The sequence below is a fragment of the Pleurodeles waltl genome, chromosome 4_2 (assembly GCF_031143425.1).
Source record: "Pleurodeles waltl isolate 20211129_DDA chromosome 4_2, aPleWal1.hap1.20221129, whole genome shotgun sequence".
Taxonomy (NCBI): Eukaryota; Metazoa; Chordata; class Amphibia; order Caudata; family Salamandridae; genus Pleurodeles; species Pleurodeles waltl.
Window position 1 is genome coordinate 822,291,223 of NC_090443.1, and position 1,030,453 is coordinate 823,321,675.

Here is a 1,030,453-nt window from a genome sequence, read left to right on the forward strand (position 1 = left end):
GGTAGGGTGTATTGAATTGGATTGTGGTTGATTGGATTGGGGGGGGATTAGACTGGGTTGGATTGCATGGAGGTAGGGTGTATTGGAGTGCAGTGGGGTGGATTGGATTTGAGTGGGGTGGATTAGGGTGGGTGGACTGGGCTGGGGTGGGTTGTAGTGGGGTAAATTGGATGCAGTGAATTGTACTTGAGTGGGGTGGATTGAGTGGGGTAGGCTGGATGGATTGGATTGAGTGTGGTGGGCTAAACTGGGATGGGGTGGATTGGGGTGGGTGGATTGAGGTGGAGTGGATGGAAATGGGGTGGGGTGGACTGAAGGAGGTGGATTAGAATGTGGAGGGTGGATTGGATTGGAGTGGTTTGGATTGGGGTGGGGTGGATTAGACTGGAGTGGGGTTGAGTAGAGGGGAGTAGGTTTCAGTGGCAGAGAGTGTCACAGAGTGGAACGGGTTGAAATAGGGTGGAGTGGGCTGGAGTGGATTGAGGTAGTGGGGTGCATTGGACTGGAGTAGAATGGTGTGGATTGGACTAGGGTAGAGTGGGGTGGATTGAAATGGCGTGAGGTGGATAGGTTTAGGGTAGATTCAAGTGGGGTGGATTAGATTGGATTAGGTGGGTTGGATTGGATTGGGATGGGGTGAATTGGGGTGTGGTGGGGTAGATTAGATTGGACTGGAGAGAGGTGATTTAGATTGGACTGAACTGGAATGGGGTGGATTAGATTGGAGTAGGGTGGATTGGATTGGAATGGGTGGACTGGATTGAAGTGGGTGGATTGGACTAGGGTGGGCTGGATGGACTGGGGTGGGCTGAACAAGGATGGGGATGGGTGGATTGGATTGGATTGGGATAGACTGGGTGGACAGGAGTAGAGTGTGGTGGATTGGAGTGAGTGGGTGGCTTGGAGTGGGATGGACTGGATTAGGTTAGGGTGTGTTGGATTGGATTGCAGTGCAGTGGATTGGATTGTGGTGGATTGGAGTGGGTTGGATTGCATGTAGGTGGGGTGTATTGGAGTGCAGTGAGGTGGATTGGATTGGAGTAGGGTGGGGTCGACTGAACTGGGATGAGGTGGATTGGATTGGGCTGGGAGTGGAGTGGTTTGGAGTGGACTAGATTGTACTGGAGTCAGGTGGATTGGAGTGGGGTACACTGGATGGATTGGATTGCAGCATGATGGACTGAAGTGGAATGAGGTGGAGTGGAGTGGAGTGGATTGAAATGAGGTGAGGTGGGGTGGGGTGGACTGAAGTAGGAGGACTGGATTGTGGTAGGTAGATTGGATGGGGTGGGGTGGTTTGGATTGGGGTGGGCTGGATTGACTGTAGTGGGGTGTATTGCATTGGGGTGGAGTGGAGCAGGTGAGGTTGATTGGACTGAGTGGGGTGGATTGGATTGAGTGGGGTGGATTTGGGTATGGTGGGGGATTGGATTGAATATTGTGGACTGGATTAGGGTGGATTGGGGTGGACAGGAGTGGGTTGGGGTGGATTTGATTAAAGTGGGGTGGACTGGATTGGTGTGGGGTGGATTGATTGGAGAGAAATGTACTGGATTAAAGTGGGGTAGATTAAGGTCTTTTGGAATGGGGTGGATTTGAAGTGAGTAGGGTGGATTAATGTGGACTGGATTGGATTGAGTGGGGTGGATTGACGTGGTTTGTATTGGTGTGGGGTGGATTGAATCGGAGTGAGGTGAATTGGGTAGCGGTGGACTTGACTTGAGTAGGGTGGATTGGATTTGGGTGGGTTGGATTGGAGTGGGGTGGGTTGGATTGGAAAAGGGTGGGTTGGATTGAAGTGGGGTGGGATGACTGGAGTGGGTGGGATGACTGAAGTAGGGTGGATAGGATTGGAGTAGGGTGGGTTGGATTGGAATAGTGTGGTTTGGACTGATGTGGGATTAATTGGACTGGAGTGAGGTGGACTAGGTTGTATTGGGGTGGATTGTGGTGATTAGAGTGGGGTGAATTGGGATGGAGTGGGTTGGATTGGTATGAGGTGAGGTGGATTGGATTGAAGTGAAGTCATTACTATACATTACTCCAACAACCGCTGTGCAAAGCCCTTGGCCGTGTGTGGCGGCCGTTAGCCACAGGGCCGAGGCCAACTCCCCATAATCACCCAACCTTGCACCATGCACGGCCTTTGCCCACGGACAGCAGGGGTTGCCAGCAAGGCCTGGCCTGCAGCCAGGTCCTGCAGCCAACCCCCCTAACCACGAAAACCCTACTCTGCACACTGCCCTTTGGCTGTGCACTGTGGGAGTTGGCTGCATCCTATCTCTTTGGTTGTGAGATTAAGTGTAAGAGGGTGTATCTCGGGGTGAGAGTGGCTGTGAGAGTCTCTGGGTGTGACAGTTCTTGCATCAGGGTCTTAGTGGGTGCATTAGTGTCTGTGCAGGTCTGTGAGTGGGTGCATGAAGGTGTCAGTGGGGGTCTGCGAGTGGGTGTGTGAGAGTGAGTGAGTCTGTAAGTGGATGTGTGAGGTTTCTGAGTGGGTCTGTGAATGGGTGTGTACGGGTCTGAGTCGGTGTGTGAGTGGGAGAAAGATTGAAAGAGGGAGATGCATAGACAGAATGTGAGGGAGAGAGAGGGAGTTTTTTAGGCTTTGATGGATGATATACTTAGAATTAAATATTTCTGGACAAATTGAAAAGAAAATGTTTGTCAATTAAAAAGAGTGAGATCACCTTTCTGTATGATGCTTAAACATATGAAGTTTAAAAAAAATAAAAGGAGGGAAATGATCATGGACACACCTAGAGTAGAACCCTCAATTTACACTGTGAGGGTCTGAGACCTTGACCATTAGGCCATAGGTTTTATTTTATAAATCTTTTCATTTAGTGCCCATTACCGGCTATCTGGGACTGCGGGTGCAGCCTCAAGGCCTCCTCCATGGTCCCAGCCAGATCCCACTCAAGCCAAGTCCCAAGATGGCTGCCAACACTTCCTGGTTCGAAGTGTTGGCAGTCAATCAGAGCCTTGCATTTCCCTGCACAAGCATGTCATTGTTCGCGAAGGCTTCGCAATCACAGATATACAAATTTGGATTTCCTTTCATATTTAATATCTGAAAAACTACGGAACAGATTTACACCAAAAGTGTATTCTGCATACCGAAAAATAGCTTTCTGCCAAATTTGGTGTAATTCCGTCCAGTTGTTCAGGCTGTAGTCGTGTCTAAATGTCCTATGGGAATTATCATGGGAAAAGCAACTTTTTTGACCCCCCCTTTTTCTCGGCCACCGCTTGATGAATCACCCCGTAACTTTCTGTGCACAACAAGAATCACCGAGCACATTTTTTCGAACATTTCGTGAAGATTCGTCAACCAGTGCCAAAGATATAGCCAAGTCAAAAAATGTTTTTTTTATGGAAACATGGTCCTAACTATAACAACCTAGTGGCGACCGCTGCTTGGCAATATATATATATTGTAAATATTTGTCATCAACCATACTAACAATAAAACTAAGTGTAATAAAACGAGTACCTTAGTTAAAAAGGTGACGTAAGACTGCCTGTCCAACAGCTGCATCAGCCTTCCACGCTAATTACAAACAATAATGCTTGGTGAAAGTGTGCGCATTGGAGCAAGCTGCTGCCCTGCAAATATCTGTGAGCGACACTCCCATGAATAAGACAGTGGATGTCACCATCTTTCTAGTCGAGTGTGCAGGCACGTATTTGGATAGTGGTCTTCCCACTTTGTTATGACAAAAAGCAATAGCTGACGATATCCAAAGTGCATACCCTTTTCTGGGAGGTGGGAAAGAGATGAACAGTTGATCAGATTTCCTGACAGGTTTATTCCGGTGGATGTAGAATTTTAAGCAGCGCTCAACATCTAAAGAGTGGAGAGCATTCTATGTCTCCCAAGAAGGGTCTTTGAAGTATGTTGCCAAAATTATTGGTTCATTTAGATGGAAGGAGGAAGGAATCTTAGGAATGAATTTTGGATTTGTTCTCAAAAGTACCTTATTCTTGAGCTGCAGAAAAGGCTTGGAGACTGAAAGAACATGAATGTTGCTAACCATCCTGGCTGACATGAGCGCTACTAGAAGGGCCGTCTTCCATGAGACATACTTCATATCCACCTTATGAATGGGTTCAAAGGGTGGCTTCATCAGCTGGAATAGAACCGTATTCAATTGCCGGGGTGTAGCCGGTGGCTTTCTCAGTGAGAAGGGCCTAAAAAGGCCTTTCATTCATTCTTTGATTAGTCTGCAGGACCAGAGAGAGACTTCACCATTTTTTCTACAGAATTTGGAGATCGCTGCAAAATGCACCTTGATAGAAGAGTGCACTAGGCCTGACTTAGCCAAGTGCAGAAGATACAGTAACATCTTCTTAGGAGAAGAATAAAAAAGATGAATGTCATTTCTGATACACCAATAACAAAATCTCTTCTACTTTGCAGAGTGAAATGTATTTGTGGAAAAAAGCTCTTGTCTCTCCCAGTATAAATCTGCATTCGTTGGTATCACTAGGGATCCATGCTCATGAGGTGCCATGCTGATAAATTGAGAGACTGTATCTGAGGTTGCAAGCTATGTTTGTTGTTCATTGAAATTACATTGCTCTTTGGCTGGAAATGTATGGGCGAAGATATCGACAGCAGGTGAAGCTCCATGTACCAGTATTATTTCGGCAAAGCCAGGCTATAAGAATGAGACAACAAGGCTCCTTCATCTTGGACAGCATCCTGGGGATGAGAGGGAAGGGTGGAAACGCATAGGCGAATGTTCCCGTCCATTGAATCTAGAGTGCATTTCCCCAAGACCCTCTCTGTGGGAATCTACCCCACATTTTTGGCACTTCTTGTTGGATATAGTTGCAAAGAGTTCCATATTTGGAGTGCCCCATTTTCTGAAGGCTTGAAGCAGCTGTTTTTGATCTATTTCCCACTTGTGGCATTGAGTAGTTGCCCTGTTGAGACAATCCCCCTGTACAAATTGTATGCCTGGAACATGCCTGGAACATGCTCTACCTTTAGTGATTAGTGAGTGTTGTGGTTTAGTAACCAATCCCAAATCCTTTGGGCCTGAGATGAAAGGGTCTGCGACCTTGTGCCACATTGCTTGGCTATGTAAAACATTGTGATGGTGTTTGACTAGGACAGAGGAGCCGCAGATTCTGGGAAGAAATGACTGGAGGCCCAGGAAGACAGCTCAGTGCTCTAAGAGATTAATGTGCATCTGAGCCTCCTTGGAGGACCATTTTCCGTAGTTTTGCTGCTACTGAAGATGCACTCCCCAGGCTTCTGATGAAGCATCCATTGTAATTATGAAACTGGTTTGTATTGCTTTGAAGGTGAGAGCTGGCGATATGTTGCTTTCCTTTCTCCACCATGACAGAGCTTTCATCATGGTAGGGATGATGTTGATTATGTCCTCGAACGATCTGTGGCTCTGAACCCACTAAGCATCCAGCTGTTCTTGTAGAGGTCTCATCCTAGAATGGGTTTGGAATTAATGGGACACACGAGGATAGCATCCCCAACATTGATTTGTACACTCTCACTGAAACTGACCTTCTTTTCAGCAGGGAAGAGGCCACTCTTATTATCTTTTGTATCCTTTCCATGTTTGGATAAGTTTTGGCTACCGTAGTGTCTAAGATGCCCCTAGAAAAGTCAATGACTGGGTTGGAGTGAAAGATGACTTTTCTGCATTTAGCTGAAGCCCCAGAGACTTGAATAGCTGCTGACAAGCTAAGGTAGAGTCTCTTGCAGCACGGAATGTTGGACATTTGATTAACCAGTCCTCCAGGTAAGGGAATACCTGGTGACCCTTTCTTCTGCAGAAGGCCGCTACTGGTGCCATACACTTCATGAAAACCCTTGGGGCCAACCATAGCCCGAAAGGGAGAACTTTGAATTAATATTGGCACCCCGCCACCTTGAACCATAAGAATTGACAATGAGGTCTGTGTATGGGTATGTGGAAATTTGTGTCTAAAAGATCCAAAGACTTCATGAAATCCCTTTTGTCGATCATGAGAAGGATCTCTTGTAATGAGAGCATGCAAAAGGGTTGCTTTTTTATTTATTTGTTTAGGCGTCTGAGATCCAAGATCTGCCTCCATTTCCATGACTTTTTTGTATTAGGAAGAAGTTTGAATAAAATCCTCTGCCCTGTTGTCTGTAAGGGACTTCTTCTAAAGCTCCCTTTGAAAGAAGATCAGAAATCTCCTTTTTTAGGAGAGAAAGATGCTGATGTGCCCTTTTGCATGAATGTTAAGGGGGCTTTTGCAGGAATTCCAGAATGTGACCTTGATGCATGATATCCAAAACTCTTTTGTTGATGGTTATACTCTCCCACTGATTTCGAAAGACTGAGAGATGATGGTTCGGATGATGCCTGAGGTGGTGTGAGGGACTTGTTTCATAGAACTGTCACTGTCTTCTTGTAGAGTCTTGTCCTTTTCCTCCCATTGACGGTCTTTTTCTAGCTGGCTGTTTAGTACATGCAGCCCCAGAGCCTCTGTACTGGTGATGTTGCCTGGCATATTGTTGTCTATGACCTGGTGCGTACGACTGGCATCAGTACGACTGGAAGGAGGACCTCTGTGCGTATTGCCCTCTTCCTCTTCCACCACGAAAGGGCTGAAAAAGTTTTTGTTGGAACATGCCTCGGTCACCCGCCATGTCAGTATCCACTTTGATTGCCTGAAGGGTATCATCCACATGCTTCTCGAACAAATCCTCCCCATCAAAGGGCATCAAAGGGCATCAAAGGGCATGTCCAATATTTTAGCCTGTACCTCAGGGTGAAATGAGGTGTCCTTCAGCCATCCTTGTCTGTGCAGGACTGCTGCACCTGCCATTTGTCTAAAGACGATCAAAGATAAGTCCACTGCTGCATCAATGATCACAGTGGAAGCCCTGGCACCTTCCTGCAGGATCTTTTTTGCTTCCTTCTTTTTGTCCTCCTATAAATGATCAAGAAGCGGAGCCAGATCTGACCACACTTGCCTGTCATATCAAGCTAGAATGGCCAATGCTTTTGATGCTCTGATAGAGGTGGTTGACATTGCTGCAAAACGTTTAGCTATGTTGTCTAATCTACGCCCTTCCTTGTCCGGTGGCACTGAACAAGGGGCAGATGGGTTCCTTGAACATCTTTGAGCTTCTTGCATCACCTCTGAATCCACACTAGGATTACTTATTAAGCAGACTGGTGAGGAATCTGGAGCCTTATATTTCTTGTCGGCCCTGGGACCACAGCCGCAACCGATGCTGGATTTTTCATAAATTTTAGACCTTCCTCCCAAATATGATCTACAATTGGGATGGAACAAACAGATTTTCTCAAGGAATGTTTAAAGTCATATAGAAAACACTCTGCTTACTTAACTGGAATAGACAAATCAAAACTCTTTGAAGCGCGTTCTATTATTTTATGGCATCCCCCAATATCCTCGGGCAGGGATCGAGCTGGAGATTGTGTTGGTGAAGGAGATGAAGGCTCAATTGTGTCATCCCATTCGTCACCAGGTGTACCTGGGTCATTAAGCAATTCCCCTTCCTCAGGTTGGTCATCCTGATCACTGTCTATGTAGTCATCCCTTATGATTATAGTGGGAGTTTCTACCACGTTTTCTCTAAACTTTTCTGATACAGGGGTTGCAGGTTAATGGTTTACAACAGGTGGGACCATATTTTCCGGAGTGAGAGGGATTGGCGCATGTGAATCTGGGTATCGATTATGGTAACCATTAAGCATATGCCTCAAATCAAATGCCAGTGAAACAGGTGTTGCTATGGTATCTTTTTGGACAGGGGGTTGGTACTCCTCTTCTTGCTCATTGTAAGGGTAGTGCTCTTGAAAAGAGTGATATCTGTGTGAGATGGGCTGCTTGAGGGTTGTAAAAGAGTCGTCATCTTCCAAGTAACTGGAAGTGTCTTTGCCATGATTGCCACCATTATCCTCAGAGTCCTGATATTTCACACACAGCTGCAAAGGGGTTTATGCAGGCCCTGAAATACCCTCATCTTCTGATTTCTCAGTAGGTAGAAGATGGGCAGGAGGCAGTGGGGATTTACTGCTGGGAGATGTCAAAGCTGGTTTTAGTTGTCCAGAGACGACGGTTGTTTTTTTTTATTCTCGTCAACAGGTTCGTCGATGGTGCCTTCGACGATGCAATGCTCTTTGACACTGGTCTTGTCGACAGTCATTTGAAAACTGTTGTCAACATAGCAGATGAAACAGTGGCCATCGATGGGTGGTCATCGACGGAGCAGTCATCGAAGAGATGGTCGTCAATGGGGTGGCCGACGATGCTGTCAATGATGGGGTGGTAGTTGTTTTCAGAGCTGCCTTCAACAAAGCAGTAGTTGTTGTACTAGTTGTCGTTGACGTGACCATCTTTACAGAAGAGATAGCCATCAACGGAGTCTTCGCTGGTGCTGCTTTTCTCCTCAACGGTCCATCAACGGTCTCAGCGTCCTCAATGAGGATGTTTTTTGAGGAGTGACAGGTATAGAAGGGGATGATGTAAGAGATTTCCTCTGTTCGGTTTTCTTAGACAGGGCCATATCTCCAGTTTTCAACCTTTTAGAGTCTTTCAGAGATGAGGCTGAGCCCTCATTTTTACATTTGCACTCCTGAGAGGAGCGACTAGGGCCTTCAGCCTCCTCAGATCCCGAATGAGATCTGGATTTTTTCTTTTGCAACCATAATAGCAACCTGGCTCCCTGTCTTTAAGAGTTGTGCAGAAAAGCTATGCAGTGTTTCTAGTCCTAGGGCACATACGTAGGATGGAGGCAATAGAGGCACTCCTTGTGACGGGCCTTCAGAAAACAGCCTTGCTTTTCCACAGGATCTACATGTCCTGAAAAGCCTCTTTTAGATCCCTCAGACATGGCAAAAATTAAGCACAATACCTCAAAAATGAATCCAAAATATCCTGAATAGTAAAAGAGAGGTTAAATGTTCACAAACTATCGCAACTGAGCATAGCTCAGTGAGGCTCCCTCACACACAACGTGCAGTTACAAATCTGAGATATGGTGGCTCTGCAGGGGTGAAGTGGTCATGGGTGCAGCCTCTGATTAGCTGATGTTTGGTTCTATTAGAACAATGTGAATTGGTTAACAATGTCAATTGGTTTTCTACGGCCTGTTAATGTACTTTTGGTACTGCTTATTTTAAAATACCATTGGGCTTCAACTATGATGACGGGGAAGATTCAAGCATGGGAATCTATGAAAAATTCAATACTGGAGAACTTTATTTCATGTGTGCTACTAGTTATAAATGCTTGGAAGCAAACACAGCGGATTGAGAATATAAACATAATTGGAGACTAACATGTCAGTGGAAATAATAATTATATACTTTTGAGAACCCAGTTGTGTGCTTGTCAGCAGGAGTGTATTTAGATTTTTGGTCAATGTAATCGATATACGCAAAACAAACCTAATAAAACAGATGAAAATCAGGAGACTGCGTGGGACAGGGAGGAAGAGAAAACCTGCTCCACTCTGGCTCAGCGAAGGCATCTCAATCACGTTTGGATAAACAGGTAAGTCTCACTGGGAATGAATCACACACTTTCAATACAATGCAAAAGTCCTAGAAAAGAACAGACAAGAATTATTTATGACTGATTAGCTTCAAAGCACCATACATATATCAGACTCCAGTCCAAGTCTTACCAGGTCTCTCAAATGGAATACTGGTAACGAGTCAAAGGAGAACTTAAAATCACTCAAATTGTTCTGAGGACCTAGAGACCTTGAGGTGGAAAGCACGTTGAGTCAGACACACAAAGATGAAAGGACGGTGGGCCAGAAGAAGAACTGGAAGGGGTAAAGGGATATAATAAGCTAAGTAGGTGCAACTCTGTACCAGAGAGTAAGTGCAAAAAGGGTGAAAAGGAGAGTAAGGAAAGTGAACACAACACAAGTGCTGGACAAGAAAACATGGGAATTAATGATATGGAAAACACACAGCTAGGCGCTTGAGAAGCAAACAGACACTTCTCTGTACTTTGCTCTGGTTGGTGCTGATGCATTTATAACCCTGATGTCCAGACTAATCCCTCTCGCCCCAGGCACCACTGTCCCACACACCATCTTCTCCAGTTCCTGTGCATGCCGCACCCTTTCCTTTACTGTGTAGTGTCCTTAAGTAGGTAGAAGTCAGTCTTTGACCTGACCTTTGCAAGGATCTCTCCTGAAGGATACTGACAACTATTTGAAAGTATTTACCATCAAATTTGATTTGTCAATCAACCCCCCCATCAAACAATACATTCATTCATTACCTTAATGGAATAGAACACTAAAATGTAACCTTGTAAAAATGACGTAAAAAAGTTCGAAATTACAACCACTTGTAAGCTAGAACATGCATCATCGATAAGAGCAAAATCAATTAATTTATAAATGAACAATAAATCATTAAGTGGGCCTGTAAAACACTGATGTCAAGTATGAGCCATACTACAAAAATATTAATGAAGTGTAAAGAAGTTGCCATTGAGGTATACTTTGTATCTTGTGGAAACTTACTTGGAGGAAGGCCAGACCTGCCATTGGTTCTGGCAAACTCAAAGGACACTTTCCATACTCAGAGGTAGAGCTCTACGGCTGGCTTTTTCAGGCTAAGGATCATGAACCTAAAAAGAACCTAACTGACAGATATTGAGCACTAATGGACATTAAACCAGTTACATTACTCTCAGAGCTGACAGCAAAAAGATAGAAACAGGCAGAGTCATCTTTAGAGCCCGTTTAGTAACAGCAACTCTAGGACCCAAAAAAGGTATTGCCCAACCCACAAAGGCCCAACTACAGGAGGCAGACCAGCAGCCAATGCTACTCTGTTTCCATACATGCACCATTTGATAAAAAATACCAGTTCGATGTCCCCTATTTTACAATACAATTATGAAGGGGCTGAGATCGGATTATGTAGACCCTTCATATTTGTATTGTAAAATGGGCCAGAAAACCTTTCAAAAGGTGACATTCTTGCCCAGCCACAGCCTCCTGCTTACACTGACCTTCCCCACCCATGGCCTGGCCTTTCTTTGGCCCTGGGCTATGCAGAAAGTCCTGTGAAAAACGATTGTTCTGAAAACTGTTCTTTTCTACATTGAGATATATTGGCCCCAATAATGCTTTAAATCACCTTTTCTCTTCTGAAGTCGGCTTTTCATTTTCATCCTATTTTTACAAAACCTTGGATTGGACCTTAAAGTTCTACCTCTTATCTCTGTTTTGCAATTGGAGATGCTGTTGCAGTTTCCCTCTACAGCACAGAAAGAGAATCTTTTGAACTAAGATAAGCTGCCGAACCTCGAGGGAATGGATACCTTCAGAGAGACATTTTAGTAGCTTTGCACGATCTAACAGATCAACCGATTAGGTTGTGATGGGAACTTCACTTACAGTAGATTCTGCACAGATGCGTGCTTAGTGAGGTTTATTTAACACGTTCCCTTGAAAAAAGTGCAGCAAGGCCCTTTCTCTTGGTGGATAGTGTACTGGATGTGGACGTCTTGTGTGACCTGGATGTACACTTGATGCTGCATCAAATCTGGTTTTATTTAACAATTATGACCTCTAGAATTTGGTATCACATTCTTTTGAGATCTCTGTTTTCGAATGTTCTTTGTTGAAGCAGAAGACACGATGGGTCATGCCACTTAAATACCATTGAACCGTATCCTATTACCCTCCTATAATTTTGGGGGGTTACATAAATCTTGCTTATTTTAATCATCTTCTTGCAAGTGATCAGCTGACGAAGCTGTACCCCAATGATCACCCTCCTCATTGGAGTCTTGGCCACTGAACCACAGCATTCAGCTCTACAACAGAGAGAGCTTTCAGGTGGGAGCGCACTGAACATGCCCTCAGAGTGCAGACAAGCACAGCACAAACTGCAGCAGATGCTGTAAAAGGTGAGCAGAGCAGTGGCGAATGGCAGTCTCTCTGGAATGTCCACCGACGCGAGCGCATGTAAAGGGGAATATAGCTGCTGCTGTGTGCATGACGTTTAAGCTTCCGTGATTGTAGTGTGAGCGTGCAGCTGGGTGTACGTGAGCACGCGCGGAGGCGCGTGGTCTCTCCAAGTAACCTCATTGCCGACATTTGCTTTTATTTACCCCCACACCTCACTATGCACTGTTACAGTCTCTGGCACCACATATCAGCTGTTAATTTCCTTAAAACGCATAAAACGTTCAAAAGCAAAAAAGGCTTTAACAGATTATTATTATGTGACTGCGTGTCCTTAGAGTAAGGATAATACATTCAAATAAAGAAATAAATAGCTACAGTTCAATTAAAAATGTGTTATTATGTGTTACAAGTTAGAATTAACGAATTACGGTTATCAGAAAAGTTATCAGACTATTGGAAACTGATCCTCTGATGCCCCTGCTCTCGTGTCATAGATGACATTTGCATTCTCAGTGTAGTATTACAGCAGAATATGTCAGAAAGTGCAGGGGTCGAGGACTGGTAAATATAGCCCTCTAGCCTGCCGGCAGCGTTCAGGCATAAGGTCAAATGCATCTGATAACTCGTCTACATACACTGACTGGTGCGGTGTGAAGCGCCATGTGGCTGCACAGCCTCAAACCCATGTTTACGTTTCCCCTGAAAACGGCTACTATTTTGAAAAGGAGAAAAAAACTACCATTATGGTCCCCACACATTTGGAAAATCGTATTGCACTGTCCTCTTCTTCGATCCAGATGGCTACAAAGTATTCTAAAGTGTTGTGTGACGGTTATTCAAAGACCTAACCATGAATCTCCGAAAACTCAAATTTCTGAAAATATTGAAATCCAGACTGGCATGAGGAGTATGCGTACTTTTGAATATAAGTTTTGATCACAAAAACGTGTGTGTAACTAAGTTCAACTCTTTTTCTCTAATTATTACATACTAAAAGTTGTACTTTGCAAAAATCTTTTTAAAAGCGTAGGGTTGCAGCGGTAAGTTGCCCCAGAATAGCATGTGCCCATCCATTGCTTTATTTTTATCAGAAACAGTGCCAGTGCCCAGACTCTGCTCAGAAGAGCGTGGCCCGTGCACTTAAATATCGTGCGAAGCCATCCACTCCCAGAGCTCCCTGCCCCTCCACCTTAGTATTGTAAGTTCCTGCTTTCTCCCTTTGTGCCGCTATTTCTGTCATTCTCTTGCAACCTTTTCCTGCTTTGTGTGTTTTTCCTCTCTTTTTCTCTCAGTAAAGGTATTTTTTTTTTAGTCTGAAAGATAGTTTATTAGCATTTGATATATATTAATAAATAGACAGCAAGTAAAACATTGCAATAAGACATTAAGATTTACAGCAAACAAGAATAGACAAGCATTTGCAATGCACTGGGTCTCACATTTGCTTGACTTTGAGCTATTGGTGTTGGAAATTCATAACTGGACTTTTCATGCCACATAAATTGGTCAAACAGAGCAAGAGTGTTCAAACAGTCAGAGTAGTAGAGATGTTAAGTTGGCCTGAATCATGGTCATAATTGCAATAAGGAGAGATTAATAAAACATATACAATTATCACATAAATCCAATAAAAACCTGTATCAGAAATAAACTTTTGGTATTAGACTCTAATGCTCAGAAAAGACCATAGGGGACTTCACAATGAAAATAGCATTTATAAGAAAGATGATCATGTAACTATATAGTTAGCCCCTAGAGAGCATAACCACCTGAAAAGAAAATGACCAAAAGTAATGTGTTTCACATTTTCACATTTCCAGGGCCAGCAGGCCTATTCCAATGGTATTACAAACAAGACCCTTAAAACACAAACTACTCTCAGCTGTAAAAGAAAAGTTTCAGCCACAAGAAAATGGTTCACAAGAAAGGTTAAAAAAAGACACTGAATGGTGGGAGGGGTTATTATTTTAGGGTCCCCACCAACCTAGTGTGGGGACCAGGAGATAATCTAGCCAGAAAGAGTGTGCCGTGCTGAAGGTTTTGAAGGTGGTCCCATTGTCCTAGGACCTCTACAGTCTGATCTATGAGCAAAAATGTTTTGTAAAAAGAATGCCTGCAAAGCATTATGGGGCGAGTTTCTAGAGTACAATAAATATTGTAGTATGGGCTCTCCTGCTGTTTTGGAAGAGGCTTTGCAGATTTCTGTGTTTTTTAGTAAAGCATTTATAAATTACAAGTGTTTTTGGGAAAGCTATGCAGCGCAATGGGGAGCAGTAGTCCAGTACCGCTAATCGATTTTGCGCTGTGAGTGCCATGGCGACCACGGAGCTCAGACAAAAGAAGAAAGTAGCTTGCCCATACTGAAGTATATTGGCAATCGTGCAATTATACCTGTAATAGAGTTGGTGTCCAAGGTGGTGACCAAAAAGACCAAAGGCAGGACAAACATAAAGCATTTACCAATTACATCAAGTGATTTGTGAAAGGCAAGCCCACGAATGAATGAAAGCGATGGGCATGAGATGGGCGTTGTTAAAAGCCCACAGTACTTACAACAGGACAAAGCGCTTGAGCGCTCGCCCTAAAAATGAGCTGTCGCCACCTTTGTTGCCAATATGTAGTGGGTAACTTATTTCCACACAAATGAGTAGACCACTCCTTGATGTATGTTTGTAAGTTTAATATGCAATTCAATCAGGAATGCGTAGCCCATCCACCAGCGTTCCTCCAGCTCTGAAGGCCTGCCAACGACTGACCAACTACCTGTCTTTATTTCAGTAAGGAACACATGACGACACTCAGAAGATGCATGTCCATAAAGGTTACAGAATATATTGAATAACGTCAACTTTAAATGATGCCATTGACATAACAATTAGTACATCACATTAACAATACAACACTATCAATTGCTTTTTTATGTAAATTTTTGAATGAAAAAAAGATGCTGGTCCAGCATGAACAGTAATTTGAAAGTGAATAAACTGCTTAATAGTCAACCTTCTGTAAAAATGAGTCAGAAAAGCCCAAAGAGGGTCGTTTGCGTCTTCAGAAGCTGTCCTCAATGATTACCCCTTTCTATCTGCCTTAACTTAGAGATACTGACTTCTGCTAACTTGCACCAAGTTATGTTAACTGATGCTGGAAGTCTTCCTTTAAGCTCTCCTATTAAGAATGCGTGCGGCGCACAAGCAAGCGTGGCAAAGCATAGAGAATGAATAGGATGAGAATAAGCAGGCACGGAGAGCGGTAGGGAAGAATAGCTGGCTGTGGTGAAGCAGCGACCTAAGCTATTACTTTGCGAAAAATAGAAAAACATTGGCTACCGGTATAAACGTCAAATGCAACGAAATGTACGCTGTGACAAGGTGGAGGAAGTCGTCAAACCTCTGCAACTGGAATGGCATGGCAAGCAAAAAAACTGATGGATTAAATCCAGATCTGTGACTGGGGGGGTGAATGTTTGATTTGCTCTGCATTCCGTCCATCATCTGTTGTTTTTGCTTTTGTCGCCCCCAAGTGGGAAGGGTATGCCCAGATGTGGGTCCTATACTTGCTATGCCACCAGATTCAAACTAGCATGGCTGATGAAGGGTGATACCCTGAAACCTGTCCTAGGATGTTTTTTTCCGGTCCAGGGAGGACCTGGCTTGGCAGTTCGGGCCGGACTGTTCCCATGGAGAACAGGGTTAAGACTGATTTGCATATGGCTGGGTCCAAACTGGGGGGGCATGGTGAGCAAAAAAAAAACGATGGATTAAACCCAGATCTTTGTAACTGAGGGTGAATGTTTGCATTGTTCAGCATTCCGACCATCATCTGTTCTTTTAGCATGATTATAGATTAAGCCCAGCGGTTGAGAATTGGACGCCGCACTGATGTGAACAAAAAAGTAATGTGTGAACAAATTAATTAATACCAATTAAATAAAAATGTCAGCAGTGTGGAAGGAGGTGGGAGGGACCAAACATTACCAATATAGCCTGATTTATAGCCTTGGTTACAGCTAAGCGAAACTCAGAGCAAGAATGCTCTGCAAGTGAAAAGGGCAGCTTCCCTGGACAGAAGCAGGGTAAGAAGTAAAAAAAAAAAAGTCCCCTTCAGACCAAATAAATAGGACAAAGCGTAATTATACTGTAGTTGGTCCCTGCTCCCATACAGAAGGTGGAAGGACAGCGAGGCATGACTGACCACTAGCAAGCAAGATTTTTTGATTGACACTTAAACTAACAAATTAAATAGCTACAAGCCCCCAGAAGTACACTTAAGTATACAGGAGGTCGAACACTTACGCTTGACCTAAAAAAATGAGAAGAATAAGTCAATAAATGTCACTTAAGTAATCGTTTGAACACATAATAAAAATAATATAATTGATAGCAATATAAACTTTAAAATGCAGAAAAAAACAACACACATAACCAATGAAAAAACAAGTGAATATAAGTTTGTGGAGGTTTGGGCATCTCTTCTATATGAGGATGATGTGTAGTAGCTGATTGTGCAGATGAGTATAGAAAAGTTGTCACAGGTAACCAAAGAATGTCTCTCTTAATATCAATAGATATTGGATTCACACATGCTCTGTCAAGTCTGTGATTATAGCAGACACTATACCATCATTCTCAAAGTAATAACCTAGAGGAATCTTTCATGATTTTGTAATTTGTTGAAATGCAGCGGCAAGAAGTAAATCCAATATACCAATTTTATCCTGTTGAGAAAACCAGTCTTCTGAGAGGGAATCCAAAATATATTCTTGTTAGTAAAAGGAACTTGTGTGTTAAAAATAGTATTTATTTATTTCCAGACTCTTAACCACAATTGATGTGTATAAGCACATTAAAAAAGCATGTGCTTGAGGTCAGATGGGGAGATGTTGCAGGACCAACAGGATGGACAAAATGTGTGATTCATTTTTTGCAAAGTAATGGGGGTAATCATTAGCCTATTATAATTATGAAAAAAGGTTTGAATAGTATTAGCTGCTCTTGATGATTTCCATATTTAAGCCAGATCTTATTCCATAAGAGAATTGAGAAACATGTACCCAAGTCATGCTCCCATTGTATGTTTACATCTGTCTTGTTTTATTCTCTGGGTAAGCATTACGTTTATTGTAAAATTGTGATGCTGAAGTAAAGGACAGCAAGAAAGTTGCTATTTGGAGAAAAGGAGTAATAGAAACAGTATCATCTGTTAACTGATTGAAGGCTGAAAGAATGGCAGAGATCAATGAAGAGTATTTATACGGCTACAAGGAGGGTAGGGGGAAACGTTGCGCTTGAGTGAAGGAAAAGCAAGAGTCTTTTTCAAAAGGTTGATTTATCCATTTTAAACATTTCATATGCCAAGCTTTCCAAAAAATAATATTATGGTTGATTTTAACAAAGCTATAATGCCAAACCAAGGAGTGAAGAAATTGGTCTTTAGTATTATCATGGAGGAGAGTAGAACCTAGAAGCCTACATGTATTTTTAAAAATAGGAAGAGACATAGAAAGGCGTTTCTGAGAGAAATATAAAAATTCACAAAGAGAAAAAGGATAAATATAAAATTGTTCAATGTCAACCCAAAGGGGAGAAGCAATCAACTTATCTTTGTTTAATGAAAAAGAGGCATGTCTCAAAAAGAAACCAGTACCGGCCATTAAAATCCTGCTCGTGTGTTAAAGGCCCGAGCCAAAGGTGAGGGCCTTTAACAAGGGAAAGGGCCTTTAATGGCCGGTAGAGCCCACTACGGCGGGTTCTAAGGCTATTAGAACATTCTGCCACTAGAGGACAGAATGTTCTATCAAATAAAACACATTCCTCAGGATCCCCTCAGGCTACGTGAGGCTTCTTTCACAGCATATGCTGTGAACAAAGAGAACATTGGAATGTTGACGCTCCAGGCCTTTACCAGCGAGTTAAAGCCCAGAGCAATCCATTGTCTGCAATGGAGCCTCCAACATTCCAATGTTGAAGAATGTTAAGAAGCTAGATAATATTGAATATTAAAAAAAAAAAAAAACAGGGAATATTTATAGGAATATTGATAAGTAAAATAATAGAATGGAAATTATAATTAGCTCTAGGGAATCTAATCTACCCCACCAAGATAAAAATAGGGGATTTCATTTGGATGTAAGAGAAATAACAATGGAAAAAAGCTGTTTCATGTTAATGGTAACTGTACCTTTGATAGATGTATTTACGTTTATCCTGATTCCAGTGAAAATAGGAAGTAATGAAATCAACATGAAAGCACAATCTATAAAAAGGAAGTATTTCACATTTATCCTGATTTAGTATATATCGCGAGACAGAGGCAAAACACTCAACTTCTGTTAGAAAAGCTAGTAAAGAAATTTGTGGATTTGATATGAAACGGAGAATATCGTCAGCGAAAGCAGAACATTTCAACTGTTTATCTCCATATTGAAAGCAATGAATGTCTGGGTGTAAATTAAGTTTCATTAAAAAGGATTCGAAGGCGAGGACAAATAAAAGTGGGGACAGACGGAAGCCTTATCAAACACCCCGATGAAGAGAAAATGATGAAGATATAAGAACATTTACAGTGATAGAAGCCAAGGGGGAGGAATTTAATAAAGAAAGGAAATTAACAAATTTAGGACCAAATCCAAACCAGGAAAGCATGGAAAAAATAAAGGTCCAACCAACTAGATCAAACGCTTTCACCTCTAGTGCATTAGCGGCTAACGATTGCTTATATGAGTTGTATTTGCTCAATACACTGAAAAACAGCTGAGTGATATCTGAGGGGTATCTATCCTAAATAAATCTTGATTGCTCTCTACCTATTTATTGAGGAAATAATGGATCCAGATGGAGGGCTAGAATTTTAGCAATGATCTTCTAATCTACATTGACTAAGGAAATGGGTCTGTAATTTTTTACTCATTTTTAGATCTTTATTTTCTTTGGGAATACGACGTATTAAAGCCTCTTGGAATGAACCTCCAGCAGATTGAGAAGAAATAAAATGAGTAAAAAGACGATGTAATTTGGGAATAAAAAATTTGGAAAAATGTAAATAAAACTCTATAGTGAAACCAACTGGTCCTTGAGCTTTTCCCATTTGTATCGAATGCATTTCTGAATGTACATCTTCAATAAGAATGTCTTTATCCAGTGAGGAAAAGCTGTGGCAGAAGATTGAGGTGGCTTAATGGAAGCAAAATATTTGAGAATATTCTCTTTAGAAACTTGGGTTTCGGGGGAGGGTGAAAACTAATAACGTATTTAGAAAATTCAGATAATTTGTAATTTTTATGAACACGAGGGTTAGAAGAAGCTAATACAGATTCTATTTTAACATCTGGGTAAAAGTCTGATATAGAAAAACAAGTGCCTGTCCCCAAAAATGAGTTTGGTTGGGCCCCACCGGCAACCACCAGCTCATATTAAGCATGGTGCCTACCATAATGCAGTGCAAACAGGGTTCTAAGTATCATACCCACATAATTTAGCACAGTGAAAATTAGTGTCACAAGTGGCAATGTTTGTAATCATGTAAATTGAGAAGTCAAATTTGAATACAATGTTTTTTGATTTAAGGTTTGGTGTGCATAATCACTTTGCTCTTTAGAGAGCGTCACTATCTTTCATTAGGTCTGTAAAACAGATTTCCTAAATCAAACTCTATTAGTGATGCTGAGGCCAATGATTTTAGACCCCAGTCAACCTCCACACTGAGGGACCATTCACGAAACAGAATTCTGTACCTCAAGTTTCTCTGTCTTGTTTGTTTTTTTTTGTTTTTTTTTAATTCTGAGATTTCCGAAGCTGAAGAATTCTCAAAAGTTTCTTTGAGTTGTACTGGAAATCCTTTATGAACTCCTACCTATGATCATGCAAAGGGCCGTCAGAGTGAGTAATTGAACATAGTGCACAATTACACATGTAAAAATGCCTTCCACTGGAAAAATATTTTCCCAGTGGAGAATACTCTTGTCCTAAATGTCTTTAAATTTTGTGGGTGTTCTTTTCCTATTGCCACTACGAGAAGGGATTTAATCTTACCCCTCACAGGGTGGGAATGGTCTTAAAAAAGGGTTGTGAATAAACAAACTCTTGAGTTTGTGGTGTTTCCTAAACATTACAGGACATCCTCCACCCAAACCACCACTCCCCACCATGGGGTAGGGTTTACAAGTGTGTGTAATATTGTGCGCATATAAATCCCTTTAATAAGAGTGCAAATTCAGGTTTTGCTTATAATAAACCTTCATTTGCAGCTGTAAAACATGCCACCTTCCTAATAGGTCCAAACAACATGCAAAGACATATCTTGGTCAGAGGAAATGGGCGATGCGGTCTGAGATTTCCTGAATCATGATGTCTAACCAAATACATAAAATGCTCTGATGCGCAGGGATAGGTGGTTTAAAAAGTACTGCAACAGTAGGAGATTGGGAAAGTGCTGTGGATGTCAGTGGAAGGAAAAGTTATGTTTTGAGAAAAAAGCTGCTTTCTTAAGGGTCTTCATATCTATTTAATCTATTTAGGCATTGAGGATCTGTATGCTGTACAAAGCAATATTGTGAAGTTAAGTCTGTCACAGAACAGCTGGCCTAGACTCTAACCCTGGAGGAGTGTGACAGTGGTAGTTCCAGCAACCCATCAAACCTCATCATGTAAGGTTTGGATAGCAGTTTTTAGCATATTATTTTTATACGACCAGGTGTAAGTATGGTGGTGGGCATCTGCTATCTAAGGGTTGTAGGTAGTCTTCTCATCTCCTCCACTTCAAAGCTCAATGAGTCTCTAGAGTTTTTTACCTTAGCCTGCGTAGTGAGCTAGAAAAAATCCATAGGGATTTTATAAAACAGAGGATGAGGTAAACTGTCACCAGCACACAGACAGGCAGCTTTTTTAAGTACCATGGTAGTCCTTCTAAAACTCTTCCCTGGAGTACAAAAGCCACCTGCAAAATAATCACATTCCTTTGCCAATTTAGAAATAAACTTCCTTGTCAACACCCCAAAACTTGGTAGGGGGTTAAGGGTAATGGTTTCTCCAAAGGAAAATATTTTTTGCATGGAAGAAACAAGACAAAGGTTTGCATTTGTGATTGGCATGAAAAATAGACATAAGTGACATTTACAAATGTTTCCTAGAATAATGCCTGGAAACCTGTGACATGCAAAGGTTTCCAAGTGTTTCAATATGTGGGAGCACACTGCTCGCATGTTGTCATGACCACACAAACTTGCCAAGTCAAATCAAAGAAGTGCATGAGAAAAGCAAAGAGATATCCTCAGTGGAGACAGCAAAGCCCAAACTGGAAGAAGGTTTGCAGAGTAATCTTGCGCTTATTTCAAAGGAAGAATCAAGAAGAGAAGATCCAAGATGGCCGCTGTGAGTCCTGAAGGTTAGTTACAGTTCTAGTCTTGCAATCGGTTGGTTGCTAGGTTACGAGCTCTCCAGCTGGAAGCCCTGCACTTCAACTGAGGTCTGACAGGAATCAGCTGTGTGGAGAGAGAGCGCGCTTCAGAACAGAAACTCCTGTGAGGTAAAATTACATTTGAAGATTATATTACAGAAAACGGATAAATATTGTCAAGGTTTATTCGAAGAGTTTGATAGTAGACCGTTCCCATGGAAGTCGGCAAGGCTACAGAGTTAATGTATGAATTAACCTTATGTTTACAAGGTTCTTGTTTAAGATATTAAAGTCAAAGAAAAAACTAACTTTAAAAGAGCAAGTATCTACAAATGTCAAGGTTATAAACAAAGGCCAAGTTTAAAGGAGAAACGAACTGTTAACAAATAAGCATTTACAAATTCAATGGTAATAAACCAAAATAGAGTTTAAAAGAGAAACAAACTTAAATAAACAAGCATTTACAACTACAAGTTATCGACAGATGTCGAAGTAGGGACTGAGAAACTAACTGTAATAAACAAGCATTTACAAATACAAGTTATCAACAAATGTCGAAGTAAGAAAGGAGAAACGAACTTTAATAAACAAGCATTTACAAATACAAGTATTGACAGAAGTCACAATAAGACAGGAGAAATTAAATAACATCAGCTGATTTGAAGAACGCATTATCACCAACTATATATATATATATAGCAACATAAAACCAATCTCTAACAAAGGTTGAGAAGTTCTTCCAGAATCAGTAATAAGCATTTTTTTAAGAAGAGCTATCATTTATAGAGAGAAGCAAGGCTACAGAGAACTCAGGGTGAGTGAAGAAATAATAGAATTAAAGAGAATTAAGTGTTGAGAGTAGAAAGTGAAAAACTGATGTTGTATGTCCCTAGTAATTGCGACTGTGACTCTTGCAGGTGCTGTATCCAATCTTAGATGTGAAGAGGCAGACTGAGTACTGGCGTTCATCATCTCTGTGGCAGTCTCTCTACCATCCCATTCCCCTTTCCCCCTCCGGGGTACTCAGCACGAAGGATTAATATTCGTTGTGAGTAGCTCGGGTCGGGACTGAGGAGTTATCTTCTGCTTCTGAGGAAATCGAATTGAAGTATCCTGACAGATTGAAGTGTCATCACCCTAATTTTAGGGAAAAAATAGATTTCCTCCTGAGCAGAATGGCAGAAGGAAATGATATAAAAGCATTAGCCACCGTTTTGGAAGGGTTACAGAAACAATTAAATAACACCATAGAAGAAACAGTCCAAATAAAACAGCGGATAAATGAGTTAGGGAACACCGCTAAATCAAATGAATCTGTGTTTTCACAAATCCCTAGCCCTTCACAGTCTGCAGGTATATCCAACTCAAGTAATTCATGCGGTTTCCCCTATTATTCCTTTGGCTCAACTCGAGCGCTTCGGTGGGGATCCAAATAAGGCGCAGATTTTTCTGACCCAATGCTCATTGCATTTTTTATGTAGACCAGTCATTTTTTCCAAAGACCAGTCCAAAGTGGCATTTATATTGTCTTATCTGACAGGAGATGCGGCCGCCTGGTCCATGCCAATAATTTCCAGAAATTATCCTGTTTTATATAATTTCCAAAATTTCAAGGAAGAGTTCTTAAGAATATTTGATCGGCGAACTGCAGCTCAAGCCACTGACAATGAACTACTGGAAATCAGGCAAGGTAATAAAGATCTAGTAGCCTATCTGGCTCATTTCAATAAACTCATTGTAGAGACTGCCTGGCCGGAGTCAAAAAGAGCCGCCATATTTTATCGTGGACTGAGAGATGAATTGAAAGATGCCTTAGCACAAGTTCCAAATAGACCCACCGAAATTTCGGAGTTAATTGATCTTGTGTTACAGATTGACCACTGGTTAACTGAACGAAGAGCAGAAAAGGGAAGAGAGTATCGACCATTTCCCCTGAGAATTGATCGTGTAAGAAATGATCATACGAGAGCCGGAGAAGGGATAACGATAGAAGAACCAATGCAAATTGGTTCCATCCGAGGTCCTTTATCTAAGGAAGAAAAAGAGAAAAGAAGAGTGAATCAACTATGTTTATATTGCAGTGCATCTGGGCATTTTGTTAAAAACTGTCCCAAGAAACCCAAAGCTCTTCAGTCGGGAAAAGGCCAGCTTCATCAGTAGAGGGAGTTGCCCTGATGAAAGCAGAACCCAAGACAACTCCTTTAGATCAACAAGTGGCGAATACCTTACAAACCGCAGCGCCACATTTGGTACAAACAGTATCAGTTAAGACCCTTGAGAAGGAAATTCAAGGGATCTTAGTTATGATAGACTCTGGAGCTACGGGCAACTTCTGTGATATCAAATACGCTCGTAAAATGGGTATTCGATTTATCAAGAAATCTACTTTGGAAGTAGTAAGAGCTGTGGATGGAACCAATCTTTCTTCAGGACCCATTTCCCATGAGACCGAACCAATTCAGATGCAAGGTTTTGGTGGACATCAGGAGCAGATAATCTTTAATTTGATAGATGCTCCACAATTTCAACTCATTTTGGGTCTGCCCTGGCTTACAGAACATAATCCACAAATTGATTGGAGCAAAAGAGCGATCAAGATGAATTCCTCTTACTGCAAAGAGAATTGCTTTCATGATGGAGTGGAAGTGTCCACCAAGTCCCAAGCGGCCTGTTTATCATCACACTCTTCAATGATCTGTGCACTAAAGACAGCAGAAATCCCAAAAGAATATGAGGATTTAGTCGCCGTTTTTGATGAAAAGGAGGCTGAGAAATTGCCACCACATCGACCCTACGACTGCAAAATTGAACTGGAGCCAGGTGCGATATTGCCATGTAGCAGAATATACGCATTGACCGAAGCAGGGAATCAACATTTAAAGGAGTATTTGGATCAATATCTTGCTAATGGTTTTATTCGTCCTTCTGAATCTCCAGTGTCATCCCCACTATTTTTCATACCAAAGAAGGATGGGAGTCTTCGAACTTGCATTGATTATCGAGCCCTCAATCAGGTTACCATCAAGAATCGATACCCACTGCCTTTAGTGTCAGTTTTATTAGATCAAGTAAAGAATGCTAGAATCTACACCAAATTGGACCTGCGAGGAGCATATCATTTGATTCGAGTGGCTTCAGGGGATGAATGGAAAACCGCTTTTCGGACTCGATACGGATTATTTGAATATCAAGTGATGCCTTATGGGTTATGCAATGCTCCCGCTGCCTTCCAGCATTTCGTTAATGATATATTACAAGAATTCCTCGACCGGATTGCCGTGGTTTATATAGATGACATTTTAATCTTTTCCGACAATCTACAGGAGCACATTTCCCATGTTCGATCCATCCTCACAAGGTTGCAAGAAAACCAGCTCTATGTAAAATTGGAGAAGTGTGCATTTCATGTGGAACGAGTTGAGTTCTTAGGATTCATTTTGTCACCAGAAGGAGTTAGTATGGATCCTGCCAAGATAAAGACAGTGCAACATTGGCCTTCTCCTTGCAATGTCAAAGAGATCCAGAGTTTCTTGGGGTTCGCTAATTTTTATCGAAGATTCATATCCAATTTTTCTCAAACAGTTACACCCATTACTCGATTGTTGAAGAAAGGAGTGAAGTTTGAGTGGACAAAAGAAGCTGAAAATGCTTTTAATTTTTTGAAGAATTCCTTCGTCTCAGCTCCAATCTTGCTCCACCCCAATCCAGATGAGCCATATTATATGGAGGCAGGTGCTTCAGATGTTGCCATAGGAGGTATCCTTTCCCAGCGTCATAAAGATACAGGTCAATTACATCCAGTGGCCTATTTCTCTCGAAAATTAACACCACCAGAGATAAATTATTCAATTGCGGATAAGGAGCTATTGGCAGTCAAAGAAACTTTTCGTGAGTGGAGGCATTACATTTTGGGAGCTAAGCATAAAGTGACCGTTTACACGGACCACCGAAATTTACAGTTTTTAAAATCAGCTCGAACTCTAACAGCTAGACAACTGCGTTGGTCCCTATATTTTGCAGACTTTGATTTTGTTATCACTTTTAGACCAGGAAAAGTAAATGGGAAGGCAGATGCTCTATCTCGAATTGATACCGGTGCAGTTAAAGAGCCTCCAGAAAAAGAATTGATTATTCCACAAGAGAAGTTCATATCTGCCATATAGTATGAAAATGTAACTAAAGAAATTCAAGAAAACTTAACATTCGAAGGAATGCTGAAGTGGTCCAAAGAAGGCCAAGGAAGAGAAATCAAAAAAGGTTTGCCATACTTTAAAGGTGCACTGTATGTTCCGACTGTGGAGCTGCAAGAAAAAATTCTTCAGGCTTATCATGACGATCAATTGGCTGGACACAAAGGAATTCAAAAGACTCAAAATCTAATACAACGAGAATTTTGGTGGCCAAAAATGAAAACTCAGATAAGACAATATGTGTCAACTTGTGACAAATGTCAAAGAGGGAAATCAAATAGAACAGCTTCACAAGGTCTGTTAAGACCTTTGCCCACTGCACCCCATGCCTGGCATACTGTTACTATGGATCTTATAGTGGACCTCCCTAGTAGCCAAGGTTTTAACACTATCCTAGTTTTTGTAGACACTTTCACTAAAATGGCGCATTTCATTCCTTTGAAAGAAATCCCTCGAGCCCCACAGGTTGCACAGTTGTTTACACAACACATAGTACGCGCCCATGGTATCCCAAAAATTCTAGTTTCAGACAGGGGGTCCCAATTTGTTTCTCGCTCTTGGAAGGCCTTTAGTAAAAGATTAGGAATTGATTCTCGTTACTCTACCAGTTACCATCCTGAAACCGATGGGCAAACAGAGAGAGTGAATCAAGAGTTAGAACAGTATTTAAGACTCAATTTATTCGATAAAGAGAAGGAATGGCCCGAGTTGATGTGGGCAGCTGAATTTGCTTACAATAATGCTGTTCATTCCACCACTGGGTTCACCCCCTTTTATCTGAACCATGGTAGACATCCTAATGTAATGTTGGGTAAAGAAGATGATTCAGTGCCTGCAGTAGAAGAGATGGTGAGGGATTTGCAGACCACGTTAGTTAGGGCTAGAAAAAACATCATTCAAGCAAAAGACTCATATAAGACTCAGGCTGATAGAAAAAGAAGAGAGAGCCCCATTTATTCGAAAGGAGACAAAGTTTGGTTATCCACTCGTCATTTACGTCTCAAAGGAAATCGCAAATTTCAGCCACGATTTATAGGCCCTTTCAAAGTTGACAAGATAATCAATCCAGTGGCAGTTAAATTGCAGTTGCCAGCTCATCTAAAGATACATCCTATTTTCCAGGTCTCCTTGTTAAAGAACAGTCCTCCAAATTTACGTCAAAACTCCCCTCCAATTCCTATCCAGATTAGCTCTGCAGAAGAGTATGAGGTCAATCAAATCTTAGATTCCAAAATCCGTAATGGCCAGCTTTATTATCTAATTGATTGGAAAGGTTATGGTCCAGAGGAACGATCCTGGGAGCCGCACGAGTATGTACATGCTTCAAGATTAGTGGGAAACTTTCATAGAACCTACCCAAGCAAACCTAAATTGGAGAACTGTTCCTTGAGGGGGAGTACTGTCATGACCACACAAACTTGCCAAGTCAAATCAAAGAAGTGCATGAGAAAAGCAAAGAGATATCCTCAGTGGCGACAGCAAAGCCCAAACTGGAAGAAGGTTTGCAGAGTAATCTTGCGCTTATTTCAAAGGAAGAATCAAGAAGAGAAGATCCAAGATGGCCGCTGTGAGTCCTGAAGGTTAGTTACAGTTCTAGTCTTGCAATCGGTTGGTTGCTAGGTTACGAGCTCTCCAGCTGGAAGCCTTGCACTTCAACTGAGGTCTGACAGGAATCAGCTGTGTGGAGAGAGAGCGCGCTTCAGAACAGAAACTCCTGTGAGGTAAAATTACATTTGAAGATTATATTACAGAAAACGGATAAATATTGTCAAGGTTTATTCGAAGAGTTTGATAGTAGACCGTTCCCATGGAAGTCGGCAAGGCTACAGAGTTAATGTATGAATTAACCTTATGTTTACAAGGTTCTTGTTTAAGATATTAAAGTCAATGAAAAAACGAACTTTAAAAGAGCAAGTATCTACAAATGTCAAGGTTATAAACAAAGGCCAAGTTTAAAGGAGAAACGAACTGTTAACAAATAAGCATTTACAAATTCAATGGTAATAAACCAAAATAGAGTTTAAAAGAGAAACAAACTTAAATAAACAAGCATTTACAACTACAAGTTATCGACAGATGTCGAAGTAAGGAAGGAGAAACTAACTGTAATAAACAAGCATTTACAAATACAAGTTATCAACAAATGTCGAAGTAAGAAAGGAGAAACGAACTTTAATAAACAAGCATTTACAAATACAAGTATTGACAGAAGTCACAATAAGACAGGAGAAATTAAATAACATCAGCTGATTTGAAGAACGCATTATCACCAACTATATATATATATATATATAGCAACATAAAACCAATCTCTAACAAAGGTTGAGAAATTCTTCCAGAATCAGTAATAAGCATTTTTTTAAGAAGAGCTATCATTTATAGAGAGAAGCAAGGCTACAGAGAACTCAGGGTGAGTGAAGAAATAATAGAATTAAAGAGAATTAAGTGTTGAGAGTAGAAAGTGAAAAACTGATGTTGTATGTCCCTAGTAATTGCGACTGTGACTCTTGCAGGTGCTGTATCCAATCTTAGATGTGAAGAGGCAGACTGAGTACTGGCGTTCATCATCTCTGTGGCAGTCTCTCTACCATCCCATTCCCCTTTCCCCCTCCGGGGTACTCAGCACGAAGGATTAATATTCGTTGTGAGTAGCTCGGGTCGGGACTGAGGAGTTATCTTCTGCTTCTGAGGAAATCGAATTGAAGTATCCTGACACATGTACGCACCAGTCCAAAAGTATTGGTACTAACAGTTCCTAAGTTTTCCCCATTACATACAAGTGCTACCTGTGTAGGACATCTCTTGACGTGTTTCATGCTAGTTGGAAGTCATCACAAAACAGCAGCTCATTCCTTGGGATGCTGAACAATTTCAGTGGGTGACAGCACACAGCTGGCATGTTAGTACTAGTCCTCATAGTATATTACAGGATATTCACTTCACAAAAGTATTTCTACTAACAGCTCTTAAGTTTTTGGCACCAAGTATAAGCACTACCTCTGTTTGGAGGTGCTTCATGCCAGCTGGCATTTACAAAAATAAACAGCTGTCTGTTTTTGTACGTGCCAAACGAACGAGTTACTTACCTTCGGTAACGACTTTTCTGGTGGATACATTAGCTACCTGTGGATTCCTCACCTAATGAATTCCTCACCTAATGAATACTCCCATGGCGCCAGCATTCGACGGAAATCTTCTTCCAAGTCTCTGCACGTCGACGAGGACGTCACTCTAGCCCACGCGACGCCGTCTGACGTCATACAGGCAATAAGAGGTCCTCGACGACGTGCCGACGTCAGTACCAAATTTTTTTACGTGCATGAGAACAACAACCCAATGCAATGAAAGAGCAAGGCAACATCCCATAACCTTGTAAAATACACAATATTGCAATGAATAGCTGTAAATTTAATATAACGAACAAATATATGCAAATCATGTATATACACAAAAATATATACATATATATATATATATATATATATATATATACAGATAAATATATACAAGTATCCATATATACAACATCTATTGCAACCTTGAAGACCAAGAGGAGCGCACTCAAGGATTACTTGGTAAGACCAGAAAGGCAACGGGGAGGCGGGTGGGACTGTGAGGAATCCACAGGTAGCTAATGTATCCACCAGAAAAGTCGTTACCGAAGGTAAGTAACTCGTTCTTCTGATGGATACAACTACCTGTGGATTCCTCACCTAATGAATAGAGTCCCAAAGCAGTACCACGCCCGGTGGCGGGTGCCTAAATGGTCAAACCAAGAAATCCTGCAGCACTGACCGTGCAAAATGGCCGTCCCTTCTGACCTCAGAGTCCAAACAGTAATGTTTCGCAAAAGTGTGAAGGGACGACCAAGTTGCGGCCTTGCAGATGTCAACCACAGGAACACCTCTGGCCAAGGCCGAAGTGGCCGACTTAGCTCTGGTGGAATGAGCTCTAATGCCCTCAGGAGGGTCCTTCTTTGCCAAAGAGTAACAGATTTTAATGCAAAGAACCACCCACCTGGAGAGTGTTCTCTTGTGGACTGCCTTTCCTCTCCTCTTGCCCACGTACCCGATGAACAGCTGTTCCTCCAGCCTGAAATCCTTTGTTCTATCAATAAAGAAGCTCAACGCCCTCTTTGGGTCCAGACGGTGCAGTCTTTCTTCCTCTTTAGAAGGATGAGGCGGAGGATAGAACGTGGACAAAGTAATTGTCTGAGCCAAATGGAAGGGTGAAACAACCTTTGGGAGGAAAGCAGCCTTGGTCCTCAACACCACCTTATCCCCATAAAAAGTTGTATAAGGGGGCTTTACCGATAAGGCCTGCAACTCACTCACTCTCCTTGCAGATGTTATAGCTACCAGAAAAACTGTTTTTATAACCAAATACCTTAAGGGGCAAGAATGCATAGGCTCGAAAGGGGACCCCATAAGGAAAGTCAGGACCAAGGACAAATCCCATTGCGGCATAACAAATGGTTTTGGAGGATATTTATTTAGAAGACCTTTCAAGAATCTGATAACAATAGGGGATTTAAATAACGATGGTTGGTCTGGGAGACAAATGAAGGCTGACAAGGCCGACAAATAACCCTTAATAGTAGCCACTGCACAACCTTTCTGCGCTAGAGACAGAGCAAAAGACAAAACGTCCGATAGATGAGCATGTAAGGGATCAATCTGCCTCTCTCCACACCACGCAACAAATTTAGACCACCTATTAGCGTAGATAGATTTAGTGGAGTGTCGCCTGGCCGCTAATATAACATCCACTACATCAGGCGGGAGAGAGAAGGAACTCAGGTTGCCCCGTTCAATCTCCAGGCATGTAGGTGCAGACTCTGGGGGTTGGGGTGTAAAACCTGCCCTTGCGACTGCGAGAGGAGGTCTGCCCTGAAAGGGAGACGGAGCGGAGGGCACATTGAGAGTTGGAGAAGGTCGGAATACCACACCCTCCTTGGCCAATCCGGAGCTATTAAGATGACTAGCGCCCGGTCTTGGCGAATTTTCCTCAATACTCGAGGAATCAAGGGTATGGGAGGAAACGCGTAAAGCAACTGGCCGCACCAGGTTATTTGAAACGCGTCCCCCAACGCTCTCTGCATCGGATACTGGAGGCTGCAGAATAACGGACAATGCGCGTTCTCCAGAGTGGCAAACAGATCTACCCGAGGAAACCCCCACCTTTGGAAGATCAAACGAGCTTGATCTGGATGGAGACGCCACTCGTGGTCTGCCGAGAATTGGCGACTGAGACCGTCCGCACGTACATTCAAGACCCCGGCCAGATGATTTGCTACCAAGCAAATCTTATGGTCCTTTGCCCAGGACCATAGTCGAAGAGCTTCTCTGCAGAGAAGGTACGACCCTACTCCTCCCTGTTTGTTTATGTACCACATCGTGGTAGTATTGTCCGTCAGGACCTGTACCGACTGACCACGAAGGGAAGGGAGGAAGGCCTTGAGAGCCAGACGTACAGCCCGTAACTCCAACAGATTGATATGAAACATCTGCTCCTCTGGAGACCAAAGTCCTTTGATCTCCAGATCCCCCAGATGAGCTCCCCACCCTAGAGTGGAAGCATCCGTTATGACCGTGGCCACTGGTGGCGACTGCGCGAACGGCTTTCCTTGTGAAAGATTGTTGCTTGCAATCCACCACTTCAAGTCCACAGCAGCATCTCTGGAGATCTTGACAGCACCTTCTAGATCTCCTTTGTGTTGAGACCACTGCCTTCGGAGGCACCACTGAAGAGCCCTCATGTGCCAGCGAGCATGCGTGACCAACAGAATGCAGGAGGCAAACAGACCGAGCAGACGAAGGACCTTGAGGACTGGAACTACCGCTCCATTTCGAAACATTGGAACCAATTCCTGAATATCTTGAATCCGCTGAGGCGGAGGAAAGGCTCGACTCAATGTTGCATCCAGTACTGCCCCTATGAACAGGAGGCGCTGAGAGGGCTCCAGGTGAGATTTGGGCTCGTTCACCGAAAAACCCAGGTCGAACAACAACTGAGTCGTTGACTGCAGATGATGCGACACAAGCTCCGGCGACTTGGCTTTGATCAACCAGTCGTCCAAGTAAGGGAATACTGCTATCCCCTTCCTTCTGAGCTCTGCCGCAACCACCGACATCACCTTCGTGAAGACTCGAGGTGCTGAAGTAAGACCAAACGGAAGGACCGCAAACTGATAGTGCTGCGATCCCACCATAAACCGGAGATACTTCCTGTGTGACTTGAGTATCGGGATATGAAAGTAAGCATCCTGCAAGTCGACAGACACCATCCAATCTTCCTTGTTCAACGCCAAAAGCACCTGAGCTAGGGTCAGCATCTTGAACTTTTCCTGTTTGAGGAACCAATTCAAGATCCTCAGGTCCAGGATTGGTCTCAACCGACCATCCTTCTTGGGAATCAGGAAATACCTTGAGTAACAACCTCGACCCCTTTCCTGCTCTGGGACCAACTCTACCGCGCCCTTTGAAAGGAGGACTTGTACCTCCTGTTCTAGCAACAGGAGGTGTTCTTCTGAACAATAAGATGGGCAGGGCGGGATGAGGGGCAGGAACTCCCGAAAGGGAAGGGTGTAGCCTTTTCCCACAATACTGAGAACCCAAGTGTCCGTTGTAATAGTCTTCCACTGGTGGAGAAAATGCTGTAATCTTCCCCCTACAGGAGAGGAGTGAGTGGGAAATGGTGGAAGCCTAAGGCTGCTTTCCCTGCTGCACCCCTCCAGAGGACGAGGAAGAGGCAGAGTGCTGCTGAGAGGCTCCTCTGGTGCGGGCCCTCCCTCTCCCTCTAAAAGATCTATAGGGATGGGAAGAGGCAGGTTGCTGGAATCTCCCCCGAAAGGAAGAGGAGGAAGAGCCACGCCCAAATCCCCGAAACCTCCTGAAAATCCTGGAAGAGGCAGAGGAAGAAGGAGCTTGGAGTCCTAACGATTTGGCTGTGGCCCTGCTCTCCTTAAAACGTTCCAAGGCCGAATCTGCCTTGGCGCCAAACAGCTTGTCCCCATCAAAGGGGAGATCCAATAGGGTTGACTGCACATCCGCAGAAAACCCCGAATTACGGAGCCAGGCCTGTCTCCTTGCCACCACAGTCGTGCCCATTGCTCTGGCCACCGAGTCGGTGGTGTCCAGTCCAGACTGAATAATCTGGGTCGCGGCAGCCTGGGCATCTGAAACAACATCCAAAAGACCCTGGGGAAGCTCCGTAAATGATGAGGAAATGTCATCCATAAGAGCATGAATATATCTCCCCAGGATACAAGTTGCGTTGGTGGCCTTCAACGCCAGACTGCAGGACGAAAAGATTTTCTTGGACTGCGCATCCAGTTTCTTCGAGTCCCTGTCCCCAGGCACCGTCGGGAAAGAACCAGGCGCTGATTTGGATGAACAGGAGGCCTGCACCACCAAGCTCTCCGGTGTAGGGTGTCTAGAAAGAAAGCCAGGGTCAGTTGGTGCAGCTCGATACCTCCTGGCTACGGCTCTATGAACCACTGGGGAAGATACTGGTCTCTTCCACACCTCTAGCACCGGATCCAGCAAAGCGTCATTAAAGGGCAATAGAGGCTCTGCCGCAGCTGAGGCCGGATGAAGCACCTCTGTCAGAAGGTTCTGTTTTGTCTCTGCCACCGGCAAAGGCAGGTCCAGAAAACTAGCTGCCTTCCGTACCAGTGCGTGAAAGGAAGCAGCCTCCTCCGTGTATTCCCCTGGAGATGAAAGATCCCACTCAGGGGAAGTGTCCAGCCCACTGGCTGTATCTAGACCATGCAGTCCATCACCCGAGTCCTCTAGTTCTCCTTCTTCCAGGACTCGTTGGTACTCCTGCTCCTCTAATAAACGGAGAGCACGTCTCCTCGAATGAAGCCTCTGCTCGATACGCGGAGTCGACAATGCCTCCGCCGAAGCCGAAGATCGGCGCCGATCTTCAGAAGCCACCGACGCCGCGTCCGGCGCCACAGGTAACTTCGGCGCCGATGAAAGAGCACTCGGAGCAGATGGACCCACCGGAGTCACAGGACGAAATCCCGACGTCGACGGGATGGAAATCTCCGGGGCCAATCCCTCCGAAGCCACCGGAGCGGCAACCGGCGCCGACACCGGCGCCGAGCCTACGTTCCCAAAAGGGAGAAAGGGCATAAAGGGTGCCGGCCGTAGAGGCGCAGGATCACCCAATGAAAAGGCCAAAGGGCCAGCCGGAGCACCCCCTGGAGCCATCTGTTGGAAGATGGTATACATCGCATTTAGGAATGCGGTACTATCGGCTCCAGGGGTGGGAAAAGCCGGATACTGGGGTGCCTGTATCGAAGGCGACCCCGACGCCGGCCTCGACGTCTGCGACGCCGGGGACAACACCAGAGGCTGCACCACTTCAATCACCGACGCCTGTCCAGGTGAAGTCGGTGACGTCGGAGAGGGCAACGGCGTCGATGGATGCGGCGTGACCGTGGGACTGACCTCCCAAGTCCTCCGGCGCCGATCCGAAGACCTGGAACGAGTCTCCTTGCTTGAATGGCGCCGTGATTCTCTACGGCGCCGGGAGTCTCGATGACGCCGATGCCTTGGCGAAGAAGACTTCTTATGATGTTTTTCTTTCTTCGACTTCGCCATAAACAACTTCGCCTCACGTTCCTTGAGGGCCTTCGGATTCATGTGCTGGCATGAATCGCAAGTCGAGACGTCGTGGTCGGAGCTTAAACACCAAAGGCAGTCGGAGTGAGGATCCGTAACTGACATCTTGCCCCCACACTCACGACAAGGCTTAAAACCCAACTTTCTCTGCGACATTATTACTGCAGCGAAGGACTACGCAGCAAAAAAATACACTGTAACCACGAAAGTAACAGTTGCTCCCTCGAAGATAACCGTTTCGAATGCACGGAAAAAAGGCAACTGACGTTGGCACGTCGTCGAGGACCTCTTATTGCCTGTATGACGTCAGACGGCGTCGCGTGGGCTAGAGTGACGTCCTCGTCGACGTGCAGAGACTAGGAAGAAGATTTCCGTCGAATGCTGGCGCCATGGGAGTATTCATTAGGTGAGGAATTCATTAGGTGAGGAATCCACAGGTAGTTGTATCCATCAGAAATGCTGCTTTCAGGTTTATCAGGCAAAACACCTCCCTGAGCTCATATGCCCTAATGCATTGGGAGGACTAGTATTAGCATGCCAGCTGTGTGCAGTAAGACACGGAATCCTCTGCAAGTTCCATCAAAAGGGAGCTATTATTGGTTGACGAGCCATCGGGATGCATGTTAGGTGGTGTTGATGTAGGTTGCCTGTTCTGGATTGGCATAAAGGTGTTCTTTATAAAACAGATTTATGTCACCTTTCAATATTGTAATCTGAGGTCTCCCTGATATCATGCTGAGCATGGCAAGGTTGAGTTAATGACATTATTTAGGGTTTTCCTTGTGAACTCACAAACTATTGATACTGTGAATCACTGAATAAAAATATGAAGCCTACCTGTATTTACCCTCCCCCTAAATTTTGGACACTTCACAAATGATCTTTATTCAAATTTTTCATAATTACCAGAATGCCTTATTGTTACACTGCGCTGTCGGCAACTCAGACACAAATGGGCCTAGACTCAACAGCACATCCTCCTCAGAACTCATCTTCTGATCAAAGGCTTCCATGTAGACAGATATGTTCAAGAGATCTAGTGTCCTTTGTTCCTGTATACTGTGTGGCGGCACATCTCACCCGCTTACCCATGTAGGAGGAAAGCTCCAGCTTTTGTTCTAGGACACACAGATCAGCATGGTGGCATGCAAGTTTGGTTTCTTTCATGTCTAAATCATCGGCCTTTACGACGTTTCCGCTGGGGGCTACTTGATAATAAATATGTTCTCTTACTATATAGACTATATTCATCTGTGGCTCTCTTATCTCAAGTAATAACAACACAATTTAAGTATAAATATTTTTATTTTCACAAAGACTCCTCCAAGGAAGAAGGGGGCAGAACTCCACTCTGTGCTGGGCAAACAGTGTTTATCATCACCAAGTTTGAGACCACTAATGTGTTCAACCCTATTGTGGGTCTTTCTTGAAGTATTAGTAACAATAATACTTATAGAAGTTATTTTTTCCTAGGAGGAGTACATTTCTGGATGGTGCCTGACCGCCGATGAGCACCTGACTGGATAGACATTGTCCCACAACATAAATCTCCCCATATATATGTTGATCCAGAGAGCATGCTTTTTGTGCTTCTGTGTAAATCCCTTCAGTAGTTTGTGAGAACTGAAGGCTAAAAATGTATGTACATTTCATGCCACAGAGGATTCACAGTCCAAACAGATATAAAGGTAAAATCTTATTGGATGCCACCACATCAACAAAGATGCGACCACAGCTTGTCCTGCAAGAAGAGTAAAAAAAAAAAATTAAAAAAAACATAGGGTGGCAGGGTTGGGATACCCTGCCTGTCTGGGGCCAAAAACAGTTTTTGCTTTTAACCTGAGGACCCACGTTAAAAAAATTAAAATTGGCAGGCTCCTGCCCTTTTCAAATAAACACCCTTGCGGTGGTCCATGAACTTACTAAATTTGGGAGGTGATCTGCAGTCCCCTTCCATGAGCATTTGGAAGGTCCAGTGGACACCATCCCATGGCACTGAAGTAATTCTGAAGGGGAGGCTCCATGGACCACAACCCTGGGGCTGTTTTTATATTTAGGGAGGGAGGTAGTGCAGCCCCCCCTTCCAGAGCCCTTAGGAAGTCCTAGGGACTCTAAATTGGGGCTCGAAGTGAGGCACTGTCCCAGGAATCCCGCCCCCCCACAACACTGTCTTGTTTTCTACATGCAAATGCACAGGCAGGGAGACTTTCAACTCCCTTAACGTGATCTTGTGGGAAGGAAGCACAGCTTTGCTTCCACCCAGTGGGAACAGTGACAAAAGCTGCTCCCTCCCAGGCGGGAGCAAAGCACCAGAGCCAGCTCCCACTGCATCAAGGATAGGCATTGTCTGGGAAGCTGGCCGGGCCCATGGGTCTCTCCGTGTCTCCCAACAACTGGCATGTTGTTCCTGCCCAGGTGGGCACTGGGGCACCATGGTAAAATAATGGCCAGCTACTGTTGGAACATGGTGCTGGCTGGAGAGGCTGCAGGACTCCACAAGAAGCCCCAAACATTAAAAAATGGTGTGGGTGTTTTGGGTGGCACCGGAACATTTAAAGACATTAAAATAATAATAAATGAGTGGCACAAGCTGTTAATTTATTATGCAAGGAGCGCTCCATAATACACTTTGAGAGCTTTTAGGTGTTTTTTGCTGGGGCAGTGGCATTACCAAGAATGTTTTTTTTATTTTTTATGTTGCGGTTGGATGCAGAGATTGCAGTGGCTCCCAGGCAACATCTAAAACAAAAAACACATTATGTCACCTGGGTCATTAAATTCACGGCCCCAGGAGGACTTCTCATAATTTTTAAAGCATTCCGACCTGGAAGTGTATTCTCTTCAGCTGCAATGCAGAGACCCTTAGTAGATTCTGTGGCTGCATTTTGTGGCTTGAAAAAGGTGAAAGGTAGATTCAAGGACAAGTTAATGGTTGTTATGAAAATGCTTTATTTAAAATATATTGTGACAATAAGTGTGGTGGTTGGACTCTCACTCCCAGAAGAGACTGCTGGTTTAAGGACAACAGCACTTTTGTTTGTAGGTGACTAGGCCAATCCTACAACAAGTCGCAAATGTCGGCCCAACCCTTCTGGCTCACAAGCAGTACCTCACCAAAAACCCAAACATTAAAATGTGATTTCTGGCAGCCTTTACGCATGGACTCCAGAGGGCAACATCTCAGTGGAGTCTTGGTTGAATGGAAGTTACCCTTTTCTCATGTTACTAAAAAGTCTCAGTCACATACAGGCAACAAAGGAGATGCAGGAACGTTTCTAACAGGTTTATCAAAAATACTGCAATCTACTGTAAAATGCATGAGCTGCAATGATTAGGATAATGAATAATGCAAGAAGCAGAATTGTAAAGATGAGTCGCGAGTACAAAGACCCCCACCATCTTGCAATAAACATGAAATATAAAATGTCTCTAAAACCCTTGCATGGAGAACCTAATCTCTAACCTAAAGTGAGCTAGGTATGTTAAACCTAATCTGCCAGTACCCGTCCATGAGAAGAACCCTCAACCCTTATTACCTTGAAATTAGGTCTCTAGATCAGACTCCATGGTGACACGAAGGCTGGGTCTGCATCAAAGAGACGTGCAGGATAGATGGCGTCAATAGCATCTGGTAGGAATCCCTCTCATAATCTTGTCTGCACGAGATGTATTTATACAGATCTTGTGGGACCCCTGATGCAGGGGTTCCAAACAATAGATAAGGAGGCATGCTTGGAACGGCAATTATATATACACAATTCTCTCCAAAAGTACATTATGTTCCTGTCACGTGTAAGTGGGAAAGGGACTTGATGTGAATACCTACATGTTCTGTCTTGACTTTGACACTAATAGTAACACCTTCACAGAGTGAAACTGATAATGCAAAATCAAAACATTTTGCTAACTGTAAACATAAAAGCCATTCTGAAAGACATACCTAAATAAATAGGCTAAGACAGAGCAAGCTAAGTAGATTAAAAGTCATTAGTTGACGGGGGCACAGGCCTGAAAGCCAGAAGGCTAAGCTTAACTCCTGATTCACATTAAAACTAAATAGGATCCAATACAAGTTATAAAACTTTTTTTATAAAGGTGTGCATTTATAAAATGAACATTTGATTACTATTATCAATGACTTTGGTCTGGGGCTGGGTGTCAATGGAAGGAGGGCCTCCGCTAAACCCCAAGCTGCACACAACCGAAGGCCTTGTCAGGCAGTGCGACAAACTCCACACCAAACCTGCAAGGTGTTGGGAGGCCAGGCCCTGTGCCAACCCCATGCCACACACTATAATGGACGCCTTACTTTACGTTAAAAAAAACAGAAATTCACTGAAAAAAACAAAGGTTAAAGGGACGTTACAGTTAGGTAAAAATGTCAGCTAAAAAATATAGGGCCTGATTTAGATTTCAGCAGACGAGTTACTCCGTCACAATGGTGATGGATATCCCATCCACAGAACTATAAATCCCACAGCAAATGGGATTTATATTTTGGCAGATGGGATATTGGTCATTGGTGGGATGGAGTAACCTGTCTCCCAAAATCTAAATCAGGCCCACAGTCTTAAATGACTAAATCCACAGAAATTCACCAGCTATAGTTATCTCAAGGAACTATAACCCATGCCCTTGTCACAACTACATCTTGTGCCCTATGTGTGGTGGGTTTTACTCACCAGACTCATATTAACCTTCCCTTGTGCCATTTCCCTAACCTGAGTACTCCAAGTCATGCTTGATTCCCTAGTGGCGCATCTCAGCCCTGAGCTCTCTCTATGGTTTTCCTCCCTCCTAAGAAGTCTGAACAAAGGACCCTCCTGTTTAGTTGCTAGGCAAGTTTCAGCTAGTTTGCACCTGCAGATATCACTTGTCTATTTAGAATAGTTGTGTTTCCTCTGTGAACCACTGAGTTGTACCATCATGCAGTTGGGTTCTGTTGTAATTGTTATAGTTTAATTACAATTTGCACCTGCTGAGTCCTGCGTCAGTCTCTTCCCTGTGATCGTCTCCTGATTCGCCAAGAGCTTCCAGCGCTTTAGCCTTTCAAGCCTTCCTGATGATTCCGTGATTCCAGCATCTTCAATGCTTCCAGTGTCATCCTTTAAGTTACGATTGCACCTTTTCTTGAGCTTCTTGCATCGAGTTTTCTGTCGCCTTTGGATTACTGTTCCAGTATTGTTAAGGCTAACTACTTAACTCTCAGGTTAGTGAACACTAATCCATAGACAAGCATATTGCAAGAACTAACTTCCTGAAGGCGCGAGCCCCTTTTGGATCCTGAAAATTGTTGGAGTATTGAACCCTACCTTTGAGGCCCAGCGCTTTAGACTCTTATAGCACTTTGAACTCTTCATCCATAAACCGAAATGTTGTCATTGTCAGTGTTGACAAGTTGTATCAAGTACCTTGGAGTAAGTTCCTAGAAACTAAAGTTGTATTTGTTAGAATCGGAAACCTGCATTTTCCGGAAGATCCCCATTTGTTCTTGAATTGATTGCAGCTTTCTTTTATGCAAAGTTTATGATGATGAACGTAAGTGTACCAGAAGTGCAAACTATTGCTTGAGAGTTTAAGCTGGGAATCTATAGGTAACACTGACCTTTGTCATTTATAGCGTATCGCATCTGCAAGACGATATCCAGGCCCTGAGAGATCCTGCCTCGAGGCAGTCGAGCAGTTCCTGCAGAGACAGGGGTTCATCTTTTTGTTGTTTTATCCCATCCCCTTTTCCCCCAGGGACTGTCGGTGGAACTAGCCAGTCGTTACTTGATAAACTATGCAGACCCAGCTGGGATTGGAGGTCCAGTATCGCACCCCTGGTTGGAACCAGGTGAGTGTTGACAGAAGGTCAAGCCTCTCACTTTTCACCACTTGGACGATATGGATGACCCATTAGAAGTTGACAATTTAGCTCGGGCATTATCCGAGGTACAGGTTGAGATTCGATACTTGCAACAGGAAAATCTGCCACTTATAGATGAGTTAGTCAGAGATCGCTCCTGCCAGTCACCCTGGCTAGCTGATGTGGGAGCTGGGCCGATTCCTAAAGACACAGGGCCTATTTTACAACCAACACATTTTGGTGAAATAGAAAAACCCACTAGTACGTCTTCCCTGGGTAATGCTACTCCTGTTCATGTCACTGTAACGACTCCCACTCCGGTGTCCCTGGCCACGCTGGAAAGGTGTTTTGGAGATGTAACAAATTTGATACCCTTTGGAGCCAGTGTCAGTTACAAATTCTTGGTTAAACCTGGAACCTTTCCTTCTGACACATCTAAAATAGCCTTTATATTCTACTATCTTGGGGACACGTTTATAACTGGGAGATCCCCGTCATTGAAAATAATGATCCTGTATTGCATGATTTTGGAAAATTCGAAGAGATGATGTGACGTTTCTTTGCTAAACACACCTTTGTTCAGGCTAGTGATAATGAATTGTTGAAATTACGTCGTAGTAGTAAGGATTTGCTGACTTATATTATGACTTTATGTGGACGGTTACAGAAACCCAATGGCCAGAAGAGAAGCAAACTTCCCTCTTTTAAATAGGTTTGAGAGATGTCTTGAAAGACTCTTTGGCACACATTGTGAATCACCCAAAGGACTGTTCTGAGTTTAGTGATTCAGTTGTTCGGTTAGATCATAGGTTGACAGAACGTAAGGGAGAATGCTATCGAGGGGAACCTTGGCTGTTAGTGGTACGTCCAGAGCGTAGAGATAGAGACTAAGAATTAGGATAACATTGAACCTATGCAAACAGGGGGTTTACACAGCCCCTTAACTACAGAAGAAAAAGATTGAAGAAGAAAGTTAAATCTGTGTTTGTATTGTGGTAATGCAGGGCATTTCACCTGTAAGTGTACTGTCAAATCTAAAGGGATTAGAAAGAATGTTGGTGTCATGTCTAGTTCGATGCAGAAAAACTAGAAAGCCAAGCTGACACAGGGGTCAACCATTTCAGTAAGGTCTTAGTGCAGACCCCCCCACTTTTCAGCAAACACTTTGAATAAAGTTCTACGACATTTCACTGTTATTTTCACCTTAATACTTTCAAATCAACAGCGGAAGGTATTACCTATACTTTTAAATTCTGGAGCTATAGAACACTTTTTTGATCTAGCATTAGCCAGGTCCTTACATATTCCTTGTACTAAGTAGAAAGAACCAGAACTAGTTAGGGCTGTGAATGGTATTGAGCTCTCTTCTGGAATGATTACATATGAAACTGTTCCTATTACTCTTGTGTGCGAGTTTGGGCATACAAAGTCCTTCGCCTTTGACCTCATAGACACACACCCAACCTTGGCATTATTTTAGGGGTCTCTAAGCTTCAGCTTCACAATCCATTAATTTTTGGCCTTGTCTCCCTGGATTCTCATTCTTGCTGAAACCATTGTTATAAGACACTGCAGGAAGTCATGTCTCCTTTCACTGCCATGAGGGCCATTCATGGACTCACTATAGTTATGCCTCATTTCTTGGGACTCTAGTAATTATGATGTTTCTGCTCTGCACTCATACATTGCACGTTTTTCTTTTGTCATTGTTTCGAAACACACTGTAATGTCATTTGTACAGCCACTCTCCTGGGATTCTGTATGTACATTCTCCAACTGCTCAGCAGGCACTACAAGTGCCAGGTATTGTTTTCTGTCCGTCAAGCAGTCGTAAGACATAACACAGTAGCTTTTCACTATGTCAAGCTAATGATACAAATCTGGTCCCGTAGTGTTTAGCTTCTGAGAGGAGGATTCTAGGAGAGCTGACCCGTCTGTGAAACAGATGCCCTCCTGGACGTGCAGCCTGTGTAAACTGGGTTTACACTTCCCTATGTGGAACAATTGACTACGCAAACAGAGGTATGGGGTTCGCTGCTCCCAGAGATCACTAATAATAATAATAATAATAATAATAGTCTTTCTGAGCATACCATAACAGGATAGGCTTAGGCCACTGGATTTGCATTATCGTGGCACTATTTGGGTCACACAGTTTTCTAACTGCTATTTTGATTTTTATAAGAATTGCCAGCATTGCAATCACATCTAATTTGCTTCGTAATAGACTATGTTAGTTGCAATATATATATTGGGTACTTGTACCTTTTTTACTGTTGCAATGGATATTTATGACTGAGATAACGTACAAAAGGGACTGACCTGTTTCACCAAGGTTCCCTGAAAGGGGGCTAGAGTTTCATGCTTTTTGGGTTGCCACAAGTGCTTGCCACTCTGAGTTTAGGAGTGCAAGTAAGGCACTATGAGTTAGCTAGGTATTTTGGTATGACAGTACTGATTTGGCAGAAGTGACAGAGCCCCTGCATTCTGACATTCTGTTGTCCCATGGCACAGTTCTGCAAAAGCAGAATCCCTGCGACATGACATGCACAGCATCAACTCAAAACACACAGCTTAGATTCCTGTAGAGTATGATTTTCATGATGTTTTGATGGACAAAATGCAATGCAATTACCTCCCCACAGAGAATATGATTGCTGCATAAATTTAATTCGGGAAGTGATGCTTCCTTGAAGTTGCGTCGATGTTCTCCTTGAGCTAGAGACTTAGGGCCTGATTTAGATTTCGACGAACGGGTTACTCCATCACAACTGTGATGGATATTCCGTCTGCTGAAACATAAATCTCATAGGAAATAACGGGAGTTATATGTCGGGAGATAGGTTATCTATTACCATTGTGACAGAGAAACCTGGCCGCCAAAATCTACATCAGGCCCTAAATACCTAAAAAAAAAAAAACTGGATGAATTACTAGCCTTGGACTTCACCCATCATTCCTCTTCTCCAGCTTCTTCAACACTCTTTTTTGTACCAAAGAAGAATGGTGAGTTAAGGGTGTGCACAGACTACAGGTCCCAGAGTAAGGTCACCGTTAAGAACAGATATCCATTGCCCCTCATACCAGTCTTGCGTGACCAGGTTCGAAAGTCTACGGTGTACACTAAATTAGACCTACAAGGCCCATACCACCTCATCTGCATTAAAAAACCTTTCATACCAAATCCGGGTAGCTCAAATAAACAGTCATGCCTTTTTTGTTATGTAATGCTCCCGCTGCATTCCAGTATTTTATAAACGAGGTGTTGCAAGACCTATTGGACATTTGTGTAGTTGTTTACAATAATGACATTCTCATTTACTCTCAAAACATGACAGAGCACATAGAACATGTCAGAAAGATACTGCAACGACTCTGAGAAAATGACCTTTTTGTAAAACAAACTAATGTACCTTCCACACACAATCTGTTGAGTTTATGGGATATTTCCTATCTCCAGAAAGAGTTACCATGAATCAGAAAAAGGTGCAGAGATCCTGGATTGGCCAGCACCAACTTCAGTCAAAGAAGAGCAAAGTTTCATGGGGTTTGCAAACTTTTAGAGGCATTTTATCACCCATTTTCAGACTTAGTATTCCCCATTACTACGCTTTTACAAAAAAAGGTACCTTTTGTCTGGTCCCAGGAGGCTAAAAATGCACTTCCACTACTCAAAGAGCAATTCACTACAACTCTGGTGCACAGAAAGCTGTATCCCAACTTACCATACTTTGTAGAGGTGTATGCGTCTCAGGTTGCAGTAGGAGGTATTCTGTCACAACACGACTGCACCACTGGTCAAAAGCATCCCGTAGCACTCTTTTAAAAAATTGTTGCCAGCTGAACAGAAAGTTACAGTAGCAGAACAAGAACTATTGGCAATTAAGTTGTGCTTCCAAGAATGGAGAAAGTTCTTATTAGGGGTACAACATACCATTACAATATATACTGATCATAACAATCTGCAAATCTTGCGATTGGTTTGACCGCTAGACAAGTTAGATGGTTGTTGTTTTGCAGTGAATAAAATTTCATCATTGCCTATTGTACAGGCACACAACAGACTAAGGCTGACCTGTTATCCAGGGGAGGTTATTTGAACCAGATACAGGAACAGACACCACACAACATCATAGCGCACAAACAAATAATAGGCCTTTGTGAACAAAAATCATTTTTGAACAGAATTAGTCAAAGCATGAGCCAGGAAGACAGAGATTTGAGGGTAACCGATAAAGACAATCATGTCCATAACAATCTCCCATAACATGGTACTACCTTATTTGTTCCCACTAAAGAATTAAGATAAGAGGCATTAACTTGGTGCCATGATACCCCGTTAGCTGGGCATCCTGGATTTCACAAGACCCTAGCCATTTGTCAAGGATGGTTATGGTGACCTACACTGTCCGAGGATGTGCATAATTATGTACAGACCAGTCCCATTTGTTCTCAGAACAAGGCTTCCCACACCGCCCCGGCGGGTCTGTCAAGATCCTTACCTGTACCCAACATCCCTCTCATACGATAAGTATGGATTTTATTACAGAATTGCCCAACTGCAATGGTTACAATGCTATTTGGGTAGTGGTTGACCTGTTTTCTAAAACGGCCCACTTCATTGCCTTGTAACAAATACCCAACGCCAAGACTCTTTCCATTCTACTTGTGCAACATATCCTGCGGTTACATGGTCTGCCTTAAGTCATTATTTGTGAAACAGGCCCACTTTTGGTGCAGTCTTTGCACATCTTTGGACATTGACTCTCATCTGCCTATCACCCACAAACTGATGGGCAGACAGAACGAGTAAATTAAACACTGCAATGTCTTTTAACCTCGACTACCAAAGAATGGGAGTCCCTGTTACCTTTTGTAGACTTTGCATACAATACTTCACAGCATTTGGCCACTGTGCTCTCTCCCTTCTATTGTGCAACAGGCATCAATCCATGAATGCTACCTGAAAATATTGTTAAAACATCTGAAAATATACCTGCAAAAGAAAGCTTTTCATAGCAACTCGCTGATTCTCAACAAAAAGTGTCACAACACTTACAACAAGCTAAGCTTAACATGGAAAGACATGCTAATAAACATCACCGACCTCCACTTGAGTACAAAAGCGGAAATAAGGTCTGGCTAACCACAAAAAAATTATAACTACATGGTCCTCACACGTTGCAACCTTGGTTTATTCGTCCCTTTCCAACTGAAACGGTTATTAATCCTGTGGCGGTCCAGCTTCAGTTGTCTGATGATTTGTCTGTTCATCCTGTGTTTCATGTTTCCCTCCTCAAACCATATCATGCCTAGACTCCTCCACCGATAACACCAGATGGCCACCTAGAATTTGAAGTTCAAAGGGCATTAGAGTCACGATGCACTGAGGGTAATTTATTTGACCTAATTGCATGGAAGGGGTATGGTCCTGAGGAGAACTCTTGGGAACCAGCTAGTAATGTTCATGCCCCATGCCTGATTAGGTCATTTTATGCCCTCCACTCTGACAAACCACACCTGGTTGGTCGTCCTTAGCGGAAGCAAGGGGTAGCTGTCAGAAATCCATTGTTGTGCCCTATGTGAGGTGGGTTTTACTAACAGGGCTCATGTCAACTTTGCCTTGTGGAGGTTCCCTAACCTGAGTACTCCCAGTCATGCTTGCTTCCTTATCCGCGCCTCTCAGCCCCGAGCTCTCTCTATAGTTTCCCCCTCCCAAGAAGTCTGAACCATTGGCCCTCCTGTTTAATCGCTATGCAAGTTTTGCCTAGTTTGCACCTGAAGACATCGCACGTCTATTTAGGATAGTCACGTTTCCACTGTGAACCATTGGGTTGTACCAACATGAACTGGGGTTCCGTTGCAATTGTTATAGTGTCAATTATTGTTTGCACCTGCTACGCCCAATTCCGCTGTTGTGTAACATGTGATTTCCCCCCAGGTTCATTGGAATATTCCATACTTCTATGTGAGATACGTGCCCTTCTGGAACACACTTGGCTTCTTGTATAAATAGCCCCTCTGAACTTGCACTGGGGCTTGGCATTGAACTTGTTCCCAACATGTGCAAGCATTGTTCCTGCACTCACTTTCCTACGTGACAGTCCTCCACAAGTCTCTTCCCTGTGATCATACCTGATTCGCCCAGAGCTTCCAGCGCCCCAGTCTTCCAAGCGTTCCTGATGATTCTGTAATACTGGTGTCAGCAATGCTTCCAGTGTCTTCCTTTATGAGTTATGATTCCGCCTCTTCTTGAGCTTCTTGCATCCAGTATCGTCTCCTTCGGATTACTGTTCCAGTATTGTTAAGGCTAAGTGCTTAACTCTTAGGTTAGTGCACGCTAATCAATAGACTAGCATATTTCAAGAATTAACTTCCTAAAGATGCAAAGCAGTTTTGGATTTTGAACATTGTTTGAGTATTGTTTGAGGGCTAGTGCTCTGGACTCTTTTGTTGTAGCGCTCTGAAGTCTTCATTCATAAACTGAAAGTATGTCATGTGTTTCTTGACAAGTTGTATCTAAAACCTTGGGATAAATTCCTAGAGACTATAGCTGTATTTGTTAGAATTGGAAATCCTGCATGTTCCGTAGTTCGGTAAGATCAACATTTGTTCTTGAATTAACTGCTGCTTTTTTCATGCAAAGTTTAGGATGATGCCTGCAAGTGTACCAGAAGTGCAAATTATTGTGTGAGATTCTAAACTGGGAATCTCTAGGTAACATGGTCTTTTGTCATTTATAGTGTATCGCATCTGCATAGAAGATATTGCGGTCCTGAGAGTTCCTACCTTCTAGGCAGTGCTGTTGGCAGTCGGGCAGTTCCTGCAGAGACGTGGGTTAATCTTTTTCTTGTTTTATCCCACCCCCCTTTCCCCTCTTGGGGCTGTCGGGGCAACTAGGCTGTTGTTACCGGTTACACCGTGCAGCCCCAGCTGGGATTGGAGGTCCAACATTGACTCCACAGTTGGAACCAAGTAAGAGCGTGACAGCCCTAAAGTGATTATAACTCATGCCTTCACACTGCTAATTATCCTACATCCTACAATCACTCATAACGTTTTATGACATCATTAATAACATCACTGCAACATCTGAAATGGCATAATCGGGGACAACACTTTGCAAGGAGGGGGTCACTTATTCCATATACATGGAATCATCAAACAAATTAACAATACACTACAAATAAATTGTTTAAAAAAGAGTTTTATTTATCAGAAAATAAACACTATTTTGTTTTATAATGAAAGAAATGAGCAGCAACCTTTTAATACTATCCTCAATAATATCTCTATAAAAACACTTCAGAATAATGATCCTCTAACCCTGAAATGTCTTTCTTCATCTGCTGAATTTGAAACACCCTTTACATATATAGTTCCCTGTACATTAATTTTACGGCACCTTCATTGTATATGTCAAAATGAGATCAAAGTTACAATAAGTTATGATTATATGAACAATTTCTTTATTTTAAAGCAGCTCTGCCTTTTATTCCTTATAATTCCTGCATTAACAGAAATGTTACTTCTCTGCTGCTGTTGTTCTTCCTCTCTTTCTTTTGATTGGTTTATTACACTGGTATTTTGGTTGTTTAAAAAGAACAGTGCAGGCTCAAGTTATGGTAAATGAATTATGTGTATCATTTGAACCATTTCAGCTACAAAGACATTGTTTTTTTTGCTAGAATTTACAATTTAATTGGCAAATTATGGGTTTTCCACTAAGCATGGGTGTTTAAGGCAATTGCTGCAGCTTTGGTATGGGTGGAATATAAGGGTCTGGTTTGAGTGTTTATAATATGAAGTGCCTGAAGGTCAATTTCACTCCAACCAGTGGAAATAACACTGATAATAAAGAGCATTATCATCTACCTTTTTACAATTTCTTTAGGAAAAGCATACAATTATTGGCCATTTTACACCTATCTCTGTTGTGTTTGATGTTAAGTCTAAAAATACCATTAGTTGGCCTCGTGCAATGGATAAATGGATCTTAACAGAAGGTAGGAGAATATGACCACTTGCTTGTCATATGTAAAATATCATCCCTTTTAGAAGCCAAAAATGGAATTCAAATCTGGAGCAAAACGTTTGTTGTAGAAAACATCCATGAGTATTTTCTTATAAAACATTTAAGACATGATGCTTTGCACACAGTGATATATCCATTCCTGGCGTTCATTCAAAGGCATCACATGTTGACAAACCTGGAAGTAACAAATAAATTAATTAATATGAGCTGACCATCTACTGTTCAATTGCATTACAACCAAAACTGTGAGTGATTCCATAAATACTACTATTAGTAACAGTCTGGGCCTGGACCAGATATCTTGTATAATACTCCCTTACTAAATAAACATAATAATATGAGTCTCAAAACCATGTCAAATGTTAACTTTTAATAGTCAGGACATTGGTAAACACATGAAAAGCTATATTAACTGAATACAGTGTGCAATGCATGTGCTTCCTCCAGCCCATATAGTGGCACTCCAGTATGGCATACAAAGAGGGTTGCAATGTCTCCACAGATCTTGTGAAACCAAATGCTTTGTGGCTACCTGCTGGATACATTAAGTTCATAACCAAAGCAAGTGTGATTCTAACATGGCTTAGAATGGCAGCTGCTTCCTTAAACTGAGGTTCTAACTGTTATGTTTAAAGAATTTGAACTGAGTCATTTATATAAAATATAATCCACTCATTGTGTGCAATTCAAACATAAGGAAATAAACAGTTTTAGAGTGTAATACGATTGTACTTATTCTTGTATTACATCTTCAGTAGGAGTAAAGCATTACAATATTATAAATGATAGCATAGAGCACTATAAAAGTGATTGTGCTGGCAGATTGCCATTTCATTTAGCAGAGAGGATGTATCTAGGCAGGCCTGAAATATTAAGGGCCTGATTGAGATCTTGGTGGAGGGGTTACTCCGTTGCAACAGTGACGGATGTCCCATCTGCCTAAATCTAAATACCATTGTTTTCTATAGTATTTAGATGACAGCGGACGGGATATCCATCACCGTTGCGATGGAGTACGAGATCTAAATCAATTTCTTATAGACAGTTTATATAAAGCTGCCTTCAAGGCTAAATGCCTGGACTCCTTTAGATCTCAAACAGATAATTGTACAATTGACAGCAGCCATGTTGGTTTAAGATATGTCATTTTTAATTTAAGGTTGATCCAAGGAAGGTGCCTTGAAAAGGAAGAAGTGAAAATGCAAATTAGCAGCTCTGTTTTTCAAGCATGAAATAGGATAATCAACATCCCTTGAATTTTCATGCCAGGGTTATCATAAACTATTTGATGGAATAATCGGTTTGGAGGTCTTCTTGGAAAAGCAGGATACTGGAAATTAGCATTAGACATCCATTTAAGTTGCATATGTGCTTTCTTTTTGTATGAAAACACACCCCAATAAAACATAAAGAGCACACATTTGTAACTTGACAAAATACCACCCTGTAATGTTATCTATATTTAACCATCAACTCAATCTTGACCACTGACTCGATTTTGTGCTTAGCTTCATGTGCTCTCCCATCAGTGGCGCAGGGTTTTTTCACACCAAGTTTGTTTTCCACATAGAACATGTTTGACCTTTTTCTCACTAGCACCAGGTTAAATTGTGTAGGAACATAACATGGGGGATGTGGATGGCAAACGTGATAAAGTCTCAGCCTGGGAATGTTTTCATTAAAGAAACTTACTGCTACTCTGCCTCTGGAATGCGCATTGGGGCAGGGCACATTCCTTTGTGTGTTTTCGACGCAGACCGAGTACAGCCAACATATGAAGTCAATAAACGAAAAGAGGGGTTGATTGCTATAATCTCCCTCCTTGAGTTTGTTTAAGGTATCTAAGGTGGGGAACCTTGGCACTGAAGCAGAAGGAACCCATTTTGGGGGTGGGTGCACTGTCCAAATCATATCCCATCGGGGAAGTTTCTACTGTCTCGGCTGTCCAGGGTTCCTCAGCTTTCTGTTGGCAAGGATGATGCTGGATTCCATCCCCATGGTGGTGCATATTTATTCTTAATTATCTAGCTTGGCTGTGACACATATATATATATATATATATATATATATATATATATATATTCACTGCATATATTCATTGTAGATGTATTGCACTTTTTATGCCTGTCATTGTTTAACTGCTGTGAGTATTTTGGCATCTACATGTGTTTTACTGCATTCATGTTAAATGCTCATGTTCATATTTTTGTGTACTTTTATTTGATATCTGTGAAGTGCCTTAATAAATTAATTACTTAAACTAGGAGTGCTGCATTCCTTGGCATCGTTTTACTCTTAGTTTGAAGCAAAGCAGAACACACCCTTACCTTAACACCTGCCTCTGAAAAAAATAAGTGTTATAAATTCCTAAATCCATACAGTCATTGTACCATACTTGGGGGCAACGTCTTGATAGTGGCGTTTGGCACATCTCTGCTTTTCTGCATGGAGATACTGTACTTGTGATATTATTAAAAAATGTCTTTATTGTGAGGTTGTCTGTCTATGGGCTTGATTCAGAGTTTGGCGGAGAGGTACTCAATCACAAATGTGTTGGATATGCCTTGTTACAAGTACATTATGATATAATGAACTACTAGGATATAAAGTACTTGTAATTCAGCAGATGCAATATCTGTCATGTTTGCTATGGCTTACTTGTCTGCCAAAATTTAAATCAGGCCCTAAGTTTTCACATTCCACCATATATGAAGAGTTGTCATGCTTGAAGGGATAATCTTCCACACTGTGGGGAAGACATATTAATATACACTCATTTAATTATAACAAAGTGTTTGGCTTGTTAGAAGTAGACTATGCCCATGAAAAATACCCTAGGGTTTGGTGATGATAGCCCTTCAAATATATGACTCAAAGAGATTAAGAAGTGAAAAAGAGAACTGCGGCTAATAATTTGTCCATCATTTTCATGAGAAATACTGTCCTTAACATTATGGTAAATAGTTTATATAAAGAGTTTATTAAGGTTGTGGTAAATAGTTAAATAAACAACAATAGAACATTAAGAAATCAATCCTTTAATATAATCAGTGAAATTTTACAAAATCAATCCTAAAATATTTATAGCAGTGAGTTAAATAAACAATCCAGGCTTAAGCAATTATCAGTTCTTGAATTCATACTGTTAATTAGTCCGCACCAAATATAATTGAGCTAAGGTTTTCATCCTAGACTTAAATGAAATGCCACATATAATCATACTTCCATGAACCTACACTTCTGGTAGGATAAATAAAGGATTACAAGAAAATGCAATACGTCTGAAACTACATATCCTGTTTCCCTAAGAAATGTTCTTCTATGCACCCCTTCATCTCAGTACATTAACAACTTTGGAGGCAGCTTCTGATCCAGCCACTAAGTCAAAGGGTACTGCTAGACTGGGAGTAGCTGAAAGCCAGGATGTAACAGTGAAACAGAGCTTTGATTTTCTAGCTTTTGTAATTTTAACATTTTTCCACAAAGTTGTTAAATAGATTATTAGCTTATTGTAAGATATGCAACGTAATATATTATAATTATGATGATGCCACTCTGGAAAGAGTGATACCATCTGACTACCTTTTGTCATACAATTTATTTTTACATGCAGAATTCAAAAAGTGGCTTACTTATGTTTAAAGAATGAAACAAGAAAAAAATATTACCATCTTTGTTTTGGGGGGCACTTCTACAGCAAACACATCAAGTGTCCGATTGTTTGTACAATTTTTGCTTTGCTCATTGTTGACTTCTACAACCACTTGATTTCCAGACTGCAAGGAGAAAGCAAACACAGATATATATTATTAGTAAATGTTGCATCGCTTCAACGCTTTACTTTCAAATATGTAAGTTCAGATTCACCTCTAAGAAAGAGGCAAGTTAACATTCATTCAAGAACAAGATTTCCAAATTGTTCTCTTCTAGTAGGCTCAGGCATAGGTAGATGCACAGTACAAATGGTTCAGCAGACAAAAACTAATCAGCACTTAAGACGTATTTAAAATGGTAACGACTGGGTGGAACTCCGCTTCCATGAACCAATGCATGCACAATATCAGACACTGTTCAATCTACAAACCATTGACCACTCCTTATTGCACAAAACATGCATATTTTAAATACAGGATTTACCCATAGCATCACTTTTGCTATGCATTTCTATGAAAAAATGGGAAGTCTAATTTGGCCCGTTTACCACCATTCAAACCAGCAAAGTTCATACCAAAAGTTGCATGCGGATGGAGAGGCCATGAGGACAATCTCACCTCTTCCCTCTGGGACTCATGCATTTTTGTGAAAACAGGACAAACGAGCACTGGCAAAGCTCTTGATCTATCTTTCTGTATAAAATTCACATAGGAGAAAAATAACTGGACTTTGCTAACAGTGAAATAAATAAGTTTACTTTCCAGATGTAAAACAGACTTTTATTTTAGGTGTCAGAAGGATATATCAAACAGCCAATACTTGGAGGTGAGTGAGATATACTCCTCTGTGCGTAGTCTAAGCTCACTATGTATATTTTTAATGCACTTGCAACAATAGGTCGGCAGACAGCTGCACTGCTATGTCAAGGTTAAAACATCTTAGCCTGAACAGCAAGCTGTTGAGAGGTGGAGGGGCAGGTCATTCCAATCCTTGGCACCGATATAGGAGAAGGAGAGGTCACTGCTGCTGTGGATTTGGGAGAGCGGGGGAGCCGTGCGAGGGCCAATGAGGAGGAACAAAGGTGTCTGGATGCTTGGTGGAAGCTTAAATCGGTAGTTGATGTAGACCGGTCCTTGATCGTGTAAGGCCTTGTTGGCATGCGTGAGGATCTTAAACTGGCCTCTCCTCTTGATGGGAGCCAATGAAGGTTTCTGAAGTGGGGGGTGATGTGGGCCCTTTATGGGAGGTCCAGGATGAGTCTGGCTGCTGCGTTCTGTATGGTCTGCAGTCTTTTGAGATGTTAGGTGGAGAAGCCGAAGTAGAGTATGTTGCCGTAGTGGAGGTGGCTGGTGACTAGGACGTGGGTGACGGTCTTCCTGGTGCTTACAGGTATTCATCTGAAGCTTCTACGGAGCATGCGGAGGGTGTGGAAGCCGGAGGAGGTGACTTCATTGATTTGTTGCTTCATTGTCAGTTCGCTTTCGGGGATGAGGTTGGGTTTGCATGAGTGGTCTGTAGGCGTAGGTGTGGGTGCGAGTTTGGCTGGCCACGAGCTGTGGTCCCGTATGGATGTGTTTCTCCCAAAGATCAGTACTTCCGTTTTGTCAGAGTTGAGCTTGAGGCAGTTTGCTGTCATCCAGCAAGCTACGTTGGTCATGGCATTGCTGAAGTTTGTTCTGGTGGAGGAGGGGTCTTCGGTGAGCAAGAGGATGAGCTGTGTATCATCTGCGTAGGAGATGATGTTGAGATCATGGGATCTGACGATGTCGGCAAGGGGGGGGGTCATATAGTTGTTTAACAATGTGGCGCTATGGGAAGATCCTTGGGGCATGCCACGTTTGATGGTCTTGGGTTCGGAGATGAAGGTGGGTAGCTGGATGCTCCATCCTGCTAGGAAGGAGGCGATCCACTTGAGGGCATTTCCTTGTATGCCAATGTTGTAGAGTCTGTTGATGAGGGTGTGGTAGGATACAATGTTAAATTCAGCTGAAAAGTCGCAGAGGATGAGGGCAGCGGTCTCCCTGGGAATTGAGGAGTGTTCTGATGTCATCTGTGGCTGTGATGAGTGTGGGCTCAGTGCTGTGGTTCGCAAGGAATCCTGATTAGGAAATGTCAAGCAGGTTGTTTTGTTCCAGGTATTTGGTGAGCTGTTGATTGATGACCTTCACGGGTACTTTGGCAGGGTAGCAGAGCAGAGAGATCGGTCAATAGTTTTTGAGTTTGCTGGGTCGGCGGATGGTTGCTTTAGGAGGGGTTTTTCCATCTGTCCACGAAGACTGCTGTGGTGAATGAGGTGTTGAGGATGGTGGTGAGTTCCGCTCTGATGTACTTCGTTCCAAGGTTGAAAATATGGTGGGGGGGAAAGGGTTGGTGGAGTGGATGGATGACATGATGGCCAAGGTGGATTGTGTGGTGAGCGGTGTCCATGTGATGATTGTCCGGCTGGTGTGCACTGGTTGGTCAAGACTGCTGAGGTTGAGGACTGAGGGTTAGGGGTCGAAGTTGTTGTGGATGATGGCAATCTTGCTGTGAAAGTAGTCCTAGAGGGTGTCGCAGAGCTCTTGGGAAGGGTGGATCCTGTTCTCTGTGGCTATAGGGTTGGAATATCATTTGACTATTCTGAATAACTCTTTTGTGCAGTTGGCTGCTGTGTCGATATTGGTTGTGATGGCTGCTCTCTTGGCTTCCTTGATTTGCCGGTGATAGTAGCTAAGGGCTACTTTGTGGCAGCTCTGTTGGAAGGGTTCCTGGTGGAGATGGGGGTGTGGTAGGATACAATGTTAAATTCAGCTGAAAAGTCGCAGAGGATGAGGGCAGCGGTCTCCCTGGGAATTGAGGAGTGTTCTGATGTCATCTGTGGCTGTGATGAGTGTGGGCTCAGTGCTGTGGTTCGCAAGGAATCCTGATTAGGAAATGTCAAGCAGGTTGTTTTGTTCCAGGTATTTGGTGAGCTGTTGATTGATGACCTTCACGGGTACTTTGGCAGGGTAGCAGAGCAGAGAGATCGGTCAATAGTTTTTGAGTTTGCTGGGTCGGCGGATGGTAGGTTTAGGAGGGGTTTTTCCATCTGTCCACGAAGACTGCTGTGGTGAATGAGGTGTTGAGGATGGTGGTGAGTTCCGCTCTGATGTACTTCGTTCCAAGGTTGAAAATATGGTGGGGGGGAAAGGGTTGGTGGAGTGGATGGATGACATGATGGCCAAGGTGGATTGTGTGGTGAGCGGTGTCCATGTGATGATTGTCCGGCTGGTGTGCACTGGTTGGTCAAGACTGCTGAGGTTGAGGACTGAGGGTTAGGGGTCGAAGTTGTTGTGGATGATGGCAATCTTGCTGTGAAAGTAGTCCTAGAGGGTGTCGCAGAGCTCTTGGGAAGGGTGGATCCTGTTCTCTGTGGCTATAGGGTTGGAATATAATTTGACTATTCTGAATAACTCTTTTGTGCAGTTGGCTGCTGTGTCGATATTGGTTGTGATGGCTGCTCTCTTGGCTTCCTTGATTTGCCGGTGATAGTAGCTAAGGGCTACTTTGTGGCAGCTCTGTTGGAAGGGTTCCTGGTGGATCACCATTGTTTCTCGAGTTGGTAGCAGCTGCGCTTGGTGGTTATGATCTCTCAGGTGCACCAGCTGGCTTGTCCTGAGGTTGTGTTGGCTCTTTCTGGCTTCAGCGGGGTGACTCTTTCGGCACATTTGATGATCCAGGTGGAGAAGTTCTAGACGGCCTGTTCTAGGTCTGATGAGGCCTTGGGTTGGAGGTGCTGAGGGCCTGCTTCCACTGTTTCTGTTACCTTGCCCCAGCTGCGGTAGGTGGTGCTGTGGTACTTGGTGATGGTATGTTGTGCTCCGGAGATGGTGAAGTGGACGCGTTCTGTGACGTGACTGAGTCTGACTAGGTTGGTGACCAGTTGGGTGAGGCCGATATTGCTCATGTGCTGCAGGAGAGTGGTGAAGTTGGCGTCGTCGGGGTCATTGATGTGGAAATTGAGGTCGCCGAGTAGGATGTAGTGGTTGGAGTTGAAGCTAGAGGTATTTGAGGTGAAGAGTCTAGGAGGTGAAGAAGGTAAAGGCTAGAAGTTTATGAAGTGAACACAATAACATGTATTGGCAATGCCAATAGGTCTGGCTTTAAAGGCATGTTCTACGGTAATGTGAAGCATTACATGTCGAAAACTTGGGAATGGATATGTATTTGCGTGGAAGAAAAGAAATGCAAAATAATATTGGTGTAGGTTAAACAGTTAGACATAAAAATGCACGAAGGTTAATGAGTGCTCTCCTCTTATCTGTGCTGCTGCCAGAGAAAACACCAGCAATTATCTAGTTTTCCAAGACACTTTAATACCATTACAATGTCATGTACATGCCCCTGAAAGTTCAAGCTCAGGCAGCTGGATAAATAAACAAAATAATCACAGCTATGTGGAGGGCAAGCACTATTTTGTGGAAGCACACAACTTCTGCTCAATTAAAACATATACTTCTGGCTCCCAGCGTGTGGGAAAAGCCAAAGTCCCTTCTCTTGTGATTCTCATACAATTGTCTGGCGACAGCTGCACTGTCAAGCAGACCATAACAAGCAACAGCAGTGCAGTGAAATTTCCAAAACCATGGCAGCCCAACTCATGAACATTTCTCCCACAATTTGATGGAAGCAGTTCATCAGAGTAATAAGCCAGTTACTGCTTGATGCAGTTCCCAAGAGAGAAAGGACAGAGACTGCACAACAGATTTTCCCTCTAGTTGCAACTGCTTTATATATCATATGATGATCTAATCCTGCTTTTAATCCACAATACAAACCTTTCAAAGGACATATACAACCTCCTGCTCCTATATTGCTCCCAAAGGCATGACAACCCATGGTATTAAAAATATGTAAAAATGCACCTTTAGGTTTATTCCTTGCTTTATGTAGACATGTAGGTATTTTTGAAATTCATTCAGGTCTCCAACAATACTCCTGAAACCCTGCATTACTAGTCCAGGAAAACAACTGTGGATTCTCAATTACAGTTGTGCAAAGGCATTTCTGAATGCGTAAGAGTACATAACACACAAATGTGCATTTAAAAATGTTTTTGATTAGTACAATAACCCTTGCCATATAGCCTACTAAGTGGATGTTCCGTTTCCATCACAATCCAAGGTAAAATAGTGACTGCAGAAAAAGTATCTTGTTGCAAGAACCCTGGCAAAAACATTCCATAGTTATTCTTTTGATGTAAAATGCCTGTTCTACCTTGTTTTATGGCTCTCACCTTTGCCTTTTCAAATTACTTCTTTCTCAAGCCACTTCTACCTTTACTTCACATTAAGTCTACCACATCTCTCTACTTCTACTCTCTCAAACTCACTAAGCTAAGTCCACTTCTTTCGCTTCTCTCCATCAGTTCCTTTCTATACCACTATTTGTTTCTACATCATCCCTCTCTTTACCGCACCTCTTTTTATCCATGTCTCATCCACACCTACTAGTCTAGCTCATCTCTCACTAAATATCTACTTTGCCGCTCTCAACCTCTCATCAATCTCACCTCTCTACCTCAGTTTCCCTACTGACCCCTTCTTTCTCTACCTATATATTCCTCTAAATCTCATCTCTCTAGCTTGCCCTTCTTTTACCTGAATCTTCCAACCGCATCTCGCTCTCTCACCACCTCACCTCACCTGACTCGATTTACCTCTGTCTAGATTGCTAAAGTGTCTTTTCTTTCTCTTTGTCTCAAGTCAAGTCAAAATGTACTGTATTCGGTTTGTGCAAACCATTAAAGTGCATAACAAACTTAAAAATAAATCTGAAAAATCAGTCCAGTAAAATCAATAACATAATAATGTGCAACATCCGCAATTCAGTGTTATAATCACAGCAGATAAAAAAAAATGTAAAAAACATTCAATAAATAAAGGAAAGGGTCAAAAGCGAATCAGGCAAGGAACACGATTTCAACAGAGTTCACAAGGACCTTATATGAACTAGTTTTTGATCCCCAGCTATTCGTAAGGCTGACAGTGCTCTGGCTATTCTACTCCAGCAATACATACTTTAGTGTCGACCCGCAGGACCCTAAGTGCAGTTGAAGAAGCCAGCCCTTTGTCAGTCTAACCCTAGACAGAAAAAAAAGAAATGTGATAAGGTCTCCTCAGCCCAGCAGCACACTGGACAGGTAGTGCTCTCAACAGTTTTTGACTTTTATCTTGAGCAAAAAGTCAGGAGCAGTAAAGTGTGTGGCAAATCTTAATATATGGGAGTCTAGCATAAAAAAGGGGATAAACTCTAAGAAGCATTCAATCTGGCAAAATGGTTTGAAGTCTAAGAATTTAATAGTGAGTGACTCATGAGACCTATTGCTCACTTCACTACCCCACAAAGATCCCAGATGGCATCCTTTAAAGTCTGTTTAGAAAGGAAAGGGCAACCCTCACAGTCACGTCAATAGGCTTTTAAGCCCAGCTAGGTCAACATGCCCTTGACATAACATACCCACTTTATTACATGGCTTTTATCTGTTTTAACTATGTCCCTAAATGCGTTATAGTATGTGGCAAGAGCTGGAGTGTACTTAGGCCTACACAAAACAATAGAGGACGTAGCGGAGGCCTAGAAGAAATGGTATGAATACTCTTATCCCACCTTAGAGGAAGCAGGGGTGTACATTTCGGAAGGCACAACAAGGAACTTAAGAAATTATTCTCCGCTACTCCTAGCAATGCCAAGCCCGACGTACCTGATAGTTCTGCCCCATATAGGGCACTACCCTCATCCTTGGCCTTATAAACCTTAAGGGTTGGTGAAATAGGTCTACTTTTTGAGGCATGATACAGTCTCAAAATACCAGATGCATGGTGGCAAAGGTTCAAACTGCTTTTCTTGATGTGAGGGAGCCACTGCATGGACTGGGTTAGCATTATTCCAAGATAATCAAAGGAGGTAACCCTGTCAAGACTGCTTAATGGCCTATGTGGATTAATGGTCATAAATTTTGTTTTTGCATGCTTGATTATCAACTCACAGTCAATACAAAAAAGCTGAAAAACAGTGAACCAAGGCCTGCAGGCTAGCATCTGCTAACAAAAGCAGAGCAACCTTTGTGCCCGCCACCCTTGGTGCATCGTTGCCGAAAACATCAAGATAAGCTATCACATCACTGAGGTATAAGGAGAACAAGGTAGGGGCCGGACATCACTGCCTGACACCTTTGTGGGCCCCAATACATTCTGTCAACTCGCCATAGGGCCCCCAATGAACCTGGGCAGAAGTATCCTGGTGCAAACACAAAATGATACTCAGCAAAAATAGTGCAGCGGTACCAGGTCAAATGCAGACTTCAAGTCCACAAACATCAGATAGAGATGTGACTTCTGCAGGATGATAGGCTTCCAGTAATGGTGAGAAATCTAAAGACTTGGTCGATGGTACTCACATCTGTCCTGAAACCAGCTTGAAAATTAGATAGGACTTAGTATTCTTCCATCTAGAGGTCAGATCTGTCCAGGAGCTGCCTGTAGAAAACCTTTTTGGTCACATCAATAAGGCTTTTTGGTCTATAATTAAAGGGGGAGTCCCTAGAGCCCTTCTTGTTAACAGAGATTATCTCTGCTGCTTTCCAGCTTGCAGAAATTTCAACACCATCCGGAATTGCTCTGGACAGCTTCTTAATATAACTGGCCCACATTCAAGGACAGCGCAAATTAAGTACCCTGGGATCTTCTCGGGTCCAGCAACTTTACCAAGGGCAATGATGCTAACTGTTTCTTTAGTTTCTTTTATATCAAATAAGGGAGAAAAAGAATCACAGCCCTCAACAGAAAATGAGATGCTTGGTGCTTCCTCTGGTCCCAGCGAAGGACCATGAAGGTTAGAAAAGTGCTTAAACGAGGTGTCCAAAATGATGGTACTTGCTAAATGGCAGCTCCCACTCTCTCCCCTGTACTACAATCTCCTAAAACCTCTTAACATGTCTGGTCCTGTTTGCATTAAATAGGTCTTCCCAGATTTCAGTTTCCCACCCCCTCTGCACTGTTACCTGGGCCTGCTTATAGGTTTTCCTTTTTTATCTGATGTAATTTATGTTACCACTTTCAATAGCATAAGATGGTGCATTTTTGGCCTGCCTGCAGCCCATATTATACCATGAACTGCCAACTTTAGATAGCCTTGATCCCCTACATATAGGGGGTCATTCCGACCCTGGCGGTCAAAGACCGCCAGGGCCGCGGATGACGGAAGCACCGCCAACAGGCTGGCGGTGCTTCTCTGCCCATTCTGACCGCGGCGGTAGAGCTGCGGTCAGAAAACCGGGTCTGGCGGTTTCCCGCCGGATTTCCCCCGGCTGGGCGAATCCGCCATGGCGGCGCTGCTTTTTACCGCCAGGAACAGGATGGTGGAAACGGGTGTCCTGGGGCCCCTGGGGGCCCCTGCACTGCCGCCGGGGTCGGAATGACCCCCATAGTATTGTAGAGATTCATATTAAAAGATGGGTTCACAGAGTTTCTATCCTGCTCTGACACCAGGGTATCTAAGTTCTCTAGAGCAATTATTAGGGCTTTGTCCACAGTGGCCCTACGCTCTGGATCCATTTCGATCTTGGGTCATTTAAGTCTATGCCTATTTGTCAATGGGGACAGTCTGATGGAAAGCAAAAGGGGGGCATCCTTCAGATGGTAAAGAGGTTGGATAATGTGCAGTGCATTGCTTTGTCTCAAGTGCTTCTGTTGCAAGTTCTGAAAACAGCTATAAGTTACTGAATGGCTAACCAAGCACCACAACACCCCTACCAATACCTGCAGTCAACCTTCCAGTTCAGCCGATGGCATATTTATAACATGTAAACAGTTACTGGCATTGTGAAGAAGACCAAGAAGCCACCTAGCTAAGAAGCTAGATCTTCAACCTCTTACTAAGGTAGAAGAGTGGAAAATAATGCAGAAACAAGCATTTTGAATGAATGTTTTGATAAAAGATTTACAAATGGTCACGCTGACCTGCCAGGTTGCTTCATCATGCTCCATTACTACCTAATCTGGCATGACAGGTAAAGTGCCAAGGGGCTTACTGGAGAAGCCAGCATTCTGTTCCTCCTAAAAATAAATCGGAAACCCTGGCCTGCAGAACTCTACTTGTATCCCACAAAACCTAAGAAGCCCCACAGAATAAAAAATTACCTTGCCTTACAAATACGTATCCAAGACAAGGGTGTCCTCTAAAGTATACACTTTAGATGAAACAACATGGGAGATGCAAGACACGAACAACAGAAGCACTATTAGGTGTTCTTTGGGGATCACACCCTAACACATGGTAAATTGTCACAAACACTGTAAGCACACCCTAGTTTAAATGAAACAGACATGCATAGTTATTTTACATTTAGGTTAGGCTGGCGGTGTGGGGGGTCTGTCCCCATAGAACAGAGACTTAGATAAGCACACATGCCTTAAATGGGCCATTAGGTCACATAGCTAAGATCATGCCCCAGAGACACACAACTTGCAGGCTTAAGCCCTTAAAGAGTGAGGCACACGTCCTTGCAATGTTGATCAAAAGAGTACTATTAAGAACAGCAACAGTGACAATGACACTTCTTATTCAGTTATGTACATCACAATGTATTATTATTATTATTATTGTTATTATGATCCAAATTCAAAGTGGAAATGCAACATTACAAATCTTCAAAGTAAGAGCAAGCACTTTGTTCTATTTAGCTCCTATGGTATCTCAAATTTAACCTGAAATTTGTACATATGACCAATTTCTTTCTTTCAAAGGATGTTGAGGACTCTGAAGTATATGTGTTCTGGCTTTCTATAAGCACGTGGCTTGGGTCATGCCCTTCATAGCATCTTTTGGGGGAGAAATGACTTCTGCATCATAAACTGGCATGTACCCCTGCCTTGAGTATTCACGTGCATGTGAAACTGGCATTCTGAACTTTGTCCGGCCATTCAATCACACTAATTTAGCATGTGCACAGAAGACTATCCATGGTAACAAGTTCTGTGACCTGGAGGGGCACACTAAGGGCCCGAATTCGAGTTTGCCGGATGGAAAGCTCCATCTGCCAAACTCCTGACAGGGTGGCTGCCGCCTACCTTCCAGCTGGAGTTAATAAGAGTTTCCTGCTAGGTCAGCGGGCATGGCCTAGTGGGAAACAGGCTACAGCACCCTCACAATGTTCACTGTCTGTCTGCAAGACAGACAGTGAACAATGCAATGGTGCTGGTCAGGGGGCCCCTGCACTGCCCATGCCAAGTGCCGCCTGCACCCTTTTCTCTGCCAGCATTTCTGCCAGCATGGCAGTAGTGCCACCATGAAACAGCTGACGGAGAAGGGGGTCGTAATCCCCAGTGCAGGGCTGCCCTGGTGCATTAGGACCCCCACTACCTCCAGAATGCTGAGGTTTCTGATCCTGGCGGGGCTGGCGGCCCTGACCGCCAGGGTTGAAATGCGGCACTCGGACCACCACATTGGCCGTGGTCCAACTGCCACCCGTGAACCTGGTGGTCTAGTGACAGCCACGTTCGTAATGAGGCCCTAAGTGTACCCTTGTGTATGAAATTAACTACCATCCATGTCTTACAATAGTGAAATAAATTAACAGTGTCCTGATGTTTTGTGACCCCTTAGTATGACTAGACTTTCAACTATCATATCTTGTGTAAAAATCCACTTTTATGTGAATCCCAGATCCCTGCACTGATTGTGCGCATGTAGAGTGCCTGTATGTGCAGTGAATGTGTAGCACATGTGTGACAGTAAGACTGTGTGTGGTCAGTCAGAATTCTGCGATCAGTAGGATCCATTTTGGAAGGCCCCTGGTTTAGCCTGGCACAAGTTGGAGGGTGGATGCATTTTCCCTGGGACAGTGGAAGTATATTGACTGCATTTGTGTCGCTGTAATGAGGTAGGATCAAGATAGTGATAACCGCATAAATTCTGTGGACTTGTTGTTAGGAGAAGAATGCTGATTAGGTCTTCCTGAGAAGTAATTTGGTGGATGACATATATGGGGTATGGGACTGCACTGTTATGTTCACTGTAAGGAGGTTTCTGACCTGGATTACTGCTACAGAAACATTGTTGACAGCCAGGTGCAGAGACCTCACGCTTCACTGTGCCCTTACTTTGGATACTCTTGCTTGGAGCCAGCATCATTGCAACCAGCTGTGAGAGTCATTGCACTGCACAAAGGCTGTTTTCTGAGGAACAGCCTGAAAATGGCATTTGAAAGAGAACCACCCCACACAAAGTCTAGAACCTTAGACAGTAAATCCACATTTCCTGGCTGGATAATATATTTAGTATAAAGTTGGCCCACAAACTACTACATTTTGCTCCAGTTCCAAGTTCCTCTCGACCAATATAGGAGAGTGTGCCACAGAGTACTCAAAGAGCTGAAGTAGAACTTGTGCAGATGTCTGCATGACGGCCATTCTCCCAGAGGTGAGGGAACATCACCTAAAGTCTTCTGGCAAAGAGGGAAATAGAGTGCCTGGACCTGCAGGAGGACAGCCTGTCCATCAGGAACATCCAAGAAGAAGCAGATGTGTGTGGGCATGCACCCCCTGCCGACCAAAGGTGAGAGAGGGTCCTCTCAGCCTCCCTCTATGTTTTTTTAATAAATCTATGTGACACAACATTGCCTTTTGTCATCAGTGTGCCATCCAGAGTCTCTCCCGGGACCCTGTATGCTGTTGCCAAGCTGTGTGTTCAGACCTTATTGCTGCTGCAGTGGAGGACTTCACCAACAGACTGAAGGCCACAACTGCCAAGGAGGGACAACCACTGATCCCGATTTGCAGAGTGACTTGCTATGTAACTGCAAAGAGAGTGGAATGACCACCACAACACTGATGTGGGCTTTTACCAGGCAGTGTCTGAAAGACTGCATCTTGCTTTAGAACTGTGTCGTTCCAACCAGTCAGTGTGACGTCTGAACTTGCGAGATGCGAGAATGAGCGAACCTACAGGTCCCATACATTGGCCCATTGATCATACAGCCATAGTACAGTACTTGCACCTGAGACAATTATTTCCTGAGAGCCCCCATAAATAAATGTCTTACATAGGTGGGTGACAGCCACAACTGTAACAGAACAGCAGTGTACCTAGCACCTCTATACATATCTAGAACCTGTCTAGACCCAAGTATCCACATCGCTGGCCCCAGTACATCTACTCCTATCCTAATATTTGTATTCTTGTCTACACCATACATACGCCCAAGTACACCTACTATATGCTAGTAGTTCTTCCCCTCCCCCTCTCTATTACAGCTGCCCCTTCTCTCCTTGCCCGATTTTCTGTGTGAATTCCTTAGCTCTATGTCTCATTGCACTAATATATTTTTTGAACAAAATAGCGCCCTGCAGCCAGGCTGGTAGTCTTATTTTAGTTTTTCCCCCAAAACGAGGTAGAGCCACAGGCATAGATGTGCTGCCACCACTACCAAGCATGTTGTAAACACTGGAGTAACAGATGCAAGTCTGAAACCGCAGTATTAGGAACTGGTAGTAATTGGAACCTACCATGAAGCAAAGGTATTTCCTGTGCTAGAGATACAAAAGAATTTAGAAAGAAGTGTCGATCAGTTTGATTGTTACCAGGACATGCCCATCTTGAATCTGGGGATTGCGCCCTTTGAAGCTGTCATCTAAATTTGGAAGTGCTAAAGACAGAAATGCTCTTAAGAGACGTTAATTATCAGCCACATCACACCAAGGCAAAGGTGTTACTCCAGAACTTAAGCGGGCATCAGGGAGACTCACTAAACTGCTACTGTCAAAGGCAGTACACATCACACTTGGGCCCAACTGTACACGTTTTACCTACCGAAGCTGTACACAGCTGAAAGCCATGCGGAAGGAGGGCTTGGCCTTCAATGGGGGACTCAGTGCAGAGCCTTGAAAGGAGGCCATGCATAGAAGTCAAGGAATAGCATCATAGAAGGTATAAGTAGTATATGATAAAAAGAACCTCATATATTCACTGAAAAAACAAGGTTAAACTGAATTTAAGGTTAATGTATGTTAAAAAAAAAATTGAAATTCTCATTCATGACTAAAGTTCAGTTATTGTTATAAACTAAAACACGAAGAACTAAAATTTGAAAATAAAGATTAGCTCTACAATCCCCGAGTTCCACAACAGCTATGTAAACCATATCTTGCACACCAAATACAATAGATATACTATCACAATATTTTACCACTAAGTAGAAACACCTAAAGGTACCTTGTAATAAACATCAAAACATACTCAAACCACTAAATATTCATAGCTGTTTCTGTCATAGTGGTAAAAGTAATATGATAAAAATGCAATGTCATCCGGAAGATTATTTACCTGTGTAATTGCATCTATCACATCAAGCGAGAGGTCATCAGCATAGCAGACAGTGTACGAGTAGTGGGTTGCATGGCTGTCTTACAAGTTAGGGTTTGCGGCGCTAGACATAACTTGCGAACTTCAGTGTTTTTTTCAGATGGAGAGCCATTTTACGTTTGTACAAACGTTTATTGTACAATCTGCAGTGGTACAGAAAATATGTATTTCACAGGGAACCGTGAAATACAGAAAATATTTCAAAGATCCCTATGAAATAAATGTATCATGACAATGACAGCACAGTCCACTCTGCAAAGCTTTACCATTGTTTAATCTATATTCTGTTTATGAAATGTACATAAACCTGAACATTCAAATTTTAATAACAGCCAAATGTTAGCAGCTCCATGCAGAGAAGTCTCAACAATGTTCTGAAGACAGAATGTGCTTTTAATATATCAAATGGCGTTTTACCTAACATTCTACACTTTTAACTACATAATTAGGTATTTCTCTCCTTTTTCTGCAGATAAATAACCAGTATAGTCTAACATTTTACTTTTTTTTTTTCTATAAGCACTTCAATTAAAAAAAAAAAAAAAAAAACTGACCGCCCTTTAATAGAAATGCAACATACATAACACTAAACGTGTGACGTGAAACCTGCGATGCAAATTACAAACTACTCAGCCTCCAGCAGGGTAGTTGGATGTCACCAGAAACATATTAAAGTCTGGCCACTGGCTCACAATTTCCTAAAGTTATGAGAAACATAAAGAGCCCGACAACAGAATGGATATGGTATTTTATTTAACATAGCATCACACTGCCATCTAGTGACCGAATATCACTAAGACATATTTACCATATCTGAGAATGCCAGTTACATTCACATTACTGTAACGGTACATTCAATGTAAAATGTCAAAATACATTATCTGAGAGACATTTTTCGGATAATAAGTAAACAACTATTTTAATTCAGCGTCTGCGTTCACATGTACACAAAAACAGTAGCGCTTGGTGCTCTTCTGATCACACTGTAAACAGTGACATTTTTACCATAATGTAGCCAGATATTATTGGAGTCATAAGTGGCTGTTTTTTTGTGTTTTTTTTAACAAAAAAGGGACCGTCATTTTGACGGCGGTTGTGGGCACTGCCGGCTGGGATGCCCCCGTACTCACAAATATTCTCACATTCTTACGTTCATAGCTTAACTCAAATGCCTGTTTCACTTGTTGAACGAGAGCTTAGATGACTTCAGTACTATTTTCTACACCAATGAAACATAAGGGTCTCTGTTCTTGAGAACATGTATGGGATTAGTCCTCATAGTACAACTTTAAATTCCCGCTTGGATATGCTCCAAAACACCTTTGTACTGATAATTGTAGAGAGCCACCCGGGCTCTCCTTTTCTTTGCGGACCCGAGGTTATGTAATAAATCTGGGGCTGCGCTGACGCAGTTCCCCATGAGACCCTACTACTGTGTACACATGTTACCTTGCTCTCCGCCGTTGGGTGTGGCGTTGCCCTAAACCACATTGGCGACGAGTGGGATTCTGGCACTCCCGCGTCGCGGATGAGCTCGCCCCCTAGAGAAAAAAATAAATAAATAAAGAAGACACAGGAACGACGCGTGACCACGATGGCGCCGGCCGTGTAGAGAGGAGGCGCGCCCTGCTGAGAGAAGGCGTGCCCCGTCTCCCCCTCCGGTGAGTGCCCGGCCGTGTGAAAAAAAGGAGGAGAAAAACCCTTGCCGCGGCGCGCGCAAGGAGAAGCTTGAAATTGGCCTCTCCTTCTCTGGTGAGTGCCCGGCCGTGTGATAAAAAGGGGAGAAACCCTTGCCGAGGTGCGCGCGCAAGGAGAAGCTTGAAATTGGCCTCACCTCCGGCGCTGGGAAAATGCAGCCGTCTTTCTCGGGAGGCCCGGCAGCACTACGCGGGGCTGCGCGCGGTTCAGTAAATACACGCGCACGCCCCAGGATCCAGCAAAGTGACGCTCGGGCTGCTTTCCCCAGGGAGGGGAACGCAGCACAGGAGCCGGAGGGGCAGGATCCCTGTGTAACAGACGAGGAAGGGCTGTAAGAAAGAAAAAAGCCCTGGAAAAAAAAAATTATAATAATAAACAAATAAAACACACAGCATAACAAAGAGGCACAGAAAAACAAAAAAAGAAAGAGTATGATACAAGGCACATTAAAGACTCTGAAATAACGAGGCATAAGGAGAATAAAGACACAAGGAAAGGAAAGAGGAGAGATTTTTTTTTTTTCTCTTTTCCTCTACTCCTTTTCTCTTCTTTTGGTGATATGAGCCACAACGAAGAGTGGCCCTGGAAGAAAAGAAGTGGGGGAAGTGCACTGAAAAAAAAAAAACAGACACCACGAACTTTAAAGAGAAACTGTGAGAAAAGACCGCAAGAAAACCCTCAGCTGACTGTGCAAGCGGGCGCCAGGGCTCACTCCTCAGTCACTGCGCTGCCCCCATTCAGTCAACTGATTGATCCGGCCACAGCTTCGCCAAGATGGCGCCTATGGCTAAACCGATTAGAGAACTACTTCTGCGCCACAAGAGAGACAGATGGGGCGGTACGCAGATCTCTTATGCTGCTCATGGGGGGTGATGAACTGCAGAAACTGTTCGACGCACTCCCAAACACAGGTGATAAGTCAGATTTCAACGCGGCAGTGGAAGCCCTGAACAATAATTTCGACCCACAGCTGAACTCAGACTTTGAACGCTTCAAACTACGGCAGGCTCAGCAGACGGATGTTGAGTCGATGGACATGTTCTATGCTCGACTAAGGAAGCTAGCAAGCTCGTGTGTAGGCCTAAATCAGCAAGAGGAGATCAGAGCACAGATTATTCAAGGATGCCGATCGAACGCACTGAGAAAGCTTATACTACGACAGCAAGGCATGCCCCTCGATGACATCTTGGTTTTGCACGTTCACACGAACTATCAGCGGTAAGAGCGGACGCCATGGCAGCAGTAAGAGGAAAATCACTGGCCGCCGCATCAACCACATGTCCAGTCCAGGTAAAGGAGGAGCAGGTAGATGCCATCCAGACACATCAACCGCCGGGACGAAGGACGAGTTTGGTCAAAAAGGGCACGCGCACCTGCAGGAGTTGTGGGTATGAACACAAACCACCAATGGTGTGCCCGGCAAAAGGAAAAACGTGTGATAGGTGTGGCAAAGAATCATTTTGCGAAGGTGTGCAGGTCAGGAAGAGGCTGGCAAGGAAACCAAAAAGGAAGGGACACCAAGGTCAGAAGTGTAACTAAAGAGACTGATGAATTGGCTGAAGCCATGGCTCAGAGGAACCCGGTTTTCGAGGAAGATGAAGAAGAAGACATCTTTGTGATCTCGTTCACGGGGGGAGGCAGCAGAGAAAGCGACCACCACCCATGAGCAACATCCGGATCAATGGCAAGCCGGCAACGGTGCTCATAGATACAGGAGCATCGGTGAATGCGATGGACGAGTCTCTATTTGAGCAATTGACCCCAACACCCTCGCTTGCCCCAACTACCACGAGAATATACAATTATGGGGGCCGGGGGCTGCTTCCTCTAAAGGGCAGGGTGGAGGTGGCAGTGTCCAGTGGGCAGGCGTCAACAAAGGCAAGGTTCTATGTGGTGACCGGAGACCGAGGCACTCTGTTGGGGTGCCATACTGCAGAAGAGCTAGAACTAGTATTCTTCGCTCTACAAGTGTATGACTCCCAGGCTGAACACCTAGTCAACGATTTTCTGCAGCTTTTTGAAGGGTTTGGGCGACTCAAAGGTAAACGTGCCAAGTTACACATAGATCAACGAGTTACACCTGTTGCCCTCCGACACCGACGAGTTCCGTTCCATTTGCGGCCAGCGGTGGAGAAGGAGCTACAGCTACATGAAGACCAAGGAGTGATTGAGAAGGTCGAAGGGCCTACACCATGGGTGTCGCCATTGGTGATTGCGCCAAAGCCTAAGCAACCTGGCGCCATCCGTCTCTGTGTCGACATGCGCCTTCCTAACAAGGCCATTAAAAGAGAGAGACACAACACCTACGATGGATGACATCATAGCTGATTTGAATGGAGCACAATGGGTCTCGAAGTTAGACCTTAATGCTGGATATCATCAGCTGGAGCTGGAACCTGATAGTAGGAACATCACCACTTTTTCAACACACGTGGGGCTTCGACGGTACGAGTTTTTTGGCTATGTTTTTTCGAAAGATGGCCTACAGGTGGATCCTCGTAAAGCTGATGCCATCCGTCAGGCACCAATTCCGAAAAACCCCACCGAAGTGAGAAGTTTCCTTGGGATGGCAACATATTGTGGAAGGTTCATTCCGCAGCTGGCGACCATGGCGGAGCCTCTTAGACAGCTCACCAAAGCTGGTCACCGATGGGAGTGGAGCCCAATGGCGGACAGAGCTTTTGTTGACATTAAGACTGCGTTACTGGACAAGTCGACAATGGCGTATTTCAACCCGCACAGGCGTACCGAAGTGGTGGTGGATGCTAGTCCAGTAGGTCTTGGCGCTGTTCTTCTACAAGAGCAGAACCCGCAGGAGTGGGTTCCGGTTGCATATGCTAGCAGAGCATTGTCTTCCGTGGAGACCCGATATGCCCAGATAGAACGAGAAGCTCTGGCGATTCGGTGGGCGTGCAAACATTTTCACCTGTATCTGTATGGCCCAGAATTCCAGGTGGTGACGGATCATAAGCCTCTAGTTGCACTGTTTGCCGGGTGCCCTCGCTTGGCACCTCCGCGAATAGAGCGGTGGGCTGTTCTGCTACAACCTTATCGGTTTACCGTTATTTATCGACGAGGAGCGAATAACCCGGCGGACTATTTATCTCGCCACCCATCCCCAATCACGATCGATGACTCTCACGAGAACGACGAGGAGAACACAGAGGTGTTCGTCAACATGGCGGTACAATCAGAATGCCCCAATGCTCTAGGGGTAGGAAACATTGTTGATGCCACCAAGGGGGACATGGTGCTCAATCAGGTCAAAGAAGCTCTAAGTCACAGGAAGTGGAAGCTTTTCTTGGAAAAGACCAAAGTGGCCAACAACGAATGCAAATTGGCAATGCAAGGGATGTGGAGGGTGAGAGATGAGCTGTCCACAGATAGTCTAGGCCTGGTTCTTCGAGGAAGAAGAATTGTATTGCCTCAGAGTTTGTGGTCCAGAGTGGTGGAACTGGCACATCAGGGTCATCAGGGCACCGCGAAAACCAAGGCAAGGTTGCGGGCCAAAGTGTGGTTCCCTGGCATGGATAGTCAGGTTGACAAATTGGTGGGAAAATGCCATTCATGCGTTATCACAACAGGGGAACCACCCTGCTGCCCTGTGGTCACCGAACCGGCTAGCACCAAGCCGTGGACAAAAGTGAGTATGGATTTTGGGAGTTTCCCAGATGGGCAGCTGACTGTCGTCCTCATTGACTGTTGCACCAAGTTTCCTGTTGTTGATGTGGTGTCGTCCACGGCATTTGAGAATGTGAGGCCAGTACTTCAAAAAGCATTTGCCATGTTTGGGCTCCCGGACGAAGTCAGGACGGACAATGGTCCACCGTTCAATGGACAGGAGTTCAGGGCTTACCTGGAAGGTTTGTCCATACGTCATCGCAAGATCATGCCCTACTGGCCGCAGGCTAACGGGGATGTTGAGAGGTTCATGCGAACTCTAAACAGAGCCCTCAGAATAGGTGTTGAACAGAGAGCAGACAGTGAACAATGTCTACACCAATTTCTGGGTGCTTTCCGCCAGACACCTCATAGTACTACGGGGTGTGCCCTGGCTGCACTTATGTTCAAAGTTCCGCCTCAAGTTTGCATCCCGGCTGGTCCTCAGTGGAGACCCCCAGAACTGGATGTCGAAGCCACTCAGCAGCGCAGAGAACGTACTAATAGAAAAGCTACTGAACGACGGCGAGGTCGGTACCGGGGTTTTCAGGAGGGAGATATGGTTGTAGTGAAGAATCGCCGGCAAGGGGGGAAATTCCAAACTCCATTTGAGCCTGAACCCTGGCAGGTCGTCAGTGTGAGGGGTGCCATGATAACAGCCGCCCGAGGCAGGCCGAGAGTAACCCGGAACGTGTCACACTTCAGATGAGCAGGGGTGTCAGTCACATCCAAGGAGAAAGGAGAAATCGATGATTCGATCGTTGAGCCCCCAGCTGTGGAGATACAGACTGAGGGTGCTTTGGTAGCCGTGCCCAGCGCAAAACACCCTTTGAGAGAAGATGCCGACAGGGGAGGATCACTTCCCAGGGGTGGACGATATCATCTACGCTCCAACCCGGTGCCGAGTCGCCAGCTAAGAGACTTTATCTGTACCTTGGATCCGTAGGAAGCAAAGATGGGATCCTCGCCGCCTGCCCACCAGAGGGGCGGTGTCCCCAGAGACTTTGTATCCTTTGGGCTCTATTCTGTGGTTATTGTGTTTTCCATCTCATTGTGGGTTGTTAGTTTTCCTGTATATTTTCTCTTCTCTTCTGTGTGAAGTAAAACATGGGAGGGATGTAGAGAGCCACCCGGGCTCTCCTTTTCTTTGCGGAACCGAGGTTATGTAATAAATCTGGGACTGCGCTGACGCAGTTCCCCATGAGACCCTACTACTGTGTACACGTGTGTTACCTTGCTCTCCGCCGTTGGGTGTGGTGTTGCCCTAAACCACAATAATGATAAAAAAAAGTGAAATAGGGTTGAAACTGCTTTGGAGGCACAGCCATTTAGACCAGGACATCATATGTATAAACTAGGTCTACAGCATGTAAAAACATACTTTTGGCACAAAAATAACATCTGATTGTATTATGGTGTTTTGCCTCCTTTGCTGACACTTTTTAAAAACAGTTTTCATCACTTTTCTCCGCTTGAGCCCACAACACAAAGCACTTCTGGCTTTATATCAGTGGGAAAGCAGTAAATGAATTAAAAATAGTTATGTATTTTTTTAATTCGCAAGAAAGTCTCTATAAGATGACATATTTTGTAATATTTTATATTGAATGTGTAGTTTTAATGTGAGCATAACCTGAGTCCTTTTCGAAACATTAAGTGATTTTTTTTAAAGAAAAAGAGTCCCAGTGGGCGATTGTTGCTCGTCACGCATAATAAAGAAGGAACAAACATTGGCAAAGCCAATGGGTCTCGCCTATGCAAGAGCTATTGGCTTTGTCAATGTGTTTTAGCCATGTTGTTCACCAGCCTGGCTAAAAGTTAGTGGCACAGAGGAGAGTGGCGTGAAGTGTCATTGAGTGGTATTGCTAAGAGTGGAGGAGAGCATACATTGGAGTGGCATACAGTATAGTGGACTCTTTCAGAGTGCATAGGTGTAGAGTGTTGCAGAGTATAGTGACGTAGAGTGCAGTGGCACTGAATTCAGTGGTGTACAAGGCAGCGTCGTTAAATGAAGTGGCATACATTAAAGTGGCGTAGAGTAGAGTGGGTATAGTGGTGCAAAATGGAGTGACATAGGGTTGAGTGATGTAGTGGCAGCAGCACAGAGTAGAGTCCAGTGGTATAGAGAACAGTGGTGTAGAGTACAGAATAGAGTTGGCAGCACAGAGTGCACTGGTGTACAGTGGAGTGGAGTGGCGTAGAGTACTGTGATGTGGAGTGGCATAGAGTACAGTGATGCAGAGTAGAGTGCAGTGGTGCAGAGTGCAGTTGTGTAGGGTGCATTGGCGTAGAGTGGAGTGGCACACAGTGGATTAGAGTGGCATACAGTGCAGCTGCGTAGAGTAGATTATGTCAGAGTAGAGTGCAGGAGAAAATGCAGTTGCGTAGAGTGGCATAGATTGGAATGACGAAGAGTAAAGTGGTGCAGGGTGCAGTTGCATAGAAAGCAGTGATGCAGTGTAGTTTAGAGTGGCGTAGAGTGTACTGGTGTAGAGTGCAGGGGCATAGAGCTAAGTGCTACAGAGTAAAGTGCATTGTCACAGAGTGTATTGGCATAAAGTGCAGTGACACAGAGTACAGAGTAGCATAGAGTGCAGTGGTATAGAATGTAGCTGTGCAGAGTAGGCTGGTGTGGTCTAGACTGGAGTGGTATAGAGTGGTGTAGAGTGCAGTGGCAAAGAGTGCAGTGGTGCAGAATTGAGGGATGAAGAGTGCATTGGCATAGAGTAGAGTGGTACAGGGTAGAGTAGAAAGGCGTAGCGTGAAGTGGCATAGAGTGCAGTGGGGTAGAGTGCAATGGTGTGGAATGGTGCACTGTAGAGTGGAGTAGCATACACTGGAGTATTCATGGTTTGGGAGCACACTGCCATTATAGGCACATTTTCAAATGAAATGACCATTACATTTGCACAGACATACAGTTTTACTAATAAAACTATACAGTGCACAGACAAAAGTGTGTGGAAATTGCATCACTTAGTTTAATGGTTTTGATCATATTAAAGTAATTGTTTCCAACACAATTCATAATTAACGAAAAATATGGTTCATTTCTTTGTTCATAATTCTGATATATTCTGAAATATTTAAACAATGTTGTGTGCTAGAAAAAAACTCTTTCCTACCCTCCATTATCCAGCAAGAATATCACATAAATCCTCTCACTTTAAAGTCTGAGAAAGAAAAGTAAACAAGCACACTTGGAAGACAGTGCCTGACCCCTGTCTTTGAATGGACAACAAATGTGATGAGATAAGAACAAGATTGTTTTGCAACCCAAACAAGCACCTGCAATGCAATGGGTCTCGTGTTTGCCCGAGTTAGAGCTATTAGGGTTGTAAATTGCTAACTGGACTTTTCTTGCCGCACAAACTAAAAATAAAAAGTAAAATATTTGACATAAGCAAGGCGATTCAAAGTGCCAGCGCCGCCGCCCCCGTGAGCGCCAAGGAGAGACACAAAAGGAAAAAGAAGTTTGCTTGCGGTCAAAGTTATCAGCAAAACTGCAATTATCCATGTAACAGGGTCGATGGCCAAGGCGGTAACCAAACCGCCCCAAGGAGAGACAAACGTAAAGCATTTACCAACGAAAAGAAAGGATTTTTTAAAGGCAAGCCTATCAACGAATGATAGTGATGGGCGTGCAGTGAGTGTGGTTAAAAGCTCAGATACATACCAACATGTCGTAAAAGCAGCGCTTGCGCACTGCTATGCTCAACCTAAAAGGGGTGAAGGCAAAAATGTCAAGTAAACATTTGTCAAATAAATATAAGTCCTAACCTGCTTTAACATATGTGAATTATCCTAATGTAAAGGTAGAAAACATGATTCTAGTCAATGTTTTAACTCTGGTGTAGAAGACTGTATTTCCTTCACTTACTGAATAATTAATTAAAAGAAAACCAGAGCAAAAGGGGTTAAACCTGTGAAGGTTATTTATTAGAAAAAGATGTACTATTGTGCTGGCCCTATGCCCCACAGGTATCAGATTCCGTTGGATACATAAAAAAATGAAAACCATTTCTATGATGATTTAAAAAAAATAAGGAAGGTGGTACATCTACTCAACAAGAAAAACAGCATAGTTAATCATTTACACAAAGAGCTGGATGAAAGTGTAAATGTCGTCCTTTGTTCCTTACACAATCTAGTAAGGGATGAGTTTAGCCTTGGGACAGGAATAACATCCCATTGCCTAGGTGCCAACTCCTGAATAGATTGGATAGTTTCCAACAGCAAAAACCTTGGAATAGCCCAAATCCTCAATGCCTAAGTCAATACATGATCCCTAAAAAACCTACAGCTTTCACACCACACTTGAAAGTAGTGCAGGCATGTAAAAACAACCAGTGCAAGTGAGGGACTATTGGTATGGTATGGTCACAGTTTTGAGTCAATGGCAGGTGTACAGTTACAACAGACTGGATATGTTTTCTTGTACATTAAGCAGATTATACAATGATGAATGGTGAGTATCTAAGCCCCCCCACACCTATGTGGACTCGTTACACGTGGTAAAAAGGATTTGAAACCTAGACTGTGTTAATGGTTTAGAGAAACAGGTCAAAATGAAGGAACATTTCCTCTCCTTCTACCTAGCTAGCCCCTCCAGTGCTATCTAAGTGTTAGCACTAAACTGCCCTGACAATGAACATGTGGTAGTCCTATAATTAAGCAACATGGCTCAACAAGGGGAAATTAAGGGCAGGGGAGGATTTTTACTTCTTTTCTTCAATTTGTTGGTTGAGGTCGGTCACAAGAGGCTAACCCCTTATGGGGTTTGGGTTGCATCACAAATACAAGCATGGTACCATCCGCCTTATGTCATAAATGTAAAACAATTTTAGTTTTCTTTCAGACCATCATTCTGAGTATCACATAATCCTTCCAGTAAATATTGACACCTAGTTACCTACGCAAAGTGTAACATTAACACCAGAGGACCGGACAAGTGGAACTATGTGAGTCTCTTTACAAATGAGGAATTACTGGTAGAATCAGTAATTACGGGACTGCTTCCCCTGGTCATTTCTCATTTCTCCCCCGATTTCCCAACTTTCACATAGAGATTAAAATCTCTGTGTCAAAATAAGCATGTACACTGTGTTACTGCAGATATCATAAACCAATGGAGTTGTTAACTGCTGCTATTCCTTGCCCATCAGGGTTAAGCGGTTTCTTTTAATGAAGGCCGTAGAGGAAAGCCCAAAGAAGCATAGGACCTTACTTAAATTTTCATCAGTAAGGAGGAATTTCATCAACAATGTGAAGCAGAGGCATACACAACAGTGTGAAGAACAGTATGAGCAGTGGCTGAAATAAATGTATTTGGTCGATTAAAGCCTCAAATCAGTTGCAATCGGAATGTGCTGGTTTTCCTGACTGCACTCATCTTGTAATATTCCTGTAACTAATGGCCTCCATGCCAATTAATTTCTATGTACTTTGACTCACTCAATGAGACTTTTACTGCATTTATATTTCCTCATTTTTTCCTGTATTGCAATTACATTTTAACAGGCCTTCATGGTTTTCCTAAGTTCTGACCTGAAACTCCGAGGCAGTCTTTTCTTCCTGACTGTATTTTGAAAGGCTGTTTGAATCTTGTCTCCAGGGACACATTACCTCTTAGTCCTTGTGGGCGCAACTGATGCATATTATCTAAGAGATAGCACTCCCACAAGTTTTGGTGTAAGGCTTCCTAATGTACTTGTTATGGATGGTCAAAGGGATCCCCATGAAGGTTCTCCTGAATTTGAAATTATGAAGGACATCAGGTTTCCTAACTGTTTGTGGTTAAAAGACGGGCATGTGTTTACTTCTGGCGACAAGGGCATGCAATATCATTTAGAGGGCACTTTTAATACTAGAAAGCATGATTTGCTAAGACATGCAATATGTGAGAGAAAACCACAACTTATACCTGACTAATAAGAAGCGTTAAGTGATTGCAATCAATTGGCCATAGAAAAGGAAGGAAAGAATGAAAAGCAAGTTAGAAATGCAATGAGCCTGTGGTTATAATTCAAGTGGGATATGTAGGAAAGGTCTGGAGAGAAAATAAAATGCAAGGTATTCTGCGATAGTTAGTGAATTAGACAAGGGAAAAACTAGAAATAAAACTAATGATTTTAAAAACTGAAAATCGAAAAAGAAATGGAAAAATTGATTCAGATGAGGATCATAATTGACTAGATGTCCAGATGGATTTTAGATCTCCTTCTCACACAGATGATGCACAGAGACAGAGACCACTAGTGCCCGACATGGGTGCAGGCAAGCCAGGGATGAGTATGCAAGAAATAACAGCACTCTGTATTTTAAGTGCATCAACTAAGAATACATTGTCAGCTTTACCTGGTCCTAGTGGAATTACAACTGTTGTAATTATAGAAGTGCCTGTTACTGAAGATGTTGCTATTACACCACCTGAGAAGAGGAGAATTAAAATTGCTAATGGGTAAACTGAATTTGGTTAAATTTTGAAGGGTACTATTGATACAAAACTACTGCTTGTATACAATTCAGGTGAATGAAGGAGGCAGTAAGATGTGCACACGATACATATGATACGCTTGAAGATTTAGCAGGGGAATTTGACACTGATTTATAGAAAACTAAGATTTTGCATAAAAAATATGAATGTAATTGAGTGAGGCAGAAATAGAAAACATGGACCTATTGGCTTTGCGGTCTCATACAAAGAAATTGATTTATTCCATAAAATACTGGAGAGATTTGAGGAAATACAAGGAAAAGTAGAAGAAGAAAGCTAGAACTAAACAGAAAAAAGTTGGACACAAAAAAGAAAGTGTCTGGTCGTGAGTGAACATAAAATGCAACTGGGTTCAACTGAATTTCTTTTACAAGGAGTGCATGGAGGGAATTATGTGCATATTCCTTGGTCCCAGGGCGATCTCGATACTTTTTGGACAAATTTTCCACAATTATTCAGCCTAATAATACTGCTTCTGTTCTAGTTATGGAGAAATACAAAGAAATACAAAGAGGTGGTAAATCACTTGAAACTGAAGGTGCAGGAGAAAGAGGTGAAATGGACAAAATAACAAGAGTCACACAAAAGTCGAAAGAATCAGTGGATGCATGCTATGAAAGGCATATGCAAAATTACAGTACGTACAGTGGAGTTAAAGAACCAGCAACAGAGGGTGTTAGTGGATTCATATTGGCTTTTGTTTCAGGTTAGCATCCGGAAATTAGCTCACATATTCACCAGAGCATGATATGCTGGCAGACCTAGAAGCATCAATGAGATACTCAAGTATGTCAAATACTGTAATGACTGTTTTAACGCCAAACAGAATAAGATTAAAGAGAAGCTGATGATTGTGCACATGAAACGGATTTATAGAAGAAGTAAAAATCAGATGATGAATTCAGACATGGATTTTGTACCATCTGAAATTTCTGGAAGCGTGATGTGTTGGTTCTAGGAATGATAGGGTGCAGAAATTAATGTGAATGTTAAATAATCATGCTTGTCATTTCTGTGGGAAGGTTGGAAACTGGAAACGCAAATGCAGACAGAACCCAGATAAAACTTAAAATGATTTGGTTTCCCAAATATATCATAATGCAAATCACATGCCACAGTTTGGGGCAGCCCAACAGAGGTCTATGTAGAGTGTGCAAAATGAGCGGCATATCCATATGGATATGCATGTAGCTCAAGTGCTGCCGCGAAACATGAGATATAAAATGCATACATCACAGACTTAAACAGTATTCACTGATTCTGAGCAGTGGTTTCCCCAGTTTTCACTAAATGCTACATATTCATGATGAAAGTGCCTTGCGGGGAAGCAGGGTGTTGGGGAGAGGAGTGCATGCTCGGTACAGTCCTAGAGGTAAACCAGAGGGGCTAGTTCCATACGTAGATGGTATGGTCAATGGCCCCCATATCATTTTCAATCGATACTGGAGCTACATGATCCACAATTTGTTCCATGGAGGTTCCAAACCTACATCTCTCAGGAAAACAAGTCAAAGAGTTGCAGGAATAAGTAATGCGCATGTTTCAGCCAATGCCCCAGTTAAAATGAAGTACATGGATAATGATCAAAAATTCATATAATGTTATTCAAGTCTCTTTAGTTTACTTGACAGAGACTTGATTTGAAAGATGAATTCTGTAATATATTGTATAGCTTCTAACAGATTTTAAATGCATATCCCTTTAAGTAATATAGTACCAGAAGATGTCATGAAAACCATTTGTGACCATAACTGCCCATAGTGGTACACTACTCTAAATCCATAATTGTTGTCTGTATAAATGGTTACACTTAATTTGTTAGCTAGACAGCATGCTCTTGTCAGGGCAATTATTTCTACTTCTTCTTCTGAAATTATGTTAGGCAAGTAAGGTGCTTTAACAATTTTAGAAATAGAACAGACTGCATAAGCTGCTCTCAGTATTATTTAATGACCCTTTAGACAAGACCCACCCACAAACAAAGTCAGATCGCCCATTTCAAGAGGAGCATCTTTAATGGCTGGCCTTGGTTTGGTACACAACTCTGTTACAGTGATACAATCATGATCAGGCTCTTGATCATCTTCATCATTCTTTGGAATCAGCAGCAGTGCTGCAGGAATAAAGGTTTTGCACATTTTGATTGAAATATTCTGAGCTGTCAGTATTATTTGTTCATATTTTTTAAAGGCAACTGTCTGTCAGATGCTGAATTTGTGTACAAATCAGCAACATCTTAGCAGAAGGGGAGGACTAGCACAACAAGTGTACGGCCCATAACAATTCCCTCCCTGCTCAACTGCAAGGTAAACTGGTGCTACGGGCTTTAGACCACCAGGAAGAGTCGTGGCTTATGGACATAATGTAGCAGAGACATAAGCGACAGACTGCCATATCTCATCATGCTTTTGGGTAAGGACAGACAGCACTCCCTTCTTTAATGTGGCAATCCAACAAAAATGCTTCATCATATTTTGGCATTCTTAGGGCAGGTGTAAAGTTGTAATGATATTTGTGTTTGACCACTGACTCCACTTTGCACTTATCCTAGCAGCACACCATCACATAGGTGACCACCAGATTAATTTTGATTGACTTAATTTTATGCTTAACTTAGCTTTAGCCACTGCCATGTTAGAGGAGCAGACGTTAGAAGTGCAGAAGCTGCAGGTATTTTTTTTGTGCCCATGTTATGCAATGTGTTTTTTGCTCATGTTTTCACTCTACGTGTCTGCGTGTTCTTTCTCATCAAGAGCTAGGCCTAATTGTATATTTATCCCACTCCCAGTGGTTAGGGCATTTATATTATAATTTTATCCCACACCCAGTGGTTAGGGCAGCTTTATTGACTTGCCACCAGATGACTACGAATTTGATGTTGTATTCTGTTACCTCACTCCTGGTAGACTCGGCTGTCTACCTGATGTAAATTTTCCTTTAGCTGGTTACTGGGACTTTGTTTGCACTCTCGTGTTACTTTTGTCCACACTCCCGCTTTGGGCATCCCCTTTCCAATTCATGTCATCACATTAAAAAACTTTTGCACATTCTTTCTGGTTTTCTTTCACTCCGTTTTCACAAAGGATTTAGATGACTGATTAATCCCTGTACAATGCCTACGTTACCAATTTGTACATATTGTTAATCTATTTTTCCACAGCCTTGAAAAAGTCTTGTAGATGAAACACGTGTTGGCTGTTTTGCTGTATGGACTATTGTTGCAATTGGTCATTCTGTTTTTAACTTTGACCATTTAATATCATCTGGCTGTTTGGATACATGGACTCACTGTACATGTAGTCTTTGGGATTCAGACTCTGACTACCCATCTGCATCTATAATAAATCTCAAAAACGTCATCTTTTCTGACCAGATATCTACTTTATTCCTGAACATTATCTGGATCTACGATACGGGTGTGCCCTGGCCACTTCTCTTTTATTGTATAGGCAACCACCCACTTCTTAGTGTGTGGCCCTCTGACACCTGTGGTGGCAGTTGTCTCGGCTAGCCTGGCACCCAGCACTATGTTTTTGCACATATATGACTATTTTCTGATCTAAGATCTGATACACTTGTTGCTGATGTGCGAGCACCTGTTGGCATTCTCCACCTCCCCCGCTCGATTCTTCATTGATGCCGTCTCAGCACTCAGCATTCTGACTGAATTTCTGCTTTGTACTTGTATATTACGATTATATTATTGTGTTTGTTGTCTTTGCATATTGTCTCATCACACAACATGGACACATTCGATGATAATAGGGATGCGCTCATTGAAGAAATTTTCTTACCTGGCACTAGCCTTCCAACCACTCACAAACCATCCACTAAACAAGAGGGTTTGAGAATGAAATTTGTGAAACTTGAACGTCTAAAAAAACAAGAGCTGTCTAGGTGGTGGGACTATACCATCTTACAAAAATATATCGATAACAAACAAATTCCAAGGGGTCTATGTGTCATTCTATTCCCCTCATTTGAAGATTTAAGTCCTGAACTCCTAAAAGAGTGGGAGCACCTTCTGGTTACCTCCTCCTTTGGCATGATGGACATACTAATCAGAGATGCGCGTGCCAAAAGAGAGAAACTCGTTGAGGAAATTCTTAGTTTGGAAAAAGAAATCAAAGATATTAACTTACCCGAGGCCAAAGATAAGAATTATAAAATACTTAAAGAAGTACTAATCAAACACCAAGAATACATCAAAGACAAAAAAAACATGCAAACTGAAAAGAGATGATGGGGATTAGAAGAATGGGAGAGTCTTTACCTACTCCCGCAAATTTGATAACATTAAACTTGACAGACAAGACACCTTCTCCCACCCACCTAACAATGGTGCTACCTCCACCTACTCTACGAGTGAGACAGACCTCTCTAGTACCTCTAGCATTAGTGGAAGTGACACCAATTTTCCAACACGACAATCCACGATTCCAACTAACCAGAAATCGCGTTTTTTATTGGAATTAGAACGATACAGAAAGGGCCAAACGGTCAACCGAAGGAGGGATGAACCCCACACCAACCTATTAGAAGGGGCAAGAGAAAAGCATACAGACATAACAAGAGAAAGGGAAGGGGTTACGACGAGGTTCACCACCCGCAATCAGAAATAACTCACCCAAGCTTGAATACGAATGAGGAGATTTCTATTGTTAACTTAACTAACATTGATTTGAACTTGCAACAAATAAGTATCTTGAGCAAAGGTTTGGGTTTTGTGCCATCGTCTTTACCTAATTTTACTGAACTCCATGTCAATCTCTTCAAATTCATTCGCAAGTGTAAACTTTGCAAATTCTTTGAAGGCAGACCTGCGCGTACTGACTTAACAACCCTTGTTCCTTGTCCTATCAGTAAGATCACCATTAAGGACGTTAAGGACATTCAGACCCTGCTTTCCCTAGAGTCTATCTCTGACTCATCTCCCTCAATCTCAGAAATTGTTTTCGACTTAAACATTGATCCCAACGCACACCTTGACAGCAGTCTTAAAACCTCCTCCAAATTCACTCCCAATCTAGGAAGCGACAACGTCATTGACATCTTCTATAAGCGAGTCACAACTGACCTTTATCAACTCGAAGATGCATATCGCTCAGGACGTAAAAACATCACACATAATATCACCATCTCTGGAAAAAAAAGCCTTACACTCCCTTGCTAAGAATAAGGATATAATCATCAAGGAAGCTGATAAAGGGGGAAATATTGTAATCATGAACAGATCAGATTACATCAATGAGATTGATCAGCAATTGAATGATGCTACTGCATACTCTGCCCTGTCATTTAACCCATTGACCAAAGCCAATGAACACATTTTCCATAAACTATCTATGTGGAAAGATAGATGTCTCATCACTGATTTGGAATTTAAATACATGTACAATCCCACCCCTAACTCCCCATGCATTTACATTTTACCCAAAATACACAAAACATGTCCCTTTCCGCCAGGAAGGCCCATTATCTCAGGAATTGGCTCACCGACAGAAAGAATATCAGAATACATTGATCTGTACTTACAACCTCTGGTCAACAACCTTCCCTCCTTCATCAGAGATACGAAAGATCTCCTTAGTAAACTTAGTGACTTTGATTGGACGGATGGACATATTCTAACGACTTTAGACGTAACTTCACTTTACACATGTATTCCAAGAGGCAAAGGCCTTCTTGCTGTCCAGCACTTTTTAGACACACGTGAAGTTTCATTCCTAGAACACTCCAACATGCTCTTAGATTTAATTGAACTGGTTTTGGATAACAATTTTTTTGTCCATGAGGGTACGTGGTTTAAACAGATACAAGGTGTGGCAATGGGGGCAAAATTTTCCCCCTCTTTTGCTAATCTCTACATGGGCTTTTTCGAATGGCTACACATATGGAGGGTGCCCACCGGACCTGACGCAACACATACTGTACTGGGGCAGATACATTGATGACGTCCTTCTCTTTTGGTCAGGGAACCTGGAGACTTTTAACCTTTTTTTGCATCACCTCAATACCAACTCCTTCAATATTACCTTCTCTAGGGAATACAGCAAGTCACATGTCAACTTTTTAGATCTTACACTTTACATCAAAGACGATAAAATCTGCTCCAAACTGTACAGAAAACCCACAGTATGCAATGCCATCTTACATGCAAACAGTGCACACCCGGCCTCTCAAATTAAGGCCATACCATATGGAGAGCTCACCAGGATCAGGAGAAACTGCAGTGAAGATACTGTCTTCCATGATGAATCCAAATTATTGAATACAAGATTCTTACGAAGGGGTATTCACCCAACACATTATTACGAGCCAATAACAGAATCAATCATGTTAAAAGATCAGATCTTTTGGTCTCCTCCATTAAAAAGAAGGACTCTCCTAGACCCCCATCCTTTATCACTCCCTTCAATGCACTCAGTTCTAATATATATAAGATTTTTCACAAACATTGGCCTTTTCTCTTAGCGGATGGGTCCCTTAAAAAAAGTCTCCCGCCTAAACCTAACATCACCTACAGCAGGGGACCTGCCCTTCGTAATCACCTATGCCACAGTTTCCTTCCACCTGAGCAAAAGGAGACTTGGCTACCAACAGCACCACATGGGTCCTACAAGTGTGGACATTGCAATATGTGCTGCTTCATCAAAGATAAGCTTACCGAGTTCCAATACAACACACCAGTGACATATAAGATCAATAGGTTTATCAATTGCAACACCAAATTTGTGGTTTACTGCATAATTTGCACTTGTAGTCTCATTTATGTGGGTAGTACCATCCGACCACTTAAAGAGAGACTACAAGAACACATCAGGGCCATCCGCAATAACAATGTCAATTATCCCTTTGCGGTCCACTACAATGCCAAGCATGGCCAGAGATACTAGGCATCAGCATACATGGCATTGACTCTGTCAATACCCCACCCAGAGGTGGAAACAAAACATTGATGCTTAGACAATTAGAAAGCAGCTGGATCATTAAACTTAGAGCTGTGGAGGAGGGCATCAATATTGACAAAGATCTACACACCTTCCTGTAGCATTATAACACTCACCCTGGAACACTCTAAGCACCCAGGTATATTTATTTGTGTTTTCTGGCCAATACCAACTGCTGCATTTGATGTTTAGAATGGTTTACTAAGGTGTATTTTCTCCTTGTCTAATTTTGCCATATTATTATTATTATTTTATTTTTGTCATGTTCGTATGCTTTGTTTTACAATCTCATACATACACTTACTTTGATCTCCATTGTGATCATTGCATTGTTATATGGAAACATTTTTGTTGTTTCTAAACATATTACTTGTGATCTTTAGAACTTATTGACATTATTTCTCATCCGACCTCTGTATCCCTCGTGGCACTTACACTACGATCACATAACACAATTCTTTGTTAGGGTGCACTCCGCTTTAAAATGGCCCCCACGTTTTAGTTTCACATCTCCTCTATTCCTACATTGCGTCCTTTCTCTATCTCCACTGAGTTTCTTTAACCCCTCTCAGCCTTTAAAATGGTGGTGGCACGCACACGAGTTAACACACTTCGGCATCCCGACGCGTCTTGCACGGATTACTCCTTCTGATTCTATTAGGTAAGATACTATCAGCTACGCTGGTTTTATATACACTTGCTTCCTCATACGGACTGGAAACTTGATATTCAATGACACGCTCTTCCGTGTTCGGCGCTCGCGCCGTCACCCAATCGTGTTATTCTCAGTTTTTGAAGCTTCGCGGCGTGTGCACAGACTGCAACCGCCCGTTTGATAATTGTAGCATTCTTTCCCCTTGCTCAAAGGTTATTTTACTACGGATGCCTTTTAACTGATACTCCGTATTGCATACTTTGCCCTTTTTCCTTTGTTGAATTAGCCTTGGACGGTACAAGAGCGGTTTTTACTTGCATACTGCCACCACCAGCTGCATACTGTTCATACAATCCATAGCCAAAGCGCAACGGTGACTCCTCAACCGTGATGCAGTTTTATACTGTCCTCGCCTTCACACCCAGCGCCTTTGGGATCAGGCTCTGGCTTTTTAACACACTTATGGCGAGCTCGGATTAGTAGCGATTTTTCTGCAAATTGTATATTTATCCCACTCCCAGTGGTTAGGGCATTTATATTATAATTTTATCCCACTCCCAGTGGTTAGGGCAGCTTTATTGACTTGTCACCGGATGTTAGAAATGGGGTCTTTGGTTGACAGTCAGGTTACCCCCAGTTCAAGCAAGGACCCTCACTCTAGTCAGGGTAAAAGAGAATCACCCTCAGCTAACCCCTGCTTACCCCCTTGGTAGCTTGGCAGAGCAGTAGGCTTAACTTCAGAGCGCTAGGTGTAAAGTATTTGTACCAACACACACAGTAACTTAATGAAAACACTACAAAATGACACAACACTGGTTTAAAAAATAGGAAATATTTATCTAAACAAAACAAGACCAAAACGACAAAATTCTGACATACACAAGTCAAGTTATGAATTTTTAGAGATTAAACTTAAAAATAGCGCTTAGAAACAAAAATGCTTCAATGAGATGTTAACACGGCGTCGTGACGGAGTCGTTCCCAACAAGCCGACACCAGCGGCGCCGGACACGGAGTCGTGTAGACCCCCAAGTACAGTACCTTTGGTGAAGAGTGAAAACAAGCCGATGAGCGAAGTCGGGAATCGCGGCGTCTGTGCGAAACGTTGAATCCGTGCACTTCGACCGGCGTCGGTCACAACGTGGTGTGGCGACTTCCACGGAGTCGCGGACTTCAGCGGGGCTGCAGCGGCGTCGGGCCTGCGAAGAGCGTCGCGTTCCAGCAAAGGTTACGCCGTCGGGTGCAGGCGGCGTCACCGGATTCAGCAGCGGCGTCGGTCCGGAGTCGTCCGAAGTCGATTTCCTTGGATTTCCTTGGATTTCCACCAGCTTTCCTTTCAAGGGCCCAGGGACTGGATGGGGCACCACTTGTCAGAGCAGGAGTCTCTCCAGAGACTCCAGGTGCTGGCAGAGAGAAGTCTTTGCTGTCCCTGAGACTTCAAACAACAGGAGGCAAGCTCTAACTCAAGCCCTTGGAGATTTCTCCACAAGATGGAAGGCACACAAAGTCCAGTCTTTGCCCTCTTACTCTGGCAGAAGCAGCGCTGCAGGAAAGCTCCACAAAGCACAGTCACAGGCAGGGCAGCACTTCTTCCTCAGCTATCAGCTCTTCTCCAGGCAGGGGTTCCTCTTGGTTCCAGGAGTGTTTCTGAAGTCTGTAGATTTGGGTGCCCTTCTTATACCCATTTTAGTCTTTGAAGTCACCTTTCTTCAAAGGGGACTCACACCTACTTGTGAAATCCTGCCTTGCCCAGGCAAGACATCAGACACACAGCAGGGGGTTGGAGCCGGCATTGTCAGAGGCAGGCACAGTCCTTTCAGATGAGAGTGACCACTCCACCTCTCCCTCCTAGCAGAGATGGCTAATCAGGAAATGCAGGTTACACCCCAGCCCCCTTTGTGTCCCTGTCTAGTGTGAGGTGAAAAACAACCCAACTGTCAAACTGACCCAGACAGGGAATCCACAAACAAGGCAGAGTCACAAAATTGTTTAAGCAAGAAAATGCTCACTTTCTAAAAGTGGCATTTTCAAACGCACAATCTCAAAATCAACTTTACTAAAAGATGTATTTTTAAATTGTGAGTTCAGGGACCCCAAACTCCACATGTCCATCTACTCTTTAGGGGAATCTACGCTTTAATCATATTTAAAGGTAGCCCCCATATTATCCTATGAGAGAGACAGGCCTTGCAACAGTGAAAAACGAAATTGGCAGTATTTCACTGTCAGGACATATAAACCACATTACTATATGTCCTACCTTATCCATACACTGCACCCTGCCCTTGGGGCTACCTAGGGCCTACCTTAGGGGTGCCTTACATGTAAGAAAAGGGAAGGTTTAGGCCTGGCAAGTGGATACACTTGCCAAGTCGAATTTACAGTGTAAAAATACACTTACAGACACTGCAGTGGCAGGTCTGAGACATGATTACAGGGTTACTTGTGTGGGTGGTACAACCAGTGCTGCAGGCCCACTAGTAACATTTGATTTACAGGCCCTGGGCACCTCTAGTGCACTTTACTAGGGACTTACTAGTAAATCAAATATGCCAATCATGGATAAACCAATTACATACAATTTACACGGAGAGCATATGCAATTTAGCACTGGTTAGCAGTGGTAAAGTGCTCAGAGTTGAAAAGCCAACAGCAACAGGTCAGAAAAAAATAGGAGGCAGGAGGCAAAAAGACCGGGGATGACCCTGCATAAGGAAAAGTCCAACACCGGACGACTACGAATTTGAAGCACCGTGACTTAGGTATACTTTCTCTGGTCACTTACTACCCACCAGACATTAATTTCTGTACGCTCTTTATTTCTCCAGGCTTATCATGGCCACCATCGATCACTTCGGTGCTATTTGAGTGCTCCTAGTGATCCAAGACCACTACGAGTTCATTACATTTATCAACCGAATCTCTGTTCGCATATCCTAAGGTACCCTATACTTACCTTGTATTTTATATATTTTTATCATTATCTTTTACTCACTTAACAAGCACACCATGCATTAATACCTTTACCTTTGGAATTACCGTTTCTCTCCACTGAGAAGCACTTGCCCTTTCTCAATTCTTTAATTTTTTCGCTATGGCTTCAGTCGTTGCTACACCACGCATGATGTTGTATTCTGTTACCTCATTTCTGGTAGACTCGGCTGTCTACCTGATGTAAATTTTCCTTTAGCTGGTTACGGGACTTTGTTTGCACTCTCGTGTTACTTTTGTCCACACTCCCGCTTTGCGCATCCCCTTTCCAATTCACGTCATCACATTAAAAAACTTTTGCACATTCTTTCTGGTTTTCTTTCACTCCGTTTTCACAAAGGATTAAGATGTCTGATTAATCCCTGTACAATGCCTACGTTACCGATTTGTACATATTGTTCATCTATTTTTTCACATCCTTGAAAAAGTCTTGTAGACGAAACACGTGTAGGCGGTTTTGCTGTATGGACTATTGTTGCAATTGGTCATTCTATTTTTAACTTTGACCATTTAATATCATCTGGCTGTTTGGATACATGGACTCACTGTACATGTAGTCTTTGGGATTGAGACTCTGACTACTCATCTGCATCTATAATAAATCTCGAAAACGTCATCTTTTCTGACCGGACATCTACTTTATTCCTGAATATTATCTGGATCTACGATACGGGTGTGCCCTGGCCACTTCTCTTTCACTGTATAGGCAACCACCCACTCCTTAGTGTGTGGCCCTCTGACACCTGTGGTGGCAGGTGTTTCAGATAGCCTGGCACCCAGGACTATGTTTTTGCACATACATGACTATTTTCTGATCTAACATCTGATACACTTGTTGCTGATGTGCGAGCACCTGTTGGCATTCTCCACCTCCCCCGCTCATCCTTATAACATGTTAGCTAATGAATTTTCTTATCTATCTGGATTGTCAGAATGTTGGGATGAATGTTTAGGTGAAGCAGAACTACATAATGTTTCATCTTGTTTGAAAAAAGTATCTGTTAAAGGGAAGGATGATCTTTCAGTTCTCTGCAGAATGGGGTGGATACTTTTGTCTGCTTACAGGAAAATGCATGGAAAGTGCAAACCATTAGTATAGGAAAATCAACAGTTAATAAGTTATTGCAGGACAAGGCAGATAGATACCAAACCATAGCAGAACGTGCCGCAATTAAAGTTGCCCAGAATAAATACCGTAAACACAAAGGAAGGATAAATTAGAAAAAAGGTTAATTTAGCCATTGCTAGAGCTGGTTTGGACAGGAGCCCAGATTCTTGGGTCACTGACATTTGGAACAGTGATTTTTCAAACTCTAGTGATGAAGAGGTTAAAAAAGATAGGAGCCAATGTGAATCAAGTGAACAGAGTAAGAACACGGTTTGCGCACAACCAATATATATATGGAAACAACAGAGCATCCCCCAGAATCCAGCAGGAATTGCCTTACATGCTTCAGAAGATTATACCCAGCAAGAAATAAATGACATAATAAATAGATTTAAATAGCAAAGTGGGGAGTCATTACTTGATTGGGTTGTGAGATTGTTTGAAACTTGAGCTTCTACTGTAGAGTAATGGTGGATATAGGAAATTCTCCTAAATGTTGTACTTTAAGTTCTGATCCAGTAGTTCAGGAACAGTTTAGGGGTTTTCTACTTTATTGCAACTAGTTGTTGATGGATGTAATAATAAGTATCCTACAGATTCAGATTGAGAAACCCTGGTATACCTTGTGAGATGCAATGCAGAGAAATAAAGAGGAGGCAATAAAACCTGCCACTTTCCTGGGTACGGCACACCAATTTTAGACGGACCGCTTACCATACCCATAAGAAACAAAATAATTTGCCTTGCTCCACCTGCCTATAAGCAAGTAATAATTACTTGCTTGATTAATCAGGCTGGGCAGGCTTTGAAAGATGTGCTAGAAGCGGTCAGAGAGTTAGGTGAATTAGATGTCTGGGAAAAACCTGAGAGATCTTCAAGATCTGAGGGTCGCACAGATAACAGAGTATCCAGGAGAGACATGTTAATGGCATTACTAAAAGACAGTGTCAGCAAAGAGCAGATTGATGGGATAGATACCAAAAGGTTGTAGGAGATGTATCGTAAAAGAGGTGTGGATCAGAAGGAAGGAAGCAGAAAGGTAAACATGCAAGATAATAAACGTGGAACTCAGAGCCATTCACAGTTACCACAGGAAGGAAAAGAAAGTGAGAAAAATGTTTCCTCACGAGAGAAAGAGGAAAATCTGGACAGTGACTGGTTAACGTTTGAGAACAGGGACAGAGGCAAGCCTGCTCGCAAATATGAAAGCATATATCCAGACCTCACATAGGCAAAAGTCGACAGCTTTAAATCAGACTAGGAAAATGGCCAAGCTCTAGTACAAAGTTGGGCTCGTAAAGATAACAGACCCCATGTTGATTTAGAAATACATTGGAACCACAAAAATGTGCAAAAAGTTCGAGCATTAATGGATACTGGAGCGGATGCCTCTTTAATTTATGGAAACCCTAAGAAATTTAATTGGCAGCGTTACACCATCACAGGGTTGGTGGGGGGAACAGACCCCTACTGTGCAAACTACTGTGCAAATGAAAATAGGGAGAACACAAAAAAGAAAATATACTGTTTTGATTGTGCATCTTTTAGACTACATACTAGGAATTTACATTTTAAAAGGAATGACTTTGTATCTGGAATATGGTTGTTACCAGTTTGGGTCAAAAAATACATTTCAGTGGCAGCCATGAGAGTAGGCTATCTGAAGATACCCCCAGTGAAGGTGTCCCCAGCCACTAAGGTAATTTGTTTAAAACAGTACCGCATTCCAGGAGGGCACAAAGAAATAAGTGAAACTATAAAAGATATGACTGAAGCGGGTGTAATAGCCCCAACTATCACTGAATGGAACAATCCCCTACGGCCTATGCGTAAACCTGAAGGGCACTACAGAATGATGATTGATTACTGCGAGCTGAATAAACAGACGCCCCCCTTTGACTGCCGCAGTCCCAGACACCATCACTTTGATTGAACGAATACAGAAACATAAAGGAACATGGTATGCCACCACTGATATTGCCAATGCGTTCTTCTCTATATCCTTGGCCCCAGAATATCACGAACAATTCTTCTTTTCACATGCTAGAAGACAATAACGGATGCTATCTTTGCCAGTGGGGTTCATGCATAGCCCCACCATCTGTCACAGGCTGGTGGCAGGACTTCTGGATGAAGAATCTATCATCACAGGCATGCAAGTGGCCCATCGCATTGATGATGTGATGATTTGGGGAGAGACAGAAGAAACAGATGCAGGCTCAGTTGGAGCGGGTGGTGGAACTATGAATTATATAGACAAGACACAAGAACCCTCTAAAAATGTGTAGTTTCTAGGGATTCAGTGGAATCAGAGACACAGAGCGAGGTTGCCGCAAGCGAAACAAACCTCAAGTTTGCCACTCCCCACACTAAGCAAGAGACACAGCGATTCATTGGATTGTTTGGTTTTTGGAGCCAGCATATCCCTCATTTGAGTCAGATCTTGGCTCCTTTGTACAAAATGACAAGAAAGAAACATGAGTTTGGATGGGGCGAACAGCAGCAATGTGCTTTCGATCTGGCAAAACAAACAATTCAACAGGCTTTACACTTGTGGCCAGTGCAGAAAGGAGACACTGAGTTGCATGTAACTGACCAGGGACAAAATGCAAATTGCAGTATGTGGCAAAAACAGGGAAGGACAAAGGTGCCCCTAGGGTTCTGGACTAGGAAACTACCTGACTACAAGGAGCGTTATACTCCCTTTGAAAAACAGCTTTGGCTTGTTATTGGGTTCTAGTGGATACTGAGCAAATAACATTAGGTCATAAGAGACTCCAATAATGCAGTGGGTACCACAGGTAAAAGAGTCACTAGTGAGATGGGGTACACCATCTCCAGGTGCTGAAACAGGAGCTGCCTGGAACTTGTCATATTTACACAGATTCTTGGTCTGCTGCCAATGGGTTAGCCACCTGGCTTCCCACATGGCAAACCCATAACTGGTACATTCATTCAAAAGAGGTGTGGGGCAAAGAGTTGTGGCAAGATATTTGGGAAACGTTAGAGCAAAGTACCATTACTGTGTATCATGTAGATGCTCACTGTCCCATTGACTCACTGGGACGCTGGTTCAATTCCCTTGCAGAAGACAAAGCCAAAATCTCAGAGGCAGAAGTGGCAACACAGGATTCTGACTTGGCGGGGATGGCTAAATGGGTGCACCAATAAAGTGGACATCTTGGAGAAGAAGCCACTTAAAGGTGGGCAGAGATTAGAGTAGAGCTTAGATTTGATAAAAACTGTGATTTTGCAATGTCCGATTTGTCAGCACACACAACAAAGATCTGTCCCGCAAACTGTCTAAGGTCAATTGGGGAAAGGAAAGTTACCAGGACAGATATGGCAAATTGATTACATCGGGCCACTACCGATTAGTCGCGGTTGCCAATACGCTTGCATAGTAGTGGACACTTACTCTGGTTATCTGATTGCTGTCCCTTGTAAACGTGCCACTTAGCACAACATCATCAAAACTCTGGACTTGTTAATGTTATACTATTGAGTACCACTCCAGGTCCAGAGTGACAATAGGTCACACTTTAAAGGGAAACTGGTGCAACACTACTGTTCACAGCACAATATTGGGTGGATATACCACATCCCTTATTATTCACAAGCCTCAGGACTGATTGAGAGAGCTAATGGTTTGCTGAAAGCTCAGTTGCGAAAATTATCTGATGGAACTCTGAAAAACTGGAGAGAGCATTTAAATAAAGCCCTCCAGATTCTTCTGAATAACAGACCCTTAACAAATGCTGAAACCCTACTGATGTGAATGCTAACCCCAGCTTTGCAGATACAACCACATCTGGCCACCAACACCATCATGTACTCGGAAATAAAGCTAGGAGCTTTAGCTCCTTACAGAGCCACACCCGAATCTGCAGGTGTTGACTTCCATGCTTTAAAAGCTTACATATTGAAACCAAGAGACATGGCACTGTGTGAGGCAGGCGTTGGAATACAGATAGATCCCCCCTGAGCATTTCAGATGAATTGCTCCCAGATCTGGGTTGGCACTCAAAGGTATTCAGGTCATGGGAACAATGCAGAGTACCCTGGATGTTCTATCAACCTGTTTAACTGCCATACCCACGCCAGCAAGTATCTTGTTAGAAATTTTCAATGCCACTAACCAGGATGATGATGTGCAAGAACATGATGTGAAAACTAATTTCAGCCCATACGAATACTGTAGGGACTGTCAAGAAGCAACTGATGAGAAGTGGACAATCTCACCACCGGCGACGTTTGTTATTGGATGTTGTGTAATCTTCGTGATGTTGGAAAACGCCTTCAACTGGGTTTAGAAAGAAAAACATCGACTTCTCAAGAAATACCTTGGGAACACAGAACACTGTGTTCTTATCGATCGGATCAACACTGCAAAAATGTGACCAACCACATGGCTTGTCATCACCTGGGGACTGCTGCCAGTCACATTAAGCATGTTAAATTGCCAGGTGGTTGGTTGTTTTTGTGCGGAAACACTACATACACCTATATTCCTACTAAAATAACAAATGGACCATGTACCTTTACACAATTAGGACTCATGATGTTTCCATCTAACTTTGTAGATACTCGTTATCCTAGGGAGGCAGTTCAATTAAGTGAGGACTGTGATTCAGACATTGCAGTATTATCCCAATCAGAATATATAAGCTTAAGTCTTTCTATTGTAGGCGTGCCTGGTTTAGCTGTTCATAATACCCGAATGATCAATACGTTAGCATGTCTAATAGTTAAAGATATTAACCACACTTCTATTGCTTTATCTGATTTTTTGCTAGAGATACGTGGTACTAGAAAGCTGCTTTGCAAAATAGGGCTGCTATTGACTATTTTTTATTAAAACATGATCACTGGTGCTTGGAGTTTGAAGGCATGTGCTGCTTCAATCTCTCAGACCACTCTAAATCTGTCCAGTCCCATATTGATACTCTGCATGAACTAGTAAAACAGGATGTAAATCAAGGGTGGTGGGATTGGTTATTTCAGTGATTACAAGATTTTGGGCAACTGCGCAAAGTTTTAGGTGGAATTTTTGCACTGATTGCTCTTGTTATCTCATTATGTTGCTGTGTACAATGCATACCCAATTTGCTTGCAATGTTTAAACCAAAAAAAGTTGATTTTAGACCTGTATGTTATTCGAGTCATTGGTCAAAGGGTGGAGTGTAATGATATTTGTGCTTGACCACTGACCCCACTTTGCACTTAGCCCAGTAGCACACTGTCACATCGGTGACCACCAGCTTCATTCTTAATATTGATTTCATTTTTTGTTTAACTTAGCTTTAGCCACCACCATGTTAGAGGTGCAGATGTTAGACGTACAGAATCTGCAGGTATTTTTCAGTGCCCATGTTATGCAATGTGTTTTTCGCTCATGTTTTCACTCTATGTGTCTGAGTGTTTTTTCTTATCAAGGGCTAGGACATAACATGGGAGAGTCAAAGCAATAAGGATATACTAGGATGATGTTTATGGTACGCCAGGGAATGGTTTGTGTTTGGAGAAGCACCTTGGGATCTTGGCCAGTTCCAAAGTGTTCCTTTCAAAACTGACTTGAAGTAGCCAGCATTTTTTAACAACAACTTACGGAGCTTGAGGGGTTTTCTAAAATTCTCCTCTCTGGCTTGTTTAAGGTATATAAGACACTGAGACCAAATTGACCGGGAAGTAGATTGAACTCTGGTGGAACAGAGATGCCTGTGTCCGTGGGTAGTTTTTTCTCTCTTTCATCACGGTCGACCGGGTTCAAAGGGCTGTAGAAGGGATGAAGTGAATTTAACTGTGCACCATGGTGATACATTTTTAATTCTTGTTATTTGCTTTGCATTGTGCATGAATATATACCTATGTGGAAAATGTCACTTACCCAGTGTACATCTGTTCGTGGCATGTTTCGCTGCAGATTCACATGCTGTGCATTAGTAGTCCACCAGCTAGTGTTGGGCTCGGAGTGTTACAAGTTGTTTTTCTTCGAAGAAGTGTTTTCGAGTCACGGGATCGAGTGACTCCTCCTCTTCGGTTCCATTGCGCATGGGCATCAACTCCATTGTTAGACTGTTTTCCAGCAGAGGGTAAAGGAAGGAGTGATAGAGTATATAGGTACAAAGTAAGAGATGTCCATGCTAATGTATTGATATACATATGTACAAATGTTTGTAACTTAAACGACTACAGGCTTCCGGGGAGGAGGGAGGGTGCATGTGAATCTGCAGCAGAACATGCCACGAATAGATGTACACTGGGTAAGTGACATTTTCCGTTCAATGGCATGTGTAGCTGCAGATACACATGCTGTGCATAGACTACAAAGCAGTTTGTCCTCCCATAAATTAGCGGTGGTTAGCCTGTAGGAGTTGAAGTTGTCTGAAATAATGTTCTTAGAACAGCTTGACCTACTGTGGCTTGTTTTCGTGATAATACGTCTACACAATAGTGTTTAGCGAATGTATGTGGTGTTGACCATGTGGCTACCCTACATATTTCAGCCATTGTTATATTCCTTAAAAAGGACATTGTTGCACCTTTTTTCCTTGTAGAATGTGCTTTAGGTGTAACTAAAAGCTGTCTTTTTGCCTTAATATAGTATGTTTGGATGCATTTTACAATCCATCGTGCTAAACCTTGTTTTGATATGGGATTGCCTGTATGAAGTTTCTGGAAAGCAACAAAAGGTTGTTTAGTTTTTCTAAACGGTTTAGTTCTATCTATATAGTACATTAAAGCTCTTTTGATGTCTAATGTATCTAGAGCTCTTTCTGCCACAGAATCTGGCTGTGGGAAGAAGACTGTCAGTTCCACTGTTTGATTTATATGAAATGGTGATACAACATTTGGGAGAAATTTTGGGTTTGTTCTTAGTACAACTTTATGCTTGTGTACTTGGAAGAAAGGTTCGTCAAGAGTAAAGGCTTGGATTTCACTTACTCTTCTTAAAGAAGTAATTGCCACTAGGAAGGCAACTTTCCATGTTAGAAATTGAATTTGGCACGAGTGCATAGGCTCAAATGGTGGTCCCATAAGTCACGTAAGCACTATATTGAGATTCCAAGAAAGAACTGGTGGTGTTCTGGGTGGAATGATGCGTTTTAAACCTTCCATGAAAGCTTTAATGACAGGAACTCTAAATAAAGAGCTATGTTGTATATTTTGTAAATATGCTGAAATTGCAGTAAGATTAATTTTTATTGAAGAGAATGCCAAGTTTGATTTTTGTAACTGAAGTAAATAACATACAATATCTTGTATTGATGCTGTAAGAGGGTCTATATTTTTGGATTGACAGTAATATACAAACCTTTTCCGTTTGTTTGCATAGTACTGTCTAGTAGTGGGTTTTCTTGCTTGCTTAATAACTTCCATACATTCTGATGGGAGTTGTAAATATCCAAACTCTATGACCTCAGGAGCCAAATTGCTAGATTGAGTGGCTTGGGATTTGGATGCCTGATTTGGCCTTTGTTTTGTGTCAACAGATCTGGTCTGGATGGGAGTTTGGAGTGTGGTACTACTGACAGATCTAATAATGTTGTGTACCACAGTTGACGTGCCCATGTTGGTGCTATGAGTATCATTGTGAGTGAAGTTTGACGCAACTTGTTGACTAGAAATGGAAGGAGTGGGAGAGGGGGAAAAGTGTATGCAAATATCCCTGACCAATTGATCCACAGAGCATTCCCCTTGGATAGGGGATGTGGGTGTCTGGATGCAAAGTTTGGCATTTTGTGTTTTCGCTTGTTGCGAACAGGACTATATTCGGAGTTCCCTACTTTTGAAAGTATTTTTGAAGTACTTGAGGATGAAGTTCCCATTCGTGAGTTTGTTGGTGATTTCTGCTGAGGATATCTGCCAACTGACTGTCTATTCCTGGAATGTATTGAGCCAATAGATGAATTTGATTGTGGATTGCCCATTTCCAAATTTTCTGGGCTAGGAGGGACAGTTGGAATAAATGTGTCCCTCCTTGTTTGTTGAGATAATACATGGTTGTCATGTTGTCTGTTTTGATAAGAACATTCTTTTGTGTGAGAAGAGGTTGAAAAGCTTTGAGTGCTAGAAAGACAGCTAATAACTACAAGTGGTTTATGTGTAGCTGTTTGTGTTTGACATCCCATTGCCCTTGAATGTTGTGATTGTTTAGGTGAGTTCCCCAACCAATCATTGATGCATCTGTTGTAATTATGGTCTGAGGCACAGGATCTTGAAATGGCCGCCCTTTGGTTAGATTTGTGGAATTCCACCAATGAAGGGACATGTATGTTTGGCGGTCTATCAACACTAGATCTTGGAGTTGACCGTGTGCCTGTGACCATTGTTGTGCAAGGCACTGTTGTAAGGGCCGCATGTTTAGTCTTGCGTGTGGTACAATTGCAATACATGATGCCATCATTCCTAAAATCTTCATGACAAATCTGACAGTGTATTGTTGATTTGTTTGCATTGGTGTGATTATATTTTGGAAAGCTTGTATCCTTTGTGTATTTGGATATGCTAGAGCTTGTTGAGTGTTTAGTATTGCGCCCAAATACTGCAGTATTTGTGCTGGTTGAAGGTGTGATTTTTGGTAGTTTATTGAGAAGCCCAGTGTGTGTGTAAGGTTTGTATTACATAATGCGTATGATTTTGGCATTGTTTGACTGCTTGATTTTATTAGGCAATCGATATGGAAAGACATGTATATGTTGTCTTCTTAGGTGGGCTGCCACTATTGCCAAGCACTTTGTGAAAACTCTTGGCGCTGTTGTTATTCCAAAGGGCAACACTTTGAATTGGTAGTGTTTTCCCGGAATGACAAATCTGAGATATTTTCTGTGTGCAGGATGGATGGGTATATGAAAATACGCATCTTTGAGGTCTAAGGCTGTCATGAAATCTTGTTTTTGTAGTAGTGGGATGACATCCGATAAAGTTACCATGTGAAAATGTTCTGACAGGATGTAAAGATTGAAGGGTATGAGGTCTAATATTGGCCTGAGTGTGCCATCTTTTTTTGGAATTAGAAAATATAGTGAGTAAACTCCTGTTCCTATTTGAGACTGTGGAACCAATTCTATTGCTTGTTTGAGTAGTAGGGATTGGACCTCTTCTTGTAACACAATTGTGTGTTCTATGGATAGTTTGTGTGACCTTGGTGGGATATTTGGAGGAGTGTTTATCAATTCTAGGCAACAGCCATTGCAGATAATTGACAGCACCCAGTTGTCTGTGGTAATATTTTGCCAATTTGTGTGGAACTGTTGTAGTCTTCCCCCCACAGGAGAGGTGTGGAGTGGAAGGGAATGAGGGAAGTCACTGTTTTGGGTGCTGTGGAGGCTGCTTAGAGGCTTTAAATTTCCCTTTATTTCTGGCGTACTATCCTCTATATGTGCCCCTAAAACTACCATGTTGGTATTGCGGTTGGTAGGTTGGCTTTGTCTGTGAGGTGGATGCCTCTGAGGGTTGTGTTCTGAAACCACCTCGAAACTGAGGTTTACGAAAGGACCCCCTATATGGTGCTGAGTAGAGTGTACCTATTGCCTTTGCTGTGTCAGAGTCCTTGCACAATTATTCTATGGCAGTGTCTGCTTCTGGCCTACAAATATGTTTTTTAATCGAACGGCATGTTCAACACAACCTGCTGTATTTCTGGCTTGAATCCAGAAGATCTGAGCCATGCATGTCTGCGTATAGTGACTGCAGTGTTGACACTCCTAGCAGCAGTATCTGCTGCATTTAGGGCAGATCGTATTTGATTGTTAGAAATAGCTTACCCTTCCTCCACTACTTGTTGTGCCCTTTTCTGGTGTTCTTTGGGGAGATGCTGTATTATGTCTTGCATCTTGTCCCAATGGGTTCTGTCATAGCGATGTAATAGTGCTTGCGAGTTGGCAATTCTCCACTGATTTGCTGCCTGGGACGCAACTCTTTTCCCTGCAGCATCGAATTTCCTGCTCTCTTTATCAGGAGCGGGTGCATCTCCTGATGACTGACTATTTGCTCTTTTCCTGGCAGTGCTAACTACCACAGAATCAGGAGGTACCTGATGGGTGATATAATCAGGATCAGAGGGTGCAGGTTTATATTTTTTCTCTATCCTAGGTGTTATGATACATGCTTTAACAGGTTCACTAAAGAGCTTATCTACATGTTTTACCATGCCTGGGAGCATCAGGAGGCACTGATACCTAGAATGTGTTGAGGATAGAGTGTTAAATAAGAAATCCTCTTCTAGGGCTCTGTATGCATGGTGACACCATGATATGCTGCAGCCCTAGCTATAGACAGTACTATCCTCAAGTGGTGATGGTTTAGAGGGATAGCTGTCTGGATCGTTACTTGGAATGGGATCTGGGTCATAAAGATCCCATGGATCCACATTGTCCTGTTGTGAATCATAAAAATGAGTGGGTGACTGCACTGGTGTAGAGCTAGTAGGAGGAAGTAGGTAGGTTGGGAGAATGAGGAGGAGAGTGAGGAGGCGAAGACTGAGGTGGTGGTTTCTCCTTCTGCTTTGGCACTTTAGCTGGAGGCTGCATAGTGTCCAATTCCTCCTGAAAAGCTAGCTTCCTCTTTGTTTTTAAAGGAGGGGCTGTCCCTGTTTCCTTATGGATGTGGATCCTGGATTGCCTTTCATCCATAATTTCTAGTATTGGTTGTACTTCTAACTCCTCTTCAGAGGTTTTGTGGCTTTCTTTAAGTCTCTTTGAAAGTCCATGTTCCTCTGTGTAAGTTGGCCTTTTCGGCTCCGTAGCGTGCTTTTTCGGGATCAACAAAGATGATGAGGACGATGGTTTCGGTTCCGAAACTAGCTTTCTAATTTTTGACTCTGAAAAGTGATGTCTAGTTGAGTCGGAAACAGAGCTCTTTGTTGTCTCTGATTTTTTCGGAGGAGTGGCCTTTTTCGAGGCCGAACTGGGAAGTTGGTCAACAACAGTCTTTTTTCGGGCCGAGCCATGGCCTTCCGGCCGTGGCGTACCCAAGGCCTTGTGCTTTTTCTTTTGTGAGGGTGCAGGGGCAGACGTACTCGCATGTTGTCCTGCTGTGACTGGTCTGTCTTCTTCCGATTCCTGCTCGGACTCGGAATCTCGAACTGATTTTGCGGTCTGCATCAATTCTTCCTCTTCTACGTCGAGATATTCACTGGTCCTGGACGCCATTTTCGAGTCTTCTTGCCATTTAACATATATATATATATATACATATATATATATATATGTATATATATATATATATATATGTGTGCTGTTTATAGATTGAAGCAGAGTATTCTTTGTACATGTTTTTATTTCATTGCTGTGACCATTTTTAAAAGGGCACTTACAGTTGTACACTTTTCACCTTTCTTTGCGAGCCTCATAGAGTAGTTTAATAACTGTATTTCCTAGACTAAGAGCTGCATACCAGAAATTCCTTTCTGTGTGTGTGTGTGTGTGTGTGTGTGTGTGTGTGTGCGTGTGTTTCATTTCGGTCTGCAGTGAAGCCAAACAAAAGTGTAAAACGAAACCCTGGCTCTCCCCTCTACAGTGTTTGTTCCACCCAGTTTACAGGAATGCAGCAAAACGAAAATCTGTCTGGGTGTGATTTCTCTACCTCCTCACCATGTTTCACCAGGCAAGCCTCTGTCTTCCACAATGGAACCCATGTACTGTACCATACGCAGGAACACATACACCCAGTGCATTGTCACAGTGCATGTACACAGGATACCACACTGTACAGTACTGTGTCCTCTATGTACTGTACTACTCATAAGCACACATACATCCAGCACATGTATTCACTCCTATTGATCACTACACAGCATGCTTCCACCAAGATGCTTGTGCTGCTTAACTCCTGGTGAAGGCTGTAGCTTCTCACCACTATGAGGGTAGCATTTTGCGTGCCCTTCTGTCCCTACAACACCGCAATCCGTGAGACACGCCTATATCCTGGCGCACACCCATGATCCGTGTTTGTCTCTGACAACATAATCAGCAATAGTGATCCAGACATCAATACAGTTGGGCACCCAGGGCAGGGGTGCACGTCCATTTCCATGCAGAGAACTTTTCTGTCCCAACAATGATATAAATAATTCTAGTTGGATTAATGGTATGCTTAATTTCTCTGGTTTGATAGGGTTTTCCTCCACAAAGTCAATTAACTATGGTACATCCTGAAGTTGGAAAACAGGAGCTTAACATATATGGATAGGTCAGTCGGTAGCTACAAGCACAACACACACTTAAATCTGTTAGAGGATTGTGTTAATATAATGAATGGTAGCGACTGTTATGTACATACATAACTTTCATCCTCAGCTGAAGAAAGGGTGACATTTCCAAATGTCTCTTTCGTATAGTGTATCTTGCAATGTTTTTGTTAGTATTTTTCATACATAGGGGGTTATTCTAACTTTGGAGGAGGTGTTAATCCGTCCCAAAAGTGACGGAAAAGTGACGGATTTAACACCAGCCGTATTACGAGTCCATTATATCCTATGGAACTCGTAATACGGCTGGTGGTATATCCGTCACTTTACCGTCACTTTTGGGACGGATTAACACTCCTCCAAAGTTAGAATAACCCCCATAATGTTTTGCTGGAGGAACTTTGTATAACTGATGATTCAAGGAATTGTATGACTTATTCTAAACATGTGAAGGTGATCACAGAACCTAACCTGAATGCTAACATTACCAAAATTAAGCATGTATCTAGCGTCAGTAAAGAGGAGTGTGATTTTGTTAAGGAATTTAATGGAAGGAGAGTGAGATGCTTGAGAAATTGTAAAGATGTGAGTGAAATTGGAGAACAAATTGAAGCTGAAGAGAACTTTACAATCAATCATTCAAACCATTCAATCAATCAGCTATTTGTATAGCCCAACTTATCACCTGGGGGCCTCAAGGCACTGATTGGGGACGCAGGTCAGTCGAAGAGCCAGTTCTTGAAGGTTCTTTCTGAACTGAGCCAGCTAGAGTTAGGATGTTAAATATGCATCCGAGCCTGAGAATGGAGCATGAAAAGAGAAGGGAGTGGAGTATGGTGCATCAGAGACCTCAGGTTATTAGGCCAACAGAGCTGGTTAGAGAAAGTGAGTGTGAAGGGAGTTATGTAGTTAGTGATGAGAGTTTGTTTAGTAGAGAGTCGATATTTAGAATAATTTATTATGTGAGTGGTAAGGCTGCTTATTTTAACCATCCTCATAATTGAGAGGGAAATTGTTACCTTGCTTTGGGATACCCTCATGTTTACCATTTCAATTTAATTAATGATGATGTTCACTTGAAAAGAGTGAAGCGTGGATTTGGACATATTGGCCCTCATTTTGACATTGGCAGTAAAAACCGCCTACCGCCGCAGCGACGGCTGCCAAAAGACTGTCACCGCGGCTGCCAGCCGTCTGCGGTATTATGACCACAGCTGGATTTCCACTAGAAGAAGGGTGGAAATCCGGCTGTGGCCATGCTGGCAGATGGCGGTAAGGTGGCGCTGCTGCCACCAGAACCGCCACACCAGTAGACCACCGCCAGCCGTATTATGACCAATAATATGGCCTGGCGGTGTTCTGCTGGCAGGCGCTGCTGGTGGCTGCAGCGCCCCCTCCCGCCTCCTGCTGGAGGACCCCCTGAACACAGTTAAGTTGGCTCTCCAACAGGTGGAGAGGAGTGGGGGGTGTTTTGTGTGTGTAGGGGTGTGTGAATGTTTGTGTGTGTGTGGATGCGGGTGTGTTGGGTGTTGAATGCGCACGTGCATGTATGGAGGTGTGAGTGAGTTTATGTTGTGTTATGTGAATGCATGTCTGCGTTTATGTTTGAAAGTGTGTGCGGATGTGTGTGTGAATGGATGTATGCATGCATGCATGTAAGCATGTGGGAATGGGTGTGTGTATGCGTGTGTGTGTGAAGAGGGGGTGTGAATGTTTGGGGGGGCTTTGGAGAGGTTGGGGGGTACCTGGAGAAGAAGGTGGGGGAGACCCCTATCAGTGACAGAGAAGGAATTCCCTGTCACTGATATGGCCTACAGCCATGGTTTTCGTAGCATTACGGATGCCACTGAAATCAGGGCAGTAGGTGGGGTCATAATCCCGGAACAGTGACAGCCGCCGGGCTGGAGATCGACATCTCCAGCCCGGCAGCTGTTACCGCCGAGGGGGTCGGAGTGGTACATTGGCGGGTTGGCTTAATATGGCAGTACGTAACACCAGCCTGTTGGCGGTACTTACTGCCATATTAACGCCAACCGCCGGGGTCGTAATGACCCCAATTGTGTTGGATGTGTTAGGTGCTATGATTCTGTCTATTGGTGTGGTTATAAATGGTGTGAACATTAGAAGATTATCTATGCTTGTAGGTCACCTTGCTTCTAATACCTCCGAAGCATTAACTAAAATGAATCAAGAGCTAATGGATATACATGCTATGATTATGCAGACTTGCCTTGAGTTAGATATCCTTCTTGCGAATGAGGCGAGTTGGTCGAGTTTTGAGGGTACATGAGTATTGTAGTCTTTTTACTACTTTACAAAGCTCTTCCTGCTAGCAGACTCTATCACATGAATTAATGAGTCTTTTCATTGTTTATTGTAACATATTCGTTCTGCCGCTTCCTAAGACATCAGGTTAGAAAAAGTGAATCAATAATTGCGTAGACGGTTACAGTTAAAATGGTGGGGTTATAGGACTTTTTGAAAATTGTATTGTGATTTGATGAAATATTGATAATTTAGCTCACATCAATCATTTTCTATGGTGATATTGGCTACATAAATCCTCAAATCTGGGGGTGAGCCAAAGAGACTTTTTGAGACTTTGAGCTTTTACTAGAGGTGCTGTCCGGTTATCTGTTGATTTGCTGCACATTTGGGACAAGCTATGTTTCCTGGTTTTGCTCATTATTGCATTATTCCTGTAACTACTATCCTTCATTGCAATTGATTTCTGTGTTCTTTGACTGATTCAATGAGACTGCTACTGCATTTATATTTCTTCAAATTTCCTTGGTTACGCATACATTTTAATAAAACTTAATGGTTTTCCATATTTCTGATCTCGAACCCCCTTTGTGAGTTAGTCTTTTCTTATTGACTGTATTTTGAAATTCTGTTTGAATCTTGTCTCCAGGGACACCTTATCCCATAGTATTTGAAGCCAAAACCATCCCAACTCTGTAGATCAAGCACAGTGGACATGCAGATTATCTAAGAAATAGTGTGCCCACATAGGTCAGACTGCATGTTCAATATGACAAGAGAAGGATTTAAGAATTTAGCAATTACTTGTTATAATTTGAAAAAATATTTGGATGTCTTTTAAAGCACCACTGAGATCTGTCTTGTGATGACCCCTGAGAATACAATACACCTGAGGAAACATGTGCTAGCATTACTAGAAGGCGTTCAATCTTGGAACAATATAACTGCTATGTCAATAAATTATTAGAAATGATTCGGAATAGGTACGGTTATTGTTACAATAATATTCCATGTTATGCAACTTTAGTTGCAGATAGAAAGCTATACTTTTTTTTTTTTTTTTTTTAAACACAAAATAAAAATAGGAGATCATTCCAAAAAAGGGATTTCGGTTATTTAGGGGTCAGCGGAATATATTCCATCAATTACAAGTCTTCATCATGAAACAGAAGTACTAGATTAAAACAACATTGTTTGGTACCTGAAGATATGATTTACAGGGATAGGATTGTATGCCTGATGGAAAAACATAACATGCTCAGTTCAATGCTAAAATGAGTAAAAATATTCAATAGACTCAATAATGTAATCTTAAACAAAACAAAATTGTTGTTTTAAAAATGAAAGCGAGCTCTCCATCCCTTTTGTGAAGATGACCAGCACAAAGTGTTAAAGTATACTCAAGTGGAACTAGCACATCAACCAAATAGGTCAGAAAAAAAGTTGAGTTGACTTCAGTAATAAAGCATCAAACTCATGATCTAAAATAAAGTGAGGGAGGACACGAGCCAAATCAGACCGACACTGCCTATATTTCTAACTGTTCTACAACAGCATGTGATGGAGACTTAATGCACAATTCTTTAAAAGGAACATGGCCCTAAGTCACCAATAACAGACATGCCACTTCAACTCACCACCCTTAACACAGACACCTTCACACAGAATGCATATTGAAAACTTGGTAAAAAGCAGACACTAAGATGTAATTCCCCCCACACCACGCCCTAGCATAAAAATCCCACCAGCAGAACCACCAATCAACCCAGTCCAGCACTTACCTTCTGTGTCCCGGGTGTGTTTGGAAATTGAAACGGTACCTGCAGCCATGTACAAGGCCTGGAAGGTAGAATGTGACTGCAAGCACAAATACCCGCTTGTTAAGTAAGAAGGGGAGGGCTCAAGCAATACTGTTCCAAGTAGTCACTTCAGACCACAACTCTCTGCATTTATCAGTTCTATGTATATTTTTTCAATAATGCAATAAAATGTAATACCTTATTTTCTAGCACAGATGTGATCCGTGAATCACTCTTGTAAGTGTGGACAACCATAGTTTGATAACCATCAATAACTTTGGCTTCGCCTTTCGAAATGACAGACGTGCAGATGGCCTTGTCAAGCTGCCTATTGCTCGACTCCAGACAGACAACTTTGATTCGTGGCTTGCATTTTTCCGCATAGACATCAATAATGAAGGGACAAGCCTGTTAAAATAAAAAAAGTATCAAGTAGACAAAGTCAACATTGTTGTTACAGTATGTACTACAATTTTACAGACATCGCTGGGATCTAGTGACAACTTTCAATTAATATATGCAATAATGGATTAATGCAAACCCTTTATTGCCCATTCTATGTTTTATAAAAGACCGTTATTTCTATGAAACCAGGTGGAATTCTAGCTGGGAGGGATTTTATAGGCTACAAATGGAGATCACACCTGCCAAAGGAAAATGTGGTATGAAATGAACAAGTTCAGCACACTTTGGATTTAAAGGCGATGGAGAAGAAATCTGACACATACAGAATTTGATACTGTGCAAAATAAGTGCTTCATTTCTGTACAGACCTGCACTGCCTTAGCATTCTCTGACACTGGGTAGGTATGTTCAGTGTGCGAGGTAATTTTGCCTATGTCCAGCAGTGGCCCGTCCTTAGGGGTTGAGGGGCCAAACCCCCTACCTATTTCCATATGTGAAGAGTATGAAAATAAGTTACTTACCTGTAACTGAAGTTATCCAGCATTGGAATTTTAATGGATTCACATGCTTGAATCATTCCCTGTTGTAGACATGGGAGTCCCATGGTATCATAACACAGCAGTATGTATCATTACCATAGGCCTTAATGGCAATGAACAGTCTCTTTAATAACATATCTATGTCCTTTTGTAGAAGGAACAAAACTTGAACTATGACCAATCAGGTTTGACAGCACGCTCTAGAATACTTCCCAGAGAGGCAGTTTCCCCTCAGATTTTCGAGCACAAGTGAAGTATTTGTATACAAGTTGTAAGGGGAGCCTCTTAGGGGGAGAAGAATGGATTTGCATGTGAATCTGTGAAAGATACTCATACAGTATAACTGCAGTTACAGATAAGTAACTCTTTTTCTTATCTAGTACCAGATCTTTCATAGATTCACATGCTTGAATCAAAATAGCAAGAAGTTTCCAGCATTGTGGTATGAAAAATACAAATAATATTTGCAGGTGGAGGGTAATAAAACAATGCAATATGATGACCTTTTGTAATCATAATATATTATAAATAGAATAGCAGTTATACTACTAAGAGCATGTAATAATCAAACATAGTTAATTTTGTCTATTACGGGGATGGTCCTAACAGACTTCCTTGCCTGTTACTTGAAGTTGTAAAGGAAACAGTCGGCTTGTTTGAACGAAGTTGGGAGGTGGAATATGAAGGATGCTCTATCCATCAAGTTATGGAACCCTCCTATGTCTTCAGGCGGTGAATCAAATGGAGGTGGGGTGTAGGTGTGAAAATGAGATAGTCATCCCACTCATTCTGCGGCTGAAGATTTTCTTGGATTTCTCCTTCTTCTCTCTCCTCATCAGAGGAAGAAGGGTCCTCTCTTCGTCGTACTGCCATTGTTGAACATGGCGTAAGTCTTGGGGTTACTGAGGGAGGAATAGGAGGTGCCTCTGGTGCCATGTCAGGAAATCTTCTCTCACAGTCTTGCAGCATTGTTTGTGAGTCCTGTACTAAAGAGATGTGCATTTGTATGTTCTCTTGCCTTTTCGGATAAAGATAATGTTCATAATCTGACCTGTGTTGAGGAGTGTAATAATGTTGGTCCTCTTCCACATAAACGTCATCATCCTGGCATTGACCCAGGAGCTCAAATGGCTATGGGCAGTCCCGAATGGTCCTTCTTTATGATATTCCTCCAAATCCAAAAGATGTCATGGAGAATAGGGAAAGACTTTACTTGGTGAAGTAACAGACTGCGTAATTGCATTCTTTGTGACTTTCAATATCACATTGGGCGGGCCCGTCGACGGTTTGGTCGAAGATGTGGTCATCAAAAGTTTGTCAAGCAGCGTGGGTCTTGTCGCCGTCGATAGCTTTGGTGTTGCCGTCATCGTCAGTGGTGCCATTGACGGTGGTGTCTTTTTAGGTGGAGTCGTGGACGGTGTTGTCTTTGTCGGTGGTATCGACATCTACGGTAGTGCAGACTGTGGATAAATCCTTGAGGCCGTCATCGTTATAGTTCCTGCCGACGACGGCTTTGTTGATGATACATTAACAACCATTGTCGTAGTCGTTAATGAGAGTGCGGTTGACAGTGATCTCATCAGCAATGGTTTTTTAACACATATGGCGATGAAAGTTTCTCCAATTTTTTGTGATGGAATAGCAGGCTGAGAGGAGGCTTTCTCTGAGGAGATATAGGGGGTCATTACAACCTCGGCGGTAAAAGCCGCTTACCGCCGTGCAGAAGACCGCCAATACACCGCTGCGGAAATCTGCCACAGCTATTATGACCCACATCTCGGAATCCGCCGAAATTCAGACACCCACACAAGTCCATCACACCAAAGGTCAGTGATAAACTGGCGAAAACAAAAACTCCACCATCACGCCAACAGAAACACGCCCATGCTATTACGACCCACGAAACCACGCAGCGGTCTTTCAACCGCGGTATTCCATTGGCGGTACACACCGCCGCGCTCAAAATACACACACATCTCCAAAACACCGCCACATTGGACAATTCCAAATACACACACCTGATACACATACACACACCACTCCCACACACCCAACACAATATAAAACACACACCCACATCACCCACAAACCCCTACGACCAAAAATCAGAGACAAAGGCGACAGAGAGAGAGCACAGCAACAGAGAACCCCACCACACAGAGGCACAAAACACCATCACCCACACAACATCCACGCACAAAACACCACACACCACTACACATCACCACACTCATCACCACATACACCACCCCACACATCACCTACACCACCCCATGGCACGCCAAAGACACCCCAGGTTTTCCGAGGAGGAGCTCAGGGTCATGGTGGAGGAAATCGTACGGGTAGAGCCACAGCTATTTGGATCACAGGTGAAGCACACCTCCATAGCCAGGAAGATGGAGCTATGGCGAAGAATTGTCGACAGGGTAAACGCAGTGGGACAGCACCCAAGAAATCGGGAGGACATCAGGAAGAGGTGGAACGACCTACGGGGGAAGGTGCGTTCAGTGGTCTCCAGGCACAACATCGTGATTCAGCGGACTGGCGGCGGACCCCCACTTCCTCCCCCACAACTAACAACATGGGAGGAGCAGGTCTTGACCATTATGCATCCTGAGGGCCTCGGAGGAGTCGGTGGAGGAATGGACACTGGTAAGTCAAATCTTAACTATCATATCCCCCACCCTACCTGCATGCTATCACACACCCCCACCCTCACCGCTCCCCTATCACTCCAACTCTTCACTAATGTACTTATAACACAAACCACCCATCCCAACACCAAGCCCTGCATGACACAACTAAGCATGGACACCCATCACTAAAGCATGCCCACTGCACATACCCATAACACCCCCCAACCATCATCACACAAGCCCCCACACAGGAATGCTTGCACTGGGGTACATGCACACCCACCCATTGCACACTATGACACACACACATGCAATAATCATGCTTTTATACCCTGCAGGAGCACTACGTAACGTCACCACACAGGAGGGTCCAGACATGTCCACTCCACCCCCAGAAGAGGCCCACAGTGATGACAGCAGCTCTGTCCAACTGGATCCAGATGACCAGCCCGGACCATCGTGGGCCTTGGGACAGTCGGTTCCCCTCGCACAGGCACAGCCCAACACTGACCTTCCACCCTCTGGTAACACCAGCACAGCACCCACCCAGGGGGCCCATACCTCCGTACCCAGGACACGTCAGTCAGCTGTGTGTCCACCACTACAGGGAACCTAGGATAACCCACCACCCCAACAACAACAGGGACCTGGGGGCAGTGGTAGTGGGCACACGGTCCAGGGGACGGAGGCACAGGAACACAGGGGAACTGGGAGGGCTGCCGTACGACAGGGGGCGGACAGGCCAAGGGAACCCACTCTCCACGAGGCCCTCTACTCCATCATGGGAGCATACCACCACTCCCAGGAGCCGATGGCTACGGTCCTGGCCAAATTTCAGGAGACCCAGCGCATGCAGGACGAACAGTATTTGGGGTTCAGGGAGGAGCTCAGAACCATCAGCACCGCCCTGGCCACCATCGTAGGGGTGCTGAAGGACATACAAAAGACCATGAGGGACACCGTGGCACTCCAAGGGGCCCCTGACACTAGCATGGATGATGAACTGCCCACCACCTCCGCCGGCGCTAGTGGACAGGACGTCCCGCCACAGGACCACCACACCAGCACCCCACCCCCTGCAGACGGAGAACCACCCCGCAAGCAGTCCCTGACATCCAGGAACAGGACAGAGCAAGATGGCAAGACCCCCGCCAGGAAATGAGACCACCCTGATTGTCATCCCACTGTCCCACTTTGTTACCCTGTCCAGATTGGAACTGCCCCAGCTCCACTTCCTATGTCCATATGGGCAATGCACCTGTGAGACTTATAGACTGGACTCTGCCATGGACATTCCTCCACCATCACCCATCACCATTTTGCCACCCCCTCCAATAATTAGCACTTCAATAAACACCCTTGAACCACAAAACAATCTGGAGTCAGTCTGTGATTTAGAAAATGTGTATTAGCTATGACAGTGACAAAATCCGTTCTCAATAGTAATGTCAACATACCTATGTCACACATCACAAGTCCATGAAGGTTGCAAGCAGATGACACGTTGGTAACCACACCTGTGAAACCGTAATGGAAATGTATCACTCAGTTAGCAGATACTACTTCAAATTGACAGACAGGATAGAGGTAGAAGTGTGAAAGTGAATGTATTAGTAAAATAATTGTTCTCACCTGTGTGTCACTGGAAATATTGCTGTATGACAGAGTCCCTGTTATCAATGTCTTCTTCCTCTGCTTCCTCCTCATCACTGTCCACAGGCTCCACAGCTGCCACAACACCGTCATCTGGACCATCCTCCTGCAGAAAAGGCACCTGGCGTTGCAAAGCAAGATTGTGAAGCATCGAGCAGGCGATGATGATCTGGCACACCTTCCTTGGTGAGTAGAATAGGGAACCACCTGTCATATGGAGGCACCTGAACCTGGCCTTCAGGAGGCCGAAGGTGCGTTCGATCACCCTCCTAGTCCGCCCATGGGCCTCATTGTAGCGTTCCTCTGCCCTGGTCCTAGGATTCCTCACTGGGGTCAGTAGCCATGACAGGTTGGGGTAACCAGAGTCCCCTAATAGCCACACACGGTGCCTCTGGAGTTGACCCATCACATACGGGATGCTGCTATTCCGCAGGATGTAGGCGTCATGCACTGAGCCAGGGAACATAGCATTTACCTGCGAGATGTACTGGTCTGCCAAACATACCATCTGTACATTCATCGAATGATAACTCTTCCGGTTCCTGTACACCTGTTCACTCCTGTGGGGGGTGACCAGAGCCACATGGGTCCCATCAATGGCACCTATGATGTTAGGGATATGTCCCAGGGCATAGAAGTCACCTTTAACTGTCGCCAAATCCTCCACCTGAGGAAAAACGATGTAGCTCCTCACGTGTTTCAGCAGGGCAGACAACACTCTGGACAACACGTTGGAAAACATAGGCTGGGACATCCCTGATGCCATGGCCACTGTTGTCTGAAATGACCCACTTGCTAGGAAATGGAGCACTGATAGCACCTGCACTTGAGGGGGGATTCCTGTGGGATGGCGGATTGGTGACATCTGGTCTGGCTCCAACTGGGTACACAGTTCTGGATTGTGGCACGGTCAAACCTGTAGGTGATGATTAAATGTCGCTCCTCCATTGTTAACAGGTCCACCAGCGGTCGGTACACCGGAGGATTCCGCCATCTCCTCACATGTCCCAGCTGACGGTGCCTAGGAAGGACAACAGCGTCAACAAATCCTGAGGTATGTACCCACAGCTACACAGGACACGACACTAAATACAATATCCTTCCTGTATGTGTGTTGAGTGTAGGCCTAGGTATGTGTGACGCAGTTGTAAATGAAGCCATGTGGGCCCCTGAAATGGCGGCTGCCTGACCTCTAAACTGGGACAATGGGATGTGAGGTAACTGCGCTGGCGTTGTACACCGTCGCGGTAGGCGGTCAAAGACCGTGGCGCAATGCTGCATTGGTTAACATTGGACCCTATGGGTCCCAGGAGCCAATGATGAAGTGCGCCGGCGGTGATGATACGCACCGCCGCGGACGTGACCGCCATTTTCTATCTGTTCAATCACTCTATACCTGATCTTCGACAGGAGAGGACCTACACTGCAAGTGCTGCTGTGACCTTGGTCTGGAAGAGACAGTGGCTCGTGCGTCTGGGGAAAGGGCCCCTGCCTTCACTGCACAGGAGTTGGAGAAGCTCGTGGACGGTGTCCTCCCCCAGTACACGCTACTCTACGGTCCTCCAGACCAACAGGTAAGTACACAGGGAGCACGTTGTATGGGCTATGCCTAGGTGGAGAGGGCTGGATGTCAGTAGGAAGGGGGAGGAGTCCTGCGAGCATGTAGAAGTGTGATTGCATGTCCCACTGCCGTAAAAGATGGGAGAACATTCGCCGCTGGAGCAAGAAGACAGCGGAGGCTCAGCTGGGGATGGCCTCCCAACGTGGGAGGGGTGCCCGTCGCACCATGACCCCCCTGATGTTCCGGATCCTGGCAGTGGCCTACCCTGAGTTGGATGGGCGCATGAGGGCATCACAGCAGACACAAGGGGGTGAGTACACTCACATTCTCATGACTTTGCGCGCAGTGGAGGTGTCTGGGTGGGGTAGGAGGGCTGTGGGTTTCCCTAGGCCAGGGCGAGTTCCGTAGGCTAGGCCCCTCCGGAATCCAGGTCATGTGCCACTCCACCCCCACCTCTGTAGAGTGCCAAGTACAGGTATACATGCCCCTGTGTCATCTATATGGGTAGATGACACTCATAGCCATGTAGGCCATATCCCAGGAATTGCATCTGTAGAGGCCAAGAGCACGGCGTAGTGCAGTGGGCTGCTGTGTCTGGTAGCGGTAAGCCATGCACTCAACCTGTCTTTCTTCTGTTTCCCCACCCCTTTTTTGTGGTCTCCCTGTTCTGTTGTGCATCAGCATCATCAGGCGGAGGTACAGTGGCTCCGGAGCACAAGGAGTCTGCGTCCCACATGGCCATGGAGGGCCACACCACGGACACAGAATACACCAGTGGGACGGAGGGTGAGGGGAGCTTCACGTCGGTGACCGGATCAGCAAACAGCGGCACAGACTCGTCCTCCGATGGGAGCTCCCTTGTGGTGGCGGCACCATCTGTGCCCCCAACTTCTACAGGTACAGCCGCCACCCCCCCCTACCAGCACCCTCCCTCCCAGCAGCCCCTCAGCCTTCGCTCCGTGCCCGCTCACCCAGGAGGGTGGGCATCACCTTCGCCCCAGGCACCTCAGCCCCTGCCCCTGTCACCCCTGCTGCCCTGAGTGAGGAGGCCATTGACCTCCTCAGGTCACTCACTGTTGGGCAGTCTACCATTGTGAATGCCATCCAGGGTGTAGAAAGGGAGTTGCAACAAACAAATGCATTCCTGGAGGGCATTCATACTGGTCAGGCTGCCCATCATCGAACCCTGCAATCTCTGGCCTCAGCACTGATGGCAGCCATTGTCCCTGTGTCTAGCCTCCCCCCTCCAACTTCCTCCACCCAGACCCAATCCCCTGTACCCCAGCCTATCCCAAGCACACCATCAGACCAGCATGCACACACGTCAACACACAAGGGCAGCTCAGGCAAACATAGGCACCACACATCCCACAGGCACTCACACAAGCATCACCCACATACAGACACAGCAACATCCACTGCCTCCACTGTGTCCCCCTCCTCGTTGTCTCCCTCCCAGTGTTGTCTACACTCTCACCTGCATGCACTACCTCAACAGCCACTAGGACTCGCACCAGAACACCCAGCACCACACGCCGCTTACCTGCACTCACCACCCCCACTACCATTTACACGTCCCCTGTGTCCTCTGCCAGTGTGTCTGTGATGCCCCCTCCCAAAGTACACAAACGCGGACACCCACACACCCAACATCCATCCACCTCACGACAGCCTCCAGAACCTGCACCCAAATCACCTAAAGAACGAGTTACTTACCTTCGGTAACGATTTTTCTGGTGGATACATTAGCTACCTGTGGATTCCTCACCTAATGAATACTCCCATGGCGCCAGCATTCGACGGAAATCTTCTTACTAGTCTCTGCACGTCGACGAGGACGTCATTCTAGCCCACGCGACGCCGTCTGACGTCATACAGGCAATAAGAGGTCCTCGCCGACGTGCCGATGACAGTACCAACATTTTTTACGTGCATGAGAATAATAATAACCCAATGTAATGAAAGAGCAAAGCAACATCTCTTAATATTGTAAATCACACAACATTGCAATAAAATAGCTGTAGATTTAATATAACCTTTTTTTTTTTTTTTTTTTTTTTTTTAACAAATAAATATATTTATACATACGAATCATGTATATACACAATATATATAGATTTATATATAAATATACACATATATACAAATATCATATATGCAAAATGTATTGCAACTTTGAAGACCAAAAGGAGCACACTCAAGGATTGCTTGGAGAGACCAAAAAGGCAACGGGGAGGCGGGTGGGACCGTGAGGAATCCACAGGTAGCTAATGTATCCACCAGAAAAATCGTTACCGAAGGTAAGTAACTCGTTCTTCTGATGGATACAACTACCTGTGGATTCCTCACCTAATGAATAGAGTCCCAAAGCAGTACCACGCCCGGCGGTGGGTGCCTAAATGGTCAAACCAAGAAATCCTGCAGCACTGACCGTGCAAAATGACCGTCCCTTCTGACCTCAGAGTCCAAACAGTAATGTTTCACAAAAGTGTGAAGGGACGACCAAGTTGCGGCCTTGCAGATGTCGACCACAGGAACACCCCTGGCCAAGGCCGAAGAGGCCGACTTAGCTCTGGTGGAGTGAGCTCTAATGCCCTCAGGCGGATCCTTCTTTGCCAAAGAGTAACAGATTTTAATGCAAAGAACAACCCACCTGGAGAGTGTTCTCTTGTGGACTGCCTTTCCTCTCCTCTTGCGCACGTATCCGACAAACAGCTGATCCTCCAGCCTGATATCCTTCATTCTGTCGATATAGAAGCTCAACGCCCTTTTTGGGTCCAGGCGATGTAGTCTTTCTTCCTCCTTTGAAGGATGAGGCGGAGGATAAAACGTGGACAAAGTGATTGTCTGAGCCAAATGGAAGGGTGAAACAACCTTCGGAAGGAAAGCAGCCTTGGTCCTCAACACCACCTTATCCCCATAAAACGTTATATAAGGGGGTTTAACCGATAAGGCCTGCAACTCACTCACTCTCCTTGCAGATGTTATAGCTACCAGGAATACTGTTTTAATAACCAAATACCTTAAGGGGCAAGAATGCATAGGCTCAAAAGGGGACCCCATAAGGAAAGTCAGGACCAAGGACAAATCCCATTGAGGCATAACAAATGGTTTTGGAGGATATTGATTCAGAAGACCTTTCAAGAATCTGAGAACAATAGGGGATTTAAATAACGATGGTTGGTCTGGAAGACAAATGAAGGCTGACAAGGCCGACAAATAACCCTTAATGGTAGCCACTGCACAACCGTTCTGCGCTAGAGACAGTGCAAAAGACAAAACATGTGACAGATGAGCATGTAAGGGATCAATCTGTCTCTCTCCACACCACATAACAAATTTAGACCACCTATTAGCGTAGATAGATTTAGTGGAGTGTCGCCTGGCCGCTAAGATAACATCCACTACATCAGGCGGGAGAGAGAAGGAACTCAGGTTGCCCCGTTCAATCTCCAAGCATGTAGGTGCAGACTCTGGAGGTTGGGGTGTAAAACCTGCCCCTGCGACTGCGAGAGGAGGTCTGCCCTGAGAGGGAGACGGAGCGGAGGGCACAGTGAGAGTTGGAGAAGGTCGGAGTACCATACCCTCCTTGGCCAATCCGGAGCTATTAAGATGACTTGGGCCCGGTCTTGGCGAATTTTCCTCAACACTCGAGGAATCAAGGGTATGGGGGGAAACGCGTAAAGCAACTGGTCGCACCAGGTTATCTGAAACGCGTCCCCCAACGCTCCCTGCATCGGATACTGGAGGCTGCAGAATAACGGGCAATGCACGTTCTCTAGAGTGGCAAACAGATCTATCCGAGGAAACCCCCATATCTGGAAGATTAGACAGACCTGATCTGGATGGAGACGCCACTCGTGGTCTGCCGAGAATTGGCGACTGAGACTGTCCGCACGTACATTCAAGACCCCGGCCAGATGATTTGCCACCAAGCAAATCTGATGGTCCTTTGCCCAGGACCATAGCCGAAGAGCTTCTCTGCAGAGAAGGTACGACCCTACTCCTCCCTGTTTGTTTATGTACCACATCGTGGTAGTATTGTCCGTCAGGACCTGTACTGACTGACCACGAAGGGATGGGAGGAAGGCCTTGAGAGCCAGACGTACAGCCCGTAACTCCAACAGATTGATATGAAACACCTGTTCCTCTGGAGACCAAAGCCCTTTGATCTCCAGATCCCCCAGATGAGCTCCCCATCCTAGGGTGGAAGCATCCGTTATGACCGTGGCCACTGGTGGCGACTGCGCGAACGGCTTTCCCTGTGAAAGATTGTTGCCCGCAATCCACCACTTCAATTCCACAGCAGCATCTCTGGAGATCTTGACAGTACCTTCTAAATCTCCCTTGTGTTGAGACCACTGCCTTCGGAGGCACCACTGAAGAGCCCTCATGTGCCAGCGAGCATGCGTGACCAACAGAATGCAGGAGGCGAACAGACCGAGCAGACGAAGGACCTTGAGGACTGGAACTACCGCTCCATTTCGAAACATTGGAACCAATTCCTGAATATCTTGAATCCGCTGAGGCGGAGGAAAGGCTCGACTCAATGTTGTATCCAGTACTGCCCCTATGAACAGGAGGTGCTGAGAGGGCTCCAGGTGAGATTTGGGCACGTTCACCGAAAAGCCCAGGTCGAACAACAACTGGGTTGTTGACTGCAGATGATGCGACACAAGCTCCGGGGACTTGGCTTTGATCAACCAGTCGTCCAAGTAAGGGAATACTGCTATCCCCTTCCTTCTGAGCTCCGCCGCAACCACTGACATCACCTTTGTGAAGACTCGAGGTGCTGAAGTAAGACCAAACGGGAGGACCGCAAACTGATAGTGCTGCGACCCTACCACAAACCGGAGATACTTCCTGTGCGACTTGAGTATCGGGATATGAAAGTAAGCATCCTGCAAGTCGACAGACACCATCCAATCTTCCTTGTTCAACGCCAAAAGCACCTGTGCTAGGGTCAGCATCTTGAACTTTTCCTGTTTGAGGAACCAATTCAAGATCCTCAGATCCAGGATTGGTCTCAACTGACCATCCTTTTTGGGAATCAGGAAGTATCTTGAGTAACAACCTCGACCCTTTTCCTGCTCTGGGACCAACTCTACCGCGCCCTTTGAAAGGAGGACTTGAACCTCCTGTTCTAGCAACAGGAGGTGTTCTTCTGAACAATAAGATGGGCGGGGCGGGATGAGGGGCGGGAACTCCCGAAAGGGAAGGGCGTAGCCTTTCCCCACAATGCCGAGAACCCAAGTGTCCGTTGTGATAGACTTCCACTTGTGGAGAAAATGCTGTAATCTTCCCCCTACAGGAGAGGAGTGAGTGGGAAACGGTGGAAGCCTAAGGCTGCTTCCCCTGCTGCACCCCTCCAGAGGACGAGGAAGAGGCAGAGTGCTGTTGAGAGGCTCCTCTGGTACGGGCCCCACCCCTCCCCCTCCCTCTAAATGACCTATAGGGGAGGGAAGAGGTGGGTTGCTGGAACCTCCCCCGAAAGGAAGAGGAAGAAGAGCCACGCCCAAATCCCCGAAACCTCCTGAAAAATCTAGAAGAGGCAGAGGAAGAAGGAGCTTGCAGTCCTAACGATTTGGCTGTGGCTCTGCTCTCCTTAAATCGTTCCAAGGCCGAATCTGCCTTGGCTCCAAACAGTCTGTCCCCATCAAACGGGAGGTCCAGCAGGGTCGACTGCACATCCGCAGAAAACCCTGAGTTTCGGAGCCAGGCCTGTCTTCTTGCCACCACAGCCGTGCCCATCGCCCTGGCCACCGGGTCGGTCGTGTCCAGCCCAGACTGGATAATCTGGGTCGCGGCAGCCTGGGCGTCCGAGACCACACCCAAGAGACCCTGGGGGAGCTCCGTAAATGAAGACGAAATATCATCCATCAGAGCATGGATGTACCTCCCCAGAATGCACGTTGCGTTGGTGGCCTTCAACGCCAAACTGCATGACGAAAATATTTTCTTGGACTGCGCATCCAGTTTCTTGGAGTCTCTGTCTCCAGGCACCGTCGGGAAGGAACCAGGCGCTGACTTTGAGGAACAGGAGGCTTGCACCACCAAGCTCTCCGGCGTAGGGTGTCTAGAGAGAAAGCCAGGGTCAGATGGTGCAGCTCGATACCTCCTGGCCACAGCCCTATGAACGGCCGAGGAAGACACCGGCTTCTTCCACACCTCCAACACCGGATCCAGCAAAGCCTCATTAAATGGCAAGAGAGGCTCAGCTGCAGCAGAGGCCGGATGCAATACCTCTGTCAGCAAATTCTGCTTCGCCTCTGCCACCGGCAAAGGCAGGTCCAAAAAGCTTGCTGCCTTCCTCACCACAGCATGAAAGGAAGCAGCCTCCTCCGTATATTCCCCTGGAGATGAAAGGTCCCACTCAGGGGAAGTGTCCAGCCCACTGGCTGTATCCAGACCATGTAGTCCGTCTCCAGAGTCCTCAATCTCTCCCTCCTCTAAGACTCGCTGGTACTCCTGCTCTTCTAAACGACGGAGAGCACGCCTCCTCGAATGAAGTCTCTCCTCGATACGCGGAGTCGACATGGCCTCCGCCGACGTCGAAGAACGGCGCCGATCTCCAGAAGCATCTGACGCCGCGTCCGGCGCCACAGGCAGCTTCGGCGCCGAGGTAGGAGCCGGAGGACGAGGTCTTGGAGCCGATGGACCAACCGGAGACACAGGGCAAAATCCTGACTTCGAGGGAAGGGCAACCTCTGGGGCCGAAACATCCGAAGCCACCGGAGCGGCCACCGACGCCGGCACCGGCGCCGAGCCCACATTTCCAAAAGGGAGAAAGGGCATAAAGGGTGCCGGCCGAAGAGGCGCAGGATCACCCAACGAAAAGGCCAAGGGCCCCGAAGGACCAGCCGGAGCAGCTCCTGGAGCCATCTGCTGAAAGATGGTATACATCGCATTAAGAAACGCGGTACTATCGGCTCCAGGAGTGGGAAAAGCCGGATACTGGGGTGCCTGGATCGAGGGCGACCCCGACGCCGGCCTCGACGTCTGCGACCCCGGAGAAAACACAAGAGGCTGCACCACCTCAATCACCGACGCCTGACCAGGCGAAGTCGGTGACGCCGGAGAGGGCAACGGCGTCGATGGATGCGGCGTGACCGTGGGGCTGACCTCCCAAGTCCTCCGACGCCGAGCCGAAGGTGACCTCGAACGAGACTCCTTGCTGGAATGACGTCGTGAGTCTCTACGGCGCCGGGAGTCTCGATGACGCCGGTGAGACCTTGGCGAAGAAGACTTCTTATGATGTTTCTCCTTCTTCTTTGACTTTGCCATGAATAACTTGGCCTCACGCTCTTTGAGGGCCTTCGGATTCATGTGTTGACATGAATCGCAAGTCGAGACGTCGTGGTCGGAGCTCAAACACCATAGACAGTCGGAGTGAGGATCTGTAACTGACATCTTGCCCCCACACTCTCGACAGGGCTTGAAACCCGACTTCCTCTGAGACATTATTACCGCAGAGAAGACTACGCAGCAGACAATACACTGTAACCACGAAGGTAACAGTAGCTCCCTCGAAGATAACCGTTTCGAATGCACGGAAAAAAGGGAACTGTCATCGGCACGTCGGCGAGGACCTCTCATTGCCTGTATGACGTCAGACGGCGTCGCGTGGGCTAGAATGACGTCCTCGTCGACGTGCAGAGACTAGTAAGAAGATTTCCGTCGAATGCTGGCGCCATGGGAGTATTCATTAGGTGAGGAATCCACAGGTAGTTGTATCCATCAGAAGTTACACCTCCTACAACCACCTCCTCTTCCTCCACTCCCAGACCCCCTCCAGCTACCCATCCCAGTGTTCGTCAGAAACTTTTCCTGAGCAACCTTGACCTCTGTCCCACCACCCCCACCCCTCCAATTCATAGGTCCCGTACTAGCACCTCAGCCAAAAAAAGTCTGGTACCAGTGGTGCGTGTTAGAGGTATGTGGAGTGCATCGGCCACCAGGGCAGCCAGTTTTCACACGGAGCCAAAGCACTGCCAGTCCACCCCCTGTAAAGCACCAGAAGTTGGATAGTGCCCGACGGGAGAGGGTGAAGACTCCTGCCGGCAAAGCCGCCGACAAGGGTTCCGGGGGGAGTGTCGAGTCAGCTGTGACCCCTCCCAAGGTGGTGAAGGGGCAGAAGAAGTCTCCAAAGTCTGGGAGGAATAGCACGGCGGAGAAGGCCACCATCCTCCCCGCTGGCCAGGACGCCACCGCCAGCCCCATCGTCACTGGTCCGGAGACCACCGCCAGAGTCAGTGCCCTGGAGGGCAGCATCGTCGTCACTGGTCCGGAGACCACCGCCAGAGTCAGTGCCCTGGAGGGCAGCACCGTCATCACTGGTCCGGAGACCACCGCCAGAGTCAGTGCCCTGGAGGGCAGCACTGTCGTCACTGGTCCGGAGACCAGCGCCAGAGCCCTGGAGGGCCCCGGCACCCACAGCCCCGCTGGACACTGAGGGACCGTCATGCCACACACCGCTGCACAGGTCACAGACAGCAAAGTCAAGCACCGCTGAACAGGGCAAGCACCACTGAACAGGGCAAAGACCGCCATGGCAAGCACCGCTGAACAGGGCAAGCACCGCTGAACAGGTCACAGACAGCAAAGTGAAGCACCGCTGAACAGGGCAAAGACCGCCATGGCAAGCACCGCTGAACAGGGCAAGCACCGCTGAACAGGTCAGAAACGGCTAAGTCAAGCACCGCTGAACAGGGCAAAGACCGCCATGGCAAGCACCGCTGAACAGGGCAAGCACCGCTGAACAGGTCAGAAACGGCTAAGTCAAGCACCGCTGAACAGGGCAAAGACCGCCATGGCAAGCATCGTTAGCCCATGTGCGGCTGGGACAGTGACAGAACTGGGACCATCACGAGGAGCGTGATGCACTCTGGGCACCAGTCCCCCTCCGGAACCAGTGGAGAACTGCATCCACTACCTGAATCCTTCACAGGATGAAGCACTCTGGGCACCAGTCCCCCTCCAGAACCAGTAGAGAGATGCATCCACTACCTCTGTCCTTCACAGGATGAAGCACTCTGGGCACCAGTCCCCCTCCAGAACCAGTGGAGAACTGCACCCACTACCTGAATCCTTCACAGGATGAAGCACTCTGGGCACCAGTCCCCCTCCAGAACCAGTGAAGAGATGCATCCACTACCTCTGTCCTTCACAGGATGAAGCACTCTGGGCACCAGTCCCCCTCCAGAACCAGTGGAGAGATGCATCCACTACCTCTGTCCCTCACAGGATGAAGCACTCTGGGCACCAGTCCCCCTCCAGAACCAGTGGAGAGATCCATCCACTCCCTCTGTCCTTAGCAGGATGAAGCACTCTGGGCACCATGCCCCCTCCAGAACTAGTGGAGAAGGCATCCACTTGAGAGACTGTGGCTTTGCACTCCCCAGGATGGAACAGTGGGCAAACCACCCACTTGTGAGACTTGAGAGACTGTGGCTTTGCACTACCCAGGATGGAACAGTGGGCAAACCACCCACTGTAGAGACTTGAGAGACTGTGGCTTTGCACTCCCAGGATATGGCAGTGGGCAACCCACCCACTGTAGAGACTTGAGAGACAGTGGCTTTGCACTCCCCAGGATGTAACAGTGGGCAAACCAACCACTGTAGAGACTTGAGACTGTGGCTTTGCACTCCCCAGAATGTAACGGTGGGCAAACCACCCACTGTAGAGACTTGAGAGACTGTGGCTTTGCACTACCCAGGATGTAACAGTGGGCAAACCACCCAGTGTAGAGACTTGAGAGACTGTGGCTTTGCACTCCCCAGGATACATCAATGGGCATGGAGCCCCGTCGTGGATCTGGCTTTGCACTCATCTGGCTGAGGTGCCCCCCCTTCCCTTCCCCCTGAGGTGCCTGTTGTATTACTATCTGATGACCCTGCAGTGGTCTCTCCGTTTGTGGACAGGTATCTAGTGTGGGCCTCGCCCATGCATTTTGGGCCCAGTGGTCCACAGACATTGAATTGTGCATACCTGCACTAGTAATCGTGATGTATATATTTGGAATGTGTATATATTTCTGTATATATGAGCTTACTGTATTTTTATTCATTACAATAGTTCTACTGATTCCCTTTTGTCTTTGCATTCTTCCGGGGGGGTTGTGGGTTGTTACTGTGATGTCTGGATATGCATTAATGTGTGTGTTGTAGTGGGTGAGGTTCGGGGTGGGGGTGTTGCGTTTGTGTCCCCCTGACTTTTGCCTCCCCCTTCCCTATGTCGTAGGTGCAGTACTCACCGTTGATGTTCGTAGAAGAGCAGGTAGACAAGCGCAGGGAGTATTTGGAGTTCGGGCTCCATGGTGCCCTCCTTCCTCGTGGCGTGTGTTAAGGTGAGCGTTTTCCCATTGCAAAAGCTGTTTCCACCGTGTTTTTATCCACGGTGAATCCGCCCCGGAAAAGGTGGCGGATTGGCCTGTTGTAATAGTGTGGGCGGTACATTGTCTCCCGCCTGTCTGGTGTCTGTACTGCCGTGGCGGTCGGAGTGTTAAAGTGGCTGTCTATGTTGGCGGTTTCCGCCACGGTCATAATTCCCTTTTTTTCTCCGCCGGCCTGTTTGCGGTATTACCGCATCTTTAACACCGTCCGCCAGCCCCATAATGTTTCTTCTCTTTTTTTAAAAGGTCTTTATGATATGATTTGAAGGTCTTCTTACCTTCCTCAGATGGCCTTTCGGAGGACCTTGTTCTTTTCTTTGACCTCTCTGGAGCGTCGCTGTCGTCATCAGAGGTGGTCGCCTTTTGAACTTTACACTGCTGCAGCCAGAAAAGCAGCAGTTTTTGTAGGAAAAGTTCTATACATTTTGCAGCCCTTCAACTGGTGATTTGGGTAGAGAAAGTGAAGACATTCTTTATGTGGGTCATCCACGTGTAGACGTTTTCTGCCACAGGACTTGCAGGCTCTGAACAAACCTATTTTAGAGGTCTCAGACATGTTAGAGATATATTAAGCACAAGAAGTGGAAAAAGCTGAGCAGAGCTCAGGGAGACTCCCTTCACATGACATACAGTAGATAATCTGAGGGAAACTGCCTCTCTGATGAGTGTTCTAGAGGGTGCTGTCACCTGACTGGTCACAGTTCAAGTTTGGTTCCTTTTACAAAAGGACATGGATAGGTTGTTAAAGAGACTGCTCGTTGTCATTAACGCCTATGGTAATGATACATACTTTAATGTTATGGTACTGTGGGACTCCCATGTCGACGACTGGGAATGCGAAAGATCCAATACTGGATAACTGTCTGGCTGAACAAAAGTCAGCCTGACAGATACTCTTCTGGTTCACGTCAGGCAGTCAGGAGCTGGACATGTGCTAAATGTGCAGGCTCCTGGCTGCCTTAGCTGAAATTTGCTGGGCCGAAGCAGTCATAGCCCTGTGGGTGTGATCTTTTCAGTCTAGCAAAGATGATTCGAGCCCCTCTCCCCCTCATGAAGAGGAGGAGCGTCACCGATTGCTTCTGACCTGGGTGATTCAATTTTAAGCCCTGAAGTGCCCAGGGCCGATCAGTGACACCTCGTCACAGAGTAGGGTGGGGTCAGCAGTCTCAATGACCCCATCCCACTCTGTGATGAGTTGGGACTGCTGCCTTCCCTCATTGGCTTACCTTAGGTCAGGCACTGAGGAAAGGCAGCAGCCTCACCCTCCTGGGACATCCAAGGCTTCCCTGTTAAAGCTGCTGAGGTACGTTTTATTTTTTTGTTTTATGTTTGGTGCGTGCGTGTATGAATGTATGTGTATTTGTTAGTGAGTATTGTAAATGGGTGTGTGAGCGCTTGTGTGAATGAATGGGTGTGAGTAAGGTTTCTGTGTGCGTATGTAACCTACCCCTCCCTTGTAAAATTATCGGCCGCCATTGCCTATGTCTAATGTCGATTTGGCCCCAAATGCAGGAAGTGTGGCGCAAAACTTTTTATTAACATGGCCAAGTCGACATAAGCATCTGATCAGAATGACATCCAACAGAACAGGACATAGAAAAGCCACAACAGTTTGCATACAACAAGGTTTACTGGCATAGAGAGAAGAGACTCCACATTCAATGCAGTATTTTCACATATAAGTATCTACCAGGACTGAAAAGGAGCCTGCAGGTGCCTGCCGCATTGGTTGAGACAATCATACATAGCAAGGATATCCCTTGTGATGTGCAGGATTTGAAGCATTCTCACTCTAAGTTAAAAACAGCTTGAACCAAAATGTCCTTCGTCACATAAAAATATTGTTGAAGCATTTGTATGGAAAATAGATGAGACCGACGCTCTCTCAATGAAAGTCTGTACTGGGAAAATGGTTATTACTAGTCACACTTTCCCAGATCTAGAAAACCCGAAGAATGCAATATTCCAAATCAACATGCTAAAAGTCACTAGATGCCAAAGGCCAAAGGGGAGTGCCAGTGAAAATCTACTGAAGCCATGTTGAAATCCCAAACAGGACAGGCTCTTAGAATGAAAGTGTATGAAGGTGCTGGTTAAGAACCCCCTCTTGTTTGCTATAGGCGTGAATTGCTGCCTTATAAAAACTGCCTATCACTAGGATGTCTGATCTGGACAGCTCTCTTACAAAGAATAACAAATATTTCAGAAGACATGAAAATTTAGTAATATTCTGCATTAGTCAGTGACAAACCTGACACAGCCAGAGGCCCAGGACATGCATTGGTGCTTGGTAGATAATGTGGGTACCTGAAGCATTGCACTGATATCATATTCAATTCATGAGGATTGATGTGAATGTGCCTGTTTAAAGAAGACAAAAGATTCCATATGTGCAAGAGCCCAAGGTTTCTCCCCATTATTGTCAGAAGAATTAGGTACTATGTAGACATCCAGCCCTAAGGAACTGAAAGAACCCAGAAGAGAATTGTCTATGGATGATTAGAACCCCAAGTCTAATTTTCTTAAGGACCACAAGTAACTAGTGACCCCATTCTTGATTTCCAGGCAGACATAACTACTAGTGAGCCTGGTGTATCCTGCTCCATGGCATAGGAGCGACTAGGACATGGGGAACCAGAAATGTGAGTCAATTGAAACCTTGTGCTGAAGGAATGAAGTTAAAGCTTTAAGCCCTAAACTGCAGAGACAAAAGTTATCTTTGTTTCAAATGCCATTCACTGCAGCTGTGTCCACAGACTCTCCAATGAAAAACAAAAGCATAGCCAGGGCACCAAGAAGATGGCCTTGTTCAAAGAGGCCTAAGAACAGGAACATTACATGATGTAGAGACCATATGGCATATTTTGGGTTAGGCGGTCTGTCGTCCAGGTGTCAGGAGATGAGGCTAGCCCACCATTTGAAGGGCCTTCTCCAGCATCGTAGTGAAGACTGACAGAGACAATTTAAATCACATTTTTATATATATATAGCAAAATACTCCTGGCTATCAACCAAAGAAAAGTAAATCCTGCGTCACACGTGAAGCTGTGGAAATATGTATCCTTCTCCTTTATAGCATAGGGCAATGGCATACCAAGTGAGATGATAATATGTACTACATCCAAATGATTCCTTGAGAGAAGGAACCAATTTAAAAGATGTATGTGACTCAGATAGCACAAACACAGCTACAAAGCAAGTGAGCGCTGTAGAAAGGTAAAGGTTACAATGATGCGCAGGCCAAGCAGAGTAATGACACGGAAGGAGAAGGGAAGGAGAAGGTAGGAGATAAACAGCAAAGTAGAAAAGAGCAGGTTTAATTAAGGAATGGGTCTGCATGTGGGTGGGGAGGAGTAGAAGGAGGTTTCTCTTCAACAGGAGTAAGGTAACTGTGTACGTACACTACAACTTGGTGCTGCAAAGAAGTGACTAGTCTTCAGCTCTTTATTGTGGAGGAGAATAAAGAGCTGTTTGATTTTAATGTCTATCCTGGCGCAATATTCTGCTGCTGTGCAAAGAATAGGCAATTTAATTCTAGGATAAAATACATTTGCAGCATCAGAACTCACAGCTTCAGAAATGCCTGGACCTTCAGCAATATCTCTAGAGAGATTGGTTTGGAGTAAAGAAAGGAGAAGGGAGACATGACGTAATAGGAGTCAGAACCTCTGTACAACTCTGGAAAGAGGCCAATGGACCAGCATAATTTCCCTCCAAAATGAAGAAACAAGGAAACCTCCTCCCCCAAATTCCTCACGTCTCTACTTGCCTTGAGTGATCTTAAATCAATGGAATAGGATTGGTAAATCTGGTTGTTTACTTCATTGGAGGAAACAGTAGGAAGTAATTGTTTGGCAGATGAAAGAACTTCTTCCTTTCACCAGTGCCTGGCTGAAAGACTGGTTGGCAAATCCATGAAATAGTCACCAATCTGGCCACTGGCCAAATCCTAGGCCAGGGAAGCCTTAGATTGAAACTTGGTCAAAACAATAAAAATGGATTTCCTCATCAAGGTCCGTGTCTTACACTGAAAATGGCTTTTTTTTGCAGTAGATGAGAATTGGTCACTAGCACAGAAAAGAAAGCCTAACACAATCTCCTATGACTTAATAACTACAACCATCCTTGTCTGCAATGTCCTGTATCAAGGGGCATGCATATTTGACATCCATTAACTTTCCTGCATGATTCCTTGACATGTATGGCAAGAGAGCATCTAAGATTTTTCTTATATCCTTAAATATGTGCAGATCACAGTCTGATAACCAGCATTTGCAACGGCATGGCACAAATAGAATAGGGCTTGTTGGTGGAAATATTTGACTCCTGCAATGTTGAACTTTATTTTCTTGATCTAAGCAGCAGAGCATAATGCAGCACGGCCATTGTTAAATGGAGGAAAGGGAATAAGAGGAGGCTCGTACCTTTTTGTCTTCAAGTCCAGTGAATTTATCAATTTCCACACACATGCTTGGAGTCTGTCACCAATTAAAAAATTACCTTTAATAGATCACTTTGCAGGTACAAAAATCTTCAAGATACTCTTAGATGACAACAGCAATGCCAGGCATAATCATACAAAAATAGTATGTTAAAGAAAAAGAAGAAAGATAACCCTCCTCAACCTTCTTCTCTTGAGTTGCCAGTCATTCCCATGTCTATATCTGAATCAAGTGGGGAAAATGATGACTCCCTAGGTCCAGAAATTGCAGTCTCAAGTGCCTGCAGTGATTCAGGCAAATTCACCAGAGGGGAATATGGGAGCAGGCATAGAAGGGAATGGGTCTGCAGAATCAAATGGTAGGTATGAAAAAAATAATAATAATAATCGACCCTGAAAAGAATGTGCCATGAAAGTGGCAAAACTAACCTAAACAGTGGAAAAGATGAGCAAATGAGGTCGAGAGAGTAGCTATGATGGCAGCTAAACTCAACAACAGCTTGTGGCTTAACCGTCAATGGAGAATGTGGATGTAATTGTAACAAACTTACTTAAATGGACTAACTCTTGCCACACACCGGCCGAAGTCCGAGAGGTGTCATGGCAATCTTCATAGATAACCCAAATGGTGAAACTAGAAGGAAATGTCAGGAAACACGCCTATACCTGTAATCCTACCTATTACAACTCTTAAAGAAAGATCCTAAGTGCAAGGATGAGCCTTAATGTGTGCTACACATCATCATAGGTGGGAAGAAGTAAGACGGCCGTCATGTAGCAGAAGCCGATGCTCAACCCAAATATGGTTAAAATGCTCCACGACATGAGCTCAGGGGTTTGTGTGAAGGAATCTGTTCTGGCCTTGATAGGATAATAAAGCTCCTATGGTTTTCCCAGCTAAAAAATGAAAACTGACTCCAGTCTGCTCTTGCCATCAAGAGTAATCAGTGTTGGAATCAGATTCACTCTTTCTTATATGACACGACGATACTGCTACGCTACATAAATTACCACTATGTGAAACAAAGTAAGTATGCATCTACGGTACCAAGTACTAAGAACATTTTCTCTGACTGTGGTACAAAAAAACACACATTGGCCAAAGTGGTGTTTTCAGGGTGCCCACTCTCAGGATCAAGAAATGAGCAATGGGCACCTCAGGTTGTAGCCAATATCAGCACCTCAGAGCAAGCTCCAGTGTTACAGCCTTTATGTCATCTTTGGTAGAGTTGCCAACAATGCAGTCTGCTCTCCAACTATATGACTCTTTTTTTGTTATTTCTAACTATCTGAAACAATATATTTTTTGGACTGAAGACCTCTTTGAATGGTGGTGTGCTCACCTTCTACTGACGTTAAACAAATCTGCTGTACTCCTGTGGAGTGTGTGGATCTAAGATATCCGACTGAGTCTTAAAAGTGCAAATAGAGAAATAATCCCATTTTGGACATCTGAGGCCCCAGATACTACAACTGATCTAAGTTTATGAGAAATGGAATGTGCCAGATTGAATTTTCTTTTTACAAATCTGGTGAGTGAAGGCAAATGCAGAAACACTGCAACAACTGCAATGTTGGCTGTGACCAGGAGACACCTTTTGACTGTTAAAAGCACAGAGGTGCCTGGAAAAGTGGGTGGGGTGTATACTGAACCTGCCTTTGAAATTAAATAAACAGTTTCTTGTCCCCTCAAGTAAAGTAAAACACCTTGCCGAAAGCAAAGCCGGCAGAGGTACGGAAGGTCGTATACCATGCATGTAAGGACTTTGTTGGTTGTATTCATTCTGCCACCAAACCACAGACACTACTGCAAAAAAACAGCTATGCTGTCACCCACACAGCCTATTCATAGGCATGAAATTGACATCAGGAGACTGCAGCAGTGGAGAAGATCACTATGGAAACTGTGGCCACTGAGTGGGACGGCAGTCCATACAGAAGGATCTCCAGGCTACACCAAAATAATGCAAGTCGCTGACAAGCAAGCTCTGGCTTTATGGTTGGACACTGGCAGGGCTCCATTCTCCCTCTCTCACACTTTGCTAGAGCACCTGACACTAATTAGTAATCAGGAAATGACATATAAATGTCACAACCACAGAAGGGCAGTGTCTCATGCACTACTTTAGTGAGATATTCAACTTGATGTTCACCTGACATGCTCCTCCATTTCTGCCTTGACTGCTTAGGAATTCAGACTTTGCAATGACTGTTTCAGTCCCTGCTTCACTCTCCATCCTGTATTAGGAGATAATCTTTATTTATTTTGCCTTTGTTTTTGCCTCTCCTATTTTGACTCATTCCATTTCTGATGCACTTAAGCAATCTTTGGCAGAGTTCTCTCTGACTGACTTCACTCACTTGTACTTGTGTAAGCTTCCTATCATTCCCTGAGGGCTTTATCACCATTTCGCTGAAACTGCTGCTGAGATTTTAGGTTATCAGCGGCAGCGCATTGCGATAAAACAGGTAACATGCGAACAACATAGACTCACACTGTACCATGACTACATCTTACAGATGATTACCTTTTTTTTGTTTCAGCTGACCTAGAATCCCTGCTACTAGTTTGACTAAACCTGGAGGAGAAAGCTGTCCTTTCTGATATTCTGGCATCACTAAATGGAGTAGAGATGAGCCTCTCTGGATCTACTCATGAGGGTACATCTGTCTTCAGCACCTAGAATGGGGCAGCATGTGTCCAGCACCAAATTACTCTGGCCCCCTTTTATGAATGGGAAGCATGCTTCATTCGAATAAAAGAAGGAGAGGTGTTATTTAGAACTGCCAAATGGATAGGCATTAGATCACACAGTGAAACATGGATCTGCAAAAGTGTGACACATTATCAATTAAAATGCCCTCCCCAACATCACAACTGCTAGGGACTGTCTGACTCGTAATTCATAGATTAAGGATTCCTACAACAACAAAAAATAGTCAGTATTCAAAACTTTGAAGGCGATTTAATTTCCTGATGCTTTGTAGCAGAAGACGAAATAAACAGTATCTTAAATATTTACAATATGCCCTTTAAAAGCACATAATGAAACTTTTACTAAGCGGCTATGCACAGTTCATGTAAATTCATGGACAGTTAACTTGCAAGATCTAACATTACAAGGAATAATAATAATATGTGTATACATTAAATAAATTAAGATTGAACGTTTCAGTTGGTGAGTGCAGACCAATGCCATAGTCAAAATAAAGGAAGTACTATGAAAGCATGCATTTTATTAGCATATGTGGTGGACAGTACCTCAGCCAGTTCCAGTGCTCTGTTGTAACCCACTGATTGCAAAGCCACCCACAGGTCCTCTGGATTCCCATCATGGTCATTAGCTTCCATAAGATTAAGATCCATAAATCCTTGTCTAGTTAGTTCATTCTTCTGTGTTTCAAAATTTTCTATTAAAAGAGGAATATTTATTAGTATTCGGACAAACACATAAAGGCTATGCCACATAAAAACAACTTATAGACTATACACTAGCATTCTGATACTCAATGTCTTTTCACCCTGCTCCCAAGATTTGTTTAATTATATCCCCTACTCAGAGGTATCACCAGGTAAGTAATTGCTTATGTGATGTGCATGATGAGATGATCACCTGAAGGCCTGTAGAGGACAGCAGGGAAAATGAATGTAGCAAAGACTTCTTCGGCCTGGAGCAGCTGAATTCTCTGCAGACAGTAGCAGCTATTGTTAACAATTAGTACCTGCCAAAACAAAGGTTACAGCTGAACCTCATGCTTGGGAATAGTATTTGGAGATGGAGTGCTCTAGTATGAGAAGACTGAACATGTACTGTTCAAAGCCCAGGTACAGTATTAGTATGGTCCAGGCTGCTGTTCACTGATACCATGTATATAATTTTAATAGAGAGGCAATCACATTTCTAATGACACATTATTTAAGTTGTCGTGTATTTTCTGTTCTGTGACACAATTTGCACCAGAGCATCTTATATAGTACAAGCAGAATTTTACTGCTTTGTTTTTCTTGGGCCATTTTCATAGGCAGTATGGTCACCACACTTTATTGATGGCTAGAGTGAAGATTGTTTGCTTCACTTTGTAGAGCTGCAAGTCTTCAAGTATTAGTTGTTTGCATAAGACAGCTATTGATGCTCACTTGACATCATGAATCTCATGAGTCCCTCCCTCCTCCAGGAAGCAGTGCTGATCCCTTGAAACATACAAATATCACCTATTGTGGTTGCCCTGAAATCTCTATAACCCATCAAATGATGCTAGCAAACTCCTGGAAACAAAAAAAGCATGTAACTTCATTAGTAAGCATTAGTAAGCTCAACAGTATAACTCTGGATTTGGTTTTGTCAGAGGAATATAAAGTCCACTAATAACCATGAGAAATGACCACTGTATCTTCACTAAAATAAGGTGACTGAGCAGGGCTGATTCTCAAAGGACTACTAGCAACTTATGACAATGTAGGCCTTGATATACTGCTGAAATGTGGAACAGATGTGGATCTCAGGCACTGCTTTTTTTGCTTTTTTTTTTTACTTTTTCTTTTTTTTGACATTCATATAGCACACCTGGACTGAAAGGTGCTAAGCACTTTTGTAAAGAATGCATAGATAACATTAGTTTACAATGCATAAGTAAGGAAGTTTACAGAAACAAGAACGCACAAACGTAAGAAACCAGTACAGTATGAGATCACCTTATAGTGTGATCATAGCAGTAACACTCAGTGGAGTTTAAGCTCATATCTGGATGGAAGAGATATTCACAAGGAGGTGGATGCTTCCGAATTTATTGTTTTGGGGCAGCTGACGTTTTGAATCAATGCATTTCCAACAGAAGTGAATTTCAGCTTCTTGATCCTTCAGCATTGGTGAATAGTTCAGTGATAGATGGAGAACTGCAATTCTGAATGGCCTTGTGAGCAAGGCAGCAGACTTTGAGTTCTATTCTTGCAGGAATTGAAAGTCAGTTGAGGTCTCAAAGAATGGGAGTAACACAGCCGTATTGAGTTGGTCGGATGAGATGAGGTGGCAATTTCTCTTGAAATGGTGTAATTGCAAATTAGCTGCTTGGCCATTTCACACACACGTGGAATGAGTGACAAGTTTGCAGCCAAAATGAAATTTGAAGAGTCACAATAGGGGGAAGCGTTGGAGAGTTGCAGCCTAAGATTAGCAAATTTCAGATGGATGAGCCAATTTTGTTTTTCTGGGAGTTGGATAGAACTAGGTCCTCAAAGACATGAGAAGTTGGAAATGGTCTTTCATCCAGGTCTTCAGTTGTGTGAAGTGGTTTAGCAGGGTGGCTTTGTCTGTAGTAGTAGAAGTCCTCAGATACAGCTGTTAATTATCAGCATATTGATGCATGGTGACAAAAGTGTCTTTTAGAATCAGGCCTAGGAGCTCCATGTACAGGCTGAATTCAGCTGGCACGAGGATAGAGAATGCATGTCCTAAGTGGTTTAAATGTTCTCTCTGATCTTTAACAGAATGTGTGCTTGGTTAAGAAAAATGAGAGCTAGTTTATGACCTTTCCATACAATCTCATGCAGTGTTTAAGAATCAAAAAGTGCCTCTTTGGTCAATTGTACCTGAGGCAGCTGAACATTCATGTGACCAGAATGTGTTGGACATCATTCAAAATGTTCACAGTTGCAGCTTCAGTGGTAATCCAGTTATGAAACCAGATTTGTGCTTGTCTAACAGACCCTCATTTGCCTTAGTGTTAATTATTCAGCTGGTTGTCCACCATTTTTTCAACACCCTTCCTCAGTCATGGGAGGTTACAAAGTAGGTGGTAATTAGAATGGATGCATTGAGACCTGCTTTATGAGAGGAGTGATTTGGTTGGCCTTTGGAGAGTTTGGGTATTTACCCTGATTTAAAGATACATTTGTTAGGTTGTGCCACGAATCAAAGAAGGAAGAGTGGGAGGAATCATGCAAAATGGGCAACTTGTTTTTGATTGTTTTTGTTGGAAGAGACTCCCAGAAGTAGTAAGTGAGTTTAAGTTATTTAATGTTTTTTGTTAGATCACACTTTCAAACTGGGGAAAGGTGTCCTAAATGTTGGAGTTTTAAGGAGGAAAGAATGGCATGGTTAGGTTTGTGGCATATTGTCTCTAATGGGTTGTATCTTTGAAGTGTTCGCACAGGAAGATAAATAACAGATGATGTTAGTGATGTGCCAAAATAAAGCATTTCTCATATTAGCGGGTGGTTACTTGCACTTGAATGCAAGAAGATGTAGCTGTGGAGATAGAGAGCATGTAGATTTTCCTCAGATTCTTTAGCTTGGAAGCTGCCTAAGGTAATTTGGATTTCTTCCATAATTTCGCTTGTTTCCCAAGGGTGCTCTTGGTTTACATGATAGCTTGTGAGAACCAGTTGTTTGAGATTTAATCAGATATTTCTGAGCTGGAGAGGAGCAATACTGTCCACTGCATTGGTAATAATACACTTGTCATTTTTTTGTGGCCAGGTTGACATACTTTGAAAAGTCTAACCATTTGGTTTTGGGGTGGATACCAAACAGATGTTGTGATCTTATTCAGAGCTCATTCTATGTATTTCACTCTGTTTTGGACTAATGGTGAAAGGGTATGCTTTAGTGAGTATGTTAAAAGGGATCGGAAAGAAGTCAAACTAGTTAATGAAGGTGGGAGGAAGACAGTTGACTCGCTCTGAATCGTTGAATATCAAGTTGAGTGTTCTGTCCTTATTCTGGGCTACAAGGGAAGATAATTGTTTTAGTTTGTGTAGCTTAGCTAATTTCCCGACTGAGATAGAGTACAGAATTTTAAAGATACCTCAATCTCGATTGAGATTCCAGAGAAAAATTTTAATTAGTGTAAGCAGTATTCAACATTTTTTCATGGAAGCAATACTTAAGATAAAGTGTCATTAATTCAAATTACCTAAAGAGGTGTACTAAATAATCCTCAAATAAAAAATAAAAAAATTACTCCTGGCCGTTTCTCCAACAAGATGATCTTGTATGGGGCCATATTGTTATTTCAGCCAAGTTTCCCCGATATATAAAGCATCAATCTCGTATTCACTGTAATCAGGTTGAATATTTCATAGCAATTCCATTTGGCAACTTGGCAATTAGAATGATGCATGATAGACATTGGTGAAGTGGAGTTGGATTAAGAGCGTGTTGTCATTTCTTACTGATTTACATGATGGGTACAGGCTGATAAAGATACATTTTACATCGAGTTTCCAGGCAGAATAACCAAGAAGCTGTGCTGTTAGAGAGAAACATGTTAAGGCCTTGGAGAGAGGGTTCTTAACTATATTATTTCAGTAGTGATTTTCTGTTGAGGAAACCAGAGATATAGGTCATAGCAAGCTGGTCTACACTCGATTAAGATCAGTGAGGACTGCTTGCCTTCTCAAGATGACAGCTGCGTTTTAACTTGGCGGCGGCTGTGTTTTAACGTGGCTCCGGCAGCCTGCACCATCCTCCCTCTACCCGAAAAGACCGGGCCCAGCAGAGGACTGTGGAGAGTGAAGGGACTGCCTGGGCAGGGATTCGTGTTAAAAGCCTTGGGGTTGACTGTCCGCTGTGACGAAGATACCTGCCAGCCGCAGCGGGGCGTGCCGAGAAAGGTGGAGCAGGGAGCTGCCACGAGTGGGGAAGACAGCCCACCACTGACAGCCTGATCTGTGGGGGAGCCCAAGAGCAATGGCCCGAGAGGCCTGATGTGTGGCAGAAAAACCAGCACAGGCGGAGATGCAGATCCCCTGTCTTCTGCAGCCCAGCAACCTGAGCCCCTCTCTCCTCCCTGTTTGGAAGTACCAGCGGATCATTGCACAGCCTATGATGAGGTGGGAACGCTGGAGAAGGGGGCTTGCTTGGAGAGGCCCAACAGTGGAGGAGAGAGGATCAAGGAGCTCAAAGTACCCCATAAAGAGCTCAAAGAGGCTCTGGAGGCCGGAATGAAGTGACCAAGACAGGGAAGGGATGAGGAAGAGGTGATTCTCCCACAGCACTAAAGAAGGGGATCTATACACGGCACCAGAGGAACAGGGGCCCCCAGTCCAAGCAAGGAAGAGCTGGTCCTATCCTCGGTACTAAAAAAAAAAAAAAAAAAGGAGGGAACTACATACACTAGAGGCATAGGAGCTTCGACCTGGAGCCCGACTGATGGACTGCTCGTGCCGCACAGAGAGATGATTGCGGGAGCTGGGAGGATCCTTGAGGCGCCCTGGCAGATACTCCACATGTTTGTGCCACTGTTATCAACATGACCAAAGTACCCTGTGAGAACAAACAGGACATGCTTGATAAGTTCACACACCCAGGTGGAGTAGCGTTACCTCAGGGCCTGGGTACAATAGGAGGAGATGCATATGGGCCCGAGGCAGCCCCTTAAGGCCACAGATTTTACCCTCACAGACATCAATCAATACAGAGTTATGCTGGAGGCGAAAGTAGGTGTGGTTAGCAGCAACGTAATGCTCCTGCGCCAAGACCTCTGCAAGGCAGTCGAAAGAATCACTGAGGTGGAAATCCGAATCTCTGGAACAGAGAACTCAGTGTGTGTTCTGCAACAAACAGTAGACAAACTTAAATCAGCTAGACAACTTGCCGCCAGGGTAGATGATGCAGAAAGACGGACACAGAGGAACAATCTGAGTTTCCTGGGGATGGCTGACGAGGCCTCCTCTACTGGAACTTTCCTAGACCGATGGCTCAAATCCTTTATGCCACAGAATGACCTGTCCCCGGAGTTTTCCACTGAAAGAGCACACAGGGCCATGATGCTTGAGCATCCTCCCGAAGTCCAGCCCCATCTGATCATTGCCTGAATCCTCAACTATTTAGACACAGAAGCTATCCTTATGCATGCTCAGACACAGGCCCAATACACTACAAATCCTGTTCTATAATGATCTTCCCAGACTATATAAAAATGATGCTGCAGCACAGGAAAACCTTCTGGCCAAGAAATGGCTGTGGGACCTCAAAATAAGGTACATGCTCCTATGTCCGGCTAAGCTCAAAGTCATCTACCAATCTCAGAACCTCTTCTTCGAAGTGCTGGAGGAAGTCTTCCAATGGACAGAAGAGAGGGCACACAACAGATTCAACAATCCACTGTGGCCGAATGGTGCCATCCTAGACGTGGCACGGTCGCTGCGCTCCCCTGGCCAAACCAAGAGGCGTATAAGTGGTGAAGACCAGAGGCATCCTAGCGCGTGGCAGACTCTATGCGACCAATGGGTGGACACAATGGAATTGAGTGCAGTTAACCCCTCAGTTGCCAATCGGGCATCAATCAGTTCAGTCATAGAGCATACATGGATTAGTTCCCTCAGGAGCAGGCCAGTTTATGGCACTGTTGAAGAATAAATGGTTCAATTCCAATTGAAAAAGAACACTATATATGCTTCAAATATGAACAGAAAAGAGACTTGTGAGAAAAGGCAACTTTGCTACTGGTCATTAGCTTAACGGAGCCTAAAGAATCCAAGGTGGCAAGTTTCAATAGTGGATGGAACCAAGCCTACACCACTTTTGTCAATGAACCACAGCTTCAACAAATAATCTACTGATAACATCAATAAAAAGTGGGGCATATACATCCACATTTTTCTTTTAGCAGCTTGAATGGTTCTGGGTCCTGCTGGCATCTTGCAGGTTTAAACCTGTTACCTGTTATGATATGATATGAGCTGGATGCCTGCCTTCTGATCCCTATCTTAATTGAGGCGACAAGTACTTTTGAATAGACTGGAAATTGAAGGTGGGCAATTTGTGAGACATTATGCATTTGTTCTCACCACTTTCAAATTTTCAAATGGCCTGACGGCGACTGCCAGTCTTTGGAAACCTTAAAAAAATGATAAAAACAAAACTACAAGAAATGCGAAAACTCACCTTTGCAAACAGCCCAAGCATCGTCATCACACTTTTCACCACTAGTCCTCAGCTCATAGAAATTGTACTCTTCAAGACTCAGAAGACCATTTCCATCCAAATCAATCATGTCAAATATGTCAGATAAAGTTGCCCTGCAATTTTGTAAAACAAAATAAAGTGCAAGCTTTCGAGTGGCAATGGTTAATCTACTTGAGTTCACTCAACATTACACAACTGCCTCAACACAACAGAGAATCTTGCAACACAGTTTACCATTTTTGTGATGTATTACTTTACTTACAAAGCCTCAAAATAGGGATGAAAGGATGAATATATGGGGTTATATTAAGAGTAAAGTCATAACATTTCTATTAATATAAAATTGACTAATTGATTGTCCCTTTTCAGCAATGCATTGAAATCTGTTGTATATGTGGTTTCTCAATATCAATGGAAAGATACAAGACACAAAGAAGAGTATTTTGATAAGCGCCAGCAGCTTCAAGGAAGTGTGAGGCTGTAAACTCAATAAAACTACAAGTCATGAGTGACCCACTTATGTATTCTGTTTTCTAACACAACAAGCTTCAAGAAGAGTAAGAAAAAAATTACTTACATGTAACTGCAGTTCTTGAGCATTGATATTTTTCATAGATTATAAAGGCTCTAATAATTTCCTGCGGAAAGGCTGTGAACCCTTTATAGATAAATTAAAATCATACTAACATTGCTAGTTATTTAGGCTTTTTCGCGTTTCCACCTCATTGTACTTCAGTCAACTTTTTACCCAAAAGGGTGGTTATGCCTAAACCTCATTGTAGGAAGTTGGCTCTGTATATACCATTTCAAAGTAAGAAATAGTGTGCACAGAGTCCAAGGGTTCCCCTTAGAGGTAAGATAGTGGCAAAAGTAGATAATTCTAATGCTCTATTTTGTGGTAGTGTGGTCGAGCAGTAGGCTTATCAGAGGGTAGTGTTAAGCATTTGTTGTACACACACAGGCAATAAATGAGGAACGCACACTCAAAGACTTACTCCAGGCCAATAGGTTTTTATATTGCAAAATATATTTTCTTCGTTTATTTTAAGAACCACAGGTTCAAGATTTGCAGTAAACACATTAAATGCAAGGTACTTCACTTACATACTTTAGGAACTTTGAATAAAAGCAATATCATATCAGTCTTTGTGAAAATGGCAAGAAGCTATTTTCAAAGTGGACACAGTGCAAAAATCAACAGTTCCTGGGGGAGGTAAGTAAAGGTTAGATTAGGAGGTAAGTAAAACACTTACAAGTCTCAGTTCTGGGGCATAGGCAGCCCACCGTTGGGGGTTCAAGGCAACCCCAAAGTTACCACACCAGAAGCTCAGGGCCGGTCAGGTGCAGAGGTCAAAGAGGTGCCCAAATCACATAGGCGCCTATGGAGAACAGGTGTGCTCCAGTTCCAGTCTGCCAGCAGGTAAGTGCCTGCGTCCTCAGGGGGCAGACCGGGGGGTTTTGTAGAGCACTGGTGGGGGGGGACACAAGTAGGCACACAAAACACACCCTCTGCGGCACAGGGGCGGCCGGGTGCAGTGTGCAAAGAAGGCGTCGGGTTTCAGGTAGAAAACAATGGAGGGACCCGTGGGTCACTCTAGTGGTGCAGGCAGACACAAGGGGGGGGGGGGAGGCTTCTAGGGACATTCACCACCTGGGCTAAGCAGAGGGTCGCCTCGGGGTCACTCCTGTGCTGAAGTTCGGTTCCTTCAGGTCCTGGGGGCTGCGGGTGCAGTGTTGGTTCCAGGCATCGGGTCCCTTGTTACAGGCAGTCACGGTCAGGGGGAGCCTCTGGATTCTCTCTGCAGGCGTCGCTGTGGGGGCCCAGGGGGGCTCGTCTCTAGTTACTCACGGGCTCGCAGTCGCCGTGGAGTCCTCGCTGAGGTGTTGGTTCTCTGAATCTCGAGCCGGGGGCGTCGGGTGCAGAGTGAGAATTCTCACGCTTCCGGCGGGAAACGTGCAGTCTTTGGAAGTTGCTTCTTTGTTGCAAAGAAGTAGCTGGTTTTGAACAGGGCCGCAGTTCACAGGAGTTTCTTGGCCCTTTAGTCCAGGGCAGTCCTCTGAGGCTTCAGATGTCGCTGGTCCCTGTCGGATGCGTCGCTGGTTGTAGGTTTTCGAAGTTGGAGACAGGCCGGTAGGGCTGGGGCCAAAGCAGTTGTCGTCTTCCTCCTTCTCTGCAGGCTTGTAGGTCAGCAGTCCTTCTTGTTTCTTCAGGTAGCAGGAATCTAGTTTCCTAGGTTCTGTGGAGCCCCTAAATACTGAATTTAGGGGTGTGTTTAGGTCTGGGAGAGAGCAGTAGCCAATGGCTACTGTCCTTGAGGGTGGCTACACCCTCTATGTGCCTCCTCCCTGTGGGGAGGAGGGCACATCCCTAATCCTATTGGGGGAATCCTCCAAACTTAAGATGGAGTATTTCTAAAAGCAGGGGTCACCTCAGCTCAGGACACCTTAGGGGCTGTCCTGACTGGTGGGTGACTCCTCCTTGTTTTTCTCATTATCTCCTCCAGTCTTTCTGCCAAAAGTGGGGGCAGTGGCCAGAGGGGCGGGCATCTCCACTAGCTGGGATGCCCTGGGGCGCTGTAACAAATGGGGTGAGCCTTTGAGGCTCACGGCCAGGTGTTACAGTTCCTGCAGGGGGAGGTGAGAAGCACCTCCACCCAGTACAGGCTTTGTTCCTCGCCACAGAGGGAGAAAGGCACTCTCCCCATGTGGCCAGCAACATGTCTGGTGTGTGGCAGGCTGGCAGAAACTGGTCAGCCTACACTAGAAGATGGATTACTATTCAGGGGGCATCTCTAAGATGCCCTCTGCGTGTATGTTACAATAAATTGCACACTGACATCAGTGTGCATTTATTGTGCTGAGAAGTTTGATACTAAACAGTTTTCAGTGTAGCCATTATGGAACTGTGGAGTTCGTGTATGACAAACTCCCAGACCATATACTCTTATGGCTACCCTGCACTTACAATGTCTAAGGTTTTGCTTAGACACTGTAGGGGCATAGTGCTCATGCACATATGCCCTCACCTGTGGTATAGTGCACCCTGCCTTAGGGCTGTAAGGCCTGCTAGAGGGGTGACTTACCTATGCCACAGGCAGTGTGAGGTTGGCATGGCACTCTGAGGGGAGTGCCATGTCGACTTAGTCATTTTCTCCCCACCAGCACACACAAGTTGTGAGGCAGTGTGCATGTGCTGAGTAAGGGGTCCCCATGGTGGCATAAGCGATGCTGCAGCCCTTAGAGACCTTCTCTGGCATCAGGGCCCTTGGTACCAGGGGTACCAGTTACAAGGGACTTATCTGAGTGCCAGGGTAGTGCCAATTGTGGAGACAAAGGTACAGTTTAGGGAAAGAACTCTGGTGCTGGGGCCTGGGTAGCAGGGTCCCAGCACACTTTCAATCAAAACTTAGCATCAGCAAAGGCAAAAAGTTAGGGGGTAACCATGCCAAGGAGGCATTTCTTTACACTCATAGATCACCTTCTCATTCCCATATACTAGTCTGAACCACAAATAAAAATTACAGCTCCTCAAGAAGGAGGTCAAGGAATGTGAATCTATGACCAGTGTAATTCTGGAGAACTGTATATACAGATAAGCATCTTTTTGGTCTCCTGGTTTGGACTGTTGATAGATTTGCACACTTTTAATTAGAATCACTAGTAGTTTGCAAAAAATGTAGGTGGCATGATACATTTGCTGATAAAAACAGGTTCTGAAGCACAGCTATTATTTTGCTGTACATGGCCAGACACTAGTGTTCAGAGAAACTGTGCACCATTCTCCATGTCGCTGAATTGAAATGCCCTCAGGATTTACTCGTACATGAAGAGCTATAGTCATGTTGACTCCTCTCGTAGAAATGCACACTTGCCCTACTTCTAATGTTTATATTAGTCTTGCAGCTTTACAGACGAAGACGGTATGCACCATGCAGCCCTTTCCTTAGATAATGTTTATCTCTTACTGGTTGTAAAAAAACAGTCTGGTAAAAATGTCTTTAGTACCCGCGTGTCCTTTTGAATGTGCAAACTTCTTTCTACTCTTGAAGCAAATATGTCAAAATCTGTCACTAGAGACCACAGATGTTTCAGTTGAGAATCCTGATGGCACACAAGTCATAACGGATGGATTTGTAAAAAAAAAAACAAATAAAAAAAAAAAACATGCATGGCCGTTTGATGGACAAAGCTTTAAGCTCACAGGTGAGTTTGACAGATGTTATAACAAGTAAAATACTCTCTAATAAAGGACCCATTTTACGTTGTGATCAGACATAAGTGTGCTAAATAGGACAGTGTTCATCTCCAATGGATGAAAGTTATAACAATTGGAGGAAATGTTCTAAATCTAAAGCAAACTTTCAGAAGAAAGAATTTCCTTAATAACTAGCCTGCTATAGAAGCTTGAATGGAATTTGAAGCAATAAAGGTGAAACCTACTCTTTTCCCGCAAAGTATGCACAGGTTTTTCTATACAGTATTTTTTCACATTTTAGTCTATGACTTGCATGTGAAACTAGTTTCCGCGGTAGTCACAATATATCTACATTTCTCAATGATATTTAGTTGTCTAAGCTTCAAAGTGAATTGGAAATGTGTCACTGTTTAAGATTTCTCCCCTTTTTCAGTAGACAGTGGTGGGGTTCCTGAGTTTGTAAGGCTGCTAATCTGGCAGTGCATGTTTTTGGAGGTCGGATATTGCAATATGCATTCTTCACAACTATGCAGAAGGAGTGATATAATCTTCGGAAATGTCAATATACAAAAATATACATTTCTTGGGAGCTTGTTGAGGGATTCCAGGTCTATATCATGCCTCCATCTTCCCACCTTCTTACTTTCCAGAAAGAAAATCATTTGCTTTCTTTCATGCTTGTTTATCTTGCCTATCCTGTTCTTTAACACTTTAGCACTGAGACTGAACTCTAGAAACTTTCCTCAGCAATATCCTTCAAACTACTCTGCATAAAAGAGGAAGGTAGCTTAGCTTGTGAACAAACAAGCAGACGTACAACTACAAAAGATACATCAGCATAAAATGGAAAGGTTCCTAACCATTCAATAACCTGCAGAGCTCTAAGAATATATGAAACAATATATGATCTTAACTGCAACCAAGACTGGTTCTAAAGGAACGATATCAGAATTTGCTTTAGACACGCAGCACACAAACCTGAACCTCCAGATTGAGAGATCTATGAACTGGACAACTGTGCCATGCCGGTTGCCAAGATCACTATTAGAAGTCTTCAGTGATTTGCCCATTACTGATATAACTATGTCTTCAGGAGTACTCCACAGCAAACTATACAACAATTAAGGCTACAAAAGGACTGTTTTCAGACTATGTCATTCACCCTGCTAAACAACTGAACAGTTCATTTTAGATGTCATGCAGACCTTGCATGGCGTAGTACTCCGCACGGGAAGAGGCCAAATGGTCATTATAATGGAATGCGTTTTGTTGTCAGATGCAATAAAAAAGTCAGAGGTTATCAAAAGGAAGTAGCAGGAGTTAAACTCCCTATAGGTCATTTATAAATCGAGCGGCTTGCAAAAGCTCTCAAAAAGATTCAAAGCCTAAGGACCTAAACCTCCACCATGTAAACTAATCAGGTTGAATGCAGTCTCTTATACACTAAGCAGATATTCTATGACAAAATAAATAAAGAAAGAGAAAAATAAAGAAGGAAGGCTACTAGCACAATTAACAAAGTCACAAAAGACACCAAATTAGAACGATTAGAGATGGTCATGCTAATCTGCACCAAACAGTAGCAGGAGGCGGTGGGGGAAAGCATTTACAAAACTCTATGAAGATCTAATGACAAGCGAGACCCTTGACCCAGGACAACAGTAAGAATATCGGCCTAGGATCAATTTAATGTCAGACTTTACAGCCACATTAATAACACTAATAGTTCCTATAGTTTAAGGCCTTTCTAGCAAAAGCCTTCTACAAAACATTCTAGAATGTCCCTGACTCAGTCCCTTTCAATACTGTGTTATGTAGCATGGACACTCTCTCCCACATTAACTGATCAACCCTCAGACTCACAGTCGAAACTGGAGAATAAAACAGACTAATATGCTCCCAACTGGCCTATACTCTTGCTAAATGATGATGCAAAGACTTATTCTAAAAGCTTGATGACCTCATTGGAATACTAGAGACAATGGGCCTTATTACGAGTCTGGCAGTCAACAGACAGCCAGGCTCGCAGTGGCAGATGGACCACTGTGGTTGTGGCAGTCCGACCGCCACCTCACGAGGTTAGTGGGCAGACCCGCCAACCTACAGCTGTCCCCGCCAGGGTCTCTGATCCCGATGGGATGACGGCGGTTCAGGTTCTAATCAGCCAGGGCAGCACTGAAGTCACCAACGCTCTGCTGATTACAACCTTGCTTTCCACCAGCCTTTTCTCTGCCAACCTCCATAAAAAGGCTGGCAGAGAACAGGTGCAGGGGGTCACAGGGGGGGGCCCTGTACTGCCTATACCATGAGAAGTTTAGGCCTCCCCCCCCACTCAGCAACCTCAAAATGCGGAGTCTGCTCTGCAGACAGTGAGCATTTTGAAGGTGCTGGTGTCCCCTGCGTGCAATAACATTGCCACCAGCTCTATTATGAGCCAGCGACAATGCTGCTGCACCTTTCCCACTGGGCTGATGGGTGGGAACCTTGTTGATATTGTGAGAGTAGATAATGATGACTAAAGGGATCATCTTGGTTCCAACCTGTCAGCCCCGTGTGAAAGTCGTAATAGGGCCAGTGAGGAGATAGTCACCTCGATGGTGGTCTCCTCACCACAGGTCTGGCGGTCGACTCGTAATCAGGTCCAAAAAGGTTATTCCCATATAGGTGCCAAAAAGAAATTTGTGCTGACTGGCATTCCACTGATACTTCAAGTGTTCAAGTTCATTCTATATTTTATCATTTAATAACCAATGAACTCTGTCTTCGACTTCAACAAGCATCCCTCGACAAATGTATCCCTGGCAAGATGGACAGTGCATGGATGCCTGGATCTTGCTGTTGATATTCACCTTTTCCTTCAAACCCTGCCCTAGACAATCAGGGAAATTCACAATATCGATGGTGTACCCCTAGCTAGGAAATAATTGAAACAATACTATTCAAAAAGGACATCATATTCCTAAGAAAAGACACTGTCTGTACACATAGTAAAAAAAAACACAGAAGGTATGAAATAGTGTTGGCTTTTAAGAACAACATGAAACGGTCATGTGCACTATTTGCCACAGGTAAACCCAAAAACACAGATGACCTGCAAATCTGGTGCAACACAGGCAAAGTAAAGATCAGATTTAGGAATGAATGTAACTAGGAGAATGGTGCCCTGTATATACACAGTATCCCATAGTTTCTGGACAAGTTATAACAAATTATTTTGGTAAAGTAAGCTGGGATTCTCGATAGGAAGGAAAACATGGTGAAAATGAACATCCTCCTCAGGTTTCAAATTTTCGAGTGATCTCTGTGATTAATCAGCTGCCATTAAACATACTTGTAGACAAATCTGAAAACCTGTTTGGGACAATAAACTCCAGAATATAGTTCACAAGGTGATCTGTAAATCGCTGACCACTGACAGGTTGGCAGTAATGAACCTATGCAACTACATATTGGCAATGGTTGCTACAACACAAGACACATTCAGCCTTACTTGAATAAGCACATGATTATTGTCTTGAGCACCTTTATGTGTCATCCAAACAACAGAAGACTGTCATAGAAGACCAAGCATCACTCTTTAAAAATTACAGTGAAATACTGGGATACCACAGTTGGAATATAAGGGTTGACATGCTTTGTGTCACCAGTCACCTTCATTTTTGTCAAACCTAGTCTAAACAACTCATGCCTAAACAACATAACTTTCAATCTCTGTGTAGCTGACATGGATTAACTGTACAAAGAATGAATGCCACTCGACTTTGGGCAACACAAATTCACTTTCACTCCACTGAAGACAAATGTTTCTAATATAACCAACTGAAAAAGCAGGCATTACAGAAATTGGTAGTACCACAGGCATCCAGATTCTAAAATGCCCGAGTCTAAACAGATGCCCACTGACCTCAAACAGTAACTGTCCAACACTGATTGTCCATAACCTACATGGAGAAGTTCTGCCCTAAATTCGCCAGTCGGAGCTACATGTGTGTAAAGAAATCTCTGCTGATACATGGTTGTCAATATGTCCCAGTGTTGCTTCACCGTTAAAGTGCACAGAACACAGAGCATGCCAATAAAGGCCTTAACAGATGATACTTGTCTGTAATTGGAATGAGGTGGATATTCTCTGGCACTGGGAAGTTCTGCTGGGGAGGGGAGGGAAATAAGCACCACACACTATGTTCCTTCACAGTTACCAAGGTTGTCCGGAAGGAAAATGTATACCTGATTAAGGTCATATTCGAGGTACAAACTATATTACGAGGTGACTTAACATGAACCCATCATTGGAGCACATCAATCTTCAACAATTTTCTCTGTCTTCTGCAACCCCCCGGCCGCAGCATTCCCACTCTCGTTCAAGGCAATGTACTGCACCCCACGATAGCTCTGCTTCTAGCCAGTTATTACATAGTTGTGTTCTTCATTGTGCATCATAGGCATGAAGCAGTTTTGCCACATGCTGCACTGTTACGTTATGCAGATGTGCAAAGCACATTATCACCCAGTGAGCTATCATGGTCCTGAGCAGGTTTGAGAATAGGCATACCTAAGGCCAAGTGGGGCTACCTGAAAAGCCAGGTCTTTAGTTTCCTGCAGAACACAAGAAATGAGGATGAGGCTCTTGCATTGAGCTGCAGGTTGTTACATGCTTTTGGAGCGATATAGGAGAAGGCTCGACAGCTAGAACTGTTTTTCTGTATGCGTGGAATTTAGGCAAGAAGGAGTCCGAACGAGCGGAAGTGTCTGGAATGTTTGTAAAAGCAGATGCAATTGTTGAGGTATGCCTTGCCAGTGTTATGTAGTGCTTTTAAAGTGTGGGTGAGGAGTATGAATTGTGCTCATATGTGAATGCAGTGTCAGTGGAGCTCCTTAAGGTGTGATGTAAAGTGAGTGTGGCGTGGGAGGCCGAGAGTAATTCTGGCCGCCGAGTTCAGAATGGTCTGCAGTCTTCTAGTGAGCTTTTTTGTTGATCTCGGCATAGAGGGTGTTCCTGCCCTCCATCTTGCTTGTGACCACAGCGTGTGTGAGAGTTTTTCAGGTGCTGACTGGGAGGCATTTGAAAATCTTCCTCAGCATCTTCATGGTACGGAAACATGAGGAGGTGTCAGCATTGACTTGGGTTGTCACGTCGAATTTGGTGCCGATTATGATCCCAAGGTTCTTAGCGTATGTGGTTGGAGTGGGTGTCGGTCCCAGCTCTGTTGGCCATTAGGTTGAGCCCCACGGTGATGTTCTCTTCCCAAAGATCACAATTTCTGTTTTGTTTGTGTTCAGCTTTAGACAGATGCTCTTCACCCAGTCAGCAATTTCAGTCATGCTTGCACTGAGCTTGATCTAGCTAATGGGCAGCTCGTCTATGAGTGAGAATATGAGTTGCATGTCATCTGCAAAGAGGATGTTGATATTGTGAGAGCGGATAATGCTGGCTAAATGGATCATCTATGCGTTGAAGATGGTCGGGCTCAGGGAGGATCCTTGCAGAACTCTGCAGATAAGGTCATGGACATCTGAGGTCTACAGTGCCAGGCTGACTGACAGGGTCCTTCCAGTCAGGAAGGATAAAATCTGGACTACGTGTCCTTGGATTCCGATATTGTGAAGGTGTTGGATGAGGATGGGGTGGGAGACTGTGCCAAATGTTGCTGAGTGGTCCAAAAGGATGAGGGCTGCCATGTCTCCTCTGTCCAGAGTCATGGGGATGTCATCTGTGGCAGCGATGAGGGCAGTTTCTGAGTTTGGTTGGATCTGATACCAGACTGAGCACTGTAGAGGAATTGGTGGTCATTAAGGTATTCGGTGAAGAGTCTGTTGATGTTTTCTAAGATCTTGGCTGAGAATCGTAGCAGGGAGATAAGTCTGTAGGTGGAGACCATTGAAGGGTCAACAGTGGGTTTCTTCAGCAACAGGAGGGCAGTTGTGTGTTCCCAAGCATCTAGGAAGGTCGTGGAGGAAGTGGAGGCATTCAGAATGGGTGTGAGCATGGTGCTGCTAGGTTGCAGTCCTCTGGAGTATGTGTGTTGGGGGCAGTGGTCTAATGGAGCCCCTGAGTGGATGGAGTTTATGGTGGCTGCAGTATCTTCTGGTGTGATGACATGCCATGGGGTTAGCATTGGTTCTTAAGATAAAAGCAGGAAGCATTTGTTGAGGTCCAGAGGGTCCAGTTGTGGGCTAAAGTTACTGTAAGTGAAGATGATTTTGTTGCTGAAGAATTAGGTCAGATTATTGCCTGTGAGGGAATGAACAAGTTGGAGGCGGCTGAAGGAGAGGTGAAATCAATGACAGTGATGAAAATGTCTTTGCTTCTGTTGAAGCTAGCATTGATTCAGTCTTCCAGAGCAGCAGGTTTGGTGGGCCAGTTCATTTGGTGGTAGCGTCTCAGGGTGGTTTTGAAAGTGCTCCTGCCTGCATTGTCCTGACTTGTTCCCCATATGTGCTCCAGTTGTTGGCAGTGGCATTTCATCAGTCTGAGTTCCTACTTCAAACCACACCTCACATATCTGGACCAGCTGAGAAGCTTCCATTTTGGCAGCCTCACTTCCCATGGCACTCAGGCATACAGCTATACATGTCAGCCACTACATCACTAACATTCTCTCCTACTGTCCTCTCTTCAGGAACTTATGAGTCCCATAGAATAACATGATATTTGGTGCCTTACCATGATTGTAATCTCGCTACCAACCTTGTTTTTTTTGTTGTTTTTTTAATTAAACCAGCCACTGGCTGATCTTCTGGTTTATTAAAGACAGGGCACTCATAAAAGAGGCTCTGAGTTAGGTGTTGGTGTTTTGCAACTTTGGTCTGAAGATGCTTTAGCTCCATTTTGAGTACTTCGAATCCCTACCTTTCTAGTACTTTTCTTCAGTAGTCTGCCTGACATCTACACTTTGAACCTGGAGTTCTTGGATTCTACCACTTCTTGCTGAATTCCTCCAGACGAAATTTCTGAAAGGTTCACCAATTTTTTGTGGTTTTAACCAGTCTTTTTTTTCTTAACTCGGGAGATACCGGATCAGCTCAACTGTTGTTTCTGCTTGTCTTCATGCAGTGTTTCTCCTTTAGCTCTCTTTTAAAGGGAAGAGGGCACAGGGTAGGAAGCAATTGCCCCCTTCTTCACAAAAAGAAAGAGCTCACATCCACTTCTCCTGTTATCGTGCCATCTTTCTTTTATGAACGTAGTGCTTCTCTGCTTTATACTGCATTTTGTTTTTATTTTTCTGAAGGGAAATCAAAATGGGGTTACACAGTTCAATGTCTTTTTGTCTCAAAAACCTGATTTTAATGTGATCCTACTGGCTCTAGGCAAGTATGTCACAGCCTCTAGATAGGCATGCTAACAGAAAACAGGTACTCTAGTGTATATGAATATGAAAGAACAATTGGAACAGAGAATAAAGGTTTAAAGGCAGAAATCAAGAGCCCATGCCTGGTTACCAGCAGGCTTGAATATGGCAACACCCTCTACGCCGGTACCTCCCAGAAGAACCTCAAGAAGTTACAGCACATCCAAAACTCCCCCACGAGACCCATCCTGGACATTCCCCAATGCAGACATATCTCCAATCACCTAAGAGAACTCTACTAGCTCCCTGTCGAGAAGAGGATTAACTTCAAGCTCCTTGTCCACGCCTACAAGGCCCTCCATGACCTAGGACCCGTCTGCCTCAACCAACCATCACCTTATACTCCCCCACAGACCTCTCTACCCACTCAACAATCACTAGCCAGCGTACCCCACATACAGAAGACCTCAGCTAGTGGGAGATCCTTCACCTACCTTGCGGCAGAGAGCTGGAACACCTTGCACCTCCACCTCAGGCAGTCACCATCGCTACCCCAATTCAGGAGTGACCTTAAAACCTGGCTCTTCAACTGAAGCTCAAAGGACAAACCCCCTTAGTGCCTTGAGACCCTTGCGGGTGAGTAGTTGTAATTTATAAACCCAGATTGTATTTGATTTGAGCCACGGTGTTTTAGAACTTAATTAATATGATACAAATGTGAACGAAGACCAATATAATTAACTGTAAAGAGCACTCACCTAAATTCCTTTGTAAGGACCAAATCTTTATTTTTGTCTCGATTAACCAACTTAGCTTCTCCTCTGATTTGCTTTTTTTTCTTTCGTAATCGACAGCCAGTTGTGAATGGAATTAACCAGTAGACCCCAGAGGCAAGTTCCCCTTTCCATCCAAATGTCTATTCACCACATAAAGAAATGAAAAAAACAAGGTTAATGAGCCAACTTATATTCTTAGTAGGATTTCTACAAAAATGTCTCTTTGTTTCTATTTCATTTAAGTAAGTGTACATTTTTTTTCTACCACAAGTTTCTGAAATGTGCCTTTATTTAAAAACATTCTTAAAACTAAAGCACAGAGTAGGAATCCCCTCAAATAAGATAAAAATTAATCAGAATAAGTAACCAATAAACAGTCTGGAAACTCAGGATTTATTTCAAGACCAGGAAACCAGTTAGAACTACAATCACCTATTCATTCAAACCTATTTCGGACCTACATAATCCAACCAACACAGGATTTGTAATGACTTCACAGAAGCAACAAAGGAATAAGCAGGTCCCAAAGACATCAATACCATAAAAAATGATTTCAAGAGTTGCCTAAAAGAACAAAGTTTACAATACTACAGAAGATGTGAAAATAGAATTACATGAAAGGCGTTTCTAAGGTAGCATGAGGCAAAGAACCGTTGGCACCAATAAATTGCTTTGGGAATGGTGCACTATGGAATCAGTAAGTTGTTAAACGTGTTTTCAGTTGCTTCAGTATATATATATATATATATATGTATAGAACAATGTTGCACTTTGAAACTTACTCGCAGCATCCAAACATTACTCTGCTCTATCATAACTGTTCAACTGTATACTATAGAAAGTCTATTGTAAATCAATATTTTGAATGTATTCCATTATTTTTCCTTAGAAAGAACTAAATGTTGTTTACTATGTCATATTATTATGACTTAGTTCAGCACAACTATAGGTAATTATTTATGTGCAGAGCACAGAATCACCATGATTGTTTTCTGCCTCTCTAAATCCTTATACAGATCACCAATCTTCTAGATTACACAAAGACATTTTGATCACATTCACCCAGACTAATCTTTCAACATGTGTCACAGGAGGGGATCATTACTAAAGAAATTGTCAACATTATTCTGCACACATTATAAGGTGAATCTAAAGTCTAAAACGTAGCCCATAAAATGTCTGAGTTATTTACTGATACCACAGTCCACACTAGGAAAATGCCTCAGCTTTGTAAAACAAAACAAAAAAAAAGTTACTCAATGTCAAAGAAGGTATGCAGTTTCCTCTTGCCTCCTTCAACTCAGTTCTTACTCAATCAGCCATATGAAAGAATGGGTATATTGTTTGAGCAAGAGAAAGTGGTGGAGTGCTCTGATTGGAAAAAAAAAACAATTAGTGTGTCTAATTCCAATCATATTGGAACACAAGTCCAATTGGGAGAGGTTTATATCACCGGACATAGGGCAATGTCATCACTGGACTGCATGTCCAGAGTGCACATACACTCTTGGTGGGGCACTCAGGGTTTGGCTTTTTAGAAGTAATGGGAAGTTGCTCAGTTTGAAAATATTTTAAGTATGGCAATGGTTTGAGGTTCTGCTTTACGGAATACACATTAATACTTTCAGGGAATGGCACTACCAAAAATCATACCTATAAGCAATGCACAATACAATCCAGATAATTGGAGAAGTCTTAAGAAGGTATTTAGCGATTTATGGATATGTTTATCCGGCAAAAAGTGGCAATCAGAGTTCTGTTGACATCAATGCACTCGTAATATGGCAGACAGGACATCTGCTATTTTTTGGTGTATGTCCCGCATTAGTCCAACTCTTAAGGCCCATAATGCCACGAAAAGAACTACAGTACAGTGCATGCACTTGAAAAGAACCAGCCTGAGAAAAGGTCCATGTGGCACCCCAAATACACACGTTTCACAGGATAAACTCTTTGATTTCCAGCATAATGTCATTTTTCCAAGCCATTTCCAGTATTCCACACGCTTTCATCATCTCCAAGTTAATATGGAAAACATGATGGAGAAAACAGTTGTAAAATCCATTAATCAATCATATCACCACATAGGTATTTTCCTTGTTTGGCTGTTGTTATGCCTTTTAATAGATAAAACAACCTAAAGAAGGCTCAAGGATTAGTGTGTTGCCAAGTACCAACCACATGAAGACACAAAACTGTGAAATTAAGTTTCAAGTTATTAAAAGTTAATGGTGTATGCCTTTGATAAAATATATCAGTATAGCAGCACAGACATGTATATTGGCAATAATAGTTTCTAGAGAGAGAGATGGATAAATATTAAGGGAAATGTTGGCTTACTTTTTGGAACAAGACATTATCAAGTTGAAATATAACATGCTTTATTTGGATAAATACTTATACAAATTGCAATGTTAGGTATCATTGTCATCCTCAATGTGTCTGATAAGAATGATTTGATTTTCAAGGAATTTGTTTGACTACAAATAGTCAAAAAGCCTTGATTCAGCTTGAGAGTTTTGCTGCCAATTAAAAGTTTTAACACTACCATTTGTACTGCTCTCGGCTATGGTTGTAGAAGATCTCAAAGTCAAGTAGTTATCATCAAGACTTTATTCACGTCCAAAAGATTAGATGGTTATTTTATTTCAGTTGTACTCTATCACCAGGCCATTGGCAATGCTTACCAGCAAATGTAGATTATAATATTAGAAGATTATATTTTAAATATCAAACCAGTAGACTTCCAATTCAGGATTTTCCATCGCAGAAAGAAAAAAGATACAAAGTAGGCAGCTTGTGTGGCTGCCCACTTTAGAATGTGGGTCAAGTATTTTTTTACATGTCCTGAATTAGAAACCTCTAGAACAAGATTTTTCTGTCACCGATTTTACAAAGGAAAAAACAATACTTTTTATAGAGTGGATTCAAATAATGTTTTTTAATTTTTTAATTTAATTTACTTATATTGAGCTACTACTTGATCAGTTTGGCTCGATGCACTGAATGGGTTTTGTAAAAATTAAAAAAAATGTAAACATATTTGTGATTGTATTTTGGATTTCTCACTTTCTCCTACCAAAGCAGCCGTGTATAAACAATCAAAAATACCCTGTGCTAATGGCTCGGACAAATCGAGTTGCTGTTGATCAATTTTTCTTTGTTTTCAGAACCAGGAAAGGGTAAAACTTTGCCCATCTTTCTAGATAACTCAGAGACCAAACATTAACCAAGAAGTTTGGAAGTGACTAAGCTTGCTGAAAGTGTTTACCCTATTTATTATATTGCAAAGTGTATGAGTGAACATTAAAAACAGAAGGTGCTGACGAAGAGTGTTGGTAAAATAATCCCGAACACTATCAATTGAAGACAATGTCAAATATGAGAGTTTCAACACTGAAAGGGCTTTTGTGTAAGTAAATCCATCTATGAATCAAAATTCATAAAATTATGCTTATGTAAACTTCGAGCTGACTGTTGGCATTCCTACTTCATTTCATGCCTCTGAAAGATTATATGAACAGCTTAACTTTCTTTAAAAAAAAAAAAAATACTTTAAATTCTGTACAGCAAATATTGCTTCTTACATTCCCAAAGTCAAATCCCAACATTTTGTTTTCGGATACACGCATGCATGTGTTACTTGTTAACTATTCCATAAATAAATAGGTATCATGGTTGTCACGATAAGCAATACATAGACATGAACTAGCCTCTTTGTTTCTTAATTCTGTGAAGAACACAAGCTCCATATCTTCCTGCTTTTCATTTTCCTTAAGGACAAATAAAGCAGTGTCCACTGAAATCCACGGTGAAGGCTTTCCTAAAATGATAGAAAATACAAAGCGTAAATGCTGTGTAATATGATGTAAAATTTAATACAGTAAAAGAGTTAAAGTTCACAACATCTTTTATAAGAACAGTATTTCCTAAAGTCACAGTGTTACAACAACTACAATGTGAGAGTGAAGGGCCCAATACATTTTGAATAAAGTTGGGGTGTCATTTTAAGTTCGCAGGAGTGGAAGTCCCAACAAAAGTTGCTGAATCTTCTGACCAAGCAAACCTTGTCACTTCACTTTCCGGTGAGGAAAACACTGGGTTTCTGATATCAGAGTCTCAGGGGCCTCCATCGCCAGAAATGCATGACTTGCTCACCCATCAGTAAGGTTTGCCAGGTCAATGTGTCAGAAGATCCAACCTATTTAGGAGGTGGAGTGAGGCTTACTGACACATTTTCTTTCCTGTAACCACCCTGCAAAAAATAATCAATAGCTCCAGGTTACAGAAAAATATCCCTGCATTTAAGGCCACTGATTATTTGATTTTCATACACAATTGCCTTGGGCAAGTTTCTTCAAAACAAAAATAATGCTGAATAGATAGACATGAAACTGAGACCCATCAGGCATTACTTTTCTGATATGTTACCTGGTGGGGTACTTCTGATGAAGGTTCTTCCACTGGGTGGAAAAATATTTTCTACTCAGAGGAAGAACCTTTTTCAGAAATACCACATCAGGACACATAATATATCGTAGGCAGACTGCTCTTGGGCAGGTGGAGGTAGTATTCAAATTGATTAGGACTTCTAGCACATCAAAAGGTCCATAAATATTCACAGCCACAAGTTAATCTTATGGCAGGACAGTATGGTAACTAGTTCCAAAACAGTAGGTTGGGTGATTGCATGTGAATCATGAATAAGTGTGCTTCAGAAAAAGCTCAAGCTCCACCCTCCACTCTTAACCCTTCCTTCTAAGATCCCTAAGGTTCACAACATTAGAATCACCATTGTATAGATTCCACTTGCAGTACAGTATGCTACAGTAGCTTATTGACTCTTCACTTTTGAGAAAACCCACATTTGCATTTAAATAACGTTTTGTTCTCTATGTTAGGACCTTCTACAGATGTATAAGCTTAGAACAGTACACGAAGAAGGACACATCCAATAAAAGCACAAAGGTGACAATAGAGCGTACAATTTATCTGAGGACGTACTGGCTAATTTAATCATTTCACCGAGATTTAATAACCAAGATGAGTGCATACAGTGAGCAAAGTCAGATCCACATGAAGTTAATTTGCAGGGCCTAGAAAGTACATTAACTAAGACTTCCAACTTTAACCCTTTCATAGTAAACCAATGAATTGGTAGGCCTCTTTGACCCTTTGTTTTAGTAATTTTCTAACAATGATGCAATGAAAAAAAATAATTAGCCTTATAAACATCTGTTTAACAATATGATAATGTATGTCTTTGGTGATTTACATTATTTGTTTTTCTTGCCAAAAACCCAACAGAAATGTATTGACACGTACGAGGCATTTCAGGCTTCCATTATGAGACATGCATTCCATGTGAGACTCTAAGTTGTTGTTTGTGTGGCATGTAGTTCTGAAACGACACAGGAGGTGGTGGTGGTGGTGAGCCTTTTGGCTCAGAAACATGCTTCCTCAACAACATCTAAGTAAAGTACAAAATGTTGTTTTATTTTTGAATATTCAGACATTTTTGCATCAAATGTATTTTCAACTGTTCCCTGGGATCTGTAGTACAGCATTAGGAATCAACAATCAATTTGAAATTGTCTGGTAGGACACCAAACATTAATAGAGACAGTGATTGTCTCACCATCCTTTGTAGAAATGTAAGTCAAACTATGAACACTTTGATGTATGGGTTCAATAAGGATCATATAATCGCAAAAGGTGTGGGGTAGTAGGAACAGGGGGTAAGACTGGGTTAGTCTTTAACCAGTGCCCGGTTACATTAGGTTGCTTTATAGGGGTGCTGTGTTGACCTACAGGAGTAGCGGGGGATTTTCCTTTACGGACTAGGTGGTCTCACACACATAATAGTGCCTTGCTTCATCATATGACCACCTAGCCCCACCTAAGTAAGATGATACTACTCAGGCGGACTCGACCTCTGGTTAAAAGAACCAGAGGGAGTGCTGAAATTAAATTGACTGGATAGTTACAGTGATCCAGAGGGGGTGAATAATAAAATTACCTAACATGTCACCGGTGGCTCTTGTTAGTTTTAATGGTGGTGCATGTTGGTAAGACTAAAACTAAGGGGGAAGGCTCGTTAGAGAATGATGTCTCTTGGAGTCTAAAAAGGGATGGACAAGACCAACATGTTTCTGCCCTCACTAAGTGCTGGTAGGTCAGGGGCATTTGTCAGGGTCGGAGCACGTGTAATAAGTACGGTGCTCAAAGTGAAAAGTGTGTGGCCTACCTGAACAGGTAGTTCACGGTGAGGTAGGCCTATAGTAGATGATAAATAAATCACAATAAATTCAGAGTGACAGAGAGGTGGCAAACCACAGCACACGACACAGCAATCAGTGAAAAAATGCACTCACACATGCATGCAATTGTGACTTACCCCGGAGCTGGGGGCGTATTGCCTCTGGTCTGGCTAGAACAGGGGGGGGGGTTTTCCCTTGTAGTCACACTCTGAGGAGATTAAGGGTTTAGCAAGGGGGGACAAGGAGAAGGAAGGGGACTAAGGACGCATAGTGCGCTTACAGAAAGGAGGAAGCTGCGCAGGGTGCGCTACAGACAGGGGGAGGCCAATAGGGCAGGTTAGTGAGGAAAGGAAGGGGCAAGAGGTGAAAAGGTAAAAATAAAGAAAGAGAGAGAAGGAATGCCACAGTGGAAAAAAAAGGGGAAGAAAGAAGAAAAATAAAAAAAAGAAAGCAGAAGAACTAAAGATAGAAAAGGCCAGGCTGAAAGAAAATTAAAGGTTACCAGAAGAATGACCGGTAGCAATGAAAGAAAAAGGAGATTTCTAGGGCCAGAAAAGCCCACACTTACCACGCCAAAGGGAATACCATGGGGGGTACCTACGTGCCGGAGCCAGGCCGCTCTGGTACTGTCTGAACGGCTTGCCAGGTCTTTATGAGGAGCTACAGCCAATCGATGTGGAGCTGCAGAGGCCAGGGGCGGTGCCCGGTAATTACACTCAGGTGTGCTGCGCGTCAAGAAAAAGGAACACCCAGTACGTCGGGAAAAGCCGCGCCCCCTCGGGGCTGTGCTAGGTTCGGAGCCTCCAGGGCCCCGATTGGTCTAGATAGAGCGCAACGCCCCGCGGGGGCACCCGGGTCCGGGGCCCCGCGGGGAGCGTCGCGTTTGGTGACGGTGCGGAGAGGCAGGACGCCTCGTCCGAGGCGCGGCTAGCGCGCACGGGCGGGCGTCCTGCAGTGACGCGTCGCGTATTACGCGGCGCGTCACTGAACCCGTGGGACTCTGGGGATGTGAGTCCCATGGGGAAGGCCTGGTCGTCCGGAAAGGGCGACCAGGGAAAAGGAAAAAGGACGGGAGGGGGGAAGGGGGGGGGGGGGAGGGAAGAAAAGAAGGGGGGGCAAAACAAGAAAAGAGAGGAAGAGAGACTGGCAAGAAGGGACTCTGGGCGGGGAACAGCGCTGGGGCTCAATAGAAAGACGGGGTGAGGGAGTGGACGAAGTAGGGGACAAAGGGAAAAGAAGATGGAGGGACGAGCAGGAAACAGAAGAGAAAGAAAAAAAGAGAAAAAAACAGGAAAGGCTAATGTAAGAGCCAATTAGAAAAAAGAACTGAGAAAAGGAGAAGGAAGACACAAGTAGAGAGCAAAAGGTGGGGGGGGGGTAAGAGCATATGGGGGGGGGGGGAAGCCTGGGAAGAAAAAGACCAAAGGAGATGAGGTGAATGGAAAAAGGAAAATAGAAAGGAGGGGGGGTTTGTTAAGCAGAGAAGGGGAGAAGAGGTTACAAATAGAAAAGGCAAGAAGGATAAAACGAGGGGGGAGGAAAGAAAAAAAGGGGGGGGGAAAGGAAAAGAAAGGAGGGCAGAAACAGGGGCGGGGAGTAGGGGGAATCCAGCAGATGTTAAGAAAATAGAGAAGAAAGAAAAAGAGGGGGGGGGGAGAAAAAAGAAGAGGGAGGGTATGAGAGGGAAGGAGCGACAATGGCTTGTCTACTAGGGGTCGGGGGAACTATTCTAGTAGGTCAGGTAAGGTTATGATACACAAATATGAAAATAGTACGTCCCGCAATGGGGATTGTTAGGGCTCGTGGAATGTCAGTAAAGTTATCTAATACCGGTTATGATCATAGGTGGGTTGTCATAGAAAAGAGATCTCATGTTGGTATTTTTAGTCATCAGCCTAGAGCTGACCATTGAATATTGTCATTCAGTCCTAAGGTGTCCGTTCGCAGCCTCCAAATCCATCTCTGTTCATACAGTAGGAGCTTGTGTTTGGCACTGATTGCTGTGGATTTAAGTTGATCCAGTACCACCCACTGCATATCATCAGGATGGTGATTGCTGGAGATATAGTGCTCTGTGAGTCTTGTGGCATCTCTTTTGCACCGGATGGTGCTCCTATGCTCGCAGATGCGTGTGCCCACTCTTTGTGTCGTCATCCCAATGTATTTCTTGTCACAAGGGCATGTGATCATATACACCACATTTTTACTGTTGCAGTTCGTTAGTTGCCTCAGCTCCCAGGGTGTTTGTAATCCCAAGTCAAGTGTGAGTTTTTTTTTAGTAAAGGCGCAAACACTGCAATTGCCGCAAGGGTAATGTCCTTTGGGAGGGGGAAGGTCCCAGAGGGTCTTCTGTCTGCTTGTGGTGGGGTTTATCCGAGGGCGGGTATGCACGATCATATCCCGGATGCTTTTTGCCTTTCTGTAGGCATTCATTGGGATCTCGAAAGGGAGACCACCAGAGGTGAGGATTTTCCAGTCTTCATTTATTATCTTTTTGATCATGTTGGACACTGGGTTGAATGTGGTCACACAGATCAAGGGGTTCCCCTTACTGCTTCGACTGCTTGGATGCAGTAGAGTCTCTCTGGGGCTCACACGGGCCCGTTTATCTGCTCTCCTCAATAGGTGATCCGGGTATCCTCTTGCTCGAAGTTTGCCACTAAGTAGCTGAGCATGCTTTTTGTAGTCCGTTAGTTCGGTACAATTCCGTCTGAGGCGGAGGTATTGCCCCACTGGGAGGTTTTCCCTGAGGGAACTTGGGTGAAAGCTCTGAAACTGGAGGAGAGTGTTCCTATCAGTGGGCTTATAATACACTTCTGTTATAAGGGAGCCATTTCTTTCAGTTATTAGTAGGTCGAGAAAGGAGACTGCCGGATTGCCTACTGTGGCTGTGAATCTTAGAAAGGGATTTAGGGTGTTTAGCCACGTGATGAAGATGGTTGCTTCTTCCCTTGTACCTCTCCAGATAATCAGGATGTCATCAATATATCTTTTCCATAACCTGATATGGTTGATGTATGGGTTTTCTTCAGTAAGTACCATTGCTTTCTCGAAGTGATCCACGTATAGGCATGCCAGGCTGGGTGCAAAGGTGCTCCCCATTGAGGTGCCCTGAATCTGTAAAAAGAAGTTCTTATCGAACTCAAAGAAATTTCTGGTAAGAGCCAAATGGGCTAGATCCAGGATGAATTCTGGAGGGGTGATGTAATTCCAGGTGCCCTTATTTAGTAGATCGCTGACCACTTCTAGAGTTGCTTCTTGTGGAATATTAGTGTATAGCGACTCCACATCCAATGTCATGAGATGTTCGCTATCTTTGTCAAATTCTAAGGTGTTTAAAAGGGAGAGCACGTCTGTTGTGTCTTTCAGGTACGTGGGAATTTGTTTCACGAATGGTTGAAGAAACCAGTCGCAGAATTGCGACAGAGGTTCCAGCAAAGAACCAATCCCGGAAACAATTGGTCTCCCCGGGGGTGGATGCTTGTCCTTGTGGATTTTGGGCAGAATATAGAAGTACGGAGTTTTTGGATCAGGTTGAGTGAGGAAGGAGGCCTCATGTTTGGTGATCCAACCGTTACTCATGCCCTTGTCTACAAGGAAAGTGATCTCTTCCCTGACCTCTTCTGTTGGGTCCCTTGATAGTCTCTTGTAGTGATGGTCATTGTTTAGTAGGCGTAGGCATTCAGAATTGTACATCACTGTGGGCATTATTACTATAGCCCCGCCCTTGTCGGCTGGTTTGATAGTGATGGAAGAGTCGTTACTAAGGTCGTGGAGGGCTGAGAGTTCTTCGGTGCTGATGTTATGGAAAGACTCCCTCTGAGTCTTCTGTAGATCGTCAATCCTCCTGCTCACCGATTTTTCAAAAGCCAAGACTTCGGGTGGCATGAGGTGGGAGTAAATTTGGATTTGGGACGTAGCCCAGTGTTTTTTTCACGTTCCGGGTTTGGTTCGGGGTTTTGGAGAAAGAAGGTTCTAAGCCTGATCTTCCGAAAAACTCTGCTAGTTCTATCCTTAGTTTAAAAACGTCAAGTTTTGGGGTGGGGACGAAACCCAGACCTTTCTCTAAGGCTTGGAGCTCGTTAATATTTAGCACTCGTGAGCTTAAGTTAACAACTGTAGTGGACCCCTTAGTTACGTTCTGCTGGTGCTGGGGGATTCGTCGTCTGTTGGTCCCTCCTTTAGGTTCCAACTGACTCCCTTTTTCCTGCCCCTTCCCCGTCCGGGGCCTCTCCCAAAAAAAGGAACATTGGGATAAGACCACGTCGTTTGTGCCTGGGGATACAGTGGGGCTTGGAATTGGTTGGGTGGCCCATACGGGGAGGGCCACTCCCAGGGAGGTATGTTGATCAACGGGGGTGGTGGGCCTGTGAATGGCGTAGGCCAGTTATTCCGAGTATTCCCCCTCCTACCCCGCCTTGGCCGTGTTGGTTGTGTCCGGTTAGAGTCGGAGTCTGAACTGGAGTAACCCCCAGAGGAGGTATCGGAAGGCAAAGAGGGTTGGGCTACAAAATCTTCCCTGGAGTAGGGATGTACTCTCTCTAGGGAGAACCTGTCCAGATCTTTCTGGAATTTGGCAATTTTACGGTGAGTCAAGTAGTCTTTGAACTCACCGATTGTCTTATTAGTTTCTTCTAGTTTCTTTTTAAATGCCGCGGCTGTAAGTCCAGTTTTTATGTTACTTTCTGCCACTTTGATTTGAATCACTAGGGCGTCTGATAGTCTGGTGGCTGTCTTAATGATTAGGATTAACCAATCACGTGTGCACTTCCAGGCTATTAGTGACCAGTCTTTTCTAAATTCTTTATCTTCTAGGAAGATACGCGGTTCAGTAGTGATGATCAGCCCATTTGGTGCTGCGTTTTTCCTCAGATATTCAGTGAGGACAGCCCCATGTAGTATGGTTTTAACTTGTGTCCTTTTTAATTCAATCAAAGTGTCCCAGTCCCCTAATTGGGCTATTGTCTTGGAAAGTGAAGAATCTCCTAAAAGTGAGGGTGCTGCGAGGATGGCCTGGAGCTCCTCCTCGCTGAAGGCAAGCCCTTCAGCCATACCCGGAAGAGTATGGCAGAGGTTCCTAATTAACCTGTGCGTCTGTCACAGGGTTTAAAAAACAAGACTCTCACAGCTGGCTGCTGCGCTAACTACAAATACACAGAAAGAGAGCAAGGGAAGCAAGGCTAACCCACACCGCCTCCCAAGAGAAACTATATAATCACAAAAGGTGTGGGGTAGTAGGAACAGGGGGTAAGACTGGGTTAGTCTTTAACCAGTGCCCGGTTACATTAGGTTGCTTTATAGGGGGTGCTGTGTTGACCTACAGGAGTAGCGGGGGATTTTCCTTTACGGACTAGGTGGTCTCACACACATAATAGTGTCTTGCTTCATCATATGACCACCTAGCCCCACCTAAGTAAGATGATACTACTCAGGCGGACTCGACCTCTGGTTAAAAGAACCAGAGGGAGTGCTGAAATTAAATTGACTGGATAGTTACAGTGATCCAGAGGGGGTGAATAATAAAATTACCTAACATGTCACCGGTGGCTCTTGTTAGTTTTAACAACAATAAGGATCAACCAGCAGACAAAATCCATAATGAACAGTTTTTTTTTTTTTTTTAAAGTAAATGATGGATTACTATAACATTGCAAATGGTTGAAGGCCATTATGTGGGCAGTACATGAGGTCAAACATATGCTGAGACCCAAAACAGAACCTTTCACCATCAAAGTCAACCTTTCTAGAGCTGATGCCAGGAAAATAAGTGAAAAAGACACACACAATGAACAGACACTAGATTCTGTGAAAGATTAAACTAAAGCACTGCAAGGGGTAGTCTACCGACTCCAGAAGTATATGAAATAGTACAGATGATACTTGAGGACTACGAGGAAAGATCCAGAAGGAACAATGTAATGTTTGTGGTAGTGCAAGGATGAGCCAAAGGCCCCAGTGTTGAGCTACCCCATTCTGCAAACTCTGAAAATAAAAGGCCTCTCAAAATTCTTTTTGACTGAAAGGGCCCACAGAACCCCAGGTGCCGCCTCAAAGACAGGAGGTCCTGCCACGCACAATAATTACCTACATATTCAACCACAGGGACCAAGAGGTCATTCCGCAGACAGTCAGGTGGCAGGGACAGTTGCAATATGAGAATGCTGAAATAAGGATCCTCTTGGATTTTACTTTTGATTGATGTGAAATTTTGGAGATGTTAAGTGTGCTGTGAGAAAAAAACATTAAATACATGGTGCTCTTTCCTCCAAGACTGCATATTATCTTAGAGGGCACAATGTGAAATTTTGAGATGCTAGGAAAAGGCTAGGAAAATATAGAGGAAAGGAGACCAGCTGGAAGGAGACAAGCAATGAAAAGAGAGAACAAGAGAAGTGCCACCCTTAGGGACACGGCGCAGGCGAACACAGAGATCATGAAAAGAACTGGCACGCACCTACCTCGGATAACTTCAAATTAGGGCAACAAGTAGAAGGAGCATTGCAGAGAACAGGACAGGCTACAATCAGACTGAGAGGGAAGGAAAGCCAATGTGTGCTGGAAGACCTCTCCCATACCTCCCTTGTTGACTTCTAGGATGGGAGACCCTAGCAACAAGCATCTGATGTGAGTATGGGATAGAGGGAAAGAAACGGAGACAAATTATGATGATCAGATGAACAAGACGAAACAAGAAAGCACGGCGCTGTATAAAGGGCAAACAGTGAATGACTAGAAAGTGGGATAGGATGATGAGATGGGACATGCACTCAGGAGGGAGGGAGGCAAGCATTTCTACGTGTTCAGAGAAACATGGGGAAGGGAGGTCTGTGGGAGATCGAAGAAAATGTTTTAGACAAACGAAGTCACAGTAGAAATCTAAAAGAAGACACTATGACTTATGAGGCCAAATGAATCAAGAGGCAGAGAGAGTGAGAGAGAGAGAGATAGGCTAAAATGGGGCTATTTCAATGGAGGTCATCCACAAGACATCAGATGTGCCTACCTAAATATGGAAGAAGTTACTTACCTGTAACTGTAGTTCTCCAGTATTGGACACTTTCATAGATTCACATGCTTGAATCCTTCCCCGTCGTCAAGATTGGAGTCCCTGGTGTAATATAGAAGCTATGCTCAAGGGCATAGACAGATTAAGTGCATTAGGCCTTAAAATTAGAAACATATCACAGTCATTTTGTAAAAAAGGACCAAACTCCAATGTCAACCAATCAGATCACACACCCCTCTAGAACCCTCCTGTGAGGAGCTGACTTCCCTCAGATTGTCCAAGCACTAGTGCTGCAATATAGATACTAATGAGAGAATGAAGGTGAGCTCCCCAGGGGAGGTGGGTTGGTCGCATGTGAATCTATGAAATCCCATTTGCTTCCCGATGTTATCCAGGCGTCTCCCCTCTTTATCTGGCGGTGTGGTTAGCGGTGAAGAAGGATTCCTGTAACGCCGTTGCGCTGCCTGTGAGATTACAGGGTCCAGTTTCGGGTGGCCTGTGAGGCAAGCAGGAGCATCATCTGTGGACTTATATTTTTTGTCTAACCTAGGCAGCACTGCAGGTACCGTTGCAGGGTTCTGCATTATCTTCAAACCCTGGCTCCAAACATGGTCTAATATTGGGATAGCCCTATCCATTTTTCTGAGAAGGTTCTTTGAAATCGTACAGGAAACAATCCTGCTGAGTCGCAGGCATTGGTAGATCAAATCACATGGCTGCTCTTTCTAGCAGGTTATGAAAGCCACCGATATCCTCCGTAGGAGACTCCGCAACAGGTATCGCAGGGGAGGCAGGTGTTGGAATGATATAGTCATCCCATTTATCATTCATTGTATGGCTCTCTCCTTCTTCACCATCTTCATCCGAAGAGGCTTGCCCCTGCGCAGGTATAGACTGAGGAGAAGCTTGAGGCCTAGGAAGAGTTTTAAGTTGCAGTTGTTAAAACTGCTGAGGGGTTGATGGTACAGCAGGAATCGTCGGCTGATGCACCGATGTAGGAATTGGCGGAAAACGCTCCCAATAATCCGCTAACATTGCTTGCAAATCCAACACCAAGCCTGGAGGAAAACCTACCAGACCCAGTTGTTGCTGTTCATAATAGTGCTGGTCATAGTAAGAGTCATCATCAACCGAATACTCCTGACATTTGACCCGTAATTGAGAGGAACTGCTGGCCACCCCTTACAGGCCATCCTCCTCCGAGCCGTCTTCATCCAACAGATGCGCAGGTTGAGACTTTACTAGGAGAGGTAATTGAAGGGGTCAAGTGATGCTTTTTGACTTTTCTTTGACTAGCCTGGTCCGTCGACGAGAACAGAGCAAAGGTAGATGGTCTCTGTGTCTTTGCTGTTACCTTGATCGTCGACGAGAGGTGAGATGTCATCGACGGTGGCGGTGTTGACAAAGTGATCGTCGACGGAGGCATCGTTGATGAGAGCGTCATCGACGGTGGGAGCGTGGATGGTTGAAACGTTGTCGACGAGGCCGTCATCGGTTCAAGCGTCGTCGACGAGGCCGTTGTCGGTAAGGTTGCCGCCAAGTGTTCTGTCGAAGGAAGCGTTGACTGAAGGATCGTCAACGAAACGAGCCGCGTCGACGAAGACTGCTGTGACGGCAAAGAGATGGGGCGTGCCGATGACAAGGATGACCAGACTGTTGACGAGGATTCCATAGTTGCCGTTGACATAGAGATTGTGACAACGGTAGATGTCGTCATTAAGGCATGGCCGTCGATGGAGTTACCACCGATGATGGTCCCATCGACGGTGCAGAGGCTGGCTTTTTGAAGGTATGTTTTATCCTGAAAGGTAGTGTTGGGGGCTGAGAGATAGTTTTCTTTCCAGATTTCAAGTAATCTGAAGCCTCAGATTTCCCCTCTTTTAATGGCCTACATATTTTTGGGGATGCCTCAGATGACTTCTTTGAAGATTTTTTAGGTGGTTCCTGAGTGACTGACATTTCCTCAGCCTGTCTCTTTACAGGTGTCTTGACGACCGACACAGAAAAGGAGGCACTGTCCTCATCAGAAACCAGATTGTCTCTGGATTTTTATTTTTTTTAGCCAAATGAGAAGACAACCCTCTCTGTCCTTTAGGGCTTTAGTAGAAAATGTCCTACATACCTTGCAGTCTCTAGTTTTATGGTTAGGATAGAGACAGTATATGCAGTCCTTAAGATGGTCATCCACATGTAGCCTCTTCTTCATGTAGGTAGCAAAGGCCCTAAAAAGCCCTTTCATAGGTGTCTCTGACTTGGTTGTCAGGTTGAAGCACCCACTTGGAAGAACTTCTGAAGAGAAAAATAATTCAAATCTCCTCAGAAAAGAATATCTGAGACAAAAACTGAGCAGAGCTCAGAGGAGACTCCTAAGCACAATGTACGGTGGAATATCAGAGGGAAGTCAGCTCCTCGCAGGAGGGTTCTAGAGGGTGGTGTTATCTGATTGGTTGACATTGGAGTTTGGTCCTTTTTTACGAAACAACAATGATATATTTCTAATTTTAAGGCCTAATGCACTTAATCTGTATATGCCCCTGAGAATAGTTTCTACACCGGGGACTCCTATCTCGACGACGGAGAAGGATTGAAGCATGTGGATCTATGAAAGTTCTAATACTGGGGTAACTTGTACTGAGACATTGATGGACTCAACAGCAAAATAAAAAAAGATGGGAGTTCTCCCAATACATCAAGCTGTAGATTGCCACAGATCTCTAGTTCAAACAGAATACAGAGAAAATACTATGGATTTCAAAGCAAGTCTAATGCTCTTTATCGTACCTTCAAATGGGAAAGGGCCCACCTATTACTCCGCTTTCTGTATCAGGCCTCTTCTACCCCACTTGCCACTAAAATACTTTCCATTCTTTATCTGTCCATTTTTGCACTCTCCCTGCTCTTTTCATGACACACAGCCCTTGTTTCCACTTTCTGTGCAGCTCACCAGCCCGCCCAGGCACCAGTCACACATCTCCTGTGCTGCCTCTGCACCCCCACAAACTTCACCTTCAAACATGGTCTTCGGCATGTTCACCTTCTGGACAGCTCCCCTTTTATGCCCTTCATTCTTGAATTGTGATTTCACTTCCCTTTTTATCCACATCCATTCAAAGTCCTTTTCCTCCCTTCCCCTGGCTTTCCCTGCCGTTCTCCATCTCTCTCCTGATTCTCTTTTGCACAGTTCTGCTTCCTCTTCAGTCCTAATTTGCCCAATCTTGTTCTGGGCCCTTTTGGGTCTGGCTGAGTGTAGTTTTCTCACATTTTCTCAAAGCACCTGGAGCTCTGTCCTCATTCCTCTGGCAACAGAGATACTAAACAACCTCCTGGGTGCAGCCCCTACAGCGAATAATTTTCTTTCTACCTCTAATGTATTTTTATAACACATCCAAAGTCTTCTGAGACAGTTTTAATGTCACTCCTAGTTATTGTGACTTGCATTTGAGTTAAATGCACCTATGACTGTGGTTATGCTACTAACTCAATGTGAAAAAGATTCAATGTAAGTATGTGTATTTGCATAATGTAAACGTATTAGAAAGTTTCACCACTGTACCGAGCCCCAGCCCCTTACAGGCACCATGAGTCTTGCAAATCACCTGTCACTCTGTTATATTTATATTCAGAGGGAGGCCAAATGGTTGTTCATTTCATATGGGAGGACAATAGAAATTCCTTTAACAGAGTGGCAAGTGCCAGGTTACCAAGGGAATGGCTAAAGAACTAAGGTTACCAACTTAAGAGAAACTATGTCACAAAGTTTGGTTTAAAGGAACATTAAATTCTCTGCTCTCATGAGAAAATTATAATGTATCAACACCTGATTAGGAGGTGACAACAGCAGTACTTAGCATAAGCAACACCGTACATGCACAGCAGTTTGGGAGGAAATGTCCCAGCCCCAAGTGGACAGTAGAGACAGCAATTAAGATTTCTCTGAAACTTAGGGAATGAGCTGCCACCAAGAGTGGAATTATAAATGGGAAGATAAATCCTGCCCTCTAAACCAGGAATGAAGCTGGGTTGAACAAGGGAAGAAAAGAAAAGGACAGTGTTTTAACCAAAATAAGTGGCAAAGCCTTGGGACACATATAAGGTGGGCCTTAATGGAACCAATAGGTTCCAGTCTATATCAAAGCTATTTCCATCAGGAATGAGCCATTAAAAGAGGAGGTTACATCCATTAATGACTGAATGAATATGCAGAATTGAGAGCATGGCCCATGACAGGAAGGCATGAGATCATCCACAATGCTGATACAAACACCACCTGTCATTGAGAGGGAAGGCAGTGGCTAGACTAGCTTCAGTCTATGAACCACAAGGAGAGAAACTCTGCAACTGAACAAAATGCTATCCACTTGCCTGAGAATAATTTCTTGTCCATATATTTTCCACAAAAGAGAAGATTCCAAAATCTCCAGAAATGCAAGACGAGAAAGGCTCAAAAACACAACACGAAGAACAGAAATCAGTGAATGAGGAACATCTAGTCTACTAGTTGCACATAAGCAAATGGCAGAAAAGACAGCAATAAAATGCTTCCCCAGGGTTGCATCATCTGGAACTGTTTCAGACTAAACAGGATACATGTATTAGAAGAACATTTGTAAGGTTTTGACTAACTTGATTATCGGAGAAGCTACAAAAGTCTATACTGAATAAGGTCTCAACATGCCTGACATTACCTTGCATCCTACAGGGGGTGGGGGCAGGACCCTCAAATCCTTTTACTTGATGGCTGCAACTCAGAAGCTGAACAGAATGAGGTCAGACAAGGGATCAAATGAAACCTGAACATCGAAAGGAATGTTCAGAAAGTTCCAATAAGTCTTTAATAATAAAACAGAGGAACTCAGCTATGGTTTCAGCACGACACCTAGAACTACAAATCTAACTTCTGACCCAACACAAACCAGAGTGGCACTAAGCCTGAAAAGTTGGAAGATGGTTAATCGTGCGAAGTCAAGCATTTCACACAAAAAAGCTACACTGGCTTCATCACAAAGGACCTGCCCACAGTCCATAACTATTGTTAAGTGTTTAATGCTTGTCATCGCTGATAGACACACTGCAGGAGCTCCCAAATCTACTTCAAACCGTTTAACTCCCCAGACCTTTTATTCATCACTTTTTTTTTGTAAAATAGTGAAAACCTTTTTACTATTGCTTTTATAAAAAGATAGAAAACATATTTATTACTTTGGGTGAACATGGTCATGAGTGGTACTCAAAAGATAATTTAAAATTCTAGGAGTAAAAAAATTAAGTAAAACGTTTTATTTAGGAATGTATTCATTTGTTTAAACAAGTGCAATATGATGGTTTTGGGGTTGAATTTTCTTAAATGACGCATGCACACAAATTTACTTTTAGTATCAGAATTAGCTCTTCCAAAAAGGAGCTGAATCTCTGTTTTCTCAATTAGGGAGTATGACTTTTACCAGGGCATAAGATGCACCCTTGTTCGAACTGTTCTCCAAAACTCGTGCATCATCAAAGACTTACCCGCCCAGAATTTTAAAGAAAGAGCTGATTAAGTGTGTACATCACTTACACTGGTTGTTCAAAGTCACTTGCACCAGTCCTTTTGTTCTCTGATGCAGTGAGTATTCCTCTGACCCACTAGAAGGAGAAAGGGGCTGACGAAGGTGCAGGAAGTGCACCCCAATATAAATGTCCATTTCTTTGAAACCTGAATAGCACAGTTTTAAAACGAAGATTGAGATAGCATATGCATTACATTACTGATGCTAAGTATGTGTCACTCTCTGTCTCCTTTTGAGTCAATTAGGCTTACTCTTAACCCAAGGTGACCCAACTTAGCCAGAGCAGTGGGGCAGACAACTGCTGATCTTCCCACATCTGTCTATTCAGAGCTCAGCAGAACGCGAGCGATGGGAGTCAAACGGGGGTAAGGTGGTGTCCTCTGATCGCTGTTCATGGTCTGGGGTAGGCAGTCGGAGCCCAGAGGCAGAGCTGACACAGAAGCAAGGTGGTGGCAGCAGCAGTGAACAAGACTGTGACTGTATCTGTACCTCATGCTCTATCTCGCAACTGTTATGGATTATAAATTACCTTGCAATTTCACCCTACTTCCCGTCTAGGCACTGACCGTTCCTCAGTCTCATGTTTCGACAGTGTGCAGTATCTTTGGAGACACGAAAGGTAATGTTACTCAGCCATAATTGTTTCACAAGCAGCAGCAACGCATACCACTTCTGAGACCAAGCTGCGATCAATGAGCTTTACTTTGAAGGATTACATGGGTGGGAAAGGAGGAATGCAGCGCCAGTAGTGAGCATAAACAATCGCAAATTGACTTATTCTTTGTCATGCAATGGCAACAGAAGGATTTTTTGGCATGCATGATAATGGTTCCTTGTTTTCCATTTCCAAAAGCATAGAGTACCTGTTCATCTTTTTATGAAACTCCTCACCATTAAAGCCAAACGTTAAAAGAAAATATTTATTTTAATTTAGCATGTATTACTACAGTATATTTCAAGGTTTTCCCATTGGCTCGGTGGGTTTATTGACAACCTATGAGCAATAATGTTCATACCAAGATATAGAATTCATAAAGTTTTTTTTAAAAAGGTCATAAAGTTCCAAAACCAAAAATGAGAGAGGTCCGCAAGACCCTGTAGCTCCTGAAGATGTGCTATATAAATGCTTGAGTTTCCTTTCCTACTTGTCAATTCTAATCAAAGTGAAAAATATACTGGTGCATCTATTCCTTAATTTGTACCGGTTATTATCTTTCTATGGGTGTGATGTGGATGAAGGCACTGCATAAAGTGATTGTCATAACCTGGTACTTTGTGCCTCCAGAAAACGCGACAGAAATTGATTTAAAAAAATGTTGTGGAGGACAGAGCTTTAGAATTCATCTATATGTCACACATGTACATTCAAAATAGAGGACCTGTGATAATATAGAAGGACTACAGAAAAGTCTTTCAAACTATTTTACAGACCCAAGCTGATGACACAATTTGTGACCCTATAGAGCATTTATACTCAGAGTATGGCCCCAAAGGCAAAAGCCACAGTGGGCTGAATCAGCGCTAACAATGAGCAAGAAATTAAATAAACAAGCAAGCATTTATGTAAAGGTTAACTGAAATTAAAGAAAGGAAGTAACTAGCTTATCCTGCACTGTTTATCTTTAGAAACACCTTTATTTTTAAAGAAAAATTGTAAAAATATAATTAATTCCATTCAAAATTCAGAAAGCGTATTTCATTAACATATAAAACCGTTCCACCTTCGTACATCACATTTTATCAGTGCATTGAGAACTATTTGTTTTAAAAGTAATAGTTTTTAAACATGAATTTACAGTTGTTTTTCCCCCACCCTGACAACAGTGTCAATAGTGAGCTAAGATGCATGTCAGCTGTTAATAGCACCTAGTGGGTTCGGTTCCTGTTATACACAAACAACATTATAGTTTATAAAATCAAACACAGGGGAAGGTTTTACACATTCCACATCTTGAAGTCATGTATTTCGACATGCCTTTGTATGTGATATTGAAGAAAAAAAGGGAAAGTGGAACAAAACAATTGCCTAGGATCCACAATATGATAAAGTGGGGAAGCTGGGATTAATTCTAGGTTTCAGCTGTTATGTATTTTGCTTCCAGTACACCCACTTTACTGGCACCACTCCCTGGAACTTTCTCCTTCTGAGTGACACATTGCTGGCATCAATGCGGCTCTCGTCACATCATAGACCAAAAATATTGGCCCCTGGCAAAATGTTTGGGAGTACCCATGCTATAGGAGGTAGTAGGGAGGAAACACACAGATTTGAACAGCTGGCATGTTCACCCACTGAATTGGTTTTAGAGTTTATTTGCTTGCTTTGCACATTATTTTGGCTGCATTATCTTGTACTGGGCACAGTTCCGCTGCCCACACTGATTGATGTACACTGCACTTTGTTCTTAATCTTAAGGTTCCCCGGTCCGCCCCGGCTTACGACTGCTTATTTTTGGACCACAGTCGGCAGTCTACTCTCCCGACCCAGAGGGCTACTTAAGACGCATACTGGCGTGGGCCTGCCAAGGGTAAGCAAGCCCGTCTGAATGCCGCCAGCAGTCAGGAACCCTGTTCTTTTTTCTAGCAAGGTTAATGAAATGCCCCCCTAATGCTATAGCAATGCTGAACTAATAGATTCTAAGGATAAGGGAGCCCCCCCAGAGAACTCCTAGTTTGCTTTGTACCTCCCCATGCTTGTAGATGCTACGACTTTATGTCTGACTCGGCACGCACTAGTTAGATACACCACACTCCTTTAAAAAATCTTTTCTCACAATGCCTTAAACAATAACATTCCTAGACATACCTACATAACATATTTATATATATTTATACACACGCTATCTAAAATATACTATACAATGGATGGTGCAAAATTAAATCTATTTTGCCAATACAAAATATTGATATTTTGTTTTGGTTGCACACTAAATCTACCGCTGCGGGTAGATATATCGAAGGCTCAGATTGTTCTTTAGAGTCATTTTCTCCCTTTCTCAACACAAAGGTGTCTTCTATTTCTTCTCCGTGTATTCCTCCATGCACATTTTCCACCATACAACCATCCATTCCTTGTATACCCTCTTTATTGCGCTCAACCTCCGGCCACAACCAATCATAGCTAGTTGTTGACCCACTATGCAATTTCTCATTCGATTTCCACATTAAAATCTCGCTAGCCTTCCCATGTGCCACACTTTCCCATCACTCACAAAAGCTGAACATGTAAAGACCTTTTTCATTTGAAGAGGGTCGGAAAACTTGCTGTTTCCCTTTTTTGTTTTCCAACTCAACTGTACCTTCATCCAATCTCCAGGTGACAACTTAACATCTCTCACACTTCGGCTTTGATCATAGTGTTCCCTGTAAACCTTTTGCACGTTTAAAATACTGCACTTGAACATGGCATAGGACCACTTGCTCTGAATCTTTAAATTCATTAAAGCTCTATTGTCTTTGGTAAAAGGTTCTCATCCTCTGAGTATTTTGAAAGGACTGTAAACAGTAAGAGTAGGAGTTATTCTGTAAGCCCAAACCATACTTGTAGTTCTTTTTCCCAATCTATACCTGCATTTCTAGCTGCCTGTCTAGACCCCATAATAATTTGGTTGAATCGTTCAACAGCACCATTACCTGCTAGATGGTATACAGGGGTGTGTTTCCTTGATACCATTTCTTAACAGAAAGTTCTTCCACTTATCCGATACGAACTGAGGACCATTATCAATCAGCATTGATCTAGGAATCCCTTAGAAATATTCCAGACACAAATGAAATTGCCTCTGACGTGTCGATATTGCCACACACTTTAAATTCAGGCCACTTCGAATAAAGATCCAGTAAAACTATTACATACCTGGGTTCACCCAATGAATTCAGAACAGGCATCAGAATGTCAACAGCTAACTCTTCCCAAGGACTCTCAGGGCAAACATTTTCACCTAAAGCAGGTCCAAAAACCTACAAGGACTAGTCCGCAATGGGATACATCACACAAGCACGTACCATTCTTTCAATGCCACCATCTACTCCAGGCCACCAGTATGACATTTTCCCCCTTTTCATGCGTGATACTAAGAGTTTTTCCTCTAAGATCCCTGGGAAAAACCATCTTTTCACCTCTGATGAGGAATTCATTATCATTTACAGTCAATTCATGTTTAACTTCCCACCATTTAAGATATTCTTTGGGCAACTTAATTTTGCTCGGCCAGCCTCGGGTAACGTAGTCCATTACTGCATGCAAAACTTCATAATTACTATAGGCTGTTAACCAATCCTCCCTTCTGATAACATTGTTCTCCATGTCAGTAGAACAAGCGTCAGCATAATCAGTTAGAGCTACACTGTATTCATCCCATTCGCTTGCACTAACATTACACATGGGTAATGGAGAACGACTTAGGAAATCACCTACCCTATTTTTATGACCTGGTAGATACACTACATCATAGATGAAGTCTAATAATCTTAACGTCCTTCTTGCAATGCAACATTAATATCTTAATTAAGGGCTTATGATTTGGCCTTTAACGTAAACTTAGATCCCCACAAATATTTACTAAATGTTTCCATTCCCCAAACGGCTGCCAGCATCTCCTTTTCTATAACAGAAAACTTCCCTTCCAAGGCACGTGCAGCAAAAGCTATTGTGCATTCTATGCCGTCAACTGATTTTTATGTCAGAACTGCGCCCAGTCGTTTACTGATAGCGTGAGAAGTTAGAATGCTATGCTCTAGATTGTCAAATCCTTGTAAAGGAATAGCTGTGCAAATTTCTTGTTTAATATGTTCAAACTCTTCGTTCAGTTCTACATCCCACTTAAACTCTTGTTTGTTTTTAAGTAATTGCCTCAATTCACAGGTTTTAGTGGAAAAATGTTTAACACATTTTGCATAAAACCCCTACTGGTCCTAAGAAGGACCTCACGTCATCCTTAGATACTGGAGCTTGAGCCTCCCTGATAGCAGTCAAAATACATTTTTTTGGAAGAATATAATTCCTTCCAGCCTTGTGCCCTATACGTGACAGATTCCATAGAAAATTTACATTTTGTGAGTTGAGCAGTCAAACCATTAGCAGCAAGCCTTTCCATTACTAGCATCAATCTAGCATCATGTTCTTCCTTGTCCTTCCCCATAATGGGTATATCATCCTGGAAGTACTTGACACTTTCCATGTTACTAAATATCTTGTGCATTAACCGCTGGAAAACAGAAGCTGCGGAGGAGAGTCCAAACGGCATGTGATCAAATCTATAACACCCAAAAGGTGTAATAAAGGATGTTAATTTCTTACTTGAATGGTGTAGGGGAACTTTATGGTAGGGCGACATTAACTCTATGGTGGAAAACTACTGAATACCTTTAGATTTTGTTAATAATTCATTTATCTTGGGAAGTGGAAATGTATCTATTACTATGTTTTTGTTCAGTTCTCTTAAGTCAACACAGAGCCTGATTTATCCATTAGATTTAAGGGCTACTACCAAAGGTGCTAACCACTCTGCACCTTTTAGAGACTCTATTACCCCACTACTTTCCAAGCTATCTAGTCCTTGCATTATAGCTTCTTTCACTTTCATGGGGATGTTCCTCACTGTGTGGCACACTGGCTCAGCTCTTTCCTTCACCACTATTTTATGTTTAAATTTCAATAGTTTCCCAACATTATCTGAAAATACTTGAGGAAATGTCCTTAATAATTCTTCCCCTATATATTTCCCTGATTCCTCTAGTGACAATACCTGTGTTTTACTATTGGGGTTTAGTCTGATGCCTATTGCTCCCTGGTCTATCCACCCTAAGACAGATGGTCTCTTTCTGCTACAGTATCCCTTGTGCCTTCCTCCCTTAAACTCAAAAGTTAAAATTTTACATCCCAACACAGAGTTCTTCTCTCCTCTAAACATAACTGGGTATACACTGGAAGTTGATAATTAATTCCCTGGAATTTCGCAAATGTTTCCTTCCTAACAAATAATAATACATGGGGACCCTGAATCAGCTACAATTTGTATCTGTACACCTCCAATTTTCATGTCACACATTGGTTTCTTTTCAATTCAATTTTTTATTTATTTTATTATCATGTTATGGAACTCCTAAGAGGTCCACATGAATTCAGATACAAAATCATTTAAAAAGAAACAAACTTCCACATAAAATAATACGTATTTCTTAAAAAAGGGATAAATAGATAAATACATAAAACAGTGATTCGTTATTAATATACATATTTCAAAATATCAGCAAAAATGATTGGAAGAACTTAAAAATCCTGTAACAAAATCTTTCATTATGGGGGTATAACATAAATCCAGCGCTTCTCTGTGAGATCTAATATTAAGCTGTAAGAAAAGGGGTTTCAACCAAAGTTTCCTTGGAACGGCGGGAGCCGGACAGACAAATAAGACATGAGTAAGAGATTGTACCCCTTCTTGACACAGATCACAAACACTAGTAGAGGCACCCCACCGTGAGGTGAGATCTTTCAGTGGCAATCTATTTAGTCTAAGCAGGATACACAATTGCCTCACCCAGGATTTAAATTCCAGGTCAGATAGGGTTACACCCTTTTCATAGTTACCGAGGTAGTTAACTTCTCTAGGCCTCTTCTTTTACGACACACCTCCATATCCATCAAAATGGAGTCTAGCTCTAGCAGTTGAATAGCTTTGATGTAGTTTCTAAAGAATACAGAATTTTCCCTCAGATTGTTGAAGATCTCACCATAGGCCAGGTTTCTCAGTGTACAATCCTCACTATGCATAAGGTTATGTGCCCTTCTTATCACTGCCACAAGGCCTTGCACAAAGATGTTCTTAATGCCAAATTCGAGGCGTAATGCAGCCCCATAGATTGCATGGCTACCAGAGACCATGGATTCTTTTTCTTCCTGTCAAATCCTAACACAGTGTCCTCAATACTTAAAATACAAGCCTCACCTTCTGATTCATTGACATCTTTAGGACATTCATTCACTACACACTTAACCATTGAATTATTTACTTTTTTCCTACAAACTTTTGCAAATAACCTGAGATACTGCAAAAGGAACATTTCGATTTTATCGCCAGGCAATTTTGATCTCTAGCAAGGTGTCCTTTGTTCCCACATGTGAAACATTACAGTACGCTTGTCCTGCCAATATTTTCTTGGTCCTGTTTTATGCACAGAATTCTTTGTGTTATCTATTTTCTTCTCCTCATTTGTTACTCTAAATACCTATTCAACTTCTTTCCCATTGCTTAAAGCTGCCTTAGCAGAACTCTTAGATAGCTCCGCTTTCTTTACTATAGCAATTATTTCATTCATAGGAGCGTCTCCACATACCCATAACTTTTCAGGTACACTGGCATTTTTGGGGTGCATTATAAATTGATCTTGAATAAGTTTGTCGTATAGTTGCCCAAACTTGCAAGTAATCGCTAACTTTTTTAGGGCAGACATACTCTTCAACCGTTTCATCATTACTTTGTTTTGAATTTTTTTTTATCTGTCTATGGCTGCACAGACAATAGGTTGGTAATGTCTATCTAAATCTTTCAATGCATGTTTGAACACATCAGGATCATCACTTGCTCTTGTTTTGTTTTCCATTTGCCTAAACACTCTTTGTCCTTCAGGTCCTAGGCTATGTAGTATTATTTGTTTTCTTCTGATACTAGAACATTCTACACCGCTTTCATCCTCAATGGCAGCAATATAATTTAGTAAATAATCCTTCCAATCAGACCATTACCTGCTCTAGGAAGAAAAGGTACTGGAGGTGTAATCGAAAGTGATTGTGCACATATGCTTCCTTCATATCTGCGGAAATCCCAATAAAGATGTCTAAACACCCAACTGCACAGTACACTGGTATGCCTTAATTACACACTTTTTAATCCATTGCAGTTTACTTACACAGTAATAATTATATGTCTCAATTTCTGATTAGTGAAGCATATGGTGTGTGCATCACCGATGTAAGTATCTTGTTGTTGCTAACTGAATTGTGATGTCAGAGGCAAGCCCGTCAGCGCCCGTCCCCCTGGACCTCGCTACCCCGACCCCCCGAGGCAGCATTACTCCTCCACCAAACTTCACGCCCTCAACCCAGGAGAGCACCCCGCCTGCGCCCAAGCCAACCCCAAGCACACACACGGACCTTTCACATGTCATGCATGCCGCTTCTCCTGCACCCCCACAAACACCAACAAGACTTACACGCTCCTCACAAACACTAACACGCTCCACACCAACGCTAACATGCTCCACACCAACGCTAACACGCTCCACACCAACAACAACACGCTCCACACCAACAACAACACACTCCACACCAACACTAACACACTCCACAACAACACTAACACACTCCACAACAACACTAACACACTCCACAACAACACCAACACACTCCACAACAACACCAACACACTCCACAACAACACCAACACACTCCACAACAACACCAACACACTCCACAACACCAACACACTCCACAACAACACCAACACACTCCACAACAACACCAACATGAACAACAACAACAGCCCCCGCAACCACCTTAACTGCATACTCCTAAACACCCGCTCCTTCCACAAGCACGCCATCGAGCTCTGGGACCTGATCACAATACACTCCCCTGACACCGCTTTCCTCACGGAAACTTGGATGAACCCCTCATCAGAACCCGACATAGCCATAGCCACCCCAGAAGGCTACTAAATCGCTCGTAGAGACCGTATAAACAAAGCAGGAGGAGGCATTGCCATCATACATAAAAGCACCATCAAGATCACCACCAATACCCATGACACCCTACACAGCGCAGAACACCTACACTTCTTAATTCACATAAACGCCAACACCACCCTCAGAGAAACCCTCATTTACAGACCACCAGGACCCCACCCCCCTTTCTGTGACGCCATTGCTGATACCATCAGCCCCCACGCCCTCACCCCCACAAACTACATCCTCCTTGGCGACATCAACTTTCACCTGGAAAACACCCACGACCACAACTCCACAACCCTGCTAGACAACCTCACAAACCTAGGACTCAAACAACTGGTCACCTCACCCACTCACTCAGCAGGACACACGCTGGACGCAATTTTCACCTCCAGCAACCACATAACATTCACACACACCACCCAATTCCACTGGACCGACCACCACTGCGTCCACTTCTCCTTCATGAAACCCCCCCACCCACTACCGACAACTCACCACACCCTACTGCATGTGAGAAAAGATCCCAGAACACCTGAACGCCAAGCTCACACAAGCTCCACCCCCCAAAACCGCTGCTCACAATGTCACACAATGGCTTACAACCTGCGCAGACTCCCTCGCCCCTCTGAAAAGTAACACCACCACCCGTAACATCAAGACCGCCCCCTGGTTCACCACTAAACTCCAAGCCTCCAAGCATGAATGCTGCAAAACCGAGAAAGCTTGGCGCTAAGAACCCTCCATGATCAACTTCTCCACCCTCAAAACCACCATTCGCAAACACCACCAACTCATCCGGACCACCATAAGGGCTTACTACAAAGAACGCATAGATATTAACTCACATAACAGCAAGGAACTCTTTACCATCATCAACGAGCTCACCAAACCCAAATCCTGCACCATCGACCCCCCTCACACACAAAACCTTTGCAACTCCTTCTCCAACTACTTTCACCTCAAAATTTTAGACATACACAACAGCTTCACACCATCTGCACCCACCATCACCACCAACGACACGACCAACAACACCACACCCCCCCCCCACTCCAACCAACTGCACACCTGTACCCCTACCGACGACGAAGAAACCGAAAAAAACATGAACTCCATCCACTCAGGCTGCCCCACAGACCCCTGCCCCCACCACATCTTCAACAAGGCCAGCCCAATCATCGCTCCCCAGCTCCGCACCGTAATCAACAGCTCCTTCGACAACGCCACCTTCCCAGACACCTGCAAGCATGCCGAAGTAACCACACTTCTCAAAAAACCCAAAGCAGACCCGGAAGACCTCACAAACTACCGCCCCATTTCTCTTCTCCCCTTCCCCACCAAGGTCGCTGAGAAGATAGTGAACGCCCGTCTCTCTCACTTCCTAGAGGAAAACAACGCACTCAACGCCTCCCAGTCTGGATTTCGCAAGAACCACAGCACTGAGACCGCCCTCATCGCCTGCAAGAATGACATCAGAACCAGAGTTGACAAGGCCGAGACCGTCGCACTCATCCTCCTGGACCTCTACGCAGCCTTCGAAATGTTTGCCACCAAATCCTCTGTGCATGCCTTTTCGACGCAGGAATCTGACACAAGGCCCTGGACTGGCTCACCTCCTTCCTCGCCAAAAGAACACAGAAAGTTTGCCTCCCTCCTTTCCAGTCCCCAGCAACCAAGATCATCTGCAGGGTCCTCCAAGGGTCCTCCCTCAGCCCCACCCTCTTCAACATTTACATGGCCCCGCTCACCAACATCCTCCGCCCCCACGTAATCACCATCATCTCATATGCAGAAGACACCCAGCTCGTATTCTCCCTCACTAGGAACCCCACCACCGCCAAGACAAACCTCCACGCCGGACTCCTCGACACCGCCAAATGGATGACAGCAAGCCACCTCAAACTCAACTCCAACAAAACAGAAATCATCATCTTCGTCCCCAACAAGACAGTATGGGACGACTCCTGGTGTCCCACCGCCCTAGGACCACCCCCAACACCCTCCACCCATTCACCCAATCTGGCCATCATCTTAGATTCATCTCTCTCCATGGCCCAGCAAATCAACACCATAACTTCCTCCTGTTTCAACACCCTTTGCATGCTAAGGAAGACCTTCAAATGGATCCCCATAGAAACCAGGAAAACCGTCACCCATGCACTCATCAGAAGCAGACTAGACTATGGAAACGCCCTCTACGCTGGTACCACAGCAAAGCAGTAAATCAGCATCTCCCTCCTTCTGCCCTCCCCCCACAGTGCCTTGAGACCCTACGGGTGAGTAGCGCACTTAATAATTTTTTTGATTGATTGATGCACTGGTGTGCGCGTCACCAATCAAAATTCCTGCGTGAGATTGGCACTCGTGTAGGTGCCTGACTTCAAAATGGCACTTTGCACATGCGCAGATAAACTATACATGCCTAGGTGCCTGACCCCAAAATGGCACTACGCACGTTGAGTACGTTCCAGTGACGTGCGAGCATGTGCATGAAGCTTAGAGCGGTAGCGCTCCTGAAGTAGTACAGCGGAAGTTTAACATGTCACATGAAGAATGTTTCCTCAGGCTACTTTTTCAAATTTACATCTCACCGACAGTCACAACACCGCATGTCAGACAAGTAGTTAACCAGTAGCCAGCCTCCATAACATGATCTCCAATAGCTGCGGGAAGACGGAGGAACCAAGAAGGGTGCAAAGAATTTTGTCACTCCAAAGGTAGTTAAGTTATGACTTTATTGGAGAGCAGGTACATCTCTCACCTCATCTCACTTCAGCCTCCATCTGCTGTGTCGCAACAGTCACCATTCAATTCTCGAACGGAAGCTGTCAGACTCGGCACGTGCTAGCCAGATACACCACATCTGGAACCTAATCCTGAATCTACCAAAAACAGACTTTGCAATTGCATGTAGAAGGTAGCCTCCGGGATGATTTTGAATTGCCTACAACTAAATGGTGATAAGACAGTGATTCTGCTACTCAGTAAAGCTAATGCATACTGGCCAGACAGCTGGTGGCCTCCGGAACTGGGCATGCCCCTTTCCCTCTCCAAAAAGGTAGCGAAAAATCTTGGGATTCTGATAGATGGGAATCTCTCCCTGAGAGAGCAGATAAGTTCCACCGATTTTGCCTGCTTTTGGGATCATGTGCCTGCTCAAGAGGGCTGTCTGTGCAAACTAGAAAAACCCTCATTCAGGCACTAATTGTGAGCAACCTAAATTACGGCAACGCCCTGCTGGTTGCAGCGTATGAAGCACTTTTATCTAAACTTCAGGTGATTCATAACACAGCTGTCCACCTGGTCTGTAAACTCCTTCCTCGCAGTCCTTCTGAGCCCACTTTAAAATCTCTGCACTGGCTTCTGGTGAGAAAACATTCTCTGTTTAAGCTCCTTTGCCTGGTTAACAAATCTTTCTCTGGCAAGAGCCCCCTCTACCTACAAAAGAAACTGCAAAAGAAACTGCATAAGATAGGCCTTATCTGCCTACTTTCAACCTGAGGTCCAGAGGGCAACTCTTGCTACACCCATGCCAGATAAGCACGGTTAGATATAGTGGGCAGTCTTTCTCCTATTTTGCTCCCCACCATTGGAACACACTGCCACTACATATTCAGTCCTGCTCTGACTGCCAGTTTTAAAAAACTGCTTAAGACTTCGCTCTTCTGACTCATTCTCTAACTCCGTCTTCTTGTTGTGCACTTTACAAATCCCAATACCATAACATAACTATGTTAATGAGACATCAATTTCCACTGCCAAAATAGCACTGAATTAACTAGCCCTAACTGGGGTGGAGGAAAAGTCGATTTGGGCCAGCAATGCTACAGAACCCACTGACAAGGCATACAGCGTAATGTGCTTTTCTTGCAATAAATGGTTTTATTAGTAGCTTCTCAGAAAACATAGCACTTCTAACTGTCAGTATATTAAGAAGCTGGACTTCAAAGTAACATACTACGGTCCCTATTACAAGATGCCTGTGGAATACCAGTATGTCGGTAACTCCTGTTACCACACATATAGGAATTCCAATTTTTGTGGCTAACACCTCATTCCTGCTATTTTTCTCGGGATACTTTTGGCATTAAGCACCAAAATCCCCATGATATGCCTCATTTCCATGGGTGAACTCGTAACACAAACATCACTGTGACAACAGATCGAATATGTAAACAACAATGGAGAAAGTCTGATTAGTGTCAAAAGCCAAGGACACAAGGCAGAAACACCACTGCCATATTTTTGGGGAAGTAGAGGAAATTACTGCTTCTGGGATCACCCTCTACTACAGGGAGTCCTCCTGCAGCCTTCATACTCAGTAAAACCACTGTTTACGCTCTTGGTTTCAGAGCTCACAAACATGCTGTTTCAAAGATAAGTAATCATACCTTCTATTTGGCTCAGGTTTAAAGGCTGGATAGTGATATACATGCTGGACTTCTGTGGTATCTGTAGTTTGTAACGATGAGTGACTATTTCGCCATCCTCCTCTAAAAAGAAGCATCCCTTTGAATGTGTGTACTGCCACTCCTGTAAAACAGAAAAGAAGAAAATGACATGAATGTTAAAGTGAAAGGAGGTTATGAAAATATGGCTTCTCAAGAACAGCATGGGGTTCAAACCACAAACATGTGGCAAGAATAAGAAATCAAAAATGGACATCACCAAGTGAGTGAGTGGACTGATTTCTATATCATCCATTGCAGAACGAACCAACGTAAGGCCCTTGTGGCTATTGGGCTGAGATAGGGTTGGTGAGTGGGAACAGACAACGCTTAGGTAAGAAATGTCTTCAAAACCTTTTAGACAGTTGTGGACTGTAGTTGTGCTAAGGCCTAGAAAATGTGAGGTCCACAAACAACTTGGATACAAAATAGAAGACCTATGCGTCTAACACACTTGGTTCTGTGAAAAAAGAAATCACTGGCATTGAGGAATGATGTCTTGAGTTCTCACTGTGAACGGTCCTCCAGGACTACCTATACTCACATGTTGGTTACACCTCCCCTTTCTACGCATAAGGTAATGTGGCTCTCTCGGGCTAATTTTGCACATTATGAATACCCCATATAATAAAATAAAAAATGATTAGCTGCCAAGAGTAAGTAATTTTTGCTTTAGCAGCAAAAGGATATAGGAGGGAAATTTATATAGGAAGGAGTGTGTTTGCATTTAGGTACTTGTAGATCCCTGATACTTCAGGTTTTAAAATGGAGCACAGGTCCTTCCGTATACAACAAAATGAGGTCTTGTGATACGCCATATGAAGAAAGGAGAACACCATCAAAACCTTTTTTTTAGTATCTTCATACTTTTTGTCTATCCTAGTACATATTATTTATAAATAATATGCTGTGCTAGTGTATTACTGAGAGCTGTATCATGCATGACTAGCACAGGGTGGCCTTACCACTCTTGGGCTTTCCGTGTGTTACCACACTCTTCTTGGCAGTCCAGTGAATAATCATAGTCTGATTCATGGTGCACATGCTCCTAAAAGATGCTAAGAAACAAACTTCATCAGCACCTGGAAGAGATCCAATCAAGGCTAGAACTAGACACTGCACTCTGGCCCCTGACATTCTGATAAGTGTGTGGCTGTGGAGAATGGTCTACACCCTGGGGAATATTTTGTTTGAATCAATTTGATATTTGTAGGATTTGACTCGCCCTCCCATGACACTTCATTAGACTGCTGTTTACACTCAAGACTGATAAGGAGAAGATGCGCTAGAGACAGACCCAAAGACCGTGCTTACTACTACAGCTTCCACAATCCACCCATATCCATACATTTGCTAGGCCTGGGCACAATTTGATTATGCCGTAGTAATCTGAGTAATTTCGGTAATTTGTCGTTACACTATTGATGTAGAATTACCCCAAAAATGCACTTATGCCAGATCTCATAGATATGCATAATATGACACAAAACTCTTACCGCAGGAGGATAGGAACACAAACTCCTTCTGTAATTCCAGATAATCTCAAGTAATTTTGTGTAATTTCAAGTAATTACACTGTCGAAAAATTACACGAGATGCGCCCACCCCTAATTTTCACCTGAAAGCTTTATTTGAACTTACTTTCCAGAGCAAAACCACAAGTGGGTCAGGTCTTTCACTTTGGGGAAGGTATTCCTTTGAGATCTGATTACCTCTTGTCTTTATTAGTTTCTTTGATCTCCTGATTTACTCAGTTGATTCAATGGGTGTTTGGCTAACTATTCTATTGTAATCTACATGAATATTAATGAATACCTATTGATTGAGATAGCTATGTTATTTACTTCTAATGTTGATCTCTATCAAGGGCATCCTCATTTGATTTATGTACAATCTACTGTTATCCATGGTATAGTCAGGAGAATCCAGGCATAGGTAGTGATTAGAGTTGTATCCTTCTTTAACTGTCAAAGCAGGCTCAATCTGAATGGCGCTGCTTTGCACTGTTGGATTTAGGAACAACCTTGCAGTCAGTGAGAGTCCTGTTCTGTTCCGGTGGGATTTCCTTCAAATAGGAATGGCAAAAGATTTTTTAAGCACGTTGTTTCTATTTGTGTTGGGTCTTCTGAGGTATGTGCAGATGCTGTGATGTTCTAGTGTTTGGGATCTAAATACGATGGTGATACCAGTGAAAGGTGAGGGTTATAAATACACATTCCTTGCCTGGAGGGAAATGAACGATGCTGCTTGGCCTGTACCTGTGCTTAACACAACTGATGCTATTCACTTATCAGTCCTCATTGGTCATCCTGGAAGAAGTCACTTTCACTTAACTAATAAAAGAGACATATTTGACCACACCTGGATTGAAAAGCACCAAAAGTATGACTATACTGGACACAGGCAAATTGCTGTCTACATTTATGCTGATAAAATTCCTATTATTAGTCTTCCACCTTTGCTCTTGTTCCCCTTCCTTTGGTCTCTTATTTTGTCTGTTTAGCAGTGGCTGTCTCAGTGTTGTTATTCAGCATTCAACAGGTAGACATGCGACTATAACATTTTTTTTTATTTTGCATTTATCGTTGCTTTGTGCTTGTAACCATCATATTCCACAAAACTGTAGAGTTACATTTAAGAAAACATACTTTTGGAAAGTGAAAAAGTACAGTCAGTTAAAATGAGCAAGCATTTCAATAAAATACAAACCTGACAGTTAACTTTGCAACCAAATGTGACCACTAATTTAAGGCGACAAAAAACAGAGGGAATGCAATATCTTGAACCATAGCTTACGGGCAATGTAGATCGAGAGCCAGTAAGAAAACAGTACATAAATGCCAATTGGCAGGCAGGAAAAAATGCAAATGACTAGTGAATTTTTAACAACAGGATGGAGTAACCTTGTCTGCTAAAATAAGCTACAGTGAAATAAGTGGGCAGGGTAGACGAGGGTTACAAAGTTACTTGTCTTTTTACCAGAAAGACTCAACTTAAAGAGGAAAAGGAATCTGTATAAACAGTATTTGAAGAGTTTATTTGCTTTTTTTTTTTTTACTGTATTCAAATCACTAACGTTGTTCTAAAGTGACGTCCTAAAGGTGATACCATGTTTGGTGTTTGCAATCCTTCTTCTACTCAATGCACAACTAAAGGCACATTAAGGAGCTGGATAATGAAATAATAATCCATCATCTTGGGCTTTAGCCACTTGTCACACAATGATACCTTATGCCACGGGATAGCCCCAACATTATCTGAAGTAGAATTTTAAAGTAAAATAGGCTCAGGAATTGGGGAGTGGAGCTTGCCCGGCAGCAAGATGGCCGCATACTAACTGAGCTCTGCCAGCCACCATCAATCCGTAAATAATCTTGCAGCCACAGCAATGTTAGACCCTCCCGTTGTGCACCCCCGGTCACCGCAGTATTTCAGTGACCTATAAATAAGAGAAGAGGTGCACATATGGCGATCCTAAGACCGCGGTGGCTTTGAAGGCGAGGTGCCACTGCACAGTCCTGGAAAGGGGCCCCAGCAGCTCTGTGCCTACTGGGGCTGCTAAGTTACCAGAAAACGCTCCGGGCGGGCTGCTTTGGAGTTGGCGGCCCGATGCGATTTGTCAGGAGTGCCTACTGACGGGGAGGAGCCCGTGGGGCCCCGGCAGAGGAGGTATTGCCAGGTCAGTGCCAGTGCGTGACTGACAAGAACAAGCAGCAGAAAGGAGATCTGCGCAGGAAGGTGTAATATGCTGTGCATTCAAATGTCTTTTGTGATTAATGCATTCACTATTTTCTTTGTTGTTATCGTGTGTACTCTTTTCTTTTGATTCTGTGTTCTCGAATTCATGTGGCTTAGCCTAACAGTCCGTGTCGAGTGTTCCAGTCGGGTTATCAGTTCGTGACAGACTCTCGACACGGATGGTTGTGCTCTCGCTGTCATGGGTCCCATTTCGACCAATAAACCAACTTCAACTGAAAAGCATATTTAAGTGTCCTGGAGCGTTATTTCTTTGTTGACAGATGTTCACCCCCTCAACCCTACATCTTTTAGTACCAGGAGTGGGGTGTTTTCGATCTCAAGGAACGTTGCCGTGTCTGGGACCCACCGACCCAACCAACCGTCAGCCCAGAGGTTAGATGCGAGAAGCCTATTTTAGCGCAGGACGAATGAGAACGTGGAAGCGGTCATACGTGAGGCAAATTGTGGAGTTTTTGATATTTTTGAGTGTTTATGAGCCTGTTCAAGACTGTTCCGTGCGGACCGTTGGGTGAATGTCTGCGTGTTCTAACTCCTACCTGCTGCACGAGCCAGAGTCGAGAGGTGATCCTCGGAATTTTGTTCGTCACTTCATCTTCGGCAAGCCTGTAACCCGGGTTGGGGTACGTCACCTCAGTACGTTACGGCTCCCATTTAAGAGGACACACGTCATAGCAACGAGGAAGCCAGGAAGAGCGCGTGACTGTGCGTCATAGCAACGACGCATAGCAACAACAGGACGGCAGCAACAGGACGTATTGTGGCAACGACGCACAGCAACAACAGGACGGCAGCAACAGGACGCATCGTAACAACAACGCATGATTCCAATGTCAGGGGCACGCGTCACATCCAGCACGCAAAGAGACAACACGTGTTGCTGCTTACGTGTTGTGTAAAGAAAAGAGTTTCTTCCACATCTGTCAAACTATTGAATGTTGATGTCGCTTGTTTACAAATTTACGAGTCAAGGCACAACGATTACTACGATGGGTGCTTTAACTGCCGGCATAAAGTAGGCTATTTATTATTCAACTTCAGGACTAGACAGTAATTTTGTTGCTTGAACCCTCATCTTTACCTTTGATGGACTCATAAAGGAAGGGTCTTCTGGCATCAGCAGTTAATTCTTAAGTTTGACTTTTTGACTTTGGGGCAAATTCACACAATTATCTGTTTACTGTCTGTTGACTGCTCGCGTAACTGCTGTTATATGTGGATTTTGCTCTTCCAGTATTTTGGGTTAAGCACTGTCATATCATGGCCTCCTATCAAAATGTTATTCAACCTCCATTTTTCTTACAAAAAAATGGGAAGCCTGATTTAAAATGGTCTGAGTGGTTGAGGATATTTTAAAACTATCTTGTAGCCATTGATGCCCATGCGTTTTCGCCTGCAAGGAAAATGGCTTTGCTGTTTAATCACTTGGGTGTAGCAGGGCAACGTGTCTTTGACAATTTGCCACCAGTGCCTGCACCCCTTTCTGAAAATATATTGTGGAATGAGCACGAAGAAGGGAAAGCTAGAATGATGAGACAGTATGCGGATGAATCCAGTGTTTTATTGGAAAGATTCAATTTTGCCATGTGTAAACAGGCTGCTGATGAGTCAGTACAGGAGTATGGGGCCACACTGCGTGTGCTTGCAGCCAAATGTGATTTTGGTGCCAATGTTGATCTACATATTAGAGATCAATTTGTCTTTTACTGTTTTTCTAAAAAAATTCAGAAGCGTCTTTTAGCCTGTTGCAACCCGACCTTAGCGGAGACCACTGACATTGCTAAAAGTATTGAAAGGTCCATTGTATCTTCCAAAGCTTTATCCAGTCTTAATCATCACATGGGAGTTAGCTCTGTGGTAGAGGAAGAATCTGTTTGTACTGTCATCGACAAATCCCAGAAAAGTAAGAGGAATCTCAGTCAGAATGTCAGCATGCCTGTCTGTTTTAGGTGTGGCTCTTATAGTCACTTAGGGAATTGCCCATCTTGTCCTGCTTTAAACAAGAAATGTCGTAAAATTGGTCATTTCCAGAAAGTATGCAGGATGGGTAAACTTAAGCCAGGTTCAGGTACCAATGTATCCAAAAGGCGTATTAGTAATGTATACACCGCAGAGCCTGAGAATGACGTTTCTGAATGCATGAGTAGACTTTCTAATATTGTACTGACTGTGGGCACGCACAAAGATTTGAGTTTTGATGAGGTAAAAGTCAAAGGACCCCTATGTGAAGCGAGCATAGGTGGAAAGCATTTGATGGTCATAGCAGATTCTGGAGCCCCAGTGACCATAATTGCCGATAGGACATATTTTGCGTTATGGCCAGATTCGTCTAAGTTGCAGTGTCCTGACATCAATCCAAAAGCTTTTGGTGATCAGGATATAGATTTGTTAGGGTATTTTCCGTCAGATTTATCTATATTAGGAAGAATAGTACATACCAAAGTCTATCTAGCTGTCAATGGGAGAGACATTGTGGGTTGGAGGGATTTGGCCAAACTCTGTATTATTCTACGTCCTGGCCATTGCACACCGATTATGTTAGCTGATTTGCCGGTGAGTGGTACTCCTAGTTTATCGGTGTTGTCATCTGAGTCAGTCTTCTGTGATCTCAAACTTAAATTTCCCAAAGTATTTCAGGACAGAGTTGGAAACTTAAGGGGTTTTGAACACAATATCAAATTAAAGCAGGGAGCATCGCCCGTAATTCACAAGGTTAGACCAGTACCCTTAAGTATCAGGGACAATTTTAAAGAACTACTGGACAGATTGATTCAAGAAGGTATAATTACCCCTACAGACTCCTCTGAGTGGGTTTCACCCATTGTTCTTACAAAAAAAAGATCTGGGGACTTGAGATTATGCGTGGACTTGAGGTCACTCAATAAAAACATAGTAGTTGATTGCCATCCCCTGCCCCACATACAGGAGCTAATTACTAGCATTAGGAACTCGAAGTATTTCTCCACCATTGATCTACACTCAGCATATCATCAGATACCCTTGAGCAAAGAATCTCAATCCCTCACCACTTTTGTAACCCCTTTTGGGGCGTACAAATATCGTAGGTTTCCATTCGGCTTGGCGTCCGCATCCTCTGTTTTTCAAAAAATGATGGATTCCTTGTTCAAATAGATAAACAATGTGGTAGCTTACCAAGATTACATTTTGGTTCACAGTGTTACTACTGGGGAGCATATTGTTCTTTTGAGCAAAGTTTTTGACATACTACAATCACATGGCATGACTATTAAAGCAAATAAGTGTAAAATTCTAACTGAACAAGTAGAGTATCTTGGTCATACTATTTCAGCGGAAGGAATAAAACCAAAACTCTGTAATTTAGAAGCCATAAAAAATGCTCCTGCTCCTTCTGACAAGGATGCTTTGCGTTCTTTCTTGGGTTTGTGTGAATACTATGCCCGTTTCGTGCCTGGGTATGCTCTGATTGTCCAACCATTGAGGTCTTTTCTCAAGAAAGGCCAGAAGTTCATCTGGGACACCATTATGAATACCACTTTACAAAAGATTAGGGAACTGGTGTTATCTGCACCCTCTCTTAAATCTTTCATATCTGGGGGTGAATCTTTTATAGCGATAGATGCTAGTTTAAAAGGTTTAGGAGCTGTTTTGGGGCAAATTGTTAATGGAAGAGAGAATACAGTAGCGTTCGCTTCTCGGTCTCTTTCGGAAGCAGAGAAAAACCATAGTACAATAGAAAGGGAGGCACTTGCTTGTGCCTGGTCAGTAGAAAAGTTGAAAACGTACATATGGGGCAGGAAATGTGACGTATTTACTGATCATAAACCTTTAGTTTATCTCCTTAGTGGCAATGGTTTAGGAAAGGCTTCCGCTCGCTTAGTACGTATTCTATCCAAATTGCAAGAATATAACTTAAATGTCAAATATATTCAAGGAGGCATGAATGTTCGTGCTGACTGTCTGTCTCACATGCCACTGAAAGTTTCTGGAGATGAGACGGATTTTCAGGAAGATGAATGTGTGGTTGGCTTGGTGGAAGCTGTCTCAGCTTGTGATGGCAATATTACAATAGATGAGTGGAAAACAGCCATGTCCACAGACAAAGTATTGTCTTGCTTGGCTCATTTCATCAAATGTGGTTGGCCTACAGAGAAATCCCTTGATAGAGTCATGAGAACATTCAAGCAGGTATCGGGGGAATTGTCGTATAACAATGAAGTTTGCATGAGAGGAAACCTCTTCATTCCGCCAAATGATCTCCGCCATAAGATTATTAAAATTGCCCATCTAGGTCACTTAGGAATCTCTGCTACAGAAAAAAAAATTAAAACATCATATTGGTGGCCTGGCTTACATGAATAAGTTACACACTTTATTGATAATTGTGAACATTGCGTTGTATCAGACAAACACTGGAAGAGTTATACTAAACCCTTGCATCCTGTTCCTTTTCCAACGAAAGCATGGGATAGCTTAGCCATTGACTTTTCCGGTCCTTTCCATATTTTACCAAGAGAAATTAAGTTTCTTATTGTACTTGTTGACTATTACTCAAAATGGATATATTATTCCTTTGTTGAAACTGCTGACTCTGAGTCTGTTACAAAATTTCTGGAGAGACTTTTTTATTTAGAGGGTTCTCCTACTACTATAGTTTCTGACAATGGGGTGCATTTTTCATCTCACAAAATGGAATCCTTTTTCAAGAGGTTTGGTGTTAAGCACTCACAAGTAGCACTCTATAGTCCCTCTTCGAATGGCTTGGTAGAGAGGGCCAACCGCATTTTGAAAGAGGGTATTCAGACAGCTATTGCCATAAAAAATGATGTTGCTCATTTTCTACAAGAAAAGATTTGGGCATACCATACCATACTACGTCTCATTCTACCACAGAATTAACTCCTTTCTTACTTCTTAGAGGAAGGGAAGCCACCACCAACTTGACTCCCACATGGCTTCTACAGAACAGGAAATTTAAGAAAGAAGGTGAAGGTTTGATAGACTTGGATAAATTAAGATGTACAGTAGAAAAGAAACAATTAGCACAGAAAGAAAACTATGACTTCAGGAACAAAGTCAATGATATCAACATAGACACAAAAAAACTAATAAAATAATGAAGGGGGAGTCCAAGTTCTCTTTACCTGTTAAAGTCATTAAAGCTAATAAAAACTCTCTTTTATAAGAAGGGAAGGGATGGTGGAATAGGAACGGCGTTGTTCCGGATTCTAAGCAACAAACCAAGATATTTAGTAAAGTTTACTCAGAGCCTGAGTCAGGTATTTCTGCATTTCCAAATAGTTCAGATTCCTCAGATTTTTATTTCAGTGAAAGTGATGTACATGATTCATTTCGTGCTTTCTTGACAACGTCAGACCCTACACCATCTACATCGGCACAGTTTTCTTTAGAGACTACGTCAAATACTTCAACGCATACCGAAACCATTCCAACCAAACAAACCGAGTCGTTTTTTTACAAAGGAGAATGTGAGGAAAAAGAACATAATACAAGATTCAAACGTACTATCAAAATGCCTTCTAGATTTAGTGATTACTTGTTAAATTAACTATTGTTCTCTTTATTTGTTTTTTTGTTCTGAAAAGGAGGTAATGTAATATGCTGTGCATTCAAATGTCTTTTGTGATTAATGCATTCACTATTTTCTTTGTTGTTGACACATAGTCCAGTGCCATGGTTGCCGAAGGTGAGAGCGGCCAATTAATATATAGGGAGGGCCTCCCCCATTAAGAGAGTGGGCGGCAGCAGAAGTGAGCAGGGGACAGCAATCGGCGTGTGCAGGCGCGGATGTCTCGCCAGGTTTGCCGCCGTGCACGACGCACCCGGATTGGAGTAGGAGCTCATATACAAGACGTCTGGACTTGGATGCTGCCACCCGAGCAACTGCAGGCATGATGAAATGGGTGCTAATATAACTATACCCGAAGACAGGAAAATTGCCATTAGCGTGAAGGGGAGCTAAGAGGTGACATCGCACTTGCAGTCTGCAAAGTATACCTAAATGACCAAACAACGGCGGTTGCTCACATTCGCTGTCACTGCTGCTAAGACAATTTGCTCACTGGCCTCACTGACCACCATGGGCAAAAGCGATAAAAATCAGCCCAAGCTGCCTTTTGACCAGTGCAAAATGCATAAAACACAGGCAGAGCAGATGGCAACGCCAGACCCTGGTGCAGGGGTCTCAACACCAGAGAAAGAGCCTGATTTGAAGCAGATACTAGCCACCATGCAGCAGAGTTTGGCCAAAACTGACAGTAAAATTGATTCACTATCCTTCAGGATGGATAGAATGACCGAAAAACTTGACAAACACACGGGGTGCCTTGATCAGACAGAGAGACGCATTTCAGATATGGAGGATGACCATACAACACTGAACTCCACCCAATCCGCCATGGGCAAGACGCTTGCGGCCCTGCAGATGAAAATCGAGGATTTGGAGGCCTGTTCACGAAGGAACAACTTACGCATAGTGGGCATTGTGGAATCAACCTCCATCGGCAACATGGAGAGATATATTGAACTCCTACTGGTGCAGTTACTGAGTCACGAAGCATTTGCAGATATGTTTGTGGTGGATAGAGCCTCCCTCTGGGGGTGCCACCTAGGCCGATGATAGCCAAACTATTGAATTACAGGCTTTACGGCCCCAACTATAATTATCCCCAGTTTTATTTTTACTTAGCTACGAGAGTGGCAGCGTGGAAGAGCCTGCCACGAGTTTAGGGTAGAGACTTTAATTGCACACTAGATCCAGCAATAGATCGATCTGGGGGCACACACAGGGGCCCAGCCTCCGCAGCCAAGGCAATAATCACGATCGCAGCAGACACTGGTTTAGTAGACATTTGGAGACACAGACAATCTGCTGGGTGGAGGTACACCCACTACTCGACAGCACATGACCTGCACACACACAGTGACCTCTGGTTGGTGTCCAGGAGTCTTGTCCCTCGAACACTTGCACAGGACCCCAGCCCAGAACGTACTTGGATCACACGCCAGTCCTGCTTGAGATTGGAGGGGGGTCCCGGCGACTCACCCCGTTCATGTGGAAGTTCTCACCATACTCACTATTGGATGTGGTATGACCTAGTCACAGCTATCAAAGAATTCTTTCAGGTGAACATTGGCTCTGTAACTAGCATTAGCACGGTGAGGGGAACATTCTAAGTCTATATCCGCGGGATCACAATAGATAAGCAGGCTGGGGTCCTGAAATCACTGCGTGGCCACTTAGCCCTTTTAGAGCGGGAAATTGCTCAGCTGGAGAGAGAACACTCAATAACAGCAAACAAACAACTACTGGGCAGCACAAAACGAGGTCCAACACATGGGGAAGTACGCAACAGCCCCCGTATAAGAGGAGAGGGAACATCCTGGTACGACATTGGCAGCTTGGCGCATCCTATTAGAGAGAGGGACACAATCCTAGCGATACAGGATGAGAATGGCCACCGAATTAATGATCCAGCACAGATTGCAAAATCGGTTTTGTGATTACTACGCAGCACTTTATACAACTAAGATCACCCTTGATTTAGACGCATTATCTGACTACCTGACGCATAGTTCAGTGCCATGGTTGCCGAATACTGACAGAGAGTATCTAACGGCACCTCTGCAACCTGCGGAGATATGTAGAGTATGCAAAAACATGGCTGAAGGGAAGGCCCCGTTCCCAGACGGGTTAACAGTGTCTTTGTATATAACTTATCAAGATTTGCTACTTCCACATCTGATGGCATTGTATGAGGAAATGGTGGGAGCCAAGGAGATGCCACCCTCTATGAGAGAAGCATTAATTATTACGTTGCTGAAGCCAGGCAAATCCCCTCTACAGTGCTCATCTTATAGGCCACTATCCTTAATCAACGTAGACACCAAGATTTATGTTAAAATCTTAGCAGATGGATTGGCAGCACTACTGCCCAAGGTGATAAAACCGGAGCAATTGGGATTCATCCTGGGACGCAGCCTAACGGTGAACCTCTGCATGGTATTTGGTGCCATGCAACAACTGGATCCAGGGGTGAGTGCCGTTGCAGTCTTTCTCGACGCCGAGAAGGCCTTCGATTCTGTTGAATGGCACTCCATGCTGGCAGTGTCACGTCACATGGGGGCAGGTGAAGTCTTTCTGCAATTAGTGCAAACTCTTTATACAGAGCCCTTAGCAAAGGATAGGATTAATGGATCTGTCTCTGAAGCGATATCTATCACCAGGAGCATTAGACAGGGGTGTCCACTGTCACCCTTGCTATATGCGATTGTTGCATAATCGCTTGCGTGTGCAATGCAAGAATACCACGGACACCGAGGCCTCCGATTCCCAGGATATAACTTAGTAGTCTCCACATATGCGGATGATACTTTATTATATATTCATGACCCCAGGCACAACCTCGCGCCGGCGCTCCGAGAGGTCACAAGATTTGGCGCTCTCTCTGGTTTGCGGATTAACTGGGACAAATCTATAGTGTTTCCCCCATAACACCGACCACGACTCCCATAAATATGGACTTCCCCCTTAAGTGGGAGACGGGCTCGGTTCGCTATCTAAGAATCCAAATTCACACAGATCCCAAGGTAGTCATGTCAGACAATTACAGTAATGCAATATAAAAACTGGCAGAAAATATAACGCAGTGAATCAGGCTGCCGCTCTCTCTAGTGGGACGCTTAGCTCTCATGAAAATGGTAGTACTTCCACAGTTCCTACTTCTCTTCCAGAATATCCCTATGATGCTGCCAAAATCACTCTTTTCTACTTTGAGGACTCTCCACATTAGACTTGCATGGTCGGGAAAGCAACCTAGAGTCCAGTGGCGGTACTAATGCTGCCATACGAAATGGGTGGACTCAATGCACCTGACTTAGAGACATATTACAGAGTGACACACTCCATGCTCGCACATTCTTGGATACATGGCTCCCCCGAGTTGCCTCACCTGAAGTTGGAACGGGATATGTCAGCTCCACACCCTCTGCCATATTGGTTATTTCAGCTTCCCATTCTTCGACATAGGGCACTTAATTCCCTAAACACGACTACCCATGTATGGTAGAGTCTTGTGGCTGGACAGACGCTTTCTTACTGTCTCCCTATACCATTGGATGTGTGCCTGGTTCTCATTGGGACGAGACAAGAACACAGTTGCCACATTACGAAAACTAGGCATTAGGACGATGGGAGACCTCTTTCACAGGACCACAATGCACACCGGGGCATCAATCACTGAGCAGGTGCGAACAACAATCTCACACATGCAATATCAGTATTATAGGGCCCGTCATGCCATGCGCGCACTATGGGGATGATCTGCTAGAACCACCTAATATGCAGGCTCTTTCCATGATCATTGAAGATACTCTGCCTAGTAAGCTAGTGTCCAGACTTCATGCCCATGCTTAGGAAGCTTGTGGGAAAAGATTTATGAAAGCTAGGGTGGAATAGCAAAGGGATTTAGGGATACACTTAATGGATACACAGTGGGGATACTGCTGCTCCATGACTCATCAGATATCACTCAAAGGCAGACACTGCCTGATTCACTTTAAATACATCAATAGGACATACTACACACATCTGAGGCTATTCAAGTATGGAGTGCGCAGTGCGGAAGATTGTCCTAGATGCGGAGAGGCGGGCTTTCTCCACATGGCGTGGACCTGCCCGAGCATACAGCGTTTCAGGGAAAACATGTTTGTCGAACTGGAGGGCACTGTGGGGAACCAGCAGTACGAAAGCCCTTCTTGGCCCTCCTGGGTTATGACAGAGATGTGAAGGGGGAGGATCGACGCTTGGTGTCCATGGGTGTGGTGCTGGCAAAATGCAGGGTGGCTGTGAGATTGGAATGTGGCCCTTTGCCGACTTTAAAAGAATGGTACTCAGATATGTTATGTTGTAATACTCAGACAGATATATATAATGAGTTAATCCCCCCAAAAAATAGACCCAAACAGTACTTGGGACCCTATCAGAGATATTTAACTGGAAAGGAGGCGGCAGAGCCAGAGGGTGAATAAGTGAGTGATATTTGGGGTGTGTGTATTGAGCAGATCAACTGTTAGCTCTTTGGTATGCTACAGGCACTCTATTGCTATGAGTTTAAAATACCCATTATTGTATTTGAGAGACTTGGCATCATCATCATCATCATCATAATGTACTGCCATATTTGACCTCGCCGCCAGTATACAGTCTACATCTGTTGGACTGCTCTAAAGTCGTGTTTGTACTTCAAGGCTGTACTGCCTGGAGACGTAACTGTCATTTATTTGAATTGTTACAAATGTAAAAGCATAAATAAAAAAAATAAAAAATAGGTCCAGGAATTATGAGTCAATGTCTCGGAAGTAAGGAAATAGCATTCTCATGTATCACCAGGCACTTACACAAAGTCAATCCGCCTGCTCAATTTCTCCTAGTTATTTTACATCAAGCATTAAATACACATTATCTCATACCTTTTAAGGTCTGGGCTCCTCCCGCACGCCGCAAGCTCCTCCAGTTTGTGCCCGTGCCTCCCACCCGCCCTCGCTGCTGCGTAAGTTCGAGGCCCTCCACCACCCGCAGGCACCCGCCTGCGCCTCATCCCTGGTGTCTAGGGGGATCCATATGTAATGTGAGTGTGTTCTTGTTACCGTTCGTATTCTTTTTGTTTTATTGCCATTTTGTGTGTTCTTGTTACCGCTTGTATTCTTTTGTTTTATTGCCATTTCTGTGCTTCTTCCAACTTTGGTGTGCTTTTTGCCCTCTCTCCGCCGCACTGCTTTGCGCTCCCCCTCCCGCCCGTTTTTGGCTCCTCTGAGCCGTCCATTTCCCGCAGCTGAGTCCCTACGGCCCCGCCCCCCTTGTGCCCCCATTCGCCCTCACCTCCCACCTCCCCTTCTTAATGGCGGCCACTGCAATAGTGCAAAGAGTGACCTCTGACCAGCTTTTAAGGTCTGGGCTCGCCCCTCACGCCGCCCAGCTCCTCCAGTTTGTGCCTGTGCCTCCCACCCCGCCCTTGTTGCTGCCATAAGTTTGAGGCCCTCCACCACCCGCAGGCACCCGCCTGCGCCTCATCTCTGGTGCCTAGTGGGGTCCGTATGTAATGTGAATGTGTTCTTGTTACCATTCATATTCTTTTTGTTTTATTGCCATTTTGTGTGTTCTTGGTACCGTTTGTATTCTTTTGTTTTATTGCCATTTCTGTGCTTGTTCCAAATTTTGTGTGCTTTTTGCCTTCTCTCTGCCGCGCTGCTTTGCGCTCCCCCTCCCGCCCGTTTTTTGGCTCCTCTGAGCCGTCCGTTTCCTGCTGCTGCATCCCAGCCCCCCTCAAGCCCCCATTCGCCCTCACCTCCCGCCTCCCAGCTGCTCCTCCCTCCCACCTCCCCTTCTTAATGGCGGCCGCGCCACTGGCGCGCCAGAGGCAAGCTCATCTGCACCAGTCCGCACCTGGACCGCGCCCAGCACCAGTCCCCCTGCCCTCACTTCCCCCGCATCACCAGTCACTGCTACATGGCCCACGAACTCCACGCCCTCAACCCTGGCCGCTCCACTGCCTGCGTCCTAGCCACCCCGAAGCACACCCAGGGACCCTTCTCCTGCCGGATGTGCAACTTCACCTCTACTCAAGCCACCAAGCATCGCAAAGGCTCCACCCACAACAACCACCTCAGCTGCATCCTCCTCAACACCCACTCCGTCCACAAACACGCCATCGAACTTTGGGACCTTCTCACCTCAACCTCCCCAAACATCACCTTCCTCACCGAAACATGGATGACCCCCTCCTCTGATACCGACATCGCCATCCCGGCAGGCTATAAGATTACCCGCAGAGACCGCACCAACAAACCGGGAGGAGGAATCGCCATAGTCCACAGGAGCACCATCAGGATCTCAACCAACACCATCGACACCATTGATGCCACCGAACACCTGCACTTCCAGATTCACGTCAACGCCAACACCACCCTCAGAGGAACCCTTGTCTACAGACCCCTAGGCCCCTGACCTCAGTTCTGTGACACCATCGCCAACACAATCAGCACCCACGCTCTCGCCTCTACGGACTACATGCTCCTCGGCGACCTGAATTTTCACCTAGAGAACAGCAACCCCTCAGCCTTGATCAACAACCTTGCCAACCTCGGTCTCAAACAACTCGTCACAACGCCCACCCACTCAGCCGGGCCACACACTCGACCCCATCTTCTCCACCAGCAGCCACATCACCTTCACCCATACAACCGAACTCCACTGGACCAACCACCGCTGTGTCCACTTCTCCTTCCAGAAACCCACCGTTCACCAGCAACGGACCCCTCACTGCAGCTGGAACAAGATCTCAAAGGACCAACTGATCTCCACCCTCACCCACACCCCGCCACCCAACACCAGCGACCCCAACACCGCTGCCCTCACCCTTACACAATGGCTAGACGACTGCGCCAACACCCTAGCTCCACTTAGGAAACCAACCAACACCCGTACCAGCAAGAAAGCACCCTGGGTCACCACCGACCTTCAGGCCTCCAAGTGGGAGTGCCGGAAAACTGAGAAGATGTGGCGCCAAGAACAAATAGAGGGCAACCACGCCGCCCTCAAGACTGCCATCCGCAAGCAACACCAGCTCATCCGGACCACCTAAAGATCATTCTACAAACCGCAAATCGACAACAACGCACACAACAGCAAAGAGCTCTTCAGCATCATCAAAGAACTCGTCAACCCCAAGTCCTGCTCTGTTGACCCCCCTCCCCGCTCGCAAGACCTCTGCGACTCCCTCACCACCTTTTTTACCGCAAGATCACGGACATACACAGCAGTTTTGCCTCCCCGATCCCCACGACCAGCGCTGCCAACCCCAACGCACTCAACCACACCAACCTCCTGAGCGCCTGGACCCACACCAACGACGAGGACACCACCAAGACCATGAGCACCATCCACTCCGGATCACCGGCCGACCCATGCCCTCATCATGTCTTCAATAAAACCAGCCAAATCATCGCCCCCCAACTCCGGACCATCATCACCAGCTCCTTGGCAACCGCCACCTTCCTGGAGAGCTGGAAACACGCCGAAGTCCACGGCCTGCTCAAAAAAACCAAGGCAGACCCCGAAGACCTCAAGAATTACCGGCCCATCTCCCTCCTCCGCCTTCCCAGCGCAGGTCACTGAGAAGATAGGAGGACAACAGCCTGCTCGACATCTCCCAATCCGGCTTCCGCAAGAACCACAGCACCGAGACTGCTCTCATCGCCGCTACCGACGACTTCAGGATCATGCTCGACAAAGGTGAAACCATGGCCCTCATCCTCCTTGACCTCTCGGCAGTCTTCGATACCATCTGTCACCACACACTTCGCACATTCCTCCACGACGCCGAAATCCGCCACAAGGCCCTGGATTGGATCACATCCTTCCTCTCCAGCAGAACTTAGAGAGTCTGCCTCCCTCCGTTCCTGTCGAAAGCCACCAAGACCATCTGCGTAGTACCCCAAGGATCTTCTCTCAGCCCCGCCCTTTTCAACATCTAAACGGCGCCGCTCGCCAACATCGTCCGATCCCACAGCCTTAGCATTGTCTCTTACATGGACGAAACACAACTGATACTCTCACTCACGAAGGACCCCACCACCGCCAAGACCAATCTCCACAACTGACTTCACGCTATCACCAACTGGATGGAGGTAAGCCGCCTCAAACTAAACTGGGATAAGACTGAGATCCTCATCCTCGGCTCCAACAGATCAGCATGGGACGACTCCTGGTGGCCTACCACACTAGAAGCCGCTCCAACTCCCACCACCCACGCACTCAATCTTGGCTTCATACTGGACTCATCGCTCACCATGACCCAGAAAGTCAACGCCATCTCATCCTCATATTTCAACACCCTCAGACCTTCAGATGGATCCCCATCAAAACCAGAAGAACGGTCACCCACGCTCTCGTTAGCAGTAGACTGGACTACGGCAACGCACTGTACGCGGGAACAACGGCCAAGCTCGAGGAAACTTCAGCGCATTCAGAACGGCTCCGCACGCCTCATCCTTAACTTCCCTCACCACGAACACATCTCAGCCCACCTCAGAGACCTTCACTGGCTTCCCGTCAACAAGAGGATCATCTTCAAACTCCTGATCCACGCTCACAAGGCTCTCCACGACGCAGGCCCTGCCTAACTCAACGAGCATCTCATCTTCCACGTTCCCACCCGCCAGCTCCACTCCGCCAACCTTTCCCTCGCCACCGTCCCCCGCATCCACCATACCACAAGCGGCGGCAGATCCTTCTGCCACCTCGACGCCAAAACCTGGAACTCCCTCCCCGTCAACCTACGTCTGACCCAGGACCTCCTGAACTTCAGGAAACGTCTCAAGACCTGGCTAATCGAGCAGCAGCACCCTCCCCCGGCCCCCTCCCCTTGTGACCCTATCAGGTCAGTAGCGGCCTTAACAAATAATTGTTTGATTGATTATATTGTATTTTCATACGAGAAACTCGATCATTGCGTGGTATACACAAGGAGAGCACAAGATGGCGCTCAAGCCATTCTAACGAGCCATTTCAAACGGCAACAAGAGGCCCATGGCTCAGAAATGAAGACGGTGCGAACCCAAGACTGTATTAACCGATAAAAAATATTCTAGGTAGTGCTTGTATAGAAAAAAAAAAAAACACGGTTGTAGATCACTGTTTGTTGTACTTTAATGTAAGGTTGGTTTATGATTATAAAGTATAAAAATATAACATTAAGTGACTGACTTCCAATAAAATATCCCCCCCTGGGTACCTACCCCAGGGATAATAGGAGTTTGCCCAGCGATCCGGAATTTTCTGACAGATTTGTAAAAAAAACACCTTAAGAAAGGAATACGTGTGAAGAAGGCTGAGGTCTTCACATTCAATAAAGAACATAGTGTAACATAACATTGAGAAAAAACAGTAAAACGTAGAGAAGAGATGTGCACCTAAAAAAATAATTACTCACCACGTTGGAATATATTAACTGAGAAGAAGTTTTTTTTACGAATTAGTCAAAATACAAGCCGTTGCAGAGTTTCGGGCTGAAAACGCCACTCTAAAACTTGTGCACTTCGAAACAAAAGTAACAGAGGAAATAGTATCCCAATACAAAGCACATTCGCACACTACAAATGAAACTCTGCTACTTCAGGAATCTTGGAAGATTGCACATACATCAACATGCCCCGCAGTGAGACACTTAGATTTCTGGAGCAAAGGGAAGATATAGCACCTATTTTTAAATGTGTGAGCCCAAAAGTGGTGGTAGTGGGCGGAAGAGAATACTTATATTGAAGAACCTGGTTTCCAAGTAATTAGATTTTCCTTCTTCGCCATGGGACACTATGATATTCCCAAAAGGTACAACAGAGTGGCAAAAAAATCTCAAATGCAATGTATAGTCAGGGCCATAAAACTGAACTCTCATGCAAATCACTTTCAACGAGAAGTTTAACTCACTAAATTAGCTGTCTTAGAGTCTGTAACAATACTTAGCGAAAGTATAAACTGTTCTCCAAGGAGGGTCCTTACAGATATAAAGAATCGTGACATTTATCAGACCAGCAATGACCTGCCTGCCATTTGATTAATGGGCCCTAGTCCTAGCAGGTGCTGACCTATTCATATCGTGTAACAACATTAGAACCAATCCACTGGCTATGGTCTGTTTAGAGGAATCTAGATCTGTGCCTAAAGCATCATAATTGACAAATCACTATTTGACTTGTATGAATCTCTTTAGTCTTATCCAAATAACAAAGCCCTCTTCATATCAAGAGTAAGCAGCGACCTCTTTGCCAGTGACGTTGGACATGGGAAAACGCAAACAGCCTAAGTACTGTGAATATTAGATATAGCTCCTGGGAGAAAAGAAGGGAGACTTCCTAATGGCACTTTGTTATGAAGGGAAAGGGTGTATAGTTCATCGGTACACAGAGCCTGAAGTTCATTCACTCTCTTGGCAAATGTAATAGTCACTAAAAACAGGACATTCAACAAAAGGCGCTGTAAATCAGCCTTGTGCAATTGCTCATAAGGAGGACTCAACTATTCAGAGGGTACCACATTCAGTTCCTAGGGAGGAGTAATGCCTGAGGAATAGACTTGGGGCAGGCAACGATGGAGGCCAAGTGCATTCAAATATAAGAGACTGTAAACCAGACTTTTCTAAATAAACAAGGTAAGGTGCTCATGTCTCCTCTTGACTTGTTCTCAGATCTGAATGCATGCTAATACACTATTAGAAAAACAATTTGCACCTGAATGCATAGAGAGAGCTTGTGAAAGGATGATTTGCCTCTCTTACGATGGACATATAGTCATCATGAAACTTCAACTGTCCGTACAGCAAGACCTCAAGATTCACGGTGCCACAATAGATGGACGAGAAGAAAGATTCTGCCTGGCAGCAGACTCCTATAGGTATGTCTTTATATATATTTGCATGTAGTATTTACATTTCATTGTCTAGGAGAAATGGTTCACCTTTTTCAGTACAGACATATGGTACCAGGCCGTCTTAGTTTTACTGGCGATGTGTTCTTTGAGGGTGGAATTGGTATCCTGTGAAAACCAGAATCACTTTGCAATGGGTGAAAGTTGGAGTTCAAATCTGTCCAGATTCATGTCATTTAGCTGGGTGTAGGTTTCTTGTATGGCAAAATGGACATCTGAAGAAGGTCAAGGTACCACTTTTGGCTTGGGCCAATCTAGAGCGAAGAGAATCATCTTTGCATTTCTAAGTCTCAAATAGGTGATCACCTTAGGAAGAAGTGGGATTGGAGGAGAAGTATAAAGAAAGTCTCTCAACAACTGAAAGGGCATTCCCAAGGGACTGAGGTGCTGGAAACCTGACAGCGCAAGCAGGGTGTTTTGTCATTTCTTCACATGCAAACAAGTCTATTTCTGAATGCCCCCAACAGGAGAAGATGTCTGTCAGTCTGTAAAAAATAATTTGTGCTGCATCACCAAAAGGGACTAGGTTTGCCTTCTTTTGTGTTTTGCAGTTCTGGGGGGTGCATCACTATCAGTCAATTGCCTCTTGCTGACTACCAGTGCCCAATTGCTTTGAGCTTCTTGAGAGAACACCTTTTACATTGAACCCACTTGCATGTTCAAACAGTATATATTTGAATACTGTCTGTCTGAAGCAAAGGGGAGCCTGACATAATAACCTGTTGTTTTAGTGCCAGGTTCAGCCCTGTCAGCTTCACTATGTTGATGTGATACCCCTTCTCTGTGTAACCCATGATTTCAAGATGAGTCCCTCCCCAACTCTTCCTCCCAAGATAGCATCTGTTATAACTGTGAGGGCAGTTGAGAATGGAGGGCCCAACTAAAAGAACTTTCTTCTTGCACCACCATCACAGGAACTGTGGGGATATGTTATAGCAAGATGTACCTTGCCGTACCAATTCCCTGACCTCACAAACTTCCTGACTTCTGGCACCATTGTACATTCTGAATAAACCCATCAGAAGATGACACTTTTTTTCTTTTCCTTGTCCAGGAAATGTGGAATAGTTTGAGCAGGAACGAACGAGGATGTCTTATATTCTGTTGAAGACCACATTTTAAGAGTAGGTCTACTGTCACCTGCAAGTCCTGAAGAGGACTGGACGAAGGAAGCCTTTATCAAACAACTGCCCAGATGTATGTAAATAAACACTTATTTTCTGCACAGGTATGCTGAAACCACTGCCTCAAACTTGGGCAAAGATTTAAAAGCTGACATCAGACCAAAAGGATGTACTATGGATTGACAGTATTTCTTGCCAACTTTGAATGTGCCTATGGGTACATGAAAACAGATGTTCTGCTAATCCACAGTCTAATCAACCTGTTAAAAATGTATGTAAATCTGATGAAGAGACATTATCATACATTTGTTCATATTTTTCATTAGATTTAATATAGGACAGAAATCTTGCATAAAATACTTCTGAATCCGGAAAAAAGTGGAACGTCTCAGTACAGAATTCTATTGTGATTTTGTTTTAGAAGCGTTTGGGTCTCCTGAACCAACCAGTCCATCAATGTGGGATTTGAACCCCTCAGGTGAATCAGAGGTGGATGGAGCTTGAAACCATGATTTTGTAATCCACCTGCGCAGTATCTATCACCTACTTGTCTTTCGAAATTCCGAGGAAATGGTTGGAAACACTCCTTCCCTGCAGTGGGCGTGTCAGTGTTTGGGCAGAGCCTTCCCTGAGGCGGTGTGAGGCGGTGCGAGGCAGCTGGCCACTGCTTCGCCCATGGGAAGAAGTGTGATTGCGGATAGACTGATGCTGCTATTTCTTCACCTGTACCTGTAATTTCCAAAAGGGAAGTGCAAGTACAAGAGCTGTTTTAATTTACTTTAAAATGTAAGATTTTTAAACTACACACATGAAACTCCTTCCTCTATTTCAGACCAACGGGCTCTAGAGTCTCTGATTCTATTTTCAATTGTCTGGATTTCTTAAATGACATGAGGATCAAGAGGTAACCTCAAAATCTTTCCTTGTGCATGAGGGAACAAAGATGCAAGCATAAGCAAGGATGAACATCTTACTGAAATTCAGTGGCAAATGTCTGCAGTAGCCAGATCAACTTTAAATATTGCTATCCCAGTAAGGTTATCTGAAAGTGGCATGCCTTCCTTCTCTATTTCCAGAAAATAATCTCTTTGTGTTCTCTTGAAGAGACTTTATGAATTGACACACTGAATCCTGCAGACAACGAACGTAGCAACTCAAACGAGAAGAGAACTGGCAGCTTCCACTGTATCAGGTGTACTTTTCTTCATACCAACGCACATTTTCTATTTTCTTTTCTATGTCAGGATAGAGAAATTAGAGCCAGTCACATTATATTTCTTCTTTGCTGTGGTCTAGACTAAGTAAGCTACAGGGACCACCCTCCTTCAATAAGTAGGATTAGAGTCAATTTACAGAACTTGTTTTCTATGCTGCATTTAACAGTTGTAATAGAGAAGGGATTTACAAAAGTATCCATGATAGACTCCAGGACCCAGGGAACATGTGGAACTAAAGGTCGACCTTGAGTTTTCACTTCAATTGTTTGAAAAATAATTTGACCTAATAAGTGCTCACCTGAGATGTTTTGCATAGCAGAATAAACTTTCTCACAGCTCTATAAGAGAGCTTGTGGAAAGCCACCAGATATTTAATAGCAGAGATCATAGATTTAATTTGTTCCACAGAAAATGGCAACAGATCACAGCAAACAGAAGCTGGCCCAAGCAAGCCTGAGTCCTGAGGCGAAGACATGTGCCATCTCGATCTTCTATCACTAGGTTCTGTCCTTACATAAGCCTGTTGCGGGAACGTCAAAATGTAGTCATCTCTGATTTAGCATCGTCATCCACTCAAGGTACTCATACACTGTTGATGAGGTTGGATGACAGGGTATTCAGTAACAGATGAAGTGGTATTTCCTAAGACTGCTCAGGAGGCTATTCCATAAGATTTCTCTGTGGAAAACTTGGTGCAGGAGGACGAGACTGTCCATTAGCTGGAGAAATAAGGACTGCTGCATCCTCGGTATCCAATGAAAACTGAGAAGAATGGACGATCCTTTTCCAGGTCTTATGGGAGGAATCCGACCAAGGTTTTGCCACAAAGGAAGATTCTCTGGTCAAAAATATCCCTCAACAGGAGCACTGATGTTGACTCACATTTCCGAACTTCTCAATGTCTATGCATGAGTATATCAGAATATGAACTCCTCCCTCCCAAAGTTGAGTGCCCCGATGTTGAATGTGATCAGTAGCACCAGTGACAAGGAGGTGCTGTCCACTCCCACAAGTGGGAGAAACGCAGTATTTAAGGAAGAGAGGTTGAATTTGTGACCTCTCCTCTCCAACACAGAAGTGGATGCTGCTGATGACAACCAGTATGCAATTTCCCAGTTCTTTGACCTGACACAAATACTTTCCCTGCTCTTTGGCTTCCTATTTGTTATTTCCTGACAAATCCTACTGTACTGGAAGGAGCGAGTGACAGGAAGACAAACCACGAAGACATTATACTCTTCAATCACCAACATCTTTCCTCCACAAGCTGGTCATTTATCACAAAGTGCTGGTATAGTGGCTAAAAGTAATTAGGAGGTTACCCAAGGCCAGGAAAAGACAGGGAAAATAAACACTTTTTCCTCAGATAACAGCCAACAACCACCAACATTTGGTGTTAAACGCTAAAAACTGCTTCAAATAAAAGAGAATTGCGGATAGCAAAATCTCAAAATAGTCACAGCTAATTAAAATCGGGTGGGGCACGAGGCAAGCATGAAAGTGCGCTGACAATGTATGGTACAAACTAAGCTTTTTAAAAATGGGAAATGTGTGTCCAAAGGTCGATCAGATCCTAGCGGTACAGATATCCAAGTGTGGAGTAACAACTTAATATTTGCTAACATAGTCAAAAGTACTGAATAGGTTTACATTAATTCACAAAAGCAAACAATTTTGCGAAATTATCTTCCCTCATACAGGTTTGGTGCACGTCTCCACTAGCTTGGATTGCAGCAGAGAGCAAAAACGAACATGACAATTGTGTATGCACATCCCCAAAAGAGTTTTTTTTAAATAACTTTTTACCTCCTTGAAGTAGATAAGGTAAACCTTTTTCAGGCAGTCTGACTGAGGACCCCCTCACCAGCCGAGCACTAACCCATCTGAAGTGACCACTGGGCAGACAGTACCAGCAAAAATCCAACAAAATAATAACAGCTTTTCCTTTCTATTCCTCTCCTAAGAGAATGTATTAGAGTGGCGGGTCAATGGCCCGACATTTTCGAATGAAAACACATGCTTTAAATCAAATTTCATTTATTTTCTACTTGCTCTAATAGTTTTTTTTGCCCCAGTAAAAAACTTTGTTTAAAAGCACTGAACTGAAATAAACATGTTTAACTTAAAAACAATTCAGCTGCTTACTTTGTGCATTATAATCAGAGGAATTAACGTAAGCAAATCAACACATAGTCAGGAAGTTATTACAAATATCAACTTTGCACGTTGTACTAACAGTCAAGATTCATCTCCAAACAGTCTTGTGTGGCAAATTCTCTGCTTTAAATGACTTCCATATTAAGACAAGTGTACTATACTCAACCAGTTCTTTCTTTTGCCCCGACTGTTTACAATCTAGCTCACTGGGAAATGAAAAATGGCGCCACTACAAGAAACAATAGCCTTGTCCACGCTTAATATCGTGTTTGAAAAATATTGGAAAGAGCAATGTAATTGCACGAGGCGCACATATTCCACAAGAGGAAAAAAATGTATTTCTAAAGGCTAGAGTTCTGAACTTTCAGCACAGGAAAATGTCAGATTCTCGCAATTTACGATTCGAAGGACTTCGAAGTTCAACAACAATGCTGGGGCTGTTATTTGAAACACAAATGCATCCCGTGAGAGCAGAGGCTGTAGTTTTTCCAGCGGTACCTGCGCCGTATAGTTGTAATCATTTCTTCCTACACACAGGTCCCAGGGAGCACATTTTTAATGTGTCTTAGCAGGTTCCAGTTTGTGTTTTATATGTTTACGGCCATTACTTTCTGTTGATCGAATACTACTAAAGGTTGAGTCAAGAAAGAGAAAGCAAAAGGAAACAGATCAATATTAACACTTTACAAATATTGACTCTGAAAAGGGACTTTATCATTTTGAACTCCACAAGAGAGTTTATTGAATTAGTGATTTATCTAAAGGTAAACACAGCCCAGCACGTTTCTTTCCAAATTAAGAAAAACTCAGATCCAAGCATTTGTGCATGAGAAGTGAAAATATGTTGCATTTATTTGTATAAATTATTTGCCAATCATACACACACACTCAATCTTTTCAGCTTGTGATTTATATCTTTTTACTCCAATTAAAAAAATACAAAACATTAAAACATTCCTTTTAGGGCCAAAAAGGGCCAAATAGGCAGAAGTTCCATTAACAAACACTGAAGGCGTAATCACTATTTTGTAGGGTACACTGATAGGAAAACAGCGCAACCAAGAAATTCCAAAGGAAACCTCAACACACAAATCAGTTCTCAAACTTAAACATCTTTTACAAAAAAATTCAAAGACAGGATGAGGAGATGAACTGGGCACCAGTGCTTTATTTGTAAAAAAAAAAAAAAAAAAAAAAAAAAAATTTTAGTGCCAGGGCTCAAGGTATTTCATGTGGGTCCACAGCAATTAGCACAATCCTCACATCAATTGCTTCAAGGTGCAAGGTTTTATCATTTTTCAGATATATTAAATAATTAAAAGCATGACTAATGATCTTTGCTTAAAAATAAACACAGAGCAGCATCAAGTGGTGGTTTCTCATAAATACCTGCAGGTGTTTGCAAATAAGTGATAGAAGCAAACACTGGCAATCACTGCCACAAATTAAGTACTGGTGGGCACACCAGAAGGAAACAGCCTTTACCACACAGTGCCCTTATCATGCAGGATTTTACCACACATATGCCTTCACCACGCATGCCTTTACCATACATTGAAGTTAAGTATACATATTTGTTTGTGTGTATATGTGCACGCGTGGTTTTAAATATATATATATATATATATTCATACACACACATTTTAGGTTTAGGGTTGGTAGAGGTTGTAGGTTTAGGGTTGGGTAGGGGTTTAGAGATGGGTATAGGTGGGTAAAGGCATTTTTGGGATTAGAAATAGGTAGGGGATAGGTTGGAAAGGGTATTTTTAGGGTTTCGGAGTGGGTAAGGAAATTAGGTGGCAAGGGTATTTTTAGGTATTGGGGTGGGTAAAGGTGTTGAGTGATGAGGGTACTTTTAGAGTTTGGGGTGGGTAAAGGTATTGGGTGGTAAGGCTGTTTTTAGGGTTTAAAGATGGGTAGAAGTATTGGGCTGTAAGGTTATAAAAAAAGGGGGGTTTGGGGTCTCCACCAAAAATATACATTTCTATTTTCATATAAATACATAAATATATATAAATATATATATATATATATATATATATATATATATAAATAAATATAAACTTCACTGTGCTCCAACAGGAAACCCACGCTGTGGAGGCCAGAGCATACAGGACGGCAGAGCATGCCGCCTGGTAAACATCCTATTCCACTATTGACCTCAAAGAAACGCTCACACGGTCATAAATTTCAATATTCTTTAAAGGCAAAAACTTTTTTAACATTAAAGAATATTAAGAATATTTCAAATAATGAGTGTTAGGATCTTAAGGACCTCATTGGAATTGTATTACCTAGTGCCGGTCACCACTAGTTAGTTATAGTTAGGATCTAGTTTCTACATAAAAAGCATTTTTTACTTGCCTATATCTTTGGCGGCGCTTGACGAATCTTCATGAAACTTTCCCCCAAAAATTGCTCAAAAGATCCGTCTGGCTGGGGGTGGTGGGGTGCTTGGGGGTTGGAGAGTGGGCGAGAAAAAAAAAAGAGGGGTGGGGTCTCCTAAACACGTTTTCCCCATTCATTTTTCCATGGGGATTTTGAACAGCGATAGCACCGAAACTACTGGACAGAATTACACCAAACTTGGCAGAAAGGTAGGTCCTGGTCCAGAAAGAGTGCTTTTTTTTGTTTTGATGTAATTCCGTTCAGTAGTTTTCGAGAAATTAAGGGGAAAACAAAATATATAGGGACACAAAGGATTTGCAACCACTCCCGATTTCGTGCTGAGATGTAATTGGCTGACAACACTTCAACAACAGAAGTCGTTGGAGTATTGGCAGCCATTTTGGGACTCGGCTAAAAAAAAAAGGAACAAATAAAGAAAAGGGGCCTGGGTCCGAAACCCTGACCCCTTAGATCTTTCGGTGCGGTCCCAAAAGGGATTAACACCCCCCACCCCCCAGCCAGAAAGCTTTTATATTTTTTTATTTTATGGAACGATCTGCGGTGGATCAGCGGATCTGCCGTAAACCCCCACCAAAAAAAAAACAAAGCACGGACTCCCGCGCTTCGCTATCATAAAGCCCCCGGGTGGGCCAAGTACCGGGGGCATTTGTTAAAAAATGTGTGGGGGGGGCGGGCTCCTGGCCCCCTTCCACTGCCCAGGGGACCACCACCTCCCCAGGGCTTATAAGTCATATGCTGGGGCCCGCATGCCCCCCTCTGCCCTTGGGACCACCACTTCCCCAGGGCGATCAATGTGATTTATGCAGGGGGCCTCTGTCTCCCCTGCGCCCCGGGGCCCAACACCATCTGGAGCAAAATATAATTGATTTGTGGGGGGCACACAAACCTTCCAGGGGCAATTATTTTAAAAAGAAAGGGGGTCCCTTTGGGAGCCCCAAACACAGGGACCACCATCTCCCTAGGGCTGTGTGCATGTTGGGAGGAGCCACTGATGGCCCTGGGGACCGCCAACCCCCAGGGCCAGCTCCTGCTATGTCCCGGGGTGCCCATCCCCGGGGGACATAGCTGTCTGCCGTGGTTTGGCTGCAGCTCTCCACTGCTAATTACAGCACTCAAGCCATCTTTGATAACATAATTGAAAATATCAATGTAATATCTGCAGTAACATTTTTGATGAAAAAACTGTGCATGGCGGGGGCACGAGTTATAGTTATCTTAGGAAACGAGTTATGGTTACTTGAGGTAACTCTAACTCTAACTGGTGAATATATATATATATATATATATATATATATATATATATATATATATATATATATTTTTCCTACTGGCCGTCGACAGTATGTAGTTATAGTTAGGGCCTAGTTTCCATAGGAAAAGTGTTTTTGTTTTGCCAATAACTTTGGGGCCGTTTGACAAACCTTCAAGAAGTTTTCAAAACTAGCTTGACACTCACATTAGTTTGTGTCTAGAAAGTTTCAGGGTGCAAGGGCTGAGAAAAAGTGGGGTCCAAAAACACCTTTACCCCCATGCAACTTCCAAGGGGATTTTAAGTCATGACTACAGCCCGAACAGCGGTACGGAATTACACCAAATTCTGCAGAAAGGTAGCTCTTGGTCCAGACTGCACCATTTTGTTATTTGGTGTGAATCTGTACAGTAGTTTCGGAGAAATATAAAGGTAAAACAAATATAGATATCTAGGAATGTATATCCGCAGATCCCACAGTCCCTACGTTGATATCTGATTGCCTGCTAACACTTGAACGAGAAGGTATTAGCAGCCATTTTGGGACTCAGACGAGTCTCAAAATAAAGTTTTTTAAAAAAGGGGGGGGGAGGGTAGGGATACCCTGAACCCCTAGATCTGGTGTATGGGTCCCCCATGGGCCCTGTCAGGGCAAAAAAAGCATATTTCTTTAATTTTTCATGCAAATCCATTTGGAGCCGCAGATCCGCCGAAAAATGGAGAGAAAAAAAGCTCGGATTACCACGCTTATTTTTTTTTTTTTTAAGCCCTCGGGTGGGCTGAGTCCCGGGGCCATTCGAAACTGTGCCCATCTCCCTAAGAGCATTTTAAAAGAAAAAAAGGAGAGGGGCCACACAGCTCCCTTCTGTAGGCCTTCAAAGACCCCGGGGACCACCACCTCCCCGGGGCTATATAATAGAGGGGGCTGTGCAGACACCCCTCTGTGATGAGAAATTGCTCTGGGGACTGCCACCTTCCTGGAGCACAAGGGATGGCAAAAGGGGGAGAGGGCCACACAGTCCCCCTCCCGGGCCATATCTGACCCCAGGAACCACCACCTCTGCACGACATAGCCAATATACAAAGAGAGAAGGGCCCTGTGCAGCCCCACCTCCCGGGCCGACCCTATGGAAGAAAAAGCCCTCCTGGAGCCACTAATGGCCCTGGGGACCACCATCCTCCTAGGGCCAGCTCCCTATCTCCTGAGGTGCCCACCCTTGGAAGATAGCAGTTTGCTGACGGGAGCTTTGACAGCTCCTGCCAAGTGAGAGCATACTGTAAGTCTTCTCCCAGCGCACGGGAGCAGGAAAACTGCTCCTGCTCGCCGGCAGCGGACTGTTCATCTGTTTAGGAAAACAGATGAAAGGGTTGCTCTTGCATGTAAGGAGAAGCATTTTTAGCTGCTCCTTGCATACGGGAGCAATGCCGGCTCCTGCTGGGGTTGGGGAGTCTGCAGGGAACGCAGGAGTCTTGAGGCGTGGTGCTGCATGGCAAGGGGTAGGATGCCTATGGGGTGTTGGCGCCAGGTCGTGGCCACAGGCCACGCCCTGTGACCAACCCCCTCTGCACAAAGCTGAAGGCCATGTGAAGCGCCAGGCCCTGTGGCAACCCCCACCACTGCATTACAAAAAAAACATAGAAATTTACTGAAAAAAAACAAAGGTTACAAGGATGTTATAGTAAGGTTCTGAACTTACACGCACAAAACCACAGAAATTCAGGTGTTATAGTTACTGTTATTCAGAGTTAACTATAAGTCGCGCCCTAAGGTAATTATAACTCGCTCCCTCGCCAGGCACAGCTATTTACCCCACATATCACATCATTAATGATATCTTCTATGGCATCACTGATATTATCACTACAACATTTACAATAACATTGTTGATGAGAAAGCTGTGCATGGTGGGGGAGCGAGTTATACTTCCCTTAGGGCATGAGTTATAGGTATTTGAAATAACTATAACTATAACAGCTGCATTTCAAAAGTTTTATGGATGTAAATTCAGAACCTATCATGTCCCTGTAACCTTTTTTTTCAATGAATAAATACATATTAGTTACCTTATAATATATATGTATATAGACACACACACAAACACATATATATTCATTGGAAAAAAAAACAAGGTTACAGGGACGTTATAATTATGTTGACGTTTTACCCACACAAAACCACAGTAATTCAGCAGTTATAGTTATATTTCTGTCAAGAAACTATAACTTGTGGCCTGAAGTTACTTCATGGAATGAGTTATAGTTTCTTCAGATAAGTATAACTATAAGTATAACTATAACTGCTGTGTCTTCAGCTGTGCGCAGCAGGGGTTTGGTTTGTGAATGGGTGTAATTTCTTGCCCATGACCTCGCCATGTGTTCTTTGGGGCCAGGATACATGTACCCTGACTTATGTGTTTTCACACTTTATTGTTCACTCACTCGGGCCAAGCGACAAACAAAATGGTGGACGCAACTTTCCTTTCAGGTCACAGCCAGCCAATCGGGGAGTTGTTTTTCACTTGGATTTGGGGATCCCCCACAGGTCAACCCACGACTGATCTGCGTGCCTAGATATCTATATTTTTTTTATACCTCCAATAACTCTGAAACAACTGAACTGATTTACAACAAACTGCAAAAAGGGCTATTTCTGGTGCAAGATCTAGCTTTCTGCCAAGTTTGGTGTACTTCCATTCAGCGGTTCGAGCTGGAGCCATATCTAAAAATTGCAAAATCCCCATAGACACTGCATGGGGAAAAAGTGATTTTGACCACTTTTTCTCAGCCCTCGCTTGACGATTCACCCCAAAACTTTCCACCGAGCAGCTAAAGTTAGAGGCAAAGTACTTTTAAAATTTTTGTGAAGATTTGTCAAACGGCACCAAAGTTATTAGTACCAAAAAAATAATAATAATAAAAAAAAAAACACTTTGTGTATGGGGAAAAGTTACACCTAACTGTAACTACCTACTGGCTATTGCCAGTAGGTAATAAATATATATATATTTATTACATATTATATATATATATATATATGGTGAGAAAAGAAGCTGTTCATGCAATGTATATACATATTTACATAAATAAAGTACCACAACGGCTACAGGCTTCCAGGGAGGAGGGAGGGTGCATGTAAATCTGCAGCACTACATGCCACAAACAAATGTAAGTAACATTTTCGTCGATGGCATGTATAGCTGCAGATATACATGCTTTGCATAGATTGAAAAGCAGTCCCCTCCTAAAATAAGCGGTGGCTAGTCTGTAGGAGTTGTAGTAGTTTGAAATAGTGTTTTAAGCACTGCTTGTCCAACGTTTGCTTGTTGGTGAGATAAGACATCCACACAGTAGTGTTTAGTAAATGTGTGTGTTGTGGACCATGTGGCTGCTTTACATATACCTGCCACTAGTATATTTCCTAAGAATGCTACTGAAGCTCTTTTCTTTTTAGTAGAGTGTGCTTTAGATAGCAAGTTTGAAAACACTTTACTACCCATTTGGCTAATCCTTGTTTTGAAATAGGAATACCCTTATGAGGTTGTTGAAAAGTCACAAAAACTTGTTTAGATTTCCTAAGTGTTTTGTTCTAGCTACATAATACATGAGAGCTCTTTTAACATCAAGGGTGTGAAGAGCTCTTTCAGCAAATAAATCTGGCTGTGAAAAGAAGACTTGCAATTTCCCTGACTGATTGATGTGAAATGGTGAAACTACTTTAGATAGAAATTTTGGGTTTGTCCTAAGTACTATTTTATTTCTATGAATTTGGAAGAAAGGTTCTTCTAAAGTGAATGCCTGAATTTCACTAACTCTTCTTAAGGAAGTAATTGCTACTAGGGAAGCAACCTTCCATGACAGAACTTGGAGGGTACAAGTATCAAATGATGGACCCATAAGCCTTGTGAACATGATGTTAAGATTCTAGGCAGGAGCTGGTGGAGCTCTAGGTGGAAGAATCCTTTTAAGGCCTTCCTAAAAAGCTTTAATAACAGGAATCCTAAAGAGAAGTATGCTGTCTGTTTTGGAGGTAAGCAGCTATTGCTGTTAAATGGATTTTAATAGATGAGTATGAAAGATTTGCATTTAGTAAATGAAGCAAATAACATACAATATCTTGTACTGATGCTTTAAGTGGATTAATGTTTTTGGGTTGACAGTAATATACAAAACGTTTCCATTTAGCTGCATAACACTGTCTAGTTTTGGGTTTGCGGGCTTCCTTTAGAATATCCATACATTCTGTTGGAAGCTGTAGATATCCAAATTCTATGATCTCAGGAGCCAAATCGCCAGGTTAAGCATACGGGGATTAGGATGCCTGATTTGACCTTTATTTGGAGTCAATAGGTCTGGTCTGTTTGGAAGCTTGTGATGTGGTACTACAGACAGATCCAACAGTGCTGTGTACGAGTGTTGACGTGCCCATGTGGGAGCTATGAGTATCATAGTGAGGGAGGTGTGACAGATCTTGTTGAACAGAAATGGAATTAGTGGGAGAGGGGGAAAAGCATAAGCAAATATCCCTGACCAATTGATCCATAGAGCAATGCCTTTGGATTGAGGGTGTGGGTACCTGGATGCGAAGTTTGAGCATTTTGCGTTTCACTTGTGGGGAAGAGGTCTGTGTCTGGGGTTTCCCACATTTGGAAGTATTGTTGAATCACTTGTGGGTGAATCTCCCATTCGTGTATTTGTTGCTGTGTCCTGCTTAAGAGGTCGGCAAGTTGGTTGTGCATCCCTGGGATATACTCTACTAGTAATTAAATGTGATTGTGAATTGCCCATTTCCAAATTGTCTGTGCTAGAAGGGACAATGGAGATAAGTGCCCTCCCTCCCATCTCTCCCCCCCTGTTTTTGCAGATATTATATTGTGGTCATGTTGTCTGTCCTTATTAACACTGTTTTGTGTGTGATCTGCGGTTGAAAAGCTTTGAGTGCTAGGAACACTGCTAGCAATTCTAATTGGTTTATGTGATAAGTTTGTTGAATTAAGTCCCAGTCCCCTTGCATAGTAAGGTTGTTGAGATGGGCTCCTCAAACTATCATTGAGGCATCGGTTGTGATTATGGTTTGTGGCACAGGGTCCTTAAATGGCTGCCATTTTAATAAGTTGGTGTGATTCCACCATTGCAGAGAGTGATAAGTTTGGCGGTCCAACAGCACTAGTTCCTGAAGTTGACCCTGTGCTTGAGACCATTGTTGTGAGAGACACTGCTGTAGCATTCTTATGTTTAGACGTGCATTGGGTACTATTACTGTGCATGATGCCATCATTCCCAAGAGTTTCATGACCAACCTCACTGTGTAAGTGTGGTTGTATTGTAGTTGAGATATGAGATTGTGGAAAGCTTGAATTCTTAGTGGATTTGGGTATGCTAATGCTGACTGAGTGTTCAGAATTGCTCCCAGAAATGGTTGTATTTGTGCTGGCTGCAGATGAAATTTTTAATAATTGATTGTGAACCCTAGATTGTGTAGGATGTCCACTGTGTACTGTGTGTGCTGTTGACAGGTTTGAATTGTTCTGGCTTTTATGAGCCAGTCGTCCAGATAGTGAAAGACATGTACATGTTGCCTTCTGAGGTATGCTTCGACCACTGCACGGCCATTGGTGGATATACTTGATGCTGTTGTTACTCCAAAGAGTAGTACCAGGAACTGGCAGTGCTTGCCTGCTATCACAAATCTTAGAAATTTGCGAAGTGCTGGATGTATGGGAATGTGGAAATAAGCATCTTTTAAATCTAATGCTGTCATGTAGTCTTGTTTCTGTAGCAGGGGAATGATGTTCTGTAGAGTGACCATGTGAAAATGCTCTGACAGAATGTACTGATTGAGGGGCTGAGATCCAAGATTGGTCTGAGAGTACCATCCTTCTTTGGTCTGAGGAAGGACAGAGAATATACTCCTGACCCTTGTTGGGATATAGGTACCATCTCTATGGCACCTTTGAGTAGAAGTGATTGTACCTCTTGTTTTAATACATTTAGATGTTCCAGAGAAAAGTCTGTGCGAGATAAGTTCTAGGCAATAATCATGTTGGATAATTGATGGAACCCATCGTTCTGTAGTAATGTTGTGCCATTGTTGGTAAAAATGTTCCAGTCTTCTCCCAATGGAGATGTATGCAGTGTGGGAATGTGTAAAAAGTCACTGTTTGGTTGAGGTGGAGGAACCTCTTGGGGCGGTTGATTTACTTTTCCCTCTATAGTTATTTCATCTGTAAGAGCCTCTGACAGAACTTCTGTTCTAGAAATGTGGCCCTTGTTTCTGTTGGGACGTGGATGGCTCTGAGGTTGATGGTTTAAAGCCACCTCTAAACTGGGGCCTGCAAAAAGTTCTCTAAGTGGGGTTAGTTTAAAGGGCACCCAGAGCTTTAGCTGTACGAGATTCTTTTTTCAGCTTTTCTATGGAGGTATCGACTTCTGGGCCAAATAAGTGTTGCCTATCAAAGGGCAATTTTAACACTGTCTGTTGGATTTCTGGTTTAAACCCTGAGGTTCTTAATCAAGCGTGCCTAGTAATAATTACACTGATATTGATACCTCTTGCTGCTTTATCTGCTGCATCTATTACAGATCTAATTTGATTATTAGTGATAGCCTGCCCCTCTGTTACTATCTGCTGTGCCTTTTTCTGGTGTTCTGGTGTAAGGTACTGCAACAAATCCTCCATCTCATCCCAATGAGCTCTGTCATATCTTGCTAACAGTGCCTAAGAATTTACAATCCTCCAATGATTAGCATCTTGAGTTGCTACTCCTTTCCCAGCTGCGTCAAATTTTATGACTTTCCTTGTTTGGGGGAGAAGCATCCCCTGTAGATTGGCTATTTGCCCTTTTCCTTGCCACACTAACTATATAGTCAGGTGGCAATTGGGCTCTAATAAAAAGTGGATTTGAAGGTGCAGGTTTATACTTCTTGTCTACCCTTGGTGTGATAATTCTAGATTTTACTGGCTCTTTGAAAATGTCCTCTGCATGTTTAAGCATGCCTGGGAACATAGGAAGACATTAATACTTCTTATGAGTAGACGTTAGAGTATCAAATAAGAGGTCATCCTCAATGAGATCTGTATGTAATTGCACCTTGTGATATGCAGCTGCCCTAGCTATCACCTGATTGTAGGCAGTGATATCTTCAGGTGGAGATGGTCTTGCAGGGTATAAATCAGGATCATTAGAAGGTATGGGATCTGAATCATAGTCCCATGGATCTATATCTTAATGAGTATCACCTAAATCATCCCCACGTGTTGAGATAGGGGATTTTGGAGAAAATTGTGTAGGTGAAGGTGGTGGTGGTGGAGTATCTGGTGGTGGAGAAGCAGAGAGTAAAGAAGAGGGTGGTGGTAAAGGCTGTTGTAGCGCCTTTGGTTTCTTCTTTTACTTAAATATTTAACAGGTGGAGGCCCAGCTTCTACAGTCTCTTGGATAGTCAATTTTCTCTTTGTTTAAGAAGGAGGAGAAGCAATAATATTTTCCTGTGTCCTTAAGTATATGGAATTCTCGCTGTTTAGTGTCCATTACTTCCAATATGAGCCTTATTTCAGAAGACTCCTCAGTAGTTGGAGCATATTTTCCACCCACAGGTTTCAGCTCTGAAAATTTGGAAACCAAATGTTTAGTTGTGCTGAAAATGTCAGCTCTGAAATCAATGGCAGTTTTTTTGGCTCTGGTTTAGAAATCTCAGATTTTTAGCTCGACTCCGAAATAGGTGTGGCATGCTGGTTGGTCGGCGCCAAATGCACTTTGGTCTTCAGTTTCGGTGCTGAACCCTAGGGTTGGTCATCCGACTGTATTTTTCAGGTCCAAACATGGCCAGCAAGCAGTGGGGGACCCAAGACCAGTGCTTCAGTCTTTTTTGTTGTCTTTTGTGGATGGGAAGGGGCTAATGTACTCACGTACTGCGCCACTGGAATAGATTGACTGTCCCCATCGAAATCTTGATCTGAATCGGAGTCTGCGATGGAAACTGCAGTTTGATGAGCCATCTCTTCTTGATCGTGTTCTTCTCCGAAGATGTTGGGCGTTTGTTCCGACGACTTGGACACCATCTCCAACGGATGTGCTCTTCAATCCCTAAGAGTCTTCTTCAAATTGAAGGATCGACATGCTTCACAGATTTCTTCTCTGTAATCTGGAGAAAGACAGAGATTGCACACCGAGTGTATGGAAACAGCGTGACACCGAGGGCAAAAGCAAAAGGTAGTCCGTTCCATCAGCCTGACATTGTTTGACAATCATGAGTCGAAGTAGGCCCAAGACAGGCGTGGTCGCCGGAAAAGGGCGTTTATTCGACCCCGACGATTACAATCGGATCGAATGTAAGTTAGAAAAACGGGATTGAGAACTATACCGACATGTAAAGAAAAGAAGAGAGAAGTTCAGATAGTACCGAACCGAGATCCACCGGAGAGAGAAGAAACACGTCCGAACCTGATGGCGGAAAAAAACAATCTAACAAAGGACTCGATGCCCATGCGCACTACCACCGTGAGGAGCAGTCACTCGATCTCGTGACTCAAAAAACAAAGAAAGACAACTTTTAGCACTCCAAGCACAACACTAGATGGCAGACTTATGTAAAGCATGTGTATCTGCAGCTACAAATGCCATCGAACGCACACACACACACACACACACACACACACACACACATATATATATATATATATATATATATATATATATATATATATATATATATAAAAAAAGAGGAGAAATGTCCTGACAAGCGTGTTGTGGCGCACTTATTTCACCGGTGGTGCTGATTGAAGGCAGGACGTCCGTATTTAAAAAAAAGGGGATTTCTCTTTCACTTTGTCAAGAGAAAAGAACCGCACTCCGTCGTTGTGCAATTAATAATTAAACTTTAATTCCATTTGTGGGATTACAAACAAACAAGACAGGAATCCCCTGACGCGTTTCGGTCACACCGGACCTTGTTCATAGGTGTTTCCTGTGTACTCATTTAGCGCTTTAAATAAACTACCTAGACTCAACAGAAAAAATACTACTAAAATTGCACCCACACATCAAAAAATCAAAAAATGCTCCTTAACATCACAAAATATATACACTTTAGCAAGAAAAAACAAAAACTTTTTTTACTAATGTTCTTCAACCAACAATAATATTGTTACAAAAATCTGAGATGTTTGTCTCCTCAATTTCCCATTTGCTATGTCTTCTGGTAGATGTAGTTTATAACATCTCGTCAAATAAATTAAATTATTTTAACATGCATTATTTTAAATTTTGTTTCTTAAATTGATTGAAAAATATAGATATATATGGAAAATGTCACTTACCCAGTGTACATCTGTTCGTGGCATTAGTCGCTGCAGATTCACATGCTGTGCACATCCCGCCATCTGGTGTTGGGCTCGGAGTGTTACAAGTTGTTTTTCTTCGCAGAAGTCTTTTTTCGAGTCACGAGACCGAGGGACTCCTCCCATTTTGACTCCATTGCGCATGGGCGTCGACTCCATTTTAGATTGTTTTCCCCGCAGAGGGTGAGGTAGGAGTTGTGTATGCTAGTAATAGTGCCCATGCAATGGAGTGAATACGTATGTACATAATGAATTTTAAAGTAATATATTTACAAATGTACAAATGTTCAAGATCAACTTCTAAACGGCTACAGGCTCCCGGGGAGGCGGGTGGGCGCATGTGAATCTGCAGCGACTAATGCCACGAACAGATGTACACTGGGTAAGTGACATTTTCCGTTCGATGGCATGTGTAGCTGCAGATACACATGCTGTGCATAGACTAGTAAGCAGTTATCTCCCCAAAAGCGGTGGTTCAGCCTGTAGGAGTTGAAGTTGTTTGAAATAATGTTCGTAGTACAGCTTTACCTACTGTGGCTTGTTGTGCCGTTAACACATCTACACAGTAGTGTTTGGTAAATGTATGAGGCGTAGACCATGTTGCTGCCTTACATATTTCGTTCATTGGAATATTTCCTAGAAAGGCCATGGTAGGACCTTTTTTTCTGGTTGAGTGTGCCTTTGGTGTAATAGGCAGCTCTCTCTTTGCTTTAAGATAGCAGGTTTGAATACACTTACCTATCCATCTAGCAATGCCTTGTTTAGAAATTGGATTCCCTGTATGAGGTTTTTGGAAAGCAATAAATAGTTGTTTTGTTTTTCGAATTAGTTTTGTTCTGTCAATGTAGTACATTAGTGCTCTTTTGATGTCTAATGTATGTAGTGCTCTTTCAGCTACAGAATCTGGCTGTGGGAAGAACACGGGTAATTCTACCGTTTGATTCAAGTGGAACGGTGAGATCACTTTTGGTAAAAAATTTGGATTTGTTCGTATAACTACTTTATGCTTGTGTATTTGAATAAATGGTTCTTGTATGGTAAATGCTTGAATTTCACTCTTCTTAGAGATGTGATGGCAATCAAAAATGCAACTTTCCACGTTAAGTATTGCATTTCACAAGAGTGCATGGGCTCAAAAGGTGGACCCATGAGTCGTGTTAAGACAATGTTGAGGTTCCATGAAGGAACTGGTGGTGCTCGTGGTGGTATAATTCTTTTTAGGCCTTCCATAAATGCATTTATGACTGGTATCCTAAATAATGAAGTTGAGTGCGTAATTTGCAGGTAGGCTGAAATTGCGGTCAGATGTATCTTTATTGAAGAGAAATCTAGCTTTGACTTTTGCAATTGTAGTAAGTATCCTACTATATCTTTGGCAGATGCGTGTAAGGGTTGAATTTGATTATTATGGCAGTAATAAACAAATCTTTTCCACTTATTTGCATAGCAGTGTCTAGTGGTAGGTTTCCTAGCTTGTCTTATGACCTCCATACATTCTTGTGTGAGGTCTAAGTGTCCGAATTCTAGGATTTCAGGAGCCAAAATGCTAGATTCAGAGATGCTGGATTTGGATGTCTGATCTGTTGTTTGTTGTGTTAACAGATCTGGTCTGTTTGGTAGTTTGACATGAGGTACTACTGAGAGGTCTAGTAGTGTTGTGTACCAAGGTTGTCATGCCCATGTTGGTGCTATGAGTTTGAGTTTGTTTTGACTCAATTTGTTTACTAGATATGGAAGGAGTGGGAGAGGGGGAAAAGCGTAAGAAATATCCCTGACCAGCTCATCCATAACGCATTGCCCTGAGACTGATCTTGTGGGTACCTGGATGCGAAGTTTTGGCATTTTGAGTTTTCCTTTGTTGCAAATAGATCTATTTGTGGTGTTCCCCACATTTGGAAGTAAGTGTTTAGTATTTGGGGGTGAATCTCCCATTCGTGGATCTGTTGGTGATCCCGAGAGAGATTGTCTGGTAACTGGTTCTAAATTCCTGGAATAAATTGTGCTATTAGGCGAATGTGGTTGTGAATCGCCCAATGCCATATTTTCTGTGTTAGGAGACACAACTGTGTCGAGTGTGTGCCTCCCTGTTTGTTTAGGTAATACATTGTTGTCATGTTGTCTGTTTTGACAAGAATGTGTTTGTGTCTTATTATGGGTTGAAATGCTTTGAGCGCTAGATATACCGCTAACAGTTCTAAGTGATTTATGTGAAACTGTTTTTGCTGTATGTCCCATTGTCCTTGGATGCTCTGTTGATTGAGGTGTGCTCCCCACCCTATCATGGAAGCATCTGTTGTTATTACGTATTGTGGCACTGGGTCTTGGAAAGGCCGCCCTTGGTTTAAATTTATACTGTTCCACCATTGAAGCGAGATGTATGTTTGGCGGTCTATCAACACCAGATCTAGAAGCTGACCCTGTGCTTGTGACCATTGTGATGCTAGGCACTGTTGTAAGGGCCGCATGTGCAACCTTGCGTTTGGGACAATGGCTATGCATGAAGACATCATGCCTAGTAGTTTCATCACCAGTTTGACTTGTATCTTTTGATTTGGATACATGGTCTGTATCACATTGTGAAATGTGTGAACTCTTTGTGGACTTGGAGTGGCAATCCCTTTTGCTGTGTTGATTGTTGCTCCTAAGTATTGCTGTGTTTGACACGGCAGAAGGTGTGACTTTGTGTAGTTGATTGAGAAACCTAGTTTGTGGAGGATTTCTATGACATATTTTGTGTGTTGTGAACACCGTCTTAGCGTGTTGGTTTTGATTAACCAATCGTCTAGGTACGGGAACACATGTATTTGCTGCCTTCTGATATGTGCAGCTACTACTGCTAGGCATTTTGTGAAAACTCTTGGTGCAGTTGTTATTCCGAATGGCAACACTTTGAATTGGTAATGTATCCCTTGGAATACAAACCTTAGGTACTTTCTGTGTGAAGGATGTATTGGTATATGGAAATATGCATCCTTTAGGTCTAGTGTTGTCATGTAGTCTTGTTGTTTGAGCAGTGGGATTACGTCTTGTAATGTAACCATGTGAAAGTGATCTGATTTGATGTAGGTATTTAATGTTCTGAGATCTAGTATAGGTCTCAGACTCTTGTCTTTTTTGGGTATCAGAAAGTACAGGGAGTAAACTCCTGTGTTTATTTCTTGTTTTGGTACTAACTCTATTGCTTCTTTTTGTAGCAATGCCTGAACTTCTAGCACTAGAAGATCTATATGTTGTTTTGACATATTGTGTGTTTTCGGTGGGATGTTTGGAGGGAATTTGAGAAATTCTATGCAATAACCATGCTGGATAATTGCTAAGACCCAAGTGTCTGTTGTTATTTCCTCCCAATGTTTGTAAAACTTGGTTAGTCTCCCCCCCACAGGTGTTATGTGTTGGGGATTTGTGACCTTGAAGTCACTGCTTGTTTGGAGGAGTTTTGGGACTTTGGAACTTTCCTCTATTCCTTTGAAATTGTCCCCCTCTATATTGTCCCCGAAAACCTCCCCGATGATACTGGCTCTGGTAAGTGGGCTTTGTTTGTGAGGTTGTGGCTTCTGTGGTTTGCCCTCGAAACCCCCCTCGAAATTGTGTCTTTCGAAATGTGCCTCTGCTCTGTGGGGAGTAGAGTGCGCCCATGGCTTTGGCCGTGTCAGTGTCTTTCTTAAGTTTTTCGATCGCAGTGTCCACCTCCGGCCCAAACAACTGCTGTCCGTTGAATGGCATATTCAGCACAGCTTGCTGTATCTCTGGTTTAAATCCTGATGTACGCAGCCATGCATGTCTCCTTATTGTTACTGCTGTGTTGACAGTTCTAGCAGCTGTGTCTGCAGCATCCATTGCTGACCGTATCTGATTATTGGAGATACCCTGTCCTTCTTCTACTACTTGCTGAGCTCTTTTTTGGAACTCCTTGGGTAAATGTTCAATAAGGTGTTGCATCTGATCCCAATGGGCCCTATCATATCTGGCTAGCAAAGCTTGCGAATTTGCAATACGCCACTGGTTTGCTGCCTGTGCCGCCACCCTTTTGCCTGCAGCATAGAATTTTCGACTTTCTTTATCTGGAGGAGGTGCATCTCCTGAAGTATGAGAGTTGCCTCTTTTAGGCGCTGCTCCCACTACAACAGAGTCTGGTGTTAACTGTTGTGTAATGTACACTGGGTCTGTTGGTGGCGGTTTATATTTTTTATCTACTCTTGGAGTAATGGCTCTCCCTTTAACAGGCTCCTCAAACACTTGTTTGGAGTGTTTTAGCATTCCGGGTAGCATAGGAAGACTCTGATATTGGCTGTGTGTGGACGACAGTGTATTAAAAAGAAAGTCGTCTTCAATGGGCTCTGAATGAAGGCTGACATTATGAAATGCCGCTGCTCTTGACACCACCTTTGCGTAGTCTGTACTATCCTCTGGTGGCGATAGTTTAGCTGGATAGCATTCTGGACTATTATCTGACACTGGTGCGTCATAAAGGTCCCATGCGTCAGGGTCATCTTGACTCATTCCTGTATGAGTTGGGGATTGCATCATTGGTGGAGTGGCTACCGGTGATGGTTGCGGAGAGTGATGTGGGGATGGTGGCGGTGTTACTTGTTTAGCCACCTTCGCATGTGGCTGTTTGTCCTTGTCTTGGAAGGCAAGCTTGCGTTTCATTTTGACTGGAGGAAGAGTGCTGATCTTCCCTGTATCTTTCTGAATAAAGAGCCGTCTTTGTGTGTGATCTGGCTCTATTGCCTGTAATTCCTGTCCAAATCTATGTGTCTTCATTTGTGTGGACAGTCCTTGTTCCTCAGTGTAGGAACTTGTTTTCGGTTCCGAGGCCGGATATTTCGGTACCGAAACCTTTTCGGCTGCTTTTTTCGGCTCTGACGAAACCTTTTTTACTTTCGGCGTCGTGCTCTCTCAGTGCCGACCCGTTTAGGTGCCGCTGTCTCGGTGCCGAATCTTCTCTGAGCCACTATCTCAGGCCCGAGATTGCTGTGTGCCGGTATCTCGACCGGAGTCGGATGACTTCGACACCAGCTCGCCCTTTTTCGGTGCCGATGAACGGTCACCTACTTTTCGGGTTAAGCCATGGCCTGTTGGCGGTGGCGTCCCCTGGGCTTTAGCGCTTTTCTCGTGAGTTCTTGGTTTCGACGTCTTACTCACGGTTTTAGGCGTTTCCTCTGGATCGATCTCCTCAGAGTCCGACTCCTGGGTGGAGAATGTTTCTTCCTCCTCCTCGAAACGCTCTTGTCCTGTCGGCGCCGACGCCATTTGCAGTCTTCTTGCTCTTCGGTCCCTGAGTGTCTTCCTGGACCGAAACGCTCGACAGGCCTCACAAGTATCCTCCTTGTGTTCTGGTGACAAACACAAGTTACAGACCAGATGTTGATCTGTATATGGATACTTGTTATGGCATTTTGGACAGAAGCGGAATGGGGTCCGTTCCATCAGCCTTGAAGAGACACGTGGCCGGGCCGACCAGGCCCTGACGGGGATGGAAAAAAAACCCGAAGGCCCACCGGAGCTCTTCTTAATTCGGTGTCGATCTGTTGTAACTAACCCGATACCGAACGCAAACAATACTGATGATTTTTCTGAGATTCTAACTAACTTTCCGACCCGAAACACGGAGCGAAAAGGAACACGTCCGAACCCGATGGGGGAAAAAAAACAATCTAAGATGGAGTCGACGCCCATGCGCAATGGAGTCGAAATGGGAGGAGTCCCACGGTCTAGTGACTTGAAAAAAGACTTCTTAGAAGAAAAACAACTTGTAACACTCTGAGCCCAACACCAGATTGCGGGATGTGCACAGCATGTGTATCTGCAGCTACACATGCCATCGAACATATATATATATATATATATATATATATATATATATATATATATGTATAAAAAATCTTTCCATAATAATACTTACCTTACTTTCAATGCGTGGTAAAGGCATATGCATGGTAAAAAAAAAAAAAAAAGAGTGATAAAGACATGCATGTTTTTTTCCGCATTGTGATGTCATACAACCCACACCAGCTTGTTCTACTTGCAAGTAACATATAAATCCTGTGTTCAGAATGTTTCAATTAACTCCATTTCATCACTGCTCTAAGGACTCTGTCACTGTCTCCCATCATATTCAGGCCAAGCATCACTGTTTTCTCCACCTGTGAAATTGCCAGTTGGTAGTCTAATGGCTTTGTCAATGAGCACTACCCCGGATATGTACTCTAAAGGATCTGGCAATAAGCACTACCCTGGATATGCACTCTAAAGACTTTGGGCCTGATTTAGAGTTTGGAGGACGGTTACTCCGTCACAAACGTGATGGGTATCCCATCTGCAGTATTACGAATGGCAATTTCAATAGAGCCCAAATCTTACTTTTGAATTGTGTGTCTGTGAGGCACCAGCGAGGGTAGAGAGAGGCTGCAATATGCTACAATTAAGTCTTGGCTCAGGTCTAGGTCTGGGCTTAGTCTAAGCCATAACGTGGTTAAAGTCATAATCCAGATCCACCTCCTCATTCCATTGGCTAAGAGGATGCAGCACCTGAGAAACACAAAGCACAAAAAAGCAACTGCTTCCTGTGTGCGTCTCTACCATCTTTCTCCTCTGAGCCCCCGGCAGTTCTTGGTCTCCGGAACCCATCTAAGTCCTAGAATCACCTTGTTGCGGTCACTGGGGCCTGCAGCTCTGCCTTAGACCACCTTCTGATGCTGAACAGATATGAACATGAGCAGCCATGGGGGGTGACTGGTACCAATAGTAGGGGGGGGAGAAGAGAGAGAGAGAGAGTGTGTGTGTGTGTGTGTATGCCCTTCAGTGCCTTCAATACAACTTCAATGCTCCCTGTCTTCATATTTAATTCAGCATGTGGGGAAATGATTGGATGGACAATCATTTTTTGCTGCTGGTCATCAGATCCTTTTTTTTTTAAGTGACTATTTGTGGCAGAATGAAGGTACCTTAAACAAAACATCAGCTTTCTCACATTCCTTCTTTTGTTTCTGTGAAAACTCAAATGTTCATTGCACTGTTACAGTTCAAAATGCCAATCAAACCCAGTATATCTGCAATGATTTTTCAGCTCCATGTTATGGGACACAGTGGTATGGTTAAGAAACTCATCTTAATCACTTCAATGTCACGAGGGGCCTAGGTGTCATCTGGGTCAGGGACGGGATCAGTCTGTGACCAGTCCACTTCCTTTTTCCTTGGTTCCAACCGTGAATCACTGCTGGTACCCAGAGATTTATTTTTTCCCCACACACAGTTTGTGTTATACTGCCCTGTCAATGTATTCAGCACTACATGCCTTCCCTTGTCTCCAACACCTCCATGGTACAATTATAAATAGCAATAAATAGTCTCAACATGCATGCAATTTAACACAGCAGTGTACATTTACCAACATTTCACTGTACCAAAAAGCAGCCAAACTTCTTCCACTAAGGTGAATGTGTTTCTATTCCAGTCATCCCTGTAGAATCTACCACAGTTTAGATTTTGATGCACAAGTATGTAAGGAATGTGCAGTTGAGCTTCATTATTTCCGTAGGAGGGTGGATTCCATGAACTTTTTACAGATGCCAATGTATTACAGGTACAAATAAGTGTGTGCATTGTCTGCACTCTGTAGAACCTGTTGACAGCCGCCGCAGGTCTCTTTCTCCCTGGTCCCTCCTTGGACCAGCAACACCAAGGGATAGGCACCACCACCGCAAGGGGAAGCAACAAGTGGACTCAGGCGAGGTGGCAGGCTACTTAAGTGCTCACCAAGCACTTCCTCTTGTGGTACAGCAGTCACCTTGCACTATCTGTGGGACCCACTGCAAGAGATTCTAGCGCTCACCTTGCACTCACAAGTAGAAAACAGGGGGACAGTGGGCACACCACCCAGCCCCCGGAGACAGCAGCTGAACACCAGATACATGCAAAGCAGTAAGAGGCCAGCACATAAGGCAGTCAGGCAGAATGGTAGTACCCTCTGCAGACCAACAAGTATCTCCAGCAGTCCAGATGGCGGTTCCTTCCTATTACCAACGTCCTCAGGTGCAGCATCTGGTTCCAGTGCCATGCAGTGTCTAAGAATGTGGGGGACTACACCCTGTACTTATACTCATTCTGCTCAGCTTTCACAAAGGTGGGTAGGGGGGTTCCAACTAGCAGTAACCGGTTCCAGGAATGTCCCCTTCTCCTCCAACACTGGCTACAGACATCAGTAGGGGGTAAACGAGCCCTTTGTGTGAGGCCAGGGCACAGCCTTTACAGGTGCATGTGTGCCCTACCTCTACCTTTCCCAGCCCAGGGAAACCACTTAGTATGAAGATGTACTCCTCTTACACCTCAACCCTCCCTGCGTGATGGCTCTATGAAAAGCGTGCATGAAGCCCAGCTGTCACTCTAACCCAGACGTGGATTGGAGTCATGCTTCAAAAGTACCAGAGATATAAGTACAGAGAAATGCCCACTTTCTAGAAGTGGCATTTCTACAATGGTAATAACAAATTCACCTACAACAGTAAGCAGCATTTCTCACTACCCTTCCAACCATACCAAACATGCCTACGCCACCCCTCATAGATCAGACAACCCTATGAGACAAGCAGCACTCACAACAGTGAAAGACCAAATAGGCAGTTTGTCACTACTAGAACAGGCCACACAACAAGGCGCATGTCCTACCTCTTACCTACACAGCACCCTGACCATAGGGCTACCTATGGCCTACCTTAGGGGTGACATATGTAGTAAAAGTGGAGTACCAGGCCTGGCAAGTAAATTTAGATGCCAGGTCCATATGGCAGTAAACTTTGCACGCAGGCTCTGCAGTGGCAGGCCTGGGAAAGGTTTGAAAGACTACTTCTGTGGGGGACGTAAGCTGCGCTGCAGGCCCAATAATAGCATTTAATTTACAGGCCCTGGGTATAGGGGATACCACTGTTCAAGTGACGTACAGGTAAATTAAATGTGCCAATCAGGTGTAAGCCAATCATACCTAGTTTTGAAGGGAGAGCACATGCACTTTAACACTGATCAGCAGTGATAAAGTGCTCAGAGTCCTACAGCCAACAAAAAGAGTGTCAGAAAAATAGGAGAAGGAAGGCAAAAAGTTTGTGAACGACCCTGCAAAACGGGCCAGGTCCAACACAACCCCCCACCAGCCTAAAACGAGGGGAGACCAATCAATACCTTGATGGGCTTCCATGCTTGGGGTAACATAACATGGACCCTGGCCCCTAACAGCAGGGGCACGTTACAGTTCTACGCTAGTCTGAACTCTGTCTATGCTTCCCAGACAATTTAAGCTAACTCAAGGGGGCTCCCGAGCTGTCTATGGCCAGAGCCAGGCCCTAGGCCATTTAGGGGCCTCTGGTCTCTGAAATCTCTCGGAGTGGGGGGCGATAGCCCCAGGTGCAATGCATCCTACCCCCACTCCACTTCCCACCAGTTCAGGGGTTCTACCCTGCCACTGGTCTTCCAGCCTAGGGTCTGTACCTGCAGGCTGGACAGGGGCCAGAGGCGAGACCTTCCTCCCCCTTCCCCTCTTTCTAGGGTTCCGTACCCTCCTTTGGGGAGTGATACCCCCAGATTCCATAACTGTCAGGACATTGGTGTCAGTCGTCCTGCTCAGCTTTCCTACCAGCTCAGGGGAGCTACCCTGCAACTGGTCTCCCAACCCAGGGTCTGCACCTTTGGGCTGACTTGGGGTTAGGGGAGAGTCCTTTCTTCCATCTGCTCTCCTCCTAGAGTTCCGCACCCTCCAACCAGAAGTGGTACCCCTAGAAGACAAAATTGTAGGGGCGCTGGTGGCAGCTGTCCCTACCCCCAGGTCAAGGGGGATGCCCTGGTCCTGGTTCCCCCAACCTGGGACCTGTACACTTAAGCTGGACAAGAGTTAGGGGAGAGTCCTCCCTCCCGCTCAAATCCCTCCATCTGGGCTTCTGCGCCCCACCCTCTTTCTACGGAGTGGTACCTCTAGACACCAGAACTGGTTGGACAATGGTTTCAGTCACCCCCTATGTTCTCCTGACACTATGGGGTCCCCCTCAGTGGATGGCCTCCCAGTACAGACTAAGTTCCCTTCCTAGAGGCCCCCCTGGGGTGCTCCCCAGGCTCTGGGGCTCTGCATAGGACAATCTAGGACCTGCATTCCCCACTATAAGGGGACCTGTCTGGGCTACTCTGAACCTCCCAAGCCTTTGGTTGGGGGACAACCTGAGCCACTTCCTTCAGGATCACTCCCAAATGTCTTTCTAGACCCTCTGGCACTCACCCAGAGGACTGTCTCCTTTGCAAGCTCCAAGGGGTTAGAGAACTTACACTCCAACAGATGTTGGCATAGCCCTGGAAAACAACAAAGGAACACGTGCTCTCTGATAATCAGATTGAACAGCCCTCCAAAATTGCTTGCTGTGCTACCCTTCACCCATCCCACCAGTGCCATGCAACAATTCTCCACAAACTCGCCCCAAGATTGGTGAGACAGTTTCCTACTGCCCCTGAACCTCAACCTGTAGTCCACAGGGGTGAAGCCATAATTCCTTATCAGTGCTTCCTTCATAAGGGGATACTCTTGCCTGTGTCTACTCTCCAGGGGCAGTAGGGCACCGCCTCCCCTCCTCAGGAATATAGCTCCTAAGGCCAATCCCCCAATCCTTCTCAGGGATACTGTGCACTACCAGAGACTCCTCATATACACTCAACCACTGATGCATGTCCTCCCCTTTCTTGAACCCAGACACCAAGTCTGTGGGCATGCGGGGATTGTCCCTGACACTGCACTCAAAATTGCTGCCACCACTTGACTCCACTGCAGTGCAGGTGAGTCCAGTTCTTACAGGCTGCACTCAAGGGTGAGTCTTTCCCTGGCAAAGACCCTTTCAGCCTCTGCCATCCTTTTCTGGACTAAGGCCTTCTCTACCTTAGCCATTCTCTCCTCCACAGCCAGCCATGCTAACTGCAACCTCAGGTCTCTCTCATCCCGTCTATCTCCTCAGGCGACAGGGAAAGGGAGGTGACACTGGCGCGTAGGTTCTCATTATCCTAACAAGACTACTGGATTCGGGCGGCAGTATCACTTGTACTGTGGGGTACTGAGTCTGAACCCACTACAGGTGACACCTGTCGGCCTAATCTGGGTTTTGTTCCGGCTAGCTAGCAGTGCCTCATCTCCACCCAAGAGCAGGGATGATTGGGCAACCGAGCGCATGACACAAATGACTGCTCAAGGAAATCGTGGTCACTCAGATCTCATCCGTTTCTCTCAGTTACATTAGTCTCACATATGCAAGGACAATCAGAGGCAGAGTATAGTTCAATAAGGTTTTATTGAAGTAACTGCATCTTAGATAATAAAGCATGTATTGCAATAACTAGGACGATGAAGCATGACAGGATTAAAATTGTGACAAGGAGAGTAAAACATAAAATAACACGATCATATTGTCACTAAGATCGTTAAGAATGGGTCCTACCTAGGCTCTGTTAGAGCACAGCATGTTAAGCTCTAATTCTGCCCTTCAGGTTCCCCTGGGAAGACATCATCCCTCATACCGGAGCAAGAGGCCTGTGGTCTACATAAGCAGCTGCAGTCAAGCACTCAGCAATCAGCATACAGTCGTGGTCATCTGGCTGGAATCTCCCTCTAACGTACATGGGTCAAAGTAGTGTTTTTATAGTAAAACAGCTGATATTCCAAGAAAGAATCCCCACGTAAGAGTGTGTATGCTCCTGTGAACATTAGAGACAAAGCGTACCACTTTTGCCGGCAATCTATCTTACGGCAACTTTGAGAAAAGCACAGTGAGAAAGAAATGTTTTGTTTAAGAACGCCGAGCTGGCCTAGGCAAAGAACAGCTAGATAGAGAAAATAAAACAAGACTGCAAATGTGGCTATTGTTAAAATAATAAAAACAAAGCTTAGTAAAATATTTCTAGGTTAAAGTGCACAGCGGCAGGCCTAGTTTGCTAAAATAACGTGTATAAAACTATAGCTAAAATGGCTACACAACAACACTGCTCCTAGAATTGGACTCCCTATCTATGGGGTCCTCCATCCCTACCTCCTGTCGTCCCTGCCCCGTCATCTTCTCCCTCTGCTTCAAACTCTTTGGGGTCACTGTCTTCCTGAGGTGTGGACTAGGAACCCTCCCACTCAGGCTTCACTAATCTCTGGGTCTTCCTCAGGATCACCTTCAGAACCACCACCCCCATGGTCCTCTTTTATGATTGTTATCCGGTGTGCCTCTTCAAAATTAAAAAGAGCTCTCCAAAGGTCCCCCAAAGTGGATTCTCTACTCATAGGTACGCCCCTCGCCCTGTAGAACCCCTTTACCTCTCACAAATTGTAGCACAACAGGTTGCCAGGGTCAAAAGTAGATCCTATTTGGCAAGGTAAAACAACAAGAGTCCCAAGTGCAAGAATATGAAAGAGTGGTGATAAATAAAAATGACTCGTGAGAGAATAGGAGAATCAAAAAAATAGAGCATGTAATTGTCTAAGGGCAGAGATGTAGTGCAGAATGAGTCGCTGTGGTACTACGCAAAAGCAAGTCCTACTCTCACTGCTGGCACGAGGAATAAGGCTTATCCCAGAGGCAAAGCGTTTGCACAACACACCCAACACCAGTGAAACAATAAATACACCACAAAGAAAACTCCACAACAGGTTATATAAAAATTAACTGTATTGCACAAAGCACCATTAAACCACAAACAACATGTATCGGTAATACCCTGCTACACAAGCAGTTGTCAGAAAATTACAGAGATTACTTGTAGTCTGCAAAAGCAAGCAGTAGTCAGATCAGCATTATTACGAAAATAAATGCACAGGTCGCTCTGAATACTCTACATGAGATGCTTTTCCTCGGCAGAACGGAGCCTATGTCAAGGTCTCCGCCCCCAACCTTTGAGAGGAATCAACACCAAGGCCCCCGCATCCCCGTAGGACTCTGCTGAATGGGGGGAGAACTCACATGCAGCTCCGCTGGTGGTACGGCCGCTCCTCTTTTAGGGGAAATGTGGCACATGTGTCTAGGTCACCCAAGCCTCCTGGGCCCGCTGCAGAAGACACAGCACTTCTCTTAGGGCCTCAGAGGTGAAGAAGCTCCACACAGAGGATCAGGCGCAGCCTCAATTCAGGAATCCACAGCAGAAGTGAGTGTCAGCTTTTGCCCAAGGGGCACCGGACAGTGTGAGCCTCGTCTGCGCTCCGTAAAACCTGTTGGCAGCCGCAGCCGCGGGTCTCTTTTTCCCCGGCCTAACATGGGACAATCAACATGCATGGGGAAGCAACACCTTTCCTGGGTGCAGTCAGTCCGAACCTGAAGATTACACTTTTAGATTTTGAGTGCTGGCATTTGTTGCCAATTGTGTGCGAGAATTACTTCATTCTTTATAGGATGGGATAAGTAGATGAACAGGAACGATGTAGTGTCTGGAATGAGCTCTACTGTAGAGTGTGATGTCCTGTTGATGCTGAATTTTGTTCCATGCAAGGACCTCGGACTATAACTGCCACAAGTTAGACTCATTGAGCTGGAGAAATATTATTCACAAGTAAAGGAGTGTATGGCCTGGCTTTGCAAGTTGAGGTGACTGGAGAATAACATCTCACCAATGGTACAGGTCTGAATTCTTCAAACCCCCATAAAAAGGATCCTGTTCTTCAGATTCATAACCACAATGGAACCTGGAAATCACACAGATTCATCATTCAGAATCTTGATCAGTTTTACTTGGCTGCTGCATAAGGAAGGATCTGAGATCTTAGGAGCCGACCAGGTTAAAGATCCTGCGTCTCCTTTAGGGCTTATTTTCTTATTTTCGCCTACTCTCATTTTCTCCTACTGAGAGTTCTGGAGAAAGCCTAAGTGAAACGTCATGTAGCTGTTCATCAATTGCAAGGCTGAGGTAAAGATTTGAAATTGCTTGACACTCATTTTAATCTTTTCTACAAATTGAACCAGCGTGAAGCTGATCATCTGCCTCTGCAACTGATTAGTTTTGATGTCTTGCATCAAAATACTACATTCTGCAACAACAGAAAGTTGAATTCGTTATCTGACTAATTCGAACACACACTAACTGTTGCTTTTTATTCAGTTACCCTTCCCTAATTTAATACAATTTTCACAGATTTAAAGTACTTCAAATACATATGACTAACCTATGGAAGAATAAACAAAGTTCTTTACCACTGTCTGTTTCTAGGACTAATTCTAAAACATTTATTAGCACAGTTGGGAACTGTTTTTATTGACACATCCAGCTACAAAAGGGAAAGATTCTCAAAATGTTTTGTTCCCCAGTATGCCGCACAGTACCATCATGGTTATTTGAGCTAGGTTAAAGTATCAATGCTTACTGGAAAAAGTGTGATAATCAAAGGCATGTGTAGAGTAAAAAAATAAAGAATGTTACTTACCTGTAACTCCCATTCTCCAGAATTGGTATCTTTCATACATTCACATGCTTGAATCATTCCCTGCCGTCAAAGTGGGAGTTCCACTGCACCATAGTAAGCAGTATAGTAGGCTGCGAAGCAAATGCAAAGGTCAGCTTAATAGCCCATCTATGTTCTTTTTCAAAAGGGACCAAAGTTGACCAATGACTAATCAGGCGACAGCACCCTTAGAACACTCCCAACAGAGGCATCTTCCCTCAGATTTAGTAAGCGCTAGTGGGATAGACCTCACGGGCCAAGGAGGACAGCCTCTAAGGGAGAGGAGAGTGGGTCGCATGCAAATCTATGAAAGATATCAACACTGCAGAGAAGGAGTTAGGTTAGTAACAAATTATTTTGCCAATATTGGGGTATCTTTCATAAATTCTCATGCTTGAATCAGAATAGTTAGCAGTGCAACACACAGCACGAAATAGACATGATTAGGACAGCAGATGGTGGGTATAACATTATATAACATATGGTAACAGGCTCACCTTATTGAAAAAGATGCCGAAGTAACCCTTGACCCATGGCTGGTCAGAAGTCTGTGCTGCATCCAGGCAGTAGTGCTGGGTGAAAGTGTCCCTACTCTTCCAGGTTGCAGCATGGAGTATATTTTCAATGGATACTCCATAAGGCTGCTGTTGTGGTGATTGCTCTGATAGAGTGTGCGCTAGTCGTTTGTCTTAAGTTCTGCCTGCCTTAGAGTGGCAGAACTGAACGGCCGATGAAATCCAGCTTGCTATGGTACATTTGGAGACTGGTCCACCTTTATTGTTGTTACCATAGGCTACATAGAGTTGATCAGTAGTGCGAATATAATTTGTTCGTGTTCGTTGTAAGTAAAATTTCAAATGTTCCTTGACATCAAGAGAATAAAGTGTGTTCCGCTGGTGTTTGCGGATTAGGGAAGAAAGTCTTAAGCATAACCGGATGATTTAGATGAAAATCAGTGGTAACCTTTGGTATGAACTTGGGATTCGTTTGGAGGATCGCCATGCTATCTTTGAATTGTAGGAAAGGTTTCCTAATAGTGAACGCATGAAGTTCGCTTACCGTCCTAGCAGAGGTCAGGGCTAGTAACAGCCCCATCTTCCAAGTAAGAAATTTTAGGTCAGCTCTGTGACTTGATTCAAATGGAGTTTAATATTTGGGATAGCACAGTGTTAAACTGCCATGCAGGTGGTTGTGATTTTATTGGGGATATGCCCTGAAAAGTCCTTTAAGAAATTGGACAGTTAATCTGTGTGACCATAAGGAAGGAGATCCCAAAGTCCGTCTATACCTGGAAATAGCAATAAAATGCACTTTGACAGAGGAGTGTGATAGACCAGATTTGGCTAGAGACAATGAATATGGTAACACTTGTTTGGGAGGAGATGCAATAGATTTGTCGCACCAAAGACAAAAACATTTCCATTTGAAGCGATTTGTTTTGTTGATAGAATCAGCTCTCACCTGGGCAAAGAAATTCCGACAATCCTCTGGAAGGTCTAGGTGCTGTAGTTAATGGGGCTTAGGAGCCAAGCCGATAAATGCAGAGAAGTCGGGTCTGGCTGAAGGACCTGTTGACTGTTCATCGACAACAAGTCTACTTGGGGCTTGAGTTGAATGTGTTTGTCCACTGACAGCATAAGGAGCTCCGTAAACGAGTGTTGTCTGGGCCATCGTGGAGCTGTGAGTATCAACTGGCATGGTTCCTGTTTGATTTTTCAGAGAAACCTGTGAATAAATGGGATCGGGGAAAAAGCATAGGCATAAATCCCGGACCATTGTATCAAAAGGGCAGTCCCCCAGGATCTCTTTTGAAGGTACATGCTAGTGTAAAACCAGCACTTCTTGTTCTTTTATGATGCAAAAAGTTCCAGATTGGGCTTGCCCCATCGTTGATATGTGGCATCCAAGACCAGATGGTTCAATTCCCATTTGTGACAAGTTTGGGACGTTCTGCTCAAGGTATCTCCTAGAGAGTTGTGTACTCCTGGGAGATGTTCTGCCCTTAAGGACACCTGATGTTTTAGTGCTCAGCACCAGATAATTTGAGCTTCTTGAAACAGAATTCTGGATCATCTACCCCCTATTTGTTGAGGTAATGCATACTTGTTGTGTTGTCTGTTCTTATCAACAAAGCGGAACACTGAACTCTCAGCAAGAAAGCTTGAAGAGCCAGTGAGATTGTTCTGAGCTCGAGGAACTTGATATGTAGTTTCAACTGTTCTGGAGTACACTTGCCTTGACTCTGTAGATCTTGTAAATGAGCTCCCCATCCTTCCAGAGAAGCGTCTGTTGTAATGACAAATTCCGAAATGGGGAGAGGGAAAGTCAATTCTGCAGAGAGATTGCTGGAGCTTGTCCACCAGGGAAGAAATGCTTTCATGACAGGTGTGATCTGTATGATGTCGTCAAATTGTCCTTCTGATTGGAGCCACTGTGCTCCAGGAACGTTCGCATTTTGTGACGAGCATGAGGTATTAAGAAAATGGCTAAAGACATCATGCCTTGTAGAGATTTGATCAGGCGAACTGAAGCACCCCTTCTTAAAAGGGAGCAAGCCACAATGGAAAGTTTCTGTTGTCAGTCTACTGACAAGAATGCCTTGCCGAGTAATGAGTTGAGAGTTGCTCCCAGAATCTTTATCCATGTGGAAGGTCCAAGGAGAGACTTCTGGAAATTGACTGTAAGGCCCAGGGTTTGGAAGAGATGAAGACACTTGGCAGTATCCCTCGTCGCCTGTTGGAAAGATGGAGCCTTTATCCACCAGTCACCGAGGTAAGGGAAAACTTGAATGCCTTGTTGTCGTAGGTGGTCTGCTCCTGGAGCAAGACATTCTGTAAATATCCTAGAAGCGGATGGGAGACCAAGGGGAAGGACTTTGAACTGGTAGTGATTGCCGGCTACTGTAACCCAGAGGAGTTTGCGATGGCTGGGGTGGAAGGTAATGTGGAAATAGGCACCCAGGAGATCAAGGTTTGAAAGGAAATCTCTGTGGTTGAGAAGCTGGAGAATTTCCAGGAGGGAAACCATAGGGAAAGATTGTTTCTTCAAGTACTTGTTGAGTTTCCTGAAGTTGAGAATGGGACGCCACTTCCTCACAAGGAAACAACTGGAGTAAAATCCCTTTTCTTTTTGGGAATGCGGGACCTGCTCTATGGCCCCTTTTGACAACATGGCCATAACCTCATTGCTAAGAAGATGAAGGAGACCTGGGAGGAATTTTATTGTGGAGTCTGTGCTAGAAATTGACTGCACTCGAGAGTATAGCCATGCTTGATGAGATCCAGGACCCATTTGCCTGTAGTAATTTAGCTCCACTGATGTAAGTAATGAGAAATTGTGGCACCCACTGAAGGGTGATAAGGGGTTATAGCCGGTACTTCGAAGTTGTCTCTGCTTCCTAGCTGTATCTCTGGCGGAAGCAACCTGTCTCGGCCTTGGATGTTTAGAATAAGCTGCAGATGGTAGTGCTCGATAGGGTTGATGTTGTTGGTAGGCCAGTCGAAAGGGCTGCTGATAAGATTGAGGATGGAAATTCTTGTATCTTCCACAATATGAGTAAGATCCACAGCCACGTGCACAGCAATAATTAGCAACAATATTTAGAGAGTTCTGAGAGATCGAGCTGTTTCTGTGTCCACCTTTATGGTCTGTAAAATGTAATTGACGAGCTTCCCAAATGAAGAATCGTCGTGTAGGAAAGTAGCCTCTTTTTCACATGGCTACCCCCACTTTTTGCCTGTTTGTCAGTGTGTTTGACTGTGTATACTGGTATTAGAAATGGGGTCTCTAGTTGCAGAGGTATACACCCTTGTCCAAGTAGGGACCACAATCTTCCACGATTCGATTCCTCCTGCAGGAAGTCGGGCTATGTCGTTCTGGGTCTGCGATGCGTCGATCCAGTGGGCTGTGCGTCGAAGTTCTAGTCGCAATGCTGGCGCTGCGTCGATCTCTCAGGGAGCCGGGCTCCGTTGTTCCATGTCGGCGATGCGGTGATTCTTTCACTGCTAGGCAGTCTGTGCGTCGATTCTGACAGGCTGTACATTGATTTTTGCCGCACAAGGAGTTCCTTTGCAGAGGTGAAGTCTTTTTGACCCTGAGATTTCAGGAAACAGGGGGGCAAGCTCAATCCAAGCCCTTGGAAAGCACTTCTCAGCACAGCCAGAGGCCAGCAAGGCAGCAGGGCAACAGCAAGGCAGCAGTCCTTCACAGCAAAGCAGTCCAGGTGAGTCCTTTGTGCAGTCAGGCAGTTCCTCTTAGCAGGTTGCTGGATCTTGTTCAGAGTATCTGTCCCAGGAAGTGACTAAGTTGGTAGGGTCGGGGACCCAGTTTATATACCCAACAGTGCCTTTGAAGTGGGAGAGACTTCAAAGGTGGGTTTTGAAGTGCACAAGGTCCACTTTCAGTACAACCCTGTCTGCAGGGTCCCAGTAGGGAGTCCCTTGTGTGAGGGCAGGCCACCGTCCTCTGAAATGTAAGTGTCAGGCCCTCCACCCTTCCAGCCCAGGAAGACCCATTCAGTATGCAGATGTGTGCAGGTGTGACTGAGCATTCTGTGTTTGTGGTTGTCTGGGTGAAATGCACAAGGGAGTTTTCAACCGGCCCAGCCCAGACGTGGATTGGAGGCAGGCTGTAAGGCACAGATGGATTTTAAGTACAGAGAAATGCTCACTGTCTAAAAGTGGCATTTCTAAAATAGTAAGATAAAGTCCAGCCTCACCAGTCAGAAGGATTGTGTATCACCATTCTGACCATACTTTCTGATCAGAACCTACCACTCAAACAGTATATGGGGGTCGCCCCAATGTTAGCCTATGAAAGGAGCAGGCCTAACAGCAGTGGAAAACGAATTTAGGAGTTTTCCACTACCCGGACATATAAAAATACAGGTAGATGTCCGGCGTTGTACCTACAAAACGCTATGCCCTATGGGTTATCCAGGGCCTACCTTAAGGGCGACATATGTAGAAAAAGGGGAGTTTCAGGCTTGGTAAGTACTTTTAAATCCCAAGTCAAAGTGGCAGTGAAACTGCACACACAGGACTTGCAATGGCAGGCCTGAGACATGGTTAAGGGGCTACTTATGTGGGTGGCACAATCAGTGCTGAAGGCCCATTAGTAGCATTTAATTTACAGGCCCTGGGCACATGCAGTGCACTTTACTAGGGACCTACAAGTATATTAAATATGCCACTTGGGTATGAGCCAATGTCACCTTGTTTTAAGGGAGAGAGGATGTGCAATTTAGCACTGTAAGGCAGTGGTAAAGTGCGCAGAGTCCTATAACCAGCCAAACAGTGTCAAAAAGTGGAAGGAGGCAGGCATAAAGTTGGGGGTGACTACCCTAAGACTGTCAGGTCTAACAACTGGGATCCTGCTACCCAGGACCCCAGTGACTATGCTTTCTCCCTTCAAACTTGGCTACTTGGACCACTTACACCCCACATTTGGCATACTGGTGCCCCCATGTAAGTCCATAGTATATGGTATATGGTACCCAGGTACCCAGGGCATTGGGGTACCAGGGAATCCCCATGGGCTGCAGCATGAATTATGCCACCCATGGGAGCCCATGCAAAGTATTCTGCAGTCCTGCCATTGTAGCCTGCGTGAAAGGGTGCATGCACCCTTTTTCACTACAGGTCATTGCACCAGATCACTGACAGTCACCCTTATGGTGAGCCCTCGTAACCCAGGGGGCAGGGTGCAAGTACAGTGTGAGGGCACCTCTGCACTAGCAGAGGTGCCCCCACGAACTCCATTTCCATTTTTCTGGACCTCATGAGTGCAGGGACACCATTTTATGCATGTACTGGACATAGGTCACTACTTATGTCCAGCTACATTATGGTAACTCTAAACCTATGCATGTTTGGTATCAAACATGTCGAAATCATACCCAAACACTGTTGGCAGTATTGTAAATATGATTCCATGCACTCTAGGGGCTCCTTAGAGGACCCTCAGCATTGCTCCAACCAGCCTTCTGGGGGGTTCTGGGCAGCCCAAGCTGCTGCCACCCCTCAGACAGGTTTCTGCCCTCCTGCTGCTTGAATAGATCAAGCCCAGGAAGTCAGAACAAAGGATTTCCTTTGAGAGAGGGGGGTAACACCCTCTCACCCTTTGGAAATAGGTGTTACATGGCTTGGGAGGGGTAGCCTCTCCAAGCCACTGGTATGCTTTGAAGGGCACATTTGGTGCCCTCCATGCATAAACTAGTCTACACAGGTTAAGGGACCTAAAGTCACTGCTATAGCGTGAAACTGGACAATGGAAAGGGGAGTGACCACTCCCCTGTCCATCACAACCACAGTGGTGGTGCTCAGAGCTCCTCCAGAGAGTCCCTGGGCTCTGCCACCTTGAATCCAAGGTTGGAAGGGACTTCTGGGAGCATCTGAGTGGCAAGGTCAGGCATGTGACGTCAGAGCCCACTCCTTATAGGTGGTCGCCTGGCTAGGTGATCAATTCCCTTTCAGAGCTATTTAGGGCCTGTCTCTTGGGTGGATCCTCAGATTCGGCTTGCAAGATTCCAGCAGGACTCCTCTGCAACCTCTACTTCAACTTCTAGCCACTGGAACTGCGACTGTAACCTCCAGGAACCGACACTCTGCATCCATGACGAAGACTCTGGCTGCAACATTGTTTCCAAGGCTCCTTCCAACTTCTGCAACATTGCCCCGGCTGTGCACTCTCTGAGGGTGGAAAGGCTTCAGTCTGCACAAGAAGGAAGAATGAATCTCCCTTGGAGTGAAGGAGTCACTCCCGTGTATCCGGAGGCACCAACTGCAACGCCAACCTGAGCTTCGTGGATCCTGCATCACGGTTGGTGGTCCGGAGTAGTCCTCTTGGTCCTTTGTGCCAGCAGTCCAACTTTGGTGGAGGTAAGCCCTTGCTTTCCCATGCAGGACAGTACTCCCGTGCACTGCGTCTTTTGCAGCTGCCAAGGCTTGTTTGCATCTCCTCCAAGGGATCTTCAGGCTCCATGTAGCCCCAGCTCCCAGCAATCCTTCTTGCGACGCACAGAACTGCGTGCTTCTTCTGCAGCGTGGGACCCTTCTCCAGTTGTGCTGCGTGGGCTCCTCTGCGACTCCGGGCTCCCCGTCCAGGCGGTCTCCTGTCGGGGCTGCCTCTTCTTCTGTGGACTCTCTGCCTTGTTGAGGTTCCCCCTAGAACTCACCCGTGGGTTGAGTCCTCCTGGACCTTGCTGGTCCCCGGCAGCTCCACTTTTGCTTCACCGCGACTTCTGCCTTTGCCAAGGCTTGTTGTTGGCTTTTCCTCGCCACTGATCGACTGCAAACTTCCATCCGGCGTGGGATGTCGACTGCATCCTCAAGGAACTCTTCAACGGCTCCAGGGCTGCATTCCTGACCGTCTTCGTCTCACCATCAACCAACTCCTGCATCCACAGTTGGGTGGGTAGTAGCTCCTACTCCACCTGGGCTCTTCTGTGATTTCTGGACTTGGTCCCCCTCTTCAGGAATCCATTGCTGGTTTGTAGTCTTGTCTGGGTGTTGCATTTTCTTATTTTCCGTCCCTTTGAGTGGTTTAGGGAAAAAGCAGTAACTTACTCCTTTCTTCCTGGTCGCTGGGGGGTATTGTGGTATGAACTATGGGGTTTCCTAGTTCACCAAGCTCCCCTGTACACTTTCCACTTACCTAGGTGGGGGTCCTGTGTTCACATTCCATTTTTTTAGTGTATGGTTTGGGCTCCCCCTAGGGTCACTATTGTCTATTTGCATTTGCACTGTTTTCTATCACTTTCTATGCCTATTTCTGATAACTGGTGTACATATATAGTGTCTTTACTTACCTCCTATTGGAGGATTGCCTAGCTAGTGTTTCATTATTGTGCTACTGTAATAAAGACCCTTTATTTTCATAACACTGAGTGTTTTCTTTCATGTGTGTAAGTGTTGTGTGACTACAGTGGTATTGCATGAGCTTTGCATGTCTCCTAGATAAGCCTTGGTTGCTCATCCACAGCTACCTTTAGAGAGCCTGGCTTCTAGACACTGCCTATATTTCACTGATAGAGGAACCCTGGAGCTAGTGTAAGTACCATAGGTACTCACCACAAACTATGCCAGCTTTCTACAAACCATCAAAGGGCATATCCAGGATTTTTGTTTGCTCTTCTGGGCGGAACGACGTGGCCTTACGCCAACTTTGGCGTCGAAGTACAGCCGATCCTGCCAATTGCCAGATCCCTATGGATGCAATAACCATTGCACAATCGATAATTTTAGATGCTGCTCTTTCACCCTCATGTAAAATGTGAGTGGGCTTTGGTCTTCTTATCCTCTGGCAGGAAATCCAGTTACGTGGCGACATCCGACCACATTTGGCGATCATAACGTCCCAGGATGGTCAGGGAGTTAGTGGCCTGGACAGTCGTACCTGACATGTCTATGAATCTTTTGCCGATGTTGTCGAGCTGCATGCCCTCCTTGTCAGGTGAAGAAGGTATTGGGATAGAAGGAGTTTCAGACCTGGGTTGTGTGGCCGGAGAAATGACCGAATCAGGCCATGGATGTCCGACAGAACAAGCAGGTGAGTACTCTGACACTTTGTGTTTATTCTAGGAAGAACAGCAGTGATGGTCGCTGGTGTCCTCATGACCTTAACTCCTCCCTCCCATATATTATCTATAATTAGTATTGACTTTCTAGACTGATCCTAGAAATCGTAAAGAAAACAGTCCATTTCTTTACCAGTGATGGGCAGTTGGAATCGATTTGCTGCACTCTCCATTAACATGTGAAAACCACCAATATCTCCCAGTGGAGAATCCACTGGTTGTGGTGCTGGAGGGGAAGTTGTAGGAATTAGATAATCATCCCATTCACTTGTGATGGTGCGACTGTCGGTTATATCGCCTTCTTCCCTGTCTCCATCATCATCAACATCATCATTATCAGATGAGGAAGGACCTTCTCAAGGAGGCATGGCAATTTAGGACTGCGGAGTCATTCTCAAAGTAGGTGGTGGAGGTAGGTGTTCTGGAGATCTAGGTGCCGGAGAAGCTGATTGTTGAGCTTCAGCTGACGTTGGGAGCATAGTGCAAGCATACTCTGTAGGCCTTGCACTAAAGCAACTGGAGCCTGGACCATGCCTTTTGAGGTGGAAGACGAGGAGTATATTGATGATATTGCTTTGTACAACGATGGCTTTGGTAAACAGGCTCATAATACTCTTGTTCTTCTTCCTCCTGATATATAACGTGTAGTTCAGAGGGACTGTGTGCTGTATCAAACATCTCCTGATCGTCGTCGGAGGCCTGAATATCTAATAACTTACTGTGGATAAGAGGAGAGACTCCAGCAGGTGACGTGAACTCAGGATGGAAACCTTGAGGTGAGAAAACAGTCATCGACGAAGTCGATGACGGTAGTGACCATGATGAGGGCAACAGTAATGTGGGTGGTCTCTTTGTAGGTTTCGCCGACAAACAGGATTTTTCCAACGTCAGTGTTGTCGATGGTGTTGACGACGAGGTGGTCATTAGCCCTTTTTTATGATGAGGTGATCCCTGACAGCGGCACTGACGATGATGCGATAGTCAACGGTGTTGGTATTGTTTTAGTCAACGCCACTGTCGCCGTCGACACGATGGATCTCGTCGACGGTGTGGTGGTTGTCGGCAACGAGGTAGTCTCCGTCGATGCAGATACCATCATTGATGTTGTCCACAGGGTAGACATTGAAATTGTTGTCGGGCTTCTGATTACTGCCATGGTTTTGAAGTCTTTGGCGTCATCGATAATAATTTAGTAGTGATTTTTGGCCTCTCTGTGAGAGGTTCAGGTAATGATTTAAGGGTTGAAGATAGAGTTGAGGGCTCAGATTTAGAGTATGAAGGAGCCCTTTTTTGTTTTTCCTTATGAGAGGAGCCTTCTGCAGATCCATGGTGGGTCTTTTTTAAGATTTGTTTTTACTGTGATGAGGGGAACCATGGCAAGCCCTTTCCCTCTTTCTGGAAGTCTGTAAGGAGATGGAACACTCACTACTTTCTTCCTTGGAAACTACGACACTCTTGCTTTTAAGTTTCTGTAACCATAGTAAAGGCTTCCCCGCACTGTCTTTTAGGGGGTTTTGTAGAAAAAGTTCTGCATACCTTGCAGTCTCTCACCTTGTGGGATAGATGAAAACAATATATAGATTCTCTATGAGGATCTTCCAAATGTAGCCTCTTCTTAGCACAGGTGGCACAAGGTCTGAAGAGGCCTTTCTTACCTGGTTCTGACATGCTGGAACAGAGAAATTCCAATTTGGAGATCACCAAATCAGGAAAAAAACTGAGCAGAGCTCAGGGAGACTCCTTCACACGACGTGCAGTGAAATTCTGAGGGACGATGCCTCTGTTGGCAGTGTTCTACGGATGCTGCGGTCTGATTGGTCATTGGTCAACTTTGGTCTCTTTAAAAAAAGGACATAGGCTATTAAGCTGAACATTGCATTCCCTTTACAGACTAGTATACTGATATATACTGCTTAATCCACTTTGATGATGGGGAATGATTTAAGCATGTGAATCTATGAAAGATACCCCAATACTGCAGAAAGGACATTAGCTCACAAATAACAAAAGGTATTCAATGAGATTGTACCGGCGCTCTTACAATCATTGCACAAAAAAACTATCGGAACAAAATTAGTCCTACATCATGGGGTAGAGCAAATTTGTCATAAAAGAAATATAAAGCCTTAATGTAATGCACATCTTGCTAAATAAAATGTACCTTCTGAATGTGGATAATGAGATCTATGTTAAAATCCTGGCAGATAGATTGGTTTAAGTACTCAGTATGTAGTATGGGCCTTCTTTACAGTTTTGCAGATGGGATACGCCATCAAAATCTGTATTACAAGTGTCATGTGGTATAATGCACTTGTAATACAGCAGACCAGATATCCTCCACACTTGAGATGGAGTATCAAGTCTACCAACCGCTAAATAGGGCAAGGTTGTGCAAATGCACACTCAGTGATGTGGCCTGTGGGATTGTTCCTGGGGGTTTAAGGGTTGGGAGTTCATTGGAAAGCTACCTGGTATGCTGTAGCTCTTCTATAGTCTTCTTTTAAATGGGTCCTTTGCAAGCCATTTTCAGCCTCTGAGTGGAATAACACAAATATCTTAGTAGGAGGCACGTCTGTCTGTTCAGTGGGATGGTCTGATTAAGGGTTCCTACAATGGGACCAGGTAATCCAACAAACAACAAACTTAAAGACTTTCTGAAACTACAATCAGACTTTGATCTTGAGTTATAAACCAGTGACAGTTATTACAACTTTGATGCTGAGAATCCTGGGTCTACCCCAGTTAGACCTCCCGTCTTCTCCCATCCTACAGGTACTCCATTCCGGGGATTTCTTTTTTCAAATGGGAGCAATAATCAACAAACTGTCATCTTAAAATGTTTTGCCTACCACCAGATGTCATTGGCAGGTCTTGAGGAGGGAATACAGTTCTGAAGATTGGATGACACTCCTGACTGATCATGACCACATGGTAGCAAAGCTTAAATTCCTGTATTTCAAAGCTGTACGTGATTGGTACTGGACTCCCCAGAAGTTGCATAGGGCTTCGCCACCATTCAATGTGTTAGAGATGTATTTAGACTGAATGTGATCTTGTACACATCCTCTTGAGGTGTCCATGTGTCCATGGTGTCTGCTGAAGAAGCTGGTTTGTTATTACTATTTCTTTATCAGTGGAACTAGCTTTAATGCCCCATATGTCCTATTAGGGAGACTTACCAACCATAGCCACAAGTGGCTAGCAACGTCTGTGACAGCAGCCAAACTATGCCTTCTATGACAATAGAGACAGACTCATGTACCCACTTTGTGATGAGTGGTTGACTGATTATTGAGGATTGTCTATAGGGTAAGCCTCATATACAAGATCAAATTCCACCCAGATGTACTTAATTATATATGAAGCAACTTTATTGATAATTAAGAACACTTGGGACAGGATTCCTTGTACAAACCCCTAGAACACTGCTCAGTTCAAGACACTTCGGTCTGCTCACCAATGCATGGATACCCCTCACTGAGTGTTAACAATCCATATAACCTTTAACTTGACACATCAGTCAATGTGGCTTTAATAAATGATCACAGACTTTCTTGCTATCCCCTGTCCCGATCCCTTTTGACATCAATCTCAATTTGATTTTCTCTGAAATCTTTCTATTATATTTGCAAACAAATATTTTTGTATTTTCCATACTTCTTACTGATGCCTGGTTACTAGGTCCTTATTCAGTATAACAGAAATGATATGTTCTAATCGCCACAAGATTCTGCACTAGCATTTTTTCTCAATTGTTGATTGTTACGACTGTGTCATGTTTCTTATCTGCTTCAATACCATTGATTTAATTTACTGAAATGGTTTGCTCTTGTAACTCCCAATAAAAATGAAAAGTTGCCATAAAAAATAATACTGGCATAATGTAAAGTGAAACCAAAGGAATATCACATCTAACAACCTCTGAATAAGGCCCTTAGTAGAAAACATATTTTGAGGATAGGAATGATTACCTTTAAGATCTGTGGCTCAATTAGCTTTGAATTTTTGGTACTGTTGGCTCCCATGCTGATGATTGAAGAAACGGATGCTTTCAAGCTTCGAGCAGATGAAGGGCGGGATGATTTGCTGTCAACTAAAACATTATTATCTTTGATTATTTAATAAAATAGAGTTATATATTTATCATTGAAATAATATTTTCTATGGGTTTCTGATATTTATAATCATCAAATCAAAACGCTGTAAATATAATATGCTCAGCCTCAAAATGTGGGATGTCAGTTTGAGTCAAGTCTCGTAGGTGTGCTATGTGATGTCATGGATTCTTAAGGTATCACATGTATCCACGCATAAGAACAAATGCAGGTAGTTTATCCCATATAATACCAGAAACAAAAAGACCTGCACAACCTCTGTACAGATTGTTGTAAAAAAATACTGGCCTGATATTCACAAAATTAAACAGATATCAAACCTCCAACTCACACAAATAAGCAACTCACAAAGCGTACAAGTGCGAGCACATCTTCAGAGACACCCTAACATATGTAAGTACTTACTCCTGCAGAACATTTCTTGTAAGTTAGCCCTGCCTTATGCATTCTGTTTTAATGTTTCCCATACGGTATGTTCATAATTTTTAATGTTATGATTTAAATTCTTCTCAAATGTGATTCTATGTTCTTTTAGTAATATTTGCCTTGTTGGCCTGCCATGGTTACAGTTAGTGGGCTCCTTATAATACAGCTAGTTATCACTCACCTTTGCCTCTTCCACCTATTTTGGAAGGCCATTAGCTATGACTAAACCTAAATCAGGATAATTATTAAATCTGACCATAAAGCAGCATTTTCGACTAATTGATAAGGTCTGGCCAACCAGGGTGAACTGATTCAGGAGGTGCCCCTTGTGTAAAAGTTTGTATTACTACCTAGGCAGAGACACTCACAGAAAACTGAAGGACTTGAAAAGAGAGTGTCAAAACTAACCAATCCTGCTCATGCAACCACAGAAAAAAACAGAAAAAGAAAATAAGTTACTTACCTGTAAATGTAGTTCTCCGGTATTGGAATCTTTCATAGATTCACATGCTTGAATCATTCCTTGTCGTCGAGATGGGTGTCCTGGCTGCCTTATAATAGCGATCTAATGTAAAACATAATGCATTATGACTAGGGGTGGGCGAGCAATTTCTGATCCGCCAGCGGAGTTCGCTGGGTTTTCCCCACTCCGCTTATAGTTTTTTCTTGCGCTTGCCAATGTTAAGTTGGCGAGCGAGAGAAATTGCTAATTTGGTGAGCCCACATGAGTTTTCTGAACGAGAGCAGTCACGGTAGGCTGCGACTGCTCATGATGAAAAAGCTGCTGCTCGCGTTGAGGAAGCTGCCCCTCGAGTAGAAAATCTTCGCGAGTGGCAGAAAGAGGTTGTGCCCGCTGGTGCTCAGCATGCAGCAGGTTGTGCTGATTTTACAGCACAGGAGAAACTCTTGCACTGAAAATCAGTGCGAACAGCACAACTTACCCAGACTCCACCGCTCGCGGAACTCTGCAAACTCCACCCAAGCCTAATTAAGGCCCTTGGGCCTTTACTTTTGTAGGCTATCTAAGTCTGCTTAGAAAAGAGACCAAAGATAGACCTCAGCCAATACCTCCCTCTAGAACACTCCTGTGAGATGCTCTAGTCCCTCAGATTTTCCTAGGCACAACTGCTGGAGGATCATTGAGAAAGAAAGGAAAAAAATATATAGGGATAACGGTGAGCTTCTCAGGGAAGGAGGGAGGGTTGCATGTGAATCTATGAAAGATTCCAATACTGGAGAACTACAGTTACAGGTAACCATGTATTTTCTTAGTCCAGTATTGGAAATTTAATAGATTCACATGCTTAAATCAGAGTAGCAAGCAGTAGTGAAGCACACTGTATTTTGAACATATATGTGATAATTGATCAAATCTATCAATAACGTTTGCATAACAAGACTTTAGAGGTTACATATTACTTAATAACTGTATACTAACATGACATTATAAAAGAGCACAATTAAAGGAAACAGTATGCAACGTGCGGAACACAAACTGGGATGGAGGGAAAAGAGAGAACATGATATCTCACCGTTACTAGAACAGATGTCTTAGCACTGCCTGCCCCACTGCCATATCACCTTGAGGCGTTGCCTACAAGCAGTAATGCTTCGTAAAAGTGTGAATGTTCTGACAGGTGGCCGCTCTGCAAATGTCCTGGATGGGCACTCCAGCAAACAGAGCAGTAGACGCCGCTATGGCTCTTGTTGAATGGGCATGCGTCGATCTCTGCATAGGTTTCCCTGCAGCTCTGTGGCAGAAATGTATTTCGCTTGATATCCACCCAGCAATCCCTTGCTTGGAGAGTGGTCGGCCTTCCTAGGGGCACTGAACACCACAAATAGTTGATTGGCCCTTCTAAAGTCTTTGGTTTTTTCCAGATAAAGTTTGAGACATCTTTTGATGTCCAAAGAATGAAGAGCCTGTTCCGCCGGTATGGTGGGGTTCAGAAAGTACGACTTTAGGACCACTGGATGATTAATGTGGAAAGCCGAAAGGACTTTGCGTACGTTCTTTGGATTTGGTCGTAGTATTACCCGGTCTTCCTTAAACTGCAAGAAGGGATCCTGTATGGTGAAGGCTTGGATTTTGTTAATCCTTCTCACTTATGTAAGGGCAAGAAGAAGTGCGACCTTCCAGTCGGCCCTGTGTATAGGTTCAAATGGATGTTTCTGGCTGGCGGGAAAGTTCGGAAGGGTCCTTCGATGAACTGTTTGACAATCCTAGTAGACTGCAAAGACGGTAAGTTTTCTGATCATCTGTAACAGGATACTGCAGCCAAGTGAACCATAATTGAAGCATGAGCCAAACCAGTTCTTGTCAAATGGAGTAGCTATGGACGAACTTGCTCCGGTGATAATGAAAATTGATGTACTTGAGCTTATTTGCACCATATGCAAAATCTTTTCGATTTAAGATGGTAAGTCCTGTTTGTACTGTCAGCTCTGACAAGATTGTCTCTACAGTCAGGAGAGATGTCTAAAGTATGCAAACTCATTGTGCTTACGGCCCAGGCTGTCAAATGAAGTGATGCTGGATCCGAGTGCAGTACTTGACCCTCGCTCATTGTTAGTAGGCACAGTGTTATCGGCAGAGGGATGCTGGGACTCCCTAATAGAAGAAGTAGTTCTGTATACCAGCGATGGCGAGGCCATGCAGGGGCTATCAGGAGTATTTTGCATTGTTCGGCCTTGGTCTTGGCTAAGACTCTCGGAATTAGGGGAATGGGAGGAAAGGCATAGGCATATATTCCTGACTATGCCATTAAAAATGCATTTCACCATGAGCCGGGATGGTGATCTCGACTTGCAAAGAATTGGCATTTTGCATTCTGGGGAGTGGCAAATATGTCCAGGTTCGGCTTGCCTCATTGAGAGAAGACGTGGTTGAGCACCTACTGCTTTAACTCCCATTTGTGGTTGGATGTTGTCAAGCTGCTGAGAAAGACCGCTAACACATTTTGCTTCTGTGGCACGTGTTCTGCCCACAGATGCACTCCGTGGAGGATGGACCAATTCCAGAGATGTTTCAATTCTTGAGATAAGAGCAGAGATAAGAGCAGAGATCTGGTCCCTCCCTGTTTGTTGATATAGTGCATCGTTTTAGTGTTTTCTGTACACGTACGGACTGGCAAATTTTCGATTTTTGGCAGAAAAGCTTGAAGGGCTAAGCAAACCGTTTTGAGCTTGAGAAGATTTATGTGGCAGGTCTTGTGATGTGTTTTCCATTTGCCACTGACCTGCAAGTCCTGGAGGTAGGCTCTCCACTTTTCCAGGGAACTGTTGGTTATGATTACCTACGGGGATGGCGGATTGAGGAATGAGAGACTGACTGGCATATGGGAACTCTGGGTCCACCAAGACAACGTTGTTATCATAGTCTTCTTATTCCTGATTGTATCTTCGAAGGACCCCGTGGACTGCATCCAATGACTGTCCAGTTATTCTTGAAGGGGGTCGCATTTTGAGACAGCAGAATGGAATGAGAGAGATACAGGAAGGCATCATCCCTACAAGGGACTTGAAGAGGCGAACACAAAGAGATTTTCTTCTTTAAACCGATTTGGCCAGGGTGATCAGTTTTTGCTGTCTTTCCTTTGTAGGAGCAGCTTTGTTGAGTGGCGTAATATACAACAAGGCACACGTCTTGTGTTAGTCCACACTTGTGTGTGATCTTTGTTGTTTATTCCTTCATTTTCAGTATTCAAATACGAGAGTGTGCAGCGTACTCGCGGCGTTTGATACAGACAGAAGCATTACTGGAACAATTACCCAAACTCGAAGGGAAATGAGATTCAAAGGAGTGGGTTATATGGACAGTAGTGGTCGCTAATAGCATGAACAAGTGATCTGGGTGAGATGAAAAATAATGATAAGGAGATCTTCTAAACTAAATATATATCAGGACTCCATATCACAGCCCTGATGAAGTCATTGGGTTACATCCCAGATGAAACACATGTTGGCTGGAGTTGGAGCTGAAGGAATAAACAACGAAGATCACACCACGATTGTGGACTAACACAAGACGTGTGCCTTGTTTTATAATATTGTTCTTCACAGTCATTGATTGTTAATGCACAGGGTTTGAGGTGTGTTCCCTGTAAGAGCACTGCCTTGCAAATAACATAACAAGGATTGTATAAAAGAGCATAGAAGTTTTGCACGGTTGTGAGCACCAATTTTCCCCGCAAAACCACCTATTGTATCAGAGGTTTGTTGAGTGATGTGTCTAGGACTGCACCCAGAAAGGTAATACTTTTGAGGACTAAAAGGTTGGCTTTTTGTTGTTGATAATGAGACAGAATTCTCTGAATAGAGACCTCTGCGTCTGTGCCTTAGACAAGGCTCTGATCAGCCAGTCCTCCAAATATGGGAACATCTGATGCTTTTGGTTTCTCACGAATGCTGTGACCGGAGCTAAACATTTGGTGAAAATCCTGGGGGCTGATTTCAGGCTGAATGGGAGAACTTTGAATTGGAAGTGATTTCCGTCTACCGTAAATCGGAGGAACTTTCTGTGGGACGGATGGATCAGGATGTGAACGTATGCGTCCTGTAGATCGACAGTGGACATATAATCTCCTGGATTTAGAAGCGAGAGAATATCGGGTAGAGTAACCATATGGAATGACTGCCTCTTGAGATATTTGTTCAGCTCCCTGAGGTCCAAGATTGGACGCAACTTTTTTGGACGAGAAAGTGACAAGAGTAGAAGCCTTTCTTTTTGTCTGAAACAGGAACTTTTTCTATTGCTCCCTTCCTCAGCATTGTCAAAACTTCCTTTTTGAGGAGGTGCAGGTGCTTTTGAGTGTGTAGAAGAGGAGGTTTTGCTGGTGGAATTTGCAGGAACTCCAGGGTATGGCCAAACTGGATAGCGTTCAGCACCCAGTGATCCAGAGTGATGTCTTGCAATCAGTGATAATAATGGGAAATCCTTCCTTGTATTTTTGGAATGGAGGAAAGATTGGCAGCCGGCGTCCGTATAAAGTAATTGTCTACGGCCTGTGTCCTTTCCCTGCTGTCCTGCTCTACTTTTTTGTGGGGGTCTGCTATAGGCGGCCTGCAGAGGCTGTCTCTGCAGATATTGAGGGCGAAAGGACTAGTAAGAGGAGGAGTAAGCTGGGTACCTGGACTGCTGGAAACCTCTGTGGGATGGAAACCTAAGCCCTCTGGCACTCAGAAGGGTTCCGAAAGTTTTGGCCGTGTCTGTCTTGATAGCCTGCAGGGCATCGTCAACATGCTTACCAAAGAGGGCTTCCCCAATCGAAAGAAAGATCAAAAATCTTGTTTTGTACCTCAGGCCTGAATGAAGTTGCATGAAGCCAACCCTGCCTTCTACGAACAGCGGCTCCTGCCAATTGTCGAAAGACAGTAGTAGTGATGTCCATCGCACACTCAATAACCTCTGTTGAGGCTCTCCCCCCCCTGCAGTATTTTCTATGTTTCTGCCTAGGCATCTTCTGGCAACTGGTCCAAGTAAGGAGCGATGTCAGTCCCTTAGTGCTTGTCAAACTTGCCTATCATAGCCAAGGTATTTCCCACCCTGACCGTAAAAGAAGACACTGAAGATTTTTTTTCTGACGTTATTAAGTCTCCTCCCTTCTTTGTCAGGGAATGCAGAGATTTTAGCAGAAGTGTTCTTGAATCTGCGTTGGGTCACCTGAGTAATTACGGAGTCTGGCTTGGGATGACCCATCAGACACGCTGGGGGGTCCTCTGGCATTTTGAATTTTTTCTCTAGGCAGAGTAAGATTCTGGCAGGATTCCTCATCACCTTGAGGCCCTCATCCCATATATAGTTGACTATGGGCATGGATCTTACGCTTCTTTGGAAGGGCTCCCAGGCCTCGAAAAATGCTAAAACATTTACTAGACCTGCAGGTTGAGTAACATGAATAATCTATTTGACCCAACTCTAACGTACTTGACCCGTAAATGGGTCTCAAATTGTGTGATCCTAAGCAAATATTTTAGTTTACAGAGTCGCCTTTTTCTTCATTCGTGCATATGAGTGTACCATCAAATATGAGCTTAGCATTTCTGCTGTACAAAAAAACTTGTTTGTTTGATGAAATAGACTAAGGCCCTCATTATGAACTCAGCGGGATTTCCTGCCGAGTTCAGGCTGGCGGTCTAAACGCAGACCGCGAGCCTGTTGAGAACCCCGCCGGCCCAATAAAGCACATTCTGCAGGGCCGGCTGGCGGAAACAGTGTTTCCGCCAGCCGGCCCAGCAGAATGTTGGGCCTGGACATTGCGGGTGCAGCAGCATCCGTTGCGCGTATTACTGCCTGGAAATCGGGCAGTGATATGCACGACGGGGCTGTGCACGGGGCCCCTGCACTACCCATGCCAAGTGCATGAGTAGTGCAGGGGCTCCCAGGGCACCCATTCCACCAGCCTTTCCCTAGCGGGGGAAACCGCCATGGAAAGGCTGGTGGAATACAGGTTGCCATCAGTAAGGCATTACACTAAAATACATTTAGAACAGCACAAACATGAAAGGCACTAGCCAATAAAAGGAGACATGTACAGCAAAGAGACATAGTTCAAGGGGAGCAATCAGTTATTTGCTTTGAGAATAAAGAAGAGGACAAGAGGGGCCATGCAGTGACTGTAGTCAAACTAAAGAAAACTGCAAATTATTTCAAATTATCTCGTCATCAGGGTCAAACCAGATCAGTATCGAAATCAACGAGTCATTCAGACTTAACATTAAACTACAAAGAATCCAAAGAAAAAAAAGGCCTTGAAGAATAAGTTACTTACCTTTGGTAACACCTTTTCTGGTGGATACACTAGCAACCTGTGGATTCCTCACCTAAAGAATTTTCCCCCACACGCCAGCATTCAACCTAAATTTTCTTCTAGCTCTGCACGTCGATGATGACGTCACAATTGCCCGACTCCCACGCGACGCCGTATGACGTAATCTAGGCAATAAGAGGTCCTCGTCGACGTCCAGGCGTCAGTTATCACCATTTTTCACGTGCCTTTGAGGTGAACAGGAGAACATTGACAGTACAGATGTGATATGAACACATCAATCAAACTTATATACCAACATTTATTTCCACTAATCTGAACCATAACCAAAAGAAATAAACAATACGAAATATATGCATAAATATATACATATATACACATGTTCTCTCTCTTTTTTTTTTTTTAAATATATACAGGAACAACTATATACACATATATAAATCATTGCATCAGTATATACATATGTACAACAAATGGGTACTCACCCAAGGAATTAGTGGTAAGACCAGACAGGCAACGGGGAGGCGGGTGGGACCGTGAGGAATCCACAGGTAGCTAGTGTATCCACCATAAAAGGCATTACCGAAGGTAAGTAACTTGTTCTTCTGATGGATACAACTACCTATGGATTCCTCACCTAAAGAATAGAGTCCTAAAGCAGTACCGCCCCCGGTAGTGGGTGCCTGAATAGTCAAACCAAGAAATCCTGCAGCACTGAGCGTACAAAATGGCCATCCCTCCTAACTTCAGAGTCCAAACAATAATGCTTGGCAAAAGTGTGGAGGGATGCCCAAGTTGCCGCCTTGCAGGTGTCAACCACAGGAACACCTCTAGCTAAGGCAGATGAAGCCGCCTTAGCCCTGGTGGAATGGGCACGTAGCCTCACAGGAGGTTCCTTCTTTGCTTAAGAATAACATAATTTGATGCAAAGAACGACCCACCTGGAAAGCGTTCCCTTGTGGACAGCTTTGCCTCTCCTCTTCCGTATGTAACCGACGAAGAGCTGATCGTCTTGTCTGAACTCCCTCGTCCTGTCAGCGAAGAAGCTCAACGCTCTTCTTGGATCAAGTCGGTGAAGCCTCTCTTCCTCCTTGGATGGATGAGGTGGAGGATAGAAGGAAGAAAAAGTGATGGACTGTCCTAAATGAAGGGGTGTAACAACCTTCGGTAGGAAAGCCCCCTTGGTCCTTAACACCACTTTGTCCCTGTAAAAGGAAGTATATGGGGGTTCTACACTAAGAGCCTGGAGCTCACTCACCCTTCTAGCAGATGTTATGGCAACCAGAAAAACAGTTTTTAAAACTAAAAGTCTCAATGGACAAGAATGCATTGGTTCAAACGGTCAACCCATAAGAAAGGTCAATACTAAGTTAAGATCCCACTGTGGCATAACGAATGGAGTGGGCGGAAACTTATTAGTGAGACCCTTAATGAACCTCAAAACAATAGGCGACTTAAACAAGGAGGGTTGGTCTGGAAGGCACAGAAAAGCCAACAGCGCGGATAAATAACCCTTAACAGTGGCAACTGCACAACCCCTCTGTGCCAAGGATAATACAAACAACAGTATATCAGATAAGTGGGCCCTCAAGGGATCAATTTGATTCTCTCCACACCAATTCACAAATTAAGCCCACCTGCTTGCATAGATGGATTTGGTGGAGTGTCGCCTGGCCGATAATATAACCTCCACCACCTCAGGCGGGAGAGAAAAGGAACTCAGATTGCCCGGTTCAATCTCCAGGCATGAAGGTGAAGGCTCTGGAGGTGGGGGTGTAGAACCTGCCTCTGTGACTGCGAGAGGAGGTCTGCCCTGTAAGGGAGACGGTGCGGAGGGCCCAGAGAGAGTTGGAGGAGGTCTGAATACCAAACCCTTCTTGGCCAATCTGGAGCTATTAAGATGACTTGGGCCCGGTCTTGGCGGATCTTCCTCAGAACCCGAGGAATTAAAGGTATGGGGGGAAACGCGTAAAACAACTGACCCTTCCAGGACATCTGAAACGCGTCCCCCAAAGCTCCTTGCATCGGATACTGGAGGCTGCAGAAGGACGGGCAGTGCGCGCTCTCCCGAGTGGCAAACAGATCTATCTGTGGATACCCCCACCTCTGAAAGATGTAAAGGACTAGATCTGGATGAAGACGCCACTCGTGATCGGTTGAGATGCGCCGACTGAGATCGTCCGCACGCACGTTCAGAACTCCGGCCAAATGGTTTGCTACCAAGCAAATCCGATGGTCCTGAACCCAGGACCAGAGCCGTAGAGCTTCTCTGCAGAGAAGGTGCGACCCCACTCCTCCCTGCTTGTTTATATACCACATCGCGGTAGTGTTGTCTGTCAGGACTTCAACCGACTGACCACGAAGGGAAGGGAGGAAGGCCTTGAGAGCCAGACGTATCGCCCGCAATACCAACAGATTGATGTGAAACCTCTGTTCCACTGGAGACCAACGACCTTTGACCTCCAGGTCCCCCAGATGAGCTCCCCACCCAAGGGTGGAAGCATCCGTTATCACTGTGGCCACTGGAGGTGGCAGGGAGAACGGCTTCCTTGAGAAAGGTTGCCGACTGCAGCCCACCATCGAAGATCCGCTGTAGCGTCTCTGGAGATCCTTATCGATTCCTCAAGATCTCCTTTGTGTTGAAACCACTGCCTGCGGACGCACCACTGAAGAGCCCTCATGTGCCAGCGTGCATGAGTGACCAGCAGAATGCAAGAAGCGAACAGACTGAGCAGACGAAGGACCTTGAGGACTGGAACGACCGCTCCATTCTGGAACATTGGAACCAGCGCAGGGATGTGGAATTCCTATCACCCGACGCCCGGGACATCTTGTTTGGGGTCAAGGGCTACAAGTTTTTATGTTTACTTTGTCCTTGGGACAAGTAGGCCCAACCCTCTGCAGCACAAACCCTTTGGCTGCCTGTTTACAGAGAGTGGAACTCTCTGCAGTTGAGGTAATGTGTTTCCAAAAGATAATGCTGTTCGAACTTGTATTTATGGTTCATTATTTGAAATCCTTCATTATTAGGGTGAGTGCTGTAAATACATTTTTTAAGGTCACACTTCACTACTGACGTTGGTTCCAGTTAAAAAAAAAAAACGTGTACACATGTTTGAAAAGTTTAGGCTATGAGGCTATGTATAATGCTCCCAGAATGCTTTCTGATTAGATGCAAATGAAGTGTCATTTAGTAAAATATGTTGGTGCATGCTAGTATTTCCCAAAAATATTTCTAATGGAAAATCAGTGTAACGATTTTCAACACGATTATGGGAAGCATGAAAATAAACAAACACTGACAAAGCCAACTGATCTGACATATTTTTATAAGTCTTTTAGTTTCATCAATGCATGCCTGTTTTGACATGGCTTTTGTAACACTTTATTGTTGTGGGAGCTATCAGGCCCTCAACACTGTAACAAACACTGGCAAAAAAAAAAATAACATTTTTGAACTCTAAAAACACACGTTGCCACCATTGGCATAACAAAGGCCCCGCAGCCGCCCTCCTGGGGGCCCCTTCAGCACAGCACCTGGCCTGAGTGAGTCTGGAGAGGGGGCTCCTCCATGTTCTTTGCAAAGGGGCACCCTCCAGTTTCGTTACGTCACTGATTGCCACTGTAGTTCCTGACACTGAACAAAACTACTTTGTGTGCCAATATGCTCCTTGTGGAAGAGCAGAATGCGATCGCTCACAGTAAAGCCAGCCGAAAGAGAGAGAAATAGAAGATCAATAAAAAAAAAATGTTTTGTTAACACCAGACCTAATTAGGGACCAACACCCACATGTAGGTAGCTTTTTGCATGTCGCAAACAGCGACTTTCGCTGTTTGTGGCGTGCAAAAAGCACATTGCGATGCACAAACCCAGTTTTGCGATTCGGTAACCTGGTTACCGAATCGCAAAACAGGTTTGCGACTCGCAATTAGGAAGGGGTGTTCCCTTCCTAATTGTGACTCGCAGTGCAATGTAGGATTGTTTTGTGACCGCGGGCGCAAACCAATCGCAGTTTGCACCCATTTCAAATGGGTGCTAACACTTTCGCTAAAGGGAAGGGGTCCCCATAGGACCCCTTCCCCATTGTGAATGTCACTGTAAAAAAAAATTCAGAGCAGGCATTGGTCCTGCGGAACACTGCCTGCTCTGAAAAAATGAAACGAAAACGTTTCATTTTTCGTTTTTGTAATGCATCTCGTTTTCCTTTAAGGAATACGGACTGCATTACAAAAAAAAACAAAAAAACAGCTTTATTAAAAAGCAGTCACAGACATGGTGGTCTGCTGTCTCCAGCAGGCCACCATCCCTGTGAGGGCCGCCATTCGCAAGGGGGTCGCAAATTGCAACCCACCTCATGATTATTCATGAGGTGGGCATTTGCGAAGCCCTTGCGAATCACAGATGGTGTCAGGGACACCATCCTACATTCGGATTTGCGACTCGCAATTGCGAGTCTCTCTGACTCGCAATTTGCGGGTCGCAAATCTGAACCTACTGACATGTGGCCCCAAATTCTTAAAGAAAGTCACAAAAGTGCACCCATGGTATATGTCGTAACCCTATAAAATATTTGTGAACTGTATTTTAGCATGGGTAAATACGATGTGTAGATTTGCTCATGTGAAAATCTATTGAGCCATTTGCAAGTTCATTTTCCCTCCAGCCACTTTCTTCCCAACCCTGGAAGAAGTTCTAATTCTGCCATTGTCAGGAGTAAATGTCCAACCTTTCTTATTATGGGAAAATATTAGAGAGAAGCTGGTGAAAATCTTTAAAACATACAGGTTAGTAGGTTTGCAGACTCAAAGGCATTCCAGCCCTGGAACTATTGCTTACTGCTTCCTCCAGCCCCAGTATGCAGATCTGCAGAAAGGTGGAAAAATAAGGAAATTGCTACAGTAGGGATTGAAACTGCAAGTATTCAAGCCATACTAAGGTAGTAGCCCTGGCATAATCAGAGACGCTATTATCAGAGCTCTTACATAATGAGATTGCTGCCATAATTTGTAGCCACACTACATGGCACCAAAGGGACAAGTAGATCTTTTTACAGGACAAGTAGATATGAGAAGCAACCTGTCCCCTGGACAAGTAGATATTTTAATAAATTCCACACCCCTGCAGCGACTGAATGTCCTGAATCCGCTGCGGCTGAGGAAAGGCCAGATTCAATGTTGTGTCCAGTACTGCCTCTATGAACAGGAGGCGCTGAGAGGGCTCTAGGTGAGATTTGGGCACGTTCATCAAAAAGCCCAGATCGAACAACAACTGAATTGTCGACTGCAGGTGACGCTGCAGGAGCTCCGGAGACTTGGCTTTGATCAACCAATCGTCCAGATAAGGAAATACTGCTATCCCCCTTCTTCTGAGCTCTGCAGCAACCACCGCCATCAACCTTTGTGAAGACTTGAGGTGCCGAAGTAAGACCAAACGGAAGGACTGCAAACTGATAGTGTTGCGACCCTACCACAAACCGGAGATACTTCCTGTGCGACTTGAGGATCGGGATATGGAAGTAAGCATCCTGCAAGTCGACAGACACCATCCAATCTCGTTCGTTCAATGCCAAAAGAACCTGTGACAGGGTCAGCATCTTGAACTTTTCCTGCTTGAGGAACCAATTCAAAATCCTTAGGTCCAGGATTGGCCTCAACCGACCATCCTTTTTGGGGATCAGGAAGTATCTTGAATAGCAGCCCTGACCCCTCTCCTGCTCTGAAACTAACTCCACTGCGCCTTTCGACAAAAGGATTAGCACTTCCTGTGTTAGTAAAAGAAGATGGTCTTCCGAACAGAAGGATGGGCGGGGATGGATGGGAGGGGGAAACTCCCGAAAGGGAAGAGTATAACCTTTCCCCACAATGTCGGTGACCCAGGAGTCCGATGTAATGGACTCCCACATGTGAAGAAATTGAGATAGTCTCCCCCCTACAGGAGATGCGTGTAAAGGGAGTGATGGAGGACTAAGGCTGCTTTCCTTGCTGCACCCCTCCGGAGGAAGAGGAAGAGGCAGAGTGCTGCTGGGCTGCCCCTCTAGTACGAACTCTACCCCTGCCCCTAAAAGATCTATGAGGGTGAGCTCCTGAAGATTGCTGTCCTACTGCCTGGAGCCTCCCTCAAAAGGAAGAGCCACGCCCAAACCCCCTAAACCTCCTAAAAGATCTTAAGGAAGAGGAGGTGGCTGCTTGCAGTCCCAAAGATCTTGCCGTGGCCCTACTCTCCTTGAACCGCTCCAAGGCAGAGTCAGCTTTTGCTCCAAATAGTTTGTCCCCATCAAAGGGCAGGTCGAGCAGGGTTGTTTGTACATCAGGAGAAAATCCTGAAGACCGTAGCTAGGCATGTCGTCTTGTCGCTATGGACGTGCCCATAGCCCTGGCCACAGAGTCTGAGGTGTCTAGCCCAGATTGAATAACCTGGGTCTCCGCCGCCTGAGCGTCTGCCAAAAGGTTAGTCACTTCTTGAGGCAATCCAGAGTGCCCCTTGGCCTCGTCCATAAGAGCATAAATATACTGCCCTAGAATGCAAGTAGCATTCGTAGATTTGAGGGCCATGCTACACGAAGAGAACGCCTTCTTAGCCGACTGGTCCATTCTCTTAGACTCCCTGCCCGCGGGAACGCCTGGAAAAGATCCCGGAGCTGAGCGAGAGGAACATGAAGCCTGCACAACCAAACTCTCCGGAATCAGATGTCTGGGTAAGAACGCTGGTTCACCTGGAGCCACTCAATACCTTCTTGGCACCGACCTATTCACGGCAGTCGAAGTCACAGGCTTCTTCCACACCACTATAATAGGATCCATAAGCGCCTCATTAAACGGAAGAAGCGGCTCTGCCACAGCTGAAGATGGATGCAAAACCTCAGTGAGAATGTTGGTCTTGACATCCGCAGCTGGAAGAGGAAGATCCAAAATGTCCGCTGCCTTCCGGACCACCGCATGAAAAGAGGCAGCCTCCTCAGTGTACTCCCCCGGAGAATCCAAGTCTCACTCCGGGGGAGTGTCTAAACCACTCGCCGTGTCCAAGCCTTGCAGGTCCCCTAGTGGCTCCACAATCTCTCCCTCCTCCAAGAGCTGCTTCTCATACTCCTGCTCCTCAGAGCGAACCTTCTGGAGCGGAGCCTGGATCCAATCCCCGGCGTCGATAAGGCGTCAGCCGGCATCGATAAGGCATCAGCCGACGCCGAAGACCTCGGACAGCGTCGACCATCGGAGTCATCCGACGCCAGATCCACCGGCGCCATAGGCTTCTTCAAGGTTGATTGAAGCTGTGGCAAACTCATCGGCGCCGGGGTGGTGGACGTCGTCGGCGTCACTGGTCTTCTAGGCGACGCCATTGGTACAGGCGCCGATCCAGCACTTCCCGAAGGAAGAAAAGGCATGAAGGGCGTCGGTCTATATGAAGACGGAACACCCATGTCGAAGGCCAATGGACCTAAAGGCCCCGCATGCACACCTCCCGGCGCCATGGTGGCGAAGATGTTGAACATTGCATTGAGGAATGCAGCCCGGTCCGTGCCCGGCGCCAGGAACGCCAGATAACCTTGTGAATCGGGTGCATGAGGTGAAGCCGGTGTCGGCTCAGGCATCTCCATCTGCGCTGGAGAGGCCCTTGGCTCCTGATGCGGATCAACCTCAAAGACAGACAGTGGAGACGTCGGGGAAGCAGGAGTCGTCAGAGGTGGACTGACCTCCAAAGTCGGTCGATGCCGAGCCGATGGCGACCTCGAGCGGGAGCAGTCCTTACTTGACTGGCGCCGCAATCCATGCCGGCACCGGGAGTCTCGATGACGCTGGTGAGATCTCGAGGACTTAGAAGAAGACTCACAGCGATGATGCTTCTCCTTCTTCTTGGAACTTGCCAGGAACAACTTGGCCTCCCGCTCTTTAAGGGCCTTCGGATTCATGCGCTGACATGAACCACACGCCTCGACTTCATGGTCAGAACTGAGATACCACAAACAATTTTCGTGTGGGTCTGTGACCGACATTCGACCTCCGCACTCCCTACAGGGTTTAAAACCAGACTTTCTTGGCTGCGACATTGTTACACACGAAGTGAAACAGTAGCTCCCTGGTAGCCTCGAAGAAAAAAACGTTACTCGAAGGCACGGAAAAAAAGGGAACTGACGTCTGCACGTCGACGAGGGCATCTTATTGCCTGAATTACGTCATACGGCGTCGCGTGGGAGTCGGGCAATTGTGACGTCATCGTCGACGTGCAGAGCTAAGAAACTTCTTTAGGTGAGGAATCCACAGGTAGTTGTATCCATCAGAAGAAAACTTTCCTCAAGCCAGAGAGAAACAGCTCCCTCCCACAGGAGAGGAAAATGTCAGATTAGGGGTCAGATTAATCAAGGGAGGCTAGCAAGTTCTTCCTTAACAGGTGTCAGAGATCTTGTATCTGTTTTGGATTCACACAGCTCAGCCTTGAAGGCTCTTTTCCGCTGGAGCTGTCCACTGGATCAAATGTTACAGGCTGATTGACTCTGCCGCTGTCTGAGTCCATCAGGCTCCAACTCCTCACCTATACAATGACTGTCAACAAACCAGTTATAATCAACTAAGGTCCGGAAGCTGACGCAGATAGTTATCCTCCTTCACCAGTATCAAGAGCTCAGCTCTTGCATGCTCCAGTGAGCACAGTCCTTGGAGTCGCAGCAGCAGCATCTCCTCACCAAAAGTGTGAAAGCAGCCCAAGTCACACTGCAGACAACCTCCTTCAAAATGGTCAGTCTACCACCCTGAGGGAGGCTGTATTGAATCGTCTCACTCTCAGACATGTATAGCTATAAAGAAAAGCGCAGTTTGAAGCTTCAGTTACCTGGAGTTCCTCTCGCCTCATCAAATGGTCATTCTGGCTAGAAATATACATACCTTTTTTAGATGCAAAGTCAATATTATTTCTTGTTGGGGTTCTTGGAGACTGTTTAGCAGCTGGTGATGATGTACGTTCAGGGGACCTTTCCATGTGACTTCCGAACTGCTGTTGCTTTGATTTGTTGTTAGTTGACAGATATTCTATTGCACTCTTCAGACAATTTTCGTTGGTTGTGATAAACGATTTACAGAACTACAAAAAAAAGAAGTAGAATTACAAAGAGAGTTCATTATGTAATTTAGTAACAGAAAATAACTACACTGTTTAACAGAACATTTAATGAATAGCCATGCTTTCCAGAATTTGCAAAGTATATAAAAAGTCATATTTACCAGGCTAGAATACAAATACCTTTTAATTGACTATTGGATTCACATTTTCGCCTGGACTGATTCGTTTTTTGGATTTCCATACGCTTGTGATACATAATATAGCACCATCTAAGGTTTAAAGAAGTTATCTATCTGAAAATCAATTTTTGGCTCATTTGGTCTCCCTTTAGGTTCATCGACTCTTCAACCTAGCTCTTAATCTATTCCTCTTCCTACCAACCACTTTCCTTACAACTACAACACATTGTTTTGTTTTTTCTTTCTTAAATATAATGAATTAATTTTTTTGTCAAAGTGTGCCACTTCAAGCTTAATATTGATATACTGCATACAATTATGAAACCTTCAAAAGTAAAAGCAGAATTGATTTTACACTTTTCAGGTATAACTGTAATCACACACTTTAAAAATTCTGCAAAAAGTTTTAACATAATCATTTACCCTCAAATGTACATGCCTTGTCTGATGTTTAGTTACTCTCTTTTTCTTTCATTCCCTCTAGCTCTCAACTGCAACCATCCCTCATAGGGCGTCCTCACACACGCCCTTTCTTGATAATGGTTAACCAGTTCTACCTACCACTCCAAGTCAATGGGATGTGAACTCCACACAAGCTCAAAGCATTTTGTTTGAAATGGTAAGCCCCAAAAGAATACATTTCCTGCTGTCTTCAGTGTCAGAAATTTTGCAGAATCATTTTTGTGCATTCAAATATATTTCTCTTTAATTTACTTTAATGAGACACTTCAGGTGGAAAGGTAAGAGCCAGCATCACAGTACACAAAACAAATCTGGTGAGGTTACTGGAGTAAGTAACCAACCAAAGGGAGCAAGGAAAAGGTTAAAATATTTCAGCAAACCACCATGCATGTGGGATGACATTCTAATACAACACGAGAGGCGTCGCCTATGTCATCACAACAACCTAAAATCCAAGAGCAGCTGCATAGGCAAGCCCAGGACAGCCCAAAGAAACAGCAACAAAGGCAGTCGAGAGAGAGAGAAAGACAAAATGATGGAGACACAGAAGTTGGCAACAAGTTCTCCTCAGGTGCATCTGCTATTCTCGTGTCGAGTGTCCCACAAAAATGTTGTTTTAGAAAGGATGGCGCATGATTAATGCAGTCTGCTTCACTAATAACAAATGCTGTTGGCAGGTGACTATCTGATTGCATAAGATATCCATTGTCTACTCCCTCATGTTTTGCTGGGAATGAGTATCAAGGACAGCCTGTCAACATCCTTTTGTTTCCCACGTCAAGTATAACTGAATTGTTTGTGTAGCATCATAAGGGACAGTTGTGAATAAGTCATGGAGAACCCTTTTAGTAAGGAACATTTGTATACCCAAAAGCCCAGCCCCCTAAACATTCCCCAGCGCATCACGTAGCTGTTAAACAATGGCTTCAGACATTATTGTTACTTGACAAATGGCAAAAGTTGATGGCCAGGAGACCGGACTTGCAATTTCCTAAGACTGACACATATGACATGAATAAGTTGTCATACTTGCGACAGATGCTGATTCTCAAAGGGAGAAAGATAAGAAGCTTAGAGTGGGATGCCTTCTGGGGGTGGGATGCCGTATTGCGTGAATTGCGTGCGTCTAGTGATGTGAGAGAGAAAGCGCATAAAGAGTTGTTGGAATTGAAAAAAGGGTTTAATTCTGAGAAAAAAGGGAAAGAAAATTTGGAGGGATGGAGATACAAAACGCTTGAAGTAGTGGTGAGATTCCCATCTCTACTGGTGGTAAGTGCACAATCGCAGGAACAAGATGTACAGGGGATGAAAGAGGAGGAGAGGGAAGACCCACTCATGGAAGACATACTGATGGGGAGGCTATGGAATAGCAACAAGAAAGAAGGTTCTGCTAAAAAAGAACAGCTTGAGTACTCAGCGGCAGGGACACAACCTCCTCAGCTGTCTTCAGCTCAGATGGTGGCAGCCTGTGCCTTGGCACAGCGCCTGGTAAAAGAGGATGTACAAAAGACAGAACTCGAGGCTGTGACAGACCATCTGTTGCTGCAGGAAATAAAAAAGGAAGAAGCCCATGCTGCAAGAAAACTGAGCAAGATTAGTGAACAATTATTAAAAGAAAGTGAGACAAAGGGAGGCAAACAACAATCCCTTTTAAAAACAAATTGGAGGCAGAGGCTCCAAGATGCCTCTGGGGATAATGACATCGGAATAGAGGAAATGAAGAAGGTCATATGGGACATATGCAGCTATGCACACCATACACAACATAACATTCACCTCCTGACAGACTTTTTACAACAAGTTTCAGTAGCATCAGGGGGCAGGAGGAACAGCATATCAAATAACCAGTCAAAGGGGAATTCACTGTGCGGTTCTCCTGGGTTACAGAAGAAAAAGTTTCTCAAATCAGGCAGCGCAAAATGTCATGCAATACTAACTGATCTCAATGATGAAAGATTACATTTGCAGAGATAGAAAGAGATCATATCAGGGCGTACAGAGACTAAATGACTTTAGTACATGCAGAACTAATGGCTCAGGCTACTAAAGTACATCATAAATATATACAGTACACCAAGAGCACAGGCTCCCTACCACAGGAGTACAGCTGGGACCCCTCCCATTTAATCTTTATAGATACAGAGTTACAATGCTGGGACAATGCTAAACTGGCAGAGAAATTGAACTATGCAGTATTAAAGTTACAAAAGTGGAAAGAGTTGACAGAGGGCATCAACACGGCACATGATCTCAAGGACCTAAAAACAGCAACAGATACAGAGACAGTAAAATGTTACACCTAAGAGAAGTACTAATGTTATCTACAAGGGCATGGGATCCCACACTGTCCTATGTCCATATACCTTGGAATGGAAGTGACTTATTTCCATTTACCAAAGATTTCCCCAACTTAAGGGAGGAACCCTACAAGTGGTACACATAATTAAATAGGATAGTGGCAATGGGAGGGTTACTTTGGAAAGACCTGGATACATTGTTAAATATAATAGTACCATGAGACCTATGGGAGGATTGCAAGAAAGTGGTGTGGTGGCCAACACAGGAGCCACAGAGTGGAAAAGGGGGAGTACCAGGAGAAGAAGTAGGCAAGGCAAGGAAAAAGGTACTGGAATACAAAAAGGGAAAGGTGCCAGAAGAAAAGGTAGATTGGTCAAAAATAATACATACAAAGCAGGATTAAAATGAAAGCATAAACAGCTACTATGAATGTCTCATTCAGGTATACCAGCAAAGCAGTGGGATGAAAAATCCACTAGGGGAGGCGATGCCAGCGTTTGTCACTACATTTGTATATGGCTTACAACAGCCCATTCAGACGCACTTACAAACATCTTTTGTATGCTGGCAACAGGAACCCATAGGCAAGGAATTAGCAGCAGCCAGGTACTGTGCGGATTATCAAACACATCTGCAGAAAGCAGATGAATAAAAGACAAAAAGAGACAAGATCAAGTTAATGGTTGCACAGGAGCGGTTATACAGCAATAGCCAGGGCAGGGGGAAAGGTAGAGGACGGGGCTGGGGGCAAAGTGATTGAGCATCCTCTCAACCCACTCCGGGCTCTGCATGTTTCCACTGCAACCCACAGGGACACTGCAAAGCAGAATGCCCCCTCTTAGGAAGGGGGCAGAGAGGTAGGAGTCAGCTGAGACAACAAAACGGGACACCACCCCCTCCTTACCTTGATAATATATTTGATACCCCTGCAAATAACACACACCAAGACAGGCCACAGACACCTCAACTCCCACTGCCACCTCTGACGGGGGTGGACAATGGAACAGGGAGGAGAATGGGTTCCCATACCCGCCTCCTCCAGACACATACTTCATGGGCACGGTAATATCAGTGGATCAAGAGGGCCCATATGTAGATGGGACAGTGTTGAGCAAAACAGTACCATTCTTAGTGGACATAGGAGCAACAAGGTCAATGCTGAAAGCATCCAACATACCAGACGCACCGCTATCAGGAACACAGAAAACAGCTGTAGGAATGACAGGACAACCTTTGAATGAATATTTAACACAACCACTGAAATTTAAAAGAGGCCCAATCATTATAAAGCATCAGTTCATCTTTGGTAGACACTGCCTATTCAGTTTTCTGGGAAGGGACCTCCTATGTAAGTTACAGTGTACCATCAGTTGCTCACCTGAAGGGATATTTCTAGAAAGTAAGAAGAACAGGATAATGTTACACGCATTTATGGATGTGATCACCAAGAAAGAGTGCAAGTGCAGGGCCTCCCACGAGAGCTACAAGACTCGATCCCTAGCGAGGTTTGGGCACGGGGACCAAATGATGTGAGGAGGATATTGGATTACCCTCCAGTGCGAGTGACACTGCGCCCGGAGAATCATTGTCACAAGTACCTCAATACAAAATAGCCAAAGAGGGGGAGGAGTGCATAGCCCCGGTAATAGAGGACCTTCTGAGGAAAGGGATATTGCAGGAGATACAAAGTAGCCCCTGCAATACTCCAATTCTCCCAGTGAAGAAGGCCGCCAAGGGGCCTGATGGGGCCCCGGTGTACCGCTTTGTACATGACTTGCGAGAACTCAATAAGGCTGTCATACCATCATTCCCAGTGGTTCCAAATCCAGCCACTATCCTATCCAACATTCCAAGCACAGCCACCCATTTCACTGTCCTAGACCTCAGCAATGCCTTCTTTTCCGTGCCTCTCCATAGGGAATCCCAGGATTGTTTACTTTTAGACAGAAAAGACTCACATGGGAAAGGCTACCTCAAGGGTTTTGTGAAAGCCCCCCAATATTTTCCAACACGTTATGAACAGATTTGGCACTATTGCACTTACCGGGAGGGTCTACGTTGGTGCAATACATTGATGAAGATTTATTATTAGCCTCACCATTACGGACGACATGTGTTCAAGATACAGTGGCCCTATTATGTCACCTGGCAAGGAAGGGCCATAAGGTTCCCCCAAGAAATTACAGTTCTATCAATCAAAAGTGCAATACTTGGGACATGAGCTGTCTCTAGGATCAAGGAGATTGCTGCCAGACAGGATAGCAACCATAACACAATACCCAAGGGCACAAACGCAGAGGGAAGTAAGGACTTTTCTCGGGGTGCAGATTACTGCAAACACTGAATACCAAATTTCTCCCCGATTGCACGCACACTCCAAAACCTCATACACAAGGATGTGCCAGACAAGGTACAATGGCCGAGGATTTGGAAGAGGCTTTCCAAAAGTTAAAAAGGGAACTGTGCGCAGCACCAGCACTTGGCCTCCCACATTTCACCAAGGAATTCCACCTATTTTGTCATGAGAAGGGAGGCTTCTCTTTGGGGGTACTGGCACAGAAGCATGGTTCCTTCTACCGCCCGGTGGCTTATTATTCAGCCACCTTAGACCCAGTGGCAGTGCGCCTTCTGCCATGCCTGTGAGCGGTAGCAGCAGCTGCTCTAGCAGTAGAGCAATCAGAGAATACTGTACTGGCTCACACACTGGTGTTGCATGTCACGCATGCAGTCGATACATTGTTAACTACCACCAAGACTCAACACCTAACAAATGCTCGCCCTCACGATATGAGCTAACATTGCTGGCACCACATATAATGATTAAGAGGTGTACCACATTGAACCCCTCTTGCCTTCTGCCTGCGGAGCATGATCATGATGAACCTTCCATAGACAACTCCTTTCACGACTGCATTGTAACAATTGATAGGCACACAAAGGTTAGACCAGACATCAGAGACACCCCGTTCCCAGATGCAGAGGGTGATCTGTTTGTCAGTGGGTCATGCACTAGGGACCACACTGGGATGCTGCAGGCCGCTTATGCTGTGGGGACGGCCAAAAGATTATTGGAAGGAGGAAGGTTACCCACGATAAAAAGTGCCCAGGAAGCAGAATTAATAGCACTTACAAGAGCATGCAAGTTGGCAGAGGGAAGGTTGGCAAACATCTACACAGACAGCCAATATGCTTTCGGGGTCACACAGGACTTTGGCCAGTTGTGGGTGATGAGGGGATTCTTCACCTCGGCTGGCCAACACATGCAACATGCATCATTGATTGCTGATTTGTTGCAATCTCTACTCCTGCTCAAGAGGATTGTGTAGGAAGGTAGCCTCTTTCTAGCCTTGTTACCCCCACTTTTGGCCTGTTTGTGAGTATATGTCAGGGTGTTTTCACTGTCTCACTGGGATCCTGCTAGCAAGGGCCCAGTGCTCATAGTGAAAACCCTATGCTGCCAGTGTGTTTGTTATGTGTCACTGGGATCCTGCTAGCCAGGACCCCAGTGCTCATACGTTTGTGGCCTATATGTGTTCCCTGTGTGGTTCCTAACTGTATCACCGAGGGTCTGCTAACCAGAACGTCAGTGTTTATGCTCTCTCTGCTTTCTAAATTTGTCACTGCAGGCTAGTGACTAAATTTACCAATTCACATTGGCATACTGGTACACCCATATAATTCCCTTGTATATGGTACTGAGGTACCCAGGGTATTGGGGTTCCAGGAGATCCCTATGGGCTGCAGCATTTCTTTTGCCACCCATAGGGAGCTCAGACAATTCTTACACAGGCCTGCCACTGCAGCCTGAGTGAAATAACATCCACGTTATTTCACAGCCATTTACCACTGCACATAAGTAACTTATAAGTCACCTATATGTCTAACCTTCACCTGGTGAAGGTTGGGTGCAAAGTTACTTAGTGTGAGGGCACATTATTCCCCGGACTTTGTGAGTGCGGGGACACCATTACACATGTGCACTATACATAGGTCACTACCTATGTCTAGCGTCACAATGGTAACTCCGAACATGGCCATGTAACATGTCTAAGATCATGGAATTGTCACCCAATACCGTTCTGGTATTGGGGGGACAATTCCATGATCCCCCGGGTCTCTAGCACAGAACCCGGGTACTGCCAAACTGCCTTTCCGGGGTCTCCACTGCAGCTGCTGCTGCTGCCAACCCCTCAGACAGGTTTCTGCCCTCCTGGGGTCCAGGCAGCCCTGGCCCAGGAAGGCAGAACAAAGGATTTCCTCTGAGAGAGGGTGTTACACCCTCTCCCTTTGGAAATAGGTGTGAAGGGCTGGGGAGGAGTAGCCTCCCCCAGCCTCTGGAAATGCTTTGATGGGCACAGATGGTGCCCATCTCTGCATAAGCCAGTCTACACCGGTTAAGGGATCCCCCAGCCCTGCTCTGGCACGAAACTGGACAAAGGAAAGGGGAGTGACCACTCCCCTGACCAGTACCTCCCAGGGGAGGTGCCCAGAGCTCCTCCAGTGTGTCCCAGACCTCTGCCATCTTGGAAACAGAGGTGTTGGGGGCACACTGGACTGCTCTGAGTGGCCAGTGCCAGCAGGTGATGTCAGAGGCTCCTTCTGATAGGCTCTTACCTCTCTTGGTAGCCAATCCTCCTAACTTGGTAGCCAAACCTACTTTTCTGGCTATTTAGGGTCTCTGCTTTGGGGAATTCTTCAGATAAAGAATGCAAGAGCTCAACAGAGTTCCTCTGCATCTCCCTCTTCACCTTCTACCAAAGGATCGACCGCTGACTGCTCCAGGACGCCTGCAAAACCGCAACAAAGTAGCAAGACGACTACCAGCAACATTGTAACGCCTAATCCTGCCGGCTTTATCAACTGTTTCCAGGTGGTGCTTCCTCTGGGGGTAGCCTGCCTTCACCCTGCACCAGAAGCTCTGAAGAAATCTCCTGTGGGTCGACGGAATCTTCCCCCTGCTAACGCAGGGACCAAATGACTGCATCACTGGTCCTCTGGGTCCCCTCTCATCCTGACGAGCATGGTCCCTGGAACTCAGCAACTCTGCCCAAGTGACTTCCACAGTCCAGTGACTCTTCAGTCCAAGTGTGGTGGAGGTAAGTCCTTGCCTCCCCACGCTAGACTGCAAAGCTGTGTACCGCGTGATTTGCAGCTGCCCTGGCTCCTGTGCACTCTTCCAGGATTTCCGTCGTGCGCAGCCTAGCCTGGGTCCCCAGCACTCCGTCCTGCAGTGCACAACCTTCTGGGTTGTCCTCCAATGTCGTGGGACCCCCCCTTTCGTAACTTCGCGCGGACTCCGGTTCACTCTTCTTCCAAGTGCCTGTTGGGGTACTTCTGCAGGTGCTGCCTGCTTCTGTGAGGGCTCTCTGAGTTGCTGAGCACCCCCTCTGTCTCCTCCTCCAAAAGGCAACATCCTGGTCCTTCCTGGTCCTCAGCAGCACCCAGAAACCTCTACTGCGACCCTTGCAGCTAGCAAGGCTTGTTTGCGGTATTTCTGCGTGGGAACACCTCTTCAAGCTTCAGCGTGACGTGGGACATCTGTCTTCCAAAGGAGAAGTCCCTAGTCCTCTTCTTTCTTGCAGAACTCCAAGCTTCTTCCATCCGGAGGCAGCTTCCTTGCACCTTCATCCGGGGTTTCCTGGGCTCCTGCCTCCCCTGGACACTGTCGCGACCATACGACTTGGTCCCCTTGCCTTGCAGGTCCTCAGGTCTGGAAATCCGTTGTCAGTGCACTGCTGGTGTTTGTTCTTCCTGCAGAATCCCCCTATCACGACTATTGTGCTCTCTGGGGTAGTAGGTGCACTTTACTCCTACTTTTCAGGGTCTTGGGGTGGGGTATTTTGGTAACCTTCACTGTTTTCTTACAGTCCAGCGACCCTCTACAAGCTCACATGGTCTGGGGTCCACAAAGCCCTCTACGACAAGGGACCGGAATACCTCAACAGACGCCTCAGCTTCTACGTCCCCACCCGCCTCCTCTGCTCCTCTGGCCTCGCACTCGCTGCGGTCCCTCGCATCCGCCGCTCCACGGCGGGTGGGAGATCTTTCTCCTTCCTGGCGGCCAAGACCTGGAACTCCCTCCCCACCAGCCTCAGGACCACCCAGGACCACTCCGCTTTCCGGAGACTCCTAAAGACCTGGCTGTTCGAACAGCGATAACCCCCCCCTTTTCCCCTAGCGCCTTGAGACCCGCACGGGTGAGTAGCGCGCTTTATAAATGTTAATGATTTGATTTGATCATTCCACTTTTGGAGTATATGGTTTGTGTTGCCCCTATACCTATGTGCTCCTATTGCAATCTATTGTAATTCTACACTGTTTGCATTACTTTTCTTGCTATTACTTACCTAATTTCGGTTTGTGTACATATATCTTGTGTATATATCTTATCCTCATACTGAGGGTACTCACTGAGATACTTTTGGCATATTGTCATAAAAATAAAGTACCTTCATTTTTAGTAACTCTGTGTATTGTGTTTTCTTATGATATTGTGCATATGATATAAGTGGTATAGTAGGAGCTTTGCATGTCTCCTAGTTCAGCCTAAGCTGCTTTGCCATAGCTACCTTCTATCAGCCTAGCTGCTAGAACACCTCTATTCTACTAATAAGGGATAACTGGACCTGGCACAAGGTGTAAGTACCTTTGGTACCCACTACAAGCCAGGCCAGCCTCCTACAGATTGCAATTGTAAAATGTACAGCTCACACCTCAGCTAGGGATTACATTTCCATGGGAAATGCACCTGTTGACAGGGAAGCAAGAAGGATAGCCCTAAGTGGGTGTGACTATGAAATGGTACAGGTCATGCCTGGCTGATTGACTAAGGAAGAAAGTGCATACTTTGATCCCAAAAGTGTTCAACAGCAGGCTGGGGACAAAGAATTAGAAGAATGGAGGAGGGGCGGCTGCAGAAAGAATAAAGAGGGAATTTGGGTAGCACCAAATGGTAAGATAAGTTTGCCATCCTCATTGCTCCCCTCCATGGCCCGCCTTTTTCATGGCCTCTCGCAGGTAGGGTGCGATGGGATGATCCGTTTGTTTTCCCAATGTTAGTTCAACACCAAGGTTCGGCAATTTGCAGAAAATTTGTGTAAGAAGTGCACTATTTGTGCACAACATAACACAGGCAAGGGTACACCCACTGCTCCAGGCCACTTCCCACCACCACACGGACCTTTAGTGGATTTCATTGAAATGCCCCTCACGCATAAATTCATATATGTCCTAGTAATAGTCTGCATGTTCAGCAAATGGACAAAAGCGTATGCCACCAAGAACCGTGATGCACAAACAGTTGCTAAATGCCTTCTGAAAGAGCTAAATCCCACGCCTTGGGGTACCGACCCTTTTTAGCTCTGACAATGGACCAGGATTCATTTCACATATGATTCAGGACCTTTGTAAAGATGTTAGGAATAACACAGAAGTTGCACTGTGCGTACCACCCACTGACAGAAGGAGCTGTTGAAAGAAAGAACGAGGTACTAAAGAGTAAAATAGGGAAAATATGTGCGGCGACTGAACTATCTTGGGTTGATGCTCTACCGCTACCGTTGTTTGCTATGAGAAGCACCACCAACAGGGTAACAAAATTAAGCCCCCATGAGGTGGTATTTGGGCGCCCCATGCACAAACCAGGACACAAGTCTGTTGCGCCATTGGCGGTGACAGATGATCTATTGTTACAATACTGCAGAAAAATAACTGAGACATTATGTTATCTCCACCGGCAGGTACTACAAGCCTTGCCAGAAGAAGAACCACCACCAGATCAGGGACTGCAACCTGGGGATTGGGTGTGGGTCGAGGCCCACACCAGGCGCCACTGTTTACAACCCAGGTGGAAGGGACCTTAGCAAATCCTATTGACAACAGCTACAGCGGTCAAGTGTGAGGGACTGACATCCTGGACCCACAGCTCACACACCAAGAAGGCCGCCAGACCAACAGACCGACAACAGCCACCTGCGGTGCCCATGAAAGCTTCACAACCACCGCAGAGGTACAATCTCCGATCGACCCGCCACACAAGCCAACACTGACAGGACTGCTCGTGCTGCACCTCCTACGGGACTAAGGAGATGCAAGCGGGTCCTGCGGTGACTCTTCATAGGACTGCTCGTGCTGCACACTTCAGGAGACACAGGGTGCAAGCAGGTCCTATTTACATACATCTACAACGTACCTCTGTTGGCTTCAAGTGCTAGTTAACCTCTGACATCATACTGTGAGGTACCACCGATGGAACAAGAGGAAAGGAAACAGCAGCACAAAGGACTGTATTTGAGATTCCGAGTAACGACCCGAAAACAGCTACAGACCATGATAACGTTTCATCAAGAAGAAGAATGCCTGGAAGAAAGAAAGAAGAAAGGAAGTGGCCTGCAGTATTGACTGCCATATGTACCCCAGTTCCAGGAGTAATAATAATAATAATAATAGTATATGCAAATGATATATACATACCATTTCTAGATGAGGACAATTATATAAATAAAAGTGAACAAGGGCTTGTGAATACATCAGAGGGAAGGGACAGAAGCCTTACGGAACAGGTGGGGCGCAAGGGCAAGCATCATGGGGCGAGAGTGAGGAAACTTATGCCGATAACGCATTTGTACAAATGGTTAGATTATATAAAGAAGTTGTGAATGCCTCTAATTGCTAAATATGCACCCACCTGCCTACTACCTTTGAGGGGTCTACAGATTACATACACATCCCGCTTAGCCAATATGTTGCATGCCATGCTGTGAACAATATTTTGGAAAAGAAATTGAAGGGAAGACTAAAAAGCCGCACTAGAGTACGAAAGGAGGTGGAGTTTGCGCAGTCTTCAGACAATTTCAGACCCCGTAGGGAAGGAAAGAGGGAACGTAAATTACATAGTGGGAAAAGACAAGGAGTAAGTGGTAAACTGGTCCCTCGAGTGAGAGAACAAGAATTACTGGCAGCATTTAAAGAAGAAAGGGAGCAGGGGTATGTAGAGGAAGGGACATCTCAAGAGTTGGGCACCCCATTCCTTTGAATAAAGAAAAAGGCACCATGGTGCATTCGGTACCACATGGGCAGCAGCCTAGTGAAAAACATGTTACTTGGTGAAACGCGCCCAGCATTTACATACTTACACCTGATCTCTACAACATCAGTAACATCTACGAATGCCGGTATATTTCACAATATCAGCACAGATGTGGAGGTCAGCGAATGCTGCAAATATTCCAATTTAGACAAGATCCGGGACGGCCCCAAGGGACTGTCAGTGAGCATTTCAGCGCCACAGGGCATATTTTTTGTGTGTACAAGTTCTGCATACTTCAAGCTGCCAGCAGGGTGGCGGGGAAGTTGCTACCCAGCATTTGTGTTGCCACAAATTTTATAGGTAACAAGTTTGTCCCAAATAATGGAAAGGACCCCCCCAAGAATACGCAGGAAGAAGACCCCCTCTTGGATAGATAAGGCTATAGCAACATTAGAAGTACTAATACCACAACTAGGGGTCATGCATTCCGAATATCAAATACACAAACTAGCAGGGTTGGTGAAAAAATTGGTGAGCTTTATAGCTGCAGCCCTGGGGAATATTACTGAGGAACTAACGGATCTAAGGGCTGATGTGATTCAAAACAGAATGGCGTTAGACATCATTCTAGCAAAAGATGGTGGTGTCTGTCAGGTAATCCATCAAGAATGCTGCGTCTGTATTCCAGACAACAGCGGTAAAATAAAAGGGGCAATAGGAAACATAAGGAAGGTAGAAAAAAGGGCAAAAGAAGTGTCAGTTTCAACAGAGGTCGGAGGACTACTGGGGACAATAGGAACGTGGTTTTGTGGCTGGGGATCATGGCTGATAGAGGTGCTGGTGATAGGAATAGTGGCACTTATAACAGTATGTGTTCTGGTAAAGGTTTGTCCCACTTTCTTCACAATACTGGTAGTAAATACCTGCACAAGGGAAGCTGCACACCACTCACAACTAGGAAGTGAAGGCAATGCCAAACGTGGCAACACCACAGAAATGACACCCCTCCATCACAAAGTTTAGGTTGTCATCGAGTATCAGAGGGTGGAATGTGGAATCGCATTTTTCTGGGACCCATTTTGGGCCTGTTGGGCCCTGTAATACCCAATGACAAATAGGCCTGTTTCTGTTGACCAACTCATAATCAACATGATCTATGCTTACTGATATATTTTAGTGTTGCTTGTAACGCATTAAGTTCCAAGGCTTGCTATCAGAACAGCCACCATGAAATATCATTGCATGCTAGCTGAAGCAATCTTCCTTTCTGGAAAGTACCATCCTATGTATGCGTTGTTCTCCGTTCTGTAGAAAGATGTATCACGCGATATTAGACATGTAGGACATTTTAAGCCTTAAATGACTCTCCATCTGCCACAACACACTATCTCCATGAGAATTAGGGTTCCTGCGGGAGCAGGCCTACAGACTGAGAGGCGGTAAAGGTGGTTCTTCGACGAGAAAGGCTTAAGATCACCTACGGCTTCAGACAACAATTGAAGTGGGACACCCACAGACGTGAGAGAGATCCACGTGATACTGAACTACGGCTTCATCTGTATACTGAGAGACAAGAGGACTGGTGGGCAACCCACAGAGCTTTACTCAACGACTGGCATAGGCTAGAAAAACATACCTATACTGCATACAGTCAGCGACTCCACACGGATGGAGACAAAACAGGGGTGATGTTAGCCCGGTTACTCAGACAGGAGTGTTCCGATCCTCTGTCTACGGAATCATACAGGCCATCAATGGAATATTCGACCACCACCTCAGTACACTCTACACTGGTGGGGCGGTGGGCGCACTGACTCATGTCAAAGCATATATTACCAATATCCTGTGGCTTAACTTTGGTGATCACAATGCCCTGGACATGTCTATTACAAGCGAGGAGATTCTCTCAGTGATCCGAAGACTGAGGACAGCAACAGCATTCCCACTAAGCCCTATTGATAAACTCCCGAAGGTATATGAGGAGGCCTTCAAGAGGGGGTCCTTCCCAGGCATAATGTGTGAGGCCCTAATAGTGATGATGCCTAAGCTTGGAAAGGACCCAGCTGTGGCCTCTGCTAATCAACCCATTCTCTTTTAAATGTCAATTTAAAGATCCTCAGCTGTATTCCGGCAGCTCGCCCTCTCCACTGTCACCTCGTTCTTATTCACAAAGATCAATCTGGATTCATCCCTAAGAGGAGTACCATCCACAATTTACAGAGGCTCTCCCACATTTATCATGCCCCACACCAGCTTAATGATGCATATGCCCTGGCACTGCTACATGTAAACATGTGTTTGATCCCCTGGACTGGACATATTTACGGTCTGTGTTGCGGAAGGGAGGGATAGGTCCCACGTTCTTACAACGGATCCTACTGCTGTTTGGGGCCCCTTGTGCTAGAGTGCACTTGGGGGTGGGTAGTTTCTGCCTCTTTCCCATACAAAGGGGGACAAAGCAGGAGTGCCCTTTATCGCTGCTTTTGTTTGCACTCGCGATGGAGCCGCTGGCAGAAAAACAACTCAGAACAATGAGCCCCTTGGGGATCACTGTCGGGAATATCACTCAACGTGGTCTCCTTCTACACAGATGATGCTTTGATTTAGTTAAGTCAGCTTATGTACTCCGTTCCCATAGTCCTGAACCTGATGCAGGAGTTCAGAGAGGTTTCAGGTGTCCGTGTCAACCTGACTAAATCTAAGTTGTTCCCATTGGGATCCCTGGACGAGGTCCTGCAAGAGCTGCTCCCAGCTGTGGGCCTCACTTGGGAATGAAATAACATTTGCTACCTGGGGATCAAGCTGGCACACACTAAAGAATTGTTTCTGGAACACAATACTGAACGCATGGCGGAGGGACTTCGTGTGTCTGTGAGATTCTGAGGGGACCTTCCACTTTCGCTAATGGGCAAAATTGCCATTGTAAAAATGGTGGTGCTCCCCAGATGTCTATATACGTCTATGGACACCCATTCACACGATCCCCCAAGGTTATTTTAAAACGATCAACAGCCTTATTGCCGATCCACTCTGGGCCAACAGATAAAAATGTGTAGGACTGCTTACCCTCACAAGAACCTGGGACTGTGAAGGTCCCTCATACAGAACTCTATTACACAGCCACACAGCTGCAACATGCACTTCATTGGGTGGATCCCGCAGACACGTGGGAGAAGAACCTCCTGAAGGGATCTCACAATGGGCATACTCTACCCGTGTTATTGATGAGTGGAGCCCAGGTTCTGTCAGACATGCCCTATATTTTAGGGCAGGTTTCTGGGGTGTGGGAGGGAGCAGTCAGGAGAGTCCTCCAGCAGGCCCCTTCTGCCTCTGACCTACCACCGTGGATCCTACACCTGTTTAGGAACACTGCGGAGTCCATGACTGTCCAGAGGTGGAAAGATGGAGGGTGTACCACCCAGGGCAATCTATACCCTGAGAGGTGACTCATCCCCTGGAGTGACACTGGGCAGTTTTTCGCCTTAGGGAAGAAACAGTATCTCCAATACGTCAAGATATCTTCTACAGTGTGTGAACTCTGGCTCTCCTTTCTGGATGCCCCTGAAGTTTCCGCTACCTTTGTTGCCCTGCTGGGTATGGAGCAACCTCCCTCCCCACACAGACCAAATGGGAGGAGCTGCTGGAAGCGCCTTTGTCAGGAAGAGAGGTTTAAATAAATTCAGTATAACTATATTCATCAGACATATCTCTCCCCGAAAATCTTACACACTATATACTCCGCCTGTCCAGACACGTGTCCCTGGTGTGGGAGCCCACCGTGGATTTTATACACATGGTGCGGTCCTGCAGGGCACTCAGCTCCTACTGGGAGGAAGTCATAACCAATCTAAACAGAGCCAGCAGTTGGCACATAGCCCTCGACATCAGCAGGTACTCCTGGTTCTGGTCCCCTCCTCCCCCAACAGGAAACTTAGCAGGAGGTTTGTCCTCCTGCGTCTGCTGTTGGCAAAACACCAGCTAGCTGCTAAGTGGCTGGGTATGGCTCCCCCTAAATACACAGACTAGCTCGGGGACATTTCGAAGTGGGCTACAAAAGAAGAAATACGGATGAAACATGTAAGTATGGACGACGAACTTGAAGATAATCTAAGAGCCTGAGTGGCTATATTACCTTTCTTGAAGTATCCTCCCACAGCTGGGTCACCAGCAGAGTCGTCAGGATGATTTGAGATTGGGAGTTGGTCCTTTCTATACTCTGTAACCGCATATATAAACATTGCATCTATTCTGGATTAGTCTTGCTGTATGTTACTGTATGAGACACACTGCACAAGAGCATGGGGAAAGTTAGGGATTGTTTTCATGACTTTGTCATGCTGTATGTTTACCAATTTCAGCCAAACTCTTTGATTCAATACTAATATCATATGCAATCTATATGACTCCAGTAAAGATCATTAAAAAAATATATATATACCGGCTCCTGAAATTGGTTTAGTGCATTTCTATTTGGGAGAGGGGTGTAGTAGGAATCTCCTTGAAATAGCAATTCCTATCTATATATATATCAATGGTTTAGGACTGAAATAGCAGTATTAAACCATTGGAAAATGATAAACCCCCAAGGTGGAGTGGTAACCCATTCAGAAAATGGGAGGGGTCTTTTATGGGATCTCCTTTCCCTTTGTGAATGTTTAAAAAGTATGTTTGGCAGCAGGCAGTGGCCCACAGGATCACTACAAACTCTCACTCTAAAAAAGCGGAAACATTTCTTTCTAAACACAGCCCGGTTTTCTTTAAGAAAAACAGGCTGCATTTTAAAAACGTTAATTGTATTGAAATGCGATCATAGACATGATGGTCTGCTGACCCCATGAGGCCACCATCTCTGGGAACATTTAATAGAAAGTTGAAATCTGTGATCAATTCATGAGGTAGGTCGGATTCATGAGGCAGGTCTGTTTCTGACCCACTACGATTTGGTTTTTTAAGAACTGATTTATTACTAAATAGGTCAGCTCTTAAAAACCTTTAATGGTTGCAAAAGCACTGGTTGCAGTTTGCGACCAGATTGTCGTACATCTGGCCTCTAATTCCTTCAACAAAAATAGCCACACGCCCACTGTGCACATCTTTCCAGGATACTCATTTCCCTCTGCCTCTTCCTCCTCTCTAAATCTTTATACTAACTTGGGTGCTGGGTAAAATGTAAATAATGGCAGCATATTTCACGCAATTTCAAGAATTTAGCGTTGCGCTTGCTAAACACAATTACCAAAATTATGCCATGAAACCACTTTGAGCAATTATGTGCCATTCAAAGTGAAAATGTACCACTACTGCAAGGGAACAACACGTGTGGTTGTTATCCTTGATACTTTTGTTTTTTGCACCTTTTTTTTTTTTTTTTTTTTTTTTTAGCACAAAATGCTTCCTCGCTTCAATAAGGGATGCAAGAATGCATTTACGCTACATTATAGCTCAAAATGACAGATTTGCATTTTGCATAATTACATGTAATTGTGCCGAAATTTCACATATTTACAAGAAAGCACATCACTCAAATTTTTCACATCCCTAGTTGCCACTTAAAGGTTGTTTGCTCTGGGGCTTAACAAACAGCAAGCAGTGGTGTCTTGGCCTACGTAATCCTCTGCAGTGGAAGTGTACTCATCACTTCAAAAAGACATACTGAATTGGAGATGAGCGGGACAGTGCTCACGCAGGGTCCACGAGGGTAGTGTTGTGGTCTTGTGGTGAGGTTATTTTAATAATTAGAATGCCATGGGAGAATTCTAGGTGAAACTTAAGAAGTTGTTTCTTGCAATGTGCTTTTCCTATTCTTAATATTTTATTGCATTATATGTATATATTATTTATTCTAGGAGGCGTACTTTTCCCTTTCCTCTTGTTATTATGAATGATTTGTACGTTTGATGTTACTGTGACAAATGTAATGATTAAGTAATATCTGTTGTGTTTCTATGAGAGGGAGTGTGTTGTGTTCTTGTGGTAAGATTACTTAAATATTGGGAATTCCATAGGATAATTGTAGGTGGAATGACGGGATGTGCTGTTGTTTCTAGCAATGTGCTTTCCTTATTCTTAATATTTTATTGTATTATATGTACATAATATTTATTCTAGGAGGCTTTTCTTTCCCTCTTGTTTCAATGAATGATTTTTACCTTTGATGGTACTGTGACAAATGCAATGATTAGTTTCTGTTGTATTCGTATGAGGGGAGGTGTGTTGTGTTCTTGAGATAAGGCTACTTTAATAATTAGAATGCCCTGGAAGAATTCTAGGTGGAATGTGAAACCTAAGGATGGGCAGTTGGCTTTCGCACTGTGGGTTTCAGCTGTATATCGCTCCTTTCTTGTTCTAATAAACTTGCTCAAACTGCTCATGTTGCTGAAGGGGATTCTTCAGGTGGGGCATTAGCATCTTGGTAGCCAGAAACTAAGTCAAATTTTAAGTTGCACTGAGTCAGTGTCGACATTTAGAGAACAATCTGACTTCTAAATGAATCCAGTGAAACTGAAATAAAATGGCTAAAACATACAGGATTACAAACTGTTGAAAATTCTTCAATATACCTTGTTGTAGTCCAGTTTACCATTGCTGTTAACATCAGATAAACGCATAACTGCATTTACTTCATCTTGTGTCATTCTTTCACCTTTCTGTAAATCAAAATAGATTGTACTGTCATTGCCGAAAAATTTAAAAACGAACGTTTTATATTTGTACCAATGACTAAATAGCTACGGCTTCCACTATAAGTCAAATATTTAAATAGCATCTAACACATTATGTAACATTTAAGCCGTAAAAGGAGAGTACAGCTTAGCAATGGCCTACACTTCAAAGAAAGAAAACACTCTATCGTCATTTTGTGAGCTTTTTTTAAACTGAAAATTAACAGAAAATACATCATGAGGCCTGCCCATTCTCTTCCACTTTAAAGAATTGTATAAGTAGTGTTCAACTTCAGACTTTGCAAAAGGAAAGGGCTGTCAAGGAGTCTGACATGCAATGTTCAGTTCAGAAAACATTTAAAGACTTCTTTCTGAAAAAAACAGTACCTCTTCTCCACAGAAATTTTGATTACTGTTGCAAACGAAGAAATAACCACACTAAAGTCCATCTTGAGTGCATCACCTGTAGTATTGCATTTAACCAATTGCTGTTTAAAAGGAGGTCTCATGACTGTAAAACAAATATTTTGCAGGTACTTTAAGTATAGGGCACTAACGTATGGATATCACTCCAAGTGATGACACTCTGTCAGACATTTGTTTTCGATTTTATTGAAACAAGGAACAACAAAAGACACAGTCAAACGTTAACACGTTCATCCAGGAGTATGCACCACAAATCATCTGTGTACATAATAACCATCACAAAAGACATTTTGGCATGGAGGTAAGGTGGCCATACAGTTGCAGTACATTCTGCACCATCACGGTTCATGGAGTGTAAAAGTGGGTTTATACATGGTAAATAGGGAGCACAGCAGACAGTTTGTAAGTATGGGCATCAATCGTACGTAAGGAAGAGAACATGTCACTACTAGCTGGAGATGGTGAGACAGGTATGGTTGCAGCAAGCATATAAGATTTTGGTGCCCCTGTATCCCTGGGTATGTCGGAGGGGGTAGAAGCTCAGCATATAATTTAAGTTGAGCATTACGGTATGTGAGGAACTCCAACCACCGTCTTGTATTGGGTCTACACCCCAGAAACATGACACAAGCCTTTTGGTCAACCACAAAGCCAAAGCAGTGAGTTAGGCTTTTGTGCGAAGTGGGAATACCTCAAACCCAGCCCATCAAGCACAATATTACAGTACTTCTGAGAAACACATTCTATGATAGCAGACATAGTAATCTAGTCTTATTCCAACATGATCTCTGATCTTTTCTCAAGTTCTGATTAGATTATGTTATTGGTGGTCATTAATGAACTAATTCTGAGCTGATTGAATAAAGTTTGAATTAACCTTATGACTTAGCATTGTAACTAATAGGGAAATGCAATTGATAAAACGTATAACTGAGTTGTGGTTATTCACGAAATGGTGATATATTGTCTCATGCTCAATGATTCTCTTAGTGGTTATTGATTGATTACATTAATAATTGATATTCATCGATTACTACGTAGCTAGGAAACTCCATGCGATCCAAAAGGTTAATCGGCCTATAGCGTCCCCTTGTAAGTTTACTTACTAAGGATCAGGTGCGATAACAGTTTTTGGTAGAAGAGGATGGTTAATTTCCTTGGAGAACTAGTTATGTGGTGATAAATGGCTATGGTGATAGTTTAAGTTAGGGTTAGTTGTTCATTTTATGAGGTTTGAATTTTTGTTTTTCGTAATGGCAATTGTAGCAAAGATGATGTCCCCTTAAGCCCAGAAATTACTTTCCCAGATCCTGGATCCCGCTAGTAAAGTTGGGTATGTTCTCGGCGTCTTTATGATAGTGTGAAAGTGGTAGGATTGCGCTTGCAAAGGCTTATGCAAATCGCAGGTGAATTGTGATGTAAGAGAGGTAAAGTAGGGAGTTTGCGTACTCCAATTGAGGTTTAGTAGGACTGTGCGTACTCCGCAGTATGAGAGTAGGGAAGTCGTCGAACTTCATATGTGTGTGGCGCTTTGTGCTCAAAAATTGTCCACGTTCGTTGTTGGTGATGTACGGACCCTTTGTGGTCTAGGACTCCGGAGTATATTGACAAGTGTCTGGTTTAGTAGGTTGACTGGGCGTGGTCAACAAGTCGGTGTGTGAGTTAAGTGAGTAAAATAAGTTTTCGACTGAGATTTGGCGAGTCCTCTGTGCACCAGGACAAACCCATTGATCAGTTGGGAGTGAAATTTGCAGGTCGAATTTTACTTGCAAATGTGGGAGACTGAGAAGGAGGAATAGCTGCATGAGCGAAAGGACCATCAAGTGAAAATCTGAAAGGTCTCTGAAGCGATTGTGTACCTACCTATAGTAAACCAGCTGATTTGTTTTGGTTGTTGGTTAGTGCTCGCAATAATTTGCATTCGTTTCGTATGAGTTGAAGATTAGGAGGACGAGCCGCAAGACTTTGTCAGCCGCAGTGTGTGAGTGTGACGTCAGAGTGAGCCACGCTGGGATAGGTCTATTAGTGAGAAGAGTCACAAGCGGATTGGCAGCCGTCCGTAAGAGGCAATAGGTTGAGTAAGCGGGTGAAAGGAATCTTGGGAGTAAAAGTCATTTCCTTATTAAATCGAATACACAAAAGATAGCAAGATTAAGTTTTTCAAGGCGTTCAGAAGTGCCATGAAGGGTGATTTTTACATTAAGGCGGCAGTTGGGGAGCCTACCCCACCAGAAAATTCTCCGGCATTTATTGTGATGGAGGAGCGAGGTGTCGCACCATGTTTTTGGTTAAAGCAGTGGGGCAAACTGACTGAGAAACAGGGAGCTTTAGTGTTTCCAGAGCATGGAGGCCAGCACTGTTTGAGGCTTTAGCGGTTTGGGAGCTTGTAGCAAGACAGCAGCAAGAGATGAAGTTCCAAAGGAGAATAAGGAAGGTAGAAAAGTCCTTCGCAGAAACAAGGTGGGATTGGGAACAGAAGAAGTGAAGAATGACAACGTTACAGGGTGTTAAGTTGTTTCCTGCTATTGCAGAGGAAGATGAGTCAGAAGAGAAAGAGGATGCTGGCAAGAGTGATAAGGGTTCAGGAGACAAGAAAAAGACTTATGTGGAAGAAGAAGATTCAGATGTTGAGGATCTTATCACGCAGATATTGAGGGATCGACCTCCGCCATTTGCGGCGCATGAAGAAGGTCCAAGTACCAGTTTTGTTCCGACTGCTCCAGCACAAGTGACAGAAACAGTGGAACCAGGACAGACAAATAATGGGCAGGTACAAGGGGTAGTGCAGAGTACTCCTAATGCAGTGACTACTTCAGTGATCCAGCGCAGACGCACCCACCATTGATACAGAGAATTTATCTAGATGTACCAATTCTTGAGACAACTTCGAACTTAGTGGTGCTGTCGGAACAAGTGCTTCCGAGGCCAATGCTAGCTCAGACAGAGTCAACTCCAATGTTGTTACCTCAGGCACAGACAGGGTTTGCCGAAGTTCACACCAATGACAGGGACACAGTCAGATGTGACACCAGTGATGAATCAGAATATGGGAGTAGCCCTTCCACAAAATGCGAGTGTCAGAGCAGCACCAGATGCAATATCGCTGCCGATTACTGTTTGTCCTGCCGTACCATTGTTTGCGCAAAAGAAATCGAATGTTGAACAGGGTGAAATGTCACAGAGCCTCGTGAGGAGGGGAGTGAGAAATCATGTGCAGATGATATCGTCTATGGGTCAGACCTTTGATGGATCTAGTCCTTTAATGGATCTTAGTCCACTTGTTGCGCTTCCAGATGCAGTAAATGGCCCGAGTGCAAGTCAGAGCCTGAAGATTTGACACCGCAGACTCTAGGTGCAGTGGTACAGCAGGTGCCAATGGCAAATGTGAGTAATATCTCATTACAGGGATTGACAGCACAACAATTGAATGAGTGGTTGGATAGTTTGAATACTCCTCGAAACGTGTCCAAGGATGAAGAGCAGATAAATCGTGTAAGGTTGGCTACCGAAATAACCAAGCTAGTTGAGGGAACGATGGGAGTGAATAGATTAGAATCCTATACAGAAGAAGAGCTGAGGTACTTGTGTCTGAGGATTACGAGAGAAGTGGGAAAGATACATCAGAAATTGGCAGATCTAGCAGACAAACATGACATAGAGATTGAGAGAACAAAATACTTGAAGAGGAGTTACAGGTTAGATTTCGAGGCAAAAGACTTTGAACACATGAGGTCAGCATGGATGAAGGCGCATCTAAAAGAATTATTGCAGAGTGCTCAGATTTGGGGAGCATTGGAAAAGTGGGAAGGCAGATGGGCAAAGAAGAAGGATAAACGTAAACGAGATTCACAAGAAGGGTCTGAAGGCGTTCAAAAGAAAAGGATCCAGTAAAAAGTTTGCCAATGAGGGAAATTCCAGGAGGGCAGTTTGTTCATGTACCTTGGCACAGGAGTGATATTCTGTCATTCACAAATGATTATCCAAAACTGAGAGAGAAACTGGTTGAGTGGTACCAGCAGACAGATAGATTTGTGAAGCTTTCTAAATGTCTGTGGGACGACTTGAATACCTTGTTGGAAATAGTGGTTCCAGCTGACTTGTGGGTTGAATGTAAGAGAGCAGTGGATTGGCCGACGAGTGAACCAGAAAGGGATAGAGTTACAGGTGCACCATCACCTGAAGTGATGAAACATTATTATAAGGTGATTGAGTTCCTGAAGACGAGAATTTTGCCTAAAAATATAGATTGGCAGAGGATTGACAGGACAGTGCAGGAAGTAAAGGAGTCGATACATACCTACTATGAGAGATTGCTGAAAGCATTCAAAGAGTACAGTGGTAAAGAAACAATTGATCCAAAATACATGTTGCACCTTGTGTTCAGGTTCGTAGAAGGATTGAGACCTGAAATAGGTCACATGATTAAGAGTCATTTGAATTGTTGGGAAGCAAAACCGATTGATGAGGTGTTGCAGTATGCGAAATACTGTAGTGATGAGATTGAGTTGAAGCAGAAAAAGTTGAAGGAGAAAGCGATGGTGATGCAAATTAAGGCAGCTCAGACAGGAGTGCAAGGAGCTTTAGTGCAACAACTGTCATGTTCCAAACCCAGATTAGAGGTAGGGGTCGTGAAGTCAATATGACTCGTGGTTCGGATTTGAGTACTGCAGTGGTTCAAAATAATGTGCAAGGGATGAAAAAGATGTTACCGTGTCATCTTTGCGGAAACGTGGGACACTGGAAGCGGGAATGTCTGTTGATGGTGCAGGATAGTGTTGTTCAGCAAGGTGGTGATGTCAATACATTCCAAACTGTCAAAGTCCCTAGAATGAGAAGACTTAGGGCCTGATTCTAACTTTGGAGGACGGTGTTAAACCGTCCCAAAAGTGGCGGATATACCACCTACCGTATTACGAGTTCCATAGGATATAATGGACTCGTAATACGGTAGGTGGTATATCCGCCACTTTTGGGACGGTTTAACACCGTCCTCCAAAGTTAGAATCAGGCCCTTAATCCAAATTTGCAGAATCAAGTGCAGAATTTTCAACCCCTGCAGCAGGTGCAAGTGCCGCGTGCACAAGTGACACAGTTACAACCAATGCAGCGGCAGGTTCCTATGGTACCTAGCCAGCAAATGCAGATACCTCAAGCCCGATGAAACAGCAACAGATGATGCTTACTCCGCAGGTCACAGGTCAGAGACAAGACAAAGTAACAACACAGTGCATCAATTCCCGTTACACAGTGAGAATGAAATAAACGATGAATGGATGAGTATTAGTTCTGATGAAGAGCCATGTATGCTTGCAGCTTCATTAGAAGTAGATCAACGAGGACCATTTGTGAAGGGAAAGGTGATGGGTCACAGGGTTTCATTTATAGTGGACACAGGAGCTACACGCTCTACAGTGAGAAGTGCAGAAGTTCCGAACTTACCTCTTTCAGGCAGAACAGTTCAGGTTGTGGGGGTAGCAAATAGACAATTGACAAATCCGATCACAGATCCACTACAAGTTGAGATTGGCAACTTCCAGGGACTGCATATGTTTGTAGTTTGCGACTCAAGTCCAGTATCTCTATTGAGAAGGGACTTGTTGTGCAAGACCAAATGTTCCATTAGTTGTTCGACTGCAGGAATAGAGGTTCAGACTAATAGTGATGATGAGGAAGAACAGGCACCTGAAACTGAGAAGGAAAATATTAACGAAGAGTATCCGCTGATTAAGTTTTTCCCGATGTTTACTGTGAAAGAATTGCATGCAGACTTGCAGGAAACAGTACAGGAGAATGTGTGGGACCTGACAAGTAAAGAAGTGGGCTTGATCAAGTGAGTGGAACCGATTAAGATTACTTTGAAGCCGAATTTAGTGTTTCCATAGCTTCCACAGTATAACATGGAACAAGATGTTCTGATGAAAGTGGCGCAGATAACTGGAAATTTCCTGAAACAAGGGGTTTTGAAAGAAGTGTTGAGCAGTCCATTTAATTCACCGATAATGGGCTTGAAGAAGCCGTTTGGGAAAGTATGCATTGTGCAGGACTTTCAAAAAGTGAATGACATGGTGGTCAAATGCTGTCCTGTAGTGCCGAACCCAGCAGTGATACTGTTTCAGATTCCAGGCGATGTAGAGTGGTTCACAGTGGTTGACTTGTCACAGGCTTTCTTTTCTGTGCCACTTCATGAGGATAGTCAGTTTCTTTTTAATTTCAAATTCCTAGACAGAGTCTATAGCTGGTGCAGGCTTCCACAAGGGTACACGGAGTCATCGTCTCTGTTCAATCAGATTTTAAAAAAGAACTTTGAGTCATTGGAACTACCGTACCAATCAACTCTAGAGCAGTACATTGATGATTTGCTAATTGCATCCAGGACAAAGGACGAGTGTAAGTATGAGTCGATTGCCCTGTTGAATCATTTGGGAAAGTTTGGACATAAAGCATCACCTTTGAAATTGCAGTACTGTCAGAAGTCAGTGAAATACTTGGGACACCAGATTGAGAAAGGGTCGAGGAGAATCTCCAGAGAGAGGGGATTACCATGATAATGCAGAGAAGTCCTTAGACTTCACAGAGAGATGTCAGAATGTTTCTGGGGCCATTGCAGCAGCTGACACATAAAGAGGTTACAGATCCCATTACATTAGACCAGGACCAGATAAAATAATTTACTGAGTTGAGAGAGAGTTTGTCCAGAGCTCCAGCGTTGAGAATGCCTGATTACAGGAAGCCATTCACATTGTTTTTTGTCATGAACGTGATGCTTGTTCTTGGTCTGTTTTGACACAGGTCCATCGAGGTGCTTATCGCACAGTAGCCTATTTTTCAGCTACCTTGGACCCAGTCGCAGAAGCTTTACCAGGTTGTCTGCATGCTGTTGCCGCAGTTGGTCAAAGTCTCTCTCAATGTGAGGGAGTAATGATGGGATACCCCTTGACGGTAATGGTACCTCACTCTGTTGAGATCTTACTGACAAGGACGAAAACACAGTACTTGACTGGTGCCAGATTGACAAGGTATGAGACGAGCACTCTAGGTGCTCCAAATGTAACATTGAAAAGATGTTCAGTGTTGAACCCGGCAACATTAGTTACAAGCGATACTGTTGAAATTGAAAAGGAGGAAGACATCGAGCAGGATTCTTTTGAGGTAACTGAACTGTGTACAAAACCAAGGCCTGATATCAAAGATACACGAGTGGAAGAAAATGATCAAATCGTCTTTGTTGATGGTTCATGTCTCCGACATAGTACAGGGACATTGAGAGCAGGATACGCTGTATGCACAAACACAGGTACATTAGAAGCTTCCTGGCTTTGAGGTGTATATTCTGCACAAGTAGCAGAATTGGTAGCTCTTACTAGAGCGTGCCATGTTTCTGCGAGACCGAGAGTCACAATCTATACTGACAGCCAATATGGATTTGGAATTGTTCATGATTTTGGTCGATTGTGGTCGCAAAGAGGTTTCCTGACCTCTACTGGTACACCAGTAAGAGATGGCGACAAGATAAAAGAGTTGTTGTATGCAATACAGTTACATGAAGAAATTGCAGTGGTGAAATGCAGTGCACATCAAAAGGCAAAAGATTACATCTCACTGGGAAATGGATCTGCAGATCAAGTCGAAAAGTTTTGCGCATTGAACTGTATATCGTTCAAAGACAAATGGGAATTGATGTTAGAAGAAGATAACACATGTACAAATTTAGCAGTGAAAGTGATTGATATTCTGGAGTTGAAAACACTGCAAAGTAATGTTGACAAGGAAGAGAAACGTCTCTGGGCCAAATTGAAATGTGTCAAACGTCCTGATGAGATTTGGGTTTCTGAGGAGAGTCAGATGGTCCTGTCCAATAGTTTGTCGCAAATGGACCGATACTACCATGGTCAGGTACTCTTTGGAAGGGATGCCATGATTAGGTTGTTCAAGATTGACTGGTGTAACCCTAAGTTCAGGCAGGCAGCAGAGGCAGTATGTCATCGCTACATAATTTGTCAGCAACTAAACGTGGGAAAAGGGACAGTGGTGAATTTGAGCCACACTGGAAGAGCAGGAGGTCCATTCAGCAGAATGCAATTGGATTTAATTGAGATGCCTGCGTGTGGATGTTTGAAGTACGTGTTGGTGAGTGTGTGTATTTTTGGTCACTGGATTGAAGCATACCCTACCAGAAGGAATGACAGTCTCACAGTAGCAAAATTGTTTCTTAGAGAGTTGATACCACGTTTCAGGTTTCCGATCTCTTTAGGATCAGATAGGGAAACTCACTTCAATGTCTAGGTGATTAAACTCTTATGTGCAGCACTAAACATTGAGCAAAAGTTGCATTGTAGCTATCGCCCTGAAGCATCAGGACTGGTGAAACAGATGAATGGTACTTTGAAATCAAGAATTGAAAAGATGTGTGCAGCTACGAATCTGAAATGGCCAGATGCATTGCCTTTGGTGTTGATGTCAATGAGAAACACACCTGACAGGAAGACAGGGCTGTCGCCCCATGAGATCCTCATGGGCAGAGCAATGAGATTACCAGCAGTTCCAGCCAATGCAATTGTAAACATTACAAATTATATGGTGTTGGACTACTGCAAGGGTCTGGCTGATGTGGTTCGCTCTTGCTCTCTGCCACCCATCCACGAACCAGGGCACAACCTGAGAGTCGGTGACTGGGTCGTTGTTAGAAAGCATGTTCGCAAGACCTGTTTAGAACTGTGTTGGAGGGATCCTTATCAGGTGGTGTTAACCACTACGACAACTGTGAAGTGTGCAGGACTCCCAAACTGGATACATACGAGCCATACAAAGAGAGTGGTATGTCCACCAGATCATGAAGAAGCGTTGTTGAAAGCACCAACAACAGGGAAACAGTTCGCCACACCTGAACCAAAAAAAGAGCCAATAGAACCTGAAGTTGAACCAGAGCTTGTGGAACATGGTTCTATTACCCCTGTAAGAGCCGAAAGTGAAGAATTACATGAGGGTGCGCAAGAACCAATTTCAACGGATACAGCAGGAGAGCCTAGCTCAGCAGAGGTTCTCCCAGAAGCAGACAGTGCTGAAAAGCAGACAGAGCAAGTGCCAGACCAAGAGGGGGAAAGAGTTGAGACGGATCAAAGTCAAAGTGACCCGACTCCTCCTGAGTCCGTTGCAGGTCCATCAAGAGAAAACACCATAGAGAAAGAGAAGGAGAAGAGTCCAATCCTGAGAAGAATATTAACAGAAGAAATAAGAAAATGAGATAATTAGCCTGATTCATAGATAGAGAAGAAAAAGGAACTGGGCATAAATGAAACAATAGAGGAAGAAGTGGATACTATGAGAAAAGAAGAATTGAGTGAAGGAGAACTAAGTGGTGATCAAAAGTTTAAAAGAAATAGAATTACAAGTCGACGCTACACAGGTCCTGAATGGGCGTATGCAACTACCAACGAATGTCAACACAAGTTTATGTCTTTTTGTTTTGGTAGAGAAGTTCTGAGTCAGTACTTTGATGTAACCTGAGGAAGCTGAATTGTTGAGCTAATCTGAAAAACCTAAGAAAGAGACTGTTTGAAAATAAAACTGAAAGAAACATTGATAACCTGATTTGACACTGAAAACCGGATGTGACAAGCTGCTAATCGATTTGACAAAGGAAAGAGCTTCCAGGATGTGAAACTGAACTGTGAGAGAATATTTTTTTCTTTATTTTAGATTTTTCTGCACTTTATGTAAGAGTTACGTCTGCTTTTTGATTCTTTACAGATCATGGCTGAGCTAAATCATCAAGATAGAATTGCTAGGCGCTGTAGCTAGATGAGTGTTGGATTGGCAGTCATGTGTTGAATCTGGTTTATAGTGATGATTGTGGGAATGTCTGTTCATGATATGAAAAGAGCTACTTTTACTTCTGGTCCTGAAACTACTACTCTAACAGCTTTAGAGAGGTTTAAGTTAGAGGAGAAGTACTTGCATGATTATACTAATGCACAAAGAGAGCTTTCTTCTAACGTCTTCTATCGCTTGTTGAGTGAGTATGGTGAAACAATGGATGCCAAGGATTGTCTTGTGTGTACACAAATTCCTTCGTCAGTAGAGGAAGGAGTTACGTACCACAGCTTACCATTGACCTATGGAATAAGCTGTAGCTTGCTACTAACAAGGTTTTATAACCATGAGTATATACAATATTTTTATTCCAATCATGATGTCGTGTTTTCGTTTGTTCCTATTATTAGATATGAGTAAAGTAGCTAGAAAGCATGACATAGTACTAGTTAGAGGATTCTTTTGAGCCTATACTAGCATTTGGAACAGTCTATGCGCATCGAAACAATCTTACATGCTTGCTTAAACCTTTAGAAAAGAGCTTTATAGGGCATACTGATGAAAAGAGAAAGGCAATAAAAGAAAAATTAGAAAAAGGTTTAGAGAAAAGGACTTAAAAGAATGATTATGCTTATACTGCTATTAAAACGCAAGGGATATTATCCTTAGATGCGCTACATGTAGGGAAGCTTTGTATATATAGGCCAAAATCACACACTGATACTTTATTTGTGGGTACGAGTGAATGTAGGCATGTGTTTTTGTTTCAGAGTAAGGGGACTTTTATGTTGAATGGTCAGGACCCTGCGATTCCTGGGATTTATTATATTTGTAGACTAAATCCTTATTACCGTCTTCCAAGAGGATGGTATGGGACATGTTATTTGGGGATAGTTTTCCTTAAAATGTACCCGATAGATGACTTAAAGAAGTTTCCAAGATTGACTGAATTACATCATAAGCGACAGAGGAGGGAAACCTCTTCTGCAATTGTGGGAGATAACTTTGGTGCAGTGATTCCTTCAGTGGGAGTCATTCTGAATTCGATCAAGATACGAAAGTTGTCTACTATTGTGGATAACATGCTGACAAATTTTACAGGCACAATACATCCGATATAGACCGGATAGAGCTATGACTTTTCAAAATAGGCTTGCCTTAGACATTCTTTTAGCGAAAGACGGCGGAGTATGTAAGATGATTAATGATAGGCATTGTTGTTCCTATATACCGGACAATGATAGAGAGAAAGAGACTTACTCACTAGCCTGACTAACTCAAGTAAGGATTTGAAAGAACTGAAGGAACCAGGTGTTTGGGAAAAGGTTGGAAAAGGATTTGCTTCAGTGGGAAATTGGCTTAGTCACATTTGGAATGGGGTATTATTAAAAATTATACATATAATTATGATTGCTTGCATATTAGGAATATGGGATTCATGTACATTATGTCAAAAGATAAAATTGAAAAGATCTAAAAATAATCAGAGGATAGAAGAACGAAACAGGGAAATAATTTATAGGGAAGATTTGAGAAGGAGACAAAATACAGCAGAAACAGAATTGTGAAATTATGGGGAAAAAGGTGTGATGACATATTTAGTCATCAGAGGAGGAGGAGGGACTGCTGAAGCAGATATGCTAATTAGAAATTATTAATAAATGTTTATATGCTATGATTAGCAAACGTTCATAGAGAAATTAATCGTAGAGAAAATAATGTGCACTTTTGAAAATGTGCCCACGAAGAATGGCAGCCACTTATACGAAAGATGTACTAAAATGATTAAAAAATACGTGAAATAATGAAAAAATGTAATAATAATGTAGTAATATGCCATCTTGAGATGTATAACCTATGTTTTGCATTACATTGTAGAGTTAACTTAGCCAAAGTTGTGGCCTAGTTGCCAGGCCTCATGCAGAAGCTGAATTATTAGGGACTGCTGGAGGAAGCGACCGTGTTAAACTAACCTTGACCACTTGTGTTAAAAAGATCTGATTTGCTAGAGTTTTCTGCAATGTACCGATGGACAGGAGAGGATGGAACTAAAATTGTTACAATTTGGTGTAAGGAAGACTCAATGCACTTTCCCAAGACTTGAACAATGGAAGCACTGACTAGAGAAGAAGATGCAACATTTTCGATACCTGATGAGCCGGATGATGAGGACATCGTACAGTGAACCGATCAATGAACTGAAAATGCCAAAATATTAGAATTCATAGATTTGTAAAAATAATATTATTAGCTAGGGTAATAACTGGTGATTGGCTGACCAATTAGGAATTAGGGGGATGGACTGGAAACCCTTAATAAAAAGTCATGACAAGGGGCAAAAACTTCAGAAGATGAGATGCGAGATGCAATGATGAGGTGTGAGGGGTGAAATGCTGATGTCAGAAGATGCGATTCGAGATTCTGTTATTGGGCTCATGCGCTGAGAGCCTGATGCGTTGCTGATCAATTGATGACATGAAGAAAGACTAAGACGGACTTTGTTGCTGATCCATTCCGTGGATAGGTAGCTATGACAATATGACTGATTAACTTTGTGCTTTTTCTTCTAGGTACCAAGTGCGCTGTTAATAGTTTTTCTCTTAGCTAGATGTTTTCCAAATTCACGTTTCTTATTTGTTTTTGCATGAAGTCCCACATGCTAAATGCTAATCTGGGTTAGGTAGGATTCTTTGGGTGACGTTGACAGTGACAAGTGATTGACGAACTGATTGCTGAACTCTGCTATTAATGCTGTTATATTCATCTCTGATTGCTTATACTGAAGCATTAGAATATATGTTTTCTCAAGTTCTGATTAGATTATGTTATTGGTGGTCATTAATGAACTAATTCTGAGCTGATTGAATAAAGTTTGAATTAAACTTATGACTTAGTATTGTAACTAATAGGGAAATAAAACTGATACAACGCATAATTGAGTTGTGGTTATTCCCGAAATGATGATATATTGTCTCATGCTTAATGATTCTCTTAGTGGTTATTGATTGATTACATTGATAATTGATGTTCATCGATTATTAAATAGCTAGGATACTCCATGCGATCCAAAAGGTTCATCGGCCTAAACGCGTGTATAGTGCTTGCAAGCCTTGGTATGGTTCTCAGACATTAGAATTTGGCAGCCTTCACGATTCCAGAATTTGCATTGACCAGTTAGTGATAATGTATTTGTGCTGTCATAAAAAGTCTGTGAGAATCGCATATGCAGCCCATTTTGACCTGTGGACTATACAACCTCAGTCCACATTATCCATCAGTGCTACCCAATGTCTCCACATGGTTGCCCTGGAAGAGGATTGTAGTCTTAATTCCACCCGAAGGAGCAAATGTACAAAAGGTTTTAGCGGTCGCAAACAGAGAATCGGGCCATTTGCGACTGCTAAATAAGCTTTTGACATGTGCTAATCCTATTTTGTAATTCTGTAATGTATTACTGAATCGCAAAAAAGGCCTATGAGTCGGTATTGGGAAGGGGCATGTTAAGGGCGTCCCTAACTAAAAGTGAGTCACAGGGGTATGTGGGAATGTTTTGCAACCAGAATGCGGTCGGCAAACATTCACAATTTACCAACTCCGTAAAGGACGTGGTAATCCATTCGCAAACCGGCAAGGGCCCCCAGGGAACCCCTTCTTCTTAGTGTACGTGGGCACAAACATTTTTTAAGACTAGGCAGTGGTCCCAAGGAACACTATCGACTCTTTAAAAAATAAAAGAAAACTTTTCATTTTGGGATTTGAAATGTGTCCCATTTTCCTTCAAGGAAAACGGGTAGCATTTTTTAAAAAAATGCTTTATTTAAAAAGCAATCACAGACATAGTGATCTGCCGACCCCAGCCGGCCACTATCCCTGTGATTACAGGCCATTCCCAAAGGGTCGCAAATTGCAACCTGCCTCGTGAATAATGAGGAGCCAGGTCCATTTGTGATCAACTGGTAATCGCTAAATGCACCTGAAACACATTAGTACATCGCAGTTTGTGACTTCCTAGTTGCAAGTCGCAAAAAGTCGCAATTAGGAAGTCGCAAACCAATTCCTTCATACATGTGCTCTTTAGTTTATAGCTCAGCTTCTGGAAGTTGGCAGATCATCTCCTGTTAGGGTTGTTTTGACTTTGGCACTTTATGTTCTTAAGTGCTCCTGGAATTTGGTATGTACTCTGAATTTTATTCATGTGAGGAAATATGACTATACTTCAGTACTTGAAGAAATGACTTGAGCTTAGCAATATGTAAGTCAATTTGCATCTACAGCAGTGGAAAGTGGAACACTGAAATACGTACAGTACTTCTTAAGACTTCATGAGTAGCTTTCCAAAGCTGCATCAAAATTGAGAAGTTATCATTTTCATTCAAGAGTGGGGTCAAAATCTGATGCACTATATCTTTTGGGTATGTATCCTTTCATTGTATGAATACAATAGAACTATGCAATTATATATACTTACAAGTACTGTATAATATACCAAGTCTTAATCTTTTCCTCTTGGAGAATATTGTCAGCAAATGTAATATATAATCGTGAAAAGCCTTTATTGGGAGGATATGCCCAGGAATTTAATTACATCCAGCAATATACATAGGTAGACCAAGCTATATAGATTCTCGATATTGTGAAGAGAAGTAAATGTAGTCCCATATGTACATTTCCTTATTTAAAAGCAACTCTGAGAGTGAGCCCCCAGATCTACACGGAATTTCAGAATATAGAGGGGTGAAGATAGCCAGCATGCAGCATAGCAGGTGACCTTCTGGTCGGAGTAGTTTTCCCACTACCCTTTCTCCCTTGCTTTCCTGTTGCCTTCCTGTTGTCTCAGGTGGACAGTGGGGAGTTTGAATGAAGAGACAGAAAGGGTTATAGATTCCCTGACATTCATGCCAAGCATAGAAAAACCTAACAGAGTGTGTCAAAGGACACTGCTGCTTGTTTAATTCTGTTAGTGTGCCACGTTGTTCAATGCTTGGCTTCAGGTCGTTGTTACGTTTGGAGGACTCTTTGTCTCTTATGTGGCTTTTATATCATTCTAAGTATATGTAGGTGTTGTAGGTTTAAATGAACTTCTTAAAGATGGTTGATAAGAAGATGGTCTCCAAGGGCATATTCAAGTGTTATCATACTATCAATACTAGATCAGTTTCTTCTGTGACTCAACCTAAAAATAGTCTGTGCTCAGTCTTCCAAAACATTTCTACTAAAGTTCTAATCTTATTCCCAACCTCTTCAGTCTTGTGGCTTTTGTTCGCTAGGTTGCTTCTGGTCTGTGGCAATATGATCTTTAATTTCAGTTTTTATGTTGCATACAGCTTTGACATTTAGATTCAAACAGTAGTCTAATTTCTGTGTAGATTGTATATTTGCAGGGAAGGAAAACGAGACTGGCAACCTAAGAAGCAGGAGAACTTTCAAGACACAAACTGTGACAAGAAATGGGGCACAGAACTGAGAAAATATTTAAACAAGTAAGAAGGGGAAATACAGCGAAGGACCAGGGTCAGCAGGGGATGGAGAGTAACAGATTACCCAAACACTGAACACATGCCTGACTACACAGAAATACACTCTACAATCCACGTTGACCAGTACTCACACATTTCCCACATGCTCGCACAGCAAACTACTCAGACTGGTCTCTCACCTTAGACTTTTCTCAACTATTACTGACGCATTCCCTCTAACTATGGATTCACTCATATGACCTTATGTTACCACATCCAAAGTCTATATCAATTACCAACTCACAACTCAGCCATTTCCAGACCAATAATACACTTGGACTGCATTCCAGCCAGTGATTCTTGCAAACAGTGCGCTCTTGGCCTTGGGATGATGAGATAGGAAGTAGATACACTCCTTGTGAGGATCTTCAGCATACAGCAACTTTTTTCCACAGGAGATGCAGGCCCTGAAGTGGGTTTTCCTTGCAGATTCCTCCAAGTTGAAGATGAGAATCTAACTATCTTGCTGATGTCAAAATCTTCAGAAATCAGTCTGAAGAGGGGACTAAGAGAAGAGACAGAAATCCAATGACAGATCAGAAAATCAATATCTAAAAGATGCAGCAGAGCTCTGATGGGACAACATGGTAGAACATCTGAGGTATGTGGCCCCAGGGCCGTTGCAGAGGGAGTGTTCTGGGTGCTGGGCTGAACTTTAGATCTTTCTCTAAGAGGTTGTTTGGTTACTAGAGTGACAGGCCTCACATGCCTTCATTAAGGCTATTAAAAATTACTGTACGATTACCAGCTTTACGAAGGAGGAAGATTCAAGCATGTGAATCAATGCAATATCCAATGCTAGAGAACAACAGTTCCACATTTGTACTTAAAAGTATGATTGGGTAGGAGAAGCATTTTACTCTACAAATCAGGCACCACACAGGGAGACAGTGAGAAAAAAAGCATTTGCAAATCCAACAAGTCTCGCCTTTAAAGGACGGGTTTAGACCTAGTGGCTTTGCCAGTGCTAATTTGCGTTGGTACTGGCATTGGCACTGCCACACACGTTATTCTTATATTTACTTTATCATTCTATAAAGCTGTAAGTTACATTGGAACAGTATATTAAAAACGTGGTGTAAAAGCTCGCCAATGCATCACAGCGCCTCCATGAGCTCACTTGGAAAAAACATTCCATGATGGCCACTGTATGTGTGCCTGCATTGCAGCGTAATGGTGCCTATTTCGACATATTTAATTTACAGTTCCAACAAGGCCAACACCTACATTAGAACATTTTAATAATAAGTGTGTGGGGGTTGACAACATTTTTTAAAAGAGGGTGGCTTAGAAGAACTTAGCTACTTATACATCGTAAATAAGTAATATAAAACTTAAGAAACTAAAAAATGGGGAGCAGAATGGAACGGGGAAGCGGAGAGCAAGAAGTGTGCAGAAGGGATGAATGCAGATTGATGGCACAAATGAGGGTGCGGTGGCCCACTAAAGAAATGCAGTGATAAAATAATACATTAAAAATGTGAAAGTAGACAAGCAAGCAATATACGAGAGAGTAGTGAAAGGAGAAAGAACATGAGTTAGGGATGTGAGGGGGTTGAGACGGGTGGGGAGAGAACAAGGAATACATGCTGAAAGACAAATAAAAAGTATTCTATCAGGTCCGCAGTGGAAGAATACAACAAATCCTATCAGAAGCAATGTAAAGCAGCAATGCTCTTTGGGAGGGATAAATACAAAAATAGGGAGAAAATACATTGAATACGCAGGACATAACTTAGATAAACAAGAAAGATGCCATCCAATTATAAGCAAGGGGCTTACCCACAACCCACAAATGACAAAACTGTATGGTTGCAAGATTGAAAAATAAAGAGGTGAGCAATGCACAATTCTACACCATGTGGGGAGCCTGTGGGGGCCTTAGGGTCTGTTTGTGTCCGAGCGGCCGAGGCGGAGCGGGCAGGCCGGGCCCGGGGCAGCTGAGGGACAGGAGAAGGGGCAGCATCAAAAAGTTGGAAGCTGGGGGACATGCACTGCACAGAAACAACACACTCTAAAGGCTCAATCCTGGACCTTGTTATTTCTAAAGCAGGATGCTGACTTTCGCTACCCCTATTCATGTAGACTGGTCGGACCACCTCCTCATCCCATTCTCTCTTCACCTATCACACTCTATAACTCTTGGCCAGCCTAAGAGGGCTACTTCCTGGTTCTGTGACACTAAAAATATTGACCTCAGTACCCTCTGTGATTCGGCTTTGCTATCACTTCCAAGGCTAGACCCGGACCTAGATGTTAACGAACTCACCTCCCAATGCCTCACAATCCTTGCAGTCGAAATCAATAATGTTGCTCCTCTCCAAAGCAAAAAGAAAAGGCCCACTCCCTCAGCACCTTGGTTCAACAAATCCCTCTATGAAGAAAGGAAGTTCCTAAGAGCCCTTGAGAAACAATGGAGACAAGCGCCCTCCACTGAAAATTTGGCCACGCTTCGTTCAGCAAGATCCAAGTACCACAAGCTCATCTTCCTTGGAAAAGCGTCACACTTCAAATCCCTCCTTGACTCAGCCAAAAATAGACCCAAAAAACTATTCGACCTCATCAAGAACCCAAACAGCTCTCCCCCAACCTCCAAATTGGAAGATTCCACAAAGAAAGCAGCGAAATTCGCTGTATTCTCTGACGAAAAGGTAAAATCACTTGTAGATCAGGTCATTCATCCTACCCCTACAGAGGAGCGCAAATCCTTAACCATTTGGCAAAACTTTGACCCCATCTCTGACGATGCTCTCCTCAAATGCATCCTCGATACAAAGCCCTCTAACCATTCTCTTGACCCCATCCCTAGTGCCATTGCCATTGACTTCTATACTAACTCTCTTTCCTATTGGACCACTTTGGTCAACCTCTCCCTCAGTCAAGGCTCCCTTCCTGTTTCCTTCAAAACTGGGCAGGTCACCCCTCTGCTTAAAAAAACCACCGCTGATGCGAACGACCTCAACAACTACCGTCCCATCACTAACCTACCCTTTCTTGCGAAAATCACAGAAAAATGTGTAGCGAAACAACTCTCTTGCCATATCAAAGAAAATGATCTTCTTGACAATTTCCAGTCCGGCTTCATTCAAAACTGCAGCACTGAAACAGCCCTGCTGCTAGTGATTGATGACGCGCTGCGGATACTCGATTCAGGGGAGTCTTGTCTTCTAATTCTTCTTGACCTTTCTGCAGCCTTTGACACTGTCAATCACAACACTCTCCTTAACACTCTTCAACATAGAATGGGCATGGAGGGCACTGTGCTCAAATGGTTTGCCTCCTTCCTCTCTGATAGATCCCAAATGATCAAAATAGCGAACAGTCTTTCAGCTCCTTTAGCGGTCAGTCAAGGTGTTCCTCAAGGCTCCATACTTGCACCCACACTGTTCAATTTCTATTTAGAACCGTTGGGAAATCTCCTGAGTAAATCCGGGATCCACTATCATCTATATGCGGATGACACTCAGATTTACCTTAAGGTGGCCTCCAATCACGATCTCTCCTTCCTTAGCTCTACTCTCGACTCCATTCAAAACTGGATGTTAACTCATCAACTGATCCTGAATCCCTCCAAAACAGAATTCCTCCTCCTCTCCTCCTCACTTACTCATCCCCCAGTGCAATCATGGATGGATCAGATCAATCTAATGAACAATAAGCCCATTATAGTCGAGAGCGCAAAATCCCTTGGTGTCATACTCGACAAAAAACTCAATCTACTCTCCCACATCGACTCCATTGCAAAGTCTGCTCGACACCAACTGCGCCTTCTTTGGGGAATTAGTCGCTTCTTCCCGGAGCACGACCTTAAAACCCTGGTCCAATCCCTGGTTCTCTCCAGATTGGACTACTGCAACTCTCTTCTTACTGGCCTTCCCAAATCCCACCTTTCCCCCCTGAAGTCTATTCTCCATTCAGCAGCTCGTTTAATATATGGGGCCAAAAGAAGCGACCACATTACACCCATTTTATCCACCCTCCGTTGGCTTCCCATAGAGGCAAGATCTATCTACAAAACTGCATGTATCACCCACAAAGCCTTGCACTCCTCCTCCCCTCGCTACCTGGTGAATAAACTGAAACTCTCTGGGGGCTCCAGACCATCACGTAATGCAGAAAAGTTATTGCTTGAACCTCCCATTTTCAAGAAGGAAAGATCGATGACCCAATCCTTTTCAGGCAACGCGGTGAGAATCTGGAACTCACTTCCGCCTCAGCTTCGGACCACCACCTCTTCCCAGGCCTTCAAAACTGACCTCAAAGCTCTCCTCCTTCAAAGACACTTCCAAATTTAATTCTAGCCCTCTGTTTTCTGAAGGAAGTCCTTCCATTATAGGAAATTCTGTTCTCCACGCCTATAGAAGTGCCTTCCCAGGGTGTTTTTGTGTTTTGAGTGGCTGCCATTTAGTGCAGATTTATACCTCTACCTGTATTTTGTACTCTTTTGTATCATGCACACGGCACCTTTCCTTCTACAACATATCATTTCCTACCTCTTATATCTTGTTTGCTTTTGATACTTGCACAACGGCCACCACTGCCTCATGTAACGTAACTATTGTTTTAGTGTTTTGAGTGTCTACCATTTATTGCAATTGCTATTTGTACTTTATTTGCTCTTGTAACCTGCACACGTCACTTTTTCCTTTCGTATTGCCTCATGTAATGTAACGTTTGCTTTTGTAACAGGCTCACTTGTAATTCCTCTCCTCTTGTATCTTTACTTTGCCTATTGTGAAGCGCTCTGACACCTTCGGGTAAAGTCTGCGCTATATAAAAACGCATTAAATAAAATAAATAAATAACGCTGTGCCTGATGGAGGCCCCTGGAGGGCATCGGGCACCCACCTATAACTGATTAGGGCCGTGGAGGGATGGGGGATGCCTGCCCCTCTCCCCTTAAAATATATGGCCAGGCACTGTGGCCAACCCCACAGCGCATACAACCAAAGGCCGTGCGCAATTGGCTACATGCAGGGGGTTGGCCAAGGTGCCTGGACACAGGCCACACCCTGCACCCAACCCCCAGCCGTGCAAGGCCAAAGACGGTGCACAGCAGGGGGTTGGACTTACCTATGGTATTAAAATATTACATATGTTAAAGAAAACCTAGAAATGCACTGAAAAAAACAAATGTTAAAGAAATGTTATAGTTAGATGAAATGTTCAGTAACAACGTAACATTTTAAACTCTAAAAACCACAGAACTTCACCGGCTATAGTTAACTGAAGCAACCATAACTCTTGTCCTAAGGTAACTATAACTCGTGCCCTTGTCATGCACTGCCAAATACCCCACATATTACATCACTCCTGACACCTTCTATGATATCATTGATAATATCACTGCAACATCTGTAATGAAATTATTAATGATAAAACTTTGCATGGCAAGCGCAAGTAATAGCTACCTTGGGACATGAGTTATAATTATTTGAGATAACATTAACTGGTAAATTTACGTGGTTTTACGAATTTAAAACATTACCTTGTTACTGAAAATTTCACTGTAATATAACATTATACTAACGTTTTTTTTTTTCCAGCGATCAGTTCAGTTAACAAGATGCGTTGACAATTCAACATCCTGGCAAGATTTACATTTACAGACCTTAGTAACCACCACCATAATCGTGTAAGGATAGATTATTTCCAAATATTTACAATAAGAAAAGGAAAGCTATGTGACCTTCTGGTAGTACTGTCAGAATTCACAGTGTAGGTTCATTTATCCTAGAAGAATGGACAGGTTCACTCTAATGAATGCAGACTTAACAAGCAAATTGCCTTCATGGTCCGAGAGTATTTTATTATCACCGAAAAGTTCCACTCAACCGTGATCGCTTGGGTGGTATTTAAAGCTTAGCTGAGCTAGACTTCGATAAGGGCTTCAAAGAGGAAATGGAAAGCCAAAGGATAAACTGATAAAGGATTTAGCACTCGTTCTGGGATTACTAGAATCAGACACCAGGGAGTTGGCCAATGGTAAATCAGGGCAACTCAGGCTGGGTATGTTTATGTCTGGTCAACACATGCTCCTGGGGAAGAAATATGGGAGAGTTAGCATGGGGACTAAGATGACGTTTATGGTCAAGTGGAAACGATGGTTCACGAGTAAGAGGGCGGGCACATGGGTGTCAAAGAAATGTAAGGAAAACATATGGAAGATGTGTGGCAGAAAGGGGATTTCACGTAGGCTAGTCCTGACTAATGCATTGGAATACAATGGACTACATCACAAAATCAAGGCTACAGCTGTGATTAAGCATGTTACGTAAACTGTTCCAGATATACTGCTGTGTCAAGTATACAAAGAATAAGTAAAATCATAGAAGGCATGCATTAACACAATTACTCAGATGTCATGCTTTATCATCAGGGTTCTTAGGGGCCTTCCTTAGAAACTGGAAGACAAGCAGTAAGTATATAGAAGAGGATGCTTACATAAAGGACGTGTCTGCAGATTATTACAGAAGTTACATGGGCATTGGCAGTATAGGCTGAAATGGACCATGTTCAAACACCTCTAAGAAGCTGTATTGAAGTTGATACTCAAAGCACAGAAACACTTATGATGTGTTCCTGCTACTGCTAATTTCTCTGATAAATCTTGAAACCTCACTAAGGCCCTACCTGGAAGTGGTGGAGCCAGTGGTACCCTAAACCCAAGTGGCTTTATGCCACACAGGTCCACATTGCAAACTTTTAAATTCCTACATCTGTGTTGGTAGGTCTGTTGACATAGCAGGACTCCCAGCTTTAGAGATATGGGATATCAAAAAGGGATTTCATGTCTAAGAAAAAGGATAGCACTTCAGGCTCCTGAAAAGGTGAATATTGTCTCCAAGTTTATTATAATCTTAAAAGTGCTATGGGTGCACTTAACAGCATAGGACAGAGTGAATGGATGTTCTCAACAGTGGCATGGGATAAAGTTGCTTCTTGCTCCCCATTACAATCTGCCCTTGCAGTTGAGCTTCTGGTGAACTGAATTAGGTGTGATGCCTTGGTGAAGTGGTTCCGATGAACCCCTGATGAGAAAGTCATCTTTCTATGTACTCAGATGATATATTGTTCTATATACAGCATCCACAATGGCCAGGCCTGAGTATCATGGACATACTTAACGTGTCTGGCAACTAGCCAAGATTGAGTATAAACTGTAGCAAGACACAAATCTATCCTGTTCATGGTGGGGAAGCAGCACTTAATTAGCGAATACCCTTTAAAATGATGCTTACTTATTTTTAAGTACCTCATGACCTATGTAACTAGGGAAGAGAGTAACTGTTGGCATTTAAACTTATATCTGTGTATACATGTACTACACAATATATAAACTAAATATATAAACTTGTAGAAAATGCTTTCAATTTAATAAAGAGTTGAGTAAACCTAAAATAATTCATTTACCCACAGGTGTTGCAGAACATCCTACATAAGGTATCTATGGAATAATTCAGAAAGACAGAGGGGGTCATTATGACCCTGGCGGAAGGCGGAGAACCGGCAGTAAGACCACCAACAGGCTGGCGGTCTTACTTTGTGGAATTATGACCATGGCGGTTACCGCCATGGTCATCCGCCGGTTCTCCGTTCCGCCCGCCAGGTCGGAGACGACCGCCGGGCTGGAGACCTGGGTCTCCAGCCCGGCGGCCGTCACTATACCTCCGGCGGTATTTGGACCCGGCTTACCGCCGTGGATTTCCAGCGTTTGAACCGCCATGTAATCTATGGCGGTAAGCACTATCAGTGCCAGGGAATTCCTTCCCTGGCACTGATAGGGGTCTCCCCCACCCCCCACGCGACTCCCTCCCCTACCCACCCCTGCCACCCGCCAAAGGTGGCAGGGCCCCCCTCCCCACCCGACCCCCAACATCACTTCACCCATACCCACACGACACGCACGCAGGCACCACCTACATACTTACACGCACACACGGCGACATACATGCCTACATCCACACACACAGTCATACACGCACACCCACATTCAAACATACACGCACACATCCATACAGACGTACCCACAGACATACACGCACTCATTCCCATACACACAACACCCCCGCAGGCATACACGCACTCACACACCCCCTCTACATACACACACGCACACCCCCATGCACCCACACAACACCCCCCTCCCCTCACGGACGATCGACTTACCTGGTCCGATGATCCTCCGGGAGGGGACGGGAGCCATGGGGGCAGCTCCGCCGACACCACACCGCCAACAGAACACCGCCACGGCGAATCACAGGACGTGATTCGCTGGGCGGTGTTCTGTTGACGTGGCGGTGGAGGTGGAGCAACCTCCACTTCCCCGCCTCCCGCCAGTATGGCTGTTGGCGGCTCTCCGTCCGTAAAAGGACGGAGAGCTACCAACGATCATAATAGGCTGAGCGGCAAACCACCAACACTGGCAGTCTTCCGCACGGCGGTCCCTCAGCGGTCTTTCAAAAAGACCGCCGAGGTCAAAATGACCCCCAGAGGCTTTTATGCAGCTACCTGTGAGTAAGGGCTGGTCCAAGAATACACATGAAAAGGTTCTAGCATTCAACTTACAACACTGGCCTGACAATTCAATACAGCCAAGTATACTATTTAGTTGGTTACTTGGTGGGGATACATGATTGACTGTTTGAATTGAGATTAGAACCTTTGAACAGTTTAGAATTGTGTAGGAAAATGTTTCTTTTTGCACAATCTCCCCAATTTCTTTTTTAGCTGCTGCTCCTGCTTTTGTTCAGTCTGTCCACTGGGACTCTGCTAACCAGGCCCCAGTGCATATGCTCTAAACCCTAAACATGGCAAAATCTGCTACACTCCTAATTGGAGCATTTAAATTACCTATATGTCCCTAGGATATGGCGGCAAGTGTACCCAGGGCATGTAAGTTAAACGTCACTACTGGACTGCAGAGCATATTGTGCCACCAGTAAAGTGACAAAGAAAAACATGACTGCAGGCCTGTCACCAGTAATGGGGCTGTGCAGGTTCAAACTACAAATTTGACCTGTCAAAATATCTCCTTTTGACAGGCCTAAACCCTCAGTTTAAATATTAATGTTACCCCAATTAGGCATTACATGGCCATAAGGCAGGGTGAATGACATTTAAAAAAAGGACCTGTAAAGGTTTATTGTTACACATGTCCTTACAGTGACAATGCGCTAAAGGCTTTTTTCTCTGGAGCAGGTTTAGCTGTTCCATAGGGAAGCACTAAGATACTTAATGACTGGACTTTTTAAGATAATATTACAAATCCAATTCACAGGTAAAGTTGGATTTGTAACAAATATTTTACAAAAAGTATTTTTAAAAGTCACCTTTAGCTCCTTGATGAGGTGAACTTGCTCCCAGAGCTGAGACAAAGGCCTTGGGTGTGGGGAGATATTTTGTTACTCAGACGGGATGACCATCTGGGCTATGTCCACTACTGGACAGCTAGAAGGAAGAAGAAGGACTGCACCTGCTGCTAAGCTATGTGAGGAGTACCTTAAGGACTATACATGCTCCCACTTGAACTCAGGACAAAGAAGTGAACACCAAGGGTCAGTTGGCTGACTGCCTGCTAAACTATAGGAACACAAAATCTTTAAAAAGCCCACTTTCCTGAAAGAGTCCAGCTGATCATGTTTAACTAATCCCTGCTGGTGGCTTCTGTACAAGTGAGTCCTAGCCCCCTGGACTCTTGGCTGGTGTTAGAATGTACTACCCCTGTCTCCAAAGTGCTAACAGTGGGACTTAGAAACTTTCTACCACCTTTCTGCGTGGACGAATGACGAACGCCAAGGTTACAGTCGAAACTGCAGCCATCGATTTGCTGGTCATCCTCAACTTGCCAGCTTGCTCCGCTGAAGGAGATCTGACTTCCACAAAAGGTTTAAAGTCCGAACATGGAGGGCTTCACCGGGACGAATGCCGAGAACCATCCAAACACGTTGAGGACTACCTCAGAATGGACTTCGGACTTTGCCCAGTCAGAGTTTACTGCCTTAGTCAACAGCAGCAACGGGACCCCAGACTCAGCAACCCACTGCCACTGAGCCCCACTTTAGATCCAGCTAGCATCTTGTGCCGCTGACAACTTGCTGATGACAACTTTTTCTCCATAATAGTTTCTAAGTCAGAAGGTAAACTACCACGATCCATCGCGTTTTGCCTTAACTTTTGTCTCTGACCCAGTCTAACCAACCAGATACCCACTGTAGGTGCTATGTGTTTTTTGGAGCTATCTTTATTTAAAACTTTATCAATTCATACCTCTGGTTTCAGCTTTTGGATTTTTGTTTGTTCAGTGTCATTTTGCGCAATACAATATTCTCTATTTTTATAAATTGGAGAGAAATTTGTATTGTGTTGTGGTTTTGAATTTTTACACGTTTCTGGTACTTTTAATGCTTTATACGTTTCCTCAAGTTAAACCTGTCTGCTATGAGCCCCAGCTAACAGGGGTTTAGCTCAGGTTTGAATGACTGAAATCATCCTTGGACCTAACAAGAATAGTGACTACCATCCACCACAACTATAATCCACTTTCTTACAAATGTATACTATGGAAAAGGCTAGTGAACTACCTACCATATAATAGGTGGTATTTAGCTACATTGTTGGTATTCAGATGCTTGAATAAGATACTAAAAGGTGGCTGGAAGGTTTGGTAAACTCACCAAGTAATCACTTTTGGGATGGTGACAGCATTTAATAAGGTGATAACACTGGAAGTGTTTTATAGAGCATGCCAAAGATCATGCCCTACATCCCTACTTACTTTATTTAGGCTGCTCAGTAGTTCACCTGGCAGGCCCTGGGTTGGACCCTTGCCTCACTTGAGCCCAGCCCTCCATATCATGTCCTCACCTTATGCACCCCGATATACCAAGTGCTCTCCCGGTCTATAGTGTTCCCCGCTATATGTTTTATAGATGCAGCTCCCCTACCGAGTGGTCATTGTGCATATCTGTGGTGAGTTTCTGCAGAGTGAGAGGTCCTTTAGCTCAACGTTTGAATCGACTAAAATAAGGAACTAAAGCTTAAAAAAGGTTTTCCTTATCATCTGAGTACAACAGGGATAAGGGAGACACGACGGCCCTCATCCTCCTGGACCTCCTCGCTCGAATCCAAGGACACACACTCCGATGTATTTACTCCTTCTTGACTGGAAGGGCCCAGTCAATCAGCCTGGCATCAGCCTGGCACCGTATACTTCAGACATCTGCAACCTCATCTGCATAGTTTCGAAAGGATCCTCTATGAGCACGACAATTTTCAAAGCATAAATGGTCCTTCTAGCCAGCATCAACCACTCTCACGATACCAACGTCCTTTCCTACGCCGATAACATGTAACTCATTCTCTCCCTCACAGACAAAACACCCAGTACCCGGATCAAGTTCAATGCCTTCAAGACTGAAATCAACACTGGCTAAGACCAACTGTCTAAGCTGAACACTGACAACACCAAAATAGTGATCTTCAAGAAGAGCACATCACTGTGGGACTCCACCTGGGGGGTCAACAGAGGTAGGACAGACATCCACCCCCACTACCCATACCAAGAACCTCAGAATCAACACTAACAACAAACATGACATGACCACCCAAGTCACGCCGTCTACACCTCATAGTTCCATACTGTGGAGATGCTGAGGAAAATTTTCAAATGGCTCCCAATCAGCACCTGTAATACTGTCATGCATGCTCTGGTCACAAGCAAGCTGGACTATGGGAACACCTGCTATCCTGGAAACAACAAAAAGCTCACCAGAAGGCTGCAGACCATTCAGAACTCTGCAGCCAGAATCTCTCTCAAACTCCCACACCGCAGTCACATCACACCACAACTGAAGGAGCTCCACTGACTCCTCATTCACAAACTAGCACAATTCAAACTCATCACCCACACTTTCAAGGCACTACATACCACTGGTCCAACATACCTCAACAACTGCATCTGCTTTCACAAACCTTCTACACGCCTCCACTCATCCAGATCCCTTCTTGCACAAGTACCACACATACGGGAAACCAGTTCTGTCAGTCAAGTCTTCTCCTACATTGCTCCTAAAACATGAAACGACCTACCTCTACCTCCAGGAGCTTCTTACTCACTTCTTGAATTCTGCAAGAAGCTGAAGACCTGGCTTTTTGAGTAGCCCAACTAGGCCCTAGGTGTGCCTTGACTCAATCCTGCTCAGCTCCACGGTACCCTCCTGGGTGCACTTTACAAATCTACATAACATAACAATATATTTTCTATAACACCCTACACATGTGTACAGTTAACTTTACTGATAATCATTATCACTTAAATTCTGGAATCCCTCCTGACTCTCTATCAGCCTACTCACCGATCTGTTTGCCTGATGCCACAAATTTGACCTCCTATGTATATACATTTTCTATTTCCTTTTAATTATGGTGGTAAGAAATACTGGAAAGCTTTGATAAATGGGACCTGATAGGGAATACAAAACTTGATGGTGTTGCATACTGCAGTCATTTGGAAAGCCCACTTAAAAAGTAGACTTGCATCCAAATCAGCTCTGTAGATGCCTGAAATAACATCACACACCAGGGCATCTTAGAGAATATAGGACCAGTGGAATAGTTTACTACTTTGAAAGTGAGGTTTACAAACAATACACTGGTTCTAGGAAGGTCTCAAAGATGTAGAAGACACAAAAGATTAATGTACCAGATAGATAGAAGAACCTAAATGAGTATTAAGGCCTTGGTGAACTAAGCTGAGACATAATGGTGCGAGGATTTCTGTGAAAGAAGTGCCTACCTCAGCTGATCTCTAACTAATTCAGTTCAAAAATCTTTATTATGCATATGGGAGCAAACATAGAAGATAAAACATAGTGTATCAGGCCAGGTTTCCGGCAAGGACAGGTTTGCTGAACAATAGTTAGCAGATCTCAGTCTCTGCATCTCCAAACTCTTCACTGCAAGATTCTCATACTGAACTAAACCTCAGATTGAATAAGTAGATAATCTATACTAAGGACAGTTTGCCTCTTGGGTCCTTCAGCAGCAACAGAGTTTTTTTGTTGGCAGCAGGGCTATAATCTATATAATTGAAAAGGGCAAGAGCCAAGACAAGAATTCTGCCTCTGCATTTGCCTTTCTAAGCAGTAGTATGCAGAACTCCTAGAGTGAAAAGGTTAACACTGTAAATGCTGGAGGAACAGCTTGCTTTCAGTCTTAGGGACAGTTAACAGAGTATAGTTGCCTGATCAAGTTAAGTGCTTGCCCGAGATCTCTGGTGCAAACGAAATGCATTTTCCTTTTGGCTGCCCTCAACACCATGACAACCATTTGGAAGTGAAATGGGTATATTATTTTCCGCCCTCACCCAAAGCACAGGATTCTGGAGGCGAGTATGGAACTAAAGTCTTTTTATGAGGAGTGTGTCCTCCATAATTCCAGCCCATAGTTAATGCCCAAGTGGTGCTTCCCGTACAAGTCACACCTTGACATGCTGATACTGGTTTGGGTTGCAACAACATTTCTCTCCTTTGGATGATTCCAAGCCATGTGCTGCACTTGACATCACTGTGAATTCCAGTTGGAGAAAAGATTTGTTTTTTATATTTTCAAACATACAACTGAGAAGGGTTCATAAGAAGACCTTGATACAAGTGAAATGATGCATATATAGGGCATTGGGAGGGAAGATCTGGTGAGCAGTACAGGGGGGCATGTATGGAGGGGAGAGATAGCTAACTACTGCTAAACCTAGTGGGTATCCAACACCTTCAAGGGCAACATGCAGGAAGGGGGGAACCCCAAAATCGATCCCACACCTCTCGCCATGACATATTAGATGGATTTACAAGGAAGAGCCAGCAGTCCCCATCAGGCTGCAGGAAACAAAGCCAATACCTTCACTGGCAGAATCAGCTGACACCTGCCATTAGTATCATCATGGCCTGTTGAGGAGGACTGGAATCACCAAAGCTGAAAAGTATTTATTTTAAAGGAACACACTGTTGTAAAAAGAAAAAAGTCCAGTACTTTGGTGGTGAACTTCACACCATATCATTTAGAGCACTAGTCAGGGGATAAATGGGAAATATCTTCTGCACCCAACAACATCCTTTGTGTGCCAGAACAATAAAATAAGGCATAGGCTGTCAAGGTGACACTGAGCTATGGGGTGTTCAACCCTTTATAGTATATCTCTGTGACGCTTTCGGTGTATAGTGAATACTCAGGAGTCAGTTATCATGGACTTATGTGGGTTTTATTCTCAAATAGGCTTGGGATACAGTCTCTCTCTTTCTCTGTTCTCTGTTCCTGGGCTTTTGTTCTGTCCCAGTCTTCTTCCTTCTTGTCTTTACGGGTTTGTTGAAGGGTTTCTCCTTCTCAGTCTTCTCCTTGACTTCTGTCGTCTCACAGGTTCCCCGGTCAAACGCATGCGGAGAGACAGAAAAATACCATGGTAAATACTGTGTGGTGCGTCTCTTTCGTCTAGCCCTTTTCCCTGTCTTTCCTTTTCCGTCCTGTCTTTTCCATTTTCTGCTCTCTGTTTTCCGCCTTCTCTTCTTCTGACCTAATTCCCCTTCTCTTTTCTTCCTTCACCTGTTATTCGATTGCCTCGGCTTTATCTGTCCCTGTCTCCAGTTCCTGTCGTTCTTTACGGCCTAGGAAGCCTCTTCTTCCTATTCTTCTCCTTTGTCTCTGTTTCCGTACCCCAGTTCTCCTGTCTTTATCCTATGTATCAGCTCTTCCTCAAGATAAGTGCTCACTGTCTTGGGCTCCTGTGTATTATCGCATTTATACCGGTTTGTGGAAAGGTGCCACGGTGTAACGGTGAAAAACAAAATATAATAGGTGCAAAAAAAAGGTGCCCGATCCCTTCCCCCACCCTTCCTCCTTTCCCCTTCTTCCCCTCCCACTTCTTTTACTCCACCGGCCCCATGCACCTGGTAGAGCCACGCTTCTCTAGAAGCGTGGCGGGAATGAGCGTTTCGTCTCCCCGGGGTTCGTTGCTGTGGCGTCCGAGTTCGTTGACGGGGCTCCTTCTGGATCTGCACTTTCCCGAGTGCGGCCACCGGTCTCTCACCCTCTCCAGGTTAGCCTGCTCGTCTTCTTCTCGTCCTCGAGTGTCTTCGGTCCTCCTCAGCTCGTCTTCTTCTCTTCCTTGTTGGGGGTTGGCGTCATCTAGGTCTCCTCCTCCACTTCCCACGATCGCCCCTCCAATTGCTGGCGCTGCCGTATTTGTCCTCACATTGACCCGCGAAGGAACGGTATTCAGCCAATCACGGGAAACGAGGTCAGGAGAGTTGGGGATAGCAGGGGCAGAGACAGCACAAGTCCCATTCCTGTGCGGGCGAGACGCATTCAGCCCGTCACATACACTCCCCCTAGGGAGCGGCCGGTCGGGGCGGTCTGATGATGGATAACGAGAGAGGAAGTCGGCATTGGCCATGCTGCTACCGGGAAGTTGCCGTACCTGAAAGGAAAAAGGCTGCAAGGAAAGGAACCATCTCAAAACACAGGAATTTGTGTCCTTATGCCGCGCAAGCCAGGTGAGCGGGGCATGGTCCGTAACCAAGGTAAAAACCCTACCTGACAGATAGTACTTAAGGGACTCAATAGCCCACTTTATTGCCAGGCACTCTTTCTCAATGGTGGGGCAGTGTTGTTCACTGGGAAGAAGTTTTCTACTGATGTATAAAATAGGGTGTTGTGTCCCGTCGTCCTGTTCCTGTGAAAGAACTGCCCCCAGACCCACATCGGAGGCGTCGGTCTGTAGTCTAAATGGTTTCAGAAAGTTCGGACAGCATAATACCGGCCCTGAGGTGAGTATGGCTTTCAGATCGTCAAAGCTTTGAAGCTCAAGGGCCGTAGGTTTGGAGAGGGAATTGGGATAGGTCTTTTGTAACAGATTGGTAAGAGGTTCGGCTAGAGTAGAGAATCGGGGAATAAACCGGCGATAATAACCAATCAATCCTAAGAAGGCCCTAACATCCTTCTTGGTCTTTGGGAAGGGTATGTGTTGTATGGCTTCTACTTTCTCAATTTGGGGGCTGACGTGACCTCCTCCCACTATGTACCCCAGGTGTTTGATACTGGTTTGTCCTAGGCGACATTTCTCCGGATTCGCCGTCAAATGTACTGTGTATAAGGCCTGCAGTATGTTATCTAAATGTGTCATATGGTCCTTCCATGTTCCACTATAGATGACAATATCATCTAGATATGCAGCAGCATATTGATGATGAGAGTGTAGTATCATATCCATGAGTCTCTGAAAAGTGGCCGGTGCCCCATGAAGACCAAAAGGAAGCACCGTAAATTGATAGAGCCCCGAAGATGTAGAAAAAGCGGTTTTCTCATTGTCCTCTGGTCTCATAGGTATCTGCCAGTACCCCTTCATGAGATCCAGAGTAGATAGATATTTGGCCTGACCCAACCGCTCAATGAGCTCGTCAATACGGGGCATGGGGTAGGCAACAAAATGAGAGAGGTCGTTAACTTGTCTATAGTCCACACAAAACCGGGTACTACCATCCGGTTTGGGAACCAAAACCACCGGGGAGCACCAAAGACTGGAGGAGGATTCATTGATACCAGCTGCCAGCATGGACTGGACTTCTTGTTCTATGATAGCCTTTTTTCCTTCAGGAATACAATATGGTCTTTGCCTGGAGACCTTCTCTACCTTGAGCCGGATGGGGTGTTGCACCAAATCAGTTCTTCCGGGGACCTTAGAAAAGACAGCGTGGTGTTTTGATATTAGACGGGTAAGTTGAAGGCGGTGGGTCTTGTGCAAGGTGGGATTCAACCATGGTTGGGGAGTATCAAGACGGGTGGGGTTACTGAGATCTGGATATGGGATTTCCTCAGCGTGATCATGTGTAATATACCGGACCAATTGTACCTCAGAGGGCTCGTGCCATTTAAAAAAAAGATTAATATGGTATGTCTGTTCTCGTCTATTTCCTTGGGAAATGGCTAACCTATAAGTGGTAGGATTCATTTGGGCGATTACGTCATAAGGTCCCTGCCAGTGGGCTAACAACTTATTGTCGCTACTGGGGAGGAGAACCAGGGCTTTGTCGCCTACAGTCAGGGTACAGACCACGCTTCTAGCATCATATGTCTGCTTCTGTTTCTCCTGCGCTTCTCTCAATGCTGCGTGAGCTTCCTCCCATACTGTATGTAGATTGTCTCGTAACTCTCGAGTATAGGATAAGAGATCTTTTGTTTCTTCCTCTGTGGTTTCCCATTGTTCAACTAACATGTCTAACAGGGTTCGGGGTTGTCTTCCGAATAGCATTTCGAAAGGGCTATGTCCCAGGGAGGATTGGACGTGGGTCCGAATTGCATATAAGACAAGCGGTAATTTATTTTCCCAATCCTTACCGGCTTCCGAAATGCTTTTCCGAAGGAGAGACTTAATGGTCCTGTTGTACCTCTCTACTAGGCAGTCCGTTTGGGGGTGATAAACGGAGGTTCTGATTTGTTTTACCCCGAGTAAGCGACTCACCTCAGACATGAGCTTTGACATAAAAGGGGTCCCCTGGTCCGTGAGAATCTAATTTGGGAATCCCACCCTGGAGAACAACTCGATCATTGCCTGGGCAATGTTTTTTGTGTGCATGCTAGGTATGGGTATCGCTTCTGGATACCGGGTAGCATAATCTACCAATACTAACACATATTACCGGCCCCTTACTGAGGGCGTGAGGGGTCCTATGATATCCATCCCCACCCTGGAAAACGGGGAATCAATTATCGGCAGTGGTTGGAGGGGAACGGGTTTATGCAGGGAGGGATTATACAGCCGACATTTGGGACAGTCCGCACAGTGTTTACGGATCTCCCCAAATACCCCGGGCCAATAAAACCGTCTGAGAACCGCTTCCTCAGTCTTTTCCCTACCTAGGTGTCCTTCACCATTGTCTCCGTGGGCTAGGTTCAACACTTGTTGTCTATGACTGTTAGGGACCACCAGCTGTTCAGGTTTTTCTCCGGTTGCGGAGGGTTTTCTATATAATAAATTGTTACGGATCAGAAAGGTAGGACCTACCCCCTTTTGGTCGGGAGATAATGCTTTTTCCCAGGCGTATTTCAATGAGGGGTCCTCGTGTTGTTTCTGTCGGAACTCGCCGGCTATAGTATATATACTATTGTCTTCTCCTGGCCTATTTCCCTTGTCTGTTCTCTGGGCATACCACTGCCGCTGTTCCCGTTTCTGTTTTCGGCTTAGGATTGCTCGAGGGGGTCTTGGATCGTCTGTATCCGATCCTATAGGAACCTCTTCCCACCAGGACCTCAAGGCGTGTTCACGTCCTGCTGCCTCTAGGAGAGCAGGAAAATCTCCATAATCTATTCCGAGGATTATGTCTTTGCCTAGTCTGAAGAGTACCCCCACTCTTATGGTCTCTATTTTATTCCTCCAATTTAACTGTATGTCGGCCACTGGATAATATCTTTGGTCACCGTGCACACAAGCGATTAAGACCTGGGTGTGTGGGTCTTCTTGCCCGGGTAACACCAGAGGTTGTCGTATAACACTTTGGTTGCATCCTGAGTCTATTAATGCGGTTCTTTCCACCCCATTGACAACCACGGAGAGGGTATACTTGGGGTTTTCTCCTCCCAACCAAAGAACTCTCCCTCTCGTCAAGCCAATTTCCATGGGTTCCTCGTTTTTTTCCTATGTGGGCAATTCCTGGCAATGTGACCCCATTCTGAACAGTGATAACACTGGGGACCTATATTGGGATGACTGGGTGTCGCAACTCCGGCCGGCGGGAACCGTTCTGGGTCATGTAGCAGAGGGGGTCTATGGGGAATATTCTTGGTGGTATTGGTTCGTACCGGAGGGAGGAGTGGTGGTCTACTGGTTGTAGCCCGGAAGTCCGGGCTCTATGATAGGCGCAAGCAAGATCTACTGCTGTTTCATTAGTTAGCCTGGGATGCTGCCAGACCCAGTTGCGTGTGGTGGGGGGCAGGGCGTCTAGGTACTGTTCCAGTACTATGGTATCAAACATGTCCTCCTGTGATTTCTCTGTGGGATGCAACCATCGTCCTGCGGCGTGTTGGGCTCGGTAATACAGTGTCCGGGGATTTTCCTGATGTTGCCACTTCACTTGGCGAAACCGTGTGCGATAGTTTTCAACATCGAGTCCAACCCTTTCCAGGATGGTTTTTTTGAGTTCTTTATACAGCAAGACACCGCCTGGATTGATAGCCTGGTATGTCGTCTGCAGATGGCCTGTAAGAAGAAGGGCGATGTACTGGCCCCCATTTCTCTTCGGGCCAATTGGCCGTGCTGGCCACTCTCTCAAAGTTTGTGAAGAAGGCGTCAGGGTCCTCAGATTCCTGGTAACGCTGTAGCACACTACTTGGCACATTGGGGTGTACTTTTGTATGGGCGATTGTATCGGTGAGTTTGCCAAGGGCCGTCTCGTGTACTAACTGATTATTGGCCATAATTGTCGCCTGGCTCTTCAGAGCCGTTTGTAACGCCTCACGTTCCTCTCTTGCTTCTTTCATCTGCTGCTCCCATACCAGTTGGAGGTGTCGCTGCCCTTCGGCCAGCTGGGCTATCACGTCGGCCAAGGTGGTCTTTTCCTCCATGGTGGTTCTTCAGGATCCCACTTCTGACACCACTTGTGACGCTTTCGGGGTATAATGAATACTCAGGAGTCCGTTATCGTGGACTTATGTGGGTTTTATTCTCAAATAGGCTTGGGATACAGTCTCTGTAACGCCGCGCTCTGACACGGCGTCTCTTTCTGTCCTCGCGGGTGGAACGCGCTACCGATATTCGGAGCGCCGTTCCCCGCGTTTTTTTGACTATGCTTTCTGGGAAGCATATATTTCGCTCCCGGTCGCGCTACACTTACTTGTAGCCTTTTTTCGTCTTTTGTTGTTGGTGGTGGGTTTTTTGTTGGTCCTTTTGCCTGTCTCTATCCATATTGTGTCCATCTAGTCTTCTTCGTGTTTTTGTCCCAGCATGCTCTGTTTCTCTGTTATACTACTTTCTTTTTCCTATACTGGTCTATGGGCTTTTCCCAATCCAAGATGGTGTTACTTCCCTTTCCTGTGATGTCACTTCCCTTTTCTCAGTATATAAGTCAGTCAGTCTTGTTCCTCCTTGCGTTGCAAACACTTCCTTCTGGTTGTGCTGTTCGCTCCTGTTCTTTGTTCCTGCTTTTTGCCTTGGAAGATTTTTGCCTGTTCTTTGTTCCTGCTTTTGCCTTGGGAGATTTTTGCCTGTTCTTTGTTCCTGCTTTTGCCTTGGGATATTTTTGCCTGTTCCTTTTTTCCTGCCTTTTACCCTGGATATTGCCTATTTTTGTTTCCTGTTGTCAAGTCCTGTTTTTTCTTGTTTTCCTTCAGGAGTTCCTGTTAGAGGTTTTTTTTCCCCAGTGTTGGGTTTTTTTCCCTCTGGGACTCCTTCTGGAGGTTACGGTCTGCTTTGGCGTAGCCTGTCAAGCGGCACCGTGGCTACTAGAAGGGGTCGCCCTTATCTGGGAGTATCCAGGACCTGTAGAAGACTTGGTGTATTCGCCAATCCGAAATCCAGAGGTGAGAAGTCCAGCGCAGTACGTGACAGTCTCTCTCTTTCTCTGTTCTCTGTTCCTGGGCTTTTGTTCTGTCCCAGTCTTCTTTCTTCTGGTCTTTACAGGTTTGTTGAAGGGTTTCTCCTTCTCAGTCTTCTCCTTGACTTCTGTCGTCTCACAGGTTCCCCGGGAAAACGCATGCGGAGAGACAGAAAAATACCATGGTAAATACTGTGTGGTTCATCTAATCCCTTTTCCCTGTCTTTCCTTTTCCGTCCTGTCTTTTCAGTTTTCTGCCTTCTCTTCTGACCTAATTCCCCTTCTCTTTTCTTCCTTCATCTGTTATTCGATTGCCTCTGCTTTATCTGTCCCTGTCTCCAGTTCCTGTCGTTCTTTACGGCCTAGGAAGCCTCTTCTTCCTATTCTTCTCCTTTGTCTCTGTTTCCGTACCCCAGTTCTCCTGTCTTTATCATATGTATCAGCTCTTCCCCAAAATAAGTGCTCACTGTCTTGGGCTCCTGTGTATTTTCGCATTTATACCGGTTTGTGGAAAGGTGCCACGGTGTAACGGTGAGCGGTGCAAAACAAAATATAATAGGTGCAAAAAAAAAGATGCCCGATCCCTTCCCCCCCTCCTCCTTTCCCCTTTTCCCTTCTTTCCCCTCCCGCTTCTTTTACTCCACCGGCCCCACACACCTGGTAGAGCCACGCTTCTCCAGAAGCGTGGCGGGAATGAGCGTGTTGTCTCCCCGGGGTTCGTTGCTGTGGCGTCTGAGTTCGTTGACGGGGCTCCATCTGGATCTGCACTTTACCGAGTCCGGCCACCGGTCTCTCACCCTTCTCCAGGTTAGCCTGCTCGTCTTCTCGTCCTCGAGTGTCTTCGGTCCTCCTCAGCCCGTCTTCTTCTCTTCCTTGTTGGAGGTCGGCGTCCTCTAGGTCTCCTCCTCCACTTCCCACGATTGGCCCTCCAATTGCTGGCGCTGCCGTATTTGTCCTCACATTGACCCGCGAAGGAAAGGTATTCAGCCAATCACGGGAAACTAGGTCAGGAGAGTTGGGGATAGCAGGGGCAGAGACAGCACAAGTCCCGTTCCTGTGCGGGCGAGACGCATTCAGCCCGTCACAGTCTCCTAACTGTATAAGATGTGTAACTATAAGAGAAGCCTTCCTACAAATGGTGTGAAGCTCTGCTGAGTTCCAAAAGCTCTGTAATATCACAATTTAGACACTGGTAGGATAAGGTTGAGCACCCTGGTCTTACTTTAGTTTCACGGTTCGTGACTAATTTTACATTATACCACATTTTATTAGTATTTTTGCAAAGCCTGCTTTTAGCATTCGCTTTTACATATTTTATCAGCTGCTACTACTAGAAAGACAAAATTTACGGTGCACATTTAATCAGCCATGCACCACACGTAATCTGTACTCCTTTTTCAAGGACTAGGACTAGGATGATATGCTAATTCGTGTTGCCAGCCCAGGAGCCAGCTTCTATTGCCAGGACACATCACTGCATCAGAACTGCTGGACTGCTGTCCCAACAATGTATAAGTCTTTATATAAACTACACTCAGGCTCCATGGGGATAGAGGGCATTCCAGTCATGACAGCAATGGTTTCCTTTCTACTGAGACCTTCACTGACGCTGGTACTGATATCTCAGCCTCCTGAGGAGATTGCCATCTGCATCACAGGCAGACCCCTGCTATTCGATTCAGGTATGGACTTGGGGAGAATACTGGTCAGGTCAGGCAGAGGGTTACAACCACTGTGTTCTCAGATTTAGACATAGGGCTTTGGCAGAAACATCTGGACTCTCTAGAAACATGCAATATGGTGGGTTTTTTAATCTCTTCGCTCTTGCTCTTATATTGGTTACTGTGCTCCGTTTCATCTGCCTAATTATTGCAGTACATGCCTTTTATACTCAAATGCGATTACTTAAATAAATAAATTAAAATCCACCTTGCATCTTGTGTTTCACTTTGGCGTGCGTGAGTAACTGACAAAAAGGGACACAATCTATTTCCACAACTTCCCTGAGAAGTCAGAGTGTCATGTTGGGGTTGCTGCAATCACATTTTACCCAGACAGGTCTGGGTAAGGCAGTGTGAGCTAGCCAGGAGGTAGACCGACAACTACCAACCAGTGGGGGTTGCACTCAGTCTCCCACTCTCAGTGGTGCTGTCATCCTAAACATGCAGTCCTATCATCAAAACGGGAGCTCTGCAACAGCTCCAAGCAGGTGCTTCTGGGACCAAAGAAGACTTAGAACTGATTAAGGGTAACAAAGCTGTGTTACAGCAAATGCACGAAGGAAAATTTGATATTTACCAAATAGATTCAGTAATTGAGACAGCTGCTTGGAGATGAAGAAACCAATACCTGATATTTAGGATGCCCACACAAACACCAGAGAAAAAGGGAAAAGGAAGGTAATTTTATTTTGTTCCTTAGCTTATGATGGACTGGAATAGGTGCTATAATGAATGAACCGGGACAAGCAAGGGGTCATTTTGTTGCACCTACACTTTATTTTAATTGATCCTTAATATTTGTATTTTAGTCTCCAGCTCTGCCATAAATATTGAACTTATTGTGGTATCTGAGGATGTACTTATTTACTGATTGTATGTGCTTGGCCTGTTGTAAGCCGTTTTAGCTGCCTTTTAAAAGACTTTGATTTTGTCTTTGGCACTTTGTGGTCGTAGGTCGAAAGTGTGTTTGTCTAATTCTACTGTATTACATTGCACCTTGCACTTTATTGGATTTTGACATCAATTGGGTGCACTGACTTCTATTATGATCGATCACTTGACCATGCCGTTTAGAGGACAGATGTTTTTATTAAGCAAACACGTTATATTACGTCATTTTAATGATGCTGCTGTTGTATACTGTGATTATTTTAAATAACCCTAAGCAATAAAGATCTATCTATCTATCTATACTTACTTGATGGAAATGCTATAAAGTGGTTTACAAAAACCCTGATTTTAAAATGAATAATCAGTGTGCTATATTAATAACAATATTCCTAATCCACAGCAAAAAGGTGATCTTTTCTTATAGGGACACACGTGACGTTTCTTGCAACGAAATTCTTATGACCCACCTCTATAACACAAATATAATAACTGCACCCTCCCACTATACTTATAACTAACAGGGACTGGTGAGTCCCAAGATCGGATACACATCTCGCAGGACAAGAGGCATACACCTCCCTATACTGCATGTTTCTGAAGACCCTAGTGGAGCAATTGAAATGAAATAATATTGCACACAAAATATAGACCTAAAAAAGGTGAATTGTATTCATACTCACTGTTGTTAGGATCTTTTGAAGATCAGCATGTGAAATGTACCCTTTGTTATTAACATCAATTTTTTTGAAAGCTTTGAGCAGTTCTGCATTTGTGATTGGTGTTTCATTCTTTAATATCGTGCAAAAATCATCAAAATTCAGCTCTTTTGTTTTTGGCGTCCAGTACTTGCTCAGAGTCCTTCGAGATGGATTTCTTCCTGCCCGCTGAAGCACTACAAAATGAAATATTAACCCAAACATTAATCTGAGGCTCAGTAATTTGCCGTTCCTGCAGACACATTATTTTCTATAGCACGAACATCCTTGAGAACAAAGGAACAATGTTTTTGCTGGATGACATGAATTCAGTAAACACATAAGACTTGAAAACATTCTTAGGGGCCTTGTGTCAGTGTTATTGTATTACAGATGTTGCAAGCATGTTCGTATAAAGAGCTTTCTTATCCATTTTCTACATGTATACAAGTAAAGCTTGAGACCTTTAAAATACTACTGGCCAGAGAACATGCATAATTTGTTGATTATGCCTACTGTCACCTGCTAACCCTTTCTCCTTAATTCAAACGCAGCCTCGTCTAAAGGGATAGTGGAACCTTAAAATAGTCTACCAAGTTTTAGACACAGCAGAACCTTAAAATACAGTCTCCCACGAGTTATAGACACAGCAGAACTTCTCTTACCCACAGCAGGTTCACACACCCTGCTAACAAGTGCCCTCAGAAAAAGGTCTCCGTCCATTACAACCATCAGACATTCAGTAATGGTACAAGAAGATGTCCTCATTATACCAAACTCCCTTAAGGCCTAGAGAAGGTAAGTGACCCAAGACTGTCTAGCATATGACAAACTCACATGCTAGAATTGGGACACAGCACCCTCAATGGATCTGCGGGAAATACACTGTAGAAACTTATGCCAATATTTTGACCCAAATGCCACAGAAATCACCAAAATTGGACTCTGCCATGGCCGACTGTAATCAGTAAGGGGTTAATGACAGCTCTATGCTCCTGAAGAGACAAATTAAACAATTTTATAGCTGTTACCTTACCAGACCAAAACTGCCATAGAACATGCGTACACTCTTACAAAACCCCACCAAGTTACCTATTCATATAAACCAAACCACTCAATGCCAAAGAAGGCAGGCACTCAGTGTATAAAATCATCTGACCCATATGCGGTGACATGCAGGAGGACATTAATATAGTCCATCCCAGAGGGTTCAGACGTCAACTGGGCATCACTCATATAGGGGATGACCGTAATAGAGACCATCCAGGCAGAACTCAGTCTTTGTGCCAGGCATACATGAGTCACAGTGCGGAGGGCCTAACTGCTGTACAAAACACAGGAGGTGTATTAAAATCGTTTCTAATCACCATGAATTCAATATGGGTCCAGCAGAACATATTGTAGCTTCCAACTAATCATAACCTGGGCATGTCCTATCTTTCGCTTATCCTTTCTTCAATCACGCCAGTAAGCAAAATACCAGCATCACCCTGCTCACTTACATATGACACCATAAGTTATCCAACACAGACACACTGCAAGTACAAACCCCTGACACGCAAGCACTCCTCCACGTTGTGGCATGCTTCCCGTTCTATAATGGGGTTTGAATCTCTGGAGAGACCTGTGACAATTTACTGTGTACTCTTCCCAAAATGCCTGCTAATTGTAAAGCAACCTGTAGCAGGAAAAAATGAAGAGGTCACCCTCACGCATATTAAACACCAAAGTTGTTTTAATAAATACTTCACAGTGTTTACTGTGTAACAAAAACAAAATGTCGATATTTAATTTTTGTGCTGTCATGAAGTGGCAGTAGTTGATATGTAGCTACATTAATCCTAATTTCTTATGGTGGTGTACTTGCTGTGGACCAGTTGGGTCCCCAACGTTTTCAGATCACAAGCTATTATCAGTACAAAAAATATTTTAAAAATACAGCGGGATAGGTATTCGGGATGAGCAACAGAAATATATATTGGGTAGAATATTCCCAATTTTTTGACGATATCACTTGGAAAAATGGAATGGTTGTCAGAACTGTGCATCGCTTGTTAATCACTAAAGTGAGAAACAATAAAGTGGTGTCCAACAGCAAAGATTGAAGGAAAACCTCTCTGCAACAGCAAACTGCATGGCGTTTTCTAATATTTGCATGACAAAATGGTTACAATGAAATCTGTTTACAAACCTAAGCAAAGCTGCTCTTTGGTGCTGATGCTGTCCAAGCTGCTTTTAAACACTGTCAGGTAGGCCGCTCGGCAAGTCACATAGAAGTTATCTTCCTCTCTGGACGGGGACTTCTGTGATTCTGGACCCTGAGAACGTGTAAACCTCTTACCGGAGAGGGATGTGTTACTGCCATGGAAGCTGGCCATCCTGTTAAGTACATACACAATTACTTTAGTTCCAATTCAAACAAAAAAATATATATATCTTACTTCATTGTTGTTAACGTTTTTCAAGCACATTTTGTTACCTAGAATGCCTTGAAACTATAGTTCGGTTCAAAAATGTAATTTTTCCATTTTTTTTTTTTTTTTACAGAAATCTTTGTCACTAGCAGCCAGTGGCTAATGTCGTACTACCCTGAACTTCCAGATGTGCCCTGAAAAAGGAAATACCCTCTGTGTGGGTTGGCCTAATGCATGGATATGAGTGGAACGAATGTTAGGATCACATTGACACTACTGTGACTTCGCAAAGTGTAAGTCTGACTGGAACCTGTCCATTACCATGGGCCCACCAAAACATGTTGTGATCCCCTTTTTCTCTGTATTAGTCTGGATTAACTGGGTGGGTGGGATTTTGGGTGATACAGGAACGCCCTTAAATTTTCCCTCTGAGGAAATATGAGGCCAATATGTTATTTTAGAGAAAGTTTCATATTTGCAAGTCATTCTGGGTAAAATAATGGTAGCATCCACATAGGTGACACTGTCCTGGACTCCTGGGATTCTAGTTTTCAGAAATGTCTGAGGATGGTAGGGTTCCTTCGATAGTGTTGGACTCGGGGCCTAAATACAGCAGGTACCCACATCCCCAGAAAAATTTAATTTCAGAGTAAAAATCTTGCAGTCTCCACATTGCATTATGAACCATTCCCTTTTACTGGTGACACACCCACCCACACAAGTGGGGTACTGTTTCTGTTGGGAGAGGAGTGCAAATACAATATATTAGAACATTTGCAATTATCTATTGAATTTCCCTCCGTTTGTGGCTTCTCAATGTAAGTCAGTTTGCAAGAAAGAATACATCTTGAAGAATACCCACTGAAGCATGATAATATTTATAACCCCAAATTCAGAATCATACAAATGCCAACTAATCCTAAACTCTAAATATTGGGCAAATACAAAAAAAATGAAAAGCCTCCTTTGACACCCATTTTTCACTGAACAGATTTAATTTATGAATTGATGCATGGTCAGTACACAATGAACAAGCATTTGCAACGCAATGGGTCTGGCATTTGCTCGAGTTAAAGCAATTAGTGTTGTAAATTCCTAAGTAGACTTTTCTTGACACATAAATTGAAAATGAAAAGAAAAACAGTTGACATAAGCAAGCCGATTCAAAGTGCTATGGCCGCCATGAGTGTGAAGGAGAGACAAAAAAAAAGAAGTTCGCTCGCAGTCATACGTATCAGCAAATGTGCATTTATCCATGTAACAGGTTGAAAGCCAAAGCGGCAACAAAACGGCCCCAAGGAGAGAGAAACGTAAAGCATTTACCAATGATAACAAAGGATTTTTGAAAAGGCAAGCCCATAAACGAATGATAGTGCTGGGTGTGTGGTGGACATGGTTAAAAGCCCACAGATAGATTACAACACGTCAGAGCGCTTGCGCACCTGACCTAAAAATCAGTATGATACACAGCTCCGTTGATGGCACTGGGTATCACATGTTTATGGACAAACAAAAATTACTATGTATCCCTGCAACCAGAAATGTATGCTGGATATAACTGTACTCTACTTTTCTGCATCAGCAATCGGGACAAAAAATTACAAATGAAAACATTGTCACTTAATTTTTTTATTTTTGAATGCTTATCAGGCTTTGAATTCAGAAATTAGTTTTTTATAGGTGTACACAAAGGACAGCTTACTGAAGTAGCAGAATTATGTCTACTTTTCAGAGATGTATAGCTTACCATATTCCCCCTCGTGTTTCACACCTCTTTCCCACACAAATTACAATTATATCAAAACCACATAAATAAGAAACATTGACTAGCACTGAAATTGCAAAAACTGTGGTAAAGGCACTGCAAAGGTTGAAGCCCTTTTTAGAAACAAAAACACACTTGCTTGCACACCAATTGTCTCCAAATAAACCCAATATTTTTATTTCATTTTGGATTTTTCTAAGTTTCCTCCAGGTAAACCCACAAATTCTTGGTGCTTTTAGAATCCCCAACATTTGGGGGGGGCATTTATTTGGTTTGGATATCGTATGGGGAAATAAGTTATGAAGACTGATGCTGTAGATATATGATTTCTTTGGGCATAGTTTGACATATGAATGATAGAGAGGGGGCAGAAATACTATCTGGTGCCTGGGACCCGAAGCCAAGACAGTCCCATGCTCCATCCCATTACTTGTTTTCACTTTTCCCCCTAGTGGTCTTAAGGGCTTTCTGCAGTGGGCATATTAGTGGTAAATGTGTCAATCTTCCTGGGGCACATTAGCGGTTAATGTGTCAATCTGCCCTTTGAAAAAGTAAAAAAACTGCCTGGGGACCAAGGAATTTGGGCTGGGGGGACAAACCATGCCAGAATGGTGCTAACCACCACCACATATCTTTTTTTTTTTTTTTTTAAATACATCTTTGTCTTGGTGGTTCATGGGCTTTCTGACCCGTAAGTTGAACAAACTTGTCTGTTTATCACTCCATCTACATATTCCAGAAAGAGAAGAAATCTACACCCAAAGGATCCCAATCTCCTGTCACTCACCATGGGAAGGGCTCCAATATTCAGGCTCTGGGACCCACCCCTAGATTACGAGAGGGTGACAGACTGTTTGGGCTATAAGGGTGGGAATTGGGGCCTGATGCTAGGAAATTGCCCTTGGCCACCCCCACCTCATTCTTCCATATAAAAACACAAAACCCTGGGCCAAAATTACACACTGGGTGCACTGTCTCTAAGCTCTGTTTGAAATCTGATAGGTTGTACCTTGTATCTATTTGATTACAGGGAAGTGAACCTCTTTGCAGAGGGCTAACTGGCGGTTCCTGAGACCCCTGCACCCACTTACAAAATGGCATCCTCAAGGTGCACCCGTATTAAGCGCCACTTTGTTGTGGCTCAAAGTCACATCACTTCCCGATAGGCCTTTTATCTCTTCGCCTGTCTCTCAAATAAGGGTGCAGTCGTAAAGGCAAAGTTCTTCCATATTTGCAGGGAGCTAAGCCCCCATGCAAATGAGGGAATGCTCCCTTGTGATCGCACCGGTGCAGGTCCAGTTGAAAAAGAATAATACAAGTCAGGACACCCTATAAGTCAAATGTGCTTAATACTAAATACTCAAACAGCTAGAAAAAATAATGCAGTGCAATTGCTGTTTCAACTGACCAGAGTTTCCACCCTTTATCAGCTGCAACATGTAACACTAAAATCTACACATTTGTTTGTTATAGTTATGCAGTGTTTCTGAATACAAGCAAATGGAAGCAAGAACACATGACAGAATGAAACTAACCAACAGTTACTGGTACCAAGATCTTGCGAGAAAGAATGTGAGAGGTACTAGATAATAATACAGAAGGGCCAGATGGACTGACTACTACTTCCTCATATTCTGAATTTTATGACAAGACCGGAGGCTCCTGTAATGCTTACTTTTCTTGCTTTATTTTCAATAGCAGCTGCAGTCAAGAAGAATAACCAATCCCATAAGGGTAGCAGAACAAGCTACTAATGGGAAACAAGAAGAAGAAAGGGCCAATCAGGATGCAATACACAAAGATATACCAATTTTGACTGCAAGCAGCCCTCTTTTCTTGCTGCTCGCAGTCAAGATAAGTATATCTTTTTGCACTCTATATATTTTACAACGTTTAAGATTTATTTTGTTTTTTATGTGTTCATGCGCTCTCCCTTGTTTATCCTATTTCCTTTCCCTTCCCCCTTCTTAATTTCCCTTCGGTCGACACAACCGTTTAGCTTGCACTCACCGCATTTCTTCAGCATTCCATTGCAGACGCCTTACTTACACTCAGGTTTCACTCGCGTTCTGTCAGCTGAATTTAATCGTGTTTTCCTTTTAAACGCGCCGTATTAAAGCTATTTTTAGCTTTTCCCCTGTCTTCACCTCGCGTCTCCCAGCTCTCGGGTGACTTCACCGCCCTTCATTCTAGACCTCCCAGAGGCGTGGCCTTCAATATTTCAGCTGTCTGGTTAGCAGTTACTTCGTGAGTCATATACAACTCCTAATAAACCCTCCCTCTCCAAATGTAACCCCTCTTTTACCAGTTTCTTTCAAGAAAATTGATTTTTCATCATTTTTTACAGAAAATGATGATTCTGAAGAGGCATTTTCAAACAATCTGAATAAATGTATTCAATCCTCTGTGGCAAAGGCAGTTTCTGCCTCTATGTCTAAATTTTCAAAGCAAATTGAAAATACTGTTTCATCCTGTCTGTCACAATCGCAAATGGCCCAGTCTGTGGGGGAAAGCAGAAAGCGCAAATCCTCGGAAGCTTCTATTGCTAAACAGCCAAACGCCTCTTATGCGCTATTGAGCAGTGAGTCCAACTCACACAGAACGGAGGACAAAGTTCCTCACAGGCCTCCTACTGCGGAGGGGAAAAATAATATGGGTTTAAAAAGTAAGACAAAAACAAAACATTTACTCACAACCCATAAGATTGCGATAGACAATATAAAGGACACTGATGATGACATGGACGATATTGAGTCAGATAAAGATCTTGATAAAATCAGTAATTCTGATTTTTGGTTTGGGCCACCACCCAAAAAAGTAAAATCAGCGTCATCTGACCAACTTTCTACCCCCCTCGTAGACGCTGAAGGCAATCCTATGTTTGACCCCAAATTAATCCATCACCCTAACTCCACTGAATGGCTGCCTTCTGATCACGTCGCAGAATATATCACAGCCAAATTACGTCATACTCTAGATAAACAAGTGCGTTCCAAACTCCGTTCTGAAAGCCCTAGGCCCTCTCTTCCTCTACATATTACTTCCACTCCATCCATCGACTCTTCTATGATAACCTTCTTCTCCAAGTTCGGAAAAGATCCACGTAAGGAAGTTGACAGTGCCTGGTCAGTCTGCCAGGACAAAGTCCTCGACCTAGTAGGTCCTTTAGCCCGTATTTTTTATATGGGGGAATCCGCCAAACTGAATAATGATTCTATAGATCCAGAATAACTCTCCCTCTGGATTCAACGAGCCTTCTGTCTTCTTGGCAACGCAAACTCTGCCATGACTCACGAACGTCGAAAAGGATTCCTTCTCAAATTGGACCCTAAACTGGCAAACCTTGCCGCTATAGATCCAGGTCCTAAAGCAGATGGACTTCTATTTGGAGATTCCTTTATTAAGGAACTAAGCAGATATGTCACAACCTTCGCTTCTTCAGACACGGCGCAACAATCTCTTTAAAAAGTGTTTACTGCACAGGTTTTTGCCAGGGCTGGTAGAGGAAGGGGGTCGCTTTACCGGCCGGTATGCCAGACATCAAGGCTACAGAGGCTCCTTTAATTCACATCAACAAGACTCCTGTCTGCAATTCTATCCCCAACGACCCAGAGACTTCAGGGGCAGGAATCAGTGAAACTCCAAATCCTATACTGCCACAGGTAAGCCAATTTTCTGGCCATCTTTTTATAGGGGGTCGTCTAAAACATATCCTCCACAGGTGGAAAGAGATTACTTCAGGCCCTGGGGTTCTCAACACCGTCAAAGGTAACCTAATAGAATTCTACGACACCACCTCTCAATTGTCTCGTCCTCTCCCTCTCAAATTCTCAACAGAAACGTCAACCCTTATCTCCTCCGAAATCCAAGCCCTTCTCCGCAAGCGTGCAATTCAACACGTTCAACCCCATCACTCATGCTTCATAAGCTCCATATTTCTTGTAGTCAGAAAAAAAACTAAAAAATCAGGCCAGTTATAAATCTCAAACAGTTCAATCAATTCGTTCTCTATCGCCATTTCAAAATGGAAACAATTCTGCATCTCCAAGATTCACTACTTTTGAACGACTGGATGGTCCGCCTAGACCTTCAAGATGCGTATCTAACAGTACCCATTCATTACACTCACAGGAAATTTCTTCAGCTCCAATGGCTCCATCAAACCTATCAGTTTACTTGCCTACCTTTCAGTCGTTTCTCAGCTCCTTGGTGCTTCACCAAGTTAATGAAACCAGTTGTAGCCCATCTCAGAGCTCAAAGATTCAGATTAGTAATTTACTTAGACGATATCCTTCTACTGCACCAAAACATCTCCACTCTTCGCTCTCAACTATCTTACACCATTTCTCTCCTCTCAGATCTAGGTTTCATAATCAACAACGAAAAATCTGTTCTCAATCCATCACAAACCACGGAATTCCTAGGATTTCTAGAGAATTCTATTCAAGGAACTCTTCAACTCCCAGACTCAAAAATAAAATCCATCAAATCAGAAATAATCCTCTCTTTACGGCAGACTTTTCTCTCCCTAAGTTCTCTTGCAAGAATTGTAGGTTTTCTTTCTTCCTCGATTCAAGCAAACTTTCCAGGTCCCCTCCATTACCGAGCACTCCAGAGATTAAAGATTCGTCATCTGCGCAAGGGTCTTGCTTATTCAGATTCCATCCTCCTCGATCCCAAATCCCGTACAGAACTTCAATGGTGGCTAGATCACCTGAAAGCCTGGAACGGCAGGATCATCTCTGCATCAGCCCCAGATCTTGTCTTAGAATCTGATGCAAGCCTAACAGGTTGGGGCGCAGGGTGTGGTCAAATGTCAACTGGAGGCACATGGTCACCTCGGGAGTCTTCATTGCACATCAACTGTTTAGAGATGCTTGCAGGCTCCTTTGCAATCAGAAGTTTACCAAGAACAAAGTTCACTGCTCAGTCCTCTTCCGAATGGACAATCTTTCCGCAGTCAAATACATAAACCATCTTGGCGGTACCAAATCCAAACCTCTAGCCGAATTAGCCAAAAACGTCTGGGAATTCTACCTTCACCGAAAAATCTCAGTTCAAGCAGAATACTTACCAGGTTCTCTCAACTCAGTGGCAGACTGGTACTCGCGTCATCTCTCCAACTTCTGCGACCGGAAACTTCATTCTTCTGTTTTCAATCTGATCCATCGCAAATGGATCCCTTTCAAATAGACCTCTTTGCGTCTCGTCTCGTCTCAACTCGCAACTCCCTCATTTCTTCAGTTGGAGACCAGATCCTCAAGCACTAGCTACCGATGCCTTTCTTCAAGAGTGGTCTCACTCAATAAATTATGCATTCCCTCCTTTCATCATGATGAACAGAGTCCTTGCACAAATTCGGCTTCAGAAAGCCACTGTAGTGCTAGTAGTCCCATTTTGGCAGTCCCAAGTTTGGTATCCTCCACTTCTCTAATTAACTATCGACTTCCCTTTCCTTCTCCCCTCTTTCCCATCTCTTCTTCTCAATCCCCAAGGTCTTCCTCATGATCTGATCCTCAACAAATCCTTTCTTCTATCAGCCTGGAAAGTGTTAGGTCTTCTTCATCCTATCCAGGAATTTCACTCGAAGCTTCAACATATTTCAACAACTCCTGGGCCCCAGGTACATCCAAAGCTTACAAATCCGCTTGGGCTATCTGGTCCAGCTGGTGTCTGGGAAAATCTAGTGATCCCTTTTCAGGAGATCTAAGCTTAATAGCTAACTTTCTTGCTTCCCAAGCTAGCTCAGGCAAATCCTACAGGACTATCAACCTGTATCGGTCAGCTATTTCCCTTCATCATCCTTTCATAAACGGTAAACCTGTAGGTGAACATCCTATTATTTGTCACCTTTTAAAGGGAGTAACATTTTCCAATCCTCCTCTTCCTAAATATACTGTTTTAAGGGATGTTAACCTCGTTTTACAAATGTTTCTATCTTGGCAAGATAATGACTTGTTGTCTCTAAAAATGCTTTCTGCTAAGTTAACTATGTTACTATGTCTAGTCTCTATTAAACGTCTTTCTGATGTCAAAGCTCTAGATATTTCTGCTCGCCATTTTACCCCTACAGCCGTTCTTTTCAATGTTTCTAGACATACTAAAACTAATATATCTTCTGTGTTCTATCCTTTTTTTCCCCAATTATCCAAAGCTATGTGTGGGAAACTGTTTAAAAGTATAGGAGCAATAGACTGTTTATCTCAGAACGTCTTCAGCCACCCAACTTTTAATTTCCTTTAGGAAACTCTATAAACCAGTTTCTTCCCCTACTTTGGCTCGTTGGGTCAAATGGATTATGTCACTTGCAGGCACTGACACTTTCAAATTTGGAGCTCATTCTTCTAGAGGAGCTATGGTGTCCAAAGCCTTTTGGGCTGGTTGCCGTTTGGAAGACATTCTGAGATCTGCAGATTGGTCAAATGATTTTACATTTCATACCTTTTATTGTAAACCTGTTACTACTGCAGCTCCATTAGTAATTAATATGCTTTAAACAAGCATAATAGGAGCCTCCGGTCTTGTCATAAAATGTAGATTTTCCAAATAATTTATGATGGAAAGTCTTAATTTTATTAAAGACACGGAGGCGAGTATTATCCCACCGCATTTACTCTAACTTTGTTTTTCTTATTACCCCCCTATAGTCTCTACCAACGCTCCAACGACTACTTCTGGCTAATACACCGGATCCATCTAACATCTCGAAGTTCACCCTTTCCCAATCAACTTTCCAGTTGGATCGTCATCCTCATCACTCCATCAAGAATAGCTCTTCACCTTCTCTGGACTGGCTTCAAGACTTGTTTGCTTTAATCTTGGCGGCCTGTATAATTGCTTGTATATTTCCAATGTTTAAATCCTTCAATTGACTTTCTCGCAGAAGAAAAGAGGGCTGCTTGCAGCCAAGATTGGTATATCTTTATGTGTATTGCGTCCTGATTGGCCCTTTCTTCTTCTTTGTTTCCTATTGGTAGCTTGTTCTGCTACCCTTATGGGATTGGTTATTCTTCTTGACTGCAGCTGCTATTGAAAATAAAGCAAGAAAAGTAAGCATAATACTCGCCTCAGTGTCTTTAATAAAATTAAGACTTTCCATCATTAAATTATTTGGAAAATCTACATTACTTATGTCAATCCTCATAATAAAGCTACACAGTACACAAAATGTGCAACTGTAGACATGAAATTAAATGGATGGGGTGCATTAGAAATGTATGTAACTCTGAATGAACACTAGGAATTTAGTAGTCTTTCAGCTAGTATAAACGCAAGACAGCAATTTCATAATAAATGTAACAGCAGATGTTCAGGCATGCACACATGTAGGTAAAACTTTCTCACATCTTATAGACAAGCATCTGTTCTGCGGCCCTCCTAGGATACTGAGTAGCTGCAGAAACACAAGGACATACACAAAAGTTTGTTGCGCATACAGGGCACCTTCTGTACTGTGGCCCCTTGGGTTTAGTGTGCTTTCTGTTTCCCCAAAGGGGCAAAAAGACTGTTTAGGGTATCGGGGTTGTGGATGCAGCGTAAATTCTAGGACAGAGCTATTTCATCCTATTTAATGTATTTCATTAAAAAAATAAACCTTTTGACAGGCCTAAACCTTCCTTTTAAATATGTATGTCTCCTCTAAGTAGGCATATTACCCATGAGGAAGGATGCATGCTATTTAAATGTAGGGCATGTCAAAGTTTAAAGTTAAACATGTCTTGACTTGACTTGCCCCTCAATGCTATTTTCACTGCAGCAAGGTTGGCTCTTCCATAGGAAAGCAGTGGTTATCTAGAAAAACAATGTAAGTATTTTTAAAATTTATTAAAAATTGAATTCAGTGGTGAAGTATGATTGTTTTCAAATATGATGGAAAATTAACTTTTAGAAAGTTAACTTTGATCTACCTGAAGTCCCTGGAAGTTAAATCTGCGTTTTGCTCTCCACCGTCTGCCAGACAGTAATTGGCTGCTGAATAGGCATAAATGAGGTGCTTCCAGGAGCAAACAATAGGGGGAGCTGAATAGGCAGAGATGTCCCGTCTGCATCCAACAGAATGTGCAGGAGGCTGGAAGGATCCTTTCTGACAGTAATTGAATGCCGCCACCTGCTTGACAGTCACAGTGGGCCTCTTTTTGATACTACAGTGTCACAGCCCGTTTGACAAGTCTTCTGGGTTTACATATAACAATTGGGGTGAACTTCAAAGATAAAGGCAGGATGCTAAAACAATTATTGTGCATTCCATGTCTTGTCTGCAAATTCAGCTTTGTTTTACTAGGCACATGTCACTGAAGTTGTTGTGGGTACAGGAACCGCCTAAACTGGATTTTTGTATTAGATATGTGAGGACACTAGGATTACCATAGCACACTCCCATGCAAAGCCTCAGGCCTAAGAGTACATCTTGAAAATGACCAAAGTGGGTAGGGTTAGCCCCGGGAACCTTTACCTCATTGGTAAGGGTGTTCCTAGTTGCACAAACTAGCTGGTACCAGGCATAAATGTGGAACTTCAAGGCACCCATTTCAGCTCTATCCTGGACCTTTGGAAGATCAGAAGAGGACTGAGCCTGCTGTGTGAGATCTGAGAAGAGCCTAGATGACTTGACCTGCTCTCCTAATGCGCAGGACATAGAAATGGACTCCAAGGATCTTAAGACTGACATTTGTTAAAGCTACAATGACACAACAAACTGCAAGAGGCTTTTTCTTGCAACTGCCCAGCTGGCCAGTGGCAGTTGAGCCTTGACTGCACCCTCCTTTGAGCTTTCCCTGCCACCCTGTGATTCTCTATCGGCCTCACCTGAGGTCCTGGGAGGCTTTTAAAAAGTGTACTTCTGTAAGTCTGGGACTTAAAGGTCTAAAGTCAGAGGGTAAATCCTTTGACCAGGAAAAACTTTGTTAGTGTATCTGACCCACAAGCCATTCCTGTATCAAATTATGCCTAGGTACAGTAAGTACCACAAAAAGTGAAAACTGGCACTTTTTGCTTCTTACCGCTATTTCTACTTAAAACTTTAAAACTTCATATTTCCAGTCCCCCTTATTGGATGTGTTATCATGTTTGTGTGATTGCATTACACCTTTATTAATGTTTTAATACTGCATAAATACTTTGCCTCTAAGTTACATATGTTTGCCCAAGGCCACAGCTACCAGGGGGTTGAGCTCAGGTTGATTTGATTACTTTAGTGATTCACCCTAACAAGGATTGTGGATATTTACTGAGGTGAGTAATTAGCCCCTCAATTAATAACCCGATTTCTTACACCAGCAATGTGCTCATTATATTAAGATTCATAATGCTGTTCAGCCATTTTATAAGCTTTGCAAATAACAGTTGTTATGACTACTTAATTTATCAGAATTGTGGGGATGGAAGTCTGCCTTGGCATTGCTAAGATTCAAACTTCTAACCTGCAAATCATGATATATTTCAGCGGAAATCACTGAAAGCATTGAGCAACATTGCTGGCTGTAGATGTTGTTGGCTCTGTTCTGGCCCACTGTGCTGCACTTGTGGCTCCCAGCTGACTCACATCCTAGATAGAACCTCTATGCATACTTCAGTCCACGGAGCCCTACTCTTCTATTTATGGTCTTGTTTCAGTTGCTCTTGACACACTAGTTAGCACAGCTTCATAGCAGCCTGGTTTCCTACAAAGTCTCATGTTTGCTCTCAGTCACTTTCAAAGTTACATTCGTGTTCAGATGTCCCTCTAATCAACTGCTACAAAGATGCTCGAAAAATGGTACATATTGATTCACAGTAACACATATTTCAATGGCGATAACTATTCAGAAAGTGTATTGGTTTCCAATTCAAAAATTTGGCCTAAAGAGATGGGAACCAGCGGATTAAAATATTTTTCATTCTCTGGGAGGCAGAGTAGACTTCTTGAGTAGGGACCCTGCAAATTCCAGAGAGCTCTCAGCACGGGATAAAGGGAAGGCCTCCGACCGTCACTGGTAAGTACATTCAAGTAGTGATGAGCAACAAATCACAAGTAAACATTTGCCCCAAAGCAGATCTGCCAAAACACTGAAACTGATTTTGGTCAGTCCTTGGTATGATCTCATCAGGCTCTCCCCGGCATCCATGTCCTAATACTTTCTTCTTCATGCCTCCAGTGATCCTGGAGTGTTTATTGGATGAATGGGATACTTACAACTCAAACACCAGTCCCCGTTGCTTGGGAAAATGCACTGCCACATTTCTGCCGAAAAAGCCTTTGGCAGATTCCTCTGTGATGAATAACTTCCACCCCACACCATTTTCATAAAGATGCATGAAAAAGATGTGAACAAGCAGATGTCCACCTACACTGAACTGAATAACCTTCTGGACATAGCACAGCTGGGATTTCATCAAGGACACAGCACAGATTGAGCTTTGCTCTCCATTCTAGGCAACTTTAGGATTCTGGCAGACCAGAGTAAATCATAAGCCCTGATCCTGCTTAGTTTGTCAATCGCATTTGACACAGTCTCCTATACATTATTGCTCATACATCTCTTATAAGAAGTGTTTCAAGGCAGGGGACTTGAGTGGATCTTACTAAACATGTACAATTTGTTTACATGGTTCCATTCTTTTCCAGCTCCAAGTCCATCAAATATGGAGTCCCATCACAGTTATCCCTTAGACTCATGGATTTAACCTTTTTGTATGACTTTCGGGACTCCCTTATTCGATCCTCTGTGCTGAAGCCAATGTGCTATGCCGATAAAACTCAAAATCTTTTCCTTTTTGAGGAAAACACATTGAAGACTCAGTCCAATTTCCAGAACTGCATAATCCAAGTGGCAGAATGGATGAACAGAAACTTGTTAAAACTGAACGCCAAAAAAAAAAAAAAAAAAGTTGATCTTGCTGTTCTCTAATTGTAACTCCCCCTGCACTCTAAAAGATCATTTCTGGCCCTATCAGCTAGGTTCACTTCTCATTGTTGTGTTTTCTGCTCTGAATATTGGTTTCATATTCAATCAGAACCTATGTTTAATAGCCTAATTCAATAAACTGCCTTCTATCGGTTTCCTTTCCTCTTACTCCCATGCAAACTCTTCCCTATCTGCCTTTTCAATCGAGGCACCTGGTGTTCCATGTCATTAGCCTTAGTCGTCTCGTCTGGTGCAACTCACTCTTTCTTGACTGCTCAATTTACTTACTTCAAGGCCTTCAACACATTCAGAATGCAGCTACACAATTTTACTGGAGCTGCCTATTAGCACATCTGCCGCTAACCCACTTATACTGCTACATTGGCTCCCTGTTGCTCAGAGAATTTAACTTAATTCCTTCTGGTTGGTCTTTAAGGCCTACCATCAACAAAGGCCTTTGTATCTTTAGCAAACTTTCCTTTCTGCATTTTAAGCTCTTCTTCTAAAAGTCACAAGACATTACCAAGAGAGGGCAGGTAGCCGGCCTTTTCTGTTCTCGCAACTACGTTGTATAATTCCCTTCCTAATCGACTATGGTTCGATCAACAGCTCATTTTATTTCAAAAGTCCTTAAAAGCCTGGCTGTTTTTACACACGTTTAACTCTGTCGGATTCAGATCAGTTCCATTTTGTTTCAGAACCAGGACATCTTAAATGTAACGGCGCACTTTATAAAATGCTCAATAACATTTCTTCTCCAGCAGAACCCAGTCTTGGCCGAAACTAACTGAAGATTCTGTAAACATTTCCAGATGAGTTACAAATTGACAGGAAGGACTACCTTAAGGGTGTTGCTTTCACCAGGATAAAGACCAACTCTTTTGTACAGCTGTTACCATACATTTTCAAAAGACATCGATTCACGCATAACATCTCCCACCACTATTAAATGGACAAACACATATACATTACACATATGCAACAACACCACACACTAGCTAGGGGAAGTGAAGCACCCAAGTAATGAATGACATTCACCCAAAAAGGGTCAGTACAATCCTCTTTCAGCATCCCAGGAAAAAGGTATGTGTCTTGAGCTATAAACTTACCACCCACCAATGATTGGTGAGGTGGGAGCAGCCACCTTCTGTTGTGGGAGGACGCAATTTGGATGTGCTCTCAAACTAATAGAAGCTTGCTGTCACAGAGTGCTTCATTTACAAAACAGTAAGTGCTGCGGCCCAAAGTTTTGCTCAGATTTGCAGCCAGTGCCATGAGTATTTGGGGAGCTGAATAGCAAGACTGTAATACCAAGGCTGACTACCAAGGTCTTGATTCCATCTCATGCCTCTTTCATCCAACACCAGGCACTCCCTGCTTCATTATATTACTCTTACAGTTTTTTTTTCATCCCTGCTTTCTCCATTAGTTTCTGATTTTCATCTTTCTCTTCCTCCTTCTTTCCCCATGTGTTTGTTTCTCTTGTTCTGAGAGAAAGTCTGATGGGGAAAAATAAGTGCAGGCTCCCAAAAATAGGTGTTGGTGGGCACTGTTCTCACATTAAGCTCTCTCATTGTCCTGGCAGATTGCCAAGCATACTGAGCGACAAACACAATGCAGATCATAAAAGGTATAACAGGGCATGTTAGTACAGTCCTCTCTGCCATGCAAGGATTTTCGTCCCTCCATAGCTATAGTACATGTACATGCTGCTAGTATTTTAAGAGGTATTTAGGAGCACAAAGACAGAGGGTTGAGTAGTCCTTATGATGGCCCAACAAATTCTTATGCGGTCTTCTGATGAGAGCAAAGAGGTGCCCTGAACAGGGTATCAGGTAAATGAACCCAGTGTTAATGCACATGAGATAGTTTTGTATTCAGAATAACCTGTGTTTTTCATGAGGCACAGTAAAGGAGCATGTTTTCCTCTCCAGAGGCAGAAGGTAGATTCTCAGTCACTCTTCCTTCACCACAACTGTAATTTTACCACTGTCATAGTTTGGCCAAATCCTGCACATACAGCTACTTAGTACAAAAAGATAAAATCTTAATTTCTCAGCAGTGTGCCTAACATCTCCATTGATGTACAGCTAAATGAGTGGTGCTGGCATAGGTATAATATGTAAAAACCAAACGCTACAATGTAAGTAGTCTTGATCGTGAACACAGATATATTCAGTTACATGGCAATAAACACAGAGGTACTATGAGTTCTGGACTGCTGCATTGGAGATGAACATCATTAGCTTTAGGATCAATGCACCTATCACCAGCATACCTTCAAAGACACCAACAACCTCCAACAATAAATGCTCATATAGACAATGGAAAAATCTAGACCTACAAAAAACTCAACTCCTACCTTGAAAACACCCCAATACATATGTGATTGCAACACATATACACCTTTTACAGCTGGATCGCCACTGCATTGGACAAACAGATACCAATAAATACCATATTCAGGGTTAACCACAAAAAGAAAACCACCTGGATTAATGTCATCATTAAAAACTGAAACAGAATTTAACATACTATGATGCAAGTACAGAAAATCTAGAGATGAAAAAGACAAAATTATACTACGTCAGTATAAAAGAGCCTAAAGCAAAAATCCCAGAACTACAAAAAGACAACACTATTCAATATGCATAATGTAAGCCAACTGTCCTAAGAATGCAGCAGAATTATGCAATTCAGAGTGCAACAACAGTAGAACACAGATACCACTATGCCAACACATGACCTAACCACCATAACAAAATACAAAAGCAAACTTTCACCACTAAACACTTTCAGTACCTTCTCTGAAAAAAGATTTCCTCAATGTTATCATTGCAAGCAGACCATTAGAATCACCTTTTGATCAGGCACCTACAAAAATGTTTAAATATAATCTTCATACAACCTGTGCAGGGGAGGTATCCATAAGCTTACTCTGCAGACCAACATACTTGCTCTATTGTTCAACAACTACCTAACATTCTTAACAAACATGATTACATAATTTAACCTCATATGTTACAACTAGCAGATGACACACAAATCATTCTTAAAATGGTTGGCCCCCAAGATCCACAAAACCCCTAACTTGATGACTGCCTTTGTGTGGGCAAAATACAGGAATCTTGAGTAACCACATAAAGATCAACCACGTCATAAGAAAAAAAAGGCAAATATACCAACCTACTGCCATATGGCCCAAAGAACCAGAGGTCCCTCTAATGACATCAAGAAAACATAAATCCTGGTGCTATTCATGGATTCAGACCTATCCTTGATACCACATGTCAACAAGGTAACAAAAAGCATCTTTTACACATTGTAATCACTGAAATGCATCTTCCCATACTTTCGATAGCAATAAAAGCTACAAGCTATCCTCACACTTGTGAACTCAGCTTGATCATAGCAACAACCCCAACAGTGGTGCCCCCAGTTTCATAATATGCAAAGTAGAACTACTCCAAATGCATCCTCCTTCTATGCATTCACCCAAGAGAATGCATGACTGCAGTCCTGAAATTACTCCACTGACTACTTATGACTAGAAACGTAAAGTTCAAGGCATTCTGCATAGTCCAGAAAGCCTCTCAAGTAAAAGGATCACTAAAGCTACAAGTTAAACTCAAGCAATACAAAAATAGGACACTACGCTTCAGGCTTGCACCATGGATCACCATAACACCTTCCTATAAGAAATCCACGGGAAGCACTGCTTTCTTAGAACAAGCAGCCAAACTCTAGAGCTTGCTATCAGCCACAATACGACGCAATCAGGAGCATATACATTTCAGAAGACAGTTGAAGACATGGCTAATTCCAAGATAACTACATCATTCCACAACCCATGGGATAGAAATCAAAATGAAAGTTTCACATTCAAGTACAATCTACAATTTACAGCCCACAGTCATGGAACAGCCCAACCAGCACAGTACTTTTTATAGCCAGGTAAATTATGAAGGGCTGACCTACATGGGCAGCAGGCTACGCCATGTACAGTGTGGTTGGAAGGGTATTTTCTTTGTTTTTTGCTGCTAAGTGGTGTTTCCAAGATGTGTGTGATGAACAACGAGTTGCGGATCTTGTGTTATAGGATGCAGTGCTTAGCAGTGAGGTGGAAAAGGAGGTGTGAGACAGATGCACCATTTATTGTTTTCAATAGGCTGGCAACTATGTGCTACTCTGCAGGTATCTTTACGGTATTTCTTATTATCATAGTCTACTTAGCTGGCTATTTCACTGGGTTGTTCAACTTGATATGTTGTTTATAGTTTTTGATCCTGAGCTGGCATGGTTGAAGAGAGAAATGGTGATGAGATATGCTGGGATGGTCTTTGTTACTATCATCTCATGTCTAAATGTCACTGTGAGATGTGAAAAAGCGGCTAGTGAGTAGCTAGTTGGGACTGGAGTGGTGGACTGAATTAAAGTCCTCATGCTGCCCAACAGTTGCTAACTGATCTCTTCAATTATTCCATGCCTGTTCAGGCAGTGATAGCTGGTTTATTGGCTGGGATAGTACTGGGTGATGACTGATAGCGAATTCCAGAGCTCGGCAGCTTGTACTGAGAAAGTGATCATTTTATCCCCATTGTGGTATCAGCCTTAATAGACAGTAGCATACTCTAAAATATTCAATGTGATGTATAAAGTAAGAGAAATCAGTGCACTGTCAAGTGGTCCAAAATCACCCATATATCTTTGGATAACCGGAAGCCAACACGGTAAGGGTGAAGAATGTAACAAACCTTTAACTCTTGTAGCTATTTAAAAGTGGTCCAATGTGCAAGTGTTACTGGAAAGGAAGATCTGTGATAAGACACATATGTTCCATGCTGAGGGTATCTGAGGTGTTTTTAAAAGTGGCAAGACCATTGAATGTTTCATTCAAGTAGAGACTAGCTCTACTGCAGAGCAGACACTGACACATGGTCATTGGATCTTCACTACAAGAAAGGGATAAAAAAAAATGGGGGGATAAGTTTCTAAAGTTTTGCCAGAGCATTTACTATATTTATTCATATGGATTGTCTTGCTAAGAGAGAACGTTCTTAAGTTAAATCGGAGGTTGTAATGGGAATTATAACTGGTGCTACTTAGTGAAAAATCTTCATTTGAACCACCTTAACTTTTTGAAACACAATCTCATTCAAGAGGATAAAATAAGGATCAATGAACAGCACGAAACCTGTAAGGAGCAAACTGGGTGACACTTACTGCTGCCCTCACAGACCTTAAAAACTGCGTTGGCAAAGTTAGATGCCAAGGCAACAGATTTACCAAAGGAAGATATACTAGAGGAGAAAATAGGCAATAGATACATTTAAATATACAAGCAAAAAATGTCTTAGTTGAATAACCATTATATCACAAGGATTTTATTTCAAACGTCAACAAATCAGGAGTTAAAAGGTTAGCTGATGATGCAAAGTAGATATGATGCTGCTGATAATGAGCAACCTTGCCAATATAATTTGTAAACAGGGAATTAAGATAGGGAAGGATTCTATGTGGGGACAGAATCTCAAAAATGGAGGACAAAGTGGAAGTAAAACAAGGTTCCAAAGTGGATAGGTAATTTCCTACGAGTCTAGCTGAAACGACTGCAGACTCATCCTATGGTTACATTTAGCCAATTGATGAGCTAGTATAATGAAAATATATCACTTTGAGGTCTGAGCATGAGACTGGTAATAAAGGTTTCCAAATAGTAGAAACGAACAGAGGAAAAAGACAGATTGATTTTTTGGTTCATGTAAGTATATGTGGGCTATGTGGCATAGTCCAGGACTGCAAGATTGGATGGCAGGTAATTGGTAGTGAGGCATACTCACCACATACATTAAAGTCACCAGCTTCCATAAGGTTTTTGAGTGCTATGTCACTGGAAGACAAGAAGTATCATAGTTTTGCGCCAAAAGTAATGTTATGTACCTAGGAGGCCTACAAAGTGCAAACAGGTAGAATTAACACAGCTGAACAACAATGCCTCAAAATGTAAAAGTTTTGTGAAGATACTCTAGACACTCTCCAATGATTTAAGAGCACCAACGCATCACTGCACCCCCAATCCCCTAATCTGTTTCACAGATAAATCCATGGGTTGTGGGGAGAGCCAGAAAATGACTGGACCAGAGAATAACAGGAATCCATGCTGTAGACATCAAGGATATATAGGCCCAAGAAGTTACACAATTTAATTTTAATAAGCAATTCACAAAATCATGTGGTTTACAACCTCAAATGGTGTTGGGCCATGTACTAAACCCCACGAATGCGAATGTAGGGCTTGAAGGTCTGCTGTCCCTTGCAAGTCACAATCCCTGTATTTATGGTCAATTGAAGATCGTCGTAAATGCCATTGATATTAGGTCGGTCTGCAACTGCCTGAGAGTGGGCATTTTGGAATGCAATCTATACATTACCTGGCCAAATGACTTGCCCATCAGGCCACATATGACATTTTTGACCTTAGATTTGTCACTGAAAGGCACAATTTCCAAAAGTTAGTATCGAAAGCAGGCAGCTGGACTCAAAGTGGAAATAAAGAGACAACAGTTCAGGAGTTCATGTATTAATTGGTAGTTCCGTTCCAGGCTAAACACTTCGTCGAACACTATATGAAGAAGCACACATGAAACAGGGGCGCATGACTGTTAAAAGTGAGTGGATCCAGCTCAAGGAAAGAGTTCCAGCGATTGTGGCCCTATGCCAGCCTTGGGTCTAAATAAGCCCAAATGAGCTTGTCATTTTGTACCTCTCCAACACACTCTCAGGAAGCCGATGTATAGCTGTAGCTACTGCCTCACTGGAATTGGATGTGAAAGGTGCACAGTCCATCGCCAGCTCCGGAGATTAAGAAGGTCTAAGGAGACCAAACGTTGTCTTTGTTAGTTGGGAACAATAGTGCAACTCAGCCTTGGACATCTCCAAAACTTATTTGAGATTCTGGAATACTGATTGCTGTCCATACATCCCTTTCTAGGTGTTTCAACCTTTTCCACTTTCAATTGCTGCACATCGAAAGGGGAGTGGGAACCTCCTCAATAGCTCTCTGTGCAGCACTACCTGTTACAAGGCAGAAACTACGGATGGATTTATGCCACGGATGTGGCTGTATGTCTTGAACTTTACAGTTGCGTTCAACCTTTTTCCTGAATTATGAGAGCCCATGGCTGCTACACCTGCTCCCAAGTGGCACATACCCCTGCAGGAATTCCTGCAGACATTAAGCGTTTCAAACATGACTGGCTGACCTTAACTATTTTCACACAGTGCATCTTACAACAAACAGAAATTGAGACAATTTTTATACTTCATTATTACAAACATTACAATAAAGGTATTGCACTGATTTATGTTGGATAGGACAACAGCCACCATTATTCCAATCTCTTTTTCATTTAGATATCTTAGATATATCTTCATTTAGATATCAAAATCCAACAACGAGAGGACTGCTGGTAACTCTAGCTATGATGCACCGGAATTACACTCGAGCAATAACGTACCCTACTCACATAACCCATGGGACCTGACTGCACTCTACAAGCAGTGTAAGCTTCCCATCCTGTATGTCACCCACGAGGTTACATTTCAACATCATCACCACATTTCAGATGGAGTTCCCAAGACTAGCACAAAGATACACAATTTCCGAATACTCTCAGCAACGGTGATTAAACCTACAAACCAGTTTTGCACAAAGCATGTTTTACATACTGGAGGCCATGGCATGCCAGCGTCTTTTATACAGAAATTTGTTTGAGCGTCACTTGCTCACTATTTCCAGTGACACCACTTTTTAACGCAGACAACCTTAAGGGCAGTGCTTAATTTGTAAATAAAAACGTGCCGGTGCTCAAAGCCCTCCTCCTAAACACGCTGCTGCTGCAATTAAATCTGTGAGCACGGCATACGGAGGCAGCATAATCCTGAAGCCACCTCAGGCCTCTGCAATCCAAATAAAGCCAGCCACTTACTGCCCCTACAGCTCACTCTTGCAGCTCTCTGCTTTCTCCCTTTGTGACGCTTTTTTCGTTTTTCTCTTCCTCCGTCTTTCGCTCGCAGCAAATGCTTGAGGCAGAAGAATAAGCCCCGGCCCTCAAAAATAAGTGCCGGTGCTCAGCACCGGAAACAACAAGCACAAATTAAGCATTGCTTAAGGGTCAACGTCCCTAGCGAGGGAGGTTACAGCCATAACCTAGTGCCAAACAGGCATTCGGCAATTGCAGGGTTAACTCACCTGCGGCAACTTACACAAGGGAATACGGCCCTAAAATATATTTCGAGTTTACAAGAAATAGCAATTTCCTTCACTCAAGGCTGCGATGTCCCTTTATATGAAGTGGCCAGCAGACTATGGCAGCGGTGTGCTATTATGCCAAGGCTGATTAAAGGTTCTAAGAAGGCCATCGCCGCGGAGCACTAAATCTCGCTGTATTGTTGCTCTAACTGCCTCTAACATTATTTTAGCTAGCTTTGACTCCTGGAAATATATTCCAGCATAATAAATTGAACATCTCAAGTTTAGCAACAAGACAACCGCAGAGTAGGTAGGGTCCCCTTCAGGACTCATTGAGCTCTTACGCACGAGGCCTAAATCACTGGCACCGTGGTGAATTATATCGGTCTTTTCCATTCAGGAAAGAAAGATAATAATGGCCTCTCACGGATGAAGTACCCTATTTATAATACACAGGCTGAATGGCTGACACTTTCCTATTACCGAAGTGCTGAAGGGCCCCATGGGGACCTGGTGTCACAGCCTGCTTGCTGCACTCTTCTGCCGGTTTAATTAAACACTACGGCGGGCCCAGCACACAGCAATGGCGGCACAGGTTCAAGTCAATGTCGAACTTCCGGGGCTCGCGGAAAGGCACATGCTGGTCATGTGATGATTTTGTTTCCATACTACTACTTTTCTATTTGAAAACTTAAAGACTTGCGTCCTGGCCATAACGGGGATTTTTACATTTCTATGTGAAAACATAAAGGAGATTTGCCTACTGGCCATAAATGGGATTTTTTAAAACTCTGCCAAGTGAAATAATAAAAAAATAGCTAATTTAGCACAATTTAAAATATGCTGTTTATAGGGAACGCTGTTTACAGGGAACGCTGTGAACACCTACCAAAACTATAACATTTCCCAGCTTTAATAACAGAAAGTTCACTGAGGCGTGAGGAATTACAGGAGTCGATTGACAGTCCGAGGTCTTTTGGAGGAAGCGGAAAGTCTTCTCTCCAGCGAACAGGCAGCTAGAACAACCAAGAGGTATCATCCGCGTGGGGAAGAAGGCTACGTTGGTGTGTACAAAGGGATGAAAACCATAGGGCATCCGATGTTGTCCACATGGCGAATTTCTTGTTGGCTCTTGTGTCGAAAGGATTGGCCTACCGGTCGGTGGATACTTCTTGATGTGCCATATCGGCAGGACATCTGGCAGTGGATGGTTCTCCAGTGGGGGAGTATCCTGTCATCATGAAATTGATAAGGGACATTCAGCTGTCGGTTGCCCTGGCTCCCAGGTATTAAACTCTCTGGGGTGTGAACAAGGTTCTCACCCTTTTTCTTTAATGGCCATAGAATAAATATCTTTATAGGAAACAGTCATTAGGTAAGTTGGCCATGTTGTTCTGCCTGATTTCCTGTAAACGAGTATCTGATGTGAGAGCCCTGGGTATTCCAGGTAGGTTATTCACCTTCTAAGGGATTACATTTCATATTTCGAGAAGGATGAAATGTAATGTTAGAACTGTGTCTCACCCCGCATTTAATGAAATGCTGAAGTTGTGTGTGGTGACATGCATCAAGGCCGACGAGGCCATCACAGAAGACGTTCGCCTGGCTGGTGAACACTGGCTACTCATTTCCTTATGAAAGACATACAAGGCAGTGTCTTTTCCTACCATAGCCAGGAGGGTGCGGTATGTCATGCAAGAGACTGGTATAGACACATCTGTGTTTGGAGCACATTTGGCAAGAGGTGCTATGGAGTCCAAGGCTTTATCCTTTGGAGCTTGGTTGGATATATTTTTCACACAACCGACTGGTTGCCGAATCCATGTTTAAGATGTTTTATTTCAAACCTGTACTTAAGATGGCCACACTGGTCATCAATAAGCTTTGAATCCTCATCTCCGGTCCTGATATTGAATATAACATTTCTTCGCTTTAGTAATGGAAAGTTTAAATTCTATTAAGGACACGGAGACGAGGATTAGCCTCAACTTAATCAGGAAACTTCTTGCTCCTCTGAGCATGTGGTGATGGATGATTTGTTTTTGAGATATGTTTTTGCCATTATTTGGAGAAGTATTTCATATGGAATGGAATGTGTAGTTGGTATACAATTGTATTGTTATTGCTTGGAGATGTATTCCAGTGTCGGGGTGGAATGTTACAACACTGTCATTTGTTTTCCAAGCAGGATTGAACACAATAGATTTGGAGGCTTTGGTCGCACAAAGAAAGATGGGGCGAAAACATGGACAACTGACTGTGTAATTGACTCTATTTTCTGATTGGTGATTCATGGTTATTCCTTCCCTGGGGCTTATGAGAAAGGACGTTTTTTCTCTGTTATTGAGGCTGCTGTAATAAAAGTGAAGAAAGGTAAACGTATAATCCTTGCCTCCGGTCCTGACATAGAATCTCACTGAAAGGAAAAAACATGGATGTCAAATTACAAAAATGTCAGGGATAGCGGAAATAATATCACTCGCCCTAGGCCTGTCAATTAAATCACAGCATTGACCCTCTTCTACCACCCATAGACCCTCAAGGGCACCCTATTTGCTGCTGCTGAGATGCTACAGAAAGTGTGGGAGCACAAAGTACAGAAAGGAAGTGACATACTTTGGAATCTGTTTACCTTCTGTGTCTGATGTTGCTTTGATGACCGCTAAGACCAGAGGCATGAAATGGAATCCCAAGGACATTAAAGGGCAAGCCAGAAGTAGCACCTACTACTCCTTGTAACACCAAATTTACATCCATGTGTCAGCATTTGGGTCCAATTGAGGGACAGTGCTTTGGACCAAAGACCTACAAGTTATCAGTTGCTGAACATTAGCACAGATATATGGTGTGATCTTCTTTAGCAGAAAACATGACTGATTGTGGGTAATGATGGAAGAAGCTTCCATTCCATTATGTACAAATAAAGACTTGTAGAAGAAACGAGTACAAGTGGCACAAGCCGTTGGGCGGGAAATTGTTTCATGATAAAGGGTGGTTAAAAAGAATCGGTGTTCCGCTGCTCGCCTTGCTATACATTATATTACGACACACTGGCTGAACTAGAAACAAGGTTCTTTCTAACCGTACTTGCACACAAAGATGTACTTTACTTGGAGCAAAAACCTAATGAAATAAAGTACCATACAATAAAAAAGGTGTCTTTAAGCAAAACCGTGAACTAACAAAGCTAATTTTCTCCCTCTGAAAATGTTCTCCCTTTCTGACAAGCCTCACTGTAAATGGGTCTTGCTTCGATTATACCACTTCCTTCGAGCACCCTATAGCAATGACTCTGTAGTTGTTACTATACAGTGCTCAGACAACCTGGAGGCCTGGTCTGCACTTTAGAAAAAGCACGTAAGTACAAAAGAAGGCACTGAAATTACCCACCATATTATAAGAACCTATGCTCTATTACTTTACATGCAGGCATTTGTATTAGGTTTGGCGTTATCCAAAACGTTTGATTTTACAAAAATTATATGATAATATTCTTATTCATAGGGGATTTCAGCCAACCCACTTCATTTATTGTTCCATTACTGTTGCATTCACATTATTCTTCCGCTACTACAGCATACAACATGTGCCAATGGGTCAGCCCACATGGGCCATTGGCTATCTTCCGTGAGTTATGGCATTCTGCCCTCCCACAAGGAGAATATCCTCACAGAAATTAGTTGCCCCCGAGCCAGGTACTACTTTACAATGTGTGCTTTGGGAGGCCAAAAAACATATTTTTGCCTTTAGCCACGCTTTTTTTTTTTTTATAAGACTGACGAGGGCCCACCCGCACCCCCAACAATAAAGTTTTGCAAAAACCATGACAAAACAAGCATGAACGATGCCACAAGACTGCTACCAAACGCCAGACATCTTGGCTTTTCTAGTGCTTGTTCTTTATCTGTCAGTAATGTTTAATTTATTATGATTCCATGAATCATTTTCAACAGCACAGTCCTGATACACGAACGATCCCTTCTCCAGGTAAGGCCTATTGGAAAGTAATTTGTACCTCATAATTGCATCGGCACTCATTTTAAGGGGCAACGTTCTGTAAAAGTTAGAAAAACAAAAACGGTAACTGGAAACAAATTTAAACAGGCACCTCTCTGGTACAGTATGCTGCTAAATATCCGTCACTATTACAGCTGCTGTGCACATGAAGATACACCGATAAGTACTGCCGTGTTCTGTGTATCATTAAAAATACCACTATTGCGTCCCTCCTGACACAGACAAGCTTAGAACCCAAAGTAAATCATCCTGTTATTAGGCTGGAGCACCACAAAGAGATGATCTCTCTGGTACTACATACCCTTATTTAAAAGCATAATCTAGTTTTCACACCCCTTCATGTTTGCAAATTGCGATTTATACGGTCCCAGCTTTTTGAACCCTGACCTGTGACCTGGACTGACCGCTTTTCGTGGCTGTGTTCTGAGAAGGGTGCATGAACTTGGTCTGCCTAAGGAAACCAGATAACTCAAAGCCATCCCCTCGGGCTGCTGACCTGTAACTCCAAACCGTGACCCCTGGATCATGAGGCATCGTTGCCCACCCCCACACAAAGATCTTGAAAGTGGAACCCACGGGGAGGAGAGTCCAAAGAGCTCCGGCCTTCACAACTAGTTTGGTGAGATTCACACACCACTAAAATGTACGTTTCGTGAGAGGCCTGACGTGGAGGAGGTGATAAGAGACCTTATGAAGTATACATAAAATAAAATTTAACCTATTAGTATTTCAACATGAGTACAGCTAAAGTAAAACTTAATTATGGGGATAACAAAATCTCCGATACCATATTTTGTGAAAAGAGGGAAACACTCAGAAAATAAAAAAAATGAACAAAAATACACACATAAGAAACACTTGCTACAAATGGGTGATACCGATTCATGCTTAAGCTACACTGTTTAAGTTAATTTTAATTGGAACATATTTTCTTTTTTTAAACGTACAACATTACGTTCCTTGTAGACATGACTGCTGGCGGAGGAACGATTAAGAAAGCCAGTTTGAAGCAATGTGGTGCAATGCTGTAGAAAACATGAACTTGCCCATAATAGTTTTAATCTCAAGAGCAACGCAGGTGAGCTGAGCATTAACTGAAATAAGCAGGTAAGCGGAGATTTAAATAGGGGTGCAGATACTGAACATGCAGCAGGTGAAGCGGCGACGCAGCCCAGGGCATGTGGACCGTCTGAACCTCACTCATGGATGTTATGTGCTGCCAAGCTAAGAATGAGCGGGTCCGTTTCCCTTTCTTGCATTAGGGTACATGGCATCCTTGCAAGGCCGCTGGGCACAGGTACACATTTGGTGCATGTAACTAGCAAGTTGCACAGCTCCTCAACTGCTTAAGTCGGGGACAGTGTATTGAGATAACTGACAACATTACAGACTGAAATAGGAGTAAACAGGAACGCTTCCTAGCATAATAGTTATTTAAATTGATATATAAATGACCAGTGACAACAGGTACCACAAAATACATGGCATTTAGATACATCTACTGCAATACTAGCAAGGAACGTCTATACCAGACAGCTGCATACTGCAAAAAACTAGGACTGTAATCAATACATTCAAGTCCAAGAACATGTCATGGGCCCCCCATCAAAAGGAGGTGCAGACAAAAACAAGCATTTGCAATTCAATGAGTCTCACATTTGCTTGAGTGAGATCAATTGGAGTTGTAAATTTATAACTGGACTTTTCCTGCCTCATAAATCAGTCAACCCTGCGTCATAATTTGGTATTTTCCTGCCACATAATTCCAGTGGCCCTGCGTATAACTAAAGCACTCCCATTTACCTTCTTCCTCTTTCTGCAGCACAAAATAAAAATGTTGCCATTTAGCATCCTAATTTAAATCTGCCATGGTAATTCCAATAGAATACCACTTTCACCACTCCACCATGAGCTGCTGGCTGGCTAACACAGTTTCCTAAAAAAAAGACACAAGACAGCCACAGAGGATTAACAAGAGAAATAAATTAGAAGGGTCACCCAAGCATATTAAGAGGCATAGTGTAATAAGGATATTACATTGGCCTGCATCATAGTCATAACTGCAATAAGGAGAGATTAATAAAACATATATAATTATTATGTAAACCCAATAAAAACCTTTATCAGAAATAAACCTTTGGCATTAGACTGTAATGCTCAGAACATCCCCTAGAAGACACCACAATGAAAATAGCATTAGTAAGAAACATGGTCATGTAAGAAACATGGTCATGTAACCATATAGTTTGCCAATAGAGGGCATAACCACATGAGAAGAAAATGTCAGAAAATAGTGTGCTGTAACCATATATTTAGCACATTACACATTTTTAGGGCTTGCAAGCCTACTGCAATGAAATTACAAACAAGGCCCTTAAAACACAAACCACTCCCTGCTGTAAAACAAAAGTACTGGCCATGAAATAACTTAAAGAGACCCTGACTTGGGGGGGGGGGGGGTTATTATTGTGTGGTCCCCACTAACCTAGTGTGGGAACCCGGAGACGATGTGGACAGAAAGAACATGTTGCCGTGAACATTTTGGTGGTGGTCCCATTGTCATAGGACCACCACAGGCTGAGTTATGAGCAACAATTATTTCTAAAAGTAATGGCATGCAAAGCATTATGGGGTGAAAATTTCCTTTCCCCTCCCTCACCAGGCTGGAACAAACATATTCCTAAATCCACACAGAGTCAAAGCCAGTAAAAATGTCTTCCTTTGATAAAAGATGAGGCATGACAAAGGATATTTATGAATCTTAAAAATATCTATCTGGCAAAACCATGAACCATTGTAATCTACTGGCTAAAATCTGGGGAATAAGCAATGATGCTAACTACGCAGAGGGAGTACAGAGGGCATACTGTAAACAGTAACTAATAATTCCTCAGTCATATCCCTCAGGGCTGTTGGAAGCCAAGGGAGGTTATTTTCCAGTGTCATTATACCAAGGAATCGATCACATAGACACTAAAAAGAATAAGTTCAGAGGCAGAGGTCTCTATTATATATACTGGACGAATACGCTTTCAGTTGATCCCACGCATCCACACAGGAGGCAGATAAATCAAGGAACTGCCAAACCTAAACTCTTCTCTTCTCCTTTGCCAAGAGTGCAAACAAGTACTTTCGAAAAGTTGGCTCAAACAACAACCTGATGCAACACACTTTCTGATGTTTCAAAGGCAAACATAATATTCATTAAAGAAGGTATGTTCTTGAAGAAGGAGGTGGCAAAGTGTGACATGAGTTACATTGCCATTTCTTTGGAAATAATGTAACAATAATAATATTTAAAACACCTGAATGCTTTATGAATTCCTTGGGCGTTTTATGCTCCATGCTCACTGTGCTACTGGTACCAAGGAACACATGAGTGAAGAGCCTCAATCAAGGTGAAACGGTCTTTGGTTTCTTGTGTTCTGGTTCAAGGAAGACCTGGCCTGGCATTTTCGGCTGGACTGTTCCTACTGGAGCATGGTCAAGATTGATTGGCATATGGCTGGGTCCAAACTGACGTGGCATAGTATGCAAAATAACAATGGACTAGGATGCGTTCCAAGTAATTACCAGTGGCTGAGATTAATTCAGGCGTTTCACCCATCACTTTTTTGTATATTGCAGTGTGATGCCCTTGGTACGACGGGCATGCCCAGATGTAGGTTCCATGCTCACTGTGCAGTTGCTACACCCGACTCAAGAGCCCAAAAATGGGTGAATCCAGTCTTGGGTTGCTTATGATCCGGTTTGGGGAGGATCTGGCCTCGCAGTTGAGGCTGGACTGTTCTTATTGGAAGAGGGTCAAGAATTACTTGCAAAAGGCTAGGTCCAAACGGAGGTGGCATGGTGTACAAAATAATGATTGGCTGGGATGCATACAGAGGGTGGGTACCCCAACCCATGAAACAACAAGGCCTACAGGCGGTGAGATGGAGTAACTAACTGGATTCTGCATGCAGCAAAAAGACTGAGCTCCAAGGGGTGACACTACACTCACGAAGGGCCAAGGTGGGGAACAGAACTGTGAAAACCCAAGGGAGCAGTCCTGCTAGAGGGATATGACCAACCCATGGACCAAGATTGGGACCCAGATCCTATGCTGAAAGAACTACTACTGGCAGTTACGGAGTCATGCTCAACTTTACAAACCAAAATTGACACTGTGGCAATTGACATAAATTTGTTGAGAGAAGATATTCCTAAAATGATGGCTAGAGTGACCTCAGCCAAGACCACCTTGGTGGAACAGTCAGAAGCTATAATCATAACTGAGGTGCACCACCTCTCAGTGGAAGCACAACACTTGTACAGCAATACGAAGGACGCCAAAGGTCGGTCCCTAGACTACTCATCACTAGGGTGCTCAACTATTGGGACTGGGATGCTATCCTCTGATCGGTCTGCCGGAGTAGTCCCATTAGACTCGATACCCAGACCACTATGGTGTTCCCAGACTACACCCAAGAAATCCAGGCATGGTTGCACAGGTGACAAGGCTAAGTCGAACTGCAATTGCACAACATCCAATACATAATGCTCTTCCCTGTAAAATGAAAAGTTAATGCAGAGGGTCACTTGTGGTTCTTTATGGTGCCAGACGAGGCGTGGGACTGGTAGGAAGAATGGAGACCAGTTGAATAAAGGAAATCCAGAGACCCTTAGGTGAGGGCCCGAGGTGAAAAGTGAAGACCCAAATCTCAGTAGCTTCCGAGGAGCATGTAGGAGAGAATGAACGGTTGCAAGATGGAGCCAATGCTACCCACGAGACTGATGGAGAATAGGCCAGGACTACTAACCAGACTGGGCCGGCTGCAGCTGAGTACCGCAGGGGAGGCATAAAACCCTGTTTCTTAGTCACACACCGCTATACCCCAGCACAGAAGGGACAAGCAATGTTAGCTTTGTTATTTGTTTTGTTCATTTGATGTGCTAATGTTTTTGTTGGGGTTACAGACACCTCAAGCTTTGGAGGGGTGGGTATGAGATACATGTGATAGAGGTAATGGAAAGAGGTCTGGGGGTACTGGGTAAGGGAAAATTGTAGCAGCTCAAGATGCAGTAACGATGACTGCACAGGGGAGTCAGGGAATAGAAGTTGAGTGATTGCATGGAGACTGGGGACACACACCAACGTCATGGTAGAACAAAACAAATTAGGTCTTCGGGGTCTCACATGGTATGTGAACAGCCTGGGAAATAAGATAAAGCGGGAAATGAGCACAAGATTTCAGGCAAGGCAGGAGCCGGAACTGATACTACTACAAGAATCCCACTTGGTGGGTGATAATTGTGGGTTCCAGGCTAGGTGTAAATACAGGGTCCTGGCCCACTTGGGTTTTACAACTGGTTCTCACAGAGTGGGGATACTGGTTAGGAAATCTCTACCTCTAATGGACACACGTACATGGGGGTGTTATGCTGCAATAGTCGGAGAGTGGAACGCAGAGAAACCACTGCAGCATGCATCTACATCCTTCCAGGCTTACAGATCCTCATGAAGCAGAAAATGGGAGAATGGCTTGTAAAGGCCCTTGACACACCGGTAGTTCTGGGGGGTGGGACTTTAATGTCATGATGAACATTCAGCAGGATAGGTTCTCCCACACCTCCCAAATGGGCAGAGAAGCCATAAAACTACTCCAAATCACTAGGGCACTGAGGCTTGTAGACCTCTTTTGAGTGACCAATCTGGGAGAACAGCAGTATGCGTATGTTGCTGGGAGCCTTCCCTCCTGTTCTAGACTTGACTATCTATTTATCCTAGCGATAGACAAGTTGAGATTTATAAATACAATGTTCCTGCCAAGGGGTGTTTCAGACCACTCACACCCTAGCAACCCGACTAATGACATGTACACCCTGGAGTGGGGCGTCATGAAGACTGGACAACTGGGAGCTCCACACCGGGGAGGCTAAAAGGCAACAATACTTCATGGAAAATACAGGAGGCATTTCTTAATTCATGACACTGTGCGAGGCCTACATGGGGACACTTGACTGCTTCCTCCGCAGGGAGACTTAAAAAGAAACTCAGAGCCCAGCAAGACATTGAATAGAGACCCACAAAATGAGAAAGTGAATATCTACAGACATCTCACAGAAGATGACGCCAGGGCGAAATTCCAAGCCCGCCAGCACAAACTGTATGAAGTACGCAAAAAGGCACATAAACTCCTGGCATGACTGGTGCATGGAGAAATGTGACCAAGATGGGTGCGCAGAGGGCGTACTACCCGGGGATCGTTGGCCTACACCGATATTGATATTGCTGAGACCTTTGCAAACTACTTTAGTAATCTATACCGCACAAGTGATGGGTGGCCCACCAAGCAGCTGACATGATTTACAGGAAACCTGCTGATCCCCGTCCTCTCTCAGGACTATAGAGGAAAACTAAAGAAAAAGATTTAACCGTCATAGTTGGGAGAGGTCATCACGCAGTTTAAAAGCGTCCGAACTCCCAAATCCATTGGCTAACCACCTGAATTTTTTAAGTGCATCCGCAGACATCTCTGAGAACCTCTCACATGGATGTTCTATGAGGCCTGGAAGGAGGGGCCACATGCCCACATTGTCCTCATCCACAAAGCTGGGAAACCATTGGAGGACTTTATTAAACTTTGAGACAAAAATCTTGGCCAAAATATTGTCAAAAAGTTACTGAAAATTAATCAGCGGTGAAAAGCAGATTGGCAAAAAGTGAGAAAGAGTGACAAAGAGCAGAGTGTAGTGAAGTGGAGTGCAGAGTGGCATGAAGTTGAGAGACATAGATCAGGGTAAAGTAGAGAGGCGGAGAGTGGAGTGGCGTAGAGTATAGTCACAGGATGCAGTGGTGTAGGGTAGAGTGGCGTAGTGGCACATAGTTGGGTGGAGTAGAGTGGAGTGGTGTAGAATGGAGTGGAGTGGAGTGGTGTAGCGTGGAGTGGCATAAAGTAGAGTGGCAGAGTAGCACACAGTAGAGTGGAGTGGTGAAGAGGTAAGTCACGTAGAGTGGAATGGAGTCACATAGAGTGGAGTGGCGTAAAGTAGAGTGGAACGGAATAGAGTGGAGAACAGTGGAGTGGCCTAGAGTAAAGTGGCATAGAGTAGGGTGGCACAGGGTAGCAGGCCACAAAAAAAATCATATAAATGTTACTAGACCTGCAGGTCGACTAACTTGAATAATCTACTAAACCTAACTGTAATGTATTGGAACCCTAAACAGGTCTCAAATTGTGTGATCCTAGGCGAATATATTATTTTAAAGCATCATCTTTTTCTTCCTTCTCATCTATGAGTGGACCTTCAAATATGTGCATTCAGCATTTCGGCTTCACAAAAAAAAATCTATTTTTTTAATTAAATAGACTAACATTTGCTCCATGTATAGTGTGGAGCATATTTATGAGGTTGTTTGCATCACTTGTGCACCACGCAACATGGTGCAAGAGCGACGCAAACCTTAAGAGAGATTTTTGAAGCCACACAAAGCTGGTTCTGAGTAGCTACAAAAATATGGAGTAACGTAATGCAGCGCAAATCGTTGCATTACGTTACTCTGCCCTCCGAAGGCATTCCATGGGCATTGTACGGCTGTTCCCATGCCTCTCTAATGGATTTTGATGCATCCCCAGATTTAAAAGAAATTGTAAACCTGGGGATGCGCCAAAATCTTACACCTTCCCAGGGGAGGCATAACAAGGAGAATATATATATTTCTCCTTGTTTCTTTCTCTTTCTATGTGTGCTGCACTCTGCAGCACACATAGAAAGAGGACTATAATTCACAGGATTGTTTTTGTCCAGGAAAGTGTCTCTTTCTGCACAAAAACAATCCTGTATGCAAAGGGTAGCCACTGGCGCTAGTCAGCCCATTGTGTGTCAGTACATGGCAAAGGACAGGAATGCGCCGTATGGATTTAGAGTGCATTCCTGCCCTTTCCCTGCCAAGTAGTGCAGTGCAGCAAGGTGACTTGCTGCGCTGCACTTCGTGACTTCCTCATCAATGAGGCCCTAACATTCTAGCCCACATGTAGGGTACACATGATCTGTGACTTGCCTCTTAGTTTATTAGTAGCATTGCCATCGGGCAGGAGCGTTTCTCAGTTTATGTTTAAACACTCACTTTTAATAAATATATTACCAAGGCATGATGTGGTAGTGCACTGTCATTTACAGATGGTAAATATCCATGAAATGTCCAAAAAACTTTCCAATAACTTACAGTTTTACTGATAAACCTATATAGTGTATTAACAATAATCTGTGACAATTGGGTTTCAGAAAACATATTTAACATTTGCATACCTCCAAGTAAAGTGCTCTGATTTGTTTTCATCCTATTGAAATATTTTTTTCATCACTCAGAAGTATAAAAAATGAGCTGTCACAACTACTGAAAATCTGTAAACTGAAAGTCTGTGTATCTGAAAAATCTGACACCTGACAGCCTTTCATTTCAGACTTTTTAAACAGCAGGTCAGACAGTTCACAATCCTGGAACAATGCAATCTGAGAAGGAAACTTACTGACTTTTGACTGAACACAGTGCAAATGTGTCAAAACATTTAAAGGAGTCTTTATTGCTCCTTCACTTTCAGACTGAACAGACCACCTGCTCTTTGTCAACTCGCCAGAATGTGCACATAAGTCCTACAAATAGTTCAGCATGATAAAATATGATTCGCCATAGAAAGTGGGCAAGTGCATTCTGTATAGAGTGAAAAAGCACATAGTAGAATGGCGTAGAGTGTAGAGGTGTAGAGTGACTTAGAGTATAAAGACGCAGTCTGAAGTGGAGTAGCATAGAGTAGTGTATAGTAGAGTGGTGTAAATTAAAGTCATGTAGTGAGGACAGAGCACTGTGGAGTAGAATGGAGTGGAGTGGCATACAGCAGAATTGACTGGCTAGAGTGGAGAGGCGTAGAGTGGCTGGAGTGGAGTATCATACAGCAGAGTAGTGTAAAGTAGTTGGCGCAGATTGTAGTGAGAGTATGGTGGTGTACAGTAGAATGGCGTAGAGTGGAGGAGTATGAAGTGGAGTAACATGGAGTAGAGTAACGTAGAGTAGAATGGTGTGGAGTACAGTGTCGTGGAGTACAGTGTCGTGGAGTGGTGCACAGTGGAGTGGGGTGGTTTAGAGTGGAGTGGCATAGAGTATAGTCGCATAGAATAGAGTGGTGTAGGGCAGGGTGGCGTGGCATAAAGTGGAGTGGCACAGGGTGGACTGGCATTGCACAGAGTGACGACGCATAAAGTAGAATGACATTGAATGAAAGAGTATAGTGGAGTGGTATAGAGTGGAATGGCATACAGTGGAGTTGAGTAGTTTAGAGTGGAGTGCCGTAGAGTGGAGTGGAGGGATGCAGAGTGGAATAGAGTTGGGCTGAGTGGAGTGGAGCAGCTTAAACTTGAATGGGGTGGCGTAGAGTGAAGTGGTGTATCGTGGAGTGGCCTAGAGTGAAGGGATCTAGAGTGGAGTGGCCTAGAGTAGAGTGAAGTAGAATGGCATAGAGGTGTTGAAAAGCTTAGAGTATAAAGAGGCAAAGTGAAGTGGAGCGGCGTAGAGTAGAGTATCACACAATAGAGTGGTGTAAACTGAAATGGCGTAGAGCAGAGTAGCGCTGAGCATAATGGAGTAGAGCGGTGTGGCATGGAGTGGCTGGAGTGGAGTAGCACAGAGTAGTGTAAACTACAGTGGCATGGAGTATGGTGGCATAGAGTATAGTGGCACAGAATGGAGTGCCATAGAACTGAGTGGCACAGAGTGAAGTAAGATGGAGTGGAGCAACACAGTGTGACGTGGTGTGGAGAAAAGGGTAGTGGAGAAGTGCAGTGTGGAGTGACATGGGGTGGAGTAGAGTGGAGTAGAGTATAGTCATGTAGAGTGGCATGAGCTAGAGTGGCACAGAGTAGAGTGCCACAAAGTATAGTGGCGTGGCATACTGCAGAATGGAGGGGCGTAGAATGGGGTGGCATAGCATAGAGGGGAATGGCAAAAAGTAGAGTGATGTAGAATGACAGAGTAGAGTGTAGTGGTGTAGAGTGGAGTGGAGTAGAATGGAATACCGTAAGAGTAGTGGTGCAGAGGGGAAACGGAGTGGGGTCGAGTGGAATGGGGTGGCAAAGACTTAAATGGAGTGGCGTTGAGTGGAGTGGTGTAGAGTGACGTGGCGTAGAGTAGAGTGGTGTATCATGGAGTGGTCTAGAGTGGAGTGGCATAGAGTTGAGCAGCATACAGTGGTGAGGTGAAGAATGGAGTAGAATAGTGTAGAGGGTAGTGGTGTAGAGGGGCATAGAGTGAAGTAGTGTAGAGTAGAGGGGCGTAGAGAATACTAGTGTAGATTGGCATAAAGTGGAATAGAGTGGCATACAATGGAGTGGTATGGAGTGTAGAATACAGTCGTGTGGCATAGAGTGGTGAAGAGCAGAGTGGCATATACTGGTGAAGAGTAGGGTGTAGTGGAGTGGGGTGCATTGGCACAGAGCGGAGTGGCTGGGGGGGAGTGGAGTAGAGTGATGTACAGTAGGCTGGCACAGAGTATAGTGGCGTAAAGAAGAGTGGCGTACAGTGTAGTAGAACAGTACAGAGTCAATCTGGGGGAAGAGGCAGAGAGTGGTGTGGCACAGAGCACAGTTGCGTAGAGTGGTGTAGGGTTGAGTGGCAAAGAGTACTGTGGAGTGGCGTGGACTGGCATAGAGTAGAGTAGAATGGCATAAAGTACAGTCAAGTGGCATTAAGTAGTGTAGAGTGGCATAGAGTGGAGTGGAGTCACAGAGAGGAGTGGTGTAGAGCATAATGGAGTAGTGTGCAGAGGAATGGAGAGGCATGAAGTGTTGTAGAGTGGTGTAGAGTGGCGTGGAGTGGTGTGGGATGGGATGGATTAGGGTAGAATAGAGTGGAGTGCATACAGAGGATGAAATGGGGGTAGAATGGCTTAGTGTGGAGTGGCATAGAGTTTAGATGCTTGGAGTGGCACGGAATGAAGTGGCAGAGTAGAATGAGGTGTTGCGTGGACTGGAGTGGCGTAGAGTGGGCTAGAGTGGCGTAGAGTGGAATGGAGGGGCATAGACTGAAGTGGCATGGACTGAAGTGAAGTGGTGTGGCTAAGAGTAGAATGTAATAGAGTAGATTGGTGTAGCATGGCTTAAAGTGGCACAGAGTGGAGTGGTGTAGAACAGAGTGGGGTAGAGTACATAAGCGTAGAGTAGAGTGGTGTAAAGTAAAGTGGTGTAAAGTATAGTGGCAGAGAGTTGAGTGTCGTGACATACAGTGGGAGGAGCAGAGTGGGACACAGTGGCAAAGAATAGAGTATATGGCGTAGAGTGCAGTGGCATGGAGTGGTGCAGAGTGGAGTAGAATAGTGTAGAGTGAAGAAAAGCGGAGTGACAGAGTAGGGTGGGGCAGAGAACAATGGAGTAGAGTGGAGTGGCATAGAGTGGAGTAGAGTGTATTAGAGTGATGTGGAGTGGACTGAAAGTGGTGTAGAGTGGAGTGGTGTACAGTATAGTCACGCAGAGTAGCGTAATGCAGGGTAGAGTCACAGCGTATATTTGTATGTCTTAAGAGTCGAGTGGAGTATATTGGAGTGGAGTGGCGTAAAGTAGAGCGATGGAGAGTGGCATGGAGTCGAGTGGGGTGGTGTAGAGTGGAGCGGAGTAGAGTGAAGTGGACCCACATAGAGCAGAGTAGAAATGGCAAACCGTACAGTTCAGTGGTGTAGAGTGGAACAGAAAGGAGTGGCGCATAGTGGAATGGAGTGGCTTAGAGTGGTGTGGTGTAGAGTGGTCTAGAGTGAGCACAGAGTAAAGTAGCATGGCATATAGTAGAATGGCGTAGAGTGACAGAGTGTAAAGGCATACATTGGAGTGGTGCAGAGTGGAGTAAAGTAGCGTACAGTAGAGTGGCACAAACTAAAGTGGCATAGAAGAAAGTGCCACAGAGTAGTGGTGTAGAAAGACGAAAAGTAGAGTGGAGTGGCATGGAGTGAAGTGGCGTAGAGTAGTGTGATATAGGGTGGACCGTAGTAGAGTTGGGTGGTGTATATTGGAGTGGGGTACAGTGGAGTAGCGTGGAGTGAAGTAACAGTGTGGAGCAGAGAACAGTAAAGTGACATAGAGTGTAGTGGCATAGAATGAAGTGATGTGGAGTGGGGTGGCATTGAGTGCAGAGGCATAAAGTGTAGTCGCATAGAGTAGAGTGGCACAGGGTAAAGTGGTGTAGGGTAGAGTGGCGTAAAGTAGAGTAGCATAGCATGGAGTGGTGTAAAGTACAGTGGCACAGAGTAGAGTGGAGTGGTGTACAGTGGAGAGACATAGAGTGGAGTGGTGTCGCACAGAGAAGAGTGGCATAGAGAGGAGTGGTAGAGAGTGGAGTGCCTTAGAGTGGAGTGGAGAGGCACAGGTTGGAATGGAGTGGCATAGAGTGGCAAAGAATAGAGTGGCACAGAGTGGCGTGGCCTACAGTTGCGTGGTGTAGAGTAGAGTGGCGCAGAATCTAGTGTTGTAGAGCACCTTAGAGCACAGTAGTATAGAGTGGAGTGGCATAGAGTTGAGTAGTGTAGAGGAGAGGAGCGTAGAGTGGTGTAAAATAAAGTGACGTAAATCAGAGTGGCGTGAAGTGGCATCAGGTGGAGTGGCATAGAGTGTTGTGGAGTGGAGTAGAGTGGCATGGCATAGAGTGGCATTGAGTGGCAAAGAGTGGAGTGGCACAGAGAAGAGTGGCATAGAGTGGAGTAAAGTGTTGTGGAGTGGAGTGACATAGAAGGAATGATGCAAGCGGGAGTGTTCTAGAGTAGATAAGCGTAAAGGATAGTTGCATGCGGTAGAGTGGTGTAGGGTAGACCTGCGTAAAGAGGCATAGATTATAGTGGCCTGGCGCTAGGCCACTAGAATGGAGTAGCATAGCATGAAGTGACGTAGAGTAATGTAGAGTGGCGTACAGTAGACTGAAGTTGGGTAGAGCAGCGTGGAGTGAAGTGAAGTGGAATAAAGTGGCATAGAGTGGAGTGGCCTGGCATTGTGTGGTGCTTAGTGGAGTGGCATTGTCTGTAACAGAGTAGCACTGTGTGGAGTCGAGTGGAGTGGAGAGGCATTGTGTGGCATGGAGCAGAGTGTCACTGTGTGGAGTAGAGTGGCATTGTGTGGAATAAAAAGCTGCCTGAGTTGCCAGTAAATTGCCCTATAGCGCTTCAAAGGCTTGTCAGAGTAATTTAGTGATATATAAATACAATTAGAATACAATACAATAGGTTGCTAATTATCTCGACATACGATCGATGTAAACATCTGATATCTTTAACCCTTTGGCAACCAAGGACGTAACGGTTACGCCCTTGGCTGCGACGGTGAGGCGCCAAGGACGTAACCGTTACCTCCTGGTACTGGCTCATGGGGGAAGCACTAGCGCTCCCTCCATGAGACTTGCCTCAGCGCCCCAAGGGCAGGGATAGAAGGAGAATCGCTTCCCCTTCCACCCCCTACCCCGTGGCATCTGATGACGTCAGCGCGCAATCGCGCGCTGCCCTCATCAGAGTTCTGCCCCTCGGATCAGAAGAGAAATGCTTTTGCATTTCTCTTCCGATCACTGGAGGGGCCGAGAAAGGCATGAAAGGAGAAGAAAAGGCCTTTCCTCTCCTTTCATGTCTCTCTCAGCATTTCTGCTGCCCGATCACGACGCGATCCGTCAGCAGAAATGGCCACTAGACACCAGATAATTTTTTTTTCTCGTTATTGTCATGAGGGGAGCGGCCCCTTGGCCAAGGGCTGCTCCCCGGGGGGGGATGGGGGGAGGGGATTTATTTTTAGGCCATTTCTGCCCACTGGCCTATTATAATTAGGCCGATCTGCCCCGGGGGTGGGGGGGGCAGAAACCTCTAGACACCAGGGATATATATATTTTTTACTTACTTTATGTTTTTATGTATGGGAAGCAACCCCTTAGGCAAGGTTCGATCCCCTGGGGGGACATTTTATACAGGGCATGTATGCCTCCCTTGGGGGCAGATCGGGCTATTTCTATTAGGCTAATCTGCCCATGGGGGGGGGGGGGGTAGAAACTACTTAGGCACCAGGGATTGGTGTGTGTGTGTGTTTTGTTTGGGGGGGGGGGGGCAGCCCCGTGGGCAAGGCTCGTCCCCATGGGGGCACATAACTGTTGGCCTTGGGGACAGATCGGCCTATTTTTTAAAGGCCCATCTGCTCCCAAGGGTGGCAGAAAGCCCACCAGAGACCAGGGAAAAAAAGTTTTTTCAAAATAAGAGGGTGTATGGCCATACCCCCACCCCAAATAAATGGGGCCAAAGTTGTTCTGCCCACCAGTGGGCAGATTAAGCAATTACCCCCGATCCACACCCCGTGGGGCAGAAAGTCTACTAGATGCCTGGGAATTAAAAAAAATATATATATATAGTGGGGTTGTAGCTACCAACCAGTATGGGCCTGGTTATGCTCCCACCCCAAATGAAGGGGATAACAGTCTTTCAGCTCTACCCCGCACACTAAAACATCGTATCCCACAGCAAGCAAGAGGACATTGGATTATTTTAGGTTTTGGTTTTACATTTGGGCCATGATAGCTTGGCTAACTCCCAAAATCGTCCCACTTGGAATGGTGAGGGCTGCACTTGTTGGACTTTGGGACGCTGCCATGTAGAAAAATCCACAAGTCCTAGACACATCTGAAACCTAAATCGAAAGGTGGGAGGGACCGGGAGATTACTGGTCCAGTGTACGGTGGGAGTGCCCTTTCTCCACGTCCTCGGGGTCCTCTATATTTTTTTTAGGAATTCCGACCTTGCGACATCAATGGTTTTTACCGTTCATTTACTGATATGACTGATGTGAGACTACCAGTTTGATTACCTTTACATATTTGGCTTAGCCCTGTTGCTACTCGCACCACTTTTTGATACATGCAATTTTTAGTACCTAATTGACAATATTGCTTTGATTAGTTTGTTTTGCTATCCAATCTTGACCTTTTTTATGACCATGATTGCATGTAGTGTCAACTTGTGTCCCTGACATGCGATTCCCAAGGAGCCGTTCCTGAATCTGGGGATGGTAAGCTTTTAACATTCATGTGTGAAGTTTCACCATACACCAATTTCACGAGTGCACATTTATCACTATGTTTTGGTAATTTTTTACACGTGTGAATTTTGATTCTCTTTTCCAGGGCGACCTTTTTGGTATTCACCAGTTAACTTAACGTAAGTGATTGTTTTTCACTTCTTTAGTCCTACTTATTTTTGGAGAAGACGTTGTTTAATTATTCTTTTGTTTTGGTCCTGATGAAGCGTTGTTGGATCCGGTCGGACCGTTTGACGCGAAACATGCCGACCCATGTCTAGAACTTCTTGATTTTTGGAGTCCTCTAGGTTTTTGTTGAAAGTATTTGAGCATTGTCACTCATCAGTTTTACTTTCACCTTGTTTTTTTTAATCTTGGCCTCCATCTCACTTATACTGATTAAATCTATGATGTTCTCTGGAGATGGATAACCAATTTTAATTCTGTACTACTCTCTCCGGTTTGCTCTGGGACCTTTAATGAGGTACCCACTCATCTAATTTGGATCCACTAGCTACATAGAGAGCATTATGGTTAAGAGCCCCCTCAGGGGAGCCCACCAGGCATTGCAGTACCAGCCTGGTGAGGAGCATTCCCGATGATGAAGATAATCATCCATTGCGATGCATGAGGGTTCCACGCTCTAGCAATTTCTGGTCCTCTGGTTGGCTAATTCTTTGGAACAGTATACACTTTGTATTTTGACATCTGAAAACTAAACATCTGGGTTATTCCAGGGTAGTGTGCTTCACATGCACTGTGCACCATTTTCTTACCCACAATGCCCTGCAAACCTCCAACTTTGCTAGAAATCACACATTTTTTCCACATTTTTGTGATGGAACCTTCCGGAAGCTGCAGGAATCCACAAAATTCCTACTACTCAGCATCATCTCATCTATACCGATAAAAATTCTGCTGCACTTGTCCGCCTAAAAATGTTTTTTTTCAAACTGCCCTTTTGGACCCGCTTTGGTTCCCCCTCAATTTCAACATGTTTTTGGCTCTTCCCTGTCACAGGCATGTGGCCTACCTACACAAGTGAGGTATCATTTTTACCGGGAGACTGAGGGGAACGTTGGGTGGTAGGAAATTTGTCCCGGTGCGGTGATCCCACACAGAAATGTGGTAAAAATGTGATTTTTCTAGCTAAATTTGAGGTTTGCTGAGGATTCTGGGTAAGAAAACATTGGGGGAATCATGCAAGTCACACCTCCCTGGACTCCCTCGGGTGTCTAGTTTTCAGAAATGTCTGGGTTTGGTGGGTTTCCCTAGATGACTTGTGAGCCCAGGACCAAAAATGCAGGTGCCCCCCCCCCCCCCCCCCAACAAAAAGAGGTTGTTTTGTATTTGATCATTCTGATGTGTCCAGATAGTGTTTTGGGGCATTTGCTTTTGCGGGCACTAGGCCTGCCCACACAAGTGAGGTACCATTTATAACGGGAAACATGGGGGAACGCTGGGTGGAAGGAAATTTGTGGCTCCTCTCAGATTCCAGAACTTTCTGTCACCGAAATGTGAGGAAAAAGTGTTTTTTTGGGCCAAATTTTGAGGTTTGCAAAGGATTCTGGGTAACAGAACCTGGTGGGAGCCCCACAAGTCACCCCATCTTGGATTCCCCTATGTATCTAGTTTTCAAAAATGCGCAGGTTTGGTAGGTTTCCCTAGGTGCCGGCTGAGCTAGAGGCCAAAATCTACAGTTATGCACTTTGCAAAAAACAGCTCTGTTTTCTGTGGGAAAATGTGATGTGTCCAAGTTGTGTTTTGTGGCATTTCCTGTTGCGGGCGCTAGGCCTACTCACACAAGTGAGGTACCATTTTTATCGGAAGACGTGGGGGGAATGATGGGTGGAAGGAAATTTGTGGCTCCTCTCAGATTCCAGAACGTTCTGTCACCAAAATGTGAGGAAAAAGTGTTTTTTTGGCCAAATTTTGAGGTTTGCAAAGGATTCCGGGTAACAGAACCTGGTGAGAGCACCACAAGTCACCCCATCTTGGATTCCCCTAGGTGTCTAGTTTTCAAAAATGCGCAGGTTTGGTAGGTTTCCCTAGGTGCCAGCTGAGATTGAGGCCAAAATCTACAGCTAGGCTCTTTCCAAAAAACACATCAGATTCCAATGTAAAAATGTGATGTGTCCATGTTGCGTTTCCTGTCGCGAGCATTAGGCCTACCCATGCAAGTGAGGTACCATTTTTATAGGGAGACTTGGGGGAACGCAGAATAGCAAAACAAGTGTCATTGCCCCTTGGCTTTCTCTACATTTTTCCTTCCAAATTTAAGACAGTGTGTAAAAAAGACATCTATTTGAGAAATGCCCTGTAATTCACATGCTAGTATGGGCACCCCGGAATTCAGAGATGTGAACCACTGCTTCTCAACACCTTATCATGTGCCCATTTTGGAAATACAAATGTTTTCTTGATACCTATTTTTCACTCTTTATATTTCAGCAAATTAATTGGTGTATACCCGGTATAGAATGAAAACCCATTGCAAGGTGCAGCTCATTTATTGACTCTGGGTACCTGGGGTTCTTGATGAACCTACAAGCCCTATATATCCCCGCAACCAGAAGAGTGCAGCAGACGTAACGGTATATTGCTTTAAAAAAATCTGACATTGCAGGAAAAAGTTACAGAGTAAAACGTGGAGAAAAATGGCTATATTTTTCACCTCAATTTCAATATTGTTTTATTTCAGCTGTTATTTTCTGTAGGAAACCCTTGTAGGATCTACACAAATGACTCCTTGCCGAATTCAGAATGTTGTCTACTTTTCAGAAATGTTTAGCTCCCCGAAGTCCAGCATTGGTTTCACACCCATTTCTGTCACTAACTGGAAGAAGGCTGAAAGCACAAAAAAATAGTAAAAATGGGGTATATCCCAGTAAAATGCCAAAATTGTGTTGAAAAATGGGGTTTTCTGATTTAAGTCTGCCTGTTCCTGAAAGCTGGGAAGATGGTGAATTTAGCACTGCAAACCCTTTGTTGATGCCATTTTCAGGTAAAAAAATACAAGCCTTCTTCTGCAGCCCTTTTTGTAATTTGTTTTGTTTTTTAAAACGAAATTTTCGCTGTATCTTGACTAATTTCTTGGTCTCCTTCAGGGGAACGCACAAAGTCTGGGTACTACTAGAATCCCTAGGATGTTGGGAAAAACAGGACCCAAATTTGGCGTGGGTAGCTTATGTGGACAAAAGGTTATGAGGGTCTAAGAGCGAACTGCCCCAAACAACCAAAAAAAGACTGGGCACCCTGAGGGGGGAAAGGCCTGGCAGCGAAGGGGTTAATCCGATGCAGGAGCTTGTTAATTTGTACAACCCTCAAGCTGAGAGCTGGTCTGTTTATAAATAACTGTGTTTCAGACTGGGAGGGCTCATGGGCAAGAGAGAACATGTATCGTACAAATTGAGGATAAAGGAGAGGGAGCCAAGTGGCTGCAGTGTAAGAAATAGTACCTGAATCACAGGGCAATCAGCAAACAGACACTAATTAAGTTGACTCAATCTCTGCTTCGTCCTTGCTCCACAGAATGAAAAGGAAGTAACACACAGCATGCAGTGTTCAATTAGAAGGCACCATAGAAGAATTACAATGAAGCCAACAGATGGTAAGCAACATGCATGCTCCAAGCTCTTTACTGTTACCAATATCTTCAAAAGCGCAGCACGTGCACTGCGCAGGTAAGCCACCTCTACATTTTAGTTGCCAATATCCACACCCATTACATTTGTTAACAAGCACACTTGCTCATTTCAGAAATACAAGTTATAAACACACACACACACACACACACACACATCAGGACCTTCATAGATCCAGCTGTATGCACTGAATCAACTTTTACTAGCAGCATGTGTAACAACGTAAGGGGATGTTTACATTAGGATAAAGTGTCAAGGTCCTCACATGAAAGTAACAGAATGTGACCTTTTAAACCACATATTGTGAAAAATAGCATACATAAGTAACAGAAAATATACACTGTAAATGGAAAACATATAGAGGAAAAATCATCACTGTTTGAGTCTCATTTCGTTTATTAAAATTAACTTGCATTTGTTGTGGGCACAGAATCTATTATGAATCCCCACTTCTACGTCTTAAATACCTGCAACTACGTGCAGACGCTATCTTAAATCTTAGTTATAAAACTTATTATGAAAACCCACCCACAACTGCATACTTGTCATAAGCACCAAGGCATGCAGTTATGTAAAGGTACTCTGAATTACTCAAATCACTGAGCAATTTAAATAACCAAATGACTAATAATGTAGACCTTTCTATACGCTTATAGAATTATCTCAATTTCAGACTCAAGGTCCTATTATAACTCCCTTTTTTATAATGATCTTTAAAAGAGGGAACAGAAATGTGGCCTGGAGCTCTTAGTGCACCCCTGGTCTCTACTGTATAGCCCTGCTAATCAGAGTATATGTTCATTTTCCAACATTTTTTCAAAATGGAGGAACATGAGTGTTATCATAAAAATCAGTTCTTTATTTTTTTAAACCAACCACTCTTAATCTTCAAACATAATCGCTTCCTGAGAGCTGATATATTAACAATGTAAAAACTACTTAATTCTTAGAGAAACTTACTTAAGCAATCATTATTTGGTTATAATTATTGTGTACATCTGAATATAACTATTCATAACCAATACCCAATTACAATAAGAAGTGAATTTCTGATTACATGAATTGTTAAATTACAATGAAATATAGCTCCTCTCAAAACCAGGTAAATATCACTATTTTCTAATTGCGCTCATAGATATAATGTAAGTCATTCTGATTAGAACAATATTGTTTATGACACAATATTGGGTAAACAGTAATCAAATATACAGAATTCTAAACAAACATTGAAGGCAATCAAATATATACAATTCTAAACTAACAACAGAAGGTAGACCGCCAACTTAACTTTAGTTTGACCCCCTTTTAAAAAGCCAAGACATTAAAAATATTATTCAGCTTTCATCAGCCTCAGTGAAACAGTAAGCTATTTGAAATAAGCAATGGCAAAGGCAGGTCTGGCCTTAGCAATATGGTGTGACTATTGTTGGATTGTTTTATTAATCATCTATCAAAAGAAGAAAAAGAAAAAACATGCAGCTTCCTAAACGTGGTGCCCATATGCTTCTAATAAAAAATTTGAAGTGCAAATAATCTTAACTATCACATATATACTTCAATACTTAAATGTTTATTTATTTGTTTCAGCTTTAAAAGAAGAGCCTTATAAACATACAAAAAAATTGAAGGTTCCCTTTTGATCAAAACATTTGATCTGGATAATATAAGACAACTATTACATTTTCAATAAAAGAGTGTAGTATGATATGAAGGCAACGAGTAAGTTGTGCAAATTATACCAGATGTTTAGGCATTTGAAACGCACGTGAAAGACAGATAGTTAGTTTACAGCAGGAGACTACAAACTTTTCTTTAATGAGAGCTACTTATGTTCAACGAAACACATACCCAGCTACTAATATTCTTTTTACTAAAGTGTTTTAACAGTGGCCACATCAAATAAGAATACATTAGTGTCCACCCTATGCAAGATTAGCAACACTGATCACCTAAGCAGATCAGGGAGGGTTGCCAGCAGTAACATAAAAAAAGGATTTGTCAATTTAGAAAGCATTTACATAGGTAAAACATAACAGTCATAGCTCCAATGCTCCAGGTACCAACGTAATAGTATTAATAATAAGTTCACCAACACCAAATGATTTATCATTCAAATATCAGCTTTAACAATATTCTGGAAATTCAACCATTTTTTCTTCAAACATCAGCTTAAGAACTCTACACACATTTTTGTCTTGAATACACACTTTATAATTTTGGTACATTAATTCAACCAAACAAAGCTTCTAATTTATTTGGCTGGGCTGCATACAGAAAAGCTACTTACAGCTAACATGAGAGCTACGAGCTCACAAGCTACTCAGTGGAAAAGCCTGAGTTAGAGATCACATGGGTGATACAGATAGTTTATTTTAACACCTGCGGTTTGGTATATCCTTTTCACTTTGCAAGCAGCTTGTACATATGCTGCAACCAACTGGAAAATTGCCTTTGGATCTATTTTTTAGCAAAACGCTAGTGCTTCCCACTAGCTCTTGATGTTATAATGTATTAATAATGGCTGCAGAAGGATTGCATATAATTTCAATATAACAATACAGATGCATGCTAAAAGGCATGTGTACTTAAAACGGGTAGCCATTGTTAATTTTAATACACATCACACGAAAACAAGATACTTACTTGTGCTAAGAAGAGGGACAATCGGCTTTGAACTACTGTAACTTGGAGACAATGTTTAAACACATAAAGCTTACTAAAAAAATGAAAAGGATAAAGAATGGAGCTAAGGAAAATGTGAGCAAAGTAAGGAATTGGCCTGACACCCCTGGAATGGCAGTGCACTTCTTTTTAGGCAGATGTGCAACTGTGATCAGGCAAAATGCCATTTCCCACAGTGAAAAAGAGCAAATGGCTGAAGTCAGCTCGCACATCGCCCCAATCTGTATGCAGTAGTGGGCAGAAGCATAATGAGCATGGCAATTTAATAGACAAATAGATGAAGATGGCTGATTCAAAGGCCCATGTGAGAAATTGAGTTGCTGGTTGACTGAGGTGTGAGTCCTGGTTAAACAACGGCACAATCCCTTGCAGGGTGAACCACAAGAAGTCACTAAATTAACCTGTGCGTGACCCTGGGTAGCTTGGCACAAAAAGCAGTCAGGCTAAACTTAGAGGTGATATGTAAAGTAATTAAGCTGCACACAAAGAGCAATACAGTGCAAACACATCACAATAAAAATCCCTATTTAGAAACACAAAGTACATTTTAATAAATTATTTGACACCAAAACCATCAAAATCCATATAGTGGAACAGGAGTTGTGTATTTATAAAGTTTAAGGTTCAAAATAGTAAGTCCTCAGTTTTAGAAAATGGCCACCTCAGCACCATTAGTACCACAACCAAGGTTCCAGGATTGGATGGAGACCTCTTGGGGTGGGGGGTGCAAGACTCACTCAGGCTGGTTACAGGTGCGGGTTCAAGATATTGGGAGATTGTTATGTCCCTGTGGCTCTGAACAAGGGGCCAGCAAAACTAGCCCTTGGAGTCACTTCTGGAAGTCTTGGGTGCAGGTGAAGATGCAGGGCTCCACAGCAGGGCTGGCCTATGAATGTTCAAGGCAGAATCCAGGCAGCAAAGCAGTCCGTCCAGGTGCAGCAGCAGCCTGGCAGACTGCACAGCAAGTCACAGCAGCAGGCAGTCCTCTGAGAGTCCTTCCGCTGGTCCAGCAGTGAACTGGGGAACAGGTCTGAGAGCCCCATATTTATACCCTGGTGCCTGTTTCCAGAAGAGTTCTTTGAAGTTCCAGGAATTTCTTGCCTCCCCTGTGCTGGCTCCTAGCTGGCTGCATTAACAATACAGGGTCGTTACACCTATTGTGTGGTGGTAGAGCTCACCCTATTCAGCTGCAAGTGGGGCTGTGCTTAGCTCCACCCCTCTCCCCCAACAAGTCAGTTAATTGCCCATTTAGGCTCTGCTAATGCCTGTGTGACTGTCTGGGGTGAATTTACAAAGTCTCAACTGTCAGTTATACCCTTTCAGGTGACCTAAGGCAGGCTGCAGGCATAGAGGACTAATGGCAGGAAATTGCCAACTTTCTAAATGTGGCATTTTCAAACTTGTAATGATATTCTCGACTTTACCATTAAAAAAGCGTTTATCATTGCAAGTTCATATATACCAAACATAACATATCTATCACCTTTGGTTTAGGACTTATAATTTATTAATTCTAATAAGGAATCCCCAATGTTATTCTATGGGAGGGGTAGGCCTCACAGTAGTCAAAAAACGAATTTGGGAGTTTTTCGCTATCAGGACATGTAAAACTAAAAAGTACATATCCTACCTTTTAATTCCACAGCACCCTACCCTATCGGCTATCTAGGGCCTACCTTAGGAGTGAGTTATATGTAATAAAAAGGAGAGTTTAAGGCTTGGCATGGGGTTTTAAATGCCAAGTCTACATGGGTGTTGGACACGGCCTTCAGGCTGCAACTGCAGGCTCGGGCATGTTTTAAAGTGCTACTTTTTGGGTGGCACAATAACTGCTGCAGGCCCACTAGTAGCATTTAATTTACATGCCCTGGGTATATGGTATACAATTCTACAAGGAACTTGGATGTAAATTAAATATGCCAATCAGGTATATGCCCATCAAATCATGTGTTAGGGAGAGAGCAGAAGCACTTTAGCACTGGCTAGCAGAGGTAAAGTGCACAGAGTCTTAAGGCCAACAAGCAAAAATCCAGCAAAAAGTAGTAGGAGGAAGTCAAAAGGTTTGGGGGTGACCCTGTAGAGAAGGCATTTCCAACAGCCCACAATACATGTATGTATTTTTATATTTGATTATTCTTATTACATTTGAAGCTGGCAAAAGACTAAAAAGAGGCAGCTGAAACTGAATGGCTATTGCTGAATTGCTTTCTACAAATGGGAACAGTGTAATTGTAATAAATAAACTGACTTTATTTTTATAAGAGCACTCTCGTCCGTTCCTTCTTTTTAGGTCAAACCCTACCATGCAGCCTAACTGTCTGGTTGCGAAAAGACTTCTTGTGGACATTCTGAAAACTTCCCTGGGAATGCATTACACCTATTGCTTACCATTGGCTTTGAGGTTTGGACCTCACAATTTCCGACTTTCTATTTGCTGGCTTTATTTATTTTAGGCTGTCCAGTATGTCTATGTCCCTTTTTCACCATCTCTCCTTGGATTCATCAACTAGTCTTCCTTTCTGAAAACAGGGCTTTAAATTTTGTTCATATCTTGTTACATTTGATGTGCATTCAAAGACAGAGGTCAAATGTCAGACTCTGTCTTCCGAGGGAGCTTGGTGCTTACTTTTCTTTCTCAGACTTAAAAGTGAGAGAATTTATGTGACAACCTTGCCAGGTACTGGGAAAGAAGAGGTTTTTTTCAAGGACACAACAATATTTAAATGTCTATAAATGAACTCTGCAAATATTTCAGAATATACAGTAATTAGGAAAGTACAAATGAAGCACATTCTTTCTAATTTGGAAGTGTGGTGGAAACAAATGTTTTAATATGATCTGAACAAATCAGTACACTATTGTATGCCATTTCCACACATTACTGTTTTTGTGCTGCAAAGTTTAATCATTAAAAATGTATGTGCAAATGTAATAGTAATTTCGCTTGAAAATGTGTAGTCTGCAAAGGCAGTGCCCTACTGCACCATGCACACTCCACACTATGCCTCTCAACTCTGCACCTCTCCTCTCTACAACACTATACAATACACCACTCTATGCACCTCCACCACAGCCCTCTACAAAACTCTGCGGCACTCCATTCTATGCTACTCTATACCACTTCACTCTAAGCCACCCCTATCCACTCTACAATTCTCCACTCTATGCCACTCCACAACACTCTATGCCACTCTACGCTATTCCATGCCACTTTGCACCACTCCACACTATGCCACTCTGTTCTATGAAACATTACTCCACTATACACCACGCCCCTCCACTCTATTTTACGCCACTCTAATCAACTCTACAACACTCTACTCCACTTCACTCTAGCCTACTCTACTACACCATATGTAACTCCATTCTACTCTCTGCTGCTCTGCAACACTCCACTCTTTGACACTTTATTCCAAACTATTCCCCTCCACTCTACTCCAAGACACTCCAGTGCATGACACTCCACTCCACTTTTGCTACTCTACTGCATTCTTCACCACTCTACTCCACTCCTCACCACTCTACTCCATTCTTCGCCACTCTACTCCATTATTCACCACTCTCCTTTACACCACTAACTTTTAGTCATGCTGAAGAGCGGCTACGTCAGTGTACAAGGCTAAAACACATTGACAAAGCTAATAGCTATTACATAGGCAAGAACTATTGGCTCTGCCAATGCTTGTTTATTATATCTCTTTCCAGGCTAGCCTTGGCTTTTTATGTTTTGCCTGTAATGGCTGTGGCAAGGAGCACTCTGAGCCGAGCCTACTGTGGTTGTTTTCACAAAACAACTTCTTGCATGACACCAATGGAAAACACACCACCTTGTTAAGCAGGTGAAAACAAGCTACCACCCTCACAGAAATAGGGAGAAATGTTCCCCCTGCTATTCTTTCTACTGCCATATATAAAGGCTTCTACAACTCGCATGAAGTTTGTCAGTTTCGCTCTCTTACCCAAGACAGCCCACAACTGCCTGATGGCAACATCTCCATGCTGTTCAAGCAAAACAGATGGTGCCTTCACCACCCGCCCACTGCAAGAGTTTCTCCTGCTTACCCCTCCCCCTCTCCCCCAGCCCCTTCAGGCCACCTCAGTCTAATTTTTGCTCCTATTGTCCCCTCGAAGTATTGCTTGGCTGAGTTTTCATGCCAGGCACTCCTCTTTCTTCCCTTCCCTCTTGCCTTAGCTGCTACTGCTTGCTCCATTTCCCCCTTTCCCTTGGTGCTAACCCTTGTCCCCTCTCCTCATGAACTTATTGTAATATGTGGTGTATTATGTTACCTTAAGACTACTGCTTCTTTAAGTTCTTTGTTCCATGTTTGTTCTATGTTCCATATTGCATCAGTGCCTTGGTGGGTTCTAGAGCCTAGGGTTGACAGTTAGAGGCTGGCTCTGGACTCGTCAGGGTGCTGCTGGCTGTCGTGGATCAATTAATAAAGATACTACAAAAACTTACACAGGAGTGTGAGCGGTAGTTCTTTTTTCTGTATTATCGGTCGCCCACCATTCTACAATTTTTGGTACCAGGAGTGGGGTGACGAATTTGATCCACCGACCGCAACCGTTATTTTTCCGACGCAGATTGAACGAGTTCGAAGATCAATATATTGGTTTATGCCCAGTTTTTTCCTTCTTCATCCCAGCTCAAGGTGAGCTTTGAGACCGAGAAACGAGGAAAAAGGTTTATTTCTCGTTATACGCTCAAGGGCACGTCTGATTTACAGCGCGTGAACACGCGAACTTGCCCCCTTACGTCACACCGACGCTAAGGGCTCCCTAGCAACCTTGCGTCACCTTCAACTGTTCCACGCGTAGCTGCGTGTATCTTAGACGCTTGGGTTGCTAGGGCAACGCTCCGTCGCCGGATACCGTCTACTTGCCTACAGCTGCGAGTCGCTATGGACGCTCGCTTAATCATGTGAGTTCAGGATCAGGCTCTGCACGCTACTGCAGACACGGTTGACGTAAAGGAGCGTGATTTGTTTTTTACACCAACCAACACTTCGTATCTATTTTACATAAATAGGGAGCTGTGTACATCGAACCAGATGCTGGCAAGAATCCAAGGTATAATTTTTTACTTACCTATATTTTGCCTGTTTCCCATCTCACAGAAAGGAGTTTTGTGAGACAGTATTTACCTACATTCTTATCTGTTTGGTTACTTGAAACACTCAATATGACAATACTTGCTCATATTCTTGCCTGCTTGCTTGGAACACTCATTTTTATGCTCAATTAGTATGGCATCAAATCAGTTGGTGATGCAACCGCCTCCTTTCCTGCAAAAAGCTGGCAAGCCTGAAATAAGATGGAATGAATGGCTGAGAATTTTTGAAAACTATTTGTCGGCGATAGACGCTGTTGGATACTCACCAGCTAGGAAAATGGCGCTTCTTTTTAACCACCTTGGGATTGCTGGTCAATGTATATTTGACAATCTGCCAATTATTCAACAACCAGCGGGAGAGAACATTGTTTGGGATGTTTACATCGAAGGAAAGGAGAGGATCAAAAAACAATATTCACATGACTCAAATGTTTTGCTTGAGAGGTTTAATTTTGCAATGTGCAGGCAGTCTGCTGATGAATCTTTTGATGAATATTTAGCTAATTTACGTGTGCTTGCGGCGAAATGTGACTTTGGTAATATTGTAGATACGTACATAAGAGACCAGTTTGTTTTCCATTGCTACTCAAAGAAAATTCAAGAACTCCTACTGGCTTGTCACAACCCTTCCTTAGATGAGGTTGTCGACTTAGCAAAAGCTATTGAGAGATCAATCGTCACATCCAGAGTTGCGTGTGGACAAGGTGTTGCATGTGGGCAAAGTGAACATGTGAATGTTAGTCAGTAAATTGACGAATCAGGAGTAAGCTTTATCAGAAAGAGGTCCTTTAAACAGAAGAAGGCTCAACCTCAATCGGGTAGGGCCTGCTACTGTTGTGGTTCTCACAGTCACATAGATAAGAACCCTACCTGCCCCGCTGTAGGGAAAAGGTGTTTGAAATGTTAAAAAGTGGGTCATTTCCAAGCGGTCTGTAAGCAGTCAGGCTATAATTCGAATTCTGGGTCTAAGGTGAGAATCAGCAACATGTATACTCAAGACACAGAGGAAATGGCCCATTGTTCTAGCAGACTATCTAATGTAGTTCTCACTGTGGACCTTCCAAATCACAATAAGGGGTGTTTGGTAGAACACTTCAAGGGCCCAATATGTGAAGCAAGTGTAGATTCTAAAAAAATATTCGTTATGGCTGACTCTGGTGCTCCTGTTACCATTTTAGCAGACAAACCATTTTTCCAACTATGGCCAGAAACTAAAGAACTGGAAAGTGCTGACATCGCGCCCAAGGCATTTGGGGATCAAGATATTGATCTATTGGGTTTCTTCTATGCTTCTCTAGAGATGTTAGGAAGATCCATTGTTACAAAAATGTATGTGGCATTGAAAGGGAGGAACATAATAGAATGGAAAGACTTAGCACGTTTGGGCATTGTACTATGCCCAGGGCAGGAGAATCCTATAAGATTAGGTGAGAGGCCACACATGGATGAAGGAGAGTCTGTTTTACAGGTCATACCCAATAACATAGTTCCAGAACGTTACACGTGTAAGTTTCCCAAGATTTTTGTTGATAAAGTTGGGAACGTCAAGGGTTTTGAGCACACTATAAGACTCAAGGAAGGAGCTATTCCAGTTTCTAAATAGGTCAGGCCAGTCCCTTTGTCTATCAGAGACCAACTTAAAGTGTTGCTTAATAAGTTGGTTACAGACCGCATCATTACTCCAACAAATGCCTCGGAGTGGGTTTCTCCGATAGTGGTCACAAAAAAGAAAAATGGAGACCTTAGACTATGTGTAGATTGGAGATCGCTCAATAAAAATATCCTAGTTGATTGTCACCCACTACCACATATCCAAGAACTAATAACCACTGCAGGAAACTCAAACATTTTCTCAACTATAGATCTACATTCGGCATACCACCAAATTCCTCTTAGCAAGGACTCCCAAGCCTTGACTACTTTCGTTACGCCTTATGGAGCATTTAAGTTCCTCAGATTGCCTTTTGGTCTGGCCTCAGCGGCGAGCGTTTTTCAAAAAATGATGGATACATTGTTTGGGCACCTTAAGGAAGTTTGTGCTTTTTAAGATGACATTTTAGTCCACACGGCAACCATAGAAGAGCATGACCAAGCTCTAGACAAAGTGTTTAGTATTCTCCAAAGTTGTGGTTTGACTATCAAGACTGAGAAATGCAACTTCTTGGTTGAAAGTGTGGACTACCTTGGTAATTCTATATCAGCTGAAGGCATTAAACCCGAAATGGGCAATCTGGAAGCTATTAGGAAAGCCCCTTCTCTGTCTAACAAAGATGAACTACGTTCCTTTCTTGGACTTTGCAAATACTATTCGAGATTCGTTAGTGGTTTTGCATTATTAGTTCAACCTCTCCGGTCACTACTTAAAAAAGGGAGCAAATTTGTCTGGGACAAACAAGTTGATGATGCATTTGAGCACATCAAAAAGGTTGTTCTATCAGCTCCTACTTTGAAGTCTTTTATTCCCTCTTCTAGGTCATTCATAACAGTTGATGCTAGTCTAAAGGGGCTTGGAGCGGTGTTTGGGCAGTGGCAAGATGGTCAAGAACATACAGTTGCATTTGCATCCAGAGCCCTTTCTACTGCTGAGAGTAATGACAGCACTATTGAAAGGGAAGCCTTAGCTTGCGTTTGGGCCGTTCAGAAGTTTAAGACATACATTTGGGGAACTCATTTTGAGATTTACACAGATCACAAACCTTTGGTAGACTTATTGAGCGGCAATGGTCTGGGTAAGGCGTCTGCCCGATTGGTGTGGCTCCTATCTAAATTGCAAGAGTATAATCTTGAAGTGAAGTACGTAAATGGAGGGAAAAATGTAAGGGCAGATTGCTTATCTAGACTACCACTGCCATACTCTACTGATGTATACGATGACCAAGATACAGAATGTGTAGTAGGGGTGTTGGATTTGGTTTCTGCATCAGATGGGTTTTTCACACAGGAAGACTGGGAGTTGGCCATGTCCAATGACGTTCTACTATCACAAGTCCTGTATTTTATCAAACATGGTTGGCCCAACAAAAAAAATATTGTGGAGAGATGAATACTTACAAACAGATAGCTATGGAATTGTCGTGTGAAAATGGCTCCTGTATGAGAGGGTCTGTGTGTGTACCTCCCAATGATCTGAGACCAAGATTGATTAAAATAGCACATGAGGGTCACCTAGGCGTTTCTGCCACTTGCAAAACACTAAAAGGAAAGTATTGGTGGCCCAATATCGATAAACAAGTAGCAGATTTTGTTAACACATGCCCGTCTTGTGTTGTTGTCAGACAAACACTGGAAAAGCAACGTTAAACCTCTACACACTGTTTCTTTGCCAAATAAACCGTGGGAGGGAATTGCTTTGGATTTTTCTGGGGCGTTTCATCTGCTGCCTCAAGATATGAGATGTCTGATCGTTGCTATAGACTACTTTTCAAACTGGACATATTTGTCATTTGTGGAAAATACTGATACTGATTCTGCAATTCAATTCTTGTCAGATTTATTTGCTCTGGAGGGTGCTCCATCAGTGATAGTCACTGATAATGGGGTACATTTCACTTCAAAGAAAATGGCACGTTTCATGGAAAAGTTAAACATTCAACATCTACAGGTTGCTTTGTACAGTCCTGCTTCGATTGGCTTGGTAGAGAGGGCCAATAGAATTTTGAAAGAAGGAATTCAAACAGCTTTAGCAAGTAATTGCGATGTCCGGGATTTTCTCCAGGAGAAAATTTGGGCCTATTTGAACACACCACATTCCACCACAGGTATTTTCCCTTTTACTCTTCTCAGAGGTAGGGAGTCAAGGTCCAAGCTTGTACCAGCCTGGTTGGCTAACTCTCTAATGGACAAATCAAATAAATCTGGTGCAGAAATGAGTGAGATGAGAAACCAAGTTTTAGAGAAACAATTAATTCAAAAAAACAATTATGATAAAAGGAATAAGGCCAAGGAAACAGAGATAAACGTTCATGATTGGGTGTTGATAAAAAAACCTCAGAGAGTTTCTAAAGGGGAATCAAAGTATTCTCTACCGGTGAAAGTAATAAGAGTAACCAAAACTTCTGTTTTACTGGAAGGTACAGGGTGGTGGAACAGAAACAGTGTTGTTCCTATTACTAGCAGACAAGCACAGATATTCAAAGAAGTTTATTCTGATAGGAATGAAGATATCTCTAGTAGCTTTTTATATCACGATATTCCTACATCTCCATTTACAGGAGAAAGTACATCATTCTGTTTCAGAAATGTTGAAGAAGGACTACAAAGAGATGAGACAGTAGACATTTCAGAGACAGAAACATATCTCAGTCATCATGAGATAAACTCACCTGGTAATGATATAGGCAACTCGGGTGATCTTAGCTCACCCGGTTTGATGTGTACTCGCAGTAATAGAGTAGTCAAAATGCCTTCCAAGTTTGATGATTTTGTTTTAAACTGACTTGGTTAGTCCCTGGAGATTTGATTTACTGTTTATTTGTTTCTTTTGTTTTCATTTTAAAGGGGGGAAATGATGTAATATGTGGTGTATTATGTTACCTTAAGACTACTGCTTCTTTAGGTTCTTTGTTCCATGTTTTTTCTATGTTCCATATTGCATCAGTGCCTTGGTGGGTTCTAGAGCCTAGGGTTGACAGATGGAGGCTGGCTCTGGACTCGTCAGGGTGCTGCTGGCTGTCGTGGATCAATTAATAAAGATACTACAAAAACTTACACAGGAGTGTGAGCGGTAGTTCTTTTTTCTGTATTATCGGTCGCCCACAATTATACACTTATGCTGCCCACAGCACTCTTGTTTGTTTCTTTTGCACCCCACAGACATTCCTGTGGCATATTACTCTCTGGCATCCCCATTTGCTCTTTTGTCCCCTGACCTTACACTGCACTCCTGCTGCGGTTTGCCCACGTCCGTGTGGCCATGCAAAGTGATCTAGTCCCCTTCTTCCTCAGTCTGCGAGCAAGAATGGGAAGCAGGAGTCAGACGTTTGAGGAAGAGGAGTGACAACTTTGAGCAGCATCAGCAGTCAGAATGGAAGAAGGTGATACTTAAAAAGAAAAAAAAAAAACAGGTTGATACTCTGCATTTGTATGTGTGCACCTGTGTTTGCCCACTGCCCTCTCTAGTATAATGTTGCTGTCACACAAGGGAGTGAAACCCTGCTTGTGTGCATCCATGTGAAGATGCCCTCTGCCACCCATCCAGGTAAAATGATTGCCTGCAACAATGCTCATAAATCTTGGATGATTGCCGACATGCAAGGATCCAAGTGAAGATGCCCATTGCCCACTATAATAAAATGCTGGGCCTGCCAAAATGGTGGTATTTCTTGACAACTTATGGGCATCCATGACATGATGTCCAGTACCATCTGTGGTAAAATACAGGGTTTCACATAATAGTGGCAACACTCAGCAAACTGTAAACAACTATGCTGTGATGCCTATTGCCCAACCTGGTAAAATGATGACCCTCACATAATGGTAGTATTTTTGGACAACTTTTGGACACTCAAGGTATGATATCCTCACTCGGTCACATTCTAGCCCTAGCACATTGGTGATAATTCTTGCCAACTTGTGGACACCCATGGCATGATGCACACCAGTGGTAAAATGCTAACCATGGTATAATTGTGGTAATTCCTGGAGTGTTGTTGGCAACCTCTGGCATAATTTTGGTCCTGAAAGAATGGTGGTCAGTTCCTAGCAAAAATTGTGCGTTCATGCTAATGGCTGTCCTGGTGGTATGGTGCAAATCCTTTGAATGTTGTGGGTAGTTATTGCACTATGATGTTTTAGAACTATGGTTGCAATTCTTCACATACTTTGGACATCTGTAGTACGTATGATTCCGGGCATATTGTGGGCATCCAAGGGCCCCCTCAAACCTGCAATACTAGCCGCGGCAAGTAATCTCATATAAGTTCTGGGCATTCACTGCATGATGGTGCCCACCATAAAATACAGATGGCCTGTGGTAATACTGCATTCAGCTAAGCTATGATCGTATCAAGACACCTGTGTACAAATTGTTACATGCAACAAAGCTCAGCAGGCTCAGAGAAGAGAGTAATCTGTGCAAGCAGTATATATATAACCTGAATGTTAGTAAGCAAACGTGGACAAACCTCTCTGCAAAACCTAGGAGAGATACGTCTTTGTGAAAACATAGCATGTCGAGCGAGGAGTTACAAATGCTTGTTGTGGTGTTCAGCCATTGCCTATCATATAAACACGAAGCTCGCAAGTTCTAGATGAATTGCCCTTTACATAAGTTATCAGTGTTGGAGAGAGTTACTCACTTGCCCGTTGCAGAACCTGGCCAGTATAGCGCTGCGATGGCCCGAGCACTTCAGCCCAGGAGGGTAACACTTCAGTTCTGAGCAGTGTTCCTATGGAAACGGTGAGTATCATTGAAATGAAAAAGGGACAATATTCGTATTGAATGAAAAAAATCCTACTTTGAATAGTAACATACCGGCTTGCGGAATTAAATAGCTCAACTTCTAATTGGGCAGTACTGAATAAAATAGAACTGCACCGACCAGACAAACTGTATTCAACCAACAGTTGTAACGAAGGATTTCGAACTTTAAAAAAATAATCGTTCCAAGATGGCCCCTATGATCAACTAAATTGTATGTTGTTTTTTTTGTATTTCGGGCTGTCTATACTATAAATTAAAAGACGGACACTGAAATGTGAATAGCATATAATTATTTTAACCTGTAGTGCTAAGAAAGATGTATTTTACTTTTTCTCGTCTCTGATTATTCGTTATGCTAATTATGTCGATTTGTTAGTGCAAAGTGGCAAAAGTAGGCGTAAAAAATTAACGTTTCACGTTACCACAACTGTCCCAAAATTGGTTATTCTAATGCATCACCAATCATAGACAAGAGTCAGTACGTTGACATTAACACACTGATTTATGTAAAATATGTAGTATTTTGAAAAGGCAACAAAAACGTATTCCAAAATGACTTGGGTGTGCTCTTTCCTGCACTAAGCAGGTCTGACCTCTGTTGTCCGTTTTCTACTTCATATTTGAATTACGGCGAATGACGTCTCTCCCATTACTGACTGTCTGGGGTTGTTAAGCATTGAGGGCGGCAAAGTACAAACAGTGAGGAAAAGGCGCCTGGTCTCTTCCGTGTGCTTACTTCATGGATGTTCTGCGACTTATCAGCTTTTTAGCAAAATAAACTCAAAAGGGAAAGAAGCATAAAAGCAGTGTTCGTCATGCCTATGCCGTAAGTATTACAACTTGCCAATTAGGTCAGTATGTCACGTTAGCAGGGCGTTGCTCTAAAAATAAGTTTCCCACATTTTATAGTTGCTTGTTTCGCTTTTAGTACTTTGAGGTATAAGGGGGCTTGACAGAAACGTAAAACTGCCCTATCATTTTTATGCTCGGTAGCGGCCCACCACTAAAGAACTTTGGGTATGAATGGAGCGCTCCTATCACAAGGATATGCTGAGAAATTAGGACATCCAAAAGACCAACAGGGTCTTGAGGAATAGGACAACTGTAGCACCACTCCTTACAATTATTTAGGCGTTTGATCGGAGTCTGAAGAAAATAGAGAAAAAATACTATTGTATTATCCAATCCTTTGCGGAATAAAATATATCACATAGTAATGTCATATTACATAGCACTCAAATCATGTGAAATCGAAGGACACAACATCAGAATACTTTATTACATTCTGGTAGGTAACCCAATCATATTACATTGCATTGAGATAATCTAACATTATTTAAGTGTGTTTGGGATAATTCTCGCCTCAGAGTCCTTAAGAGAATCTAAAATTATTGACGCGTTAGCTAGAATTTTTTTTATTCTGTGTCAGGACTGCAGGTTTTGGATTATCCTTGTTCTAAGCAGATCTGACCCCCGTGAAGGCCTCAACCAACCTCACTTGTAGAAAAAAGAGAGAAAAGTAAATGAGTAGACCCTTTTGTTTATGATGTCCGAGACCCTCTAAGAATATCCTGGCTATGAAACACATATATATGACAGTGTATATACCCTGACCACTTGAATTGAGTGCCTACACTTCCTACAGAGCAACACTTGCCTTCAGTCTGCTAAGCAAACCATCGGACTGAAGAAGAATGTATAAATATGATCCAAAGTGTAAATCTCTTAATTTATGGGAATTTCTAAAAAAAGAGAAACACCTCTCTCTTCATTTAGCAATAAGTGTGAAACTGGTATAGCTCAGTGAACAAAAGAAATTAGTCTGTTTAGTATAAATTCCTCCAACCACCTAACAATGATGACGAAAAAAAATCCAGGGAAAAAGCTGTACTTGAGGTGACTAAGGCTTGGTCATCAACCTTGGATTGTAGGGAACACATTTATAAGAAAAAGTTAACATATTGAGAAACCTGTTCTTAGAATAAAATAAAGTTTGCGTGCCGCCTCTGTATGTGATTTGCAGCTAGAAATACTTTATCAGACAGCACATCCTTTTGGAAGAAAGGAGCCTACTATGGCCCTCTATACCTCTGCAGTCAATCAATCAGGGGTTTGTATAGCGTGACTACTCACCCGTAAGGGCTGTGGTTCAGTCGAAGAGCCAGGTCTTGGTGTCCTTCCTGAATTGGGGCAGCAACGGAGATTGTCTGAGGGGGAGAGACCGGGTGTTCTAGGTCTTTGCGGCAAGGAAGGAAAAAGATTTTCCTCCGTTCTTGGTCATACGTAACTGTGGGATAGTATCCAAGACCAGCTGGACGGAGCGGAGATGTCTGGTGGGTGTGTGGAATGAGAGGCTGTGGTTGAGGTACGCGGGCCACAATGGAGGGCTCTGTAGGCGTGTGTGAGGAGTTTGAAAGTGATTGTTTTGTTGAGAGGAAGCCATTGGAGTTCTTTCAGTTGCTCGGTGATGTGGGTGCGGAGGGGAACGTTTAGGACAAGTCTGGGATCGTCCTTTTGGATGTTCTGAAGTTTCTTGAGAAGTTTCTGGGTGAGGCTGGCATAGAGTGTGTTGCCGTAGTCGAGTCTGCTGCTGAGTGAGTGAGTGGGTGACTGTCTTTCTGGACTCTGTGGGGATCCACCTGAAGATTTTTCGGAGCAGGCACCGCTGGGTGGAAGCAGGATGAAGAGACCGCGTTGATCTGGTGGTTGATGGTGAGCGAGGAGTCCAGTATGATGCAGAGATTTTGTGCATGGGTGTGTGGGGTACCCAGCGCGTTGGGCCACCAGGAGTCATCCCAAGCGGAAGGGGTTGAGCCCAGGATGAGGACATCGGTCTTGTCTGAGTTGAGCTTGAGACAGCTATCCCACATCCAGATGGCGGCAGCTTTCATTGCATTGTGGAAGTTGCTCCTGGCAACTGTGGGATCATTGGTGAGGGAGAGGATCAGCTTGGTGTCGTCTGCATAGGAGACAATGTTGAATCTGTGGTTCTGGACGATGGCTGCGAGCGGGGCCATGCAAATGTTGAAGAGGGTGGGGCTCAGGAGGGAGCCGTGGGGTACCCCGCAGCTGATCTTTGTGGGTTCTGAACAGAACGGTGGTAGACTGACCCTCTGCATCCGGCCAGTGAGGAAGGAGCGGATGCTGGTGTTGTGGAGTCTGGAACATTGGGTACGATGGGAGACAGTGTGGAAGGAGGCCAAGAGATCCAGGAGGATCTGGGCTGCTGTTTGGCCTTAGTCGAAGAGGGAGCAGATGTTGTCTGTAGCAACGAGGAGGACGGTCTCAGTGCTGTGGTTGCTTCGGAAGCCGGAATGGGAGAAGTCCAGTGTGTGGTTGGCTTAGATGAAATCGGAGAGCTGGGTGTTGATGGCCTTCTCATTTACTTTGACTTGGTAGGGAAGCAGGGAGATGGGTCTGAAGTTCTTGAGGTCTGTTGGGTCGGTAGAAGGCTTTTTCAGCAGTGGGTAATCTCCGCGTGTTTCTAGTCTTCAGGGAAGGCAGCCATCTTGATGGAGCAGTTGATGGTGTGGCGGAGCTCAGGGCGATGGTGGTGGCGGGTCTGTGGAAGATGTGGGCGAGGCAGGGGTTTGAAGAGGATCTGGCGAGGATTCTATTCATGGTCTTGAGGGTGTCGTCCGTGGTGAGTGGGGGGTCCAGTTGAGCAGTATCTGGTGGGGTCCCACGTCATTGGGTGCAGTGGTGGCGGGTGGGGAGGAATGGTCTTGGGTGTCGAAGCTGTCACAGATCTGTTTGATCTTGCAATGGAAGAAGGTGCCCAACCTGTTGCAGAGGTCTTGGGAGGGTGTGCTGTCTGTTGTCTCTGTGTTGGGTTTGGCGCATTCTTTGACCACAGCGAAGAGTTCTTTGCTGTTGTATGTTGCATTGATCCATTCATGAAGGGCCATTTTCTATGTTGTTTTGATGAGGAGGTGGTATGCAGTGATTGCGGTTTTGAAGGCTGCATAGGCTTCCGGGGTCTTGCTGTTCTTCCTTCTCTTCTCGAGCTGTCTGCAGATGCGCCTATACTCTTGAAGGACAGGAGTGAACCAGCCTGCTTTCTTGGGGTGTTTCTTGCCAAGGGCTTTCTTGAGGAGAGCCAGTGTGTTGGTGCAGTCAGAGATCCATTGGTGGAGGTTGCGTGCTGAGACTTTGGCATCCATGGATGTCGGCGCTGGGGTCTTGCTGAGGGAGGATGTAAGCTGTTCTTCGGTGACCTTCTATGGGGGAGGGGGTGGCTGTGGTGATGTACGGTGGGTTTGGTAAAGAAGTGGACGCAGTGGTTGTCTGTCCAGAGAAGTTTAGAGGTGTGGCTGAAGGTGATGTTCATAAGAGTGCACTGGACTGCTCAAAATTTAAGAAAGGAAATGCAGATAGTATCACTTGAACAGAGATCTCAGACAAGTAAAGAAACCCATTGAAGTGTCGTTATGCCTAGTAACAGGCAACAGAAGGGGGGAAAAAACTGAATTCGTTATGTCTTAAAACTATTTTGCTTTCCCGGTTAGCCCCCACTTTTAGGAAGAGGCATCCGATGAAGAACAGAGTCTAATTATGATCTGAAGAGATAAATGGTGAAACAGACTTGCGATGATAGGTGAGGTGGACCCACTGGCCTTGAAAAGAGAGGGCTAGTAGGTAAGGGAAATTGGGCCATCTCAGGGATTCTCAGAAGCATCACGGGCCTAATGATTACAACTTAATGCAGAAAAGAATATTATAGTATATTATTTCTGTGTCACATTTAAAGAGTATAGCGCCATACCTTTAGAGACACTAGAACGGAGTAGGAACGGGATGCCAGAAGACAGTCCAAAATCGAAGAAGACAGTGAAGGACAAAGACCCATGGGACTGAGCCCTCAGAGTAAGCCTCCCCACCAGAGAAAACAAGTATGTGTTTCATACGTTGACCTAGTTTCCTTGGGATATTCGAAAACTATGAAATAAGGGCCTCCTTTGGGATAAACCCCTAAGCAAGAAATGTACAACCCCAAGCTAAAATAATCTACATGAACTATTGAGTTAGGGACTTTCATTCCACAATTGGACCAGAAATCTACAGGCAAAATAATGGCTGCTTTCTGCTAAAATTGTCGCATAGAGGGACCAGAGTATTATTATATCTACATGACTGATTTGATTGATGAAACAAAAATACCAAAAGGGGTCTGATGTAGCCCCATGTAGTTGAGTGATCGGTGCAGGCTAGGCTACTCGCCTCTAAAGGAAGAAACTTTAGTCAGTGAAACATCCTGTAGAGTAGAAAGAGAGCCGGGAAGATGGTTTGAACTAAAAGATCAACCAATCCATGTGTAGCTCCTGTAGAAAGGAGAACTGGGCTGACACCGACTCCAACTGAAATTCAAGAAACAATATGCATTGGAAGAACATGGGAATATGTTATCTTTAGATATAGTGTTTCGTTCAAATGTGGACCATGAGGACACAAGGAAAAGAGGGGCCAAAAATGGAACACTTAACCGATAGCAACTTGCATCAAACTGGAAGATACATAAAAGTACAGAATTAGATCTGTAGTCTGATGCATGGGGACACATACCTCCAATTCAGAGTATTAACGCTCTTATTAATGATGAGCTATCAGTGCCGTTTATCAAATGGAAAGTATAAAAAAACGACCGAATCAAACTCGTAGTCTCATGAATGGTAGGTAACATTTACCTCTAATTCAGATTATTAACGTTTATTGGTGATGGAAACAAGGCCGTAATAGCTAATTAGGTATTCTTATCAGGCGAGGTATACTTTCCCTTAATTTAATAGGGGGGGGGAAAGGGTTTCTTAGGGGAAAAAACCCTTTGACTGAAAACACTACCAGGAATGCAGTCCCTGAGTGACAAACAAGGAATAACCATATGATAACTGGAATTATGGGTTATGACTTACCTTGGTAACTTATTCCAGTATTTGTCTGCGACTTGAGGTTGGCAGGGACCTCTCCTGAGGCTGTGAAGACTTACTGCGTTGCTGCAGGATTTTTGGTGAAGTCCCAGCCGCAGAGCTAGCCCTTGATTTCACTATGCTAAAACGGGACATTTTGGACCTGCAATAGGCCGTACATATTTGCTCAGGGGATTTCTGTGATTAGAATACTTGTCGCCAGGCAGATTGTCAGTGGCGATAGGGCCTGAATCTGTGGTATCAAACCTTGCTAATTTGGAGTCATTGCGGATCAATTCCTCCAGCTGGTGCACTAAGGATAGTGTTGCCTGCTCACTGCCCAGAAGGCCTGCAAGACTCTGTGCCCATTTTGGAAGGGCATCAGAATCCCCTGAGTTATCTGAGTTTGTGGCGAGGTCCGCCATCTCAAGTATCTGCCAGAGGGGGCGCTTTAAAAGGAGGGGTGAAGTAGGGTCTAACTTTACCTTAGTGTTGACGTCAGTCGCGTGAACTCTGGGTTTTGACATGAACTTCCTGTCAAATCATACCTAAGGGGTTGGACCTGGAGTTGGTCTTCCGTAATAGATGGGTGAGTCTGGTCAGAGAAGGAATGCATGGTCATATCAGGGCCGGAGTCCGGGGCCGTTATGGGAGCTGAGGGAGGGAAGCAGACACCAAAAGAGGATCGATTTTGAGGGTCTGAGAGGCTTTGAGTGTGATTTGGGAAGGGAACATTGCATGAAGCGTGGGAAGTTAAGTCCAGGCTGTCATCGTTTTTGCGTGAAGAGTGAGGGAACAGGACAGGCTGTTCATAGAAGAAAGGGTAGATAGTAGAGCCTTTCACGCAGTAGCTGTCATGTGTGACCAAATATTGTCCGTAGGGTCTGTGGCGTCCTGAATGGACAGGTATGGTGTGACTATAGGTCGTAATGGTAATAGGGATCAGGCAAGAGAAATGGTAGATGTAGGGACAGTGTGATGTTTGGTCATCAGATGTGATGTCCAGGTGTGAGCTGTTACCGTCAGGGAAGGAGGGAAAAAGGACTGAAACGATACCCCTGTTGAAGATGTGTAGTTGGCTGAAGGACAGACACGGGAGCTCTCTGGACTGACTGCTTGACCGAGGCGACATCGGCCTCCACAGGAATGTCTATCAGGAAGGGATTCCCTTCTCCCAATGCATTAATATAGAGCTGTCCCTCATGCAATCAATTTTCAGACAAAGGTCTCTTGTTGTAACACTTACCACAAGTAGCTGATATTGGGGGTGGGGGGTGGCAACCCCGAATATATATGTATTTCAAAGCCGCAAGGAGGCAAAGGTATTGTGAGACAGTAGTAGGCCCCTCAGGTGACGCCTGTAGATTGTTTTTGTTCTTGCCCTACACGAGCGTGGGGGAAGGGTTTAGCGAGGCACTCCGATAGTCGTTATGACGATGGAGGTGCATGCGCTCTTCTTGCAAGGCAGCATGGATCTCCCAACCCATACTACCAGGAATTTTTATTTTTTCCTCAGAGCGATAAACGCGCTGACGCCGAGCTACAAAGAGGACCAGCACCTTTGGGCTCATCTTAGCACGTCAAGCGCTCTGCTTCCCTCCTCGTGAGCACCCCCTTTCGGTGCTGAAATCGCAGTGATGAGCCCAAAGGTGCGCTCACAAGTTTCTGTTAAGCACTAGAAATTGCATAAATCATGTTAATAAAGGAGGAAATAAAGTACTTATTTTAGCACATAGCAGCAAAGAACGAGGTGGTCAACATGGCGACCCTTCAATTTATAAGAACTGCGACATGGCGATTGGTGCATGTGATATGATGTCATGCTATGTTTTATTGGGAAGGATAGTTATTTTTTTTAAAGTCTGTTTTGATTGGCTGCTGTTGCAAAGGAGAAGCATAATCCAAAGCCTTCGGTCCTGACATAGAATCCCTTTAGACAGATGGTAGGGATGGCTAAGTTTAGTAATGAAACAATTTTATAGCGCAGCATTTCACTGGGGTGGCCTCAAAACACTGTCTTTCCTTGCCAGATAGATTTGCTATGTATTATTCACCAATATAGTTGAGTGTCATGTGAGGGATGTAGACGAATTCCAATCGTTTCACTGTTCATACTTTGTTGTGTATTGCCTTTCCTGTTTTAAGCGATCTCTTTCGGAACTTGTTTTTAATCCAAAAACTTTATAGAGGAGATTCACGCTACACTTTCTGTTTTACAATTATACAGATTGACACTTTGTTTGACCTTTCCACTTACAGCCTTATACAGCGGTCAAAGTGCTTAAAAAAAAAAAAAAAAAGTATGGGAACTGTGATGCTGCATACAATAAGGTTGTGGTCAGTGAGCGTAGCAGCGGGGTCAAATCTGTGGCTAAAAAAATTACATTTTATATATTATTCTTTTTTTTGGTCTTTCACCTTCAGGTAGCTGCATATAAAATAGCGCACAGCTTAAACAAGAATAAAAAAAAAAAAGTTGTTAATCGGTGGCAAATGCACTTTAGTTCATTATGAAACCTCTATTAGTTAATACACTGCAGCGTTCTGAGTGTAATCAGAGAGACACGACTTAAATCTTGGTTTGTGCAGTGGAGATTCGTGACTTGTTTATTTTTACTGCAACAAGTTATGAGCCTGTGACAGAAAGCACTGTGAATAAGTCTTTATTTTAAACTTGTATTACACACAGATGGACTGCTACAAAATGCACTAAAAGATAAAATGGTGTTTCCAAACTGTAGATTTTAGTAATACCCACACATACCACAGCTAGGCTGTTAACTCCCTTGCACTGGCCATTAAAAAGAGTAAATCGTTGTCATCCCAATGCTTCAAGTGATTCAATCAATTAAAGCCAGCACAGACTCTAAATCACCCTTTACATTTGCAGATTAATCAGTTGCACACATCTGCATTTCTTTCAAGCAAGCAGGATCCCTGGCAAGAAGGATTGTAAGTTAAGCTGTCTGCCAGCCTTCGATTTCACAGCACAGGAGACTCCCTGAATCATACTTTAGAAAAAACCTTTAATATCAGAATTAACCGTCCTGGGATGGTTGTCTTTTCAAAAAAGTAGGGGAACAGGTTTTCATGAATTTAAAAAAGTAGGGTTGTATCATGCACCTCTGATTCTGCCCACTTCGACCTGTGGCCTTATAGCCCGCCATAGCGGGCTGTACTGTCCATTAACTGCTGCAGCATTAAATGCCCGAGTTTAAGGCGAGGAACTTTAACAAGGGAGCGGGACTTTAATGGCCAGTATAGCCCAGCTTTTTTGGGCTATATGGCTATTAGAACATTATACCATTAGAAGGCAGAATGTTCTAGTAAATAAAACAAAGGTCTTATGGAGCCTGAGGGGATTTAATTCCCCTCAGGCTCCATGAGGCCTTTGTCCACAGCTGTTGCTGTGAGACAAATTGGAATGTTGGCACCCCAGACCTTTACCAACCATTAGAAGCCCAGATGACTCTATTATCTTCAATGGAACTCCCAACATTCCAGTGTTACAATAGCTAGTCCACCACCACCCCCATGTCTTGTAAAGTCTACGGCCCCTAGTTTAGTCTCCCTGCTGCATTTGTTCTCTTTATGAGCACTTCGTCTTGCATTCTGTCTGTGGTTTGTATGCTTTCTCTAATATTTTCTGGATTCACATTTTCACAGGACATTAAATAAAAGCAGTGCTTTTGAGAATGTGGCAGAAAATCTTCCAAATATAATTTAGAAGAAATTACACCACTAAGCCATTGCAGTTCAGCGTTGGCCATGTGCTCAGACTGTAAATTGGGCAGTTATATTCCCTGATCTGTATCCCTCCTTTACTACTGTTCCATGAAAACCTAAAGTCATTGAATTTAATTTCAGACTTTATTGCGATAATTAAATGATTACAAATACAAACGAGCATTGGCCAAGCCAATAGGTTGCGCCTGTGCAAGAGCTATTGGCTTTGCCAATATGTTTTAGCCATGTTCTTCACCAGTATGGCTGCTGTTCAGCATGGCTAAAAGTTAGTGGCATAGAAGAAAGTGCCATGGAGTGTCGTAGAGTGGTGCTAACGAGTCCCTTTATGACTAATTTACTCACTTTGGGACTCGTTTTAGGCCAATGAATCTTTTGACCCTGATTGAAGACACCTTTGGACGAGATAACTAATCAGCATGTCAATAATGTCATCAAAGTTCACAGTAATTCGACAATTCAAATTAGTCAAAGACATTTAATTCAACTCAGAAACCACCATGACCTTGCAGTCATGAATAACCACACCAGTTTAGTACTATTATTTGAAGTTTATTGATTACAATTCTACTAGCAAGTTTATTAGTCTCAAAACCAAGAACCACAATAGCATAGTCACAATATGGCAACTCTGATAAGATTTCATCAAAGCAAGAATCACGAATATTAGAACATAGCACGGCGTCAGCATAGGTTATCCTTAGCAGAGTATCATAATCACGTTATTCAACAAAGCATAGATTTGGTCATTTGTCTATTTGCGTCAGTTTAGTGAACCCCTCATCTAACCTCAAATCAGCATTGGCATGTTGGGCTTCATGCAAAACAATTTAATAACACCAATTTGGAAAATCATCTAACTATGGGCTCTGTCAATAAAAAGCAGTTGGTACCTAGAAAGGAAAAGCAAACGGACAATTACAATTTCATTGTCATATAGTTACCCTCCGTATTGGGTCAGCACTCGGGTTCGGTCTTCGTCCTCAGGACATCAGTTGATTCGCCATCAGGAATTCAGCAATTGGGTAAAAGGGGCACTTCCCTCATAAGGAGGTAAAGTGTAAACGGGCAATATAAGGCAAGGATGGTTTTAAGAACCAAACAGCAAAGTCTTTATGCAAAGTGACAAAGTGTCTGGGTCATCGCATATCGCATCAGCATCTCCCTAACTCTCCTATTCTCTCCTGTTCTGATTTATTTCCTTGTGTCAAGGGTTTTTATCCCTTTTTCTGTTGTAAAATCCCCTAAAAGCTAATTGGCTGGGGTCAGTACCCCACTATCTCCCTCCAATACAGTTTCAATTACTTAATTGAATTTGTCACCCCATAACTGTTCTCACGTAGTTTATTGGTCCTTATGATTGACGTCTTCAGTGGGTAGAATGTCCGGTATGATTTCATACTCTCGTGGTCTTCTTTGCATCTTTAGTCAGTGGCTCCATTGTCTGTACCGGTTCAGGCGACCTTGTACCTGCGAGTAGTCTACACTGTTGCGTTCAGCAAGAATGTTTCACTAAGCAAGTCGAATTTCATGGGAGCGGATCTACTACAGTTGCATTCATCTTCTAGTTTGGAGAAAAACAAGAGTTCATGTCCTTCAGCAAGTCAGCACACTGCACTTTAGAAAAAACACATTTAATATGAAAGCCAGGCAGCTAGGCCTCGACTCATGCTAACTAAGGCCTAATGATTTATTACCTTTACATATAACCTATTACTATTAGTGCAAAATCATATCCTAATATAACATTTCAACATTATTAGTCAGTTTCATTAGTCATTGTATATGCTGGCGGCCACTCCCCGTGGGCACAATTCAAACGCACGTTTTAGCAAAATACATGAATAAGTTTTCTATGCAGCATTATTACACGTTAGTTCATAAACATTTCATATTAATATAAGCTACGCTCTCCCAGCCCCTCCTCTGATGACACTTGTCATCATACAAAACCTTTCCCTTCACAACCTCTCATTTTCTTTAAATTTCGCATCTCAATTTCTTCTTTTCTATGGGATCTTTCCCAAATTTCTTTGAACATTTCTTCTTTTTCTTTTTCTTCTTTTCTTCTTTTCTTCTTTTATTACTTTTACACGACAACCATAGTCCTAACAGACAAATCAGGACAATCAATAGACCCCCTAATATGTTTGCAAGAACCCCGTTCCAAATACTACTAAACCAGTTCCCTACTTTGGTAATTCCTTTCCCAACCTTTTCCCAAACTCCAGGTTCCTTCAACTCTTTCAAATCTGCACTATCTCTTGTTAAGTTAGTAAGCATACTTCTAATCTTTTTACTGTTATCTGTAATGAATGCACAACAATGGCGCTCATTAAGCATTTTTCAGACTCTGCCACTCTTCGCTAAAAGAATGTCTAAAGCAAGTCGGTTTTGAAGAGTCATAGCTCTTTCCGCAGCAAGTTCAGTATCCATCAGGTGTATAGCCCCTGTGAAGTTTGTTAGCATGTTATCCACAATAGTAGACAACTTTCGAATCTTTATGGAGTTTAAGATAACCCCTACTGAAGGAATTATGGCTCCAAATATGTCACCGACAGCAGCCGCTGTCTCTCGCTTTTGTCTAGTATGTTGTAATTCAGACATTTTAGGTAGAACTATTCCCAAATAACATGTCCCATACCATCCCTTTGGAAGACGGTAATAAGCATTAAGCCCACATATATAATAGATCCCAGGGATCGCTGGATCCTGTCCATTTAACATGAATGTCCATTTATTCTGAAACAAAAACACATGCCTGCACTCACTCGTTCCCACAAATAAAGTGTCATGTTCGGATTTTGGCCTATATATACAAAGCCTTCCTACGTGTAAAGCATGTATAGCTAACTTGCCCTGTGTCTTTATTGCAGTGTAAGCGTAATCATTAGCAAGCGTGCGTTTTTCTAATCCCTTTTCTAGCCTTTCCTTTAATGCTTTCCATCTATCATCAGTGTGATCTAAGAAGCTCTTTTCTACAGGTGTTAGTAAGCAGGTTAGATTATTGCGGTGCGCATAAGCTGTCCCAAATGTCAGTGTCGGCTCAAAGAAACTCCTAACTAATTTTATGCTGTGTTCTTTAGCTAGTTTATTTCGAAACTCAATCACAGGCACGAAGGAAAACACTACATCTAAGTTAGAATAGAAGTATTGAACATGTTCTTGATCATAGAATCTTGTTAACAGCAAACTGTAGCTTATCCCGTAGGTTAATGGCAGACTGTGATAAGTAACCCATTCTTGTACTGATGAAGGAATCTTCGTGCACACATAGCAATTTTTCGCATCCATTGTGTCAACATACTCATTCAACAAGCGATAGACATTAGTAGATAGTTCCCCTTTTGGATTAGTTCCCTCATGCAAGTATTTTGCATCCTCCTCAAACTTCTCCCATGGTGTTCGTGTAGCAGTTTCAGGATTTGAAGCATTGTTAGTCACTTTCTTATCCACCAATGGCATTCCCACAATCACACCTATAATTATTATTGTGCAAACCATACCCAGAATAGCACTCAACCAACCACACAACCTACCCCTACTACTATTATCTCTATTGTAACTCATGATCTGTAAAGAATCAGGTAGCAGAATAATACAAAGCAAATAATCAACTTGAGGACGATATAAAGCTCCTTTTTTTTTTTTTTTTTTACTTGTGCAAGGTCTCTCTCTCTCTCTCTCTCTCTCTCTCTCTCTCTCCACTCACTCCACTCACTCCACTCACTCCACTCACTCCAAGACCCTTTTGTCAAATCAGGTTAGCAGCTTGTCATAATCGTTTTTTCAAAGTCAATTCAGGTTAACAGTGTCACATCCGGTAATTCATCAGTCTCTTTTCAGATTTCAATTTAACACAGTCTCTTTCTAAGGTTTATTTCAGGTGCCATAGTATTGACCTGGAACCTCTCGATCAAAACAAAACGCCAAGAATTCTTGTTGCCATTCAGCTGACATTGCATATGCCCATTCTGGACCTGCGTACCTTCTGTTTGCAACTCTTTTTCTTTTTAGTTTGCGTTCACCCTGCAACTCTCCTTCACTGAGATCTTCTTTCCTGGCTGTAATAACTTCTTCCTCTATTGTTCCATTAGGGATTACTTTCTCTCTTGCAGCTTGTGGCTCCGGCCAATGATCTCCTTTAAGTGTTTTCTTTCTGTCTGGCCTTTCAGGACGTTGAACAGCACCCTCCTCTTGTGCTATGGTGTTTTCTCTGGATGGACCTGCAAGCGGCTCAGGAGTCAGAACACCTCGACTTCCTTCTGCCTCACTGCCTTCACCTTCAGGGTCTGTTATGGGCTTAACTTCAAACCTGTATCCGTCTGCTTCTGGGAGAACCTCTCTTTGTGTCGGTTCCCCTGATGCCCCAGCTGAGAGAGGCTCACTGTCACCCCTCTGGATCTCGTTTTGAGTGATTAAGCCATCCTCACGGCCTCTCCTTCAGTCTCGGTTCCCCTTCGAATACTCTCTGGCCCCGAGACTTCCTTCTCTGCAGCTGTTGTTTTGGACACTTCAAGTTCCTTATCAGTTGGACACGTCACCTTCTTTGTGTGACTAGCATGTATCGAATTCGGAAGACCTGCACATTTCACAGCAGTAGTTGTTGTCAGTATCACTTGATACGGCCCCTTCCAGCGTGGCTCCAGACACGATTTCCTCATGTTTTTCTTGACAACCACCCAGTCACCGGCTTTCAGGGTGTGACCTGGATCACTTATCAGTGGCAATGTTGTAGCCTCCACCTGGTGAGAAAGAGCGGACCACGTCAGCCAGACCCTTGCAGTAGTCCAACACCATATCATCCGTGATATTCACAAGAGCATTCGTAGGTACTGCAGGCAATCGCATAGCTCTGCCCATTAGAATTTCATGGGGAGACAGTCCTGTTTTCTTGTCAGGTGTATTTCTCATTGACATCAATACTAAGGGCAATGCATCTGGCCTCTTCAGATTGGTAGCTGCGCACATTTTTGCCATTCTCGACTTCAAGGTACCATTCATCTGCTCCACTAGTCCTGATGCTTCAGGGCGATAACTACAATGCAGCTTCTGCTCAATGATCAATGCGGCACACAAGAGCTTAATCACCTCATTGTCGAAGTGTCTGCCCCTATCTGATTCTAAAGAGATCGGGAATCCGAAACGTGGTATTCACTCCCTAAGCAGCAGCTTTGCTACAGTGAGACTGTCATTCCTACCTGTAGGGTAAGCTTCAATCCAGTGGCTGAAAATGCACACAATCACCAACACGTACCTCAATCCTCCACACACAGGCATTTCAATGAAGTCCATCTGCATCCTGCTAAACGGACCTCCAGCTCTCCCAACGTGGCTCATATTCACCACAGTCCCTTTCCCTGCATTCATCTGCTGACAGATGATGCACCTGTGACAGATAACCTCAGCAGCTTGTCTGAATTTTGGATTGAACCAATCGATTTTGAACAGCCTGATCATTGCGTCTCTCCCAACATGGGCTTGACCATGGTAAAACCTCGCAAAGTGTGACAAAAGACTGTTTGGCAAAACCATTTTCCTCTCCTCTGAGACCCATAAGTCATCAGATCTCTGTACACATTGCTTTCTCTGCCAGGAGCGTTTCTCCTCTTTGCTGGCACGTCCCTGCAGTGATTTTAGCTCATCTAATGTCTCAACCACCCTTAATGCAAAGTTTAAACATGTTTCATTTACAGTTTCAGGCAACAATTCCCACTGATCCCGAAACGATATACAGTTCAATGCACAAAACCTTGCGACTTGATCTGCATAGCTGTTTGCCATTGACACAAAGTCTTGTGACTTAACATGAGCATTGCATTTCACCACGGCAATTTCAAGAGGTAACTGAATCGCGTGCAACAAATCCTTAATCTTTTTGCCATTTTTCACTGGAGAACCAGAAGAGGTCATGAAACCCCTCTGTGACCTTAACTGGCCAAAATCATGTACAATTCCAAATCCGTATCTGCTGTCAGTATAGATAGTGACTTTCAAATTTTCAGCTGAGTGGCATGCCCTAGTAAGAGCAATTAATTCTGCCACTTGAGCAGAGTACACTCGTTCGAGCCAGGAAGCTTCTAAGATACCAGAGATTGTACACACGGCATACCCAGCTCTCAGTACTCCTACTGAGTCTCTCAAGAATGAACCATCAACAAAGATGATGTAATCATTTTCTTCCAGTTGAGTATCTTTAAAATCAGGCCTTGGTTTGGTGCACAGATCTGTTACCTCAAGACAATCATGTTCTACTTCCTCAGCATCATCAATGTCTGCATTATCAATAGGAAGTAAAGTTGCCGGGTTCAATACAGTACATCTCTTAAGGGACACATTCGGAGACCCCAGTATAATGGTTTCATATTTTGTAAGGCGTGCATTTGTCATGTGCTGCGTCTTGGTTCGGTTAACAAGATTTCAACGGAATGGGGAACCATTACTGTTAAAGGATGTCCCATCACTACTCCTTCACACTATGTGAGGCTTTGACCAACTGCTGCAACTGCACGCAAACAACCCGGTAAGGCTGCTGCGACTGGGTCCAAAGTAGCTGAAAAATATGCTACTGGGCGGTTTGCACCTCCATGGACCTGTGTCAGGACAGACAAAGAACAAGCATCACGTTCATCGCAAAACGGTACAAAAAGCTTAGTGTAATCAGGCATACCTAAAGCTGGTGCCCTGCACATGCTTTCCCTCAATTCCATGAATGCCTTCATCTCTTTCTCGGACATGGTTATAACACCCGGGCCATCCTGAACTTCTTTAACAGTTAGTCTCATCAAGGGTTTAGAGATAATCGAGAAGTTGGGAATCCACTGACGACAGTAGCCCACCATTCCCAAAAACATCCTAACATCTCTTAGTTGTCGGGGGATTCATCTGCAGTATGGCTGTCACTCTTTCTTTAGATATTTTTCTTGACCCTTTCTCAATCAGGTGACCTAAGTACTTCACCTCTCTCTGACAGTATTGCAGCTTCTTTGGGGACACTTTATGTCCATTCTTTCCCAAATGGTTCAGTAAGGCAATTGTGTCGTACCTGCTGTCATCTTTTGACCTGGTCGCAATTAACAAATCATCAATTTACTGTATTAGAGTTGAACTGAAAGGCAGTTCTAATGACTCCAAGTCCTTCTTCAGTATCTGATTGAAGATGGAAGGTAACTCAGAAAACCCTTGAGGAATTCTGCACCAACTTTACACCTTATCCAGGAATTTGAAACTGAAGAGAAATTGGCTATCCTCATAAAGAGGTACCGAAAAGAATGCTTGAGACAAGTCCACAACTGTGAACCACTGTGCATCACACGGAACCTGAAACATGATTACAGCCGGGTTTGGCACTATGGGGCAACACTTTACCACAATCTCATTTATTTTCCTCAGGTCTTGAATAATTCAAACTTTCCCACTAGGAACGAGACCTTATGACCCATCACCTTCCCCTCTACATAGGGTCCCCTCTGATCTACTTCTAGGGACGATGCAAGCCTGCACTCCTCACCGTCTGAACAATCATCCGACCATTCATTGTTTATTCCATCCTCACCACGCAATGGGAACTGCTGTACTGTGTTATTTTGACTCATCGTTTGACCTGTGACCTGTTGAGGAAGCTGTTGCTGTCCCATTGGAGCTAATGGTATCTGTATTTGCTGTCTAGGTACCATGGGAATCTGCTGTTGTGCCTGTTGCATCTGTGCTTGTTGGACATGCGACATTTGCATCTGCTGCATGGGCTGTAACCCCTGCATCTTTACCATGTTATTCTGGAAGTTCTGATTTTGCCCTCTCATTTTTGGACCTCTCGCATTCTGAAAGGTACCGACATCATTGCTTTGTTGAACAACACCATCCTGCACCACCGTTGGGCATTACCACTTCCAATGCCCCACACCCCCGCACGCGTGACATGGTGACACCTTTTTCATCCCCTGCACATAATTTTGAACCACAACAGTATTCAAGTCTGGACCTCTTGGCTGTTCCTGGAACACTCCATTCCCCTGCGGTTGCTGCTGTATCACTTGCTGTACACCATTTTCCTGCATCCCTGCTTGTGCTGCCTTAATCTGCATCACCATCACCTTCTCTTTCAACTTTCTCTGCTTCAATTCAATCTCATCACTACAGTATTTTGCATAATGCAACACCTCATCAATATGCTTTGCTTGCCAACAGATCAAATGATTCTTCATCATCTGGCTAATTTCTGGTCTCAGCCCTTCAACAAACCTGAACACGATGATTCATGTCTTTCGGCTCAATGACCTCAGTGCCACTGTAATGTTTGAACGCTTTCAACAATCTCTCATAGTAAGCATGAATCGACTCTTTGTCCTCCTGGGACGTTCGATCGATTTTCTGCCAATCAGTCACTTTCGGCGACACTTTCTGCTTCAAAAACTCAATCACTTTATGATAATATTTCATCACTTCTTCAGATGGTGCTTCAGTAACCTTATCCCTTGCCGACTCCTCTGTCGGCCAGTCTACGCCCCTCTTGCACTCAAGCCATAAGTCAGGTGGAACAATAATCTCAAACAGGGTATTCAAGTCCTCCCAGAGACATTTTGCAAGCTTCACAAATCTGTCCGTCTGCTGGTACCACTCTATCGGCTTCTCCCTCAACCTGGGGTAGTCATTTGTGAATGACAGAATGTCACCCCTAGACCACGGTACATGGACTAGAACCCCCTCCAGCTGTCTCCCTCATGGGTCACATTTTTCTTGTCCCCGTGTCCGGTGCGGCTTTAGCCTATTTTGGTTCTGGACCATCACCCTTTTCTTTATCCCTTTTCTTTGCCCATCTGCCTTCTCATTTGTCTAAGGCTCCCTAAATTTGAGCACTCTGCAATATTTCTTTAAGATGGGTCTTCATTCCGGCAGATCTCATGTGCTCGAAATCTTTAGGCTCGAAGTCTAATCTGTAGCTTCTTTTCAAATGTTTAGTACTCTCAATGTCTATGTTGTATTTATCTGCCAGGTTTGCCAACCTCTGATGCACCTTGCTCACTTCTCTAGTTATTTTGGGGCACAGATACCTCAATTCTGCTTCCGTGTATAACTCTAGTCTGTTTACCCCCCATTGTTCCTTCCACTAGTTCTATGGCTTCCACACCCAGTCTCACAGAATTCAGGTATTCTTCCCTTTCTGACCTCTCTGCGGTCACTGTAGTAGTCTGCGGAGTGTTGAGTTTGTCCAACCACTCGTTCAATTGTTGCGCTGTTAAGCCTTGCAACAAAATGTTTCCAGATTGCACCATTGGTGTCTGTGTCGTATTTGTTCTCACTACCTGTGGGGTTAGCATTCCCAACCCTGCTTGCCTTATTGTCTCCAAAGGAACCCCAATCGGACTAAAGTCTAACAAGATTCTAGTCCTTTCGACTGTCTGTTCTCCCTGCAAGTATCCTGTGGACCCTCCTCTTATTGCCTCTTGGGTCATTACTCCCTGATCACATACGCCAGGCTTACCTTGCCCATACAGGGGTACTGGGGGACCAACAGTAATTGGCAATGATATAGCAGCTGGTGTCTGACCTGGTCCCAAACCCTGTGAAGCATTAACTCCCATAGCTTGATTCATCATTGGTGCTGTAGCTACTGACTGCGGTCCTGCAACTGAAGTGTAACTCGGAACCAGCTGTTGCTGCGGTTGGGGCAGCAATTGCGGAGTTGGCTCAATCTGCACTAACTTTTGATCTCGTATATATCGGATCAGGCGGCACCACCAGACTTGTATTTGTTTCCAATACTGGAACATCAGGATAAATCCTCTGAATCTGTGGTGGCTGCAACTGTATCTGTGTGTCTGGCGCAGTGGGTACACTGACACCATTCTGTATCAAAACTGTGTCACTTGTCTGCCCTGTACTTGTGATGCCCTTATTTTGTGCCGGGTCTTCAGAACCCACACTTGTGCTCTGTATGTTATCATTTATGGCATATGGTGGCGGGCAACAATTGATTAAGAAACTCTTCATCGTCTGAACCATCTGCATCTGCCCAAGACCTCCGAGTCTCCTTTGGTTTATCAGAACCCTTGTCTGTTTTACAAGTAGCCTTCTTTCCCTGTGTCTCGTCGTCTTGTGTTATGGCCGGGAACATTTTAAGTCCGTCAACTACTCCTCTTCCCACATCCTGTTCTCGTTATCCCATCTAGCCTCGGCTAAAGTCTTCTCTGCTTTCCTCATTCTCCTCTCAGATTTTTGCTGTCTCTGTCGTATGGCCATCAATTCCCAGATTGCTAATGCCTCATACTGAGCTGGTCTTGGAGGCGGTTTTTGCACACTTAATATCATTCGCAAGTTCTCTAAAATTCTGGTATTAAACGTTCCGTACTCCGGAAACGCGAAACATCCCTCCTTTTCTGTCAATTTGCTCCACTGCTTCATCCAAAGATGGCGCAGCTCCCTTATCTTCCATTACAATATAAGCTGGAAGTACCCTCAGGCGGTGTAGGCTCCCCCACACTCACTCTAATATATACATCTCCCTTCAAAGCACTCTTTAGAGCCTTGAAAAACTTCATTTATGCATCTTTTATTTTGTTTAGAATCTAATCAGGAAGTGGCTTTAATTCCCAGAGCACTCTTCACCCACCTTTCTCAACCTATTGTCTCTCACGGACGGCTGCCAATCCGTGCGCGACTCCTCTCAGCAACTGACCTATCCCAGCGCGGCACCACTGACGTCACACTCACATACACTGCAGCTGTCAAAGTCTTGCGGCTTGTCCTCCTTACACAAAACTAATGCGATATATTGCGAGCACCTTTAACAACAAAACCCAAATTTGCCGGTTTACTACAGGAAGGGTAACACATTTGCTTCAGAACTTTACAGAGATTTCACTTGAAGCCTCGGCCGCTCCTCTCTCCTTCTCAGCTCCCGCACTCGCAAGCAGAATTCGACCCGCAAATCCTACTCTCGACTTGTCAATGGTTTATTCTAGTGCACTTTAGAACTTGCCAAATCTCCATCGAAGGTTTCACTCACACAATTTGACTCAAACCCGACTTGTCAATCACGCCCGATTGACCTATTAAACCGCACAAATTACAACATAACCCCCGGTGTGTCTCCTACACTTGTGAATATACTCCGGAGTCTTAGACCACAACGGGTCCGTACATCACCAACAGCCACGTGGATAATTTTGAGCACAAAGCGCCACACTCACATGAAGTTCGCCGACTTCCGTACTCTCATACTGCAGAGTACGCCCACTCCTACTAAGACAACATTACCTGACCTAAATCCACACACACTTCACAAATCACCTGCAATATGCATAAGCTGAGCAAGCGCAAATTCTACACCACACATGCTAGAACGCCGAGAACATACCCAACTCACTTAGGCAAGCTCCGAGATTCCGGGAAAGTCATGGGGAATTTAGAAACGCATCATACCTTCAATTTGTATTATCTCAAAAAACACTTTTAAACAATGGTCCCTCGTCCTAGGGCCCCAAAGGGCCTAAACTGTCGCTCTGCTACCAGAACGGCTAACGCGTCAGTTTATGACTAATTTTCTCACTTTGGGACTCGTTTTAGGCCAATTAATCTTTTGACCCTGATTGAAGACACCTTAGGACGAGATAACTAATCAGCATGTCAATCAATATGTCAATAATGTCATCCAAGTTCACAGTAATTCGACAATTCAAATTAGTCAAAGACATTTAATAACACTCAGAAACCACCATGACCTTGCAGTCATGACAACCACACCAGTTTAGTACTATTATTTTAACTTTATTCCCTATTGATTACAATTCTACTAGCAAGTTTATTAGTCTCAAAACCAAGAAACACAATAGCATAGTCACAATATGGCAACTCTGATCAAAGCAAGAATCACGAATATTAGAACATAGCACGGCGTCAGCATAGGTTATCCTTAGCAGAGTATCCTCATCACGTTATTCAACAAAGCATAGATTTGGTAATTTGTCTATTTGCGTCAGTTTAGTGAACCCCTCATCTAACCTCAAATCAGCATTGGCATGTTGGGCTTCATTCAAAACAATTTAATAAAACCAATTTGGAAAGCCATCTAACTATGGGCTCTGTAAAAAAAAAAAAAAAAAAAAAAAAAAGCAGTTGGTACCTAGAAAGGAAAAGCAAACAGACAATTACAATTTCATTGTCATAGTTACCCTCCGTATTGGGTCAGCACTCAGGCTCGGTCTTCGTCCTCAGGACATCAGTTGATTCGCCATCAGGAATTCAGCAATTGGGTAAAAGGGGCACTTCCCTCATAAGGAGGTAAAGTGTAAACGGGCAATATAAGGCAAGGATGGTTTTAAGAACCAAACAGCAAAGTCTATGCAGAGTGACAAAGTGTCTGGGTCATCGCAAATCGCATCAGCATCTCCCTAATTCTCTCCTGTTCTGATTTACTTCCTTGTGTCAAGGGTTTTTATCCCTTTTTCTGTTGTACAATCCCCTAAAAGCTAATTGGCTGGGGTCAGTACCCCACTATCTCCCTCCAATAGAGTTTCAATTACTTAATTGAATTTGTCACCCGATAACTTTTCCCACGTAGTTTATTGGTCCTTATGATTGACGTCTTCAGTGGGTAGAATGCCCGGTATGATTTCATACTCTCGTTGTCTTCTTTGCATCTGTTGTCGGGGGCTCCATTGTCTGTACCGGTTCAGGCGACCTTGTACCTGCAAGTAGTCTATACTGTTGCGTTCAGCAAGAATGTTTCACTAAGCAAGTTGAATTTCATGGGAACGGATCTACTACAGTTACATTACTCTTCTAGTTTGGACGAATACAAGAGTTCATGTCCTTCAGCAAGTCAGCACACTGCACGTTAGAAAAAACACATTTAATATGAAAGCCAGGGAGCTAGGCCTCGACTCATGCTAACTAAGGCCTAATGATTTATTAGCAGAACCTCTACATATAACCCATTACTATTAGTGCAAAATCATATCCTAATAGAACATTTCAACATTATTAGTCCGTTACATTAGTCATTGTATATGTTGGCTGCCACTCCCCGTGGGCACATTTCAAGCGCACGTTTTAGCAAAATACATTAATACGTTTTCTATGCAGCATTATTACACGTTGGTTCATAAACATTTCATATTAATATAAGCTACGCTCTCCCAGTGGCATGGCAAAGAGTAGAGTGTTGCGCGAGTGGCAGGAAGTGTTGTATATTGGAGTGGTACAGTGTGGAGTCGCGTAGAGTGGCATACAGTGGAGTGGCATAGATTGGACTAGTGTAGAGTGCATTGGCGTAGAGTACAGTGGCATTAAGTACAGTCACATTTAATTCAGAGGCGTACAATCACAGCATTTCTAGAATGTAGTGGTGAAGTTTAGAGTGGTGCATAGTAGAGTGCCATGAAATGGAGTAGAGAGGAGTAGTCTACAGTTCAGTGGCAGAGAATGCAGTGTTGCAGATTAGAATGCAGTGGCATAGAGTGTAGTGATATAGTGCAGTTGTGTAGAGCTCATTGGCACTGGGCAGCTGTTAAGATTAGAGTGCAGTGGCATAGAGTAGATTGTTTCAGAGTAAAGTGAAGTGGCGTGGAGTGATGCAGGGTAGTGTGCAGTTGCATAGAGTGTAATGATGTAGAAGAAAGTGGTGTAAAGTGCAGTGGTGCAGAGAAGATTAAAGTGGTGTACAATGGATTGGCGTAGACTGCAGGGGCATAAAGTTGAGCGTTACAGAGCAAAGTGCATTGGCATAGAGTGCAGTGTTGCAGAGTGCTGTAGAAGACAGTGGAGTGGAGTTGTGCAGAGTAGATTGGTGTGGCTTAGACTGAAGTGGTGTAGACTGAAGTGGCGAAGAGTGCATTGGCACAGAGTAGAGTGGCTCAGGGTAGCATAGGGAGGCGTGGCGTGGAGTGATGCAGAGTGCAGTGGCGTGGAGTGATGCGCGTGGAGTGGAGTAGAGTGTAGTGATGTGAAGTGGTGCAGAGTAGAGTGGCATACTGTGGAGCATTTGTGGTAGCACACTGCCATTACAGACAACACATTTTCAATTGAAGTGACTATTACATTTGCACAGACATACAGTTGTACTCATTAAACTATGTAGTGCACAGACATAAATGTGTGGAAATTGCATCACCTAGTTTAATTATTTGTTTTGATCACATTAAAGTATTTGTTTCTGTAGTGAATCCTAGTTTGTTTTAATGGGATAACAGGAGTAAGCTTAGCCTTTGGCTTTCAGACTCGTGCCCCCGTCACCTAGTGACTTACCCTACTTAGCTTGCTCTGTCTTAGACCATTTATTGAATTAATTCTTCTAAGATGGCTGCCTTGTTTATAGTTAGGCCCCTTTTGTTTAGAGTTATGTTATCAGTGTCACTGCGCTGAGGCATCAACTCATGCGACAAAGACAAACAAACTGTAGGTGCTCACATTGGAAATTACCGTCCCAAGCATACGGTGTTATCTATTGTTTTGGAACAACCTACGTCAGGGGTCCAAGTAGATCTGTATAAATACATCACATTTTAGACAGATAATCAGAGGGATTCCGACCAGATACCTTGACGCTGACCCGGACTTCGTGTTCTTCTGAAGTTGAAGTCTGAGCTCGAGACCTCATTTCAAGGTAAACAGGGTTGGGGGCTCCTTCCAGGGACATGGCATTGGCAGATTACATTTAACATACCAAGCTCTCCTTTAGGTAGGAGGTTAGGCCTATCACAATAGGGTATTGGGACATATACACTTCGTCTTTCCATGCTAACGCAAGATGGTGGGGGTCTTCGTAATCATGACTCTTGTCTTTACAATTTTATTTCTTGCATTGTTCATTATTCTAATCCTTGCCGCCCATGCGATTTACCGTATTGTATTAAATAAAAACTATTCAAACATTACTGTGTTTGGATGAGACATCCTATATCTGTGAGAAAGGGGTAATCTCCGTTTAACCACAACACTCCCTGAGATGTCATACTTCTGAGTCCATGCGTAGCAGCTGCCACAAATCACCTTTAACTGTTTGGGTTATTGGTGAGGTACTGCTAGGGAGCCGGAAGGGTTGGGACTACAGTTGCGACTTATAGGATAGGCATAGTCGCCTACAAACATAAGTACTGACATCCTTGAACCAGCAGTCTTGCCCAGAGCAAGAGTCCAAACTACGACATTTCCAACACACTTCAGAAAAAACATAAAACTGGCCCAATTTGTGCATTCATAATTCTGATATATTCTAAAATACTTACAAAGTTAATTTGAACACCATCTGTGCTAGAAAAAAAACTCTTTCCTATACCCAATATCCAGCAAGATTGTCACATAAATCCTCTCACTTTGAAGTCAGAGAACAAGCTCCCTCGGAAGACAGTGCCTGACATAAGAACAAGATTTAAAAGCCTATAAACAGAAAGCAAGTTTGTGGAAGGATACAGAAAACACTGTTTAAGCAACGGGAAAGACAAACTAAACTTAGAGACGAAATCAAATATAGACAGCAAATGGAAAGCCGGAAAGTGTGATTTACAAACCACAAAGCTATTGGTAATCAACAAGCGGAATGCATTCCTACATAAACTTTATGAAAGTCCCCAAGATGTCTTTAGCACACCAGACAGCTGTGCTATCTGGTACAATGGGACCTAAAATGTATAAAATAGCTAGTAATGGCATGGTTTGGCTGTACCTTTAAGGACTGATTATTGCAAATCATTGTGCTTTGACATATCTGCTCATTTTTTGCACAGATTTCAGTTAGTGGAAAATTCAGCAAACGGTCTTATTTTTCGGCTTCTGTTAAAGTCTTTGTCTTTCAATCTTGGTTCACTTCACTTTTTGCCAATAGCTAAAAGATCAGTTTTCAAAGCCCTGTTTTTGTGCCTCTAGGCCTTGCTCCATGATTCTAGACCTTTCTATTGTCAATCCATCACAAAGGTGTACCTCCCTCGAATAACCCTGTGCGATTCATCTTACAACTATCTTCTAACCCCCAAGCTGAAGAAATATCAGTTTGTTGGTCGCTCCTTTGATATCTTGTATGTAAAGCAATCAAATTGCTTTCTCTTAATATTTGTCATCCCACTGATCGTCTCCGATTACAAACCAAATTTTAGACAATGTAATTTACCATCTTATTTATTCTGCCTCTTTAGCCCTAGCACCAGGAACTCTTTGTAGTTTAACACTGCACTTTATAAGAAGTGTCCATTTGTTTGTCTGCATCCCTCCAAAATAAACTACAAAGATATTAGTAATGTGGTTAGTGTGTCACTGGATATCAGCAATAGTCATAAGATACAGATTTGTTTTATTTTTAAATAAAGTCTTCACCATAGGGTTTGCCAAACAATTTACAAAGCAGATAGGCAAAAAAGATACATTGCATCCAAATTTGTCCCTGATTCTGTATAGGTGCAGCCCTGAACAGTACCAGATGCTCAAGATACCAGGATGAAAAACATGAAAAAATCAATTAGGGAGCACTCAATTTAAATTCCAACGTCCATCAAATCAATTATGAAAGGAAATAGTCTTGATATGGTACAACAATATCTTTTTTACTTCCAATTTAAAACCCATGCAGCCAGTGCATTCAATTCAAATTAACTTTAGGACATCAGTTGAATAGCCTAATTCATGTAGTTTAGGCTCATCCAAAAAGTCTGGCCTGCTCAGAGAAGGCTGGAGTTGCGTAGTACTGCTTGTTCTGCGCAGGCTGCTACAAAACCTGAGGGGACACACTTTAAAGAAGATAATCCTGGTATTATGTAATATCTCAAACCGCTAATCCAGTGCTGAGTCCGAGAACAAGCTGATTCAATATGAATACTTGTAAAGAACATTTAGCCTCATGCAACTTAAGCATCACATTGGGTCTGCTTAAAGAGAAAAAAGGGAAAGACTAAAGAAATACTAGCAGAATTTTACTATAGCTTTTCCACCTATTAGAAGACGGGAAAGTAACAATATTCATATATACGGAACTATTATGAAGAAAAGCTAAATTGGTGCTTAGTAAATTACACACACATTCCTTGTGTGTCACGGAGAGAGTCTTAAAGCTACTGATCTGTTTGACATGGGTAGCAATCAAATCAGCTGAGAGAATAGTAGTTTCAGAACTCCCACACACTTCCCTCTTCCCTCCCCCGGACTGTGCACGAGATCTTACTCTGGCCTTCAGAGTATTCTGAAGCACAGTCTCCAATAATTTCCAAAAAGTCACTATGGGGGTCCATTCCTTCGGTGACCTTCCTTCACGCTTTACCACAAATCTGATATTTCAAATTCTCCTAGTAAGTCTTTAATTAGAAAATTAAAGGCCTTTAGGCAGGAATGGGACCTTCTGAGTGTCTCATAGACTTAGTCCAAGGCTATTTATAAAATCTGCAGATGTCAAGATTCTAAAATTAATAGCCTTGTTAGTTTATTCAAAAATAGTATTACAGAAACAATAATTTGTACCATTTAGGACAATTAAATCTATTTGTATAATTGTTACAACACCACTAGAAACTCAGACATTGGAAGTCACTTTATTGGTTAATGCTATACATATTTAATTTGAATGTCTAACAGAAACACATCATTCCCTCTGGAGAGGAGACTATTAGTATATGTTTGTTTCAGGCAGAAACCAGTGCTGAGGCTGTATTTTCTTTAGTTTCCTGAAAGAAAGAAAGACCCATGCATGTGGAAAGCTTGTACACCTAAAATAAACAGACTTTTATGCAGCATCGTGAATATGTGACAGTGCATCCAGAGGGAGACTCGTTGTGCTTAGTGGTGGCTGGCATCTACAGAAACTGGTGGGGCGAGCAAATGGGTGGTGGATCATTGCATGCACTTTCGTGCTGTGCGCTGCAAATAAAATAAAAATGGACTAAGCTTACATGCACAACACCTTTTCCTCCTCGCTGCAGTCTGATGTTCAGTGTGGGCCCCAGGCAAGCACCAGGATTGGAGGGAGTGGCCTAAGTACCTATGTCTGGCTGGCCTCGCAAGACACCGGCCAGAGGGACATGCACACTTTATACTGAAGTGCCCAGGCAGCCCACCCATCTTCCTGCTGCTGACACCCAGCAGGCACTGCCCTGTCCTGACACTCAGTTCGGGATGGGTAGGTGAAAAATAAAATGGTAGTAAAGTAACTTTATTAACATATTATTATTTCTCTCTGGGGCTTTTTGGAGGCATTTCAGTCGGTGGGGTTACGCTCCTCCCCTTTAATGGCGGGCTCGCCCCGGTTGTGCTAACTGAAGCATTCCTACATTAATCTTTTTTTTTTTTTCTTCTTGCAAATTATAACTCTTCTACAATCCTCCCACTGATTTTTTTTTTTAATAGCTAATTATCACCCTTCTGACACTAAAACATTTCTTTCATCATTCTTGGTTCTGCTGATTTCCTCTTTTGCAAGGCCTTCAGGTCATCATACATTACTATTACAACAACTGTTTTTATTGGTATAACTTTACCAATCTGACCAAACCATGAACCTTTTGTTTGGAAAATTCTAGGTTCATTGGGTGAATCTCATTCATAATACTAGTTATGTTATCAATGTATCTGGTAATGCTCTCACTGTTATCTGGAATAAACGTGCAGCACTGATTCCCTACCACACAACAGACCCTACCTTGTTTAGCAATTAGCACATCTAAAGCAAGACAATTTAGGATAACTATTGGTTTTATCTCAAAAATCTCTTCATTAAACTTAGCTACAGCATATGCTGTGTTACCTGCTAATCACTCTAAAAAAGTAGACAATTTTCCAATCTTAGCGCGATTTAAAGCTATTCCTGTAGGAGAAATCAGAATATCAAACACATCTAGCACTTGTTGACTCGCACTTTCTCTCTTCACTCTTCCAAGACGAACTTCACTCATGTAACTGAAAATATTTGCCTAGTAGACTCTACGGAACACAAAAAGTTAAGAACAAGAAGCTTTTCAACATTGTAAAGGGTTAAAATAAGCAATCGTATTGGAAATGTAATAAATCCCTCTAATCATAATATTTATACTACCTAATTTGTAAAACCTATCTATAATATAGTTAAGAGCGTATTCAATGTCCTCTACAAATGATTTGTCATTCTCCATTTCATTACCATTACACACATTTTTTCTCTTTCCAAATTCTACTAGGATGCATTTGTAAATTCTTTCTCACTATCTGGTCTTGCAACTCAAATCTTTCTGCAGGTTCTTTCAAGTCTTTCCTTTGATCTTTTTGTTATATTCTGTAATAAAGTTATGCTCAATATCATTCAGTTTACACACACTTTAAGTTAGTATTTCCAAAGGTTTTTCCATACAACTTCAACTGTGTCCTATAGATTTCACACTTTGCAAGTCGTCTAATAGAAGGTAAATTTCATACAAGCAGATCATAAACTATATTTTTCTTCTAGACACACAGACATATTCAGGCCTCAAAAATGCATAAAAATGTTACAAGACCTGCAGGTCGAGTAGCTTGAATAATCTGCTCGACCCAACTGTAATGTACGGATTGGAAACTGGTTTCAAATTGTGTGATCCTAGGCAAATATTGTATTTTACAGTCGCCTTTTTCTGTGTTCTCACATATAAGTGTACCTTCAAATATGTGAGTTCAGCATTTCTCTTTTGTTTGATTATCTATGCTAAATGTTTGCTAAATGTATAATAAATCTAGCCAATATATAGGGTACACATGAGCCATGCATGACTTGCATCTTAGTTTACTAATAGCTTTGCCATCAGGGCAGGAGTGTTTCTCAGTTTATGTTTAAACACTCACTTTTAATAAATATATTACTAAAGCATGATGTGGCAGTGCACTGTAATTTACAGACAGTAAATTTCCAAGAAATGTCCAAAAACCTTCCTGCTAACTTTCAGCTTTACTGGTAAAACTATGTAGTGTATTAACAATAATCTGTGAAAAATTAGTTTCAGAAAACATTTATCATTTGCACATCACCAAGTAAAGTGTTCTGCCATTTTTCATTCTATTAAAATATGTTTTTCATCACACAGAAGTAAAAATAAATGGTCTTTCAGAGCTACTTAAATATATTTTGAAATGTTTGTAAAGTTGACTTAGTTATATAAATGTTGTGTGTTAAGAAAAATCTGATACCAAAAGCCTTTCATTCCACATAGGTCAGACATTTCACCTTACAAAATCCTGGAACTCTGCAGTCACAAGGAAAAGTATTTGCATTGCAAGAGGACAGAATGACTTTTGACCTCTGTCTCTGAACACATAGCATATGTGACAAGAATAAGATTTAAAGGCATCTTAAATGCTAATTCAGTTTCTGACTAAACAGAACACCTGTTCTTTGTCCACTTGCCAGAAGCGTGGAGTGGGATCTAAAAATAGCTGGACATAGCGAGTGGTTAAGTAGATTTTTTTGAGGCCTGATTTTAACGCAAAGTGGGCTTTTCCCAAAACCCAAGCCTTTAAGCCCCCCAGTAGAGCCAACTATTTTCTGCAGAGAGTCTTGCCCTAATGACCTAGAATAGTTCTGAACTAAATTGTTTTAAATCCTGTTTTTCTTCAATTTTATTTTTAATGTGGGTGATGTGTGAGAGTCTATTACACATATCTTTCAGAGAAATGCTGTGTTTGTTTCATGCAACATTCATAAAAAATAATTATTTTAGATCAAAACAGGACCTTACATATGAGAAATGGGAGGGTGTCATAGAGATTATTTGCAGTAATATTGGGGAGATGCTGCTGTGTTACAATATTGAAACACACATCACTATCCCTAAATATTAGAACACATTTAGAATATGGACGAGTTTGCTTGTGTCTGTCAGTGACCTGGCCAAAGAGGGCATGAAAGAGCTGGAACTGGATTATAAATTCACAGCTATTCCAAACAAGAGCCCCAAAAATACATTTGGCCCATGGCCCCCAAAATCCTTACGCTGTCCCTGTCTAGCCAATTCTGGTGATTTACTACAGAATAGTGAACCGAACGTGAAAGACTATTGCTCAAGATTGTTTATGTAAGTAAACCGTTCAGAACCTGAAATGAGTACAAGCATAACAATCAGACAAATTGATGTCTATATCCTTCTTTAGTAAATCTACACAATACCTTTCTCCACACTCTTCAATATAACTATCTTTATTATCTAACATTAATTTAATATTGATATCTTTAGAGAACATTGAGCTATTATTTAAGATTGAGAGACATTCAGCAGAAGGCTGTGGATATAATAATACAATAATTATTGCAGTCAAAATAAAAAATATTTGGAGAGTCAAGCAGTCTTAAAAGCATAAGTCTTTCAAAAGTCACAGCAACAGTTCTCTTCTTCATGAGGAAAACATATTCAGAATTGATTGCTTTATAGTTTGTCACTTCGTGGTGGCTTTTCAAGCCAAAGTATCTAATTTTTAAATGTATCTTCTGGCACAATTTGTTCAGATTCGCCAGTTCACGAACTGTATATTTCTTTCTGGGTATTCTCACTGTTGATCTCCGTGATTAAATGTCTGTAAATGACTTCTCAAATGATAATTGATGCATTGTTCATTCACACTCTTTGCTCTCTTTCACTGTTTTCAGCTGATTCGCCAACACATTTTCTTCAATCCTTTTTGCAACGGCTGCTTCTTTTTTTCACAATTTCAGGAAATTGATTACTTGAGTTAAGCGTCTGTCTTGAGGTTGTGTTTTTTTTTTTTTTTTTTTTTGTTGCTTGATCTGCTTTAGTTCAGTGTGTCTCTTGATTTGCAAAATTTGTAAGTGGTGTAATTTGATTTGCTCTTGGATTTCAGAGATGTTTTTCTTCTTGAACTCGTTTTTGCCTCCCCCCCCCCCCCTTCCTGAATCCACTCAGCTAAGTTGAGTATGGCTTTCTGAGTCACCAGTTTAAGTCATCTGCAGCACACACTCTTTTTGCACAAGAGGTGTGGATCCAGTACGGCAAACCTCCACATTTCAAATCTGTGTTTGTCATCAGCATCACCTGCTTTCACCCACTCTGACGTGACTCCAAGCAAATACTTTTTTTTACATGTTTCTTTACTAGAACTCAGTCTCTAGGTTTGAGGTTATGACAGTTGTCTGTAGTTGAAGAAAGGTGTAGCAAGTGTAGCCTGGTGAGAGATTGAGGGTACTGTATCGGCTAGACTTTTGCAGTAATCCTAGACAAAATCATCAGTAATGTTTACAAAAGCAGTTGATGGTATGCCTTCCCATCATCAAGCCATGGGCACTGAAACCATTTTTTTAACTTGTACATCTCATGCAAAGCAAAACCAACTGGAGGTAATATAGCCATTTCACAGATTTTGAGGCAGACACCATGCCTGGTGCTTCTTGAAGATAACTACAATGGAACATCTGTTCATTGTTGAGAGCAGTGCATAAGATCTTCATGGTTTAATTCTTAAAGTATGCACTGTTGTCAGGGTGGGAAAGTCTGGGTGGGCAATCTGCCTTTGCCCGAGGGGCCGATGGCAGAGGGCGAATGGTGTGTTTTTTTTTTTTTTTAAAGCTGTTGATAAAGCAGCTCCTCATGTTTGGGTCGATTTTGCTGCTGGCTTAGAAACCAAAAGGCTGCTGTGCCGATAGGTGAAAATTAGTCTGAGCATGCCACAATGCCTGGCGTATTCTTTGTCATTTGGAAAACAACAATGAGCCCAACCAAGAAGGCACAGCACGTGGTGCACTTTCTCCCGTTGCGAGAGGTGCTTCTTTAAAGCAGCACAATTAACACATCTTGGCTGTGGGTAGGAGGATTTTGTCCCCAGCAGCAGACCACAAAGATCGCACAATCAAGTGGCAGGTGCTTGTTGCTCTGCTAATCTTCTCCCATTAAGATTGGGAGTGTCATTGTAATGCTGTACTGTGGACGCCCGAAGAGCAATGGAACAAAGGGAAAAACACTAAGAATCCCCAATGTTTTAAACAACCTTAAATTTAAAATAAAAATGGAAACTGGTAAAAACAAAACCACATTTTTTAACTCTCTTGCTGTACAAAATCTTCATTCAGTTGCTATCCTGAGGTGAAAAGTTAAAGGCAGGGGAGCACTAGAGAAGGAAAGGAGAAGGTGACAAAAGGAAATGAGACTGGAAGAAGGGTAAAGATACAAACAGAGGGGGAGGTGAAAGAGGGAGAAATAATTAAGGGAGAGAAGAGAGGAAAAACAAGAGGAGAAAATTCTAAATAAGCTGATGGACAGAGAAAAGAGAGAGGGAAGAGACTAAGGAGGAGATGAAGTAAGGAAAGACCGAATAGAGTGATGGGTAGAATGAGAGCGTGGTATACGAGAGAGTGAAGGCCCGAAACAAAAGTGGAGAGAAAGAGGATGACAAAGGGAGAAAAGTGACTGATAAACCCCCAAAAGTTTTAAATAACTTGAAATATAAAGTAAAATATTAAGATATAGGTAAAAAAAAAAAACACATTCTTTGACAATGTTGCTGTAAAAAAAAAAAAAAAATCATCCCCCAACCACCCCATCCTAGGATGCAAGGGCAGAGGTAGTGAAGAGCTAGTCAAAGGAAAGGAGAGAGAGAGAGAGAGAGAGAGAGTATTGGGGCTAAATTTCCCCAAGGTGTCTTCCAGTAAGAGAGACCTCCAAGATTTACTTAATAGAAGACGAAGAGTCAAGGGTCACTAGGAAGATCTGGAATGGACCCTTCCACCCGGGCTCAAGGCTGGATATTTTTTCTGGAAGTTGTTCATGAATATCCAGTCCCCTGGCTGCAAGGAATGGCCGTCCCCCTCGACTCTCCTGGGTAGTGTCTCCTGGACCTGTTCGTGAATAGAACGCAATTGTTCAGTGAGCTGCACACAATAATCCAAGAATAATGGATAATCAATGTCAAAGAACAGCTTTTTCCTCGGCACCCCCCACAGATTGGCTGGTCGTCCCATTATCACTTCATAGGGCGACACCTTAGTTCTAGAGTGTGGCGTATTTCTAATGGCCAACAGTGCTATGGTGCGTGCATCTGGCCACTTTAACGTTGTCTCAGCACATATCTTTTCCAATTTGCTCTTTATTATACTATTGTAATGTTCCACTTGGCCTACTGCTTGTGGATGATAGGCACTATGAAATTTCTGTTGTATTTGCAAACCCCTACTGACCAAATCCATCACCTGTCCAGTAAAATGGCTGCCATTGTCACTCCAAATTGTTCGATGCAGGCCATACCTAGGAAAGTACTCTTTCATCAGTACCTTGGCTGCACTTGCAGCGGAGCAATCAATCAGTGGATAGGCCTCCACCCATCTGCTGAAAGTGCACACCACTACCAGCATGTACCTTTTCTTGTTCACTCATTCAGTTTCCACGAAATCCATCTGTAGGACTTCCAACTGAAGGTCTGGGGGTGCAAAATTTCCTTTAGGGACCAGGGTACCCTTTCCTACATTGTATGTCTGGCATATTATGCATCTTTGCACGTGTGATTGTGCACATTTAGTAATATTCTTGTTACACCAGACCTGTTCTAGCGTATCCACTATACCCTGTGCACGGATGTTAGCTGGCACATGAGCTGAAGTAACAATAGCATTTACATAGGCATCGGGTAACTTCCACCTTTTCTTTCTTGTTTTATCCACCCAACACCCTTCTCTGTCCAAGGTGGCGGTACTATGCCACCACTCAGGTTCCTCCAGTGTCGCTGCATCCTGGATATCTTTTACACTGATTATTGTCTGATTCATCATGCCTATCTCTGGCATCCATCTAGCTGTCCGTTCCACATACATGGGTGTCTGTCCATTCTCAGCTGTCTCTTTCACTATATGATCAGCATAAGCATTGCCTCTCTCCACATCATTCTTTATTCTTTATTTTCTTGTGGGCTGAACATTTTATCACTGCAATCTTACTGGGTAGCGTCGGGGCATTCAGTAATCTCGCAATCAAATCCCCATGTTGTATCTTCGTCCCTTGCAAAGTCATGAACCCTCTTTCTTTCCACAATTTTCCACAGGAGTGTGCCACCCTGAATGCATATTTGCTATCTGTGTAGACATTTACTCTTAACCCCTAGCTCAGTTCGCAGTCTGTGGTTAGAGCTATCAGTTCTGCTGCTTGTGCAGAGTTTTGAGAGATTTTGTTAGTCTTTACTACCGTCTTGAGTGTAGTGATGGCATATGCAGCAGTAGCCATTCCACTGGGTGATTTGAAACAAGAGCCATCCACAAACAGTTTCCCCTCCTAATCTTGCAGTGGTTGATTGGTAAGGTCAACTCTCCCTTTCGTCTCTTCCTTAGTGGTGATAATGCAGGCATGAATGTGTTCGTCAGAGAAATCTTTGTCTGGGAGGGGCAGCATGGTGGCTGGATTTAGGACATTACATCTTCAGATGGTGATATGGGGGGCAAATAGCACCAACTCATGTCCAGTCTATCTAGCATTGGTCAGATGTTGAGTCTGTGTTTTGTTTAATAAAACATCTACTGCATGTGGTACCATGACTGTCAATCAGTGGCCCAATACATACCTCTCACTCTGGTTGACGGCAGTCGCAGTAGCTGCAACCGCCCTTAAGAATCAAGGCAATGCTCGGGCCAACGGATCCAACATGGATGAGAGGTACGCACATGGTCTGTTCTTTTCTCCATCTAACTGTGTTAGCAGGGCTAAACTGCATCCTTCGTTTTCATGTACAAAAAGCGTTAATTGTTTCTGATAGTCTGGGGTGGCCAATACTGGTGCATTGCATAGAGCCCTTTTTAATTGTTTAAAAGCCTGCTCGCATTCCTGCGTCCATTGTGAGGGTACATGTACTTCCTTGAGGGTGAGAGCTACTAATGGTTTGGCTAGCCACGAGAAATTTGGTATCCATTGTCTACAATATGAGGTAATTCCTATTAAGGCTCTCAACTTTTTCTGTGTACTGGGTCTCTGCAATGCACCAATGGCTGAAATTCTTTGTGGATCAAGTCGTTTACCCCCTTCAACAGGAGGTGCCCTAGGTAGGAGGCCGCCTGTTGACAGAATTGTAATTTGGGGAGGGATACTTTGTGACCCAATGTGGACAAATGTGTCAAAACCTGTAGTGTAGAGTCTTTACATTCGTCAAGAGTGTCACCTGCCACTAGTATATCATCAATATACTGCAATTACACTGTGCCCTCAGGGAGCTGAAGAGAATCTAACTGATTTTTCAAAATCTGTAAGAAAATGGACGGACTTTCAGTATACCCTTGAGGAGCCCTGCAAAATTTGTAACATTTGTGTCTTAGGGTGAACGAGAAAAAGTATTGGCTTTCATCATCAATAGGAATGCTGAAGAAGGCATTCCTAAGGTCGATGACAGAGAAGTATTTGGCTGTGTGCGCGGAATCATGTTGAATGATATTGTGACATCAGGGACAACAGGAAACTGTGGTACTATTTTATTAATGGCACGCAGATCAATAACTAATCTATACTCAGGTGGGGCATCAGGTGCCGTCTTTTTCACCACGGGGGCTAGAGGACTATTGCAGGGGCTACCAAAACTTTATTTTATTATTCCCTGGTGCAGCATGTGTTGAATGACTTGGAACAGCCCTTCCTCTACTTCTGGGGGTAGCTTAAATTGGGGAATACGAGGCAGAGGAGCACCATCCCTTACCCGTATTTTAATGGGGTCCATTTTTACAGTAGCAACATCGTTTTTGTCTGTGTCCCTTAGGGAAGTGTTGATGGTACGCAGCTCTGGATGTGTGTCTAGGAGGGATGACACTGAATAGTTCTGTGTTGTTTTGGGATTGGCTATGGTAACATATACACCGTCTGGGGGAACAATATATTTGAGCATACAATTTCTTAAGGAGATCTAAACCAAGCAAATTCTCCTGGCACCCCTCAGTTAGGACTAAAGAGTGTGGGACGGAAAAAGGTCCTACAGTAATGTCAAGTGGCTTGGAGATGGGGCTGTGTACTAGTGTTCCTGCAAACCCAAGCGAAATATTTGTAGACCCAGAGAGGGACACCCCAGGGAGAGAGTTGCGCATGGCTGAAGTACGTGTAGTGCCAGTGTCTAACAGAAATGGATGATCCCTATTTTCTACAATCACGGGTAGATAGGGTCCTCGCTATATGTTAGAGGTGGCTGGGAGGGAACTGTCATGGCCACAATTTGGCCGCCACATTCCACTTGTGCATTGGCATTTTTGTCTGGGGGTGTAGGGGTGTCTGATTTATAATAGGGGTGTAAGATGGAGGGGGGTTATCAAGTAGATGTTGCAACAACGGATCAGGGAGTGTTGAATGTTCTTCTTTTAACATGTGGGGTGCTGAGGGATTCATCTTACTTGTAGTCATCCTAAATTCCCTGTGGCCCTCCTCTATATTCTGTGCTCTCTGTTGGTGAGCATAGTTTTTGGGCTGGTGACTTGTTTTGTTGTTTTATTCGTTCTTTCATTTCTTTCATTCTAACCTTTCTAGCTTCTTTTTCCCAGGTACGATAAATATCCCACATAGCTCCCCGTACTTTCTGTTTATCCAACATTTGTTCAAGGTAATAAAGTTTTACATCCTCCCAAGAGCCATTTAATGGCCATTGCCTTTCCCCTCCTTCCCTTGTGTATTTGTGCCATAATGGGCCCCAGAAGGTCACGCCCGTACCATATTTCTTTAACTCAAACGAAGCCAGGCTTCCCTCATCGGGCACAGGTATTGACTAATCCAGACTGAAGGTCATGAAACAACAACACTTAGAAATGCATTTCCTGAGCTTACTCATCCTTATCCTAAAAGTGGATTATGGGCATGAGAAGGTCTCTTACCAAATCAAATGTCTAGGTCAACAATAACTCAGAGCTTAGTATTCAACACATCAAAACACCCCAAAAGGTTCAAAGTGACATAGAACAGTCTCACCAATTAAATGCAGTCAAGTGGCGTGGTCAAGTCAGGGGCCGGGTCTTTGTATTCTTGAGACACAATTTCATTTATCCTCCTACTGGTTCTCAGTGGAAGAAATTCTTTACAGATGGACGGATGTTGGGGACGTTGGATGGCAGCTGCAAGAAACTAGTCTTATGTCAGGGGCCCCCACAATCCGCTGTCTCCGGTCTCCTCCGTCTGTCACAGGCTTCTAGTCTGTCGAATTTCTTGCCATGAGGATCTCAGCAGTGCCTTCATTTTGTTGGGGCTAAATTTCCCCAAGGTGTCTTCCAGTAGGAGTGACCACTAAGATTTACTTAATAGAATACGAAGAGTCAGCGTTTGGTCTTCAATTTCATCAGTTTATTCGCTCCAGCGGGTTACAAGCACAGGAGCACATGCGCCTCGTCATGCAAAGCAGTAGCAACCCCCAACCCTACTCCCTGGTCACCTTTATACTGTAATTTCCACCTTTCTCCCACTGCGTGTGTGCTTAGTTCCATATATGTGCAGAACCCATCCCGAGCTGGTTTTAGCAAGATTAACAGGATGCAGATGGCATCTTAAAAGAAGGGGTTTCAACTGACAGGATACAGATAATGTTTTATCAATAAACATTCGCAAATAGACAGGATATAGGCAATATCTCCACTGAAGCGCCTTGAGCTAACAAAATAAGGATAACATCTCTAAGCTGAAATATCCCAGAATAGGGGAAGCAGCAGTATAGACCATCTGCTAAGTGTGAGCAAACAAATTCAGAGTAAAAGCAGGTCCAAGGGTCAAACAGAGCAACTGCCGTCGCAAGCAAAATGCAGCTCTGCACGTAGTCCATACATTCGAGAAATCAAATAGCATACAAAAAGGCACCCTCATGTCCAGTTAAGAGCTTTCTGTTTCCACAAAAGAGGACATTAGAGACTGTGAGAGAGGTGGGCAGACAAATGGATGGGGAGATGGGTAATGAAAGGGGACAACAGTTATGGGAGAGGAGAGAGTAAAAGAGGAAATAGAGGAGGAAGAAATAATTCCAGATAAGCATATGGAGGAAGAGAGGGAAGAGACCAAAGAGAAGATGAAGAAAGGAAAATTGAGAGGAGAGAAGGTTAGAGTGAGATTGGTATAGAGGGAGAGTGAAGGGTGGGAAACAACAGTGGAACCAATGGAGATTGTGAGGTGAGAAAAACAGTGAATAATGATGTAATGGATGGATGGAGAAGATGATGTTAGAAGTTCTCTGGTCAGTGAGAATACAGAAAGGATGAATTAGGGCCTTAAACATGCTCCTTAGATCTCTGACGTTCTAGTGGGCCAGAGGTTTATAGCTTGATTTAGAGGTTCGCTGGTATCTATAGGAAGTGGTGAATATGTAGTCAGACACAGCAGTTGTATGTCCTTAAAGAAAAATATAGTCCGATAAAGGGAATACTGCCAGTGGGGTCTCCTTAGGTTTTACAGTTTCTGCCAGAAATACGTGGCTTTTCTTACTACCCAAGGAGATGGGAAGTAGAAAAAATGAGAGCTTACATAGGAGACAGAGGAGTAAGAGAGAGGGCAACTTTGTAGTTTAATAAAAAGAAAGAGGGAAAGAAATCAGGATGAGGGAAATGGGGAACAATGAAAGAGACTAACTGTAAGAGACACAAGGAAATGGAAAAGAAATGTAAAACAAAGGGAAAAGAATGGGAAGGAGAATGATAAAGGGGAGAGTAAAATAGATAAAGGGGTCTGAGAGCATGGCAGTTGGATGTAGCTAGAGGGCAAAAAGCTGATACGATAGATGGAGAGACATAGAAACATAAAAGGCCCAATAGGTGCATTAGGTTAGAATGTGCGAGTGGAAGTGAAATTATGAAATAAAAAAGGAGACCGAGGGAGGAGTTCCAGAGGGAGGAGAGAATGAATGTTCATATGTGTGAGTGAGCAGTGAGTTCCTGTAGCATGTCAAGCAGATTTGGATCATGCCTCTTCTTCAGCATAAAAGTTATCCAGTACCAAGCTGTCTTACAGCCTCATGATACGACCTGCAGAGAGGCTTCTGTGGATCCATTAAAGCTTTAGATGAGTACGAACATTTATATATGAGTTTTAGCAGGGAGTTTTCTGGCCACATTTGACAACCTCTATGTAATCATGTAATTTCTACTTCTTTGTGCAGCACGTTTGACAACCTCCTATTTTCTTTGGTAATTTCAATGCCTGTAACAAATTGGTGAGAACTGCTTACTCGAACTTTCTCTCCTTGATTCTTCCTCTTGCCACTTTACACAATTCTTGCACTCATTCCACCAATCCTATTCTTCCAGCATAAACGTTATCCAGAACCAAGCGGTTTTACATCCTCATGATACGACCTGCAGAGAGGCTTCTGTGGATCCCTTAAAGCTTTAGATTAATACAACCATTTTATATATGAGTTTTAGCAGGGAGTTTTCTGGCCACCTAAGGTGTGGGATGATAGGCATGATAATTAAAAATAATCCATTTGAATCTTGCCATAACACTTTTGAAACCATCACGTCCTAACCACCTCTTTATACCACTTTTCTGTCTCATCCTTAAGTTTTGGAAAATCCTTTGTAAAAGTCCATAGATCCTTTCTCTCCACAGGACATGCAGATAAGCTCCTCAGGACACTTCACTCAATGGGAATTCTCTTTCAATAACTTCACATTCCGGACCACTTATGACTTTTCGTTTTGGATTTGTCTATTCAGTTCAGTCATCTTTAAGCTTTTTCTTTGTGTTTTTTACACTCTCTCATTCTCTAGCTAAATCTGCAAGTTCTCTAAAATTTGCTCTGAATTGTACAATACATTCTTCAGCATCTGTTGTTCTCAATTTATAGGATTCTGAAATTCTTTTTCCCCAAACTCACACCAATTTGTTCTGCCATTCTTTTAAGTTTTTCATATGCATGACAAGTGTGCTTCCCTGCATCCAAATTCAAAAACACAACTTCATGAACAATATTTTGTTTTTACAATAATATATATGAGTCAACACATTCGTCTAAATCTGCTTGGTGTTTTGAAGCATTTTTTTTCACAACGCTTGCCTTACGTTTTTTATGATACACTAGCCTCTGAATCATGTTTCCCTTAATTTGATTCACTCAACTCAGGATCTTGAATGTGAACTTGATTGATTATTATTGTAAGTAGATTATCTTGTCATAACTAATAAATCATCCATAGTTAGTAAATTATCCATAAATTCACCATCTTCATCAAAATCAGTCTTTCTCTCATTTTATTTTGATTCTTATTCTCTTTTGGCTTATTTTTATTTGTGTCACTAATATTTACAGGAAATGCACCCACAGTTCCTAGCACTTCCTCACACCATGTCTTTTTTTGCAAACCAAGTCTTGCATTCATCCAATCACAAACAGATTTAACACTCTGACCTTTCAACATTTTGTTATGTGCTTTCTCATTAGGTACATAATCCCATTTGTTCAGTGATTTAAACTTTGCAGGTCTTGGTTGTGATTTCATCTCAAGAAAAACATGTCTTAAATAATCCATTTACTTTACTTCAAACATACCCTTTTCAGGAAATTGCAGCTTTGTATAATTTGTGGAAGATTCAAGCCACAGAACAGTGTATATGCAATATCTTTAAAGCATTTCATGTGCAGCACTTCCAACAGGAAGTGGAGCTTACTTACCCTTCTGACAGTGAAGTCTTAGATTTTGTCAAGTTTTCACCCATTGTAGATTTGTAGATCAATTTTCTTTATTGTCATTGCCAAAAGATGAAGGGGAGAGGATGTGGTGTAATGGCCTAAGTTGCCGACTTTAGAGCTGGTTCCAGGCTCGGTGTTGGCTCAACATCCTGTGATTCTGAAGAAATCACTTAATCTCCCTGTGCCTACAATTCAGTGCCTTGAGACCCTCACGGGTGATTTGCCGCACTTTACAAAGTTGTCGACTTTAGGGCTGATTCCAGGCTCGGTGTTGGCTCAACATCCTGTGATTCTGAGGAAATCAATTAATCTCCCTGTACCTACAATTCAGTACCTTGAGACCCTCACATAATCTGTCTACTATCTTTGTGTCTTCTGGAGGCAGTTAGCGAAATGACAAGAGGAATAAACAAAAGTATAGTTGGGACTTGACATCATTTGGTGCCTACAGTATATAGAGCACCTCTAGGTGTTTGGGGCAGGACAGCTCCCTAGATAGGAGAGGAATGTGAGAAATTGGGCCCATATTACCTTGATCTCTGTGAAATCTGTGACTTCCAACGTCATAGTCAACTTTTCCATACACATTTGGTCCCAAATCGTAGGGAGCCAGGACTTTATGTTTTTTTGAGTTTTGTTGGTTGCCCAGAGTAAGGGAATCGCTTGGGTGGCTGCACACAATGCCATTACCATTTATTTACCCTTAATGGAGTATAGTGGGTAAGCCAGCTTGTTGGGAAGACCCAACAAAACATATGACGGAATGCAAAGTATCTTTCTGTCCATTATTTTGTCTAGGTCATCTAGCACACTTTTCAAATATTACGCAGGTTGGAGCAGTGCCTGAGTGAGTGAGTGGCCCTTTGCTGCCACAGACTCATCCAATACAACCATTGTAGATTTAAACACTCCTCAAAACTCAAATACGCAATTTGACAGAATAAAAGGTTACCTTAACATCTCATTACACAATTATTCAGTAAGAAAGTAGAAAACAACTTTGGTCTGTTTGCTGGGACACAGGATGGAAATCAAACTTTCCACAGAAGGGAAGTAGTGTGTCAAGGTACCACACCATTGCACGCACACTGAGCTAGACTTTTGACTGTCAGTAACCTAACCTGGAATCAGTATAGTTTACCTGTGTGCACAGAATAAACTCCACTATTCCTAATCGGTACTCATTCACAACTAGAGTATTATGGATTTCATAACTCATTTTATATCTCCACACTACCTTCAAGTCTTCAACAGACACGTTTATTTAACTTATTCTCCAAAATCCGAAAATCTTTACATAAAATGCATAATGTCAAGACAAAACCAACGGTATTTAATAATGCACCATCAAATGCACCCTTCTCAACAGATCATGAGATACAGTGCATGACATAATACAGACTCAGTCCCCAGCACATGTTGAAAAGCACACCAACCAAAACCTATTAGTAGTTGCCAAATCAAGCATCTGGAGAGCAGCTAAAGGCACTATGGCAATGCTCAAAATCTCAAGAACTCTCCAACTTCTTGACAACCCAAAAATTTGCACTAACTAGCCCAATTAAGTAACTAGCCCATTGTACCGGCCACAACAACTACAGATGTGTTAATTAAGAAATTAAATGGTCATTATGCATGAATGGGACTATCTGCGTCTCTCAGACTTAATCCACGTTTATTAATACCTGCACATGACAAGATTCTAAAGTTAATAAGCTTGTTTATTTATTCAAATATAATATCATTACAGAAAGCAAAAATGTGTTTCCTAATAAATCAAGTGAATTAGGAAGCAGGTTAACATAAGGTCTTTTCTCCAAAGAAAAGCCCAAAGAGTTCTTCAAAAAATATATTTGGCAGAGCAGAAATCTCAAGGCAAAGCCTCAGAGCAAAAAATCTCGAAGTACGGATCTTCTGGCTCATTTCCGCCTTGTTTGTATGGTAGGGTCAACACCCCACACAATAATCGTGGTTATCTACCACCCCAGGGAAGTGCTGTCAAATGGGATTGCAAGCATGGGAGGAATTCTTTCGTGAGGGATATGGAAAGTTTGATGAAAGATTACAAAAAAAACTTTTGCCGGATCTCCGCTTTGGCAATTGCTAGTCTCGCTGGTGTGGTCAGAGATAATCCGACACAGTGTGGGATTCGATCCTCCACCAAGAAATGTGCCGGCCATAATTGTCTATCATAGTTGCGCCATGTTTCTGCTGATCCAGTCTCATAAGTTACTGCTGAGTCGGCCCGTCACAGAAGAAAGTTTATACTGAATTGCAGTGTTGCTGGTGTTAAAGGGCATGTTACAGATTTTTTCCAGTGAATATTGATTCCAGCACACCTGCCAAATCTGATAAATTGACATAGTTTTGGCTCTAGGTTTATCTCTGGTTCTCATGCATAGACTGAGACATCGTCAGGAACATTGAAACCACAAGCCTGCGTGTTGTTAACCATAGATCACGTTTTGCCTGGTGTTGCCAGGGGCAGGGTGCCAAAGGTCCATGGCGATCCCAGAAGAACACTGGGGATAGAGGACATCCCTGTTTTGTGCCCCTACTCATCCGAACGGATGATGAGACTATGCCTTTTACAAGTATGCACGCATTCATTTGGGCATAGCAAAGTCTTATTCACTTGAGGAAGCTGGGGCTGAGACCAATATGCCACAGTAAGCAAAATTAATATGGCCATTCCAGTGAATCCAAGACCTTAATGGCACCAAGAAAATCGGGGCAGGAGCTTGGGTGTCAGGGAGTTGAGTACTGCGAAAAAGGCTCAGAGGTTATACAAGGTGGCTTTGCTTGCTGATTGGTCAGGGCAAATAGTACTGTAAAGAAGTGTGACTAGTCTGTCAGCAATAAGCTAGGGCAGTATTTTGTTGTTGATATTTATCATAGATAGTGGCCTAAAACAGTCGCAGTGGTTGCCAGGTTTGTCAGGTTTTAGTATCCTAACTTTGAGTGCCTCTCTCTCAGTTGGCGGAAGAATGCCGTATTTACTTGCTTCCTCTTACATAGACTGCAAGTGGGGATCTAAGCGTTCAGAAGCTTTCTACTGCGCATGCTCTGGATGTCTCATATGAAATCCTCTGCATCAAAATGAACCTCAAGGTATTGTCTGTGGTTGTCATCCAGCCAAAGAAGTTGCAGAGAGTTCAAGTAATCTTGCGTGATACTTGAGGCAATTGTGAGGTTAGAGGTATATAGCAGGGAGTAGTATTGTACCATCACCAGCAGGATGTCACTGGTAGTGTGACAACAGTGGACTTCATCATTTAGTGACATAGCAGTTACCTTTCTTGTATTTGAGTAAGGAATGCAAGAGTTTTGCCAGCTCGGTCGCCTTCCCAGTAGCATCTCGCGACCTCTTCTCTATATAGGTAGTGAGTTTTCCTCTCCACCTCTGCCAGATACTTAGAGGGAGTACTGTGGAACTGCCTCCTATCTGTGTGTCATTAGTAGCAAAGTAGTTCGCTTTCAAAGCCCTCAGCTCCCGTTTGAGCCTTCAAGTCTATCTGTGCACTCAGTTGCTTTGGCATATAGGCATCACGAATATAGGCTCTTAAGGTCTCACGGATTAAGCCCGGGTAGTCAACAGAGACCGCATTAGTAACAAAAAGCTCGGTTATGGCAGCTTTAATCGAACTGGGAGAGGATCTCAAAGGCTGTTGGGAGGAAGCCTGCCCGTTTCTTTCAGATCCGGGCCTAAGATTATCAGTGCATGGTCTGCTAATGTTTGAGGTAAATGGTCATCCCCCTTAACCCAGGCTGCAGAATCTCCTGAAACTAGCCAGTAGTTGATGCATAACCATGCATTGTATGAGGTTGTGATGCTCATCTTCAGTTTTCACGCCTTGTTACACCTTTCACACCTTATCTCGTGACAAATGTCGAGTAGTCCCCATTCCGTCGTCATAGCAGCCTATCTGGGATTAGTTGATTGCAGGGTCAAAATATGTGTTAGTCTCCCCCCAGGATAATTGTGGAACAGCAGAAACCAAGAGGTTTGTGCCAAACTGAGAGGAAGAAGCCAGGGCATTCAGTGTTAGGGCCGTAGATGCATACCAATGTCTCTCTAGAATTTCATGAAGGATAAGATATTGCGTCTCACAGCCTCCCATCTCCTGAAGGGTACGACATCTCACCCACTTCCTGATAACAATGGCCACTCTGGCTATAAGAGGAGTAAGTGGCCACGTGGACTTCACCTACCCAACCAGCTGTGAGCGGAGTATGGGAGTGGCCCATGAGGTGAAGCTCCTGCAGGAAGCCCTATGCCAACATTGTAATATCTAAAATGTGAAGTTTTGCCTGCCCTTGCATGGGTTAATATATACTCCTAATGTTCCATGATGGTAATTTAACTCCAGTCATCTTCTCATTGACGGTGCAAGTGATAAGACATCCTGTGCAGGGAAGAGCCAATACCAACCATGCACTATCCACCTGATGTATAGGGTCATGGCAGTACCCTGCAGTATAACAGTAGAGTTCTGTTCGAAGAGAGAGGGGTACGATGGCAGCAACCAGAACAAAATCCTCCCCAACCCGTTGAAGATAACCTCAACCCCAAAAGCCTTATAAGAAAAATCAAGGTTGGCCAACTGAAAGGCCAGTGGGGACCATATATGAGTCATACGGGAGGAGCTCAGAGAGCTGGGCAGGTCTCCCCTCATGTACAGGGAATGAGTTGCTGGAAAAGTCAGGTGCCATCAACAGGCATGTTGTATGACAAAGGATTACACAAGTGGTGGGGAATTAAATGATTGGCAGGTAGAGTGTTGTACCACATAGCACCCTGCTAGCACAGGCATCCCTCCCACTGTCATCAACACCAGTGACGGCAATAGGAACAGTGCTAGCTCTAAAGGTAAGGGGAGGTATGTGTGGTAATCTTTGAGAAAGTCATGTTTCCAAGGCATTTAGGCATAGAGAGATGTCCAGAGGAACGGGAGTTGAGCAAACCCCGTAGCAGAGGGGATATGCAAAGGTGACAGGGACGGTCCTGGGGCTACTTTACCTGATCTCAGTTACTAGTTATTATCGATAAGGTTATGTTCATAGTCATCTACATTCATTAGTCAATCTGATGCAACTTTTTGAAGTTGCTTGAGAACAAACCTCCGGACCAGTGTTGGACTGGGTAAAGCATGTATTTTTTCCTGAACAGTGACCCGCAATTTGGCCAGATACATAAGGACACAGGACGGCCTAGTTCTTCGGCAGCAGCTTCTTAGCAGGTTGAAAGTCCCTGAGGGCACTTTTGAACAGCCAGGGTAAAGTCCAGATCCCTAGATAGCCTATTGGCCTGATGTTGAATATGGCCTATCTTGTGAGAAAGCTGCAGAATCACATCGCAATACCTCTAGTGTAGAAGTCACTCAGTTATGAGTCGTGCTGGGGCCATTGACATAGGTCTGAGCCCAGCGACCGCTGTGCCCATATGATTGAGGAAAAGGTGGGTGAAATGGTCGCCAAAGAGGAACTTCAGTAGGTGTGCAATGTAAGTCTCAGTTTTCCCCTCTGAGGCTCTGTGAGGCCCAGAAACGTGACGTTTCCCCGGGAGTGGACCTCCAGTTCTTCATTTTTGGCCTTGGTCACCTCTAATTCCTTCTCCATTTGCAGCAGTTGTTCGGTGTTGGTTGTGGCACCATCCTAGACATCAAACAGTCTGTGTTTGACTTGGTCCAGTTGACCTTGATACTTCATTAGTTTGTCGCCCATGCTGTCCAATCTGGTGATAAGGATGGTGATTTTGGGATCAATTATGCAGAGGCTATTGCACATCTCAGTCAATAGTGCTCTGACATCTATATCAGAGTCCAGAATTGTGGGGTTGCCCAAGGATGACCTGTCCACCACCTCAGCAGCCTCCAGCTGTGAGGTCTTCCTGTTCTCGAATGATAGGTTTGCTTGTTTTAGATCGTATTCACATATTGAGGCCCAGGAGATCTACATAAGTTGATAGGTGTACTCACAACTGCCACACCACTCGCAGACAGCAGCAGAGGTTGGGGGTGGGAGGTTTCATATACTCACCCTTGGGGCCAGTCTCACATGTGTTTTGTTTGGGCGCAGTCTGCGATAGGATCCCAAAAAGCTTTGGGTAAATGTGGTCAAGGCAAACGAGGGCAAGCGCACGCTCCCTCAGGGTGATTGCTGAGCTCTGGTTTTCATGTCAATATATCCCCCAAGTGGTCCTGAACATCTTGGGTGGGGCACGCGCAGACTGTCTCTCTTCATGACAAGAGACCAGTGCCTCACAGCTCAAGACAGGCAACTTATACACTAATTGATCCTTGCAGCCAGTTGGCAGTGTTATAGCTGCCAGGGAAAGCCCACCCGAAAGTCTCCTCTGCATAGGGCCAAGGTGCCAGGATCAAGAAATGGGTTGTTGCTGGGAGAACATTGCCTCCAAAAAGGTGGTTGGAGTGATAAGGCGTTGTATGTGGCCCAGCCTGCACATCAGCTGCCCATCCTTGTCCTCCAGCTGGAGCAGCCACCTCCACACAGTAGAGAGTGCGGCCCTAGTCTTGCTACCACCGTATTGGCCAGTGCCAAGGACAGAGTGGGCCCGCACCCTCCTTGGGTGGGCTCTTGCAGGGCCACCCAGCCCAGTCCCAGGCCCCGGAGCAGCGATGGCTGGAGCGGAGCACAGATCTACAAGCCAGGCGTCTCCGAGCAGCTGTCAACCCGCCTCAATCGGGTCTTGAAGCAGTGACCATAGCAATCTCCACCTTCAAGCGCAATCCAGACATCGCCTCCTCTCTCACCCCTAGCAGGGCAAGCAGCCATTGCATTCCACAAGGCCTTGCAGTGTAGGCCCCAGCGGGGGGAGGGCAGGAGCTTTCTTCTCATAGGTAGTGATCAGGTGGGTGTCAGTTTTAGTGTGACCAAATGCTTGGTGGCACTGATTACAGAAAGAATGTTGAATAGTGGCAATGATCATTGATTGATAACGGATGTTCATACGAGAGGCGTCTAGGGAACGACTCTGCGTCTTCCCCCCTTTCTGGGGAGCGGATCGACCCCCGCTCAAATAAAAGAATTCTGCGAGGCCATGCGTCTCGTTTTTGAGTGGGCTGTACCCTCGGGTGGGTCTTCGGGCCCCGTGGGGTCAGCAGGGGCCCCTTCGGATTTGACGCCGGCGGCTTCGGCCTCGGCGCCGTTGGGGACCTCAGGATCCGTTAACGGATCTGGACCGGCGCCGGTCTCTCACAGTCGACCTCCTTCGGCGCCGGGTCTGACTTCGACGATTCCGCCACCGGCGCTCACCGGTGGCAGCCCCATCCTTATTCCAGATGATCCGGAGCGATGACGTCGACTCCGACGGAGCCGATTCGGCCCAGATCATTGTCTGAGCATTATTTGGAACAGACAGACGCAGGAGAGGAATGAGAGGGGTCTGAGGACCCTTTAGAATCAGGATTGCAGCAGGACTGGTATGAGGATCTAGGGGAGGCCAGTGGACTGGACACATCTCCAGATACTGGTATGCTCTCTCCTCCTAATGTGGCTACGGAGGAGGGGGCTTCTTTCGCTATGGTGGTGCGTAGGGCAGCTGAGGTCTTGGACCTAGATTTGCCTACGGTGCCAGTCAGGACGAATATCCTGACAGAAGTGCTTCAGCCGGGTTTGTCAACATCAGAGCCGTTGTTGCCCTTCAATGAGGCTCTTACAGACGTCCTTCTGGGTACGTGGTCCAAACCCAGCACAGGGGCTCCTGTGAATAGGACGGTCGGCCGCCACCTTAGACCCGCTCCCAGCGACCCTAGTTTCCTGACACAACACCCCACTCCTGAGAGCTTGGTTGTCCAAGCCTCTACTTCCAGTGGTGCCTTCCCTTCCGCTCCCCCCAGATAGGGAATCCAAGAGGCTGGATCAGCTTGGGAAGAAGATGTTTTCTTCCTCCAGCCTGGCATTGAGGTCTGTAAACACCTCTTGCCTATTGGGCCGTTATTCCCATACTTTATGGGATACGGTGGCGCAAGTGCTGCCCCAGGTCCCGGAGGGCGTTCGGGACACTCTCACCCAGGCTGTAAAGGATGGGAGAGATGCAGCCAAGTTTACAATCCAGTGTGGCTTGGACACGACCGACTCGCTGGGCAGAGCAATTTCATCGTCAGTGGCCCTACGTCGCCACGCCTGGCTACATTCTACTGGTTTTTCAGGGGATGTCCAGTCCAGCTTGATGGACATGCCCTTTGATGGCTCTCGCCTTTTTGGCGAAAAGGCAGACTCCGCGCTTGAGAGGTTCAAGGATTCTCGAGCCACGGCCAGATCCTTGGGCCTTTCAGCACCGGCACGACAGCAGTCTGTCTTTCGCCCCTTCCGAGGCTTCGGGAGGGGCGTTGGACCACGCCAGTCACAGTTTAGCCACCGTCCTCAGGCTTCACAGCATCCCGGAAGAGGATGTGGCCGTGGTACTATCAGACCCAGAGGGTCTGGCCAGAGGTCGGCCGCCACACAGCCCCCCTCCACTGTGCCCAAGCCCTCCTAGTATGGTTCTGCGGGATCACGTCCGTCCAGTTGGAGGGAGGATTCGTTTTCATCTCCCTCACTGGCTTTCCATCACCACGGACAAGTGGGCCCTGCAGATCATACGGAAGGGCTACTCCCTTCCCTTCCAGTCTGTCCCTCCTTCTATCCCTCTGACAAAGGAATGGCTGATGGAGGACCATCTAGCTTTGCTCCGTGAGGAAGTTACGGCTCTCTTGGCCAAGGGAGCCATAGAAAGAGTCCCGATATCAGAAGTAGGCAGTGGTTGTTATTCCCGCTACTTTCAGATTCCCAAAAAGAACAAAGGCCTTCGCACTATTTTGGATTTAAGGGACGTCAATCTCTTCCTCAAGAAGGAGAAATTCAAGATGCTCACTCTTGCTCAGGTTTTGTCTGCCCTAGACCAAGGAGACTGGATGGTAGCGTTAGATTTGCAGGATGCATATTTCCATATTCCTATCCTGCCAAGCCACAGGTGTTACCTGCGGTTCAAGGTGGGCCACGAGCACTTTCAGTTTACCGTGCTTCCTTTCGGTCTCACCAGTGCCCCTCGGGTGTTCACAAAAGTGATGGCGGTAGTGGCAGCTCATTTGCGCAGGTCAGGGATTTCAGTCTTCCCCTACCTGGACGATTGGCTGTTAAAGGCTCCTATGCCCCAGGCTCTCATCACCCACCTCCAGACGACGGCGGACCTCTTGCATTCGCTGGGGTTCACTATAAATGTGCAGAAGTCACACCTGACTCCCTCTCAGAAGCTCTCTTTCATCGGAGCTGTTCTGGACACAATGCAGTATCGGGCTTATCCTCCGGATCAGCGGGTTCAGGATATTCAGGTTATGATTCTGATGTTTCGGCCTCTATCCTGGATCTCGGTGAGACAGACTTTGAGGCTGCTGGGACTCATGGCTTGCTGCATCCTGTTGGTCAAGCATGCCAGATGGCGCATGAGGGCTCTGCAGTGGGACCTGAAGTTCCAATGGGCACAGCATCAGGGAAATCTTACCAACATGGTTCAGATCTCGGAGAGGACTGCGGAAGATCTGCAGTGGGGGTTAGTGAACTGTGAGTGGGTCAAGGGCAGACCCCTCTCCCTTCCCCAACCAGATCTAACGGTAGTGACAGATGCGTAACTTATGGGACGGGGCGGTCATCTGGGGGAGGTGGAGAGCAGAGGTCACTGGTCTCCGGCGGAATCCGGGCTCCACATCAACTTGTTGGAGCTTCGGGCGATCCGGCTTGCAGTAAAAGCATTTCTTCCTGTTGTGAAAGGGAAGGTGGTGCAGGTGTTCACGAACAACACTACCGCAGTGTGGTACTGCAACAAGCAGGGCGGTGTGGGGTCGTGGACCCTTTGTCAAGAGGCTTTACGCCTCTGGACATTGCTGGAACAGCAGGGCATGACCCTGGTGGTTCAACACCTGGCAGGTTCTCTGAACGCCAGAGCAGACGAACTCAGCCGAAAATGCTTAGAGGATCACGAATGGTGTCTCCATTCGGAGGTGGCGCAAGGACTCTTTCAGCAGTGGGGAGAGCCTTGGTTAGATCTGTTCGCCTCCGCAGAGAACGTGCAATGTCAGCAGTTTTGCGCGTTGGAGTTTCCAAGGGGGCTATTGCTAGGCGACGCTTTTCGTCGTGAGTGGAGTTCAGGCCTCCTGTACGCTTTTCCGCCTATACCACTTCTGCCCAGAGTTCTCAAGAAAATCAAGAACGACCGGGCCCAAGTAATCCTTGTGGCTCCGGATTGGGCACGGAGAGTTTGGTATCCAGAGCTTCTCAAAATGAGCATTGGTCCTCTAATCAGGCTGCCTCTTCGGGAGGATCTTCTGTCGCAGCAGCAGGGGAAGGTTCTCCACCCAAGCCTGTCAACTCTGCGCCTTCATGCGTGGAGATTGAGCGGCGACAGTTGATGGTTTATGACCTCCCTCCCGAGGTCTGTGATCTCATTCTGGCAGCCAGGCGTCCCTCTACTAAGTCGATCTACGCCTGCCCTTGGAAATGTTTTGTTTCTTATTGTTCAGAGAGGTCTATTGATCCTCTTTCTTCTTCTCTATCTAACATCCTTTTGTTTATTTTGTCTCTCGCCCAGCAGGGTTCCTCCTTGGGGACTATCAAGGGCTATCTTGCAGCCTTATCAGCTTTTCTTCAGTTGCCTGATCAACCATCTCTGTTTTAATCACCTATAGTACAGAGGTTTTTGAAAGGGCTTGTAAATCTGTTCCCTCCTGTGCCTTTCGTTATGCCCCAGTGGGATCTTAATTTGGTTCTTACCTTCCTTATGTGTGCTCCTTTTGAGCCCTTGCATAACTGTCCTCTCCGGCTGCTCACTATTAAGACAGCCTTTTTGGTGGCCATTACATCTGCCAGGAGAGTGAGTGAGCTGCAGGCTTTATCTTCTAAGCCACCTTATCTCATGATATATCCTGACAAGGTGGTGTTAAGAACTCGTGCCTCTTTCCTCCCCAAGGTGGTGACCCCTTTCCATCTGCGTCAAAATATCATCCTGCCCACCTTCTTTGCACCACCGCATCCCTCTAAGGTAGAGGAGCGTCTCCATCAACTGGACCCAAAAAGAGCGTTATCGTTCTACCTTGACCGCACTAAAGAGTTCCGGGTGGACGACCAACTCTTTGTGGGGTACGTTGGTGCAAAGAAGGGTCGGGCAGTACAGAAACTATCCATTTCGCGCTGGGTAGTTCTCTGTATAAAAATATGCTACGCTTTGGCGAAGAAGCAGCCTCCTGAGGGCTTGAGAGCTCATTCCACTAGGGGGAAAGCTACTACCACTGCGTTAGCACGTGGCGTACCGGTGGTGGACATCTGTCAGGCCGCAACGTGGGCTTCTTTACACATGTTTGCGAAACACTACTGCCTGGATAGCCAGGTGAGAAGAGAGGGGCATTTTGCCCGTTCTGTCTTGCAGGACTTCCTAGTATTAAAAAAAAAAAAAATCTCCTTCAGACCCACCACCATGGGTTATAGCTTGGGTATCTATTCTAAGGTAAGGAAGCTGCAGCTAGAAGTCTCTATCAGATGAACAAGTTACTTACCTTCGGTAACGAGGTATCTGGTAGAGACTCTATCTAGCTGCAGATTCCTTACACCCGCCCAAGCCTCCCCGCTCTGGGGAAATTTTTCTCATGTGGATATGTGTATATATATATGTATAGAGGTTTCTATGTGTACATATGTATATTTTTGATTTTGGCAACTTTTGCCTTTCTTATAGGCATGAAAGTGTTCTTACTCCAAACAATCAAAGAGGTTAAAAGTGTATTGGTTGGTTCTTCCATGACTCTGCGCTTCTGGCGCGGGAAGTTGTGGAAAAGAACTGACGTATGCGCGCCGAGACGGCGTCTATATAGACAACCGTGATGTCATAGACGGCTCCAACGATGCTGACGACGCACGCGGAGCTGGTCGACGCACGTGGATCCGAACAACGCCGTCCGACGGCACGCGCGCAGGGTACTGCTCAGAAAAAACTCTGGATTCGAATCTGACGCCAGGGAATTCTAAGGTAAGGAATCTGCAGCTAGATAGTCTCTCTACCAGATACCTCGTTACCGAAGGTAAGTAACTTGTTCTTTAGTTGATTTCTTAAAAAAGACATGCATCTGGAAAGCGTGTACTTCTAAAATAAACATGAACTTTTCTGCAGCATTTAATGAATGATTGGTAGTGCAGCATCATGTGGCCTAGTTATGCTAATTGAAGCATGCCTGGATGGTTCATGATTTTTGAGCAAATGAAAACTCTACTACACTCCCTTCATGGATCACCAAGATGTGTGAGTTCATTCTCATCACCTTTATAGGCTTAGAGTACTTTGAAAGGTCTTTTGCCACAAAACGGGGTTTTAAAATCCTGACCCGCTCTTCTTTCATGAAGTCAGGTGCTCATGCAGCATTTTTACCATCCTACCTAATCTTCATACTCTCCTCTTTCTCAGCCACTTCCTGGGCATTACTTGTTATACGTGCTCCCTTTTGCCACCTGCCTCCTTTTTAAACCACCACAGGTGGTTCTCTTCCTTTAAGTATTCTCAACAAACTCTCCTCAGTGATGCCATGTGGTGGGATGTGATCCAATTCTTGTAGTGAACAAAATGCCTCCATTCAAATTATGAGTGTGTGGCAACAATCTTTGAATACACTGTTAAATCTTTCCCCCTGACCATTGCACTGTGGGTCCTACTAACCAGTGGTGATGTGCATTATACAATACTTTCAAACTAGGTTAATTGGTCTACAATATCTGTTACAAGAGTCCTACAATACCCCTCTCTTCTGAACATTTTCTTAAAAACCCAATAACTACTGCTGTCGTGGTGGTGCTTACAGTCGTAACCCAAGGCCACTTTAAATGGCAATCCATCACCATTGATGTGTATCTGAAATTGCAGGGCAAATTATGGAAAGATCCTGAGATGCCAAACCTGTCTTTCTCCTAGGCTTGTCCAGGCCAAACAACCGGGGTCAGAGTTGTAGTTTTTATGTTTAACATCTTTTCATTGATCCCATATTTCCATCTTTTCCTCACCCGCCTGTCAGCCATTTTGTCTAAGCCAGGTTTCTGAAATGTTCTCTCAACAACCTTTTTCATAGAAGGCCTTCCTGGGTGTCCCTTATGGGCTACATTTAAAATGTTTTCAAACACTATACAAGGAGTCACACACTTCCATGACTTGAATACCAGCCTTTTTTTCACATCCAGCTTCTCATAGGCATTCCAAAAGGAAAGAGCCTCAGGAGATAAACTCCTGCAGTTAGACTAACCTTTCACCATTCATTTCCTCAACATGGAGAGCAACTCCTTTTTAGCATCAGCCTTCGCCCACTCCTTTTCATTGACACCAGTAGAAGAAATAACTGCTATGATAGCTATAACCTCTACTCTTGTTTGCATCTCTGCAGCATATAAAAATCTCAGCAATCACCCAGCTGTCCCTTACACACATTCTACACAGAAACTGTACTCTTGCAACCTAGACGTCAACCTAGAAATATTTGCCATGGATTTCCAAACCCCCACTTCTCCATAGCCACTCCCTATCCCCACCACCCAGAGATGACATTCTAACAAAGGGTTTAAAATCTGTGTAGTAGACAAAATGACTACATGAGACAACCTGAAATGCTCCAATAGTCCAGTAACTCCTTCTCAACAACAGCATATTTCCTGTGTGTTGCATTCAAAGTTCGAGAAGCACCAGCCACATTCCTCTTAGTTTCCTGCTTTTTGCATTAAGACTGGAGCATTCCATAAATACTTGCATCAGCGATCAGCACACAACCTTTTCTCCCACAAAAGGGTTTTATAGAAAGCCCATAGATAATATCTGGTTTTATCCAATCGAAGACCAACACATTTCTGCTTCTTTTCTTAATAACAATTGTCAGCTTCATTTTTTTTCTTCAGAAAAGTAAATCTGTAAATAACTATTCACAAAGTTCTGTAAAAAGACAGTAGCCTCCGGAATAGAAAAGTTTTGGATTGCTTCCAAAACACCTAAGGTACCGCACACAAGTGTCTCTTGTGAAAATAAAATCATTTTCCTTTTATCTTCTGCAGACCTCCTTCATGTGCTCTGTGTTATGGTTTACTCCCTTAGAAAGTCAGGATATTATCCTGGAAACAATACATGATAATATAGCTTTGAAAATGTGAAACATTGCTATATGGAGCACAGAGGCTGCTAAGTCCAGTCCAAAAGGCATACTTTTCACTGATAAAGCTCCTTGTAAATTCGGAACACAGTGAGTTTTTGTTTCAATAGAATGTCTTCCTTCCTCAACTTAATTTTATTTTATGTATGAATATCTTCTGCAGGCCCAGTTCCCTAAAAAATACTTCTGGGAACTGTTTCTCAAACCACTAATTGCCCTGAGTCTCTCTTCCCACAAGTATTTGTGACTACTCCTAGAATTTAAAGCATTTCACACTTTCCATGGTTTTTCCATCCAAACACATTTACTCTCTTACGCTAAATTTAGTATGATGTTGGCATATCTGTCTTTAAATGTCAAGTTCACTCTGCAAAACCTACAATGTCAGTCTTGCACCCATCAAATTCTTCATCTGCAATGGCAGGCCACTCAAAATTGCCCTCTCTTCCTGGAACTACAATTATAGTTCAGGAAGAACCCAGATCTGCCATTAGCGAAGCCTACTTTCCTAACAGATCCTTGGCATGCTTGCTCCTTAAATACCCCCACATTGAAATCATTTGTACAGTCAAACTTCACACATGTCGCTGCTATCCACTACACATGCTAATTTCCCCTTTTGTTCTTTTCCTTGTTTCTCTGCAAGCCCTTGCAAAATGCTCATATTTGTCAGTTTCTGTAAAATCTTCAGACTGAAGGACAGAACTTAAATGAAGATAAATGACTAGGATTTCAACATTATATCACTTTGACCTCTGTGTGAGGTTCCCTTCTCTTGGCTCCAGGAGTTTATACCGTTCACCTCTGCTCTCCTAGAATTACACCCTATCCCCTTTGTCTGTTCTCATCCACCTCTTAGTCTGTTTTATAGCCTTAGCAGTGGCTACAGCATCATGCTGTTTAGAGTCTGGAAGCCCCCACAACTGCTGTTGGATTTTTTTTGTGTTTACTTCTAACATGTACTATTATTTGTTCACTTGTCTTTCCTCTGCCATCACACCAAAGTTGCATGATGTAGACCCCATCTTGAGATTGATCCAGCCTTTAAATCTCACTTCAGTTCTTTGAAGAGTTTCATCAGATTTGGTGGTGTTCTCTTGCCCTTCCTGAGGTACAGATTGTGGCAAGGTTCCATACAACACCTGGCCTTCTGAGTCTAAACAATGAAGAAATATGGCTTGTGCCTCTTGGCTGGCTTCTTAGTTGCCTTAGCCCTTTTGAACTCCTCTTTCCGTCTGCTGAACAGAATTGGTGAATCACCTTTCAAATATAAAAACGTTTGGTGGTAGATCAAATTACATGTTGCCAGCAAATGAAAATGTACTAAGGAAACTAGAAAAGTAAGGTGTAAACTGGCAGTTGTTGCTATATTTAAAGAAGAGAAGGGCTTGCGTAAGGCATGAGCAAGAAACTTAACCTCTTGGGTGCTAAGGACATGCTGTAGCCGTCCTTGGCACCAGTGCTCAGGAGCTGACAACTGTAGTGCGCCCTAGCACCATAAGCAGGAAATCCTCTGGTGTGAGCACCAGAGGGATTTCTTTTTATTGAATTCAACCTTGGCCGCTGGGTAACATCTTCCCCAGCAACCAAGGGGTTTGTTTCTCTCCTGCTGTGACTATCAGCACTCATGGTGCACTGACGTCATTACAGAGAGAAAAAAATGTCAATGAGCTGGTCAGCTATTTCACCTTTGCTGCATCCGTGGTCGGGGCATATCTGAGCCCCCTGAGCACCGATTCAGACGGGAGAGGTATCATTAGAAAGGGGAAACCTCTCCTTTCCAGTGGTACCTTTCCCAAGTGGATCTCTACTTGAGGATCGTCACAGGATGGCGATCCCCAAGCAGGGATCTGGCCACTAGACCTTGGGGACTGTTTTTGGAGGGAGACCACCCCCCTCACAGTGGAGCTTCGCTCACACCCTCTTCCCAGGCCTGAAAGTCCTTTGGGTCACCTGTGGTCAGATTGGAGGTTCATAGTATGACTAAGTACAGCAAGTGGTGGGTCTCCCCTCATCCTGAGTCACTGAACATTACAATGAGGCCACGGGGAGTGATGATGCTGTTTATAAGCATCACAGCTAGCACTAATGTTACATGGGGGTAGAGTGAAAGGGGGTAGTCTATGCAAGGAGACAGATTACAAACAGTGGCCATTTAGGAGGCTTTGCTTTTGTCTCCAGCAGCAGCAGACAGATGATCGGTGGGTTTCTGCTACCACCTTGTCATCTTCAAAATTGCAAGGGGGCTCCCTTTTTCCATTGAGAGAAAATTAAAAAAAGTGGCTAACAACCAAATTTAGCAAAAAGGAAACTTTTTTAACAACTGAATTTTTTTTTTTTTGGCTGCATTACAGTAACAGGTATCCTGGGACATAATGACAAACAAAAGGGAGAATAGGGATTGGAGGGTGTAACAAAATGGGATGAGCAAAGGACGCAGTGTGGAGACAAAAGGGAAAATGAGATCTACACTGTATTTGTAAAGCGCATTAAACCAGAAAGGCATTGAAGTGCTGAGCAGGTGAGCACGAACCAGAAGACCACCATTTAAAGGCAATTGAAGTGAGAGACTGACCAGAAGCCCATTATGCTGCAGAGAACAGCCAAGTTTTAACCACCCTGCGAAACATCATATACGAGTCCGCCCTTCTAATGGCTCTTGGCATCATGTTCCAGAGCCTGGCCACTGGCACTGAAGGGTCTCCCCACCCCCATCGAGCCTTCCAAAACCTTGATACATTTACCACTTTCTGACCAGCAGATCTCCGTGACCTGCTAGGGGTGTACAAGGTGAAGACAGATCCAAGGTAATTAGGACCTAGCTGATGGAGAGCCTTAAAACCAAGTATAAGGACTTGAAGTTAACCCTCTTCCTTCTCATCAGCCAGTACAGGGTCCTCAAACCCTTCCTCACCGAATGGCTCTTACAAAGTCCTAGGACTAGACATGCCGCCGCCTTTTGGATAAGTTGAAGTTTGTTGAGGGAGTGCTGCGTTAAATTAAGGTACCAAGCATTGCAGTAGTCCAGGCGAGAGGTGATTAATGCCAGTACTACCGGTACCCTAAGCTCCCCCGGAATGAATGGGAAGATCTTTCTCAACATTTTAAGTAGCCAGAAACAAGAGCTCACTGTGTTACCTGACACTGAAAGGTCAGAGCATTATCAAAGACATTTCCAGATTCTTTGCCTCCTTCACCGGAACTGGCAGCGGTCCACATGCCTCAGGGCACCAGGTACTATTCCAGATGGTCCTTAGCACCAGAAATCAAGATATCCATTTATTCTCTATTCATTTTGAGCCAGTTTTGCTTCATCCAAATGTTAAACTCTGCCACGCAGGACTTGAATCTATCAGCCACCTCTGTCCAGTCCTCCCCGAAAGGCACGACAATCTGCATATCATCAGCATAGGATGACACCTAAAAACCCCAGGACTGCATCCGCCGTGCCAGTGGAGCGACATACAAGTTAAACAGGGTGGGGCTAAGGAAAAAGCAGTTGGAATGGACAGGCTCGAAAGTCTCCTCTGCTACTATGCTAGTCCTATTCGTTGGAAAGAACGCTAATAGTTGGAGTGCCTTATCTCTCAACCCAGCCTGTCACAGCCTACTTACAGGTAGAGAAATGGTGTTAAAGGCTGCACACAGTTCCAGTTATCACCAGAATAGCCGTTCTGCCTTGATCCACCTGATGCCGGATAAAATCCAGAAGTTTTCATCACACAAATATGATGAAAATGTTTTTTTTTAGTTAAAGTTTGAGGTTTGCAAGGGCTTCTGGGTAAGAAAACCTGTTGAGTCATGCAAGTCACCCCACACTGTTTACCCTGGGAGTCTAGTTTTGAAAATTGTGCAGGTTTGCAGATTTCCCCAAGTGCTGGCTGAGGTAGGGCCCAAAACCTACACCGAACCATAATGCAAACAAAGTCGGGTTTCAGTGTAAAAATGTGAAGTGATCATGTTGCGTTTTGGGGTCTTTACTGTCACAGGTACTAGTCCTACCCATACAAGTGAGGTACCATTGTTATCAAGATATGTGGGAATGCAGAATAGTAGAACATTTCTTATTACCAATTGTATTTCTCCGCATTTGTGCCTTCCAAATGTAAGCCATTGTGTTAGGAAGAAAACATTTTGAAAAAGCCCTCTTAATCACATGGTAGAATTGCTACCCACAAATTCCGAGAAGAACCAATAACTACTGCTCCTAAACGCCATATCTGGTGTCTATTTTAGAAATACATAGGTTTTCTTGATGCCCATTTTCACTCTGTATAAATGTTGCCATATGAATTGCTCTGTACCTGGTGCAGTTCAGTTGTTGACTGTGGGTTCCTCTGGTTCTTGGAAAACATACAAACTGTGTGTGTTTGTATATATGTAGGAAGCTGGCCTGGTGTGTGGTGGGTACATAGACCTTATACCAGGCCCAGGTATCACCTATTAGTTTAGTGTAGGCAGTGTCTAGAAGCAAGGCTCTCAATAGGTACCTGTGGATGAGCAGCTGAGGCTTATCTAGGAGACATGCAAAGCTCATGCAATACTACTGTAGTCACACAGCACTTACACACATGAAAGAACACTTGGTAAAGATACTTTATTTTAGTGACACAATTACCAAAAAGTACTGGAGGCAACCCTCCAGTAGGAGGAACGTAACACACTAAATATGTACACTAGTAATCAGAAATAGGCATAGAAAGCAATAGAAAACGGTGCACATGCAAGTAGACAATAGTGACCCTAGGGGAAGCAAAAACCATATACTAAAAAAATGGAATGTGAACACAAGACCCCCACCTAGGTAAGTGGAATGTGTAGAGAGGAGCTGGGGAAACTAGGAAACCCCAACGGTAGGTGCCACAGTGCCCCCCAGCGACCAGGAAGAAAGGAGTAGTTTACTGGAATTTCCCCAAACCCCCCGAAAGGAAGGAAAAGAAGAATATGCAACACCCACACAAGAATGCAAGAAACCAGTGGTGGATTCCTGAAGAGGAAGACCTTTTGGAAGAAGGGGACTAACTCCAGAAGTCACAGAAGAGACCAGTGAGGGCAGGAGCCACTACCCACCCAACTGTGGATGCAGGAGTTGGTCGACGGTAGGACAAAGACGGTCAGTAATGCAGCCCTGAAGCAGGTGAAGAGTTCCTGGAAGATGCAGTCCTAGTCCCACGCTGGATGGAAGATTGCAGGCGGTTAGTGGCATGGAGAAGCCACCAACAAGCCTTGGCAAAGGCAGCCGACACAGTGAAGCAAAAGTGGAGCTGCTGTGGACCAGCAAGGTCCAGGAGGACTAACTCACGGGGGAGTCCTAGGGGAACCCTCAGCAAGGCAGAGAGTCTAAAGAAGAAGTGGCAACCCCCACTGGAGACCCATTGATAGAGGAGCCAGGAATCGCAGAGGAGCCCACGTAGCACAACTGGAGAAGGGTTCCACGCCACAGGAGAAACACACAGAGGGCTCTGTGTTGCAGGAAGGAGTGCTGGGGCTACACGGAGCCTGAAGATCCCTTGGAGGAGATGCCAACAAGCCTTGGCAGCTGCAAGAGATGCAGTGCACGAGCGTACTGTCCTGCATGGGAAGACAAGGCCTTATTTCCACCAAGGTTGGAGGTCTGGCAGAGAGTACCAACAGGACTACTCCGGACCACCCCCTGTGATGCAGAATCCATGAAGTTCAGGATGAGAGGAGATCCACGCAGCCGGTCGTCGTTGCAGTTGCAGTTGGTGCATGCGGATGCAGGGGAGTGACTCCTTCAGTCCAAGGGAGATTCCCTGTTCCTTCTCGTGCAGACTGAAGACTTGCCTCCCTCAGAGGATATACAGCCGGGGAGATGTTGCAGAAGCTGGAAGGAGCTGTGAAAACAATGTTACAAGCAGATTCTTCGTCTTAGATTGTCGGTTCCTGGAGGGTCCAGTCACAGTTCTAGTGGCCAGAAGACAAAGTAGAGGTTGCAGAGGAGTCCTGCTGGAATCGTGCAAGCCGAGGACCCACCCCAGAGGAAGACCCTAAATAGCCCTGAAAGGGGGACTGGTCACCTAGCCAGGTGACCACCTATCAGGAGGAGGCTCTGACGTCACCTGCATGACTTGGCCACTCAGATGCTCCCACAGGCCTCTGTCCACCTTGGATTCAAGATAGCAGAATCAAGGACCCTCTGGAGGAGCTCCCGTTTCCATTGTCCAGTTTTGCACCAGAGCATGGACTGGGGGGGTCTCTGAACCTGTGTAGACTGGTTTATGCACGGAGGGCACCTAATGTTCCCTTCAAAGCATACCAGTGGCTTGGGAAGGCTACCCCTCCCAAGCCAAGTAACACATATTTCCAAAGGGAGAGCGTGTTACTTCCCTCTCCCAAAGGAAATCATTTGTTCTGTCTTCCTGGACTTAAGCTATTCAAGCAGCAGGAAGGCAGAAACCTGTTTGAGGGGTGGCAGCAGCTTGGGGTGCCCGGAAGACCCCAGAAGCATGGTAGGAGCAATGCTGGGGAGTCCTCTAAGGAGCTCCCAGAGTGCATAGAATCGTACTTCCAATACTGGGAACAGTATTGGGGTATGATTCTGACATGTTTGATACCAAACATGCCTAGCTTCGGAGTTACCATTCTGTAGCTGGACATAGGTAGAAACCTATGTCCAGTACCCGCATAAAATGGTGTCCCCGCACTCACGAAGTCCAGGAAAATGAAACTTGAGTTTGTGGGGGCACCTCTACTAGTGCAGGGGTGCCCTCACACACAGGTACACATAATACATGCTGCAGCCCATGGGGATCCCCTGGTACCCCAATGCCCTGGGTAACATATACTAGGGACTTACATGGGGACACCAGTATTCCAAATGTGGGGTGCAAGTGGTTCAAGTAACCATCGATCGGACATTGTGACAAGAATTTACAAATGGAAACATCACAAATGGATGTTTTTTTCTACTCCTTTTGAGTATTGTTTTATTTCAACAGTTAGGGGGCCATTACGAGTCTGGTCGCTAGACTGCAAGACTCATGAATGGTGGTCAGGCAGCCGCCAATGTGGCGTTCGGAGTGTCTCATTACAACCTGGCGGTCTGGAGTGGTGGTGGTCCTAATCCACAAGGGTAGCGATGCCCAGGGGATTACGACCCCTTCTTTACCTGCGGTTTCATGGCTGTACTACCACCATCAAAATGCTGGCAGAGAACGGGTGCAGGGGTGCCACAATTTGAATACAAACAATGAAACAAGAGCCTTGCGGGACCTAAACATTGCATGGGGCGTTTTGAAGAGAAACAAGAGGAAGTCTAAAGAAAGCCTAATAATTATGAAAAACACACTCTGCTATCCCTGGATCCAGAACAGCCCACTCATTGCAGATGGTATTGTACATCACCAGCCTTCAGTGGCAGTTTACGGACTGAAATGTTAGCCCAGGTTCGGAGGAAACTACCATTGGCAAAGTCAGTAAGTTGTGCTTTAAAAAGTTAATGCATGCACACGCGAATGTGCACTGTCGCTGTATAATCTGCTACGTGGCACAGCAAACTTGGGGAATACAAACTATGCCCCAGATATAGGAATCGAAAACAGTCTTGCCAAAACAAAGCATCCTACTCTGCCCCCGTAGGCTTCAGTTTTAGCTGAGCGTGAAACCTCAAAGCTAGAGATACGTGTAAAACAGAATACATAAATTATAATAATAAACATGAGTGCATCACATCTGCACCAAAGAATGTGGTCACTTCCAACAATCCCACCTACTTACTAGCTTGGTTTCCGATTACTTAGCTCTGCTGGTAAGATGTATTCTGCTTTTGGGAAGTGCAACCAAGTTCACTAGTTGGCCACAATTTCTTCATCCAAAAATTCCGTAATGAATGAAATGTTATTTTCTTCCAAACGTTTTGACCTTTAAATTTGGCTGAAAAAAACAAACAAACCAAACACTCCAGGTTTCTCTGTAATTACAGAATCAATACCTTGCTGGGTCATATCGGGGATGACCAGTCTCTGGTTAGTGATAATAACTGTTGTTGGATAATAAAGTTTGATAGACCCCAGGTTCCCCTCCTTTAGCACGGCACACAAAATAGACCTTTATATTATGAAACAGACTGTAGTTCCCATTTTCCCTAGTTATTCCCTATTTTCAGTGTAAGCTATGCTTAAGTTGCAATGTCTATTTTAGCAGCTTCCACAGTTCCCATACTAGCAGGTAACAGTAACTCAAGGAGCTTGAATTACTGGTCAGTTAGCAGACACCTCATAATAAGGACCCTAGGAACTACTACACTGGCTATTTTCTAGGCTGATATGAGCAAAGTGATTAAACCACCGTGTTTACCAAAAAATAATGGTCAATTTTTTAAATGCAAAAAGAAAAATTGGAGTAGTGTAATGTTCATGACATTAGCAGGGGCTTTAAAGACAGATAGATGTACGATTAGATAAATAGCGCCTGACTCTATTTAGAAGCCTACCGTAATTTAATTGATAGCGGTCACCAAACTCAACTGCTGCTACATAGCATTATGGAAAGATTAGACTCAAAGGGTTTACATATAATAAGCTCAGTTTTTTCCTTTATTAATATGATACCCACAGATTCCAGAAACTTTTCAACCTGATTTTACTCACAAGTGATTTTACTATTCTTTCGAACCAAAAAAGAACACAATCATAGGCATGCAGGTATATTTTAGAAGCGTCTACTATGTCTGGGCCAGCCCTTAATTCTTGATTTTACTTAATGAATATTGCCATGAGCGCCTATAATATAGTAAAGAGAAAGAGCACCCATGTTGGCTGCATTGTTCTGTCCTCAGGGAACCGACACAACACTGAAAAATAAGCATGTACCTTGATACAAAGAAAGAATCAAATGGCAAGCGGGCTGAGGAATTTACTATGTCACTGCTGCTAAATAGTCTTAGTTTACAGGTTGAAGTCTTTCTCAGCGTCAAAAAACAACACTGCAAAAGGGGAAAAATGGAGGTCTCAGGTTTCAAAAATGTAGTTAAATTCCGCCAATGTAAAAGCCCCAGAATAGAGTGAACGACCAGATTGACTTTACATAATTAGGTCGGTTTGGGGTCAATGATTGCAGACAGAGCTGCAGGGAACTGACTGAATGACGATTTTTTTTGCCCAGTGCAAGTCCAGAACCCAGTTCTAGAATGAACAGACTGTTTGACAAAGGAAGACTGGCTCAAGTATCATCTGATTTACACATCCTTGGGGATATGGCCGAAAGTTTAAGTAGGTGGACCAGATCTGGCAGAATGGAAGTCACCACAGGTGAGGAGATAGTGTACGGGGTAAGAGATGATAAACATGCTGATGGTGGAGCCATTATCCTGAGCAAAGGGACAGAAAAATGCCTAATTTTGAGGAAATTAACAGCAGACTCATGAGTGCCAGGTTAAAGGTTAAACACATCAACAACCCCACTACCCCGTTCTATGCTCTAACAGATGATGCACAGGAAACAGTGAAGGACACAACTTACCCGCAAATGCAAACTGAGCTTGAAACTGTGCCGAAAAACGACATGAAGATTGAGATGGGGGACATGAATGCTAAAGTAGGAAATGAGAACATGAACCATGACAAAGCCATGTGAATGGAAGATTGTGAAACAATGAACAGTGGAGAAAAACTGTTGGAATTTTGCTCCACAAATGACCTGGTCATAGGAGGGGCTCTCTTCCCCCACCATTATATTCACCAAATTACTAGGTACTCCCCCCATGGCAGAGACTGAACCAGATTGACCCCCTGAATAAGAGGCAACTAGAGGCGCTTATTGAATGATCTCAGAGTAAGGAGGGGAGCAGACCTTAGCAGTCACCATATAGTGAACACTTTTGTGAAGCTGAAGCTCAGAAAAACAGAACAGGATGACAGTACTTCGATGTCTCAAAATTACAAGACCCCAAGACCAAGAAGGCGTTCGTCTTTGAAATCAAACAGTTTCCAACTACTGGCAGATATGGAAGATCAGTCTGAGCCAGCTGTAGATGCAGTCAACAAGAAATGAAAACATGTCTCTCCATTATATAAACTCCAACCTGCCCGAACAGAACCTGGGTATATTGAAACATTCAACAAACGGTTCCGTGGGTCTCAATCGACCGATGAGTGCGAACTATTTAGTTGAAATTGATTGTACATCTCTTAAAGACATGAATATATTGCGGAAGGCAATACTGGATGCTTATTACAAATGTATGCATAGGGCAACAGGGACCTTTGTTGATCCATTTATGAGACCTCTACAGGTGCAGGATGCAGACAGCTGAAAGGTATTTTGTCAGACAGACTTTTGTCCTAAGGAGTCCTACCAAAATTAGTTTGTGGGTCAAAATGTCAACACTGCAGTGGGCCTTATCCAATATTGAATAGTTTCTGTTCTTGAATCAGTATTTATGTTGTACTGAATATGGAAGTTGTGGATACCCATGTTGTATGTTTGTATCATATTTTATTTATTTCACCAGTGCTCTTATGAGCACTGTGCCATCTGCACTTTCATTCATTTAGCATCTCTTGGAAGAATAATGAATTGTGATTAATGTAGATGATCAAGATTGGCATGTATTTCAACTTCATTGGTAATCGGGATTGATACCTGTGGAACCATTTGTCCATTTTGAAAAATTACAAGCAGCACTACATAGAAGTTAACTGAGCAGTCAAAAGAATTACAAGAGCAACAAGAGTAAGCTTGCCAGCCAAGCACAGGAGAATATATCGTATAACATACAACATTCCGATCCTGGCTAAGCAAGGTAGATTACTCACAACAGAGAAAGAGCAGGAAGCACACTGTGTTGAGTACTTTAAAGGAGTTTTGAACAGACCAGAACAAACAAGCAAAGTGGATATCCAAGAAGCAACGGCAGACTTTGATGTGAACACTATCCCCCCAACACAGACAGGAGAAATCATCACTGCTGTCCGATCCCTCAAGAATAGAAAAGCTTCCGGCCAAGATAACCTCAATGCAGAAATGTTCTAGGCAGACAGTGAAACATTATCCAAGATCCCCCAACCACTGTTTACGTTGATTGGGGAGTGAAAGAAAGTACCAGACTACTGGCATGTAGGCATCATCGTCCAGATTCCAAAGAAAGGAGCATTAAGCAGCTGTAAAGAGTGGGGGGGAAATACCAAGTCAATACCAAGTAAAATCCTGACAAAAATCCATAAAAAATGCATGTATTGCTGATGCTGGAGACAAGCAGTTAGGAAAGGAACAATTTAGGTTCCCCAAGAGTAGTAGTCTGTTGGTACATCCTTATTATAAGCAGCATCATAGAGCAGTGCACGAGTGGCGGAGATAACTACACACCAACTTCATTGATTTTGAAAAAGCCTTATGCATTATACTCCATTGTATGATGATGTTACCTGTGCGATGGGAGATAGCGAGTATAGCTTTGATGTCAAGACCGGTATGAGACCGGGATGTGTGATGTCAGCTTTGCTTTTCAAACTAGGCTGGCATATCGACTGGCTGATATGACACACAACAGAATACCAAGTTTGAGCCATCAACTGGACCTTCTTCTATACACTGGAGGACCTTGACTATGTGGATGTCTTAGCCTTGCTGTCTCACACACATCAGCATATGCAGAAAAAGACATCTTGCCTCAACTTAAGTGTACAGCAAGCAAGCCTAAAGAGATCAGCACAAAGATATCAGAAGTCATGCCACTTAACATCACAAACCCTTCACCAATCAAGGTGCATGGACAGGACCTAGCCTTGACTGAAGAGTTAACTAACCATGGCAGTACTATCAGACATGATGGAGAGGCAGGCAGTTGCATTCAAGAGCAAACTGATCAAAGTCAGAAATACGTTCAGGATGCTGAACAATGTGTGGAGTGCCCACACCAAGGTGAGGCTTTACTAGATCTGCCTTCTGTCCACACTCCAGTATTGATCAAAATGCTGTTATGTTAGACCTGATGTCCTTTGGAGGAGGGGTGTTCCCCCAACTTTTTGCCTGCCTCCCTTCTTTTTTCTGATCTCATTTTTTGCTGCTTTTAGGACTCTGGGCACTTCATCAATTCTGACCAATGCTAAAATGCTCCCTACACCTAAACATGGTAATGTTGGCGCATACCAAATTGGCATATTTAATTTACCTATAAATCCTTAGTAAAGTGCACTACCTGTGCTGAAGGCCTGTAAATTAAATGCTACTAGTGGGCCTGCAGCACTGATTGTGCTGCCCACATAACCCTGTCATTGCGGGCCTGTTGGGCAGTTTACTGCCACTTTGACTTGGCATTTAAAACCCCCTGCTAAGCCCTAAACACCCTTTTTATTACATATGTCACTCCTAAATTAGGCCCTAGGTAGCCCATAGGTCAGGGTGCTATGTAACTAAAAGATAGGACATGTACTTTTAAGATTTTACTTGTCCTGGTAGTGAAATGAAAAAATTCCAAATGGGTCTTTCACTACAGTGAGACCTACTCCTTTCACAGGCCAGGATTGGGAATTCTTTAATACACTTTTTAAGCTGTAATTCCTAATCAGAAAGGAGTAGCTGCATCACGTTCTATATCATTGGAATAATACTGATACATTTAACATTACTAATTTAGAATTGCCACTTTTTAAAAGTGGGCGTTTCTCTGCTCTTACAGCTGCGTGTGCCTACAGGCTGTCTCCAATACACGTCTGTGGTCGGTGATAGCTACACTTTTTGCATTTCCTCAAGACAGCCACAAACATCGGAAAGTTAGGTGTGTCTGGGCACTCATTTACATTAATCTGCATTCTAATGATTCTTCCTGGACAGAAAGGGTGGACGGAGAGCTGACAGAACTGAAAAGGGAGTGCCTGAAAAGGGCTGATAACCCCCTAGTGATAGTCTGGAGCAAGGGCTGGGGAGAAAGAGCCCCAGGCCACTTCAGAGACCCTCCTTTAAGTCTCCCCACTTCAAAGGCTCTGTCAGGAGAACCACTGTACTGTAACAAGTGTTGTTACTCTGCTGGACTGCTTACCTGAAGGACTGCCTTTCTGCTGTACTCCCATGCTGCCTGCTACTATCTGATCCTGCTGAGGGAGAGTTGGACTCTGCACCACAAGTGATCTTCAAGGGCTTGTTGGCTTGCCTCCGGTTGCTTGAGACTCTGGCACATCAGCATCTCTATCACTGTTCCTGTGCCATGGAGGTGGATACTGAGACGTGCACATGGAAATCGGCGCATCTCCTGTCTCTGTGTAGCAGAACTGGTCCATCGACCCGGTTGCGGGAGTAAAATTAGCGCATCGCTCACTGAACCGCCACATTGCCTTGAGAGCCAGATGCATCTGAACCGCGCTTCGCTGCCGCAGCAGTCTATGGAGATAGACGCATCCTTTGACTGCCTGGGATAATCCGTCACATCGCGCTTTAGAACCAATTAATTTCAGATCCAGTGCTTGTCATCCAAATCGATGCATCACCATAACTGCCATCGGACAGAACGATGCATCGCACCTTGCATCTCGCTGTTGTGACCAGGAAAACTTTTTGTTCCCCCGGTCCAGCGTGGGCCCTGTAGACGGCCTGTGCTCAATCGTAGTTGGCCTGTATTTGACTTTGCTTAGGTGCAGCACAAACTAAAGTAACCCCTAAGAGCACTTTTTGATACTAAGTGGTATTTTGCATTCTTTAAAAATGTATATCTTGACTTCTGCACATTGGAGTTTTGTTGTTCTGGTCCTAATTTAGTGATAAAATGACAATTTATTTTTCTAACCTGATGTAGAGTCTTTTTGTGGTATTTTTACTGTGTTACTATATGAGTTATTGCACAAATACTTTACACGTTACCTGCTCTGTGTCAAGCTACAAGAGGGTGAGCACAGGATAATGTAGGTTGTGTTGAGACTTACCCTGAATAGGATTCTGGTCCCTACTTGGACAGGGTGCGTACCTCTGCCACCTAGATACCCAGTTTCGAACATTGGTGATCGGGGTGAGGATAGGACTTGTGTTTGTCAGTGCCATACAATAGGTAGGTGTACACTACCCATCCGCATTTAAGACCATTTCAATTTTTTTTCTGCATTTTTTCCTTGCTTTGCATTTTTGATGCATCCTATGCATCATGTCTCTGTCATGTTCTGCAAGTGGAGCCATAGAGTTTCAGCTGGCCAAGCCGGAGGTTTATTCAGCTAACTAGTTAAGATGCTTCTGCAAGGAGATGGGTGTACCTACCCGAGAAACCACTAAGAAGGTGGAGTTTCAAATGGCACTGAGGGCCTGGGCATAAGCCCGCTTCCAAGGGAGTGGTGAGTTGCAGGAGCCTGGGTGTAGCTCTTGCGAGCAGCTACCTGCTGCATTTAAGGGGGACACCCCTGGATTTATGCCCCCTGTGACATCTGGAAGTTGTGTCTCCTATCATGGCCTGTCCCCAGAAGAGGGGAGACAGAATTCCAGCTGCAGTTGGCAAAATTGAAAATGGAGGCTGAGGATAGGAAGGCTGAGCCTGAAAGGTTCTTAGCTGAGAAGAAACTTTTGCTGACTCATGAACTGAGTCTAAATGAGCTGGAACTCAAGGCCAGGCAGACCAGCAGTGATGGTGGCAGTATACATGCAGTACACGAGGAAGATAAGAAGCTATGCATACCCAAGGATTTGGTACCCAGTTATGTGGTGGGAGTTGGGGGGGGGGGGGGGGGAAGGGGGGAGGAGGTATCTCTCGAAACACATGCCAACACTTGGAAGGGACACACTTCTAATATTAAAGGTTGGGGACCAAACCAAGTGTACTCCCATGGAATATATCGTACTTACTAAATTTGCACTGGCCCCTGTGAAGTATCTCCAAACATTCAGGGACAGTCAGAAGCTCCCCATGCAGCCCTGGGTAGATTTTATTGATTACTCCAGTAAGGCGCTGAATAGCTGGGTAAGGGCACCAAAGCTAATGATTTATGTTGGGATGTACACTTTAATCATGAGAGAAAGCACTTGCTCAGGATCTGTTTTACAGAGTTATGCCTGCAGTGCATTAGATAGTAAGCTAACTGACCCCAGGAAGCTTACTGAGGAGGCAGACCTCTGGGCCAGCACCAGAGTGTCCAAAAAGGTATCTTGGGTTGGGCAGGTGGGATGTCACCTGCAAAGGTGGTCCGGGTACCCAACAGAAGAAAAGGAGGGAGGGGGGCATAAAAATAAGGAGTTCTCAAAAAGCCCCCAAAATGATTCCCAAGGGAGCAGTGGTAACCAGTCCCAGTCTGATATTAAAATGAAATGGTTCCTTAGCTATAAAATAGGGAGGTTTGTACCCCAATGTACAGGGTGCTAGTATGGTCACTCTAAGGGTGTCTCCAAATGGCACCAGAAGGCACAGATCCCAATGATTGGCAGACAACGGGTTTGGAAAGTGTAGCGATTGGCGAGGAGGTAATCCCAGCTAGTTTTGGTGAACAAACAGAGGTAACCCTGGTGTCCCTGGGGGAAGAGAAATGGTGCCATGGGCTGCCCCAGCAACTGGAACCTTAGGGTTCCTGTAAAGGAGATTTGTTTTCCCAGTAGATTACGTGATTCCCCCAGAGGCTTCGTCTGCTGCGTGAGCTGCAGCTTGGCCTCTCAAGAGTGGGACATTTTTTCTGCGCTTGGCAGAATTCCTCCCTTGTGGGCCCACCCTCAACCTGCCAGCTGGCAAGCTCAGGTAGGTCACCTAGTGGGGTGTCACACATTCACCTGATTCCGACTGTGGAGGCAATGCTAGACCTCTGATCCCACCTCGGGCAGCAAATAAAAAAAGTAATAACCTTAATTCACCCACTGCCTCCAGTGGGGGGGGGAGTGGGATAAAACAAGAAAAAAGATGGACTTGGGTTGCAGGATCTGCTCTGCTGCCTTGGGACTCTGCACAGGAGGATCTGTACTCCCCATGGAGCTTAGTGTGTAGATGCGGTGTGGTAAAATAGAAACAACAAGAACCTTAGCATATGGTGTTTAAACAGTTATTTACAACAATAACACCTATAGGCTTCATCGTTCGGCTTGAGAGCAGGTACAAATTCAAAAGGAAAAGCAGAGTTTTCTGGCACTCCACTGAATGTCCTATAGAACAAAGTTCACTTCAGAAGTTCAAGAACCACAATTATGTGCTCAAAATCTTTTCAAGAGTACAAACATGAAGACAATTAGAACAGAGTCAAAGTTCAGCACGCTGATGAGGTAAAGTGTTAGAGTCGCTATGATTATAAAGACGTAGGCTCACATTTAGTCCATTTTCCAAGAACGAGAGGAATCTCCTCAAAGGAACTTGGTAACAGACAATGCATTCTCATAATGAAACTATGGATTAGTGTGCACTAACCTGAGAAACAGTGCGTATCCTTCAAATAGGTTCTTCTACAGAAATCTGGAGGAAGGCCAATGGCTGAGGAAAAAGAAGCTACAAGAGGAAGTTGAATCGTAGCTCAAGACACTAGAGATGGAAATGTAATCAGGATCACAGGAGGGCTTGGGACACTAGAGTGGTGGAGGTTCCAGGCAACTTAGAAGGTGAGTGCAGGGAAGAAGCTTGCACAAGACTGGAATAAGGCCAAGCACTGACTCAGAGTTTTGATGGGGTTTATATAACTGATGAGAAGACTGTTCCAGACTGGCACATTGGAAGAGCTGGAAAGTTCCAAAGGAAACCTGGGAGAAAACATGTGCTAACCTAACGGATGTGACCTCTTGTAGGTGCAAATGACAGCTGAAAACCAATTAACCAGCTGCCAGAACCAAGAGTCAGTAGGTCAGGCCAGTTGACTCCAGTAACCAAGGCAAGTGAAAAAGCATGCCTAAGGTTACATTCAATCGGTAATGACGGCTGGAGCTAATAATTAGGAAACACATAGTACTCTTAGACGCATGTTACCAGGGAAAGCAACGGTACAGGAGGTTCACGGGGTGAAGAGCTCTGGGAGGAAAACAAGAGTTTGCAGGAGGCCGTGAGGTGCCACCGGTAAAAGACAATAAGCCCTGTGTGCAAAACCCACTGAACAGAGGGCCCAAGAGGGTTTTATGACAGACAGCAATGTCTTTCCTGATTGGGTCAGGGACCTCCTCCTCAGGGACCAGTCACAATCGTCATGCGACCTTGCCTTGCACCACAAGTGATTTCCAAGGGCTTGTTGGCTTGGCAGCTGTTTCTTGGGACTCGTGGACATCAAAGTCTCCATGCCTGCTCCTGTGCCTTGTTCCCTGGAGGTGGACCCAGAGACTTGCAAGATGGAAATCAACGCATCTCCTGTCTGCATGCAGCAAAACCAGCATATCGACCCGGTTGCAGGAGTAAAATTGTTGCATCTCTCTCAGAACTGACACATTGCCTTGAGAGCCAGACACAACGCAACCGCACTTTGCCACCTCAGCCCTCTTTGGAGATCAAAGCATCCTTTGACTGCGTGGGAAAACCCTGCGCATCGCACTTCGGAACCAATGCATCTCAGCTCCAGTGCTTGTCTTCGGAATCAATGCATCGCCATTACTGCGTGAGACAGATCACATCTCACCATGCATCTCGCTGTTGCTACAAGGAAAGGTACTTTTTTCCCGGGAGTCTGTGTGGGTCCTGTAGCCGGCCTGCGCTCCATCACAGTCTGCCCGAACTTTGACTTTGCCCTGGTCCAGCGCGACCTAAAGTAACCCTTAAGAGCGCAATTTGATTCAATGCGCTATTTGGCATTTATTCTTTAAAAATTCATATCTCAACTTCTACACATTGATTTTTTTTGTTGTTGTCATTCTGGACTTAATTTATTGAAACAATCCTAATCAGTTTTTAACCTGTTGTGTAGTCTTTTTGTGGTGATTTCACTGTGTTACTGTATGAGTCGTTTTACAGATATTTTACACATTGCCTTCTAAGTTAAGCCTGCCTTGTCTGTGCCAAGCTACCTGAGGGTGAGCACAGGATAGTTTAGGTTGTGTTGTGACTTGCCTTAACTAGGATTGTGGTCCCTACTTGGACAGGGTGCATACCTCTGCCAACTAGAGATCCAATTTTTAAAATGGCGATGATGAAAAACGACATCACCAAACTGTCAGCTTTCAACACTAGTAAGCTAAGAATAATATTTAGCATTTTCTGGCTGCGAACCATCTCCATCCAGGAACTGCTCACCAGAAACAAGCAAGAGAGCATGGACTACATCATTATGACAATAAGATGGAGCTGGGTGGGACACACCGTCAGCAGAGAACAAAACTGTCACAAGAACAGCTCTCCACTGGACTCAGAAGGCAAATGGAAGAGGCAGGCCAAAGAATGCCTTGATGCAAACCAGTGAGACAAAAATGAGTACTCTTAACCGCAACTGGGGCACCGCACAGAAACTACCCAAGACAGAAGTGGAGGTCCTTTATTGCTGTCCTGTACCCAAGAGTAAGGCAGTGAGTAAGTAAGGGCAGAAACAACCTTAGCTCAGTGGATAGCAGAAATGTCCCTGAGAAATCGGACATTGAAATAATTACTGATCCTTTGAATTTGATTTATTTAACTTTGCTGTTTTCAAAAAGATTTTAGATTTTAATCCCATTGGGTGTTAAACTTTTTCTATATTTAACTTTTAGTAAAAGTATAAAATACTTTGCCAATTTCCCCAGTGTCCTTGGTGTTCATCCCAGTCTCAAGGTCCTGTATGCAGCCTACGAAATTTTGGGCTATTTGTGTTTAGATGTTATTATTCCAATTACTTGTCTACTTTGTTACCCTCCTCAAAGACTTTGTCATGCAGTTTGTAGTCTCCCTTTCAACTCTAATCAACGTGATTTTACTCTTAAATTGTTCCACAGCCATATCTCCTCCTTTAAAGGTTTTGGGACTATTTCACTATGCTTTTGCCAATTGATCCTTGAGTTCTGCCAATGGTCTGTTCTCTTCTTTTTACTTTCTGCCAAGCTGAGATTAAACAAAGCCTTTAAGGAATTCAGCACCAGAGCTGGGAATGTGGGACTATTCCTTTATTAACCCTAAAAAATTCAGAAACCACGTGACTACATTCTTGAGAAATATGGGGTATTCCCATAGGTAAACTGTGAAAAGAGGCTCACCATTTCCTCCTATTTTACAAGATATATGTGGGACAGTGATGGAACCAGCAGCAGGATGTGCAAATGCAGCCAGGTTATTGAGCAGGATGCTAAGAAGCAGTCTAATCGTGCCTGATCTTTTTCTTATCATAGGTGACTAAAGATTTGTGCAGGTGTGCCACCCATCATATATTAATCATCTCAAATATGTAGGATAACAATCTAACCTCATCTTGCAATTTAGACGTTACCTCTGAATAGTTCCAGGCACTGCAAAGGTTGCAAAGTAAACAGCCTTAGTCAGTGTTACAATATAGTCACCGTTCATAATGGAACAGGGAAAGTGGACATTTCCAGCTTCAGCTCTTTCTAGGAGACAACCTTCATCTATTACTGGAGTGTAACAATGTCCACACAATCTGCTCACCCATAAGTACAATTTAGAGAGTCAATGATCTACTTGTCTGATCTCGTTTTATCTCCTCAACTGAAAAATACCCATTTATGGAAAATGAAATTTGGCATATTTCGAACAGTGGTACACTGCCTCTTGTATCTAAAATTGAGTCTTTTGAGTCAATCTGAGGGAATATTTAATCTCCGGTAAAAGGGTCAAATCTGAGTTTTGTTAGTCAAAAAATCTTAGAGTTCTATTTTTGACCTGAATGATATTCTATTCACAATATGAGTGTATAGCAAATTTAAACTATCTCACTGCTAGTATCTGAAACACATTACCTTTCTCATCAGCTAGTCGGAGTTAGCCTCTTTCTGCCTCTGAATGTGTAATTTACAGAATATCAAAGAACGTTCAGTGGGCATTACGTGAAAAAGAAAGTAAACATAATGCAGGTGGATTGTTTCCTTCAGAAAAACACAGGAGTGGGAGCTGGCAAACATTTAGACTGGCTAGTTGTAAATATCCTTCCCAGCCCAGTAAAGACTAGCAATGCTATTCCCAGGAGAAGACTGATAAACCAACTAGGCCAAATGGTGATTTTTATTGTATACTTTTTTACAAAATAGTAAAAAGCAAAGTTTTATAGACCGTTTTAAAGGGACTTGCTTGAAATAGTCCGATGTTTTGAGGATCACAAAGAAAAACATTGGTCTAAATGATTTGTTTTGCAGTACACTATAGAATCTCAATGGTGCCTGCCATATTACAGCATAAATCCCTTGTCTTCATATGTGTTAATGCATTCCTAATCAATTATTGACTTGCACGTATGTTATAAGGGATGGGAAAGTGTTAAATGGGATGAAGATGGTCTGTTTCTCTGATAGAGGGAGATGAGACATTTTCTTTTCTGCATCCTTCAGAGAGATTCAGCTTTGTAAATATCCCACACATTCTCAGACTCATCCTTATTTTGATACTTTTCCTTTAAAATCGGTGGCTCCTTGTCTGTGGAGTAGCCTCTCTTCTTTGGTTCTTGGCTATAGTGAATATTATGTCACTAGCTGAAAAATAACTGAAAAAGGGTGCAAAGTTTGTGAACAGTGACTATTCTTCTCCACCCCACCACCTGGTTATGGAAGGTTGCCTAACCTACCTCCGCCAACCCCACCCCTTGGAAAATCCATAATTCCCCAACCCTGAATCTTCCATACAAAGCCAAAGAAATTAGTTTTGCTATCCCTCACTGACCTTTGGTCTTCTAGATTGAATCTTTGACTTCTCCCACCACCGGTCTCATTCCAGCTGAACGTTAAGCTTGTTAAGTGCTGTGTTACCCAACTGTGTCCTGGCACTAAGCTCTGATGATTTAAGCAGAGAAAAGAGAAATATTAGTAGGCAAAGAGAACTGTCTTTATTTTTTTATTCCTAAAAGTTTTATGATTCGCTATAAAACGACCCTCAAAGGGAAAACCTTTTGCAGTCTGGAATGGCAAACACTGAAAACGAGTACCCCTCAGTGTGAGGTACCTTTTTGAATCTGTTTACTTGAAGAAGCTGAAGTGGAGGCCACTGTAAATGTTGAAATGGCACGTACACGTACAAATGAAGAAGAGCCCTTTTTGTAAACTGCTTGATGCTAAAGGCACGAAGATGTGAACAATATTCTCTTGTATATGGGAAACTAGTGTACAGAATAGCACTAGCAGAGGTTTGTGAAAAAACCTTTAGCAGCAAGCAAGCTACTGCTTATGACCTGCCATGCTCATATTTACCTTTCTCGCAAAACACATATCCATGTGAAACTCATTTAAGAATTTTTGTATGAGTTAACCAGTAGCAGGATTTTTCAGCTATAATATTTAATTTGATTGAAAATGAGTTTCCCGTGGATATGTGTTTTGTGATAATTATACCCTGGTTCACGTGGACATTCTGTGTTGCACTTGTATTTGTTTAGTTCATATTTATCTTTCAACAATTGATATCCTAAATTAGTGTGACTTGCAGCTGTGAATGTGTTTATTTGTTACTGTTCTGTGTCCCACACACAAAGCACATAAAAGATATTTTAAGAATTTTAATTTTTCAATGTATGAACCATGGGCATTGGTTTTGTCAGAAGGTCAAACTTCTTCTATTTTACTGGGTTTTTGCCACGTACTGATTGTGCCAAGTATACAAACACGCACCAGAAAACATATGGAAGAGTAGTCAATTTTTATCCTCTTGGAGTTTAAGCGTCATCCGCTTTCTACGAGCACCAAGATGTGTATATGTGTGTGTATATATATATATACATATAATATATATAATATGTATTTTTTTTTTCTTTTTGAGTATCAGAACAGAAGTTTACCTTGGCCCCAACCGATAAGGGCTTTTGTGTAACTGTTTCCCATTAAATTCTTCAATTTTGTGTAGATATCTTCCATAATGTTTTAATCTGAATACAGTCCAAAAATACGAATGCGCAATTCACTAATCCCCATAGTTAATTGTATTAAAGCTCTTTGGTGTACAGTGATTGATGCAAAAGTACTGAAGTTGTCTTCAGTTTGAATTAACCGGTATTTGATGTAAAATCTTGTTCAATTCTAGCCAGATCTTACAAAACCCAATTTAGCTGACCAACAGGATCAAACTATATGATATGGATTGTTATTTTCCATTAATAACTATCCTAAACAAGATCACATCTGTGTAATCTTTCTTAGGATACTGGCGAAAAAACTCATTAAACAGAGATGCGGTTTAATAAGAGGCTTACGGTAAAAAATGCACAGCAATAGCCCTGCTTAGCTAATATCCCAAATTCAGCCTGGATTTCTGGAAACAATTAAAAGAATCCTTCCTTTACCAATTGATAATTTTCTATTATATCCTTCTTTATCCAAGATAGAAACTCCTTAGTGACCTCATCAGGATGATTACGGTTGTTCGTAGGGAAAAGAAGCCTCTTTCTTGTTGCAGCAAAAATTGTTAAATCCATCTTCCATACTCTACTGAAAGTCTGAAGTATTTTCAAACAAACTTTTTTTTTTAACAACTTTGGCCTAGATAATGTTGCAGTGTAGACCCTGTTTCCTCTTCCTGGCATCTAGCTTATGATTCTTGCAAAGATTTGCTCGTGGTATTTCAAAGTCTGGTAGAGCCCAGCTAGCATGATGTAATGGAGCATTGAGTTTAACTCTAGATGTCCTTGGAGTTTTTTTGACAGAATACCATTGAGGTCTGGAGAAGAAAGCTTTTTCTAAACAGGTAGTGGTTTTGTAAATTTCGCAAAAGTATCTGGTACAACCTTGTTGCAGTTCAACTGCTAAAGGTAAAGGAGCCAATCTCTTTGCCCTCCCACACAAAATACCGTATTTATCGGCGTATAACACGCACTTTTTCTCCCTGAAAATAGGGAGCAAATGATGTGTGCGTGTTATACGCCGATAAAATGTAATGGTTTTTTTTCCTGAAATGTCCTCTTAAAATGAGGTGCGTGTTATACGCCGGTGCGTGTTATACGCCGATAAATACGGTATGCTACCACTAATTCTGCTGAGGATCTTTCATATAAAGACTTAATCATAATAATAAAACAATAAGGAGGGGTGTGTTGCCATGCCGCCGACCAAGATGGCTGCGTGGCCGTGAAGCTCCTGCGGCGGTTCCCAATAAACCGTGGAGATTGGCGGTCACCGAAGTCTGCAGCAACACGTGAGGAAAAACGGGTGGAGGGTGCGTGGAGTGGGCCACGGCAGCTGCACTATTGGGCGTGGTAGACATCTAGGCCCATGCCTGTCAGCCCACACGCCTCAGAGGCCCGAGGCAACAGGGGCCTCGGGTGAGCCTGTACCAGTCGTCAAAGGCTGAACCCATTACTCTCCCCCTCCCTTCCCCGCCCCCCCAAAAGACCAGAGCAGGATTTCTGGGGGAGAAGTGGGTGCAGCCGGGCCCAAGCGGTGATCTCTACCAGGCAGCGCTGCCTGGTGCTGGACCATGTGATGCCAATACGCCCATAATGTGGGACCAGCAGTGTGTTCTGCTCCTATGGGCCCCTGCTGAGCTGCTGTTGCAGGGGGTGTATGGTAGCGGTGGGGGGGTGATAGTTGGTCCCCCTGCCATGCTGTTGGGCCCTCTGGGTTGGCTGTGCACCTGCTGCGAGCCTGATCTGCCTAAGGCCACGATCTGACGCAGTGATTCCTGGTTGGATATTGCAGATTTGGGCCGTATTTGTGACCATAACGTGCACCAGTCACAAACTGCTACAAATTTGGACCCCGATTGACTGATTCGGAGAGCCCAAGTAATAGTTCATTGCCTCCCCCCCAGGCCATGGGTGTTGGAGTGCATGATCTGCTGGTGCTCGTGGCCTCAGCGGGCTGCTCTAAGTGCCGGTGGTGTGGCCCAATGAGGTTATGGGTTCTTGGGGACCCCAAACAGCGCAAACTCCCCTGTGAAAAGAGAAGGCAGGTAGACATGGATTCCACCCATGCTGGAGATGCGGGCACAGCCCAGGATGACTTGGTGCAGGACCGGGTGTTTGGAGCAGAAGATATCTTGCTGGAGCTAACGGCTGGGTTCCACGCCATTGACACCAGGTTCGACTCGCTCACCTCCAGGTTGGATAACATGGGAAATAGGTAGGACAAACAGTAATCGTGCCTTGAGGGTGCTGAGAGTCTCATCTCTGCCGTTGAAGACGACACATCGGTGTTTAAGAAGCACATTGAGAAAATGGAAGGGAGGTTGAAAACTGTGGCTCTTTAAAACGAGGATTCCTTCTCACACCACTCCTGTAGGTGGGAGGTTATTGAACTTTCTCCACAAGTGGGAGGTTATAACATCAGACTCCTGGGTCATCAGCGTTGTGGGGAAAGGCTATGCCCTTCCCTTTCGGGAGTTTCTTCCCCCCATCCCGCCCCGCCCATCCTACTGTTCAGAAGAGCATCTCCTGTTACTAGAACAGGAGGTTCAAGTCCTCCTTTTAAAAGGTGCGGTGGAGTTGTTTCCAGAGCAGGAGAGGGGTCAGGGTTGTTACTCGAGGTACTTCCTGATCCCCAAGAAGGATGGTCGGTTGAGGCCAATCCTGGACCTGAGGATCTTGAATTGGTTCCTCAAACAGGAGAAGTTCAAGATGCTGAACCTAGCTCAGGTGCTTTTGGCGCTGAACGATGGAGATTGGATGGTGTCTGTCGACTTACAGGATGCTTACTTTCATATCCCAATACTCAAGTCGCACAGGAAGTATCTCCGGTTTCTGGTGGGGTCGCAACACTATCAGTTTGCGTTCCTTCCGTTTGGTCTTACTTCAGCACCCCGAGTCTTCACAAAGGTGATGTTGGTGGTTGCGGAAGAGCTGAGAAGGAAGGGGATAGAAGTATTTCCTTACCTGGATGACTGGTTGATCAAAGCCAAGTCTCCGGAGCTCGTGTTGCATCACCTACAGTCGACAACCCAGTTGTTGTTCGACCTGGGTTTTTCAGTGAATGTGCCCAAATCTCACCTAGAGCCCTCTCAGCGCCTCCTGTTCATAGGGGCAGTACTGGATACAACATTGAGTTGCGCCTTTCCTCCGCCTCAGCGGATTCAGGACATTCAGGCGTTGGTTCCAATGTTTCAAAGTGGAGCGGTCGTTCCAGTCCTCAAGGTCCTACGTCTGCTCGGTCTGTTTGCTTCTTGCATTCTGCTGGTCACTCACGCTCGCTGGCACATGAGGGCTCTTCAGTGGTGCCTCCGGAAGCAGTGGTCTCAACACAAAGGGGATCTCAGGGATCGGTAAAGATCTCCAGGGATGCTGCTGCAGATTTAAAATGGTGGATTGCGGACAGCAATCTTTCCTGAGGAAGGCCGTTCTCGCAACCTCTGCCGGTGACCACAGTAATAACGGATGCTTCCACTCTAGGGTGGGGAGCTCATCTGGGGGACCTGGAGATCAAAGGTCTTTGGTCTCCAGTGGAACAGATGTTTCATATAAATCTGTTGGAGTTGCGGGCGATACGTCTTGCACTCAAGGCCTTCCTCCTCCATTCGCGGTCAGTCGGTTCAGGTCCTGACGGACAATACTACCGCAATGTGGTATATAAACCAACAGGGAGGAGTAAGGTCGTACCTTCTCCGCAGAGAAGCTCTGCGGCTATGGTCCTGGGCAAGGGACCATCTGATTTGCTTGGTAGCAAATCTGGCCGGAGTCTTGAACGTGCGTGCGGAAAGTCTCAGTCGGCATTTCTCGACCGATCACGAGTGGCGTCTCCATCCGAATCAAGTGTGGGGGATCCCTCGGATAGATCTGTTTGCCACTCGGGAGAACTCGCACTGCCCGTTATTCTGCAGCCTCCAGTATCCGGTACAAGGAGCGTTGGGGGACGCGTTTCAGATGACCTGGCGCGACCAGTTGCTTTACACGTTTCCCCCCATACCTTTGATTCCTCGAGTTTTGAGGAAAATTCGCCAAGACCGGGTCCAAGTCATCTTAATAGCTCCGGATTGGCCAAGGAGGGTATGGTATTCGGATCTTCTCCAACTCTCTCTGTGCCCCCCGCTCCGTCTCCCTCTCAGGGCAGACCTCCTCTCGCAATCGCAGGGGCAGGTTTTACACCCCCACCTCCAGAGCCTGCACCTTCATGCCTGGAGATTGAACGGGGCAACCTGAGTTCCTTTTCTCTCCCACCTGAGGTAGTGGATGTTATTTTATCGGCCAGGTGACACTCCACTAAATCTATCTACGCAAGCAGGTGGGCTAAATTTGTGAATTGGTGTGGAGAGAAGCAAATTGATCCCTTACGTGCCCACTTATCGGAAATCTTGTCTTTTGCGTTGTCCCTAGCACAGAGGGGTTGTGCAGTTGCTACAGTTAAGGGCTATTTGTCGGCTCTGTCAGCCTTTCTATATCTTCCAGACCAGCCCTCTTTATTTAAATCCCCTATAGTACTAAGATTTTTAAAAGGTCTCATTAATATATTTCCTCCCACTCCTTTCATTATGCCCCAGTGGGATCTAAACCTAGTCTTGACTTTTCTTATTGGTTCACCGTTTGAGCCTATGCATTCTTGCCCTTTAAGATTATTGGTTCTGAAGACTGTTTTCCTTGTTGCAATTACTTCAGCAAGAAAAGTGAGTGAGCTGCAGGCTCTATCTGTTAAACCCCCTTACACATCTTTTTATGGGGATAAGGTGGTGTTGCGGACCAGAAGGTTGTTTCACCCTTTCATATGGCCCAAACAATTACTCTTTCCTCGTTGTATCCTCCACCTCATCCTTCGAAAGAGGAAGAAAGACTACACCGCTTAGACCCGAGGAGAGCGCTGAGCTTCTATGTGGACAGAACGAAGGATTTCAGGTTGGAGGATCAACTCTTCATCGGGCACGTGGGAAAGAGGAGAGGAAGGGCAGTCCACAAGAGAACACTCTCCAGGTGGGTCTTTCTTTGCATTAAACTGTGTTATTCTTTAGCAAAGAAGGAACCCCCTGATGGAATAAGAGCTCATTCCACCAGAGCTAAGTCAGCCTCTTCAGCCTTGGCTAGGGGTGTTCCGGTATTCGACATCTGCAAGGCCGCAACTTGATCATCCCTCCACACTTTTGCGAAGCATTACTGCTTAGATTCTGAGGTTAGGAGGGATGGCCATTTTGCACGGTCAGTGCTGCAGGATTTCTTGGTTTGACCATTCAGGCACCCTCCACCGAGTGCCGTACTGCTTTGGGACTCTATTCAATAGGTGAGGAATCCACAGGTAGTTGTAGCCATCAGAAGAACGAGTTACTTACCTTCGGTAACAACTTTTCTGGTGGATACATTAGCTACCTGTGGATTCCTCACGGTCCCACCCGCCTCCCCGTTGCCTGTCTGGTCTAACCAAGTTATTCTTGGATGTGCTCCTCTTGGTATTTGAGCGCTTGTACATATTCTGTATATATTTATTTATGTATTTATTTAGAAGAAAAAAAATGAGTTTTTGGAATGATGTTTTTATCTTGGATGTTATTAAATATTGTTATTTGATTGATTGTCTCAATGGCCTATTAGTCTCAGGCACGTAAAAAAATGTTGGTACAGACGGCGTCACGTAGGCAATTGTGAAGTCCTCATCGACGTGCAGAAGCTAGGAAGATTTCCGTCAGATGCTGGTGCAAGGGGAGTATTCAATAGGTGAGGAATCCACAGGTAGCTAATGTATCCACCAGAAAAGTCATTACCGAAGGGAAGAAACTCTTTCGTTTGGGTTATATGGGATTCACTAAGCATTTTTAGGCCGGATGTGGGAGGGTTATCCTACATCTATGGGATGGGTGTTAATACGTTGTCCTGTTTGGTAGTGCAGTGTAATGATACTCCTAACCGCTTTGTACATGGCCGCGCATACCCAACACATGAGGGCTGATGCCTTAGCGGCGAGAAACTTATTAGAACTCCGACTCCTGTCCTGGAACATACGTGGCCTCAACAACCCCTGCAAGGGCAAATTGGTGCTGCAATACCTTCGCAGATATGCGGTGCAGATTGCTTTTTTACAGGAGACTCATCTCCCCAATGGAACTGCTCCCTCGTTTACGTCCATATGGGGCCCACATCGCTATTTTGCTAGCTACAGCACTTACTCCCAGGGGTTGCATATTGGTGTATAAAACTGTACAGTTTAAGCCATTATCGACATGGTCGGATAGTGATGGTAGATACCTGATGGTAATGGGGCTATTGGATAATCATAAGCTCCTATGCACCCAACATGGACACTCCAGACTTTTTTCAAGATCTTCACGAACACAGACCGTTTTGACGTAGAGCATGTCCAGATGGGTGGGGATTTCAACTTAGCAAGGGACCCCGCACTTGACACTACTTCTCACTCTCCGAGTTCCAAACCTCGTTCTCTGCGGGCGCTTGGGGACCTTTGCAGTACTCTGGCACTTCACAAACCGTGGCACTTGCTCAATGGTGGAGGCCTCGCTTATACTTTTCATTCAGCACCTCATGGCACCTGGTCACGTATTGACTACTGGCTGATCACCCAAACTATTGCACACTGGGTCACAGCGATTGAACACCTGCCCCGCACACTGTCTGATCACTCACTGGTACTTCTTACAGTTGCTATCCCCGGAACACGCGGTACCAGGAAATTCTGGAGATTTCCGGATATGGCATTACAAGACACCCCACTTTGTGCAGCGTTAAGGAAGGCAATTGTTGACTTTTTCAAGTTAAATGAGGGCTTTGTGAACACCTGGGCGGTGCTTTGGGACATCTTTAAGGGATATGCCAGAGGTGTTTGCATCTCTACACACATTGGTATCCTTAGAGAGATACGCCGAGGGCTGACAGCGGTGGAGGCGCAGGTCTCTGCTACTGACCATGAGATGGAGCACGCTGAGAATGCCCTTCCACTACACCGTTGGAAACCCTTGCTTGACGAGTTTGCTTCCCTGGCGAATAGGGAGATGCAGTACATAGACAGATACGCCAAAGCCCGTAGATATGGTGAAGGAGATAGACCCGGGAGGCTGTTGGCCAGGCTGTTCAGGCCATCATGTTCAGCGTCCCACATTCTAGAAATCAAAAGATTGGATGGTAACATGGCAGTTGGTACCTCCGAGGTTCAAGCAGAACTTTATGCATACTACTCCTGGCTGTATTCAGCACATCAGACACCGCCGTGTCCGGCATTGCAGGCATATCGCAATGAAATTGCTATGGTCTGGCTGACTACAGCACAGCAACAATTTCTCAATGAACCTTTTCTGTCAAGGAGGTGGTACAGGCTATTGACTCACCTGCGGGAATGCGTGCTCCGGGGCTGGAGGGGTTTACAGGGGCGTTCTACAAGAAGTACAAAGACATACTTAGTCCGCATCTCATATCAGTTTACGTTGAAGCAATAGAATAGGGGGTCCTCCCAACAACCATGTGAGGGGCGGTAATTACACTCTTACCTAAGCCCGATAAAGACCCCTTATACTGTGGGTCATACCGACCCCTTCCTCTATTAAATTTTGACAAAATACTAGCCAAGATGATCGCCACCTGCCTCTCCCTCTTAGCTGGATTTGTGCCACACCGTTCAACCAGCATTAATCTTTGCACTGTATTCTCTGTGCTAAATAGAGTCTCGGGGGTACCGCCAGCTGTTGCTCTATTGAATGCTGAAAAGGCTTTTGACTCCCTCGAGTGGCACATCTTATACACTGTACTAGGGAAGTTTGGGTTCCCTTGTGGTTATACCAAGTTGATATATCTGCTAAATTCACAACCCACTGTGGGTATACGGCTCAATGGTGTTCTAGGCCCCCCTTTTCTCTGTTGTATGTGGAACACAGCTAGGGTGCCCACTGTCACCAATGCTCTTCATACTGGCGATGGATCCCTTGGTGCGGCATTTGAGGGAGGGGCACATACACAGGGGGCTGCAATTTACTAGCAGACCTCTCCTGGTGTCACTGTAGGCCTATGACATATTATTTTTCATTCACCACCCAGATATCAGTCTCACTCCAATACTGGATGAGGTAAATCTTTTTGGCGAATTTTCCAGCTTACATACAATTTGGAACAAGTCGGAGCTTTTCCCATCAACTGATGTCACTCCTGACATCCACCTGTGATGGAGTTCCCATTGCGCAGGTGCCATGACCCTGCGAAATATCTAGGCATCCACAGAGTCAAGAAGCAGGTGATATAAACTAGTGTCCCACAGTCGAGAGTCTCATTGCCCAGGTGGACAGATGGGTGAAGCTGCCACTTTCCACGGCGGGTCAGATAGCACTTGTTAAAATGCAGTTTTTGTACCTTTTCACGAACATCCAGATTCCGCTACCCAACTCGTTTTTTTGCAGCACTTTGTGGCCTGGTTACTAGATTGGTATGGGTGAATAGACACCCATGCATTCGCTGGGAGGTCCTCACACTTCCTTATGAGTGTTCTGGCCTCGGGGTTCCACACCTCCAACTGTACTATTTGGCGGTGCAATGTCAGCATACATACCATTGGTTCCACCCTGATGCCTGCCTTACTCCATCCCTGAGGGTGACCTGGCGGCCCCTGTGCCGTTGAGTGCCCTGCTGCCCGTTGGTGTCCCAATCCATTGTAGAGATATTAAGACTCTTTCCACAACCAGCTGGGCCTGGCGTAAACTTGCCTGTCTACTTCACTATGATTCATTGTTCTCCCCCATCTTGCAGATAATCAATAACACCCTCATACCCATTACACAGGAGGCATTAGTTCAACATACGCTGCAGACCGTCCAACTTCGGAGATGTCTTTCTGGATGATCACATATTCTCCCGCACCACAGACTCGCGCTTTTCTGATGCCAAACAATTGCAGGTATTTCATACTATGCCGACTACAAATTGCTTTGTGTGCATGTTATTCCATATACCCACTGGTGCTGGCCGAGTTTCCTCCACTCTCACTCGTGGTTTCTGCTGTCTTGGGGGCTAGATTGGTCTCCAATCTATATACATTGTGTATTAAGGCCCTTCCAGTTCCGGATGCTGCGATCAGGGAATCCTGGCAAGGGATTTGGGATGTCGTCTGCCCCAAAGAGTATGGGAGGCATGCTGTGTGCAAAGTCGATTTGTCTCGCACAGTCCGCATCACAAGCTTATAGACTTTCAATTCCTCAGATGAGCCTATGTTGCCCCCAGTGCTCGTATCGACCCAGCCTGCTCATCAGCCTGCCCCACGTGCCAGGCACCGACTGCAGACTTTCTGCACGTCATGGACCTGCCCTAACATTAGCCTCGATTGGCGTGAGGTACATGATCGCTTATTGGTCTTTGTGGGATGGCCTCTCAGCCCTGACCCACTTACTGACCTGCTTGGTTATACTGGCGATTTGCCAAAGTCCATTAGACGCCTTACGGCAATATCGCTCCTGTTAGCAAGGTGGGAAACAGCGCTTCATTGGGGATTCGTTCTAGGATTGCGCCCAGTGCTGTCTCCTGGTTGGTCAGTCTCACATACTGCAACAACACCAGCAAGCTGTAGACCTTGCTTCAGCCCGCTATGTGTAGGCCTAGAGATATCTGGCAACCACTGAGGGACTATTTAGCTAGAACTGCCGCTTCTCCGCTTCTCTCGCAGACCTTGACTGAAACAGATTGATGCTGATACCCTGATAGCGCAGTTTGTTGTCTACACTTTGTCCCTTCTGAGCCTTTCATGGTTAAATGCCCAACTAATACTTTTAGAAATCACTATTACTTTATAAGTCCCTCAATGATAAACTGTTGATCATTTGTGATACTGTTCTGGTAGATGATTCTGCACTGCATTGTGTTTGTTATATGTTATGTTCGAAAATGACAAATACAATTAATAAAATAACTAAATAAATAAAACACTTGGGGCCAGATGTATCAAACTATTTTGCATTCCCAAACAGTGCAAATTGCTAAATTCCCCTGTTTGCGAATGCAAAATTGCCTTTCAGGATTTATGAAAGCCATTCGCAGTACAATTTAAGGAATCACTAAAATAGCAATTCCTTAAATAGGTAATCGCACATAGGGAATGCCTATTTGTGATTACCTATGCACATGTATCATGCTTTTTCTAAATGCGAACTGGGCATTTAGGAAATGCAGTTACCACAAATTCACATTTGGGGGTAACGTGCCCTTTAAAAAAATTCATTAAAAATGCATTTTTAAAAGTGCCATGTAGCGCGCACACGCCCCTAGAGCATGTGTGTGCTTTACATGTGCACAATGTCTTTTGAGGGGGTGCATCAAAGGGCACCTTAGCCCCCTCCCCCCCAGCACCCTTCGATTTGCATTACCTAAATTATGAATTCCTAACAGGAATTAGCAAATTACGAAATGCAAAACAATTTGCACCTATGGGCCTTCAAACCCATTTGGATGAATGGAATCTCTTTCCCTAATAGCAATTGCGATTTTTAAGAAATCGCTTAGGGATTTGCTATTTTCTTACATCTCATTTTGCATTTCTCAGATATCGATTTCTTAAAATTCGCTGTTTAAGAAATGCAAAACATTTCTTTGATATATCTGGCCTTTAGGAAATTCCATAAAGGCACTTGCTGAAAACAAAATTTGCCACTTAACATAAAATTACTTTTTGAGTTTGCCTATTCTGGCCAATCTGGTTTCCATATGCTATAGATTCCCATGTGTAATGAGTATTAGTGGCTAATATTCTTTCTAGATTAAACCCTGTATGATATGGGAATATCAACTGTCCTATAATTCAAGCTAGTCTTATCGTGAATACTCTTGTAAAGATTTTATAATCCGAATTGCAAAGAGTTAATGGTTGGAAGGAGTTGCAAAGTAATGGATTTTTTCCCAGTTTTGAAAATATAACTAGTTTTTTCTTTCTTGAATGATGGTGGACAAATCAGTGTTTGTACCATGCATTTAAGTGAAATAATACAATGAGGTGTGCAGACCTATTATTAATTTCACTGAGGGGGGGGGGGTGTTCTCCCATGGTATGCAAGTTATTTAATTATTAATAATTTCTACTGAGTAAACTGGGCAAGCAGAGGTCTATATTTTTCCTCTGTTAATTTGCTTAATTCTAACTTGGTTAAACATTTTTGGTCCATAATTCAGAGGGCTTAAAAGTTTCCTGCTATAGCTCTTGGTAGAATTTAAAAAGATCTGCATAACCTTATCACAGTCCTTTTCTGCTTTGGTATTATCGACATTAATTATTTTAATAATTTGTTTATTTGGTCTTCATTTTTTATTTTCAGAGAAGCCCTGCCCCCAAACCACCTTTTTTTAAATTAATTCATTCCTTTCTTCCCTTTACCTGTACTCACACTCTCAACCCTAAAATATCACTTTCCTCACTTTACCTGCATCTTTACCCTAAAACCACCCTTATCTTTGCTTCTTTTACATCATTGAACACCCACAAATTCCCCTTCCACAGCACTTTAACCTTTGAAATGTGTACAATCAGTGGTTTATAGTAATTAACAATTGTTTATATCTCTTTCTATCTTGCCAGATTCATACAATCTGTCCTAAAACATCCTGATCCCTGAAGAACTTTGTTCATTCCAGCTATGTTGTTAAAGGAAGTGGAGGCTTTGCCATTGGCTTAAATGGTTAAGTTGAACTTGCAGTTTTACACTGCCCTTCCAGGCTGCAGTGGTAGGCTGGGAGCCAGTGGGTACTTTCACATTCAGTATGGCACAACCAGTGCTGTATCCCTAGGTGGACAATCTAACTTACAGGCTGTGGGTACCATATACCAGAGACTTATAACTAAGTCAGCTTATGCCAATTGGAGGCAGCCAATTCAAAATACATTTTGTAAGAGTTAAGACACCGCCACTGAAGTCTGGTTAGCAGGCCTCAGTGCACTCTCAAATTCGAAAAACAAGCAGCATCAGTCCAAAACTTTGGGGATACCATGCAAAAAGATTCATTTCCTTGCACGTACCTTTAACTGCTTCCCAGTATTAAATTCAGGTACTGCTAGATGGGACTATTGCCTTGATTCCCTCAATGGTTCTCATATACATCTTGCTAGGATGTTCTCTTTTCTGTAGATGGGCCTTGATGTTAGTGTTCATGAGTTCTGCAATTACCCGCATGCTCCCCTTTGACCTGCGACTGCTCCTTTTCGACCTGCAACTGCTCTGGAAAGAATGAGCTCTGCAGAACCTGACTCTGGTTACAATAGCTTTAGAACCTCTTCTCCGACCTGTGGCAGCTAAGTTCCTGAGAGGGGCTTCTGTCTTCACTCTACTCCCTCTCTGTGCGGATGGAATCTGTCAGCAGTTCATAGTCAACAACTAACACAGCAGAAAACGCCCTAACAATTTGGTTTACTCAGCTCTGATGCTCCACCCTGGGAAAAGATATTCCACCAAGGTGCTAAGAGCAACAATAGTGGCAATGTCTGTTTTCAGTCTTCTAACAAAAAAATATATGGCAACATTGGGTATCCTTGTTTCAGTCTCTTCTCTTGTCAAAGCTCCTTCCCTCCTCCAGTCCAGGAGCTCACTTAGCGAACTGCTTTGTGCCTCACCTATGGGCATCTTCTTCAGGATTCTTGATGGTTAAAAGCTAAGCAATGGCTACAGGCCTGTGCTCATTCATTCAGTGTTTGTATAGACGAAAAAAACTCTAAATTTAAAAACCTCGGAACGCTGAAGCGGTATGAACATTCCCCTGAGTTCTCACTGTAAATAGACATACCTTCCTTGCCTGGCGTGTTGGTTGCGTGTGCTGTTACTTTGTAGAGCGCTCTGCTGCCCGGACTGCTAGGCATTTCAGAAATACTTCCAATAAAAAAATAAAACAAAGACGGCTAAAAGATTCATAGGTTTTCACTGTCATTTCAGTACACCCAGTGTTAAGGTTGCTATGACGCACATTATTTTCCGAAACACAAATAATTCTCCCTTCACTTATACATTCCCCATCATGTCCCTTTCAGGGAGTTACTCATTCGAAACACAAAAAACATAATCAATCGCAGGTCCTACACCACAGTCTCTTAATCAGCTCTTACAGGCTAAGTAGAACTAAGGTATAACAGATTTAGAGCTCAGTCCTCCAACAGCTAATATATAATGAAATATTAAATTCATAAACTTCTTTAAAACTCCATCATCATCAACAGAAAGCGTCACTCTGTAATAGGTTCACACAGTAAGCTTTAAAAATAGTGGGGAAAAGCGTCAACAATTTAGTTTAAAAATATCAGGTGACAATGTTCTGTAAATGAGCTAATTTCCCCCATCCAAGTACCATTGAGTTAATTTAAAAAAATAAACACATCACTAAATGTGGACTTCTTCAATAAATAAATTAGCATTGTTAGTTTGTTGTTTTCTTAAAATACACTGATATCGTTTGCAAATGCCTTCTTTAGATACATATTTTTTCAAGTCTCAACAGTTTCGTGAGTGTATAGCATGGTAAGGTCTCAACTTCAAAAATATCGAGTGTCCAAGTTTGATTTCAAATATCAAGCACACAGAATTCAGTGAAGACTGTCACCACGTCATGCTATGCAACTATCATTGTTTGCTGGTACACCCAACATATGCTAGTTACTACCTTGATGTGCTTAGGTACCCCAATGTATGGCAGCAAGTGCTATAAGTATGCCCTACCAAATACAAAACAATGCCATGTGACCAGGAATGCCCTGGTATGTCATTGTCACACAATTAGATTATATATGCATTTCGTGCACACCATCATATATTAATGCATGTGTTCGGGTATGTCTCATCGCATGCCAGTTAGTGTCATCGGCCCTTAAATCTCCAAATGTCATTATGCTATTTGATGCTCTGGTATGTTTTGTTATATGCCACTCAGTGCTCTGTGTACTGCATTTATGGCTCATACTTTCATCACCTGCAGACGTCCATGCTCCATCCATCAATATACTGTTTTCATCTCAAGGACATAACCATTAAGGAAACGTGGAAATTGGTTAATGCTTGTCATGTACATCTTTGTCAAACTCCTTTGTCCCGCTACTATGCAGAGATGTACAACTATTACATTTTTTGACTGATTTCCTTACAGTTGTTATCCTGAGTGTCTCATATAACATGTAAAAAATATAATAAATAACATATAAAAAATGTGAACAAAAGTAAAAAGACAATAACATAGCCTTTTACTGGTGCTAGTAATACTGTCAAATGTTTTTTTCAGTATATGCTTTCCGAGTGCTAAAACAAGGATCTAAAGATTTAGATTGATATTGTGCAAGTGACTGGCATTTGAAAAAAAAAAATATGATCCAAATCCTATACCCAAAATAATATAAAGGACCTGTACTATTTTCTACAGGACTACCTATTCATGTCCCTCTGACTGCTACTCTGGATAGTCTGTCTACCTTCAAGAGAAATATAATTGATTGATCTTATGTTCAATGGCCATTGTTAGATATAATTGCATTTTACCCATAATAGCTAAATTAATAATTTACCTGTAACTTCTCAAAAAGCCACAGTTCAATCTATCATTTTTCAAACTAGTGAATGGAATTAGTCTTTCTAAAGCTAGTCTAAGGTGACTTTGGCCTATGAGTACAAAATTCCGATTCCCAAATAGCGAATCTGTAGAAATCGCTATTTGTGAATCCTAAAAGGAATGTATGTAAATTGTAACTTCCTAATATCAATTTCTACTGATTCAAAATCGCCATTAGGAAATCGCACAGCTTAGACATAAGGGCCTAAGTCGTGTAAGGTTTCAGAAATTTGTCTCAAGTGCAATGGGTGGAACGATGCAGGCTGTTAATACATTGTACAATGGTAGTAAATGTTGTAATGGCTTAAAGTCAGTACTTTGCTTCGTTCCAAATATTCTTAAGACAAAATTCAGGTTGAAGGCCATTTCTTCCTGCATCGCTTGAATGACTATGTTCAAAATTCTCAAGAATGTAGCAGGTGGTATCCTTGTGGCCATTGCAACTGTTCCATGGAAGGAACCAGTTGCACAGACATCCAGCACCAATGAACATAAGTTACCACTGGATGCATAGCTATTCCAGATTAGGTTGAGTGTGCTGCAGTATTTCAACAACTGCAGGTTTATACACAATTATGCTGGCAAATTTGGCAAAACATGTTCCAGTGGAGATGAATCTAGCAAGGAGTAACCACACTATGCTCATAAGCAAACGGCAGGAGACCTCAAGGACCACAACCACGCCCTATGCTCACGGGTTACCACAAGTTTCTATGGCCCATTATTGTCAAGAATTCTATGCCTCACTCCTGTTGCCCAGCCTGAAAGGAAATCATTTGAATTCCTGGATAGCATTGTTTGTTTTTTATTTCACGAAGTTGTACTGTACTCAGCAAAAGCTCTAAACCTATGGTATTTAGCTTCAGAAACTGAAGCAGTTAGTCGTTTTGTGAGACACACACCTTGATGCTGTAAAATATAAGATGTATCAAACGCAGACTTTTGAATCCCAGTGGGACGTTCGTAGGCCAAAATGATGGCCTGCAATCTCCACTTACTCAGCCTGTCTGTAATGTAAGGTATTACTAATAAATACCATGGGAACAAGTATGTATTTTGTGGAAGCAAGAACTGTAGAATAATATTGGTCTAGGTTGAAAGGTCTGGTGCAGAAGGTGCACCAAAAGCAACCACGTCTGCACCTGGACCGTGCCCAGTGCCAGGAACCCTGCCCTTCCAACCACCCACAGGTACTCTTTCCCTGAACTCTGGGCCCTGGACCCCCAAACAATTGCTGCCTCGGTTATCCTCATTCACCTGCCACCGCTGTATCTTCACCTGCAACTCAGGACCTCCCACCTTCACAGAGCACTATGCCACTCCACTAACCGCTCCCCATAACCTCTCCGATGCCTCCGGCTCAATGCACGATCTCTCTGCAAATGTGCCACTGAAGTCTGGGACATCATCACCACCCTCGCCTCTGATGCAATTGGCATCACAGAATCCTGGCTCAACCCCTCTTCTGCCCCTGACATTGCCACCGCAAAACACCCAGTGGCTTCAAGATGGCACACCGAAACCGCCCCAGCAAACACAGCGGAGGCATCGTCATCATCCACAAAGAAACAATCCGATGTACCACCACCGAGAACAACACCAACGTCTCAATTTCCAAATCTAAACCAATGACAGAACAACCACGAGAGGCACCCTCGCCTACAGACCGCCAGGATCACGTAACAGTTTCTGCAACACCATCACTGACTTCATGCCCCACTAGCCATCAAGCCCAAGCATTGCTCCCTCTTAAAAGACCTTAACTTGCGCCTGAATGAACCCATGGACAAAACCTCCACCAACCTTCTGGAACACATGAGCAACATTGGTCTAACCCAGCTGGTCACCAACCACACACAGAGCAGGACACGCACTGGACCTGATTTTTCACGGCCACCGGCAGTCAATTACATCCATGCCACAGAACTCACCTGGATAGACCACTCCATTATCCACTTCACCATCACAGGATCATCAGGCCCACTCCAACGCCACCTTTCACAGCTCGAACAAAGTAACGCAGACCCAATAAATGGACGCCCTCATCAACTCCCAGCCCTGCCCCTCAACCAACCTGTAACCAGCAGAACTTCGCCACCTGGATCACCAACACTGCTGACCAAGTTGCCCCATTAAACAAGCCAGGACCCGCAGAGCAACCAAACAAGCCATCTGGTACACAATAGAACTCAGGACAATGAAACACAAGTGCAAACTACTGGAGAGCTGATGGAGCACCAGCATAATTACCACAGACCGATCCATTTTCAAGTGCGCCCTAAACAAATATTACCAGCGACTCAGACGCAAAAAAAGACACCCTTACAAAGCGCATTGAAGCAAGCGGCAAACACACCAAGGAACTCTTCAGCAATATTAAATTGGATGCAGGATATGCCTTGCAAGCCAAATGGTGTATTTCTAAATGGATAATGGTGTATGACAGAACCACCATATATATATATATATATACACACACACACACACACATACACATTACCTACAGGCCGTTATAGTTAAGTAGTTAAGACCGTGTTTCCATAGAAAAAGCATTTTTTGACTTACCTATATCTTTGCCACCGTTTGACAACTCTTCACAAAGGTTTCCAAAAAAAGGTGTGCATGGGAAGGTTCGGGGTGATCCGTCAAGAGGGGGTGGAGAAAAGGGGTTTTGAACATGGCTACAGCCCAAACGGCTGGAGGGAATTATATCAAATTTGGCAGAAAGGTAGCTTTTGGTCCAGAAAAAAAGCCTTTTTAATATTTCGTGTAAATCTGTTCATTTTGAGATGGGATTCGAGAATACTCACAATCTTGTTCAGAGATATGATTGGCTGCCAACACTTCAACCTGGAAGTTTTGGCAGTTATTTTGAGACTGCTTCAGCCGAGTCTCAAAAAAAGGGGGAAAAAAAGAAAAGGGGCAGGGTACTGTCACCCTAACCCCACAGCCTTGGTGCAGGGGCCCCACAAGAACTCCCCTATCCCTCTTACTTTTTATTTTGCCCCTGGGTGGGCCAGGTCCCGTGGGCATAGCAAACAAATAGGAGGGGGTCACAGTGCCCCTCTTCCTAGTGCTTATGAAATTCCCGAGGACCACCACCTACCCGGGACACTGCTTATTATGTAGGCAGGTGGGCCTGAAAGTGCCCCAGGGACTGCCACCCTTCGTCGGAGCAATTGAACTGAAATAAATGTGGCCAAACCCTACCCTCCCTAATCCTCCCCCCCTATATGCACACAGCCCTCCCCGCACCCACTTCCAAACACAGCTTCAGAAACCGCCTCCCAGGGGCTATGTTATTTCAGTATGCTGAACGATGACAAGATGAAAACATTGTTCCAGAAAGCAGGGAACTGCAATTTAAAGCTGTTCCTTGCTTGCAGGAGCAATGCCAGCTCCCGCAGGACGTGGGGAGCCAGCTAAGGCAGCTGGGGCCTTCAGGGCTGTGGTCCTGCCCTGGCACCAAGCATCTTGCTGGCCTGCTGCTTTGAAGTTATTCTATGGTGAGTGCATTGCAATGTCAATAGCCTTTCCATAGAACGACTTGAAAGCGGCACACAAGCAAAATATTTAGTTTTAATATTATAGCTTTGATGCACAGCAGACCAGGCTCATATCTGGCATAATGGTAAAGCTCTAGGACTTTCCCTCAGTAGGTTGAAGGTTCAAATCCTGATATCTCACAACAGTGTGTATGTTTATTTACTAGTGTGTGAATGTTAAACATTCCTAGTGATGGAACATTTTACGTCTTTTTGCCATCAAAATCTTTTGGTTGATTGTCCTACCTCTGTATTGGAAACCACATAGCAAAGAGACACCCGTGGCCTAGAAGTGAAGGTCTCAGGCCCTCACCCTGAAGGTTGAGGGTTCCATTCTAGGTGTGTCAGAAGTCACATTCCTGCTTTAGTTTTCATATTCAAATATTTAAAGTATATACCAAGAGGTGACTTCACTCTTTTTACTTGACAAATACATTTTTTTTTTCAATTTGTCATAAAATATCTCATTCTAAGTATATAATTCATGCAAGTCTTGAAAAACTCTCTGGGTGGTTATAAGGGGTTGGCCGCCAACCCCTGTGTCGCACGGCCAAGGGATGTGCGTGGCGTGGAGTTGGGTGGATGGCAGAAGTTGAATTAGTGTATAGTAATTAAAATTACATTTTGTTAAAAAAAAAAACATAGAAATTCACTGGAAAAAAAACAGTGGTTACATGGACATTATAGTTAGGCTTACATTTTAAACATACAAAAACCTTAGAAATTCAGCTGTTATATTTCTAGTTATCTAAAGTAACTAGAACTCGTGCCCTAAGGTTAACTATAACTCGCTCCTTCATCATGCACTGCTAATTACCCCACAAATTACAGCACTCATGACAACCTTGATAACATCATTGATAAACTCCCTGTAACATCTGCAATAAAATAATTTAATGATGAGAAAATTGTGCATGGGGGGGAGCGCGTGGTATAGTTACCTTAGGGCATGTTAGTTATTTGAAATAACTATAACAGATGAATTTCTATGGGTTTGTATGTTTAAAATGTGAACCTAACTATAACGTCCCTGTAACCTTTGTTTTTTTGTTAATAAATCATACATATATATATATATATATATATATATATATATATATATATATATATATATATATATATATATATATATATATATATATATATATCCTAGTGGCGATCCACTAGTTAGTTATAGTTAGGACCTAGTTTCTACAGAAAAAATGTTTTTTTTTTTTTTACTTGCCTGTATCTTTGGCGTTGGTTTATGAATCTTCACAAATTTTTTACAAAAACTTCGATGCTCACGTTAGTGTCTGTCAGGAAAGTTTCTGGGCAGAGAAAAAGGGGGGTGCGGGGGTCCTAAAAACCTTTTTCCCCCATGCATTTTTCCATAGGGATTTTCAACAAGGAAGTGTTGGCAGCCATCTTGGGATTCGGCTTCTGCCGAGCCCCAGTCTAAAATGTAAAAAAATAAGAAAAGGGGGCAGGGGACAGCGTTATAGTTAAGCTTACATTTTAAACGTACCAAACCATAGAAATTCACCTGTTATAGTTAGATTTATCTCAAGTAACTACAGCTTGTGCCCTAAGGTAACTATAACTTGCTCCCTCGCCATGCACTGCTAATTACCCCACAAATAACGGCACTCATCACCCTTGATAACATAATTGATGATATAAATGTAATATTTGCAGTAAAACTTTTGATGAAAGATTGTGCATGGCGGGGGCGGAAAACAGACAGTAAAACTTATGGCATGAACTACAGCACACATAAGGTGAGTAAATATATTGATAAAGTAATGAGGGAAAACAGTGAAAGTAGAGTGATGAGAGTGGACATCAGAAGGTGGAAAGCAAAAGGTACCACTACTAAACCAGTGCAGAAGAAAAACAGGGAAAGATTAATACAGTACTGGTACAGCGCTGTAGTTGTCAAATCAAGAAATCAGGGATGATGTTTTTATTTCATGATCAATAAAGAGACTCAAAGTAGTGTTCAGCTAACTTATTGAGGTAGGTCATGGTTTGGTAGTCAAAATTAAATTCTAATGTACATCCCTTTCTAGAGGGTGTGGCAGAAAATGTGTACCACCTGCCCCCTTTTCCACCCCCATTGTTTTAGCTATGAAAGCACAGAGAGCATGCACTGAAGGGTGTATAAACCCCTCAAATTTACACACAGTATTGTAACTTGTCACACTGCTCCTCATTGGCCTGATCTGATGGGGCAGTGAACCAATACATAGTTGTTTGATCTCATGGCCCAGGTTCGAATCCTAGCAGGTCCACTCAGCCTTTCATTTGCAGAGGTTGATGGAATGAGTATTGTTAGTCGGGTAACAATAAGCATGCCAGCAGACCCAAGGGTGAATCTGTGCTTTAAGCATACTCATAATGTTGTGGGTAAATCCGTCACAGACAATGCTTGTGTGATCTCAGCAGTTAACCTGCAATCATCCCACCATCCTGTCCAACTTGACATGGGGTCCAGCATTTGTCACACTCAGCAGGGTGATGCTAAGTCGTGCATATTCTGTAAATCTGACATCCACAATAGCTATTTCCGGAGAAATTGTGTGCTACAACTTCATAGAGTTTCTGATGATGTGTACTCCTAAAATTAAACTCAATCTTGGACTGCACTGAGATATAAATTAAAGCTCAGTGTTGCATTTTAGACATCTTGCACAACTGTGGTCTGAATTAAAAGAATGAGAAATGTTTTCCCAAATTAATGGACGATCTTATTAATCATTTTTTTGTATACAGAACAGCTAGTGTCCTCCTTGGCTATGCAACTTTGCATCCCGTTCTGCAAATTTCAGGAAGCTTCTTTTGGAATGCTTAGCTGCGGTCCTGTTTTATATTATAGCACTGAGTAAGGTTAGTTTGTTTCTGGTACTTCTCCTGAGGTAGAAGACAATGACTGCTATTGCATCAGAAGTACTACTCTTCATAATGAGAGTAAAGCATTTTCCAGTATCCTTCGGGAACTAGGTTCTGTTTGGGCTGGTCACAAGCTCTTAGTGTTTATTCTTTCTCCTAGGAGAAGTCCTGCGATTTCAGCACTGCTGGATTATTATATCAAGACAGGAAGAGCATGACTAGAGGAGGTCTGGAAAGGCAGTCTGTAGAGAACTCAGAGAAGCATTTGGGCAGGGATGGTTCAGATGGATAGATGGGAGCACGTCTGCAGCGTGTTTGCACTTTCACTTAAGGCTCACTGTCCGTAAGTATGGGTAGCATGTAGCATTTGATAGTGGTTACGGTCTGATACAAAGGATTGTTTGAAGAAGTGTTTGCTGAGTTTCAGAAATGTGGGAGATGTGCTTAAATCCTATGCTCAAGATCTTTCATTAGTGAGGTAGTGTCTAATGAGGGGAATAACATACATTATCTCATCTTGGCCCTCGTTACATTGAGTCACAGAGCTCCTAATGTGTTAATACCACACCTGGAAATCCTGATACTGTGCGTTGTAGTAATTTCTGGTTGCAGTATTACCACACCATTACAAGTTTGCCCTTTAAGAATGGGAAAATATCTCCAGGAATACGATTTTGTACTCCTGTTCCTGCATGTTTTTTCTTAAGGGCCCAAGTGTTACAGGCATTTGATAAGTCAGGCTCACAAAGAACACTTCAATGTTTCTTTTAGTAGGTAGAAGATTATTTTTCCACGTGTCATTTCAAATTGTTTTATGAACATATTTATAGCAAACTCATTTCTTTTATGACAAATTATTTTATGTGAGGATTTCCTCCGACTCTCCACCTATTAATAATGGGTACAACATACATCTTGGACGATGAGTGCATTTTTGACAGAGTATGATATCAAACATTGCACCTTTGTGTCCACAAGCTAAATCTGTTGCTGAGAAATTCAAGGATGTAAACACAGTAGTTGAATGAGAAATATTGTGGTTCCTGAAACTATGTGGTGTTGTGGATCTACGGTGGCATGTGCTCCAGTACAGTCAGTTCTATACATTAATTAAAAGCTTTGTTGAACTTCTCGACAAGACATTTAGCTTGTGGACACAAAGGTGCAATGCTTGATATCATACTCTGTCAAAAATGTACTTATTGTCCCAGATGTATGTTGCACCCATTATCAATAGGTGGGGAATCGGAGGAAATCCTCATACAAAACTATTTTTCATAAAAGAAAATAGTTTGCTAGCAGTCTGTTTCAGAACAAATTTGAAATGTGGCCATGTGGAAAAATAATCCACCTACTAAAAGAAACATTAAAGTGTTCTTTGTGAGCCTGACTTATCCAATGTCTATGCAACATGGCCAAAAACCATTGGTAAAGCCAATAGGGCACAAAAGATGAGACCAGTTGGCTATGCCAATGCTCGGTATTGTTGGGGTGGCACATTTTACGCTGTCATCCCAACGTTTAAAATGAAACTGTAGTTTATGTTGTGAAATAAAGACATGGTCTAATCATTTCAAATTATTCCTGCAGGGTCAAAAGGTCACTGAAGTTGGAGGATTCTGCAAAATCAAGAGTAAGTGTTTTACATTGCTATGCGCGCATTAAAAGTCAGCCCTGCAAGCAGGCAGATGATGCAAATGAGAGCTTTTAGCGATTAAGAAAGTCCTTGCAAAGAAAAGCTATCGTTGTGCAGTAAAGACCAGTGAGGAGGTTATTAGTGCCGGGGTGCAGAGTTAAGGAAAGTTATCATCATCCTACCGTAGCTGCTCTGCCACAACAGAGAGAAGTCATTTTTCGACCTCGAATGGTCTTGTGAATAGAATGGGTTACACCGTAGCAGAAGACAATTTTCTTAAAATGAGCCCAGCATTGCAGGAGTAATGGTCCTGTCTCCAGCATCACAAGAAAAAATAGGATATTACAGTAATTCCACAATCTGCACATTATGAAATGCAAAACTGAACAGAAAACCTTTGGAGGGATACTCGCATCAAGGAGCAATAATTGTTTTACTGCAGCTAATCGGAGATGATTAAACAATAAAATAGCGACAACGTCATAAATTTCACCGCACTTATCACAATAAAAAATAAAATGCTAGGGATGCTGTTATTTTTGTAGATGCCATCACATTATGATGCTTAAGCCAAATGCATCATGACATGATCCCAAGCGCATCATGACATAGAAGGTGATTGTTATCTTGTACTAATGGCGGGTGTCGCGTCAGGACCTGGTACTGTGGAGTTTATGATCAGAATTGGTTGTCAAAAAAAGGGAGTCCTAAAGTAGGCAGATGAACGAGTGGCTTTTAAATTCCCGGACCGCTTTGCTGTGCCGCTATCGGTGTAGATGTGTTTTTTATGTTCTTTAATGGGTTCATAAGTCTCGCTGCTGTTCTCTAAACGTGCTTCATGTAATGTTGAAAATTTGTTGGCTACTCTCTCGTGTAAACAAAGTGGCAATTTACCGCAGTGGCAGTAAAAAAGAAAATACATTGGTTCACAATTTTATTACGGTTCCCATCCTTTGAAATGTGTTTGCGTCTGCTCCTGGATCGAGCGTCTGGCGGGGTATTGTCCTTGCGGATAAGCGATAAAGGCACACATTTAGTCCCCTATCTTTATCCATGCCTCAGAAAACGTGTTAGAGTTCACTGGACGAAGACAGGAGTCAATGGCCTGGCTCCGGATGAGGGAGCAGTTTGACACCCGAGCATATGTACAGATGCTGGCCTGGTAAGTGATGCGATTTAGTCATAACCACCTCGACTACTGAGGTGGTGGTCAGTCCAGCTCCCCAAGGATAGAGTTCCACATTACTAGTAGTATTGTTTTTTCTGGCCTCCAAGGAAAAGAAAAAAAGCTATTTTTAAGCAAACTGCGCAATGAGGATAATCTAAAAAGGTTTTGAAAACGTTTAGGTCCTGGGGGATGGAGAGGTTTTCAGGGTGTCATGTACAAATACTTAGCTTAAACTATTTTTCCCTAAGTGTTCTACATTTCCATCCATATTGTGCATAAATTATGCATTTCATAAAATGGGTGCAAACAATGTATGCATGTTTTTTTTTTTTTTTTTTTTGTAGTTATGACCCTAAGTTTAATTGCAGATTCTCTTAGCGAGTTGTGAAGGAGAGTCCTGCTTCTATTAAACAACGAAGGGGAGCATTAGGCAATCTCTCTTCTTACTGTTAATCAATACTAGAACTCTCAGTATCCCGTAGTCCTCACAGGACATGACATAACACAAATACCCAGAATAAAAGGGTTCAATTAAAGCATGTCGCCCTCTCTTCCTGATGTGTCCCGAGGTAGACTTTTAAAATCCATGGGTGTAATGGAGGAGCTAAAACAGTAAAAGTAAACCCAGCAGGAGCCGCATAGCATCTTCTTTGATGTTCCTGATGTCATATATAGTCCACAGATCTACAGCCACTGTAGACTGAGGATTTGCTGGAGGCCACATCCACTCGCCAGATGAATGCCGGATTTGGTGCTTCCGAAGCTACAGCAAAATACAAAGACGCATCATGTACAAAGTCAATTATTATCAGACATTGCCACATAATCAACTGGTGTACAATAGAAGGCTTTAAAAGTAGAAACCATAGACCAATCTGCAACCTTCAAGATGTCCTCCAATGTAGCCCCTCCCCAGAATGCCTTAGATGCCATGCACTCCTGTGTACCGAAAGTGGACGTGTATACCCCTGCTCTCAACATTACCAGCTTAAGCCATCTACTTAAAGTCCTGGGAGTAACACAATGAAAAGGCTTTCACAAAAGTATGAGTAGCTGAGGTGCAGGAGTTCGCACCCCCGTCAGTCACCCAATATTTTGCTGAAGGCACTGTGCCACACAGAATGTGGAGTGAATAGTAAAATATGAAAATTCCAGAAAGGACACATTTTTTTGTCCTTCTGGAAATGCGAAAATTAACTCCTGTAGGTGTGAATTGCCTATATGTGCTGTTCAGATTGTGATGTCCCCTTTCCAGATACCAGCCACACTAGAAGCCCCATCCTGACTTGTAACCCTTGACAGTGCTGTTAGCCTGTGAGGCTTCAATGTAGCCTGGAGTCCCATCCAAAAATCCTGGCACATCTGCAAGCATCTTGAAAGATTCCATGCTTCTAAGGCCAGTTTGTTGTGAGGAACTAATACAGGACACTGGGCATAGGGGCTCTTCAACACCTGAGGGAAGGGAGGCAACTGCACAGTGCAATCTTATCATGAATTGCAGCACGGCGGGAAACCAGGGTTGACACAACCCTCTACTGTTTGTCTACAAATCTAAGCCAATGTCCAGGCTACAATGAGAAATGGAAGGAATATATAATGAACCCCTTCTGACCAGTCTTGGAAGAACACATCTGTGGCCAGCAGGATCCAGTCTGCAGATGAAGAGCCTGTCCAGCTTAGCAGTATTTTTGGTGGCAAATACATCCATGCAGAATGGACCCCAAAGACCTTCCGGCACCATGAACAGATTGGAATCCAACTCCTATTTTCTGCTGTCTGGCATATTGCGCGAATACCAATCATCACCCCCTCCCACCCCCCCCCCCCCACATGTATTCTGCCACCAGTAGTATTTTCTGCCAGACACAGAACTCCCACAGCACCTTTGCCAATTCCACCACTGGTTTTGACTGAGTTCCCTCCTCCCGCTTGTTGACGTATCTGACAGCTGAAAGATTTCCCATGTGAAGAAGGACCGTACATTGTAGCATCCCTTTTACAACACTTTAAATTACACAGTAGCTTGCAAGAAGCTTTTAATCAGTTATGAGTCATAGTGATTCCCTTCTGGACCATCTCCCCCCAGTGCAATAGGTGCCACACCTTGCAACCATTCCCCATGGACTTGCGTTGGATTCCAAAACAAGATCTGGCGAAGAAGGAAATATCACTCTTTTGTTCCTGGTGTCCATATGGGTGATATGCCAAGGAATGTCTGCCCTTGTCTCTTCATCTAATGGGACCAACTGAGAATATCGTTGGCCTCTGTGAAGAAGCCTTATTTTTAATCTCTGAAGAGCCTGATAATAAAGGGGCCCTGGAAATATTGCTTAAATAGACGATGCCAACAACCCCAGTGCAGTGCCAGATGTCTTAATGAAATATGGGTCTGACCCAGCGGCGATCTCCCCTCTTTCATGATCCCCCCTCAATTTCTCGCTTGGCAACATCAACAAGCCCTTTCCGTGCCTTCTAGGAATCCCAACAAGTCCAGCCGTTGAGAGGGAATATGATCTAACCTTTTTCTACATCCACAATGAACCTTAGACTTTGGATAAGATCCACCACCATCTGCACCTTCTGTACCAATAGAGTCATCACCTGACTGAAGAAATCATATTGTCACGGGACACAATCTTTGTCGGGCCTTGACACCTGAGAAATGCAGGCACTGGTTTTAGCAGCTTTGGAAAACACCAAGAAGCTGAGCAGGGACATAATGGGAGAGACCAGAGCGTCTAGAGACTTCCTTGCCAAAATAATTACAAATATTTCTTGTGCCCCTAAAATATAGGGGCTGTCAATCAATCAATCAAATAATTTGTATAGTGCGCTACTCACCCATGCGGGTCTCAAGGCGCTAGTGGGGGTGGGACGATCACTGTTCGAATAGCCATGTCTTGAGGTTTTTTCTGAAGAGCAGGGGGTCTTGGGTCTTGCGGAGGTTGGTGGGGAGGAAGTTCCAGGCCTTTGGGGCGAGATAAGAGAAGGATCTGCCCCCTGTGGTGGTGTGTTGGATGCGGGGGACTGTGGCGAGTGCGAGGTTGGCTGATCGGAGGTGGCGGTAGTGGAAGTTTATTCTATCGTTGAGTTAGGATGGGCCGGTGTTGTGGAGGGATTTGTGTGCGTGGACGAGGATTTTGAAGGTGATCCTTTTGTCTATGGGGAGCCAGTGAAGGGATTTGAGGTGTGGTGAGATGTGTTCATGGCGGGGGAGGTCCAGGATGAGGCGTGCGGCTGTGTTCTGGATTCTCTAGAGTTTGTGCTTGAGTTTGAGTGTGGTGCCGGCATATAGGGCGTTGCCGTAGTCTAGCCTGCTGTGATTAGTGCGTGAGTCACGGTCTTTCTGGTCTCTGTGGGAATCCATTTGAAGGTTTTTTTCAGCATGCGCAGTGTGTTGAAACAGGAGGAGGTGACGGCGTTGATTTGCTGGGTCATAGAGAGGGAGGGGGTCGAGGATGATGCCAAGGTTGCGTGCGTGGGTTGCTGGGGTAGGTGCGGGGCCTAGGGTGGTGGGCCACCAGGAGGTGTCCCATATGGATTTGTGGGGGCGAAAATGATGATCTCGGTTTTGTTGGAGTTGAGCTTGAGGTGGTTAGCTGTCATCCAGGCGGAGGTGTCATGGAGTGCAGCGTGGAGGTTGTGTTTGGTGGTAGTAGGGTTGCGGGTGAGGGAGAAGATGAGTTGGGTGTCGTCTGCGTAGGAGAGAATGGTGATGCTGTGTGGTTGGAGGATGTTGGCTAGTGGGCTCATGTAGATGTTGAAGAGTGTGGGGCTGAGGGAGGATCCTTGGGGGACTCCGCAAATGATTTTGGTGGCAGTGGATTGGAAGGGTGGGAGGCAGACTTTTTGGGTTCTGTTGGTGAGGAAGGAGGAGATCCAGTCTAGGGCTTTGTGTCGAATCCCATAGTTGTGGAGGCGTGCACGGAGTATTTGGTGGCAGACAGTGTCAAAGGCTGCGGAGAGGTCCAGGAGAATGAGTGCGACGGTCTCGCCCCTGTCGACTTTGGTTCTGATGTCATCAGTGCATGCGATGAGGGCAGTTTCCGTGCTATGGTTCTTGCGGAACCCAGATTGGGAGGGGTAGAGTGTGTGGTTTTCCTCGAGGAAGTGGGATAGACGGGCGTTCCCTAGTTTCTCAGCGACCTTGGTGGGGAAGGGGAGGAGGGAGATGGGGCGGTAGTTGGAGAGGTCGTCTGGGTCAGCTTTTTTTTTTTTTTTTTTAGCAGTGCAGTGACTTCCACATGCTTCCAGGGGTCCGGGAAGGTGGTGGTGTTGAATGAGCTGTTGATTATGTCTCGAAGTTTGGGGACAATGGTTGGGCTGGCTTTGTTGTAGATCCGATGGGGGCAGGGGTCGGAGGGTGATCCAGAGTGGATGGAATTCATTGTTTTTTTCAGTTTCTTCATCGGTGGTTGGGGCCCAGGTGGTAAGTAGGCTGGAGGAAGTATGAGGGGGTATGATGGGGGTCTGTGTTGGACAGGTGGGGGCTGTGTGTGATATGAAGCTGTTGTGTATGTCCAGGATTTTGCGGTGGAATTGGTTTGAGAGGGCGTTGCAGAGTATCTGTGTGTGTGGGGGGGGGGGTCTTGGTTGCTGGCTTTGGGGAGCTCTTTGATGACGGTAAAGAGTTCTTTGCTGTTTTGGGAGTTGTTGTCTATGCGTTCCTTGTAGTGTGCTCTTTTGGTGGTGCGTATGAGTTGGTGGTGGTTGCGAGTGGAGGTTTTGAGGGTAGAGAAGTTTGTAGTGGAGGGTTCTTGTCGCCAGGCTTTCTCTGCTTTGCAACACTTGTGCTTGGAGTCTTGGAGTTCGGCAGTGAACCATGGGGGGTTCTTGATGTTGCGGGTGGTAATGTTTTTTCTGAGGGGGCGAGTGAGTCTGCACAGGTGGTGATCCATTTTGTGAGGTTATGTGCCGCCGTGTTGGGGTCATTGGTGTTAGGGGGGGGGGTTCTGTGCCAGTTGGGAGTTCAGGAGTTCTGTGGGGATATTGTCCCACATGCGGTAGGGTGGGATGGGTTGGTGGTGGCGTGTGGGGGGTTTGGCGAAGGAGAAGTAGACGCAGTGGTGGTCGGTCCAGTGCAGTTTGGTGGTGTGGGTGTAGGTTATGTGTTGGCTTGAAGTGAAGATTGCATCAAGTGTGTGTCCTGCTGAGTGGGTGGGTGCTGTGATCAGTTGCTTGAGTCCGAGGTTGGTGAGGTTGTCTAGAAGGGAGGAGGAGTTGTGGTCGTGGAGGTTCTCTGGGTGAAAGTTGAAATCGCCGAGGAGGATCTAATCTGTGGAGGTGAGGGTGTGCGGACTGATGGTGTCACAGAAGGGGGGGCATGGTCCTGGGGGTCTGTATACAAGTGTGCCTCTGAGGGTGGTGGTGGTGTTTGTGGATTAGGAAGTGCATGTGTTCTGCGTTGTTGAGGGTGTTGGTGGTGACCTTAATGGTGTCTTTGTGCAGGATGGCGATGCCACCTCCTGGCTTGTTAAGGTGGTCCTTGCGTTGGAGTTTGTATCCCATGGGGGTGGCTATGACTGTTGGGCTCTGAAGAGTGGTTCGTCCAGGTTTCCGTGAGGAAGACGACATCAGGTGAGTGTGATGTGATGAGGTCCCAGAGTTCTATGGCATGTTTATGGAGGGAGCGGGTGTTTAGGAGCAAGCAGTTGAGATGGTTGTTGGGGGTGTTGTTGTTGTGTTGAGTGATAGTTTTGGTGTGGGTGCTCGTGGTGTCGCTGTGGGTCGTGGTGGTGTTGGCGTGGGGTGAATTCAGGTTGTGGGGTTGTTTGTGGTGGGGCCGGTTGGTGTGTGCGGTGGCTGTGCGGCAGTTAGTTGCGTTGTGGTTGTTGTGTTGAGTGATAGGGTTGGTGTGGGTGCTCGTGGTGTCGCTGTGGGTCATGGTGGTGTTGGCGTGGGGTGAATTCAGGTTGTGGGGTTGTTTGTGGTGGGGCCGGTTGGTGTGTGAGGTGGCTGTGCGGCAGTTAGTTGCGTTGTGGTTGTTGTGTTTGGTGTTGGGGGGGGCTTGGTTTGGTGTGGGGCGTGTGGGTGTTGGGGGTGTGAGAGGTGGAGCAGGAGAACAGGCAGGTGAAGGGGCCCCTGTGTGTGTGGGGCTGGTTTGGGTGCAGGCGGGCGTGGTCCTGGTTTGAGGGAGTGGAGACTATGTGAGGAGTAGTGGTGTCTGGGGAGGTCTTGGCTGGGAGGGCCAGGGGGACTGGCGCTGTGCGCGATTCAGGCGCGGACAGACGCAGACGGGCTTGCCTCTGGCGCGCCTACTGTGTGGCTGCGCAGCGACCGCCATTAAGAGGGGGAGGTGGGAGGGAGGAGCAGGTGGGAGGGAAAAGCGAATGGGGGCACGAAGGGGGCGGGAACGCAGCGGCGGGGAAAAACTACACAGACTGGGCAGAAAGACTACAGAAAAGTGGGCACAATCAGGAAACAAGGCACAATGTGAAAAACAACACAAACGGCAAAGACTATGGCAAAGTGGGCACAATCAGGAAACAAGGAACAATGTAAAACAACACAAACGGTAAAGACAGGAGTAAGGCGCAGTGGAAAAACCATACAAAACAGCAGAGACAGGGCACAACAAGTGAGAGGGAAGAAACAGACACGCTAGTACTAAAAGTCTAGTAATGCTTATCAGAAGCCCACTAGACGCCAAAGATGAGGCGCAGGCGAGTGCTTGCAGTTGGAGGAGGGCCTCGAACACGCGATCTGCCAAATAAGTTGTTTAGGTCTCGACTAATAAATTCAGTCGCTCAACATGTCTCTCAGACAAATCATTGTCTCCATCTTGAAATGGCCATAAACCACAAAATGATTTAATTGTGCCAATTTGCTCACAGGCCTGAACTTTTTGTTTTTCTTTTGTACAAGACAAATATTGCAGACAAATCTGTCTTGTATGGCAGACGCAAGGTGTGCCACTCTCTGGAGTAGAAGAATGTGGTTGTGCCCACCTCTTTATACGTAACACTGACTGCACCTGTATATCTTATGCCATTGAGGTGTATGGGCACTGTAGCTTGGCATCTGCTTACACATACGTATATATGATACATATTTTAGCAAATTTACCTTTTCTGTATGGTCACCCAAGATTGTTTTTTTTTTTTGTGGAACTTAGTTTTGCATATATTAGAACTACTGCACTATCATACCTACATTTAGTGCAACAGTGTAGGTGCTCTGGCCACTAAATAGAATTGGTTTCAGCCAACTGATTTATTTAACTTTTCCTCAAAACCAATAGTAGGTAGCACAGACAATAAACAAAGGAATGAGAGTTAAATGCCCTATGTGGGATACAGTGCGCATTTACCCCACACACAAATTTGGAAAAGATATATAGCTGCTAGCAGTACCACTGTGCTCTGGATGAACTGCAGTTTAAAAGCACTTCAGTAACACATGCAAGGATAAGTAAGTTTACCATGCAGGGAAATCTATTTCTATGTATTAAACAACCCCTAAGGTCTGCCTTGTATGCTCACAAGGTAGGGTGTCTAAAATATACATAAAAGTGGCACACTATATATTTAAAGAGTGAGCCCTCACAGTGATTGAAGGCTCAGCACTATTCTACTGTGTAGGTCCAGCAACAATGCCAACAAAGTCCTTCAATTGTTTTTTTTTTTTTTTTTTTAATTTATAAAATCGTGTTTTTTTTCTACCAAAACATTTTTAGTAGCTTTTTGTAGTTTCATTTAAAGCATATACATCATACTGACATTAGTGATATCATTACTGGAGTGGAAGATTATTGTAACACACAACCACTGTTGTTTTTTTTTTATTTTATTTTTTATTGTTTAGTAATTGGCGAATATACAAATAAAAATAAAAAAACTGTAGTTTGTGCACTTTACATTGAATGACAAGTCTTCTTAAGTATGGCAAGTAATCCACATCCTTTTTGTTTGAACCCTTCAAGGTGGTGACCAGAATCACAGCCCTGTTTGTGGTACTTCTAGCATGCTATTTCATTCTGTTTCCTTATCGCTAGTGGGGCATCTAGTGGACCTCATGGTTTCTCATGTGGCAGGTGTTTGAGTCAACTTGCGGAGTGTCGCAAAATGCAGTAGTGTAACATAAGCACCTGTACTGCAGGGGGGAGTGATCTCCAGGGGGCTCCCTCAGCAAAAGTGGCAGGTGCTGGGCTGGAGAGGGGATCCTCCATGTACTTTTGCAGCACCCCCTCACCAAGTTTTGTTACGCCATTGTCAAAATGCCTCTCCCAGATCTGTTCTGACTTACCCAGTCCTCTGTAATTATCTTTGTGGAGTGTCAATAGTTCTATTTCAGCCCAGTGTATCACAGAGTCTGCCCAGTTCCGCATTTTAGGACCTTACAAAAACTTATTTAATGATGAAATTTATATTTTGATAATGTGAGTTAGAGAACAAGTGTAAACATGTACTTGGGTTCCTGTGCCAGTACTGACTTAAAATCAGTTCTGCTACTCTTCACACCCCCAGGTAACACACATCCTGACCCTGACTCTGAAGAAAATGGTCTGCCTCTGAGCCTATGGTAAAATTATTTCCTGACCACTTAGCGGGATTGGCTATCTTGGAGTTGACAGAACCAGTTGGCAGAACAAAGGACAGCCTTAACAGTACCTCTTTTGACTTGATGATGTCACGAAGAGCTTCTTCTTATCATTCTCAGAATAGTCCTAGAGAGCCAGTCACACTAGGGGAGTCTGGAGCCTGTCATGTAGGAGGAGAGCTCATCTAAAGATGGGAGTGGCAAAAGAGTTGAAGACTGACATGCCTGGTAGAAGGGTGCTTCTGGAATATTGAAACATAGGCTTCTGGTTAATTTTGCAGCAAAGAAAAAAGGAAGTCTTGAAAAAGGAGGTTGAGAACTGTGAAAAAATAGAATTGGGAGAGAGAATTTCTCTACTCACTGTATAGTGCAGAGGATATATCTGGCACCTCAGCCGCCACCTCCTCAACATCCCTAGATCTGGGAAGAATCCACCTGAAGTTGAGGACTCAAGAACTCCTGATGGCACCCAGGGACTGTAACCGGTCTCTGAGGGTCAAGTGGTTGGCCTCTAGTTTGGCTACTTCAGGGATTCAAAAAGCAGCAGCACACCTGACTATAAGAGAGACCAGAAGACACCATAGGAATGGACCCTTCATGAGAACTAGTTGGAGTGGGACCCCGTGTCTAGAGGCCTGCCATCTGGAGCTAGGGGCTACCGGACTGACCAGAAGGAGTGTTTCCCACCAGTTGGAGAAAAGTGTGACTTTGTATTTTTTTTTCCGATTCCCAAGGACCCAGTAATGCCTTACCTTGGTGGGCAATAAAACCAGGTTTGTCTCACTTATCTTAATGCTGTGCTGAAAAGTAGGTCAGTGGGACCACTTAGTAATGGTATCCACTGCATTGGAGCCTACAGCTTCCAGCTTTCTTCCACTTTAGGATTTTGGCTCCTAAAAAAAAAAAGTGCCTAAGTAAGTGTTGTGAGGTTATTTTAGCGTTTTTACATGGGCACAATATTTAGTTGTGGTCCTGAGGCCTGTGCCCTTTTACCCAGTTACATTTCACTTTTATTCCTTTTGTTGTTTTTGCCATGCTTCATTTTAGTGGAAATATTTTTTATTCCTTTTATCAGTGGTCTTTCCTTACAGAACCTGTTATTCATTTACTTCCACAACATGTCACATCCTGTGCTGAACCGAAGTCTGCGAACAATGATTACCGGGTATTGCCGATCCAAAAGGAACACTGTCTACCTTACACAGAAATACATATTTTCGCGTCAGGCAAGTTCTTAGAATAACGGATATGTTGTCATAAAACGTCACACTGCCCACAACATCTTTGAGGGGATATTCTAGCCACTTTTCTTGTGTTACACTCTTGTGATTACCGCTGTCCTGACATTGTATTTCATTATCCTTAAATCGCCAGTCATAACCTCCTACGTAGAATGCAGTTGCTTCAAAAAACCTATTGAACCAAAACCCTGCATCTATTCTGCATTTGCTTGTTTGAGACTCATATATCTGAGAGAAAGGGATCAGATCTGCTCCACCACGACTCTCCTGAGGGGTCTGAGTGTCGTACAATAGGTTGCCACAAATCACTTGTACCCTCTGCTACTTGTGAAGTGCTGCTAGCTCTCCAGAAGGGGTTAGGCTGAGAGCTGTCACACGGTGTGGGATTAGACTCAGTCCCTCACGCTCGGAGGTGCTGCCACCCAAAAATCCAACAGACTTGTTACCAAAGCGAGAGTCTATGACATCAGAAGGGAAAACATTTTTACCGGGACAAGATGGCATTATCATCCGACAGGCACCTTTGGTGGTTGTGAAATCCAGCTTTGTCCTGCTTTGAGGTATTTGCACCAAAGCTAGCGGCTTCAGCATAAGTTCAATGACATATCTGACTTTATACGATCCTTGCCAGCCATTGAATTGGACCTTGACCGGCTGGAAGATTTTCACATCCATTATCGAGACAAAATTTATAGATAAAAGCTTTGGTCAGGATGACCTGCTTGGTGCATCCAAGCTGTGCTCCGCTGTGGTTGGCTTAAGGTCCCAGTGAATCCAGAACTATTTTTCTTTTTTGATGACTACTAGACACGTTTTGTCTAAAACTTACAATTTTGGGATCTTTGGTCCCCCTTATCCTATTTTGATTATCTTTGTGTCTTTTTACTCATTAGATGTTTCTCTGCTTTTCTTTCTAATTCTAAGTTGGTTTGGGAACTTTATTGTGTTGAATTCTTTTCTTTGGAATTGTTGGTACTGCTTGAACATCATGTGCACTTCTTAGGAGATTGCCCACTGCTTGTATCATTGCTCCCTGGAGTTAAGCAGGGAATCTTTAACAAGTATTTTGACCAAACCAGCTGGAGTTTATTAGGTTGTTAGGGTCCTTGTCTCTAAAATGAATAGTCCAATTTTATCCACAGATGGCCATGATATTTATGGATATGTGTATCACAAACATTTCACTGTAATCAGACGTAGGAGTGCTTGTTTATCACTATCCAGACTTTTTTGTACAATAACCCACAGTGCAACTTCTTCCTCTTCTCTCTCAATAGTAAGGATGGTGCATTTATTTATTATATAAGCTATTGTATTGGAAATGTGGACTAGGCACTTACCGATTGTTTTTATAATTACAGTCCATACACTACCCAATTCTAAAGCTTCATGGTATACAACAAAGGACGTAAGGTGTATCTCTCTCTAAAAGATACATAATTTAGGTTTGTTCCCATTTCTGCTGGGAGGAAATTCCAAGGGGCTACAGCCATAATAAAAGATGGCGGAATCATTGAGGTTCCCCAATTACTAATTTCACAAGACAAGTTGCAGTGGGCAGGATCAGAATTATGTTAACACATGTACTGCTTCTAGCACCAGCAGTGTATGCTTGATAACTTTCATGCCATGAATTATTACAGCATGCATATCGTCTCACTGGCATAATGTCTTGCTTTTAGTACATAACATATAGATGAAGTTTGCAAAAGTGGAACAGATAGAAAGATCAGATGATAATATCTAAATTATCATGCCAGTTGTGCATACTTTTTGTTTCAACAGAGCTTAAACTGTACTTGCAACATACTTTCTTACAAACGGCCTGTAATCTCTATTCGAGCATGAACATGAGTTTGACACTAAATCAGAATTACAACTGATGCAGTAATACTGCACTTAACCCCCCACACATATTTTGAACTCTGAATTAAGAGGTAATGCTCCACTAGAAAATACTGCACCCAGCAATATCAGTATTCAGTCCTCTAAAAATCATAAAAATGTTACTGGACCTGCAGGTCGAGTAACTTGAATAATCTACTCAACTGAACTGTAATGTACTTGACCCGTAAACGGGTCTCAAATTGTATGATCCTAGGCAAATAGTTTAGAGTCGCCTTTTTCTTCATTCTCACATATGATTGCACCTTCAAATGTGTGAGCTCAGCATTTTTGCAATGCAAGAAAACCTCTTTTGTTTTATTCAGTAGACTAAAGTTTGCTGCATGTATCACAAGAATCTAGCCCACACATAGGGGACACATGACCCATGACTTGCTTTTAGTTTACTAATAGGGCAGGGGTGTTTCTCAGTTTGTTTAATCACTCACTTAAAAAAAAATATTACTAAACCATGATATGGTAGCATACTGTCATATCCACACAGTACATTTCCAAGAAATGTCCAAAAGCCTTTCCACTAACTTGCATCATTACTGATAAAACTATACAGTGTATTAATTTGTGAAAATTGGGTTTCAGAAAGCATATCCTTTACACATCAACACAGAGTATTCTGATTTGTTTTCTTCCTATTAAAATATTTTTTGCTTCACACAAATACAAACAATGGCCTTTCACAACAACTGATCTATATTTTGAAATGTTTGTACAGTTGACTTAATCACTTAAATTGTGTTTGTTAGGAAACACCTGACACCCTGTAGACTTTTATTTCACACTCTAAACAGCAGGTCAGACATTTCATCTTACAAAATCCTGAAACTCTGCTGTCAGAATGAAAATTAATTGTAAGACACACTTACTTTTTCCTCTGTCTGTGATCACAGAGCAAATGTGACATACAAGAACAACATATAAAGGCATCTTTTATTGCCCCTCCACTTTCTGACTGAACAGAACACCTGTTCTTTGTGAACTTGGCAGAAGGGGTAAGTCCTAAAAATAGCTCGACCTGTTCAAATATGACTCCCCATAGTGAGTGGTAGAGTAGATTTTTCCAGCCCTGGTATTTTTCATCTGCCGGTTTAACTCTCAAAATAAAACAATACTTTGAAATTTAAGAGAATAAGGGCCTCCAGTCTCTTACCCCACATTTGCCACTTGTGCTCCTCTTGGGCTCTCTCATCTTTCAGACATTTACATTTACATCTAGCAGCAGCCATGCCAGATCACTGTCAACCTTTCTGCAACCATCTAAGCATAGGATAACATATGAGCTACGTAGCCTGCACAACTCTTTGGAAATTGGTCCTGTATCCAGAAAATAGGATATCATTCAGAAAATTGAAAATAGTCAATAGGAAAAACTCTTGGTGAAACAAGTTATAGGACGGCACACAAAGGTTTGAGTGTAATGTAAAGTAAGAGTTAAATATGGGCTTCTAGATGGTAAGAAAAGGTTCAAATCTTAAATGCATACAATGTAATCAAAGATTGAATCATAGAAATAACATGTTACTAAAGATAACTGCAGACTACCAAGCAAAAGTTCAAATAACAGTTTATGAACAACCAATAATACAGTGTGTTTTGTGTCTTCCTAAAAGAACTATTTTTCTGGGTGCCTCCAAGGTGTATTCGAAGTCTATTGTAGTGAAAACATCATAGTTTCTGGGCTGCTTACCTGTGACCTGCTTCCTGGATCCTGGAGGGACTCGCTGTCCCAGGATCCTTACTGCATCCGGGGCGGGACCTTGAACGCGGGTGCTCAAAAGCATGCCGCGTAGCCCCGTTCTTCGTCTGGGCTGCTGACCTGTGACCTGCTTCCTGGATCCTGGTGGGACTCGCTGTCCCAAGATTCTTGCTGCATCAGGGGCGGGCCCTTGAACGCAGGTGCTCAAAAGTGTGCAGCGTAGCCCCGCTGCGCAGGACGCGCGCGGGCAAGCCCGGGCCAAGGGCGGGCCCATCTGAGACCGTCTTGGGGCCGGGCCGGGCCACCCCTCTGACCTCTAAGGTAGGATTTCTGAAGTTCTGCTATTTTTGCTGTGCGGTTCTACATCATAACCGATGGGGACGCGGAGGCTAAAGGAAGTCCTGTTGCAGGCCCTGCCCAAACAAAAATACCAAAGCTTCTTCAAACTCCGTATCCTCTCTCTAATTGTGTAGTTAACGAAATTGACACCTTGATTGAAGAGGTAGAATCCATCTTAAATAAAAAGGAGAAAATCCAGCGGAAGGGATCAAAAAATGGCACCATTACGTCGTTCTTGACTACCAGATCTCTTTGCAAGAGCAATATGCAAGTTAATAGAGTCCCTGTGCTGATATCCCAGGATGGCAGCACAAATGCAAGCCCACAAGCATCTAATGCAGTCCATCAAAATCAAGAAGCTCCCTTAGAAAGCGCAATTATTCCTGAAATTCCCTATACCAATCGCTTTTCTCCTTTGGAACTCCAGGATCATATGCATGATCAAGGGGGGCCCTCTGCATTCCTGCAGAACGCTAACCAATTTCGCCCTGGAGCCTTTAGTACTTTGCCCCCGGAGGATCTGGTTCCCCTAGTGATTGACTTGAAAAATGAAGTGGGCGAACTGAAATCACTAATGGCAGACGTACTTAATACTCTCAGATCTATTGGTCTGAGGAGGGGCTCTTCTCATATTGTTGAGAGCGAGGTGGCCTCTTCGAATGTCCAGCTCCCTTCATCTCACAGAACTGTGTTAAACACTAGTGGCTCTTGCCATCCTAAAAGGCATGCTTATGCCTCTGGGGTTTCTCTAGTTGAGCAAAAACAACAAGTGATGGACGGAATGCTGAACATTGTCAAACACTCACCCCCAGTCACAGATCTGGGTTTAATCCATCCATTATTTTGCTCACCATGCCACCCCAGTTTGAACCCAGCCATATGCAAATCAGTCTTGACCCTGTTCCTCATGGGAACAGTCCAGACAGAACTGCCAAGCCAGGTCCTCACTGGACCGGAAACAAGCATCCTGGGACCGGTTTCGGGGTTTCACCCCTCATCAGCCAGGCTAGCTGTACCAATGTACCATGTGCTAGGGGGTCTGTCAAAGTTCTATTGGGGCAACATCCTCGTGTGGAATTAGAGTGGGATTCGACTGCTGCTTATGGTCACTGTACACGTCCCAATAATGGTTATTCGATCTTCATGTGTAAAGTTCCTCCATTACCCCCTAATTCTCGGGAAGAAAAACCCTCACTTATAAATAAGGCCTCACATTGGTTACACCACACTAGGCACTGTGGTTCCATTATTCATTCGGAAATATTATCGGCTGACCAATTGAGCAGCAACCAAGGCTGCTGGGATGTTATAAGACTAAAACTTGCTAGCCCTCATTTGGTAAAGGGCCTGTTATCCATGGAAGCACGGAACACCACGTGGAAGGGAACAAACATTTTTCTCAGTGGTAGCTGGCCCCTGAATAGTTCTTTGGGGACGATTTTATCTCCGTCCTTGAAACCTGCGCCTCCCAATGAGGGCCTTGGGCCTGCAGCCTTCTTGGATGAAATGCCTTGTGTGGCCCCAACAAAGGAATATGACCCTTCGTCCGAGAGATCCATTCTATGTGAGACAGACCATTTGGCCGTTGTATCAGATATTGATTGACTGCCTTACCCCAAAATAAATAAGGGTGCTGATATTTCTTCTATTGTTACACCCTTTACTAATGTCATCCAAGATCTGGAATCTGTGGCTCTAAGGAGTAAGGCATCACTTACCAATGACATTATGGTGACTGCAAATCTGGTGGAAAATTCTGCTAAGTCCAGTATCTCAGTTAATTCCCATGAAGGTCTTTGTCTTACTAAACTTTCAGTGATTAAGTTTTTGTCTTTGAATGTGGCTGGAATTCGCAATAAATCAGCTGATGATGCTGATTGGGGAGAGCACATAGACAAATGTAATCTTTGTTTATTCCAGGAAACTTGGGCCACCTCTAATGTGTGCATTTTGTTCCTTTTTAAGGAAGCTAAACAGTCTTCTGCTGGTAGGGCATCAGGGGGCCTTATCACCTGGATAAGAATATCTGAGGTGGGTAGAGTAAAGGAAATACATGTGGATTCGCCTGATATTTTGGCTACATCCATACAGTCCAACTATGGTCCACAAGTGTTGTGTATAAATATCTATAACAGACCAGATTCCCCTAATCAGTTGTCTCCGACTATCCAGATGCTGAATTCTATTGTGTTGGACTTCCACACAACGCATTATATTATTATAGCTGGGGATTTTTATGCATCTATTGATCCCAAATTCAGTCTTCTCTGAGGTCACGCAGTTAGAAGATTCCATATGGAATATCCACCCTTATTCAACTCAGATGAAGCACCCTAAAACTAGTAATAGGGCTCTCCAGATCATTGACCTTATGATATCCTATGGACTTCGCCTAGGCGATGGGCGTTTTCCTTCCGATAACCCTGCAAAACCTACTTTTTTCAGAGGATCATATAGTAGTATCCTAGACCTCGTACTCATTGACATGAGGATTTGGTATCTTATAAAAGATGTAAGGGTGGGAAATCAATATACTAGTGATCACGCCCCTCTTCTAGTAATGTCCGACAGACAGCTTTTCTCGGGTACAGAGGTCTGCCTTGATCATGGAGCCCCCGAAGTTCTGGAGGTGTCTACTAATAAGCGGGTGGTGAGATGGGAGTCTTTTACAAATTCTCCCAAATTATGGGGTAAAATGTGTGCTCTAGTATCCACCCATTTGCTATTTGATGACTCTTCCCCATTTACTCCAAAAGAGGTTATGAACCTACATTCAGACTTTTTTTACTCCCTCAAAGAGTTATTCCTCAAAACCATTAGGGAGAACAAGCACCCGGGAGCTCATCCTGGTTACAGGTGGTTTGACAAGGCATATAGGAAGGCTAAGAGTTCCTTGATAAAATCGATAAGATCTAAGGACAGAGGCAATATAGTCATGGCTAGGCGCGATTATGCTTCTGTACTTAAGTCCAGTAAAAACCACTGGGATGAGACTTCATGGAAAGAACTTGTTCTGGCTGCCAGAGACTCAGATTTGAAACGTTTCTGGTCCCTGGTGTCCAGAAATGGCCGTAATGAAGATTTTAGGCTGGTGTGTCATATTCGCCCGGAAATCTGGTCGAGTTACTTTGCTGAGTTGTATAGATCTGAGCCAGACTGTACTACTGCTAATTATGGCGAATCATTACATCTCTCCTCTCCCTTGGCTAGTTTGACACCTTTTACTTTGAAGGAAACCGAGATTGCTATTAAGGGCCAAAAATCGGGAAAGGCGCCAGGGCTGGACGGTATACCCTCGGACATGTTTAAACCGGACCCGAACCTTTGGGGTCCTTATGTCAATAGGGTTTCAAATGCTGTCTTGTTAAGTGGAATTTATCCTCGGTCCTGGAAGGGAGCAATCATCGTTCCTATTGACAAAAAAGGGGAGAGGGGTATCCCGGCAAATTATAGACCTATTAGTCTACTGGACAACTTACAAAAGATCGTTTGTTACCAAGTTCTAAGTAGGTTAAAAGAGTGGATTGAAGAAAACCAAGCTCTTAGCCATTTACAGGCGGGTTTTAGGATTAAAATAAGTACAGTTGATCAGGTATTTCATTTCCTTACCATTAAATGGAAAACGGTGGATGCAGACGCAGGGAAGCTTTTTGTTGCGTTCGTAGACCTGAAGTCCGCCTTCGATCTTGTCCCACGCCATAAGTTATGGGAGGTTAGGAGTAAAGTGGGGGTGCCGGGCCCCATGTTAAATATAATTAAAAATCTGTATTCTGAGAACTATTCCAGAATTCAGTGGGGGACAAAGGGAAAGTTAACTGAGATTCCTATACATCGAGGGGTGAGGCAGGGGTGCGTGCTGGCCCCTACTCTCTTCCTCTTGTTTATTAACGCATGTTTCCCCTACCTCCTGGACTGTGTTAATGATGCTCCCAGAATAGGCGGGCTAAAGACTCCATGTTTGCTATTTGCAGATGACACTCTGTTATTATCCCAAACGGCCGTTGGTCTCGCTAACTTGCTTACAAAGTTTTGGGGTTTTTGTAAAGATCATGGCCTAGAAATTAATTCAACTAAAACCAAGTATATGGTATTTGGGGATACGAGACATAAAATAAAGAAATGCATATATCTGGAGGGCGTTGTATTAGAAAGAGTTACAGATTGTGACTATTTAGGGATCAAGTTGGAGGACTCGCATAAATGGCAGGCACATTTATTAAAATCATCTTTGAGCCTAAAACCGAAGTCGGGGGGTATTCTGAGATATGCAGCTAGGTCTCCCAGATTTGCCATTATCCCTGCCATGGAAATATACAAAGCTCAAGCAAGGGGGGGGGAGCCCTATATGGAGCAGAGCTATGGGGCCATTGCAATTTGGAAGACCTAGAAAGAGTTGAAAATTCTTTTATAAAAATGTTACTGAAGGTACCCACTAGCACTCCTACTTTGCCAGTCTAGATGGATTTAAATCTTCACTCCATTGCGCATATTGCTGTTTTAAGGCCAAATTATGGGGTAAAATGTGTGCTCTAGTATCCACCCATTTGCTATTTGATGACTCTTCCCCATTTACTCCAAAAGAGGTTAGAAAAACGTCACTGGAGAACTGAACAAAGATCCTTGTATTTTATGAAGGATCTGGATTCTCACCACAACCAACTGAGCATTGTACTGGTGGCTGCAGACTACAAGTGATGCATATATTTTATAGCATCCAGCACCACATGCTACTCTAATATTTGTTTCTGTTTTTTATAGCTTACCATATATTGGGTACACATGTAGCTTTGTTTTTCTTTCTGACTTCTCTATGGGACACAATGAATCCTTTTTACTTTCTGGGATATCCTCAAGACTCACTTCTATGGCAAAGCGATCACTCTTAGCTTTTTAAATCTCTTACTGCATTTAACAACTGCATTTATTCCAACATCACTTGACATTGACATCAAGGAAAATGATCTGGGCTGGATCTCCTTATTTCTATCAGATGGTGTTCAATCAATGGAAAGAAGTTAATTTGGAAGTGGTCTTGGATAGACAGACATCCTGCATATCTCTGAGTGAGGGAGTGAGCTAGACTACTCCTATGGTACTTTGAGCTGGTTCCTTGCCCCGAGTAATGTTTTTTTAAATGTTTCCAATTTTGCATGTAATTGCAATTTTCGAACACATATGCTAAGAAGCTATCTATTTTGCAAACTGTCCTAGGAACATAGCTGTTGGTAGTGCACTGGTATCTTGGGGTGTATGAGGCCCACTGCAGCTTTATACTAGGCTTTCTTTATTATAAACCACTCTACCAGATAGTGAGGAAGCCCATTTTCCTGCCAAACATCAAGGCCGATTGCATCCTTGCTACACCACCGGAAAGTTCAGTTAATCTAGGCATTGAATTTGATATGAGCATCTAGCATTGTTTGATATGCATGTCAAAGTGTTTTACCTTGAAACAGCAACACTTAATACGCACACCCATGTCCCCTTGAAACTTTGGGGCCGAAGTGAGCACTGCAAGTTTTAATTTAAGACTGGGCTCTGCCACTGGGATGGTGTTTGTCATCCTTGTGCACCCTTTCTTCCCCCACTCCTGGAACCTTCATGTCCATCCCTTGCTCCGACTTATGGTGTACCTCTGCTGAAATATTTTCCAGACTCAGCTGAGTACTCTTCTCATCCTTTCCACAGGGAGCTGTTTCTGTGAGGAAATTAAGCACTGTTAGAAATGGGGTTCCCAGTTGGCTAGGGTATGCACCTAAGCCAGGCAGAACCGACCCACTCTAGGCAGGGCTAGGGAGTTGCACATCCAAGATAAGCCCTGCTCACCCCCTTGGTATCTTGGCACAAGCAGTCATGCCTATCCCAGAGGATATGTGTAAAGGGATTGCACAAAACACATGATGCACTATCCCCACCACAAAGGAAACACAACACCAAGTTATATAAAAATAAACTGTATTGTACACAACATCATTAGACAAAACACAACCTGTCAGTAATACCCTGCTACGTAAGCAGTTGTCAGAACATTACACAGTTACTGTTACTCTGCAAAAGCCAGCAGTAGTCACATACAACACATAGGTTACTGATTATTTTGGAACATAAGCAGTAGTCAGGGTGTCATTATTATCACCAACAATGCACATGTCATAGTAAAAACGTTACAAAAAATGCACATGTCCTAGTATTACCAAAAATGCTCATGGCAGAATAAACACCACATCCATGCACAAGGATTAAAATCCCTGAAGAAAGTACCAGTGCTCCTATCAGAAGAAGCACAACATATAGTGTAGCATCAGGTCACCATTACGCCCAGGAGTGCATATAGCGCAATAAACACATTATCAGAGGGGCGCAGACACTACCTTGAATGCACACATCACAAGAACATTTCCCAGAGAATAGGTCAGGTCCCAAGAAATATGCACATATCACTTCATGGTGCTCTCCACAGCACTGGCGAGTACAATCTGTCACCTACATCAGACGAGGAGCTCCTGTGCTCCTCTTATTCCCAAGGTTGCACTGCCCTGGAACTCCTCCTCCCCAGGGCGCTTCTCCTACTGAGAGTGCGGCGCTCTGGCACGTCTCGGGAGAATGCGGGGAGAGTTTCCCCCAATTACTCTCATCTTCATGAGCGGCTGGGAAAGATCGGGACAGCAGTCCGTCTCCGTCGCGGACTTCGTTGGGGCAGAGGCACTTCGCCTCATGAGAACTAGCTGCCTGCCAGCTCTTCTGTTTTCCTTTCCTTCAATGGGCCGGGGCTGCATGCAGAGGTGGAGCTGCAGCCCGCGCACCGCCCGGCTTCCACTCCATCTCCTAGGGCTGCGGTGATTTCCCACTCGGGCAACAATGGGTAAAGCGCTCTTCACGTGCTTTAAGCCAAATTGAACAAAAGGCAAAGTACTCTTCCTGCGCTTCAGGTAAATTGGAGAAGGTAAAACGCAATGCTTCCCTCATGCCAGGGAAGCCGAAAAAAAAATTGCTCTTCTAGCACTGTGATGCAGGGGACAGGGGCCTTAGCACCCAGCCACTGGAGACTGTCAAAGGGAGCACAGGGTGGTAGGACCCAAACAAACAGGCCAGCACAAAGAGTTCCAGTCAATGGCAGTTCCTCCTAATGACCCAGCAGGTCACAGGTCAGCACAACAGCAGCAGGCCAAGACGGTTCCTGGTGAGTCCCTCCAGCAGCATCCTCTGTCCATTTCAGTAGTTCATTGGTGTCTTCTCTAATATGGGGATGACCCCCTGTACCTATATGCAGTTTAGCACAGGCTATCAGAACGAGGGGGACAAGCGGTTACAACCAGTTACAACTGGTTCAAGGACTGTCCCCTCTCTCCTCCAGCACAGGCTCCAGACATTTGGGGGTAAACAAGCCCTTTGTGTGAGGCCGGGGCAAAGCCTTTACAAATGCAGATGTGCCCATCTCTCAGCCCAGAAAGACCATTCAATATGCATTTGCACCTCTGTGACACTTCCACCCTCCCCGTTAACAGGCTGTCTGAAAAGTATGCACAAAGCCTGAGATGTCGATTGGAGTCAAGCTGCAAAACACCAGTCATAAGCACATATAAATGCTCACTTTCTAGAAGTGGCATTTCTCGAATGGTAAGAAAAATCCACCTACACCAGTAAGAAGCATTTCTCACTACCATTACAACCATACCGAGCATGCCTACGCTACCCCGCATAGATCAGACAATACCCCTTAGACATAAGGCAGGGTATTTCCAATGTAATCCTGTGAGCAAAGAAGCAGTCACAGAAGTGAGAAACCAAATAGGCTGTTTGTCACTACCTGGACAGGCACATGGCCTGCCTCTTACATACATAGCACCTTGCCTGGAGGGCTAGCTAGAGCAAGTAGCACTGAAGGCCCAATAGTAACATTTAATTTACAGGCCCTGGGTATAGCGATACTACTGTACAAGGGACTTACAGATAAATTATTAGGTGTAAGCCAATCATACCAACTTTAGAAGGGAGAGCACCTGCACTTTAGTACTGATCAGCAGTGATAAAGTGCTCAGAGTCCTAGAGCCAACAACAAGAGGTCAGAAAAAATACGAGGAGGAAGCCAAAAAGTTTGGGGATGACCCTGCAAAAAGGGAAAGGTCCAACACAAACTCCACCATCGTAAAACCAGGGGAGACCAATCAATCCCTTGATGGGCTTCCCTGGTTGGGGCGATAGAACATGGACCCTGGTCTGCAACTGCAGGGGCACACTCCAGTTCTACGCCAATCTGATTCCAGTTGAGTCCCTCTGTCAATGCTTCCCAGGCAACCTAGGCTAACCCACGGGGGCTCCATAGCTGCTAGTTGCTAGATCCAGGCCCCAGGCCGTCCAGGGGCCCCTGGTCTCTGAAACCTCACTGAGAGGGGGGCAGTAACCTCAGGTGCATAACAACCTCTCTCCACTCCACTTCTCGTCAGTTCAGGGGTTCTACCCTGACACTGATCCACCAACCTAGGGTCAGCACCCATGGGCTGCATGGGGCTAGGGGTGAGGCTCTCACCCTACCCCTCCTTCTAGGGTCCTGCCTCCTTCTCCTAGGAGTAGTACCACACAATCCAGAACAGTCAGGGCGCTGGGTACTGCCGCCCTGCACAGTTCTCCCACCAGCCCAGGGTCACAACCCTGCAACTGGCCTCCCAACCCAGGGTCCCCACCTTGGTTAGCACCAGGCTCGGGTGAGTCTCTTCCTCCTCAAACCCTATTCCCAGAGTTCTGCCCTTCCTCCCCACCATGCGAAGTACCTCTAGAAGACACACCAGGGCGGAGGGGTAATTGGGCCAACCACCCCCTCCCCCATCAGGTTAGAGCTTACCCCCTGAACCTGATCACCCAGCCTAAGGTCACCACCCTGAGACGGGACCACTGCCTAGCAAGCCAGGACTTCCTGGAGGGCACACCTACCCTCCACAAGGGAAACTCCTGCCGATCTGGCCAAGTCTTGATTCTCCCCCCCCACCCCCGCACCCAGAAATGGTGTCACCAGGGTCACTCTGCGGGGGCTGTGACTTCAGAGCTGAACCCTGACCTTCCCGGTTCTCCACTGGAACCCTCAACCCTATGTCGGAGTATCCGCCTCCTCCTCTCTGGAGTGAGCCTACCAGACACCAGGACCAGCGGAATGCTAACATCAGCCGTCCGCCCAAGTCCTCCTGCCATTATGGAGTTCCTCTCAGCAGTTGTCCCTATGGTGCAGGTTAGGCCCTCCGCCTGGTGTTCAATCATGGAACCATCCAGGCTCTGAGACTGGGTCTCAGACATCCTGGGACTCAGCCCACCCCTTATTCCCTCTCCCCTGAGACAGGACATGGGATCCTGAACCCATCCCACTACATTGGGACCTACCTGGGACACTGCAAACCTCTCCCACCACACCCCGTTGGGAAACACCTAGACCACTCCCTTTAGGAACACCCCCAAATGCCTCACCCAGACTCTGACACTTAACCAGAGGTCTGCCTCATTTGCAAGCTCCCTGGGGTCGGAGAGCTCACACTGACAAGTGCTGGTATAGCCTGGAAAAACAACGAAGCAGGTGCTCTCTGAACAGCCATTCAAAATTGTCTACTCTGCTACTCTTCACCCATCCATCCAGTCCCCCACAAACTACCCCCAAGACTGGTGGGACAGTTTCTTACTGCCCCTGAACCTCTTTATGTATTGCTCAGGGGTGATACCATACTTCTCTATCAGTGCGTCCTTCATAGGGGGGATACTCCCTTTCAGAGCCAGTAGGGCATACCTCCCCTCCTCAAGAATATAGCTCCCTAGGCCAGTCCCCCATTCCTCTCAGGGATCCTGCACACTACCAGAGCCACCTCATATTCCTTCAACCACTGATTTATGCCTGCTCCCTCTTGGTACCTACGTACCAGATCTGTGGGCATGTGGGTATTGTTTCTGCCACAGTACTCAACATTACTGCCAACACTGGACTCTACCTGCAGCGCTGGTGAGTCCATACCCTTCAGACTGCGCTCAACAGCGAGTCTCTCTCTGACAAAGGCCCTCTCTGCCATCCTCTCCTGGACCAAGGTCTTCTCTACCTCAGCCCTGCTCTCCTCCACAGCCAGTCGTGCTAACTGCAACTTCAGGTCCCTTTTTACTGCCTATCTCTAAGCTCATCAGGCGACGAGGAATGAGAGGTGACGTTGCTACTACCACTGGACCCAGCGAAGGACTCCCTATCACTAGGGCCTTCGCTGTCAACTGGCGGTCATTCTCACCCTCCTGGCCAGTCTCTTCACCACTCACTTGGGATGAGGTCTGGGAGCCCCCGCCCCAATTGGGAACCCTCACTACAATCAGGATCCTCTTAGTACCCCCTAAGATCACTCCTCCTCTGGGCATATGTCACAAACCTTTCAAAGACATTTAGAGATCTCACGAGAATCCCCACTCTCTGGCAGTCCTCTCTCTGCAGAACACCTTTAATTCCCCCTGCATGTAAAACGGCAGGTCCTCAAGGTTAAAGGTCGGCCCCATTTTAATTAGGTACGCTAAACACAAGTTCGACAGCCAAATACCCAAATGTAAGAGCTGAAACCAGAAAAAAATTACCAATGAGTTAAAATCAGGAGAAACAAAAACGTGATGGTCTAAACACAATTTTTTTGGTGCAACGAGTCACAACAGTATGGGGCAAGCACAAGTCCTGTCCTCACTGCTGACAGCCAATGCTAGAAATTGCTTTTCTGGTTGGCTTGGGTATTTACCTAAGCCAGGCAGAACCCACCCACATCCTGCCTCTTACATATATAGCACCCTGCCCATAGGGCTAGCTAGGGCCTACCTTAGGGGTGACTTACATGTAGTAAAAAGGGAGTTCCAGGCCTGGCAAGTAATGTTAGATGCCAGGTCGCTGTGGCAGTAAACTGGGCACGCAGGCCCTGCACTCGCAGGCCTGAGACAGGTTTGAAAGGCTACTTCTGTGGGTGGTGCAAGCAGTGATGCAGGCCCACTAGTAGCATTTAGTTTATAGTCGCTGGGTATAGCGATACCACTGTGCAAGGGACATGCAGGTAAATTAAATGTGCCAATTATGTGTAAGCCGATTATACCAACTTTAGAACTCCTGCACTTTTACGCTGATCAGCAGTGATAAAGTACTCAGAGCCCTACAGCCAACAAGAGGTCAGAAAAAATTGGAGGAGGAAGGCAAAAAGTTTGGGATGACCCTGCAAAAAGGGCCAGGTCCAACAAGCACCAAGGTACAATGGACTTGCCAGTTGTGCCAGAGTCTACAGCCTGCAGGTTGGTCTGTTGAGCTTGCTAAGTGCAGCAACTACCAATAGTAGCAGGCACAATCAGTGAATACCAACACGCATGGAAATGTTCATGCTTCCCACCTCTAATGATGGCCAGTTACAGTTACTGAAAGTCAGTGTGTGTGGCCTTGGTAAGCTGATGCGATAAATAATTTTATTTTCCTCTTTTTTTTATTGGAAGCGTATGAAACAAAAACAGAAAACCGTAATAAATCACAACATGCCACCATCTACAAGTGGCAGCCAGATGCTTGCAATAAAAAATGTGGATGTTAAAAAAATAAAACTTTAAAAAAACAGCTTTTGCATATAATTTTAATAGAGGTGTATTGGGGCCTCCTAGCAGGCAGGTGTACTTACAACACATGTACAAACCCTTTTTTGTTTTAATGCACATCACAGGAAAATGATTTATACTTGCACAAAGGAAATATACTCTTTGACTTTGAATTATTGCAGCCTAAAGATACAGCATAAACACACAAGGATTACCTGAAAAAATATAAAGAATTGGCAAAGTTAAGTTTTGTGCCATCTACGTAAGTGGATTAACACGTTCTCCAGCAAGCATCTCGGTGTAAGAGAGCCAATTGCTAAGGTGAGCTGACCCATTATCCCATGCTCTAAGCTGTGGTGGGTGGAAGCATAATGTGAATGACAGTTATACAGACAAATGGTAGAAAGAGGGAGGTCAATGCAAAACCCATCTATTTATGTACATATTTGTATTTTCATGTATGAATTCTAGAAACTTCAGAAAGCTGGCAAGACAACTAAAGATGTGTCTGATCCAGACCTATAAAAAGACTTGCCCCTCTGCTCCTCAGAAAACAGAGGAAGTGCTGGGAGGACTCCTGTGCTTTGTCAAATGCTAAGACGATTAATTAGGTATAGGTCATGTGACATTTTTATGTAATCCCATTGTTATTCTGGGAATTGTAGTTTAGATTTGATTTGTCATCGGCTGTTGAAAAGAAAGAAAACACAGCATAGTACACTCTGTCATGTCCTGACATAGAACTGGGATTCTGTGTTCTCCCCCCCACGCAGCACCACCTGTTGCTGCCCTATGTGCGATCTTGAGCCTGCCAGCTCTGAGTTCGAGGCCCTTTTCTACCCACAGGCTCTGTGCCTCATCCCTGGTGGCCTAGTGGATGCTGTTCTGTCTTTCTCTTTGCTGCTTTTGTCTGCCTGCCCGTTTGTCTGCCCACTTTTCCTCCTTTTCTCCTGCTTTTCTGCTTCACCCTCGTTTCCCCGCTTGCCCCTGCGGCCCCCAGACGCTCTCTCAGCGCCGCATTTCCCACCTCCCAGTCTACTGACCCCACCCACCTCCATCCACTTCTTAATGGCGGCTGCGCCATGACCTCATGCAGCAGGCATGCTGAAGGCAAACCCGTCAGCACCTGGACTGCGCCCAGTGGTACGCACCCTGGCTTCTGCTCCACCAGACGTTACGACGCCAGCACCCTGCACACCCTCAACACCGAAGGCTCCGTCACATGCCACCATGCCTCATTTAAGGATACTCAAGGCCTGTTCTCCTGCCCTTTCAATTGCCCCTGCACACCAAACCCCTCCTCCGCTAGACCATCAGGACTCATCAGATGCATACTACTCAATACTCGCTTCCTCGTCAGACACGCGATAGTCGTGTGGGATCTACTTGACTCCATCTCCCCCGACGTCGCCTTCTTCACAGAGATCGGGAATACTACCACCTCAGCATCGAACATTGCGACTACCATTCCCGACAGCTACAAGATCAGACATAAAGACCGCACCGACCAGGAGGAGCAGTGACCAGCATCAAAGTCCAAACCCCCATCACTGAACACCTACACTTTCAGATGCAGACAAATCTGAACACCACCCTCCGTGGCACCCTCATCTACAAACCTCTCGGACCATGCCCCCCTTTCAGAAAATCCCTGGCTGACCTCATCACTCCCCATACCCTCAACTCAACTGACTACATCCTCCTCACCACCGCTGTCCGCCACTCCCCAACACCAGACGACAACACCTCGGCCCACAAACTCCACCAGTGGATCACCGACTGCGCCAACACACTAGCCCTGCTGAGGAAACCTGCCAGCAGTCAGCACAACAGGAAACCTGGCTGGTTCTCCTCCGACCTCCAAGAATCAGAGCGCCTGCAGATGTCTCAAGAGAAACTGGAAAAGCAGCAACAGCACGACAGAACACAAAGCCTTCACAGACGCCGTCACATCGCATCACCGGCTCATCAGAGCAGCTAGAAAATAAGCCATTCAGGAGTGCATGAATGCACACAACAGCAAGGAACTCTTCACCATAGTCAAAGAATTTCTGAAACCCGGCTCAGAAACCCACAGACATCTACCTCTCCCAAGACCTCTGCGACAACCTCACCACCTTCTTTCACCGAAAAATTCAGGACATCTACGAAGGATTTGCAAGCCAAGACCCTCACCACCCAGCAGCACCACCACGGACTCCAACTCCCTGCTTACCCTGAACCACTGGACCCTCCTCACCCCGGAAGACACCCTGAAGCTCATGAGTTCCATCCGCTCTGGGGCACCCTCAGACCCATGGCTCAATCTCATCTTCAACCGAACCGGCACCATCCGAACTATGCCGTACCATCAACCACTCCATTGAGACTGCCACCTTCCCAGATGACTGGAAATTCGCGGAGATACAGCCCCTGCTGAAGAAGTTCTCTGCCAACCCGATGGAGCTGAAAAACTACCGACCAATCTCAATGCTCCCTTTTACAGCCAAGGTAATCAAAAAAGCAATCAACACACAGCTCACTGAGTTCATCAAGGCAAACCACATCCTAGATTCCCCCCAATCCAGATTCAGGCGTAATAACAGCACAGAAACCACACACCTAGCAGCCACTGATGACATTCGCACCCTATTGGACCACAGCAAAACATCTGCCCTCATCCTCGATCTCTCTGCCGCATTCAACACTGTCTCCCGCACCTCCTTGTGCACCAGACTACATGACATCGGCATCCACGGCAAAGCCCTGGAGTGGATCGCTCCTTCCTCACCGGGTGAACCCAGAGAGTCAGACTCCCACCTTTCACCTTGAAACTGATGGAGACCAGCTGCGGAGTACCCACTGACTTTTCTCTGAGCCCCACTCTCTTTAATGTCTACCTGACCCTGCTTGCCAGATTGTGAGACCCCACAGGCTCAGCATCGTCTTGTACACCGACGGCACATAGCTAACTCTCTCCCTCACCGACGATCCATCAGCCAAAAGCAACTTTCACAATGGAATGAAGGCAGTTACGCACTTAATGACAGACAGCTGTCTTGGGCTCAACTCGGATAAGACTGAGATCCTCATCCTGGGCCCCACCCCCACCACCTGGGAAGACTCCTGGTGGTCCACTGCCCTCGGAACTGCCCCATCTCCCACGCACGCAACCTCAGCATCATTCTCAAATCCTTGCTGTCTATGGCCTGCCAATTCAACGCTGTCTCATCCTCGTGCTTCCACACACTCCACGTGCTCCGGAAGATTCTCAAGTGGATCCCCATCGACTCAAGAAGAACAGTCACCCATGCACTCGTCAGCAGTAAACTCGACTACGGAAACACACTGTATGCCAGCACTAACAAGAAACTCCAAACAAGATTCCAGAGAATACAGAATGTCGTGGTCAGACTCATCCTGGACATCCCCCTCCACAGCCACATCTCCTCTCACCTGAGAGACCTACACCGCTCCCTGTCAACAAACATATCAATTTCAAACTCCTGACACACGCTTACAAGGCCCTACACAGCATCGGACTTGCCTACCTCAACCACCACCTCTCCTTTTACGCACCCCCAAGGCAACTCTGCTCTGCTCAACTGGCCCTCGCCGCCACTACTAGGGTCCGGAAGAACACGACTGGAGGAAAATCCTTGTCCTACCTCGCTGTCAGACCTGGAACATGCTGCTGCTTTAGCAAGGGCAGTCCCCCCTCACTGCCTTAGTTCAGGAAGGACCTCAACACCTAACTCTTCGACTGATCCTGACCCCTTCATCAGCTCCTTGAGACCCCCCGGTGATAAATTGTGCTTTACAAATACCTTATTGATTGAGTCTAACAATAAAAAGTATCGGTTTGCTAATAGCCAGCACACATCTTGCAGGTCATGTAGACTTAGTACTGAGTTTATAGTTGGTCTAACTTCATAAATATGTTGAATTTTTTTTGTTGACAAGACTTATTCCAAAACTGTGTTATGCATGCCTACACATTCTTGTAATGAAAGGTACTTGAAAGTTCCCTTTTGGGAGGCTTTTCCATGAGTCTTCATTATCCAGTTGCTTGAAGGGGAGTAGGCACAGTGTCCATAACATTTTGTTGCTCCCGTTCACAGATAAGAAAGGGCTGGCAGGTAACTTACTTAAAATTTACATTCATGTTGCAAGAAGGTCAGAAGTTTACATTAAGCTTGCAGACATCCCAGGATATATTAAACAAACAAGTCAAGTTAGCAGAGTTTCCATTCGCTTTCAAGGATGTCGTCAGTACCACACATGAGAACATTATCTTTTTCCTTCTATAGATTGGCTTGAGCGATGGATCCTGGGGAATAACGCTGCCATGTTTGTTGGGTAACGAAAGTCACCTTTTTAGTGAATCCTCACTCAATGGGCTTCTCACCTCAATTGGGGTGTGCATTGCTGGTAGCTTACCCAGTTATACCTTATAGCAGTGGTTCCCAACCTTTTGAATCCTGAGTGACCCCCACTGAATCATTGCTGGAAGCCGGGGACCCCCAAGCAATTTGTACGATTTAAATTTCAAACATTAAAACAGTAATTCACAAAAAAATGCGCAAAGCAGTACACACCAAAATTACCGGAAATATAAATATTTTATTTTGAAAAATATGCAAAATCGAAACATTTTAATGTTATGTTTGGCACTGCATTCTGGTGAATAACTTTTCAATGTTTGGTTTTATTTAAGAAAGTTGAATGTTCAGTTCAGATTCTAAATTTCCGTTTTAGTGATTTCTGTTTTTATTTTTTAGGTACATAACATCTGAGTAAGCTTTTTCACATTAATATGTGGTGGGGAAAGGAAGTAAAACCATAAGGGCCTCTCATCTCTTTGTAGCCTCAAATTAATTTGTTTTATAGCACCTCTCATACCATTGTAGGGTCTCCGAGCACTTTACAGAGGGCGACAAGGTGTAGGATTCACATGTTATCCACACTGATAGGCATTTTCTAAGAGTGCTTGGTCTGGAGAAGCAAAAACTCAGAATTCAGAGCACAACACAGTGCTTAGAATTTAATTTAATAATAAGAATATATTTCTACTCAAGCAAACCTTTCTTAGAAGCATAAGGAAAATGAAAGACTGGGAAAAAACTTTTTTATCTGGGCCATGCAATCTGCATGCAGGTCTTTAATGGCAGTTCAAAGCTCGCTGTGCTAGATTATGATTGCAACCTATGAACTGTACAGTAACAAAAGAAGCTCTGTGACAAAACCAGTAACCCACTGTTACATGCACATAAAGTACTGTGCTTTGCATGATACACCTTCTTTACTGCGGGCAGCCATCTGCGGTACCTTTGAGACAAGACTGCCACTAGACAAAACTCCCATCTCTCTCCGGCAGGTACATTAATCACTAGAGTTATCTTGACTTGTTTATTTTTGCCCAAAAGCTGCTGGATGTACAATAAACTTTGCAGTGCTTTTAAAACTGCTGCACAAAGTAATAAATAAAAAACATGCACATGTTTCTGTGAAAGGCCCCAGCTGGAGAAGTGCCTTCCTCCCAGCCCAGGCCTGTGGACCCTTTGGGAATGTGCCATGGACACCTCGGGGTCTGCGGACTACAGGTTGGGAACAGCTCCTTATAGAAATGGGAACAGCCTATTACCTGTGCTTTAGATGGCACGGAACAGTTGTCACAAATTTATGGTTTTCCTTTCAGTTCTATTCTTGAGCGTCTGTGACCCCATTAATGTAAACGTGTATGTGCAAACAAAAGACCTGGTTAGAAGACTAATCTGTATTGGCCTGACTTGTTACTGAAGAAGGCACACAGGAGAAATGATTAAGCTTCTGATCAAGTGTAATGAAAAATGTTCTGGAATAATTATTTTTATTAGGGATGATATTGCCTGAAGCCACAAAACACAGTGTATCGACCTACAACCCCGAAGGGCCAGCTGTGCATGGAAGCAAAACCAGGAGCACAAAGTACACAGCAATGTGCCTACAACCCTGGGGCCAACAGCAAATGATAGGCATAGTGAAAACCAACCTAAATGCAAAATAATCCCCAGTGTCCCAACATATCTAGCGTAGTGGAGGTTAAAAAGGCAATTTATTCAATCAGACTTTAGGGATTGGTGACCCCCCTACCCTCCCAGCTGGCACTCAGGGTGTTTTATCAGGGCTCAGGCGAAGGAGTCGTAGGTAGGACGGGCAAGTCAGCTCCCAAAATTCCTGTGAAAGTAGGCATATGAAGGGGGACCACATGTCCGCATATAGCGCCCTGTCTGATTCTGTGGCTAAGGACAGTTTCTACATGCCCAAAATAAACCATTGCCTGTGCATCCACGAGGTGTGATCGGGGGTTTTATTGGTGCACCAGTTTAAGAGTATGACCTGGTGGGCAGCATTCATAGCCAGGGCCATCTGTCTGCACCTGCAAGAGCGTAAGGGAAATGTCAGTGGATTTGGGAGCCCAAGGATATTGTAGGGCGAGAATGTCAGGAAGGAGGTTGCAAAGGCATTAGCAGGTGTGCTTTGGGCAATGCTACAAGAGGTGTAACAGCGTTCTGGTGTTGCCGCATCCCTGCCAGTATTCCTGTATTGCTTGCGCTACCCATTCCTGTTGTCTCTGGGGAGTTAAGTACCAATAGGAAGCATTCTTATAGGCAGCTTCGGTGTTAGACATATTATGGCCCTCATTACAACCCTGGCGGTCCAATACCGCCAGGTCTGTTTTGGCTGAAGCACCGCCAACAGGCTGGCGGTGCTTCGGAGCGGGTTACGACAGCGGCGGTAGCGCCGCGGTCGCACCGCTGGGGCCGGCGGTTTCCCGCCACATTTGCCCCAGCGGTGACAATCCGCCAGGGCAGCGCTGCTTGCAGCGCTGCCCAGGGGATTACGAGTCCCCCTACCGCCAGCCTTTTCCTGGCAGTTTGAACCGCCAGGAAAAGGCTGGCGGTACGGGGAGTCGTGGGGCCCCTGGGGGGCCCTGTGCAGCTTTTCACTGTCTGCATAGCAGACAGTGAAAAGCGCGATGGGTGCAACTGCACCCGTCGCACAGCCGCAACACCGCCGGCTCCATTTGGAGCCGGCTCCCATGTTGCGCCCCACATCCCCGCTGGGCCCTGTGGGCGGAAACTCTGTTTCCGCCCGCCGGCCCAGCGGGGATGTCATTATGGGCACAGCGGGAGTGCGGCCGCATTGGCGGCCGCACAGCGGTTACAACTTGGCGGGCGGCAGTTGCCGCCCGCCAATGTTGTAATGACCCCCTATGTGCCGTATGGTGTACCCTATAAAAAATATCAGCCCATTCTGTGGGGGGGGGGGAAGTTCTACACAGCTCCGCCTTCCATCTCAGCTCCCCTTTAGATTTAGCTAAAGGCATGTCCCCACCCAGCAAGACATAGAGGTCAGAAATGAGGATTTTCTTATCAGATTTAAAAATAAGCTAGAGCTTGAACTGCAGCAGCAGCTGTCTTCTGCCAGCACGATTCCCTCAACCAGACGCCCAGTGGTAGAGCTGGAGATATTAGACGCGGTCTGAGTCCCTCAGAGAGTAGTCTGTTTTAAGTTGATAGAAGGAGAGGATCCTTGAGGAGTCAGAAAGGGATGCAAGACGTTTACATCCACCCTCGCACCAGCACTTAAATTGCTCCTGGTGTAGCCCGGGTGCAAAGTCAGGATTCGCCAGGATTGGGTGATGGGTGAGAGAAAGGTTGTGAGGCCAGCTTTAGTTGCAGCAGAATCGCAGGTGTAAGTCGTCGCGCTCATCACTGGGGAGGAGTATGAACCCCAGCCTCCGTGGTCGTGGGGCAGCCAAATCTCCTTCTAGATATGCGAGCCAGCGATAGATTGGTCTATGAAGTTACAATGTTTCTCCGATAGTGGGCAGTTCCACTCTACCACATATCTGAGCAGGGCCGCCTGAGCGTACCGAAGAACATGTGGCACCGCCAGTAACCCCCCTTCTCCTTCAGGTGATAGAGCAGATGTTTAGGCAGGCATGGCTTCTTGCCGTCACAAATGAATGTATTAATGGCCAGCTGCAGAGCCTGTAGGGCATGTGATGCGAGGAGAGAGGTAGGGTCTGGAAAATGTACAGGATGCGCAGCAGGATGGTCATTTTGACCGCTTCAATCTGTCCAATCCACGACAACTGGAGGTGGCTCTAGGACTCCAGGTCCCAGCATGTCTGAGAGATACGCTTGGAGTAATTGATGGTCAGAATTTGGTATGAGGACCACATCAGGGCGGTGTCCAAGTAAGAAAGGGTGTATGATGCCCATTCGAATGGAAAAATTAGACCGCAGGGCAGTTTCATGAGCAGGGCTAACTGTGAGATTAAGGATCTGTGATTTTTGCATATTGACCCTAAAGCCTGCCTCATCCCCAAAAGCTTGGAGTTCTGCCATCAGTACCAAGAGAAAGCTCAGTGAGTCCAAAATGGAGAGAATATCATCCGGGTACAGGCTTATCAAGTGTTGAGTACCCCCTATCAACCTAGCTGGAATTCCTTGTATATCAGGGTGTCTCAGCTTCTGCGCAATGGGCTCCATGTAGAGCATAAACCGGAGAGGGGACAAGGGGCAGCCTTGCCAGGTACCACACTAGATCCAGAGTGATGCTGAGAGCTTGCCATTAACTTTAACAGATGCCTGAGAGGCACTGTAATTACTCACTATCCACCAACAGAAGCGTGCCCCAAAGCCGAACCGCGGAAGGGTGGCAAAGAGGAAGGGCCAATGAACGTGGTCAAAAAGCTTTCTCTGCATCAATGAACAATAAGAGCTCTTCCTGCTATGATCTCTGGACCTTATCTAAGAAATGTAGAATGCACTTCGTATTATCGCTAGACTGGTGCGAGGGTATGAATCCAGCCTGGTCCGGCTTGATCAGCCCAGGTTTCAAGGGATTGAGGTGGGACATTAACACACTAGCGAAAGGTTGTGCATCAGTATTTAGTAATGAGATGGAGCGATATGACCCATAAAAAGCAGGATCCTTCCTGGCCTCGGGATCACCGATATGGTAGCTTCCCGCATAGAATTTGTGATGGAGCCTGAGTCAGCAAAGATGTTGTACAGCTGGGTGAGTAATGGTGCCGATTCATGCCGGAAAGTCTTATAAAACTGGGAGGTGAAGCCATCTGGCTCTGGGGCTTTCATGGGCTTCAGGCGAGCAATCGCCGAGTTGACTTCCTCCACGCGGATAGGGCTGAGGCATCCGACTCTCGTAGAATGGTTAGTGTCATGTCCTTGACGTATGTCTGAGGGTCATCCTTTGGGCTGTCTACGGATTCATACAATGCACCATAGAAGGCGCGGAATGCCTCGGCTGTCTCATCTTGGTGTCAGTAGTCGTTGTGATGAACGACCCGGTGCTAATTGCTTTCACTGCACCATAGTGAATTTTGCTACGCAGACTGTGAATGAGCATTTGCCCGCTATGGTTACTGCTCAAAATTTATGTTTACGGCGCAACATCACGTATACAGTTATCTTGGTCGAGGCGTTTGAGAAGTAGCTGGGTCTTTTTCAGCTCCCTCCACAACCTTTGTTCGCCAGTGCGCTTGTGGATAGTCTCCAGTTCTGCCACTGCCCTCTCCAAGGACGCTCGCTTTTCTCTGTGGTGCTCAATCGCTATTAGCTCCCCTTGAACCACCAATTTCAAAGGCTCCCAAACGGCCGCCTACGGCTACCCTCCTGCATCGTTAATTTGTAGGTCTGTTGCTATTAGTGCTTTGAGGGAAGCCACATTGGCCTATGATTGCAGAAGGCTGTCACGTAACTGCCAGGATTTCGCCAGTCGCCCCAGAGGACACCTTACAGAAAGCTGTAGTCGGGCATGGTCTGAGAGTAAGTGTGGGGCAGTGGAGACATCCATGACCAGCTCCAGCAGGGGGGGGGGAGTGGCAAGAAAATGATCAAGGCGTGCATAAGTTTTACGCGCGGCAGGGTAGTGAGTGTAATCTCGAGCGGAGAGGAAGAAGCTGTGCCACACATCTTATAGTCCGCATTCTGAGAGCCAGTTGTTGCCTGCAGTTAAGACGGCGTCTAATTGGCCGAAGAGTTGCCCAGATCTGTCCAGGATCGAAGCCCATGACTAAATTCAGGGCCCCAAAAGTCTCCTGATGTTCGTTCGGCGCATATACAATTACCAGTGTAAAAGAAAGCATGCCCTTTTGAAGGCAGACAGCTAGAAGAGACCCCTTAATCTCCCTCAGGGTCGACAAAACCTCCCCCCCCAAAAAAATCTTCAAGAAAATAGAATGGCCACCCCACCCTTCTTTGTAGGCTTGGAGGACCAGATCTGTCTAGGAAATCAGCAGGAGTGCGTTCCACAGACATCCTTCGGGATCGGGTGCGTCTCCCGGAGGAGACAGATATCCGCCCCTGACTTCTCTAGGAGGTAAAGAACAGCCAGCCGTTTGGTGGGATTGTTAAGTCCCCTCACAATAAAGCTAAGGTTCTTAAGCTCCATGTGTCACACAGTGAGGGTATGGTAGCAAAGGAGAGCCAACAGTGGCTAAGGAGGAGCCTCGTTGTGAGGCAGATAGCCCGTGTTGAGCTGCCACTATGTTGCTTAGGTAATCTAAAAGTATCACAGGGAAAGAACGGAGACAGACACCCCCTGAAGTCTAGTAACTAGAAACATATGCACATAACAGTCCATTCAATATGGAAAAATAAATGTATTCAGGCCTGTGTAGGCCGGGTGGGCCAGTCATGCCAGTCTGACAGGCGAGGATTCATCTGAAGGAAACGAGAACAGAACACACTCCCGGGGGCCACCCTCATTGCCTCCACCCTGTCCACCCATACAAGATGACAAAACATAGAACCCGGCCTATGACATCAGTCTGGGTCATATCCCCTGTCAGTGAGTCCAGTACTGACTCCCTTTCCAAAGCCATATTCGCAGGGTTTGGCCTATGTGTAGCAGAATGTTTGCGGAGCCGCTGTCCACGCAGGTGCCCATTAGACCTTTAGTGGCATGGTTTCTTTTTTCAGTTAGTGAGCCTCGTAGAAGAAGCGAAAACAGTATAATAAAGCTGTACAATCATTGCTTAGTTCTAAGTAGAGTAACTACTCAGAAATTTTCTTTTTCAAATCTGAAGATGAACAGACCAGCTGATCAAATTTGAGCTAGGCTGACTGATTCTGCATTGAAGACATTTAGGTGGTCATCATGACATTGCCAGTGAGTGATAAAGTGGCGGTAATACCGCCAACAGGCTGGTGGTAATTACCCCCAAATTATGACCATGGCGGTGACAACTCCCATAGACAGCCATTGTACCACACCAACCGCCAGGGTGTAAACACCACTGACCATGGCAGTAGCCCTCAACAGTCAGGCGGAAGACAAGGTACCGCCCACCATATTATGACACAGCACACTGCCAAGAATTCCAGGACGGTACTAATGCCATCAAAAGCCTGGCGGAAACACAACACAGAAGACCGAAGACTCACTATTAGAAACACAGAAGATCAATGCCGCCATGGAATAGGAACTGCAAGTCTTCCCGATGCTTTTCTACTCCATGCTCCACCTGTAACACTGATGAAGATGACGGTAAGTACAGCTGCCTAGCACACGAGGGAGGGAGGAAAAGGAGAGTGACACACACACACACACGCACAACACACACAATACACACACCATTCACACACACACACACCATACACACAACCAACTGCAGACGAAAAACCGTGTCACAGGACACACGTCCTAATAATGCAAGGACAACAGTAAGGCAGAATTGAAAATATATTCGCATGACAACAAACACTATTAGTACTGAAGTGACAAATATTATACATGAACCATTGTCCAGAAAGGGCCAGCGCCCAGTTCAAAGTACAAAAGGCCCACATGGCCACAGGGCAGCATTCAAGCCCCAACTTGATCCTGACATTCACAGCACCAAACTATGCAGGGGCAACATATTGGAAGTGGGCAGGCATCCCCAGGGAAGGGGGTGAGGGCTCTTCAGCTGAACTCGTACACTGGTTCTGGAGGGGGCTCCATGCCTATTTCCCAAAGTGGTGGTGCAAGGTCACAGTCTCTGCAGTGGGGAACTCTCCCACTGGTTCTGGAGGGGGCTCCATGCCCATTTCCCAATGCTGGGGAGTGCAAGGTTACAGTCTCTGAAGTGGGGAACTCGCCCACTGGTTCTGGAGGGGGCTCCATGCCCATTTCCTAATGCTGGAGAGTGCAAGATCAGTCTCTGAAGTGGGAAACTTGTGCACTGCTTCTGGAGGGGGCTACATGCCCATTTCCCAATGCTGGGGAGTGTAAGATCAGTCTCTGAAGTGGGGAACTCACCCACTGCTTCTGACGGGGACTCCTTGTCCAACAGTCCCTGGAGGGTGGCCTAAGTGCCCTCTGCTGGAGGTGAGGGCTGCATTGTCTCTGCTGGGGGAGATGTCTCCTGGGCAGCCTCTGCGGGACTTGAAGGCTGAATTGCTCTCCTGGGGGAGGTGTCTCCTGGGCAGCCTCTGCTGGAGGTGAGGGCTGCTGTGTCTCTTTCATTGGTAGTTGACTGGGAACCTCTTCTGTCATTGGGGGTTGAGTGGGAGCCTCTTCTGTCATTGGGGGTTGAGTGGGAGCCTCTTCTGTCATTGGGGGTTGAGTGGGAACTATTACTGTCATTGGTGGTTGAGTGGGAACCTTCACTTTCCTGGTTGGTGGAGTGGGATCCTTCCCTTTCCTGGCTGGTGGAGTGGGATCCTTCCCTTTCCTGGCTGGTGGAGTGGGATCCTTCACTTTCCTGGCAGGTGGAGTGGGATCCTTCCCTTTCTTGCCTCCACGACTAAGAGGTGCCTCCACTGTCCCCGTGGACTGTTTGGCTGAGGTGCTGGGCTGGGTCATTGGGACCCTGCTCTTACGGGCAGGACGGGGGTGGAGGGGGAGGGAAGATGTCAAGTTGGTCAAGGAAAAGCTTCTTAGGGACAGTGGGGTGGGATGACGGGGGAGGGATGGGAGTGGAGGTAGAGGGAGTGGGTGTTGGAGGAGTACATCTACTGGACTTAGGTGCAGGTGCATGGGCAATGTGCTGATGTGAGGTGGATGGTTGTTGGGTGTCTGAGTGCATGCGCCCACCTCCCTTAGGAGGGCGGACAGACAGGGTGGGAGAGGACACATGGAGCGCGTAGATGGATGTTGTAGAGATGTCTGATAGTGAAGTGTGTGTGTGTGTGTGTGTGTGTGCTGCTTGGTGTGGTGATGGTAGTGCTGGCTGGTGAAGCAGTGCATGCAGGTGTTAGGGCGGATGTGACTGTGATGGAGGGGGAGACAGTGGAGGCAGTGGATGTTGGTGTGTGTGCGCAACTGTCTGTTTGTGTGAGTGCTTGTGGCCTGACGTGTGCTGCCTGTGTTTGACTGTGCTACTCTTGTGTGATGTTTTGTGTGCATGCTTGTCTGTATGTGTGCATGGGATGGGATGTGTTTAGGTTGAGGGGGTGGGGGGTAGGAACAGGGACAATGGCTGCCATCAGAGGAGGCCAGAGCCTGGAACGATCTCTGTTGGGCCGCCAATCCTCCGTGGATTCCCTCCAGGAGTGCATTGCATTGCTGCATCTGGGATGCCAGCCCCTGGATGGCATTCACTATGGTTGACTGCCCTACAGAGATGGTTCTCAGGAGGTCATTAGCCTCCTCACTCAGGGCAGCAAGGCTCACTGGGGCAGCGCCTGAGGTGCCTGGGGTGAAGGAGATGCTCACCCTCCTAAGTGAGCAGGCACTGGCAACTCAGGGAGGGGCTACTGGGAGGGCGGTGCTGGTACGGGGTGGCGGCTGGAGCTGGGGTGGCCCCAAAGGTGTCCGCACCACCAGGGAGCTCCTATTGGAGGAGGAATCAGAGTCAGTTTTGTCACCTCCTGTCTCTGCTGTGGTGCTCCCCTCGCCCTCCATCCCACTGGTTCCCTCAGCATCGGAAGACTCTGCCTCCTGGGTCCTGTGGGATGCAGCTCCCTCAGTCGCCGGTGCCCCTGCTCCTTCACCAGATGATGCTAATGCACACATGGACAAGATGACAGAAGAAAAAAGGGGGGGGGGGGGGGAAGGGAGCACTGGGTCAATTACAGCACCAACACCACAGTTGGCATACACATTACCATCACACACAGGGTCCAGGATTGAGCACTACGCACCACACTGACAGTCAATTGGCTTCGTGCCACAGCAACATGAGGGCTAAACACCACCAACTGCACCCCTCCTGTGAACCACAAAACCATGCCTGACATGGAAAACAACCTAGCTAGGTTTCCTGAATTTGCTATACATCAATTACCCTTGAGGTGGGTCGCGCTGCAATGTCTGAACTGGTATTATGGGGCACCCACTGACTTTCAACCACCACCCAGGTTCCCATGTCACCTACCAATGACTGTAGTTACACACACTGTACTCACCCCCTTGTGGCTGCTGTGATGCCTTCAAACGCCCATCCAGCTCTGGGTAGGCCACCACCAGTATTAAGGCCATCAGGGGGGCAAGTTCCAACGGGCACCCCTTCCTCGTTTGGAGGCCATCCCCAGCTGGGCATATACGGTCTTCTGTGCCCAGCATCTCTAGTCCTACCACCTTTTCCGACAGTGGGTGCTCCACCTGCTGTAGACCTCCAGGGTCCGCACGTCCTTAGCAATGGCACGCCACAATCACTTTTTCTGATGGGCGCTGACCTGCAGAGGTAATACAGGCGGAAGGACACCATTACACTTACAATCCAGCCTGTCACACATATGGCCCACAAATCCTGTTTCCATCTCCATTGGCACACACATCAACCGGCGCCCACCATGTACACTGGCAACAGACATACCACCCCCCTCCCCAAATGACACGATGCTTGCACACACATCTCCATGCAACCTTGGCACATGCATCATGCCAAGGTGTACTCACCTGTTGGTCTAGAGGCCCATACAGCAGTCCTTACTGGGGTAGGACCCCTTCTACCAAATGCTCCAACTCCTCTGATGTGAAGGCAGGGGCCCTTTCCACGGTCACACGGGCCATGGTAGGTTCTAGACACAGGTCACAGCAGCACATGCAGTGTAATGTTGTCCTGTGGAAAGTCTGGAATCAAGTGAGGATTTAGATAGAAAATGGCGGTCACGTCTGCAGCGGTGTACATTGTCACCGCTGCCGCTGATCCTCATTGGATGCTGTACTCCATAGAGCCCCATGTTAGCCAATGAGGAATAGCATGGCGGTGCAAGACTGCCTTCCGCCATGACGCCCAACGCCGGCGGAGTTACAGCACTTCCACCTGCCATTTAATGGTGGTGGACAAAATTCAGATAATCCATAACTGCATCATTGCTGATGATTGCACATTCATTGCCATTCCCACTGTCCCATCACATTAATGCTTTATGTACACTGAGGTGGTGTTTCCATTGTACAAATTGTGACAGCCTACTCACTCTTGTGTCCTTTGGATACCTACCACTGCAGATGAATAGGAGGAGGAGACAAGCCCCAGTATACAGACCCCTTGTGGACTTAGCTACACTGAAGGAGAGGCACACAATACTCACCTATAGACTGGACAAGGCCACAATCACAGAGCTGTGTGCCCAATTGGAGCCTGATCTGATATCAGCTATCCGTCATTCCACTGGGATCCTCCCTCTTGGGCAAGTCCTATTAGTGCTCCATTTTCTGGCAACTAGTTCTTTCCAAGTGACAGTGGGCTTGGCAGCAGGAATGTCACATCCAATGTTCTCAATCGTGCTGGCAAGGTTTCTGTCTGCCTTGGTCAAACACATGTGCAGCTACATCGCTTTCCCCCCAGGTGGAAGATTGGGCCACTGTGAAGGCAGGATTCTATGCTATAGGACATATACCAAATATTGTTGGGGTGACTGACAGAACACATTTTGCGTTTGTCCCTCACGCCAGAATGAACAGGTGTTCAGGAATCTGAAGAGTTTCCACTAACTCAGTGTGCAAATGATGTTCCTGGCGGACCAGTACATCTCACACGTCACTGCCAAGTATCCTGTGTCGGTGTATGACGCCTTGTTTCTGAGGAATAGCAGCATCCCACAGCTGATGGCACAACTACGGAGGCACAGAGTGTGGCTAATAGGTGTGCCTGAGTGCCCACCCAATGTATGTCAGTGTATGCCTTCTGCTGTTAACCCCATACCATTGTGTAAGGCTAATGTTTGTCCCTCAATACTTGCAGGTGGCTCAGGCTACCCAAACCTATTGTGGCTCCTGACTCCTGTGAGGAATGCCAGGACAGAGGCTGAGAATTGTTATAATGAAGCACATGGGTGAATCAGGAGAATCATCGAAAGGACCTTCGGCCTCCTGAAGGCCATGTTCAGAGGCCTGCATCTGACAGGTGGATCCCTGTGCTACTCACCCGAGAACATCTGCCAGTTAGTAGTGGCATGCTGCATGTTGCACAACCTGGCCCTCAGACGACATGTGCCTTATCTGTAGGAGGAGGAGACTGGAAATTCCCCTATGGCAGCAGTGGACTCTGAGGACAGTGAGTGTGAGGAGGGAGAGGATGAGGATGTGGACAACAGAACATCAGTTACACGTCAATACTTCCAAAGACACACAAGTGAGACAGTGTAACTGACCATTCCTCTGACTATTGTTTTATCTGTTTGGCTGTAGCAGGATGGCATTCACTTCCTTTGCATCTGTACTTCCTGTCACCAATGGCTTCTCATTTTGCAGATGTTGTGATATTACAACAGTGTACTGTTGTGATGACTACAGACACCTACAGGTCATAAATTGTATGCTGTCACAGTTTTAAGATAATTTGCACATGATGTGACGGAATAATCCAGAAACACGTGTCTAGAGATTCAGCAATGACTGTACCAAATGAGGTGAATATTTTGATGAACTTTGAAACCAGTGTGTTTAAAAGATATTGTAATGACTGCTGAATATTTTTCTACAACTTTGCAAACTTTGAAATTGCCTTGCAATAATGCACTACGATAATTAGCATGCTAGGGGGTAATGGCACATGAATATGCTCCTACCCCCTCCTTTCAGGGTATGGTTCCAGTCTGTTTGTAGCAAAGGTCCAGTGGCCCTAGGAAGGGGAACAAAGGCAGTTCAAAGTGGACAAGGTGACAGGGTGGGACACAAGGGGGACATTCAGGAGGGTCTTATTTCCTGGCAGTGGTCTTGGTCTTGGCAAACGTCTCTGGCTTCTGTCTGGGTCGCAGGCAACGTTTGCAGGGTGGTTCACCTTCTGCAGGGGGAGGGGGTGCTGGTGGCCTGTGGGTCCTGTGGCAGGGCCTCCTGTCCACTAGCTGCAGCAGATGTGGTGGGCTGGTCAGTAGACTGGCTAGTGGTAGGGGCCTGCTAGTGTGCCGTCCATTCCCTCATGATGTTGGCCATGTCTGCCAGCACCCTGCTATGTAGATCCTGGTGGCGTTGAGGGCCTGGAAATCCTCCCTGATCTCCTGATGTTGTTCCTCCTGCAGCCGCTTGTTCTCCTGAATGTTGGTAAGGATCTGGTCCATCTTGTCCTGGGATTGTTGGTAAGCCCCCAGGACCTTAGTGAGTGCCTCCTGGAGAGTCGGTTCTGTGGGCCTGTCCTCCCCCTGGCGCACAGCATTCCTCCCAGTGTCCCTGTAGCCCTGTGTCTCTGTCCCCTAAAAGGTGTGCCCACTGCCACTGACCACAGGATCCTGATTGTCTTGGGTGTGAGATGTGGACTGGGGACCCTGTACAGGTGGGCACACTGCTGATTGACGTGTCCTGGAGACAGATGTGTGGGGACGTTGGGTGGGTGCAGTGGTGTTGGATACTGATAGGGTAGCCTCTGTGGTGGACTGTGAGTGGGCTGGGGTGTCCAACTGACCAGTGGTCAGTGATGGGCCAGGTAGTTCATCCAGATCTGGAAGTCCAGAGTTACTGTCATCACTGGGGGCATCTTCTGTTGGGGGACTGGTTAGACATGGCACCTTCTCTCCACTTCATCAATTAATCAAATTATTTGTTGAGCGCGCAACTCACCCAGAAGGGTCTTGAAGAGCCAGGTCTTTAGGTGCTTCCTGAAGGTCAGGAGGTCTTGGGTCTTACGTAGGTTGGTGGGGAGTGAGTTCCAGATTTTGGCTGTGAGGTTAGAGAAGGATCTGCCACCAGTTGTGGTACGATGAATGCGAGGGACTGTTGCAAGGTTGGCGGAGTGGAGCTGGCGTGTCGGGATGTGGAAGTTGAGTCGATCGGTGAGGTAGGTCTGTCCGGTGTCGTGGAGAGCTTTGTGAGCGTGGATTACGATTTTGAAGATGACCCTTTTGTCGATGGGTAGCCAGTGGAGGTCCTTGAGGTGGGAAGCGATGTGTTTGTGGCGAGGGAGATTGAAGATGAGATGTGCTGAGGGGTTCTGAATGCGCTGGAGCTTTTTCTGGAGCTTGGCCATTGTTCCCGCTTAGAGGGCGTTGCCGTAGTACAGTCAGCTGCTAACGAGGGCGTGGGTGACCGTTCTTCTGGTTTCTAAGGGAAATCCACCTGAAGGTCTTGCGGAGCATTCGAAGGGTGTTGAAGCATGAGGACGAGATGGCATTGACTTGCTAGGTCATGGAGAGATAAGAGTCTAGTATGAAGCTGAGGTTGCGTGCGTGGGTGGTGGGTTTTGGGGGCGACCCCGTGGTGGCTGGCCACCAGGAGTCGTCCCATGCTGACTTGTTGGGGCCGAAGATGATGATCTCGGTTTTTCTGAGTTCAGCTTGAGGTGGCTTGCTGTCTTTCTGTTGGCAATAGCGAGGAGTCCGGTGTGGAGGTTGTACTTGGCGGTTGTGGGATTCCTTGTGAGGGAGAGGATGAGCTGGGTGTCGTCAGCATAGGAAATTATGTTGAGACCGTGGGATTGGACGATGTTGGCGAGCGGAGCCATGTAGATATTGAAGAGGGTGGGGCTGAGTGAGGATTGGCTGGTGCACCTGTGGGGATGTAAGTGATTTATTATGCCTCATGTCTGTGACAAATTATACATCTCTGGCTTCCCCTCTATCGTTGCTGTTTCCCTGCCGCCTTTGTTTGTGTATGGTGATGTATTGTGGGATTGTTAGTTCTCCATGCTGTGCATGCTTTTGTGAAAGGTGTGGCCATGCAGGGCTGGGAGGGCTGTCAATGCATTGGTATAGAATGCAGTGCTAGGCATTGGGGTTAGTCCTATGTGAAGGTGTAGTGTGTGGGATGTAGTGGAGTGATGGGAATGAGGGTGAGGTTGTGTGATGGCATGCAGGTATGGGTGTTGATAAGTAGTAAAGTTTGACTCACCAGTGTCCAATCCTCCAGCAATTCAAGTGAGTCCCTCAGGATGCAGTATTGCCAAGACTTGCTCCTCCCATGCTGTGAGCTGTGGGGGAGCAGGTGGGGGATCCACTGTCAGTCCTCTGTATGGCGAGCTGGTGCCTTCCTGCCATGGAACGTACCTTCCCCTGTAGGTCGTTCCACCTCTTCCTGATGTCCCTTGTTCTTGGATGCTGTCCCACGGTGTTCACCCTGTTCAGGATTCTCCGCCATAGTTCCATCTTCCTGGCAATGGATATTTGCTGTACCTATGCTCCAAACAGCTGTGGCTCTACCCTGACTATTTCCTCGACCATGACCCGCAACGCCTCATCAGTGAAACAGGGGTGCCTTAGTGGGGACATGGGTGTTGTGTGGTGTGTGTTGATGGGAGGGTGTTGAGTAATGTGGTGGGGTGTGGGATGTGGGGTACATGACGGATGTGTGTGTGTTTGTAGTGTGTGTGTATGTAGTTGTCTCAGTGGTCTTGGTTTTAGTCTGGCAGCAATAATTGGCATTCGTAAAGGGTTGTGGGTAATGTGGGTGTGTGTTTTACGGTGCTGTGGGTGGGTGTGGTGTGTGTATGAGTGTCAGGTGTGTGATTTCGGTTTTGGCCAATGTAGTGTTGTTTTGTATTTGGGTGTCCTTCTGAGCGCGCCAGTGTGTACCGCCAATGGTTTACCGGCGTTGAATGTCAGCTGTGGTGATTCGTGGGTCATAATGTGGTGGGTGTTGTTTTATGGCGTAACGGTATGGGTGTTGGTACTGCCACTTTAGCACTGACCTTTGGCCTGGCGGATTTGGGTATGTGGCAGTATTCTGTTGGATTGGTGTGTGTGTGTTATAATATGGCAAACGGATGTCCGCCACCGAGGCAGTAAGCGGCATTTACCGCCAGTGTCATAATGAGGGCCTTAATGTGCATTCTCTAATGTGGGCTGCAGTTTGGAATCGGGGGCACATTGTAGTAACAAAGGTGTTAACAAAGTATGTACTAGCCATCTGATGTTCTTCCATTGCATGCATTTCTTTATATACAGGTCTGTGAAAGGCAGAAAGTCTTCTCAAATTGTAGTTTATCTGATACGATGTGACAACTGGACTATCAGCCTCCTCTATATTGGAAGCAAGGTGTTAGGGTCCTCCTATCATTTTGTTAGGATGAAACGAAAGCAAAAGGAATGCTGATGATCCTCCTAGTGCGACATTTTAATTGAGACTATCTGGAAATTAAAACAGGAGACACCCACTTGCCCCGGCTCCATAGTAAGTGCTAAATCTTGGATCCCACAAAGATTCACACTTTTTCCCAGACATGCATTCGGCCAGGAGTAAATCTGTTACTGCTGTGGTCCTTCATAATATTACCACTACTGAAATTCACTGTGCTACAAACTGGAAATCGACAAACATATTTTTATGAGCAATACATCAGTTCTGATGTAAGAGCAGATGCTGAAGTGGCAGGTTGCCCTCATTGTCCCTGCTGTTTTATTGAGGCACTGCTTCTTCATATTTAAAGTTTTGAACAATGTTTCTGATCCCATAGTTGAGATGGATGTGGTGATGGTAGTGCTCCATCTTTCAAAACCGACCCATGTGTTTTAATCGTCATGTTTTTCTTATTGGGTATCACACTTCTTGAATTATATATGTAGAGTGTTTAGGTATAAATGTCAAATGTACGTTTACTGGTAACATTATTCATTGCAATGTGATAATCAAGCCTGCTTCTATATATTCATGTTATTTTATATGAGTCAACTTCTCTGTTTTTGAATTTGTTTTCAATAATCAACAAGGTTTCATTGAAGCTGATAATTTCCCTTCTCGTTTATTGTTTTAAAAAGTAAAGTTTTGTTGCACAAAGTGTGAGTGCTAAGGCCTTTTCTGCTAATTGTTTATTCATTTTAAAATTATCAGATATGTTATATAAACTGAGAACAGAATGTGAGGAGATGGAGAGGAACTTCGCAGCAGAGGCCAAACAGAGCAGCATTGCCTTCCTTTACTGAAGGCTACTAGGATGCATATTCAGCCTTCACTCTGGCTTAGCTTCCTTCCTACCAATTGAGATGAGAATAGTAGATGCTGCTATCTTACTAGACAATGATTGTGGGTGTGAAAAATCTTTTAAACTCTACTTAGACCTTTTCTGTGATGCTAGTATTAGTTTAGAGAGCCTAAAGGATGAGAATGAGATTATAAGTAATGGCACAAAAAGTTGTATTGTTTTAACAATATTTCACAGTATTATTTGCTAGTCACACACTATGGTAAATGTTGTTGCCACAATCTTGTTGATTTTAACAATAGACACTTCATATTGTTAGCACTAGGATAGGATTTTGATTTTAAAAACAAATATTTTAATTATATCTTCTTACCCTAAATGCATCTCATTCAAATTGTGCTTAGTGGGCTGTCGGGAGGATTCAGTCCAAATGGCTGTTTTTGTCTCATTTTGTTACATTGACAAAGTCCTTTGTGCTAGTGGGTATAAAGAATATATTTCCAGGCTCTGATCTGGATAAATCCAGAAAATGTCCATCCTTCCTTATTGCCAAATAAGGGAAAGGTATACTTCCTTGAGCACAATATAGGCCTAGGCCTAGGAAGGTCTGGCCTAGTCAGGGCATCTCCTGCAGGAAAATCGTAATGCGTATGAATAGGATGAAGATCCTAATGATGGTGAACTATCTTTACAAGCTAAGTAACTCACATGTAATATAGTTTCGAAAAACAGTTGTATGCCCTAAAGTTGTTATTTCCTTTAAGTATATTTTTTTACATTTCCCTGCAGGATATCCCAACACCAAGCAAAAAGAAACAGATGTTAGATAAGATATTTTCACCGACTACAGGAACTTGCCAATTAAGCCCATGTATCTCTCCAAGTAAAGAAAATGAAAGACGGAGAAAATTATCATCTGCAGGTAGTTTCATTATTTTTATATAGTGATTATTTGTACAATCATAATTCTACCTTATTCCTTTCTTTAAACCTCTGGTGAAGTTTTACCACAGGAGTGGTAGTAGTGACTCGATTTCTCACTACAGCTTACATGTCTCTGAAAATGTAATGCTTGCGAGCATGAGCCAAACAGATAGTAGTAAACAACTATAACCTGTTATTTGCTGGAGGTTTCCCAACCCAAATCTTGAAAATGAGTAGTAAAAATCAGCCACTAGGCCTACTTACACAAGCGAGGTACCATTTTTACAGACACATGTGGGAGCACAGAATACTAGAACATTTGTTATTACCAATTGGAATTTGCTACATTTGTGTCTTCCAAATGTAAGCCGGTGAGTAAGAAAGACATTTTGAAAAATACCCTCTAAATCATATGCTAGTGCGGATACCCACAAATTCAGAGATATAGAAATAACCATTGCTTCTAAACGCCATATCCTATGCCATTTCAGAAATACATCTATTTCCTTAATACCCGTTTTTTCAGTCTACATATTTCACCATATGACTTGGTGTATGCTCGATACACAATGAAAAACCACTGTACAGTACAGCTCAGTTGTTGGCTCTGGGTACCTTGAGTTCTTGGAGAACCTGCAAACCCTATATGGCCCCGCAACCAGAAGGGTCTAGCGGACCTAATCGTATATATATTTTGAAATCGGCCATTGTGACAAAACATTGCAGGTGAAAGCGCTGCCACAAATGGCTTATTTTGGAAACTTCAGATGAGCGTTGTGAATCTTTTCTCGGTTTCACATACTAGTTTTGTTGTTCTGAACGCCCTCCTCTCTCACTGGATCTTGCGAGTCCTGAAAGGTACGAGAATGGTATGTATCAGTATATTGGTATTTCTCAATTTTCCCTATTTTTCAAATGATAGCGTTTCTCAGCGGTCTCCGAACGCAGAGCTTTTCCTCTTTGCTTTACACTGTCTTTATTTTGATTTAGGTTATCCCAGCATTTTTAGAACACTCTGCGGCTTCCTTGGCAGAATCCTTATTGGATTTACCTTGTAGAAGAGGAACTTCCTTAACAGAAACGACAATTCAAAAAGAAAAAGGTGCCAATTTGCCATGCATATTGAGAACTTTATTGAAGAACAGGATGTGAGCAGTAACTCTGCTAGACAGCCTGGCAGTGGGTACAATAGTTTGCCGGAATCTTCAAGAGCTTCTGGATGTGACAGCAGCTAGCGACTTTTTGGAAATCTAAACCGCGGACAGGATTTATAATGTGAAAATACAAATTGAGGGAGACCGAGTGCACAATTAAAGCACTATTTTGGGGGAAATTAACATTGAGTTATGATATCCTCTAGGCAGAAAAAACTGGCTACATGAAATTGTCCGTAAACTCCCACGAGGGGAAGATGTCTTCATGCCATCTTTCTCGGTCCTTGTTCCTGAAAAATTAAGACAGGCTTACGCCGTAGATTGGGCATTGGCACAAGCTCCAGCTATATATCCCAATCATGTAGGATGGGATAAAGACTCCCCTACTATATGATACCTATTAGATCCACAGCCTCAACCACAATACCCCATTAAACATGATTCTAGTGAGAGAAAGACTCTGAGAACTTGAGTACCAGGGTGTACTAGATCCCTGCATATCACAAATGAACAACTTTGTTTCCCGAAGCTAAGCTGGACCATCTGTATAGAATAGTCTTAGATTACAGACATTTAAACAGTCACACACGCACATCTGCTATACAAAATGCAAACAGCACACTTATTAACAATATAGTGCGCAAAAAATGCAAAACAACCTTTAATATTTCCAACCTTTTTTTCTGCCAAAATCTAGTGCTTGAAAGTAGGGATCTGAGCACCTTCAGCGAGCTTGGCTCTCCAAGGAAAATTTGCAGACTCCCATAGGGGTACAAGGACAGTCCTGGACTGTTCTCGGCACGTGTAGCATCAAAATGACATGATATTGACCCCGAGGCGTAGTCCTATGTAGATAATAGCTACCTTTAAAGATGACGACCTTGTCACACACCTAATACGGGTGGACTGCATTGTTGTGGGATTTGCCGAATTAGGCAACAAATTTAATCTCAAGAAAAGAAAAATTGCTTTTCTCAGTGTCCTGTTTCTGGGATAGGAGTTATGAGATGAAGGAAAGAGTCTGACACCCCACTTTCTAGAAAAGTACGCACAGTTACAACCACCAAATACCATTAAAAAGCTACAATCGTTTTTTTTTTTATTTTGGCAGAACATACATTCTAGATAATGCACAACACATAAAACCACTGTATGATTTGATATTTCCAGATTTTTCAAGAAGACATTGGACAGTTGAATATGCACGCATGCTTGACGCAAAATGTTTACACACACGTGATAACAAAGCAAACATTGTCATCAGAGAAATTAATGGCCCCAGCGGGTTCACCTATGTAACATTCAATGAAGGTGATACTGTTCCAATAACATAGAAATCACATTTGTATTCCACTGCTGAACAACGCTTTGCTCTGATTGAAAAAAATCTGACTGCTGTTCTGATGGCTGTCATAAAAGAGAGACCTCTGGCCCAGGGGTAAGGCATTAATGTTGTAACCCCAATATCAGCCGTAGAGGCTGTTACAAAAGCCAGCGTTCCAAACGCAAAAGCATTACATCCACGTTGGATCCAATGGGCAAACGTCTCCAATGCCCACTGATGTTGATTATGTCTTTGATCCATAACTTCAGACACAAGAATCCCTTCAATATGAAGTTGAATACCCAACATGTACACGTTCTGCCTCTTTCATTTAGTTTCATTGATCAATACGAAATGATAATTTACACTGATGGTTCAGCACAACTAGCAGTAGTCACTAACTGACAATACTCCGCCGCTTGGGCAGCGATGAGCGATTTCATAAGTGATGGTAAATTCCACCCTCATAACACATACACGCAGTAGGGGACTGCATTGCACAACTTGCAGAGCATAAGGCTCTAATATTGGCACTGGGACATACGGCACCAAAATGGGTTCAAAGATTCAAAAGAGAACACCATCAAACATAGATTCCTGTGGGGGAAGGTAGCAGATCTGATCTTTAAGGCTATTGGTTCTGTTTTTGTCAGCACGTTTCAATCTGTCTTTGGCATAATACCTTTAGCAGGGGTGTGGAATTTAATAAAATATCTACTTGTACATGGGACAGGTTGCTTCTTAAATCTACTTGTCCTGTAAAAATATATAATTGTTCTTTCGGTGCCATGTAGTGCGGCAACAAATTATGGCAGCAATCTCATTATGTAAGAGCTCTGATAATAGCCTCTCTGATTATGCCAGGGCTACTACTATAGTAGGGCTTGAATACTAGTAATTTCAATCCCTACTATAACAATTTCCATATTTTGCCACCTTTCCGCGGAGCAACATAATGGGGATTGAGGAAGCAGTAAGCAATAGTTCCAAGGCTGGAATGTCTTTGAGTTTGCAAACCTACTAACTTGCATGTTTTAAGGATTTTCTCCTGCTCTTCTCTAATCTTTTCCCATAATGAGTAAGGTTGGAAATTTACTTCTGGCCATGGCAGAAGTAGAAGTTCTTCCAGGGTTGGGAAAAAAGTGGTTGGAGGGAAAGTGATCTTGTAAATTCTCAGTAGATTTTCACATGAGCAAATCTACACATGCATATTTGCTCCTGCTAAACTACAGTTCACAAATATTTTCTAGAAGTACGATTTCCTGGTCTACTTCTGTAAGTTCTTACAAATTCATGGAAGCCACTAATACAAAGAAATATACCATGGGTGTACTTATGTTACTTTCTTTAAGAATTGTGTCCCTAATTGGGTCTGGCACTAACAAAGACATTTTGTTTTTATTAAACATCTATTTTTCTCTCTATCTATTGGCTGGCTTGGCTGTGAGTGATCGCATTCTGCTCTTCCACAGGGAGCATATTTGCACACAAAGTGGTTTTGTTCAGTGCCAAGAAGTATTGCGGCAATCAGTGGTGTAACAAAACTGGGGGGGGGGAGGGCCTGCAAAGAACATGGATGCCCCCCTCAAGACTCACTCAGGACAGGTGCTGTGTTGAGGGGAGTGCCTTGGAGGGGGGGGGCTGTAGGCTACGGGGCCTTTTTTTACACCACTGGTGGCAGTGTGATTTTTTAGACCAAAAACTTTTTTTCTTTTTGCCAGCGTTTGTTACAATGGTGAGGGCCTGCCAGCTCCCACAATAATAAAGTGTTACAATAGCCATGTCAGAAAAGACATACATCGACGAAACCAAAGACTCACAAAAAATGTTGGATCGGTTGGCTTTGCCAGAGCTTGTTTATTTTCATGCTTCTCATAATCTTGTTGAAAATGGTTACACTGATTTTCCATTAGGAAATTCTTTGGAAATACTAGCATGCATCATAATATTTTACTAATTGACTCTTCTAAGAAATAGCACCTAAAATTTCATAGCAGCAAAACGGTTTTCTTTCCCTACTTGCATTTTTTTCTGACCATTTTGTTTTGAAAGCAGAGAATCATCACTCTTGCTTACAAGCTTCAGCAAACATTTACATCTAATCAGAGAGTATTCTGGGAACATTATACTTAGCCTCATATTGTTAAACTTTTCAAACATGTACACTTTTTGTTGTTGTTGCTGGAACGTGCCAGTAGTGCAGTGTGACCCTAAAATTTTTATTTACAGCGCTCACCCTAATAATGAAGGCTTTTTTTTTTATGTTGATAAGCAACTTTATTAATTTTCATGCATACATAAAGACAAAACAAAATCATAACAAGGTCACGTCCGCTCCTCATATGCTTCGCATAGGACAAGTCCCACATACTCAGCAGGAGCACATGGTCAATAGTCATTAAGGGTTTGGTCAAAGACAGGCCCCACCATAGTGGCGCCACTAAGGCGTAGCAGCAAAATGGGTGCCCCATGTCCCGGTTCACTTTCCCCACACTCTGGCGTGCTTCAAGGGGCATCCCCTTGTCTCGTATACTAACTTTTCTCGCTGAGCGCACCAGTCTACCCCTAGCCACCATCGCGCAAGTCCCGGAGCCGACTCTGCCGTTCCAACTAGCCGCAATATCTCTCTTCGCCACTAGACATGCCACACCCAGGAAAGCCCGGTCTGCCCTACTGGACTCCACCCCCTCCAGGACACCCAACAACAGTAGCAGCGGGGCAGTCTCCACCTGCAGGATTTTAGAGACTTCGGCCACAATCGCACGCCAGTAGGTCTCTATATGAGGGCACCTCTATACCATGTGATAAGTCTGCATCAGGGCTCGCGCAGCGGGGGCAGTCAGCGTGGGGTTGGTACAATCTGTCAGGAGTAAGGTAAGCGGCGTGCAGATAGTCGGTCTGCACAACACGAAGGTGGGAGGTCAGAGTCCTAGTTCTGGGGACCATCAGTGCGTCTCGCCAGTCTTCGTCTGTTATAGGGCCCAACCAGCCTTCCCACCGCTCTTGAAGTTTGCTGGGTACCTGCATTGTATTGGAGACCAGGGTGCGGTATATGCGCGACACTCCCCCCTTGCCTAGGCCACCCATCAAGGATTTGGCCTCCACAGGCCTGAATTCCTAGAGGGTCGGTATAGAGGGAACATGTACACCTAGCGCGTGTCTGAGTTGTAGTAACCTATGAAATTGAGTGCTGTTAAGTGAGTACCTCTGCTGGAGCTCCTGGAATGATGACGTGGGAACCCACCCAAACGTCTCCTAAAAGTGATATACCTATAAGGTCCCACTTATGAAACCCCACCAGGTCCGCGACCTCCCCCAACCACGTCCCGTGCCACAGCGGTGTCTGCTGGGTGAGTCTCTGCCACCAGCCCGTCACCCTCTGTGCCGCTCTCCACCCCTCCAGGACCACTCTTGTCACCTCAGGGAGTCTACGTGGCAGGGGGCTCCCATGCAGCATCCCGAGTAGGCCAGAGAAGCCCATAGGCAGGAGTTCAAGTTGATATGCAGGGTCCGACCAACCGCCCCCCGGCCAATCATTAACCACCAGTAGGTGCATTGCTAAGTAGTAGAGGTAGAGATTAGACATCCCCAACCCCCCCTCATACACATCACCCTGGCAGGTGCGGAACGCAAGTCGGGGCGAGAATCATACCATAGAAATTGTCGCGCCATAGCATCCATCTCTTTAAACCATTTCTTGGGTATAGAATAGGGGTAATTGTGGAGTAGGTAAAGAAACCGGGGCAGCACCATCATCTTCTATAGTGCAATCCTTCCCAGGACATTAAGGGGTAGGGTCCGCCATCTCTGGAGGTCTTCTCTGACCTTCCGAGTGAGGGGTACCATATTGAGCGACAAGTCCATCTCCGGCAGAAGGGCTACAATCACCCCCAGATATCGAAGCGGTTGCGCCAGATCGGAATATTGGTATGCCAATCATAGTTGTCCCTCGCGGGGTGTAGTGGGACCAGCAGAGACTTGCCGGGGTTGAGCGTCAGCCCAGAGGCCTTGAGAACAGCTCCAGTAGATGCAGGGCGCGGGTACTGCTTGTGGCCGGGTTTGCCAGGAATAAAATGACATCATCTGCGTACAGGGCTATGCGGTCTTCCCTCCCCGTAGGCAAGTACCAGCCCTCCATTAAGGGGTCCTCTCTCATTATTTATGCAAGTAGTTCCATCGCGAGCGTGAAGAGGAGCGGGGACAGAGGGCACCCCTGACAGGTCCCCCGACGAAAGGGAAATGGGTCTGACACTACCCCGTTCACCTGAGCCCACGCCGTTGGGTTAAAATAAAGGAGTTGTACTAGACCACGGAATCTGGGACCGAGCCCGGTGCTTAGAAGTACCCGGTGGAGATATGACCAGTCCACCGTATCAAATGCTTTTTCGAAATCTAGAAGGAGGAGTGCCATGGGAGAGGGCAGGGAGCCACGGTGAGCCAATGCAACATGAAGGCGACAATTGCAGCGCCTAGTACTCCTGAACGGCATAAAGCTGCACTGGTCTGAGTGTATCAGTGAGGGTATCACCCTCTTTAATCTAGTGGCCAATATCGTGGATACTATCTTGACTTTGGTGTTGAGAAGTGAAATGGGGCGGTAGGCCGAGAACAACTGCGAGGGGGGGGGGGGTTGGTCTTGGGTATTACTACAATAATGGCCAGGTCCAGACCCGGGGGGAACCTACCCCCTCTGTTCCGCCTCTTCAAACATACTGAGTAGGTGGGGGGCCAGGAGGTACATTTATTGTAAAGCTCCACTGGAAACCCGTTGGGGCCGGGGGGTCTTGCCCGCGGCCATAGCCGAGATAGCGGTCTTAATTTCTTCCAGCCCAATAGGCTCATCAAGATCCTGTCACTCTTGGTCTGAAATTTTAGGGAAGGACACATCGTCTAGCAGGGGGGCCTCTCTCTCTGCCTGGGACCTGGACCGCTCTGCATAGAGCCCTGCGTAGTAAGCGGCAAAGCTCTGTGCAATTGCATGGGGTGTCCGGGAGACAGTTCCCGATCCATCAACGACCTCAGGTATGATTCTATTTGCTAAGGGCCGCGTCACAAGCCAGTGTAGAAATTTTCCATTCTTGTCCACCCAGCCGTAAACACGGGCCATCGAGGCGCGCCACATAAGCTTTGCCGTCTCAAGAGTGGAGTGCCTGATCTCATCTCTAACTAGGGTAAGTTGCCTCGTTATGGCCTCAGGCGCAGAGACAGTGAGTTGAAGTTTGAGATGTAATGCCCAGGCTTCCAGGTCTGAGATCTTTTGAAGCGACGCACGCTCCCGTATACGGAGGAGATGCTTGGCCTGCCCCCAGAGTGTGGCCTTGCAAGCGGCCTAGATAATGCCAGGCGACGGAACTGACCCTAGGTTGGTCTTGGAATATTGGACGAGTTGCTCTCGTAGAGCCTGAGTATATTCCTTGTCCTGTAGATGCCGAGTGTTCAGGCGCCACAGGGGGCATCTGGCGGCCTCGCCGCCCTCCACGCGGACGAGGAGTGGTGTGTGGTCTGAAACCCAATGTGGCAGAATCTCTGCTCCGGCGACTCTGAATACATCTATGGCCGGCATAAAGAAAAGATCAATTCTTGCATGAGTATGATGAGCCGCTGAAGTGTGTGTAAATTGCCGTGTTCTGGGGTGCCAAATCCGCCATACATCGCAAAGACCCAACTGCGCAGCCTGGACGCCCGGGCCGAGCGATTCACAGATAGGGGTCCAGTGATATCTGACTCCGGGTTCATGACGGAGTTGAAGTCGCCCCCCAGGATAGTCAGGCCCGGGTGAAGTGCCACTAGCACTTCCTGCAGGGCCGCCAAGAATTGCTCAAGGGCCCCAGGGGGGGCATATTCACTCATGATATTTATCGGATGGCCACCTAGCGTGCCAGACACTGCAGCATATCGCCCCTGCGGGACCACCTGGGAGGAAGTGGGCACCATGGGCAACGAGCGGTGCAGCAAGATTGTCACACCTCTGGAGAATCCTGTGTGGTAGACTCTATCATATCCACCGCGCACGAGCATGGGGTACCTGGTGCCAAGCAAGTGCGTCTCTTGAAGTAGGACTACATTAGGAGCGCAGCGGGGGAATGTACTAAGGACCACGGAGCGTTTGATTTTATCTAAGAGTCCGTTAACATTTCAGGAGAGGACCTGCTTTGAAATTTCTGATGTGTGCGGGGAACTGATACTGGCATGCATGACGCGCTGGCCCGAGAGCCACAATGTGACCTAATAAAAGAATAAGGTTAATACAACTAACGTTCAACCACAACTGGGCAATAACTTGCTGTAACGTTGTCTCCCCAACTGCCCCCCCCCCCCCCATACTTCCAGCCCTGAAGCATCTGTCGTCCGCAAACCCCCCAACAACCTCCAAAACAAAATGTCAGTCAGTGGTGTGGAGTGGTCGACCCCTCCATAGAATCGGAGTTCTGCAATAGTGTAGCCCCACGTCCCGTGCCCCTCGCGGGGATGGGGACTATCTCAAGTGTCCCCCCTGCCTGCCCCGAATCTACGTAGTCATGATGTTAAATCAGCAAGGGGGGTTCTGGCTCAGGCGATCGTCTTCACATCTGGTTGTAGTTCTGCTCTCTCCCGGGCCATCCGGGCCAGACTGCCCACCTGGACTACCCGGACCCAGCGGCGCTCCACTTTCAGGTGAGCAACTTAGTTCGCTCTGTTTCTGCCGGCGGGACTGGGTATGCCCGCGCCCACTACGTGTTTTCGGCAGATCAGTGGTGCCTGGTCTCGGGGAATTAACCTTCGGTCGGGAGGGCCCTCTCTGGGCAACCCGGTGCTCCTTCCTGAGCCAGTCCCACGCATCCTCCGGTGAGTCAAAAAATGATTTCCCGTCCAGGAGGACCTTGTGGCGCGCAGGGAAAAGCAGCATGTAGGTCAGCTGCATAGCCCTAAGTTTTTGTTTGACTCCTTCATAGGAACGACGTCTGGCTTGCACCTCTCGAGTGTAATCCGGGAAGACCAGGATTCTATGGTTGTCCCAGCGAAGATCAGGGTGTACCTGTGCTTATTTAAGGATGGCATCACAATCTCTAAAGTTGAGGAATCTTGCGATAGTTAGCCGCCTGAGTCCCCCCGGCGGAGGTCTAGGCGCCAGCTCCCTGTGGGCACGTTCGACCGCAAACCAGGGGGACAGTCGCTGCTCTGGGACCCAGGATCTAAGCCTGCACTCCAGAAACTCAATTGCCAGTGATTTTTCTGCGCCCTCCAGGAACCCTATAAAGCGCAGATTGTTACATCTGGAGTGATTCTCTGCGTCTTCGGCTCTGTGGTGTAGCTCCCCTGTGCGGGTCTGCAGGTGGGCAACCTTAGTTTTAAGATCCGCTATCTCGTCCTGCGCCCGTGAGACCCGTTCTTCGGCTTCCTTGATGCGGCTCAGCGCTGATCTCAGGTCGTGTCGCAGCAAGCCCACGTTTTCTTTCACCTCGCCGATTTTAGTTTCTACTGCCAATTGCAAGGATTGAATGGCTTGTAAGATTGTGTCCACTCCCTCCGCTGCAGGGGACTCTGTTGTCTTACCACTCGCCCTGAGGGAGGGCGCCGGCGCGGTGAACTTGATACGCTGTTGGGAGGTCCGGGGTTGTCACAAGGACAAAATAAAAATGAAAACTTGTTGCCCTTGACTCCAAACAATATGTCCCGGTTGTTGGACTATAGGAATTCCACATCCCTGCTTCAGCCATACACTTGATTTGGTTTTTTTCCAGTGTTTTTGGGGGATTCCCTGTAACCTTGGCATTGATTGGCAGTATCTTGCTGTTGCTACTTTTCCTTTGCAATGGATGCCTCATCTCAACAAGGAGGACTGATGGCGCTTCCACCAGCCCAACTGTTGTGAACGCATGATGCAGAATTTTGGTGCACCACTCTTCGAAGAACTGGAGTCCTGCTGGTCTTCGTAATTTAGACTGGCACTGAATCGCGTGCATCCTGTCCGATGTTTGTGGTGCCCATTCAAACATGCACCAGAAGTGTTTTGGTATGCAACACAGCACATACTTTCTTTGGATGCAGGTCTGTTGGTGTTCTCAATGAGGGTTCATCATCAGACATGCACATTGAGATTGTGATTGCTACGACAAACTTCCTATGACCCACCCCTTGTGGATCAAGTTGCTCCTGATGCAATAACACCCAGCACTGCAATGGATGCGCCTGCCTTGGCCAGAGCTATGGCGAGACAATGGAACATGAGTGCTCCCTCACTTTCCGAGCGAGCTGGTTAATTTATCACCTGCCGAAGTGGGGGTCTTTCCTTGATTCAATAACAGTTGATGGCATTGGTGATTTTTTTTTTTTTTTTTTTTTGAAGGATCACCATTATTTTGGGTCTTCTGCCATTTGGCCTTAATTGGTATCAGAGTTTTGTGAAATTCTAAATTGATCTTTTTAATTTGGCTCAACCTTGGTTAGTCCTACTTGTTAACATGGACATTTTTATCTCTTCAATGTATAATTTAGCTCGCTTTTGATAGACATTATCCGACTAGTGATTTTTGTATTAGGTTTTATTGTAGACCTCTGTACTTTTTACCCGACAATGGGGGGAGGGTGGCGTGAGGTTATTTTAGCATTTATACGGGCACATATATTTTATCTCTAATGTATGTAATTGTATTCCTCTTATTATTTTAGCAAAGCTTCATTTTAGTGGTGATTTATAATTTTTATCAGTTGCCCTTCCATGCAGAATTTGTTTTTCATTTCTTTGCACAACATTATTATTCTAGGCTCACCCCAAGGCCGCACGATTGTACTCGTTGGACCAGCAGTACCTGGTAAACAATGTCTCCCCTGCACAGAAAAATAGGTGTCATGTTAGGGCAGTTTTTAGAACAACAGATGTTTTATTATAAAACACCACACTGCCCCCCACCACAGTGGAGGGGACATGCCACCCAGAAAGCCATCTTATGCTTCTCGTTGTCATCGCAGTTTCAGCTGAAACGCTGTCTCTTCGTCGACTATTGGCCAACACCCTCACTAAAAGGGGTAAAATAATATAGGTGGGATCTTGAAACTATGAAGAGTTACATTTTCATGTAGTGTGTCATAAAAAGTCAATTTTTGGAAGAATGTCTAACTGGATTGTCACCTGGGAAACCATTTTCCCAATTGAGACTTTGAACGTGTTGTCAATAAACCTTTTCCTACTGTACTCACATGGCTCTGTTTCCAAGTATTTTACAAGCAAAGAACCTCTAAGATAGGAGGTAGAACAACATCTCTTGGTTCAATTCAAAGACCAAAATAATTCACCACTCCTATCCTGCATAACTACATGCCCAAAGACACTTCCCTGCATTTGCAATTTGTGCAATGTTGAATTTATCTGGTTCTTTCATGTATGGAAATGTTATGTTTGCTGCTTCTGTTTTTTAGATTTTCCCCCAAGAGTTTTTCTCTACCTATAGCAGAGGTATGAGGATTGGGTTTCCATCCAGGCACTAGATGGGCAGATTAGGACTAACACTTCTATTGCTGTCATGCAGAAATTTAGTAATGCAGGTAGGGATTTTAAGTTTACTATTGTGACAGCATGGTGGGACTTTTCCTCTGTTTCACTTATCTAGTCACCACAATAGTGTTGTTTCATTATCCTGATAATCAAAATTCATGCCTTTTTACATAAAATACAGTTACTTCAATAGAACGTATTGATCCAAATCCTGCTTCTGTTGGTCTTTACATGTATGAAACCTGTAAAAGTGAGAGAAAGGGGTAAGATCTGTTCTACCACAACACTCCCTCCCAATCTGTGCTTAAGGTACTGAAATATGCCCCAAGCACTGATGCACTGAAAATATAACGGGTTCATCAGGTTGTTTTACTTTCACTTTAGTGTAATGACGTCGTGCACCCTGAGCAACTGATCGGCCTTTCAGAAAAAAAAGAAATCTCAGGCTACTCGGGAAGCTCTTCCCGAACAGCCCAAATTAAAAAAAATAATAATAATAAAGGAATCCTTTTGGTGCTCTGCAGCAGAGGGGCCTTTCTGTGTCTCCCCAGTGTCGACCAGTGGCCGACAGATGCAATGAGGAGGTAGTGTGGATGTCGACTGTTGACCATTTTCCCAATTGAGACCTCAAACGTGTTGTCATCAAATCTCCTCCTACTGTACTCACATGGCTCTGTTTCCAAGTATTCTACAAGCAAAGAGCCTCTTAGATAGGAGGCAGAACAACGTCTCTTGGTTCCATTCAAAGACCAAAATAATTCAGCACTCCTATCCTGCATAACTACATGCCCCAAAGACACTTCCCCCAAATTAGCATTTTGTGCAATGTAAAATTTTTCTAGTTCTGTTTTCTTTCATGTATGGAAAAGGTATGTTTGCTTCTTCTGTTTTCTAGATTTCCCTCCAAGAGTTTCTCAAGAAATAGTTGTTGTTTTAGGGTAAAATAATCCCGCCTGTGTTGGGTGTTGATGCTTGGTAGTTTATTTCCTTGCCACAAGAGAAATACAGAGGGATCTCCTTGGCAACCAGAGCCTTGTCCCAGGATCTGTATGTATTGTAGCACGTCTATGCTTTCAATGCATAAAGGCGTCTCTGAAACAGAAATATTTTGAAAGGAATGTTGCAACAAGAAACAGAATGGTACAAAATTAAACTGATTTAACTGTGGTGAAAACCACAAGATACTGCATGTAAAGTTGCTGAGATTTTCTGTGTGTCCTTCTTAAGTACTGGTTGTGATGCGTTACCCATAAATACTCTTCTTCTGTGCAGCCAGATGGCAGCCATTTAGCGCAAACATCATGTTTGAAATGTGTTTCGCAATCTTGAGCACACTTCCATGTGCACAGGTGACACTGTGGCTGCCCACCATTGTAAATTGCTACTGCTTACCATGATAAATTGTCTTTTTATGGTCCATGCAGCTCAACTACACGTGTAAAACCATTACTGCAGAACTCAGTAAATTACAGAACCCAGCATGGAGCAATCACGCAGGGGATTGCCTAAAATGCAGGTGCCTTTTTTGCTCATCCGGATTTCCACACAAGAATGCACTGCACTTTCTACTCTTATTGAGGACCAGTGCGAAGATTTCAGTGAACTAAACTGCCCTGTGTCGTTCTTCCTATAGTAGGGGTTGCACTCCTCATATGTCCTATTGTGCCAATTAAAACTAACAGATGAGCTCCTGATTATCTCTAATGTTTGGAAAACAGTACGTGTTTTTTCACCCCCTTTTTCACACCCCTCTTCAGCTGATCATTGAGGTCAATCGTTTCTTGGGAGCTAGAGGACTCATTGGATTTTTGATGGCTCCCCAATATTTGCTGCCATTTGCGTTTACCACACCAGTTTCTTGTGTCTTTTCAAGGTATTCCACCTGCCACACTGATTCTTAACCTCTGGTCCGACATTCCAATTAAAATTAGAATTGTGATTGCTTTTTATATTTGTGAATTTAATAAAATACTTCATAATTTGTATATTTGTTTGACTAATGCTTGTTTTTGTAGTTTTGTGTATTGTTTTTCGGTTAAAATCATCGCAGATGTTTAGGCCCGGGTCCCTGGCTTACGGTAATAACTCCGGTCCCTGGATGCCAACAATGATTCAGTTGGAGGTCCCCGGGTTCCAGTAATGATTAAGTGGGGGGGTCCACAGAAGTCAAAAAGTTAAGAACCTCTGAACTAGAGCATAGGCAGTGACGATCACACTTAAAAACGGAATGTAGAAGATAACCTGAATCTACATAAAAACAAACTAACAGAATTCCGAAATTCTGATGTCTTCTCGGGGTTTTGCCACAAAGGGTTGTCACCGGGCTGTCCTTTCTTATTTAATTTGCGAACTTCCGTTGCTATTCTACAGCCAATCAGACTTTTCCCTCAGTAAGGCATGGCCGAACTTTGCTATTTTTAACCCTCAAAAAATTAGGAAAGGAAATCTGTGGTTTAATTTTTTAAGTGTTTTCTATTTAATTTTTGTTCGTGTTTGGACTTAAATTCATCAGCCTCTACAATTACTTAAGACTTAACGGCTCGGCACTACATGAAAAGGAACTCGTGTTACATATGACTGGAGGAAGGATTCAGCCTGTGTCATGATCCACATGCCTTTACCAAACCCTTATTAATTACTGTGATTTGAACGAAAGAGAAACCACAAAAGATAACGTTTTGCCTGCAGTATGTGACCGGTAATATAGGCTATTCCTTGCTTCTTTTTTTTAGCTGTTTCATTGTATTCCAAACGGGGTAATAACTATTCTGAAAAATCTCTCCATAGAAAGAGCTTCCCCATCCGACTTTAGCATTCATTGCATGCTTAATTTAGGGGTAGGAGCGATTGGAGTTGGGAATGTGTGTATTTTTAGGGCTGTTTCAAGCTAGTTCCTGATGATACTGAGCTGTATTCACACTATGAAGTGCTTAGGTGAGGTTGGCCTTCAAGCAAACCACGAGTTAACCTGTTCAGCCCAGATGGTGAGCACTCTCATTGGGTTGAAGGTTCCTAGGTTATATTTCATAGACATATTGTAGGCTAATACGTGATTTGTGTGTTGCTGACAGTGCTTGAATGGATTTCAGTTAATATCTGCTGTTGGGCAAATGTGTTCCTTTTATAATTAAAAACAAAACTTGAGACAATGTTTCTGTTTTAAAGATTAGATTTTCAAAACATTAAAACAGTAATTTCAAGTTTATTTTTTATCCAAAAGGAGAACATGCTTGAGGTTGTGCTTCCTGCTGCTTTTCACATGCCTAAACCCCTAGACCTCCTTAAATATTACTTTGTCTAAAATTCCTAAGTTGTGATATAAATATTCCATTTCCTTTTGGAGATATGGAAATGAGGGCTTGGAATGTGAATGATGATAATGAAAACTTTTGAGAACAGGGTAGATGAAAATATTTGAGTTTTTTTTTTTTTGTATTTTTTTAAATTTTCTTTTGTTTTTTTAATATGAGAATGCAAAGCATAGAAAAAGCAGAAATCAACCATGTGTCCCGATTCATGTGTAACACCGTAAGCCAGAACATTGCTTTCTGGGTCTTATAGTTCTTCTTTGATCATCATGGGTACAGGCAAAAAATTATCAGCCAAATACCCGGGATTTGGCTAAGGTGTAAAAAATGACATAGGTCTACGTACAGCTTTACAGGTGGGAATGTATGTTGGTCTTTCGTGTGTATATGTGTGCCCCCATGTGTTAGCTCTGTAAATTAGTGCTTGTGCAGAAGTAATTTTAAATGTGCTTTCTACACAAAAATAATTTCCTTCCGTTCTAAAGAAATTATTCAGATGGATTTTAAAATTATGGCTGAAGGGTTTGGCCTGGATGCTTAACATAGCTGATGCACCAGAGTAAGATCTGGTGTCTGCCCAGCCAGCTATGGTCTTTTGTTGCAGCAATCGGGCCCAGTGGACAGTAGAATAGGGAAGGTCAGTGGTGGGGACATCCCTGAGCAAAACTTGAGTGAGGAAGAGGCTCTGACTCTTATCCAGGTATTGCGGAAGACCTATTTGGGCCCCCGGGTGACTACCCAAGATAGCAGCGGTGCTCCTGATGTCAGCCTAGGTGGAGGTGGTTGAGGCTCTGCAACCAGGCTCCTGGATGCCAGATCCAAGTTTGTTGATGTTTGGGGGTTGCTCCTCTCCACTCCTGTGGTCTTGGCCCCACGTACCTGGAGGCTCTCTGAGCGCTGAGCCCAAAGCATTATCCCTGCACTGGAGCATTTTGCCTACCCCCCTGAACAATGAACTGGTACCAGTGGTCCTTCCCCTTGAGCAAGGTAGCGGCCTTCGGGCCTTAAGACCCGGTGCAGTTTTGGGTCTGACACTTGCCCTTGTATCGCCGGCTGACAAACTTGAGCGGGTGCAAACTCCAACATTCCCCTTTCCTTGGCACAGCAACAGGGGGTTTCTAGTGACTACACTAGAACTATTTGTTTTGCCAAGGAGGTGGACTTGTGGCAAAGTCGCTCTTTTCCCTCAGCTGGCATGATTTTGATTGCTCTCACTTCTGGGTGCTCTTGGTAGCAGTATTTCCTCTATTAAGTCAGCGGTTCCCTGAGATTACCACCAGCTGCTTGTGCCCCAGCATATCTCATCCCTTGGTGATAGTTGCAGCTAGTTTCGAGGTCAGTAATGGTTGTGGTGGCATCAACCTGCGAATGGCAGGTAGAGAGCACCCACGAAACTCAGGGCGACCGTTGTGACAGAGGAGTCTGACTCCAGAGACGACATTATGCTCATGAATGGGAGTGGACTCGGTGTAGCCTTTTTAGATGAAACTGTATAACATTTTAGAGGCCATCATGGAGGCCAGGACAACTCTGAAAGGAAAAGTAGATGCAGTGGGCATGATGACCAGATCGTCTCTAGAAAGCAAAGTAGATGTGCTGGGCATTGATCTCTGGCTTTTACAAGATAATCAATGCAATCTCTATAACAGGGTTTGCCACATAGAGTTAATGTTCTAAGAACTCCAACACCAGATGTCGATTCCACAGAAATAAAAGCAAGAGCTCATTGACAGAGTACACTTTCCGAAAGGTTGGGTTGAGGACACTGTGGGGGGAGCGGTGGGTAAGGAGAAACAAGAAGGTGATAATTTCACACAACATTGTTACTGCCCTTTTAAAATCTGGCAAATCGCCTCGGAATTATTGGCATACTGAATATTCACAATGAAATACTCTGGGGAAAATACTAGCCAGTGGGTTACTGCTTCACAAGCCTTGCCTTTTTCACAAATAACATGGCTTCATCCAAGGCCGTAGTTCATCGCAGAACATAAGGTGGCTGTTTATGATCATGACAGTGGCCCTCAGGGCATGGCCCAAATCAGAAATGTTTGCTTTCAACTTAAAGAAAGAATTTGACTTCCTGAGCTGGTGATGTCTCCATTAGTTTCTGAATCGCTTTTACCTTGGACAAGCTCTTAGCAGATGGCTAAAGGTCTTTCATATCCTACCTATAGCTCAAGTGCCTACAGGCCAGATGATATCTGACCAATATCTAGCTTGCCGAGGTACCAGACAGGGATGCCCCAGCTCCCCCTCCCTTTAACAATTGAACCATTTGCTGTGCGAAGCAGAAAGGTTGAGAGGGATTTGGACATGTAGAACAGAGAATTGTTTGCCATTGTCTCTCTATGCAGATTACTTGCTGCTGTATATCCGGGATGTAGAGAACAGCTTTGGCTCAATCATCGTAGAATTCAATAGATTCAGAAGTATAGCCTAGCTGAAGTTGAACTGGAGTAAGACCAGCCTTTACCCGATAAGGTGGAGCACCGCCCCGAACTGGGCGGGTCCCGCTGATGCCCTACCCCCATTGGAGACTTCCATGTTTAAATATCTAGGGATGCACATCTATATTAAAGTGAATTTTAGTAAAGTGCCAATCTTTCTGGAGTACATGGAGCGTGAAAGAAGGGCTGTAGGATGATGCTCTTATTGTTTTGTAACATAATGTTGAAATACCTGTAAGCAAAGTCTGCACATTCAGCAGTTAAGAAAGCAAAAATGAAGCACATTGTTTTGTCATTATGAAGTGGGAGGGAAACAGATAAGATCGGAGCAAATGACTTGATGATGCACAATGATATTCACTTACACCCGATCTCCACACTTGTGTGCAATGTAGTTTAGTCAGTAAAACTGTACATCTGTGCGAATTTAGTGGCCATTGCAGTGGAAAATGTGCTGTTTGTAAATGACAGTGCGCCACTACCAATACTTTAGATGCATCAAATATTCGCCCACCTCCTGTCTAATAAAGCTAGGGTTGCAAAAAGTTGTCGTTCTAAAAATTGGGCAGTGGTTTGAAAAAGTTTGGACAGCACTGCTCTAGATGGATATATTACTCATGCTGTAAGGTTGCTTCAGTCAAGGTGACGTCTTGGTGATCCCTTTCAATTACATAGGTTGCTTAACCTTATATAAGATGATAATGTTGCTTAACCTACTTTATCATTACAGAAAGCTGCCGATCATTATACCTAGGTGGCATTTCAAAGAAGTAAACGGTCTACTATTAGACTTGATATGGAATGGAGGTATCCCACAGGTGGTCCTAGACACTTTCAAAAGACAGGTGGGTCAAGGTGGATTCGGGGTCCTAAACTTTAAACTGTATTACTTGACAGGCCACACTCTGTCTATCGAGCTGGCTTTCAGGACATTACACCTCCGAGTGTAGGGATAATACCCAGAGGTCTAAAGCAACAAAGCTTGCACAATGGTTTGTGTGTCCATGTAGACCATGTAACTCCATCTCCTGCCTTAAGCATGCAACACAGCACTGCCACTGACAGGCATTGCAGCCTACACAAGGCTCCATGCTATACCTGTTGATACACCTGATGATTTACTCGCATGCACAGGACTCTGATAGTGATAGGGCGATGAGATGGGAGCAAGCCTGGCTCCAAGAAGTGCGAGGGTTCTTAAAAAAAAAAAAGGGGGGGGGGGAATTTATTGATGTATGCGGCTGGGCTCCAACCCCCTTCCTTCCCTGTACCTCACCCCCACCCCGATTGTTTTTGAGATACAGGGTCATGTTAGCAGAGATGTGCGCATTATGGGGCACAGCTACACAGCTATTTGTAGGCACTCTTTACCATGGGTGCCGTCCCTAGGCTTATCGGTGACGCTTCGCTGGGAGAATGACTTAAACCACCTTATTCGAAAAAGACTGGGAGAAGCTCCTTGAGTACCCTGGGAGAATCAACTGAAATGCCCGTTTTCAGCAAATCCACTATCACCAGTTAGACAAAGAATGCATGTTTCCATACACGGTGAAGAAATTACAATCACAAGGGTTAGCAAATTGTCCTCGCTCCCATGCCCATAAGGGAGATAAAATCCACATCCGTCCCCCATATTTGTAAGTGGGAATCAGTAATAGAGAAATTTACAAAATGTTAGAGCACTGGATTACACAAAGAAGCCTGGGGCCTCCACAAGTACCTTATTACCACGGAATGGGATGCGTTGTGCCAAGACCTTTCCGAGGCTATGGAAGATGATACAAAGTCCCCATGTGAAGGACTAGCTCACATTAAAGCTCACATTGAAGCTTCAGTGGTAACAACCACTGCCTACTTATCTGCACATGACCCCCCTCTTCCTGACATTACTGGTTCACACCGTGAAGTTTAATTGCTGGCCATCTGCTCGCATCACTGTGTAGAGTTTCATCCCCCACACACTAAGCCAACAATAAACTTTGTCCAGTACCCATTCTTGAGCCTTTATTTGGATAAGCTATTAGGAAGGAGTTTAATTTTTTTGTTTGTTTTGTCTATGCAAGTTCAAAAATGTTTATATCAAAAAAGGTATTTCATCTGTGTTATAACTTTGTTCAAATGATACATACTACAAGAGTGGCATGTATAACTGTCAAAAGTATGATAATATTTGTAAAATGGTAAACGGAAATAATGTAAGTTAGCTCAAATGAAGAATTGCTGTTGAAAATGTATTATGCACTGAAATTTTTTATAATATTCTGTTAATGTTGTGATGTATCGACTCTAGACTGGACCGACCAAAACTGCATACATCTCGCCATCACCACACCCAACAGCTGCCTCTGCGTCCCCCGGGCCCCCCCAGAGGAAATGGAACAGAATCACTGATGAGCAACTCACCATGACCCTTGCCAAATCACCCCCGCCGACGCCACAGCATACAACCTCAACTCCTGAATCACCGAATACGCCAACTCCTTAGCCCGCGTCCGATCAACTTCGGTCAAGCGTGTCCTTAAAAAAGCCAGCTGGTTCACCGCCAAACTCCAAAAATCCAAACGCACCTGCAGGAGTTTAGAAAAGAAATGGAGGAAACAGCAAACCCAGTGAAGACCTCGCCTCTTTCAGAGCCGCCATTGCCACCCATCACCAATACATCAAAAAAGCAAAAAAAAGCCGCTCTCTGTGAACGCATCAACATCTCCCCGCACAACACGAGAGAACTCTTCACGGTAATCCACAAATTCACCAATCCTCCAACCGAAGCCACCAGCACGCCACCCGCAAGACACCTCTGCGACAAACTGGCCACTTTCTTCCACTGCAAGATTAAGGACATCTATGACAACTTCCTCCCGCAGAGCCCACTGCGTCAGAACCTACGACTGACCCAGCTCGGTGCTAGCTACCGTCCCTTCGCATCCGGAAAACCACTGCTGGAGGAAGATCTTTCGCATACCTCACAGCTCAGACAGAACCCATCTCTCACCATCTTCAGGAAGAATCTCAAAACATGGCTCTTCGAATGAGGCCTAGACCCACCACCAGCGCCTTTATACCCCCACAGGTGAGTAGTTGCGCTGTACAAAAACTGATTGATTGCAATGAAATGCCAACAAAGTGTTATTTTATATAAAAAATAAAAAAATTAAAAAACGTCCTCCGTGACTTTTTAAAATATCAACCTAAACGGTACTGATATTTAGGTTTGGCATAGTGACCATTTTAGCTGTCAATATCTTCATGTAATAAAAAAAAAAAAAAAAGTAGATATAGAGGGACTTACTGTCACCCCTCTTCATCCATTGGTCTGTTTAACTGTTACTCACATTTTCTTTTCGCTCATGTTTTGCTTTCACTAATGACCGAGCTGACAACAGTCTCTGGAATGCACTTCTTAGTTCAAAGAAGACATTTATTATTACTTCACCACGAGGTTCCTGAGAGAGGAGATTAGTAGGTTGAAGGCACACGTTTAAAAATAGTCACAGCAATGAAAGGAAAATATATCAAAGTGATTCTCAATTGCAATGTACACAGCAAATTTGTGATTGTATTATAGCATAACTTCAAAGCAAAGAATAAAAGTCAAAATTCATCACCGTAGGGCCTATCACTGCTCAGAATCTTTCTCATGCTGGCAAGTTGATGACTCCTGTTCAACTGCGAGAAAGAGATTTTCCGCCCTTGCGGGACAGGTCAGGCAGCTGATGTCCACTCCTGACTGAAGTCTCTGAAAATTCCCCTCGCTGCTGCCATGGACACCTTTTATAGATTAAACAATGAAAAAGCCTGCTGACAGGCCCTTCCCTCTAATAGTCAAAACATGCTGACTACTGTAGGTCAGAGTTGGAAGTTGGCCAAGTTTTCAAGGCTGTCTTTCCCAAGGCTGCACTAGAGAAAAACACAAAATATGCGCTTCCTTATCATGGTAGTGTTCGGTGAGAGAAAATACGAAAAACACAAGCTTGGTTTACCATGTGGAAAAGCACAGCTTATCTGCAATGTCTCAACTGCAATGTCTAACGCCACGATAAAGCCAATAGGCAGCTAAACTGAATACAAAATGTAATGTCTAATGCCTCATTGAAGCCAATAGGCAGCTAAACTGAATAAAGAATGTAATGTGCTACTGGTGAACACTGAACAACTAATATGCACAGTGGTGAAACACAAAGTCAGTTGTCAAACGTACTTAATTTCAATACATCTCATTACAGCAAGGGCGTTGGGTCAGTCCACTTTTAGCTATGATTGTATTACGAGTGATGGCTTTTTTCCAGTAACGTGCACATCCACTTAAAAAGAATTGCGTTTCTCTTCCCGCTCTGGTGGACGATTACTTTACTTTGCAAATGCTTTTTTCTTTCTATTCTTTGTTTTTAGTCATCTTTGTGTGTTTAATGTGTCTTCCACGTGCATTAAGTCATTGTCTATCATACTTTTCATTCTGTCAATAGAAATATTTGCCTGTGACGTGCATTACAATTAGAAAGGTTTCCAAACCTGTTCATAGAACACCTGCAGAGTAAGAGGTACTTGTAGTTTTCTATTAAAATTGTATGATGGTTAATTTGTTTTACATTTTTATCGCATCCATATTGTTATATTTATGTGATGGCATGTTTTCATTTTTGTTTGTATCGCATAGGCTTGTAATAAAGAACCCATCCAACCATCTTGCCAATGCATAACCAATTGGATTTGCGAAACATTATTTGTGTTCTGGTAATTGTAGGACTGCATTTGTAACTGAAGGAGAGCGACTTTGATTCCCAGAAGGCAAAAAATGAAGCCAGTACTCGAGGCACTGCCCATTCCGGATATGACCCACCTTAGGCCTTAATCACCCTATGCTCACTTACTACACATCTCTACATGTGACCACTTTGGGCCAGTGGAGGTCTGTGTTGCCTTCACTGTACATCAACTTTTGCCACCTGCTATGCACTCTTAAGTGTCTACATAATGTGCATAGACCTCTTCGCCATAAGTATTTGTTACCAAGTTCTTCCTGAATGCACAACATCAAGTGATCACCTCATGCACAGCACCTAGTGATCCTGTGAGTCATGCCATCTATGGGTCCCGTGAGGCACATCACCCTTTGCTTCTGTGAGGCACATCATCCAGAGCTCACCTAACGTGCATCACTCGGTACTCTCCTGCAGCACATTACCCATTGGTCCACCAAGGTGCATAAGTTAGTGATCCTCTCGGATGTACATCATCCTCTGGTCCCCTGGTGCCCATCACCCTTTGCTCCCCTGGTGCATGGTCCAAGATCGCATAACTACTTTCCCTGCAGCAAAGAGCTGTGTGTGACTGCTTTTGATGCTGAAATTATTAAAACAAAAGTGCCCAAATTATTACGCAAGAGCCTACCACTGACACTGCCCAGTGATGAATGCATTATATTGATCCCACCTCTCACCTTTATTCCATCATCCTAGACTTCTGTTTACATCACATTTGCAGATTCCTTTCCATTACAGCTTTTTAACTTTGTTACTGTTGTACCTTTCTATTCCTCTTCCTTTCTTTTTGCTTCTTTCTCTTGTTGTAGGGCAAAATGATAAATGGTTCAACTTGCAAAACTGAATGAAAGGAACCCATCTTGTACAACCACTAGCAGAAATTAAGTACTGAGTCTCAGTAATACTTCTGGACCTTCACTGAGTATCCGGAGTACATTTTTTTAGTCAATATCTTCTTATTGCAGCATGTTTGTAAGTGCTTTTGTTTTCACAAACGTTGCCATCACCTATCCTGTTGTAAATAGCTTGATGATATTCAAAGGGTCATCATCACTCCATGACCCTTAACAAACATTATTTAACCTATTCCTAGGTACCCAGTGAGGCAGATTCATTCATGTTTAAGATTCACTTGAGCCTGTATTAGTGTCAGACGTTATGGAGAAATATTTGAGTTCTGAATCTATTCTGAATCTATTCTTTCATCTGTCACATGGTTGTGAATTACATCACTGTGGAGTATTGTGTTTGCCTGAGGTGGACAAACATGTATATCTTCTATCTAGTGCATGTGAAGTTAATAGTTGACAAGTTAATAATAAAATTGGCAGCGGGTTAACATGAACAATGCACCTAACCCCTATCACCTGTTAAAGTGTATAGCATGTAACAAGTATGAAGCAAAAATTGATCATTCCAGGTGTGCACTAATCACAGCACCTGCCGCCAAGGTGCCAACCCAAGGGGACAATAGATAATTAATATTTTGATAGTGCACCACTTTTAAGTATATCACAAAAGTACAATCGTTAAAGAACGTCACATTGTTGTCTTCATTTAATTCTGCTTTTCTTGCAACAGGTTCATAAAAACATAAGCCAACACATTTCGTCCTCAACACAGGACTTCTTTAGGGCTGTAATATAACAAAAATAACGTCCTCAGTATAATAGAGAACCAAATACATGAAATAAGTGCTCATTAAGAAAAAAAGAAGACAAGACATATCAAACAATGCCCAATCAACTTAATCCATAAATTAAGAAAGACAAGGGACACCCATAACCAATATTAAGCAATTAAGAAAAACAGACATAATAAATATATAACACAAATAGACAAATGTTATTTACCCATTACAAGTATTAAGAACAAACAACCATGTATAATATACACACAGCAAAAAAAGATGACCACAAAGAAATAATCAATGAAAATATCACAAAATGTATGTACATACATATATATAACAAAATTAACATATACAATTTCTTAAAAACTAACTATATACATAAAAAAGAGGATATTCATTTCTCAACTTTGTAATAGTTATATATAGCTAAAAACCATCAACACCCTTGCAGTGCCCACTGAAAATCATTACCACATATGAAGGTATTATCCATAATAGGAAATGGTATATGTTTATTCCCCTCCACAATGGTATTAATTACACACAACTAAATGAGCCCAACCATATATGCACAATTATATGCTAATAAAGTGGGCAGCTGGTGATTTCATTGATTATGTATTCACATAAATTGTTATAAACAATTAACAAGATCAGAAATTCATACCTTTTGTGTTATGGCTTTTCATGACAATCACCATCATGGTTGTTAGAATAACTCATATTCATACGGTGTAGCCTAAATACGGCACACTCCTGCCATACAAGGAAGAAAGAGCACCAAATCACGCCTAAACCAACACTCAAGGGGTGACATGGATTTCCCAATACTAAAAGAATACGCAGTAGCAACCATTGTAACGAAAAAAGAAAAGAAAAAAAAAAAATATATATATATATAACAAAATCCTAGCACTACAAAAAAGAATTAACAAATCACATCTAGAATACCAAATTACTAATGAAATCCATTTTTTGAGAACAAGAAAATATACAGCGACCATCATGATAAAAACAATAACCATACAAATAATGAGCGGGTAATGCTGTGTCAATTTTTTGAAGAAATAATCACCTATCAACCAACCAACTCATCACATAATAGATCACAATTTATATATTTTATTTTTTATTTTAATGGCCGCCGTACTTTATAAACAAAAATTTGTAATGCCAATAAACAAAATGACAGATATTTTTTATATTTATATATATATATATATATATATATATATATATATATATATATATATATATAATATCTTTGCAGTACAAAAGCCCAATGTTTATTCTATGGCCATGAATAATGTAAATATTTTTTTCCCTTTTCTGCACAGCTATTATTCTTTCTATTGCTTCAAAGTTTATTGCACTTGTTAGAAATGGGGTCTCTAGTTGGTAGTGGTTTTCACCCTGTCCAAATAGGGACCCTCACTCTAGTCAGGGTAAGGGAGTCACACAGCTAAGATAACCCCTGCTCACCCCCTTGGTATCTTGTCTCAAGCAGTCAGGGTTATCTCAGAGGCACTATGTAAAGTATTTGTAACACACACAGTAACACAGTGAAAGCACCTCATAAGTACTCCACACCAGTGTAGAAAAATAGCCAATATTTATCCGAGTAAAGCAAGACCAAAACAACAAAAATCCAACATACACAAGTAAACATATGAATTTTCAAATATTAGTTCTTAGTAAAGTGCTTAGAAACACAATAGCTCCAACTGGGGCTATCAAAGCGTCTTGACAGTCATTTCCAACAGTTTGATGCCACTTGCGAGGGAGTGTGGACAGAGCATGAAGTCACACGGACCCCAGGTGTAGTGCCTTGAAAAACAATGAGAAAATGAAGATGTTGCACAGAGTCTGGGCAGTGAGGCGTCACTGAACACGGTGCAACGTTGGTTCCTTACTGCTACCAGGGAGGTGAGGTGTCAGTTTCATACTGTTAGACAAGGCAGGGGAGGTGAGGCGTCAGTTCCTTTCAGTTGCAGGGGGAAGTGATGCAACGTTAGTGGCAAGGCGCCGATCCCTTATGACAAGGCAGGGTCGATGAATCCAGCAGGTCAAGATGTAAAGCGTTGACTTTGCGGTGTCGCGACCACACCACTGGACCACCGGTGCTGCAGCAGATTTAGGTGTACCGGACATCTGGGACACAGCCCTTGGGACTCAAGCCGAGATGGGACTTAGGATGCACTGCAGCAGCGTCGGGCCTGTGCTGCAGGTCGCGGTTGTTGCACTCAGTGGGGACCACGGCTCGATGAAGGCAGCGACACGGAGTCAGACAGTGGCCTCGGTTCCGAAGTCGCTCTGGAGTCCATATGCTTAGTTTTTTCTTAGTTGCACCAGAGCTCTCTTCCAAGGGCCCAGGAACTAGATTTGGCACCACTTGGCAAGTCCCGACTCTCAGCAAGAGATCCCAGGTGCTGGCATGTGAAGTCTTTGATGAATGAGACTTCTTAACAGGAGGTAAGCTCGGTTCAAGCTGTTGGAAAACAGGATGTTGAAAGAAAAGCCCAGTCCTTTCCCAGGACAGAGTCAGCAAGCAGCAGGCCAGCACAACAAAGCAACAGGCAGAGTGGCAGTCCCTCCTACAGCATCCATGTAGAGAGAGTTGTTGATGTAGCACGTTTCTGATCATTTGCAGTGAGCTAAAATGTCAATAGTCAAATGTGGTAGGCATGGACACGTTATGGTTGCCACTGCAGGAAGTAAGATTTTCTGTTATCTCTCCACTTTCTCCTGATGTTTTGCTTAGATAAATGTGCTAAAGTCAAATGTCAATGAGATGGAGCTGCTCTTGCAGGTTGCTTGCATCAGCATGGTCTTTAACATTTTCCTTCTTTAAGGATTTTGAGTTTGATTGTTAATGCTGCCGTCTCTGCATTGTAGGGTTTAGCACGTATTTATCTGTGCTTTAGTAGGCACGACTGTAAATTTGCAGGTCTTCATTTGTGTGGCTACCCTCAAGTTCTAGGTTCCCTTTTAGCAATTTTCAGCTGCCCCTTGTAATTTCTTTTGATTGTGCTGTGCCCTGAATAAACACATTTCTCTGCCTGTTTTAGTCCCCATTCACTTATCCATTCATACCGTTATTCTTTCATCCATTCCCTCATGTATTCAGCTGTTGATCTTTGCGCTCACTGGTTCATCTAGGAGGCTATGCACTCATCTGCCTTTAATTATCCATGAACTGAGGCGCTCACTCATTTGATGGTACTGCAATTTATATAGCACTTTGGCTTTACAAGGCCCGAAGAGCTTTCCAGGTGGCCATCAATGTACTCACGTATTCATCCAACTTTTGGTTAATTCTTAAATTCAATCACCGTCTCATTCACACACGGGCACACAAACTCACCTGTCAATACAGAACACATTTACTTGTAAACCAGCCAGAACTATATATAGACTTTGCCAGGGCTTGTGTTTTTTTTTTTTTTTGGGTTGCTCGATATCAGTCTTCATTAGTTTTGGTGGATGGATTTAGCTTTATTTAACATTCACTCCTATTTAGGTTGAAGACTGTAATTAGAATGTTGTATTCCTTTTGCTTGATGTGATCTACATTTTCTATTCAAGATTTTGTTACTATGTATGGCAAGGTAATTCTCTATTTGCATTTTCCAGCAGTTACATATGCATTGTACCCAAAATGTTTAATGCAAATTTTAACAATGTCACAAGTTGAAACTCTGTTCCATTTGCACAAAGGGGAACTCGAGCACTCTTATAGGATAGTCTTTAAGGCCAGTGTATTTTTGCCCCTCTCGTCCAAACTGTTGCATTTTTATTAGCCCTGAAAGCTTTGTTCCTAATCTGTGGATCTTCAAACAAAGTGAAATCACCAAAGGTTGGGCATAGTCCAAAATAAACATCAATATTGGAGGCTACGAAAGACCTGTCAACAGGGTACATTTAGATCTAAGGGATTCTGATATTCCTCTGAGAAGTGAAAGACCACCACAAATATATTCATAGTCAACAGTTCATTTTCAACACTAATCTATACCATATTAGGTGTTAGGCAATGAATTGTGTATTAGAGACACATTAGCACAAGTAAATATTAATAATGTAAACAAACAGAACATTTTGAACATTTAATTAAAAGTTGACAAGAGGGTGCATTTTGGTAGAAATGCACACACTGTAATAGACTTATACCGCTCCTAAAGCAGCGATGGTGAGCATACCTGGGTCAGTCTGCTGTTCGGAGTGCTTCCCCAGGAATTAAAATGTTCCTACCTATCGTAACAGAAAGTTTCAATTCTATTAAGGACACAGAGGTGAGGATTATGCTTATCTTTCTCCACTTTAATAAATAGCAGCCAAGAAAGATAACAATAACAAACTACTGATCCCATGAACCCTAGGGTTCAGGAAGTAAAAAGAGGCCTATCCAATAACATGAAGCAGAATGGTAAAAGACAATCGGCATGAATGAGTCCCAAAGTAGTCCATCGATGGTGTCTGCAACTCCTCTTTCGTAGGCCAAGACAGGCTGAGAAGTGTGTTCAAACTTCTTGTTTAACCGTGTCCGAGCCTGAGAAATAGTAGTACAATGAATGTTAGAATGGAAAATGAGCAGTAATAAAAACCTCCTGAAAGGCAAAATAAATCCGATTAACAAACAATGAAACGGGTACAGGATATTCTGTTACTGATATCAATTGAAAATAATAGTATGATGTTACTTACTAGCAAGGGTGAAGGGATCATGATTGCAATTGGGTTTGATAATCCTCACCTCCGTGTCCTTAATAGAATTGAAACTTAACGTTACGAAAGCTAGGAAATTTTTAATTCTATGTCAGGACCAGAGGCGAGGATTAAAGCTTATCCAGTACAAGCTGAGCCATGTCAAGAACTGGTTTAAAATAAAACCTTTTAAAAACAAAGTCCGGAGGCTTATCAGCAGCATTCATGATATCCTCCAAACGAGCACCTAAAGTGAATGCTTTGGAGGCCATGTCTTCGCGAGTGAAATGTGCTCCGAAAATAGAGAGATCAGTTCCAGCCTCCTGCATTACCCATCAAACCCACGTGCAATGGTAGGAAATGAGACCGCTTTATGCGGTTTTCTGAGAGCAATAAGAAGCTGACGTTCCCCAGAGGAATGAAGTTCCGAAGACATCTCTTCATATTCTTTGACGCATTGAACAACACAAAGTTTAGGGGAATCTGAAAAAGCAGGAAAGGAAATTACTCTTGTGTTACATTTAGTTCTTCTATTTACTGTGAAAATAACCCCCGAAGGAGAAAAAGGTCTGTCGGAAATATCCAAAGCTCGTACATCTGAGACCCTTCTACAGCATACTAAACAGAGGAGAATCACCAGTTTTGCTGTCAGCTCTTTCCTGGATAAGTAATGGTTATGATTCCAAGACAAAAATAAATTCAAAATATGATTGACATCCCAAAGGGAAAATAGCGTGGTTCAGGAGGAAGGGAAAGTCTGATACCACTAAGAAGACACCACACGCAATGGTATTCTCCAGATGGGTACCCATTCCAGGGAGAATGCCCTGCCGAGATGGCTGATCTGAAAGTATTTATAGAGCGGTAAGCTAAGCCCTCCGTACCTAGACTGGCTAAAAAATTGATTATAAGCACTACATCAGTGTCCATGGGATTGAGATTTTGTCGCAAACACCAACGAGACCAGCGAGAACAAGCTGATTGGTATCGTTTGGAAGTGCTGGGAGCCCAGTCTTTGAATAAGAGTTCCTGAGCTTGGCCCGAAAGGCCCGGGATCGACCATCATCCCCTGAAACTCACCACGCCATCAGAGACAGAAAGCCTTGCAGAATCAATTGGTGAGGTATATGATCCGGATTGAGAAGAATCGAAGGAAATGGGGGGAGTTGAATTGGAAAATCCCAAGAAAGTTCCAGAAGAACTGGAAACCTAACATGAGATCTCCAAATGGGAGTGATCAGGACTACGTTGGCCTGCTGGCGATGAATCTGAGCAGAAGTGCGAGTGATCTTCCTGAAAGGAGGAAAAGCGTAACCGTTCTCTTGAGTCCAGTGCTGGAGAACTGCGTCTGTGGCAGACGCTGAAAGGTCTGGCCTCCAGCTGTAAAACTTGGGAAGTTGATGATCAAACCTGGAAGCAAAAAGATCCGCCAAGAATGGACCCCAATGGTCATTGAGACTGGAAAAGACCCCTGGATGGAGCTTCCAGAGACTAGAGTCTCGAAGGTGTCTGGATTGAAAATCTGCCACCTGGTTGAACTGACCCGGGAGGTACTCTGCTGTCACGGAGATCTTACGGTCTAGGCAGTATTGGCAAAAACTGGTTGCGAGATCTGACAAGGTTTTGGATCGAGTGTCCCATAGATGGTTGATATAACGGACGGCAGAAAAATTGTCCATCTTCAGGAGCGCACATGTCTGAATAGAGTCTTTGGGCCCGCACTTGCTGCAAACGAGCCAGCTAAGAGTTCCAGACAATTTATGTGTAAACTCTGTTCTTCTGAAGACCAGAATCTGCACGTGGAAAAATCCCCACAACGAGCACCCCAGCCTGATCTGCTTACTTCGTATTCTATGATTAGATCTGGTGCTGACCCAAAAATTGATTTGCCATTCCAGGCCTCCATATTGGAGAGCCACCAACAAATTTCCTCCTGAGCTTCATGTGAGCTTAAGAAAACCACCTGGGTAAATGCGCAGCTTTGAGACGTTGGAGAGCTCGATAATGGAGAGGGCCAGGAAAAATTGCCTGGATGAAGGAACAGAGAAGACCTACAAAATGGGCAATTTGGCGCAGAGAAATCCGCTGTCTGGCTAAGGATCATCTTAGCTTGTAGTGAATTTTCACCATTTTCCGGAATTGAAGACTTAGAGTGTCTGAGACTGAATCTATAACGAAGCCTAGGAAAAAAGCTTTTTGAGAAGGAACCAGAAGAGGTTTGGATTTGTTTATAATGAAACCTAGTCATTGTAAGAGATCAATAGTGATTTGTAAATTAAGTGTGTTCACCACTGGTTTGAGAACCTTGGTGAAACACCAAGGAGCTGAGGAAAGGCCGAATGGAAGGATAGTGAATTTGTACGTTTGTTGATGCCAAAAGAATTGGAGAAAACGTCTGTGAGGAGGGAAAATTGGAATGGTCAAGTAAGCAATTTTTAGATCTTACCGTGCTAACCAGGCCAAAGGGCGCAGAACATCACAAAGGAAGTGAATTCCTTCCATTTTGAAGTGTTGATAGACAAGCCAGTCATTGAAGTTGCGAAGGTTTATGACAGGCCGTTGGCTTCCATTTGCCTTGTCGACCAGGAAAAGGTTGCTTATGAAGCCACAAGGATGAGGTTGTGTTGGACAGATACCGTCTTTTGCCAGCAGAGCTGCAACCTCTGCATCCACTAGAGCGACATCTTGAGAGGAAAACTGAATAGGTTGAGGAGAAACAACTTGTGTGAGGTTCCCATGAAATTCTATGTGAAAGCTTCTGACTGTTTGTAAGACCCATGCATCCGCTGTGATCGACTCCCAAAGCCTGGATAAAATACGCCAGATGACCCCGTACTTTTAGAAGGGAAGAAGGGAGAACTCTTACCTGACTAAGCGGGAGCAGATGATCCACTGTTTCTTTGGTTTCTGAAACGCCGGCCTCTGGTCGGGTAGAAATTTGCAAATCTGGTTTGGTCTTGAGTTTGTCCTGACCGGGGGCCCTTGTCCTCTGAAGGAGTTTTGAGAATATGGGTGGCCGGACGAGCTGCCCCTGCCTCAACCGGCCCCATTAAAAACACTGGAAGGAAAGACTTTTTTTGATTGAAGGCTGAGCCTTCTCTAAGGATGTGAAGTAGTTCATAAATTTCCCAAGTTCTTTATTAAATGGCTCACCAAAAAGACCACCCTGAGCTACAGGGCCTGCTTCAGAATCTGCCAGATCACCTAACTTAGGGTACACCTTAATTAAAACTGACCAGTGGCGCTCAGTTGATAGAGCACAGTTAGCGTTACCCTGGAAAATCACGGCATGCTGTGCCCAACCAGACAGATCCTTTGGGGAAATAACCGATCCTGAAGATTTTGCGTCCTCATCCATATCTAAAAATGTTATTAATGGACTGCCAGAACCTGTCAATACCTTTTTAGGATCTTCGATGAATTTTTATAAAAGGGTAGACATTCTGGGGTCTAAATCAGGGGTCGTGGCAACCTTGTCAGATAAAGAAGGGCGAGGACATTCTGCTCTTAGGCAATTGCGTGATTCTTATTCCAACGGTTTCTGAATGCGACCCGCTACATACGTGGCAACTTTTTCAGACGGGCCCGATCAGAAGACTCAGGGTGAAGAATGTCATTGGGGTCTAACATGTCGGAAGGCTCAGGGGTGGAATCAGGGGGGACCTGGGAGGAAGGAAGCCAGGGTCTGGAAGGGCCAGGTTCTTCATCAGGATCGAAATAATTCTCAGAATACTGGTCATAAGTAAGGGATGAGGAGGTATCCATAGATGGGTTATCATCAGACATGAAAGCTTGTTTGATTCTCTCAAACATATCTTGATTGACCCCTGCTGCGTGATGTGACGTTTCACAGGGGTAGGACCCTCAGGGAGGTTCTGAAGAACAGGGGCTGGAGGGAGAGGTGGAGAAGTAGACATCTTGGCGCACACTCGCAAAATTTGTAGGGACAAACGTTCCTCCAAAGGAGCAATGGCCTCAGATATTGCACGATAGATAGAGGCATACACAGCATCAAAAAATTCCTCCTCTTCATTTAATTCCATTATGGATTTTTTTTATATATAAATACTACTGTATTTAAACAGTGAGGATGCTTTAATATGGTAAGACTGGGTGCCGGTCTATATTATTAGGAAGCAAAGCTGTAAGGTTTTCAGTTAATGGGACTTTAACACCCCTGGTGCAAAGAAATGTATCTGTGGAAAAAGTGCCTGAGAAAATGTCCCAAAATTATTACCTGTTGGGAATTGTAGACCCTGAGAAGGGTGTAGGAACAATAAATATGTAAAATACTGACTCTGTGGTACTGGGTGTCGAGTAAATAAATAGTACAGATCCCTGAAAAGGGGTGTCAACTGCAGGCAACAATAGACTCCGTGCGTGAAACGGCTTGATTCTGAGGAAGTGTTCTAAGCTGAGTGCTCAAGCACGTCGGCAGAGAAATGGCCCCTGGAGAGCCCGACACGCAACAGCGAGTCAGACCGAAAGAAAGCAGTTGCGAAGGAGTGGAAAGAAACATTCCCTCGACTGAATAACAAAATGTAATAGGGAAAATAGAAAGGATGCTGCAAATATGAATAAACAGTAGAAAATATATAGTAAAAACAGTTAAAACACAAGAGAATGTAGAACATGACACTTATCTCGGCCTCGAGCAGCGAAGAAAGAGGAGTTGCAGACACTATCAATCGACTAAAAAATATTTAGATAGTGCACCACAAATCCAAAAGTATCATAAAATGTCCAAAAATCATGTGCCCTCACTTTTGTTATCTTCTTTTTATTCAACTTCTCTTTGGAGCAAATTCATAGAAACATCAGCCAACGCGTTTCGTCCTTAACATAGGACTTCTTCAGGGCTCTTAAATTTATATTATGTCCATGTCGACATCAAACCATAACATTCTACATTAGCAGGTAACTTCCACTGTGCCAATTATACCTGCGCACCTCTATCTCTGCAAGCATGCACGACTGAGTAGAATACTTAAAAGTTTCCAGACGTGTAATAGAATGTGCATTAAAAAAAAAAAAGCCTGATATAAGGACTGGACTCTTTAAGTTTGTTGTGGAATCATAATGAACTAATCATATTCTATACTTACTTCAGGCTCGTTAAGCCACTGTCTTATTTTTCTCTGAAACCATCAGCCGTAGGTTTCAGACATTGTTAATCACATATTTTGATGTCAATTGTTTTCTTTTAGTGTGCGCTTCCGTCCTTTAGCCTCCTTTGCAATCCATTAGGACTATTTTACAGTCAGCAAGTGTCCCTCCAGCATTGGGGAGCACAGGTGGACAAAACATCTGGAAAGAAAAAAGCATTTCTTTATTTTCAGGAGCAGTCATTTTTTCAGACAATTAAGTATGGGCTGGCTCCTCTGCACAGAAACAAGCATTGTAAAAAGCAATAGTGCTTCGTACAATTGTCTGACGTATTGGCTAGGCCAGTGGTTGTTTAGCAATATAGTTGAATCTAATTTTCCAGACGTTTATGGTGCAGTCTCCGTTAGGACATTGAAAATGCTTAGGATATGTTCATACTGCCTCCAGACCATGTGAGAAAATTCATTTAACTCCTTTTCTTTTCTCGCAGCAGAGAATACTTCTTCACACCCTTTGGAGGCAGGACGCCCCAGCAGAGAACAGACTCAGAAAGATGTACTAGACGAGTAAGTTAATTTCAATTTAATAAGTGATCTGCAATCAGCATTTTATTTTATTTCAGACTAGTTACTTTCTATATCAACAGCTTTAAGAAGCGAAAAGGTCTGGGCTAAACAGCGATTTTAATTTGGAGAAAACAGGCAATTGTTTTACTGCAACTGGTCAAAGATGCTACAGCAGGAAAATCATACAATTGTATATTTCAAATGAAGTATATATTTTCTGTTTATATAACAAGTCAGTAGGATAACTGTATAAACACGGAATTGCCATGAGTCTTTTTAAGATTATTTTTTGCACAGGAAGTAATTTTTTACTCTTAATCCCATTATATGAATACATTCACTATTATGGCCATCCATGAAAAAATACTTTTGAAGGTATTGGTCTTTTATAAGAAGAGCAAACCTGTGTTTCCTGCCTTCAAGAGCGCTGGCAGTGTGTTTAATTTCTCCGTACCCACGCTTTTGCTAGCAGGGAACTGCAGTGTCCTGAGGCTAGAGTCCCTGGGGTACTGCTGCCATCGGGCCAAGGGGATGGAGTCTCCGGAGCCTTTAATTGACATGGGGAGGGGAAGTTGCATGCACCTCGGCCCAATTTTTTAATTTTTTTATTAATTAATAAAAAGAAACAAAAGTAATTGTGAAATGAGCAGAGTAGTCACTCATTTCATTGCTGCAACTCAGGACCTCACCTACCATATTTTTTACAGATTTTGAAAGATGAGGCAGTTTTTAATAAACAAAACAGCACTCCGAGCTTCAACTGGAGTGTGGAGACCCTTTGTGGTTGGGTCTTGGCTGCACTTTTTGGCCTGAAAAAATGTTAAATTATATGCCCAGAAATGTTTGAAAATATTTTGTGACAGTTGCTTTTATTATACATTGCTGTGTTTGAATTTATAAAGTATACATTGTTTATGGTTATTGGTTACTATTTGACAAAGATGAGGTCTACTGATGAGGCACAAATTATAGCTACTTTAGGGAACAAGATATAGTTACTTGAGATAACTATAACTGATGAATTTCTGTGTTTTTGTTAGTTTAAAACTGTATGTTTTAAATTTGTATCCAATCACTTTTCTCCTCCAAGTCAAAGAAAGGTGCTGGCTAAGTGCAAGATCTATTTTGATCTCTGCTGTGACAGAGGCTCAAAGATATTTGACCAGCATGGAGCCTGGATCACGGTAATAAGCGCCATGTAGAGTTTCTCCTAAATACACCACATAAAACACCAGCAATAACCATAAAGGAAACATTCCAACTTTCAACAATGTTTTCACACACTGGTTCATCTTCAATCACAATTGCATTTCGTCTTCATTAGCAAGCGAAACAAAGCATAAATTGTATTACATTGATCTTGATAATTTTTATATGCATTTCTGACCAAATTCAGTGTTGTACCATTTGCAATAAAAAGGTTGATTGTTTTATAATATTAATCCCAAGTGGAAGATCACATAATACATTTTACTAGCACTCAAAATAACATTTGAATATTTAGCAACCATGACACTGAAATCGGTAATAAAAATTTAAATATATAGCACAATTAAGCCCATCTGAGCATTGTAAAGTTGATTTATTAAAGTCACAAATGCAAAGGTCCTCTTAAATTTAAAAGAATTAATGCAGCATTGTGCATATCTCAGTTGTAGCATCAATCAATCATATCGTCCTCCAAATGACATAAGATTTTTTTCTATCCTGTCCAATTGCTGTGAAACCCAAATTTTAAAACTAAAAACCAATCTGAATTGCAAAAAGTTATCACAAATTCTGTAAAATGGGGCAGACTTTAACTATTACAGACTTCATAAGTGTACACATTACTCCTTATCTGCATTTAATCCATTAGGTTCCTTAGTATCAAATACTGAGATGTATCTGCTTTCCATCATTGCATGCCTTTTCGCTATTGCTTCATCTGTAAGTGTAAATGAATGCACTAGGAGTTAGCAGTGTACAGATGAGATGTGAACTCATTGTGCACCCTGATGAATTTGTAAAGATGGGCAGCTGCTGGACATATAAAGGACAGCAAGCAGCTGGGATAGACATGTAAAGTATGAACTTTACGCTGTCGGGTAGATGCAGCTGGTCACATCTGCAAGGAGTGTACACTGACACATTCAGCCTTTCTGAATGTGTTGGTGCACATCAACACAAAACTGTTAGAGCTCTGGGCTTCCAAAAACACGCCAGACTGTTGCATGTTCTACATGTACACAACATTCTAATTTTTTAATTCTTGGCCAGTGCTTGCAAGCCATGTAGTGGCATCTATCTCGTAAACAAGTTTATAAAGATCCTCCAAACTGTGTGAAGCCTCATACAAGTCAGATCGGGCGGTACACTTCGATGGGAACTCCAGGTATGTCTGGGACTCCCAGGCTGGAGCTGCTTTTGAATTCTTTAATTGCCTTGCCTGGGAACACTAACTCTTCAAATGCAGAGTTCAATTATTAACAATTTCACCATTCAGTAAATTTGCAGGTATCTTTCCCTTATCCTTCAAGACTAAGTAATGCAGCCAGTTTGTACGGTGGTGTAAAGTTATTATGTCATGCAGGGCAAGTACTAGCATAGCCAATGGGTCTCAGCTATAACACTTATTAGCTTTGCCAGTGTTTTATAGTCATGCTGTACATTATTGTGGCTCTGTGCAGCATGGCTGAAGAAAATGGTGCTATAATGTGTTTGGTATGTCTTTTTGGATGCATGCACACGTTTCCAAGACTCATGTATGCACCTGGAAAAGGACAATTTGTTTTTTTTCTTTACCGGTCCAGGATGGATTTTTTTTTTTTAAGTATGAATACAGCCTTCTAAAACGTAGTGCAAAAGTCAAGTTTTTTTTATTTTTATTAATCACATGGGTTTGGGAGAGGTGCAATATGAGGGAAGAACAATATGGAGGGCGGGGAGAAGCTTACGGACAAGAGAAATGTGGAGAGGGTTTGAAAAGCACAGGAGGGAGACAACTTGGAAACATATGCACTCTTGTGGAGTGCTAAAAACAAAAAGAAAAAAAGTAGTTGCATAAAAGCGAGCAGATGAAGCATAAAAGTCAGCCAGTCAAAGAGATGGTAAAGATTCTATGCTCCATGGGAGGGACAAATACAAGATGAGCAGGCTGAAACAAGGAAATCCATCCAGTAGAAAGCTAGCAGTTAAGAGTGACAGTATGTTTTTAATTATTTGCATTTATTTAATATAACATTGACATAACACTAATCTTTGAAGAGATTTTGAAGTATAACAAGTACAGAAGTCTGTCAAGACCATTTGTGTACGTGTTATTTGCTTATGTCATTGTATCAAATAGTTACAGAAATGCCAACCAGTAGTAACCAATGGGTGGGCTTCAAGACCCTTATGCTGTTGGTAACTCTACAATATCTTTTGCAGCTAAAAAGCTTTCACTGTCTAGTTGGCTTGACATAAAAAAGCTCTCTGTAATTTCTCCTCCTAACCTCCAGCCGACACTCCTAATTCTGCTACACTATGAAAAATGCAGTTTGTTGTCTTTTGGCTGACAGCTACCCACTTTTCAAAGGGGTTTTCTTCCATGTTCACTGCAATTGCTGTAGGTTACTTACAGGCACCACTGCCAACACTAGCTTAATATCCAGGATGTAATCCGGTTTGTGGTCTTGGATGTCATAGTCCTATTGGGGATGCCTGATTTAGCCAACTTGAAAGCCCTAGCTGATTCTGCCTAGTGAGTTCACAACTCACAGCAACCTTCAGCCACATGCCTCAGTGTTACCCCACCATTAAGTAGCAGGCTGTTTTGATGCCCTTGCTGAAGTACTTTTTTAAATATGCTCTGCATAATCGAAACAGGAGGAATTTAATGTAATATTGTTTAATTTAATTTCATCACAAACTTGCATTAAAATGGATGAAGTTTTGAAGCAAAATAAAGCTATACTTAGTAGTTTCCGTCTTATTTTGGTAATGTTTGCTTGTGATATTATCAAACAGACCAACATGAGACTGCCTAACCAATATACCACCACCGCATACTCTGCCTGTTTTCATTTAAACCATTAACTGTCACTTTCCCAAACCAAAACTGAACCAGTTCACACTTTGAAGCCCTGATCCCTTAGATCTTACTCTATGCCACCCATCCTGTTCAAACCTGTAGTGCCTCAGCACGCTACTCTAGGCCCACCTGGACTTGCCTGACCAAGAGCGACGACCTCTCAGTGCCATGCAGCCAAGAAATACAACCATGATGTGAACTGGAGAAGTATCAAAAGCAAAGCCAGAGACCCTCACAATTAACTTCCCCTTCAGCACTTCTTCCAAAAGTGACAGTGATTAAACAGTACCATCATAGGAGCACATGTAGACACCTAGGAGATATATACAGGTCCAACAACCATCATGACCCAAACTGACTGGCTGTTTTGAATCGGCACCGCAGTGGCATGGCAATTAACAATAGAAAAGGAGCTCACTGTAATTTGAAATGTAAAGATTCAGTCAGACTGAATACAGGGCTTGTATCAGGATGAGCCCCAGACAGAAACCTTTGCTTATCAGTAGTGAATCACATTAGCCATTGATTGTTCAAAATTGTAAGAAATTGGGATGCAGGTGGACTGGAGTATGAGCCCTGGTGAAGCAGCCACAATCCTTGTCAGGGTAAGGCACCAGTAACCCCATATTAACCTGTGCTCAACTCCCTGGTAGCTTGGCACAGAGCAGTCAGGTTTAACTTAGAGGCAATGTGTAAAGTATGTGTGCCACACTTCAAACAGTAATGCAGTGAAAACACTCCACGAAAGGAGCCCACAACAGAGTTAGAAAGATGGGGCAGTTTTTAATAAATAAAACAAGACCTAAGTGACACACATCCAGTTAGTAAAACTGGAGATGTTTAAAGTTTTTAAAGAAAATGGTGCCACAAGGCATAAAACGCCAACTGTGGCCATCTAGTCACGCTAGACTGGAACAGAGCCACAAATTCAGGACGACCACAATGGGGCGCGGGCCGGCTACAGGGACCCAGCTAGGCCTGCTAACAAAAGTACCTTCAATCCTGGTTTGCGGAGAGTTCAGTGGATCCGCAGATGCATCATGCAGCCGAGGCAATGCATTGTTTCTAAGATGTGGTGAGGCTGTGGTGCGAGGTCCTGTTATGTCAAGGGTCCTGTTAACAGGGCGTGTGATGTAATGTCCGGAGTCAGGGATGTGATGAGCAATCGGGGCAATGCATTCATTCCAGTGGCCGGCAAGGCTGTGGTGTGGAATGCCTTGTTCAGGCTGCCATCGATGAGAAATGCAAGGGCCTGCACTTGGGAAGCATTGTGCAGCCGTGGTTCCGAAGGTGATGTGGGTTGCGGCGGCGATGCAAGTCTGTGTGACAGGTCTAATCCATGCAGCAGCAGCAATTTTTCTGTTCTGCTAGGCTTGGCACCAAACAGCAGAGGATATGCGTCAGTTCTGTGGGATCCACAGGCTGGCAGAGCACCTCAGGCCCACTTCACTTCCAAGGGCCAGGACTGGGCTGGCACCACTTGGCAGGGCAGAATTGCAGATGGCAGAGTCCAGGTGCAGATGCAAGGTTGTTGGAAGTATTTTATGTCCCTGAGGCTTCAGATCATGACCCTAGCCAATTAGCCCTTGGAGTCACTCTGGGCTCTGGGTTCAAGAGATGCAGGTCCAGTCCTTCTCACCCAAGCAAAAGGGTAGCAGGTCAGCTCAGAAAAGGAGTCCAGCAGAGTGGCAGTCCTTAAGTAGCACAGCAGCCCTTCCTGGCTGAGTATTTACAGGTCCAACAGTATACCCTGCTGCCCTGGTTCTGGAAGGTAGGGGACGCTTCTAGACAGGGAATTTGAAATGCAGGGAATTCCCTGCTTCCCCGGCCTTGGCTCCAAGCTGGCAGGAGGGACAATGCAATTTTGTGTGGACAGGACACAGCATATTCTGGTATGTGTGTGCCAGTGATGGGCCATCTAGTTACACCGAAGCTCCCATTGTGTATGGCTGTCCAGGAGGAATACACAAAGCCCAACACCTAACCACTCCGTCATATGACCAGAGACAGGCTGCATGTACCAAATGGTAAGGCAAGAAAACACCAACTTTCTAAAAGTGACAATTTCAGAACTGTAATTTAAATTCCTACTTAACCATAAATTAGAATTTTAAATTAGGATTCTAGTTATCTCTTCCATTTGGAAATTGCACTTGTAATAAGGCAACTCCAATGTTATCTTATAGGAGAGACGGTTTTTAGTAGTGAAAAACGAATTTGAGTTTTTCACTACCAAGGCATGTAAAACTTGAAATTACATCTCCAGCTTTTTACATTCACTGCATCCTTCCCTGTGGCTGTTTAGTGCATACCTTAGGGATGACTTATGTGTATTAAAAAGGAAGCTTTGAGCATGGCAAAAGTTTTGATTTTGCCAGGTCGACATGGTAGGTTAAACTGCACACACAGCCTATGCAATGGCAGGCCTGATACATGTTTAAAGGCCTACTTAAGTTGGTGGCACAATCAGTGCTGCAGGCCCACTAGTAGCATTTAATTTACAGGCTCTGGGCACATATAATGCACTTTACTAGGGACTTATGAGCAAATTAGACATGCCAGATGAGTATAAGAAAATGTTACCATGTTTTAGGGAGAGAGCACAAGCACTTTAGCACTGAAGTACACAGTCCTAAGGCCAGCAAAACGTATTAAGAAAAAATGGAGGAGCAAAGTGTTTGGGGATGAACCTTTTCCAACAAAAAGGATGAAAAGGTGGGAAAATATCATTCAGTTACAGGGTCCAGGGCTGTGAAACACTGAAACCACTGCTACGGTCAAAACCAAACCATCTGTTGTTTAGGAAAAGCTTGAAAACTGAACAGTTCTGGGCCGCCTTTACCTGATCTTGTCACAAAAGGTTGAAGCAATTGTGGAAATCCGACTAGAACTCCTGTGCTGATAGGACCCTAACTCCTCCACCCCATCAAGCATGATTCAGCGCCTGGAGACCCTCCTGGGTGATTTGCCACACTTTATAAATCCTGATTGATTGGCTGACTTTGGTAATCTTTAGCTCTAGAAGGTATCCTAAGGCAGCACGAAGTTCTTCACATAAAACTCCCAAACCAATTAAATAACTTTTATTGGTCTGAGTGTTCTCCAAGTTTTTATCTGTTCTTGTTGCAGCCACAGTATAGCTGTTTTTAGTGGTCGGAGCTTGTTAAAGCAAAAAAAAGCATTTCTGAGTTAGTCTGTGAAGACAGTTAATTGCCTACATGTCAAATGACAAATAGTCCACCAAACAGAAACCCAAGGATGCGAAATTCGCTGCTTGTTTTAATCAACTTTTCCGTTAATTCTTCAAGTCTCTCTGGTTTATACATAAATCATTTACACCTTGTAATTTACTTAAAGGAAGTCAGCATTTATTGTTGAATTTGATTTATTTTGTCACACAATTGGTCTGTTGATATTAATCCCAATGTGCAAATTATTCCCTTTGCATTTAGCGCCGCCATGGTCTTTCATCAGGGATATTATCATCATATAACACTTGCAATGATGTGGTTCCTTTATTTACTATGTACCGGGGACTGTGTTGGACGACCCTTGGCATGTGCAAGTCTGGAAGGCCCACACACACACAAAAGAAAGCTCGATCTTTTATAGTCTTGTACTTCAAGGTACCAGTCGCGTGTTCATTCCATTGGTGTTAGTGCAGCAGTCGTCAACACTATGATTCTGGCTCCCCTGCACAGGCAGGTCTCGCCATTGCTCCTTCACATTCCGTGCTCTTCCTCTACACTCCCGTCCCAGGACCACCGCCGACAGGAAGCTTGCATTGGAGCGTCCCTGAACCCTTGATGCTTCTTCAGACGTTACGACAGAATCTTTCTACTCTTGGGAAGGAGAGAAAGTGAAGCAGATAGATGGAAGTCCCCGTTTCCTCGAGCACTTTGTGGTTTACCACACCACACGCCGTACAGAGAGGGCACCTGTTCTAGCTGTCACCGCCACAGTCCGAGACGAGTGAGCAGCGGCATGTGGGTGGCCTTACCAAGAAGGGAAGGTATTAGTTCTAGTCTGCCTGTGTGGCCCGAGACCATATGTTTACATTTCTTGTTTTTCTTTGAAACTTGTGTTTTTTCTAAAAAAAAAATATATAGGTGGCATTTTTTGTTACAACTATACTATACACAGGCTCCCTGCTCAGATGTGTATTTTACTCGTGATACTTTGAAGAAGGCTTTTTACAAAGAAATACGTTCAGCCAGTGCTTAATTTGTAAATAAAGAGGTGCCGGTGCTTAAAGCCCTTCTCTTAAACAGGAGGCTGCTGTAATTAAATCTGCCAGCACTGAATAGTGAGGCAGCGTAATCCTGAAGCCATCTCGGGCCTCTTCAATCCATTTACGGCCACCCCTGCCCCTTCAGCTCATCCTGCACCTTTCTACTTTCTCCCTTTATGACGCTTTTTAGTTTTTCCTTCTTCCGTCTTTCCCATGTGTGTCTTTTGCTCGCAGCAAATGCTTGAGGCATAAAAATAAGCCCCGGCCCTCACAAATAAGTGCCTGTGCTCAGCACCGGAAACAACAAGCACAAATTAAGCACTGCGTTCAGCGTGATGACGGCCCTCGCGTTACTACTGTATAATAAGGCTTTCATGTAACTCATTTTACAACGTGCTATTTGGATTGCTTAATTTTAAGGACCAGGCAGTGGCCTACTTTCTGCACGTCACATCGCAACTAATCATTGTGTGACTGATTAGTGATTCCTTATTCAGCCACTGCTATGCCTCGAATAGATCTGAAACCAAACTAGGTCTTTCTTGTAAAACTGCTGTTGTCCATGGTTTAGCTTTTCAGTTTGAGGAATCCCTTCTGTTATTAACTTATTGTGTAGCTCAATCACAGAATTCCTGTTTTAAGGTCACGTAGTCCTTTAAATAAAAAAAAGCATTACTGCTTAATTCTGCTCAGTCTTTCTCTTCTGGAGTGGCATGACAGGCTGTCCAAATGTGGCATTCTGATTGAATGCCAGTCTGTCGAAATTTGCCAGGGAAGTAAGCATGGCCATTGGCCGGTTTTACAAGAGCTTGACCGACATCTGGGACGCATAAGCAAGTGAAGCTGCTCATACGCCCCTCATGCCCACATTTATCAGTGTGCCAGGCGGAAGTTATCTTGTTGCTGAGGCAAGTCTCTTCTTCAACCAGTTCTATTAGAAGGCGTTGGTCCACATTGAACTTCCCGAGGAAGCTGTTCCCTCTCCCCGCGCCTTAGCTCTCTCTCCAATGCTGTAGAGGGAAGAAAGATGTTGTAGTTGCCTGACGTAGAACGTCTGTCCTCTGAGTGGTGCTATTAAATGCTGCAGCCGATTCTATGAGCTCTCCTGCTGCCCAGAGCAGGCCACGTCTTTAACCATTGCGCCTTGTTACTGGTGCGCGGAACTGCCCCCTGCTTTACTCAGCATTACTTCATTTTGGCTGACAAATAGGATGTCCTATAGTTTCACTTGGATTTTGTATATTTTTTCCTCTGCCGTCCTTAGGAACTGTTCAATAAATTGGTTCAAGTTGTCTGAATTTTATTTCATGAAGACAGAATACAACTTATGTTTAGGCTGAACACGTGTTGCAGTCATTTGCCTTCAAATGTGCCTTGACAACGTATGTTACATCACAATGTATTTTTTAGCATGGGTGAAATCGGGCTTGCGACCTTTCCCGGTTAAGGCATCCCACGTGCAGCATCGTATTTTCTCATTCGGGCCTGCTTAGGCGTTTACTCCTTGGAAGTGTGCTCTGAAATCAGAGATATCTTTCTTTATTTTCCCTTATTTTCAGGAAATTGTGTGTGCATGGCTGTTTCATCAAACTGAAGTGCTGAAAATACGTTTCAATCTTCACTAGGATGTTTTATGAGTCAAATTGCCCGAGTCTGTCGTGTGCCAAATAACTTGCAATTGTAGCGCGCTCTGACGTCCCAGAAACCGATATGTTACTATTCTTCGGTGGGCACATAGGGGTGGTCACGTGCACAGCGATCCATTGCTTGGGTTGCCGTGGCCTCACAATAAATACCTATGTAGCACATTAACACGTCAGCACGCACCTTTAATTTGGGCCTTAGCATTCTCTGGACTGCGTCCCGTGCAGTCCACCAGCACTGACGTTTCCAAGGCGCCACCTGTTGCTTCCCAGGAATGCTGTACACAGCAGCAACTGCTCTCCTCGTGCTCACTGCCACTTCAAATCACGCTCCTTTCAAAATGGCCGACCACTAACCACAGCAATGCACCCTTTCTGTGACTGCTAAGAGATATTTTAAACCTGTCAACCCGGCCCTTCATTAGCCTCTGGATTTACCAACACGAATTAGAGGAAGGGCACTACCTGGTGTGCAAGTTTACGCCACCAATAAAGATACAACCCAATACCAATACAGTCAATTAAGTTTTGTGGGTTTGTGAATAAAAAGGAGTCACACTTCAGGCTAAGGGTGTCGTCTTTGACGTACAATTTTTAAGTTAACATGTTTTTTTTTTTATATGCAGCTTCATGGTGTTACATTCCCGAGCAGAAAAGTCCCTGGCGAGCTTCATAAAAATGAGAACTAATCTTAAAAGTCTGAAGGTCTGTATTTTTGTAATATTGTGTTTGTGTGTCGTGGGGGGAAGTGGGGGAAGGGGCTTAACATCTGTTTTCTAAAAATACATTTAACACACCTTTTCAAGAATTTTTTTAGGACATGGTCACAAAACCCCATAGTCTCAAAATCACAGGGGGTGCAAACCATAATTACTTTTTTTCTGTTTACTAAACTCGTTTTGCGTTTCGGAAAACCATTCAGGGTTTTGTGACTCAATTCAAATGACTGTTAGGAGGGTACATGAACGTCTCGTGCTCACTGCTCACCTCTTTTGCGATTTGCAGTGAGATTTATCAATGGTTTGCAACCGCAGTTGGAAAGTTACAGACTCCACAAATGCTATGCAAATAGAGAGCTGGTGGTCTTCTGTTCCTTGCAGGCAGCTGTCCCCGTGTTTGCAGTCAGTCAGGGTGGGGTGGGTCACAGATACCTGTATAATAATTATGCATTAGCCAGGCCTTTCTTTGACTCAGTGGAACCTATTAGTAAATATGTTGCATCCCAAAATCAGAGACCGGTCACATTTTGTAACAGCTGTTTCAGGAATGTAGGATTTCTGTCACCCTATGCCCAGGACATATTTTCTAGGGTCAAGGACAACAAGTTTTAATATTTAGGGTTGAGCCTTTGAGTACATGCTTCTCACATGCAAGACTTTTGTGTACAGTAAAGGGCCGCCTGTCCCTTACCATTTGTTGGCTTGCGTGGCATTCTGCGTTACAGCTCATAATTCGTCACTGCAGGCCTGGCATCATTTCCATTCGTCTGTGTGGAGCAGGGACCAAGCACTGATTGATTCAACCTAATCAGTGAACGTCCGCTGCTCCTGACATGACTGAGGTACTGTTTTGTTGTTTTTAACTTGCAGTGCCGTGCAAACAGTAGGTGTGTGACTGTCAAAAAAGTTCCCAATAGGACAAACAAAATAGCTAACTTTCTTATATTTTGCCAAGTCGTCTTTTCTCACTTTTCACTCATATTTTCTTTTGTTTTAGCTCTTGGGCGCTGTTCTCAAAAGATGACAATTATCTTATTCTAAATATTGCAAAGCGACATTGTTTGTTTATTATGTGTAATTTCTGAAATGATGCATAATCGTGCAGTACACCCCAATCCACCTCACTACAATCCTCCCACTCCAATCCACCCCACACCAATCCACTCCAATCCAATCAACCAAGCCCACTCCAGTTTTACCAACTGACCCCAGTCTTATCTGCCCCACTCTAGTTCGCCTCACTCCAATCGAAAACAATCTACACCAGTACAAAACAATCTGCCCCACTCCAGTCCAGAACAATCTGCCCTACTCCAATCCAAAACAAAATGCCCCACTCAGTCTACCCCACTGCAATCTACCCCACTCCAATCCAAAACCATCTGCCCCACTCCAAAATCATATGCCCCACTCCAGTGTGCCCAATCCAGAACACTTCCCCCAACCCTGCCAATTTTCCCAGGTCCATATGTGATGTGCTGCTTCAGTCCAGGTTCTTACTTTGAATTCTGGGACTTGTAGTTTTGTTTACTCCATTATAAAACAAGACTATAAGTCCCAGAGTTCAGAGGAAAAAAACCTGGACTGGAGCATTAGATCACATATGGACCTGGGTAATTTGGCAGCTATGTGCCCCACTGCAATCTGCTGCACTGCAATCCAAAACAATCTGCCCCACTCCAATCCTTCTCACTCCAAAATAATCTGCCCCACTACAGTCTGCCCCACTCCAACTCAAAACAGTCTGTCCCACTTTAGTCTGCCCCACTCCAATCCAACACAATATGCCAGCTTCACCCAATCTACCCCTCCCCAGTCCAATCTATCCCACCCCACTCCCATCCAATCCACCCCACGCCCATCTAATCCACCCCACGCCCATCTAATCCACCCCACGCCCATCTAATCCACCCCACCCCCATCTAATCCACCCCACGCCCATCTAATCCACCCCACGCCCATCTAATCCACCCCACGCCCATCTAATCCACCCCACGCCCATCTAATCCACCCCACCCCACTCTCATCTAATCCACCCCACCCCACCCCACTCATCTAGTCCACCCCACCCCACTCCCATCCACTCCAGTCGAATCCACCCTAATACAATCTGCTTCTCTCCAAACCAATCTGCCCCACTCCAGTCCAAAATAATCTGTCCCACTCCAGTGTGCTCAATCCAGAACAATCTGCCCCCCAACTGTGCCAAGTTTCCTTGGTCCATGTGTGATGTGCTGGTCTAGTCCAGGTTTTTTTCTTTGAATTCTGGGACTGGTAGCTTTGTTCATTCCATTAAAAAACAAGACAACAAGTCCCAGAGTTCAAAGGAAAAAACCTGGACTGGAGCAGCACATCCCGCATGGACCTGGATAACTTGGCAGCTATGTGCCTCACTGAAATCTGCTGCACTGCAACCCAAAATAATCTGCCCCTCTCCAGTCTGCCCCACTGCAAACCAAAACAACCTGCCCCACTCCAATCTTTTAACCTCCAGTTTGCCCCACTTTAATCCAAGACAATCTGCCCGCTCAAATCCACCCCATTCCAATCTGCCCCAGTCAATCCAAAACAATCTGTCCCACTCCAATCTGCCCCACACCAGGCTGCCCCACTCGAACCCACTTCAATCTGCCCCACTCCAATCTGCACCACTCCAACCCAAAAAAATATGCCTGCTCCAATCCATTCTACCCGTCCTTAGTCCAATCCATCTCACTCCTGTCCAGTCCGCCCCACACCAATCCACTCAATCCACCCTAATATAATCTGCTTCACTCCAATCCAAAACAGTCTGCCCCACGCTAGTCTGCCCACTCCATTCCAAAATAACCAGCCCCACTCCAGTCTGCCCCACTCCAATCTGTCTCCCTCTGCCTCACTCCAGTCTGCTTACTTTAGTCCAAAACAATCTGCCCCACGCCAACCTCCCAACTCTAACCCCAAAGAACCCACTCCAATCCAAAACAACCTATCCCACTCCAATCAAGTGCACTCCAATCCATCCCAATTCACCCCACTCCATTCCACCACAATCCACTCACTGCAATCCAGTCCACCCCAATCCAATCCACCCTGTCCAATTTACCAGACTCCAGTCCGATTGACCCCACTCCAATCCAACTCTTTTCCAGTCCAACCCACCCCACCCCACTCCAATACAACCCACCCTAGTCCAATACAACCCACATCACTCCAGTCCACTCTGCTCCAATCCACCCACAACACCCCACTCCATACAATCTACTTTAATCCACCCCACTCCAGTCAAATCCAGTCCACATTAATCCACCCTACTCCAGTATAATCCACCCCACTCCAAACCACCGTAATCTACCCCACTTCAATTCAGTCCACCCGACTCCAATCCAACCCACTCCAATCCACACCATTCAAATTCACCCCAATACAGTCAAATCGAATCCACCCCACTCCAGTTCGCCCACTCCAATCCACCCTACCCCAATCCTATCCACCTGTCCCTTTTCAATCCACCCCACCCCTATCCAATCTACCCATCCAATCCACCACACTCACCCACCCCACTGCACCCCACCCTAATCCACCCCACCTCACTCCAATACACCTCACCCCAATCTGCTCCACCCCACTCCAGTACACCCCTCTCAAATCCACCCCACCCCAATCCGCTCCACCCATCTCCAGTCCACCCTACCCCAATCCACCTCACCTCACTCTAATCTATCCCTCCAGTCCGCCCCAATCCACCCCATCCTAATCCACCCCACCCCACCCTACTCCAATCCACCCCACTCCAATCCACCCCACTCAATCCCAGTCCACCCCACTCAACCCCAATCTAATCCATACCAATTCAGTTCACCACACTCAAATCAATCCAGCCTGACCCCACTCCAAACCACCCCATCCCAGTCCAATCCACCCCACTTGTCCACCCCACTACAATCAACCCCATAAACACCACCCCAATCTAACCCACATACCCCAATCTAACCCACATACCCCATCTCAGTCCACCCCACTCCAATCATCCACCCCATCTCAATGCAATCCACCCGCTCCAATCTGTTTAACACTCCTCACTCCAGTCACCCCACTGCAGCCCACCACACCCCAGTTCACCCCATTTCATTCCACTCACTCCAGTCCACCGCAATCTATCCCAGTCCAGTCCACCACACTCCAGTTCATCCAGCACACCCCACCCACCCACTCCACCCCAATCCAATCCACTCCACCCCAGTCCAATCCACCCCACTCCAATCCAGTGACTCCTATTCACCCTACTTCAGTCCAATCCACCCACTCAATCTAGTCCAATCCACACCACTCCAATCCCCCACCCCTATCGCTCCAATCAAAACCACCCACCCCAATCCAAAATAACCCAACCCACCCCAATCCCATCCACCTCACCCCATTTAAATCCACCCCTCTTCATTTCACCCCACTCTACCCCAATACAGTCCACCCACTCTACTCCAATCCACCCCACTACCTCAGCCCATTCCAACGCAATGCACCCTATTCCACCCCACTCTACAACACTCTGCACTGAACTCTACTGCCCTTTACGACACTACTCTCCCTCCTCTACTCTACGACAACAAATCTGATCTACGACACTCTAATTCCCCAATCCACTCTGACACTCCACGCCACTAACTTTTAGCCATGCTGGACAGCAGCCACACTGGTGTACAACATGGCAAAATGCATTGCCAAAGCCAATAGCTCTTGTACAGGCAAGACCTATTGGCTTTGCCAGTGCTTGTTTTCTTTGTCCCCTGGATAAGTGCACACAACCCCGGCGCCCAAACCCATTGGCTGCCAATTTACAGCTTGCAATACCGTTATGGGAAAGCAAATTGTCAGCTACTAAGGCAAGCTATACTTCCACTTGTAAGGTGTTCGTAATTGTATATATGATTCATCAATGGAAAGCCTTTATTAAGGTGGGTACTGAAAGGAAATACAGTGAGCTGCAATAACATGTATTCACATTTTCAATATGTTATAACATTTTGTGGCTATTTGTAAGGCTTCCCAGAATACTCTTTGCTTATATGCAAATGCAAGCAAAAGATTGAGAGCCAAATACGTGATTGTTTTCAATATAAAATAAACCCAAATTATATTTGCAATTTGAAATAAGGAGGGAAGTCACAGGCAGTTTTCTAAACTACTGTGTTATCAATTATTAAAAAATACTTCATGTCTGCCAGCATCTTTTTGTCTGCCAGCATAAAAGATAAGAATTAGTACCAAACTCTTAAGTTCAACATTAGTGGCAGCGAGTAAATGATCTAGTAAAATAGGAGCCCCGTTATTTAAAAAAAAAAAAAAAAGTTACATAAATGCGCACACAGTTCTGTGACTTGCCTTAGTGCAGATGTATGGTTTTCAGGATTTCACAAGACTTATAGAAGCAGGCCTTGAAACTAAACTCCTAGCATCATTTTGTGAATTCCATTTTTGAATGAGCGAGTCTACATGTATATTGGATCATGCAAAAATGTGTAGAGCAAATGCAAATTCACTTGTTGAAACTTTTTTGTTTTTTTCCAGTGGGAAAATATTTTCCCCAATGGGGATATTCCTTTTCCTTTACTTCCACTTTAATTTTTTGGAGGGGCTGATACAGTTCCACCCTGGAACACGTTTTTCTCCTACCCTTATGAGGAGTAAATTTCATACTTTTTCAAAGTATGAATAGGTTGGAGAGATGTCAGTGAATGCCCTTGAATGAGTACCTATGTGGGTGTGCACAAAATCATAGGGCATTCCAATCCAGGAACTAGAACTTCCCACCTGTTGCCAGACCCATAAGTACACTTGCTCACACAAAAACCTTGTTGCAAGTTAATAACTTTATCCGTACAAAACCATTGTTTACACATGTAGTCACTGTTATATGACTATATAGCTTTGAGGATCTGTCCCATTACATGTTGACACTTACAAGACCTTGCAGAGTTCATCTAGTTGTAAACTGAAACGAGCTATTGATCTAGTTCTTGGTGAACAATTATAGTTATGGCTAACAAAGGAACTCGTGCACAGTGAGATAAAGTCTTTTGCCTGAGAATTACACTATGTAATCGGGTGGAGATGGTCAGACTGTGAGTGCTCTCCTTGATCCTTGTTTTGGCAATCTAAGCACTGGACCGCAAATATAATCTGGATTTCTTTATGGTAACATTTTAAGTCAAATAAATCCGCTTCCGCGGTAAGTTCCTAAAGCAAGAAAGAGAGCAATGTTGCACATAAAACAATACTATAACTGTAATGGGGTTTTTATTCAGAACTCTAGTATATATAACTAAAGTGCCGACCTATTCAGAGTGCTTCTGTGATCAAAGGTCTACCCTTTACAGAGGTCATTTATAAACAAAACCTGTGAATATTAAAATATTTAACAGAATTAGACCTCTGATATTTTAAATTGCCAGAATCCAACAAGAACACGAGCCTTGGCATAATCCGAGGATATTCTGAAAACTCTTATTAAAACACTGGCATAAATTGTCACCTCACTCACTTTATAGCATCAAAAGGATTTGTATGTATGGCTAGATGATTAGTGGAGCATTCTGTCCTTCGGGCAAATTGATATTTTATAAAATTTCACACCCTCAACTGTTTACAACCTGTGTCTTTTACATGCATAGACTAAGGTTTAGGTGAAGGCCCGAATTTCACATGATTAATAGATACTGGAGACCCAGTCTATTCACGTGTAACTGTGATTGTCCTGTGTGTGCGAGTTGAACGACTGATGCACATGCATACATTAGGCAAATGCACTTCCCTAGTACCGCCACACTGAATGCTCCAGTATGCTCCAGGTGTACAAACCCTCTCAGACTGGCACACAACTCTACCATTACCTCAGAATAGACAGTCTCTCCAGAAACCCTTTGGCTAAAATGCAGACCAGAGGTCAACATGGTCTTGATAACAAGCGGAATGGAATGGATGAACATCAGTTTTACAATTAATGACAACTTTATATGGACCTACAGACGGCCATTGGGCTAGATACTTCCCCAGATACTTGGTTGAATTCCCCTACCCTTCACTCCATCCCCCATTCGCTCTGCTGAAGAATCAGTCTCTTTCACAGTGGTCATCCAACATGCTGCAGAAGTCCGTGATCTTCATTTGCCTTCTGTGGATGTTAAAACAAATGTGTTCACATAATTCCTGCAGTTTTGGCAGATTTCTTCCAAACCACATTCTGTTCAATGAAGCCTTGACAGACACTGTACTGGATACATGGACATAGCCCTGTTCTTTCCTGCCAGTTAATAGGAAAGTGACCAGAAGGCATAGATGCGCTATAGGAGACCCAGACTCAACCTTCCTGATGCAACATCCTACGCCAAAAAGCTTTGTGGCCCAAGCATCCACCAGCAAATCTACCCCAAATTCATTACCCTCAACACCTGCAGATAGGGAGGTGAAATGCATTTCAGAGGCATTTGAGAAACTGAATTTGGACACTATTTTCACGCATTGCAGAACATAGTTAGCAACCTCTTGCCAACTGTCTGAGACGGATATAGTGCTAACCTGGCGCAAATTATTAAGGGTGGGTAAGATGTGGCAAAGTAAGTCATCCAGTCAGGACTGGACACCATTGCTCCACACCTGGATGAAATCCACTTGATTTTCAGGTGACATCCAGATGTGCCTAATGGGCATGCCATTTGATGCGACTGGTCTGTCTTTAATTAAAGTACGCTAACAGCACATTCTCTCTGCCTTTCTGCACTCATGCAGCAGTTTTGCCTCTTTTGAGGCTTTGGCATGTTTTTCCAAACCAGTAACTGCCCTCTGTCCTTTCGAGGCTGGAGTCTGGAATCAAGCCAACAGTGTCCAAGACCTCAGGGAGAGCGCACTGCCCAATCCCCTGCCACAGCTAGAAAACCACCTTAAATTGACCCATTGTGGTACATGCACCCCCCTGTTCGAGGCAGGATACAGCATTTTTTTCCAAAGGTGGCAGAGCATCATATCTGGTCAGGGGGGGGCTCTAGATTGTCCTATGAGGATACACCTTACATTCCTGGCTAACTGCCACTTATTTCTCGCGTTACAGACCCTCTTTTAGGGAACCACTTGTCAATCCTCTAGCAGGAAGTTCTGGCTCTATTGGTCATGGATAAGGGCGTATTTGCAGCATTTATAGATAACCTTAGCACAATACCTTCTCAGGCAGAAATGTGCAGTGCTCACAAATCTGGTATAAGTGCTAGGATATTCTTATCAAATCAATTAATTTTTACCTTTCTACATTCATAGATAGAAACAAAACTTGACACAGCAGCCTAGCCTATCAGTGTTGCAACAGGTGGAGTGCATGATTACCTAGGGCTCTGACGGGTCCACTGAAACCCTAGTGCATATTTTTAATTAGCTGGACTAGATGGCCCATTGTCCATGCCTGCGTTACGGCCCAGCGCACCCTTGCAACTCCATTTTCTTGAGAACAGGTACAAGAGTGATACGCGCACTGTCAGTTGCTAAAGGAAGTCTTTCCTCTTAAAAGAAAAGCGGTAAGATTGGTCAAATCACACCAGTTGCAAACTAAAAGCACTGCAAGCAGCATATTTTTAACATTTAATAAATAAAAGGACACCAACATTAGAAAAAGCCAGTGAGTGGAACTGAAGGTCTGAATTTTAAGCACTAAGAGCCAAGCATAGTCTTTGGTCACTGGAGACCGGGACCAAGGTGCAATTCATGCTGACCGCGATAGAGCATGGGTCAGGTACACCAACCGTCCTGGTCAGTGATTTTACCTTGGAACTTAGGGCCAGATGTAGCAAAGGGTTTTTCCCATTCTGTGTCAATGGGAAAATGTGTTCGTACATATGGCCCTAAGTCTCTAAAATAGAAGACAAAATCCTCCAGCAGGGCAAGGTTGCAAGCTATATCTAAGAAAGTCTTCTTGAACTCTGATAGCCATTGGATGAGGTCCCGATGAAGCCATTGGATTTGGCGAGGGCAAAGCTCTGATTTGGAAAATTTAAATTTCTCACACTGAAGTCCTCCTGTTGGCCAGATACTTTTGGCACCTTTGCCCAGTCAAGATTTCTGTCTTCAGACTTAGTCTCTTTTTTGAAACTCAGAATCCTTCAGTGTGAAAAAGTGGACAAAGTTGTAGGCTGTGTCAGACAAGGAGTTCCATGTGCTTCGGAGAAGCTCCAAGCAGGAGAAACTGATTTCTTCGGCCCAGCGAAGTTGCACCTTGGGCAAATCGGCTTGGGTGATTGGTTCTGGTCCTCCAAACCTCTGAAATTCAAAAAAAATTCTAAGTCTTAACTTTAAATATTTGTTAGGAAAAGTCCAGATAGACACGGCCAGTGATCTGAGGACTTCACGAACAGCACTTCAGCATAGGCCACAAGCAGGATTCAGTTCTGGTACAATTGCTACTTGTTGGCTGGGCACTTCAAGGAAAAATCCTCTTGCTGCTTGTTGGGTGCCTGTAGCCACGCAGGAGGTCAGTCAACTGACCTTTGGAGTAAAATTCTTTGTCCTGGGATATAAGTGGGAGTACATCCAGCCCTTCATGTCTCCTCACAGGTATCAAACAGCAGTTGCAGTTATTCATCTCTTATTCCACAGGACCAGAGAGTGTTTTGAGGAGGGTGCCTTGGGGTGCCACTTTTATGGTTGGCACCAGCTAATGATTTGGGTTACCTCCTGGCGTTTCACTAACCAGTGAGGTAAAAGTTCCCAGGGGCAACCCTACCTAATTTGAGCACTTCCTGTGTGTCCTACTGTAAACAATCCCACTGTGCACCTTAATCCAAAAATCCGAAATGGGGAGAACTATTCCTCCCTTGTGCAGAGCCTGTATGCCCACCCATAGGTATGGGCATGGATGTGAGAAGTCCCCTCTGTAGTCACTCACAAAAGTTTTTTGGGGGTAACCCCTCTCCCACTGGGTTTGGTGCCAGTCTGGCTTGGAGACAAAGGGCTGCTTTCTCTGGGTCTCACTTTGCATTAACTTGTGAATTGGCTGGTGTCTTTATAAGTTATGAAGTTTCTAGGTCCATCCTAACTGGCCTTCCTACAAGGGGATAACCAGCACCTCCCGCAGACAAGCCATTTTTCCAGCACTGGGAGCAGTTTTCACATCTCATCAAGGTTAAGCGCTGGCTGGGTAACCGCTGTGGATCTAAAGCAAACTATTCTCTACGAGTTTCAGGCGGGGAAAAGGTAACATTCTAAAAGTGACTTTTCTTAAATATTTATTAAAAATCCATCTTCATCATTGAGTTGGGCGTTTGATAAATAATAAAAGTAGTGGTGGAACTATTTTTCTAACTGGTCACAAACTTGAGATAGCAGAACTGATATTTTAATCTGTACTTTGGTTTTCCTTATAGGGCAGTTAGAATCTTCCACAGTGAAGTTAGCTTTTGGGGCCTTGTCACTGAAGGAACATAGCAGCATACAAAGGGCCTTGCCACTGTAGGAATATAGTGACATCCAATTTTTATAGGTTGCACCTTTAAATACCATGCACTGTACCTTGTGGGCTACAAGACCTACCTAGTGGTGACTTTTCCCTGTCAAAAGTGTTATTTTGAACGGTCAGACTGCAGGTTTAAAATGCAGCAATCAGGCTACCCCAGTAGGCCTAAAGCCTTGTTTTCTCTGTCACACTCGTGTATAACACAATTACTGCTGCAGTCCACGGGTGACATTTAAGTTTTAATGCCATGTGTGTATTGATGTCCCATATATGTAGGCCTTTTAGGAAAGTTAAATATGCTAATTAGGGATTTAACAATTTCACTGAGGCACTTTGAGGAAGAGCTGACAAAATAATCGACAACGCCATAATTGGAACTTATCGACGGGTGTTTAATATCCCACTTCATGCTTCACTAGCTCAAATACGCCTGGAGTTCGGTCTCCAGAGACAGAATGTAAACAGCCTGGGTGCCTAACTAAACTTTTGCTACAAGTTAAACAAGACTAGAGGCGCACCAGGTAACATTGTCTGGAAGGCTATTTCTGATCAAAGAAACTCCCAGGCACATGACTACCTAAAGTTGGCCCTAATGATATTTCAGGCAGAAGCAATCTGGGCCCTAATTCTCACTGAACCAGCTTTTAACAGAGCCATAAATTCAACAGGAAAAATCTCCTCCCTTTATAACAAAGCCCCGTTGTCTTAAAAGATCACATGCCTGGATGACAGTAGGTACATATGACCTTAAACCCTCAGCCATATCTCGGGAAACTGGGTTATAGACAAAACTTAAGCTATTGAATCTTTGGCTAGGTGGCATCCCTACATGATGCGATTCTCCCGTTTGGAGAAGAAATACCACTGAGATCTCATGCCGGCTCTGCCATTACCCAAAGGAAGACATTTGTCATATTGTTTGCACTTGCCCTGCCTTCATGACAGAACAAAGAGGTCTTCACTTTCGATCATTTCATTAGGAAGGCAGGACTCAACACCTGCCTTCATGGAGAGGACCTACTGCTCTGTTGGAAATTTCTTAAATTTAAGAGCCTGGCTGAAACAAAACTATCTAAGCTGGTTTCATAGTGAGTGTTTTCCCTTCTTATGCTCGCACTTGTTTGCACATTGCCCGTGTATCTGCCTTAGAAGAAGTATCTTCTTTGGAGTCTTTTCACTATGAACCAATTACTTTTTGTTTTTTGGCTGTTTATTCCACGTGGTGCACTTATTAACCCTATTAAAGCACTTAGCACTAACAAAGTAATAATGTTTTATAAGCATTGCAGTTTTATCTTCTAAAGGGGCGTTGAGTGCGCCAGTCTTCTTTTAACTAGTGAATCATCAACACACAGAGACATATGTTTATAGCTGGATCTCTCTTATTGGTGTTTTTATTCGTCTTTTACATTTGTAAGCTTTAATTAACTGAACAATAAAGAATCTTCTTCAATTTTGACACATTATAAGGATCATAGCACATCTACTAGCGCCTGATTAGCAGTGTTTCAGTGCACAGTCAAAAAACAGCAGTATCAACTCAAAAAATTAGCTTGATCACTCCACAAAGTGCGCTGTCTCACACTATTAATAGTGAAATTAGATTTTTGAAACCTTCAGTAGAAAGGTAACTTTGTGCTGCCTGAGTCAAAACTAGACGTGAACCAGTTTTGTCACTCATCTCAACTTTAGAGGTTTAGTACTCATTCCATTTGGAGTAAAAAACCCTTCTATCAGTAGATTGGCTAATGTGCCCAGGAAGGCAGCGGTGTTGTCAGCAACTGGCCACTTGGTATGAATTAGCAATCTGGAGAGTGGAGACGAGGAGACAGAAACAGTTGACAAAACAATTGACAGCTCTCCCACGTACTCCTTCTTTCACCTGGAGTTCCAAATTGGGCTAATAGTATCTGCTCCCATGTATTCCCATGGCATTTGTAGACTTTCTGACTCATTTCTGGCAGTAGGATAAGCCAGTTTTTGACAATCACGAGGGAGGAGACCTCATTTAAACAGGGGAGTAGTTTGCGAAGAGCCAGATACCTGTCTGGTAGAAAAATGGATTAGCCAATGTGAATTTGGGGCTTCTGGGTAGTTTTACAGTAAAGCAAAAGAGGAGGTCCTGAGAAAAGGGGTGGGGGATACCGCGAAAAAGAAGACAGGACTGCATGGGAAGAAAATCTCCAATCATTGGCTAGTACATAGGATAAGTCTGGCACCGCACCCTTATATCCTTAGAACATTCGTAGGAAGAATGCACCTTAAAAAGGCAACCCTGCTGCAAGAAAGACACAAGTACTTCTGAATCCCGTTAGTTCTCAGGAACTGCTCTCCAAACGACCTTCTGGTTGTCTGCTCTGGGAAATGCAGAAGGACCCCTGACTCCAAAGGGCGCAGCTGATACAGAGGACTGTACACTCAGGAGCCCTGACCGGAGAGACTCACTGCCTAGAATTCTTTCCTGAGGACTTTTGAATTTCAGTAGTGACCTTGAGGAACAGACTTAGCACTTAGAGAAAAGTGGGACTTTGTAATTTGTTTCCACTGCTGGAAGACTGCAGGGAGAGTGCACTTAAGGAGGGTCAGTAAGCCAGATTTGTCCCACTCTTACATTTCAGCTGTAATAAACATAACACAGACGTGCGAAGGGCAGTTGTGGGAGCATTCATGATCCCTTGGACCACTGTATGCTCCCCACTATGCCCGAGCCCACATAGACTGCTTCCATGTTGTATATCCAAGCCACTTCTTTAACAAGGTGGTATTTTATCAGTGGTTTGTAATGGTTGTTTTCCTGTGCATTGATACATGTTTTAGTAATTTGTATGGTTGGATGCACCCCTTGCAAGCTTCCTTCTCTCGAATTGCAAGGAGCTGCAAAGTGCACATTGCAAGTGGTAAAGACATTTCTAACTTGTGATGTGCCTTTGGTGCATTGTGGTTTTGCTGTCTCAATGCACATGACGTTGCAAATTGCTGGTTTTGCAATCACAAAACTATTTAGTATATCAGGCCCTTAGTTTTTCTTTGCTGGGCAGGGAGAAAACAAAAACCATTCAGTTTTGAGGCTGCTAAAATAAAGTACTCACAACCTTTTCTTGTATGTTGATGGGGTTTAATTTGGAGGTGAAGCAGAGTGATACCCCCAGCCATCCATTTTGTGGGAGGGGTCGCTGGGGAAAGTTGGTTGGACGGGATAACAAATTCCACGCTCATACTTGTATTTTCTCTTTTTGAAGTTACAACAATTTGTCTCTTTTGCTGAAGAGCAGTGGAATATCATCTCCTTCGTATTTTGTAGGGTAATTGGGTAGGAGAAGAAAAAGCATCACTTATGCTTTTATTCTGCCGTTGGTAGGTATGGGGATCAGTGGAAACAACGCACCCTGTTTGTACTTTTAATGTCTAGAAGAGTGGTTCTTACCCTGTTGGCCTGATACCCCTGGGGTCTGCTAAGCCTACTCTGGGTGTTTACGACTATTAATTTTGAAAATATTTTTTTCTTTTCTAATTAAAGTGCATACACATGAGGAAGCAAAATGTAACATTTTAAATGTTTAAATGTTCTGTAAATGAGACAGGATGCATCTGCCAAATTCAGGGGGCGAAGGGTAACCTGTACGCCACGGATAGGGAAATAGTGGAGGAATTTACAGCCTTTGATGAGACCCTTTATAAAGACCACTCCCTGGCAGATCTTGCCCAGATAGAAGATTACCTGGGTCAGGTGAACCTACCGACTCTGTAGTGATGACGATAATCGGTAGGGCAGCGATGTTTAAAATTATCACTCTCCACAAATGTTTGTATGCCCTACAAAACACATATCAAATCAAATCAAATCATTAACATTTATAAAGCGCGCTACTCACCCGTGCGGGTCTCAAGGCGCTACATATTATAAAGTCCCTGACGTTTTTTTTGCCAAAATTGATGTAGAGCTTAGGAAACTACTGTGAAATAACAAACACCCCAGAATAGCGATCCGAAAACTACAGCGCATCCAGTACAACAGGTTGTACAGATATCCGGGCTTACTACTGGGCACCCCATCCCATTTAATAGCAGTCAACGACTGGAAACATGTGGATGGCGATCACGCCAACTGCGCACCAGAAAAGACAGAATTCCAAACACGACCCTATCATCATTATCTATATGGGAGAAAAGGAGAGAGAAGCCTCTTACTGGCCACCCAAGTGACCCTCAAAGAGTGGTGTAGGGTCAGTAAATGTCTGGGCTAGGCAGCAAAGATCACCCGGGAAACTTCACTATTTGGGAAATAAAAGGGGTTTACAGCCTGGAACTATATAGGTATTTCTAAATTGGGTGACCTGATTGATGGGGTACCCTAAAACCTTTTTACATCCCTGCAGAGGGAATTTCAACTACACAATAGGCAACACTACAAATATCAACTGCTTGCACATGCTTGGAAAGAGGAAAACATCCCCATAGACCTCCTGGAACGTACACCCCTAGAGGGCAGACTTCTGATGAGAGCGATACAATAGAAGGCAGTCTCTTACATATATAGAACTATTGACAATAATATGCCTGACACCCTAATAACACAACGGACCAAGCAACGTTAATGTTCTCAATGGAAGTAGAGATCAAATCTAGACTCACTCATCCAGCTCAAAATCCTACATTAGAACCTATTATGATAGGGTCCACCTCCACAAAATGGGTAGAGCAGCTTCTCCAGACTGCCTGAGATGTAGGAGACACCGAGGGGTCCTCATTCATGCACTGTGGACATGTCCAGTCATTCACTCTTTCTGGCAAAGGTACTCCTGAACTGATCACAATACTAGGGACATCGGTAACTGAAGACTCCACATCCATGCTACTGGGCATCCCCAATGACTTAGACCTCCCACAGATGAAATTACTATTGCGTAATTTGGGATTCGTGGTAACAAAAAGGAACCTGGCCAAACATTGGTGGGGCACTTGACACACCCACTATGGCTGAATGGAAAAGGGGAATGGACCTCTATATGTCAGCTGAAAGAGTAACATATAAGAGCAGGGTGGAAAGTGTGGGGCAGTTGGATCAAACATTACAGCCTAGAGATACCATATGATATCGATGATGTGCCCTCATCCCAAAATCACTAATGTGGATCATTTGTTTTGCCATGCCTACCAATTTGTTGATAAGCCGATATTTTGTCCTACATTACCCTCATACACTACTGTGGAAATTCTTGCTGTACTGATGTCCTACCTCTCTGTATCATTGTTTGTAAGGGGCACCCACCTGTGCCTTTTTTTGTTATGACCTAAAAAACCTAATAAAAATGTTTTTAAAATGTTCTGTAAATGTAAAGGAATTTGAAATTCGAGGCTGAAAAGTTTAGGTTAATATCCTCAGTTTGATTTGTGGGAAAAGTGTAATGTTGATTGGACAACAAATGGCCTGAGTTGAATTTAGCAGACCTCTAGCATTACCATTAAAAATGTATTTTTAAAAATGTGTTTGTGAATTAAATACCATATTTAATGATTTGTGTATTTGTTTGGTGAGTGCTTGTTTCTGTATTTTTTTGTTTGGTTTCGCGCTTCAAATCAAAGAAAATGCTTAGGGCAAAGTCCCCGGCTTCCAATATTTACTCAGCGAGGGTCCCCTGATCGCAATAATGATTCAGAGGGGTCCCCGGGTTCCAGTAATGACTAATTGGCGGTCCAGGGCAGTCAAAATGCTAATAACCACTGGTTTAGATCCTTCACATTTTTCAGTGACATGAGGATGAGTCCAGAAATTGTGGAACATACACAACAACCCTTCTTAGCATGTTTTGTTCCATAATTCCCAGCTGTCTTCTAATAAGATATGGTAGACTTGATATTGAGTCCTATAGGTAGAATTTTGTTGGTAGTTTGATCTTTGTTACTCTTAGAAACCTCTTCTTCTAAATGAAGGTCATGAGGATTTGGAAACTCTCTCTTTAAGATCCTAAAGACACTCGAATTTCAACTCTGTGTTTTTTATTTTGTTGTTTAATAGACCAGTGTGCTTCACCGTGCATCCCTTTTTAGGAAACTTTGGTAATTTGTTCTCAAAATTATCCAAGTGTTAGCAGGATTTGGGGGAGGCTGATTGGAAATAGAGTAGACTTTTACTGATTTTCTTCGTTTATAACCAGTGTCCTATGTGAAAGCATTCACCAGCTTGGGAGTCTGGACATCATGAGGTACAATGATCTGTTTTTCAAGCTTTAAGCGAGGAAAGTGGATGTAGGAAAATACCGAGCCCCATCCATCTGAGTTTAAGAAAGTTGTAAAGAAGGCCATTGAGATAGACTTGATTCAATACTGTATTATGAATATTGACTTGGTCATGCAACAAGGCCAAAACAATTTAAATTTTAATTGAAAGTTCGATATTTTTTTTTAATGCTTTATTATCCACGCTATATTGTTAGTCATTGACTAGAGGTATTCGGGACTACCTTGGAGATGATTTCATGTATGGATGTGCAATTTATAGCACAAACCTAGCTGAAAGACAACAAAGCCTCATACAGTGTCAAAAGCAAAGACAAAGCCAGCTAGTGCTAGGAGGGATAGCTGCTTTCTAAGACCGAAAGTGGTTACTGCATGTATGAATGATTAAAAGTTTGGGGCATCCCATCTCCCTCCTTGATGAGAGAAGAATCTGATGATTTTGTCACACCTACTTTGTCTTTTGTCATTTTAACATTAGTTAAAGCTTCACTTCCAATTTGTGCGTTCACTTATGAAAGTGTAAATCCAACTACCTTCTCAGATTTTGGAATCTGAATTAGAATTTGTCACAAGCAATCTGGAGCAAGCCTTAGAAATAGCATGCAGCCCTATGTAGTTGGCGGTGCACTACCTACCTGAATCTGAACAAGAGGCTTATGAAGCAGGGGTATACCAAGAGGATGGGTAACAGCCTTAATCTTTTGCTGCAGAAATGCCTCCAAGGAATTATACATACTGTGACCCATCTTGCTACTGTAGAGAACTGCAGATGATGCAAGAACCCAGACCATTAAGTGTTCAGTAGCACTGTCACCTCCTCCATATGCACCATCACCACTTACACCTCCCCCAGCTCCTTAGCTCCTTCACCTCAGATGATTCCCAAGGTCCTTCCCCCTACCTTTGCCTCCACATCCAGTGACGCCTGTTCCAGCCTCACACTAAGTTCTGGGCACATAGGCAAAGAAGATTCCACAGATTTGAACCAGTATTCTAGTGTAGAAGAGGAAGGCAAAATCTCAGAAGAGGAAGAAGGTTCTGGAGAACCACATGAGTGGGAAGATTACATATTGCCAGAAGGAACTGACAGGATACCTACTCAACCAGAATCTCTTCCAGATTACATCATTCACTTCAATATGCTGTTGGAGAAGGTGGCTAAAAAGTTCAACCTCCCCATGATGTCAGTGGAGCAACGGTATTTCTTTATGACTTTAAAGAACATCCATTGAAAATAGCAAAGTTTATTCAGATTCTGGACTTTGTGTGGTCAGAGGGACTCTAGTTAATGCAGAAACCAACTGCAGTGCAAACACTGGTGATATGTCTAGAGAATAAGTATAGTTGTGCTGGCATGCTCACCAAGCCACCATAACCGGATTCAGTTATTGTAGCAGCTTCTCAATGACACTCCAAAAATCCATCACCCTGGCCTTAGCACCACCAGACAAAGATGGTCGGAGAATAGAAAGCCTATGGTACAAGGTCAGTTCAAAGGCAGCAAACCCCATAAAGGCCACCAACGCTTTGTTCATCCTTGCCCATTATCACAGTTAAATGTGGCATGATATCCCTCCACTAATTATTCTAATACCTGAAGACAGAAGTGAGGAGGCCAAGGATACAGTGAAAGAACTAGCCAATGTGCCAGCAGCCATCACTTATGCAGGTCTGGATGTCTCTAAAGCAGGTTTCTGCCAGCAAGCAGGAGCTGCAGTGGTACGTCAACAGGGCAGTCTCTGTTCCACATCTTTCCACTCAGAGGCACAAGCAAAGATTGTAGCTATACCATTTGATGGGCAGACAGTACCTAGTAAGTATATGGATTATGCCTTGCAGAACATTAACTGATATAGATGTGGTTCATTGGCTAGAAGCCTTACAGTGTAGACATCCTGCTTAAACTCCTTTTCATGGTTCCAGGCGCTCCAAGGAAGGTGACGAAGTTTCACACAATATGGATGTCAATGAAGACCTTATTCGCCTTCCAGACAAGGGAACTATGACTAAGGGTGTTTATTTTCCGGAGGTCAACGAAAAAGCCATGGAAGGGTACTGAGAAGAAAGAAGGGAACATCCTAACAAAATTTGCAAAACAACTAAGAGAGAGCACAACTGTTCCAAGCTGCCACAACATCGTGAGTTTGTGAGAAGAGTTTTCCTTTATGCCTCCGTTTGGGAGAATATGACTACAGATTGCCTCAATTAGTGCAAATGGGGCACACACTAGAATTCATGCAGCAACTACTTTCTCATCTTGTCCGAAGAGAAAATAATTTATACCTGCCAAACTACAACAGGAAATTCTTCCCCCATAATTGACAGGAGCAATAGAAGCTGTCCCAAGGGAATTGGGGATTTTACTCCAAGTTTACTCCAGTCTGGACAATAAAAACCATTTCTGGACATCAGAGACCTCAACAAATTCCTCAAAAAGCAATCCTTTCAGATGGTGACTCTACAAGAAGTCCTTCTGATGTTTCTGAAAAGGGAATATCCGATCTTCCTGGACCTTCAGGATGCATATTTCCATATCCCAGTGCACCAGAATCACAGGCAATACCTCAGCTTTCAATGGCGGAGTAGCACTATCCATTCAAGGTGCTCCCCTTTTGGAGTCACACTTGCACCCCGTATTTTTACAGTGGTGTTAGAAATTGGGTCTTTGGTTGGCAGTCAGGTTACACCCTGTCCAAGCAAGGACCCTCACTCTAGTCAGGGTAAAGGAGGATCACACTTAGTTAACCCCTGCTCACCCCCTTGGTAGCTTGGCACGAGCAGGTAGGCTTAACTCTGGAACAATGTGTAAAGTATTTGTACCAACACACACAGTAATACAGTAAAAACACTACAAAATTACTCAACACAGGTTTAGAAAAATTGCCAATATTTATGTAACCAAAAGAAGACCAAAACGATACAAATCCACCATACACAAGTCAAGTTATGAATTTTTAAAGATTAAACTCGAAAATAGCACTTAGAAACATAAATGCTTCAATAAGGCGATATCACGGCGTCGTTACTGAGTTGTTCCCAACTATCCGACACCAATGGCACCGGTCACGGAGTCACACAGACCCCCAGGTACAGTACCTTAGTGAAATGTGAAAACAAGCCGGTGCACGGAGTCGGGTATCGCGGCGTTGTTGGATCCGAGGCGGCGGTGCTGCGGGGCGAAGGAGCAGAGGCGTTGTGAAGAGGCATCAGATACTTGCTGCGGAGCGGTGGAGGGGAGGCGGCGGCGGTGCAAAACATTGGATCCGTGCACTTCTGGTGGAGTTGATGTCTGGCGGGCACGGTGTGGTGCGGCGACTTCTAAGGAGTCGCAGACTTAGGTGGGGCTGCAGCGGCGTCGGTCTGGAGTCGTCCAAAGTCGGTTTTCTTGGATTTTCTTGGTTTTTCACCGACTTCTCCTTTCAACGGCCCAGGGACTGGGTTAGGCACCACTTGGCAGGGCAGAGTCTCCAGGTGCTGGCAGAGGCAGTCTTCAATTGCCCTGAGACTTCAGAACAGGGGGCAAGCTCAGTCCACGCCCTGGAGATTCTTCTCACAGAGGAATATACCATAAAGGCCAGTCTTTGTCCCCGTTCCTAGGCAGAAGCAGCAGCTGCAGGATAGCCCAACAAAGCACAGTCACAGGCATGGGCAGCGCTTCTCTTCAGCTCTTCTCCTTGTCAGAAGTTCCTCTTCAATCCAGAAGTGTTCTAATTTTCAGGGGTTTTGGGTCCACTACTTATACCCCTTTCTGAAGTTTCTCTTGTTTGTAAGATCCTTCTTTGCCCAGGCCAGGCACCAGACACACACCGGGAGGTTGGAGACTGCATTGTGTGATGGCAGGCACTGCCCACTCAGGTGTAAGTGGCCACTCCTCCTATTCCCTCCAGCTCAGATGGCTTATTAGGATATGCAGGTACACCCCAGCTCCCTTTGTGTCACTGTCTAGAGGAGCGGTGCAAACAGCCCAACTGTCAAACTGACACAGATAGGGAATCCACAATCAGGCACAGAATAGTTTAAGCAAGAAAATGCCTATTTTCTAAAAGTGGCATTTTCAAACACACAGTAAAAAAACAAACTTTGCTAACAGGTGTATTTTTAAATTGTGAGTTCAGAGACCCTAAACTCCATATTCCTATCGGCTCCCAAAGGAAATCTTCACTTTAAGAATACTTAAAGGCAGCCCCCATGTTAACCAATGAGAGAGATAGGCCTTGCAAAAGTGAAAAAATGAGTTTGGCAGTATTTCACTTAGGACATATAAAACACATCAGTATATGTCCTACCTTAAACATACACTCCACCCTGCCCATGGGGCTACCCAGGGCCTACCTTAGGGGTGCCTTACATGTAGAAAAAAGGAAGGGTTAGGCCTGGCAAGAGGGTACACTTGCCAAGTCGAATTGGCAGTTTCAAACTCCACACACATACACTGCAGTGGCAGGTCTGAGCAATGTATACAGGGCTACTCGTAGGTTTCACAACCAGTGCTGCAGGCCCATTAGTAGCATTTGATTTACAGGACCTGGACACCTCTGGTGCACTGTACTAGGGACTTCCTAGTAAATCAGAGTTGCCTATCATGGAAAGCCAATTACATAAACCTTTTTACATAGGAGCACTTGCACTTTAGTACTGATTAGCAGTGGTAAAGTACCCGGAGCATCAAAAACAGAGTCCAGCACACATCAACAACCTGGGAAACGGAGGCAAAAAGTTAGGGGAGACCACGCCAAGGATGCCAAGTCTAACAAGTGGCTACTTGCCTGAGATGTTGGTCGCCTAGCATACGGCTCGGCAAAGCTACATCAAGGTAAGAAGTGAAGGAATCTACAACACCCTGAATCAGCCTGTTTCACGGATTGGGCCTGACATTGAATACTGAGAGATCCGCACTGAGAAATCCTCAGTTGATTCAGTTGGATACGGAGAAGATGCTGCACATTAACATTCTGGGGCTTTGAGCAGTAAGCCTGGGTCTGCAAATGTCCCTCTAGAGGTTGGTAGGACAGGCCGTTCTCATCTGGACAAAGAATATAACTTCAAAGTATTTTATTGTAAAGCAAGGGGAACGAGGTCCTGCTTTCTCTCTGAAAAAACACAAATGCTGTGGGACTGCACTATCTCCACCAAAGTAGATGTTGCAGAGGAACACCTTCCAGGTTATCAGAACGACCAAGAAGGTGTTCTCAGTTGCATTCCCTCAAACTGCCACAAATGGAAGCTTCACCAAGTACAAGTGGACTACATCTTCAGCAAGTGGGGCCAACACACATTGAACATGTTTGCAATGACCTATAACAGGAAATACCAGTACAACACCACCAAGTATTGTCAACCAGGAATCAAGAGCAATGCCTTTTCAGTGAGCTGGCTGGGCATCTTCGCTTACACCTTTCCTCCATTTCTACTAAACCCCAGAATACTGCCGAGGAAGGTGAAAGTGGATCACTGCTTTATGATCCTCACTGCCTCATAGTCCTGTCATGGCCTTGTCATTACTCTTAAACTAACATACTAAGGCATTATGGCTCAAAATGTATTCCTTGCTCATCTGCAGACACCACGGAGAGATTCTGATGGGTAATTGCAACTGCAGATTGGTTACCTTTAGAATATCCACAGGACCCAGACTGGATCCCGAAGACTTTTCAGCATAGCCCTTGCACATTGATAGGTTGCGTTATGCGGCTCCATGCTGACTAAATCAACCTCAGAATTGACCACTGTATCTCTAAATAGACTTCACCCCAGTGCACTAACATCAGTTCCTTTCTTTCTGTGCCTTTGTATGCAGAGTCAGAGGTAGATTTTGTGTTTCTCAAGAGTTTTTCTACAAAACGTGTTTCCAATGTGCAAGGGATAATATACCCTCCTAAATCTACAGAGTTTAACCCCCCTTGTAATGACTGTTGCAAGAAAATGTCTGTGGCACATCCACAAGAGGTGTGTCTCTGTTTTTTTTGGGTCAGGCTATGCAAGGAGTGTGCCCTGATGCACTCAAAGTTGATCCATGAACACAAAGGCATGCTGTTCATCTCTAAGCACTGGAGCACGTCCCATTAGGGCTGCTTCTGCTTAAAGTCAAGAACATGGAGACATTCTTGTCCTTGGGACCAATCCCCGACAGGCCGTAATCATGATCCTAGCCTTCAGGAAAATCAAAGCAAAGAAGAAATACAAGCAGTCCAACGAGCCTTGTCCCAGTCTCACCACTCTCCATCTGAGAAGTCATGAGGACGTCACTGCGCCCCGCTGTCTGGTTCCTGATCCTCTGCCATGGAACCAATTTCGCAGCTCATTTGTATGAACCCTGAATTCCCAGGTCCGTTGGCGATGCCATAAAAGATTGAGGCATTTAAGAAGACCATGGTCCACATCTTCAGCACCTTAACTGCTACCTCTGGAGCAATAGAACCAGCTGGTCTGCCCTCGACATCAGGTGTGCCTCCTGTACTCACTTTGGGTTCAGCTCTGACTAAGGAGCCAGTTCTATGCCTGGCACCACAATTTATGCTGGTTCCTGCTATGTTGATGCAGGAGGAGGACATCGAGCCCACAGTTCGGTCTGATCCAAGAAGAAGGTCATCCTGGCCTTAGTCAAAGCTATGCGTGATTTAGGTTCCTACACGCTTCACCCCCATTCATTCTGACTCTGACAAACACTTAATTTACCTAGAGGCAGTCCTCTAACAACTCTTTAGATCGAAGTCTGACCAGAACCAACAAGCTTTTGGTGATGACTGCGACAATTTTTCCTCACAATCTGATTTTTATATGGACCTACAAGAGGGAAGTGGGCTAGGTACTTTCCCTGACACAGGGTTAGATTCCCCCTCTGGTCTTTCTACAGAAAAATGCGCTTCCTTTGCCATGGTGAATAGAAGGGCAGCTGGAGTAACTCCCAGATTTAAAACTACTTTCAGCTGAAAGAAAGACTAAGGGCATCACACAAATTCTGCAACCAGTCAATTTTCATCAGAACCTCTCGTACTGTTTAATAAAGCCATAGCTGACATTCTTCTTTGCTCTTGATCCAAACCTGTGAACCTGTTTTTCTTACATAGCACCCAACTCCGGATAGCCTGGTGGTAAAGGTTATCTCCAGCAGGGTTAAACCCAATTAATTTACTCCAACCCCATTGGACAGGAAAGTCAAAGAGAATGGAGGCATTTTGGAAGGGGTTCTTCTCCTCTGGCCTCACATTTAGGACAGACGACAGCTGCTTCCGGAGACAATAATCCCACGCATTATGGTACTATGTTGCTGAAATTCGACCTGCAACAATGGAGGAATTCAGAGCCATTTGGCCCAGACCTTCTAGGTTGGCAGTTATGCGGCCAAGTACATATGCTCAGGTCTAGACACAACAGATTTTTTTTGACAGAGGTCTGCATTAGAGTGGTGTCCCGGTGCCATGTCAGGATGAGATCTACAGGCTTTTTGGGTGACATGTGAGCGTCACTCATGGACATGCCTTTGACAGGTTTCGCCTTTGTGGCAAGAGTTCCTACTCTGCTCTCGTGCTTTAAATTATGCAGAGCAACTGCATGCTCCATTGGTCTTTCTACACCGAGACAGTATCCACCAAAATTCAACCACTTTTGAGGCATTGCCAGGGCCTTCAGGCATCATCGAGGCCCTCTATCCCAACAGCAGGTTTACCAGTCCTTTCAGGATCTGGGTAGGGGATCTAGCCATCAACGCCTAGGCCAGCAGCTGCAACAAACTTCCCATGCCCCAACTCGTCCGGCAGCAGCCTCAAAGCTGCTTTAGTTTACCCTTAACAGCAAATGACCATCCAGTGGGAGACCGGATCGCTACTTTTTTCCAGTGGTGGCAGGCAATAATGTCCAGCAGGTGGGTCCTTCAGATAATCCAGAGGCTGCACTCTGTAATTTCATTCCGTGCCGCTGCCTATTCCACCTACATCTGAGCAGCTTTCGGAGGACCTTTTGTCCATTTTGCTGCAGGAAGCCTATGTTCTTTTGGAGAACAAGCCATAGAGAGGGTCCCAGCTGGGAAATCATAAATGGGGTTAATCCTGTTATTTCCTGGTGCCGAAGAAGGGAAAAGGCCTTCATCTTAGATGAGATCTTTGACCCCTCCTGCTGAAGGACAAATTCAAGATACTCACCATGGCCCAGGTTCTCTCTGTCCTGGCTCCAGGAGACTGGATTGTGGCGTTAGATCTGCAGGATGCCTAGTTCAGTGCCCCCGTCCTGCAGGCCCACAGATGCTACTCGTTGTTCATGGTGGGACACGAGCATCTTCAGTTTTCTGTGTTCCCTTTTGGACTCCCAGGTGCCCCTACGTTGGTCTCAACGATGGAGACGGTGGTCAGAAGTACCAGTCTTCACCTTCCATGACAGATGGCTGTCATAGACCACCTCCGGACAACGGCACCTCCTTACATCCTTGGGATTTGTGATCACTGTGCTGAAGTCACTAATGACTCCTGTATAGACACTTCCTTTCATCAGTCATCCTGAATATGGTGCATTTGTAAGCCTTCCCTTCAAAACCACTAGTCCAGGATATTTGGGCTATGATCCCAATGTTTTAGCCTCAATCATGGATCTCAGTGGGGATGGCTCTAAGACTTCTGCATCCTGCACAAGAATCCTGCCAGATGCCACATGCCGGCAAAGCAGTGGGTTGGGAAGTCTCAGTGGTCCCAGCACGGAGGGCGCCTATCTGATTTTATCCAGCTTTCAGGGGAGAATGCAAAAGACCTGCAGTGGTGGCTGTTAGACTGCAGTTGGACCGGTCTCTGCCCACTGGGAGTTGATGGTGGTGACAGATGTGTCACTACTGCACTGAGGTGTCCATCTGGGAGAGGTAGAGATCAGGGGATTCCAATCTCTGGCAGAGGCCTCCCTTCATATCAACTTGCTTTGCATTTAAACCCTTTTCGTCATTCATCAAGGGAAGGCTGGTTCAGGCCATCACACACAACACCACCATGAGGTATTGTAACAAGCAGAGTGGGGTGAGACCCCGGACTCGGTGCACCTCTGGACATGGCTGAATCATCACTGCATCTCCCTGATCTTGGAGAGATCTTTAAATACCAGGGCACGACACCCAGTGGATCACAAATGAAGCTCACTTAAGATCACAAACTTTGCCACCTTCAACTCTAGCAGCTTTACTTATCTGCTCCACAATTCTAATAGGATCAGATCACATTGAACACCCTTTGTGTTTACTAACTAGTAACATCAAATGTACCCAATCGCCTAGAGACTTTCCATTTCTTGTGATCCGTCTATTCCTTCATTTTGTCTTAATAAAGTCTCACATGTTGTCTGACCATCCCAGGAGGAGACAGAGGGGGCGCCCAGCAAGTCAGGGAGCCCTCACAGAAGCAGGCAGCACCCGCAGAAGTACCTGAACAGGCACTTGGAAGAAGAGTGAACCGGAGTCCACGCGAAGTCACAAAAGGGAGTCCCACGACGCCGGAGGACAACTCAGAAGGTTGTGCACTGCAGGTTAGAGTGTCTGGGACCCAGGCTTGGCTGTGCACGAAGGAAATCCTGGAAGAGTGCACAGGAGCCGGAGCAGCTGCAAATCACGCGGTACCCAGCAATGCAGTCTAGCGTGGGGAGGCAAGGACTTACCTCCACCAAACTTGGACTGAAGAGTCACTGGACTGTGGGAGTCACTTGGACAGAGTTGCTGAGTTCCAGGGACCACGCTCGTCGTGCTGAGAGGGGACCCAGAGGACCGGTGATGCAGTCTTTTGGTGCCTGCGGTTGCAGGGGGAAGATTCCGTCGACCCACGGGAGATTTCTTCAGAGCTCCTGGTGCAGAAAGGAGGCAGGCTACCCCCAGAGCGTGCACCTCCAGGAAACAGTCGAGAAGCCGGCAGGATGAGCGATACAAGGTTGCTAGTAGTCATCTTTGCTACTTTGTTGCGGTTTTGCAAGCGTCCTGAGCAGTCAGCGGTCGATCCTTTGGCAGAAGGTGAAGAGGGAGATGCAGAGGAACTCTGGTGAGCTCTTGCATTCGGTATCTGAAGAATTCCCCAAAGCAGACACCCTAAATAGCCAGAAAAGGAGGTTTGGCTACCTAGGAAAGAGGATTGGCTACTAAGAGAGGTAAGAGCCTATCAGAAGGAGTCTCTGACGTCACCTGCTGGCACTGGCCACTCAGAGCAGTCCAGTGTGCCAGCAACACCTCTGTTTCCAAGATGGCAGAGGTCTGGGGCACACTGGAGGAGCTCTGGGCACCTCCCCTGGGAGGTGCAGGTCAGGGGAGTGGTCACTCCCCTTTCCTTTGTCCAGTTTCGCACCAGAGCAGGGCTGGGGGATCCCTAAACCGGTGTAGACTGGCTTATGCAGAGATGGGCAGCATCTGTGCCCATCAAAGCATTTCCAGAGGCTGGGGGAGGCTACTCCTCCCCAGCCTTCACACCTATTTCCAAAGGGAGAGGGTGTTACACCCTCTCTCAGATGAAATCCTTTGTTCTGCCTTCCTGGGCCAGGGCTGCCTGGACCCCAGGAGGGCAGAAACCTGTCTGAGGGGTTGGCAGCAGCAGCAGCTGTAGTTGAGACCCCGGAAAGGCAGTTTGGCTGTACCCAGGTTCTGTGCTAGAGACCCGGGGGATCATGGAATTGTCTCCCCAACGCCAGAATGGCATTGGGGTGACAATTCCATGATCTTAGACATGTTACATGGCAATGTTCGGAGTTACCATTGTGACACTATACATAGGTAGTGACCTATGTATAGTGCACGCGTGTAATGGTGTCCCTGCACTCACAAAGTCTGGGGAATTTGCCCTGAACGATGTGGGGGCACCTTGGCTAGTGCCAGGGTGCCTACACACTAAGTAACTTTGCACTCAACCTTCACCAGGTGAAGGTTAGACATATAGGTGACTTATAAGTTACTTAAGTGCAGTGGTAAATGGCTGTGAAATAACGTGGACGTTATTTCACTCAGGCTGCACTGGCAGGCCTGTGTAAGAATTGTCAGATCTCCCTATGGGTGGCAAAAGAAATGCTGCAGCCCATAGGGATCTCCTGGAACCCCAATACCCTGGGTACCTCAGTACCATATACTAGGGAATTATAAGGGTGTTCCAGTATGCCAATGTGAATTGGTGAAATTGGTCACTAGCCTGTTAGTGTCAATTTGGAAAGCAGAGAGAGCATAACCACTGAGGTTCTGGTTGTGGACATCATAGGTGTCCTCAGAGCCCAAAAGTGATTACTTGCACCAGTGTGCAGATCTCTAACTTGGGACCTTTTTAGATGTAAAAGGAGTCATTCAAAAGAATTGAGGGGAGGTTTTGTTTCAGGAGTCTGGAGATCTGCTGTTAGATAGAGTAATAACCAGAAAGAGCATTACCGAAGATAAGGGACTAGTTCTTCTGATGGAAACGTCTAGCTGGAGATTTTTCACCTTAAGAATGGATACCAAAGCTGTACCTCCCCAGTTGGTGGGTCTGTAGACTGACGCGGATCAAAAAGTCTTGCAGGGCCGCATGGTCAAAATACCCTTCCCGTCAGGCCTAGCCATCACAGCAGTAGTGCTTTTTTAGCATGTGCACTGATGTCCAAGTTGTTGCATAACAGATACCGAGGACATGTACCCCACATGCCAGCATGGTGGTAGGTACTCTCACCCTGGTGGAATGTAATCCCAACCCTTCTGGAAGCTGCTTCTTTTGCCGTTGCGTAGAAGATCATAATGCAGAGGACTATCCACCTGGATAAGGTCCCCTTCTGCACAGCCTTGTCTTTCTTTGCATCAGAATCCCACAAAGCGCTGATAGTCTACTCAATGGGCTTTGGTTCGATCGACACAAAGAATCATTTGAGGTCCAGACTATGAGGTGGGGCAAAGAATGTTTAAAGAATGATGGATTGTATGACATGAAAGGAGGCCACAACCTTCAAGGGAAAGCTGCTCTGGCCTTCAGTACCAGGTTTTCCAGAAGGAAGATGGTATAAGGTGACTTGACTGACAGATTGAAGCTCATTAATGTGGTGTGGTGATTTTATCATGATGAGGAAAATAGACTTCAGGGTCAGTAGAAGTACGAGACAGCTGTGTAATAGCTTAAATGAGGTACACATGAGGAAGGTAAGAACAGAGTTAATGTGCCACGGTGGCATCACAAAAGGCTTTGGTGGAAACATGTCGAACAAACTTTTGAGGAAACGCAACAAAAAATCTGATCAAGGGCAGTTGATCTGGTAAACGTAAAAATGCTGTAAGGGCCAACAAGTAACCCTTAACAGTACCCGCTGCAAGACTTTAATGATCCAAAGACTGAACAAACAGCAACATATCCAACAGTTTGCTTGTAATGGATCTGTGTTTTGGGAGCCTTACAAAGCCACAAACTTGTCTCCGCATTCGGTGTGAATAGATTTAATAGAAAGAGGAGTGGCCTTCAATGTGACATCCACTACTTCACGAGGTAGATCGATTGCATTCAAGTACTGTGGCTCAATCTCCACGCATGGAGGCGTAGATTACACAATCACAGATGTGAGACGATCCCTGCTGCTACGACAGAAGATCCTCCCAAAGTTGCAGTCTGATCAGAGGAGAGATGGTCATGCCCATAAGTTTTGGACACCTCACTTTCCTGGCCCAATCCAGAGCCACTAAGGTGGCTTTGACCCAGTTGTTCTTGAACTTCTGCAAAACTCGAGACAGGAGAGTTATTGCCAGAAAGTCATATACAGGAGCCTTAAGCACCACTTTAAGCAGAATGCTGTGAACATGAATGGAAAAAACATGTTTACACTGATAATAGCAATGTCTTCTTAGATGCTGTGGACAATGTGTTTTAAAGCATGGGTGTTGCTTAACATGTGGCAGTGGAAGCTCATGTGAGGCCTGATGGAACTTTTTAGATGCAGTCCCGCTTAGCCCTAGTACAGTTCCAGATGTAGTCCGTCGTAGTGCACTCCTAAACAAGGCCCATTCAATTGCTGTGGCCATCAAACCAGGTAACAAAAGACTGAGTCTGTGCCACCTGCTTTATCGGCTACATTGTTGGCCAACAACAGAAGGGCCCACTTGCAGTGACCAGTCTCCTGAAAGCCAGGTGGACAGTAGTGCAAATAATGAAGCCAAGTCTGCCTCAAAGGAATTAGTGGGAGAGGAAGTTGGGGGAGGGGTGAGGGAAATGGAAGCTAGACACTGCCTGCCCAAATTACTGTTCCCCAAAATAAGTTTATTTAGTACTTTTGACACTGATCCATGTTGTGGAGACAGCACCTGCGAGCCACTAAGAGGTAACACACGACTTCACCATCTCTCAACTCATATTGTTTTGAGTGTCTAGTATTTCCTCTTTGTGTCACATTAAAGGAGACACCATCCCTTCCTCCCTAAACCTGTAGCTAACAGGGATGTTGTTTTTTGTATTAAAAAAAAAAGGATGTATGGGGAGGCTGTTGTTCATTCACATGACCTCTCTATTTGTGCATTAGATGCACTCCTGTTAAGCACCTAGTACTCCAAATCCTTCTTTTGAGACTCATTGCCAAAAAAGGCTGCTAAGATCATATCACACATGTTGGGATAATTCTACACCATGTTCTGATCGAATATTGATACCAATTAAAGGTCCTGGTTAACCAAGTCCTCAGGAAGGGCCTCAAATACACCTACATCTTATTACTGCACAAGTACCAGAGGCTGCCTGCTACAAGGACCAGTGTGCCAGCGTGAGGAAGCATTGTAGCATACGTGTGGGGAATACTAACTTTCAGCTTGCTGGAGGCACCTAGATTGTTGCTCGCAGGTGGGCAGCTTGGATGAGCAGATTAAATAAATAGTCCTCAACAGACCACCATCCAAGATGATCCATTCCTGGAGCAGAAGGAACACCGAAGTCCTCATATTTGTGGCAACTGTGGGAGAGACATCCACCATGCAGGTAAAACATGCTTGACTTCTGGCAACCAAAACCACTTTTGCAAGAGTATGCAAAGGGGAGGCGCGGAAGAAGAGCTGGCAGGAGAGGAACACTTCCTGCAAGTATAAGAAACATAGGTTTTGCCCAGGACATTGTGTTGCACCAGTTAAACCAACCCAGAAAACACATATGTGTGCCCAGAAGGAGTAGCCAAGGAAGATGAGGACATTTTTCTCATTTCTGCTGTTGATCATAAATCAAGAACCAAACTACCACCACCCAAGTGTGAGACTTTTCTCAATAAAACAAAGATTGTGCTGCTTATGGGTATGGGGGAGTCAGTCAATGTCATGGACAAGGTGCAGTTTTGTAGCCTGCAAACTCTGCTCAAAATCCAAAATACCAAGACCTGCATCATTGAAAAAGGCAGCAGAGACCCACTGCTTGTAATAAATTTTGGTTAACCCAGTAAGCCATGACGATCAAACCATAACAATGAGCCTCTTTGTGGTCAGTGACAACACCTGCATGTTCATTACCTGCATCAGAACTGCGACATCAGTGTAATTCTTAGTGAACTTCAAGATCTCTTCCAGGGACTGGACATCTGAAGGCCAACTCAGAGAAGCTTCACATCGACAATACCATTCAACCTGTTGCTCTCTGACACAGGTGACTCCTGTTTCATCTGACAAAGTTAAACTTGAACTAAAGTGATTGAAATGCATTGAGGTGATTGAGAAAGTGTTGGGACCCACGCCGTGGGTTTCACATATGGTAGTAACCATGAAAGACAACCAATCAAAAGCTATCAGGATCTACATTGCTATGAGGCTACTCAAATGCTGCAAATCACAGGGAATGGCACATCACTAACACTCTGTTATGTACTAGCTCACTTACATGGAGTGAAGTGGTTCTTGAAGGTGGACCTCAACGCAGGGTGCTACCAGCTCATGCTGGACAGGGGCAGTTGGTGAATCACAACTTTTCTGCTCATTTTGGGCTCAGGCGATACAAGAGACTGACTTTTAGAATCAGTTCTGCTGCTGAATACTTTCAAAGGAAATATTCTAAATGACTTGGTGGGTGTCATAAATGTAAGCAACAATATCCTCAGTTGCGTTCAGACCCTGGTAGAATACAACATACTATTCCAAGACAATCTCCAGTACCTCAGTGAAGCATGCTTCACCTTGCAAAAAGACAATTGTGAGTTCTTGAAGAACAGCATCAAATTCTTCTGATATATTATTGGACAAGGGACTCGTCTTAGACCGAAAGAAAGTTGAAGACCTGAAATGGATGTCGGCGGCTCACAATGCCCTGGAAGTCAGACACTTCCTAAGAATGATTAACTATTGTGGCCAGTTCATTTTGAATGTAGCCACTTTGTCACAACGCCTTTGGGACATCGCTAATTTGAAAACAGTTTGATCCTGGCAACAAAAGCATGAAACACCCATACCAAAAGTGCAAAAAGACACACTGCAATCCCGCCACGTTTGCCAGCAGAGTGCTCACAGACACAGAAAAAAGATGTTCTCAGATTGAACGAGAGGCTCTAGCAATTCAGTGGGCGTGCACACATCCCCCCCCCCCCCCCAACCCATCTATACCACTTTGGACGGGAATTCTCAGTCCTGACAGACCACAAACCACTGGTCCCATTGGTCAGAGGGACGTCTGTTTCCCCGGCCACGGATCGAAAAATGGCTGCTCCAGCTTCAAAGGTACAATTTTTAAATCAAGTACATGCCAGGATCAGACATACCTACTGACTGGCTTTTGCAACATCCCACTGAAAACAGCACAGAGGACCAAATCCACATAGATATATATACGGCTTACATCACAGAATGCTTGCTTGAAATCCTCCTCCTTGGACGAAATTGTTTGGAAGTCCCACATGGACAGCAGCTACTTGTCCTCCTAGACATCTGCTCGAAATACCTCACAATTGAAATAATGGAGTCTACAGCATTTGACAAAATGAAACCCAAGCCAGAAAAGATCTTTACAACACATGGGCTTCCTGTTCACCTTAAGACTGAAAACGGACCACCCAGTCATGGGCAATAAATACGTCAGCCAATACGTGCAAGCACTAAGTATCGGACATTGCAAAATAACGTCTCGTTGGCCACCAGCAAATGAAGAGGTTGAGCATTTTATGTGTTTGTTGAATAAGGCCCTGTGTATTGCAGTGGGGAGGAATGAGATGTTGATTTGGCACTTCAGTTCCCTGTGTACCCACTGAAACACCCACATTGTATTACCAAATCCTTGTCTGCCACCGTGCTTTCCAAGAAAGCCCCCAGAGATTCCATCCCTACTGCTCCAAGATGGGTTCTGTCCCGAACTGCCCATGTGCTACAATGCAACAATGAAAGCCAAGCCTTGGGGAGGAACGCTGTGGGCCCGCACATATACACTGGACTTTGTGTTTGCTCAAAGATAGACACCCATGTTGCAAATTTAGATTGCCGTATGAAAGGACACCGTGGGTTAGGACTGACATGAAGGGTACACTGATTTCTGCATGGCGACATGCTGAGACCATCACTCGGAATGTGTCTGTGTTTAAAAGAATGACACCTGCGGAAAGGGTGAGAGATTTGCAGGAACAACTGGAAGAAGGAAGAGGCTGCATAAAAATGGGACAAGGAGGAACCTGTGAGTGCAAAGAAGACTATGAATGTTGCTGACTCCCAAGACAGTCCAAATATTCCTAGAAACCCAGGGTGCTGCAACCGGAGGGGTGTCCGTTGCCTAAAGCTAGACAGCGGAGCAACGCTGATCTCCGAAAAAAAATCCAAGGCCTTCCTAGCGAATAAGAGACTTTGTATCGTATTTGGGGGGTTGTTTGTTATTGTTATATGAGTGGAAAGGGAGGTAGAGTGTCACCCCGAACGACCTGGTGTGTTATGCACCAGGACGAGTAGAGAGGTACGTGCGTCAGAAAAACGATAAATGGGCTCGGTATTAACATGCTGGAATTGGCATCCCCTACAGAAATATAAACAAATATATAGATTTATCCGCTCATAAGATAAACATATCAGCAACAACCAATGGTTAATTGTTTCTCTCGCAGTGGGCCTTTCATGTCAATTGTACTGAGTTATAATTGCATTTATATAGCGCTTACTACCCCCGACGAGAGGCTGGAGCGCTTTAAGCCGGGCAGCACGCTGCTCCGGAACGCGAGGGTTTTTCTTCTTTTTTTTCCCCAACAAATTAAAACAAATTGATCTCTGTCGACAGATGATAATTTGTAAAGGAATGTATATTAAACCTGAATTGTATTGCTGTTTTTAATTAATTAGTAATAATTTGTCAACTATGTTAATGTTAGACTTCATCTATAATTCTGTATTATATTGCTAATCCTACGCGTTTCTCGGTTTCAGGCTCTGGAGGGCAGCAAAGAGCTTGAAACTATCCTCGGCGTTTCGGACCGCTCTCTAGATCTGAAGTCTGAGCTGCGAAGGACCAAGGAGCTAAGTAAGGAAAAGATAAGTCACTCATGAACTGGTTTTAATAACGCAGCTGATATTTTTTTGCGTTGTAACTGAGTTTGTTATGGTGCAACTTCTGCAAAAACAACATAATCTCCAATTTACAACTGCCGGTAGGGTTCTCGAAGGGCAAATGTCCAGCGAGGATTGAAGCGCTGTATAAATTGTTCAGACCAAACTAATACTCTTTATATGCTAACACTGATGGAAGTTTTCTAGATGTAGTTTCTAGTTTTATAGCATGTGAATACCCCAAAATCGAATTTGTTATCCTTAATTCCATACAGTGAAATACTGAAGCGTGCTCTCCGGGTACACCGTCCGCGAGTGCTGAAATGTAAACACGAGCCCCTTGTCAAGTGACCAAGTGCACGCCACTGATGATGTACTGTTGCTGTACAGCTCGATGCAAATTTACGATTCCATGAATCGAAAGTGGATTGAAAAACTCGTTTTTTATTATTCTTGCTGATCCTTGATAAAGGTATTGTGATCTTTTTCGTTTGTTAACAACAAAGGGCATATAGTGAAGACTGGAATCTACAAACAAGAAACTATTTCCTGAACTGTATACCACCTGGGCCATGTAGATGATAGCCCCACTGCTTTTCAGGACGTTCTCGTTCATCAGGAAGTTATTGTTTTTTTTATATTTAATACAGACAAATACAGTCAAAATATGCTAATATAAAACCCAATGCGGAGAAAACAACATTAATAAAAACTTTATTCATATCTTCTTTCTTTTGCCACATATAAATGTGACTTGCCTGGAAGCTCTTCTCTAGAATACTTGAAGGGTGTCATCTCCGGCGGGAGCATCCTCACTGTGCTGGACACCTCTCACTCCACAGCTTTGATCCTTAATGCTTCTGAAGCCTGGCCATGGGGGAGTTAGGGAGTCTACTTCCAATTCCATGTGAAACTTTCTTTTGTGTACGACTGCTCCGTTGGCTTGTAAGAACTTCTTCCCTACAGGTGCAAGTGAGTGTTTCTGGGGACCCACTCTCACATTTTTGTATTGGAGTAAAATGTGCCTATCATCACTTCATGGGGTGCCACGGTTAGTGTGCCCAGTCAGCGGTATGGACATTACTACCTGCTTGATTGTGCCATCAGCGCACCTGGGCTTGAGAGGCAGTGCTGGCTGGAGGCTTATTTGGTGAGTGGCAGTAGAGAAGTGGTTGAGTAAGCTGGATGTGGGAGTGTTCCTGTGGGTCAGAGAGAGTTGCGGGCATGAGGAGGGTATTCCTTTGGTGCTGGGCTTATGTCCTTGAGCCCTGTGGACTAAATTATTATTTTTGAAAGGTAGCAACTCTGGGAAGGGAACAAAACCCATGGGAATCCAAAACCCAATGCACGATCAGCTCGTGCTAGACTGATGTAAATCACCACTAGCCAGCATCACTGGGCTCTCCTGATCCAGATACATCCTTGCACCCCAGGCTAGAGCTGCAGTTTGAGAGGAGCCCCGAAGTACCAAACACTTGCAGCCAATAAGTGGGTGAGAAAGGGTGGGTCTTCACCATAGAGTGGCTGAGATAAGACACATGTGTGATACCTTTCCTAAGTACTAGGTTGAGCATGCCACAAACCCAGCACATAACAGACAGGAAGCCACAGTTTACCCCATAGGTGTCACTGGTGACATCTGAGATGTTACTTATTATTCTTTGCACATAGGTGCCTGGCACCCCAGGATCGGCTAGCACTGGAGGCAGTGACTGTATTCAGGTTACTGGTGGGACACATATGCTGTGATTTTGTCCATAATTGTACTGCATTTTTTTGGTTTGGCCTGTCCGGTGTTACAGCTTTGAAAAAGAGTAACATTGATGGAAGTGGTGTGGTGTACATAGTTTCAAACATACCCACATATAGCCATATGAGCAGTCTGATTGACATGCTCATCGAGTGAAGATGAAATGGATCTTATACTGCCGGACCTCAATAGCTCTGCAGAGGTTTGACCTTTTAGGATTACACACTGTGTAAAATTTGTTTTTCTTCAGGAGGGTGATTAACTACATCAGTGACTGATGACAACCCTTGTCATGGTGAACCCTCAAAGACGCTAAATAAACCAGAGCTCAACCCCATGAAAGCTATGGCACAGAGAAGAGTGGCATAACTTCCGGCAATGTCTAAAGTATATATGCAGTACCAAAACAAAAATAAAGTGAAAATGCAAAACAATAAAAATCCTAACCGAATTAGAAAAACAGAGTAAACCTTATTAAACAAAATGACACCAAATCACAAAAATCCGACAAGAGGAACCAGAGATAAGGATTTTAAAAAGTTTTGCAAAGAATTAGTGCCAAAAATCACAAAGCACTATTGATAGTCAAAGGTCATGCTAGACTTGGGATCTAGGTTCATTTTGAGGCTGACTTTGATGGAGCGCAGGTCGGATATACCAACCAAGATTGCTCTGGTAAAAGATTTTATTTTCTGACTTGGGGCCTAATTTAGAGTTTGGTGGACAGGTTACTCCCGCTCACACATGATGGATTTCCCGTCCACCGTATTACGATCTCCATGGGCTATAATGGGATAGCAATACGGCGGATGGTATGTCCACTAAGCTCTAACTCATACCCTTAGTCCTTTAAGTTCCGGTCCAGTAGAGGAATGCACTTCTAAGATCCCCAGGATGACAGGAGAGGCACTTAGAGACCAACAGTCCAGTCCAGAGCCACTTGCTGATGGTCAGTTGGGCACTTTCAGGAAAAAGCCTTTTATACCTTGCTGTGTCCCTGTAGCTTGAACAGGAGGTCAGCTTTATGACCCTTGGAGTCTGCTTTTGTGTCCTGGGTACATGAGGGAGCAGGTTCAGTCCTTCGGGGCTCCTCTCAGGTCACAGCCGCATGGCCATTCCCCTTCAGATCTTTCTCAGTTCTAGGAAGTGTTCTGAAGCTTGAGGTGCTACGTTGATGCCTGGCATTAGCTAGTGGATGGGAATTATTCCTGGGCACACCCTAACCAATGGAATAAAAGTTCCTAGGCCTACTCTGCCCATTTTGGGCATTTTCAAGATTGTGAACGTCTTCGACCCCACTAAGTTTGGGCATTGAGGATGTGTGTTTGGTGAGTGTACTATGGTAGTGCTAGAGTCCTTCCACATCTAACACTATACCCACAACAAACCCAGGGACAGAATTCTGGTAGGTCAAAAGCAGAGATCTTCAGCAACCATGCATCGGATCCATAACATTGTCTTGTCATCCTTTTCTCTTCCCTTTCAAGTGTGCCCCAAGTGTAATTTTGTGGAACCAGCGAAACTGTCGAGCAGGATTTGACACTTGATCAGGACTTAATTTGGTGTCAGTAAGGATGCCCACAGCCACCACCCTGCATGTTCTGTGCAGTTCATAGGAGCCATCCCTGCCCATTCAGGTCATCATATTGTTTGCTTCTATAAGGCATTTAACACATATTCAAGGCTAATTATTGACTTAGTGAAGCTGGAGAGCCAATGCAAATTAGCCTTCTGAAATCTCATGCAGAAAAAAGTAACTTTCTAAAAGCTACTTTTCCTCACATGGACATCGATTCACCAAAATACCAAAGGTAATGGAAATGACATCACACATCCTTGACCTTAATGACATCACATGAAGTGACATCATATGACTTTTGACCCTCTGAAGTGATGAATCCTTCTTTAACAGGCCTTTTGTAAATTTCATTACATAAGTCTAGCTAGAAGGGAAAAAGTTGCTAATAACCTGAGGTCATAGTGGGCGAGATTAGTGAGGAATGACTTGCTTATATTTCTTTAATTTAAAAAATACAGTCCCCTACGTTTTGTTAATACAATCCTCCCAGAATAGTTAATTCCGACTGTAGAAATGCCTCCGCTGAGAGGGAAAGGAAAGGTGGTCTCTTGTGCTTTGGAACCAAGGGATGGGGGGACCACTTAACAAGAAACAAGCCTTCTTTCCAGGATGTCTGCTCCCTGAAAGAAATGTAAATGTGTGCAGTTAATTTGCAAATGTAAAGGCTGCTTGGAAACTCCCCCTGGCGTTAATTGATGGAATCACTTGAAGCTTTATGATGACAAAGATGTATTTATTTTGAGGGCTAATGTAAGTGTTAGCAGCGGAGTTCTGGAATGAGTGCTTTTACTGAGCACATATAAAAAAAAAGTTTGCTCCAGGTACAGTGTGATTGCATGTTACTAAAATCTATATTTTGAAAGTACTTTTTTAATGTTAAACCTAATCTTTTCCACATTTTATGGCAGCCTATCTTATACTGTGTTTAGTGAAACTTTAAACGAATGGCTTACATATTTATAGTTCTTTGTACCACAGGCTGGGCCTCGTAGTACAAAAAATTCTACAAGTCACTAGTCCCCAGTGCAGCAACCAGGATTTCGTTTATTGGCTGTCTGGTCAGAAATCTGCAGCGATCACATTAACCAAAGAGGTTTCATAACATAAAATAATTAATTACCCACTGATTAGTTCAACTTGGGTGTATTTTTCATTTAAGGCGTTTGCGTTATTCTATATACAATTATCGGAAAGTGAATTAGCAACAAAATAGTTACAGAATATTTTGCTGTTCATAGCAATGCCTAGACACTGTCCCCCACACTCGCTGTTGCCTTACAATTTTTTAAACACACTTCAAACTCAACGAATAACTGATGCTAGGGCTGAATTTGACCAGCAGTTTGAGCTGAGAGAAACAACGCTTACTAAAAACAGGGCCTGTGGATATATCTTTATTCAGCGTCCCTGATTATTCTCAGATTACAGACATGGGTCACTGGGGAGGGACATACCCACATCAAGCCTGGCAGGGTTTCCTGTGACCAAGGACTTCCTCTATGAACTCCTTTAGGAGCTTTATCATTTTCAGATAGCAGCCCAGCTGGAGAATGTGTTTGCCACACATGTATAAAAAAATATAAAATCTAAATCCATGGCTACTTGTGAGGTCCACCAGAGGTCACATGTAGATGTTACAAACAATAGGCTGAGAAGCAATCCGAACAGGATTCCACTAGTTACCTCTTATGTGTTCAATTCATAAGGAGTTCATAAGATTCAATAAATATCTGAACCCTTGCTCGGGATTGTTTCATCTCAGATTCCCGTGTGGGTAAGCTTATTGACCAGAATAGGATGGTCCACAGTGTTGACCAGAAGGGTGCTCTGCAATGATACAGCCCAGATTTTATATGGAGTAGAGATCAATTGAGTACCATGCAAACCTTAAGGAATGTTAAAAAAAAAAAAAACTGCTCAGTTTGCCAAGCTCCTCAAAGGTCCTGTCAATTAAGATGGAAGAAAATTTAACAGCCTAGGGTTATTGGGCAGGATCCCTTACTCTTACTTCTGGGAGAGGCTTAGAGTTCTCAAATGTGTAAGGTTGCAACTCTTTACCAGGAAGAGACTACTAAAGTGAAAGGACTTGGGCTGGGGGAGGTAAGGAGACATTTGCTTATGACTGCTAAACCCCTAAAAGCAAAGTTATCCATGTCTGATTTGTGACACAAGCTTATCGAAAAGAGAATTGCAATTCCAAGCAAATCTGAAGCAAGGTTAAGTGATGTTTTAACACACATTCAGGTGAGTACTCCAGGGATTCTCAGGAGGAGTAATGGAATGTCCCCATCTTGCTGTTTTGCCTAGTTGGAAAATGAGAACGTCGATTTTAAAATTTCAAATAGGTTGTAACCCTTTTTTGGGGGGTATCCTGACATGGCAACATAAATTCGGGAAAATGGATGTCAGTTTTTCTGTGGTTTATCTTCTAAATGTAATATTGCACGTTATAGTGGCTTTTTTTTTTTTTTAAACTGTTAAGAGAAAAGATTTAAAAATCTTGTTTTCTCTAAATACGTAACAGGGAACCATTGTGAAGGACGCAATCTAATGGTTTAAGGTGTAGTTTTCGGATGTAACTTGTGCTGTGGGTAATTTTTATTAACAGAAGAGACTATCAGTAACGTTTTAGTGTTTTTATTCATATACAAATTATAGTCTTGTTTATAAATTAGTAGAATGTATATTTGGATATTCTTTTTGCTGTATTGGTTTTGTTTAATATGCATATCTAAACAAACAATTTTTTTACTTACTGACTAGGCCGTGGTGTTGAATGTTGCTGATCTATTTAGCAATACCAATATGCTGGGTAGCACCAATCTGCTAATCCATAGAGCTAGAATGTGGTTTGTTTTGAGAAACTGGAATCACACAGAATATGTTGTTCTGCTTTAGCCAGCATTGATGAGGGTTATTTGTATTGGTATCCTTTATAAATTCTGGTGCCAACAGACCCAGAGGTCAATAGTGCAGTACTCGGTCCCTACCATTGTTAGTTTCTTGTAATACCTATAACATAATTTAATACTTCCTAAGGAGGTACCTTATTGTGGAAACATAATATACTGGTATGTGCAGATTATTATGTACATAACTTAGACTCCTGAAGTAACCATGAAACCGTGAACAATGTATTACAAGAAAGCTCCACTGTGTGATGCTCGTTCTATAATCAGAAACTGATTTAGGACTTGGGGCAATGAAGTGCAAGGTTCCACGGGCTTTCCGGTACTTTCACCCCAAACATTCAATCTCTGAAGCCGGGCCCATTCCCTGGACACTATCAGGCTGCAGAGCATTGGCTGTTCTTGCTGTCACTCAGTTTCCCTAGTTCTCAGTGACTACAAGAAAACCTAATAAGTGGCACTCAGCAGCTGCATCCTCTCCTTTCTTTGGTGTTGGAGTCTGGCCCTACAGTGGAGAATGGAGGAGGTGTGCGGAGTGCTTCTGAAAACGACATTAACCCGTGCCAAGCAGGATGGTTGGAGCCCAGCGTGGCAGCGGATATGTTAACGCTGCAGTGCAAGGATCTGTTTTCACCCTCAGTTTTTAAGCTTTGCCATCTTTGTCTTTTTTTTTTTTTTTTTAAATGAAAAGTTGTGAAATCAAGGGCTTTAGCAGACCGTAAATAAGAATGTCTGCATCATAACTGTGCAGGAAGACTAGGCGCCAGCATTCATTAAGACATTGTGAGGGGATATGGTGCAGAGTCAAAGCACTCTGTCTATAAAAGAGAAGTGTTCTTAAAGGCAACATTTTTTAACAAATGTTTGATTATATTTTTGCGGTGTGGTTTTCAAGCAAATTGTGCAACTTACTTCAAGAACGAAATCAGAAGAAAATGTTATAATTCGTCAGAGTTATGATTTGTATAAGAAATCCTGGCGCATATGCCTCTTGAAAAATACATTGTGTGACATACACGAGTTGATATCCTTTTAACAATATCTACTCTCATTGTAAACAAAGAAAAGAAAAAAATATCAGTAGTATGATATTTTCTTTATTCAGACATAAGAATCAAAAACATATCTGATATCACATACATCACCATTGTTATGCGGGCGATGACATTGTTTACTTTCCATGCAATGCTTGTCGTTTCTAAGAACAATGATAGTTAAATTATTTAAAATGGCTTCGTGTTGTATGACCACTCAATTGTTTTAATCTGATCCCTGCATGGCTTACCTTTAAATGATGGTTGCATTGGGACGTCTACAGCCAGTAAGAAAATACATGGTCATGAATCAGATCAAAATACATTTTGAGATGTTAGAAAAAAATGCAATGGGTGTCATCCTTCCCGGCTTCCGAAGTTTGAAATCACCTGTAGCAATAACAGGAAACTGCATTTGGCCATCTGGTCGGTGTGTTGATTATGCTCTTTATGGTGAAGAACGCTCCTAAAACAGGAATGGGAGCTGGTGAACACGTGTCCCCATTTGAAAGTCTACCTAGAACAAGCAGTGGGGCCAACCTGCTTGTGATTATCGGAAGTGACGTCACACGGGCCATAAAGCTCCTTAATTATAAAAAAAAGTTTCCAGTGTTTGATGTATTACAGTTAAACTTTAAAACTAGGTAATTAAAGAAAGAAGACACCTTGTATCTCCCATTAGAACATGGACGTTGATTTTCTCATTTGGATAAATTAGTTGTTCTTTGTCTCTCCTCTGTCCTGTATTGTGCTTTGTATTTTATCCTGTTTAGAATTTTCAGAGTCAAAGCAGCGTTTTAAATTGCGAATCCATGTATGTGTTTTTTTTATTAGTCGCTGAAGTAAAGAAAGTGAAGGTAACGCGCCTCCGAAATACAAAACCGCTATAAGGTAAGGCCTGGGCGTTTATAATGGTGGGTGTTTCATGCTAGTGTCGATGCATCGCTTAAGGTTCGCCACAGTACTAATGGGCTCTTGTGTTTCAATTCTTGGCAAGAACTAGCATAACATTTGGCATAGCTCGCCTCACATTATGTCTAGCCTTCTCTTTTAAATGCAGTGCTGTTTTCTGTTGCTTAGAATAAAGCTTTTATCGATGCACGAAAAATGTAGCTCTTTTTTAAGTGTCAAAATCTAATTATTGTGATATGTGGTTGCTAACAGGCACATCAATTTTCCCTGGATAAGTCTTCCATGAATTAATCCATCCTAGACTGTTGTTTTTTGTCATTAGTGAAAGGTTAGCTGTTTCATGTTTGATTATTAGTACATTACCTGTAGGCAGTATTTTCACAGCTGCCGTGTTTAGCTTGTTCCATCTTGGCATATATCGGTTAGTTTATCAACTTATGTTCCCTTTGCCTGCATTTTTAACAGTACAGATAATATTTGTGTACAGTGTTTGCCCTGATGCTTATTTTTGGAAGGCTGAACAATTTGTTGTGTGTCATAGACTTCTGTTTTAGCTTCTCCGGGCTTAGCTTCTGCATCGAAACTTAACACATTCTGAGAAAACTAAACAATTCTGTACAATTATTTTCATTGTGGTAATGTTTTTTAGAAAGCACAAAATGGGTTGTGTTAGCCCAGAAATGAAATAGCCAGGGGTGGTCTTTGTGACTCGAAGGAGCTGCGACAGTTTCAGTAGGTCTGTCAGGTCATATATGCCCTGCTTATAGCATGAGTGAGAACTGACACAAGCCTAATATGTTAAAATGTAGCCATTCGGTTTATATTTCTTAAGGGGCTCCTCTGAGGGGTATTGTTGTACATCTGATGCTTTTGTTGCTTTGTGGCTCTGAAGGAGCTTCTCATATTAACACATTTCGATCTCGGTACAAATAAGTTTTTGCCACAAATTTCCATAGCGGCTGCTGAGTAACTTTGGATACCAATGACGTGTCATTCTATTTTTAGGGATAAGAGATCATAGCTGGTTGTATGGCACTTGTTTATCTAATGAGTGATTGTCAGGAACAGAAGGAGGGTATATGCCAGAAACTAGTGTGACAGCAGTCTTTGAAGCCCAAGAAGTGTTGTGTTAGCATTCTTGAGCCCTCAGTCAGAAGAGTAGACAGTGAAAAATGCCAAACCATGGGCAATGGGCCGTCAGCCTTAGAAACAGCATTAGATGGATACATATGACGTTCTGGGTAAGGACTCACGAGTGCTCACCACATACCCATCTTCTGTTTCTGTGACTAAGGTCACACAAGGGCTTGCACTGTGGCCAAGTTCTTCTGTTTCTAGAGGGACACTTTGGTACTTGCTCCTTCTCATCCTTTTCTGTGTCCATCATTTAAAAACAAAGGAGCGCTTATCATGTTCCTCATCGTTTCTTTGCCGGGACTAAGGTTGCATCAGTGTGTGCCATGTATGTGATGTCTTGTGTATATAATTGGCGTCAGAAGTGGCTTTTGTCCATGATCCTTCTGCTTTTGGGAGTAAAAGCACATGCATGTTTTTCACAGAGATACATTCTTCTATTTCAGTGAGTGTCCATGGACACCTACATATGCGTCTGTGATGTCAAAACTCTGAGGCTTTGTGAGGGCACTGCGTCATAGGGCACCTATCTTCATTCAAACTACAATTTAAAGTCTGTGGAAAAAGTATTTTAAAAAGATATCCCAAGTTAAACATGACGAAAAGAAGTGGTAATAGGTATTGCAAGTTAAATATGATGAAAAGGAGTGAAACATTTTCCATTGTGGAATCGTCACTCTTTTTTATGAATACTGACGTTCGCATGGATACTTCTTACTGTAGATTCCTCACCTTTTGAAATCCCCCAGGCACCAAACTGGATCTGAAACTTCTTTAGTAATTGACTTTGCGCACAGATAAGTGGTGCCATCGGGTTCTGCGTTCCCCTATCACAGCCCTGGAAGTGACACCACGGTGACATATATAGGAGCCACCTTGCACACTGATGTTGGTTCCTGTTTTTCTTGATGTTCCTTTCCAAACCTTTGTTGGTGTTTCACCCACTTCAAAATCATTGTTTTCCAGACAGTGTGTTAGGTAAATTACAACAGGCTTCAAACAATGCCTCTACTGTAGCAAGCAGGTTGATTGATACAGAAGAGGAAGAACTTTAACATTGGAATATTAAGGTGGACAGTCTCATATACAGAATCGAAGACTGAACCTGGGGCAGAGCAGAACAAAAACCTATGTAATCCTCAACACAAGCATTTGAAGAAGATTTTAAAAAGAAGGAATTTGCAAGTTCGGAAGGGACCAACACGATTATCAATTGGGTCTTGTCTGTATGTTTGCAAATAAATGGGGCAACCTCTCTAGAAGTTGCCAATGAGACAAATCCACTGAGTATTCAAAGTCAACACCCTCACAGATTCTGTTACTGGTGCAGCAGAAGCCACTTCCTCAAAGATTGGGTTTAATTTTTTTTTAAAATTCAAAAGCCCCAGCCTGGGAATTTCAAACAGTACATGTCAAAAACCCAAAACACATGGTATACAAACCACATCTGTTCAACGAAGTGCATGTCACAACCAGCACTAGAAAAAAGTAACCACACCAGCCATAATTAATCATTAACCTGTTCCCTAACATTTTCACTAATACTGAAACATACATTATCAACAGAGGGTTTTCCTTCTGCCCCACAGCAAATTAGGATCTAGTCCATACAAAGATATACCTATGCAAGTTCCCTGTAAAACTTAAGGTGCACGCTGTCTTCCAGGATTAAGCTACATCCTTCTTTCAGGACAAACCTAAAATTAATCAAGTGATTGAGACATCCTATCAGTACCGCATTTACATTAGGGTTGGGCAGAACCTGCAGAGTTTCATGTTACATGAAAGCTCTGCAAGATTCCTTGGAGTTCCGTGAAGGGGCTGAAATCCCCGGGAACTTGTTCTGTGCTGAAAACAGAGTGCAAACTGTACCACGCGGCACACCAGAGTGCGCTGCTGCTAGAGTTGATTTTTGCTGCTGCTCAGGTAGATTTTTTTCTTGAGCGGCAGCTTTCTCACTTTGAACGGATGCAACCGTTGACTGTGAGAAAATCTTGCAGGGTGCCCTCCTAGCGCCTAAAAATCACTCTAAGGGACGCTAATTCTCACTTATGCTTGCTAACTTACCATTGACGAGCCACCCACAAGAATAAACTCCCCACGCAGGAGTTTTCAGAATTTGGCTGGAACTCCGCATTACAAGTGTAATGAGGAGTGTTGAAAACTGCCAACTCCATCAGCGGAGCAGAATTTATCACCCACTCCTAATTTACATCAATGGAGCTGGAAGTTTTAAAACTCATCTCTTAGCCAGCATTTAAGGACAGTGGCGTCTGGCATGTATTTTGAAGGATGGGGAAAATACAGGTGATATTAAAAAAAATTAAAAAAATGTCACTTACCTTTCAGATTGCCTCACAACATCTTCCTCCCTCATGTGTCTTCTCTCCTCAAAGCTCGGACCCAGAAAACTTCATCACCCAATTCTGGCGCTTCTCTCATGCTGGTAAACAGCATGAGAGAAGCATCCGGATTGGAGGAGGCTGCCTCTCTCAGCGCTCGTTAAGAGCGCTGGAAGCTTCTGCTTTCTCTAACCCAGCTAAGACAACAAGGTTAGAGAAGTTTAAAATATGACTGTCTGGTTGGCCGTCACAAGACGGCCGGCCAAAGGGACATGCGCACTTTAAACTTAAGTGCACAGCTCCCTGATGCCGTTCAGCAGCAATTGCCCCACCCCGTCCTAACACTCGGTTCAGGACGGGTTGCTGAAAAATAAATTGGTAATAAATACATTTTATTACCATTTTATTTCTCAGTTGCTCTGGGGCATTTTTTAGCGGGGCGACGCTCCTTCGCTCTCACGGAGGAGCCGCTCCTCTTTAAGAATCTGAGCAACTGGAAACAGGAAGGACTTTAAGTGCCTTGGGCATTGATAACTCATACGCTGTGAAAAATAATTTACCCCTTGCATCCCCTCTGGCAATGTCATTAATTTATTCTGTACTATTGTTATCTGATAGAGAATTGTAGCTGCAAATTACTTACCTTTGAATTTTCCCCAGGTGTACTTCTCTCAAGTCGAGTTCAGGCCTCCTGTACGCCTTTCTGCGCGTACCACGCCTGCCCAGAGTTCTCAAGAAGATTGGGAACGACTGAGCCCAATTAATCCTTGTGGCTGCTGACTGGGCACGGAGTGTCTCGTATCCCAAGCTGCTGAGCATGTCTATCAATCCTCTTATCAGACTGCCCTTTTGGGACGATCTTCTATCGCAGCAGCAGGTGAGGGTTCTTCACCTGACCCGGTCCACTCTCCACCTTCTTGCGTGGAGATTGAGCGGTGGCAGTTTACTGTCTTTGACCTTCCTTCCGCAGTCTGTAACATAATCTTGGCAGCCAGGCGTCCCTCCACCAAAATGGTGTACGCCTGTCGTTGGAAGAAATTTGTGGCATGGTGAACAGACCAGTCTGTTGACCCCTTTTCTGCCCCTCTCTCCGAGGTCCTGTTGCTATCCTTTCTGTTGCCCAGCAGGAGCACTCTGCTCTGGGCACTCCTAAGGGATATTTGTCTGCTATTTCTGCTTTTTTCAGGTTGCCTGATCAATCTTCTTTGTTTAAGTCTCCTATTGTACATGGGATCCTCTAAGGTCTTACGCATCTCTTTCATCCATTCCTATTCATTATGCTCCAATGGGATCTGATTTTGGTTCTGACTTTTTTTGATGTGCGCTACTTTCAAACCTCTTCGCAAATGTCCTCTGGGGCTTCTCATGTTAACAACAGCCTTACTTGTGGCGAATACATCTGCCCACAGAGCGAGTTAGCTCCAGGCCTTGTCATCTAAGTCGCCCTACCTTTCTATCTATCCTGACAGAGGTGATTCACACTAGGGCCTCTCTTCTGACAAATGTTGCTACGCCCTTTTATGTAGGCCAAACCATCAACTTGCCTACTTTTTATGCACCCCACTTCCTTCTAAGGAAGAGGAGGGACACCACTGCCTGGACCCATAAAGAGAGTTGACATTCTACCTCGATCGTACAGATGAGTCCCGGATGGATGACCAACTCGTTTGAGGGTATGTGGGCGCGAAGAAAGTTCGGCCAGTGCAGCTGCAGACCATCTCCAGATCGGTCATACCCTGAATTAAGATCTGCTATGCACTGGTCAAAAAGCAGTCCCCTGAGAGTTTACATGCTCATTCTACCCTAGCTAAAGCTGCGACTACTGCGTTAGCACTAGTGTCGTAGCTTGGACTCTTGCTCTGAGCAAGACTGCGGGTCTCAGGATGACAGTACTTTCGTTTGTAGATGACTAAGTTTCTTCCTACAACTAGTTGTAACTGTTGTCCAAACCTTACCGGCTTACTAGCAGTACCTCACCAGAAACACAATAGTAAAAGGTGATTTGTAGCAGTCGCTTACGCATGGACTCAAAGTAAGATCTCTCAGGGTTGTCGTGGTTAAACGGAAATTACCCTTTTCTCACAGATTTATTATGTCTCATACAAACAAAGGCAATAACACAGATGCAGTGAAGTTATAATAGTTTTTATTCAACATAACTGCAATTTGTGATAAGTTGCATGAACTGCAATGATTAGGATAATGAATATACCAAGCAACAGTATTGTGAAGAGGAGAGTCATTGTTATAAAGACCCCCACCATTATGCAATATATGAAAGAAATATATGTATATGTATAAAATGGAATAAGCCCTAATACCCTAAGGAGAGTAGGTCTAACCTCCTACCTAAAAAAGGAGAGCTGGGTTCGTTAAACCTAATCTGCCAAAGCTGTGTCCATGAGAGGAGCCCCCAACCCTCGTTACCTTGGAATGAGGCCTCTATCTCAGACTCCGCAGGGACACGAAGACTGGGTCAGCGTCAAGATGACTGCAGCATCGGTATCAGCGATGGTGGCGATGCCCTCTGGTCGGAATCCCTCTGATTATCTGTCTAAAAGTGTGTTGTATTTATACAGATCTACAAGGTCCCCTGACATAAGTGTTATTCATAACAATAGATAACAGGCATGCTTGGGACGGCAATTAATATCAACAATCCCTCGAAAGTATAGAGAGGGAAAATCCCGAAGTGTGAATGCCTACTGTACGTTTGTCTTTCGTGCTTGATCTTGACGCCTTGGCGCAGTGATACTGATAATAGAACCCATAACAAGTGGCCTAACTATAAACAAGGCCGCCATTTTAAAGGAAATAAATAATTAAATGGACTAAGACAGAGCAAGCTAAGTAGGTTAAAAGTCACTGGGTGACGGGGGCATGAGTTTACAAGCCTATGGCTAAGCTAACTCCTGTTATCCCGTTAAAACAAACTAGGATTCACTACACTAGGAGTTCCAGTCCTTGACAGCTGTCAGGTGGCAACGTGGGCATCTCTGCACACGTTTACCAAACACTACTGCCTGGACAGTCAGGTCCATAGGGACGGGCACTTTGCCCATTTGGTGCTGCAGGACTTTATTGTTTGAACTTGCTTCGCAGACCCACCTCAGGGGTGATATTGCTTGGGTGTCTACTCAAAGGTAAGGAATCTGCAGTTAGGAGCCTCTATCAGGTGGACAAGTTACTTATTTTTGATAATGCCTTTTCTGGTAGAGGCTATATCTCGCTGCAGATTCCATACTGATCCACCCATCCTTCCAACTATACAAACTGATTTCTAAGGGCAGGGACTCTCATTTCAGGGCCTTAGTATTGACACACCAGTTGTTAGTGTTCTTCACGGCTCTGCACTTCTGGCGTGGAAAGTCGTGAAAAAAACTGACTTTGGCGCAACAGGATGGCGCCTGCATAGAAGCCGGGATGTCATTTCTGGTGCTGACGCCGATGTACACGGAGCCGATAGACGCTACCTACTGGTGTGGAGGGGTAGTGCTCACAAAAATCTTATAGATCCAGTCTGACACCTGGGGAGAATTCAAACTAAAGGAATCTGCAAGTAGACATCGTCCCTACCAGATAAGGCATTACCAAAGGTAAGAAACTTGTCCATCAATGACCTGGAACATCATTTTGGCAAACACATTAAAAAAGAAAATACCTCCCATTAATTGTTGCTTTGGAACCAAAGAACAATGTCCAAAGACTCTCTAACATATTGCATATTTTTCATTTATATAAGTATGCATTTGCATAAATATGTGAAATGCAAATTTAATTTTTGCACTATATTTTAGCACGAAATGCATTACGATATCAATTTGTGGTGTGACCCTTAATTTAAACAAGAGGGCCATGAGCAACAGCTGTTGTTTCTTTGTGTTTTGAAGTAACATTTTTACTGCAAATCACTAAGAATTGCCCTATTTGCAGTAAATTTTTACAGCAAATGGTGCAAAATTAAGTGCAGTCGTACAATTTGGGAACATTTCCTTAAAAGCATAACACGAAATTCCCGAAATTACACAAGCATCATTTAAATTTCACCCAGGTCAAATGATGGTTTAAGGCACTACCGGTTACCAAAGGTTGTGAGCATCCAGCTTTTAGTGTTCAAGAACTGTTTTCCAAACTAAGAAAATGCTACAAAGATGGTTTCCTGAGCTGTAAGAGAGACAATTGCTATTTGCGAGTGTCCAAAAACGGCCACATTCTATGTAGAATCAGAGATACATAAAGGCCTACCTCCCCCATTGCCCCCCAAACACCACCCCCGCCCAAACATCCCTAACCCCACCTCCATTGGGGTACTGCATCATATCCACATTGACTCCTTATGCTTGACATTAGGAGATTCCGTTGACTGCCAAGGTCAGCCCTTCATGAAGGACCTTCTGTCTTTCATAAGACACAGAGGAGATATTAAACAAAATAAATGATATACATATCTACAGCCATCAAAAATGGAGATTTTCCACCAGATCTGTTAATTATTAGGTTGCAAATAATGATTCAGGGAATGTTACAGTTCTGTCTATGCAACAGCTATTTCGCATTCAAACAGTAAATATTTTTCTTATGATAACAAGGTACCAGAATCAGTGCCATATTTGTTCCACCATGCAGCTTTATCTTCATGGCAGAAGCTGAAAAACATTGGCTTTGGGATGACGATTTTTCAGAACTCACAGTCTATCTTTTGAGGTTGTTACCTAGACGATATTTAACTAATGTGGCAGTAACATTGATCACTTTTACAGAGATTTATCAGACTCCTGAACGAAAAAAATATGAAATACAGATTTCCTCAACTATAACTAAGAACCATGTAGAGTTCCTGGATCTTAGCACCTATCTGCATGATCAGAAAATTCATACATGATTTCATCGCAGATCCATTTCATCGCAGATCCACTGCACCCAACTCAACTCTTCAGTCCACCAGCTGTTGTCCTCCAAATTCTATCTACAGTATCCCAAAAGGAGAGCTTCTCAGAGGAAGATGGAACTGCAGTGAAGACCTTTGCTAAGAAATCCCCAATTGATCATTGAAAAACTGTCCATACTTATGAGAAAATATGCCAAAAACTAACAACAAGATTGGGACTGTGAGTAGTCAAACTTACTTATCTCTGCCAGGAAACAAACCTGTTGTAACCACTGGCCCATAATATTCATTTCAGATTTCCATGAAGGTCATCACCATGTTCACCAAAAACTCAAATATTTGCAATTTTTACAATCTTATCCATCCCTCAATGGTGTGATAATGTCTACCCCACTTGGGATTCAGGCCAGCCAAGAATCTGAAAAGCTGCTTGTGTTGCTATGAATTTATTGATGCAAGAGATAATACCAAGACATTTTGACTAAGTCAAATTATTTCTATATATCGGTTGCAACCATAATATCTGTAAATGTGGGAAAAATAAAACCGTAACACAAGTGTGGGGGATATTAAGGACAGGTCTCTCTGGCCTGTTCAGGGGTGAGTAGGTCGCCGGTTAGGCGGTTTCCTTCATAGACATGGAAAGTGGTAGTGACATTTGAGTGTTGAAGGGCATGTGGGGGAGTTCCCTTAACGGACTAGGTGGTCTCACACACATTATAGTGTCATGCTTCATCATTTGACCACCTAGCCCCACCCAGGTAAGATGATACCACCTGGGCGGACTCAACCTCGTTGTTGAATGAACTCTGAGGGAGTGCTGGAATTGTATGTTTCTGGATAAAACGGGGATGCAGTTGAAGGGAAAATAGATACTAAAATTACCTCACAAATCACCTATAAGATATAATACTTTAATGAAGGTGTTTGTTGATAAGGTTAAAAGCAGTATGTGACAGACTTGAATATAATGTTCCAAGGTGTTTTACAAGAAATGTATGACCAACATGTTTCTGCCCTATCCTAAAGCCGAAAACGTTCTGGGGCATTCGTCAGGGTCAAGGATCCCTAATGTATATGTGGCTAACTGACTAGGTCGTGAGCATATGCATTAGAGTGCGCACCTGATTGCTGTATCTGAGGGACGCCCTGTAGAATAGAGGACATTTGCCTCCAGTCTGCAAACACGGGGAGGGGAGTTGCCCCTTATAGTCACACTTACTCCAAAGGCAGCATCTCTAATGTTCACATAGTGGGTTCCGCGTCCCAGCTGCTTGCTACACCAAATTCTCACACTGAAATAAACATTGGTTAAAAATATACCATTTGATAAACTGTAATACCAACTTTGTGTCTCATTGAATGCCCATGCTAACTGACGTATACAGCAAGTAAAATGCACCCTTTTAAAAATAGTAATGAGGAGCACTACCACAATATAAATGAATCAGTTCCAGCTTTACCTTTATCTGACCATTTTTCTAACCAACATGAACATCAGCAAAATTGCCCTTTCTAGGCCATCCACCACGTACCCAAACCACCAAGAGGTGGTGATTGTGAACTCTTATCCTGTAACTGGGACAGTGATGGATATTTTGTTTAGACACAGTTTACTACAATGGAGAGGTTCACAACTGGCTGAATTGAGGAGTTTTTCTAACTAAAACCCAGTTATGTTACTGATCTTTCATCACAGTAGTTACATATTGACATCACTTACTGGCGTATTACATCACTGGGTAGCTCTCCAACATATCTTCAATATTTATTTTGAATTCTCACACACCCAGACGTGTGTACTCATGCTATGTGATAATTGTATAAACTTATCTATTGTACTGATGATGATCCTCTTAACGTATTCTACTCTTGTGTATCAAACCAATTTTTCCTAAAAGTCACCTTACCACAAGATGACATGCAAACATACACTAGCACTTTGTACTTCCTCTGTAGTAGTAGTATTTATTCAATCAATTATGCAATCATAAAGCACATATAAACGAAATAAGACTGTAGATATACATATAGAAAATTAAGAAATATAATCTTACATACAATATTCATCACTTGTGTCAATCTTTTCTAAAATTAAAAAAAAAATCATGATTTAAAGCATAGCTAATTGCATGCACATTATCATAACTAATTAAACAATTGTCAAGTGGGACTGGACATTATGAAGCTAATCTGCCAAGCATGCATTAAGTATGGAACAATTGCATACACTAACCATTCCGTGTTATCTGATCTGAAGATATAAATGGCCTCAACAGGGTAAAAGACAGATAATGACTTAAAAGTTGGGACAATCCACCTCCTCCTGGTTTTCTTATAGACTGTGCAAAAAAAAACCAAAAAGTGCTCCAATGTTTCACACTTTTGCACTCTGAATTTCTTTTAAATATTTGAGTTTTTTTGTGAACATGGTGATGACCTTCATGGACAAAGGACATTCTGGTGTTAACACATTTGAGTTCCATTTTGCTTTTAGTCCATTCACCAGGAGGGTCCTGTGTCTAAATTTTAAGTACAGCAACCTGGCATGAACAGGCCCAATACAATCAAAAGATTCATACAGTAAATCACATTTAATGTTAAGAAAATAATTAGTTAGTGAGCCATATGATGGAACATATAACCAATTAGCCATAGTGTGTTCTCAGTATTTTGCTTTCAGGGTAGCTTGTGAGCCTCCAACCTTATGTAGTTCTTCTAAGCCCAGTTTATACAACCAGCCATTAACATACTTCAACCATGGACATGTATCTCCCTTATCCAGGGCTATAACCTCGGCTGCTACCTGTTTGATAGGGATCTGGGTTTTCCCTGTCCAAGTCCTAACCCAGTATATTTAATGCAGCAATATGTATTACATTTTTTAATCCAAGGTCTAGGCGCATAGGAATAAGTGGATCCCACTGTGGCATAGATAATAATGCTCTCATAAATGTACTTTCAATTTTTTCCAGCCCTTTTGCAGGATCAACCCCCATAATTCTGCTCCATACAGGGCCGCTCCAAGGCATTTTGCGTGACAGACCTCTAGCACAGGTGCACTGTATTCCCTCTAATTTACATTTGTCATTCATTGTGAATGTTATATCACATATGCAGTTTATGCATCCTTTCTATATTTTAATTGAACCGCAACCATAGCATGGCTGTGACATTGCTTATATGTACATGTAAAGCCCAGTTACCCAAAAATAGTGCCCCAGCTCTAAGTAAGATTGCAACATTGTTAGTTAGGTGAAAAACAATGTCTTGAAACCTTCAATGAGCTTTGGATGATTAGCTTGTGAGCGAAGATGGAGGGAAGAGAGTTTGGTAATTGTGAAAAAGATAGAAAAGATCCGTGTACTCACCTTGTCTTATGCAGGTGGTGTGGGGAAGTAATAGCAATAGGGCGTCTGGAGAGCACAACTTATGCGCCTGGGTGACATTTGTTATATATTGATTGTATTTACCCCCTCCCCATGGGCGTATTGGGTGGTCTTTTACAGGGATGAATCATGGATTGCATAAATAGAAGGCCATGTTTGTAGAAGGCCCTGTGATGGATACATAAATCCTTGAAGGTGAGGTGTTATACCGGGAGCCAATGTGAGGTCTTTAAATGAGTAGAAATACAGCAATGGTGTGGAGCCCTAGTAATACTTTGTTGTCAGGTTCTCGATCAATTGCAGACATTACAAAGACTTCTTAGGGAGTCTCAGATAAAGAGAATTACAGTATTTGATAGAGGGGCCACTGCACAAAGCGAATCAATGGGAAGTGAAGGGAGCACGATGTGTAGCATGTGCATATTAAAAAATGTGCGGAAGTAAGTGTTAATTTGCTTTTTGAATGAAAACATCCTATCAAAAATAACTCCCATATTCTTTGCTGATTTCTTAGAAGATAGGGTAATGCTCAATACTGGCACTCACTAAGAAGGAAGACAGATCAAAGAGGTAATTCCAGGGAGTATTAGCTGGGCCTTATCACAATTCAGTTTAATAGTGTGACATCTCTTTCAGGATGCATCTGCCAGCAGACTTGATTTTTCATCAAAAGCAATAGCCCCGTCCTCAAACAAGATGACTATCTGAGTGCTGTCTGCATATAACATCAAAGAAAAAACGTAACTGGTGATAAGATCAGATAGTGGAGGCATGTAGATATTAAAAAGCATAGGGTTCAATGAGGCTTCCTGGCGGACTCCACAACCTAGGCTTTGGTTTTGAGCAGCAAGGCATGAAGACAACAGATTGTGCCTGGTTAGTCTGGAAAGAAATAAACCACTTCAGTGATTGATTCCAAATCCCATTAGAACGTAGCCTGTGACATAGGAGATCATAGGATACAGCATCAAAGGCAGCACTGCCTCCTTCATCTAACTTCACAACTGTATAATCGGCATATACCAGCAGTATTGTCTCTGTACCATGTAAAGTTCAGAAGCCTGCTTAATGTGACATTGAGAATGTTAAGACATTCTATGAAAGAAGATGGTTCATTTTTTTTAATCTCAGTGTTCACAATCTTAGCTGGGAAGGAAAAGTGGAAGAATGGGTTGGTAGTTGCTTAATACCAAAGGATCAACAGAGGGCTTAAGGTACAACCATAGTCCTGGTCCCGTGATATACCTCCGTAGAAACAATTGTTGTTAGAGATTTTCATTTTTGATTTGTGTTTTTCTGTCATTAGAGAAGTAATTTGGCTTTGGTAGACATTGCTAATCCAGGATATTTTTTTTTTTTTTTTTGTTTCTTCTGGATGGTATTTTTAAAAATGCCAGATGTGTTGCAGTGATGATGTAATATTGCAGGAACCATGAGACCTATATAGTTCATTTTGCTGTAAAAACATAGGTTTTTGGGCTCAAGTAGTCTTATAGAGACAGAAAATAACGTCTCAGAGCAACCCTTCTGCTGTTTTCCAAAATGGCAGCTTTATGATGTGTTTTAGCCATCATATTGGTAATTTATTTTAATATGGTTTTTGTTTCAGGTTGATTCAAATTTGTAAGCATGAGCGAAGCAGGTGGTGGCAGAGGATATTTACCTCCTGACAGAATGTTGCTGACTACAAAATCTGAGTACTCCTTCAACAAAGAAAAATGTTTCATATGCCAACCTAATCCGAAAGCAAAGCTAACATCAACTGCAGCTGGACAGAAGAGAGTTTGAGATGCTGCAGAAATACCTCAAGATGAAGTTCACAAAAGATTGTAAATGATGGGTGAAGAGGATCAAATATGTTATCATTGTAACAACAAGTGCTACAAGTCGTATATAATGGAAAAAAGCCTGGAAAAATACATCAAAAAATAGCAGAAACCAGTGAATTGCCACAAGAGTCTGAGTCTTCTGAGAAAACATCGACAACCAAACCCAGTGCCCATCCACTTAGAAGATCGATGGCTACCCCTGGGGCCACTCCAACAACTGATCAGGAAGCAGAGGATCTTCAATGTGTTATCTGTGGTTTAGCCAGACAAAAGGGCCAAAGGGATTGACGAAAGAAAAAAAGTATGAGAGTCTCAAAGGGCAAAGATGTTTTTATCTGCTGCTGGTTTCTTCCAAGTTTGTTTTCAGCCGAGTAGCTGGTCTAAACACCGAGGTGAATGTATTTGCAGTGAATTTGTATGCCCACACCAACTGCATACATTTAAAAATATGAATGTACATTGAGCTCCCAGCACCATCGTAACCACCAGCTTTCAGTTAAGTTTGCACTCTTTGAAAAAGCAAATTAAGTTTTAAAGCCACCCTTGAGTGCTGGGGACAGGTTCATACACAGTGAGATCAGCGAAATAACTGTCAACATTGATGAAACTGTATTGATCCATAATAATGACATTAAGATTATTCTGGTGAGAATGTGCAACAACAGAATTTGTTTTTGTCAGTCTAACAAAAAGAATGAGCCAAAATCAGCAGGAACCATTTTAAGAAATGTCCTGAAAGATTTAGATTTATGACTTAATTTTGTGATGCCGCAGAGGTCCACAAATCGTGGAAGTCAACAAGAATGCCTAATGTCTTAACATTTTTTATGTCATTCTTTAATATCAGCAAAGCAAAACTGTTACAAACTAAAGTTCTTGAATTCAGAACAGAAGCCGACAACATCGATGATGGCTTTAAAGATTTAAGCGAAGAAGTGGAAGACAATCGCATGAGCCAACAGGCTTATGCGGTGCAAATATACTGTCTTTTCCTAATCCTGTTTTATAAACTACATCACGGCAAAAGAAAACTCCGCTACACGTGATGACTGCCCACGGAATCTACGACTAGTGCAAAAGGCGAGCGCTAATCCCTTCAATGAATAGGATTGGTGCATCAACAAGTTATAATGACATAGTATGGAGCAGGAACTTGTTAGCAGCTCATGCTGTAAAATCTTGTAAATACGACAGCACACCACTTCAAAGTCAGTTTACCAGGAAAGGATTTACAATTGCTGCTCTTGATGATTTTGAAGACCGCTGTATTTTATTTGGAATATCCAGCACACATGAGACTGCCATGGCGCTTTTTCAAGACTGTACCAATGAAGTAGCTTCTGGAAAACAAGCTGTGTCAGCTGTAGGCATATATAAACAAAGCTGCAAACTTATAACCAACTGCCTTGCCAACTTGTACAAAATCACTACAAGCCATCAACATGTCCCAGTCTACCAGAAAGTTTCAAAGTGGCTGAGGACATGGATATTCTTCTACCTGGTGCTGTGGTCCACAAAACTGATTTAAGTGAGTTTATCATATTGCTTATTCGGTGCGGATTGACGGATGAAGAACAGCCAGTTCCTCCATGGGCTGGAATTCATGCTCTGACCTCCCAGAGTAGAGCCCCACTAAAGAATGTGTTTTTTTTAACCAGTAATACCATCTCCAGTCACAAAGTATGCAACAGTATACTCCGCTCTAATTATTGTCCAAAATGTGCGTGCTCTGCTTGATGACCTGCCAATTTTCTGCTTTGGCATATGTTTTCCGTATTGTAGCTGACGTTTTTATGAGCAGTCCAGTAGAATTTGATTATCTTTATCCACTGGTGGGTGTTTTTCACAGACAAAAGTTGTGTTGCATTGCGCTGTGCAGGAAGTTATCTCAGTGGATGAGGCATAGACAATGCACTTATTGAGGCTGAAATCTTTGGAAGCAAAACTGTCCTGTCAGTATTGAGCAGAACGCAATATGTTCGTTAAGGTATGCTCATCATATCTCTGGCTGTCGAAACATTGTGTTGGAATTCTTTCTAGAACAAGAATGGCAAATTAGGTTTTGCATATCTTATCTCAGTGAACAAGGCACAGGGTACACTTCATTCAAAAGACATAATGCAAAGCCCGGCAATGTACAATACAAAATCAGAAAACCTGAAAAACATGTTTGTACAGTTTGCCACAGAATCTGAAGAAAAATCAAAACTTTGCAAGTACTGGGAAAATGTTTTACACCTGATAGCTCTAGTAAAAAACTTGGTTCATGCTGATCGGGAAGATGATTGGGAGCTGCACATGAAGACTGTGGAGTCACTGATTAGTGTGTTTTTGCGAATTCAGTTGCATAAACTACCTGAGATATGGGTCCTCATATTTGGAAAGAGTAAAGAACCTAGAGGTGGAAAAAACATACCTTTACAGAAAATTCATCCAAATACATTTTGTGGTGAAAGACAGAGAGGGAAAGATTAGGGTTGTGGCTCCAGATTTGAAACTGGAACAGACGTTCCAGAGACCACAGAGAAGCTCCAAGAGAAATGTTGGTCAGACACGTAAAAGTGAATATGTTGCTCAGTGGCAGCTAGTTTACCATGAAGCCCTTTCTATTTGTAATGTGTTTTTTTTTTAATTTTTTTTTTTTTATTTTTTTATTTATTGTGTCCCAAGGGAATACAAATACAACCTCAAAAATCCAGACAATCAAGGTGCAATATACAAGTAAATGATTATCCAGAGCTTTGCATCTAAGGCCTCCATCACCCCTGTCCTCCTTCCCGATTACCTAACCATTTGCCCAAAACACCCCACGTAGCTTGATCATTCTGTCTCGCCGCTCTCCCCTTTCGTTCATACAGTGCATGTTCAAGCTGATATGTCGCAAGGAGGCAATCTAGCCATTGTTGGAATATTGGGGGGCTGTTGATCCAACCAAACAGAAGAAATACAAAGTCGATATACAGCCATAGGTGCAGATATTAACTTAGAAACTCGTGGAATAATTCCATCCGATACCCCGAATATTATAACCCCTGGTGTTAATTCCACATCTTGATTAATTACTGCGCTGATGAACTGCCCAATATCCTTCCGTAAATTTGCCAACTTTATACATGTAGCAAACATATGTATCAAATCTGCCCCAAATAGCTGACATCTTGGGCAGTGTATCCCCTCTACCCTACCCCACTTCGCGATTTTCCCAGGGTTAATATACAAATCAAAAATCGTTTTATAATGGTGGGCCTGGAGTGCTGCAGAGATCAGGGTATTACACCCCATGCCAAGGGACTCATAAAATTCTGACTCTCCCACATTCAGTTTGGCTTAACACTTCTTACAGTGCTTCTCCAGATCTTCTGGTAGCTTTTCATTCATTTTAGCATAAACAGAGCATATTGTAATCCTATCATCACTTACCATCATCTCCATCATAGGGCTTTTTGCGAATCCCGCTGTCCCTCCCCCCCCGCCCCCCCATTTTGCTATGGATTAAATCCCTTACTTGTAAATATTTAAAAAATCCCCTTTGTCCCAAGCCAAATCTTTTCCGTAGGTTCTCAAATGTATCTATTACTGATCCTTCAAAAAAAAATCCCCTAACCTATATACCCCCTGATGATGCCAACTTATGTAATAATCTTTAAATATCTTGGGAAGTGAAGGGTTATTTGCAATCACCTTATAGTGGTTATATCTACCTAGTCCCATTCTTTTCCATCAGGGATCCCAACATTTAAATGCAGCCTTTAACACCTTAAACCGTACCTTCTTATAATAATTAAGTTCCATGAATGTCAACAATGCCCCGCTAGCCAAGGATCCGATTAGCAGTTCGTAAATGTCCGGAACATACCCCTCACCGATCCTTTAATTTTAAACAAAGGGTGCATGTACTGTAATGCAGCTGCCAACTGGTAAAATTGAAAACTAGTCAGGGGGCCGCCCCCCTTCTCCCTAGGTAATGTCATATACCTACTGGCTCTTCTAATCTTTCCATACGACCAGACAAACCTCATCACTAATTGATCTAGCATGTTGAACCAGGATTTCTCAAACTCCATCGGAATAGAGCGGAACAGATACAAAACCTTGGGAAGAAACATCATCTTTACCATGTTGCACCGCCCCATAATTGACATATGTAAATTATTCCATCTACAAAAATCATATCTGGCTTTTTCAACAATCTGCATTAAATTAAACCGGACTATCTGCTCCACTTGAGGTCTGATATCAGTCCCTAAGTAAACTGCGTGTTCAACTCTGCGAGCATCGGTTGTCCTACAATACTCATTTACCACTAGCGGGGTCTTATCTTTATTAAGTAAATATCCAGATTCCATCCTGAAACTTTGTGCAACCTTTTCTATTGCCTCGAGAGCCGTATCTGGGTTGGCAGTAATAATTGCCACATCATCGGCATATGCCAACATTTTAGTACTCTACCCTTTGCGTATCACAGGCTGGATGGTTGTATTCTTTTCTATCCGTCGCAAAAAAGATCTATATATAATGCGAATAACAGCGGCGAGCACGGGCATCCCTGTCTCGTGCCTCGCTCAATCTGAATAAATTTTGAATGGTCACCAAGCATTTGAATTCTAGCACTAGGATGTTTATACAAGGCCTTAATAGCTATAATAAACCTACTTCTCAAACCATAGGCCCGCAGTATCTCCCACATGTACTCCCAATTAACTCTATCAAATGCCTTCTCGGCATCTAGCAAAACCATAGCCATAAGCTCGTCTGCGACATGAGTAGCGTTGAACAGAGTTAGAATTCTTCTAATGTGGTCAGTTGTATCTCTCCCAGGAACAAACCCATGCTGATTTGGAGTCACTATATTGCATATGCAAGAAGACAAATGAACCGCAAAGATTTTAGAATAGATTTTCGCATCACTGTTGGTAAGTGTGATTGGCCTATACGCCCCTAAGCTAAGCGGATCTTTACCCTTCTTTAAAAATACTGCTATATTAGCAGTTCCCCAAGACGGGGGAGGATTGTCCTCTTGCTCCACTTGGGTGAACAGTTCTAACATCACCGGTAGCAGAGTAATCTGAAAATACTTATGCAATTCCATCCATCCCTGTAGCTTTTCCGCTTGAGAGCCCCTGAATCACCCCTTCAATCTCCTCCATTATAATCTTTTGTCCTAATGCCAATTGTTCCTCGGGAGTGATCCTATCACACATTACCTCCCTTACCCACTCACAATCAGCCTGTTCCACAATGACAGGAGTAGCACTGTATAGTTCCGCATAATACTCCCGAAAAGCTTCCCTAATTGAATCCGGATCCGTAGCTAGCTTTTCCCGTATGTTTTGAATCTTTGAGATTGAGCCAAGAGTGGCCCTTTGTCTGCACGTACTCCCAATAAGTGGCTTTCTCACTGAATTCATAGCACTCCTTACATTTAGCCAAGTATTTCTCAGCCACTCTCTCCGCTGAGCAGTTATTTAGTGCCATTTTCGCTACCGCTATGTGGTGTAGGGCACTCTTGACATCCATGCCACCCTCAACTGCCACAGTAAGTTGTTTTTCTGCCTCTTGAAGTTTTCCAAATAGTTCTTGAATCTGACCTGCTGCCTGTTTCTGCCGCCTAAATCTAAAACTAAATGCTTCCCCCCATTATCCCAGCTTTTAACGTTTCCCACACTCTCTCTACTGGGGCAGACCCCATATTAAATTCCCAAAACTCCTTCAACCATATTCCCATATGCTGTAGATACGCAGGATTGTTCAACAGTCTTCTCTCAAATGACTAGCCCCTTCTATGACTTTGCCCGCCCATAACCTTAACCTCTAGAACTAATAGGTTATGGTCTGAAATAAATCGCAGGTATAACTTCATTCTTGCCTCTCTTAGATAAACAGGCGATATAAGAAAGTAATCTAACCGGGCCATTTTTCTATGCGGAGCTGAGAAGTATGTATATCCAGGATCTGGCCACTTCAGGGATGACCATGCGTCCACCAATCCTACTTCCCTTTGCATACTCCAGAGGGCCTGAAATACTCTTGGTTTGCGCCCCAAGTATCTTTTATTCTTAACTCCCTTTAGAATCTGCGATCTATCCCATGCATACTCCAGAGGGCCTGAAATACTCTTGGTTTGCGACCCAAGTATCTTTTATTCTTAACTTCCTTTAGATTCTGCGATCTATCCCATGCTCCATGAAAGTTCATATCCCCACAAATAGTATATGGGGCTGGCCACACTGCTAATTCAGCTGAGATAAAGTCGAGTAGTGTCATCATACACTGAGCAGTACAATGAGCATAGCGTAAACCTTTCTTTACCCAGCAGGCATTCTATTACTACCCATCTTCCTAGCAGATCAACCCTACTCCGGATAACTACACATTTAGTATTACTTGCTAGAATGGCTACCCCTCTTGTTTTAGCCCTTTGTTCAGTGCATGCCAACAGACGCAACCCTAGAGACTCCAACAATGCTTTATCAGAGTACTCTATATGAGTTTCTTGCAGGCAATAGATATCTGCTTTCATCATTTTCAAATCTTCTGCCACTTTCCTCCTCTTTCAGGGATTATTCAAACCACATATATTGACAGATACTATCCGCAATGTACCATATATATGCCTTCAGCTGGTCCCTCCTGATGCCACCATGATTGATATTAAAGCTGCCCCTATAATCCATTACCTCCTGTCTCTTCCTACACCCTCCTAGCACTAAGTCTACCTGCCATTCATTGCTGCACCTTATATGCCTTCCCTTGGGTAACCAATTTTATTTTTTAAACCCATCTAAACCCCCTTCCATCTCACCCCACCTCCCACCCCTTCCCCCCTCATCCCCCGGCACCCCTCCACCCCCTCCCACCCGTCCCATCCTAAGAGCAATCAGCCCACCAATGGCCTGAATCATGGTGACCCACAGATGCCGGTCAAGGGCCCACCCCGGAGTGCCAGACTCCTACCCGACTCCAGCTTGCCTAATACACCTGTAATCTATGCCACTGAGGCACTGAACATCTCCACTCTATCTTTTATGGGGCTTTCAGCTCCATCAAGTATTCTTTTGCTTGTATTTCTGAAGTAAATATTTTAACTTTCCCATGCACCACAGTCTTCAGCCAAGCAGGAGCCAATAAATACGCCTCCCCTCCTCTATCCTGAAAGGGTTTAGTCCGCTGCCGCAGACGCCATCTCCGTTCCACAGTAAAGTGGCAGTAATCTGGTCTGGTAAAAAAAGTAACATCCACTCGACGGGGGGGGCGTCTGGGCGAGCTTTCTCAAAAATAATGATTACCAAAAAAAAACAATACAGCTCTAGGGTATTTAGATTCTGCATTGCGGCCTCCCTCGTGTCTAACTATAGGAAATCTGTGTGCTCTCTGAATCTCGGTCTCCCAATCCCATTTAGTGAGCTCTGGAAATGCGTCCCGCAGGGTCTTAATCATATATGCCCTGATATCATTACCCTCCACCCCTTCTTCTATGCCTAAAAAGCGCAAATTATTTCTTCTTTGCTGATTCTCATAGTCTTCCAATTTCCACATAATATCAGTTAGTTGGCTTCCATGTATCTCTGACTGTTTCTTTAGGGCCTCGACATCTGCCTCCACCGCTGTGGTCCTGTCTTCCATTGTACTCAGTTTTTCTTCGATTTCTGTACAGGTCTTCGCAATTTTCCGGACCGTGCCTTGTAGGTGCTTAATGGCAATTCAAGCCCTCCGACTCACAGCCCTTGTCTCTGTTTGTACTTCTTTTATTGTATCATATATTATCTGTAGCAATCTTGTGTCTGTACTGGTTGCGCTAGTATTAGGAGTCTAGCCATCCACATTTCCATCAACATTGGGTGGAGAGTCCGACGCGGAAACATTCTCCGGTCCTGTCAATCTAATTCCTAAATAATCCCACTTAAGTGCCTTGGTACTCTGTCCTGCGGGCTCTGCTCCCCCAGTGAGACCAGTCTGTATTTTTGTGCTTCTGCGTTGTCGTCTTTGTTGTCTCACCGTGGACTCTGCCGCAGATGCTGCGCTTTCTGACTCAAAGTGCTGCCTACGGTTGCACACTGATTGCAACCGCTACTAGTGGATTCAGAGTCCTCAGTTAGTGAATAGAACTTACTGCCACCGTCCTTGGTGCAGTCTGAGCCCTTCTTACTCTTCTTACTCTTGCCAATCTTCCTGACTTCCACTTCTGAGTTTATAGCATCGTCAATGCCTTTGGTTGAGTTCCCAGAGCACTGCACAGGTAATGTATTGGCTCCATCTTGGGAGTCCTGGGTAGCCCCGTTAGACTCCAACGATTGTGGGTGCATGCTGCCACCATTACATTCCTTAGCCTGGTCGGCATTATCTGAAGCCTTTGTCGGCCTCACCTCAGCTCCCTGTATTCTAATCAAAGAGGGGTTACTCTCCAAAAATCTTTCCTTGCTTTCTCTAGTTTTCACTGTCTCCTCGCTGCTTGATTCAAAGGTTTCCTTTGCACAGACTAGCGTGTCTGTGGAGGGAGGTAAAGAGCACTCAGAACTGTTCTCAAGCAAGCTGCTAGTCAAAAGACTCCTAATAGCAGGCTGCGTTTTGCCCTTCCCCCTAGAATCTGCTTGGGGTGCACTGGTGGTACCCTTGCCCTCCTTGGCAGCGCCACCAGTATTTTTACCTCCTCGTTGAATCACTTCAGAGACTGGCCGCCTACCGGTAAAGCCTGCGTCCCCACTGATGTTCCCCGCACTTGTTATCAAGGCCCCCTCTCCTTTATCCCCAAAGTTCCGTGCAGCTTTAGGTGCCATGTCCACTTCTTGGGTCCCAAGCTGAGCAATAAATTTTGCAACTCTCTGGAGCCAATCCTCTGCGCTCCTTGTATAAAAGTCAACAGCCCTTTTCTGCAGCCTCTTCACCACCCATACTGCGCCACCACCGGTGTTATACCACTTGCTTTCACCTGGACCAGCCTTAAAACTGAGCCCAGCCAGCATTTGAATTACGGTAAGTTCTGGGTCCCACCAACCACCCCCCTTTTTTCACTATGCACACAATCTGAGGCGCCCTTCCTACCTTCGTGCGGGCCGTGGTGGCGTATCTCTGGCATGCAGCATGCACCCGTCGAAATCCTGTTGAGCAGGTGCCGTAACTCCACAGCTTCTGCTTCCCAGAAGCCGTTACCCGCAAAACGGCACTCCATCCGACTCTTCCTTAGTCAAAAACTAAGGCGGTGCTAGTGCCGTGATTCCACGGCTGCCGCTTCATAGAGTCCGGCTCTTCTGATGCGGAAGAGAAAAAAAACCTCAAGGGAAGGAGGGGGGCCCGGCATTATTCCACTCTCCTCTGCTCCTCCGCCATCGATGCTCTGCTGGCGTCTGGGGTGGGCGGGGCTTGCCGGCTGTCACCAACGCAGCCTCCATCTTGCTCCTATTTGTAATGTTTTCAGTGAGATGACAAATTCAAAATTAATGGACCGTTGTGAAACTGTTAGTCATCACGTACTTGTGAGAAAGAGAGGGGGACGTTTTAATAAACATGTTGATAGCCTTCTTTATTTCATGCAGCAGTAAGGAAACCCCTTTGAAATGACTGTGCCTGTGCAACTACACAACTTCATGACCACACAATGGAAACTATATGCAGAACTGAAGTAGGCGAGATTTGTATTGTAAGAGAAAAAATTGCTTGACATAATTACTAAAGCTAAACTTCCACGCTTTAATTGATTGCCATAGTAAGAGTTTTGTCCAACCAGCCACTACAAGACAGATTACAAAAAAAACAACTTTTGCAAGTACATAGAGCGATGGATGTAGCAAAAGATACTGGTGAATTTATAAAGGACATTCTGTTGCATGATCTTCCAACAAATCATTATTTGATGTTGATGCTGCAACCAAACTAGTGAAGCACAAACTCGTACAAGAGCTTGAAAAAAACCTTTCACTTGAAGAATTTCAATTTGAAAAGGTGTCCTCACTGAAAACTGCTGTTGTTGTGGACTAAATGTCACAATTGCGAATGGTCAAGATTTAATCCATGCAAAACTTTGAAGAGATCATTCAGACTGTTCTACAGATATCAAAGTCAGTGTGCACATGGCAAAAACTGCACATTGTCTTTGAAAGTTATCTTGAACTATCTGTCAAAGAATGTGAGAGAATCAGACAATGTCTACAAGTGGAACAACTGACCTTGCCTGCATCCAAAATTCAACACCTAAACCTGTGCAACTTGATATATTCTTGTCATCAACATTGAACAAAATGAACTGGTGTGTTAACTCGTCAAAACATTGCTGATGCTTCAGTGAACACTGAATTTCCAATTATTGCAAGTGGAATAATTGTCAATGAGAGGAGGTGCCTGTAGAGAGAGATTCAAGAGTTACCGCCCTATTGTTCAAGAATTTAACAGCAAATTGGAGGAAGCTGACCTTTGTGTTTGTGCCACAAGTTGAGTGGGCTGTTCGAAATGGTTCCAATCGAGTCATTGTACTGTCAAATGACACAGATGTTATTATGGTGCTAGTTAGATTTGTTGCAGTGTTCATAGGTCAAGGATTATCAGAGTACTGGATACATTATGGAACAGGCAAGAAAAGACACTTACTCCCGCTTCATATTCTGTACAAGACACTTGACCCAGAGATGCCCAGTGTTCTTATCAAGGCACATATTCTTACGGGTGAAGACACTAGACTAAAATTGGAACAAAGCCTGGAGTTTTAACAGCTGAACCTATGAAGTTTGGAAAAGGATTTTATGAGAGAACAGGGCTGATTGCAGAGACCCCCTAACTTTTTGCCCCCATTGTCCACTTTTTGCTGGTGTTTTCCTGACTCTGATGGTGCCCTGGGTACTGCTAACCAGTCCCAGGGCCTGTGCTCTGTGTAAAACCAGTATGCAAATTAGGCTAATTATAATTGGCTAAGTCAACCTACCTATAAATCCCTAGCATATGGTAGGGCATGTAGGTTTAGGGACCCCAGCATAAGTAGTGCACCCATAGGTGCACTGCTGAGGAGTCCAGTGTCATTTTAAAGGCAGGCCTGCCTTGCTGGCTGCGTTTAAATTAAAGTTATATGCAAATTCGACTTTGGAATTAAAAATAGTTCCAGAGTCTTAAACTACCTTATTTTTACATATAAGCCACCCCTATGGTGTGCTGTATGTGCCCCTAGGTCTGGGTGCCATGTAACTATGAGCAGGGTCCTTATAGAAATAGATTTATAAGCCCTGGTAAAACAGCCAAATTAGTTTTTCCCTCATTGTAGTGAATGGCCTCCATAGGCTAGAATGGAGATACTTTATTTTAATTTTTCAAGTCCCCTTAAGTAACAGATACCAGAAGTTTGGTATCAAATTAATTGTTATAATAAATCCCACAACTTCCAGTTGTGGGATTTAATATAACTTGTTCAGGTAAAGAGCTTTAAACTTTCCCTGAAAAGTTGCCAACTTCAGCCCTGCAGTGTTTTTTCTGCTGTGCTCTGATTGGCCAGGCTGCCTTGATGAGGTGTGAAGTGGCCTGGCTCCACACAAAGAGATGTGCCTATGGGAGGAAGTCTCCCCTCAGCATATGGTGAGGCAGGAAGGGGGAGGGCTGCCAAACTGGTCTTCAAAGGCAGAGAAGGACATTTGGAGCAAACCAGCAACACCCTCACATCCTGCAAACCAAGACAATTAGGTGCCTCCTTGATTAGATTAGGAGAGGGGTGTGTTTATGATTTTTAGCCACACCAGTAGGTGGGCTCAGCCAGATGTAACCTTCAAACATTACTTTCAGCCATGATGGATTTTTGAGGAATGTTGCTCCCTGGGATTGATTTTTGCCACACTTCCCAGGAAGTGGTCATCACAGGGGGAAGGACCCTGTACCTGATTGGAGAACCAGGACCCCCCCCCCCCCCCCTGTTTTTCACCCAGGAGCAGGGATAAAACTGGCAGACCTGCACCCATACCTCAGATTCCAACAAGGTAGAAATACAGGAGAAGGACTGCCCTGCTGGACCCCTGGCCTGCACCTGGACCCTGCACTCGGAAGGACTGCACCAGCTGCACACTTGGGCTTCGCCACAAGAAGGAATTTGCCTAGCTTCAACTGGTTCAAGGTGGGACTCCCAGGTGAAAACTTGCTAACCAGAGTCCCCAGCACCAACTCCTGAAGAAACCAACCAGCTGACCACTGTCCAGTGGCCAAAAAGGAGTTTGCGCTAGGTGAATTCTGGGAGTTGTAGTCCACACCCCCAAGGAGCATCTCAGAGCTTCTGGAACCTTGGGGTGAGCTGTGGACCCCAAAAGAACCTTAAAAGAACATCTGGAAGAAGATCCAGAAATTTGGAGAACTTTGGAGAACTTTTGGAAAAAAGCTCCATAGAGAGACCGACCCGCCGCAGCAACTCCAGCTGAGCATACGAAGTTGACTGGGACCTCCCAGCCAGCTAATCCGAGGAGGGCTCGAAGGACGTGGGATCAAGATCCAGGTTTGCCTCGGTCGAATGATTTTCACCTTGAAAAAACGTCCGGAGGTAAAAATCTCCACCGAGGGCTCCTGTGACGCGTATCCGAGGAAGAGTTCCAGGAGGTCGGATTGGACTGGCGGGTTCGTCCCGCTGAAGAAACTCTTCAGATAAACAACTAAGTCCTAAGGTAAACTTTTGACCGAGGCCTCCCGCCGGCTGTAGCCGGGCTCCATCGCGATCGGCCTTAAGCTTTGACTTTGCCCCGGTCGAGGTGCGACCAGATGACCAGATTGGCGCTTTTTGTTTCTATGCGCTAGAAAGCAATAATTCTTTAAAAATTCATATCTCCGGTACCCCTTATCCGATTTTATTCGTTTTTATGTTATTTTAAAGCTAAACATATTTCCTATTTTGATTAAATGATTTTGGATTTTTAAACTGTTTCCTGTGTTTTATTTAATTTCTGTTTTGTGATATTTGAATGCTTTACACCCTGTCTCCTAAGTTAAGCCTTGTTGCTCGTTGCCAAGCTACCAAGGGTTGATCTGGGTTTAATTTACTGAGACCTAAGTGGAGGTTAGTGGCCTATTGCTAAGTGTAGGTACTTACCTGCCCTTACCAATAATCCATTTTCCAACAGAATTGCTGGGATTCAAGAAGAATGTGACTTTAAAGACATAGAAATATACCTTGTCCATGTGTGGGAAACAATTTCTGACTGTCACATATTTGACGATCTTCAGTACAGTGAGTTCAAGAGATCAGTCCCGCTAAGTGACCTTCCACCTTATTCTGTACATGGGTACATTAAAAGAGTGTTCTACTTGATCAGAAGATGTGTAAATGTTTTGGATCATGCAAATGTTGAGAAAGATCTGTGTGAATTTGGTTGGGAAGATATTGATGGGGTGCAAAAACCTACTAAATTTCTAAAGCCTCTACCCACAGAACTTATACGTACATGTACTTGCAAAACCTGTGCTACAAAAACATGACCCTGTCGATATACTCTTCTCACATGTTCAACATTCTGCACATGTACCATAAGTGATTACCGAAACAAATGAATAAAGTGAACTATGAAAATGTGTCTAAAACAGGAGTGATAAATATTATTTTTTTAATATTCAGATCATATACATTGTTTGGTGTATACATAAAAAGATTAAAAACATTATTTGTTTCATTACTATATATGTCTCTTCTTACTGTATTATGGCCGCCATTTTGGAAAATGGCAGAAGGGTTGCTCTGAGGAGATATTTTCTGTCTCTATAAAACTACTTGACCTCCAAATCCTATGCTGTGACGCAACAAAATGAAGTATATAAGTCTCATGGTTCCTAAAATATTACATAATTTCTGAAACACATCTGCAATTTTTAAAAATGTCATCCAGAAAAAATTGGCCCTGATCAGCAATGTCTACCTAAGCTAAATGACGTCTCGAAAAATGATCCAAAAACACAAATCAAAAATGAAAATCTCTGGACAATTTTTTTTGCGGAGATATATCAGGGGTCTGGGATTACCAGGGGAATATGCCTGCATTATATTCAGTCACAGTTCAAATCTAATATGTGTGCAGGCGATTGGTCTAAGGGGACCCTGACATGATTTTACGAATCAGTTTGAGGTTCTCAGATTGTAAAGGATGAAAATGTGAGAGGATGGTAATAGAGGCCTCAATATTGCCGGTTAAATCATTGAGAAGCAGATCCAGCTGCTCTTGTTGCCAGTTGATAGATTTTTAGAAATGTACCCCCAAAAGTAAGAGGAGTTGAATTGCTAAATTCGAAAAGTGGTGCAATAGATACTGCGAGCCGAAACAGATTGGATATTTTTTTTAACAATCTTTATAGGTTATTTCCTGAAATTATTCATGTATGAATGGCAGGTTTAATGTATGGAACTCTAGTTTTTCTTCACAGTTTTTAAAAACATTTATTTCTCAGATATATGCTTTTCTCTGTGTGACATTTTGTTACAAGAGCCTCATTCTACCAAGGGCTGAAGAAGATGTTTTTCTGGGTCATTCAGTTTTCATTTCGGCCACTGAAGCTAAAGCCATAGTAATACTTTAATTGAAAAGAGCGTCATTACCATTTATGTTCTCATGTCTAGAGTCCGGAGTAAGGGCTTGTTCTAAAGCCACATTCAGCTGGGAAGTATTGATCATACGCTAAAATCTTGTAGACCCGTCACCATGATTCAGCGGGGCATTAGTTGTATTGCGAGGGAGTGTTTGAATGTAGGAAGGTACCCCATAGTTATGACCCGAGTACGGATATCAAATTGTGCCATGAATTTAATTTTAGGGTGCCGGCTCCGCAGGTGGTATGCAGGAGCGTGGTCCCGAAACACAAGGCCAATGGGGGATTTCAATGAGTGCTTCAACGTCCTCTTGTTATGCTATTTGAGACCTACCTGACTTTTAAGATGATGTTGTAAATCTTGATAACAAGCATCAGTGGAAGTGGCTCAGGAAACATCCCCAAGATCTTCCTCTGGAGCTGGATCATGAATGATGCAGGGTTTTCTTTTGCCACACCTTAAGAAGATTCAGGGACCCCTCCTGGACCGTGTTCGGATGCATGGATTTGCACTCTACGCAGGCCTTGGGGTCCTGACCGGACGCCAGGCAGACGAGGTACAGATTTGAGGCAGACATCTGCGGATGGCAGTCACTAGAAGGCTTAAATACCATAGATTTCAGAGGGGATATGTCCCTACACACACTAGAAGCAACAGCTCAAAAAGGAAACTGACAAAAGCTGAAAAAAGTGGTCAAAAAGTGACCGAAGTAGATCCCTGGATCTGCACTGTTGGAGTGGAAAGAAACAAACCAATGTCAGGGTGGTGCTTATATGGGCACCACAGTGTCACTTCCAATGTGGACGATGTTGAGTCAATCAGCGCCACCTACCGGAGCTCAGAAGTACTATTCAAAAATTTCTGGATCGAGTCTGACACCTGGAGAATTTTCTAAGGTGAGGAATCTGTGGTCAGAAGTCTATCAGATAGGACAGGTCAGAAATGAGTCCTGCTTGGATTTCTTGTCTTTATAGCAAGACTTGTCTCTCAACTTCCGAAATAAAGGGTGTGTAAGGTATCACAGAGTTAATAACACATCCTTCAATGACATTAATAAACTGCAACATAGAACAAAGATAAGATGTATTCTTCTTCATTATGTATCATGTTAGTATCTTGATTGAATTGCTTTTTTTTAACATATAGGTTCAGTCAACAAGTGTTTCCTCCTAGAGACACTTAAGCCAATGTTTTTTTTTAAGGCTGTAAAGTAAGTTTCAAAAATAATATGTACTGCAAGGGTTTTTAACCCACTTGTGAAGTACACAGATGGAGAATGTGGAAATATGATGAGCAGTGTTTGTGTTTTTTATAACAGTTATCTAGCCTAAAACAGCTGGAACAGTTACTTATTCAACTGTATTTATAGTTTGTGCTAAACCAGAAAGATGCCATTGCAAGGTGTCTCCAAACTGGTGACTAGAACAAAATTGTATGAGAGAGAAAAATAATGAATTAATAGGACATAGTTTAGGATTAGTTTTATATGTATCGAAGGAGTGGTCACGAGTAAAGTGGCCCAGACTGTAAAATCTGAAATTAATTTGAGTCAGTGGGTCCAGGGGCAACCCACAGTCTCCGACAGAACAGGCAGGATTCTTGCTATGTTAAAGGAGAGTTGTGGTTTTCAATGGGTGATTGGAGTGCTGTGAAAAAGAAGATAAATTGCGCGTACGATATGGCTTGTGAAAAGCAAAAAAGGTAACAAGAGCTTTGGCTTAATGTCTTACCTAAATAAAGGTCAATTTGAAAAGTAGTATCATGCACTGTAGGGCTGGCAGATAATTAAACATCATGCAGTCGGAGTAAAGATTGCGGTCCAGTCATGGGAACTGTTTCATGTGGGTGAGTTTATATTTGGCAATCTGTAGTGGCAAGACAAGCTAAATGCAGTGATGTGTGGTTGGGAGCCATCTTAGGCAAGAGAAAACTAGAGTGTTAAAATACTTCAAATGTAGTCCACTATGAGAGATTAGGTGTGATTAAATTCATGCATGCGTATGCATCAGTATACTTATACTCCCAGGGGATAATGTACAGAGAGGCCAAACTGGTAAGAGTGAAACCTGGTACATAAACAAAGTCACAGAACGGTCAATTGAGTCGGGATAAACATATCTAGCAGCATAAGCCATTTTTTAGGAAGAATAGACTAGAGCATGGAAAGTGCTTAGGCCCTGTAATGCACTCAGGACATGAAAGGCTAAGCCAAGTCAAAGTAATAAAATGTAGAAAAGTTGTGGGACGTGTCATGTTACATTAGGTCACACAGAGGAATCGCGTAGTTAACATACGTTCTATAATAATTTGAAGGAATTATAGACATGAAGACACATCCCGTATTAGATACAGAGCAGTAAAAAAAAATCAAATATTTTATGACCAAATATATTTGCAGAGACCATTAGGAATACATTATTTCAATGTGAATGGTTAGACAATATGTTGAAAGAGAGAGGGAAAACAAAACAGCTACGCTTGAAGCTCCTTATGGTGTGGCAAAAGAAACCCCTGCATCATTCATGATCCAGCTCCAGAGGAAGATTTTGGGGCTGTTTTCCGAGCCACTCCCACTGATGCTCGTTATCGAGATGTACGACATCATCTTCAAAGTCAGGTAGGTCTCAAATAACATAACAAGTTGAAGCACTCTTTGAAATCCCCCCATTGGCCTCGTGCTTCGCGACCACGCTCCTGCATACCACCTGCGGAGCTGGCATCTGGGCCTGCCCCGTGCTACCCGGAGTTTCCTGGCCCTGGAGGTACTCCTGTTAAGTTGAAGGAGTTCTACGACACCATGCACACTATTATTGGGCAACCGACTTCCTCTGGTGTGCCTTCAGGCCCCCATTAATCCAAGAGGTGCCCTTCCTCGATTACTGCCAGCGAGTTTGCCTGCAAAGCCAGCTGGGCCCTCTTGATCCGCTATACCCGGCACGCTTAACAATGAGCCCATTATTATTTTTGACTCTGACCAGGTGCTGCTCAACTTCGATGCATCACTGTCTCCCTGAGCGTCACCCTTAGATGCGCCTTTCTTCCTAGAAGAACTGTTGAAGAGGAAGGAGTGGGTGCCCTGGAGGAGGACCCCGGAGATTATATCTGGTATGAGGAACTGGGCGACACCAGTGGTCTGAACACTTCCCCAGACACTTACATGATTTCACCCCAAGGCCAAGAATTGGAGGAAGACGCACCATTTGCTACAGTGATGCGCGGGACTGAGGAGGTCCTGGACTTACAACTGCCTGCAGTTGAGTTCAAGGGGAACATCTTGATGGAGGTGCTCTGTCCAGGAACTAACTCTGCTGAGCCACTCCTACCATTCAATGAATTCCTCACCAACGTTATCCAATGTGCATATGGGGTAAGCCTTGCGCAGGAGATCCTGTGCACAGGATGGTCAACCACTGACATCGTCTGGCTCCATGAGACCTAGCCCTTCTCTCCCTGCACCCTTCCCCGGAGAGTTTGGATGTCCAGGCTTGCAAGGCGAAAGTCAACCCCAACAACTCCACAGTCCACTCCACCGTCCATTCCACCGTTCAGGGAATCCAGGAGGCTGGATGCGTTTGGCAAACACATCTTCTCGTGTACCAGCCTGGCTCTGCAGTCAGTTAATACAGCATGCTTCTTGGGCTTGTATTCCCATGCCTTATGGGATTTGGTGGTGCAGCTGTTCCCCATGCTCCCAGAGGAGAGCTTAGCCATCCTTCATCAAGCCCTAACTGATGGCTGTAATGCACCTAAACTTGCTACCTGGTGTGGATTGGACACCATGGAGACTTTAGGTAGGGCCATGGCTTCCACACCGGCACTGAGCTGCCACACCTGGTGTGGTCAACAGGATGTTCGGCTGATGTTTAGTCATCACTCTGACATGCCATTTGAGGTTTTTTGGTTGTTGGACAGAGCTTATATGGCACTCTAGCGGTTCTGGGAGAGTCAAGTTAAACTGCCAGGTACCTAGCCCTTTCTCTGTCTGGTTGCCCACAACAGCAGTCTTTTGCCCGTACCGCAGATGTGGCCGAGGCACTTTTGGGTGACCACAATTCCAACCTTACCTGCTAACCAGCAAACCACTCAGTCCTTTCAAGGATGTGGTTGCGGATCTTACGAAGGACGCAGGAGCCATAACCAACAGGTTGTTTGGGTTGTCAGGTTACCCCACTCCTCCAGCTGCTGCAGCCTCAAAACTCTTTAGTGACCCCTCCATTCTGTATAGTTATCCCTCACGCACCACCTGCCCCGGTGGTTGGTGATCACCTCTGACAAATGGGTGCTTTAGATTGTGCAGAAGTGCCTTACTGTTTATGGAAACACCTCAGCCATTACCACCATCCCACAAGTGGCTCACGGAGGACCATCTCTCCTTACTCTGTCAGGAAGTGCAGGCTCTTTTGGCAAAAGGAGCCATTGAGAAGAGGATCACACCAGAAAGTATGGTGTGATTGCTATTCCCACAACCGGACACTGCAGTTAGCATGTGGGGTACCTGTCCTGGACATCTGCCTGGCAGCTACATGGGCATCCCGCACCCATTCACCAAGCATTATTGCCTTGACAGCCAGGTCCGATGTGATGTGCACTTTGCCAGTTTGGTTATCCAGGCATTTGTGGTCTAGCCAGTTCTCAGTCATGCCTCCAGATAGTTATTGCTGGAGTATCTATTCTAAAGTGGGGAATCTGCAGTCTCTGTCAGATGAATAAGTTACTTACCTTTGGTAGCGCCGTATCTGGTAGAGACTATCTAACTGCAGATTCTTCACCAACACTTCCTTCTTCCCTGCTCTATAAACTGGCACTTCATCCTAAAGATCCTGCTAGGTACTGCACATTGGTCAACAAGTCCATTGGTTTTTACGGGGCTCTGCGTTTTTGGGGAGGTAATCGACATGAAAGAAGTTGATGTTAGCGTGCCGGGGTGGCAGTTATATTGGCACCACAACAATAGACGCCATCTACTGGAATGCAGGGGTACTGCTCCAGAATTTCCGGATCTAGTCTGACTCTTGGGGAATATTCTAAGGTGATGAATCTGTGGTTAGATAGCGCCTCTACCAGATAAGGCATTACCAAAGGTAAGCAGGGAGAAGTTGTGCAGTGTTCCCTCAATGGATGTGATTCCACATCCCTCCCTCCCCCCCCCTTGTCTGTCTTCGGTTCCTATTCAAATGTTGGTACCAGATCACCCTTGCCTTTGGCCATCATGCAGCTTTTCCAGATGGTGCCAGGTCCTTCTAGAATGCCTTTGGGTCCTGTGGAACTGAAGAGGCAGCCAGATGGACTTGTCTCCACTTCTGTGCGAAAGGCCTCGTCGGTCCCACCGGAACTAGCACCAGCTTCGATTGCAGTGCTGCCTTCTTCAGGTGTGATCCTGACCTCATATCAGCCTGCTGTAGACCTATATCCGTCTACAAGATAACCACGGTACAACGTCCTAATCTCACCAGCAGCTATAGGACTACAGTAGGTTGGAAGCTCACACCTGCCCCCAAGGGGCTGGGCCTTTCTGACCCAGCACCTCACTGCTGAGTGCTTAGTGTTTCAGATTTCCACCAGCAAAGTAAACCCCAACTCATCTTCTCCTGTTCACCAGTTAGGAAATCAAATGAGTTGACATATTTGAGAACAGTCTTCAGTCATTGAGTGAAGTTCATGTACTATTCGATTGACCTGCTTTAGGCCAAGCTGTTTGGTGTTCTGATGTTTGTTTTGTCAGTGGCCCGGCAAGGCTTTGCTGTGGCACAGTTAAATATTGTTTGTAGGCCTATTCGGATTTTTTTTCCTGTTTGCTTTACTAACCTTCAATATTCAAGTCACCTGTTGTATGTTTCCTAAAGAGGCTCATATATACATGCTGTCTCCTGGACCCTTTATTGTGCTTCAGTGGGCCCTTAAATTGATGTCCATGCCCTTTGAGCAGTTGCTCACTGAGATTGCTGCCCATTAAGATAATATTCCTCATTGCGTTTACTTCTGTGTGCAGTGTCAGTGAGCTGCAGGTGCTGTTAGGGCAAACTCTGTACTGAGAACTCACATCAGACAATCCATCACTAGCTCTGCCCTTTTCTCTCAAGCACACCATTCTAAGGAGCAGGAGGAGAGGATTCAGAACCAAAACGAACCCTTTGCTCTTAAATCTAGAGCACTAAAGATTTGTGGGTATATGACCGACTGTTTATTGACTTTTTGTGTGGAAGTTAAAAGCAGTTCAGAAGCAAACATGCTAATGCCTGGCCAAAAAGAGTTTCCTGATGGCCCTTGGGTTCATCCCACCAGAGTCGAGGTTGCCACTACAGTATTGTCTAGGGGTGTTCAGGCTGCTACATAGGCATCACACCTTTACAAAACATTACTGACTCGACAGTCAAGTCTGCAGGGAGGGCTCTTATGCTGGCTTGGCCCTACAGACCTTCCAGGTGTCTGTTAACCCCTGAGATCCTCCATCTTTTGGGAGCACTGCTTTGGTCTCTGTTCGAAAGGTGAAGAATCTGTGGCTAAGGTATCCATCAGAAGAATGCATTTTCTGGGTAATATTCTATCAAACTACAGACTGTTTACCCTTTTCCCTTCTTCCTGTTCTGTGGGGTGGACAATTAGAGCTCCAGACAGGCTCTTACGTTAGATTTCGCACACAGTCATTAATGTAATCTGTTGAACTGAACTAACTTTAGCCCGAAGGATTAGCAAATATATGGCCCTGTGCTGTCCTTTGTGGTCTAGCTCCTGGGTCGACTTACAATATGAGAAAAATGGAGTTACATAACCTATCCACCAGAAACAACGATGCCAGAGTTAAGAAATGTGTTGATATCTGCATATGTCTGGGATCATGCAACACATTTACTAAAGAAAAACGTTGTTATATTTATTTTGTTTTAAAACATGCCTATTTAACTTTGCAAGATTTTAAAGATAGTAATTTTAACTTTAAAAAAACAACTGTCTGAGCCTCTGAAATGCTTTTACTTTCTCTTCTTAAAAAAGGCAGAATGAAAGAGAGCGAGTAGGCAAGTTGTATAGTTTTACGTAGTGCAAAAACTAAGCCAGGCAGGTTAATCTAAAATACCAGAGGCCATTGTTTTGGTTGTTAATATTTTAACTCTGTGGATTGAGTAACTTGACTCTGTCTTTTCTTTTACTGTATTTTTAGGAATCCAGTCAGATGTAAAGATTTCTTGGAATGCCTACCCTTTTAGTCATCTACCTGATATTTGGTTTTGATGCAGTTTCTCTCAGTTTCATCATACATTAATTATTTGTGAAGTGCCCTTCCTGGGGGAACATTAACCAATATTCACGTATTGTCATAAAATGCTAAGGAGAACATTTAAAGGCAGTCTGCCCCAGAGATGAGGAACATTTCAGAATGATCTAAGCTTTCCGAAACACCTGGAGGGCTGCTGCCTGACTCTCAAAAAAGATTATTCCTTTTCCTCAGTATTTTATTAAGCACCAATAGATTAAAGAAAAACTAGGACTTTATTACTCCCCCTCCATCTCTGAGGGACAGTCCCAACTTACTGTACCCTTGTCCGCATCCAAGTGTTCTGCCCCTTCAGTACCAGGCCGCCTGAAGAGTTGCGATTAGTGTGACTAGGAGCTACAACACCATGCTCCACACTGGTAAACCATGTACCCAAACCCCTAAGCCAGTTGTTACATCCTCTAAATGGATCTGGATTGCTGCACCCTACCCTCAGTGCTGTTCTAGGATGTATGAAGTGGAGGTCCCCTCTGCTCAGTAGATAACTCTGAGGTCCTTCGCCCTCCCCACTACAGAAGAACCCCCATGTCATCTATAAACAGATATGTTCATGAATCAGAAAGATGCACACCATCCTGGTGAAACATAGTCACCCCTTAGCAATTTGTGTGGGATATTCCATAGCTGCCCAGGACCTGGAAAGAGTTTGGTCATCTCAGAGTTCAGCTGCTTGACAATCCTGTTAATAGTTCTAGACCTAATTTTTTTACCCGAATTGCGACGCAGTGCTATACGAGACCAAACGATGACAGCATCTGGGGAAAACCCTACCGAGATGCACAAATTCTTTCAACATTGCTTCTCTTAAAACCTTGCGGCCCAATTTTACTGAGTCGTTGCCACCAACTTGCACAATGACAGGGTCCGGGAACTGGTGTCCCTCAAGACCTCTGGTCTCTTCCACTTACGGTTGCAGCTACGAAATCCAGAGACCCCCGACTCCACACCACGGGAAGGAAATGTCCCTCAGCCGCTCCAGCTTTGGCATACAGAGCAGTTGCAACCTGTATGTTACCTGCAGAATGAATGAATAGCCAAGGGCCCACGCACGCTCAGAAGGCATCCTGCTAAAAGAGAGCAAAGAAGAAGTGTGAATAGAGAGATACATGGCTAAGAATACAGCGAACAAGGCACTCACCGCAATTCAAGATGTTTATAAGGCTTGAAGGACTATGATGACCAGTTACCTATTCTCTCAAACTCCTTCTGAGAAAGGCCTGTGTCAGCCGCAAACGTCACTGCAGCTATCCTAAAAGAATGTGGAAAGTAACCAGTGGAATTGACACCTGTCACCTTAAGAGTGCAAGACAGGAGTGCAACAAACGTGTAGCATTAAAGGCAGTCCCTGCTCAAGAAGACAAATACCTCTGGAGCGGTGGGATTAGACCAGACAGCAAACTAAGGGCTTGATTTAGAACTTGGCGGGTGGGTTACTCCGTCACAACGGTGATGGTTATCCTATCTGCCAAAATCTAAATCCCATAGAATATAATGGAATTTAGATTTTGGTGGACGGGATATCTGTCACCGTTATGGCAAAGTAACCCGTCCGCTGAGTACTAAATTAGTCCCTAAGACTCCATGTGAGACACTGGGCAAATAGGGTGAACCGGGGCTGTTCTGATATGACAGGAACGTTATCATGCTCTCTGCTGTCTGTGGGTGAAAATTTCCAAATTCCACCAATTTGGAGCGAGACAAGGCATCAGCAGCATTATTGTGGATCCCAAGCATATGTCTTGCTCTAAACAAAGTGTCCAACTTTAGGCACAGCAAAACCAGATGTTTCACTAATCTCGGAACCAACCTGCAAGAAGCCCCTTGTCTATTAATAGCCTTGACCATGGCCATGTTGTTGGATCAGAAAAACACGCTTCTGTTCTTAAAAAAAAAAACATCTGCCCATATGATTACAGCCAATACAATGGGAAATAGTTCTAAAAAGGCCACATTCCTTGTGACCAGACTGTCTTGCCAGGATGAGAGCCAATCTCACCCCTGCACCATTCTGTCCTAAGAATGGCCTCAAATCCCACACTTGCTGCAGTGTCACTAAACAGACCTAGAATGTGATTGAAAATCGACTGCATTAGCTAAGCGACTGAGCCATTAAATTGCAGCAGAAAAGTGCGCCAGATTCTCAAGTCCTCTTTCACCTTGGCTCAGAGTCAGGTGTGTTTTTGTTTGTGCGAGACTGGTCATTGATCTGGCAACTGACCTTGAAAAGGGGCGCGCCATGGGAATGATCCACAAGGTGAAATTCAACTAACCAACTAGCACCTGACGCTGATGTAGGGTTAGCTTCTTGAGAGCTAACATAGTGTCAATTGAGTGACTGACAGTGTGCACCTTTTCTGGGGGGAGGCAGCACTCACCGGCCACATTATGTATTTCAGTAGCCAAGAAAGTGAGACATGGTGGGGCCAACAGTTTTGTCAGGCACCAGGGGAGACCCTTAGATCCTTGAACAAAGAAATTAGGACATTCAAAGCCCAAGAGCGTGTTCCAGACTCAGGCAGCCCCAAGACCAAGAAATCATCCAAGTAGTCAATACCCTCCTGATGCCCAGACATTTTTTAGAATATCCATTGAAGCAGCAAGCTGAACTGTTCAAAGTATGTGCAGGACACTGCACACCCCATTGGCATGCACTTGCCATAGTAATAAAAGTCCCCAAATAGGAATCCCTAGAGGTGGTTGTTATCTGGGTGCACTGGAATGAGTCTAAAGCAGATTCTTTGTCTTTTTTTGCCAGTAATGCTTCAGGGCCCAACTCACACAGTCTGAACAGTGCCTGATCCACTGAGGAGTACCTGACTGAATAAAACTGGGGGGTCGATAGCACCATTCTCTTAAAACCCCTCCGGCGCAGAAAGATTATGGATCAACCTAAAGTGCCCAGGTTCTTCTTAGGTACTACGCACAATCGAATGAATAAAATTCACAGAATAAGATGACGGAAAAGGACTGGTAATGTTCCCCAGGGCACCGTCTTTTGCTAGCTTCTTGAATACTACTGCTTGGTGCAGGCAGGCTGAAACCAAGTTTCTACAATGTGGAATGGGGGTTACATCCTGCACCAGGATCCTGAAGCTTGTTGAAAACCTTAAGTATAACAACTTTGCAACCTTCTTGTTGGGATATCATTTGAGCCACTGGAGCAACTTGTAGACTTGTATGGGTGCTGCCAAATGAGAACTAGTTGAAGGGCTTAGTACTATCCTTTCCTTTTTCTTTGGACGTTTTGTTACAGTTGAATTCTGGGTGTGAGGGGTGGCAGCAAAAGGAACAGATGTGCTTATATTTACATGACCCTGTCGGGGTATGCATAACTTCCTATTGCAGGACCAGCATTGTCCCTTTTTGTCCCCGGGGGCTTGTTGGTGACTAAAATAATACTTTTTTTTGGGGGGGGGGGGGGGGGGAGGTTATAGTTGGCACACTCTAACCAGACATTGACCTTCATCAAATCCCACCCAATGTCACGATCCTCTACCTTGGCCTACCTAAAATCGCGATCATAATCCAGCCAAGCAATGCCACTGTAGATGTTGTGTCTTGAGTATCTTGTTAGAATAGAATATCATGGAGATGGCAACTTCCAGTTTCTTTTCAATCATAACCGACATATATGCATTGAAGCCAATTAAAGTCTGTTCATTTCTGTTTCCTTTGCTGAGTATCTTTCACTTCCTTATCTTTGGGGTCACAATCCCTTATCTTCACCCTAATCAGTGAAAAAACATCAACAGAACCACCCCTCCAAATCTTTTCTTTGATATCTGCCAGCACATGGTAAGCCAACCTGCCCGGCTTGGACAGTAAAGATTCCTGACCCCAAATTGCCCCGATGAATGCAAAACTCCCCCTGAACACACCTCCTGCAGCCTCTTTACCGGGTGCTGCCTCTGTGGTGTCCTTGGCTGGCTTAGTTTTGCTGCTCTACCCCATGGGATTCCTCTTCCCAAACCCCCCCAACGCCACTGTGAGTTTTGCTCACCGCATCAACCTGTTTCCTTAAATCTGCAATAGCGGAGAGAACAGCATTGGATGGAGCCCATGTGGAGGTCAAGGAGGCACCCTCATGAGACTTATCTGAAGACAGTACCCCAGCTATAGCATCCTTTGAATTTGGCAAGGGACCTTGAGTAGAAGGGTCTTGTTTTTGTCGGAAGGGATGAGCAGTCGCCTGTGCAGTGGTGACTGACTGAGGCTAGATGCTGGGGGATGAGGTCGCCAAGGGGTTTGGAGACTGCTCTAAGGATGGGGGTCCCATTGGAGCCCAAAGACAGGGCCATCAAGGCCTGCCTAAATGTTGCCAAGGTGGCAAGAACCTTGTTTGGTTTGGATAAACTGGGCTGCTGAGGCGCAGCCACGACCTGCAGCGATGGGGTGTTGGTACACTCGTGGGCCAGGGACATGCGAGAAACCAAGGCAAGGCTTTGTGGACCCACCACTGTACCCATGGACGCTGCCTGGATGTCCTGTGCCTTCACTGCTTGGGTTGGTACCTCCTGGACAACATTGTCAGGGCAGGCCTTTGCATGCATTCTTGCCATTCTCTTTACTAGTGCGAAAGCTTTCTGAGAGGGGACATTGGACCGCCAAGGGTGGTCAGACACTTATTCTCCTGACCCTTGCTCTGAAACAGATCCTGAAGTGTTGGAACTTCCTTCATCGCCCAGTTTGGCGAGACCAATTTTAATTTAATAGCTGAGATAACTGGGTGCTGCACCCCTTTACCTTCCCCACACAACCCCCTGTCGCCATCACGAATGTGATTCAGAGGATTGATAGAAATGTGGGTGGGTTGGAAGAGGGTAGTTCATACATTGAAGTTGTCCTATTAACAGTATTAAAATGTTAAGGTTTGAAATATCAATAAAGAATGTAAAAGAAAATGATTCAAAGGATTAAATGCAAAGCATATTGGAATGAACCAGCTTAACAATAAAACAACCATCAATACCCAAAGAAACCCCTTCACTCACCTCGCGATCACCTGGTGCGCGTTCCTGGCCCCAGCCCGACGAGGCTGCAGATCGCAGTTAGGCAGGAGGATATGCGTAGGTGAATGCAAACTGCTGCACGACAACCACACTGGCTCCAGAAGGTGGGGAGACAGACTGCCACCTGCTCTGATGTCGTGGCTGAAAACAGGAGACTGAACTAGCCAGAAGTCCATCGGACCAAGAGGATGATTAAAAAATGGAGAAATAGCGCCTGTGAGATTCAAAGCCCATACAGGTTGCCTTAGAAATCTGTAGGATAAGGCGAGGGGGGATTCAAATGGATGCCAGTCACTGAAAGGGAATCTGCCACAGGTGTGTTGAGAAGACACAAAAGAAGGTGGGGGTGGGAAGCCGGTGCTGAGGCAGTGTGCCTGAGTCCTCCATATGCACAGTCCACAAAGCATTGCCCCGGCACATCCACAGCCCTCTTTTGCTGCTGCAATGAGCTAATCAAAAGGAGATGGCCAGGGGCAGGCTTGCGTAAATACCCCTGGCCATCACAGCGACATAGAGTGTAAGTCGCGTGACCACCATCCATTTCCTGTTGCCCATCCCCTGCGATATGAGGAGGCAGAAAGTGAACCGTATTGGGGAGGGGTCTACCCCTCCTTGTACATGGCCAGAGCATCGAAAGAGCTGGAGGTAGCATTTCTCACGGTGGTCCTGGGTCCTCACACTGCACCCATCTGAGGGAGCATGGCACTTTGTTTAAATGACAGCAGAAGGTTGCATTCCAGGAAGGACATGTCCCCAAGGGATCAGAGCTCTGTGATCTCATACTCAGAGAAGCAACACAAACTCTGTCTTATCATTTAGGTCATGTTTCCCAGCTTGTCCGGTGATATCTCTTAACAATCTCTTGGCATTGAAGCTGCTAGGCCTGACAATGGAACTATTACTAACTCCATCTAGTTATTTATATGTTTAGCTGTTTCGTAGCATACTATTTGTCATCTTGGATATGTTTTAAGCGCTATGATTAACATGGCAACTGTCCGGTTAAAAAAACATAAACCACAAAAGTCAGTCCCTATTGTTCAAAAGGGAGACTCAGTAATTATGTTAGTGGCAAAAAAAGAGGTAGCTAGCATCTACATCATGCTCTATTCCAACTGAAAAATAGAAACATGTATTTCTATGAGATGAATGCTGCTAGTTCTACTGTGTTCGAAGGGGTTTAAAATAGATAAGTAATGGTATATATGCAAATGTTTTTGGATGATCTCCCTATGGAGTAGAGACCAGCTCATGAAAGTGATCCTTTAAGTCGTGCTTTTGGAAATGTCAATAACCGATTGGATGGTGTGGGGTGTGTTCCTTTTAACTGAGACAGACAGACCTGAATTGGGGAGTCAGCAGAAGATAAGGATTCTGGCTTTAAAAATCTTTTTAAGATTTCATGCAGATGATGAAGTGCGCAGTATGAAAGCAGAGGCCACACTCTAAAGGCAGTGGGCCAGGCAAAATTAAAGGAGCAGTGACCTTATTGTAAGTCTTAAGAACAGCCCTACTGTTGTCAAGTTGACCAGTAGCATTTTTGGGAGCACTTCTCGCTGTTGGCGAATTAGATTTTTTTATGGGAGAGAAGGCTAACAGTCAGTCAGTATCATAAGTCAAGCCTAAAGCTGTAATTTAAGACTTGAGACTTGACCACTTTGTTCCCAATCCACAGCAACTTCTTCAGGGTACAACACTACTAAACACCAGCAAAAGTGGCAGAAAAAGCCAACAGCAGAAGGATATTTTTTGTGGACAGGTGACGCTATGCATGCACTGTCAAATCTTCATCTCAGAACATCCTACCTGCAAGTTCCAAACAAGACCATCTGCACAAACTAATAAAAGAAGATCACTGTTAACAGCAAAAGCTTGTGATCAAGCAGAGAGTTAGACCTTTCAAGAACCATAGATTTTATTAGCACTACTTCATGGTGCACAATAAAGGTCTAAGGGCGAATGCAAACTAACTTTGGAACCAAAGACATCAAACAAAGGAGAAAGAAACGTTTCAGGGATCTAGTTCTTCTCAAAATGTTCCTACTTCTCAATCACGGAGCCTTAACGTATGAAGTATGCATGTAAGAACCATACTTTCATTTAATACAATTTCAAATGTATAGGAATGTCTGAGGTTTGTGGTGATGCTTAGTGGTAGCTTACCTTCGAAGAAAAGGAACCTTTGTGTACCGTTATATTGAGGACTGGATATTAAAAGCCAGTGCTTACAGTAAGCCACTGCTTAATGTTCAAAACCGTCCCAATGTGGGGTCTGCTTATGAACTTGGATAGACGAGCACCTGCTCTGGTAGAAAAGATTCAGTATTTGGGAGCATTAGCAAAGACATATCATTCGTATGAGAGACAATATTCTATTAGAAAGTAACTTTTTTTCTACAGCTTAAGCCTTACCCAACTGTGCTGCAGATTTAATTGCTCCTCGCATCTTAAGACTCCTTATCCTGGGTTATGTCTTCTTATGAGACCTTTGCAAGAATGAATAGAGAACTAGTGTAGTCAGCATGTAAGGCACTGAGATGAAAACTATTGGTGGCAGTTTGCAATCATTCTTGTAGTCGACAAGAGATAATATGAAGATGAATGTCTCGTTGTTCAGTTGGAGAGTTTGCAAAATTATTGAAACTTGCTGCTAATGGTTAGCAATGCACCAACGTCTGCCATAACTTGTCACCTCCCATGTTCGAACCAAAAATTTGCCAGTGGTACAGTATAATCAAAAAGAGAAATCAAGAGAACAACATGGCTGGTCGCGCAGATGATGGCATGTGTTAGGTGTGTTGCTTACCATAACAATCGAATTTCAGTGGTTTTGATCATTTGAGACAGAACTATAGTTCACTTTCCCACCTTTTTTTCCAGTGACGATAGACAGATGAATGAATAGATAGATATTTTATACAGAAGGTAAATGTAATATGGAAGTAAATTGCCATTGAGTGCGTCTTTTGACATGTACAAACCATGAAGCCACATGCTGAGTGATTTTTAAATGTCGCTAAATCCCCAAAATGGCTATATAGGACCATATCACACGTTACTCGTTATGTTTTATTAATTGATTTTAGTGTTCTTTAGAAAGATGAAGGAGAATTTGAGCATCATCTATTTAGTCTTCACTGTTTGCCTGAGACTGAAGATATGTCTGTCATTGTTTTGAGAAATGTGCGTTTTTGTTGGGAATAATCTGCTAATGTGTGAAAGGTGTTTTATGCAACAGTATGTATTATAACTCTAATGTATATGTAGAGTGTACTACTGTAAGTAAATTGAAAGCCTGCATTTTAAAATAAGGTTTTATTTTGTAGTACATTGAGGCTGTAGAGTATGTTTAACAATACATAGGTTAAAAGGTGAAATTTGGGAGAGTTACTATTTGCTGAATAGAGTCTGCATTTACATTATTTTTTTGCAGACGCTGGGACAATTCATTGGTAGAGGATTGAGTCGATGATCAGCCTACAAGGATGAGCTTGTTAGATGTGCTGATTAATCGACTACGAACAGCATTGCCATTGTGAAAATGTTTTCCTTTTTACCAGCACTGATAGGAAGACGAAACCTAGTTGTGTTTGCTTAGGGAAGCTCAGTATCCTCCAGATGAATTCAGTACTGTATTTGGGGGTCTACATTAAAGGAAAAATTGCTTTTGGCTGCTTTGGGGGCATCTCTGTTTGCTTTTACAGTGATTCCAATGATCATCAAGCTGCAGCAGGCCACAACAAGAACAATACCTTGCCTCAGCATGGTATTACCATACCGCTAGTATTTGCAAAATCTGGCATTTATTGTTGCTTGATGCAAGGTCACTCAGATGCTATCATCAATTATAGTAAGGGTTCTTCCCAAATCACCACTATCACAGCCTCCGTGGCAATATTTTTTGGAAGGTCTTAAAGCAGAACCTGCTCCTTCTTGTATGTTGAACCTTTTCTTCTTACAGTTTAATTGCAGTTTAGTTGCAATTAAATAATCTATTCCAGTTGTGTTTCAGTTGTTTATTTAGTCACTGACAACACGCCTATTACCTTAAACAAATGTGTCGCTTTTGTATCTGCCTAACGCCAGTGGGATTAAACGATGAAAGCCACCTGCTGATTACTCTTTACAATACATTGGTTTCGTGGCTGTTTCAAGGAGAGATAGAGAGATAGAGAGATTAAAAGAGAGAGATTGAGATTGATTGCTGTAAAGGGCCCCTCACCTTCCATGATGTGGGCATTCCCTTTTCCTTTCACGAGCACAGATCGGTGTTTCCTGCGAACACGGAATACTACGGCTGCGTAATCCTGAAGCCATTTTGGGCCTCTTTAATCATTTCGAGCCACTCCATGCTCCTTCAGCTCAGTCGTGCAGAGTTCTTCCTTTGTGACGCTTTTTAGTTTTTCTCTTTCTCCGTCTTTCTCATGTGTGTCTTTTGCTCGCAGTAAATCCCTCAGGCAGAAAGTTTGTAAGTTTATGCTTTATTGCGTAATTACTTAAAATCATTGCAACAGTAGAAGAGACATTAAAAGGACCATAAAACAATTAATACTTTCTTTGAAGTTTTTTCTCCAGGTCAGCCCTATTTGTGTGTTAATCGTCCTGAGATGTATGATCTTACTTACTGGAACACTGAGTTACCTACTGTTAAAATTAGACTTTTCACAAAGTGGATCCGGGTAAATTAACATCTGGAAGTGTTTTTTTTTTTCTTTTTTTTTTTTTTTTTCTGATAAAATATAATTAGTTCAGTCCAAAGGCGAAGTATGCTAAGGGCCGTTGATAAAGATGCTGCAGCCGTTACTCCTAAGTCTGGAGCTGACAGTGTTCATTTCCTATGTCATTTGAGGGCTTGTATTCTCATCTTGTTTTTTTTGTGGCATCTTTTAAGGAATGTTCTGTTTTTAAAATACATTTTGCAAAACAGGCCATATGTTGCGGAGTCAGTCCTTTTAGACTAAACAGGATAGCCTGTCAGCATGTTCTGATACCATTGGCATTGAAAATGTTTTTCAGATACAGCTTTCTCCAGGGTAGTAGAGCAGGAGAATTACAAAGGATGTGTATGAAGTCTTTGCGGTGAGGTGAGCAAAGACTGCATCGTCTATTGTTTGTGGGTCCAGGCCATTTAGGTTCGGCCTCCAATGCAGGCAGTAGTCCAAGTCTGGTGTGTAGCACTTTTATTTTTAGTGACGTTTTTAGTATTTCTGCCATGTATGGTTGTGCTGTTGGAGCCTTTTATGTGTTGAGGGTCATCCAAGAGTGAGATCGATTTCTGAACTTGTCTTTGTCCTTGCTCCAAGAGAGCATCTTGATTTGTTTGTTTAGAAGTTGTTTGAAATGTTTATGGGTTAAAGACTTTTGCCATAGCTCCTCTGCCTGCAGATGCTTTATGGCGAGATCAATTCTCTTTAGTCATGGATTTGGGACTTCCGCCTGGTTAGTGTTGATTTCCTCCCAAATCAGTGCCTTTAGTGTGTTTGGTTGGGCCTGTCTTAGCATGGAAACATATTTGAGCAATGCCCCGTCTTGTGCTAATGTTTGATCTTGTAATCCGAATTCCAACCTAATCTGAGCTGGCGAGGAGCTGTGTGGAAGGCGGAAGAGAAGGCGAAAGATCTTGCTTTGTGCAATGTTCATTAAGTCGTTCAGTTTGCTTGGATATATTTCAGAGCCGTATGTTAGGGCTGGCAGGAATTTTGCTTTAATCACTGTAAGGAGTGGAGACCAGGTCGGAGTTTGTAATTTTGAGGCCTGGGCTAGGACTGATGCAAGTAGAGATGCCAGCCTTGCTTTCAAGGTGTTTAGGTGCAGGTGATGCGACCAGCACTCCTGTAGCCAGACGCCAAGGTATTTATAGCTTCTGCTTCTTTCCACAGATTGATTCCCACAGAACCATTTATTTTTCTTAATTATCCGTTTTCCAAATATGATTACCTTTGTTTTCTCTGCATTTACCACCAGCTCATTTGTCGTGCAATATTGATTGAAGGTGTTTAGCACTTTTTGAAGTCCTGTACCTGAGAGATTCAGTAAGACGATGTCATCTGCATATGGTAATGCTGTTAAGGGATGGTTACTCATTTTGGGTGGATGTGAGCTCGTGGTGTTTAGTTGTGTGCACAGATCTGCCAGGTAAAGATTGAAAAGCATTGGAGCCAGGACACAGCCCTGCTTAACACATCTGTCTATCTGAATTCTGGCTGACACTCTTCCATTATCTCCAACTTTCACCCTTGCCCAATTTTCTGAGTACAGAAGCTGTATTCCTTTTAGCAGCTCTTTGGGTTTTTAAGGTTTGCTGGTTTCCCCCACAGCTTGTTCTGGTCCACTGAAACAAAGGCTTTGGACAGGTCCACGAAGCATGTACAAAGGGCCATTTTTTGTATTCGTATATTTTTCAGTTAGCATGGCTAGCGTTATCAGGTTGTCAGAGGTGCTTGCCGAAGGCCGGAAGCCGGTTTGATTCAGAGGTGTTAGATTGAATTTGCTAGCCCATTCTTTGAGATCCTTGAGCAGGAGACTCGCAAATATTTTTGCGTCAATGTCAAGCAGTGATATTAGTTGATAGCTGTCTGGGTTTCCCTAGGGGCCCTTCTTGTAGATTGGGTGGAAAACTTTCCCTTTCCAAGAATCCGGATTTTTTTCTGTGTTGCTGGCATTGTAGAGGTTGCAGAGCAGGCCAGTCCAAATGACAGGGTCGTGTTTTAGTTTTCCTGCTGGGAGACCATTTGGCTCAGGAGCCCCACTCTGTCTGCAGCGTCGTAGTTGTTCCTTGACATTTAGTATTTCGAATGATAATGGCTTTCCCTTCCTGCTTGCGGCGGGAGATAGCTTATCTGTGTTGGGGCTGCAATAGAGGTTGGAGATGTGTTCGGTCCACTTTCTCTCTGGAACTGCGTTACTTTGGATCCCAATTGACTTGCGCTCCAGCTGATTGACTATAGTCCACAGCGATCGACTGTCCTTTTCTTTCGTGGCTTCCACAATTCTGATCCATTCCTGATCTCTGTTGGCCCGCTTTGCTTCCCATATTGCCTTCTTGTATTCCTTTCTTAGTTCATGAAAGGTGCTCTGGTAGCTGTTACCTGGTGGTTGATTCTTTAGGAATCTGGAGATTTTATTAAGCTGTTGTCTTTGGTGCCTTAATTGCTGCGTGAACCAACCTCTTCTGCTTAGTGGTGGTCTGTCCTTGAACGGTTTATTAGGCTCTAGTTGGTTCCTTAATGAAGTTATTATGGCCTCCCATTTTGAAATTGTGTCCGCCTATTCCGTTTGATCCAATGCTAAGTTGGCTTTCCACACTTCGTATTCCTCCATGCACTTGCTGGACCATCTTGTGCGATGGAGGTGACTTCCTGGGCTCTGTTCACCTATCCTCTGTAGTGTTGCAGCAAGAGCGTTATTGTTTGCTATTTTCATTGTTTGAGGGTGATGGTCACTTTCGCATCTCATCTCATCTCTATCCTTAAGTCTTGGAAGTACTTGAAAATGTCCCTTAAGACAAAAATGTAGTCTAGGTAGGAGCGGACTTCTTGGTGGTGTGGTTTGGGTTCATGGGGATGTCTTTAGGAAATCTGCTGTTTAGGGCCCTTAGCCCTAGTGCCTCCAGGAGTCTGACCAGGGGGTTATCGCATTTGTCTTTATCCTTAAAAGGCGATTCTTGTGGTGGAATGCCCAGACACTGGTCCAGGGCACCTTCTCTGGAGCTTCTTTTGCCATGATTGGCCATGTTAAGGTTGAAATAACCTATGAAAATCCAAGGGGTGTTTCTGAATGCAGTTTTTAGAGATAGTAACTCTTTTTCGGTTGTGTCTAGCAGGTGCTGGTTACGCGTCATGTTAGGGTTGATATAAATATTTATTATTAAGATGGACATGGGTTTTTGTTCGAACATCCAGTTTTCGATAATGATAGCTAACATGTGAGCTGACTTCAGGTCTATGATCTCAGTATTGAAAGATTTGCATGTGGTTATGTAGGTTAAAAGGCTGCCTTTAGGGTGCCCTTTGGGTTTTGGTCTGGCTGCCGGACTTAGGAATTCTTCAAATCCGGCTAACGGGTTTCCGGATATTTTCCAGGATTCCTGTAGGCATATGATGTCGAAGTCGTTCAAGTAGGCTTCCAAATTTGGGTCTTGCATGATTTTGTTGGCCCCAGCAATGTTCCAAGATAATAAGTTTGTGACCCAGAACTTGCTTTTAGACAGCGTTAATCCAGTTGGGATTGTTTTGGCAGAGCGGCTTCTGGATCTGACATTATGCTGCAAGGTTCCGTCAGGATCGAGAAGTGGATCTGTACCAGCTGCGACCCTCGTCTTGCAGCCCTTCTTCCTGACAATGCCTTATCTGTGAGATGCCCTGGGCGATGGATATAGTGATCTCTCTTGGGCTCTTGGTGAATGTAGGAGATGTCCCTTTAGCTTGTTGCAAGAAGGATTGCTGCTTGGCTGCTTGGGAGATAGTTATCCAGAAGTTGTCCCTTTTTTTTTTTGGTCTCTTGCGATATTTTGCTTTACGCTCTTCCTTTAGCTCTTTGCCCCATTCTTCGAATGTCTCTGATTTGGACCATACTAACTGCTATTTCTGTGCTGTTGAAGCAGACTTTGGTACTTTCGCTCATGTCGCCTTTTTTTGGGTTTTACGAAGGCCATGTATTGCAGATCTTTACCACTTATTGTTTCTAATCCTTGGATTGTGCTGCAGATTCTCAGAAGATTGCCTCGATTGAGGATGTCCCAAGGGCCCTGATTTGTAGGAAAACCAAAAAGTAAGGGTGTTAGCACCCCTGACTTTTGGAGGTGTCTGCTTGATTGTCAATTTCACGCCGTTTGTGGTGTGCAGGGCTGACCTGAGGCAGAAAAATAAGTGCCAGTGGTATGTACCGGAAACAACAAGCACAAATTAAGCAGTGATGCTAACGCATTGTGGACCTTCTCTCGAGTACGACTTGCTTTCTACTTGCTCAGATCCTGGGGTGTTATATTTAGGTGCAGTCTCCAGGAGCCTATTCCACATTGCATGCAGGTAGTCTCTGCCCCATATCTTTCAGATTCTTCTGGTCTCGTATTTTCAAAATTCTTCTGAGTAATGTTCTGTGGTCTACTCATCGATCAGTACGTCTCATTGCTGTTACTGTAATGTGTATGTGCCTGTTTGGTCTGTGTGTTGCAGTTCTCAAACTGAATATTTGCTACTTAGAAACGGGCCTGCAGTTAAACAAACTTGCTCCTTACATCACGTTACCCCCACCGCATCTCATCTTGGCTAGTATAGTCATGAATAAAGGTGAGGCAATCTTGGGTCTGGTGATGGGCTCTCGACTCTGTAGAGAGACTCAGTAAATAAAGATACAGCCTGTGCTTAACAGTTTATGCACCCACTTTGTGCACATTTTAAGTAGTTTTCCCTCTCACAGTGCGACCGGTTTTTCCCAAAACCGGCCTTGGTAGTCAGTTGTAATTAGTTGGTTGTTGTTGGGTTAGTGATTGTAAAAGATTACTCCGTGAGGGCACCCTTACCTTTAGAGGTCCCTATGTACATGCAGAAGAGGTAGAGCTAGAGCAGGGCACACCTCCACACTGTGCCGGTTATATTTTTCCATCTTGGAAACTCTCCAGGAAGCCAACGAGTCATTTAGTTTCCAAGCAGGAGGGGCACAAGTTGTGCCTTGGTGATGGTGGACTGTCCCAGACATCACTTGTAATTAAATAAAAGCCTATAGTTGGATTTTAAATTACCAGGATATTTATAAGGCCACACGTTTGGCTCCACAGAGCTAGACATTCCTGCTGACCATAGTCTTGGTGGTTTCGTGTTGTCGTACTGCGTCAGTGACAGAAGTTTAACTGTAGTGTTTAGTGGTGGTTTGTATTGCTTCACTTGGGATGAATAGATGTGTCTGGTCCTGCAATGAGTGCTAATTTGAGCCTGGAGTTTAGAGTGGGCCACACCGGCATTCATTTTTGGGGACCAGCAATTATTTTTCTTTATCAGACTTTGACCCCCAGATAGGGAGAGAAAAATACAAAGGGGAAAAGGGAGGAGAAAAATACTGAAAAAAGGGAGGAAGCAGGAGGCATATGAGGTTAACAAAGCTTACGCAGCCTTGATGTTTGGCACAAGACATAAATTAGCAAGGGCTGCTGCCTTCAGAGCAACGTTTTAGGCTTTGTTACTTATTCTTTTACAAATGTAAGCCCTGCCTGCGAGAGATCTTTGCAGGGTTCTTGGGCCTCGACTTCACTCTAGGCCGTTAACATCTCACCCCCGTCAGAATTACAAGGTCACTCCAAACCTGGTGTATTTCACCTGGAGCCATTGGCAGCTGAAAGCGCTGGGCAAAATACCGGGAAACAAAATGAAGAAGACCCAGAGGAATCTGAATTGAAATTAAAATACTTCGGTGAAACTTTATTTCTTAGGCTATCCTTTCGAACTGACACCTAATACCTCCTAATTCACATCCCCTTCACTTGTAAATAGCTCTGGTTTATACCCCAGTTTAGTACCAGTATTATATCAGATTAAGGGAGTTTTGGCTGGATCCTCGTAGACACGTCATAGATGGAAGTTTATTTCATATATATCAAACTGTTGATTCATTGAGCTGCCGACTCTTTTATAGGTTATTTTAGATGGAATGCCTGATAGCATTCAATGAAATGTCTGTTGCACCGTAGAGTGAGTGCGTAGGTTGGAGATAATGAAAAATGTGAGGATGTGGCACTGCTGCGGCCTGACTAGGATGTAGCGGGTTATATTTCTGTTTAATTAGTTCTGCTCCAGACTTAAAACCTGTGACCAGTGTGTGGTTCGATACTGAATGGATGTCACATTAGCATCACATGGCTACGCATGACATTTATTTATTTTACACAAACAAGATCTGCTTAAAACAACTTCATGGCGTGGAATCCTTCATGAATGGCAGCATTATGCGGGGTCCAGTATATCATTTTGTACCATATGCTCAGAAAATGGAGCCATTGTTTGTCCATGAAGAGCATTTACTGTAAACAAAATGTTTTCGAACTGAATGTAAGCAAACTGCTTACCCAGTGCCAAGACAAGAAATCCTTTAGCTTCTGTTCCCAGTTATAATTTTGTCCGTGTTTTCTTTCTATTTTTTTGTTTTGATAAAGCAGTTATATGATTTGTTTGACCTTCCCCATAATTAGATCAGAAACCACGAGGGAATAATATCCAGCATGCTGCCGTGATTACACTTATTGGACAAATCTGTCTGTTGAGCTAGACTGTCTTCCCATTCCCTCAATTAAGTACTCTTAGCAAGATGAAGGCAATAATTGGCATTTATGTGTCACCAATCCTAAAAACATACAGGAACCGGCAGAGAGCGTGCTTGTGATCCAGGTCTGGTGTTCTATGATTACTCAAAGCAACAGAGCTGAATCTGTAAAAACATAGGGAGAATTTCATTATAAGGAGCATGACACCATGAACAAAATTAATTCCACGTGCATCCAGTTTGGCATGGTTAACTGGCATTAGGAAAGCTCTGAAATCCAATCGTGTGTGGTAACCAAACTCCTCCTAATTCGAATACACTCTGTGGCACATTTGGCTACTTGAGCAATGTGTTCCAACCTCCTTCAGGTGAAACAACTCATTTGGCTGGTTGGAAACCAGATGCTCTGGACAGTGCCTCTCTGTGACAGAGCCTTCTAACCCCCGACGGAGGCACAGTTCCTTCCTAGAGCTTCCAGAAACCGATTCTTGAATACGTGACCAGTACAGCATGAATCTTACTTGCTTCTCGTGAGTGGTAAATTAAAAAGTGGTGTGATCGCACAAAGAGGGAGTAAGGATCTCTGTCTTCATAGCCAGGTTTTTGTGGACAGCAAAAACGTTCCATTTTAATCCTAAAATACGCAGTAGACCTGGTGGACCTCCTTACACTCTCACACAGGGGAGAGCAGGTATTTCATTGTGAGGCTGAAATTGTCTAAATGTATCCAAAACAGACCAGATGACACTCATGAATGTCAAAATATTTTTTTCCATATAATTCATGCTTTGGAGAAAGTTATGAGTTGATAAGTCACCAGTTTGAATTTCACATAGAGATTTAACCTCTTCTTGTTCTTGCAGTTTTGAGAGCAGTTGCCAACTGGAAAATAAACGTGGGAGAAAACTGGGCCATCTTCTGGCATGATTTTCAGCAGGAAGGATCTTCTTGAGCAGAGGCAACAATGGCTAACCCAAAGTGACTTGCGACATTTGAAATGCAGTCCTTGCGCCCACTAATGTACTGTGGCTTGTGAAGCTATGTACACCTAGTGCGGAGCCCAAACCACAGGCAGACATTTGTGTACGAACATGGTCGCACGGCATTTTAAAGACTACATTTGTAGCTGTAATCCACCATGTCTATAGAGGATTATTGTTTTAATTTTGTAGATAAACGTTTTTTAATTCATAAATGTAAGATTTGCCCTGAGGTTGTATTTATGTATAATTTAGAGTTTGTACTGGAATGACTGGGAGTCCTGAGCTTTGATTTAAAACATAGACTTTATATTTATTCATGTGCAAATCTTCTGACGATTCCTTCTTGGCAGCAAAGACTTGGAGCAACATTAAGTATTCGATTAGATTTTTCCGAAAAACTTGAAAACCTGGCTCTTTCCTCGTGGCTTTTAACTATGGTTTTGGACTTTTATGCATTGCTTTCTCTGACAGCACTAGTATACCCGCTGAGGTCACGATATGTGCTTTATAAATTTATATTCATTCATTCAAAGGGAAAGGTGAAGATTACTTCGCAATTTCTCTAAATGTCAATGAGAGGCAGAATGTCACTTCCAAACTAATTTGTAGCAAACCAATCCTTAACTTAAGGTTTCTCTAATAAAAAAATAGCCGCCTACCCTGTTGTAGTCATTTACATATGACTCTTCAAGTACATCGGCCCTAAATTTGATATTTGGTGAAGAGCAATTGCGAACTCTGTGTTGCATGCAGGTACTGCGGTGACACCTTAACATCTTATGGCTGAGCTCTCTTTCGTCTTCCTCGCCCTTCTACCCATCTGCATATAATCATATGGAGCCCCATGTAGGATCAGGAAAATGTTTCTCGGAAAGAAAGCAGTTTCTTTAACCCCTTCGCTGCCAGGCCTTTTCCCCCTCCTGTGCCAGGCCTTTTTTTGGCTATTTGGGGCAGTTCGCGCTTAGGCCCTCATAACTTTTTGGCCACATAAGCTAGCAAAGCCAAATTTGCGTCCTTTTTTTCCAACATCCCAGGGATTCTAGAGGTACCCAGACTTTGTGGGTTCCCCTGAAGGAGGCCAAGAAATTAGCCAAAATAAAGTGAAAATTTCGTTTTAAAAAAAAAAAAAAAAAAAAAAAGGGAAAAAGTGGCTGCAGAAGAAGGCTTGTGTTTTTTCCCCTGAAAATGGCATCAACAAAGGGTTTGCGGTGCTAAAATCACCAGCTTCCCAGCTTTCAGGATCAGGCAGACTTGAATCAGAAAACCCAATTTTTCAACACAAATTTGGCATTTTACTGGGACATACCCCATTTTTACAATTTTTTGTGCTTTCAGTCTCCTTCAAGTCAGTGACAGAAATGGGCATGAAACCAATGCTGGATCCCAGAAACCTAAACATTTCTGACAAGTAGACAAAATTCTGAATTCAGCAAGGGGTAATTTGGGTAGATCCTACAAGGGTTTCCTACAGAAAATAAAAACTGAAAAAGCAAAATATTGAAATTGAGGTGAAAAAAACAGCAATTTTTCTCTACGTTTTACTCTGTAACTTTTTTCTGCAATGTCAGATTTTTGAAAGCAATATACCGTTACGTCTGCTGGACTCTTCTGGATGCGGGGATATATAGGGCTTGTAGGTTCATCAAGAACCCTAGGTACCCAGAGCCAATAAATGAGCTGCACCCTGCAGTGCGTTTTCATTCTATACCTGATATATAGCAATTCATTTGCTGAAATATAAAGAGTGAAAAATAGCTATCAAGAAAACCTTTGTATTTCCAAAATGGGCACAAGATAAGGTGTTGAGGAGCAGTGGTTATTTGCACATCTCTGAATTCTGGGGTGACCATACTAGCATGTGAATTACAGGGCATTTCTCAAATAGATATCTTTTTTACACACTCTCTTATATTTGGAAGGAAAAAATGTAGAGAAAGACAAGGGGCAATAAGACTTGTTTTGCTACTCTATGTTCCTCCAAGTTTCCCGATAAAAATGATACCTCACTTGTGTGGGTAGGCCTAGCGCCCGCGACAGGAAATGCCCCAAAACACAACGTGGACACATCACATTTTTTGACAGAAAACAGAGGTGTTTTTTGGCAAAGTGCTTACCTGTAGATTTTGGCCTCTAGCTCAGCCGGCACCTAGGGAAACCTACCAAACCTGTGCATTTTTGAAAACTAGAGACCTAAGGGAATCCAAGATGGGGTGACTTGTGGGGCTCTGACCAGGTTCTGTTACCCAGAATCCTTTGCAAACCTCATAATTTGGCTAAAAAAACACATTTTCCTCACATTTCGGTGACAGAAAGTTCTGGAATCTGAGAGGAGCCACAAATTTCCTTCCACCCAGCGTTTCCCCAAGTCTCCCGATAAAAATGATACCTCACTTGTGTGGGTAGGCCTAGCGCCCACGACAGGAAATGTCCCAAAACACATCGTGGACACATCACAATTTTTGACAGAAAACAGAGATGGTTTTTGCAAAGTGCCTACCTGTAGATTTTGGCCTCCAGCTCAGCCGGCATCTAAGGAAATCTACCAAACCTGTGCATTTTTGAAAACTAGAGACCATGAGGAATCCAAGATGGGGTGACTTGTGGGTCTCTGACCAGGTTCTGTTACCCAGAATCCTTTGCAAACCTAAACATTTGGCTAAAAAAACAAGTTTTCCTCACATTTCGGTGACAGAAAGTTCTGGAATCTGAGAGGAGCCACAAATTTCCTTCCACCCAGCGTTCCCCAAGTCTCCCTATAAAAATGATACCTCACTTGTGTGGGTAGGCCTAGCGCCCACGAAAGGAAATGGCCCAAAACACAACGTGGACACATCACATTTTTTCACAGAAAACAGTGCCTACCTGTGTATTTTGGCCTCTAGCTCAGCCGGCACCTGGAGAAATCTAGCAAACCAGCGCATTTTTGAAAACTAGAAACCTAGGGGAATCCTAGATGGGGTGACTTGTGGGGCTCTGACCAGGTTATGTTACCCAGAATCCTTTGCAAACATCACAATGTGGCCAAAAAACACTTTTTCCTCTCATTTCGGTGGCAGAAAGTTCTGGAATCTGAGTGGAGCCACGAATTTCCTTCCACCCAGCGTTCCCCCAAGTCTCCCGATAAAAATGATACCCCACTTGTGTGGGTAGGCCTAGCACCCAGGAAAGGAAATGGCCCAAAACACTACGTGGACACATCACATTTTTTGACAGAAAACAGAGGTGTTTTTTGCAAAGTGCCTACCTGTGGATTTTGGCCTCTAGCTCAGCCGGCCCCAGGGGGGGCAGAAATGGCCTAAAATAAATTTGCCCCCCCATCCCCTCCCCGGGAGCGACCCTTGCATAATGGGTTGCTCCTCATCTCAAAAAAAAAAAAACACACACAAAAAATTTGCCCTGGCGCCTAGAGGTTTCTGCCCCCGGGGGGGCAGAAATGGCCTAAAATAAATTTGCCCCCCCTCCCACCGGGAGCGACCCTTGCCTACGGGGTCGCTCCCCCTGCGTGACATTGGCGCAAAAAAAAAAGACCTAAAATCGGCCAATCTGCCCGCAAGGCGGGCAGAAATGGTCTAAATACAATTTGCCCCTCAGGGGAGCTATCCTTGCCTAATGGGTCGCTCCCCATCTCTAAAAAAACAAACAAAACAAAAACACAAAAAAAAAATTGCCCTGGGGCCTAGAGGTTTCTGCCCCCCCTAATAACAATAGGCCGATCTGCCCCAGGGGGGCAGAAATGGCCTAAAATAAATTTGCTCCCCAGCCTCCCCACCCCTGGGAGCAACCCTTGCCTACGGGGTTGCTCCCCCTGCGTGACATTGGCACAAAAAAAAATCCCCGGTGCCTAGTGGTTTCTGCCCCCTTGGGGGCAGATTGACCTAAAATCGGCCGATCTGCCCCCAAGGGGGACAAGAAATGGTCTAAATACAATTTGCCCCCCAGGGGAGCGACCCTTGCCTAATGGGTCGCTCCCCATCTAAAAAAAAAAAAAAAAAAACACACAAAAAACATTTGCCCTGGCGCCTAGAGGTTTCTGCCCCCGGGGGGGGGGGGGCAGAAATGGCCTAAAATAAATTGCCGCCCCCACCCAACCCCCCCCCACCCACCGGGAGCGAACCTTGCCTACGGGGTCACTCCCCCTGCGTGACATTGGCGCAAAAAAAAAAAAGACCTAAAATCGGCAAATCTGCCCCCAAGGGGGGCACAAATGGTCTAAATACAATTTGCCCCTCAGGGGAGCGATCCAGCCTAATGGGTCGCTCCCCATCTCTAAAAAACAAAAAAAAAAAAGAATTTGCCCTGGGGCCTAGAGGTTTCTGCCCCCCCTGGGGGCAGATCCGCCTAATAACAATAGGCCGATCTGCCCCAGGGGGGCAGAAATGGCCTAAAATAAATTTGCTCCCCCTCCCCCCCCCCCCCAGCCTCCCCACCCCTGGGAGCAACCCTTGCCTACGGGGTTGCTCCCCCTGCGTGACATTGGCACAAAAAAAAAAATCCCCGGTGCCTAGTGGTTTCTGCCCCCTTGGGGGCAGATTGACCTAAAATCGGCCGATCTGCCCCCAAGGGGGACAAGAAATGGTCTAAATACAATTTGCCCCCCAGGGGAGCGACCCTTGCCTAATGGGTCGCTCCCCATCTAAAAAAAAAAACCAAACAAAAAAAAAAAACACACAAAAAACATTTGCCCTGGCGCCTAGATGGCCTAATAACAATAGGCCGATCTGTCCCCAGGGTGGGCAGAAATGGCCTAAAATAAATTTGCCCCCTCCAACTCCCCCCGGGAGCGACCCTTGCCTACGGGGTCGCTCCCCCCTGCGCGACATTGGCGCAAAAAAAAGAAATCCCCGGTGCCTAGTGGTTTCTGCCCCCCTTGGGGGCAGATTGGCGTAGCAAAAATCGGCCGATCTGCCCCCAAAGGGGGCAGAAATGGCCTAAATACAATTTTCCCCTCCAGGGGAGCGACCCTTGTCCAAGGGGTCGCTCCACATCTGTAAAACAACAAAAAAACAAAAAATCCCCGGTGCCTAGTGGTTTCTGCCCCATCAAAATAGGATGATCTGCCCCCCTGGGGGGCAGAAATGGCCTAAAATAAATTCCCCCCCCCCCCCCCCCAGAGGAGCGACCCTTGCCTAAGGGGTCGCTCCCCTTGCGTGAAATTCACATAAAAAAAAAAATCCCTGGTGTCTAGTGGTTTCTGTCCCCCTTGGGGACAGATTGGCCTCATAAAAATAGGCCAATCTGCCCCCAAGGGGGGCAGAAATGGCCTAAATATAATTTGCCCCCTAGGGGAGCGACCCTTGCCTAAGGGGTCGCTCCCCACCTCCCAAAAACCAAAACCCCCCCCCCCCCCAAAAAAACGATCCCTGGTGCCTAGAGGTTTCTGCCCCTCTGGGGGCAGAAAAGGCCTAATAGGCCGATCTGCCCCCATCGGGGGCAGAATAGGCCTTCCAAAAAAATGCCCCCTTGCCAATTTCAAAAAACAAAATAAATCCCTGGTGTCTAGTGGGCATTTCAAAAGCCGGATTGCTTTGCAATCCGGCTTTTGAAACGCTCAGAGAGACTTCAAAGGGAAGGAAATTCCTTTCCTTCCCTTTGAATCCTATCTGGGCCTCCCCCACGTGATCGAAATAGAAATGCTTTGCATTTCTCTTTCGATCGCGCTGGAAGCTCATGGGAGGAGGCCCTCTGTGATTGTCAGCACGCAATGCGCGCTGATGTCATGGGGGATGCGGGGGTTGGGGGTGGAAGGAGAAGGGCTTCCCCTTCCATCCCTGCCTTGGGGGGATGGGTGGGGAGCACATGGGGGGACCGCTAGCGCTCCCCCCAGTTCCCGGGTGCAGGACGAGGTGATCTCGTCCAAGGCACCCGGGAACCAGTGCCTTGGATGAGATCACCTTGTCCAAGGCACCCTAGGGGTTAAAAGTCTCAGGCGATGCCCAATTAGTTGGCCAGAGCTGCGGTTGTCCTTACCCAGTTTTAGCACACATCTAGCACAGGGAAGAGTACCAAACACCAGAGTATATAAGTAATACATGTCCAAAATCCAGCGGACCATCTGAGACCGCATACAAGTTGGGATTAGTCTAAGCTTTTCTGTGCGGGTTGCAGTGCACTGCCATCCGCTAGTATTTTCCCCAAACGGAAGTCCCCGTTTAGCAAACCCAGAATGTGGATGAACAAACTGTAAGACTCGATAAATTAATAATTATAGATAGACGAGCCGCGAAGAAGCCCCAGGCTGATTGCCACAATGGTGTGAAACGTGTGTTGGCTCTTAATAATCAAGATCATGCTGCTTACCTTAAAATCAATAAAAGTTCCGTTCTTATGTGAGCCCCTTTGATGATGGGATTTAGGGAGAGACTTTAGTACAGTGGATTTTCCTGATGGCGATTGTCAAAAAATCTTGCTTGTAATTTCTGGGAAGCTACTACTGTTTAGTGAGTTCTTGTCTTTGTCTGCTTTTGTATGTCTGTGAGTTCTGCGAAATACGTCCGCTGATGAAAAAGGCAACACTGGCTCTAAATGACATTCACCATTACAACCAAAAAAAGGGGAAACAGTGATATGGCTGCAGTCCCTGGGGATTTTTCCCCAGAAATCATGCAGAGTTCATCCCCCAAAGGCTTATGACCAATGTGGCTGAATTGGAAAAATACTGTACCTCCTATACTAGTCCTTCACAGCTGCATATGCCTAAGAGACATATTATGAACAATAGCAATATAAATCTCAATTACATTTGGTACTTTGGTATCCAAACTGAATTCTAGTCAAATGTCAAACAACGTTAGGTGGATTTCCAGTCTGAAAAGTGGGTGGTACCTGCTCATTCTAATTGCATTATTGTCTCAAATTCAGAATATGACCATTAATGTAATCACTGTTCCTTCTGATCAGTTCTTTGTTGGTAGTACTGTTCTAAATATTAATACACCACTTATTTATAGAATGATCTCTGTTATTTTTCAGATTTTGAGTTTTGGATACAGCTGTTTAGTGTCCAGACACACTGGCCCTTGGTCATTGAAAAGTACCAAATCATTGTAAACACTGGTGTTTGGCTTTTGTGGCCTGATGCACACACTGCCTTTGTAGTATGCAAAGTAGTACTACTTACTAGAAAATGAAATTCACAAACCTACAATTGTAAATCTCCACCTTTCCTAGCTTTTGTATGGAGACCTTCGTACATGTAAGTTTACTGCATAGTAGTACCTGTGGGAGGGCCTGTGAGAGTCGCTGGAAAATAGGGTCATACTTTCTACTAAATGGGAGGGGTTTAAGAAAGGGTTTAGGGCTGGGTTTAGGGAGAGACAAACACTTTCTACAAAAATAATGAGCCTATTGCTGTTCACAAACTGCACTTTTAAAGTTTACTACAGCCAGAAAGGGCCCACAACAGTAGTAAAAGTACCCTAGATATTTTAATAACCTTTTTTTAAATTAAAATATAATGTAACATTAATCGTTTTAATACAAATATAATTCTTGTTTTTTTCAGCTGGGATGTTTTTTAAATTTACACTTCATAAACATGAAGCCAGTATACATTCTATTATGGTTTCAGAACAAACCCTTATAGATCTCCCAGTATGATGGAATCTTTCAGCCCAACCCCAAGGGTGGTGGATGTTACACCCAGCATTACTATATGAGCTTGCATTGCAAATGTATCGCTGGATGAATACTTTCTACTGAACGATTCAAAGGAGGAGGGGGGTATACTAAAACCACTGGGATCCTTTCAAGCAGTTATGTATGGTAAATGTATTGCTGCCTTAGCTACTGTTAAACTGTGGAAGAAAGTGATCTACCTGAAGGTTGCTGCAAACACAAAAAGCAAACGTAACACAATAGATACAGATAAAGCTGAACTGACACTTGTTTTGCTGGTAGAGGTAAAATGCGAGCAGGGAAATAAGATAGCCTCCTCCTTGGCGAGACACTTGAGGCAAATGTTGAAAAAGGGATTCATAGGGGAAAAAAATGCCCAAGAAGGCAAAGCCCTTAATGCAAAGTCGGGTGTTAGAGGATTTTAGACATTTTTTGTGTGCCAATCAATACAAAGCTGAGCACCTCTCACAGGAAGCTCACACTTGGTGTGTAACATTTGCAACCCTTCCTAAAATATTTGAGGCCCAAAAAGATGAGCTAGATGCACAGATCTTGGCAGCAATTAAATCCCTGAAGACACATAAGGTGGGTCTAGATGGCTTTACCGCTAGCATCTATAGGACATTTGCAGAGCCACTTGCACCTCATTTAGCTATATTCTTTAATTAATACAGTGGTTCCCAACCTGTGGTCCGGGGACCCCCTGGTGGTCCGTAAATCTTCCTCATGGGGTCCACGACTCCTTAGGAAATTAAATAATATTAACAGATTAGGTCCCCAGCTTTCAGTAATGACTCAGTGGGGGGTCCCCAGATTCCAGTAATGATTCAGTGGGGGTTCCAGGGTTCTAGTTATGATAAAGTTGGGGGTCCACAGAAGTCAAAAGGTTGGGAACCACTGCTTTAATATATTTACGAGGGAGGTGGTATCACTTTAATGAGTGAAGCCAATTTCACAATAACTACAAAACAACTGTAAGTTGTGTGCCTCGTACAGGTCCATAGCTTTGTTGAATGTTGACAAATTAGTCCAGAAGGTTCTTGCAACACAACTAGAACTACTGTTCAGCGTCATTTACCCACATCAGGCTTTATTAAAGGTCAACAGACGTATTACATTTGCTGTGCCATCCAGCTGATCAAGAAATCTGAGCAATGTTATTCTAGCTATATTGATAACATTAGGTGCTGAAGTGACTTTCGGCTTAGAGGATTGGGGGTTTCGTACACAAGTTCTCAAGACTGCAGGATTTGGCCCCACACTGATCACCTGGATCCTGGCAAGCTATTGAAAACCCTCCTCGAGGGTGGTAGACTATGGCAGATTGTCTCAGCCTTTTAAACTAAGAAAAATGACCTGCCAGGGATGACTGCAGTCCCTGTTTGTTTACTTTGAATTGATACCCTTTTGCAGTGCAAATTGGAGCAGACCAAGAGATAAGGGGCATTCACTTCCTGGGAGCAGACTCATAGTTTGTGTTGGTCACAGATGATGTGCTGTTGACTCTTTAATTTTACTCAAATCCCCCTGGTGCCTACAGGAGCACCTGAGCATGTATCAAGTCAAAGTTTAAGGCTGACTGTGATGGAGCCCTGTTTGGCTGCAGCAAGCGGGAGTCCTTGGTCACAAGTTTACTTTCGGACTTAGTCGTTTTTTTGGAGATTTTCTTTAGCAGGACACAGTCACCAGTCCAATCTCACCTCCCTGGAGCCCAGAAGACCTCGGTGAAGATTTCTACGTTCGGACTTAGGTGATTTTTCGAGACGAAAATCATTCGACCAGGCCATACCTGAATCTTGATCCAACGTCCCTGGAGCCCTCTGGATACACTGCGTGGGAGGTACTGGTCAACTTTTTACGTTCAGAGTTAGTCACTTTTTGGGAGATTTTCTTCAACAGGACAGACCTGCAAGTCAGGCCGGGTCGCAGTTGAGGCAAGCTGGCTACACTCAACACGGCGGGTCGGTCCCTCTATTTTGCTTTTTCCAAAAAGTTCACCATCTTCTCCAAACTTCTGGATCTTCTTCCAGAAGGTCTTTGAAGGTCCATTAGGAGTGCACAGCTCACCCCAAGGTTCCAGAAGCTCTGAGTTGCTCCTTGAGGGTGCAGATTCCAACTCCCAGAATGCACAGGGCTCAAACTCCAAAATGGCCACTGGACCGTGGTCAGTTTGTCCGTTTCTTCTGGATTTGATGCAAGGGACTCTGGTTAGCTATTTTTCACCTGTAGCAAACAGGGAGTCCCTATTTGAACCAGTTGAAGCCAGGCAAAGTCCTTCTTGTGGTGAAGCCAAAGTGTGCAGCTAGTGCAATCCTTCTTCTCAATGGATCTGGGGCTATGAATCTCTAGATTCTGAAGCTTTGTTGACCTAATACATAGTCCTTCTAAATTTGTAGGAACTGTATAACATGGAGCCACCAAAGTTCTAAATCATGTACCTATTTAATGGGTCTCCTGAGTAGTTTTCTTGTATGTTCCCATGGCTCCTTTATCACCTCTCTGCGGAGATGCCTGTGGTTATAAGGAATTATCTTCCTCAGCTTTAATAGGAAGCACCTATTTATGTATGTAAGTTGATCAAGCTTGATCTTGTAAAAGGATTGCCCCCACTATAGTGTTTCCTTTCTTTGAACTCCATTTGTTAAATACTGCGCAAACAGTGATTATTTCGTTTAATTGCAGGCAAGCTGTCACTATTTTTTTAATTGGATATGGGCGTGCCAGTGGCAGTGGAGATATTTCCTTCATAGTTGAGGTGCACCAAGCTTATAAATATGAATGTTTTTTTTATTCCTGGGTTCATTTTCCTGTGGTCGCTGCCAATTCACAAACATTTCACACATATGCTGAGGCTGCAGTTCCATCTGCATGTAGCTCATGTGAATATTTAGAAATCCCATTAACTTCATAATTTTTTCCAAGGCACCTTCCCACATGCATTTCAAAATGTAAGACTGGGTCCTTTCAGTAATGTAGGGGCAACCTGGCCAGTCTTAGCAGGCTATACACCTTATCCACATACAAATAATTTAAACTAGTGTGAAACACTTTCTGTATTTAACCATTTGGTTATGGTGTCTGGACTTTATTATGCGTACATCAACTATTGCCACAGGAAGCTTCAAGCTAGGCAGACCCAGTTAGCTGTTCCTGCAGTTAATCCAGTTACTATTAATGTCATTATGGGTAATATCGCTATCAAACGTAATGGAATTCTGTTGTGTACTGCACTTATTGCAGAAAAAACTAATCGGCTTGAAGCAGTGTTTCCCCATACAGAACCCCAAGATAATTTGAGAATTGTCATTATGTTTTCCATTTAGTCTGGTTCCTCCTGTTGAAGAGAGTAGTAAATAGGGTACCATTACCATGGCACTCCATCAATTGCTGTTTTGCCTGATTTGCTTACACAATTTCTAAATTAACATGTGCCGGCCCCTGCCCTGGAGTTGGAGATGAAACTAATTTGCAACTTTGCCACTGTGTCCTCGATAATTATTGGCAATATCAAAGGGGAGGCATCTTCTTTGGTGATACACCAATGGCTCGCATTGGTTCCTGTCGCAGATCAGGGACACGCGCAACCTAAAATAATTTCTGAAACCTATACATCTGTAGGTCATGATAGTTTGCGAACCAGGCCTAATAAGCCACAACCTAAAGGCAAATCTGATACCGATACTATCAAGCAGACACCTGAGTATTCTAAAAATAAAAAAAAGCACTGGGGTAAAAATAAAGATGGGACTAAAACGAAAATATGGCCTGAATCTCTGCCACTGGAGTCTCCCAAAAAACATAATTGACATAACCTTGATATGATTGAACAGCTTGATAGGTATCAGCATTCTGATACACGTCCTTCTCGTTTCTTTCAGGACACTACAGAGGAGTTGAGAGAGATGGACGAGGCAACTGCAGACAGGAAGAGTATGTGCAACTGAAAACAGACTCACAAGGCTCTGCTTTTTGTTGTTGAAGAGGAACTTCCACAACAAAAAGTGCAATTTAAAAAGGAGAAAGGCAGGAATGTCTGCTAAATATGCCACAAATACTCAGAGCGCAGAAGAAGTCACAATAGTTTGCCAGACTATTCAAGAGTTTCTGATGGCGAAACGACTAATGACTGTTCAGGTTTAAATTCCAGATCACCGACTACGCCTTCCTGATAGACTTTGTGATTTGTACTTACAAATTGAGGGTGGTATATTGCATACTGTTAAAGTAATATTCTGGCTGAATTAGACTAATGAATATGACATTCTCTTGGCTGAGGTAGTTTGGCCGCCAGAGTTTGTTATAAAAGACCCACAGGGTGAAGATGTAATACTACCTTCTTTTTCTGTTCTTGTTCCCAAAGAAGTTAAAGTTGTATCGCAGTCAGGCAGGTTGGGATAAGGAGTCACATTAGGTTATACCTATAAGGTCCAGTCCGCAAGTGCAACCACAATACCCTATTAAACATGAAGCTAAACACCCTGTTAGAGAGATTCTATTACAATAAGAATACCAAAGTGTTATTGAGCCTTGTGTCGCCCCTATGAATAATTCATTGTGATTAAAACTGATAATTTCCATTGTATAGTCTTATTTTATAGACATTTAAACAGTCAAAGACTTTTGCTGTACAAAATTCACGCAGCCTTAATAAATATTGTTAGTAAATAATACAAAACTACATTTCCAGTGTTTTTTCTGTCAAAATGTAGCACCTGAAAGCCACAGTTTGGTGTGCTCACAACACTAGGAACACAAAAAAGGTTCTGTAGGCTTCCACAAGGGTATAAGAACAGTCAAGGTCTGTTTGGTGCCAGAGTGATGTCAATTTTACATAAAGTTGACTCAGAAACGTTGTCTTATGCTGATGACATTTACCTCACATGATCATTAAAACTCCTATTTGACCAGAGTGGATCGTATAATTCTGGGATTGGCTGAACATGGCTATAAATTCAGTTTTCCAAAATCTGAAATTGCCTTTCTCAGTGTCCTGTTTTTTTTGGGGATATGAATTATCATATGAAGACAGAAGCCTGGCGTCACATTTCTTAGAGAAATGTGCTGTTTTGCATCACCAAATAACTTAAGTGTTACAATCACTTTTAGACTTTCAAAGGTTTGGTAGAACATAAATACCAGATTATGTGCAACAGGTTAAACTTGTGCAGTTCAATTTGTCAAGATTTTTCTAATAAACATTGGACTAGTGAACATTCTACTATTCTCAAAAACTTTCAAACATTCAAACTTGAATCTAAGCACTTACATACTCATGTTAACACTACTAATTTAGTGTTCCACATAATTGTGGTTACAAATATGTTTTATTAATTGAAGGTGAAACAGTGCCAGTTGCTTTTAAATGGCATTTCTATTCCAATGCAGAAATATGTTTAGCATCTACAAAACAAATTTTGACTGCAGTTTAAGCAGCTGTCCTGAAGCAATGTCCATTGGCTCAAGGGAAACGCGTAATAGTGGTGTCTCCTTTTCCACCCTTAGAGGCTGTCACCAAGGCAAGTGTTACCAACATAAAAGCCTTGTATCCAAGATGGATCCAGTGGGACACTTCCTAAGCAGCTACTGATGTGAACCTACTTTGAGAACACAAGAATATCTGCAGCATGAAAAAGAATACCCCATTCCTAGTGAAACTTTGCCTCTGGATCAGTATGCGTACATAGTCTATACCAATGGTTCAGCACCTGCCCGCGGGTGGTACTAAGTATGAGCACTCAGCTGCATGTGTTGAAGTAAAAGGTGTCATGAAAGATGGTGTATTTCAGGGACAGAAAACATTCACAGAAAGTTTGGGTAGCGCTCGGCTGGGTGAATTAAAAGCTTTGGTTCTGACACTGCAGAATACAGATCCTGAATTCCCCACACTTAGTGTGTGATTCCTATTACTGTATCTACTACTTTAATGACAATTTACCCAATTGGCGCTTGAATGGATTCAGAGATTCTAAAGGAAACAGTATGAAGCATAAACTTTTCTGGGGGAAGGTGGAGGCACTGAAAGATGCTTTGCCGTAGGCTGGTGTGATTTACACATTGAGCAACCAACATGTTGGTGTACACATTGCAGGGAATTTGTTTGCTGATGAAACTGCTAAGGAAGCTGTTTAGACTATCAGAAGCTGCGATTACTTGTTTACATACGAAGATAAATGATATCATGGTTGTGGTCACTGCTTTGGCTAGTGGATAGCCCATTTCTAAAGGCTAGTCAGCTAAAATCTATCTCTTGAAATCTCAAAATGTATTTTGCCTGCATCCCAGGTGTGGGAGATTGAGTGATTCCCAACCGGGACTCCAGGTTAAAGTTAATATTAGGAGCTCATGAGGGATTGGAGTCTATCCATGCTGGTGTTGCCACTACAGTTTCTTGATTACAAAAAATACTATTGGTTGCAGGGTCTTTATAAACAGACTGTAAAATGTTTGCTTTGCTGTGGTGCTTGTCAACAAATTAAAAGTTCCACCATTTTAAGCCAACTCAACACCACTTTTAGTTGCAAATAAGCCATTACAATATGTCTATTTAGATCTCTGTGGAGCACTCCATATGGATTGTGCCTTTAAATTTATCCTAGTGGCTGTTGATTCTTATTCTCGATTTCTGTTGGTGTGGCCACAGTGACTGGCTGACACTTGAACTCTTATTAAAGGTTTGCAAGTCTTTATTGGTACATATGTAGTGGCAGGATTCCACTTGGACCAGTGACCGGCTTTTGCCTCTAAGGTTTACTGGGATACTATGTGAACCCTGGGTGTTGCTGTGCATTATTCCACTCCCTATCATCCTGAGGGAAATTCAATAGCGGAACGGATGAACCGTGACTTAAAGCAGTCCTTAATAGCTAGAATTTTAGGTTCATGTCCTAGTTGGATCTATCACCTATATGGAGTCCAGAGAGCACTAAACAATCTATCTAATAACCCTACGAGGTGTTATTTGGGGGTCCAAATGTATGTTACATATCTTGATAACTCTGGCACAGTGGTGGCAGATGATCCCTTTGACATCAATGAACGTTTTGCTGTCTTAAAGGAATTACAGGACTTCCGAGATGTGCACTCAAATTAAGCTTCCAAATGTTCTGCTGCTGACGAAGTGAAGGAGTAACCAGAAACTTCTGGCTGGATTCCTACAGTTGGATATCTATTCTGAGAGAAGGCTGCAGACAAAAAGTTTGGCCTGCCCTACTGTGATTTGGTTCCTGTCCTTGCTGTCCAAGGTACTCAAACTGTGATTTTGCCACCACTTGCTGGCTGTAAGCAGAAACAAGTTTCCACTGATTTGACCAGGTTATATCATGTAGCTGGTTCTCCGCAGTAGGCCACTAGGGTATCTGGATGGACCAGGGACCGGCTTTTGCCTCCAAGGTTTACTGGGATACTATGGGTACCCTGGATATTGCTGTGCATTATTCCACTCCCTATCATCCTGAGGAAAATTCAATAGTGAAACGGATAAAATGTGACTTAAAGCAGTCCTTAACAGCTAGAATTTTAGGTTCGGGTTCTAGTTGGATCCATCACCTGTATAGAGTCCAGAGAGCATTAAACAATCTGCCTAATAACCCTACGAGGTGTTATTTGGGGGAAACATCCCGAACCACAACTCCAAAAGAACAAAGTCGTGACGAACGCGGAACAATGCTTTCGTTAACCACGTCTTTGTTCTTCTGTGCCTTAACCACGCATGTGCTGAACAATGTACATGCGTGGTCAAGGCACAGAAGAAGGGCGTCGGCTTTGGAGGAGAACGAGGTCAGGTAAGTGGGACTGGGGCTGTTTTTGGGGGTGGGGGTTGGGGTATTTTTAGTTTTTAGGGGCAGGGGGTCGGGGTAGATTAGGTTTTATGGGAGTTGGGGGGGGTTGCAGTACTTTTAGGGGCAGGGGTGGGGGGGGTCAGGCTAGTTTGAGTTTTAGAGGGGGTGGGGGTTGGCGTTAGGTAAGTGGGGCTGGGGCAGGGTTGGGGGTATTTTTAGGGGCAGGAGTACTTTTAGTTTTTTTTAGGGGCGGGGGTCAGGGTAATTTTAGGGTCGAGTAGTTTTCGGGTATGGGGGGTCGCGGTTGTTTTAGGGGCGGGGTGGGGGATCGGGGTATTTTTAGTTTTTAGGGGTGGGGGCTTGGGGTAGTGTAGGGGGTTGCAGTAGTTTTAGGGGTGTGGGGTTGGGGTATCTTTAGTTTTTGGGGGCGGGGTTGGGGTAGTTTATGTTTTAGGGGTGTGGAGGGTCGCTGTACTTTCAGGGGCGGGGTAGTTTAAGTTTTAGGGGTCGGGATAGTGGGGTAGAATTGTTTTTAAAGACGTGGTGGGGGATTGGGGTATACATTTATTTGGGGGTCAGGGGAGTGGTTGCATGCTGGAACCACACATGCCGTTCCATGCATGCCTTTACAACAAAAAATCGTTGTTAAGGCATTCGTGGTAACAACGTGGCCATTGTTCCGACTGCGTTGTTTAGGCATGCGTGGTTCTAGCATTCATTGTTCCGACTTATACTTGTTATTTGGGGGTCCAAATGTATGTTCCAGATCTTGATAACTCTGGCACAGTGGTGGCAGATGCTCCCTTTGACAACAATGAACATTCCACTGTGTTAAAGAAATTACAGGACTTCTGAAATGTGCACTCAAATTTTTCTTCTAAATGTTCTGCCTCTGACAAAGTGAATGAGCAACTAGCAGCTTCTGGCTGGATTCCTACAGTTGGGAATCTAGTCCGAGACAAGGCTGCAGACAAAAAGTTTGGCCTGCTTTACTGTGCTTTGGTGCCTGTTGTCAGGATACTTAAATTCGATTTCCTCAGAAGCAGAAGATAACTCCTCAGTCCCGACCCGAGCTACTCACAACAAATATTAATCCTTCGTGCTGAGTACCCCGGAGGGGGAAAGGGGAATGGGATGGTAGAGAGACTGCCACAGAGATGATGAACGCCAGTACTCAGTCTGCCTCTTCACATCTAAGATTGGATACAGCACCTGCAAGAGTCACAGTCGCAATTACTAGGGACATACAACATCAGTTTTTCACTTTCTACTCTCAACACTTAATTCTCTTTAATTCTATTATTTCTTCACTCACCCTGAGTTCTCTGTAGCCTTGCTTCTCTCTATAAATGATAGTTCTTCTTAAAAAAATGCTTATTACTGATTCTGGAAGAACTTCTCAACCTTTGTTAGAGATTGGTTTTATGTTGCTATATATATATATATATATATAGTTGGTAATAATGCGTTCTTCAAATCAGCTGATGTTATTTAATTTCTCCTGTCTTATTGTGACTTCTGTCAATACTTGTATTTGTAAATGCTTGTTTATTAAAGTTCGGTTCTCCTTTCTTACTTCGACATTTGTTGATAACTTGTAGTTGTAAATGCTTGTTTATTTAAGTTCGTTTCTCTTTTAAACTCTATTTAGGTTTATTACCATTGAATTTGTAAATGCTTATTTGTTAACAGTTCGTTTCCCCTTTAAACTTGGCCTTTGTCTATAACCTTGACATTTGTAGATACTTGCTCTTTTAAAGTTCGTTTTTTCTTTGACTTTAATATCTTAAACAAGAACCTTGTAAACATAAGGTTAATTCATACATTAACTCTGTAGCCTTGCCGACTTCCACGGGAACGGTCTACTATCAAACTCTTCGAATAAACCTTAACAATATTTATCCGTTTTCTGTAATATAATCTTCAAATGTAATTTTACCTCACAGGAGTTTCTGTTCTGAAGCGCGCTCTCTCTCCACACAGCTGATTCCTGTCAGACCTCAGTTGAAGTGCAAGGCTTCCAGCTGGAGAGCTCGTAACCTAGCAACCAACCGATTGCAAGGCTAGAACTCTAACTAACCTTCAGGACTCACAGCGGCCATCTTGGATCTTCTCTTCTTGATTCTTCCTTTGAAATAAGCGCAAGATTACTCTGCAAACCTTCTTCCAGTTTGGGCTTTGCTGTCTCCACTGAAGATATCTCTGCTTTTCTCGTGCACTTCTTTGATTTGACTTGGCAAGTTTGTGTGGTCATGACACCTGTCTTGCAGTCCAAAGTACTCAAACCATGATTTTGCCTCCGCTTGCTGGCTGTAAGCAGAAACAACACACTACCATTGATTTGGTCAAGTTATATCATGTGGCCGGTTGTCCACAGTAGGTCACTAGGGTATCTGGATGGACCAGGGACTGGCTTTTGCCTCCAAGGTTTACTGGGATACTATGGGTACCCTGGGTATTGCTGTGCATTATTCCACTCCCTATCATCCTGAGGAAAATTTAATAGCGAAACGGATAAAATGTGACTTAAAGCAGTCCTTAACAGCTAGAATTTTAGGTTTGGGTTCTAGTTGGATCCATCACCTGTATAGAGTCCAGAGAGCATTAAACAATCTGCCTAATAACCCTACGAGGTGTTATTTGGGGGAAACATCCCGAACCACAACTCCAAAAGAACAAAGTTGTGACGAACACGGAACAATGCTTTTGTTAACCACGACTTTGTTCTTCTGTGCCTTAACCACGCATGTGCTGAACAATGTACATGCGTGGTCAAGGCACAGAAGAGGGCGTCGGCTTTGGAGGAGAACGAGGTCAGGTAAGTGGGGCTGTTTTAGGGTGTGGGGTATTTTTAGTTTTTAGGGGCAGGGGGTCGGGGTAGATTAGGTTTTATGGGAGTTTGGGGTGTTGCAGTACTTTTAGGGGCAGGGGTGGGGGGTCAGGCTAGTTTGAGTTTTAGAGGGGGTGGGGGTTGGCGTTAGGTAAGTGGGGCTGGGGCAGGGTTGGGGGTATTTTTAGGGGCAGGAGTACTTTTGGTTTTTTTTAGGGGTGGGGGTCAGGGTAATTTTAGGGTCGGGTAGTTTTTGGGTATGGGGGTCGCGGTTGTTTTAGGTGCGGGGTGGGGGATCGGGTATTTTTAGTTTTTAGGGGTGGGGGGTTGCAGTAGTTTTGTGGGGTTGGGGTATCTTTAGTTTTTGGGGGCGGGCTTGGGCTAGTTTGTTTTAGGGGTGTGGAAGGTCGCTGTACTTTCAGGGGCAGGGTAGTTTAAGTTTTAGGGGTCGGGATAGTGGGTTAGGGGTAGAATTGTTTTTAGGGACGTGGTGGGGGATTGGGGTATACATTTTTTGGGGGGGTCAGGGGAGTGGTTGCATGCTGGAACCACGCATGCCATTCCATGCATGCCTTTACCAGGAATGCCTTTACAATGAAAAATTGTTGTTAAGGCATGCGTGGTAATAACGTGGCCATTGTTCCGACTGCGTTGTTTAGGCATGTGTGGTTCTAGCATTCATTGTTCCGACTTATACTTGTTATTTGGGGGTCCAAATGTATTTTCCAGATCTTGATAACTCTGGCACAGTGGTGGCAGATGCTCCCTTTGACAACAATGAACATTCCACTGTGTTAAAGAAATTACAGGACTTCTGAAATGTGCACTCAAATTTTTCTTCTAAATGTTCTGCCGCTGACAAAGTGAATGAGCAACTAGCAGCTTCTGGCTGGATTCCTACAGTTGGGAATCTAGTCTGAGACAAGGCTGCAGACAAAAAGTTTGGCCTGCTTTACTGTGCTTTGGTGCCTGTCTTGCAGTCCAAAGTACTCAAACCATGATTTTGCCTCCGCTTGCTGGCTGTAAGCAGAAACAACACACTACCATTGATTTGATCAAGTTATATCATGTGGCCGGTTCTCCACAGTAGGTCACTAGGGTATCTGGGTGGTTCCTTGTCTCCTCTACCTAGCCTGCAAGAGATACCCTGCATACATTAAGTAGCCCTAATCATTCTATTCCCTGGCTGGGGACTTCAGATGCTGAACTTTCAATTGTACCTGTTACTGATACCAGCACAGGATGGGTTTCTAACATGAATTTGCTGTTTTCTACTGCTGCTCCTAGCAGTGAAATTGTATACTATTAACTGCCTTTGGAGGTGCCTACCTGCTCTCCTTTGCCTGGTGAGGTCCATGTTTTTACTCAGACTGCCTCTGGTTTCTTTGTCAACATTGATGATTTTTCATCAAGCTCTTCGCACACCTTCTTGCGTGGTGCGCATGCATTCCTTGTTTGGCTGAAAAAAACGTTTGATTCCTCCATGGTCCTACTGTTAGATTTTTCTTTCATTATTTTTTCTTTTCCTTTGGATTAGGTTTAACACATTTTTCTTCTTGGTTTTGAAGTAGCACTGTCTTCTAGATCGTTCTTTTCCAGAACTGGTAGTTGAGGTGCTTACGCCCCAGTCTTCTTCACAAAAGGTCTAAAGAGAGTTGTTCCTTGCGAACATTACTGCATTTCCTGTCCATCATAGTATCGTTTAGGATAAAGTCCCCGTGACATTTTTGGCCCTGCAGAAACATTGCAAATTCTGTATGTGTTTATAATTGTTATGGATGATGTTATTACTCCAGGTTCCATTTCTGATGAATGGGATGTTGTGAATGTTCCTAAAATGCTATCTAAATTAGAATCCTACTTCATATTTGAGAATGAGGATTTGTATTTGAACTCTGCAAATTATGGTGACATTTTTTGCTTCCATCATTATGCACATCACTATTTACTGAAAGCTAGAAGTCCACGTGCAGTCTTTAATTATACATAGTGGAAACACCTCCTGACACCACCTGTAGGTAGTTCTAAACATTAGTTAAAGAAATTCCCTTATTTGTCTGGTCAGGTCCCTACAGACCCAGTTTCAAATTATTAAAAATGTATGCCTTTCCCACCAAATAAAAATATGTTGACACAAACAAAATTGATTTATTCTGACTTATTTATTTCTCAACTAGCCCTAAAGGGTTATGACTATTGGAAGGACAAACGGGAACTTAAATCTGTTCAGTGTACACAACAGTGGCAGGTGCAGCGCACTGATTCTTTATTTGGGGCTTGCCTGATCCCTTGCAAAATGATCTTTTAAAACAAAACAGTACAGCAGACTGCATGTCTTTGTTTGGCCAATGCTAAAAATGTAAATACACTGGATTACACCTACCATTTCCTCTGTTGTATGGTTTGATAATGGGCAGCAGTACATTAATTTTAAGGTAGGACGATTTAATGAAATGTTACAGAATGGAACACACAATTCTTCAGTTTGTAGTTCAGATGGGTGGTTACTGTGGCCAGTTGATACCAATAGCTCCAATTCCTGTTTTTTAAGCTCTTCGATGGGGTTCAAAATAAGCAGGCCAGACCCCCGGTATGTTCAGTCGCAATACTCTGAGATGGTTACTACCTATAGCCTAGGTAGGTTATGCCAGCAATGGTTAGAACTTTCCACCTTGTCAGCTGTTAAATACCGCTAATCTCTTTTTTCAGATGATATGGATTTACATTTTTGTTGGATCCAAGATCTCCTCATTCTAAATGTTTTGTATATGCTACATAAAATTAAATTTAGAAAAATTCTGAAAAAGAGGCTGCTGAATTACTGAGACAAATTGATAAGGAAAATGTGGAAAAAGCTTTGGTTGTTCTCAATAATGGCATGACTACATTGTCATCTCATAATTATTAATTGAATAATATTGTTTCATCTGCATTCAGTGTCATACAAAATGCATGTCTATGCTTTAACATGATCAGTGTCAGTTGAGGTCGATTTTGCACTTAAGTTGGATGTTACAAGTTTTAAAATCAAACAGAGTGGCATGGGATTATTTAAATGCCACTGAATTGTTTTTGTCTTATAATTTGACATACATACAGAAAATAATGGCTAGGAAAGAAGCAACCTACACTATGTTTAATGTTGAATGTTCAGAAAAGTTGTCTTTCTGTCGCTGAAACCACAGGTACTACTTGGTTCATTCACGGTTTACTTTCTCTCCCCATTTCATAGTTTGATTTCACATCATGTCTGAAACATTTTCAAGTAGGCAGATATGAAGCGATAGGTGCACATCTTTTACACAAGAGTTGGTTTCTCCCTTTTAAATACAGATGTATATATGTGAAAAATAGATTTTTGTTAGTTTACAGGAATGTGGAACCTTTTTTGGGTCACTTTGTAAAGAGTTAACACTTCATGGAGTTTGTAATGCATCTAAGGCTAACTCAGTGAGCTATTTAAAGGGGATTCTGCATTTTTGTTGCATTCTAATGGAAGCTACTTGATTTTAAATGATCAAAGTTGCTGCGGGATGAAAACAGTTATCCCTTATGTAGTCACTGTTTACAAGGTTGTGACTTGTTGTTTGAATATCTTATATCCTTCTACACTTTCAACCGGGGAAGATCCTTTGTGGTCAAAGGTTTCTGTTTCTCAACTCAACTGTGATAAATTAAGCAGACTTAAAGGTGTATTGTTTCAAAAAGATGTGACACTAACATCTGCCCGAGAAACTTTTGAACCCCAAGTAGTCCATTCCTTGTCTGAGGTACAATCGCTTTTACGCACCCAATTGCCACAGTATTTTGGAAAGCTTGTATACCATATTTTTAATGCTTCCAACACGGCTCAGTGGCACACATTTTTAAGGTGCTTGGGTCTAGTTTCTACATTCCAGCGTATACCTGGAGTTATTCTGCCCTTTCTTAACTCCTTATATTCACATGTTTTTGGAGACATTCTGTTGTGGTGGTATTTCTTGTTGCTATTTTCTTTCTATTTTATTACTACGCAATGGATGTCCCACAACCACACCAAATGGTGATGGAACTCCCACACGTCTTTCTGTGTTGTGAATGCATCATACAGTACTTTGCAGTATCTTTGTTATCAGAACTGAATAAAAATTGGTCTCTGTCCTTCTGGGCCATGTGCTCTTTCGAGTGTGCACTAGATGTCTGTCTTGCTATGCAATTGTCGCAGCCTACGGATACGAATCTGCTTGTGCATTCTTTGCGCCAGTGTTGTCCTGTGATAATGCTCCCTTTGCTGCAAGATGCCTATTATGAGCCAGTATCTCTGATGCCAGTTAATCCTTCAAGTTCGGGTTTCTGGGTGTCTGGGTCCTCTTCGGTGGCTTCACTTCTGGCACTGTTACCTTCAGCTTCTGCTGAATGGGCTGGTAATGACCATATTCATTCCTTCGATTTTGCTTTTCAGGCGTCTGTTGATGTGTTGTGTGCTGTGTGCTGATGAAGGTTCCTTCCTTGGCCACAATGACACTGTTGATATGGATCTGGTGGACATTTCAGGGATACCATCTTTCAATTCGGGATGCATCCTAGAATCTTTGATTGACTTTTTGGTTCCTTGAAATTATTTTCTCATTTCTTTTCTCATTTTTTAGTAGTTTTTAATTTGGCATTTTTATGGCTTTATGCATCTGCTTATGCTATTAAAGTATTTATATGGAACACAAGGCTTTCATTGTTATTGCTTGTTTTTACTAAGTCATCTCATCGACCAATGAGAGAGTGTTGTAGGATTTATATTTAGCCTGCATCTCAGCTTTCTTTTTTAACTGAACATTGTCTTCTAAATGGTGGCTTGCACATATTTTTTCTTTGACACAAGAATGTGCCACACTCAGTTTTAATCCTGTTAGGAATTGATCTGCATAATAAGTTCTAGGGTCATATATATATATATATATACATATATATATATATATATATATACTACCGGATGGGTTTCTAGGGTTTACACCCACATATCTAGATTCAGATGGGGATGAACCAATTCGACTAGGGCAGCTTGGGAGATGGAACTGCATGTGCCTTTACCCGAGACCAGATGGGCATACTGATGTACACAAACTAGCATTCTTTCCATAAATTACAGATACAAGTTATTGCATTATAAGCATCTTCATTAGGCCTACAGAACAGGATAGATGCCTCCCTCCCCCATAGTTGTCTCCACTCCAGACAAGACACTGCTGGATTTCTCCACCTTGCATGAAAATGCCCCCCTATCAATTATTGGCAGGAGATTCTCTTTGTCATAGATGACGACACAGAACTCATTGGAACCAGATTGCGTATAACATTGCTGGGCTATTTAAAGCACATTTCACAAGGGGACACTGCTTGACTGCAACGGCCTTCTTCTTGGTCAAGCACAGAGTAGCTATGTACTGGGGAAAGGCTAGAATGTCCACTTGCACTGATTGGTTATGTGACATGGTACTTCGCAATGCCCATGTAGAAACATACATCATGCTGCAGCCACGTACATCAAGACCAGAGGATATTTGGGTACCCCACCGGCCTTATCTCCTCCCTAGTGCATCAGATGACCCTGCAGACCGAGTTGGGGTGGAGCCCAATTAACTTTTCTTCACATTACTCTCTGGGTTTTGAAGTGTGCCTTGACATTGTATACTTTTCAGGGGGTTGAAGGAGGCGGGCATGAGTCTTCCTTTTTTTCTTTTGTTATTTTATTTCATGGCTCTGTAATCATTGTCCCTTTGATCAGATTACAGTTAGACTTTACTGTTGCATAGTCTTTTACAATCTCTATTGAGTAACAATACTTGCCCCTCGTTAAGGTGTACTTGTGCGATTTCTAATATGCATGATTGCTAGTCTTGTTTATACATGACTGTACTTGTTATTTTGAATCTGTAATAAAAGTTTATTTAAAAAAGTATACATGACAGTCTTGTTGTCTTTTTTTCTGCCTTATAAACCAACCAACCTTGTTCAAACCTCACATGATGAGGTTTTTGTTGAGACTGTCATCGGTTTCCACCAACCTTTTTTCTTTTGCCATGATGGGATTTAAACCTTGTGCTGAGCTTATGATAAGGTCCCCTTTGAAGCCCCTCCACAGAGGTCCCGTTTTAAGCCCTTCCACAGTGGTCCTGTTTTAAACCCCTCCACAGTTGCCTATTGATACTATTTACCATTCACAAAGTTTTTCTTGTGACCGTTACAAGAGTGAGACACATCAGTGAGTTAGAGGTGCCAAGGGCCTGCCTGTCTTACACATGATTCTTCCTGGACAATTTGGACCTCCGAACTAAAGCGGCTTTCTTTCCCAAGCTGGTCACCCCTTTCAACTTAGGTAGTCGATCACTCTTCCTACCTTCTACTCTCCACCTCATCCCGCTGGAGAAGTGGGGAAATTACATTAGCTGGGAGATGGTACTCGGAAAGCAAGACAGTGGATAGTCTTATACATAATGATGTGCAGTGCCTTTGCAAAGAAGGAGCCACCAGAAGGTATCCAAGCCCATTCCACTAGGGCAAAGTCTTTTGCCTTACCACTGGCTAGGACAGTTCCGTGGCTGAGATCTGTCAGATGGCAAAATGAGCTTCCTTTCCCTCTGTCTGACGGCAACATTCTGTTCTTTATGAGGGGGGGCGAGGCTGCTCTTGTCTTGCTGGACTTGTCAGCAGCTTTTGACACAGTGAACCATCGGCTGCGCTGCTGCTAACATGTCTGGCAGACACAGAGGTCGCTGGGGAGGCATGGGACTTGCTGAACTTATTCCTCTCCAATCGTCCACAGGAAGTTTGCATCAGTGAGTTTTATCCCCTTCCCTCTCAATCCCCTGTGGAGTCCGACAGGGCTCTTCTCTTAGTTCCACTCTTTTTAGGGTCAAGCGCACAAGTGCTCTAGCCTGTTGTAATCTCTCTGTGGGTTTTTAACCACGGCCACTCTTGCTATTCATTCTTTGTTGTGCTTGTCTTAAATACTTCATTTTTATTGGTGCATTTTGTGAAATGCCCCTCCTTTATGTGCTGAATTCCCTCCTCAGGCGATTTAATTAAGTGAACATTTCTGTTGGCCATTACACTACATCATGCGTTCCCCTGTTACAGCATGACGGTTTTGGTTTGCCTTTCATCCCAGCCGCGATCCTTTCTAGACATTCACGCAGGGAGCCAATAATTCTTGTGTTCACGCTCATGGAGGCTGTGGCGATTTGAATCGGCCTCCTTCTGTCTACTGTTTTACTCTTCATTTTCAATTTATGTGGCAAGAAGAGTCCAGTTAGGAATTTACAACACCAATAGCTCTAACTCGAGCAAAAGTGAGACCCATTGGTTTACAAAATGCTCGTTAATGTTAAGTCGCTTTGCTGGCTAGCATTAGTAGACCATATGGCTTTTCTTTAGCATCATATGCTGACGACACTTCTGTCATCCATTTGGTCATAATGTCTTTTTTGGCTACCAGGCATGCTATTCCCAGAAAGGTTCTTTTCGCTCTTCTTAAATCAGTGTCCCCCATCACCCCCAATAGGAACGGAAGTGGGTCTGGTGTTAGATCAGTCTGTAGGGCTCTGGAGATCTGTAATGCAATTGCCCTCCAGTATGCCTCTATGACTGGGCATGACCATGTCATGTGATAGAAGTCTGCCTCCGGCTGGGGGCATCTCGGGCAGGTAGCCGCGGAGCAGTCTCTTGGGTGTCATGTATGCAGTGTGTAGAAAGTAAGTCTGCACAAGACCGAGTTTGGTGGATATAGTTAGGGCTCCTGGTGCCGTTAGGGCCTCTTCCCATTCTCCCTCTTCAATTTTCCCCACCCATCCCTCCCACCTGCAGCGAAGTCTATCTAGAGGACTGGATGTGTTAGTTATTAACGAGCGGTATATCTGCGAGATTCCTCCTCTGCCTAGGCTACCCATTAGTACCTTCGCCTCCATTGAGGAATGCTCTGGGACGAGCTCATCAGTTCGTATGTGTGTCGCCAAGGCATGGCGGATCTGGAGGTACTTATAAAATTGCACTTTACTCAGCGAAAAGATTCTTTGGAGATCTTCAAAGGACCTCACGTGTGATCCCTCCCAGACATTCCCCAGTGTAGAGATCCCGATGGCGTCCCATTTCCGGAACCTCCGGCAATCCTGTGACCTCGGCGAGAATGTTACCGTTCCACAGGGGGGTTTGTTTGGCAATTTGTTTCCACCAACCGGTGATTCTCTGGGCGTCTTTCCACCCCCGTAGCGTCACCTTAGTTACCTCGGGAGTGGAACTGGGAACCCGTAGAGGGAGTCAAATACTCCCGAATAATTCAGTGTGCAGAGTTCAAGTCTATAAGCAGGCCGCCTCCGACCCAGTCATTGACAACGATAAGTTGCGTCGCGAGGTGATAGTAGTATAAGTTTGACATCGCTAGACCTCCATCGTATACGCTTCGCTGGCACATGGTGAGTGCCAGTCGGGGGCGGGAGCCTTTCCATAGAAATTGGCAGATTGTTGAGTCAAGGTTATTAAACCATCTCTTGGGGATTGGGTAGGGGAAGTTCTGTAGCAGGTAGAGGAGTCTAGGGAGGACCATCATTTTGAAAAGTGCGATCCTCCCAAGTAAGTTGAGAGGTAAGGTTTGCCAACGCTGGGGGTCGGCGTTGGCTTTGGTTATGAGTGGTGTGACGTTGAGTTCCCATGTTAGTTCTGGTATGAGGGCAACAGAAACTCCCAGGTACTTAAAACTGTTTCGACTGATGGGAATGGTCTGTTGCCTGTCAACACAGTCCCTTGCGGGATGTAGCGGGATCAGTAGGGATTTGCAGTGGTTTAATGTGAGGCCAGAGGCCTCTGAGAATAGGTCTAAGATCTGTAGAATACGCGGACCGCTTGCAGCCGGGTTAGCAACGTATAAGAGAACGTCGTCGGCGTCAAGCCCCACGCGATCTTCTGGGCCAGAGGGCCAGGACCATCCCTCTATCAGAGGGTCTTCTCTGAGCAGTTTTGCTAGTGGTTCTAATACAGGTGCAAAGAGGAGTGGGGATAGAGGACAACCCTGGCGCCTCCAATGTGGAATGGGTCCAACACAACTCTGTTTACCTGCACTCTGGCCGTTGGCTGGGAGTACAGAAGTCCCACCAATTTCCGAAATCTGGGACCTATCCCGTTACTCTTTAGGACCATGGTGTAGGTATGACCAGTCCACAGTGTTGAATGCCTTTTCAAAGTCAAGGAGGAGTAGAGCTTTGGGTGAGTCAGTTAGGGCACCACAGTGGGCCAGGGCCAAGTGCAGGTGTCTAATGCAGTGCCTGGTGCTCCGGGAGGGCATAAAGCCACATTGGTCAGGGTGAATTAGTTGTGGAAGGGCGGGTTTTAATCTTGTTGCCAGGATTGAGGAGAGTATTTTAACTTCGATATTCAAAAGGGAAATGGGCCGGTATTCCGTGCAGTTTCGTGATGGAGGCTGGGTTTTAGGAATCACTACAATTATAGGTTGATCGATGCCTGGGGGGAAGTGTCCCATACTCTCGGCTTCCTCATACATGCTAAGGAGGTGTTGCCCTATTATGTCGCTACATCCCTTATATAGCTCTGTTGGAAAGCCGTCCTTGCCAGGGGTCTCGCCCGAGGCCATTGTGGCTATTGCAGTTGTCGAGTATGTCTCTTATTGTAGGAGACACTCTGGGGAGAGTGATTTCGCCAAGAAGGGGGGAGTCTCTCTCCACCTGAGACCGAGGGCGTTCTTTGTATAGGTGCGCATAGTAAGTCGCGAAGCTCCGTGCAATGTCTTTAGGGGTTCTAGCGAGTGCTCCGGACTCATCTGAGATTTCAGATATGATTCTGTTGGCCATTGGCCGCGTAGCCAGCCAATGCAAGAGTTTTCCGTTTTTGTCTCCCCACCCGTATATTCGGGCGGTGGATGATCTCCACATATGATTGGCGGATTCCAGGGTGAGGGCTTTAATCTCCTCGCGCACCTTCAGGAGCTGACGGAGGTCCTGGGTTGAGGGGGAGGCAAGGTGTCTGCGCTCTTGGAGCACTGCTTGCGATTCTAGTTCAGCTATTTGGGAGATATGGGCGCGTTCTCTCACTCGGATGAGATGCTTGGCGTGCCTCTAACTGTCGCCTTACATACTGCCCAGATCATGCCCGGAGATTGCAGCGATCCAATGTTTTCTTCAAAGTATTGTGTCAATGGAACTCTCACCGCTTCCCTGTATCCCTTGTCCTGCAAGTACCAGGCGTTTAGTCTCCAAGTTGGTCTGCTAGTTGGGTCGGTTCCGCCATGGCGTACTTGTATAGGCGCATGATCAGAAACCCTGTGGGGAAGGTTCTCAACTGTAACACTAGCTATGTCTAATGCGGGGGCGAATATGAGATTGATCCTAGCGTGTGTCCCATGTGCAGCTGATGTATGTGTGTATTGTCTGGTTCTGGGGTGCCAGGCTCTCCATACTTCGCACAGGCTGAGGCTGTCAGCCCAGTCCCTAAGTGTTGATGTTCTGGATGAGCAGTTGGCCGTTCTATTTCCTGATATGTCCAACTCGGGGTGTAGCACTGCGTTAAAATCACCTCCTATCAATGTGATACCTTGGGGGAGGTCAGCTTTGGTCTGCCCGAGAGAGGTCAGGAAAGTCTCTAGTCCTGCTGGGGGGGCGTATATGTTCACCAGGTTAAGGGGTCGTCCGTGTAATAGCCCAGTTACCACCATATATCTGCCTTGTGGGTTGGCATGCGTGGCCGTTATTGTTATGGGTAGGGAGTGGTGAAGTAAGATAGCTACTCCTCTGGAGAAGCCCGAGTGGTAGACTCTGTCGTATCCCCCTCTGGCCAGCATGGGGCACTTGGTCTCAAGGAGATGCGTCTCCTGCAACAGGATCGCAGCGGGTGCATATCTGCGCAAAGTGTTAAATATCGCTGATCTTTTAATTTTGTCCAGGAGGCCATTTACGTTCCAGGTCAGAATTTTAATCAGTGGGAGCAACGCGTGGTAATGGTGAGCGTGTGTAGTAGCCGGGCCTCGCCCCGAGTGTGTCTGTTTAAGCACTTCACTTCATGGAGCAAAAAAGAAGAAGAAGAAGAAAAACCCTAATTTTTCAAGAAAACCTATGGGGACATTAACTTGTAACTGAGATGTAAACGTAGTTCCCCAAACTATTCCCCCCCCACCCCATACTTCCACCCAAGAAGCATCTGTTGCCCTGGTGCCCATTTTAACCAGTTTAACTACTAAAGCTGGCTCTGGAGTGGAGTGGTGGACCCCTCCTGATGCACGGATCTTCTGCAATATATGTTTGGAAAGTTAACTGTAACACACCCAACAAGCATTGGGGCTTTGTCTCGTAGCAGGCGTTCAGCTCGCGCTCGTCGTGTCTGGATCGGGCCCTGTCCATCAGGGACTCGGCAGTTTGAGACAGGTCAGGTAGTTCTAGTCAGCCCAGTGTCTGGGACTGACTTAGTCTGTCTTCCTTAGTTCCTTGTATCAAGTCGCCACCACTTGGGGTGGCTCCCGGTGCTTCCCCCAAGCCGGTCCCCGGTTCACCTCCATGGCTCCAGTTTGCTAAGTCTACAGGGTCCGCTCGACCCTCGTGCCCGGTGCGTCTTCAGCTTCTTTTTCGCTCCCTTTGGGGAGGGGAAAGGTCCCCCGCTGACGTGTCCATCTGTTCTCTGGGTCCTCTACGGGGTTTCGGAGACTCCTCCGTCAATAGGCCCATGCCTCCTCCGGGGTGTCGAAGAAGTATGTCTTTCCAGTCATGATGACTTTTAGGCATGCGGGGAACAGCAGCATATGGGAGAGCTGCATGGCTCTAAGCTTCTGTTTGACTCGCTCGTAGGACCGACGCCTGGTCTGCACCTCCCGGGTATAGTCGGGGTTGATAAAGCGAGCGATCATCGGCCTGCGTGGGCCCCCGGGAGGAGGTCGGGGGCCAGTGACCAGTGCGCCCATTCGATCGAGAACCATGGCAACAGTGTCTGGTCGGGCATCCAGGACTTGATCCAGTTCTCTAAGAATTCAGACGCTTTTTTCTCTTCCACTCCCTCTGGGAAACCCACGAATAGGAAGGTTTTAAAGACATGTTTATTCTCCACCAACTTAGATTTGTCTTGTCCTTAGATTTCTTTATTTGTTAGCTTGACACTCTGTTGATTATTCGTTAGTGCCTAGACACTTCAGGGTATTGTTACGCTTTACAAATATTCTTAACATTAAACACCTTTGTCAAACACTAGTGTTTGGATTCAGAGGTGAGAAAAATGGCCATTTTGCTGGTGCATTATTGTAGGATTTTCTTGTCTGGCCACGGCGTGGTAGGGTACTGCTTTGGAATCTATTGAACATGTGAGGAATCTACAGGTAGAATTATCCATCAGAAGAAAAAGTTACTTTCCCATTGGTAATGATCATTCTGGTGGATTCTTGATCTACCTGCCAGTTCCTCATTGATCCCAGCCATCTTCCTGTTTTAAAGGATAGTCAATAAACAACGTTATGAAAGGTTCCAAGTTAGATTGCTGCACTGCTCCAAATGGATTGTCATGTCTTTGTCTCTGCTTTTAAGAGCACAGAAAAAATAGATGGGGACCTGACATTAGTGTGCCAGTGTGGGTGTCTTTGGTTCCAACGTCATCACTGTGGTATTTTGTCCAGCATCAAAATGGTGCCTCTTTCCTCTACTTACGTAGGAGAGTTATAGAAAACATCCTGTGTCCAGGCTTGTTTAGAGATATTCAAAGGGTAAGGAATCTGCAGGCAGGTAGAGTATTCACCAGAAAAATTGTTACAGAAGGTAAGTAAAATGTTCCTTTTGGCTTAGACATTAGCAGCAATATCAGGGATACCAAGTGCCATCATATTTCTTCCTAATAGTGCTGGTTTTGCACTCTGCTCTGTTAGAATATTAAACAAAAGCAGCTCGCCAAATATGGAGCTGTCTTTGGGCAGGGAAGAGTACACTAGCCTCATATTCGAAGAAAACACACCTTCCACCTCTTCAAACATATCCAGAAAAAAAAAGAAGAAATTATGTTATGGTTGGGAAGTACCAGGGAAGGGATATTAGCCTCTGTGTCATTAATAAGGACATGACTTTATTCCCACCAGGTTGTGAAAGATCTGTCTCTTATGGCAAGACACAGAGGCCAATATTATGCATGTTCGGACATTGCCGTAATAATTTCCACTGCCCTTTCAACTTACCTTAAAATAAATTGGTTTAAAGGTTGAATCTCCAAATCAATCGGCAGATGCCAAAATATCACTTAGGATTCACCACTTTTGTAGCCATTGCGCCTATGATGTATGGACCACAAACATTGAAACACCCACTTCTGCTTTTCTCGTAACCTCTGCTATCATGCCAAAGTAAGACTGGACATTGGCTTCAGCACCGTCCTGAAAGAAATCAACATTTGAGTCACCCTGGTACCTTGCAAATCACTTATCCTCTTCTCATACTCTTTAAAGCATTCAACCACTCACAAGCACTCATGTCTGATAAAATAAAGATCAAACGTACTCATAGACATAGGGCCAGATTATGACTTTGGCGGAGGGGATTACTCCATCCCAAATGTGACGAATATCCCGCCCGCCGTATTAAGAGTTCCATAGGATATAATGGACTCGTAATTCAGCGGGCGGGATATCCGTCACATTTGGGATGGAGTGATCCCCTCCGCCGAAGTCAGATTCAGGCCCTTAGTCTTTGTCTGCTTTCTTAAGCACAAAACATAGTCCCTGTAACTGAAACCTTCTTGCTGAAACCTCTAAAATGTGCTCATGTCAAAACTCCTATTTGAAATCCACCAACTTCTTCCTTAAATTATGCAAATCAAGTATTTCATTCTCTGCCCAGGACATAAACAAACAGAGGGTCCCATACAAATCCCACAGTATTTAACTGATGGCAGTAGCTCCTACTTCACACTTTTGACTAACCACCTGGCCAAAGCAATCTGACCTCCTTGTAGACTATTTACAAATTCATGAACTGTTGAAATCCCTTACCTGTACAAATATGTACTGTAGGAGAGATCTCCCTGAAACTATTAATCAAGAAGTTTTTCCTGTGCATTGCATATGGTAAACCAGATCCATATTCCACTGAAGACCCCAGCAAACCCATTTTGTCTATATTGGGTAATAATATGCCTTTGCTAGTCCGGCCTCTCAAGTACCTCTCAAGAGTTTGGAAGCTCCCTCTGATAATCAAGGAACTTGCCAATTTCTCAGGAAGTCCTCCATGCTATTAGCTGCAACCAACCCTCTGCAACATGCTGTGGAACACCTCTTGAGAATTTGAACCATTTTTTACCATGCCGGGTTATATGCCTTTGCTATTCCTGTCACCTAAGAACCCTTCATGATTTCTTAAGCTTCCGCTGATAATCAAGGCATATATCAGACTCTCATCAAGGTCCCCCATGTTGATCACCTGCAGCTACCCCTCTGCCAACATGCTGTGAAACTCCCCTTGAGTATTTGTCAGAAAAGCTGGGAACACCAACAATAGTACTTTATTCCCTACCAACAATTTACTCAGAGCTAGTAGTACATAGGAAGCCATGGTCTGTACTCCCCAAAAGGATGTCTCCTACACGATCTCCATTTTCTCTTGCCACAAATTTAGCAGGACTTGTGAAATTGAAGGTGGTGAAACCGCACAGGGTATCTCCATCTCCCAAACCTGTGCAAAAGCATCCACTCCCCTGTCCTCTGGATCTAGACACCACCTGTAAAAAGACCTGAACTTGAGGTTGCAAACAAGTCTGTTCCAAGTGAGACACATAATTTCTATACCCTCTGAAAGACTCCCCTGTATAACATCCAGTTGATCAAATCACACATGTTCCAATCCGCTACTGCGTTTCTCATGCCTGGGATGTGTTGAACCAGTAACATTTTACCCCTGTATAGGAAATAGTAACAAAGCTCTCTGGCTATCTTTGCCAGTCACTGCAAGTGAGAACTCCCCCAATCTAATGCACAGTCCTCACTGCTGAGACATTATCCATCAGATTCTACAAGGAGGCAAATGGATCACAAGCGTACTTAAATCTGTTGCTCTGTCTTTAATTCCTTAATCAGCTGTTACATGAATTTTCGCTCATCCCTGTAAATGCTACTTTTCTGCAACAATGTCTTGTTATTAACATTATTTCACTTAAAATGAGGTATATCGTGATATCTATAGTCTCCTTCGGAGACAGAGTACTTTAATGCCATTTGAAAAATGTGTTAACATCGCATGCACAGCCACATTGAGACCATGGCCGCTTACTCAAATGCAAAGTGGTACCCTGAGACAGTGCTTAATTTGTAAATAAAAAGGTGCTGGTGCCCAAAGACCCCCTCTTAAACACGCGGCTGCTGCTATTAAATGTGTGAACACAAAATATTGAGGCGGTGTAATCCTGAAGCCATCTCAGTCCTCTTCAATACATTTAAAGCCACTCCCTGCCCCTTCAGCCCACTCTTGCAGCTTTCTGCATTCTCCCATTGTGACGCTTTTTCATTTTTCCCTTGATCCGTCTGTCCCATTTGTGTCTTTTGCTCGCAGCAAATGATTGAGACAGAAGAATAAGCCCCAGCCCTCAAAAATAAGTGCTGGTGCTCAGCACCGGAAACAACAAGCACAAATTAAGCACTGCCCTGAGTGTCTTCTGCTACTCATACCGAATATACAGCATTTCTCTTAGATTAGAACATTAATTTCCAATTTCCACTGAAACCAGCATGTTTTACTTGCCCAAGAGACGGCGAGTAATGTGGATTTGTTTGGAGATTTACACTGTCAACTGGAGAAAACAAGATCTTTTAGAGCTTTTCCCGATTATGCATTGACTCTGGTAGACCTATTCCATGCAGTAGAGTGGCGAAAGCACTATTACGAAATGGGTAATTTTCTGTGTTTCATTCTCCTCAAATAAGGAGTTTCATGTGCATTTCTTTAGAAAAATTTAGTGTCTGTGACATTTTAAAGATCTAATAAGTGCAGCCGTTTCCAAAATGGGCCATTCACCATGTTTTGAGAAGCATCGATTATTTGATGCATTTTCTTGTAAGGCTGCAGAGTTTGGCAATGAGGTTTTACACAGCATATTTGCTTGAAGTATAGTTATGAATATGCTGTCCGCCACTACCAGCTTTTATTTGAGAACTGGGAAACTAGCCTCCCAGTTGGTTGAAAAGGAGGGTGAAAAGGACAACGGAGTAACGAAAAATTACATTCAGAGTTGTTCTGGCAATTTTAGTCCTTGCTCATCCACCTTCACAAAGTTTTGCCAGTCATCTTCCTATAATATATGCTGAGCTCTCACGTTGTTTCTAAGAAAAAAGAAACAAAGAACTGGGTTGCAGACAGCCGATGATGATGCATAGATGGGGAGTGAAACCTACGCACTCGAAAGACTACATATACTGGGGCTCTGTTCAGACTTTTAAAGAGACGATTTCTTTTTTGCTAAACCTGTCTGGTGCTGAAGGCATTCTCAGCCCATGGCAAAGTATGCAGTGCAAAGGTTAGGAGTACCGACATCACCAAAAGGCATTTTGTTCCATTTACGATGTGTTGCTAAATTGCCTAGATTGCAGGAGGATCAAAGGAATTTAATGACAATTTTGTGGGAGTATATCATTAGAACTGTAGGAGAAAGGAGGGAGGGCAGCACGCGGAGCGGGGGCAGTTAAAAACAAAAATAGAAATGCTTACCCGCCCCGCCGAGATCCGCCTCTCCCGCCAGCCTCTTCGTCTTGTGTGCTTCTCTCCCCAATGAATTACAACGCTTCTCTAATGCTGTTACACAGCATGAAAGAATGGCCTGAGCAGGCAGAAATGCCACTCAGGGAGGGAGTGGGGCACTGCGCTTGGTCCCCATCTGACTGTAAAAATACAGCCAAGTGGAGAGTTTCTAAGTGCGCATGTCAGTTTGGCCGGCCGGCTAAACTGAAATGCGCAATTAGAAGCACACATACCACTTGTCCTCCACTTGACGTGGAGGAGGCTGGCCCTGCCCCGCCCTATTAAGGCAGAAAAATAAAGAGATGATAAAATACTTTTATTATTCCTTTATTTTTCTGATTTTTGTCAGTGGGGCGACGCTCCTCTGCCGTAGCGGAGGGGCCACCCCTGATTATAAGTATTTTGTTAATGTCCGACATGTGGGGAACCCTCGGTTTATGCACAGGTCAGAAATTATGAGTTATAAGGTATTTGATGCATCCAATAATTATAAGATGCATTAAATACCTCAAGCTTTGTTAAATTTAGGCAGGTCAAACTGCCTAAATTTAACAGGGAAAATGTGTATGTTATTTACAGTATCATGCAGATTTTGGTGCGTTAAGCACCAAATTCCGTATGTTATTCATCATATATTCATAATAGATGTTATTTATCGCACCCGATAAGTAACGAACCCGTGGTATCGTAATTTATCAGAAAGATAAATAACGCCTCAACTCATAATCAGGCCCTAAGTCTTTAAAGACTCTCAAAAGGACTCATAATACAAGAAATGTTACTTGTGCCTTTTTGTTACACAGGACATCTGTAGGACATCAGCACTGCATATATTTACTAGCCCTGTGCCACAAGCCAGTATTGCAAGTGGAAACAGTCTCCCATCTCTAGTTCAAGATAAGTATCCAGTTTAGAATAGTGACTATCTTTGCTCCAGTCCCAATCAGTAGCCATGGCTCCCTTCTCACTCATAGCACTACATCCACTAAGAGGTTCTGGTTCAGTTTCCAGGAAGCTTCAGGGTGAAACATAAGGCTCCCTCTATACCTAGGAGGAGGGGGAAATCGACTCCTTCTGAAACTTCCCTTAAGCCGTGGGAGAGCCATCGTTTTGACAGACGGACACCTACTCCTGCTACCCATTTTACCTTCAGCTTTATATCGCCATGCACTTTTAAATATTGATCACCTCAGCAGCCAATAAGAATGTACCATTTTCATTTGACAGCCACACTTGGTTAAGATTATGAACATTCTTTAACCCCGAAGGCCACCTTGTTTGTCATAGGAAGTATAGGAGACCATACATTTACAACTCAGCTCCTAGGGTATGCTATTTTAAACTTCATTTATTGTTGAACATATATTTAAATTGCTATTTATGGCATATATGTAATCAGTGGATACTATATATAAATTCTCTAGTTGAGAATATTAGTGGGTAAAAGTCAGAAGTGGGAGTCACATATAAATAAAATAAGCACATGTGAAATTTGTATACGAGTGCAGATTCTCTGATTATGCACGCAATTTGGCGCTAAAGTGATAACTCGTTTATACTTCCTATGAAACATAAGCTGTGAAAAGCTGGGTTTTTAGCCTTTGTGGGAAACTGGACATGGGCAACATTACTCATAATTATTTTTATTTATGATAATGGTGAAGGAAATTGAAACTAGGGTTGTGGTTGAAACCATGCTGCAGTGTGGTCTGCAACAAGTAATATGGAATTTAAGATAAGATAAGAATTGTCAAGCCGCAAACATTTTGTGAAAATGGTGGTTACCATGAGACAACCACTTGACATGATTTAGATCAAATATAAGCCAAACACATGTCTTTGAAGAGTAATAACACAATTTTTGTAGAAAGGTAATATGTTGGCTTGACCAACATATATATCACTCAAGTACCAAGCTTCTGACTTTTTTGGTAGATTCTACTTCAGGTTTTGTTTGAGATAATGTACTCTGATATTTGGGTTATGAGCATTTGAAAAGGAAAATGAAGAATATCATTACTGCAAGTAAAGGAGACACTGATTAAATGAATGCTCGTCTCTGCTATTGTGCCTTATTTTGGTATCTAGCAGGATGATGCTGGCAAGGTCATTGTTTATCAAAAGAAGAAATAGGACGGAAATGCCAGGATGTTTTTGTTAAATCACAGAACTTTCAAGATTCATTCATGGCGAATATGGGGGTACAGTTTCTGCCAGACCACCTAAGATCGTCAGGGATGGCCATTATGCCACAAGGTAAATACTAAGGGCATAGCAAGATGAAGGTATGCCTGGCTGTGTTCAAATGGCTTTCCAGGCAGTGTACTAGCCAGCCTAACAGACATGACATTCAATGTTTTTTGTCTGCTTGTTGATAAGGTGAACTGTGCCCTCAAGAGGTTCAAGAAACTGAGCGACAGCCCAGGGCTTCCATGGACAGAACAGGAAGTTTCATGGCTTCTCAGAAGGGTTCCCCTTTCTCCAGTGCCCAACAGATGTCTCCGTTCCTCCCAGCACGCCCTTGCAGCTGTCCCCAAGATCCAGAAAAGTACAGCAGGAGGAAGATCGTTCTCCTACCTAGCAACCCAGACATGGAACACACTTACCCCTCAAGGTCAGGCAGACCACATCACTGAAGCAGTTCAGGAAGGACCTCAAGACCTGGCTTTTTGACTGAGCAGCATGCCTACATTCAGCCCCTTGAGACCCTAAGGGTGATTAGCCATGCTTTACAAATCCTTGATTGATTGAGTGCCAGTCCTCCCAGCCCACCACTTCCAAAGACTATAGAGAGGCCAGGGCATACCCAAATGTAGACAGGATCAACAGCTCTTTCCCGCCATCTCTTTTTCCACAATAGACCACCATGGAAGCTGCTTTAGTGTCCTCTGAAGGGTTCAAGTACATCCTTTTGGTGGAGTGGGGCATCCTACATACAGCCTGCAGGGCCACCTCGAGGGACCAGTGAGTCTCACAAATTGTAGAAAAGGTCTATCCCCCTTCCTTCAAACATAAGCCCTTATCCAGCCCCTCACCTCAGGCCCATCATTTGGAAGCTGCTTCTCACAATTTCCAGCAAGAGGTGATGGCACTTCTACAAAAAATAGATGGAGGAATTGTCCCAGTGCAGGTAATTGGGCAAGGATGCTACTTACTATACTTCCTCGTCCTCGACCTCAGGATCTTGAACTTTTCCCTTCCCAAGGAGAAAGAAAAAAATGTAGATTTATATAGCACAGCTTATCACCTGTGCGGGTCTCGGGCGCTGTCCATGAGCACAGGAAGATTAAGTGATTTGCCCAGAATCACAGGATGCTGCGCCGACTCTGAGGATTGAACCGGATCTCCAGGTCCCGAGGCAGTCACTCTGACCGCTGCACTACATCATCAAAGCTCAAGATGCTGTCTCTGGCTTGGGTTCTCTAGGTGCTGAAATTAGAACACTGGATGGTGATCCTTGACTAGCAGAGATAGTACCTGTGTTTTGTGATCAGCTCTGCTAGTTCACACTCCTCCAATTTGGACTAACATCTACTCCCATGGTCTTCACCAAGGTGATGGTGATGGTTGTGGCATCAGCACATGTTGAGGTTCCAGTATCTGAACATTTAGCTGCGCAAGGCAGCTCACTGCAGCTGGTGTTGGAACATATGAATGCCACAGCATCTCTGCTGTTCGACATGAGCTTCTCCATCAGTCTCACCAAGTCAAATCTAGAGCCCTTTCAGAGCCTCCTGTTCAAAGGAGTAGTACTAGACACAACATCTCCCTGAGCTTTTTCTTCACTCCCTCCAGAGGATTAAGTTTTGAGACTTGAAGATTCTCCACATTCTAGATACGCTAGCTTCCTGCATACTGGTAATCACTCATGCTTACTGGCACATGAGAGCTCAGCAGTGGTGTCTCTGTCTGCAATGATTCCAGGATCAGGATCCCAGCAGACAATGGGACAGATCTACTGTTGTGGTCTGTAGAGGAGAACCTGTTGTGCCAGAAGATCTTATGCCCGCCACCAGCAAAGGCCACAGTGGTGGAGCATTCCTCCACCTTGGGATGGGGTTTCACATTGGGGGGAGATCGTACGCCTTTGATCTAAGGGCAAGCCAAACTCCACATCAGTTTGCTGCAGCTGAGGGCGATTCAACTGACCTTAAAGTCCTTCCTGCCCACTCATTCTGGTTTGGTCGGTCTATATTTGACAGACAACAAGACTGTGGTGTAGAATATGAATAAGCAAATAGTCTCATCTTCTGTGCTGGGAGGCTCTGATACTCTGGCTCTCAGACCAAGTGCATGAAATCTGACTGGTTCCCAACAATCTGGCAGGCTCCTCGAATATGAGAGCCAACAGCCTGAAATGGTGTAATCTTTGCAGACCATAAGGGGCATCTTTATCCTGAGGTGGTTCAGAACATCCTCACCCTGTAGGGCACTTCTCAAGTGGATCATTTTCCTCTTGCAGAATGCACTGCCCGCAGTTGTGTGGCTTATAGTTTCCATAGCAGTGAACCTTGGATGATGTGTTTTACTGGAAGTGGGATTTTTCTCTTCACTATTTTCCCCTTATACCTTTGATTTCTTGGTTGTTGAAGAAGCTGCACGAAGACCGGGCAAAGGTCAATCTGATCACTTCAGACTGGCCAAAAAAGATGCAGTAAGCAGGCATTCTGAGACTCTGTGTACCCCACTCCTGTTTCGCTCATAACAGACTTCCTCTCACAGCCAGAGGGGAAGACTGCATCCCAGCCTCCAGAGCTTTCATCCTCATGCCTTGAGACATAGTGGGAACAGCTGAGCTTTTTTCACCTTCTGCTGGAGATGGTGGACATTTTCCTTTCAGCACATCGCCTAACCACTAAATTTGTTTATGCCACGCAGTGTAGCCATATTTGTGCCTTGTGTTCAAGTGAGAGTGTTTATCTCCTTAAGGCACACCTTTCAGATGTTTAATGTTTTGCACTTTTGTTGGCCCAGCAAATTTGAGTGGACACTGTAAAAGGACATGCTGCTGTCTTTTCACCATTCATCTGTTTACCTGACCAACCCTCTCTTCTAAAGTTCTCGGTAGTGTTGAGATTTTTGAAAGGACTGTCATACAACTTTCTTCCACCCCTCTTAATTATCCCAGATGAGACATTAATCTGATTCTAACGTTTTTGAGTAGTTGCAGCTTATGGCTTTCAAAATAGTCTTGTAATCGCCCAACCTGTCAGTGAGGTCCAATCGCTCTGTGTTCGACCACCTTCTCACCCCTTCTTACCCTGCTAAGCTGATCCTCAAAATTTAAGTGACTTTCCTACCCAGTGTGATTGCCTGGTTTGATATGGGGCAGTTGATTATACCTCCCACATTCTTCCCTCCCCAACATCCCACAAGGAGGAGAAGAAGTCACACAGGCTGGAGCCTCGTTGGGCAGTTGGCTTCTAAATCAACAGAATGGAGGACTTTAGATCCACAAACGTTTTATCAGATATGTAGTGACCAAGAAAGGCAAGGTTATTAAAAAAATGACCTTGTCTCAGTGGATATTCCACTTCATTAAGGCCCTTGCAAAAAAATGAACCCGAAAAAGGAATCTGTGCTCATTCCATCACAGCGAAGGCACTAGCAGGAGGAGTGTCTGTAGCAGAAATGTGTCATGCAGTGACATGGGCTTATTTTCATACATTCGCAAAGCATTATTGCTTGGATTCAGAAGTGAAAAAGGATGACCATTTCCCTTGATCTGTGCTGTAGGATGTTCTGACCTTAAAAAAGGGTACTGCTGTGCTTTTACTCAAAAGGTGAGGAATCTGCAGGTAAAAGTATCCAACCGAAGAAAAAACTTTTGGCTTCAGTATCATTCTTTATGGTGTATACTCAATCTACCTGCAGAATTCCCATCGAGCCCACCCACTTCCCCAATCTGAGGAGTGGGCATAGGCATCTGATGATTAATAAGGATCCAGTTTAGTACTGCTTATCCTGCATTTCCCCTGTCAAATTAAGCTGTGCTCATCTCGACCTCAAAGGGTTCTGAAAAAATTGAAGAGAAACTGACATGTGGGTGCTGAAATGGTGCTATATAGCTCAAATAATAGCACTTCCACCTTGTTACCATTGTCGAGTTGGAGACAATGCTATGTACTGTTATATAAGAACTAATGCAAAATTTAAAGTGGGGATATTCAAAATGTAAGGAATTTGCAGGTAGATAAAGTATCCATTGGAAAGATAGTTATCAAAGGTAAGTAACGTTTTTTCTATGCCTGATGTCAGGGCAACTGGATATTAGGCAGCATTTGCAGCAGCACTGCTTATCATATGCATTGAATGTCATGTCAACAGCAAGTGTAGCCACAACTACAAACTTAATAATAAACTAAGGCTATGTATCCCACCTCACTTAGTAGAGGCAGCGGTTGTGAAAATATATTTATGTCACTTAGGCAAAGGTTCTGTGTACTCCAGCCTTGGAGAACTGATTCAAGATTATTCATGTGCACATCAGAGGTAATCAATGGCCTCATCTGTACAGGAAACATTAATTTCAGTTTTCCAAAACGTGTGTGTGTGTGTGTGTATATACAGGCACACTGGTAGTGAATATAAATATGGTTGAATAAAACAAGCTATGCGAATGAATTCAGTGCAAATGTCAAATTCCGTGTTATTACCACAGTACAGTAATATCAGAAAAGACTGCTTACAGCTTCAGAGATTGCATGTTACCATGACTTTACATTCGGAGATAACTCCCAGTAGTCAATAAGTCTCTTCAATTTGATTTTCCCTTACTGCATAAACGTAATCCCCGAGCATTCTGTTTTTTATTACATCCTAGCACAAGCTGTCGGTTGCCAGTACGTTGTCAGTAGGTATAGTTAGGACCATGTTTCCAAAGAAAAAGTGTTTTTTGAATTGCCTGTATCTTTGGTGCCGTTTGATGATTCTTCACAGACGTTTCCCAAAAGAGTTTGTTAGTGATTCTTGATGCACATAGAAAGTTTTAGGGTGATCCGCCAAGCGGGGGCCGAGATAAAGAAGGGGTAAAACAAAAAATGTGAGTTTCCCATGTTAATTCCCATAGGTGTTTTGAACACGACTGCAACCGAACCGCTGGACAGATTTACACCAAATGTGGCAGAAAGGTAGCTTTCAGTACTCTGATTATGCTTTTGGATATTTGGTGTAAATCTGATCAGTAATTTATGAGAAATTAAGGAAAATCGAAATTTGTATATCTATGGTCACAAATCAATCGTGAATATTTACAAATACACCTGAGAATAGAAGAGCTGTAATTGAGAATATTCGAGGATGTTCAAGAATATTTGAAAATATGCAAAAAAAAGTTAACAAAAATCACACTCATTAAAACACTAATTCTTTCACATATACATGCACTCAGAGAATCATGCGCGCACCCACTCAGACACTCATGCACCCACTCAGACCCACTCATACTCACACACCCACTTTCAGACTCACTCTGACACTCACGCACCCGCTCACAGATCCACTGACCGAGTCAGGCCTTGCGGCCAACCCCACTGCACATTGCCAAAGGCCATGCGCGGAACAGGTTTGGGTGGTTAGAAGAACTTGTCCACAGGCTAGGCCCTGCAGCCACCCCTACCGCACAAGGCCAAAGGATGTGGTTGGATTAATGTATAGTAATTAAAATTACTTTATGTTAAAATAATCTAGAAATTCACTGAAATAAACAAAGGTTACAGGGACATTAAAGTTAGGTTCTGAATGTTCAATCTCCAACTACAGTGACTTGTCATGCAACAGTTAGGTGTCAGTAGAGAGATCAGTCCATGTCCACACTGTAGTACAGATACCTCTGATACAAGAGAAAGGTCTTGGCACAGAGGCTAGTATATCGTCATACTATACAACGCACTATCAACTGGTGCAAGTGTGATAGTGGAGAGGGCAGTTGTTTTGCACGTTACTATATATCCTTGTGCAAGGGTGGCTCCTCCAAAAGGGCGGAGGAGCGTTGCACCCCTGCCAGCAGCGGTACCTGAAAACCTTTTCCCAAAAAATGATCGTAAACTGTGTTTATGATCATTTTTTGGGAAAAGGGGCTGGGCCACGGGGGTGATGAGCAAAGAGGGGGAGTGCACAGCACTCCCCCTCAGAGCGCATGTGTGTTTGGCTTGCCGTCTAGGGCCGCCAAACACACATGTGCACAGAGCTCTCTCCAGCCCAGCAACACAGTTGCTGGGCTGGAAAGAGCCTGCACAGGCTCTGAGCCAATCCTAATGCTGCTCTAAGCAGTGTCAGGATTGGCGCAGGGCAGGGTCAGAGCCTGTGCCTGCCTGCATGCAGCAAGATGGGAGGAGGCAGAGGAGCAGCGCGGGAGCAGAGGTAATTGTTTTTTTTTTAAATGATTTTTTATTTAAATTAATTCTTCCCCCGCACGCCGCCCTGCCCCTTCTAATTAGCGTGAACTGCGACTGTCCTTGTGACTCTGGAGAGAACGTTCAGTGGACTACTATGGACTACTACACTTACATGTCCTTATGGGCAGATGTTTAAGGGAGAGCTGAGTGTGTTCTCCAATTCACATATGCACACCAGTTGTCCAAGACACAGTTAACAACAGAGAGGATACACGTGTTACCCTGGGGAGATGTTGGAGCTGAGAGGGGAGTGTGTCTCCATAACCTAGTCTCTATAGTTGTTATGCAAGACAGACATCTCAGCATTGAGGTAATTTCATCCCTATACCCTACTTCTATACACCTTAAAAATAGAATAATATAGTGAAAACTACTACTATACATTATTGGAAACACTGATCACTCTTGTTCTGAATTATAATTACTGATTTAATGTAAAAATACATACAAAGCCTATGAATAGTATTGTATTGGATTATTAATGACCTTGCTGGGAAGATCTCTCAAAATGACAGTTAGAAGAAGTGAGGAGATGGACAATCTTAACTGAAATATTTTTGTTGTACTGTGTTTTATACTCAGACATCATTTTTAGAAGCATTTTTTAATTAAACAATTCATATTAAATATGTATCATTTTAATACTCACATATTTTGCAAAGATTTTGCAAACTGTCAAACATATCCTGTTTTAATATAATAATTTTTTGAAACTAAAATTACGACTGAACACAACTTATATTATACAATCATTCTACCATACATACCTTCACAAGGATAATTTATTTACTTTAAAAAAACTAGAAATTCACTGGAAAAAAGAAATGTTACAGAAACATTGTTAGGTGAATTTCTCGGTGACAACGTTAATATTTTGAACTAAAAAAAAACCACAGAAGTTCAGCAGTTATAGTTTGTAGAACTAACTATAACTTGCACCCCTGCCGTTGACTGCATATCACCTCACAATAAGCTTTTTTTTAATAAACTGCTATTTTTCTGCTTGTGCACGCAGATCTGTTTTTAACATCATTTTTTGGTAAGTTTTTGTTTTTAGGTAGATGCTGTTGGTGTTTGATTAGCACCGCAACTTGTTTGTTTTTGTTGTACCCTTATAAAAAAACTGTAAAAACACAAATATTTTTAAAAATTGAAAACACAAAAATATTTTTATGGTTGTTGAAAACTGTTAACAACAAAAGCCTTTTTTAGAGCTGCCCTCTACTTTTATGATTTATGTTGTTTTCACTATGTTTTCCTTGTTTTCCTTTCTTAAAAACTTTCACGAGAGCCGGAGAAGGCCACCATTATTGGGGGCTCTCGTGACTTTCTTGTGAGGGCTTGCGAGAGTCAAGGAGGCAATCTCTTGCTGTCCATCCAAGATGGTAGTGCTTCCTGGTTTGCTCTTTAGAACCTCTCGCAAGATCGTACTTTTTATAATGGAATTTGCATTTACACTGAATACATACGAACATAGTATGTAAGATTTATGTACATTATATAATTGCGGGGGAAAATAAATCACTTATGTTTATGAAAAAACAATATGTTTTAACATTGGTACATAGCACACATTTATACTCCTTTATTTGTTTTCAGACCATTTAATATTATTTCACACCTCCGTTTAAGATGACGGGTATGCGTAATAGTGTGTGGAGAATGATAGGCCTCTCATTTCAGACTTTTCTCTCAGATGACGGGTGTGTGGGAAGGGACAGACCCCTCCTGTAAGACAACTCTCCCAGATGGTGGGTGTGCTTATTAGGGTTTGTGGATAGACTGGCATTTCCTTACAGACCTCTGTCAGATGACGGGTTTGCATAGTCCCTTGTGGAGATTGACCGACCTTTCACACCTATCTATCAGATGACAGGTGTGAGTAGTAGTATGTGGAAAGGGACTGCCCTCTATTCTCAGAACTCTCTCTCAGATTACGGCTGTTGAAAATAGGGCATGGGGAGGGACTGGCCTCTCCTTCAGACCTCTCTCAGATGACAGGTGTGCATAGTAGTGTGTGGAGAACAACAGGTGTATCCTTTCAGACTTTTTTCTCAGATGATGGGTGGGCGTAGTAGTGTGTGGGGAAGGACTGACCTTTCCTGTCAGACCATTCTCTTAGATGATGGCTGTGCATACTAGTGTGTGTTGAGAGAGACTGACCTCCTCACTGACACCTCTCTTTCAAATGACAGGTCTATGTAGTAGTGAGTGGAGAGGGACTGTCCTTCCTGCTAACACCCCTCTCTCTGATAATGGGGGTGCATATTAGGGTGTGAGAAGCAACTATACTCTACTCACATCTCCTACCAAGCCAATGACTGTAAATAGTACACTCTGATAACCACCATCTCCAGTAACACTCCCTCCTGCAGTAGCAAGGGTGAATGCAACAGTGTAATCAAAGATCACCTACTCCTTTACACTTTTCACGATCCTGCAAGAGTCCTTCGGGATCGTAACATTTTTTAACAAAAAAAAATAGCCATCTACACATCACTTATCTCTTACACACTTCCTTGCAATATCAAGGACCACAATATGCATTTCTACTAATAGGGTTTATTTAGAACTCACATACCCCTTTTAACTCATTTTTACTATTTGAGATCCTGCGTTAGTCCTGCAAGATCATAAAAATGAGTTTAAAATATTATATATTTATAATCTTCACAGTGGTTATCCCTTAAACATCTTCTCTCCAAATCTTGGGGGACAGCATGCCCTTTTGTTGCCCCCTTATATTGCTTTTTTACTTCATTTCCACAACACCCCCAATATTCCAAAACGGTAATGGCTACCATTTCATTTCTTACACTCCAGAAGCCAGTCAATCAAAGCCCTCGCTTTTGAGGGACTCACTGGAGCCTCTCGCTCCCACAAGAGCGTGAAGGCTCACTGGCAAAGTGGGCCTCTCAACCAACTACAGGGCCCAATATTTGACTTCACACTCTTGGGGGAGGCTCACAGGACTCCAGCTAACTCAGCTGCCAAAATATTCAATAGTTTTTTACCCTTAATTTTTCAAAACCTACTGAACAGATTTACACCAAATCACATAAGGCTCAATCTGCAGACCAAGATCTAGCATCCTGACGAATTTGGTGTAATTCCGTTCAGTAGTTTTTTCTAAAACCTGTCTTAAAGAAGTCTATGGAAAATGCATGGAAATTAACATTTCCGGACCCCCCCTTTTTTTCTCAGGCCCTGTTTGACAGATCACCCCAAAACTTTCCAGGAAAGAGGTGAGGACGCTAAACTTTTTTGGTCACGTAGAACTTAGAGTGTCAAATTGAGTATGAAAATACAATTTCAAAAAATAAAAATGAAAAAATGGTACGGGGTGCTTGTGTGGTTTGCCTAGAGTGCCAGTTGTTTGAACTGTTATAGACCCGCCCCTGATGTTATCTTGTGTTATGCTGTGTTACTTTATCCAATTATTTTGATTTGTCTCCTACTGTAAGTTTAATTTACAAATGGCACTAAGGGAAACCTACTTGCGTGATTCGCCTAAGGTGCTAGTTGCTGGGAGCTAGTCTAGGGCCATATCTGTTGTGATGTTTTGATATGGCAGGTTTAAGTTATGCTGTGTTATGTGTGCTACAATAAAGATTACTCATAAAATGACCATAGAGTAAACATGTGTAGGAGGCTGGACTGGCTTGTAGTGAGTACTAAGGGGTACTTTCACCTTGCACCAGGCCCAGGTATCCCTTATTAGTGTATAGGGGTGTCTAGCAGCTTAGGCTGATAGAAAATGGTAGCTTAGCAGAGCAGCTTAGGCTGAACTAGGAGACGAGTGAAGCTCCTACAGTACCACTAGTGTCACTTGCACAATATCATAAGAAAACACAATACACAGATATACTAAAAATAAAGGTACTTTATTTTTATGACAATATGCCAAAGTATCTCAGTGAGTACCCTCAGTATGAGGATAGCAAATATACACAAGATATATGTACACAATACCAAAAATATGCAGTATAGCAATAGAAAACAGTGCAAACAATGAATAGTTACAATAGGATGCAATGGGGACACATAGGGATAGGGGCAACACAAACCATATACTCCAAAAGTGGAATGCGAACCACGAATGGCCCCCAAACCTATGTGACCTTGTAGAGGGTCGCTGGGACTGTAAGAAAACAGTGAGGGTTAGAAAAATAGCCCACCCCTAGACCCTGAAAAGTGAGTGCAAAGTGCACTAAAGTTCCCCAAAGAGCACAGAAGTCGTGATAGGGGAATACTGCAGGAAAGACCAACACCAGCAATGCAACAACGATGGATTTCCAGACTAGAGTACCTGTGGAACAAGGGGACCAAGTCCAAAAGTCATGATCAAGTCGAGAGTGGGCAGATGCCCAGGAAATGCCAGCTGTGTGTGCAAAGAAGCTGCTACTAGGAAGTAGAAGCTGAGGATTCTGCAGGAACGACAAGGGCTAGAAACTTTCCCTTTGGAGGATGGATGTCCCACGTCGTGAAAAGTCGTGCAGAAGTGTTTTCCCGCCGAAAGACCGCAAACAAGCCTTGCTAGCTGCAAGCTCGCGGTTTAGGGTTTTTGGATGCTGCTGTGGCCCAGGAGGGACCAGGATGTCGCCAATTGCGTGAGGAGACAGAGGGGGCGTCCAGCAAGACAAGGAGCCCTCTCAGAAGCAGGCAGCACCCGCAGAAGTGCCGGAACAGGCACTACAAAGTGGCGTGAAACGGTGCTCACCCGAAGTTGCACAAGAGAGTCCCACGCCGCCGGAGGACAACTCAGGAGGTCGTGCAATGCAGGTTAGAGTGCCGTGGACCCAGGCTTGGCTGTGCACAAAGGAAATCCTGGAAAAGTGCACAGGAGCCGGAGTAGCTGCAAAAGACGCGGTTCCCAGCAATGCAGTCTGGCGTGGGGAGGCAAGGACTTACCTCCACCAAACTTGGACTGAAGAGTCACTGGACTGTGGGAGTCACTTGGACAGAGTTGCTGAGTTCAAGGAACCTCGCTCGTCGTGCTGAGAGGAGACCCAGAGGACCGGTAATGCAGTTCTTTGGTGCCTGCGGTTGCAGGGGGAAGATTCCGTCGACCCACGGGAGATTTCTTCGGAGCTTCTAGTGCAGAGAGGAGGCAGACTACCCCCACAGCATGCACCACCAGGAAAACAGTCGAGAAGGCGGCTGGATCAGCGTTACAGTGTCGCAGTAGTCGTCTTTGCTACTTTGTTGCAGTTTTGCAGGCTTCCAGCGCGGTCAGCAGTCGATTCCTTGGCAGAAGGCGAAGAGAGAGATGCAGAGGAACTCTGATGAGCTCTTGCATTCATTATCCAAGGAATTCCCCAAAGCAGAGACCCTAAATAGCCAGAAAAGAGGGTTTGGCTACTTAGGAGAGAGGATAGGCTAGCAACACCTGAAGGAGCCTATCAGAAGGAGTCTCTGATGTCACCTGCTGGCCCTGGCCACTCAGAGCAGTCCAGTGTGTGCCAGCAGCACCTCTGTTTCCAAGATGGCAGAGGTCTGGAGCACACTGGAGGAGCTCTGGGCACCTCCCAGGGGAGGTGCAGGTCAGGGGAGTGGTCACTCCCCTTTCCTTTGTCCAGTTTCGCGCCAGAGCAGGGCTGAGGGGTCCCTGAACCGGTGTAGACTGGCTTATGCAGAAATGGGCACCATCTGTGCCCATGAAAGCATTTCCAGAGGCTGGGGGAGGCTACTCCTCCCCTGCCTTAACACCTTTTTCCAAAGGGAGAGGGTGTAACACCCTCTCTCTGAGGAAGTCCTTTGTTCTGCCTTCCTGGGCCAAGCCTGGCTGGACCCCAGGAGGGCAGAAACCTGTCTGAGGGGTTGGCAGCAGCAGCAGCTGCAGTGAAACCCCTGAAAAGGCAGTTTGGCAGTACCCGGGTCTGTGCTAGAGACCCGTGGGATCATGGGATTGTGCCAACAATGCCAGGATGGCATAGAGGGGGCAATTCCATGATCATAGACATGTTACATGGCCATATTCGGAGTTACCATTGTGAAGCTACACATAGGTAGTGCCCTTTGTGTAGTGCACGCGTGTAATGGTGTCCCCGCACTCACAAAGTCCGGGGAATTTGCCCTGAACAATGTGGGGGCACCTTGGCTAGTGCCAGGGTGCCCTCACACTAAGTAACTTAGCACCCAACCTTTACCAGGTAAAGGTTAGACATATAGGTGACTTATAAGTTACTTAAGTGCAGTGGTAAATGGCTGTGAAATAACGTGGACGTTATTTCACTCAGGCTGCAGTGGCAGGCCTGTGTAAGAATTGTCAGAGCTCCCTATGGGTGGCAAAAGAAATGCTGCAGCCCATAGGGATCTCCTGGAACCCTAATACCCTGGGTACCTCAGTACCATATACTAGGGAATTATAAGGGTGTTCCAGTATGCCAATGTAAATTGGTGAAATTGGTCACTAGCCTGTTAGTGACAATTTGTACAGAGAGAGCATAACCACTGAGGTTCTGGTTAGCAGAGCCTCAGTGAGACAGTTAGGCATCACACAGGGAACACATACATATAGGTCACAAACTTATGAGCACTGGGGTCCTGGCTAGCAGGGTCCCAGTGACACATAACAAACATACTGAAAACATAGGGTTTTCACTATGAGCACTGGGCCCTGGCTAGCAGGATCCCAGTGAGACAGTGAAAACACCCTGACATACACTCACAAACAGGCCAAAAGTGGGGGTAACAAGGCTAGAAAGAGGCTACTTTCTCACAACATGATATGCATGTTATGTTGTGTTATGTTACGCTATATCGTGATATGCATGCTACAGTAAAGATTATTCATAAAACGGCACTAGGGTAAACATGGCGTGTATGGTTTGCCTAGTGCTCCAGTTGCTCTGAGCTAGTCAGGGTCTATCTTTGATGTGATGTGAAGTTGTGTTCTGTTATGTTACACTATGTTGTGATAAGCAGGCCTCGGCAAGAGTAATTAATAAAATGGCACTCGGGTAAAGATGGTTTTCATTATTCGTATAGGATGTAAGTTGCTGGGAGCGAGTCTGTGCCTACCCCTGAGGTAATGGTATGTTACGTTATGGTATGTTATGCTGTGTTGTGATGTGTGCTATGCCGAGGGTAATTTATAAATAGCATTAGAGCAATATGGCCTGCATGGTTGGCCTAGGGTGCCAGTTACTGCCAGTTCTAGGGCCGCCTCCTTTGGGATGTTAAGTGGTGTTATGTTATACTATGGTAAGGGCAATTCACAAATTGGCACTAGGGTAAAAATGGTTTGTATGGTGTGTCTAGAGGGTACATTGCTAAGAGCTAGTCTAGGGTCACCTCCAGTGCTTAATATGTAATGGAATGAGTCCCGGTGCCCAAAGCTGTTCTCTGAAACCAGCCCGCAGTGCAACTAAATATCGGTCCACAGAAACCCAAGGCTGCATAGTCTTGAATCCACCTCCTGCATCATTAATCTACAACGGACACTCCCTGTCCCTTTGTCTCACTCTAACAGGCTCCCGCTTTCTCCCTACATGATGGTGTTTCTGTCTTTCTCTTCTTCCATCTTTCTGCTTTGTTTCTTTTTCCATGTCTTGCAGAAAAATAAGCGCCTGTCCTCAAATATAAATGTGGTGGCCCTCACTGCCATCCACCGGCTCAAACTAAGCACTGGTCACCTCTGATGTGATGTGATATGTTGAGAGGTGTATTATGTTATAATATGCTCTGTTAGTATATGCCTGCTACAGTAAAGTTAATTCATAAAATGGCACAAGCGTTCACCTAGGGTGCGGTTGCTGGGCCTTATCTAGGTCTAACCCTGATGTGATGTAAGGTTATGTTATGTTCTGATGAGTTATAATGCTCGTGCTAGGGCAAGGTTAATTCATGAAATGGTGCAAGCTTAAACATGGTTTGTATTTTAATGCTTCTGATCTCTTCTTTTTAGCTATTGTGAAAGGTGGATAAGACCTCAAGATATCCCAAGGAAATAAAATTGTGACTAAGAATTCAATTAGAGATTGTGGCATAATGAGTTGTTATCCATGGTAACCCCTGCCTGATTTGATCAGACACAATGCTTAGTTTGTAAAGAAAAAAACATAAATAAAGTGCAGGTGCACAAATTAGTTCTTGGGAACCCACTCTCAGCGCTGGTCAATGCTGGTGTTGCTGAATACCAAAGCTGCCCATTCTTGTTTGCAGCTCTTACCTATTTCTTTCACCGCCATGCATATATCACCTCTTTATTGCGTTCCTGCAGATTGTTTTTAGGTCGAGCGTGCAACCTTTCTGACGTGCTGTAATCTGTGGGTTTTTAACCGTTTCCACCACATGCCCAGCACTATCACTCGTTCCTTTGGCATCACTGGTAAATGCTTTACGTTTATCCGTTTTTGGGGCGGTTTGGTTACTGCCCTGGACATCGAACCTGTTAGATGGATAATTGCACGATTGCAGATACGTTTGACTGCGAGCAAACTTTTTTCTCTTTTCGTGTCTCTCCTTTGCGCCCATGCTCATGGCAGCCATGGCACCTTGAATCCGCTTGCTAATGTCAACTGTTTTACTTTTCATTTTCAATTTAAGTGACAAGAAATGTCAGTTAACAGCTCTAACTCAAGCAAACGGGTGACCTATTGCATTGCAAATGCTTGTTAAGGATTGTGATCAGTCCGATTTTACTGTTAATGTCTTTCTCTAAACATTGAAGTGGGTTTAAAACATGATGTTTGTATTTACCTCCTGACCAGTGATCAAGGGGACTTTGTCTCCGAAATGCATCGTGCTTTATTTGCGCCATGCTCTTAATAAATCACTGCTGGCATCTAAAGTTGGACCACAGCTGTTTTCTTCCTGCAAACCCCGTACTACAGGGCATGTTCTTTGTATTTATGTGTGTGTGTGTGTGTGTGAATATATACATATATGTGTGTGTGTGTGTGTATGAATGAATAAGAATGTATATTTGTGTATGTGTATATATATATATATGTGGGTTAAAAGGTTTGAAGGGAGTATAGGATTAGGAGAGTGTTTTTAGGTTTTAGGGTAATGGTATTGGGTGGAAATGGTATTTTTGGGGGAGTATAAAGGTATTCTGTAGAATAGGTATTTTTAGGGTTTAGGAGTGGGTAAGGGTACAGCATAGAAAGGGTATTTTTAGGGTGTAGGGGCGGCTAAGGGAATTGGGGAACAAGCTATATTTAGGTTTTACAAGTGTGTAAGGGTATTGGGTGGAAAGGGTATTTTTAGGATTTAGGGGTGTGTAAGGGTTTTTGGTAGTAAGGGTATTTTAGGGATTGGGGTGGGTAGGGGCAAAGAATGGTAAGGGTAATTAGTAAAGGAGGGTTTGGGGTACCCCCAGTTAGAGTAACATTCATTGAAAAAAAGGGGTTTAGGGGTCTTCCCCACCAAACAAAACAATAAAGGCAGATGCGTGGTAAATGCATGCGTTGCATAAAATGTGTGGTAAAAGCATGCATCATAACATCGTACAATCCTCTCATGGTCCCTTGTTTGCCCTTCCTACACTAAACGATGGTGGTAATGGCATTTCGTACTCTGCGCATATGAAGGTGTGTAAATAATGTATACATATATAGGACATATAGACTGTAGCTGAGAAACATGGTTGCGGTCTATGATGGGAAGTCACAGTGTTTTTATAGCTGAAGGCCGCAGGCTAAGGGCGATATGAGAACTGTGATCTCTAGAGTGATCCAAAGACGTAGTGAAGTCCATCTTTCATATATAAAATCCAAAATCATAGGGAGAGACAAAGGAATGACATTTGGCATATTTAAAAAAAAATATGAGTAAGCAATTTATGGGTTTACAATGTACGCATTTATATGGCAAAAATCAAAACGAGTTCTCATGATACCATTAATTTGAGCCACCTTACTGTCTCAGGTAATTCGTGTGCAAGAAGAGACTGGGGGGGGGGGGGGGGGGACCTAGTATGATCTGCTAACAGCGCCTGATCATGGGACTTTTCAAAGCAAACCTGGGTTAATGCACTCATAGTACAATTTCCACATATTTTCATTGACTTAGAGCTATTTATTAAACAGGGTTACCCTTCGAACCTTCACTAATCATTCATATAATATTGGGACATCCTTTCTTTGAAAAACTTGCTGATACATGTTGTTGCAAGTAAGATCAAATAAATTAGCAGTTTGGTCTTTTAATTTAGTACTGTCACATTATTTATTCATTAAATATTACTAGTAGTAGTCACCTTGATTTGCTTCTTAAAAATAGTTTTAATACTACTCAGGTGTGTGGTGCGTGGATCGAATGTGGAATGTAGATTGACATTCGAATGTAGATTGACATTCGATCTACGTCACAAGACGGGGAAAGGGATTCGTTAGGTGGCAGTTGTTTCAGGCGGTTGGTTCTGATATTGCTCCTGTATGGACCACGTAGCATCCTGAAAATAAAAGAGTTATTCTCACCTGTTGGTCTCCGTCTTCACAATGGCGACGAGATGGGCAGGAGTGTTGTTGGTGCTGAGAAAATGTCCGTGTGTTGGTATGCTCGGCGATCGTGACGTGTTGCTGGGACCGGTGTTTGGATGCCGTGTAGCTGCCTACAAGAGTTGAGGATGCGTTGCTAGTGGGAAATCGGGAACGAGTTTCCACGTTTATATGGAGTACTTTGGCAGTGTTTTACGGGTCATTGTGCTGGTTTCTGGTGGACCTGGAGCAGCAACTACGCATGGAATTATGTTTTGGAGTGTGCCCAAATTCCTTTAGAAAACACGCTACGTAGTGTGCAGCGGGCATTTTGAAGAAAGTTGGGAAGTTTTCCTATCTTTTACATTGATCTACGGTGATAGGCACACCTCGTACCTGTAATTTGAAGAAAAAAAAATCAAAAAAACATTAATTTCAAGGGGAAACGTTTAGCAACACAACGGTGACAGGCACACCTTGTGTTTGTTGAAGGTGCTGGAATTTACTGTTACTGGAGCACCATTTTGGACTTCTACACATTTAAAAAAAAATGAAGAAAGAGGAGTAAGAAAATACATTTATGGATATATGAGAGACATTTTGTACTTGAGGCATTTTTGTGCCGATATCGTTCAACCACATTGATTATTTAGTGTGTATATAGTAGGTTACCACATATTTATACATTAACATTGGAGACTGTTATTTGCAAAATGTCTAGTATTCAACCTCCACCATTTTATTAATGAACCAGGAGATCTACCTATTCAGGGGGAATTTTTGTTGGATTTATTTGAGGCTTACGTAGATGTAAGGCATCTGTCATTGCTTAAACATCGTTTGGGGGCTGTTGGGTTAAAGGAATTTAATAATTTGCCACCTGTAGATAATGTGAATGGGGAAGATGTGTACAAATGTGCTTTACAACAGTTACAGGATAGGTATGGCCGGAAAATAATTGTAGTTATGGAAAGATATACATTTTATTCCAGGGAACAGAAGGTGAATGAACCTATTGACCAGTATATGGTAGTATTGAGAGACTTAGTGGTTACTTGTGCTTTTGATCATATAACATATGATCAAGTTTTAAGGGACCAATTACTAATGAAGACTAAATCTAAAAAATACAGGAGAAACTATTGTCTTCAGGGGAAATATCCTTAAAAACAGCTGTTAAAGTGGCAAGGAGCATTGAGATTACTGAGGATTGCATACAAACTATGAGGAAGAAAGTCAAAGATAATGACACTGTGTGTACCATAAGCAAAGACAGGGACTGCAAGGAAAAAAATAAAAAGGTTGTGTTACGTTCTGTTGGTGGGGATAACAAATCTGGGATTAATAACAATACTAAATTGTGTTTTAGATGCGGTGCCAGCTCGCATTTTGCAAATTTTGGTGGATGTCTGGCAATTGGGAAACTTTGTAGTGTGTGCAAGAAAAAACGGCATTTTGCCCAAGTATGTAGAAGTTCTGGAAAAAAGTGATTTGTATTGTGGAGAGTGTGGATGATGATGAATTTGAGGAAGGAATGCAGAATATGGTATTAAGCATTCCGAGTAGTAACCTTAAGGCAAGAGACCTTCAATTTCCCAATTGCTATGTAATTATTGATGGGACACGAGTAGAAGTCATGGTGGACTCGTGTGCATGGTACACTATAATAGGCAAACTCCTATTTAATCAGTTAAGACCTGGAAGGAATTTACACTACACAAAAATCAGCCCTTGTAGCTATTCTGGTCATAAAATTGCAATTGTAGGAAAAATGCAGGCAGAATTGAATATGCTGAGAAGAAGTGTTCAGGAGAAATTCTCGTAGTGGACAGTGGGGCAAAGATTTTGGGTTGGCCGCATATATGTAAATTGGGGTTGAAAGTGGAGCCTAGTGCCTGTCCGACAGTGTACACTATGAATATGGATACACTACAGAATGATTTGTATCGTGATGTAAAGAGGATATTTCCCACCGTGTTTAGCAGTTGCTTGGGGAGTATAAAAAACCTCCAACATAAAATTGTATTAAAGGAGAATGCTATTCCTGTAAGGCAGAAGTTGAGGAATGTTCCCTTAAATTATAGAAGGAAATATTAAAGGACTTGTGTGACAAGGATATTATCAAACCAATTGAATGCTCGGATTGGGTTTCTCCGATTGTAATTTCAGTAAAATCTAGTGGGGACATCAGGTTGTGTGTTGACCTGCGGGCACTCAATGATGGAATTTGGATAGACGCATTCCCCTTGCCAAATTTGCAGGCACTGATGTCGTCCATTGGAGATGCTACAGTATTTTCAACCATCGACTTGGCAAGTACGTATCATCAGATACATTTGAATCCTAAGTCTAAACATTATACAGCAGTTATCACACTAGAAGGAATGTTCCCGTATAAAAAGATGCTATTTGGATTGGCTAGTGCGTCTGCAGTTTTCCAAAGGGAGTTATCCAAAATACTTTCTAATGTTAAGGGTGCAAAGTTATTCCAAGATGATATATTAGTATATGGAAGTGACAGAATCGAGCATGACTGAAATTTAAAGGCAGTATTGCAGGCATTGAGAGACTATAGACCAACAGTTAAGGATCAAAAGTACAAATTTGGTGAGAGCCATGTGGAATATTTAGGTCATATTATTTCTAAGGATGGTATTCGGCCTAAGATTAGTCATGTCAAAGCTATTAGTGAGGCTCCAGAATCAATGTGCAAGGAACAATTGTTATCGTTTTTAGGCCTAGCAGAGTTTTATTCTCGTTTTGTGGAAAACTTTGCATCCAAAGTGGACAACCTCCGTGCCTTGTTGAGGAAAAATGCGACGTTTTGCTGGGCAGAGATACATGTCAAGGAGTTTGCGACCATAAAGGAAGAAATTGTTAATGCGTCTTGCCTTAAATCATTTGATGAAACTGCTGAATGTACTATATCAGTGGATGCTTCTGCATTTGGTATTGGGGCAGTTTTGTCTCAACGAAGAAAAGGAGACACATGGGTGGTAGCATATGCCTCTCATACTTTGTCTCAAGCAGAAAGAAACTATTCTGTAATTGAGAAAGAGTTGTTAGTTAATACTTGGGCTGTACAATGATTTAGACTGTACATATGGGGGTGCAAATTAAACATTTGTACGGATCACAAGCCTCTGGTTAACATTTTGAGTACAGGAGGGGGAAGGAACCTTACTCCTAGGTTGGCAAGGTTGGCTTCAAAATTACAAATGTACCACTTTGAGATTTAGCATTTTCCGGGGAAGAGTAATTGCGTGGCAGATGGGTTGTCTCGTTTACCACTATTTCATGGAAGTGTTGAAGAGTTTGATGATGGTGAGTGTGATGTTGCATTCACTCATGATGATGTGATGTTCCTGCAAAACGGGAATGTGGATTGTGGAATATATGAATGTGTGTGGATGAAGGAAATGCAGAAGGATGAGGTTTTGTTGAAAGTGAAGGAGTTTATTTTGAAGGGATGGCAATCGGAACGGAATTTGTGAGGTGAGTGTAGTACATACTGGAAGGTTAAAGAGGAATTGTCTGTGTCAAATGACATTATATTAGGTGATAAAATTGTGGCTCCCTGTGGCATGCGTGACACCATTGTCAGGTTGGGACATGAAGGTCATGGTGGCATGGTGAGTACTAGGAGGAAGATCAAAGAAATCTTTTGGTGGCTGGGATTAGATGGTATGGTGGACCATTGGGTAAGAGAGTGTAGTAAATGTGTATTGAGTGACAAATCCGTGAAACCATTAGTGGTGCCACTACAGATGGTTGGATTACCATATGGCCCGTGGCGCAAGGTTGCGATCGATTTTATGGGACCGTTTGTTACCTTACATGCTAAGGAAGCGGATGCGATTGTCCTAGTTGATTATTTTTCCAAATGGCCAGAAGTTTGTATGGTTGGCAATATGACTACTGATACAATTATTTAATTTTTAAAGGATGTATTTGCAAGGGAAGGTATTCCTTAAACTATTGTTTCAGATAACGGAGTGCAACTTACCTCTGATAAGATGAAATCTTTTTTGAAAGGTTGTGGTGTAAATCATGTGAGGGTATCATTGTATCATCCTGAAGGTAATGGTCAGGTCGAAAGATTTAACAAAGAAATCAAGGAAGCTATACAATTAGCCTTGGCATCTAATTTGTCCTGGAAGGAGGCCATCCAAAATATTTTTTTATCTTACAGCACATTCAGTTACTGGCAAAACACCTTATGAGTTATTGAGGGGTCGGAAACCATCTTTTAAGTTAATTCCTTGGTGGTTGAGGAACAGAAAACAAAGAAGTTCAGATGGGAAAGATTTGAGTTCTGTGAGAGAATAGGTGCTAGAGCATCAAAATAAAGTGTTGGGAAGAATCAACAGTGAAAAAACTATGCTGAGGTTGGTGGTTGGACAGTATGTGCATGTGAAAAACCATGGATTAATAAATAAAGGGAATGCTAGATGGTCACACCCTATGAAAATTGTGAAGGTTTTGAATGGTGCTATCCGTAATTTGCTGCATGTGAGTTTGTTTAAAGTGAGTAGCATTCCCGAGGAGAAGATGTGTTATGATCTTAATGAAGAGAGTGGATACTTGTGGGGAGATGGTTCCATATTGTGATCTGAGGAGGTGCGGTCTGACAGGGGTGAAGGAAGTGAATCCAGGAATCGTGAGAATAGCATGATACCTATTCGTAAAAGTCAGAGAGAAAGGAAATTACCAAGGTATTTCAACAAATTTGTGATGGGGCAAATAAAGAGTGGTTATGCATTTCAATTTTGAAAAATTGTATATGTATGTTGTTATGTATTATTATTTTTTTTTTTATATTTCAATTTTGAGAATATTGTATATATATTTTTCTATTTTTTGTTGTTGTTGTTTTGATAAGGGGAAAGATGTGTGGTGCATGGATCGAATGTGGAATGTAGATAGGCATTCGATCCACATCACAAGACAGGGAAAGGGATTCGTTAGTCAGCGGTTGTTCCAGGAGGTCGGTTATGATATTGTTCCTGTATGGACCACGTAACATCCTGAAAATAAAAGAGTTATTCTCACCTGTTGGTCTCCGTCGTTACAAGGTCGTCCTGCAAGGTATAAGAGAAGAACGCTGCAATACCTTATGCTTGTCCTCTCCATCTCCCAACTCAAATTTGGGGAATCTCACTGTGCATTCTGGGTGGATATTGGTGAGTTCCTTCAGTGACCAGTACAACCCAGAGATCATAACATAGTATTGTATTTTTAGTAGAGCATGACAAACAATTCTATGCATAAAATTAAGAAATTGTTGCCACAAATGTGTTGTTGAAGCTCCAACAAAGTCTCCCTCAATACTGCATCTGACTTTCTGATCGTTCCTTCTTCCTTTTCCAGCAACCATTGATATCTCCTTTACTGTGATTGCCTGATTCACTTGGCATTACAACAGGATACAAGAACAGGCTGACTCTTGAATCTTGTTATCCTTCAACTATGTAACTAACTGATGATTCTTAAATGTAGGTAATTTTCACGCTCTACAACGTCAACAATAGTTTCCAACAAAGAAATCTACTATGCGTCCATTAAGTCACCAATTCTGTAGACACCTGTGGACATCAAAGGAACACTCAGGAGATCCTGTAAACATACTTGAGTACCTGGTGAGTACCAAAGTAGTTGGAACATTCTGAAATAATGGATACCCCAAAAGATCCTTATCTCCCACCATATCTTGGGGGCAGCTTGCAAGGCCATCTATCTCAACTTTTTGAAATGCCTAGGGTTAAACAACCTATAAGAGAACTCGTACAGAACACTGGCTGCCATTGTCAGTAACAAATCATATTTTTAGATTAACTAAGGTTAATTAGAATGATTCTCCCAAAACATAGTAAATTGAATGCCTTTCCATGTTTAAGTAAGTCTTCTATTTCATTAGTAAACGTTTTTAGATACATTTGGGCAAACCTTTCTATTTTAGGCATAGTAATGAGTGCTAAATATCTGATTTTTTCTCTAACAGTGAGGCTAGTGTAACTATTTTTCCAAATTATCGTTTCAGATTAATAGTAATTTCCCTTGTATCAAGAAATGTTCAAGAATATGGCATTTATTTCTTCTAACTCACTACACTATTTGTAAAGTCTACAATGTCATCAGATTATTATGTTACCTTTTTTTCCAAACCTCCTATACTGATATGGTACTTTCTCAGTGTTTCCCTAATTTTGCAGACCAAGGGTTCAATAGAAATGTGACATAATAGAGAAGAAAGAAGACAGATCTGCTTACTTCCTTGCTTAATCTTAGTCTCTCAATTTAGTTTATTATTAACTAATATCTTTGCCACTGGATTTTAATATCCTCTTTCGCTGCCTATGGCCCAGGCCTGAATACTGGGCTGCAGCACTCACAGGGTGAGCTCTGCTGACTGGATTAGCAGAGTTTTTGGACTTACTCTGTGCTCCAAGCGGAGTGCGGAGTTCCAAAAACTCTGTTAGCTCCGCCAGCGGAGCAGAGCTCCCTGCACCCCCTAGTAAAAATGTTGCAACACGTTGCAGTACAATGAAAGGTCCTTGCAAAGGTTGACTGGTTACCTTTCTGTTATTTATTGCTATATGTAGGTGTTAAACCACTAGCAGTGAGGTGAATGTATGCCCAGATAGTGTAACAACTGTAAAAATAAAAAAGTAATGAAAAATATTATCCCAAAATGTGCTACATTATGCTGCATAATTTGCTTTTTCTTGCTGGATAATTTATAATTTGGTCAACCCTGCCACATAATTTACCCTTCCTCTGCTGCATAATTCCAGTGGCTTTGGTTATTGGTGACTTTTTGACAAAGCCAATAGATCTGCATATCTATCTATCTATCTATCTATCTATCTATCTATCTATCTATCTATCTATCTATCTATCTATATCTATATATATTATTATATATATATATTTACATATGTAGATATATATATAACCTAGTGGCGGTTTCCACTAGGTAGTTATAGTTACAACCTAATTTCTATGTAAAAAGCGTTTTTTTACTTGCCTATATCTTTGGCGCTGCTTGATGAATCTTCACAAAACTTTCCAAAAATGAATTTATATATCTCTCTCTCTCTCTCTCTCTCTATATATATATATATATATATATATATATATATATAAACACACACACACAGTTGGTTTGCCTTGCTTAAAATGACAACATGAACTGCTCATTACATCACATATTACATCACTCATGACATCTTCTATAACATTGATCACAACACTATGCATGGCATGATGGCAGGGCACAAGTTATAGTTACGTTAGGGCACAATTTACTTGTCATAACTGTTGAATTTCAATGGTTTTGTATGTTTTAACTGATATATTCACCTAACTATAACATCCTTTATCCCTTGTTTTTTTACTGAATATATCTATCTATCTATCTATCTATCTATCTATCTATCTATCTATCTATCTATCTATCTATCTATATGTATGTGTGTGTGTGTGGTGGGTGTGTGTGTGTGTGTGTGTGTGAGAGAGAGTGAGAAAAGCAGGCAAATGCAGTGATGATTATCAGGTAATAAGCAGTTTACTCTAACAATAGAGGGAACATTAGCATGCAAAACACACCATGCAGTCTAGTACATAAGAAAATTTTACAATTTTACGATGGAGTACTCTTTCCGCCAATATATAAGTCGGCCTTATGTTTCCTAAACAAATCTAATACTTTGTAACGACCAAGCAAATGCATTTGGTGGAATTCATGGTATGGGAGTCTCTGAGTCTACCTTGCCTCCCACTGATCCTGTGTTTCAAATCTTATTAGTAGGAAAGAAGCAGTGACAGACCAGGTCCTGAGCCCAACTAAATGCTGTGAACGCCTAAAAGCCATGCAGTGCGAGGGATTGGGTGCCCCCGGGGTTTGGGTGCAGGGCCAATAACGTTTTCAACTATCAAAATCACCAGCTATAGTTATCTCAAGTAACTTTGACATGCCCTAAAAAACTATAACTCACACCATCACCATGTAATGCTTCTACCTTTGTGTATTACATCACTTGTGGCATGTTGAAAGACTGCATTGATAACATCCCTAATGACATCTGAAAAGACATTATTGATAATAACCCTGTGCATGTTTGGGGTGTGAGGTAAAGTGAATTTATGGCACAAGTTACTTGAGATAACTATAACTGGTGATTTTCAGTGGTTTTGTTAGTTTAGAATGTTATGTTTTAACTTCAAATCTTCACAAAACTTTCCAAAAAAAGTCTCATCCACCCCCATCCCCTGCCATGCAGTGTTGTTATCAATGATGTTGTTTCAGATGTTGCAGTGATAATATCAATCATGTCATGTAACTTGTCATTAATAATATATAATATGTGAGGTAATTAGCAGTGCATGCAGGAGCACGAGTTATCGTTAATTTGGGCCACAAGTTATAGTTAACAAAAATAACTATAACTGGTGCATTTCAGTAGTTTTGTTCATTTAAAACAGTAGGTTTTAACTGACATTTTCACCTAACTATAATATTTCTTTAACCTTTGTTTTTTTCATTGATTATATAAATAAATATATTCAATGAAAACAAAGGTTAAGGATAAGTTATAATTAGGAAAAGTTTACTTATTATTTTTATACAAAACCAACTTAAACTTTACAAACGTTAGAAATACTAAAGTTATAGTTACAACTGAAATTCATAATGTATGCACCACCAGTTATCATCCAAGTTTATAGTTTATTTATATTTTATGCAGCTCCTTGAGTTTACGATAATTTGCGCACCTCCGTACACAGTCCTGTCACCTCACTCACCATACTACATTAACTATAACTCACACCTTCTCCATGCGCTAGTTATACCCTTGCATGTTATATGAGTTGTAGCATGTGAAATTATAGCATTCATAACAACACTTAAATCTGAAATGACACAATTTCTGAAAACACAGTGCAACGGAGAGTGGCGAGTGAGGTAACAGGACAGTGTACGGAGATGTGCCACTTTCATTCATTTGAATGTGGTGCGCAACTTAGACATTTTTTGTAACTGGTAGTGTGTAAATTCTAAACTTCAGTTGTAATTATAATTATTAATTTCAAATGTTTGCATAGTTCAAAATATGTTTGTATGGAAGAATAAAGTTTTCCTAACTATAACTTATCTTTACTCTTTGTTTTATCATTGAATTTCACATTTATTTTTAAATTTCTAATAAAAATTAGTTTCAAATCATACAGTCCAGTGTCGTTAAGCTCAGCGGAGGAGAGTGTTGTACAGTGTAGTGTCGTAGAGAGATGTTCTGTGGAGAGGAGTGCAGTGGAGTGCTACAAAGTGGAGTATTGTGTGGCAGAGTGGAAGGGTGTAGAGTGTCACTGAGCGGAGTAGAGTGCAGTAGCCTGTAGTGAAGTTGGCCAGAGTGGAGTGGTGTACAGTGTACTAGTGTAGAGTTCAGTGGCACAGAGCAGAGTGGCGTACAGTGGAGTGGTTTGTCGTAGACTCTTGGAAAGTGTTGTAGAGTGGAGTACCGTGGACTGGCTTAGAGTTGAATGTTCTAGAGTGGGGTGACATACAGTACAGAGTCATAGAGTGTGGTACAATGTAGTGGTATAGAGAGTTGTAGAGATAAGTGGCGTAGAGTGGAGTGGCATATAGAGGAGTAGTGTGTCATTAAATAGAACAGATTAAAGTTGGTAGAGTTGCATATTGTGTCTTATAGAGGAGAAGAGTGTGGTTGAGTGGCAAGGAGTGTATTAGAGTGCAGTAGTATTGTGGAGTGTAGGGGAATAAAGTGTAGTAGAGTGTTGTATAGTGGGATATAGTTTAGTAGAGTCTTGTAAGTGGACTTGTATAGAGTAAAGTTGAGTAGTGTAAATTAGAGTGTTGTACAGTGCCATAGAGTGGAGTAAAGTGTCATACAGTAGAGTTAATTGGAGTGACGTAGAGTGCAGTAAAGTGTCATATTGTGGATTGGCGTGTCATACAGCACAGTGCCCATAGAGTGGAGTACAGAGTAGTGGCATAGCATAGACTGGAGTAAAGTTTTATAGAGTGGAGTGGCGTATCGTGGAGTGTGGGAAACTGTCATAGAATGGTGTCACTTACAGTGAGGTAGTGTGTTATAGAGAAGAGTGGAGTGAATTTCGGTGGGGTGGCATAGAGGGAGTTGCGTAGAGTGGAGTAGTCTGTGGTAGAGTGGCATAGAGTAGATTACAGTGTTCTACAGTGAAATGGGAGTACGGTTTTTTTTACAGTGGAGTGGCATACTTTGGAGTAGAGTTTAGTGGAGGGGCATAGAGTGGAGGGGCATAGACTGCAGTGTCATACAGTGTCATATCATACAGTCTGTCATGGTGTACAGTGTTGTGACGTATAGTGGAAGAGTGCTGAGTAGAGTGGTGTTTACTGGAATAGCTTGCAGTGGAGTGGCGTACAGTTGAGTGGCATAGAGTGGACTGGTATACAGTGGAATAGCTTAGAGTGGCATAAGGTGGAGCAGCATAGCTTAGAATAGCATAGAATGGATTAGCATAGAGTGGAGTGGTGGGAAGTGGAGTCGCGTAGACTGGGGTGTCATACAGTGGAGTGGGGTAAAGTGGAATGTCATACAGTGGTGTGGTGTGAAGTGGAATTGCAGATAGTCAAATTCAGTAGAGTGGCGTGGGATTGAGTGGCATAGACTGGAGTAACATACAGTGGAGTGGTGCACAGTGTAGCAGAATAACAGTGTAGAACGGAGTGGCATACAGTGAGATGGCATTGACTGTAGTGCTGTACAGTGTAGTGGCGCAGAGTGGAGTTGTATACAGTGGAATAGCATAGACTGGATTGACATAGAGTGGAGTAGTATGCAGTGGAGTGGCATGGCGTACAGTGGAATTGTGTAGAGTGGGTTCATGTAGAGTGGCGTAGGGTACAGAGGACAGGCACATAGTGGAACAGCATAGAGTGCAGTGGCATACAGTGGAGTGGCGTAGAGTGCACTTACATACAGGTAAGTGTGGTAGAATGGAGTGTCATACAGTGAAGTAGGGTAGAGTGGAATAGCATACACTGGAGTGGCTTAGAGTGAGTTGCATACAGTGGAATTGCACACAATGGAATAGTGTAGAGTGGAGTGGCGTACACTGGAGTTGCATTGGGCAAAGTAACTTGGAGTGGCATATAGTGGAATAGTGCAAGGTGTAATGGTGTGGCATACAGTGGAGTGGGGTAGAGTTTGGTGGTGTGTTTTTTTTAATGAATATGTTTATTTCCCCTGGGACTTCTCCACCAGGCCTAGGGGAGCAGGGCATCCCTACCTTGCCCCTTAAATAAACGTTTCTTTTTCAGGAAGAGGAACTGAGTCCTGAGTTCTAAGTTTCCACATCATTGTTGAAGTGATAGCAGCCAATTCAATCTCATTTCAAGATCTGGTGGCACCATGGCAGATCCTCCACGGCTTGAAATAGACAATGTTTTTGAGCCTTAATATCTCAAAAACGACAAAGCAGATTTTCACCAAGGGTCTGATTTAGATCTTGGCAGTCGCCCATGCCAAGCTGCATCTGCAGCGGACCCGAGAAGACCGTCAAGTTGTCAGTGTTCCACCTGACATATTTAGATGTTACAGCTCTGCAGGCGGTGGGCTGGAGGTGGTTCGCTGACAGAGGGAAGAAATCACAAGACCCAATGGACACCGTACAATGGCAGATGCTATAGAACCGAGGTAAGTCTCACCCACATGCACATTGTGCCTTAGCCGTATGTGTCCCCCTGCACAAAACATGACTCAACACACCCATACACACCTGTATCCATTGCCATTCCACACAACATGTACATGCCGCAAACAAACATTGACGGGCATCCATGACACAACATACATTCACCATTAACAATGTACCCACACATGACACAACCACAACAAACCAACTACACACTCATCTACACAAACACACTCTCACACACTAGCTCAGCTACACACATTATGACAGCGACAACCAGACAACACCACTCACCTGAATGTTGCATGCAGCAACACAACACAACCTACACAACAACTTCAAAGCCATATGCAGGTGGCACACATACTGACACAACCACAGCACCCACTGCAGCTCTCTCCCCCTCACCCAGCCAATCGCACCGCATACAAACATACACTCACACACACAACTCGCAGCACAACATGGCAGGTACAGGTCCCCTGGCAATGTGTACACATGGGCACAGTTGACAGGTGTGAATGTACCGTCATTGTGTTGCCAGCGTTAATTTGCCAATGAGTACTGGCACCATAATGACAGTTGTGTATGTGTGCAATATGTGTTGTGTACCCGTGTGTCCCCTCTCGTGTCCCTCACATAAGCATGCCACAGTAACTTTCAAACATTATTGTGACATGTATATGTCTCCAGTGGTTCCAACCTCCTGTGCCACTGCACACACACTCCCACACTCCCACCCACTGTACCCTGGTAATCAGGTGTCCCTACCTTTGAGTCCGGCATGAGAGGGGTTGTGTTTTCTCCATGGATCGGGGACAGCAGTGACGGCAGGTGCTGTCCAGTTGTGTCCAGTCTGTCAGTGCCCACTCACCGTACCCTGGTAATGAGGTGTTCCTACCTTTGAGTCCGGCAAGAGAGGGGTTGTGTTTTCTCCATGGGTCGGGGGCAGCAGTGACGGCAGGTGCTGTTCAGTTGTGTCCAGTCAAAGATGGGGTAGAATGGGGAAAAAAGTGAGTTTTCGCCCCTTTCCCCCCCAATCCACCAACTGAGACATGGAGGACGGACTGTCACTTTTTTCTTGGCTGTAAGGCACATCCAAAACAACATGGGGTGGGTAGGATGGCTGGGGTCCTGCCAGCAACCACTTTTCCCTCTCCTGCCATCGTCACAGCCGATGTTTCTTAGTGAAGACAGCACTTTGAATGCGGGCTTTCATCTATGAGGCTGCCAACAGCTAAATACGTTGAACGGACCGTCACGATGACGGTGGATGGGTTTCAGTCGAAAATTTGATGGCAGGACCGTTACAGCCAGCATCTAAATCAGGCCCTAACTCACAAAAAGCATGCTTTCTGGACCAAGATCTATCTTTCTGCCAAATTTAGAGTATATCTGCTCAGCCTGTAAATTTCCTATAGCAAAATTAACTTGAAAAACGTATTCTGGGACCCCCTTTTTTCAAATCCTTTGCTTGACAGAACACCCCGAAACTCTCCAGGAAGGAGCAGAGGTGGAGATTTTTTTTCTTATAAGCAAACCAAAAAAGAATTCCTATGGAAACCGAATCCTAATTTTAACTACCCAATGGCAACCACCACTGTTGTCTTTTATTTAAATACAAATGTGTGTGTGTGTATATATATATATTCATTCAACTGTCAGGTCGCTATAATCCGGCCTCTTAGTGCGACTCGTCTCAGCAGGGTAGCGAACCCTTGTTTATCCCACAATCACATCGTCGAAGAACACAAACCTTCTCGGCGTTCGACACACGAAACGAGCCGAGACGAATACAGCATCAGCGTATTTATTCAAAAAAATACCTTACGCGTTTCGGAGCCGAAGCTCCTTTCTCACAGGTAGTTACATATACCTCCACCTAAACATTTTAAAAACCCACCATCATGTTTTTTTCGGAGTTTGCAACATAAATAAAGGACTGTCAAAAAGCCCTTAATTTCCACACAAACGTGTTGGCCATCTTTAAACACGTTTTTAACATATTCTTAATAAATATTCGACGTAAACATATTTTTCTACTTTTTCACTCAATTGCCCATTTATATTTATATAATATCCCGCGCCACATGTAAATTACTTTTTGATATCATAATTCTTAATGACAGTAAGTCATCATTACAAGATCAATATCTTGTGTTCACTACAATACCTAATATAATCACACGCTGACAGAGCCTGCCATAAAGATTCTAGGTCTTCCTGCAGTCTATGCTATTTTTTTTAACATGAATGCTGGATCTGCAGGATAATAATCACTTGCACAATTAAAGACAAAGAAAAATATAGATTATACGTCACAGTTAATTTGTTAGTTGTTTTCACACTGGCCGTTATATAAAAGCTCTTTTGCATTCGATGTACCTAAATAGAGACAAAAACACAGAAAATCAAAAATAAGTCAAACAATATTGTAATACATAAGTACCTATTTCCAACATTTGCCTGGTTAATGCCCACATATTGATATTTCATATTACATATTATTGTAATATCATTTATATATTGCCTCATATCATACTTGTGTTATACACACTACTATGCTTATCCTAAATGTACCAACAATTCCTCGTCAAGATTAAAACCCTCAGGGAACATTGTTCTATATGTGATGATGTATTTCTACTCCAATCTTCGTAATGCTTGCTCTCTATTTCTTCCTCGTATACTCAGAGGAACACTATCCAGTACACAAAATTGTAAAAGAGAGCTGTTTTTGCCATGACATTGTGCAAAGTGTCTAGCTATGGTATATGTTTTATCCTCCTTAGATATAGCCCTCATGTGTTCTAATATCCTTTTCTTGGCTTTATGTATCGTGCTCCTAATATAACATTTAGCACATGGACAAAACAGTGCATTAACGCAAAATTCAGTATTACAATTCAAATGTTTCCTTATCTCTCAAAAGGTTGAGTGGATTGTGATAATCGTATTCGTTTGCAGCTTTTGCTGCCTTTGCATGCCTTACATGAACCACATACGAAAAAGCCCTGTATCAATGTCTATTTATGATTCTTAGTAGGTTCAAAGAGAGTAGAGCATAATTTATCTTTAAGTGATGCACTTCTCCTGAAAGTAATCTGAGGTCTTCCTTCAATTTCATTTACCAATTTATCATCTAATTTTAATATATCCCAATGTTTGTTCAAGCTACACCTAACTTCTCTGGCTTGATCATTATAAGTTGTAATGAATCTGATCGGTTGAGTACCTGTTATATTCTCCTTAACTTTGGGAACTAATAACTCAACACAATCAATCATCATCACTTTCCTCAGTGTATTGGTAATCAAATTTCTGGGATAACATATATATATATATATATATATATATATATATATATATATATATATATATATATATATATATGTATTTTTATATATACACACACACACATTTTTTCATTCTTTCACAGGTACCTTTATGGGAAAATGCTTCACAGATCCTTGTGAAATATGGGTGTCATCATAGCAACCCCAAACCACTCTGTAGAGGCTTATCATTGTCAATTGTTTAATCAACATTTTATACATGAAAGTTAAACAAACCCGAACATTCTGTTTACAATCAGTGCCCTTTGTTAACTGGACATAGAAAAGAACAGCTTCAACAATCTCTTCCATTTATAGACAGAATGTATTTTTTAACAAAGCCGAGTGTTTTTTTTTCTAAAATTCTACTTTCCTAACTACATGATGTAGGTATTTTCTTTTCTTTTTACAACAGAGAACCATATAATTCAGTATTTTGTTCACCGTTTTCAATAAACATTTACCTATTTGGGGAAAAAAACTTTTCAAGCTAACTACCCAAAAATAAATATATAATATAGTCAATACGGAAGGGTAACTGTGTTAAAGGTTCCTCATATATTGCTATCTTGGATTTCTGGTGACAATTGCAAACCACTTGACCTGAAGCTTTGTGGTTTATGATGTCAACAGAACACCTCAGTGGCAAAATAAGACCAGAGTACGCAGTTCATCATTATGTTTCCTCTGTATCGGGAGTGTCCAAGGTGGGACAGAGCGTGATCTATGCCAGATTTTCAGGAAACCACTAACTGTGTAAATAATTTCTGTTTATTTTGACTGTACCTATATGCATTTGTAAATTCTAAAAATCTGGAATGTAACTGGTTCTCCTGGGCCTTGGACACCTCTGTTCAATATACCTTTTTAAAGGGTGTACACGGATTATTACACTCCAGATATAACAGCAGTAGTATAATGCAAAGTACGTAAATTATTTCCTGAGAGGATAAGTGGCAAATGTCTTGAATATTAGCTGTTGTTTTCTGTAACTCAGCACCATGATTTGAAGAACATGATGAAAAATGTTATGGCCATGTTGCACTCATAAGCTCCTATATTGTACCATATCAAAATTAACTAAATACAATACATTAATGATTAAAGAAGTAGAAACATAAATTAAAACTGCAAAATAAAATTCAACCTAGAATACATAAAATATGGATGGTGCAGGTCTCAGAAGAGAGTAAATGTAGAGTCATCACAGACTTGATTAATCGCAGGTGTTGCTCTGAGGGATTCACAAAGCAGCTCACACTAAATTGATATTGCCCATAGGACGCTACACGAAGTTCATCCCGCAGGATCGACTTCAAAAATGATTATCATCACTTTATATAAAATGAAGACGAAAGATCAAATAGCATGAGGAAAATAGGTTCACTTTTAAAAGCAAGGAAATGTTGTCATTACCTAAATATACCCAGCAATATCCGGAAAAGGGTGAGTTCCCGGCAGACAAAAAAAAACTCTTAAGCACAAAATGCACCACCATTTACTCTCATAGACTGTGTGTGCATACAACACCTAAAGGCACTTTCAAATTAACTGAAAATAACTGCTTACCTTATTTCTGTTTTGAGATCGGAGGCGGGCAGTATGGTCTACATGTTTATACTACTGACAGCAGCAAGACAGAGGAACAGCTCAAGAACAAAGAAAACTAGTTTGCTTTGACACTGAAATAACCTTCCAATGATAAATCACAAGATAGTCCGCTAAAGTCATCCTGGGTTTTTTAGAGTGAATGCCCGTGTCTATAATTCCAGTGTGGTTTTTTTTTTACTCCTCAGTAAAGTGCACTTGTGAGGATTTCTCATCCTTTGCGCATATTAAAGTTTTTCCATTGGTGACACAAGTTAAGCTTTATCTCCCTATATGGTTGCTGCAAGAAATTCTATTTTGCAGTCTGAGTTGCGCAACTTTGATTCTTTATGGCTAAAAACTTAATCCAAATGCTACAATTTTTCTGCGCCTCCAGGAGTGTGTGTCGAGTGCCGATAGCTTTCTTCGGATTGGAGTGTCATGTCAGCACATAGGTGCATGGTGGACGTTCTTACCTGCACGTAGGTTTTCCCTCTAACATCAGTTCCTCCCAGAAGGAGCTCGGGTGTAATCTGTGGTACCCATTAAAATGGTGTACCGTGCACAAGACAGGATCTTCTTTTTGACAAAGTATATCTAAATACAGCTGGGCAGACACTTTTAACGGCAGCTTTGAAAATAGAAATATTGCAGGCACTGCTGTGAATGCTTTAAGCCATTGCATGCACTTTAGACAGGATGAACTATACATAGGCACTGATGGAGGTTTTCCTGGTCGACGATACATTGAGAGAATGGTGAACACTCTTTACGCCTATGCTTTTTTAAAAAAAAATATTTGGTGTTTTCTCAGAGGGCTTTCCATAAAGGCATAACATTTTGTTGCTGGTTACAATCTCCTTTCTGTGTTCCCATTTTTTGTTACGCATCGTTCTTTTGTTAGACAAGAACCAATAGGTACTCTGATGTATTTGCTTTGTTGACTCCAGGGCATTTTAGTTGCTGGTTTATGTTTACAATGTTTTTGTTGTGCCTTTGCCTGTAACAGACACAAAGCGCTTATCACTGATCACCCATGTTTGGTTTTGCTGTCATGAATACTTGTTCCAATAAAAAAGCCAGCACTATTGACTTTGCATTGCTTGTGTTACATATGTCAAGGGAAAGAGAAATGTCTGACTGTAAATATTCACAGTCATTACGGGTAGTTTGTCAAAACACATCTAAAAACCCTATTTCCGTGCCAAATACTGATAATATTGGCTGAACGCCACGTCCACACCCAAAAGAAAAATTGGAACTCTGTGCTGAGCTCTTGCATGTGCTGACAATAAGGTTTCCAAGACCGTGTCCCAATTGGCATAGAAAATCAACTGGTCATTCCAGTTGCGTAAACCAGGAGCAAAAAGACTGATTGCACTAAAATTAAAACGGTGGCCAATGAAAACAAAGAGAATGAGTACAGATGCAAACGTGTACATGACATTGTGAATGGGGTGGAAGAATGCCCGAGACTGCTGGGATGGAGGATTACCTCTGTCAGGAACAGCTGTTCAATTACAGAATGACTCAATAGACACATCCATCCATTCTTAAAAGCTTTGCAAAGTCATAGAAACCATGGAGTTCGGGCACAGGGGCCTTTGAACTTACAAATATTTGAGTGGTATTGATATTCTGCATAGAAGCTTTGGGGTTTGCAGTCAAGAGCATTTGGTTGCACCAAGGCTCCAAACAGGGTGAACGACTCTAAGAGAAACAATCTGTTTCTGGATGCACATGCACGAAGTAAATGCAATAGGAGACAGAAAGCTCTCGGTCTGGTAGGCAGTGCCACGGTACCAAGGGTTTTGCATATCTTAGTGCCTCCATGCCACTGGCAAGATGTCCCCATGCCCTCGAATATTGCTAACCTGTCACTGCAGCAATGAAGCTTTAGTTGGACATTTTACCTAGCAACTGTTATGGGCGCTAAGCCTTGCATCCTGCAGTAATGGCTCTATCTGGCAGGCAATGTCCCCTGAAAACCCCAAAGATCCACTTCGCCCTTAGGTACCCACTTAAATGAAAAGGCCCAGTCCAGTTCTCTTTTGGGATAGGGATCGTGAGATCCACTGCTGTATTTATTAAACATACACAACACAATTGTTAAACATTATTGCACAGTAACCCATATTAATTACATTCTTGTTTGCATAATTGGAGTAGGACTGGGAGTGAAGTACTAAAAGAAGAGAAACAATCCACCTCCAAAACAAACCTCTATTGCAAGAGTCAAATACAACAATACAAAAAAGACTTTTTATATATGCAGAATAAATCTTAAATTTGTTTTTATTTATCAGTTCATCCTCATAGTCAATATTTCAAGACACAGCACCTTAAACATAATTCTTTAACAATAGAGAACCCTCTTACCCCCATAAACTAAAACTCTCCATTCTCACCACACCAACTTCATATGTACCACTCACACTCAGTACATCACCCTAAGAGTATATGAAACTGCATTGTACCATACCCCTTTGGAACAGAACAAAACCGAGTCATGAGGAAATTAATTATTTTAAAATGCAATATCTGATGAAGACTCAAGCATTATAAATTTTTAGAAAGCCAACAGAATGGGAAGGATCCTCAAGACACATTAAGTCATATTCTCATACAGTCTACATTACTTATACACTTTGTAACATTTGATTGCTTTTGTCGTCTTAATCACTAATGTGCCATTATCTGGTCAGGAGGTAAAAACGGTGGTGCTGATGCTCGTTTCAGTGACAGTGAACGGTGGTGAGACAACCACCCAACTTCTTCAGGGCCAGGCTGGAAGTTCCAACAAAGATTAAAAAAGATGAAGGGGGGGCAAGAGGAAAACAGATACTGCCCACCGGTTTTCTGTATATGCAGGAATAGGCCAACCCTTTGTCATCAATAGTTGAAGTCAATGAAATGTGAATTGAAAAGGTACTTCCAAGATAATAGCTCATGCCACGTATGTTAGTTCATGGCGTCTCGCCACCCATATACAAGTGGATCTGGACCTCTCCTCTGCAAGGGAACGTATTGCTTTCCAGTCATGGCATTGTGCAGCCTTTATGACATTTACATCTTTGTGTCACAACACAATAGGTGACTGAGAATAACCCTGTAGAGCGGTCTATGAGAAGCACAGTGATTGTCTTGGAAATTCAACTTGGGCACCATGTTGTACCATGTGATCAGTCTCCAGAAACTGTTCGGCGAGCCACCCAAACTCTGAAATAATTGGTTCAAACAAGACCTTCTTTCCAAGTTCAGCTAGATTGTTGCCACCAAGGTGCACTATTATGCTCCCTAGGAGTGTAAACTCCCAGGGCATGAGTCTGTCTAATGCTGTCCTCATATTGGCCAAGCGTAGCCCTCCTTGACCACAGAAAGTCAGCCGACACCCTGCTTCCTTTGCCCTGGCTGCATATCAACCTGAAAAAGAGAACGTCTTTGCACATACGAGTGGTCCAACACTTCTGTAACACTCCCAGCTCCTGCGTGGACAGGAGACGATGAAGTAACCAGTGGCTGCATCCACTCCACACACTTACCACCTGTGTTAACAGGAGAATACGGAAAAAGGAAAAAGAGGTTAGTGCCGTAACCTACAAGAGGTTCAAACTCAAATAGCGCTTGTACAGTCAGACTTCCACTTGCCAGTTCTTTGTACTGCTAGCCCTGCCAGTCCCATTCTTGTCACAGTAGTGGCTGCCCTTATCCAGAAATAATGGGAACTGTACCCCGCAGGGTCCAGTGTTCCAGCTCTCAGTGCACTTCTAAAGATTCCAAAACCGAAACCTAGTGAGTGGTGTCCCGTGCTAGTGAACCAAAAGAGGGCCTGATGCTCCTTGTGGCCGATAGGCCAGGAAAGCTGCCAAATTCATTAAGGGACAACACACATTGTCTGGGGCCCCGTGGAATAAAACATGGTCTCCCTTACCCATCTGGCCAGTCTTTGAACAAGTAATTGAGACCTCCAGGGAGCCATTAGGCCACTGGATACCCCTCACTCCTGTTCCCTTTGTTCTTGGCCACTAGCTCCCCCACCCATAATGCCCCTTAAAATGCCAACGAAAAGGCTGCCCTGAACAGACAAACCTTGTCTTGTGACCTACAAATGCCATCCAAGATCGCCATGATGGCAACCAACTTTCTCACATCTATGGGGTGTGTGGAGTCAGCCTTGCTCCTTTCCAAACACTGCCATCCCTTCAGCACCCTCTGTACCAGAAAAGATTTGATACAATCTGTATAACCCAGAATCTTAGCGAAGAAGGATACAGCTACAATATGGCACTTGGTGTGAGACACTGCCCACCCCTCCTCCCTCAAGGACCCCAGAAACACTATCACTGACTGGGGTGAAAACCACCCTCTGGCCCTAGCGCATGCAAGAGACTCGCGATATGTGTCATAAAACCCGCCATAGGCATGCCTTGTTCCAGGTGCTAATCTGGCTGCCACAAGTCTGGTAAGCTAGGGCACCAAGCTTCTTAAGCTAGATGGCATCTTTTGGGGCATCTTAAGCTAGATGCCCCAAAAGATGCTCCGGGAACGGCGTCTGGAACTCTGCTGCTTCTGCGTGGCAGGACCTGAAGACGTGCAACTTAAAATGAAACAGAGCATCCGCTACATTGTTCAATATACCTGGTGCATGCTTGGCTTTAAAAAGGACATTCAGTCTCAAACACAGAAGCACAATCTTCTTTAGAAGCCTGCACTTGGCTGCCTTTTGGTTAATACACTAAACCACTGTCTTGGGACCAGACCAAATCCTGAGGGTGACCAGCATGGGAAAGAGTTCAAGGAAACTGATGTTCACCACAAAACCAGACTCCGCTCACTCATCTGGCAAACGCTGAGCACACCAGGCGTAGAGTGGAGTGACATAGAGGATACTTATGTAGAGTACATTGGTATAGAGTGCATTGGTTAGGAGTAAAGAGGCACAGTGTGCAGGAGCATAGAGTGGACTACCTGGTGCAGAGGAGAGTGGTATAGAGTAGATTGTATCAGAGAAAAGTGCGGTGGTGTAGAGTGGAGTGGTGCAGAGTGGAGTGCAGTTGTGTAGAGTGGAAAAGAGTGTAATGGAGTAAAGTGATGTAGAGTGCAGTGGTGCAAAGTAGATTAGAATGGTGTACAGTGGACTGCCGTAGAATTAAGGGGTACAGAGTTGAGTGTTAAAGGGTAAAGTGCATTGGCATTGAGAGCAGTGGTGAAGAATGAAGATTGGCGTAGAGTACAGTGGTGTAGAATGGAGTAGAGCAGAGTATATTGGTGTGGCCTAGGCTGGAGTGGTGTACAGTGCAGTGGTGTAGAGTAGTAAAGAGTGAATTGGCATAGAATAGAGTGGTACAGGGTAGAGTAGAGAGGCATAGTGTAAAGTGGTGTAGAGTATAGTGGTGTACAGTTGAGTGGTTCAGAGTGCAGTGACGTGGAGTGGTGTAGAGTGGAGTGGAGTGGTACAGAGTAGAGTGAACTTGCGTACAGTTGAGTACTGATGGTGTGGTAGCTCCCTGCCATTAGAGACAACACATTTTCAATTGAAATTACCATTAAAGTTGCACAGACAAACAGCTTTACTAACAAAACTGTACTGTGCACAGATTAAATTGTGTGGAAATTGCATCACCTAGTTTAATGATTAGTTTTGCTCATATTAAAGTATTTGTTTCCAACACACCTCAGAAATAACAAAAAATGTGCTTCATTTGTGGATTCATAATTCTTATATCTTCTGAAATAGTTACACAGTTCATTTAAACATTGTTGTGTGCTAGTAAAAAAGCTCTCACCTACCTCCAGTATCCAGCAAGATTGTTACGTAAATCCTCTCACTTTGAAATCAAAGAAAGAAAAGTAAACAAGTGCCCTTGGAAGACAGCGCCTGACATCTGACCTCGGTCTTAGAATGTATAAGAAATGTGACATGATAAGAATAAGATTTAAAGGCCTGTTAACAGGAAACGAGTTTGTGGAAGGATATAGAAAACACAGTTTAGGCGATATGAGGGACAAACTGAACCTGGATAGCCTGAAGCAAATGAAAAGCCAGAAAGTTTGAGTTACACACCACAAAGCCATTGGTAATCAAAGACCGAATGCATTCATAGGTCAACTTTCTGAATGAACAGCTCATTAGTGAAAGACAGCTGATGTGTGAAATCACCGCTCCATCTTTCACTGGAGGCGGACATGCACCTGTTTGAATTGTGAAGGCATCCCCCTGCAGGTGGGTGTATTATGTTACTGCACATCTGCAAGGGAATTAGGCCCTCATTATGACTTTGGCGGATGGAAAAGCCCATCTGCCGAAGTTCTGATGGGGAGGTTGCCGCCATTGTGGTTGCCTCCCCGCCAGGGCCATTACGAGTTTCCCACTGGGTCAGCAGGCGGAAACTCCGTTTCTACCGACTGCCCCAGGGGGAAACGGTCTACAGCATTGTCTCTGGCTTGTAATAGAGCCGGCAGCAATGCTTTAGTGGGTAGGGTGCACCAGCACCCGTTGCAATGTTCACTGTCTGCTAAGCAGACAGTGAACTTTGAGACTGGTCCTTCCAGGGGGGCCCCCGTACTGCCATGCCAAGCACATGGGCCCCCATGGGGCAACCTGCATCCCGTCTCCACCAGCCTTTTCATGGAGGTGCTACTGTAAGCAGTGCCGCCCTGGAGGATTAGGACCGCCAGACCGTTGTGGAGACAAAAACTGGTGGTCCGACTACGGTGCTACAGCAGCGGTCGGAATGTGGCGGTCAGACCACCACACTGGTGGCGATCCGACTGCCACTGTGACGTAATGAGGCCCTTAATCTGTGCCAGCTACCAATAGCATCCTTGGCTCTGTGCCCACATATGTAACACAGCATGTGCACAAAGGCAAAGTCCTTCCTTTTTTCCATGGGGCCATGCCCATTTGCAAATGATGTAAAATTCCATTGTGAGCATGCGGGTGCACAATGTGCGCCGGCGCGATCCACATTACATAAGCATCTGAGGCGTCTTCAATATTACCAAAAGGCTATGGGAGTGCAAATAGTGGGCAAATACTAAAACTCACCTTCTAGGTTTGTTCTCCCCTTTCCTTTGTAACCCCCAGTTCTGTCAAAGCACTTTAAATCAAACTCTAGAGTGCACATTAGATTGTTAATTCTTCCAAGCTGCGTTGATTACCTGGGGATTTGCTATCCTTGTTAAATGAGCCAATGCTATTGGAGTTGTTGTGATGTAAATTGCAAGAGCATCTAACACACTTAAAGAAACGTTCTTGAAGTATTTTGACACTATATTTTAGTTGCATTACTGACATTATGCAGCGATATTAACCACGCACCTCTATAAAATAGAAAATGGTTATCATAATATTTGGAGCGGTTTATGCATTCCACATGCATATTGCAAATGTTGTCGTAACGTTACAGGGGGCATAGATGCTTATGTGGGTGTTCTGTGTTAAAGACGTCTGATGAAATAAACAGGATTTAACTTGCCGTTCATCAATTTTGTGTTTAAGTGGTATAAATTACTGGCTCCTCGGACATTACAAAATATCTAGGTGCTCTGTATCTGCTGACGAAAACAAAATAGAAAAGAAAGACTGTAATAATTCTGACTGGTTTTCTCTGCAGAAAATATTGATTATTTGTGTGTGGTGGGAGATTTGGAAAATTCAATTAAAGGAGTTGTGCAAAGGTTTCATAAATTTTCCTTCTACAGCGTGTACACAGACATTGTTGCCTATTAAATCAATGCAGCACTTCACAATATATTTTCTTCGAAACATAAAAATAAATAACATTTAAACAGTTCTGCTTACTACAGAAACAGATTTTATTTCCTGTGAAGCATTTAGTCATGTGCGAGCACTGACTCATACACATTTGCCAGCTGTAACAAATTTTATAGACGTTTTCTCCCCAGCCATATCTTATATACTATGAATTTTTAAATGAACAAATGCTGAAGAAGGGATGTCAGCAATATAAAAATTGATCAGTTGAAAGATAAAAGCATAAGTAAAGAGATTTGTATGGGAGTCTTAATAGGTTTTATTAAATAAAAATACTATAAAGAGACAGTAATGAATAGACTGAGGATTTTAACTGTGGTTGGGGTGGACAGAAATTATTCTGCTGCAGTTAGTAGAAGATTGGTTTTATATCTCTTGACAAGAGAACATTTTTTTCTTCCCAGCCTATTAGATCCGTAAATGTTTCTGGGCCTTGGAAGTTGACATGCTGAAAGAACTCAGGGGTTGTAATCACAAGGATTTTTTAATACAGCTAATTGAATTTCAGACATTGTGGCACTCAACACGTCGATTTGGTGGGGCGTAGGTGTGTGTGTGTGTGTGTGTCCGTCCCTTATCACAGTGTGTTGCACACTCCAAAAGAATGTGGTGCATGACAAAGTGATTCTCCCTCCTTGTTTAATATTAACAAAACGACATTATCTTGTGTGCCTTTTTCAGTTATATTTGTGTTGTTGATATGGGGTGAGGTACGAATATAAATATAAATGTACAAATGTACACCCATGTAGTCTTACAAAGTTAGACATAGTTTCCACTTTACCTGAGGCAAAGTTTCACTTCATACAACTTATCCTGTGCTACCGGATGACCACCTCAAAATGGACAGGACTTCAGGCTTCATGGAAATATATTTCATTGCAGCATTTCAGGGCAGCAAGAAAAACACTGTAGTGATGCCAAGTTATTTCTCTTAACTGGTAGACCTGCACTGGGACTTCCAACAGCAAGTAGAGGGATTGAATGGGCCTTGCACATAGTGAGGCTGTAACGTGGCTCACTGCTAGACCTTTGTGGCAGCGGGCATATGCCCTCTGCAACGTAGGGCACTATTTTTTGTCCCACCCCTTATTTGTATTATTGCCAATTCTTCAGATCTTGAGACAAATCTGCAATGTTGCGAATTACTAAGCTTTGCACCCATTTAGACAAACTTGATATGAATGTGCTGTTGAGGAGTCAACCCTTACTCAACTATATAGGCTGGTAATGTGTTCTGCATATGATAGTGCCACGGGTTATGTTTATTGTGTAATGAGTTATTTGCAGATTCTGCAGTGGCACAAACTGAACAGACACAATTGTATTTGCTTAGACCAGTTTTTGCTGGATTAGATGTAAGGGGTATTACCCATCTATAATGTTTTGTTGGGTGTTGCCCATCCTCTGAGGAGGCCGTGAGAAAAGTATACAGGCTCTGGAGTTCAGCCAACTTTATTTTATGCAATACTGCAAGCATTTGTATACCATATTACTTCCATTGGTTTGGGGCATCAGAGACAAGTGGTCTTGGGCTACTGGTCACGTTGGATAGAACTGGCTAATGTATTGTTTAATAATGGTTACCATTGCGTAGTAGCCTGCTACAGTGTTAAAGAATGCATAACAAATTAGGTGTATAGATATATCTGCAGAAGGACCTTGATGTTTTGCTGGTGTGCACAGCTGGTCGCTGCTGGGTTTTGGGTGGCTATTCAGTTGGAGGGTACCGTTTTCTGATTAAATGGCAGCATTATGACCATTTAAGTGTCATCTACTAAGTTACCTTTTTAACTGGGTACGTAGTTTGATTAGAGGATGTGGATGTGCAGTTTCTCAATATTTACAGTTACTAGAATGATTTAAATTTGCAGCTGCCTAGTTGACTCTTAAGGAGGGTTGAAAATTATTGCTGCTAGAGGTTGATTCTAGTACTTTAAAACCTTTTGACATTGACTCTATGTTCTTTTCTTTTACATACATGAGCGACTGTTGCTACATTAAAAGTGTGAAATTAACCCCTGGATCTATCAAGGTTACTTCATCTGAAGATCTTTCTGGCAAAACCCTTTCATTTTTCAGCAAACAATTGTTGCAATCAGAAATGCCATACCTCTTGAGTTGATGTCCATGTTATCCAATCATCCTTCACATAAGTCTGTAACAAATGAATGGGATCAATGTGCTGGGGTCCTTTCTGATCGCCGCCCCTGCTGTGAAATGGTTGAAAATAAGTTGGAGATCACCACTGCTTGTAACTTTCAGATGGGTAGACTATGCAAGCTTATGCTTTGCTCGCCATAGATGCCAGTGAGTGGTACTACAGTTTCTTCCCAAATTGGATCTAAACTAGATTAGATTACTAAAACTGTAAACTTCGAACTTGTATAGCGCACTACTCACCCATTAGGGTCTCAAGGCGCTGTACACATACCGCTGTGGAACCCCTCCTGGCTTTTTTTTCCCCTGTGAGGCACCCACTGCTGGACAGCCCCAGGGTGAAGCCAGGCATCCAAGTGCTGTGAGGGCCTTTGTGGAGATTAAGCAAGCTATTGCCCAGAGTTACAGAGTGGGACCCATTAATTAGATTAGGCACTGAGGCGAGAATTAGCTGGTCCAAGGGAATTGAGCCCACCGAGGTGGGAATTGAACCCTGGTCCCGGGCCAGATGTCTGCATCAGGGTCTGCCGCTCTAACCATTGAACCACACTTCTCCACTAGAATTCACTTCTCCACTAGAATTCCCTCTTAAGTAGGAAGGAACAGTTCTTTGATCCATCAACTCGACTGTATACAAAATCAGGATGTGAGATTAGTTCCACTAGCCCCTCGATTTTCCAGAACGTCTGCTTTGCTTTCTTAGATTCACTAGCTACGTTCAGTTCTAGAATGTAATTTAAGAACCCATGCTTAGCTCATAAAATATTTTACAGTTATTATCCTAGCGACCCCATATACATCAGCCATCACAATCTCTCTATTCTCCTCCTATTAAGACCATCCCTTCCCCACTGTTTGACTCAGCTCTTTTTCATAACAAGCTTCTAAAGCTTGGAACCTACTACCTCTGTCCTTAACATTTATTGTCTCCAAGATAGAAGTTAGGGAGAAACTAAATATGTTCCTGTGTTAAGACTGACATTTTGCTGCATTCTTCTTCTATTGTCACAATGAGACTTCATGTTGACTGTGGATGTTACAATACTTATAACATTAACATTATCCAACCTCTTTAACATACAATCTACGGAAATGGAACATAGGCCCTTAATGATCCTTGTCACAGCAAGAACAACATTCACTGGATCAGCTGTTTATAAATCTCTTATGAGGACAGGGGCTGGGAAGGGTTGGTCAGCAGAGTTTAATAATGCTCTGTGATTATTTCTGGAGTGCAGTATTACTCTTAAATGTTCAAGCCATGGTGAAGGACAGTGTATCAACCAACAGATAATTCTTAAGAAAGTCTCTCTCAGAGGCCTCCCTATTGAAGCTAGGTGCCAGTTTAAACAAATCTGCATGAAATATAAAGCAGTAGGTTGGAAAGCTTCCTATCTAGCACAGAAACCTCACAACCTGCAACTTGAAATTCCAGCCTTCAAGAGGGAAAACAACAGAAACAGGCCTTATCAGGCAACGCTACCACATTCTTCAACGACATTTGTTCCTCATTTCAAACACTGTTAACTCTTCAACTCCTCAAGAACGATCTAAGAACTAATCTTTCATTGCTTCTTTTCTTCTGAATAGCTGTCCATTCCATATCGTTCTACCGTATGAATCCAACGGGGATTTCATTTTTGTCCGTTAGGAGAACACCATGTTCCTCTTAATTTTTCTCTCTCATTGTACATTCCTCCTTTGTCATGGACACTGGGGCTTACAAACCATCTATATTCTATATAGACTCCCCTACTATTTATATTCTATATGCAATTGCCAACTTGCAAAGAGCTAATGCTTCACAAAGTGCAAAGGGATAGATGTTCTGCCACCCTATACCTCTTGTAGAAGCTCAATGTTGTAAACTAGTGTTTTTGAAAGCGCTCTGCCCCTGTGTTCAGGTCTAGTTCAGTCTATATAAAACCATATGATAGATAAATACATTGACTGGGTGGGTTCTGATGGAGGGGGGGCTTAGGTTGGGTCAATCGCTTGTCATGTCTTGGAACGTTGAAGGTAGTTTTTGAGGTGCGTAGGGGTACATTGGTTCTTGAAAGAAGTTATTAAATGGATCTTATTTTCCCGGAAAAGACAAGTCTAGGACTCCCCCAGACTCCACTCCTCATTATAGGCTTTGAGGAACATATTAGTCTGCTTCATAGTTTTGAGATGGCGTTTGTTTGCAATGCGGTTTTGATTGCTAAAGGAGTTACTTTAAGGGGATGTGAGAGTAAACAATGCCCATCTGTTGATACTTGGATTCTGGACCCAAGTGCATAGATACCTTTAGCATACTTTTCACACAAAATATGTATGATGAGGTGCCGTCTTGTATTATTCTTATTCAAGTAGACTGACAATCTGTTTGCACATTTCACTCTCTCTTGACATGTTTGCCATTTGTTATTTACTAAAGTTTGGTATAAAAATGTGTCCTCCGTGAGGATGGTTGTTATTTCCCTTTCATGTTGGCTGTTTTTTGTTCCTGCCACGTCGTGTGACTGTAAAAACGATCATATTTCCTTTTTTTGTTCTGTATACTTGGGGTTGTTTGATCAGCTTGTTAATTATTACCAATTGCGAAAACGTGAGTGTTTCTTACAAGAATGTTTTGCTGTTGATTTATTATCAGTTGTAACTTGAAGTGAATGTGAAAAAAAAATACATTTTACGTGTTTATCAGCAAGGTATACATGTTATCAAATCTATCTTTTATTTTTGCATCTCTGATAAACAGATTCCGAATTAGTAATTATATTTCATACGTCAACAATGTTTAACTACGATCAACGTTGCTGATGCAAAATAAGTCTATTTGAACATAAATCGGGAAATGTCTTCCCTTGGGGCACGGGTTGTATTCTTTGGGACACATTAGGGAAGTATTATACCAACTTTACAATTACATTTTTTTCCAAGCTTCACTGTTATCCTAATCACTCTAATTTTCTACACCCTATCGCACAAGGGCAACCCTTACTCCCAAGCAATACATCATAGCAACAATGGTTCTCACTGGCATCAGTAATCATCATTTACAAACAATAAGCGACAGTTACTAAGATCAATGAATGCAAACAACTTTTAAAAACTATCACTCCAATTCATGAATTGTATAATAGTTTATACAAGTGTCATACATCACCAATCACCACGAAACCATAAATATAGTAAACGACAATAGCCAAGAGCAAAAACGTGTGTAACAAACAACCCTGAATCCTTTGTCCCTAGACCTCAGCCTGTTTCGCAATTAGGCTTATTGGGTTTGTTTGTGCATGTGGTGTCAATGACATCTCGACCCTTGTTGCTGCTTATAGGGCCTCATCAGGACAGGAAGATAATGGGACATCCTCGAAGAGAGCACAACTACATAACTATCAGTGAATAAGCAGGGTGGTGAAACTCATCCAGTGTGTGAAACAAGATAAAAACTAAAGATACTGACTCGGGGAGTACCTGGTAGCACCAATACCACAGCACTGCCACAGGGAGATTATTGGTGATTCTTCCGCATTGTGCGGGATTCTAATCTTCTGCTGATGCTGCTTGGTGCACAATTGCAGTGAGGAAGACCGCGCAGTTGGGTCTGTTCCTTTGAGCCTGTGATCGCCAGTGTCAAGACACAAAGGGGAATATTTATTAGATGTTTGCGTCATGCTTGCACCACGCAATGTGGTACATGTGTGACGCAAACCTCCAAGTCAGATTTTTGAAGCCCCGCAAAGCCAGTTTGCGTCAGTTTGAGTGGCTTCAAACATCTGGAGTAATGCAACGCAGTGCAATTCGCTATGTGTTACACCGCAGCGCTCAGGTTGCCGCGGCGCGGCACGTTAATTTTGCAGCGGCCGACGCCCGGGCCGCGGTAGACGCCGAGGCAGACACCCAGGTCGCGGGGGTCGCCGCGGCTCCGGCGAGGGCCATAAAGGCTCCAGGGAGCCGGTCTGGGGGTCACGGCGCTCGCCGCTCCCCCTTTTTCAAGTTCTGCCTTAAAGGCAGACGCGGCAGAGCCTGAAACCCCGAGGGGGTTTCAGGCATGGCCGCACACAGCGCATTATGCGCTTAACATTTATTTCTCTTGCATGTATTCACCTGCCCACCACCACTTACCGATGTTCCTAGGACAAACCGAACCCTTACACTGGGGGTTCTTTATACTTGCCTTTTTTCTCTTCCCAGCATGCTTACCACTTCCTCTCTACCCAGCATGCATTGTCTAACACATATACCTAATTCATTACTGTTTTCTTTTCCCCAATCCAAGATGGCGGTGTTCTACTTCCTGTTTCCTGTTTCCTGTCCAGGGGTATTTAAGGGGATTCCAACTGCCTGTTCATTGCGTTGCAACACTCCTTGGTGATAGTCACGCTCCTATTTGATATCCTTCTGCGAATCCTGTCTGTTCCTGATTTGCTTTGTTTTCCTGCCTTCCTGAACTGCGGTCCTAATACCCTGGTGTCCTCCTTTTCGTTTCAGGGAGTTCCTGTGGAGGTTTTTTACCCTACTGGGGTTTTTCCTCTGGGACTCCTTCTGGAGGGCACGGACTGTAGTGGTTTGCTCATACCAAACAGCACCGTGGCTACCGGAAGGGGTCGCCCCTACCTCGGCCAGAGCAGAACCCGTCGGAACAAGGACCGTTCCCCTACGCCTCTCCGCTGCGAGGGTAAGACCGTTGAGAACCGCGACACTATGTTACATTATTCTGTGCAAGGGAAGCGTTCTGTGGGCGTTGCATGGGTGTTCCCACGCACCTCCCATCATTTTGACACATTTCCAAAGTTGCCAAACTTGGTAAACCTGAGAATGCACCAAAAAGATACACCTCCTCAGGCGAGGCATAACAAGGAGAAATATCTTTATTTCTCCTCGTGACTTCCTCTTTCGGTGTGTGCTGTATTCTGCAGCACACATAGATAGAGGAATATGCCTCTAAGGATTGCTTTTGTGCAGGAAGGGATTCCTTCCTGCACAAAAACAAGCATCTAACACAGGCACCCTGGCAATATGGTGCATCAGTGCCTGCATTGGCGCTAGGCAGCGCATTGTGCTCCAGAGCAAGTGAGGAAGTCAGGGATGTACGCTATGCCTTAAATACAGTGCATTCCTGCCCTTTCTCAGTGATGCAGTGCAGCACAGCAGAGTTACTTGCTGCACTGCACTGCACTGCACTGCACTGCTAATCCCATAATTATGCCCCTAGGTAGGTTTAGTTTTTATCTGGTGTCACACACCGGGTGAGATTCACTGCACCACCCTGCTGATTTCGTGCAAGATCTTTATGTACTATATTCTGGAATAATCTCAGTTTGCTCCGCTTACTATTACACAGGCATCAAAATTGGGGTGACAATGATTTGGACTTTTTTTTTCACTTCAAAGTGCACATAATACAACCCTTCGTATAAGTTTCATCTTTTCTACTGAATTCACCGAAAATCATTTTAATATTTAGTTGCTTCTACTGACTTCCTTCGCCCCCATTAGTTTACTTGGAGCCTGTGCCTCGCTCGGCCTTAAACAGATTGTTCCTGAGACTGCGCATGCAGCTGGCCCCTTATTAGATTCAATATTTATCTGCAGTGATTTTGCAACAATCTTCTGAAGCTGTCAGTCGGCTAGTCCAACCACTCACTCGTATTGTTCTCCTTGAATGTCGAGTCAGCCCAATATTCACTCCGCCACTTCAATGGCCAGGTGTTATCTACTGAAGTAAATGCTGTGCATCTCGGTGATATGATAGACGTTCTTCCTTTCAGTTGGGGTGCGGGGTGGAAATGGGGGGCACTAGCTTCAGTTCCAGAATTTCAACTGTGTTGGAAGCAATTGCTCCTTTGCGAGGTGTCAAGTCTCGCTGGAAGAGGCCATCTGCTCCTTGTTATACCTCTGGCAAGTAGGCAGCCAAACGATGCTCAATAGTAGCTAGTGTAGCAACTACCACTCCAAGCAAAATGGAACATAAAGCTGCTCTTATGAACTACAAAACGGAGGTTAAATGCGCATGGTCGGAGTTCTGTGCATCCTCCTGCTCAACAGCAGCAAAGTCTCTCATGCAATGTCCAAAACTGTTAATTAACCACTCCAGCAAGTACCCTGCAGTCTGTCTCTTCGGCTCTTGCTCTCTGAAACTCTCCATTTTCAGAGATAGCATGTTGGCTATCTGTCAAAATTTCAGCCCAGCCCTCCCACCCCAAAGCATCTTTGTCTTGAGACTTGATTTTAGATCTCACTCAGGTTGACCAAGTTAAGGCCTGTTTCCTCAAATGAGACAGCTAAGACGGTTAGTATGAGTAAGTCACACTCACCAAATTATCCTTTCCCAGCCCTCATTTTCCACCTTAGAAGGTCCATCGTTGCTCCGCTAGTCAGTACGTTAGTAAACCTCTCACTTCCGCCTTGATCACTTGTGCCTTACTTGTTCCTCTCTTGAAGAATCCTTTGTGAGATGCTTCACTCTTTACAGCTCTAGTTCCCTTCTGATGGTGAAAGTAGTTAATTATCAGCCAGCTGAGTTTATTAGACCCAAAGTCTGTCTGTGGCAACCCTTGCAGGGATGATCAACGAGTATAACATCATTTGCATCTGCTATTCAGATGGTATTCATGTAATTGTGATTCTGGACGACAGCAGGAGTGAGGCCATACCAGTTTTCCAGCTGGGGCACGTGCGCTGAAAGCCTGAATGTCCGGGAATTAGTTGAACTGAACTTTGACAAACCCAAGGTAACGGTGCTAGGCAATTTACCTGATAACTGGTCCTCAGTTGGTAGCCTGACTCTTTAGGCCAATGTCCCTCACCTCTTAAGAATGTGAAAAATCTTGAGGTCATGTTTGATAAGGAGCTGTCATGCGACACACATGTCCAAAGTCACCTTTTCTTGCCTTTGTCATCTAAGATTTACATTACATTCTGCCTTTTCTACTGGAAAAACACTACCCTATCATGGAAGCAGTGGTGGTCTCTTGGCTAGATTACCCAAATGCTATGTTTCTGGGACTCCCAGCTGATTCAATTCAGCATCTCCAGTTGGTACAGAATGCAGCAGCTCAGCTTCCCTTAAAACTCCTATGGCATAAACCTATTTGTATGGATTTACAGACTCTCCCACTGGGTTCCAATTCAGAAGAATATCCTTTTCAAAATCCTGTGTTTTTGTTTTGAGGGTCTTCATAATTCAGCTCCTCATTTTGTCCCCCACCACCCTGAGAACCCGACCCTCTCTGCAGGGTCATCCCCAAACGTTTTGCCTTTATCCTCCACTTTTTTCTGAATTTGTTTTTGCTGGCCTTAGCACTCAGCACACTTTGCCACTGCTAATCAGTGCTAAAATGCTTCTGCTTGCTCCTTAGAACAAGGTAGAATTGGCTTATACCCAATATGCTTGTTTAATTTACATGTAAGACCCTAGTAAAGTGGCACTACATCTGCCCGGGGCTGTAAATTAAATTCTAATATCAGGCCTGCAGTGGTGATTGTGCCACCCACTTAGATAGCCCTTTAAACATGTCCCAGGCCTGCCATTACAGCCTGTGTGTGCAGTTTTAAACTGCCATTTTGACCTAGCAAAATAAATGTTTTTGCCAGGCCCAGAGCTTCCTATTTAATACATAAATGTCACCCCTCGGGTAAGCCCTGAGGGAAGGGTGCAGTGTATTTAAAAAGTAGGATATGTAATTTTAAGTTTTACATGTCATGGTAGTGAAAACGCTTATATTCGTTTTTCACTACTACAAGGCCTACCTCTCCCATAGAATAACATTGGAGTCTCTTTATTACAATTAATAAGCTGTAATTTCCAAATGGGATTAGGTAACCAGTTGATGTTTGGTGTCTTTGGAATTGTAATGAAAAATACTCAAGCATGGTAAAATCGGATTTTAAAATACAATTTTAAAAATGCCACTTTTAGAACGTTGACATTTGCCTGCCTTCGCCACTTAGTGCCTGTAGCCTGTCTTTGGGTCACATGACTGGGTGTAGCTTGTCTATTTAAATTATTTGCAGTTGTTTGGATGTTTTTAAATGCTTTTAATGTTTTTATGCTTGTTTACTGATTTCTGTTTGTAGCTGACAGTTGGGCTTTGTATATTCTTCCTAGACTGTCAGGGAGACCGGATCCTCGGGGTTTGCGCCTGTTCCCAATATGTCCACCTCTTGGCAGCTCCAAACTCTACTAGCTATTATAGTACAGAGTTAAAGAATGGCCAAGTGGGGGATGGGGTTTTAGGTTGGGAACAGCGGGGAAGGAGACCTGTGGGAGCAAGAGTTAAGAACACAATAGCAAGATTATTCACATTGACTTTCATAAACTTTGTTACAAATATTTATATACTGATAACATGAATGATCAAGAGCCTTTCTATAACATGACCTTATTAGCTCTGGGTACCTGGAAAATAAAGAAGGATTATGCAAACTTTCATATGAGCGTTTTTAGAATAACATTTTATGCTCTGAACATTGAATAACACTCTGTTGGATCTGGGTTTCAAGAATACTATGAACATTGAATAACACTCTGTTGAATCTGGGTTTCAAGAATACTATGAACATTAAATAACACTCTGTTGAATCTGTGTTTCAATAATAATCTGAACATTGACTAAAACTATGTTTAATCTAGGTTTCAAGAATACTCTGAACATTGAATAACACTCTGTTGAGTCTGGGTTTCAATAATACTCTGAACATTGACTAACACTCTGTTTGATCTAGGTTTCCAAAATACTCTGAACATTGAATAACACTCTGTTGATCTGAAACACAAGGGATAAATGCCAAAAATGAATCACGCACTCTGCTGCTGATTCAACCATCAGAGTTTAAATGTCTAGAAATGATTGCGCACTCTGCCGATCTGTAACACAAGGGTTAAGTATCAAGAATGAATCACGCACTCTACTGCTGATTCAACCACCAGGATTTAAATGTCAAGATACGATCGCGCACTCTGCCGATCTGAAACACAAGGGTTAAATGCCAAGAATGAATTGCGCACACTTCTGCTGATTTCACCATCAAGGTTTAAATGCCAAGATTCGATCGCGCACACTGCCGATCTGAGCTGCAAGTGTTAATTGCCAAGAATGAATCATGCATACTGCTTCCGATTCAACTATTAAGGTTTAAATGCCAAAATATGATCGCGCACACTGCCGATTTGAACTGCAAGACTTAAATGCCAGGAATGAATCGCGCACACTGCTGCCGATTTGAACATCAAAGTTTGAATGCCAAGATTACGATCGCGCGTTCTGCCGATCTGAACTGCAAAGGTTAAATGCCAGAAATAAATCGCGCACACTGCTGGTGATTCGAACATCAAAGTTTAAATGCCAAGATTACGATCGCTCGTTCTGCCGATCTGAACTGCAAGGGTTAAATGCCAGGAATGAATTGTGCACACTGCTGCCAATTCGAACATCAAAGCCCAAATGCCAAGATTACAATTGTGCATGCGATCAACCCAAAAGACTCAAAACTCAAATATGCCTGATAACGGAGTCGGAGGCCTAACCCTACCTCCGTCTTACAGCCCTGCTGGAAGACCACCAGGATAATGAAGACAGGGCCTGGAAAAGCCTAGGTAGGCCTTTGGCACAAGAGCTCAGGAAAATGCTGCTGCTCTGCACTGGGACCTCTGAATAGTGAGCATGTGGAGCTGGGCTGGGTCCCTTAAATAGACCCAAGCCCTGCCCACGTGGCACACCCAGTCTGACTGCAGGAAGGGATTCTAGAAGGGCTCAGAATAAGGACCACACCCTGCAGTCCTGCAGCCCTGCAGCAAAGCCTTGAAAATGAGCAATACTTTGCAAACAGTATTAAAGACATTTCAGGATAAATATCTGCAATGCAAAAGGTTAACATATTGCATCAACACACAATGCATGAATTATTACATTACATAAGGATTGGCTTTTTGCATTATGTGGCCCGTAGAGCGTGCACTGTCCAGATGTTGACATAAACAACCATACACAATACAGAGCTTAGGTGTGCCTGTATGGGCCATCACTGGCAGGATGAGATGGCGGATCTGGGCATAGCCCTACTTACACTTGAATACTTGAATAGGCTGTGCCCTGCTTTGACACAAATGGCTGCATGGCTGTAGTTTGTTTGGAGCCAGGGCACGGAAGGCAATATGCCTGGAAGCATCAAAGAGAAAGGTCTAGAAGCTTCTCCCACCTTCCAGAGGGAGGGCACCAGCTATAAATATTGGGCTTAAGACACCAACTCTTCACTACACTTTGGAACTGTGGGTACTGTGCCAGGAAGAAGGACTGCTGTGATGCTGAAAGGACTGCCATTCTACTGGACTGCTGCATTGCTGTTCTGACCTGCTGCCCTCTTACCTGTGTGAGAAGGACTGGGCCCACATATGTTGAAACCAGTACTCCCAGAGTGACTCCTAGTTGGCTGGCCTCCTCACTATAGCCTCACGGACAGAAGGTTCCAACAGTCTTGAACCTAGCACCTGGACTCTGCCATCTGGGAGTCTATCATCCCAAGTGGTGCCACCCCAGTGCTGGACCCTTTGAAGTGGGCCTGAAAGTGTTCTGCTAGCCCATCTGTGGAACCAGCAAAACTGACGCTTCTCATCTGCTTCACAGCACAACCCTGAGCAGAACTGGTGCAGCACCTCTGCTGCAAGGGTTCTCCTGGCGTGAAGGACTCTGCATTGACCCCGTCGCTGCATCAGAACTGCCACCTATGCGAAGCTTTAACATCACTGGACCTTGCAGCATCAACAATGATTCAGATTCTCACCTCACAGCTCTTCAGAACCGACGCAGAGCCTTTACTGCGCAACACATCCTTGAAGCCAGACTTCGCATCACAAGCCCTCATCAACAGGATCTTTGATGATGGTGATGCAGGACCTCACATCACACCTCCACAGCACCGCGGAACTGACACATCGCCTCAGCTGCACAACACATTCTTGGTGCGGAAACTTGCAACGCTCAGCAAATGGGTTCAAAGTTACTTTGTCCAGCAAACCTAACTGGGTCCCTGTAGCTGACCAGCGCTGCATCACAGTTGGCCTGAACGTATGACTTTGTCCCTTTCCGGCGCAAAAAGATATCCACAGTTGGGCTTTGTGGTTTTTGGTGCAATTTTCAATGAAATCTTTAAACCTGCATATGTCCAGTTCTACTAATTGGATGTTTGTCGTTTTGGTCTTGTTTTATTTAATAAAAATCACTCTATATTTCTAAGCTGATGTGGGATCCTTTTGTGGTGTGTTTCTACTGTGTTGCTGTTTGAAGTGTTGCAGTAATACTTTACACATTGCCTCTGAGTTAAGCCTGACTGCTCTGTTCCTAGTTACATGAGGGCTGAGCACATGTTAACTTTAGGTTTACTTGTGACTTCACCCTTAGAAGAATTATGGTTGTGGCTTGAGAAGGGTCTCACCCATCCCACCAACCAGAAACCCAATTTCTTACACTTCTGATCTGGGGGGCTAATCATTTGCTGTTGAAGGCATCAAAAGCCTAGGAATCACTGCCCCTGGAACAGAGAGGCTTTGTAAATTTCATGAACTTCAGGAAACCATTTAAAACTTGTAGAAGCAGTAAATGTTCTCTTTTGAAATGTGTTAGTTAACACCAGGACACCTTTTGGTGACAGTGTGCTTGTCCAAGTAAAATCAGCTCTCACATCTACTTGAAGAATGAACACATTTATTAAGCATAAATGAACAATCTGCTAAGTCACAAGACGAAAGCGACAAAGATCCCCCCACTGCAGTAAGCATGTAATTCTAAATTTCCCACCATATATATGAAGTTTTTTTTTAGATTTGCATGCATGCACCAACAGAACACACATGACAGAAACCAAAAGTTAGATTATTGTAGGCATACAGCATTCTCATGAGAAAGATGCCAGTGACCTTCAGGAAACTTACAGCAAATACAGACTTCTAGACGCCATATTGATTAGTATATTCTCACTTAGAGCTGCCAAGCATGAGAGTGAGGCTAAATATGCAAATAACATGGCCATTACAACAATAGTTAACATGGGAAAGCAAATTGGTGTTATCACGGTAAACCTAAGGCTAATTTGGTGCAATTTTTCAATCTCCCTCAAAAGCAATTATATAGACATTAGGCTGCAAACTACATTGTTCAGTCCATCTTTGTTAGTGCAGTTTTATATCCTATATTCAAAATTGCTCTCTATATCAGCACTGCCTTCGAGAAAAGTAAAAAGGCAGGAAGGGGATGAACCTTTATTATTGATGAGGTGATGAATGGCAAACATACAAACTCGTATATGTAAATAAAGAAGGAAAAGATGAAAAAGGCAACCTATATTATTTCAATTATATTTATGCGTACTCCATTGAAAGGCATCTTTAACCAGGACCAAAGGTTCTACCCTATATTGAATCTATCAATCAACAGTCTGACCCCACAATGTTACAGACTCCGTCCTTGGTAGCCACGACAAAATCCATAGTCACTTGGTTCTGTAATATGGCAGTTATTTAGGCGTCAAATTATCTGAAATAAGTTTCAAAACAAGGGCAGACACTTTGGTGACCTCTTTCACAGCCTTAGCAAGAGCTTGAAACTGCCACTTTCAGAGTGGCTTGGGTAGTCTCTAGCGACGGGTGAGCCTGTTGGAAGTGTGATGGATAGGTGGGATGATGTAAACCGGGTAACAGGATCGTAACCAATCAAGTAACAACCAAGAATAGGCACAGCCTCCACAGCCATTGTAAGTGCCAAACTGGTCTGTTGGCTGGATATGGCATGAAAGGACTCCAAAAGGTAGCTGAAAGAGGTACGGAATTAACTTGGCCCCAGGGATGGCTGAAACAGTAAAGTTAAGTCACTACGACTGTCAGGACTCATGCCTCCACCAGCACCCAAGCTGTAGTCACCACCAGGGTCCTTGCCTTTGCCGGTACTCTTGTCCGCACCAGCATCAATCAGCTGGTTTCAGCCTATTCAAAAGAAATTCCCCTATCCCAATGTCCAGCAAACATGATTTGGGCTTCATAAAAACATACCCATCCCATAACAGGTTTCTAATGGTAGCCCTCCTTGGGATGCTAAAAGGGTGGCTGTGGTTGCACTGTTGGAGGGGTTGTTTGTGGGCACGGCAATTGTGTGAGCACTAAGCAATCTTTGGTGGGAATTCAAGCTCCCGCGAGACAACGGACTCCTAATCTCATCGGCCATCATGGAGTGCAGTACCATGAATACCACACCCATCCTGACAAGTTACTGCTTGGTTTTGTTTATTCCTTTGAGGGCTCTAGCATCGTGGAACACTCACTTGAACGTTCGAAGATGATGCTCTCTTTTCCTACTTCCAGCAAGTATGGGGCAGTTGCGGTGACTCCTGGACAATCCGGTGTACGTTCAAAAAGGTACCTGCAGGAAAACAAGAACAAAAGAACCTAAATAAAACTGGTTAAGTGTGTGTCCGCCTGAAAATAAAAGGTTACTGCATGTGCCGTGAAAGTCACCGGTGACCAGGAAACGTGTGTGGGCTTTGACTCTGTAAGTGTAGAATTTGATTTTCTTGGCTCTATAACTGAGATCTTACTCTAGACTTTGCCAATTAACCTTACTGAGACATTTAACGAAACTTGAGAAAATCAAATACTAGTTGAACGCTCACCACTGATTGAGAACTCTGTTCATTGAATAGCGATGATAGATTGCAAATTAACTCCGATCTGTGTGTGAAAGAAGAATTGTTTGCCTTCTGGTGTAATGCAAACATTTTGAGGTTGAGAATTATAGAAATAATCAGCAGATAGGTGACTAGTGAACCTTTGCAAGGGGCCTACCACTGCATGGCAACACGCGTCACTGCATTTTTAGTCACTTCTGAACCGTTTGAACTAGAAACAAAATTATTCTTTTGTTAAATTCTGCAGATTATGTAGCAAACGATGGTTTTGTGGCAAATGAGACAAATTTACAATTATGCAAAAAAGTCGCACTCCCATTCTTGCATTATTCCAGTGGCCCTGAGTATGGGTGAGGCAACTGAGTTGAATGGTGAAAACATGCAAAGTGTTTGAGCAAAAAATCTGCCACTTTCCTACAAGGTACATGTAGAAATCCCTGCAGTGGATTGATGAAGAGAACTTCACCAAGTACCAGCTGGGGATAATGCTAGTAGTCTAACACAAATAGGGAGGCAGAAGATATATCTTTCTTCTCTCTCACCCCAATCCCTATTCCCTTGCTAAACTGCAGGTTGGTCATGCTTTCTTCCGTGGGGGCGCGAGTGGATCAGCATTGTCATTGCAGAATCCTTGGATTTCAGGCGAGTGATCACTGACAATGTCCTACAAAGATGTTACCATTTAGTGTTTAGTGAACTTATTCCTGAAGCAGAGTTAGCTAGATGGATGTCAACAAGCAAAATGCTTTGATTGGGAAAACTGAAGCTACTTTGGGTCAAGGATACTAGGTAATAATATTTTTTCACCCCTCAGGCTGGTGCCCATGGAAGTACAGATCGGGGCAGATTTATTCTTCATCCTGGGATTAACGATTATAGGAAGCCCCTTGGGCACCCGTGGGCAGGTGAGCGTAAATTCAGCAGGATGAAAGGTTAAGATTATGTCTGTATTTTTCCAAAGATGCAAGCAGGTATTTTCATGGTATAACGAATATCCATTCTGTGGATGGGCCACAGACACTGCACCATTTATTTTTATCTGCCCTTCACCTATTATTTTGAGGTAGTACCACACAGTGGTCCAAACAACAAAACTTACTACAAACAGAGTCGTCAGACCCACCACAGAATCCAAGTAAGCAAACTACCGCAGTTGGAGCTGGTGCAGAAAGTGGGGCTGCATTCTGGAGTAGGTGATGCCATGGATGTGCAGCAGTGGGAATTCCTCCTGATCTCTTTGAAGCATGCCGGTTTAGAGAAGGGCAGCTGAAATGTAACATCTGCACAGGTGCTGATATCTGGAGATTCTGCAGTCCACTTGCAATGGACAGAGTATATCCAGCTAGGGATTCCTTAGCACTTCACATGTTGTTCGTGGTGAGCAACCCTCTACATGGGTTCTAGGGCAGGGTTTTGCTGATGCACTTATATGTGGACCCAGGCTGTGGCAAGCGTTGGTTAGGCAAGAAGGAATGGTGACATGGACTTGAGAACGCAAACTACAGCAACAGTTAATAAATTCCCTGCAGTAGTGCAGAGCTACATCATCATTTAAATGCAAGTTTAGTGAAGCTGTAGATGCTGGAGGATTAGATGGGAATAACATGGAACAGCCCATGACAATTTCATAAGGGCTGAGTTTAATTTTCTGAGATGAAATTGCTCCAATTGACCCGTGTCAGAAAGGCAGCGCATCCAGCCACTTCAGGCCAGTTTCAAAGCAAATCTTTGCTATCTTTTCAAGGTACAATTTTACGTACATATAAATCCACTTTGCTGATGGATCTTGGTGATAGGTACAGTGGAAATGCTGCTTGATCCATAAAGCCTTGTACAATTTCTGCACCACAAAAGAGACAAAAATGTTTTAACCACCTGATATTGTTAGCATGCATACAAGGATATGCTTCAGTTCAACCGGAGAACATACATACAATTATCAGAACATATGAATGAACAGCACTTAGGCATCTGAATAAAGTCTGTAGATGCACAAAGAGCCCCGGGGAAGTCAGCGTGAAGCAGAGCTAGTTATATTCCCTTTCCCAATATTGTGAGTGTGGTGTTGAGACAGGAATAACAATACTGATGGCAACAAACAGAAAGAAGGGTGCAAACCAGTTCGCAACTGCAGCACAAATCATACAATCCTTTCTGAGATGGCACCTTGATACAACAATGCGAGTTTGGAAAGGAGATATTTCTGGGCCACTAATCTCTCGGTGCTGTACCTTACCACTTTATCAGGATTCTTTTTATAATTCTGTTTCATTGACGCTTGATTCTCAGCCTCAGGTGCATGCACCTTCTAGATAGACAAGCCTTTGTGTTTAGGTACTGGACAGTCATCAGCTTGAACAATGTATGTTGTCATTTCCTTCAGTATTTGGGGCTACCGTAGCTTTCTCTGCTGTTATATCGTCTTGGGAAAAATGGTGAGTAACACATTTAACAATAGTAATTTTACAATGTAACATACGGGCATTCAACAAAGTGTTGCACATAAGCACTGTTTTAATAGAACCCAGATGCCCCAACACCCGCCACAAGCAACCGACAACGACTGTCTGTTTCGCATTGGAAGAAATGTATTTACAATGTCGGGATTAAAAACATGCAGTTCATTTCAATTAAAATTACATCAATAATTTTGTAACATGTCAATCAAAAATTCAATCAATCAACTCATAAACCTTGCAAACACCCAGGCATCTAATGGATCCAACTGCGTCCCAAACTTCTGTTGGACCACACAGGTGAACCGTACCTTACCTGTATCCCTGGAGAGGCGGCTCCCCACCCTTCACTGTCCCTTGTCCTCGTGCTCAGGGTTCCGCCCCCACCCCAAGAACACCAATCTTCCATGGGGATATAACGGGGTGGGCAGGAGCGGGAGCCCATGTCCACCCCAGCGCTCTGGGTTCCCTAAGCCCCAAGCTAGTGTGTACATCAGCTGGTTGGTTCAGGACTGCAGGATCCTACCTTCAGTGTTATCCTGGGGCCCCTGCCTTGGGGACCCCTCTATTGCTTAGGGTGACTTTAGTATCTCCTCTGCCTCCAAACTCTAACCTATAACCAGGGGATGAGAGGGTGGGTTATGCCGCTGCAGGCCCCAGCCGCTGCTGCCGCATCCATGAAAAAGGCAGAGGCCTTCTCTGGGGGGCACTTATCTACCCACCCAACTGATGCGGCAACAGCGGCCGGACCCAAAAATGACGTGGCCCGCGCAACTCCGGGATCATGCACTTCCACCCTCCCACCTAGCGAGGTGAGAGGGCGGAAGTGTCAATGGCCAGCCAACGCACGACAAGTGTGCAGGTCTCGGGCCACGGTGGCCCCGTGCTCTAAGAGCTGCACCCCACCAATTAGGGAGGGTGCTCTACCATAGGTGACCCTACTGTTGTGAGACAGACTGGTTGCATCCATAAGAGGCCAAAATTGTGGGCGACACAAAAGGCCTATTTAGAATCTGTGAATATAGTAACAATTTTTTGTGTCCAGAGTGTACGTGATTGGCTAAGTGCAGTCAGTTCTCCTACCTGGGCAGAGCAGACATGAGGTGAACGGCAACTTTAAAGAACTTTGTACAATTTGTGCATAGCATAACCAGCTAATAAGGACCCCAAGCAGTTTCTGAGAGAAAAGCTGTGTAAATAGTATATAAGTTTTCTTTTGGGTATAGGAGAATTGAAATGGGTGGTCAGACCTCAAGTTACCCAGCTGTCTACATAGTATCAGAGTTTTCTTTTGAGTATGGGAGAATTGGATAACTCAATATAGGGGACAGTCACATAAGCACTCTGTTGTAAATGAAGCGCCACATGGGTAAGAATAAATCTTAACTGAAGTTTTATTAAGCCTGCCAGTGCATGACTTTACCCTGGTGCTTCATTTGGAACACAGTGTCCATCTGACTAAACTCTAGATTGGGATATCCATTTCTCCTTCACCCAAAAGAAAACTCGGATACTATGTAGACAGCTGGGTAACTTGAGGTCTGACCACCCTCAAGCTCAATGGCACACTGAAAAATAGTAGGCTGGCGATGCATCACCAAAAACTGTTGTAAATGAAGCACCAGATGGGTAAGAACAAATCTTCACTGAAGTTTTAATCAGCCGCCACAGCGTGACTTTATCCTGCCAGCCTCCACTGTAACTGACTCTCAAGACATTCAAAATACAGCATTCTAAAGGAACCTTATCACACAGGTTTCACTTACATCATAAATATGGCACACTGACTATTAAGCAATAATGGGGCTCCATTGCCTTGTGCTGTAGGCAATAACCAGGCCAGGTTAACAGAAGGACACAGTGAAGTGAGAAGCAGAAAGCAAGAAGATTTCATTATAGGACAGCCTAGTTGTGAACTGATGTTTGGTTTTGGTGGTGAGCAGATGGGTGGCTATGGAATGGAGAATGGCTACCATAAGGGTGGAAATGAGGACCATGTTTTCAGAGGCTTCTAACAGGTCGAACTGAAAACAAGGCAAATAGCCTTGCAGATATGGGATCAAAGGCTGGGTGAAGAATAAGCCACAAGTTTCTTCTGACCCTCAAGCGCATATCCATCTCTTTCATCTCAATACAAAGTAAAGGGTTTTAATAATCCAGCAGACCCAATGCAGGGGCTGAAGAGAGACCTTATTTCAACCCTGTGGACGCTTGCTCTGCTTTCTTTTCTGGTCCTAATGCAAGGGGCTTGGGGGTATTCTTTTTGGCATTAACCTGGAAGGGTTTTACTATTGAAACAAATTCCAGTATCAATTGTCTATATTACCTAAGCATTCACAAGAAAGAACATACCTAGGAAACTGTGACTGGGTGAGGTATCTTACAGATAGCTTTGATCAGGTCTGTGCATCGATGATACTCTCCTGCTGAGAAGCTATAACCTACATATCGAACACTGGGAAGACAAACATTTCTCCCAGAAAGCCTTGTCCTTGCTTACCCATGTCACTGAGAACATACAGTAAATCAACCATAGTCAAGAAAGCTGATGAAAGAAACAAATCACCTACATATTGAACCTACTGGGAACACCAAAGTATCTAGGTCACACTTCAGAGCAAGAGAAAAGGTGGATAGTGACTCAGTAAAATACTGTGGAAGTCGATCCCACCCTAGAAAATGAGAAAGTGAAGACATATGGCCAGGTGCCGCCGAGGCCTCCAGACAACCTATGGGTCTTCCCTTCCGTGGCCCAGAAATAACCTTTAATCAATAAATCACATTACTTTGATTCCTATGTGGTAGGGGTTGTAAACCCCCATCCGTATTTTATTTTAAAACAAAAATTAATACATTTCAAATCATCTCTCAACACATGTGTGCACAGTAACCCCATCATGTCTACAGCTTAATTTACATTTGTAGATGTCTAGCCTTAACACAGTACGCTAATACATTAATTCTCCTAGCACCATCTAAATTCAGTTGCTGCGTATCCACTTCAGTGACTGCGGATGAGATCATGACTTGCTCCCATGGTGACTCTCACACCCAGTTCTACCTCCCGGCTAAGTGGCCCTGGGTTAGGACCCTACAAAATAAAATGATGGACGGAGTGTTGAAACCTTTCAAACACTCACTCCCAGTCACAGATCTGGGTTTCATCCACTGTTATTTTGCTTGCCATGTCACCCCAGTTTGGACCCAGCCATATGCAAATTATTCTTTACCCTGCTCCCCACTGGAACAGTCCAGCCCGAACTGCCAAGCCAGATACTCGTTGGCCGGGAAACAAGCATCCTGAGACCAATTTCCAGAATATCACCCCTCGTCAGCCAGGTTAGCTTGAATCCAAATGGTGCAGCGTGCAAGGCACCCACGTCTGGCAATACCTTAACCACTTAGGGCGAGCATAGCAACACTACACAATAAAATGATGGACGGGGTGTTGAACCTTTTCAAACACTCACCCCCAGTTACAGATCTGGGTTTAATCTTTCGTTATTTTGCTCGCCACGTCATCCCATTTTGGACCCAGCCATATGCAAATCAGTCTTGACCCTCCCTCTCACAGGTTCTTTTTGTCAGGGGTAGGTCCCACCAAATGGAAGAGCACCCTCCCCTCCACAACCCTTCAGGATGCAATATTTGTGCAAGGGGCCCACCTGCCCGCCTCAATACTTACCATGGGCACCCCCTTCATCCCTCAGCCTCCCTCCCCAAGGGCCAGTGCTAGCTTTGTGCCCACTGTACATGTGTGGGTGGTTAATCCTAGAGACCAGATGCCAGTGATCACTCGCAACCCCATGCCTCTGGATATTGCCTTGGATTCCCACCCAGCACCCCTTAGAGGGCCATGACCTTGGTGTCCTGCTCAAGTAAGGAAGGTAAGCCGACTTGGCCCACAAATAATGATGTCATCCCGCCAAACTACATAAAATACGACAAAACATACTTCCACAACGTAGCCATCCGCCCTGTAAGGGAAATAAAATTGGGAAGTAGCATGCAATTACCAGCTCTAGACAAAAACAGAAATTAAGCATAACTAGCATGCAGACAGAATATGACCAAATGCCATAGGGGAAGTGGGTGGGTATTTCAGAAGCTCCTTGCAGAGCGACAGTGCAGGTCTCCTTGCAGTAGGTGAGTGGAAAGGAAAGACCCACTCATGGACTGCGACCCATTTATGAGTAGGGTCAATGCATGCATTGCGTTTGTGTTGCCCAGAAGCACAAGAAGTGCTTCTGGGGCCAGGCTGACGCATCAGCCAATGCTTGCGTCCCTTGTAAGGGGGTCAGAGGCGCAACAACTCCCCACATCCCCCACCAAGGTCTCCCGCCCCACCTCTGGCCGCCATATGTGGGTCCCCCCCTTCCTGAAATGAAGGGGCCCTGTGCATAAGGCCAGGTACCGCAGAAGTCTCCTGACCACCCAGGGGTCTTTCCTCCCATGGCCCGGAAACAACCTTTAATCAATAAATCACATTCCTTTGATTCTTTTGGGTTAGGGGTCGAAAACCCCTGGCTGTATTTTATTTTGAAAACAAAAAATGAATCAATTTGGAATCATCTCTCAACACATGTGTACGCAGTAACCCCATCATATTTACAGCTTAATTTACATTCGTAGATGACTAGCCTTGACATGGTATGCTAATACATCCATTTTCCTAGCACTATCTAGATTCAGTTGCTGCTTATCCACTTTAGTGACTGGCTCTCATGGTGACTCCCAGTCCCAGTTCTAGCCCCCGGCTAAGTGGCTCAGTTGTTGGACCCCCCATATGGGCCAGCCCCACCCCCCCCCTTCGCAACCCTTCAGGGTGCAATCTTTGTGCATGGGGCCTGCCTGCCAAGATACTTGCCACAGGTGCCCACCCAACCCCTCAGGCACCCCCCAAGGGCCAGTGCTAGCTCTGTGCCCACTGCGCATGAGGTGGTGGTTGACCCCAGAGACTAGATGCCTGCTATCGCTCACAACCCCCGTGCCCGTGGATGTCACCTTTGAATCCCAGCCAGCACCCCTTGGAGTGTCCCATAACCTTGGTGTCCTGCTCAAGTATGGGAGGTAAGCTGAACTGCCCCACCAATCATGATCTCACTCTGTCACAGGTCAGCATTATAGACCTACTGTCTGTACTACCCACATCTGCTCCCCTACTGTGGGCGCTGTGTACCAATCAGCCCAAGACGTTTTTCAAAAACATGTAATTACTAGCCCACGATAGGTGCACCCTGTCCAGTAAAAAGAAACGCTCCCCCTTTATGTAATCGTGTGGAATGATGGCCAATCTGGGTGGCCTGAATAGCTTGGCAATCTTGTTATTTATCCTTCTCACCGAGTCATTAAGAGCTCTGACTGAAATGCCACCCCTTCACCGCAGCCGGGGGATGATACTTAACCAGGTGAGAACCGTATGCAGAAATCTCTTTGCAACCAACCGACTTCCGAGACCATCAGCTCAAAAAGCTGCCACCATCCAAGGGAAACCAAATCATTACCGCCTACATGCAAGATGATGATGCCCAGGGATGTGCACACCTGTGGCAGCATTGAGTCCAGTGCCTGCCTCAACTGACCGAGGCGAAGCTCTCACGACCATAAAAGGCACGTGCTGCAAAGAGACTCCTAGAATACATTTCACTACGTCGACGCACATAAGAGTGGCTGATGACCCAAACATCTGTGATCCCCTCAGCTTCTGCATACACTGGAACCCTCTGGACCTCTGACTGATTGCACCCGCAACCTAACAGAGAGAGCCGGAAAGGACAAAACCGTATGCGGCAGAGCACTTAAAGCATATGCAGTCTCACATAAGTTTATAACAATCCGAGGACCACCTGGCAATTCTCCGTATGGCTGCACCCCTATCTTAAAGGAATGAGTTCCGAACTCAGATGAGTCAAACCCTGCCGCAGACAAAGCATGCTTCAGTATTTTTGAGAACTGGAACCTGGTCAGCAGGGTGCCATCTGTGTGTACCAATACAGGCCTGCATACCCTGTGGGGCCGCAGAGTCATGAAGCCCTCCAAGTTATAAACCGAACAGCACTCATTGCCAGTAGCCCTATACAACAATATGTGTTTACCCCCTCCCTTCTTGATCCACCTTGTACAAGGAATGTTAATCGCCATGGCCCGCATCCCATCCAAACAGGTCTGGCCCCCTAGAGCCGCCACCAACACTTCAAAGCCCTCCTCACCAAGTAAGATTTTGTCCCATCAGGGTACCCGAGCAGTTGAGCAAAGAAATACATTGTGGCTGTGTGATGCCTAGCACATGCAACTGAACTTTCCTCATCCCTAAGTGCCCCCAAGAATGCAATGTCTGAGGATAGATCAGACCAATCAGATAACTTCAAACGCCCAAGGAATTCTGAAGAAACATTAAAAGTCCCCTCATAGGCCTTCCTGGTCCTGGGAGCTAAACTGGCTGCACGAGGTCTGGTAATCGTGGGCACTAATTCTCCACAGATGCTCTGGGAAAGGCGTGGGGAATTCCTCTCCTCCTGGATGGTTGAACCTGAAAACCTGCATCTTAAAATGGGACAGGGTGTCAGCGCATTATTCAGAACACCAGACACATGCTTTGCTCTAAACAGGCTATTCAACCACAGACACAACAGCACAATTTCTTTCAGAAGCCTCACAATCATTCTGCATTTTTTAGCTTGCTGGTTGATATACTCTACACCCGCCATGTTATCTGACCAGAAAACCACTGACTGAATACGAAAATGCTCAGGCCACACCGTCAAGGCCACAAGGATCGGGAACAGCTCAAGAAAGCCAATATTAGCCACCAGCCTGGACTGTACCCAATCCTCGGGCCAGCACTGCCGACATCATGCAGCCCATGTATGGCTCTGAACCTCTCACTGCCCACTGCTTCTGTTAAGAGACCAGCTGCTCAATGGGCCGATTTTGACTCAGCCATATGACTGTTCCATTTATGTCGCGCAGGAATGACTCCCAAATCCTCATATCTTGCTTGCCCTTGCCAAAGAGTCTGGTGTGGTGATATTTTACCTTCAAGCCAGATATGGCCTGATCAATGGAATGGTAGAAGGTGCGCCCCATGGGGATGATCCACAGAGCGAAATTAAGTTGCTCCCCTAATTCTTCCAGCTGATGGAGCGTGAACTTCTTAGTCCTCAGAGATGCATGCAAGGTTTGGGAGAAAGCATCAGCCTTCCCCAACGGAAGCCTGGGCACCCCTGCAACAAGATCTAATTCAGTACCCAGGAACTCAATTATGATGGTTGGACCTACTTTCTTGCCCTATGCTAGTGGGACCGCCCTATAATTTTTTTTAAGACCCCCAAAGCTTTAGCGCACCACTCAGAGCCAGGGGGTCAAGAATCAGAAAATCATCAAGGTTTAAGCACTCTGTCCATCTTTCATCTTTCTTTTGTGTTGCCAAAGTCTCCCTAAGTGCCCAGGGTATACCCAGACGTTGGTCCCTTGCTCAATGTGGCACTGGATTCAAGCTATCCTGGCTGATGAGGGGTGATACACAGAAACCAGTCCCAGGATGCTTGCTTCTGGTCCAGGGAGGACCTCCCTGGAAGTTCGGGCTGGGCTGTTTCTATGGGGAGCAGGATCAAGACTGATTTACATATGGCTGGGCCTAAACCCGGGTGGTATGGTGAGCAAAAGAATGATGGATTTAATCCAGATCTGGACTTGGGGTGATATTTGAAAAGTTTCAGCACTCCATTCATCATCCTTTTGTGTTGCCAAAGTCGCCCTAAGTGGCCAGGGTATGCCCAGGTGTTGGTCCCTTGCTCACTGGGCCACTGGTTTCAAGCTAGCCTGACTGATGAGTGGTGATACCCCAAAAATGGCCCCAGGATGCTTGTTTCCAGTCAGGGAGGACCTTGCCTGGCAGTTCGGGCTGGACTGTTTCCATGGGAGCAGGGTCAAGATTGATTTGCATATGGCTGGGTCTAAGCTGGGGTGTCATGGTGAGCAAAAGAATGATGGATTTAACCCAGATCTGTGATTGGGGGTAAGTGTTCGAAACGTTTCAGCACTCCGTCTATCATCCTTTTGTATTGCTGGTGTCACAACACTAAGCACAAACACATTCATACCAATCATGTAGCTTTACTTCGCTATCGTGAACAGTATAAACCAACTCAGAACACGTCCTGGGTGAACTGTGTGCCAATATAGAGGTGGAATTTGAAGGCTCACAGGATATTTTTTGCCAACATAACCTTGTAGTAATGTTGTATCTTAATGATCATTAAGCAACTAGGCTCTCAACTGTAATGGACATTCGGCAAGAAAAATAAATATTATGTATATCAATAAAATCCTTATAAGACAAAATGGGCATCATTGTGGTCTATGATGGAAAATTTCTAGAATTTTCCAGAATCCAGGAGAAAGATCTCCAAGACCATCATGGATTCGGATTGTCATCACTGTGGTGTATGGGAAAAAAGCTTCTATTGGCTTCTAGACTTCAAGAAAAAAGATCTTGATGGCCCTCTTGGATCCAGAGGATATAAATACCCCACCCTTACCTGCCATGTCTTGCTAGGCAATGAAGTAACCTGGACGGAAAAAGACTTGAGAGACAGCAACTTAATAGTGACTTCCAGGAGACTGAGCCCAATTGTTGGATTTACCTCTCTGGATCCAGTGGACCTTGCCCCATCTAAAAAAAAAAGACAAAGAACAGGTGAGTTTACAGCGAGCACATAATGCGTAATCAAGCCACACAATCAAAGAAGCACGAACTGTAAAGGCCAAGGTTTAATTGCCCAGTTTCTAAATTTGATACAATAATTTGGAAGGCATATTCTAGAGGCCTGAAACATAGCACAGAGAACCAGGACTAATCAAACTGACATTAATAGTAGGGTGGTGATCCCAGTTTTACACTTACAAATAGGATAATTACTTAAACAAGGCTGATAGTGCGTTATTTTAAGTGACTTAGGGCCAGATTTATCAAAGTTTTACGTCGCCTGTGTGCTACACAAGGGTGACACAAAACCTATGTTAGGTTTATTAAGCAAAGCAAGGCCACCGTGAAAGGCCATGCATGGCTTGATAAATCTAGAGAACTCAAGATAGGACAAGCCGCTGCCTTGCGTTACTCTGCCCCAGTGAATCGTTCCATGAGTGCAGCGTGGCTATTCCCATGCATCCACCCACGGATTTTGGCACGCTCCCAGATTTCCATTAGAGGTAGACCTAGGAATGTTTCAAAATGCTAAACCTCCCTAGATGAGGCATAACAAGGAGAAATGTCTTTATTTCTCCTTGTTTTTTCCTCTGTCTATGTGTGTTGTATTCTACACCATATGTAGAAAGAGGAAAATGCTTCTCAAGATTGTTTTGGTGTGGGAAGGTGTCCCTTCCTGCACAAATACAATCCTGACTAAAATGCAGGAACCCTTGCGCCGTGGTGGAAAAGTGCAATGTTAGCTTTAGGCAGCCAAAAGTGCACCAGCGCTAGGAAAGGACATTCCCAACAATGGCAAAGATGGAACATTTCTGTCCTTTCAAGGTGGCTTGCTGCGCTGCGTGAAAGAATGATAAATCTGTCCCTTAGTGTATAACCAAAGGTGTTTAAGCTTGAGAAGAGGCTTTTAACCAAAGCCAAGAAAACTGAGTAAAAGGTTCAGGCGTTAGTATTTCTGTAAGAGTGTGAAAGGGCACCATTGTTAGATGGGGCTTGGAATGTAGAACGAAATAAAATGCAATGGCAAATAGTTTTAAGGTGTAGAAAAAAATAATTTGTAGATTAAAATTTTACATTTGTCTTCTTTTTTCGTCGTAAACGTGTTATTGTACAAATTCTATAAATTATGCATGGATAAGTCTAGAAAGTAAGGTGTATTTATTTTCGTTCTAAATACCATACACTTGTGTCTCTTCTTTCCAGCAGCTGCAAGTTACACCTTTTTGAACATGAAAGGTTTGTTAATGTCCAATTAGATGTAATTTAAGGTCATGCGTAGCGATAAATTACGCAAATCGTAAACCCCACCTACATTCATAAACCATTATACTTTTTTGTAATTATATGATTCACCGATTAATTTCTTGAAATGACAAAAGATCTTAGTTCAAGTGTAGCCAAAACGTCTATCACCGCATTTTCTTTGTGTAGCGTAATAAAAGAACATAAATAAAAGTGGCCCACAATAACTCCTTTAGGCTGGTAAGACCGGTCGTAACAATGGCGCACTGAAAATATCTGTGGTGTCCCCTGAAGGCGTCAAGTTTGAAAGCTGACAGGGCACGGTCAACCCCTTGACTTTGTTAGGATGGTAACCGAGTACCATTTAGTAAGTTAATGCGAACGTGGATTGTATAAAACGTTATGAAGTGGTAAACATGTTTTATAACACAATTTATTCAGTATAAATGTTAAATACATTGCGAGCCTACCATATAAACCAGGGTGGATACTAACATTCTGCCCACCTTGGTATTTTGTATACGTCACCCACGTGTCTTCGTTCTTTAATGTTTTCGTTTTATTTTTAACTATTGATTCTCTTAGTACAGACAAGATAACCGCAGCCACGGTCACATTAAATGGGCAGGAAGTACATTTGTACTAATCCAGTCGCCTTTTTCCAAAGCAATAGGGCGCCTGATAGGAATTACAAGGAAGCTCAGTGAAGGACATTACTCGCTACTAGCAGCCTACAGAATTTCAAATGCGTCACACACCCTCTGAAAGCGGGTTTCCACGAGGGGTGTTGCCACCCCTCCCGGGCACCCCACTGACATCAGATAACGTGTTTGTCAAGTGCAGGAAGGGAGCATCTGCGGCCATCTTGCACTCCCAAGTGATGGGGAGAGGGTCTGAACACGGGATGTGAATACAGCACCACAACAGTGCATTCGCTCACAAGTGGAAGCCAGCCCTTCCTCCGCCCCCTGGAGAATCATGAGATGGGAATTCAGGCCTGGTCACCTATGGGCATTTTCCTTACCTAAAATGGCCCTCCTAATGGGTCCTTTGTGTCAAATGCAATCTTATTCAGTGAGGTGCCTGTATCCTTTGTGTACAGGAGTGAATGTAAGCAATAACGAATCAGTCACCGGATTCCGACAGTTCAAGTGTGGCATTGGCAATTCTATACTGAGAATGTTCCTAGAAAAAAAAGTAAATATTTTTATACCTTTAAAGTATTATTGATTTTTTACGTTTTTTTAAGTTCGTTTATTCAGAGTTGCTCCTGTCTGTGACAAAAATTACGGACGACATTCAGTCAGTGGTGCAAATATCCATGCCAAATTACCTGTCGGTGTTTAAAAATTAACGTATTCTGGGGCCACTTTAGAAACTCCTGTAGTGAGATTTTGTATGAGCACTTTTTAATTATGGCGCTTCCTGCCAAATTCCTGTAGTTTTTAAGTGTTGTAGATTACATATTTTGCAGAACTATAATGGTTCCTAAATTGGTGACACAGGAAGAATGGAGGGCTGAGGTCGTCTTGCCAGGATTCGGATTACAACTTTGCAGGTCACTCACAACGAGTTGTCAGCAGAGAGGGGTTAACTCACTGAGCCATTGTACCAAATAAAAACATTTCCATCTAGCAGTTCAAGAATTATGCTTTCCTTTCGGAGAGCCTGGTGCTCGAAAACACATTCAAAGTGCATATGGTAATGCAGTATTTAATTGCTGTTTGTTTCCAATAATTATCTTCTATATAACAGGCCCATTAAATAAAACGTGCTTTCAGCTCAGACATAAAATGATATATCTTCCTACTCATCTTTAAAAAGAGAGCAGAAATGCTTGTAAATCAATCTGCCCAGCAGATGCCAGTTTAGGATGGCTCCCAGCACCAGGCAGGTGCAGTTCTAGATACAATTTCCTGCATCTAATTTAAACTTTACAATGCACTTCGCAGTATAGGCTCACCATAAATATCCTGTTTGCATCCTCACTTCTTCTCTGCCACTTTCTGGATGTTGATCTTATGTTAAGGATGGGTGTAATAGTTCAATTTAAATAGTATTTTTTTTTTTACAATTAAAGACTAACAGAATTGGCGTATTTCCTGATTTTCTATCCGCATGACATATGCTCTCATCACATATAATAAAAACGAATTCTGTAATGATGTGTACTGTGCCTTTTTCAGTGAGTAAAAATTACTCATAAACACATTTCTACTTTGTTGCAGTGATCTACAACCATATAGTGATAACAACACATTACAGGGTGAGTTAAGTGTGAGGGTGTACGTACGTATACGCTCTCAAGGTCACTTGGCGAAACCATTTTTAAATCCAAGATTTACTGAGGATGGCGCGGCGCACCTTTGCAATGCTTCGTGCCCCGCGAGCAAAACGCCTTAATAAATTATCCCTAAGTATTTTTGTCATTTTCACCCGTCAGACATGTTGGCTTTGCATCACTGCAAACATCCATTCATGCTCTTGCCAGATCGGCCCTCCTTCCGTGCCATGGTTTAGATGAGGCATTGTGGGACGGAAAGCTGTAGTTCGTCTGCCACAACATATCTACTTGAACGGGCTAAATCTCAAGAGTAGAGCTTTAAAGCCAGGGTGCTGTAAAGGTCAAAGCGGCTGACCTTTTCATTCTCAAAGATCTTTAAGACTCGTCCTTTGTCATTCAAGTAAAGGCACAAACGTGAAAAAGCAGCGCTGCTGCGCTCTTCGCACGTTCCCTTTAATTTGCTCATGTCCGCTTTCCCCTCAGTTCGACCCCTTTTCGAGCACACCAGTTTAAAAAAATGTGTAAGCAAATGTTTGCATGCTTCCCCTGAAACTTCAGGCCAGCAGGCAGCATTGAATTACACCGTAAGATGCATACTGCCGCAATGCATGCCTGGGTACATAGTTGAGGGGGTCAGTTTTCACATGCTTTCCTAGTGAAGCAGCATTCTCAACTCAGTTTTCACTGAGCTACGTACACTGCCAAGGTCAAATTGGTAAAGTTATCCAGTAGCTAACTGTTGAGTTGTTCTTTGAAAATGTATCTCTCGTGGCAGGGGATATTTGCTTCTCAGAATGATTTTCTTTTTACCATGGGGGGTGGAGGCTTCTCACGCAAGTTCCCAAGCTCCCGACAACCTGCCCTGCTGCTCAAACTCTCCCTATTTGCAAGTTTCCTTCCTGTAGGAATTACTCTTTAGTACAAAGGGCTCCGGATAAAAAACCTGTCTGTTTGAACTTTCTATTTTTTTCTTCTGTTGGGGGTGCGTAGTGGGAGAGTCACTTAAGACTACCAAGGCCATTGCTTCTGTGGGCGTGGAACCCCTGAAATTTAACCAAATTGAATAGCGAACTTAAGTTTGAGTTTAGCTCTCTTTATTTTTATTCAGAGCTGGTTCTTTATGCAGGCTATCAATCTTTGGCTACATGTGCTTTAGTGAAAAGTGCAAGGTACAAATGCCCCACAACTCACCTCAACTAACTATTATAACAATAATGTCCACAATTCTGAGGAATGATTTTTTAAAAACATTCCAGTGTCTGCTGTTAGAGTCAAAGTTCGTCTAATGTCACTTATGATGCCACCAGGGGCCAGCCAATGATTTTGGTCAAATGATGCCATTGACACACTAAAATAATCAGGAAGGCTTGGAAGTCTAGAGCGCTGGTAGTTCTGGGCGGATCAGGAGATGAGTGCAGGGACGAAGCTTGTGCAGGACTGGAGCAATGAAGGATCCGGGCAACTTGGGAGGTGAGTGCAGGGACATTCCTTACTCAGGACAGGTACGAGGCCAAGCACCAATGCAGGTTCAGAAGGGTTATTTATACAGAAAGCAAAGAGCATTCCAGAAGTGCATGTGTCCCATGTGGAAGCGTGGAATCTTCCAAATAACCTAGGGGAAATCACGTGTTACATACAACTGATATGAGGCCTAGCATGTCCAAACAGTAATTGACAACAATAATAAGTACAACAGAACTTCAAGTGAATGATAACAAAATTAAATGGTGCACATTGGAAACATGACTAACCTAAATACACGCCTGATATCTGCAAATGCAAACTAGACGAAACCTGCATATCAACAGAACAGGAGAGTCAATGGTGCAGGCTCCCTGGGAGGGGGGTAGCCATGGAGAACTCAAGACGGAAAGGCGCCACAGGAGGAGGAATGATATGAGGCTGGTGAGTAATACCCGCTGCACCTAGGGCACAAGATGGAGTTGTGACATTGTACAGCTCACAAAAACACTTTGGCCCGTATTTATACTTTTTTTGCGCTGCATTTGCATCATTTCTTGATGCAAAAGCGGCACAAACGTACAAAATATAATTGCATTTTGTAGGTTTGCGCCGCGTTTGAGTAAAAAAATGACGCAAATGCGGCACAAAAAAAGTATAAATACAGGCCTTTGAATCTCTGTGGCTTCTTTTTTGAGGGATTAAGGGCAGGAGTTGCCCAGCATGGCAAAAAGGTTATTTCCATTGCTCATTAACAATCTGATATAATATTGCACTCCCATTCTGCTTAGATCTGCTGGAAGTGCTTCTAGATGGCATGTTTTAATGGGTATGAGTGCACCAGCCTCAAATGCCAGGAAACCTCAGAAACGAAACAGCCAGGCACCAGGTTCTTTAATATTTGGCTAATTCATGTTCCTATCTTGTGGGAAGAGTGAGCACTACAAACCAGTCTTCAAATGATGTCAAGAAATGTATATAAAAGCTTCTCCTTTACAGGCCATGCACCACATCTGTGTGTTGCACCTCCATGTCTATTATTTTCAGTGACTGAAACCGAAACTACAGCCATTATTTCAGTTGTACTTGTGTCTTTCTTAGCGCCTTTCCCCATTTAAGTTTTATTCCTTTTTCAACTTTGCCTGACTAGCATCAACAGATTCAAAGTTTGCTTGTGGCACCTCCATAGGACTGGTGCTGTCTGGGCAAGTTGCACCCACCAGCTTCTTGCACACTCTGCTCGAGAATAGCTGACCTCCCACAGTGAAGACACGCATGGCATGTCCAGTCGAGAGCAGATAATGGACTTCATTCCCTACTGTTGATTAGGATGGGATCGGTAACAAATGTAGTCATGTACCCATTAGTAGGTGGAACACATTCTTCATCCTGGGTCATAAAATAAGCACATTAAATGAGCCTCCTAATGTGACTCCATGACTCATACAATTGCAACAGTTCGTGTGAGGTCAAAGCACTCAGGTCACTTGCCATATCGCCTCTTTACTCCAAGCAATAGTCCAAACTATGTTCTGTGGTCTCCAAAACCGAGAAGGGAAACTAGTTACTATGAACGATTACCTTCAAATGATCAGGCCTCAACAAAACCCCTTCTAAAATGTGAAAGAATCCTAGTAAATGACCTTCATTGAAACCTCTACTTCAGCATGAGCAAATGGGAAACTTTGTAGTCCCAGGCACAGTGCATCAGTAGCGGTGCAAATTGCTGCTCAGTGGAAATAATTTATACAGTTCATTCGCCACTGGCCAAATGCCTTCGATGTTTTCATCCTCTACTCGCAAAGAGCACAAGGTATAGAAGGGAAAGGTCACCCTGCGCCTGAAGTGCACTTTGTTTTTTTGTTTTAATTTGCATATGTGTTTAGTGCAAACTAGGCCCTGGCCTTAGATACTTTTTTTCTAAAGATTTAGAGAAACCATGAAACCCGAACATATAATTTAAAAACAAAACATAAAAATATCAGCCTAAAACAAATTCAAAGCAAACAAGGCGTCTCACAAACTTTCTAGATCACAGATATTCGGGAACCAGATTAAGATTAACAGGCAAGTGTGGCACAATGCAAGGATCAGCTGCAATTTTGTTCGCAAAGGATGTGATGACATCTGCATAAGCCACCAACTGGCATAGTGGCGTTAGTTTCTTCTTTCACACACCTTATCAATATAGGTCGGGAGCTTGTCAGTGCCTCATTGTCGAAATTCCAGAACGTTATGACATAGGCTAAGTTAAATGTCTCCTCCGAAAATTTCAGTGTTTAAAGGTGGTTGTAGGTCCACAAGGAAATGTCCTTGTCTCACCCTGATGACATCTGTAGGTGGTGTCTGGGCTCCAACTATGACTCTGGGGCCAGTGACTCCTGTTCATTGATACATCCAAAGACCATTAGAGAGTGATAGGCCAACCTATTTTTGATCAAGGCCCGCCCTGTTTTCCAGGCAAGTTTCCTGACGAGAACAAACTCCAAAAAGATCTTCTCACAAAAACACAAAAAGCGGCATAGGAAGGACAAATCTTCTTCCTCGTCCTAATGTTAAAAAAGATGAAGTTCCCAACTCCACTGTCCAACCTTGTGCAGATTTAGGCCTTCTGGCAGGCTGTGGTAAAAAATATTCATGATGGCTCCTGGACACTCTGGGGACCAGGTGCATATTCACCAAAACTCACCTTGTGGTTTCAAATGGTGCTGTGTACACCAAGTGGAGATCACACTGGTTGGCTGGAAAAGATTTTCCAGATGAATTTGCACCTGTTTGTGTATTAGGACGGCACAAGTGATTTTAAGACTTGGTATTTTTGATGGGACGAGGATGGATCTGACCAATCATCCGTGGCATGGATTTGACCAAGCCTATTCCGTCTCATTAAGAATATGAAGAAATGCTTAGTGCATACTAATATATCATGACCTGGGTTATTCATAGCTCCAGTAATGTAGCCCTGAATAAGCTCCTATTTTTCTGTTGTAAAGAGTGAATCGCTTTGGCTGTGCAATTTGAGGTCTTTCAAGAAATAAAGAATATATTTCTATGGACATGACTTTCCCGAGCATCTGTTTAAGAATCTGAACTGATATTATGGCATTATTTTTACTTGTGTTATCCTTCTCAATTTGTATACTGTTTGGTGTTTGGCCTATGGGCAACCAGCCCAGGAAGGTGGGCAATAGCCAATTGTAATTGAGGGAGCAATTTGCATTGTGTGGTTGAGACTAATAGCCTGTCTTTGTGTGATTATGCTTCTTCACTATCGATTACATAATTGTATTTAGTACTATTGGACTTAGGAATCCTGTCTTCACCCACTCTCACCTTTACAATTTATTGCTCGTCATTGGTCACAACCGGCAGGCGTGCTTACTTCTTATTCAAGTCATTCAGTCTATTATTACTAATTTGAAAGAAAGTTAAAGCAATTAAATATAGTTGCTTATTGTTACTACTGTTTTTTTAAAGATGTTTCTATTTCTTTTGTAACGTTTCTGCTTCTTTACTACATAAAAATCAATGGTCAATGATCTCCCTCTATTGCATTTATGTTTGCAGAGTGTTAGAGAAGACCTGCAATTCTAGATTTTGAAGCTTGGGTATACATGTTCACAACTCCACCCTCTTTTGTCTGTAGCTCGTGAAAACTCAGTATGAAACAAGGAAGTGAACACAACCACATGCATTCACGTTTATGTGCAGTTTGTTGTATATCAATCCCGTAGCTGAACTCTGATAAAAATATACTAGACTATGTTGAGGCTGAGACCCTTTTGTTTTCTTAATGTTTTTTAAAAAAAAAATTACATACTAAATCGGTTTCTTCCAGTTGAAAGACGTTTTCTTCATCAGGTCGACTACATAGTTTTTTATCCAAATTTTTAACTGGCATATTAATTATGTCAATATTGCCTCTCCGAGCCAGATTCTTCACTTGCCCGAACTACTCTTTCAAACCTCTCATGTCAAAAGTTTGATTCGCTATGATCCACTTGAGGCCGAAAATTTGTGTACATATCTCCAATATATGCCCTTCCAGATTTTCGGCCACCTGGTGCTTTCATTTAATTTAATTCCAGGTCAATTTAATTTGTAGCATTGCTTGAGATATTAATTGCTTTTTGAATGATAGCCAGGGATGCCAACATTTTTGCCGAGCTGAACCTGCAGAATTTCTGTCTGTCAATGCTTGTTTCCAGTTCCATTACTTCAAGTCTGAGAGGTCTTGTTGGCCATGTACGTGAGGAAGGGACATGGTGAGGAATTCTTAAAATAGGTAATCAACAAAAGAGTGGATCACACAAATGGCTAGAATGAACCTCCAGCCTCCAGTTGCCCCTCTTAATGCCCATCTGATGTCAAACATCCACTTAATATTCCTACCCCCCACAATTCTAAATAGAATGCTACATACCTCATCCTTTACCAAAAACAAGTGTTACATATACACATTTCAGTTACAGATGGTACAATTCAAAACAAAAATTGCCTAACAAGAAGTTTAGTAAAACAATATAAAAGTTCACATCTTGCATATTATCCCAAAGATAACGAAAATAGCAAACCAAACTCAGACTCAAGATCTAATGAATTTTTGGAATTTGCTAGTACATGTGAACTTCTCCATAGACTCCTTGCAGCATGATTAATTGCAAACCAGTTTAAATACCAATTTTATGAGATCTAATTATGACTCAGAAATCTCCACAGCTTAAGGTAAAATGTCTTTCAGTTTATCCTTCAGCCATCTATAGAACTGTCAAGTCCTTTTAGGATGGCAAGTCTGTCTTTAGATCATAGTTCCTCTAATAGAAGTTTATTAGCTCCTCAGCAAGAGGCAGCACAGACATGTTTGGCAAACAGAGAAGGTATGATAGCTGTTCCAAAGAAGACTAGAGAGACTGATCAAAAAGCTGACACTCCTCCAACATATAAAATAATGAATGCTACTCCCAAGAAGATGAGAGGAATGATAGTTTCGCTCATCAGGAGAGCATATAGGTTTGCAGCGGAAATGCAACAGGGTACACAGGGGAACGTTTTCAGGGATTGCGGAGCAGCCTGGCATTGCTGGGTTCAGTGTCTCAGTCAGAGCCTTTTAACAACTGCTGTCCTAAAGTATCAGCTTACTGTTGAACCCAAAACTGAGAACCAAATAAACGCCTTTAGGATCTGAGGCTCAGGTTAGGGAGGGTGAGTAGCTCAGGGCTCAATCGGGGGGGGGGAAGGTAATGTGGGATTAGAGACTCAGAGTTCAAGAAAGCACTAGCATGACTTAATAATGGAATGCCCAGCCAGCGCTTAACCTTTTGAAAAGTAGAATTATCTTCCATTGCCACACATGAAATAATACTACACAAAAATGTTTCAGAAGTAACAGATTACAAAGGGAATCAAAATTAGCCTTGACGCAGTTAGCCCCGGGAATAGCTAGGTGTTGTCCATGAGTACTCAAGGACCACGCTTGCAGAGGAACAGGTACGTTTATTGAGGAACAACAGCACAGAGCGGCGCTCCCTCGCTGGCCAGGGTGAACTGCTCAGCCAGGAATGCTCACTTTCAGAAACAACATGGAGTCTCACAGCGCTGAGATTCCAATACACTGACTGTGCGAGGCACAGCTTAACGCCCAATACAACATATCCCCTTCACTTACATACAACAAACAAAATGAATACAATGTGAGCTACAGGAACAACTTGACTTTAACAACTTAAAAATGAATTGGAAACTAAATATTAGAATTTGAATAAAGACAATATCATGCAAAAACTATACTGTTAACAACAAGATTGAAAAATAAGTTTTTCTTTTCATCAATATATAATAATACAATCCATAAACATAAGATGTAGGGACTAATACTAATAAATATAGTCCTTTAGATATTCTAGTGGCCTTAGGTCTCTTACACTTCTTCCCTCTCCGTAAGTTGGCAAAGCATCACTAAGACTTCTGAGAGTTTGTCTCACTTCTCTATCTTCCAAAGTCAATATCATTCAACAACATATAGCCACTACATCTCTCAAGCTCCTTCTTTGGACTATCCCCTCCTTTTTAGGTCGAGCATAGCAGCGCGTAAGTGCTGCTTTTCCAACGTATTGGTATGTATCTGGGCTTTTAACCACACCCACTGCATGCTCATCACTATCACTCGTTCATGGGCTTGCCCTTCAAAAATCTTTTATTTTGGTTGGTAAATGCTTTGGGTTTGTTCCTCCTTGGGGCGGTTAACTTACCGCCTTGGACTTAGCCCCTGTTACATGGCTAATTGCATATTTGCCGATACGTATGACTGCAAGCAAACTTCTTTTTCCTTTTGTGTGCCCCTTTACCGCTGATGCCATGGCACCTTGAATCAGCTTGCTTATGTGAAACTGTTTTACTTTTCATTTTCAGTTTATGTGGCAAGAAGAGTCCAATTAGGAGTTTACAACGTTAATAGCTCTAACTCGCACAAATGCAAGACCTATTGCATTGCAAATGCTTGTTAATATAATGGAAACCTGCGATGATTCCACCTCTCATCATTCTCAAAAGAACGGGAAATTGGTATACACCATTGACTTTGAACGGGTCCTTAAAGTTAGAAAATCACTTTGTCACTCTTCCAATTTTGAACTTTGCCCAATTACCAACGTTGATTTTCCCTTTAGAAAGTTCAATATTATCCCAATGTTTTGCACCGCTGTTACCACCACGTAACACCCATTCTTTCGTCCAAGAAGGCACCAATTTAATGCCTGGAACTCGTCCTCTCATCATTTCAAATGGACTCTTAATTGTGCCCTCTTGTTTAGTGGTGCAATAAGCCCAGTCCATCTCTTCCACTGATCTATCTTGTCCAGGCACTTCAGCCTGTCGCATAGGCTCTCCTTATTCTAATGAGACTACTGGATTTTGAGCTGCACAATCGCCGCGGTGTGGAAGACTAAGTCTTACCCACTGCAGGTGACACCTGTCGCTCCAATCCGGGTTTATCTCCAGCTAAATAGTAGTGCCTCACCTCTACCCAAGGGCAGGGATGACTTGGCAGCTGAGCGCATGACATAATTGGTTTCTCAGGGAAGCCGTGGTCACTCAGGTCTCATCCGTTTCTCTCAATTACATTAGTCTCATATATACAATGACAAACGGAGGCAGTATATGTTTCAATAATAATTTTAATGAAGCAACTGCATCCTAGATAACAAAGCGTGAGCTGCAATAACCAGGACGACACAGCATGACAGTATTAACATTGTGACAAGGAGAGTGAAGCATAAGAATAATGTTACCATATTGTCACTACAGTCAATAGACTAATTACTACCTAGGCTATGATAGAGCACAGCGTGTTAAGCTCGAATTCTTCCCTTCAGGTTCCCCTGGGAAGGCATCATCCCCCATACCTGAGCAAAGGCCTGAAGTCTGCAAACCAGCTGTAGCGAAGTATTCGGCAATCAGCATACAGTCATGGTTCTCTGGGTGGAATCTCCCTCTAACGTGTAAGGGACAAGGAAGTGTTTTAATAATAAAACATCTGATGTTCTAAGAAAATGTCCCTGTATGAAGATATGTGTTTTCTACGAATATTGGAGACTAAACTTATACCGTGTCCATCGGCAATCTAGCTTGTTGTAGCCTTTGAAGAAGCACAGAGTGAGCAAGAATGTCTTGTTTGACAACAGAGTGCTGGCCTAGGCAAAACAGTTAGATAAACAGAAAATAAAACAAGACCGTAAAAGTGGCTATTGTAACAATAATAAAATAAAGCTGAATAAAATATATCTAGGTTAGAGTGCACAGTGGCATGGCCTAGTGTGTTAAAGTAACGTGCATGGAGCTATAGCTAAAATGGCTACACAACAAGCCATTTGAATAATACCCCTCACCAAACGATTTGCTGCCTCTACTATACCATTTCCTTGTGGATTATAAAGAAAGGTGCAATGGTGTGTGATGCTATGTTCTGCCAAAAAAACTTCATCTCATGAGAGACTGAGGCCCTCAATACGACTTTGGCAGTCTTTTCCAAAGACTGCAAAGCTGCTGCAGTCAACAGACCGCCAGTGCGGTAAGAGTAGTGTTTGGACTTCCACCCATTTATGGGTGGAGGCGGAAGTCCAACTCTGTCGACCTGGCCGAAGGAGGTGAAGAGACAGTTGCATCACCAGCACCGTAATATGGCATGGCGGAGTCTTACTGGTATGGTGGTGCTGGCGGTGCAAAACCACCAGGACCCATCCCTTCCTGGATGACCAGCTCGCCGGAAAAGGTAAGTTACTTGTCTGAAGGGGGGTTGAGGTGGGGAGTGTTGGGTGCATGTGTGTGGGGTGTGCATGTATGTGTGCAAATGGGGGTGTATGAGTGCATGTTTGTGAGCAAGCGAGTGGGGATGTCTGAATGTATGCATGCGGTTGGGGGTGTGTGTGAATGTATGCAGAGGGGAGAGGAGTGTGTCATTGTGCAAGTGAGTAGGTGTGTGTATTGGGATGCATGCGAGTGGGGGTACATGTGTGCAAGTCTGCGAGTGAGTGGGTGTGCGTGTGTATGCATGCGGAGGGATGTGTATGTGAATGTATGCAGAAGGGGTGTGAATGCTTGTAGAGGGGGTGCCTATGTGTGAGTGGGGGTGTGTGGAAGTGTGTTGACGGGTGGGGGGTGTTTGGAAGTGTGTGGACGGGTGAGGTGGTCTGCATGTGTGTGGATGTGTGGGGGTGTGTGTGCTGGCGACAGGAATGGGGATTCCTGTCGCCGGGTGCATTACCGCCAGGGTGTTTCGTGGTGGGGTGACCGCTACGGAAAGCCTGGAGGTCTGCAGGCTTGAAATCTGGCCGACAGGCAGAGGCCTGCCGCCGGGCTGGAGGAGCTTACCGCTGGCCATGTCGGTGTGACCGGACCGGCAGGCCACGCATCGTTGTGGTGTTTTGGCTTCTGCCAAACCCCACAACTTGTAATGCGGTGGTCTTTACCACTGGGTCCGCGGTGGTAAAACCGCCACAGCGAGGCTGGCAGTCTGATGACCGCTAGCCTCGTAATGAGGGCCTAACTGTGTGTCTTTGTCGGTTATAAGTATTGACAACACACCTTATTCCAAAAACATTTTCCTTAAATTTAAAATAGTTAAATCATTTCTTTCATGAACTTCAAGCACAACCATATAGAAAAGAAATCAACACCCACCAATGTAAATCTGCACCAACTTCGCAATTCGTTCATTGGACCAATAAAATACACACACACACTGTGCCATGCATTACCAGGATTCTCAATTTGTCCCATATCTGACTGTGTCCCACCTGAAGTCTTTTCTCACCTTCTTTGCAAATGGTACATTTTTCAACCCACGTGGTGGTTTGGCCATCTAAACCTGGTCACCAAAACCAGGTGTCGTGGGTGTATGTAAGGGGTTTATTGCAGTCAACTATAATTATGAATAAAGAGGGATCATGCTATTCTATTATTGAATATAAGGATATTTCCTTTATTATTGTCACACGTTTGTCCAATCTGCTTTCCTCTTGACTTTGTTTTGTCCTTTTCCTTGTCCTCTCTCTCTTAGTTTATTCTGGTCACTTCTTCTGCTTTTGATATCTTCTCTGTAAGCATATTCTTTCTGTGACATTTATTGTTTTCTCCTCTCTTCTCTTTTTGTAGGTATCTCCGGTCTCAGAGGCACCATTCCTGAGAACATGGAGGTCAGAGGGAAAAAGAAGGAAAAGAATATGGAGTAGGTAAGTATATTTTCTCTTCCTGGGATAAACTATTCATATCTGGTGGGAGGGGGGAAAAGGGAAAAGGAGAGTGGGACTGGTGAGGTTTGTGACTACAAGTCTACTCCCTAATCCTCTTTAATGTGTCCAAGTGCTCTTGGTGCATAAGAGGGTAACGAGAGGATGAAAAAAAAAAACAGCAAATAGGTCCTCACCTCTCTCACTCTGTCTCTATGTTTTCTGTTTGTCTTTTCCCTCCCTTCCCCTCCATTATACGATTCAAATAGGTACATAGGTTTGGCAAAAACACCCGTACCTGAAGTAGCCAAGTCCCTCCTGGGACGTGGCGGGTGATTACGTCCTTCTCTTTGGTCGACTCGGCTTCGGTGGGGAAATTCGTTTTCTCTGTCTCTTCTGCCACTACGTCGCTCTCGATCTTCCTTCTGATAGAAGAACTCCTCTCCTCTCTCCATGCATCCTTTGTTCCTTGATCTTCCTGACCGTCCTCTCCTTCCGGTGTCTTTCGTCCCTTTTGTTTGTACTTGTTTACCGGGCCCGCACGATAAGTGGGGCCAACTGTAACAGTCACTCTTTTACACACGCTTCCCCTGGAAGAGGGCTGATCGAGTCCTGATTCCAATGGATTTCTGGATAAATAATCTGCTGTGACCATATGTTTCCCTGGGCTATGTTGCACCTAAAACATAAACGGTTGTGGTTCCAAGAACCAGCGTAGTATTCTCGAGTTTGTATTCTTATTCTTAGCCAGCCAAGTGAGAGGGGCATGGTTGGTGATTAAAACAAATGGATGTCCTAGTAAGTCATATTGTAAAGACTCAACAGCCCATTTGATAGCTAAACACTGTTTTTCAATCACAGGATAGTGTGTTTCTCAGAGTTACAGTTTTCTACTTATATAAACAATCGGGTGAGGTAGCTCGTCACCATCCTTCTGGAACAAGACTGCCCAATGCCTACATCCAATGCATCTGTTTGTAAATAAAAAGGTTTCATAAAATCAGGACAACGCAACACTGGTGTGGTGGTTAAACAGTGTTGTAAGGACTCATAACTCTTAAACTGCGTGGTAGTGAGCCCCTTCAGTTTATTGGGTTGATCCTTTTTTAGAAGGTTAGTCAAAGGGGTTGATGTAGTAGAATAGTTTGGGATAAATCTACGGTATTAACAGACTAGTCCTAAAAATGAATGGATATTTTTGTTTGTTTGCGGGGGAGGAACTTTAAGAATGGCTTCTATTTTGTTGACTTGGGGCCAGATATGTCCCTTTTCAATGATATATCCAAGATATGCAATGGAGTCTTTGTCAAGATTGCATTTTTCTGGATTAGCGGTTAATCCTGCTTCCCTTAGTGTTTGGAAAACACACGATAAGTGGTTTAGGTGTTATTCCCATGTCAGAGTATATATGACAATGTCATCTAGATAGGCAGCCACATAACCAGTGTGTGGTAGTAACAATTTGTCCATTAGACATTGGAATGTGGCTGGAGCCCCACGTAGGCCGAATGGGAGAACAGTTAATTGGTACAACCCTGAAGATGTAGAAAAGACTGTTTTCTTCTTATCTTTGGGATTTAAGGGTATTTGCCAGTATCCTTTGCTTAGATCTAAAGTGGACATATACTTGGCGTTACCTAGCTGTTCAATTAACTCATTCACTTTTGGTATTGGATATGTGTCAAAGTTGGAGATGTTGTTTAATTGTCTGAAATCAATACGAAAACGAACGCTTCCATTGGGTTTGGGATCTAATACCACTGGAGAGCACCAGGGACTAGTTGAGAGTTCAGTGATACCCATTTGTAACATAGCTTGTACCTCTTGTTCCACCAATCTCCTACGGGCTTCAGGAATACGATTTGGCCTTAGACGGACTACTTTCCCCTTGGGTGTATTGATCTTGTGGTATATCAACGTGGTCTTGCCAGGATTTATAGAAAACAGGTCTTTATTTCGTTCTCAGAACTTTAACAATTGTTGTTGTTGGTCTGGAGATATATGAGGGTTTATGTGAGGAAGCCATTTGGCCAAGTTATCCGGTTGTGGACAGAAAGTTATGTCTATGGGTTTCACTTTGTTTATAAAATACCCAGTATCTAGGTGTGGGAAGGAGGATTCATGTTCTCCCCACTTCTTCAGTAAGTTGATGTGATAGATCTGTGTCTTTTCTGGCAATTCGGACAGTTTTAGGCGATAAGTGATGGGGTTTATCTGTTTTAATATTTCATACGGTCCTTGCCACTTTGCCAGTAACGTTTTGTCAGAACTAGGCAAAAGTACAAGTACTTTTTCCCCTCCCTTTAGGTTCCTTAAGGAGGTTCCCCAATTATACTATTGCTTCTGTTTATCTTGGACTTCTGCTAGATGTACTCTGACATCCTCCCACACTGTTTGTAATTGAACGTTTAATTGCTGTGTATATTCTAGTATCTCTTTAACTTCTGTCTCTTTTTCCTCCCAACTCTCTGCAGCCATATCTAATAAGGACCGGGGTTGTCAACCAAAAACAAGCTCAAAGGGGCTATGCCCAGTTGAGGCTTATACATGGGTTCTGGTGGTGTGTAACACTAATGGTAGTTTTTTTATCCCAGTCCCGCCCGGAATTGTCTAGGGATTTTTTAAAGATTGTTTTGATGGTTTGGTTGTATCTCTCCACTAAACCATCTGTTTGTGGATGATACACTGAAGTACGTAGATGTTTTACACCCAATAGTTGACAAATTTGGGCCATTAACCGAGACATGAATGGGGGGCCTTGATCTGTTAATAATTCTCAAGGGAACCCTACTCGGGAGAAGAATCCAATCATGGCATGGGCCATGTTTTTAGTGGTCATACTAAAAAGAGGAATCACCTCTGGCTATCTGGTTGCAGAGTCTACTAGCACCAGAATATACATATTACCTTTTGAAGAAGGGGTTAAGGTTCCTACTAGGTCCATACCCACCCGAGAAAATGGTATATCTATAATAGGCAATGGGTATAAGGGGGCTTTCCTGACAGCCCCGGGGTTCACTGGTTGACATTTCGGACATTGCGCACAAAAGTTCTGTATATCTGAAAACACGCTAAGCCAATAGAATCGCCGGAGTAGATATTCTTCATTTTTCTCTCTCCCTTAATGTCCACTCCCTACTTGAGCATGGACTAAATGTAACACCTGGTTACAATAGTGATGGGGTAGTACTAACTGATTCTTCTCCATGTTCTTATGTCGGGTCACCCTATACAGTAAACCGTTTTGAGTTACAAAATATGGACCTACTTGGCCATTTTTCTCAGTAAGTGCTGAGGCCCAGGCACGTTGTAAAGTGGGATCTTCCCTTTGGCTAGCTCGGAAGGTTGGTATAATAGCCAGGACAGGTTTGTCTGCCAGGGGTAAAGGGAAAGAAGTAGAGTTAGTGGTTAAACAATATAATCTCTTTTGTTCCCTTTTTTCAGGTCTACTTAATTTAAAGTGAAAGGAGCCTCTGATAACCATGGATCCAACTTCTCTTTTTGTGTTATGTTAATTATTAAATCCAGGAAAGCACTGTAATCTGTTCCTATGATAACCTCTTCTACTAGGGGTGGTATTACTCCTACTAAAAGGAATTCTTCTTTTCCTCTCCATTCTAATTGAATTTCAGCTAAGGGGTATTGTCTCATGTCTCCATGGATACATCAAATGGAGACAAATGTAACAGTTTTCATTTGTTCCTGGGCTACTAAATCTGCTTTAACTACTGAATGGCTGCATCCAGAGTCCACTATCACTCGAGTGGATTTCTGGTTGACTAACATCTTCTTCATATAATGGAGTATTCCTAGGGCTGTACATAGTACCCTTCCTCTGGTAACCCCTATTTCCACTGGTTCGGGGTTGGATACTTTGTGGGGACAATTACAAGCGATATGGCCTCATTCTGCACAGCTATAACACTGAGGTGCCTGGTTAGGTTCTCTATCTGGGAAATACATATTGGGGCCCTCTTCTGTCTCTCTCATCACGCATGGTTTGGAAGAGGTTTTCCCTCCAGGGGCCGGTCCCTTTTGATGACTGACCCTAAAATCAGGAGCTCTATGAAATGCACAGGCTAAATCTATGGCTGTGGATGTATTGACATTGGGGTGTTGTTTTATCCAATTACGAGTTTCTAATGGAAGGGCCTCTAAGTACTGTTCCAGTAATATAACTTGTATGACTTCCTCTCTGTTGGTTCCAATCGGAACTAACCATTTCAATCCTAAATCCTGCACTCTATAGTAAGGAGCTCTAGGGTTCTCCATGGGGATTCACTCAGTTTTTCAGAACTTTATCCGATAATATTCTGTGTCATAACCCACTCTCTCTAATATAGCCTTCTTTATCTCAGTATAGGGGGTTGTACCCCCAGGATTTACTGCCTGGTAGGCGGACTGTAAAGACCCTGTCAAAAAGGGGGCTATATACTGACCCCATCGATCTTGGGGCCGATTAGCAGAAGATACAACCCTTTCAAAATTATGAAAAACGAGTCGGGGTCTTCCCCTTCTTGAAACTTTTGTAATACTGAACTAGTTACGTTAGGGTATACTCTACTGGTAGCGATGGTGTCTGTTAGCTTTTGCAGGGCGGTCTCATGTACCAATTGATTATTAGCAATTATGGTTGCTTGACTTCTTAGGGCATTTTGTCGAGTCTCTCTGTCACTCCGGGCTTCTCGCACTTGCTCCTCCCAAACCATCTGCAGGTGTCTCTGTCCTTCTGCAAGTTGTTGGATCATATCTTTCAAAGAAGGCTTTGCCTCCATAATTTCAGACATGTTATAGGGTTTTTTAAATCCCACTTCTGACACCAATATGCCATGGGTGTATGTAAGGGGTTTATTGTTGTCAACTATAATTATGAATAAAAAGGGATCACACGATTCTATTATTGAATATAAAGATATTTCCTTTATTATTGTCACACGTTTGTCCAACCTGCTTTCTTCTTGTCTTTGTTTTGTCCTTTCTCTTGTCCTCTCTCTCTTGGTTTATTCTGGTTACTTCTTCTGCTCTTTATAGCTTCTCTGTAAGCATATTCTTTCTGTGACATTTATTGTTTTCTCCTCTCTTCTCTTTTTGTAGGTATCTCCGGTTTCAGAGGCACCGTTCTCGATAACATGGAGGTCAGAGGGAAAAAGAAGGAAAAGAATATGGAGTAGGTAAGTATATCTTCTCTTCCTGGGATGGACTATTCATATCTGTTGGAATGGGGGGGGAATGGAAAAGGAGAATGGGACTGGTGAGGTTTGTGACTACAAGTCTACTCCCTAATCCTCTTTAATGTGTCCAAGTACTATTTGTGCCTAAGAGGGTAATGAGAGGATGAAAAAAAAAATAAAAAAAAATAGGTCCCCATCTCTCTCTCACTCTGTCTCTGTGTCTTCTGTTTGTCTTTTCCCTGTCTTCCCCTCTGTTATAGGATTCAAATAGGTACACAGGTTTGGCAAAAACGCCTGTACCTGAAGTAGCCACTGGGAAGTGGCGGGTGATTACATCCTTCTCTTTGGTCGACTCGCCTTCGGTGGGGAAATTTGTTTCCCGAGCCCTCTCTGTCTCTTCTGCCACCGCGTCGCTCTCGATCTTCCTTTTGATAGAAGAACTCCGGACTTAGAACGGACTTAGGTTTGATGCCAAACGATACCAGGATTCCTGCCTCACAAATCTCTTTCTTTATTGTAGTGAAACATTCTTCTTGTTCTTGAGATCACACAGAATTCTGATCTTTGTAAGTAATAATCTCAAACCCTCAGTTTTATCTGCAAATTTCTCCACAAACGTAGCATAATACTCTACCAGACTCATGAAGGATCTTAACTGTTCTTTGTTCTGAGGTGCAGATGCTAACTCAATCGCTCTAAACAGGTTTTCTTTCTGTTTCAACCCCTCTGCTGAAAGGGTATACCCCAAGTATTCAATTTGCACTTTTAAAAATGAACACTCATCTTTACACAACGTGAGACCTACTTCAGCAATTCGATATAATGCTTGCTTCAATACAACATTGTGACCATCTGTAGTTCTGCCAAAAATTAATATGTCATCTTGAAAATGCACAGGCCTAGACTTAAGAGGGCCTAGCCCCTCCTTGTGCCACATTAGCGTAATAATTTTACACTAATGTGGCTCAACGATGCTAAAATCGCTGCGTCATATATATAAAGTGGCGCAATGCATGCATTGGGCCACTTTGTAATCCCTTGTGCCACATTATGACTGTGCCAGGCATAATGTATGCAGGTGGGAGGGCAAAAAAATGGCGCAAAGAAATCTGAAATATTTCTTTGCACCTTTGTTTGCAGCATTTTTAAAGTCTTCACAGAGTAGGCATTAAAAGGAGGCACACCATTATTTATAATGGGCCTCAATGTGCTTTGCATCAACATTTTTTACTCTAGTCCTGCAAAGCGCCAAACTAGCATAAAAAATGTTGATGCTAGCTCCCTAACTACCACTGTGGAGCACCATATCTTAAATAAGGTGCACACATGGTGGCGTTAGGAGGGTACTATGGGGTCCGACAAAAGTGGCATTGCATTGGATGCAGCGTCACTTTTCCTAAATCTGCTCCACAATGTTTTCTAGGCCTTTAAAAACATCACTGATCTTGCGTTGAAAAACACTTGCAGCAGATGAGAAACCAAATGGCATGTTGTGAACTGGAAAGTTCCTTCCATGGTTATAAACACTGTCAGTGGTTTGGATTATTCATGAAGCTTCATTTGATGATATGCACTTTTTAAGTCCAGCTTCGAAAAAGTACTTTCCACCCTTCAAAATCAAAACCAATTCATTAACGTTAGATAACGAAAAGTATCTGCCACCACACTTTGATTCAATGACCCTAGGTCAATGCAAAACCTCGAATGCCCATCCGATTTCTTTGTGATAACTACAGGCAATACCCAACTGGATGCTTACACTGGTTCTATGATTCCTTCTTGCAACATCTCTTGAATCATTTATTTTACTTCTTCACATACCACAACTGGAGCTTGAGTCTGAGTCTGTGTTGAACTGGGATAGTTGCCTTCTTGAGGATTATTTTATGAACCTATCTTTCCAGTCGCCTAAGCCTATCTTCAATTATATGTTTTACACCATCTGAAATCTTAGATATGGACTCATTCTCCACTACCATAACTTGAGAAGGAGCTCTTGGATTTACTACGATATGAAGGTCATACTGGTGCAACCATCCTAAAATCAAAGGTCCCAGCTCTGCTGCATACACCTTCCTTTGTATTTCCCTATTCTCAAATGTGATGTGAGCATTCATGTACACCAAGATATTCATAGTCTCACTCTCATATCCCCTCGAGAAATATCTATGGGTTTCAGTACAATACCATCCTATTCACATTCAAACATTGACCTTAGAATTATTGTGTCATGTCATAAGCTGAACTAATCATCCGTTTACCCCAAAAGTGGCTTCGGGTCTATTTTTCTGTTAATTCTTCATCACAGCCTACATTCAAAATTGTATCAGGTATATCATTATTATCAGTGAGGTCATTTGACACTACCACCACCTTGCTATGATTTGTTACCTTACACATTCTAGCAAAATGACATATGTGGCCACATTTTCTATACTCTTTGTTGTGTGCAAAACAAAACTTAGAGTCAGACACATGAGTCATGCTAATACAGCCCTTGCATCCTTAATAGGCTGTTTAGTTTTTGCAGAGTTTTTGCCAAATCTGGTAGAGGATTTCAACACTGCTACAGTGCCCAAATCTGATTTTCTGATCACCTCAACCTCTGAAATTTCGTGACTCAGATTTTTCTTCCCCAATTCTCTTACATATAAGTCTGATTGTTCAACAACTTTGGCAATATCTATTACCTCTTTCAATGTGGGATTCTTTGCTGCCCACAACCTTTCTTGGATCTTTTTACTTTTACATCTGTCGTTCTTCCAAATTGACATTTAGTGGACAATTCTCTCAGTCTGGCCACAAACACATTGATGGACTCTTCTAATTTCTGTTGTTGGGTATAAAATGTGTATCTAACCATGACCAGATTTTATTCTTTAGCATACCTAATCTCAATCTGACCTCTTTAAAACTGTCTTGAATAGGGTGTCCATTTGGCTCAAGGGCTTGTAGTAAATAACTGAAAACATGCTGGCCCTCCTTCCCTAAAGTGCTTAATAACAATGCTTTTTTCCTTGTAGGATGAAAGTCATGCCCATACAGAGCTTTTAAGTAATTATCAAACATTAGAACCCACTCCTCCCAAAGGATTGGTGGGGTGCCGGGTTGCATTAAAAAACATGGTGGTGGAATAACTCAGACATATGGGATTGGAACATGAGACACTTCTTTTTGTGATGTTTGTGAAGTATCCACCTTCAAATAATTTATGTATATAAGTATGTTTTGTTTATCCTACTTACTTGAAGAAATACCAACCACCTGCTAATTTATAGAAGACTATTAAATGGCCACTGAGGAATGATAAAATAAGGTGATTTTTTTTTTTTCAGTCGAACTTACTGTTTCATGGTGTGCACATCACTGCTACAGGATGTGCCCGAGGTGTTGATTATAAGTGTGCGCATTACTGGTACAGCAAAATGATAAAGATTATGAGTTTCAAGGTGCACGCATCACCATTATCAGTTGTGCTCTAATTTGAGTAAAAGTGTGCACATCATCAGTATTCTCAGCTGATCAGAGGTATGAGTGTGAAGGTGTGCGCATCACCGACATTCTTCCTCCTTTACGAGATGTAAAAAGAATATGCTTGTCGTCGTACAGTTACTTTCAAGTTATGGCAATTAGCATTAGCTTCAATTGGTTTTGACTAAGATGGCCACCAAGCATAAAGCAAACATCTATGGAAGTACGCCAAGTGTGTGAATGCCGTGTTATGTCAGGCACACTAACAGAGTAGGCCTCGCCGAACCACAAACTGTAACTCCTACTTACTTCCCGACAGTACAGTACTTGCCAGATTGTATAGTGGGTGGAAGTATGCACTCTACTCTGATGTCGTCTTCTTCGTTGCTACGTCTGTTCTGACTCGTTTCCCAGTCTTCGCCACACTGCTGGTGCTGTCTTCGCCAATCGTCCCATGCACAATTGGCCAGCTCGTCACCAAATTCTATTGTACAAGAGTACTCAAGGACGACGTGCTTGCAGAGAAACAGGTAAGTTTATTCAGAAACAACAGCACAGAGCAGGTACCTCATTGCTGGCCAGGGTAAACTGCTTAGCCAGGAATGCTTGCATTCAAATAACAACATGGAATCTCACAGCTCTGAGATTCCAATACACTGACTGAGCAAGGCACAGCTTAAAGCCCAATACAGCAGAAGGCCAGTAGATCTTAACCTCTTAATGGCTTTTGACCTCCACTGAATCACTACTGGATGCCGGAGACCGCAGCTTAAGAGGTTTCTATAACTTGAACCTCAAAACAATGCACAAAAATAGAGAAACAAGTATACATCAAACAAATTGTGACTATTTTATTTCATTAACAAATGAAAAAATATGCAAAAATAAACATTCTTATTTTAATTGGGAGGTCTGAAGTTTACAAAATGTGGTTGCATTTCTAAACGACACAGCAATACACTTGACTCTAGCATATTGCTTTGTCGTTATTGCTCCAAAAGCATGCTCTCCTTTTGTTGGTTCATACTAATGATTCATTTGAGACCACCATTTGCCCATATTAGATTCTATTTGCTGTACTTGCACTTCTCCCATGAGTCAAGCTAAGGATATTGACCGAGAGTGTCTTATAAATCCCTTGCAAAAAACCCTACAGAAGTTATCACAAATAATTATAGTGTCCTATAAGGGCCTTCAGATATTTCCAGTTCACCTTGTCAAAGGCCTTAGTGGCATCTAATGTAATTATGGTGTCCCAAAAAACCCTGCAATGGCCTGTTGTACCTGCATTGTCTCCTCCAATCTTCTACCAGTGATGTTACATTTTATCTCTTTCACCTGGTTTCTTACTAAGCCTGCCTTGATCTTCCAAGCCAAAAGCTTTCCTGCACTCTAACTGTATTCAAAATGCGCTATTTTACTTGCCTCACATTGGGCCCTAACCCGTGCTTCCACAGCGGCGTCGAGGCTCGCCTTCAGTTCCGGGATCTACTTCAATAGGATCTCATTCTCTCCTTCCTGAGAGATCTAAAAGCTTTTTTTCCAAAAACGTTGTTGCCTGCTCTAACTCCACAACTACCTTCCTATGTTACCTGTTTTTCTGGACTTAAAGACTGATCAGCATACCCCTTATAAAAGCCTTGAAGGAATCCCAGACAATATGTAACGCCATGGAGTTAATATTGGTCTTGAAGAACTCAATGGACCTTGCTCTTAAGGTTTCTATCACTTTCTGATCTTTCAAAAGCGAACAATCTAAACTACACCTCCTCACACTTTTGGCAGAGTTACACTTCTCCAAAATCACCGCAACGTGGTCGGACAAATGAGCAGTCACATGCTGGAGATTTAGGCCCATATTTAGACTTTTTTAGCGCCGCATTTGCATCATTTTTTGACGCAAAAACGGTGCAAACTTGCAAAATACAATTGTATTTTGTAAGTTTGCGCCGTTTTTGCATCAAAAAGCGGTGAAAACGCTGCGCTCAAAAAGTATAAATATGGGCCTTAGTACAGCTTCCTTGAGAGACCTATCTATCTGGAAAAAATCAATTCTTGACTTATGTTTATATTTCCTATCTTAAAATGTGTATCCCCTCTCTACACCTCTCCTCTCCTGCCAGATGTCGGACAAGACCAGTTGATTCATTAGGTACCTAACGCAGACCTGGAATTTAGAGCAAGCTTGTTATTATTTTTGCTTGGTTTATCCAAAAAAGTATCCAGTACCACATTAAAATCACTTGACAATATTATTGGGTGGGAATTGTCTGACAATTCAAGACATAAATTTTGCAAAGGCTCAATGTCTTCCTCGTTTGAACCATAATATCCCACCAACGTATATGTTCTGTCAAAAACTTTAGCCTTCACTATGACCTATCTCCCCTTTCTATTAGCCTTGTAATCAAATATAGAGGCAATTGACTGATTCTTAAGAAGAATAAGCACTTTGTTTCTAACACTAGATCTGGGGTTATCCATTGCAACTTCCTGGAGATCCCAATATTTTAAAGGACACGTTTTTTCATTGTTTTTCCCTTACTGCTCCCCACCCAGTGCTTCCCTCCCCAACAACTGCCTTCCCTCCCCCTGAAGAACCCTTCCATTTGGGGGTCTGTTGGGACTATCTAGGTGCTGTATAGAAAAGCAAAGAAAAAAAGAAGGCAGAGACAGAGGAAGCAAAACCAAAGTGACAACCAGCAAATCAACTTAGTGAAGGAAGCAAACGCCTATCTGCGTTAACATATTGTCACACATGACCAGATCTAAGCATCTCAAGTAGCTTAGCCTCTTCATGATCTTTTAACGTGTACATTTTATTGTTCAACATTACCTTTAATGTTGCCGGGAATGTCAGATGGGCCGACCCTCCACCCCCAACTTCTTAAATCTATCCAGTCTCTTTCCCAATTCCCACTACCTGTTTGAAGTGGCATGGGAGATATCTGACCTGATTTCAAAGGAACAGACTTTCCCATTCAAAGAACCTAGCTTTAAAGCCTTGTTAAAGATCTTCTCTTTGATGGAGTATGTAAGAAAATTCACTAGGATCCTGCGAGGCTTACTCTTATTGGTCACCGTTTCAAACGGATCACAATGTACTATTTGAATATCCTTAGCCAGGATCTCCTCTGCACCTTCCCATATACCACTGCTTGTGAGTAGCTCCACTACCAGTGCCTTTATATCTTCCCCCTCCCTTCCTTCCGACACATTCATCAGCCTGATGTTGTTCCTCCTTGCATTATTTTCTGGGGATTCAATTTGCCGTTAATCTGTCCACTTCATGCCTGTCCTGGAATGCAGCTTCCTTTAGTTCCTCTACTGAAAGCTCCAAGGCTTGAGTTCTCGGAGACAAAACGTCCAACTTTTCTACCAGCCCTTCGCATACTCCCTGTATCTCCTTTTGATTTGACTGGGATGTAGGGAAGCCACTTGTAAATTATTTTGCTAGGGTCTTCAGGAGCTGATCCATTGAGCTAGCCTGTGGGTCCTTAGGGGGCACTGCTTACCATGTTGGCTATATCGTGTAGAGATTCCTGGTATCCTTTTCTGCTTTCGTCTCCACCTGGGGTCTCCTGGGTGCTGACTGACTCGCAGGCTAACTACACCTGGTCCTCCACCCTGCCCACCATTCTCAAACCTTCACCACTGGCTGACTCCGCCACCTCAGCAAGATACTGATATTGCTTTAGTCCCTGAGGTATTACAGCCTTCCCTTTTTTCAAACTCTCCACCCTCATCTCCTTTTATTCCACTCATACTCTTCAGTATGGGAAAGGGCCTTGCACTCAAATCTGAGGCCTTCTCGGAGTGACCTACGGATGAAGATATGCCGAGAGAGGGTCTCCCCTGTACCTTGAAGAAGGACCTAAGGGAGGGGGTGATCCTCAATAGTTTCTTGTTAGATATTGGTGCTACCTTATGTGCTTTCCACACTGGTAACTGATCAAGAGGGCCCTTATAACTTGGGGAGGCCTTCACCTTACTGGTACTGGGTCTTTTTCCTTCCCTCTGGGTTTTCCTTTGTGGTTCTTCCAGGTCTACTTTATTGCCACCCAGTGGAGATTGCTCCCAACATTTATCTCTCTCCTTCCCTGGCCGATATCCTCAGTGAATATCTATTCGGCCTCTCACCTTTCCTCTTTTGAAGACCTGCCCCTTTCCTACCTTTGAGTCACAATTTTGCTTCTCTGCAGCTGCCGTTGAGTCTTCTGAATTACTTGCCTCACACTTCTGGGGGTCAGCCATCCGTTGTCGCACCTTAAGGGCTGCTACTGCTACTGGCCTGCTGAAGGTTTCCAGGGCAGACTCTCCTGTGCTGCCTTTGCTGCTGCTGCTGCCCTCGTTCCTTCCTCTCACCGTGACACTGGAAGTGAGTCTATGCACTTTCCTCACTTCCTAGGCTGCCCTGCTCCAGAGCTCTCTGTCCTCAGCCTCCGGTGCCTCTCCCGCTCTCCTTGCAGCTTTCACCCCCGAGGACAACCACTGTGCTGCTGGACCAGGTCTTGTCATCACTCATCTGAGAAAGAAGAAATCTCCACCAGTGAGCCGAATGCTCTTCCTCTAGCTCTCACGCTGTTTCTTTCTATAGCGATTCACACCATTTCTTTCTGTCACGGTGAATCGCAGCACAGCCTCAACCCAGAGCACGCCGCAATCAGATGCTAGCTGACCACTATGTCCCCCCCCAAGGAAATTTATAAGACACCCTTGGCCAGAATTTTGTTAAATAGGAACCTAACAGCAAATTTCAAGGCCACAAGAGGGACCTGACAGGGCTGTCCACTTTCCCACTTACTCTTTAATCTATACATTGAGCCCTTTGCAGAAAAGATTAGAAAGGATCAGATGATTAAACCCTTCATTTATAAGGGCTGGGAAAAGGAAATATCATTGTACGCGGATGACGTGATGGTCTACACAAGCGATTTACCCCTCACTTTAAAAAGCTTAGACCACATGATTGATAACAGCATTTGGGCAGGTGTCAGAGTATGAGGTAAAAATGTCCAAAATAGGGGTTATGGGTGGAATACAAAGGAAGGACATGGTTTGATTAAAAAATAATTAAAATACTTGGGTATTAAGAACTGTGGCTCTTTGGAGAAAACTGCTGAAATAAAATTTGGAAGTGCCATGAAAGAGACAAATCCATTGCTGTTAAGTTGGTTCCATCTACCTCTATCACTGTAAGGAAGAGCCAACTTGATAAAAATGTCCAGCCCACCGAAATTTACATTTTTATTTAATATGTTACCTCTATATTTAAAGAAGACCTGGCTGCAAAAAATTGGAAGGGATAGTAGATTAATTTATCTGGGCATTCAGAGGAGCCAGAATTGCAAGAAGGAAGCTGAGAAGTAAATAAGATAAATGGGGTATTGAACTTTCGGATTTCCAGTTCTACACCTGGACCTTTCAATTAAAATATGTAAGGGCTCTACTGCCTGATAGGAATGTGTCTGAGAGAGATCAACTAAGGGAAACTTTGCTGAAGGAGGTGGAAAGGGGAGGATCGAAATGTATGTATAAATTTGTTGACCCAAAATTATTTAAAAGGGTGAGGCTGAAAGTCCTACAGGTGGCTGCCCGGCTGTGCGTCCAGATAAGGAGCGAAACAAAAATGGCGTATTACAGCAATTATGCTCCTGTGTGGGATTTTCCTGGCACTCTGGAATGCCTTAAAGACAGTCTAGCGGTACTCTTGCGAGAGGCAGGTATTACAGAGTGGGGCCAGATGTTCCAAAAAGGGAAACTTTGCTCATGGGATGAATTCCAGATAAAGACACAGGGGACACTATCTAAAATTAAATTTTATCAATTACAAAGTTGGGCTTGGTCTCAGGGAGAGGAAGGTACAGACACAAGTAAGTTGGATGAGATGCTGCCCAAAGGGCCACACTGGAAGAAGGAAGTGGCGGTCTGGTATGAACTATTCTTGGATATCTTGGATGAAGATCTTGATCTCCCTGCTACCCTGTGGGGGGATAGTATGCTGAATGTAGGAATTAATTGTTTATGGCAAGTATATCTGCGTCTTTTGTATTGGGTGGTAAAGTCAGTGCACTTAAGAAGAAACCATCTTTTCTCCCTCCATAGGGGCTTCAGGTCTCCAAAGGACCTGGCAAAGTTAAGGGGAGCAGAGAACACGTGCTGCAGAAAATGTGGTCTATTGGAGGCTGACAACCTCCATATGCTTGTGCTTTGCCCTAATATCCAGGAGTTTTGGGGAGAGGTCGGTAAGGTGTTAAATGCTGTGTTCCACTCGCAGGTTGAGGTAAGCCAGAACTGATTTTGTTGGGCGGTCACCTAATGTGGGTTTCCTCCAGGGCTGCAGTAGAAAACTGCTGTTTTACCTGGTGCTATTAGGTAGAAGAGAAATATGCAAACATTCGATCTCTCAAGTGGCCCCCTCAAAGATGGAATGGTTGAATGCAGTGATTTATACTTGCTAGATGGACCTAAACCGATCTCATGCCAAAAAGGCTGAGAAACTGTGGGCCCCTCTGATAAGGTGGTTTGTAGGGTAAGGCATGGCACAAAACCAACTAGGTTGTAAGGCTGGTTTGGCATAGGATGGTCTAATAAAGGTCCAATGATTATAGCCACATGGGATCAAGATGTGGTGGCCGGTCCATGGGACCCATAAGTCAGCATCCCCCATGTCCCTAGTTGAGAATCCTTGATCTTCTCGGGGTCAGCTCACACTAGTAGAGAAAGAACTTGGAGGTCAGCCTGGAAGCGTATAAGGCAAATGAGGGTACACATTTTTTTTTAAAAGCTAAGGATATTGACTTAATTTTTAGCCTTAAATGTCACATTTTTTATATTGACAGAGCGCTTTAACATATTACATTTTGCTTTTGTATCTAAACATACGTTATTATTCTGCTAATATTTAATATTCTAAAGAGTTGCTCACCCCCTAAGTAGGTGTCATCGACTCTATGTTAAGAACCCCTGACACCAACTACTGCTATGAAGCAACCTCACAAGGTGCTGTTGTACCACCATCTCTGATAGTTCAACTTGTTATGCCTTATGGGGTTCAAGAAGTTGTCTGGAGGTGGGCAGCACTGTTCGAACCGTGCACAGTTCTTCTTTCCCAAGAATGGTTTGATTCTTGCTTGCCCTTCCAATGCGGGCTTCTTTGTAGCACGTGACAACTTTTGTGGTGTTCAGTCATATTCAGCACAGGCCACATCTTTGCATCTCGGTGTCCCTAGTGGATCCATACTGTTCTCGCTCTGTGTATTGCACAGCTACCAACGCTTAGCAAGAGTAGGTACGTCTCTGCTAAACCAGCTGGTGTGCAGATGGAATATACAGCACCACACAGATACCTGGTGCACAAAGGCAGCATCAGTTAGAAAGACAGCAGGTAAGTTGTGGTGCTCGTGCCTCAGTGAATCGTGCAACTGGAGAATCTTCTTTAATCCCAGACATAAACCCATCACCCAAAAAAACAGATGCCGACCTCAAGTGAGAACTTAGTTCCTGGTGTTGGTCTTTCCATCACAGTACTTTAACTTGTCTTCATTATAGCTGCGGACAGTGGTTTGGCTTATTGTAGTTTCTGATGCTCTTGTGATTTCTTGCAGCTTGTCTTGAGAGATGTCAGAGAAGTTGCACTGACATAAGTCTCTGTCCATGTGGAAGGGAGGTACACAGTCTGGTCATCATGTAGTGACATTTCGGGGATACCTGGATTTCCCACTCATAGAGTAGCACACATCTCTCCCAAGCACACAGTGGACTTCATAAGCTTGTCCAGCCTCAGCTCCTTCACAACCTTCCTTCTTTGGAGTGGCATTTCCCTCATACCAGAACATCTCTAGTATCCATCCCGAGCATCCTGGGCAGTTGTTCAGCTCCCCCTTGAAAGCAGAGATCAGGCAGCTCTTCCTGGTAGTTCAAAGTGAACCTCCCCAGATTACTAGCCCTGAACCTGGCAAGGGGCATGGGTGTTGGAAACCCCAACGCTGGAGCTCAACAACTTTTTGATCCCACTGCTTTAGCTACCCTGGCTTCAGGAAAGAAATCTTGGCACACCACCTACACGTTTATGTCCAGTCTTTAAACCAAATGTCAGTTGTGTATTACAGCTATCACCTATGAGTCCGGTTCTGGGTAGTTCTACCGTTTTGGTTAGTCTATTCAAACTTGTCATCCAACGTCTTTTCACATGCAGGGCAGGTCTAAACTCTCTAGCTTCAACAAGCCCTATCAAGTAATTTGTAAAAAGGCTTGTCCGGCTTTTAGATGTACCACTGTCAGTCGGCTACAGCTGGGTGAGATGCCCTTTGTCACACTCCTCTAAAGCAAGACCACAGAGCCCATCTCTGGTTGTCACTTCGTGCAACTGCTGACTCCAGCACATAGGCATGGCTGTTGTGTGTGCAGAAATAAGAGTGAAAAAGCTACAGCTTCCTATGATGATTGTGAAGCAGGATAAACACTCTCCAAAGCCATGCAAGGGACCCATTCTGCATCCAATAGCATATATATATATATTTGCTCACCAAAAAATGCTCTGGTGCCACCAAGAAAACATCAAACAGTCATCTGAAAAACTAAACATGTATAGGATACTTAATATATATTTAATGTTAATGCAATTTCAAACGTAAATATTTTTTATTTAATCATAAGGTTATCATACTCTCCTCAAATAGAATTGATGAAAAGTGCTTGGTGATCACATGCTATATACACCATGATAAAAAACGAATTCCGCAGACATAGTACTTGTCCATAAAGGTCAAAATAAATACATTGGGCCGAATTTAAGAGAAGTGGTGCTGCATCCAATCCAGCGCCACTTTTCTTGCGTCCCCTGCGCCCCCCTAACGCCACCATGTGTACGCAGTATTTAAGACACGGTGCACCATGGCGTTAGTTAGAGAATTTGACGCTATTGTGGCGCTTTGTTACACTAGCATGAAAAAGGTTGATGCTAATTTAGCAAAGTGCAAGGAGGCCCATTGATTTAAATGGGTGCGTCATTTTATGCCTACTCTGAACAGGCGTTAAAAATGACAGAAAAAATGGTGCAGTGAAATCATTTAAATTTCACTGCACCATTTTTTCGGGCCTCCAAATGGGGGAACAGCCCCTTGCATACATTATACCTGGCGCAGGCATAATATGGTGCAAGGGATTACAAAGTGGTACAATGCGTGCATTGCACTACTTTGTAAATATGGCGCGGGGTAAAGGCCACTTTAGCGCCGCCTTAATGTAAAAAAAAGATGCTTGGTTGGAGCTGAAGTGTTGCAAGGGGCTTTTAAATCTTCCCAATTTAATTAATTCATTTGTAGGCCCGGGAAGTGTGATTGACGACGTTTGGATCCCCTGCAGATGCAAGATCATGATCAGGACTGGACAATTTAAAGAGAAAGCCAGGAAGAAATATGATCAATTTGCTGTAAATGCAAGAAAGAAAGAGAGGAAATCAGAGAAGAATGAAGGCCCTATAAAAATTAATTGGACATTAATATGTAGGTGCAACTCATGCAGTACTCACATGCATCCGTAATTGGTCTAATAATAAAAAAGCAAGCATTTGCAGTTCAATAGTTCTCACATTTTCTTGAGTTAGAGCTATTGGCATTGTAAATTCAGAACTGGAATTTTCTTGCCACGTGAATTGGTCAACCCTGTCTTATGATTTTGTCTTTTCCTGCCATGGTTTGGTGGTCGCTGGCGACTACTGACATCAGAAATCACAATCCCTTGAGAAGAGACGAGAAGATGACTGCACTATCTCGAGTTGTGTAAACGTCTGAACAGAAATTGGAAAATAAGGCTGGAAAAGTATTTTATTTTTATTTTAACAGGATGAAAAATCTTGCAAGATTTCTTGCCTCGCATTTCAACAAAACTCCAATGAAGTTAACACAAGCAGAGCAGTCTGAGAAGGTTTATGGCCCCAACAAAGGAGATAAGCAATGCCCTGTGGTGTGATGTCCTGAGTGCTGGCAGGGAGAGGCCCTGGATAGAGAGACTCCAGATACGAGGCTAAGCAAGTTTCACATTATTGCTTCTAGGTTTAGCTATATCCTACCAGAAAGGGCATATTGCGGCTTTCGTGAGCAGTGAACTAAATGACTAGGTGTTTCTTTGGTAAAATAAACTTATTTTACGAGCCAGAGGTAAACGAGGACCGCACAGGAATAAAGCCAAAACAAATGCCAGCGACATGGGAGGAGGTGGGAGGAATGGAATTCTGCAATAAAACGCAGGCACCTACCAGCCTAAAACACCCACAGTGAAAAGCGAGCACCAAAGAAATAACATAAATAGTAAGTCACAGCAACAGATAAACCAAAGTGGAATAATACAGTAGTTGGTCACTGCTCTGAAACAGAAAAAGGAGGGAGAAAAAGGCAGAACTGACCACTAGCAAGCAAGATTTTTTAAAGTACACTGCAACCAACAAATGAAATTGCTTTAAGCCATAAGAAGTATACTAAAAGTACACACGAGGTTGAATGTTTACACTCAACCTAAAACATAGAAGAAAAGAAGCAAAGGTTAGAGATCACTGGGCACTTAGCAAGACCTCCTTGCAGCTTGAATAAGGTCAATGTCACTGGTGGACTAGCCCCAAATAAGGATGCCTTATGGCGTGAAAAATGAATGGATGACCTTCTTAGTAAAGGAATGGCAGGGTCACTGGAGGAAAAAAAGCAAATGTTTAAAAAATAAAATAAGGGAATGTATGTTTTTTTTGTAATGACATTGACATTAAGGGGTACATTTACAAGCCTCTTGTGCCACCTTAGCGCAGCCATAGTGTCATTTGTTTTATGCTAAGGCAGTGCCAAGATGGCTTTTCTGCCATGCCATATTTACAAAGTGCATTGCGACACTTTGCGATCCCTTGCACCACATTATGCCTGCATCAGGCATAATGTATGCAAGGGGGCGTTTTAGCGCAGGGAGGCCTGGAAAAATGGCACAGTGTAATTACAACATTTCAATGTGCCATTTTTCTGTCATTTTTAACACCTGCTCAGAATAGGTGTTAAAATGGCGCAACCATTATATTTAAGGGGAAGCCCTATGCTTTGCTGCAGTGGCATCAAAATCTTTGACGCTAGTGTAGCAAAGCACCAAAATAGCGTCAAAAATGTTGATGCTGTTATGGTAACGACCGCCATGGTGTGTGGTATTGTAAATATGGCGCAACCATGGTGTTGATAGGTGCCGGAGGGGGGGGCACAAGAAAAGTGGGGCATCATCTATGATGCGCCACTTTCTTGTAAATGTGCCCCTCATTGTATATTAAGTATCCTAAATATGTGTAGTTTTAGGGCCCTTTGTTTTTTGCAACAGTTATGTACCCCAGGTCCCTATAGGTCGTAGGATTCTCCTTGGTCTACTTTATTAAGGGAACAGCAGGTGATTTGATGACTTGGGGGAAACTGCACTGCTACCGGTGCAACAACGTTCAGTGGGAGATCCTGAGAAACACTGGTAAATGACTGGTGGGTGGACTGAATGTGGTTGGTCACATGAGGACTTAGTCTGAGGTCACAGTGTAGGCACTAAGCATGTGTCCAGTGGCATGTGAGTGAACTAAGCTAGTAAGCAGTAAAAATGCAATAATTGTTGAGAACTGGGAGCGTTCTCATCTCAAGCACTGACTGACCTCCAGTCCTAGAAGGATCCACTAAAATCATCCTATGCAATGCCACATCGCTTGAGCAGGATAGAAAATAGGTTGAGGGGGCTGCTTTTCTATCAGGAGGGGTGGCCCTAACCTATTTTCCAGTTACCCTTGTCCCTTCTAAGCAATGCAGGATCACTATAACGCAGGTATGTGTCAATTGTTATTCGTATTATGTGAGGCCTGTGACCTCTGATCCGTGCAGGACCCCCAACGACTAATATGTAACATTTGATTTGTAAAATGCCAAATATGTTATCATAATGTAATATTAATATTTTTGTTTTATTATTAGCACATATGTATGTGTGAAATGCCATTCGTGCTATCCACTGTAATAGGCCTTGTATAAAAGTATATTTCTTGTACATTTCCTCGTTCTGTTGTTTACATTATGGGGCATATTTATACTCCGTTTGCGCCGAATTTGCGTCGTTTTTTTCGCCGCAAAATCGACGCAAAACTAACTCCATATTTATACTTTGGCGTTAGACGCGTCTAGCGCCAAAGTTCATGGAGTTAGCGTAATTTTTTTGCGTGAACACCTTCCTTGCGTTAATGATATGCAAGGTAGGCGTTCCCGTCTAAAAAAATGACTGCGATGCTATTGCGTCGGATTTATACTCCCGGGCAAAAATGACGCCCGGGAGTGGGCGGGACTAAAAAGCCCGCATTTGCGCCGGATTTTAGCGCCTGGGTCAGGGCAGGCGTTAAGGGACCTGTGGGCTCAGAATGAGCCCAGAGGTGCCCTCCCAAGCCCCCAGGGACACCCCCTGCCACCCTTGCCCACCCCAGGAGGACACCCAAGGATGGAGGGACCCACCCCAGGGAAGAGAAGGTAAGTTGTGGTAAGTATTTTTTTTTAATTTTTATGTGGCATAGGGGGGCCTGATTTGTGCCCCCCTACATGCCACTATGCCCAATGACCATGCCCAGGGGACAGAAGTCCCCTGGGCATGGCCATTGGGCCAGGGGGCATGACTCCTGTCTTTGCTAAGACAGGAGTCATTTCAATGGGGGATGGGCGTCGTAAAAAAATGGCGCAAATCGGGTTAAGACGTTTTTTTTGCCTCAGCCTGACTTGCCCCATTTTTAGACGCCCAAACGCCATTTTTCCCTACGCCGGCGCTGCCTGGTGTACGTGGTTTATTTTCACGCACACCAGGCAGCGCCGGTCGGCTAACGCCGGCTAACGCCATTCAATAAATACGGCGCCCGCATGGCGCTTCAGAATGGTGTTAGCCGGCGCTAAGTTTTTTGGCGCAAAACTGCGTTAGCTCAGTTTTGCGTCAAAAAGTATAAATATGGGCCTTTATGTCATAATCACAAGAGCGCATTCTCACACATCCCATTGTAAACAGATACAAAAAATTGTACCATGCTGTAACTTCGGGAAAAGAGGATTGATCAGACCAGGGTACCACATCTCTAAGAATATTTGTGTTGACCTCAGACATAGTCCTATATCAGCTTCGGGATGTGTATGTGCACGTTCGATTCTGTCTTGGCCTCAGGTATTAGGTTTGTGTATCTCAACTTTTCTAACGGCAGGTTACTAGCTACTAGCAATTAAAATTAGGCTGTGCAGAAAATATATACAGACTGATATAATACACAGTTGTTCAACCTGTATAATTTCTTAGTAATGTTTTTTGCTAATATAGTTTGTGGTTCTACTAATCAGTTTTCTACATACGTTTGGTACTAGATTGTCATACAATAAATACATCTATATGTTTCCATGTATGCCTGCTAATCTGGAGCTTGGGCCAGGGGGGAACTCACGAGGCACCTGTTCTATATCTGGGAGGAGTGGATGCGCTTCTCTATATGGCTCTTTCATCAGGTAAGGTATCTTGGAGGGACCACGGGCACCTGTCGGTTTCCACTTTGAACAGTTGGTTGTATGCCTGTACAGCATCCAAGGGGGCAAGAGAAATGTACTGGGTGCAACCGTAATCCTCAGCACACATCACTGTGAGCATTTGGTAGAAGATACACATGAGCAGGTAAGAGGAATAGCAAGAGAAAGCTACTGAAGTTGATTTCCGACTAGATCATCGTGCTTGCTTATGCCTGGTTTAGACTTGTGATTTTATTACAAGACCGGAGGCTCATATTATGCAGTCTTTTCTTGCTTTAATTACCAATAGCAGCCAAGCAAAAAACTACAGTTCCCAGTATAAACAAACTACAACAATGACATCACAGATGAACAACCAATGGGATGTTGAACACTGGTATTAATATCTTAACTGCGAACAAGTCCTCTTTTCTTGCTGCTCGCAGTCAAGATAAGTACCTCCATTTGCGTCACTTCGTATATTATATTCTATGCATTACTGTTTTTTTATTTACTGAATGACAATGTCCAGCTAATATGTTTGCTTTTAGATGCGCGTCTAGTTTATTTAAGGCACCGCGTCTTTCAACGGTCTTTTTCGGCCGTTACAGACGCGCGCGTGCTCGCGCGCGCGTTCCCTTCATTCTTGGCATTCTTTCTCGGCATTCTTCCTGACTGACCTGCTGTTCGCTGAAATCGCTTCGGGCCCCGAATTTCGAGCGTTTTTCCGCTCGTATTTCCTTGGTTGGGCTCGCTTTCAGCCTCTGCTTCACCGGACGTCTCCCCACACGTTTTGCCTTCAGGACTTCGTTTTTTCTTTCTCGTTCCTGCCCCCTTTTAGCCACTCCCTCCCTCCCCTCAGTTAACCCCTCCTTGTCCAGTTTCTACATTTCACGCCTAAATATTTTCCAAAGCCTCATTTACAGTATTAATACTTTTATTATTGCCTTTTATTATTGCCTTTGGGCACAATGGCTGAGGACGATGATTCCCAAATTTTTCAAGAAAGTTTGAAAACTTTTATAAAAGATTCAGTTCAGCAGGCAGTAACTGTTTCTATGTCTGATATTACCAAACATTTAGAAGCCTCTTTTTCTAAAATGATATCTACTTCCAAAGTGCCTTTTAACAAAGGTAAGAAACGTGCGGCTACCCTCCCGGTGCCTTCAAAAGGCGTTTCTTCTGGTCCTTCCACCCGAGAGGTTTTCAAATCGGGCTCCGCTCTCTCCCCAGTTCACGTTACACAGTTAAGAGACACTGACGATGACGATGATGACTCTCCTAGTCATACGGATGATATGGACGGATCTTCGGATCCATTTTCATGTGGGCCTTTGGAGAAAAGGCGTAAAATTTCTCCTGGTGACGGTGGTGACGTTCACCCTGTGTCTCATATTTTGGTGGACCATGCGGGCGAGCCCTTATTTGACCCTTCCCTCATGGTTCATCCAAATTCAAAAGAGTGGTACCCATCGGATCACGTTGCTGACTATGTCTCATTCTTTTTGCGCCACCCTCTTGATAAAGCTACCCGCAATAAGCTTAAATCTGAATGTCCTCGCCCCTCGTTACCAGACAACATCACTTCTACTCCAGTGATTGACCCCAACATGCTTATGTTCTTTACGAAATTTGGCAAAGACCCCAAGAAAGGTGTTGACAGAGCTTGGTCAGGGTGTCAGGACAAGCTCCTGGATTTGGTGGGCCCTCTCACCAGAATTTTCGATTTGGCAGAGGAGGCCAAAATGGATAACAGTCCAATAGATCCTGAAATTCTCTCCAATTGGGCGCAACGCGCTATTTGCATTTTGGGCAATGCCAATACTCAACTTTCCATTGAAAGGAGGAAAAGCCTCCTGTTGAAAATCGATCCCAAACTGGCTTCTCTAGCCTCCAAAGATGATGGTCCGTCAGCTAAGGGCCAGTTGTTTGGGGATTCCTTTATCAAAGAACTTGGCAAATATGTGTCCACCTTTGCCTCCCTGGACAAGGCCCAACTTTCCATGAAAAAGATTTTCCCATCTCGGGTTTTTGCCAGGGCCGGCAAAGGCAGGAGTCGCTTTGCCGGCCGCTCCATCAGAGGCCAATATTCCAACAGAGACTCCTACAACCAGCAATCCCAGCTTGAGACCTACACAGGATACAAGCCAAGGTTCTACCCCCGTCGTTCAAGAGGCTATCGTCACAGGGGTTACGCCAACAAGAGAGACCAAACCTCCGGTAAGTGTTTCCAGTTCTGGCCTTCCTCCGGTAGGAGGCAGACTGGCTCTGTTTCTAAATTCATGGTTTTCTCTCACTTCAGATCCCTGGATAATTCAATCCATTCAAGGTTACCTACTAGAGTTTTACCAAACCCCAAGTCAATCCCGTTTTCCTCTTCCACTAGTTTTTTCCCAAGATCAAACCGAGCTTCTGCACAGCGAAATTCAGTCTCTCCTTACCAAACATGCTATAGAACCCGTCCTGTTCGATCCTGCGGGTTTCCTAAGCACCATCTTTCTCGTCCAGAAGAAAAATCACAAATTTCGATTAGTTTTAAACCTAAAGGCTTTCAACAATTTCATCATTTACCGGCACTTCAAGATGGAGACTATTCTCCATCTAAGAGACATTCTGCTTCAGAACGATTGGTTGGTCAGATTGGACCTTCAAGATGCTTACCTCACAGTGCCCATTCATCACTCACACAGGAAATTCCTTCAATTCCAGTGGCAAGACTCCTTTTATCAATTCCGAGTTCTTCCTTTCGGTCTTTCTTCCGCTCCTTGGTGCTTCACCAAGATTCTCAAACCCGTTGCGGCCTTTCTCCGCGCTCACGGTGTTCGTCTAATCCTTTATTTGGACGACTTTCTTTTGATGGCTCAGAACGAACGTCTTCTTCTAGACCATCTTCAGCTTTGTCAGAACCTTCTTCTCAGCTTGGGCTTCCTCATCAACTTTCAGAAGTCGGTTCTGATTCCAACTCAAAAGTTGGAATTTCTCGGATTTCTCATAGACACTACTCAGTCGGTGCTTCAGCTCCCTCAACACAAGGTATCCTTAATAAAAAAGGAGATTCGTCAATCCTTATCCCTTCCTCACATCTCCCTCAGGACTCTGGCTCATTTGGTAGGACTTCTAGCTTCCTCTATTCAAGCCATCTTCCCAGGTCCTTTACATTATCGCGCTCTTCAACGGCTCAAGATCCGCCATCTTCACAAGGGCCTCGCTTATTCGGATCCCTTGGTCCTCGATGCCGAATCCAAAGAAGAACTTCTATGGTGGTTAACGCATCTAGACGCCTGGAATGGCAGAACTATCTTCTCTGCCGCCCCAGATCTTGTATTAGAATCCGATGCAAGTCGGACCGGTTGGGGCGCAAGATGTGGTCAGTTCTCGACTGGAGGCGCATGGTCTCTGAAGGAGTCCTTCTTGCACATAAACAGTTTAGAGATGCTTGCAGGTTCCTTTGCCATCCGCACTTTTGCAAAAGACAGAGTAAGTTGCACCATCCTTTTGAGGATGGACAATTTGTCCGCGGTCAGGTACATCAACCATTTAGGCGGTACCAAATCCAAGATTCTCTCCACTCTGGCGAAACATCTTTGGGAGTATTGTCTTCCTCGTCGGATCTCAGTCAAGGCGGTGTATCTGCCAGGCCGGCTGAATACGGTGGCGGATTGGTATTCCAGACATCTTCACGATTCCAGCGATTGGCAATTGCACCCTTCAGTATTCAATCATCTTACTTCTATCTTTGGCGAAATGTCCATAGATCTTTTTGCTTCTCACCTCAATTCCCACCTTCCTTCTTATTTCAGTTGGAGGCCAGACCCACAGGCTCTTGCCACAGATGCTTTCCTTCAGACTTGGCCGTCATCCCTTCTTTACGCTTTCCCTCCCTTCCTGCTCATCCCGCGAGTCCTTGCACAAGCACGCAGGCAGCGGTCCTCTTTAGTTCTCATCACTCCATTCTGGCAGGCTCAACCTTGGTATCCAACTCTATTGGAATTGGCAGTAGATCAACCCGTCTGGCTTCCTCACTTTCCCAACCTCCTCTTAGATCCCCAAGGCCAACAACATCATTTGATTCTCAGCAATTCCTTGTTCCTCATAGCTTGGAGGATTTCGGGTCGTCCTGGAGAACCCCAGGAATTTCGGAAGATGCTGCTAAACTCATCCAGCAGGCCAGAGCCCCTGGTACCTCCAAAGCATACAAGTCCGCATGGGCCCTTTGGAGTAGCTGGTGTTTGGACAGGAATTAAAATCCCTTTTCAGCCGATGTAGTGCTAATTGTTAATTTCCTCGCTTCCTTAGCTTCCCAAGGTAAAGCCTATCGCACTATTAATATTTACAGATCTGCCATCTCTGCTGAACATCAAAGGATCAATGGCAGACCAGTTGGTGAACATCCTCTCATCTGCCAATTATTAAAGGGAGTAAGATATGTTTTTCCGCCATCTCCTAAGTATAATGTCATGTGGGACGTTAATTTGGTTTTACAATTTCTTTCCACTTGGCCAGATAATGATTTACTCTCTGTCAAACATCTTTCTGCTAAGTTAACCATGCTTTTGTGTCTAGTCTCGATCAAACGTGTTTCAGACGTTAAGGCATTAGATGTTACTTCCTTTTTCTTTTCCCCCCTTGGTGTTTCTTTTCAGATTAAGAGACGTACCAAAACTAATTTAGCTTGTGTCAATTACCCATATTTTCCCTCTCAACCCAAGTTGTGTGTTGGAAATTGTTTAAAAACTTATGTGACTTGTACTGCAGATTTGAGATCATCCTCTGCCTCCCAATTACTTATTTCCTTTCAGAAACCCCATAATCCTGTTTCTTCCCCTACTCTAGCTCGTTGGGTCAAATGGGTCATGTCCCTAGCTGGTATTGATGTAGGATCTTTCGGTGCCCATTCTGCCAGAGGGGCTATGGCCTCTCGCGCTTTCTGGGCAGGATCCTCTTTACAGGATATTCTCAAGTCTGCAGATTGGGCTAATGAAAGTACTTTCAGAACTTTTTATTGTAAGCCAATTTCTCATGTTTCAGATTCAGTGATTGCTATGCTTTGAACATGCATAATATGAGCCTCCGGTCTTGTAATAAAATTGAGATTTTCCTAGCCTTGGTGTATGAAAGGCTAGATTTTATTAAAGACACGGAGGCGAGTATTATCCCGCCGCTGTTTCTAACCCACCCTGTATCTTTATTTTTAGTGCCAACTTCCTCATCCAACGTTGGCTCGTCATGATTCTAATGGACAACTCCTGCCGGCATTGGACTCGACCATCAGCGTCCACTCTGTCCAGGCTTCACTCCACACTCGCCATGTTCGAGATTGTTTCATGGACATTGTGACATTGGTTTCTATTTTTTATGTTATTTTATTTGTTACTTCTCCTCTTTAGTTTCGCATCAAGAAAAGAGGACTTGTTGTTCGCAGTTAAGATATTAATACCAGTGTTCAACATCCCATTGGTTGTTCATCTGTGATGTCATTGTTGTAGTTTGTTTATACTGGGAACTGTAGTTTTTTGCTTGGCTGCTATTGGTAATTAAAGCAAGAAAAGACTGCATAATACTCGCCTCCGTGTCTTTAATAAAATCTAGCCTTTCATACACCAAGGCTAGGAAAATCTCAATTACCTTCTAGTTTCATCATCGTGCTGCTTTTCAGCTGTAATTCTCGAAAGCATCGACTGATCCATTACAACCGAATGGATTAATCGTGATCTGCTTTTTATTTTGTGGTCATCAACTGTATCAGAGCTTCGGTAAGAAAGAGCAATGCCAGTGTGCATGCTTCTGTTCGCTATAGACCGATAAGGTTGTGATGGTGTGTGTTTGATGTGCGTTATTGATGGGCTACAAATCATTATTTGCATACAGTGTAGTTTAAATAGACAGCTGCGAGGAGTATGAGCTTCTCATTACAAGCATATTGTGGGGATTTCTGGCATGTTTGTGCAATCCATAATTTAAGACAGGCCAGGGCACAATGATGGTCGTTCATTACTCATTGCTGACACCCGTAACATGATGTTACCCCACTTCCAATGCTGACCCCGGCAATATGCTAACAAGTCTTGGCAGAATTCTGGTGGTTCTTGACATAGCATCAGCATCCATGGCACGTTCACGCCCACCATCAACATACCTATAGCCATACCACTGTGACCGCTTGTAATATCATGTTCACACATCATGGCTTGATGGTGCCAATTCCAGAGTAATGCCGCCACTGGCATGGTGGTGGTAATTTGATATATGCTGTGATCGTGCCCAGAACTGGTGTAATGCTTTGCACTGACAAAATGTTGGCAGTTTAAGAACATAAGCGCATTGAAAGATTACTATGTCTATAAGATTGGTTTAACCTGTCTGCATCTATCCATGCTCTCACTCTTTCATTTATCTATGCACTCACCTATTCAAATGTTTAACCTAGGACTCATTCACCCATATTTTCAATAATTGTAATCATCGATACATTCAGAAGCTCACTCATTTATCCACCCATGCACTCACTCCAAGCGTTTACCCATTCTCACATTCACCTACTTATCTGCAGAACCACACACAGACTGGCTTACTGATCAATAGAGGAACATATTTACTTAGAAAAGAGCCACACCTATTGGAATTATCACATATTATTCCAGTTGAGTTTGCTAAAATGTTATAGGTCAAGCTCCGTTTATTTGTTCTGCAATGATACTGCTACCGACAATTCCTCACAATAATTCTACGTGTTCTAAAAAGGAGTTCTTAAAATATTTCAATGCTTCCAGCTCTAACATTTGGCTCAAAAACTCAGGAGGCTGTTAAGCAAAAGGCTGTGAGTGGCTGCAAACCACTTGATGGCTCCTGGTTACTATATCTGGTTGCACTGCTTGGGATGCTGTAGAAAGGAAATGGGGTTCAACAGGCAGGCGTAGGGGCCACTGGAATCGGCACAATGGACATATTTACATCCTCGGAGGCCCATACAGCCTGCCGAAGGATATGGTCTTATGACAGTCATCACCCCATAGCAGGTTTGTATTCGTGTTAATAAATTCACCTTTTTTTTTTTAATGGGAATGATATTTTTATACAGCACTTGTTACCAAGGTTTGGCCATCCCAAATCGTATTGGGCCCTTCAAAAGTGATGTTGAACGTCTTAGAGCAGTATTTCTATTGGCCAGTTTCCCCCATTGGTTATTCTGCAACAGGCCAATAGTGATTTTACGCTTAAACAAATATCTGCCTGCATTGCATCGACATTTCCATACACGGGACACGTTTTTACACAGATCTATATCCGAATTGCTGCCACAGGGAAATGCTGCTCCTCGGTGCTGAGGCAGATACTGAATTGTTGAAATATGCCATATGGTTACTATTCAGAGTGGCCTGTAAAACCCGTTGCCTTTTGGCCATTGTAGTGGGGTATTTGGAAATCCTCCCTGGGAGTAACAACTGGTAAACCTATTGACAAAGTCCGACTCTGCTTCTTTGGTTTCTTAGTGAAATGTGTGGCGATCTAGGTGCTCATTATAACGATGTGGCATCTTATAGTAGAACCTCGGATGTCACATTCGTCCGTTCGGCTCTGATTGTATAGCCATCTCTTACTGATTAATTGTTTACTTTCTGTGAGCTATCTTGTGTAATTGTCACGAATTTGAGCTGGCATTCTTGTTTTTATGTGATCTTCAGACAAATACAGAGCAGGGAGGGGGCGGCTATATTTTGAGATGAATCACATCCATGGTCACGCAGTAATTTGCTTGTTGACAGCAAATAAGCTCTCTCCTCATTCATGGAGGACGTGAGCATTCGACGCTGGTGTAGGGGTGGATAGAACACGCGCGAGCGCACTGCGGGGAGTGTTTTGGTGTGGTGCATGGATGGCAGAGATTGTTCAAACCACCTGTAACTGTGCCTGCACGTGGGTGTAGGAGAAGTGTGGGAAACGAGCGGTTGCATTTTCCCTTACCGCTCATTTTCGGTCTTACCTGTATCATGCAGTTTCAAAACCATTTTAAATACTAACATCGGAAGTACCCAGTCGTTGAAGGTGCCGCCCCATTCGCAGCGAGCATTACACAATTGGAGCTTTATTGATTTAAGTACCAGCACCACACAAACTGCATCGAGGATGACCTTCGAGGTTGTGCTTTAAGGTGGATTTCTAAAAATTTCCAAGTCATTTAGTCAGGCATCTATGAAGCACATCACACGAGTGTCTTTTAATTAGTAGCATGTTCCAGCACATGCTTTTTCCCTTTCATGGTTCTTCCCACTGGTAGAATTGTGTCTGTTGGCAAGACGCAAGAGAAAATTCAGGGTTAAAAATAAACACGTTAAATTATAAAACAATCTTATCTTGACTCATATTGGTCCAAGTTATGTGTGCGAGCTTAAGGCCATTAAACCAGTTACTGTGTCTTTGAGCATTTGGTATAGCAAGCTTCCGCCTTTTGGAACAGCTGGGCCGGCTGAGAACCGCTTCTCAGTCCTGCACAAGGTGTATCAGATGACTCTCGCTTTAGCACCCATGGAGGCCATCTGAAGGACATAGCAGGCAGACCCACACACAAAACTAATGTTTCTTTAAGACAGAAAACACTTGCCCTTGATCTTGCAGGGAACCCAAGAAAGGAGATAACTTGCCGCTTGAACAGGGATAGGCAAAGTTTTTATTACACGATTGGAGTCTGAAATAGATCCCGTACTTCAGAGTTTTCTGCTTTCCCTGTTTATGCCCTGCTATAGCTTTCCCCCAAAACTGTATTTCCTTCCAAGTACTTATTGGTGGTCAAAATGGAGGTATGAGTTAACTCTAAATCCATTGTCCTCACAGCTTTGGATTCTGGTAGATTGTTGCGTCTTTTTTCCTTAAAAGTATAAAAACCCTCGTGTGGAAACCACAAACTGGGGGTGGCATGGCTGGAGCAGCCAAGATGACACACGCATCTTAATGGAACTCTTGGCTTGTGCCCAAATATCCTACATAATCCTGTTGCAATTCAAAGGCACCGTCTGACTCCCAGCTCCTGCTGACCTGCGGGTGTGAGAGCGATTCTGCTCCGAAGGACCGGCGTAAACTCATTCTTCACTGTAGGGACGCCTTGGAGCATCATAAGCTGCATGGGAGGACACCGAACCACTATACCAGCCTGCACAGTGTGATGACTTGCCAATAACATGTAAACCATGGCACCGGAAGAACTTGGGGGTTAGCTCCCTTTCCCCTCAATCTTTCTTTAGACGATGATTCAGTACCCCAATCCCCCCTCCCCCCAGAAGCCGGCCAAGCTGTGTCACATCCATTAACTGTGGTCTGGAGAAACCACCTAAGTATAAGCAATAGCTACACTGCTGAAAGAGACAAGTTTTGAAGCACTTGCGCCTGATCAATAGATTAGATACAGACCCTTAATTACCTGGTGAATGCGAAGCAGTGAAATGGCAGGACACTAGAAATCATACAACTCCTTCACCAGGTGGGTGCCCTGAAACATCTATACCTCCCAGGCCCTGCCGATCTGAGCCTCACTGGTTGAAAAGGATCTAAGCTTGGGGGCAATAACCTCAGTTCACCAAAATGCCAGGGGTAGCAGAATTGACATCGTACACCCATTGTCCTTAAAATTCACTGTCACACACTTGCTTACACACACGCACTCACACCTTCACACACTGCCTCGGGTAAACACACACCTGCAAGTATGCACACAACATGCATTTAAAAGCATTTTTTTAAATATGAGCTGCTACTGTGTTCCAGGCACTGACTTTGCCACTTCTGAGGCCAGGGGTCGTAGCTGCGACCCCTAAAAGACGTCCATGCTTAGGGGCACTATAGCAGAGTGTGAACTTGAAGACACCCATGGTGAACTCTTCCTTGTAGCCTCTGCAATAAGTTCTTGGTCTCCTTGTCCAAGATCAAAGCACATCGACAGGTGGAGCACACTCTCTCATTGATGAGCATACGAGTGGCATAGAGATAGGTCTGGTGGATGACAATGCCACCCACACAGACTCAGGAGTTCAACAACCCCCTAGGGACGCCTGAGGTATATGACCAGGTATTAGGCTACATTTGAAGTCTCACTAATCCCCGAACGAATGACTTAACACTTAATACGGCTGAGGGGGTCACCACAGCAAATTTCAAAATGAAGCCATCACAAACCCTGGAAACATAAGTAGAAAGATATGCAATCTCACCACCTGAATCTAACGGAACATCATCTGTAGATGGAATCTGCCAGCACCACTGAGCATGGGTTACCACCTACTTAAAGTAGGTGGTAGCTGCGATGGTTTTGCGACCGCATTCATGGTCACAAAACAATCATACATACCTCTGCGATTCGGTATTAGGAAGGGATGCCCTTGACACGCCCCTTCCTAATACCGAATCGGTATGTAGTCGCAAATCCAATTTGCGATTCAGTTACAAGTTACCGAATTGCAAATTGGACTTGTTACATACCAAAACGCATTTTTGCGATCGCAAAGAGCCCGTTGGGCCATTTGCGATCGGAAAAATGTTTGATACATCTGGCCCAACTTTCCTAAACATATGTACTGTTTTTACACATAGTAGGTTTCCTGGACATTTTTCCTTCCTAATCCCTTTTTATAATTACATCTTGTCTTCTGCATTCTTTTTCTTCCCTTCCTTTCCTTTCCTTTCCTTTTCTATACTTTTGCTTTTGTTTGTTTTCCCCCCTTTTGTGTTTTGTAGTTGCTCTAATCTCCCTTAATTTTTATTCTGTGACTTCCACTTCCTGAAGTCAGTTCTAGGCACCATTTCTTATGAAAGATAAGAGCTAAGACGTGGCAGGAACATGGGAAAGCATTGTGGGACTTACTTAATTACTTTCCCTTTCTTGTGCCTAGTAATGTCAGGAATGTGCCTGTTCCAGTGAGGGATAGCTAGGCTCTAGACTCAGAGGATACTCCACCATTTTCCCCATGAGGAGTTCCCAAGATATGGGACAGTAGAGCAACCTTCTGGATAACTCCAGAACATGGAAAGATTACTGTGTAAACTACAACTCTGGTGTAGTTCTGCAAGGTTTGCTTTCCCACCCACAGGTGACCCAAGCAAACTCAGTTCAATGCACCAGCACTGAATGTGAAAGATATGTTACTGAAGCCCTGCAGAACACCATCCAATACATAGTTGAAGTATAATTATTGCTTTTCTGTTACTAACAATCCCTATAACAGGATCAGGGACACCGCAGGAACAGAAACAAACCTATTTTGTTATTCACAATATCGCACACACATTACACTAAGAAGAATAGACAATCTTAATATAAATGTATTTATTACTGCAGGGTGAACCTGTTTCTCAGCACATATAAAATAACTACACAGGATATCACAAAACAGCAAGAAGGTATGTTGTGAACAACAATAAAATGAACATTTCTAACATAGTTAAAATGTCATATGAACCTAACACCCTAAAACCTACTTCTACGTGCTACACTAAAAGTGCATGGAGCGTAAAGTAACATGGAGCCCAGAGTTTCTTAGGGAGTAAAACCGCACTGCATAGCTTGTTGATAGCAAGAACTATCATTATCAGTGGAGGTGTGAAAGCAGTGCTCGCTCCGAAGGGCACACACACGCTGCAGTAGCAGCCTTCCTGCAGGACTGGGCCATATCAGTTTCAGGCAAAATATAGCATCTTTGAAGTGCGCTGGCAGTAGGTGAGACAGTCTCTGGCAGAATCTCGTGAAATAATCTGGGTGAAGGACCTTTCCTGACAAATAGTCAAGTGACTGATCTTGTCTATGAAATTTTATCAGAGACTGCAATTTCTGGCAATATTTAGGAATACTTGACATAGATTATGTGCATCAAAGTGTACGGCCCAGATGTTTTCTTATGAACATATAAGATGAAAAGACGTCAATTCAGACTACCCTATTTTGGCTATACATATTTGTATTTATTTTACCTTGGCATGATGATAAGGAGACACTTGTCCCAGACTGATGTTGCACCAGGTGTTATATCTATACCATTAGCTGAATGACTTGACACATACACGATTTTTAGAAAGATAAGATCAGCCAACATCTCCTACAGTGGCAGACATGACAATGATTCTGCATAAAAGTGGGAATATGGCAATTCCCATTACCTAAGATGGTGTGAGGGACTACTCAAAATGGAGTGAAATCTTATGGGCATCACGTCAAGAGGCTTGTAGGGATAAGGCAAGATGAGAGAGACACACCACACAAGTCAGGACACATCACAGGAGCACCCCTATGCACATCTGTAGTGTAATGCTTTTTAATGAGTGATTTCAGAGTCATGGGGGAGGGACTGTAATAACAAGTGGCACAATGACAATCAGTATATACGAGTAACATACATGAATGCATACACAGCAAGGGAAAACAGTTTGCACTCACGGGGTACTTCAGAGAATATGGCAATAATGAGCCTCCATTGGCACTAGGAAACACACAAAGGCACAAAAGCACCAGGAGGACTGTCGGACAATGCAGATGCAGCGATGTAACCATATGACCAGGGATCATATAGCAAAGGTGTTGGACCTGCCACTTTTACAGAGCTATCCCAACGTTTTGCCTTCTTCCTCCTATTTTTTCTGACCTGTTTTTGTTGGCTTTAAGACTCTGGGCACTTTACCAGTGCCACAGTGCATATGCTCTCGTTCTAAATTGTATTGGTGATTGGTTTATCCATGATTGGCATATTTGATTTACTAGTAAGTCCCTAGTATAGTCAACAGGTGTGCCCAGTGCCTGTAAATCAAATGCTACTAGTGAGCTTGCAGCACTGATTGTGCCACCCACATGGATAGCCCTGCAAACATGTCTCAGACCTGCCATTGCAGGTCTTGTGTGTGCAGTTTTAAACTGCCATGTCGACCTGGCAAGTGTATCCACTTGCCAGGCCCATACCTTCCACTGCACTACATGTAAGCCACCCCTAAAGCAAGTCAAAGGCAGCCCCATGGGCAGGGTGTAGTGTATTTAAAAGGTAGGACATGTACTGGTGTTTTTTACATGTCCTGGTAGTGAAATACTGCTAATTTCGGCTTTCACTATTGTAAGGCCTATCTCTTCGATAGGGTAACATTGGGATTGCCTTGAAATACCTTTTAAGTGTAATTTCCCATTGGGAGCAGATAGATATATGAAGTCTGCACGTCTGGTTTTTACAAGCATCAGTTTCTCATTGACCCCACAACATAGTAAGGATCTGAGGCTGCGTGTCCAGAAACCAATGCATTGCCTTTCTTGTAAGGAAAGAATTGGCGCATCACTTCCCTTGCCAGTAAGGAACCAACACATAGCCTCCTCTGTGAGGAAAGAATGGACGCATCACCTTCCCTGCGCAGTAAGGAACCGATGCATTGCTTTGCTTTTTTGGTGCCTCACCTCCCCTGTGGCCCACATTGTCTTTGTTTTTGATGCATTTAAGATACACTGTGCTACATAGATACAACCATTGATTCCTATGTATTAGGACTCATTTAAACCTTTAAAAAGTGATATTTTTACTTATTTATGTTGGATCTTTGTCATTTCGGTCTTGTTTTACTCAGACATCTATTGGCTATTTTTCTAAACTGACGTGGAGTCCTTTTATAGTTTTTTCACTGTGTTACTGTGTGTACAAATATGTTACACATTTCCTCTGAGATAAGCCTTGCTGCTTGTGCCAAGCTACCAAGAGGGTAAGCAGGGGTTATCTTAGCTGTGTGACTCCCTTACCCTGAGTAGAATGAGAGTCCCTCCTTGGACTGGGTGCAAACCATTGCTAACTAGAGACCCCATTTCAAACTGCAGGATTGTAAAAAAAAAGGAGAGGATATAGGGAAATTAGAGACTAGAGGAAACATGAACCAAGGAGGGAACAAAACAACAAATACAATGACAAACTAAGCAAGATTGAGAGTCAGACAAGTGCTCGATGAACCTTTTGTCAAGGTTCTATCAAGATACTGATTAAGTAGTTGGTCTTCCTTTGCAGTTAAATGATAAATCCTTTCATGAGGAATCATTGAGCCAAGAACCAGATACATGAGATTATCATACACCCTAGAAAGTGCAGGGAGTCAGCATTGGGGTTCATTAAAGCCATCAGCAAAGTCTTGACACACCTCTGGAATGGCAGATAACGATAGATCATTCTGTGGCAATGTCAGGCATGTGGGAATCTGCTGTTTCTAAAGACCTCCAGTCAGAAAGCACTCTTCTTGACAGTGTTTGGATGAAAATTCAATTATATTAGCGTTCCAATCAATAGAGGGATTATGGATTTGCAGCCACAATATTACTAGCACAATGGGAAAGACAAGGTGTCAATCAAATTGCAGGTAAATTATTCCACATGCCTTCCAGAAGTGACTATTACATGGGGTTAGTAAGTGGCTTGTGAGATATCTCCAGGGGTTTCCTATCTAGCCCTTGAATACATTCTGAGACACTGTTCTGTACAGTTATTTATTCCATCTTCTGAAATGTACAGTCCATAAAACAAACAGATGCTACCTGGCCAATTAGAGCCAACAGAGTGCATGGCTCATTAGGCATTGTAATTTTAACTGGTAAATAATAATGTGGTCTTGACGGTGCAAGTTCTTGACAAAGAAAGGCTTATCCTGGGTTTGTGAGTCAACGAGAGGCTGAGGCAGGTAGTTTTCCTGTAACTGAGGACAGCTCCTAACAATTACACCTATGTTAGAAATGGGGTCTCCGGTTGGCAGTCAGTTTGCACTCTGTCCAAGCAGGGACCCTCACTCTAGTCAAGGTAAGGGAGATACACACCTAGGATAAGCCCTGCTCACCCCCTTGGTACCTTGGCACAAGCAGTCAAGCTTATATAAGAGGCAGTGTGCAAAGTATTTGTACCAACACACACAGTAACACAGTGAAAACACTACAAAAGGGATCAAACATCAGTTTAGAAAAATAGCCAATATGTGTCTAAATTAAACAAGACTAAAACAACAAAAATCCAATATACACAAGCAAAGATATGATTGTTTTAAGTTAAACAGAGTCTTAAACCATAGAAAGCAATGGATGCATTGTTTTTAGACAAAGTGCCTGGTATGCTTAAAAAAATGAAGCTGCATGGGGGCGCGTGCGTCGGAAAAGTGAGCAATGTGTTGATGCCTACTCGCAAGTGAGGCCGTGCATCGATTCTTCTCCAGTCGGGTAGGCAATGCATCATTTTACTCTCACACAGGAGAGTGATGCGATAATTTACGGATGGGCAAACTCGGGTCCGTGCAGGTTCACTGTGGATGTGATGCCAAGCAACGATGCGTGCGAAATCCTGACGCACGATGGTGAAGATTCTCGCTGTGTGGGTGATGTGTCGATTTCGGCAGCCACAAGCGGGTGTTGTGTCCATTTTCCAGCCGCAATGCACACAGTGCATCGATTTTGCAGCCACGAGGCAGGTGCTGCATCGATTTTTCTCTTGCTCAGCTCCGGGGCGTGGATTCCAACCTTGGTTCCACCAGCTTCTCCTTTCAAGGGTCCAGGAACTGGATAGGGCACCACTTGGCAGGGTAGGAATCTCAGCAAGAGAGTCCAAGTTCTGGCAGAGGAAGTCTTTGATGGCCCTGAGACTTCAGAACAGGGGGCAAGCTCAGTCCAAGCCCTTGAAGACACTTCACAAACAGGAAAACACTGCAAAGTCCAGTCTTTGTCCTCTCTCAGGTAGAAGCAGCAACTGCAGGCCTACCCAGCAAAGGCACTCACAGGCAAAGGGCAGCACTCTTCCTCTAGCTCTTCTTCTTGGCAGCCGTTCCTCTTGAACCAGAAGTGATTTAAAAGTCTGGAGTTTCGGGTCCACTACTTATACCCAGTTATGCTTTTGAAGTAGGCAAACCTCAAAGAAAAGTCTCTGTTGTTGACAAGATTCTGCCTTCCAAGCCTGGCCCCAGACACTCACCAGGGGGTTGGAGACTGCATTCTGTGAGGGTAAGCACAGCCCTTTCGGGGGTGAGTGTCAGCTCCTCCCCCTCCACTCTAGCCCAGGAGACTCATCAGGACATGCAGGACACACCTCAGCTCCCTTTGTGTCACTGTCTAGAGGGAATTCACAAACAGCCCAACTGTCTGTCTGACCCAGACATGGATTCCACAGGCAGGCAGAGGCACAGAATGGTTAAGCAAGAAAATGCCCACTTTCTAAAAGTGGCATTTTCAATCTTACAATCTAAAAAACAACTATACCAAACGATGTATTTTTAAATAGTGAGTTCAGAGACCCCAAACTCCAAATCTCTATCTGCTCCCAATGGGAAACTGCACTTAAAAGATATTTAAAGGCAGGGCCCATGTTAACCTATGAGAGAGATAGGCAGCATAAAACGAGTTTGGCAATATTTCAAAACACACCAGTACATGTCCTACCTTTTAAATACACTGCACACTGCCCATCGGGCTACATAGGGCCTACCTTAGGAGTGCCTTACATGTAGTAAAAGGGAAGGTCGAATTGACAGTGCAGGACTGCACACACAGACACTGCAGTGGTAGGTCTAAGACATGTTTACAAGGCTACTCATGTGGGTGGCACAATCGGTGGTGGAGGCCCACTAGTAGCGTTTGATTTACAGGCCCCTGGGCACCTCTAGAGCACTCTACTAGGGACTTACCAGTATGTCAAATATGTCAATCATGGAAAAGCCAATCAGAATTACAATTTAGACAGAGAGCACTTGCACTTTCGAACCGGTCAGCAGTGCTAAAGTGCCCAGAATACCAAATCCAGCAGAAACAAACTCCAGCACACAATCAAAAACACAGGAAGCAGAGGTAAAAAGATGGGGAAAACCACACCAAGGATGCCAGGTCTAACACGCCTCTTTACCACTACAGATGTTTACACCCGCTTTAGGGCGGTGATTCTTTTCTTAATTGGTTAAAAGTTTTATCAAATGATTAATCTGCCTGGTTTTCCTTATCTTAACAAGGGCACTTCTGTTTCATTGAGAGGCGGTGGATGAACCCGCCCTTTTCATTCATTATTCCGATGTTGTTGCTGGACTTCAATTTGAAGCATCACTTCTATTAGGGCTCCAGTTATGGTAAGTCGATTTATTACTAGTGACAAAGCATCCTTCTGTTATTCCCACAAGCCAATGTAGGTTGTGTCCGTGGTCAGTTCACCCTGTCTGCTTCTTTGATTGATAGAACTTGCTCAAATATGAAATAATATCTTGAGATCCCTGCTTAATGTAAGCAGAATATCATGAGCCTGTTTCCTGGAAAAAAATAGTGGAGAACTTTTGAACAAAGTCTGAATAATGCTTACACTGTGCTATCCCCATTAATTAGGAGTCTGGCCAAGGCTAGTGAATCTTGGACCAAGTTAGAGAAGATGAATGGAACCTTAGCCCGATCTGTTTGGAACAGATGAGGTAGATTTAGAAAATGTAGCTTGCACTTGAAAAGATTGAAATTTGCGAGGATCCCTTAAAGATTTCTCTGGTAATGCCTTAATGGTGAGGCCTGATTATGGAAGTGAAACATGCCTGGAATTAAAATCCACAGTGTTTTTTCCAGTTACCAGGACAGGATTTGATTTTCAACCCTCCCCTCAGATAGGTTTATTGCTAAGAGATTAATCTTGTTAAACAAAAAGGTTTTCTCTTGGCAAGCTATCCCCATTTCACTCTTAATCCTACTAATGGCTTGTGACATAGCCTGAAGTGGAATAACATCTGAATCCATGCCTGTATGTGGGCCTATAAAACTATCAGAAATATGCCCACTCCTCAGTGGTAGAGCAACCGTCTGGGCTCAGAAGATAATCCATCAAACACTCTGTGAGGACTTCCTGAGAGGTGGGATGGTACAGCAACCTCCCACATCAGAATGCAACTGAGCAAAAGGTTACTAAGGGTAAAGGAAGGAAAGACAAACCAATGATAACATGGTACAGGAGAATCCCTCTGAATGCCTGCAGTGGATGGCACTGTAATGAGCATTCACAGAGTTGTGGCTGAAGGCCCAGTAATAACACGTGGCACAGTGACAATCCGTATGAACGAGTAACACATGAATGCATGTGCAGGAAAGGAAAGCAGTCTGCACTGATTATTTCGGAGGAGATGGCAATAACATAGCCCCTATAGCACCGGAAATACCCTTAAGATATTTCGGCATAGTAGCTGTAGCGATGGAGCCAAATCAACCAAAGACTACAAAGCTCAAGATTCTAACAAAGGAAGGGGAGAGGAGGTAAGGGAACAAGAGACCAAGGGAAACACAAATCAGGGGAGGGAATAATACAACATATGTGGAGAGTACCTAATACAGTAATGAACTAAGCAGGAGTGAGGGTCATGCAACAACCAGAAAGTTTCCTGGTGCTATCAGTTCATTGTCATTTTATAGTAATCAGGAGGTGCTGTGCTTCCACTCCTGGCCATGACTTGGAACTGTCTATCCTTGGCCCTCAGTTCCTTTGTGTGGGGTAGCCACCAAGAGCGGGTACTTCACAGCCTCCAATCCTTCCCTGTCTTTCAGGTATCTCTTAGATAGAATTGAACAGTTTTGCACTTGTGTCCCTTTCCCTGTGTAGCACCTTCCCCAGCCCTGGAGCATGCAAATACATTACGCCACACATTAGAGCTGCAGTTGAACATGTCTTTATTCTCTAACATCCATTCACACACACCTTACATCATATTTCCCAGAACCACACCCTGACACCGCCCCGCATATCACGTGGTTCCTGTTCAGAGCCCGCCCGGGACAACAATGGTCCTAAAGTGCATAGTATCAATATGCTACATTTCCCCCTTTATTAAATAAAAAGTGGCAGGCATCATTTGAAATCACATCTCAATCAGTCTACAAAGAGCTCGCAGCGGTCTACTGGTGCGGGCGATTTGAAGTGATCGAGGTCCACCGATATCAGGAAATAGTGGTACAAGCTTAAGCTCAGGAGCAGAACCTGAGGGTGTGGTGGCCTCCAACTTGGTTGCAGGAGCTGGTGAGTGTCAAGGTAGGTGTTTAAAGTGTGATGTGTACCGACTGATGGACTTTCCAGGATGATGTGCTGTCATCATGTGTCCCTTTCAGACCACCACCTGTAAGGGTCAGTGGCGAAAGGGGTGTCCGTCTTGCGTTTCTGTCTCTGCTTTGCCAGTACCCAGTACCCAGTCTCCTATGTTACTGACTGTTTCCTGGGCGTTTTGTCGCTGATCAGCATATGCTTTCATTTTGCTCTTAAGAGATGCGTTGGTGTCACAAAGTTTGTCAGCATTCACTGATCGATCAGATGACCATTGAGGTAGTTTTGTCCTGATGGTTCTCCCAAAAAACATGGTAGCTGGGCTCTTAACTGTGGTGGAGTGAGGAGTTGATCGATTGGCCCGGAGAGCCTGGCACATAGCTTGGCTCAAATCAATTCTTTCCATGGATGTACGTTGAATTACACTCTTGAGGATGCCCATAAATCTTTCAACTGCACCATTGGCTTGGGGCCAGAGAGGTGTACTCTTTTGGTGTTTGATGCTGAGTCGTACAAGAAACTTTTTGAACACTTATCTGTTGAAAAATGGGCCATTCTCAGATTTGAGGATCTTGGGGATACACCATGTTGCAAAGATGTCATCATGCCTTTCTATGAATTTATCATGAGTTGTCAAGGAGTGTTTCTACCAATGGAAAAGGGGAATGGTGAGACACTGTCCATTTCCTAATGGTCAGAAAAAGTCAACTGCGACTCTCTCCAATGCATGGGCAAGAAAGTCAGACATAGTCACTGGATGCTGCACCACTTTGGGGGTCAGGCAATTACAGATGTTGGAGGTTTTCAATTCCCTTTCTACTCACTTATCTGATCAAGGGAACCACACTCTGTCTCTCAATGCTGTTTTGGGGGCTACAATGCCACAATGTCCTTCATGGGCCAACTTGATGACTCGTTGGCTTAGTATGATGATCCTTGAGCCTCTCGGTATTATGCCTTTGTGGGTGACAGCTAACTCGTCCTGTACATTTTAAAACCTTTGGCATTCAGTGTCATTGGCGGGCGTGTCATCTCCTTGATTGTGTCTCAATCAGTTCTTTGGCAATAGTCATGTCACGATTAGTGTTGGTGGCAGCAATGGTTTGATCGACAGACAGAGACGCTGGTGTGCTGGATTTCATGATAAAAATTTGCGCTGCCTTCTGTCTTTTCCTGGTTTCTTGGTTCTCTTAAGCGATTGGTTCAGGGGGAACCAGTCAGAAGCTGAGCCAGGAGGAGCCTGTTAGAACCTAACGAAGGCTACGGCACGGATGCTCCAGTTTTATTAACCCTGCTGCCCTATGCCTCCTTTCTAATTTGTTGCTACATTTCTTTAGTTTTTTATTTGTTTTTATTCTATTTTCTGCAGTTTGTATTTATATTTGTAATTTTAGCACCTGTGGGAGCATTGGTGTTCGCGCTGCCCGTGGCCTTTTCCTGGTTTCTTGATTCTCTTCAGCGATTGGTTCAGAGGGAACCAATCAAAAGCCGAGCTGGGAAGAGCCTCTTAGAGCTCTCCGGCTACTTAATGTACACTGAGACCTGGTTTGGCCAGTTTTCTGTTGCAGAACCTATTTTGTCACTACCCTCTGACTATCACTTAAAGAACCTAGATAGAATGAGGGACAGAGGTGCCGGTATTGCCATGCTTTATAAAGATGTTTTCATGTGTAGGCTGTTGCTACGTACCATTATTGACTGTGAAAGTGCCCTTTTTATTATCTCCCTGACTAAAGGCTTTACCTTTTTGGGCTTGTTAATCTATCACCTCCCTGGTCACTCTAAAGCCTTCATGGAGGCTTTAATAAGCTTCATCACTCCTTTAGTCATCAAATTGGCAAATTTCAACATCCTCAGGGATCTCAATCTCCACCTAGAGTCTACCCAGGATAACAATATCATCAAGTTCATTGATGACCTTGCTACCATGCAGCTAATTCAACTTGTGGGAGGTGCTACACATTCAGGCGATCACCTTCTCAACCCAGTGTTTTCTAATCTCAATTCCTTACAAGTTCCAGCTCCTCTACCTCAGCTGTTGATTGACCACTTCTTGATCTCTTTGACCTTTCCCCTTCCATGCAAGGAGACTATATCATCCTTAGAATATCTTTTCAAGCATCCGTGGCAGAAGCTCAGTCTCCAAACATTTGGCCAGTTTATTAATGATAGTTGCCCTCGGCTGCCCCCAACTCTGAGAATGCCAACTCCACTTTGGATTGTTGGCTCACCCCTGCCTTGGATGCCTTTATCCCAGTCCGGCAGGTTACTGTGGAAAAGAAACTTGATGCCCCCTGGTTCTCTGAAGCTCTAATTGTGGAGAAAAAACATTGTAAGGTTTTAGAATGCTCTTGGAGGAGATCCTATGATCCCACTTTAAAAGTTGCTTATGGAGCAGCCATTAAATCTTATCTTAAATCAATCATGAAATTTGAGGCATCATACTACTGCTATTAAAATAAATTGCAGCAGGTTCTCGGCTAAAGAAACTTCAACTTTGTGAAAGAGTCTCACTAAACCGTGCTCCCACCTGACCAGACCATAGCCTCCAAGTGCACACTGCGCTAAATTAGCAAACTACTTTTCAACGAAGGTAGCGGATGTGAGTTCGACAACCCTGTTCAGCTCATTTCATACGCAGACGATATTCAGCTTGTACTTTCTATGTCAGACAATCCTTCTCAAGACAGGGCCAAATTTAAAAAAGGTATACTTGCAGTAGCTGAATGGATGATGAACACTTCTCTTTGCTTTAATGCTAATAAGTCTGAGATTCTTCTATGCAAACACTAGCTCTCTTCACTTAAGCTCCACCTAAACCCATGTCTTGCATTAAAAACCTTGGTGTGTGGAAGGACAACACCCTGGCTTTTGAGGTTCAAGCCACATCGGTGTCTGGCACTTGTTTCGGTCTCCTGAGTTGCCTCACGGCAATTTATTTTTCTTTTGCACCCACCAAACCATCATCTAGGCTGTCATACTGTCCTGCCGGGGCTATTGTAATATTCCTTATGTGGGCGGAAATAAATCTGCCATAAAGAAATTACAAGTCGCTCGAAATGCGGCTGCCAGACTGCTCTTCTCCCTCCCTAAATCATGCCACGCAAAGGGTCTTTTGTGCAGGCTACCCTGGCTCTCGTGGAAAAGTGCATCCAGTTTAAAACTCTTTGCATTGCTAATAAGATTCTTCATTCTCAGGCAGCACCCATTTTGAGTCATCTTATTTTACTATACTGCCCTACTCGTTCCCTACATTCGGTCAACCTCAGCCTGGTTATAGTACCCCGAGTGAGGAGAGCCAGAGTCGGGGGACCGGTCCTTCTGTGCCCTGGCTCCTTCTCTCTGGAATGCACTTCCTCTTCCTGTGAGAATTACTCAGAACCATTTCCTCTTTAGGAAGTCCCTCAAGACTCGGCTGTATTCCATTTTGTTCTCCCTGCCCTTGGGTTGTAGATTTAGCAGTGTGTTTTTTTTTAGGCCAGTGCTGGAAAGCCCCTTTCCCTGATGCGCTTTATAAATCTTTTAACATTGCATAACATAAAATTGAGGTGTTCTTCGGCCACCCAGGATGTCAAACTAGGACAACGTATTGGCGCTCATGAAAAGTAATCTGCTGGGTTTTGATCCTTCCCTGGTTTGTTTGCAATCTCATAGTTGTATTTTTGCAGCCTCAACCCCCACCTTTCAATGTGAGGAGGCATCTTGGCCTATGGGTTTCCGAAAATAGTGAGCAATGCCTGGTGGTCGTGATGACAGTAAATTGTCTCCAATAAAGAAATACATGAAAATGTTTGCAGGCCCACACCACAGCTAGTCTCTCCTTCTTCAGCTGAGAGTAGGCACGTTCTGTTACAGACAGGCTTCAACTGGCATAGGCACAATGTGTCTCTGAGCATTAGGATGGCCATTGTGTTGAGCAAGGATTGCCCCCAGCCCTACCGGGCTCGCATCTACCTCGACCTAGGTATGTAGCTTGGGGTCAAAGTAGGCCATTTCAGTTGCATTCTCAATTGCATATTTTATTTCTTTGTAACTCTGATCGCATTTAGGAGACCACTGAAAAGGAACATTCCACCCTGTCAAGTTTCCCCATGGGGTGCTCTCTGTGGCAAAATTGAGAATGTATCTTGAGCAGTAACTGGCCATGTCTAGAAAGGATCTCAGCATGGTAACATCTTGGGGGGGAGCAAGCGGATGACAGTGCCTGCACCTTATCTGGATCTGGAGTCATTACCCCATCAGAAAATATGTGCCCAAAAAACTAAAGATTGGTTTTGTGAAATTCACATTTTGCTGCATTCAAAGTGAGACCTACATTAGCAAGTAGCTAGCACACGAGTGAGGGCTTTAAACTGCCATTTCTGTGTTCTCCCGAAGATCAGTATGTCATCACTGTAATTGAAAGCATGTGTAACTGGTTGGATTGAACGGCAGATAACATCTTAAAATATCTCAGCAGTCGCAGATACTCCAAAACTCAGGGCCTGATTTAGGTCTTGGCAGAGGGAAATACACTGTCACAAACATGACAGATATCCTGTCCGCCGTATTACGATCTCATTATCTCCTATGGGGATCGTAATATGGTGTATGGGATATCAGTCACGTTTGTGATGGAGTATTCCCCCCGCCAAGACCTAAATCAGGCCCTCAAGCTCTTGTATCTGAACAAACCAATATGAGTGGAAAATGTGAGAATGTGCAGTTCTCTTCTAACTCGAGTTGGTAATACCCTCTGTTTAGGTCAAGATGGGAAAGGACTTAAGCTCCATTCAGTTGCATGATCATGTCGGCCATATGGGGACCAGGTTATTCCGTCTTCTGGAACAGCTAGGCCGGCTGAGAACCGTATCTCAGTTCTGCACAGGGTGTATTAGATGACTCTCACTATAGCACCCATGGAGGCCATCTGAAGGACACAGCAGGCAGACCCACACAAAAAACTAATGTTTCTATCAGACATAAAACACTTACCCTCGATCTTGCAGAGAACACAAGAAAGGAGATAACTTGCCATTTGAACAGGGATAGGCAAAGATTTTATTACACTAGTGGAGTCTGAAATAGATCTCGTACTTCAGAGTTTTCTGCTTTCCCTATATTTGTGCTCTGCTATAGCTTTCCCCAAAAACTGTATTTCCTTGCGAGTACTAGTTGGTGGTCAAAATGGAGGTGTGAGTTAAGTCTAAAACCATTGTCCTCAAAGCTTTGGATTCTGGTAGATTGTTGCGACTTTTTTCCTTAAAAGTGTAAAAACCCTCATGTGGAAACCACAAACTGAGGGTGGCATGGCTGGAGCAGCCAAGATGACACAGACATCTTAATGGAACTCTTGGCTTGTGCCCAAATATCCTACATAATCCTGTTGCAATTCAAAGCCACCATATGACTCCCAGCTCCTGCTGACCTGCGGGTGTGAGAGCGATTCGGCTCCCTGGGACCGGCATTAACTCATTCTTCACTGTAGGGATGCCTTGGAGCATCATAAGCTGCATGGGAGGACAACGAACCACTATACCAGCCTGCACAGTGTGATAACTTGCCAATAACATCTAAACCATGGTGGTGGAAGAACTTGGGGGTTAGCTCCCTTTCCCGTCCCTCTTTCTGTGGATCACCCCAATAACCACCCCTCAGGAGCCAGCCAAGCTGAGTCACATCCATGAACTGTGGTCTGGAGAAACGACCTAAGTATAAGCAATAGCTAGACTGAAAGAGGCAAGTTATGAAACACTAAAGCCTGATCAACAGACTAGATACAGCCCCTTAATGATCTGGTGAGAGCGAAGCAGTGTCATGGCAGGACACTAGAAATCATACAACTCCATCACCAGGTGGGTGCCCTGAAACATCTATACCTCCCAGGCCCTGCCGATCTCTTGAGCCTCACTGGCTGATAAGGATCTAAGCTCGGGGCAATTACCTCAGTTCACCAAAATGCCAGGGGTAGCGAAAGTGACATTACATGCCCATCACACGCCCATTGTCCTTAAATTTCACTGTCACACACTTTCTTACACACACACACACACACACACTTACACCTTCACACACTGCCTCGGGAAAACACTCATGCAAGTATGCACACAACATACATTTAAAAGCATTTTTTTAAATATGAGCTGCTCCTGTGGTCCAGACACTGACTTTGCCACTTCTGAGGCCAGGGGTGGCAAGGGGCAAGCCAGGGGTCGTAGCTGCGACCCCTAAAAGACTTCCATGCTTAGGAGCACTATAGCAGAGTCCGAACTTGAAGACACCCATGGCGAACTCTTCCTTGTAGCCTCTGCAATAAGTTCTTGGTCTCCTTTGCCACCATCAAAGCGCATCAACAGGTGGAGCACACTCTCTCATTGATGAGCATAGAGTGGCAGAGTAATAGGCTTGGCAGATGACAATGCCACCCACACAGACTCAGGAGTTTCCACAACCCCTTAGGGACACCTGAGGGAAATGACCAGGTATTAGGCTACATTTGAAGTCTCACTAATCCCCGAACGAGTGACTTAACACCTAATACGGCTGAGGGGGTCACCACAACAAATTTAAAAATGAAGCCATCATAAACCCTGGAAGCATAAGTACAAGGATATGCAACCTCACCACCTGAATCTAACGGCACATCATTTGTAGAAGGAAACTGCCAGCACCACTGAGCTTATAGTGCAGTGTTGTGTTCCTTCGATCCAAGACATAGACAGCAACTTCGTAAGTGGTATTTTCCTTTTATTAGCAAGCCGGAAGCAAGAACAAGTCATTCCTTCTCTGCCCTCCTCAACCGTCTCACCTCCCGTTACTCCTGCGTTCCACCTCCCTCACGTGGTGTTCCCATGACTCCCGTACATTCCACCCTCTCGTGCATTCCAACCCACAATACAGTACATCCCAACACAACACATCCCCCTTCCTTAATAAGACTTGGTTCAATAAGACTTGACTAAGACTTACATTCCAACACACCCCCCTTCCTTAATACAATGAAAGAGAGAGAGAAAAATAAAATAAAAAAATAGAACAAAAGAACCCCAAAAAGGAAATACAAAAGAAGAACTACTGAATAGTGAAATCCTTAATCTAAAACAAAGGGGGTTATTCTAACTTTGGAGGAGTGTTAATCCGTCCCAAAAGTGACGGTAAAGTGACGGATATACCACCAGCCGTATTACGAGTTCCATAGGATATAATGGACTCGTAATACGGCTGGTGGTAAATCCGTCACTTTTCCATCACTTTTGGGACGGATTAACACCTCCTCCAAAGTTAGAATAACCCCCAAAGTCTTTTAGCCACAGGGGTAAATTTCTTCTTCTCTTATCAGTGTCCAAAATCTGGTTGTGTTCCAACTCTTGTGAAACCAATTGTGACTCTTGTTTACTCTGAATTTGATCCCTTGCTTCACCAATTCCTTCCATATCATCGCCACCATTCGTTTCGCTGGTTGAATCGTTATACGAACTTCCAAACGTACCACAATTACTGTCTCTCAAAATTGGTGTGCCTGGGTTATAAGTCTCACCATCATCCACTCCAAAAGGGTCATTCATCTTATTTTCTAGATTCTCCACATCCTCACCTTCATGTACTACTGGACATAATGCAATCCGTTTCAAATTCCACACTTTTCCATTTTGTAACTTCACAGCATTGTGTAATACCTCCTTTACTTGTTCCGGTCCAAAATATTGGCTCTCACCTTTGACTACTTTGAAAGGTTTTTTAATTCTTACCCAATCTCCAACCTTGACCTGGGTTTTTTTCGCACCATGAGCCTTATCAAAATATGATTTGCTTCTATCCTGCGTTTTTTCCATCCTCTTACGTACATCATTCACAGACCAAAAATCCATACCACATTTGTATAACCATGCTGGATTAAACTTGCACCTAGGCTTTCTACCCCTCATGGCAACAAATGGACTAATGCCAGTAACTTCGTTTTCTGTTACCCTATATGCCCAAACCGCTTTCCAAACAGCCGTATGCCAATCGTACTGTTTTCTCATAGCTGCTTGAATGACTCCCTTTAACACTCTGTTAAACCTCTCAACACAACCATTACCACTAGGGTTGTACAATGAAGTGGTTTTGTGTGAAACTCCAACTCTATCGAAATAAACCTTAGCAATGTTTGATACAAATTGTACCCCATTGTCACTTAAGAGTAAAGCCGGAATACCTTCCGAACAAAATGTTTGGTCCAAACATTCCAACACAGATGCAGTATCCGCCTTTTTAACTACTTTAACCACAGGCCATTTTGAAAAAAGGTCCAGGATGACCACCAAATACTCCTGCTGTTCTCCAATAGGCCCCATTAAGTCTATGGCCACACATTCCCAAGGTACTACTGGAACTAATTTCTGATCCATAGGTGGTCTCAAAGTGTGTAAAGTTTTGTCAGCAAATGCACACACATGGCAATTACGCACAAATCTCTCCACTGCGGTATCAATTCCTGGCCACCAAAAATATTCTTTAACAATTGTTTTAGTACGTACTATCCCAAAATGACCCTCATGGCATAATTCTATGATGCTTGCACGTAAGTTCTTAGGAGGAACAAACCTATTGCCCCTCAAAATTAAATCATTCTCTATAGATAGTTCCGCTCTGAGTTCCCAAAAATGTCTACTCCCTTCGGACAATAAATCTTTTTTGGGCCACCCTACCCGCAAAAATTTTAGCACACTTTGCAATTCTTCATCCTTTTTTTGTTCCACTTCCCACCTGTCCTTACTTAAAGCAGGTAAGCCAGAATCAAAAATAAATGCAATTTTAAACTGATCCCAAGGGTCCTCCACACATTCTTCTAAAGGACATGGCATCCTAGAGAAACAGTCAGCCAGCACATTCTTCTTCCCTGGTACGTACACCATCTTGTAAATGTACTCACTCATTCTGATAGAAATCCTCGCAATTCTTGGCGATGCTACAACGCTACCCTCTGAAGACAAAAGTTTCATTAGTGGTTTATGATCACATTGGATGATGACACTCCTACCCCACACAAATGAACGAAAATGCTCCAAACCCCACGCACAAGCAAGCGCCTCTCTTTCAATAATGGGATATTTTTCCTCAGCCGATGTCAAAGATCTAGATGCAAACAGGATAATGTTCTCCGTACCACAAATATCCTTTTGTGACAACACTGCACCCAGACCTTTATCGCTCGCATCTGTGGTCAAGTAGCACTGGAGTAGCGGATCAAAACCACTCAAATTAGGGACCTTGCACAAATATTCTTTGATGTTTTTGAATTCCACGTCACACTCTGAGTTCCAATCAAATCTTGCATTTTTTTTAAGAAGTTGTCTTATGTTAAATACTTTCTCTGCAAAATTTGGAATAAACTTTGCACAAAATTCTGCCATGCCCAAGAATGACCTAACGTCATCCTTACATGATGGCGGTGACATTTCCTTAATAGTGCTTACTAAAGATGGCTTAGGTTTAACTCCCTCGCCACTAATAACGTGCCCCAAATATGTCACACTTCTCTCTGCAAACTTGCACTTACTCATTTCAACAGTCAATCCATTGTTTTCCAAAATACGTAACACACGTTGCACTCTATCATCGTGACATTCTCTTCTGTTTCCAAACACAAGGATGTCGTCCTGAAAGAACATTACTCCTTTTTCCTTTCCAAATAGTTTGTGCATCAAACGCTGGAAAACAGCAGCGGCAGATGCCAAACCGAAAGGCATTCTTTTAAATTGAAAACACCCTATATGAGTGATAAAGGCTGTTAATTTCCTCGATTGTAGTGACAGAGGAATCTGATGGTACGCCGCTGATAAGTCAATACTAGAAAACCAAGTAGCGCCTTTAAGACTGTATACCATTTCAGTAATTTTTGGCAACGGAAATTGGTCTATGACAATGTTATTGTTGAGGTGACGCAAATCCACACAAAGATGGATCTTCCTGTTACTGCGCCGTGCTACGACCACCGGTGAAACCCATTCCGAGCTCTCGATGGGCTCAATTACGTTCATTTGTACCAATTTCTCCAATTCGTTCGACACTTCTTCTCTTACCATTATAGGTACAGGTCGTAATTTATGTACTTTAGGATGTGCATCATGTTTCAACACAATCTCATGCTCAAACCCGCATAGTTTCCCGAGTTGTTTGTTAAAGACTTTAGGAAATTTCTTTTCCAGTTCCTCTTCCATTGAATTTCCTAAATCTGCCAGAAGTACTTTATCCTCACTGTTGGGATCTAAAATCATATGTAATCTACCTTGGTCTTGCCAACCCAGGACTGAAGGTCCTTTTTTTGCTACATATAATTTGCCTCTGGCACTCCTTCCTTTGAATTGAAAAACTAACCATCTGGACCCAAGTACATTGATTTTTTCGCCCGTATAACTCTCCGGTTCAATGTCAGGAGGTAATAAATGTTTCCCTACTTTTGGCAAAAATTTATTTTCCCACACGTTCTCGTTAATTATGGTAAATGGCGAACCCGAATCAGCATGAATATTGATATCTATCCCTCCAATCTTCATTTCGCACATTGGTTTTTTTGACAAATAACTTCCATTAATGTTCAATACGAATTTGTTCTGTACATTCTTGATCATGTTAATACTTCCACATTCGTCTTCTGTATCACTGTTGACATTATTCTCATACACGCATTTGACGCTATTTCTTTTCTTTTTACATACTTTTCCAAAATGGCCAATTACACCACACTTGTTACACCTTTGTTTCGCAGCAGGACACGATTTTGAAAAAGCCAAGTGTTCTTTACTGCCACAACGATAACACCTTTTATCTCTGTGTTCTACCTTCTCCTTGTAGTTGAACGTTGGAGTTTTTTCTGATGCTCTCTCTTTGTAGTTAGATGTTGATTTGCGATTATTTATTTTGAAAACACTACAGTCCTCTTTATCTGAAGATTTCAATTCTGTCGCACACCTTCCTGAAATCTCAGCTTTACGAATAATCGCTAGAATATCTTCCAGTGGTGCATCGCCATTTATCCATAGTCGTTCTTGTATGGACTGATTACAAGCATGCATGACTAATTGATCTCTAATGAGATCATCATGTAAAATGCCAAATTTACAATCAATGGCCAACTTCTTTAATTCCGCTACATAATCATCTACCTCTTCTTCTTTATGCTGTTTGCGTTGAAAAAATTAGAAACGTGTGATGCCAATGCATACTTTTGGTGCGAAATACTTGTCAAGATCTATTAATGCTGCATCAAAAATGTTTCCATCTCCAATAGGTACATTTTTCTGCATTCTACTATACGTTTTCAATCCTACTGGACCAAGCGAATGTAACAGGATTCTTTTTTTCTGTTCTGGAGACATTTTTTTTTCTTCATCTATAGCCTCAATGTAATTAGTAAAGTAATCCTTCCATTCTGTCCATTTGATTGAGGGTTCAGTACCTGAAGCCCAAAATGCATGTGGTGGGCTTATGCTAAAATTCTGTTGTGCCATTAGGAATGACCTGTTCTTTACTGTTCTGTTCTGTTCTTTAATAACTTGTTCGACTCAGCACACTAGTAAGGGAACCTCTTGGAAACAAAGTAGCTCAATTCATTGCGATGTCATATAAAGAGAAAAAAAAAAAAAAATAGCTTGGCAACGTCCTGGACAGTTTTTGTAGTTGCCTAGAAAACGTCCGTCAACACACAGTGCGTCATGCCGCATTAACGTTGAGCTCGTAGCAACGCACACGCCAGCAAAGGCGTGCGTATATCAAACTTGTCTCGAGCACCCCACGGACGTCGCGCGTGCCGCTTATTATGTCAAACTTTGCACTGTAGCACTGCTACTCCACCCTCACAAGCCCGACTCACTGCAAGGATTAGCCCGTTTCCACGAAGATCCTCGGCGTTCGTCAGCAAATTGGAAACGCTGGATTACGCTGGAATTCGATCCCACTTCGTCGCCACTTTTTGTTGTGTTCCTTCGATCCAAGACATAGACAGCAACTTCGTAAGTGGTATTTTCCTTTTATTAGCAAGCCGTAAGCAAGAACAAGTCATTCCTTCTCTGCCCTCCTCAACCGTCTCACCTCCCGTTACTCCTGCGTTCCACCTCCCTCACGTGGTGTTCCCATGACTCCCGTACATTCCACCCTCTCGTGCATTCCAACCCACGATACAGTACATCCCAACACAACATGCAGGCAATTTAACCCTCAAAAACACCCTAGAAAACTAAGATCTGGAAAGTTGATTTAGATGTGACTCTTAGATCTCTGCAACCCAGGCATGCTCTCTCCCGTTTCCTACAAGCATCGATGTCCTACCACACTTTAACCCAGGGAGATCTTAAGTATTTTGGGAGCTCTGGGCTAAAATATTTTGGGGCCCCTGTTCAGAACATAATTTCAACTCGTTCATGCCTTCTTTTGATAAGTCACTGATAGTGCATAGGCACCCTTATCCAAGCTCTAAATGTGTTTACATCTAATATTCAGAGATAGTGATGTGTGTTTTCAGTAGCCAACCAATATTGCTGCAAAAAATCTCTTTGACACCCTGCCCTTTCTCATATGTGAGGTCCTGTTTTGATCTAAAATAAACTTTGTTTTATGGAAGTTGCATGTAACATTAACACAACCTTTCTCTGTAAATTGTCTGTAATAGACGACATGCAGACATCGCCCACATTAAAAATAAAACAAAGGAAAACGGTATTAAACACAATCTGTTTAAGAAATATTCAAGGTCATCAGGGCAATACTCTTTGCAGAACAGATCTGGCTCTATCAGGGTCCCTCTGAAAGGGTGGGGCCCTGGGCCAGAGCTGACTTTGCCCATGCCTTAAAAGGTCTCTGTCTTAACCCTCTAGAGGCAGAATTAACTACCTCATTATTGTTGGGGGAAATGGTTTCCACTGTGTTGGAAATGGCCCTTTCTGTAGGGTTATTGTGGAGATCCTACTATTCATTGTAGCATCAATTCGTAAACGGGAAGTAACATATTTGGGACACACAATAAATGAGCATGGGATTAGGCCAAAGAAAAGTATTGTCTCTGCAATTAAGCATGCTTCAGAACCCGGTTCGAAAGAAGAATTGAGGTCATTTCTGGGACTTGCAGAGTGTTGTTCCAAGTTTGTTAAGAACTTTACTGAGATTGTTGAACTATTAAGGAAACTTATGAAGAAGGGAGTAGCGTATGAATGGGATGAAAATTGTAAGTACTCCTTTCAAGAACTAAAGGACCATGGGGGTCATTCTGACCCTGGCGGTCTATGACCGCCAGGGTCGCGGATGACTGAAGCACCGCCAACAGGCTGGCGGTGCTTCAAAGCCCATTCCGACCGCGGCGGTAAAGCCGCGGTCGGACAACCGGGTCCGGCGGTTTCCCGATGGATTTCCCCCGGCTGGGCTAATCCTCCATGGCGGCGCTGCAAGCAGTGCCGCCATGGGGATTCCGACCCCCTTCCCGCCAGCCTGTTTCTGGCGGTTTTCACCACCAGGAAGAGGATGGCGGGAACGGGTGTCCTGGGGCCCCTGGGGGCCCCTGCACTGCCCATGCCACTGGCATGGGCAGTGCAGGGGCCCCCTAACAGGGCCCCAGCATGCTTTTCACTGTCTGCTTAGCAGACAGTGAAAAGCGCGACGGGTGCAACTGCACCCGTCGCACACCTGCAACACCGCCGGCTCCATTCGGAGCCGGCTTCAGTGTTGCAGGCCGCCTTCCAGCTGGGCCGGCGGGCGCTAACAATGTTAGCGCCCGCTGGCCCAGCAGGAAGGTCGGAATGGCCCCAGCGGTCTTTCGACCGCGGAGCGGCCATATGGCGGTTCCGCAGAGTAGGAATGAGGGCCCATATCTCAAGGGTTCCTACTTTAGGAATATTTGATTAATGTGCCAAAACCTTTTTAACGACTGATGCTAGTAATGTAGGTGTTGGAGCTGTGTTAACTCAAGTTAAGGAAGGTGAGGAACGCATCATTGGTTTTGCGTCCAGGAGATTACAAGGTGCCGAAGTCTCATACTCTGTAATAGAGAGAGAGGCCCTAGCTTGTTGTTGGGGAATAAACCATTTTTAATTTTATTTGTGGGGTTTACCCTTTAAGTTGAAGACCGACAACAAGCCACTTACCTACATTTTTAAAGGGGGACGCGGTCTAGAGGGTGGTATTACCCAGCAAATTTCCAAATGGTTGTTGTCAGTATTGAACTACAACTTTACGGTGGAATTTGTGAAAGGTAGTAAGAATGTTTTGGCGGACTATTTGTCTAGAGCCCCCGTGGATGGAGGTGAGTTTCAGGAAGAGGAGTCCAAAGATGTTGTGAGCACTATTTTAGGAGAGATGGCTATAACGGCACAAGAATGGGAACAGGCAGAAGTCAGTGACCCCACTATGCAAGTTGTAAAGGAAAGAGTAGTTAATGGTTGGAAGAATGGTGATGAGCGGGATTGTGATTTGGTAAGGTATTTTAGAGCTAGAGATCAACTAAGTATAGTTAATGGGAGATTATTAAGAAGGGACCAACTTGTTCCACCTGTTAGTATACGTAAACACATTATAGAGATTACCCATCAAGGACATCTGGGCAGGGGAACAATGAAAAGGAAGGTGAGGCAGACATTTTGGTGGCCTGAGATGGACAAACAAGTGGAAGAAGCAGTAAAAATGTGTGTGGGGTGTGCCAACAGCGATAAGACCAAGGTGTTAAGGCACGTACCTCTGGCTCCTGTGAAATTCCCTAATGGTCCATGGGAAAAATTGGCTGTAGATTTCATTGGACCTATATCCAGTCTGGGAGTGGGGTGTAAATATATACTGGTGTTAGTAGATTATCACTCCAAATGGTTCATTACTAAGGTGGTTGAGCATGTGAAAACTTCAGTAGTGATAGAGTTCTTTGAGGAGGTATTCATGGAAGAGGGCATACTAAAATATATTGTGTCCGATAATGGGGTGCAATTTATATCATCAGAGATGACTGATTATTTACGAAAAGTTGGAATTAGACACGAGAGGGTAGCACTTTTCCATCCGCAAGACAATGGTCTGGTGGAGAGGGTAAACCGATTAATAATGGAAAACATTCAGTTATCCTTGGCGAATCAACTTCAGTGGAAAAAAGAGTTGAGTAAGATGATATGGACTTATCGAACGACTCCCCATTCTATAACAGGAGTGTCACCTTTTGTATCGTTAAAGGGGAGGGAACCTGGTGTGTTGGAGTGTCCGGTGTGGTTGAAGACCAATAAGAAAGTGATGGTTAACAGAGAGTCAGTAAGGGCAAAGGTTGAGAAAATTCAGGAAAAGTGTGCCACGCACTACAACATGAGGATGAGTGTGAAATCTCGCACTATTCAAAGAGGAGATTGGGTGGCAGTAAGGAAGAAAGGTATTGTTCTTAAAGGAGAAAGCAAATATTTTCCTCCTCAACGAGTGTTGAATGTAAAAAAAAATGTGGTGGTTTTAGAAAATGGTTCTACATGGGACATGGGGAATGTTTGCAAACTTAATTGTTGAAATTTTCATAATGCTCTACATTATTGTACATAGTTGATCATATTGTATTCATTGTTCTTTTTATTTTGTTTTGTTTTTATAATGAAAGGGGGGAGGTGTGTGGAGATCCTACTATTCATTGTAACATCTCCTTTATGGAACCTGGAATGTGATGATGTAGTAAGCTGAGGTTAGGAATAGAATGATTGGGGGAGAAAGGATCTGAGGGGAGAGAAGAAAGGCTGTGTTTGATAACTGCTGAAGGTGTTATGACTTCTTAACTATAATAAAGGAAACCTGGAAAAAGAAGAAGAATTCTGTGGAGTAAACTTTACAGTTATCCCGAAACGTTTTGCCTTTCCCCTCCTATTTTTCTGATCCTCTTTTGTTGGTTTTATGACTCTGGGCAATTTACCACTGCTAATCAGTGCTAAAGTGCATGTGCTCTCTCCCCTAAAATTTAGTATGTTTGGCTTACACCAGTTTGGCATATTTCATTTATCTTTAAGTGCCATATAAAGTGGTATACCTTATACCCAGGGCCTGCAAATTAAATGCTGCTATTGGGCCTGCTGTGCTGATTGCACCACCCACTGCAGTAACCTTTCAAACTTGTCTAAGGCCTGCCACTGCAGTACCTGCGTGCGCAGTTTGCTGCCACATTGACTTGGCAAATCAAACTACTTGCCAAGGCCTAAACTCCCCTTTTACTACACCTAAGTCACCACAAAGATAGGCCTTAGGTAGCCCTGTGGGCAGGGTGCTGTGTAAGTAAAAGGCAGTACATGTACCATTATGTTTTACATGTCCTAGTAGTGACAGTTTGTCACTACTATGAGGGCTGCTCCCCTCATAGTTTAGCATTGGGAATTCCCTTATATCTTCTTAAGTGGGAATTTCTGATCTGAAAAAGAAGGGCGGGCATGTTTTTGGTATGTTTGGAGTGGTAGTGGGAAATCCTGCTTACTGGTGTATTTGGATTTTACATTATTGTTGTAGAAATGCCACTTTTAGAAAGTGTGCATTTCTCTGTGCTTATAACTCTATGTGGTTTGCAGCCTCAATCCAATCCATGTCTAGGGCAGAGTGATAGCTACGCTTTGTGCATACTTTCTAGACAGCCATCACACAGGAGGGACTGGGAGCATCTGCATACTGATTCCTGAGCCGGGAGAGAGGGAGTTGGGCACACTTACATTTGTATAGGCTGTGTCCATGCCTCACAAAATGGGCTATTTTACTCCCCACTGATCCCTGGAGCCAGGGCTGGGTTGAAAGGGGTTGTGTTACACTTGTAAGGGTCCCTTTGAAGTCACCCCTTGAACAAAGGCATTTTTTTGAGTATAAGTACAGGGGCTCTGACCCTATGATTTTAGAGCACTTTTGGAACTGGGACTGAGTCTCTGTCAGAAGGACTGCTGTGCAAAGGAGTCATATGGACTGCTCTTCTGTTGTTGCCCTGCTGCCCGCTGGCTGCTGGGTGGCATAAGGATCCACTGGATTGCTTTTCTGTTTGTGGCTCTGCCTCCAGCTTCTCCCTGATACTGTGTGGCTAAAGGACTGCTGTTTTGCCTGGAGGAACCACTTTATGGTCTAGCTGCCTTATGTGCTGTCCTACTGATTGCTATTTACCTTTAGGCCTCACCCCTAGTGTTCCCCATGGGGCCTGTGGGGTGGCCTCTGCTCCTTTAGAGCCTTCACGCCAGTGGGATCCACTCGGACACTGAGGTTGACAAATACAGCCTTCTGTGAAACAGCGTGTGTTGAACGTTTTGTATTTTTCATACCACCCTCTTTATGCCTTGGCGCGTGTTGAGCACTGAAGGCCATGCAGAGAGAACCTTGAGTGCCCTGCTGCCTGCTCTCCGCAAAGGCCCCACTCCTGTGGCACCCATCGCCTCCTTCGTGTGGTGTAGAAGTTAAAGGTGTCAGCACGCCCTCCTCAACACTGACCTCCGCAGCACGGAGGTGGAGTGTACCACACTCCTGGCCAAGCATCAGGCCGATGTGGGAAGCCATACCGTCAAGTTAGTAGAAGTGCGAAAGACATATTGGGGATTCTGCGCACCGCTGGAAGACTGGAGCAGTGTTCGTGCCATAGCCACTGCTGAGAGCAGTGCGGTGCACTTGAGCCACCATACCTCGCTGGGAGGGAATCCCTTTGCTGGGACGGCCCCCAACAGCTTATATCTACAAGCAGCTGCGCTGCACGCCAGGGAAGCAGCTCTTGCAGTGATTCTGCATGCAGGAGGGGCCCAAGGAGGGTCTCCCTGTGATATTCCCCCATGTGCATGCAGGAGGGGCCTGAGGAGGGTCTCCTCTTATTGTCGGCCAGGGCTGGGGGCGTTGTTGAACCAGGGGTAAAATATCCCCACAGCAGTGCAAAGAAAGGCCAGCAGGATCACCTCCAGAGGTTACCATACTGTATGTAGTAGACGTGCAGGTGTCCCTGCTGCCTGAGGTACTTTTGCAAAATCACTGTATCACCACTAATAGAAGTGCAGATACTTCTGCGCCCCATGGTTTTCCTAAGAATATCGTTGTCACGAGTGCTGCACAGTGTACAAGGCTACCTGGCAATCTGCGTCACCTACCCTAAATGCACAAGTACACTACTGCTGCAGGGGTGGGGGTTGCCTTAGGGTTTATGAGTGCCATTTGTGCATGACATTATTTGCCCCTCAATTATGGTGAACTGTGGGGGAATGATGTGTCTAGGGTAACATGTAAGGGTTCAGGCAGTCACAATGATACAAGGTGATTTATGTACTCTGATGGTCCTTGTGATTTACAAGTTATGTCCTCCAATCTTACTGCGGCGTTCATGCCCTGATGTCATGATATTTGAAGTTTAGATTCTTGCCTAGCCAAGATAAAGAGTACTGACTCAGTATTTGAGTAGTGCACACAGACTTTTTATATAGCCTTGTGTAAAGCCACTTTTGTCGTGTATTCCTTGTGTCACTGGTGTGAATGTGTTGTGCAAATACTTTATACATTGACTTTGGAGATAAGCCTGACTGCTCTGTGCCAAGCTACCAGAGGTGAGCACGGGTTATCTTTGGTATGTAACTTACTTACCCTGACTAGAGTGGTGGGTTCTTTACGGCTGAGGTGCCTACCATAACCAACCAGAAACCCCATTTCTAATGTTGGTGATAAGCGGTGAGCATAGGAGTTGCATTTGCGTGGCACTACAGTGACTCATTGTTACAATACAAACTCTGCCCTTAGACCATTATGTGGTGTTGATTTTCTCCTGTTCTCTCATTGATTATTTTATTGTTTACCCCTACCTCAGCTTCCGTACTTGGGGCTCTTGTTGCTTACACTTGTGTTTTGTAACTTGCCAAAATGGGGTTAATCTTTAACCTAGACCACCTGTTGTATTACAATGAGGAGGTGTTAAAGGTTTTCTGCAGGGAGATGGGACTACCAGTGAGTTGGGACCTTCTGAAAACTCTGTCCCATTTTGAGATGGGCCGTGGGAAAGCAACTGAGGAAGAGGAGCACGAGGTGGATGGTTCTGAGGGTGACCGTGGGGAGGACCTTGAGAATGGTGAGGACTCTGAGTTGGAGGGTTCCCCATCCACACCCCCAGAGGGCAGTGACCCTGAGGAAACTGAGGAGGAAGGGGAAAATGACTGGGCAGGGATGCCAGCAGAGAGGGAGGACCCCATAGATAGGGAGCCCCTTGCTAGGTCTAGTACCAGGAGCAGTGTCACCTCCCATGCCGTGTCCCCAAGGAACTCAAGGATAGACAGGCAGAGAGGGACCTGAGGTTGCAGCTGGTGCAGCTGGCTGTGGAGGAGAGAAGACTAGAGGCTGAGAAGGCCTTAGCGCATGAGAGGATGGCGGAGGCTGCAAGGGAAAAGCTTGCTTTTGAGGAAGTGAAACTGAACCTTGAGCATAGCATTAGAGTTCTGAACTCACCAGCGCTGCAAGTGGAGTCCATTGAGACTTGGTACCTAGCTTCAAGAAGGGGGATGACATATGTCAGTCACTTTCCTGGGGACTTATATTCCTGATAAGAGGAGGGATGCCCTACTGGTCCTAGAAGGGAGAGGCAGGCAGAGGTACACCCCCATGTAGGAAGCCCTGATTGCAAAGTACGGAGTCACCCCTGAAGAGTGGCAGCAGGAAACTGTATCACCAGTCTTGGGGGGGAGTTTGTGGAGAACCGTTGCAAAGCACTAGATGGATGGATGTTAGGTAGCAGAGCGAAACAAATCTGAAGGGCTGTACAATCTGACTGTCAGAGAGCACATGTTCTGTTGTTTTCCAGGGCTACGTCCCCATTTCCAACACAGGATATACAGATTGCTAATTAACCACACCCCAAATACATTACACACACTCATGCTGGATTGGGAAACAGACCTAGGCCAGTTAGGCGATGAAGATTGGCAAGATGCTCTTATGGCTCCAAGAGAGATGGCAATTTCAACTATATTCCACCCGATACAATTTAACGGAAATATTTACAATCTTTTGACACAGCGCAGCCCCGCAGGCCTTCTTGCTGTGCTGCCCTCCATCAAAAGAAAAGGATAGGAGTGCTCCGTATCTGTAGGATACTGAGCACTCCTTTCCTTTTTCTCTGCACTGGCGCACAATGGCTGCTAAGCACCAATGCAGGCACCCTTTCACCATGGTGCAAGGGTGTCTGCGTTGCAGGGATGATTGTTTTTGTGCAGGTAGGGACACCTTCCTGCACAAAAATAATCAAAAGAGCCAATTTCCCCTTTCTATGTGTGCTGCAGAGTGAAGCACACATAGAAAAAGGAAAACCAAGGAGATATAAAAGCATTTTTCGTTGTTGTGTCTCCCTTGGGGAGGCATAGGCTTTTGATGCATTCCCAGGTTTACAAAATCTCATCAATCTGTGAATGTGTCAAATGCCATGGGTGTTATGTGGGAACACCTATCGTAATGCCCATGGCATGCCTCCCTGTCGCTGGGAGAGTCAATGCAGCGACTTGGCGCTGCAATTACTCAGTCCATATTTACAAGGCCATGAAAAGCCAGGCAGGGTGGGTTTACTTTTCCTTTTAAATATGGCCCTGCAGTATGCGCCCCTGGACCATCAAGGGCAAATGGGCTTGTAAATGTACCTACATTTCTGCACTGAGTTTATTTCACGAGGAAATGGTTATGGCATAGCAACATAGGCCACTCTCCTACGTGCCTTAGGTGTGAGATAGAAGTGGGTGATTTTGACCATGCTCTATGGAATTGAAACAACATTTATCCCTTTTTGGTGCCAGCTGGATACACCTTGCCAGAGGCAAGTGGCAGAGACATTACACTCCTACCAGAGGCAGCAGTACTAAATATGCTAGATGACACTGGTTTCAATACGTATGAGAAGGTATTCTTGGAACTGGGGCTTGTCTTAGGGAAGCGAGACAGCACACAACTGGAGGATGCCTGAAGTCCAGATCTTTAACAAATTGAGAGCTGGAGCGGAGCAAAGTTAGGATGATAAAACTGCTGATGTACATAGCTATAGGATGCCCCACAAAAACACCATAAAATATGGGGGACTGGGGACAATATTGTGGCTGTGAATGAGGTGGAGAGACTTTAACAGAAGACTAAGGGCCTCATTACGACCCTGGCGGTCATAGACCGCCAGGGTGGAGGCCGGAGGTAGCACCGCCAACAGGCTGGCGGTGCTACATCAGGTATTCCGACCGCGGCTGTGAAGCCGCGGTCGCCCAGCCGGGTCCAGCGGTTTCCCGCCGGATTTCCCCCGGCTGGGGGAATCCTCCATGGCGGCGCTGCATGCAGCGCCGCCATGGGGATTACGACCCCCTTCCCGCCAGCCTGTTCCTGGCGGTTTACACCGCCAGGAAGAGGCTGGCGGGAACGTGTGTCGTGGGGCCCCTGAGGGCCCCTGCACTGCCCATGCCACTGGCATGGGCAGTGCAGGGGCCCCCTGACAGGGCCCCATTAAGATTTTCAGTGTCTGCTTGGCAGACACTGAAAATCACGACGGGTGCAACTGCACCCGTTGCACCCCAGCAAATCCGCCGGCTCCATTCGGAGCCGGCTTCATCTTTGCTGGGGCTTTCCCGCTGGGCCGGCGGGCGATCTTTTGAAGATCGCCCGCCGGCCCAGCGGGAAAGTTAGAATGGTCCCTGCGGTCATTTGACCGCAGGGCGGTGTTTGTGCGGTTTCCGCCCGGCGGGTGGCGCCCGCCGCCCACCGGGGTCGGAATGTCCCCCTTAGACCGAGAAAAGTAAAGCCTCAATTGTTTAATGTATTATGGAGTCTATCTTTTCTAGGTTAGTTAACAAAGAAAAGTTCTCACAAAATGGTCTTTCCTTTTCCTCATTTACATGTTTTCGTGATCGACAAGATCTGCTCCATGCTCGTCTTTCACCCCACCAGCAGACCGTGACCTCAGAAAACAACCATACTGTATAAGTATTAACAATGAGAAAGACAAATAAATGAAAAAAACTCATGGAGCCTCTGTCTACCTTTCGACTTTCTTCTTTCTATACACAAGTTTCCTAAAAATATGTACTGTTTTTATACATGAGTTTCCTGGCCATTTTTCCTTCCTAGTCCGTTTTATAATTACATCTTTCCTTCTCTATTATTTTTCTTCCTTTCCTTTTCTATACTTTTGCTTTTGTTTGTTTTCCCCCCTTTTGTGTTTTGCAGTTGCTCTAATCTCCCTTAATTTTCATTCCGTGACTTCCACTTCTTGAAGTCAGTTCTAGGCACCATTTCTTATGAAAGATAAGAGCTAAGACTTGGCAGGAACATGAGAAAGCATTGTGGGACTTACTTAATTACTTTCCCTTTCTTGTGCCTAGTAATGTCAGGAATGTGCCCATTCCAGCTAAGGATAGCTAGGCTCTAGACTCAGAGGATACTCCACTATTTTCCCCATGAGGAGTTCCCAAGATATGGGACAGTAGAGCAACCTTCTGGATAACTCCTGAATGTGAAAGACAGGTTACTGAAGCCGTGCAGAACTCCACCCACTACATAATTGAACTATAATTATTGCTTTTTGGTTACTAGCAATCCTTGCAACAGGATCAGAAACAGTGTGGTAACAGAAACAAATCTAGTTTGTTATTCACAATATCGCACACACATTGCACTAAGAAGAAGAGACACTCTTAATCTAAATGTATTTATTACAGCAGGGTGAACCTGTTTCTCGGCACATATAAAATAACTACACTGGATATCACAAAACAGCAAGAAGATATGTTGTGAACAACAATAAAATTAACATTTCTAACATGGTTAAAATGTCATATAAATCTAACACCCTAAAACCTACTTGTGTGTGCTACACTAGAAGAGCATGGAGAGTAAAGCAACATGCAGCCCAGAGTTTCTTAGGCAGTAGCAAGCACCACACTGCGTATCTAGTTGATACAAGAGCTTTCATTATCAATGGAGGTGTGAAAGCAATGCTCCCTACGAAGGGCACACACATGCTACAGTAGAGGCCTTCCTCCAGGAATTGGCCATATCAGTTTCAGGCAAAATGTAGCATCTTCGAAGTGCACTGGCAGTAGATGAGACAGTCTCTGGCAGAATCTTGTGAGATAATCTGGGTGAAGGACCTTTCTTGACAAATGGTCAAGTGACTGACCTTACCTATGAAATTTTATCAAAGATTGCAATTTCTGGCATAAGTTTAGGAATACTTGACAGAGAGTAAGTGCATCAATTTGTACATCCAAGACGTTTTTTTATGAACATATAAGGTGAAAGGGCGTCAATTCAGACTACACTATTTTGCCTATACGTATTTGTATTTATTTTACTTTGACGTGAGGATAAGTAGACACTTGCCCCAGACTGATGTTGCATCAGGTGTTATATCTATATCATCAGCTGAATGACTTGACACGTTCACCATTTTTAGAAAGATAAGGTCAGACGACATCTGCAACAGTGGCAGACATGACAATGATTCTGCATAAAAGTGGGAATATGACAATTCCCATTACCTAAAATGGTGTGAGGGACTACTCAAAATGGAGTGGGATTTTATGGGCATCACATCAAGAGGGTTGTAGGGATAGGGGAAAATGATGGAGAAACACCACACAAGTCAGGACACATCACAGGAGAATCCATCTGCACATCTGAATTGTATTGCATTTTAACGAGTGATTTCAGAGTCATGGCGGAAGGCCCTGTAATAACAAGTGGCACAATGACAATCAGTACATACGAGTAACACACATGAATGCATACACAGCAAGGGAAAACAGTTTGCACTATCGGGGGACTTCAGAGGATATGGCAATAATGTGCCCCCATAGGCACTAGGAAACACACAGAGGCACAAAAGCACCAGGAGGACTGTCAGGCAATGCAGATGTAGTGATGGAACCATATAACCAAGGATCAAATAGCGAAGGTGTTGGACCTGGCCCTTTTACAGAGTTATCCCTAAATTAGTTGCCTTCTTCCTCCTATTTTTTCTGACCTTTTTTTGTTGGCTTTAGGACTATGCACACTTTACCAGTGCTAAAATGCAGATGGTCTCAGTTTAAATTGTATTGGTGAATGGTTTATCCATTATTGCCATATTTGATTTACTAGTAAGTCCCTAGTATAGTGCGACAGGTGTGCACAGTGCCTGTTAATCAAATGCTACTAGTTGGCCTGCAGAACTGATTGTGCCATCCACATGGGTAGCTGTAATGCTATTCGTATTTAACTACCAGCTCCATCTTGACCAGTGACCCCATTTTGTGTTTAGCTTAGCTTCACACACTGTCAGGTATTCTTCTGCGCACAGCTTGTGCAACATATTTTCGCTCTTTCTCACTGCAGGTTGGGTACATAACATGGAGGAGTGAGGAGCACTGATGATAAGATGTACCAGGTTGAGAATGTTTATGGTAAGGCAGAGAACAGCTCAGTCCTGGAAAAATACTGTGAGAGTTGGCCAGTCTCACACATTCTTATTTACAATACTGATTTGGTACAGCCAGCGTTTGATCAACATCTTACAGCATGGGAGGCGAGAGTTTCTAAAATTCTCCTCTCCAGCTTGTTTAAGATACATAAGAGGGAGGATTAATGACTGGGGTTGGACAGAACTCATTCGGGGGACGCCTTTTGCCCGGATTCCCATTCAGGGTAGTTTTCTCTCTTTCTGCAGTCGCTTGGGTTCCCGACTTGAAGTTGGCAAAGAGATGATGTCATGGGCCCATGGTGATGTATTACTAATTTGTATTTTTAGCTTTGTGTTGTGAATGAATATATAATCACTGTGGCCCTCATTACAACCCTGGCAGTTGGTGGTAAAGCGGAGGTAAAACCGCCAACAGGCCGGCGGTAAAAAAAATGGAATTATGACCGTGGCGGAACATAGACATAGACAGCCACTTTAACACTCCGACCGCCACGGCGGTACAAACAAACAGCATGGCGGTCACCGCCAACATACAGGCGGAAGGCAATGTACCGCCCACACTATTATGACAGGCCAATCTGCCACCTTTTCCGGGGCGGATTCAACGCAAACAAAAACATGGCGGAAACAGGACTTGGAATGGGAAACACTCACCTCTACACATTCCACGAGGAACCGGGACGCCATGGAGACTGAACTCCAAATACTCCCTGTGATTGTCTTCCTGCTCCTCTACCAGGAGCACGACCGACGGCGGCAACGACCGCAGTGAGTACTGCACCTATGACACAGGGGAGGGGGGAGGGAAAAGAGAGTGACACACACGTGCAACACGCAACACCCCCACCCCCACCCTCACCCCCAACAACACACACACCAATATATGCTGAAACATTACATTTACATCCACCAGCCCCCCCTGGAAGACCAAAGGAAATGAGTTGAACGATTGTAATCATGTAAAATGCATTAATAACATTTTTATATACACTATAAAGAAATATGTATACCAAGAATTAAAGTCCAGGTACTGCACCTATATAGTCCGTGGACCACTGGGCCCAAAATGCATGGGCGAGGCACACACAAGATACCTGATCGAAATGGAGAGAACACTGCAGGGGCATGAGATTGAAAAAAACACAGGCACCTCGGGGGAAGGGAGCACCTCAGCCGGATGAGTGCACAACTCCAGCTCCACGAGAGGGCTCCATGCCCATTGATGTATCCTGGGGAATGCAAAGCCACAGTCTCTCAAGTCTCTCCAGTGGGTGGTTTGCCCACTGCTTTATCCTGGGGAGTGCAAAGCCACAGCCTCTCAAGTCTCTCCAGTAGGTGGTTTGCCCACTGCTTTATCCTGGGGAGTGCAAAGCCACAGTCTCTCAAGTCTCTCCAGTGGGTGGTTTTGCCCACTGCTTTATCCTGTGGAGTGCAAAGCCACAGTCTCTCAAGTCTCTCCAGTGGGTGGTTTGCTCACTGCTTTATCCTGAGGAGTGCAAAGCCACAGTCTCTCAAGTGGATAACAGTCTCCACTGGCTCTGGAGGGGGCTTTGTGCCCAGAGTGCTTCATCCTGCCAAGGACAGAGGTAGTGGATCCCTTTCTCCACTGGTTCTGGAGGGGGCTTTGTGCCCAGAGTGCTTCATCCTGCCAAGGACTGAGGGAGTGGATGTGATACTCCACTGGTTCTGGAGGGGGCTTTGTGCCCAGAGTGCTTCATCCTGCCAAGAATAGAGGTAGTGGATGTGATACTCCACTGGTTCTGGAGGGGGCTTTTTGCCCAGAGTGCTTCATCCTGCCAAGGACTGAGGTAGTGGATGTGACACTTCACTGACGGTGGTGCAACATGCAAGCTGGCCAGGCCCCTGGAATTGACCACCAGCCTCGTACGAATGACCACTGGGGATGGCAGCCATGTCTGCGGTGGTGCCACTGGCTCAGGATGTGGCGTGGCCGCTGGCGGTGCTGGCGGCGGGCTCAGTAGCGGCGATGCTTGCGGCGCTCATTGGGCAGCGGTGCTGGTGGGGGGCTCACTGACCTTGGTGCTGGCGGCGGTGTCCTGAGCGGCGGTGCTGGTGGGGAGCTCACTGACCTTGGTGCTGGTGGTGGTGTCCTGAGCGGCGGTGCTGGTGGCAGGCTCACTGACCTTGGTGCTGCTGAAGGGCACAGTGTCTGCGGTGCAGGTGAAGGGCTCAGTATCTTGGGTGCTGGCGGCAATGCATGTGGCAGTGCCGGTGGCGGTCTTGTCCGCTGTGCAGGTTGGCAGCGACGTTGACTTGTCTTTCTTTTTCTGGTCCTTCCCCAACTTGGATGGTGGTGCAGCTGTCTTGCCACTCCCAACTGTTGTCCTGGCTGAGCTCTTGGTGGCAGGTGTTTTGGCCTTCTCCCTCCGCGATGTGGGCAACTTCTTCTGTTTTGGAGGTGGGGGAATGTCCTTGGCCTCGCTCCTTGGCACACTGGCAGCCCTGCTGCTTGGCGCACTCCAGAATCCGGTTACTGCTGGCACCACTGTGTCCGGTGATGTGGTGGCTGAGGTGCTAGGTTGGGACCTGGAAAGGGGGCCCCAGGGGACGTAATGGGTGGGGGAGGTGAAGGGAATAGGTCAAGGTTTGACAGGAAAAGTTTTTTAGACACACTGGGATGGGTAGATGGAGGGGGTTTGGGAGTGGAGGAAGAGGTAGTGGTTGTAGGAGGTGTTCGTTTGCTGACTTTGGGTGAAGGTGCATGGGCTGAAGGCTGTTGTGAGGTGGATGGCTGTTGGGTGGGTGTGTGACTGCGTTTGTGTACTTTGGGAGGAGGGCTCACAGACACACTGGTAGAGGAAAGAGGGGATGTGTGAATGGTAGTGGGGGTGGTAATTGCACGTGAGCAGTGTGTGGTGATGGGCGTGCTGGTGATGGAGGTAGTGGCTGAGGATGTGGTGCATGCAGGTATGAGTGGAGACGTGACAGGGAGGGAAGGAGGGGAAAACGTGGAGGAGGGGGACACAGTGGAGGCAGTGGATGTTGGTATGTGTGCATGGGTATGATGCTTGTGTGAGTGCCTGTGGGATGTGTGGTGCTTATGTTTGCCAGAGCTACCCTTGTGTGTTGAGGTGAGTGCATGCTGGTCTGATGGTGTGCTTGAGATAGGCTGAGGTACTGGGGATTGGGTCTGGGTGGAGGAAGTTGGAGGGGGGAGGTTAGACACAGGGACAATGGCTGCCATCAGTGCTGAGGCCAGAGTCTGAAATGCTCGCTGTTGGGCTGCCTGGCCAGAATGAATGCCATCCAGGTATGCATTTGTCTGTTGCAACTGCCTCTCTACACCCTGGATGGCATTCAGAATGATAGACTGCCCAACAGTTAGGGATCTCAGGAGGTCAATGGCCTACTCACTGAGGGCAGCAGGGCTAACTGGGGCAGGGGCTGAGGTGCCTGGGACGAAGGAGATGCCCACCCTCCTGGGTGAGTGGCCACGGGGCACACGCTGAGGGGCTGCTGGCAGGGCGGTGCTGGTAGGGGGGGTGGCGAGTGTACCTGTATATGCGGGGGCACAGAGGGGCCCACCACCGCAAGGGAGCTCCCATCAGAGGAGGAGTTGGTGCCACTGGTCTCTGCTCCAGTCCCTGCCGTGGAGCTCCCCTCGCCCTCCGTCCCACTGGTGAATTCTGACTCCGTAGTGTCGCCCTCCAGGGCCATGTGGGATGCAGCTCCCTCCTGCTCCGGTGGCACAGCTCCTCCGCCTGATGATGCTAATGCACACAAGAACAGGGAGACCACAAAAAGGGGGGGGGGAAGAAAGTAGAAAGACATGTTCAGTACATGCAATACCGCTACAGTTGGCGTACATTACAGACAGAGCAGCCCTCTGCACAACTCCATGCACTTAGAGTTCCCTAATTCCTCACAGGGACATGGGGTACATAGCCTATGCCCGATTGCTGCACCCATGGAAGTCACAGGAGCCTGACTAGGTGTAGATGGCTCTTACTACTGGTGGGGTGGGGTGCCACTTAGCATGCCTCACAAAGGGTCCTTGTCTACAAGGCTCGCCCTAGCCTAGGGGAACCCACAGCCCACCTACCTCACCCAAACACCTCCAATGCGCGCAGAGTCAGATGGATGTGACTGTACTCAACCCCTTGTGGCTGCTGTGATGCCCTCAAGTGCCCATCCAACTCCGGATACGCCACCGCCAGGATCCGGAACATCAGGGGGGTCATGGTGCGACGGGCACCCCTCCCACGTTGGAAGGCCATCCCTAGCTGGGCCCCCGCCGTCTTCTTGCTCCAGCGGCGAATGTCCTCCCATCTTTTCCGGCAGTGGGTGCTCCGTCTGTGGTGGACCCCCAGGGCCCGGACGTCCTTGCCGATAGCACGCCAAATATCCTTCTTCTGGTGGGCGCTGACTTACAGGAATAGTACAGGGGAAAAGGTGGATTAATCGTCCGGACTGTCACAGTCATTGGCCCACGTTCCCACCCTTGCCCTGACGCACATACACTCACCGTCGGATCATGCACGCCTCATCCCCCCCCCCATCTTCCATCCACACCACTCCAAACAGGCATTGCCCATACAGCATGCTCACAGTGTATCACCTGTTTGTCTGGAGGACCGTAGAGTAGCGTGTATTGGGGGAGGACCCCATCCACTAGTTTATCCAACTCCTCCGATGTGAAGGCAGAGGCCCTTTCCACAGACACATGAGCCATCGTTGCTTCCAGACTGAGGTCACAGCAGCACTTGCAGTGTAGGTCCTCTCCTGTTGAAGATTAGGTATCAAGTGAGTGAACAGAGAGAAAATGGCGGTTACGTCCGTGGCGGTGCGTACTGTCACCACCGGCGTACATCGTCATTGGCTCCTGGGACCCATAGGGTCCAATGTTAACCAATACAGGATTGCGCTGCGGTCTTCGACCGCCTACTGCAACGGTGTACAACGCCAGCGCAGTTACCTCATATCCCCTTGTCCCACATTACAGGTCAGGCAGCCGCCATTTCAGGGGACCACATGGCATTATTTTGAAATGTATCACACATGTCTAGGCCTTGCATAAACACTAAGACAGGCACATGGCGGATTGACAACTGTGTGCAATAAAGTTGTTTTAGTACCTCAGTGTTGGTTGACCCTCTGCTCGCTGTTCTCATCCATAGTGCACGTCCGCTGGGGCAGGTGATGAGATGGCGGCATCCTCCGGTGTACAGACCGCTGGTGGACCTGTCGACAATGGAAGAGCGACATGTAATTGTCACCTACAGACTTGATCGTGCCACAATCCAGGAACTGTGTGCCCAGTTGGAGCCAGACCTGATGTCAGCTATCCGCCATCCCACAGGAATCCCCCCTCTAGTGCAGGTCCTGTCAGTACTCCATTTACTGGCAAGCGGGTCTTTTCAAACAACAGTGGCCATAGCATCAGGGATGTTCCAGCCTATGTTCTCAAACGTGTTGTCCAGACTGTTGTCTGCCCTGCTGAAACACATGTGCAGCTACATTGTTTTCCCTCAGGTGGAGGATTTGCCTACAGTGAAAGGTGACTTCTATGCCCTTTGACATACCCCCAACATCATAGGTGCCATTGATGGGACACATGTGGCCTTGGTACCCCCCGCAGGAGTGAACAGGTGTACAGAAACCGGAAGAGCTACCATTCAATGAATGTGCAGATGGTGTGTTTGGCCGACCAGTACATCTCCCATGTGAATGCCAAATTTCCTGGCTCAGTGCATGACGCTTACATTCTGAGGAATAGCAGCATCCCTTATGTGATGGGGCAACTCCAGAGGCACCGTGTGTGGTTATTAGGTGAGGACAAGGACCCTATACAGTGTGAATAGATGTCTGGGTCTGGGGTTGTCCCTAATGGATAGTGTGTGTCTAACAGTTGTCCCTCGACATTTGCAGGTGACTCTGGCTACACCAACCTGTCATGGCTACTGACCCCAGTGAGGAATCCCAGGACAAGGGCAGAGGAACGCTACAATGAGGCACATGGGCGAACTAGGCGGGTTATAGAGAGGACCTTTGGCCTCCTGAAGGCCAGGTTCCGGTGCCTCCATATGACAGGTGGTTCCCTATACTACTCACCAAAGAAGGTGTGCCAGATCATTGTGGCCTGCTGTATGCTGCACAACTTGGCTTTGCGACAACAGGTGCCTTTTCTGCAGGAGGATGGTCCAGAAGGAGGTCTTGTGGCAGCTGTGGAGCCTGTGGACAGTGAAGAAGAGGAGGCAGAAGAAGAGGACATAGACAACAGAAACACTGTGATCCAGCAATACTTCCAGTGAGACACAGGTAAGAAGACATCACTGTCTCCTACATCTGATATAATTGTTCGACCTATCATCTGTATGTCACATTCACCCAGTGTATGAACCCTAATTTGTCACTTTCCCTTTCGATTTCACAGATGTGGGTCCCACTGTGTGACCTCTGCTATGTTACCTCATGGGCTAGAGCTATGTGACATAGGTATGTTGACAATACAATGGACATTGCTATTTCCCTCAGTTATTGCAAATACACATTTGTGAAAGCACAGACTGACTCCAGATTGTTTTGTGATTCAAGGGTGTTTATTTAAGTGCTAAAAAGTGGAGGGGGTTGTAAAATGGTCAGGGGTGATGGTGGAGGAATGTCCATGGCAGAGTCCAGTTATTTGTCTCACAGGTGCATTGTCCAAAGGGGCATAGGAAGTGGAGCTAGGGCAGTTTAAAGATGGACAGGGTGACAACGTGGGACAGAAGGATGACATTCAGGGTGGTCTCATTTCTTGGGGGGGGTCTTTGCATTGTTCTCTGTCTTTGTCCTGGATCTCAGGGACCGCTTGCAGGGTGGATCTCCATCTGCAGGGGGTGGGGTGCTGGTGTCGTGGTCCTGTGGCAGTGCCTCCTGTCCACTAGCGCCAGCAGAGGTGGTGGGCAGTTCATCATACAGGCTAGTGTCAGGGCCCCCTTGTTGTGCCACAGTGTCCCTCCTGGTGTTCACGAGGTCTTTCAGCACCCCTACAATGGTGCCCAGGGTGGTATTGATTGACTTGAGTTCCTCCCTGAACCCCAAATACTGTTCCTCCTGCAGCCACTGGGTCTCCTGAAACTTGGCCAGTACCGTTGCCATCGTCTCCTGGGAATGATGGTACGCTCCCATGATGTTGGAGAGGGCCTTGTGGAGAGTGGGTTCCCTGGGCCTGTCTTCCCCCTTTCGCACAGCAGACCTCCCAGTTCCCAGGTATTCCTGGGCCTCTGTCCCCTGGACCGTGTGCCCACTGCCCCCAGGTCCCTGCTGTTCTTGGGGTGGTGGGTTAGCCTGGGTTCCCTGTAGTGGTGGACACACTGCTGCTTGACGTGTCCTGGGGAAAGAGGTATGGGCCCGCTGGGTGGGTGCTGTGCTGGTGTTTCCTGAGGGGGAAGGCTCTTTAGTGGCCTGTGACTGTGTGAGGGGAACCGACTGTCCCGAGGTCCCAGATGGGCCGGGCTGGTCATCTAGATCCAGTTGGACAGAGCTGCTGTCATCACTGTGGGCCTCTTCTGTGGGGGAGTGGACATGTCTGGAACCTCCTGTCCGGTGACGTTGGGTAGAGGTCCTGCAGGGGTGTAAAGGCATGATTATTGCATCTGTGTGTGCCATGGTGTGCAATGGGTGGGTGACCCTGTACCCCAGTGTTTACATTCTTGTGTAGGACCTTGTGTGATAATTGTTTAGGGGTCTGTGTGGGTATCTGTAGTGGACATGCATTGGTGATGGGTGTCCATGCTTTGTTGTTGCATGCAGGGCTTGGTGTTGGGATGTGTGGTTTGTGATAGTGGGACATATGTGAGGAGTTGGAGTGATGGGGATGAGGGGGAGGCTGGGGGTATGTGATAGCATGCAGGTAGGGTGGGGGATGAAGTAGTGAAAGATTTGACTTACCAGAGTCCATTCCTCCAGCTACTCCTGCGAGGCCCTTAGGATACAGTATAGCCAAGACCTGCTCCTCCCATGTTGTTAGTTGTGGGGGAGGAGATGGGGGTCCGCCGCCAGTTCTCTGAACCGCAATGTGGTGTCTTGAGACCACGGAACACACCTTCCCCCGTAGGTTGTTCCACCTCTTCCTGATGTCATCCCGTGTTCTTGGGTGCTGTCCCACTGCGTTGACCCTGTCCACGATTCTGCACCATATCTCTTGCTAGCTATGGAGGTGTGCTGCACTTGTGATCTGAATAGCTGTGGCTCTACCCAGATGATTTCCTCCACCATGACCCTGAGCTCCTCCTCAGAAAACCTGGGGTGTCTTTGCGGTGCCATGGGGTGGTGTGGGTGATGTGTGAGGTGGTGTGTGTTGTGATGTAAGGGGTGATGTTTAGGGGTGTGTGTTGTTTTGTGCGTGGATGTGTATGAGTGATGGTGTTGAGTGCCTCTGTATGCTGGTGTGGTCTTTGCTTTGCTGTCTCTCTGCTTCTTCCAAATTGTTTGTTGTAAGGGTTTGTGGGTAATGTGGGTGTGTGTTTTATATTGTATTGGGTGTGTGGGAGTGGTGTGTGTATGTGTATCAGGTGTATTTGGAATTGTCCAACGTGGTTGTGTTTTGTAAATGTGTGTGTATTTTGAGTGCAGCAGTGTGTACCCCCAATGGAATACCACGGTTGAAAGACCGCCGCGTGGATTCGTGGGTCGTGATAGTGTGGGCGTATTCCTATTGGCGTGACGGTGGAGGTTTTGTTATCGCCAGTTTATCACTGACCTTTGGTGTGGCGGACATGTGTGGGTGTCTAGATTTTGGCGGATTCTGAGCTATGAGTCGTAATAGCTGTGGCGGGATTCCGCGGCGGTGTGTTAGCGGTCTTCTGCACGGCGGTAAACGGGATTTACCGCCAGTGTTGTAATGAGGACCTATATAAGTAGATATATTATCCATGATTGAAGTAGTGTATTTTCATTGTTTGTTTCTATGATCATTATTATTATACTGCTGTGATTATTTTCAGAGGTGTACTTCTGTTTCTGCATTTGACCTGCATGCTTTCCCTGTACGAACCTTGAGAAGTGCCTTAATAAATTTATTATTCAGACTAAGAGTGCTGCATTGTTCGCATTTCTTTCATTTTGTTTTTTCCCAGTCTGAATGCAGCAAAACACTTTGGCGTAGTTGGAAAGGGTGTGAAAGGTTGAAAAGAGTAAGATTTAAAAGTGAAATATGTTTGGCAAGAAGTCAAAAGCAGCATCGCAAACCATTTCTAAAAATGCATGTGAAATTCCAGGGTGGATCAAAGAACTTTATAATGTCTTGGCAAACGAGTGGTCCTGCTGGTCATGATTTTTGGAATGTTGGGATGTATGTCTTAATGATGCTGAACCTAAAAATGTGTTGATATGTTTACAGAAGATACCTTTTGAACGTAGCGGTGATTTATCTATTTTAGGGAGGCGAGGGTGAATACTGCTTTCTTCCTATAGAAAAATGCATGAGAAATGCAAGCAGTTAGAACAGAAAAATTAACAATTAGAAAGGCAGTTAGTTGATACTAAAAATACTGTAAATATGCTGTCTTGTCAAAATAAGCTGTTGCAAGATAAGGTCGATACCTAAGTCCATGGCAGAGAAAGCTGATGTTAAGGTTGCCCAGAACAAATTTCAGAAATGCAGAGGCAGAATTAATCAAAAGAAAGTTCATTTAGCAGGATTAGACAGGAAGCCAGATTCATGGGACACTAATGTATGGGAAAGCACTGATTTTTCAAATTCTAGTGATGAAGAAGTTGAAAAAGGTGGGGGCCAGTGTGAGCCAAAAGAGCAGAACGTAGTTCGCACACAGCCAATATTTAGACGAAAAATACATAGTGTTGCACAGAACCCGGGAGGAATTAAAATGCATTCTTTAGAAGACTACGCCCAGCAAAAAGTTAATGATATCATGGAGTGATTTAAACAGAAAAGGCGGGAAGCACTGCTTACGTGGATGGTGAGGTTATTTGACACAGGTGTGTCTGAGATGACATTAGATTCGGGAGATTCAAGGAAGTCTTGTACTCTTAGACCTGACCCCCTAGTACAAGAACAATCAGGAGTTATGAGAATCAAGGAGCGACCAATTTATTACAATTGGCAGTCATGGGATGGAATCAAAAATACCATACTGAATCAGACTGGCCGCCAAATGATAAACTTTTGTACACATTAAGAGATGGCATTCAAAGAATTAAGGAAGAAAGTACAAAAAGTGCTATTCTACAAGATGAAACTCACAATTTGTTAGAGGCTCCACTGAGCATTTCAGTACGAAATAAAAATGATTTGCCTCTCCCTTCTAGCTTACAAGCAGGTAATAATAAATCTCCTGTTTAATCAGACAGGGCAGAGAAGAAAAGAGGTGCTGGAGGCAGGTGGCAAGCTGCGAAAGGTTGGCGATTGGAGTAAACCAGAGAGAGCCTCGAGGTCTGAGGGTCACACAAATAACAACTGAGTATCTAGGAGAGACATGCTTATGGCATTACTGAAGGATGGTGACAGAAAGGAGCAGATTGATGGGATAGAAACCCAAAAGGCTGTGGGAGGTGTACTGTAAAAGAGGCCTGGACCGCAAAGAAGGTAGCAGGCAGGTTCACAAGCAAGATAATAAACTTGCAACTCAGAGTCAGCCACAGAAGCAGGAGCATGGAAAGGAAAGGGAAAAAATTTCTCTTCACAAGGAAAAGAGGAGGAGACAGCGAGGGGTTAACTGTTGACAGCAGGGAGGGAGTAGAGCCTGCTCGCAGATATGAAAGCATATATCCAGAACTGACTTGGGCAAAAGTTTAAATCACACTATGAAACAGGCCAAGCTCCAGTACAGGGATGGGCTCATAAAGATAACAGACCACATGTTGATTTAGAAATACACTGGAAACACAAAAATGTGCAAAGAGTCTGAGCACTAGTTGACACCGGAGCAAAGGCCTTTTTAATTCAGGCATTCCCAAGAAATTTACCGGTCAGCACTACACCATCACATGGTTAGGTGTAAAACAAACTCCTGCCGTGCAGACTACTGTTCAAATGAAAATAGGAAGAACATCGAAAAGAGAATGTACTGTTTTGATTGTGCCCCTTCTGTAATATATACTAGGAATTGACATTCTGAAGGTGATGACTTTGTATTTGGATGATTGTTGTTATCAATTTGGATCAAAGAGATACAGCTCATTGGCTGCTATGAGGGTGGGTCATCTGTAAATACTCCCAGTGAAAGTGGCCCCAGCCACCAAGGTAATACACCTAAAGCAACACATTCCAGGAGGGCATGAGAAGATAAGTCACACCATACAAGAAATGATTGAGGCTGGTGTAATAGCTCCAACTACCACTGAATGGAACAATCTTCAATGGCCTGTGTGTCGACCTGATGGGCAGTATAGAATGACTATTGATTACCGCAAGCTGAATAAATATACACCACCATTGACAGCTGTGGTCCCCGACATCATCACTTTGATTGAAAGAATACAGAAACATGAAGGGAAATGGTATGCAACTATTGATATTGCCAATGATTTCTATACCATTGGCCCCTGAGTGTCAAGAACAATTTGCTTTCTAACATTCTGGCAGACAATTCCGAATGTTATCTTTACCTATGGGGTATATACATAGCCCCACCATCTGTCACCGGCTGGTGGCAGAACACCTGGATGAAGTATCTGTCATTCCAGGAGTGCAATTGACCGATTGCATTGGTGATGTGATGATTCAAGGAGAGACACAAGAACAGGTGCAGACTCAGTTGGAGCGGGTTGTGGAACTCTTGCAGAGTAAAGAGTGGATACTTAATCCAGATAAGATGCAGGGACCCTCTCAGAATGTGAAGTTTCTAGGAATTCAATGGAATCAGGGACATAAAGAGGTGTTGTGCCGCATGTAAAACAAAAGATTTTAGAGTTTGCCACTCCCCGCACAAAGCAAGAGACACAGCAATTCATAGGATGGTTTCATTTTTGGAGACAGCATATTCCCCATTTGAGCCAGATTCTAGTCCCTTTGTACAAAGTGACACAAAAGAAGCATAAGTTTGAATAAGGTGAACAGCAGCAGTGTGCGTTTGATTTGGCAAAGAAGGCGTTTCAACAGGCTTTAGATTCATGGCCATTACAGAATGGAGACATTGAGTTGCATGTAACCGTTCAGGGGCAATATGCAAATTGGAGCATGTGGCTAAAACAGGGAAGAACAAGGGTGCCCCTGGGTTTCTAGACTAAAAAGTTACCTGATGCCGGGGAGCGATACACTCTCTTTGAGAAACAGTTGCTTGCATGCTACTGGACTCTAGTGGATACTGAGCAAATTATCATAGGTCATAATGTGATTTTGAGACCTGAGATCCCAATAATGCAGTGGGTGATGAGTTCACCTAAAAAGCATGGCATAGGACATGCACAAGAAGCTAGTATCATACGTTGGAAATGTAACTTACAGGACATGGGTTGTGTTGCTGTTTACAATGCATACCTAATTTGCTTGCAGTGTTTAGACCAAACTGAGTTAATTTCCCACCCGTATGTTATGAAAGTCACTGGTCAAAGGATGGAGTGTAATGCTATTTGTATTTAACCACCAGCTCCATCTTCACCACTGACTCCATTTTGTGTTTAGCTTAGCTTTACATACTGTCAGGTATTTTTCAGTGCACAGCTTGTGCAACATGTTTTCGCCCTTTCTCACTGAAGGATGGGTACATAACATGGAGGACTGATGATAAGATGTACCAGGCTGAGAATGTTTATGGTAGAACAAGAAACATCTCTGTCTTAGAAAAACACTGTGACAGTTGGCCAGTCTCGCACATGCTCCCTCCAACACTGACCTGGTGCGGCCAGCGTTTGAACAACATCTTACAGTATGGGAAGGGGGAGGTTCTAGAATTCTCCTCTCCAGCTTGTTTAAGGTACTTAAGAAGGAGGCTTGACGACTTGGGTTAGACAGAACTCATTCTGGGAAGGGGACGCCTTTTGCCCGGATTCCCTTTGAGGGTCATTTTCTCTCTTTCGGCACACTTTGCGTTCTCACCTTGAAGTTGGCAAAGAGATGATATCATAGTCAAGCCTCATGGTGATGCATTTTTAATTCTTATTTTTAGCTTTGCGGTGTGAATGAATATATAATCACTATATATGTAGATATATAATCTATGATTGCCGCAGTGTATTTTCATTCTTTTTTCTATGATCATTATTATTCTACTGCTGGGATTATTTTCAGAGGTGTACTTGTGTTGCTGCATTTGACATGCACGCTTTCCCTGTACAAACCTTGAGAAGTGCTTTAATACATTTATTACTCAGACTAAGAGTGCTGCATTGTTGGCATTCCTTTCATTTTGTCTTTTCTCAGTCTGAAGTATAGTAAAACAGTAGTCCTGCAAACATCTCAGGCCTCCCATTGCAGTGCCTGTGTGTGAAGTTTTACACTGCCATGTTGGCCTGGCAAGTGCACCCACTTGCCAAGCCCAAACTTTCCCTTTTGCTACATGTAAGTCACCACTAAAGCAAGCCCATGGCTGGCAGCCTCATGGGCAGGCTGTAGTGTATTTAAAAGGTAAGACGTGTACTGGTGTGTTTTACATGTCCTGGTAGTGAAATACTGCTAAATTCGTTTTTCACTATTGTAAGGCCTAGCTCTCCGATAGGGTAACATTGAAATTGCCTTGAAATACCTATTAAGTGTAATTTCCCATTGGGAGCTGATACAGATATGGAGTTTGCACGTCTGGATTTTCCACACATCATCCTTGGGAGTCAATTTCTCATCGACCCCACAATGCAGTAAGGATCTGAGGTTGTGTGTCCAGAAATCAATGCATCACCTCCCTTGCCAGTAAGGAACTGTTGCATTGCTTTCCTTTTTTGGTGCCTCACCTCCCCTACAGCCCATATCATCTTTGTTTTTGACACATCCCAGATACATTGTGCTACAAAGATACAACCGTTGATTCCTATATACTAGGACTCATTTAAACCTTTAGAAGGTGACATCTGAACTTGTGTATGTCAGATCTTTGTCGTTTTGGTCTTGTTTTACTCAGATAAATATTGGCTGTTTTTCTTAACTGATTTGGAGTCCTTTTGTAGTCTTTTCACTGTTTACTGTGTGTGAGTGTGTACAAATACTTAACACATTACTGAGATAAGCATGACTGCTTGTGCCAAGCTACCAAGAGGGTGAGCAGAGGTTATCTTAGCTGTGTGACTTACCCTGACCGGAGTGAGAGTCCCTACTTGGACTGGGTGCAAACTATTGCTAAGTAGAGACCCCATTTCTAACAGCAGGATTGTAAAAAAAGGAGAGGAGGTAAGGACATTAGAGACTAGAGGAAACATGAACCAAGGCGGGAACAAAACAAGAAATACAATACAATGACAAACTAAGCAAGACTGAGAGTCATACAAGTGCCTGATGAACTCTTTTTTAGGATTTTATCAAGATACTCATTGAGTAGTTGGTCTTCCTTGACAGTTAAAAGATAAATCCTTCCATGAGAAATCATTGAGCCAGGAACCAGATAAATGGGATAATCATACACCCTAGAGAGTGCAGGGAGTCAGCATTGGGGTTCATTACAGCCATCAGCAAAGTCTAGACACACCTCTGGAATGGCAGATAACGATAGAACTTTCTGTGGCAATGTCAGGGTTCTGGGAATCTGCTGTTTCTAAAGACCTCCAGTCAGAAAGCACTCTTCTTGACAGTGTTTGGATAAAAATTCAATTATATTAGCATTCCAATCATTAGAGCCACAATGTTACTAGCCCAATGGGAAAAGACAATGGCCCTCATTACAACATTGGCGGTAAATCCCGTTACCGCCATGCAGAAGACCGCCAACACAACGCTGCAGCGGTGGAAATCCGCTACAGCTATTACGACCCACAGGCCGGAATCCGCCAAAATCCAGACAACCACACAAGTCTGCCACACCAAAGGTCAGTGATAAACTGGCGATAACAAAACTGACACCGTCACGCCAACAGGAATACGCCCACACTATCACGACCCATGAATCCACGCGGCGGTCTTTCAACCACAGTGATCCATTGGCGGTACACACCGCCGCGCTCAAAATACACACACATTTACAAAACACAACCACATTGGACAATTAAAAATACACACACCTGATACACATACTCCCACACACCCAATCCAATATAAAACACACACCCACATCACCCACAAACCCCTATGACAAAAATTGAGAATGAAGCACACAGAGAGACACCACCATCAACAAAACTAGCATCCACAGGCACACAACACCATCACTCACACATCATCCACGCACCTCACACAACACACACAAACACATCCCCTCACACATCACAACACACACCACCTCACACATCACCCACACCACACCATGGCACCGCAAAGACACCCCAGATTCTCTGAGGAGGAGCACAGGGTGATGGTGGAGGAAATCGTCTGGGTAGAGCCACAGCTATTTGGATCACAGGTGCAGCACACCTCGATAGCTAGGAAGATAGAGCTATGGTGCAGAATCATAGACAGGGTCAACGCAGTGGGACAGCACCCAAGAACACAGGATGACATCAGGAAGAGGTGGAACGACCTACGGGGGAAGGTGGGTTCCGTGGTCTCAAGACACCAGATTGCAGTTCAGAGGGCTGGCGGCAGAACCCCGCCTCCTCCCCCACAACTAACAATATGGGAGGAGCAGGTCTTGGCTATACTGCATCCTGAGGGCCTTGCAGGAGTAGCAGGAGGAATGGACTCTGGTAAGTCAAATCTTAACTATTACATCCCCCAACCTACCTGCATGCTATCACATACCCCACCCTCACCCTCACCCCCATCACTTCAACACCTCACATATGTCCCACTATCACAACCCACACATCCCAATACGAAGCCCTGCATGCAACAACAAAGCATGGACACCCATCACCAAAGCATGTCCACTACAGATACCGACACAGATCCCCAAACCAAATATCACACAAGGTCCTAGACAAGAATGTAAGCACTGGGGTACAGGGTCACCCACCCATTGCACACGCTGGCACACACAGATGCAATAATCATGCCTTTACACCCCTGCAGGACCCCTACCCAATGTACCGGACAGGAGGTTCCAGACATGTCCACACCCCCCCACAGAAGAGGCCCACAGTGATGACAGCAGCTCTGTCCAACTGGATCTAGATGACCAGCCCGGCCCATCTGGTACCTCGGGACAGTCGGTTCCCCACACACTGGCACATGCCACCACAGAGCCTCCCCCCTCAGGAAACACCAGCACAGCACCCACCCAGCGGGCCCATACCTCTGTCCCCAGGACACATCAAGCAGCAGTGTGTCCACCACTACAGGGAACCCAGGCAAACCCACCAACCCAAGAACATCAGGGACCTGGGGGCAGTGGCAGTGGGCACACGGTTCAGGGGACAGAGGAACAGGAAAACAGGGGAACTGGGAGGACTGCTGTTCGACAGGGGGAGGACAGGCCAAGGGAACCCACTCTCCACAAGGCCCTCTCCAACATCATGGGAGCGTACCATCATTCCCAGGAGACGATGGCAACGGTACTGGCCAAGTTTCAGGCGACCCAGCGGCTGCAGGAGGAACAGTATTTGGGGATCAGGGAGGAACTCGAGTCCATCAACACCACCCTGGTCACCATTGTAGGGGTGCTGAAGGACCTTGTGAACACCAGGAGGGACACTGTGGCACAACAAGGGGCCCCTGACACTAGCCTCGATGATGAACAGCCATCCACCTCCGCCGGCGCTAGTGGACAGGAGACACCGCCATAGGACCACGACACCAGCACCCCACCCCCTGCAGATGGATAACCACCCCGCAAACAGTCCCTGAGATCCTGGACAAAGACAGAGAACAATGCCAAGACCCCCGCCAAGAAATGAGACCACCCTGAATGTCATCCTTCTGTCCCCCTTCATCACCCTGTCCATCCTTAAACTGCCCTAGCTCCACTTCCTATGCCCCTTTGGGCAATGCACCTGTGAGACAAATAACTGGACTCTGCCATGGACATTCCTCCACCATCACCCCTGCCCATTTTACAACCCCCTCCACTATTTTGCACTTAAATAAACACCCTTGAATCACAAAACAATCTGGAGTCAGTCTGTGCTTTCACTAATGTGTATTTGCTATAACTAAGGAAAATAGCAATGTCCATTGTATTGTCAACATACCTATGTCACACAGCTCTAGTCCATGAGGTAATATAGCAGAGGTCACACAGTGGGACCCACATCTGTGAAATGGAATTGCAAAGTGACAAATCAGGGTCCATACACTGGGTGAAAGTGACAGACACATGATAGGTCTAACAATTGTATGAGATGTAGGAGGCAGTGATGTCTTCTTACCTGTGTCTCACTGGAGGTATTGCTGGATAACTTTGTTTCTGTTGTCAATATCCTCATCTTCTGCCTCCTCTTCTTCACTGTCCACAGGCTCCACAGCTGCCAGAAGACCTCCTTCTGGACCATCCTCCTGCAGAAAAGGCACCTGTCGTCGCAAAGCCAGGCTGTGCAGCATACAGCAGGCCACGATGATCTGGCGCACCTTCTTTGGTGAGTAGTAGAGAGAACCACCTGTCATATGGAGGCACCGGAATCTGGCCTTCAGGAGGCCGAAGGTCCTTTCGATCACTCTCCTAGTTTACCCATGTGCCTCATTGTAGTGTTCCTCTGCCTTTGTCCTGGGATTTCTCACTGGGGTCAGTAGCCATGACAGGTTGGGGTACCCAGAGTCACCTGCAAATGTTGAAGGACAACTGTTAGACACACACTAACCCTTAGGGACAACCCCAGACAATCATTCACACGGTATAGTGTCCTTGTCCTCATCTATTAGCCACACACGGTGCTTCTGGAGTTGCCCCATAACATAAGGGATGCTGCTATTCCTCAAAATGTAAGCATCATGCACTGAGCCTGGAAACTTGGCATTCACATGGGAGAGGTACTGGTCGGCCAAACACACCATCCGCACATTCATCGAATGGTAGCTCTTCCGGTTTCTGTACACCTGTTCACTCCTGCGTGGGGGTACCAATGCCACATGTGTCCCATCAATGGCACCTATGATGTTGGGGATATGTCCCAGGGCATAGAAGTCACCTTTCACTGTGGGCAAATCCTCCACCTGAGGTAAAACGATGTAGCTGCACATGTGTTTCAGCAGGGCAGACAACACTCTGGACAACACGTTTGAGAACGTAGGCTGGGACATCCCTGATGCAATGGCCACTGTTGTTTGAAAAGACCCACTTGCCAGGAAATGGAGTACTGACAGCACCTGCACTCACTAGAGGGGGGATTCCTGTGGGATGGCGGATAGCTGAAATCAGGTCTGGCTCCAACTGGGCACACAGTTCCTGGATTGTGGCACGATCAAGTCTGTAAGTGATAATGATGTGTCTGTCTTCCATTGTCGACAGGTCCACCAGCGGTCTGTACACCGGAGGATGTCGCCATCTCCTCACCTGCCCCAGCGGACGTGCCCTATGGACGAGAACAGCGAGCACAGAGTCAGCCAACAGTGAGGTATTATTAAAAGATTTTATTGCACACATTTGTCAGTCCGCAATGTGCCTGTCAATGTGTGTATGCAAGGCCTAGATAGGTGTGACGCATTTAAAATTAATGCCATGTGGCCCCCTGAAATGGCGGCTGCCTGACCTGTAATGTGGGACAAGAGGATATGAGGTAACTGTGCTGGCGCTGTACACCATTGCGGTAGGTGGTCGAAGACCGCGGCGCAATCCTTCATTGGTTAACATTGGACCCTATGGGTCCCAGGAGCCAATGACGATGTACACCGGCGGTGACGGTACGCACCGCCGCGGACGTGACCGCCATATTCTCTCTGTTCACTAAGTTGATACCTGACCTTTGACAGGAGAGGACCTACACTGCAAGTGCTGCTGTGACCTCAGTCTGGAAGCGACAATGGCTCATGTGTCTGGGGAAAGGGCCCCTGCCTACACTTCGGAGGAGTTGGAGAAGTTAGTGGATGGGGTCCTCCCCCAGTACACGCTACTCTACGGTCCTACAGACAAACAGGTGAGTACACTGTGAGCATGCTGTATGGGCAATGCCTGTTACGGGGGGGACTAAGGCCTGCATGAGCGGGCAGTGATCGTATGTGCGTCAGGGCAAGGGTGGGAACGTGGGTCAATGACTGTGATGGTCCGGACGGTTAAAGATTATCCTTTTCCCCTGTACTATTCCTCTAGGTCAGCACCCACCAGAAGAAGGATATTTTGCGTGCCATCGCCAAGGACGTCCGGACCCTGGGGGTCCACCACAGACGGAGCACCCACTGCCGGAAAAGATGGGAGGACATTCGCCGCTGGAGCAAGAAGACGGCATAGGCCCAGCTGGGGATGGCCTCCCAATGTGGGAGGGGTGCCCGTCGCACCATGACCCCCCTGATGTTCCGGATCCTGGCGGTGGCGTATCCGGAGTTGGATGGGCACTTGAGGGCATCACAGCAGCCCCAAGGGGTGAGTACATTTACATCCATCTGACTCTGCGTGCATTACGAGGTGTCTGGGTGAGGGAGGTGGGCTGTGGGTTCCCCTAGGCCAGGGCGAGTTTGGTAGGCAAGGTCCCTCCGTGAGGCAGGCAATGTGGCACCCCAACCCCACCAGTGGTAAGAGCCATCTACACCTAGTCAGGCTCCTGTGACTTCCATGTGTGCAGCAATCGGGCATAGGCCTTGTACCCTATGTCCTTGGGATTAATTAGGGAACTCTAAGTGCATGGCGTAGTGCAGAGGGCTGCTGTATCTGTAGTGTCCGCCAACTGTAGCGGTATTGCATGCACTGAACATGTCTTTCTTCTGTCTCCCCCCCCCCCACTTTTTGTGGTCTCCCTGTTCTTGTGTGCATTAGCATCATCAGGCGGAGGAGCAGTGCCACCGGAGCAGGAGGGAGCTGCATCCCACATGGCCCGGGAGGGCGAGACAACGGAGTCTGAAGCCGCCAGTGGGACGGAGGGCGAGGGTAGCTCCACGGCGGGGACAGGAGCAGAGACCAGCGACAGCGACTCCTCCTCTGATGGGAGCTCCCTTGCGGTGGTGGACCCCTCTGTGTCCCCCACATCAACAGGTGCAGCAGCCACCCCCCCCTACCAGCACCGCCCTCCCAGCAGCCCCTCAGAGTGTGTCCCGTGGCCGCTCACCCAGGAGAGTGGGCATCTCCTTTGCCACAGGCACCTCAGGCCCTGCCCCAGTCAGCCCTGCTGCCCTCAGTGAGGAGGCTATTGACCTCCTGAGATCCCTCACTGTTGGGCAGTCTACCATTCTGAATGCCATCCAGGGTGTAGAGAGGCATTTGCAACAAACAAATGCATACCTGGAGGGCATTCATTCTGGCCAGGCAGCCCAACAGAGAGCATTTCAGGCTCTGCCCCCTCCCCCCCGTCCGACCCCTAGGGCCTGCCTTTCCAGGTCCCAACCCAGCACCTCAGCCACCACATCACCGGGCACAGTGTTGCCAGCAATAGCAGGATTTTGGAGTGCGCCAATCAACAGGGCTGCCAGTGTCCCACGGAGCGAGGGCAAGGACATTCCGCCACCTCCCGGAGGGAGAAGGCAAAAACCCCTGCCACCAAGGGCTCAGGCGAAACAAAACTGGAAAGTGGCAAGACAGCTGTGCCACCATCCAAGGTGGGGAAGGGCCAGAAAGTCAAGGGCAGGTCCACGTTGACACCCACCTGCACGGCGGAGAAGACCGCCACCAGCACCGCCACCTGCACCACCACGACTGACACCGCCGCCAGCACCGCCAGTGGCCACGCAACATCCAGAGCCAGTGGCACCACCGCAGACATGGCTGCCATCCCCAGTGGTCAGTCGTCTGAGGCTGGTGGTCAGTTCCAGGAGCCTGGGCAGCTTGCATGTTGCACCACCGTCAGTGGAGTGTCACATCCACTACCTCAGTCCATGGCAGGATGAAGCACTCTGGGCACAAAGCCCCCTCCAGAACCAGTGGAGTATCACATCCACTCCCTCAGTCCTTGGCAGGATGAAGCACTCTGGGCACAAAGCCCCCTCCAGAACCAGTGGAGACTGTTATCCACTTGGGAGACTGTGGCTTTGCACTCCCCAGGATAAAGCAGTGGGCAATCCACCCACTGGAGAGACTTGAGAGACTGTGGCTTTGCACTACCCAGGATAAAGCAGTGGGCAAACCACCCACTGGAGAGACTTGAGAAAATGTGGCTTTGCACTCCCCAGGATAAAGTAGTGGGCAAACCACCCACTGGAGAGACTTGAGAGACTGTGGCTTTGCACTACCCAGGATAAAGCAGTGGGCAAACCACCCACTGGAGAGACTTGAGCGACTGTGGCTTTGCACTCCCCAGGATAAAGCAGTGGGCAACCCACCTACTGGAGAGACTTGAGAGACTGTGGCTTTGCACTCCCCAGGATAAAGCAGTGGGCAAACCACCCACTGGAGAGACTTGAGAGACTGTGGCTTTGCACTCCCCAGGATACATCAATGGGCATGGGGCCCCCTAGCGAAGCTGGCGTCGTGCACTCATCCGGCTGAGGTGCCCCCCCCCCTTCCTTTCCCCCTGAGGTGACTGTTTCATTTCGATCTGATGCCCGAGCAGTGTTCTCTCCGTTTGGAGTCTGGTATCGAGTGTGGGCCTCGCCCATGCATTTTGGGCCCAGTGGTCCACGGACTATGAATGGTACATTATCCGGACTTGTATAGTTGGTGTACATAATTGTTTATACTGTATTTAAAGTTTTGACTAATGGATTTTTATTTATTACAATCGTTCAACTCATTTCCTGTTGTCCTTGCGTTCTTCCAGGGGGATTGGGGGGTGTAAATGCAATGTTGCAGCATGTATTAGTGTGTATGTTGTGGGTGAGGGTAGGGGGTGGGGGTGTTGTGTGTTGCGTGTGTGTGTCACTCTCTTTTACCTCCCCCTTCCCCTGTGTTGTAGGTGCAGTACTCACCGTGGTCGTCGCCGCCGTCGTTCGTGCTCCTGGTAGAGGAGCAGGAATACTATCGCAGGGAGGATTTGGAGCTCTGGCTCCATGGCGTCCTGGTTCCTCGTGGGTTGTGTAGAGGTGAGTGTTTTCCCTTCCAAGTCCTGTTTCCGCTGTGTTTTTGTTCGCGTTGGTTCTGCCCCAGAAAAGGTGGTGGATTGGCCTCTCATAATAGACGGTACATTGTCTTCCGCCTGTCTGTTGGCAGTGACCACCATGATGTTTGTTTGTACCGCCGTGGCAGTCAGAGTGTTAAAGTGGCTGTCTGTGTTGGCGGTTTCCGCCTTTTTAACACCGACCGCCAGGGTTGTAATGAGGGCCTATGTGTCAATCATATTACAGGTCAATGATTCCACATGCCTTTCAGAAGTGACCATTTAAAGGGGTTAGTAAGTAGCTTGTGAGGTATTTCCAGGGGGTTAAGAGTTTCCTATCTAGCCCTTGAATACGTTCTGAGACTCTGTTCTGTACAGTTATTTCTTCCATCTTCTAAAATCTACAGTCCATAAAACAAACAGATGCTGCCAGGTCAATTAGAGCCAACAGTGAGCATGGCTCATTAAGTATTGTAATTTTAACTGGTAAATAATAATGTGGTCTTGAAGGTGCAAGCTCTTGACACAGAAAGGCCTGTCCTGGGTTTGTGAGTCAAGGACAGGCCAAGCAGGTAGTTGTTTTGCCAATGGGGACAGCTCCCAACAAATGCACCTATGTTAGAAATGGGGTCTCTGGTTGGCAGTCAGTTTGCACTCGGTCTGAGCAAGAACCCTCACTCTAATCAGGGTAAGAGATACACACCTAGGATAACCCCCTGCTCACCCCGTTGGTAGCTTGGCACAAGCAGTCAAGCTTATCTCAGCGGCAATGTGTAAAGTATTTGTACCAACACACAGAGTAATACAGTGAAAACACTACAAAAGGAAACCAACACCAATTTAGGAAAATAGCCAATATTTATCTAAATCAAATGAAAACCAAAACGACAAAAATCAAACATACACAAGCAAAGTTTTGAAGTTAAAAAGAGTCTTAATCTATAGAAATCAATGGGTGCGGTGTTTTTGCACAAAGTACCTGGTATGCGTCAAAAATCAAGCTTCACGGGCGAGCGTGCGTTGGAAAAGTAAGCGATGTGTCGATTCCTAACTCGCAAGTGAGGCCTTGTGTTGACTCTTCTCCAGCCGGGTAGGCAATGCAATGTTTTTCTCTACCGCAGGAGAGCGATGCGTTGCGATGATTTCCGGACAGGCAACCTCGAGTCCGTGCAGGTTCACTGTGGATTTGACATTTAGCGACGATGTGTGCAAAATCCTGGTGCACGATAGTGAACAGCCACGCTGCATGGGTGATACATCAATTTCGGCAGCCGCAAGCGGGTGCTGTGCCGATTTTCCAGCGGTGATGCAGGTGGTGCAGCGAATTTTCAGCCACAAGGTAGGTGCTGCATCGATTTTCCTCCTGCTCGGCTTCGGGGCGTGGATTCCAGTCCTGGTTCCACCAGCTTCTCCTTTCAATGGCCCGGAAATGGATAGGGCACCACTTAGCAGGGTAGGGGTCTCAGCAAGAGAGTCCAGGTGCTGGCAGAGGAAGTCTTTGATGGCCCTGAGACTTCAGAACAGTGGACAGCTTTGGAAACACTTCACAAGCCTGAAACACCACAAAGTCCAGTCTTTGTCCTCTCTCAGGTAGAAGCAGCAACTGCAGGCCAACCCAGCAAAGGGGCAGTACTCCTCCTCCACCTCTTCTCCTTGGCAGAGGTTCTTCTTGATCCAGAAGTAATCTAAAAGTCTGGGGTTTTGGGTCACCTACTTTTACACAGTTCAACCTTCAAAGTAAGCAAACTTCAAAGGAAAGTCTCTGTTGTTGACAAGATCCTGTCCTGCCAAAGCCTGGCCCCAGACACACACCAGGGGGTTGGAGACTGCATTGTGTGGGGACAGAGACAGCCCTTTCAGGTGTAAGTGTCAGCTCCTCCCTCCCTACACTAGCCCAGGAGATTCATCAGGATATGCAGGACACTCCTCAGCTCCCTTTGTGTCACTGTCTAGAGGGAATTCACAAACAGCCCAACTGTCAGTCTGACCCAGATGTGGATTCCACAGGCAGGCAGTGGCACAGAATAGTTAAGAAAGAAAATGCCCACTTTCTAAAAGTGGCATTTCCAAACTGACAATCTAAAAAGCAACTTTACCAAAAGATGTGGTTTTAAATTGTAAGTTCAGAGACCCCAAACTCCATATCTCTATTTGCACTTAAAAGATATAAAAAGGCAGTCCCCATGTTACCCTATGGGAGAGATAGGCCTTGCAGCAGTGAAAAACGAATTTGACAGTATTTCAATATCAGGACATGTAAAGCACACCAGTACATGCCCTAACTTTTAAATATACTGCACCCTGCTCATGTGGTTACCTAGGGCCTACCTTAAATGTATTAAAAAGGGAGGGATTGAGCCTGCCAAGTGAGTACACTTGCCAGGTCAAATTGGCAGTGCAGAACTGCACACACAGACACTGCAATGGAAGGTCTGAGATATGTCAACAGGGCTACCCATGTGGGTGGCACAATCAGTGCTGCAGGCCCACTAGTAGCATTCGATTTACAGGCCCTGGGCATCTCTAGTGCACTCTAATAGGGACTTACCTGTAAATCAAATATGCCAATCATGGAAAAGCCAATCAGAGTTACAATTTACACAGAGAGCACTTACACTTTAGCACTGGTCAGCAGTAGTAAAGTGCCCAGAGTACCAAAACCAGCAACAACGAAGTTCACCACACAGTCAAAAACACAGGAAACAGAGTAAAAAAAGACAGGGGAAACCACACCAAGGATGCCAGGTCTAACACACCACTACAGACGTATAGATCTGCTTTAGGACAGTGATTCTTTTCTTATTTTGGTTAATGTTTTTTCAAATTCTTAATCTGCACAGGTTCCGCTGGTTTTTCTTCTATTAACAGGGGCACTTCTGTTTCTTTGAGAGGTGGTGGTGGAACTCACCCTTTTTATTCATTCTTCCGATTTTGTTGCTGGACTGCAATCTGAAGCATCACTTCTATTAGGGCTTCAGTCGTGGTAGGTTGATTTACTACTAGTGACAAAGCATCTTTCTGTTCTTTCCGCAAGCCATTGTAGGTTGTGTCTGTGGTCAGTCCACACTGTCTGCTTCTTTGATTAATAGAACTTGCTCACTTATGAGATATCTTGAGATCCCTGCTTAATGTGAGCAGAATATCATGACTTTGTTTCCTGGACAAAAATAGTGGAGAACTTTTGAAGAAAGTCTGAATAATGCCTTACACTGCGCTATCCCTACTAATTGAGAGAGTGTGGCCCAGGCTAGTGAATCTTGGACCAAGTTAAAGAGGATGAATGTAATTTAGTCCGATCTGTTTGAAACAGATAAGATAGATTTAGAAAATGTAGCTTGCACTGAGAAAAGATTGATATTTGTGAGGATCCCCCTAAAATTTCTCTGGTAATGCCTTAATGGTGAGGCCTGTTAATGGAAGTGAAACATGCCTGGAATTAGAATCTACAGTGTTTTCTCCACTTACCTGGACAGGATTTGATTTTCAACCCTCCCCTCCGATAGGTTTATTGCTAAGAGATTAATCTTGTTAACCAAAAAGGTTTTCTCTTGGCAAGCTACCTCCAATTCACTCTTAATCCTATTAATGGCTTGTGACATATCCTGAAGTGGAATAACATCTGAATCCATGCCTGTATGTGGGCCTGTAAAAGTATCAGAAATGTGCCCACTCCTCAGTGGTACAGCAACAGTCTAGGCTCAGAAGATAATCCATCAAACACTCTGTAAGGACATCCTGAGAGCTGGGATGGTACAGCAACCTCCAGCATCAGTATGTAGCAGAGCAGTGGGTTACTAAGGGTAAAGGAAGGAGAGAGAAACATACCATGCCAATGATGACATGTCACAGGAGAATCCCTCTGAATGCCTCGAGTGGATGGCACTGTAATGAGCAATCTCAGAGTCATGGCTGAAGGCCCAGTAATAACAAGTGGCACAGTGACAATCAGTATAAATGAGTAACACATGAATGCATATGCAGGAGGGAAGGCAGTCTGCAGTGTATATTTCAGAGGAGATGGCAATAACAAAGTCCAAAAAGCACCAGGAAATACCCTTAAGACAGCCGGCAAAGCAGCTGTAGCGATGGAGCCAAATCAACCAAGGACCACAAAGCTCATGATTCTGACAAAGGAAGAGGAGAGGATGTTAGGGAACAAAAGACCAAGGGAAACACAAATCAGGGGATGGACTAATATAACATATGTGGAGAGTACGCAATACAGTGATGAACTAGGCATGAGCGAGGGTCATGCAACAACCAGAAAGATGCCTGGTGCTATCATACTAGTTCATTGCCCTTTTATAGTAATCAGGAGGTGCTGTGCTTCCACTCATGGCCCTGACCTGGAAATGTCTATCGTTGGCCCTCAGTGACTTTGGGCCTCATTATGAACTTGGCGGTCTAGACCGCCATGCCGGCGGCGGCGGAAATTACCGCCACCGGCATGGCGGTCTGGACCGCCATATAAACAACAAGGGAAGACCGCCACAGGTGGCCCTCCACCAGGCTTCCGCCGACTGGCAACCTGACGATGGCAGATTTCTCTATCCGACAGGGCAGCGTTGCAAGTAGCGCCACCCTCTGGATAGAGAACCCTTATTCCTCCAGCCTTTCCCTGGTAGTTTCACCCGCCAGGGAGAGGCTGGCGGAAGGGGTGCTCTGGGCCCCCTTTGGGGCCCCTGCACTTGGCATGGGCAGTGCAGGGCCCCCTGTGCACAGCCCCGTCATGCACGTCACTGCCCGATTTACAGGCAGTGATCTGTGCAACGGGTGCTGCTGCACACACCGCACTGCAGCATTGATGATGGCTCCATGTGGGGCCGTCGGCAATGTCCGGGCCCAGCATTCCGCTGGGCCGGCTGGTGGAAACACTGTTTTCCCCACCAGCCTAGCGGAATGTTTATTCTACAGCCGGTGGGGTCCTCAACAGGCTGGTGGTCTGTGTTCAGACCGCCAGCATGAACACGGCAGAGTTTCCCGCCATGTTCATAATGAGGGCCTTTGTGTGGGCTAGCCACCAAGAGCAGGTACTTTATTAATAGTCTCCAATCCTTCCCTATTGTTCAGGTATCTCCTAAATAGAATTGAACAGTCATGCACTTGTGTCCCATTCCCTGTGTAGAGCCTTCCCCAGCCGTGGAGCATGCAAATACATTACACCACACACGGGAGCTGCGGTCTCTTTATTCTCCAACATCCATTCATACACACACACCTTACAACATATTTCCCAGAACCCCATCCTGACACCGCCCCACATATCACGTGGCTACTGTTCAGAGCCCACCCAGAACAATAAGTGTCCTAAAGTGCATAGTATCTATATGCTACATTTCTCCCTTTAATAAATAAAAGATGTCAGGCATCATTTGAAATCACAACTGTGAAGAGCTCGCACTGGTCTACCGGCTCGGGCGATCTGAAGTGATTGAGGTCCACCCGTGTCAGGCAACAGTGGTACAAGCTTAAGCTCAGTGGCAGAACCTGAGGGTGTGGTCACCTTAAACATTGGTTGCAGGAGCTGGTGAGTGTCGAGATAGGTGTTTAAAGTGTGATGTGTCCTGAGTGATGGACTTTCCAGGATAATGTGCTGTCATCATGTTTCCTTTGCAGGCCACCATCTGTAAGGGTCAGTGGCAAAAGAGGTGTCTGTCTTTCTGCTTTGCCAGTACTCAGTCTCGTATGTTACAGACCGTTTCCTGGGTGTGTTGTCACTGATCAGCATATGCTTTCATTTTGCTCTTAAGAGAAGCGTTGGTGTCACAAATTTTGTCAGCATTCACTGATCAGTCAGATGACCATTGAGGTAGTTTTGTCCTGATGGTTCTCCCAAACAACATGGTAACTGGGCTCTTAACTGTGGTGGTGTGAGGAGTTAATTGACAGGCCCGGAATGCCTGGCAAATAGCTTGGCTCCAATCGATTCTTTCCGTGGACGCACAGTGAATTATCCTCTTGAGGGTACCCATAAATCTTTTTGGCTTGGGGCTTAAACGGTGTACTCTTTTGGTGTTTGACGTCATACAAGAAACGTTTTGAACTCTTTGCTGTTGAAAAATTAGCCATTATTGGATTTGAGGATCTTGGGGATACTCTATGTTGCAAAGATGCCATCATGTCTTTCTATGACTTTATCTTGAGCTGTCGAGGACATTGTTTCCACCAAGGGAAAAGGGAAATTGTGATCTATGATTATCATGAGAGTTTGTCCATTTCCTAATGGTCAGAAAAAGTCAACTATGACTCTCTCCCATGCATGGGCAGGAAAGTCAGACATAAGCGGTCATAACAACACTGGCGGTAAAAATCCGCTTACCGCCGTGCAGAAGACCGCCAACACACCGCCGCGGCCATGGAAATCCGCCACAGCTATTATGTCCCACAGCTCAGAATCCTCCAAAATTCAGACACCCACACAAGTCCGCCACACCAAAGGTCAGTGATAAACTGGCGAAAACAAAACCTCCACCGTCACGCCAACAGAAATACGCCCACACTATCACGACACCTGAATCCACGCGGCGGTCTTTCAACCGCGGTATTCCTTTGGCGGTACACACCGCCGCGCTCAAAATACACACACTCCTACAAAACACAGCCACATTGGATAATTCGAAATACACACACCTGATACACATACATACACCACTCCCACACTCTCAATACAATATAAAAAACACACCTACATCACCCACAAACCATTACGACAACAAATCACTAACGAAGGCCAGAGAGAGACACCACCATCAACAACACTAGCATCCACAGGCACACAACACCATCACCCACATAACTTCCACGCTCCGCACACTACACACCACTACGTATCAGCACACTTATCACCCCACACACCACCCCACACATCACTTACACCACCCCATGGCACGGCAAAGACACCCCAGGTTCTCGGAGGAGGAGCTCAGGGTCATGGTGGAGGAAATCGTCCGGGTAGAGCCACAGCTGTTTGGAGCACAGGTGCAGCACACCTCCATTGCAAGGAAGATGGAGCTATGGTGAAGAATAGTGGACAGGGTCAACGCAGTGGGACAGCACCCAAGAAATCGGGAGGACATCAGGAAGAGGTGGAACGACCTACAGGGGGAAGGTGCGTTCTGTGGTATCAAGACACCACCTGGTGGTTCAGCTGACTGGCGGCGGACCCCAATCTCCTCCCCCACAACTAACAACTTGGGAGGAGCAGGTCTTGGCGATTCTGCATTCTGAGGGCCTCGCAGGAGTAGGTGGAGGAATGGACTCTGGTAAGTCAAATATTAACTGTTACATCCCCCACCCTACCTGCATGCCAGCACATACCCCCACCCTCACCCTCAACCCCATCACTCCAACTCCTCACATATGTCCCAACATCACAAACCACACATCCTAACATCAAGCTCTGCATGCAACAAAAAGCATGGACACACATCACTAAAGCATGGCCACTGCACATACCCATACACCCCCCTAAACTATCATCACACAAGGTCCCACACAGGAATGCAAGCACTGGGGTACACGGTCAACCACCCATTGCACACCATGGCACACGCAGATGTAATAAACATTCTTTTATACCCCTGCAGGACCCCTACCCAACGTCACCGGACAGGAGGGTCCACACATGTCCACACCACCAACAGAAGAGGCCCACAGTGATGACAGCACCTCTGTCCAACTGGATCTAGATGACCAGCCCGGCCCATCGGGGACCTCGGGACAGTCGGTTCCCCACACCCAGTCACAGGCCACCACAGACCTTCCCCCCTATGGAAACACCAGCACAGCACCCATCCAGCGGGCCCATACCTCCGTCCCCAGGACACGTCAATCAGCTGTGTGTCCACCACTACAGGGAACCCAGGCTAACCCACCACCCCAACAACAACAGGGACCTGGGGGCAGTGGTAGTGGGCACACGGTCCACGGGGCGGAGGCACAGGAACACAGGGGACCTGGGAGGGCTGCTGTGCGACAGGGGGCGGACAGGCCCAGGGAACCCACTCTCCACGAGGGCCTCTCATCCATCATGGGAGCCTACCACCACTCCCAGGAGACTATGGTAACGGTACTGGCCAAGTTTCAGGAGACCCAGCGCCTGCAGGAGGAACTTATATGGGCTTCAGGGTGGAACTCAGAACCATCAATTCCACCCTGGGCACCATAGTAGGTGTGCTGAAGGAAGTACTCAACACCAGAGGGACACTGTGGCACTACAAGGGGCCCCTGACACTAGCCTGGATGATGAACTGCCCACCACCTCCGCCGGCGCTAGTGGACAGGAGGCACCGCCACAGGACCACAACACCAGCACCCCACCCCTTGCAGAGGGAGAACCACCTCGCAAACAGTCCCTGAGATCCAGGACAAAGACAGAGAACGATGCCAAGACCCCCGCCAACAAATGAGGCCACCCTGATTGTCATCCTACTGTCCCACTTTGTCACCCTGTCCATCCTCAAACTGCCCCAGCTCCACTTCCTATGCCCATATGGGCAATGCACCTGTGAGACTAATAGACTAAACACCCTTAAAGCACAAAACAATCTGGAGTCTGTGTTTGATTTCGGAATACTGTATTAGCAATAACTGTGGCAAAAAGCTTTTTCATCGGTAATGTAAACATACCTATGTCACACAGCTCTAGTCCATGAGGAAACAAAGCAGATGTCACACTGTGGGACCCACATCTGTGAAATCGTAAGGGAAAGTGACAACTCAGTAACCATACACTGGGTGAAAACGACAGACAGTAGAGAGGCAGTAGTGTTAAAGTACACGTAGTAGGCAGGTCTGTATTCTTACCTGTGTCTCACTGGAAATATTGCTGGATCACTGAGTCCCTGTTGTCCATGTCTGCTTCCTCTGCTTCCTCGTCTTCACTGTCCACAGGCTCCACAGCTGCAACAACACCGCCATCTGGACCATCCTCCTGCAGAAAAGGCACCTGTCGTCGCAAAGCCAAGTTGTGAAGCATACAGCAGGCCACGATGATCTGGCACACCTTCTTTGATGAGTAGAATAGGGATCCACCTGTCATATGGAGGCACCTGAACCTGGCCTTCAGGAGGCCGAAGTTCTGCTCGATCACCCTCCTAGTTCGCCCATGGGCCTCATTGTAGCGCTCCTCTGCCCTTGTCCTGGGATTCCTCACTGGGGTCAGTAGCCATGACAGGTTGGGGTAACCAGAGTCACCTGCAAATGGCGAGGGACAACTGTTAGACACACACTGACCCTTGGGGACAGCCCCATACCCAGACACCTATGTCAACTGTATTGGGACATTTTCCTCACCTATTAGCCACACACGGTGCCTCTGGAGTTGACCCATCACATAAGGGATGCTGCTATTCCGCAGGATGTAGGCGTCATGCACTGAGCCAGGGAACATGGCATTCACATGGGAGATGTACTGGTCTGCCAAACATACCATCTGTACATTCATCGAATGATAACTCTTCCGGTTTCTGTACACCTGTTCACTCCTGCGGGGGGGACCAAGGCCACAGGTGTCCCATCAATGGCATCTATGATGTTGGGGATATGTCCCAGGGCATAGAAATCACCTTTCACCGTAGGCAAATCCTCCACCTGAGGGAAAACGATGTAGCTCCTCATGTGTTTCAGCAGGGCAGACAACACTCTGGACAACACGTTGGAAAACATAGGCTGGGACATCCCCGATGCTATGGCCACTGTTGTTTGAAATGACCCACTTGCAAGGAAATGGAGCACTGACAGCACCTGCACTTGAGGGGGGATTCCTGTGGGATGGCGGATAGCTGACATCAGGTCTGGCTCCAACTGGGTACACAGTTCCTAGATTGTGGCACGGTAAAGCCTGTATGTGATTATCACATGTCTTTCCCCCATTGTTGACAGGTCCACCAACGGTCGGTACACAGGAGGATGCCGCCATCTCCTCACATGTCCCAGCAGACGGTGCCTATGAAGGGCAACAGCGAGCACAGCGTCAAACAACTCAGAGGTACGTACCCACAGCTTACACAGAACAACATTCATAATCTAAAAAGTGGCCTGTATGTGTGTTGAGTCTAGGCCTAGGTATGTGTGACGCAGTTGAAATTGTAGGCATGTGGGCCCCTGAAATGGTGGCTGCCTGACCTCTAAAGTGGGACAATGGGATGTGAGGTAACTGCGTTGGCGTTGTACACCGTCGCAGTAGGCAGTCGAAGACCGCGGCGCAATGCTGCATTGGTTAACATTGACAGTATGCACCGCCGTGGACGTGACCGCCATTTTCTATCTGTTCAATCACTTGATACCTGATCTTCGACAGGAGAGGACCTACACTGCAAGTGCTGCTCTGACCTCGGTCTGGAAGAGACAATGGCTCGAGTGTCTGGGGAAAGGGCCCCTGCCTTCACATCTGAGGAGTTGGAGAAACTCGTGGATGGGGTCCTCCCCCAGTACACGCTACTCTATGGTCCTCCAGACAAACAGGTATGTACACTGGGAGCATGCTGTATGTGCTATGCCTGTGTGGAGAGGGGTGGATGTAAGAAGGAAGGGAGGAGAGTGCGGCGTGCATGAAACAACGGTGAGTGCATGTGCCACATGGCAAGGGTAGGGATGGGGGCCAATCACTTTGACGGTGCAGTTGGTAATTACTTTCTCATCCCCCTGTACAAATCATGTAGGTTTGCGCCCACCAGAAAAAACATATTTGGCGTGCCATCGCCAAGGATGTCCTTACCCTGGGTGTCTACCACAGACGGAGCACCCACTGCCGGAAAAGATGGGATGGAGCAAGAAGACGGCGGAGGCTCAGCTGGGAATGGCCTCCCAACGTGGGAGGGGTGCCCGTCGCACCATGACCCCCCTAATGTTCAGGATCCTGGCGGTGGCGCACCCGGAGTTGGATGGGCGCTTGAGGGCATCACAGCAACCACAAGGGGGTGAGTACACTCGCATTCTGCTGATTTTGCGCGCAGTGGAGGTGTCTGGGTGGGGAAGGTGGGCTGTGGGTTTCCCTAGGCCAGGGCGAGTTCCGTAGGCAAGGTCCCTCCGTAAGGCAGGCCATGTGGCACCCCACTGCACCTCTGTAGAGTGCCAACTACACCTAGTCATGCCCTTGCGTCAGATGTCGTCCATAGCCTAGTAGGCCATTTCCCAGGAATTGAACATTGGAGCCCAAGAGCGCGGCGTAGTGCAGGGGGCTTCTGTGTCTGTCGTGTCCACCAACGGTAGCGGTAATGCATGCACTCAACATGTCTTTCTTCTGTCGTCGTCCCCCCCTTTTTGTGGTCTCCCTGTTATAGTGTGCATTAGCATCATCAGGCGGAGGAGCAGTGGCACTGGAGCACGAGGGGGCTGCATCCCACATGGCCATGGAGGGCCACACTACGGACTCGGACTTCACCAGTGGGACGGAGGGCGAGGGGAGCTCCACGGCGAGGACAGGAGCTGAGACCAGTGACACGGACTCGTCCTCTGATGGGAGCTCCCTTGTGGTGGTGGCAACATTTGTGCACCCCCCATCTACAGGTACAGCTGCCACCCCCCTTCCAGCACCGCCCTCCCAGCAGCCCCTCAGCCTTCGCCCCGTGCCCGCTCACCCGTGGGGGTGGGCATCACCTTCTCCCCAGGGACCTCAGGCCCTGCCCCAGTCACCCCTGCTGCCCTCAGTGAGGAGGCCATTGACCTCCTAAGATCCCTCACTGTTGGTCAGTCTACTATTTTGAATGCCATCCAAGGTGTAGAAAGGCAGTTGCAACAAACCAATGCATTCCTGGAGGGCATTCATTCTGGTCAGGCGGCCCTTCAGCGAGCTTTTCAGACTCTGGCCTCAGCACTGATGGCAGCCATTGTCCCTGTGTCTAGCCTCCCCCCTCCAAATTCCTCCACCCAGACCCAATCCCCTGTACCTCAGCCTATCCCAAGCACACCTACAGACCAGCATGCACACACGTCAACACACAAGGGAAGCTCAGGCAAACATAAGCACCGCACATCCCACAGGCACTCACGCAAGCATCACACACATGCAGACACACCAACATCCACTGCCTTCACTGTGTCCCCCTCCTCCTCGTCTCCCTCCTCCCTCCCTGTCTCGTCTACACTCACACCTGGATGCACTACCTCTAGAGTCACTACTACCATCACCAGCACACCCACCACCACACCCCGCTCACGTGCAGTCACCACCCCCACTACCATTCACACGTCCCCTGTGTCCTCTCCCAGTGTGTCTGTGATGCCCCCTCACAAGATACACAAACGCAGGCACACACCCACCCAACAGCCATCCACCTCACGACAACCTCCATCGCATGCACCTTCACCCAAAGTCAGCAAGCGAACACCTCCTACAACCACAACCTTCTTCCTCCACTCCCAAACCCCCTCCAGCTACCCGTCCCAGTGTGTCCCAAAAACTTTTCCTGTCCACCCTTGACCTCTTTCCCACACCTCCCTCACCCCGTCCGTCTCCTAGGTCCCGAACTAGCACCTCAGCCACAACATCTCCAGGACCAGTGGTGCCTGTAGTCACCGGAATCTGGAGTGCACCGGCCACCAGGGCAGACAGTGTGGCACGGAGCCACAGCACAGACAGTCCCCCACCTGTCAAGCATCAGAAGTTGGCCAGTGCCCGGCGGGAGAGGGGGAAGACTCCAGCCACCAAAGCCGCTCCCAGGGGTACAGGTGGGAGTGTGGGGTCAGCTGCGACACCTTCCAAGGTGGGGAAGGGCCACAAGAAAGTCAGCAAGTCTGGGAAGAGCAGCACGGCGGAGAAGACCGCCATTATCCCAGCTGCTCAGGAGGCCACCGCCAGCACAAGCCCAGCTGCTCAGCAGGCCACAGCCAGCACAAGCCCAGCTGCACAGGAGGCCACCGCCAGCACCAGCCCAGCTGCCCAGGAGGCCACCGCCAGCACAAGCCCAGCTGCACAGGAGGCCACCGCCAGTACCAGCCCAGCTGCCCAGGAGGCCACCGCCAGCACCAGCCCAGCTGCCCAGGAGGCCACCGCCAGCACCAGCCCAGCTGCCCAGGAGGCCACCGCCAGCACCAGCCCAGCTGCCGAGGAGGTCACCGCCAGCACAAGCCCAGCTGGCCAGGAAGCCACCGCCAGCACAAGCCCAGCTGCCCAGGAGACCACCGCCAGCAACAGCCCTGCTGGGCCATGAAGGACCGCCAGCAACAGCCCCGCTGGGCCATGAAGGACCGCCAGCAGCTGAATCACTGCAATGGAGACCGCCGCTCCAAGCACCACTGAACAGGGCACCGCCGCCTCAAGAACCGCTGAACAGGGCACCACCGCCTCAAGAACCGCTGAACAGGGCACCGCCGCCTCAAGAACCACTGGCCCATGAGCGCCAAGGGCACTGACGCTACTGTGTCCATCACGGGCAGAATGAAGCACTCTGGGCACCATGCCCCCTCCAGAACCAGTGGAGAGATCCATCCACTACCTCTGTCCTTAGCAGGATGAAGCACTCTGGGCACAATGCCCCCTCCAGAACCAGTGGAGAGATGCATCCACTACCTCTGTCCTTAGCAGGATGAAGCACTCTGGGCACCATGCCCCCTCCAGAACCAGTGGAGACTGTCATCCACTACCTCTGTCCTTAGCAGGATGAAGCACTCTGGGCACCATGCCCCCTCCAGAACCAGTGGAGACTGTTATCAACTTGAGAGACTGTGGCTTTGCACTCCCCAGGATTGAACAGTGGGCAACCCACCCACTGTAGAGACTTGAGAGACTGTGGCTTTGCACTCCCCAGGATTGAACAGTGGGCAAACCACCCACTGTATAGACTTGAGAGACTGTGGCTTTGCACTCCCCAGGACTGAACAGTGGGAAAACCACCCACTGTAGAGACTTGAGAGACTGTGGCTTTGCACTCCCCAGGATTGAACAGTGGGCATGTGGCCCCCTCGTGGATTTGGCGTCGTGCACTCAACCGGCTGAGGTGCCCCCCTTTCCCTCCCCCTGAGGTGCCTGTTTTCTTGCTCTCTGATGCCCCTGCAGTGTTCTCTCCGTTATGGTCGGGGATCTTGTGTGGGCCTCGCCCATACCGTGTGGGCCCAGTGTTCCACAGACTTAATTGGAGCACTACCTGGACTACTATGCATGCTATATATTTTGTACATGGTGTATATATATATTTTTGCCTACTTGATTTTGATATATTACAATGGTTTCACTCATTTGCTATTGTCTTTGCATTCTTCCGGGGGGGTTGGGGGAGATCTGTGATGTATCAATATGCATTAGTGTGTGTGTTGTAGTGGGTGAGGGTGGGGGTGTTGCGTGTGTGTCCCCCTGTTTTTTCCCTCCCCCCTCCATCGTGTCGTAGGTGCAGTACTCACCGTGGTCTTCGCCGCTGGCGTTCATGCTCCTGGTAGAGGAGCAGGAAGACTATCGCAGGGAGAATTTGGAGTTCCGGGTCCATGGTGTCCTCGTTCCTCGTGGGGTGTGTAGAGGTGAGCATTTTCCCTTCGGTATCCTGTTTCTGCTGTGTTTTTATCCGCAGTGAATCCGCCCCGGAAAAGGTTGCGGATTGGTGGGTTGTAATAGTGTGGGCAGTACATTATCTCCCGCCTGTCTGTTGGCGGTGACCGCCGCGATGTTTGTTTGTACCGCCATGGTGGTCGGAGTGTTAAAGTGGCTGTCTATGTTGGCGATTTCCGCCACGGTCGTAATTCCAATTTGTTTACCGCCGGCCTGTTGGCGGTCTTACCGCCGCTTTAACACCGCCCACCAGGGTTGTAATGACCACCATAGTCACTGGGTGCTGCGCCACTTTGGGGGTCAGGCAATTACAAATGTTTTCAATACCCTTTCTACTCGCTCATCTAATCGAGGGAACCACACTCTGTCTCTCAATGCTCTTTTGGTGGCTACAATGCCATGATGTCCTTCACGGGCTAACTTGATGACTCATAAGCTTAGGCTCTCAGGTATGACGATTCTTGTGCTTCTCAGTATTATACCTTCGTGGGTGACAGCTAACTCGTCCTGTACATTTTTGAACTTTTGGCATTCAGCGTCATTAGCCAAAAGTCACCTCCATGATTGTGTCTTAATCAGTCCTTTGACAATAGTCATGTCACGATCAGTGTTGGTGGCAGCAATGGTTTGATCCTCAGACAGAGCTGCTGGTGTTCTTGATTTCATGATAAAAATGTGCGCTGCCTTCTGTCTTTTCATGTTTTTTTGGTTCTCTTAAGCGATTGGTTCAGGGGGAACCAGTCAGAAGCTGAACCAGGAGGAGCCTGTTAGAGCTCCCTGGCTACCTAATGAAGGCTATGGCATGGTCGCGCCTGTCTCATTAACCCAGCTGCCCTGTGCCTCCTTTCTAATTTGTCACTACATTTCTTTAGTTTTTATTTTATTTTCTGCAGTTTGTAATTGTATTTGTAATTTTAGGCCCTGTGGGAGCGTTGGTGTCTTCGCTGCCCGCAGCCTTTTCCTGGTTTCTTGCTTCTCTTCAGCGATTGGTTCAGAGCGAACCAGTCCGAGCCGGGAGGAGCCTGTTAGAGCTTCCCGGCTACTTAATGAAGGCTGCAGCCTCCTTTCTAATTTGTCGCTGCATTTCTGCAGTTTTTTATTTGTTTTGATTCTATTTTCTGCTGTTGGTATTTGTAATGTTAGCACCTGTGGGAGTGTTGGTGTTTGCACTGCCCATGGCCTTTTCCTGGTTTCTTGGTTCTTTTCAGAATTTGGTTCAGGGGGAACCAATCAGAAGCCGAGCTAGGAGGACCCTGTTAGAGCTCTCCGGCTACTTAATGAAGGGTACAGCGTGGATGCCCAATGGACGCGTGCCAAAGGCACACAAAATGGAAGCCTGCCTGCTCCTGCCCACGTCTGGGTGTGTCCAGGGGCCAGTTACTCTGCCCCTGTGGGCCCCAACAGGTTGGTTTAGTCTTCCCTTGAACTCCTGACTCTCAGAGGTTCATCACAGCCCTGTTGTGCACTTATCTGGGCCTTAGAGGAACCTGGGTTTGCATGCAAGGTCTGTAGTTTTAAAACCTCTCCACTTGGATCTACCAGCATGGTTTCTCTTCAAATTGGCCAGACATCGGTACTCCACCCTAGGCCCATGTAATTCAAACTCTATCACATCAACTGTCCCTGGTGAAACACCATACCAACATTCTTGATCTCATTCTCAACACGTCCCCGGATGTTCTACTTCTCACTGAGACCTGGCTGGGCCAGTTTTCTGTTGCAGAACCTATTTTGGCACTCCCCTCTGCCTATCACTTAAAGAACCTTGATAGAATGAGGGGCAATGGTGGTGGTATTGCTGTGATTTATAAAGATGTTTTCACGTGTAGGTTGTTGCTGTGTACCATTACTGACTGTAAAAGTGCCCCTTTTATTATCTCCCTCACTAAAAGCTTTTCGGGCTTGTTCATCTATCACCAACCTGGTCCCTCCAAAAGCATTCAAGGAGGCTTTAATAAGCTTCATCACTGCTTTAGTCGTCAAATTGGCAAATTTCAACATCCTCAGGTATCTCAATTTCCACCTAGAGTCTACCCAGGATAACAATATCATCAAGTTCATTGACAACCTTGTTGCATGCAGCTAATTCAACTTGTGGGAGGTGCTACACATTCAGGCGGTCATCTTCTCCACCCGGTGTTTTTTAATCTCAATTCCTTACAAGTCCCACCTCCTCTACTTACGCTGTGGACTAACCCCTACTTGATCTCTTTGACCTTTTCCCTTCCAGGCAAGGAGACTATATCATCCTTAGAATATCTTTTCAAGTGTCTGTGGCAGAAGCTCAATCTCCAAACTTTTGGCCAGTTTATTAATGCTAGTTGCCCTCGGCGGCCCCTGTGCTGAGAATGCCAACTCCACTTTGGATTCAAGGCTCACCTCTGCCTTGGATGCCTTTATTTCAGCCCGGCAGGTTACTGTGAAAAAGAGACGTGATTCCCCCTGGTTCTCTGAGGCTCTTATCGCGGAGAAAAAACAATGCTAGGTTTTAGAACGCTTTTGGAGGAGATCCTATGATCCTACTTTAAAAGTTGCTTATAGAGAAGCCATTAAATCTTATCATTAATCAATCATGAAATCTAAGGCAGCATACTACACTAGTAAAATAAATAGCAGCAGGAACCTGGCTAAAGAAAACTTCAGCTTATGGGAAAAAGTCTCACAAAACCTCTCTCCCAGCTGACCAGACCATAGCCTACAGTGCACACTGCGATAAATTAGCAAACTACTTTTCAGCGCTGGTAGAGGATATGACTTTGACAGCCCTGTTCAGCTCATTTCCTCTATTAACTCTGCCCAATTTCTGTGCTCTCTGTGGCCAAGTGAAATTTGGATCGCTGGTCGATCCACTTAAACCAGATATTTTCATCAAACTTCAGGAACAGCTTTTTCCTCCCAGTCTTGAGCTGGTTAATCTCTCTTTGCTTTGTCCACTGTCTCTGTACCAGGCTCTTGCAAGCATGCTAAAGTAATTCCACGACTGAAGAAACCATCTCTAGATGCTTCTAAGGCTGAAAACCTTTGGCCTATTTCTCTTTTTCCCTTTTTTACAACAGTTACAGAGCTGTACTTCACAAGCATTCTAACTAGCTTTTAAGAGGATAATTGCGTCTTGGATGCCTCTCAAAATGGCTTACGAGTTATCGGAACAACACGGAATCTGCACTACTGGCAGTCTCTGAGCATCTCTGTAGTGCCTTGGATGATGGCAGATCGTCAGCCTTGATTCTACTTTATCTTAGCACCGCATTTGATAGTGTCTCATCAAATTTTACTTGCTCGGTTGCAAAACATTGGCATTGGAGGCAATGTGCTTTCTTGGTTTGCCTCCTTTCTTTCAGAGGGCTCTTTCTAGGTTATCTCTCCTCTGTAGTTCTCAATCCCATGTGCTCCAGTACGGTGTCCCTCAGGGTTCATCGTTAAGCCCCACATTGTTTAACATATATATATTCAGCCTTTAGCTCAGGTGGTGAAGTCTGCTGGGCTCACACTGATTTCATATACAGACGATACTCAGCTTGTACTTTCTATATCAGACAATCCTTTTCAAGGCAGGGCCAAATTTAAAAAAGGTATATTTGCAGTGGCTGAATGGTTGACAAACAACGGTCTTTGCCTTAATGCTAATAAGTCTAAGATTCTTCTCTTATGCAAACACTGTCTCTCTTAGGACCAACACTGGTGGCCATCTTCTCTTAAGCTCCACCTACCCAAGACTTGTATGTATTTAAAAATCTTGCATTATGGGTGGAAAATACCCTGGCTTTTGAGGTTCAAGCCAAATCAGTGACTGGAACTTTTTTTGGTCTCCTGAGATACCTCAGCCCAATTTGTTTTCAATTTTTTTTTTTTTTACTTTTGCATTCGCCCAACTATCATCCAGGTCACCAGGACTATTATAATATTCTTTACGTGGGTGCCAATAAATGTGCCATTAAGAAATTACAGCTCACTCAAAATGTGGCTGCCAAACTGCTCTTCTCCCTCCCTAAATCTTGCTCTGTGTCTGGTCTTTTGTGCAAGCTTCCCTGGCTCCCGGTGGAGAAGTGCGTCCAGTTTAAAACTCTTTGCATCGCTCATAAGATTCTTCCTTCTCAGGCAGCTCCCATTTTGAGTCATCTTATCTTATTTTATTTTACTATACTGCTCCACTCGTTCCCTACATTCTGTCAACCTCAGCGTGACTATAGTAGCCCGAGTGAGGAGAGCCAGAGCGGGGGGCGGTCCTCTTGTGCCCTGGCTTCTTCTCTCTGGAATGCACTTCCTCTTCCTATGAGAATTACTCAGAACCATTTCCTCTTTAGGAAGTCCCTCAAGACTCAGCTGTATTCCATGTAGTTATCCACCCCTCTCTTGGGTTGTAGATCTAGCAGTGTTGGTTTTTTAGGCCAGCGCTGGGAAGCCCTTTTGCTGGGGCAACGATGCGCTTTATAAATCTTTTAACATTACATAACATAAAACTGAGGTATTCTTCGGCCGTCCTGGATGTCGAACTAGGACGACGTAGTGGCGCTCATGTAAAGTAATCTGCTGGTTTGTGTGCAATCTCACAGTTGTGTTCATGCAGCCCCAATCCCCACCTTTTAATGCGAGGAGGCATCTTGGCCTTTGGGTTTTTTAAAATAGTGAGCAACGCCTGGTGGTCCGTGATGACTGTAAATCACCTCCTATAAAGAAATACATCAAAATGTTTGCAGGCCCACACCACAGCTAGTCTCTCCTTCTGCTGAGAGTAGGCATGTTCTGCTTCAGACAGGCTTCAACTGGTGTACACCACAATGTGTCTCTGAACATTAGGATGGACATTGTGTTGAGCAAAGATTGTCCCAGCCGTACCGGGCTCACAACTACCATGACCTAGGTATGTAGCTTGGGGTCAAACTAGGCCATTTCATTTGCATTCCCAATTGCATATTTTATTTCTTTGTAACTCCGTTCCCATTCAGGAGACCACTGAAAGGAACATTCCACCTTGTCAAGTTTCTCCATGGGGTTCTCACTGTGGCAAAATTGAGAATGTACCTTGAGCATTAACTGGCCATGTCTAGAAAGGATCTCAGCCTGGTAAAATCTTGGATGGGGGGCAAGCAGATGACAGTGCTTGCACCTTGTCAGGATCTAGAGTCACTACCCCATCAGAAAATATGTGCCCAAAAAACTAAAGATTGGCTTTGTGAAATTCACATTTTCTGCATTCAAAGTGAGACCTGCATTAGCAAGTAGATTGCACACTTGAGTGAGGGCTTTATGCTGCTATTTCTGGGTTCTCCCAAAGATCAGTATGTCATCACCGTAATTGAAAGCATGTGTAACAGGTTGGATTACTCAGCGGATAACATCTTAAAATATCTCAGCAGTCGAAGATACTCCAAACCTCAGGGCCTGATTTAGGTCTTGGCAGAGGGAAATCAATCAATCAATCAATCAATAAATTTGTTGAGCACACTACACACCCGGTAGGGTGTCAAGGCGTTGGGGTGGGGGGTGGTGCGACTGCTCGAAGAGCCAGGTCTCGAGGTGCTTTCTGAAGGACAGGAGGTCCTGGGTCTTGCATAGGTTGGTGGGGAGGGAGTTCCAGGTTTTGTCACAAACATGACAGATATCCTGTCCACCATATTACGATCTCATTATCTTCTCCGGGGATCGTAATATGGCAGGTGGGATATCAGTCACGTTTGTGATGGAGTATTCCCTCCGCCAAGAGTTAATTCCAGCCCTCAGTCTCTTGTATCTTAACAAACCAACATGAATGGAAAAAGTGGTAATGTATCTGCAGTTCTCTTCTAACTCGAGTTGGTGATACCCTTTGTTTACATCAAGATGGGAAAAGACTTTAGCTCCCAACAGTTGCATGATCATGTCTACCATATGGGGACCAGGGTGTCTCTCCCACTCAATGGCTCTGCTTGGCTAGCACATATTAATGCAACTACGCACTGCTCCACTACTGTTCTTTTTTTGACACAACAACTATGGGCAAAACCCATGTCTTGGGGCATATGGAACGTTCAATGATGGCAAAAGGCTTCTTCATTGGTAAAGTGACAGAACTTGAAATATTTAATAAGTGTGTCAAGTCTTTCAACCAACTCATCTATTATTTCACCAGTCCATACTTTTCAAAATCAACATTTAGCATTGGATTGAACTTGGCTTTCAGTGCTTCTTTCACTTTTTGTTACGTGGTTGTGAAACTTTCTTTAGCGCTACTTTCAGTCCATCACCTGCAAAGATTTTTCAGATATGTGATGATTTTCTTATCATCTTCCTACCCCAGCACATATATGAAATCATCAAATGTTTCAACCGCGCAGCCCACCTGGCACCAATGTTCTGTTTCTTGGATGTGTCGAATGGCAGTGGTGGCTTCAAGAATATGGCTGCATTGTATTTTACGCTCTGTTCTGCCACCATTGAATTAGCATGCGTCATTCAACTGGTGCCGCTGTGCAGGGTGACAATGACAACTTCTGCAAGCATCAGCTGCTTGCCAAGGCCTGTGCCTCAGAATGCTTCAATCACTGTTGAATGTGAGTATGCTTTCTGTTTCTCGTACCTTGTTGGCGTTATGGTTATTTTCTTGCTTTGTCTGAATAATTGCTCTATGTTTGGGGTGTAGCGTCTCTGCTTCTCTACAGGGCATTTAACTGCTTCTACAACCGTGTATTGATTGGAGTGGGGCTTTGACTCTATATGTGCCAGTGGCAAACTGCTTTGTGCTGATCCTGGGCACACACTGCAGGAACGAGTAGTTTGCTATACCGTTGCAAATTCTCTGGGGGAGCAGACTTGTTTTCCACAGGCTCGTAATCCCCTACTCATCACCAGTTGTAGTGTCTTCCCCAGCCTTGGAGCTTGCACATAGGTTACACCACACACAGGAGCTGGTTGAACATGTCTTTATTCTCCAACATGTAGTCACACACACCTTAAGTCATATTTCCCAGAACCACACCCTGACACCTTCCCGCATTTCATGTGGTTCCTGTTCAGAGTCTCCCCAGAACCACAAGGGTACTAAACCGCATAGTACTACATGCTGCATGTTCTCTAGATGGAATCCTGACAAGAAAGTAGGAAATAAACATAGCTTAGAGGCATAAATAAACAATCAACCATTTCAGGCAATGAGGTAATTCTGTGCCCATTTCTGCCTTTTAGTTTTAGATCACACACCTGGGTTAGTCATGATCTATCCTGGGGGAAGGGGGAGATGATGGGTGCCACCACTCATCACTTCATAAGTCTTCTGCTTACTCCTCTTACTAGGTTTCGGACTGTATTGTAAGCCGAGCTCTTGTCTGACGAGAGACTCCATGCTGTCCTCCTTGGGTTCTGGAAAGTACCCTTCTGGATCAATTTCTGGACTTCTCTGGTGTGACACTTATTTCTGGCTCCTGGTTTCGCTCTTGGCATCAGTATCAGCACTGGTGTACTCGAGGGATTTTTCTTCTTCCTGTCAACAGGTCATCAGCCTTTCTCTCACTTTATATATGTATGCTCTGCTCTGACTTCCTGGTCTAGTCTGTTTTCTCTAATTGTCCCATTCCTAATCAATCAATCAATCAATCAGGGGATTTGTAAAGTACACAACTCAACCGTGAGGGTCTCAAGGCGCTGAGGAGGGGAGGGGGGGAGAAGGTGGAGGGGGGAGATGCTGATACTGCTTGAACAACCAGGTCTTGAGAAGTTTTCTGAAGGTAAGGAGGTCTGTTCAACATTTTGGCGGCAAGGTGCGAGAATGATCTACCGCCGGTTGTAGTTCTGTGGACGCGTGGGACGGTTGCGAGGGCGAGGTTGGCGGAGCGGAGATGCCATGTCGGTTTGTAGAAGGAGAGTCGTCTGTTTTTGTGCAGTGCTTTGTAAGCGTGGGTGAGGAGTTTGAAGGTGATTTTCTGGTTGACTGGGAGCCACTGCAGGTTTTTAAGGTGCTCTGTGGCAGTGGCGGAGGATGTCCAGGATGAGGTGTGTGGAGGCGTTCTGAATGCGTTGCAGCCTCTTCTGGAGTTTGGCCGTGTTTCCTGCGTAGAGGGCATTGCCGTAGTCCAGTTTGCTGCTTACGAGGGCTTGGGTGGCTGTTCTGGTTTCGGTGGGTATTCATTTGTAGATCTTTCGGAGCATGCGGAGGGTGTTGAAGCAGGAGGAGGGGATGGTGTTGACTTGCTGGGTCATGGATAGTGAGGGGTCTAGGATGAATCCTAGGTTGCGTGCGTGGTCGGTGGGAGTCGGAGCGGTTACAAGAGCAGCAGGCCACCAGGAGTCATCCCATGTGGAGGGGGTGGAGCCGAAGATGAGGACTTCCGTCTTGTCGGAATTGAGTTTGAGGCAGTTGCTCTTCATCCATTCGGTGATGGCCTTCATTCCTTCATGGAGGTAGGTCTTGGCGGAGTCCTTGGTGAGGGAGAGGATCAGCTGGGTGTCGTCGGCATATGAGATGATGTTGAGGTTGTGGGATCGGGCGATGTTAGCGAGCGGGGCCATGTAGATGTTGAAGAGGGTCGGGCTGAGGGATGAACCCTGGGGTATGCCTCAGATGATTTCAGTGGCCTCCGAGTGGAATGGGGGGAGGCGGACTCTCTGGGTTATCCCGGGTTAGCCCAGTCCAGGGCTCTGTTGCGGATTCCAGCATTGCTGAGGCGTGAGTGTAAGGTGTGGTGGCAGACGGTGTCAAACACGGCCGAGAGGTCCAGGAGGATGAGGGCCGCAGTTTCGCCACTGTCCAGTATGGTTCTGATGTTGTCGGTGGCAGTGATGAGGGTGGTTTCGGTGTTGTGGTTGCTACGGAATCTGGATTGGGAAGGGTCCAGGGTGCGGTTCTCTTCTAGGAAGTGGGTTAGTTGTCTGTTGACAGCCTTCTCGATGACTTTTGCTGGGAAGGGGAGCAGGGAGATAGGCCGGAAGTTCTTGAGGTCCTTTGGGTCCACCTTCGGTTTTTTGAGGAAGGTGTTGATCTCAGCGTGTTTCCAGCTCTCCGGGAAGGTGGCGAACTCGAAGGAGCTGTTGATGATCTTCTGTAGTTGGGGTGCGATGACGGAACTTGCTTTGTTGAGGATGTGGTGAGGGCAGGCGTCAGATGGAGAGCCAGAGTGGATGGTGTTCATGATTTAGATGGTGTCGTTGACGGGGGTCCAGGAGAGCAAGAGGTTGCTTGGAGGTGAATCTGTGGTGTTGGTGGTTGCCGGGGGCTCTGGGCGCTGAAGCTGTCATGGATGTCTGCAATCTTGCGGTGGAAGTAGGAGGCTAGGGAGTCGCAGAGGTCTTGGGATGTCGGGATGTCGTTGCCGTTGGAGCTGGGGTTGAAGAGTTCCTTCATGACGTTGAAGAGCTCCTTGTGGCTGTGTGCGTTGTTGTTGATTCGGTCTTTGAAGGCGGTTCTTTTGATGCTCGGATGAGTTGGTAATGTCTGCGAGGGCGTTTTTGAAGGGTATGTGGTTGTCCAGAGTCTGATCTTGGCACCACTTTCTTTCGAGTCTTCGGCAGCTTTGCTTAGATTTGTGGAGGTCGGCGGTAAACCAGAAGGCCTTTCTGTCGGATTCTTGATTGGGGTGAGAGTATTGGCACAAGTGTTGACCCATTGCCTGAAGTTGTGGGCAGCTGCATCACTGTTGGTGGTGTCGATGGGTGGGTTCTGGGAGAGGGTCGCAATAAGTTGGTCTTCGGTGACCTTGTTCCAACTGCAGTGGAAACTTTCACCTGGTGTACTAAGCCCTGACATAGTCTTTCTTCTTTCTCCATAAAGCACTCAGGACCTGTTGGTGCAACGTTTCTCTCGAAGATAAGTGAACCCCGTTGCACGGACCTTCCTATCCATCAACCCTGCAGACCTTGGAATCGATGCTGGAGTATGGCATTTCAGCATGTTTTGGATTTTTTTCAATTACTGGTAGTATATTACAATTGATCATAAAAATATTTTCAAAAAAAGAGCGTCACAAACTAACGTTAATCATCAAAGTGCTGGTGGCAATTATGGGAAATTTCCATTCCTCTACAATCTGAAAACCGAGGAACTTTGACTATGCAGCTCTCTTCTATGCTTCTCATGAACCAAGCTATTGCTTACTCTGCCCCGACGTCTGGAAAATGTTTCACTCACAGTGCATTTTGTCATTTGGAGAGAATGATGCTTTTGTTGTTTTCAGAATCATCAGGGACAATGGCTCATACACGCCTTGTATTTGTACTGTTTGATACACACAAGCGCCCTCACCACCTCCTCCCAGATAAGAAACAGGCATTTTACTGTGCTTGCAGAAACTCCAGGCCTCACCAGTGGACACATATTTATGGCAACTCCTTCACAGGGAGAATATTAAGTGGCCCCAGCAAACAGCCATCTGTTCTAAATTCTGAGGAAGAAAGCAAATATCTTAACTTGAAAAATACACAGCAACATGAGCTCACACCTCCCACCCTCGCTGTCTGAGTTTATTTTTAGTTATTTTGGCTGTATTTATCAAGTTCACTAGTGAAAAGAGAAACAACTAACGTTTATTGTATACTGTAAAGTCTCCAAACGTATTGACGTAGACAATTGAGTGGGTTGCCTACTATAATGGGGGTAAAGTATTCTGTATGTCACTGTCCATTCAACAGGGATCCTGAGTAGATAGCTATAGTGGTCTACTTCCCCGATGATTCACATTTTCAACTGAATGCTCTTGAGGGCAGAACAGAGATCGGTAACCTACGCTGGTAAAGCCAACAGGTCTGGATTGTATTTTCACTTTTGAGTAAAATAATTTAAAAAGCTGCTTCAGTGAAGTAAACCAAAACGCAATTCCCTTCTGTATATTGTGCGTCTATGAGATAAATAATTTGTTTTATGATTCAGTGTGCTTTTAGGTCGTAAAATAGCCCTGTCTGCTTTGCAATGCAGAGATTGCAAAGGAGGAAGAATGATAGACCAACCAGCCAAAAACGTGAAGTGAGAGAATGATGCTGCTCAGGGTCGAGGCAAAGTCCACGCTATGCATGTTAAAAACATTGGAAACAATAGGTCGCCCGACAGTTATGTTGTTTAGCCAGACATACAAAATAGTGCTGCACGGTCCAACGCTACTTCTCTGCGCAGACCCAGATGCCATGCCTGCTGCACCACATCACAACGTAAATATTCAGGTCTGGTATAAGCCATTACCTTTTGACTTTACTAAAATTAGCTCTATAATGTACAGATCTATAGGTGTTTTCAGCCAGTCCTTTTCATCCAGTGGCCTGTTTTTTTTTTAGCTATTGCCATTTTTTTCGCCCAGTGTGGCATACAGCGTGGGGGCAATGGGTAGGTCACTTCAGCCATTGGCTACCTTCACTGTGAGTGATGGCATTCTGATCTTTCTCAAAAAGCACATTTGCATACAAAGTAGTTCCATTAAGTGCTCAGATCTACTGTGTCAAAGTATGCTTTTTGAGACAAAAAACATGTTGGGTTTTAGCCAGTTTTTTTTATATTGCTGCAGGCCCAGCAGCTCCCTCAACAATAAAGTTTGACAGAAACAAAATAAGCATTGACAAACCCCAAAGCAGCCAATGTCAGTCTTTTGTTCTAGTAACGAAGGACATTGGAATGCTGCTTGCACTTTGTGACAGTCTTGTTTAATCTCATTTGTGATCTTTTTAGGGACTCTGTTCCTCATTCTGTAAATCAAATGCAATTGCTCTATGTCGCTACATTGCTCAAGCATCTCCTAACTTTTGTTGATATGACACAGCAGACCAGGCACATGCCATAGGTGGTTGTTATGACTTTGGCGGTGAGTGATAAAGTGGCGGAAATACCACCAACAGGCTGGCGGTAATTACCGCCAAATTATCACCATGGCGGTGACAACTCCCATGGACAGCCAATGTACCACACCATCCGCCAGGGCGTTAACACCAATAATCACGGCGGTAGCCATCAACAGCCAGGCAAAAGACAAGGTACTGCCCACCATATCATGACCTTGCAATCCGTGATGATTTCCGGGGCAGAACCAATGCCATCAAAAGTCTGTCAGAAACACTGCACAGAGGAGCAAAGACTTACCATCAGAGACACAGGTAAGAACAACGGCGCCATGGAACCGGAACTGCAAGTCTTCCCGAAGCATTTCTATGCCATGCTTCACCTGGAACACCAACGCCGACGAAGACGATGACGGTGAGGACAAAGGAGGAAAAGGAGAGTGACACACACAACCCACACCAGACTCACACACCATACACACAACCAGCTGCAGACGTAAACCAATGACACACGACGCACAGCATAATAAAACAAGGACTAGATTTCGGAAGTACTGATAAAGTATTAGCAAGGGAAAAGCCACCACATGAACCAGATATGTACAATTGTCCACAAAGGGTCAATGCCCAATCCAAAGTACCCAGGGCTCACATGGCCACGGGGGACAGTCCAAGGCCCAACGACATCCTCACAGAACTGTGCAGGGGTATTATGGGCTCCATGCCCATTTTCCTTTGCTGGGGAGTGCAAGGTCACAGTCTCTCAGGTGGGGAACTCGCCCACCGCTTCTGGTGGGGGCTCCATGCCCATTTTCTTTTGCTGGGGAGTACAAGGTCACCGTCTCTCAGGTGGGGAACTAGCCCACTTCTTCTGGAGGGGGTTCCCTTCCCATTTTTCTTTGCTGGGGAGTGCAAGATCACAGTCTCTCAGGTGGGGAAACTCACCCACTGCTTCTGGAGGGGGCTCCATGCCCATTTTCCTTTGCTGGGGAGTGCAAGGTCACAGTCTCTCAGGTGGAGAACTTGCCCACTGCTTCTTGAGGGGGCTCCATGTACAGCAGTCCCTGGAGGGTGGCCTACATGTCCGCTGCTGGAGGAGAGGGCTCGGTGACCACTGGTGGTGGTGGTGGTGATACCCTGCCAGCCTCTGCTGAAGATGAGGGCTGCTGTGTCTCAGCTGTAGAAGGTGCCTCCTGGGCAGCCTCTGCAGGAGATGAGGGCTACTGTGTCTCAGCTGTGGAAGGTGCCTCCTGGGCAGCCTCTGCAGGAGGTGAGGGCTGCTGTGTCTCAGCTGTGGAAGGTGCCTCCTTGGCAGCCTCCGTTTGAGGCGACGTCTGCTGTGTGGCAGCTGGAGGTGAGGGAGCCTTCCCCTTCCTGGCTGTTGGTGTGGGATCCTTCCCCTTCCTGGCTGTTGGTGCGGGAATCTTTCTCCTTTCTGGCTGTTGGTGTGAGATCCTTCCCCTTCCTGGCTGTTGGTGTGGGATCCTTACCCTTCCTGGCTGTTGGAGTGGGATCCTTACCCTTCCTGGCTGGTGGAGTGGGATACTTCACTGTCTTGCCTCCACGACTAGGAGGTGCCTCCACTGTCCTTGTGGACTTTTTGGCTGAGGTGCTGGGCTGGGTCGTTTGGACCCTGCTCTTACGGGCAGGGCAGGGGGGGTAGGGGGAGGGAAGTTGGTCAAGGAAAAGCTTCTTAGGGACGATGGGGCGGGATGAGGGAGGAGGGATGGGAATGGAGGTTGAAGGAGTGGTTGTTGGAGAAATACGTTTGCTGGACTTGGGTGCAGGTGCATGGGCAGTGTGCTGATGTGAGGTGGATGGCTGTTGGGTGTCTGAGTGCCTGCGTTTGTGTCCTTTAGGAGAGGGGAGACAGACAGAGTGGGAGAGGACACAGGGGATGTGTGGATGGATGTTGTGGAGGTGTCTGCAAGTGAGGTGTGTGTGCTGCTTGGTGTGGTGATGCTGGTGGTGGATGTTGAAGCAGTGCATGCAGGTGTGAGTGTGGACATGACTGTGAGGGAGGTGGAGGAGGAGGAGGTGGAGACAGCAGAGGCAGTGGATGTGGTTGTTTGTGTAACTGTCTGGTGTTTTCGTGAGTGCTTGTGAGCTGAAGGCTGGTGCCTGTGTTTGACTGTGCCACTCTTGTGTGATGTCTTGTGTGCATGCTTGTCTGTACGTGTGCATGGGATGGGTTGGGGTAGAGGAGACCGGGACTGGGAAGTGGCAGTTGGAGGGGGGTGGGGGAATGGGAACATGGACAATGGCTGCCATCAGAGAGGAGGCCAGAGGCTGAATCGATCTCTGTTTGGCCACCAAACCACAGTGGATGCTCTACGGGAATTCATTGCATTGCTGCATCTAGGATGCCAGCCCCTGGATGGCATTCACAATGGTTGACTACCCTAAAGAGATGGATCTCAGGAGGTCAATACCCTCCTCACTCAGAGTAACAGGGCTCACTGGGGCAGGGCCTGAGGTGCCTCGGGTGAAGGAGATGGCCACCCTCCTGGGTGAGCGGGCACAGGCAACTCACTGGGGGGCTACTAGGATGGCAGTGCTGGTACGGGGTGGCGGCTGTACCTGTAGCTAGGGTGGTCACAAAGGTGTCTGCCACCACCAGGGAGCTTCCATTGGAGGAGATATCTGAGTCAGTGTTGTCACCGCCTTTCTCTGTCGTGGTGCTCCCCTCGCCCTCCGTCCCACTGGTTCCCTCGGCGTCGGTGGACTCTGCCTCCTGGGTCCTGTGGGATGCAGCTACCTCTGTCGCCGGTACCCCTGCTCCTCCGCCAGATGATCCTAATGCACACATGGACAGGTTGACAGAAGGAAAAAGGGGGGAGAGAGAGAGAAAGGGAACACTGGGTCAGTTACAGCACCAACACCACAGTTGGCGAACACAGCACCGTCACACACAGGGATCAGGATTGAGCACTATGCATTGCACTGCCATTGATTTGGCTAGATGCCTCAGCAAGATGAGGGCCAAACACCGCCAACTGCACACCTCCTGGGACCCAATAAGCCCTGACTTACATGGAATGCAAACAAGCTAGGTTACATGCATTTACTATACACCCATTACTCTTGAGCTGGATCATGCTGCAATGTCTGGCCTGGCATTAAGGGGCACCCACTAACTCACAACCACCACCCGGATCCCATGCCACCTACCAATTATTGTAGTAATGCCCACTGTACTCACCCCCTTGTGGCTGCTGTGATGCCCTCAAGCACCCATCCAGCTCTGGGTAGGCCACTGCCAGTATGTGGGCCATCAGGGCGGTCAGGTTCCGATGGGCTCCCCTTCTGCGTTGGGAGGCCATCCCCAGCTGGGCCTCCGCGGTCTTCCATGTCCAGCGTCTCAGGTCCTCCTACTGTTTCCTGCAGTGGGTACTATGCCTGCTGTAGACCCCCAGGGTCTGCACGTCCCTGGCGATGACACGCCACAATCCCTTCTTCTGATGGGAGCTGACCTGCAGAGGAAACACAGACAGGAGGACACCATTAACCATACAATCCAGCCTGTCACACATATGGCCCACCAATCCCATTTCCATCACCATTGGCACACACATCGTCTGGTGCCCACCATGTACACTACCACCAGACATCTCCGTGATGACACGATGCTTGCACACACATCCTCATGCTTCCTTCCTACATGCATCGTGCCTTTGGTGTACTCACCTGTTAGTCTGGAGGCCCATACAGCAGTCCATACTGGAGTAGGACCCCATCCACCAGTCACTCCAACTCCTCAGAAGTTAGGGCAGGGGCCCTTTCCCCAGTCACACGGGCCATGGTAGGATCCAGAAACAGGTCACAGCAGCACATGCAGTGGAGGTATCGTCCTGTGGAAAGTCAGGAAACAAGTGAGGATTTGAATATAAAATGGCGGTCACGTCCGCGGCGGTGTATACCGTCACCGCCAGCGCAGATCCCCATTGGCCACTGTACTCGATAGAGCCCCATATTATCCAATGAGGAATTGCACAGTGGTGCAAGACCGCCTTCTGCCACAACGCCTAACGTCGGCGGAGTTACCTCACTTCCACCTGTCCCAAGATACAGGACAGGCAGTCGCCATTTCATGGTGGTGGACAATTATCAGATAAACCATCACTGTGCCATTGCCTAAAATAGCACATACATTGCCATTCCCACTGTCCCATCACATTGATGCTGTATGTAGACTGAGGTGGTGGTTCTATTGTTCAAATTGTGACAGCCTACTGACTCTTGTGTCCCTTAGATACCTACTGCTGCGGATGAATAGGAGGAGGAGACAAACCCCCGTGTACAGACCCCTTGTGGACTTGGCTATGCTGGAGGACAGGCACATTATACTCACCTGTAGACTGGACAGGGCCACAATCACAGAGCTGTGTGCCCAATTGGAAACTGACCTGATATCAGCTATCCGTCATTTCACTGGGATCCCCCCTCTTGTGCAAGAGCTATCAGTGCTCCATTTCCTGGCAACTGGTTCTTTTCAGGTGGCAGTGGGCTTGGCAGCATGAATGTCACAACCAATGTTCTCAATCGTGCTTGCAAGGGTTTTGTCTGCCCTTGTGATACACATGTGCAGCTACATTGTTTTCCCCCTCGTGGAAGATTTGGCCACTGTTAAGGTAGGATTCTATGCAATGGGCCATATCCCCAATATTATTGGGGCGACTGACTGTACACATATTGCGTTAGTCCCCCCCCGGCCAGAATGAACAGGTGTTCAGGAATCGGAAGTGTTTCCACTCAATGAATGTGCAAATGGTGTGCCTGGCTGACCAGTACATCTCCCACGTCACTGCCAAGTATCCTGGGTCGGTGCATGATGCCTTTGTCCTGAGGAATAGCAGCATCCGAAATGTGATGGGCCAACTACAGAGGCACAGGATGTGGCTAATAGGTGAGCCAGAGTCCCCACCCACTGTATGTCAGTGTATGCCTTGAGGTGTTATCCCCATAGGATTGTGTAAGGCTAAAGTTTGTCCCTCACTATTTGTAGGTGACTTTGGCTACCCAAACCTTTTGTGGCTCCTGACCCCTGTGAGGAATGCCAGGACAGGGGCTGAGAACCGTTATAATGAGGCACATGGGCGAACCAGAAGAATAATTGAAAGGAACTTTGGTGTCCTGAAGGCCAGGTTCAGGTGCCTCCATCTGACAGATGGATCCCTGTGCTGCTCATCCAGGAAGGTCTGCCAGATAGTAGTGGCATGCTGCATGTTGCACAACCTACCCTCACACGGCATGTGCCTTTTCTGCAGGAAGAGGAGACTGGAGATGCCCCTGTGGCAGCAGTGGACCCTGAGGACAGTGAGGATGAGGATGCAGAGGATGAGGATGTGGACCACAGAACATCAGTTATATGTCAATACTTCTAATGATACACAGGTGAGACAGTGGAACTGATCATTGCTCTGAATATTGATTTAATCTGTGTGACTGTGGCATGATGGCATTCACTTCCTTTGCATCTAAACTTACTGTCACCTATGGCTTGTAATCTTATAGATGTTGGTGATATGACAACAGTGTCCTGATGTGATTACTACTGCCAGATACAGGTCATTAATTGTATGCTATTACAGTGTCCATATCATTTGCACCAGATGTGACTGTTCCCCTAAATGCACATTTTCAACACATAAAATACAATCAGTCAAGTTGTGTTCAAGGGTGTTTACTGTGGTGATATAAAATTGAGGGTAAAGTACAATGGAATGGCGTGATTGTAGAGGAAAGTCCAGGGTATTGTTCCAGTCTGATTGTAGCACAGGTGCAGTATCCAAGGGGCCATAGGGAGGGGTGCAATGGCATTTCAAAGTGGACAAGGTGACAGGGTGGGACACAAGGGGGACAATCAGGAGAGTCTCATTTTTTGGCAGTGGTCTTGGTCTTGGCAAGTGTCTCTGGCTTCAGTCTGGGTTGCAGGGAACGTTTGCGGGATCGTTCACCTTCTGCAGGGGGATGGGTGGGGGGTGCTGGTGGCCTGTGGGCCTCCTGCCCACTAGCTGCAGCGGAGGTGGTGGGCTGGTCAATAGACTGGCTAGTGGCAGGGGACTGCTGGTGTGCTGTCCATTCCCTCATGATATTGGCCATGTCTGCCAGCACCCCTGCTATGGAGATCATGGTGGTGTTGAGAGCCTGCAAGTCCTCCCTGATCTCCTGATGGTATTCTTCCTGCAGCCGCTTATTCTCTTGCATGTTGTCAAGGATCTGGCCCATTGTATCCTGGGATTGTTGGTAGGCCCCCAGGATCTTGGGGAGTGCCTCCTGGAGTGTCGGTTCCCTGGGCCTGTCCTCCCCGGCGCACAGCGGTCCTCCCAGTGTCCCTGTTGCCCTGTGCCACTGTCCCCTGAACAATGCACCCACTGCCACTGACCACAGGTCCCTGATTGTCTTGGGTGAGAGGTGTGGACAGGGGTCCCTGTCCAGGTGGGCACACTTCTGATTGACGTGTCCTGGGGACAGAGGTGTGGGGACGCTGGGTGGGTGCTGTGGTGTTGGATACCAATGGGGGAGGTTCTGTGGTGGACTGTGAGTGGGCTGGGGTGACCGACTGTCCAGTGGTCCCTGATGGGCTGGTTGTTGATCCTGAAGTCCAGCGTTACTGTCATCACTGGGGGCATCTTCTGTTGGGGGACTGGTTTGTCGTGGCACCTCCTCGCCAATGACATTGGTTGGGGCACCTGTGGGGATGTAAGTGATGTATTATGCTTCACGCCTGTAACATATTGTACATCCTTCTCTTCCCCTCTATCGTTCACTCACAAATATCATGATGGGTAAACCATGTTGGTAATTCTCCACACGTCTAGCTTGCTGCAATCGGTAGACATGTCCCACAACCATCTGGAGCATAGTTTTATTCTCATTGTGTACTCAACTGACTGTTGGCCAGCACAATGAGGCTCCTTGCACAACCCCTGCCTCACTTAAAATCTGAAGATTAGTGAGGCAACAGTGGTGCAAGTGTCTCCTACATAAGCCCCTTAGAGACTTCAACACATGTACATCATCTGTACCGTTTCCTGAGTAACTGAAAGCTATGCGTGGTACGCAGTGCTGTAAAAAGTGCTGTGACAAATATGTTGGCAACAAGCATGCTAATCAGATAAACAGCAGCTCAGACACATATCATGATTGACATCAATATATATATGGGAATTCTTTCCTTTTCCTAGCACCCACAATTCCATAGCAGCACATGTTGGCACTTGTGCAACAATCAACTCATTCTCCATCCTCAACATAGCATCAGACATGATGCGCATATCCTAACTCAGATGAAGTCATCTCATTGGTCACACAATACATTTCATTATTGCATTGCACACATCAGACCCTCTCACACAAAACCCTGGAATTACACATGTGACACACAAGGTGACACTTACTGGCTGCATAGGTGTCTTCAAATCGGGGCACTTTTCCACTGGTGTAGGGTGGAGGCCCACCTGCAATACATGACAAAAAACATAGCTTAGTGATTTATGGACATTTCTGAGCATGGACAACAGTTTCACATTCAACTTGTTAAGGTAAGTAAGCAAGTCAACTTAGTGGTAGGTCAGAATAACTGCCAAACATTAATAATCTGTCTGTGAGACAAAGGGCCAGATAATGGAGACCCTGGCACCACCAATGTATCACTTTCCCTGACGCTCCTGTGGTACATTTCACTGCACCATATGTACATGGATTTGTCATGCAGCTGTTTTGTTGCGTTACACCTCCATGTCCATATGGGGCAGCATGACACAGTATTCTGCATCAGAGGGGCATGCAATGGTTGTTGTAGTGGCTGTCCCATCGTAACACCCATTGCTTTTGACCCTGCCCCAGATGTTGAAAAACTATCCTACTTCTAGACAAACCCCCCAAAATACAATGACAAATACAGGACAAAAACACTACAAAAGACTGAGGAAAAAGACAAAAAGCACACAACAGCAGCAGGACACAGCACAAAACTTTCCAACAACACCAGTCCTCCACCAACACCAGCTCCACACACCCTCACACAGTCACAGACAAAAAGACTGTCAAGTGAAAGTGAAATCACTGTACCATGTATGCAGCCAAGAATTCCTGTTTCATCACTTCCGGGGCCTGTGCATCACAATTTCTGATGTATGTTGGGGGTTTTTTAAGCATGAAGATAATTTTTTCCCATTGAGGCTGACAAGGCCTCAAGACTTGCGATTGACGCGCAAGGGCCGGGTGTAATTTTTTTGATTAGAAAAGTATGAAATATTGGCGTTCAAAAAATGTGACGCATGACGGTCATGTGTGATGTTCCTTCCCATGAAGACTGACAAGGCCTGTGAACTTGCAATTGACGCACAGGGGCCAGGCATCATTTTTTGACATAGCGGAGTATGGAATATTGCTGTTTGTGTCAAATATTTTGACACATAAACGTAATGAATGGATTTTGTTGGAAGGGCTGACAGTCCACCCCGATTCACATACCATGTCACAGGGGCTATGCAATATGTAGTCAGTATGGTATGGCTATCTGTGTGTGCATGTTCGTTCATATCTTAACGGTAACATTGGTATGTGTTACCATTATGTTTATGTGTGTGTGATGCATGCGATGACTGATAGCGTCTGCAAATGTGCATGTGTTGCTAGACCCTGTCCACATGCATGTTACGACATATGTACTAGAAGTGTACATGTGATCTAACACACATTTGTGGGTTTACCACATTGTAATGTCAGATTTCCAAATGTGCATTCAATAACAACACAGTAGATATGATGGGCGATGTCCAATACATGGTGCTGAATGTGATACCCTTGACAAATCATACTCAGAGGATGCAGTGTACTATGGCTGGGTTAATTTCAAATTACCCCTGGCAATGTGACTGCATGTGTCTCCACACTGTGGTGTGTTGTTAGGTTCAGGCTTCATGATACTCTGCTACACATGTGACATATAGTTTTCCATGCATCTATGATGCAAGAGATGGTGTACTCACATGTGTCAATGAAAGTTGGTATGTGGCAGGTGTGTGGAAAGACGTGTGTAGTGTCAAATGGATAAAATTTGTCACATCAGTGTGTTCATGGAATATGAAACCTCACATATCTATCTTTCTGCATGGACACCTGTTGACTTTGTTAAATGGCTGTGTAGTCGTATCCATGCCACCTATGTTTCCGTATGTGGGAACACAGCTGATGGTCAATGATCATGTGATACAAATGCATTTTTATTAGTGGAAAGTTGACTTTTGTGCAGACTCCAATATATAATACCAGGCCTGTGCCATTTAAGTGGTACATGTGTGCATAGATATCAGACATATGTGTGCATGCCACAAACTAGGTACTTACAATCGACCACAACATGTTTGTTATGACTGTCACATACAATAGCATACAACTGTGTAGCAGCGTTGCAGTCAGGCAATGATGACAGCCTAGTCATCATTACTACTGTGGGACTTTTTATGCCCACACAGGTTCATGGTTGCATGTTTTGGCGCAGGTTTATGGTGCTCCACTCTGCTCAGTCCACTGTGCACATGGAACAGGCCCCTGACTGTGTCAAGAGTCAATGTAGCCTCAGAATTGGGGTTATGGGGTGTTGGGTGGGGATCTAGCCTCATCATAATAGCTTTTCAGCAGAGCAATGCGCAGTCCCCTGCAGACTGACATATGCACATATGTGATCAAATGGCCTGGGATTTTCATTTTCCTGGGGGGTACTTGATGTCAGACTTGCTCTATCATGTACAGAGGACTTGCTACTTGGAGGTGTAGGACATGTCTCTTCATTTGGCATGGTCTGACAGACGTGGTAATACATTCTTAGTTATTTCCATTTGCAGCTCGGTTATGGCTTGTATCTTTAGTGTAATTTGAATCTTAGTATGTCCGAGGGGACAGATGATGTCATCTGTCACTGCCTTCTGTCAGATAGTTACCGATGGGCAACTACAACGTTGTTGTTGTAGCAAATGTGAGTGGATAATGTACTGACCTAGGCATCTTCTCTGAACATATGTTGGGTGATCACATGGTGACATTGTTGTGTTGCACAGTCAGTATTGGTCTATGTGTGTACATTCTCCATCATTTACGGCATATCTTGTTTGGAATAGATTAAGTCCTACATTGCTGGCATTCTTTAGGCTGCTTACACTTTGTACACATCTTCTACTGTAACACTGTCTGGTCATACATGAACAGGCTGCAACATGTGGCTTGTGTAATTTGAAGATGTACACATCTACTACTGGCTACATGATAGTTTCCCTCTCATTTCCTGGCCTTGCGAGATTACATGACTTCCACACACAAACAACAGTACACCTGCCACAGCACTTGTATAGTCTCCAAGTAACTTCACAATGTTATCTCTGCAAGTATCTGTTTGATTCCCTCAGCTGTCCTTCCACATCCTTTGGTGTACATGGGTATGCACTAAATTCTGTATTCCACAACCTATGTCACTGTCACGATGAGCGTATCTTGTTAGTGTGTGAAATCATATCAATGCTGAATTTTTTATTTGCCACATATCTGTCTCCTTCTTCTCCCATACATTTTAGGGTGGGTCTGTGACATGTTTGGACATTGATAGACATAGTTGCACATCCCACACCCGACTGGCATGTTGGAGACTGAGACATTTTAGGGAATTTTGTCACTGTTGGTAACCTTCTCTTGGTCAGGCATGTGAGTGTCAATGAGAGGTGTGTTTTCATTTGTGGTGTGTGATGGTATCATACAGACTGTACTAGGTTACCTTGCTGACACATGTCAACCACTGTAGGAAACTGCAAACCCTTTCCTACCTAGGCCAGACACCCATACATCAGTCTTCACATGTATATCCGGATTAGCTGCAGGCATGTGTCAAGACAGCAGATTTGTATGACAAGTGTGTTAGAATGTACATAGGGGGTGGGGGACAGACTCTGCCGACATTCCACCCAGACATTCATCTGGTGGTGCATTGTCCCATTTTATTGTTAAATTCTGGCTATGGCCATATGTATGGAGAGTGGATCAGCACCCATTGCTGCTTCACTTGTCTAGCAACCTTCAGCGCATTCCACAGCCAACATGTGGGTGCTATATTTGAGGTATAGCACACCATGTGGCAGGGTTGGGCCCAATGGAGGTGCCGGAATGTAGCGCCATTGATATACGATGCAGGCTCAAACTTTGGTTCCTAACCCTGAAAAGTTAATGAAGGTTCATTGATACCACTGGTGTGCCCCCGTGTCACACGTGCTCAGTCTTGGCTTAGCAGCTATCCGCCTGAGATGTGACACAGTTCAGTTCCTATTTTTCTAATGCACCATTTGGAAACACCCCTGTACTGTATGTACACCCACCATGCATACATCTTGCCAGGCGTGAGGATGATGTGGGGAAAGGGCAGGAATGTGCACAATGCCCATTTAGCACCTCATCGTTTTTTGTGGTGCATGGATCTAGGCCTTCGAGAGCCACATGGCTGTGAGTTATGTGACACTGCTGTGTGGCATGGAGGCGCTGGACCCTCTCACATCACAACCTATGTTCCAACCATCTTTGTAACTGTTGTGTTTCTTTCCTGCTCTCTGAAGTATGAGCAACATTCCAATGGTATATGTAGTAGAGAATGAGTAGACCATGGATATTCTGGTGCAAAGTGATTTATTGGTGATACTTACAAAGTGATATTATTTGTACAGTGCCTAGGTATAGAATTTCTGTACAATTTGTTGTCTCCTGTGAACTCCAGCAGCAGTGTTTTGTAGTTCCCCCTCCAACTGTGCTGCACCATTGTCATCCTCCTTCCTATTGGGACCATCTACCAGTTCATCCCAGGGAACATTGGTCCTTATACATATGTTATGCAAGATAGCACATACAGGTATCATCTTGCATACCGGGGTTTTTGCATACAACAGGCTTCCTTCTGTCAGGGCCAGGCACCTGACCTTCACTTCAGGAGTCCAAATGTCCTCTCTACCACATTTTGTGTCCTTCTGTGCCCTTCTTTGTATGCCCGCTCTTCCACCGTTGTCGGGTTACCAAAAAGAATCATCACCCATGGCTGAATGCCGTAACCTTGGTTGGCTGCAAAGGAATGAGAGAATATGTGTTGGTAATGCATATTTGTGGTTTTGTATATTCCATGGCAGATGTTAATTTTAGGTGGAGTGGTGACTCAAACTTGCTTCTGGTACTGTGTGTGTTCCTGTTTTGTGGAATGTTTGCTTCGGTTTGTGTTGATGACACTGCTATCATGGGTTTGTTGCTCAGGGACCTAGTGACTGCCAAAATAAATCCGAGCTGAAAGTTCAGCCATGCCAAAAATGTCATTTGTATTGACACCATGTTAGTCCTACAAAGCCAAACTCAGGCCTCCATGTTACCATATAGCACTATGCATGCAGTGCAACACTTACTGACCTTTTGTGGCAGATGATGCCTGTGCCAGCTATCATGTGTACAAGGGTATGATTCACACAATTGGAGGAGTAGCAAAATAGGTGCAGAGGAATCTCCAAGGTTCCTATACACGATTTATCACAGACACTTTCAACACATGCACAGTGCAGGCGTTGGGAAGGGGCACACCATATTTTTGCATGGGTCCCTATGTATGGTGCATGAATGGTCAGGTATGTTGTCAATACTCCTACAGAGTCCTACTATGGCATTTATTATCTTGACAGTATTGCACCTACTCGGCACTATGGTGGGCTGTTTCTTGTATACTACACACACATGGTGGCATTAGGGGCTGCTGAGGGGCGCATGTGAAGTGGCATTGGACTAGGTGCTGCACCACTTCTTATTAATCTGCCCCATGGTCTTTCATGGCTGGTGATGTTGTATTCCTATGTGTGCGGCACAATGCAACAGACAGGTGAAGGTGTGCACTACAGGTACGTCAGGTATGTGTAGGTGATATGTAGTTGGTAATGGCAACAATTGGGTGACATTTGATATTTGTGCCACCGGAGGCTTGAACACCATGACAAATGAGGGAATGTGCATTTGTGTGACTTTCTTTACATTGACATGGCCTATGCCATTCACCTAGATGAGCTATTTATTGTTTGGTGTAATGTGTGTGGGATCTGTATTTAGTTGTCAACCAATGGACACTTGTTTGTCCTACAAGGTTGGTGTGTTCCGATTGGTATAGTGGCTTACCAATGAGTAGCCCTTTGCCATATTGCCCATCCTAGAACCGCTCGTTGATGGTGGAATGCCGGAATATGTAGGATATGTGGGATATTTGGCTAGGATGTTTGTGTAGAGCCCACGGTAGTCCACAATGGGTTGCACATTTATAGAATGAGTGTGTTTGCAGTTTCTGTAGAGGTGTTCCGTTGCTGCAGGTGGCACAAGTTGGACATGGGTGCAGTCCATTGTACCCAGTACATGCGGGAACCCAGCAATTAGGTACAACACATGCTTGGTCTCCTGCTGCAGTTGCTGGGTGTTGGGGAAGCAGATGAGGTGAGGTATGAGGTGGATGTTTTCTGAAATGATCCTGATGCCAGCATATGAAGGACAGCGAGGAGTTTGGTCATGGGTGTAATATTTTTTGGAGTTTCCACCCTTGCAGTGATGTCTGGCGCTATGTGGTGCAGCAGGCGTACAATGGACTCTCGCTTCAGACAGTAGGTTCTGATGACATCTTGCTCCCTGAGCCCAAGGATGGTTGTACTCTGTCGAAATATCCTCTACCGCCTTCTGGGCTGCCTTTGTGGCAGCTGTGGTAGTGTTTGGTGTTGCTGTGGTGATGCTGGAGGGACCTGTTGTCTCTTCACTGTCGTCTGCGGCATGTGCCAAGCAGAGGCATTAACAGGTCCATGTTGTCAAGGAGGTTGCCAATGCTCCTTCTGTATGTTTTCCTTAAGTTGTGGTGTTTGGGCCTCATTTTAATGCCTGGTTTGACCAGGCATTTAAAATTTGACGCAAATCAGGCTTTATGTAATTTTTTGGGACCGGTTCCTTTCTGTGCGTTGTTTTAGCATCGGGGTGTAAATATGTCACTGGAAGGCTAGCGTAATTTTTAGGAAGGGAATACCTACCTTGCATTTCATTGTTGCAAAATGACGCAAGTTGGGTTGGCGCTCCTAAAAAATGATGCTAATTCAGATATTGGGTCTAGCATCAAAACATAAATGTGGCAGTAGGTTAGCGCCGCTTTTGCGTAAAAAAAGGACGCAAAGGCGGTGCAAACTTTTTTTAATATGGGAGTAAATTTCCTCCACTGGGTAAGCATGTCCATGCGGTGAAATGCAGTGGAAAAATCAGTGGAGACCACGTAGATGGGCATACTTTTACACAATTAAATGCAAAGCAGTTATGTAACCAAGAGTGGAACACTTAATACACACTTTGCAAAAGATTTCCCAGTTGTGTTGAGCAGTGTGATTTCCCTATAGTTACCTGTGGCATTAGTAGGGCCTTTTATATGTGATGGAAGTATGATACTGCCGCTCCAGGAATCCGGTAGCTCCCCGATTCTGATCTTTCAGAAAATGCACATTTGCATACAGAGTAGTTCCATTATGTGCTCAGGACTGTTGTGCAAAGTGTGCTTTTTGAGACCAAAATTATTTTGGCTTTTAGCCCGTTTCTTTTTATATTGTCGAGGGCCTAGCAGCTCCATCAACAATAAAGTATGACAAAAAAACTGAACCAGCATTAACAAAGCCAAAATGCTGGCAGCCAAAGCCAGTCATAATTGTTTCACCCATGCTCATTGCCAGATAGATAGCCCACAATCAGCCTCTAGCTTTATGATAGTAATAGACAGTTGGTCAAAACCTTTAGCCCCTGTGCACCTAGCACCAAGAAGAATATCTTTGGCTTGTGACCTAAATGGATGAGGGAGAGTAGTACTTTCCGTGTTAGTGAGCCCAGAATTAGGCAAACGACTGCCCATCAAATTATTTGGGGCGTACAAAGAGAAAATGTAGTTGCACCATTCAATGCTAGAGATGGTATTCATATTAGGCTTACAGGTACGACCACTACATTCCTCAAAATTTTTCAGAAGGAGCTATAGTTTTTAGTTCTCGCCTAGGCAGTGGATGCACTGTCCCTTTGAGACATGTTGTATCTACTCTCTGGGCTTAGAGCATGCCCATCACTTTTCATTCGTTCCTTTGTGTGCCCTTTGAAAATCCTTGCTTTTCTGTGGTGAATCGCTTATATTTGTCCCTCCTTTTAGTGTGTTGCTCCCGCCTATAGCTTGTAGGCTTTCACTTCTGGGCATTTGTGTTAGTTTCGGCCCACTATTTGTTTCTTTTTCCTCAACTCGTGTTTTAGGATTGTTGTGTTTTGATCCTTCCATACAAAATGTGTTCAGCTGACGGCTTTAAATCATGTCCTTATCTTGTTTCTTGTCCCGTCTCCCAATCACCCTCCTCCCGCTAAATCAGCTTGTGTGTTTGTAATAGCGCACACTAAGCCCATGAGTTTTGGAGCGCTTTACTTGATGTCCCTTGGTCACACTGCTGATGTTTCCACTGTAGGTCAGAGGTTCTAGGGCCGTTAAGAGGGCGCTTGGCATAGTGTGTGGCTTTCAAGTAATTTTGTGGCATTGAGTTGGATGAGCGTTTAATCTTCTTAGTGCCGATAAACAAAAACGGACATTGAATCATGGTGATACCAGCATCTTGAGTTGCCTGTGTCGCTAGCAGCACAACATTTTTAGATGGGCAGGGGCTTAGAATTATTTAAATGCATTCCAGACATTAATTTTACCTGCAGTATCTGCAAGCCAGCAACTGAGGCTTCTTCTTATCCTGGCAATTCCCGTAAAATGGAGATAACTTCAGGGGTGTCTCGTCTGCTATGACGGAGGAGCGTTGCCCCCCCGGCTAAGAACCAGGAGATGAAAAATAAAACAACAGTTTAATATTGTTTTATTTTTCATCTGCTGGCTCAGCCAGCAGTGCAGGGAGGGGCTGTGTCATAGGAGGGGAAAGAGGAGAGAGCGCACCTGAGTGCACATGTGTGTTTGGCTGGCTGTCTTATGCCGGCCAAAAACACATGTGCACTAAGGTTTCTCCAGCCTGGCTGTGTTGAGGAGCCGGGCTGGAGAAACTGCACAGACCCCAGGGAAGTGTCTGAGTGGCAAGCCATTCAGACCAATCCTGAGCTGCTTTAATGCTAGGGTTAGCATGAAAGAAGTGCCAGGATTGCTGGGGAGCCTGTGCTGGTGTCCCAGTGAATGCTGGGACACCAGTAGAAGAGCGCGAGGCGTCAGGAGGCAGCGAGCTGCGGCAATTAGAAAGGTAAGTGTTTTTTTTTATTTTAGTTGTTTTTCCTGTCCCTTTCGCCCCCCTCCCCCTTGACATTTGCAGAGGCCGCCACTGGTTGAAGCTGCGGAACACGGCACAGGACTCTACAGCTGTTTAACCTGTTAGACGGGCTGAGGCAGGTTCGATTCTCATCATCGGTGCATCTGACCATCCTGTGCTTCTGGGCCAATTAATTAAGCTCTCAGTGTCGTTCATTTTGTTACACTATACAGCCGGTGTTTTACAGTGTGCTGCGTGATGCCACCGGTGCGGGCTACAATCACGAGATTTCAGGCTAATTTAAGCAGTGTAACTCTAGTTCTGGCTTTGCGCATGGCAAATGAAACTATAGCTCTTTATCATGTTAGACAGGCTGAGGCCACTGTAAATGTGCACCAGGTGTGATTCACGCCATTGGTGCATCTGATCACTCTGTGTTTCTGGACCAATTAATTAAGCACCCTGTGTCATTCATTTTGTTACACTGTACAATTGGTGTTTTACAATGTGCTGCGCTTTGCGACTGGTGTGTGCTACCATCACAAGATTTCAGGCTAATTAATTAAGATTGCTATGTTGTTTAATTTATTTAAATATGTTGCATCAATGTTTTTCCCATGTGTGACACGTTGTTTATATGGGTTATGCAATATGCCATTCTTTGATGTGGGGCAAAGCAATTTCTGCCATGGTATCATTGTTGAAGATTTCAGTAATGTAGGTCAAAGATTATTTAGCGTTCCACTTTTGTAATGCCTTGAAAGGGGGAGTTTCGCAGGGCAATCTGCGTTTCTTTCAGTTTAAATTTTGCATGGTTAGTTAGCCTTGTCAGGAATTTAAGATGGATGTTTTACTTTTGATTTTCGGTACAAGACTAAGGGGCATATTTATACTCTGTTTGTGCCAGATTTGCGTTGTTTTTGTTTACGCAAATCCGACGCAAAACTAACTCCATATTTATACTTTGGCGTTAGACCCGTCTAGCGCCAAAGATCTTGGAGTTTGCGTCATTTTTTAGCGTGGACACCTTCCTTGCGTTAATGATATGCAAGGTAGGCGTTCCCTTCTAAAAAATGACTCCGAGGCATGTGCACCGTATTTACACTCCCGGGCAAAAATGACGCCCGGGAGTGGGCGGGTCAAAAAAAATGACGTCCAGCCGCTTTTGCGTCATTTCTTAACGCCTGGTCAGGACAGGCGTTAAGGGACCTGTGGGCTCGGAAGGAGCCCAGAGGTGCCCTCCCATGCCCCCAGGGACACCCCCTGCCACCCTTGCCCACCCCAGGAGGACGCCCAAGGATGGAGGGACCCATCCCAGGGAACTTAAGGTAAGTTCAGGTAAGTATTATTATTATTTTTTTGTGGCATAGGGGGGCCTGATTTGTGCCCCCCTACATGCCACTATGCCCAATGACCATGCCCAGGGGATATAAGTCCCCTGGGCATGGCCATTGGCCAAGGTGGCATGACTCCTGTCTGTGCTAAGACAGGAGTCATTTCAATGGGGGTTGGGAGTAAAAAAAAATGGCGCAAATCGGGTTGAGGCAAAGATTTTGCCTCAGCCTGACTTGCCCCATTTTTTGACGCCCAAGCTCCATTTTCCCCTACGCCGGCGCTGCCTGGTGTAAGTCATTTTTTTTGACGCACACCAGTCAGCTTCGCCGGCTAACGTCATTCCATAAATAAGGCGCCCGCATGGTGCTTTGGAATGGCGTTAGCCGGCGTTAAATTTTTTGACGCACAACTGCGTTGGCGCAGTTGTGCGCCAAAAAGTATAAATACGGCCCTAAGGGTCTCTTCTTCGTTGTTGACAACCTCTAGTACAGTTGATTCTACCTCTATAAGTAAATCTTCCAGTGGGGCTAAATCTACTGACGTTTTTTGACCTCCAAGATATGATCAGAACTATCTGTGGATTTTTCCAAGTTTTCCAATAAATTCATAATCAATTACAAAATTCACTCAAGACTTTGCAGTGTCTTAGAAAAGCAATAATCTGAAGAAAAACTGACGGGTGGATTCAGACAGGTCTAGAGTCATTGAAATATTTGACAATACAGATGTATTATTACCAGAAGTACTGCAACACAGGATTATTGCCTTTTTTTTTAGAGTTAGATATTGGGTGTGCTATTATCTCTAGGCACCTATTAGAGACCAAAGAAGCGTATTTTAAAGGTGAAATGTCAGTGTATGTGTGTGGGGCCTATGGGGCTTGTTGAGCTTGCAGTTGCCAACTGGGCTGGCACTACATTTGAAATCTGCAGATGGGCTTTTTTTATTTCCCCAATGTTTGGGATCACTTGGTGTTACTGCTGATGCGAGCTATTGACCTCACATAGACCCTCCGAGAACACGGTCTGAGGTAATTCCTCCACCTCTGGGTTCCTTTCCATCACTGCATGCATTGCTAGTATAGGACTGGAGTTTCCTTCAGAGGATTTTATGAAGTATGCAGGGAGTGCCCAATTCCCTTTGAGAATTTCCCAAATGGGGCGCTATGTTCCTTAAGGTATTTGATTTTGATTTTTAGCAATATCTGGTGGAAAGTATTCTTCCTGGTCTGTTTTATCGCCATCATAGTTTCCACAGGAGGGGCTGAGGTGTGATGCTCAGGTCCGACCTTAGGACTGCCACACCCTAAAAATACAGGAGTTCTGTAACACACCCTTTGGCCCTTAACCTACTGTTCCTGACTTGTCTTCTTGACAATAGTGGGCAGCAGACATTAGCAGGATGGCCGAATGATGGTGGACAGAGAATCGAAAGTTGACGTAGGTGGTGGCGGGCTGGTGCTCGTACCCCGTTGTATCCCTCACCATGCTAGCTGTGATTGGAACATATGCTTGATTCAGGCCGGCATGAGTTCATAAACAGCAAGCCCAGACGCGGCATGAGACAGTAGAACTGGCAGGTAAGAGTACCCAGTACATGCAGTAGTTTCAGAACCGACGATGTTTACAATAAATAATTTAACTCGAGAAGAAAGTTGACATGTCTCTATTGAAATAAAGTCTCTCCACACAATTATCTGCTGACCGTGAGTGGAACTGGCGGCTTTACAATTGCAGAGAGGGGAACACCGTGTTTTTCTGACATAACAAGATACCGCTGCTTTGATGAAACAATGTGTTTTTGTGATTTTGATGTTATGACCTATCAGAAAGCACTGTTGGCCCATTATTATAACGTAGGATCAAGGCCAGTATCTGTTCGCAACCTTGCTTTACAAGTATGACTAACTTCTGTTTCAGAGTGCCTTTTTAAAAAATATTTATATGTGTGAGCATTCAATGCATTTAAAACAAATGCTATCTAAACACAAAAATAATACAGTACTGCAAGTCCACAACACATTTGTCGACCAGAGAACAAGAAAGGGTTATTAAACCTCAGGTGCATACCTACATTTTATTGATGCTGTTTGTGAAATGTTGCCAGCCCTTGTTTTGGTTAGCTTCGATGTGCACCCAAATGTTTTAAATGCTGGGTTTCTCAGGTGCAACTTGCTAAATTTATTTTGGAGTTGAAGGTGAAAGCTCAGGGCAGACCATAAAAACAACAGCACTGTAGAAGAACTTCCACTAACTCCCATTGTGGACTTTGGCTGACATATGTTTGACTTGTGCATAGCTGATATTTGCCCATGTCGTGTGATCAGGCTTTCTTCCAACAACCACACGATTTCTGGTCTTAGAGTTCCTCTTATCCCTGGTTTAAATATATCTTGTCAAGTTCCAAACCTCAAAGAGATTTTGGATAAAAAGCCAGGACTGGCTAAAGGTGTCAAACATGTTGGGGCCATGGTGTGTTGATGGGCTGACCTTCGTCATACTTGTTCAGATGTTTTCATGATGACGTGCACCCATTGACTTTTTGTTTTCTGATGACTTTGTGAAAAGTCACAGCAGTTTCACGTATCACTCTGGAGTATTGGTATGTGTTAGAAATGGGGTCTTTGGTTACCTCCTGTTCAAGCAAGGACCCTCACTCTAGTCAGGGTAAAACAGAATCACCCACAGCTAACCCCTGCTTACCCCCTTGGTAGCTTGGCAGAGCAGTAGGCTTAACTTCAGAGTGCTAAGTGTAAAGTATTTGTACCAACACACACAGTAACTTAATGAAAACACTACAAAATGACACAACACAGGTTTAGAAAAATAGAGAATATTTATCTAAACAAAACAAGACCAAAATGACAAAAATCCACAATACACAAGTCAAGTTATCAATTAAAAAGCAAAAAGAGTCTTTATGTAGTTTAAAACACACACTAACACTGTTAGCGTGAAAATGTACCTTGGGTGCGTCAAAAATAACCCTGCACGGGCGAGTGTGCATCAAAAAGGGCTTGCGATGCGTCGATTCCACTCACGAGCGGGACCTTGCGTCGTTTCTCCCTTTCGTCGGGTCGGGGCATGTCGTTTCCTTTCTCCGCAGGAGAGCGATGTGTCGATCTGGTCAGCACTCTCAGGTTCGGGCAGGCCTTGTGTTGTTTTTACACGCCCAGCGGTACTTGAGTCAGAAATCCAGCCGCACGATTATTCAAAGACCAAGCAGCACAGGTTTCGATCCCCGAGTCTCCGTCAGCGATGCTGCGCGTCGTTTCTCCAGCTCCGTGCGTCGATTCTTCAGTCGCGTTGCTGGCGAGCGTCGATTTTCAGCCGCAGAGCCGGCGGCATGTCGTTTCTTCAGCCACAGATCGGAGTTGCTTCTATCTTTTCCCGGCACGGCACTCTGTGCGTGGATTTTCTCCTTTTAGGCTGCCAGCTTCTCCTTTCAGGGTCCCGGGAACTGGATGGGCACCACAGGGCAGAGTAGGAATCCCTCCGTAGACCCCTAGATGCTGGCAGAGAGAAATCTTTGCTGTCCCTGAGACTTCAAACAACAGGAGGCAAACTCTAAATCAAGCCCTTGGAGATTTCTCCTCAAGATGGAAGGCACACGAAGTCCAGTCTTTGCCCTCTTACTCTGGCAGAATCAGCAACTGCAGGATAGCTCCACAAAGCACAGTCACAGGCAGGGCAGCTCTTTTTCCTCAGCTCTTCAGCTCTTCTCCAGGCAGAGGTTCCTCTTGTTTCCAGAAGTGTTCTAAAATCTGGGGTTTTGGGTGCCCTTCTTATAACCAATTTCTCCTTTGAAGTAGGCCTACTTCAAAGCAAAGCCTCTCCTGATTGTGAAATCCTGCCTTGCCCAGGCCAGGCCACAGACACTCACCAGGGGGTTGAAGACTGTATTGTGTGAGGGCAGGCACAGTCCTTTCAGTTGTAAGTGACCACTCCTCCCCTCCCTCCTAGCACCGATGGTTCATCAGGAAATGCAGACTACACCCCAGCTCCCTTTGTGTCCCTGTCTAGTGTGAGGTGCAACCAGTCCAACTGTCAAACTGACCCAGACAGGGAATACGCAAACAAGCAGAGTCACAGAAATGGTATAAGCAAGAAAATGCTCACTTTCTAAAAGTGGCATTTTCAAACACACAATCTTAAAATGAACTTTACTAAAAGATGTATTTTTAAATTGTGAGCTCAGAGACCCCAAACTCCACATGTCCATCCGCTCCCAAAGGGAATCTACACTTTAATCAGATTTAAAGGTAGCCCCCATGTTAACCTATGAGAGGGACAGGCCTTGCAACACAGAAAAACAAATTTAGCAATATTTCCCTGTCAGGACATATAAAACACATGACTATATGTCCTACCTTAGTTATACAAAGCACCCTGCCCTTGGGGCTACCTAGGGCCTACCTTAGGGGTGTCTGACATGTAGGAAAAGGGAACGTTTAGGCCTGGCAAGTGGGTACACTTGTCAAGTCGAATTTACAGTTAAACTGCACACACAGACACTGCAATGGAGGGTCTGAGACATGATTACAGAGCTACTTATGTGGGTGGCACAACCGTGCTGCAGGCCCACTAGTAGCATTTGATTTACAGGTCCTGGGCACCTGTAGTGCACTGTACTAGGGACTTACTAATAAATCAAATATGCCAATCATGGATAAGCCAATTATGTAAACATTTGGTAAAGGAGCACTTGCACTTTAGCACTGGTTAGCAGTGGTAAAGTGCCCAGAGTAACAAAAACAGGAAAATCAGAGTCCAGCACACCAACAACCTGGGGAACAGAGGCAAAAAGTTAAGAGAGACCACGACAAGGATGAAAAGTCTAACAGTATGCTAAAGAAATTTGTGAAAATTAAAGTGAGTAATTTGGATACCAGTGAGATTCTAAGATTCTGGAAGTATGGTGCTTTATAATACTTCACTTGTCCTCTGCCAGTGGTGATTAGGTGTCTGGGACATAAGGCCTCCGTAGCACTGAAAAGCACAGAGAGATCAAAAGTTCAAAACAAATAGTTTGAAAAACACTGCATTTGAGTCTTTGCTTTTGAAAATATTTTAGTTGAAATGCATAAAAGTTATAAAAACGTATTCAAGTCTGAAAAAAATTAGAATGTTAATTGACTACAGTAATATGACATTACCTTTAAAGGGACTACTTTACTTTTGTTTATTGCACTTGATTTTCTAACATTCAGAGGTGCAGAAGAATAAGGTCTGGAGTGGGATGTAGTAAGGGAATGTTGGACCTGGCCCTTTCTGCAGGGTCACCCCCAAACCTTTTGACTTCACCCCTCCTCTTTTGCTGAATTTGTTTGCTTTAGGACCCTCTGCACTTTACAGCTGCCAACGAGTGCTAAAGTGCCTGTGCTCTTTCCTTTAAACATGTACCAAGGGCCTGTAAATTAAATGCTACAAGTAAGCATGCAGCTCTGATTGTGCCGCCTTCTAAAGTAGTTCTTTAAAATGTGTCTCAGACCTGCCATGGCAGCCCAAGTGCAGTTCAAAACTGTCATTTCAATCTGGCAAATTAAACCTTTGCCAAGCCTAAACCTCCATTTTGATGCACATAAGTGACCTGTATGGTAGGCCCTAAACAGCCCATAGGTCAGGATGCAGTATATTTAAATAGTTAGACATTATTTTTACGTTTTGCATATCCGAGTCGTCCCGAGCCATGTCCTGGTAGTGACAAACTCTTAAATTTGTTTTTCTCTACTGCACAGCCTACTTGTCCCATAGGACAATATTGAGATACCTTATTATATTTAATAAGTGATAAAGTTTGATTGGGAGCAGATAGTTATGTCAACTTAGGTCTCAAACAAATTGTAATATTGTAATTAAAAGCCCTCTTTAATGCTAAAGTCTGGTTTTAAGTTACAATTCTGAAAATGCCATCTTTAACCAAGTTGGCATTTTCTTGTCCTAACCATTTGGTGGGACTCCAGCCTGTGTCCTGGGTCACATGACGTAGTGTAGTTGGCAGTTGGTCTTTGTGAATTCCTCACATACAGTGTTACAAAGGAAGGCAGGCTGTAAGCAGGATGGGCCATCTTGGCCTGATGGGAGGGGCAGAGCTGTCATCTACCACACTTGCACTTCAAAGGGGCTGCCTCAGCACACTCACAAAGGACTTCACACTAGTCTATTGTCACCATGGACCCCTTGAGCAGGGCAAGGTAAGGAACAAAATTCCAGAGCTAGATGCAGTGGGAAGTCTAGAAGTGTCTCCCTCTTTAAAGCTGGCACCAGGTATATACACTGGATTCTCAGACAAACTGTTCAGTTCACATGTGGACCTGTGGAAGATTCAGAAGGACTGTTCTGCTTTTTCTAGATTGGTGGGGATTTTCCTTGTTTTGAGTTTTCACTTTATTACTGCTTGAGTGCTGAACAAATACTTTACACATTCCCTCTATGTTTCTACTTTTGTGCCAAACTACCAGAGGGTTAAGCAGAGGTTCATTTAGTGGCCTTTGTGGTTTACCCAGACAAGGGTTGTGGCTGTTGCACGAGAAGAGCGCACACCCCTCCCTCGACCCAACCAACAATCCAATTTCTCACAGGGAAGTATTCTCTAACACTGGTATTTCATTTTCCTGAAAGTCAGTTTTAGAGCAGATAATGAGAAAGAGGTGTGTGGTACCCCCACTTCCATCTGGATTAGCTAATATCAAGGAAGTAATGGGAGCCTGGGAGTCAGTGAACTGTTCTCAGTTTATAAGGCAATTCCACAAAAGGATTAAAAGCTTACAGAATAGGAGAATACAGATATCAACTAACTTCACTGCATTAAGACTGTCAAATTATTTGTTTTCTAACTAAACCGCAATTCCATAGTTTTCAATTATTATTTATTTTCAGAGTAAAATGTTATCACCTTTAATTTCAAAATGTAAACTTTTCAAAATTTCAATCATGATTTGTCCTTCAAACTTTCTGAAGTTTGTGCATGGTATTGGGATTAGGGAAATGGTTGTGAGTTGAATTTAGCTTACTTTGTTCAGCAACTAGTAGGGATATACTTTTACACCTCTGCCAAACCAGTGCATATCAATAGGCATAGACAAGAAGTGGTTTGTGGAAGTCTTGCACAACAAGCAGACATTTGTGATTTCTGCAGATTTACCTGTCTACATTTTGACACAACCACTGTCTTCTACACAGGTTCTAATATTTCTAATAACAACCATCTAGGGTAGCCATTACAATTAATGAACAGAATCACAAGATGATGAAATGTATATTCAAAGACATAATACCTCATCTTAATGCAGGGACCTCAAGCTTCTATCGGTTACAATATGGAGTGTCCCAAGGCTCTAGGATAGTGCAGAGTACCCCACGCCTCAATTGTACCTCAATAGAAAGTATTCACTTTGTAAGGATGAAAGTCAACTTAGCCTTGCCAGGATAAAAGTTTGTGATCTAAGGATCACAACGGAGGTCAAGAGTGAGCATCAGGTGTCTCAGCCATTGTACTCGCTATGGGCACAATATGCAGACACAATCTCAAGTCTGAATAACATGCATTTTTCAGAAGTCTCTACAGTGCAAAACAAGAGACACCTGATTCATGTCAGAGGCATGCATACTATTTGTAGGTCGGAGGATGTGTTTTCTTTGCTTATGATGCCTTCTGAATATACTATGCATATATTAGAAAACTGTATACTGTGTATATGTTAGAGCCTGCATATACATGAATGTATCTGCAGCATGTTTACTGTTCGTGTACTAGAAGCCTTCCTGCATACTGCACACATCTGGCCCTTCTAGTGACTGTAAAGCTATCACCTCTATTCACAGTCAGACTTACCAAGTATTTAGCAAATTACATACTTTTTTGGAAATCTCAGGTGTAAGTTACCTTCAATTTGGTTGAAACAAGTTGTTCAGGAGATAGTAAAATACATTATCATGTTAAGTAGTTCTACAGCACAGACGTAGCTGCAGGAGACAGTAGAGGGGTTTGCAGTGAATATGGTGTTTTGAAGCAGACATCTCAAAAACAAGTTTCTGTACCCCATGTTGTGTTTGGGAACAAAAGAAGATCAGACTAAAGAGACCTGAAGATTGTGAAGGGGAGAGGAGGCAGGACATTTTAACTTGGACCATATCATGTGCAGCTTTCATTTAATATCTTACAATATCTATTTGCATAGATTTACAGTTTAACTCAAAGTAAAAAAATGTAATTCACTCAGAATCACACAATGCATTGGTCAAGCAGAGTCGAGAAAGCTAATTGCACCTAAGGACAGCCAAACTGACATGCGCACTTAGGTTTCTCCAACCCGGCTGTGTTGCACTTAAAGGTTGGAGAAACAGCACAGCCCCCAGTGCACTGTCTAGGCGGCAGACCCAGCTGCTCAAACCAATCCTGACGCTGCTCTCATGCTAGGTATAGCATCAGAGCAGCACCAGGATTGCATGGGGAGCCTGTGGACACCACCATGAGAGCAGTGAGGCGGCTGGCTGCGGCAGAGAGGTACGTTTTAAAAAATATATATTTTTTATTTCCCCCTCTTCCCATCCCTTCACCCCTCTCCCCGCCACCTTGAGATTTGTGGTGGCTGCCACTGGAGAAAGCCCTAAACTGCCCACATTTACCTTAGTTTTTAAGCTGCATTACATTCATATTTGCTGAATATACCATAATCTAACCACATTTAGCAGCATATCTTCAAGCACAACCAATGGCTGTAAATTTAGCAATGATGGGGGTGTGGGGCCTCACACGCACACATGCACATTCACTTACACCCATTCATTTGCATACACACACCCCCATTCACATTTACTCACAAATACACACACATACATTCATACATATACCCATGCATGCACCATACACCAAAAAACATAAAACTTCACTGCAGCACTCAAGAGTGAAATTTCAGATGTTCCAGGAAGGTTGGGACTGCTGCCTTCCCTCAATGGCTGTGATGCTCCCCACTTTTGCCAGACTGAGGAGGTCACACCAACAGGAATGTGAAATTCTGAGCATGGCAAGGTTCAGCTCATGGAGCGAGGAGCCTGCACCTTTAGTGCATGTCTAGCTTGCAGCTAAAAACAAGCCTGCATGTGAAAGAGTCTGTCCCCTTGAGCAGGATCAACATAGCTCAAGAATACTTTACTTGCTACTTTATGTTGTTTTCATCACTGGAGGCCAGGCCCCCCCAAAAGCCTATGCTCGTGGCTACGGCCCTGTGCTGACATAGCCGCTGCACCCACTGTGGTACTCTGAACAGCAGCGACTCTGCTGCTTATGCTTCCCGCTTCTGGTTTTCCAGCAAGCTGGTGTGAAGGCCCCTCCTGTGTGCTAGACTGCAAAAGTAGCCACTACACCCGATGTGGTAGCCGAGTCTTGTCAGTTCGCGACTTGGCTGCTTGAGCCTACCGCTCAGTGACAGCCCCTCCGTGCTCAGTACGCAGACTCCTGTGTGTGCATCAGCAAGCTTATGCCAGAGACTGGTAAGCGATTGAGGCTGGAGTGCTTCACAAAGGACACTTAGGAATTTATGCTGTCTCCTGTCAGTGCCTGACCTGGAATCATTTCTGGAAGCTACTGCATCTTCACGTCTGGACAAGAAGAATACCCTATTTCTTTTTAATCTATTTTGAGACAAAGTAAAATCTAAGGCATCGCATACCTTATACTACAAAGAGTACCAACAAGTATCACATAACCAGCGTAATTGTTGCACATATAATAACCCCTAGGGAGGTTTATTGGTACTATTCACAGATAACCAACTGAAAAGTACTCAGAATATTGACATCAAAATACATAAATGACTGAGCAGATTTGCTGGTATTTGAGCCTGTGACATGGGTGCATCAATCCACAGAGCTACATTTTCATACCATACCTGGAACCAATATTAATCTAGTCGTAACCAGACTCCCCACATAACACAGTGCTCTGTTTACGAAAGCTTATGTTCAAAATGCTCCTAACACAATAACATTTTTTCTGTAAATCTGCTGCTCCTTGGACTGTGCTAGGAAAAAAAAAAAACATGAAATATATAATGCAGACTCAGCACATTTCACAATGATGATGAAATTGATCCTTGTTGACTTACCAATCCTAAAATGTAATTATATGAGCCATGGCTCGAAATACTGTCCATCCTGCTGCTTGCTCTGCAAGTACACCTCTTTCAGGAGTGGGATTGGTCACATGTCTCTCAGACTAAACGGTTGTGCCTTCATGGGCTTTACTGGGTACCAGCTATTCATCTTTTAGTTGTTGTGATTTCAAAGCTGACAGATCAGATTTAACTGACCTTTTAGATCAGGAGCACCTGTCACACCCTTCTGAGGATTTGACTGCAGCATTTGTTGCCATGCGGTGCTTAATATTCTCCTCAAACCTCATCCTGGATGCTTTGAGTACTAAACTTAACACCAGAGACAAACTGGTGGCTCCTCAGCCTCATATCTTGAATATTTTTTTTTTTACATCCCCAACGCTGTTGCCTAGGCGAAGGGACCTGCTTATGGGACCACTCCCACTGTCTCATCCTGTGCTGTTCGCCCCCCTTCCAGGTACTGGGCACCACTTAAGTCATGGTTGCCTCTATTGGCTCTTCAGGAATGGAACAATGCTCTATTGATCCACCTCCCTGACCGCCTCACCGCAAGAGGGTCTCCTTGTGAAAGCCACACGCCAATTAAGAAGCAAATGCTATTGACAGCAGAGACTTCCACATAACTGGACACTTCAGTGCTGCATTGGCAAAGAGCAGAAATATGATTTCCCATCCTGGATCTCTTCTAATCCACAACACAAGCGATTTCAGCCAATGTACGCCTCATCAAAAGGCTGCATATTGGTTCTAGTGGCATAGTAAGCAAGGGACCGAGGTCTGAGCATAACCTATTGCACTTAGGGAATCACACTGCAGATACAAAAAAGTGATGCATGGAATACATGGATTATTTTCAGCCAGGAAGCTTGTAAGCATGAACTACTGTGGCCACATCATGTTGATACCATCCTCACCTCTTCCTTTATTACATCTACTGAAGGCCTTTCATAGCTAGGACGTCCTTTAAACCCACGCCTTAACCTCTTCCAAGGGAAGCACGCTGGTGAACTGGAGACACTTAAAAGGGGAGAAAAAGGCCAATGCAAAGATGCCCCAGTGAGTTCCTGAGAACCCATCCTGCTCCCTAACACCATCTCAAAAGGCCTCAGAGGGCAGAAAGGTTTCCTTCACCTACTAATTCTGTGCTCTTCAGCTGCACCACTATCCACCATCCTGGCTGCTCAGCCCTACTAAGAATTCAAACAACTTTTGCAGGAGGTAAACAGGTCTTAGGAACCTTTGATCTAGTCCAACTCCCAGATTTGTTTTTGGAGGGAGGAAAGTCTACTACTTCCACCCACAGGAAAAAAGGGAGAGGGGTACAGAGATGGAGGCTCTGGCTATTTTTCGCATCTTTGCGATCTAAACGGTTTGCTTACCCTGCAGAAATTCAAAATGTGGACTTTGGCTTTAGTGAAGGAAACTGTAAAGAACAATGATTATGTGCTGACTGCACCTTCAGGATGCCTACTTTCTTCAGACCTATCCACATCCCTATGTCTCCTCAGTTGAGGGTGAAATGAGCTTTAGGACAAATTATGCCAGCTAATTGACTGTTAAAGTCAACTCTGCTAGACGGATATCTTGTATCACAATTGCTCCAGGCATGTGTTTATCAGTGAGGTATGCTGGCAGCTATTTGAGGTTCACCAATTATGCTCTAGGACTTCCTCCCCTAAGTTTGGCCAGGAATGTCTGCAAATGATCATTGGTTAGGCCAGAGGTGCCCGATTATGCTTTCTTGCTCCTTCTTCCATACTCATACTCAAATGCTCTACCATCTACCCATGCATTGAAATGGAAGGAGCTAAGAGGTACTGATAGAATAAATTTACTTTTATGAAGATCCTGTAAATCTTGGTCCATAAGCTCCCATTATCAACAACCTTCTTTTGAAAGCTCTGCAGTCGGTAAGAATTTAAATCATACTTGTGGGCTCTTTTTTTAAACTGAAGCAAACTGGAGAGTGTACACGTGTACATCGATGGTGGTATACTGGGCAGAATATGAACAAGTGTATGCATCCAGCATGCAAAGCTATAGAAGCATTTTCCAATCCCACCATTAGATGACAGTGATAGCCACAGGTTGATATTCAGAAAGAGCATATATGCTAAGACCAACAGAGTCACCATAAATATAACTTTATCTTTCTTTAGCATTGGCACCTTTTATAATTTTGCAAATACTGTTGAGTATTCACAGATGGCAGAATCATTGGTAAAAACTGTTTAAATATACATGACAATGCATCATATTTAAAGGATATTACACAAGTTACTTTACCTTCAGTAATGCCTTTTCTGTTAGAGACTCTATCTAACCTCTGATTCCTCACCTTGTGAATTTTCCCAGGCACCAGACTGGACCAGGAAGATTTTCATAGCAAGTGCATGCTGGTGGGTAGCATTGTGTGGCTCCATGGTGGGTCCATTCTGCCCCAGATAGGACTTCTGGACCACTGTATACATATCACCTCTATGCGCTGACGTCAGTTTCTTTTTTATCTCTGCCTGCACTGTCGGACATTGAGCCAAGAGAAATCACAGTATGTCAGTGCGCAGATCTCTACAACTTTATTAATATTAATGGACTGTATAAGTCCTTTCCACAGGATAAGGAGGTTGGGGGGCTGATGAGCAATCTGCGGTTACATACAGTCTCTACCAGAAAAGGCATTTCCGAAGGGAAGTAACTAATTCTTTTGATAAAGACTTCTAACACAGACTCCACACCTTGTGAATAATTACCAAAGAAGTAGCTCCACAGGTAGTGGGTCTGTGGAATGACTCAGGCTAGGAAATTCGCAGGACAAATCAGACAAAGTGCCCGTCCTGCCTACCTGACTGTCCAGGCAATAGTGATTCATGAACGTGTGGAGTGACGCCCATGCTATTACTTGGCAGGTGTCCAAGACCTGTACAATGCACACCAGCAGCCTTTTCTCTGGAGGAATAAGCATGCAAACCTTCCGGTGGTTGCTTCTTGGCTATCCCAGAGCAGATCTTTATGCATAAAACAATACATTGGTTGATGGTTCTCATTTATAACGTTTTTGTAATGCTTTTCCCTTTTTGGCTCCAGTAAAGGCAAATAAAACAAGTTGATTGTCCAATCGATGGTTGCTGGTCAGACTGATGTATAAACTGAGGGCAAGAAGGTGGAGCTGTTCCTTCTTCTTGGAGGTATGAGGTGGAGTGGCAAAGATGGCAAGATGATGTATTGCCCTTACAGAAAGGAATGAGTACCTTTGGCAAGAAAGAGTTTATCTGGAAAGAGAGATGTGTATAGCTGCTGGACGGAAAAGGCCTGGAGTTCACTCACTCACCGAACCCAAGTGACTGGGATGAGGAACACTGTTTTTCTGGTTAGCAGGCATAGAAAACACTGTGCATTGGTTCAAATGGAGTGCACATTAAGTAGATGAGAACTAAATTACGGTCCTACTACGGCATTACAAAAGATGTTGCAAGACTGTGTGGATAAGCTGCTTTAAAAACACATCACAACAGATGATTTGAAAAGGGATGGTTGAACAGACAGCTGTCGATGAGCTGAAGATAACCCTTAACTGTTCACACAGCAAGGACTTGCTGGGCTAGAGAGAGAAAAAAATAATAAAATGCTTGGCAACTTTGCTAATAAAGGCTGAATGCCATGAACGCAACAGAAAATTACCAACTTTCCCAAGTATCCAGAATATACAATTTTAATGGAAGGATGCCTGGCTGCCAGGATGACACCAACTGCTTCAGGAGGAAGATTGAAAACAGTCTACTGTCACTGTTCATTGTTCACACATGGAAGTGTAGGGTGTGAAGGTTTGAGAGCCAGATCCGCCCCTGCTGCTGCAACAAGTGGTCCTCCTGAAGAGGTAGTCAAATAGGAGGACATATGCTCATAGCCAGAAGTTCCAGATTCCATACTGTTCTCGCCCAGTCTGAAACCACTGGGAACACTTGGGACTGGTTTCTCTTGTCTTTTTCAACATTCTGATCAGGAGACGTAGGGCTGGAGAGGCATGCAGGGGTCTTGAGCCCCAGTCTAGGCAAAAGGTATCTCCAAATGAGAATCGCTTTAGGAACTCCAATGCGCAAAAGCTTGGATACTGTGTGATCTATGTGGTGGTGTATAAGTTGAGGCAGGGTTCTCTGATACTTTAGATTATAAATGCCATTCGTGATCCGCTAGGCAGTGTTGAATGAGTTGGACCGCCCTCAGGTGCTGGGCAATCAGGGAGATACCCTGAGAGTTCATCCACTTCCAGAAACTAAGAGCCTGCTGGCATGGGACACCCGTACCCATGCTACCCTGTTTGTTGCAGTACCACATGGGAGCCGGACCTGTACCCAATCCCTTCTGATGGTTGGAAAGAACGCCTTCAGTGACTAGCGAATCATGTTTAACTCCAAGTTCATGTGGACCCCAACCTCCACCAGAGACCAGAGTCCTTTGATTTCCACCTCTCCCATATATCACCTCCCCAACCAAGCAATGACCATCGTGACATTTAGTTCTGGAACGGGTAGGGAGAAAATCTGCAGCCTGTTCAATTGTGGTCAAACAGACACCACTGCAGATCTCTTGCAGTCTTCTCATCATGTGGATGGAATCCAAAAGATTCCCTGGGTGCTGAGGCCACTGAGGCTTTAGATTCCACTATAGAATGGACATGTGCCACCTGGCGTGCTCCCGAAGCAGGATGCAAGAGGCTAAGAAGCCTCAGAGGCTTTCTCAGTGGGATGTTGGGCACAGAGTGAAACATGGGAACCACAGCCCACATGTCCAGGACTCACTGGGGTGGAGGGAAGGCTCAGAAGCATATGGAGTCCAGGATGGCTCTGATGAACGGGAGCCGTTGTGAAGGAATCAGTTGTGACTTCAGGACGCTGATGGAAAAGCTTAATAATGTCAGCAGGCTGGCCATCACATGGAAGTGGCTTACAACTGTTTAAAGGGCAACCAGTTATTGAGGTATGGGAAGACTGGTATTTTCAATCACAGGAAATAGCCTGCGACCATCAACTTCCCTTTACTGAACACCCGAGGTGCACTGCAGTTACAAAGGGGAGCACTGAGAACTGAAACTGCTCTTGGCCTTTCTGAAACCACAGGTAACACCTGTGTGGTTGCAGGCAGGGAATGTGAAATAGGCATCCTTCAAATCAAACCTCATCATCCAGTGTTCTAGATCTAGAGTACACAGAACTTGGGCCAGGGTGAGGATTATGAGCTTGCTCTTTTGCAAGAAGCAGTTTAGAGAGCTAAGATCTAGGATAGAGCGAAGACCCTGGTCCTTTTTCAGCACCTGGAAATAGGTGTAACAGCCAGTCATCATCCTAGTCTTTGATGAAGGCACCCTCACTATGGCTCCCTTGGCCAAGAGAGCTTGACCTTCTCCTCTGAGTACGGACAAGTGGTCCTCTGGGAGGTGTTGCTGTGTGGGTGGCATATCCGAGGGATGTGACAGGAATGGTAGAGCGTAACAGTGTTCCACGGTATGGAGAGCCACCGGTCACAATGTGATGCTCCTCAACCCACAGAGGTGAGAGGTAAGGCAGCCTTCCACCGGGCGACCACGTGTTGCCACAGAAGATTTAAAGTGGTTTTGCCACAGCTGCAGAAAGGGGGTACTGAGTTTTGAATAGAGCTTTGCCCCCTCGGTGCCTGGATGGTGGCAGCCATATCCTCTGCCTCTACTGTGAAAGGAGTGAGAGGCCTGTTGTTGCTGAGGCATGTTCAGGCATTGCCTCTGTTAGTATCCTCTTCTGAAGCCTCAAAATGGAGGAAAATGTTGAGGAAACTGGTGCACGGTCAGAGCGAACTCAAGAGAGCAAGCTGTTGCATTGCAGTTCTTAAAATACTCTAGGGATGAATCTGCCTTCCTCCAAAGAGATGAGTCCCATCCAAGGGTATGTCCACTTTTGGACACTGCTGGAGAAGCCTATGAAACAGATCCAGGCTTTGCATCTAAGCACCACAATGGTACAGACTGCTCTACCCAGGAAGTCGATTGTGTCCATGCCTGATCTTATGGAGTACTTTGCAGCGCCTTGGCCATCTTGAATAAGGAGCTGTAGGTTTCGCAAACATCTTCTGGAATGGCTGGCAAGATGTTTGGCACCATGTCCCAAAGCACATGTGAGTACCTTCTCAGGAGACAGGTAATGTTGACTGACTTTAGTGCAAGGCTGCCATGGAGAACATTCTTTGTGCAAAGGTCTTTATACAGTTCAAGACAATCTGGTGGGGTTGTTAGAACCCTATTGGGGTTCAATCGGTGCCCAACAGTGTGTCTGTCAATGCCTCGTTGATTAGCAGGAGGGGCTCTCACTGGGTGTAGTACCTCAATAAAAACATTAGTCTTGACTTCAGTCAAGGGGAAAGTAATATCCAAGACTTCAGCTTCTCTCCTGATCACAGTAGCAAAGGAGGCAGATTCCTCAATGGCTACAGGAGGTAAGGAAGTGTGAAGGCTAGCATCAGGCAAAATATCTAAGTCATTGGCATCCTGCCGGTCAGAAAATAGGTTTTCATCATCGTAGAGAGGTGAGTGATTATCATCACTGTCATATGTAGGCGGTCTGTAACCGACTCCGGATCAGACACTGGATAAGATGTGATGAGACATCGGTGGAAATCACTCTGGGTCCACTTTGGAGTCCGAAAGGACTATTGGCTCCTCCTCAGACGTCAATGTTGATGGTTGGTTCTGCGATGTGGACTGTGGTGCCAAAGAGGTATGGGGTGTGGCATTGAGCATGAAGCCGAAACCAACCTCAGGGCAAAGTCCAGTGGCACAGTCAGTGTTCAGGACGGAACACCAGTGGTAGACTGACTGGCAGCCAACTCAGATCCTTACAGCCCAGAGGCACTCCATAGGCATCCAGTCGGGTACCAAATATTTGTTCAATGGCCTCTCAGAACTTTCTGATTTGTTGCAGCCTCGCCATTGGGTTAGGGATGTTGGAGTACAATGGAAGACCAGGAGTCTGCCGAAGACCAGTCACAACAGCTTCCATGGCAGCACGTCCACATCCTTGACTGCAACCGAGGCTGCCTGTTGTTTTCGCTTCTTTTGGTGCTCCACGACGTAGAGCTTGGCTTCACAGTGACAGATTGCTTTCAGGTTCATCCTCACGCATCAATCAAAGGACGTAGGATCGTGCTTGGAACTGAGACACCAGAGACAGACCTCGTGTGGGTCCGTCACAGACATCTGCTTATGGCAATCCTTACATGGTTTGAACCCCGTTGTTTAGGTAGGGACATGTCCATAGCACACTGGAGAGTCTGAAGAAAAGAAAATCTGTCAGGATTCGGAAAATGTGAGGAAGCAAGCGAGCTCTGTATCAGTGTCAGAAGGTACAGAAATAAAGTAACATGACACCACCCAGGTGGCTCTGATATAGTGAACTTGGCATCATATCTGTGGCTGGATGGACTAGACACAGAGCCACATAACACCAACTACTGGCGCACAGGGGAGTTACTATGAAAATCTTCCTGACCCAGTCTGGCGCCGGGGTAATAACCATAAGATGTGGAATCTGCAGTTAAAAGTTTCTCTGAGAAAAGTTATTCTTTTCCCTAAGTATTGTAGGGCCTGTTCATACCCACCTACCCTTGCATTTTATTTTACCAGCCATCTTTGTTTCATTTTGAGCGTGTACATGAGAGTCTCATAAGCCACGTACAATGAGTAGTGCTGCCACTGTCCAATATACACAATATAGTGATAGCTCTCCTTTACATTCAGAGACATCTGAATGAATACAGGCCTGCGTGACCTACCTCCCTACCAGAGATACAGATGCTAAAACTGTGAAATCCACCCGAAAGAGCATGACCTTGGTCAAAATCTGTTTGAGGGCAATAATTTTACAGTTTGCTTTATACACTCTGACTGCTCTTTATGGGCTTCAAGTGCTTTGCTCTAGTTTCTGCATTATTCCCTGATGCACCTATCAATCACTTTGGCTGTTACTGCTTCCACAAGGCATCCCCACACAACCAGGAGAGAACGCTGTGTGCGGCCAGAGCTGATGACTTTTGAACTGAGAAAGGAAGTCATCTCAACAACCTGTGATTTTGGGCAAATCACATACGCGCCCTGTGCCTAAAAAATAAAAAATAAAAAAATAATAAAAACAAAAATTAATCTGACCTTGTGTAATGTAACTGGTGCTCGTGTGAAGCGCTCCGATGCCCTCTGGCTGAATTTGCACTATATAAAACTGCACACAAAAAACAATCACTTATTGGTCTGTTTTTTAACCGACGAAGACAGTACCTTTCCTAGGCACTGATGTGGCAGGGATGCATGGAGTAATTTTTAAGCAGTGGCAGCTACAGATTTGTTTTTTAATGTTGTTAGGCATAATACCTGGGACAAGATGGCCACAGCACACAGAGAGTAATGTCCAACAGTAAAACGAGAATAGGTAATCCTGGTGTCGTAATGTGAGTTGGGAGAAGTATGAAGTTGAAACGAGTCTCAAATCCTGTTTGCAGATGGTATCTTTATTTGTAGGTGTTAGAAATCATTGGGTCATCATGGAGATACAGCCAACACGTGTTTCGTCACACAGGTGACTTCATCAAGGCTGTAATACAGTAAAGACAGCAAACATTAGATATATATGTGTGTTTTGTGTGTATGTTATGGAACCCATAAACCGGAAACCAGTGGTAAAATCTAGTGAAAGAGAGCAATTAGTGAACATGGCTAAAGAGGTGAATAGTGTTTGGGACCAAACTTAAGAGGCATGGAAATACACAGTCAATCACCGTGGTCATGTGGATAACGTCGACAACAAACAGTATTGGAAAGCTTATATCTTAAGAACTATGTAGAGAGAAACAGTGTTATCTAACAATTGGTATGCAAGTGGTAAAGTAGTGCAGGACTAAGAGATATCAGGAAGAGAAGGTGAGTAAAGAACAACAAAAAGAGAGGGGAGATACGTTAAGCGTAAAAATGGCAAAGCAGAGAAATAGCGCGGGTGGGAGGCCCCGGAGGGCAGACATGCGTCACTCATACCTGGGGCAGTTGGCCAATATGGGTGATGGTGGTGCTTAGTAGAGAAGTTGTTCACTGTTCAATTGAGTGGGCTGTAGAGAAAGTGAGTAACATGAGACAAATAAAGGAAAGAGCATAGAACTGGGGGAGGGGATAGGTAATAATGTGTAGAAGGACAACTAGAAAGTAAGCGTAGAAAAATAGAGAGAAGGTAGTTAGAAGGTAAAAAGTACAGTGCAAGAGAAAGAAGAAATGGGTCAAAAAACACATACCTTAGTATAGTCAAAAAGCTGTAATTAGTATGGCTGCGCCAAGCAGCTGTAGGTGCGTAAGTGGGGAGCTTGTATGATACTGCAGATAGAGGAGGCCCTGATAAGCCTGTAACCATAACCTATGGTAATGCCACGAAAAAATGAAATAAGAACGGGTTTTAGCCTGGATGCGGGGAGCGAAATAAAACGTGATTGAGATAAAATGTGAGCCAGTCAGGGGTTAAGTAATAAGAGACAGGACTAATGGTGAGTCTTATTTGGACAAGGCATTGAGGGGGTCCTAACAGGGTGAAAAAAATGTAAAAGGTGAGTATATAAGCAGGCAGAGTAGTCGGCACCGGAATATTAAACAATGGAGATGGTAAAAAACGGAAGATGAGATGAAAAGCGAAAAGCTATCATGGGTGCGGTTCAAGAGGACTGTAGACATAAGGGTACCAACGTGGACATATAACAAGAGTAAAGTTCCCGTGCGGTCGGGTATTAAAAATTAAGCAATGAGGTAGTGCGCCTGTAGTTACGTAAACACCCGTTATTAAAAGCAGAAGTAAAGCATATGATAATGTTTTGTTAAGCACGTTGCTCGAGACTGAACCGTGTATGAGAACTATAAACAGCCCGTGTGGATGTTGGAAGCTGGAGAGCGTTGGGCCAAAATGCATCGTGGTTGAATAATTAACCGCAGGAACGTGGTCAGAGGATCCATAAACGGAAATGGCAGGAATTGGAACGAAGTGAAACGGAGAGGTAAGCGCTTAAAAGGTGTTTGTCAGCGCGAGGCTCAATGTGTGGACATTAGAGGAGTAGTAAAAAATAAGAAACGGTGAAGTTAAAGCTGCCAGGTCAGTTGAAAAAAGACCCGAGTTAGTCACTTACCGGGAAGCAGAATGGCGGTGAGCTCAGAGTGAACGCGAGGTCGTGTAATGATCCGCGAGATAAAACGCTTGCTAATTAAGTAGGAAGTAGCAGTGCAGTAGAAGTCAAAGAGGGACTCGGCTGAAATGGCTAATGCGGCGGCCATCTTGGGTGTAACTACGAGACATTGCAATGTAATGGAAAAGATAATAAGAACAAAAGTTATAGACATGTATTTGGGGATGCGGTAACGCCTGTATTATTTATGGGTACCGGATGGGTGCCTAAAACGAAGGTAAGGAAGAAGAAGTAAAACCCTAGAAGGTAGAAAGGGATGTGAATATCGTACATAGCAGAGGTCGGACCCTTAGGAATATTCTGTGCCCTAGCTTTCTCTGTTCCTCCCCTCAGACATCCTCTATTGGGTGGATTCCTGAGAAACCGAATGGTTTTTACAAATGTGGCTGCTGCATATCCTGCCAATTAGACCTTAACAAAACCATTTCCTTTTCCTACAACACCGCGACCACGCACCACATTAAGACTTTCATAAATTGCAACACAAAGTTCACTGTCTACTGTCTGATATGTGTATGTGGTCTGATCTACGTTGGCAGTTCTATACGCCCACTAAAGGAACGCATTCAGGAACATGTCAGAGCCATCAGAAATGTTAACACTAACTATCCTCTGGCTGTTCATTTCAACACCCTACACGGGGAACAAGATCTCCTGAACATCAGGTTCCATGGCATTACTCAGGTCCCCAACTCACCGAGAGGGGGTGACAGAACCAGAGACCTACGCAGATGCGAGTCCAAATGGATCATTAAACTTCGCGCAGTTGATCTAGGCCTGAACACGGATCGTGAACTACATTTTTTTCTCACATGAATGGTCTTTTTCTTTGTTTACAACAATGTACCTGTTTCAATTTGTTCCTGACTCTCACATTGTTGTGTTCTACTATATATCCCACTATGTACTTATGTCTATATACAACTTTCTAACTGTTGCACCCAATTATTGTACTTCATGGTCTCTGGTCTTACATGTTTCATTTACCGTCGCGATTGTACATTACACCTATACACATCATAGTGATTATTGTACCCTATCCCTGCACTACATGGCATCGGCTCTTATATGTTTTATCGATCATCCAGGGATTTATTATTACTTTCTCCTTACTTTATTGGACACCTCTACATTGTCACTCTTCCCAATCTTCAATCAGCTACGATACAGGTCACATACATACTCTCCAGTGTCTAACAACTTTGATTGGTCTAACTTTATGTGTTCATGTTACTTTCTCTCCTCATCTCCATCCTGCCCTCCCTTCACATCCCTTTCTACCTTCTAGGGTTTTACTTCTTCTTCCTTACCTTCGTTTTAGGCACCCATCCGGTACCCATAAATAATACAGGCATTACCGCATCCCCAAATACATGTCTATAACTTTTGTTCTTATTATCTTTTCCATTACATTGCAATGTCTCGTAGTTACACCCAAGATGGCCGCCGCATTAGCCATTTCAGCCGAGTCCCTCTTTGACTTCTACTGCACTGCTACTTCCTACTTAATTAGCAAGCGTTTTATCTCGCGGATCATTACACGACCTCACGTTCACTCTGAGCTCACCGCCATTCTGCTTCCCGGAAAGTGACTAACTCGGGTCTTTTTTCAACTGACCTGGCAGCTTTAACTTCACCGTTTCTTATTTTTTACTACTCCTCTAATGTCCACACATTGAGCCTCGCGCTGACAAACACCTTTTAAGCGCTTACCTCTCCGTTTCACTTCGTTCCAATTCCTGCCATTTCCGTTTATGGATCCTCTGACCACGTTCCTGCGGTTAATTATTCAACCACGATGCATTTTGGCCCAACGCTCTCCAGCTTCCAACATCCACATGGGCTGTTTATAGTTCTCATACACGGTTCAGTCTCGAGCAACGTGCTTAACAAAACATTATCATATGCTTTACTTCTGCTTTTAATAACGGGTGTTTACGGAACTACAGGCGCACTACCTCATTGCTTAATTTTTAATACCCAACCGCACGGGCACTTTACTCTTGTTATATGTCCACGTTGGTACCCTTATGTCTACAGTCCTCTTGAACCGCACCCATGATAGCTTTTCGCTTTTCATCTCATTTTCCGTTTTTTACCATCTCCATTGTTTAATATTCCGGTGCCGACTACTCTGCCTGCTTATATACTCACCTTTTACATTTTTTTCACCCTGCTGGGACCCCCTCAATGCCTTGTCCAAATAAGACTCACCATTAGTCCTGTCTCTTATTACTTAACCCCTGACTGGCTCACATTTTATCTCAATCACGTTTTATTTCGCTCCCCGCATCCAGGCTAAAACCCGTTCTTATTTCATTTTTTCGTGGCATTACAATAGGTTATGGTTACAGGCTTATCAGGGCCTCCTCTATCTGCAGTATCATACAAGCTCCCCACTTACGCACCTACAGCTGCTTGGCGCAGCCATACTAATTACAGCTTTTTGACTATACTAAGGTATGTGTTTTTTGACCCATTTCTTCTTTCTCTTGCACTGTACTTTTTACCTTCTAACTACCTTCTCTCTATTTTTCTACGCTTACTTTCTAGTTGTCCTTCTACACATTATTACCTATCCCCTCCCCCAGTTCTATGCTCTTTCCTTTATTTGTCTCATGTTACTCACTTTCTCTACAGCCCACTCAATTGAACAGTGAGCAACTTCTCTACTAAGCACCACCATCACCCATATTGGCCAACTGCCCCAGGTATGAGTGACGCATGTCTGCCCTCCGGGGCCTCCCACTCGTGCTATTTCTCTGCTTTCCCATTTTTACGCTTAACGTATCTCCCCTCTCTTTTTGTTGTTCTTTACTCACCTTCTCTTCCTGATATCTCTTAGTCCTGCACTACTTTACCACTTGCATACCAATTGTTAGATAACACTGTTTCTCTCTACATAGTTCTTAAGATATAAGCTTTCCAATACTGTTTGTTGTCGACGTTATCCACATGACCACGGTGATTGACTGTGTATTTCCATGCCTCTTAAGTTTGGTCCCAAACACTACTCACCTCTTTAGCCATGTTCACTAATGGCTCTCTTTCACTAGATTTTACCACTGGTTTCCGGTTTATGGGTTCCATAACATACACACAAAACACACATATATATCCAATGTTTGCTGTCTTTACTGTATTACAGCCTTGATGAAGTCACCTGTGTGACGAAACACGTGTTGGCTGTATCTCCATGATGACCCAATGATTTCTAACACCTACAAATAAAGATACCATCTGCAAACAGGATTTGAGACTCGTTTCAACTTCATACTTCTCCCAACTCACATTACGACACCAGGATTACCTATTCTCGTTTTACTGTTGGACATTACTCTCTGTGTGCTGTGGCCATCTTGTCCCACTTTGTTCTAGGGTACTTCTAGCACCCGTTTGGTGCCTACCGGGTAGTAAGGCACCGGGCCGCTTTGCACCGAACTTCGCTTATACTTCTGTATTCTGTAAAACTATTTGTTTACTGCCTAGAGGTGCGGCGCCTCTCACCCTTACTTCCCTTATTTCTCTTTCAGGCATAATACCTGCTCGGAATTTCAGCAAGTGAACCACCCTACTTTTAGTGGGGAAATGATGTAAAATATTGCATTTTAAAGTACGGTTTTCACATACATTTGCTCACAATTTAGTGATTTAAACCGAGGCTTCTCAGGAGTTGATCCCATTCTTTTTCAAATAACAGTGAGGCCCCATGCCACGTATGTCAACTAGCTCCATTGTGCCATTTTGCTATGGATGACCCTTTATGCAAGCCATGGGTGACACATTGGTCGAAAATTTACTTTAGTATGTTAGGGTAAGCATTTTGTCAAAGTTGCCCAAGCCCCACACCCCCATGTCAAGGGTGCACTCCCTAATACCAAGAAATAACAACAGTAAGCCAGCACCTAGATTTAGCTACTGGTACGTTATATGCGTAGAAAAAAACTCTAAAATGCCGGTGCTGCATTTTGTGTGTCCTGTATGCCAGAAGTTACCTCCAATATGCCAGCACTGTGCCATGGATGCCCTTATGCCATGGATTATGTCTAGAAAGCCAGTGCAAGCATTTTGCCGCAGGGGTCCCAAATGCCGAGAATTACCTCTAGTGGGCCAGAATGTTGCTGCAGGTGCCTCTTATGTCAAGAATTACCTCCAGTAAGATAGTGCTAGCATTTTGGTATGGGTAAGCCAAAAATTACCTCCAATATGCTAAAGCCAGCATCAGACTCCCAAGAGTAACTGTCACTCATGCACACTCATTCATTCTAATCGTTCACTCAGTCTCAATCAATGGTATTCTCACTCGCTCATTCAATCTAATTTATTATTCACTATTAATAAAATGAAAAAATAAAAGGGTCAAGAAACCAAGGGGGCGGAGCTTAGGCACCTAGAAGGGTGCACTTCCACTGGTTAAGCAATGATAATCCTCATATGTTTTTTTTTTTTTTAAATATATTTTTATTAACAGTTTGCTGTTTACATCACATAATCACATTGTTGGGAACATCTTATTCTTGTTATGCCTATTATTTAAAAGGATACAACATTTTACCTGCATTTATAAATATCTTGTGTCACGGCTGAACGCTCACCCAGGTCTTTATCAATCTTTGTTATCTGCTAGCTTTATGGTCTTAGCGTGGTTTTCCATGGGTGTCTGGTTCCTTGTCGCTCTGTGTTACCCATTCGTTTTACATGTACATATAACAGCTTCAACTCAATATTAAACTATATACACACTTGATGGCTTTTTGTGGGTGGAGCTAGTGTTGGGTGGCGAGGGTAATTTCCTGAGGGGGTTTTACTTGGGGGGACTGCCAACCTTTCTCGTGTATTTTGATACTGCTCTCTGCGTTCAAATTATATTCATCTCCGGGCTGTTCCCTGCGGCTTGTCATGAGCTGACTGCGTTCTTTACTAGTTTTTTCCTTGATGTTTTCCACATCCTCATTAGTGGTATTGTTGGGGGAATCCCCTGTCTACTTTCTGTATTCACTCAGATTTCTGCTTCTGTTGGTGTTGTGTTGGGAGTTAGTGGTCTTTCTCCTGTGGCAACCCAGTTCATCATTAGTTCTTCCCACCCTGGGGCCATGGGAGACTGCCGGACCCCTTTTGCCTCTTCCGTCTTTAAAACCTGTAATTCCGCCCCGGCCCACCTCGCAACGTCGCTTTTCCATTCAGCCAGTGAGGGATGGTTAGATGCCTTCCAACCCTTTGTGATTAATCTCTTGTAGAGGGCTAGGGCAAGATCCAGGAAGCGACCCTCAATCTTCCCCTGTGGCGTATTTGTCTTTAGACCCAACAGACAGACATCGGGGGTTAACAGCAGTATTGTGTCATATATGTAGGAAAGTACCATCTTGCCTGGCATGTTACCCCCATATTTCACTGTATATATGTTGTTTTAGTTGTATGTGTCACTGGGACCCTGCCAGCCAGGGCCCCAGTGCTCATAAGTGTGCCCTGTATGTGTTACCTGTGTTATGACTAACTGTCTCACTGAGGCTCTGCTAATCAGAACCTCAGTGGTTATGCTCTCTCACTTCTTTCTAAATTGTCACTAACAGGCTAGTGACCAATTTTACCAATTCACATTGGCATACTGGAACACCCTTATAATTCCCTAGTATATGGTACTAAGGTACCCAGGGTATTGGGGTTCCAGGAGATCCCTATGGGCTGCAGCATTTCTTTTGCCACCCATAGGGAGCTCTGACAATTCTTACACAGGCCTGCCACTGCAGCCTGAGTGAAATAACGTCCACGTTATTTCACAGCCATTTACCACTGTACTTAAGCAACTTATAAGTCACCTATATGTCTAACCTTTACCTAGTAAAGGTTAGGTGCAAAGTTACTTAGTGTGTGGGCACCCTGGCACTAGCCAAGGTGCCCCCACATAGTTCAGGGCAAATTCCCCGGACTTTGTGAGTGCGGGGACACCATTACACGCGTGCACTACACATAGGTCACTACCTATGTGTGGCTTCACAATGGTAACTCCGAATATGGCCATGTAACATGTCTATGATCATGGAATTGCCCCCTCTATGCCATCCTGGCATTGTTGGCACAATCCCATGATCCCACGGGTCTCTAGCACAGACCCGGGTACTGCCAAACTGCCTTTTCAGGGGTTTCACTGCAGCTGCTGCTGCTGCCAACCCCTCAGACAGGTTTCTGCCCTCCTGGGGTCCAGCCAGGCTTGGCCCAGGAAGGCAGAACAAAGGACTTCCTCAGAGAGAGGGTGTTACACCCTCTCCCTTTGGAAGAAGGTGTCAGGGCTGGGGAGGAGTAGCCTCCCCCAGCCTCTGGAAATGCTTTCATGGGCACAGATGGTGCCCATTTCTGCATAAGTCAGTATACACCGGTTCAGGGACCCCTCAGCCCTGCTCTGGCGCGAACCTGGACAAAGGAAAGGGGAGTGACCACTCCCCTGACCTGCACCTCCCCTGGGAGGTGCCCAGAGCTCCTCCAGTGTGCTCCAGACCTCTGCCATCTTGGAAACAGAGGTGCTGCGGGCACACTGGACTGCTCTGAGTGGCCAGGGCCAGCAGGTGACGTCAGAGACTCATTCTGATAGGCTCCTTCAGGTGTTACTAGCCTATCCTCTCTCCTAAGTAGCCAAACCCTCTTTTCTGGCTATTTAGAGTCTCTGCTTTGGGGAATTCCTTAGATAACGAATGCAAGAGCTCATCAGAGTTCCTCTGCATCTCTCTCTTCACCTTCTGCCAAGGAATCGATTGCTGACCGCGCTGGAAGCCTGCAAAACTGCAACAAAGTAGCAACGATGACTACAGCGACACTGTAACGCTGATCCAGCCGCCTTCTCAACTGTTTTCCTGGTGGTGCATGCTGAGGGGGTAGTCTGCCTCCTCTCTGCACTAGAAGCTCCAAAGAAATCTCCCGTGGGTCGACGGAATCTTCCCCCTGCAACCGCAGGCACCAAAGAACTGCATCACCGGTCCTCTGGGTCTCCTCTCAGCACGACGAGCGAGGTCCCTTGAACTCAGCAACTCTGTCCAAGTGACTCGCACAGTCCAGTGACTCTTCAGTCCAAGTTTGGTGGAGGTAAGTCCTTGCCTCCCCACGCCAGTCTGCATTGCTGGGACCCACGTGTTTTCCAGCTACTCTGGCTCCTGTGCACTTCACGAAGATTTCCTTTGTGCACAGCCAAGCCTGGGTCCATGGCACTCTAACCTGCATTGCACGACCTCCTGAGTTGTCCTCCGGCGGCGTGGGACTCTCTTGTGCAACTTCGGGTGAGCACCGTTTCACTCCACTTTGTAGTGCCTGTTCCGGCACTTTTGCGGTTGCTACCTGCTTCTGAGAGAGCTCCTTGTTTTGCTGGGCGCCCCCTCTGTCCCCTGACGCAATTGGCGACATCCTGGTCTCTCCTGGGCCACAGCAGCACCCAAAAACCCTAACTGCAAGCTTTGCAGCTAGCAAGGCTTGTTTACGGTCTTTCCGCAGGAAAATACTTTTGCACAACTCTACACGGCGTGTGACATCTATCCTCCAAAGGGGAAGTTTCTATCCCTTGTCGTTCTTGCAGAATCCTCAGCTTCTACTGTCCAGTAGCAACTTCTTTGCACCCCCAGCTGGCATTTCCTGGGCATCTGCCCACTCTCGACTTGATCGTGACTTTTGGACTTGGTCCCCTTGTTCCACAGGTACCCTCGTCTGGAAATCCATCGTTGTTGCATTGCTGGTTTTGGTCTTTCCTGCAGAATTCCCCTATCACGACTTCTGTGCTCTTTCGAGAACTTTAGTGCACTTTGCACTCACTTTTCAGGGTCTTGGGGTGGGCTATTTTCCTAACCCTCACTGTTTTCTTACAGTCCCAGCGACCCTCTACAAGGTCACATAGGTTTGGGCTCCATTCGTGGTTCGCATTCCACTTTTGGAGTATATGGTTTGTGTTGCCCGTATCCCTATGTGTCCCCATTGCATCCTATTGTAACTATACATTGTTTGCACTGTTTTCTAGTACTATACTGCATATTTTTGGTATTGTGTACATATATCTTGTGTATATTTGCTATCCTCATACTGAGGGTACTCACTGAGATACTTTGGCATATTGTCATAAAAATAAAGTACCTTTATTTTTAGTATATCTGTGTATTGTGTTTTCTTATGATATTGTGCATATGACACTAGTGGTACTGTAGGAGCTTCACTCGTCTCCTAGTTCAGCCTAAGCTGCTCTGTTAAGCTACCTTTTCTATCAGCCTAAGCTGCTAGACACCCCTCTACACTAATAAGGGATACCTGGGACTGGTGCAAGGTGTAAGTACCCCTTGGTACTCACTACAAGCCAGTCCAGCCTCCTACATTCGTTGTGCAGCGATGGGATAAGTACTTTGCAACTACTTACCACTTTTGTCATTGTACTTTTCATAAGAGAAAAATATACAAAACAAGTTCAGTGTATGTACACCTAACCAAAAAGTTTAGCTTTTCTTTTCTCACTTCTTTTCTAAGTGCTGAAAAGTACCTCTAAACTTTCTAAAAAGTTCTTAAAAAGTTTTAAAAGTTTTTTTCTGTCTTTCCAAAAGTTCTGAAAAACTTTTTTCTCACTTTTTCTATCCCTTAAACACTTTCTAAAATGTCTGGCACAGGCCAAACTGTTGATCTGTCCAAACTTGCTTATGATCACCTTAGCTGGAAAGGAGCAAGGAGTCTCTGCATAGAAAGAGGTTTAAGTGTAAGAAAGAATCCCTCTAGAGAACTGTTGGTTAATATGCTTGTTGAACAGGATAAAGCCAGAGGTGGCACTTCTGTTGAGAAATTAGCTGATGGTTCCCAATCTGACCCTGGGACACCCCTAGCAAAAGATTTAGAAGGGAAACTTCCTAGCCTGCCCATTAGCAAACCACCTAGCATAGCTGGTACTGATGTACAGTCACATCACAGTAATAGTGTTGTCTCACATCACAGTAAGAGTATTCCTTCTCATCATAGTAGAAGTGCTGTTTCTGTTAGCCAGGCTGTTAGAGTGCCATCTGTTAGGGACAGGTCTCCTTCTGTTCATTCTCACCATACTTCTGTTTCAAGGCATGTCCCACCCACCCAACCTGATGACAGAGTGTTAGAAAGGGAGCTCAATAGATTGAGAGTGGAACAAACCAGACTGAAGCTCAAGAAGCAACAGCTGGATTTAGATAGGCAGTCCTTAGAAATAGAAAGAGAAAGACAGAAAATTGGGTTAGAAACCCATGGTGGCAGCAGCAGTATTCCCAATAGTCATCCTGCAAGAGAGCATGATTCTAGGAATCTGTATAAGATAGTTCCCCCTTATAAGGAGGGGGATGACATTAACAAGTGGTTTGCTGCACTTGAGGGGGCCTGTGTTGTACAGGATGTCCCTCAAAGGCAGTGGGCTGCTATCCTATGGCTATCATTTAGTGGAAAGGGTAGGGATAGGCTCCTTACTGTAAAAGAAAGTGATGCCAATTATTTCAAAATTCTTAAGAATGCACTCCTAGATGGTTATGGCTTAACCACTGACCAGTACAGGATGAAGTTCAGAGAAACCAAAAAGGAGTCTTCACAAGACTGGGTAGACTTTGTTGACCATTCAGTGAAGGCCTTGGAGGGGTGGTTACATGGCAGTAAAGTTACTGATTATGAAAGCCTGTATAACTTAATCCTGAGAGAGCATATTCTTAATAATTGTGTGTCTGATTTGTTGCACCAGTACCTGGTGGACTCTGATCTGACCTCTCCCCAAGAATTGGGAAAGAAGGCAGACAAATGGGTCAGAACAAGGGTGAACAGAAAAGTTCATACAGGGGGTGACAAAGATGGCAAGAAGAAGGATGGTAAGTCTTCTGACAAGGGTGGGGACAAATCTAAAAATGAGTCTTCATCAGGCCCACAAAAACACTCTGGTGGGGGTGGTGGGCCCAAATCCTCTTCAAATCAAAACAAAGAAAAGAAATCATGGTGCTATTTATGTCAAATAAAAGGCCATTGGACAACAGATCCCAGTTGTCCAAAGAAAAGCACCAAGCCTCCTACCACTACAACCTCTGCTGCTACACCTAGTGCCCCTAGTAATAGCAGTAGTGGTGGGAGCAAACCTACTAATAGCCAATCCAAGGGAGTAGCTGGGCTCACTTTTGGTAACTTAGTTGGGGTTGGTCTTGTTAGGGAGACCACAGAGGCTGTGTTAGTCTCTGAGGGGGCTATCGATTTAGCCACCTTAGTTGCTTGTCCCGTTAACATGGATAAGTACAAGCAACTACCCCTAATAAATGGTGTTGAGGTTCAGGCCTACAGGGACACAGGTGCCAGTGTTACAATGGTAATAGAGAAACTGGTCCACCCTGAACAACACCTACTTGGTCACCAGTACCAAGTAACCGATGCTCACAACAACACACTTAGCCACGCCATGGCTGTTGTAAATCTCAACTGGGGGGGGGGGTTACTGGTCCAAAGAAAGTTGTGGTTGCCTCAGATTTACCTGTAGACTGTCTACTAGGGAATGATTTAGAGACATCAGCTTGGTCAGATGTGGAGTTGGAGGCCCATGCAGCAATGCTGGGCATTCCAGGGCATATTTTTGCTTTAACCAGGGCTCAGGCCAAAAAGCAAAAAGGACAGGGTGACTTGGATCCTGGAAGAATGGACCAAGTGCTCCCTAATGCTAGGGCTAGTAGAAGTAAATCACTACCTACTAGCCCTCCCTCTACAGTAAATTCTACTTCTGAGGAAGAAGAATTTCCACCCTGTGCTGAACCTACACCAGAGGAGCTGGAAGCAGACACTGCTGAGCTTTTGGGTGGAGGGGGGCCTGCCAGGGAGGAACTGAGTGGGGCACAGCATACCTGTTCCACACTAGAGGGTCTAAGGCAGCAAGCTGTCAAACAAGCAAATGGGGATGTCAGTGACTCACACAGAGTTTACTGGGAGGACAACCTCTTGTACACTGAAGCAAGGGATCCAAAACCTGGAGCTGCCAGGAGATTGGTGATTCCTCAGGAGTACAGAAAGTTCCTCCTAACTCTAGTCCACGACATTCCCTTAGCTGGACATTTGGGGCAAATGAAAACTTGGGACAGGCTTGTTCCCTTGTTTCATTGGCCTAGAATGTCAGAGGACACAAAGGAATTTTGTAAGTCCTGTGAAACCTGTCAAGCCAGTGGCAAGACAGGTGGAACTCCAAAGGCACCCCTTATCCCACTGCCTGTGGTTGGGGTTCCCTTTGAAAGGGTGGGGGTTGACATAGTTGGCCCCCTTGACCCTCCTACTGCTTCAGGCAATAGGTTTATCCTGGTGGTAGTGGACCATGCCACCAGATATCCTGAAGCAATTCCTCTAAGGACCACTACAGCTCCTGCAGTGGCAAAGGCCCTCCTAGGAATCTTTTCCACGGTGGGCTTCCCAAAAGAGGTGCTATCAGACAGAGGATGCAATTTCATGTCTGCTTATTTAAAAGCCATGTGGAAGGAGTGTGGTGTTACATACAAGTTCACCACACCCTATCATCCACAAACACATGGACTGCTGGAGAGATATAACAAAACTCTCAAAGGCATGATTATGGGACTCCCTGAAAAACTCCGCAGGAGATGGGATATCCTGTTACCTTGCCTCCTTTTTGCTTACAGGGAGGTACCCCAAAAAGGAGTGGGCTTCAGCCCCTTTGAACTCCTATTTGGACACCCTGTGAGAGGTCCTCTAACACTTGTTAAGGAGGGTTGGAAACAACCTTTAAAAGCTCCAAAGCAAGACATAGTGGACTATGTACTTGGCCTCAGATCAAGGATGGCTGAGTACATGAAAAAGGCCAGTAAAAACCTTCAGGCCAGCCAAGAGCTCCAAAAGCAATGGCATGACCAGAAGGCTGTTTTGGTTCAGTACCAACCAGGGCAGAAAGTGTGGGTCTTGGAGCCTGTGGCCCCAAGAGCACTCCAAGATAAATGGAGTGGACCCCACATAATTGTTGAGAAGAAGGGTGAAGTCACCTACTTAGTTGACTTAGGCACTGCCAGGAGTCCCCTTAGGGTGCTCCATGTCAATCGCCTGAAACCCTACTATGACAGGGCTGATCTCACCCTGCTCATGGCAACAGATGAGGGACAGGAAGAAAAGAGTGACCCTCTCCCTGATCTCTTCTCTTCCACAGAACAAGATGCTCTAGTGGAAGGTGTAGTTTTGGCAGATTATCTTACTGCTGAGCAGAAAGACCATTGCATAAATCTCCTGGGTCAGTTTTCTGAACTCTTCTCTACTGTGCCAGGCACCACTTCTTGGTGTGAGCACACTATAGATACTGGAGACAGCTTGCCTGTCAAAAGTAAGATCTATAGGCAGCCTGACCATGTCAGAGACTGCATAAAGCAAGAAATGCAGAAAATGCTTGAACTGGGAGTGGTTGAGCACTCTGAAAGGGGAAACATCCTGAACAACTAGGTCTAAACCACTACTTGCCTGAACCACTACTGCTAAACAACTAAAAAGTCTCTACAACTAAGTACTGAACAACTACTGTCCTAACAACAATTGTGCCTTGTAGGAAAGTACCATCTTGCCTGGCATGTTACCCCCATTTTTCACTGTATATATGTTGTTTTAGTTGTATGTGTCACTGGGACCCTGTTCACCAGGGCCCCAGTGCTCATAAGTGTGCCTGAATGTGTTACCTGTGTAGTGACTAACTGTCTCACTGAGGCTCTGCTAATCAGAACCTCAGTGGTTATGCTCTCTCATTTCTTTCCAAATTGTCACTAACAGGCTAGTGACTAATTTTACCAATTTACATTGGCTTACTGGAACACCCTTATAATTCCCTAGTATATGGTACTGAGGTACCCAGGGTATTGGGGTTCCAGGAGATCCCTATGGGCTGCAGCATTTCTTTTGCCACCCATAGGGAGCTCTGACAATTCTTACACAGGCCTGCCACTGCAGCCTGAGTGAAATAACGTCCACGTTATTTCACAGCCATTTTACACTGCACTTAAGTAACTTATAAGTCACCTATATGTCTAACCTTTACCTGGTAAAGGTTAGGTGCAAAGTTACTTAGTGTGAGGGCACCCTGGCACTAGCCAAGGTGCCCCCACATTGTTCAGAGCCAATTCCCTGAACTTTGTGAGTGCGGGGACACCATTACACGCGTGTACTACATATAGGTCACTACCTATATGTAGCTTCACAATGGTAACTCCGAATATGGCCATGTAACATGTCTATGATCATGGAATTGCCCCCTCTATGCCATCCTGGCATAGTTGGCACAATCCCATGATCCCAGTGGTCTGTAGCACAGACCCTGGTACTGCCAAACTGCCCTTCCTGGGGTTTCACTGCAGCTGCTGCTGCTGCCAACCCCTCAGACAGGCATCTGCCCTCCTGGGGTCCAGCCAGGCCTGGCCCAGGATGGCAGAACAAAGAACTTCCTCTGAGAGAGGGTGTTACACCCTCTCCCTTTGGAAAATGGTGTGAAGGCAGGGGAGGAGTAGCCTCCCCCAGCCTCTGGAAATGCTTTGTTGGGCACAGATGTGCCCAATTCTGCATAAGCCAGTCTACACCGGTTCAGGGGACCCCTTAGCCCTGCTCTGGCGCGAAACTGGACAAAGGAAAGGGGAGTGACCACTCCCCTGACCTGCACCTCCCCTGGGAGGTGTCCAGAGCTCCTCCAGTGTGCTCCAGACCTCTGCCATCTTGGAAACAGAGGTGCTGCTGGCACACTGGACTGCTCTGAGTGGCCAGTGCCACCAGGTGACGTCAGAGACTCCTTGTGATAGGCTCCTTCAGGTGTTGCTAGCCTATCCTCTCTCCTAAGTAGCCAAACCCTCTTTTCTGGCTATTTAGGGTCTCTGTCTCTGGGGAAACTTTAGATAACGAATGCAAGAGCTCAGCCGAGTTCCTCTGCATCTCTCTCTTCACCTTCTACCAAGGAATCGACTGCTGACCGCGCTGGAAGCCTGCAAAACTGCAACATAGTAGCAAAGACGACTACTGCAACTCTGTAACGCTGATCCTGCCGCCTTCTCGACTGTTTTCCTGGTGGTGCATGCTGTGGGGGTAGTCTGCCTCCTCTCTGCACTAGAAGCTCCGAAGAAATCTCCAGTGGGTCGACGGAATCTTCCCCCTGCAACCGCAGGCACCAAAAAGCTGCATTACCGGTCCCTTGGGTCTCCTCTCAGCACGACGAGCGAGGTCCCTCGAATCCAGCAACTCTGTCCAAGTGGCCCCCACAGTCCAGTGACTCTTCAGTCCAAGTTTGGTGGAGGTAAGTCCTTGCCTCACCTCACTAGACTGCATTGCTGGGAACAGCGACTTTTGCAGCTACTCCGGCCTCCGTGCACTTCCGGCGGAAATCCTTTGTGCACAGTCCAGCCTGGGTCCACGGCACTCTAACCTGCATTGCACAACCTCCTAAGTTGTTCTCCGGCGGCGTGGGACTTCTTTGTGTGACTTCGGGTGAGCACCGTTTCACGCATCCTCGTAGTGCCTGTTTCTGGCACTTCTCTGGGTGCTACCTGCTGCTAAGAGGGCTCCTTGTCTTGCTCGATGTCACCTCTACCTCCTGGTCCAATTTGCGACCCCCTGGTCCCTCCTGGTCCCTCCTGGGCCACATCAGCGTCCAAAAACGCTAACCGCACGATTTGCAGCTAGCAAGGCTTGTTGGCGTTCTTTTGGCGGGAAAACACTTCTGCACGACTCTCCACGGCGAGCGGGATCCGTCCACCAAAGGGGAAGTCTCTAGCCCTTTTCGTTCCTGCAGAAACCTCAGCTTCTTCTGTCCAGTAGAAGCTTCTTTGCATCCACAGCTGGCATTTCCTGGGCATATGCCCATCTCCGACTTGCTTGTGACTTTTGGACTTGGTCCCCTTGTTCCACAGGTACCCTAGATTGGAAATCCATCGTTGTTGCATTGTTGGTTTGTGTCTTTCCTGCATTATTCCTCTAACACGACTTCTTTATCCTTAGGGGAACTTTAGTGCACTTTGCACTCACTTTTCAGGGTCTTGGGGAGGGTTATTTTTCTAACTCTCACTACTTTCTAATAGTCCCAGCGACCCTCTACAAGGTCACATAGGTTTGGGGTCCATTCGTGGTTCGCATTCCACTTTTGGAGTATATGGTTTGTGTTGCCCCTATCCCTATGTTTCCCCATTGCATCCTATTGTAACTATACATTGTTTGCACTGTTTTCTAAGACTATACTGCATATTTTTGCTATTGTGTATATATATCTTGTGTATATTTCCTATCCTCTCACTGAGGGTACACTCTAAGATACTTTGGCATATTGTCATAAAAATAAAGTACCTTTATTTTTAGTATAACTGTGTATTGTGTTTTCTTATGATATTGTGCATATGACACTAAGTGGTACTGTAGTAGCTTCACACGTCTCCTAGTTCAGCCTAAGCTGCTCTGCTAAGCTACCATTATCTATCAGCCTAAGCTGCTAGACACCCTATACACTAATAAGGGATAACTGGGCCTGGTGCAAGGTGCAAGTACCCCTTGGTACTCACTACAAGCCAGTCCAGCCTCCTACATTGGTTGTGCAGCGGTGGGATAAGTGCTTTGAGACTACTTACCACTCTTGTCATTGTACTTTTCATAAGAGAAAAATATACAAAACAAGGTCAGTGTATATACACATAGCCAAAACGTTTTGCATTTCCTCTTTTCACTCTTTTCTAAGTGCTGAAAAGTACTTCTAAACTTTCTAAAAAGTTTCAAAAGTTTTTTTTCTGTCTTTCTAAAAGCTCTGACAAACTTTTTTCTCTTTTTCTATCACTTTAACTCTCTCTAAAAATGTCTGGCACAGGCCAAAATGTTGATCTGTCCAAACTTGCATATGATCACCTTAGCTGGAAAGGAGCAAGGAGTCTCTGCATAGAGAGAGGTTTGAGTGTAGGGAAGAATCCATCATTGGAACTGTTACTTAACATGCTTAGAGAACATGATAAGGCTAAAAGTGCCCCATCTGTTGAAAAAGTAGCTAATGGTTCTCAATCTGATCCAGGGACTCCCCCAGGAAAAGATTCAGGAAAGAAACTTCCAAGCCTGCCCATTACTAGACAGTCTAGCATAGTTGGTAATGATGATGAGCCACACCATACAAATAGTGTTGTCTCACATCATAGCAAAAGCATTTATTCTCACCATACTGGTAGTGATGTTTCTGTTAGCCAAGCTGTTAGGGTGGCTTCTGTAAGGGACAGGTCTCCTTCTGTTCATTCCCATCATACCTCTGTATCTAGGAATGTCCCTCCCACCAACCCTGATGACAGAATGTTAGAGAGGGAACTCAATAAGTTGAGGGTGGAACAAACCAGACTGAAGCTTAAAAAGCAACAGCTGGATTTGGATAGACAGTCTTTTGAACTAGAGAAGGAAAGACAGAAGTTGGGTTTAGATACCCATGGTGGCAGCAGCAGTATTCCCCATAGTCATCCTGTAAAAGAGCATAATTCCAGGAATCTGCACAAGATAGTTCCCCATTATAAGGAGGGGGATGACATTAACACGTGGTTTGCTGCACTTGAGAGGGCCTGTGTTGTACAGGATGTCCCTCAAAGGCAGTGGGCTGCTATCCTATGGCTATCATTTAGTGGAAAAGGTAGGGATAGGCTCCTTACTGTGAAAGAAAATGATGCCAATAATTTCCAAGTTCTTAAGAATGCACTCCTGGATGGTTATGGCTTAACCAATGAACAATACAGGATAAAGTTCAGGGAGACCAAAAAGGAGTCTTCACAAGACTGGGTTGATTTCATTGACCATTCAGTGAAGGCCTTGGAGGGGTGGTTACATGGCAGTAAAGTTACTGATTATGACAGCCTATATAACTTAATCCTGAGAGAGCATATTCTTAATAATTGTGTGTCTGATTTGTTGCACCAGTACTTGGTGGACTCTGATCTGACCTCTCCCCAAGAATTGGGAAAGAAGGCAGACAAATGGGTCAGAACAAGGGTGAACAGAAAAGTTCATACAGGGGGTGACAAAGATGGCAACAAAAAGAAGGATGGTAAGTCTTCAGACAAAGGTGGGGACAAAGCTAAAAATGAGTCTTCATCAGGCCCACAAAAACAGTCTGGTGGGGGTGGTGGGTCCAAATCCTCCTTTAATCAGAACAAGGAAAAGAAACCATGGTGCTATTTATGTAAAATAAAAGGCCATTGGACAACAGATCCCAGTTGTCCAAAGAAAAGCACCAATGCTCCTACCACTACAACCCCTACTGCTACCCCTAGTGTCCCTACTAATAGCAGTGGTGGTGGGAGCAAACCTACTAATAGCCAATCCAAGGGAGTAGCTGGGCTCACTATTGGTAACTTAGTTGGGGTTGGCCTTGTTAGGGAGGCCACAGAGGCTGTGTTAGTCTCTGAGGGGGCTATTGATTTAGCCACCTTAGTTGCTTGTCCCCTTAATATGGATAAGTACAAGCAGCTACCCCTAATAAATGGTGTTGAGGTTCAGGCCTACAGGGACACTGGAGCCAGTGTGACTATGGTCATAGAGAAACTGGTCCACCCTGAACAACACCTACTTGGTCACCAATACCAAGTAACCGATGCTCACAACAACACACTTAGCCACCCCATGGCTGTTGTTAATCTCAACTGGGGGGGGGTTACTGGTCCAAAGAAAGTTGTGGTAGCCACAGATTTACCTGTAGACTGTCTACTAGGAAATGATTTGGAGACATCAGCTTGGTCAGATGTGGAGTTGGAGGCCCATGCAGCAATGCTGGGCATCCCAGGGCATATTTTTGCTTTGACAAGGGCTCAGGCCAAAAAGCAAAAAGGACAGGGAAGCTTGGATCCTGGAACAATGGACCAAGTGCTCCCTAAAGCTAGGGCTAGTAGAAGCAAACCACTTCCTACTATCCCTCCCTCTACAGTGGATTCTACTTCTGAGGAAGAAGAATTCCCTCCTTGTGCAGAACCTACACCAGAGGAGCTGGAAGCAGATACTGCTGAGCATTTGGGTGAAGGGGGGCCTGCCAGGGAGGAGCTGAGTGTGGCACAGCAAACCTGTCCCACATTAGAGGGTCTCAGACAGCAAGCTGTCAAACAGGCTAATGGGAATGTCAGTGACTCTCACAGAGTTTACTGGGAGGACAACCTCTTGTACACTGAGCATAGGGATCCTAAACCTGGAGCTGCCAGGAGATTAGTGATTTCTCAGGAGTACAGAAAGTTCCTCCTAACTCTAGCCCACGACATTCCCCTAGCTGGACATCTGGGGCAAATGAAAACTTGGGACAGGCTTGTTCCCCTGTTTCATTGGCCTAGGATGTCTGAGGACACAAAGGAATTTTGTAAGTCCTGTGAAACCTGTCAAGCCAGTGGCAAGACAGGTGGCACTCCAAAGGCACCCCTTATTCCACTGCCTGTGGTTGGTGTTCCCTTTGAAAGGGTAGGGGTTGACATAGTTGGCCCCCTTGACCCTCCTACTGCTTCAGGCAATAGGTTTATCTTGGTGGTAGTGGACCATGCCACAAGATATCCTGAAGCTATTCCTTTAAGGACCACTACAGCTCCTGCAGTGGCAAAGGCCCTCCTGGGAATATTTTCCAGGGTGGGCTTCCCAAAGGAAGTAGTATCAGACAGGGGAAGCAATTTCATGTCTGCATACTTAAAGGCCATGTGGAAGGAGTGTGGTGTAACTTACAAGTTCACTACACCCTATCATCCACAAACAAATGGACTGGTGGAGAGATTTAATAAAACTCTCAAAGGCATGATTATGGGTCTCCCTGAAAAACTCTGCAGGAGATGGGATATCCTTCTACCATGCCTCCTTTTTGCCTACAGGGAGGTACCCCAGAAAGGAGTGGGCTTCAGCCCCTTTGAACTTCTTTTTGGACACCCTGTTAGGGGTCCACTCACACTTGTAAAGGAGGGTTGGGAACAACCTTTAAAAGCTCCTAAGCAGGATATTGTGGAATATGTACTTGGCCTCAGATCAAGGATGGCTGAGTACATGAAAAAGGCCAGCAAAAACCTTCAGGCCAGCCAAGAGCTCCAGAAGCAATGGCATGATCAGAAGGCTGTTTTGGTTCAGTACCAACCAGGGCAGAAAGTGTGGGTCTTGGAGCCTGTGGCCCCAAGAGCACTCCAAGATAAATGGAGTGGACCCCACACAATTGTTGAAAAGAAGGGAGAAGTCACCTATTTAGTTGACTTAGGCACTGCCAGGAGTCCCCTTAGGGTGCTCCATGTCAACCGCCTGAAACCCTACTATGACAGGGCTGATCTCACCCTGCTCATGGCAACTGATGAGGGACAGGAAGAAGACAGTGATCCTCTACCTGATCTCTTCTCTTCCACAGAACAAGATGCTCTTGTGGAAGGGGTAGTTTTGGCTGATTGTCTTACTGCTGAGCAGAAAGACCATTGCATAAATCTCCTGGGTCAGTTTTCTGAACTCTTCTCTTCTGTGCCAGGCACCACTTCTTGGTGTGAGCACACTATAGATACTGGAGACAGTTTACCTGTCAAAAGTAAGATCTATAGGCAGCCTGACCATGTCAGGGACTGCATAAAACAAGAGGTCCAGAAAATGTTAGAACTAGGAGTGGTTGAGCACTCTGAAAGTCCATGTGCTTCTCCTGTGGTACTTGTACCAAAACCCCATTCCAAAGATGGAAAGAAGGAAATGCGGTTTTGTGTAGACTATAGAGGTCTCAACCTGGTAACCAAAACTGATGCTCACCCTATACCCAGGGCAGATGAGCTCATAGATACACTGGCATCTGCCAAGTATCTAAGCACTTTTGATTTGACTGCAGGGTATTGGCAGATCAAATTGTCAGAAGATGCTAAACCTAAAACTGCATTTTCAACCATTGGAGGCCATTACCAGTTTACTGTAATGCCTTTTGGTTTGAAAAATGCACCTGCCACTTTTCAAAGGTTGGTGAACACAGTCCTGCAAGGGCTGGAGGCTTTCAGTGCAGCATATTTGGACGATATAGCTGTCTTTAGCTCCAGCTGGGATGATCACCTGGTCCACCTATGGAAAGTTTTGGAGGCCCTGCAAAAGGCAGGCCTCACTATCAAGGCTTCAAAGTGCCAGATAGGGCAGGGGAAGGTGGTTTATCTGGGACACCTTGTTGGTGGGGAACAGATTGCACCACTTCAGGGGAAAATCCAAACAATTATTGATTGGGTTCCCCCTACTACTCAGACTCAGGTGAGAGCCTTCCTAGGCCTCACTGGGTATTACAGGAGGTTCATTAAGAACTATGGCTCCATTGCAGCCCCTCTTAATGACCTCACATCCAAGAAAATGCCTAAAAAGGTATTATGGACAGCAAACTGTCAGAAAGCTTTTGAGGAGCTGAAGCAGGCCATGTGCTCTGCACCTGTCCTGAAAAGCCCTTGTTACTCTAAAAAATTCTATGTCCAAACTGATGCATCTGAATTAGGAGTAGGGGCAGTCCTATCACAACTTAATTCTGAGGGCCAGGATCAACCTGTTGCTTTTATTAGTAGGAGGTTGACCCCTAGAGAAAAGTGTTCGTCTGCCATTGAGAGGGAGGCCTTTGCTGTGGTCTGGGCACTGAAGAAGTTGAGGCCATACCTGTTTGGCACTCACTTCATTGTTCAGACAGACCACAAACCTCTACTTTGGCTAAAACAAATGAAAGGTGAAAATCCTAAATTGTTGAGGTGGTCCATATCCCTACAGGGCATGGACTATACAGTGGAACATAGACCTGGGAGTAGCCACTCCAATGCAGATGGACTCTCCAGATATTTCCACTTAGACAATGAAGACTCATCAGGTCATGGCTAGTCTTATTGTCCTTCGTTTGGGGGGGGGTTGTGTAGGAAAGTACCATCTTGCCTGGCATGTTACCCCCATTTTTCACTGTATATATGTTGTTTTAGTTGTATGTGTCACTGGGACCCTGTTCACCAGGGCCCCAGTGCTCATAAGTGTGCCTGAATGTGTTACCTGTGTAGTGACTAACTGTCTCACTGAGGCTCTGCTAATCAGAACCTCAGTGGTTATGCTCTCTCATTTCTTTCCAAATTGTCACTAACAGGCTAGTGACTAATTTTACCAATTTACATTGGCTTACTGGAACACCCTTATAATTCCCTAGTATATGGTACTGAGGTACCCAGGGTATTGGGGTTCCAGGAGATCCCTATCGGCTGCAGCATTTCTTTTGCCACCCATAGGGAGCTCTGACAATTCTTACACAGGCCTGCCACTGCAGCCTGAGTGAAATAACGTCCACATTATTTCACAGCCATTTTACACTGCACTTAAGTAACTTATAAGTCACCTATATGTCTAACCTTTACCTGGTAAAGGTTAGGTGCAAAGTTACTTAGTGTGAGGGCACCCTGGCACTAGCCAAGGTGCCCCCACATTGTTCAGAGCCAATTCCCTGAACTTTGTGAGTGCGGGGACACCATTACACGCGTGTACTACATATAGGTAACTACCTATATGTAGCTTCACAATGGTAACTCCGAATATGGCCATGTAACATGTCTATGATCATGGAATTGCCCCCTCTATGCCATCCTGGCATAGTTGGCACAATCCCATGATCCCAGTGGTCTGTAGCACAGACCCTGGTACTGCCAAACTGCCCTTCCTGGGGTTTCACTGCAGCTGCTGCTGCTGCCAACCCCTCAGACAGGCATCTGCCCTCCTGGGGTCCAGCCAGGCCTGGCCCAGGATGGCAGAACAAAGAACTTTCTCTGAGAGAGGGTGTTACACCCTCTCCCTTTGGAAAATGGTGTGAAGGCAGGGGAGGAGTAGCCTCCCCCAGCCTCTGGAAATGCTTTGTTGGGCACAGATGTGCCAATTCTGCATAAGCCAGTCTACACCGGTTCAGGGGACCCCTTAGCCCTGCTCTGGCGCAAAACTGGACAAAGGAAAGGGGAGTGACCACTCCCCTGACCTGCACCTCCCCTGGGAGGTGTCCAGAGCTCCTCCAGTGTGCTCCAGACCTCTGCCATCTTGGAAACAGAGGTGCTGCTGGCACACTGGACTGCTCTGAGTGGCCAGTGCCACCAGGTGACGTCAGAGACTCCTTGTGATAGGCTCCTTCAGGTGTTGCTAGCCTATCCTCTCTCCTAAGTAGCCAAACCCTCTTTTCTGGCTATTTAGGGTCTCTGTCTCTGGGGAAACTTTAGATAACGAATGCAAGAGCTCAGCCGAGTTCCTCTGCATCTCTCTCTTCACCTTCTACCAAGGAATCGACTGCTGACCACGCTGGAAGCCTGCAAAACTGCAACATAGTAGCAAAGACGACTACTGCAACTCTGTAACGCTTATCCTGCCGCCTTCTCGACTGTTTTCCTGGTGGTGCATGCTGTGGGGGTAGTCTGCCTCCTCTCTGCACTAGAAGCTCCGAAGAAATCTCCCGTGGGTCGACGGAATCTTCCCCCTGCAACCGCAGGCACCAAAAAGCTGCATTACCGGTCCCTTGGGTCTCCTCTCAGCACGACGAGCGAGGTCCCTCGAATCCAGCAACTCTGTCCAAGTGGCCCCCACAGTCCAGTGACTCTTCAGTCCAAGTTTGGTGGAGATAAGTCCTTGCCTCACCTCGCTAGACTGCATTGCTGGGAACCGCGACTTTTGCAGCTACTCCGGCCTCCGTGCACTTCCGGCGGAAATCCTTTGTGCACAGTCCAGCCTGGGTCCACGGCACTCTAACCTGCATTGCACGACCTCCTAAGTTGTTCTCCGGCGGCGTGGGACTTCTTTGTGCGACTTCGGGTGAGCACCGTTTCATGCATCCTCATAGTGCCTGTTTCTGGCACTTCTCCGGGTGCTACCTGCTGCTAAGAGAGCTCCTTGTCTTGCTCGACGTCCCCTCTACCTCCTGGTCCAATTTGCGACCTCCTGGTCCCTCCTGGGCCACAGCAGCGTCCAAAAACGCTAACTGCACAATTTGCAGCTAGCAAGGCTTGTTGGCGTTCTTTTGGCAGGAAAACACTTCTGCACGACTCTCCACGGCGAGCGGGATCCGTCCACCAAAGGGGAAGTCTCTAGCCCTTTTCGTTCCTGCAGAAACCTCAGCTTCTTCTGTCCAGTAGAAGCTTCTTTGCATGCACAGCTGGCATTTCCTGGGCATATGCCCATCTCCGACTTGCTTGTGACTTTTGGACTTGGTCCCCTTGTTCCACAGGTACCCTAGATTGGAAATCCATCGTTGTTGCATTGTTGGTATGTGTCTTTCCTGCATTATTCCTCTAACACGACTTCTTTATCCTTAGGGGAACTTTAGTGCACTTTGCACTCACTTTTCAGGGTCTTGGGGAGGGTTATTTTTCTAACTCTCACTATTTTCTAATAGTCCCAGCGACCCTCTACAAGGTCACATAGGTTTGGGGTCCATTCGTGGTTCGCATTCCACTTTTGGAGTATATGGTTTGTGTTGCCCCTATCCCTATGTTTCCCCATTGCATCCTATTGTAACTATACATTGTTTGCACTGTTTTCTAAGACTATACTGCATATTTTTGCTATTGTGTATATATATCTTGTGTATATTTCCTATCCTCTCACTGAGGGTACACTCTAAGATACTTTGGCATATTGTCATAAAAATAAAGTACCTTTATTTTTAGTATAACTGTGTATTGTGTTTTCTTATGATATTGTGCATATGACACTAAGTGGTACTGTAGTAGCTTCACACGTCTCCTAGTTCAGCCTAAGCTGCTCTGCTAAGCTACCATTATCTATCAGCCTAAGCTGCTAGACACCCTATACACTAATAAGAGATAACTGGGCCTGGTGCAAGGTGCAAGTACCCCTTGGTACTCACTACAAGCCAGTCCAGCCTCCTACATGCCTGAATAACAATTGCCTGAACAACTAATTTTAAGGTAAGGTTTTCCTTTTGGTTTTTATGGTTTATTAGTTGTTTAGAATATATATACAGGGAGTGCAGAATTATTAGGCAAATGAGTATTTTGACCACATCATCCTCTTTATGCATGTTGTCTTACTCCAAGCTGTATAGGCTCGAAAGCCTACTACCAATTAAGCATATTAGGTGATGTGCATCTCTGTAATGAGAAGGGGTGCGGTCTAATGACATCAACACCCTATATCAGGTGTGCATAATTATTAGGCAACTTCCTTTCCTTTGGCAAAATGGGTCAAAAGAAGGACTTGACAGGCTCAGAAAAGTCAAAAATAGTGAGATATCTTGCATAGGGATGCAGCACTCTTAAAATTGCAAAGCTTCTGAAGCGTGATCATCGAACAATCAAGCGTTTCATTCAAAATAGTCAACAGGGTCGCAAGAAGCGTGTGGAAAAACCAAGGCGCAAAATAACTGCCCATGAACTGAGAAAAGTCAAGCATGCAGCTGCCACGATGCCACGAGCCACCAGTTTGGCCATATTTCAGAGCTGCAACATCACTGGAGTGCCCAAAAGCACAAGGTGTGCAATACTCAGAGACATGGCCAAGGTAAGAAAGGCTGAAAGACGACCACCACTGAACAAGACACACAAGCTGAAACGTCAAGACTGGGCCAAGAAATATCTCAAGACTGATTTTCTAAGGTTTTATGGACTGATGAAATGAGAGTGAGTCTTGATGGGCCAGATGGATGGGCCCGTGGCTGGATTGGTAAAGGGCAGAGAGCTCCAGTCCGACTCAGACGCCAGCAAGGTGGAGTACTGGTTTGGGCTGGTATCATCAAAGATGAGCTTGTGGGGCCTTTTCGGGTTGAGGATGGAGTCAAGCTCAACTCCCAGTCCTACTGCCAGTTCCTGGTAGACACCTTCTTCAAGCAGTGGTACAGGAAGAAGTCTGCATCCTTCAAGAAAAACATGATTTTCATGCAGGACAATGCTCCATCACACGCGTCCAAGTACTCCACAGCGTGGCTGGCAAGAAAGGGTATAAAAGAAGGAAATCTAATGACATGGCCTCCTTGTTCACCTGATCTGAACCCCATTGAGAACCTGTGGTCCATCATCAAATGTGAGATTTACAAGGAGGGAAAACAGTACACCTCTCTGAACAGTGTCTGGGAGGCTGTGGTTGCTGCTGCACGCATTGTTGATGGTGAACAGATCAAAACACTGACAGAATCCATGGATGGTAGGCTTTTGAGTGTCCTTGCAAAGAAAGGTGGCTATATTGGTCACTGATTTGTTTTTTTTTTGTTTTTGAATGTCAGAAATGTATATTTGTGAATGTTGAGATGTTATATTGGTTTCACTGGTAACAATAAATAATTGAAATGGGTATATATTTGTTTTTTGTTAAGTTGCCTAATAATTATGCACAGTAATAGTCACCTGCACACACAGATATCCCCTAACATAGCTAAAACTAAAAACAAACTAAAAACTACTTCCAAAAATATTCAGCTTTGATATTAATGAGTTTTTTGGGTTCATTGAGAACATGGTTGTTGTTCAATAATAAAATTAATCCTCAAAAATACAACTTGCCTAATAATTCTGCACTCCCTGTATATATTAGTTGTTCAGGCAATTGTTATTCAGACACAATAGTTGTTCCGACAGTAGTTGTTCAGTACTTAGTTGTAGAGACTTTTTAGTTGTTTAGCAGTAGTGGTTTAGGCTATAGTTGTTTAGGACCTAGTTGTTCTGTCACATATTCCTCTGAAAGTCCATGGGCCTCTCCTGTGGTACTTGTACCAAAACCTCATTCCAAGGATGGAAAGAAGGAAATGCGGTTTTGTGTAGACTATAGAGGTCTCAACCAGGTAACCAAAACTGATGCTCACCCTATACCCAGGGCAGATGAGCTAATAGAAACACTGGCATCTGCCAAGTATCTAAGCACTTTTGATTTGACTGCAGGGTATTGGCAGATCAAGTTATCAGAAGATGCAAAAGCAAAAACTGCATTTTCAACCATTGGAGGCCATTACCAATTCACAGTAATGCCTTTTGGATTGAAAAATGCACCTGCCACTTTTCAGAGGTTGGTGAATACAGTCCTGCAAGGGCTGGAAGCTTTTAGTGCAGCATATCTAGATGATATAGCTGTCTTTAGCTCCAGCTGGGATGATCACCTGGTCCACCCTTGGAAAGTTTTAGAGGCCCTGCAAAAGGCAGGCCTCACTATCAAGGCTTCAAAGTGCCCGATAGGGCAGGGAAAAGTGGTTTATCTGGGACACCTGGTAGGTGGAGAACAGATTGCACCACTTCAGGGGAAAATCCAAACTATTATAGATTGGGTTCCCCCTACAACTCAGACCCAGGTGAGAGCCTTCTTAGGCCTCACTGGGTACTATAGGAGGTTCACAAAGAACTATGGCTCCATTGCAGCCCCTCTTAATGACCTCACATCAAAGAAAATGCCTAAAAAGGTATTGTGGACAGCTAGCTGTCAGAAAGCTTTTGAGGAGCTGAAGCAGGCCATGTGCTCTGCACCTGTCCTGAAAAGCCCTGTTACTCCAAAAAATTAATTGTCCAAACTGATGCATCTGAATTAGGGGTAGGGGCAGTCTTATCACAACTTAATTCTGAGGGCCAGGATCAACCTGTTGCTTTTATCAGCAGGGGGTTGACCCCTAGAGAAAAGCGTTGGTCTGCCATAGAGAGGGAGGCCTTTGCTGTGGTCTGGGCACTGAAGAAGTTGAGGCCATACCTGTTTGGCACTCACATCATTGTTCAGACAGACCACAAACCTCTACTTTGGCTAAAACAAATGAAAGGTGAAAACCCTAAATTATTGAGGTGGTCCATATCCCTACAGGGAATGGATTATACAGTGGAACATAGACCTGGGAGTACCCACTCCAATGCAGATGGACTCTCCAGATATTTCCACTTAGACAATGAAGACTCATCAGGTCATGGCTAGTCTTATTGTCCTTCGTTTGGGGGGGGTTGTGTAGGAAAGTACCATCTTGCCTGGTATGTTACCCCCATATTTCACTGTATATATGTTGTTTTAGTTGTATGTGTCACTGGGACCCTGCCAGCCAGGGCCCCAGTGCTCATAAGTGTGCCCTGTATGTGTTACCTGTGTTATGACTAACTGTCTCACTGAGGCTCTGCTAATCAGAACCTCAGTGGTTATGCTCTCTCACTTCTTTCTAAGTTGTCACTAACAGGCTAGTGACCAATTTTACCAATTCACATTGGCATACTGGAACACCCTTATAATTCCCTAGTATATGGTTCTAAGGTACCCAGGGTATTGGGGTTCCAGGAGATCCCTATGGGCTGCAGCATTTATTTTGCCAACCATAGGGAGCTCTGACAATTCTTACACAGGCCTGCCACTGCAGCCTGAGTGAAATAACGTCCACGTTATTTCACAGCCATTTACCACTGCACTTAAGTAACTTATAAGTCACCTATATGTCTAACCTTTACCTAGTAAAGGTTAGGTTCAAAGTTACTTAGTGTGTGGGCACCCTGGCACTAGCCCAGGTGCCCCCATATAGTTCAGGGCAAATTCCCTGGACTTTGTGAGTGCGGGGACACCATTACACGCGTGCACTACACATAGGTCACTACCTATGTGTAGCTTCACAATGGTAACTCCGAATATGGCCATGTAACATGTCTATGATCATGGAATTGCCCCCTCTATGCCATCCTGGCATTTTTGGCACGATCCCACGGGTCTCTAGCACAGACCCGGGTACTGCCAAACTGCCTTTTCAGGGGTTTCACTGCAGCTGCTGCCAACCCCTCAGACAGGTTTATGCCCTCCTGGGGTCCAGCCAGGCTTGGCCCAGGAAGGCAGAACAAAGGACTTCCTCAGAGAGAGGGTGTTACACCCTCTCCCTTTGGAAAAAGGTGTCAGGGCTGGGGAGGAGTAGCCTCCCCCAGCCTCTGGAAATGCTTTCATGGGCACAGATGGTGCCCATTTCTGCATAAGCCAGTCTACACCGGTTCGGGGACCCCTCAGCCCTGCTCTGGCACGAAACTGGAAAAAGGAAAGGGGAGTGACCACTCCCCTGACCTGCACCTCCCCTGGGAGGTGCCCAGAGCTCCTCCAGTGTGCTCCAGACCTCTGCCATCTTGGAAACAGAGGTGCTGCGGACACACTGGACTGCTCTGAGTGGCCAGGGCCAGCAGGTGACGTCAGAGACTCCTTCTGATAGGCTCCTTCAGGTGTTACTAGCCTATCCTCTCTCCTAAGTAGCCAAACCCTCTTTTCTGGCTATTTAGAGTCTCTGCTTTGGGGAATTCCTTAGATAACGAATGCAAGAGCTTATCAGAGTTCCTCTGCATCTCTCTCTTCACCTTCTGCCAAGGAATCGACTGCTGACCGTGCTGGAAGCCTGCAAAACTGCAACAAAGTAGCAACGACGACTACTGCGACACTGTAACGCTGATCCAGCCGCCTTCTCAACTGTTTTCCTGGTGGTGCATGCTGTGGGGGTAGTCTGCCTCCTCTCTGCACTAGAAGCTCCGAAGAAATCTCCTGTGGGTCGACGGAATCTTCCCCCTGCAACCGCAGGCACCAAAGAACTGCATCACTGGTCCTCTGGGTCTCCTCTCAGCACGACGGGCGGGGTCCCTTGAACTCAGCAACTCTGTCCAAGTGACTCCCACAGTCCAGTGACTCTTCGGTCCAAGTTTGGTGGAGGTAAGTCCTTGCCTCCCCACGCCAGACTGCATTGCTGGGAACCGCGTGTTTTGCAGCTACTCCGGCTCCTGTGCACTTCACGAAGATTTCCTTTGTGCACAGCCAAGCCTGGGTCCATGGCACTCTAACCTGCATTGCACGACCTCCTGAGTTGTCCTCCGGCGGCGTGGGACTCTCTTGTGCAACTTCGGGTGAGCACCGTTTCACTCCACTTCGTAGTGCCTCTTCCGGCACTTCTGCGGGTGCTGTCTGCTTCTGAGAGAGCTCCTTGTCTTGCTGGGTGCCCCCTCTGTCCCCTGACACAATTGGCGACATCCTGGTCCCTCCTGGTCCACAGCAGCACCCAAAAACCCTAACCGCAAGCTTTGCAGCTAGCAAGGCTTGTTTACGGTCTTTCCGCAGGAAAACACTTCTGCACGACTCTCCACGGCGTCGGACATCTATCCTCCAAGAGGAAGTTTCTAGGCCTTGTCGTTCTTGCAGAATCCTCAGCTTCTACTGTCCAGTAGCAGCTTCTTTGCACCCCCAGCTGGCATTTCCTGGGCATCTGCCCACTCTCGACTTGATCGTGACTTTTGGACTTGGTCCCCTTGTTCCACAGGTACCCTCGTCTGGAAATCCATCATTGTTGCATTGCTGGTTTTGGTCTTTCCTGCAGAATTCCCTTATCACGACTTCTGTGCTCTTTGGGGAACTTTAGTGCACTTTGCACTCACCTTTCAGGGTCTTGGGGTGGGCTATTTTTCTAACCCTCACTGTTTTCTTACAGTCCCAGCGACCCTCTACAAGGTCACATAGGTTTGGGGTCCATTCGTGGTTCGCATTCCACTTTTGGAGTGTATGGTTTGTGTTGCCCCTATCCCTATGTGTCCCCATTGCATCCTATTGTAACTATACATTGTTTGCATTGTTTTCTAGTACTATACTGCATATTTTTGGTATTGTGTACATATATCTTGTGTATATTTGCTATCCTCATACTGAGGGTACTCACTGAGATACTTTGGCATATTGTCATAAGAATAAAGTACCTTTATTTTTAGTATATCTGTGTATTGTGTTTTCTTATGATATTGTGCATATGACACTAGTGGTACTGTAGGAGCTTCACTCGTCTCCTAGTTCAGCCTAAGCTGCTCTGCTAAGCTACCTTTTCTATCAGCCTAAACTGCTAGACACCCCTCTACACTAATAAGGGATACCTGGGCCTGGTGCAAGGTGTAAGTACCCCTTGGTACTCACTACAAGCCAGTCCAGCCTCCTACATTGGTTGTGCAGCGGTGGGATAAGTACTTTGCAACTACTTACCACTTTTGTCATTGTACTTTTCATAAGAGAAAAATATACAAAACAAGTTCAATGTATGTACACCTAACCAAAAAGTTTTGCTTTTCTTTTCTCACTTCTTTTCTAAGTGCTGAAAAGTACCTCTAAACTTTCTAAAAAGTTCTTAAAAAGTTTTAAAAGTTTGTTTCTGTCTTTCCAAAAGTTCTGAAAAACTTTTTTCTCACTTTTTCTATCCCTTAAACACTTTCTAAAATGTCTGGCACAGACCAAACTGTTGATCTGTCCAAACTTGCTTATGATCACCTTAGCTGGAAAGGAGCAAGGAGTCTCTGCATAGAAAGAGGTTTAAGTGTAAGGAAGAATCCCTCTAGAGAACTGTTGGTTAATATGCTTGTTGAACAGGATAAAGCCAGAGGTGGCACTTCTGTTGAGAAATTAGCTGATGGTTCCCAATCTGACCCTGGGGCACCCCTAGCAAAAGATTTAGAAGGGAAACTTCCTAGCCTGCCCATTAGCAAACCACCTAGCATAGCTGGTACTGATGTAGAGTCACATCACAGTAATAGTGTTGTCTCACATCACAGTAAGAGTATTCCTTCTCATCATAGTAGAAGTGCTGTTTCTGTTAGCCAGGCTGTTAGAGTGCCATCTGTTATGGACAGGTCTCCTTCTGTTCATTCTCACCATACTTCTGTTTCAAGGCATGTCCCACCCACCCACCCTGATGACAGAGTGTTAGAAAGGGAGCTCAATAGATTGAGAGTGGAACAACCCAGACTGAAGCTCAAGAAGCAACAGCTGGATTTAGATAGGCAGTCCTTAGAAATAGAAAGAGAAAGACAGAAAATTGGGTTAGAAACCCATGGTGGCAGCAGCAGTATTCCCAATAGTCATCCTGCAAGAGAGCATGATTCTAGGAATCTGCATAAGATAGTTCCCCCTTATAAGGAGGGGGATGACATTAACAAGTGGTTTGCTGCACTTGAGAGGGCCTCTGTTGTACAGGATGTCCCTCAAAGGCAGTGGGCTGCTATCCTATGGCTATCATTTAGTGGAAAGGGTAGGGATAGGCTCCTTACTGTAAAAGAAAGTGATGCCAATGATTTCAAAATTCTTAATAATGCACTCCTAGATGGTTATGGTTTAACCACTGAACAGTACAGGATGAAGTTCAGAGAAACCAAAAAGGAGTCTTCACAAGACTGGGTAGACTTTGTTGACCATTCAGTGAAGGCCTTGGAGGGGTGGTTACATGGCAGTAAAGTTACTGATTATGAAAGCCTGTATAACTTAATCCTGAGAGAGCATATTCTTAATAATTGTGTGTCTGATTTGTTGCACCAGTACCTGGTGGACTCTGATCTGACCTCTCCCCAAGAATTGGGAAAGAAGGCAGACAAATGGGTCAGAACAAGGGTGAACAGAAAAGTTCATACAGGGGGTGACAAAGATGGCAAGAAGAAGGATGGTAAGTCTTCTGACAAGGGTGGGGACAAATCTAAAAATGAGTCTTCATCAGGCCCACAAAAACACTCTGGTGGGGTTGGTGGGCCCAAATCCTCTTCAAATCAAAACAAAGAAAAGAAACCATGGTGCTATTTATGTAAAATAAAAGGCCATTGGACAACAGATCCCAGTTGTCCAAAGAAAAGCACCAAGCCTCCTACCACTACAACCCCTGCTGCTACACCTAGTGCCCCTAGTAATAGCAGTGGTGGTGGGAGCAAACCTACTAATAGCCAATCCAAGGGAGTAGCTGGGCTCACTTTTGGTAACTTAGTTGGGGATGGTCTTGTTAGGGAGACCACAGAGGCTGTGTTAGTCTCTGAGGAGGCTATCGATTTAGCCACCTTAGTTGCTTGTCCCCTTAACATGGATAAGTACAAGCAACTACCCCTAATAAATGGTGTTGAGGTTCAGGCCTACAGGGACACAGGTGCCAGTGTTACAATGGTAATAGAGAAACTGGTCCACCCTGAGCAACACCTACTTGGTAACCAGTACCAAGTAACCGATGCTCACAACAACACACTTAGCCACCCCATGGCTGTTGTAAATCTCAACTGGGGGGGGTTACTGGTCCAAAGAAAGTTGTGGTTGCCTCAGATTTACCTGTAGACTGTCTACTAGAGAATGATTTAGAGACATCAGCTTGGTCAGATGTGGAGTTGGAGGCCCACGCAGCAATGCTGGGCATTCCAGGGCATATTTTTGCTTTAACCAGGGCTCAGGCCAAAAAGCAAAAAGGACAGGGTGACTTGGATCCTGGAAGAATGGACCAAGTGCTCCCTAAAGCTAGGGCTAGTAGAAGTAAATCACTACCTACTATCCCTCCCTCTACAGTAGATTCTACTTCTGAGGAAGAAGAATTTCCACCCTGTGCAGAACCTACACCAGAGGAGCTTGAAGCAGACACTGCTGAGCTTTTGGGTGAAGGGGGACCTGCCAGGGAGGAACTGAGTGTGGCACAGCATACTTGTCCCACACTAGAGGGTCTAAGGCAGCAAGCTGTCAAACAAGCAAATGGGGATGTCAGTGACTCACACAGAGTTTACTGGGAGGACAACCTCTTGTACACTGAAGCAAGGGATCCAAAACCTGGATCTGCCAGGAGATTGGTGATTCCTCAGGAGTACAGAACGTTCCTCCTAACTCTAGCCCACGACATTCCCTTAGCTGGACATTTGGGGCAAATGAAAACTTGGGACAGGCTTGTTCCCTTGTTTCATTGGCCTAGAATGTCAGAGGACACAAAGGAATTTTGTAAGTCCTGTGAAACCTGTCAAGCCAGTGGCAAGACAGGTGGAACTCCAAAGGCACCCCTTATCCCACTGCTTGTGGTTGGGGTTCCCTTTGAAAGGGTAGGGGTGGACATAGTTGGCCCCCTTGACCCTCCTACTGCTTCAGGCAATAGGTTTATCTTGGTGGTAGTGGACCATGCCACCAGATATCCTGAAGCAATTCCTCTAAGGACCACTACAGCTCCTGCAGTGGCAAAGGCCCTCCTATGAATCTTTTCCAGGGTGGGCTTCCCAAAAGAGGTGGTATCAGACAGAGGAAGCAATTTCATGTCTGCTTATTTAAAAGCCATGTGGAAGGAGTGTGGTGTTACATACAAGTTCACCACACCCTATCATCCACAAACACATGGACTGGTGGAGAGATATAACAAAACTCTCAAAGGCATGATTATGGGACTCCCTGAAAAACTCCGCAGGAGATGGGATATCCTGTTACCTTGCCTCCTTTTTGCTTACAGGGAGGTACCCCAAAAAGGAGTGGGCTTCAGCCTCTTTGAACTCCTATTTGGACACCCTGTGAGAGGTCCTCTAACACTTGTTAAGGAGGGTTGGGAACAACCTTTAAAAGCTCCAAAGCAAGACATAGTGGACTATGTACTTGGCCTCAGATCAAGGATGGCTGAGTACATGAAAAAGGCCAGTAAAAACCTTCAGGCCAGCCAAGAGCTCCAAAAGCAATAGCATGACCAGAAGGCTGTTTTGGTTCAGTACCAACCAGGGCAGAAAGTGTGGGTCTTGGAGCCTGTGGCCCCAAGAGCACTCCAAGATAAATGGAGTGGACCCCCCATAATTGTTGAGAAGAAGGGTGAAGTCACCTACTTAGTTGACTTAGGCACTGCCAGGAGTCCCCTTAGGGTGCTCCATGTCAATCGCCTGAAACCCTACTATGACAGGGCTGATCTCACCCTGCTCATGGCAACAGATGAGGGACAGGAAGAAGAGAGTGACCCTCTCCCTGATCTCTTCTCTTCCACAGAACAAGATGCTCTAGTGGAAGGTGTCGTTTTGGCAGATTGTCTTACTGCTGAGCAGAAAGACCATTGCATAAATCTCCTGGGTCAGTTTTCTGACTCTACTGTGCCAGGCACCACTTCTTGGTGTGAGCACACTATAGATACTGGAGACAGCTTGCCTGTCAAAAGTAAGATCTATAGGCAGCCTGACCATGTCAGAGACTGCATAAAGCAAGAAGTGCAGAAAATGCTTGAACTGGGAGTGGTTGAGCACTCTGAAAGTCCATGGGCCTCTCCTGTGGTACTTGTACCAAAACCTCATTCCAAGGATGGAAAGAAGGAAATGCGGTTTTGTGTAGACTATAGAGGTCTCAACCAGGTAACCAAAACTGATGCTCACCCTATACCCAGGGCAGATGAGCTAATAGATACACTGGCATCTGCCAAGTATCTAAGCACTTTTGATTTGACTGCAGGGTATTGGCAGATCAAGTTATCAGAAGATGCAAAAGCAAAAACTGCATTTTCAACCATTGGAGGCCATTACCAATTCACAGTAATGCCTTTTGGATTGAAAAATGCACCTGCCACTTTTCAGAGGTTGGTGAATACAGTCCTGCAAGGGCTGTAAGTTTTTAGTGCAGCATATCTAGATGATATAGCTGTCTTTAGCTCCAGCTGGGATGATCACCTGGTCCACCTATGGAAAGTTTTAGAGGCCCTGCAAAAGGCAGGCCTCACTATCAAGGCTTCAAAGTGCCAGATAGGGCAGGGAAAAGTGGTTTATCTGGGACACCTGGTAGGTGGAGAACAGATTGCACCACTTCAGGGGAAAATCCAAACTATTATAGATTGGGTTCCCCCTACAACTCAGACCCAGGTGAGAGCCTTCTTAGGCCTCACTGGGTACTATAGGAGGTTCATAAAGAACTATGGCTCCATTGCAGCCCCTCTTAATGACCTCACATCAAAGAAAATGCCTAAAAAGGTATTGTGGACAGCTAGCTGTCAGAAATCTTTTGAGGAGCTGAAGCAGACCATGTGTTCTGCACCTGTCCTGAAAAGCCCCTGTTACTCCAAAAAATTAATTGTCCAAACTGATGCATCTGAATTAGGGGTAGGGGCAGTCTTATCACAACTTAATTCTGAGGGCCAGGATCAACCTGTTGCTTTTATCAGCAGGAGGTTGACCCCTAGAGAAAAGTGTTGGTCTGCCATAGAGAGGGAGGCCTTTGCTGTGGTCTGGGCACTGAAGAAGTTGAGGCCATACCTGTTTGGCACTCACTTCATTGTTCAGACAGACCACAAACCTCTACTTTGGCTAAAACAAATGAAAGGTGAAAACCCTAAATTATTGAGGTGGTCCATATCCCTACAGGGAATGGATTATACAGTGGAACATAGACCTGGGAGTACCCACTCCAATGCAGATGGACTCTCCAGATATTTCCACTTAGACAATGAAGACTCATCAGGTCATGGCTAGTCTTATTGTCCTTCGTTTGGGGGGGGTTGGGTAGGAAAGTACCATCTTGCCTGGCATGTTACCCCCATATTTCACTGTATATATGTTGTTTTAGTTGTATGTCACTGGGACCCTGCCAGCCAGGACCCCAGTGCTCATAAGTGTGCCCTGTATGTGTTACCTGTGTTATGACTAACTGTCTCACTGAGGCTCTGCTAATCAGAACCTCAGTGGTTATGCTCTCTCACTTCTTTCTAAATTGTCACTAACAGGCTAGTGACCAATTTTACCAATTCACATTGGCATACTGGAACACCCTTATAATTCCCTAGTATATGGTACTAAGGTACCCAGGATATTGGGGTTCCAGGAGATCCCTATGGGCTGCAGCATTTCTTTTGCCACCCATAGGGAGCTCTGACAGTTCTTACACAGGCCTGCCACTGCAGCCTGAGTGAAATAACATCCACGTTATTTCACAGCCATTTACCACTGCACTTAAGTAACTTATAAGTCACCTATATGTCCAACCTTTACCTAGTAAAGGTTAGGTGCAAAGTTACTTAGTGTGTGGGCACCCTGGCACTAGCCAAGGTGCCCCCACATAGTTCAGGGCAAATTCCCCGGACTTTGTGAGTGCTGGGACACCATTACACGCGTGCACTACACATAGGTCACTACCTATGTGTAGCTTCACAATGGTAACTCCGAATATGGCCATGTAACATGTCTATGATCATGGAATTGCCCCCTCTATGCCATCCTGGCATTGTTGGCACAATCCCATGATCCCACGGATCTCTAGCACAGACCCGGGTACTGCCAAACTGCCTTTTCAGGGGTTTCACTGCAGCTGCTGCCATCCCTCAGACAGGTTTCTGCCCTCCTGGGGTCCAGCCAGGCTTGGCCCAGGAAGGCAGAACAAAGGACTTCCTCAGAGAGAGGGTGTTACACCCTCTCCCTTTGGAAAAAGGTGTAGCCTCCCCCAGCCTCTGGAAATGCTTTCATGGGAACAGATGGTGCCCATTTCTGCATAAGCCAGTCTGCACCGGTTCAGGGACCCCTCAGCCCTGCTCTGGCGCGAAACTGAACAAAGGAAAGGGGAGTGACCACTCCCCTGACCTGCACCTCCCCTGGGAGGTGCCCAGAGCTCCTCCAGTGTGCTCCAGACCTCTGCCATCTTGGAAACAGAGGTGCTGCGGGCACACTGGACTGCTCTGAGTGGCCAGGGCCAGCAGGTGACGTCAGAGACTCCTTCTGATAGGCTCCTTCAGGTGTTACTAGCCTATCCTCTCTCCTAAGTAGCCAAACCCTCTTTTCTGGCTATTTAGAGTCTCTGCTTGGGGGAATTCCTTAGATAACGAATGCAAGAGCTCATCAGAGTTCCTCTGCATCTCTCTCTTCACCTTCTGCCAAGGAATCGACTGCTGACCGCGCTGGAAGCCTGCAAAACTTCAACAAAGTAGCAGCGACGACTACTGCGACACTGTAACGCTGATCCAGCCGCCTTCTCGACTGTTTTCCTGGTGGTGCATGCTGTGGGGGTAGTCTGCCTCCTCTCTGCACTAGAAGCTCCGAAGAAATCTCCTGTGGGTCGACGGAATCTTCCCCCTGCAACCGCAGGCACCAAAGAACTGCATCACCGGTCCTCTGGGTCTCCTCTCAGCACGACGAGCGAGGTCCCTTGAACTCAGCAACTCTGTCCAAGTGACTCCCACAGTCCAGTGACTCTTCAGTCCAAGTTTGGTGGAGGTAAGTCCTTGCCTCCCCACGCCACACCTGCATTGCTGGGAACCGCGTGTTTTGCAGCTACTCCGGCTCCTGTGCACTTCACGAAGATTTCCTTTGTGCACAGCCAAGCCTGGGTCCACTGCACTCTAACCTGCATTGCACGACCTCCTGAGTTGTCCTCCGGCGGCGTGGGACTCTCTTGTGCAACTTCGGGTGAGCACCATTTCACTCCACTTCGTAGTGCCTGTTCCGGCACTTCTGCAGGTGCTGCCTGCTTCTGAGAGGGCTCCTTGTCTTGCTGGGCGCCCCCTCTGTCCCCTGACGCAATTGGCGACATCCTGATCCCTCTGGGGCCACAGCAGCACCCAAAAACCTTAAACGCGAGCTTTGCAGCTAGCAAGGCTTGTTTACAGTCTTTCCGCAGGAAAACACTTCTGCACGACTCTGCACGGCGTGGGACATCTATCCTCCAAAGGGGAAGTTTCTAGCCCTTGTCGTTCTTGCAGAATCCTCAGCTTCTACTGTCCAGTAGCAGCTTCTTTGCACCCCCAGCTGGCATTTCCTGGGCATCTGCCCACTCTCGACTTGATCGTGACTTTTGGACTTGGTCCCCTTGTTCCACAGGTACCCTCGTCTGGAAATCCATCGTTGTTGCATTGCTGGTTTTGGTCTTTCCTGCAGAATTCCCCTATCACGACTTCTGTGCTCTTTGGGGAACTTTAGTGCACTTTGCACTCACTTTTCAGGGTCTTGGGGTGGGCTATTTTTCTAACCCTCACTGTTTTCTTACAGTCCCAGCGACCCTCTACAAGGTCACATAGGTTTGGGGTCCATTCGTGGTTCGCATTCTACTTTTGGAGTATATGGTTTGTGTTGCCCCTATCCCTATGTGTCCCCATTGCATCCTATTGTAACTATACATTGTTTGCACTGTTTTCTAGTACTATACTGCATATTTTTGGTATTGTGTACATATATCTTGTGTAAATTTGCTATCCTCATACTGATGGTACTCACTGAGATACTTTGGCACATTGTCATAAAAATAAAGTACCTTTATTTTTAGTATATCTGTGTATTGTGTTTTCTTATGATATTGTGCATATGACACTAGTGGTACTGTAGGAGCTTCACTCGTCTCGTAGTTCAGCCTAAGCTGCTCTGCTAAGCTACCTTTTCTATCAGCCTAAGCTGCTAGACACCCCTCTACACTAATAAGGGATACCTGGGCCTGGTGCAAGGTGTAAGTACCCCCTGGTACTCACTACAAGCCAGTCCAGCCTCCTACATTGGTTGTGCAGCGGTGGGATAAGTACTTTGCAACTACTTACCACTTTTGTCATTGTACTTTTCATAAGAGAAAAATATACAAAACAAGTTCAGTGTATGTACACCTAACCAAAAAGTTTTGCTTTTCTTTTCTCACTTCTTTTCTAAGTGCTGAAAAGTACCTCTAAACTTTCTAAAAAGTTATTAAAAAGTTTAAAAAGTTTGTTTCTGTCTTTCCAAAAGTTCTGAAAAACTTTTTTCTCACTTTTTCTATCCCTTAAACACTTTCTAAAATGTCTGGCACAGGCCAAACTGTTGATCTCTCCAAACTTGCTTATCATCACCTTAGCTGGAAAGGAGTAAGGAGTCTCTGCATAGAAAGAGGTTTAAGTGTAAGGAAGAATCCCTCTAGAGAACTGTTGGTTAATATGCTTGTTGAACAGGATAAAGCCAGAGGTGGCACTTCTGTTTAGAAATTAGCTGATGGTTCCCAATCTGACCCTGGGGCACCCCTAGCAAAAGATTTAGAAGGGAAACTTCCTAGCCTGCCCATTAGCAAACCACCTAGCATAGCTGGTACTGATGTAGAGTCACATCACAGTAATAGTGTTGTCTCACATCACAGTAAGAGTATTCCTTCTCACCATAGTAGAAGTGCTGTTTCTGTTAGCCAGGCTGTTAGAGTGCCATCTGTTAGGGACAGGTCTCCTTCTGTTCATTCTCACCATACTTCTGTTTCAAGGCATGTCCCACCCACCCACCCTGATGACAGAGTGTTAGAAAGGGAGCTCAATAGATTGAGAGTGGAACAAACCAGACTGAAGCTCAAGAAGCAACAGCTGGATTTAGATAGGCAGTCCTTAGAAATAGAAAGAGAAAGACAGAAAATTGGGTTAGAAACCCATGGTGGCAGCAGCAGTATTCCCAATAGTCATCCTGCAAGAGAGCATGATTCTAGGAATCTGCATAAGATAGTTCCCCCTTATAAGGAGGGGGATGACATTAACAAGTGGTTTGCTGCACTTGAGAGGGCCTGTGTTGTACAGGATGTCCCTCAAAGGCAGTGGGCTGCTATCCTATGGCTATCATTTAGTGGAAAGGGTAGGGATAGGCTCCTTACTGTAAAAGAAAGTGATGCCAATGATTTCAAAATTCTTAAGAATGCACTCCTAGATGGTTATGGTTTAACCACTGAACAGTACAGGATGAAGTTCAGAGAAACCAAAAAGGAGTCTTCACAAGACTGGGTAGACTTTGTTGACCATTCAGTGAAGGCCTTGGAGGGGTGGTTACATGGCAGTAAAGTTACTGATTATGAAAGCCTGTATAACTTAATCCTGAGAGAGCATATTCTTAATAATTGTGTCTGATTTGTTGCACCAGTACCTGGTGGACTCTGATCTGACCTATCCCCAAGAATTGGGAAAGAAGGCAGACAAATGGGTCAGAACAAGGGTGAACAGAAAAGTTCATACAGGGGGTGACAAAGATGGCAAGAAGAAGGATGGTAAGTCTTCTGACAAGGGTGGGGACAAATCTAAAAATGAGTCTTCATCAGGCCCACAAAAACACTCTGGTGGGGGTGGTGGGCCCAAATCCTCTTCAAATCAAAACAAAGAAAAGAAACCATGGTGCTATTTATGTAAAATAAAAGGCCATTGGACAACAGATCCCAGTTGTCCAAAGAAAAGCACCAAGCCTCCTACCACTACAACCCCTGCTGCTACACCTAGTGCCCCTAGTAATAGCAGTGGTGGTGGGAGCAAACCTACTAATAGCCAATCCAAGGGAGTAGCTGGGCTCACTTTTGGTAACTTAGTTGGGGTTGGTCTTGTTAGGGAGACCACAGAGGCTGTGTTAGTCTCTGAGAGGGCTATCGATTTAGCCACCTTAGTTGCTTGTCCCCTTAACATGGATAAGTACAAGCAACTACCCCTAATAAATGGTGTTGAGGTTGAGGCCTACAGGAACACAGGTGCCAGTGTTACAATGGTAATAGAGAAACTAGTCCACCCTGAACAACACCTACTTGGTCACCAGTACCAAGTAACCGATGCTCACAACAACACACTTAGCCACCCCATGGCTGTTGTAAATCTCAACTGGGGGGGGGGGGTTACTGGTCCAAAGAAAGTTGTGGTTGCCTCAGATTTACCTGTAGACTGTCTACTAGAGAATGATTTAGAGACATCAGCTTGGTCAGATGTGGAGTTGGAGGCCCACGCAGCAATGCTGGGCATTCCAGGGCATATTTTTGCTTTAACCAGGGCTCAGGCCAAAAAGCAAAAAGGACAGGGTGACTTGGATCCTGGAAGAATGGACCAAGTGCTCCCTAAAGCTAGGGCTAGTAGAAGTAAATCACTACCTATTATCCCTCCCTCTACAGTAGATTCTACTTCTGAGGAAGAAGAATTTCCACCCTGTGCAGAACCTACACCAGAGGAGCTGGAAGCAGACACTGTTGAGCTTTTGAGTGAAGGGGGGCCTGCCAGGGAGGAACTGAGTGTGGCACAGCATACTTGTCCCACACTAGAGGGTCTAAGGCAGCAAGCTGTCAAACAAGCAAATGGGGATGTCAGTGACTCACACAGAGTTTACTGGGAGGACAACCTCTTGTACACTGAAGCAAGGGATCCAAAACCTGGAGCTGCCAGGAGATTGGTGATTCCTCAGGAGTACAGAAAGTTCCTCCTAACTCTAGTCCACGACATTCCCTTAGCTGGACATTTGGGGCAAATGAAAACTTGGGACAGGCTTGTTCCCTTGTTTCATTGGCCTAGAATGTCAGAGGACACAAAGGAATTTTGTAAGTCCTGTGAAACCTGTCAAGCCAGTGGCAAGACAGGTGGAACTCCAAAGGCACCCCTTATCCCACTGCCTGTGGTTGGGGTTCCCTTTGAAAGGGTAGGGGTTGGCATAGTTGGCCCCCTTGACCCTCCTACTGCTTCAGGCAATAGGTTTATCTTGGTGGTAGTGGACCATGCCACCAGATATCCTGAAGCAATTCCTCTAAGGACCACTACAGCTCCTGCAGTGGCAAAGGCCCTCCTAGGAATCTTTTCCACGGTGGGCTTCCCAAAAGAGGTGGTATCAGACAGAGGAAGCAATTTCATGTTTGCTTATTTAAAAGCCATGTGGAAGGAGTGTGGTGTTACATACAAGTTCACCACACCCTATCATCCACAAACACATGGACTGGTGGAGAGATATAACAAAACTCTCAAAGGCATGATTATGGGACTCCCTGAAAAACTCCACAGGAGATGGGATATCCTGTTACCTTGCCTCCTTTTTGCTTACAGGGAGGTACCCCAAAAAGGAGTGGGCTTCAGCCCCTTTGAACTCCTATTTGGACACCCTGTGAGAGGTCCTCTAACACTTGTTAAGGAGGGTTGGGAACAACCTTTAAAAGCTCCAAAGCAAGACATAGTGGACTATGTACTTGGCCTCAGATCAAGGATGGCTGAGTACATGAAAAAGGCCAGTAAAAACCTTCAGGCCAGCCAAGAGCTCCAAAAGCAATGGCATGACCAGAAGGCTGTTTTGGTTCAGTACCAACCAGGGCAGAAAGTGTGGGTCTTGGAGCCTGTGGCCCCAAGAGCACTCCAAGATAAATGGAGTGGACCCCACATAATTGTTGAGAAGAAGGGTGAAGTCACCTACTTAGTTGACTTAGGCACTGCCAGGAGTCCCCTTAGGGTGCTCCATGTCAATCGCCTGAAACCCTACTATGACAGGGCTGATCTCACCCTGCTCATGGCAACAGATGAGGGACAGGAAGAAGAGAGTGACCCTCTCCCTGATCTCTTCTCTTCCACAGAACAAGATGCTCTAGTGGAAGGTGTCGTTTTGGCAGATTGTCTTACTGCTGAGCAGAAAGACCATTGCATAAATCTCCTGGGTCAGTTTTCTGAACTCTTCTCTACTGTGCCAGGCACCACTTCTTGGTGTGAGCACACTATAGATACTGGACTCAGCTTGCCTGTCAAAAGTAAGATCTATAGGCAGCCTGACCATGTCAGAGACTGCATAAAGCAAGAAGTGCAGAAAATGCTTGAACTGGGAGTGGTTGAGCACTCTGAAAGTCCATGGGCCTCTCCTGTGGTACTTGTACCAAAACCTCATTCCAAGGATGGAAAGAAGGAAATGCGGTTTTGTGTAGACTATAGAGGTCTCAACCAGGTAACCAAAACTGATGCTCACCCTGTAAACAGGGCAGATGAGCTAATAGATACACTGGCATCTGCCAAGTATCTAAGCACTTTTGATTTGACTGCAGGGTATTGGCAGATCAAGTTATCAGAAGATGCAAAAGCAAAAACTGCATTTTCAACCATTGGAGGCCATTACCAATTCACAGTAATGCCTTTTGGATTGAAAAATGCACCTGCCACTTTTCAGAGGTTGGTGAATACAGTCCTGCAAGGGCTGGAAGATTTTAGTGCAGCATATCTAGATGATATAGCTGTCTTTAGCTCCAGCTGGGATGATCACCTGGTCCACCTATGGAAAGTTTTAGAGGCCCTGCAAAAGGCAGGCCTCACTATCAAGGCTTCAAAGTGCCAGATAGGGCAGGGAAAAGTGGTTTATCTGGGACACCTGGTAGGTGGAGAACAGATTGCACCACTTCAGGGGAAAATCCAAACTATTATAGATTGGGTTCCCCCTACAACTCAGACCCAGGTGAGAGCCTTCTTAGGCCTCACTGGGTACTATAGGAGGTTCATAAAGAACTATGGCTCCATTGCAGCCCCTCTTAATGACCTCACATCAAAGAAAATGCCTAAAAAGGTATTGTGGACAGCTAGCTGTCAGAACTCTTTTGAGGAGCTGAAGCAGGCCATGTGTTCTGCACCTGTCCTGAAAAGCCCCTGTTACTCCAAAAAATTAATTGTCCAAACTGATGCATCTGAATTAGGGGTAGGGGCAGTCTTATCACAACTTAATTCTGAGGGCCAGGATCAACCTGTTGCTTTTATCAGCAGGAGGTTGACCCCTAGAGAAAAGTGTTGGTCTGCCATAGAGAGGGAGGCCTTTGCTGTGGTCTGGGCACTGAAGAAGTTGAGGCCATACCTGTTTGGCACTCACTTCATTGTTCAGACAGACCACAAACCTCTACTTTGGCTAAAACAAATGAAAGGTGAAAACCCTAAATTATTGAGGTGGTCCATATCCCTACAGGGAATGGATTATACAGTGGAACATAGACCTGGGAGTACCCACTCCAATGCAGATGGACTCTCCAGATATTTCCACTTAGACAATGAAGACTCATCAGGTCATGGCTAGTCTTATTGTCCTTCGTTTGGGGGGGTTGGGTAGGAAAGTACCATCTTGCCTGGCATGTTACCCCCATATTTCACTGTATATATGTTGTTTTAGTTGTATGTCACTGGGACCCTGCCAGCCAGGACCCCAGTGCTCATAAGTGTGCCCTGTATGTGTTACCTGTGTTATGAATAACTGTCTCACTGAGGCTCTGCTAATCAGAACCTCAGTGGTTATGCTCTCTCACTTCTTTCTAAATTGTCACTAACAGGCTAGTGACCAATTTTACCAATTCACATTGGCATACTGGAACACCCTTATAATTCCCTAGTATATGGTACTAAGGTACCCAGGATATTGGGGTTCCAGGAGATCCCTATGGGCTGCAGCATTTCTTTTGCCACCCATAGGGAGCTCTGACAGTTCTTACACAGGCCTGCCACTGCAGCCTGAGTGAAATAACATCCACGTTATTTCACAGCCATTTACCACTGCACTTAAGTAACTTATAAGTCACCTATATGTCCAACCTTTACCTAGTAAAGGTTAGGTGCAAAGTTACTTAGTGTGTGGGCACCCTGGCACTAGCCATGGTGCCCCCACATAGTTCAGGGCAAATTCCCCGGACTTTGTGAGTGCTGGGACACCATTACACGCGTGCACTACACATAGGTCACTACCTATGTGTAGCTTCACAATGGTAACTCAGAATATGGCCATGTAACATGTCTATGATCATGGAATTGCCCCCTCTATGCCATCCTGGCATTGTTGGCACAATCCCATGATCCCACGGATCTCTAGCACAGACCCGGGTACTGCCAAACTGCCTTTTCAGGGGTTTCACTGCAGCTGCTGCCAACCCCTCAGACAGGTTTCTGCCCTCCTGGGGTCCAGCCAGGCTTGGCCCAGGAAGGCAGAACAAAGGACTTCCTCAGAGAGAGGGTGTTACACCCTCTCCCTTTGGAAAAAGGTGTCAGGGCTGGGGAGGAGTAGCCTCCCCTAGCCTCTGGAAATGCTTTCATGGGCACAGATGGTGCCCATTTCTGCATAAGCCAGTCTGCACCGGTTCAGGGACCCCTCAGCCCTGCTCTGGCGCGAAACTGAACAAAGGAAAGGGGAGTGACCACTCCCCTGACCTGCACCTCCCCTGGGAGGTGCCCAGAGCTCCTCCAGTGTGCTCCAGACCTCTGCCATCTTGGAAACAGAGGTGCTGCGGGCACACTGGACTGCTCTGAGTGGCCAGGGCCAGCAGGTGACGTCAGAGACTCCTTCTGATAGGCTCCTTCAGGTGTTACTAGCCTATCCTCTCTCCTAAGTAGCCAAACCCTCTTTTCTGGCTATTTAGAGTCTCTGCTTTGGGGAATTCCTTAGATAACGAATGCAAGAGCTCATCAGAGTTCCTCTGCATCTCTCTCTTCACCTTCTGCCAAGGAATCGACTGCTGACCGCGCTGGAAGCCTGCAAAACTGCAACAAAGTAGCAGCGACGACTACTGCGACACTGTAACGCTGATCCAGCCGCCTTCTCGACTGTTTTCCTGGTGGTGCATGCTGTGGGGGTAGTCTGCCTCCTCTCTGCACTAGAAGCTCCGAAGAAATCTCCTGTGGGTCGACGGAATCTTCCCCCTGCAACCGCAGGCACCAAAGAATTGCATCACCGGTCCTCTGGGTCTCCTCTCAGCACGACGAGCGAGGTCCCTTGAACTCAGCAACTCTGTCCAAGTGACTCCCACAGTCCAGTGACTCTTCAGTCCAAGTTTGGTGGAGGTAAGTCCTTGCCTCCCCACGCCACACCTGCATTGCTGGGAACAGCGTGTTTTGCAGCTACTCCGGCTCCTGTGCACTTCACGAAGATTTCCTTTGTGCACAGCCAAGCCTGGGTCCACGGCACTCTAACCTGCATTGCACGACCTCCTGAGTTGTCCTCCGGCGGCGTGGGACTCTCTTGTGCAACTTCGGGTGAGCACCGTTTCACTCCACTTCGTAGTGCCTGTTCCGGCACTTCTGCAGGTGCTGCCTGCTTCTGAGAGGGCTCCTTGTCTTGCTGGGCGCCCCCTCTGTCCCCTGACGCAATTGGCGACATCCTGATCCCTCTGGGGCCACAGCAGCACCCACAAACCTTAACCGCGAGCTTTGCAGCTAGCAAGGCTTGTTTACAGTCTTTCCGCAAGAAAACACTTCTGCACGACTCTGCACGGCGTGGGACATCTATCCTCCAAAGGGGAAGTTTCTAGCCCTTGTCGTTCTTGCAGAATCCTCAGCTTCTACTGTCCAGTAGCAGCTTCTTTGCACCCCCAGCTGGCATTTCCTGGGCATCTGCCCACTCTCGACTTGATCGTGACTTTTGGACTTGGTCCCCTTGTTCCACAGGTACCCTCGTCTGGAAATCCATCGTTGTTGCATTGCTGGTTTTGGTCTTTCCTGCAGAATTCCCCTATCACGACTTCTGTGCTCTTTGGGGAACTTTAGTGCACTTTGCACTCACTTTTCAGGGTCTTGGGGTGGGCTATTTTTCTAACCCTCACTGTTTTCTTACAGTCCCAGCGACCCTCTACAAGGTCACATAGGTTTGGGGTCCATTCGTGGTTCGCATTCTACTTTTGGAGTATATGGTTTGTGTTGCCCCTATCCCTATGTGTCCCCATTGCATCCTATTGTAACTATACATTGTTTGCACTGTTTTCTAGTACTATACTGCATATTTTTGGTATTGTGTACATATATCTTGTGTAAATTTGCTATCCTCATACTGATGGTACTCACTGAGATACTTTGGCACATTGTCATAAAAATAAAGTACCTTTATTTTTAGTATATCTGTGTATTGTGTTTTCTTATGATATTGTGCATATGACACTAGTGGTACTGTAGGAGCTTCACTCGTCTCGTAGTTCAGCCTAAGCTGCTCTGCTAAGCTACCTTTTCTATCAGCCTAAGCTGCTAGACACCCCTCTACACTAATAAGGGATACCTGGGCCTGGTGCAAGGTGTAAGTACCCCCTGGTACTCACTACAAGCCAGTCCAGCCTCCTACATTGGTTGTGCTGCGGTGGGATAAGTACTTTGCAACTACTTACCACTTTTGTCATTGTACTTTTCATAAGAGAAAAATATACAAAACAAGTTCAGTGTATGTACACCTAACCAAAAAGTTTTGCTTTTCTTTTCTCACTTCTTTTCTAAGTGCTGAAAAGTACCTCTAAACTTTCTAAAAAGTTATTAAAAAGTTTAAAAAGTTTGTTTCTGTCTTTCCAAAAGTTCTGAAAAACTTTTTTCTCACTTTTTCTATCCCTTAAACACTTTCTAAAATGTCTGGCACAGGCCAAACTGTTGATCTGTCCAAACTTGCTTATCATCACCTTAGCTGGAAAGGAGCAAGGAGTCTCTGCATAGAAAGAGGTTTAAGTGTAAGGAAGAATCCCTCTAGAGAACTGTTGGTTAATATGCTTGTTGAACAGGATAAAGCCAGAGGTGGCACTTCTGTTGAGAAATTAGCTGATGGTTCCCAATCTGACCCTGGGGCACCCCTAGCAAAAGATTTAGAAGGGAAACTTCCTAGCCTGCCCATTAGCAAACCACCTAGCATAGCTGGTACTGATGTAGAGTCACATCACAGTAATAGTGTTGTCTCACATCACAGTAAGAGTATTCCTTCTCACCATAGTAGAAGTGCTGTTTCTGTTAGCCAGGCTGTTAGAGTGCCATCTGTTAGGGACAGGTCTCCTTCTGTTCATTCTCACCATACTTCTGTTTCAAGGCATGTCCCACCCACCCACCCTGATGACAGAGTGTTAGAAAGGGAGCTCAATAGATTGAGAGTGGAACAAACCAGACTGAAGCTCAAGAAGCAACAGCTGGATTTAGATAGGCAGTCCTTAGAAATAGAAAGAGAAAGACAGAAAATTGGGTTAGAAACCCATGGTGGCAGCAGCAGTATTCCCAATAGTCATCCTGCAAGAGAGCATGATTCTAGGAATCTGCATAAGATAGTTCCCCCTTATAAGGAGGGGGATGACATTAACAAGTGGTTTGCTGCACTTGAGAGGGCCTGTGTTGTACAGGATGTCCCTCAAAGGCAGTGGGCTGCTATCCTATGGCTATCATTTAGTGGAAAGGGTAGGGATAGGCTCCTTACTGTAAAAGAAAGTGATGCCAATGATTTCAAAATTCTTAAGAATGCACTCCTAGATGGTTATGGTTTAACCACTGAACAGTACAGGATGAAGTTCAGAGAAACCAAAAAGGAGTCTTCACAAGACTGGGTAGACTTTGTTGACCATTCAGTGAAGGCCTTGGAGGGGTGGTTACATGGCAGTAAAGTTACTGATTATGAAAGCCTGTATAACTTAATCCTGAGAGAGCATATTCTTAATAATTGTGTCTGATTTGTTGCACCAGTACCTGGTGGACTCTGATCTGACCTCTCCCCAAGAATTGGGAAAGAAGGCAGACAAATGGGTCAGAACAAGGGTGAACAGAAAAGTTCATACAGGGGGTGACAAAGATGGCAAGAAGAAGGATGGTAAGTCTTCTGACAAGGGTGGGGACAAATCTAAAAATGAGTCTTCATCAGGCCCACAAAAACACTCTGGTGGGGGTGGTGGGCCCAAATCCTCTTCAAATCAAAACAAAGAAAAGAAACCATGGTGCTATTTATGTCAAATAAAAGGCCATTGGACAACAGATCCCAGTTGTCCAAAGAAAAGCACCAAGCCTCCTACCACTACAACCCCTGCTGCTACACCTAGTGCCCCTAGTAATAGCAGTGGTGGTGGGAGCAAACCTACTAATAGCCAATCCAAGGGAGTAGCTGGGCTCACTTTTGGTAACTTAGTTGGGGTTGGTCTTGTTAGGGAGACCACAGAGGCTGTGTTAGTCTCTGAGAGGGCTATCGATTTAGCCACCTTAGTTGCTTGTCCCCTTAACATGGATAAGTACAAGCAACTACCCCTAATAAATGGTGTTGAGGTTGAGGCCTACAGGAACACAGGTGCCAGTGTTACAATGGTAATAGAGAAACTAGTCCACCCTGAACAACACCTACTTGGTCACCAGTACCAAGTAACCGATGCTCACAACAACACACTTAGCCACCCCATGGCTGTTGTAAATCTCAACTGGGGGGGGGGGGGGGGGTTACTGGTCCAAAGAAAGTTGTGGTTGCCTCAGATTTACCTGTAGACTGTCTACTAGAGAATGATTTAGAGACATCAGCTTGGTCAGATGTGGAGTTGGAGGCCCACGCAGCAATGCTGGGCATTCCAGGGCATATTTTTGCTTTAACCAGGGCTCAGGCCAAAAAGCAAAAAGGACAGGGTGACTTGGATCCTGGAAGAATGGACCAAGTGCTCCCTAAAGCTAGGGCTAGTAGAAGTAAATCACTACCTATTATCCCTCCCTCTACAGTAGATTCTACTTCTGAGGAAGAAGAATTTCCACCCTGTGCAGAACCTACACCAGAGGAGCTGGAAGCAGACACTGTTGGGCTTTTGGGTGAAGGGGGGCCTGCCAGGGAGGAACTGAGTGTGGCACAGCATACTTGTCCCACACTAGAGGGTCTAAGGCAGCAAGCTGTCAAACAAGCAAATGGGGATGTCAGTGACTCACACAGAGTTTACTGGGAGGACAACCTCTTGTACACTGAAGCAAGGGATCCAAAACCTGGAGCTGCCAGGAGATTGGTGATTCCTCAGGAGTACAGAACGTTCCTCCTAACTCTAGCCCACGACATTCCCTTAGCTGGACATTTGGGGCAAATGAAAACTTGGGACAGGCTTGTTCCCTTGTTTCATTGGCCTAGAATGTCAGAGGACACAAAGGAATTTTGTAAGTCCTGTGAAACCTGTCAAGCCAGTGGCAAGACAGGTGGAACTCCAAAGGCACCCCTTATCCCACTGCCTGTGGTTGGGGTTCCCTTTGAAAGGGTAGGGGTTGGCATAGTTGGCCCCCTTGACCCTCCTACTGCTTCAGGCAATAGGTTTATCTTGGTGGTAGTGGACCATGCCACCAGATATCCTGAAGCAATTCCTCTAAGGACCACTGCAGCTCCTGCAGTGGCAAAGGCCCTCCTAGGAATCTTTTCCACGGTGGGCTTCCCAAAAGAGGTGGTATCAGACAGAGGAAGCAATTTCATGTCTGCTTATTTAAAAGCCATGTGGAAGGAGTGTGGTGTTACATACAAGTTCACCACACCCTATCATCCACAAACACATGGACTGGTGGAGAGATATAACAAAACTCTCAAAGGCATGATTATGGGACTCCCTGAAAAACTCCGCAGGAGATGGGATATCCTGTTACCTTGCCTCCTTTTTGCTTACAGGGAGGTACCCCAAAAAGGAGTGGGCTTCAGCCCCTTTGAACTCCTATTTGGACACCCTGTGAGAGGTCCTTTAACACTTGTTAAGGAGGGTTGGGAACAACCTTTAAAAGCTCCAAAGCAAGACATAGTGGACTATGTACTTGGCCTCAGATCAAGGATGGCTGAGTACATGAAAAAGGCCAGTAAAAACCTTCAGGCCAGCCAAGAGCTCCAAAAGCAATGGCATGACCAGAAGGCTGTTTTGGTTCAGTACCAACCAGGGCAGAAAGTGTGGGTCTTGGAGCCTGTGGCCCCAAGAGCACTCCAAGATAAATGGAGTGGACCCCACATAATTGTTGAGAAGAAGGGTGAAGTCACCTACTTAGTTGACTTAGGCACTGCCAGGAGTCCCCTTAGGGTGCTCCATGTCAATCGCCTGAAACCCTACTATGACAGGGCTGATCTCACCCTGCTCATGGCAACAGATGAGGGACAGGAAGAAGAGAGTGACCCTCTCCCTGATCTCTTCTCTTCCACAGAACAAGATGCTCTAGTGGAAGGTGTAGTTTTGGCAGATTGTCTTACTGCTGAGCAGAAAGACCATTGCATAAATCTCCTGGGTCAGTTTTCTGAACTCTTCTCTACTGTGCCAGGCACCACTTCTTGGTGTGAGCACACTATAGATACTGGACTCAGCTTGCCTGTCAAAAGTAAGATCTATAGGCAGCCTGACCATGTCAGAGACTGCATAAAGCAAGAAGTGCAGAAAATGCTTGAACTGGGAGTGGTTGAGCACTCTGAAAGTCCATGGGCCTCTCCTGTGGTACTTGTACCAAAACCTCATTCCAAGGATGGAAAGAAGGAAATGCGGTTTTGTGTAGACTATAGAGGTCTCAACCAGGTAACCAAAACTGATGCTCACCCTGTAAACACGGCAGATGAGCTAATAGATACACTGGCATCTGCCAAGTATCTAAGCACTTTTGATTTGACTGCAGGGTATTGGCAGATCAAGTTATCAGAAGATGCAAAAGCAAAAACTGCATTTTCAACCATTGGAGGCCATTACCAATTTACAGTAATGCCTTTTGGATTGAAAAATGCACCTGCCACTTTTCAGAGGTTGGTGAATACAGTCCTGCAAGGGCTGGAAGATTTTAGTGCAGCATATCTAGATGATATAGCTGTCTTTAGCTCCAGCTGGGATGATCACCTGGTCCACCTATGGAAAGTTTTAGAGGCCCTGCAAAAGGCAGGCCTCACTATCAAGGCTTCAAAGTGCCAGATAGGGCAGGGAAAAGTGGTTTATCTGGGACACCTGGTAGGTGGAGAACAGATTGCACCACTTCAGGGGAAAATCCAAACTATTATAGATTGGGTTCCCCCTACAACTCAGACCCAGGTGAGAGCCTTCTTAGGCCTCACTGGGTACTATAGGAGGTTCATAAAGAACTATGGCTCCATTGCAGCCCCTCTTAATGACCTCACATCAAAGAAAATGCCTAAAAAGGTATTGTGGACAGCTAGCTGTCAGAAATCTTTTGAGGAGCTGAAGCAGGCCATGTGTTCTGCACCTGTCCTGAAAAGCCCCTGTTACTCCAAAAAATTAATTGTCCAAACTGATGCATCTGAATTAGGGGTAGGGGCAGTCTTATCACAACTTAATTCTGAGGGCCAGGATCAACCTGTTGCTTTTATCAGCAGGAGGTTGACCCCTAGAGAAAAGTGTTGGTCTGCCATAGAGAGGGAGGCCTTTGCTGTGGTCTGGGCACTGAAGAAGTTGAGGCCATACCTGTTTGGCACTCACTTCATTGTTCAGACAGACCACAAACCTCTACTTTGGCTAAAACAAATGAAAGGTGAAAACCCTAAATTATTGAGGTGGTCCATATCCCTACAGGGAATGGATTATACAGTGGAACATAGACCTGGGAGTACCCACTCCAATGCAGATGGACTCTCCAGATATTTCCACTTAGACAATGAAGACTCATCAGGTCATGGCTAGTCTTATTGTCCTTCGTTTGGGGGGGTTGGGTAGGAAAGTACCATCTTGCCTGCCATGTTACCCCCATATTTCACTGTATATATGTTGTTTTAGTTGTATGTCACTGGGACCCTGCCAGCCAGGACCCCAGTGCTCATAAGTGTGCCCTGTATGTGTTACCTGTGTTATGACTAACTGTCTCACTGAGGCTCTGCTAATCAGAACCTCAGTGGTTATGCTCTCTCACTTCTTTCTAAATTGTCACTAACAGGCTAGTGACCAATTTTACCAATTCACATTGGCATACTGGAACACCCTTATAATTCCCTAGTATATGGTACTAAGGTACCCAGGATATTGGGGTTCCAGGAGATCCCTATGGGCTGCAGCATTTCTTTTGCCACCCATAGGGAGCTCTGACAGTTCTTACACAGGCCTGCCACTGCAGCCTGAGTGAAATAACATCCACGTTATTTCACAGCCATTTACCACTGCACTTAAGTAACTTATAAGTCACCTATATGTCCAACCTTTACCTAGTAAAGGTTAGGTGCAAAGTTACTTAGTGTGTGGGCACCCTGGCACTAGCCAAGGTGCCCCCACATAGTTCAGGGCAAATTCCCCGGACTTTGTGAGTGCTGGGACACCATTACACGCGTGCACTACACATAGGTCACTACCTATGTGTAGCTTCACAATGGTAACTCAGAATATGGCCATGTAACATGTCTATGATCATGGAATTGCCCCCTCTATGCCATCCTGGCATTGTTGGCACAATTCCATGATCCCACGGATCTCTAGCACAGACCCGGGTACTGCCAAACTGCCTTTTCAGGGGTTTCACTGCAGCTGCTGCCATCCCTCAGACAGGTTTCTGCCCTCCTGGGGTCCAGCCAGGCTTGGCCCAGGAAGGCAGAACAAAGGACTTCCTCAGAGAGAGGGTGTTACACCCTCTCCCTTTGGAAAAAGGTGTCAGGGCTGGGGAGGAGTAGCCTCCCCCAGCCTCTGGAAATGCTTTCATGGGAACAGATGGTGCCCATTTCTGCATAAGCCAGTCTGCACCGGTTCAGGGACCCCTCAGCCCTGCTCTGGCGCGAAACTGAACAAAGGAAAGGGGAGTGACCACTCCCCTGACCTGCACCTCCCCTGGGAGGTGCCCAGAGCTCCTCCAGTGTGCTCCAGACCTCTGCCATCTTGGAAACAGAGGTGCTGCGGGCACACTGGACTGCTCTGAGTGGCCAGGGCCAGCAGGTGACGTCAGAGACTCCTTCTGATAGGCTCCTTCAGGTGTTACTAGCCTATCCTCTCTCCTAAGTAGCCAAACCCTCTTTTCTGGCTATTTAGAGTCTCTGCTTTGGGGAATTCCTTAGATAACGAATGCAAGAGCTCATCAGAGTTCCTCTGCATCTCTCTCTTCACCTTCTGCCAAGGAATCGACTGCTGACCGCGCTGGAAGCCTGCAAAACTGCAACAAAGTAGCAACGACGACTACTGCAACACTGTAACGCTGATCCAGCCGCCTTCTCGACTGTTTTCCTGGTGGTGCATGCTGTGGGGGTAGTCTGCCTCCTCTCTGCACTAGAAGCTCTGAAGAAATCTCCTGTGGGTCGACGGAATCTTCCCCCTGCAACCGCAGGCACCAAAGAACTACATCACCGGTCCTCTGGGTCTCCTCTCAGCACGACGAGCGAGGTCCCTTGAACTCAGCAACTCTGTCCAAGTGACTCCCACAGTCCAGTGACTCTTCAGTCCAAGTTTGGTGGAGGTAAGTCCTTGCCTGCCCACGCCACACCTGCATTGCTGGGAACTGCGTGTTTTGCAGCTACTCCGGCTCCTGTGCACTTCACGAAGATTTCCTTTGTGCACAGCCAAGCCTTGGTCCACGGCACTCTAACCTGCATTGCACGACCTCCTGAGTTGTCCTCCGGCGGCGTGGGACTCTCTTGTGCAACTTCGGGTGAGCACCGTTTCACTCCACTTTGTAGTGCCTGTTCCGGCACTTCTGCAGGTGCTGCCTGCTTCTGAGAGGGCTCCTTGTCTTGCTGGGCGCCCCCTCTGTCCCCTGACGCAATTGGCGACATCTTGATCCCTCCGGGGCCACAGCAGCACCCAAAAACCTTAACCGCGAGCTTTGCAGCTAGCAAGGCTTGTTTACAGTCTTTCCACAGGAAAACACTTCTGCACGACTCTGCACGGCGTGGGACATCTATCCTCCAAAGGGGAAGTTTCTAGCCCTTGTCGTTCTTGCAGAATTCTCAGCTTCTACTGTCCAGTAGCAGCTTCTTTGCACCCCCAGCTGGCATTTCCTGGGCATCTGCCCACTCTCGACTTGATCGTGACTTTTGGACTTGGTCCCCTTGTTCCACAGGTACCCTCGTCTGGAAATCCATCGTTGTTGCATTGCTGGTTTTGGTCTTTCCTGCAGAATTCCCCTATCACGACTTCTGTGCTCTTTGGGGAACTTTAGTGCACTTTGCACTCACTTTTCAGGGTCTTGGGGTGGGCTATTTTTCTAACCCTCACTGTTTTCTTACAGTCCCAGCGACCCTCTACAAGGTCACATAGGTTTGGGGTCCATTCATGGTTCGCATTCCACTTTTGGAGTATATGGTTTGTGTTGCCCCTATCCCTATGTGTCCCCATTGCATCCTATTGTAACTATACATTGTTTGCACTGTTTTCTAGTACTATACTGCATATTTTTGGTATTGTGTACATATATCTTGTGTAAATTTGCTATCCTCATACTGATGGTACTCACTGAGATACTTTGGCACATTGTCATAAAAATAAAGTACCTTTATTTTTAGTATATCTGTGTATTGTGTTTTCTTATGATATTGTGCATATGACACTAGTGGTACTGTAGGAGCTTCACTCGTCTCGTAGTTCAGCCTAAGCTGCTCTGCTAAGCTACCTTTTCTATCAGCCTAAGCTGCTAGACACCCCTCTACACTAATAAGGGATACCTGGGCCTGGTGCAAGGTGTAAGTACCCCCTGGTACTCACTACAAGCCAGTCCAGCCTCCTACATTGGTTGTGCAGCGGTGGGATAAGTACTTTGCAACTACTTACCACTTTTGTCATTGTACTTTTCATAAGAGAAAAATATACAAAACAAGTTCAGTGTATGTACACCTAACCAAAAAGTTTTGCTTTTCTTTTCTCACTTCTTTTCTAAGCGCTGAAAAGTACCTCTAAACTTTCTAAAAAGTTCTTAAAAAGTTGTAAAAGTTTGTTTCTGTCTTTCCAAAAGTTCTGAAAAACTTTTTTCTCACTTTTTCTATCCCTTAAACACTTTCTAAAATGTCTGGCACAGGCCAAACTGTTGATCTGTCCAAACTGGCTTATCATCACCTTAGCTGGAAAGGAGCAAGGAGTCTCTGCATAGAAAGAGGTTTAAGTGTAAGGAAGAATCCCTCTAGAGAACTGTTGGTTAATATGCTTGTTGAACAGGATAAAGCCAGAGGTGGCACTTCTGTTGAGAAATTAGCTGATGGTTCCCAATCTGACCCTGGGGCACCCCTAGCAAAAGATTTAGAAGGGAAACTTCCTAGCCTGCCCATTAGCAAACCACCTAGCATAGCTGGTACTGATGTAGAGTCACATCACAGTAATAGTGTTGTCTCACATCACAGTAAGAGTATTCCTCCTCACCATAGTAGAAGTGCTGTTTCTGTTAGCCAGGCTGTTAGAGTGCCATCTGTTAGGGACAGGTCTCCTTCTGTTCATTCTCACCATACTTCTGTTTCAAGGCATGTCCCACCCACCCACCCTGATGACAGAGTGTTAGAAAGGGAGCTCAATAGATTGAGAGTGGAACAAACCAGACTGAAGCTCAAGAAGCAACAGCTGGATTTAGATAGGCAGTCCTTAGAAATAGAAAGAGAAAGACAGAAAATTGGGTTAGAAACCCATGGTGGCAGCAGCAGTATTCCCAATAGTCATCCTGCAAGAGAGCATGATTCTAGGAATCTGCATAAGATAGTTCCCCCTTATAAGGAGGGGGATGACATTAACAAGTGGTTTGCTGCACTTGAGAGGGCCTGTGTTGTACAGGATGTCCCTCAAAGGCAGTGGGCTGCTATCCTATGGCTATCATTTAGTGGAAAGGGTAGGGATAGGCTCCTTACTGTAAAAGAAAGTGATGCCAATGATTTCAAAATTCTTAAGAATGCACTCCTAGATGGTTATGGTTTAACCACTGAACAGTACAGGATGAAGTTCAGAGAAACCAAAAAGGAGTCTTCACAAGACTGGGTAGACTTTGTTGACCATTCAGTGAAGGCCTTGGAGGGGTGGTTACATGGCAGTAAAGTTACTGATTATGAAAGCCTGTATAACTTAATCCTGAGAGAGCATATTCTTAATAATTGTGTCTGATTTGTTGCACCAGTACCTGGTGGACTCTGATCTGACCTCTCCCCAAGAATTGGGAAAGAAGGCACACAAATAGGTCAGAACAAGGGTGAACAGAAAAGTTCATACAGGGGGTGACAAAGATGGCAAGAAGAAGGATGGTAAGTCTTCTGACAAGGGTGGGGACAAATCTAAAAATGAGTCTTCATCAGGCCCACAAAAACACTCTGGTAGGGGTGGTGGGCCCAAATCCTCTTCAAATCAAAACAAAGAAAAGAAACCATGGTGCTATTTATGTAAAATAAAAGGCAATTGGACAACAGATCCCAGTTGTCCAAAGAAAAGCACCAAGCCTCCTACCACTACAACCCCTGCTGCTACACCTAGTGCCCCTAGTAATAGCAGTGGTGGTGGGAGCAAACCTACTAATAGCCAATCCAAGGGAGTAGCTGGGCTCACTTTTGGTAACTTAGTTGGGGTTGGTCTTGTTAGGGAGACCACAGAGGCTGTGTTAGTCTCTGAGAGGGCTATCGATTTAGCCACCTTAGTTGCTTGTCCGCTTAACATGGATAAGTACAAGCAACTACCCCTAATAAATGGTGTTGAGGTTGAGGCCTACAGGGACACAGGTGCCAGTGTTACAATGGTAATAGAGAAACTAGTCCACCCTGAACAACACCTACTTGGTCACCAGTACCAAGTAACCGATGCTCACAACAACACACTTAGCCACCCCATGGCTGTTGTAAATCTCAACTGGGGGGGGGGTTACTTGTCCAAAGAAAGTTGTGGTTGCCTCAGATTTACCTGTAGACTGTCTACTAGAGAATGATTTAGAGACATCAGCTTGGTCAGATGTGGAGTTGGAGGCCCACGCAGCAATGCTGGGCATTCCAGGGCATATTTTTGCTTTAACCAGGGCTCAGGCCAAAAAGCAAAAAGGACAGGGTGACTTAGATCCTGGAAGAATAGACCAAGTGCTCCCTAAAGCTAGGGCTAGTAGAAGTAAATCACTACCTATTATCCCTCCCTCTACAGTAGATTCTACTTCTGAGGAAGAAGAATTTCCACCCTGTGCAGAACCTACACCAGAGGAGCTGGAAGTAGACACTGCTGAGCTTTTGGGTGAAGGGGGGCCTGCCAGGGAGGAACTGAGTGTGGCACAGCATATTTGTCCCACACTAGAGGGTCTAAGGCAGCAAGCTGTCAAACAAGCAAATGGGGATGTCAGTGACTCACACAGAGTTTACTGGGAGGACAACCTCTTGTACACTGAAGCAAGGGATCCAAAACCTGGAGCTGCCAGGAGATTGTTGATTCCTCAGGAGTACAGAACGTTCCTCCTAACTCTAGCCCACGACATTCTCTTAGCTGGACATTTGGGGCAAATGAAAACTTGGGACAGGCTTGTTCCCTTGTTTCATTGGCCTAGAATGTCAGAGGACACAAAGGAATTTTGTAAGTCCTGTGAAACCTGTCAAGCCAGTGGCAAGACAGGTGGAACTCCAAAGGCACCCCTTATCCCACTGCCTGTGGTTGGGTTTCCCTTTGAAAGGGTAGGGGTTGGCATAGTTGGCCCCCTTGACCCTCCTACTGCTTCAGGCAATAGGTTTATCTTGGTGGTAGTGGACCATGCCACCAGATATCCTGAAGCAATTCCTCTAAGGACCACTACAGCTCCTGCAGTGGCAAAGGCCCTCCTAGGAATCTTTTCCACGGTGGGCTTCCCAAAAGAGGTGGTATCAGACAGAGGAAGCAATTTCATGTCTGCTTATTTAAAAGCCATGTGGAAGGAGTGTGGTGTTACATACAAGTTCACCACACCCTATCATCCACAAACACATGGACTGGTGGAGAGATATAACAAAACTCTCAAAGGCATGATTATGGGACTCCCTGAAAAACTCCGCAGGAGATGGGATATCCTGTTACCTTGCCTCCTTTTTGCTTACAGGGAGGTACCCCAAAAAGGAGTGGGCTTCAGCCCCTTTGAACTCCTATTTGGACACCCTGTGAGAGGTCCTCTAACACTTGTTAAGGAGGGTTGGGAACAACCTTTAAAAGCTCCAAAGCAAGACATAGTGGACTATGTACTTGGCCTCAGATCAAGGATGGCTGAGTACATGAAAAAGGCCAGTAAAAACCTTCAGGCCAGCCAAGAGCTCCAAAAGCAATGGCATGACCAGAAGGCTGTTTTGGTTCAGTACCAACCAGGGCAGAAAGTGTGGGTATTGGAGCCTGTGGCCCCAAGAGCACTCCAAGATAAATGGAGTGGACCCCACATAATTGTTGAGAAGAAGGGTGAAGTCACCTACTTAGTTGACTTAGGCACTGCCAGGAGTCCCCTTAGGGTGCTCCATGTCAATCGCCTGAAACCCTACTATGACAGGGCTGATCTCACCCTGCTCATGGCAACAGATGAGGGACAGGAAGAAGAGAGTGACCCTCTCCCTGATCTCTTCTCTTCCACAGAACAAGATGCTCTAGTGGAAGGTGTAGTTTTGGCAGATTGTCTTACTGCTGAGCAGAAAGACCATTGCATAAATCTCCTGGGTCAGTTTTCTGAACTCTTCTCTACTGTGCCAGGCACCACTTCTTGGTGTGAGCACACTATAGATACTGGAGACAGCTTGCCTGTCAAAAGTAAGATCTATAGGCAGCCTGACCATGTCAGAGACTGCATAAAGCAAGAAGTGCAGAAAATGCTTGAACTGGGAGTGGTTGAGCACTCTGAAAGTCCATGGGCCTCTCCTGTGGTACTTGTACCAAAACCTCATTCCAAGGATGGAAAGAAGGAAATGCGGTTTTGTGTAGACTATAGAGGTCTCAACCAGGTAACCAAAACTGATGCTCACCCTGTAAACAGGGCAGATGAGCTAATAGATACACTGGCATCTGCCAAGTATCTAAGCACTTTTGATTTGACTGCAGGGTATTGGCAGATCAAGTTATCAGAAGATGCAAAAGCAAAAACTGCATTTTCAACCATTGGAGGCCATTACCAATTCACAGTAATGCCTTTTGGATTGAAAAATGCACCTGCCACTTTTCAGAGGTTGGTGAATACAGTCCTGCAAGGGCTGGAAGATTTTAGTGCAGCATATCTAGATGATATAGCTGTCTTTAGCTCCAGCTGGGATGATCACCTGGTCCACCTATGGAAAGTTTTAGAGGCCCTGCAAAAGGCAGGCCTCACTATCAAGGCTTCAAAGTGCCAGATAGGGCAGGGAAAAGTGGTTTATCTGGGACACCTGGTAGGTGGAGAACAGATTGCACCACTTCAGGGGAAAATCCAAACTATTATAGATTGGGTTCCCCCTACAACTCAGACCCAGGTGAGAGCCTTCTTAGGCCTCACTGGGTACTATAGGAGGTTCATAAAGAACTATGGCTCCATTGCAGCCCCTCTTAATGACCTCACATCAAAGAAAATGCCTAAAAAGGTATTGTGGACAGCTAGCTGTCAGAAATCTTTTGGGGAGCTGAAGCAGGCCATGTGTTCTGCACCTGTCCTGAAAAGCCCCTGTTACTCCAAAAAATTCATTGTCCAAACTGATGCATCTGAATTAGGGGTAGGGGCAGTCTTATCACAACTTAATTCTGAGGGCCAGGATCAACCTGTTGCTTTTATCAGCAGGAGGTTGACCCCTAGAGAAAAGTGTTGGTCTGCCATAGAGAGGGAGGCCTTTCCTGTGGTCTGGGCACTGAAGAAGTTGAGGCCATACCTGTTTGGCACTCACTTCATTGTTCAGACAGACCACAAACCTCTACTTTGACTAAAACAAATGAAAGGTGAAAACCCTAAATTATTGAGGTGGTCCATATCCCTACAGGGAATGGATTATACAGTGGAACATAGACCTGGGAGTACCCACTCCAATGCAGATGGACTCTCCAGATATTTCCACTTAGACAATGAAGACTCATCAGGTCATGGCTAGTCTTATTGTCCTTCGTTTGGGGTGGGGGGGGGGGGTTGGGTAGGAAAGTACCATCTTGCCTGGCATGTTACCCCCATATTTCACTGTATATATGTTGTTTTAGTTGTATGTCACTGGGACCCTGCCAGCCAGGGCCCCAGTGCTCATAAGTGTGCCCTGTATGTGTTACCTGTGTTATGACTAACTGTCTCACTGAGGCTCTGCTAATCAGAACCTCAGTGGTTATGCTCTCTCACTTCTTTCTAAATTGTCACTAACAGGCTAGTGACCAATTTTACCAATTCACATTGGCATACTGGAACACCCTTATAATTCCCTAGTATATGGTACTAAGGTACCCAGGGTATTGGGGTTCCAGGAGATCCCTATGGGCTGCAGCATTTCTTTTGCCACCCATAGGGAGCTCTGACAATTCTTACACAGGCCTGCCACTGCAGCCTGAGTGAAATAACATCCACATTATTTCTCAGCCATTTACCACTGCACTTAAGTAACTTATAAGTCACCTATATGTCCAACCTTTACCTAGTAAAGGTTAGGTGCAAAGTTACTTAGTGTGTGGGCACCCTGGCACTAGCCAAGGTGCCCCCACATAGTTCAGGGCAAATTCCCCGGACTTTGTGAGTGCTGGGACACCATTACACGCGTGCACTACACATAGGTCACTACCTATGTGTAGCTTCACAATGGTAACTCCGAATATGGCCATGTAACATGTCTATGATCATGGAATTGCCCCCTCTATGCCATCCTGGCATTATTGGCACAATCCCATGATCCCACGGATCTCTAGCACAGACCCGGGTACTGCCAAACTGCCTTTTCAGGGGTTTCACTGCAGCTGCTGCTGCTGCCAACCCCTCAGACAGGTTTCTGCCCTCCTGGGGTCCAGCCAGGCTTGGCCCAGGAAGGCAGAACAAAGGACTTCCTCAGAGAGAGGGTGTTACACCCTCTCCCTTTGGAAAAAGGTGTCAGGGCTGGGGAGGAGTAGCCTCCCCCAGCCTCTGGAAATGCTTTCATGGGCGCAGATGGTGCCCATTTCTGCATAAGCCAGTCTGCACCAGTTCAGGGACCCCTCAGCCCTGCTCTGGCACGAAACTGGACAAAGGAAAGAGGAGTGACCACTCCCCTGACCTGCACCTCCCCTGGGAGGTGCCCAGAGCTCCTCCAGTGTGCTCCAGACCTCTGCCATCTTGGAAACAGAGGTGCTGCGGGCACACTGGACTGCTCTGAGTGGCCAGGGCCAGCAGGTGACGTCAGAGACTCCTTCTGATAGGCTCCTTCAGGTGTTACTAGCCTATCCTCTCTCCTAAGTAGCCAAACCCTCTTTTCTGGCTATTTAGAGTCTCTGCTTTGGGGAATTCCTTAGATAACGAATGCAAGAGCTCATCAGAGTTCCTCTGCATCTCTCTCTTCACCTTCTGCCAAGGAATCGACTGCTGACCGCGCTGGAAGCCTGCAAAACTGCAACAAAGCAACAACAACGACTACTGCGACACTGTAACGCTGATCCAGCCGCCTTCTCGACTGTTTTCCTGGTGGTGCATGCTGTGGGGGTAGTCTGCCTCCTCTCTGCACTAGAAGCTCCGAAGAAATCTCCTGTGGGTCGACGGAATCTTCCCCCTGCAACCGCAGGCACCAAAGAACTGCATCACCGGTCCTCTGGGTCTCCTCTCAGCACGACGAGCGAGGTCCCTTGAACTCAGCAACTCTGTCCAAGTGACTCCCACAGTCCAGTGACTCTTCAGTCCAAGTTTGGTGGAGGTAAGTCCTTGCCTCCCCACGCCAGACTGCATTGCTGGGAACCGCGTGTTTTGCAGCTACTCCGGCTCCTGTGCACTTCACGAAGATTTCCTTTGTGCACAGCCAAGCCTGGGTCCACGGCACTCTAACCTGCATTGCACGACCTCCTGAGTTGTCCTCCGGCGGCGTGGGACTCTCTTGTGCAACTTCGGGTGAGCACCGTTTCACTCCACTTCGTAGTGCCTGTTCCGGCATTTCTGCGGGTGCTGCCTGCTTCTGAGAGGGCTCCTTGTCTTGCTGGGCGCCCCCTCTGTCCGCTGACGCAATTGGCGACATCCTGGTCCCTCCGGGGCCACAGCAGCACCCAAAAACCCTAACCGCGAGCTTTGCAGCTAGCAAGGCTTGTTTACGGTCTTTCCACAGGAAATCACTTCTGCACGACTCTGCACGGCGTGGGACATCTATCCTCCAAAGGGGAAGTTTCTAGCCCTTGTCGTTCTTGCAGAATCCTCAGCTTCTACTGTCCAGTAGTAGCTTCTTTGCACCCCCAGCTGGCATTTCCTGGGCATCTGCCTACTCTTGACTTGATCGTGACTTTTGGACTTGGTCCCCTTGTTCCACAGGTACCCTCGTCTGGAAATCCATCGTTGTTGCATTGCTGGTTTTGGTCTTTCCTGCAGAATTCCCCTATCACGAGTTCTGTGCTCTTTGGGGAACTTTAGTGTACTTTGCACTCACTTTTCAGGGTCTTAGGGTGGGCTATTTTTCTAACCCTCACTGTTTTCTTACAGTCCCAGCGACCCTCTACAAGGTCACATAGGTTTGGGGTCCATTTGTGGTTCGCATTCTACTTTTGGAGTATATGGTTTGTGTTGCCCCTATCCCTATGTGTCCCCATTGCATCCTATTGTAACTATACATTGTTTGCACTGTTTTCTAGTACTATACTGCATATTTTTGGTATTGTGTACATATATCTTGTGTACATTTGCTATCCTCATACTGATGGTACTCACTGAGATACTTTGGCACATTGTCTTAAAAATAAAGTACCTTTATTTTTAGTATATCTGTGTATTGTGTTTTCTTATGATATTGTGCATATGACACTAGTGCTACTGTAGGAGCTTCACTCGTCTCCTAGTTCAGCCTAAGCTGCTCTGCTAAGCTACCTTTTCTATCAGCCTAAGCTGCTAGACACCCCTCTACACTAATAAGGGATACCTGGGCCTGGTGCAAGGTGTAAGTACCCCCTGGTACTCACTACAAGCCAGTCCAGCCTCCTACATTGGTTGTGCAGCGGTGGGATAAGTACTTTGCAACTACTTACCACTTTTGACATTGTACTTTTCATAAGAGAAAAATATACAAAACAAGTTCAGTGTATGTACACCTAACCAAAAAGTTTTGCTTTTCTTTTCTCACTTCTTTTCTAAGTGCTGAAAAGTACCTCTAAACTTTCTAAAAAGTTCTTAAAAAGTTTTAAAAGTTTTTTTCTGTCTTTCCAAAAGTTCTGAAAAACTTTTTTCTCACTTTTTCTATCCCTTAAACACTTTCTAAAATGTCTGGCACAGGCCAAACTGTTGATCTGTCCAAACTTGCTTATGATCACCTTAGCTGGAAAGGAGCAAGGAGTCTCTGCATAGAAAGAGGTTTAAGTGTAAGGAAGAATCCCTCTAGAGAACTGTTGGTTAATATGCTTGTTGAACAGGATAAAGCCAGAGGTGGCACTTCTGTTGAGAAATTAGCTGATGGTTCCCAATCTGACCCTGGGGCACCCCTAGCAAAAGATTTAGAAGGGAAACTTCCTAGCCTGCCCATTAGCAAACCACCTAGCATAGCTGGTACTGATGTAGAGTCACATCACAGTAATAGTGTTTTCTCACATCACAGTAAGAGTATTCCTTCTCATCATAGTAGAAGTGCTGTTTCTGTTAGCCAGGCTGTTAGAGTGCCATCTGTTAGGGACAGGTCTCCTTCTGTTCATTCTCACCATACTTCTGTTTCAAGGCATGTCCCACCCACCCACCCTGATGACAGAGTGTTAGAAAGGGAGCTCAATAGATTGAGAGTGGAACAAACCAGACTGAAGCTCAAGAAGCAACAGCTGGATTTAGATAGGCAGTCCTTAGAAATAGAAAGAGAAAGACAGAAAATTGGGTTAGAACCCCATGGTGGCAGCAGCAGTATTCCCAATAGTCATCCTGCAAGAGAGCATGATTCTAGGAATCTGTATAAGATAGTTCCCCCTTATAAGGAGGGGGATGACATTAACAAGTGGTTTGCTGCACTTGAGAGGGCTTGTGTTGTACAGGATGTCCCTCAAAGGCAGTGGGCTGCTATCCTATGGCTATCATTTAGTGGAAAGTGTAGGGATAGGCTCCTTACTGTAAAAGAAAGTGATGCCAATGATTTCAAAATTCTTAAGAATGCACTACTAGATGGTTATGGCTTAACCACTGAACAGTACAGGATGAAGTTCAGAGAAACCATAAAGGAGTCTTCACAAGACTGGGTAGACTTTGTTGACCATTCAGTGAAGGCCTTGGAGGGGTGGTTACATGGCAGTAAAGTTACTGATTATGAATGCCTGTATAACTTAATCCTGAGAGAGCATATTCTTAATAATTGTGTGTCTGATTTGTTGCACCAGTACCTGGTGGACTCTGATCTGACCTCTCCCCAAGAATTGGGAAAGAAGGCAGACAAATGGGTCAGAACAAGGGTGAACAGAAAAGTTCATACAGGGGGTGACAAAGATGGCAAGAAGAAGGATGGTAAGTCTTCTGACAAGGGTGGGGACAAATCTAAAAATGAGTCTTCATCAGGCCCACAAAAACACTCTGGTGGGGGTGGTGGGCCCAAATCCTCTTCAAATCAAAACAAAGAAAAGAAACCATGGTGCTATTTATGTCAAATAAAAGGCCATTGGACAACAGATCCCAGTTGTCCAAAGAAAAGCACCAAGCCTCCTACCACTACAACCCCTGCTGCTACACCTAGTGCCCCTAGTAATAGCAGTGGTGGTGGGAGCAAACCTACTAATAGCCAATCCAAGGGAGTAGCTGGGCTCACTTTTGGTAACTTAGTTGGGGTTGGTCTTGTTAGGGAGACCACAGAGGCTGTGTTAGTCTCTGAGGGGGCTATTGATTTAGCCACCTTAGTTGCTTGTCCCCTTAACATGGATAAGTACAAGCAATTACCTTTAATAAATGGTGTTGAGGTTCAGGCCTACAGGGACACAGGTGCCAGTGTTACAATGGTAATAGAGAAACTGGTCCACCCTGAACAATACCTACTTGGTCACCAGTACCAAGTAACCGATGCTCACAACAACACACTTAGCCACCCCATGGCTGTTGTAAATCTCAACTGGGGGGGGGTTACTGGTCCAAAGAAAGTTGTGGTTGCCTCAGATTTACCTGTAGACTGTCTACTAGGGAATGATTTAGAGACATCAGCTTGGTCAGATGTGGAGTTGGAGGCCCATGCAGCAATGCTGGGCATTCCAGGGCATATTTTTGCTTTAACCAGGGCTCAGGCCAAAAAGCAAAAAGCAAAAAGGACCGGGTGACTTGGATCCTGGAAGAATGGACCAAGTGCTCCCTAAAGCTAGGGCTAGTAGAAGTAAATCACTACCTACTATCCCTCCCTCTACAGTAGATTCTACTTCTGAGGAAGAAGAATTTCTACCCTGTGCAGAACCTACACCAGAGGAGCTGGAAGCAGACACTGCTGAGCTTTTGGGTGAAGGGGGGCCTGCCAGGGAGGAACTGAGTGTGGCACAGCATACCTGTCCCACACTAGAGGGTCTAAGGCAGCAAGCTGTCAAACAAGCAAATGGGGATGTCAGTGACTCACACAGAGTTTACTGGGAGGACAACCTCTTGTACACTGAAGCAAGGGATCCAAAACCTGGAGCTGCCAGGAGATTGGTGATTCCTCAGGAGTACAGAAAGTTCCTCCTAACTCTAGCCCACAACATTCCCTTAGCTGGACATTTGGGGCAAATGAAAACTTGGGACAGGCTTGTTCCCTTGTTTCATTGGCCTAGAATGTCAGAGGACACAAAGGAATTTTGTAAGTCCTGTGAAACCTGTCAAGCCAGTGGCAAGACAGGTGGAACTCCAAAGGCACCCCTTATCCTACTGCCTGTGGTTGGGGTTCCCTTTGAAAGGGTAGGGGTTGACATAGTTGGCCCCCTTGACCCTCCTACTGCTTCAGGCAATAGGTTTATCTTGGTGGTAGTGGACCATGCCACCAGATATCCTGAAGCAATTCCTCTAAGGACCACTACAGCTCCTGCAGTGGCAAAGGCCCTCCTAGGAATCTTTTCCAGGGTGGGCTTCCCAAAAGAGGTGGTATCAGACAGAGGAAGCAATTTCATGTCTGCTTATTTAAAAGCCATGTGGAAGGAGTGTGGTGTTACATACAAGTTCACCACACCCTATCATCCACAAACACATGGACTGGTGGAGAGATATAACAAAACTCTCAAAGGCATGATTATGGGACTCCCTGAAAAACTCCGCAGGAGATGGGATATCCTGTTACCTTGCCTCCTTTTTGCTTACAGGGAGGTACTCCAAAAAGGAGTGGGCTTCAACCCCTTTTAACTCCCATTTGGACACCCTGTGAGAGGTCCTCTAACACTTGTTAAGGAGGGTTGGGAACAACCTTTAAAAGCTCCAAAGCAAGACATAGTGGACTAAGTACTTGGCCTCAGATCAAGGATGGCTGAGTACTTGAAAAAGGCCAGTAAAAACCTTCAGGCCAGCCAAGAGCTCCAAAAGCAATGGCATGACCAGAAGGCTGTTTTGGTTCAGTACCAACCAGGGCAGAAAGTGTGGGTCTTGGAGCCTGTGGCCCCAAGAGCACTCCAAGATAAATGGAGTGGACCCCACATAATTGTTGAGAAGAAGGGTGAAGTCACCTACTTAGTTGACTTAGGCACTGCCAGGAGTCCCCTTAGGGTGCTCCATGTCAATCGCCTGAAACCCTACTATGACAGGGCTGATCTCACCCTGCTCATGGCAACAGATGAGGGACAGGAAGAAGAGAGTTACCCTCTCCCTGATCTCTTCTCTTCCACAGAACAAGATGCTCTAGTGGAAGGTGTAGTTTTGGCAGATTGTCTTACTGCTGAGCAGAAAGACCATTGCATAAATCTCCTGGGTCAGTTTTCTGAACTCTTCTCTACTGTGCCAGGCACCACTTCTTGGTGTGAGCTCACTATAGATACTGGAGACAGCTTGCCTGTCAAAAGTAAGATCTATAGGCAGCCTGACCATGTCAGAGACTGCATAAAGCAAGAAGTGCAGAAAATGCTTGAACTGGGAGTGGTTGAGCACTCTGAAAGTCCATGGGCCTCTCCTATGGTACTTGTACCAAAACCTCATTCCAAGGATGGAAAGAAGGAAATGCGGTTTTGTGTAGACTATAGAGGTCTCAACCAGGTAACCAAAACTGATGCTCACCCTATACCCAGGGCAGATGAGCTAATAGATACACTGGCATCTGCCAAGTATCTAAGCACTTTTGATTTGACTGCAGGGTATTGGCAGATCAAGTTATCAGAAGATGCAAAAGCAAACACTGCATTTTCAACCATTGGAGGCCATTACCAATTCACAGTAATGCCTTTTGGATTGAAAAATGCACCTGCCACTTTTCAGAGGTTGGTGAATACAGTCCTGCAAGGGCTGGAAGATTTTAGTGCAGCATATCTAGATGATATAGCTGTCTTTAGCTCCAGCTGGGATGATCACCTGGTCCACCTATGGAAAGTTTTAGAGGCCCTGCAAAAGGCAGGCCTCACTATCAAGGCTTCAAAGTGTCAGGTAGGGCAGGGAAAAGTGGTTTATCTGGGACACCTGGTAGGTGGAGAACAGATTGCACCACTTCAGGGGAAAATCCAAACTATTATAGATTGGGTTCCCCCTACAACTCAGACCCAGGTGAGAACCTTCTTAGGCCTCACTGGGTACTATAGGAGGTTCATAAAGAACTATGGCTCCATTGCAGCCCCTCTTAATGACCTCACATCAAAGAAAATGCCTAAAAAGGTATTGTGGACAGCTAGCTGTTAGAAATCTTTTGAGGAGCTGAAGCAGGCCATGTGCTCTGCACCTGTCCTGAAAAGCCCCTGTTACTCCAAAAAATTCATTGTCCAAACTGATGCATCTGAATTAGGGGTAGGGGCAGTCTAATCACAACTTAATTCTGAGGGCCAGGATCAACCTGTTGCTTTTATCAGCAGGAGGTTGACACCTAGAGAAAAGCATTGGTTTGCCATAGAGAGGGAGGCCTTTGCTGTGGTCTGGGCACTGAAGAAGTTGAGGCCATACCTGTTTGGCACTCACTTCATTGTTCAGACAGACCACAAACCTCTACTTTGGCTAAAACAAATGAAAGGTGAAAACCCTAAATTATTGAGGTCGTCCATATCCCTACAGGGAATGGATTATACAGTGGAACATAGACCTGGGAGTACTACCCACTCCAATGCAGATGGACTCTCCAGATATTTCCACTTAGACAATGAAGACTCATCAGGTCATGGCTAGTCTTATTGTCCTTCGCTTGGGGGGCGGGTTGTGTAGGAAAGTACCATCTTGCCTGGCATGTTACCCCCATATTTCACTGTATATATGTTGTTTTAGTTGTATGTGTCACTGGGACCCTGCCAGCCAGGGCCCCAGTGCTCATAAGTGTGCCCTGTATGTGTTAACTGTGTTATGACTAACTGTCTCACTGAGGCTCTGCTAATCAGAACCTCAGTGGTTATGCTCTCTCACTTCTTTCTAAATTGTCACTAACAGGCTAGTGACCAATTTTACCAATTCACATTGGCATACTGGAACACCCTTATAATTCCCTAATATATGGTACTAAGGTACGCAGGGTATTGGGGTTCCAGGAGATCCCTATGGGCTGCAGCATTTCTTTTGCCACCCATAGGGAGCTCTGACAATTCTTACACAGGCCTGCCACTGAAGCCTGAGTGAAATACCGTCCACGTTATTTCACAGCCATTTACCACTGCACTTAAGTAACTTATAAGTCACCTATATGTCTAACCTTTACCTAGTAAAGGTTAGGTGCAAAGTTACTTAGTGTGTGGGCACCCTGGCACTAGCCAAGGTGCCCCCACATAGTTCAGGGCAAATTCCCCGGACTTTGTGAGTGCTGGGACACCATTACACGCGTGCACTACACATAGGTCACTACCTATGTGTAGCTTCACAATGGTAACTCCGAATATGGCCATGTAACATGTCTATGATCATGGAATTGCCCCCTCTATGCCATCCTGGCATTGTTGGCACAATCCCATGATCCCACGGGTCTCTAGCACAGACCCGGGTACTGCAAACTGCCTTTTCAGGGGTTTCACTGCAGCTGCTGCTGCTGCCAACCCCTCAGACAGGTTTCTGCCCTCCTGGGGTCCAGCCAGGCTTGGCCCAGGAAGGCAGAACAAAGGACTTCCTCAGAGAGAGGGTGTTACACCCTCTCCCTTTGGAAAAAGGTGTCAGGGCTGGGGAGGAGTAGCCTCCCCCAGCCTCTGGAAATGCTTTCATGGGCACAGATGGTGCCCATTTCTGCATAAGCCAGTCTACACCGGTTCAGGGACCCCTCAGCCCTGCTCTGGCGTGAAACTGGACAAAGGAAAGGGGAGTGACCACTCCCCTGACCTGCACCTCCCCTGGGAGGTGCCCAGAGCTCCTCCAGTGTGCTCCAGACCTCTGCCATCTTGGAAACAGAGGTGCTGCGGGCACACTGGACTGCTCTGAGTGGCCAGGGCTAGCAGGTGACGTCAGAGACTCCTTCTGATAGGCCCCTTCAGGTGTTACTAGCCTATCCTCTCTCCTAAGTAGCCAAATCCTCTTTTCTGGCTATTTAGAGTCTCTGCTTTGGGGAATTCCTTAGATAACGAATGCAAGAGCTCATCAGAGTTCCTCTGCATCTCTCTCTTCACCTTCTGCAAAGGAATCGACTGCTGACCGCGCTGGAAGCCTGCAAAACTACAACAAAGTAGCAACGACGACTACTGCGACACTGTAACGCTGATCCAGCCGCCTTCTCGACTGTTTTCCTGGTGGTGCATGCTGTGGGGGTAGTCTGCCTCCTCTCTGCACTAGAAGCTCCGAAGAAATCTCCCGTGGGTCGACGGAATCTTCCCCCTGCAACCGCAGGCACCAAAGAACTGCATCACCGGTCCTCTGGGTCTCCTCTCAGCACGACGAGCGAGGTCACTTGAACTCAGCAACTCTGTCCAAGTGACTCCCACAGTCCAGTGACTCTTCAGTCCAAGTTTGGTGGAGGTAAGTCCTTGTCTCCCCACGCCAGACTGCATTGCTGGGAACCGCGTGTTTTGCAGCTACTCCGGCTCCTGTGCACTTCACAAAGATTTCCTTTGTGCACAGCCAAGCCTGGGTCCACGGCACTCTAACCTGCATTGCACGACCTCCTGAGTTGTCCTCTGGCGGCGTGGGACTCTCTTGTGCAACTTCGGGTGAGCACCGTTTCACTCCACTTCGTAGTGCCTGTTCCGGCACTTCTGCAGGTGCTGCCTGCTTCTGAGAGGGCTCCTTGTCTTGCTGGGCGCCCCCTCTGTCCCCTGACGCAATTGGCGACATCCTGGTCCCTCCTGGGCCCCAGCAGCACCCAAAAACCCTAACTGCGAGCTTTGCAGCTAGCAAGGCTTGTTTACGGTCTTTCCGCAGGAAAACACTTCTGCACGACTCTCCACGGCTTGGGACATCTATCCTCCAAAGGGGAAGTTTCTAGCCCTTGTCGTTCTTGCAGAATCCTCAGCTTCTACTGTCCAGTAGCAGCTTCTTTGCACCCCCAGCTGGCATTTCCTGGGCATCTGCCCACTCTCGGCTTGATCGTGACTTTTGGACTTGGTCCCCTTGTTCCACAGGTACCCTCGTCTGGAAATCCATCGTTGTTGCATTGCTGGTTTTGGTCTTTCCTGCAGACTTCCCCTATCACAACTTCTATGCTCTTTGGGGAACTTTAGTGCACTTTGCACTCACTTTTCAGGGTCTTGGGGTGGGCTATTTTTCTAACCCTCACTGTTTTCCCACAGTCCCAGCGACCCTCTACAAGGTCACATAGGTTTGGGGTCCATTCGTGGTTCGCATTCCACTTTTGGAGTATATGGTTTGTGTTGCCCCTATCCCTATGTGTCCCCATTGCATCCTATTGTAACTATACATTGTTTGCACTGTTTTCTAGTACTATACTGCATATTTTTGGTATTGTGTACATATATCTTGTGTATATTTGCTATCCTCATACTGAGGGTACTCACTGAGATACTTTGGCATATTGTCATAAAAATAAAGTACCTTTATTTTTAGTATATCTGTGTATTGTGTTTTCTTATGATATTGTGCATATGACACTAGTGGTACTGTAGGAGCTTCACTCGTCTCCTAGTTCAGCCTAAGCTGCTCTGCTAAGCTACCTTTTCTATCAGCCTAAGCTGCTAGACACCCCTCTACACTAATAAGGGATACCTGGGCCTGGTGCAAGGTGTAAGTACCCCTTGGTACTCACTACAAGCCAGTCCAGCCTCCTACAATATAATCCTGACGTGCTCTATAACTGCTTTCCAGCCCAACTGTAACACTTCGCATTTCCACATCATGTGTTCAAAGTCTGCCTCGCAGCTGCCACACCTGGGGCAAGTCCTGGGGGACTCCCCGTATATGCGGAACAGTCGGTGAGGGGTAAGATATGTTCTATGCAAATAGTTATATTGGATATATTGTAACCGGGTGTTACGCGAGATCCTCCGGGGATAAGCCAGAGCTCTGTTCCAGTCTGTCTGAGTTAGCTCATGCCCGATTGTTTTCTCCCACCTCTCCCTTAGCGCGCGCATGGGATCTAAAGCAGCTTCTATTTGGGCTCGGTATATTTTCGTAATCAAGTGGGACTCTTCCCCCAAGGTTAGCAGGAGGTGTAATACTCCGTGGACCCTGGGTTCCGCATTAATCGTATCCCAATGGTCCTTCAGAGTGTGCACTAGTCTCCTGTACAAAAGAAATTGACCCTGAGGGACTCCCTTTCCCACCAATTCGGTGAAGCTCTGTAGCTTACCTTCCCTAAAGAGATCCCCCACCGTCGTAACTCCTGCATCCGTCCATGCGCCCAACTCTCGTCCCCCAGGTCTAGTTCCTTTCGGTTCCACCCCTAAAACCGGTAGTGGCAGCGCCGGAGAGTAGGGTGGACTAACTCCAGTTCTTCTCATACACCTTTTCCAGCACGCTGACGCAGTGCTAGTCATTAAGTTGTCCCCGATGGGGGAAAGCTTCTTCCCTATCATACGTGCTATTATTCGGTCTATGTCCAATGCGCCATGGGAGTTAAATAGGTCCAAGTGCCCCCTGCCCACCATCCAGCCTGCCACCCACTGCAGTTGGGATGCCAGGTAATATGCCTCAGTCAGGAGACCCCATGCCCCCCGCCTGGGTCGGTCTACACATAGTCGACAGTGCTGTGCGCCTACGACCCACATCCCATATCAATTCCCGAAGCAGAGCGTTCAATTCACGAAACCATGCAGGGGGGACCCATAACGGAATGTTAGCAAAGTAGTATAGGAGACGGGGATGCATCACCATTTTAGACAATGCCACTCTGGCCATTGTTGTTAGTTTCAGTGATCGCCAGAACCCAACCGAGGTACGCAGTGACCGGAGTGCCCTACCCAGGTTGCCATCACAGAGGTCGGCCAACTCATGAAATATCTGGATCCCCAGATATTTAAAAGTCCGCGGGCCCAACACACATCTCTTGGGCACGTTTCGGGGCACACGTTATTTGGCAGTATAGGGAATACAAATGTTTTGCCTCGATTAAGGCGAAGTCCCGATAGTTCCCCGAAGTCCTCTAGGTTCTTTAAAACCCACGGGAGGCCACTGGATCCGTCTCGTAAGTACACCAAAATGCCGTCTACGTATAGGGAAATAATATGCTCGTCTGGGCCCCAGTTAATTCCTTTACCGACTACGTCCTGTCGCAGTTTGGCGGCTAGGGGCTCAATTGCCAGGGCAAGCAGCAGCGGGGATAGGGGGCATCCCTGCCTGGTTCCTCGATATACCGGGTATGTATTAGATATTGTTCTGCCTGTCTTCACCCTAGCTAGCGGGGAGGCGTACAGTAGGTCCACCCATTTCACCCAGTTTTCTCCTAGTCCCATCTCTAGCATCACAGCCCTGAGGTAATCCCACCTGATCGAGTCGAAGGCCTTTTCGAAGTCTACTGCTAAAATGGCCCCTGTGAGTGGTTTCTCTGCTGCTGGCATGTGTAAAATAGCAAAGATCCGCCTCAAGTTCAACGTTGTGCTGCGGCCAGGAACGAAACCATTTTGGTCTGCATGCACTAGTGTGGTCATTCGGGGGAGTAATCAGTTAGCCATGAACTTACTGAGGACCTTAAAATCGCTGTTCAGCATTGATAAAGGGCGGAAGTTGGTCACTGGTGCCTCCCTGTTTTTGGTTTTGGGTAGCGGCACAACCAAGGCCTCACGCAGTGTACCTGGTAGTTCTCCTCGGCGCAAAGCCTCCGCGTATACCTCAGCCAGTTGGGGCACTACCAATGTCCTATATTTTTTGTAAAAGTCCATTGGAAGGCCGTCGGTACCAGGGGTCTTTCCGGAAGCTAATTGCAATATGGCCTCACTTATCTCCTCCGCTGATACCGGACCCCCTAGACTATCTCTCCCTTCTGGGTCTAAGGTTGGGAGAGCGATTCGCCGCAGGAAATCCCGAAAGGCTTCAACCTCTAGGTCCTGGGGTTTCCAATACAGGTGCATATAATATCCCCTAAAAGCTTCATTAATTGGGCCTGGGCTTCGCCTGCAAATTCCCTCTTTGTCTCGTACACTTGTGATGGGTTCTCCTCCTCCGCCCGGGCGTACCAGCCAGGCTAGCAGCCTCCCTGATCTACCTTCCTCTGATTGTACTGATGTTAGGTATTTTTGTGTGCTATGGCACCTAAGCTGTGCCTCGATCTGGGAGTGTTGTCTACGAGCACGCTTAAATTCCTCGTTCTCTTGGGCTCCAGTATCCCGTCTTACTTCCCATTCGTGTATTTTCTTCTCTAAGGAGGTCAATTCCCTTTCAAGTGTGCGTTTCACCCCCACCGACTGACCCAGGCAGAAACCCCTCGCCACCACTTTAAATGTTTCCCACTCGGTGGCCCTAGATGCGGTAGATCCGCTATTAATCTTGATGTGTTCTGTCAAGTGGAAACGAAGGGCCTCTCTATACGCCTGATCCTCTAGCGCAGCGGGGGACAGTCTCCATGATGGTATTGGGGGTCTGTCCCCCAGAATACTTAGTGTCACCAGCAAGGGGTTATGGTCTGATAGTGTGCGGCCTAGGTACTCTGCGTGGGTCACATAACGCGCCAGGCCTGTGGTGCATGTTATTCTATCAATTCTTGTGTGCAGTCGGTGGAGGCCTGAATAATAAAAAATAGTCGCTGTCTCTTGGGTGTTGTTCCTGCCAGACATCCACAAGCCCCCAGGAGTCCAACCATTCACAGAGCTTCCTGGCTGTTCTAGTGGACACTGCGCCCTGCAGCGGAGGGGTCGATCTGTCCATGTTAATGTCTAGTATTGCATTGAAGTCCCCCCCCACTAGTAATTCTCCTGCGCATTGACGGGTGAGGTGGCTCGATAACTTGGTCAGGAAGGGGACCTGGTCCTGATTGGGAGCATAAATGCAACTCATGACAACTGGAGTACCATGCAGTCTCCCTTCTAACACCACAAACCTGCCCTCTCGGTCTATGTTGGATGAGTCTATTATCAGTGGGACCCCGGCCCTGACCCATATCAATGCTCCCCTCGCATAAGCCGAGTACTCTGTGGCAAACACCTGTCCCCTCCATCTGCGTCTCAGTTTCTCAACCTCCCCTGCTATCAAGTGGGTCTCTTGCAACATTGCCACCTGCACCCCTCTTCTCTTCAAGTAGGTGAGGACTGTGTCTCTTTTGGCAGGTGTGCTCATCCCCCTAACATTCCATGTTATGAGATTATATTCTGCCATCTTAATAAAGTAATTTGATAATAGCGTCCTTGGCTCCCCCCGGTTACCGCTCTATTCCTGCCCATGTTCAAACATTTACTACTATTGTGTGTCGCCACCCACATAGCCAAGATAACTGATAACTGTAAAACCCAACTCCCCCACCCCAGGGCGCCTACTAACCTGCAGGTAGCCCAGAAAATCACGCAACAGTGCAACTTGTTCAACAGTATAGCTACAGTTCTCGCCAGGCTAGCTAGACCAGCGAGGTACTGGTTCGGGGGGCGGTCAAGTCCAGAGGGGCCACACGTTCTTTTGTTGTGCCGTGTTGCCAGGTCCACTCGTATAGTGCTTAACCAAGCTCATCAGCGGTCCGCGGCGTCACCTTGGAAGCACGTGTCGAGCAGACTGAGTCCCCAGCTGAAGACACCACTGTATCATCTGAGTCCTCTCCTGAGCCCCCCGGGGGGGAGGTTCCACCACTGACTCGGGCCGCAGCCTCCAGAGCCGCTCTCTTGTCTTTTTCCTTCTGTGTTTGTGTTGGCGCTAGCCTCGGTCGACTCCCAGGTCGTCGCATCTCACGAGCACGGCGATTCCGGCCCGCAGTCACTCTCTCCCCGACGGGCCTCCCCCCCCTGGAGCCCCTGCTTCTCGAGCCATTCCCATGCTTCCACTGGCGTTTGGAAGAAAGTGGTTTTCTCATCCAGTATCACTTTCAGTCTGGCCGGATACAACAATGAATATTGAATCCCTTCTTCTCTGAGGGCCCTTTTGACTGCTAGGAATGAGGTTCGCTTGTTTTGTACATCCAGAGTATAGTCCGGGAATAGCGTCACCTCCCCATTTGCTACCTTGAATGGGCCCATCTCTCTGGCCTTCTGAATGAGAGTGTCTCTGTATTTGTAGTGCAGCAATTTGGCAATCACCACTCTGGGTGGCCTACCGGGGGAAAAAGGTCTCGATGGCATTCGGTGTGCTCGTTCCAGCGTGTAAAAGGGCGTTAGGCATCCGGGCGCAACCGTTGTGCTAAACCACTTCTCCAGGAAGTCCACCATGTTGGTCCCTTCGGCTCCCTCAGGAAGGCCCACCACACGCACATTGTTCCTTCTGTTTCTGCCCTCCGCGTCCTCGGCCCTTTGTTCTAGGCACGTTACTCTAGCAGCCAGGGAGGTCACCTCAGCCGCAAGATCCTTCTGTTTCGGTCCAACAATTGCCAATGTGGATTCCGTTTCCTTGACCCTGTCCGCCAGTTTGTGGTGTTCTGCCCTTAGGAGGCCCACTTCGACCGCTACTTGATTGATGTTGTGTTGTAGTGTAGTCTTTGTGTCTTCAATCGCCCCTAGTATTCTGTCCAGGGTTTCCTGGACGCTGGATTGCAGGTGGGGCTGTTCTTCCATTTCTTTGCGCTCTGGTGGGGATGCAGTGTCCATGATTTTCTTCTTGTGACGGGCCCTGGGGGGCATCGGCCGGGCGGGCGGGGAGGACTGCACCTTTAGGCGCAGGCCCGAGCCTCTTCTCAGGCCCGAGCCTCTTCTCAGGCCCACTTTCTTTCACGGTCTCGTGTCTCAGCAAGCGCAGGCTTGATCTCAGACCCCAGATCGGCGTCAGGCTGGGCCCATTAGCACAGTGCCGGAGAATTCCTCACCCTCCGCCCGTTCATTGGGCCCCGTCTTCAGCCGCTCCGGTAATAGCCCCCAGGGAGTCTCAGCCTCTGGGCCCGCCGTTCTCTCTAGGCTGGGCAGTTTCTATTTCCTCCTTTATTTTCTTTATTCTTTTTATTTCTGTTTTTGGGGTTCTGCCACTCCCCTTCTGTAGTGCCTTTTTACTAGTTTTTTTTTTTTATTTATTTTTTTATTTTTTAATTTCTGAGTTTTACTTGCTCTCCCACGGGGTGTCGTCTTGTTGGGGCCCCCACCGCTGTTCCGCGTTGCCTCCTGCTCTCCTCCTTTCCTTTGGGGCCGACTTCAGGGCCCAGTCCTCATCTGGCGAAAGGGCAGCCTCGCGCCTCCCCCCTCCAAGCTCCTCCGACTTCTTTTGCTGCTCCTAGGGCCGGGCGTCGCCTAGTCCCGCCTCCCGGGGAGGCCCGACATCTCCGGTCCACCGCACCGGGATTCAGTCAGCCGGGGTCGCCCCATTGGCTCGCGCCGGCCAAGCCGCGACCCTCGGCCTCACTCGAGGCCCCGGCTCAGCGCGGCAAGGAAGGCCGCAAGTCCGCCCCGGAGTCGGCGGGCCGATCCCCGGTCTACGCACGTCCCGGATCAAGGACGGTGACCGGGTGGCATCCGGGGTCCATCCCCAGCCCAGCGGACGTCTACAGTTGCTGTGTCGCCCAGAGATGGCACGCTTTTCTGCATGAGTTTTAGCGGCCCCTCCGGAGCTAGAAGATTAAGCGTGCGCCATCTCCAAGCAGTTGGCCACGCCCCCGATAATCCTCATATGTTAAGAGTGCATTGTAATGGCATTTATCCCAATATGGTGCATTCCTGTCCTTTCCATAGTACTGGTGCACAATGGGCTGCCTAGCACCAACGCCTGCACCTTTGCACCATGGTGCAAGGGTGCCTCCATTGCATGTAGGATAGTTTGTGTGTAGGAAAGGGCACCTTTCTGCACAAAGACAATCCCCTGACGCTTTTTCCTTTCTATGGATGCTGCAGATGAGTCCGCTGAGGCTAGTTTACCACACCTTTTGGCCAGGACAAACAGGCGGATGCCTCTAGAGGTTCATGATACCACACCGGATGGGAGATAATGTGGTAACTAGGGCCAATTTATGTTTTACAGGTGCCCAAAGAAGGAAACATGGATCATTAGTACGATTTTGATAAAACAGGAGCTCACATGATTTCTTAACCTGAGTGGATCTTAGAAGACATTGCTGTATTGATTGCTTTAGGTGAAAATTCTTCCCAAAGGCAGGCATAAGAGGTGTAAGCGAAATTCAGTGAGTATTGATTAAAGCTATGGGAGTAATGGAATTTTGAGTACCCCCACTTAATTGAGGGTGATAGATAACCAGAGTCTTATAGCTGGCTAATTAAAGTGATGGAATTAGCAAATCATATGTACATCGATTGGCTAGGGGTAAGCAAGTCTATTAGTCAAAGAATAATAGACTATGGCTCCAATTTATGCCTTTATATATACATTCACTGAAAAAAACAAAGGTTACAGGGACGTTATAGTTAGGAAATAGAATTTAAAAAAACACAGAAATTCACTTAAAAAAATAAAGGTTACAGGGACGTTATAGTTAGGTTCTTAATTTACTCATACAAAACCTTAAAAACCTTAAAAATTCGGCAATTATTGTTAGAGTTATTTCAAGTAACAATAACTCGCGCCCTCACTTTGCACAGTTTTTTTCTTAATTAATTTGACTGCTAATACTTCATTGATATTTTTAATGACCTTATAAAAGTTGTAATGATTGCTGTAATATCTGGGGTAATTAGCATAGCTACCTTAGGGTGTAAGTTCTAGTTACTTAAAATAACTCTAACTATGACTGCTGAATGTAAGAGGTTTAAAAAGATTAAGACTTATGTATAGACATACAAAAATCTTTTGTCTCCCCTAGGTTGTTTTAAATATCACAAAGGACTAAGGACTCCTGAATGGAGATGATGTTTTGAATGCTTTAATTCAAAAAAGTACAAAGAGATAAGGTATGACATGAATTAAAATGTGAGGCTATAAATATTGAGAAAGAAAAAAGAAAACTAGATACAATTTTTACATTGTGGATATTGAGACCTTTAGTTTTTTCTTTACAGTAGTTCCCTCTGTTATGTTTCCAAAAGTTTAACTTAGAGAACATCAATACATGTCCTGTCTTGTCTGGATTTCAGTATTAAAAAATGGATCTTAAGCAGGAGCGCTAAATAATAAAAAGAGGGTGAGTGTAACATATTGGGGCTTGGTTGATATAAAATGTGGATATAGAGGTAGAAAGATTCATCCCTCTTGATGATGTATTGACTGGTAATAGATGGGTCATATTTGTTTGGAAGAGTGTTTATTAGAGAGTGGTGGCCATCGGTAGCGAAGAAGAATGGAAGCTCTCATCACAATGGTAATTTGGTTTTGTGGTATAACTTCTGTGTTTGGCTTGTGCAGACTTTTATGTTGCTATAAAGCGACTATCCAAATAAGGAAAAAATATTGAATACTGTAGTAAGTTGGGTTATTTCTTGTGCAGATCTTTTAATGTTTTTATGTATACATGTGGGAGATGTCATTTGGAATTCTGTCCTAAAGAAGGTGGTCAATATCCTTGTTCTCTGCTGAAACTCGTCAATGTAAATTTTGGACTAAATCTGATAGACCCTGGGATGCAATAGATGATTACCTGGTATCATCGTGTATCTTAAACTATGATCCAAACGGATTAGTAGTGGATAAAAACATATATGGGTTGTCTTATGGTCTCCTTTGTATGTTCTTAATTATCTGTTTTTTAATATTTTTCATTGTTTGCACTGTAATGTTTTTAATTAATGCCAAAATAGGTCAGAAAATCTACCAGCCGACTGCTGGATGATCAACGCTTTGTCACTGTTCATCTATGGAAAACTGGATGTGTTTTGGCTTATGTGACATTAACGGTCTTCACAATCTGATACTTTTGTGGTACCAAATTTTGGTTGTATTGAGTGGAAAACAGTGTGTTGACTAACTGTGATAGGGTTGAGTGACCTCCCAGGGGACGTTTTGACTTTATGGTCATAAATATGCCCAAAGCCTGTCAGAATGACCAAAGAGCAGACCTGAAGAGTGGGAAAAAGTGTATATTTCCTATTAAAAAAACATGAGAAAAAAATCAGTTCAACTCCACTTTTCTCTGCTCAGGCCACCAAGAATCAAAGGGAACCCTGGATAAAGTTTCTGAATACTGACTGGCTAACTCATAAAGAAGTCTAAAACAGCATTTCTTAAACTTCGGGTTGGGGGCCACTGGTGGGTCGCAAAGCCGATTTTAGGTGTGTTTCAAAAGTCCTGGTCTACATGCAAGAAACATTTAAAATGGTTAGCCTTGTTTATGTAGCAGTAAAATGGTGCTGAACTATGTCCCTAAGTCCAACCTTATAACAAATCCTTGCATGTATTCCCAAAGAAGACTCCCAGTGACTCTACCAGTATTTGATACTGCTGTTTTTTCTTTTTGATTTTTTTTTACCTCACAAAGCCATTTAAACGGAGAAGGTGCTCACTATGCATGGACATACATAACCATACCACTTGTCTATGAATTTCACACGTAAATGAAGAAATATGGATCTGGCCTAACAGTCACAGCTGCAGACTTTGGATCTGGGAAACCAGGTTTGAGCACTGGCAGTGGCTAAGCTCTTCTGATTCTGTTATCACTCTAAGAAATATTGGAGGAAATAAACTGTTATCAAGCTTAGTTTCACTGGGTGAACTGTAATTTGGCAAAAGAGGGACTACACTGACAAGACAGCAGTGGGAGGCCTACAAAGTCGTTTTTCACTTGAAAGTAACCACAAAAGACTATTGTTAAGTACTGCAAATGGTGGTTTCAGCTTTTTGTGGCATAAAGTGGTTGATGGGGCCAACAGCTATACACCAGAGGGAGATGGCCCTTGCAGCAACATGCTGTTTCATGAACAGTTAAGGTGGCACTGGTCCTTAAATGTTATGTAGCAAAAAAGTGTATCTCAGTACCTGCTGTGCTTAACTGACAAGCTCATAAAGGGCAAAACACGTGCCTGAGGCTATGTAAATAAACATTTTGAAGAAATGAATACTCATCAAGCTAAGGGATTGTGATAGTGGAACAAAATAATATTTATCATACTTTGCTTCACTAAAGGAACTGCAATTTTGCAAAGCAGGCACCACGTTGACCAGAATGCACTTGGAGGGCCACTGATTCAGTAGGTAGTTATAGTTAGGACCAACGTTTCCCACAGACAAATATTTTTTTGTTTTGCTAATAACTTTGGTGCCGTTTGATGAATATTCACAAATTTTCAAAAGTAGTGTACGAGTTACTTTAGCTGCTGTCTGAAAAATCTTTGTGGTGATTCGTCCAGTGGGGCCAAGAAAAAGGGGAGGGGTTCCAAAATGCTCCCACCCCCCAATTTATGCCTAATGGGATTTTGCAATCTTTAGACACAGCTACAGCCTGAATTGCTGAATGGAATTACAGCAAATTTGTCAGGAAGCTAGATACTGTTCTAGGTGTAGTTGTATTAATGCACGGTAATTATAAATTACTTTACGTATTTGAACAAAAGTAAATTGAGCCTATGAGTTATAGTTTCTTTGTTTTTGTTTTCCAGGGTGTGTGTGTGTGTGTGTATCTGCAGGACTACCTGCCACGAACAGATGTGCACTGGGTAAGTAACATTTTCTGTTCGATGGCATGTGTAGCTGCAGATATACATGCTTTGCATAGGCTGTAAAGCAGTCCCCTCCAAAAAAAATAAGCAGTGGCTAGCTTGTAGGAGTTGGAGTACTTTGAAATAGTGTTTTAAGCACTGCTTGTCCAACATTTGCTTGTTGGCGAGAGAAGACATCGACACAGTAGTGTTTAGTAAATGTGTGTGGTGTGGACCATGCGGCTGCTTTACATATATCTGCCATTAGTATATTTCCCAAGAATGCCATTGAAGCTGCTTTCCTTCTAGTAGAATGTGCTTTAGGACTTATTAATAACTGTCTTTTAGCCTTAAGACAGCACGTTTGAATACACTTTACTATCCATCTGGCTAATCCTTGTTTTGAAATAGGATTACCCTTATGAGGTTGTTGAAAAGCCACAAAGAGTTGTTTAGATTTTCTGAAATCTTCTGTTCTATCTATATAATACATGAGAGCCCTTTTAATATCAAAGGTGTGAAGATCTCTTTCAGCAATTGAATCTGGCTGTGGAAAGAAGACTGGCAATTCCACTGACTGATTGATATGAAATGGTGAAACTACTTTAGGTTGGAATTTTAGGTTCGTCCTAAGGACTAGTTTATTTTTGTGAACTTGAAAGAAAGGTTCTTCTAAAGTAAATGCTTGAATTTCACTAAGTCTTCTTAAGGAAGTAATTGCAACTAAGAAAGTAACCTTCCATGACCAAAACTGGAGACTGCAAGAATGCATGGGTTCAAATGGTGGACCCATAAGCCTTGCGAGCACAATGTTAAGATTCCAGGCAGGAGCTGGTGGAGCTCTAGGTGGAATAATTCTTTTAAGGCCTTCCATAAAAGCTTTAATAACAGGAATCCTAAAGAGAGAAGTATGCAGTCTGTTTTGGAGGAAAGCAGATATTGCTGTTAAATGGATTTTACTAGATGAATATGCAAGATTTGCTTTATGTAAATGATGCAAATAACAGACAATATCTTGTACTGACGATTTAAGTGGGTTAATGTTTTTGGGTTGACAGTAATATACAAAATGTTTCCTTTTGGCTGCACAACACTGTCTAGTTGTAGGTTTGCTTGCTTCCTTTAGAATATCCATACATTCAGATGGAAGCTGTAGATATCCAAATTCTATTACCTCAGGAGCCAAATCGCCAGGTTGAGCATACTGGGATTGGGATGCCTAATTTGACCTTTGTTCTGAGAGGTATGGTCTATTTGGAAGCTTGTGATGTGGTACTACAGACAGATCCAATAGTGTTGTGTACCAATGTTGACGTGCCCACGTGGGAGCTATGAGTATCATAGTGAGGGAGGTGTGATGGATCTTGTTGACCAGAAATGGAATTAGTGGGAGAGGCGGAAAATTGTAAGCAAATATCCCTGACCAATTGCCATTGAATTGAGGGTGTGGGTACCTGGACGCAAAGATTGGGCATTTTGCATTTTTGTGTATGTCGAAGTATTGTTGAATCACTTGTGGGTGAATCTCCCATTCGTGTACTTGATGCTGCGTCCTGCTTAAGAGGTCCGCTAGTTGATTGTGTATCCCTGGGACATATTCTGCGAGTAGTTGAATGTGATTATGAATTTCCTATTTCCAAATTGTCTGTGCTAAAAGGAACAACTGAGATGAGTGTGTCCCCCACCTCCCCCTGTTTTTGCAGATAATACATTGTGGTCATGTTGTCTGTCCTTATTAAGGCTGTGTTGTGTGTGATTTGTGTTTGGAAAGCTTTGAGTGCTAGGAACACTGCTAGTAATTCCAAATGGTTTATGTGATAAGTTTGTTGAATTGTGTTCCATTTCCCTGGTATGGTGAGGTTGTTGAGATGGGCTCCCCAACCTATCAATGATGCATCAGTTGTGATTATGGTCTGTAGCACAGGGTCGTGAGAGGGCCGTCCTTTTAATACGTTGGTGTGATTCCACCGTTGCACAGCGTGTTAAGTCCGGCGGTCTAACAACACTAGATCCTGAATGTGACCCTGTGCCTGAGACCATTGTTGCGAGAGACACTGCTGTAGCAGTCTCATGTTTAGGCATGCATTGGGTACTATTGCTATGCATGATGCCATCATTCCCAATAGTTTCATGAATATCTTCACTGTGAAAGTGTGGTTGTATTGCAGTTGAGATTATGAGATTGTGAAAAGCTTGAATTCTCACTGGGTATGGGTATGCTAATGGAAATTGAGTGTTCAGAATCTCTCCCAGATATGGTTGTTTTGTGCTGGCTGCAGGTGAGATTTTTGATAATTGATTATGAATCCTAGGTTGTGTAGGGTGTCCACTGTTTACTGTGTGGGCTGTTGACAGGTTTGAATTGTACTGGCTTTTATGAGCCAGTTGTCCAAATACGGAAAGATTGTATGTGTTATTTTCTGAGGAATGCTGGAATCACTGCTAGACATTTGATGAATACCCTTGGTGCTGTTGTCACTCCAAAGGGTAGCACTTTGAATTGGTAGCGCTTTTCTGCTATAACAAATCTTAAAATTTTGCGATGTCCTGGGTGTATGGGAATGTGGAAATAAGCATCTTTTAGATCTAATGCTGTCATGTAATCTTGTTTCTGTAGCAGGGGAATGATGTCCTGTAGAGTGACCATGTGAAAGTGTTCTGACAGAATGTACTGATTGAGGGGTCTCAGATCTAAGATTGGTCTTAGGGTACCATCTTACTTTGGTATGAGGAAGTATAGAGAATACACTCCTGACCCATGTTGGGATATAGGTACCATCTCTATGGCACCTTTGAGTAGAAGTGATTGTACCTCCTATTTTAATAAACTGCGATGTTCCAGAGGAAGCTTGTGCGAGCGAGGGGGAATGTTTGGTGGAGTAGAGATAAGTTCTAGGCAATAACCATGTTTGATAATTGATAGAACTCATTGATCTGTAGTAATGTTATGCCATTGTGAGTAAACATTTACCAGTTTTCGTCCCACAGTAGATGTATACTCTGTGGGGCTCTGTAAAAAGTCACTGTTTGGTTGAGTTGGAGGAACCTCTTGTGTTGGTTGATTTACCTTTCCTTTTATAATTATTTACTCTGCAAGAGCCTCTTTTGTAAAAATGTGGCCCTTGTTTTTGTTGGGATGTGGATGGCTCTGAGGTTGATGGTTTGAAACCACCCCTAAACTGGGGCCTGCGAAAAGTTCCCCGAGTAGGTATAGTGTGAAGGGCACCCATAGCCTTAGCTGTATCAGAGTCTTTTTTCAGCTTTTCTATGGTGGTATCAACTTCTGACCCAAATAGGTGTTGCTTATCAAAGGGCATATTTAACACTGCTTGTTATATTTCTGGTTTAAACCCTGAAGTTCTTAACCATACGTGCCTTCTAATGAGGACACTGGTGTTGATACCCCCTGCTGCTGTATCTGCTGCATCTATTGCAGACCTAATTTGATTATTAGAAATGGCCTGCCCCTCTGTTACTATCTGTTGTGCCCTTTTCTGGTGTTCTCTTGGAAAATACTGAGACAAATCTTCCATTTCGTCCCAATGAGCCCTATCATAGCTTGCCAACAGTGCTTGAGAGTTTGCAATCCTCCAATGGTTAGCAGCTTAATTTGCTGCTCTTTTTCCGGCTACGTAAAAGTTACGACTCTGCTTGTCTGGAGGAGAAGCATTCCCTGTAGACTGGCTATTTGCTCTCTTCCTTGCTGCACTGATGACTATAGAGTCAGGTTGCAGTTGATCTCTAATAAAAACCGGATCAGAGGGTGCAGGTTTATATTTTTTATCTACCATTGTGTAATAAATGTAAATTTTACCAGTTCTTTGAAAATGTCCTCTGCATGTTTAAGCATGCCTAGGAGAATAGGAAGACACTGATACTCCTTATGAGTAGATGTTAGTGTATCAAATAAAAAGTCATCCTCAATGGGAAATGTGTGTAACTGTACCTTATGATTCGCAGCTGCCATAGCTATAACCTGATTGTAAGCAGGTGGAGATGGTCTTGCAGGGTATAAATCAGCGTATAAATCAGGATCATTAGAAGCAATGGGATCTGATTCATATAAGTCCCATGGATCTCTATCCTGTTGAGTGTCCTATAAATCATCCCCATGTGTTGAAATAGGGGATTGTGGATAAAATTGTGTAGGTGAAGGTGGTGGAGAAGCAGTGAGTAAAGGAGAATATGGTGCTGAAGGCTGTTGTGGTGCCTTTGCTTTCTCCTTTTGTTTAAATATTTTAGCAGGTGGAGGCCCAGTTTCTAAAGTCTCTTGGAAAGTAAATTTTCTTATTGGAGGAGAAGCTATCATTCTTCCTGTGTACCTATGTATATGGATTTTTTTGCTGTTTAGCATCCATGATTTCCAATATGGGCATTATTTCAGAAGACTCCTCAGTAACCGGAGCATATTTTCCACCCACAGGTTTCAGCTCTGAAAGTTTGGAAATCAAATGTTTGAGTCGGGCCGAAATTTTGTATCCGAATGCGTGGTTACTTTTTTTGACTCCACGGTGGAAGTCTCTGATTTTCGGCTCGATCCTGAAACAGGTACAGCAAGCTGTTTGGTGGGCGCAGACTGCACTTTGGTCTTTTGTTTCAGTGCCGAACCCGAGGGTTGGTCAGCCGATTGTATTTTTGGGGTCCGACAATAGCTAGCAAGCAGTGGGGGACCCAAGACCGGTGCTGAAGTCTTTTTGGCAGTTTTTTGTTGGTGAGAAGGGGCTGATGTACTCGCGTACTGCGCAGGTGCGATGGATTGGCTGTCGCCATCAGAATCTTGATCCGAATTGGAGTCTGCGAAGGAAACTGTTGTTTGATGACCATTTCATCCTGTGCATGTTCTTCACCCTAGATGTTGGGCGTCTGTTCCGACGACTTGGATGCCATCTCCAACCGACGTGCTCTTTGATCCCTAAGAGTCTTCTTGGAACGAAAGGATCGACAAGCTTCACAGCTTTCTTCTCTGTGATCCGGAGAAAGACAGAAATTGCACACAGAGTGCTGATCGTTGTATGGAAACTTGGCGTGACACCGCGGGCAAAAGCGAAACGGAGTCTGCTCCATCAGCCTGACATTGTTCGACAACCACGTGTCGAAGTAGGCCCAATAAGGGTGAGGTCGCCCAAAAAGGGCATTTAATTGACCACAACAATTACAATCAGATCAAATATAAGTTACAAAATGCAATAGAGAAATATACCGATGTTTATAGAAAAGAAGAGAGAAGTTCAGATAGTACCGAACCAAGATGTACCAGAGCGAGAGGAAACACGTCCGAACCCGACGGTGGAAAGAAAACAATCTAACAAAGGACTCGATGCCCATGCGTACTATCACTGAGGGGAGGAGTCACTTGATCTTGTGACTCGAAAATCTTCTTCGTACAAAAACAACTTGTAACACTCCGAGCCCAACACTATATGGCGGACTTATGCAAAGCATGTTTATCTGCAGCTACACATGCCATCGAACATATATATATATATATATATATTACCTACTAGCGGTCACCAGTAGGTAATTATAGTTAGGACCATGTTTCCATAGGAAAAGCATTTTCTGACTTGCCTATATCTTTGGTATTGTTTGCTGAATCATCACGAAATGTTTACAAAAATGTTTGCCGGTGATTCTTGTTGCACATGGAAAGTTTCAAGGGGCTCTGTTACGCGGGGGCCTAGAAAAAGAGCGGGAGGGAGGGGTTAAAAAAACAAAAGTGCGTTTCCCATGTTAATTCCAACAGGAGTTTTGAACACGACTACAGCCCAAACCGCTAAACGGAATTACACCAAATTTGGGAGAAAGCTAGATCTTGTTCCACAGATTGTGCTTCTTATTTGATGTATATTCTTTCAGCAAAGGAAAAAAAAATTGCAATTCTAGGGTCATGGATATTTCGCAACGACCGCAATGGTGCGGGGTTGGGTGGTTATAGGTGGTTGGCTGCAGGGCCTGGTCGTGCATGGCGGTGGTTGCATTAGCATAAAGTAATTAAAATGACTTTACCTTATGAAAACCAAAGAAATTCAATTAACAAAACACAAAGGTTACAGGGACATTATAGGTAGCATACAGAATTTAAAAAAACATAGAAATTCACTTAAAAAAACAAAGGTTACAGGGACGTTATAGTTAGGATCTGAATTGACTTGCACAAAACCACTGAAATTCTGCAGTTTTAGTTAATTGGTTAGCTCAATAACTCATGTCCTCGCCATGCACTGCTAATTACCCCACACCACATATTACATCACTCATGACATCTCCTGTGGGAGGCACACTACTCCTGCATGTACGGAGCGGCTCAAAATGCAGCTCCCTGTGTGCATGAGCAATGTTTTCATCAGCTCCTAGCAAGTGCGGGCAGTTTTATAGCTCCCGCTTGCTGGGAGCTGAGTTATGTTTGCTTTTGCTTGGCGGGAGGTGTCAGCTCCCGCCAAGCAAAAGCAAACAGCTACCTCTCGAGGGTGGGTACCTCGGGAGGTAGCAGGAGCCAGCCCTGGGTGGTGGTGGTTCCCAGGGCCATGTATGACTCCAGGAGAGGGGCCACACGTATAACAAGTGACCTCAATTATTGTTTAGTATTAAAAAAATACAAAGTTTTCATAGTACTGTTAAGGACATGTGTGAATGTCCAGCCCTGCAGAAAGTCAGGACAGGGCCCCATCGGTCTTAGCAAGAGGGTACTGTTCAGCTCACAGAGGATTGTGGAAAGTTGCGTGTGGACAACCTACCTGGCCCTTTGCTCGCCCTGCCCTGACTTTTTGCAGGGCTGGATATTCACGTCAGAGGTTTTTATGTCCATAACGGTACTATAGAAACAGTTTATATTTTTTCTTGACTGAACATTAATAGAGGAGGTCACTTGTTAACACCTGTAGTGGTAACCATTAAGGCACCACTTAGCTGACATTTGTAGCTCCCAACTAGGGAACTTTAATTAATTTGTGGTCCTGAAGAAGCGTTGTGAATCTGATTCTCCTGAATTGGCAGACGCAAAAGATGTTGAACCTTGCTCATTTTTTACTATTATGGCTACGTGGGTTCATTACTTTCCAGAGTAGCCCTCAATGCCTCTGATGGTGGCTTTTTTAATTCCGCCAGGGGTACAGTGTAATTAAATGACGTTTGGCAAGTCCTAGATGGTTTTAGACATTCACTTTTCCTTTAACTCACACTTCGCTCTGCACATTTCACCTCACATTTTAGGACACTCTCACACTTCTAAGCTTCACAATATGGCATCTAATAAAAAGATCTCCGCTAAAGTGACCCTCCGCTGGTCCCATAGGGCCCTGCAGCGCCGGTCCTCAGAGGAGCAGCCCGATGATGAAGCATGACATCTCTTTTTGGGATGTGTGAGGGCACTAAAAATCAAGGGAGTAATTCTCTGACTGCGTGACCTGTGTGAGTGTGTAGCCTTCTAGTATCTTAGGAACAGCATCCCTCTATTTTTGATTAACAATTGTACGGAGCCAGGATACTGGGCCTTTTTGGCTCCCAGTCCTCCCTTCTCTCTATTTTGAGTTTTGATTAGACTTTAATGCTCAAAACAGTCCCTAGAGGGCACCATAACAAAAATATCATTAGTAAGAAACATGGTCTTGTAACCATATTGTTAGACTCTAGAGGGCATAAACCCATGAATAAAGAAACAGGAGAAAGTAATGCAGTGTAACCATATACTGCAATGATATTACAAAAATTCTCCCAGCTGTAAAACAAAGGTTATAGCCATGAGAAAGCTTAAAAAACACTGAATGGTGGGAGGGTTATTATTTTGGGGATCCCCACTAACCTAGTGTGGGGACCCAGAGATGATGTAGACAGAAAGAGCATTTTGTAGGTGGTCCCGTTGTCCTAGGAACACCACAGGCGGAGCAAACATGTTTTGTAAAAGTAATGCCCTGCAAAGCATTATTGGCCAGTTTTCATGCCATGAATACTATATTTGTTGACTGCTATGCTCGAAACAGCCCCTAGAGGACACCACAATAAAAAATAGCATGTGGAAGAAACATGGTCATATAACTATACAGTCAACCCCTATAGGGCATAACCACACTAAAGAGAATGGTAATAAATAATTTAATTACCACGTAGAGGGTGTAATGCATTACACGTTATCAGGGGTGGCAGGCCTATAACAATATTACAAACAAGGCCCTTAAACCATAAGCTAGTCCAAGCTGTAAAACAAAAGTTCCAGCTATGATAGCGCTTAAAAAGACAGTGAATGGTGGGAGGGGTTATTATTTTGGGGTCCACATTGACCTAGTGTGGGGAACCAAAAATTACCTACACAGAAAGAGTGTACTATGCTGAATATTTTGATAGTGGTCCCATTGTCCCAGGGCCACCACAGGCTAAGTTTTGGGCAAAAATGTTTTGTAAAAGTAATGCCCTGCAAAGCATTATAGGGTGATTTCCGGAGTGCAGGGAGCGCCTCTTCCGCTTTGAGGATTTCTGTTTTATGTAAAGCATTTACCAACTTCAAGTGTTTTAAGAGGAAAGCCACCAGAAATTACTCTGATTAGGTAACTTGAACAATGTGGCCAGCGCTCCAATAGCGGCGATCAAGTTCACACTGTTGCGCCTGCTCGCGCTGTGAGCACCATGCAGTACGAAGGGGAGAGATAAAAGAAGAAAAAAAATAGTTCAACCACACTGAAGTATATCGCCAATCGTGCAATAATCCATGTAACAGGGGCAGTCTGCAAAGCGTGACAAAAACAGCCTCAAGGCAGGACAAACATGAAGCATTTATCAATGAGATCAAGTGATTTTTGAAAGGCAAGCCCAGTAACGAATGAAAGTGATGGGTGTAAGGTGGGTCGGCTAAAAGCCCACAATACTTATAACAGGTCAAAGCGCTTGCACGCTCGACCTAAAAAGGGCTATTCACAAAGTGCAATTTTATAGTAACTTACACTTCGGTAATACGCTCTATCCTTCATTATTTTTTAGGGGA

General features: G+C 44.5%; 2 protein-coding genes across 3 annotated transcripts; one reads left to right on the forward strand and one right to left on the reverse strand.

Annotated features, from left to right (window-relative positions):
• Positions 1 to 47,172: 47,172 nt before the first annotated feature.
• On the reverse strand, positions 47,173 to 380,215 carry EFCAB7 (EF-hand calcium binding domain 7). The gene is made up of 14 exons (XM_069232519.1): positions 380,121 to 380,215; positions 322,190 to 322,377; positions 319,984 to 320,195; positions 280,262 to 280,348; positions 261,560 to 261,755; positions 245,349 to 245,470; positions 180,589 to 180,730; positions 152,372 to 152,481; positions 148,641 to 148,798; positions 136,378 to 136,511; positions 129,753 to 129,901; positions 105,061 to 105,270; positions 51,685 to 51,792; positions 47,173 to 48,191 (listed from the first exon to the last, which is right to left on the reverse strand). Exons 2-14 carry the CDS (start codon positions 322,374 to 322,376, stop codon positions 48,117 to 48,119), a joined length of 1,890 nt encoding a protein of 629 aa, XP_069088620.1. The 5' UTR covers position 322,377; positions 380,121 to 380,215; the 3' UTR covers positions 47,173 to 48,116.
• A 684-nt stretch (positions 380,216 to 380,899) lies between these two features.
• Positions 380,900 to 668,972, forward strand: ITGB3BP (integrin subunit beta 3 binding protein). 2 transcript variants are annotated; one of them, XM_069232522.1, is made up of 8 exons: positions 380,900 to 381,071; positions 479,995 to 480,037; positions 528,553 to 528,685; positions 563,089 to 563,164; positions 573,719 to 573,797; positions 607,822 to 607,915; positions 616,048 to 616,104; positions 668,624 to 668,972. In XM_069232522.1, the coding sequence occupies exons 1-7, from the start codon at positions 381,061 to 381,063 to the stop codon at positions 616,101 to 616,103; spliced, it is 492 nt and encodes a 163-aa protein (XP_069088623.1). In that variant the 5' UTR covers positions 380,900 to 381,060; the 3' UTR covers position 616,104; positions 668,624 to 668,972. The 2 variants fall into 2 exon arrangements, with proteins under 2 accessions (XP_069088623.1, XP_069088624.1); XM_069232523.1 differs by having other exon boundaries at positions 380,929 to 381,071; positions 563,092 to 563,164; positions 668,624 to 668,762.
• The last annotated feature ends 361,481 nt before the right edge of the window (positions 668,973 to 1,030,453 follow it).

Excerpts from the sequence above, each read along its gene's own strand:
- EFCAB7 (XM_069232519.1), bottom strand. The coding sequence starts at position 322,376 with ATGGCCAGCTTCCATGGCAGTAACACATCCCTCTCCGGTAAGAGGTTT. Across the intron at positions 261,756-280,261 it reads GTAAACTGGACTACAACAAG|TTCTGTAAATCGTTTATCAC; the intron begins GTATATTGAAGA and ends TTTTTTTTGTAG. Across the intron at positions 152,482-180,588 it reads AAACCTGAGCCAAATAGAAG|GAAAGCCTTCACCGTGGATT; the intron begins GTATGATTACTT and ends CTATCATTTTAG.
- ITGB3BP (XM_069232522.1), top strand. Across the intron at positions 528,686-563,088 it reads GAGAAAATTATCATCTGCAG|CAGAGAATACTTCTTCACAC; the intron begins GTAGTTTCATTA and ends CTTTTCTCGCAG. Across the intron at positions 573,798-607,821 it reads CTAATCTTAAAAGTCTGAAG|GCTCTGGAGGGCAGCAAAGA; the intron begins GTCTGTATTTTT and ends TCTCGGTTTCAG.